Source organism: Mesoplodon bidens (assembly GCF_964165515.1).
Source record: "Mesoplodon bidens genome assembly, chromosome: 3".
NCBI classification, from domain to species: Eukaryota; Metazoa; Chordata; class Mammalia; order Artiodactyla; family Ziphiidae; genus Mesoplodon; species Mesoplodon bidens.
The window spans coordinates 151,244,231-152,397,663 of record NC_138178.1 but is presented as its reverse complement, the minus strand read 5'-3'; the positions used below and the strand labels follow the sequence as shown (position 1 = coordinate 152,397,663).

The 1,153,433-nt window shown below is 44.9% G+C and overlaps 11 protein-coding genes and 2 pseudogenes across 27 annotated transcripts; 6 read left to right on the top strand and 7 right to left on the bottom strand.

Annotated features, from left to right (window-relative positions):
• Positions 1–8,010: 8,010 nt before the first annotated feature.
• ESRRB (estrogen related receptor beta) lies at positions 8,011–115,419 on the bottom strand (the record flags this gene model as incomplete). 3 transcript variants are annotated; one of them, XM_081227169.1, is made up of 7 exons in its annotated part: positions 115,337–115,419; positions 59,758–60,167; positions 41,491–41,607; positions 23,873–23,983; positions 22,901–23,062; positions 14,466–14,735; positions 8,011–8,255 (listed from the first exon to the last, which is right to left on the bottom strand). In XM_081227169.1, the coding sequence occupies exons 1-7, from the start codon at positions 115,384–115,386 to the stop codon at positions 8,011–8,013; spliced, it is 1,365 nt and encodes a 454-aa protein (XP_081083295.1). In that variant the 5' UTR covers positions 115,387–115,419. The 3 variants fall into 3 exon arrangements, with proteins under 3 accessions (XP_081083295.1, XP_081083293.1, XP_081083294.1); XM_081227167.1 differs by lacking the exon at positions 115,337–115,419 and having other exon boundaries at positions 22,901–23,092; positions 59,758–60,412; XM_081227168.1 differs by lacking the exons at positions 41,491–41,607; positions 115,337–115,419 and having other exon boundaries at positions 59,758–60,412.
• A 94,505-nt stretch (positions 115,420–209,924) lies between these two features.
• Positions 209,925–210,352, top strand: LOC308614634 (small ribosomal subunit protein uS10-like; the record flags this gene model as incomplete). Its single annotated transcript, XM_081229159.1, has 1 exon — positions 209,925–210,352. The coding sequence occupies exon 1, from the start codon at positions 209,993–209,995 to the stop codon at positions 210,350–210,352; it is 360 nt and encodes a 119-aa protein (XP_081085285.1). The 5' UTR covers positions 209,925–209,992.
• A 75,717-nt stretch (positions 210,353–286,069) lies between these two features.
• On the bottom strand, positions 286,070–348,787 carry GPATCH2L (G-patch domain containing 2 like). Of its 3 annotated transcripts, none has more exons than XM_081229993.1 (10): positions 348,720–348,787; positions 345,669–346,340; positions 332,616–332,680; positions 328,020–328,196; positions 326,372–326,451; positions 323,303–323,370; positions 322,372–322,411; positions 320,251–320,336; positions 303,177–303,271; positions 286,070–290,898 (listed from the first exon to the last, which is right to left on the bottom strand). In XM_081229993.1, exons 2-10 carry the CDS (start codon positions 346,328–346,330, stop codon positions 290,738–290,740), a joined length of 1,434 nt encoding a protein of 477 aa, XP_081086119.1. In that variant the 5' UTR covers positions 346,331–346,340; positions 348,720–348,787; the 3' UTR covers positions 286,070–290,737. The 3 variants fall into 3 exon arrangements, with proteins under 3 accessions (XP_081086119.1, XP_081086117.1, XP_081086118.1); XM_081229991.1 differs by lacking the exon at positions 322,372–322,411 and adding an exon at positions 322,261–322,315 and having other exon boundaries at positions 303,165–303,271; XM_081229992.1 differs by lacking the exon at positions 322,372–322,411 and adding an exon at positions 322,261–322,315.
• A 70,389-nt stretch (positions 348,788–419,176) lies between these two features.
• IFT43 (intraflagellar transport 43) lies at positions 419,177–506,653 on the bottom strand. Its single transcript, XM_081228877.1, has 9 exons — positions 506,584–506,653; positions 503,780–503,872; positions 473,082–473,146; positions 441,452–441,484; positions 440,756–440,802; positions 420,865–420,937; positions 420,539–420,614; positions 419,597–419,659; positions 419,177–419,465 (listed from the first exon to the last, which is right to left on the bottom strand). Exons 1-9 carry the CDS (start codon positions 506,635–506,637, stop codon positions 419,343–419,345), a joined length of 627 nt encoding a protein of 208 aa, XP_081085003.1. The 5' UTR covers positions 506,638–506,653; the 3' UTR covers positions 419,177–419,342.
• TGFB3 (transforming growth factor beta 3) lies at positions 503,858–531,974 on the top strand. Of its 2 annotated transcripts, none has more exons than XM_081228875.1 (8): positions 503,858–503,945; positions 510,997–512,224; positions 519,649–519,812; positions 520,104–520,233; positions 525,463–525,570; positions 527,326–527,494; positions 529,675–529,828; positions 530,767–531,974. In XM_081228875.1, exons 2-8 carry the CDS (start codon positions 511,738–511,740, stop codon positions 530,923–530,925), a joined length of 1,371 nt encoding a protein of 456 aa, XP_081085001.1. In that variant the 5' UTR covers positions 503,858–503,945; positions 510,997–511,737; the 3' UTR covers positions 530,926–531,974. The 2 variants fall into 2 exon arrangements, with proteins under 2 accessions (XP_081085001.1, XP_081085002.1); XM_081228876.1 differs by having other exon boundaries at positions 503,870–503,945; positions 511,002–512,224.
• A 3,305-nt stretch (positions 531,975–535,279) lies between these two features.
• Positions 535,280–846,154, bottom strand: TTLL5 (tubulin tyrosine ligase like 5). Of its 10 annotated transcripts, none has more exons than XM_081229115.1 (34): positions 846,024–846,154; positions 844,555–844,723; positions 838,527–838,633; positions 826,939–827,021; positions 825,116–825,222; positions 813,292–813,422; positions 805,864–805,946; positions 799,251–799,320; positions 798,706–798,790; positions 789,117–789,218; positions 787,213–787,304; positions 786,335–786,442; positions 774,671–774,752; positions 772,164–772,225; positions 770,684–770,778; positions 767,662–767,703; positions 759,917–760,030; positions 759,550–759,641; positions 747,339–747,401; positions 742,263–742,301; positions 734,839–734,996; positions 733,597–733,903; positions 729,045–729,165; positions 725,986–726,132; positions 724,776–724,879; positions 723,121–723,248; positions 720,530–720,613; positions 719,558–719,959; positions 712,726–712,913; positions 685,817–685,971; positions 636,124–636,319; positions 617,845–618,062; positions 590,425–590,507; positions 535,280–535,415 (listed from the first exon to the last, which is right to left on the bottom strand). In XM_081229115.1, the coding sequence occupies exons 2-34, from the start codon at positions 844,626–844,628 to the stop codon at positions 535,393–535,395; spliced, it is 3,945 nt and encodes a 1,314-aa protein (XP_081085241.1). In that variant the 5' UTR covers positions 844,629–844,723; positions 846,024–846,154; the 3' UTR covers positions 535,280–535,392. The 10 variants fall into 10 exon arrangements, with proteins under 10 accessions (XP_081085241.1, XP_081085239.1, XP_081085242.1 ...); XM_081229113.1 differs by having other exon boundaries at positions 845,989–846,153; XM_081229116.1 differs by having other exon boundaries at positions 712,726–712,910; positions 845,989–846,153.
• A 237-nt stretch (positions 846,155–846,391) lies between these two features.
• ERG28 (ergosterol biosynthesis 28 homolog) lies at positions 846,392–855,284 on the top strand. Its single transcript, XM_081229124.1, has 5 exons — positions 846,392–846,637; positions 848,995–849,158; positions 851,690–851,780; positions 854,310–854,428; positions 854,552–855,284. The coding sequence occupies exons 1-5, from the start codon at positions 846,498–846,500 to the stop codon at positions 854,629–854,631; spliced, it is 594 nt and encodes a 197-aa protein (XP_081085250.1). The 5' UTR covers positions 846,392–846,497; the 3' UTR covers positions 854,632–855,284.
• A 1,904-nt stretch (positions 855,285–857,188) lies between these two features.
• Positions 857,189–922,480, bottom strand: FLVCR2 (FLVCR choline and putative heme transporter 2). The gene is made up of 10 exons (XM_081229123.1): positions 921,490–922,480; positions 891,480–891,621; positions 888,619–888,759; positions 877,161–877,228; positions 875,853–875,956; positions 865,233–865,343; positions 864,317–864,422; positions 864,055–864,166; positions 863,414–863,469; positions 857,189–858,930 (listed from the first exon to the last, which is right to left on the bottom strand). Exons 1-10 carry the CDS (start codon positions 922,156–922,158, stop codon positions 858,862–858,864), a joined length of 1,578 nt encoding a protein of 525 aa, XP_081085249.1. The 5' UTR covers positions 922,159–922,480; the 3' UTR covers positions 857,189–858,861.
• Positions 866,867–867,520, top strand: LOC308614606 (ras-related protein Rab-15-like; annotated as a pseudogene). The gene has a single exon. The product of its transcript is annotated as a ras-related protein Rab-15-like (transcript).
• Positions 922,481–948,958: 26,478 nt separating the features above from the next.
• Positions 948,959–970,799, bottom strand: BATF (basic leucine zipper ATF-like transcription factor). The gene is made up of 3 exons (XM_081228423.1): positions 970,363–970,799; positions 967,972–968,076; positions 948,959–949,475 (listed from the first exon to the last, which is right to left on the bottom strand). The coding sequence occupies exons 1-3, from the start codon at positions 970,423–970,425 to the stop codon at positions 949,266–949,268; spliced, it is 378 nt and encodes a 125-aa protein (XP_081084549.1). The 5' UTR covers positions 970,426–970,799; the 3' UTR covers positions 948,959–949,265.
• Positions 970,800–1,020,327: 49,528 nt separating this feature from the next.
• JDP2 (Jun dimerization protein 2) lies at positions 1,020,328–1,061,902 on the bottom strand. The gene is made up of 4 exons (XM_081226904.1): positions 1,061,677–1,061,902; positions 1,052,100–1,052,323; positions 1,030,362–1,030,466; positions 1,020,328–1,021,442 (listed from the first exon to the last, which is right to left on the bottom strand). The coding sequence occupies exons 2-4, from the start codon at positions 1,052,298–1,052,300 to the stop codon at positions 1,021,257–1,021,259; spliced, it is 492 nt and encodes a 163-aa protein (XP_081083030.1). The 5' UTR covers positions 1,052,301–1,052,323; positions 1,061,677–1,061,902; the 3' UTR covers positions 1,020,328–1,021,256.
• A 57,655-nt stretch (positions 1,061,903–1,119,557) lies between these two features.
• Positions 1,119,558–1,120,881, top strand: LOC308614349 (glutamine synthetase-like; annotated as a pseudogene). The gene has a single exon. The product of its transcript is annotated as a glutamine synthetase-like (transcript).
• A 13,652-nt stretch (positions 1,120,882–1,134,533) lies between these two features.
• On the top strand, positions 1,134,534–1,136,019 carry LOC308613587 (large ribosomal subunit protein mL37-like). The gene has a single exon (XM_081227280.1). The coding sequence runs from the start codon at positions 1,134,579–1,134,581 to the stop codon at positions 1,135,848–1,135,850; it is 1,272 nt and encodes a 423-aa protein (XP_081083406.1). The 5' UTR covers positions 1,134,534–1,134,578; the 3' UTR covers positions 1,135,851–1,136,019.
• The last annotated feature ends 17,414 nt before the right edge of the window (positions 1,136,020–1,153,433 follow it).

Below are 1,153,433 nucleotides of genomic sequence, written 5' to 3'. Positions count from 1 at the left end.
CTGTTCCTTTGGGGGCGAAGTGAATTTGCATCAGAGGCAAAATAAAATATATGAGGTGGTGAGGTTTTCAGTCTTCTTCCACTGCCCCCACCCCACACCCTCTGCTCAAGAAGAGATTTTGCTTCCTGGATCAGCTTCTAACTCCTCTTTAGCTTGTGCAGAAAAGTGGAAAGAAGCTGGAGAGGCTGAGCTGATCTAGGTAGCCAAGAGCTGAATCAGGGATGGGACAGCTGAGAAGGGGCGCCCAGAAGACTGAGTTAGGGGGAGCTGGGACAGTATGGAGATGCACAAGAGAGATTTCCAGGAGCAGGCGCTGCCTGGGAGAGAGAGAGATGAAAAAAGAGGTTCCTGATGAAGCTTTGCTGTACATTGATCATTTAACATCCCACTGGTGGTGTTAAGGGTACGCTAAGGGTAAGACTACAGTCACTTTTAGTTATTTTGTGGTTGCTGGACTGTTGTTTCTTTGGAAGGGACCAGCTGGGCATTGAATGTGGTATTGGGGCTTTACCTGGAACATGTATTTAATGAGGGGCCTTGAGAATGGGGTCTAGTGCAGTCCGTGTGGCCCATGGGTTGCTCCGGAGTCTTCTCTCCTTTATGCCAGCCCCCGTCCCAGCCTTGCTCCAAGCTTGACTGTAGGGCTTGTCATGTGCGTGTGTGGGAGGAAGTGACGGGAGGCTCTGGTGGTCCTTCTTCTCTGCAGGGGAGGTGGGGAGACTCTTCAGTACCCAACTGAGAGCCACAGTGCCCTCGCTTTGACTTGAAACAGCTGCCAGTGGGATCTTTGCACAGATGGGCTGGGCCTTTGGTCTGAGAACGGGGGGATGACTGCAGAAGTGAGACCAACCTCCTGGGAAAAGTAACTTGGAAATAAAGGTCTCCTGTAGAGAAGAAGCCTTAGCATCTGACCATCAGACACGGGATTTTGAGAGGCTAAGTTTAAGCCCCAGGTTCCCTGCCCATCCCAGGCCAGCGAGGGAAATGATCAGAAAAAACTCACAGATGGAGCTGAACATGTAGGGACAGTCATGGGAGGGCCACTTGAGGCCAAGAGGAGGAGGAGGAGGAGGTGGAGGCACCTTCATTCTCAGCACCTTAAACAGGGAGCACAGGGTTTGCCAGCAAGACTCTCCACTTTTTCCAGACAGGAAGCCACAGGTGCGATCTTGCTTCCCCAAACCAAAAGTTTACATGTAAAAGGAAACCAGATCGGCCTGACTGCAGAGACTGCAGGACCAGACCCCTCTCTCCTCGCACCGCTAGGTTGAGTCTAAGTAGGAATCGTTCACGTAGAGCGTGGGACGTCTGCCCCCGACAGATGTGTCGGGGTCAGAGCAAGACCAGGTGAGGCAGAGGTGGCATCTAGTGGTGGGAGGAGCTTGGTAAGGTGAGTTGACACCCCCAAATTCTCTTCCCTGGAACCCAGCGTGGGGGGTTTCCTTGATAATGCCCTAATGTGTGTAAATCAGGGTTTTTCAACCTCAGCGCTGTTGACATTTGAGGTCAGATTATCCTTTGTTGCGGGGCCTGGCCTCCACCCACTAGATGCCAGTAGCGCCCCCGATGGGACAGCCAAAGATGTCTCCAGAAGTTGCCAGTGTACCCCTGGGGACAAAGTCGTCCCCATTTGAGAACTTCTGGTCAAATCAAGTCAAGCAGCTGTTCATGCCTCAGTCCAGTACCCCGCACTGTTTTTGAGAATCAAGGGTGAGGTTAGAGTTTAGGCTAATTTCTCACAGCTGTCAAATAGGGATATAAAACGGTAGTTGCTAAGCCCCTTCTGTTCCCAAAATCTGTGTTTCTAAGATGAATTCTACTTTACTGCCTTAGAGAGCAATGGCTGCTGTTGGCTGGATGTGAGAAGGAATTCACAGCCGCTGAAGATGGTCAGTGCTAACATCCGCTCTCTAGGGATGCTCTCTCATTCCCTGTTCCCCAGTTAGCAGGCCCCACACCTGCTGTCTTCTTGGTGTCTCTTCTGGACTTTCAATAGCTTCTCAAACGTAACACAGTTGATTCCCCACCTCTGGCTCCCAGAGCTGCCTTCTCTGAGTCTTCCCACCTCAGTGGATGACAACCCTAGACTAGTTGTTGGGGCCAAAATCTTTGAAATCCCATATGTCTCCTTTTCCCCCTCACATTCCACATCCAATCTATCAGCAGATCCTGGCGGTTTCGAAACTGATCCAGGACTCAAGCACTTCTTAACCCCTGCTCTTTCCTGACCCCGGTCTAACCCACTGTCACCTTACCTGTGGTCTCCTAATTGGTCTTCCTGCTTCCATCCTTGTCCTTCAATGGCCTGTTATTATTAACACATCAGCCAAAGGCTCCCATTGAGACATGAGATCATAGGACTCCTTTATTCAAAATCTTCCACTTAAAGTGAAAGCCACACTTACTGTGGCCTCAAGCCCCCTTGTGATTTGCCCACTCCCTCTGGCGGTACCAATTCCACTTCAGCCATACTTGTTCCCTGGATGGTCACTGAACGCACCAGGCATACTCCTACCTCAGGGACTTTGTATGGGCTGATCCCTCTACTTGGAGAATTTTTTCTCCAGACACTCACACGACCCTGACTTTTTCAACTGGCTGTTCAATGAAACATTCTCATTGAGGCTGCTCTGACCACTCCTTTAAAAAATTGTTTTTTTAATTAATTAATTTATTTGGCTGCGCCGGGTCTTAGCTGTGGCATGTGGAATCTTTAGTTGCAGCATGCTGGATCTAGTTCCCTGACCAGGGATTGAACCCGGGCCCCCGGCATTGGGAGCATGGAGTCTTAACCACTAGACCACCAGGGAAGTCCCTCCTTTTAAAATTATATCCCAACCCCCCATTCTTGATTCCCCGTATCCTGCTTTTTTCCCCTCATGGAACTTATCACATAGTAACAAACTATATAATCTGGTTATTTATTGTGTTGTCTCTTTCTCCCACTAGACTGTGTGCTCCATGAAGATAGAGACTGTGCCTGTTCTCTTTACTGATATAGTCTCTCTGCCCAACAGTGCCTGGCACAGGGCAGACCCTCAGTAAATATTTGTTGAATGAATGCATGACCCTCAGTTGTGTTTTTTCCCCTTTCTTTGAAGCTTCAATTCTTTTGCTAACATGAAGGGGGGAATATTTGGAGAATGAATGAAGAGAGATAAAGAAATGGATGAGGGTTAAGTCTTTGAAAAAATGAGCTATTAGCTAGTCTGATCACAATTATCTAGACAAATCGAAGACGTAGTACAGAAAATCCTAAAACAGATAGTCCAATAAAATTTTCTATTTTGATTGCATTATGTGATGCTCTGGTTGACTCTTTCCTGATTATTTTTTCTTAAGGTAGTAGCATGAATACCAGCTGTGTGTTTGTGTACACACATGTACACATGCACCAGATGTAGGTGAATTGGGAATTTACCTAAAATAATCCACAGACCATGTACCTTCATTCCCACAGTTTATGTATTAAATGCACAAGACTTGCTAGGCATTGAGTTCAAAGACTGCCATGTGGATCTTCTCTTCCAAGAGCTTCAGTAAACTTACAAAGAGCCCACTGAAAGTTGACCAGACCTTGAGTTGTCTAGGTGTGTGAGTTCTGTGGGCATCATGATTGGTTGGTCACCTCCTAGACTTTCAACCTAACCCTTTTTGTGTAGCAGCTAGACTGATGTGTGGGACTGGTCCCACCCCCAGGTGGTCACAGTGGTCCATTAAGGGATAGGCACAAAAGCCATTGGGATTTAGAATGAAGCTCTCAGATATTTTCCATGGTTGTAGGAAGAGATTTTTTTCTGTCTCCCCATGATGCTAAATAAAAATCTGGCAGCCTTCTTGCTACTATGAAAGAGGCTAGTTTGAGGACAAAGCATACAGACAGAAGAGGGCAGAACTGAGAGAATCACAAATGTAGAGCCAGAGCCCTACTGATTTTGTGAACCTCCGGATCAAACCCTGCCTGAAGTCTGATCCACTTTTAGACTTCACATATGTCCAAGGCAATAAGCCCAGTAAGCCTTATAAGCTGTGGTGTCTTTAACTTGCAACAAAAAAGATCCTGATATAGTCCTCTCGATTTCTTTCAGGCCCTCCCTTCTGCCTCTCACAGGTCCTTAGTGTGTCCTGGTACGACACGTGGGCTTTCTGCACTGCCTGCGTCATGTGCATGCATACACAGATGCATTTCAAAATCCTAAGGCAATGAAATGTTTTTGGTTCACATATACCTGATACTCCATTTCTCTGACATTAATGAAAATAATAAAGGGCCTCACCATTAATACTAAAAGTCTGAAAAGAAGTAGAAGTGGTTCTCAGACCTGTATCACACTGCTCAAGTTACGTTCCTGAGTTTTGCTGCTGAATACACATTTTAATGCTCACTTGAATCCCCAGAGGACTCTGAGGCTGAGCTGGTTCTCCTGACGGTCTCTTCTAGCATCAGCCTGAGACCTGAGGGCAGTGCTGTCCAGGGGACAGCCAGCCAGCAAAGATAATGTGTGAAGAAACTCTCCGATAGGCCGTTCCTTATTTATTAGATTCCAGATACATGGGACCCGGATGGAAGCATCCTAGGGTGTTTGGGAGAACACATACAGAGGTGGAAGTACGTACAGGTGGGTGATGCAATGAGGGACCGCCATTTTAAAAAATATATACATCTTAAGAAGCCATTCCAGCCATATTATCATTATTAGAAAATAAAACAATCTCCACATAGTGCTTTTCTTTGGTGCTCTTCCGTGGGCATGGGCCCCTCTGTCTTCTGGTCACAAGTTTGTCACTACCTCCCCTCGCCACAACCCCCCTCCACCTTCACCAACTGCGCAGGCGGAGGGGAGAGTCTGGAGGGAAGGGAGGCCCCTGACACAGGGGTGGGTGCAGATTCTGGCTCCTCTAAGGCCCTGCCATGGCCTCCCACCCAACATCCTACTCTGGTCTTCTTACTCAGTTCTTAAATTGTGCCCTGGGAAATCACTGAAGTTTCCTCTATGCCCAAACTGGGAGCCACTGTCAAGGTTCACATGAGACAAAACCAGTCTAGAATCTTTAGAAAGGGTGGGGACATGGGGACCAAACAAAACCCAGCCAATACCACCTTCTCCATGGTTGGATTTTTTTCATTTTATTTCTTGGTTCATTTCAATGACCTGTATCATGAGAGTACAACTGAGAAGGGCTATTTCCTCTTTACAGGTTTTCCAGGAACAGCGGATTTGCAGGTAAACTTCAGTTTTGCTCTGTTTGGGGGGATGGGGTGTCCTAAACTCTCCTTGCTCCACTGTCTTCCACTAAGTCAGGGCCCCCCCTCTTCCCAGGGAGGTCCCAAAGCTGGCTAGACTTCCAACTAAGAAGTTGGCTCCTAAACTTTTTCTCTGAATGCCAATGGATCCATCAAGTACACACCAGGGCCTTTCCCATTGGACAGAATTCTCATCATTACTGATACATTTCCTGTTGCCATTGACGTTTTTTAAGTGTAAAAGCAGCAGCAGCAGCAGGATCCATCTCATTAGCACCAAGCCATCAGGACCACTGCCTCCTCTTTGCTTTAAAGGGGCTCTGATGCCGGGACACTTGCAGATGTATGTGATCCGGCGAGGCAAAGCTGCCCTGTGTACAGAACACCCACCCACCGCAAACCAGTTGTTGCACTGTTAGCCAGAGATGCTTTTTCTAGAAAAGATGGACTGCAAAGGCCAGTTGTACACAAGTCCCTGCCGCAGCTCACAGCTTGGGTCCTCATGCTTGAGCAGTGACGCTACAGAGAACGGGGTGATGAGGTGCGACTCCTGCCCCACCTCCTCGAGCACGCAGAACAGTGAGGGGGCTATGGGAGGCTCCCGCAGAGCAGACCCCAAGTTCTCGCACCGTGCCATCTCCCTAGTCCAGACTTCATGGCATGGCCCCCAGTGGCTAAGTTAGGCCTGGGTTTTACCCCTGGTCCCTTAGAGGCACCTGTGCATCTGTCCGCCCAGATTGGTGATTGCACAGAGAGCTAGGGCTGAAGCATCCCGGATCATTCCAATGCTCACTGACAAGTGACTGTGGCCATCCCCACAGGCAAAAGGGAGGGGGGGCACACTTTGCTGGTCTGTGAAGTCTCTTGGAACCCCTGACATTTTCTATGTGAAGGTATCTGAGAGCAGCTGCTAGGATTTAGCCAACCCTCCTGCCTGGGGTGACCTCAGCACGGCCCAGCAAAGGCTCAGAAGGAGCGGTGTCTGGGGATGGAGAGGTGGAGCCAGCAGTAGCTGCTTCCCTTGGAAAGCTGAGAGGCTGTGGAGGAGGGTGCCTGGCCTCCTGGTCCTAGCGACAGGTGGATGGCATCTGCCTGCCTCTCCAAGTGACGAGAGGTCGGGTTAGAATGTGTGTGGATTCCCCAGGGATGTGCCCCAGTGGGGATGCTCTTATGCCTGCTTTAGAAGGCAGCTGATTGGAAGAAGCTTCTCCATAATGCTCAAATCCCTTCATCCTCGGGAGATCCTCTGAGCGGCCCTCAGCCAACCCCGTGAGCACCGGATGGCATGTTCAAGGCTGACCCCGACCTACCACAAGTGGGTGAGAACAAACTTTCATAGCCACTCGCAGAAATGGGTGACCAACTGTCCCCATTTGGGCAGGACTGAGGGGTTTCCTGGGAAATGGACTTTCAGTGCCAGAACCGGTCCTGGGCGAACTGGGGTGGTTGTCACCTTACACGGCAGCCTGGAGGACTGATGGGAGGCCGGAGTGGTTGTCCTGCCAGAAAGCTGGTCTTCTAAGTGCACCCAGGGAGCTACGCTACACCTCCTTAGGCCAAGGATGGCAGGAGCAGCCCCTCTTGTGGCGCTGATTCACCCAGCCCTTGGAATGCAGGCGAGGGGGCTTCGGTATCCACTGCCCCTGGATACCAGGAAAGATCAGGCAGGCTGGTGACCTCCACCGAGCCTCTGTCTTCAGGGTTCCCCCGCCTGCTCATCTCTGCTTCTGGGCCTTTCTGTGCTCGGCAAAGATTGGTTTGGGCCTCTCCCTATCCTGACCCGGTCCTCCCAGGGCTGCCAGGATCAAGTGCCCAGGGTGCCCTCAGACGGGGTCAGGCCCCTGCATCTCCCTCACTTCCCAAGGCCTACCTGCTCTGGACCTGCCCCCGGGGAGTGGGAGAAGCCAGAAGAAGGGGGAGCGCTAGGGAGTGTTGCCTGGACCCTGCTCTTCTCTGAGTCAGCACCATTCCCACCTACGGGCCCTGAAGTCTTGGCTGGCTGAACCCACTGTGGGAGTGAGCTCTGAGGTAGGGCAGGAAGTAGCAGCAGGACTCCTGGGGGAGAGAGGGGGAGGACAGGCCCTGGGGCTGCGGTGACAGGCAGGCGGTGGGGTGCACCGAGCGGTGGGGTCACCAGGGAAACGCATGAGTTCTGGCGGCTACTCTCCTGATGGTGAGCCAGGCCTGGGAGCTTAGAGGAAGGATGGAGGGAGGGAGCCGTCTGGACTATGGAAGGCGTAGGGCCTCTTGAGGGGCCCCACAGAACCCCAGAGTAGGCAGCACTGCTGCAAGAAAGTAACTGCCCTCTGGGAGAGGGAAACCTCCAGAAGGTACCCCACTTGAGTATGCCAGAGTCCTGGGCGCTAAGCACTGCCCACCCAGGCCATGGACAGAGGACGGGGGGTCGGGCATGGGGTTAGGAAATGTATTATGTTAGTGATTTGGCAGGGAGAGGGGGCACTTCCTCGGTGGTCTCCAGCCTCAGGGGAGTCAGCTCTGGCCCAGGCCTCAGCGTTGCCCGTGGCGGAGGAAAAACATACCAAAGAAAAAGCCAGTTACAGATGAGCCCCGCGCCCTGCCCTCCCATCCCCGTTCCCTACCCCACAGCACCCAGGGCTCTGCACACAGCCAGGAGGCCAGGAGCCCCTTCCTCTGGGACTGCTCACGGCCATGATACAGGACTTGAATGTTGAGGCTGGTGGCTGTGGAGGTCTCCCCGTCGGTTTGTTTGTCCTTGGGTGGGAGTCGGTCCTTGTGCCAGGCCATCAGACCTTGGCCTCCAGCATCTCCAGGAAGAGTTTGTGCATGGGCACCTTGCCTTGCAGTTTGATGCTGTAGAAGTGCTGCACGGCCTTGGCAGCTGTCTGCCGAAGCAGGGGCAGCGTCAGCAGCAACTTGCCCGTCCTCCGTGGCTCCTCGTGGCGCTGGCTCAGCTCGTAGTCCTGCAGCGCCTCATGCAGCAGGTCCTGCAGCTTCTGGACCGCCTCCAGATCCTCGATGTACATGGAATCTGTGGACACAAGGCAGAGCATCAGCGGGCGTGGCCAGAGAGCACTGCCCTGGGCGTGGGGGCCATGCCGGGGTCCTTGATCTCTGCTTTGGAGCCTTCCAAATCCTCGCTTTACAGAGAGAGAAAAACCCAGGCTCAGAGAGGTTAAGTTGCCAGTCTGAAGTCACAGAGGCCAATGACAGAGCTGTGGTTCACAGCCAAGGAGAGATCTGGATCCATGGAGGACCCACCAAGAGGTGGCAGTGGAGACCCTGAAGGGCTGAAACACGAGCAGACCTGTCATCGTCCTGGAGGTGCCAGGTGGACTCTGGACCCAAACTGGTGGAATTGTAATCTTGCGTCCCTCACCTGCTAGCTCTGTGACTTTAGGCAAGTTATTTAATTTCTCTGTGCCTCATTGTCCTAATTTTTGAAAAGAGATAATAGCCATACCTACACCTCAAGAGGTTAAGTGAGTTAATATAGATCAAGGGCTTAAAACAGTACTTGTCACAAAATAAGTGCCCAGCTAGTGGTATCATCATCACCATCACCACCACCACCACCAGCATCATCATCATTAACACCATCACCATCATCTTATCACCACCATCATCACCTTCATCATCATTGCCATCGCCACCATCATAACCGTCATGACCGTGAGGATCATCATCATGATTTTTTTTTTTTTTTTTTTTTTTTTGTGGTACACAGGCCTCTCACTGTTGTGGCCTCTCCCATTGCGGAGCACAGGTTCTGGACGCGCAGGCTCAGCGGCCATGGCTCACGGGCCTAGCCGCTCCGCAGCATGTGGGATCTTCCCGGACCGGGGCACGAACCCGTGTCCCCTGCATTGGCAGGCGGACTCTCAGCCACTGCGCCACCAGGGAAGCCCCATCATCATGATTATTATTGTTACTGCTTCCACTAGGCACCAGCTCAAGTCTTCAGTGCATTCACTAACCTTACAAAATAGCTGTCACAGTATACATACACAGATAAAGGGGCTGAGCTCTGTGTCTGGGTGCCCTGTGGTGGGGGATATGGGGGGACTAAGATAGCATGGCTGGACACATGGAGCACAGTGATGGAAGATGCTCTTGGGAGTTCTGGGGAGGGCTTTGGACTCAGGCCATGAACTTCAAATGAAATTTACCTAAATCCCAGAGGGGCAGGGAGGTGCCTGCTGACAGCTGGGTCTGAGCAGAAGCAAAGTAGAACCGACTTCATGGCCTTCGGGAAAATAACCAGCCCTCTTCTGAGGTGCCTTAAAGATATCGAGCCACCACCCTGAACTGCAGCCCCCAGGGCCTGCCAAAGGTGGGAGGGTAAGGGCGCATGTGAATCAAGGGAACTTGAAGCTCTGGGTGGGTTGTCAAGGTGGGTGGGTTGTCAAGGAAGACTGGGCAAATTTCCTGAAGTCTTCAAAAAGAGCAGGGCAGGGCTTCCCTGGTGGCGCAGTGGTTGGGAGTCCACCTGCCGATGCAGGGGACACGGGTTCGTGCCCCGGTCCTGGAGGATCCCATCTGCCGTGGAGTGGCTGGGCCCGTGAGCCATGGCCGCTGGGCCTGCGCGTCCAGAGCCTGTGCTCCGCGGCAGAAGAGGCCACAACAGTGAGAGGCCCGCATACTGCAAAAAAAAAAAAAAAAAAAGCAGGGCATGCTGGGTTGGTTTAGATACCAGACTGCCAAGGACAGTTGTACCAACTGGCTAACCCCAGTAATTCCCTCTGACATTTTGGATCCATACTCAGCCCATGCCTCCAAGTGTCCTGTCTCTTTTTCTTAGGAGAATAGCAATAGAATGAGGTGGATAAGACTCTGGAGTCTCAGATGCTGTGTGACTTTGGCCAAGTTACTTAGGCTCTCTGAGATTGTTTCCTGTCTGTGAAATGGAGCAAATGAGATTGCCTACCTCACAGGGTAGTGGTGAGGGGTAAATGAACCAGCACGTCGTCAGGCACTAATAAATGTTGTTATTATCATTACTGTGAAAACTCAGACTGCGGGAGAGCGCTCTTGCAGGGAGGGCCCCATACCTAAGACTCCTCCACATTTTTCTGCTCCTTGTTACCAAGGCGGTGAGGACTCTTCCTTTGCCAGCTGGGGATGAAGCGTGGCTCCATTCCTACACTCTTGGCTGATTCCAGAGCGTGCAGCCAAGATGCACTAGTCCCTGTAAGGCTGGGACCTGGCCATCCAGATTCCTTGCCTCCTGCCGGTTTCCTCTCCCCACCACCCCACGCTCCCCAAGGAGGCCAAAATTGGCAGCTGCCTTCGACCAAAAATGAAATAAAATAACATTGGAAGATTAATTCCTTTGCAATCTATCAGCGAGTCTGTATCGATGGCATTGATAAACTGTTAATTACAAAATCAATGGCTATGAATTTTTTCTGCTGTCAGGGAGCCTTGGAGAGGCCGGGAGGTGGGGTGAAAGACAGCCAGCAGGCTCCGAGGGGGCGTGGTTTGGGGCCAAAGCCTCTGACCTGCTATCGCCCACTCAGCCTCCGCAGTGGCACCCGTGGTGGCCCTCGGGGCTGCCACCAGCACCACTCCAGTGATCTCCTAGCCCATGTCTCTCCTCCTGCTAACACACTGTCTGCCTGGGTGACTGTCCTACCTCGCTGCTGGGGACAGGTCGCTCCTCCACAACCCTTCATGGCTCCCTATACTGACCCTATTCCACCCCACTCCCTTCAGAGTCCTGGAGCCTCTGCTCTGACACCAACAGCTCTTCTAGCCTAACCTCCAAACAAACAGTCCTGTTCTTTCTCTGTTTCCTGCCTGCATCTGATCGCTCCATGACGCAGCTACGGCCTGAGGCATCACAAACTCCTCTTTTTCCACTTGGAGCTCTTGAATCTGCACAGAGCTGCAGGATGGCCTGGTAAATGCCCCTGGGGCAAGAAGTCCAGGTTCCCGGCACTTTGTCTCTCATGGCAAAGCACCTATTCAGGCAAAGCTTGACGCTAGCGGCAGCTCCTGCCGGGCTCCGTGGGTCCTCAGGTGTTTTGTATTTGTAGGTGTGTATGTCTGTGTGCGCATGTGCATGCGTGCATGTCTGTATGTATTGAGATCTAAGGCAGAGCTAAAGAGTCCTCTGAAAGCTTGGCGTTGAGGAGTGGGTGGAGGCGACAGCTGAGTGGCCTCCTACCTCCTCACGTTCCTCTCCTGGCCCGGGCAAGCATGAGCTCCGGGTCTCGTGAGAAGTGGTCAGGAGAGTCCAACATCCAGGAGGTGCCCTCCAGGGTCTGGGCAGCCTTGCTGCATCTCGCTGTGCTTGCCCTGTGTCCTCTGATTTCACTGGTCCCCTCTCCTCCTTGGCCCACCCAAACCCCCAGCCCCTCTACAACCGCTGATGACAATGCTTCCCTTGGAATAGGAGAGCGCAGGGAACTGTGACGGTGTGAAACTATCCTGCATGATATGTGATGATGGAGATTTGTCGTTGTGCATTTGTCAAAACTGATAGAACCAGACAACACAAAGAGTAAGCTCTGAAGGCAACTGTGCACTTTTGTTAATAATAATGTATCAGGATTGGCTCATTGGGCTTCCCTGATGGCACAGTGGTTAAGAATCCACCTGACAACGCAGGGGACATGGGTTCGAGCCTTGGTCTGGGAAGATCGCACATGCCACGGAGCAACTAAGCCCGTGCGCCACAACTACTGAAGCCTACGTGCCTAGAGCCCATGCTCCGCAACAAGAGAAGCCACTGCAGTGAGAAGCCCGCGTGCCACAACAAAGAGTAGCCTCTGCTCGCTGCAACTAGAGAAAACCAGTGCACAGCAATGAAGACCCAAAGCAGCCAAAAATAAATAAATAAATAAATAAATAAACAAAACTAAACAAAAAAAGCCGTCAGATTAAAAAAACAAATTGGCTCATTAATTGCAACAAATTACCACATTAACACAAGATGTTAATAATAGGGGGAATTGTGTACAGGGGCTGGGTAATGAATGTGGGATGGTGTATGGAACTCTATATACTATCTGCTCAGTTATTCTGTCAATCTGAAACTGTACCAAAAAGAAACCCATAGCATTAGCATTCTCTAACAGACTGCATTACAATTTTGGAATCGAGGTGTGTGTAAATGGTCTCTACAGAAGTATGTAAAATATTTTTAACTCTTATTTTGCATTAGTTTTTTAATAAAAGGGATTTGAACTAAAGAAAAAAAAGCTTCCTTCTGTCTATTAGGTCACATTCCCTGGAAGCAGAGCCTGAGATGGGGGTTCGGGTGCATGGGATTTGTGGCGAGCGTGCTTTCAGGAGAAAGGAAGGTGAGGAGGCGGGATAGGGCGAGGGCGGGGCAAGCACGTAAGGATGCATGCAGCCTGGCTTGCGCCTGATCCCACTCCAGGAGTCCAGCCTTTGGTTCCCCTGTGTGGGTCCGCTTTTGGCTGAAGGTGCGAAGGGGGTGGGGGGGTTGGATACGTTACCCTCCAAGCAAGGCAGGTGAGGGTAGGTCTCTGGCGAAGGGGGCAGTTGTGTGCTATCAGCAGCAAACTTCAGCAGCTGGGGCACGGATGCACTAACCCAGTAAAGGGGGTCTGAGTGGGGCAGTGACAGCAACCCCTGTATTCTCTGTGAAGCCATTTGTTAGGGGACCAACTGTCCCAGTTTTACAGGGACTGAGGTTTCCCAGGACATGGAACTTCCAGTGAAGGTGTGACGGCATTAAGCAAACTGGCTGGTTCCCCTATTTGTACTGTCTCCGCCTGGAGCCAGCTCTCTCTCTTCCATACACTGATAACACTTGTTTTCTCTAATATTAATAATAATGATAATAATTAATATTGATTGAACATTTCCTCTAGGCCAGGCACTGGGCTCAGCGCATTATCTTCAGTCAATCATTTAAAAAAGTGCTTGGTGGGCTTCCCTGGTGGCACAGTGGTTGAGAGTCTGCCTGCCGATGCAGGGGACACGGGTTCGTGCCCCGGTCCGGGAAGATCCCACATGCCGTGGAGCGGCTGGGCCCGTGAGCCATGGCCGCTGAGCCTGCGCGTCCGGAGCCTGTGCTCCGCAACGGGAGAGGCCACAACAGTGAGAGGCCCGCGTACCGCAAAAAAAAAAAAAAAAAAAGTGCTTGGAGGAGGGATGAGGGCATCCCCACTTTACACACAGGACCGAGCTACGGAAGGTTGCCAACTTGCCCAAGGTCACACTGCTACTAAGTATCAGAGCTAGAATTTGAACTTGGGTCCACTTTGAACTTGACTGAGATCTGAGCAATTGACTACTGCATGCGCCCAGCAGCAGAATTACGTGTCTGCGCGCCTGACACTCTCTCTTTAGGACAGGGACCCTGCCTTTCTCCTTCTTCTGCAATCCCCACCACAACCCCTGCACCTGGCCTGGTACCTGCAGAGTATGGACACAGGTTACATTCAAGCTCACTCACCTGCGTTACCAATGCCCAGCCCCTCTCCCCAGATAGTCTAGCTAGAAGTTGGTGGGCGCTAAAAGAAATGGAGTGAAGCCTCCTTTTTAATGCCAGGAAAGTTTTCTCTCTTGGGCCTGAGCAATTTGAGTGGGAGATTCCTTTGGAATCAGAGGACCTTGGTTTGGGTCCTAGCTCTGTCTGACACTCTTTAACTGTGTGACCCTGGGCAATTTGCTTCACCTTTCCAAGCCCCTGTTTCCCCATTTGTAAAATGGGGTTAAAATAATAACTTTGCTCGTAGGCTTGATTGTAAGATGAAATCAGTTCATGGCTAATTGATTTAACAGACTGAGTACTTATTATATGCCAGGCATATTGTAAGCATAATTATATATAAATAAATCCCTTCCATAGTCTTCTGGGCTGGAGTCTTCTGGACTGTTTGTTGTTCCCATTTTACTGATGGAGAAACTGAGGCACAGAGTGAGGTGTGGCACAGACTTGCCCAAGTGGCAGGAACGGCATTTGACTCTTAGCAACCTGCCTCTATAATCTCTGCCCTTAACCCTGTGCTGATCTTCATGGCAAGGGCCCAGCAGAATGCCCTGTAAATCAAGGCCTTAGGAAATACTCAACCAATGCCAGCCTTCATCACCATCTCTTCAACTCCAGGCCACCCCTTGCACAATCTTTGGTGACAAGAAGCTCTGGCGTCTTCACACCATTCCTGCCCCTTACAGAGGTCCTGCTCGCAGGCCCCAGAGCTGTGCTCCCCAGGCCCGGAAGACCTCTTGGAGCTCCCCCTGAATGCCCCACACCCGCCCGTACCTGAGTTGGCCAGGGCCAGGGCCTTGAGCGTCACAAACTCCTCCTTCTCCACCTTGAGCTTCTTGTACCTGCGCACCAGCTGTAGGATGGCCCGGTAGAGCTCCAGCAGTCCCGCGAGGCGGGAGTTCTCCTCGTCCATGATGTAATCCTCAGCGTACACCAGCTTGTCATCGTAGGGCAGCGAGCGGTACACGATGCCCAGGATGAGGATCTCCATCCAGGCACTCTGCAGCAGACTCATCTGGTCCCCCAGAGAGAGGTTGGAGAAGCCTGCAGGAAGAGGGGGCAAGCAGGGCAGCAGAGGTCAGGTGGGCAGGCCAGGGGCCTCCCTGGGGCTGGTGGGGAACCTCTGGATCCTGCCCCTCCCTTTTATCTGCTGGTCTCATTGTCCTTCCCTTGGTGAATGAGTCAGACATGGAATTCATGGAGAAGACTTGACAAAACAAGAGCTGCGTCAATATTGACAGTTGTTATTATCATTATTATTGTTAGTTCTATGGTATTTTTCGAATGTGCAGAGAGGCTTTTTGATCAATTAAATGCATTTGTAATTTAAGGAGTTATTGAATTCATAGTAGAATCAGGAGGTGGCAGTATAGGGGTGCCCTCCACTCAGAGGAGTTTCCATATCCCCCTCTCTGCTCAGTGCAGAGGAGGCTTTAGTGCTTTAGAGCGACGCCTGACCTCAGTGCAGAGTCTCAGCTGTGCCCAGACCCAGGGGCCCAACCAGGAACGAGGAGGAATCAGCTGTTCCCGGCCAGTGGCCACAACCTGGGGCTGCTAAGAGCTCAAGAGCGCCCAGGGTCAGGGGGCACTTTCTCACAGGCAGCCTGTCCTCCCAGAGGTCAGACCCCCACTGGCCTAGCCATCACTCTCCACCTAACAATGACCCAAGCAGTCCTGTATTCTGTGAGCTTGGATCATGGGTGTTTCCCCCTCCCTACTACCAAGGAGGCTGAGTTCAGAGTGAAAGAAGGATGGGGGCGGGGCGGCTCCAGAATTACGACACTGTCCTGTTCAGTGTGCTCTGGAGATTGCCTGGGCTTGAATCCCGATCTGCGTTTACGACCTGTAGGCTGACCTTGTAAGAGCTGTGCTACTTCCCCAAACCTCAGCTTCCTCATCTATGAAATGGGTATAACAGTAGTGCCTGCTTCAGAGAGTCACTGTGAGGTCTAAATGAGACCATGATTACAAAACATACATTTACTGAGCTCTTATGAGAATGACACACTGGAACTGTATTATACATGCACTTAACTTAGGTAAAGTCAATGAACATCTTGATTTAAGAGAAAGAAAAAAAAAAAGGATGGAAGGAAGGTAGGGAGCAGTGAGGGAAGCAGGGAGGGAGGAGAGTTGATTTTTAAATATCTTGGTCACTAAACACAAGGCAGTAACTTCAACCAGAAACTCAGTGATGGGTTCCAAGACTGACCACACCAGATGTACCAAAAAGGAAAGGTATCCACAAAGCCATTGCACTATGAACCCGTCACGGACAACTGAAATTAAGGGAGCTCCACGGGTAATTTTGCTTATGTAGGACTCTTTACTTGCTGACCTAGAACCTAACCCCACTTAGATGCGGTGTTCTGACTTGGGGTGCGGTGAGGATGAACAGAGATGGCCGTGGGAAGCACCTGACACCTCCCCCTGCACACAGCTGGTGCTCAGTACACGTGAACGAGGAAGGTAGTGATGGCTGTAGCTGTTACTATTACTGTTGTTGTTGTTGTTGTTAGCATGCTATTGACATGATTCTTCTCCCCTGCCCCTAGACTGGAGGCCGGGGGCGGTCCCGAGCCTCCGGATTGGCCCATCCCTCTGGGTTTCCTTGGAGTCTATTCCACCCTCATCTGCTGTCCTCTGTCTCTAAAAGCCACTGTCCCTCCCTGTTTTCCAACCAGCGCAACAACCAGTGTCCAACTGTAAGGGGCACCCAGGGGAGGAAGCCCCGCTTCGCTCAGCAGGTACCCCTTTCCCAGGAAACACCCTTTTTAGTCTGACTATCACAGTTCGCAGGCCGATCTGTACAACCCGGACCTGGGATCACCACCCGGCTGCTGGCATCCCCGGGTGATCGCCCACAGAGCTGGAGCGATTATACTGCCGACACGGGGTGAGCGTGGATTGATGCGCCTTCTCGGGGGAGAGGCTGTGGCACAGAGGGGTCAGGTGCTCATGTGTTGTCATCCAGATCCCAGAGTGGGAGCGGGTGTGGGCTGCCCGTGGTGGCGGGGAGAGCCGGGTGGTAATGAAAGATAGATAGAAATGGACATCCAATTTCCCTTATCGGGCCTCTGAGCAGGAGAGGCCTGGGGCGACATTAATTAACAGATACCAATCAGCCAGCATGGGGGGTGTGTGTACGTAGGGACGTGTGGGACTGCACTGGGGGTGCGGGTCTGAAGGCAGACAGGCTGGGAGGGAAGATGTAGGAGGTGGACGGGGCAAAATTAATAGACAATTGAATTGGAAGGTGGCAGAGAGGGAGGGTGAGGTAGGAGCTAGGCTTCTGGAAATGAAAGACAAAAGATTCACGAGAGGCTCACGGCTAGAAGGACATGAGCAACACGCTCTGCCCCCTTGTTCACGCCCCACATACTTTCTGAGCACCTACTAAGTGCCAGGCCCTGTGCTAGGCACCAGGGACAGAATGGCCAGCTGGAACCAGAGCCGATCCCTGCCTTCAAGAGCTCAGTCAAGAGGGAAAGCCACACCCCAAGTTACGGCGTGTCCCCATGAGGTTACAGCTGTAAGAAGAGCTCCAGTGAGATGAAGGGCTGAGAACATGCAACGGGGGAATTTGGCCCAAATGAGAGAGTCCGGGGGACTCTGCAGAAGAGGAGACTTTGGGGCTGAGCTCTGAAGGGCGAGGTGGAGCCCTGAAGGGGTGTGTCTGCACGGACCGCTGTCACTCCTGTGTCCCGGGCTCCCGGGAGCATGGGCACCAAGCCGCTCACCTTCCGAGCCCCACTGCCAAGCGCCCAGCCTGGTGCAAAGGGGCCCCACAAACATTCCTGGCACAGAGGCGAGAACGGACAGATGCCACCGGGCCTCGACTCCTGGGTGACGAGAAGATGGGCCAGAAGAACATAGTTGGACCCTCTTAGTCCTCTAGACATGAGTCTGGATTTAGCTGCCTTTGTTTATCATGCCTGAGTCAGAGGCAGGCCTACAGGGCAGGTCAGTGGCAGAGGGTGCGGTGGAGGGGGGGGATGGAGCACCTTGGGGATGTGGGACCACCACCTGAGGGTGTCCTGAGGCCTGTGTGCACACCCCTCGCTAGGCTGGTTTGAGAAGTGACTCAGCCCCTGATTCTTCTCTTCTTCCTTGAGCTTCTTCAGAAGGATCTAGAAATAGCTCTGAAAATCCAGGTGCACACCCCAAAGTGCTGCACAGCGGACAGAGGCTGCTTGGTTTTGTGCAAGGTCAGGGGGGAAATATTGGATATTTTCTAATATTTGAAATAGCTCAAATATTTTCTAATGTTTGACAAAAGAAACACAAGAAGGAAAAATGAGAAATAAAAATTACCTCTAGGAGAACGGAGTGGGAGGGGATGGGGATGGAGGTGAGAGTTCTGCCTACGCGTTTTTTTTTGTCTAGTTTTGGCTTTTGAACCTGTCTGTGTTGAAGAAGTGACATTAAATCAAGCATAACATAAAAGGCATTCTCCCTTCAACCTAGCAATCTCACTGCTAAGAATTTCTCCTAGAAAGAAAAGTATGCATAAACATACAAAGATAAATGTGAAAAGGCTGTTTGTTAGATCTGTTTGTAACGACCCAAAGCAGGCGACAACCTAAATGTAACCAATGTACTATACGTACTTATTATATAAATGTAATAAAATGTAATTATTAGCTAGGTGAATGGAACAGTAGAAGCCACTAGAGAGGATAAGGAAGAACCATGAATGTGGATGTAGAAAGATACTCACAGCCCAAGAAAGATGTTAACTGTTAAGGGCACAGATGCCAGAGCCAGCCTGTCTGTTGGAATCTTAGCTCTGCTGACCACTGGCTGTGACCCTGGGCACATTTTCTGTGCCCCAGTTTCCTCATCTGTAAAATGGGAATAATAATAGTACTTACCTCATTGGGTTGTTTGGATTAAACGAGCTAACGTGTGGACCGCTTAGAACACGGCTTAGCATATAGTAAATGCTACTATTTCATATAACTAAATGCAAAAAGCAGAGTGTAAAGCAGTGTTATAGTATGAACGATCGCAGGGAGGGGACACACACACAGTGGCTACACACATACACAGATTCCCAGAGTGAGGCTTAAGAAAGATGGGTATTTGGAACCCATCACTCCCACCCCTCTGCCACATCTTTACTGGAAGCACATATTCTTTCTTTTATTAAACCCAAACAAAGGAGCTGAAGCACTCCTCCCTGCCCTTCAGCAATGCACCCTTCACTTCTGCGTTCCTGGGCTGGGCTGGGTCTCCTCCGTCAGCTGATCAGCAATTCTGGGGCAGAGGGGCTGCTGGGAGAGGTTATGTGTGGCCCGTGCCCCTGGGGCTCTCCCAGCTGGCTGCCTACTCCCACCTCTCCCACCTTGAGCTCTGCTGCCCCCGGAAAGTTGCTTTATCTGCACCAACTGATCTAATAACATTCAGGCTCTTCCCAAGCCCCCATCCCCCAGTGATTTGACTGCATGAGCTTCTAGAATTTAAAAAAAAAAAAAAGAAAGAGCACATAATTTGTGGCAAGTGGAGTTCATAATCTGTTAATTTATTATCGTTGCTGTCGACCTGGAGGGCCATTAGCAGAGGTAATAAAGGGAGATGTAATTATAGGATCGGAGGCCACTCCAGACACAGCTGCTCTCACTCGGCAGCCCGTATTTCATCGGCCGCTGGTGTTCTTCTCTCCCCAGTGTGAGCCAGACGGTGGCTTCCTGGTAGCAGGGTCTCTGAGGGACCCTCCGCTAGGAGGCCTCTGGTGGGGGGTTCCCCTGGAGAGGCCGTGCACATGTCAGCCTGGGCTGGGCAGGGCCAGCTGGAGGAGGCTGTCCTGGCTGGGGCACGCTCGGGGCTGCCTGGGCTGGGAGGATAACACCTAATAACATCTGCAGGCTGCAATTCATCAAGTGCTACCCACTGCCTGTGAATGTTTGTTGCCTCTTGTTCTAATCTCTCGCTCATGGGCAATAAGAGGTGGACGCTCTAAAGACTTGGGCTTGTTCTCTGGGCAGCCCAATACTTGGAAAATTCAACTCAAGGGAAAAGCCTATGTTGGGGTGGGCAACTTCAGACTGACTCAAACAAAAGAGTGGCTGCTGTTCTAGGGGAATCACAAGCAGCCCCAGCTTTCCCACGGAACTCACCCTTGCAAAAGTATCCTGTGTGTTCAGTAATACGGGGAAAAGGGAGGGGAGTGCTGGGAATGAGTTCATGCTCAAATGAGCCTTCCTTCCGGCTAAGCTGGCCACTCAGTGCCCGCATGAATATGTCCGCTTCTGTGCACAGCACTTAATGTCCTTCTGGACTTTTCCTCCATGGCCACTTGCCCATCAATCCTGAAGGCTAACTCCTGTTCTACTCTCTCCCCCGAAGCCTGTGGCATCCCTCCTGCCTCTGCTCTCCATCTTGTGGTTCTTCCTGCTGCATTCTAACTAAGCATCTGCCTTCTCACGTGTGAGATACAGGAGGTGGGAAATGGGTGGGTAGAGAGGAAACAAGATTGGCCGTGGGGGGATAACTGTTGAAGCAGGGTAATGGGGAGGTTCATCATACTCTTTGGTCTACCTTTGTTTGAAATTTTCCATGAAAAAAGTTTTGTTTTGTTTTGTTTTTTAATTATCTAACCTATTCCCAAATGAGACCCTTAGGGCAGCAATTAATCTAATTCTTTAGATGGGCCACAACTCCTAGCAAGAGAGTTTACATACAGTTATTGCTCAATAAATGCATGCAAAAGCAAGTAAGAAGCACCCTCTGTGTGCCAGGCTCTGGATTAGACGATACTGAGGCATGAAATGTGGTATCCTGTGCTTAATTTAGGGCAGCGGCTTGGGCTCCTCTCCAGAGCTCTAACCTGAGCCGTCTAAAGAAGCCAAGCCAGTCCTTCTGTCTGTCCAGGGACCAAGATGGACAGTTGCCGACAGAAGCCCCAGGGTGGGGCCCTAGCTTGTATCCTCCCCACTCAACCTGCCCTCTTTCTCATGCTCTCTCTCATTCTCTGACCAGGTCTTCAGATAAGTTTTCCATCTAATCTGAGATGGGATTAAGTCAATTAGTTTAACTATATCAGGCACTTGATTATGTCATCACCCTTAATATGAGGTTTACATGCAGTAGCAGGAGACCCTATTAATTAATTTTACCTTAAACTCTAGAAGGTCAGGCCCAAATAATTCAGCATGCAAATGTATGCAAAATAGGCAAATTAGCATTTGAGACAGACAAATGAGCCCCTATGTTTATTTTATTTTTTAAGCAAAAAGAATTCAGCTTTGGACAAGGAGAAATGATGATGTGAAAGGAGGCTTTTAATACCATTAGCAATGACAACGACCACGGTCACAGTCTCCGCCATTTATCAGGTGCCCACTCTGTGCGGGGCCTGGGCTAAGCGAGCCAGGTCCTCCCAGCAACCCAGTGAGGGAGGCTCTACTACTCACAGGTGGGGACCCTGACGCACAGAAAAATGAAGCATCTCGCACAGAGCCAGTAAGGACAGAGCTGGGATGAGAGGCCAGGTCTGCCTGAATCCAAAGTCTGTGCCCTCAGCAACCATTCTGCTCTGCCCACTGCCCTCTTGGTTGGGCACAGACGGGAGGTGGGGCTGGGAGATGAGAAGGAAAATGGGTGCAAGGGAGGCACTGCCTTCTGGTTCTACTCTATCCCCTGGGGGTTACTGTGGGCACGAGGTGGTAGAAGAAGCAGGCAGTGACCCACGGGCCCGCCAGGAGCCACTCCTGAGCCGTGGCTGCGATGCAGCCTGGAAGAGGAGTGTGTGATGGGAAGGGGGTGTGTGCAGGGGGAGCTGTGCCTAACTTGGCCCTGGGTTAGTGGAGCAATCCAGGCTGAGGTGTCTTAAGCAGTGGCCTGACCCCACAATGGTGCTGAATCAGCGCAGGGCAGATTCAAAAACTACTGAGTGTGTAATCCCAAGAGGCTGAGCTCCTTAGTAAGGGCGCTCCAGCCCAGATCCCCAGGGAGCCCACCCGTGAGTCAGGGAGTCCCTGTGGAAGGAATTCTAGGCTTCCTGCCAGCTAAGTGACACCAGCACCCCCTCTGAGCCGTTGTCCGCAGGAAGGCTCCTTCCTGTAAGCTGTGCCCATAACATCTTACATAAGGACTTTCTGACTTGCCCCAGTCAACTGTGGGCCTTGGCATCTAAAGTTTCAGACACCTTTGCTACATAACCATGCATGCTGTATTCATCTTTCAGAGCCGGTGGCAAACACAAAAAGGATCGAGAGACAGGAAGATAAACTGTCCCACATTACAAAGCTAGGAAGAATCTGAGTCCATGGTAGGTCACTGCCAGAGAAGAACAGGATGTCTCCCCGACACTATAAGCCAAGCTGTTAGAACCGCAAAGGAATAAACTGCACAGACTTTAGAAAGCCCCCTAAGAAGGGTGTAATGCAGAACATGTGGGTATCGGAGTCTACATAATCAGCTCCCTCCCTTTATCCAGAATGAAAAAGACTGAAAGAGGGGTTTGGGGTCACATGCATGAAGAGAAGTCCGGATCACCCAAAACACATTCGTAACATGTACTTTTCAGGCCAGAAATGATCTTAAAATCATAGAATCCAAACTAAGAGACGGGCCTCCCTTAAGATCAGGCAAATGGCAAGGGTGAGCATGCAGCTGACGTCAGGATGTGCCAGAGCATCATACACACGCTCGCATTTCATCCCCACAGCAAAGCCCATGAAGGAGGTACTGCTGGTATTTCCTGTTTGCAGAGAGGTCAGGTGACCTGCCTTGGGTTACACAGCTAGCAAATTGCAGACCCAGAACCTGAATTCCAGTCTGATTCCAAAGTGCATGCTCTTAACCACTCCACTTCACCTGCCTCTACTAGGAAACAAGAGAGTCAATCCCTCTTCTGTGTTGCTTTCTAGTATATTTCCAAGAAGATTTAGGATAAAACCCTGTTCTTTGGCCTTCAAGGATTCAAAGAACCTGCTCTGATTATTACCTATTGTAGAAGCAATCATACCCCTGCTAGAATGATAATCCATTCTGAAGAGCCCCCAGCAGTTCAGGAACATCACTGGGCCTTCCAAACAACGGCTCACCTCCAATCCCACAAAGAGAGAAAGGAGGCCAGAGAAAAATAGTCTTGTCAAGATTCCACAGGGCTCCTGGGTCACAGGCTCCCATACATCAGAACCAGAGCCACGGGGGAGCGGCTGTGAGCCTCTGACTACATTCTCCCCCAGTCCTATGGGACTCACCTGGGATGTGCTTGGCCCAGCCAATAATGACCACAAGCTCCCTGTCTGCCAGATCACAGAGCGTGGTCAGAGCCTTGATGTCGCCCTCTGGCATGCCAGGGGGTGGCATGGCGTAGAGTTTGTCCGGCTCAGCCACCAGCAGGTAGGAGACGATTTTAGTCACTGCAACAACAAAAGGGAGAATGTAAATGCCTGGGAAAAGAGGAAAGGGGCCAAGGTGGAACCTGAGATGGCTCAGGAAGAAAAGTTGGGTTCTGAGGAGCCCCAGAAGCTCAAACATGGCTAAAAACCCCCCTCCATTCCTCCCTCCCTCCCTCACTTCCTTCCTTTCCTCGCTCCCTCCCTCTTTCTCTTTCTTTCTTTCTTTCTATTCTATTGGTGATAGTTGATTTACGATGTGTTAATTTCTGCTATACAGCAAAGTGACTCAGTTATACATATATACATTCTTTTTCATATTCTTTTCCATTATGGTTTATCCCAGAACATTGACTATAGCTCCCTGTGCTATACAGTAGGACCTTGGTGTCCATCCATTCTATATGTAATAGTTTGCATCTCCTAACTCCAAACTCCCAGTCCATCCCTTCCCTACCACCCCCCTCCCTTTCTGACTCCACAGAGTTGCTGGCAGTGATGATTTGGGCTCTTGGGAAATATCCCAACAAGGGAAGTTGCCTGGTGAATTCTCTTATGGTGAACGTGATTCAAGTGGGAGGTGAGGGGACATGTTCTGGATGCTGGGCCCGTGCCTTCTTAGGATCATGCTGCATTTGGAGCTACATTCTGTAAATGTCACAGGAAAGGTCTTCTGAATGAAGCCTGAAGTACCAATGCCAGACACTGATGCCCCTCCCCGTGACCCTCGGTGCCCCATAACCCAGCAGTGTGAAGATGGCATTTCCCCAGAGGGATGCCAGATGTTCCAGGAACAGATGCTGGCAAGAGGGGCAGGGACTGCCCTGCACTCACATGGCTTTTTAGCAGGAGGAGAAATCTGTAAGCTCAGGTACGGGCTGCTCTCTGAGTCCAGCCGTCGCTTGTATTTCTGGCGGCCTCCACGCACTCGGTCAAGGCGCACACCTTTTGGGGAGGAAAGGGAGAAAGTCTCAGGGTTGTTCAACATCACCAGGGGTGTTAGCGCTGACTTTGGAATTTCAGCAATGGCTAAATCTTCAGGGCTACTTCCCGACGGCTTTTTTTTTACAGCTGCCACATGGCCAGCCTCAGGCCAGGTGACTGAACAATCCTAAGATAATTGTCTTCCCAGTAATGGCCCATCCGGGTTGCCCTAGGCCTGGTCCTGCCTCTCTGGAGTCAACATCCTCCTGAAATCCATCCCAAGCAACCTTCAGCTCTTGAGTCTTTCTGTCTCCAAAAGACAAAGCACAAAAAACACACTCCTCCGATGGTTGGGGAAAGAAGACACACCATTTTAGATCTGCTGTGAATCCAGGCAGGACTGAGTTAGCTTACCAAGAGAGGAAAGGCCGCCACAGGTGGCCCCTCCAAAGAGCTATAACAAAGATTTGCAAACTTCTCCATAAAAAGCATCTAAGGGCTTCCCTGGTGGCGCAGTGGTTGAGAGTCCGCCTGCCGATGCAGGGGACGCGGGTTTGTGCCCCAGTCTGGGAAGATCCCACATGCCGCGGAGCGGCTAGGCCCGTGAGCCATGGCCGCTGAGCCTGAGCGTCCGGAGCCTGTGCTCCGCAACGGGAGAGGCCACAACAGTGAGAGGCCCGCGTATCGCAAAAAAAAAAAAAAAGAAAAAAAAAAAAAAAGCATCTGGATGGGCACTCATTACAAATGTCAATTTCTGGATCCCTCCCTCAGAGATTCTAGGATTCAGTTCTGTCTGTCTATACAAATGCCCCACGGGATGAGGATGCTGTTTGTCCTGGCCACACCAGGAACACCAGTGCCCGGAAGGCTCTCAATAGCAGGTACAAAAGCAGCTGTGGCCATTCCACCCTGACATCCATTTCCAGGAGTGAGGCCCTATCCTAGGGAGACAGACCCCTTATTTTCACTGGGTCCATACCACCTTCAAGAGTCCTGCCCACCCACAGCTCCTGCTGTCTGGACAGAGCTGTTGGTACCATTTGACAACCCCACCAGCAGGCAGGGCGGACAGGACCTCCAGGGGGTTCCTCAGCCAAGGCTACACAAGCCTGTGTGTGGCCACCAACCTATGTGACCTGACATGAAACGATGGATGCGACCCATCGACTGAGCTCCAAGTGAGAACTAACATAGAAAGCAGAGCGGCTCTCCTTTCCTTACCATGAAATGGACCTTGACTAAAACACATAAGAAGTCGAAGTCAGAGACAGAGACAGAGTCCCCAGAGGGAGCAAGCTCGGTGGCTTCAACTCCTCCTCCTTTCCCCAAAGGTCAACAGCATGATGGGCTCAGAGCCCCAGTCAGTTGATCTTTGGGGCCCTGTCTTTCCCCGGCACTTCCTCCTGCCGGTCCTACCTTCTTCCATCTTCCTAGCCCACGGTGGGTGCTCAGAGGGCCAGGAGGATGCGGTAAGCACACCCAGCCAGGATGCCTGAGGGGACTGTCTTTTGGGGGCCAATCAATGCTCGGCCTTTCATCAGCAGCATCCTTTTTACCCCACAACCTGGCACTTTTTTATTTGATGCTGAACATGGCTGTAGTGAACTTTTTTCCCAACAAAGGGTCTACCCAGCATCCCACCCCTGCTTCCTATTTCAAAGCAATTCCCCTGTTGTGAGTCATCTTACTGGGGAGGGTAGCAGTAGTGCTCTTAGCCGCAGGGGTGTGGGCAGCCCTGGTCCAGACTCTCCTGATTACTGCATCTCCCGTGCCTGGGCTCTCGGGGGCTTCCCTTGGTCCTTGTCTGGCTAAGTGTGGTCCTTGAGCCTCCTGACGGGCTTGCAATGAACTCTCCGTCTGCTTCGAGAGTCAGAATGGGTTGCAACTGACCACCTCTATAGTGGGTTCTCTGGGACAAGACACTGAGATAAGGACATGAATGTAGGCAAGTTTATTTTGGAGGCGTTCTCAGGAAGAAAGTCAATAATGACCACAGCTTCCCAGCGGATGTGGCTGTATAATCCACATCCATCAGCACCTCGGACCTTGAAGGGGCAGCCGAATCCCGTCCAGCACAAGACCAAACTCACGTGCTGATGGGACTCTGGCTCACCCCTCCCGGCCCCTTCTGTGAGGGTAGAAGGAGCAGGCACATAAGGGCAGGAAGGAGGACAGTTCCTCCCTTTGCGGAAAAGGTTTTTGGGGAGAAGTTCCCTGTTTGGAAGAGTTTTCTTGACCCCATCCAGTGACACAGCCACAAAGCAGCTCAGCCCTGCCTACTACACCCGAGGCGAGTCAAACCCTCCACCAAGCTTCTCCCCCTGGAAAGCTGGCAAGACCAAGAGTGAAAATGCCAAGCGTCAGGCATAAAGGACCGTGAGGACCCCAGTTTCCTGAGCACCTACTATGTGCCAGGGTCTGACTTGGAGTCCAAGATGAGCCCCTTCCCCGCTTCACTGACTTTGTCTGCTAGATGCCAGTCTCATGAGCTTTCCCTTCCCACCCAGGCTGCCTGATCCCAGACAGATGTCAGCAGGAGAGTGAACTGCTCCACAAAAGTAAAAAGAGGCGCCCATCCCTCAGCAAGGCGAGAAGATGGGCAGATGCCACCTCTGTCACAGCATCCATGTGAAATACTCTCTGTCCTGATACAGGGCCTGGCTCTTGGTGGGTGTTCAAGAAAGTCTTGACACATACAGGAATGGATATGCCTCCACCCAGGCTGGGTGCTTCTTCCTGGGCTCCAATAACACACCGGGCTTCCCCTAACAACTAGGCGCCCCTTACAGCCACAGGCTGCTCACCATGTTACTCCAGGGACTGTCGTGGCACCCAATGTGCCATGTGTATGCTTAGAAAATGTGAGCTGTTACTATGATCATTGCTGTCATCATTATTATTACTCTTCCCCTGCGCTGCGTACAGCCCTCTGGTAAGTCACGTTGATAATGAAATAATGAGAACAGCCTAACTGATGGAGGACTTTCTGTATGTGTTGCCCTATTTAAGCCACAGCATATAAAGCAGGTGCAGGCTTCCCTGGTGGCGCAGTGGTTGGGAGTCAGTCTGCTGATGCAGGGGACGCAGGTTCGTGCCCCAGTCTGGGAAGATCCCATATGCCGCGAAGCGGCTGGGCCCGTGAGCCATGGCCACTGAGCCTGCATGTCCGGAGCCTGTGCTCCACAACGGGAGAGGCCACAACAGTGAGAGGCCCGTGTACCGCAAAAAAGAAAAAAAAAAAAAAAAAAAGCAGGTGCTATTATCCCCATTTTACAAACAAGAAAAACTGAGACTCACAGAGATTTAGCAATTTGCCCAATAAATGAGCCAATATCCAACCTCTTTGCCATTTCAGGGTATGACTTCCCAGGGCACAGCAGGTATAAACTCTCTAAATTTTCTCCACCAGATCTTTATAGCACAATGGTCAATAGCTCCAATCCATAAGTGTATCAATTAACAGGTTATTCTGTTTAAAAAAAAAAGTAGCCTGCTGCGTTTGATTATGCACAAATTGATAACCGATATGAGGTGTGTTTGTTCTCCTTGCCTCCTGTCTGCTTTCCAAGTCCTACTCTGAACACAAACCCCAGTCACTCAAGCCCACGGGATCCAGTGATCAAGGTCCCTTGAGTTGTGTGTGGCCTTAGCCAAGCTGGCGCTCGTGGCCTTGGTCTAGGATACAGGGGAGGAGGCAATGGTAGTAACAACTCTGCTCACCGCATGTGGCTTTTGTGACAAATGACATCATAGTGGAAAAATTATTGGTAAATTGGGAAGTGGTTTCAGTAGCCGGGTGAGGCCATCACTCCCATGGCTCTGTGCTCTGACACCCACCTGGCACTTCACATGCCACCTCCAATTCAGTGGGCTCTTGGAGGGCAGGGCCGAGGTCTGCCCCATTTTCTGAGTTCTCCCTTCCCCCCTACACTGCCCCACAGTCAGGGTTTATCAAAGACCATTTAGGGTAGAGGGGTCCTGGGGCATAGACCCAGGCTGGGGTTGGGCAGACGGGCCCCCACCTAAGCTGCCCATACCATCAAAGGTACCCTTGAAGGCCCCGTTCAACTATTATCTCTACTGGGAAACCTTTCCAGACTCCCCTGGCTGAGCTGGCCACGCCATTCTTGGGCTCCCTTTGTTCTTCCTCTTTACATCAACCAAGGTCAAAACAACTCTTTACCATCATACACTATGTGCCCATCTCCCTGGTGGACTGTGGGCAACTTCTGAACAAGGACTTTCATTTATCTTGCGGCCCAAGCTCAGCACACAGCCTGCGGGCAGTAATCAAATGTCTGAGTAAAATGACGTGTCCAGTTAAAATGAAGCTCTTCAGAGTTAAGGAACAAAAGAATCTCAGGGTCTGATCCTTGCTCCAGCTTCCATTTGTCTCTCCAGCCTCCAGAAATTCACTCTCTCAAGGCAGCCCATTCCTCATGAAACTTTCTCCTTGTATCGAGCTGAATTCTTTCTCCAGATCACTCCTTACCCTGCATCCCATCCAACAAGACCACCTCCCTTCCATAAGACAACCCTTTATGGACTTGAACATCCTTGGGCATCCACCTTCTATGCTCAAGTACCCTTTATGTTCTACATTTGTACAGTGTTTTAGGCCAGCCACCTCCTCTCCTTCCACACATTTGTTTGTACTGATGCGACCTGATGCGAGAAATGTCAGCCCCTCAAGGGCAGAGACAGTGGACAGAGGTCTGAATTCCTTTGCACTCTGCCTAAACAGACATTGGTCTATGTTTATACTTATTATCTGCCAATGTGTGTTTTTCTGGGGACTTCCCTGGTGGCACAGTGGTTAAGAATCCGCCTGCCAATGCAGGGGACACGGGTTTGAGCCCTGGTCCGGGAAGATCCCACATGCCACGGAACAACCAAACTCGTGCGCTACAACTACTGAGCCTCTGCTCTAGAGCCCACGAGCCACAACTACTGAAGCCCGAGTGCCTAGAGCCCGTGCTCCACAACAAGAGAAGCCACCGCAATGAGAAGCGGGCATACCGCAGCAAAGAGTAGCCCCCACTTGTTGCAACTAGAGAAAGCCCGTGTGCAGCAACGAAGACCTAAAGCAGCCAAAAATAAATAAATAAAATAAATAAATTTGTCAAAAAAAAAAAAGAAGAAGCCCCTCCCCAAGAGGTAATACAGCAAGATGTTGTATCATGAATCCTTTAGAAGTGGATCACCAAATACTAACAGTTGGATCTGGCAGACATTATTAGTTTCCTACCCAATTTCATTCCATTCCCCCTCTTCCATGCTAACAGAGACTGGATTTTCTTCATAGGCACATAGGGCTTTCTTCATAGAGAGCCGTAGCCAGTCCCAGCATTCCTGTTCCCCACTTTCCCAGTTTCCCTGGTAACCAAGGCTGGTCATATGACCTGGTTCTGGCCAATGGGATGTAAGGTGAAGTCCATGGTGGGGGCTTCTGGGAATGGTTTTGCTTTTCTGATAAAAGAGACAGACATAGTTGGTGCAGCTCTTTTTGCCCTTCTTCTGCCCTGACCTGGAAGATGAAGCCTAGAGCTGTGGCAACCACCTTGTAACAATGAGGCAGCCATGTGAGGACACCAAAGAACACCAAAGAAGAAAGGCAGAGCCTGAGCCCTTGATGCTGTGGCTGAGAAGCCTGTGCAATTGGCCATTTCTAGTCTTCTTCTTAGGTGGGGCAATCAATCTCATTTATCGATGCTTAAGCCACTAGCAGTCAAGTTCTCTGTAACTTGCAGCAGAAAGCAATTTTCGTTGATAAAATGGGCAATTACTTTTTAAATTAGGATGCTTAAGTCTTACAAACAGCAAATGGAAAAAAATAAAGGCGGGGACTTGAACCTGAAATAAGAGGTGCCTTATTGTTTGTGTTCTTATATTAGTGAAATATCTAAAAAAGTAGGCTCAGGGAGCATATTAAAATACTAATTAACTTAAAATTGCTGTCCAGGATTATTAGATTATATCATCTTATTGATATTTTCTGAATTTAAAAAAGCATCAATAATATTCTCATGTAAAGTATACCAGAGCTCCAAATACTATAATAAATACTTATCCTTTGTTTTAACTACAGTTCAACACTGTTTCATCTTTTAACATGTGCAGGCCAAAATCTAAGTATTCATAAGTGTGTCATGAATACATAGTGAGTGCTCAATAAATGTTAGCCAATATAATTATGATTAAAAATATCAATACTTCACCCTTGAAACTGTTCCGTATCTTGACTGTATCAAAGCAAATATTCTGGCTGTGATGTTGTACTATAGTTTGGCAAGATGTTACCATTGGGAGTAACTGGGTAAAGGGTACATGAGATCTCTCTGTATTGTTTCTTACAACTGCATATGAATCTATAATTATATCAAAATTTAAAAGGTTAATGAAAAATTTGTTTAACTACTTGTGGAAATGTAACCCAGTGATTCCACTCCTAGGTCTATACTCAAAAGAATTGAAATCAGGACCTCGAACAGATACTCATCTGCAAATGTTCATGGCAGTATTATTCACAATAGCCAAAAGGTAGAAGCAACCCAAGTATCCTTTCTTTTATTTTCAAAGGTCCTTTTTAAATTAAAAAAAACCTTTTTTTTAATTTTAAGGTTTTTTTTGGCTGAGCTGTGTGGCTTCTGGGATCTTAGTTCCCCGACCAAAGATCGAACCCAGGCCCTGGCAGTGAAAAGTGCTGAGTCCTAACCACTGGACTGCCAGGGAATTCCCCAACCTAAGTATCCATCAACACACAATGTGGAATTATATGTACAATGGAATATTATTCAGTCACGAAAACAAGAATGAAGTTCTGATACATGCTATGGCATGGAAGAACCTTGAAAACATTATGCTAAGTGAAATAAGCCAGACACAAAAGGAGAGATGTTGTAGGATTTCATTTATAAGAAATAACTCGAATAGACAGAAAGTAGGTTGGAGGATCCCAGGGGCTGGGGGTAGGGGAGAAAGGGGAGTTATAGTATAGTTTCTATTTGGGATGATGAAGAAGTGTTGGAAACAGGTAGTGGTGATGGTTGCAAAACACTGAACGTGCTTAATGCCACTGAATTTTATGTACACTTAAAAATGATTTTTAGGGAATTCCCTGGCGGCCCAGTGATTAGGACTCAGCACTTTCACTGCCGTGGCCCAGGTTCAATCCCTGGTTGCAGAACTAGGACCCCACAGTCACACAGCTCGGCCAGGAAAAAAAAAAAAGTTTTTAAAAGGTGAATTTTGTTGAATATGTTTTGCCACAATTAAAAAACAAGGTAATATACCTAAAACCACTGAATTGTACAGTTTAAATGGGTGAATTATATCTCAATAAAGCTATTAAAAGATTTTTTTAAATACTTCACTTTTCTCTGATTAGTGGAATTAAATAACACAAAATGTATGAAACATAGTAATGTGCTCAGTACACAGTAGGCCCTCAATAGTAGTCTCTTTCCTTTCATCTGCCTATGAAAGTGGTAGTGTCTGCCTTGAACTGCTAGCTTTCTTCATGGGAAGAGAGAGAAACACACCCCCTTAGTTACAACTACCGTAGGTCAGATGTGTTAAACAAAACTCTCAAGAAACTAAGGTTCAGAGAGGTTGAATATTATGCCCAGGGGCACACAGCGCCAACACAGGTACTCTCTTGAATATGCTCGGCTGCAGCCATATAGTCCCCAACCCCCAGCAGTCTCATCACTAGGCTGGTGCCCCTGTATCTGCAGTGTCCAATCCCACTTCCCAGCTCAGGGCACAGGAAAGAGCACAGAAGCTGCTGGGCTGCTCTGGGGAAGAAACTGCCTGCGGGGAGGGGAGTGGGGCTCCCCCAAGCCCCTGCCCCATCTACTGACCTATCCACACCGCAGGCACGTCAGAGCAGCCAGAGCCTGCGGCTGCCGCGTCCTGGATCAGATGTCCACTTGCTGACTTGATAAGATCAGACTTCTGACTTTTTTCTTAATGGAAGTAAAATAATTCCTGCTTCCCTCCAACTCCCCCCCCCCTTTCTCCTCGGTCGCCCTCCTTAAGCTGGATGAGATCCCAGCCTTTCGGAAGTAAAAATAGCAGAGTGTGCAGGGGTGGCAGCGGGGGGGGGGGGCAGTTTTAAGTTTCTTTCTTTTATCCCAGGCACTAAAAATAACCAGTTAAAGCTCAGAAAAGTGTGGCCCTGCACCTGGCCCCCAGCCTGTCCCAGGTGCTGCCCCGTCACATTTCTCCTTCCACAGGAAAGGCTCAGACAAGGCAGAGAGGGAGAGGTTCTGAGCCTGTGTCCTTCTCCTGCCTCCTCTGCAGAGCTGCTGTCCTAGACACTGCAAAGCTGTCATGGTCAAGACTCTTCTCTTCCTCTTACCTAGGAACCCGTCCCCCCCAAACACACACTCAATTTAATGTCCTTGGTTTATTAAGGATGTGTGCAATGCTTTACAGTTTACAAAGCTATTTCCATGTGTCATTTGATCTGTGTAACAAAATTGAGGGAGGGAGAACACATGATGATTATTATTATTCCCATGTGAAAACTGAGGCTCAGAAAGGTCGGGTGACTTTCTCAGGGCCACACAGCCAGGAAAGGTCTGAGGGAGGATCTGAACCTTAATCTCTAAGTCCTATCTCCTTAGCCCTGAACTTGAGACCACCTACCCTGTATGATTGTCAGAATGCCCTGAAAGCCTTTGAACTACACAGACCTTAAGGACTTACCCACTTAAGTCAATAGGGGAGATGTACAGGAATGGATAATTTTGCAATGCTCCTCTAATGATTCTGACCACCTACCAGGTCTGGGGAGCATGCACTAAACCTATTTTATGCAGTACTTTTGTCTAACCAGTGTTCCCCACAGGAGCCTTAGGTGTTGACTCTCTACCTATAAGTTCTACCAAACTATAGCTACCAAACTATAGTTCCATCTCCAGAAAGAGGAACAAACCACACAAAAGGTGATAGGAGTACTCTGGGCTCCTGAGGGCTCAGGGGCTGTGGGTCACGTGGACACGCTGATGGACACCCCAGCCCAGCAGAATGCCCTGCCTAAACACTCATCTACACCCCACACACGATCTGAGCTCCCTTCAGCCACCTGTCTGGCAGGAGGTCCTGGGTGACAGGTGAGCTCACTTTGCTGCCTCCGAGAGGACAGGTATCTCGGACTGCCACTTACCCTGGTGCCATATCATAATGGTGAAGAGTGCCTCATTCCCAACTCACCATAAGCCGAGAGAGCCTTGTGGGTGGATAAACACACATGCCACCTAATATACCAGGGCTTGTGCCAGCTGCTCTAGGATGGGTTAAGATGGTACTGGGTGATGAGACCCTGGCCTTCTGTTTATTAAGGAAGTGTCTGCTCTCCTGCTGCTCTCTCCTCTGGACCCTTCTCACCCAGGGCACCGTGTCCCCAAGGACATTTCAGTAGGGCTGTGCTATCCTTGCATTCCTAGCTGCCAAAAAGTCTCTAAAACTGAACACCTAACCAGGAAAGACTATTTCAGCTCAGCCTCCCTTTCCATTCCCTTCCTCTTTTTCCCACTTTGAGGAAGGGCTATAGGCTTTGCTACTGGCCAAGGCATCTCAATGAGTTGGATTGGACTTCTTAGAAGGAATTCTTGTATAACCAAGGAGACTAGATTCCACCCAGCTCTGTTATTTACTAGCTGCATGGCCTTGGGCAAATCACTTAAACTCAGTTGCACTAGATCAGTCATGGCAAAAAGCTGTCAGCTGCGCCACCATCCTCCATTTCCTAGTCTGTGGCAGACATTGCTAATCAGTCACAGCACTCTTGCCTACTGATCCCAGGCACTGCCTAAGAAGCCTTTCAATCATGCATTCTAGGCAGCTGCTCCCCACCCTACAGTTGACAGTCCAGCTAAAAGCAATTTGCCATCCTGGAGCCAGCTCATTGTACTCAGAAGTCAAGTCCAGCAAGATCCAAGACCAACATGGGTAAGGCAGATTAGGAAAGCATCTTTACAGTAGTAGGTTAAGTAAGTAAGTAAATAAATAAATTAAAAAAAGGTATTTTAATGACACAGAAGTGCAAACCATAAAGGAAAAGACTGATACATTCAATTTATTAAAATTACTAACTTCTGTTCATCAAAGGATGCCATAAAGAGAAGAAAGCTACAAATGAGATCTTTACACCACCAGCTACTGAAAAAATGACTCATAAAAATGACCAGAATATATAAAGATTTCTAAATAAAGTAGAAAATTTGGGAAAAGGCTCAGACAAGTACCTCACAGAATACAACTCTGTTTACTCCTTTACATACTGTCTGTTGTCTGTGGCCACTTTCACATTACAACAGCAGATTTAAACAGTTAAGACAGAGACCTTTTGGCCCACAAAGCCTAAAATATGTATCCGGCTGACTCCTGTAATACAGAAATGAAAATAGATGAATTATAGCACCATGCAACAAGATGCATTCATCTCAGAAATACTGATTAAAATAATTAAGATGCAGAAGAATACGTATAGCATACTTTCATTTAAAACTGAAAAACATGATATGATTTGAGATACAAATATATGATAAAACCATAAAGAAAGGCAAGAAAAAATAATGTGAAATCAGGATAATAGTTGCCCCTGAAAGTAATGAATGCGGGCTCAGGTACAGAGGGACTCTCAAAAGTAAGGGTAAAATTTCTTTTTCTTAAACTGGGTGGAAGGTATCAATATTCTTCCTACTTCACATATCTTTTTGGCAAATGACAATGCCTGTCCTTTAAAATATGTTATTCTTTTCCCATCCCAACATAGTTTTAGCTGGACACATGGCATCCCAGCTAAAGACTACAATTCCCAGACATCCTTGCAAAGATGTGTGGCCGAGTGACTAGATTCCACCAATGGGCTGTGAATGGAAGGAACTTGTACCACTCTGGGTCCTGTCCTTTGAGGGATTGGATATAGGCTTTTCTTCCTTTTGGCTGCCTTGGAGATGGGTCCACAAGTGGAAACCACTTGCTAAGGATGGCAAAGCCATCAACCAGTCCTGGATCACCTTAGACATATTGGACTGCTACATGAGAGATGAGAGAGAATTAAAGTTCTATCTTGCTTAGGTTTGAGTTTTTTGCTTTGAGGGAGGAAGGGAGTCTCTCTGTACAGAAGTTTAGCCTTACCTTAACTAATATAACATACTATAAATATTTTTCTGGATCTACTTGATGCTTACTTTAAAAATATATATTTATTTATTTATTTATTTATTTTGGCTGCGCTGGGTCTTTGTTGTGGCACGCATGTGGGATCTAGTTCTCTGACCAGGGATTGAACCTGGGCCCCCTGCGTTGGTAGCACGGAGTCCCACCAACTGGACCACCAGGGAAGTCCCTTGATGCTTACTTTTAAAGGAAGTGTTTTGTTTGTTTTCATTTTTATTTTTAAAGTGGATAGATATATAGTAAGTGCTGCCAACCCTTCAGGAAAGTTTTGTTGAGAAAGGGAGAAGGGTAAGGTAGCAGCAGCTGAACAGAGATAAAGTTTGGATCAAAATACATTTGTGGGTTTTTAAAATTAAATTCTGTTTGGGTGCAGATGAAAATGATCCAGCAGTGAGGAAGGGTTTGATGGGGTTGGAAGCAGACATGATACTATAGGAGTGAAGTCCCTAATAAAGAACGAGGAAGGCGATTCAGTGCAGAGATGGGGAGACCGGCTTTTTTTTTTTTTTTTTTTTTTTTTTTGCTGTACGCGGGCCTCTCACTGTTGTGGCCTCTCCCCAGACTGGCTTTTGATAGGAACAGAAATACCTCTAAGAAGAGTGAAGACAGAAAACAAGTAGGTAGGTTTGTGGATTCAACAGCAGGAGGTTTAGAAATTCCCCACTTGGGCTTCCCTGGTGGCGCAGTGGTTGAGAGTCCGCCTGCCGATGCAGGGGACACGGGTTCGTGCCCCGGTCCGGGAAGATCCCACATGCCGCAGAGCAGCTGGGCCCGTGAGCCATGGCCGCTGAGCCTGTGCGTCCGGAGCCTGTGCTCCGCAACGGGAGAGGCCACAACAGTGAGAGGCCCGCGTACCGCAAAAAAAAAAAGAAATTCCCCACTTGACTGCTTCTATTTTCTCAAGCAAATATGAAGCAAGGTCATCAGCCAAGGAGCAGGGAAAGAGGCTACAGGAGATTCAAAACTGCCTTCTGAAACACAGACGAAACCAGTGATGTAACATGATGCAGAGTATCTTAAATCAGTGACTAACATTTTACTCTGTGGGACAACTCTAGCGGTTTTCCCTGGTGAATCAGGAGCAAGATGAAACAGCAACTAAATACTATCATTCCTATTTTACAGAGGAGGAAAGGGATGCTTAAAGAAGTTAGTAAATCACCCAAGGAGCTGATAAATGGTGCCGCTGGGGTTTTACAGGGTCTGTATGACCACTGAACCTGTTATCCAATGTCTGACGAGCCAGAGCCCTGAATGAACAGTAATAAGGGCTCAGCACAGACAAGACCATCTCCTGTGACTTCATTCAATTAACACTTCCCCAACCAGAGGTCATCAAGTCATCGTGCCTGAGTGGCCCAAGGCGTGAGGCCATACGGGAAGATCTTGTGAGGTGTCCGATGTGTGTGTGTGTGTAAGGTGGAAGGTGGTTCAGGGGATACAAACAGCCATCAGAGTTCTTGGGCTCTAGTTCAAAACTATTCTTTGAAGTGCTCAAGAGTTGTTTTGTTTCAGAACACTAATGTATTTTGGAAAAGAAAAAGAATTTTTCAAGGCAAGTCATCTCTCATCCTCTTTCCTCATTCACAGGGCCAGAAAAGTGGTATTTCTGGCATGGGCTAGAGGCGGGATACTCTATAAATACAAAGCCATTAAATCCCATGCAGCGGGAACCTGATCAGGGCCTCCTTTTAATTTCCTGACATGAGCTGGCCACTAACCCAATTACCCAGAATCCCCGGAGGAGCCGTCCGCCTTCCCAACAAGCACAAAGAGATTGAGAGCGTATTGCATGGATGTCAGCCCAGCTTTCTCTGAAATCAAATATCTTTTAGAAAACACTTGGGGAAAGGCAGACCAGGGGCTATGGGGAGGAGGAAATGAAGCGGGCCCGGGAGGCTGGTGGCCTGAGGGAGGTAAAGTGAGGTGAGCAGAAGAAGTTTGCAGGGACAGTCTGTGCGGGAAGATGTGCAGAATTCCCGGATGGATGGGTGCCCCCTGTGACATGCAGCAAATGGTTCTCCAGGTTCTCCTGGCTTAGAGGCTGTCGGGCCACACCCTCACCTATCTGGGGAGAGCTTCTCCATGGTCCTCCCAAGGGACTTTTCTCATCCTCCTTTTAGACCCCAGACGGGGTCAGCCTAAGGCAATGCCACCTCTAAGACTCCCACCAGCCAATCCAGGAGGAAAATCAAGGCAGCTGGACACTAGTATGCCCCACCTAACACAATGGGAGCAAACGAGAGTATCTTTTTTTTTTTTTTTTTTGCGGTACGCGGGCCTCTCACGGTTGTGGCCTCTCCTGTTGTGGAGAACAGGCTCAGTGGCCATGGCTCACGGGCCCAGCAGCTCCGCGGCATGTGGGATCTTCCCAGACCAGGGCACGAACCCGTGTCCCCTGCATCGGCAGGCGGACTCTCAACCACTGCACCACCAGGGAAGCCCACAAGAGTATCTTTGAATCCAATACTACTTTAACACGCCTAGGAAGCTGACATTTTAAAGTGGTCCCACAGCAGATCTTACCAAAGAGTTGTCCCATCTGGTCCTCACCTTGACCTAGTGATAAGAGAGCAGGTTTCAACACCCCTGCTCCACAGGTGAAGAAATGGAGGCCCAGGCTCGTAAGTGAGAAATAATAGGCACAGCAAGGATACCTAAGAGCCAGGAGGGGACACAGGCACTGACTCCCAGCCCAGAGCAGATTTCGTATTCAGTTTCTTATAAAGAGAATCATCACTCTCTTCTCTGAAAATACAGAGTTTCATACACGGGATTTGCTTGAAGCAAGACAGACCCTTGGACATCTCCTGTGTTCCACAGCCGATAAAAGCCCCACTTCTGACCTTTTCCCTGGCAGTTGCTGGGCGCCCCCAAATCACGTGGCACTCTCTCAGGCTATTTTACTTAAGAGAGGAAAGACCAAATAAGGCATCCAGCGCTGCCGGACAGAAGAGGGAAACGGCGTTCTGATGTGTAGGTGAGATGGGGAGGGGGGGGAGGCTGGCCTTCCATTCTCCCCTTCTCTGTCCCCCTCCCCCAGAAGACCCAGGACCCCAGCCCCTGGCTCCCGGATGTCGAGGAGCCTTGAAGATGGGCGGGGGGGCACCTGGGGAAGGCTGGGGTCTGCATTTCAGAGTCGGGTCAGAGTCTGAGGGAGACAGAGGGAGGCTGGGCGCCTGCACATGATGGGGGGTGGGGGGGGGAACAGGCACCTAAACAAAAGCAGGAGCCAGAGCAGCTGCCTGGCAGGGACACAGGCTTCTCAAGGAGCCACGCTCCTCTTAAGGGGCCGGTCCCCGTGGAGCTTCAGATCCCAGGATCTTGCCAAGGCTCTGTACTGCGGGGAAGGGCTAAACGAAGGCGCTTGGAGCCTTTGTGTCATCTTCCCCCCGTCGGCAGCGGGGGCAGGGCAGAGCCAGGGAGGGGAGCGTTCTGGTGACCACCCTTATCCTGGGGCAGAGATCCTGAGGGACCTCGGGCTGAGCCCCCGGGGTAGTTCACCTCAGCACACCTGCCCGGCTCCCGCCAACAGCCTCAGATGCCCACCATGCGTGTGCTCCCCACCTGAGGCTCTCGTTCCCCCAGCAGCCCACACCCGTCATCCTGGGACACACAGCATCCATCTCACTCCTTTTAAGTAGCCGGCGGGGTGCCTGGCCTGCTGTTGCCAATGGATTGCGCCCCTGGCCACCTGCTTCCCTGCCTCTGTGGATCCCCTCATCATTCTGCCTTTCTGGGGTGCCACTGGGAAGTACCCCTGCTCTCTTCCCAGCACTGGGTAGCCCCTCAAGAGACTCTGCTCAAAGGTTGCAAGGTGGTCCAGGGATTTCAAGTGGTGGTCCCCACTTTTTCCTTATCTCTCCCTCCCTGTTCATAATCCTGGGGGGAGGGCGAGGTGGCCTGGGATTGGAAGCCTCCCCACCCCTGACCTGGGCCATGGGGAGTAGACACAGCAGAGCAGGGCTCCAGGCTCCAGGCTCTGGGACCAGCTCCCCTCAAACCAGCGTGAGTCCCTGCAGGACTCAATTTTGTCTCCCTTCAAATTCAGGAGTATATTGATAGCAATCAGCTTTTTCTGTTCCAAGCTCCTCAGATGCTGTGAAGTAAGCCAAGAAAGGCTACACGCTCCAACCAGGAAAGGCTGTTGGACAGCTGGCCCCTGCCTGAGTGAGGGCCCTCACACCTGGCTTCCCAGAACATCCTTACAAACTTAAGAGCAGAGTCTCTCCAAGGCTGACAAAGCCTTCGGTTGCTTCTCAGCAGCATGCAGAGGGGGAAGTCAGGAGACCAGCGCTGAGGCACGCTTCTGAGGGCCTCTGTCCCTCAGTTTCCTCATCCGTGAACCCCAGGATGCTCTGGAGGAGCAGAAAGAACCTGGTACGGAAGACAGAGGACCTGCTTCAGCCACTAGCTGGGGTCACACCCTGCACAGAGGTAGACCAAAACTGGGGAGAATCAAAATGAACAGACACAGTCTTTCAGCAGGTCCAGCGCAGCCTGTTTCTAATCTAAGAAAGAGAGCTGTTTCTTCAGTTGGTCCCCCGGTGGAGCAGCTGGCATGTGAATAAGAGCTGAGGGGCCTCCTCCACCTCAAAAGGGTTGCATGAAACAACTAGTAAGAAATGCAGTTTAGGGGCTTCCCTGGTGGCGCAGTGGTTGAGAGTCCGCCTGCCGATGCAGGGGACACGGGTTCGTGCCCCGGTCTGGGAAGATCCCACATGCCGCTGAGCGGCTGGGCCCGTGAGCCATAGCCACCGAGCCTGCGCGTCCGGAGCCTGTGCTCTGCAACGGGAGAGGCCACAACCGTGAGAGGCTCGCGTACCGCAAAAAAAAAAAAAAAAAAAAAAAAAACTGAAAAAAAAGAAACGCAGATGTGCCATGTTGACAAAGGGGTGGTGGAGGAACCGGGCTCAGCTGAGGTGAAGGGGGCGCCCGGAATGGAAAACGGAGGGAGTCCCCGATTTCCACATTACAACAACGTCCAAGTCGTCCTACTAACAAAGCACCTTAGATTCCGGCCCTGTTCCCAGAGGGCGCCTGGAAGCCAGGATGGGAGGAGGGCCTCAGGCTCTTCAAGGCTGGGCTGGGCTCCAGAAGCCCCTCCCAGTGAGGGCCTGCATTCCAGTCCTGCCCCTTCCTCTTCTCTCCCAGCCCCTCTGGATCTGATAATCTGACATCAGCACACACCTCTTTTCCTGACTCCTCTCATTTCTGGAAGGATCCCAGGGCCCAGAATCATAAAAGCTCATCTGTAGAAATTGCCACTGGCTCCCCTTGAAAGCAGGGGAAGGGGAGAAACACACACACACACACACACACACACACACACACACTACCCATCTCCAAAAATGGCACTAAACGAGATTCATCAGCCTGAGCAGATCAACAGGGAAGGTGGTGCAGGAGACCAGAGCCGTGCTGTCCTAATAATGAGAGCCACAGGTCACTTACAATTCTCTAGTAGCCACACTAAAGAAGGTAAAAAGAAGCTGTGATATCAATGTCATAATATGTTTTGTTTAATCCAATATGTCCAGAATATCATCATCTCAACATGTAATCATTGAAAAAATTATTACCACGATATTTTACGCTCCTTTTTATCATCCTAGTAAGTCTTCAAAATCTGGTGTGTATTTTACCCTTAGAAGACGTGGCTCACGCTGCCGTGTTGGATGGCAGGGCTCTAGAGGAGAAAGAGAGGCAAAAGGCAGAGAAAGGAAAGGGAAGAGAGAGGATGGGGCTGGGGGCAGGGGACAGGAGGAGGAAAACACTGGCCAGGTGACAGCCATGTCCTGTGCACCTGCTGGAAAACAGAGGTTGACCTTGGCAGGTGAAGGGTACGTGACGTGTCATTCTGGGCCTCAGTGTCTCTGCTCTCTGCATGCTCACACTCCATGGGCCACCGAGAGGTAATAAAGCATCTCAAGCCTTCCTTCCCAGGGTGGAAAGGGTTCTTGGCCCCGACGAGGGCCTTCCCCAGAGCGCCAAGCCAGCTTTTCTAAGGCCCAAGTGGGGTCATGATTCCCCAAAGGATCTTTAATGGAGAACTTCCACCTTCTGTTCCCCAGCAGCCTCCCGAGAGCGCGGAGAGCTTTAGCTGCACACGAGGACTGGAGGCTGCACACCTGCCTGCAGGGTGTGTGAGACAGGCAGCCTGGGGGGCAGGGCCTTCACCCGGGCTACAGGGAGAGACCTGTTCTCGTGTGCCACTCAGGGAGAAGGTCCTGAGCTTGCTGGCATTTCCCGGGGGTCTGAGACTTCCCGTGGGGAGAAGAGCTTGCCCAGGACCCAGGCTTCGGTTCCGCCTTGCATGGCCAAGCGGGGCCTCTTACCTTCCTTCAGCATCCCCACTTTGAGGCATTTCATGAAGCGACAGGCCTGGCAGGACTTGCGCCTCCGTTTCGTGATCTCACACTCGTTGGTGGCCGGGCAGCTGTACTCAATGTTCCCTGTAAGCAGACACAGAAGGGTTGCCAGGTACTGCCCCCATCTGCCAGCCACAGGCTGGATGGGGATCCACCGACCAAATCACTACTCTCCAGCCCCGAGGTTCCCACAGGGCAGTGGTTCTCAAAGTAGGAGGTGCTCCGAGACACGTGTCAGGGTGTTTCCTACTCTCTTAAATACAGAGACCCCAGTGCCAGAGGTCGGCCAGGCAGCCACAGCTTTGAAGAATGGTCACCCACAGTTTTGAAGCCACCACTGAACTGGGACATCAAAACTCACTGAGCTGACATTTTATCCCAAGCAGAGAAATTTTATCCCACTGCTGACCAAAACATCAGTGTGGCCCACCGGCCCTATGCCCTCCAGCCTGGGCCCCAACTCATGGGAAAAACCTCTTGGCAGCTCTGAGCCCGCAGGGACCAGGGCCTGCATCCCACATCCAACGGCAGAGGCCCAGGCCACCCAGCTTGGCTGACCTTGAGAAAATCACTTTCCTCTCACTGAGTTGCAGTTTCCTCATCTGCAAAATAGTGTGATATCTGCTAAATGAAGGATTGAGCAAGATCAGGTATATAAGATTGCTTTAAAAATTGTAAAGCACAGGGGCTTCCCTGGTGGTGCAGTGGTTGAGAGTCTGCCTGCTGATGCAGGGGACACGGGTTCGTGCCCCGGTCCGGGAAGATCCCACGTGCCGCGGAGAGGCTGGGCCCGTGAGCCATGGCCGCTGAGCCTGCGCATCCGGAGCCTGTGCTCCGCAACGGGAGAGGCCACAACAGTGAGAGGCCCGCGTACCGCAAAAAAAAAAAAAAAAAAAAAAAAAAATTGTAAAGCACGATTTGACGTGAGCTGGTGATTTTTATAAGCACAGTTCATTGCTGCAGAGGGAAACTGTGATTAATTTTCCATGTCACCCCTTAACTGGGTGATAATAATGGCTTCCATGAACCTGACCCCATGCTCCTAGTAGGCTGTGAGCACCACGAAGGCAAAGGGTGTGCTGTTCATCACGTCATCTCTATTGCACTGAGATCAACCCCTGCTGCACAGACGGCATGCAAGACGAGCCTTCTGAATAAAAAATCTACCGAATCCTCCTAGCAATTCCATGAAGTAGGTACTGATACCATCCCCATTTTACAGATGAGAAACCTGAGGTTTACAGAGTGGTTCTGTGCAATGTAACTATATGAGTCTTCTTCAGGATGAGCTGATCTTCGAATGCTCTGGGGAGGCCATTGTCCCTTTTCAGCGCCTCTTCCTGAGAGGGCTGACAGCATGGTCGGGAGAGGCTGCAGCTGCCTTTCTAACGTAGGGGCGCAGCATCTGTCCTGAGTGCTCTTACGTGTCTGCACTCATGTCACCAATGTGCACTGTGCAGCTATAACAAGCCTGGAGGCCAAAGGAAAGGCAATGGGAGGGGGAAAGGGACTGGAATTGTTGGGGGTGGGCAGAGAGACAGGCAAGAGAAAGATACAAGTGCAGGACAGCGGACCACTGTGCTGTTTTGGATTTTATCATGTCTCCTCGGCCCCTGTCCCAGTCAGTGCAGTCTGCTTGAGTCTGTGGTTTTCAGAGAACAGACTCTGAACTAGTGCAAACCTTTCATCCCAACACCCATCCAGCTGCCACCTTCTCAGGGAGCAGGGACAAGTGATGCCCAGCAAGCTGCTTGCCCAGATTCCCCTCCCAGGCCCAGCTCACCCAACAAGGACACTGCCTGGCACAGAGCAGGCTCCAAAAGGCCACTCTCAGCCCTGCACCGTGCTAGAAAGGACAGCTCCAGGCCTGCCTGTGCCCAGAACCGCCCCCCCAACACACACACATAACCCATCCACTTTAGCAGCAATAACAGCCACCTTCATTGTGCACCTGCTATGAGCGTGACCTGCCTCAGCTCCCTCCATCCTCACGACAACCCTCTGGGACCCACCAGTGCCCCATTTTACAGACCAAGAAACTGAGAGTCAGGGAGCTGAAGTGAGTTACCCAAGGCCACACAGAGCCCCTGTGCCACCCCTGCACCCCACAAGAAGCTTGGGGACTTCAGACAGGCCCCTATACTAACCCAGCTACTGAGGTGGTCTAGAGGAAGGGGAGAGGGGCTGTCCTCAGGTGTCCCTGTGGCTCAGCCTCCCCAGGGAGCATTTGGATTTTCTGAGAACAAGCATGAACCAGGTTCCACCACTGACAAAAGTGTTTTGAGGTACTGAAATTATTGAGCTCCAATTACAAGATGCCTAATGACACTGAGTACTCACAATGTCCCAGTGAGGATTCCGATCCTCAGTTTGTACAGGTGAGAAAACTGAGGCTCACAGAGGGCAATCTGGCTGGAGCACCTCACAGATTTCTCTCTCTCTCTCAAGTCCAGTTGGCACCACCTTTCTGTGCGGAGGGGGGCCAGAAGTCATCCTCCGTGCTGGAGGATGGGAGGTAAGAGGAAAGGGGAGGAATAAAGATTCCGTGTGCCCCTCCCTTCTATTACCTGACCCTAACCGTTTCTTAGGTCACTCTCTTTGTGACCTCTTGGGAAATAATTTCAATATTCACATAAGCATGGTAAAATTAAAAAGAGAAACAGGGGAGGGATAAATGAGGAGCATGGGATGTACAAATAAATACTATTATATATAAAATAGATAAACAACGAAGTAGGTACTGATACCATCCCCATTTTACAGACGAGAAGAAACCTGAGGTTTGCACAGGTTTAGCACAGGGAACTATATTCAATACACTGTAATAACCTATTACAGAAAAGAATCTGAAAAAGAATAGATATATATGTATAACTGAATCACTTTGCTGTACACCAGAAACTAACACAACATTGTAAAGAAGAGAGAGAGAGAGAGAAAGAAACAGAAAGGAGGAAATCCCATACGTAAGCTAGCTCATCCAGGTCTATCCTGGCTTAGAAGGTTCTGTAGAATTTGGCCCCGCCTCCACCCCACTCCCCTCCTCTCTCTCCAGCCTCACCTTCCCCATTTGCTCTGCATAACTATCAGTTCCTGGAACTCAGTGACCTCCTAGGCTCCCAGGCCTTTGCTGCTTAGGACAAGGCCACTCTGCTCCCTCCGCCTCCTCGCCTGGCCTGCCCACACCTCCTGGTCCCCCTTGGGAAGGTGCTCCTTCTCTCCATCACCCGGTCGCCACCGTGTGTCTCCTCCTCCCAGACCAGCTTTTCTCCGTAGTCCCAGTGCCTGGCACACAGCAGGTGCTCAACACACACAGAGCTAACACTGACGAGAGCTGGTGATGAAGCAGCTGCGGTTCTACTTTTCCTACGTTGAATCTTTAATTTTCCCAACAACACTGGAGGCAAGCATCTTCCTCTCCATCTCACAGACGAGAAAGGTGAGCAGAGCCCAGGACAAGGCAGAGCCAGGACTGGAGACCAGGGGTTCCGGCTCTCCTCCGCTCCCCTGGGCGGCAAGCTTACAGGGCCTGGGGCCTGGGGACCGGGCCGCCTTGGGAGGCCACTTGCAGGCGGCTAACTCTTCACGTTCACTGGTCTCAGCCCCCCAGCCAGCCTGTCAATCCCTTGAAGGACAGATCTTAGGTGGTCACTCCAGCAAGGGGTCCACAAGTATCTGTTGATTTGGCACTGCTGCTCCCCCAGAACAAGAGACTGAGCATTAACAAGAACCTAGGGATGTTTTTGACTCTGTGGGTGTGGCTGTGTGTGTGTGTGTGTGTGAGAGGGGGAGAGATCTAAGTTTATTTATTTATTTTTGTTCCTTTCAATTTGTTTTATGGCCCCAGCGGCTGGCTGCCAGCAAAGCCAGGCTGGTGGCCTTGCCTTGTAATTTCTGTAAGTGCCTCCTTGATAAAGTGATGAGATTAATTCATCAGAATTCCTGTGGTCTCTGGAGGGCAGTCTAGGGGAGCACAGGAGCAGGGAGGGGCATGTACACGTACACACACACACACACACACACACACACACACACACTCACTCACCAGGGGCTGAGGGGTGGCAGGGTTGGGGATGGGCTCTCACAGGACAAGGACACAGCCAACATCTAGCATAAATTCAGAGTTCTAACCTGGGAGTGTGCCCAGTATAGACATATGCAGACTCTACCTCAGGCAAATCACCCAACTGCTCTGGGCCCCAGCTTCCTCATCTGTTAAGATGGGCACAACATGTTCCCAACTACACAGTCCTGCGGATTCAGCACATAAAGGGCTTAGAGAAGTGCATGCACTGGGTGGCAAGCAATCAAAGTGAACATGCTTATTTTTACATCCATTAGGGCTGCCAGGGTACATAGAGCCAGAAGACCCCAGGGTGAGTCCTTTCCAGGTGTCAGACCTGAGGCCAGCCACCCCTTCTGCCATTTAAGAACATTAGGACCAGGCTTCCCATAGATAGGCCTCAGAGCTGATGCTGCCTGTGGGAGGGAGGGAGTCAGGAATGATCTGGATTTCAGTGTGACCTCAAGGCACAGGGGAAGTCCCCACCATCAACTCTCTTCAGTCCTGTGCCCCAGGAGAAGGAAAGCCCAGGGGCATCCCCATCAGCTGTCCTGAAACAGCTGCAGGAAAGTGGGCAGTCCCCTCCCTGGGGCTCAGGGATGGGGGCTGCAGAGCTTAGATAAACAGCTCTTGAGGAATTTATGGGCTCAGAGGCTGCTGGCTAACATCAGAGCCTGGATGGCCACCATTTTTAGCTCTGGAGTGACAGGGCTGGGCTGGGAGTCACTTGGTTCCACTCCCTTATTTATCTCACTCTTGGAGGACAGAGACTCTCCCTTTCATCTCTGCACGGTCCACTGTCCTCAGCTCTCCACCCTTCCCTCCTCCTTACCGTCCAGCCGATGATCTCATTCATGCCACGGGCTTCAGTTTATGTAATTGGCAAGGACAGGCGGCAAGAGGCACTGTCTGTGCTTCAAACCCTTATATCCATCTGCCTACTGGATACTTCCACCTGGAATTCCCTTGGGCTCTTCATACTTCCTCCACTTGAACCCATCCTCACCCAGACTTTCTCTTACTGTGTTCCTTGTCTCAGCAAAGCCATCACTAAGCCACCTGCCACCTGGGTCAGAAACTGAGGTGGCATCCTAGACTCATCCCTCTCCTTTACTTCTAAGGTCCTTCTCATCCCACTTGCCTGATATTTCCCGCCTCCTTCCCCTCCTGTCACAGCTAGTTCCCACGCCCGTCATCTCTTGCCTCTCCTCTAATGCACTTGCTTCCTCTTGTCACCATTGCCTTTCCAATCAGTCTACCCTCCACACCGCCCCTGGAGAGACATTAATAACTCCTGTGCAAAATGCCTTGATGGATCACCCACATATGTCTGCATGGCTTCCCAGGAGCCCACTAAAGGGCAGTAAGGGAGTGAGAACATTCACAGAAGAATGAAGGAAGTCAAAACCAAAGTAACCAGAGGGGATTCCAGATAAGAAATAAGCCCTTGTACCGCAGAACCTCAAAAAACCTCAGGCGTTGAAGACACAGTAGAAGATGGAGTGAGGTATGGGAGTAAAAATGGGAATTTGCTGGAAGTCTGTATTTAAGGAGTACTTAGCTGCCACTACAGGTGGCCACCAAGGATCTCCCCACAGCCTGCACGAGAGAAGCCAACTTAATCTCTGGAGAGTATAAGCAAGTGAATCCGGACTCAGGGACCCCAGGCAGAAGGGAAGCTGAACTTTCCAAATACTGCATACCAAAGAGTGAGACCGCCCAGCCCCACTCCCCAAGCCCACTCCCAAAATTCTAGCAGGCAGACATCTACTCCACACCCTCACTCCCACCCTCCACTCCCCACTCTCCTAGCCTGAAGATGGGAATTTATAGCAATCTTCTCTGGAAAAACAAATGCCATCAGAGAAAAGACCAGCAGGTATAGGGGCAGGACAGGAATAAAGACACAGACAGAGAGAATGGACTTGAGGACACGGGGGAGGGGGAAGGGTAAGCTGGGACGAAGTGAGAGAGTGGCATAGACATATATACACTACAAAACGTAAAATAGACAGCTCGTGGGAAGCAGCCACATAGCACAGGGAGATCAGCTATGTGCTTTGTGACCACCCAGAGGGGTGGGATAGGGAGGATGGGAGGGAGGGAGATGCAAGAGGGAAGAGGTATGGGGATGTATGTACATGTATAGCTGATTCACTTTGTTATAAAGCAGAAACTAACACACCATTGTGAAGCAATTATACTCCAATAAAGATGTTAAAAAAAAAAGACCAGCAGATAAAAAATAAGCCAAAGGAAAGCTTCTTCTACGCTTTTTATCCCTGTTTGCATTTAAGACAGCCAAGGATTATCACTACATCTATGAAAAGCTTCAATATAAAAACTAACCAAAATAAACAGGGGGAAAATTATGTGGGAAGAAACCAGGACAAAGCAAGAAGGAGAAATAAACCTCCACAAGCAATACTCAGTATACTGTTGACTTGAGAAGATAAAAATACTGCATTCATGAAACAAGAACAGCATGCAATAAAGTATAAAATGGAGTTCACAGAAATTAAAAATACAAAAAAATTCCAAAGAATCACCTAAGCAGCCACTCTAAAATAGAACAAAAAATCAAAGAGATGGACAATAAGCCAGAAAAGAGGTAAGAATTAGAAGATTGGTCCTGGAAACTCAATATCCAACCCTTAGGAGTTTTTGAAACAGAAAACAGTGGAGAGGAAGTTATCACCAAGGGAGAAAGGGAAGGCGAGAAGAGGGGAGGGACGAAAATGTCTAAGACCAGAAGAATATGAGTTTCCAGATCAAAAGGCCTGCTGAGAGTCCAGAAGAATGAATGAAAAAAGACCTGGACAGTATTATAGAGGTGGAGAACAAATCAGTGGCTGCCAGGGTCAGGGAGGGAAGAGAGAGGGAGGTGGTGTGGCTGTAAAAGGGTAGCACCAGGAATCCTGTGTAATGGAACTGTTCTGTATCTTGACTGTGGTGGTGCTCACAGGAATTTGCAGTGATAAAACTGCATAGAACACACACACACACACACACACACACAGATGAGAGTGTACAACTAGTAAAATCTGAGTCAGGCTGATGGATATCAATGCCATTTCCTGGTTGTGGTATCTTGCTATATACAGTTATGTTATATAGCCCATATGTGTTATGTCATATAGCTACATATAGTTATATATGCTACATTGTTATGTAAGATGTTACCACTGAAGGAAGCTGGGTGAAATGTATGGGATCTATGTACATGGAATCTCTGTAATATTAATCTCTGTAATATAACTGCATGGGAATCTACAATTACCCAAAACAAAAATATAATAATAATAATAATAATAATAATATTAATATAGGACCTTCCCTGGTGGCGCAGTGGTTAAGAATCTGCCTGCCAATGCAGGGGACACAGTTCAAGCCCTGGTCCAGGAAGATCCCACATGCCGCGGTGCAACTAAGCCCGTGCACCACAACTACTGAAGCCTGCGCGCTCTAGGGCCTGTGCTCTGCAACAAGAGAAGCCACTACAATGAGAAGCCCGCACACTGCAATAAAGAGTAGCCCCAGCTCACCGCAACTAGAGAAAGCTCATGCGCAGCAACGAAGACCCAATGCAGCCAAAAATAAATAAAATAAATAAATTTTAAAAGAAGTATCTGAAGGTACTAAAAAAATAATAATAATATAAAGACCTATACACACAACATAGATTTTTTATCATGGAAGACAAAAAAAAGATCCTAAAAACTTTCAGCAAGAGTGTTAAAAACAAGTCAAATACAAAGGATCAAGAATAAGATTGGCCACCATATCTCAAACCATAAGGGAAAAAGCCCTCTCTGTACACACACAAATACACAAAACTAGTGCACATACTCACCACTCTTTTTTTCTTCTAAGCACTCATCACCTGACTTTTGTTTATTTAGCTTGTTTATTACCTGCTTTGTTCATTGCTGTTTTCCAACACCTAGAACCATGTCTGGGAAAGAGTGAGGCCTCAATATACATTTTCTAAGTGCATGAATCAAACTTCTTGACAGCAGCACTAGAAGCTAGAAGACGAAGCAACAATGGTGTCCAAATTCTGGGGAGAAATTATTTTCAACTAGCATCTAATGTATGGGTTGAAGGGTTGAGTAAAGACATTTCCACACATCCAAGATGTCAACAATTTTACCTCTCCTGTGCCTTTCTAGCATGAGCTTCTCCCCCACGCCCCACCCCAAAAGGGAAGGACCAAAAAGAGGAAGAGGATCCTACCAGTAGAAAAGTCAAGGGGACATCCAGGAGGAATTGGCAACAGACAAAGAGATTTAACCAAAAATTGTGATATAACCATATTCAGACAATGGGAAGATGGGAAATGTATGTGTGTTGGGGTGGTTTGTATAATGGGAACTAACTCTTCATCTTCCATAACAGGAAGTCAAGAAATAATGTAAAATTGCTGTCAGTAAGTATAGCTGTAAAATCATAGTAGTAATTAAGAGGACAAAGGGCTAGAAGAAAGATTTTTTTAAATGGCTAACTAGATCATGGAGGGAAAGGGAGAGAATGGATAGGGTCAGGGACTCTTATTTTTCATTATAAGAGTTATACTTTGGGTCTTTTTAAACTATGTGCATACATTATTTTGGTAAAAGTGAAAAATTAATTTAAAATTAATTTGCTCATTGTGTAAAGATGAAATCTAACCTCCAGGGAAAAGCACATCGGGCCCTTTATGATCTGGCCACCTCTGACCAGTCCACTGTAATCTCCCTCCACCTAGGCCCCCAGTTTGTAGGCTCCAGAAAACCACATGGAGCCTCTGGGCCCTCTCATACCTCCCTCTAGCTGAAACCCCTCCTGGCAAACTCTTCCACACCCTTGGAGCCTCAGCGCGCATGTGGCCTTTTCAGTGCCACCCTCTTCCCTTCTGTCCCAGGTAGGCTTACACGCCCCTTCCTGTTTGCCCCCATAGGCCTCATCCATCACCCCGCCTGCCACACACACACACACACTGAAAGCAACGAGCTTAATGTTTCATAATCAGGATTTTGCATGCTGTCCTCCCTTCTGAACTGCGCGCTTAGTGGGGATAGAGATCGTTAGGTCTTTCATTTCTGTATCTCAAGTACAGTGTCTGCCCCTTGAAGCACCCGTTGATCAAGGCAAATAAATTGAAAGCAAGAGTGCCCACCCAGAGAAACCTAGAATTCAACAATGACCTTCCAGTTGTCAAATGCAATCCCCTCCCTTGGGCCTTCCCCATCCGGGTCCTTCCTGAAGCAGCAGACACCCATCACACCTCTTAAAACCCACTCTGTTAGATTTCATCTCCCTTCTCTCCAGGGACTCTTGTAACGTCTCTGATCGCTTCTATATTTATTGCATAGAATCTAAGATGCTTTTGATGGTAAGATTGCACCATTATTTTATATCCCACCAAGAAAGAGAGGAAAAACATCTGCCAATCAAAGTATGGCTGTGCTTCCTTGCCACTAGCATTTTCTTTTTTTTTTTCTTATTAAAAGAGCTCTTTGAGACTTATTGATAGATACAGATTTGATCATACAGCATTCTTGTGCACACATGAAAGGGAAAACATAAGAAAAATAAATTGAAGATATTGCTAAAACTTCTCAGAGTGTGACTCTTCTGAATCCTTTTTGATCAAAGTCATTGTTTTCGTGTTTTTCCACAGAATGGTCCTCTTTGCTAACAAAGGAGCTGAGGACGCTGTGCTTCTTGAGTGTCCCTTGTTCTCGCAGGGGTTTCCTTCCAGGTCACTGGCCCCTTTCTGCAGGTTTTAATGTGCTTGTGAGGGCAGTGACAACCACATACATCTGTCACCTAGCAGACAGTAATCGGCCCAATTCAGAGATGTTACATGGGGGAAATGTGCATCTTAGAACTGATAAAATATGGTATTTCTCAGTCTCCTTTCAAGGCTCTGACCCCTTCCTTTCACCAGGGTCCCTCTTCCTGGCGCCTTATCCCTTTACCCCCTCCTTCAGAGCAGCTTTCCCTAGAACAAGCTCTCCCAGAGGGCCTGTTAAATCAGAGCCTCAGATGCTGCAGGCCTGGAATCTGCATTTCTAACCAGCCCCCTAGTGAAGCCTGTGCTGAGGTCTGGGGACCATACTTTGAGAACCCCGGCCCTAGAGGATCTCATTAGACCCAAAACCCCACTTGGATTTTACTCTTGGGGTCTAGCCCTGCATTTCCAACTGCCCAGGTTGAGGCCTGTGAAATGATCAAACTCAACATGCCTCAGACTTCATCCATTATCCCAACCTCTCCTCCCTGCCCACCCCCCTTCCACCAGCAAAATTATTCTTTCTAGGTTTCTCTACCGCCAATGGCCTGACCATCCTCTAGTAGCCTAAATTAGAAATCTAAGAGCCAGTCTCACAATCCAGTCACTATTTTTTTATACTGAAATCACTCAAAATCCTAACCTCTCCTTTTAACCCTTCTGCCACTGTTAGGGTTTGGATGCTTCTAAGTGGACTGTTAACTAGATCTCTGAACTGGACTGCTAAAATTGCCGCCTAGTCTGCCGGCCCTTAGACTCTCCAATTTCCAGCCCATCTTCCCTATCATTGCCAGAATTATCTTGCTAAAAGGAGATGTGATTAATTCCCTGCTCAAAAACCTTCAATGGCTTCTCATTGCCAAGTATAAATAACAAATAACAAATCCTATTTATCGAACGGTTATCATATGCCAGGCACTAAGCTAAACACTCTACATTCATGTCTCATTTAATTTCTGCAAGAATATCCTAGGAGCAGGAACTATTTATTAGCCCCATTAGTCCCCTTTTATTGACAAGGAAATTAAGGACCAGGGAAACGAAGTAACTTGCCCAACTTGACACAACTACGAAATTGTAAAGTTGGGATTCTAAGCCAGGTGAAGCAGCTCAAGCAGAAATACTACTCTATACTTTTCCTTAACAGGGCCTGTGAAAACCTTTGACATCCGGTCCCAGCTTCTGTTCCAGCCCCTCACCTACCACTGGTCCCCTCTTCCTGAGCAGAGCACACTCAACTCCTGTGGGCCTCTTCCTGCTGTTCTTTCTACCAAGAATGTTCCCTTTCCACTCCAGCTTAAATGTCCCTTCCTCTGGGAAGCCCTCCCTGCTCTGTCTGGCTGTGTCTCACCTGACTTTCACCCTGGCTGTGCCTCTTGAAAAGAGGAACTGTGATTTGTTCTTCCTCTCATTGCCTCAGTGCCCGGCAGGCGGCAATGTTTTGTGGGTTTCATTGACTCTTTTTATGCTTTTGTACAGATGAGGAAACTGAGGCCAGAGGATCCTAGGCCCTGCTCAAGGTCAGCTGGCTGGCGAGTGGCAGGGCTGGGACAGCACTCCACTCCGGGCTCCCACTTACTCCTGGCTTGTCTCTGCATCGCTGTCATAGTCTCTGTCCCCTGGGATCCCAGGCCTCATTCACCAGGACAAAAGGCCTGGAGGTGGTCCAAGGCAGGATAACCCATCAATCATCCCCCCGCCCCTCTCCTTGGGGAGTTTCCTTCCAAGCCTGCATCGGGGCCCCATGTGAACAGAGGAAGCTCGGTGCCAGGGCCTCTTTCTTGCTTGTTCCTCCTCATCTTAAGGAGCTACTCAAGGGGCCTCCCGGTGACCTGCAAAGTTGGCCACTTGCCCTGGGAACACAGGGAAGGGGACAGGGCGGTTTTACCCTCTGCACAGCCCCTCATGGCCACGCAGCATGTGTTGTCATCCCACCTAGAAGAAAATCCAAGTGCTGCACTCACCACGGCCTGAGTATTGTCAGCCTCTCAGCCCCGTCTCCTTCCACTTGGCCTTTACTGACTCATAACAGCCACAATGGCCCTGCTTCTAGTCCTGAAACAGATCCGCTGTTTCCCCTGCCTGGAACGCCTGAGCTTCCCCTTACCTTGAAAGTCGCCTTCTTAGCACGGCCTTACCTAATCCTCAGACTAAATTAGACCCCCTCTCTCAGCCACCTTTGCTCTCATCACTGGTTTTTCTCTTTCACAGCACTCACCTGGGTCTGTCATTAGGCCTCTTTATTTATTATCGTATATACTGTCTGCCTTACCCCCGAGAATACAAGGCCACAGAGTAGGGCCCATTGTTCTGTCTTCAGCTCCCAGCACAATGGTTGGGACTCAGTAAAGTATCACCAAAGAACTGAACAAGTGCTTCGTAAGCTCAGATGTAAGGCAGGAGTTTTCCCCCAACACTGTCCTTTAGAAAAGAGGAAGTGGGTTTCCCTGGTGGCGCAGTTAAGAATCTGCCTGCCAATGCAGGGGACACAGGTTTGAGCCCTGGTCTGGGAAGATCTCACATGCTGCGGAGCAACTAAACCTGTGAGCCACAACTACTGAGCCTGCGCTCTAGAGCCCGTGAGCCACAACTACTGAGCCCATGTGCCACAACTACTGAAGCCTGTGCATCTAGAGCCCATGCTCCGCAACAAGAGAAGCCACCGCAATGAGGAGCCCACACACCGCAACGAAGAGTAGCCCCGCTCACCACAGCTAGAGAAAGCCTGCATGCAGCAACGAAGACCCAACGCAGCCAAAAATGAATTTATGAATTAATTAATTTAAAAAAAAAGAAAGAAGAGGAAGTTGCTTAATATCTGCGTCTTTGTGAAGTCTCTTATCAGAGGTACTGTGTCACAGTCACTTCATATTGAACAACTGCCTTTTGGGGAGACTCAGTGCCCTGAGAAGACCCCAATCAAGGCTCGTCACCAGACTGAATCAGTAACAAAGGCAGAAAGAAATTTAACACAAATTTAGTTATTGCTGGGAATACGAACCATAATTAACAAACACTGAGAGTCAAAAGCATTATGGTACCTGATATGTTGTGGAAACCATGACTATAAATTGACCCAACTATATAAAATAGGTAAACAACAAAGATCTACTGTGTAGCACAGGGAACTATACTCAATATCTTGCAATAAACTATAAAGAAAAAGAATCTGAAAAAGAATACACACACACACACACACACACACACATATATATATGTATAACTGAATCACTTTGCTGTACACTTGAAACTAACACAACACTGTAAATTAATCATACTTCACTTAAAAAATACTGACACAACTAAAAAAGAACTATCCTAATGGTCTAGGAAATGTACTTAGGGCTCAAAATAAAAATCCGAGGGACAGCAGCACATACATGCTCATAAAATCTCCCATAACCAAGAGGGAAGTGAAGGTGGTGTGCTCTGAAGCGCTGCACCAAATGACGCGGAAAGTGGCCCTAGAGAAGGCAAAGACACTTTCGTCAAAGAGTCATGTGAAACATTTGATAGACCTTGCCTTCCAAAATGTAAGAAAAAGTTTTTCAAAAAATAATACATGGTCTTACATAATATGACTGAAAATATGCAAGTTTAACAAAAGGGCATATTGTTGTGTTTTTTGTTTCGTTGTTGGCCACGCAGCTTGCAGCATCTTAGTTCCCCAAACAGGGATCAAACCTATGCCCCCTGCAGTGGAAGCACAGAGTCTTAACAACTGGACCTCCAGGGAAGTCCCAGAAGGGACTTTCTTTTAAGACTGGAGATACTAACAGTATTTAAATGCTGATGAAAGAAGTCCATAGGGAGTGAGACAATGAAAGAGAGGAGATAATGGGTAGGAAGGTCTCTGGGAAGTGGTGAGGAGATGGATTCCAAGCCTGAGAAAAGCTGAGCCTGGGGTGGGAGCCACCTCTCCCCCGCACGAGTGGGTAGCAATGAAGATCTGCGCCATCAGTGAATGAGAGATGCTGCCGAGAGTGGGTAGGTCTGGTGGCAACAAGCTGAGGGAGTTCCCATCTGAGGGCCTCCACTTTCTCCATGAAACAGGAGGCAGGGTGGTTGCTGAGAGAGGGTCAGAGTTTGGGGGTATAGCTTAGCAAAGATCCCCCAGGTGGCCCCCCGAAAGGCCCCCTCATCACTGCGGTACTCATGACAAAGGTTTTCATTACTGTGGGTCAGCGTCACAGTCCAGAAGCTGGCACTTAGCCCTATGATCCAGAAGCCTGACTGTGCCAGCCACAGAAAAGGGCTCCATCTCTCAGGGGCTGACTCACATTGCCCAAATTCAGGGACCAGATGTATAAGCCCAGGATGCCTGCACACTCAAGTACGATAAGAAATTGATCTACCCAGCCAGCATTCTGCCTAACCAGCAAGTTGGCTCCAAGCAGAAGACCAACAGGGTACCCAGATTATAATCAGAAAGATGTTAATCAAATCCATTGAATGTTTAATCACAATAGGCTGTCCCAGGCTGACTCCCTTTACCTAGGGCCGGGCCTTTGCCAAAGTCAGCTTTCTTTTTCTGTGCCTCCAGGGCTGATCCATCCTCTTTTTTTTTTCTAGATATGCTAGTAAATTCAATCAGGTTGAGGGTTAGTTCCTTTGCCATGGAGCCTTTCTGTCCCTTCAGGACTGTGCCTTTTTGTCTATCTCCGAGCTCATCTGCCCTGGGTGAGGGTCATAAGCCCCAGCACTGACAGTATAGAATTGGGCAAAGTGTAATGAACACTTAACATGCATTACTAGGCATTGAGGGCTGGTGGGCTGCATCTACCTTGTTCAATGCTGAAGTGCAGGGCGGGGAGCGGGGGGGGGGTACAAGTTTTTACTGTAAAAAGCCAGAAAAGTGTAAATGCTTTCTGCGTAGTGGCCAGAAGGTCTCTGACAACTACTCCACCAAAGCAACGAAACAGACAATATGTAAACAAATAGGTGTGGCCCTGTTCTAATACAACTTGATTTACAAAAGCAGGAAGCCTGCCGGCAAACTGTACTTTGCCCACCACTCCCATCCCCTGCCCCCCATCCACACAGCACTAGCCCCCGGCACAGACAAGCACACAGTGAGTGCTCAATAAATATTTGTAGGCAAGGAATGGCGGTCTGAGGGCTTTCTCCTTAAGTCTATCATGACTTCTTTGTTTCCATAAGTTTCTTCCCATGTTGACATAACCACCGAATTGGGCAGATGGAAGGGATCTAAGGAGGGAAGGGGGGGTCGTGAGCTAGCATGATTTTCAGAGCTGTCCAGGCGTTTACTTTGCGAATGGATCATTCTGTGACTAAAGGCCTTTTTAAAAATGGCCTAAATATCCTCCTTAATTGGGGAGGTGCTTAGGAGACTGCCCTGGCTGGGCTAAGGCTATGCCTGCAGGCTCGTGTGCTCTAAGCCTTAGATTCCAGCTTCTTGAGGGCAGGTACCCTGTCTCTTTCTCTCCCTGAAGCACCTTACTCAGGGCAGGGACTAAATTAATGCTCTCTTGGTTCTAAGCTGACTCTGGGGTTGTCCAATTGTAGGTCATTTGTTTCCTCTTTATATTTTCCCCATTTTTCCAAATTTCCTACAACTATTATGCTCCGAAACAACAAAATCAAAATCTTTGTTAGAACAAAACCAAAGAATTGATCAAATAACCAGAGCAATCCGTCAGCCTTAGAGTTCACTTGTCCCTGTTTCAGATAGAAACCTTTCTGGCTGGAAATGAGTAACTCTTCTTGTGACAAAGGAAAGAGACAGAGTAGCTCAGTTCTGATCGCAGTAAAGGCTGCTGCTTGTCTTTGGGCTTCTAGGAAGAGATCTTTATCCTTTACGTGGCAGCAAATATCTAAGACTACAAATCCTTCCTCTGGGCTCTTTATTTATTAAAAAAAATTTTTTTTGGCTGTGTTGGATCTTTGTTGCTATGCACGGGCTTTCTCTAGCTGTGGCAAGCGGGGGCTACTCTTGGTTGCGGTGCACGGGGGTCTCATTGCGGTGGCTTCTCTTGTTGCGGAGCACGGGCTCTAGGCACGGGGGCTTCAGTAGTTGTGGCTCGTGGGCTCCAGAGTGCAGGCTCAGTAGCTGTGGCGCACGGGCTTACTTGCTCCACGGCATGTGGGATCTTCCCAGACCAGGGCTTGAACCCGTGTCCCCTGCATTGGCAGGAGGATTCTTAACCACTGCGCCACCAGGGAAGTCCCTTCCTGTGGGCTCTTGACTTGCAGAGGATGTTGTCAGCACCCAGGCCGCTGTTGAGGGTGTAGTAAGGTTCCTGAGTCTACACCAGCCTCTGCTTTCAGAAAATTTAATCCAGAACTCTCCAGCACATTTAAGAATATGGACAGAAGAAAATGTAACTGTCTCTTAAAAAGCAATTTTTCAAAAACCGCCCTCCAAGAGTCTAAAATAGTGGCAATCTTACCAAGATTACTTCCCAATGTGGAAAGAAAAACACTGTTATTTCAGTAGCTTAAATTGGTTTAAGCATCTCATGTTTATTTGTCAATTATCCAATGATACTGATTGGATATTGGACTGGAGGTTTTCCACCCTGGTTGAGGCAGGATACTGAGAATTAATGCAGTGCTTTTGACATCTAGAGATTCCAGGGCCTCCTCCCAGACTGGGGAATGTGAAGCTGGCAGGGACCAGGATGCATCCATTCACTGTGCTGAAGGCTAGCACTGGTGCCCGATACAAAAGTGCTCAATCAATATTTGCTGAGAGGAGTTGGTATCATGACTCCTTCGGGGAAAGGTATAGGGAACTGGGGCCTAGGGTTTTAGGAAAACTTACTCTTTACTGTCTTATTCCTTTGTACTGTTTGAATTTTTACCATGTTTATATTTTTTTAAAGGGTTCACTTAATGAATAAATTTATCTATACCTAAAACAGCTAAAATAGTTTAAATCCTGTTAAGTCAAAATAGTGATTGTACTGTTTCATTTAAATGTATGTTAATTACAAAGGCCTGCTCTGGGAGATAAAACAAATTTTGTCTGTTGTCTTAATAATATGTCCTAAGTGATATTGTGAAAGTGAAAATAAGAATTGCAAACATTTATTTAGCGCTTACTAAGTGCCAGGCAATAGTATGAGTGCTTTATAGCTATTAATGCACTTAAGCCTGTCGGCTTAAGCATGACATCATCGCACCTTACCCAAGAGCAAACTGAAGCAGAGAGAGAAACTGAGGCAGAGAAACCTTATAGCATTGAGCTATAAGGTAAGGGATGGAGCTGTGTGACCCGGGAGCCCGCCTGGCAGTTGGCCAGGACACCACACCATCTCAACTAATACAGAGAACTGGAAACATAGCCAATCCTAGTGCCCACAATTAGTTTAATAAATAACTCGTCACAAGACATTTAAATAAATATTCGTTGAATGAACAGGCCAAGAATCATCCCAGGGAAGCTCAGCCTGCCTCTTCCAAAAGTGAAATAGGGGAGTGGCAGAAGGGAGGGCACCCTCGGACCGCCAGGCAGGACAGGGACAGGATTGGCACCCCTGGGTTTTCTCCAGTCTGGTTTGTAGTTTCTGTCCCCAGGGGTCGGCATCTGCTCATCTCAGGGACCTCCACAAGCAGGGCTTTTGGTCTATCCTAGCGTCAGGCTGGCACTTAGTAGGAGCTCACAGGTACTCGACAGAACGGACGGAACACATGAAGCAAGTGCTCCACCCATGACCTACTGTAGAAAGAATCTTGGCTAGCATGCCCAGCCATTCCTCTGTGCTGGGCCCTGCGCCATGACCTTCATAACAGCCCTGTGAGGGTGGACCCATTGTTATCCCCAATTTGGGCAGGGCTGACTTCATCAGAGTGAGTACCCACTGAGAGAGACAGCCACCTCATGGCCATTGGAACATGACTCAGCTGATATGCACATGCCCTCAAAGAGCGGCCCCACGGGGATGGGACAGGATGAGTAGTGAGGGGGAGATTTCCCTTGCTCTGTGGCCCTGACTGTTTCACGATGAAGAAAATAGTCACATTCCACTTGTGCAATTAAAAAAGATAAAACCAAAAGGAGAGACCCATTACAATTCAAGAGGTCTGGGGTTGCAGGGCAAATAGGGCTTTTTCTCCAAAAAATTAGCTTTTTAGGGACACTCATTTGACAGCGTTCCCCATCCTAGCGAGACAGACACCTGTGCTAAGTCATTTGTGTGGATTTTCTTTGGGTCTTCTGGGGCGCCCTATGGGGGTGCATGCCATTTCAACAAAAGCCTGGGACTTGGAACCCTCGTCCAGAATCCCAAAATGAGAAAACCTGGGAGACAGAGAAGGGAGCCTCTAGAACTTGGGCTCCAGTGGCTCCCAGACCCAAGCTGGCAGCTCGTGAGAATCACCCGGTTCCCTGCCGGGCCCGCACCCCGCCTGGGCCCACCCTGCTGCCACGCACCTTGGATGGTCCTCTTGAAGAAAGCCTTGCAGGCCTCGCAGGAGGCCACGCCGTAGTGGTAGCCGGAGGCGATGTCCCCGCACACGAGGCACAGGCGCTTGGGGATGGCGTTGAGCATGTACTCGCACTTGATGGCCGAGTCCTCCATGATGCCGCCGGCACAGTCCTCGTAGCCCTTGCGGCAGGGGGTGCCTCCCAGCCCGGCGCCCGCGAACATGGGCGGCGAGTCCAGACCGTTGGCGTGGGCGCCCAGGGCCAGGCCGAAGCCGCCGCTGGCGTCGGACGAGCCGCTGGGGCTGTGGTGGCTGAGGGCATCGATGCCCGAGGACGGGCTGGATGGCTCGGTCTTGATGAAGGAGCCGCAGCTGGAGACGAGGTGCCGGTCGTCTGCGGACATTCTGTTCAGCAGCCTGGGGACACAGAGCGCAGGAGTCAGCTCGGAGAGGGTGCGGTGGGTGTGACGCTGTCCCCAGGAATTAGCTTTGGGCTCCGGGCACCGGGTGGGCGGGGTGGCTGGGAGGGGCCCTACGTTAAGGCATTGGTGAGATAAAATGATGGCCGAGAAGGTCAATTGGGCTGAAAAACGGCACAGCCCAGAGCAAGTTTCTGGCATTACCCACCAGAACCTTCTGAGTCCTCAAAACAAAAACTACGTTTTGATTGATCAATAAACTTCAGATGAGGCCCCCCAGTCCTTTGCAAATTGCTGGTCTGAGGGTGACAAAAGTGGTAATAATTCAGGCAAAAAATTTGGCCAAACTTCCGGCACAACAATAATACATTTGAAAGTCCAGGGGTGCCAGCTTCTGGACCAGACACCCTCAGTACAATGACCTGATGACCCACTTCACCTGAGCCCCCGGGGGGCAGCATGTAAGCCCAAGCTTGGAGCTTCCCCCAGATGCCACCATCGCTGAGATTGGGACCAGAGGTGCCAAGTCACCTGGCCAGGGCAAGAGGCAGGGCTTGTGGCCAAGGCATCCGCCAAATTGGCTGCCCTCTGGGTTTTGCCTCTGGCCCAAGGCACATCTGGTGGGTGGCTCCCAGGGCCCCTCTTTCATTCCTCTTCATAGCCCCGATCAGGCTGGCCTCCCCCTCAAGAGACTGTGCCTCAATCATGCAGCATGAGGAGGCCTTCCAACCCCAACTCCGCGCATCCCCCAGCTGTTTCTTAACCTTAAACGTCAACCTCTAAGGCCCCTGCCTCACTGTAGAGTCAAGGGAGCATTAACAGGGAGGCAGGATCACGAGGAAGGGTCATAAGACATTTCCCAGAACGAAAACCCCTCCTCCCAGAACCATGCTGAGAGGATAAGAAGGCAGGCAAAGTGCGACCCTCACACATCCCAACTCCCAGGATGAGGGGCGGGGCTTCTCTCCCGCAGGAGCAAGAAGAGTGAAGGGCCGGGAAATGCATTCAGGAAAGCCCAGCTGCAGTCCATACTCAAGAGCTCTGGGCCAGCCAGGCCCTGGAGTCGGGAGGCTGGGTCAGGGTTCATCTGTCCATGTCCTGGCCTGGCTGGGTAGAGGTAAAGAGGAGGCCAAGGCGGATGCGTAAGGAGCAGGTGAAAGTTAAGAGGGAAGGGTCCTGCACAGGTTCGATCCCTGGTCCGGGAAGATCCCACATGCCGCGGAGCAACTAAGCCTGTGCGCCACAACTACTGAGCCTGTGTGCCACAAGTACTGAAGCCCACGCGGCTAGAGCCCGTGCTCCTCAACAAGAGAAGCCACCGCAATGAGAAGCCCGCACACCGCAACGAAGAGTAGCCCCCGCTCGCCACAACTAGAGAAAGCCCGCATGCAGCAGCGAAGACCCAACACAACCAAAAATAAATAAATAAATAAATAAAATGGATTCTTTAAAAAAAAAAAAAGAGAGAGGGAAGTGTCCTGGAGAACGAGAAGGGCTGGAGAGGGTGGCAGTACAGCCCCTATTCGTCAAAAGACGGCCCCAGTGGGGAGGGAGGGAGTGTCCCAGTGCTGGAGGGCCCACTGGGGAAGCAGCCACAGTCCAACGATGCTCAGAGGTAGCCCCTGTTTTCTGAGCAGATCACTGGGGAAAGGATTATTCACCATGTGGGGAAAGGCCTGTCTTATCACACCCACAAAGCCCACCCTCCCAACAAAACCTTGGCCACACACTTGCACCACCAAAAGCAATCTTATGATGGGGAGGGGCCTCCACTGTCCCTGGTCCCACCAGTGATTTCATAGTCAATACCCCTCCCAGGGCACTGTCCCATCCATCTACACTTGAACATGTCCGGAGGCAGGGAACACATTGCCCCGCAGACAGTTCTAATCAGAAGCTGGGAGCTGCTTCTGATAAAAAGATAAAAGATACCTACAAGGATCCTACTGTCAAGAAGTTTATTATCTACTGGAATGTAGTGTTTGAAGATAGAGGCTCCCAGTTCTGTTCTGTTCCAAACTGAATATTCCTGAGTCTTCTGAGACACCTCTCCTACTAGCCCCAAGTGTCCCTTACGTTGGCAGAGGGTACCACACTGAAAGTCTCCTCTGGTGTTTTTTTTTGTTCTGTTTTTTTACACCTCTGGCTGGTGCCATCATGTCCCCAGCCTCCAGGAGGCTACCTGCCACCCCTCCATCCACCAGAGGTTCCCTGGTGTGTTCTCAGGAAATGCCATTGGCCTGAGAAACACAAATGCACCTGTGGGTTAACTCCCCATGGTGCCTTGTGCTGGGTCTGCAGGGGGGGCGGACCAGGTGCTCTTATATTTGTAATCCTCTCCTACTGCTGCTTTAGGCTCTGCAGTGCCCAGGAACATCCCAGGCCCACCGTGACAAACACTGCAGGGCAAGGCAGCTCCCAGACCCAAGCCCCCCATCCCACTCCTCTCCCAGGCTTGTGAGCACCCCAGAGATTTCAGGAGATACACTTGATATAAGCAGTAATTATAGCAACTGCTATTTAGTGAGCATGTGTTATATGCCACCTGCTTCAGATCTGTCCCTTGGACGTATGAGAAGCTTGTGCCCTGAGAGACGCAGCTGGGGAGCCCTACAGCCATGCCTGGTGGACAGCAGGCCACAGTTTCCCCAGCTGTATTCCCCAGACTCACGGCTCAGCCAGCCCTGAAGGACACTCAGGGCAGGCAGTGGTTTCATACCCTAAGCCACAGGTCTCCCCTCCTGCCTCTCTCCTTATTGGTTCACAGCCTTCTTTAGTGGACTGGGCGGCCAAGACGCACCCTGTCCAGGCCGCTGCCCCCAGGCCCTGGTCAGAGACTCTAGGACTGAGAAGGAAGCAAACTTGACCCTGGCCTCAGCGTTGGCACAGAAATCCAGCTACTGGTTTAGTGCCTGAGCCCCGGCTGAGGAGGGTCTGATGATTCATCCCTGCAGGCGTCTCACTTCTGTGACCATTATATTGGCCCCTAGAATGTCTTTTCCAGGGTGAGTCAACAGGTACTTCGGGCACCTACCATATGCTAAGTGCTAGCCAGACAGCAGGACGTGACCAGCGCAGCCCATGATGTCAAGAAGCTCATCCTCTCACCGGAAGGACAGACACGAAAGAAACACACGTGTGCAGAGCGCCAGCAAGGCAGGGGCTGGGGTTGCGGAACATGACACGGACAGGGCTCCCTCCGCCCCCCCGCCATGCCCCTTTGGTCTGGCTTCATTCATTCACTCATTCATTCATATTTGCCTTCATTTTCCCTCCAGGAAACCTGCCCCCTCCCTCCACCCATCCTTGACCTCCTGGACATTGTTCCTTTATTCAAAAGCAAAATTTAAAGGAAGGACGGAGGGAAAGAAGTCCAAGAAGAGGGCAGAGAAGAAGTGGCCAGAGGGGCTGGAGGAGAAGAGAGAGAGTCGTGGACATGCAGTGAGGAGAGCCATCGAGAGGGAGGTGGCGGCACATCACGTGCAGCCACAAAGTCAGAGGAAGTCAGGAGTGCAATGTCCCCTGCAGTGAACAGTCAGGATGTGGCTGGTCAGAGCAGTATCACGCATGGGGGGATGGGAGCCTCAGGGCCAGGTCTGCAGGAGGCACTGAACAGCAGACAATCCTTTCAGGGAGTTTGGCCATGTCTGGCCGAGCCCTGGGCAGAGGAGGGAGTAGGGGTGGCGGCCTCCTTGCTCACCTGTAGGCAGCACCATCCACTTGAACTTAGGGGCGGTGGTGGCAGAGAAGGAATGTTTTTGTTGTTATTGTCCATAATTTATCAGCTTCTTTGATGAGGAGGGGGTGTGTCAAGAATGTAAGGAATTTAAGAAATTTAAAAATTACTTTCCAGTTTGCCCTGGGCAATCGTGACCCCACCTACTGACCCCGTATAATTACCCACCGCTCCCCATTGCTCCCCAGAGGAGGCAATGAATTCTATGGTGACTCCATGTTACATGCTAATGGTAAAGAGCAAATCAAGATGCAAAGATTGCAATTACAAAAGATTTTTCTCAAATTCCAGTCCAATCTTCATCAGTGTCAGCCAACGTGCTGGTTGAACAGGTAGCTTCCTGGACCCAACCTCACCCAAGTCATATTTTGGACATTCAGCCCTGCAGGAGGGGCCCAGAAATCTGCATTAAAAATTTTTTTTTTATTTTTAATTTATTTATTTTAGGCTGTGTTAGGTCTTCGTTGCTGTGCGCGGGCTTCTCATTGCGGTGGCTTCTCTTGTTGAGGAGCACGGGCTCTAGGCACGTGGGCTTCAGTAGTTGTGACTCACGGGCTCTAGAGCGCAGGCTCAGTAGATGTGGCGCATGGGCTTAGTTGCTCCGAGGCATGTGGGATCTTCCCGGACTAGGGCTTGAACCTGTGTCCCCTGCATTGGCAGGTGAATTCTTAACCACTGCGCCACCAGGGAAGGCCCTGCATTTTTGGTTTTGCTTATTGCTTTGCTTTCAGCACCCCAGCTGTGAATCTTAGGGGAGTCAAGTTTGAATCCTACGGGAATAACACATGCAGTCAGGGGACCTGGTGGGAGTTTGCAAGGTATCTGGATGCCCTGGAAGAGAAGAGAAACGAGCCAAAGCAGTAAGAGTGGGAGGGAGGGGTGGCTGTGCAGAGGGGAAGTTTGGAGGTGGCCTCCCTCACCCCCACGCGGCCTCTCCTCACTCTGTGAAATGGGAGGTGAGGTCAGGAGATCTAGCAAAAGGAAGAAAGTTTGCAACAGCAACCGTGGGAGGAGGAGAGAACACAAATCAGGGGCATAAAGCTTTACCAGGCCCCTTAACTCACTCTGCAGGGGCAGCAACACAGGGGAGCTTTGATCTGCGTTTCTCAACCCGGGCACTACTGACATTTGGGGCCAGTACTTCTTCACTGTGGGCCATCCTGTGCGCTGCGGGATGTTTAGCAGCATCCCTGCCCTTTACCCACTAGAAGCCAGTAGCAGCCCAGCCCCAGATATGACAACCCAAACCTTCTCCAGACACTGCCTGATGCTCCCCGGGGGGCAAAATCACCACCAGTTGAGAACCACTGACTTGGACGTTGGCGGGAAAGGGGTGGGCACACGGCCCGGGAGCTGAAGCGTGGGCACACGGTGTAGTTTGGGGCTAGAGTGATGTCACAAGGAGAGGAATTGGGAGAAAACGGAGCGCCCAAGAGCATGGGGGTTTCCAGGTGGGGGAGGCTAAGGTACGGCAGGAGAAAGGAGCAGGACAGCTGGAAGGATGGGAGATTGGGTCAGGGAAGATCTCGGAGGTGGAGCCTGGATGCCAAGGCCCAGGAGGATGTGGCCACGGGGTAGGTGGCTAGGATGGACAGCAGGGAGAGCACAGCCTAAGGCTGAAGGGGAGGTGGCTAACACTTGCACTCTGGGGAGGAGAGGGTCATGTCGAGTCCATCATCTGTGGTTGGCTGGGTCCCAGTTCCCAACTGGTCGATGACTATTGACTTTACGGGAGGGGACCGCTGCCCCATGTGAGCCGCCTTTGAAAGAGCAGTAGTCAGTGGTCGAAGCCCCTCGAGGCATCGTTTTCCCTCTGATCCATCTCGTCACAGGAGCACAGCCAGAGCTGCCCTGGCCTCAATGTCACCACCATCTGATTAATGTGGGACCCCTCCCCCACCTAGGCCTGCCCCTCTTAGCATCTAGTGTGGGACCCTTACCCCAGAGAGGCCTGACCTCCAGGGACGCCTGAGCTTACTGGGGACTCTCTGCCTCTGCTGGACATCACCTTGCTGGACAGTGAAGTGGGTTGAAGGTTTTCTGAATATAATAGAATCTTGGAAGTTCTGAAAGAAACCCAAACTCTTCAGCTATTTAGCCACGGACCTCTAGAGGAAGACAAACTCCAGGATATCAGCAAGAGACAGTCATAAATCTTTAGGTTGGAACAACTATACTGCAATAAAAAATTTTTTTAAATAGAAAGAAATAAAAATAACAATTTTTTAAAATAAAATAAAATAAAAATATGAGCTGGAATCCCAGGGATCTACCCCCCTCAAGGCTACCTACTGGTGGGCAGGCAGCAGAAGAGAAGCTTCTGGAGGAACAGAGGCTCCTGGAGGGAAGAGGGATGTGATGGCCTGATTAGCCTAGGGCCTGGCTTTTTGTCGTCTACTGAGTAGAGTCCACCCTACCACATGCCAGAAGCTGGATCGCATGCAGAGGGGCTGCCCTCACAGCCGCCTTTTGGCTCTGTGCTGGGGTTGCCCCTGTAACAGCAGAAACAAGCCACTGAGTCACTTAACGGTTAAGAGCCATCACTCTGACGTCAGATGAGCACTGCAGTTCACAGTAGCTGCTGACTTTGCATTAAACAGGTCACCCTCTCTGGGCCTCAGGGTTCTCATCTGTAAAATGGGCTCCACCACAGCACCTCCTTCCGAGGGTTGCTCTGGGCGAGCAGGGGCTAATGCAGGCAAAACGTTTAGAACGTGCTAGCGCCCAGCAAGCTCTCAGGGGACAGTGGCTGCTGTTGTGATTCTCCCAGGAAGCCCCTTCCAGAAAATCCAGCAGCTGGAGGCGGCCTGTGGTTAAACCCAGCAAAGCTCTTCCCTCAGCCAAGTATAATAATTCCACAAGGAACTTGCCATTTACCAGGAAAGAAAGTAGCAGTTTAGGTGAATGAAGAGGATAACTAAGCCTGAAATGGGAATCGACTCTACAGAAGAAAAATGGTTTCTGTACACTTGAGAAACTCTTATGTATATTTCCATGATTAATTCGCTAACCAGGGGCCACTGAGCTATTCATTAAAGCAGACCCTGAGACCCTCCAGCAAGGCTTTATTTGTTATCAATCAGCCCCTCAGGCACCTGAAAGTAACACAGCTAAACTTCCTTTAAAAATATCATTAGATAATGCACAATGGGTCTTTAATGGAGGTATAGGATGGGGAGGACCATGTGGCTAAATTGACAAGGTCCCAGTATTCCTGTTGGGACATGGATCCATGGGTACTTATAACACAGGAGGGAGGGAAGAGAGGAGGGAAGGGAGGGGGAAGGAAGGAGTGGGAATGGGAAGCCAGTGATGAAAAATATTATGAACCAAGGATTATGATTAATCCAATTCCATGCATCTGAGTCTATTCGTTATATATTTTTTCCTTAAACTCAGATACTTCTTTAATTCAATTTGACCTTCCCTCGGAGTGGTCTGAATCACCTGTTTTAATAAACAGTGTTTTTATCACTCCTTGTGAAATCCTGCAATGAGTATCTTTCATCAGTGGATCTATTTTTCTGGACAGACAGAGCACAGAGGGAGTCAGTGAATCATAAGTGCTCAGAGATTCTCCTGCCTGGCCTGGAGACTTTCAGATGAGGAGCTGAAGGCCCTAGAAGTCGTGACTCACTCAGAGACACTAGCTAGAGAGCCAGGCTGGCTGGAGGCTGGCGGCGGGCTGGCTGGGGGCTGGCTGGGGGTGTAGAGACACGGTGGGTAGGTGACCTGCGCAGGGGAGCGGGCTGACTCAGCCCACCTGCTACCCTCCATCACCACGTCACTACCGCAGCACCGGTCCTGTGCTGGTTCGATTTTGTCTGGTCTCCTCAGGAATACTTTCCTCATATTTTCTTTCTGTCTCTCCCCTCAGGGGACCCTCTGGGACTTAAGACTACAAAATAACCTGATAGCAAACTGGCTTCAGTGAGAGCTGCCTCCCCCTGTACGCCAGAACTCAGGCAAAAACCTGTAATTAAGCATCTTGTCGTTAGAAAGATTAGTCAAAACCAGGTTGATCCCAGACAACTGATTGAAATCTCTTTCCATACAAATTACGGCATGGAAAATAATGATGGGTAATTAGCGCCTTTCAATCGGGGCTTTTTATCCATGACGTCCCAGGCTGCATCCATCATCATGAGAAGTGAGAGGCTCGCCAAAGCAGGAGGGGACCACTGGAAGCGAAGTGGCTGCCACTGGACAGCTGGGAGGGCCCAGTCCCCCGGCAAAGCTCAGGCCCACAATGGGCAGCCTCTGCTGGCTCATTCTGTGGCTGTGTGTGGATTAGAAAGAGGGGCCCCCTCTGGGGAGACCAATTCGAAATTTCAGCCCTCACCTCGGTCCTCTCAAGGGAGTGTCCTCATGCAGGAGCCAAAGGTACTTGACAGCTCTTACTTTAGCCCATATGGCCAACTCTAGCCTCTGACACCACAAAGGGGTGTGTCTGGAGGAAGGACAGCTCACAACTTCAGAAGATGCCCCCAAACTCACCTCTAGTGATCTTCCTTTCAATAGCTCTTGGAGATCTGACATCTGTGCGTTTATCTTAACTTGACTTGAATCTGTTTTTGTTTTTGTTTTTTATTATCTATTTATTTATTTATTTTATTTATTTTTAGCTGCATCGGGTCTTCCCTGTGGTACACAGGTTTCTCTCTAGTTGTGGCATGCGGGTTTTCTCTTCTCTAGTGGAGGCGCACGGGCTCAGTAGTTGTGGTGTGTGGGCCCAGGTGCCCTGGGGCATGTGGGATCTTAGCTCCCTGACCAGGGATTGAACCCGCATCCCCTGCACTGTAAGGTGGATTCTCCACCACTGGACCACCAGGGAAGTCCCTTGAATCTGTTTTATTTTTACCCCATATCAAGCAGTGATACAGCATAAACATCCCACCTACTGTCACTGAACAAATTCGGCAGTTTCCAGATGGCATCTAGTCTTGGAGGAGCTGAGATGCTGGGCCGTAGAGCTGAGTGGTTGGAGCTGGACTGCCTGAGTCCGAATTCCAGTTCTGTCTCTTACAAGTTATTTAACCTTTCTGAGCCTCAGTTTCCTCATCTGTACAATAGGGATGATAATTATTGTATTCATCTTATAGGGTGGTCTTGAGGGTTAGCAAGTTAATACAGAAGAGAGCTTAGAACTGTGCCTGGCAAAAGTGCTCAATAAATACATGTTAGCAGTTGTTACTAGCACCCTTTTTGGTAATGAGGAGATGGCTTCCATTCAGTCTCTAAAAAGTTCATTCCCACAGCGAGCAAGACTGTCTTGCTCCCTCTCTCCTTCCCATCATTCATCCATCCGTGCATCCGTCCATCCACCATTTAATCATGCATTTGTGTGCCTCTCTGCATGCTGGAACTTCCACTGAGGAAGTCCCTTTTCAGACAAAGGGGTTCCTTATTCAGGCACTACTAGAACCAACTACTAGAACTAACTAGCCTCTCTTCTAGGAGCTGACAACCGACTCCAGCCTCCTTTCTCTCTTATTCCTGTGTGCATGCCAAGCTCCCACAGGAATCGCCACATTCGCATGCATCTCCACCTGCTACCCAGCAGAGTCACCCAGGGCTGTGCAACTGACCCAGGCTGGGCAGTGAGTCTCTCCCGTGAGACCTTGGTGTCACGGCTGCCTCTCCAGGGACAGAGGCAGTAAGACGGACAGCTCAAGTGTGAGCGAGGTCATACTTCACACCAACGTGCAGCGAGAAAGAAGAATACGGAAGCTGGCAGCAGAGAAGGGTGCCAGCCAGGGGCAGGGGCCCGGGAGCCTTAGTTGGCAGCTGCTCGGCAGCATGGCAGCACCTCTGCTCAGGTGAGCGACGAGGCCTGACTCCCCGGTGTGGCAGCTCACACCAGGGGGTTCTGACAGCTAACCAACTGACACGCCGTCTCATTCGTTCATCCACTCGCGCCTTCCCTCCCTCATTCATCCCATTACTATTCCTTGAGTACCCACGGTGTGCCAGATACCGTTCTTGCCCTGGGGATGGTTGGTGCCCAAGGTGGACATGCTCCTGTCCTCAAGGAGTGACAACACCATATTTCATTGACTCTAAACTACATCCTTTTTTTCACTTTTTAACATCTTGGCAATCAGAATGCATCTTGAGTGGATGGCTTGCCATAGTTTAATTTAATCAGTGGTTCCAAAAATAATGGTGTCTATGATGTCATAGATTCAATGAAATATGATAAAAGTAGAGCTGAGACTGCCACGAGGTCATCAAAAGCAGTTTCATGTTCTTTCTAGACCCAGGAAGACCACATTTCCCAGTCTCCCTTGCAGTTAGCTGTGCGCAGCAACTGGGTCCTGACCAATGGAATGTGGACAAAAGGATGTAAGGCCCTCGTCCCTCTGGCCCATAAGGATCTCCCATGGCACTCCCCGCCCCCAATTCCTGCCTCTCTCTGTCCTCCCCCATCTGCCGGCCACACAAGATCCATGCAGAGGCTCCAGAAAGGGCCTCCAAGGCCCTGGGGGATGGCAGAGCCACAAGTTGGAAGGAGCCTGGGCCCATGAAAAACCTCATGAAAGGTGATCTGCCAAGTACCTTCACCAAAATGTTATGTGAGCAAGATGTAACCTGTCATGCTAAGCCACTGAAAAACTGAGGTTGTATGCAACAATAGCTAGTGTGACCCACCCTAACTCATACAATAAGTAAACAACCAAATAGTATAAATTCAGTTAGTGATGAGCGCTATGCAGAATGAGCAGGGCCGGGGACAGATGGCAGAGTGGAGGAGTGTCCAGACACAGTGGCCAGAGAAGGCTTCTCTGAAGGGATGACATTTAAGCAGAAGCCCGAGGAAAAACAGATAAGGAGGCGTGCAGGGAGAGCTCCGGGTTGAAGGAATAGCAGAGAGACAGGGAGAGGTAGGCGGGCAGGGCCCTCTCCCAGCCAGGGGCACTCGGACCAGGCCAGGACCTCAAAGGGCTCCTGGTCTGTCCCATAGGCTGCCTGCCTTTGCTAAAGACCCCAGTGATAAGGAGATCACTAGTTCAGGCAGCAGCTGTTTCCATCTTTGGACAACTTAGATTTTTTTTTTTTTTTAAGTTCTTTGTCAGGAGCCAAAATATTTCTTCTTTCTGGAGCTTTCAGTTATAGTTTATACAGCTCTCTCCCTCAGGACCTACAGAACAAGTCTAACCCCCTACTTCCATCTGACAGCCCTCTAGATTGCTGAAGGCAGCTTCCTGCTCCCTGCTGAGCCCCGTCCTCACCAGGAGCACATCTCTTGGACCTAGAATCACTCCTCCACACATTTTGCCCTCCTCTGAGAATAGTCCATCTGCTCTGTTCACTCCTCACAGAAAGGAGCATCAGAATACAGCACAGCCTTCCAGGTGAGTTCTGACCAGTGCAGAGCAGTTCTGACACCTCTCTCGTCCTAGATACTATACTTCCGTTTTTTTTTTTTTCCTCTAAAGCTAGGTTTGTTTTAAAAAAAAATTTTTTTTTTGATACTATACTTGTGTTGATGCAACCCTAGATGGAATTAGCGTTTAAGGCCCTTGGCTCACACAGCTGACTTCCCCTCTGTTCCTTATGCGATCACACACCTGAGTCTCTTGCATGTGTGCTGTTCCTGGGTGTCGCCGCCCCCTTCTTATGTGCGTTCCCGCAGGGCAGTGTGCAGACCCAGTGAGAGGGACCACACTTCTATATGTCACCTGGTCACAGCAGTGGCCCTTTCCATGTGGCCTTATGCACAGCAGGGATGACACAGGAAGCTTGGGGCTCCCAGAATCCCTTTCTCTTCCTGACCCTGTTTTTCAGTCTTTGTGCCAATGGGCAGCCTGGGCAGATGACAAAGATACATCTTAACTCGGGTGAACAGGTGGGGACCTGACACTGCAGCCAACTGGGAACCTGCTTCTGAGCTCCATAATGGTGACGACAGAGGGCTCACTCTGCGCTGGGCACGGAACTATACGCACGAGGTCAGCGATTCCTTTCAACAACCTGTCGTCATTTTGCAGATGAAGAAACAGGCCAGAGGGGCTAAATATCTTGGCAGGGGTCTCACTGCCCGAAAGTGCTGGAGTGAATTACAAAGCAAAGGGGAGTAAGTCACAACACTCCTTTGCTCCAAACAGCCAGGGACTTCCCATCACACCCCCAGGAAAGCAGGAGTCCTTTCCACAGCTGCCCACTCCCCCACGGGGTCACTCCGGGCCGGCCACACCGGCCTCCTGGCTGTTTCTGGACTAGACCGCATGCTTCCACCTCGGGGCCTCTGCTTTCTTCTCTGTTACTCTCCACTGTCTAGGACGCTACCGGACACAACAGATGCTCAGAAAATATTTGTTGAGTGAACAAATGAAGCAGGAGGTCTGAGATTTGGGTAGGATACGAGTCCCCAAGGCCTGCCCCCCTCAGGCTGTGACAGTCACAGTACTGAGCCACAAGATAGGGCCAGAGTCAAGGCAAGGGAGTCAGCCAGCACCTCAAGAGCAGAGGCCCAGCCAGCAGTCCCACTGAAACTTGCCCCCAGTTCCCATCAAATTCCACTAATCCTGGTGGAAAAGGCTTTGCTTATGATGTATGGATTTTTCTTACTTTTATTTATTTCTTTCTTTAAGCACCCAAATGCCTGTAATGTGTTTGGAAGTAACTTAGAGAAGCTAGCGTCTCAGACCCACTTATCAAGAGATCTAGTTTTGAAATGTTAAAGAAGATATTTTAACGCAAAGGGCAATGTACCTAATGAAAACCTGTGGGAAGTGAGGCTGGAAAAAGCTTGCCTTGACTTCGGAGCCAGGACCCCGACTCTGTATAAGTGAAAAAAAGCCACTGCCTCTCCCTGCCCTCTAGAGGGGACAGAACCAGGCCCAGGCACAAGGGTTCTGGGCCCAGATCACCTGGGTTCGAAGCCTGGCTTTGTCACCTACAGGCTGTACCACCAGTTGCTTTACCTCTCCATGCCTCAGTTCCTTCATCTGCAAAATGGGTAATATAAAGATACCTACCTCAAGAGAAGTGTTCTGAGGATTAAATGACAAATAAATGGGAAGCACTGACACCAGCACCTGCACATAGTAAGTGCTCAATAAACTTGAGCTGTTACTATGATTCCTCAGGTCTCTGGGATGCAGGTCCTTCCAGCCATGGCAGGTATGGTCTGACAATTTGGCACTCAGTCGTCTCCTCTATAAACTGGATATAAGAAGAAAATGAGGAAAGGGGGAAGCAGTGGTGGGTCACTCCCAGGCTCCTTGGCTCTCCTTAATCTAGACCTTTGGGAGTGAGGGGCTGGATTCACCAGGCTTGCCCTTGGAAATGCTGTCTGTCACTTATCACGCGGACTTCTCCAGATGGGGCATTTTGACTATTGATCTGATAAATAAACAGCCTGCTGGCTCGATCAAAATGTTATTTTGCATTCCAATTACTGCTCACTAATGCAACCTTCATCCCGCCAAGATGCTGCTGGCAATGACACCAGTCCTGCCACTGGCTTGAGAGGTGGAGCCACCCCCTGCCAGTACTAAGCAAGGATTAGGGCCCTTCTCCCTGGGAAGTCAAAGCCTGGGTGGGGGAGACAGCTGCTCCAGGAAGGGGAGACAGGAGGATGACAGGAAATTGTCCTTTTCCTTCAGGAGGGGAGCACTGGAGGGGCAGGGGCTGCTGTCATTCCGGCCAGGAAAGGCCCTTGGGGCTGCAGGTATGCCAGACTGGGCTACCCCTGGGGACCTCAGGGTCAGGGCTCAGTGCCTCCACCGCATTGTTGAGAGGCCTTGGACAAGTCACTATACTCCCTGCATCTCAGGTACTGCACTGGTAAACTGGATCCAAGAAAAACCACCCTACTTTCCTGGGTGGTTGTAAAGACTCAGTAAGAAAATCGACCTGGAAGCCCTTTAAAGGAAAAAAAAAAAATTAATGCTGCTGTATTATTTAACGCAGTAATTATACTAAATTTCCTATCTCGTTTAGCAGGCATTTACTATGTGTGAAGTGTTTTGCACATACAAGCTTATTTAATCCTCCCAATAATTCTGGATTTTTAGTCCTGTGTTATGGATGGGAAAATCTGTGGGGGCACCGATGGTGAGCCTCATGGGCCACACAGCTTCTATGGTTCATTGAAGGTTGAATGTTCATCCAACCTGACACCCACGGTGAGGGCTTCAGCCACTCTGCCCAACCTGCCCCCTTCCAAAGATCAAGGACTGTCTCTGGAGAAGTGTGATGACTCCAAACAGTTACTTTTTCCCTTTCTGGGCCTGTCTGGTCTTTAAAGGTGGCAGAAGAGAAATCCTTTCCTCCTCCTAGTGGGTCTGGCTGGGAAGAGGGGCAGAGGCTACTGACAGCCAGAAAGAAGACAGCAGGTGTCACAGACCCAATGTGTATGTCCTCAGCCCAACATTCATATGTGGAAAACTAACCTCCATTGTGATGGTATTAGGGGGGCCTGTGGGAGGTGACTGGGTTATAAGGGAGGAGCCCTCATAAGTGGGATCAGTGCCCCTATAAGAGAGACCACAAGGGCTTCCCTGCTGGCGCAGTGGTTGAGAGTCCGCCTGCCGATGCAGGAGACACGGGTTCGTGCCCCGGTCCGGGAAGATCCCACATGCCGCGGAGTGGCTGGGCCCGTGAGCCATGGCCACTGAGCCTGCGCGTCCGGAGCCTGTGCTCCACAACGGGAGAGGCCACAGCAGTGAGAGGCCAGCGTACCGCAAAAAAAAAAAAAGAGAGCGCGAGACCACAGAGAGCTCCCTCCCCTCCCCCTGCACCACGTGAGGACAGAGGGAAAAGACAGCTCTCTATGAACCAGGAAGTGGCCCCTCACCAGACACCGAATCTGCCAGCACCTTGATCTTGGACTTGCCAGCCTCCAGAGCTGTAAGACATAAATTTCTGTTGTTCATAAGCCACCCAGTCTACGGTATTTTGTTATTGAATCACAAACGGACTAAGACAGCAGGTCTGAGCAGAAACTCTTCTCTGATCACCCAGGTATGGTGACCCATGTCCCACGGCCAACCACCAGGGCCAAGAGGAGGAGGGAGCGGGCGAACACTCAGCCCGCTCTGTGAGACACTAAGCTTTGCAGAGATCTGAAAACCTGGGCAACACCTTGGTGACGGGGGACACGCAGAGGAGATATCACTTAGAACCAGAAGAATTGCCAGGGCCACGAGAACCAGAAGAATTGCCAGGGCCACGTCATCCTTGTGCAGAGCTGTGCCCGTAAGCCCCGAATGTAGAAAGTTCAAAGACGATGGAATGGGAACCTCAAATATCAAGGGAATAGCAGCCACAGGCCCCAGAGGTCCTTTTAGAAAGGACTGCCCACCCCTCCACCCTCTGTGTGCCTTGGTGGAAAAGAGGGTAAATTTTGGCTGTCAGGCTTAAATGCCAAAATTGCTTTGTTCTTTGTCCTCATAGTGTGTGTGTACACACACACACACACACACACACACACACACATATACCCTCCAGCTCCCTTTTCAAGGGTGGAATTGCCATTTTGTAGTTTACATTTCAGGTTTTTAAAGAAATAATCAACAGCACAAGGGTCTTTTATTATGCCAGGTAGAAAGAGCCCAGTGACTAATAAGGCTTCTGCCCCAGCTCCAAGGCTGTGTGTTCTTGAGACAGCCACTTGCCCTGTCTGATCTCAGTCACTCCATTTCCCTTTCTGCAAAATGGAGACAGCCTAGCCATCTGCAGGAGAGGCCTGAAGACACATGACACAGGAGGTAGCACAGTGGGCCCTCTGGGGGGAAGCTGGAGCCACTGGCCCCAAGATTTCCCTGGGAAGCAGGCCCCAGTCACAAGCTTTTGGCTCATCCCAGTTTCACAGGTAATTCAAGGGTTAAAAATGAAATCACTTAAAGAAAAAAAAAAAAAAAACCCACATTACAAAATGAAAACACTCCCTGTACTACAAGGCCTGGGATCAATATGACATGTATAGACTGGGAATCCACAGCTCTCCAGTCTCTTGCCCTGATGTGTCCAACTAGCCAAATGCCAGTCCACCTGCCCCATAGGACAGGACCCCTCCTCTAGCCCCCGATCAGCAGACCAGGGCTTCTGCACCGACATCCACCCCAGAGCTGCCTGCCCCACCCACAGGCCAGCTCAGGCCAGGCTAACACTGGGAGGAGCGCCAAATGTGGGCTCTCCCAGTCCAAGTACAAGTCTCAGCTCTGCCCCCTCCTTCCTCCATGACCTTCGGCCGTTTCTTAACGGTCTTGAGCCTCAGTTTCTTCACCTTTAAAACAGGGCTAGGGGGCTTCCCTGGTGGCGCAGTGGTTGAGAGTCCGCCTGCCGATGCAGGGGACACGGGTTCGTGCCCCGGTCCGGGAAGATCCCACATGCTGTGGAGCGGCTGGGCCCATGAGCCATGGCCGCGGAGCCTGTGCGTCTGGAGCCTGTGCTCCGCAACGGGAGAGGCCACAACAGTGAGAGGCCCTCGTACCGCAAAAAAAAAAAAAAAAAAAAAAAAAACAGGGCTAGGGACTTCCCTGGTGGCGCACTCGTTGAGAGTCCTCCTGCCGATGCAGGGGACACGGGTTCGTGCCCCCGTCCAGGAAGATCCCACATGCCACGGAGTGGCTGGGCCCGTGAGCCATGGCCGCTGAGCCTGCGCGTCCGGAGCCTGTGCTCCGCAACGGGAGAGGCCACAAACGTGAGAGGCCCGTGTACCGCGGAAAAAAAAAAAAAAAAAAAAACAGGGCTAGGGGCTTCCCTGGTGGCGCAGTGGTTAAGAATCCGCCTGCTAATGCAGGGGAATGGGTTCGAGCCCTGGTCTGGGAAGATCCCACATGCCGCGGAGCAACTAAGCCTGTGCGCCACAACTACTGAGCCTGTGCTCTAGAGCCTGCATGCCACAACTACTGAAGCCTGCGTGCCTAGAGCCCGTGCTCTGCAACAAGAGAAGCCACCGCAACGAGAAGCCTGCGCACCGCAACGAAGACCCAACACAGACAAATAAATAAATAAATAATTTAAAAATAAATAAATAAAATAAAACAGGGTTAAACCCATCTTGCTACCTCATGGAGTTACTGTGGGAATCAAGTCAGGATCTTATTTTCAAAAGCTTTGCAAAGTGTCAGCTTCCTACGAAGTTGTCACACCTTCCCCGCAAGCCTCTTCGCTCTGGCATTTCACAACCCTGGCTCCTGGAGAGGAAGTGAACAAGGTCTTCAGGGCAATCAGTCCCAGCAGGTGTCCATCGAAATGAAAAGGAAAATGAAACCTGAATTTCTGAGCACTTAAGCAACGATCCAGTGAACCCTCACCAGGTCCCAGCGGGAGGCAACTCACGCCCACTGTAAGGGGGGAGGAACGGAGGATAGAAGGGTTCCTCAGTCAATGTCGCCTCGTGGGTCGGGGGCACAGCCAGGATTTGAACCCAGGCCCTTCCAACTCCTGCATTCCGAGCTTGACCTCAGCATTTCACAGCCTCTCAACAACACGATTTCAGATAGAAATCGAAAGTTTAAAAATGCAAAAGCAAAATACCTAGCCAGCAAGCTTCAAAGCTGTCAAGGTCATGAAAACGAAGAAAAGTCAGAGAAGCTGTCACAGACCAGAGGATATTAAGGAGACATGACAGTTGGATGCAGGGTGGGGTGGTGAGCTGGGTCCTGGAAGAGAAAAGGGGGAAATGAGTGAAATCTGAACAAAGTTCACTGTTGAGTTCATAGTAGTGTCCCCATGTCATTTTCATCATTGTGACAAATGTACCATGATAACGTTGTAAGAAGTTAGTGACAGGGAAAGCTGGACAGGGGTATTCAGGAACTGGCTACACTATCTTTGCAATTGTTCTGCAAAAGCAAAACTATTCTAATAAAAAGTTTTTTAAAAAACTGGAAAAAAAATGGGGACTTCCCTGGTGGCGCAGTGGTTAAGAATCCGCCTGCCAATGCAGGGGACACGTGTTCGAGCCCTGGTCCGGGAAGATCCCACATGCTACGGAGCAACTAAGCCCGTGTGCTACAGCTACTGAGCTGGCACTCTAGAACCCGCGAGGCACAACTACTGAAGCTTGCACACCTGGAGCCTGTGCTCCGCAACAAGAGATGCCACTGTAATGAGAAGCCTGCGCACCGCCACGAAGAGTAGCCCCCGCTCGCCGCAGCTAGAGAAAGCCTGTGTGCAGCAACCAAGACCCAACACAGCCAAAAATAAATAAATAAATAAATAAATATTTTTAAAAACTGGAAAAAATGTAAAAGCTCCAACTTTGCCTCTTGAAGAGGTGAAGAGCCACGCGTGCTGACTGTCCTTAGGTGGCATCTACCTCCCCATCGTCCACTGCTCCTTCAGGGCCAGAGGCCTCCGGACAAGCCTTACTCTTCCTTCGTTCTGCTCCTTTGCACTCACATACCCGCTGGCTGCAGTGCCTTCCCCTCTCTCCACCACAAGTCACAGCCTGGCCGTACTGGTCTAGTCACACAAATGATCAAACACCAAACCATTCACCTCAATGCCTACTGCTTTAGACTAAGAAAGTTCACCAGAAGCCAAAGGCCATATGCTTGAAATGCAACCTGTAGTGTCCACTTCAAACACACACGCGTGCACACACACACACAATGCACACACACTGCCCCACTGGAAACCACCTCAGTGTTGGTAAATAATGTCACATCCACTGGGTTGACTTTTGCAACAACAGGAATTGGAAGACAATGGCAAAACCTGTTGGGAATAAAACCCAGCCCCTACCAAGGTCTACAAAGCCCTGCATGCCTTAGCCCTGGCTGCCTTTCCAACTTCACCTTCCACCCTTCTCCCCATGTTGCAGCCATCCTGGCCTACTTTCTCGTCCCCAAACACGCCAAGGGCATCACCACCTCAGGGCCTTTGCACTGGAGAGATGTATATATTCACAACATAAAAAGGGTATGCGTGGAAGATAATGTACAAAACATGAGAAGAGAAGTGATATTTGGGGAAATTCGCTGGACATTTTTAAACCCTTTCTCAAACTACTGGACACTGTACACGGTAGAAAACTATATAAAGAGGACATGCTTTCATATTGTTCGCACCTCGTTTACTTGCTGTGGGGCTTTAGGCAAGCCATTTAGCCCCGCCAAGCTTCAAGTGTCCCGTCTGTAAAACTGCTATTGCATTCCCCTAGTCACAGGTTTGCTGTGAGGATTACAGAGGAAATGAGAAGAAAGGGCTTAAGCACAGTACTTGGCACAGAGGGGTGACCTCCATAAAGGTCACTGCCCCCCATCACAGTCTGTTTTGTTTTGCTTTGCACCGAGGTCACCCCCTCTACCGCTTTCCAGAGTTAGGGACTCCCCTCAAAACCCTGTTGAACTTAGAACACAGGTAAGTAATAAATGCTGGAATCTGCTGCTTGTCAGGCTATCCCCACCCCAGCTCCTGGAAGGCAGGGCCCTGGTCTCACTCACATCTGGATCCCACAACACCTGGCTGAGTGCTGGGCACAGGGTCTCAGTGATGCTGAATGAATGAATGATTCACAGACCAAGGCGGGAGCGGGGGGCAGGGGCGGGGGACGGTGGTACTTAGATGTAGAGTTTTTATAGAATTTTTGGGCAGGAAGGGATCAGAAGGCTCACTGAGTTCAATCCCCTTTTTACAGAGGAAGAAACTCAGGCTCAGAGAGGGTAAGGAACTCACCGCAGGTCACTCAGCCAGGTAGGGTCAGGTGCCTGGCTCCCAGCCCACCAAGCCATGCTACTGCGTCCCTAGGGCAGGAGCCCTGGACCCCAACAATCAGCCCAGGTCCTCTCTGGGCAAAGGTACAGGCTGGGGGAGGAGAGGGTTACAGAGTATCTCCTTCCAATCAGTGATTGTGCTAATCAATCAACTCAATTAAATCTCGAAGGCTTTAAAAAAGTAATAAACAAAAACAGCAGCAGAAAGTAATGACTAATAATCAAGTAAAATTGGATTACTTCCGTGCTGACTGGTTGTGGTGGGGAGGGAAGTGAGAAAGTTCACGGGAGCGAGGGGAGAGAGAGAAACGGCAAGCTCAGCAACTTGGGGGCGTGGGAGGGGGTGAGGGTGGGCTGGGAGGATCCGCAGGGGCAGGATTCCAGAGCCCTCCAGAATGAAACCCACCACCCACCACAGAACAGCGTCCAGGCCCTGTTCTAAGGGCCGCACTTACTTCATCTTAGCAGCAACCCTAAGAGGTCAGAACTATTACAATCCCATATGAAGGGTGGGGAACCTGAGAGGCAAAGTAATTTGGTCACAGAGCTGGTGTAGAGCCAGGATTAATTTCGACTCCCATGGTCTAACACCAGGGTTTGGTTCTTAAGGACATGCTCCATGCTTCCTGGGGGATGTGGTGCCTGGGGATGAAGCACATTTACCTCACATTAAAAAAATTTCATTTACTACAAGTTTACTGGGTCAAACACAAGGACCCTGCCCCTCATCTCAGCAGCTACAAACAAGTGAACCCTGACAGTAAAGTGTCCAGTAGTGTTCTGATAGAGTCACACATGCCTATGCACGGGGACTCCTGAAGCAGAGAGGAAGGGTGTCTAACCTTCCTCAGGGGAAAGGGGTCAGGGAAGCCTTCCTGGAGGCGGTGTCCTCTAGGCTGTCTTGAAGGACAAGTAAGGTGTTCGCCAGGCCAATAAGGAAAGTGGGTGTGGAATGGCCTCTAGGCGACGGGACCACCACGTGCAAGTCACAGATGGGAAACAGCAACATACATCGAGGAATCGGAATCTGGAAAGTCTAGGACAGGGGCAAATGAGTGCACGACAGGAGATCTGGATGGAGAGGTGGGCAGGGGCTCGTTCCAGAAAATCCCTGGGGGCTACATTAGGGCGTTTGGACCTCTGAGCTTTTGCGGGGCGGCTGCGGGGCTCTGGAGCATCTGCTGGACTTGTGCATCACACCCACAGCGTGCGAGGCGGGTCTGTCCCCCCTGCTGCAGTTCGAGCTGGGCGCCGTAGCTGTGCAGCACAGCGCAGCCTTGACACAGCGGTTTGCGGTCCTCCTGCCGGCACCTCAGGGCAGACGCTTCTCACTTCCGTCAAGGAAACTGAGGCTCCACGAGGTAAAATGACCGTCAGGCATCAGGCGTAGAACGAAGACCTTCTGCCTCACAGTCCTGTCCCCTTTTTTCTCCCACCCCCTTTCTTTGCAGTACAAATGCATTAGCAAAGCCAGCTATTTAAAGGAACCCCGCAGCTAATCCTTGTGTAAGCAGAAAATCTTTAAGCAAAGCTAATAATCGCCCCGTAATCCAGCTGTTACATAATTCTGGGTTTTACACTTCAGCATCAGGGCTGAGGTCTTCTGGTCCCTACAAAATCTTGCATGTGGGGAGAGGGAGCCTAGCCCTTTACCCCACACACTCCCCAGTCCCCCCAAACAGCTTGGACTGCGATGGACTCCCCTGTTCTCATTCTCCCCTAGAGAAATTAGATTCAGAATGGAGATAAAAGAGAACCAAGATCTTGATTTAAAGCTGGTAAACGGAAGGGAAAAAAAATGCAAAATCACATTTATTGAGCGTTTCTTGTATGCCTATCATTACACTAATTCTGCTTTTTAAAAGCTCTATCATGTAAACAGAATTATAATTTAAATAATATTAGCTATTAAGTAATAGTAAATAACAGTATAATAATATAAGAACAGTACTATTCTTATATTTTGGTTGGGGTAACTTGTACAGAGTAGATAAGTAATATATGAAAGGTTACCTAGCTAGTGTTACTAATAATTGCTAATATGTATTGAGACATTACCATGGGGCAGGTGCCATGCCGTCATACCATTCAGACCTCCCAAGAACCTTATGAGGTTGGCACCATTACCATCTGTAATAAGCTGGGCGCTGACCCTAGGTTCTGAAGCCACACTTATTTTACAGCACACACTGCCACTTGCACACATTTCTTCCCTCCTCCACACACACACAAGTGCCTGGTAGGGAAGGGGATAGAAGAAGGCCACCCACAATATCCTGATAAAACAGACACGGATTCACTCAAGGCCCTCTCATGAGGGCTGTGAATTGAAGGAGTCTCCCACCAAGATGCCCTTGCAAGTTTCCATCCTGTTTTGAAGATTCTTGAGTAAAAGTGGACAAAATGACAGCACATGAGTGGACTCAAGAAAAGAGTTGGAGAAGTAAAAATCCAAGGGTTTAGCTTTAAGCAGTCCCCTCTCTTTTCAGGACTGGCACATGATTCCATGAAGAGACTCCAGGATTTAAAGCCAGACCATTGACAATTTGGATCCTGGCCCTGCCACTCACCAACTGGCATTTTACCAATCTGAGCCTCAATTTCTCCATCTGTGAAATGAGACACCCAGGTTCCCTTGCAGGTTTGTTGGAGGCATTAAGAAAGCTCTGTATGCCCATGGAAAATCTGAGAAAACATAAAAGATTCATAGAAAACTTGGTAACAGTGGTTACTTTGGGAAGGCTGTCTGTGGAACCAAGGATTATGGGAGAAAGAATAACTTACCAGTCATTGCCTATACTCTCAAAAACTCTTTGACTTTTTTGGTTATACATGTGAATATTACTTTAAAAAAATTTTGTAAAATGAAAAAAGATACATATAGGGGCTTAATAAATTGGCAAGCAATGCAAGTCCCTTTAAAAGTTTGCTTCATTCTCCTGGATTGGCTAAAACCATCAAAAATGCACACCCTTGGCAATCTTGGGTACAGCTACACGCAGGACCTGCACAGAAAGCACCTCTTTCATTTCCTCAGCCTTCCCACCATCTCCCTGCCTCATACCCCCCCAAACCCTCTCCCCAAAGGAGCCCCCTCAGCTTGTTTGGCTAATGTATTCGCAAACCAAATTAGGGGCCCTGGCTCCCAGGGAGGTCCCCAAGCCAGTTGCTAGATGCAGGGAATTAGATACCATCTAGTGCTCAAATCCGATTAGGTCCCCCCGACTCCCACACCACATGCAAAAGCCCACTTTCTAATCAATTTTACAAAGGGCCCTCTGCAGATATACACTAATGGTATTGAGCTGAGATCTTTAAACCAAGCCTGCAAGAAGTCTGCAGAGATAAAATGCAGGAGGAGGCCTGTCGCCACAGTGTCCTGCCCCTCAAAGAGAGGGGCAGGGGTGCAGGGGGACTGTCCACTGCAGACAAATGCCATCCCTGCTCTAGGGATACCAGCCTCAACTCTCTTTCTCCTCCCAGACTGAACCTTCCCCTTAAGGTTCCTTTTCACTTAACCTTTACACACTAGAGGTCCAACAAGTGATCCAGAGACTGGTATGTTATTCCCCCTCTCCTAATTCTTGGTCCCCTAACAGCCTCCCCACAGTAACCCCTGCTACCAAGTTGTTTTGTGAATCTTGTATCTTTTCACAGATTTTCCATGTGCATTCATGCGTAGCTCTCTTAATCCCTCCAGGAAACCTGCAAGAGAAACCTGGGTATCCCATTTTACAGATGGAGAAATCGAGGCTCAGATTGATTAAGTACCAAGTGGTGAGTGGTTTAACACCTGGCTCTACCACTTACTACCTGCATGGCCTGGAGCATTAACTTAACCTCTCTGGGCCTCGGGCTATGCAGTTGTATAATGGGAGTGATAGCAATCTCCAAGGGTTAAAGAGATTGCTATCACTCCCATTATACAGTGGCATCGCCTGAGGGTTAAGAGCATGTGTAAGAACATTGCCTAGTTGGGACTCAGTGTTTAATAAAAGTTAGCTCTTACTTCTCTCCTCTACACTGCCACTCACACCAAATTTCTTGGCACTCCCCAAATATTTTATGACTCTCACACCTTTGTCTGGAATGTCTTTTCCCTTTTCCTTAGTGAAGAAGCCTTCCCTTGCGCCATTCTCACTCCCTCCTCAACGTTCCCCTGCACCTCTCTCTTCAACAGAGATCTCCCTCCTCAACGTTCCCCTGCACCTCTCTCTTCAGCAGAGATTTACTGGGTGTCTGCTGCGTGTGGCACTGCGCATTCAATGGCTGCTTGCTGCTCTGTACTCGCTTGTGCCTTGGGGCATCATTTATTGGTTAAGTTCCTTGAGAACAGGGACTGTCTTATTCATCTTGGTGCCCTCATAGAAGGTGCCTCATACATTTTTGTGGAATGAACAAAAGAATGAGTCAGTGGGGCTTCCTTGGTGGCGCAGTGGTTAAGAATCCGCCTGCCAATGCAGGGGACACGGGTTCGAGCCCTGGTCTGGGAAGATGCCACATGTCGCAGAGCAACTAAGCCCGTGCGCCACAACTACTGAGCCTGCACTCTAGAGCCCGCGTGCCACAACTACTGAGCCCACGTGCCTAGAGCCCGTGCTCCACAACAAGAGAAGCCACCACAATGAGAAGCCCGTGCACCGCAACCAAGAGTAGCCCCCGCTCTCCGCAACTAGAGAAAGCCCATGCACAGTAACAAAGACACAATTCAGCCAAAGATAAAAAATAAATAAAATAAATAAATGTATATAAAAAAAAGAATGAATCAATGAGTGAGGCCAGAGTTCTGGCAACTGCCACCTGCACTCTTTTTGGGCCAAGTCCTGATGGCCCCTCAAACCGGCCTCATGACTCAGGGGTCCCAAGTCTGCTCTGCAGATGTGAGTAACTATGGCCAGATACCCTGTCCTCGAAGATTACTGGTCCATTTGTGACCTGCACACCATGTGCTGCCTGGTGTCTGTCAGAGGGCTGGGTAGCCAGGACCCACAGTCCAGTGGCAATAGTCACCCAGCCATGGGCTGCACCAGAGGAATTCACGGGCCCTTTGCACAAGCAGATCAGGCTGGGAGGATCTGTCGTACTTCAGAGAAGCAGCCAGTCAGCTGCCTCCATCCACACTGGGCTCATTAGCTTTGGGCTGTTCAGCTTCCAATGCCAGCACTTCTGTGCCCCGTGCCAAGGTCATCAGACAGTAACTGGTTACCTCTGACCTCCCGCGGGCGCCCAGACCTGCTCCTCCAAGACAGGTCAGCCCCTATCAATGTTCAGGCTGAGTGTGAATCAGGCCCAGTGGCCCGGCTGGCCCCGCAGGACCTGGTGTGCGCCTTGAGCTGCCTGTGTGGTTGACAGCTCCCAAATCCTCTGGTCTAAAAAGAAGAAATAGGAAAGCTAGAACTGCAGCACCCAGGGGTACCAAGCCAGAGTCACAGTTCTCAGTGCAGGCTCCTGGGACCTTTAGAGGGGCAGCCCCATTCCTGCCTGCCACCAACTTTGGAACCATGGGCTCTGGGGTCACACTGCATTCCAGCTTGAGACAGCCCAGGGGCTCTGGGTTCTTGTCTTGATCTGCAAAATGAAGCGAAAGTTACAACTAGTGCTCGGTGAGGGCTTCTCTCAGTGTGGTCCGGTGGCCAGCAGCATCAGTATCACCCAGAAAGTTTGTTCAATTCAGATGCCAGGGCTCTGCCCCAGACCCATGGAATCAGAATCTCTGGGTGTGAGGCTTCAACCTGCACTTTAACACGTTCTCCAAGTGACTGTTACCAAGATGCAAGTTTGAGAACTGCTGTCCTGTGAGCCACGTAGTGAACACCTGGAAAGCCCTCTGCAAACAGAAAATGTGCTCTGACTCCTGGGGCCCCTGGCACATTAGTTTATCATTTGAGAGTGCATCTCTTCTCACCTGATTCTCCTAACAGCCACTGGAGGCAGGCGGACAAAGATCATTCACTCACTCATTTATGAAGCCAACAAGTATTTACCATGTGGAGTTACTAGGTGCCGGACACTGCCCAAGGAGCTGGAGATGCCACCATGAACAAAAACACAGCCCCACTCAGGAAAAGGGTCCAGACAGACCACACACAAGTAAATAAACTGATGCACGACAGTGGACACTCCCTACTCCCTTGTCCTGATTTATTTGTCTTCATAGTATTAATGGCTTCTTAACACTGCATCATATATTGGAGAAGGATGAGGTACCATTTTAACTAAGATGACATTTGAGTAGGGTCTTGACTGAAGAGAGGGAGGGAGTTAAATGGCTGTCTGGAAGGTTGGAGGAGAAGCACCCCAGGCAACAGAACAAGGCTTCAATGCCTTTTTACAGATGAGATCAACTAACAATCAGAGAAGACTCCAGAACACAGCCCTGACTCTTAGCCCTAGCTCCACCCCAGTTGGCTCTCAGAGACCCTGGGCTTCTCCAGCCATCACCTTCCCCTTCCCCACCTCCCTCTCCTGCCCCTTCCCTACCCTGTAACTCCCAAGGGTGGAACAGGGTCGGTTTGTCCACTCAGCTCTATATACACAGAGCCTCTGGCCTGTGAATTTTTTCAAAGACCTTCACATGTTTGAGATATGCAAAATATTATTAACCCCCAAATATGAAAAGGAAAAAAATGCAAAATCAAAAAAAATTTTAATGTTTAATTAAATGTCCACAAAGCATAACATGATGTCAACTTGCCTCGTTAATGATTTATTCATAAACATTCCATCACATCTGAAGATAATAGGTAGGTTAGATTTTTTTTTTTTAGTAAGAATATCTGAGTTGGCTTAATGATTTCCAAGAAATCAGAGCCTATTGTAAATTCAATGAGTTATCTGCATCCCTGAAATTCCAAATGTTTTTCAACCTTTCCAAGTAATTTTTACAATAAAAATTATATGAATGAGGCATTTAATATGGATGCTTTGATATGGATTTGTGAAGATCTGAAACAGCCTTGGCTGGGAGCGTGCAAGGCTCTGTGCTAAGCTGTGAGAGCAGCAGCAGGGGCAATGGCTCCAAACCAGGCTGAGGGCCCAGTGCCCCAGGATCAGGGCTCCCGGAGCTTGGGCAGAAAGGGGCCATGCAGCCCAAGGGCCAGCGCTGTAGACAGAATGAAGGGCCTGCCCAGCAAGAGGTAGTCTGTGAGGCAAGGCACAGCCATTCTGTCCCACTCTAACTAGCCCAGGCGTAGCAGGGCCAACCTCTGCCTCTGCAGGGGTCCATCCATCACAGGAGAAGGGCCTGGCTTCCTGGGTAGCTGCTCTCCCAGGCAGGTAGTGAGCACAGGGTGGAATAAGATGCAAGCCCAGGAGAGAGGAAATCAGAGTGGGAGGAGTCGCTGCCGAGGTCCCACAGTGACACGTCAAAGGCGGGGGGAAGGCTTGGCAGAGAAGAAAAGCTAAATTAACCTTGGTTGACCAACCTGACCAAAGCAGGCCCTTGGAGATTCTGGGCTTTGTCCACTTCCCTCTCCCCTCTGGGATCTGTTTGCTGAAGTTCACAGAGCCTCACCCCCAGGTTCACTAGGAAAAACTGCCGGGAAGACTCTACCCTCTTCCGATCATGCCCATAAACTCAGCATCCAAGCTCCCAAACCACCTGAAAAGGAAATTTAGAAGGCAGTTCATCCCACCCTCTGGGCCCTTCAAAAAGGTATTAATATTCAAAAAAATATTAGTCTGATTACTACTACACTCATTTATCATCTGTGGGTTAGTGACCAACTTGGCCAACAGACCAGCTCATATGCTCGGTTCCAAATGACTTTTGTCTCTTAGAAAAAAAGGTAAAAATCGTCATTGAGGATAGTCAAGAGGCTGGGCTGAAGCCAGAGATGACTCTGAGCACCAGGGACCTGGAGGGGAAACTGAGCAAGAGGGAGGGGGAAGAGGAGATGAGGGAGGGGGAGGAGGAGTAGGGGAAGGGAAGGGGAGATGAGGGGGAGGGGAGGGGGAAAAGGAGGGGGAAGGGAGGGAAGGAGGGGGAGGGAGGGGGAAAAGGAGGGGGAAGGGAGGGAGGGGACAGAGAAAGGAGGGGGAGTGGGGGGGAGGAGAGGAGAGGAGGAGGTGGGGGAGAGGAGGAGGGAGAGGGAGGGGGAACAGAAGAGAGGAGAAGGGGAGGGTGAGAGGGAAGGGTAGAGGGAGGGGAAGAAGGGAGAACTGGAGGGGAAGGAGGAAGGGGAGGGAGAAGGAGGGGAAGGGGAGGAGGAGGAAGGGAGGGAGAGGGTGGGGGAGAGAGAGAGGGGAAGAAGGGAGGATAGGAGAGGGGAGGGGAAGAAGGCTGAAAGAGCTAACTGCAGTTTCCTGAAGGGCTCTGCTGAAGGGGTGCAGTTCACAGGAAGGTGTAAATTTCAGGACAGTTTACTAAACCGATTACACCTAGTGGTCTTTCCATTCATCCATTCATTCATTCATAATATTTATTGGGTACTTCAGTGTTCTGGACACTCTCTGGCAGTGAAAATAAGGTCTGTGACCTCAGGAAGCTTTTATTCTCTTGGGAGGGACAGGTGATTAACAAGGATATAATACAATATAATACATAATTATAATATAATTGGAATAATTTAAAAGTACTGTGTGGTGCAGGAACACATTTATGTGGTGTGTACACACGTATGCGGACACACTCCTGTGGGCACCTCTGTGGCAGAAGCCAGCCCCTCCCTGATGGGCACCGACTGCTGAAGACAGACACGGTCACACACGCATGCACACACACCGCTCCTCCTCTGTGGAATACCCTGGTGCAAAACAGGATGCAGCTGCCTTGCTTGTCCAAGCCAGGCCTATGATTGGACCAGAAGTCCTGCTCCCAATCAGCAGGACTTTGCTGCCTGTTACTACCTCAGCCCACTGGCGCTCTCAGGGATCATCTCCAAGGGCACCAGGCCATTCCTGCACCAAGTGAAACACACAGCTGAGCAGGGTCTGTCTGTCACCAGCAAGGGGGACCGTGGGCCAGGACATTCTAAGCTGATGCTCTTCTGCCTTTCCCTCTGGAACATGAGCACATTTTACAAACACAGTCTCTCTTCCCTAACTGGCATTATCTTTCTCCCCTTCCCTAATCTCTCCAATCTTCTCTTTTGCCGTCAATGGACCGATTTCAAACTACATGCCTGTGAGAACTTTGCTTCCTTTGTTCCTAAAGGTTTCCCAGTCACACACTGCAAATCAGGGTAGCATGGTGGTAAAGGGCATGGTTCTGGAGCACATGGGCTCCAGAACCCATGTTCAAATACTGACTTCCCATTTGCTAGAAAGTCGTGGAAACTCTGTGCCTATTTCTCTCTTTTTTTTTGTCTGCACCACGTGGCGTACGGGATCTTAGTTCTCCAACCAGGGATTGAACCCGTGCCCCCTGCAGTGGAAGCGCAGAGCCCTAACCACTGGACTGCCAGGGAATTTCCACCGTGCCTATTTCTTTATCTGTAAAATGAGACACCAGTCCCTAACTCAAAGGGTGGTTGGAACAATTAAATGAGATCATGCATATAAATAAGGCACTTAGCACCAAGCCAGCACTGAGTAAGTACCTAAGAAAAGCCACCTAATTAAGAACTCTCAGAAAGTTCTCTCCTAAATCCTTTTACTTTTGGATGCAGTTTGACCATGATAGTGCATGAAATCTTCTACATGCACAATAGCCCCAATCATGGACAGGCCACCTTTGTGCCAGCACAGCATGGGGGAGAGCAGGGAAGAGAAGCCTAAGAAGCCAAAATCAAATATTTGCAGGGATGCAGTTATGGCAGAGGAAGTTCTGAGGACCAGTGATGTCTCAACTAATGTCTCCAGGGCAGTGTTTCCCACTGCCTGGTCCATAGAATCTAGTTACATGAGATTTTAACAGGTATCTTGTCTGTTCCCCACACCACCTCCACAAAAAAAAAAAAAAGAAAGAAAGAAAAAAATCATTGTCAAATAAATAAGCAAAACACTTGGGCAAACAAGTCAAATAGATTTTTTTTTACTGCAGAACTTCTCAGAACCTTTAATATACTAACACACACTGGAAGGTGTAAAACACAACTATAGTATACAGAGTATCCCAAATTCATCTGGCCACGTGATGGTTAATTTCATGTGTCAACTTGACTGGACAACAAGGTGCTCAGATATTTGGTCAAACATTTTTCTGGCTGTTTCTGTGAGGGTGTTTCTGGATGAGATTAAGATTTAAATCAGTAGACTGAGTAAAGCAGATTGTCCTCCCTTATGTGGGTGGGCCTCGCCCAATCAGTTGAAGGTCTGCATAGACCAAAAAGGCCCTCTCCCAAGTACGACAGAACTCTTCCTGCCTGACTGCTTTCAAACTGGGACATCAGCTTTTGCCTGCCTTTAAACTCAAACTGAAACAGCAGCTCTTCCTGGGTGTCCAGTCTGTCAGCATTTGGACTGGAACTACACCATCAGCTCTCCTGATTCTCAGGCCTTTGGGCTAGCTGACTGACCCGCAGATCCTGGGATTTGTCAGCATCTGTAATTGCATGAGCCAATTCCTTAAAATCTCTCTATATACATATATATGTATATATATGTGTGTGTATGTGTATCTATATATGTGATACACACACACACACCCTCCCTATTTATTCTGATTCTCTGGAGAACCCTAATACAGCCACAGAAACCTTTTTTTCCCAAGAGCATCTTGCAGTCCCTAAGTTCCACGAATGCTTCAGGGAGTGCTGTAGCTGAGGGTCAGAATCGAAGAGGGCTGTAGGATCTGCTCCCACCCACTGCCCAGAAAGTGGAGCCACCCCCAACCTAAATCCTGGGGTGCTCTCTGAAGTAATGTGTCACTGTGGTCACTATTCATCATGGCCCTTTAATCTGAAGTCTTCCAGGCTGGGAAGGCTGGAGTGGGGATTAAGAAGACATGCTCTTTCATGGATGACAATTCCCAGTCTGTTTCAGATTTTCCTTTATTGTTCCCTTCTCCTTTGACACAAGGAGTTGCTTGCTTTTCTCCTCTCGATCCTCCCACGTGAATATCTGGGGCTATGCTGGCCTCAACAGTGGCCTGGCCCTGAACTGCCATGACCACAAAGGGTAACAGGAGCCTTTCTTCTCAGACACGCAGCTGCTGACGCCTCGCAGGAGGCCAGACCTTCGGGCGGAATCCAGGGAGGGTGAAGACAGCGTTCTCAGAAGCACTTGGCCAAAGCCGAGAAGAAATCTCCTCTCTCTGTGACTTCTAGTCAACTGTCCTTTGAACAGCACAAAGAGCAGAGCTCCAAGGGGGAAGAAGATTCCTGGGTGGACAGAGCCCCATCTCGCAGGAGCCTCCCCTTGAAAAACATCAGGTGGGAGCGCTTGTTTCCCGTGTCTGCACTTGCTGCCCCAGGTTCCCTGCAGAGCCTGTGGTCCAACTTGAGGACAGCTGGTGCCTGGGTTCTGTGTTCTAGGCCAGTGGCTCCCCATCTTTCAGTCTCACAGAATGAACCTCACTCTACGCCACTACCACCAAATTTGGGGATCAATATAAGGTTGACTATTTTGTCCAGTAAGAATGTTAATGAAAAAAAAAGAACCTAGTATGACCATCATTTCATAAAAGAAGAGCCATTTAAAAATAAAAAAGAAAAAAAGAAAAGCCATTTTAGCACCCCAAATGAGGAAAGCAATAATCTCACAATAAAGGACAATTTTGCCCTTGAAGTGAATGCTTTTGGAAGGTTCGTGGTATTGCTCTTACTTTCCCATTTTGTTCTGTTCTCTAACGGTCTTCAGACCAGCATGTGAGGTCCACCTGCCACTATTCAGGGTTCTCTGCCCCCATACTCTGCCTTTCTCCCCAAGTTATGTTCTTGGCTTGCCATTTTCTTATTCAAAACTTCTGAATTTCTACGTTTCCCAGAACGGTTTCTCTGGAAGTTTTCCCAGAAGCAAAATGCCAGGGGATGGCAGTACAAGAAAAGGGGAATGAAGTGCCCACTTTTAGGGCTCCCACTGCCAGGCTAATTCTCAAGAGCAAATGATGTACTGGGGGTCGGGAGGGGCTGAGTGTCCTTTTTCCCTTTTGCCTCCCGCTAGACTCTCCAAAGCTCCGGCTCATTTGGCCTTCCTGGCCGAAGCAGCATGGGTTCTGCTGGGTAATTTGCAGGTTTGGCTGGTAAAACGAGAAAGTTATAGGCATCTTGCTGGGTCGTTACTTATTCTGCATGGAGCAGGGACTGAGACTGACCCGTGGCTGCCACAATTACCCAAGTTCCCCTGGATGCCTGCATGAGCCCCCCGTCCCCCGTGCCCCCCAAGTCTGCTCGGCCAACGGGGGCAGCTCGTCAGGAGCAACGGAGTGTGACTGTGAAGTCAGGAGACCAGTTGTGACCAACTGATATTTATACACCTGGAGAGTACTGTCCCCTTCCACGTGGTCACCTTGGGCATCCCTTCCCCGTTCCCAGCGATGCTGTCTTTGGTCAAAGCCTTTTTAAAACTCCTCTTGGGAACTGCCTTGAGAGCTAGATTACCTGAGAGAGAGTCACATCCTCACTTTTCCTTGTAATCAAGAATCGCTTTGTCACCCAGCTAATTCCCTACACTTGCCTCCATATGACCTTGGCTACATCACCCCCGTAGGAAGAAGACTCGCCACCAGCGGGCAGATTCAGAGAAGATGATGCAGACTGTGAGGGCCCACCAAGGAGGAGTGAGGGATGGAGGCACTGCTAGGCTGTGTCTCCCAGGGAGTCGAATCTCACCGTTGTTGGAGGCTTGATTTCACTTAACCCTCACATGTACCCAGTGAGCTGGGGTGCTATTATCCTCATTATACAGATGAGAAAATGGAGGCTCAGGGGCTGACTAGTTAAGATGACAGATCTACCAAAGGGGCTAAGCTAGGGCCTCAGACTCCACCACAGGGAACTTCCTGTTGGACTGGCCAAAGCATTCCACCTGTTTACATCAGGATGTGAGTACTGATTTAAAAACAAGCAAAAAACAACCAGCCAGCCAACATATCATCCAGTCTCCTCCCCTTGCACACAGCCATGTGACCATTTCCTTCCAAATGATCAGCATCTACTGTTTGGACCCCTCTGCAAAGTTAACAGACTGGAGACAGGGGACAAGGAGGGGCCTGGTGGTAACTTTGGTCCCCAACTTCTGACTTCAACAAGACACTCTGGGGCCTCAGGGTCTTGATCTGGAAAAGGAGGATTAGAATAATCCCTCACTCACCTATGGAACTGCATCTCTTCTGTTTCCCCATATATCCCCTCAACAAGAGAACAGAGACCGATCTCTATGATATGCAGGGTGGCGGTGGAGAGACTGAGTTAGGAATCAGGTAGATCCTGATGTGATCTGAATCTGACTCCACTGTCCACCAGCTGATCAACCACGCAGCCAACCTGGGCAGCAGTCTCAGTGTTTGTGCAGCAAGGCACAGGAGAGCCTCTGCTCCACGGGGTTGTTGCAACGATTGGATGAGCATGTGTATCTGGGGCCTGGGAAGGCTGACCCTGAATGAGATGCCCGACGCTAAGCACCCCCTACCCCAGGTGAATGTGCTCATGTGCCAAGAGTGTTGCTCAGAGAGTCCTCTTCTCGGACCCCCTCCCCTGTAGCCCTGCCCTCCTCCCAGCCGTTAGGCCTGCCAAGGCAGTAAGCAGCAAAGCAGAGACCACCCAGTTGCTTGACTGCCTTTAAACTCTGATAGTGTAAACAGTGACAAAAAGGAGAACCAAACAATTTCCAAAAGGGAGCAAAGAATACAGGGGGAGCCATTTGTCATCCACAAGTGTGTCGAGCAGAGTGGACTCGGAGGTGGATCTGGGTTCAAATCCTGGCTTTGCCTTTTATTAGGTCTGTGACTTTGGGGATGCTACTCAACCTCTCTGAGCCCCGGCCTTCTCATCTGTCAAATGAGAAAAATATATGTGCCTACCTTGCAGTACTGTTGAGATTCAAAGATGAAAAGTAGGTAAAAGCATGCAGTGCTGTGCCTGGCACATAGTTAAACACATAGATATGTGTTAGCTATTAGGGCTATTGAACCAACTTTCCAATAAGTGCAAGGTAGCTCAGGAGGCGCTGCCCCATGCTGGAAAGATCAGAAGTAAAAAAGTGAGATGCTGTCCAATGTGGCCCCGTGCAGGTCCACCGTCTGCTCCCCACCGATATGAAACGAAGGGTTTTTTTCTAAAGAGCAAAGTGTACAAGAGCAAGCTCAATCCAAACAGGTCCCCTTTCCACTTACATGCCCCTAGTGATGGAGAACTCACTGCTCAGAAGATAGTCCAACTTTGAGTACCAAACATCCAGGTTAACCAAAAATCCTCTCCTTTGGGACTTCCCTGGTGGTGCAGTGGTTAAGAGTCTGCCTGCCAATGCAGGGGACACGATTTTGATCCCTGGTCTGGGAAGATCCCACATGCCGTGGAGCAACTAAGCCTGTGCGCCCCAACTACTGAGCCTGCGCTCTAGAGCCCGCAGGCCCTACAGCCCGAGTGTGGCAACTACTGAGCCTACGTGATGCAACTTCTGAAGCCCGCGCGCCTGGAGCCGGTGCTCCTCAACAAGAGAAGCCACCGCAATGAGAAGCCCGCGCACCGCAATGAAGAGTAGCCCCCGCTCGCCTCAACTAGAGAAAGCCCTCGCACAGCAACGAAGATCCAACACAGCCAAAAATAAAAAGACCCTCTCCTTTGCACAAAATTACTTTACCCCAAATCACTCTATTTTGGAATTACTCTAAAGCCAGCAACCTCTGCCTTCCTAACGCAAATACGGATCTGAGACTAAAGCCGATATTCCCAGGGCCAAGGTCAAACTCTACACATTTGCTGACACCCCAGATTGGGTACCTGGCACTTCGGCTATTTTGTGTGGGAAGAGTCAGACTGCAGGGAAGGAAGCCCAGAGCTGGTACCACCAGGAAGTTCTGGTGCCTGGCCTGGCCCCGTGGGACTGGCCTGCCTGGGGTGGTGAGTAGGGTCTTGCCCTCTCTGCGGCCCTGGGCCTCCCTGTGCAAGCCCCCTCCTGAGGCATCCACAGGACGGGAGGCCCCCGGCCCCGCAGGCAGCCTCTGGAGGCTGCACCTACCTGTGACCTTGAATCAGAAGGCCCCGCCAAAGGAATAACAATGAGAAATGTCACCAGACACAGCTCTATTTGATGTGTCCCGACCTGGGGAATTCGTGTCAGAAGACACACAGAAAAGCCAGATGGTATGTTCCAGGGTCACGGTCCACCACAGAGAGAAGCCCAGGGCCCCTTTCATGTCCTTTCCCGAGTCCGTCTGTGCCAGGGCGGCGGGGGTGGGAGGCTGAGGAGACACAAGATTAATGGCTTCCGAGGCCGGGGGGGTGGGGGGAGCCGCCCACTCATCCAGCCAAGATCCTCCAGCGACTCCCCCGGCCTGGCTCTGCGAGGCGTGAAGCGGAGAAAGGCTGTGGTGAGGAGGCCAACCCTTGCTAACCCGGGAGCGCCCGGCTGCCTCATCCCCTGTCAGCACCACGCCTGCGAGCCCAGCCTGCGGGCGGACCTGCACCCAGGTTCGTCTCTGCGGCTGCTGCGGGCAGAGGTACCCACCCCTGCGTGGTGAGCCGTGCACTGCAGGGGCCAAGGGGGAGCAGGGGGGCAAGGAGCCGGCAAGGACAGACCCCGTTTCTGGAAGTCTGTCTGTCCAGAGTACTGGCTTCCAAGCTTGTAGAGGACCCTTTTTTATTTCGATGTTTTTCTTGGGAGCATTTGCCAATGTGCTTGCTTAAGTCGGTTTCCTTAACTTTTAAATTACAATTGTTTTCATATAGAACCCATACTCACATATGACCAAAAGGGTAAGGTCAAAAGAAAAATCTTTCCCAAGTCCAGGATTCCCAAGCAGACTCCCCAGAGGTAACTCAAATGACAGCTTTTTGTGTCTCCTTCCAAAAATTCCCAAAGCATATGCCCAGCATTTGGAACTTAAAAAGCCATAAATGTAATTTTACTATATATTCTGCTCAGCCATCTGCTTTTTCACTTAACTCAATGCTGTCTATATTTCTGCATCAGTTCATATGGACCTAGGAGGGCTTTTTAATACCAAAACATTTCCTGATTCCCCTGTATCATAATCTTGGTACCTTTATTCTTCATTAGTTGGAAAAATACATAATAAATTCACAATTCAGTCATACTTCAAAATGAATTTGCATGTTTCCTTTCAATGACCACAGAATGTTTACAGAGAATGCTTGGGGCATAATGGACTTTGTGAGGTCCTGTGTGAACATTTTACAAGCATTATTGTATTAAAGCTTCTCACAACCCTTAAGGGAAGGCTTATTATTTCTTTTTTTTTTTTTAGCCGCACCGCATGGCATATGGGATCTTAGTTCCCCGACCAGGGATCGAACCCGTGCCCCCTGCAGTGGAAGTGCAGAGTCTTAGCCACTAGACTGCCAGGGAAGTCCCAGGAAGGGTTATTATTTCTATTTTTCAGATGAGGCCAGCGTGGCACAGGGAGGTTAGGTGACTCTCTCAAGGCTGCACAGCAAGGGGAGCCAGAATTACCCAGTGAATTCAGACCAGTCTGACATCAAAGTTTCCGCCCTCTCCAGCACATCACACAGGGGTGGTCTATTCCTGCATGTCCGCTAGTGTGAGTCAGGAGTCAGGAAAGGGTACCCTCTCCTTCCTCCAAGGGGCCCTCCTCTAGCCTCACCAGCCCAGCCGGATGCATTTATGTACACGGGAGTATTACAGACCCTGACGCTGACCTCGGATCAGGGATGGCCAGTTAGGTGCTGACCTTGGACATGGGCTGCAGCAACTTGGATGCTGCCTGAAAGTGCCCACAGGGTTGGCAGCAGGGTAATGTGTTCTTTTTTGGTGCCAGCCATGGGGTGAGGCACCAGGAAGGCCAACGTGAGCCAGACAGAGCACGTGGGCATTACTGCCACGTGGCTCAAATCTCCCACCTTCTCCTCCACATGGGCAGATCCTTGCTGTCTCCACCTTGGTCACCGAGAGCAGAGCCCAGTCTAAGAGATGCCCTGGGAGGGAAACGTGAAGGAGCCCACAGGTGTGCATCGGGGACGGATGGCAGGGGAACCACGAGGGCGGGGTGGGGGGGCTCCTTGCCCAGGACCACCAGCTCATCTCTCTTCCTGCCAGTTTCCAACTATTGAAACTCTCTCAATTCTTCGATGTTTTAAAATGATTGGAATTGTTCACGTCAGTCTGTCCAGCACCCCTATGATTCTCTGTCTGGCTCCTGCCGGCTCCTGCTGTTGCCTGACCCAGCCCGGCTCGGGTGGGCACACAGGGTAACAGTGGAAGAGAGAGATGGTGACGAGCGCTGCTCGGCCCTAAGGCTCACAGTTCAGGTCCTGGAGGCCCTCCCTGAAGCTGAGGGCAAAGAGGATTTACATCCAGAAAGATAGGCAGTGCACGACCGGGCGCTGGGTGGGGCCTGGGCTGGATTCTGCACATGAGCTGCAGGACTGTAGACAAGACCCTCATCCGCTCAGGGCCCCAGTTTCCCATCTGTCAAATGAGGGCTGAGGCGCCCATGAGCCTCCTGGGTCTTCCCCAGCCCCCAGGTTCTGCCTTCCCCCTCTTGGAAGTAGGTAGTCCCACACACCACCCATGTATGGTGCTCAGGGGCTCCCAGGGCTGCGCCTTTAGAACAGAAGGTCCGGAAAGAGAGGACGGAAAAGATGCGAGTGTCCACAGGAAGCGCTTTGCACGGTGCCTCACTCCTAGTAGGCATTCAGCAGATGTTAGTGATGATGACTGTGGCCGTGAGCAGCAAAAAGAGAAAAATACAGTGAAACAAGCCTAGGATGACAGAGGCAGGACTACAGGGCTGGGAGACAAGTATGATGGAGAAACAGAAAAGAGCTGCAGACGCAGAGAGAACGTGGTGTAGCCTGGAGTGGCTGGGTCTCCCAGCCATGGGCACCATCTCTGGCCTCACCTGCGTGGCCAGGAGTTGTGATTACTGAATAAACCAGAATCCAGTGACCCCTACAAGAAGACTGTGGCTATGGCGTCCCTTGCCCGAGTGCCCACCTCTACACCCCTCGGTCCTCCTGCGCGCCCATGGAGAGGCCTCTGATTCAGATCCTGCAGGCATCTGCTGCACATGGCCACTGGCTGCTGGCTGGGCCCCTGCTCGGCAACACTGTAGACTGACCGACCCGTGAGCAGCGGCCCACACCGGCCACACCCACGATGACGACCTGGCACTGCCAGGACACCTGCCTCCCGTCCTGACCTCTGCACTCCCTGTGGGCCTGGCTTGGCTGCCAGGGGTCCCTATTTTCTGGGACTGCTCTGATCTCCGGTTACTTAAACCTCTGCCATAAAGGTATTTCATGCAATACCTAGATGTCACAACATGTAACATTTTTTAGATAAATATATTTACAGACCAAAAAAAAAAAAAAAGATCCATTGCGGACCACTGTAACTATATTTTTTACTATTACCGCAGGAAAGTACCTGGCAGAGTAAAGACTTAGGAGGTTGCAGGGGTGGAGGAGGGGTGAGCAAGGCTGACAGCCATGAGCACACGTGCGGGTGTCTAGTTGGGCCAAGCTGGGGCCCTTCCCAAGGCGATGAGAGCCTTTTTGCGGAGGGGTGCCTGTCCCCAGGGAGGGCAGGGTGGGTCCCCTACTGTTGCCCCAACTCAATCCTGGGATTGCTCTGCTTGTCGGGTGAAGCTGCGGCGACGGGGAGGTTGGATATACAGGAGAAAGAAAGCCTCAAACCCAAACCCAGGCCTGCTAAACACTGGCCACAGCACAGACAATCCAAAGCAGGCTCCCTCTCCACTGTGCCCTGAAGGCTACACGCAGGACCCTGGCCTCTGGCCCATCCCCTCCCCCACAGACCTGCATGGAGGCCCTTGGAGGCACCAGCCACAGGCCTGAGTTCCAACTGCAGCAGGCTGACTGCTCTCAGTAGCTCCAAGGCCGCTGACCTGGAAGCAGCGAGGGGGTGGCACTTCATTCCTCCTCTTCCCTTTTTGGCGAGAAGAGGCACTTCCCTCAGCCCAGCACAGACACCCACAGGCACCAACATGCACACTTCCGATGCCCTGACCCTCTCTCTGCTCAGGTGCCCCGGGCAGCTCAAGAGCCACATGCCCTTCTCAGGGGCTCGGCTCCCCCTTCCTGAGCCCAGGGGCAGCTCGGGACCACGTTATCGTGACAGGGGAAATGTCAGGAGGGCTGGTCTGGAGCGCTGCGCTATTTCAGGCAGGCTTGGATTTGCAGCCTGGATCTTTAAAGTGGACCCACGTGTCACCTTGGGCAAGTCACTCAATTCCTCTGGACCTCCAGTTCCTCTTCCCATAAAGCGGGATAGGACCGCCTACTTTACTGAGGTGTTACTGTAAATTTAAAGAGATCATGCCTGCGAGCACCCGATCAAACGCTAACACAGCAGTTCCCTTCCCTTTCAAGTTACTAAGCTCCAGCGTTCCCCAAAATCTACTCACCAAGGCCCTTGGAGCCCAGGGACCATGTGACACTCTCTCTCCAACATGCCCTGCCAGCCAGGGCCCCCACCTGCCCACACCCACACACCACCCCACCCCTTGAGTCTGGGAACACAGGGGCCCAATGTGCTGGGCAGCAACAGAACAGGGCCTGGGTGACCCTCCCTGGTCCTGCCTATGGAGAGCTCTGGGGACCCACTAAGAACTGCAGTTAAACAAAACAGAAAGCTTTCTGAAGACCTTACCAGGCGCTAAATTCAGGCTGCAAGGATGGTGCTGAGCAGACAGAAACACAGCGGCCTTTAGAGAACCACGGCATATGTTAGTTAGGGGGTTTGTTCCCAGTGTGTGTCAGAGCCTGAGACTCCTCAGCCCCTCTAGGCCCTGAACTTGAATACTCACTGCCTCTCCTCCCTGCCATGTGTATCTTGGGGTTAATTAGAACAACTAGGTTCAGACCTCACCCACCCCCTCAACCAGGAACTCTTGGTCAGTGAACAACCTGTACATGTGTACAGGTGGCCCATCAGCAGCTCAACTCAGTGCACAAATTTTCTCAAAATGTATCCAAGCTTTCACCTCATATTTACTGAAGGCTCCTCCATGCCTGGCCCTGTGCTGCAGATTCACAAATAAATTGGACCCAGGCCTTTAAGGGGCTCAGGGTGATGGGGAAACACTCATGGAGATGTGGGAAAGAGGGTTTGATTCTCAAGGCTGCCTCTTCCTTGACAAAGCCACTTCTAAGGGCATTTCTCTACAGAACAGGGAGTCAGAGAACGAAGTGAGCCCCCAGTGATGAGATGCACCCCTGGCCTGGAAAGCTGTGCAGATCTAGCTGTTACCCATGTCTGCAGGCTTGCAGGCCTCTCAACACTGAAAGCGGGCGGGGCTGGCTTGGGGGCTGTGTGTGACTGAGTCAGTGAGCTGGACTTCCTGGTGCCAATGGTCTGAGCCAGAAGCAATTTCCAGGGAACTGCCAGTGCAGAGACCTCCTCTGGGGCCAGAGTTGACTGGGGCCCGAGAAACCAGCCTAGGAAGAGTCCAGGAGAGTCTAGCGCACTCTGGCCTCTCCTGGGCCTCTGCTGTGCTGCGAGCTGTGGATTTTCCTGCGGCTTCCCCAGCAACTGCAGCACGGCCCACGCAACCCCAGCTCAAGCTGATTACAGCATGTGTGCTAACCTGGGGATGGTCTGGAATATTCCTTCAACTCCCAAACCAGAGAAGCCCTCGCCTCCGCAGGCATGGCTGCACTGCCCAGCATTTCCTGGGAGAGTATCTGCCCCCTCATGTGATCTAAGGGACCCATTGCAGCCACTGCACAGCCTCCCTTCACCCTGGCACTTGGCTATTCTTTGCATCTGCTCTGTTTCTCTCCTGACTTCACCTGTGCCCACCTCACCTGCTCAGCCACATTGGTGGCTGCTCTGGTCCCAGTTCCTCTCTTGGCCCGGAGGCTTGAGTGTGCCTCTCCACAGGGGCCTTTCCCCCTGGAAGATTAGTGCTTTCTGCTTCCTGCTTTTGGCTACCACAGTTAAACCCCATGGGCAAGGGTCCAGCAGGGAAAAACAATAACCTTACACTCTAAGGATAAAACTCACACTCTGCTATCTGGGAAGGTCATCAGTTTTGACAGAATTTCAATAGGGACATGCTTGGAACCGTGAGGAAGAAACACTAAAAAGAGCCAAAATTTCTTGAGCACTTATTGTGTACCAGTCTCTGCTTTAAGTACCTTATATTGATCAATTTTTAATCTTTACAGAAATGAAGGTCGTCACTGATATAATGAGGAATCTGAGGCACAGAGAGATTAAGTAACTTATCCGGGGTCACAGAGCTGGGATGTCACACAGCCAGGCAGTGGTGTGACGGTAAATGTTTAAGAACGGGATGGAAGAAGGGGACTGATTTGCCTGCTTCCATGGTGTAAATACCATCGTGGCCAGCTTCAAGCTACCAATGTGACATCACTGATGCCGTGTTACTGTGAAGAGATGGGCAGTAATAATCCGTCATATAGTATTCCTACCATGCAGACATACTAGATGCAAATTTAGTTCAAGAACATAGAGGTAATAAAATATTAAAGTAGTGAGTTTTGGGCTTCCCTGGTGGTGCAGTGCTTGAGAGTCCGCCTGCCGATGCAGGGGACACGGGTTTGTGCCCTGGTCCGGGAAGATCCCAAGTGCCGCGGAGCGGCTGGGCCCGTGAGCCATGGCCACTGGGCCCGCACGTCCGGAGCCTGTGCACCGCAACGGGAGAGGCCGCGGCGGTGAGAGGCCCGCGTACCGCAAAAATAAATAAATTTTAAAAATAAATAAATAAAGTAGTGAGTTTTGAGTATTTATTACCTTTGTTTTTTTTTGTTTTGTTTTTGTAAAAACAATTATTTTCTACTTAGCTTTTTTAAAAATTTTATTTATTTTATTTATTTTTATTTTTGGCTGTGTTGGGTCTTTGCTGCTGCATGAGGGCTTTTCTCTAGTTGCGGCGAGCAGGGGCCACTCTCCGTCACGGTGCGTGGGCTTCTCACTGCGGTGGCCTCTCTCATTTTGGCTCACGGGTTCTAGGGTGCGCGGGGTTCAGCAGCTGCAGCACGCGGTCTCAGCAGTTGTGGCGCAAGGGCTTAGTCGCTCTGCGTCATGTGGGATCCTCCCAGACCAGGGCCCAAACCCGTGTCCCCTGAACTGGCAGGTGAATTCTCAACCACTGCACCACAAGGGAAGCCCTACCTTTGTTTTGTTTTTTTTTTTGCGGTACGCGGGCCTCTCACTGTTGTGGCTTCTCCCGTTGAGGAGCACAGCCTCCGGACGCGCAGGCTCAGCGGCCATGGTTCACGGGCCCAGCCGCTCCACAGCATGTGGGATCTTCCCAGACCAGGGCACGAACCCGTGTCCCCTGCATCGGCAGGCGGACTCTCAACCACTGCGCCACCAGGGAAGCCCCCCTACCTTTGTTTTTAAGACAACGTATTTACTAGTAAGTTTATATAATTTCATTTTTAATGATGATTGTGTTTAACAATCAGCTACAAAATTCCTGAAAATGTAATGATTGGTTCTCTCAAGCCAGTCTGAGCTGGTTCCAGCACACCACTGGGGCCAGGATTTAGACTCAGTCATTCTGGAGCCAGCACTTTCCCTCCTAACCATTACATTATACTGCCCCCAAGAAGGGCATGGAGGCCCTCTAGCCAGACAGATCTGCCCTCATCAATCAACAGGGCAATAGATGCTGCAGAGCCAGGTCCCTCCTGGGCACTGTTTCCATGGCCTTCTACCTCCCTCTTATGCCTCCAGAATTCCCCTTTACCCATATCTGATCTCCCTAGGTTAGCCCCACCAACATGCATTAAGCACCTACTCCATACCAGGTGCTGTTCTAGGCGGTGGGGACAGAGATGAGCTTGTACTCTAGGAGCTCATGAAGTAGTGGGAAAAGAAAAGCATATATTCAAATCCAACAGGTTACAACCCAGTCAGGGGTGTGGGCCAGACTGTAGCTGCAAAAGGAGAGAGATTACTTCCCCCTGGGAGGCGTCAGGGATGGCTTCACTCAGAGGGGGATACATGAGCATGGTTTTAAAGGATAAATAGAGGGGACTTCCCTGGTGGTCCAGTGGTTATGATTCTGCACTTCCACTGCAGGGGGCTCGGGTTCGATCCCTGGTCAGGGAACTAAGATCCTGCATGCTGCGCAGTGTGGCCAAAAAAATAAATAAATAAAAATTTCAAAAAGTTGAATAAAACTTACAAAATTAAAGTTAAAAAAATAAATAAAGGATAAATAGAAGTTTGCCAGGCAGACTGGGCGTTGCGGGTATATAATAGCATGAATAGGAAAGAATAGATCTGAGGTGTATATTTAGATAGACGCTCCATATCCTAGCTGGGGGTCCCTGCATCAAGGGAGAGCGAGACAAGGGAGACATGGGGAGAAGCAGTTTGGAGGGCGATGCTGCAATTCTCTTTTGCACGTGCTGGCGTGAGGTCCAGCCAGGAGCCCAAGCTGCACACCAGAGTCCAACCCTGAGATTCAGACTTAGGAGTTGTTGGGGAGCGGGTGATGAGAAGACAAGGGGAGGGCATGAGATGGGAGAAAACTACAGCTTCAACATACGTTGATGACAGACTCAGAGGGAGGCACGAAGCGGGTGCCCCTGAAGGTTGGCCATGGGCTCTTGAAGGATGAGGTCAGGAAGACTAAAAGTTCCTTTCTCCAGCCTTCCCCTCTGCCCATGACACAGGCTAAGCGGGGAACAGGGCCCAACCCGCTGTGGCCATTCTTCCCTCTGCTTTTTTAGGAACAAGACATGAGGCCCAATTTTCCCCTTCCACCTCCACCCCAAACTTTACCTATGTGTTTGACCCACACAGCTAAGAAAGGGTGGTGTAAAAGCTGGAGTTGGAAAGCTAGAATTCTAGACTCAGTGAGTGACATACAACACATACAGCACTGGCTGGAGTGCAGGCACACAGCCAGATTGCTCCTGAGCAACTCCCAGCTTTGTCAGCTGTGTGACCTTGGGCAAGTGACCTAGCATCTCTGTGCCTTAGTTTCCTTACCTGTGAAATGGGGATAGTAATTGGACCTAGTTCCTATTTTCTTATTAACCCCAATAGGGTTCTTGTGAGAAAGCAGTGAGTTAATACATGAAATGTTCTTAGGACAAAGCCCGGCACCCAGTAAGTGCTCGATAAATGTTAACGACTGTTATTATTCTTAGTATTACAATTGTCCACCTCTGACCCTGCAGTTTATTTTCAGCTCTCTTGTCTTCCCCCAAATTTTTCCTCCAGCAAACCCTAAAATGATCCCCAGGGCGTTAGGCGTCTTGGAGAAGACAGTCTGGACACAAGTGTCAATTGGGCTCTGAAAATAGCACTGGCTGTGGTGCTTTGCACGCCTGGAGGGCATTCCTCAAGCTGAGTGAGGCCTGAGCACTGCTCAGCCTGTCGGGAGGTCAGGGCAAGCCGCAGAGGCAGAGAGTCCTGCGTGTGTATGTGTGCGTGGGGGGAGGGCATTGGCATACCACACTAGGAGGCAACTGCAGTGCTAAAAAGCATGGAGCATGGCTCCGAAAGGCGATTCCAAAACCAGAGCTACTTTCTGAAGCCGGGATCCTAACCCTAACCCACTCCTCCAGGATCCTGTGTTGCTGCAGGTGAGCCTGCTGGGATCCTCCACATTCCATCCCACCCTCAGAAGGCTCTGTTAAGTGGGAGTCGCCCACGAGGTGCAGTGCCACTGATGGCCTGCAGGGGGCTCTAGAGCTCTTCCATTTCCCATATTCTGGGCTGCGAGGGTACCACGCTTAAAACAATGGGTTGTGTTTACCGGGCTGAGCAACTATGCTGCTCTGGGAGGTGAGTGAAGAGAAGCTGGGATTTGCTGGTCCTTCGTGTGCCCCAGTTCATCCATGCCCCCAACTGACTGTATCAGGTTCAGCCCCTTGTCCTTCCTATACTCCACCACCTAACACTGATTTGGGCCGTTTCCCTCACAGCCCCCTAGGGGATGCCTCCAAAAGGTCAGCTTCTTGTCCTTGTGTGGGAAGGCAGGGAGAGGCCGCTGCTTTGGCCTCCAAGGTGCAGCAAGGGTAGCTTCCAACTGCTGGGGTGCCAGGTTCTAACAATCCAGCCCCTCAACCTGCTTGTCAGGGAAACATCACGCAGAGGCAGGTTCCCGAAAAGACTCTGCTTACCCTGTTTCTCCCTAAGGCAAAATTCAGTAGCTCTGGGTGCTACGCTAGGAGACCTCATTCATTCGGCAGATCTGTTTACCTGACTGCAGCTCTATCAGTATACCTGGATGACAGAAATCACTTGTACGCACTAACTTCTAAGGACATGGCCAACCTAACAAGTTAATATTGGCAAAAAGTTAAAGACAGTCATTTAAAAAACACTTTGAAAAAACTACACATAATTGTTCTTTGGGGCTTTGTCAAAAATAGAAAAGATAAGGGAAATGTGTTTTTTAATCAGACCAATTTAAGAAAAACACCCATGGTAGGGTTGCCAGATTTAGCAAATATCACATGGGACACACTTATACTAAAAAATTATTTGTTGCTTATCTAAAATTCAAATGTAACTGAGTGTCCTGTATTTTACTGGGCAACTCTACCCATGGTCCAAGGATATAGGGATTCATTCAGAGGAAATTTCCTATTCATCACCTCGGCCCCAAATCGTAATTCCCTCTGTAATCCCCTTGTGTTACATATGGAAACCCAAGCCACATTGATCGTATTAAACAAAGTAATCAGTTCAAGCACCCCAATCTCACTGCTGAGTCGGAAGGACTTTCATTGTGAGGTTATATCAAAGGAATGAAAAGTAACTTCCAATAAGATATCAAAAAATTAACAAGAACATCAAACATTTAATGTACACCCACTATGTGCCTGCCACTTGTGAATTACCTCTGTTTAATCTTCACAATAACCCTGGGAGGAAGATAGTATTCTGGAAACTAAAAAGAGTATCTACAAGTCTAATTTCTCTACTTCTTGCAAAGGTATGTAAATTTGTAGTCAATTACTTCACAGGGAAAGAAAGGGGAGGGAAATCAAGAGACTCCATTCCATCAACAAACTGGCTTATTCATAATGCAATGCCGGGTCTGTTGCTCTTTGGTTATGTGCCACTTACACAGGAAACTGTCTTAATTTCAATGAATGATCACTGACTTGCAGTATGGGATCGTGGGAGAGAACTGGGTGGGAAACCCGTAACAATCTTCAGTAAGTTGGCCTTACAACTGAGGAAGACGTGTTACACTTCGGGATAATAAACAGCTCATTTGCTGTGAATAAAGGCACGCTCAAGCCACCCCGAACACTCGGTGACAATGACACGCAGATTCCAAATGTTCTCTGTAAGAAAAAACACCCTTTCTCCTAATCCTTCTTAACTCAACAAGACTGATTGGTTTTTATTATTCATGAATTAATTTTTTACTCAGGGTCCAGCAAGGGAATTGAAGCTATAACGTTTCTCACCGACTGAGGGGGAAAAAAGCAGATCTCAGCCTCAGCAACACAGCCAGATCCTTGCTGGGAGTCCTGGTGGGGTAGGATATTTTGTTTGTTAAATCAGATAATAATCAATTAATAGCCCCAAAATTTAGGTTGTTGGGTATTTTGGGGGGGAAATTGAGTAAGAACATGAGTAAGAATATTGAAGTAGAAAAAAAATACAGTCATGGGACCTTGGTATATTAGGTGTCTCCTGTTATGTTAGGCTGGTATATTAGGCTGTCTCCTATTTCCAAGTCGCACATACAAAAAAAGGGGGTGGTGGTGAGAGAGGAAATAACAAAGGCAGCACCAATTTCAAAAGTAATGCACAGATGAGCAGTTTGCAGGTGAGCAGGTCCAGGCCTGGGTATCGGCATGAAAAGTCACAAGAGGGGTCTCAGGGATCCAGAGGGGGCGGCTCCCTGGTGCCCTCCTTCTAATTTCTGCCTCCAGAGAACAGGTTGAGGTACCCGGGAACAGGGACAGCGGCCCTGGGAGACGCTGAATGGCCAAGAAGGTGATCAAGGGTGGTGAGGTGACTTTGCCTCTCTCTGCACCCAGTTCTTTTCCCAGCTATTCACATGTGCCAAGTCATAACCCCTCTTGCCCTCTGTGTGCCTTTGGTTTTCAAACTTCTCCTGAGATTGCAGCCAGAGGAACCAAGGAACGTTGGGGGCATGGAGAGGCAGAGCCTGGCATGGACCTCAGATGCTTGTGACAGGAGGGTCAGACCCGACCCAGTGTCCTTTACAAGAAACATTTCTCCCTTCCCAGTTCAAAGGCAACACACCTAGCATTTCTGAGGGGGACCGTGTGGCTGACACCATATTCTCCTTCACCAGTCTGTCCAAATTTCAGACACCAGGCATTTTTTGCTCTTGGATGAATTTAGATACGCAAACCTGAAGCCTGTGCAAGTTATGTTTGCAGAAAAACATTTATGTTCAGAGGCAAGACACAGCAACCCTCATCCAGTTACTACGAGGCAACTGGTTATGAGAATTGCTTTGCGCTTTTGGGGAAGAAAAAGCTGCAAGCTGTTATTACTGTTATAATTATTACAATCATCACATTCTTGCTATTATTTCTGTGAAAGCGGCGTTCTTTCTGCCAAAGCTTGTTAGCCTGACTGCTTAGGTAGACAATGTCAACACACCCAAGGGACAAATGACAAAGAGTGAGGCTAAAAGGAAAAGGATAAATACTGCACTCTGCATGCGTGCTGAAGAGATGTCTCACCATCAAAAGGGAATGTTTTCTGCCGATCGATTAGGAAGGCAAAAACAAAAGCATACACTAGCTCATTCACTCAGCAACACCAGGATCCCAAACTAGAGCTCAAAGTGCTAGGAAGTGAGATAAGAGAGCAGAGAAATGGAAAAATAGGCTTCGAATAAAGTTTGGTGCGTCCTGACACCCTCTCACCTGTACCTCCTCAGGTAACAGAAAACCAACCTGGAACGTGAGGTTTTTACCCTCTTTGGTGTCCCCACCAAATGTGAGCAGGCCATTGACAGTGGGTCAAGGCCTTGATGGCTGAATCGGAACAGGGTGGCCCACAGTAGCCATTCTGCTTTGGGACTTCTCTCGGCTAATCACGCTCAGCAGCTCGAAATGGCTCCAACACACCCGCACACTCGGACACACACACATGCACACACGCTCAGGTAGACACACACACAGACGCACACACCCTACACTCCTTCCTCCAAAACATATAAAACCAAAGAGGGATGAAAGGACAAAGGCAAACTAGAGCAAGTTGGGATGAAAATAGAGGGAAAAAAATAAGTGAAGACAAAGGAAAATGTTAAATTGTAAGACATGAGAGAATTTCATCGGAAGCATCACCCTTTGCATCCTCCACCCTCCCCTAGAGCATTTTCTTACGACTGTATTTCCTTGTTCTTTGCCCTTCGGAAACCAAGAACACAAGAAAAGACCAGTGATGCTCAAAAACCTTTGGCCGGGTATCTTTTTAAACATACAAGCCAGGTGAAAATACCGAAAGCATAAATCTAAGTAAATATAATACTTTAAGAATTTTATAACAATAAGAAGAAAAAAACCCACATTTATGAATTCAAGTTAATTCAAGCAATTAAAAAAAATAAAGAGTCAAGTTAAAATAACACTTAACATTTGGGGTTTTGAAACTCATGGCTTCCTAGATAGAAAAGCTTGACTCTAATTGGGCACTTCACATCTGTGCAATTTTAATGTAGTGTTTCAGTAAACACCGATGAGGTGTGAGGCTGACTGCTGCTGTAATTGGCAGGAGAGGATTCTGATACAGTTTTAAATGAAAATTGATCACATTTGAAACAAGAAGATAAAAACAAAACCTTGTTGGAGTTTGTTTAACTGCCTTTTGACCTCTGGATGAAATGACATGGAGAAACAAAATAACATTATCCAGAAAACCATTCCCAGAAAAGGCTCAATCCCGGGGACACCAAATGACAATATTGAATAGAATATTTTAAAGTCCTAAGCAACAGAGGACAGAAATTTAAAGAGAGAGAGAGGGGGGGGGGAAGGGAGAGAGAGAGGAAAACAAGGGGAAAAAACTTCTTTGGGACTACAACGTGTATAGGTTAAAAAGCATGGCAAAATGAAGATGAAAAAAATTATGTCTGTAACCCCCAGGAAAACTTCTGCTTGGGGTTTATTTTAACCCAAGCACACACAACTCTGAATTTAAGACATTTTGCCAATAGATTTTCCCCCCATCTTGTCCAATTCCATACTGAATGTCCCATGGGCATATTAAAACCAGTCTGATTTTCCTTGACTTAAGAACACATTTGACCTTTTTAGCGATAGACTGTCAATGGACCTATCCAGGGAGAGAAGAGTTAGTCGGGGACCTGGGGCAGAACTCCCAATGCTCCTTTGAACGTGGCCATCTGTTCTGCTAGAGGAGGGCAGTACGGCCTGCTCACCCTCTCTGGGGTCTGCCAGCCTTACCCAGGCCCAGAAAACTCAAGAGAGCCTCTAAAGAAAGACTGAACTCCTCTGGCAGCAGGGACAGCCAGCCCCTGGGTCTCTCTGCGCTCCCTCTCACACCACGGAAAAACCCCAAGGCTCAGCAGCCCCTCACGGAAATGTGGCCACAGCCTGACCTCAGTCTAGGCAAGGGGTAAAAGGCAGGGTGGCCGGGGCTGTGTTTAAATAGCAGAGCCCGTCGATCCCGCGACGCCCATCTGAAAGGGGAGCCCCACCATAGCATGCTCTCACACCCGTACACACACAGACATTCTCCTAGGAACAGATGCGGCTCTTGATGCTTCGGGGTTCAGAGATATCCTCTATATCAAGGGTGTTGACGGCAACAAGAAAGGGCTTGACACTCCCTTAAGCCAATGCTTACAACTAAAGGTGCTATTAAAAATCCTTTCTGTTCTAATCCTGATCGGTACAGAAAGGCCCTCTAGGTGGGCAGAGACCAGTCCACTCACAGGAGGGGCTGGGGCTGGGGACCAGGCGGCTCCAAGTTTCCCACTCGTCTGCTTTGTCAGTGTCTTTTTTTTTTTTTTTTTTTGCGGCACGCGGGCCCCTCACTGTTGTGGCCTCTCCCGCTGCGGAGCACAGGCTCCGGGCGCACAGGCTCAGCGGCCATGGCTCACGGGCCCAGCCGCTCCGCGGCATGTGGGATCTTCCCGGACCGGGGCACGAACCCGTGTTCCCTGCATCGGCAGGCGGGCTCTCAACCACTGCGCCACCAGGGAAGCCCTGTCAGTGTCTTTTGTTGGATGGTTGCTTGGGGGTCTCTGCTCCCAGGGACAAATTGAGCCCACGCTGTCCTATGGCGTGCCTCCCCCTGCCACATCCGGAGTGGGGGCAGCCCCACAGAACCTGGGAGCCAGCAGGCATTCACTCCCCTCTGCCCGCTGAGCCCCAGGAGCACTCCTCCGAAGTCACAGGACGCCCCCTCCAGAGCCCTGCTTTCCCCAACAAGGCGCCCAGAGCCACAGACCAGCACGCACCCAAAGTCTTCCGGTGACCTCCTTCCAGCTGGCCCAGGAAGTGCACGAGGAAATGCCCCAGGGCAGCCTGCCACGCGGGGTCACACTGTCACTAGTGGTAAGGGTCACATGCCCAGTGGCCTAGGGAAAAACTACACCCTCAGCGACTGACCTCTCCCAGGCATTGCCCTGACAACCTCTCCGAGGAAGGGGTCTGGCCCTGCCATCCCTCCCCCGGGACAGCCCTGCCATTATCAGTGAAAGGTCAGCGGCCTCACCAGAGGGAGGGGGGGCAGGCTGGCCCGGGGAGGGTTAATCTGCCGGCCAGCCAGCACAGGGGTCACTGTGATGTGCAGAGAAGTTGAGCAGCCCAGTCCCCCCAGAGCTGGTCTGCTAATTACATTTGCAATTATAAACACCGCAACCTCCCTGCGCAGGGACCTGGCCATACCAGCCGATGGGACAACCGGGATGTGATCCTGCCGCAGGCCACCCCAGCCACGCGGGACACCGGGGCCAGCAGAAGCCTATGGGCCCCTCCTCCGAGGAATGACCATGCATGTGACCCTTCCCCGGAGGTCTGAGGCTGATGGGACTGAGAAAGGGGATGCTCACCAGAGATGAAACCCAGTCAGGGGTCACCAGCACTTAACAGTGCTAAAAAGACCTTTGATTTATCCCTAGAAATCAGCAAATGGCCTCAAGGGCAGGAGGTGGGCTCAGATTTGTCTGGTTCCAGCATCCCCAAGTTGAGCCCTTCCAGGATTCCTGGCATGGTCTGTGGACCCTCTACTAGCAGCCCCCTCCTGGGCCCACGCACCCTCTGGGAACCACGGCCACTGCGGAGGACATCAGAGGCTCTGCCCTCAAGCCATGCTGGGGTCCCCCATGGGATCATTCAGCCAAAAGCCACCCAATCCCAAGACAGAAGCTCCCAGCAGAGCTGTGAGGAGTCCTGACTAATTCTGGGCAGACCTCCTGATCAAGCTGGAAGAGACGGGAAGGGCCTTGCTTGCAGAGAGGAAAGGGACAGAGGGAGATGATGGCTGGTAGGTGTGGAAAGGCACCAGCCTGGGGGGTTCAGGGTGCGGGCTGGACTTCACTTTGAAGGAGTGGATTACGGTCTAGGTATCTGCTATTCCTTCCCCTTAAATGAGAACCACGAATAACCTTAATCATATTGAGGAAACCACTTAAAGCATCTGCGAAGACAAGTTCTAGGGAACAGCACTGCAGAACCGTGTCAAAAGCATCCTGCCTCTTATCTAACTGTTCGGCTGTCTTCCGAACTGAACTTGATCTCCTTTTGAATCCCGCTCTCTCGCACAGCCAGCTCCATCGCCCACCCGCCAGGCAAACACACGCGCAATGTCCCTCTCACAACCCACCCCTCTTTTTTGGGGGCTGCCAGACTTGTACAGAGCTTCCCAGTTCCAACTGCTCAAAAGAAACTAGGCATTTTGCAGAGCACCGAGGAAGGTGACAAACTTTCAATGAGTATAGATTATCTTAAATCAAAACCATTTGGCAAATGTCCCATTATCAGGAATACGGATCAAGCACACAGGACAAAGTCAGGAAGGCCTCCTGGGCTAGGGCCGGGGGCGGGGGGGAGGGGCACCTTGAGAAGGCAGGGTTGTGACATGAAATCTCTATCACAGCCACTTCCCTCACAGAGCTTTCCCCGAAAGTCCCCTCTGTCCCTCCTCTCTTAGACTAAATGGAATAGGTATTGATTACTCCAAATCAATAGAATGAAAATGTTCTTGTTTGGTGGGTCAGTTTGTTTCTTCATATATATATATTTTAAGAAACGTATTTTTATATGTCCCAATTATTGGTAAAATCGAGGACTGTTTGTAAAATGGAGTTGGGGAAATAAGCTCCGAGAGGAAATTTCCAGTTGATGTCAAGACCTCACTGAGCTGGAAAGGGCCTTACCAGGGACTAGGGCCCTCTGCGTTGACCCACTGTTTCCTCCTAGTTTATCACCCTCAGGCCTGAATGAGCCCACCCTCTTCCATGGCAGCCCACACCTCCAGAAGTGTGGCAGGCACATAAAAGTTTATTTCCTAGAGCCCCTCCCTCAGAAAACCAAGACTAATGTCCTCACTCTGATTTATTTTTACATGTACCATTAAAAATTAATTTCCCCCTTTGTTTTTCTCTGGGTCACTGATTCTGAATTACCATGTGGCATTTTTCCTACGTGTGAACCCACATATTTTACCTTCAGGACAGTTTGTTCTCTGTTTCTTTAACATCAGCAAAGTGGTCATCAGATGCTGGGTGATGCAGCGCCCCCTGCTCCCTGGATTTTTTGCTGAGGGTCTCCATCAGGTCCGTCCCCAACGCATTTGTACACAAGCCCACACAGGCCAGCACACTCACTCCCACTCTGGCTGATTATATATGTACATAAAATATTGATTAGAACTGGTAATGGAGTCACCTACAGGATTGGCTACAGGAAAATGATAATGAAGGAGAGAAAGGTATGAAGGTCCTGGTATATCTGTGTGTGTGTGTGTGTGTGTGTGTGTGTGTGTGTGAATTTCTCACCTGGAAAGTGAAAATAACACTAAAGCATTAAAAAAATGCTCTCTGTATATCAGCAGGTGAGAAGGAAGTATGGGGAGTTCTTTCTCACTGGACTCTGGTCCCTGCACCCTTGGGTTTTTTCCAGTCCAGGGATATCAACTAAGCCAAATAGGTAGAAACTGTGTGTACAAAGCACTCGAACCCACTCTTGTATATGTTCCCCAAGAAACATCGGCACCGTAATGGATGGATTCATTCTATGGTCCTTCCAACGGACCAAAGAATGCAGACCTCCGTCTTGTTACTTTGCTACCAGTGGCTCTAAAGCTGCTTGTGAAGCACAGGGGCTGAGGTCAGAAAGATGCCTCCCCCAAAACCAGCCTCTGACCTCCACAAGCTCGTCCTTGGAAATTTTGGACCCCTGTAACTACAGCAGAGGTAAACCCTCGCCAGGAGGCACACACCTGTATGTGGGGCCAGCTCACTAATGCTTCGGCGGTTGCCCAGCAGGTCCTGGGCTCTGAGAAACAGCATCTCACAGGGATGCTTAGCTCCTCCGCAGAAAAAGCAGGCATGTTTCTGGCTTTTCCTCTGCCCCATGGAGTGAGAAGCTAATTCCTTGCAAAGAAATCAAGAAGGGTAGGGAGTCCAAACCACTCTCAGGCTTACTTTATAACTGATTTCCACTTCAAACCCTTCCCAGGCACCCAGAACCTCAGCTCCCTCTCTCCCCTTTGCCGCTTCCCCGACATTCCTTCTTTGCCCGTATTTCTCCTCAAACTCAAGCCAGGGTTGCCGTCAACTCGATGAATTACCCAGCTGCTAAATCCCCCATCTCTCCTTGCTTTCTTGGTCAACATAATCAAAAGATGTACTTCTCCATAGGAAATTTCATATTTATCGACTGTGACTTGAGCCAGGGACAAATACATAGATATTTCAAGCTCAACTAAAGAAGGCACCTCTGGAGAGAGTGACCTAAATAATTTAAATAGCCAATATTTGTCGTACTTGGTAGTTTTACGTGAGGAAATGCCCCACAAACATCCTACATTGTTCACAGCTTCGCCCACGCCGGAGGTTCCTTTGGGGGCTCCCACCCCCTTACGGAAGGAGCACTACCGTGTGAAACTAACCCCCACTCCACCCCCACCAGCCACGCAAGCTGGGATCAGTGTAACCTTTAAAGAGAATGAAAAGACACTTTTCAAACTGATGGAAACCTGAATCCATTATAATTAAAGATTTCCCTCATCTCCCAACGCAATCGCCTTCTTCTGACACTCTGTCTAAATTCTGGCGGCACCTAAAAGACCCTCTGCCGAGGGAAACCCCAAAACTACAAGCAAAAAGGTCAGCGTGGAGGCTGGACAGTCCGGTCACCCCCAGGAGATGCTGCTGTGAAGTTGCCTCCTCTCTCACGCCTGGTCCACCTGGGGTGGAGGTATTCTGTGCAGCGAGGGGGGTGTAATCACACTTCCTGGGACCCCACGTTATCCAGAGTATTGTTGTAGGAATGTCGCGGTTCTTGGGAGGAAGGGGTGGTACAAAAATGAAAGGATGGCGGAACGAGAACTGACTTTGGTAGTTCTGTTTGCTTCAGAAAAAAAAGAGGAGGAAGAAGAGGAAGAAGTTAAACGGTTCCGCGAGAACCTAGAGTTGTCATTGTATTATTGTTTGAAGCCTTCCGAGGGACCACTCTGCACGCGCCCACACCCCGACGCCGGGACACCAGCCCGGAGCGCGGCGGCACGCGTAGCGCCCGCGGGGTGACCAGGGCAGGTACCCGGGCAGGTGGGACGACAACCGCGGAGGGCCCTGGGAGGGAAACCGCGGGTTGCCGGCGCAGGACCCCGGAGAGCCCAGGCTGGCCGCGCGGGGCAGCCTCCCACCGTTCAGGGAATCAGTTCTCCGCTTCCTCACTCTGCGCGCTCGGCACGCTGCCCAAGCTCGGGGACCCGCGGTTACTGCGAGTCGCTTCCTGCAGCCCCCGCCGTCACCCATGCGCACGTCGCTCAGACAAGCCCGGGTTCCAGGGAGGCGAGCGCTAAGCCGCCCCGGGGCACGGAAATCGCGCCAGTCTGTTTCGCAGGGCGCAGCCTCTCCTAAAGCCGCGAACCAACTTTGCCTCCGCCGCTGCGCCGAGCCGACTGTCCCCACTCCCAGCGGGATGCGGGCTCCCCTCGCAGGGCGTGCGGGGCGCAGTCTGCCCGGGCCGCGCCACCCGCACCCCTGGGGTGGCTTGAGTCCACCGCGCCGCGTGCGCGCCCTCGGGGCGCGCCCCACTGGGACTGCGGGGCGAGACGGCGCTGGCCGCCCACAGTTTCCAAACCTGCGCGGCACGTTCGATTTCGTCCCCTTGCCGGGATCGTTTTTGGTCCCCAGTATGGAAATAAACATTAAAGTCAAAGGGCTCGCAAGGAGGCTTTCCCGGATGGGACCCGGCATCCTTGCGACACTCCCGCACCTGTTCTAGGCTTGCTCCTCCCCAACCCACAGAAACGCAAAGATTTTCTCCCCGCGGGGAAGGTCTGAGAGAAAGAGTGAATGAGAAAGCTCCGCTCTCACCTAAAAGTGAGGGTTTGTAAAAGGGGGTGAGGGAAAAGTTAGCGTCGGGTTTATCCCCAGAAGGAAACCCACGAAGTGGGTGGTTTTCCCTTTCCAACCTCCCCCCTAAGTGCCCCCGGGGTCCCTGCCACTTCAAGAATGCCTAGAAGAAGAATTGCGACACCCAGACGGAAGGACAGACACAGACGGAGAAGCAGAGGACCTACTGGTTGTGGTAGCCGAGGGGGTCCGGGATGCAGAGTTCTGACACGTCCATCAGTCCCCTTTTAGCATTCCCAGTTGGTAGAGGAAGGCGGCGGGGAAATCACGCGGAAGAGCGAGTGAAGGGCACCGGCGAGGTGCGAGTCCGGGCAGGGGCACGGTGAGCGGGAGAAGGCAGAGGGGGAGGAAGCACCGTGGTGGGGCGAGAGGGAGGCAGAGAGCCTTGCGCGCCCAGCCCAGCACTCCCACTGATGCACACACTCCGAGCGGGCAGAGGGGATGGGAAGCCGTGGAGGAGGCTCGGGCACCAGAGACTTGGAGCCCACTAACCCTACTGTAGCTTTAAGGCTGGGAGACTGATGTATGGTTTGGCTCCTATTGGCTATCTCTCAGGGGCTGGACTTAAAGTGACAGAATCGAGCTGGGGTGGGGGGAGGGGGTGAGCCAGAGAGACTTCAATGGAATCAGACGCTCGCGCGAGGTCCCCACCTCCTGAGGAGTAGGAGGATTGTGCTGTAGAGCCGCAAGGCCTGTCCTCTCGCCATTAAAGAAAAAAAAAATTGCCCAACTGGCTGGTGGGTTTGGGGGGTTGAAAGATATGCCCCTTGTATATCTTCTCACCCCCCATCCTATCTTTTAACTGGCAGGTTTAGCAAACTCACCTCTCAGCCTTTTGGAAGGGGTCTGTTTTACAAATTAAAAATGAGTCACATTTCTCCTCCCTCATATCAAGGAGAAGAGGCCAGCGCCTTAGAAATTCATAGCCTCAAACCTGGTGTTTGGTGCACAGAAGTGCAAAGGGTCAGGCCAGCAGGTGAGGCCCAGCAAGAGAGAACAGGATAGAAACTGATTCCCTTCCCAGCTCTCATCACCTGGGCCAGTGAGTTCTGAAAGGCTCTCATATGGCGAGACGCAGGGCACGCTTCTATAAGACGCTCTCTAGATGGATAAAATGATGCTCACTGGCCACTCTCAGAAACGTACCCAGGACACAGACACGAGAAAATAAATTCCTGTCTGCTTAGAAAAACACAGTTGTGGTTAAAACAAACAACTTACCTGCCACATCCACTTTGAGGCACAAGTAGACCCTTCAACATACACACCTGAATCCCCAGCTACAAACACACCTGCAATCCCTGTCTGCTGCTCCCTCCATGAACCTGAATGTTATGGGCTGCCACTGTACCAAAACCAGCTTTAAGTCGAGCCCCACTCCTTCTTCTGGGGCTTGTCATCTTTTGAGATGTGTCAGCCCCAGGGATAATCAATTTGATGATTCAAATGAGTGTGGGGAGAGGATAGGTATAGAATTATTTAAAGAGAGGGAAAAGCCCTCAGGAGAGACCACCACCTTATTCTCCTATATTCTACAAAAGACAATGAGCACTAGGGGGAAAAATTTCATTTTATCACCAAAATAATGTCTAAACGGAGTGTAACTGCAGGCAGTGTCCAAGCACTTCAGGAATAAAAGCAGGAGGGTTGTGAGCAACCCCAGGAGGGGCTGGCCACTCAGGAGGGGCTGGGGAATGGGCAGCAAGACAGCAGATGATACTTGACTTGGATAAATGGAAGCTTGTGCAGGCTGGGAAACAAAGCTGAGGTTTTTCCTATATGCTGAAGTGGAGGAACGCATGGGATTCTCCAGGCTCGGGGCGCTGGCAGCTATCTCACAGAGAGATGGATGAAGATGTCGACTCTGTCAGCAGAACCCCTGGCAGCCCGGATTGTTTTAATCACATAGGTACTTGGTTACACTGGAGACGGAAAGAGAGGTGCAGAGACACAACCACCATCTCTTGCCCAGACCTCAGTGACTGGTTTCTCTGCATCCTTTCTGGCCCCTGGAAATCCACTCTCCAAGCCACAGCAGCTAGGGAGTGCATTGTAAAATGCACACCCAAAGTCTCCTTTGCAATTTGTTGCAATCAGGAAAAAGGCCCCAGTCCTTCCCTGTGGTCTACAAGGCAAGCCCCAGATGACAGGCTCCTGTGTGTCTCCCCACCTCACCTCAGCCCACGCCGTGTCCCCCTCAGGCTCTGCCCCTGCCACCTAGAACGCCCCACCTTCCAGATCACGCCAGAACCTTCTGCTATTTGCCTTGCTTCGGGTAATTTATTAGTTTGCAATTATACGTGTATTGGTGTGAATAATACCCCCTACCCCGACACACACACACTAGATTCTAAGCTCCATAAGGGCAGGGACCTTGTCTGTTTTTGCTCACTGGAGAATCCCCAGTGCTTACCGGTGCCTAGCACACAGCAGTTGCTTGATAAAGACTTTGTTGAATGAAATGTTAGACCACAGCAGTTTGGGGGGTGGGAGTGGGCAAAGCCTGCTGAGGGGACAGGCTGGCTACCCTGGAGGGGCTTAGTCCCTGACAGGTTGTATGAGATCTGTTGGCGCCTTGCTTTGGGTGGGTGCACCTTTTTTTTAAACTGGAGATAGAGCACAGTCGATGGAGCATGAAAAGAAAGACAACTTCACAGCCCGGAGCAGTGGGTGCAAAGCCACTGGGGGCGAATGAGGGAAAACAGGCTCAAAACACACACACACTACTATATATTATATAAAGTAGATAATAAATAAGAATACATACAGCACAGGCGACTCTACTCAGTAATGACCTATACGGGAATAGAATCTAAAAAAGAGTGGATATATGTATACGTATAACGGATTCACTTTGCTGCACAGCGGAAACTAGCACAACACTGTAACTCAGCTATACTCTAATAAAAATTAATTTTTTAAAAAAAGCTAGGCTAATGCCCACACAACTACTGTCTGCATCCAAGGCACAGGGATGCAGGAACTGAGGGCCTCACCCCTGGGCACAAGCTGATTGTCCTCCAGGGCAAGAATGAGGTCCCTAAGATCCGGTCCTCTTCTGACCGTCTTCCTCCGCGGTGCCTGCCCAGTCCCCTTGCACATGGCCCTGGGGCAGAGTTCTTCCTCCTTTCCCTCCCTGGCAAGTGTGAGCCTGTGGACTCCACTGCAGGGGAGAAGAGGACCCACCAGCGGAGACACCCTGGGGACGTGATTCAGCCTGGCAGACCCAGGCTCCTCCTGTGGTTTTTCCAGGCAAACATGGCCAGGACACACACTATTCGTGGTACCAGCTTTTCTCCCTCTCTGTCCTCAGCCAGCTCACGGGGGGATGGATTTCCTTCCCAGAGCTAGAGTGGGTTCCACGCCTGTAGCTGGAGAAGCGGTAGTGTGGGAGCGTGCGGAGGACTCCGGGATCTGGTCCTGACCACTCCGCGTGGCCTTGCTGATGTCATCTCTTCTCCAGAAAACAAAGGTGGTGCTGGGGGTAGATTGGGGTGGGCAAGGCTCTTGTGCTCCCTCAAGCTTGAAATTCATTCAGCCAATCATCATCTCAATCTTCCACTGTTCCCCTGGAGCAGGTGCTATTTGTAATCCACCCCCGCAAAAAGCTCTAAGCCACCCCTTCACTCTCCCGTGTCCCAGTACTGGCACGCCTAGGTGGGCAAGTCAGCCCAAAGGGAATGGAACAAAATGTATTAGACACAGTAATTGTGGAGGGTAGAAGGGGACAGCAGCTGACTTTCTCTTGTGACAAATTCCTTTAAATAGGTATTTATTACATTCACAGGACCTTACGGCTGGGGAGTGGGGGTGGGGAGGGTTCAGGGAATCATTTAGAACCATCAGCAGACTTTATAAATACGGAAATGCGTAAATGGCCCTGTGTGGTGAAGGGACCACCCCAAGGTCACACGGCGAACAACTGGCAAAGCATGGATTTCTACTTATTCAACTCGTAACTCTCTGTATACAAGTCTCTTCACTTTCCCTCCTCCCTCCTTGCCCAAGTTCAAGCTCTTTCCTAAGGAATATGAAGCCAAACCAGAACCATGCCCTTGGCAACGACACTCCACACACACATCACCTGGGAGGTGGTGGGGACCCAGGCTTCTGTGTCCATACCCTTCCCCAAGTGGTCTCCTTGGGGTGGGGTCCGGGAGGCAGATAAGTAGGAAAACGTACCCAGACGCAGCTCAGAGTGTGCTGTCCCCCAAATCTATGTTCCTCTGGGTACAAAAAGCACCAAGTATCTCACGCATAGCCGAACCCAGGTCCACACTAGCCACCCACTATTTCCCGTGCCAGCCTGGCTAAGTCCTTAGAATGGGCTGTCTGAATGCCTGCACCTGGATCTCGAGGGCCACTTGAGGTGTCTTGCCATGATCTATGCGGCTGACCCCAGCGCAGCACCCCTTGCCACAAGTGTGGTGAAGATCGCCACCTTGCACTGGTCTTGGTGTGTATGTCCCTGTCTTGAGGCGCCCCCCACCCTGCCCCTGACACTGCTCATTTCTGCACAAGCAAGGCAGCAGCAAGCAGTGTCTCTCGGGTTCTTGAATCCCATCCCTGAACGGGCTACTTCCAGCTCAACAATGGGGAGGCTTTTCTCATCTTTCAAGCCAGGCAACCTAGCAGGAGGACCTAAAAGACAAGAGCAACGAGAATTTCTGGCAATTCCACCACGTGCTCCCTAAGCATGGTGAATGCGGGACACTAATTGTTTGGTTACAGCGTCCCTGTCCCTCAACCTTATCCATGTTCCCCAAACCAAGTTTCCAGGTGAGAATGATGCCTTGAGAAACACAAGGTGTGTAGTTAATTCTTACCACCAGCCCAGGAAGGAGAGGATGGCTCCGTGAAACTGTCTGAATCACAATCCAAGCCTGTTTCTGTTCCACCCCAGGGTAAGCGCTGGGGGAGGTGAGTCGGGGAAGCACAACCATTGACGGTCCATGAGGACTAAGGTGGGCCCAGCCTGGACAGTGAGCCTAACCTGGACATCTCTGGATACCGTGCTGATCAGGCCAGGGCTCCATGGACTCCTGGCCAGAGACAATGTCCCAACCACACACCTCTGTGGGCCCACTCTCTTCTCAGTGCTTGAATTTGGGGTGTGGAGTTATATCCCAGAGTGCTGGTCAGCAGACTGGCAGCCCACTGGCTGGCACGCGTCCCAAGAATCATAATGAACTGATAACGCTAATACAATGCGAGTTTGTGCTCCCATAATAGTCTCCTGCTGACAGATAAATGCTGCGGAAACATGATGGCTTTTCCTGAAGCTGTAATGGGCCATTATTGGGGCAAGAAGGCTCGTGTCCTATTAGTACTGCCGCCATGACACCAAAGATAAAATGTGAAGGGGATGACGTCTTGAGTGGATAAATATGCTTGGGTTCCCTCCCACCACCACTATCAGCCGTTTCATTATCTGAAATCCTTACCAGGGGTCTTGGAATAACTTCCAGATATTTCAAAGCTCCATTTTTTTTTCCTGAGCCTCAAGATCCCATTCTCACCAACACAGCTGAATGGCATATTGAAGTTCTCTGCTGGCCAAAAAGATTCCTTGCCCTGTGCAAGATGGGGACTGCAGTGAGCGGGCCAGTTGTGGGGTCAGGAGGGTGAGACATGTCTCTGCATAGGAACAAAGATCTTTTTCCTTCCTCGTCACCAGGAGAATGAGAACACATCATGACTCTAAGAGCTTTGTCACGTGCCAATTTGGGGGAAAGAAAGATGAGCCAGAGGAGGAGTACAAAGAGAGGAAGAGAGGCAGAGAAGAAGGAGGAGGATGTGGGGAGGGGGAGGGGGGAGGAGAATATGCCTTGCTAGTACTTGCTACCTAGGAGGCATTAAACAACTAGCTATTGACTGAATGAATGATCTGTCTAATGAAATATTTTCCATTACAGTGGATTGTGGGTTGTTTTTTGTTTTGTTTTGTTTTGTTTTGCGGTACGCGGGCCTCTCACTGTTGTGGCCTCTCCCGTTGCGGAGCACAGGCTCCGGACAGCGGCCACGGCTCTCAGGCCCAGCCACTCCACGGCATGTGGGATCTTCCTGGACCGGGGCACGAACCCGTGTCCCCTGCATCAGCAGGCGGACTCTCAACCACTGCGCCACCAGGGAAGCCCTGGACTGTGGTTTTTTTCGTAACTAATGACAAAGAGATTTGACCTTCTTTTCATCGGTCACATATTAATTTATCATCTAATTTCTTGTGACTTTTGCATCAATTTAAGCATAAAACATAGTTGATTTCAAATACCAAGCAGGCAATTTGTTTCTAGGGCCTCATCATTGGTAGAAGGCAAACTTTTTCTTTGATGATAGTTTTAACTGCCAAAATCTCACGGTCAACACTAGCCACAGAAAGAGTGAAGAATTTGCTTTGCAAGCTCACAGATTATGCCTCCTAGTTCATTTCTCTTCTCAGGGATAATTATCTTAAAGAAATCATGAAATACATGAAACTTTGGGCAAATTGATTCTGAACTACCACACACATGTAAAGTGTTGTTATTTACTGGGAACAAAGAAACATGTTGGCTGAGCCTGTGTCCCTAGCATTAAAGACATAAACGTCAACCTTGGGGACATTGAACTGTGTTTTCATTTCCTAATGGCTCAGTTAAGGTAAAACTTCTTACTTCATTATTTTTCAGAATAAAATGCATTTTATTTTTGTACTAGTAAAATGTTTTATGGAGAGGGAAAAATAGCAAATGGTTTTAGGTTTTAGGAAAAATCAAACATAAGTGTTTTATAAACTGTCAAGTGCTCTAGCTATGTATAACATGATTAAGATGATAGCTTTCGGCTGTGTTTTTACTTGAGAAAAGTGCTGGCCAACTGTTAGCTTCCCAAATGTGTATTGTAATGAAACCAGTTCCATCGGTGAAGTCTCCACTGCTCTGAATGAGGTAATTATGAATGGGTCAGTACCAGTTCCAGATGAAGTCTCCAGCCTTGTAGCAGGGCCACCTCTAACAGCTTTATTCTTCATAAACAATTAGGAACAAGCTTCACTAGAACTCCTGACTTAGAAGAGTTTGCCTTTCCAAGAAGGACAAGGTAAGGCAGGAAGGGAAACTGCAGGAGGACCAAAGAGAGTTTACAGAAATGGGTAAAGGGCAGTCAACGATACAAGATTTAATATGGATAAACATGGGTAATACACTTGTCAGCAATGACCCTAGAATGAGCCAGACTGTAGGAGAGCGGGTGGAAGAGCAGCGATGCAGAGAGACATCTGGGGTCAGGACAGATAGCACATTAAGCATGGGCCTCCAGCTCAATGGCATGATAAACACTGCTTTGGGGTAATTCTACAAAACCCAGCCGAGCAAAGAACAGCCATAATTCCTCTTTACTCTCCCTTACTAAAGGCACTCATGGAATTTTATGCTCAGCCCTGAGGGACTTGCTTCGAAAGCAGACTGGAAGGGTGATGAGGAAAGGACTGGAAGAGTGGTGGAGAATGTGTCAAGGCCTCCTGAAGGGTGTCTGAGCCCCACAAGGAGAGGGACAAATGTGGGACAAGGTGGGATGGGTTGCCCTGCACACTGAAGGACATTACCTGGGTCCAGAGCCCAAGCCACACGTGCACACTGTAGGTGTCATTGCAGGTTCCCTCGACTGTCTCCATTTTTCTCTCTCTTGCTCAGCACCCACTCAGGCTGAGTCTCACCTCCACGTCCGGTGCATGAGGTTTGGTTTACTGAGGGGCCAGACGATGCACCCCAGAAGTTCAGGAGGGTTGCTCCCTGAATTCTTCCCTTTTTTTCTGCCCTCTGAGCACTGTTTCATGGTGTGATTTCTCTTTATAAACCTTCCAGAAGAGACATGCACCCCAAGCAACCTGCTAGGTCTCTTTGAGGCCAGATGAGACGTGGTGGCCAGCACAGTACACATCATGTCATATTGCTTGGCATCTGTCCTCCCCCCCCACCTCCCCTTTTCATCACCCTCCATTCCCTGGCCTTGTACCTCTCCAGTGAAGTATCAGCATTTCAAAGCTGGCCTCAGGCTCTGTTTTCTAGGAGACCAAGGCTAGGATAAAGACTGAATCAGCAAATGGCTCAGGGCCACTGACTTTCTCTCAGTTCACACTATTTTATTTTTTTTAATTTTTATTTATTTATTTTTTGCTGTATGCGGGCCTCTCACTGTTGTGGCCTCTCCCGTTGCGGAGCACAGGCTCCGGACGCGCAGGCTCAGCGGCCATGGCTCACGGGCCCAGCCGGTCCGCGGCACGTGGGATCTTCTCGGACTGGGGCACGAACCCGCATCCCCTGCATCGACAGGCGGACTCTCAACCACTGCGCCACCAGGGAAGCCCCACACTATTTTATTGTTTACTATGCCTTCCTTGTTTGGGGAGGAGGAGCATAATGAGTGCAATGATTGATGGATTACGATGGGTGGTCGCTGCACTAGTAACAGCCTCCCTGGCTCACAAACGCCCATGTGGACCCTGCCCCATCCATCCCCCGACTCATCCACTCAGACACCCTGGTTCTGGTTCAGTTGCCAAGACGTTCAGGTCAGTGGTATCATCCGAAGCCAAGCATCAGAACCCCTGGCCCCATGTCTCTTCTCCACTCCCCTCTTTTCCTTCTCCCCCATACCACGGGAGGCCCAGTACACACTGTGCTCTCCCTTCTCCCTGGTTTTCTCCATACTGAGCTGTGCCACTTCCTTAGGTGACCGTCTTTCCCCACTTGCACACCCACTCAACGATAGCTCTATGCTGGTTTTGGCTTCAAGCACCAGGAGAGTCCAGTGGCTTCAGGGATAGGAGTCTATGATCTCACACGGCAAATACTCCAGGGGCAGGTGGTTTCATCTATTTGGTGGGCCGTCCTTAGCATACTGGCTGTCGCCTTCGCCTTGTTCCCCCAGGGATGAAGCCTGCGTCTTGTGGCCTAAGCACCACTTCCTCACACAGTGTGTCCAAAGCCAGGTAGGGGATGTATGCATATGTGTGTTTATGTTGGGAGAAATGTCACCCCTTATGTCTCTAGTTTGTTTTTCAGTGTTTGTTTGTTTTGATTTGATTTGATTCCGGGGGACAATCTTTCCCAGGACTTCCCCATTCCCACTCCAGCAGACTTATCCTCACATTTTCTTGGCCAGAATCCAGAAACATACTGACCCCAAACCAATCACTGTCAGAGGAGAAATGGATTGCCATGATTGGTTTAAAATATGTTTACTCCCTGAAGCTGGGGGAGAGGCTCACTTTTCCTGAGGACATTAACGTTCAGTGACAAACAAGATGGACTTCTGTTAGAGGAGGAAGTAGGAATGGCTGTTGGGTGAGCACTAAACAGTGCCTGCCACACCTGGGCCTTACCATCGGCAGGGCCGTGGCGATAGGTCACCAACGGGATGTGAGCAAGAAGAGGTTCATCGTCTGTAGGGATGTAAAAACAATAATAAAACTGACTCTAGGGCTTCCCTGGTGGTGCAGTGGTTGAGAGTCTGTCTGCCGATGCAGGGGACACGGGTTCGTGCCCCGGTGCGGGAAGATCCCACGTGCCACGGAGCGGCTGGGCCCGTGAGCCATGGCCGCTGAGCCTGTGCGTCCGGAGCCTGTGCTCCGCAGCGGGAGAGGCCACAACAGTGAGGGGCCCGCGTGCCGCAAAAAACACACACACACACACACAAACTGACTCTAAGTCAGGCTACTTTTTTTCTCGTCTTGCTCTAGAAAGTCGAAACAATGTCAGTGATAAAATACCCCTCCCCAAGAAAACATCTTGCTCGTCTAAGTTCTAAACAACTGCTGCAGTTGCTATTGAGTTTTAATAACAGACATAAGCTTCAAAGTAGCATGTTCTTAGTACCTGTTCTTTAATAAAAATCACATTCCACCTGGAGGTTATGAAGTCAGCCAAACACACACAAACAGCTCCCCTTAGCTCCCTGGGTGTTTTCAAGAGTCCATACTTTACCTGCCATCTAGCAGCCATCAGGCTGCAGCCACTCCCTAGGGGGAGCCCCGAGGAAACTCAGGGCTGAAAAGAATACCTGCCATCTAGCAGCCATCAGACTGCAGCCACTCCCTGCAAAGAGCCCTGAGGAAACTCAGGATGTGAAAATACAGGGTACTGGCCCCAGACAGCTGAGGTGCAGATCAAAGGAATGATTTCAGTCGCCCAGACTCCTGCATCTTCCCATGCATAGAAAAGCGCTAAATTCCTCAACTTGAGATATCTGGTTTTCTTTAATTAACAATAAACTTTTGAAGGTCAGACTACCTGCCCTTTTGTTGCAAAACTTCTATATAACCTGACGGCCCCCCCTGGCCTCCTCGGAGCAGTTCTCTCAGCGATACTTGAGATGTTGCCTCCCAGGCTTGAAGTCCTAAAAATTCCTGCTGAATAAAACATAACTCTCTCTCTCAAAAAAAAGTCCATTCTTAAAATGCCGAATTGTTCAAGCTCACTTATGGCCCGTTTGTGCCTTGGTCACTGTGGTACTTACTAAACATATACCTGTGTTCAAACGGTAGGTTCAGAGTAAACAATGATAGCACGGTGTCCTCGAGACAGAGAAAGAATTCAGCTTACTTCAATCTTGTTATTCTATGCGAAATTTTTATTTGCATTTAAAATTTAAAACAGTGAAAGAGCAGAACTGTGAGATGGGATATTTGTAAGCTCAAATATTAGTTCCTACATGACAAATCCTACTGAATTTGAATAATATCTTTAACAATGAAATTTGTTCATGGTTTCAAAGTGTTTATTTTTAAATTAGTCCACAATCAGGAAAATAATGATTACTATTCATCACTACATGAGTATTACTCAGTATAAATTCGTGGTAGCGGAGGGTGGATCCAGGCATCAAATATTCAGGGTCTGTCCACCATCCCTCCTCTTGCCCAGCTGTTCTGTCTCTTCCTACCCCCAGCTGGACTGCCAGCCCTGAGAAACAGAGAAAGACAACTGACCACATTTCCCTAGGATATTGTTAAGGGAATTCATCTCTAAACAGGTCAGCAGTAACCATTCCTGAGCCCAGAAACTGTCCACACAGCCCCTCAGCGTCTTCATCTTGTCTCCATCTACTCCATCTTCCTCCAGTTGAATAATTCTGCCTGTTATCTAATACCAGCAATAGAGACAGAAACTCTATTTCTTATTCATGATATGATCGATTCCCTGTTTTGGTGCATCACTAATATTGTAGCATTTTCATTTTCTCCTCTTTTTTCATTGTTCATTGAAGAATGCCAATTCTAGTACGACTCTTCAGACTCAACGATGGGGGTGGAGAGGGGAGATAGGGAAGTACCATTTACTGAGCACCCACTCTGTGCTGGGCACTCAGCACTGTTCTGCCAGTTAGCCCTAACTCAAGGTAATCAAGCCTACTTTACATCTGAGGTGGGTGTCAGCACTCTCATTTTATCTACTGAGGAGGAAATTGTAGCTCTAAGGGTACGTGGCTCAAAGCCAGAAGATAATCTGAGATTTGAACCCAATTCTAGCTCATCCCCAAACCTGTGTTCTCTGTCCATTCCACCATGTCACCTTGAGAGAGTCCACACCAGCTCTCCCTCCCATGGCTAAAGAAGAGGCTTCTGTGGGCAGGCCTGGGAACCCAGGGCCAATGGCTGGATGGGAAAATGTGTGCTTAGGTCCAGTCAACCAATTTATAAAAGTACTTTAGGGACATAGCCCCTGGGAAGTCAATAGGGGTCAGACCTACTTCCACTGTACATGTATTTAGCAAGACATGTTCATCCATAATAGAGAAGGTCTTCCAAATCAGAAGGAGGTGTGTGCTCAGCGCTGAAGGGAGAAAATGAGAGAAAGAATATAACACTGGGGAAGAAACCAACTGACTTTATGGAAGGACGCCAAAGGGTGAATTTTAACTTTCCGTGACTTGGAAAAGATGAGGGGCAGCCGGAAGAAGACAGAGGGGGTGGTGAAAAGGAAGACGATCTACTGCCAAGGAAAATTTCCCCATTAGGGCCAATTTGCTTGGTTGGAGCAGGTTCAAAGGCGCAGCAATTCTGAAACAACCTGGATGCACGCGAATGGTTTCTGCAAACACCCGAGAAATTAGGAGGCCCCCTCTGGAGGTAGAATAAATTCCCTAATAAAACAAGGAGGGCTCCTTACCCCATATTCCTTCCCCTTCCAGTCTGAAAGGCCACCATGAGACCGAATAGGTGGTTTTATTTTCCTGTTTCTTCCAACATCCACCAATGCACATTTCCTTTTGTTCCTTGCATCCTAGCTAGCCCAGCCACTCCACAAGGGACACTCACTTCTTGCCCCATTATCAAAGGATAGGCCAGAGGATGGGTCTTTACATAGATTTAGTGCCTGAGCAACTCTTCCCTGCCAACCGGTAAGTGGGTTCACAGGAGAGGGACTCGCCCATAAGCAGGAATGATATTGCCTATGGGATTGCAAAAGCATCATTTTAAAGCAGTGGTTTTCAAACTTTTAAAAAGACCCCCCCAAAAGTCTTTCTTCAGATGGAACTGTACGTAGAACTCTGTTATGTAAAGCAGCAAAAAAGTAGCTGTTCTGTTTGGTAAGTCGTTCCCAGTCTAGGTCCTTCACCAGCACCTCCAAGAAGTCCATGAACCATATCTATGGAACCTCTAAGCCCCACTGGAGCATGCTTTGAAAATCAAAACAGTATATCTAAAATCAGTGTTCTCTAAACAGCATCGAATCAGTCAATCAACCAGTAAATAAATAAATAAAATAAGAAGCGTCACTACTACAAATCAGACCCATGCCTAGAACAGCAGCCCCTTTGGAGATCCCGGGGCCATGTTAGAGGAGGACTTTGTTGAAAGGTAGCAACCTGCCTAAACACCCTTGCTTTTTGCATCGATGTCCTTTTCCACTCAGGATGAGACCAGCCCCATTTAGGTGGCTGGCCTTGCAGCATATGTGAGCCAGGACCAAACTCATCATCATGGATAGTATAGCTGGATGATTCTCAAACAGTGTCATGATGTACAGGAGGATTTCAAATCGGGTATGGTATGAAGTCAGTTACTAGGAATGTTAATATTGGTAAAGTACCCAAATTTGCAAGCACAATATTCTTTCTCGTTTAGTACTTAGTACTATTAAATGGTATTTAATAATATCACTTTCATTCACTTGCATGGGATGTGCTTTTTTTGAGTGGGAGCAAAAGGGGTGAATCAAGATACAGCTAATGTCTTGTGAATTACAAGGAACACTCTGATGCTGCTGGGAGACAGTCTCAGGTAAAAGTCTCCTGCCGTCTGTGTCTGGGGGAAGCAGTTAAGAGGTACAGTAAAGGGTCTATCTTTGGAGTCTGGCAGACCTGAGCTCAAACCCTCACTTTGCCCTTCATTAGCTCCATGATCCTGGGACAGCATGTAACCTCCTTGTCCGTGTTTCCTCAGTCTTTAAACTGGTTTGTTGCATGGTAGTGTGGGCAGAGCTCTTTGCACAGTAGCTGGCACAGAATCTGTGTTCAACAGACCCTGGCTCTACCCTCACAGTGATCTTCTTCTGCATGACACATCCACTGTCCACATTACATTCAGCCCTCCAGAGAAGAGGACCGCTGAAGCTAAGGTTAGCCAGTGGCTAAACTTATTTGCTGAGATAGCCCATACGAGTCCAGTTGACAGCTTCCCTCTCTGCTCTATTGCTGCTCCAGATCCCCCAGGGTCTGAAGATGGGAGGATCTGGAGTAGCATCTTCCCAGCTGTGATGGGAGCGTAGCTCTTCCTAGCCTGGCCACCCTCTGCCCACCTCACCGTGAGCTTCCCAACCATGTAACCCAAGTGTTGAATGCCTGGACCATCATGGTAAGCTGCAGGCTCTCATGCAATATCAGGGTCAAGGCCACACAGTTAGGACTACCCATTAGAGATGCCCTTGGGTCTGCTTTGAGTCTTTGTTGTGATTCAAACATGGAATTGCATGCTGACCTAACATTCCACTGGGATCTGAGTCTTTCAACAAGGGTAAAAGGAACTGCCATTCCTGTAGCCTCTGAGGCTTACTCCATTCTTGGAAATCCTCCCACACACCTGTTGATAGCATCGGGTGTTGCCCAGGCAACCCTCAGAAATGTATATATTACTCCCATCTCTTAATCTTGGAGGAAGAGTCATCAATATGTAAAAATCCAAATACTGGCCATTTCTTCTCTAAAGGACCTTTTGGAGGTAATGAAGAGACCAGGATTATTTAGTCTCCCATGGCTGGACTCACTTCACCTCACTGTGTGGCAGAGAAGAAGCTGACTACTTTGAGGTCCCCCTCACACCCCAGCCTCCCATCTCAAGGGAACTCTCAATGCAGCCACCTTGAATGGCCTCAGATAGCAGCCTAGGCAGAGACGTGTGTGAGACCCTGATCCTACCTGTCTGGTCCTGGGTAGCCAAGTCATCTGGGATATGTTGGGACCATCTCCAATGAAGGATGGTCTCAGTGTAATGAAAACATTGGAATAGCTTCTCAAATGTGTCCTTTCATGACACCATGACCAATAATGTGAGAGAGACTGCAGGAGGGCCAGGTAGCAGCCCCTCCAAGTAGGGTGGAAGCTGTGTGTGTGTGTGTGTGCGTGTGCATGTGAGATAGAGAGAGAGAGAGAGAGAGAGAGAGAGAGATGCCTTGCCATCTCAAAGCCCCTCCTGGACACTGTCTCGTGGCTCTTGTTAGCTCATGATCAGAGGCAGAACAGTACCTTCCATCTGGTGAGGGGGAAATAAATAAAATCAATCCACCCTCTGGGTGACACTCCTGTGTCCCTTCCCGGTATGGGGGTGGGTGGACTGTGGAATGAACAGATATTAAAGATGAATAGCAAGTACCACAACTACTGAAGCCCGCGCACCTAGAGCCCGTGCTCTGCAACAAGAGAAGCCACCGCAATGAGAAGCCCGCGCGCCACAACCCAGAGTAGCCCCTGCTCGCCGCAACTAGAGAAAGCCCGCCCGCAGCGACGAAGACCCAACGCAGGCAAAAATAAATAAATAAATAAATGTATTTTTTAAAAAAGGAGAGAGAGAGAAAGGGAGACCTTCAGCCCCCCTCCGCATGCCTGCAAGTGAGAAGGCCAGGGTCTGCTGCAGAGACCCAGGTGTCTTGGGTCCATGGGGAGGCAGCAGGGAGCAGGGGTGAAGAACAAGCACCTGCGGGGGGAAATCTGGGTCCCAACAAGAGCCCTACAGAGTCACGCAAGCATCGGGAGTGGCTGCACAGGGCGGGCTCGCCCCCCTCACACACTAGCTTGCGTCCAGAGCAGAGCAACATGACACTGCGACAGGGGTGCCAGCAGGGCACTCTCAGCCGGCCACGCTCACCCAGAGGAGGGGGGAAAGAGCAGCTTCTGGAAGGGCTCCCCACCAGGAGGCCTCAAAGCACTTCAGCAGCACCTTCAGGCCACTAAAACTAGACCCCCGGCCACCTGACCTTAGCCACTCCTTTTTTCTTTTTCTATTATGTCCCTTGTAGAAAAGTCAGAAAACAAGGAGAGGTGGAGTCCTGGTAGCCCTGGTGGATCCAGCCACCCCTGAGGGCAGGATCTGCAGATAAGTGAGCCTTTGGGGCTTCTGCATCTCTGAGTTGCATTTCTTTCATCCCAAATCCCAGCAAATCCAGCCCATGGTGCCTTGCTTCCTGGATCTTTCCCTGCACAATGTATCCTCTTCCTCCCGCCTTCTCAGGCCAGCTTTCCCCAGAGCCCACCTCTTCCACCACCCCTTCCTACGAAACCCATCCTTTCCCTGATCTGCCCGTGCGGGCCACCTGGCATCCCTCCTCCTTGGCCACCGCTGCAGGTGGTTCCAAGGGGGAGTGACTGAGTGCCCACTGGCTCTCCCCGTGCATGGCCACACGCTCTGCACCTGGGCTTCCATCCACACATCTATGTATACACCACAGTTTTGGGCTGCCCATGGGGACAATGATTGTGCTGACCTCGGAGGGTGGTTCTGAGGATGCACTGAGACAAAGAACATAAAGCTCTCGGCATAGTGCCTGGCCTAGTGTAATTGCTCAGTAAAAAATGTAACAGTAAAAATAACAGTAAAAAAAACAGTAAAAATAGCAGTAAACAATGTTTACTGTTTTTTCACCCCCTAAAAAGGCACTCATTTGACTTTAAAGATACAATGCCAGGCGTTCTAATTTGTAGGTTCCCCATTCTTGAATGACTTTGACTCTGTGTCCCTTTCACACCAATACCAGCGTTGGCTAGAATTTTCGGAAGGCATCTGTAAGGCCCATCAGCATCAATTCCTTCTGCACAGAGCAGAGTACCAGATGACCAGAGGCACTGACATCGTTTGGGTGGTAGAGTCATGATCATCAAGACCGAACACTAGCTTTGGTTTTGCAGAAGGAAGACTATGTCTTGACATTCAAGCCTATGTCTTACAACCCTCAGAATGGGAGAAAATATTTGCAATTGAATCAATGGACAAAGGATTCATCTCCAAAATATATAAACAGCTCATGCAGCTCAGTACTAAAAAAAACAAACAACCTAATCAAAAAATGGGCAGAAGACCTAAGTAGACATTTCTCCAAAGAAGACATACAGATGGCCAAGAGGCACAGGAAAAGGTGCTCAACATCACTAATTAGTAGCGAAATGCAAATCAAAACTACAATGAGGTATCACCTCACACCAGTTAGAATGGGCATCATCAGAAAATCTACAAACAACAATTGCTGGAGAGGGTGTGGAGAAAAGGGAACCCTCTTGCACTGTTGGTGGGAATGTAAATTGATACAGCCACTATGGAGAACCGTATGGAGATCCCTTAAAAAACTAAAAATAGAATTACCAGATGACCCAGCAATCTCACTACTGGGCATATACCCAGAGAAAACCATAATTCAAAAAGACACAGGCACCCCAATGTTCACTACAGCACTATTTACGATAGCCAGGTCATGGAAGCAACCTAAATGCCCATCCACAGATGAAAGGATAAAGAAGATGTGGAACATATATACGATGGAATATTATTCAGCCATGAAAAGGAATGAAGTAGGGTCATTTGTAGAGATGTGGATGGAGGAAGAGACTGTCATGCAGAGTGAAGTAAGTCAGAAAGAGAAAAATATCGTGTATTAATGCATATATGTGGAACCTAGAAAAATGGTATAGATGAACCGGTTTGCAAGACAGAAATAGAGACACAGATGTAGAGAACAAACGTACAGACACCAAGGGGGAAAGTGGAGGCGGTGGTGGTGGTGGGATGAATTGGGAGATTGGGATTGACATGTATACACTGATATGTATAAAATAGATAACTAATAAGAACCTGCTGTATAAAAAAAATAAAATTAAATAAAAAATTTTAAAAAAGACTATGTCTTAGCCCTCCCCTACCACTAAGCTTGGGATTCCAGATGGTTATTTTAGGGCAGTGATTCTCAAAGTGTGTTCCACAAACCAGCAGCATAACCTGGGAACTTGTTAGAAATGCAAATTCTCAGACCCCACCCCAGACCTAGGTGGACCTAACAATCTATGTTTTAACAAGCAGTCAAGCCATCCAGAAGGTTCAGATGCATGCTCTGGTTTGGAAACCACAAAACTGAGGTTTCACAGAGATTAGGCATTATAAGTTCTTAAGCCTATCTTCTTCTTTTTTTTTTAATTAAATTTTATTTTTTTTATACATAGGTTCTTATTAGTCATCAATTTTAAACACATCAGTGTATACATGTCAATCCCAATCACCCAGTTCATCACACCATCACCCCCGCCCCCCGCAGCTTTCCCCCCTTGGTGTCCATATGTTTGTTCTCTACATCTGTGTCTCAACTTCTGCCCTGCAAACCCGTTCATCTGTACCATTTTTCTAGTTTCCACATACATGCGTTAATATACGATATTTGTTTTTCTCTCTCTGACTTACTTCACTCTGTATGACAGTCTCTAGATCCATCCACATCTCAACAAATGACCCAATTTTGTTCCTTTTTATGGCTGAGTAATATTCTATTGTATATATGTACCACATCTTCTTTATCCATTCGTTTGTCGATGGGCATGTAGATTGTTAAGCCTATCTTCTTGCTGCCCAGCTTCAAACAATCCCAGAGAAAAGGACTTTTAAAAACAGTCATTCCTTAAGAAACTAAAAATAGTGCTACCACATGATCTGGCAATCCCACTCCTGGGCATATATCTAGGGGAAAACATGGTTCAAAGGTTCAAAAGGATACATGCACCCCAATGTTCATTGCAGTGCTGTTTACAATAGCCAAGACATGGAAGCAACCTAAATGTCAATCAACAGATGAATGGATAAAGAAGATGTGATATATATATATATGTGTATATATATATATACATATATATACACACACACACACACACACACACACACACATATATATATATATATAAAATGGAATATTCTTCAACCATTAAAAAGAATGAAATAATGCCATTTGCAGCAACATGGATGGAATGGACCTGGAGATTATCATACTAAGTGAAGTAAGTCAGACAGAGAAAGACAAATATCATATGATATCACTTATATGCAGAATCTAAAACAAATGATACAAAGGAGCTTATTTACAAAACAGAAAGACTCACAGACTTACAGAACAAATTTATGGTTACCGGGGGCTGGGGGGAAGTATGGGGGAGAGGGCAAGACTGGGAGTTTGGGATTGACATGTACACACTGCTATATTTAAAATAGGTAGCCAGCAAAGACCTACTGTGTATAGTACAGGGAACTCTGCTCAGTACTCTGTGATAACCTAAATAGGAAAAGAATTTGAAAAAGAATAGATATATGTATATGTGTACATGAATCACTTTGCTGTACACAAGAAACTAACACACACTGTTAATCAGCTATACTCCAAAATAAAAAAAAATTTTTTTTAAACAGTCATTACTAATTTTTAATAAGAGGGCCTTTTAGGGAAAAGAGAAAACCCTTGCTAACTGTGTAGGCTACAGTTCAGAGTGTATCCAATAAAACATGAGGTAGTCACCATTTCTGTTGTTAACATCTCATTTTTTTCTTTTATTTTTCAACTTTTCATTGAAGTATCATACATACAGAAATGTTCACATATCCCAAGTGTACAGTTCACGGAATGTTCATAAACTGAACACGTCTATGTACCCAGCACCTAGATCGAGACATTGAACGCTGCTGGTACCCCAGATGTCCCCCTTCCAATCACTACCCCTGCGTGGTTCATTTCCTTCTTTTCCTTTTTAATTGTAGGAGTATTTCAAGCAAGGAAACTTATTTTAAAGGAAGTTACCGCCCTAATCACTTCACGTACACCGAAATTATTACAGTTCTGCTCATTCCCTTCTGCACATACATTTTATGTACTTTTGTATTTTATGTAGTTACAGTGTATGGTACACATGTTCCCAGTTGTTACACATTCTTCATGAGCATCATTTAAAAGGATCTCACATGATACCATCACGTCGAAGTCTCTGTTTATTTCACCAGTCTCCCATATTCAGGTTGTTTCTGATTTTTCACTTTTGTAAGGAACCCCTTTAGGCCTCATGTTTCCTTCTTCTTCTCTGAATGATTTCCTTAGAATCAGCTCTCAGAAGTGAAATTACTGAGTCAAAGGCCCTGAATGTTTTACTAGGGCTCTTTATTATTTGTACTGTTTTCTAAATACAAACTCCATTTCATTTTGGGTAATACTTTTGCACATTTCTGAGCTCCTCTCAGCATCTTACATTTCTGGATAGAGATGCTTCTCTCCCATCCTCCTGTGAACTCACAAAAAATACTTTTGGTAACCTTGGAGAGGAGTGGTGAGTGCTAGTAAATTACCGTCCGCCGTGCCCCCCGCCCCATTAGAGGCTCTGCAGCTGGGCAGGGACACCAGGCAGGAGCCTGGACAACCCTCCCCCGGGGTGCATGTAGGGAGGAGGAGGGTTTCAAGGATAGCGGAAGCCTTCCCTGGGGATCCCCACAGGAAGCTTTTAGTGGCCATCAGAGGTCCAAAAAAAGCCCTTTCCTCTCCTCAGGAGAGACAGAAATCATGGTGGAGGCGGTACAGTGAGGCAGCATAAAGTTGGACAAAAGAATAAGGCCAGGGCTTCCCTGGTGGCGCAGTGGTTGAGAGTCCGCCTGCTGATGCAGGAGACACGGGTTCGTGCCCCGGTCTGGGAGGATCCCACATGCCGCGGAGCGGCTGGGCCCGTGAGCCATGGCCGCTGAGCCTGCGCATCCGGAGCCTGTGCTCCACAACGGGAGAGGCCACGACAGTGAGAGGCCCACGTACCGCAAAACAACAACAAAAAAAGAATAAGGCCAAGTTAAACCCACAGAGAGTGTCCAGCCATCCAGAGCGATCGCAGGGCTGTTCGGGGGATGGGGCGGGACAGGAGTGTTACTTATTCATGAGCGGCTTATTCTCATCCCCTGGGGACTCTCCTCTTCCCCTTGAGAGCTGGGCAGCGCCAGGAGGGTAGGATGAGTCTCAAGGGAGCCTAGAGCTGGGAGGTCTGAGCAGAGAGCACTCACCTGGGGCCATGAGACACTGGCAGGCCCTGGTACCAGGCCATGAGCCAAAAAGGTGGGCTGGCACTAGAAGAAATCAGGCTGTGGGGTTTATTTATTTATTTATTTATTTTTGCGGTACGTGGGCCTCTCACTGTTGTGGCCTCTCCCATTGCGGAGCACAGGCTCCGGACACGCAGGCCCAGCGGCCATGGCTCACGGGCCCTGCCGCTCCGCGGCATGTGGGATCTTCCCAGACCGGGGCACGAACCTGCATCCCCTGCATCGGCAGGCGGACTCTCAACCACTGCGCCACCAGGGAAGCCCAGGCTGTGGGGTTTAAATTAAAAATGTTCATTCTGTCATCCCGGAGACAGTACAACAGTGGTAGAGAGCACAGTTTCCAGAGGTAGATTCTCTTAGTTTCCTTATCTGTAACATGTGAGAAATATAGTACCCAGCTCACAGGGTTATGGTGAGGATGAAATGAGTTAACATGAGGAAACACTCAGACACATCCAATAAACCTACCCTGTCCACACCATGGGAGCCTATGCTTTGGCTTAAAGACACAGCCGGTGGAGAAGGGTAAGACGTGTCTGCCGTGCCCTTCGCACCATCACTCATGAGCCCAGTGAGAAATCCAAGTCCCATCCCCATCTCCCCCCACCCATTCATTCGTTAGGCCATTTCTGGTGGAGGTGGGATGGGGCTCTGGAGCAGGTCAACTCAATGACAGTCACACTGGCAACTTCCACCTTGAGCTCCGCAGTGCTCCAGCTGGATGCTGGGGCGACAGCCGAGACCCAACCTCCACTTTGCTGGGGCCAGGGAGTCCCCAGCCCTTCCCTTCTAGTCCCCAAAGTTGCAAAGAAGACTACAAAGGAGAAGGCATCTGAACCTCTGAACACCAGTCACCAGGGCCCAAGGTGGAAGGTGCTATTCACCCCCAGTCAGAGCAGGAAGCCGGGGGCTGATCCAGCCTGATTTGACAGGGAAGATGGGAAACTGACATTGAATGTTTGCCTCCTGTGTGCTGGGCCCTGTGCTAGGTACGCTGACGTACTCAGTCTCACACATATGGATATATTATCCCCATTTTACAGAGGAGGAAACTGAGGCTCAGATAAGTTAAGCAACTTGCCTTCTCTTAAGCATCTACTAGTGCTCAGCATTGTGCTGGCCACTGAAGGGAGGCAGACAGGACAGAAGACCTGATTCTTCTCTTTAAGAAGCATCCACTAGCACAGGAGAAAAAAGACTAGCCCAGAAATCCCTGACATGATCCACACGGACACAAACTCAGTGCTCAGTGACATGGCTCAGTGGAGTGCGATGGGGGTGGAGCAGAGGAAACAAACAATAATGTGGCCAAGAGAGACATGGTGAGGCTTGGACTTGAGGAAAGGGGAGGGAGGCAAGCACTGCAGTCATTAAACAGGGAGTGAGTGAGTGAGACATGCCAGGGCCCAGCAGGCAAACACCCAGCATCCCAGCCCCCAGCAACCCTGGGTTCTCAACTCCTCCAGCCCCTACTTGGGTTCCCACTGCCTTGGTCCCATGGTCCCTGCTTCAGCCTGCACAGAAGTCTACATGGAAAGGAGACATGCCAGGGAGGAGGATGGACCCAAAGGATGAAATCTTTCAAGGGGAGACCCTGGAGAATAAGACAAGTGCTAATTTTAAATTCTCTCCTCCCTGGCCTAGGCAGATAAAGCCCGGGACCTCTCCACACGAACAACTCCACTCTCCATCAGGCCCTTACCTTTTCCTTGTCTCTCACTCATCTCTGGCCTGAGAAGCTGAGCACAGAACAAGGGACTATGTAAGAACATCTCCTATTTGGTTCACTCTGTGCAGTTGGCTGAATCCCTTACCCTCTCAGCATTTCCATCTCTGAAATGGGACTAATGTACGTTTCCTCCCCACTTCAGAGGCAATGGTGAGATGTGTCCCTGGGAGAAGGCAGCTGCTATTTGAGCCTCGCTTCATCTAATGAGCACCTGCTGTGTGCCTGGAGCTGACAGAGCAAAGACAAACAGCAAATAGTCCCAGCTGTCAGCAACTCCAGAGCCCAGTAGCAGAGGCAAACAAGTAACACAGGTGACAGGCATATGGAGAGATGAGGCTGAGAGTGGGGGTCCAGGGGATCCACAGAGAGGCAGGGAAGAACTCACAGGAGAGTTTGCCAAGTGGGCATCCTGGAGATGAGGAGGGGAATTCTAGATTGAGAGGTCGGGGCATACATATACAAGGGTAGGGGTGCAGCACCACAACACAGAATTCATCAGGGGGTCAGTAGGACCGGTTGGTGGTGACATCAGCTTGGAGCCAGACTGCCAGGATCCAAATCCTTGTTCTGTTTGATCTTCCACAAATCATTAACCTCTCTGAGCCTCAGTTTCCTCCTAGGTGCTACTGTCCCTCTAGGTCCGACTCTTTTCAGGATAAAAGGAGTTATGCACATAAAGCACTTAGAACCCCGCCTGACACAGGCTTAGTGCCAAATAACGTTAGAGATGATGACAATGAAATCCTGAGGCTGGAATGCCAAAATAGGTCCACATAACAGACAGGGCAGGAACTCTAATACCCTAGTCTTAGGGGCTGGAGATGGCTAGGTATTCCAAGATATATGGGGTGAACCCCCAAAGGGGCAGATTTATAGATATCAGGCCCTTTTAGCTGTCCAGTGAGTTTCAACATCATACTAAGGAAAAAAGTAGTGGGATGGGGGAGTGTAAAAAAGCCCCTCAGCTCTGCTCTCTGGATGAGGAGGGTGCCGTCTGTCCGCCCCCTCCGCGCTCTCCAGGCCTGTTCGGCTCCTGGACTCTCCAGAACAGCTGCAAGCGCGCGAAAGAGGCCGCAGAGAGACATAGCTTTTCCTACAGACCCCCCGCAGGGACGAAAGCCATGGTCAAGGGCATCTCAGAACAGGAAGCGTCAGAGCCGTGAACGTGCCCACAGATGACTCTCAGCGTGGCCGCCGAGCGCCACCAGAGGGCGCACTGGATCTCACAGTGCGCGGAGCTGCCAGGCGCGAGTGGGCGCTGGCGCGGGTGGGCAGGTGCATGCCGTGCGCGCGCTGGGGGCGAGGGAAAGCAGAAAGACAGCCCGTGTCCCCAGAAGTCAGCCCGGAACTCGAGGGTCAGGTTTTCCAAGGATCTAGCCGCGAGCAATCAGGGCAGAGGACTTAGAAAAGTGATACTAATAATACTAACTGTACATACTTCTCACTGTGTGCCACACTCTGCAATTCAATCCTCACTAGAACCCCAGGAGATAGATGCTATTACCTCCCCACTTTAGAGTTGGAGAGACTGAGTCTCAGCACAGCTGGCAAAGGCCAAAGCTGGGATTTGAACCTCCAGGGGCAGCCACAGACAGAGCCTGTGCCCTAATGGGTCACTCTATCATATTATCTCCCTAGCAATCCATTCTCCTCCTTCCACCTGAGGGTTAATCACTTTCTCACTAGCAGGTCACTGGTTAAAGCAGCTCAGCCCTTCCCTGCGGAAAAGAAGTGTGTAGCTACATTTCCACTCAGCAGGTTGGCATCACTCCAGCTGTAAAACTCAAAGACCACACCATGGCCTCCAACAGATTCTGATTTAATTAGCATTTATTGAACACTTACTATGTGCCAGGAACCAAATTAATGCCTTTACATCGGTTCCATACAATACTCCCAATAATGTGTGAATTGTGTGTCCTCATGCTTATTTCCATTGTACATGTGAGTCAGGGAGGTAAGTGACTTTCGTGGGGTCACACAGTTAAAACCTGACAGCCTCTGGAGCTCCCACCACCATATTCATTCATTCATTCAGAAAACATTTATTGAGCACCTACTTTGTGCCAGGTACTGTGTAAGTGCTGGGGACTCAGTAGTCAACAGGATAGATGAAGACTCTTTCTTTCTTGGAGCTGACATGCCTCATCAGCTATAGGAGTCCCCAGTGACATTAACTTAGTTCTTGTTTCTAGATGCCGTATGAGAAGAGGCCATGTGGACCGAACGGAAAGGAAATCAAGCTTTTTGCATAGGGTGTCGTAGATGAGATAATATTCCTGACCTTCACCGGGAAGGAAGGGCATGGATGGTTATTATGGGTAGAATGGTGTCCCCCAAAAATGATATATGAAAGTCTAATCCCCAGTATTGTCAATGTGACCTCATCTGGAAATATGGCCTTTGCAGATGTAATCAACTTAAGATGAGGTCATAGTGGAGTAGGATGGGCCCTCATCCAATATGACTCGTGTCCCTATAATGAGAGAAGAGACAGTCAGACACACACATTCACACACATGAGGGGGCAACGCCATGGGACGGGGGGGCACAGGCTGAAGCGCTACAGCTATAAACCAGGGAACTCCAAGGATTGCAGGCCATCGCCAGAAGCTAGGAAGAGGCAAGGAAGATTCTCCCCTCTAGGTTTCAGAGAGAGCATGGCCCTGTGAGACCTTGATTTCAGACTTCTAGCTTCCAGAACTATGAGACAATAAACTTCTGCTGTTTTTTTGTTTTTTTTTTTGTTTTGTTTTGTTTTTTTTGCGGTAGGCGGGCCTCTCACTGTTGTGGCCTCTCCCGTTGCGGAGCACAGGCTCCGGATGCTCAGGCTCAGAGGCCATGGTTCACGAGCCCAGCTGCTCTGCCGCATGTGAGATCCTCCTGGACCGGGGCATGAACCCGTGTCCCCTGCATCGGCAGGCGGACTCTCAACCACTGCGCCACCAGGGAAGCCCACTTCTGCTGTTTTAAGCCACCCAGTGTGTGGTACGTTGTTACTGCCCTAGGAAACTACTATAATGGTATTAACTTTTTTTTTCCCATTAATGGGGATAAACCTGGCTTATCCACTCACTGTTTGCCCCACTCCACCCTCACAACTATCAGGGTCAGGGTATTCCTGGTATAGACCTCACTGGCCGCGATGGCATCAATCCCAAGCCTGTGGTCTCAGCATTGCTGTCCTCTACCTGTCTGAACTAGCCCATGGCTCCCACCAGGATGGCAGAGGTGCTTCCAGTTGGCAGATAGCAGGGCAGATAGCAGGCAGGTGTGCCTGGGAGCCTGCAGCTCATCTGCCAGCCTCACTCAGCATCGCCAAAGCCCCGCGTTGCTGCTGTACTGCTCGTTGATTCCTGGAGAGCGGAGGGGCAGAGGGAGAGGCGGCGTCATGCCAGTCCACCCAGCTGTGTCCAGGTGGCCCACGACAGTGGCAGACAGAGGGCACGAGCCTCATGGGGAGTCACACATGGCCCAGACCCTCTCACTCAGCAGCCGTCCTACAAAGTGCCTTCAGACAGCCGTCATTGTGCCTGGTTCACCTGAGAGCTCCAGGTTTGGGGAGGCAGCTTATTGACTCTCTTGGCTTAGAATATTCTGGTTTGGAAATGCACAAAGTGCCAGATCTGAAAACTACAAGGGACCCAGTCCCTCACTGTGAAGTTGCTGATACATATGGACCTAGCGGTTTCTGCTATCCTGGGAGGCTGGGGCCCCGGCAGCACTCGCTCTGAATCTCCCTACAGCCCTGCAGCTCAGCGAAACCCTTCTGGGCAGACAGGTTTTCAGATGCAGCTCCAGGAGACAGCTAACTTCGCAGGGCAGGCCTGGTCTAGCACGGTGCCTTCCTCAGTCAACGGAAGCTGGGCACGTGGCCCGCCCTGCCCACAGCCCCAGCTGGCTTGAGGGAGGACGAGTAGAGGGTCCTTCCGAATTGTCCCACCCAGCTTACGCGGGAAGGAAAGGAGCAGAGATTCCAGTTACGTGTCCCGCCTGGGACTGGGGACAGCTCTTGGCTGGAACCTCCCCTGGGGTGGATATTTCAGAAATCAGAGCAGGTTGGTGGGTGGCAGCAAGGGTTAGGAGGCAGATAAGAAACTTCCACGTCATTTGCTAAGAGAACACTTGTCTTCCCCATGAACAGGTGCCCGAGGAATGGGGTGAGGATGGAAGGATGGTATAGAGGAAGAATGGTACTGCTCTCACCAAGCTTGCCACTTCTCATTAGGCCTGCCCTGTTGCACGGATTTCCCCCTCTCTCCCTCCCTCCCTCCCTCCCTCTCTCCCTCCCTCCCTCCTTCCCTTCTTTCCTCCCTCTCTCCCTCCTTCCCTTCTTTCCTCCCTCTCTCCCTCCTTCCTTCTCTGTTCACTCATCACTTAACAAACCTTTAATGAGTTCTACTCTGAACCAGGTATTGTTCTAGGTGCTAAGGGACCCAGCGGTGAGAAAACAGAGAAAACATCCTGCCTTTGTGGAATTTACATTCTAGAGGATGCATCTCTCTCTTTGTCTCTTAACAACTCATTTCTTTCATTCCTCTCTTACAACCTACCCAGCTATTGGCAGCCAAGATAAACCCCAATTGGAGAGCCTAAACCTCATTCATTCATTCAAAGCTGTCAATTAAGTGTCTACAATGTGCGGGTACCATTCTAGGCCCTGGACATCTTGGGCATCTGTCAGGAGGCCACACCTCCGTGGGTGAATAGCAGTCGAAGAGAATCACCCCTCCCCGCCAGACCAGTCCATCTCTCTGGGCACAGAGAACGTACAGGGAATTCTTGATTATTTTTGAATACTGTGTACAGAATCCAAAGGACAGTGGAAACAGCCAATATTAAGCCAAACTGTTGAGCTAGTTTGGAGAGCCAAGGAGGCCTCCATCGCCCCCTGGATTCATCTCCCCGCCTAGACTTGGATCACCCTCATTGTGACCATGGCCCCCTTGCACCCTTTGGAGCCCAGCAGACCACAGCTGAAAGCCCGGCCGCACTGGGCCCCATGCCTGCTGGGCATCATCTCCTGCCGCAGCAGACCCCTCTGGCGGCCCCTGCCAGCCCTCCCTGCTTTAATTAACTCCGCCCGGATGCGCTGACTCACTCGTGGGCTCTGTGACCCGCCTGGTCGCGGAGGACACCTCCTCAGACACAATTACATTTGAGGATGAAGCGTTTCCTCTGGGCACAGAACAAGCTTTTGCGGGGGAGCGGGGAGGGGGCCTGTTTGGAGATGACTCACCAAACAGGCCTTGAGGTGAGGGTGCATCTCACTCAGATATTACCTGCCAGGCCGACCTTATTACTCCATGGAAGTTTCTCTTCTCGGGGGACGGAAGGAATGTGTCTATCTTCCCAGACAAAGGGGGCCTAATACACACATTGACAGGGTCACATCCAGGCCCCAGCCAAAGCACCTATGATTAGAATTCCCAAAGCTCCAGGTGGCAACTAACAGCTCTGTAATCAATCACCCGTATTTATTTAATACACTCTATGTGCCTGGGAAGACACAAAAGACATGGAATATGATCCTTTATCCTAGACTTGGGGGAAGCATCAAGGACTCCAAGTTCCGTAACATCCCCGTGAGACAGATATTTTTAGTCCCATTTTATGGATCAGGAAATCAAGGCTCAGAGAGACCAAGTGACCTGCTTTCTCAGGAACCGCACTGCCTTTAAAAATGAAGTTAGCTAAAAATTATTCTGGGGTCTAGCACAGGTGACTGGGGACCAGCCCAGAAATAATGGAAGCCTTAGTCCCCTTTCCCGACTTGTGTTTTGAAGACACGGGGAGAGAAAAGTGAGAAATCAGCCTGTGGGGATGTGATGGAACAGTGTTCTGCTGGGAGAACTCCTGTTGTCTTCCAAGTCCAGCCCCTTGCAAATCTCTGGGGGCCAGCAAGCCAGACCCTACCCGGAGGCCAGTCCAGCCCTGCACTCGGGCCAGGGAGGAGGGGTCGGAGAAGGTCATTGATGTTTTCTTTGCTAGGAGCCAGCATCTCTGTTTAAATTGAAGCAGAGGGCACTTCCCTGGTGGCACAGTGGTTAAGAATCCACCTGCCAGTGCAGGGGACACAGGTTCGAGCCCTGGTCCGGGAAGATTCCACATGCCACAGAGCAACTAAGTCCGTGTGCCACAACTACTGAGCCTGCACTCTACAGCCCGTGCTCTGCAACAAGAGAAGCCGCGGCAATGAGAAGCCCGCACACTGCAACAAAGAGTGGCCCCTGCTCGCCACAACTAGAGAAAACTCCCACGCACAGCAACCAAGACCAAATGCAGCCAGAAAGAAAGAAAGAAAAATTGAAGCGGAGAAATTTGCATTTTAATGATGATTTTTCCAGGTATGTGCCACCTTGAAGTGGCTGTTATTAAGGATATCGGACAAGAAAGATCCAGTGGGAAATGTGGCACATATTTAGTTTAAAAAGTACCCAGACGCTTTTCTTATGAAGCTGGTAGGGACATATCCATCCATCCATCCAACCACCCAGGTACTTCATGCTGAGTTTTCAGGTGTAGGGAGATCAGTGAACTAGACACACACAGTGCATAATCTCCGAAGCTCACAGTCTGATGCACATGCTATAAGTCGCATAGACACTCTGTACAAAAAAAGCAAAAATCTAATAAGCTCCACCCCTGACCCCCCACTAGCCTTGAGCAGCAAGATCAGAGTTTAAGCTCCACAGGAGGAGAAACGTCCATCGGAACAGCCCCTGCATGGGCAGGAGAGGAGAAGGAAGGAGCCGCTGCTTTGGCAACTGAGTGGGTGGTGACTCAGTGGGGCAAAGAGGCTCCTTCTGAACTGTTTGCGTGGAGTCCTTGACTTCAAAGTGGGCCTAACGGAGATACCCTGGCACTTAGGGCCAGACGGAGCTGGCTTTGAGTCCAGGCTCCATCATTTAATAGCTATGCAACTTTGGACAAATTACTTAGCCCCTCTGAGGCTTGAGTTCTTTATATGCAAAATGGAGCCATACCCACCTAGAAGAGCTGCTGGGCAGATTAGTGAGCTAGCTCAGTACCTATGATACGCATGCAGTAGCATTAAGCATCCATAATGAGAGCTAATAGCATCTATCCTGCTACTGTGCTAAGTGCTTCACATGAATTCTTATTTGGTCCTCCCTCTCCCTACCCCACCCCACTCTCCTCTCTTTCTTCCTCTCTCTCTCTCTCTCTCTCTCTCACACACACACACACACAGACACACACAGACACACACACATTCATGAATGAGTGCTATTATTACTTCATTTTACAGATGAGGAAACTAGGACTCAGGGAACATGTAACCAGGGCAGGGTTGCATAGGTGGTGAGGGACCTCACTGAGATTGAAGCCCCATCTCTCTGACCCCAGGGCCCAGGCACAATATTAATCTTTTCTCACTGCCTGCATGCACAGGCATAGACTGACTGCAGGCTAGTCTAGAGGCTGGACCCCTCCCTAAGTCCACAGAGAATAAGCCCAAGTTGGATGAGAAAAAATAAAGTCTGAACGAAACCATCTCCTTCCAGAGCAAGGCTGATGCCCAGGCGACCAGGCCTCTAGCTTGTTCCAGAGGGAACGGGGCAGGGGCGGGGAGGCAGAAGGGGAAAGGCTCCCCCCTGCTACCTGCCCAGTCGAGGTGGCTGGAGACCCAGCACGGGCCGGCTCTGTGGGCAGTGGTGCACTAGCACGGGCCTGTGAGCGAGTGTTGAGGGCGATGATATTCATAGCCGCTGGCCAGTGGTAAATAAGACAGTGGGGCCTGATTCATGAGGTCTGACAGGAAATCTATAGCGTGTGGTGTCTGTAATCCGCATGCTACGACGTGGCAAAATGAAAGAACAACGGTCCAATTACGGAATCCCTGTTGATCCCGGACACATTCCTCAGACCGTGCAGGGCCTGGCTCAGCCTGGTCGGGGACAGCTTGTAGGAGCAGCCGGGAAGATGCCCCCAGGGCCTGGCCATGTGGACCCCAGGCCCCAGAGGCAGCCGAGCCGGCTGCTGGGACGTGGGAAGGGCTGGCCTGGTGGCCGGCTTTCCCCGCCAGCTCACCGAGCACCTAGCGCCCTGGCCTCTTGAGGCCTGGCCCCAGAGGAGTCCCTCTGGCAGACAAAAAGCTCCTATCCTCCCCGCCTCCTGGTTTAGAACCCAGGAGACCCAGTGTTTTCTCCTGGCTGGTAGAGTCATTTCAGGGTCTGGCCTTTGAGGTACTGAGAAAGGCCGGGTTCTAGGGTCTTAGCGGAGCTATTAACTTCCCCCTTAGGCCATATAGCAGTTCCCTACCAGGTGTGACAGTTATCCATGTAGCGGGTTTCCTTCATCTTTCGGGCAGGATCTGCAGCTATTCCATCATTTTAGCCCCCAAAACAGCCCTGACAGTGTACTGACTGCTGTACCACAAAATGCATGTCCACCTGTGAATGTGACCTTATTTAGAAACAGGGTCCCTGCAGATGTCATCAGCTTAAGGGGAGGTCGTGCTGGATTAAGGTGGGCCCTAATGTCCTCATAAGAAGAGGGAAGTTTGGACACGGGAACACAGACACACAGAGAAGACCATGTCGGACAGAGGCAGAGATGGGAGCAACGCATCTAGAAGCCAAGAACTGCAAGGATTCTGGCAACCACCAGAAGCTAGGAGAGAGACATGGAACAGATCCTTCCTTAGAGCCTGTGGAGGGGCATGGCCCTGCCAGACACCTCGATTTTGGACCTCCAGCCTCCAGAATTGTGAGAGAATAAATGTCTGCTGCTTTAAGTCACCCAGTTTGTGGTACTGTGTTACAGCAGCCCTAGGAAACAAACACAGGCAGTATCCTGCACACAGTAAATACCTAGGGAGACGCATGTGTGCAGAGTACCTGAAAGGTCTAAATTCAAGTCTTGGCTCCACCACTTAACTGAGCCTCCCTGATCCTACTCAAGTCACACTGCAAGGCCTTCTCTACATGGCAGCCGGAGCACGTGTTTAAAAGCATAGCTCTAATGGTAACAGAGCAGGTTTTGAGCACATCATATGTGCCACGCACCGTTCTAGTCCTTTACAAGCAAGAGTTACATTGACTTCATCCTCACAACAACCCTCTGAGGTAGGTACCCTTACTAATCCCATTTTATAGGTGAGGAAACTGAGCCCAGAGAAGTTATGAAACATATCCAAAGTAACACAGCTAATTAGTACAGGCATTGAAATCCAGGCAGCCTAAGTCCAGGAATGTATGCTATCACCGACCACATTTGCTGTCACCCCACTTAAAACCACCCAATGACTTCACATCCCACCTAGAATAAGATAAAAACTCCTTACCATGACTGACAAGGTTTTGCCTGATCTATCTCTGACCTAACCTACCTCTCCAAACTCCCTGGTACATGGTTAAATTCTTTACTATTCCTCCTATTATGAAATGGAGTCTGATTGCTGTCCCCTTGAGTTTGGGCTGGCCCCAGTGGCTAGCTTAGTCAGTAAAATGAGGCAAAAGTGATGACACATGATTTCTAAAGCCAGATTAGAGCAGCCAGTCAGCTTGGAATATTTGTTCTTGGAACCCAAGCACCATGCTGTGAGGGAGCCCAAGCAGCAGAGGCTCACGTGGGGAGGGCTTGAGGCCCCCAGCTGACAGTCTAGCCAGTAGCCAGCACCACTTGCTAGATACGTGGGTGAGCCATCCACTCTAGCTCCAGCCCAGTTTGATGTACACAGGTCAGCCACAAACCATTCTCCCCACGCCTTGCCCACGTTTCAGCTCTATGAGAAAAATTAATGATTTTTATTGATTTAACACACTAAGTTTGGGGAGGGGTTGGTTACACAGGACTCGGATCCAGATAGACTGGCTTCAGATTCCATGCTCTCAAGCACTACATCACACCATCTCTGCCATCCTTAAAATCACTCCAGGAGTTCATACTGTGCTTAGAATAAACCACCAACTCCTAACCATGACCTACGAGGCCCTGTGGGTCCATCTGTCCAACGTCTTCTTGGACCACCCTCTGCCTCACTGTGCTCCACACATTTCTGTTCTCAGGACCCCAGGCTTTTGCACGTGCTGTTCCCTCTACCTGGGCTGCTCTTGGCATGACTGGGTCATTCTCACACTTCCCGCTAATGTCAAGAAGTCCTGAGCTGCCTTCTTTGCATACCCTGGGATCTAGACGATCTCTCCGTCTCTCCAGCCACCATCTCCCCACCACCCTGTTTAATTGCTTTCTCACTGATTATTCCACTTCGCAGGGATGTCACTCTATGTTTACTTGGTCACTTCCCACCTCCTCACTAGAACACAAGTCCCTCAAGAGTAGAAATTTGGGGGACTTCCCCGGTGGCACAGTGGTTAAGAATCTGCCTGCCAATGCAGGAGACACGGGTTCAAGCCCTGGTCCGGGAATATCCCACATGTCACGGAGCAGCTAAGCCCACGTGCCACAACTACTGAAGCCGATGCATCTAGAGTCCGTGCACCGCAACAAAGAGTAGCCCCTGCTCACCACGCTAGAGAAAGCCCGCGTGCAGCAACGAAGACCCAACACAGCCAAAAATTAAAATAATAATAAATAAATAAATTTATAAAAGAAAAAAAAAGAGTAGAAACTTGGCTGTCAAGTTTGCTGCTGTGATCCCAGGACCTGGCACCATGCCTGGCATGGAGTAGGTGCTTGACAAGTATTTTCTTGATGGATGAATGAATGAATGAATGAATGAAGAATCCAGGCAGTTACTATTTATAGAGTTCTTACTCTGAGCCAGAAAATATGCTAAGTAACAGCTGTCTAACAACTCTGTGGCATGAATGTTACTCTTCCCATTTTACAGATGAGAAAATCAAAGCTCAGGTGGACCGAATTCAAACCAGAACTCTTTGGTCCCATAGACCATGCTCCTAAGCACCTGTTACCTCATTTGGATTAATGGGGATGATCCTATCACCTACCTCTCAGGGTAGCCAGTGACTGGGGAAGAATGCGGGTGGAGGTACGTGTAACGTGTTATGTGTCGGGTGAAGGGATGCCTCTTCTGTGATCGGCAGTGTTTTCCTGGTCTTGGAGAGGCCTGGAGCTTGGTGGGCTTTGCTTGCAGGTCTGCTTAGGGCTCTTGCCAAGTTTTCCCCGACACCCCACCTTTGCTCACCATGTTCCTTCTTCCCTGCTAGGATGCCACCTCTTCTGAAAGATGTGTGATCTGCAGAGGCAGAGGGGCCCGCTCCTTCCCGTGAATGCCCATTCTGCCGTCCAGTGAGCCCTCTGCTGTTCCCTGGTGGGTCCGTGTGTTAGCTCCTTCCCCACACATACGTCCTGATGTCTCTAAGGTGAGGCTGAGCCTTGCCCTTCTGTTCACCCTCATGGCCGCCTCCACCACCTGTCCTCTCATGTCCCAACCAGCCTGGCATTCTGGAATTCCACCCTGGGGTCCCCATCAGCCCATGCCCATTGTCAACAAGGCCCATGGCCTCACGGGGCTCTCTCAGGGGCCATGAACTCTGTCTCTGAGAGCACCACCTTCTTCGCCATTCTCCAACAGACCTGGGGCTGTCAGTTTAGGGAAAGGTGAGTCTTGGTTTGTTAAAAGCATTTCACAAGAATTATCACCTAGGGACATTCTCAGATTATCCCCGAGCCAGTGGTGCCCGGTCTCATTCAGTTTTGAATGTTCTCACTTGCCTGTCTGAGTAGTTTAAAGAAGATCAACTTGACCACCAGAACTAGGTTCAAATTCTGGCTCTGAGAGACAGTGGGTGAGTTTATTCCCCTCTCTGAGCAGGGATTAAGATCTCGGTCTAGAAAGGCTGTTTTGATCAATTAAATGCTTCGTAAAGAGCTAACGTTGAGCCTCTGTTCCCCACTCTACCCTGAGAACCCCGGGGCCTGTACCTTCCTGGGACTTGGCCTGAGACCCCAGAGGCCGGAAGCATGTGAAAGCTTTAAAGCCAAGTCTCTTAAGAGAGAAGTGCTGGCCGCTGGGGTCTGGGAACAAGGTTCCAGTGGTGTCAGGAGAGCTGGGAGGCCTTGTGGGACAGGAGGCCACAGGGAGTGACCACAGGAACTGGTTCCTGGAGGCCTGGCCAAAGGGGTGTGAATTCGAGGTATCTGTGAAAGAGGTCTGAATGTGGTATGAGGGTAGGGGCCATCCGGACAGGAGGCCCCCAGCCTGAGAACCAGTGAACGAAAAGCTGGGATGATGTCTGGACAAGTGAGCACCATGCAGCCCTCTCTTCTGAGAAATGGCAGGTCTCAGAAGGCACCGGGCATGTGTGGATTAGAGCGGGGTCAGGCAACCTCAATCTCAATTAACCCACCAAGGAGCTACCTGGGTGCAGGGCTGGGCCGAGTCTGGGTACTTCATGTGCCAACCTCCCAGCCCTGGAGGAAGGGGTGATTACACCATTCTCACGAGGAAACTGAGGCTTGGAAATAATAAACAATTAAATACACTCATAAGAGTGCAAGCATTCCGATTCAGGTCCCCGACCCTACGTGTGTTCCTCCCGTCATCTCTGAGGCAGCGGACCTCACCCAAGGCAGAGTTCGCCAGCCTGCTGCTCTGTACCTCATTTTCCACCCCCAGCTCCGCCATCCCTGATGATTTTCAACACTGCTGAGCAACAGACTCACCTCGGAATGGCGGGAGGCTTTGTCTTTAGCCTTTGACGATGTCAGCTGTCCCCACTCCCTAAATAAATCTGCTCACCAGATGGATGGGAAGGACGGAAAGGCAGGCAAGGAGGGAAACACATACATACCTGGACACATTTCAGTTCACGGCCACAGCCATCCCACGAGCGGTGGGACTATCCCCAGTTCGCAGTGACGGCAACTGAGCCCAGAGAGGATAAGCTACTTGTCTGAGGTGACAGAAACAGATGGACGTGGAGCCAAGTAGCCAAGCCATAGGATTCAAACTTAGAACTTCCTTGCTCTTTCTACTACGTCTTTAAAAACACGGAGCAAAAGTGAAATTCAGAGCTATAGAAAAGAAAGAAGCCAGTATCAGGAGTCCAGGGGTTGGAGATGGGGATCCTTACATCTGTCCATCTCGTGGCCTGGCCATTCCCCGTGCCCCATCCCTGCAATCACTCTGAGGGCTGTTATCTGAGGCCACATCCCCTGCCCCTGGGTATCAGGGCCAGAGCGATTCCCTCCAGGTTGCTTGGAAAGGACGCTCTCCTTGGGTGAACGGCTGCTCACCAGGCCCTGCTGTCCTTTCCCTGCCTCCTGGGCTCCCCACCCTACCCCCGACTTGTTATCTGTCAGTACACGGTAATTAGAGATGTGGCATGCTTGATAAAGATTGCCGCCTGCCCCAAGATGGAACTGCCCTCTCGGACGTGTCTAATTAAAGTCCTGATTGATAAGATGAAGAAATCCCACCCGGATGGATGTGTGCCGGCCTCTCCCCTCCTCTGTGCGCTCAGCCTCTTCATTATGGTGGCGAGGGAGAGAGATATAAAGGACCCCAGGAAATGCTCCTACAAACCAATCAATATGTCCTTTTGTGCGACGTGATGGGGCATGCGGCATGGCCTTTTGAACCGTTCCTGGGGTCGTGGAGACAGCTGTGCAGCTGGAAGAGCCCGCGTTGCCTCGGGCTGGCCAGGCCAGGGGGCCGTTCCTCCGCTCCAGCCTGGGTCTGCTCAGGGGATGCTGGGCCAAGGCGCCAGCCAGCCTGGCCCAGTTCTCCCACCCAGCCCGCCTTCTCCATACAGCAAACCATAGAATTCCTTATAAAGAGCACACACACACGTCCACACAGCTGGACGCCACACATCCTGAAGCAGCCTCAAGCTGGGTGGGCATGAACACGTACACTTGAGGTGGAGCCCAGAAACCACATGGGCCCCCCCATGAGGTGCAAGTGGAAGGGGGAGAGAGGATGTTAATGATGATGTCCTTCATCTGCGAGCACTCACCACCTGCCGGGCACGTTGCCCGGCGCGTTATCTCACTTCATCCTCACAACAAACCCCGTCAGGCGGGTGCTGTTATTATTCCCAATTTAGAGGTAGGGAAACTGAGGCATAGGGAAGTTAGGTTACTTGCCCAGGGTCACAGAGCTGCAAGCTGCAACTTGATGCCACAGTTCATGCTGGCTGACACCCATGATGCTACAGAGTGGAAATGAGCAACAATTCCCAATAGATTGTACCATCCTTGGACACACATATGTTATTTTAAATAATTTTTAAGAGCCTAGAAATATACATAATAAATTCATGATACTTGTCACTGGGGAGGAAGTGTGGGGAATAAGGGAACCGGAGGATGGGCACAAAGGAGTCTCTAACTTACCCGAAATGTCAATTCTGTTGTTATATATGTTTCCTGTTTTAACAACATATTATCAATCGTCGATTTGGGGTGGTAGATACATACTGTTTTCTGTACTGTTTTCTTAAAAACACTATTTTCTTTCTTTCTTTCTATTCTTTTTTTTTTTAACCCTATTCCCCAAAGGAAAACAAAATAGTCTATACTCTTCTCTCCCAAAGTAGGGGAGAATACATGTGTTCTTATAAATACACTGCAGTTTCCTTCCCAGCTCTGGCAAGGACAGGCAGTGTGGGGCTGAGATGCGCCCTCTTGTCTATGAGAATACGCAGGTACCCGCAAGGGGCCATCACGCTTGAGTAATAGGTGACTGCGGGTAGGTGTGCCAATAGCTCAGCCCGGCTCTCCTGTGAGGCAGGGCTGGTGCCAAGGTGCCAGGGGGGCAGAGGGGCTGAGCCGCAGGCCGGGCATCCGGCAGTGCCCTCTTCCAGTAGCCAGGTTGCTCTGTTCCTGCCCACCCTAGGCTGGAGCTTCATGGGATGACACAGTGCTGTACCAGCTAATAAATAGAAGTAATTTGATTAGCTTTCTCTCACTGGTGATAAGATCCTGACAAACCCTTTTTAATGCGTTTCTGGAGCAGGATGAAATTGTTTCATTCGGAGAGTAGGGCCCCCGGGAGTCGCCCTGAAGCTCCTTTAGTGAGAGGTAAAAATATGCCAATCATTAATGAGGGGAGAATTACGGAGCCTTTAATACAATCAGAAAGAGGAGCCCTCAGGCAGCTCGGGAATAAAACCTGCCCTTAAATCTGAGAGAGGCGGCTGGAGGCGGGAAGAAGGAGGGGCAACGTAAGCACAGGAAGCAGAAGCCTCAGGCTCCACTGGGCAAAATAGCCTTAGCCCTGTGGCTCGCTCCCCACAGGGGACATGTCACATCAGGGCAAGCAGGAGACACAGGACGGGGTGGTAAATAATGAGGCTGTGTGCATTGAGTGTCCCCTGGGTACAGTCTCCTCAAAACAGCGACCAGGAGCTCATAAGTTCTTAGCAAAGTCACTGACTGACTGAGGTCTCCTTCCTAGCACAGCTGTGGGAACAGGAGCTTGGAAGAGTCCTTTCCCGGAGTGAAGAGAAAGATCATTTCCATCGTAAAGAATTCCAGGTGATGGGGCTTCGGCCAGACAAAAAGTCAAGCACCTGCCCCCACCTCAACACACTCCCCATCACCCATTCCCTAGAAAGTTCTATGGATTCCGCCCTCAGTGCCATGGAAGGTGAGAGGAGGACAAGGGGTGAAAGCGGACCAGTCTTTTTCTAGAACTCCCTTGGTCAAGAAGCAGGGGTTGGGGGCCTCCCTGGTGGCGCAGTGGTTGAGAGTCCGCCTGGCGATGCAGGGGATACGGGTTCGTGCCCCGGTCCGGGAGGATCCCATATGCCGCGGAGTGGCTGGGCCCGTGAGCCATGGCCGCTGAGCCTGCGCATCCGGAGCCTGTGCTCCGCAACGGGAGAGGCCACAACAGTGAGAGGCCCGCGTACCGCAAAAAAAAAAAAAAAAAAAAGAAGCAGGGGTTGGAAGGACAGGAACACCTACCACTGTGTACTTTTCCTACCTGCCCTTGGTTTTCGCAGACCCTCTCGTATGTCTTGAGCCAATCACTAATGGGCGGCTCAGGGAGCCTGACTCCATGGTGAAAGTCCTCTACACCCACCCACTGGACAGGCAGCCTCAAGGCCACTGCAAGTGATTTCTGTCTCTCACTGACACCTTCAGTCAGTGGCATCAGAGGGTGTCCATTCATCCTCTGAGGTTCACTCTCTCACGGCATCTCTTTCCACGCTTCTCACTTGCTCCACACCAGCTACCAGCCTCCTTGCTGTGCCTTGAACACACTGGGCACGTTTCGACCTCAGGACCTTTGCACTTGCTGCGTGTTCCCTATTCCTGACATGCTCTTCTCTGGACTTTTGCAGGGCACCCTCCCTCACCTCCTTCAGGTCTCTACTCAACTGTAGTAAGGGCTCTCTGGCTCCCTTGTTTTCCTATTTCTCCATATACTTACCTATTTAATATACTAACTGCATTTTTAATCTTAGGTTTGGTTCTGTTTTGTTTTTATCTGCTTCCTCCCACCCCCTGACACACATGAATGTAAGATCCACGAGGGCAAGGACTTCCGTCTGTCTTGTTCACTACTGTATCCCCACACCCAGGACAGGCTAGCACATGTGTTGGGATGCATGAAGAGTGAGGAGGGTCCTTGGGGCAGACTCCCTACTCCCACTCCTGCCCTGGGCCACATGGGGAGAAGCATGGGCTGCTGCTGACTGGCACCCCAGGGGGAAGACAACGGAAAGGAGGGAGGAGGTGCCGGCTATGAAGTGGAGGCATAGGGTGAGGAGGGCAGAGAGCAGTGGGCCCAAGAGCCCAGGGATAAGGGTCAATGGAGTTCAAAGATTACTGAGAGGCAGGTACAGACTCAAGGGGTCAGGGGCTGCTCATAGGCCTTTCTGCCCCCTCCACCTGAGACCAGCTGTCCGCCCCCCAGTCTACTAACCCCTGTAAAACAATGCTCAGGAAATCAGCCCAGGGTTGAGGCTAGCCTGGGCCGGGAGGCCCATTCAGTCAAGACTTGGTCTTAAGCCCTTGGACCAGTCCCTTCCCGTCCCTGGTCCTTGGTTCCTTTGGCTGAAACATGAGAGAGGTGCAGAAGAGGACTTCTGAGGCCTCCCAGCAAGGCCTTCTGTGATTCCTGGAGGGTGTGGAGCACAGCCTAGAAGTAGCTAGCAATGGCTGTCAACTAAAAGGCAGCAAGTTTCTGCAAATGGGGTGAAAAGGTGTTTCTGACCTATTTTATATATGATAGTAGGCAGCTGTAGGGTGACCCAGTACGGTTTAGAGCACAGCCTCGGGTCAGGCTGCCTGGGTTTCTTTCCCAGCTCTGCCCTTTACTTGCTGTGCAACCTCAGACAAGTGACTTAACCTCTCTGTGCCTGATGGTCCTCTTTGGTAAAATGGGTTGAATAATAGTACCCATTCCATGGAGTCATTGTAAAGATTAAATAGGATGGTATTACCTGTATTGGCAAAGTGGTTAGCACCTGACACATAACAAGCACCTAATAAACGTTGGTGGTTGCTATTATTAATTTATCACCCCTGAGATCAGAGTTAGCTGAATCAGGACAGGGGCTTCCTGGAAGGAAGTAGGTAAAGGCCCAACTTGGGAACCAGCCTCATAACTATAAAGCAAGGGGGAAGAAAGTGACACAATCTGAGAATTAGGCAACTTAGAACCATCCAGCCAGCAAGCATTTACTGAGCACCTGCTGTGTACAAGACACAAGGGCAGATACCAAAAGAAGCATGGGACATCTGTTGGTTTGTTTAATCTTCTCCACCAAACTGTAAACTCTGTGAAGGTGGAGAAATGGCTGTTTTCTCCTCCACTGTAGCTGCAGCACCCAGCACAGTGCCTGGCACAGATAGGTCCTTCATAAATGCTGGTGGAATAAATAGCATGTACACATTAAAGCATCCTGGCCCCTGGTTCCTACAGCTTCTTTTATGCCTCCCACGGCAGCACTTCCCTTACAGTGAAAAGGTTTAGGGGCTGACCATTTGCCTTCCCCACTAGACAGAGCGAGCAGGCACAGCGCCTGGTGCATACTGGGTGCTTGGAGATTGGGAGGACGGCCAGAGGGACAGTCAGAGGGCAGCAAAAGTGCCAAGGGGATGGTGCAGACTTGGGTAATGTGATTGGAAAGGAGACCAGGAGCTGGTTGATGGTGACTGTCATTGTGGCCCGGCAGCCAGGGAAGGCTCATGGAGGAGATGGGATGCAAGCGGGACTCTCAAGAATACCAAGAAGAATGAGGGAGAGCATTCCAGACTGACTCAGTGCAAAGCTAGTCACCAAACAGGATGGGCCAGGACCCAGCAGACGGCAGAAGGTGATCCAACAGGGAACTAAGGTGCAGCTTCCTTCAGAGAAGGGCCAGCCAATCCCCAGGTATCACCACGGTGAGGTCAGCCCAGAAGGCCCACTCCGTGTAACCAACCCCAAGCGTGACAGAGGCTCAGAGACAGAAGAACGACTCCAGGTCTTGGAGGACGGGCAGGTCAAATTCTCTGCAACCTCCATACCTACATGGCCCCTCACCACCCCCATGGTTCCTTGTCCCTGCTATGGACCAGCCAGAACCCTTAGGGAGACGGTCAAGTCTCTGCTACCCCCAGCTTCTACCAGCCCTAGCCGATGCGCACCCAGTGTTTCTGGTCCTCCTAACCCAGTAGCCCCCTTTTGGAAGAAAGTCATAGCCCAGAGAGAATGGCTTGCAGTGCACGGCACAGCCAGAGACTGGCGCCACAGCTAGACCCTCTAAGAAGTCGGGGAACAGTTCTGGCACCAGAATGGGGAATGTCTTGTGGGCTGGGAAGCCAGCTCCCCACAACCCCCTAAGCAGACCCTTCAGGGGGGCCAGCCAGCAGGGACTGCCTTGCTGCAAATGACTCCCTTTGTCATTCTGTTTTGTTATGATTAAAAATGCATGTCGCAGGCGAGGCCCTGGAGTGGAACCCAGTTGAAAATTGAATCATTAATATTCCCCCTCCAGCTGACGCCCCGGTGCTTCCCAGACGGCTGTAAGTGGGAAGCGTGCAACAGTTTCAGAGTCAGAGCAAGACGGGGAAGACTGAGGGAGACACCAGGCCTCCCACCCAGGGCTCCCACCCCAGCTCTTGAGACAGGAACAGGTGTCAGGCAAAGTCTCAGCCCCTAGGATTTTCTCTCCGGTTTCTCAGGCTCTGCTCACGGAGCTGTAAAGGCAACCAGGCTCTTCATGGTGTCTTGATGGTGTCCACCCTGCTGGCCTCCTCTGCTGCCCCTCACCACCCCGCCCGGCCACCAGCCCTTCCACTCTTCCTTCTGCTCTTTGTTTTCTGCCTTGAGTGAGTTCTCTTCCTTCAGAGATTTATTATTCTCAGTTTTCTAATTCTTCTCATTAATAGCTAACATCTAATAGCACTTTCTACCGGCCAGGCACTATTTTAGGTCTTTATGTTTATGAGCTTAATTCTCGTAACAACTACAAGGGATAGGGTCTATTACTACCCCATTTTGCAGGTAAAGAAACCAAAGCACAGAGGGGTTTAGCAACTTGCCCAAGGTCACACAGCTAGCAAGCGGCTCCAGACTTTGTACTCTTAACCTCTGGACTTGTGCTGTCAAATACAGCAGCCACTAGCCACATGTGGCTATTGAGCACTTGAAATGCAGTTGTTAGTCTGAATTGAAAAGTGCTGTGAGTGTAAAATAGACACAAGAGTTTGAAGATTTAGTACAAGAAAATGAATGTAAAATATCTCAGTAATAATTTTTTACATTGATTACATGTTGAAATGATATTTTGATATATTGAGTTAAATAAAATATATAATTAATTTTACTTGTCTATTTTGACTTTTTAAAAATGTGGCTACTAGAAAAATTTGAATTACCCAGATGGCTTCCATTTGTGGTTTGCATTATATTTCCACTGGATAGCACTGCTCTAGCCCACACAGATCCTAATTTAGCTCTCTCCCAGTTACTCAGGCTGAAGCTGAAATGTCACCTCCTCAGAGAAGCTGTCTCCATCCTCCGAGAGAGGCTGCCCCAACCATCCTCTTATTTACTTGTGTAACACTGGATTCTCCCACTATGCACAAAATAGATGCTTCATGAATATTTGTTGAAAGAATGATCTGTAAATTGGTGGGGGCAGGGGGTATAGGCAAGACTGGCTTTTTGATTTTTCTGACACTTAAGCTAGTTTGAGAGGCAGGGACCAAAGCCACAGTGCCCCAAGGCAATGGCCATTGAGGGACTTCCTGTGCTCCCAATGCAAGGGGCCTGGGTTCAATCCCTGGTCGGGGAACTAGATCCCGCATGCATGCCATAACTAAGAAGTCTGCACACCACAACTAAAGATCCCGCATGCTGCAACGAAGATCCCACATGCCGCAACTAAGACTTGGCACAGCCATAAATAAATAAATATTAAAAAAAAAACAGGCAATGACCATTATTGAGTGGTCTGGGGGCTGGACACCAGGCCTCCTAAACTCTGTTCCATGGGCCAGACCAAGTCCAGGACCAGGGAGACTCGCAGTCAGCACAGCCAGGGAGGCATCCCTCACGCCCTGCCCCCCAGGGTCTAGGAACCACCGCAGCTCCCCCCCATCAGAAGCACAGAGACAGGGGCAGGGCTGAGAGGGAATAAGGCTGGGCCTCCGTCTCCAGGTCAAGGTGGAGATCTCCCAGTTAGCCCCTGGACAAGAGGACAGGGTGCTGCCCAGCACAACAGCGCCCCCTCCACCCCCATCCCACCTCTCACCCCCTCCCATCATCCTTCAACCTGAGACCTTGGAGGGTCCCAGTACAGCCTCGCCTGTCCCGCTTCACAAGCAAGGAAAAAAACTGGGTGAAAGCAGGGGCTCCCTGAAGCTCCCTCCCCAGCCCCTCACATGTCCCCCTCTCCACCCCTATGTCTTTTTGTTTTTCATTGAACTATAGTTGATTTACAATATTAAATAAGTTTCAGGTGTACAACATAGTGATTCACAATTTTTAAAGATGATACTCCACTTATAGTTATTATGAAATATCGGCTATCTTCCCTGTGCTGTAATATATATCCTTGTGGCTTATTTATTTTATACTTAGTAGTTTGTACCTCTTCCTCCCACCCCTATGTCTTTAAGGGCAGGCGCTTAGATGGCTGGAGTCCTCACCAACAGCCAGCTCTGTGCTATGAACCTCACAGGTATTAACTCACATGAGATAGGGACTCTTTCATCCCAAGTTTACGGATGAGGAAACTGAGGCACACAAAGGTGAATAGCGGATGGAGCCAGGATGTGACCTCAGGCCTTCTGATTCCAGAGCCCACGATCCTAGCCACCGGGTGGCCACCATAGGGCACTAAAGCCAGGGGAAACGTTCAGCTCAGAGGCAGGCCAGTGAGTAGGCAGGCAAGGGCTGGTCCATTTCTAATGTCCCCTGACAAGTTCCACCTGGCGGATTTGAGATGGCAGCTGCAGGGGAGAGGGAGGAGTCTGGGAAAGCCTATCCCTCTCCCTTTGGCCCCCTGGAGGTCCCTGTTCCAGTCCAGGCCATTTCCCTTGAGTTCCAAGCTGAGGGTTGACCCTAACACCTCTCCTCCAGGGTAGGACAAGGCCATCCACAGGCTTTCTAGCAGGGCTGCTGTGCTGTTGGTTTGGGGGCACAAGAGATGAAGACTGAGTCCTCGGCTGCCAGTCAGGCCCTCCATGGGCCGGCCTCCCCCTCCATTCCCAGAATTTCCCGGGAGTCCTCAGCACGCCCCCCTCACCCATGCCCCCTCCCACAAGACCTGACGCCTTTCACCCCCAGTCCCAGGATTCCCCCTGTGCCTTTGCCCATGCTGTTTCCCCCACTGGACTCACCCTCCCTTCCTGCCTCTCTACCTGTATTTGGTTTCAGATGGAAGCTCAGCTGGAATTCTGGATCCCTTACAAAGCCACCTGACTACCCAGCCCCCGGCTGCCTGCCGGGGAGGGGCTTTCCAAACTTTTATTCCCAGGCCCTGCTTGCTGTGGGAGAAATGGGTCAGGGAGAGTGCACCAGACAGAGCAAGGGGGCAACCCGACCTGGGGTCACCCTCATTTTAGGGATGCACTCAGCCACCTCTGTGGCCCCTGCAGACTTGGAAGGGTCTTTGAGTTGTCATCCATACCGTTCTGCCAACAAAAGTATAAGGCAGCTCTTTGGGGCATTCTAACTGGCGACCCTCTGCCACTGTGTCCAGGCTGGATAACAGTCAAGGTCCAAGAGTTCAGCCCTTGGGAAGACAGAGGCCTGGCTCCAGGGACCCCACCCCCCAGCCTCAGCCCCTCAGGCCCCAGAGGGTAATGGAGCGTGATCTTCCCTGAGCCCAGAGCTTCTTCAGAATCCAGGGCCCCTCCCTGCGCCGTGGAAAGTCTGGATGCCTTGCCACCTGGTGGCTGCTGCCCTGCCGGGGGCTGACAAACCGTGTCACTCAGCCGCCGTGGGAAGCGGGTGCCCAGCCAGTCGGGGAGGCCGGGGCGAGCAGGTGCGTCGTTCATTCGCTCCTCTGTTCCCCACCCCTTTGCCCCAGACCCTCACCCCGCCCCACCTTCAGCCACACTCAGTCCCCTCCCCGCTTACCCTTCCTCCCTCCCCCACCCCACCTCCCCAAGGACAAGCAAAGTTATTACAATAATGAATTAGCCAACCGCTTACTGCCGCCACTGGCGAAGACAATTATCCCCCTGCACATCCCTAGCCGCTGCTGGCTCCCTCGTAAAGACAGGCTTTTGGGGCCGCTTTGTGCTTTGATTGGAAATGAAGAGATTGCTAATTAGGGAACACCTGCTGGGACCCGGGCTGGCTGGAACAACGGCAGGACCAGGGCGGACGCAGCGGCCATTTAAGGCAGGGCTGTGTCCGCGTGCCCAAGGGGTGGGGGGAGGCAAGAGGAAGCGGGAGGGCCAGCACCGCATGCGCACCCCAGTGATTTAATCCGACTCCCCGTCACTCCCACCTCGAAGCCGTAAACAAAACCCAGACATCTTATGGAGCTTTTCACCTTTTAAAGGATGCTAATTTGTTTATGAGTGGCTGTAGTTCCGCCTGCGTTTGCACAGGTCAGCGCCTGGCTTGGGCTGAGCAGTGACTGTGATGCGCACAGCTGTTTCCAGCTGCGCCAGCTAGTGTGGAGGGGCACACAGCCTCCAGCTCCCTGCAGAGGGACAGGGATGGGGAACTGGCACACAGGGGTGACCTGCTGGCACCGGCACTGCCTGGCGGCAGTGACAGTCAGGGACATGAGGTCAAAGGGAAATTAAACCTGAAATTGACTTGATTATTTATTCTTCAGCTGGGAACTGCCTCCTTCTCCTCACTCTTTCCTGGGCCCTGGGAAAACAAGCTTATCGGTGGCCCCTTTCCCAGAATGAAAATTCAATTTTACACTGGAGTTAGTGGGGCATGGTGGCCAAACAAATACGCAATTGCTTTTGCCTGAGTACTGTAAAACCCTGGCGACCAGCCCCCGACTCACTCTCCCAGCCGTGGCCCACGCTGAGCCGGCAGCTCCCTTCACAACGGGACCTTTCGCTCATCGCTCCCTCTCTGAACTGGATTCACGAAAGTGTTTTGAGCAGCTATTGTGTGCACTGAGGATTACACACACACACACACACACACACACACACACACACATCTCTTTAGGACAGTCTTTTGAACATTTGCAACACAGTTTCAAGAGATCTCAGCTCTGGCAGGAAGACACGTCACTCTAATTCCAGGGAGAGTATAGAAGGGGGCCCAGGGTCCGTGGTGCACCAGGGCCAGAGAGGTGACTTCTACCAGAGGGGGTGTGAGGGAAGGCGTCTCTGAGAAGGGGATAAACAGTCGTAAGTGTGTCTGTGTGAGCTGGGACACAGGAGTGCAACTCAGCCTGGCCTGTGTTCAGGAAAATAGAGTGTTTGAACAGAGCTAGCGACTGGGACTCAAGGGCAGTGAAGGGCAGGAGGGAGGTGGAGGTGAGGGCGGAGCCTAGGAGGTGTGCTGGGGGCTAAGTGGGGCCTGGGCCACGGAGAAACATAGGATTTGTACACACCCAGGGTATTTAGGCTGCCTGCTGCTCCTGTGCCTGGACCGGGGGTACCATCCAGAGTCATCCAGAAGAGGGTGGTCCTGGACTCTGACTCGGGGGGTTTCAGTGGCCTTCCATCCAGCACACCTCACTGCTGGGCCAGCTCTTGATGCTTCCTCACTCGCCTCCACATTCTACGATTTTGGTTTCTAAAACACATGAGTGCATTTGCCCACAGAATGGAGCATTTGCTAAAATGCATGAAAAGTCTCTCAGCAACCCTGCAGTTCACTCTAGGAGGTGAGGACCCTCACAGAGTCCTGTATTGGCCTGAGCACTAGACTGGGAGTGCTCTGACCACTGGCCTCAGTTTTTCCACCTACAGAATGCAGAAGTGTTCATTACTTGTTTGGGGTCTCCTACAGCTTTGATATTCCATAATTCCACTAAGCATTGCACAGTGTTGAAATGCAGTGCAGGAATGACTGTTAAAAGTATAACTGTTACCAGAAATAAATCCTTGCAAATATGGTCAAATGACTTTCTATGAGGTTGTCAACACCATGCAATAGGGAAACAGTCTTTTCAACAAATGGTGCTGAGAAAACTGGATATCCACATGCAAAAGAATGAAGGTGGGCCCTTACCTGACACCACACACAAAAATTCACTCAAAGACCTAAATGTAAGACCTAAAACTCTAAAACTCTTAGAAGAAAACATAGGGCAAACTAGATATGGCAATGATTTCTTGAATATGACACCAAAGGCACAGGCAGCAAGAGAAAAAAAGAGACAAATTGGAATTTATAAAAATTTAAAACTTCCATACATCAAAGGACACCATCAACAGAGTGAAAAGGCAACCTACAGAATGGGAGAAAACGTCTGCAAATCATATATCTGATAAGGGATTAATATCCAGAATATATACAGAACTCCTAAAGCTCAGCAACAAAAAGCCCCAAACAACCCAACTAAAAAATGGGCAAAGGACTTGAATAGATAGTTCTCCACAGAAGAGATACAAACGGCCAATAAGCATGTGAAAAGATGCTCAACATCACGAATCATTAGGGAAATGCAAATCAAAACCACAATGAGGGGCTTCCCTGGTGGCGCAGTGGTTGAGAGTCCGCCTGCCGATGCAGGGGACACGGGTTCGTGGCCCGGTCCGGGAGGATCCCACGTGCCGCGGAGCGGCTGGGCCCGTGAGCCATGGCCGCTGAGCCTGTGCATCTGGAGCCTGTGCTCCGCAGCGGGAGAGGCCACAACAGTGAGAGGCCCACATACCACAAAAAAAAAAAAAAAAAAACCACAATGAGATACCACCTCACATCTATTAGGATGGCTACTGTCCAAAAAAAAAAGTCAAGTGTTGATGAGGATGTAGAGAAATGAGACCCCTGTGGACTGTTGGTGGGAATGTAATATAATTCAGCCACTGTGGAAAACAGTATGGCAGTTCCTCAAAGCATTAATAATAGAATTACCATACGACCCAGCAATTCAATTTCTGAAAAACTGAAAGCAGTCTCAAAGAGTTATTTGTACATCCTTGTCCATAGCAGCATTATTTACAATAGCTAAGACGTAGAAGCACTCTAAGCATCCATTGGCAGATGAATAGATAATCAAATAGTGGTATGTACGTACAATGGAATACAATTCAGCCTTAAAAAAGAAGGAAATTCTAATGCATCCTACAACATGGATGAACCTGGAGAACCTTATACTATGTGAAATAAGCCAGTCACAAAAAGACAAATACTGTATGATTACACTTATATGAGGTAATTGAAGCCATCGAACTCATGGAGACAGAAAGTAGAACTATGATTGCCAGGGGTTGGGGGAAAGTGGGGATAGGAATTTATTGTTTAATGGCTACAGAGTTTCAGTTTTACAAGATGAGAAGAGACCTGGAGATGGATGGTGGTGATAGTTGCCCAAAAATATGAATGAACTTATCACTTAAAAATGGTAAAGATGGTAAGTTTTATGTTATGTGTATTTTACAATTTAAAAAAAACTGGCAAACAAAGTAAGAAAACTGCAACACAACTATCAACCGCTTCATTTAAAAAATTTTTTAAGTTTTTGAATATATAATATATACTTGTGGTTCTAATATTAAAATGTATATAAAAGTATGTGGGGAAAATAAAAAAGAAAGCACACGTTAGAGAGAGGCCAGCCTCAAATCCCTGTGCTGCCATTCAGCAGCCGTGTGGCCTAGGACAAATGGTTTAACTCCTCTGGACCTCATCTTTCTCATCTGTACAATGGGGGAAATTATAGCACCTACTTCCTAGGGCTGCTGTGTATGAGAAGGAACAACAGGACTAGAGCACCAAGCATGGTGTGTGCTTGCTCCCTCCCCCTCCCCCTCCCTTTCCTCCTTCTCCTTCTCCTCCCCTCCCTCCATCATCATCACAAGCTGTATATTTTCCATGGAGTCAGGTTAGAAAAAAACCCATCCCTAGATTAGTGTCAATATCCCTTCAGTACAATTTATCAGGTATCTCTGCTTTCAGAGCCATCTGCACAATTTTCCCCTTTGACTCATGTGAGAATGGATATTTTTTAAGGAGTTTCCAGACCTGTCAGAGAGAAATGGAAAAGCTGGTAAAGACCCACACTGATTTGGGGTCTATGCCCCTGGTGGGACCGGCAGCCACGGAGGTGAGAGGGCCTCTTGGTTGAGGATCCTTTGCCAACTGCTGGCACAGGCCGGGCAATGCGAGCCTCTGGTATTGAAGGACAGTGGGCCCTCTGCCTGGCAGCCAGGATGGGCCCCAGAGAGACACAGAAACACAAGCCCCCTATGGGCTGAAGTCACAGCTGCGAGGTCACCCAGCCCGGGCTCCCCCAGCCCAGGCAACTGCCAAAAGCTGGGACTGGGGTCCCGGAGACCAGGCTGGTGCTGGGCTCAGGCACGGTGGCTCCAGCAGATGGTGGCCCGTGCACCCCAGAGTCCTCCCTCCACCCAGGGAAGCAAACGTGCCAGGTGCTCGGAAAAGCTGCTGGCAGGAAGGTGCTTTCTTTCCCCACTCTGTGCATGGCACAGCCAGGGACGAAAGCTGTGTGGCCTTTTAAATGTGTCATGGGGTCCTGAAGGTCGAGGAGGAGTGAGGAATGGTGTGGAAACGTCTTGCAAAGCAAACCTCATTCCTACCCTCTTCCCACGTCTGTGATCAAATTCTTGAGTCAGCAGAATTTCAGATTAGACTAATATTGTTACCAGCAGACCTGCCCCTACCCTGGGGGCTTTGTGTCCATGAAAACACTATGGTACTCATTGTCCGTGAACTTTAGTCACTGAGCCGTGAGGAGGGCAGAGCCCAGCCGAGAGCCCGTGCTTCCTCCTGCCTCACCTCACTTAACCCTCACGCCAACCCCATGAGACTGGGTTGGATCACCCCCTTTGCACATGTGAGAAAACTGAGTGCAAAGAGCCACATTAACTTGCCTGAGACCATGAACTGAAGACACGGCAGAGCCAGACTTGGAACCCAGATTTGCCCTAAGTCCAATGCTGGCATCGGCCCACCAGGTTGGCTCCTTCAGCACGGGCACATCATTGTGTCTTGAAGTTCTCTTTTCGTTTAGGTAATGCAGAGCACAGGGCGGTGTTGGGGACAGACTTGTGGGCGGCATTCTGAGTGGGTACGTAGGAAGGGCGGAGCAGGGAATTCCCTGGAGGTCCAATGGTTAGGACTTGGCACTTTCACTGCCAAGGGCCCAGGTTCAATCTCTGGTCGGGGAACTAAGATCCCGCAAGCTGTGTGGCCAAAAGGGCTGAGCAGCTGGCACACAGAATGAGCGCCTGTATCCATGAGCGTGGCTGTGAACATCTGTGGGCTCTGGGTGCGCGGACACCTTGTGGGAATCAGTGATGGGTGCTGGACATGTGGAATGGGGGTACTTTACTGGGCTTTATATCGCTAGGGCGGCTCCAGGGAGGAGACATCTTAAAATATCACAGAGAAGATGTGGTTTGGTATAGGGCTCGCTCGGGGGCAGGGTGCACAATGGGTGTGCATGACGGCAGGTGGATGAGAGGAGGGGATTGAGGAGGGCAGAGGAGCTCAAGAGGGAGAAGCATCAAGCCCTTGGGGACTAGGATGAACTGGGCAACCTGGAGTCGCTTGGCCGGCATACCTTCAGGGGCCTGACCACAGTGTTCCCAGAATCGGGTACCCAAGCCCTCCTGGTTTAGGGATGGGGTAACACGGACTAGAGAGGGAACCAGGCTTGATTTGAAACTCATCTTTACCATTCATAGGTCTGCAGTGCTCTCAGGTAGGCTGATGTGAGAGCCTCTCTTCCTTCGGCTGTAAATCGGAGATAACAAGTCCTTCAGGGTTTGCTGTGGCCATCAGATGCCATAACACACAAAGACCCTGGCTACGTACTCTATGGTCCTTCATGGTCCATATGGTCAAGCATGGTCCTTCAGCACTCGTGGTTTCCTCCCGCAGCTCCTTGCTTTTCTTACACACATCCCTTGGCCTTTCCCCTGAGGCAGCTAGATGAGTTACAACCAAGTACAAGTATGCATGTGATCCCTCCCTCCTCGCAACTCCGCCCCCCACTCCCAACTAATTTCAAACTCAAAAAATAAAAATAAAAAAAATCCAAGAACTGATCTTTCAGTATTTTCTCCACACAGAGCCAGGCACGTGGCCATTTATAATACAGTTAAGTCTCCTACATACAAACCTCCAAGTTTCGAACTTTCAAAGATGCGAACGTGCGTTCGCATGTCCAATCACATAAGTTAGTTCACGTGTCTGGCGTATATTGTCATGTGTGTGCATCCTCTAAAAGTGGTTGTGCTTTTGTGTACTGTACAGTACTGTATAGAGTACAGTAGTACAGTGTCTTTATTTGAAGCCCAGGATGTCCAGAAGCAAGAGTAAAAGCAGCGGTGATGTAGCTGGTACTACTGTACTTTTCAAGGTACTATACTGTAAGATTAAAAATGTTTTCTTTATTTTCTGTGTGTGTTTGTTTTTATGTATTATTTGTGTGAAAAGTATTAGAAACCTATTATAGTACAGTACTATATAGCCGATTGTGTTAGTTGGGTACCTAGGCTAACTTTGTTGGACTTATGAACAAATTGGACTTATGAACACGCTTTCGGACCAGAACCTGTTCGTACGTAAGGGACTTACCGTAAAGTGCTGCTTGGTAACAGGTAATGCCTACATACCCCATCCTTTCCTTTGGCTCAAGGCAAATCAAAGGCCAAAAGTTTCTCCTGTAGGGAGGCTCTTAATTCCACCGAAGGGACCTAGAGGGAAGCCATCCTCTGTGGAAGAGGAAGAGGCTATTTCTTACTCTGTTTCCGGCTCCCACAGAGTGAAAGCATGAGGTGGTGAGTGATTCTCTCTTCCTCTGCCTTTGGTGAGCACAACCAGTGGAGAGAGAGGTGGAACGCAGCTCCGGGCATTGGCATCTTCAGAGTCCTTGTCTTTGTACCCTGCCATCTTCAACACCCAGGTGCTTTATAATGGCTCCTCCCTGGGCTCATGTTGGAGAGTGATGGAAGCCCACCGTCAAATTCCACGTGGAGGGGGAGAGACAGAGGCCCACACTCAGACAGTCTGTCTGTAGCAGATGCTGTTGTGGCTCTGCTCAGATCCCTTTGCCCCCCACGCCCCCGGTACAGCCGTCTCCAGATGCTAAGGGCTGCAGCCTTCTCCTGAGACTCGCCCTTGACCACTGGAGCCCCCTTGGTCCAGAAGGGTCTGGGAGGTTACTGCCTCGCCTCAGGGCACTTCCCAACCACTGCCTGATTGACATGGAGGTGCACCTGGCTAGTATGCTTGCCTCAAGGTGGGACAAGTCTGTGGTATAATTCATGCTCCAGAGCACCCCGTGGGATCAGGCTGAAGCTAGGCCTCAGCTGAATCCACGCACTTACTCAGCTCCCTCCCCTCCCCTCTCTCTCTTTCCCCACTCCCCTACAGGTGTCTCCAGACAGCACTCCCTCAATACATCTCTCGCCCAGAATTTCCATTTCAGGCTCTGCTTCTAGGGACACTGACCAAAGACACTCTCCTCCCCATCTCTCAGGAGTCTTCCCCAAACTGCCAAGGTGATGGTGGAACCCCAAGGAAGTCAAATGCCAAAACGGCGAAGCAGAGACCCTTGCACACCCATCGGATGAAGAAGCAACAACTAAGCAGCAGACTCACCCAACCTGGGGAAAATGCTGGCCTTGGATCTGCAAAGGCCCCAGAAGTAGGAGAGAATACTATTGGTCTCCTCTGGGTCACTGTTACCTGGGGAAGCAGAGCCTGGGTTAAGGCTACGACTCAGGAAACCAACAGGTCCTGCAGTTCACACTAATAACCTGTCCCACGCAGCTGAGGACCCAGTGGGCTCCACCAAGAGCAATGACAGTCACATCAAACAAGCTGCCGCCACCCCCACCCACCGAACACACACAGAAGAACTTTCATATTCTCCCTACAAAAAGAGAGATGGAGGATTAGAGACCCTAAGAACCTCAGACAAGGCAGGAAACAAAGTCTCCAAGGCAAGTGAGTAGTTCAGAGACAGAAAAGTTCTCCGCTGACTGTCTAAGCAACTTCAATGATCTCACATAGGTTCTCAATGTGACACCGTGGCTTGGGGAGAAGGGGGAAACACGAAACGTTGGAAATCGTAGCGGTGACTATCAAACATCCATTTGCATTTCATTGCAAAGGCCAGACAAGTGAGCACCATCGCCCCCTACCCACTGTATTCAGGAGGCAGATTGTAGGCTGTGAGGGCCCCTTAAGAGAAAGGGAAGCCAGAGGAAAGGCGGAAACCTGATGGACCTGTACCCACCCACGGAAGGTCAAGGACAGGGAGATGATAAACTCTTTGTCCCAAACAGTGAGCGCATGCTGGACTCCATCTAAGGTGGGGAGATATTATAACTCTGCTCTGGAATGTGATTAGCATCCCAAGAGCCAAGGTGGGCAGATGAAGAGGAGCTAAAGATCACAGGAGACTAGGCAGGAAGTCCAGCCATCCAAGGCTGTGGCATTGGCATTGGCGAGAGACCCCTCCTCCCTCACCTCACTCCCTCAAAAAAAAAAAAAAAAAAAGTGTGGTGGATTATGGTTGGTGTAGCTCACACAAGAGGGAAGGACACACAACATCCTACAGGAAGTCAGGATGATACTGATGGCGGGAGAGGGGTGCAGCACCAGCGTCAGGTTTACAAAGTAGATGCAGCTCTCAGAAGACAAAGTCAAGACAGATGACGTGTGGTTAGAGGAAGCTGGGGGAAAAGACAAAACAGGAAACGTAAAGGGAATGAAAACACTGTCTATGGGCTAATTGGAGGCAGGATATAAAGGCAGAAGTGGGACAGGTGATGGGGGAGCAGGCAGGGAACAGTCAGAATAAAGCAGGAGGAAGAGGAACATGCTTTTTAAAAGAGGAACCCCACATGATAGGAGCTTTTAAAGTCTACCCATTTTAGCCACAGGTTAGGTCCACATATTACCAATAGGGTTCCCAGTTCCTTTGGAGAGGTTAAAAAAATTGTTGTAGGGGAAAGACTGTTAGTAGCGGCAAAGGAGAGCTAAGGGTGATTAACAGAGGACTCCCTTGATGGAAGCATCTGTGTTGTACTATTTCCAAGGACGCAGGGACTTGGGGAAGAAAAGCTAGAATTGTAGGATCTCTTGACAAGTCCGTTAAGGGGCACATCTGATACTCTTCAAGAAAATAAATAAAAACACGAAAACTTTGCAAATGTTGGAACAAGTTCAATGTTGATGTAAATGATACCAAAGGGTACTGGTGTGGTTTTCATTGGTTGCCTGCTTGCACTTAGCCCTGCAGTATACTGTGGAGGGTGATGTCAGACCATAGAGCTTACTACCTGGGTGACCTTAAGCAAGGTCCTCAGTGCCTCTGACTCCTCTTTATAAGTTGGACCCTTGATCTCAGTCCTTATAATAATACTTATATCTTTCGGTCGTTACAGGGGCCAAGTAATATAAACTATGTAAAGTTTCCAGCATATAATGGGCCCTTGATAAATGCCTCTTGTCTTCTCCCATACTCTGAAGAGTAGTTGCAGAGGTGGGACACATGAAAAAGCCAAGAAACAAAGCAAGCAGTAAGCAACAATGTAAGGAAACTGTAAAGAAATGTCTCAAGGAAATGTCATGCTTAGGTACCAGGTAATGGTATTGTTGACATGCGGTGAGAAGGAAAAAAAAAGTGGAATCCTTCACAATATGGCGCAGAAGAGTGATGCTGAAGATTTTTTTTAAGGCTTTAAATTCATAATGTGGTTCTTCTGCAATGGGAAAGCTGCTGGTTAAAGAAAATATGAGTTTTAGGGAATAGACAACAAAGCGTGTCCCCAGGCTCAGTATGGAAATGACAGCGACCCAAGACCACCTGAACTGTGAAAGTCCAATTATCAGAACCGTCCTCCTGGGATATCTTGGTGGAGGACTCGGAAAGGACTGAGATCAAGGGTCCAACTTATAAAGGAATCACTTTATAAGTTTTATGAAACAGCAAAGACAGAAGTGAAAGGGGCACAAGGGATCAATAAGAGTAGAGCTGGGGACTCTTGTGAGAGAATATTTTAGAAATAAGTTAGACAGTAAAAGAATTGTCACACAGAGATTAGTGATAAAATTAAGGCCATTTAGTAAAAAAATAAGAAAAAAATCTTTATAAGGAAGCACATAGGGACCCAGAAAATGGATAAGGGATATTTTGTGCTCTGAGGTCTCTTTATTTAGTAAGTCTCCAAATGTAATATTTTTAAATTAATAGAGTATGATGGAGAGAGGGAAAAAAGAACAGAAACAGACAGCAGAATGGTCATACAAAGAAGTAGGTATGGCAGTTGGGAAATCATGTCATTCCTAAAAGCTGTTTTCAGCGGGTTGGTTTTAGGCAGCTCAATTTACATGTTGCTAAAAGATTTTCCAGTTCACACCATGGAGGCACAAACCACCACCCCTGGCCAATGAGGGAGGACACAGAGGGTAGAAATTCAAGCCATTAAGAACCATCAGCCAGGCCTGTGGCATTTCTGGAAACAGCCAAGTTGATACTGGGTTAGGGAGTTGGCATTTACTTATATCAGTTCTTTCATTAGTACCTTCAAGGCAAGTTGGGTGCCTGTCATGTCCAGGCACTGTGCTGGGTGATGGGACCACCAGTCCCTGCCCTTGGAGCTTTAATTCTGGAGGGGAAACCGCCACACAAACAGCTGTGGTTCAAGATGATCACTGTTTAGGTGGGGCACTGGGGAGGCTCAGAGCTGCACCCAGAGGAGCACTTGGAAGTTATCTACTCTACCAATTCCTCTTACACATAAAGAAACAGAGGCAGAGAGAAATCAAGTCGCTTGTACAAAGTCATCAGACAGTGGCAGAGCTAGGAGCAGTATGGGCACCTGGAAATGAATCTAAAGCCTCACTCAGTATACTGCCACACAAACCAGCTTTATTTCCGTAAGCAGTTTGGTGGCCTCCACAACAGTGTCCAACTGCATCCATAGAGTGTCATATTTTGAAGTAATATATCAGATTTTTTAGCAAATAAATTCTACAGGTTTCATTATAATTCATCCACCTGCCTTCCCTCCGCCCCGTTCCCCACCTTCAATGATCAGGCAAATTCATCCCCCTCCCCCAAAATGGTGATGCACAGCACCTTTGCATGTTTTAAAACTTTAAATAAATGCTACAATCCTATCTCTAGAATTTTTCCAAATGCCTTTCCTTTATCAGTGCTGCTGACTCTTCAAATCCACCAAGACTGCTCATTCGATTAATGGTTGGTTCTGCTTCGAAGCTTCTATCCCTAAGGACAGAGATCTGCATGAAGATTCTGCATGAGAAAGATGCCACCACACTACTTCTGTTGCCCAAGAGTAAACCTTGACCTTGCAGGACTAATATCCGTCTCATGACCTTTTTTCCATGTGGTGCTTGGTTCCCACTGACTTCCAAAGGAGCAGCAGCAGATGGGCATCTGAAGGCAGAATTAACTCGAGTCATTACATGAGGGTGTTCTCAATTGAGTGCCCTAGAGTAAACAGTAATTACATGTTCCTTCAAGATTACTCTCAGCCTGAGTTGGGGAAAGAAGAGAGTCCAGGGTGACTGACCACGATACCCTTAACGTGAACACGTGTGCACAAACACACAGGCTGGTCCCAAAGCTGAATCTGGAATTTTCCCCTAAGAACGTGATGTTGGTTCTACAGGTCCCTTGAAATATACAAATCGGGCCCCCTTGGAGACATCAGAAGTTGCTCTTACCTATTCCCGTTTTTCTTTCCTTGCTAAGCACTCCCTAAATATGCACCATCAAATATATGGAAAATAAGCAATCCCCACTCAGTTACGTTGTACAGGAGGAGGAATTGGTCCTGCGCAGAAAACTCACTCTAGTGACTTCACTGCACTTATGGACACACAAGACAACCCATCTAAACCATTTCCGACCTCACACCTGGACTTCAGCAGCCATGTATGCTAGGCCATGGAGAACAAATTTCCATGACAGATGACAGGCTTGGACAGATCACCCCGGGCAGGCACTGGGAGAATGCTCACTTGGTTATTGGATATGGAAGTGCAGGGAATTGCAGAGGACCCGGTATGTCTTTAAATCACCTCTAGAGTGGCACCTTCTGCTGCATTTGTAAGTTACTCAGAGGGGCTTTGGGAGGAATGTAGGGAAACTTTGAACGTTTCCTGCCTCTTGGACTTTTTGGCATGGGACCCTAGAAAATGATGACAACAGCCAAGATGTCATCATCTTCAACAATGGCTTTCCGAATTTGTTATCTAGCAGGTACTGTTCAAGGGCCTTTACGTGGGTCTCCTTTAATCTTCACAACAACTCCACGAGGGAGATGCTCTTACCATGCCCATTATACAGACGAGGAAACCGAGCGTGGAGTGGACAGGGTGGGAAACCTGTCCAAGGTCACAGCTAGTACAAGAGGACATGGGTCTGGCAGCGTGGTTCTAATGCTCGTTTTGTCACCACCCAACCACTGCACGGAGTCACCGTGCAGGAGAATAAGTAGTCTAAAATAGGTAAGCACTTCCCTTTCTCAAGGAACGTTTGCCCTCTGATTCTTATTTTAGCTTCACGCCAATCTCATGAGTCACTCCGAGCAGGTTTCAGCCCCTTTTGCTGGTGAAGAAATGAACGTAGGGCAAGGTTAAGGCCTTGCTGAGGTCACCCTGCTTGGTAACTCTCTTCCCGAATCCCAACTGTGCTCCCACCTAAGGGTTTGAGCAAACCCCGAGGAGCAGCATGTGCCCTGTCGCTGGGGCTTCTCCAGACACCTAGAGGCCCGGATGCAAACCAACTGAAAACAAAATTAAAAATGCAGAGTTTATACAATATTCGTTTTTGAAAAAGAAGGCCTGACCAGTTTTCCACTCATTGCCCAGGTGTACTTACAGACAGAGGGAGGTGAGGATAGAGACCAGGCTGAAGAAGATGATAGGTAATAGGGACTGACTGAGTTGGTAAAGGCACAGAGTCCCCCAAAGCCAAGTCTGGGCCCAAGGTTTTGCATTAAAGGGACACAGGCGGGGGCTTCCCTGGTGGCACAGTGGTTAAGAATCTGCCTGTCAATTCAGGGGACATGACTTCAAGCCCTGATCCAGGAAGATACCACATGCCGTGGAGCAACTAAGACCGTGTGCCACAACTACTGAGCCTGCGCTCTAGAGCCCACGAGCCACAACTACTGAGCCCATGTGCCACAACTACTGAAGCCCGTGCGCCTAGAGCCCGTGCTCCGCAACAAGAGAAGCCCCCACTCGCCGCAACTAGAGAAAGCCCACACACAGCAACAAAAACCCAATGCAGCCAAAAATAAAGAAATAAAATAAATAATTAAAAAAATAATAAAAACGAAGGGACACAGGTGATCTGAGCTGCAGTTATTTGTTATGTCAGGAGTACCATGAACCAGGTCCACCACGACCAGTTCTAAAATGTAAACTTTTAGAGCTGGAGGGCCTAAGAGATCTCGTCCAATCCCTCATGTTATGATGCAGGGAACTGAGGCCCTGAGAGCCTGTGCACCTCAATTATCACTGATCTGGGAGTGAACTGGACTGAACCCGCCTGGCACCTGCTTCTGCCCGGGATACCCGGCTGGCCCTCTATCCACAGATAGAAACAGCCCTCAACAGTGGGCTTCCCTCCAGTTGACTTCGGTCTTTAATTTTTTTTTTTTTTTTTTTGGCCGCACCTCGCGGTTTGTAGGATCTTAGTTGCCCAACCAAGGATCGAACCTGGGTGCCTGGCAGTGGAAGCGTGGAGTCCTAACCACTGGACCGCCAGGGAATTCCCCGTTTTTAACTTTTTATTTCAGAATAATTCTAACGTCACAGGGAGTCGAAAAGAAAATGGCCAGGGAGATTCTGTGCACAATACATCCTGCCCCTCCAGCTGACTCGTACCCACACAGAGTTCTAATATAACAGCAGATACACGTGGGGTGATAGGTCTCTTCCTAAGACTGATTTAGGAGCAAACAATCCATAACATTGCTTTCTCAGATCTTATCCTACCCTCCTCACTGCTGTGAGCCCTAACACACACACGCACACACACACACACACACACAGTCTAATCAGCAATAATTTCACTCCTGAATATTGCTAGAAAGATCACTAAGCCAAGCTAATCAATTGTCTCAGCCAGCGACCAGTCCCCAAGAGATGCCTAGATTTTTCTCTGCTCTCATTTAACCCTCTGCAGCCTGAGCTTTTCTCCCCTGACTTCCCAAAGAGCAGAAATGCTGTTCTGCGAAGAATCCAGTGCCTAAGATGATGTTCCCAAGTTGCCACCTTTCAAAAGCCTTGTCTGTGCTAATGGCAGCAGACACTCTGGAGCACTTCAGAAGGAGGGTGTCCCTCTCATGTGCACCAACTGGGACCAGCGTGATTAAAGCAAAGGAGGAGGATGCAGACCCCAGAGTGAGAACAGCCAGAGGAAGCAGGTACAGCCCGGAAAGGGGAGAGGGGAGGGCGAGACAGATGAGGGAAAGCATCACAGGAGAGGTACCAGTTTAGCAATTAAATTTGACATCAACTTAGACAAAGCTTCCTTACTGAACAGCATAAAATTCCAGGGAAGGTTTGACCACATGTGCATAAAAGACACACCTCATTCTTTTTTTTTTTTTTTTTTCCTGGATGGAGGAGTGTGAAGACAGGAGGGACAGAGAAGGGTAGGGGCAAAGACCATGGTCAACGGGTCACGAGCTGATGTAGTTAAGGCAGCTGGACATTCATAACTTCCAAGCACTGCCCCCTCCCTACAATTCACAGGATGGGAGTGCCCCCTTGAGAGGAGAGGCTCCATGCAATTCACTTCGCGTGCAGTTATTGAACACATACTGTATGCCAGGCATTGCGCTTGGCACTGGGGCATCCAAAGCTGAATAGCAAGGAGGCAAAAGGGAGACTGTGACAGTTCAAGTGTTTAGTAGTGTCATCTCCAGCTCTAGGAGGGAGAGCAGAGAGGAGGCGGGGAGAGGAACATGGGGCATTTTGTAAGTTTGGGTGGCGCTGCATACATACTCCGATCCCCTGATCAGTGGGGGAAGAAAAGGAGGAGGGTTCACTGCCTTGCTGCCTAGAGTCTCTACAAAGACACACAGGGAGGGTCAAGGACATCGGCACTGCGGGCAGCCCAGGGGAGCACGCCTCTGGCAGGAACTCTGATGACACCCACGTGGCTCTTGGATTCATTGGTCAAGTGACCCTGTTGAGAGAGAGGACTAGCAGGCACCTGCTGCCTTGAAAACACAGCCCAGTGGGCCTGACAGCCAGGACTGGCCTGGCCTACTGTGAGGGTAGAGCCTGAACTGCCATCTGAGAATGTAGGGCAGAGAGGGGTGCAGGATGACTCAGAGACCCAAGAACAAAGCTGTTCATTGGAATGTGAGCGAGGCCAAGAGAGTTCACCAAACTCTGTTTCTGCAGAGCAGAAAAGAGTCAAGCCTTCTTCCCCTGACTTAGGATTGCTGCCTGAAGCCCAGCTCACATCCTCTGCTCTCCCAGAGTGGTTTAAAGCCCCAAGTTCCTTTTAGGTTGCGGGGAGGATGTTCCCAATATGCCTTGAACTCTGATTTCCATTTGGAATCGCCAGTTGGAGGATGAAGCTGGAAGTCTTGCTGACACAGGACTCTGCTCACCAAAATTCAGGGAAAATAGCCTGCTATGTACTGAATATTTGTGTCCCCACCCAAATTCGTGTGTTGCAGCCCTAATCCCCCATGTGATGGTATTTGGAGGTGGGGTCTCTGGGAGGTAATTAGGTTTAGATGAGGTCATGAGGGTGGAGCCCCCATGAGGGGATTAATGTCCTTTTAAGAAGAGGAAGAAACCAGAGCTCTCACTCTCTCCTCCATGTGAGGACACAATGAGAAGATGGCCTACAAAGAGGAGGTTCCTCACTGGAACCCAACCACGCTGGTACCCTGATCTTGGACCAGCCTCCAGAACTGTGAGAAAATTAATTTCTTTTGCTTAAGCCACCAGTCTGTGGGATTTTGTCATGGCAGTCCAAGCTGACTAGGATATAGCCCCTTAGTGGGAGGCATAGGGACCTGTTTTTAGTGGTGTGACATGATGTGTGCAGAAGTGACTGCTCTGTGCTGAGCAAATAAAAGGGCTAAGACTTATTAATAGGGCAAAGGGCTAACACTTCACATGCATTTCATCTCCCTGACAACCCTATGAGGTAGGTTCTATATAGCCCCATTTAACAGATGAGAAAATCGAGACCTTAAGAGATTAAGAGCTCAAGTCTCACAGCTGAGAAAAGGTGATGCTGGAACTTGAACTCTGGCTGTCTGACTCAGAGTGTACGCTCTTAACCACAGCTCCGTGCCATGCGCAAGAGGCACTTGTCAGGGCAGGAGGACAGGAATGAGCAACGATGAGCTAGGCTTACAAAGGGGAATGTCACGTAGCCCCTGCAGTTGGGGGTTCCTGGTACAGTGAGGGAGACCCATGGGGGCAATCGCCCCATAGGGGTGAATGAGATGATGGAGGGACATCAGCTGGGGCCCCAAGAAGAGGAAGATGCCAACCAGGTAAGGAAGGCAGAAGAGCTAGTGTAGACAAGTTACAAACGCCACCCTGACTCGAGAAAGGGCAAATGCAAGAGGCCTCATGGCCACTGAGCATGAAGCACTAAGAGAAAGAACAGTGCCCAGGTTGGAGGGGAACAAAAGGCCAGAGGACCCTGTGGACAGAAAGGTGGCTTCCAGAGCCTCTGCTGACTGACCTTATGGAGCAGGAGAAAAGACCCAGGTGAAAGGACTAGAAACTGCTCACTTGGCTGGTGGAGAAAAAAGGCCAAGTGTCCACAGAGCAGTCAGAATCCTCCTGTATAAGGGATTCCTGCCCTTTTTCCCGAAGCTGGGGAAGGAAACTGCACTCTGGGGGAGCCAGGGCACGTTTTGGCAGCCTTATGGCTCTGACTTTCCCCTCTCCTCTATCGTACGCTTGTGCAGAACTTAGGACTCTTGACCTCAGTTTGGCCTTGACTTTGCTTGACCTTGGTCAAGTTGCTCATGCCTTCTCTGGCTGGAGATGGGCGTTCTCCACCTGCTTTCTCCTAGGCACAGCCATCCAGATGGGCTTTGAGGTCCTGGTGTGCAGAGAGCGAAGCCAAGGGGCCAAGGGACCCAGACCGATGACATAGAAAAGGGGGAGCTTGTGGGGATGTGAATTTGCTCTGGAAGGGGAAGCCAGCCCTCAGCATTTCAGAGGCAAGACGGAAGTGGGGGAGACTCCTGCCCGCCAGCTTCACCAGGCAGCTGGGGGAACTCTCCCGCTGCTGGTAAATTGAGCCATTCTCCTGTCTCCACGAGCTCACCTCCGGACTGGAGGAGAATTGATGGGGGGAGTTGAAGGCACACAGGCCCTCCAGGCCCTTGGTGAACCCAGGATCCGTGTCTGTTACGGGGGACTTTTTTCGGCGCTTCTGTCACAGTTTCCATCTTCAATTGTAAAATGATTCCCCTCTCTCCCCTCCGCCTTCCACTTTGCCCAAGTTGTACAGCAGCCTGAAAGTGCTGATGGCTTAACCGGTTTAATTTTTTCCCCCAGCAGCCCTGAGGGGCTTTAACTCTTTCCTCCTGCAGAAACCCTGCTTTTGGAGTTGAATGTTTAAACTCTCACTGGGAGACTCATAAATATTCGGAGTCACTCTCTCCCTCTCTGTTTGATTAGGAAATGAGCCTTTAACTCAATGTAATCCCCAAGCCATTAACAAAAAAGCCCTCAACAGCTCCACTATTAGAAATTCACTCTTAACCCGCTGAGGATTGAATTAGATTAACATAACTACCCACAATCTGAGTTTATTTTCTGTGCCAGATAGAAATGTGTTTTTCAGGGAAGGCGAGAAGGGGGAGGAAAAGAAGGAGGGAGGGAGAGAGAGCGACAGCGCGCAGGAAGATAATGAAATGTAAAAGTAGAGATAAGGAAAAGATGGACAGATACACTGTAGAGGTGAAGTGATGGGGAGAAAGAGTTGTACATGGCCTGTGGTTGAAAAATCCTGCCAGCTGCCATTTTTTTATTTGTGGGATATTTGGAGGGACCTCAGCTCTGGAAAATGGTTTGAATGAGGGGAGCGCTTTCCAGGTATTTGCGATTCCTTCTTCCTCGAGATTGATGGTCCTGTACCTGAGCCTGCTGCGTCCAAAGCACCTGCTCATTGGCCCCACTGTCCCCAGTTTGGGAGGAGGTCAGGGCTGGGTTTCCACAAGCTTAAGGGAGGAGGGGGAACACATAAAACGACAGCATGTACACAGGCAACTGCAACTTTACATCAAAGAAATAAACAAAGATGAGGGTGTGGGATGGGTGAGATTTTACAGACTTGAAGTCACAGACAGCCCTGTGACCAATTGCATGTAAGCAATCAGTTTGGGGGAAAAATGAGATTGATGACAGCTTGGTCCACAGAAAATGAATCGTTATTGAAGCAGAAACTAAGTAATCAGAGGCTGCCTTATGCAAATACATTGAAGTTTCCCCAACTGCATCGCTATACATAAGCCCAAAGGGGAAAAGCCACATCCTGAACTTGAGGATGAAAGCCAGGCTTTCCATCACACTGCCAAACAAGCCCCCATCCCACCTAAAAGCAGCCACAGGTGGCCAAAGGAAGAAGCAGTTCTTGTCTAAATGCGCCAACAAATATTCTTCCCTCTCAACTGTTAACGCTAATGAGAACATAGGACTTGCTCAGAAATTCGGGACTCTCTCCCAGTGCATTTAATCACCGGCCAGCAGGCTCCAGGGTGCATGTTGAGAAGGGCAGGGAACAGTTTGCTCTTGTATGAAAAGGTTTTAAAAATGTCACACTTTTCCTAAAAAAGCCATTGAGATCAGAAAGTCCTAACAGTGCAATTTTGCCAACAGCTGACTGCTGAGATTTCTGAGTGCAAGGTCTCAATCGTTTGATTCACTTGAGCTTTAATTAATGATCACCCACCAAATCCCACTTCAGTATTATGGTGGGAAACCTTTGCAGGATATGTTTATTAAATCAGAGTCCTTGGAATAGAGGAAATAATAATGCTATGTATATAATATGCTCAATTCCTGGGTTTTTTTTCCTCTCAATTTCTAGGACTTTACTTTCCCTACTAGGTTTGAAATAGTGACATTTCCCCCGATTTTACACCAAACTCCTTATTCTAATTTCTCTACCAACGACTATAGTGAACCTGTGAAGTATATTTTCTAATCTCTTATTCCTTCCTGATCCCCATTCTGTCCTCCAAAATAATGAATGAATGGATTAAAGGCATTAATAACCTTAAACAAATACTGGTAAAAATAACCAAGAGAAGGAAAGTGAAAGTTTCATAAAAGTCAAAATAAAAATGAGACCAAATTGCCTCTCTAAATATATGTGTGTGTCCATATTATTTAACTTTCATCGTTAGATTTGTGGCTAAAACAATTCTGTTTTTAATCAAAAGCAAGCCAGACATATCTGTTTTGTTTAATGCTTTTAAATTGTTGGGAAGATTGATTTGTTAGGATACTGTTTTCCCAAACAAGTCAAGAAGCAGTGCTTAGCAATATAGTATATGGTAAGCATTGTTTTAGTAAATAGAAGCTCAGGGATTATTCGACTCATAAAAAGAGATGTATTTTAAAAGTTGTATATCATATACCTTAAGCATCATCACATTCTTTTTCAAAAGTTAGTAAATTAAATTTTACTAAATTTATTATTTACTAAATAGTACTACTATTTCTTCGTAAATAATATATAGCAAATCTCCCCAAGTGTAGCATTTTTAGTTAACACTGTACATTTTCCAGAAACTAAAGTCCCAAATGTTCCACAGGAAGCTGGTGGCATGTTCGCTGTGGGGACCAGTGGACAATGCCTGGGGACTGCCATCTCTAGGGGCCACCAGTGTGCTCACAGAGCCTGTGCTCTGAGTGTCTGAAACAAGCATGGCTTTGACAAGGCTCGTGCTATTAAGTTTCTTCCTTCGGGAAGGATGCGGAGCAAGGGCTCCATGGCACTCCACCCCTGGTTTCTGTCCTTTCAGAGGTTCTTCCTCCCCACCCGCCCTCCGCCCAAGTTCCCCTTTCAGGATGAAGAAAACACACCAAATCAGTGAGCCAACGAAAGCCCGGAAGGCCAGACAAATTGTCAGCTCTCATCCCTACTTCTCAAAGCAAACTCGCCCTGTGCAGCAAAAAAAAAAAAGTCATTTTCCTTTAAGGCGCTATAGAAAAGCTGGCCATTGGGACTGTCAAGACTCCCCCTGAACCTGGAACCTCTCAGGCTCAGCCCAAACCTGCCGGCAGCTCTCCATCATCACCTGTCCTGTGTGAAATGGGTCTTCCCTCTGGAACCTTCCCAGCTCACCCAGTGCCCGAGCTGCCAGCAAATAAAAGTTTTTACGCTGGGAGACAACCACCCGCTAAGTCGCATGTAAACTTTCCCTTGCCCTTTTGATTTACTAACTTTTTCTCAGTGAAAACAAATAAAAATAAAAGAGAACGTACTGATTCTCAATGAGTTTGTATAACTGTCCCACCCAGCCATTCCTGGTCCCTCTGACCTTCCCAGGACAGTTTGTGAGAGGCAACATTTTCCTCTGGGCCACCCAGAGATGCTCAATGGTGCCGAAACCCAGGATGAAAGAGCAGGCATGCGGAGATATTTTTATCCATTAAAAAGAGAGAGGGAGAGAGAAAGAGAGAAGGGGGGGTGTGTGGGAAAAAGGACAGGACGGTCCAGGGCAGAGTCTGGGGCAGAGGGGAGGGAGAAGTCTGTTACTTACATGCTTGGGGCTGGGGAGGGGACAGGGCTGGCAGGGAAGGGTCTCCCCTTCAGCTGTTTCCAGTTGCTGATGGCTTGTCGCTCAGCTCCTCCGGCACCAGCTGACAGTCCCCTGTCTGTGTCTCTTTGTGACTAAGGACACAGTACTCCCAACCTATAAATAGATCCCGACTCCGTGATTGATATAACAGGCAGCTGACAAAAAAAAAAAAAATCCCACAACCATAACCAGGTCTTAAACAAAACAGCAAAAGGCTCTAGACTTTCAACTCCGCAGAGCTCCATGCAGACTACACAGATGGACACTGGAAAGGGGCGGGGGGAGAAAAATATACAATAAAGGGCAGGAGGAGACGGTGGGGCCGGGAGGACAAAAAAAGAGAAAGTGTGGAAGACAGTTACTTCTCTGGTGGTGGAGCAGTCACTTGGTGTCACCGGAGAGCCAAGGAGTGATGGTCGGCGGCAGAGACAGCAAGGGGGGCAACAGGCAGGAGGTCCTGACCCCGTGAAGGAGAGGCCCCGCCCCACATCCCTGAGCCCCTGGCCCGGTCAGGGCTGGAGTCAAAGTCCTGACTTGGGAGCATTCGTCAGCACAAGTGCTTTCCACGAAAGTTTCCATGCCTCCTGCCAGATCAGGAGGAAGGGAGGGAGTAGACAGAGCTCTCCTAGCCCAGAGGCCAGGCAGGCTTCTTGGGGGACACGCAGGAGGCTCCTGGAGCCGGGAAGGGTGGGGGGAGGATTTGCAGGTGAGGGGTTGGGACAGCGTCACCTGTGCCTGGTGAGGCAGGGCCCAGTGGGCCCACTCGCAGCACATAATGGGTTTTTAGAAGGACAGGGGGTGACATTCCAGACAGAAGAATTGCCCAAGATTGAAAGGCCATGGGGGCATTGCTGACTCTGCTCTTCTAGAAGGATTTCCTAGGAGGCTGAATTGTCTGAAAAAGTTTCTTCTTGGGGAAATGAGCCCCAGTCTTTGGGATACTGAGGGGTCTCTAAGAAACACTGGTTGCCCCAGTTTCTGCAAAGGTGGGGCAGCCTCCCCAGGGCGGTCCAGCCCATCTCTGAAAGCTGAGCCACGGGGCAAAGTTTCCAGAAAGCAGGAGAGTTGTGGAGAAACGACAGAAGTGTGAACTGTCCAACAAGTAACCAGGTGAGCTCTTGATCACCCCGGGGCCTCCCATCCTGCCATCTGGAGGCCACGTGCTTTGATCACACAAGGGTCCTCTACCTTTGATGATCCGGTTACCTGTACGCACTGATTTAGGTGGAATTTCAGGTGAGGCTCCCCCCTTCAAGAAGAGTGATGCATAGGCCCAGCCCCTTGCTGGTGGTAAGGGACAGGCACTTTATCATCCTTAGAACTTCCCCATCTCCAGCTTTAAAAAAAAAATGAAGTGGAGTTTCCTCTTCACGTTAGATCTAATTCTTTACTCTCCAGGTTAACAGAAACTCTGAGGCTAAGGGTACCCAGGCTGTTGAAGTCAAAGCCCGTTTAATGTGCAGGACCTCAAACATTTCCATGAATAACCTGCCTTTGGAATATAAGCTCTCAGAGGGGAAAGACATGTGTTCGTCTTATTCACCATTGCATCTCCAGTGCTACCATGATACCTGACACATAGGAAGACTTTCCTGGGTGTGGGTTGACTGACTAACTGAATGAATGAATGAATGAATGAGTGATGCCTAAGATACCCACCATTTGAGTTACGCATTTAGACCAAGACATTCTCTCTAGAAGAATATCTGTATTCTGAGAGTGCCCCTAGGAAGGGAGAGAGTTAGGAGTAGGACTTCAGGCAGGTATTGTCTGACTGACACACCATTTATCCATAGTTTCATCTGAGAACTTCTGTGCTCTGGGTTCCTGCCCAGTGTGGCCACCAAGCACTTCCCTCTAATCAGGCCTGAGCACTCACAGGCTTCTCCGGTGAGTGTAGTTGCTAGGAAGTCCAATAACCCTGCTGAGAGGCAGGGTTGTAGACCAATTCCCATGCTGATGACTGGGGCTATGGCCACTTGGACCCGCATTCACTGCCAGGCTCCTTCTCAGGGGATAACCTTTGTCTTCCGATGCAGACGGAAGACTTATCTGTTTTCTATTCAAATTTTTCAGCTGCGCCCATGCAGACTCTTGCTGACCCTTCCCTGACTTCTGGCAGAAATCATGCATGAGTCTTTCTCTGTGGCTGCAGCCTCTCCCAGAGCCTCCCCGGCCTCCAGCACCATGCCTTGTCTGTAGTAGGTGCTCAGTGAATGCACTGAACCAAGCCACGCCTCCTAAAAGGCATCCTCCTTAGAAAGCTCCTGTGGGACTTCGGTTTTGACTTTTTACCTCCGGGCTGATCTCTGAATTATTCCCAGTGATTCAGCTCTCCCAGCTGAATGAACAAAGCCTTGGTGTCTGCTCCGCTAAGCGACCCTGGGCGGGGTTGGGGGTGGGGCATCTGATAACCATCAGGCATCCCTCTGATCACACAGGACTCCCTTGAAATGCTGGTCATCGTCATGGGAGACCATAGGCCTTTGCTTTCAGGAGGCTCTTAATAGCCCCATTTTCTCATCTAAAGCTTCTCTAGCTTCGTGAGCCAAGCGCCCTGGCAGATGCACACGCAGACACACCCCCAGCAGTTAAAACACAGACTCTGGATCGGGGCTCCCAGGGTTGGAATCTTGCCTCTTCCTCTTAGTATTGGGAAACTGGTGAAATCCCATAACTTCTCTGTGCTTCAGTTTCCCATCTGTAATGTGGAAATTCTAAGGGTCTACTTCTTCAGATTGTCACCTGGACAAAATGACTCAATGCAAGGAGATGCTTAGAACAGTGACTGCCACATGAGAATCCTCCACAAATGTTTCAGGGAGCATTACCAGCCCCCATGCACACCTCTGCCTACCTTTGCCACATTACTCAGCGCGCTCTGGCTCTTCTCCCACAGCTAGAGGCGGTAGCACTGGCAGGGCAAGCACCTGACCACAAGAAGGGCTCTGCCTGCAGAGCCTGGCCAGAGGTCAGAGGTCAGGAAGAGAAAACTGTGTGGGGACTTGGGGGCTTTAGTGTGTGAGCTTAGGGGCGGGTGAGGCGAAGAATAGGAGCGCCCAGAGGACCCTGACCCCCTTACCACCCAAAGGGCCAGGTTCATAACCTGCTCGCCCCTCTGTCCACCACCCCCTCCCTTTTCCCAAGAGATTCTCTGCCCACCTGGAGTATTCTGAGCGTTCTGGTACCTCAGGATCCCGGAAGACTTGAGGATCCCACCTCCAGCTACTATCCAGCAGCTGACCAGAACACGGCTTTGAAAAAAGTGACCCAAAGTATCACTGAAACCCCAATTACTGAAGCTATTATTCCCTGAGCTCTCCTTCCTCCTTCAAAGGTGACTTCAACTCTGGGACTTCTTGAGTTTTCTGGACTAACTTTCTTTTTTCAGCATGCAATATATACTTTTTCTTAATATTTAAAATTCACACGACACAAAATTCACTGTTTTACCCATTTTACAGTGCACAGTTCAGTGGCATTTAATATATTCACAGTGTTGTGCAGCCTTCCCCACTCTCTGGATCCAGAACATTTTCATCCCCCCCAAAGGAGACACTGGACCCTTTTGTAGCAGCCACTTCCTGTTTCTCCCTCCCCCCCACCCCCTGGCAACCACGAATCTGCTTTCTGTCTGAATGGATTTGCCTACTGTGGACAAATCCTGTAAATGAACTCATGTAATGTGTGGTCTCCTCCTAACCTCTTGCGCCCACATGTCTGTCTTATAGAAACAGGAGCCTGACCCTTTTGCAGCACCTCTTGTTTCATGTGGTCCACCAGCCTCCACCTGTGGGCCTCCACCCGTGGGCCTCCACCCGTGGGCCTCCACCCTAGTCTTGGCCCCTGTGTCTTAGGGTGAGCTTCCTGGCCTGAAGGTTTGACAGTTCTCTGTGAGTACCCACGATGTGCCAGCTCCCTCACATGGGTTCCCCAGTGACATCCTCACACAAACCTAAGGGGAGAATTATTATTTCCCTGTGTTCGTTTGCTAGGGCTGCCATGACAAAGTACCCCAAACCAGTTTGTTTACAACAAGAGAAACTGATTGTCCCACATTCTTAGAAGCTAGAAGTCCAAGATCAAGATGTTGGCAGGATTGGTTCCTTCTGAGAGAATGCAGGAGAATCTGGCCCAGGCCTCTCTCCTAGTTTTTGGTGATTTGCTAGGAAACTTTGGCACCCCCTTGACTTATAGAAGCATCACCCCAACCTCTGCTTTCTTGTTCATACGGCGTTCACCCTGTGCATGTGTCTGTTTTGGGGTCCAAATTTCCCTTTTCATAAGGACACAGTCATATTGGCTTAGGGCCCACCCTAATGATCTCACCTGAGCTTGATCATCTGCAAAGACCCGATTTCCAAATGAGGTCATGTTCACAGGTTTTTTTGTTTTGTTTTTTGAGGTACGCGGGCCTCTCACTGTTGTGGCCTCTCCCGTTGCGGAGCACAGGCTCCGGACGCGCAGGCTCAGCGGCCATGGCTCACGGGCCCAGCTGCTCCACGGCATGTGGGATCCTCCCGGACCGGGGCACGAACCCGTGTCCCCTGCATCGGCAGGTGGACTCTCAACCACTGCGCCACCAGGGAAGCTCATGTTCACAGATTTTGAGGGCTAGGACTTGAACATCATTTGGGGGAAGACAATTCAACCCATACATCGCCTTTTACAGAGGAAGCAGCTGAAAGTTCAGGAGGGCTTGCATTCAGTATGAGACACAGCTGAGTGGGTGTCACCACGGGAAAGACACCCACTCAGAGGGAGGTGAAGCCTTGACAGCCCGTCTTCATGCCGTAGGCATGCAGGCTCCTGCCCTGGCTTGGTGCCACTGGACTCCGTATGACTTGCCCCAACGTCATTAGTCCTGGCACATCAAGGTGACTTTATGCTGTTTACAAGGGCCACTGAAGGTACAGTCATCCCTGCTCTCACCGGCTTATCAACTCATTTACCTTTCAGAGTTCCCTCACAGACTGCCATGGGGAGGGGTGGGCAGGGACCCGCCGCAGCCCAGGGAAGGGCCTGCCTTCATTTGATCTGGAAAGAAAAATCTATCTTCTCAGGAATAGACCTAAATACAACACATCGGTGCAGCTGGGTCATTAATCATCTCCCGCTGGGACACAGGAGACCAGGGAGCAGCCATCGTGGGCACTGGCGTTCCACACAAGGGCCAGGCGGAGCTGGGACACTGCTGGCTTTTCCCTCTGGGGGCCATTCCACAGGGATGTGGGCTGGGGATGTCTTGCATGGGAGGAGGAGGTGTGAGGGGCAGTTGATCCCCTCCTAGACGGTCAGCCATGAAAGGAGGTGCCCCCACTGAGGCAAATAACCCCCCCCTCAGTGGACGCAGAACCTCTTGACCAGGAGCCCCATTTGCCTGGGAACTGCCATGCCCAGCCTTTTGATGCAGACCTGCAACCCTCTTGGGGGGTCCTACACTCTTAGAGGAAGGGGAGGTACCAGAACAGGGATGGGGGAATAACAGGAGACCTAACAAGGGGCCAAGTCAACAAATCAAAAACCCCGGGCCCAGCCCCCTCTCCCAATTTCTCCCATTCCTTTACCCCAAGTGACCCTGCCCTGCTGCTCACCCAGGCTACACGGTGTCCCATCAATAAGCTCTCCCTGCGGGGTGCATTCCTAGCTCTACTGCCTTCCCTCTCTCTCTCCCCTAATTTGTATTCATTCTTCATGAGTGTGACGTCCTGCCTGTCCACTCCCTGCCCACTGGAGTCTGACCTGCTGGTCTCCCCACCGCCAACAGTACATCTCCTTCCAGCCACCCACCGCATGCCACTTTGCCCTGAGTCGTGTACTGTCTTCTCTTGTGTACTTGCCTCGTGCTACAGCAAAGCGGTGATAATGGAAATAAGACACCATGCCCTGAGCACCTGCTGTGTGCCAGGGTCTGTGTAAAGCTCTACGTTGCCTTATATAATCCTTACGACTACCCTATCGGGCAGGGATACTTTTCCCCATTCATCATCCAGGAAAGTGGCAGTCAGAGAATGAAGTGGTATCACCCAGTGGGAGTCAGGATTTGAACCCACGTCTGCCTAACTGGAAAGGCTGTGCTCCTAGCCACTGTTGAACCATCTCTGCCATGGATTCCCGCTTGCATGGCTCTCTACATTCCATGGGATAAAATCCAAGTCCTTTGTCTGGCTCTAATCTATAGTGAATAATTCTGCCCTGTGTATTATATTCCTGGTTACATCTCTCACTGTATCCTGCCACGTGGAGCTTTTTCCTCTACAACATTGCATTCTCTTTCATACCTCTGCCCGGAACATAGCATGCAACCTTCAAAACCCAGCTCCAATGTTACCTCCTCTGGAAGCCCTTCCCAACTTCAGCCACTCCTTCCTCTGTACTCCTACAGGATTGTGTGGCGCACACAGCTACAGCACTTATCACCTGGTACCGTAAATATTTGCTCACATATTGGTCTCCATTCCTGGGATGCGGCTGCTGGAGGATGAGGACTTGTTTTTTGTACGTTTATTTCATCCTCTGTCCTACTACCAACCAATGCCTATCACCGGTCCTGGCATTTACTAGGTAACCCTTAAAGGTTTATTGACTGACTGAATGAAAACTGATGAATTACGAAATATAGAGTAAGAAGGTGAAGGGTGAGGTCAGAGATCGATGTAGGATGAGTGAGAAATGGCCCACAGGGCTGCTGGTGGAGTAGGTGGTGCACTGAACAATTCCAAGAGGCACCATTCATGTGAGGGTCCACACGAACTTCCTAGGATCATGAAGGATCACTACCTTTGCAGCTATACGCAGCAGCCCCAGAAAAACAACAGACTTAGGAAGGCATAGACCCTTTTCCAGGGAAAAAATAACCAGCCAGTTAATGTGAGTTGGGAGGGGTTTTGGGAAAAGGGAACATAGATGAGAATTCTAGAAGAGGAGCTTGAGCGAGCTTGGCAGACATGATTGGTTGGCTACCCTACAGTCTTCTCCCACTGTGTTTCCTGGCTGGCTGGACCCGTCACACACTGCAGAGGCTGAAAATGCCACTGGTTTTCCCAGCCTTCCTTACAGCTAGAGGCTGCCTTATGTCCCAGTTAGACAGTAAGACTTAAGGAAGAGTCTGTTTGGGGAGAAGGAACATTTGCAAGAGAGAGAGAGAGAGAGAGAGAGAGAGATGGGAAATGTTGCAGAGGCCACCTTGCCACCATGAAGAAAGAAGCTTGAAGGAGAAAAGCCCAATATGCAGAGAATGGCAGAGCACAGGAGGGGAAAAGGCATGGGTCCTTGAGGGCATCCGTGACCTGCTGAACCAAAATTGACCCTGGAATCATGTACTTCTTGTTATAGGAGATAATGCGTGTTTTAATCACTTAAATCCCTATTCGTTTTTTTTTCCATTACTTACATCCCCAAGCGCTCTAAGTGATGTATTGGTGTGTGTGTGGGGTGGGGCGAGTTCATGCTAAATATGGCAATGGAAGTTGGGAGCCAGTTAATTAATGTAAACTGGATGTAAATGAGCAGAAAAATCCTGAGACTTCATAAATTAAGAATCCCTAAACACAAACATCAGTCAGTATCAACAGTGTGAATTTGATTTTTACTTTTGGTTATTCCATTTGTCTCTGATTTGGGTATGATAAGTTGGTACGGTCTCCCCTTAGCTATAATCCAAGCCCCAACCTTCACCTTCCCCCAAATGGTTAGTCTTTGGGCCAGAAAAAAAAAAAAACCCTGCATACTTTTTGTTGCAATTTACAAAATGCTATTCATTTAGTTAGGCCACAGTAACCCCCAGGTAGACGGGACAGTGGGTGAGGAAACAGCCAAGGGACAAGAGGTAGCAAGGAAGATCACCCTCTTTCTCTATATCAGTTGAGCCTTGTGAATGAGTCTCTTAAAGAACTCCTTTTGCACCTGAGCACTTATTATGTGCCCTGTTCTGAGTACTTTACATATGTTAGCTTATCTGATCCTCACAGCAACCCTATGAAGTGGAGATACCATTCTCATCCCCATTTTACAGATGAGGAAACTGAGGCAGAGGGAGGCCCTATAACATTCCCACCTTGAAAGAAGCAGGGCTGGGACATGAACCAAGTTAGTCCCACTCCAGACTACCTACACTTCCCCCACAACCTGCTCAATGATGGGGTCAACTCCTTCCTGGAAAGAAAAGAAAACCATTCTATGTTTATGAATCTGTATCCCTCCAGGAAGAACCTAGAGTTTGGGGAGGAGCTAAGCATCCCTCTGTTTTGGCTGGTCTTTATATAAGCGTCCTGCCATCCTCCTGCTGGCTCACTCCAAGATCTAGGGAAACTTGGGTTTCCCTCCCAGCACTTGACACCCAAGGGGTAGGTATGAGGGGTGGGGTTACCACTGCCACCACAAGGACTACCAAGTCTTACTTAATAAATAACCTGGAACTCCATAATCTTTCCCAGTAGATTGCTTGGTATTTGCCTACAGTAGACTCAGAAGTAATTAAATTACCATGCCACAAGCCTAAAGTCTCAGGAAAAAACCTGAGCTAAAGTAAAGCTTTACTAATTCAGACAAATGGAAGGAGGGAGGGGGGGAAAACTAGAAGGAACCGTGGCTTTCCTTTTAAAAGAAACACATTTTTTACATTTCTAGTACTTATAGTAAATCACACTAAACATTAACAGCAGCCAAATGGGGTTCTTGCTGAGTTTGCATGAATGAATAAATAAAACTAACTTTAATTAGCATATTCCTTATATGCAAATATCTTCTATTAATACTCTTTTGAGAGCTTGTTGCTTGAAGGTTAAACATTCATTCATTCATCCAACAGGCATCATGGAGAAACATTACTGAGAATCTACAATGTGCTACTATGTACTCTGTGCTAGAAGCCAAGGATAAAGAGTTGAATGAGATTCAGACAATGCCTTGGAAGATTCTATATATGCAAACAAATAAACTATGATACAGTATGCTAAGATTATTAGAAATACATAAGCAATGTACTGAGCAACCACAATCCAAAGAACATCTGACTCTCCTTAAGAGGAGGTAAAAGAAGTCTTCCCTGGGAAGGTGGTATTTGAGCTGGGTTTTGAAGCATGAATAAGAGTCTGCCAGGAAGAGAAAAGGAAAAAGCCTTGGGTGGCCACACGACAAGGGTCAGAGGATCATTCAGGGACCCAGAGATGATGCTTCAAGGTGGTTACTTGTCATTCATATGAGCTACCACTCACGTGTCACAAATTGTGAACTGTTGGAGTAGAATTTTTCAATTAGATGATTTAATGCAGAAAGCTTCTGTAATACAGAAAAGTGCAAAAGGTAATACATACCTATGTACTCACCACCAAAGGAAGAAATGTTAACCTTATGTCATTAGCTGCAGAATTTTTTTTTTTAAGGAAACATAACTTTATATCATTAAGACATTGACACTTCTCATCAGGTGTTCCGTTACCTCTTCCAATGGCCCCTTCCCTGACTGCCCTCTACAGAGCAGACCCCTCTCCTCTCCTCTCTGTCTGGGGCCTCTGCTTATTTCCTTTAGAGCATCTCCCAAAGTTAGAGGTCACCTTGTTGATTTGTTGACTCGCCTCTCCCCCACCCCACTGTGAGGTCATCACTGTAAAAGAGATGCCTGGAATGGCTTACTTACCATGGGCCCCTCTGTGCCTGACATATATTAGGTGCTCAATTAATATTTGTAGAAGAAAGGAAGGAAAGGAGGAAGGAAAGGTGGGCAAGCTTCTAGGTTAGTGTGAACTCTTCTAGGAGACAGGCCATCTTCACATGAAGGAAACTTAGCAGAAGGACAGCAATTTGGTTTAATTCCGCAGATACTCTTTCAGTACCTCCAATGTACAAGGCACAGGACAGGCCGTGCCCCCTAGGCTCTTACTCTGAAAGAACACCCAGGGCTCCTAGGAGCTGGACTCTGGTCATGGACGGTTTGGGGGCACGTCTGGGAGACTTGGGAAGTCTAGCCCTGGGCCCCTGGCACTGGAGACAAGGTGTCAAAGCCTCTGTCAATCAACATGGCGTGGAGGTGGGCAGGCTTGTGGAGTGACTGCAGTGGGACTGGAGCTGCGCATTGTAACCAAGGAGACTGAGCAAGGTGAACATGTTACAGGCAAATAAAAGAAACTGACATTCAGGAAAGGTGACCAGTTACACATTAAACCGTGGAGGGCCAAACCTCCCCCACAGCATATACCTAAAGACCTGCCTTTGTGCTCAGCATGCAGAAGACAGTTTCTCCCTTTCAGACGTTCTTACCATTTCCCTTCCTGGTACTATGGGAGATGAGGCGTTGGGATGGGGGTGTAAGGACTTGGTAGCAGTGACTTAGGAAGAGGAGTCAACCCTGGCTAATTATCCTGACTACCTGCCCAGCCTGCTGATACCATTCGTGGAGCAAATGTTTATTGAGCACCTACTAGGAGCCAGGCATAGGGCTGAGGACTAGAGATCTGAAGATGAGCAAGGCTTCTTAAGAAGGCAAACATACAAAAGCAAAATATAACACAACATAATAAATACTAAGGCAGAGGTAGGATCAAGTGCCTTGGATGCTCAGAGGACCCCAGTGAAGTTGTCAAAAGAGAGTTTATGAGGAAGTAGGATATCTGAGCAGGGCTTTGAAGCCTGAAGAGGAGATTGTAGGCATATAGGCAGATGAGCATTGTTTTCCAGGTCCAGACAAGCAAAAAGCAAAAAAAAACCTCTGGCATGCCCAGGAAGGAGTGGGGAGGGGAGGGAGTGGCAAGAGCTGGTCCCTGTGCCTAAAATGTCCAACATTGCCTGGCAGGCTCCTTCTTGTCATTCAGACCTCAGCTTTGTGGTCACCTCTCCGAGACACCTCCCTGGCTACCCATCTGCCAGAATGTCTGTAACTTACCTTAAAAGACCCCAGCATGTAAGTGTGGTATTATATGTGTGAGACCTAGGTTAAGCTATAACCTAGGGACCTCTAGCATTTCAATCAAGAATGCACAGTGTGGGCTTCCCTGGTGGCGCAGTGGTTGAGAGTCTGCCTGCTGATGCAGGGGACGCGGGTTTGTGCCCTGGTCCGGGAAGATCCCACATGCTGCGGAGCGGCTAGGCCCATGAGCCATGGCTGCTGAGCCTGTGCGTCCGGAGCCTGTGCTCCGCAACGGGAGAGGCCACAACAGTGAGAGGCCCGCATACCACAACAACAACAACAAAAAGAATGCACAGTGCAGGGTGAGGGTTGCCCATTAGCTGGGAGGCCCATGGTCAGAGCATCTGGTATTTTTGTCTAGATCAACCAGCAACACTTGGCTAAGTAGCACAGTGAATGTCAGAAATGGAATTTATTGGTAAATTAGAAATGAGTTCTGTTGTGAAATTTTCAACAACCGTATGAGAGGGTGCCCCACCCCATAACCCCTCTGCTCATCTGGGTTCACCTGCCTCTGAGGTTGACAGTGTCTGACAGCTTGGCCACTTCCCACCTCAAGTGCCTGTGTCCTTTCTCTTTTCTGCTTGATTCTTTCCTCTGTCGCCACTGGAGCTTGCTCTGCTAAAAGCAGGTCCAGCCAGGAGAGTTAACGCCCCCAGGGGCAAACTTCAACTGATAGGAGATGGGAGTCTCCCAGTCCTTTGGTGGAAAGATTTTTGAGGTTTGCTCCACATGGTGTCCCAGAGGGTCCCTGATAGGTTGAGGTCCAACCACTCACAGCAATAACTCTCTCCTTGGTAAAACCTTTGCTGTCTTTCCTCTCTTCCCTGTTCTACTTCCCTTATTCCCTCACTTGTGTTTCCTGAAATCATCTCTGAAATAACATAGCTGTACCCAGGGTTTTGTCTCAGGGGTCTGCTTCTGGGAGGACCCAAAGTAAGACAGCAACTGGCCTAGGTAAAATGTGTGGAAACATTCTCCCTCCCTTGTATGTACAGAGTATACGAATCCAGTGGAGTCTGTAGGTTTTACCCATCGGGGAGATACTCTAAGTCAAATCCCAAGTTATTCTATCATCAGCCAGCTGTGAATTATGGAAAATTTTGGTTGCTGTTGGGCTTTCAGGGTAGTAAGAATCCTGCCTCTGGAATCTTGGTAATTTTTGGAGCACCTAAAAGGACAGAGAGCTGGGGTTTCTTTGAGCCTACAGAATAGGTGTATGAACTGTTTTTGTGCTTGACTCCTGGTAGAAGTTTAGTTCATGAAGGTCTCTATGAGGGTGTAGTTCGGTCTGCAGTAGCTTCTCTTATAACATGGTTGTGAAATTGTGGAGGAGAGCTAACACTTATCCTCTTCAAACTTCTTTAGCCACTCCCATTACCAACCAAAAATAACCTAAGGGTTATCATTGACCAAATGGCCTAGTTCAGTTTTTAACACCACCTAAAGTAGCCTCTCACTAGCATTCATATAATCTTACTTCAATTTCCCAAGTGGCACTTATTAGTTTTTTAAAAATATGTTATTCTGTTTATTTATTTGTTGTTTTCTATCTCTATACCCTCTCCAATCCCAGCCCTTAATGAAAGGTAAGCTCCATATGTTATCTCCATTTTCTCTGGCACTCACAACAATGCCCAACACTTAGTAGTACAAAAATGTCTGGCTCAACAAATGTTCTGTTAAGTACTGAGGAGTGACAACAGGTACAACTGAAGTCAAATAACAGGGGACCTTGTATTTTAAGAAGGGAGATTGCCTGCTACCCTTCAAGCCTATGATTCTTAGCCTGTGGAGGTCATGGACACCTCCGAGAATCTGAACAAAGCTATGAGCCGCTGCCTTCCCCAGAAAAAAAAAAAAGCACACATAGTGACACACATTCAATTGTACTTGAGATTTCAGGGAGTGTATACGCCCCAGGTTCAAAATTCCTCCCTCTAGCCATGTGCAAGCCAAAAAAGGCTTTTAAGCAGATTTGTGACAAATCCAGCTTTGTTTTTTAAGAGGATAACTCTAGGGGTCCTATAATGATGGAGGAACAGAGAGTAGGAGGCAGGGAGACCCATAGGAGGCCTTGAGATAGACCAAGAGGAAGAAGACATGGGTGTAGATTTAGGCGATGCTGAGGGAATGGAGAGGCATGGGGATCTGCAGTAAACATCTCTGAAATAGAATTTACAAGATCTGATCATTGACCAGTTGGTGGAAGTGATAGAGGGAGAAGAAGCAAGGTAGCTGTGAGAGTTCCGGCCTGGGACCCTGGTGGATGATAACAACCAGAACCAAGGCAGAGATGGGTGCGTTCCTCCCTCTGCCGTGGCGGAGAAGTGATAGCCTGACCTTCAGGGCTGAGATATAACTGCAGACTTTGGTCTCCCCTCAGGCTGCCCTGCAGTTCCTGGAAAATAGCCTGAACCAAAGGGCATGGGCAGGAGAGAAGGAATCTACTTCTTCTGTTTCTGAAGGTGCCGCTTTCCCTTGGCACAAGCTTTTCCCCCTTTTGTCGAATCTTTGTTGGAGGAGGCAACTATTTAGTATGAAAATACAAGTGAGGGACTTCCCTGGTGGTCCAGTGGTTAAGACTCCATGCTTTCAATGCAGGAGGCGTGAGTTCGATCCCTGTTAGGGGAACTAAGATCCCACATGCTGCATGGTGTGGCCAAAAAATAAAAATAAAAATATTAAATAAAATACAAGTGAAATATAGCAGTCATAGGATGAACAGGTCAGAAACCTTATTCTTCTTGGATATCTGGGGCCTAAAGCAGCCTTTGGCTCACGTCACGTGACTATTGTTGAACTGTCTGTGCTTCTTGCTGAGACAACCCCCATGCATGTACGTTGCACAGTCTCTGGCACCTATTGAAAGACATTGCTCCTATAATTCTCCCCTCTTTCTCCTGTCATCAATTTCCCCTTCCACTAGACCATTCCAGCCATAAGGGCAAACATGCCATTTTTTCTCCAGTTTTAAAAGACGCTCTCTGACCTCTCTTCCCAGTGCAACTTCTGCCCATCTTCTTTGTCCTGCTTTATTGCAGAGTTCCCGAAAGGAGTTGCCCATACTTACTGTCTACAATTTCTCTTCTTCTGAGCTCTCTTGAACCTATATATAAGAGCCTTTCCTTCCTACCGTGATGCCAGAAGGCCCTTATCAGAATCACCAAATGCCTCCGTGCCACTGGATCCAGTGGTCAGTTACCCATCATTATCAAATTGGGCCTCAGTGACATAGGTGGTCACTCCCTCCTGGACATCATTCTCCTAATATGTCTTCATTTTCCTAATATGTCTCTGGATGTTCCTTCCTAGTCTCCTTTGCCAGTTCCTCATCTCCTGGACCTCTAACTGTTGGAGGAGGCTGGGGATCAGTCCTGGTCTTTATCTCTTTTCTACCTACATCTCTCTTGGAGACATCCTTAGGTCTCATAGCTTTAAATACTAGCTATATGCCAATGCCTCCTAAATTTACATTTCCAGCCAAGCCCTCTCCCTTGAATTCCATATTTTTATATTCAGCCATCTGATTCCACTTGAATATCTAATAGACATTTTCAGTCATCATTCAAAGTTGAGCTTTAGCAATCTCCCTTCCGACCTCTACAAACCTGCTCTTCTCATCTTAGTAAATGGTTTTTCCATCTTCCAATTGCTCAGATCAAAAATCTTGGATATCCTTCATCCTCCTCTTTCTCACACCATATCTGATCCTGTGGGCTTCATCTTTGCCTTTCTTGTTTACATCCTGATCCACGACCTTTGCTACCTAGATTATTGCCTTCCAACAAGTCTCCTTGCTTCCTCTGTTCAATTGAACCTGTTCAATCATAAGTCAGTCACGTCACACTTATGCTTAAAACTCTCTTATGGCTTCCCAGCTTATTCAGAGTAAAAGCTAAGGGCCTTACAAGGACCTCCAAGGTCCTTTTCTTCTCTGACTTCACCTTCTACTACTCTCTCATCACTCATTTTTCCAGCCACACTGGCCTCCTTGCACATCTTTAAACATACTGGGTGCCCCTGCCTCATGGCTTTGTACTTCCTGTTCCATCTGCCTGGAAGGCTCTTCCACCAGGTATCTGCATGACCTGCTCTCACACCTCTTGCAGGTCTTCATGTATGTGTTACCTTCCCAGTAAGACTTTAGCTGGTCATCCTGTGTTAAATTACAACTCACTCACCTAAACATTTTCTATTCCTCTTTCTTCACGTATTTCCCCTAACACTTGTCATTATTTCATACACTATATATTTTATTTTTTTTTAATTTTTTTTAAAAAAACATCTTTATTGGAGTATAATTGCTTTACAATGGTGTGTTAGTTTCTGCCGTATAACAAACTGAATCAGCTATACATATACATTTATCCCCATTTCTCCTCCCTCTTGCGTCTCCCTCCCTCCCACCCTCCCTATCCCACCCCTGTAGGTGGACACAAAGCACAGAGCTGATCTCCCTGTGCCATGAGGCTGCTTCCCACTAGCTATCTGTTTTCCATTTGGTCGTGTATATATGTCCATGCCACTCTCTCAGTTCGTCCCAGCTTCCCCTTCCCCTTCCCTGTGTCCTCAAGTCCATTCTCTACATCGGCGTCTTTATTCCTGTCCTGCCCCTAGGTTCTTCAGAACCTTTTTTTTTTTTTTTTTTTTAGATTCCATATATATGTGTTAACATACGGTATTTGTTTTTCTCTTTCTTTTTTTTTTTTTGCATTTTAGAAAGAATGTTGCTCTGTTCATCTTTTTTTTTTTCTCTTTCTGACTTACTTCACTCTGTATGACAGTTTCTAGGTCCATCCACCTCTCTGCAAATAGCTTAATTTCATTTTTTATGGCTGAGTAATATTCCATTGTATATATGTGCCACATCTTCTTTATCCATTCATCTGTTGATGGACACTTAGGTTGCTTCCATGTCCTGGCTATTGTAAATAGTGCTGCAATGAACATTGTGGTACATGGCTCTTTTTGAATTATGGTTTTCTCAGGGTATATGCCCAGTATTTCATACACTATATATTTTACATCATCATTTAGCTAATTTTCTATCTTTCCCACTAAAATACAAGCACCACATGTACAGGTATACCTCATTTTATTGCGCTTCACTTTCCCACACTTAGCAAATATTTCACTTTTTACAAACTAGGGGTTTGTAGCAACCCTGCATTGAGCAAGTCTATCGACGCCATTTGTCCAACAGCATTTGGTCACTTTGTGTCTCTGTGTCACATTTTGGTAATTCTTACAATATTGTAAGCTTTTTCATTATCATTATATTTGTCATGGTGATCTGCATTCTTTAATGTTGCTGTTGTAATTGTTTTGGACCATCAGGAGCCTCACCAATATAAGACAGTGAACTTATTTGATAAATGTTGTGTGTGTTCTGACTGCACCACAGCCTGGCCATTCCCCATCTCTCCCCCTCTGCTCAGGCCTCCCTCTTCACTGAGACACAACAATATTGAAATTAGGCCAATTAATAACCCTGCAATGGCCTCTAAGTTTTCAAGCAAAAGGAAGAGTCAATTTATTTACTTCAAATCGAAAGTTAGAAATGATTAAGCTTAGCGAGGAAGGTGTATCAAAAGCCAAGATAGGCCAAAAACTAGGCCTCTTGCCCCAAACAGTTAGACAAGTTGTGAATGCAAAGGAAAAGTTCTTAAAGGAAATTAAAAGTGCTACTCCAGTGAACACACAAATGATAAGAAAGAGAAACAGATTTATTGCTGATTTGGATAAAGTTTTAGTGGTCTGGGTAGCAGATCAAACCATCCACAACATTCCCTTAAGCCAAAGCCTAATCCAGAGCAAGGCCCTGACTCTCTTCAGTTCTTTGAAGGCTGAGAGAGGTGAGGAAGCTGCAGAAGAAAAAAGTTCGAAGCTAGAGGAGGTTGGCTCATGAAGTTTAAGGAAAGAAGCCATCTTTATAACATAAAGGTGCAAGGTGAAGCAGCAAGTGCTGATGTAGAAGCTGCAGCAAGTTATCCAGATCTAGCTAAGATAATGAGTGAAGGTGGGGACACTAAACAACAGATTTTCAATGTAGACAAAACAGCCTCATAGTGGAAGAAGATGCCATCTAGGGATTTCATAGCTAGAGAGAAGTCAATGCCTGCCTTCACAGCTTCAAATAGGCTAATTCTCTCATTAGGAGCTAATGCAGCTGGTGACTTTCAGTTGAAGCCAATGCTCATTTGCTATTTCAAAAATCCTAGGGCTCTTAAGAATTATGCTAAATCTACTCTGCCTGTGCTCTATAAATGGAACAACAAAGCCTGGATGACAGCACATCTGTTGACAGCATGTTTTATTGAATATTTTAAGCCCACTGCTGAGACTTATTGCTCAGAAAAAAAGGTTCCTTTCAAAATATTACTGCTCATTGACAATGCACCTGGTCACCCAAGAGCTCTGATGGATGTACAACTAGATTAATGTTTTCATGCCTGTTAATGCAACATCCATTCTGCAACCATGGATCAAGTGGTAATTTTGATTTTCAAGTCTCATTATTTAAGAATACATTTAGTGGGACTTCCCTGGTGGTGCAGTGGTTAAGAATCCGCCTGCCAATGCAGGGAACATGGGTTTGATCCTCGGTGCGGGAAGATCCCATATGCCGTGGAGCAACTAAGCCCATGCGCCACAACTACTGAGACTGTGCCCTAGAGCCCGTGAGTCACAAGTACTGAGCCCGCGTGGCACAACTACTGAAGCCCACGTGCCTAGAGCCCGTGCTCCACAACAAGAGAAGCCACTCCAGTGAGAAGCCTGTGCACCACAACGAAGAGTAGCCCCCCCTCACCGCAACTAGAGAAAGCTCGTGCCCAGCCGCAAAGACCCAACGCAGCCAAAAATAAATAAATTAATTTTTTTAAAAAAGAATACATTTAGTAAGGCCATAGATGCCATAGATTGTGATTCCTCTGATGGATCTGGATAAATTAAGTTGAAAATCTTCTGGAAAACACTCACCATTCTAGATGCTAATAAGACCATTTGTGATTCATGGGAAGAGGTCCAAATATCAACATTAACAGGAGTTTGGAAGAAGTTGATTCCAACCCTCATGGATGGCTTTGAGGGGTTCAAGTCTTCAGTGGAGAAAGTAACTGCAAATGTGGTAGAAAGAGCAAGAGAACTAGAATTAGAAGTGAAGCCTGAAGATGTGACTGAATTGTCTCAATCTCATGATAAAATTTTGACAGATGAGGAGTTGCTTTTTATGGATAAGCAGAGAACATGGTTTCTTGAGACGGAATCTACTCCTGGTGAAGATGCTATGAAGATTGTTGAAATGACAACAAAAGATTTGGAATATGACATAAACTTAGTTGACAAAGCAGTGGCAGGGTTTGAGAAAATTGATTCCAATTTTGAAGGAAGTTCTACTGTGGGTAAAATGTTACCAAACAGCATTGCATGCTACAGAGAAATCGTTCATGAAAGGAAGAATCCATCAATGCAGCAAACTTCACTGTTGTCTTATTTTAAGAAATGGCTACAGCCACCCAACCTTCAGCAACCACCGCCCTGATCACTCAGCAGCCATCAGCATCAAAGCAAGAACTTCCACAAGCAAAGGTGGCTCAGATGATGACTGGCATTTTTTTTAGCAATGAAGTATTTTTAAATTAAGGTACGTACATTGGTTTTTTAGACATAATGCTATTGCACACTTAATAGACAACAGTATAGTGTAAACATGACTTTTACATGCACTGGGAAACCAAAAAGTTTGTGTGACTCGTTTTATTGTGATATTAGCTTTATTGTGGTGGTCTGGAACTGAATCTACCGTATCTCCAAGGTACGCTTGTACAGTGATTTTTGCTCTTTATTTACTGCTGTATCTCCAGCACCAAAACAGTGCCTAAAATTATAAGTAGAAACTCAATAAATATTGTTCAGAAAATGTATGAATTCTAGTCCTGTATCAGAGCCTAAATGACAGTTCTAGAGATTATAAAAAGAATATTTGTTATATTCTGCTTCTCACTAGGATGCAGTGGCTTATATTAGACCAATGTTCCCACCAAGAACAAATAGAAAAGCTGGATAAAATACAAAATTCTATCTGAGGTCAGTGCAGTGTCTCCAAAACAGCTGGACAATGGGGACGGGCCTTGAAAACATCCTGAACTCCCAGTTAGAACTTTTGGAGGGCTACACCCTAAGAGTAAGAAGCTTCAGAGGTAGAACAAAACTTTAAAAGTCTAAGTCCAGCTTTGCATTATTTCAGTCTCTAATTGGATTGAGGTAATCTGCCTGCCCTAGCTGCCCAAAATCCAATACCTGCCCAAAATCCTGCTCAAATCCAATACCACAAATCTGGTATTGGATAAAATTTCCTGGCACAGAAAAGAAAAGGACAAAGCAATAGAAACAGATCCACAGATGACCCAGATATTAACATTATTAGACATAGATTTTAAAATAAATGTGATGAAAGTGTTCAGGAAAATAACTGACAAAACATTGGAGTCTCTATCACTGAAAAATATAATGTCAAATTAAGAAGTCAATACATGGATATAACAGCATAATGGACAAAGATGAAGAGATGATTGCTTTGCTAGAAAATAGGTCAGTAGAAAAAAAGTCAGACTGAAGAACAAGGAGAAAATGTGAAAAAAAAAAAAAGCGGACAGGCATGAGATAGGGTAAGAGTTCTAAAATATGTGGATTTGTAGTCCCAGAATTTGAGAAGAGAGAATTAGTGGAAGCAATATCTGAAGGCCTAATAAAGGCCTAGAATTTCAAAATTGATGAATGATATCAAACCAAAGAAGCAGTACAAACCCCAAGGAGGATATATACAAAGGAAATCACACCCAAGCACATCCTAGTCAAATTTCTGAAAACTGAAAACAAAGAGAAAATCTTACAAGCTGCCATAGTGAAGATACATCACATTCAAAGGAGCAACAATAAGTCTGACAGATAACTTCTTAATATAAATGATGGAAGCCAGAAGACAAGGAATGGCATCTTTAAAGTGCTTAAAGTTTTCGGAGTACGGGTCTTTTGTCTCCTAGGTAGGTTAATTCCTAGGTATTTTATTCTTTTTGATGCGATGTAAATGGGATTGTTTCTTGAATTTTTCTTTCTGATCTTTTGTTGTTAGTGTGTAGAAATGCAACAGATTTCTGAGTGTTAATTTTGTAACCTGCAACTTTACCAAATTCATTGATGAGCTCTAGTAGTTTTCTGATAGCATCTTTAGGATTTTCTATGTATAGTATCATTTCATCTGCAAACAGTGACAGTTTTACTTCTTCTTTTCCAATTTGGATTCATTTTATTTCTTTTTTTTTCTCTGATTGTCGTGGCTAGGACTTCCAAAACTACGTTGAATAAAAGTGGCAAGAGTGGACATCCTTGTCTTGTTCCTGATCTTAGAGGAAATGCTTTCAGCTTTTCACCATTGACTATGATGTTAGCTGTAGGTTTGTCGTATATGGCCTTTATTATGTTGAGGTATGTTCCTTCTATGCCATTCTAGAGAGTTTTTATCATAAATGGATGCTTAATTTTGTCAAAAGCTTTTCTGCATCTATTGAGATGATCATAAGGTTTTTATTCTTCAGTTTGTTGATGTAGTGTATCACACTGATTTGCAAATATTGAAAAATCCTTACATCCCTGGGATAAATCCCACTTGATCATGGTATATGATCATTTTAATGTGCTGTTGGATTCGGATTGCTAGTATTTTGTTGAGGATTTTTTTTTTTTTTTTTTTTTGCGGTACGCGGGCCTCTCACTGTTGTGGCCTCTCCTGTTGTGGAGCACAGGCTCCAGACGCGCAGGCTCAGTGGCCATGGCTCACGGGCCCAGCCGCTCTGCGGCATGTGGGATCTTCCCGGACTGGGGCACGAACCCATGTCCCCTGCATCGGCAGGCGCACTCTCAACCACTGCACCACCAGGGAAGCCCTTTGTTGAGGATTTTTGCATCTATGTTCATCAGTGATATTGGCCTGTAATTTTCTTTTTTTGTGGTATCTTTGTCTGGTTTTGGTATCAGGTTGATGGTGGCCTCATAGAATGAGTTTTGGAGTTTTCCTTCCTCTGCAATTTTTTGGAACAGTTTCAGAAGATAGGTGTTAGCTCTTCTCTAAATGTTTGATAGAATTCACTTGTGAAGCCATCAGGTCCTGGACTTTTGTTTGTTGGGAGTTTTTAAATCACAGTTTCAATTTCAGTGCTTGAGGTTGGTCTGTTCATATTTTCTATTGCTTCCTGGTTCAGTCTTAGGAGACTGTACCTTTCTAAGAATTCATCCATTTCTTCCAGGCTGACCATTTTATTGGCATACAGCTGCTTGTAGTAGTCTCTTATGATCCTTTGGATTTCTGTGGTGTCAGTTGTAACTTCTTTTTCATTTCTAATTTTATTGATATGAGTCCTCTCCCTTTTTTTCTTGATGAGTCTGGCTAAAGGTTTATCAGTTTTGTTTATCTTTTCGAAGAACCAGCTTTTAGTTTCATTGATCTTTGCTATTGTTTTCTTTGTCTGTATTTCATTTTTTTCTGCTCTGATCTTTATGATTTCTTTCTCTCTACTAACTTTAGGTTTTGTTTGTTCTTCTTTCTCTAGTTGCTTTAGGTGTAAGGTTAGGTTGCTTATTTGAGACTTTTCTTGTTTCCTGAGGTAAGATTATATTGCTGTAAACTTCCGTCTTAGAACAGCTTTTGCTGCATCCTGTAAGTTTTGGATCATTGTGCTTTCATTTTCATTTGTCTCTGGGTATTTTTTGATCTCCTCTTTGATTTCTTCAGGAATCCATTGGTTGTTTAGTAGCATATTGTTTAGCTTCCAAGTGTTTCTGTTTTTTATAGTTTTTTTCTTGTAGTTTATTTCTAATTAGAGCAGAAATTATTAGATAGAAAATAAAGGTATGTAAGATAAAATCAACAAAGCCAAAAATTGGTTCTCAGAAAAGACTAGTAGACTGAAAAACCCTTAACAAGAATCACACAAAAAAATTAATAATAAGAAGAAGAAGGGGAACACAATTACAGATTCTACAGACTTTTAAAAGATTAGAGAATAACAACTTTGTGTTGATATAGTTGAAAATTTAAATGAAAAGGACAAATGCCTTTAAAAATAAAACTTAAAACTGACACAAGAAAAAAATAGAAAATCTGAATAGTTCTCTTTATATATTAAAGAATTTAAATTTGTAATTTCTAGGCCTAGATGGCTTCATTTGTAAATGCTTCTGAAGATTTAAGGAAGAAATAAAATACCGGTTCTACCCAGTCTCTTCCAGAGAATAGAAAAAGAGGGAACACTTCCCAAAGCTTGTTATTTGTTTGAGCATAATCTGACCAGCATAATCAGACACAAAATATGATAAAGAAAATTACAAGAAAGAAAAGTACAGTCCAGTATCCTTCATAAATATTGATGCAAGAAATCTTAAATGAAATACTAGCTAATCAAACCCAGAGTTATATAAAAAGGAAAACTAAGGTTTAGGGTTTATAGAAAAGCAAGGTTATTTTAACATTCACAAATCAACGTAATTCACTATTATCGCAGAATAAAAAGAGAAAACATATGGTCATTTTAAGATGCCTCAATTTTTTTTTCATAAAATATATTCCATAATTAAAAAAATAAAAGCCTCTTAACAAACTAAGAATAAATGAGAGCTTCCTTACCATAAAAATGTGTATCTATGTAAATTTTACCAAAAAATCTTATACTTAAATCATAAATTATTAAAAGCCTTCCTTCCTCTATGAAATTGAGAATGAGATAGGATTCCACTAAAATGACTTCTGTTTAATATTGTACTGGGATACTAGTCAGAGTAGTAAGGCAAGAAAAAGAAATATGAGGTGTAAGAACTGGAAATGAGGAAATAAATTTGTCACTATTTGCAGGTAACATGATTGTCTATGTAGAAAATACAAAAATGATACAGATAAACTATTAGAATAAGTGAATTTAGCAAGGTCTCTGGATACATGACCAATAGCCAAAAGTCAATTTTATCTTTATATACTAGAAGCAAACAATTAGAAAATGTACTTTAAAAAGATGTCATTTAAAATAGCATTTAAAAAAATCACATACCTTAAATATAACGAAAGATGTGCAAAATTTTTTTACATAGAAAATTACAAAGTTATTGAGAGAAAGTGAAATCCAAATAAATGGAGGGATATGCAATATTCATGAATTGTAAAAAGGGTAACTGTTCATTAATTGATGTATATATTCTGTATAATGCCAACTAGATCCCAAGCAGTTTTCTAAGAAATTGCTAAGCTGATTCTAAAATTTATATGAAAATGCAAAGTAAAAAAACAAAACAAACAGTCAAACAAAAAACTCAATATTGAAGTAGGAAAACAAAATTTGAGGAAGTATAAGAAGATACCAAGAATTTTTACAAAGTTCCACTAATTAAGATAGTATGCACACTTCTAAATAACACATGGGTCAAAGAAGAAATCTCAAGAGAAATTTTAAAATATTTTGAATGAAATGAAAATAAATACACAATTTATCAAAATTTGTGGGATGCAGTGAAAGCAGTGCTTAGGAAACTTATAGCAGTGGGGAAATTTATCTAAGCTTCCAACTTAGGAAACTAGAAAAGAATAAGAAATTAAGTCCAAGGAAGCAGAAGGAAAGAAACAATAAAAGTTTGGGCAGAAATCAATGAAATTGAAAACAGAAAATTGATAGAGAAAATCAATGAAACCAAAAACTGGTTCTTCGAAAAGATCAGTAAAATCAATAAGCCTCTAACAGCTAACTAAGAAAAAAAGAAAGAGGTCACAAATTACTAATATCAGAAATGAAAAAGAATACATCGCTACAGATCCAATGGACGTTAAAAGGTTAATTACGGAATACTATAAACAACTCTATACTCACAAATTTGATAACCTAGATGAAATGGACCAATTCTTTGAGAGACACAATCTGCTAAAACTCAAACAAGAAGAAATAGACAATCTGAATAGGCCTATACTACTAAAGAAAATTAATCAATAATTAATAACTTTCTAAAACATAAAGTACCAGGTCCAGGTAAATTACAGTGAATTCTACCTAACATTTATGGAAAAAATTATACCAATTCTCTACAATCTCTTTCAGAAGATAGAAGAAAAGGGAATATATCCTAACTCATTCTATGAGGCCAGCATTACCCTAATATCAAAACAAAATAACGACCTTATAAGAAAAGACAGTACGGTATTGGTACAAAGACAGAAAACTAGACCAATGGAACAGAATAGAGAAACAGACTCACATAAGGGTTACTTGATTTATGACAATGATGTAACTGCAATGAAGTAGGAAACGGTTGCCTTTTCAATATATGGAACTGGGTCACTTGGATATCCATTCACAGAAGCCATTTCCAGATTGAATAACTAAATGTGAAAGGTAAAATAATAAAGCTCTTTCAAGAAAACAGGGGAATATCTTTATAACCTTGGAATAGGTAAAGATGTCTTAAACAGGTCGTAGAAATCACTAACCATAAAGGAAAATATTGATAAGTTGGATTGTATTATAATTAAGAGCTCTGTTCAAGAAAAGACACCATTAAGAGAGCATAAAGTGTCACACTGGTCAGAATGGCCATCATCAAATAGTCTACAAATAATAAATGCTGGAAAAGGTGTGGAGAAAAGGGAAGCCTCCTACACTGTTGGTGTAGGGAATGTAAATTGGTGCAGCCACTGTGGAAAACAGTACAGAGGGTTCTTAAAAAACTAAAGATGGAGTTACCATATGATCCATCCTGGGCATGTATCTGGAAAAGACAAAAACTCTAATTTGAAAAGATACATGCAGGGGCTTCCCTGGTGGCGCAGTGGTTGAGAGTCCGCCTGCAGATGCAGGGGACATGGGTTCGTGCCCCGGTCCAGGAGGATCCCGCGTGCCGCGGAGCGGCTGGGCCCGTGAGCCATGGCCGCTGGGCCTGTGCGTCCGGAGCCTGCGCTCCGCAAGGGGAGAGGCCACAACAGTGAGAGGCCCGCATAACACACACACACAAAAAAAAGATACATGCACCCCAATATTTATAGCAGCACTATTTATAATAATCAAGACATGGAAGCAACCTAAATGTTTATCAACAGATGAATGGATAAAGAAGATGTGCTACATATATATACCATGGAATATTATTCAGTCATAAGAAGAATGAAATAATACCATTTGTAGCAGCATGGGTGGATTAAGAGATTATCATACAAAGTAAAGTAAGTCAAACAGAGAAAGACAAATATCACATGATATCACTTATATGTGGAATCTAAAAAAGTGATACAAATGAACTTATTTACAAAACAGAAATAGACTCACAGACATAGAAAACAAAATTATGGTTACCAAAGGGGAAACAAGGGTGGGCGTGGGGGGAGGGATAAATTAGGAGCTTGGGATTAACAGATACACACTAGCATATATAAAATATATAAACAGAAAGGATTTACTCTATAGCACAGGGCACTATATTCAATATCTTGTAATAACCTATAATGGAAAATAATCTGAAAAAGAATATATATGTGTATATATATGTATGTACAACTGAATCAGTTTGCTGTACACCTGAAACTAATACATTATAAAACAACTATACTTCAATAAAAAGAGCATAAAGTCAACTGTAGATTAGAAAAATATATTTTCAATACCCATATCTAACAAAGAGACCTGTATCCAGACTATACAAATTCATACAAATCAGTAAAAGGTAAACAACTTTATTTTATAATTTTATTTATTTTCGGCTGCGTTGGGTCTTCGTTGTGGCGTGCGGGCTTCTCATTGTGGTGGCTTCTCTTGTTGCAGAGCACAGGCTCTAGGCACGTAAGCTTCAGTAGATGCAGCATGTGGGTTCAGTAGTTGTGGCTCGTGGGCCCTAGAGTGCGGGCTCAGTAGTTGTGGCACACGGGCTTAGTTGCTCCGTGGCAGAATCTTCATGGACCAGGCATCAAACCCGTGTCCCCTGCATTGGCAGGCAGATTCTTTTTTTTTTTTTTTTTGCTGTACGCGGGCCTCTCACTGTTGTGGCCTCTCCCGTTGTGGAGCACAGGCTCGGGATGCGCAGGCTTAGCGGCCATGGCTCACGGGCCCAGCTGCTCCGTGGCATGTGGGATCCTCCCGGATCGGGGCACGAACCTGCGTCCCCTACATCAGCAGGCGGACTCTCAACCACTGCGCCACCAGGGAAGCCTGGCAGGCAGATTCTTAACCACTGTGCCACCAGGGAAGTCCCAACAACTGAACTTTAAAATGACTTAAACAGGCACTTCACACACACAAAAATACCCAAATGGCCAATAAGCGTTATCAAAGGTGCTCAGTATCAGTTGTGACCAGGAAATATAAATTAATTGCAATGAGATACTACTCCACACCTGCTAGAATGGCTAAAATTAAAATTCATCAAGCTGTACACATGATTTGTACATTTTCTGTATGTAGCTTTCCAAAACATTAACTTCAAAAATAGCTACATAATATTTTCGATTTGTGTTATTTTTATCTATGTTATTGAGGCATATAATAAAATGTACCTATTTAAAGAATATAGTTTGAAGAGTCTAGACCAGGGGTCAGCAAACTATGGCCCTTGAGCCAAATCCAGCCACATTCATTTGTTTACATATTATTTATGTCTGCTCTCATGCTACAGTGATAAAATTGAGTAGTTTTAACAGGCACCGTATGGTCCTCAAAGCTTAAAATATTTATTATCTGACCCTTGTAGATAGAAGAAAGTTTGCTGACCTCTAACCACCATCACAATCAAGACATAGAATATTTCCATCATCCCCCCAAAGCTCTTTCCTGCCTCTTTGCCTGCCCCACCCCTGGTCCCAGACAACCACTGATCTGCTTTCTGATACTCTAGATTCATTTTGCCTTTCCTAGAATTTCATGTAAATGGAATCACAGCGTACTTTTCTGTGTCTGACTAAATTTATTTCTCATAATGTTTCTAAGATGCATCCATGTTGTTGAATGTGTCTGTAGTTTCGTCCTTTCTATTGCAAGTTAGTATTCCTTTATTGATATACCATAATTTATCTATTCACTGGTTGATGGACATTTGGGGTTGTTTCTAATTTTTAACTTTTACAAATTAAAGCTGCTATGAGCATTCACGTTCAAGTCTTTGCTTGGACATATGTTTTCATTTATCTTGGGTAAATAACTAAAAGTTGAATTCTCAGTTATGTAGTAAATCTATGTTTAACTTTATAAGAAACCAGCAAACAATTTTCCAAAGTGGTTGAACATTTTGCATTCCCACCAGAAAAGTATGCAAGTTCCAGCTGGTCCTCCTTCTCATTAGCACTTGGCATTGGCAGTCTTTTCAATTTTAGCCATTGTAATGATCATGAGATAGTATTTTGTGGTTTTAATTTGTATTTTCCTGGTAATTGGTGATATTATGCATCTTTTTGTATGCTTATTGGCCATTTATATGTCTTCTTTTGTCTGTTTGAATCTTTTGCCGATTTTTAAACTGGGTTGTCTTATTATTGCACTATAAGACTTTATGTATTCTTGGTATGAGTCCTATGTCTGTGTGCATGTGTGTTTTCTCAGTGGTGTCTGTATTAGTTTCCTATTGATGCTGTAACTAGTTATCACAAACTTAGTGGCTAAAAAGCACACAGATTTATTGTTTTCTAGTTCTGGAGGTCAATTTCACCTCCTTTGATGGCTAAAATCAAGGTGTTGGCAGGGCAGTATTCTTCTTGGAGTTTCGAGAGGAGAATTGATTTACTTGTCTTTTCTAGTTTCTAGAGGCTGCATACACTATTTGGCTGGTGGCCCTGCATCATTGCAACCTCTGCTTTCATCATCACATCTCCTCTCTGTCTCTGACCCTCCTGCCTCCCTCTTAAAAGAGTCTTTGTGATTATATTAGGCCCACTGGATAGCCCAGGAACATATCCTTATCTTAAGATTCGTAATTTAATCACGTCTGTAAAGTCTCTATTACCATGTAAGGTAACATATTCACAGGTTCTAAGATTAGGACATGGACATTTTGGGGAGGCCAATATTCAGTCTACCACTGTGTCTTTCAATGAACAAAAGTTTTTGTCTGGGGCCTCCCTGGTGGCGCAGTGGTTGAGAGTCCGCCTGCCGATGCAGGGGATACGGGTTCGTGCCCCGGTCTGGGAGGATCCCATATGCCGCGGAGCGGCTGGGCCCGTGAGCCATGGCCGCTGGGCCTGCGCATCCGGAGCCTGTGCTCCGCAACGGGAGAGGCCACAAGAGTGAGAGGCCCGCATACCGCAAAAAGAAAAAAAAAAAAAAAAAGTTTTTGTCTGTATTAGGGTTCTCCAGAGAAACTGAACCTGTAGGATATATATCTATATATTTATGGAAAGAGATTTATTACAAGGAATTGGCTCATGGGATTATGGAAGCTGACAAGTCCTAAGATCTGCAGAGTTGGCAAGCTAGAGACCCAGGAAGAGCTGATGTTTCATTTCAAGCCCGAAGGCAGGAAAAAGTCATTGTCCCAGCTCAAAGGCAGGAAAGCAGGAGGAATCCTTTCTTACGCAAGACAGAGTCAGCTTTTTTGTTCTATTCAGGCCTTCAACTGATTGGATGAGGCCCACCAACATTAGGGAGGGTAATCTACTTCACTCAATCTGTTGATTTAAATGTTAATCACATCCAAAAACATCCTCATAGAAACATGCAGAATACTGCTTGACCAAATATCTGGGCATCCCATGGCTCAGCCAAGTTGACACGTAAAATTAGCCATCACAAATCTATAGTCCATTTTGAATAAATTTCTGTATGTGGTGTGAGGTAAGAAGAATTGAGGTTTTTGTTTTGTTTTGTTTTTTCCAAATGGATATCCAGCCATTCCAGCACCATCTGTTGAAAATACTTTCCTTTCCACATTGAAAACGTTGGCACCTATGTAGAAAAGCAACTAAAAATATCTGTGGGTCTACATTTGGACTCTCCATTCTGCTTCATTCATCAATACGCCTATCCTTATGCCAATATTTACTGCTGTAGCTTTTAAGTCTTAAAATCTGGTAGTATAGCTCTTCCAACGTTTTTCTTTTAAAAAATGTTTTGGTTTATTATGAGGCCTTTGCATTTCCATATAAATTTTAGAATATGTGTGTCAATTTCTATTTTTAAAAAGCCTCCTGGCTCTTGGAGGAAGACGCGGTCCCTGCAGCGGAGCCTCGGGCCACCCGCTCCTGCTCGTGACTCACCGCTGTTCGCTCTGGCTCAGGAACAAGTCGGTCAGGAAGCCGCGCCACAGCCATGGCTTTTAAAGATACCGGAAAGACTCCCGTGGAGCCCAAGGTGGCGATTCACAGCATTAGAATCACCCTCACCAGCCGCAGCATGCAGTCTTTGGAGAAGGTATGTGCTGACCTGATCAGAAGTGCGAAGGAAAAGAATCTCAAAATGAAGGGACCGGTTCCGAGGCCTACCAAGACTCTGAGAATAACTACAAGGAAAGCTCCTTGTGGTGAAGGTTCTAAGACTTGGGATCGTTTCCAGATGAAGGTCCACAAGCGACTCATTGACCTGCACTGTCCTTCTGAGATTGTCAAGCACTTCACTTCCATCAGTACTGAGCCAGGAGTTGAGGTTGAAGTCACCACTGCAGAGGCTTAAATCAATGTTTTTAATAAATTGATAATCAGTTGTTTAAAAAAAAAGCCTACTGGTATTTTGATTGGGATTTCATCGATTTGGGGAATATTGGCATCTTTAATTGGAGTTCTTTTTCTTTCTTTTTTTTTTTTTTGCGGTACGCGGGCCTCTCACTGTTGTGGCCTCTCCCGTTGCGGAGCACAGGCTCCGGACGCGCAGGCTCAGTGGCCATGGCTCACGGGCCCAGCAGCTCCGCGGCATGTGGGATCTTCCCGGACTGGGGCACGAACCCGTGTCCCCTTCATCGGCAGGCAGACTCCCAACCACTGCGCCACCAGGGAAGCCCTGAGTTCTTTTTTAAAGTAATATTCTAACTGTTACTAATCTGAGGGTCCTCATTGTTGATGCTATTCATAACAAATGATAATAAAAAGAAAAATAGCTCTGATTTACTGAACTCAGCCTTGTCCAGGTACTCTCTCTCTATAATTTCACTTAATAATCCCAACAATCTTATGAGATAGGTATTATTATCCCCATTTAAAAAAATTTATAGATGAGGACTGTGATTCTGAGAGGTGAAGTAACTTGCCTGAGGTTACAGTGTTAGCAAACAGCAGAGTTAGGATCTGAGCCTATGGCTTCCTGACTCCAAAAATCCATCCCTTGTCTTCAAAAACACTATGGCTATTTTATATTATATCTCTCGCTTCCTGCCACCTCCTGTCCTGATTTCACTCCCACCTAATTGACTCCTTAGTTAACATTTATTAAGCACCTACTATGGGTGCCTGGTGCTGGGCTAGGTGATTTATGCACAGTAGCTCATTAACTCCCTCAGAGAGATACACATTCGTACAGATCTATGGGCACTTGTGTGTATAAACATGTCTCTTCCACAGAAGTCTCCCGTGGCTGGAGTGAGGTTCTGCCCACCATCAACTGTGCCATAAAGGCAGGAAGCAGCTGAAGGGGGGCTCCTAGGCCTGGCTGCCTCCCCCCAACAAACCCCAGGCCTCTGGGTTTCAGGAGCCTCTTGCGTAGCTAGCTGCCCTGTCTAGTCGCTCATTGCAGAAGGGCTTGCAGATTTCCATCTGCAGGTGAATGATTTGGTCCTTTTCTCTAACTCTCAATAAATAAGCAAACTTGCACAAACCAGCCAAGACGAATCACAGAGGGCCCATCTCTAAGCATGGGAAACCAGCGCTGCTATTTTTAGGTAACCCACTTGCTCTGCTCTCTCACCCCTCTGTGGATAGATTCCTTCTGCTCGCACAGGGCTCGCTCCGAGGAAGCAGGTTTCCTGGACACTATTTCATTCCCGGCCACTCTGATGTATCTCCCTACCCCATCCGTCAGCCTCCCCATGCCCAGGCCCTCAGGTCTGGATCTGCCTTTCAAAGGCCTAAGAGGGAGAACAGCAGTACCTGAACTCCAGTCACCGTCCATAGCAGTAGCAACTCCTCTGTACAAAGTCCCCACTCTTTCAATGTTAAGAGGGAACTTGCATGCACACAGGGTAAAATGGCATCTTGGGGGCACTGTCATCTTTGTGCCATACTTAGTTAGCAGAGAATACTTAGACACCCCAGTACTGGTGTCTGGTGCAATAGTGAAAATTAGGGAAACATTTAGAGGCAGGCCAGACGTGAGCCAAACAGCGTCCTTCAGGCATTTACTCCCTCATTCAGCAAACATTCATGGAACACTCATCACAAGGTCCCTGGTACAATATTAAGTTCAGGGAACCCAAAGGTGAATGTGACATAATCTTTGGCCTCAAGCAACTTGCTCTCTAGTGCACAGGCTACAAAGAGCTACTTTAATAGCAGGAGGAGCTTCCAGGAAATAAAGAAAGAAACAACAGGGCAGAACAGGACTCACCAGGCAGGAGGTTCACCCAGAGAGCAGAGGGATATCCTGTGGTCCAACTCTGCTCACAAAGAAAGGGTGGAGGGTGGAGGATGGACCGGCCCAGGAGAGGGCATGGCCATGAGCTACTTCGCACCACAGCTGATTCACTCACTGCCCCATCTTCAGTGAGAGATTGTAAGCAAATAGGCAAACTCCACACGTGCACAACGTAGATGACATGATGGTGCTGCCAGTGCAATGGGCTGGCCAACCTCTCTGTTTGGTTCTCTAACATCGGGAACTAAATGATGGCCTCAGACCTTGGGAAATATGGTGGTGCGCCTCCTGCAGGATATTTAAAGTTCCTGCATGTGACATACTGATGAATATGCCTTGAGAACTTTAGGGTAGAATTGGGGAACTCAGGCAGACAAAAGAAGACAATATATTTGTTGACTGTGCATTATCCACTGAGCAGTGATTAAGGGTAGGCAGGGCTGGAATCAGGACCACCTTGGGTGCAAAATTCAGTTTCACTACTTCTTACTTGCTGTGTGACTATGGGCAAGTTATTTAACCTCTCTGAGCCCCAATTTCCTTATGTATAAAAAGGGGCTAAAATACCTTCTCCCTAGTTATGAGAAACAATGAGGCAAATGAATGTTAATCTCCCATTCTCTGTGCACACCCCACACCCCTATCTCATACTTGTTGAATAAATGAACGAATGAAGTGCTACCGATACTTCAAAAAGCACCCCTTGTCATTATTATCATCATTCAAATTCCCACCCAGGGCTTCCCTACTGTGCATGTTTTCAGAGCTTTTGTAGAAAGCCAGGCAATACAAGCACAAGGGTAGCTCTCCGCCAAGGGCTGTCCGCTAATCAGAACATGGCTGTCTTCTGTCATCTCCCCTTTGGGATTTGGACCCAGGTCTCCTTCCTAATTCCAGCCAACAGTTTTGCACAATGAGCAGAGAGGATCCTGGCCCGCACCTCTCTGTCTCTGTTCCTATACCCTCCTCCCCTCTCCTTTATTTTGGCCCAGGAACATGTCAACAGCAGTGGGAAGTAACCTAATTAGTAGTTAGTTGATAGACTGCCCACCCTCATGTCCCACTGGCAATCCAGCAGCCTGTTTCTGCAGACAGGAAAATATTTCCTTGCTAATTAATCTGAGCACAGGGATTTGAGTTTGGACCAGGGCAGGGAAATCCATCTCCACGAGTCTTGTTCAATTGCATCTGTTTCTCCAGCAACCATTTCCTTCCCTCCAACTCCCCCTGCTCCAGCCAGCCCTCTCCCATTTCATCTTCTACCTTTATTAAGGCTGGTTACCCTGATGACTCTCCCGCCTGCCCCCCATGGCCCCTCTCATGAAGAGGCTGCTTGCTCTCTGAGGACTTGCTTTGGGTTGATTTTCCTCCAGCACCGGCTGCTGCCCAAGGACAGGAGGGATCACGCCCCTCAGCTTGGGGTGGCTGAGACTCCAATGGCCCCGTCTGTTCTGCTCCCAGGCCCCACCAGAATAGCACGCACCTCACTGCAGTGCCCCCTGCCCCCGCAATCCACACTGCCAAACAAATACAGACATCTACTGTCATTTTTAAATAAGGCTCAGCTTCTGTCTCTGGGCCCTGCCCTGGTCCTCTGCAGAATCGTCTATTTGCATCCGAAGTGGTTCCTAAGAAAGGGTAACCGTACACATCATTTCACATATGTTTCCTCCCTGGTCTCTTCTGCTCAGTCCTGTTATGTCTCTAGGACACACGCTGGACACAGGCAGTGGAAGGGGGACTTGGGTGTGGATGGGAGTCCATGAAGGGAAGACACGGTGGTGATGAGCTCATTTCTGTCGAATGAGCTTGGGCTCCAATGCGAGTGAGGTAAAAGCCGGATTGTTTTCCTGTTGAAGACAAGTCCTGCCAGCCTTTGAACTCTTGTTATTTACCACAGGAGGCCTCCTTGGCTTGGAAGCATTCTTGAGGACCCTATCAGAGATTCTTCTCACCTGTCCAGGGCCCCCTGACACCCCCCCTTTTTTCTTTTTACAAAGGCCACAGCTCTTTCCTCTCCTACCAGCCACCTAAAGAATAAAGCTCCTCTAGACCTAAAGGATATGTATTTCTCCTCTTTCCCTTGACAGGGCTAAATTAGTCCTAAGGAAGAAGAAACATTGTTCAGGTGGTGTCTGCGAGTCACTTCCGACCAGGACATTATTTTAAGCTCAGTATGAATCTGTGACAACATGAGAAGCCATCTGAGCTCGCTTGCCCGTCTCAGACAGGACTGAAGAACTGAGTGGCTCAGCCCTAAAGTGCTCCTCAGGTGCCAGGGAGTGAAGTGGTCAAGAGCACAGGCTCTAGAGTCCAGCAGCCTAGGTCCGAATCCTGGCTTGTCTATTACAAGTTGTATGGGTTATCTACTGCTGTGTAACAAATTCTCCTCAGACTCAGTAGCTGATTGGTTTTGTGAGTCAGGGTCTAGGTCCTCTGACTCAGCGTCTCCCACAAGGCACAATCAAGATGTGTCCAACCAGGTGCTGCAGTCACCTTAAAGTCCCACTGGAGAATGATTCACCTTCACACTCACTCCCAGCGTTGTTGGCAGGTTTTGGTTCCTCATGGGCTGTTTATGAGAGGCCGCCCTCAGCTCCCTGAAGCTTCTCCATACAGGAGCTCACCACCCGGCAGCTTGCTTCTCCAGAGCAAGTGACCTGAGAAATGCTAGGAAGAGAGAGACTGGGCAAGACAGTTGTCCCCTGGAACCTAATCTCTAAAGTGTCATCCCATCACTTTTGTCATACTCTGTTCACTAGAAGCAAAAGCCACTAGGTCCAGCCTGCCCCAAGGGCAGAGGATGACACATGGGTGTGAATGCCAGAGGTAGAGACCAGTGAGGGCATCTTAGAGGCTGCCCACCACATTAGCCATGTGACTTTGGCAACTTATCTAACCTCCCAGGTCCTCAGTTTCCTTATCTGTAAAATGAGAATGTTACTAATTAATAGCACATCGTTTATGGTGCTATTCTATTGATTAAATGCAGGTAAAGTACTTAGAATATGCTAATATGTGTCCAATACACATTAGCAGTTACAAGCATTAGAGGACAGGAGAAATACCAGAAAGTGGTTCTGAAATCCTAGCATGCACCCGTCAAACCAAGCACCTGCCTGCTTTCTGCAGCTGCAGGTGCCAGTCCAGTACTACGGGGGGGAGGGGAGGAGAAGGCTGCAGGTCAACGTGTTAGCAGGATGAGGATGCCAAGGGAGGGGAACGGAACTTGGCAAACAGGGCCAATCCCGGAGCCCAGGTCTTTGTCTCCTAAAGGGAGACAAAGGTTTATCTCCTCTGTGGCACCTGCATTTATTGGGCCTTTCCTACATACAAGGAACTGTGCAAAGCACCCTGCATGCATTATCTCATTTAATCTTCATAACACCCCTGTGAAGTAGGTACTGTTACTACCCTCAATGTACAGATTGTGTACACTCCTACAGGGAGGATTGTAAATTGGGGATTTAGAGATTGAAAATGGAAGCTCAGAGAGGTTAAGAAACTTGCCTGGGGTCACACAGCTCCAAAGTGGCAGAGTGAGGAGTCAGAATCAAGGTCTGTCTGATTCAGTATCCACTGGGCTAGCAGACAGGGACCAGGCAGAGAACAAAGAACATACTCATAGCATTACCATTCTTTCATACTTTTTTTTTTTTTTTTTTTTTTTGCGGTACACGGGCCTCTCACTGTTGTGGCCTCTCCCATTGCGGAGCACAGGCTCCGGACGCGCAGGCCCAGCGGCCATGGTTCATGGGCCCAGCTGCTCCGTGGCATGTGGGATCTTCCCGGACCGGGGCATGAACCCACGTCCCCTGCATCGGCAGGCGGACTCTCAACCACTGCGCCACCAGGGAAGCCCCATTCTTTCATACTTTGAATCCCACTCCATGGCCTCCCCAGATCTGCACAAGCTGTTATGCAGCCTCCCCTCTCCAACCCCTGCAACCCAAATGTGGCTCTTAATAGGGTCCTGCTCCAGACCACCTGACTCAGCCTCCTTGGCCGTGCACACCACCAATCTCAGCATCATTCTTAGATCCTATCCTGCTCCTTTAGATTTCTCAGCTGGTCCAACCTGATTCCACGTGCTTCCCAAAGTCACCTTTCTTCTCCACTCTCATATTAGCCTCTTTCTTCAGATTGTGTTCATCTATCTTGAGCTCACAAGCCACCCTTGCTGACCCCTGATTCTTCCAACATCACTTGGACGTTCTCTCCCACCACCCACTACATCCAGACTCCTCATCACACAGTCACCGTGCCAGGCCAGAGAGATGCCCACTGCCCTGACAAGCGGCCCTCCTGGAAGAGAGGAGAGTTTCCCCTGCTCATCAGCAAGACGGAAGAGAAGGCCAAAGCCCCAGAGGAAGGACAAGAGAATGATGAAGCCCGAGGTGTTGATTCGAGGGGAGAGAGTGTGCTCCAGGGGGGCTATAAATTCCCTTCTAATTCCAAATAATTCCGATTACATGGATGAGTAGTTTTCAATCAGGAAGATAATCTCAGAGATAGATGGCAGGATAATTGTTCGTAGCGCCGACGTAAATATTGTGTCGTTTCTATTAATCTCCGCGAATCGGCTGTCAGAGGTGTCACTCATTCATCACGACAAATTAAAAATAAAATTTTAAGAGAGAAAATCATGCCTGGGGATGGGGTGGAAGAGGCTGGGGTTACAGTGGGAACTGGGAATAAGCGGGGGAGGTGTAGCCAGCAAGCTGTTGCCAGAAATAAATTTGGCTTACCTATTTAATATATTTATTTATGAAAGCAAATGGTAACGAGGGCTGTAGATCCCTATTAACCTCCCTGTAGGGTGTGCACACATGTGAGCCTGTGCGTGGTGTGTATATGCATGGGGGGCCGCCCTGCTAACATTGCCTGGAGGTGAGCCAGATCCTCAGACCCACCTGGACGGAGCACGTACATCCCAGAGGCAGGTCACCTGTGTTCCGCACACCCCAGCCTCACTCAGCCAACAAGGGGTGGTGGGGCAGGGGGTGGATCTGGGCAGTGAGACCCCCATTCATAGCAATAATCAGCCTTTGAGAGAAGCAGTCATCAGACCCAAGCGGGCGTTCCCGAAACTGGCTGGCGATTTTCCGTAACGCTGTTGTCTTGCAGGGTTACTCAGGCACCTGGGAGCATGAATTCAGAGTAAAGACTCTTTAGAGAGATACCTGAGAGGTAAGAATACAAGCTCATTCCTTTGTCTCTCTCCTAGTTAAATTCCTCAAGGTATATGGGGTTCCTCCAGGAGAAGTTACACATCTCCCAGAACCCTCACCCCTACACCATGCCTAACCATCCATAGTGGCGGATGTACTGAGACATCACTGGAATTTAGCCCCTGCAATGAAGCAAATTCTCCAGCATCACAGTGGGATAATCAGCTCTATTCTTGGCATATGTATCTGTTTATATCAATCGTACACTTGTATATACTTCCAGAATAAATTTGAGAATACCTACCAAAATGCACACGATGCCAGCGTGTAAAGTCCAGGGGAGCAAGTCCGTGGGCCCCAACACTGAGCCTACTGTCTGGCACACAAAGTGCATTCAGTCCACTTATGTTTGTTGAACGAGTGAGTGACTGGATCAATGGATGGAAATCAGACTGAAATTAAAATAAGGTGGCATCATAAAGTCAGGTATAAATTTAGTGCCCAGACATATATACCAGGACATTCCACACAACTTCTTGAGCTGGACAGAAGATGTGGAGTTGAGTTTCCTAGAGGCAAAGCAAAGGAGGAAGTTTCCTTCATTAGAACATTCACAGTGTTCCTAAGGTGGTGTTCCTGGGCTGTTCGACAAAAGCACAACTAAGGTCTGGGGGAGGGCACCTTGCCATAAAGAAATAGCAAGCTCCTGTAGCTCTTTTCTCTTGGTTTCATGGGTTTCCTCAGAGAGGACTCTGCCACTCTCCAGTCGGGTTATATCATAAATCTGACTGCTTGAGTTCTGGGAGCCGGATGGGGAAGGGCTATAGGGGGTTAACCCTCAGTGTGCAGACTTACACTTAAAGCTCCTGTTGTCTACAGGGGATCCCTGTCCTCAGGGGTGTCCATAAGCGCAAGTCCAGGGTCTTTCTGGCTCAGTTTCTCTAGAAAATAAACCTCTCTTCTTTTGCTGGAGTGGGATAGAAATATCAGTTGTCCACGTGTGGAGGAGGGTAGGGGGTGGTCTAAAGGCTCCTTTTACAAATTTAAACCAGTCCCTCTGTTTTTGGTACTATCTATCCCCTCACTTTCCAAAAACTATCTGGCACCTCTGACACCTAAGCCTTTCTGGGATTGGGCTTAGCCTGCCTCCGGGCTCCTCTCTCACCTCACCCTACCTCCACCCCGTCCTGACTTAGGCTTCAGCTTTCCCGGAAGTGGCCGGTACCCACTTGTTGATTCGTTTTCCGACTTCCAAAATTTAATTGCTGTCATCTGCTTCTCGTTCTCTTTATCCTCATGGGTTCATGCCTTTCGAAAATCCATTTACTATACTTTTAGCTGGGTTTGGGGAAGGAATGGTAATAAATGCATGTGTTTCCATCCACTGTACTTAATCTCAACAGCCTTCTTATAACAAATAAGCTTGTGTTTTTCCTACAACCAGTGTGGCAGAGACAAGGCCGTGGGTTCACCAGCCTGTTTTCTCTTCAGGGGCACTCAGGGAGATGACATTTTCCAGAACCCCTTTTAGTTTGGGATCATGTAGCTGAATTTTCAGGGAAGAGAATGTAAGTATCAATGAATTCTGCTCACTGGTTCCCTTCCGTTCAGCTGCTTCATCCTCAAGAATGAGAGAAAAGAAATCAGAGACAGCTGAGGAGTCAGGTGGAAGCAGCTTAGATTCCTGAGTCTCTTTGGGAGAGGACCACCTGACCCACATCAGACTGCAAGGTGAACAAAAAGTCAACCTTTGTTGCGTTAAACCCCTGAGGATTCAGGGTTTATTTGTTGTTACATCACGGCCTGGAATATCCTGACTAATACAGTGGCTTTTTATAGCACACTTCAGTAAAAACCAGTGGCGTACTCCCAAGAGGTGGTTGTACAGGGGAGCCAAAGCCATGCAGTTGAAGTAGCCATACGGTTCTTGGGTAGCTCTGGCTCGACCCAGGGTTGCAGTCTGGAGTATCTGGAGAAACGATTACACTGTAAGTGCTCTTAACAGTCTCCATGTGAATTACACTTTGAAATCAAAAATATTTTTAATTAATTTATTTTATTTTTGGCTGTGTTGGGTCTTTGTTGCTGCACATGGTCTTTTCTCTAGTTGCGGCGAGCGGGGGCTACTCTTTGTTGCTGTGTGCAGGCTTCTCATTGCGATGGCTTCTCTTGTTGCGGAGCACGGGCCCTAGTTGCGCGGGCTTCAGTAGTTGCAACATGCTGGCTCAGTAGTGTGGCTTGCGGCTCTAGAGCGCAGGCTCAGTAGTTGTGGCGCACAGGCTTAGTTGCTCTGCGGCATGTGGGATCTTCCCAGACCAGGGCTCGAACCCGTGTCCCCTGCATTGGCAGGCAGATTCTTAAACACTGCGCCACCAGGGAAGCCCCTGAAATCAAATTTTTTATAAGAGTTAAATCTTTAAAGTTATATTCCTTATCAAGAATTTATAATGCAGATATTGTGTTTCCAGGGAAATGCTGAAACATATGCTTTGAAAATGAGCCAGGTGGGAGGTGGGTTTAACATTCTCTTATGAAAATGAAGTTGCTAACCAGTACTCAGGCCTGAAGAGGAGGACAGCTTTGGAGCCTCTGAAAAATAGCAGACTAAGGGGATCCATCAAACAGGGCCAAAGAGTTCCCCAAATAACGGTTCTAAAAGTACTCCAAGGGACTTCTAGTAAGGTTACAAAGCTGTGCAACCCTCACTACTTAGTTTTAGAACATTTCCACCTCCTTAAAAAGATCACCTTTGTCCCCATTTGCAGTTACTCCCTGTTCACACCCCACCCCCCTGTCTCCAGCCCCAGGCAACCACTCATCTTCTTTCTGTATCCAGATATTTGCCTTTTCTGGACTTTTGTTATAAATGAAATCATACAACTTAGGAGCTTTTGCATCTGGCTTCTTTCGTGTAGCTAAAGCTTTCAGGTTCATCCATGTTGTAGTATGTGTCAACACTCTACTCCTGTGTATCGCTGAATTGTAGTCCACTGTATAGATACGTCAGATTCTATTTATCCATTCTTCAGTTGATGGACATTTGGATTGTTTCCACTTTTTGGCTATTACGAAGAATGCTGCTATGGACATTTGCATACATGTCTTTGTGTGGACAGGTGTTTTCATTTCTCTTGGGTAGACACCTAGGAATGGAATTGCTGGATCATATTTGGGATTTGAGTTCCAAGTGCGTCTGACCCCAAAGCTTTAACTCACTACCCTATACTCACTCTGTTTCTCTTCCCTTGAAATCAATCTCTGGCAGCCCACACCACCCTTAACCAGGACATTCCCTTCCTCTCATCACCCAGACCCTACAGCCGGAGCAATTCTTTCCACTGGGTGAGACACTGAGAAGGCATACTCTGATGGTGGGTCCTCGGAAGAAAACAGCCCTCTTCAAAGGCATAGGCAGAGAGAAGTGTTGCAGCTGAGGGACCCGTGACCCCCACTCCCTTCATCCTCGAGGGCAGGGGCTGCATCACACTCGTGGGGTGTTTCAGCACAGCTCCATGTGTCCTCTGGCCACACCTGCCCCCCATCGCTGGTCAACAGGCCGCATGACACCTGGATCTTCTCTCCACCTTGCTCCTTCCATGCTTTCCAAACTGAAGTGACACTTGGAGGCTGTGTGTGTATGTGTTGGGGGTGGGATGGGGGAGGGAGGAATGGAGGGCTGACAGACACCTGCTGTCAAGGGCTGTCAAAACAACGCTGACAATAGGCAGTGCTCCCCGGGTCAGGTTCAGGACTAACACTGCTGCTTTCTGCACACGGTGACCAGCTCTCAGTGGAGTCTTTAATGAGCAGCCCAGCATTTGTCATCGTGTTGTCTGGCTGCGGGGAGGACCCAGGGACTGTAGGCCCTGGGGTGGGAGGTGGGTGAGAGAAAATAGCAGGGATGCTTTGGGGGTGGGGGAGCTATGGAAGAGAATGGTTTGTCTTCCCCACTATACTGTAAGACTCCTGAGGGCAGGGACTCCTTGCCAAACCCATGGGGACCACATGGTACCTGGCACATAGCAGGTGCTTCGTAAATATTTGTGGGATGAGGAATGGGTGAGGTGTTTGGATACCTTCAGTGAGGCAGGCTTGAGGAAGTTCAGTAGAGGAGGTGGTTACTAGCCAAATAATCACGGTCGTGCTCTGGTTATTTGGGGGTGTCCTAGCCTTGGGATAGGGTGGCTCTTCAGAACACACAAAACATGGGAAGTAGGGGTGAAGGGATCAGCCCCTTCTGCTCACAGACCCACTCCAAGGTGACAGGAGTTCAGCCTGGGCCACCAACGAACCCCGGCCTCTCTGTGGCTCTGCCGGGGCTGTTTGCATAGAGAAAGGGGCCTCGTGGCTTGAGGACCTAGCAGCGCTCACCTGTCCTCCCTCCTCCCTCTTCTCCTTTCCTTGACAAGCAGCAGCTGGACCCTCTACATAGGAGCATCCACACTGTGGCAGGAGGAGGCTCCGTGCCCTCTCGTGCCATCAGGAAAGATCTGCCTTGAGAACCTGAGAGCTGAGGGCAGCTAGGACATTTAAAGACCATGAAGAGTCATCAAAACGCAGAGGTGACAAGGGCCTCTTATCGTTTGGCTAATGTGGCAGTTTTGAATATCCTTCCCTCCCGCTGATTCCAGATCTAAAATGTGTGACAGTGTTCTAGGACTTCCTTTAAAACTTCTAGCCAGGGCTTCCCTGGTGGCGCAGGGGTTGAGAGTCCGCCTGCTGATGCAGGGGACGCGGGTTCGTGCCCCGGTGCGGGAAGATCCCACATGCCGCGGAGCGGCTGGGCCCTTGAGCCATGGCCTCTGGGCCTGCGTGTCCGGAGCCTGTGTCCCGCAACGGGAGAGGCCACAACAGTGAGAGGCCTGCGTACAGCAAACAAACAAAACAAAAACCAAAAAGACTTCTAGCCATACATGAGTCCATCTGAATAACACCATACTGCAGTTTAGATGGCCCCTCTGAGCCTCCGTTTCTTCATATGTAAATGGGAATAATAATACCTACCACACGCAGTTGTGGTGAGGGTTAAACGAGTTGACAGAGGTCAAGTGCCAGGAATGATGCCCAACTAATATTAGCATCTTCCTTCTCCTGCCCTACAAGGCTGACATTCTTTCTTTAGGAACTGAGAACCCACTGTTCACCCTACACTTATCCCCAACCCTACCAGATCGTCACCCCACCATAGAATGTATAATGCATTCTTCTTGGCGTCTGTATCCCTCCAAAAACTTAGTCTTGAGTCCTTCTGGAATCTACCCCCATGGTTAGTGTCAGGTGACAATGTGGCTTGCAACGGCAGTGTTTGTGACTCCTTGACACTAAAGCTAAACCAAATCAAAAGGTTTTGATGTGGTTTATATCAAAGGTTTTGATATAAATCAAAACCTCAACTCTCCCCAAGAGCATCCTCCCATCAGCCTTGATCACCACCATGTTTGTTACCTTTTTCACAGTTTCTCAGGCACGTCTCACTCTGCTATGCTAACAGTCATTAATGTGAGGAATAAATCCTCTGGAAGTTGGCAGGCAGCTCTGCCAGAACTAAAATCGTATCTCTTCAGGTGATTCTGCATTTTTAAAACAACAATGAATAAGTGTTTCTCCAAATACCAAAGTGGAAAAGACTGAGGCATTGTGCCCTGTTCTGTCTGAGGGTCTTTGTCCCTCCATTAATTTAAGAGAAGATGTGGCTTAACAGGCTCCTGCATTTTTAAGGCTTGGTTTACCAAGTGATGAGGACTCCTGGCAATAAATGTGAACATCTTCCATTCCTCAGAACTGACCTAAATATGGGATTCATCATTTCGTTGGCTGTCCAGCATAGAATCCCCCTTCCTGTTACCACCCCAATATGGGAAATCCCCACTAGATGCCTTCTTGGGAAAGAGGCATCATCATAATGGGGAATTGTCCATGTGGTGACATCTTGGGGGTAGGGAGGGCCTGCCTATCATTAAGGAAGCTCAATCCTGACTCTTTTGGCCCATCCCCAAAGGTGGGCAAGAACATGCGTTCAAATGGACCAATTGGACACTCTCTCCCTGGAGTGATTCAAGGATGTGGGACAGTTGGAGGCCATATTTATCTCAGCAGTTACTGCAGGGCACGGACCAGCCAGGAACAACAGCCAAGGCCACCTGAGCAGGAACTGGCTGCACAGTCCTTAAAAACAGTCCCCTGCCCTTGGTTCCTGACATTCCCAAGCCTGGCTCTCCTGTCTCCTAACAAGTTTGTGAGCCCCTGATATCCCTTTAGAAAATTTCCTTTTACCCATAAGAGAGCCAGAGCCAATTGTGTTGCTTGCAACCAAGAATCCTGCCTGACACAGCTTGCATTATAATAGCTACCATTTATTTAGCACCTTCTGAATGTGGAATATTGTTCACCGTGTGGTTTGACTACAGCCGTCAATGTATGAATTACAAGACACCACCTCTGGGCAGGAAAACTTGAAAAGTTTCTCCCTCTGTCAGACAAATTACCAAAGATGCCCCTTCCTCCATGGTGACACGGAGACACAGGGCTCGGCCGCAGAGCATGCACTGGTCCCTTTGGGCTTGAGCAACCTGCATGGTCATACTTGGCAGCCTTGATGTAATTCCTATAACTACTCCTCAAGATAGTTGTTTTCAACAGTTTCTAGGAAACCAAGGCTCAGAGACATCAGGTAATTGCTCTTTTCACTCAACTAATAAGCGGCAGAGCCAGGAGACAGACCAAATCTGCCTGACTCCAAAGCTTGCCAATTATACAACATCCCCTGCCTGCAGCAAGAGAAGTGGACACGTGGAGACGGACCTAAACATTGGAGTTAGAGAACTAAGAATGGACAGGAAATGAAGCCAAGGAAGGACGATTTTAGGGTGAGAACCAGCCCTTCTACTCCGCAGCAACCAGCTGAGCAATGTCCACCAGCATTTGTTTAGGGCTGTCTGGTCAGCATCACCGAGTGGGGACGGGACAGAAATACGCTGCAGGCACTGAAGTTTATCAGAAAAGACAACAAAGCCATGAGTGGGTGAGATTCCATCTCCCCACTGCTTCTCTTTCCACTAGAAGCCAGAGTAAAGGTACATAAAGTACAACTTCCCTCTGACCCAGCACTTCCGCACCTAGATATTTTCCCCAAAGAAGTGAAAACACATATCTCTAAAAAGATTTTGACACAGATATGCATAGCACTTTGGTCATAAACACCCCAAACCAAAAACAACCCAAATGTTCGCCAACTAAAACTGGATAAACAAATTATGGTATACCCGTACAGTGGAATTCTGTTCAGCAATAAAAAGGCAGAAACTGCTGATACATGCAACAAATTGAGGGAATCGCATAAGTGTTAGGTGAGTGATAGCGGTCAGACATGAAAGATTCCACAGTGTGTGATTCCATGTAACTGAAATCCAAGACCAGACAAAACTAACCAATGGTGATAGAAGTCAGAACATCAGTTTTCTATGGTGGGGTGGGGGCAGGGGCATAAGAGAACTTTCTGGAATGGCGGAAATGTTCTATATCATATCAGTTTCCTCGGTGTACACATTGTCATAATCCGTGGAGCTGAGCTTGCGATCTGCTCATTTGATCATATGTAAATTATACTTGAATTGTCTTTTCAAATGTCAGTTACAAAGAAAAAAAGAATAGAGGTCAGAAGCTGTTCTCTGGGGCTTAGAGTGCCATGTATCTCCCCTCCCCTACAGGTGACACCTGGCAGGCACCCCACCCCCACCTGCTCTCCACCCCCGGGCGGGTCCACTTATCCTCAGCCTCCAGCCTTATCACTCCTTCCCCCAGCTGGTGATGGAATTATCTCCACAGGCTTCTAGCTGGGAAGAAAGGCACTAAAGAAACCTCTCAACATCCGAAGGAACTCCTCGGCTTTGGTTACAACTGTCCTGTTCAAGCCACCCATCCGTCTGAGCCACCGCGCGACAGACACAGCCTCAGAGGGGGACATGATAGCTCAGGTCTTCTGGTCCAGGGAGCTCCTCTGGGAAAGAGAAAGACCCCTTGTCTCAGCCCAAACTGAAGAAGAAAGATGAAATTCCAACCGCCTGCCGAGATGCCCTTGATGACGTGCTGGGAATTGAAGTGGAGGAGAAAGCTCCTCTTTTCTGAGAGTCTTTGTAGTGCGAGAGAAAGAGCATGTGCTCTGAGTCAGAGATGTGGGTTCAAATCCCAGCTGTGCCACTTACCAAGAGTGTGACTGGAGCAGGAGACAGCCTTTCTGAACTGGGAATGATGCACACTTAGAATCCTCCCTATAAAACCCCTACCCCTCCTCACCCTGAGCTAAGCACATGGTATGTGAGGATCCTTCCAACCTTCCAGCTGTGTGTCCACAGGCACATAATAACATACGTGTGCAGGGGTGACCTGTGTGCGCATGAACAGGCAAAAGTCCTCACCTTTCTTTGCAGCTCAGGCTAAATGTCAGTTCCTCAGTGAGGCCTTCTCAGACCTCTTGAAAACCAAATTAAACACCCTTTCTAAATTCTCTCTCAAGCACTTATCCCAAATTATTATTATACAGTTATTTGGGTTCACTTCTCTCATGTCTCCCTTGCCCCCAGGCTACTATTTTCATGAAGGCAGAGACTACATCTGCTCTCTTTACCCACTACTTTCCGTAAACACACAACAGAGTGCAGGGCACATAGTGAGTGTTCAGTACATCTTGTGAATGAACAAATTCAGATCCACAGTAAAGATGGTTTGAAATTTATTCTCCCCAGAATGTGGAATGTGACAAAGTCTGGCATGTAGCTACATACTGCAAAAGATATGAGATGTTTCTGCACAAAGACATGTGTTCATAGAGGTTATCATTAAAGTGAAACCCACAAAATTTTATTCCTGGGTTGGGATCCAGCCATAAACTAGCATCTGGCAAAAGCATAATTTTTCATTCTAACAACCTGCATCTGTAAGTGGCATGTGCCCATAACAGAGCATACGCCTTTTCACTTTTAAAAGCTCAGTAAATCACTTGTGATATCTTTAATGGAGATAAAATTAAATTAAAACTATCAGCTTTGGGCCTCCCTGGTGGCGCAGTGGTTGAGAGTCCGCCTGCCGATGCAGGGGATACGGGTTCGTGCCCCGGTCTGGGAGGATCCCATATGCCGCGGAGCGGCTGGGCCCGTGAGCCATGGCCGCTGGGCCTGCGCATCCGGAGCCTGTGCTCCGCAACGGGAGAGGCCACAACAGTGAGAGGCCCGCATACCGCAAAAAAAAAAAAAAAAAAAAAAAAAAAAAAAAAAACTATCAGCTTTTATTTTTTATGCAGTTCACATTTTCAGCATTTATTTTAGGGTAGTTCAAGATCTGTAAAATGCAGTGCTTTGAAATGGTCTGGGGTTAATTTCAGGGTTAACTTCCATATTAATTTAAACTACAAACGTGATTAAGAAGTAAATCTATTGCCAAAATAATACATATATATATATGTATATATATATATATATATATATGCACTCTGAAATCACAGGTGCATTTGGGATTATCAGTGGGTATAGATTTCCAAGGCAAAGGAGCCCTCAGTTAATATGAGGGGATAAAAATTGCTCCACTAGTTAAATTTTTATGGAGGTCAGCTTTTGAAGTTTCATGTCACCCTATTAATCAACAACTTCCCTTTCTTAAATTTGTTCCCTATGACTCACTTCTTCTGAGAAGCCTGTTCTAAGCCCTCTTCAAGGGAAGCAAACTTAGATGTAACGCTGCCTGCCTGCCCGTGAGCTCTCCCCTAAAGGAGACAAAACTGTAAGTCTGAGTTGAGTTTACAGGAATATTCTGAACAAGTAGCCAGCTCACCTTTGCTCATCAGGGTCTTTGCTCTGGGCTGGGCACCCCCTGTCCAGCCCAGCTTCTCAGGAACACCTGACATTTTTATTTCTGAGCATATACAGTGAGTGGGACACTGAGCTGAGAAATTTTGATAGATCATCTCAACTCTATAAGGTCAACCTCTTTCTCTCCCCATCTTACACATAAAGAAATTGAAGCCCAGAGAAGTTAAATAACTTGCCCAAGGTCACACAGCAACTAAGTGGCAGAGCCAGGCAGACCCCCTCTGTACTGCTCTCTGAATCTCTCCACTCTATTGCAGTGAGCCAAGCAATCTCTAATTCAATGTTCTAGTGTTTGAAAGTCTGCAAAGCCATCTACAAAGAAGAAGAACAAAGGGGAAGATCTGAAGGATACTGATAGACCCACCCTCACTCAAAGAGCAAAGCTCAAGCCTTGGAGGGGAGAAATGGGAGACAACAGGCGGGTGTCCCGCATGCCTGGCAAAGCCATGAGAAATGAGCTGTACCAGTCCCACCCGCCGACCTGCTCCTGTGTGTACCTCCAAGTTCTCTCCTCCCCTCCCCCCTCACCGTCTCACCCAGAATTCCTTGCTCACACACCCTCTGTTCCCAGCCTGGAGCCGTACCTGCCCCCACCCCAGGCCTGAGGCTGAACGCACTTTGCAGCACGTCCAATGTGCAACCGATGACCATCACCCTCTGGCCTCTATCATCTCTTGAGCGCCTTTGATTTCTTACAGCTGGGTCAGTTGTGGAGGAAGCTGGAAGCTAAGTCCCTGCCCAGAAAAAGTTGAGAGAGATGGCATAGTAGAGCAGTTTGGAGTCAGAGAGATTGGTACTTAAATCTAGCTCTCAACGTACCAGCCACTTGACTTGGCTTACCCTCCCTGAGCATCCATTTCTCTGTTATGAACATGAGAATGAACAAAACCTACGTCTTGGGGTTAATGTGTGGATCAAAATAAGATGACTAGTAAAGCCGTGGGGATGGACATTTCTTGTTTTCTTACTCTGCACCCTGTTGCCCTTCTTCTATAACGAAGTCTTGGCTTTTCTAGAGGGAACCCCTGTCCCCCTCAGTCTATGTGGTTTCATCAGGCTGACTCCACCTTTTGTGTGTGTGTGAGTGGGGGTGAGGGGATGCCAAGGTCCGTCGAATTAGAATCTCAGGGATTGGTGAAGAGATGGGCACATGACTAGGCAGTGTCAATGAGAACTGGCCCCAGGACTTTTCCTGGTACCACTGGGTTAGAAGCTTTCTTTTCCCTAGAGTTGCTGAGTTGGCAGAAGACAAGCTGAGAGCTGTGACAGCCATCTTGCCACAGTGGAAAGGAAGCTTTTTGAGAATGATTTCAAGCCAGAAAACATGGAGATGAGGGAGGGAGGGAGGGCACAATGTTCCAAACAACGTGGGGTAGCTGGATCCAGCTCTAACAATTTGATCAACCACAGCTTTTCAGATATCGGAGGTGATAAATTCTCTCTTTCACTTTATCCACCATGAGTTGGCTACAGTTACGGGCTGAAATGTGTCCCTCCCAAATTCATATGTTGAAGCCCTAACCCCCAGTACCTCAGACTGTGGCTGGATTTGGAGATAGGGCTTTTAAAGAGGTGATTAAGTTAAAATGGGACTTGGAGTGAAACTTATCCAATCTGACTGGTGTCCTTATAAGAAGAGGAAATTGGACATACAGAGAGACACCACAGTCATGTGCAAACAAAGGAAAGGCCATGTGAGGACACAGCATGTAGGTGGCCATCTGCAAGCCAAGGAGAGAGGTCTCAGAAGAAACCAAACCTGCTGACACCTCAATCTTAGACTTATAGCCTCCAGAACTGTGAGGAATAAATGTCTGTTGTTTTAATCATCAGTCTGTGGTATTTTGTTATTGCAGCTGTGATGGTTAATTTTATGTGGCAATTTGACTGTCATAAGGGATGTCCAGCTAACTGGTAAGGCATAATGTCTGGGTGTGTCTGGGAGGGTGCTTCTGGAGGAGATTAACATTCAATTCAGTAAACAGAGTAAAGAGATCCACCCTCTCCAGTGTGGGTGGCCTCATCCAATCTGTTGGGGGCCTGCCTGGAACACAAAAGTAAAGGAAAGTGAATTCTCTCTCTTCTTGAAAGAAGAATGTCCATCATTTTCTGGCCTTAGACAATCATAGTTCCTAGTTCTCAGACCTTTGGACTCCAGGACTTTGACCTAGGACTGGGAGTTATACCCCCAGTTTTCCTGGTTCTCCAGCTTGCAGATGGCAGACTGTGGGACTTCTCAACTCCATAACAGCCTGAGCCAGTTCTTATAATAAATATCCTCTTATCTACCTATCTATCTATCCATCCATTCTATTGGTTTTGTTTCCCTGGAGAACCCTAATACAGTAGCCATAGCAAACTAATGCAGCCACCAAGAGAATCTTGACTAATAGGGCTTTCCTTTTGTGCAATCTATGGGGAGAACCATAAGTAGCAACTTTTCAATACTGGATAAAGATACACAAAGAGTTTCAGAGATGAGAGAGCACAGGGTGTTGAAATAGTCAGAAAGGGCTTGAGTTGAGGGAAAAAATGAAACTGGGATTGGGCTTTAAAGAATTCATAGACTAGGATAGAGGAGAAGATAAAGACATTTGTGTAAAAGGAACAGCTCGGCTAGGAATGAGCATTTTCTGTGTAGGAGATAAGATAATTAAGTAAACCAGAGAATAATTGGGAGAGAAGAGGAAGATTGGGTACTTAGGGGTTAGACTATGGAGGGTTTTAAGGTCCAATCTGAGGAGTTTGGAATGTATGTTGTAAATGACAAGAGTCTTCTGTTGGTCTTGAGGTAGAGGGGTGACAGTTTGAAGGTGGTATTTGAGGAAGCTTAGCTGCCCACAGGGACAGGGAGAGACCAGAGTCCGGGAAGCCATCTCTGGAATATGGACCTCTTCCACCATCACACTGGGAGATGGAGAGAGAAGGAGGCAACCCAGCAGTTTGCTTAACAAGGCCCAGTTCCAGGCAAAGGAGTCTCTGTGGGTGGCAAGGAAAGCTTTGGGTTTAGATTTGATGAAAGCTTCCGTCTGCAAATGCTCTCCACAGTTCCCACATATAAGCCTCTGCCTCTCTCCAGGGGCACAGCTGGATGACATTGTCACTGCCAAGGGCACCCAGCTAACTCACCCTGCCATTTCTGCCCCACCCCTGATGCCGGTCACTGTCAGAGCTTCCCAGCTCCACTAACCCCCATGGCCTTTGTGAATATGCCTAATGTAGACAATGAGGTCTTGCTACCCTGACAAAACACCCATGGGTCCAAAGTACCCTCCAGATCCAGCCTCCATCCTGGAAGAGGAGTGAAACCATCCTCTTCCCACAGCCTTCCACAGTGGCAGCTCTGCAGAAACCATCACCAGAGGCCCTTTCACTAAACAAATATTTCTTGAGTATCTATAATGTGCCAAGCACTGGGATAGGCACCAGGGATAGAAATATAGAATTCAGGTAAGATATAGGTGGGAGTTCATCCACTGAGTATAAGACTTATTATAAAGCCACAGTAATTAAGATTGTATACAATTGGCTCAAGGATAGGCAAATGGACCAATGGAACCAAATAGAGTCCAGAAATAGACCCATACTTACCGGGTCACTTGATTTACAACAAAAGTGACGCTGCAGAGCAGTGGGGAAAGGAAGGTCTTTTGAATAAATGGTACTGGGTCAATTCAACATCGATAAGGAAAATAAAAAGAAAGAAAGTCAACCCCTACCTCGTATCATACACAAAAATCAACTCCAAGTAGACTACAGCTCTATAACGAAAACAGAACAGTAAAGCCTCGTTATACAGCTCTACAATGAAAACAGAACAGTAAACAGGATAGTACGTAAGAAAAAAACATAACGTGAAAAGAAAGATTGATATATTTAGCATCATTAAAATTAAGAATGTCAGTCCATCAAGACAGTGAAAAGCAAGCAACAGGGTGAGAGAAGATTATTTGCCAAACATATAACCAGTATAGCACTTATATTTAAATATATAACTCTTTTTTATGGCAAACACAAAAAAAGAAAAACAGGCAAGAGGCTTGAACAGCCAATTCAAAAAGAGGATTCCAAAGAACCAGTAAACACGAAAATGTTGACCTCATTATGAATCAGGGAGATGCAAATTAAGGCCAGAATGAGTTACCACCATCTATTTAAAAAACCTGACATCCCTGTGCTAGTGAGGCATGAAACAACAGGAGGAGGGAAACTTGTAAAAACAAAGTGAACACTTTGACCCAGAAAGTCCACTCTTAGATCTACATCCAAGGATAATGCATGCAGAGGAACACCAAAAGACGTGGACACAAATGTTTATAGTTTACAGCAAGACTTTTCATAATACTCAAAAGCTAGAAACTGCCCAAATGTCCATCAACAATAGTCTAGATAAATAAACTATGGCAAGTTCCTACAATGGAGTACTATACCAAAATGAAAATAAACGAATTACAGTGATGCATAACAACACCAAGCTGGGCAAAAGAGGCCAAACATGAAAGAGAATTTACATTATGCTCCCATGTAGCTCTAGTTCAGACATAGACAAAAATAACCGTGGTGCTACAGGTCAAGGGAATTGTTACTTGTGGAGGAGAGGAGGTGTAAGGATTGAGAGGGGGATGGGGGGAATTTTCTGGGGTGCTGGCAATGTCTGGGCAATGAATAAACAGAAGTTTGTTTTACAATAATTTATTGAACTTTACCCTTTATGTTTTGTGCAATTTTCTATATATGTGCTATATCATACAATATAAATTGTTTTTTAAGTGAATGTTTATACCACCAACAAATTCACTGTCAAGCTGGGAAAGCCGAAATGTAAACAGACACTTATAACACAGTGAGGTGAATGTGAAGACCTGGCCTCCCCTCCCAGCTCTGCCGCAGCCTAGTCATGTGATGACAAGTGAATTCGACTCTGTTGGACTTTTCCTTTTGTTTAAATGGGAATGATAATCACCCCCGCCTCATGGGGTTGTTGTAAAAATTAGATGAGTAAATATAGGTAATACGGCTAGAATACACCTTATGTATAATAATTGATCGATATTTATTTTTATACATTTATTTATTTATTTTTGGCTGCGTTGGGTCTTTGTTGCTGTGCACGAGCTTTCTCTAGTTGCGGCGAGCGCGGGGCTACTCTTCGTTGCGGTGCGTGGGCTTCTCATTGTGGTGGCTTTTCTTGTTGCGGAGCATGGGCTTGGTGGCTCCGCCGCATGTGGGATCTTCCCAGCCCAGGGCTCGAACCCATGTCTCCTGCATTGGCAGGCAAATTCTTAACCACTGTACCACCAGGGAAGTCCTTGATTGATACCTTTTTTTTCTGTGGTATGCGGGCCTCTCACTGTTGTGGCCTCTCCCGTTGCGGCGCACAGGCTCCGGACACGCAGGCTCAGCGGCCATGGCTCATGGGCCCAGCTGCTCCGCCGCATGTGGGATCTTCCCGGACCGGGGCACGGACCCGTGTCCCCTGCATCGGCAGGCGGACTCTCAACCACTGCGCCACCAGGGAAGCCCTTGATCGATATTTTTGTTAGCTAGTATTATCATCACTACTAGTTCCACGGGAGCTCAAAGAGGGGCACATAACCCATACAAGAGGCAGTAGAGTTTCTTCCATCTCTTCTGTCTGCTCTTGATCACTCTCCAGCCAGCTATGGTACCCAGGAAGGCAGAAGAGGAAGGCACTGCGTTACATTCCCCTCCCCTCCCCGCCCCCCAGGGTCCTGGAATCAGCCACAGCAATCAATTCTCAACCTCATTTTGCTCAGAATCAGGCAAGGGGCCACCAGAGCCACTACTAATGCCTGAGACACCATGCCGGTGCTCTGTACACAGCAGGTGCTCAAGAAATGTTTATTGAATGTCTGTAAAATAAGGGAATGAGAATAAATGAGAAAGTGGGTGAGTGAGTGAGTGAGCAGGGCAAACTGAAACGCAGGCAGGAAACCCACGTGCCCCGACAACTGTGACTACAAACGGAGGGGAGGTACCAGTTGTCCTCTGGCCACCTCCTTTTCCCTCCTTGCGGCCAGAACCTTTCTTCTCCCCTGCTCCTCATACTGCTCAGATCTGCTGCTCACCCAGACTAGAGGTCACATCGTGATCTGCTGAGACATCTCCTACTCAGACGGCCATGTGAGGGGGTCACTATTTATCTTTGTTACTGCTGCAAGTTTCCGAGAAAACACAGCTTCAAAGATCACGTCTGTTGGGATAACCTATTGATTTGTGTCACATTTCTCCCAATCCCCATTTTATTGTTGTTCAAGACGGGGTCAGGGTAGGTCAAAAATAACTCCTTCCAATGGAGGCAACAGACTGGGGAATTCTAGCAGGAATTCTAAATTCTCTAACAGGCGTGGGCTCCGGAAGTAATGGAAGACCGAGGTAGCCCAGGGCCAAATTGGAGACTGTGGCAAAGGGAGAGTCAGAATGAGGTCTCTGACATTCGAGCTTAGGGAGAAAAGAAAACATTAACTAGGAAGATAGAATAGATTACAATTTAGGATTGATACCCAGTCCAAGCTTTTAGAAGAGTTTTTCATACTGGCCAAACCAGTTTGCTGAATATAGTCTAAGTATTAGCCAACGATTCTGTGATCAATGAAAGGGAAGGCATTTCATATTTATGAATACCAGGCCATCTGCCAAATACTTCATCTATAGCAGCAGTCAGGTGCTATATGACCAAATCCAAGCACTGGCTGTTGTTGTAAATAAAGTATTATTGGATCACTGTCACATTCATTCATTTATATATCGTCTATGGCTGTTTTGCTGCAATAGTGGAGTAGAGACCATATGGCCTGCAAAGCCTTAAATATTTACCATCTAGCCTGTTGCAGAAAGGTCTATAGGGTCTTCGTTAATTGCCACATCTCCATTTTACATGAGAAAACTTTAGCTCATAAGGGTTGAATAACTTGTTCAATATCATAGTTAAGGATAGTACTGGGGTTCGAATACAAGTCTGCTTGATGTAAAAAATTTCCCTTAGATGCGTGCTACTTTCCAAAGGAGAGGGTATTATGTTCACTCTTAACAACGCTATCTATGTGTCAGATATCTATACAAATCGTACCTATACAAGTCAAACTTGGCCCAAGGACCCCTCAAACCCCACTGGTTCACTAACATGTCATTCAGTTGAGTGGTTTTTGAGGTTAAGGAAGATATCATCGTAGGTTTAGAAATCTTTTGATTACGCTGAGATTTCAGTGTAATGGCATTTGTCATTGAGTTAACTTATGGCCCATTTCATCTTAATAGCTCCAACTTCCTCCTTAGTCTTGACCAATACTGACCAGTTGGATGGGGGAACAAATATGACCCCCCTCTTACAGGGAGGCTACGTAGAGGCATGAAAAGGCAGTAGTAATTTAGGGATAACTCAAGTTTTCTATGCGTTTGTCTTTCATCTTCACTCCTTTCCCTGGGAGTAGAATCATTCCCTCAGACACTGGGCACAGCTGTCATGATACTCAGGATGGTGGAGGTAGAAAATTGCAGATTTTCTTTCTACAATGCTTTCCAAAGAATCTCTGATTCTCTCAGATAACTAATAGGAACAGATAGGATAACTGATAGGAATAGATAACTGATAACTCAGAGGAAAAAATAAAACTCATTGTGGTCAGAATGGAATGAGGAAATATGCTACTGTTTGAAAAAAAATAATTACTAAGTGAGGGGGAAAAGGCAAATACAGAGGGATTCACAGAGGACATGACATTACATCAGCATCTTGAGAGAGATTGTTTAGGGATAACTAAGAAGAAATAACTCATAGAATGCTTTCTTTTTTTGCGGTACGTGGGCCTCTCACTGTTGTGGCCTCTCCCGTTGTGGAGCACAGGCTCCAGACGCACAGGCTCAGCGGCCATGGCTCACGGGCCCAGCCGCTCCGTGGCATGTGGGATCTTCCCGGACTGGGGCACGAACCCGTGTCCCCTGCATCGGCAGGTGGACTCTCAACCACTGCGCCACTAGGGAAGCCCCATAGAATGCTATTTTGGAATAGTTCCAAAGGACTCCAATGTAAACCCCTGGTCCCGTGTGCTCTGTAGCTCTGTTATTTTGGAGCCATTTGTCCAATGCTGTGAGTAGCATGGTCATGGAGCTTGCAAAAAATGATGCCTGATACTTGCAGAAGGATCTCAAAGGTAAGGAAAGAATAACCATGGGGGTATTTCATTGGATGACATGGAATAAAACCCATCAATGCAACTGATGGCAATTCCCCATCACTGCCAACCCTAATTCTGAAGCAAAATACCTTCAAGAATATGACTCTACTCGAAGTCAACCTGGGAACTCCCAAGAGACGCTAACCTTATCCATTTTGGAGAAGGGATACTCTAGGTTAAGCCTGCCCTTTTTCAGCTGTCCCAACATCCTGACTCTCATCCCACAATTTGATTCCTCCCTTGCATTATCCTGAACCAGGCTTCTCTTCCCGCCTCCTCGCTAGCTTGAGGACATGGACCATATGACCGTGTGCACACTCTGCTCTTGCCATACAGCTGCCCCACACAGGATTGCTTGCCAGAGAACAGCCTTGGCATTGCTGCCCTGTTGAGACTCTGGAGAAAGTTTAGATATAGTGACGGGAAAACCAGGAAGGCCCCGGCAAGGGCAAAGCCCATGAAACTGACAAACACACAAGGAAAGACACAGGGATGGGACAGTGAAAACACCGCTGAAAAATCTCAACTTATTTTGTTTCTTCAAACTTCCCACCTAAATACTAAAAGGGAAATGAGAAAAAACAAACCAAATACGCACGAAAGATGGAAAATGGTATACGCCCTTAATAGCAAATCTAACCCTGTTTTCCCTCCCCCTCTAGACCACCTTTTCCAAGGGGAGAACTTAAACCCCACTGTGGTCTTTGAATGCTGCTGGGGGTGTGCAACTTCAGGTCCAAAGCAGCTCTGGTCCCAGGCAGAGGCACCTCAGGAGTTAACCAGGGGTATTTATTTACAGGTTAAAGAGGCCAGCTCCAGAGTGAGCGCTGTGCTGAGGAGACAGCGAGCAGGAGCTAACAAGACGCTCTCTCTAGCGGCATTCTGGGCGATTACTCCTGAGCACCCAGCCATACCAAAATCAATAAACAATTTCAGCGCAGCCCAGGGAACTTTGCCACACTTAATAAAAGTCTCCAGCTGCAGTTATGGCTTCATTTCACCCTAACGTCTTCTTTAACTGTCCCTTCTTTTCAAGATCAATTAGAGGTACATGCAAAGAGAATAAAGAATTCTGCACGTGCAGGCACCCGCACGCTAACACAGACACCACAAGCAAACAAGGTCAAAACTAGTTATGTGTGCAGGTGGGCTCTTCCCTCCCTGCTCGTAATTTCCACTTTAGGGTGACCAGCAGTGGATACATCTAGGGATGGGGCTGGGGGAGTGGAATTGGGTTTGGTGGGGGGAAGGAGTGGGAGGGAGTGGGGGGATTGGCCCCATATTTCCTAAGTACATATAACTAATGTAGATACGCAAAGCACTCCTACTCTGTTTATAGGTGTCCAAGGAGCTCTTCTTTTCTGAAAACAGCCCATGATATTTTGCTTTTGGCTGTTTCCTGACTCCCCAGAATGTCAACTTGAGAATAAACAGAAAAAGGGAGAGAGGAAGTGAGACCAAAATGTGTTGATGTTATTGTTAGTGCCTTGAATTAGAGTTAAGAGACATTGCCTGGGGTAGGGAGGCTGGAGGGAGAAGAAAAGCTTCAATCTGTTGGGTTGTTTGTGTGTTTGTCTCTTACATATTAGAAGCCCACCATCACACTGGCTCTGGAACTGGGACTAGTGCTTGCTTGACTGACCTGTCTCATTGGTCATTTTCCAGGCTAACTTGGATATGGGATGAAACTCAATGAGAATCTGTTTAATTTTTTAAGAATGGTCCCAGTGAGTGTTACATTCTATACATTTGAAAGTTCATTACATATGCACATCTCTATGTGCACAAACCCTTTCCTCTCGCTTTAGAAAATTACTGGACTCTGTGAGATGAACTGCTCACCCCTTTAGGAAGTCAATAACACTAATTAATTCATCATCTTTCTTGGATTCTTTGCCACTAAAGTGTGGGTAGAAACAAGTAGAAAGCTCCAACTGCAAGAAGCAAGAAGATAAAGATCTTCCGTGAAACACACTTTACAAAAACAAAAGGAGTCACTCAGATGATGGGAATAGAGATAGTATTAGGACTTTCGGAGTGAATATAGAAATGGTGACACTCTCCCTTCTTACGTCCCTTTCTCCAACTATAACTAACTCTGAGCGGTGAGCTCCAAGAAAACATAAAGCCAGCTATCTTCCTTCAGGTAGAGAAGTCCTTTTAGAGGAGGAGACAGTGACGCTAATTGCTTAATTGATGCTCTATCTTTTCCCTAGACTGCAAAGGCACCCTTGCCATTGAGTATGTGAAAAGTGGACATGCACAGTTAAGGTGAAGGCTTTTACCAAGGGTTCTTAGTCCCAGCACCCTCTCTGCCTCAAGGTGTGTCAGTCCATCGGTGCTGGTTCTCTGAGCTATAGGCTTTCTCCACTTCTCTGAGGACTTGACTCTATCATCAAGACAGCTGCAACCTCTACTCAATTCTCTGCCTTCTTGCTCCAACTCCAAACGTTCTCATTCCCCATAGACTCTCACACCTCACCAGGTATCTTCCAATCAAGCTTTGGGAGACCTCAAGCTCTTGGGAGCGTAACATCAGAGTAGCAATTATAGCAAAGTTCACATTTCCCCCTGCCAGTATAAGAAGTGGTTCTGTGTAAAAGTTCCATTTCTAGGGGAAGAAAGAATAACAGTGAGGTATTTGACAACTTCTAATGTTGTCATAACAGGTTGGGATGCTAAAATTTGCAGTTTGATAGAATATTCTTTAGCATTTCAGAGCAAAGAATAAAGACATACCAACCACAGAAATAAAGCGGACTTTCTAAATTTGTCTATTTTTGTTGTAAGGCCAAACTAGGTATGTCGACAAGTCAGTCACAGATCTGTCCACGCACTAAGCGCTTCCTCAGGTCCCGGGGCCTTCCATTGCTTACTAGCGTGACACGTTCCTGACACCTAGTTAACACATTAGGCAGGAAATTCTAAGCCTACTGGTAGCTAACATAGGACAACCACAGGTACACCTACCTTTCTAAAACTCAGTCAATAAACACATTTGTAAAAAATATTCCACAAAATGTAGACTGATCTGCAGGTTCCAGTGGAAAAACCCAACTACAAAGGTGTGTGCTCTTGTGCCTTCCTCATGCTTCTAGCCTATTTAATATTTTCATGGTGAGCACAGAGGGGGAGACTCATGTCTAATTCTGTCTTTTGATGTCCTGCAGGAGCTCAGGATGTGCAACAATCTTTCTAAGCCACCTTTACAAGCACACTCGTTTAAAAAAATAATCAACTGGGAATCTGGTTAGAGTAACGCTTAGCAGTTGAAGACTGAGAAAGGCAAAGTGGAGATTAATACAAAATATATTAGGTAGCTAAAAAGGAGAGCAGTTGGACACCTGGGTATCTGAAGACCTCCTTTATTTTGAGAAATACATAAGACTTGTAGGATAACACACTTTCAAGTGGTGATTCAAATGGTATAATTCACCAAATTCACAAATGACAAGATCTGATCTTTGTATGTTTTCTGATCTCTCTATGGTTCTGTATATCATACAGAGCTTTGAAATATATATATTTGGAACTAAACAACATAGAAACTGACTTCAGCTATAAATCAATTCCTGGCTTTCTGATTGCTTTTTAAGGAAATTATTTGACGATTAAGTGTATATATGAGCTATGAGAGGTGATTGAAAATCACCTAGAGAAGATGAGAAATAATCAGACAACGTGCTGACCTGGCCTCTTCCAACCTAGGCTACCTCCATCATCCCCGCTCAACTCACCGTAACATGCGTGATAATTGATCACCTCATATCCAAGTCTCAACCAAACTCACTCGGCTGCTGATACTGGGGTCTGCGTAGCCATAGCTAGCACTGCACTCTGTGCTCCTTTAGGGCGTGCTTCTTAACTCATCCCATATCACCCAAGTCCTGCAGGAAGATCTAAACATCTGCACGAAGAGAACTGGGGCCTCCATTCCTATTTGCCGTATTAGTATAGGACTCTGGTTCTCAGAAGGTCTACGTCCCACTGTTGGGTTTTGTGGGGTCCCCTGTTGGGCTAAGAACTAGCATGAGTTCTTTCTTGGTTCTTTTCAGGGCAAATGATGAACAATTACAAAGACTTTTCTTTTTCATATGACTAAGGGGTTCTTACTAGTAACCTCTTAAGGAGGTTATTAAGGATTACTGAAATTTCACATTCATAAGCTTACATTAGCACATTCCCTGGGTTCACCAGGGACTTGCAGTCCTGGGTCTGCTATGCCATCTGGCATCTACGCAGTCCTGGGCCACACGGAGCAACTCCTGAACATGCACGCATAGACTCAAGGTTCCCATAGCTTTTGAAAAAGACAAATTATTATCAGTGTACTGTCAATCATCAGTGTTATCCTAAGTTGGTCAGGGTTTTTTTGTTTTTTCTTCCGTACCATGCGGGATCTTAGTTCCCCGACCAGGGATTGAACCCGTGCCCCCTGCATTGGGAGTGTGGAATCTTAACCACTGCACCATCAGGGAAGTCCCAAGTCAGGGTTTTTAATAGTCATCATTCTTTCCTTTAAATTATTAATGACTGTTCGTTTCGCTTCAACTTTATGAATTCTGTAGTATTTTCTGATACATATGTGCAGATCTACTTGGAATCTGTAGTTTACTTGACTTCAGTTACTTGACTTAAAGACCTGTAATTTTGCCATTCAATGTGAATCACCCATACTACTTATGATAAAAGATAGATTGATAAATCCCCACCACACACACAATTTCATTGTAAGGGATCCTGGATTGCAATCACTGACTTTTTTTTTACATTAGAAACTGAGAACAGGTAGGTGGTTAGCCAAAGTCACAGACTCTGGCCCTTTTCATGAGCACACAGGGTTCCTGGATACTAATAGCTTAATAAAGAAATTTAACATCTGTGGGAAATTATGTTTCTTAGTGACATTAAATTTGCACATGAGATCAATCAATATTGAAGCAAATCACAGTACACATTTTAGAGCTTTCCCGTGATTAAAAAAAAAAATCACCCAACACCATAATGTTTCCATTTATAGAAATTCTGAAAGTTGTTCCCAGTTTTGGGAGACAGTTCACAGAAGAGCCATACTAATATCACTATACAAACCAAGTCTTTTCTAAAGGTTGAATCAGAAAAAACATTCAGGAAAAGGTAATTTGTTGAAACGAAAATGATTCTAAGAAAGTCAATAAGACCTCTAAGAGTCTTGGCCTGGCAACTTTTACTGGACTGTTCCCACACCAAAGATCTCATTCCTCTTCTCCAAGTATCCTAACATGGCCCATTCTTCCCCATTCCAGCACTGTGGAAGAAAGATAAACTTTTTCTTCATTAATTCCCCTTCCTTACAAAGGCTTGATTCCATTTTGTCAACTACCACAAGAAAGAAGTTGTACCAACTTCTAGAATTCAGGCAAAGGGCACCTGCAATATACTGATGGATGAATCCTTTGTTGACCTAAATTTCAAATGGGAATGGGTGCTCCCCAGCTACCCCCAGCTGACCTCACACCCTTTGTGATCCCAGCATAGCATAGTATGTATGACTGTTGGCTTACTAGGGTTATTATTACATTTAACTCTGTTATATACAGCATGGAGAGATGTAGATATAGATATAGATATACACATATATGTAATATATAATATTAATATTATACAATGATTCTTTGTTAAGTATCCATTATGTGTAAAGTAGGTTCTTTGAAGGTGGAAAGACAAGAGGGTGAGGAATGTGAGTAGATGACTAAGAAGACAACATCTGAAAAACCATTTGGCATCATATATATATCAAAACTGAACACACACCTACTCTATGACCCATCAATTCAGCCCCTAGGTATGTGTACATACATTCACCCAAAGAATGTAGAAAAATATTCATAGCAACCCTATTTGTAACAGCTCCAAACTGGAAACAACCTAGATATCCATCAACAATAGAGTGAATGCATAAATTGTGGTATATTTACACAATGGAATACTATCACAATGAGAATGAACAAGACTACTGATAGATATTACAACAAATCGAATGAATCTCACAGACGTAATAATAAGCAAAAGAAGCCAGACCAAAACAGTAGCACTGTATGCTTCCATTTGCATGAAATTTAAAAACAGGCAAAACTGATCCATGTCATGAGAAGTAAGGATAGTGGTTACCCTTGAGAGGGGCTGATTATTAAAAGTGGGTAGGGAAAAGAATGAGAAGCGGAAAGAGACAAGTAAAAATGTTACTTTTATTTACTTTTTAAAAATAAAATTGGATATATTTAAGATGTACAACATGATGTTTTGATATGCATGTACATAGTGAAATTATTACTATAGTCAAGCTAATTAACATATTCATCTCTTCACAAAGTTACCATGTTTTTGGTACTGTATATGGCAAAAGCACCTGAAATCTACTCTCTTAGCAAATTTCTAGTATACAGTACAGTATTATTAACTGTAGTCATCATGTTGTACATTAAATCTCTAGACTTATTCATCTTACATAACTGCAACTTCATACACTTTAACCAACATCTCCCCTATTTCCCCTACCTTCCCACCCCTGGTAACCATGGTTCTACCCTCTGCTTCTACATATTCAACTTTTTAAGATTCCATATATGTGAGATCATGCAGTATTTTTCTTTCTGTTTCTGGCTTACTTAAATTAGCATAATGTCCTTCAGTTTCACCCATGATGTAGCAAATGGATATATATACATTTCTTTATCCACTCATCTGTTGATAGACACTAAGTTGTTTCCATGTCTTGGCTACTATGAATAATGCTGCAATGAACATGGGAGTGCATATATCTCTTTAAGGTACTGATTTCATTTCCTTTTGGTATATACTCAGAAGAGGGATTGCTGGATCATCTGGTAGTTCTATTTTTAATTTTTTTGAGGAACCTCCATACTGTTTGCCATAATGACTGTACCAATTTATATTCCTATCAACAGTGTACAAGGACTCCATTTTCTTCACATCCTCACCAACACTTATCTTTTGTCTTTTTTTTTTTTACATCTTTATTGGAGTATAATTGCTTAACAATGGTGTGTTAGTTTCTGCTTTATAACAAAATGAATCAGTTATACGTATACATATGTTCCCATATCCCCTCCCTCTTGCGTCTCCCTCCCACCCTCCCTATCCCACCCCTCCAGGCGGTCACAAAGCACCAAGCTGATCTCCCTGTGCTATGCGGCTGCTTCCCACTAGCTATCTACCTTACGTTTGGTAGTGTATATATGTCCATGCCTCTCTTTCGCTTTGTCACAGCTTACCCTTCCCCCTCCCCATATGCTCAAGTCCATTCTCTAGTAGGTCTCTGTCTTCATTTCTGTCTTACCCCTAGGTTCTTCATGACATTTTTTTTTCTTCTTAAATTCCATATATATGTGCTAGCATACAGTATTTGTCTTTCTCTTTCTGACTTACTTCACTCTGTATGACAGATTCTAGGTCTATCCACCTCACTACAAATAGCTCAGTTTCGTTTCTTTTTATGGCTGAGTAATATTCCATTGTATATATGTGCCACATCTTCTTTATCCATTCGTCCGATGATAGACACTTAGGTTGTTTCCATCTCAGGGCTATTGTAAATAGGGCTGCTATGAACATTTTGGTACATGACTCTTTTTGAATTATGGTTTTCTCAGGGTGTATGCCAAGTAGTGGGATTGCTGGGTCATATGGTAGTTCTATTTGTAGTTTTTTAAGGAACCTTCATACTGTTCTCCATAGTGGCTGTACCAATTCACATTCCCACCAGCAGTGCAAGAGTGTTCCCTTTTTTCCACACCGTCTCCAGCATTTATTGTTTCTAGATTTTTTGATGATGGCCATTTTGACTGGTGTGAGATGATATCTCATTGTAGTTTTGATTTGCATTTCTCTAATGATTAAAGATGTTGAGCATTCTTTCATGTGTTTGTTGGCAGTCTGTATATCTTCTTTGGAGAAATGTCTATTTAGGTCTTCTGCCCATTTTTGGATTGGGTTGTTTGTTTTTTTGTTATTGAGCTGCATGAGCTGCTTATAAATTTTGGAGATTAATCTTTTGTCAGTTGCTTCATTTGCAAATATTTTCTCCCATTCTGAGGGTTGTCTTTTGGTCTTGTTTATGGTTTCCTTTGCTGTGCAAAAGCTTTGAAGTTTCATTAGGTCCCATGTGTTTATTTTTGTCTTTATTTCCATTTCTCTAGGAGGTGGGTCAAAAAGGATCTTGCTGTGATTTATGTCATAGAGTGTTCTGCCTATGTTTTCCTCTAAGAGTTTGATAGTGTCTGGCCTTACATTTAGGTCTTTAATCCATTTTGAGCTTATTTTTGTGTATGGTGTTAGGGAGTGATCTAATCTCATACTTTTACATGTCCCTGTCCAGTTTTCCCAGCACCACTTATTGAAGAGACTGTCCTTTCTCCACTGTACATTCCTGCCTCCTTTATCAAAGATAAGGTGACCATATGTGCATGGGTTTATCTCTGGGTTTTCTATCCTGTTCCATTGATCTATCTTTCTGTTTTTGTGCCAGTACCATACTGTCTTGATTACTGTAGCTTTGTAGTATAGTCTGAAGTCAGAGAGCCTGATTCCTCCAGCTCCATTTTTCGTTCTCAAGATTGCTTTGGCTATTCGGGGTCTTTTGTGTTTCCATACAAATTGTGAAATTTTTTGTTCTAGTTCTGTGAAAAATGCCGGTGGTAGTTTGATAGGGATTGCATTGAATCTGTCGATTGCTTTGGGTAGTAGAGTCATTTTCACAATGTTGATTCTTCCAATCCAAGAACATGGTTTATCTCTCCATCTATTTGTATCATCTTTCATTTCTTTCATCAGTGTCTTATAATTTTCTGCATACAGGTCTCCTTAGGTAGGTTTATTCCTAGATATTGTATTCTTTTTGTTGCAATGGTAAATGGGAGTGTTTTCTTGATTTCACTTTCAGATTTTTCATCATTAGTATATAGGAATGCCAGAGATTTCTGTGCATTAATTTTGTATCCTGCTACTTTACCAAATTCATTGACTAGCTCTAGTATTTTTCTGGTAGCATCTTTAGGATTCTCTATGTAGGGTATCCTGTCATCTGCAAACAGTGACAGCTTTACTTCTTCTTTTCCAATTTGGATTCCTTTTATTTCCTTTTCTTCTCTGATTGCTGTGGCTAAAACTTCCAAAACTATGTTGAATGAGAGTGGTGACAGTGGGCAACCTTGTCTTGTTCCTGATCTTAGTGGAAATGGTTTCAGTTTTTCACCATTGAGGACAATGTTGGCTGTGGGTTTGTCATATATGGCCTTTATTAGGCCCTCTATACCTACTTTCTGCAGGGTTTTTATCATAAATGGGTGTTGAATTTTGTCGAAAGCTTTCTCTGCATCTATTGAGAAGATCATATGCTTTTTCTCCTTCAATTTGTTAATATGGTGTATCACGTTGATTGATTTGCATATATTGAAGAATCCTTGCATTCCTGGAATAAACCCCACTTGATCATGGTGTATGATCCTTTTAATGTGCTGTTGGATTCTGTTTGCTAGTATTTTGTTGAGGATTTTTGCATCTATGTTCATCAGTGATATTGGCCTGTAGTTTTCTTTCTTTGTGACATCCTTGCCTGGTTTTGGTATCAAGGTGGTGGTGGCCTCGTAGAATGAGTTTGGGAGTGTTCCTCCCTCTGCTATATTTTGGAAGAGTTTGAGAAGGATAGGTGTTAGCTCTTCTCTAAATGTTTGATAGAATTCACCTGTGAAGCCATCTGGTCCTGGGCTTTTGTTTGTTGAAAGGTTTTTTATCACAGTTTCAATTTCAGTGCTTGTGATTGGTCTGTTCATATTTTCTATTTCTTCCTGATTCAGTCTTGGCAGGTTGTGCATTTCTAAGAATTTGTCCATTTCTTCCAGGTTGTCCATTTTATGGGCATAGAGTTGCTTGTAGTAATCTCTCATGATCTTTTGTATTTCTGCAGTGTCAGCTGTCACTTCTCCTTTTTCATTTCTAATTGTTGATTTGACTCTTTTCCCTTTTTTTCTTGATGAATCTGGCTAATGGTTTATCAATTTTATCTTCTCAAAGAACCAGTTTTTAGTTTTATTGATCTTTGCTATCGTTTCCTTCATTTCTTTTTCATTTATTTCTGATCTGATTTTTATGATTTCTTTCCTTCTGCTAACTTTGGGGTGTTTTTGTTCTTTCTCTAATTGCTTTAGGTGCAAGGTTAGGTTGTTTATTTGAGATGTTTCTTGAGGTAGGATTGTATTGCTATAAACTTCCCTCTTAGAACTGCTTTTGCTACATCCCATAGGTTTTGGGTTGTCGTGTTTCCATTGTCATTTGTTTCTAGGTATTTTTTTATTTCCTCTTTGATTTCTTCAGTAATCACTTCGTTATTAAGTAGTGTATTGTTTAGCCTCCATGTGTTTGTATTTTTTACAGATCTTTTCCTGTAATTGATATCTAGTCTCATAGCATTGTGGTCGGAAAAGATACCTGATACAATTTCAATTTTCTTAAATTTACCAAGGCTTGATTTGTGACCCAAGATATGATCTATCCTGGAGAATGTTCCATGAGCACTTGAGAAAAATGTGTATTCTGTTGTTTTTGGATGGAATGTCCTATAAATATCAATTAAGTCCATCTTGTTTAATGTATCATTTAAACCTTGTGTTTCCTTATTTTATTTTCATTTTGGATGATCTGTCCATTGGTGAAAGTGGGGTGTTAAAGTCCCCTACTATGACTGTGTTACTGTTGATTTCCCCTTTTATGGCTGTTACTATTTGCCTTATGTATTGAGGTGCTCCTATGTTGGGTGCATAAATATTTACAATTGTTGTATCTTCTTCTTGGATCGATCCCTTGATCATTAGGTAGTGTCCTTCTTTGTCTCTTCTAGTAGTCTTTATTTTAAAGTCTATTGTGTCTGATATGAGAATTGCTACTCCAGCTTTCTTTTGGTTTCCATTTGCATGGAATATTTTTCCATCCCCTTACTTTCAGTCTGTATGTGTCTCTAGGTCTGAAGTGGGTCTCTTGTAGACAGCATATATATGGGTCTTGTTTTTGTATCCATTCAGCTAATCTGTATCTTTTGGTGGGAGCATTTAGTCCATTTACATTTAAGGTAATTATCGATATGTATATTCCTATTCCCATTTTATTAATTGTTTTGGGTTCGTTAATGAAGGTATTTTCCTTCTGTTGTGTTTCTTGCCTAGAGAAGTTCCTTTATCATTTGTTGTAAAGCTAGTTTGGTGGTGCTGAACTCTCTCAGCTTTTGCTTGTCTGTAAAGGTTTTAATTTCTCCATCAAATCTGAATGAGATCCTTTCTGGGTAGAGTAATCTTGGTTGCAGGTTTTTCTCCTTCATCACTTTAAATATGTCCTGCCAGTCCCTTCTGGCTTGCAGAGTTTCTGCTGAAAGATCAGCTGTTAACCTTATGGGGATTCACTTGTGTGTTATTTGTTGTTTTTCCCTTGCTGCTTTTAATATGTTTTCTTTGTATTTATTTTTTGACAGTTTGATTAATATGTGTCTTGGCGTGTTTCTCCTTGGATTTATCCTGTATGGGACTCTCTGTGCCTCCTGGACTTGATTAACTATTTCCTTTCCCATATTAGGGAAGTGTTCAACTATAATCTCTTCAAATATTTTCTCAGTCCCTTTCTTTTTCTCTTCTTCTTCTGGAACCCCTATAATTTGAATGTTGGTGCGTTTAATGTTGTCTCAGAGGTCTCTGAGACTGTCCTCAGTTCTTTTCATTCTTTTTTCTTTCTTCTGCTCTGCAGTAGTTATTTCCACTATTTTATCTTTCATGTCACTTATCCGTTCTTCTGCCTCAGTTATTCTGCTATTGATACCATCTAGAGTATTTTTAATCTCATTTATTGTGTTTCTAATCGTTGCTTGATTCATCTTTAGTTCTTCTAGGTCCTTGTTAACTGTTTCTTGCATTTTGTCTATTCTATCTCCAAGATTTTGGATCATCTTTACTATCATTTTTCTGAATTCTTTTTCAGGTAGACTGCCTATTTCCTCTTCATTTGTTAGGTCTGGTGGGTTTTTATCCTGCTCCTTCTCCTGCTGTGTGTTTTTCTGTCTTCTCATTTTGCTTATCTTACTATGTTTGGGGTTTCCCTTTTGCAGGCTGCAGGTTCGTAGTTCCCGTTGTTTTTGGTGTCTGTCCCCAGTGGCTAAGGTTGTTTCAGTGGGTTGTGTAGGCTTCCTGGTGGAGGGGACTAGTGTCTGTGTTCTGGTAGCTGAGGCTGGATCTTGTCTTTCTGGTGGGCAGGTCACGTCTAGTGGTGTGTTTTGGGGTGTCTGTGGACTTTTTATGATTTTAGGCAGCCTCTCTGCTAATGGGTGGAGTTCTGTTCCTGTCTTGCTAGTTGTTTGGCATAGGGTGTCTAGCACTGTAGCTTGTTAGTCATTGAGTGAAGCTGGGTGCTGGTGTTGAGATGGAGATCTCTGGAAGATTTTCGCCATTTGATATTATGTGGAGCTGGGAGGTCTCTTGTGGACCAGTGTCCTGAAGTTGGCTCTCCCACCTCAGAGGCACAGCACCGACCCCTGGCTCCTCAATTTGGGATGATTCGTTGTCTATTCATGTATTCCACAGATGCAGGGTACATCAAGTTGATTGTGGAGCTTTAACCCGCTGCTTCTGAGGCTGCTGGGAGAGATTTCCCTTTCTCTTCTTTGTTCTCACAGCTCCCGGGTGTCAGCTTTGGATTTGGCCCCGCCTCTGCGTGTAGGTCGCCGGAGGGCGTCTGTTCTTTGCTCAGACAGGACAGGGTTAAAGGAGCTGCCGCTTCGGGGACTCTGGCTCACTCAGGCCGGGGGTGGGGGGAGGGAGGGGCACGGAGGCGGGGCTAGCCTGCAGCGGCAGATGCCGGCGTGACGTTGCACCAGCCCCGGAAAGGAGGCGTGGACAGTGACCTGCGCTTGCCCACAGGCCTCTTGGCAGTGGCAGCAGCATCCCCAGCGTCCCACGCCCGTCTCTGGGGTGCGGCTCGCGCCCGTCTCTGGAGCTCCTTTAAGCGGCGCTCTTAATCCCCTCTCCTCGCGCACCAGGAAACAAAGAGGGAAGAAAAAGTCTCTTGCTTCTTCGGCAGGTCCAGAGTTTTCCCGGACTCCCTGCCGGCTAGCTGTGGCTCATTAGCCCCCTTCAGGCTGAGTTCTCGCCGCCAGCCCCAGTCCTCTCCCTGAGCTCCCACCGAAGCCCGAGCCTCAGCTCCCAGCCCCGCCCGCCCTGGCGGGCGAGCAGACAAGCCTCTCGGACTGGTGAGTGCCGCTCGGCACCGATCCTCTGTGCGGGAATCTCTCCGCTTTGCCCTACCCAGGTACGTGGGGGAGTTTCTTGCCTTTTGGGAGGTCTGAGGTCTTCTGCCAGCGTTCAGTAGGTGTTCTGTAGGAGTTGTTCCACGTGTAGCTGTATTTCTGGTGTATCTGTGGGGAGGCAGGTGATCTCCGCGTCTTACTCTTCCGCCATCTTCCCCGGAAGTCTCTCTTTGGTCTTTTTGATAATAACCATCCTTACAGGTGTGAGGTGATAGTTCATTTGGTTTTGATTTGCATTTCCCTGATGAGTAGTGATGTTGAGCATTTTTCATATACCTGTTGGCCATTTGTAAGTCTTCTTCGGAAAAATGTCTATTAAGATCCTGTATGGTCAGGCCACTCAAGATGGCTGTTCTCTTGCGCTTTGTACATCCCCTGCTGGACCAGTCCTTGTTTCACCTATACCCTACCTACATAAACGCGCTTGCCCCCTGCCCCAGCTAGTGATAGTTCTAATCCTTAGGCCAGAACGGCTCCACCTGCTAGTTTACTAAAGGGAAACATCTGACCTCGTGATGGTCGTTAACCTGAGGGGCTGTGAGGGATGGACCGCAGCTGCTGGTTTCCCGGGTAACTGATGAGCCAACCTGATGCCAATTCCCCCTATAAATGGTAGCCTCTTTCCCCACCAAGTAGCAAAGATGGCTGCCATGGTCTGCTTGTCAGCTGCCGTTCACAGTGGGGTGTCACCCCAGGACCTTTTGCTGTGGACCAGTAAGATCCCCTGTCCAATAAACCATTAATGTCTCTGTTATTGTCTCTGGGCTCTTTCTTCAGTCTCCAGACTGGGCAATTACAAGGCTTGCAGGCCCTCAGGTGCAGCCCAACAGTTGAAGAGCCAACCAGGAGGCTGAGAAAACTCCTGTGAGCACCAAGATGTCAGGAAGTAAGGATGGGGAATGGAAAATTGCAGCGGTGATCCTGAGGTGGCCGTCCACTAGCCTGTGGGGCCCCGTGGCAGCCGACTGCCATGGGAGATGTCTTTCTCTTCCATTAGATTGATGATATCCTGTTAACCTCGGAACCTCTTACCAGTTTTAAAGTAACAGCCCCGTGCTTGTGGTTCCTCTGACCACACGGGGATCCCTGGTGAATACAGAAAGAAACGCAAGGACCTGGATTATCTATCAGATACTTAGGTGTTGTCTGACCCTCCACCCCTAAACAGTTACAGACACAGGCTTTAGGGATATTAACTCAGGGACGGACTTGTGACTTGGACGTGGCCAGTTTCCCGGAAGCGTTTGCTTGGGGCCCCGGGCAATGGCAAACTAATAAGAGTGTCCTTGGGCTCCTGATCCCAGCTACGGAAGTGGGCAGAGCAACCATATAGTGTGATGGAACAGCAGCCATATGCATCTACACAGCATTACAACAGGTGGGAGACCTTACAAAAGGCCTACCCGAGACCTCGAGCAACGCCAAAAATCACTATTTGGGGTCTAGAACAGCTGTGAGTGATGTACAGGACCCCCGTGGACATTGGATAGTGACCCGGGGATCCACTTTACCGGCCATGAAGTTCAGGAGTGGGCCGATAAAAATGACATACGCTGGCATTTCCACCTGCCCTACAACCCCACTGCTGCCCGGCTAACTGGAAGGATGAACAGGCTACTTAAACAACAGCTGAGATGGGAAACCGCTCTCTCAACACGAGGACCAGGAGGCTAACTCGAGCCCTACGAACTATAACTGAATATCCCAAGAGTGATGGTCCCAGTGCCTAGGCCGTGTTAACCCGTTGGGGTGGGGTGTCACTCCAGGACCTTTTGCCTCAGACGTGTAAGGTTCCCTGTCTAATAAATCGTTGATGCCTCTGTCGCTGTCTCTGGGTTCTTTCTTCCGTCTCAAGGCTGGGCAACTACAAGGCTTGCAGGCCCATGGGTGCAGCCCAACAGGTCCTTTGACAGTTTTTTAAATTGGGTTGTTTAGGTTTTTTTTGCTATGTTGTATGAGTTCCTTGTATTTTTTTGTATATTAACTCCTTATTAGATACATGGTTTGCAAATATTTTCTCCCAGTACGTAGGTTGCTTTTTCATTGTGTTGATTGTTTGCTGTGCAGATGCTTTTTAGTTTGATGCGGTCTCACTTGTTTATATTTGCTTTTGTTGCCTGAGCTTTTGATGTCATATTCAACAAATCATCACCAAGGCAATGTCAAGAAGCTTTTCCCCTATGTTTTCTTCTAGGAGTTTTATGGTTTCAGGTCTTTAATCCATTTTAAGTTGATCTGTTTATGATGTAAGATGAGTCTGATTTCATTCTCTTGCATGTGAATATCCAGTTTTCCCAGTACCATTTATTGAAGACATTATCCTTTCACCATTGTGTATTCTTGGTGCCCTTGTCAAAAATCCTTTGACTGTGTATGCTTGGGTTTATTTCTGGACTCTCAACTCTGTTCCATTGATCTATGTATCTGATTTTATGCAGTCCCATAGTGTGTTTTGGTTTTGGTACAGTGGTGGGTATGCATTTATTTAGAAATCAGTACCTTTCATCAATGCATATGAGGCTATGTAGAAAGATATAAAGAGGGGGAAATATCAACAGAAATGATAAAATACTTAGGAATAAGATTACAAAAGTTGTGTATGATCCTATAAAAGATGTAAAACACTAGAAAGACACAGTGACTTGAACTGGAATGACTTACCATTGTTGGGGAGGAAGATATTTTCCTCTACCCTTCTAAGTTCTTCTGGTTGGTCTAAGAATTGACATGAGACAGATTAACAGGAGAAAACCAAATTTTTGCTAACATGTATACATGGGAGAAACCCAGAAAAACTGAGTAACTCACCAAAATGGCCTAAACCCTCACCTTTTAAATATCCTCTTCAGCTAAAGACGAAAGAGGATGTTGCGGGTAGAGATCTGGGACTTCAAAGTGGAGGAAGGCAATTCACCTGGAGATGGAAAAGCAAGTGTTTGGTAAACATTTGCTGGGCCATGCCGAAACAATAGGACAGAGTGGACCCTTAGCTATGAGTTTCCCCACCACACCTAGCCCATATTTATTGCAGATATCTCTGGTGATAGAGGCTCTATTACAGGAATAGAGCTATCTAAATTCTTTAGGCACTTACAGGGAAGGTCAAAGTTTCTGAGTCTTTTGGCGGCTTGATTATTTTTTGTTTAAGCTCAAAATAATCCACATGTCAAAGATATTTTGGGGTGGCAAACTTTGTTCCCCTACAGTCCCATCTTTGAAACCTCTTTAAGTTTCACTGTCCAGAAGATGAAATTGTTAGACTGTTCCATCTCATCAAATGGTCTGAATGCTGATAATAGGTCAGTACTGTTAAATTCATTTCAAGAGGCAGTACCATATTGTTTTGATTACTATACCTTTGTAATATAATTTGAAATCAGGAAGTATGATGCTAATCTAACTTTCTCAAGATTGCTTTTGGCTATTTGGGGTCTTTGTGGTTCCATACAAATTTTAGAATGTTTTTTCCTACTTCTTTGACAAATGCTATTGGAATTTTGATAGGGATTGCATTGAATGTGTATGGACATGGGTAGTATGGACATTTTAACAATATTCTTCCAATCCTTAAACCTGGGATATATTTTCACTTATTTGTATCTTCGATTTCTTTCAATGTTTTCTAATTTTCAGTGTACAGATTATTCCCCTCAGTTAAATTTATTCCTAAGTATTCTTTTTGATGCAATTGTAAATGGGATTTTTTTTCCCCTTCTGGGATAGATCATTATTGGTGTAAAGAAACACGACTGATTTCTGTACTTTTTTATATCCTGTAATTTTCATGAATTCATTTATCCTAACAGTTTAATGGGATCCTTAGGGTTTTCTATATAAAGGATCATGTCATCTGTGGACAGGTAATTTTACTTCCTGATTTAGATGCACTTTATTTTTCTAGTCTGATTCCTCTTGCTAGTACTTCCAGTCTGATGTTGCATAGAAGTGGCAAGAGTGGGCATCCTTGCTTTATACTGGACCTTAGAGGAAAAGCTTTCAGTTTTCCCCATTGATTATGCAGTTAGCTGTTCATAAATGGCCTTTTTCTGTGTTGAGGAAATTTCCTTCTGTATCTATTTTGTTGACAGTTTTTATCATGAACTTTGTTAAATGTTTCTTAATCTATTGAGATGACCATGTGGTTTTTCTTTCAGTCTGTTTATATAGTGTATCATATTGTTTAATTTGCATACATTAAACCAAACTTACATCCCAGGGATAAATCCCACTTTGTCATGGTGTATAATCTTTTTGATGTGGTGTTGAATTTAGTTTGCTAGTATTTTACTGAGGCTTTTTGCATCTATGTTCATCAGATATTGGTCCGTAGTTCCTGTGTTGTCTGTCTGGCTTTGGTATCAGAGTGACGTTTGCCTCATAAAATGAGTTTGGAAGTATTCCCTCTACTATCCCTTGGAAGAGTTTAAGAGGGATTGGTATTAATTCTTTGAATGTTTGGTAGAATTCAGCCATGAAGCTATCTGGTCCTGGGTTTTTTGAGAGTTTTTTGATTTCTACAATCTCCTTCTTTGTTGGTGTGTTCAGGCTTTCTATTTCTTCTTGATCCAGTCTTGGTCATGTTTCTAGGAATTTATCCATTTCTTCTAAGTTAGCCAATTTGTTAGCATATAATTGTTCATAATAGTCCCTTGTACTCTTTATTTCTGAGGCATCCATTGTAATGTCTCCTCTTTCATTATGGATTGAGTCTTCTTTTTTTCTTAGTTAGCTTAAAGGTTTTTCAATTTTGTTTTCAAAACACCGACTTAGTTTTGTTTTATTACATTCTCTATTTGAGGATGCAAGGATATTTTAAAGATGGAAGTGAGATCTAGGGAATATTTTCAGGCTGGTGGGCAAAGGCGTGAAAGTGTGAAGAGTGTTCAGAGCAAAGCAAATAGTCCAATTGAGACTGTTTAGGGAAGTTATGGGAGATGACGTAGGAGGGTCTTGGTCACCTAACTGAAGAGTGAGCACCTAATCTGAGGTAATGAAGAGTCACTGAAAGTGTCTCAGAAGGAACGTGACAGGATCAGAGTCTCTGCAGCAGTGGTGTAAATGTTTGTCTTGTTGTATATTCTCTATTACTATGTAACAAATTATGCCCAAACTTGGTGCCTCAAAACAACAAACTTTTCTTTTAATTGAAGTATATTTGATTTACAACATTGTATTAGTTTCGGGTATACAGCAAAGAGATTCAGTTATATATTCTTTTTCACATTTGTCATGATGGTTTATTGCAGGATATTGAATATAGTTCACTGTGCTATACAGTAGAACCCTGTTATTTTATATACAGCAGTTTGTATCTGCTAATCCCAGACTCCTAATTTATCCCTCCCACCCCCTTTCCCCTTTGGTAACCATAAGTTTGTTTTCTATGTCTGTGAGTCTGTTTTCTGTTTCATAAATAAGTTTATTTGTGTCATATTTTAGATTCCATATATAAGTGATATATGGTATTTATCTTTCTCTTTTTGACTTACTTCACTTAGTATGATAAACTCTAGTTGCATCCATGTTGCTGCAAATGGCATTATTTCATTCTTTTTTATGGCTGAGTAGTATTCCATTGTATATATACCACATCTTTATCCATTCATCTGTCGATGGACATTTAGGTTGCTTCCATGTCTTGGCTATTGTAAATAGTGCTGCAGTGAACATTGGGGTGCATGTATCTTTTCGAATTATGGTTTTCTCCAGATATATGCCTGGGAGTGGGATTGCTGGATCATATGGTAGCTCTATTTTTAGTTTTTTAAGGGACCTCCATGGTGATTTACACAGAGGCTGCATCAATTCCCACCAACAGTGTAGGAGGGTTCCCTTTTCTCCACACCTTCTCCAACATTTATTATTTGTAGACTTTTTAATGATGGCCATTCTGACCAGTAGAAGGTGGTGCCTCATTGCAGTTTTGATTTGCATTTCTCTAGTAATTAGCCATGTTGGGTATCTTCTCATGTGCCTATTGGCCAACTGTATGGCTTCTTTGAAGAAATGTCTATTTAAGTCTTCTGCCCATTTTTTGATTGGGTTGTGTTTTTTTTATTGAGTTGTATAAGCTTTCTGTGTATTTTTGAAATTAAGCCCTTGTCAGTAACAGCATTTGCAATATTTTCTCCCGGTCCATAGGTCGTCTTTTTGTTTATGGCTTCCTTTGTTGTGCAAAAGCTTATAAGTTTGATTAGGTTTCATTTGTTTATTTTTGCTTTTGTTTCTATTGCCTTGGGTGACGGACCTAAGAAAACATTGGTATGATTTATATCAGAATGTTTTGCCTATGTTCTCTTCCAGGAGTAAAACAACAAACTTATCTCAGTTTCTGTGGGTCAAGAATTTGGGGGCAGCTTACCTGGGCAGTAGTATCTTGGTGTTTCATGAGGTTGCTGTCAAAATGTTTTCCGGGGTTGCAGTCATTTGAAGGTCTGACACAACTGGAGGGTCCACTTCTGAAGGGGCTCACTCACAGGCTGTTGGTACCTCCTTGACACATGGGCCTCTCCACAGGGCTGCCTGAGGGTCCTCACAGCATGGCAGCTGGCTTCCTCAGACTGAGTGATTCCAGAAAGTGGGGAAGGTGGAAAGAAGCTGCAATGGCTTTTATAACCTACCTTCAGAAGTTATCAAGTTTCAGGTAGAATATGACTTCTGCCATATTCTATTCATTATAAGAGTCACTAAGTAGAGCCTACCTTCAAGGGATGGAAAGTTAAGCTCCACCCACTGAAGGGAGGAGTAACAAAGAATTTGTGGACATATTTAAACCACCACGGGGGGTACTGATTCCCTGATCTCGATTTAACTGGCACTAGTAGCAGAGCCACGAAACATATACCAGCAAAAGTGACCAACTGGCCCTACGAATGCACGGTGTTAGGTGGCTAAGAAATCTTGTCCCCACTTGCTCTTTGTTCTCCCTAAACCCTCTTCGGTTGGTGAAAGTGGCCCGACTCTGACCCAAATGAATGCCTTCTAGCAAGTGCTTTTAGTTTCAGATGACAGTATTGGGAAAAGAGCCTGGATCTTAACTCAGCAAGTTAAATCTTTTAGCCTGCCACCTGTATTGACATATTTTCCACACATGTGGATAATGTTTATCTCATTTTCAGAACATTCTCAGGATCTGAGCAGCACCACACGGTGTTTTGCCCAAATGAGAACTGTGGAAAGGCCCAGTACTAGTCTGTAGAGAGCATGCATGCGCATGAAGTCTAAATTTGCTTCTCTGTGACTTCAGCGGGAGCTACTCTAAACCTTGCCCAGCCAAGGTCCTAGTTTGGGTCAAGAACAAAGCCAAAAGACAGAGGCTATTTTTGGCTAGTTTTCACTTTTTCATTTTGAAGGTGAAAAAATGAGATGGGAACTCCCAGATGTACATGAACTGACTGTCCAACCTAGGATGGTTTAGGGGAAAGGAAGTTTTTCTACAATCGTGGTTCTCAAAGCATGATCCCTAGACAAACAGCAACAGCACCACCTGTTAGAAACCTGGTAGAAATGCAAATTCTCAGACCCACCCAGACCTCCTGAGTCAAACTCTGGAGATGGGGCCCAGCAATCTGTGATCTAACAAGCCTTTTAGGAGATTGTGATACATGCTCAAACTCTGGAAAAATTCTACCCCCGGGCTTCCATCGTGGCGCAGTGGTTGAGAGTTCTCCTGCCGATGCAGGGGACACGGGTTCGTGCCCCGGTTTGGGAAGATCCCACACGCTGCAGAGCGGCTGGGCCCATGAGCCATGGCTGCTGAGCCTGCGCGTCCGGAGTCTGTGCTCTGCAACGGGAGAGGCCACAACGGTGAGAGGCCCGCGTACCGCAAAAGAAAAAGAAAAAAAAAAATTCTACCCCCAACTCACCGCATGCAATTTAACAATAACTTGGTAGAGAAGCTGGACTAGACACTTGCATTCACTCTTGTGCACGAGCACACAATGGCAGAAACACACCAGATCATGACACACGGCACAGTGATACAGATAACCACTTAGAGTCAGCATCAGAGCCCAGGTTCCTTGATTCCAGGAAGTAGGAAATGTCTAGTCTTTCAAGAAGAATAAAGAGGTGTGGGGGAGGAAGAGAAAGAAGAAATGGAGAGAGAGGAGGAAAGAAAAATCATTATTTTAAACTTGATTCCATAAGACATCAATTCTTAAGACAGTCGCAGAATTCAAACACCAGTGATCTTCAGACAGCCTTAGAGTTAAACATTTTCAATAACTCTATGCTCCGTGAAACTCAGCATTATTGAGGGCATTGTTCACCTCTTTGAAAGAACAAACATCCCGCCAGAGATGTGTCTGGTACTTCAGAACTTTCTCCCAAACAACTGGTTTGCTTTTATCTCCTAGACACTGAGGAGGGAATCGTTGATTATGTTTCCTTCTTCCAGAAAACCCAGAATCAAATTAGCAAGTGCACATCAATCAGCCTCTGGTATAAGAGACTTGCGTGGCTATTTTATTTTTCCTGCCTTTATTTCTCCCACCTGATGCTCCTCCCTTACCTTCTACTTTGCTGTACTATTTGTATTTTTGTCAGACATCTCAAATCCTTTTAGGAACAAGACTGGCGATAAGAATTCAAAAGGCAGAGGGAGTCTTTTCCGAAGCAAACTGAAAACCTAGGAGGAGTGGCTGGGTGGCAGCCATCCGCACAACAGGACCTTCCCTGATCCCTTCTGGCAGCGGTGGCCGCAGGCACTGCATTCGGGGTCAGCCTTTGAAAAAGCAGGAGTGAACGGAGGGAAGAACAGCTGTTAGCGGCAGAAAAGCTCTGTGCAAGTTGTTTTCTAGGGTTAAGAAAGGGGGAGCTAAGTCAGCATCCCCACAAGACTGGCATACCTGATGCTGGCCCCCCAGATCACAAGCATTTCTCCCTTTGGGTATAAGGAACCAGCTACAGATACAGACCACCTGATTCCACTCTGCTCAGAATTCCCAGGGAGACAGGCTGGTTTCAGGATAGGAAAGCAGAGACAATTAAGGGGATCTGGTTCAGGCTTATTGCAAAACTGAAAGAATCTTGTTTTGATTTCCTATCTAGTTTGGAACAGGTCAAGGGTATTTTCCCTGGGTAGCTACCTTGGAGGGACTTATTTTAGCTTCAAGGCAGGCTGACAGGAAAGGACTCAGGAGACAGCCCCAGAACAGGGCAGTGGGGGCCGTCTGGAGCTGCCCACTCCACCAGCCAGCAGCGGCCCCCAGGAAAATTTCCATCAACCGCTCCGTCAGAACTGCAGCGTCAACCTTGACCAGTCCCTTCTGAGCCCAGTTACATCCATAATGACACCTCTCCACCTTCCCCTTCCCCCAGGAGCGTGACAGATGAGAGGCTTCATGGAACAAGTCCCTGAGCTGTGATGGGAATCCGTCTCGCTCCACTGCAGGAAAAATATATATCCCTGAACAGCTGGGAGGGATTCTTTCATTATTCATCTGCAGTCTTACTGCTACTCCTCACTTCCTCATTTTACAGGAAAAAATGAAACCAGATTGAATGGCATATTCTGACAACGCTTGTTCTTAAACACCAGGCTGAATGGAATCTGGGAGGTGGCAGAGAGAGCGCTAAGAACAGAGGGTTTGTGAAGCCCTGGGCTGGGCCGTGGAGACAAAGAGGAGAGCTGCCCCTGCAGGTGGAAGGCGAGGAAGCTTCCCAGGGTGGCCTGTGTGCACCGTGAGCACGCAGGGTCAGCTCAGTCCTGCATGTTTATGTCCCAGTCAAAAGCTTTTTGTTGGGAGCAATTCACAGTCATCCAGAAACCAGACTGAGGAAGCTGTGTAGAGAGGAGAAGGTGAATTATACCAAAGGCAGAGATATTCACAGGGTGAAGAAAGTGCAGAGCAGACACCCAAAGCCCATATGCTCAGCGCCGTCCACATTAGCAGAAAGCACCAGGCACACTGAGAAGGTATAAACCCTTGGAGAGCTCTCATGAGGGTGCTTAGCCTCCAGAAGCTCATCCTAAGGTCATTGTAAGCAGGCTGAGAAGAGATCACGGGGGAAGGATGGAGGTGGTGGGGTAGGGCGGGGAGGCAAAGCTGTTGGAGTATAGTGCAGTCGGCCTGGCTAGAAGGAGGACCTGGCCAACTCAGTCAGTGCCAATTTGGGTCACGAACCACCTCAAAGGCAATGGCAGTGGTGGTGATGTTCAACCACCTGGTCAATGGCTGGAAGACTCATTCAGCTAAAAGCAGAGTGTCTGACCAGTTCTTAACTAGCCTTCTGTATTATGCATAGGCTTAGCAAACATCCTTTGTATTCATTTTGTATGCCACTTAACTACCACAAAGTTAGCATCTTTAAAGACACATTTACGATCTATAGCTTCTATAGGTCAGAAGTCTGCACACAGCTTAGCTGAGTTTCCTGCTGAAGGGTCTCACGAAGCTGCAATCCAGGTGCCAGCTGTGGCTGTGCTCTCATCCGAGGCTCAACTAAGAGACCTGCTTCCAAGCTCCTTCAGATGGTTAGCAGATTTCATTTCCTTGTAGTTGCCAGAGTGAGGGTTTTAGTTTCTTGCTGGAATCTACCCTCAGCTCCTACAGACTGCCCACAGTCCCTTGCCGCCTGAGCTGCTTGCTGCATGCAGCTGCTTCTCCAAAGGCAGCAACAGGGAAGGAGTGGGAGGGGCAGAGGGAGACGGAGGGAGAGAGAAAGGAGTCTTACATAACATAGTCATGGGTGGGACATCCCACTGCCTTTGCCATATTCTCATTGTTAGAAGGAAGTCAGTCAAGAGGAGGGGGTTACCCAAAGGTGCAGACACCAGGAATACAGCCGTGAACAAGTCATGTCTTAGAGGGAGGCGGTGAAGGAGAGGAGGAAGAACAAAGTCATCTCTACTGGGGAGGCAGAGAGGGAGGAGGGTAAGAGAGAGGATTCATAAATTAAAGAACATATGTTAGATTAAAAATATATATCTACAGGGCTTCCCTGGTGGCGCGGTGGTTGAGAGTCTGCCTGCCGATGCAGGGAACGTGGGTTTGTGTCCCGGTCTGGGAAGATCCCACATGCCGTGCAGCGGCTGGGCCCGTGAGCCATGGCCGCTGAGCCTGCGCATCCGGAGCCTGTGCTCCACAACGGGAGAGGCCACAACAGTGAGAGGCCCGCGTACTGCAAAAAAAGAAAAAAAAAATGTATCTACAAATCTCAGTATCTGGACCTCATTTGGATCCTGGTGTTTCTAATGTTTAAAAAAAAAAAAAACCCTGATAATTATGAAACAATTGGAAATTTGAATATCAACTGGATATTTGAAGACATTAAGAATTTATTAATTTTTGAAGTATAGTAATAGTATTTGTGGACTTTTAGTCGAGTCCTAGAAATTCATACTGAAATATAAAAGATAAAATGATACGTCTAAGTGGTTTTCTTTAAAAAACGATGGGAGTGAGAGAAGGTAGAGCTCTGAAGGAGGTAGAAGCCCCAGAGGTTGATGGTTGTTCTGGGATGATGGGCGCATGGGAATTCATTAAGCTATTCTGCCAACATTTGTGTGTGCTCAAAATCCTGTATAATAAAAGCTTTAAAAATGAACGTGAGTATATACCCTTACTAGTAACCACAGACAAGCAAAAACCACGTGATACCACTTTGTGTCTATCCGATTGCCAGAAATATTTTTAAGTGACGATACCCACTGCAAGTGAGGGTGTGATAAAACAGATACTCTGGTGTGTTCCTGGGTGGGGATGGAGAGGAATGGAGTATAAATTGGTTCACTCTTTGGGAATCATTTTGATAATATGTATCAAGTCTGGGCTTCCCTGGTGGCGCAGTGGTTGAGAGTCTGCCTGCCGATGCAGGGGACACGGGTTCATGCCCCGGTCCGGGAGGATCCCACATGCTGCGGAGCGGCTGGCCCGTGAGCCATGGCCGCTGAGCCTGCGCGTCTGGAGCCTGTGCTCCGCAACAGGAGAGGCCACAACAGTGAGAGGCCCGCGTACCGCAAAAAAAAAAAAAAAAAAAAAAAAGTATCAAGTCTTATCCTTTGATCCAATAATTCCATTTCCAGGAATCTACCCTAAAGAAATAGCCCTCAAAATGGACAAAACTTATGCACAAAGATAGTCATTACAAGATGTATACCAAAGAGCAGTCCAGCCTCGGCCCTCAGCTATTGGGAGCGATCTATAGGCCCTTAGAACGTCCTGCTTGATAAGAGTCTTTGTTTACCTGTGGGCCTTGGCCACTGAACAGAGTCTAACACTGTGATTTATGATGGGGGCTTTGGGCCAAGTGGTATCCACTCTGTGTCTGGATGGACTGGAGACTAAAGGGGCAGTCACCCAGGGAGCCCTTGGATATGGATATCTGTAATCTCTAGACATCAAGGCTCATGTGAGCTTCCCTGGTTGGCAGTGCTGGTTTCTGTTGTCACACATTGTTGCCAGAAAAGTAACACTGTCTGTGACTCCATGGGAAGAGGACTGCTGGAAGCTCTTCCCTTGGCTGATTTTCATCTGTATTCTTGAGCTGTAATAAACCATGACCACGAGTATAATAGCTCCCAGTGAGTTCTGTGAGTCCTTCTAGTGAATTACAGAAACTCAAGGTGGTCTTGGGAACCCCTAAACTTACAATGGTGTCACAAGTGAGGGTGGTCATGTAAACTGTTCCCTAACTTTGCAGTTGGTGTCAGAAATTAGGATAGTCTTGTGGATCGTGCCCCTCCTCCAATCTCACATGGGGTTATTTATAAAAGAAAAATTTCTGGGAATGACTTCAGTGTTCAATAATAGAAGACCTATGTTTCATGTATGCAATATTATGCAGGCATTAAATATAGCACTTGGGCTTCCCTGGTGGCGCAGTGGTTGAGAATCCGCCTGCCGATGCAGGGGACACGGGTTCGTGCCCCGGTCCGGGAAGATCCCACACGCCGTGGAGCGGCTGGGCCCGTGAGCCATGGCCGCTGAGCCTGCGTGTCCGGAGCCTGTGCTCCGCAACGGGAGAGGCCACAACAATGAGAAGCCCGCGTACCGCAAAAAAAATAAAATAAAATAAACAAACAAACAAATAAATAAATATAGCACTTATCAAGAACTCATATTGATAAGGGGAGGCGAATGTAACATGTCCAAAACTTTTGATGTATAATATTTTTACTATACACATGTAGATTTTGAAATACAGGTAGAATAATATGTACATGAATTATACCAAAATGCCAATGGGTAGCTGTTCTGGGCTGGTAAGATTGTGATTTTTTTTCTACTTCTCTAAACTTTTCAAATGGTCCACAGTATGCCCATAAGTATAACTTACTTTGATAATTAGAAATGTGTGTGTGTGTTTAGTCTCTAAATTTTAGCCATGTTAGCAATGATCCCATAGCATGAGAAAGGTAGTTCATGACTGGGAAACTCTCAAAAGCTCAAACCTGAATATGTAACTAAAAATGTCACCAAAAGGAAAGAAAGGGAAATGGACTGTAAGAAAATCTAAGTAGCTGCAGGAGGAGCTCTGACAAGCTCAAATATAAACGGTAGAAAGAAGAAACATGAAACCAGGGACCTACATAACTCTGAGAACAGTGACGGGCAGCGCTATAGAAGAGATGTTCATGATGACAGGGTGATGTGCGTCTGTAATGGGGGCTGTGGCCTGGTGAACCCTTAGGATCACTTCCAGTTTAACACCAACAGCAGAGGCTTCAGTCCTTGAGTGGGGCAACAGGATCTTGAATTGACACAGTGCTCAAAACACTTTCCCCAATAACGCTTCCATCTTCATGCGCTTCTGTTCTTCATAATCTTGGCAGAGCAGAATGTGAAAAAAAGTCAATAAACAAGACGGCTTTTGGCTAAAGAGTCAGAAGGCTGAAGCCAGCAATGAGTGGAGACTTGTGAAACGAGTCAAGGGCATCAAAAATGGCTTCTGCTTTTTAAAGTTAAGTTTAGGGCAAGTCAAAGAAAAAGATGTCATGGGCGCTGTTTAGGAATGGTAGTGATTTTTATCAGAAAAAAGGCAGAACTTCTACACCCCCTAATTTGCTTCCATCTTTTCTGTCAAATAAAATCTTTTACCATGAAATGGGTAACAAAAATGTTTGATAAGAAAGAATTAAAGCCCTGAGTGAAGAGATTCACCTGTTTTCTAGCTACTCTAATGAATTAAAGTCGCTTACTTTGATGAATTACTCTCCTGGATGCTGATAACTCTTGCAAATGGGATTGCTAAATTATTGTCAAGGATCTTGGAAGCAACCGGGAGAATAGAAGATTCTAGAAGATGAAGTTTGGAGCTTTTATAACAACCTGCTGCCTAGATATAATGCATTACATTTCACTGAGTATTTTCACACAAATTATTGTTTGTTCTTTGTAACAAACAAGTATAGTTGGATCAAATGAGAGAATAAATGCTAAATGATAAAGCCACATACAGAAGCTTGGAATCATAAGTGGGATGGCATCCATCTTACAGATGAGGATGCTGAGGTTCAAACAGATCTGCCAAAGGTCCCACTGCTAGTTTATTTTGCAAATAAAGGGGATTATTACTGACACCCAAACAAGAGCATCAAATTCTGAATAAACTCCAAGCACTTAAAATACAAAATGGTGAACTGAGGGATGCTGTGTGGCTTCGTGTATAAATGCACATGCATAACATCAGATTGACATCATTTCTATCTTTGCCATGATTATTAGGCTCTTGGATATGGTATATCTGTAATTCAACGAAAGATTTCCTGATCCCCTCCCTTCAGGCACAAGGCTGGGCTGTCCCTTAATGGATGTGGACGCATGTCAGAGGCGTCGCCCAGGAAACCTGGAAAGTTGTGTTAATGGGGCCAGAAGCTGAATCAGGGAAAGCTGCGTCAGACCCTGGTAACAATCAAAACCTGCACTTTATTTTTCTTAGTTACATTGCTATAAGCAATAGACTCCCTCATACATTTAAGGGGAACAGTGGGCTTCCCCGGGAAAGTAGTGGAGAACTCACAGAATTGGTAGGAAGGTGGAGAGGCAGGGCAGGGATGCACAGGACTCAGCTGGTTAGAACTGTCTTGTCAGGGCACTCCCACTGGCACGCATGGATCCGGTGTTGTCTCTGGGGGATGGGAGGCTGTCCTTGTTTCACTCACTTAAGATGGTTAGCAGTGGGACTCACTGTACCAAACTTCTATTTAGTGGTATGCCCATCCCTTGAGCTTAGGGAAGGGAAGGAGAGATTTCATCTAAACTTCATGAAGTGAGAGGAGGACAGATCCCCCTACGGAGACCAGAGCTGTTGCTGGAAATACGGTGAATGAACTCTGTTTGGACCCATGGAGTAGTCTGTTTCCAGGGTCTATGTTAACATGTGGAAGTACTTCAGTGAGGGAAGTATAAAAGAGTTATATTTTATACCTCCACCTATAAAAGAGTTGAGGTAGGACTGAGTGAGAGAATACATGGCAAAGTGATTCATAAATGGAAAGGCACCACAAAAGGCTTAATATTATTAACAGGACGGGAGGAGCAAAAACTCCTCTGGTGCATTTTGAGAAGGAACAGAGCTTGTCCACCAGCCCCTTCTGGGCTCTCTGGAAGCCTGCCTGCCCACTGGGAGTCACCGCCCTGTTATGTAGTAATTTGGTGGGATGGGCTCCGTCCCTGCACTCCATTCTGTTAGAGAGTTGACATCTTGATCTCCATCTCTCTGACAACTGGGTCTATCTCTCAGTTGGTTCCCAACTTGGGAAGGCAAATGGATCTTATCTCTACACTTCCAACCCCATCAAACCCAATCTCAGTGAAATCAGAGGAGCCAGTGAGCAAGAAATATTGAAGGGGGCTGGTGGAAGGCAAGCTGGAACAGGTCCCCAGGGTGGGACACTCTTGCTCATGGTGGCTTTATCCAGCTCTCACACTGGCTTGCATGAGCGTGCAGCTGCTGAATGTTCCAGAATATACAGACACATGACAAGGAATTTCACAGTGCAGTGGATGAGATATCAGTATAAAAGTGGGTAACAGGGACTTCCCTGGTGGCACAGTGGTAAAGAATCTGGCTGCCAATGCACGGGACACGGGTTCGAGCACTGATCTGGGAAGATCCCACATGCCGCGGAGCAACTAAGCCTGTGCACCACAACTACTGAGCCTGTGCTCTAGAGCCCGCAAGCCACAACTACTGAGCCCACATGCCTAGAGCTCGTGCTCCACAACAAGAAAAGCCACCACAATGAGAAGCCCGCACACCACAACGAAGAGTAGCCCCCACTCACTGCAGCTAAAGAAAGCCTGTGCACAGCAACGAAGACCCAACGCAGCCTAAATAAATAAATAAATAAATAAATTAATTAATTAAAAGAAAAAAAGGAGTGGTTAACAGTATGGACTCAGAACACTTGGGTTCAAATCTTGGCTCTGCTCTGTGGTCTCAGGCAAGTTAACTAACCTCTTTGTGCCTCATCTGTTTAATGGGAATAATGACAGTACCAACCTCACTAGGCTATTATGCAGAGTAAATGAGACAAGTCTGGCACATAGTAAGGCTCAATGAGTAATCATCATCATTAAGAATATAGCATATGCAACTAAGATTATCATACTAAGTGAAGTAAGTCAGTAAGAGGAAGACAAATACCATATGATGTCACTTATGTGTGGAATCTAAAGTATGACACAAATGAAACAAACAGAATAACAGACGTAGAGAACAGACTGGTGGTTGCCAAGGGGGAGGGGGTTGGGGGAAGGAAGGGTTCCAATGTCCTACTGTAGAGCACAGAGAACTATATTCAATATCCTATGATAAACCATAATGGAAAAGAATATTTTTTAAAAGAATATATATATATATGTGTGTGTGTATAACTGAGTCACTTTGCTGTACAGCAGTAATTACCACAACATTGTGAATCAACTATACTTCAATTAAAAAATTAAATTTAAAAATACAGCATAGGTGCTAGTTTAATTAGCAGGATTAGCAACTACCACACCCAATGAGATTGCCTCAGAGATACTAATTAAAGAGAGGTTTTTAAAGGTTATTCAAGGACCCTGTCCTGGACCCCATCCTCTCATTTTTGCCAGTGTTGTAGACCAAGACAGAAAAGGTATGCTTATCATATTTCAGATTAACCAAAGCTGCGAATGAAGGTGCATGCTTGCAATGGCAGAATCTGATTCTGATTTTAAAGATCTTAAAAAGGTGGAGCAACAGACCAATCTAACAAGATAAAATGTAATAGTAATAGTGGTATTGTTCTTCATGTAGGTCCAAGTAAAATCAAGTCATACAGGTATAAGATAGAAAAATGGCTTTGTAGCATGCATTAAAAATGCAAAGAGGGCTTCCCTGGTGGCCCAGTGGTTGAGAGTCTGCCTGCCGATGCAGGAGACATGGGTTCGTGCCCCGGTCCGGGAAGATCCCGCATGCTGCGGAGTGGCTGGGCCCGTGAGCCATGGCCGCTGAGCCTGCGCGTCCGGAGCCTGTGCTCCGCAGCGGGAGGGGCCACAACGGTGAGAGGCCCACGTACCGCAAAAAAAAAAAAAGAGAAAAAATGCAAAGAGATTTTAGTTTAGAGCTATCTTAACACAAGTCCAAAGGATGTCTTCCAAAGCCAGCTAAGTGACCACAAGTACAGAAAATGGAAGGGGATGCTTCCCACTTACCTCTGGGCTGATGGTGGGGGATTAGGTGGGAGCAGGAAGGCTACCCAAGGAGTCTGAAAGGAGGAGGACTACTGGCATGCTTCCAAGCCAGAGTCTTTGATGAATAACCAGATATAAGGGTTAGATCTAAAGGAACTTAACAGGATTATTGGTGGGAAAGAATCAGAAGAGGTTGGGAACCAAGTGGGAACTGGATCCAAGTGAAAGCGGAGGGGCCTCTGGAGAGGAAACTATGAGTGCTGTCCACAAGCACCATAAAACAGATTTTGGTTAGTGTGAGAAAATACTTTCCAAGAACTGAGCTTTCTGACAATGGATGGGCAACGCTGGGAGGCGGTAGTGTTCAACCATTGGGTTTATCAGGAAATTTATAGCAAATTCATACATCAGATGGGGAATAGGGCTGGAACGTAGATTTAAGTCCCTGTCAGTTCTGAATTTCTGTGATTCTATCATGAAACAGTGAATACACAGCCTTGTTTTGACTGCAAGCACAACATCTATCATATTAGGGAACATCAATCCATTATGTAACCCAGAAATTAAAGTTCAGTAAAGTCACTCCTTAGCTGCCATGTTTGATAGTTAGCCAAGCTCCTGACACAAGAGTTCAAAGAAATGGAAGTCATGTTTTTTCTTGATGCCCACAGAGAGTTTGCAATCACCTGGCTGCGAGCTGCAGCCCTCTGGATGGAAAACATGTCTGAGTCAGTGCCTGTGTCAGGAGACAGATGGGAGCTGGCCACATTACCCGTGGTCCCACATCCATTCCACCAAATGGAGAGACATGACAAGCCTTTTATTTTCAGGACAGAGCGCCATTGATTATTCCCTGTTAATGCTTCCCTGTCGATGGCGGGCAGGGACTAGAGGGAAATGGAAGGATGTGATATCCGGGCCCCCCAAAGGGAAAATCAATGTGATATGGTTTGTATTTCATCCTAGGATAACCTCTTTCTCTGAGTCCCAAGCCACAGGCCACTGTTTCTCTCCACCAACTCCTCCAGACACTGTCATGTCCTTTCACACTCACCAAAGGACAGGGAGGCGGGGGAGAGGAGATAAGGAACGGGCACCAGGAATCATTAAACTCTGCTTTCACTTTCTTTTAGGAATTTACAGTCACTAAACAGGCTACAGGATACACGGAAACTTCCTCAGCAGGTTCAGATCAGAGGGGAAGAGCCAACTAAGTCAGCCGAAGAAACCCTTGTCTGACTTGTTACAGATGCATACAGATGCATCCAGCAGTCAGCTAATCTCAAAGGATGACCTTGGAAAACTGACAACCTAGAAACTGCGTGCCCCCTGGCACAATGCTGAAACTTACAAATTCAGAGAAAGAGGCAGAGACTTGTAATGTGGGGAGGTGAGAGGGAAGAAGCAACCTTTCTTTGTGTACACACACACACACACACACACACACAAATCAAACACCAGAAGTGTTTATGTTCCTCCCTCCCCAAAAGGAACTCAACATTTGAAACAGAATGCTTGAGAATCTTGGATCTAACAGAGGGGAATTTTTGTTCCTGTGGGGTCCAGGGGGAAGAGAAAGCAATACTACTTTATTATCTTTTTAAGTGGGAACGCAAACCAGTAATATCCTGATACCTAGCACTTGTACTCACCTTCTGGTTCCAGACAGGGCTTTTTGTTAGCATTTAACCTCCTCAGTGTTGCAGCCACATAGACCTATAAGGCAGTGTTGCTTCTGGAAAGCTCCAGGAGTATCTACTGCTATTTTTCCCTTTCATGTAGGAATTGCCGCAGGAGATGTGAATAGACATTTTTACTCCACTTACTTTATTTCCCAGGGCCAGGAATCTTGGACCAAGCCCTCTGGCTGTGGGAGGCTGGACCAGGTGACCTCCAATGAGCTTTCCAACTCTCAGACTCTGTGTAGGGTCCCTGCGGTGATGACCAGAGTGGCCAGGACTAGGAGGCTGTTTTCTGCTTGTAGGTAGAATTGAGGAACTCATGTTTTACATACCTACACAATGTGGATACCAATTCCACTAGTTATAAGCAGTACTTTTCCCAATGAATTTCTACATGTAGAGGATTATATCTGTGTTGCAAAGATGAGCTACTTTTAAGTCTCTTAGAATAAAAGCATGTGTCCTAGCAGGAACATGATTCATTTTATGTTACTCAATTCACAAATGACTTGCAAGCAATCCACACCAGAGAGAGGCTGTGGATCATGAACACCCTAGAATGGTCTTGAGGCAGTGTCTCCTCACATCCCTGGATTCAACTCCCCACAGGGGTTCAACTTCATGCCTTGGGTTCTACCCCCATTGGCTGGTCACCATCACTTCTGCCTGAGTCCTTCTCCCCTGGGCTCTGGGGCTCCATCAGTCTCACTTCCCTGTTGCCTGGGCTCTTTCCTCTACTCCACACTGACTAGGTAGGTACTCAGGCCCTTTGAAGCTGGAGGGGGACGGTGCTAAAGACATCTGTGGGCAGCTGCTTAGTCCCACACCAGGGATATCCTACAGGGACAGCGACTATCCTAATCAGAAGAGATGCTGGCCAGAAGACTGGGGACTGAGTCTCAGCATGGCCTTCGCTGTGGAAGATCTTTTTAAAACAACATGGAGAATTATATATGGCCCCATGACCTATTCTGAAGGGAAATGCCAGGGTCTCTCAAGAATCCCCAAATGGCAGGGTAGGAGGACCCCTCAAGGCAGTCTAGGAGGGAGGGCCTCTGGGTAGTACTTCCTGCCCAGGTCCTGAGCTTCAAGGGAAAGTGGGGTCTACACATGCTCTGCCCTGGCTCTCAGACATGACCCTACACGCAAAAACACCCTTGCTCACAAACATTTTTTTTGTTTTATTTTTGTGTTGTTTTTATTGACTACAGCATACTTCCATAAAAATGCACAATTGTAAATGTACGGCTCAGTGAATCTTCACAAAGAGATCACACCCTCTAAACAAAGGCAAGAACATTGCTGAAACTTCCAGAGGCCTCTGTCTCCTTCAGTTATACTCACACCTACAGGAAAGATTTCTAACAGCAAAGTTCAGTTTTGCTTGTTCTTAACCTTATGTAAATGGAATCGTACAATATGTTCTCATGTACCTGGCTGCTTTGTTCAACATTATGTTTTCGAGCTTCATTCATGTTGCTGCACGTATTTTGTTAATCCTTGTTTCTATGTAGTATTCCACCGTATGACTATATCACAATATATGAATTCATTCTGTTGATGGACTTTTGTGTCATTTTCAGTTTTGGCTACGCTGTATAGGGCTGCTATGTGCATGTGTTTTGGTGCACATATGTACACATTTCTATTTTGTATATACCTAAGAATGGTACTTCCGGGTGGCCAGGTTTGCATATGTTTAGCTTTAGTGGATACTGTCAAATAACTATCCAAGGCGGCTGTATATACACCCTTACCAGCAGTTTAGGGGAGTGTCTGTTGCTCCACATCCGTACCAGTACTCAGTGTTGTCAGTCTCTTTAACTTTAGCCATTCTGTTGCGTGTGTATGGCTTTGTGGTTTTAATTTACATTTCATGAATGACTAATGATGTTTAACCCTCTGTCATACACTTATTGGCCATTTGGATATCTTCTTTTGTGATGTTTTGTACGAGTCATTTGCCTGGTATTGGATTATCTGTTTTAATTGATTTGTAGCAATTTCTAAAATAGTTTCTGGATGCAAGTCTTGTCACATATTTGTATTGCAAGTATAATCTCCTACACTGTGGCTGACTTTTTTACTCTTAATGAGGTCTTTTGAATAGAAAATTTTAATATAAACTAATGCAGCAGTCTTTATTTTTCTGGGTAGTACTTTTTATTTTGCGTAAGAAATATTTACCTACTTCAAGGTAATGAAGGTGTTTTCCTGTTTGTTTGTTGTTTCTGGAAGCTTTATTATTTTACCCTTTCACCTTTATAATGCAATCTTTATGGAATTGGTTTTGTTTAAGTGGTTAAGATAGGGGTCAAGATTTATATCACAAGTGAATATCCAACTGAGTGAGCACCTCTTATGAAAAGTTCATCCATTCCTCACTGCACTACATAGTCACCTTTGTCCTTAGCAAGTGATGTATGTGTGTCGGTTGCTTCTGGTCTCTATTCTATGCCATTGGTCTACTTGTCTGTATGTACACCAATACCACATAGCACTATAGCCTTATAAGGAGTCTTGATACATGGCAGCATAAGTCTTCCAGCTTTGTTCCTTCAAGATTCTCTATTCTTGGTCATTAACATTTTCATATAAATATTATAATTAGCTTGTTAATTTCTCCCCCCAGCCAAAATGCTGTGATTTTGACTGGATTACATTCTTTCTATAGACTAATTTGGAAAGAATTGATATTTGAGCCTTTAATTCATGAACACAGCAACTCTCTCCATAAGGTCTTCTTAATTTTCTCTCAGTGTTTCTCTGTAAAGGTCTTGCATATCTTTCATTAGATATATTCCCAGGTATTTTATATCTTTGATGCTATTGTAAATAGTATTTTAAATTTTCATTTTCTGTTTTTTGCAGTTATGTAGAAATACATATTTCTTGAATCCAGAGACCTTGCTATATTTATTTTTAACAATTCTAACTATAGATTCTTTAGAATTTTCTACATAAACAATAATTTTATCTGTGAATAAGGACAGTTTTATTTCTTCCTTTTCAGTCTTTATAACTTTTTTTTCTTGTTGCAATGGTTAGGATCGCTAGTACAATATTGAATAGAAGTAGTATTAGGAGGTATTCCTAATCTCAGGGGGAAAGCTTTCAATATTTCACTATTAACTGTGATACTTTCTGTAAGATTTTTTATAGATGATCTTTACCAGCTTAAGGAAGTTTCCTTCTATTCTTAGTGTGTTAAGAGTATTTATTATGAAAAGTATTTGATTTTATTAAATGCTTTTTCTACATCATTCTATTGAGATGATCTTATCCTTTTTCTACATTTTTATGCCAATTTGGTTAAATACACTAATTTTTAAAGTGAGATAAAATTCATATACCATAATATTCATCCTTTTAAAGTGTACGATTCAGTGGTTTTTAGGATATTTATAAAGCTGTGCAAGCGTCACTAGTATCTAATTCCAGAACATTTTAATCACCCCCAGAAAGAAACTCCCTACCCATTAGCAGTCACTCCTCATTACCTTCTCCCCCAGACTATGTATTAGTGTAGCCACTAATCTACTTTCTGTTTCTATAGATTTGTCTTTTCTGGACATTTCATGTAAATGGAATCATAATATGTGGCCTTTTGTGTCTGACTTCATTCAATTAGCATAATGTTCTCAAGGTTCATCCATGTTGCAGCATGAATCACTATTTCATTCCTTTTCATGGCTGAATAATATTCCATTGTACGGACAGACCACATTTTTGTTTATCCATTCATTAGTCAATGGACATCTGGGTTATTTCCACTTTTTGGCTATTATGAATAATGCTGCTATGAACATAGGGACATAGGTTTCCAATTGTTGGGTATACACCTAGGAGTAAAATTCCTGGGTCACATGGTAACCTGTGATTAACTTTTTGAGGAACCGTCAAACTCTTTTCCAAAGTGGCTACACCATTTTGTATTTGCAACAGCAATTTATGAGAGCTCCAATTTCTCCAGGTCCTTGTCAACACTTGTTATTGTCTGTATTTTTTTTTTATTACTGTCTTCTTCATGCGTGTGAAGTAGTATTGAGACTGAGCAGGGTTCTTGGCCTTCCCCAATCAATAGAAATTGATTCGAGGCCAGACAAGGAATTCAGGCAAGGCTTTACTGCGGCCCCTGCGCCAGCTGCAGGAGGGAGCGAGAACAAGTAACAGGTTCCCTCACTCACTCCTTGTGGGGGGAGCAGGGGGAGCTCATTCCATATACGGGGTGAAGGTAGGGGTGTGTCCAGGGGTCAGGCCAGAGGGGTGGCTTAGGTGATTTGCCCACCCCTTTGTGCTGTTGAGTGCAGGGGGAGCATGGGCAGTACCCTGCTTTTGCCCCTCATACCCGGTTTTTGCTCGCAGCTCTTCAGAAACGGCAGTTGGGTTTTTTGTCTTTTTGTATCTTTTGGGTCCTGAATTTGCCCCAATTGCACAGGCACACAGTTATTTTTAGTCCCATACAGTTTCTCTGTATTTTGTTGCTTGAAGAGAGGTGTGTCCAGGTGCAAGCCCTGCAGCACTGCAGCGAAGTGTCCAAGTCCCAGTCTGTCTCAGTATATCATTGTGGTTTTGATTTACATTTCCCTAATAACTAATGATATTGAGCATTTTTTCATGTGCTTATTGGCCATTTGTATATCTTCCTTAGAGAAACGTTTATTCAAGTCCTTGCCCATATTTTTTTTTTTAGTTGGGTTGTATGTCTTTTTGTTTAATTGTAACAATGATTTAAATATTCTGAATTCTAGACCCTTATCAGATATATGAGTTGCAAATATTTTCTCCTACTCTGTGGGTTATCTCTTCATTTACTTGATAGTGTCTTTTGGAGCATAAAAGTTTAAACTTGTGGTCCAATTTATCTATTTTTCCTTTGGTTGCTTGCACTTTTGGTGTCATATCTATGGAACCATTGCCTAATCAACATCATGAAGATTTACACTTGTAGTTTCTTCTAAGAGTTTTATATTTTAGCTCTTACTTTTAGATTTTTGATCCATTTTAAGTTAATTTTTGCACATGGTGTATGAAGAGATCCAACTTTTTTTTACATGTGGATATCCAGTTGTCCCAGCACCATCTGTTGAACACACTCTTTGATTTTGTAATGTTAAGCCAAACTTGTATTCCTAAAATAAATCACATAATATTTTGTTTAGTATATTTGTAAATATATTCATGAGAAATATTGGTCTATAATTTTCCTTCTTGTAGCATACTAGTCAGCCTTTGGTATTAAAATTATGGTGGCCTCAAAATGAGTTGGAAATTGTCTCTTCTTCTTCTATATTGGAACTTTGTGTAAGATTAATGTCATTTCTTTAAACGTTTAGAAGAAATTGCTAGTGAAGTAATCTGGACCTGGAAATTTCTTTGTGCAAAGGTTTTAGTTACAGATTCAGTTTCTTAAACAGACACAAAATATTTAGATTTTCTTTTTCCTCTTCAGTTGGTAATTGTTTTCCTAGAAATTTAATTTCATGTGGATTTTCAGATTTATTGGCATAAAGTTCTTTGTAGTATCTAGCTACTTATGACATTGATAATTTGTATCTTCTTTTTTCAAAGAAAATTATTTTATTTATTTAGAGCTGCGTTGGGTCTTCGTTGCTATGCGCGGGTTTCCTCTAGTTGCAGCGAGTGGAGGGCTACTCTTCATTGCAGTGCACCGGCTTCTCATTGCAGTGGCTTCTCTTGTTGCAGAGCATGGGCTGTAGGCGTGTGGGCTCAGTAGTTGTGGTACGCAGGCTCTAAAGCTCAGGCTCAGTAGTTGTGGCTCAAGGGCTTAATTGCTCCACGGCATGTGGGATCTTCCTGGACCAGGACTCGAACTCACGTCCCCTGCATTGGCCACTGCGCCACCAGGGAAGTCCCTTTTTTCTACTTTATTTTCTTGATCTAGCAGTTTTTTCCTTGCTAGCAGTTTATTCATTGTATTGGTCTTCTGAAAGAACCTACCTCTAGATTTGCTGATTTTCTTTTATCCATTTTTCTATTTCATTAATTTCTGCTATTACCTTCATTATTTTGTCCACTCTTCTATCTCTGGATTTAATTTACTATTCTTTTTCTACTTTTTGGGATGAACACTTGGATCAATTTTTAGCCGTTATTATCTTTTATTATATGAAGATTTAAAGAAATAAATTTCCCTTGAAGTACAGCTTTAGCTTTGTTCTTCAAGTTTCGATATGCCATATTTTTATTGTCATTTAGTTCAAAATATAGTCTAATGTCCATTGTAATTTCTTTCTTTCTTTTTTTTTTTTTAAACAAAGCTCCGTAACTTTGAGGAGCTTTTTTTTTTTTTTTTTTTTTTTTGCAGTACGCGGGCCTCTCACCGCCGTGGCCTCTCCCGTTGCGGAGCACAGGCTCCGGACGCGCAGGCTCAGCGGCCATGGCCCACGGGCCCAGCCGCTCTGTGGCACGTGGGATCCTCCCAGACTGGGGCGTGAACCCACGTCCCCTGCATTGGCAGGCGGACTCTCAACCACTGCGCCACCAGGGAAGCCCTGTAATTTCTTTTGAATTATTATTTAAAAGTATATTGCTTGATTTCCAAATATTTGAGGGTTTTCTAGTTATCTTTTTGTTATTGATTACTACCTTAATCCCACTTTGGTCAAAGAACATGTTTTGGATGGTTTTACCTCTTGGAACTTGTTGGGACTTACCAGCATATGGTAAATTTTGGTAAATGTTTTATGAATACTTAGAAAGAATACATATTCTGACAAGGTTGATTGTAGTGTGGTATGTATGTCAATTAGATGAAATTTATTACTCACATTGTTGCAATCTCCCATATTCTTTTTTCACTCTTTGTACCATCAGTTCCTTATAGTTCTGTGACTGTGCTTTTAAAACTGAATTAAGTGCATCAAAATACAAAATTATTATATCTTCCTGATAGATTTGTCCTTTTATTTATTTATTTATTTATTTATTTTTTTGTGGTATGCAGGCCTCTCATTGTTGTGGCCTCTCCCGTTGTGGAGCACAGGCTCCGGACGCGCAGGCTCAGCGGCCATGGCTCACGGGCCCAGCCGCTCCGCGGCATGTGGGATCCTCCCTGACCGGGGCACGAACCCGTGTCCCCTGCATTGGCAGGCGGACTCGCAACCACTGCGCCACCAGGGAAGCCCCGTCCTTTTATTTTTATGAACTGACCCTCTATCTTCAGTAATACTTCTTCTTTTTTTTTTTTTTTTTAGTAATACTTCTTGACTTACATTTACCTTGACTGTCACTTTTTTTTTTTTTTTTTGTCCGCATTGGGTCTTCATTACTTCGCGTGGGCTTTCTCTAGTTGTGGCGAGCAGGGGCTACTCTTCATGGCGGCGCACAGACTTCTCATTGCGGTGGCTTCTCGTTGCAGGGCATGGGCTCTAGGTGCGCAGGTTTCAGTAGTTGTGGCACGTGGGCTCAGTAGTTATGGCTTGTGGGCTCTAGAGCGCAGGCTCAGTAGTTATGGCACATGGGCTTAGTTGCTCCGCAGCATGTGGGATCTTCCCGGACCAGGGATCAAACCCATGTCCCCTGCATTGGCAGGCAGGTTCTTAACCACTGTGCCACTAGGGAAGTCCTCTTTCCTATTACATATAGAGTTTCATTTTTTTATGTTTATATCTTTGAATTGTCTGCAATTTGCCCTGATATAAGGAGTGAAGTATGGCTTCAGGGTTTTTTTTTCCAGAACACTATTCAGTGGTCCCCACTTCCTGAATCTTTTCCCTACTGATTGAAAAGCCACCTTTTTCATGTACTCCATTCCCATATGTATTTAGGTCTATTTCTGAACCGTTTTGTTATGCTGATCTGTCTGACTATTCACAAATTATACCACACTGTTTTAATTGCTGTAAATTTACAAATTTTAAAATATCTGTAGAGTTAATCTCCCTCTATCACCATCCCTTTCTTTCCTGGATACTCTTGCTTATTTATTTTTCCATATGAACTTCAGAATCAGCTTGTGTAAATCTTTTTTTTTTTTTAATCCTGTTGGTATTGTTACTGGATATCACATTAAATTTATAGATTAAGGAGAGGTGACATCTTTATGATACTGAGTGTTCCTACAGAAGAACATAATATGTCTTTCCATTTGTTCAGGTCTTGCTTTATGTCCCTCATTAGCATTTTAAAGTTTTCTACAAATAATGTTTCTTAAGTTTATTCCTAAGTATTTTATATCTTATATTTTCTGCTATTATAAAGTGGCCTTTTCTTTCCTTAGAGCATGTAATTGGACACTGCATACAAAGGTTATTTCCTAAAAATTAATTTTGTACAAATTTAATTTATTAAATTCTTACATTGTTTATAAGTTTTTGGTTAGTCCTCCTTAGTTTCTAAGTAAACAATCCAGTCATATCATCTACAAATTATAAGTCTAACCTCTCTTCCTTTCTAATTTCTTTAATTTCTTTCTCTTGTCTAATTGTTTTGTCCAAGTCCTACAGAACAATTTTAAATGATGGTGATGATTAGTGGACATCTTTGTCTTGTTTCTGACTTTAAGGAAATTGCTTCTCTAATTCTCAGTTAAGCATGATGCTGGCTTTGGACTGAGATAAACATATTTTATCACATTAAGGAAACACACAGTTAGTCTTAATATTAAATGATCCTGTGTTCCTGAAATAAGCATCACTTAGTCATGGTGAACTACTTTTAGCCAGAGCCCGCCTGACTGGGTTCAAACCCTAGCACCATTACTTATTAGTTGAGCTCAGGCAGGACACTTTATCTCTTTTTGACTCAGTTTTCTTGTCTGTAAAATAGGGATGATAAGAATATCCACCTCACTAGGTTGTTGTAAAAATCAAACAACTGTGGAAAGTTGAGCATCTTTTCATATGTTTAAGGGGCATTTGCATTTTCTTCTGTGAACTGTTCCTACCATTCCTCTATTTTTCTATAAAACTGACTCTATTTTTAGAAGCTCTTTATAAACTAGAGATATTAGCCCTTAATCTGTGATATAAATTGAAAATGTTTTCCTAGGTATCACTTGTATTTTACTTTACTTTGGAATGTTTGAGATGCAAAAGGAATGTTTTTTGTTTTTTTAGCCAAATATATCTCTGCTGTATCTGGATTTTTAAGTCATACTTAGTCTGGAGGATTACATTATTGGCCCCAATTCTTCACCCTTCTCTGTATCCCCATGCTTTACCATGTGAATTACAATCCCTTCCACCAAATGGGTGGAGAATATTTTCCTACTGATCCAAGGAGACTGAAAGACATGTGGCATTATTATGCAATAATTAAATAATACTGTTAGGAAAGTTTCCTCACTCCCATGTTACACAGCAGGGGTTGACAACCTTTAAAAAACTATTTAAAATATTTTAGGGTTTATAACCAGACATGATCATGTCTTTTTCCTCCTTCTCCTTGTTTATTAAACCCTTCAAAATTGAAAAAAAACATTCTTACTTAGCTCTCAGTAGCCCAAAAATAGACTCACAGATTTAGACCAGCCAGTCTACTGAGGAATTCATCTTATTTTTTCTAGTAGTTGTATGGTTTAATATTGTACAATTAAATCTCTGATCAATTTGAAAATTATCCTGGCACATAATGTGAGGAACAGATCAATTTTCATTTTCCATATGGCTATCCAGTTATCCCAATACCATTCACTTTTATAGTCCATCTTTTCCCCCCACTGACTTAAGGCACCACCTTTTATTTTTTTATTGAAGTATAGTTAATTTAAAATATTATATTTCAGGTGTACAGCACAGTGATTCAATATTTTTATAGATTATATTCCATTTAAAGTTATTACAAAATAAGGGCTATACTTCCCTGTGCTGTACAATATATCCTTGTTGCTTATCTATTTTATACATAGTAATTTGTATCTCTTAATCCCCTACCCCTATTGTGCCCCTTCCCACTTCCCTCTCCCCACTGGTATCCACTAGTTTGTTTTCTATATCTGTGAGTCTGTTTATTTTGTTATATACATTCATTAATTTTTTTCAGATGCCACGTCTAAGTGATAACATACAGTATTTGTCTCTAACTTATTTCACTAAGCATAATACTCTCTAGGTCCACATTTTTGCAAATGGCAGAATTTCATTCCTTTTCATGGCTGAGTAACACTCCATTGTGTATATATATAGAGCTATAGATATAGATTTATGCTACATTTTCTTTATCCATTCATCTGTTGATGGATACTTGTGTTGCTTCCACATCTTGTCTATTGTAAATAATGCTGCTATGAACTTTGGGGTGCATGTATCTTTTCGAATTAGTGTTTTTCAGTTTTTTTGGATATATACCTAAAGTGGAATTGCTGTGTCATATGCTAGTTCTATTTTTAGTTTTTTGAGAAACCTCCATACTGTTTTCCACAGTGGCTGCACCAATTTACATTCCCACCAACAGTGTACGAGAGTTCCCTTTTCTGCACATCCTCACCAACATTTGTTGTTATTTTTGATGATAGCCATTCTGACAGGTGTGTGGTGATATCTCACTGTGATTTTAATTTGCATTTCTCTGATGATGAACGATGTTGAGCATCTTTTCATGTTGGTCAGCTATATGTCTTCTTTGGAAAATGTCTTTGGCCCTTCTTTTTTTTTAGTTGCAGTATGGGGGATCTTTTTTTTTTTTTTTTTGGTTGCGACATGTGGGGTCTTTAGTTGCAGCATGTGAACTCTTAGTTGCGGCATGTGGGATCTAGTTCCCTGACCAGGGATCGAACTCTGCATTGGGAGTGTGGAGTCGTAGGAACTGGACCACCAGGGAAGTCCCCAGCCCATTTTTTAAATTGGGTTGTGTGTTTTTTTGTTGTTGTTTTTGCGGTACGCGGGCCTCTCACTGCTGTGGCATCTCCCGTTGCAGAGCACAGGCTCCGGACGCGCAGGCTCAGCGGCCATGGCTCACAGGCCCAGCCACTCCACGGCATGCGGGATCCTCCCGGACCGGGGCACGAACCTGTGTCCCTTGCATCGGCAGGCGGACTCTCAACCACTGCGCCACCAGGGAAGCCCTGGCTTGTGTGTTTTCTGATGGTGAGTTGTATGAGCTGTTTTACATATTTTGGATATTAACTCTTTATCGGTCATCTCATTTGCAAATATTTTCTCCCACTCAGTAGGTTGTCTTTTCATTTTGCTGATGAGTTTCCTTTGCTGTGCAAAAGCTTCTAAATTTAATTATGTCCCGCTTGTTTATTTTTGCTTTTATTTATTTTGCCTTAGGGGACACATCCAAAAAATATTGGTACGATTTATGTCAGAGTGTTCTGATCATTTTCTCTTCTAGGAGTTTTATGGCTTCAGGTCTTACATTTCAGTCTTTAATCTACCTTGAGTGTATTTTTGTATGGTGTGAGGAAATGTTCTAATCTTATTGTTTTACATGTAGCTGTCTATAGTTTTCCCAGCGCCACTTATTGAAGAGACTGTCTTTTCTCCATTGTATATCCCTGCCTCCTTTGTGGTAGATTAAACGACCTTAGGTATGTGGGTTTATTTTTAGGTTGTCTATTCTGTTCCACTCATTTATGGATCTGTTTTTGAACTCACCACCTTTATCGTACCTTGAATTTTCATATGCAATTGGGTCTATTTCTGAATTTTCTATTGTGTTCCACTGGTCTATTCATGTGCCTATACCTCATTTTCAGTTTCTGAGACTTTATGTTTTAATACCCTCCCTTCCCAAGTGCTCTTTTTTAAGGGTTTTCTTGGGTTAGTCTTGCATACTTGTTCTTCCAAATGAACTTTATAATTAACATACCTAGCTCCAGAAAGAGCTAGACATTTCCAGCATCTTCAGTGGATCACACACAGTCTTTCTACAAAGAACATACAGTCTCAGCTTTTAAACTATTGACTAGATTTGTCTAATGTTACAGGACTAACCAAGCTTTCTATTTCTCCCAACTGAGTTTTGGTAAATCATATCTTTCTAAATATCTGTCCATTTTGTCTAAGCTTTCAAATTTATTGGCTAAAGTTGTTCATAGCACTACCTTATTAACTTTTAAATCTCTATAATTATATACCCCTTTGATTCCTAATATTTTTGTGCCTTCCCTTTCTTAATTAATGATGTTAGAGCTTTGCCTATATTATTTGTCTTAATTTCTGGCTTTGTTGATCTCTTAATTACATGTTCATTTTCTATAGCATTAAGTTCTTATCTCACTTTTATTACTTTTGCCTTCTCTATTATTCTTTCCTAGAAGAATAATGTTCTTTTAGTAAGTGTAAATGTAGAATGCTTACCCCATAAATTTTCAGTCCTCTCTTCTCTAACTCAAAACATTTCAGACCATAAATTTTCCTCTAACTATCCCTTTAGCCGTATCCGAAGAGTGTAAATGCATAGGATTTTTATATAATTAGTTATAAGTATTTTCTAATACCCGTTAGGATTTTTTCATTGATTCATTGGTTTAGATATGTTATTAAATTTCTAAATGCATTAGAAAATCACACCTCCCCCCTTTTGGCTATTGTCTTTCAAATTTACTTTCATTGTGATTAGAGTGTGATCTATGTGACTCTAATCTTTGGAATTTACTAAGGTTTGCTTTATGGCCTAAGAGTCAATTTTTATAAATGTTCAATCTGTGCTTGAAAATAATGTGTAATTCTTCATATTCTTGGGCGTGATTCCACTCATGTCCATTACACTAAGCGTATTTGTTATTTAAATATGCTATATTCATAACCATTTCTGTCCACCTGTTACATCAATTACTGAAAGAGTATATTTTAAACTTAGTTCTGCTTATGTATATTGAGGCTATATTATTAAGATTAGTTGAGAATTAGTATATCCCCCTGACAAATTGAACCATTTATCAGTAAATTGAACCAATGTTTATTATTTTGTAGAGATTATCCTTACTTTCTCTGATATCTGGTTCGTATATTTTTTCCATCCTTTTCCTTTTCAATCTTTCTTTAAAGTTTTAGATATGTCTCTTATAAAGAGCATATAGCTGGATTTTAAAAATCCAGTATTATAGGTTTTATCTTTCAACTGGAGTAATTAATTTACACTTTACTACTATATTTGAATCCTTTTACCATCTTATTGGATACTTTTTTCTTAACTTTCTGATTTATTTTCTTATCATTCCTTTTATCCATTATTAGTTTAAATGCTATATTCTTTACATTTATTCTTTTAAAAGTTACTCCAAATATTTTAACAGATCTACTTACCTAAAGTCCCTAACTAATAAGACTCTTTACTCTCCTCTTGAAAAATTAAAGGGCGGTAGGACATGTTCACTCTCATCAACCCCTTTCAAAAGTATATGTTTTTGTTGCCTGGTGTTCTGAAGCCTCTCTTTGACTTCTTGAAATATATTTAAAACATGTGTAACATGTTTATATTCTGTGCTAATAAGTACAATATCTAAGTTGTTTGTGAGTCTGATTCTCCTGTATGTTGTTTCTGATGACTTGCACTCGTGGTGCTTATTTCCTTCTTTGGTTTGTGGTTTTTAACTGTGAGCTGCCCATATTCTTTGTAACTTTATCTGTGGGAATTCTTTGATACCTAGATTGAAGTTTCATTCCTCCAGAGAGAATGTGTTTGCTTCTGCCAGTCATCTGGGGTTACCACCTACCTGGGTCCATTGTAAATTAAATTCCCACTTGCAGTATTTTGGACCACACGAGTCGTATGAATTTGGGCCATAAACCTCTATAAGGGGCAACTTGTTAAAAATTTTTAGGTTAAAATAAAAGCTTTTCCTCCATCCAGGGCCAAGGTCAAGAAAGGCATGTTCCCTTGCTGTTATTTCTGCTTGGAGGGTTTATTTAGTATCTACCCTGACACTGTTAAGTGTAGCACTTTGAGGGTCCTCGCTCTGTGGGAGACCTCAGATCTCCCTGCCTCGAGCAGACCCTGCTTTACCTCCTACACACATGACAGTCATCATGACAGAGACTCAAGGAGACCAGCTCTCAGCAGATACCTTCAGGGTGAAAGCTGGCTTTCATCTTACTTGCCTCCCAAGCTTCGAGCTTTTACATCCCTTTTTGACCTCTACAGATTCTTTCATTTCTTGCCACTGCTTTGTGCATCTAGAAAGATGTTTTTTGACCCTCAATGATCAATGATAAAACTAAACCCAAAAGTTAAAAGTATTCAGTAAGTTAGCAGGATAAAAAATTAGCATATAAAAATCAACAGCCTTCACATATAAGAACACTAACCAAGTAGAAGACATAATGGCAGAGAAAACCCCCTTTACTAGCAACAAAGATTAAATATTTAGGGATAAACTTAACAAGAAACACAAACCTATACAAGGAAAATTTTAAAAGTCTTTAAAAGGCACAGAAATAAACTTGAACAGTAGAAATACATCCCCTGTTCTTGGGTAGGATGACTCAACATTGTAAAGATGTCGTTTTTCTCTAAGTTAGTTAATAAATGTAATACCATCTCAATAAAAATATCAGCACACTTTTTAAAAATGGAGTTACGCCGGCTGACACTAAAGTTTATATATAAAAAAAAACATGTAAGAATAGCCAGGAAAACACTGAAGAAGTATGAGGGGACTAGCTCTCCCAGACATTAAAACATACTGTGTTGGGCTTCCCTGGTGGCGCAGTGGTTGAGAGTCTGCCTGCCGGTGCAGGGGACATGGGTTCGTGCCCCGGTCCGGGAGGCTCCCACATGCCGCGGAGCGGCTGGACCTGTGAGCCATGGCCGCCGGGCCTGCGCGTACGGAGCCTGTGCTCCGCAACGGGAGAGGCCACAACAGTGAGAGGCCCGCATACCGCAAACAAAGACAAAAACAAAAACATACTGTGTTTAAGGAATTCATCTCTCCCCAGTAGAAGCTAAACATTCCAGATAACCTCATTCTCACTTCCTGCAGTTAGGACATAGGCACCTGACAATCAGATCCACCTATCCCAGACTTTAAATCAGAAACTAGTGATGTAAAGAAGCCAGAAACACACAGTCCCTTCTGGTGAGGGTGGAACCCCTACCTAGAGTTCCAAAGGCAGCATGCAGTGATGTGGAAAATCAAGCTCCGCTTTATTATTAGTGGGGCAAATGCCTGAGACTCCAGCAAAGTTTTCTGATAAAGTAAAAGCTCCAACATGGCTCCCAAGGTCAAAGAGAGGTGAGGAAATGGGTCTGTCTCTCCCCTAAACTCAAACTAAAATCTTACCAACAGCAGCAAGTAAAAACACTGAGGCAAGTACTAGATGGCGGGTAGCCTTCTTATATGTAGAAGTGGGCCCAGGCCTCCTTACCAGCCCAAGACCCTGGAAAGGAAAAAAGGGACCACAGTTCAGCCTGACTTCACGAAGAACTACTCCACGCACTAGTAAATAGGGGCTATCCATCAGAGAAACTGACTAGTGTAGTCAGCAATTCTTCCTACTTCAGTGGGCTTGAAGGAGGAGCAAAGGGAAGTGAGGAAAGGAGCAGACACCTTGAGTTGGCTTTCCTAGTTTACGATAATTGTCAATGAATGGAAGTGCTTCACTCCAATCTGTGGTTTAAGCCAGCACATGAAGGCGGCATGGCAAAGGAACTCCCTAGCACATGGGTATTAATGAAGTAATGGAGGGGAGGGCAGAGGCAGACATTCTGTCTGCATGGGACTGACCTACTGACCACTCTGCCTGAGAGGCTGAGAAAGCAGGAGAAAGATCAGGAGAGCAGGGTCAGAAGAGTCAGAATTCCAGAAAGGAAGCAGTGATATGGTATCAAGACATAAAAATCAACCTAAGGACTAAATTTTGGCAACCAGAGGTCACTGGTGAGCCGAGCAAGAACAATCTTAATGGCGGCGAGGGTAGCGGCCAGGTTTTAGCGTGTCGGCTCTCAGCCTCGGCTGCACGTTGGCTGCACGTCTTTGCTTTAAAAAGACTGTCCCACTACCCCATTCTCGTGTAATTGGCTTGTGGTTCAGTCAAGGAAATTAGGGTTTTTAAAAATCTCCCCAGATGATCCTAGTGTGCAGCCAGGGTTAAAAACTACTGCTTCAGTGAACTGAGAATTAATAGACAAAGTACAGGAAAGAGCAGTATTTAGTGCTAGTCAAGGGGTTCAAAGGGTTGAGGAAAGGCATTTTTGTTTGAAGAGGGAGTCTTTGAATGTGTTTAAATGCAAAGCCATATGTGTCAGGAGTGAGAAGCTGTATTGAGCAAGGCATCTGATCAAGGGAGAGGACCTTGAGTGTAAGAGAAAGGATTTGTTAGGGGGAGGACAGGAATTTCCAAGACAAAAAGGTAAGGGTGTATGTGAAGGTGTGTAAGCGGAGTTTCCCCATTTAATGCTCTATTATCTGTTAGGGGAGAGGTGAGATTAGCTGCTGGGGTTGAGAGAAGGTGGGAATGAAAGGGTTTAAAATGGCCAGTTTGCAATAGCTGCCGACAACAGGTGGGAGGTTGAGTGAGATAAATATTTAGAGCAATTCAAATTGTCACCATGATTTTGGGGTAGCAGATTTTCATGGAGAAATACATGGCCCACTAGAGCAAGGTGTAGAATCTATATGTAGTGAAACGGGTTGATTTAAGTCAGTCACCAAGGCTACTTACAAGTTCTCTGATATTTTCTTTCCTTTTTCAGTTAAACGTTTGAATGAGGGATCTGCAAGGGTCAGAACTCACTTCCAGTGAAAGAAAACATTATTTTCATAATTTACATCTTAAAATTTTTTATATTCCCACACCTTGATAATATCTAGTAACACTAACATTTTTGGCCAGAGGAACTTTTAAATGGTTTTCAAGACGGAAAGGAAAAATTATGTGGTGCTTTAAAAGACTACAAAAATTGAAAGGAGAGCTAAACAGTCTGTACATGTGTATTAATCATGTTTTATATTTCCAATATATTACGATGTTTTGACATCTTAAAAAAACTTTCTGGATGGGGAAAGATGACCCCTCTCAGGGCTGGCCAGTTCTTAGAGACTGCAAAGGACTCAGCCTGCAGCATGCTTTTGATGTGCAAACTAACCACGTCTGATGGAGCCAAACCTCCTCCATCTGGCCTGCACACCCCAGGACACAATCATCCCAGGGCCAGGCACCAGGCAACTGGAGCCCACACTGTAGCCCTAAGGCCCTGGAATTATTCACTAGCCATGCCTAAACTGTTCTCCCTGCCCTGCTTTGCCTTTCCCAAGAAAATCCTGATCATGGCTCTGGCCTAAACCTATCACTTGTTCCCGTCTTCTGCCTCCTGACCCAAACTTGGTGTTTGTCCTGTGGCCCTGCATGGCAAACTGTGCCTCTTGTTTCTAGGGGAACTGTAACATTAGACTTTTCTTTCAATGGCACTGACCTTTCCACGTCATCAGTCACCTTTATAAGTAAAAATCCAGGCACAAAACATGAGCATCTGAGGAAATGATACTAGAGAACTCGTCCGTAGCCACACATATTCCCAGAAAGAGAAATTTGGTTCATAGGCTTTTGTAATAAAGTAGGCCCTAGGCCAATACACACAAATAAAATCTAAAGAAAAAATGACCATACCACCACTTCAAAGCTTTAAGATTAGAGTACTGTCTTCTGAAACACTGAATCGTAAGTCAGACGATGAAAAAATATAACATGTTGTTACTACTGGTTCCCAACCCCTGCGGAATCACTAGCTGAAAATGTAAAACAAAGACAGTAAGGTGTGATTAAGTGGGATCACTGGAAATTGATTTTAACATGCTCTGAAGTACTGAGATTAATTCCCAGCAAAAGATTACCAATAATTCAACAGGTATTTATTACACAATAGCTATGTACTCAGGGTGTTTTCTTCCAATTATTTTTTTCATTTTTGTGAGCCATACTTTAAAGACTTCATCATTATGAAAGTATATGACATTTTCCCATGAAACTAAGATGTAATGAATAGGTATCGTAAAATCATGGGTGGCAGTATCTTACACAAATGTTTTACTGTCGGTTGTGAAAATCAATGATCACTCACAGACTAAAAATCCATTGTTATATTTTAATCCACTTTTAAAAGGATGTTTCTATCCATCTAAAAATGGCCTCAATGGCATTTTTCTCCACATCGTCCTTTCTCAGTATTTCCAGGAGATCTTTCAGGAACTTGAGGGAAAAAGTATGGGAAATCAAGACATTTAACAGTTTCTGCAAAGAACCATACACAAAACATCTCCATACTTATGGAGGAAAGTATAAGAGCACCTCAGAGCTTGGGGCGGGGGGACACCAGTATATTAAAACACTTCTTTTTAACTGTGGCAAAGCCTGCAGTTCTTAAACATCAAGTCCCCTGGAGCGCTGGTAAAAGACTGCTGGGCCTCACCCTCAGAGTTTCTGATTCAGCAGATCTGAAGCGGGGGAAGAATGTATGGATGCTGTTGATCTCGGGGCCCTAGCAGCCCTGCTCTAAGCATCTCCTTCTCTTCCCCTTGCCTTCCCAGTCTGAACCTTGCCAAGATTCCTTTCCTTGGTGAACATCTTCAGGATCTGCCCCATTCTTCAATACTGTGCTTGGAAATTTTTTTTTCCCCCACATTTGACAATTTTACCAAGTGCAGTGCAGGGCAGTGGCAGAAAAATTTCTTCTTTTGGCCATAAGTTTGTTTTGCTGGGCTTGTTAAAAACCTTCTAATCCACACTCTTCGGCAAGATCACTCAATTTCCTTTGTTTCTTTTCCACGTTGCTATTTCCAGGCATTTGATGTTCATCTGTTTCGTGATCTTAATGAAAGCATGTCTGGGCCACTTGCGTTTAGTGCTAATAGCAGAACCCACCAATTTCCTCACCTTTTTTCCTCTGTGCCAGTTTTCTCATGGGGTAGGAACCCAACCTGATTGCTGTCACGATCAGTAACTACACTAACTGTCACACCTGGAGAGGGAGGTAAGGAAATACTGACAAGTAAAATGGGCAGCTGAAACATGAGCAAAGGAAGCAGCTGACAGCAGGAGCAAACCGCTTCTGCCACCCCTCCCACCATCCCATGAACCATGATACAGCCTATAAGCTATGCCCCCAACTAGACTGTATCCACTGCTGCTAGAGAAAGCCACTGTGTTCTCATCCCAGCTCAGGTAAGGTTCACCAAATATACAGAATGCTGAATACGGCTAATGCTGTATTTTTACACAGCCTAATCCCCAGGAAATAAAAAAGCTTGTGGCTCAGAATCATGGTAGTGAAGCCAAAATAAAGCAAAGGCTTGAAATGAATCAGGCATCACCAGGAGCCTTTTCCTGGAGCCGAAGTGGAGAACCCATCACACCAGCAATGACAGTGCCACCTAGCTCCTTCCTCACGTGACACTCTGAGACTCGTTCACCTCTAAATGACTTACTGCTATGATAACTTTGCTCCTGTACTTTTAGCATCAGAACTTGCTATGCTGTGATCTAGACTGAATTTCTGGTTCCAAAGTACAGAGATATGTCAGATTCACCTATTAGGGATTCTGAAGTAGTTTAAATTACCTCTCCTAGGTATTGAGCTTTACTTATTAGCAAAGGATGCCATAAGCATCACAGATTAAGAAGCTTTATTTCAGCTTTTGGTCATTTTGTTGCCAAAATGGCCTTATTTGCAGCCTGTTTCTATAGCCCAGCAAAACTTTGTCATCTGAACTTTCCAATTGCATTTGATTTCTAAAGAATTCAAGGCTAAATGAGGCCTGTTTATCGAGAACACACCACTCAATAAAGATCATACTCTGCCCCTCCAAACTTGGCACCATGTAAACAGCTACTAATTTCCTCTTCTGAACAGTTCTTACCAAAAAGCAACACAAGTTTTGATGCAAATGAAGTTATTCCCTTTAAAATACTGCACCTGAAAAATAATCTCAAATTCCCTTAAACCCGTAAGCAAAACTATCCTTTATGAATGATGCTCATGCAAGTACATAATGTTTTCGCCCACTGTGAAAAATACCCAAGATTAGGGTTTAGACAGGCAGACTGGACAGCAAGCTGGGATAAATCAGAATTCTGAAATTAGGAAGAACTGTGGAGCTCTGCTTCGGTTATTACTTTTGAGCAGATCAAACACAAGTGAGCTCAATGATTATCCTCAAAAGAAGTCAAGCTACAATTTTTTTTCAACAGATTTCAAAACCCGATTTTGAAATTATACCTTTTGTTGAAAGGTAACAGATTTTTCTTAATTTATGACATTATACACTTTGCCATATAAAAAGGAAATTTAAAATTTAAGATTCAAAATACACTTGATTCTAAGAGTATTCCTCTGGAATGGACTCATAAAAAACAAGCAGAATAAGTCGGTGAATAATTCTGTAAGCATGCTCGTGCAGCAGCTTAAAATAAGGAGCACAATTTACAACCCTGTATTGGAAAAATATTTGTGTGCTTAATGGCTATTCTCTTAGACAATGAATTTTCTCTCCTACTTATTACAGATATGGCATTTTGGGTTGCTCCCCGTTGAAAGTATTCAAAATATGTAGGAAAGCTTGATCAAGAAAGATGATAAACATTCTGTTTATCTGGCATACTGTTTCAAAAATACGAGTCTCAGAGTGACTCAGGTCTATCAATGACAATCAAAAGATTATAACCCAGGGCCAAGAAAGTCTGTAAGTCTGGGACTTTAAGTCTGGGATTTTAGTCTTGACTTGATTATGAGATTTGGGGCAAGTCACTAAGACTGTTCTTGGCTCTATAAAATGGTAGTAATCACCTACCTTTACATCATAGATGTTTAAAAGGTAAATAAAGTTGTACATACAAGTGATTTTTAATCACAGGTAGAAAGGAGAATTATTAGGCTACATGTCATGAAGAAAAAGATGCTACCCGAACTACAGAGGTCTTAACAGGCCATGATCACAGGACTGATCTCTGAATGAGCCATGGAGCTTAGTGCAAAGAAAATAAAATTATTATGTTCATGAATTTCTCCCTTAAATCCAACAAATTATGTTAGAAATGTGTGCCTCGGGACACTATTGGGACTAAGTAAGAATGCACATATTACAACAAAGAGATACCTTCATCACTACAACAACTGAGTATAACCACTTTATATTCAACAGACATCATGTTTTCTATTCTGCTATGGGTGCAGCCTTAGGAAGGGAAGTACACTTGCTACTGCACAAGAATCTGGGCGGCTCCCAGGGATGCTGGGCTGGCTTTAGCACTACTCCTCATGCCGTAATCTCCACCCGCCCCTCCCTCCACCATATTCCTTGTTGTGGACAACTGCCATGTTCTCAGTCTTACATGAAGTACTATTTAAACTTAGCTTCCAGTCCCCCTTTCCCAGCAGATTCACACCCACACCACTGACAAGGACATTCTGGAGCTACCACTGATAAGGACAACAATTTTTAAAGGAATACGACAGAGCGGCCCACCATTAAATTCTGTGTGAGAAAGAAGGACAACTGCGCTTCAGGGAAAGACAGGAGGCTCTGTCCTACCAGGTGCAGGGGTGGGAGTTCCTCCAGAATGTCACGAGACCAGCGGACACTTGAGAATGGCTTCTGTGTATCTCAAAGTAAAAGCATTCAATTTGTACAAAAAAGGGCCCTTCTGCCAACCAGGTCCCTCAACGACAGACAATCTTGATAATACTTTTTTAGAAAGGGTGGCTCTTCTTCAGAAGCTCTAGGCAGTCACTTATTCCTCATTTTGACAAAGGAGCATCCAACTTGAAGCATGGCTGTATATATAACTCTTCATGCAGCTGAGCCGTCATAAACATACCAAGTATAAAGGCATGTCAAAAAGACATTCTTCCTCCCCAAAGTATGGCCTCAAAAAGCCATTATTATAATAGAGTATGAATTTCTGCTACAGGTTACTGACCTATAATACTAACAATAAAAGTCTTGTTTAGTACATAAAGGCTTACACCGCAACATGAAGTATTAAGACACAATCCACTGTTTTAAATTTGCTGTACACCTAAAGCACCTTCTTCATGACACCAATCTGTATGTGTATATATATATAGGTCCTCTTTCAGTAGAACACAGGCTGTGGAGATGAGGCAAAGTACAGTGCAGCTGCTGGCAATTCCAACAGGACATCTAGAAAAATGGAGTAAGTTTCCAAGGCCCATGCTGCTGGTAGTCTCTTCTGAGGCTCCAAATTGAGTACCTGGTGGATTTATCTTATTGGCACTCTGCTTGAATCAAGACCAGGCCCAAAGGCAAGCCTTATCTCCTGCAAACAATTCCACACACAGATCTTAAATCTGTGTTTAACTTTGTCTGGAACTGGCTGCAAATTTGGAACTTCCTCAAATGGTATTAAAAGCTCTACACAAAAAATATGCAAAAGCAGTTACTAGTTCTTCAAGAAAAAAGACATACCTGCAAAACAGCAACAGCTCTGTAAACAGAGCTGTAGGTAACTGTTGGGACAGCAATAGCAATGTAACAAATATAGCATAGGATGACCTTTTTTAAAAAAATTGCTGTCCTAATATTTTACAATTAAAAAAAAAAAGATTTTCACAATATGATTTTCTAAGAGAAAGAGTCCACTTCTTCGAAGAGGAGTCAGTCCTGGTGGCGAAAGGACTGGGAATGTCAATTAATATATGCAAGACAATGTAATACGAAGTCTAATATTTGTTTCAACAATATCTAGTCAGCTCTTGGTGGGTGAAATTCTGCTGTCTAGCTGTATCCAGGGCTCTTTTCTTGTGGCATTTTAAAAAATGTAGCTGCAGTTGAGTCAGTGTTTTTCTCTACAGCAGAGGTCTTGACCAACCACTCAGAGTTCGGAGATTTGGGGGCCTGTGATGCTGGTATGGTTGGCTCCACTGCATCCATGTGAACTGGTAAGGGTGTTCCAATAAAAGTAAGGAGGAAAAAAGTCAAAAGGAGACAAATTAGAATGAGAGAGATGTCAACACAAAACTTTCTTAATCCTTATACTTTATGTCCTATTAAACCAAGTGGCCACATAAAGTTTCTTTTTTTTTTAAACCAAAAAATAAAGGCAAGATTTAAGTAAGATAAGTACTGTATTTCTCCACCTCAGAAAATGGGTTTAACTGAACAAATGAATAAATTCAGTAGTACAAATTCATAATGTAGTAATAATCACTTATTAAGCCAGGCACTGTACTGTGTAAACAATGTATACTTATAATCTTATTTCTTAATGCAAACTCTTACAAGTAGGTATCGTCATCTCCATTTCCTGGATCAGAAAACTGAGGCATAGAGAAAGCGGATAATTTGTTCAGGGACACAACCGGGCTGGTTAAGTAGCAAGACTCAGACTCATATACTGGACTCCAAGCCCTCTGCTCTTTCTATAACATACTATGCCTCCAATATGACGGTGTCACCAATAAATACTGAATAATAAGGCAAATGGTAGAAAAACCACACAACCAAGCCCATGGTTTTTCAACAAGCACATTAAGACATTCTGGACAGGATAATCATTGCTTGTGCAGGGCTGTCCTATTTTTTTAGGACACTTACCATTCTGGACCCTGTCCCTTGAATGCCAAAAGCATTCTCCATCCATTGTGACAACCAAACACTGTCCTCACATTTCCAAATGCCCCCTGAGCAGAGCAGTACAAACCACCATCATACCCCCTCTGTTGAAAACAAATATAGACACTAAAATAGAGCAAAATCTTAAAAAGTTTCACTTTTATCCTGTCACAATAATTCCATTCCCAGGAATATAAGCTAGAAAAGTAATTTTCAAATTATGTGTCACAAAATCAATGTAGTGGGTCATGACCAATACTTTTTTTTCCTTCATGAAAAAGATTAGATTATATCAGAGTGCACCCAAGGGTTTATTTCAGATTTACAGGTATACCCAACATTCAAACATAAATTTCAGAAAGAAAAAAAAAAAAACCTTGAAAGCTATTAACTCCATGGCACATATACAAGAGTTTTTAGAGGGTAGTGGCTTTCAAACATTTTGGAACCTCAACCATAGCAGCAAGAAATACATCTGACATCACCACCCAAATCTCTCTCTCTCTCTCTATTTCTCTCACACACATGCTCATTCACTCCTATTTAAGTGAAAATAATACCATAAAACTATACCTACCATTACTAGATGGTCATCAACCATGGTGAAAAACTATCCTAGATTCTTGGCCTGTTACCTTTTTGAGGAGTCCTATCCAAAGAAGAGGAATTACACTGTGGAAATTGTGCCATCTGCTTCTCTGGATACATTTCCTTCAGAAAATGAGAACTTTCTATGTGATCTCATGGACACAGCAGTTACAAAGAAACCTTGCTCCTTAGAAATTGCAAGGGCCCCTTCTCCAAGAACTGGGTCTTGGTGCTCCAGCCGGGTGTCAGGCCTGAGCCTCTGAGGTGGGAGAGCTGAGTTCAGGACATTGGTTCACCAGAGACCTCCCGGCCCCTTGTAATATCAATCGGCGAGAGTTCTCCCAGAGATGTCCATCTCAACTCTAAGACTCAGCTCCACTCAACGACCAGCAAGCTGCAGTGCTGGATACCCCATGCCAAACAACGAGCAAGACGGGAACACAACCCTACCCATTAGCAGAGAGGCTGCCTAAAATCATAATAAGGTCACAAACACCCCAAAACACACCACCGGACACAGTCCTGCCCACCAGAAAGACAAGATCCAGCCTCATCCGTCAGAACACAGGTACCAGTCCCCTCCAACAGGAAGCCTACACATTCCACGGAACCAACGTTACCCACTGGGGGCAGACACCAAAAACAATGGGAAATACGAACCTGCAGCCTGTGAAGAGGAGACCCCAAACACAGTAAGTTAAGCAAAATGAGAAGACAGAGGGCTTCCCTGGTGGCGCAGTGGTTGAGAGTCTGCCTGCCAATGCAGGGGACACGGGTTCGTGCCCCGGTCTGGGAGGATCCCACATGCCGCGGAGCGGCTGGGCCCGTGAGCCATGGCCGCTGAGCCTGCGCGTCTGGAGCCTGTGCTCTGCAACGGGAGAGGCCACAGCGGTGGGAGGCCCGCGTACCGCAAAAAAAAAAAAAAAGGGAAGACAGAGAAATACACAGCAGATGAAGGAGCAAGGTAAAAACCCACCAGACCAAACAAATGAAGAGGAAATAGGCAGTCTACCTCAAAAAGAATTCAGAGTAATGACAGTAAAGATGATTGAAAATCTTGTAAATAGAATGGAGAAAAGAAATGTTTAACAAGGACCTAGAAGAACTAAAGAGCAAACAAACAATGATGAACAACACAATAAATGAAATTAAAAGTTCTCTAGAAGGAATCAATAGCAGAATAACTGAGGCCAAAGAACGGATAAGTGACCTGGAAGATAAAATAGTGGAAATAACTACCGCAGAAGAGAATAAAGAAAAAAAAGAATGAAAATAATTGAGGACTGTCTCAGAGACCTCTGGGACAACATTAAATGCACCAACATTTGAATTATAGGGGGTCCCAGAAGAAGAGAAAAAGAAAGGGACTGAGAAAATACTTGAAAAGATTATAGTTGAAAACTTCCCTAATATGGGAAAGGAAATAGTCAATCAAGTCCAGGAAGTGCAGAGAGTCCCATAAAGGATAAATCCAAGGAGAAACATGCCAAGACACATATAAATCAAACTATGAAAAATTAAATACAAAGGAAAAATATTAAAAGCAGCAAGGGAAAAGCAACAAATAACATATAAGGGAATCCCCATAAGGTTAACAGCTGATCGTTCAGCAGAAACTGGGTGAGGCAGAAGGGTGTGGCAGGACATATTTAGAGGATGAAAGGGAAAAACCTACAACCAAGATTACTCTACCCAGAAAGGATCTCATTCAGATTCGATGGAGAAATTAAAACCTTTACAGACACACAAAAGCTAAGAGAATTCAGCACCACCAAACCAGCTTTACAACAAATGCTAAAGGAACTTCTCTAGGCAGGAAACACAAGAGAATGGAAAGACCTACAATAACGAACACAAAACAATTCAGAAAATGGTAACAGGAACATACATATCGATAATTACCTTAAATGTAAATGGATTAAATGTTCCAACTAAAAGACAAAAACTTGCTGAATGGACACAAAAACAAGACCCATATACGCTGTCTAAAAGAAACCCACTTCAGACCTAGGCACACATACAGACTGAAAATGAGAGGATGGAAAAAGATATTCCATGCAAATGGAAATCAAAAGAAAGCTGGAGTAGCAATTCTCATATCAGACAAAATAGAGTTTAAAATAAAGACTATTACAAGAGACAAAGAAGAACAGTACATAATGATCAAGGAATCAATCCAAGAAGAAGATATAACAATTGTAAATATTTATGCACCCAACATAGGAGCACCTCAATACATAAGGCAAATGCTAACAGCCATAAAAGGGGAAAGCAACAGTAACACAATCACAGTAGGGGACTTTTAACACTCCACTTTCACCAATGGGCAGATCATCCAAAATGAAAATAAATAATTAAACACAAGCTTTAAATGACACATTAAACAAGATGGACTTAATTGATAATTATAGGACATTCCATCCAAAAACAGAATACACTTTCTTCTCAAGTGCTTATGGAACATTCTCCAGGATAGATCATATCTTGGGTCACAAATCAAGCCTTGGTAAATTTAAGAAAATTGAAATCATATCAAGTATCTTTTCTGACCACGATGCTATGAGACTAGATATCAATTACAGGAAAAAAAAACTGTAAAAAATGCAAACACAAGGAGGCTAAACAATACGCTACTAAATAACCAAGAGATCACTGAAGAAATCAAAGAGGAAATCAAAAAACTTAGAAACAAATGACAATGAAAACACGACAACCCAAAACCTATGGGATGCAGCAAAAGCAGTTCTAAGAGGGAAGTTTATAGCAATACAACCCTACCTCAAGAAACATCTCAAATAAACAACCTAACCTTACACCTAAAGCAATTAGAGAAAGAAGAACAAAAAAATCCCAAAGTTAGCAGAAGGAAAGAAATCATAAAAATCAGATCAGAAATAAATGAAAAAGAAATGAAGGAAACAATAGCAAAGATCAATAAAACTAAAAGCTGGTTCTTTGAGAAGATAAAATTGATAAACCATTAGCCAGATTCATCAAGAAAAAAAGGGAAAAGAGTCAAATCAACAGAATTAGAAATGAAAAAGGATAAGTGACAGCTGACACTGCAGAAATACAAAAGATCATGAGAGATTACTACAAGCAACTCTATGCCAACAAAATGGACAACCTGGAAGAAATGGACAAACTCTTAGAAATGCACAACCTGCCAAGACTGAACCAGGAATAGAAAATATAAACAGACCAATCACAAGCACTGAAATTGAAACCGTGATTAAAAATCTTCCAACAAAAAAAATCCCAGGACCAGATGGCTTCACAGACGAATTCTATCAAACATTTAGAGAAAAGCTAACACCTATCCTTCACAAACTCTCCCAAAATATAGCAGAGGGAGGAACACTCCCAAACTCATTCTACGAGGCCACCATCACCATGATACCAAAACCAGACAAAGATGTCACAAAAAAAGAAAACTACAGGCTGCTAACACTGATGAACATAGATGTAAAAATCCTCAACAAAATACTAGCAAACAGAATCCAACAACACATTAAAAGGATCATACACCATGCTCAAGTGGGGTTTATCCCAGGAATGCAAGGATTCTTCAATATACGCAAATCAATCAATGTGATAAACCATATTAACAAACTGAAGGATAAAAACTATATGATTGGGGCTTCCCTGGTGGCGCAGTGGTTGAGAGTCCGCCTGCTGATACAGGGGGCACGGGTTCGTGCCCCGGTCCGGGAAGACCCCACATGCCGCGGAGCGGCTAGGCCCGTGAGCCATGGCCACTGAGCCTGCACGTCCAGTGCCTGTGCTCTGCAACGGGAGAGGCCACAACAATGAGAGGCCTGCATACCGCAAAAAACAAAACAAAACAAAACTATATGATCATCTCAATAGATGCAGAAAAAGCTTTTGACAAAATTCAACACCGATTTATGATAAAAACCCTCCAGAAAGTAGGCATAGAGGGAACTTACCTCAACATAACAAAGGGCATATATGACAAACCCACAGCCAACATCGTTTTCAATGATGAAAGACTGAAACCATTTCCACTAAGATCAGGAACTAGACAAGGTTGCCCACTCTCACCACTATTATTCAACATAGTTTTGGAAGTTTTAGCCATAGCAATCAGAGAAGAAAAAGAAATAAAAGGAATCCAAATCAGAAAAGAAAAAGTAAAACTGTCACTGTTTGCAGATGACATGATACTATATACATAGAGAATCCTAAAGATGCTACCAGAAAACTACTAGAGCTAATCAATGAATTTGGTAAAGTAGCAGGATACAAAATTAATGCACAGAAATCTCTTGCATTCCTATACACTAATTATGAAAAATCTGAAAAACAACTTAAGGAAACACTCCCATTTACCACTGCAACAAAAGAATAAAATACCTAGGAATAAACCTACCTAAGGAGGCAAAAGACCTGTATGCAGAAAACTGTAAGACACTGATGAAAGAAATTAAAGATGATACAAACAGAGGGTGAGATATACTGTGTTCTTGGATTGGAAGAATCAACATTATGAAAATGACTACACTACCCAAAGCAATCTACAGATTCAATGCAATCCCTATCAAATTACCAATGGCATTTTTCACAGAACTAGAACAAGACATTTTACAGTTTGTATGGAAACACAAAAGACACCTAAGAGCCAAAACAATCTTGAGCAAGAAAAATGGAGCTGGAGGAATCAGGCTCCCTGACTTGAGACTATATTACAAAGCGACAGTAATCAAGACAGTATGGTACTGGCACAAAAACAGAAATACATATCAATGGGACAGGATAGAAAGCCCAGAGATAAACCCACACACATAGGGTAACCTTATCTTTGACAAAGGAGGCAAGAATATACAATGGAGAAAATACAGCCTCTTCAATAAGTGGTGTTGGGAAAACTGGACGGCTACATGTAAATGAATGAAATTAGAACACTTCCTAACACGATACACAAAAGTGAACTGAAAATGGATTAAAGACCTAAATGTAAGGCCAGACACTATAAAACTCTTAGAGGAAAACATAGGCAGAACACTATGACATAAATCACAGCAAGATCCTTCTTGACCCACCTCCTAGAGTAATGGAAATAAAAATAAACAAATGGGACCTAATGAAACTTAAAAGCCTTTGCACAGCAAAGGAAACCATAAACAAGACAAAAAGACAACCCTCAGAATGGGAGAAGGTATTTGCAAATGAAACAACAGACAAAGGATTAATCTCCTAAATATACAAGCAGCTCATGCAGCTCAATATCAAAAAAACAGCCAATCCAAAAATGGGCAGAAGACCTAAATAGACATTTCTCCAGAGAAGATATACAGATTGCCAACAAACACATGAAAGGATGCTCAACATCACTAATCATTAGAGAAATGTAAATCAAAACTACAATGAGGTATCACCTCACACCAGTCAGAATGGCCATCATCAAAAAGTCTACAAATAATAAATGTTGGAGAGGGTATCAAGAAAAGGGAACCCTCTTTCACTGTTGGTGGGAATGTAAACTGACACAGCCACTACGGAGAACAGTATGGAGGTTCCTTAAAAAACTAAAAATAGAACTACCATACGACACAGCAATCCCACTACTGGGCATATACCTGGAGAAAACCATAATTCAAAAAGAGTCATGGGGCTTCCCTGGTGGCGCAGTGGTTGAGAGTCTGCCTGCCGATGCAGGGGACACGGGTTTGTGCCCCAGTCTGGGAAGATCCCACGTGCCGCGGAGCGGCTGGGCCCACGAGCCACGGTCGCTGAGCCTGCGCATCTGGAGCCTGTGCTCCGTAACGGGAGAGGCCACAACAGTGAGAGGCCCGCGTACCACAGAAAAAAAAAAAAAGAAGTCATGTACCACAATGTTCATTGCAGCACTATTTACAATAGCCAGGACATGGAAGCAACCTAAGTGTCCATCGACAGATGAATGGATAAAGAAGATGTGGCACATATATACAATGGAATATTACTCAGCCATAAAAAGAAACGAAATTGAGTTATTTGTAGTGAGGTGGATGGACCTAGAGTCTGCAGACTCTAAGTCAGAAAGAGAAAAACAAATACAGTATGCTAACACATATATATGGAATCTAAAAAAAAAAAGGTTCTGAAGAACCTAGGGGCAGGACAGGAATAAAGATGCAGATGTAGAGAATGGACTTGAAGACATGGGGAGGGGGAAGGGGAAGCTGGGACGAAGTGAGAGAGTGGCATGGACCCATATACACCACCAAAAGTAAAATATATAGCTAGTGGGAAGCAGCTGCATAGCACAGGGAGATCAGCTCGGTGCTTTGTGAGCACGTAGAGGGGTGGGATAGGGAGGGTGGGAAGGAGATGCAAGAGGGAGGGGATATGTGGATATATGTATAAGTATAGCTGATTCACTTTGTGATACAGCAGAAACTAACACACCATTGGAAAGCAATTATACTCCAATAAAGATGTTAAAAAAACCAAACCAAAACAAAAAAACTGTTAGAAAAACTGTTTTGCTACATATTTTTTATGACGGTAAAATATATATATGAAATGTACCATTCTAATAATTTCTAAGCATACTGTTCAGTAGCATTTAGTATATTCACACTGTTGCACAACCATTACCACGATCCATGTCCAGAACTTTTTCATCATCCCAAATGGAAACTGTCTACCCATTAAACAATAACTCCACATTCTCTTCCTCCCGCAGCCCCTGGCAACCACCATTCTACTTTCTGTTTCTATAAATTGGATTGTTTTAGGTACCTCTTATAAGTGGAATCATACAGTATTCATCCTTTTTGTGTTTGGCTTATTTCACTTAACATGTTGTCTTCATCCATGTTGTAACATTCATAATTTCATTCTTATAATGAAGGCTTTCAGACTGAATAATAACCTATTGAATGTATATACCACATTTTATTTATCCATTCATCCAGTGATGAACATTTGGGTTGTTTCTACTTTTTGGCTACTGTCAATAATGCTGCTATGAACATGGGTGTACAAATATCTATTTGAATCTTTGCTTTCAATTCTTTTGGGTATATATCCAGAAGAACTACCACGGATCACATGGTAGTTTTATGTTTAAATTTTTGAGGAACTACCATATCTTTTTCCACAGTGGCTGCACTATTTTACATTCCCACCAGCAATGCACAAGGTTTTCAATTTCTCCACATCCTTCAAACAACAACTTTTTTTTTTTTGATATAGCTATCTTAAGAGCTGTGAAATGGCCAAGAGAAACTTTTGCATATGTTCTCCTGAAGAATGGTGCAGTACTTTCACAATAGCGTAAAACAGCATAAGAATATGATTGAAATGTTCATCAAGAAGAGTTAATTGTATTATATCTGTCAACTGACAAAATGGAATACCATACATATGGAAGTAAGAAAATGAATAGACTCTGGTAGGATAAGAAAGACCTGAATGAATCTCAAGAACATAAATGGGTGAAACTTGTAACTTATAAAATACAACATTCCATTTACACAAGGTTCAAAAACATGCAAAACTAGACAATATACTGCTTAGAGATACATATGTCTGTCAAAACTAGTTGAAAAAAACAAAGAATGACAAATGATTAACCAAAAATATATATCAGGATAATGGTTACCTCTGAGGAGAGTGGGAAGAAAAATTTAAAGGTGATGTTCCTTTTCTTAAAGTGGATGGTGGGTATATGGATAGTTGCTGTATTGGTTTTCTTTATATCTTATACATTTTCTATAAATGTTCTTTTGTGGCCATTCAATATTTATTCAAAAAACATTTTTAACTTTAGAAAACATTTAAACTTAATTAAAAGGCACAGCAGGCAATAAGAATCTGCCCTATGACTCCTGAGACAAGGGCCAACCTGAAATGGAACTACTACTGAATCCAATCACAGGATTAGAATAATATTGAGAATCACTCTGTTTCATCTTTAAGATTCTATTCATTTATTCATACAACAAATATCTAGAGACTGTTCTATGTGTGGAGCATTATTTTTTAGATGCTGTGGGGTACAGCAGTGAGCAAGACAGGTAAAAATTCCTGCCCTTGTGAATGCATCGCTAGCATTGCTGGCCTGGTATTTGAAATCTTACGTAACTAATTAACAGGTTAACTCTTGGGTACCCTTCTAAGGACACATATCCTATCCCAGGGTGAAGAAGGTCAGAAATGGCTCTTGCGATGGCCAAAACAGTCAGGGCTCGTGGGAATTCCCTGCCGGTCCAGTGGTTAGGACTCCGTGCCTCCACTGCAAAGGGCACGGATTCAATCCCTGGTCAGGGAAGTAAGATCCCACCAAAAAAAAAAAAAGTCAGGGCTCTTAACAGAATATCTTATTATCCCAATTCTCCTTCACCTACAGCCATGTGTCTACTTTCTGAAGGAATGGGATTTGCACACCCAAAGCTCTGATTTGCCATTCTAATGAAGAAAATCATCTCAAGGAAAAGAAGTCTTGTTTTCATCTGAGTTCCTTATGCTTCTTATAACTACTTAAGCCTCTCAAATTTTAGAGAAAATAACCCTTTCTTCTCTTCCAGTTACAATCTTTCAGAACATATATGACAGCTGGTTCACTTCGGCATGAGGGGGACATTGCTGGGCATTCCCTGTTCTGGTGTATCGACCGGGAAAGCAGGTTAACACAGCTACTCACTAGGATCCAGGGGTGGCTCTGTACACCAGGCACCTGCATGTTATAAAGCCGTAGAGGGAAGGGGAGTGGAGGTAAAATGAAGAAAATGGAGGTGCTACACTTTCAAGATGGATCTACCTAATGACCCTATGTAAAGGTCCTATTTCCTGGCCTTTGTTAATATTAGTACAAAAGACAGGAAGGCATGTTATTCCCTTTTGCTCTTCACCTTTCTAGCCTTATTATTATCTTTAAATGCAGTCAATTTCAACTTAAAACTTTCCACAAGTGGGGGAGGGGAAAAGGGAAAAGATTTGTGGCTGCATGTTTAAGAAAGAAGCTGAATTCATCACAGTGACAGGAGAGAGTGTTGGCAGAGATCTGGGCTATTTATTCTTTTAGGAAAATCCTATAAAGAATGACACAAGGAAGCCTCTATCTGCAGTCTTGTTCATCACACTGGTGAAGAGTCCGATAACAGATGTATGCGGGAGCATGATTTAATGGCAGGAGCTGGCCCCTGATGTGTATTAATACAGCGGCAAAGCGGAACGCACCTCTCTTCATCACTCATTTCTATAAAAGAGGTGGAATCCGAGATGGCCCGACGTTAGGCAGAGCAAGCCCATTTGTTCTACTGACTGATGGCGCGGGCTCGGGCTGTGTCCTTCACCTCCATGGGGCACTCAGGTTGCGGATAGAAAACAAAAAAAATGTTCAGTGAAGCAGGCCTGAGTCAACAAGTGAGAGGAGCTGGGCTCAGTAGGGGAAATGCTGAACACTCAAGTCTTGTTTAATACCTCCCGGTACATTTCCTGATTTGAATATGGAATAAGGATTATGAACTTCTCAACAGCTCTTCTCTTATAAACAACTAAAAGCTAAAAATAGAGCTAGATATTAAGGGGGAAAAAAAGAACAAAAGGATAAAGAGGGGCGACTGTGTTTTATTGCTTCCAATTCCATAGACTGGATGAGGATCTGGGTTTTGACATGGAGTCATGGTTTGGAACCAATTCTGTTGTATACAAGACCAAACACCTGCAGTGTTTAAGAGGGCAGCTCAAGAGTCATAGGGAAATTGGTCTGATCTTGGCTCTACAATTTACCAACCATATAACCTCAGTGAGTGATTTAACCTCTCTTAAGCCTTAATTTTCCCATGTGTAAACTGGGAATAAAAACAGCATCTGCCTTATAAAGTTGTTGCAAAGGTTAAGTGAAATAATTCATGTAAAATGTTCAGCTCAGAGCATGGCCATGTGAAAATCACTAAGAAAAACTTACTACAATCATCAGACCCATGATTAAGAATGTTCAGTACGAACCACTGTCAAGCAACCATTCCAAACAGAAGCTCAAACAGGTCAATTTCAGAGTATGCTGAAACTTACTAAGTAAAGTTAGAGAAATAAGAGTTCCTATCTGTCTGAGGTCTACTCTTTACTCAGGTATCAATTACTCTGATCTATATAATATATAGTATTTTCTGAAGAAAATAAAATAATTTATGATATGCTCAATTCCCTCAGAGTGAATTCACCATCATCAAGAAAATAACCATAGGTATTTCTGATAGGTCCTACAAGCAGATACGCCCTTTTTAACCAGAGCAATTCACCCCAAAATGTATTGAAATACACAAAGTATTATTTCCTATGATTAATAATTACATTTAATTATCTTCTCTTAACTTCAAAGAAAAATACCTATAGACATCCAGTATTCTTGCTGATATAAATACATAATTATCCCCCCTTTTTCATTTAAGGATAACATACCTGTATGTATGTAAATGTGCAGCTCAGTGAATCTTTACATGTGTATACACTCATGTAATCCCCACCAAGTTCTTGATATAAAGCATTTCCAGCATCCCAGAAGACTTCCCCCCCCCGCCCAGAAGACTTTTTTATGTCCTCCTCTGGTCACTACCTCCCACTGAAGATAACCATTATTTTGGTTTCTATGAACCAGTTTTGCCTAGAAAACCTTAAGTTTTAACTTGAAAACTTAATTAGAAATTTCTTGAATGGTAAAATATTAGCACTCTACAAGACATTAAAACAGTGATAATGTATTGTGCTGTATACCAAACATGAAAGTAAATAAATCCATATGGCTCCTTCGCTATTGACTAAACTGCCACCCTACCAGGATTTTCATTACCACACACCTAATTTCCTGTCTGTGTTAGAGCAAAAGTACAGATGACTAAAGACTGTTGATAGTGGAATATAGGGATTCAAACTCAAGAAAGCTGTAAGACACAGTGAAAAAGCACAGACTTCAGGGTCAGAGATGAAAAGGTATATAAAACATATAATTTAGTGCCTGACACACAGTAGGTGGTCAATAAAGGATAACTACATATATAATTACTGGCACTTGGGCTGGACAGAGATGCTGTAGCCACAGGTTTCCGTTTCCTCTTGATGTCACGTGAACACGGTGGTCCCAGGTGTATGTTTGCCTGTCTGCATATATGAGAAAGAAAAAATATTGTTTTAACTTTGTAATTCTTATTGTAAGAGAATATGTTCAGCCCAGATGAAACCCCTGACCCATTATAGACATACACTAACAAAATGGGCACCATCCTTTGCCATCAAGTGTCAGTACAAGATTATTCAGAATTAATCATAACTTATTCTTTATATACTATATATACCCACTGTAAACTTCTTATCTGAATTCAGAACAGCAGACATTCATGATTAATTTCAATAAATATGTTTCATTACATGCTCTTTTTTGTACAATTATTTTTCATAAAAACTATAACCGAGGGGCCTCCCTGGTGGCGCAGTAGTTGAGAGTCCGCCTGCCGATGCAGGGGATACGGGTTCGTGCCCCGGTCCGGGAGGATCCCATATGCCGCGGAGCGGCTGGGCCCGTGAGCCATGGCCGCTGAGCCTGCGCATCCGGAGCCTGTGCTCCGCAACGGGAGAGGCCACAACAGTGAGAGGCCCGCGTACCGCAAAAAAATAAATAAATAAATAAATAAAACTATAACCGAAATTGTTCTAAACTCACTAATGAAATACCTATTCCCAACTGGTAATATATTGAAAAGCTTAACGCTACATGAACACAGATATTTGCATAGAATTTTAATAGGAAGTTTAACCCTTCTATCACTATAAATCTGGATTTTTAATAGTGTCTATGTCACAAAATAAGTAAGTTTAGTTTCTGTGATTTTTTTTATTATTTTTTTTTTTTTTATTTTTTTGCGGTACGTGGGCCTCTCACCGCTGTGGCCTCTCCCGCTGCGGAGCACAGGCTCCGGACGCGCAGGCTCAGCGGCCATGGCTCACGGGCCCAGCCGCTCCGCGGCATGTGGGATCCTCCCGGACCGGGGCACGAACCCGCGTCCCCTGCATCGGCAGGTGGACTCTCAACCACTGCGCCACCAGGGAAGCCCCAGTTTCTGTGATTTTTAAAAACATTATGTGGGGCTTCCCTGGTGGCACAGTGGTTGAGAGCCCGCCTGCTGATGCAGGGAACACGGGTTCGTGCTCCGGTCCAGGAAGATCCCACATGCCGCGGAGCGGCTGGGCCCGTGAGCCATGGCCGCTGAGCCTACGCGTCCGGAGCCTGTGCTCTGCAGCGGGAGAGGCCACAACGGTGAGAGGCCCGCGTACCAGAAAAAACAAAACAAAACAAAACAAAACATTATGTGGCAAAAATATGTTCCCTCGAATATTCAGCTTATTTAAAAAAAAAAAAAAAAGGGACTTCCCTGGCGGTCCAGTGGTTAAGACTCTGCTTCCACTGCAGGGGGTGTGCGTTTGATCCCTGGTCAGGGAACTAAGATCTCACATGCCACGCGTCGCGGCCAGAAAAAAAAAAAAGAGCGAGAGCTTCAAAGCTAGAAAAGCAAAAGATTCTCTGAAAGGCAATGGATTTAGCAATGAAATAGCTGGTAAGCTATTTTTTTTTAATTTTAATTTTTATATTGGAGTATAGTTGATTTACAATACTGTGTTAGTTTCAGGTGTACAGCAAAGTGATTCAGTTAAACACATACATATATCCATTCTTTTTCAGATTCTTTTCCTATACAGGTTATTACAGAATACTGAGTAGAGTTCCCTGTGCTATACAGTAGGTCCCTGTTGATTATCTATTTTATATATAATAGTGTATATATGTTAATCCCAAACTCCTAATTTATCCCTCCCACAACCTTTCCCATTTGGTAACAATAAATTTGCTTTCTACATGTTTCTGTTTTGTAAATAAGTTCATTTGTATAGCTTTTTAGCTTCCACATAAAAGTGATATCATATGGTATTTGTCTTTGTCTGACTTACTTCACTTAGTATGATAATCTCTAGGTCCATCCATGTTGCTGTAAATGGCATTATTTCATTCCTTTTTATGGCTGAGTAATATTCCACTGTATATACGTACCCCATCTTCTTTATCCATTCTTCTGTCAATGGACATTTAGGTTGCTTCTATGTCTTGGCTATTGTCAATAGTGCTGCAATGAATATTGGGGTGCATGTATCTTTTTTTTTAACATCTTTATTGGAGTATAATTGCTCCACAATGGTGTGTTAGTTTCTGCTTTATAACGAAGTGAATCAGCTATACATATACATACATCCTCATATCTCCTCCCTCTTGAGTCTCCCTCCTACCCTCCCTATCCCACCCTCTAGGTGGTCACAAAGCACCGAGCTGATCTCCCTGTGCTATGTGGATGCTTCCCACCAGCTATCCACTCTACAGTTGGTAATGTATGTATGTCCATGCCACCTCTCACTTTATCCCAGCTTACCCTTCCCCCTCGCCATGTCCTCAAGTCCATTCTCTATGTCTGCGTCTTTATTCCTGTCCTGCCCCTAGGTTCTTCAGAACTTTTTTTTTTTTTTAGATTCCATATATATGTGTTAGCATATGGTATTTGTTTTTCTCTTTCTGACTTACTTTACTCTGTATGACAGACTCATTTTCTCTGGATATATGCCCAGGAGTGGACTGCTGGATCGTATGGTAATTCTATTTTTAGTTTTCTGAGGAACCTCCACACTGTTTTCTACAGTGGATGCACTACCTTACATTCCCACCAACAATGCAGGAGGGTTCCCTTTTCTCCACACCCTCTCCAGCATTTCTTATTTGCAGACTTTTTAATAATGGCCATTCTGATTGGTGTGAGGTGGTACCTCATTGTAGTTTTGATTTGCATTTCTCTAATGATTAGTGATGTTGAGCATCTTTTCATGTGCTTTGTGGCCATCTGTATGTCTTCTTTGGAGAAATGTCTTTTTAGATCTTCTGCCCACTTTTTGACTGGGTTGTTTATTTTTTTTGACATTGAGCTGCATGAGCTGTTTGTATATTTTGGAGATTGATCCCTTGTCAGTCGATCCGTTTGCAAATATTTTCTCCCATTCTATGGGTTGTCTTTTTGTTTTGTTTTTGGTTTCCTTTGTTGTGCAAAAGCTTTTAAGTTTAATCAGGTCCCATTTGTTTATTTTTGTTTTTATTTTCATTACTCTAGGAGGTGGATCCAAAAAGATATTGCTGCGATTTATGTCAAAGAGTTTTCTACCTATGTTTTCCTCTAAGAATTTTATAGTATCTGGTCTTACATTTAGATCTTTAATCCACTTTGAGTTTATTTTTGTGTATGGTGTTAGAGAATGTTCTAATTTCATTCTTTTACAAGTAGCTGTCCAGTGTTCCCAGCACCACTTATGGAAGAGACTGTCTTTTCTCCATTGTATATTCTTGCCTCCTTTTGTCATAGATTAATTGACAACAGACGCATGGATTTATCCCTGGAGTTTCTATCCTGTTCCATTGATCTGTATTTCTGTTTTTGTGCCAGTACCAATACTGTTTTGATGACTGTAGCTTTGTAGCACAGTCTAAAGTCAGGGAGCCTGATTCCTCCAGCTCTGTTTTTCTTTCTCAAGATTGCTTTGGCTATTCGGGGTCTTTTGTGTCTCCATACAAATTTTAAGATTTTTTTGTTCTAGTTCTGTGAAAAATGCCATTGGTAATTTGATGCGGATTGTACTGAATCTGCAGATTGCCCTGGGTAGTACAGTCATTTTGACAATATTGATTCTTCCAATCCAAGAATATATTTTTCCATCTGTTTGTCTCATCTTCGATTTCTTTCATCAGAGTCTTATAGTTTTTGGAGTACTGGTCTTCTGCCTCCTTAGGTAGGTTTACTCCTGGTATTTTATTCTTTTTGATGCAATGGTAAAAGGGATTGTTTACTTAATTTCTCTTTCTGATCTTTTGTTGTTAGTGTACAGAAATGAAAGAGATTTCTGTGTATTAATTTTGTATCTGCAACTTTACAGAATTCACTGATGAGCTCTAGTAGTTTTCTGGTAGCATCTTTAGAATTTTCTATGTATAGTATCATGTCATCTGCAAACAGTGATGGTTTTACTTCTTCTTTTCCAATTTGGATTTCTTTCATTTCTTTTTCTTCTCTGATTGCCATAGCTAGGACGCTGCTTTGCTATTTTAGTTCGCTACTTTCTCCTTCCTCTCAACCTAGATAGATCCTACCCCTGACTAAGGACCAAGCTGAGCCTCACATTTATACAAAGCTTTCCTTGAACATCTTAGGCCTTATCTACCATGAATCATTATTTAACCGGTGTATACATATCTTTTTTCCCTAATGAGGCTAATCTCCTTGAGAACAGGGACCATATTTACATTTCTTTCATAATTTTCCAGTGATCTACCAACTTCTGCACAAGGCATACAGCTGATCCCCACTAAATATCTGTTGAATAAAACTGATACGATACGAATGACTAAAAGTTCTAAAAACAAAATACTCAACTGTACACTTATAGGTGGTTAAAATGGTAAAAAAAAAATTTTTTTTTGGCCATGTCGCACAGCTTACAGGATCTTAGTTGCCCACCAGGATTGAACCCGGGCCCACAGCAGTGAAAGTGCCTAACCACTGGACTGCCAGGGAACTCCCTAAAATGGTAAATTATATGTTATGATATTTTACCACAATTTTTAAAACATAGCCAGAGTACAAAACATATAAAAAGGACTCTAATAAAATTATATCAGATGAACTCCTAATTCGTAGTCCTACTTGGGGAATCAAGTCTCATGGCTTAATAGTCTTAAAACTGAAACCTCAGTCAAATCTAAGAGAACCTAGTTAGCAAGGCAAAATGGGCAAATTTTCCTATTCAGAGGTCCCCAATCTGGCAACTTCCACAGTTTAAAAGCATATGGAGGGCTTCCCTGGTGGTGCAGTGGTTAGGAATCTGCCTGCCAATGCAGGGGACACGGCTTCGAGCCCTGGTCCGGGAAGATCCCACATGCCGCGGAGCAACTAAGCTCATGTGCCCCACAGCTACTGAAGCCTGCGCGCCTAGAGCCCATGCTCCACAACAAGACAGGCCACCACCGATGAGAAGCCCATGCACCACAACGAAGAGTAGCCCCCACTCGCCGCAACCAGACAAAAGCCTGAGCACAGCAACGAAGACCCAACGCAGCCAAAAATAAATAAATAAATAAATAAATTTTTTAAAAGCATACGGGCCTGTGCACGCACGTGGGTTCTCTCTCTCTCTCTCTCTCTCACACACACACACACACACACTCTCTCTCTCTTTAAAGAGCAAAAGCTTAGAAGTCAATTCAATTTATAAATAGGAAAATATAAGGATTTGACTGAAATCATAAGAAAACTTTTAGAATGTAAAGAACACTACAACAGGCAGATATTTACAATATAAAGCCTGTGGTTTGGAAAATTCCATCAAATCACCTTCTATTGATCATTTACATCTACACGGCAAAAGAGTTAACTATAAGTTAGGTACTCCATGAATAGTTAATTCTGAAACCCCAAAGTGAAATGTAAGTATAAACATGTAAAACAGGGAAACGATCCATTTTTCATATCTTACAGAGTCCTGGGAATAAGTCTAAATCAGCATGCTGATTTAATAATTAGAAACATGGAGGACAGAAGGTCAAAGGTGGACAGGTCTAAATGCAGAGGTGATAATTCCCTTTGAAGCCAAAGACACAGGCAGAAAAGAAAGTGACACTACAAATTTTGTTTCTCCTCAAAACAGAAAAATGTACAGAATAGAACTTCCATCTTTGCCACAAACAAGGTACTTGAGTATAAACTATCCAAGCTCTTTGCTCTAATTCAATCACGCTTCTCCTAAAGACCTTCAGAAAGAGAAACAAGTCAAACAAAGGGTAACAGTTTACAGCCATGCTCTTCTTTACCTTAAGCTCACTAAAGGACTCTCCAAAACTTTTCAGATTAAATGTTAACACCATTTCTTCAAACTAAACTGTTATTAGACAAGACAGTGGTTACCCTTGAGCTGTGGGTAGTGGGGGAAGAGGGACAGTGACTAGAAAAGGCACAGGGAACTTTTGGGATTCTTTCTGCTAATGTTCTGTTTCTGGATCTAGATGCTGGGTTACTTGGATATGGCTTCATGAAAATTCATCAGGTGTATATTTCTTTGTACACTTCTCTGTATGTGTATTATCCTTCAATAAAAAGTTTAATTAAAAAATATTGCTCTTTGGTCTTCCCTGGTGGTGCAGTGGTTAAGAATCTGCCTGCCAATGCAGGGGACACGGGTTTGAGCCCTGGTCTGGGAAGATCCCACATGCTGCGGAGCAGCTAAGCCTGTGCGCCACAACTACTGAGCCTGTGTTCTAGAGCCTGCGAGCCACAACTACTGAGCCCGCATGCCACAACTACTGAAGCCCACGTGCTAGAGCCTGTGCTCCACAACAAGAGAAGCCACCGCAATGAGAAGCCCACACACGGCAACGAAGAGGAGCCCCGGCTCGCCACAACCAGAGAAAAGCCCGTGCAGCAACAAAGACCTAAAGCAGCCAAAAATAAATAAATAAAATAAAATAAATAAATTTATATATAAAAAAATATTGCTCTTCAAGGTCAATCAATGTTTATAAAATGCTAAGTTTTGACAGATGCAAAATAAGCATAAGAAAAGCACTCAAAAGGGTTTTAAGATAGTAATTCTCAAAGTATCAACTTGAGCTAAATGAAATAAATACTGCCTTTTATTTACACACCATCCATCATTTCACAGCTCTGCATGTTTGATGTATGTCAGTAAGATGGTTGAAGGCACATATTATCACTCCTTTATGGACCTAGTAAGTAATATTTATCTCACATTTTCCAGGAATGACACATTTTGGAGTAAAAAGATGAAGCCATTTATGCACCAGAATGTTTACATTTTTAACCGCTTTAAATGGAAATAGTTTTTTTAATGCTTATCTATTTTAGTAAAATGAAAATAAGTATTACTTACCTACTATTCTGCACATAGTTATTCACTGCACTATATTCTGCAATGTCCTTAGAAGGCTGCTGTGGACTCAAAGGCTTAGGTGGCCCTTGCACTACCAGACCCTCTAGGCCTTGCTTCTTGGATCCCCACTCGTCCCAGCTCGGTGATGTTAAGGGCTTCAGGGTTAATTGTCCCTACATTAAACGACCCCCCACCCCGACTGCTAAGCCTTCAGCCTGTAACTTCTCTGCAGTAAATGATCTACTTCTACCACCCCATTCCCACTCCTAATTGTTACACCTTCAAATTTTGTAAATTCCTCTGGTTATAACTTACGAAAGAACTGAAGGCTTTCCAAAACCAGGTAACACAGTTTATTAAGTCAATAACCTTATTTTGTTGTAAAAGTGTATATTTCTGTGTGGACTATTGCCTTTCTACTCAGGAGGTGTTTTTTTTTTTTTTTTGCTTCTTTCATCGTTCACTGAGTTTTTACTGAGCACTGGGTAGGGTACGGTGGTGAACAAAACAAGACAGTCTCTTCCCTAATGGGCTTGTAGCCTAGTCCCATTTCCAGCTGCACAGTTTTCCTAGTTACAGAATCTGCATAAGAGAGAAACTGAGGCAGAGATAAAGAGAAGTCATGCTCATTCCTAAAATTCAGCTTAGTGCTCCTTCCCTCTTAAAACATTTCTCTTAGGATCATTTCCAGGTTGGAGAGCTATTTCAAAAGAAGTAAAATAACTTCACAACTTAGGGCTGAGTACAGAAGGGATATCTTTTCTCTGTGTCCCTTCCTAGTAAAGATATGGGGAGGGAGGATGAGACACAGCCAAACTGTTACAGTAGGACAGGTCCAAGTGAACCCTAGTAATGGTAGAGTTTACAGCTTGGGGAAATCTAATTTTCCCTACTTGGGAAAAACCTTACAGCAGGGGTCCCCAACCCCTGGGCCTCGGACAGCTACCAGTCCTAGGCCTGTTAGGAACTGGGCCGCACAGCAGGAGGTGAGTGCCAGGCAAGCGAGTGAAGCTTCATCTGCCGCTCCCCATCGCTCACATTACTGCCTGAACCATCCCCCATCCCCCCACCCCCGTCCGTGGAAACACTGTCTTCCATGAAATCGGTGCCAAAAAGGTTGGGGACCGCTGCCTTAGAGGACAAAGAAGGACGAGAACTCAGAGCGAGCCAGGGGAAAGCCAAGAGGAAGCTGGGTGCTCGGAGCAGGAGGGTTAAAGGAGACAGGAGATGAACCTGCCGTGCTGTGCAGCACATTCAGAACGTTAGGAGAGGCCTGCACAGGAGTGGAGAACACTCTGTGTGGGCTGGAAGGGCCCCTTGTGTTCTTTGGGGACCTGTGCGTGGCGGCAGGCAACTGCTGCAGCTCAGCTTCCTGTGCAAGAGGCAGTTCCAATTTTCTGTTTATCCCCCAAAATTCCATATCTATAAATTGTAGACATAAAGCATTAAGGAAGGGAAGGAAAAATAGATTGAACTATCCCCACCCCCATTTTCACTTAGAAGTATTTAACCACTTGGCTCCCTTTCTGTTTAATGTGTTATTTCTTTAATTCGTGTTGTTTTACTTTTGTATCATGTTACTTTTTTGTAGACCTTTTATATTTTGGTTATTATAAACTACTACATTATTTTCGTTATTAAACTACTTTTTTGTATTCTGAAGAACAAAAAGAAAATTGTGTTCTTTTACTCTGTGTCACTGTCTCACAAGACAGAAACTGAAAAGGGACAACACACAGGCGAGGCATCACAAAGGACAGGAGAAGAGGGTGAGCTTCCCCTTCTCACCAACATACAAACCCCCATCCATATAGGTTGAATGGCAGAAGATTTAACTAGATTTTTAAAAGCTCTTTTTAAGAGCAGTACACAGTTGCTTTTGTGTTGAACCATGTACTGTGTGAGGAGGGACAGGACCTTTCAATTATGCAGGGGCAAAAAAGGCTAAGTATTAGTTAAGCTAAAATCCCTACCAAGTTAAAAATTCCTTCTCAATTGAAGTGGCATATGGTTATCAGAATCATGTAAGGAACTTTCACAAAATACACATCTCCCACCATGCTGGGATGGGAGAAGAATCTGTAATGTTTATTTTGAAATTCTTCCTCAGGTAATTCTCATAAGCTTCTACCTACTGTGAAAATTACTGAGCTAAAAAAAATAGACCAAATTCCCAAAGCCAAGCTAGTCCATAAAACAAATCTAAATATTTAACTTAAAGAATAACAGAATGACTAAATGAATATAAATGTAGATAAAAGTATTGTTCCCCAGTATGCAAGCAATGAACCCAGAGAAAAGACAGACAGTGAAGCTCACTCTTTTTCTGTTTCATCTGATCTGGGCCTCAGTATTCTTTGGGCACTACTTCTTTCACAGCATGAATGCCGGGTCAGTACTTCCCCTAAAAGCATCACATTCAGCAGCATTTCCCGAAAAGAACTCAGGGAGGTGGAGGTGGAATGAACATTAAAAATAATAAATACACTCTTTAAAAATTCTTACTTCAGGAAAAATCACTAAATTCACTTCATAAATGTGAAGGTGAAATGCTGAAGATTAACAATTAATTGAAAGAGTATTCCGTATATCCACACATAAACAAATCTATTTCATTTTTTACTGCAGGTAACTGAAAAGATCAGGTGAGTTGTTAAAACTGCAGTGTTACTTAGGAAACTAGGCAGATCACTATGTCCCTGGGGCAGGAATGTACTTTTAGGGAAAAACAAAAACAAAAACAAAAAACCTTCCTTTGAGAAATACATGCATGTTTAATAGAACCAACGTTGGCAAAAAAAATAACTGAAGTGACTGCTTTAGATTTAGAACAAAGATGTTTAGAGTCACTCCTAAGGAAAGAAAACAATCTTTATCTGCCCATGGCAAGCTAATTTAAGGAATGGTTCACCTTCAAAAATCACTCATTTTAAAAATTCATTGAAAAGTTCAGTTTTTGGTATGAAAAAAAATAAAATTTATTGGGAAACGGTATTTATTTGCTGTACTTTTCCTTAAGCACACACAAATAAGTAACATCAGGAAAAAATTATTGATATTTCTAAGGACCACAGGTCATATACATCATATATTCCAATTATTCTCCTTAGTGAATACTAATCTATTCACCTCAATTATTTTTAACAAAAATGTACAGAGCCCTACACTATGCTGGATGTGGAGAGGTTATATACAAGATGACTGAGCCAAGGGCCCGTCCACCAGGAGCTCACAACATAGTGAGGGAGGCCGATGCATAAAGAAGTAACAGATACAAGACACTGAGCTGTAATCAAGGAACAAGGAAAGTGTGAGGGTAAATTGTGGAAAAAGAGGATTAAATCTAAGGATGTAGAAACCCCTTCCTCACATGTGATTTTTACCTTCAGGGTTAACTGACATTTATTAAACACCCAGTAGGGGAAATGTATTTTCACAGACTTGCACGTATGAGAGGATCCAGGCCTTCTGACACTAGAAGCAGCCAGAGAGAGAAAACGACCTCACAATTAGAGGACACAAAGGAGCTTTATCTAATAGGAAGAGATCCTAGCAATCCCACTAGTGTTTTCACTCAAACCTAACTAACCCTCAGCAGTCTATGACAAACTGCTCACTAGCACATGAAAATTCTCCATAATCTACTTCCCTTGGCTGGGCCAAGGTTAGCATATCATGAAGCTGTTTCATGTCACCCACAGGAGCAGAACAGTTTCACATCAGTTGGAAGGATGGGTATATTACAACAGCAAAACAGAGAGAGAGAAAATGCTTTCATCATTCCACTCTGGCAGTAAGATGCCAGCTGGCTGAGAGCTGCTATAAACAAGACTGTCCAACAGAGGACAAAAGATTCCAGAACTGTGTACTATATAATGGGAATTCCAGTAGGATTGGGCAGCCTTATGGACAGCATTAGAGCAGAAATATTTCCTAACACATGACCAAAACCAAGGCACGACAGAGGTGAGCAAGAGCTGCTGTGCATCACAGCATCCCAACAGAGAGAGGACTAATAAAAGGTTCTTTCCCTCAAGCCCTGAGGTAAAACCTGAGGCTGTTTACTATGGCTCCAAAGGTCAAAATAAACAGTATGAATTGAGTCTTCTTTTTGCTCTTTGAAACTCCTCGTCAAGTGGCACAGCCAGCTGGGCACACAACTCTGATATGCAGATCATAACGTTTGTGAACAGATAAAATGAATTACAATGAGTGCAGCCTATCACATTTCAACTCTCTAACGGGCAGGAAGGGTCTCTCTCTTTTTCACCCAAGCACTGTCCAAATGCCTCCTCTTACAGTCCACTTGAGGTCATTTTAAGCACCTCAGGAAGCTGTACTAATTAGCAAACGACTCTGGAAGCCAACTCAAGGTTTGTAAAACTGCAATTATCCTAAGAACAGGGTAGGGTGGTAACTATATAACAAAAATAATAATTTTAGCTACCAGTATGCTAAATTTTCAAATATATTATTTCATTTTGAGCCCCACTAGCCCCCCAAATATTGATATTTTCATTTTCATTTTCAAGGTGAGGAAATTGAGGTATGGGGAGGTTAAGTCTTTCACCCAGGTAAAGCCAAGATTCTTACCTGAGTCTGCCTCACACTAATATGAGATTAAGAAGGAATAAATGGAAATGGTGATACATTACCAAGTCACCACCCAAAATAGAGGAAAGGTCAGGAAAGTTGGAGAAAACTCAAAACTGCCACAAGATACTCAAAAACTACAACTGGTGACTTGTGCATCACACAGAGATGTAGCAATTGATAAGTTCCAGTTATGGTTTTCTAAGACAATAATGGTTTAAAAAAAAAAACCAGCTATCCTTCACAATCAATAAATCTCTCATTTTGGGAAAAGCTGCCTACAGCACTAGTTCCTTATTACCATTCCATGACTGTGTCCTTGACAGCAATACCACCGCCTCTACCAGAACACCAATCACACCATCTGCTGTTGGAGCAGCAGCAATCTTTAATACCGGAACCAAGTCTTACTACTTTAATAGCAACAGCCCAATACCAGCAACCAAAACAACCAAGCCTAAACAGCTGGTTTACGAATTTCATCTAGGTACCCTGCACACTATCCACACACCCACCCACCAACTCTGCCCATTTGTTAATCACTATGTGCTGGGCACTGTGCTAGACCCTAGCACTCTCTTCCTCACCTGCAGCAGTTCTCCAAAGCTAAGTGAAGCCCAGGGTTCTACCTCCCATATAGAACTGTGCTCAGAACAGCAAAGCACAGAGCTCATACCAATTATGAAATGGGATTTCCTGCTAAGCAAATTACAAAGCACCAGTCATAAAACCATATGCATTTAGGGCGATAGTTCCCAACCCTGGCTGCATGTTAGAGATACCTGGGAGCTTCAAAATACTGCTAATGCCTGGGCCTCATCCCAGGCCGATTAAATCAGCATCTTGGGACCTGGTGGCCCAGCATGGATATATTTTTTAAAGCTTCTCAGGTGATTCAAAAGTACAGCCAGGGATGAAAACCACCAAACTTACTTATTTCTGGAGTGGCACTTCTGAAAACCTCTTAGCCCACAAATCGATTAGGTGGTACAAAGACCACAAAGACTCGCTCTCATTGCACTTGCCATGTGGGCTGTATTAAAATGACACATCAATCAAACCTTCTCTTAAAATCACGGTCCTGTTATTTCTTTGTTTATAGCAATGAAATTCTAAACAAGAGAGTACCTTGAGGTCACTCATCGCCCCCCAGCGGTCCCCAGGCCTCACTCAGAGAACCAGAGCTGTGTGTTAAGGCTCCAGCAGTGAGGAAGGAGGTTGCTGAGGAGCACTCCCTCTCATGCAGCTCAGGGTCTGGGGGAGTGGAACTGGCCATGTCCAGGCAGGAAGCAGCCTCAGCTCAGTAACCCAAAAGGAGGAAATCTTCACAGTTCAGGCATGATTATCAAACTCTTTGTGCTTTTACAGGAGAGTAATTATAGGCATGTGAAAAAAGGGAAGCACTCCCCAAGGACCTCTTCCTCACATGCTCCCCAAGAGGCGGTAGAGCCATTACAAATTCCATGATGAAGAGGAAAAACAGCCTGGGAACAGCCAGGAGGCAATACAGCAAATTAATACACCGGCCCTCCTCGGGGAAGGCTGTGATGAAACAGGAAACACTTCTCTCTTCGCAAAATAAAATTATACCACTAATGATAACAGAGTCACCACACACACACACACACACATCGTTCTAATAATGGGTATGAAATTCCCAATGCTGCCCAGATGCTTTGAAAGAAATCTTTTCCTACTACAAATAAAATGGAACGAGAAAAAGATAAAATTTCCATTCGAAACAGTTTTTCAGACGGTCATTCACCTGCCTCTTCCCTACCACCAGCACTCTTTAACATTCCTTCCTAGGTGCCAGGCTTTGTTCAACGGTCCACTCTTTACAAAGCCCACCATCCACTTGTGAATCCCATCTCATCAGTCAGCCACACGGGAGCTAGACGGCTCCTTCTCTACTGACTACTCAGCGGGCAGGGACCCTGCTATTAAGGAAAACAGGGAGCCCCGAGGGCTAAGTGAGACCATCATCCACATTTCCTAAAACCTGCATAGGTCACTTGTGCTGACCATTTCCCACAGATCAGGGGCTGCCAAACTATTGATTGTGCACCCTCACCAGGAAAAAATCTGAACAAACCCTCCTTATATATGTAATACACACACATAAAACAAAAACATGTGCTGCCAGACTAATATATGTACAACTTAAAGCAAAAAAAAAATTTTAAGGATAAGATAATAAGTAACTGTATTTATTTAAAACATATTTAAAAATTTAAAAAAATTTTTCCCTCTACCCCAAAGAACCTTCATGTTTGCAACCTACTTTGTATCCACTGGCCCAGGAATGATGTCAGGCAGGACATCATATGAGCTATAATTGCCCACATTCTCTCATCATGCTTTCAGCAATGGTCTGAAGCAATAAGCAATATTTCCCTAGAGCTGAGTGCACCAGAAACACGGCCTAGGCTTCCTTATGTTTCCAAGTCCAGCCACCAGCACTGCTGGTAAAAGAACGAAGATAATGATGTGGATAATGAGATACACAAAGAAACAAGAAGCTCACACCCACTCCAACCAGGATAAGGCCTTAAAGGTAACAGGAAACCTGATAGAAGCATGGATACCAATCTCAGCACAGCACAGTTCTAGGCAGCAAAGGTAAAGGGAGAAGGGCAAATAATACACTTTCAGCATATGACATGACACAGTGTTACTTATACAGTCCTTCCAAAGAGCACACACAGCCATGATTTTATTTGGTATTAAGATAAACAGCTGTGTTGGTGGGAATGTAAACTGATACAGCCACGATGGAGAACAGTATGGAGGTTCCTTAAAAAACTAAAAACAGGGCTTCCCTGGTGGCACAGTGGTTGAGAGTCCGCCTGCCGATGCAGGGGACGCGGGTTCGTGCCCCGGTCCGGGAAGATCCCATATGCCGCGGAGCGGGTGGGCCCGTGAGCCATGGCCGCTGAGCCTGCGCGTCCGGAGCCTGTGCTCCGTGGCAGGAGAGGCCACAACAGTGAGAGGCCCGCATACCGCAAAAAAAAAAAAAAAAAAAAAAAAAACTAAAAACAGAACTACCGTATGACCCAGCAATCCCACTACTGGGCATATACCCTGAGAAAACCGTAATTCAAAAAGATGGGGCTTCCCTGGTGGCACAGTGGTTAAAAATCCACCTGCCAATGCAGAGGACACAGGTTTGAGCCTTGGTCCCAGAAGATCCCACGTGCCGTGGAGCAACTAAGCCTGCAAGCCACAGCTACTGAGCCCAACTAGAGAAAGCCTGCGTGCAGCAATGAAGACCCAACACAGCCAAAAATAAAAATAAATAAATTTTAAAAATTTATAAAACAAACAAACAAAACAAACACAAAAAGAGGCTTGAAACACAATGTTCACTGCAGCACTATTTACAATAGCCAGGACATGGAAGCAACCTAAGTGTCCATCGACAGATGAATGGATAAAGAACATGTGGCACATATATACAATGGAATATTACTCAGCCATAAAAAGAAATGAAATTGAGTGATTTGTAGTGAGGTGGATGGACCTAGAGTCTGTCATATAGAATGAAGTAAGTCAGAAAGAGAAAAACAAATACCATATGCTAACACATATATGGAATCCAAAAAAAAAAAAATGGTTCTGATGAACCTAGGGGCAGGACAGGAATAAAGATGCAGATGTAGAGAATGGACTTGAGGACACAGGGAGGGGGAACGGTAAGCTGGGATGAAGTGAGAGAGTGGCATGGACATATATACACTACCAAATGGAAAATAGATAGCTAGTGGGAAGCAGTCGCAGAGCACAGGGAGATCAGCTCGGTGCTTTGTGTCCACCTAGAGGGGTGGGAGGGAGACGCAGAGGGAGGAGACATGGGGATATATGTATACGTATAGCTGCTTCACTGTGTTATACAGCAGAAACTAACACAACACTGTAAAGCAATTATACTCCAATAAAGATGTTAAAAAAAGACAAACAGCCGGAGGACTGCTTTCGTATGGACTGAAATCTCGTCTTCCAAGACAGCCAGAGCACCACCACCTCTAAGAAAAGCTCCCTGAGCCTGAGTGAGGAGCCACTCCTCTGTGCTATCACTCTGGTGCACACCTTTAGGCACTTGTCACTACAAATTGTAGTTCTCCATTTCCACACCTGACCTTCCCATGAGGATACAAGCTCCTTAGGGACAGTACCTAAACAAAGTGCCTGGCACACAGTAGGGAGTCAGCAGATGATGAATGAATGATGACTAAACAGCATGCAACTAAAGAAAAGGCCTTACAGTAATTTATTAATATCCCCATATCTTCCAAGTTCTTAGTTAACACCATGTGTGATAGTCTCTCTTTTCAAATGACTTTCCCTATAGAAATACTACTTTTCCAGTAGAAGGCCAGGCAGTAGGTTATAGTGCAGAGTTTATTATTACAGCCCACAGCAAAAGTTCTAACTGTATCCATGAAAGAATAATCTCTTTGGGCAGCCTGCACCCCAAATCTACGAACATATCCACTTAAGAATGTGTAAGGAAGAAAAACAGAAAAAAAAAATCATCAGAACCTTGGAAAAAAATTGTTTGTGCTGCTAGAGGTAATACAAGTTCTATGGTTCAGCCTATTAGTTGCTCCTTGTGCACAAAAACCTGCTAGGGCATGCCATCACTGAAACCATATTTACTTTGCATGTCACCCAACTTAAGAGAATGTATTTAGAGGCACTGGTTTCATTCTGCTATGCAGGTGCAGGATTCTTTCTGACAAATATATACTGAATGCCCAGTAAGTGCCAGACACTGTGTTAGGTACTGGGGACATATCAGGGAACAAGACAAGGTCCCAGGACCTAGAAGCTTATATTCTAATGAGAAACCAGGGGGAAAGTAGGAAGAAAAAAAAAAAACAACAAGCAAAGTCATTTCAGACTGTGACTAAAGCTCTAAAGGAAAGAGATAATGAATGGCGAGTGGCACAGGTGGCCCCTCTAGACAGGGCGGTCTGAGAGGTCCTCCCTGAGGAGGTGGCCTGAGCTGAGATGAGGAGGAGCCAATCATGGGAAGAGCTCTAAGATGGCAGTCCAGGCAAAGGGAACACGTGTGAAGGTTCAGCGGCAGGAAAGGGTTGCAATTTTTGAAGAACAAAATGGAGCTCCCTGGCACAGCTGGATCTCTTCCCCATGAGGAGGACAAAGTCTATGAAAGGAGGCTGGACATGAAGGCAGGAGTCAGATCATGCAGGGTTTTGCAGGTCATGGCAAGGACCAGTAATAATGTTCTTTGAGGATGGGGCTTCTAGCAGAAGAAATACGGAATAGGAGCCAGAACTTAGGTCAAAGTTGAGATTTAAATCACATCCTAGCCATGTGACCAAAGGAAAGAACTTCAACACTCTGCCTCAGTTTCTGCACCTATAAAACAACTAGTGACCTCAAAAGGTTGTTGAAAAGATCAAATTGAATAGTATACACTAACATACTTTAGTTTGCAAAGTGTTATAAAAAGGAAATATTATCATCGAGAAAAGAAGTCACTCGAAGACAATTACCTGGCAGAGCAGTGTGCTGGTGAGCATCTTCGGTGAGAAGCATCAGCAAGAACATCCAGGGAGTAAAGGGGAGAAAGAGGATTAAACTGCAGGAATAAATGAGATTATTTCAGTATGGCTTATATGAAACAGACCTGATCCTAAAGGGCTACCTGCTACTTGCTTACTTTTGCCTTTTGACTGTTCAACTCTCTTGCCATAACACAGACACCAGTCAATAAAGTTGTGCATATTCAACAGTGTACCCACGAATGTAGCATAACTGATCTAGCACACCTCAAAAAACAGACTATTCCTTGGTAAGCAATAATTTTTCAAAAACTTCTGATACACAGTAATTACTTAAATGGCAAAAGATAGTACTTTCTAACTGACATAAAGGGAACTTATGCCTACTGATCATCAGCCCTTGTTCCCAAGAATACTAGCATGAAATTACCTTTTCATTTACTTATCCTGGCAGATGTTTCCAGTGAATAACTGGTTAGCACATACCAGCAGCAGTGTAGTGGAAACAGAACTGGATTAAGAATTAAAATACCCAACGTTTAGTTCCAGCCTACAACTGAGTTGCCATGTATTAAAAACCACAAAATCTCTTTGACCTTTACTCTCCTCATCTGTAAAATAGATGTATCACTATCTGTCTTACCTATTTTACGGGATTATTGTGAGGGCTACATAAAATATTACTTGCGGTTTAACAAGTAATTTCAGTTTCTCATCTGTAAAACACCTATTCACCTCAAAAGGGGGCTGTAAGGGTCAACTAGGACACTATAATAAAAGTACCTCACTTTATGTCGGCTACCTTTCTTTGGATTTTTTCCACAGTAAGTACTCCTTCCCCAAAATTTGAGAAGTAAATATATATCAATACTAGAAGAACACTGAATGGTAATTTCAAAAGGACTTAAAAAGTATACAAACTAAGCAACTGTTCTGTCATAGAGGTTCCAGTCCCAATGTTGTATGACTTTGGGCAAATAGCTTAAACCTCATTTGTAAATAACACATCTCATTTGTAAATAACAGATCTGGACTAGGTGATCATCACAGGTCTCTTTGCCTTTAGATCCTCTGACGCAAACACAATTAATACCCTAGCTTAGTGCTCCTCAAACTGCAATCTCTCACATCCCACCTTAATGACTTTCTCTTTATCTGCCCACCACCTGCTCTACTACTTATTTAATATTTTCCTTCATATCAATTATTTTTACTCACCCTTGTCCTTACTATGTTTCTATGAAATAAAAAGTTTGATACAATGATCACATGTTTCTAAAGTAAATTATTGGAACTTAAAGTAAAAATTCTGTATCCACAAGCCATCTAAAGTCATATAAATACACACCAGTTAGGTGTACCACTGTTCTAGTTCATTTTGAAACAGTAACTTCAAGATGAAAGTTCCAAGTCTAAAATGTTTATCAACTTAACAAGCTAATAAGCAGTCAAACAAAACAAAACAAAACAAAAAAACGATGGAGCGATAGAAAGCCTGACAATTTTTACCTATCAGTCTTCATCTATTTTACAACTAATCATCAAGGTGAAGCAACCGCTCTCCCAGCAAAACTCAAAAGCCTCAAACGTTAAAGGAACATATTGAGCGTCACTGTCAGTAATTTTAAAGTTATGACCCCTACAGAGGATTAGACATGCCAAGGGCCCCCTCAGGGGTAGCTAGGGTAAAAGAGTAAGAGGCTCTAGGCCTCGACCACACTTTACCCAAAGTAGCTCTACCTTCCTCTGCTTCATATGTTTAGGATTCAACATTGTACTTCTCAGCACAGGATGCTGATGCATTCTGATTTCTTACTGCAAAGTTCAAAACCAGAATGACAACTGCATTCCTATGAAATATGTGTTATAAGTAATAAACTGAAGGTCACAAGTTGAAACTAAAAAGGGGAATTAGCTACAGTTCTTATCAGTGAATACTAGATATTCTTGGAAAACAGTCCTCCAAGAAAATCAGAATAACATAAGGCACAAGAACCTTACCTCATGTGCACAAGCAGAAATGTGAGGAAAATCAGAAGCCAACGCTTTATTCTTTCTAAAGAAAAGGAAATCAAATGATAAAATAAAGATGACAAAGAAAAGCAATCTCACCTGATTTCGTTCTCTTTTCCCAGCTGATGGTAACCAGAAACTAAAGAGAGGGAGGGAATAAGAGGAAAGAAAACAATAAAAGAAGTGGTAGGAACATTATTAGAAGATAAAAAGATGTTGGGTTAATGAAGACAAAGAAATGAGAAAAAATGGAGTTGGAGAAAAGGAGAGAGATGTTAAATGTGTATGAACTTTTTTGCAGAAAATAACTCTTCAAAGTAAAAAGCCTTTTAATGGAATGCAGAAGACTAGACACTCTTAAAAAAACTCAAGGTGGTGGTGTGACACCCACGCACTCTCAGCTGTGCAATGAGAACAGGATCCCCAATTAAACAAGGGCATAAACCACATCTTGCCTATTTTATAGATTAAAACTTCAACCAGGCTGGATGGGTATAGGAGTATAACTACTGGATACTGACCATGACATGTAGTGGAGACACCAAAGAGCCAACCATGTTAGGGGACAAGGCTGTCACAAGAAAGGGTGGAATGATTTTCCTGTAGCTACACATAGGCTTTCCAGTGGCACTTATCACAGTAGTTAGAACAAAAAGATATCTCTCTGTCTAGAGGTCTAAAAATGGGAAGACCATATAGGAGAATACAGAGGCAATCACCCATTTTGAACAAAAAAATTTTTAAGAGACAGAAAAATGAATTTAAAATATAATATCCTTATTGGAGGCTACTTTTATAATGCAGCACCTATAGACATAAATAGCAAAGAAATAAAAACTAGTCTAGAAAGGAAAAAAAAACCCTCTCGTGAGTTTAGGGTGTTAGCCATTTTAACTGTTATAAAGTACCCATCTTTAAAACCTTCTTTTTCAGCTCTACAATCGAATTTTTAGGTTCTTTCATAAAACGTTCCCCTGCTGCCTCCTTCAAGGAAAAGGCTAAGACAGCCAGTGAATACATACGGACTTACTCTTTCTGCCGAGGGTCACTAATGAGGTGGCCTATCCTCTCAGTCCCCAAATTACTCATGCTGGACTCCTGAAAAGGCCAAGAGGATAACAGCGTCATCTAACCACAGAAACAAATATGTAAGTATGATCTGTCATCAAGCTCATGCTTTCCCATAATTATACCAGCAACCCCAAAGCACAAGTCAGATGTTAATCTTAAAATCCAATAGCATCTTTTTGTGGGATTCTACTGTTAAAGTATTGCATGTTATTCTAAACTTATTTTTCTCTAGTGATCAAAAAAAAGTCATTATAAGCATTTCTTTTTACTATATACAGTATTTTAATATAGTAATACCTCCTAGAGTTATTAAAGTGTATCAAAATAGAAACACTTTAAAAAATCCAACAGCAGCCAATTTTTAACAGGCCAGCACACCAATATCCCTAGAGTCATATGATTTTAGCCTCAAGAGCCTTCATAATGGGATATTTACCGAGTCCTCAATGGTAACACCTAAGTATCTACTAACTAAATGTATACATGTCAAAGGACTTTTGTAACTTACAAAAATCGTCACCCTGTATTTTGCCTGTTAAACATGTCCTAAAGTAAAAATAGAAGTCTGTATAAATTGCTTCTTAAATGTCCGGTTCTCAAGATTGTAATATGAAATCATATCCATAACACCACAAGCAATTCAGAAACTAATCATATCCAAAAAACTGGAAAATGGCAGAAGACACTCACCCTTCATTTAACGTGAGTACACTTACAGTGAACATCTATCACAGAACCTTGGGATGCGCACCAACAGTACAGGAGCAAGAGTTACGCGCATATGAGGAAGTGTTAAGATGAGAGAGCGTAAGTCATAGACATGAATGTCAAAAATGTCAAGCCTGGTACTCAAACGTATGTGTTTCTGAGCAAACATCATTATCTGCATTCGTCTATGTGTGTGGATTAGCCTAAATATTTAGGGTACACATTTTAGCAGAACTGGCTATAGAAAAATTAATTTGAGGTCAGATTTCAGGTGGGATTGGAGCTAAATGAAAAGGCTTCACATACTGTATTCTTCATATTCTTCACGCCTTACACCTATGCCTCCTGGCCACAGACAAAGCCATGGTAATGGGGCCAAGGGAAAAGATGGGTGAAAAATGAGCTATTTGTTACAGCAGAAAAATTATTAACTTAAAGTGCCATAATGTTTAAATTTACAGTTTATTACTGTGTAAATTACAAGCAGTACTTTGCGTAATTAGCAGCTCGCTGGCAGGGAGCTGTGAATGAAACTCATTATTTATGATTACAATTTAGAAAAAGAGAAGAGAGCTGGGGGAGGGAGAAGAAGGGGGGCAGAACAGTGACCTCTGGTAGAAATGACAAATATCCCTTTAAGGTGATGAAGATGAATTAAACAAGTAAATATTATCCTATTCATTTGAAATCATTAAAGACACATCCAATAGACCCTACTTTCCTTCCATGCAAGCTAAAGGGAGCCTCCAGGATGAAATGATTTACCTCCACGGAAGTGGAAGGCTCTTATTTTATAGGAGCTGAAACAAAGTAAGGTAGGTGGTAGGGAGAACATCATCTGTCAAGCCTAACTAGTAAAGAGAAAAAGTCAAACCAGCGCTCTGCACCCCACTCCCAATCTCCTGCCTCCCTCATGTACTCCTACCCTGCTAGCTGTCCTGATAAGAATAAGCTCTCAGAATAGCAAATGCAGCATTTTATCGCCTATAAAATGAGTAATCCAAAAGAAGAGGTATCATTCTTCCAATAAGGAAATGTCTTTCTAATTAGAGAGTTGAAGTTGAATTTAAAGATAAAAAGAATATGGGGCTTCCCTGGTGGCGCAGTGGTTGAGAGTCCACCTGCCGATGCAGGGGACACGGGTTCATGCCCCGGTCCGGGAAGATCCCACATGCCACGGAGCGGCTGGGCCCGTGGGCCATGGCCGCTGAGCCTGCGCGTCCAGAGCCTGTGCTCCGCAACGGGAGAGGCCACAACAGTGAGAGGCCCGCGTACCGCAAAAAAAAAAAAAAAAAAGATAAAAAGAATATGAATTCATCTGAAAATAAACAGCCTCATTTCTTCTGCAGAAAACAGTTCCCTGATTAATCTATGAAACAGTAGCTCCCTGAGGGCAGGCAGACTGTGGCGCTGACCACTACATACCTGGCTGGGCATAGAGCCTGACACACATAGGCACTCTAGATGCTTACTGAGTGAACAAACACATTAATGCTCTAAAATGCCTCTCCTGTCCTTATTCTTTGTCCACCACAATCCTCTGTGACTGGGTAGGAACCCCAGCCTTAACCTATTTTCAATCTCAAAGCCAGAGTAAAAAAATAAATTAAATAATTCATTAAATTGAAATTGAAAAAGATAAAAAAGAAGTAGACCTGGGTTCAATTTTCTATATTTTGCCACTTCTATCTGGGTAACATCAGACATTCCTTAACATCTTTGAACCCATTTTCCTCATCCTCTAAAGAGAATATCACCTTTTTTACAAGATTTTTGGGAGGATTAAGTGAACTGAGTGCCTAGCACAGTCCCTGGCAAAGGCAGAACTGAGTAAATGGTAGATATCCCTCCCTCATGGCCAAGGAGGGGCTTCTGAAATTTGATAACAGGTTTTTTTCCGCAGTTATTTTCTTTTTTAATGAAGTCTAGAATAAAAGACCAAAGTTAGAACAAAAGAAGCATTCATGAATTCAAGAGGAGTCATAAAGAAGCCAAAAGTATTTCAACTTATATAATAATAATATAAGATTAATCAAAAGAGTAGAAGAGACAGAGATCAGGCCTGTAGATTTACAGACAGCAGACACTGTCATGACAGTGTTCGCTTTGTCAGAACTTCTGTATGAATCAAGCTTCACCTTTTATGTGTGCATCCATTCACGCCCTAGATAATGTTCACTCTTGTGAACTTGCAAAATACACCTGGTCTAATTAACCCCAGGGAGTTCTCAGGCAGCACCTTTGACTATCAACAGTGTGCGCAAATCTTAGAGTGAATATTATCTTCCCAGTGAGCCTAGGAAACAATGACAGCTATCACCTTCCCAACAAGCCTTCTTCGCCCCTTTCTGAGGCATCGAGCTGCAGCTCCAGGCAGACGATTAAAGCGAGCATGGTACCCTAAATAAAAAATAAGAAAGACCTCAGTAACTGAATGCAGAAGATCCATTAGCAATGATACGCTTCTAGTACACCAAAAGCCTTCCTCCCCAAGATCTTACTAAAATGACCCTTAAACTAATATCGCTAGGCTATTTGCCAATGATTTACTATTCCCATGTCTTTGTCACCAGTAGTATGATCTTAGGCATGTCATTTACCTCTGACCTAGGCATCCTCATCTATAAAAAAAGAATGATCACTGGCTCAGTCCTCTTTTACAGGACTGTTTCGAAGGCTCAATGAAACAGCACATGGAAGGTACTTTATAAACTGAAAACACTACACAAATATAAGGTATTATCAACAATTTCTAATTGCAAATTAAATGTTAGCTATTATCTTAAAAATTCTAATTCATGAAATAGGTAAAAATAGCATGTATAGTATAATCCTATTTTTCTAATTGCTGTATATGTTCTACACATAGAAGACACAACTGGAAGAATCCACACCAAAATGTTATCAGTGACTCCGGGTGTGGGATTATAGGCCATTTAAAGTTTCTTCTTCCTATTCTTGCTTATTTGTATATACTTTAAGTGGTCCATAAAGAACTTTTAGAAATGGTCACTGAAATGTTTATGAAAGTTTTAAGGTAGCAAACAACGTGCCTCAGCCAAGCATCATTACCAAGAACCAAGTGGTTTGAGAAGGACTTTCAATCACCCAAATTTATCACAACGGAATGCTACAGAATCGGAATTTACAGGTCTATTGTAATTCTGATCACCAATAGATGCTCAACATATACTTGGTAACTGACTAACTGGTTGATTATTGATTACTGGGAATCCTCACATCATAAATTTATAGAGCTAAAGGAAACCTCTGAAACAGTTTTGTTCAATGTCACAATATCCTAAGTGATGACCCTGATGTCCCTAGGAAATGCAGTGACTCTGCCACAGTCACAGAGCTAGAGAGGCAGTACCAGACAGTATTACCACAGAGTATCACCACATTTCCTTCCCCATCCTAGGCTCTTTCCATTTCACTTTGCTACATCATAACTGATGGAAAGCAAAGGGAAAGGATACGTATTTGTGTTACAGTCCACAATAATAGAATTATTAAAATAAAATATTTTTAAAAATATTTTTAAATCATCCATTTTTAAAATGTCATTATACCTTGTACGTGAGTGTTGTTACTGAAATCTGTTCTCTTCCAAGATCCACTACTTCAGGCTTCCACCGAGCACTCAGTAGCCCATCAGTTTCACAGCAGAATAAGCAGCAGTGACACGCTGCTAGGCTTCTTAAATCTGGCCAAATGGCAACAGCCAGCTGAAGGAACGCCCTGCTAATATATATTCCAAGAGTCTCCATGGATTGATTTAGGTAAAAATGGAGAGAACCTCAAGCTTTGAGACTCACCCTTGAATCTTCTAGAAAAATCCCTGGACTAGTTCTAAAATTCAGATAGGTAATGCATGCTTACCGGCATGAGTATGCTTGCCATGGGAAGACTCTCCCCAGAAAGAATCATATAAGTGTGAAGTATATTCTGGTCTCCTCAGAACTCACCTCTTTGAGCTGGCCGAGAAGGTAAAAGGAACGTGGAATCTGAAAGTTTATCCAGTCCAGAATCCATTCTCTCTACTTCAGAGCAATGGTCAGGAGCCCACTTGGGCAGAAGATTAGGGACAGTGAATCCTGGGACACATTCTCCTTCATAGAACCAATCACTCTGCTCGTCGTCCCCTAAAGTAAAGAGATCCTATCATAAGCTGGAATTTTAACATGCTCTATGAAAAACCAAATAGGAAGATGACTTCTCAGTGCTATAGGTTTGATAATACTTTTTAAATAAAGCCAAAATACAAAAAAATTGTTTTGATACTTCTTCTTGATCCATATTTTGATGAAAACTGGGACATCAAACTAGTTCCACATAAATGTCACACTGTGGTACACTGGACTGCTTTTGATAGTAAAAACTAATAAAGCTACCATTTACTAAGCCCTTACCACCTACCAGAATCTATGCTAAAAATCTGTAAATTTGTTATCTCTTCCAAACCTTACACTAACTCCAACTTATCAATTAGGCAACTAAAGCCCAGAGAAGTCAAGGTCAAGTTAGTAAATGATGAAGCCATGGCTTCAACCCAAAGCCTGAATAACTCCAAAGCCTTTAACACAAAAATAAACTGCCTCCCATGTACCATTTTAAGTGGTAAAAATGAACTTCGAGGTTCAAAGCCCGCAAACATTTCTCAATTCAAAACTAGCTATTCCTGAAGAATTTCTTGCTATATTTGTATTTCTCATAATAGGTGAATAAAGAATGTATATCCATACCTTGTTTCTTCCTTAATGCCTCATTAATGGGACACAAAATCATCTTGACAGTAGCAATCCAAGCTACCAGGAAAAAACTAACCACAAAGAGAATATAAGCCCCCAAGGCTTGTCAAGAAGTTATACTATTTGCCCAAGGCCATACTTTTGATTATTGACAAAGTCAAGACTAGACCCATATAGCCCAGACTCTTGGTTCAAACTTCTTTCTACTGGCTACAATGATAGCATCTCAATTTCCCAAAGAGCTTATTCCTGCCCACAAAAGGTAAGATGGGTAACTTTATGTCTGCTACCCCACACTCCTTTCAAAACAGCAAGGATGAAGGAAAGTATTACTAGAACATCTAAAGAGTTCATATTGCATTCATTTTCTAATGGGTACTGGATCTCAAGGAAGCTGCTCAGGCCATGCTAATCTCATGAAGTATCAGTTTCATGGACCACTAACACCCAGGAGAATGGTAAGTCTTAAATCACTGCAGAGATCTCTAACAGGGGAAAGAAGCCACTAAAGAAGTTGCTCCAAGTGTTCCCTCATAAAAACACATCATCAACAGGCTGTTTTTCTAAAACAGTGGTTCTCAACCTTTAGTGTGCATCAGAAGTACTGGGAAGGGTTGCTGGAACACAGACTGTTGGGCCCTACCCCCAAAGTTTCCAATTCTGGCCTACACAGGACCAAAAATGTTCATTTCTAATAAGTTCCCTAGTGATGCTAAACTGGTCTGGAGACCATACTTTGAGAACCACTACTCTAAAAGATCTCACCAAACCAGGTACAAGGATGAATTAAAGATAGACATCAGAATTAACCATGATTAGTTTCACTGCAAGTCAATATATTAATTCCTTCCTATTCATAAGCATTCCTCAGGCCATTTATTAAAATAGTATTATTTAGCTAGATCGTATTTTCTGATGACAAATGTCAGACTATACGGGAATTTTCTTTTTTTTGGTTCTCAGGCATTCACTCAAGATTTTTGATAATACAGAAAGGGACTCACTGAACTGGAAGGAACCTTGTGAGATCTCATCTAGACCAGTAGTCTTCAACCTGGGTTCACTAGGATGCCTGATGCAGGAGCTCCTCAAAAGAGTGCTGCCAGAGAATAAGGAAGAGGCTGAGTGGATCAGGCTCCAGACCTCCTGCTCCTCTAGGATCTTGCTTTAACCAAAATAAGTTTAGTTGTTTTATAATTTGAGGTTCTATGTACACTTCTGTTTGAGGGAGAAAAAGGAGAATTTTCCCCTTATCTGGGTTCCCCAATAATTATTTATTAAGAGCTTACTATATGCCAGGCAATGTGTTACTTATTGTGGTAGCAAGTAAAAAAAAACTCCTGTCTTTGAAAAGCTTCAATGGAAAAGACATGCATCTATAAACAACAGTGTAATAATGGTAAGTGATAAGAAAGCAGTAAGTACAGGGAAAGAAGAGTTGAGGGTTCTAGGAGATGACGCCTACAGTAAGTGTATCAGTCAGAATCCCTTTAGGAAACATGTACATTTGAATGGGGTATTTGAGACTTTAGTGAAGTGATTATTTACAAAGGTATAGACAGTACTAAGAGAAGCCAAAGGGATGTTGAAGCATTCGGAGCCAGCAGAGCAGGGAGTCTTTACCATTCCTAGATCTGAAGAAGGGGAAAGAATGGTTACCAGAGCACAGAGAGAGAACTGTGGTTATAGGAGAAGGGCCCAAAGAGGAGAGGGAGCCTTCAGCAGGAGAACACAACCCCTACCAACCAGCAGTCCAACGGAAAGGGAGTCAGGGACGGCTCTAATCCAACACTGCACTACTGTTTCCAACTCTTCATTACCTCACTATAATAGAATGATACACCCACACCCTTTTCCTTTGCCCTGGGATTCCACAGAGCCTTCCCCTCGAGGCAGAGCACACTTCCTCATTCCACGGACACAGACATGGGGCTTAGTCATCTGATTTGCTTTAGGTAGTAAAACACCAGCAGATGTGATTCAAGCAAAAGCTTTAAATATTCATGCATGGTCTGGTTTGGTCACTTGGCATTTATGTCCTCTGCCATAAGAAGTCCATGCCACACAGAGCCATTGCTCCTTTAGCCTAGGTCCCAGAATAAGAAAACAATGAGTAGATACAAACCTAACTTGAAGCCTGGAGCCAGGCTGAGCCCAGGCAAGATCAGCTGACCCACAGCCAACCCCCAGCCCCATAGCAAGAAATAAATGTAGTCAACCACTGAAATCTGGGGGCTGTTAAGCAGTATTAGCATAATCAAAACTTGACTAATACACCCAATCTCTTTCACCTCCCTCCCTCCATACTTCTGCTGTTGCCTCCTATTGGCCAAACCCAACAAGAAATTGAGAGTAAGAAAACTCACAGATGTAGTCCATAGATATGCCCCAGAGGAGCAAAATGAGAACTGTCTTGGAGGATGACCAGCCATTCAAGGAAAGGTGAAGATGAGATTTCAGGCAGAGAGACCAACATAAACAAAGACATAGAAGCAGAAAGTAACATAGCTTTGTGCTGAGAACTCTAAGTATCTAAATATCACCAAAATGTGTGAAGTTGAGGCAGAAACAAAGGGAAAGCTGGGGCTATAAAACATTCTACAACCTTCCATAATATACCAAGGATTCCTTATCAGTGGAAGGCTTTCCAAAGGCCCAAAACTTAATTGGTTGTAATAGGTCCACACTTTCTTACACCTCTGTATACACATCATAACCTTTAAGAGATGCATTAGGATACTGTAGTAAAAGCAAAGAAAAAGTAATTCTGAAAGTATGCTCCAGTTCATTCATGGAAAGACAACCAGACTTTCCTGGTATGAGATAAGAGAATCAAGACCCTAGCTAGAGCCCACCGGGGAGTATATACACACAGCTTCTAATGACACCTAGCTCCCTCAGAATCAGAAAGGAACAGAAATGTACTCCCAACAGCCTCCATTATAGAAGGAAGCTCAAGAGCTCCATCTATGCCCACAACTTTGAGGCATGGGTGAGACACCTCCCCACCGTCTCTCTCCAAAATTAGGACTTGGAACCTAAGTCTCACTGTCCCGGGATCCCTTCAGTTACTAAGGAGCCTATCTGGACCGACCTAGACATGTAGCCGTGTCTCTGTCCTTCAATCACTTAACCCTTGGAGACAAATCACTGGATTTCAGAAGATCTACAAACCCCTTATTTAGATTAAGAAAACTACAGTCCAAAGGAGCTATAAGAAATTCTTATTAGTACACACTTACTGTGGCACTAAGCAAGTGTACAGGACAGGATCAAATTACTGTTTAAATAGTAAAAATAAAAAACTGATAATTAACATACACCAGCCTTATTCACAGTGCTCTCTACTAAACTTCAGAAAGAATTTCTATAATATATTCACCGAGAACACTATGGCCGCTTATAAATAAGGTTAAAAAAATAAATCCTCCATATGTGAAAATAAGAATGTCTTAACATCCAGTAAAACATCATGTTATTTTTTGGTTTTAATAAAAAGCAACTTCCCAAAGTTCCATCTTTGACACTATAACCCCCCTGGATCAATGATTCTCAAAGTCTGAACTACCTGCACAAAAATCACCACAGGTGCTTGTGGAAAATGCAGATTCCAAGGGCCAACTCTAGACCAATTTGATTTCCAGGAGCTCAGGAACTTGCAGTTTTAACAGTTCCCCCACGTGGCTTTTATGCCCTAAAGTTTGAAAAACACTTTCATAGACAACCATCATATTCTCTGTGAGGCACTTCTAGAACCACTAGAATCTTCCCAGAAACACTGAACCAATGTCCCAAAGCTGGAATCAAGATTACCTTGCCGTCCTTCATCGTTGGTAAAGAGCCCTGTGTCACTGCTGCTACACACACTGCTGGTTTCACTGAAAAAAGAGTAAAACACAAGAGAATACATCAGCTCCAGTCAAAAACAAAGCAGTGTCCATTATGTCTTCTGGTTTTCAAATCGAAAGATTCCAAGTTTCCCTAATTTCACTCTAGCTCATTAGCCAATCAGAAATGTAAATTTCATAGTTAAGTCACAGGAGTAAGTTTATTTTCCCCGAAAACAAAAGAAATGTAAAAAGAGGAGAACTGTAAAACTTTAACTTATATTTTAAAGTATTTTTTTTTTTTTGAGGTACACGGGCCTCTCACTGCTGTGGCCTCTCCCATTGCGGAGCACAGGCTCCGGACGCGCAGGCTCAGCGGCCATGGCTCATGGGCCCAGCCGCTCCGCAGCATGTGGGATCTTCCGGGACCAGGGCACGAACCCGGGTCCCCTGCATCGGCAGGCGGACTCTCAACCACTGCGCCACCAGGGAAGCCCCTAAAGTACCTTTAAAAGATCTCAAGTCACTTTGTTAGTTTAGCATTAGAAAGTTATTTATTAAGGCTCACAGAAGTAATTCTCAACCTGCTTTGGTATATCAAACAACACAAATTTACCAACCAATTTTATTTTAAAATACTGTTTACTATCTGTTTCATATGAAGCCATGCAACTTTAAGAAATCCAGCATCTTTCAAGTTTTCCCATTTATAAAGCAGCAAACAAAAATCCATGAACAGAAAAAAAAAGAAAATCAGTATGACAAAAGTTGTATTTTCTAAAATTAATGTCTCTCTTGATAGCAAATGGATACAGCAAAATTCATTTTCAAAAAAGGAGGTTAAAAATAAAAAAACAAACTCCATTTGAACTCATTGAAATAAAACTTTTAGGGACTTCCCTGGTGGTCCAGTAGTTAAGACTCTGCGCTCCCAATGCAGGGGGCCCGGGTTCGATCCCTGGTCAGGGAACTAGATCCCACATGCCGCAACTAAAGATCGCATACTCGGCAACGAAGATCCCACGTGCCACAACTAAAATGCAGCACAGCCAAATAAATAAATAAATATTTAAAAAAAAATTGTAGAGTAAACCATCATATACCCCCCACGTAAATTCCACAATTAGCATAGTGCTCTATTTCCTTTATCACACGTCTCTCCATCTATCCATCCATCAACCCATCTTGTTTATATGCATGAAAAAAAAATAAACGGAAATAAAACTTTTGCCCCATAGAATTCTGTCCAAGGCAGCTTCATTTTGAGCTACTTCCAACAATTGATTCTGCCTCTTCTGATGCTGCATTTCTCCCACCTAATCATCAAATTTGACTTATCTGGTTCAAGAAAAATTTCTCTATTCTTTACAATATTAGCGATTTCCTTGATTGGGATGTTTCCTTCTAAGCTAGTCAATTTTGTTCACGTGCTCTAGAAGACAGAAGAAGCATTCTCACCATGCTGCATAAAGAATAGGCTTGGCAAAATCCCAGTCTACATTTCTGGATCAAATATCTGAAAATATTTTGTATTTTGCAACATTTCCAAATATCTTGCCAATACTAAATCCTAAAAATGCCGGTTAAATTAAGTAGCAATGTTTCCTCACTTAAGCTTGTCTCTGGGTAACAGATCCAAGAAATTTGTCTCAGCAAGAGCCAACAAAACATACCTGATTTCTTTAAAGGTTCTTTCATTTTATTTTCCTCTATACTTATAAGTGGGAACATTCTCAGATGTCATTATAAGAAATGTCTCACAAAACTATACCGCTGGATTCTGATGGATTTAGAATCTTCAAAGAGCTCTGCAGTTAAATCTGGAAGACATCCTCACTGGGTACTGTATTCTTCCTACTTCTGAGTCCAAGGAACTGTGCCTGCTGAACTTTATGGTGGTGTTTTTATGTTTTTAGCAAATTCCTAGGAATATTAGTGGTCTAACTCTAACTCCATTGAGTCTTAATACACATTCTCTCATATCAACTACTTTATTTCTCTCATCTTGCCTCAAAGGTAAAGCATATTTTATATTTTTTAGTTCCTCTTGATATTAAGGAGGGCTTAAAAAGCACATCAGGCCATAAGACAGACATTCTACTCCACCACTGTGTTACATGCTTTCTTGGTTAACATATCAGTAACTGAGATGTAGGGATCAGCAAACAGCCGCCTGTCAACCATTTTTGTATAGCCTGTGAGCTAAGAATAGCTTTTATAGTTTTAAATCATGGGGGGCGGTGATCAAAAGAGGAATACTTTGTGACATATGGATATGCACGAAATTCAAATTTCAGTGACCATAAGTAAAGATTTACTCGAACACAGCCAGGCTCATTCATTGACCTATCCTGGCTTCTTTCACACTACAACTGCAGAGTTGAGGAGTTGCAACAGAGAACGAATCACCCACAAAGCCCCAAAATATTTACTATCTGGCTTTTTACAGAGGAAATTTGCTGATCTCTGCTGTAAGTGTATTACAAGGTCTACTCTGCAATGTCTATTGAATTATTTATTTGAATATTTCCTCTATTTGAATATTTCCAAGCAAGAAATTAGAACCATTGCTTTATTACGAAGTCTATGGATTCTTCTCCTCATTCATTTCCAGCCACCTGTAAGCACTACAAGATACACTGCTCCTCTGATCCTTTTTTGCATGGATTCCATTCTCTCCTCATATTCTAAATAAAGTAAACGCAAAGAAACCTGCTGGATCAAGAAAGGTATTGGTAACCTAAAACCTTCCTGTCCCTGTACATTTTCTATTTCTGTCAACAGTATTTAAAGAGACTCACTGTTCTTTAAAGAGATTGGACTAAACTTGTTAAGTTTTCTATAAACAGTTAATTAGAGTAATGGCAATGATGTCACAGAAATATCACCAGGATTTTAAGACTGTGTTCAAGGGAGATACGTATTTTCTTCCCTGAGAAAATAATTTATGCCTTAAAGAACACTTATTACATAAAAGTATCATCATTCCATCAATATCTGGAAATGACTATTTCATCTGATAGCATCTTATTCCCTCAGAAGAATTTGCACTGTGGAAATCTAATTATATGTAAGAAACTGTTAGCATAATTTTCTGAGGAAAAAAATGGGAACTTCAAGGCATATTTGCACGTAAACACCATGATACAGCATGCAAATATGTAGTGCTAGCTATGAAGTAGAAGTAAATATTTCCCCTTACAATTTACAGGCCAAAGCTGTCCAGTCCTGTGGCTTTCATTCACTTCTGACTCAGAGATTATGGTTTTTTAAAACAAAATTCATAGGATTTTAATAGTGATTTAGTCAACTATAAAATGTTAATATAGCTAATTAAACATAATGTTTAATATTCTGGTAAAGATAAGCTCCTATCTTTCAATAAAAACAATTTTCTTTCAGTACTCTTGTAGATCACAAGGTCAAAAAGTTAGATGTCAGGCTACTGCACATTTTTCCTATGCCCAAACCGTCAAATTTGTTTATAACTTTTTTGCTATGAGCATTTTTATTAGGCAAGGAAAAAAGCTCTGTTCCTCATTTTTATAAGGAAAAAGAAATGTGATCCTATCCTTAGCGTCCATTCCACTATGGTCCTCTGAAACTTAGTCAGGAAGACAGAAACTCAGCCTTTATTAATCTTCAGAAAAAGTAACAAGACAAAGCCCAGAAAGATAGTAGGTAATGAAATCCTGTCTTTTCCTAAAATGACAGCAACTCCTAGAGGCATCAATGCCTCCTGTCTTTGCCTTGGGAGCTGTTCTATACTCCCTGTTCTCACATGATTCTAATGTATAACAGTTTGCATATAAAAGTCTTCATAGAATATTTCTAAAATATTTTTGAGTAGAAATGTATTAACCCTACAAATAATTTATATGTCATTCAAAAATATTCAATTCTAAATTGGGGCAATAAAAAGTCTCTAACAGGAGAAGGAGGAGGAAGGATTTTCCCCACTATTTCCCCTATATTTTCACTCATTCACTTAGTAAGCATTTATTAAGTTTGACTATATTCCAGACCCTGCTATAACCAGCACTAAAACTAACAAAGAAGCATGTCAACCACAATTTAAATGGATGCATTTTATAAAAAACTTAGACTATGGGAGAAGAGTGTGAAAACATAGAAAGAAGAATGCTTTCCAATGAAGAAAATTCTCCAAATAAGGGGTGGGGCAAGCCTAGAATTTAACCTTATAATACTGAGAAAGTCACTCCATTTTAGAAGCCAGAAAACGTCTCAAAAATATTCACATGTGAGTAAAAATAGTAATAACACATCGTACTTCTCTATATGGTTTTCACTAAAAAAATGTTTCCACAATTCAGCAGCATAGCCACCATTTAAAATAAGACAAATAAAATTAAAGCCTAGATTTTGGACTACCAATTAATTGTAGTATCTAATTATTATAATATTGTTAGAAGCAACTGAACCACATCCAACTGAAGTAACGTAAACGTAAAGAAAGTCAACCTAACCAGCAGTTCCAGCGGCTTTCCTCTCCCAACATTTTTTTTTTTTTTTTTTTTTTTTTGAGGTACGCGGGCCTCTCACTGTTGCGGCCTCTCCCATTGCGGAGCACAGGCTCTGGACGCGCAGGCTCAGCGGCCATGGCCCACGGGCCCAGCCACTCCGCAGCATGTGGGATCCTCCCGGACTAGGGCACGAACCCCTGTCCCCTGCATCGGCAGGTGGACTCTCAACCACTGCGCCACCAGGGAAGCCCCTCCCAACATTTTATTATGAAGACTTTCAAGCATACAAAAAAGTTGAAAGTTACCACTCACACTCCATCACCTAGATATTGCAATTAACATTTTGCTTTTGTTTTGTTTTGTCACACATGCATCCATCTAACCTCACCTGAGCATCTTTGTAATTCAGGGCACTCTGGGCAGACCAGATGACTGGGTATCGCATTCATTTTCGGAGGGGTAGATTATCTTAGGAATCAAGCCTAATAAAACACTATTGATACCTCCTGTCCATTTAAGTAATTAATTCCAGGGCAAAGAGTTAGCTAAACATTGTAAACTTTGATATAAATTTTTAAATGCTTTCATTTGAACTGCTCTTCTTGACAAGTTCTGAAAACGAATTGCCTGCCCTTTTCAGAGCAATTAAAGGGTATTGTTTTCAAATTAGCAAAAACTCTTTTTTTTTTTTTTTTTGCGGTACACGGGCCTCTCACTGTTGTGGCCTCTCCCGTTGCGGAGCACAGGCTCCGGACGCACAGGCTCAGCGGCCATGGCTCACGGGCCCAGCCGCTCCGCAGCATGTGGGATCTTCCCAGACTGGGGCACGAACCTGTGTCCCCTGCATCGGCAGGCTGACTCTCAACCACTGCGCCACCAGGGAAGCCCAAAAACTCTCCATTTTTAAATCACAGTATTTTTATTCTATAGAAGAGATCAATGTTTTGGTCTTACTGAGTTCTCTCATTTGAAACTCATGCTTTTTGGTAAAAGCAGAGTCAACGAGGTAAAAACCCAATCTCAATACCAGAAACATCTAGAGCAGTGGTTCTCAACTGGAGGCAATTTTGTCCCCCTTCTCCTGCCTTCCTGCCCCACCCCAGCCCTCGGGGTCATTTGGCAATATCTGGAAAAATGTTTGTTTGTCAGGACTTGGAGTGGGGAAGAGGAAACTGGTATTCTATTGGCATCTTGCGAGTCGAGGACAGGGTTGCTGCTAAACATCTTACAATGCGCAGGATAGCCCTCACAACAGAGAATATCTGGCCCAAAAGGTGAGAACCCTCATGTAGAGTGATGAACAAAGTGGAGGGATGAAGGGGGTGGGACATCATGGTTAAGGGAAACCAGTTCAGAGGAAGAGAGGAGCCTGTGTACTTCTGCTGGATAGGGCCAGCCTTCCAGAGCTCATCAGCTAAAAATGCATCCTATGTGCTGAACACCAAGAAAACGGATTACAAACTCACTTCAGAAAGAAGCTCTCTCCCTTAATGCCATATGTTAAATTTAAAAAATAAACATTCAAAAAAAAAAACAAAACAAGGAAAAAAAAAAAAACAAGAAAAAAATAAATAAATAAACATTCATCTTCGGTATACTTACTTAACATACAACAAAATACATTCTCAGGGATCTATACCTTGCTTGCCTTTATAGTTCCTGAATGCCCTTCCTTTGAAATCACAGTAAAAACACTCTCTCAGTATGTTCTGAGGAAATAATTAGTTTGAGAATACTATTTCTGAATTTAGCTCCACACTGTTAGGAAAAATCTTCAGAAGGCCAGTGGCCACCTGTGGTCACCAGACTCCCAGATGACTCCCAGTGATCCCAGCCTCCTGGTATTTCACACCCTGGTTGGGCTGTGTAACCAGTAGCACAGGCAGATGTAACTAACGGTATGTCACTTCTGAGACTAGGTTATAAAACACTAGGGTTCCATCTTGGGTACTTGAGTGAGGGCTCGCTCTCTCCCTCTCTCCCTCAGACAATTTGCTCTAGGGGAAGCTAACGACCATATCTTAAGAATGCTAACAGCCCTGTAGAGGGGCCCACGTGGAAAGGAACTGAGACTCTCTCGATCCTGCAGCCAATAAGAAAATGAGATCTGCCAACAGCCCTGTGAGTGAGCTTGGAAGTGGCCTCCTCAGCCCCACCCAAGACTTGAGACAACTGCAGCCCAGACCGACAGTTTGATTGCAAAAGTATGAGAGACTGAAGCAGAATCACATAGCTAAACCGTTGCCAGATTCCTGACTTCAGGAACTGTAAGGCTATAAATGTTTTATAAAGCTACTAAGTTTTAGGGCAACTTTTTCTGCAGCAACAGATAATATAGCATCTTTATGAGTTCTTTTTTGAAAGGAAGTCCCTCCTGTCTAGCTCTAACAAGAAGTTTCTAACTTCTATAAGTTAAATCTCTGAATTCCCACAGCTGAGAGGGGGAAAACACAGCTTGTCCTCTGACCCGAGAGCTTGCTAATTCTTTCATATTCCTAAACACAGAAAAACTGTAAACTTAGAACTGAATCAAAGTAGTTTATACTTGTCACAATCACAGTACAGAGGTACAGAGTTAGTTTATCATCTATATTCAAAAGTTGGTATCAGTAACTTTTACCACCTGGGTTTCTCACCCAGTTAAGATTATTAAATAAGAGGTGTCTTTTACATCTAATTTTAAAAGAAACAAGCAGGATAGAGTTAATGTCTTACTTTATCATGCTAAAAACTAAGGGGTTTTCATTTTAATTTTTTTATTAAATAATAATACACTTAAAAAAACTTTTAATTGTCTTAGAATTTACAAAAAACGGAAAGGTCACTCCTAGACCTATCACCCAAAACATTTCTACTCAATTCTTTTTCCTTCTTTTTTCTGGATTGAGGTGGTACACTTGTAACTATATGTAATCAGACTTCTGATTCTGAAAGCAAAAAGGACTAGGGACAGGTTTTTCAGAGAAATATCTCACACCAACTGCAAAATTACTCTCACAGTAAGTTATGAGAATGTGTAACGAAGGAGTTTGTTTTTCAGTTTCATTCAGATGGCACCACAAAAGAAGGCAGCAACCTCTCTAGTTTCACAGGTTCATTAGCGTGGCCACTGCCATCAGGTATACTTTGCAGAGATAATGATTTTTGTCAGGACTCTGCTACTGAGCCGTGGGCTGTGCCTTAGAGAAGTCCACCCATCCTTTTAAGACTTACCTTTTCTTAGAACTAACAGTTTCATCCTCAGTTAGATGAAATATCTTTTCAGAGTAAATTTTTAAAGAGCACATATTTTGAGACTTGATATCTGAAAATGTCTTTCTAGTGCCCTTCCATATGAAATCTATCTTAGCTATATATAAAATTCACGGTGCGAAGGTGGGAGACTTTTGCCATCAAAATTCTATAGGCAAGTCGATAGCCCCTCACATTTAGTACTGCAGGGATCAACATCAACCTTATTTTCATCCCTTTAAAGATTTTTCTTTATAACTGCTCCCCTCCCACCACCAATGCAGAATGCAAAAATATTGCCAGGATATGTCTAGGTAGAGGTCTCTTTTCATTAGTTTTCCCTTTTAATCTGTATACTTAATTTTTTCAACACAGGAACATGTTTTCCCTTCAGTTATATTTTCAAAATCCCTCTTCTATCCCTATGCTTTGGTTTCTTCCTTGGGAGTATTTACATACTTGCAGACTGGGCCTCTATCCCTGTCCTCCAGATCTATCACCTTCTCTCTCATTTTTATCTCCTCTCTGTGCATTTTGGGAGGGCTTCCAAAGTTTCCCACATCATCAACTCAATTTTCTGCAGAAAGAATTGTCCTTCATTTTAACACTATAATTACATTTCAAATTTCCCTACACTTTTTCCTCCCATACTACTGGGCTTTCAAATAGCTATCTTTCTGTCCTTATGACTTACTGCTCCTGTTTCAAAGTGATTCTATCTCCTTGCATCCTAATGAAGATTTTCTAAAATGTTCTTCTGGTTTCCACTGGCAGTCATTTTCAAAGATGTGTTCTTCCACTGAACATTCAGGATGATGTTCCCCTTCCCTTATTCTGCATAACTTGTCCAAAAGCCTCTTGTTGAGAACCGGTTTACCTAGAATTTGGTATTTGCCAACAGAAAGGGTATGAAAATTACCCCTGGTTCCATCCTCTACTTCCTTGGATACAGGTAACATGCTCTTGTCACATCTACAACTGGCCAAGAGGATGTGCAGAGCCCCTAGCCTAATCCCCAGTGTCACTGGTAGGCTTTTATCTCATGTAGCTACGTGGGACTGAGACAAGATCTTCTTCTGACCCTTACTGCCTGATTCTGGGCCCATTCCAGGAGTCTACAATAAATGAAGTTACATAAAACACTCCAGTTTCCAGAATGCACTACTACTAAGAGTGTTTTTTCCTTCTCTGTCCATGCCAACAGTAAACTACTCTTGGAGACTGTATTTCCCAGAACTCAATATGCGATGACTGCCTCCTATCCCTCAGAATAAATACACACACAGAGAACACTACGATTCCCTATCCAAGTATATAAGGGAGTTACAGCCTCCAAAGAGAAACGGAAAGATACTGATTGCAAGTAAAGGGTGGAACAACACTCTGGCTCAAACTGTAGCTGCCCAATTTTCTAACTGAACCGGATCCTGCCTTTCTGAACCAAGGGCAGACTACAGACAAAGAATGCAGGGCCTCACTACTGACTTTCAGGGCAGGTTCAGCACTGCTGTGGGCTTCCAACTGCACTCTCCAGCGCAGCTCTACCAGCCCCGGACTTTGAGAAAATCTTGGCAGTAAGCCAGCTGTAAGTCCTGATCTCTGGTGATGTGAGTTTGCAATGTTTTATGTCTTCATAAATATTTTAGGGGCAGTTGAGGCTGCTTATCAGATGCTTTTTAAAATATGAAATTACGGTGATGGGAAGGAGGTTGTGACTGAAAAGAATTACATAATCTCAGTGTTGCAAGGGACCTTAGAGGTCATTCAGTTCAACCTCTCCAACTCTACAACAACGCAGTAAGTGGTCACCAAGCCCAGGCTTGAATCCCTCCAGTGACCCAGAACTCATCACCTGGTAAAACAACCCACTTCATTTTTATAGAGTCCTAATTTTTAGAATGTTGTATTTTATACTGAGGCAACACTTCACGCTGTACTTTTTACCTATGAGTCCTAGTTCCTTCCTCTGGAGTCAAAGAATAATCCTAACATTTCTTTCAAGAGACAGGTCTTCAAATACGATAGTATCAAATCTACCTCCCAAGTTGCTGTGTTTTTTTCCAGTTGTTCCTAAGGATAGAGTAGCAGAGCTTTGAATAAATCTACAGAAGCTCTGCTAGCTACTCAGTGCCCGCAAATGCCAACGGTACAGTCTTCAACAATGGTAAATATCCTCTTGGTCAGCACCCCTATTTACAGAATAGAAAACAGAACATCCTCAACCTACCACACAGAGTCTTTTCCACAGCTCCAGTAACCCCTGATTAATGACCTCCACTTGCAAAGGAGGCTACTTACCTTAACCATGAAATAATGAATGCTATTGATCCAACAAGCTACTGCTATAAAGTGTTATTGATCACCCAATCTTTGGTTAAAATGGTCCTCATTTAGCAATTTTACTGTCGCAAACACCTGGAGCAAAGCACCCTCATAATTAAAGAGTTTGGGGAAGTTAAAGTGAAAGGTGATGGACAGAGATCTCAGCTTTCTACCATTTATTCTTGCTTCTGAGCTATTGTTTGTGTCAGAAAGGATATTGATTTTCTATAAAAATAAGAAAACAAGAGGCACCAAGGGGCGCAGAAGGTCCGCTTGGGCTAGAGAAGGAGGGGGAAGGTTTAGCACTCTATCTCTGTCACTTGGCTTCCAACAGAAGGAAATATTTTCTTTCCTGTGAGATCGGCTTCTAATACATCACCTTAGGAAGGCTCCTGACTTCAGGCCATCACCAAACCAATTCACTTATGAAAGAAAAGAAGCTCAATTATATTCAAGGGGAACAAATGAATGATGTATTAGTGAAGAATAAAGCAAAATTAGGCTATAACTCACCTAATTAATAGCTGCTATATAGACAATTTGAATAAAGATCAGTAGAAAGTAATCTTACAAAAGAGTTGATCCATTTTAGAATGGAACCCACATGCAAAGAAAAATATTAAAATAATAACTGAGCTTTCTGAAGGCTTTAAAAAACTATTACATCATAAACCACTTTCAGTTCCTCGGAATGCCTGAGGGATTGACTGGTATAGAATGGAAGGAAGAACAGAAACAGAAAAGCGAAAAGAATTATCGGTTAAGCTTAAAATTACTCTATGTTTAGTTAGCAGAATAAATTTAAGGAAAGTAGAAATAAAGCTCTCTGATTGAGACACAGATTTTCAAACCTAAAACACCTAACATATGCTTTTTAAAAGAACTCTATCTATTGACTAGGCTAAGTAAAGCTTAATGATCAACTTCATCTTAATAATTTCACAAGTTGGATCATATACTCTGACAACCCTCAATACCTCTGATATAAAGTTCTACACTCTGATCTGTAAGCAAACAAACTGGCACATCCAAGCAGATTTTTGAAAGGGTAAACTGCTGCCTACCTCAATTTATCCAAGCTCTAGGTGTATATTATCACAACCTGACTATAATGTGCAACAGATATATCTGGGGTAAGAAGGACCTAGAAAGACTGAAGTGCCTCACTGCAAGGTTACAGGCTCTGCATTTGGAACCACACTTGGGCTGTGATCTTAGAGAAGACAGAGTTAACAGTCACTCACACACACAATTAAGTCATAGTTTAGCAAGAAATTCTGGGGAAGAAATACATACATCCAAAAATATCATCCCAAAACATTCAACAGTACGATGATTACTATTTGGTATGTAAGCTTGACATTGAAACAAACTTGAACACCTCAACTGAGGGTTTCAACAGTGTGAAGGATACAAGTTAACTAGGCATTTCTTGTTTGATTAAAAATAGCATGATAAGGAAAAAAGCTTTATAATCCAAAATTATACATATAAATTGGGTAAATAGGCCTTAGACTATACATTAGAGGAAAATCAGGAAAGCCAAATTATAAGCCTACCTAGTTGCACAGCCTGGCAAATATAAAATAAAGTTAGTTAAGAAAAATTTTAAAAACTGGATTAAAACCACCCATGAAAGGTACAGGCATACAGACCTGAACAGCTTTTCCTGTTACTGACAAAACCTCACCTCCAAGTTCGTAAGATTTATGCCTTTGTTTTTCAGACAAACGTCAGAAGAAGCCAAGTCCTAAGAAAGGTCATCTGTTCTACAGTTGTAAAAGTTCAGATGAGACAGAAGACGTGCCATGGCAAAGGCCAGCTCAAAGCACAGCAAAACATGGTGGTTAACTATGAGCTTTGGAATCAGGTTTGATTCCCAGTTTTGCTACTAGGTGACCTTGGGCAAATTATCTCCACACTCATAACCTCTATTTCCTCTTCCATAAAATACAAATAGTGGTACCTACCAGACAGGGGAGTTATGAACATTAAAGAAGAAATATGTTCTGCACAATAGTACAGTGTCTGGCACACAGTTAGTGCTTAATAAATGCTAACTAATATTAACAATAATAGAATACACTGGTTCTCAATTGGGACTACTCAACCCACTTAGGGAGCACCCATGGAGGCATTTGTTTTGATACTGTGAAGGGTGATGGGAACAACATAGGGATGGCAACTATCCTACAAGGCATGGGACATCCCACACCACAAAGAACTGCCCCATCCAAAACACCAACAGCATCCACACTGAGAAACAGATATCGCACATTAATATTAATAATATTAAAGTATCAAGCTGGGAAGTATCCGTGTCCCTAGGACTATCTATTTGAGATGTAAAAAATTAAAAGTCACCAAAAACTATACTGACGTTTTAAACATGCACCCATTAGAGACAGATTTTTCTGGCTCTAGGACATTTGGTGTAAGACTGATGGGATTTAGCCCTGTTATTTTCAAAGCCTACCATGTGTTCAGACAACTTGAATGTTAAACTCAATACAGTCAAACTGTAAGTAGCAGAGAATAGAATTACAGTCCAGAAATATTTAAAGCCATGATTCTTAATGGGTAAAGGCAGCTTACCAAGAACATTTACAAACTCCATATGCCTGGCACCCGTGTTTTCTCTCTCTCACACATACATATACACACCAGCCTCTACTGAGGCCCTGTTTCTAAAGAACAGTATCTGTGTATGAACTACGGGGCACAAAGAGCAGCAAAATGTTTTTTTTAAAATAAGAGGTACACGTTTTAAACGATTTTTAGAAACAAATGTGTTTCTATAAAATATAGCCTTCTTGATGTAGGGAAACAGGATCATGAGTGTACTTTAAGGAGCTAAACACAACCTGACTGGTCAAAGCAGAGCTACAAAGTCAGTATTACAGAGGCTGATTGGAAAGAAAGTTGAACTCATCAAGACTGTGGTTTTGTGCTTTAGGTAAAGTTAACCAGGAAAACCTATGACTTAGTAAGGGAGATCTCACCATTCTGACATATTCTCGTCAGAGCCCTGTTTTTGTTCGTCTGCTTCACACTCCATCCTTTCTTTCCTTCCCGTTTTGCTTAGGAAAGTCCTGTTTTCTGCTGCTTCGCACAACCCGTGACCTGATGAGGTCCAGGGAGTATTCTCCTTCCAGCGGGACAGACGCTGCTTCTTAGCAGACTTGAACCTGCAGCCTCTCTCATAGCTCCAATCTGACACCTTGAGCTTCTGCTGAAGGCTGGCAGCGACCTCTGATGTTACGCGCTTCACCTTCCGCCGGCGCCTCAGCGGTCGACAAGGCGCATTTTCAGTAAAAGAGTCAGATTCATGCCAAGAATGTTGCTTACTCTTAACAATGGCGTTAAGAGCTGGGTGCCGTTTGGCTACCATAGTGTCATCAGAGTCACTAAAATTGGTGACTGGGGCCATTTCTCGACAGTCCTTGATGGCCTCATCCAGACTTGACTCAGAGGCCTCACTGTAGCAGCAGGTATGTTCTGCCAGGTGAGTGAAGTCTGAACGGCGCTTCCGGCCTCTCCGTTTGCGAAGCTGCCGCCTCTGCTGCCGAGGGCTCAGCGCCATCTCCTCCCACAGCTCACCAAGCTTATTCTGCTCAGATGTCTGCTCCAAGGCTGAGGCTAAGTCATGTACCAGCTCATCCATGAGGCCACATCTGCCAAAAGGAGGTTCAAAAAAGAGAAAAAAGAAGAAGAAAGACTGAATAGGATCTGTTGTTTTCGAATAATTTTTCAAACAGATCATGGCACTGCAGAGTCCACCCTATCTACAGAAAATAAAGTCACCTTTCACCTGGCTAACCTTAGACTCTATTCCTACCATCCATACTCCCTTAAGCCTTTAAAAATAGGTATCTGGCCCTTGTTAAATGCCTGAAGTCAGCACGTTCTCAAAATACTCACCAGATGACAACTGGGTTATTAGTAAAAACAAGCAAACTCAGGGGAATAAATCAGTCATTCCCCTTTTCCCCCAATTAAACTTGCTAAACTAAATTACCTGATGATCAGATCTAAAAAGATTAGAGAATGTCTCATCTGTCCAAACAGGAGCAGAAAAACACTCAACTTCAAAACCATGGATGAAAAGACCATTCTATGGTCTGGGGTCACTAATAAGAATGTTTGTGGCAGGAAGAGAAAGACAACTTAGTGACACACTTTACGGAAAGGCTGCTTGCAGTTTTAGTGTTCCAAGAATCTGTAGTGACCCAGGTTTCTACTCTGCATGGAAAAAAAAGACCAAGTTTGCACCCATTCTGGTCCCAACTACCACCCAGAAGCTACCAGGTAAAGAGCCTTAAAGAGTATGTCATATATTTGTGAATAATTAGCAACTTTTAAGTCTTCTTGCCATCCTTCAGAAAATAAATTGATTATCCAAGTTTTGTGCTTTAGTGCCAGACAGTCACACAAAAACACGTTATAACTGAGGTTGAAATGACAAGGATAAGAAGAGTCTCTAAGATTTCTAGCTAACAGCTTTCCAAAGTTTCCTGTTTTTCAACTCATTCTTGTCAAACCATCATACTTCAGGGATCACTTCATAGGCAAGCCTTCCAGAGGCTGAGCGCAGGAGGAGCGATTTTCAAAATGCCTTTTTAAAGGGAAACGTTTAATATACTTCGTACAACATCTAATTAAATACATTTTAGGGCTTCCCTGGTGGCGCAGTGGTTGAGAGTCCGCCTGACGATGCAGGGGACACGGGTTCGTGCCCCGGTCCGGGAGGATCTCACATGCCGCGGAGCGGCTGGGCCCGTGAGCCATGGCCGCTGTGCCTGCGCGTCCGGAGCCTGTGCTCCAGAGGCCACAACAGTGAGAGGCCTGCGTACCGCAAAAAAAAAAAAAAAAAAAAAAAAAACATTTTAAATTAGCACCTTTTCCCTAGCCCTTGTTAAGTCCAACGTACTTCAAGACCATAATTAGAGCTTAAAACTCTGTGGAGCCACTCTCAGACCATATAGTTCCCTTCACACAGTTTACATTTTGCAAAGGACTTTCTAAAATCTATTTTCATGCTATCCTTATGCCAAGCAATTTAAAGGCAGGAGGAGCAACGGGGACACCTAGTCCCAAACCACCAACCAAACAAAACTCAAAGTGTCAAAAGCCACACTCATTTAAGCAATAAGTAGTTTAAAACACCATGGCTGGGGTTTGGGAGACAGCTGTCTCTAAAACCAAAATAGATAAGTGGGGACGCACTTATCTAAATCTATTTCCCTAATAAAGAACTACTGCTTTAAAAACTCAAGCAGAACTGTACAAACTTTAACGTGAAACGAAGTTACCAAACAACTTGCAGTTGGCTGTGCAGTCGAATGCCAAGCTCAAAGGCTGCAATTCGAACAGAAGGTGACAGAAGAACCCTGGAACTCCCACCCTCCCTGAATGCACAGTCCGAGAGGGTCCCGGGGCCAGGCAAGCACTCGGGGAGACAAAGGCTGTCCGAGTCACACATCGGAAGGAACGAGAAACTAGCAGAAGTAAAAAGAGAGGCGGGCAGGCGCACAGTCGGGGGGGTGGGGGTGGGGACCGGGGGGGGAGGGGCTGGGGGAGGCAGGAGGCAACTTCTCAATTTGGGTGACCAGGGGCAGGGGGTCAGCCCTTCCAGGGCAGAAACTGCCAAAATTCAAGTCCTGGCGACTAAACTCCCTCCGTGCTCAAGGGTCGCAACACGGCCACATCCGTGAGAAAAAGCGTGTTTCGAAGGACTCCCCCACGCCCGGGCCCGCCCCCGAGGACTAGGGCGACCACTGCTCGGGACACCAAGCCCTCATGCTGTCGCCAGCTCAAAAGAGCCAGACACTAGAGAAGAGAGAAGGTGACTGTTGCCCGGGAAATGGCCCGACCCTCATCCCCCGGATCGGGGAGATGGGCCCTGAAAAACAAGGCCCCGCCACCCTCTCCCCTCCCGCCAGCCTCCGGGGCCCCATGGCGCCCGTGGCCGCTCCGCCGCGGCCCGGAGCGCCGATCCCCGCTGGCGCGGGCCCCCTAGGCCCCGACCCCCCCTCACTCCCCGTCCCCCTCACCCGCTGCCGCAGTCACCTCCGACGGCCGCGGCTTTTGGGGCCGAGTCTCCCCGCCGGGGCTTCCCTCTCTGACCTCATTTCCGCTCTGAGCCAGTGGGGGTGGGGCGGTGGTGAAATGGGAGGGACAGGCTGCGCGAGACGGCCCGCCCCGGCCCAGCGCTTCTTGCCCGCGGCCGCGCCCACTTCCGCCCCTGGGGGCGGGGCCGCGAGAACCCGGAAGAAAAGCAAGGGGGCGAGGAGGGGCGGTGTTTAGGGGCTGACTGGAGCGGGGGTTCCCGTGGGGCTGAGGTGCCCATCTTAGTGAAGGGCCTACCCATGCAAGCCTCGTCTGCCTTGGAGGCGTCAGGAAATTGGGCGCTAGGGAGGGGCGTCGGCCTTGCCCTTGATCGCTGACCTACTTTTTACGGGGTGTGTGAAGTTAGGGAAATGGGTCCTCATTCTTAACCATGCGAGTTGTACAACCTTTGGGGGGGTAGCACGAGTGAGTTGCTCAGACTATTAAAGATACACATGCTTGAGTAACAAAACAAAGTAGTATTGCATTATAACTTGAAGTGTAAAAGTAATATCCTAGTCAAACTGGTATAAATCAATTACTGATACAAATAGATTTATAAATGGGAAAGAAGAGCTAAGTCCCTGGTGCAGAATTCCAAACAATTTTTATAGATACTCCACCGTGAGGCATAACTCCTGATTCTAAATGTGGACTGTGCAGTGACTTCCTTCCAAAGAGTACAATATGGAAAGTGGGGGGAAGTGAGTAACTTTTAGAGTGGAGAAACAACTACAGTGGAGTAACCTTTCCAGTGGAGAAACTAGCACTACCTCAGCCGGGTGATCAAGGTTAATTTAACATCAACAGTGATAAATCATGTTGGTAGTATGCGGACTAGATATGATACGATGAGAATGGCATTTTATCTCTATGGTACTTTCCTTCTAAAACTAATAACCCCAGTCTAATCAAAAGGAAAAAAGTGGAAACCCCCAAGTGAGGAGCGTTCTACAAAATGTCTGACCAGTATTCCTCAAAATTGTCAAGATTTTCAAAGACAAGGAAAGTCTGAGAAACTGGCACAGCCAAGAGGAGCCTATGCGAGACATGACAACTAAATGTAATATGGTATCCTGATGAGATACTGGAATAGAGAAAGGACATTAGGTAAAAACTAAAGAAATCTGGATAAATTATGTACTTCAGTTAATGTTGATAATAATGTCTGTACACTGGTTCATTAATTGTGACAAATGTGCTCTACTAATGTGAGATGTTAATAACGGAAGAAACTGAATATGGGGTATGTGGGGACTATCTGTAGTACCTTTGGATTTTTCTAGAAACCTAAAACTATTCTGAAATAAAAAGTTTATTTTTAAATATGCACATACCTTTGACCCAGAAATTCTGCCTCTACAAATTTTATCTAAAGAAAAAATTGGAAATGGGCACAGAAATGTTAAATACAGGTAAATTCATCTTTGTAGCATTGTGGAGGAAGGAGTGAGAAGACTAGAAAAATGCCAGACATCCTACAACAGGGGTTAGTTATCTAAATTACGTCTATGGGATGGACTACCTTGCAGCCTTTTGAAATTGACTGTGGAAGAATATTTAATGCCATGAAAAGTCATCAATTTCTTGTGTACATTTCTGTATGATGGTTGTACCTTAATAAAAAGGTTACTCTAAAAATGTAGCTTATGACTCTATTCATACATAAAGGAAACTAAATCTATACTTGCGCAGGAATATGACCCGAATGATACACTACCTATCATCCAAAATAGTTCCATTATAAGTGACTGTCTCTACTACCTGTTGCTTTTGTGGATTTTCAGAATTTTCTGTAGGTGAAACATTGTGTAAAGAATTAAGGGAGGGGCTTCCCTGGTGGCGCAGTGGTTGAGAGTCCGCCTGCCGATGCAGGGGACGTGGGTTCGTGCCCCGGTCCGGGAAGATCCCACATGCCGCGGAGCAGCTGGGCCCGTGAGCCATGGCCGCTGAGCCTGCGCGTCCGGAGCCTGTGCTCCGCAACGGGAGAGGCCACAACAGTGAGAGGCCCGCGTACCGCAAAAAAAAAAAAAAAAAAAAAAAAAAAAGAATTAAGGGAGGAGGCAAAGAAGACTGAGGTTTTGAGCCAGAGTGACTAACAGAGTGGTTGGTGCCATTTGCACAGCGAGAGAAGACAAGGAGAGAAAAAGGTTCACTTTGGACATGCTGAGTTTGTGATTCCCACAGGACAAAAAGATGGAAATGTTCAAGAGGTGTCCACAGCCATCAGCCCTCTTTTCTGCTTAAGTGAAGTCCTCTCCCACAAATCATATCCACTCCTATGGTGTCAGTTGCCTCCATCAGCACTGAAAGCTCCCAAATTTCTTGAAATCCAGCTTTTGTTTTCAGATTTATGCTATATATTTCCACTTATTTTCTCAACCAGCATCTCTTAATTTAAGATGTCAAAAGAAATCTTAGTTTCTTCCATAGTCTCTATCATATTTGCCCCTCCTCCACTATTCCCAGTTTGGGAAATGTCAGCACCATCATGCAGTTACCCGGGTGAATTAGCCATTAGTCCCTGCTTTTTCCTTCATACCTCTTCATCTAATTAAATGCCAAGCTTTGAGGATTCTATTTCGATAGTATTCTTGCATCCACCCTCCCTCCTTTGCTTTCTGTCTGCCACTGGCCACATCTGGGTAGGCAACCACTCTTCTGGATGGTACAGCAGCCTCCTTACTGGTCTTGCCACTTCCAGTCTCTCCCCCAAAAGTCATTCTCTACACTGGCACCAGAGTGAGATTCCTGAAACACCATTTCACTTCATCCATCTTCCACTACTTCCTATATCATGCTTGGCACACCAGACCACTTGCTCTTTCTTGAACACCCCTGGGACTTGAAGGGATTTAAAGGCTCAATGCCGTGAGGAGATATGGGGATATATGTATATGTATAGCTGATTCACTGGGTTATACAGCAGAAACTAACACACCATTGTAAAGCAATTATACTCCAATAAAGATGTTAAAAAAATAAATTAATTTAAAAAATAAAGGCTCAATGCCAATGTCACCTCCACGAAGACTTCCCCTTGCTTGTCCACTCTGTTGGGCTCTCTCAGCACTTGCTGGTATCTTTATTACATCATCTTCTTCATTCAACCTTGAATCTGAGCCATTTATGTGCAAGTTTGCCTCCCCAGCTAAACTACTCATATAACAAATATTTACTGACTACCTACAACATGCGTGGCCCTACACTAACTAAGCTCTGGAGACATAGCTATGTGAACAAAAATGAAGCCTACACTCCATTGCCCCAGAGACCCCGTCCTAGCCATTGTATTCTCACCAATTCCTAGCACAGTGCTTTGCATGTGCTAGGTGCTCAGAAACTATTGTCAGCTGAAAAAACAAATATTTGTTTACTATGCTGGAACAGGAAATTAGAAGTGCTTGTCTCAACCTTAAGAGAAAATGTAAATGAAAGCTAGTGATGGTGGGATCTGTGGGCAGGGCCATTCGAGGAAAAAGGGTGCAAGAGAAGAAGCCTGTGGAGAACAAGGTGGCCAGCTCAAAGGACAGAGAGCATTGGAAGAGAACCAGTGTACAGAAGCCAGAGAAGGGTGACATTTAAGAAAAAGAGGACCAAAAGGAAAATTGGGGAGGAATAGTTCTCAGGAAAGGCCATCACACTTGCTGATTGAAGCAGGCACTGATGACAGTGGATGATAGGAGTTGTGAGCAGACTTGGAGCAGGTAAAATGGAGGCGGGAGAGAAGCCAAGGGTGAAGCTCCATATGTGCCTAGCTGTGTCCAGCGCTGATGGCTTAACTTCCTCATCTGTAAAATGAGACAATAACAGAGCGTACTCATCTCCTGGGTGGAGGTTAACTGAAATAATGAATGCAAAGCATTTCATATAGAGCCCGACACAAATTAAGCACTCCAAAAGTATTAATAATTACCAAGAAGAGGAAGACAGTCTAGTCAACAAGGTTCCCTCAATTGACCATCAGGGTGGAATTGTAAGTTGAATGAGCAAATCACCAGCTGGAAAGGATCTGCACACAGTAAGCTTCTCCCTCCTTTGTCCTTCCCACCAAAAAAAAAAGTACCTCTGCTGATTCATTAGATTCCCTGCGGTTATAATAACCTGAAAGTCCTCATCATGGACTGCACAGCCTGGGATCTGGTCCGTGCCCCATGCTCCTAGTACGAACCCACTAAGCTGTCCCTCCCTGCCTCCCCACTCTCACCCCAGGGCCTTGGCATATGCTGTCCTGCAACCAAGAATACCTGTCTATAGGGCTTTGCAGGTGAGGGTCAAGGAATCTCCTCATCTTTGAAGTCTTGGCTAAAATGTCATTTCCATAAAGAGGGCTTTTCTAATACCATCTGAAGAAATCCTACTCCCCTAGCCATTTTCTACCTTATCATCTTCTTTATTTCCCTTATGGCCTATATCATAATCCAACATTACCTTGTTTATTTGGTGTGTATTTATTTATATTGTCACCTCCCACTAGAATATAAGTATCATAAGAACAGGGACGTTGTCTTTCTTTTTGCCTTCGTGTCCCTCCACAATTCTTTTCCTTGCTCAGAGCTTCTCTTTAAACTGATCCAAGACATTCTGGAATCTTTCCAGAAATTTTTCCAATAGCCACTGAAGAGATGTTTCTAATAGAAGCACTGTCCACCAAGGAGGGCAGGAAGAGTCTGCATTTACCTGAAAAAATGAGTGACTCCCCGAAACTTGCCCTCCTCCCTGGCCCCAGACACCTGATGCCTTTTCTCTTGCAGGTGGCAGATGGCAGAAGTTTGCCAAACTCCACCTCTGCCACAGCTCTCATACTCTCTCACGTACCCTCCTCAACTCTATAGAATTTGGGGGGCTCGTTGAGGTAACATTTACTGAAGGCTTACTATGGGCCAGGCATCATGCTAAAGACTTTAAATTCATTGTTTCATCTCATCTTCTCCGGAACCTTTCTGACATTGGTGTACATATTAGTTTCCTGTTGCTTTGATACCAAATTATCACATATTTAGCGACTTAAAACAACACAAATTTATTATCTTACAGCTCTGTAGGTCAGATGTTCCACATGGATCTCACTAGGCTAAAATCAAGGTGCCAGTATGGCTTGTTCCTTTCTGAAGCCCCTAGGGGAGAGTCCATTTCTTTGCTTTTTCTAGCTTCGAGAGGCCCCCCACATTCCTCAGCTCGTGGCCCCTTCCTCCGTCTTCAAAGCCAGCAATGGCGAATCTCTCTTACCCTCCTTCTGCCATCGCATCACTCTCTGACCACAGCTGGGAAAGGTTCTCTGTTTTTAGGAACCCGTGTGCACCCACATGGATAATCCAGGATAATCATCCCATCTCAAGGTCCTTAGCTTTTTTTGTTTTTTTTTTTTTTTTTCGCGGTACGCGGGCCTCTCACTGCTGTGGCCACTCCCCTTGCGGAGCGCAGGCTCCGGACGCACAGGCTCAGCGGCCATGGCTCACGGGCCCAGCCGCTCCGCGGCATGTGGGATCCTCCCGGACCGGGGCACGAACCTGCGTCCCCTGCATCGGCAGGCGGACTCTCAACCACTGCGCCACCAGGGAAGCCCGGTCCTTAGCTTTAATCATAGCTGCAGAGTCCCTTTTGCTATGTACGGTAACATAGTCACAGATTTCAGGGGGCCATTATTCTGCCTACCACAGTGTGATATGATCCTCATTTTATAGGTGACAAAACTGAAGCTTTGAGAGGCTAATAAGCTTGCCTAAATTCACACAACCAGTAAAGGATAGAGTCAGGCCCCAAATCCAGCTCTGCCTGACTCCCAAGCTTGTACACACTATCTCTAAGCTGTGCTCACCTATTCCTACCCCTTCCTTTCCTCTCACTACTACTGCAGTGAATGCTACTGGCTGCCGACCAGACAACCCCCTTCCTTTTTTTAATGGAGCCTTCCCCCTTATATTAGTCTACTAGGGCTGCCATAATAGAGTACCACAGACTGAGTGGCTGAAACAACAGACATTTATTTTCTCACAGTTCTGGAGGCTGGAAGTCCAAGATCAAGGTGCCAGCAGTATTGGTTTCTTCTGAGGCTTCTCTCCTTGGCTTGCAGGTGGCAACCCTCTTGCTGCTTCTTCATACCCCTAGTGGCTCTCTGCATGTCCCAATTTCCTCTTCTTATAAGGACACCAGTCAGATTGGCTTAGGACCCTACGCTAACAGCCTTATTTTAACTTAATCGCTTCTAAAGGCCCTACCTCCAAATACAGTCACATTCTGAGGTCCTGGGCTTAGGGCTTCAACTTATGAACTTGCGTGGAGACATAATTTAGCCCACAGCTCCCCAGTAATCCATGTGCTTGGAAAATGCTGGCCACACCCCCATCTCAAGGGTTGTTGAATCCCATTCCCTGTGCAGATGGTTTCAGGAGTGGGCGCATCACCCAACTATGAGCAAGGAGACATGCAGGGAGAATTGTTGGGGATGCCTTCTGAGACAAGTTTTTACTCTAGAGAGAATTGTAGGAAGACATCATGTCTCTTCCTTTTCTGGAAATTATTATGTCTAGATATGACATCTAGAATTGTTACAACCTTCTTGCTAACATCCCAAGGATGAAGCCAAAACTGAGGATAAAAGGGCAGAGAGAGGAAAAGAACCTGGACCTCAGGTAACAACCAACCCTGAAGGACCTATTCCAGAACTTACGTGTTCTGTTATGTGACATACCAAATGTCCATGTTTTTTTTTTTTTTCTTCTTCTTCTTTTTTTTTTTTTTGCGGTACGCGGGCCTCTCACTGCTGTGGCCTCTCCCGTTGCGGAGCGCAGGCTCCGGACGCGCAGGCCCAGCGGCCATGGCTCACGGGCCCAGCCGCTCCGCGGCATGTGGGATCCTCCCGGACCGGGGCACGAACCCGTGTCCCCTGCATCGGCAGGCGGACTCTCAACCACTGCGCCACCAGGGAAGCCCAAATGTCCATGTTTTTAAAGCAACTTTGGGTTGCTTGCAGCCAAGAGCATCCTAGCTTTTTACGTGCCCACCGTTCAGGCCACGCTCTGTATCCACTACCATCTTGTTGCCCGTCATTAGGACCAAAAGCTGCTGTACCGCTCAAGGCTGGCAAAAGCTGCAGCTCCTCTACTCATGTCCCTCTTGCATTCCCTTCACAGAATTGACAGTGCAATGTGCACCCAATCTTCTGCCCTGGCGTGCGCCAAAGTTGTTTCGCCACTGAGAGCTTAGACAATGCAAATCTTTGGAGTTCTGTGTGAAAGAGGCCCTACACGAGATGCAGGGCCTGTCTGGACAGGTAAGGAGGGGCTGAAGTAACCAAGCATAGGTGAGCTTACTTTGACATGGAAGGCACTGGAAGTAACAATAAGCAAGAAACCGGAGTGTTCAGAGGGCTGGGCCAAGACTGTTTAAGCTGCAGCTCGTTGGAGAGCATGTGGGGAAATGTGCTGTAAAGGCAGCTCGAACTGAATTATGAAGGGGCCAGAAAGGGAAATTAGTGTTTATGGGGCACCAATGTGCCAGAAACTGCCTCAGAAATGCATAGAAGGTCAAGTTAGATGATAATATAATAGTAGTTAATATATATTGAGTCCTCAGTAGGTGCCAGACACCATTCTAAATATTGACATGGATAAAACTAATAATCCTTACAGGACTATTCTTATTTCCATTTTACAGATGAGAAAACTAAGTCACAGAGAGGTTAAGTAGCTTGCCCAGGGCCACACACTGGTAAGCATGTAACCAGGCAGAGCCATGTCCTTAACCACTGAATTATATGCCCCTGAAATGAATAGCAGTGGGCTTCCCTGGTGGCGCAGTGGTTGAGAGTCCGCCTGCCGATGCAGGGGACACGGGTTCGTGCCCCGGTCCGGGAAGATCCCACATGCCGCGGAGCGGCTGGGCCCGTGAGCCATGGCCGCTGAGCCTGCGCATCCGGAGCCTGTGCTCCGCAACGGGAGAGGCCACAACAGTGAGAGGCCCGCGTATCGCCAAAAAAAAAAAAAAAAAAAAATGAATAGCAGTGCTTAGCACACTGCATGACACATAGCAATATGTACACATATACATGATATACATTAACTGTTAAACATATGTTGATTATACAGAGATTTGTACCTCTATTATATATTAATAAAATCACTCAGTTAATCCTCATAATAACCGTTTAATGAAAGTGCTTTGTCCTAACTTATACAGAAGAGGAAACTGAACTTTAGAGAAGTTAACTGGAATCACACAGCTGTTGTGTGAAATAATTGTGATCAGAACCAGGCATCTGATTTCAAAGGGTACTCTTTTCATTATACTCTCTCCTCCCCTTTTGGGAGGCATTTGGCAGGTATTGCCTGCACTGACATTCATTCAGCCAGTCAGGATATATTTAGTGAGTGCATACCAAATCCTAGATACTGAAGATACATCTGTGAACAAAATAGACAAAAGTCCCTGGCTTCAGTATTCTTCCCTTCTCGGGGGAGGAAGACAAACAATAAACAGATCCATATATGAACTGTCAGGTGGTGGAAGTGTTATGAAGAATAACAAAACAGGATAAGGGGAAAGGGATTGCTGGACTTGGGGGCTTGCTGCTATTTGTGATAGGTCCCTCTGACAAGGGCTCATCTGTGCAGATACCTCAAAGAAAGCAGGGAGTATGCCATCCAACCATCTCAGGGATGAACATTCCAGGCAGAGGGAACAGTTAGGGCAGGGGTCATGAGGTGGTATGTTAGTTTCCTAGTGCTACTATAACAAAGTACCCAAAACTGGGTGGCTTGAAACAGAAATTTATTCTCTTACAGTTCTGAAGGCTAAACGTCCAAAATCAAAGTGTTAGTAGGGTCCCTCCAAAAGACTCTAGGGAAGTATCCTTGCTTGTCTCCTACCTTCTTGTGTGGTTCTTGGCATTCCTTGGCTTGTAGATGCATCACTCCAATCTCATCCTCACAAGGCAGTCTTCCCTCAGTGTGTGGCTGTCACTATGTCTCTTCTCTTCTTGTGAGGACACTAGCTATTGGACTAGGGCCCACCCAAATCCAGTATGGCTTCATCTTAACTTGATTCCATCTGCAAAGATTCTATTTTTAAATAAGTTAGCTGGAGGTTAGGACTTGAACATATCTTTTTGGAGGACACATGAAAAATTGGAGTCCTTAATGGCATCATCTTATCACAGTCCTCCTGAGGGTCACAATTATTCATGTCCCTCCCACATGCAAAATATTCACACCCCATCCCAGGACACCCAAAAGTCTCATCCAACCATGGCACTGGGCTAGGAGTCTAAGATGTTGTGATCTACATTAGGACCAAATGCAGCTCCTTAAATGTGGCTCCTCTTGATCCAGAGATTTACTGATGAAAAGGACAATTTGGTCTGGCTGCGCTGGGGTGGTATGGTGGAGACAAGGGTTATTTAGAATATTTATATTTAATATGATTATTGATATGGTTAGTGTTTTAGTTTGCCAGGGCTGTCATAACAGACTGGGTGGCTTAAACAACAGAAATGTATTTTCTCACAATTCTGGAGACTTGAAGTCTAAGATCAAGGTGTCAGCAGGTTTGGTTTCTTCTGCGCCCTCTCTCCTTGGCTTGTAGTTGGCTGTCTTCCCTCTGTATCTTCACATTATCTTCCCTATGTGTGTGTCTGTGTCCCAAATTCCACTTCTTATAAGGACACCAGTTATATTGGATTAGGGCTCACACTAACAATCTCATTTTAACTTAATCACTTCTTTAAAGATCCTATTACCAAATATGGTCACATTCTGAGGTACTGGGAGTTAATACATCAACATATGAATCTGGGGGGATATAATCAGCCCATAACAGTTAGGTTTAAATCTATCATCAGCCCATAACAGTTAGGTTTAAATCTATCATCATGCTATATATTTTCTATTTGTCCCATCTATTCTTTGTTCTTTTTCCCACTTTTTCTTCCTTCTTTTGATTGAGTATTTTTTATTTCATTTTATGTCCTTAGTTAGCTTATTAGTTACACTTCTGTTTTATATTTTTAGTGTTTGCTTTAGAGTTTATAGTATACATCTTTAACTTATCTTAGTCTGACTTCAAGTAATAGTGTAACACTTATACCTAGTATAAAAAGCTTACAACAGTATCCCTTCATTTCCTCTCTCCTAGCCTTTGTGCTATTGTTGTCCCACATTGTACTACTAAACATGGCAGAAATCCCACAATACATTCTTATTTGTTTGCCTTAAGCAGACAATTATCATTTAAAGAGATTTATTTTTAATCAGAAAAAAAAATTATGATTTCACAAATACCACTTTCGGTGCTTTTCATTCCTTTGTGTAGATCCAGATTTTCATGTGGTATAATTTTGCTTCTGCCTAAATTATTTTCTTTAACATTTCTTGTAGTTCTGGTATGCTGTTGATGATTCCTTCAGGTTTGTCTGAAAAAAAATCTTTATATTATCTTAATTTTTGAAAGATATTTTGCTGGGTATAGAATCTTAGGTTGACGGTGCATTTCTTTTAGTACTTTTTAAAGATTTTGCTCCATTGTCTTCTGGCTCACATTATTTCTGAGATAAAGTCTCCTGTCACTCTTATCTTTTTATTTTTTCTTTATACAGGCCATGCCTTTATACTGTTGTTGCTGTTAAGACTTTCTCTTTATCACTAGTTTTAAGCAATTTGCCTATGATGTGTCCTAGTGTCATTTTTATCATGTTTCTTGTCCTTGGGATTCATTGAGCTTTTTGGTTCTGTGGGTTTATAATTTTCATTCAATTTGGAAAGGTTTTGGCTATTATTTTTTCAAATATTATTTTTCTCCTCTCACTTCCTCTCTACTTCTGGGACTCCAATTACACATATTTTAGATTGCCTTAAGTTGTTCTTTTGTTCTTTCTTTTTTTGTTGTTGCTGTCTTCTGGTTTTTTTTTTTTTTTCTGTTTTATCTTGGATAGTTTATATTACTGTGTCTTAAGAGTCATAATCTTTTCTTCTGTATTGTCTAATCTATTGTGAATCCCACGCAATATATTTTTTATCTCAGACATTGTATATTTATAGAAGTTACATTGGGGGCTTTAAAAAATTTCCATGACTTTCTTTAATATGCTCATGTTTTTCTCTACCTTGTTGAACATGAAATGTAGTTGTAAAAGCTGTTTAATATACTCATCTAATAGTTCTGTCATCTGTGTAATTCTGAGTCTGTTTCTACTAATTGGTTTTTCTTTACATTATGGTTGCTTCTTTGTGCCTGGTAAATTTTTTTATTGTTTTCCAGACATTTCTAATTTTACCTTGTTGGATACTGGAAAATTTTGTATTCCTTTAATTATTTAAGGTGGGAGAGTAAATACAGTCCCTATTACTCCATTAATGCCAGAAACAGAAGTCCCAGGCCCTGTATTACATTGAGAATATTTTACTGGCTTGGGAGACTAGAGATTATTTTTCAGTCCAGGAAGTTCTGGCCCCTTTATATCCCCTCTAAATTCTGTTGACAAACTAGTTGTTTCCTTTTTCAGTCCACCTTTTTCTCATAGTACCGTATAGTATTCAGCTAGTAAGAGCCAGCTGATCCTTTCAGGACTCTACCTGAAAATTACTCAAATCTATAAGTTGATTAAGTACTTTTTCTACTGTCCAGATTACCTCAGACAGCAGTTTTACTGATTGTTTAAGCATACATAATATGGGCTACCTTTTTGCCAACCTGCTATAGCAGTATCTTTATCATCTTTTCCAGCCTCTACTTCCTACTTGCTTTCCAATCCCAAAGCCAATGTTTGTATCTTAGGCTTGGGTTTTGATCGATTTTTTGTTTTTGGCAGCATCAAACTTCTAAGCACCAATCTGTGTATCAGTTATCTACTTCAGAATAATGCTGCATAACAAGCCACCCCAACACTGAGTTGTTAAAACAACATCCACTTGTTTATTTCTCACAGGTCCATAGGCTGACTGGAGAGCATTGCCCATCTGGGCTAGGACTGGCAGATCTCTGGGCTCGCTCACGTACCTGCAGTCAGCAAGGAGCTAGCTGCTCTAGTATATCTTTTTCTGGGACAAGTTGGCTATCTTCCACATGCCTCCAGCAGGCTGGCACAGTCATGTTATCATGACCAGAGTCCAGCCCTGGTATAGTCTCATGACTGTGGTAGTGTTCTGACAGGTACACACAGAAGTACACATTCTAAGATGGAAAAATGCAGCGATGACTCTGCTCGAATCAAGCTTGTAATTAACTGAGCCACTGGCTAAAGCTAGCAATGTGGCGAAGCCCAGAGTCAGCATGAAAAGGCACTAACAAAGCGTATACGTACAGGGAGGCATGAAAAACCAGGACAGTAATGCGATCAGTCTATCCTACCCTATGAAGTAGATATTAGTATTATTATCATTGTCCTCATTTAACAGATAGCAAATAGGTACAGAGAAGTTAAATAATTTGCCCAAGGTCTCAGCTCATGTGTGGTGGAATTTGTGTTTCTACCCAGGTAATTTGGCTGTGGAGTCCCTGTGCACAATGTTGTACTGCCCTCTGGGAACAAGCCCAGGGCATTATGAGAGCCTCTACCTCTCTCCCCATTTGGATAATGGGTCATCCAGCCTCCTCTTGGGGCCTTCCAGGGACAGATGGCACGCTCATCCCTCCCTAGCTCAGCCACTGGCCCCTGAGATCGGCCAGAAGCCACGGCTCTCCAAGGTCTGGCTACCAGCGGTCAATAGGGTTTGGACCCTACCGGTCCCTGTTTCCTGGCCTCCAGTGCCTATGGCCACACAGTGAAGTCTTTCAGGCATTAAAGGCAAGGAAGAGAGAAACAAAAGAAGGAATAAAGTCAAGAAATGTGCCATGAAGCTTCTTGCAGCGCAAAGCAGAGAAAGTCATTTCCAACTTCTTTCATCTCCTAGATGAAGCCACTAAATAAAAGGGCAGAGCGGCGAACACAAGGGCTTTTAATCTGTCTCATCTCCTTCATAATAACTGCAAATTTTCCCTGGGCCCCTGGGAGTGAGCCTCTTCCCTCCGCTCGGCCTTATCTCCCCCTCCACATTTCGCTGGCGCCCCGCCGCTCCCCGCGCGCGCTGCCCGGGCCATCCCGGCGAGGCCTGGGGGAGCCGCTGCTCCCCGCCTCATTGTTCAGGCGGCCCGGGGCTCGGAGGAGGGATGAAGGCCAGTCAAAGGGAAGCGGGCTCGCCGTGGCTTCATTAACGGCGGCCTTTCAGCGGCGCACATATCGGAGCGAGGCCTTTTCAGAGGCGCTAATTAGCAATTTGGATCCTTCCCCCCTCTGGAGAGGCGCCTTCAATCTAACAAGTGGGAACAGCGCTGCGCTCCCTTTTTTTCTTGCACTTGGTATTTATTGTTTTCCATTTCTCCCTCTCCTTCTCTTCCCCTCCCCACCCGCCGCATTGTCCTGCTCACCGCCACCAGATAAGGGCTGTGGGGTGGGGGGAGGGGTGTATGATTAATCACTCTTTTAATTCTCTGCTAATGATAACTTTCTCGCACTGAGAGAAGTTAATCTTTCTTGGATGTTGAGAGAAGCGGGAGAGTTGGGACAGGTGGGGCTGGGGTGAGTGAACACGGAAGGGCGGAGATGACAGAAGGGACTACTCTGCTCTAATCCCCTCTCCCTGACCCAAGGTCCCAACTTTCCGGCCTGACCAGTTAGTTGGCCGTACAACTTGATACTCTCATTCTTCTGGCCCCATCTGCCCAGCAGCAACCTTTCCCAACCTATAGAAAATTCAACTTTTACTCTTCAAAGGTCAGCTCGGATGCCACCTCCTCTGTGAAGCCAACCCTGATTGCCCTGTCCTGCCTGAATTTCCCTCCCTTCTCCTTCTGAAATCCCATAGCAGTCTGCACAACACCTTTATGTGCTGAATTCTGCCCATGCTGTTATGGTTGTTCACAACTAGAGTATAGAAACCACCAGTCTTTAAAATGTCTATATCCTCCATAGGATCAGTATGCAGTAAATGTTTGTTGAATGAATAGATCAACAAATTCCTGACTGCCACTAGAATGTAGGTTTGTTTTTGTTTTTGTGTGTTTTTTTTACTTCTTTCCCAAACATATAAATAGCACCTGCTACCTCCCAGGTACTATTCTAAGTAAATTACATTAAATTAAAATGTTATTAAATGACATTCAGTCATTTAATCCCTATACAACCCTATGAGGTAGATGTGATCCACATTTTACAGATGAGGAAACCAAGGCACAGAGAGGTTAAGTAACTTGTCTATGATCACAGAGCTGTTAAGCAGCAGAGCTGGGATTCAAACCTAGGCTGTCTGGCTCCAGAGTCCGTGTTCTTAAAACCACCTTGCTAGGATATGATCTTGGCTTCCATGGAGGCCCCTGCCTCTCTGCCTGTGCAGAAGGGATGGTAAAAGTGGCAAATGAGCAAGGCCTTCACCTGGAAAGCCCACACAACAGCCAGATTTAACACCTGGTGTTTGGCGTTTGGCCACTAAGTCAGCACTATCGGTAATGGCCTAAGCCCTGGGCCCCTGGACCATGACCATGCCCCCAGCTAACCTGATCTCCCTTCTCACCCCAGGCCCACTCCACTCACAGAGGCAACAGGAGCAAAATTCCCAACAAACTCTGGGTTCTGCTATTCTGAAGTGCGTGGAGTGGAGTGCCCCAGAGAGGGAGGGAGGGCAGGAGAGCCCCTGAAAATCCCCTCCGAATTATAAACATATCCTCTTTAAGTACATTTCTAAGGATAACATTTGTATTACTCTGTCCTGTGCCTGCAGATAGGGCCGTGCATATCTCCTCCATCTCCCCTCCTTTCTCTCCACTCTGCTGGGAGCGGTCCCTATCTGAAGCGACGCTGGCAATCCGCTTCCCAGCAATTGTTTCAATCGAGGGGAAAAATTAATTTCTGCCTATCGTTAATTGAGAGAATTGTGTGGAGGGCGAGGGAAGGGGAGGGGGGAGGAGAGGAAGGAAGAAGGTGGAGGGGAGCAATCGTGTTATTAACCGTGTCTCTTTCATAAGCAAATATTCTGATTGCCATCAGTGAGATGAGAGGCTCATTAATGCAGGAAGCAGAGAGGTGATTAGAGAACTTTCAAGAGCTATTGAGCGAAGTGTGAGGGAGGGTTGCAGCGCTCTGGAGGCCGAGGGAATTTGGGAAGGACTGGGCTGGGGGGAAAAGCCACTGGCCTTTAGATGGGCCTTCCTGCTCTTCTGCCCCGACTACTCACTTCCAAACAGTTCCCAAAGCCATCAGCTAGAGTTGGGGAAACTGCTAAACAGTGAGTGAAAACTTTGCAAAAGTCATACCTTCTCCAAAGACTTCATCCATCCTGATGCTAAACTGATAGTCTACAGGTGAGATTTTCTAGCCCCCTTACAAGTTTGTCTAATAGCACAAACTTAGGCCATTTTTAAATTATGTTATTGTCTTTACAAGATTGTCTCTACTCTCTGATTTGTCAGTCCCCACCAGTTCCTGTTTACTGGCCCCCTCCTGCCTCACTTGTTTGCACCCCTGCCTGGCCTGTGATAGCATTTGTGTACTACTGGAGGTTCTGGGGGTTGGGGATTGAGCGGGAGGGGCTGTTGAGAGGAGGTGGGCATGTGGGATGCTGGCAGGAGTAGATGCTATTCATGCCACCTCACTCCTCCTGGCCCATCTCTGATTTCAGCGATAGCTGTGCTGGTCAGGGCCCTGTGAACCCATCCCAACCAAACCCATCTCAAGAAGAAGCCTCACATTTCTCTCCAGTTTTCTGCCCTAGGGACTTCTCCAAGCAGAAGGTGCTCAGCAGTACCTATCACCCACGCACAAGCATGGTGGAGAAGTATGGGAGAGTTTAAATGTATATATGTGTATAACTGAGTCACTTTGCTGTACAGCAGAAATTAGCACAATATTGTAAATCAACTTCAAAAAATTAAAAAAAAAAAGAAGTACAGGAGAGTTTATACCCTTGGGGGCAACCCTTAGCCAATGGGGCACAGGGCCCTGTGAACAAATACCCCAGGCTTTCCAGAAGCACAATTCTGGAAGGCATTGTGTACCTGGCTCAGAGGGCCTGGTGGAGTCAAGCCCCACTGCCAGCCAAACAGCTCCCTCGTTAACTCGTGCTTTTATTGTCTTTTCCTCTTTATCACCCTCACTTTCTCCACCCCTCACTCCTGCTTCCTGATGTCATCTCTCAAACTATCTATGCCCAAGTCTGTTCAAGCTCTGCTTTCAGGGGAACACAAATGAAGACAGTGGCCAGGTGTGTCCCCAATACACAGGGCAGGAGATGGTCACCAGGGAGAAGTGGCAAGCACCACCAACAGCAATGGCTCCATGTGGCTCCGGGCAGCAGTGGTGTTAAAGACAAGGGCATGTGTGAGGCTAGAAGAGCCAAGACCAGGAGCCAGGGAAGACATGGAAGCTGTACGTTGTGCTCAGGTACTGAGACAAAGCCACATGGAGAGCCAGAGATGAGAACACCCAGAAACTGACACACTGTCTGCCTTGGTCAGGGAGAGCTTTGTATGCAGCCCTGTTGCAGCACAGCCCAATGGCCAGCTTCCCAGGTGGTGGCCAGCCACTGCACTGGGGCTCAGCGTGCTTCAGACACTGAATGGCCATCTCTAGGTGCTTCCAAACCCCTCCCAACCATCTCTTCCAAATGTGGACATGATAAAGTCCCCATGACAAATAGGAACCCTGCCCAGTCCATCATCACACTCAGGTCCTTTACCTCCCAGAATCAATCCCAATGCCTGGTTTCAAAGTAAGATGCTCCTGGGGCTTCCCTGGTAGCGCAGTGGTTGAGAGTCCGCCTGCCGATGCAGGGGACACGGGTTCATGTCCCGGCCCGGGAAGATCCCACATGCCGCGGAGCGGCTAGGCCCGTCAGCCATGGCCGCTGAGCCTGCGCGTCCAGAGCCTGTGCTCCGCAACAGGAGAGGCCACAACAGTGAGAAGCCCGCGTACCGCAAAAAAAAAAAAAAAAAAAAGTAAGATGCTCCCAGCCGAAGCACAAAGAGAGGCAGAGGCTGCCTCTGGCAAAGGAATCCCAGGGAGAGAAAGCCGATGCGGGCTCAAGGGATCCCAGGGAGAGAAAGCCGATGCGGGCTCAAGGGATAAGCAGCTGTGGTGGTTCTGTCCCCAACCCCACACATCCAAAGGACATTTGGATTCTCTTCCAGGAACCAAATGCTCCCTTCCATCAGATCCCGACCAAAAGTAGGAGAGCCACCAGCAAAGAGCCCAAGACCAAAAAGAGGCCAAAGAAAGAACTGGAAAGAAGAAAATAAAAGGGTGAAAAGGGAGAATAGGGAGAGGGAGAGGCACTTGGAGATTTTCAGAACAATCTCCATTCTCTACGGTGCTTTCTGTTTAAAAAAAAAAATGAAAAAGGAATGATGGAGAAGGGGAGAGAGTCAGACAAGTTTAATGATGTGTGTTCAAAGCTCAGATTGGAAAAATGACAGAGAAAAGCAGCCTGTTTCGGCACTAATAAATTGTTCTCTGCCGTAAGAGGCGCCTGTCGCAGCATTAATACAGGCCCCTAATACACGGGTCAGGGTTAAGTAATTCTCTCCGGCAACTTAAGCGAATAATGAAGCTGGCAGCGGCTGGTGGTGCGGTGGGAGAGATGGTCTATGCCGCCAGCACTTTGTCTTCATTTATTATACCAGCGGCGGCACGGACGGGAAGCCTCCGCAGAGGAGATATCGCTTCATTTCGGCAAGGTAATGAAAGCTGGGTTGGGGGGAGGATAAACCAATTTGCCGGCTGACACTGGAAGGAGTGATTTGCGGACTCAAGAAGGGGAGAGGAGGGCCCCTGCACAAGGAGCCACAAGGCTAAACCAAAGAGGGCCAAGGCCCTTCCAGCTGCGCAGGGACTGGGTAGAGGCACTGAGTGGGGAAAGTGTGCCGGGCTGGGGGAAGGTGGGGATAAAGTCCGGGGACCCAGGCCGGTGGGAACGTGGCTGGAAGGATCCACTAGGAGTGAGGGGAAGGAACAGAGAACAAGCTAAGGAAAAGAAAGGTCACAGACATAGTGGGCTGAGGCTTGGGGATGAGGCCTTGTAGGAAGAAAACAGACAGAAGCTGGAGGACAAGTAAAGGTCAAGGTCATCTGGCAGAAAAGCCGGATGGGGATTGCAGGGGGAAAGTATACGTTGGCTGATAACAAACTTGAACTATCTGGAGCTAAACTGTCTTTGAATGGAGAGTCTGAAGCTTCCCCAGAACACCCTGATGTTTGGTGATTGCTTCCTCTCTGGGCAGCACGGGCCAGTTTGGCCACATCAGAATCACCTCTGGCAGCTTGTCCTCAGTGATAGCCTCAGGCGGCAATCTGAATCTGGGGACAGAGGGTCTGAGGTTGTTGCTGAGGGAGATAAGTTGGGGGTGTGATCTAAAGCCTGGAGTATCTCTTCAGTCTGCTTGGGTCCAAGTCACAGCAGGACCCTCCTTCCCCCCTAGTTCTGTCTTAAAAGTGGGGGGAAACCCTCCCTTGGGTCAGGTGTTCAGGTGAATCTCCCTTGCAGTTGAGTACCTCCCTGTAGCAGTCTGGCCCAATTACAAGTTGCCATTCTTCTCTGCCACAGGGGAAGTAGGCAAGCAAGCAGGGCAGAACTGGTAAAGGGACCCAGTCCTGCCAGTCCTCACAGAATGTTGGTAACTGCATCTTGCATGTGCTTCAAGGTCACATCTGAGCCAGAAAAAACACCTATAGGAGCAGGCATAACCCCAGGGATCTAGAAAGGGTTATGTAACATTACCCTGTTATCTTCCCAGACACTATCAACTTTCCCTCTTCTTTTCAGCACCAAGACCTTTGGACAGCTCCAGCCAGAGGTTCGACTTACTTAAACAGGCTTTCTGCATTTTCAAGTTACCTAAGATCTATTCCTCCTCCCTCGCCCCAAGATTAAGGTGAGCAGATCTTCAGCAGTCAATAAATGGAGAAGAGTCTCAACTTCCCCATCCTCCCCTTGCCAACATGCACGCCTCTCCCTCTTGCCCTACACCCAATCCTCCCACTCACACACTCCCAAGTAATGCTGCCACTTTTCTCCCCCTGATGTGGGTTAAGGATTTCCAATAAGGACCAAGTATTTGAAGCTTAACACTGCAGTCTCTGGAGGAGCCAGGCCAATTTCACACTAATCTAACCCATGAAGGGAGAGAGCAGCGGAAGCAAAAATTACATCAAAGAGAAGTTAATGCTGAGAAGCAGGAGACATAAAAAGGAGCTGCTTTCAGTTTCAAATGACTACACCAATCTGGATTAAGAGATCAGCCTGCCAAATGCCTGTATCACCATTTCTGTGCCCGGGCACCAGGCAGAACGAAGCCTTGTCCTCAGGCACCTCTCTGAATGGGAGTCAGGGGAGAAAATAAAGCTTCCAACCTAACTCCACATTCAGTGACATAGGACATGCCCTGCACTAGGTGCTTTTGAGACAAAAAAAAGTTAAAGAGATACAAGAAAAAAGACTAGAAGGAAGCACACACTACGATATATAAAATAGATCATCAACAAGGACCTATTGTAGAGCACAAGGAACTCTACGCAATACTCCGTAATAATCTTTAGTGGAAAAGAACCTGAAAAAGAACAGATACATGTATATATACAATTGAATCGCTTTGCTGTACACCTGAAACTAACACAACATTGTAGATCAACTATACTCCGATATAAAATAAAATTTTTTAAAAAGACTAGAAGGAAGCATATCAAAATGCTAGCTTTGTCTTTAGGTGATATTTTTCCCCTCTCTATTGCTCCACATGCTCTGTAATGAAGTTATATTATTTTCATAGTGACAGAAATAAAATAGATGTTTAAACAGCAGTGGAGACCCAGTGTTCTTCTCTCCATCTGGAATTTATATCTCCAGGCATTCTCCTTGGTACAGCACTTGGCATAGTTATGTTTATATGTGAAAAGCACTTTATAAGTGACTGTGCTGAGGATTATGACGGTGCGGTCAGTGATGGAGGAGGACTATAGGTTCATTCACTAAGACAGAAATGGCAACCCGAGAAGTCCTTAGCAGTTTAATTTTCCCCTTTCTCTCAGGATGGGGGGGCTCTGTGTTGTTGAATTCCCAGCACTTCACACAGAGCCTGACTGAATACCATTTATTACATGAGTAAAGGAATGAGTGAAAGGAGAAATAAAGATCTTTTCCATTTCGTTGGACGATAATAGAATTGTCCCAAAGTAGGCCGCTTAAATCTACCCTTCATCCCCCACAAGGCCCCATGGCTCCCTCCCAAACACACAGCCTGGTGCCCAGGACAGAATTCTTTTTGCCCTCACGTGCTCCCAGCAGGACAGAGTCGCTTGGGCAGCAATACACCTGGCTCTGAGATGGCCCATCTGCCCATATCTTCCCACTGTTGGGCTTCTTCCCACTCCTTTAGCCTGAAGTCCACTGACCCCCGGGAATGACCCACAGGATGAAGTGGGGGGGCAGCAAGTGGACCCAGCCTGCAGGGCACCACCCACCGCCTTCTCTTCGGGGGAGAAGCCGCCAAAGTCGCCAGTCGTCCCGTTTTAAGTAAGTGGAGCTGAAGTGAGCCCAGCCTGCTGCCCACCCCTCCTCCTGCCCACCCCCAGGCGGCAGCCTGACAAGTGTAAATCCCAGAATGAATGAAGGCGCCCGGCCTCGAGGAGCCGGTGTCTCCCCGCGCATCTCCGCGCTGATTGACTTGTCGCCTCCGTGAGGCTGACTCTATCAGCTCCTCGGCGCCTCCAATTCCAGGTGTGATTTAGTTTGGAGATGAGAGGTGACAGTTAACATTGGTACTCGTCACTGTAGATCAGACGCAGTCATGCCGTCTTCCCCCTCCCCTCCTCCCCGGCCCGCCCGGCCCTCCTCCGGGAGACGCGGGGGTCGGCACACGGGCTCCTGCCGCGCCCCCGCATCTCCCCGCGGGCTGGCGCGGTCCGCGGCTCCCGCCCGACCCCTTTCCGCCCTCCGCCTTCCCAAGGGTTTCCTCCAAGCCCAACGCCTTCCCCAGGCCTGACCGCGAACAGCCCAAGTGCCCTTGTCTCCCCTGGGAAGCTTGAGAGGCTCTGCCACCTCCTCGTCTTCTCTCTTTCCTGGCTACGCCAGCCTCTGGGTGTCCTCAGTCCCTGCTGGCACCTGACTCAGGGTCCCCTGCAGGGACGGAAGGGTACTCTCTGGGCTAGTGACTTCCTCAACAGGGGGAGGGTTTTGGTTGTGTTTCTTTTACTTTTCTTTGAGGCATAACACACACAAAATGCACAATTCTTAGGTGTAGGGCACAGTGACTTACATATATATAAAACCAGCCCGGGCTTCCCTGGTGGCGCAGTGGTTGAGAGTCTGCCTGCCGATGCAGGGGACACGGGTTCGTGCCCCGGTCTGGGAGGATCCCACATGCCGCGGAGCAACTGGGCCCGTGAGCCATGGCCACTGAGCCTGCGCGTCTGGAGCCTGTGCTCCGCAACGGGAGAGGCCGCGACAGTGAGAGGTCCGCGCAGCGCGATGAAGAGTGGCCCCCACTCGCCACAACTAGAGAAAGCCCTCGCACAGAAACGAAGACCCACCACAGCCAAAAATAAATAAATAAAGCAAACTGTCAACAAGTAAAAATAAAACACTATAAAAAAATAATAAAAGTATAAAAAAAAAAAAAAACAAAAAGCCAGCCCTGTGGCCATCGGCCAGACCAGGCTATAGAACATTGCCAGCACCTGAGCCCCCTCCCTCATATGTCCTGCTGCCCCCTGCCCACCCTCTACACCCCACCCCCACCCCCAGTTAGGGAGAGGTTTGAATGTGTAAACTCTTGCTGAAAAGATTAGATGTGAGTGAAATTCCTCAGGTCTGGAGGACCCAGAGGGGTCTAGAAGGTTTTTGTGGGGAGGGAGGGGAGTGTCTCTGCCTCAGGTTGCAGGAAGCACACAGCCCAGGGCAGCCAGCAGGGCGGAGGACTTCTGACCTCCTGCCCATGCTCACAGCCATCTCCTCTGCCTTGAAGAGTGGGAGCTCCAAGACTGGAAAAGATCTCAAAAGGCTACTTGGTCAGCCCCCCACCACTGAGCAGGGTCACGTCCCAAACCACTCTGGCCCTTCCAGTTTCTGAAGGGTCACCGCTGTTTCAGCAATGTGTGACTTTTGTCAGTGGAGCAGTTTATTCTTCCTCCAAACCTTCTCTCTCTTCTTCTCTTGAAGCCCATTTCACACATTCAACAGGCCCCTGTTAAGGCCTGGTGGTTGTAAACCCCACCGTCTTATCCATGTGGAGATGAGGGAGACATGGTCTTTATTCACCTCTAATCTTGCAGGGGAAACAGGCATGACCCCCAATCTCTGTATAACAGGGCTAAGTTAAGTCCTCTGTAGAGAGACAGGCAAAGAGCCAGAGAGGAAACAGCAGTTAATTCTATCTACAGGATGTAGGAGAGGACTGAAAAAGGCAAATATTCCAATAAGGCAGAGCAGTGGGGATAAGCAGTTATGCCAACCTTGCAGTTCTAGGCTGCTGAGGCACCAGTGGTGGGCACTCCCAGGGGTGCCTCAGCACTCAGCAGTATCAGCCAAGGCAGGTCGTGGATAGGGACACCCTTGGAAGAGCTCAACCTGCATTAGCATCCTAGAAATTCCTCATGGAACTTAGTGGTAGAAGACAATCAATAAGATCATTTTAGGTTGCAACTATGGAACTAGGAGTCTGGAGACCCCAGATATTTTTTTGAGGTATAATACACATGCAGTGAAGTGCACAAATTTTGGTGTACATCTCCTTGTATATTTATATATGTATACATCCAGCGTTGTGCTAGCAAACATTTGACTGCCTCTTCAAGGGAGAAAAAACCCTGACTGTAACTTTGCCCATCACTGTAGTGTAAATACTCAGACCATGGCCAATTTCAAGTCACTAACATGACATCACTGAATGCAAGGTTGGGAAGAGATGCTGTGTGAGCCAGTTTGAGGTGGATCCAGCACCACTCTGTATATTGTACAATATACTCATGTACTCAGATGAAGATATAGAACAGTTCCAGCACCCCAGAAGTGTCCATCATGTCCCCTCACCATCAAGGGGTAATATATAAGTTTAAAATTTACAAATTTAAAAATAAAAATTGCATATATTTAAGGTGTACAACATGATTTTATACACACACACACACATATAAATGATTACTACAGTCAAGCTAATTGATGAGTGCGCCTGAAATCTATCCTTTTACCATATTTCCAGTTTTCAACACAGTATTATTAAGCATAGTTACCATGCCTATACCTTAGATCTCTAGACTGAATAAACCTACATAACTGTAACTTTTTACCCTTTGACCAATATCCCCCAAAGGGAAAGTCTGGACAGTAAAAATCTTGTTGGAAGAAGAGCTGGATGAAATTTGAGCAAAGTCCCTCAGGCCATGAAGGACCCAGAAGCATCAAGACTGTTGATAAGAGAGGGCATCCCTTGGATGAGTCACTGTCCCGTTCTAGGCTTCTAGAAAGTGGAATGTTGAGTGAGATGAGGGTTTTTAACCCTGCAATCCTCAGAGTTCTGAGGGATCCCCAGAGATGCTTTAGGGACACTGATAAAGGGGCTCCAGGAACAGGAGTGGGTGGGCCTCCAGACCCCAACTCCTCTGATTCAACTTCAGTCTTATCTGTGTAATATGCTGGGTTTCTGTGTAGGATTTCATTTGAAGAAAAACTTCTGAAGCTACAAATAGCCTGTGCTTTCCTTTTGGCTCCAGTCTCTGGAGCACTAGCATGCATTGATTCCCTGACCACTGTCTGTCCCCACAGAACTTTCTTCATTCTCTCCCACCTTCACTGAGCGCCACACTGGGCTGGGAGAAGGGGTCCCACCTTCTCAACAGAGACTGTTCCTTACCTCCCCACCACCCTCCACTCCCATTCTAACTTCAGGCCTATTTGCCTTGGCAGCTGCTGAGAGTACAAATTCCTGATCTCTGGGTATCACCCTGGGGACTGCCTGGGGGTGGGGTGGGCGGTACTTCAGAGTTCTCCTGGGCGAAGGTGGAGGAACAAGAAAGAGAGGGAAGCTTGGCTATGTTATCCTCTTCCTCCAACCCAAGCCAGAATTAAAAGAAAGTTCCTTTCTTTTCATTGATCCAGGACCCTAGAAATACTTTGATTGACCGCAAAGTTGTTCACATAGGAAAGGAGAAAAGCAGCTTCTGAGATCAAAGACTTGGCCTGGCACTCACAGCTAGACTGGGGTGCTTTCCCGGTGATTGTAAACAATTTCACAGAACCCCAACATCAGACAAAGCCACTCCATGACCATAATGAATCAGGGTGAAAACAAGACCACTTCAAGATCACGTCTGAACACAGACAAAAGCAAGAACATTATCCAAAGCACCAAACGACCAACCACCCCTGTAAGCTGGCCAATAGGATGACTGCTGCTTCTTAATCAATTACAGCTTTAGCCTACATCTAGTCTTGTCTTCTTCTAGATAAGATCATGAAGATACCCAATCATAGAATTAGCCCAACTTCCTGTCAGCATCCAACCCAGAGCAAAGCCCCACTTCCTTGAACACTCCCTCATACCACTTACCATGAGTCCCAATCCTATAATAATTCATTTCTAACACCCCCTTATCCAGACAGCCCATGGTGCCCCACGGTGTGCATTCGGCCTCGTTGCAGCAAGTCAGTGATCCAACTTTGCTCAACTACAGGTACATTCCTGATGGCTTTGGCTTGGGGATGTTGGCACACGCACTGTGTTTTCCCCCATTCACAAACCTTCCCCCATTCACAAACCTTGATGCAGAGGCTCAACGGCAGGAAGTGGTGTGCATAAGCGAGGGAAGCTGTCAGGAGTATGTGTGTGCTGGGTCCAGAAGGGAAGCAGGGAACAGGGTTCAAGTCACGAGGAAAATGGGATTCACGTGTATAGGTCTTACATTTCTCATATGGGTGTTTCAAAGGTCACCACACTCCAGTGAAGTGAAGGGTGTGAGCCCCATTTTTACAGCTGAGTAGACAGAGTTTGAGAGAATAATAATTTGCCAAAGCCACACAGTAAATGACTGGGATTCTAACTCAGGTGTTATAGAATGAATGTTTGTGTCCTTCCAAAATTCATATGTTGAAGTTGTAACCCCCCATGTATTTGGAGGTGGGGCCCTTGGGGGAGAATTAGTTTAGATGAGGTCATGAACGTGGGACCCCCCTGATGGGATTAGTGTCCTTATAAGAAGAGGAAGATAAAACAGAGCTCTCTCCCTCTCTCTGCCTTGTGAGGACACAGCAAGAAGGTAGCTCTGTACAAGCCAGGAATCGGGTCCTCATCAGGAACTGAATTAGTTGGCACCTTGATCTTGAACTTCCCAGCTTCCAGAACAATGAGTAATAAATGTCTGTTGTTTAAGCCACCCAGTCTATGGTATTTTGTTATTGCAGCCTGAACAAACTAAGATATCAGGTGTGTCTAATTTTGAGGTCTACACTATAGAAAGCCACACTCCTTGATAGATTTTTTCCCACTTCCATATTAAAATTTAATTATACCAGTAATACAAAAATAATCATTCTAAAAAAATATATTATTGATAATATTTGACCAAACTTAAGTCTTGGTCTCTTCTTGATCTTCCAGAGGTCATTGCCATTAGCAATTTGGTATGTAAACTTTCAGTACTTTTTTTTATGTACTTACATACATATATGAATACCCATGGAAAAGATGTATCATGGTTCTGTGGTGTGGCTTTATTTTTACAGAAGTAGCTTTCTATGTGTTGTTCTACAACTTGCTTTAAAAAAATTTTTTTAAACATCTTTATTGGAGTATAATTGCTTTACAATGGTGTGTTAGTTTCTGCTTTATGACAAAGTGAATCAGCTATACATATACATATATCCCCATATCTCCTCCCTCTTGCATCTCCCTCCCACCGTCCCTATCCCACCCCTGTAGGTGGTCACAGAGCACCGAGCTGATCTCCCTGTGCTATGCAGCTGCTTCCCACTAGCTATCTATTTTACATTTGGTAGTGTATATATGCCTATGCCACTCTCTCACTTCGTCCCAGCTTACCCTTCCCCCTCCCCGTGTCCTCATGTCCATTCTCTACATCTGCGTTTTTATTCCTGTCCTGCCCCTAGGTTCTTCAGAACCATTTTTTTTTTTTTAGATTCCATATACATGTGTTCGCATACGGTATTTGTTTTTCTCTTTCTGACTTACTTCACTCTGTATGACAGACTCTAGGTCCATCCACCTCACTACAAATAGCTCAGTTTCATTTCTTTCTATGGCTGAAGCTCAGGGATTTCTGTCTGTCTTGTTCACAGCTGTGCCTCCAGGACCTAGAAGAGTGCCTGGCACATAGTAGGTGCTCAGTAAATGTTTGTTAGTTGGATGAATGAGTGAACAAACATGAAATATTAGAAAGCCTTTCATGTGAGGGCCTACAGAACTACCACAGTATTTTCACCACCTCCTGGTGCTCCATAGTGGGCAGGGCAGGATGTGGTTCTGTTCTTTGCGTAGAGATCCCCTGTTGATGGACACTTATGTTGTTCCTCATTTGTCACTACCATAGTGCAGCACTGGACATCATGCCCATGTCACCTTGTGCACATGTGCACATGTTTCTCTAAAATAGACACCAGGAACGTAAGGAATGCATGGTTTTAATTGTCTCTTCCAAACAATCCTTGCAAAGAGGCTTTACAATTTACCCTCCCACCCATTTCCCCACATTCTTGATACTACTTGATATTACTACACTTTTAAATATTTACCTATTTGAAGGGTGGGAAATGGTATCTGCTTTAATCTTTTTCTTTCTCTCTTCATGTGATTACTTATACCAAAGGGGTCCCTAGTATAATATCTGTGGAAGAAAAGTAGAGACAGAGATAGAGAAACCCCCAGAGTATATTCAGGGAAACTGAGTTAAAATTATAATAGCTGACATTTACTAAGCACACCCCTATGTAGATGTTAAATTCATATCTGGGAGGCAGACATACCTGGGTTTGAATCCTGGCCCTGCCACATGCTAGCTGTGTGATCCTGAGTGAGTCACTTAGCCTTTCTGGGTCTTGGGTCTCCCATCTGTTAAATGGGAAAAATAATGGTACCCACCTTACAAGGCTGTAGGAAGAATTAAATTAGTTAATATTTATCAAGTTCTTAATGTGCCTGCCCATAATACTCTATTAGAGTCCATTAGATAATTAAAAATACATTCCGGAGTCTACGTTCTTTATATATTGACTCATTTGGGTCTCGCATCAGTTTTAATGAGGCAACGCGATTGTTAATCCTGTTTAAAGGGCAAAGAGAGGTTGAGAAATTTGTCCAAGGTCACATAGTTCTGCTATTACAGGCAGAGCTAGGATCTGAGCCCAGGTTTCCAGCACCACTTAACCACTGTGCTATATGTCAATGTTGCAAAAGGAAAAGAGGCAGATTCCACTTCTTGGAGTAGCTGTGAAAAGTGGAGGAAAACCCCCAGAGGCATTGAGGAAGAGGCCACCACGTCAGAGAACACCCCAGCCTTGCCCAGGGCATCCCAGCCTGGGCTTGGTCCGTGGCTGCAATTTGGGCTGAAACGTACAAAATGGCCTCCCTCTCATGCCTGGCCCCTCAGCGAGTATGGCTGGAACACTGCAACTTCTCTTTCCTCCTGGCCTTTCATCCTCTAGGCCTTTCCCTGCACGTGATTTTTCTAACAGGATGACCCAGACTATTTTACACTGTGGCTCAGAACTCCAACAGATGAAAGTGGAAGCCATAAGGCCTCTTCGGTCCTGGGCCTAGAACTTGCACAACCTCCTTTTGGCCACAAGTCATAGGCTGGCTCTGGTTCAGTGGGAGAGGGAAGCACACCAGGGTGTGAATCAGAGAGGCACAGCACCCCACCCAGCAAGGCACCATCTGGAAGCTGTGACTGTCCTGCATTTAGGGAGTGGCCGAGCCTGGGTGACACCGCTGTGCAGCCGAGGGTTCTCTCTGAAACCTTCCACAGCCTCCGCCCAGTACCCAGTCTCTGGGTAAGGCCTGGTCTCCCCAGGACCCTCCCAAACCCACCCTTCAGAATAACCCTTTCCAACTCCCATTAAAACTCACCATCAGGACTGACTGGCCCTACTGACGACCTGTGCTCACCCCGCAGGCAGCGTGTGAATAAGCCCCGGCCAGTCCTGGGCCTGGCGCTCCCACCTCCCAGGCGGCAGTGGTCTTCCGGAGCAGCTTCCAGACACTGCAGCAAGGGGGTCAGGGAGAGGTTCCTGAGCAGGTAGGGGCTTGACATCTCCTGGTCACCCATGTTCCTTTGTGCCCCTGACTGACTATATGCCAGGGGGAACTGCCAAGCTGTCCAGAAAATTAGAGACCCCTCAGTCCAGGGCCATCTGGGGGAGTTTTCTTTTCAGTTACCTTCTTCGCTTGCTCTGTGGGTGCCTTTCCTTAATCATGTCCTTCAGAGCTAACAGCAGTCACAATCACAATGGCAAGTACTGCTTCTTCTGCCCCAGGCTTTGCGCTGCGGACTTGGGGAACTACCTCACTGCAGGGAGGGGGCTGCTGTCTGGGGGACACACTGATGCTCCTCCATCCCCAGTGCTCTAAGCGCACCTGTGAGGCCTGCTACACACGGCCCCTTCCAGCAGGCCCTCCCGGCATCTCTCAGCATCACACCCTCTCCCCCTCCGAGCTGCACCCAAGTGTGTGTGTCTATTACAAGAAGGGGGAGAACAACCCAGCAGTATGTCACGGGAGTGATAATTACATCCCCAACTCCCATGATGCCGTCTGCTGCCGACCCTTCACCCTTCCTCTCTTTTAATCACCCCCCAGCATCACTCACTCTGACAGAGCAGCAGCACAGACCCTGTGACCTGTCAGCCCGGGGACATGACTTATAGGGCCTCGCAGGTGGACAAAGGGAAGGGAGATAGGCCACATAAATCTTCCGGGTGAATAAAAGAGAGTAATGGAGTGCACTAGCAGATTCCCGTGGTCTTGTTATTCGGCACAGAGTTACGGTGATGAGGACGTGGCCCAGGCTGACATGTGGGTCCCCGTCAACCTTGCCAAAGCCAGCAGCCTCTACACGAGCCCCAGTGTCACGTCTACCCCGAAGTCCCCAGAGAAGGCAGGACGGGCAAGGGCAGCTGGCTCCTAGGCTGGTTTATTGCATCCCCGAGCAGAGGGGAGGAAGGAGAACCAGCCTCAAGCCGAGCAACCCCTGGCCCAGCCCCTCCTTGGGTGGGCCTCCCTGAGCAACTTGGTCAGGAGCTTCTTCCAGGCAGGGGAGAGGGCGGGAGCATCACTAGGCCTAGAGCTCCCCCCAGTTTCTAGAGAGAGCCTGGAGTGGCGCCCCCTACCTGGTGAGAAGTCCCCTGGGCAGAGAACATTGAGGGGATGACTCAATATTGAGTTGGGTTGTATATTGGACATATTGGGTTGTATGCAGGAATCATCAGGGCCTTTCTAAGCTTCACTAATGAGCATGAGGGGATCTGTCCCCACTAAAGCATCTGAGAAGGAATGGGCATCTGATGGCCTGGAACCCTGAGCTGGGCAGGAATGCCCCCCTTCCATGGGTGGACCCTGGAGTGCAGATGAGTTGATCATTCTGAAACACGCTCATTCATAAGACACTAGCTGCCTCACAAGTCCTTCTTTACCTGTTCATTGAGCTGCAGGGCTGCAAACTGGGGCCCATAAGCCAAACACGGCCCACGGATGTCTTTTATTTGGTCTGTAGTTATTTTATCAAATTAGAATTTGCAACTCTTCAGACAGGGTAGGCTCACTCCGGTCCACGCTCCACAGGCACCTACCATCTCACTCCATCCCAGTTCTGGTCATTTATGTCACCTGCCTCTTCCCCATAGGGAGCATGACTCCAAGGAAGCTCCTGAAGCCCAGGCCTGGATCCAGGTGGTCCCACTCAGACCCTCCATCCTGCCTGTGGCCCCTTTCCATCTCACCTCCCACATCTATCCGGACAGTGCATTAACTTCCTCAAAGCCTTTATAGCTTTTACTTCATCTGAGCCTCAGACAGCAGATAGCACCACACCCATTTGGACAGATAGAGAACATGAGTAAGAGGGGTAACTGGCTTGCTTTGGGCCACTCAACTGATCAGTGAAAGAGAGAGGAGGACCCAGCGTCCTCCTCTGGGAGGAGGGAGGACCCATCTGACTGCAGATGTCTCTTTCCACCAGACCATAATTCTACTGAATTGTTGCCTCCACCACACCCAACCGTATACATTTATAGTTGAATCATCATATCTCAGAGTTCAAGAGTTATTTGGTCCAATTCTCTGCCGTGCGCAAAAAGAGCCTTCGTGATAACCCCAACATAGATGGTCCCCTGCTGGCACCTTCTGGGGCCAAGGAACTCACCACCTCAGAGGGATGGTTTATTCCATCCTCAGGTAGCACGTGCCCTTAGAAAATTCTTTCTCATCTTCCTGGAGCCCAAATCTGTGAGGTCTTCTTACCACCACTATTGGCTCTTCCGCTCCTGTCAGGATCCACGCAGAAGAAGCTCGTCCACTTGAAGAATGTGGAGACCTCTGTCAGGCTCAACAGGCTCAGTTGCTGTGTCAGTCAGAATGACAAGGGACAAAATCTGACCCCGAAGGGAATTTGTTGACATGTGAAACTGGCAAGATCCAGGGTTAGGCACCATGGGACCCAAGGGTTCAAACACTGTTTTAAGGACCATGTCCCCATTTCTGGGCTCTGCCTTCCTCTGCACTGACATCGTTCTCAGGCAGGAGCTCCCAATGCAGTAGCCCTTGACAGACTCAGCCTAAATCCCACCAGCTCATCAAATGCAACAGAATAAGACTTCCTCTTTCCCAATCATTCCAGAAAATGTCATGGGTAGGACTGTCTTTGGCTGAGCTTGGGTCACATGTCCACCCCTGAACCAGTCTCTGTGTCCAGAAAGATGCACATCTCTGAATGGTTAAGCCTGGGTCATAAACCCACCTCCAGGGGTTGGCCTCACCTATATGGCATGGCCAGTGAGGTGGGGTGAGTCCCCTAGGGAAAATCATGGAGCACTTTCCAGAACAGGCAGGATGGAGATTGGGCCACACCACCTCTGCTTAACTGTAGTAGTCATGGTTTCAAGGTCTATCCCATCCTGGTCACTCTCTCCGTCTGTGCATTGTGTGTGTTTCTTTTCTTTGAAGGGTATAGTTCAGAGAGTAGAACCTAATCTCCCATATGTGGTGTCAACTGTGAAAAGTAGGTCCCAGGTCCACCCCACCCAACTCCTGGACACCCTACTTTCATCACACACGAAGTGTCCCATTTGCTATTATGTGACCACACTGAAGTTCCAGTTCCCTGAGCCTGCAGGCAACTAACATGCCCCAGTCTTCTGTCGCATGTACTGCCACTTAGCCACCAATATCCACCTCTGTGTTAGTACAATGGGGTTTTTTTTTTTTTAATACAAAGGTGTAGTCCTATTCAACCAAGCTTAATAATTTCAGTCCCATCATTGCAGCCCACTGGAATCATCTAACATACGTTAGCTCTGGCAGTCCTAAACTGTGTCCATGTGTTTTCTATCCAAGTCCTTGATTTCAAAAAAGACTTAACAGGACAGGATTGAGAAGAGCCCTGTGGCCTGCCACTAGAGACTCCATCCAGTCTGACATCAATTCAATGATCAGATCTCTTTAGTGAGAATAATAATAGCACCAATCTCATGAGATTGTCATGATGATTAAATGAGCTAATATTTGTAAAGCTCTTAGAACAGGGCCTAGCACATGGTAAGTAATACGAAAGTGTCCGCTAAACAGACAGCTGGGACTTTATTAATCAAGAGAGATGAACTAGAACTGTGATATCATTCAACCCCCATTTTCTGTACCAGGCCCAAGTCTCTTGTGATAGGTTTTATCAAATGCCTTGACATACAAGAATGGATATCTCTGGCTGTCCCCTCATCAATATTATAAAACACAGAAAGTGAGGTTTGGCTGGTGTCAACAATGCTGGTCCCTTGTGATCCACATTCCTTTCAATGAGCTCCAAATCCATCTACTTGATAAGCACCCTCTTCTAAAACTGGGGACTATCAATCTTTCTGATCAAGAATATGTGGTACCACCTATTGGAAATTTGGGACCACATGGTATTAGTGTCTCTGTTCCTGGAGTCAAAGTTATACTCAATGAAAAAGAGTAAATTCAGTTTCCTTGAGGCCCAAAACAACAGTCCCCAAAGTCAGGACCCTTCTCTTGATCACTCTCTGAACCAAGCTAAGCAATAAAGAAGGCACTTGTATCCGTTAAAAATGCTATGACCTGCAAGTAACAGAACTCACAGTCACCATGGCTTAACCATAAGGATTGGTATAGCCTGCATACCAAGAAGTCCGGAGGTGGCAGGTCTTAGCATTGGTTTAGCAGCTTAACCATGTATTAAGAACCCAGCTTTTTGTTTCTGTTCTGCCATCCTTAGCTGTTGGTTTGTGCCTCATAGTTACAAGATTGCTGCTGTAGCTCTAGACATCATGGCCTTCTAAGAGGCACAAAGAAAGTGGAAAGATCAGCACCAGTGAATTCTCTTCCTTTTCCTATGGGGTAACAAAATATATTTTCTAGAAGTCCCCAGTGCACTTCTCCCTTGTACATCATTAGTCACATGGCTACCCCTAGCTACAAGTGAGGCTAGGAACAAGAGTATCTATATTGTACAGTGAGTGGTGGCAAGGGATAAGTGGGTTAGGAATGGCTGCTGGGTAGCCAACAAACAAGGTCTACCATGACATCCTTGGCAAGATGGTAGTCCTATTTATCCACTCACGCCCCCAGCCCAGAGGTTAGCACTAGAAGTAACCTTCAATTCATCTTGTCCAACTCCCTCACTTGCCTATGATAAAACAGAGGCCCAAAGAGAAAAAGATTTGCCCAAGGCCACATTGCCAGTTAGTAACTAGTTAGTAGCTGAACAGTGTCTATCCATACATGAGGATAATGATATGTTTTAGTGAAGGCTAGGTTCTCTCTCAGAGAGAGAGATTTTAAGGGTCATGTAATTGTGACAGCTGGCAAGTCTGAAATCTATAGGGCAGGCCAGCAGCCTAGAAATTCAGGTAAGAGTTGATATTGCAGTCTTGAATTCCAGCTCTTAAGGGCAGCAGGCTGGAGACTCAGGAAGGATTTCTACGTTGCAGTCCTGAAAACGTCTTCTTCAAGAACCCTCAGTCTTAAGGCCTTCCACTGATTAGATGGGGGCCCACCCACATCACAGAGGGTAATCTGCTTTACTCAAGGCCTCCTGATTTAAATGTTGATCGTATCTAAAAAAATACCTTCACAGCAACATCTACACTGGTGCCTAACCAAACAACTGGGCACTACAGCCTCACCAAGCTGACACATAAAATGAACCATCACACAATAGTATCTATCCCATAAGGTTGTTAGGATGATTAAATGACTTAATACTTACAAAGTTCTTAGAACAGGGCCTGGTACAGAGTCAGTACTATGAAACTGTTTGCTAAATAAATAGATATGTAAACAAGCAAACAAACAAATTGGGACTTGAACCCAGGTCTTCTACCACCCTGGTTTCCAAACTGTGGACCAAGGTGCTCCTGGGCACTGAAGCACATGCACAGGGGCACAGTAGGATGTTTTAAACTTTCCAAACACACACTCAACATCTGCCAGCGTTGAGGAAATGCTTGACATCTGTCAGACACCGTGTGAATTACCAGGTGGAAGTGGTTCACAGTTTCAACATTGGACCACTCTACATTCTTTGCCACGGTAGCATATATTTGAGAAGCTGGATTTTCAGTGGTTGCTGGGATAAAAATCAAAGCAGAAACGAATGCGGGTGGTGGTGGTGGTCCATCTTATTACAAAGTCTGAGAAGACGTGCAGTGTCCAAGAGGCACACACGTCCCATTAGACGTAATTGCAGTTAACAATGAAATAAAACCTTTTAAATTTAAATTTACATGTACTGTTTTTCTTTTCTAAATGGCTAATCAGTTGTGAAAACACTAATACTTAAGAAACAGAAGTTTTAGGTATTTCCTTTGACCAAGGGGTATTGTGAAAAAATGCTGAGACACTGAGAGTGCCACGAACCGAGAAAGTTTAGGAACCTCTGTTCCTTCTAGTTCATCACACTACTCATAATTGTGCTCGACACTTGTCCACATCCACACATCCTGAAAGATGACAGGAAGGGTAAGGGGGTTGGCGAGGCTTCCTTTACTCAATGACTGAAAAAAGCTCTGGGTGGGGCGTTCCCGGCGAAGCCAGGAGTCTGGCAGGTGGGCCAACGGGTCGCCCTGCCTAGCCCTAGAGAGAAACCCAAACCCAGGGCCCCCTTTCCTCTCTAGGGCAGCACGTGGAGTGAGCAGCATTCCCTCCGTCCTGCCTCTGCCAGCCCCGACCCACACCCCAAGCAGGGTCAGACTCAGCTGAATGGCTTCATTCTTTCCAGAAAAGGGGCTGCCATGCTGTCCTGGGCCAAGTGAGGAGAGAGAGAGATCCTCCCTCCCTAGCCTCACCAGCTGGGCCAGTGCCTCGGAAGAGCTGCAGTGCACAACCCCCCTACCCTCCCCCCATCTGCTCTTTAACGATGATGGAAGCTGCTGTCAGTGCATGGCGACAGTAATAAACACTCTTCTTAATAACACAGGGTGTACCTCTTATTAAAATGAATGGACTCCCACAGCGCAGCCTGGGGCCGCACGGCTGGCAGCTAGCCGGGGACAGCAGCCCTCAACTGGAGCAGTTTATCTGCTGTAATTACTGGCAGGACGGCACAGTGGGGGCTTCTGGGGGCAGGCTGGGAATGGGTCCGGGCCAGGCCCAGCTCAGAGTTACACTCACACACTCAGAGATATGCCACACAGAAGGAGCTCAGTCTCCCCCAGACCTCACGCCCAAGAGTACCCCTTCCCACATCCAAGGGGGTATGCACACCAATCCAGGGTCACATGCGTACAGCTGGACTTGAAACGGGAACCCTCTGATGGGATCCATGTACCTAATGTAGCAAGAAAGCAGCAAGAGGAACTGCCGTGCTCTCAGGGATGGCCCCAAACCACAGGTATAGGGGAGAAATAGGGTTCTACACATAAATAAAGCTCAGAGAGAACCCACAGAGCTGCAAGGGGTGCCAGGAACCAGGTGGTAACCTACTTGGCAGTGTTTGAGATCAGAGAGATCTGTAGAGACCTCAGGGCCTATGGCAGCACAAAATCATGGGCATATGCTCCCTCGGCACCATGGTATTTAACAGAATTATAATTCACCATTTTAAGATTCGTTCCTTAGTTTGTTACAGGAATGTATGACTGGATGAGTGAGTGAATTAGTGAAGTAATCAGAAGTTCTCCAGGGGAACATGATGAGCATGAGGACCTGTCTGAGAATTCATGCACACATGCACAGACACACATGTGAACACACACTCAGGCATGGATATATACACATATGCACACACAGACACACAAACATGTAGACGGACACACATACACGGGCACACACAGTCACGCATGCATACACATGCACAGACACAGACACATAAACATGTGGATGGACGTACACGGGCACACACAGTCATGCACGCACGCACACGCGCACGCACACACACTCACTGCTCACAGCTGACACACCCCCTTCTCTGGCTCAGCCAGCATTAGGGACATTCACACTGTCAGCTCATGCGGATGAGACCTACTATCAGAGACCTTTTGCTCTTTAAGCTAAATTTCCTCTTGAGAAGTGAGGGAAAGGTGTTTTGTGAGGACCCAAAAGAAGGTGAGACAAAGGGACCCAGGGACCCACAGCATTGCTTCCTTGTGGCCCCAGTTGAGCCCGTGGCAGCCCAGCCTGCCCATGACTAGGTTGAGGTCCCATCAGGCAGAGGCCCTGTCCTGCCCCCCACTGAGCCCAGTATTTCCTTGTTCACAGGGACCTAGAGACCCCTCCAGGACTCTCCACAAGGAGGGGCCTTCCCACAAAGTAGTGATTTCCAGCTCCATCCCTCCCAGGGCTTTACAGGAGTTCCATTGGAGGAGGCAGTGGGGAAGCTGAGAGAGAAAGAGAGGCAGAGAGACAGACAGAGAGAGAGAGAGAGTGTGTGTGTGTGTGTGTGTGTGTATGCACATGTGTGTAGGTGGCTGTGCCTGTGCCGGCAGCACAGGGAGGGCCAGAATTTCTACTCCCCAGTTGGAGCAACCCTCCTTTTCCATCCTAGTATTGGGGCTACACAAAAGGATTTGCCCAAAGTGTTCTATTCTTTACAAATACACAAAAATTGAAAATCGCGAAACTAGCCTGGGATCAACTACATTTTCCTTATCTCAGTCCAAGCTGGACAATATCAGAAGCCATGGAGTAAGGTTTTAACCCATGGACTGCGGATCAAATCAGTCACTTCAAGCTTCCGCCAAGCCTTTCCTCTGTGCCAGGCCTGGCTATGCACTTTAGAGAGGCCATCTCATCGAATCCCCACATCAACCCTGTCATCATCTCCCCTTTATAAACGAACAAGTAGATAGTAAGTAACAGTACCAGGATTCACACCCAGGTTGCCTGACCCCAGAACTCATGTTCCCCATCAGTGTACAACACTGTCCTTGGAGATAGCAAATGCATGAACTTGACCTCATGAGCCCATACTGCAACCATCTAAGTTCACCGGCCCGGTGTTCTTGGAGCTACTCCTCACAAATGAGGTAGTGAGTGGGAGGGAGTCTCTCACACTAGCCTCCTACAGGTGATGGTGACTGCAGTGGGGGAGCTGGCCCCATGCCTCACGGCCATGGGGCTGCACTGCTTCTAGCTTTGGACAACTAACTTGTATCTGGCCAACACAACTTCCGAGAACAACTAGTAAAGCTGGACTTAAAAACACAAAATATACAACATGGATGAACCTTGGGAACATTAGGCTAAGTGAAATAAACCAGTCACAAAAAGACAAATGCTGCATGATTTTACTCATACGATGTACCTAGAGTAGTCCGATTTTCAGAGTTTCAGTTCAGGGAGATAAAAAGGGCTCTGGAGATTGGATGTAGAACAATGTGAATGTACTTAACACTACTAAATCATACACTTAAAATGGTTATATATTTTTATATTATGTTTATATATTTATATTTAGGAGTACCTAAATATATAAAGCAAATATTAGCAGACCTAAAGGGAGAAATAGACAGCAATACAATAATAGTAGGGGACTTTAATACCCACTTACATCAGTGGATAGATTATCCAGATGGAAAATCAATAAGGAAGCATCGGCCCCAATGACATTAAATCAGATGGACTTAATAGATATATACAGAATATTCTACCCAAAAGCAACAGAATACCTATTCTTCTCAAGTATACCTGCAACATTCTCCAGGATAGTTCATATTAGGCCACCAAAAAGTCTTAACAAATTTAAGAAGATTGACATCACATCAAGCATCTTTTCTGACCACAATGTTATGAAACTAGAAATCAATTACAAGAAGAAAACTAGAAAATTCACCAATATGTGGAGACTAAACATGTTTTGAACATCTAATGGGTCAATGAAGAAATCAAAAAAGAAATTAAAAAATACGTTTTGAGGCAAATGAAAACAATGGGAATACAACATACCAAAACTTATGGGATGCAGCAAAAGCAGTTCTAAGAGGGGAGGTCCATAGACATGAATGCTTACCTCAAGAAACAAGAAAAATCTCAAATAAACAACCTAACTTTATACCTCAAGAAACTAGCAAAAGAAGAACAAATGAAGTCCAAAGTTAGTAGAGGGAAGGAAATAACAAAGATCAGAGCAGAAATAAATAAAGACTAAAGAGACAAAATAAAAGATCAATGAAACCAAGAGCTGTTTCTTTGAAAAGTTAAATAAAATTGACAAACCCTTAGCTAGACTTATCCAGAAACAAAGAGAGAGGACACAAGTAAATAAAATCAGAAATGAAAAAGGAGACATTACAACTGCCACCGCAGAAATATATCATAAGAGACTACTACAAACAATTATATGCCAAAAAATTGGACAACCTAGAAGAAATGGATAAATTCTTAGAAACATAAAACCTTCCAAGACTGAATCAAGAAATAGGAAATCTGAATAAACCAACTACTAGTAAGGAGATTGACTCAGTAATCAAAATCCTCCCAACAAACAAATTTCAGGGCCAGGCAGCTTCATGGTGAATTCCATAAAACATTCAGAGAAGAACTAATACCAATCCTTGTCAAACTCTTCCAAAAGACAGAACAGGAGGGGATACTTCCCAACTCATTTTATGAGGCCAGAATTACCCTGACACTGAAACCAGAAAAGGACACCACAAGAAAAGAAAATTACAGGCCAATATCCCTGATGAATAAAGATGGAAAAATTCTCAATAAAATATTAGCAAACCAAATTCAACAATATAGTAAAAGGATCATATAACATGACCAAATGGGATTTATTCCAGGAATACAAGGATGGTCCAGCATCCTCAAATCAGTTGATGTTATATAGCACATTAACAAAATCATATGATTATCTCAATAGATACAGCAAATCATTTGACAATATTCAACATCAAATTGTGATAAAAACTCTCAACAAAGTGGGTACAGAGGGAACATACCTCATCATTAAAAATGACAAGCCCACAGCTAACAGCATACTCAATGGTGAAAAGCTGAAAGCTTTTCCTCTAAGATCAGGAACAAGACAAGGATGCCCACTCTTGCCACTTTTACTCAACATAGTATTGGAATTCCTAGCCAGAGCAATTAGGCAAGAAAAATAAATAAAAAGCATCCAAATTGGAAAGGAAGAAGTAAAACCATCAATATTTGCAGATGACATGATGTTATATGTAGAAAACCCTCCAAAAAACTATCAGAGCTAAAAAAATGAATTCAGAAAAGTTGCAGGACAGAAAATTAATATAAAGAAATCTGTTGTGTTTGTATACATTAATAATGAACTATCAGAAAAATAGATTAAGAAACCACCACATTTACTATTGCATCAAAAAGAACAAAATACCTAGGAGTAAATATAACCTAGGAAGTGAAAGACCTGTACACTGAAAACTATAAGACACTGATGAAAGAAATTGAAGAAGACACAAATAAATGGAAAAATATTTTTGTGCTCATGGATTAAAATAATTAATACTGTTAAAATGCCTATGCTACCTAAAGCAATCTACAGATTCAATGCAATCCCTATAAAAATTCCAATGGCATTTTCACATAAATAGAACAAATAATCTTAAAATTTGTATGGAATCACTAAAGATCCTGAATAGCCAAAGCTATCTTGAGAAAGCTGGAGGCATCAGGCTGTCTGATTTGAAACTATATTACAAAGCTTTAGTAATCAAAACAGTATGGTATTGGCATAAAAACAGACATATAGATCAATGGAACAGATAGAGATCCCAGAAATAAACCCAGACATATATTTCAATTAAGTTATGACAAAGGAGTCAAGAATATACAATGGGGAAAGAACAAGCTATTCAATAAATGGTGCTGAGAAAATTGGACAGCCACATGCAAAAGAATGAAAGTGACCACTATCTTACACCATACACAAAAATTAGCTCAAAATAGATTAAAAACTTGAATGAAAGTATAGAGACCATAAAACTCCTAAAAGAAAAAATAGGCAGTAATCTCCTTGTCATTTGTCTTGGCAATGATTTTTTTGGATTTGACACCAAGAGCAAAGAAAACAAAAGCAAAAATAAACAAACGGGACTACATCAAACTAAAAAGCTTCTGCACAGCAAAGGAAACCATCAACAAAACGAAAAGGCAACCTACTGAATTAGAGAAAATATTTGCAAATCATATATCTGATAAGGGATTCATATCCAAATATATAAACAACTTAAACAACAGGGCAACCCCCCCAAAAAAAACAAACAAAAAAGAAATCTGATTTAAAAAATGGGCAGAGGGCTTCTCTGGTGGCTCAGTGGTTGAGAGTCCGCCTGCTGATGCAGGGGACACGGGTTCGTGCCCCGTTCTGGGAAGATCCCACACGCCACGGAGTGGCTGGGCCCGTGAGCCATGGCCGCTGAGCCTGCGCGTCCGGAGCCTGTGCTCCGCAACCGGAGAGGCCACAACAGTGAGAGGCCCATGTACCGCAAAAAAAAAAAAAAAAAAAAAAAATGCGCAGAGCAACTACATAGACATTTTTCCAAAGAAGACATACTGATGGCCAACATGTACATGGAAGAATGTTCAACATCGCTAATCATCAAGGAAAAAAATCATTATTTACAATATCCAAGATATGAAAACAACCTAAGCGTCCATCAACAGATGAATGGATAAAGAAAATGTGAGATAGATAGATATATACACACACACATACATACACACACAGTGGAATATTATTCAGCCATAAAAAGAATGAAATCTTAATATCTGCAACAACAAGGATGGACCTTGAGGATGTTATGCTAAGTAAAATAAGTCAAACAGAGAAAGACCATATACTCTCACTTATATGTGGAATCTAAAAGAAAAAAAAAAACTCATAGATACAGAGAACAGATGGATGGTTGTCAGAGGTGAGGGAAGCACGAAATGGGTGAAGGGAGTCAAAATGCACAAACTTCCAGTTATACAATAAATAAGTCATGGGGATGTAATGTACAGCATAGTGACTATAGTTAATAATACTGTATTACATATTTGCAAGTTGCAAAGAGAGTAAATCTTAAAAGTCCTCACCACAAGAAAAAAATTCTGATGCTATGTATAGTATGGATGTTAACTAGACTTGATCGGTGGTGATCATTTCACAATACATACATACAAATATTAAATCATTATGTTGTACACCTTAAACTAATATAATGTATGTCAATTATACCTCAGGAAAGAAAATGGTTAAAATAGTTAAGATGTGTATTTTCCTACAAGTATCGATACAAATGGAATGAAGGATTTGGAACAGTTAGGCCTGCAGTGAGTGTCTCCAGAGAGGGTTGTAGTGTATCTGGGTGTCAAGCCTTCAGCCTCTGTCTCAGGCCCTCCTGCCACCAACACACACCCTGCAGCTGCATCCACCACACATCCTGAGCCTCCCCAGACTCCCCCAGATGATGAACAGATCAGCCTTCAGCTGAGGGTGGCCCTGCATGTGCCTCTTCCCCCTTCTCTTCCCCTTTTCTCTCTTCCTCCCTCCTCTGTCCATGGCTTGCCCTCCTCACCTGAGTCACAGCTATAAGCTGGTGTCCTCCTCTGGTTCCTCTGGTTTCATGTTTCCACTGGTTTCATGTTTCCACTGCATGTAACTTGGCTCCAAAGCATGGGAACCCCCAATTTAGAGAGAGCCAGTTCAAAACCGCAGTTCCTGTCACAGCTCGGGTGGATCCAGGGCCAGCTTTTGGTGGTAGGTGATGAGGAGGCAGGGTCCAGAATTATGGAGACACGAATGATCATAAAATGACATGCCTTTGGTGCACACCACGTGAAAAGGGTTTTACATCCATTGTTTCATTTCATGCTCACAGCAAAGCTATGGTGGTAGTGTGAGCCCATTTTACAGGTGATGAAACTGAGGCTCTGAGTAATTACACAAGTTGCCCAAGGTCCCCAGCTTTTAACCACTGAGTCATGCTGCTTCTACTACTCCTAGAGGAACCCAGAAGCCCTAGGTTTCCCTTCCATGACGAAAGAGGAGAGCAAGTGTCTTCTTTTGGGATGCAGGATAGGGATGCTAGTGACTTCTGTCCTACCTTCAGGCAGCTCTGATGGCTGCAGTGAGGAAGGCTGGGCAATTTCCACTGCTGTCCCAGCTTGCATAGTTGAGGGCGCCAATGACTAGGCTCATCAAACTCTGGGTGACGGGGCAGTGGCTGCCTCTAAAGATGCCTAACAGACAGGCTGGCCACTGGGCCACCCATGGTTGGCCCTGGAGGTGAAGCTTGCAATAAACCCCACTTTGGATGCCTCCAAAAGTTGTGTCCGAGCTTCCCTGGTGGCGCAGTGGTTGAGAGTCCGCCTGCCGATGCAGGGGACGCGGGTTTATGCCGCGGAGCGGCCGCTGAGCCTGCGCGTCCGGAGCCTGTGCTCCGCAACAGGAGAGGCCACAACAGTGAGAGGTCCACGTACCGCAGAAAAAAATAAATAAATAAAAAGTTGTGTCCAGGTGTCCTCAAGGGAAACCTTAAATGGAACAGGAAGTTGTGAAGGAGGATGAGGGCTGCGGCAGGGAAAGGGAGTCTCAACTGTTTTGCTTTGGCAGTGATGACAATAATAACCAAAGTTACCACTGTTGGAGTGCTCACTATGAACCAGGCACCTGCCCTGATCATCTACATCCTTGTGAGTAAAATTGCGATCCATCGGCATCACCTGGGAGCTTATTGCAAATGAAGGCTCTCAGGCCCCATCCTAGCCTTGCTGAGTCAGAATCTACATTTTAATAAGATCCCCGGGTGATTCACAGCCACTACTTTACACCTTGTTGTATTCAGTCCTTAGTACAACATTCCCACAAAGTGGTTTTTGTTTTCTCCCCCGTTCAGATTTTACAGATGAGGAAACTGAGGCCCAGGGAGGTGAATTTCGTTGTTCAGGGTCACGGGTAGAAAATGGTTGGAATTTGAGCCTAGGGCAATGTGGCTTTAAACCCAAGAAGAAGTGCTGGGAGGTTTATGAGCTGATTCTGATTCTGAGCTTTTGACTCTTACTTTTTTTTTTTTGCGGTACGCGGGCCTCTCACTGTTGTGGCCTCTCCCGTTGTGGAGCACAGGCTCCGGACGCGCAGGCTCAGCGGCCATGGCTCATGGGCCCAGCCACTCCGCTGCATGTGGGATCTTCCCAGATCGGGGCACGAACCCGTGTCCCCTGCATCAGCAGGCGGACTCTCAACCACTGCGCCACCAGGGAAGCCCTGACTCTCACTGTTTAACCAGGCTGCCCGCCCAGAAGGACACCTGACGCTCCCTCGGGGCTGGGGGAGTTACTGGAGGGCTGCTCTGGCCTCCGCCTTGGCCCCCTCCTCCCTCAGCCCCTTGTGGGAGGCGCTGGCGGGGGCACTGCTCAGGGTGCAACAAGGAAGCCCTCTTACCTGCCCCTCCTGCAGCTCCAGCTTGGCCCTCCTGACTCCCACAGGCAGCCAAAGGGGCAGCCTAGGACATGCCGGGTTAGCCCAGCTCCCAGCGAGCTAGAACCGTTCTCCCACCTGCCCAGGGGCTGGGGCAGGAATGTGGCCCCCACTCCCTCCTCAGGAAGCCACGAAGACATGCTACCTCGCCAAGAAGCACCTTGGCCTATGGGGCTGTGTCCCATGACGCGTCTCATTCCAAACTCCTCAATCTCTCCCATTAGCTGAGATTGCAGGTTCAGAGCACAAACATTGCCGCCTGTCACTGCCTCCTCACGTCAGCCATCAGCCGGCAATGGTCTCGTCTCCTTCAATCCATCACGAAGGCTTGCTACCGCTCTCACTCTGCGGCAACTCTGTGAGCCCTTCCCCCAGCGCCTGGCCCAGGGGACTTGCTGCATTGCCACGTGGGAGGAGAGAGGAGGCAGGAAGCTGAGGGCAGGGAGCCCTCAGGCACCCACCAGGGAGCAGGCCTGCTTCAGATCCAGAGGAAGCAGGTGAGCGGTGGAGGGAACAGAGGCCTCCTCTACCGCTCCCAAGGCCCGGGATATACACTTGCTGCCTCTGAAGGTGAAGTCACTGTGGTTAGAACTGCAGATCCTGGGGCCTCACCCCCTGGGCATTCTGACTCAGTGTGTCTAAGGTGGAGCCCGAGAATCTGCATTTTTAACAGAGCTGTTCCATGTGATTCTGAGGCAGTAGGTACCTGAACCCCAAAGCTGAGAAACTTTGCTGATGGAGCCTCGTATCAGTTAGGTTAGGCTGCACTGCACTGTCATAACAAACAACCCCCATAATCCTCACAACAATCATTCACTTCTTGCATCTACATGCCCCAAGCGGATTGGCCGGAGGCTCTGTTCATTGAGGTTACTCAGAGACCCAGCTGACAGGACTCCATCTAGACCAGATTTCTATGATTGCCATGCCAGGGACGAGAAGAGCTGGAGGGTCTCACATTAGCAGACAAATGCTCCAGTCTCAAAGCAACACGTAGCACTTGTGCCCACAACCCATTGGCCAGAACTAATCATAGGACCCTGCCCACGGGGGTGGAGAAAGAGAATCGTCCCATGTGCCAGGAGAGAGAGAGGAGTGGGATACGGGTGAACAGCTGGAATGCCTGGAAAGCACTAAGGCCAAAAGCCGAGCCCCTGCCTGGTGACACCTGACCCTCTGGCTGCAGTAGGCACAGCGGAAGACGGATAATGCGAGGTGAAGGTCTGGGCCCACCATCCATTTCCACAGCACTTTATCATCTCCTGAGCCTAATCACATGCGTTACTGCATTAATGATTCTTGCTGCAGCAGAATTATTTATAAATGTATATCATTTGTTATGTTATGTTTTATTATATTATTTTGCTTAGCTTTCAGGGCAGCTAAGTGCACAGCCGAAGGCTACAGTTAGTTAAAGGGAAGGACTGAAGTTAGTGCCCTGGTGTTTGGGCTCCTAGTCCAGGGCCCTTCCAATCAGGCTCAGGCCAAGGCAGAGCCAGGACAGGTTGGTTCCATGAACTTCGTGTTTATTGGTTTGGGTTGGGCCTCCCCCCAATGGGCTGGGTCCTGTGCCCTTGGAAGTCTCACGTTAGGTCTGCATGGGTCCAAATCCGCCCTCCCACCCCTACGATGCTACTGGCAACCCCAGAGCTAACCAACTTTCTCTCTCTTCCATCTACCAGGAAAAGGGAGATTCCATCAGCCCCCAACCTCCAGCAGCACCCCCATTAGCATTTCGGCCCACTTCTCCAAGCCTGGCAGGCAGAACACGTGCCAGGATTCAATTTCAAGAGTAGTGGGGAACACAGGTGAAGCAAATGAGTGGTGAACCTGATGAGACTAAGTAGGGTTGCGGTGGGATGTTAGGGCAGGAGGCTGGGGGTGGGGAAGACATGTCCAATCTTTGGGAAATTAAGGAGATGAAAACATTAGTCTAAGTTGCACTTTTACTTTTACTGCCTAGCTGTGAAACCTTGGCTAGAAGGGGACAGTGAAAACAGGACAATGTGCTTACACAATTGCAGGGGCCCTCAAAGGCCCTGAGGCTCATCCTCAGGCTGGGCTGAGCTGGACAGCTGCTCCAGGTGTGGGGCGAGTGGGGCTGCTTTAGGATGAGCTAGCTGGGGCGCTTTACCACAGCCAGTGCAGCGAAGCAACTCACGTAAACACAAGCACTGAAATGTGGTCACTTCTGCACCTTTCATCTTAAAAGCGGTTTGTGCCCCTCGTACATGTTTTTTCTTCTCCTGAAAAAAAAAAATACAACATGGGGACTCAGGGGTCCCCAGATCTCCTGAGAGAGGCGTGTGCTGTCACTGAGCCACACCATGCCCTTCAACCCAAGGCCTCATTTTCCCTTTTCTGTCTCTACTTTTCACCCCACTCCTAGCCCAGATAGTCAAGGATGGGGTGGAGAGGCGTGAGCTTGGGCCTGCTGACCCTCCACCAGGGTACACTCATGAGGCGTCTGGCCTCAGGTCTTGAAACTTCAGAGGCTGATGGGGGTTGGGAGTGGGGAGAGAGAGTTTTCAAGTTCAAAGACCCTGGATGGAGTTCCTGGCTCAATGATTTCCGATCTATGTGGTCGTGATAAATCTCTTATTCTCACTAACTTCCTTATCTATAAAATAGGACAATAATAACAATCTGCTTTCTAAGACTTTTCAGTTCATTCCTCCGACAAATATTTATGGATCAAGTGCAATGGTTGGGGGTACGTGGGGGAGATAGACAATAACCAGCTCACTAAGGAAGTAATTACAGTTGTAGTAAGTGCCATGGAGCAGGTAATCAGGACGGTGAGATAAAGAGTAACCGGGTGAAGCTGGGAGGCGGCTTATTTAGACTAGGAGGTCAGAGAATCTCTCTCTGAGGAGGTGGCATTTGATCTCAGACTAAAGTGCATATGAAGATCTGGGGCAGTGCATTCAGAATGAGGGAAGTGCAAAGGCCCTGTGGCAGGAAAGGGCTTAGCAGGCACAGGGGCGGCCAGTGTTTCTGGAGAAGAGAAAGTGCTCAGCGAGGCCACCACCCCTGGGAGAAAAGTGAGCTCTAATACAGGTCACAATGAGTAAGGCTTAGGGACTAGTAGGTGGAAATCCAGGTTTCTTGCTGTGTGATTTCTCCACTCAGACTCGTTCCCCGCATGCAGCTGCCACAGGGGGAACCAGAAGCGGTTGGCAGAACCTCAGGCCGGCTAGGCTGCCCTGGGATCACACAGGCCCTACCAGCGCACCTAAGCTCAGGCACTTGGCTGGCTTGGCTCGCAGGAGGGGAACAGCTCACGCCCTCTCAGGCCCAGATGTTGGGAAGGGCTGGTGCTCTCACTCCTGGCCAGGTAGGCCTGGATGAACCCTCCCAGGAGATGCCTGGGGTCCTAGCACTCACTCAGCAGCCTCATTTCTGCCCTCCAGTCTATACACACAGATGAAGAGTGACCTCTAGTGATGGATGCCTGGAAGAGAGCTCGGCTGCCCAGCTGGCTGCCATCAGGCCCTGCTTCAGAGCCCCAAGTGGGCAAAGGTGGGGCAAGGCCACGTGGGAACCGAGGAGCCACACGGCAACTTGTGGACCCGGAGCATGGGCTGTTCTCTGAGGGGTGGGAAACAGCCTGGTGCTCTGGCCGGGGTGCTCGGCTGGGTTCAGGAGCCCTGAGCAGAGTCCAGGGCTGGGTGACCTGGAGGGCTGAAAGTCCCCCAGCCTCAGTTTCCCGTTCTAGGCTTCCCGAGATCTCCATGAGTCTCACATCAAGACTCTAAGGTAGGTATTTGTCTCTCCATTTTAGAAATGAAGACAGGGAGGCACATACGGGGCTAGAAAGTGTGCCTCATGCTTCCTCTGCCTGGACCTCACCAGGGCACCCACACTTCTCAGGAAACTGGTGAGCTCTGGGGCATGATTGGGTTGGCCCTCGGGGGACCCATTTGGAGCTGCATGTTATGGGGAGGAGGGTCAGCTCAGCACGCATGTGCAGGGCCCACGTATGTGCAGGGTCCATACGTGTGTAGGGTCTATGTGTGTGCAGGCTCCACGCGTGTGCAGGAGTTGGCTTGTCCAGCACAAGCCATGGGCCTTCCGAGGCCCACCAAGCCTCCTCCTTTTATTCTTACACAGGAACTTGCAGAAATCCTCACCTCAGGATTGGGGGAGTGGTGTGGGATGGGCTTTGATGCTCCCCTCTGTTGGGGCCTCATGTTCATTTCCATCTGCTCAACTTAAGAACTTTAAAGATAGACCCTCAAATGTCCTGATGTCTGAGTCTTCTCTACAACATCCAGCTTCAGGAGGGATGACTCCAGTGGTGGGGACTCGATGCCTCCATCACCATATCCCATGCCAATTTGGAGTATCCATCCATGAGTCACAGAAAGTTCCTCTTTATGCTAAGCCGTCATCTGCCTCCACTGAACTTTGAACTATCAAGTCTGGCTTTCTTCCTAAAGTCCGTGGAGCATTATTATGATACCTTTGAAAACACCTATTAAAAGGTCTTCTGCAGGGAAGACCTAAATAGACATTTCTTCAAAGAAGACGTACAGATGGCCAACAGACACATGAAAAGATGCTCCACATTGTTAATTATTAGAGAAATGCAAATCAAAACTATAAAGAGGTATCACCTCACACCGGTCAGAATGGCCATCATCAAAAAGTCTACAAATAACAAATGCTGGAGAGGGTGTGGAGAAAAGGGAACCCTCCTACACTCTTGGTGGGAATGTAAATTGGTGCAGCCACTATGGAGAACAGTATGGAGGTTCCTTAAAAAAACTAAAAATAGAATTACCATACGACCCAGCAATCCCACTACTGGGCATATGCCCTGAGAAAACCATAATTCAAAAAGATACATGTACCACAATGTTCACTGCAGCTCTATTTACAATAGCCAGGACATGGAAGCAACCTAAATGTCCACTGACAGATGAACAGATAAAGAAGATGTGGTACATATATACAGTGGAATACTCAGCCATAAAAAAGAATGAAATAATGCTATATACAGCAACATGGATGCAACTAGAGATTATTATACTAAGTAAGTCAGAAAGAGAAGGACAAATACCATACGAATCACTTATATGTGGAATCTAAAATATGGCACAAATGAACTTATCTATAAAACAGAAACAGACTCACAGACATAGAGACCATACCTGTGATTGCCAAGGAGGAGCGGGGGAGAGAGAAGGATGGACTGGGAGTCTGGAGTTAGTAGATGCAAACTATTACTAGAGAATGGATAAACAACAAGGTCCTACTGTATAGCACAAAGAACAATATTCACTTTCCTGGGATAAACCATAATGGAAAAGAATATAAGAAAAGAATGTATATATGTGTATAACTGAGTCACTTTGCTGTACAGCAGAAATTAGCACAACGTTGTAAATCAACTATACTTCAATTTTAAAAATGCAGAATAAAAAAGTCTACAAATAATAAATACTGGAGAGGGTGTGGAGAAAAGGAAACCCTCCTACACTCTTGGTGGGAATGTAAATTGGTGCAGCCACCGTGGAGAACAGTATGGAGGTTCCTTAAAAAACTAAAAATAGAGATACCATATGATCCAGCAATCCCACTCTTGAGTATATATCCAGAAAAGACTTGAATCCCAATTTGAAAAGATACATGGACCCCAATGTTCATAGCAGCAGTATTTACAATAGCCAAGACATGGAGACAAACTAAATGCCCACTAAGAGATGAATGGATAAAGAAGATGTGATGTGTGTATATATATATTATATATATAAAATGAAATATTACTCAGCCAGAAAAGGAAAGAAATAATACCATTTGCAGCAACATGGATGGACATAGAGATCATCATACTAAGTGAAGTAAGACAAAGAAAGACAAATATCACATGACATCACTTATATGTAGAATCTAAAAAAAAAATGATACAAATGAACTTATTTACAAAACAGAAATAGACTCATAGACATAGAAGACAAACTAATGGTTACCAAAGGGGAAAGAGGGGAGATAAATTAGGAGTTTGGGATTAACAGATACACACTACTATATATAAAATAGATAAACAAGGACCTACTGTATAGCACAGGGAACTATATTAAATATCTTATAATAACCTATAATGGAAAAGAATCTGAAGCTATACACCTGAAACTAACACATACAAAAAATTTTGTATAACACATACAAAAAACTTAAATGGTTTAGGTGACAGTCACTGACTAGGGGACTACTTCAGCCTGGATGGTTGGGGAATCTGAATTAAAAGGAGGCAGCCGGGCTTCCCTGGTGTTGCAGTGGTTGAGAGTCCGCCTGCCGATGCAGGGGACACGGGTTCGTGCCCCAGTCTGGGAAGATCCCACATGCCGCGGAGCGGCTGGTCCCGTGAGCCATGGCCTCTGAGCCTGCGCGTCCAGAGTCTGTGCTCCGCAACAGGAGAGGCCACAGCAGTGAGAGGCCTGCGAACCGCACCCCCCCCAAAAAAAAGACGACCTTCTCCAAGACATGTTATATTAAAACTGTCAAAGTCACAATTTAGGGGACTTGGGGACTTCCCTGGTGGTGAAGTGGTTAAGAATCTGCCTGCCAATGCAGGGGACAAGAGAAGCCACTTGTGCTCCGTGACAAGAGAAGCCACCGCAATGAGAAGCCCGCACACTGCAACAAAGAGTAGCCCCCGCTCACCGCAACTGGAGAAAGTCCACACACAGCAACAAAGACCCAACGCAGCCATAAATAAATTAATTAATTAAAAAAAAAAAGGAGGCAGCCTTAGGAAAATCAAGGGAAGGACATCCTGATAGAGGGATGGGCTAGTGTAAAGGCCCTGGGGTAGGAAGATGATTGGCATATTGGAGGAACGGATGTCAAGTAACAATATCTTGCCTTTACTGAGCACTTACTACATGCCAGGCAATGTTCTAAGCCATTTACGTTTCATTTCTTTCTCACAACTGCCCTATGGGGTAAGGGCTTTATCATTCCCCTTTCACAGATGGCAAGACTGAGACATAGAAAGGTTGCCCAAGGTCTCATAGCTAATAAGTGGCAAAGTTGAGATCCAAATCCAGGTGGTCTGACTTCAGAGTCTGTGCTCTTGACCACCATGTAAGGCAGCCTGAGGCAAGGGCAATGCTGCAGAAATAGATGTGAGAATCTTAAACACAGATGATATATGAAGTACCAGGGCTGGACTAGGTGTCTCAGGTTCATGCATAGAGAGAGAAAAGAAAGAGAAGAGGGCCGAGGTCCGAGCTAGGAGCACGCCAACATTTGAAGGTGGAACAGAGCTTGCAAAAGAACAGAGAAAGAGCAGCCAAGGAAGTGGGAGGGAAATGGGAGCTTGTACTGTCATGGCAACCAAGGAGGAGGCTGTCCCAGAAAGAAGGATGAAGTCAGTGGTACCTCTGTCGAGTGCTGCAGGAAGGTCAAGTGAGCTGAACACAGAGAAGTGACCATGATTTGACATCAAGAGGGGTCAATGTCAACCTAGAGAAGAACAGTCTTAATGGAGTGGAGGGGTCAGAAACCCCTCTGGAGAGGGTTGAGAGAAGAATGTAAGGTGAGCAAGTGGAGATGGCAAATTCAGTTAGCTCTGAGACGTAGTGAAAAGAGCACTATACCAGGAGTCCAGAGACTCCCCCACGCACTAGCCCTGTGATCTTGAATCAGGGGTCTAATTTTTCTGAGCCTCAGTTTCCTCATCTGTAAAATGGGGATGATATTAGTACCTACTTTGCAGGACTGCAATGAGGAATCAAAAGAAAGAGATGAAAATGCTTCAAAACCCACAAAGCCCTGTGAAGATATAAGATATTTCAGGGCTCTCGAATGCCTTTCTTCATGTATGAGTTGGGATTTGCTCCCTCCCTCTTTTTCTACTTTAACCATCTGTCTCTCCGATCCAAAATCTGTTCCGCCTGACCCCTAGCTGACCAGAGCCTTCCCTCTCCCTCTGTCCTGCCATAGCCTCCTTCTCACAATGCTGGCTTGGCTCTGGGGGGCTCAGTTGAATATGCAAATGTCTCCCCAGCCAGCTGGTGTCTGCCGCCCCGAAACACATGTTCCAAAGCCCCTCTGCCTCAGTGGGGAGGGGGCCAGAGCCTCTGCCGGCTCCCCAGCCCAGAGAGGACACATGGCTGGGCAAGGAACGACACAGCCAGCAGATGGGGAAGGGCTGCTAGGCACAGGCGAAGAGGCTGGGAGAGGGACCAGCGATGCGTGTGGGCGAGGGGACTGGTGGGCATGGACGAGGGGAACAGAGTGTCAGGGGCATGCCCGCACACCAAGAGGGCACACTGTCCACCCGATGCGTTCGTCCCTACTGACCCAATCATGGGGCTTCTTGGCAAATTTTATGGCCTCCAAAATTCTACTGGGTTTTGCAAAATTAGCCTTGCCTACATTAAAAATATATGTATCAGGGGCTTCCCTGGTGGTGCTGTGGTTGCGAGTCCACCTGCTGATGCAGGGGACACGGGTTCGTGCCCTGGTCTGGGAGGATCCCACATGCCGCGGAGTGGCTGGGCCCGTGAGCCATGGCCGCTGGGCCTGTGTGTCTGGAGCCTGTGCTCCGCAACGGGAGAGGCCACAACAGTGAGAGGCCCGCGTACTGCAAAAAAAAAAAAAAAAAAAAAAAAAAGTATATATATATATATATATATATATATATATATAATAAAATACTTAAGACCTACCAAAATGTATCAAGAATAATATGAGGGACTCTCATACACTCACCCTCCAGCTTAAAATATCACTTTTTTTTTTCAAATTTAAGTGAAGGCCCTCGGGCACCACTCTCCACGTGCCCTCTCCTCCCCGCAGGGGAACCGCTATCCTGAATGCAGCGTTTATCATCCCTGTACCTTTCCTTAGACTTGTATCATATATGAATGTATCCCTAACCAAAAATGCACACTTGTTTTGCATGTTTTAAATCTCTATATAAATGGCCACCGCATGGTTCATCTTCTTTTGCAACTTGCTCTTTGGGCTCCATGTTATATTTATGGGGTTCAAGCATGTTGACAATTCACTCGCCTTCCCTGTCATCTTGCCCACATGTTTCATAGCACCTCAGTCCCCAAACAGAGAGCAGTCAGTGTATGGCCTTGAGCCTCTGGGTTCCCCAACTCCCTAAGCCCAGACACAGACTCCATGGGAAATTCGGCAGAGAATCTCAAGCTAAGACCTGTGGCCTGTTTCTCTTTGCAGCTGATGGTCTTGTGAAGGCCATGGGGAAGGAGGTCCCTGTAGGAGGAGACCCAGTAAAAATCTCTGCTTAAACCTAGTAGGGCTGGAATAATGAGCTGGCTAGAACAGGGCTGACGATCACCACCATCACCATCACTCAACACAACACACACCACGTGCCAGGCACCATTCCAAGCACTTTATATGCACTGACTCAGTTAATCCTCACACAGCCCCATGGGGTAAATGCTATTATTTCCCCCATTTTCCAAGCGAGGAGACTGAGGCACAGAATGTTGAAGTAATTCGCCCAAGGTCACAGTTATAGAGCCAGGACTTGAACCTGCATGAACCACAGCATTACTGCCCCCAAGTGTACCCCAAGTTTCACCACGTGTGCCCCTCCCTGTTGGCCAGGTGATGGTCACCTCTGGGCCCTGAAGTTGTTGCCTCCCCCAGGCTGCAAGCTCCCGAGCCTGGGGATGCAGCTAACCTGGTGCCAAAAGAGCCCCACGAAAGCATCAGGCACAACCACGGAGCAAAGAGTCCTACTTTCCAGCCCCAGTGTAGACAGCCGTGAGCCCAGCTTCCTGAGAGCAGGGGGACCTGGACCCGAGGGCAGCCTTGCAAAGCAGCTGTTCAGATGAGATGGGCGTCATGCTGCTTATTTGGAAAATGGGTGAATAGAGTAAGAGAGAGGCAAGGTTTTGTTTACTATAGTTTCTAAAACCTCTTCCAGCTCCCAAGTTATATGACTCTAAAGCAGAAGTTGGCAAGCATTTCTGTAAGGGCCCAGAAAGTAAATATTTGAGGCTTTGAAGACCATACAGTCTGTGTCACAACCAACAAACCTTGCCAGTGCAGCGTGAAAGCAGCGGATGGTATGTACATGGATGGGTGTGGCTGTCTTCCAATAAAACTATAAATATGAGAATATTTATAGATATCTGTGAATATTAGATACTGAAAGTTGAATTTCATATCATTTTCACTTGTCATTAAGTATTGTTTTTTCTTTTCATTTTTTTCCCCAACCATTTAAAAATGTAAAAACCTTTCTTAACTCACAGGCCACGTGAAAATGGGTGGCAGGTGGCAGTTTGCCAGCTCCTGCCCTAGAAGGAAAAGCCTGGATAGGGAGACCAGAAGTCCTGGATTTGAATTACAGGTCTGCCATTTTTAGCTGCGCAATCACGAGCAAGTCCCTAACCTCTCTGAACCTGTTATCTCCCAGGTGCAATGGAGATACCACCATCTACCCACCAACCCCACCAGCATAGACTAAAATGGGAAGATTTAGGAGCACATAATCAGGTCTTGGCAGCAGGCGAAGTCCTCCGGAATGTCAGCAGGGCCATGATTTTTCCCCACAAAGCCCTTCCAAGCTGAAAAGTCCTGGACACTGTTTGTCCCTTTCCAGCCTTTGCTGCCACCTCTCCTCCATCTCCCAGCCCCGGGTCACCTCTGCTCCCCAGCGCCTGCTCGTCTGAAGGTCCAAGCCATGCACCGTGGAGAGCCCAGGATCAGAGTGTGCTCCTCCGGCCACCCTGGGCCCCTGGGGCCACAGGCCTTCCCTGAGAGGGGTGTGTCCAGCGTGTCAGAGCCCTTGGGAGGAATTCACCACTGCTCACACTAGACATTCAGACCTTGGAAAGCTCTTCATTTATGCCTCCTCTTTTACAGCTCTTTGTTCAGGAATCTTACTGTCTGGGTAGTTCCAGATGTACAAGGACTCTGGCTTCTGCAAAGGCCCTTGTGTCACCAACATGGGATACTTTTTGTGGCCAATGGCAAAAAGGGAAGAGGCTTAAGAGCAGAAGGAAGGCATGGAAGTTGGGCCTCACAGAGCTATGAGCATCCCATCCCCAGGGCCTGGTGGTGGGCAGCACTGAGTCTTGGAGGAAGAACCCTGGGCAAAGGCTGCCATGCACATTCTCTTCCCTGAGCCATGTGTCATCTAGATTCTGGCCCCATCGGGAAAGGGAAGCAGCTAGAGTTCCTGTCTTTGGTACTTTCAAGCACACATTATGCATGTCTGGGCCAGGGAGGGAGGGGACCCAGGGCAAGGAGCATCACAGGCAAGGTCCCCCTGCTACTCACCATCTGTGTTAGTTTGCTAGGGCTGCCATACCAAAGTACCACTGACTGGCTGGCTTAAGTAACAGAAATTTACTTTCTTACAGTTTTGGAGGCTGCAAGGCCAAGATCAAGGTGTGGGCAGGGTTGGTTTCTCCTAAGGCCTCCCTCCCTGGCTTGTAGATGGCTACTCTCGTGTCCTCACGTGGCCTTTCCTCTGTGTGCAAGCATCCCTGGTGTCTCTCCCATTTCTTATAAGGACACCAGTCCTACTGGATTAGGGTCCACCCATATGACCTCCCTTTTACCTTAACACGTCTTCAAAGGCCCTATCTCCAGTGACAGTCACAGTCTGAGGTACTGGGGGTTAGGACTCCAACACGTGAATTTTCGGTGGACACAGTTCAGCTCATAGCACCGTCTCTCCACCTCCAAGCCTGAGCTCCTCATAGCCTCCCCTACCCCATGACGATGTGGGCACTGGGGGAGCCCTTGAGATCCTGAGCCCACAGGTTCTTGCAGACGGGAAAGGGCAGCCTCCCAGGGAAGGGGGGACATGTTTTTGGAGGTGGGGGGGGTGACTCTATGTACAGAGAGCACATGAGGTTGGTAGGAGAGGGGGGGTTGTTTCAGTGTAACAGCGGCACATTCCTTGAGGACCAAACATGACTGTCTGTGAGTTTAGGGAATAATGGGTTGGAGGGCTCCCGGAGGACACTCTCGACTGCCCAGACCCACAGCCTGGAGGCTGCATCTGCCCTCCGGTGGGCAGCGCCTTCTGCCCCAGCTCCACGTGTGGCTAGAAAAACTGAGTAGTGGCAGAGACCCGCCGCAGCCTGTTCAAAATCACTCCAGCAGTCTCCTGGGCCCCGGTGACCTCACTGATAGTCAGCCGCCCCTCAAAGGGGGATGGGGGGGTGAGTGGAGGGCGTGCAGGAGGTGAGGGCACCCAGCATGTTGACTCGGCCTTCATCTCAGCCTCTCAGGCCCGCCCCAAGCCGTGCCCTCTCTCCTGCCACCGCCGCACAGAGAGAACTTTCTCCAACTTGTGTGCTTCCTTCCCGAGCTCTCCCTTCCCTGCCCGCCCCTCCCCCCGAGCAGGGCCAGGGAGAGGGAGGGTGGCTGGTGGGCTGGGAGCTGTCTCACGTGCCGCCTCTCCTCCCTGAGCAGCTCCTGGTACAATTATTAAACGCAAATTACAAAAGATGTGACCCAAACGATCTTTATTTCTTCTTTCAACAAGTGCTGCCTGCAGGGCCCTGATTCCAAATTCCGTTTCAATTATCTCAGCCATTTTAGACACAAAGCGCCGGTGTTTGTGATCGCCAGCAAGGAAGGATGCAGAGAGGAAGGCCCAGCGGCTCCAACTCGGGATGCCTGCCTCTCCTGTCCGAACTTGCAATTGCAGCGATTAAAGGCACCCAAAGCAAAAGACAAGACCGGCTGCAACACGTCGCATCACCGCAGTACCTTATGCCCAGGGGACGAGGTTAGAGATCCACAAGTACCAGAGGCTCCCCTGGCAGCAGATTGTGCTAGAGCAGCCCTCCTCAGCTTCCCCCAGTGCTAAGGCCCCTTCCGCTTCTCCATGCCGGCAGCACCCTCACTGCTCCAGGATGGACAAGAGCAGGAGCACGGGCTTCCCCACCTCTGATCACTCGTTCTGGGGAGAAGCAGCAACACACCTCCCCCCTGTCCACAGGCTGTGGAGCCGGCAGGAGGATCCTCACGAAGCAGAGAAGGAAACCCGTTGTGAATCCAGGACCCCCAGTCCCCTCAGCACGAAACCATAAAGTCCCTGGAGGATGGAGATTACATCTTGCTCCCCAACGTGCCCAGCCCGATGCCATGCACATGGGATGGACGTGGTAGTGAAAAGCCCTGATTCTAGAGTCCGGGAAGTCTGCCCTCGTCCTGGCTTGCCATTTACTAGCCAGGTGACCTTGGGCAAGTTCTGTGACTTTGCTAGGCCTCCATCAGGGTTTTCATCTGTGAAACAGGGACGGTCATGGTAACTACACCTTGTAGGGTTTTTGTGACAATTTGATGGTAAGCCTTAGCATGGTGCCTGGCACATGTATGCGTGCAGCAAGTGCCAGCTGCTGGAGTTCTGGCTCAGTACAGGCGGAAGTCCAAGCTGCTCCAGCCAAAGCCACAGGTGTAAACATTTCAGGGGTCCCTTCCCTCCCACCTGCCACCCCTGCTCCTGGACGCCCACGATCCCAGGAAGGCCTGGGGGTGCTGGCCAAATGCTGGTCCCCTGGCTGCCCCACCCCTACTGACGGGCTGCCGGGACCAGGCCCGCCCGGCCACGGGAGGGGCGATTTACGGCTGCGCTTAGAGGGCTGGCGAGCCATTTGTCACAGGGCCCCGGGCACCTTGTTCCACCTGTGTTGAGTGTGTTTTATTGGCGTTGAGCAGAGTGAGGCCAGAGTTGAGTCGGGGATAGGAAACCCACTCAAGTGAAAAATGAGGAAAGCCAAATGGGACTGAGAGAGCGATAGGGGGAGAGGCGGCGGGAAGGAGGTGAAGGGGTGGATTGTAAAACACAAGACAAATGTGTGCCGCGGCCCTGGGGTTACTGGAGAGGGGCTGGGGCCTTCTGTACCTCCCCCGCTGTCTCGGGACCCCACCAGGACCCCAGGAGGCGCCAGCAGCTGCAGCGGCAGGCAGGTCAAAACCATCAAGAGACAGAGACACAGAGACAGGAGTAGGGGCTGCAGGCTCTGGACCAGAGGCTCCTCTGAGCCTGCGGGCCAGGGGACCAAAAGAAAAAGGGTTTTAAGAAGAAAAGCAAACCCATCCCAGCCTGGGCTTCTGCTCCGAAGTCCTCTCCCTGCAGCATCCCTCTCCCCAGCCTACTCTGGGGAAAGGAGGCGGGCTGATCTGCTTAGAAGTTCATCCCCTTCCCTCAGTGTCCCTCAGCGCAGAAGTTTCAAGTCCAGACTCATGAAACGAGGCTGTGGCAAGGCAGAGTTAGAGATCTCCCTGTCAGGACCAAGAAAGGAAAGAGAGACGGAGAGAGAGGCAGAGGAAGAGAGAGAGAGGGGCGAGGGGAGAGAGAGGGAGATGGAGAGATAGACTCTCGGCTTTGTGCCTGCAACAAGCCACTAAAGGTGCATTTTTAATTAAATTTATACAAAATGTGTCAGTTTTATCTCTAGGTTTCAAACCTGACTCCTTCCTATCAAAGAGCAGTATTGATCTCCATTGCCCTGGAGCTACCTGACTGAATTAAATAGAATAAATAGAAGGAGGAGGACTGAAAGGGCTCAGAAACAACTGCAGACAGGCAAAAATCTAATGGCTCCACAGTCATTTTCTGCAATTAAAAAACAAAACCATTTAGAGAGCCTGTTAACACCTTGAAGTCAGAAAACTCTCGCTTCAAAAAAAAAAAAAAAAAAAGCCTCCAAACAGCTCCCAGGCAAAACATTTTAATTGCTCTAAATTCTTCCATCTTTGGCGGGCACTTGGGTGTCTATGCGTTTCCCTGTGACACCCAGGCACGTGCAAGGCTCTGTCCCCTAGCGCCCCGCCCCCCGCCACATCAGTCCCCCAGTTCTCTGGTTGTTTGCACTGTGACTCCCAGCCCCAGACGCACACTCAGCCTTCAGGAGCTGGCTCCCTCCCTCACTAGCAAGTGACTGTGCCTCTCTCCACCAGTTTCCTCATCTGTAAAAGAGGGACAATAATACACATTTTATGGGGTAGTTGCAAGGATAGTAAAGTAATACATTAAAGGACTTTGCGCAATGCCTGGAAAGGGTAGATGCACCATCAGTGGTGCCTTAAAAAACTAAAGGTCCATCCGCAGACATTGTCGGGTTGTCCTGAATGTGGTGACTTCGTATAAATACTGGCCATGGTACCCTTCCCTGTGTCTTACGGGCAACTTCTCTGAGGTATTAACCCATTGTGTTTTCCTAGTTGGGCCTTTTCCCTCATAAGACTCTAATTGTGACTCAGGCCCTATGACCTCTCATTTAGTCTCAGTGGCGTCAGAAGTGGACGTTCCAGTCACCCAAGAGACCTGCAGAGTGACTGGCAGGCCGCCAAGGTGATGGTCGTTCTGTCTGGCTATGAAGCTACTATGGGAATCTGGCCAGGGCCGGCTTTGTGGCATGTGGTCGTGTAGTTGCACAGAGCCCTGCACTTTAGAAAGGCCCCACGCTTGGGCTAATGCGCGGTTCTCCCCATCTTGAGATTCTTAATCATTTTTGAACAGTGGGCCTTGCACTTTCATTTTTCTCTACGCCCTGCAAGCTCGGTAGCTTGTCTTGACCTCAGCATATCCCTACTCCGCCCCCATGTGTTTCCTTTGTACTTATTTCTGTCAAGCACCACTGTGCTGCCCGTTACTCAAAACCACAGAGGTGTCTTCACTTTCTCTCCTTCACTGCTCCTACTGTCACTGAGACCCGCTTGCCTCTCTAGAGCAGGCACTGAATCCATATCCATCCCTTCCCTTTCAGTCTGAGCTTCCCTTGGCTCAGGCCCTCACCAACAGCGGGGAATTGAAGTAATTTCCCCCTGCTCAAGTCTCTTCCTCTTCAATCCATTCCCATCAAGGCACACTTGGGCCTGGCCAGTGTCCGTCCCTAAGCTGAGGTCAGCCTGCTGATGTGGGGCTACTCCAGGTGTGGTCCTCACACCAGCAGCATCAGCACCATCTGGGAGCTTATTAGGATTTCACATTCATGGCTGCCCACCAAATCAGAATCCCTGAGGGGGCCCAGGGGTCTGCGTTTCAACAGGCCCTCCCCGTGATTGTGAGGCTAAGGTTTGAGAAGCACTGCTTTTCGATGGGGACTGGTCATCAACCAGCCCTGCCTCCCCAGCCCTCCAGACCCGATGTGGCCCTGCCTGGGACTCATGTCCCTGCCCTCAGGCCCCTCTGGGGAGGTGGAATGTCCAGGCCACAGAGCCCATCACTCCTCTGCCTATCAGGAGAACCGCTCGCGCCCGTCTCCACGTGGGCAGTAGTGGGCTGACCAATGTGGCTTAATTAAATGGGGGAAAAGATCAGGTTAATGCCAGATAAGCAGGCAGGATTAAAACAGACAGAAAGAATGGACAAGGGGGTAGCTGTCAGCACCCCGGCCTGTCTAGAATGATTATTAATAATGATAAGCTGGAGAACGAGAATAATAAAGGAATAATGAACTGGTTCTGAAAGTGACAGGAGATGGAATCTGATAGAGGGCCGAGCCCTGGGGGCCTGCTGCCCTGGGGGGTGGGGAGCAGGCTTTGTTTGTGGTGGAGGCTCAGGGCTGGGGAAAGGACTGTCTTCCTTCAAGGAGGCCAAAGACCCAAGAGGCCGATCTGACCCAGGGCCCAGTTAAACCTACAATCACTCTCCTCCCTCTAGATGACTACAGGTCTTAAAGCCTTAAGGTGCACCAAAATCACCTGGGGCACCACATTTAAAATGCAGATTCTCAGGTCCCACCCCAGAGATTCTGATTCCCCAGGTCTAGGGTGGTGGCCAGGCCTCTGCATTTTGTAAGCCTTCCCTGGAGGGTCCACACAGGTGGTCTGTGAACTATGCTTTTAGAAACACTGATTTCTACACCAGGTACAGTACTCAACCTGGAGCAGGGGGCACGTTGCATGTTTGGATCATTTCCGAAAACACATCTGGCAGCAGCTGCCAAAGGACAGAGAGCAGAGGGGTGAGGAGGGGTGAACCGACGCCTTCCACATAAGCTCTGCAAAGCAGGGCGAAGGTGGGCCTACATACAGGGAGGAAGCTGCACCAGAATTGGCCTTGCTTGTTAAGCCCAGGTACCTGGTGTTGGCACTGACAGACACAAGTATTGCCATCTCCTTTGCCCAGGGGTCACAAACTCAAAATGTCCATGGAAGCCAGAGGAAAGAAGCAGGGCCTGGGGGCGCTGGGGGCCCCAAGCCCTGTCCTGTCCCCTCCAGGTAGTGCGGTGAGGGGAAGAGGGCTTGGCACTGCCGCATCTTTCCAAGAAGCAGAGGTCTGTTCATTTTTCCGGTGATACTCCTGATTTTTAAATATTGACCGCTAATGTAAAAATGTCAAGAAAACTGTTTTAGCCAGTATACCGTGAGTGCAGACTTCAGCCTGTGAGCCGGCAGTTTGCAAGGTTCTCGAATAGGGTTGGGGGTTTGGGAAGGTGCTTGTTTAAAATGCATATTCTCAGGTGTCTCCTGCCCGGACTCTAATCCAGCGGGTCCGGGCAGGGCAGGGTAATAAGGGATATTCACTACATTTAGATATATAGTTTTTAGTTTAGTGATTATGTAGATATGTATATGCATCATTTGGTGAATATGTTAGTAAAGATCATATTTTTTAAATGGGATTTGTAAGCTTTTAAAGAGAGAAACTTTTTTTTTTAAGATCTGGCATCAGATGTTCCTAAGTCTCTGCTCATCCCCCAGGTCAAAAGATTTCTTGCGGGCTTCCCTGGTGGCGCAGTGGTTGAGAGTCCGCCTGCTGATGCAGGGGACACGGGTTCATGCCCCAGTCTGGGAAGATCCCACATGCCGCGGAGCGGCTGGGCCCGTGAGCCATGGCCGCCGATCCTGCGTGTCCGGAGCCTGTGCTCCGCAATGGGGGAGGCCACAACAGTGAGAGGCCCGCATACCGCAAAAAAAAAAAAAAAAAACAAACAAAAGATTTCTTGCAATGCAAAAAATGGCACAGCCTGCTCTCTCTAGGGTCACATCTATTTCAAAAGGTCTTGGGTCTTCAAGGTTCCTTGTGTCCTTCCTTGCTCTGTGTTCAACGGGCCTGCGTTCCCATTAGAAAGTCAAAAATGATTCCCAAATGCCTGTATTTTACTTCAAATTGGACTACAAATTGACTACCTAGTCAAACTTGCTGTATTTCCCTTTCATAGAAAATCATGAAAAATTAAACTGCAGATAAAATTTTAAAGCTAGCTCCGGAGTCTGAGCAGACCCCTAGTCTGAGGGGCAGGGGCGGAGGTGGCACTGCAGGGCCTCTCTGCTTCCCGACCCAGTTCTCAGGGACGGCCAAGCTGGCGGGCACCATGGCACGGGGGATGTTGCAAAAATTGGTACGATGCTGTGGGACAAACAGAAACTCGGCCAGCTCGGCTACCTGAGGTGATGAGGGAGTGACGGGGAGACTCTTTTTAAAGTCATGCTTATCGAGGTACAATTTGCATACAATAAAAACACACCCATTTTTAAGTGGATAGTTTGATGAGTTTTATAAACAGACATGTAACCATCTCCACAATCAAATGATGGAACATTTCCATCACCCTAAAGAGTTCCCTCCTGCCCCTATGTATATCCCCGCCCCGCTCTGCCCTGCCCTGCCTTACCCAGGTTTTGGTTTTATTATTGTTTTTTCTGTTCTCTAGTTAAAGAGCTAAACTGACTTCTTCTCTTTGCTTAGCTTCCCCTACCAAGTGCTTTCTCCTCCAGCTACACCCTGGGAGGTGGCTTCCTTGTTCAGTCTTGGTTGCATTGTCTTTGTCCTTAAAACTGCACGAGCACCGTGGAGGGTGTTGTGCCTTAGGTACAGGGTAGTGCTGCCCACTGGGCTTCAGTCAGAACGAGCCTGGCCCTTCACAAAGCCCGAGGCAGCCTCCCCTCTGCCAGCGGACAGCATGCTGCCCCGACCGCTGTGTGGCATGGGGGGCTCGGCTACCAGGTCCCTGCCCCTGGAGAGATCTCGGCAGTCGCCTAAACACCATCTCTTCTCCCACCTTCAGCAGTGACGCCCCCAGACCATGATGGGTAACATGTGGCCCTCTGGAGGGCACACCCTGTCTCCTGGTAGGCCTGGTAACCGTGACACCCCCTGTTCTCTGCCCATAAAGCCACCAACAGAGGCTCTTCGTGCCCGACCCCAGCAAAGAAAGGGAGCTATCTTCTCCTGCTGAGAGGACACCAGATTCTTTTGCCAAATGTCCACTGTGGGATTTCAGTTCCTCCTTCTCAGGCCTCCTCAGCTGGACTGGGTTCTAAGTCGGCACTTCCATGAGTGAGAGAGGGATCGAGCTCTGGTCAACCCCCGTCTATCCCTCTCCAAACCCAGCCCACACCCCAGCCATGCCACTGGGGTTTGGGAGGCATATGGATTTGGGGGAGAAGCCGCTACCCACACCCCTAACCAGCTGTCTCCTCTCAGCCCTGCCTGGGAGTCTTTCCTCACCAAGTCTAGCTGGACCACCCCAGGCCCACTGTTTGGGTCCTGTGAGAAGCAGACACCAGGACAGAAAGATAAAGGGGAGAGGAAGCAGGAGGTAACAGGGAAAGGCTTCAGGTGGTGATGAAGGTCTGACAGCTGTGAAGAGAGAGGGGAGGAAGGAGGATTGGATAGCAAGGGTCTCAGACCACTGTGCAGCTCTGAGAAAGCCCTGGCCAGACCCAGGGGAGCTCTGGGGCAAAGACTGTCCCAGAGGAATCCTGTGCTGGCCAGGATCGGTGAGCCCTGCACCGCCGCCACGTTCAGCAACTGGCTGGCTGCTGCCTGGGAAGCTCATGGCCTCGGCCTGCAGGCTGATCCTGAAGGCACATCACTCCTTGTGCAAGTTCTCCTGAAGGGCGAGCTGAGTGGCGCAGCCAGGGCTGTCCCTCCTCCTGAGCTCGGCATGGGGACCCTGCTGGCCGGCGGATGGGGTGTGCTCTCCTGTCCCTGAAGCCTGAAAGCCAGACACATTCTCTGCAGCCTCAGCTGCTCCCTTCTCCATCACACCTCAGTAGCATGACTGACGCACTGGTGGCAGCCACAGAAAGAAGGCAAACCTGCTAACTTTGACTGCTGAGCTGGACCCTCATCCTGAGCAAATGCCGTCAGCTCCAGGGCAGAGTTTAAACAATTCAGCGGAGGGCAAATGGCTGAGGGTCCAGTTATTGGCCCTGGAGATATCCCAGGACTCTGCTCAAACTCTTGTCAGACCATGATGGAAACAGGGTTAAGCTTCCTGATCAGAGGGGGATGACTCCAGGGTAGGGAAACTAGGTCTTCTCCAGAGCTCGTGTGGTTTTAGCTTATCCATCAGGCAGAGGGTCCTGATTACTGACAAAGGACACTGGCCAGCCTGCAATTCAGGACTCGAGTTCCAGTACCCATGACCTTGGGTGAGTGCCCCTGGGGAACAGGACCCTTACAGGCAAAATGAGGAGGGCGGGCAGGGGTCTCAAAGTCAGTGCCTGCAGTGTCCAGGCAGAAATGTAAGTGAGGGTGAGAGTGGGGTGGGGCGTGCTGACCTGCCCTTACCCAGGGGAGCTCTGGCCTCTCCGCTCACGTCAGTCACTGCCCTAGTGACTGTGGCCCCAGTGTGGACAGATCCCCCAATTTCCTAAGAGAGGCTGGAAATCTGGGTTTAATGTGAAACTTTTCCATTTTAAATGTTGGTAAGTAACCAAACAATTAAAAAGTCGTGTGTTGGGATGCAACTAGAGATTATCATACTAAGTGAAGTAAGTCAGAAAGAGAAAAGACAAATACCATATGATGTCACTTATATGTGGAATCTCAACTATGGCACAAATGAACGTATCTACAAAATAGAAGCAGACTCATAGATACAGAACAGACTTGTGGTTGCCAAGGATGGGGAGGGGGGCGGGAAGGAGAGGGATGGACTGGGACTTTGGGGTTGGTAACATGTAGACTATTACATTTAGAATGGATCAACAGCAAGGTCCTACTTTATTGCACAGGGAACTATATTCAATACCCCGTGATAAACCATAATGGAAAAGAATATAAACAAAGAATGTATATATGTATAAAACTGAGTCACTTTGCTGTACAGCAGAGACTGGCACAACACTGTAAATCAACTATACTTCAGTTAAAAAAACCAAACTTATGTGTTGGCCAAATCAATCATGTCCTGTGGGTCGAAGTCGGTCCGTGGACCTCCAGCTCACGACCTTGGGTTAGATGCCCACATAGGTGCTGTCAGTGCCTAATGCCCATGACTTGCCATCAGGGGGAATGTTGCCTGTCCACCCAGTGTGATCAGAACTAATCACCATCGAGTGCTTGCTTCGTGCCGGACACTTGACGTATAGTACGTGGTTTAATCATCATAACGCTACAACAAAGACAGGAATTGTTTTCTACCTCGCTCTATAGATAAGAAAACGGACGCACAAGGAGGTATGCAGCTGTGACCTGGAAGCACAGGGACTTGAACTTGGCATCGTCTGCATTCTTAGCCTCCGTGCCCTCTTACCTTGCCCCCTCCGGGTTGACCTCTGATTCCTGAGGGAATAGCACCAAGCAGCCCAAATAGTATCCGGGGGGTTTCTGAGATTGGTACTTAGAAGGGCGTCCCAACCCTGTGCGTCCTTTCCATCCAGGGCCGTGGCTCCCCTGCCCCTCTCAGTGCCGTCCTGTGCGTCACCTCCAGTCTGCTGGCAGGACGCGTGGCTGGCGGGTCGAAGCCACTGCAGCCCGAGATCTGGAAGAGACAGCCTTTTGCAGGACTCTTTCTGGTCTTCGTCCAGCCCCTTCACAGCAGGTGTTCTCTCGTGGGGGGCACCCCCTCCCCCCCCACAGCACTGTTTGCTGCAGCTGTGGCAGATGCTGCTAGGAGAGCTGGACAGCCGTCATTCTGTGGGAGCCAAAAGCCTCTGTGGCCCGGGAATTCTGGGCTAATGCTCGGCGCTGGCATGGTCCCCTCTCTCGCTGAACCCTCCGGTCCAGGTCACCATGACAGATGCTGGGAACATATGCCGGGAATTAATTCACTCCGCCTTGGCCACAAGAGGGGCAGCCTCTTTCTCTGGCTGCTCCCAAGACCCTTACTTTCTGATTTCTACTTCACCAACGGAAAAATCAGGCTTTTCTCCCTCCCTTGCTCCTAACCCCCTTCCACTGGGCTTTCTCCTCATTATTCTCAGCCTGTCGCCAAAGGTATTTGATTCCTAGAGACTCCCCTCACCCCACATCTCAAACAGGATCAAAGGCCAAGGAACCCAGTCACTCTTTCCAGCTTTTTGTCTCCAGATAGATTCTGTCCCAACTTTGCTGCAACTGATAAGTGGTTTTTGTTTGTTTTTTCCTTTTCTTAAGGGAAATTTGTGTCTCTCTTTTAGGAGCCAGAATCTTCCCACCCTTCCAGTTTTTCCTTACATCTAACTCACATCACTCCTACTGCGATTGCATTTCTGAATAGCAACAAGCATCTGAACTTTGGGAGTCTGCGGCTGTTGTTATTTGTCACCTTCATTCTTTCGTCTAAGGAGGAATTGGCAAACTTTTTCTGTAAAGGGCCAGAGAGTAAATAATTCAGGCTTTGCAGGCCACATGGTCTCTGTCACAACTCAGTTCTGCTACTGCAGCCCCAAAGCAGCCATAGACAGTATGTAAATTAAGGAGCATGGCCGTGTTCCAGTAAAAGTGAACAAGAACAGGTGGCAGGCTGGATTTGGTCCACAGGCTGCAGTACGCTGACCCCTGCTTTAAGCAAACCAACCCACCTCTGTATTTCTTAGTGGACAAACCGAGCTCCCTTTCTCTCTCTTCACCTGCACTTTGCAGTGGATCATTTGGGTTCCTCCACTCATCTGGAAAGCCTCTGTTTTTCAAAACCAATGCTTTGAGAACACAGAGGAATCTTGTCTATTTCTCTACTAGCTTGTAAGCTCCTTGGGGTCAGGACCACGTCTTATTTGACTTTGAACGCCTGGACTATGCAAAGGCCTTGACAGAAACCCAAAGAACACCTGGTCTTACCCTGAAGAAGCTTACAGGCTGGTGGGGAGAGCAGACAGATGAGCTCTGTGTTCTCAACAGAGATAAGCTCAATGACAGAAAGAAGTCAGGGAGGGAGGAATCAGGAGATTGTGCCTCCTATAAACTTAGCAGTGACCTTTGAAACACGTAGGGAAAGGAGACAAGAAAAAAAATCTTCATTTTTACTGAATTAATCCTGATACTCTAAAGCACTGAAAAACAAACAAATAAACAAACAAATAAAACCAACGCCCTGGAAAACAGTTTTGGCAGTTTCTTCAAAGTTAAACATAAATACACCATCTGACCCAGCAATTTCACTCTTAGGAATCTACCTTAGAGAAATGAAAACATCTGTCCACACAAAGACATGGCCATGAATGTCCACAGGGGCTTTATTCTTAAGCCCAAACTAGAAACAACTCAAAAGTCCATCAACCGAGGAATAAACAAAATGTGGTACGTGTCCATACAACAGAGTAACATTCAGCATTCCAAAGGATGAACCACTGGCACATGCTACGACATGGATGGACCTTGAAAATACACTAAGTGCAAGCAGCCAGACTCAAAAGACCACATTATATGAGTCCATTTATATGAAATTTCCAGAAACAACCAATCAAGAGTCAGCAAGCAGATCAGTGGTTGCCTGGAGCTGGGAGTGGGAGTGGGGATTAACTGTAAACAGACACAAGGGAGCCTTATAGGATGATGAAAATGTTCCGGAAACAGAATTATGGTTATGGTTGCATAACTCCATAAATTTACTAAAATCACTGCATTGTATACTTTCAGGGGGTAAATTTTAAGGCATGCAAATTAAACCCCAATAAAGTTGTTATAAAAACAAAACAAAAAACCCTGGTACCAAACCATTCTCTATCCATGGCTGAAAGATGATGCAGGAGGGGAAACGGAGGTGGGAGCCCCTTGAGAGATGCAGATGTTTGTTGTTGCAATAAAATATCCAATGTGACTTCCCCTAGGTTCACTTTTCCACCCCATCAGTTCCAAAATCGAATAGCAGTCAGATTTTACCAGGCATTACAATCCTAAGATTATCCCCATTTTACAGATGAGAAAAAACAGGATCAGAAAGGGAAAGCAGGGGCTTCCCTGGTGGCGCAGTGGTTAAGAATCCGCCTGCCAAGGCAGGGGACACGGGTTCGAGCCCTGGTCTGGGAGGATCCCACATGCCGCGGAGCAACTAAGCCCGTGTGCCACAACTACTGAGCCTGCGCTCTAGAGCCCGCGCACCTAGAGCCCGTGCTCCACAACAGGAGAAGCCACCGCAATGAGAAGCCTGCGCACCGCATTGAAGAGTAGCCCCCACTCACCACAACTAGAGAAAGCCCCTGCGCAGCAACAAAGACCCAATTCAGCCATAAATAAATAAATCAATCTATATATTAAAAAAAAAAAGAAAAGAAGGGGAAAGCAGCTTGCTCAAGGACCCACAGCGACTAAGTGAAGAGATGCGACTGGACCCCAGGCCCGCCTGATTCCAGAATCTGTGTTCTTTGACACTGCTCCTTACCCCCTCCACTCACGCACTTCCCCACTGACTCTTTGGCCTCTGGGAGAAAAGCATAGCACTGCTTGGGCAAGCAGAGCAAGGATGCTAAGCTTCCTTATCATGCTGTGGCAAATCCTACCTTTCATTCCAGCACCAACGCTCCTAGGAGCCGCCCTCACCAGTAAGCAAGAAAGGCCTTGATCTCTGTGAGCAGCACTCTGGTCCAGCAACACTGGCCAGCACTGGAGTCCATTTCCGTCTGGAGCATGTAGCTCCAGAAGCCTGTCTGGGGGTGTTCTGGGGTTTAGCAAAGACGAGGCAACCATCAGGGGTGGAGATGGCCTCAGGTTCAGCCACAGGCCGGCCTGCCCACATGAATTTCTTGCTTGAGCTTCTCATCAGAACTACAGGTTCCCGGGGAGCGAGGCACTCAGGGGCCTCACGGTACTGCCACCTGCCCCGCACACGGCACGCCCCTGCCTGGGGGAGCTGGCAGCAGCCGCCTGGCCTCAGTTCTGTGGCAGAAGAGCCCACGGTTCCCGTCTCCCTCGATGAGGCATCAACCCTTCTTCCCAGGCCGAGGCATGGAGGGGCCCTGCAGGCCTCTCAGGAAAGTTTTCCAAAGGCGGCCTGACGGGCCCACGGAGCCTGACGGTGCGCATGTCACTGGGGAGAGCGGACCCTACATGCACAGAGGTCTCTTCTGTGGTGGGCCCAGGGCTGGGCCCAGCAAGACACAGCGTCTCCTCTCCCCTGGTCCCCTCCCGCCAGTCAACCGCCTCCTGCCGCTACTCAAAGCAGCCGGGCCTAGGCCCCCCTCTTGGCTTTTGCAAACACTCTCCTCCCTCCTTGGAATGCTCTTCCCAAGGGACCAGTCCCGCTCCTTCCTTCACCTTCTTCAGGTCTTTGCTCAAATGTCACCTTCTCAGTGAGACCTCCCCTAACCGCCCCATCTAACACTGCACCCCGAGCCCAGCACTCCCTTCCCCGTGCTGCTGGATTTTTCTCCATAGCACCGATTACCATCGGATGCCCTCTCTATCTTACGTATTGGTCCATCTCCCCCACCAGAACGGAAGCGCTTTGAGAGAAGGGAGTTTTGCTTGGAGTGTCTGGAACAGCGCCTGGCGCGTCCTACGTGGTAATCAGAATCTCGTGAAGGAACCGACTTTCCCACCAGGGCTCGGCCTACGAACAGCAGCTCTGCAGCCACCACCCCATGCCAGAGACACCACGGTAGATTTTGCCAGAGACCAGCTGGGGCTTCTCGGACATGAGCCAGTCTGGGAGAAACTGGTAAGGACCCAGTCAATCCGCCACACGCAGGAGGCCCGCTCCACGCCTCCTCCCCGCCGCCCCCCGCCGGTGTCTGTAGAAAACCACACTGAGGTACCTGTCGAAGCTTGTCCATTCTATCATCCCTCTTGGGCCATCTTCCTGGGAGGCCCTCTGAAGTCTTGGGTGGGCGACAACGCTGGTTGGAACATAAAGGTGTCTGAGAAGTAAAGGGAGGAAGGAAGTCAACCCCCAGGCCCTGCTCGAGCTGGCTGAAGACCCTCAAGGTTATCAGCGTCCTGAGGCAGTTGAACTTGCCAGCGATTAAGGTACTCGAAATACAGCAATTCCTCCTTTGGGTTTCAGAGTCTTGCAGGCTCAAGGAAAACCAGCCTGGATGGAAACTTCTCAGTGACCATGGGAATTACTCCAAAGAGGGGCTGTCTGGGCTAAAAGTGTGACTCTGGAAAAGGAAGAAACGAGCCCCCAAAGCCACTAAATCCCTGAGTTTATCATTAACAGAGAAGTATTCTCTTTGCCTGCTCCAGAGCCGGTGGCTCACCAGGGAAGGGTACTGTAGTCAGACAAAAAATAACCCCCAGTGTGTTTTTGAAGTGTTGAGCCTCTTTGTTTTTCTGAATTTTAATGAAGGGCTTTCCAGGCTGGGTGAGAGCAGCACTCAGCACTCAGCACTCCCCACGGCCAGGAGTGGGGCTTGGTTAGCTGCCGCCAGACTGCGCGGGCCCGATCCAGAGTGGCATCTAGGAGAGGCGGGCGGGGAGGCGTCCTGTCCTCAGATGAGATGTCTTGGGGAGTTAAGAGAAAAACAAAAACAAAAGATGTTTCTGTTTAGAAAAAGGACTGGGCTCTGCTCCAGATCTTGGCACATTTTGGAAACAGGCAGTGATGATGCTTGGGGGAAGCAACGGAGACAAACAGCTACACCTCTGAAAGGTCAGCAGAGGCCCGGGCTCCCTGAGAGAGTGTTTCTGTGGACGTCTCAGGGCTGCTGAGCTGGCCCCTGCTAATGAGAACCAGAAACAAGGCCCTGGGAACCTGTGGCAGAAAGGAAACATGTGCTTTGGAAGCCCCAGGCATGGGTTGCAGGAAGAGGGGGGAAAGGGGCGTGCTGTTAGAAGAGCCACCAAACCCTGACGTGGGCAATGGGTCATACGATCACGCCCGCTGAAAGCTCGAAGGAGACAGTGCAACTTCACCGACATAACTGACCGTCCAAAGTGAGAAAGGCACGTGGCCAGGCCCTCCCCAGGACCCCAGCAGGCAGCCGCATGCCACCTCCCGTATCCCTGCGTCCAGGTGCTCACAGGTAGATGCTCCGGGGAGCTGCTGTGGCCTCTGTGAACTGAACGGCTTCCAGGAGCACCACCACTTCTCCCCCTGAATCTAGCTTTCCCTCCCAAGCTTCAGCGATGGGGAGAGATGCCCTCCTTCACTCTTGACGAATCTTTCCAAGGGAGTGCTGGAAAGAAACGGAAGAGAGGGCTACAGAAAAAAGCAGTTTCTTACAGTCGAACGATCCAATGCGGTCTACTGAAAATAGATATTTTTATTACAAAATAGTCCACATAAAAATTCTGAGCTGCTTGCAAGCTTCTTTAGTTTTAGGTTTATGGCCTCTGTCTCGAGTCCAAAGCAGAGGTGACCGCATGCAGGGAGAGCGACCCCCGGGCTCAGGTGTGTGAGGGCTGCTGTCCCACGGGGTCCTCCTTGTCCGCCTGCAGCACGTCCCACTCGCTGAGGAGCTCTGAGGACACCTCAGTGTACAGACGGTCCCAGTCCCAGCTGACGTCGTCCTGCCGAGACAGGCATCGCGGGGTGAGCTGGGGGAGGCCGTCCCCTCGGTCATAGCCGGCCTCCCGCCGAGGGCAGCCTCGGAGCCAGCTGTTCCCGGGAATGAGGGTCAGGCACTGCCACCGCTACGTACCTCTCGAATCTCATGCTCCGGAGCCAGGACTTTGGTGAGGAGCTTCAGGTCGATCTCTCCATCCTGTGAATGTGCAGGGGAAAAAAAAGAAAAAAAAAAAGAAAAAAAAGGCTTCCCTGGTGGCGCAGTGGTTGAGAATCTGCCTGCCAATGCAGGGGACACGGGTTCGAGCCCTGGTCTGGGAAGATCCTACATGCCGCGGAGCAACTAGGCCCGTGAGCCACAACTACTGAGCCTGCGCGTCTGGAGCCTGGGCTCCGCAACAAGAGAGGCCGCGATAGTGAGAGGCCCGCGCACCGCGATAAAGAGTGGCCCCCACTTGCTGCAACTAGAGAAAGCCCTCGCACAGAAACGAAGACCCAACAACGCCAAAAAAATAATAAAATAAATAATTAATTAAGACCACATATAAATAAATAAATAAATAAATAAAATCTTTAAAAAAAAAGAAAAAAAAGGCGGGCTGTGCACCTCGGAGGCCTTCAGACAATGACCTCTGGCAAAGAGAGGGGGACCAGGCTGAGTGTGGTAGAACTTCCCAAATCCAGACCTGCAGGAATGCCTTGTGAAAGAGCAAAACTGTGGGTGGACCCCATGGCCACTGAGAACTGAGGGAACACCATGACGTCCTACAGGTTGGGCACTCCTTGGGGGAAGGTCAATACCAGGAGGGCAGGCATGACAGCGGCATATCTACTGATGCCACGGGGGCAGCCAGGGAAGCAGGAAGGAGACTGGCCCTGGGAACACTGGAATATGTTGGGTATGTGTGGGTCCAGGGATGCTGTAATACCCAAGGATGATGTCTCTGGCAAAGGGACTGTTGGCCGGCAGCCTCAGAGACCCACCGAGGAGCGGCTGTAAGGCTTTGGAGAAACTGAGAACTCCCTGTGGATGCTGCCTGGAGAGGCTGCTCCTCTACACAGAAGCTGCCTCACTCACCAAGGTCTGAAAGGCTGCGTACTTCATGAGGTCATTGTCCAGGTCGCGGTAGGTCATCACCCGGTTGACCTGGATGCTGCAGGAAAGACGGAATGTGAGGAGGAGCCACAGGCAGAACCAGTGCCAGGAGTGCTGCTGGGCCACCCACCCAGAGCCTCGTAGGCAGCTGGGAAGGACCAAAATGGGGAGAAAACGTCTAATAAAATAGGAACCCTGGGATGGAGCCCATCCAGACACATCTGGATCTCCCCTGGGGGGCAGCACCACTGGAGATGGCGTGTGGCATGGTCCCTGCCTCCTGCCAACTTCATATTAATTTAACATACCTGGGAGGGGCCGCCATCTGCAAAACAAAGTCTTCCTCCTGTACTTCTTCCAGGTCCGGAATAACAGGAATATCTGCAATGAGAGGAGAAGCCAAAAACGTCAGCAGCACGAATGGGGGATCTTGCCTGCTTCTCCACTGGCTACTTATCACCTTCAACATGCCGGCCACAGTTAGGGCTACAGGCTTTAGGTAGAATGGACACAGTGGTCTCCGGCCTCTAGGACCCCAGTCTAGGGCTGTGGAGCTGAAGTAGAGGTGTGCATGGGAATCAAAGGTAGAACTTCAACAATTCCCGAATCTCAGGCTTTACCCCAGAACCCGTTGCACTAGAATCTCCTAGTGGGGTGGGGCTCAGGCGCCTGTATTTTTCCCTAAGATTTCTTGGGTGATGCTGACATTTGCTCCAGGTTAGAAGCCACTGGCGTAGCTCTCTAAGGAGAAATGTAAAGAAATGAGAAGAAAGTCCCAGACAGCACTTGGGGAAGTGTTTTTATTAGAGGAGAGAAAAGAAAAGAGAAGCTGAATGAACCTGGCGTGGTCAGAGACAGAGGAAGTGGGAAAGCATAGTGTCACGAGGTGGATGTCGCCATGAGTGCACCTCCTTATGACCAAGGTTCACACCTGCATCAGCTCATCCTAGTCTTTGCAATTGTCACAGCCCTGAGCCTGTATCTGAAGGTCACTTTACGCCTAATGATGTGACCTGGCTTCCCAGCAGTGTGGCCAGGATCAGAGTCTCCATTTACCGGGTCTAATATACTAAACAACACTAACTCTAAAGATGACACTTCCCTTGCTGTCTCTTGGAGATTCTCCTCTGAACTCTCCACGAGACAGACATACAAACATAGGAAGAGACATGAGGCCATTCCCTTTGTCAATCTAACAAAGTCATGCAAGTGGAGAAACAGAGAGACAGCACATCACTTAATCGTGGAAACTTGCTTATTATAGCAGAAAAATCGTCCATCTTCTCCTGGGGACAACCTAACACCTTAAAGAAGTACTGCCTTCTCTCAGTGAGTATCACTGACTGGTAGAGGGGCTTTCTTTGTTTTAACCAGTCTGCACAGAGAAAAAAAGAGATGGGGCAGAAAAAAAGGCCAAGCAGGGAGAGACAGTCCTGGAATTCCCAAACCAACTGCAAATATTAAAAGGAGGAAAAATTCCAGAGAGGAGAGAGCAGTGAAGACACCCTTAGTTTTTGCTTCCATGGACTAAATTTAAAAAATTTTTTTTTTTTTTAAGAGACGCAGAATCATTCCAAGAACAGCTGGGAAGACCCCTGCCACTTTCAGGCTATTCATTATTTAGACTTTGCGATGGTTCCCGTCAAGCTAAGCCCGAGTATATAAATGTCAGTTCCCAGCCTGGCATCTTTATTATTGCTTCCAATGGAGGGGTTACACATGCCGCACCTGGAAAGAGAGACAGAAAGCATGCAAGGGAGAGACAGAGACAGAGAAAGTAAGACAGAGAGAAAGAGACAGGCAGAGAAAGAGAGCGATTAAAGGGATGAAAATAAAAAGAAAATGCTGATAGGGAAATAAAGAAGACACATACACCAGCCCCGAAATAATGAATCACATTCAGCAAGTCCTCTATCTAGAAAGACGCTGTTCAGAGCTTAGATTATATCTCTCTACCCTGCTAGAGAATTAGAGATGGAATTCTCTAATTTTCTATTTCTTATGCTAACAGAAATTCAGCTTCCTCGTCCCTGTTCACTCCGAGTGAAGCATACAGTCCATGTGAGGGCTGCTGATGGCACCGTCCCTGAGTCCAGGGCGAGAGGGCTCCTAGGCTGGCAGGACTGCACGGGCCCTGCAGTGGGGCAGGGCGGAAGCTGGCCGTGCCATGCGCCATCAGCAGTGTGACAGGTCCGGCGTGAGGCAGTTAGTTGCTCCTGGCTCTCCTCCGTGTGAGGCCCAGCCTGAGATGAATATTCAGAAGTTGGTAAGAAAATGCTCCCTGCTGTGCTTAGGGCTCAGGACGGGGTCTTCCCCAAGTCCCCTCTTGCTCTGCAATGTCAGCATTTGGGTCCTGTCAACTCTGCCCAGCTTCTCCCAGCTCTGAGGAGCTGCACTCCTGCTCACTGTCCACTCTGAGTCCCCGTGGGCTTCCCTGTTTGTCCCCGCCCCCCTCCTCCAAATGCGCACGAAGGAGCGTGGGGCTGGCCCATCTGTGACAGAGCAGAGGTCAGCTCGGGCCTTGGCAAAGGGGCCGCTCAGAGCGGCATTGGCGGGGCTGGCCACACAGTGGGACTTCTCTCTAATTGGAAGCCTGGTGTCCAACAGAAACCGGTGAACTGCCTGAGCGGGACCAAGCCAGCGATGACAGCCAGGCCAAGGCAGGCTGGAGCGATGCGGTGCAGTGACAGCTTGAGCCATCGTCGCAGAGCCTGGCCATCCAACTGCCGGCCCCAGTGGAACAGGTGGCCGTGGAGCAGGTTTTGGGCAAACTTCAAAGAACTTCCTAATTTTACAGTTTCTGATTTACAGTCACAGACAAGTGCTTGCTTATGGGTATATAACATGTTCCCGGGAGTTTCTGTCCCCTTTCTCTCTTCCCTTCCCCCCACCCCTCTCTCTCATACACACACACATAGGATGACCCAACCTAGAAAAAGAAAACGGGCTTGAGAAATCAATCCGCTTCTTCACAAAATTACCTGCATGGAATGATCCGGCCCTGCCTGCAATCAGTGACGGCTACTTGACCTGCAAGCCTGAACCAGTGACCTGGTGTCTGATTCAGGGTGTCAAGCTTGACATTCAAAAGCACACAATTTTTTAAAAATTATTATTATTATTATTTTTTTTTGCGGTACGCGGGCCTCTCACTGTTGTGGCCTCTCCCGTTGTGGAGCACAGGCTCCGGACGCACGGGCTCAGCAGCCATGGCTCATGGGCCCAGCCGCTCCGCGGCATGTGGGATCTTCCTGGACCGAGGCACGAACCCGTGTCCCCTGCATCGGCAGGCGGACTCTCAACCACTGTGCCACCAGGGAAGCCCCAACTTTTCTTTTTTTTTACATTATTTTTTGGCTGTGCCATGCGGCATGCGGGATTTTAGTTCCCCGACCAGGGATTGAACCCATGCCCCCTGCAGTGGAAGCATGGAGTCTTAACCACTGGACCTCCAGGGAAGTCCTGCGACTTACTTTTATCTGTCCTTTTCAATGTACACGTGCATCTTATTCTTTTAAATGACCATCTAGTTTTCTATTGAATGGATGCTGCATAATGCCCTTAATTCAGTCCAGAGAAGATCTAGTTCAGGATTTTGGGGGAGTGGAGTGTCGAGTTAGGGAAGGTCTCTGAACTGGGACAGGGCCGCTGAAGGATAAACAGGACTAAGCCAGGCAGGGGACAACGTGCACAAAGGCGCTAGGAGGTGAGGAGGAACTCACTAGAAGGATGGCGTGGCTGGAGTGCAGGGCCCAGGAGAGCAGCTCGGGGTGGAGCAGGAGAGAGGGCGTCAGGTGCCAGGTGAGGAAGGACCTGCATCAACCGGCCAGGTGACGCCTGCGTGCCTGCTATAGGCAAGGCCTCTTTGGAGGCATATTAGGGGCAAACCAAGATGGCCTCAGCATGGAAAAGTTGCAAAGGGAGGGTCTATACATTTAAAAAATGATGATAAATGAGCAGAATAAGGAAAATGCACATCCCTTCCTTTGTGAATCATCTTGGAACCCAACAGGCAGAATTCAGAGCTTCCTACTCTACCTTTCCACAATGCTTTATATTCAAGGACACAGGATGGACCTGATTACTTTGCTGTAGGTAGAGCAAGTGAAATTTGCCCTCGGCCTGCCTCCTAGATGCTGAACTAGTGGAGGGTGAAGACCACATCCCAGTCACTTCTGCATTCCCAAAGATGGGCAAACTAAAGGACAACTGAACAGAACTGGATCAATAAATGCCCCTCAAATCTGCAAGTCACACACATGGACGGGCCATGTCTATCTTCTCTATATCATTCTAGTTATAGTATAAGTGTTACTGAGTCCCAAAGTTGCCTAGGCAGGATTCATTTCACAAGAACAACCAAGAGCAATCCTTAGATACATCCTGGATTTGATGACATCACAGCAAAGGCTTTGCCTCACTTGAGAGCTGCAAGGCCTCCTGGGAAGGGCCTGTGCATATACAAGAAACAATGGAGGACTGGGGACAAAGTTACAGAGGAAGAGTCATCCAAATTGGGTCCATATGGACTGCTGGGCTTCCATCCTGAGGCTGGGTCACACTGCTCTTCACCCTGGGCTTCCTCTTGATCTCTAGCGTGCCCCACTCCGTCATGCCACCTTCTGGGAGCCCCCAGTAAAGGCTTGTTAATGAACAGCAACAGCAGTAAGAGCCAATTCCAAAGAGAGAGGTTGCCAAATGGAAAACTCATCAAGATACCAGCATACTAGCCTGCCAACAGATCTACCAACAAACCAACTACCAGATGAAACCACAGACATAAATGAGGGGTGCTTAAATAAGTAATAGAAATAAATAACAGAAACGTGGGAACACCAGTAGGATCAATTACAACTGGTTTCAAAGATGCGAGAAACTGCCACTTGCCCTGAAATACACACATTGCAGGTAATACCATCACACCCGCACACTAAAATGCTAAGTACCCAGGGAAGTCCCAGAGGGATCTTTTTCTGCCCCTATGGCTTGACAGCAAGAAGCCTGCCTGCCTCCTGCAAAGACCCTGGCCCCAGATCTCTGCAACGTATCTTATGATAGCCTGCCTTCACATCTAGCTGTTGTTGGCTTGTTTTGGTACAAGAACAGAAAGTGATTTCTTAGATCAGGCTCCGCTTGCAATGAGTACACCCTGAGCATTACTCAGGCTCTTTCCCTGGCGCATAAATCTTCCTGCAGAGGAAGGAGAGAATGAAGGAGGCACCCTGATCCGGCCCTCGGTCCCATCCAGGCAAAGATGGCTCAGGCAGGGAAGCCCTCCTCTCTGTGTCCGTTTAGGTTCTACTCTTTGCTGATTTTCTTGGTTGGGGATCTCTGAATGGAATTTTCTGGTCGTGGCCAGAAGGGTTTCTAGAGAGCTACATAAAGTCTCTTCTAACTCCAGCACTTTCTGGCCTTGACGCCTTAGTAAATGATACCAGGGGCTGGCCCACCTTGTCAGGTTCCTCCGGGTGATGAATGATGACATCTGCCCCTCTCGCTTCACCCACTAACTGTGCCGCCCACGGCAGAGGCCCCATGCGGTCCCACACCACCTCTTCCCAGAGCTGCTCCCCCGCCCAGTGCCCTGGCCACAACAGAGTGCTCGTGGGCTGCTGAGGGTTCACGTCCACCCTGCATAATTCACAGCCACATTCAATAACCCATCTGAAAGGGGCCTGGACACGCCGTGGAGGGACGCTCCAAGAAGAGCAGTCCAGACAACCCCCAATGTTGCGCTCAAAGTCAACAGACTCTCAGCAGAGCTCGTGAGCGAAAGGAAAGAACGCCCACATTTCCAGGAGATGGCAACTTTACACCCGAGATCATTATAATTTTTCTCTGCAGCTGCAAAACTTTGTTTTACTGAATGCTGTTACCTTCTGCATCACGTATGGGGAATTTTAAACAGGCAAATGGAAGAAGGTCTGATTGAAGATGAAGTTAAATGAAAGAAATTGGTCTCATTTAGCACATGACAGGATTCATCTGTGTTCCCAAGTCCACTGAGGTGGCATCATGGGCGTTTCATATTCATGAGCTGCTGCGACACTGTGTCCCCTCATTTACAAAGAGCCGCGTTCAGCAAATTCTGTCCCTGTGGACACTCCATGCATTTCATGGTCTTGTCAGAGAGACATCAAACACTCCAGTAACCAAATACCAGAAAATGGCTTTAATTAGTGGATCTCAATCGTATAAATAATTTTTTTTTCTAAGTGAAAAAATGGAGAATTTTTTTAAAGGGCGAAGAAAAGGGGAAAGGGGTAGGCAACAGGCTTCCAACACCCGAAGGAACAAGGGAAAGGGACAGTCTCAGAGGAGCTCCTGGGCCCCTGCACTCCCCGGACGGACTGGGTTTCTGGGGCAAAAATGCGTCTGCAGGTCCCTGGCGGGTCTGCTTTATGAGGACCGATCCCCGGTGATTTCACCTGATCCGGCCGGGTCACTGGGAGGGGAGGAGAGAGGCAGCCATGGGAGAAGAGTCTGAAAACTGTGATGCTGCTGGCCAGAAGGTCCACTGCAGGGACTGAGAAAACAGGACTGATCACGAGCAAAAGGTGCCCAAGCAGGTCCCTGAGGAAGTGAATGACAGGGGCAGGAAGATGTCCGTCCTGAGGCGCTGGCTTGGGTGGGGGGCGGTTTATCTATGTCCCGTACGTTGAGATGTCTCCATGCTCCTGCCAAACCCACCCCCTCCTCCTGCTGCTGGGGGAAGAGATCCCCGACCTCAGGAAGAACATCGAAAGAGCCGGTTGCTCCTCCCAGCCGCCCACGCCGTGGCCACTCTCCTGGCTGACAACGGGCTGGACGGGAGGGCTTGGACTGAGTCCATTTCTGAGACAAGCCGGGTCTCAGGGGGTGTGGTGCTGGCTGGGTGGTGGGCAGACAGGAGGCTGTGCTGAGTGGTGACTCAGCTCGCGGTCTACTGTGGGTGTGCAGGCCCAGCCTCAGCATATTACCCACAGAGGGGTGGTGGCACCCTCCGGAAGGAGCACGAATGCAATACCCTAGAATGCGATTTGCCCCATCACCTCACGCAGTCCACCAGGGTCTGTGGAAGAGTCAGTATTGACCGTGCAAAGGGTCGTCAGCCAGGACTGACCCTTCGGAGCAATTCAAAGGCAGTGCTCATGGGAGACAAGCACAGCCCAACAAGGGTTCTCCATAGGGAAGGACCCTGTTCAGCCCAGGAGCCTGACACTGGGAGGACCCTGGTGTCACGCACTGGAGTGGCCTCTAGGGAACATCGCACAGTGGCTACCAACAGTTGAAGGAAACGAAGAACAATGAAGAGGGACGCTCTCTGGGAGCTTCGTGGCAGCTCCAGCTTTGATCCGTAGAGATGTGTTAAGGACGAGGTGGGGTGAGCGACTTCAAAGGTGACGAGGAATGAAGTGGCTGGAAGGAATGGAAAGTGAGGAACTCTCCACTCTCTTCAATAAGGCCCAAGATCAGTGATATGGTATTAATGTGACAGAGAGCACCTTCTCAGAGCCGCCAGATATGCCCGGTTTCTGTGTTAGAAACCGGGCATATCTGATTCTATTTCATCCTCTCCGTGTTACGCTGAAAAAAACAAGACAAACTACCCTGCTTTTATTCTAAATCCTTAGGTTTTGTATTTTTTCCTTATATATATTTATTACAAAAATGCTCCTTTGATCAGTGCTAGCCGTGACTCCGCCACACACAGAATGCTTCTGAGCGGTTCCCTCCTCGCAAGGCCACTGCCGGTGACAGCCAGCTGGTTTTGATCACAGCCATTCCCAATCGGATTTTCATAAGATAGATGAGGAGTCTTACTGCTGCTCTCTCTCTTATCAGATGAGAAACAGAGGGGGAGGGGGGGATGGGTCCTGAGGGAACAGCGCAACAATCAAGGGCTGCTGGGTTCTTTCTCTGTCCCTCCGCTGCTGCAATTTTCAAAGGCATTTGCCTCGGGCACTTTTAAATGATGGTGTCTCAATTCTGTAATCATCTTTCAAGAGCTTCCTCTTAAAGGGTCTTTTAGGTAAACCCAGTCCGTCAACCACACTTATGCACTCAGGAATCACATTCCCAGTATGTGTCCCCCCTGCATGTGTGTATATATATAGGCGAGTACACACATGCACACACCAAACATCTGGGCATTTTTAGAAAGCTGGGAGGACCTGAAGCTGGAAAGGAAGACCTACCAGTTGGCCATATCAAGTTCGTCTCTCGCTAGGGTAAGAGGGTCCCCTATCACCGCTCCCCTGGATTTCTGCTATACCTAGGCTTTGTTATCTCGGGTTCTTCTTTAGAAACGAATCCCCATGTGTTGGAAGGAAAGACTTCAACTGAGGTCTAAGTGATGCACTGAGTCCAACCTCAGATGAACAATCACGCCTGTCCCTTCCTGTCTCACCTAAGCACTATCTGACCGTCAGACTTCAAGATGAGTGCGGCATCACGGCCATTTGCTTGGAGAGCACAGTCCCCAGGCCACAACTTGCTGTGGTTTGGGTTACAAAGACTATTTGGAGCAACTCTACAAATCCACCTGTCTTTTTTTTTTTTTGTGGCAGGGAACGCTATGCCTCTTCTCTATACAGCCCCCATCACTTGAAACAGATATCCTAAAGCACTGAGCCTCTCTTTCTAGTCACATAAAAATCTGAGTCTAAGATGTCCCTGGGTAATGGTTCTCATCAATATGGCCTCATCTCCTCTCTGCCCTCATCCACCACTCCTTTCACAGCTGTGCGGAGAAGTACCCATGCCTCTCCCCAGAGCGGACCACGGCTCACCGTCTCATCTAGGACCAACTGATGAAACTAAACAGGATTAGCTTTGTCCTATCCTGATCCTGTCTTCCATATTAAACAGGGACAGAATCCAAGGAGTTACAGAATAAATACACAGATCTCTATAACTATTTCAGGGAGATTTAACTCTTTTACTTTTGTCAGTGCTTAATGTTGGATGATTTATTATTAATCACATTCCTCCAAACAGAATAAATACCCGATCTCTATAACTATTTCAGGGAGATTTAACTCTCTTTTACTTTTGTCAGTGCTTAACGTTGCATGATTTATTATTAATCACATTCCTCCAAACCGACTACAGCACGATGGAATGCTGACAGAGCTTTCTCTGTGTTCCTGGAGGAAGGTTAATACAACCTGCTTCCTTTACGACACGCGTGCATGCGTGGTGCAGGATGTCTGTGTCATGCTCCCCACTCTTCCTCTTCAGACGGGGACATCCCAGTAAGCTGCTCACGTGAACAAAGAAAATGGAGTCCCAGAGAGGTCGCTGTCAACCACATTTCGGGCAGAGATGTTTGCGATGGAAAGCTTGGAAGGCTGGTGTGACCCAGAGATTGTAGGGGCCCACTAGGGGCCTACAGCACTCTGTTCCAGCTCTGCCAGCAGAGCAGGAGGTCTGGTCAACGCTCTGGGCTGTGCTTTGCAGCTGGACCAGGGCAAGGTACGGAACAACTGAGGTGACAAAGCGGAACCACCAAAATGTGCTCCAAGCTTAACTCCATTTTCAGAAGCTCCCCTGACACTCTGCCTCTTCAAGAGGCAAGAAGAGCACAGCCAGACCAGTCTCTACTATGTTTGCTGAGCTAAGTCATTCCATCCCACCAGCTCTTAGATACCTACTCCATGATGGTGTATGCTTGTCCCACGGTAGGGGCATGGGACCCTGAATTATCTCCTGCAAAAAACAAAAGCAAGTCAAAACAACTTTTCTTGCTTCATTAAAGAAACTTCTGGCAAGTCCCCTGTAACTCCTCTGGCATCTCACTCACTCTGGGGCCAAACCCACACTGGGGAGTAAAGAAGTTGCCCTTGGGGCCCCAAGAGTCTACATCTACTAGAGTTCATTTTTCTTTTGCTGCCAGGAATGTGGCCTTAACTGTCTATCAAGGAAGAACTGAACCCAGATTCCTGGTTCACAGAGCTGTACCAGAGGGTGTACCTGATGAGGAGTAGGAAACCTGGGTCCCAGATCTGCCCCTTATTTGCTGACCATGTGCAGTTACTTGTCAACTCTTGTCCCAAGTTTCCTCGTCACCAAAATGAGGTGCCTTCTATCTATCTCTATGACATCCTTATTTCTAGGCTGTCCATTCCCATATACCTAGTGATAAAAAAACCCCCAAAACACCTGACTGTCATATTTGCCTATGGAAGTCTTTCCAAATGTCCCAGCCACAGACATGGCCTACAGGTAAAGCGCACCAAGTCTTTTGTTTAGAGAATCACTGTACAGAAAGTTCATCTTCTATACTAAAATGAACCTGCACAGAGTCCATCTGTGGCCCATGATGGCCTCAGCTCAGTATTGGCACCATGATCCAACACCCCTGGCTGGGGCTCTTTGACGTTCCATACAGTCTTTTGAGTGTCCCAAGTCTCTGCGATGTCAGTTTGTTCCCTCAGCTGTGTCTCAAAGCATTGCGCTGGTGGGAGAGTTCCAGCCATAGCCCGCCACGGCCCAGGGAGTGCCCTGTGGGGTCTCTGTTCTTCCAAACTTCCCATACTCCCCGCTACTCACCCTGCCACCTGCACAAGCCCAGTGACACTCCATCCTCTCCCCCTAAAATAGGCTCTCCTCTCCAGAGGACCCAGCAGAGAATTCATTATCTAAAAGCAATCCCAATGGGTTTGATAGAAAAGAAAGTATAACATGAAGTAGAGGAGTGGTCCAACCTGAAGATTCTGCATCGTGTCACAGAGCCCTAAAGACCTGGTCTCTCTGGCTTTTCTCTGCTCAGCCTGGATGTTGCTGCCAAGACTTCACGGGGAGAGGATCAATGGAGCTGAGGACAGGGGCCAGTGGGTTCATCTGAGAATCAGGAAAGGATAACAAATCTGCAACAGGGCAGTGGGAATACGAATGGAGGCAAGCTTCCTGGATAAGCAGGCTTGAGAAACGAACCTAACACTTTGAGAGCAAAGAGGAAGGTGGTGAGAACAGGTGATCAGGAGTCACAAAGGCCATGTCCCAACTCCAGCTCCATCACTTACTAGCAGTGATGTCCTGGAACAGCTCATGCTGGTTAAAATCTTTAGGAATTTCGCATGCAGGTTGTTAAACATAAACATTATTAAAGATTAAATTATACATCCTTAGGGCTTCCCTGGTGGCGCAGTGGTTGAGAGTCCGCCTGCCGATGCAGGGGACACGGGTTCGTGCCCCGGTCCGGGAAGATCCCACATGCCGCGGAGAGGCTGGGCCCGTGAGCCATGGCCGCTGAGCCTGCGCGTCCGGAGCCTGTGCTCCGCAACGGGAGAGACCACAACAGTGAGAGGCCCGTGTACCGCAAAAAAAAAAAAAAAAAAAGAAGGACTTCTTTTTCAAATTTCATACCCAGTATCCTATAAGCAAAATGAAGCTTAACAAGGCACAGAGAGGGAGGCAAAGGAACTAGGTTTGGGTACTACCTAATAAGTCCGATGTGCTGCAGTAAGCTTAAGGAAGGGAATGCCAACATAACAGGACATTCATGCTAAGCAAGAGAAAAGAATTGAGGTATCAGGGTTCCAATTTATCTGCACTTAAAGAATTCTTTCCACTTTCTCTTTCTCCACATTAAAACTGCTTGGGCCAATAGTGACTGCTGCTTGCAGGAGAACGGATGAAGGATAGGGTGGAAGGATTAAGCAGGCAATGAAAAAGAGCCCAAAAGAGAGTTAGAAAGCCTGGAGACAGAGATGAACGGGGAGAGGGGTGACAGAGCGATATTCCACTCCATATAGCATTTTTCTAATTCCACTGACAGTCTAGCATCTCACATCTCATCCAGCCTCATTGCTTGGCTGTGTTCAGCCACTTTTACCTATTTTCCCTGTTGACATGGATAGAAAATTGAGCAATTACCCTTAAATTTGGACCTCTCAGATCATCCAGATTGCTACACTTGCAGAATTAAGTCCCCAATTGCCCCTGGCTAGAAGTGGCTCAACTCAGCCTGTCCTTTAGGAATTTCACACTTTTGGGTTGGCCATAGGATTTATCACTCCTAAGGTTTTAAGGTATTCGATTCTGTCACACCTGGACCCCAGGATGCAAAGAGCACAGACCTCTCCAGTGGGGAGGCGGCATGCCCCAGAGGCACTGGGAGATGCCAGGAAGAGGGAGTTATAATTCCACCCACAGCCCTGGGTTACACCAAGATGCGATGGTTATAGGCAAGAAAGAGCTTATCCTTTTTTTTAAGCTCCTGTTTTCAGGGACTTTCCACTTTTTTAAAGCCATTATCTGGGGGCTCACAAGTTTTCTTAACTTGACTTTACCTCAGAGATAAACTTTTTGAAAGTTGAGTCCACATCTAATTGTGTTTTTAGAGATGATCTCAATCTGAATACTGTTTACCTTTTTTAAAGACAAAGAATTTCTTTTCTCCCATTTTTGTGCCTCTCCGTGCTCCTTCTGAAGTTTCACTTTCCATCCAGAGTTCACTTTCTGAGAGCTGGATTTTAGAGCCAGAAGAGACCAAACAGGCCTGGAAACACTTCTGGCGTCAGAGAGGTGACAGGACTTTGGGCCTCCTGTCTCCTCTACCAGGGTCCTCCCAACCCCCAGCTTCCACACTCCTTTTGCTGGCAAGCAATTATTTATTTATTTTTGGCCACGCTGCGTGGCATGTGGGATCTCAGTTCCCCGACCAGGGATCAAACCTGCTGCCCCCTGCCTTGGGAGCACGGAGTCTTAACCACTGGACCGCCAGGGAAGTCCCTGCTGGCAACTTCTACTCTTCCTTCAAGTCGAAGTTTGAAAGTCACTTCTTCAGCGTGGCCCTCCCTCAGTCCCCAACCCCAAACAGGTCTCCACGTTATTCTCCCTCGTGGCACTCCAGACTCTTCCCTCAGTGGACTCAATTGCAATTTGTTCTTACTTCTTTAGTGTGTGACTATTTGATTAGTCCCCATATGCCTGACTGGACTGTAAGCTGTATGAGGGCAAGGACTAAGAATGGTTTGTACACCATCATGTCCCCAGTGCCCAGCTCCAAGCATCACACATAGCAGGTATTCAACAAATGGTGGTTAAAGGAATGAGTGAATGAATGACTTGCCCAATGTCGCTTGTAGAGACTGGGTTCACTCCTATTCCAGATCCAACGTTCTTTCTCTAACATACAACCTTCCATGACAGAAGTCTAAAGGCCTAGGGCAAACCAGAAACTTGATTCCAAGAATAGGAATGGATAATTAAGCCACTAAAGGTAAGATACGTTTTGCCATCCTACAATTTTGGGACCCTGAGGTCATTCGGGGGCTCTGGCTGTCCATTATTCTTAGCTATTCTCCAGAACCACGAATCCCAACTTCCCCGAAGCATGGTGTCAGCTCTAGCTGTGAGTGAGTCTACCTAGAATCAGCAAATTAGATGACTGGCAATCTTCAAACTTCATGAAAGGCAGTTTATGTGGGGATGCTGACTATCTGTAGTTGAGAATGGACCCGAATCAGGGCTTAGCTCTGCAGAAGCAGCTTCCCTCCTGGTTATGGTGAATGAACCCCTATTCATCCTCAACGTGGAGTCGCTCCTCATGCCAGGCGACTTATCTTGGAAGGCTGTGCACGTGTTTCTCTGCCTAACCTAATCCTATCCAGCCTTCAGGACCCAGGCAAGTTCTTCCTTCTTCCTGAAGGGCCCTCAGCCTACAGGGACTGCTTCCTCTTTCGACCTCACAGCCCTGAATAACATAAATCACCAATACAGCAACAACTACTTGCTACCTTTGTCACTCAGTACACTGCTGTCTAAGCTATTTAACCCTTGTAACACTTTCCATCTTTCATGTTTTGTCTCCCCAACAAAGTCCTGTGTTCCTCTAGAGGAGAGCCCTCCAAGGTCTTAGGAAGGATTTGCAAATCCCTTCCCAAAGGCCTAATCCGACTTGCAGATGCATCTTGTTCTGTTCATAAAGTGATATTTTAAGATTCTGTCATGTTTTGAAATCTGAATTTGAAAACTTTCAGGTCATGCCATCTCCCCTCCAAGCTCACCCCAGGCCCCACCATTCTTTATAGTTGAACACTTCTGCTGTTTCAAGTATTTATATTACCTGCCTGGCCCCTAAAAACATTTGAGCTCAGCCTGCCTTGGTCTTGCAAACAGTCCCGCTGCCAATACATTCTGGTTAACCAACAGATCCCCAAACCACCCCTACACGGCACTTACTCTTCGCTTCTCATTCAAAAAAACACACCCAATCTCAACAGCTCCTTCCTTCTTCTGTTCTTCTGTTCTCTTCCCTCGGAAGCCTGAGGGGTCAATGGATGGGAGGAAGTGCTTCTCTTCTCTCCCTCGGCTTCCTCCCCAGGGAAGAAGGAGCACCATGTATCAAGAGTGATCCAGGGAGGCTGAATGCTGAGAAATATATCTCGAGAGACATGGCTTCTCAAAGTCTTCTATAAAAGAAGAGGAGAAAAGATGGGCTTCCCTGGTGGCGCAGTGGTTGAGGGTCTGCCTGCCGATGCAGGGGACACGGGTTCGTGTCCTGGTCCCGGAAGATCCCACATGCCGCGGGGCGGCTGGGCCCGTGAGCCATGGACGCTGAGCCTGCACGTCCGGAGCCTGTGCTCCGCAACGGGAGAGGCCACAACAGTGAGAGGCCCATGTACCGCAAAAAAAAAAAAAAAAAAAAAAAAAGGAGGAAAGAAGAGCGGGCATTTCTCACTAGGTCAGAGAATCCTGGAGGGCAGGGGCTGTCTCACTCATCACCATCGGCATGGGAGCAGCACTAGCCACAGGAGGCGCTGCATGAAGACCCCCTGGCTCTCCTCAGTGGAAGCTCACCTCCAAGGCGCTGGGAGGAGGCCGTGGACCATGGCTCCTCATCTCTGTTCCTGGAGATTCACCTTCTCCTCTGAGATGACTCGTCAGTCGCCCACCCCCACCACCAGAAGATGAGCAGTCCCTCCCCAGATGAGAATACTCCTCACTGCTGACCTCAAGGGACCTGGATATGATTTTATTAAGGGAACCAGTAGGTTCCCTCACAGGTGCCCAGAGATCTGTTTAATGTCATTGCTGAATGAGCATCCATGGATGGTTCAGGGCAATCATTTCGTGGAGTCTCGACACCCACTGGTTATTCTAAGTTCAAAGGAGCAGCTTTAACTAGCCAACCAAGTCATTCCCTGAGCAAAGGTAATTCTAGAAACTAGTTATATGTAACATATGATTCCTATTGCATAATGGATTCTAAACATTCACATACAGTGAAATGGACTAAGTCGAGTGTGAAGTGGAACATATGAACTGATTTTCCACTACAGGACTCAGGCATAACTGCATGGAAAACAGATTTATGCCAGGGAAGAGGCATACTTCCTAGAAGGTAACATCAAGTGCGCTCTGACAAGAAAGGGTTTTATGTGTCAAACCTCTGGAGCCAAAATAAAGGCCAATTCACAAATTTCACATTCCAAGTTTGTGAAGGGGAAAAGAATAGTAGGGGTATTCTCTGAAAACAGTATCTTTCTTCTCCCCTTCCTTAAGGAAATTGTATTAAGCATCCCGTCAGTAATGCCAGCACTCTATCTTACACACCTGGGAACTGACACTGACACAACCAACCTGTGCAAGGAGATGCCATCACAGCGGAGGGTCGTAGCATTTGTTGCAGCTCAGAGGCCAAGAGCAAGGACTCTGGAGCCAAGACATGCATTCAAGGCCTGGTGCTGAGCTATGCTGCGTTAGTAATATAGTGGTGAGCACAGCTGACTTTCAAATCCTGATGTTGCCATTTACTAGCTGTGTGACTTTTGGCAAGGTTACCTTTCTTTGCCTTAGTCTGCTCATCTTTAAAATGGGGATAATGAACAACTGAAATGTCCTTTAGCAGGTGACTAGATAACCAAAATGTGCTATGTCCATATATTATCAATAAAAATGAACAGGGTAATGATACATGCAACCAGCTGGATGCATCTCAAAATCATTCCAGTGAGTGGAAAAAGCCAAACACAGAAGCATACATACATATGACTCAATGTATATAAAATTCTAGAAACTACACACCACTCTATCTTGACCAAAAAAACAGATCATAGTTGCCTGGAGACAGGGGCAGAGGAAGGGTGGACTGGAAAGTGGCATGAGAAACGTCTGGGGGTGATGGAAATGTTTTGTATATTGATGGTGGTGGAGATTTAACTGGGTATATACATGTATAAAAATTCACACTGTGTACGTTGAATGGATGCAGCCTACTGTATGCAAATTAGAACTCAATAAAACTGCTTTAAAGGAACTTTCCCATAGATTTGTTTTGTGAATTAAATGAGAAAAGAAAAGTACTACACAACGTGGTAAATGTTTAGTAATACTGGTGATGGCAGTGATGCTGGTGGACACCACGGTATGAGAGCAGAGTGTTTATTCCCTTGAGAGTCAGAAGATCAGAGCTTCCCTTTGAGTCCTGAGATTCTGTATAATAATCTGTAAACCTCAATCTCTTAACACGTCAAATGGCAGGTTTGGACAAGGTGGCCTACAGAGTTGCTTAAAACTGCAACAATTTGGGACTTCCCTGGTGGCGCAGTGGTTAAGAATCCTCCTGCCAATGCAAGGGACACGGGTTTGATCCCTGGTCTGGGAAGATCCCACATGCTGCAGAGCAACTAAGCCCGTGCGCCACAACTACGGAGCCTGTGCTCTAGAGCCTGCAAGCCACAACTACTGAGCACACGTGCTGCAACAACTGAAGCCCGCACACCTAAAGCCCGTGCCCCACAACAAGAGAAGCCACTGCAATGAGAAGCCGGCGCACCGCAACGAAGAGCAGCCGCTGCTCGCCACAACTAGAGAAAGCCCGTGCGTAGCAATGAAGACCCAACACAGCCAAAAACAAACAAATAAATAAATAAATTTACAAAAAAAACCCTGCAACAATTTGATTCTAACATGATGATGTCACAATGGCAGCCAGCGCAACCTTCTAATAATGCAACTGTGATGTGTGAAAACTGCAGTATTCAGAGGGTTTTGCTGTAATATTTAACAGGTACTCCTTGAAATGGAGCATGTTCACACATTGAAAAAAAATGGAGAAGGTGGGATTTCAGAAGTCCTTTGAGGGGAGCTGGAAAGAGGTCCAAGGTGGGGTGGGGAGAGGTGTGGAGAAGGGTCCCATTTGAATAAACTTTCTGTAGACCATGAATTGAATGAGCACCTCAGATTCATCAGCATCACAATTTCCAAGCACACTGCGCCTTAACCACCAAACAGCTCTGTTCATGTCTGGCAGGGACCTGCCTCCTTGAGTCCAGGGAACATCCTCCTGGCCCTGCTGCCCTAAGCAACCAGTGGCTGAAGCAACAGAGCGTTTGTGAGGACAGGCCAACCCAAAGGGTGGCAGTAGCCACCAATCACTGAGCATCACAGCTGCCAGTGCAGCACTGGCAGAGGACATCCTAGGAACACGTCTGGGAAAGCAGACTCTGGGAAAGGAAGTGCAGGATACCTTGTTGAACAGGGCCACTGGGAATTATTAGTGGGTGGAGAAGTTTGGCAGCTGAGAGGAATTTAGTGAGCAGAGCTAAGGAGGAATATCTGGCAAAAAGAAATGAACTTGTCAATAAGAGACAATGGAAAAGCGAAGTGCTGAAGAATGAGGGGAGCAGCGGGCCCAGGAGCTCTTACTAACTCCTGGAGTGCAGGCTGAATTCCTGACCGCCAGAGACTCCCTTTCTACCTTCAAACCCCTTTGGAAGGAGGTGAGGCGGAAGTACTCTTGCACACAACTCCCCCTCGTCTTCAATCCTGGCTTTGGAGGCACTACAGCAGGGTTGTCAAATTTCAATGTGCGAAATATTTATCCAGGGAGCTTACTTAAATTAATGCAGATCCCTGGGCCCCAACTCCAGCTTCTGTTTTGTGGGTGGCCTGGGAATCTGTATTTTAACCACCATCCCAGAATATTTCACGATTGTCCTATATGACCCTTGCCCTAATCCTGTGAGGTAGCTAAGACACAGAGAATCATCCACATTCTACAGATTTAATTCTCTCCTCCACTTTGTAGTTGCAAGCAAAAGTTATTTAATAGACAGCTTTGGGACTCCACTTCTAGTCATGAGAGAATAACTGTTACCGGACTTGCCTTCCTGCTATAAACAATTAGAAAACTGGAAAAAATACAAGATACAACTGTTTTCACACAGTGGACAAGAGGTAGCACAGAACTGTGATCCCCAAGGGAAGGGAAACAAATGAAGTGGGCCCTGCAGTCACCCTGGCTTCTGCCCAGAGATGCCTCCTGGACACTGGCACAGGGGTGGGGAACCCCAGGTGGAGCATGGGGAAGGAGGTCTGGCTGAGCTGAGGAGACAGAGGTCAAAGTTTAGGGGGCTAAGGCGGCTGGAATTTGAGAAGCCACCTAAGTGTCCATCAGTAGATGAATGGATAAGAAAGATACGGTATATATATACAGTGGAATATTACTCAGCCATTAAAAAAGGAAATCTTGCCATCTGCAAAAACATGGATGGACCCAGAGGGTATTATGCTAAGTGAAATAAGTCAGACAGAGGAAGACAAATACCGTATGATCTCACTTATGTGCGGAATCTAAACACCAAAACAAACACAAAACAAAAACTGACTCACAGGTACAGAGAATAAACAGGTGGTTGCCAGAGCAGGGGTGGGTGAGGTGAAATAGGGGAAGAGGATTAAGAGGTACAAACTTCCAGTTATAAAATAAATAAGCCACAGGGAAGTAATATACAGACAGCATAAGGAATATGGTCAATAAAACTGTAATAACTTGTATGCGGACAGATAGATTTATCATGAAGATCATTTCAGTAATGTATGCAAATGTCAAATCAGTACATAGTACACCTGATCCAGCATAATATTGAACATCAACTATATTTCAATTTAAAAAAAAGAAAAGAAGCAATGACTACAATTATCTGTATCTGATGAAAACCATAAATGCACAAACTCAAGAAGTTCAAGTAGGATAAACACAAAGTAAACCACAACAAGGCACATCATAACCAAATTGCTGAAAATAACAAATAAGGGGAAATAAGTCTTAAAAGCAGGAGAAAAAGACATACTGCATACAGGGGAACAAACATAGGGAGGACCACTGACCTCTCGTCAGACACAATGCAAGCTAGAGGACAATGAACTAAGTATCTAAAATGCTAAAAGGAAAAACAGAGTTGCCAGCCCAGACTTTTATATCTGGTGAAAAGTAAAGACATTTTCAGACAAACAAGGCTGAGACAATTTGTTACCAGAGGACCTGCTCTACAAAAAAAGATGTTAAATGAAGCGTTTCAGGCACAAGGAAAATGATACAAGATGGAAACTGAATTCTGCACAAAGGAATAGTGTGGAAATGGTAAATATGTGGGTTAAAAAAGAGGCTTTGATCATTTAGGTCTTAAAGATAACCTCCACTCTAGTAGATTTCTTGTAAAAAGTACACACAAACTTTACCTTTTCTCTTGAGCTCTGAACACAGGTTTCGGCTGTGACATGGCTGCTGGACATGTAAGTGCTGTTTCTCCCTCATTTACAATGTCAGCCTTTAACTGGCTACTGTGTGTCGTGTATGAGAGATGCAAAGATAAATAAGACATGGTGCCCACTATCAAGGAGCTTAGAGCCTGGTTGGAAGAACAATCAAGCCAATAAAGAATTAAAGTGTGATAGTCACTTAGCTCTGTGACCATGGGCAACTTAACCTCTCTGTACTTTAGTTTCCTCAACTATAAAATGGGGATAATAATAGTACTGCCTCATAGGGTTCTTGTGAAATGAAACGCTTTAACATCTATAAAGTGGTGGGACAGTGCCTGAGATATAATAAACACCTGGTAAGTATTAGCTATTATTGCCGTGGTGGTGTGTTACAACGGAAGTTTGCCCAGGAGGTTGCCGGCGCAGAGAAAGAACATCAGACTCAGAGAAAGGGTGGGATGGAAGGGAAGGCATTTCAGAGCAGGTGATGCTTCCAGCTGAGTTCTGAAGGACAAAGAGGATTAGTGGATAAAGAAGAAGGTGGGGTATTCTAGGCAGGGACAGTAGCACTTAGCAAGGCACAGAGATGCAAAACAAAAGGCTAGGATGAGGCCACAGGGGATGTTTCCAGTAAGCCTGCAGCAAATGGCGCCTTAACTGTAGCTCATGAAATGCTCTGGGATGTGTCTGGAAGCCCTTCTGACTTCCCCAAGGACATCTTACCTCCTCCATCATCTGATCCATCCAGGCTCTGCTGTCTGAGGCGGTGACTGCCCCCAAAAAGAAGGAAAGGAAAGCAGAAAGTGAAAACGCTATATTGTTATTGTTTCCATTCTTTCTCCTAGATGAAAATGCTTCTGGACCCACTCCTCTCCACCAACTTGGTCAGACTTGATTTGGCAGCTGGTCTGCCATGTATGGCCACACAGGCCATGTGGTGCTCCATCCCACAGGCAGCATCACACCGACCGTGATAGGATGCTCCACCCACCCCGCAGGTATGAGACCCATGGCCCTACCTTCACATTCCATCTTTACCTAGAAACCTTCCTTCTTTCTTTTTGATTTAAGTCTTAGGAGAAGGCTAGGTTTAGAAGGCTGGAGTTGCTTCTGCCCATCTGCATCAATAAAGCAGAACCCATGGGTCAGTACTCTTGATACCTGAACATATACTTCTAAAAACCACGCAGTGGGAGATATGACATGGGCATCAGTGCCAGAGTCCAGCCCTTCAGCTGAGGAAGCAGCATTAACCGAACCCTTGACTAGTGTTCCTAACTCCAGCCCCAGCCCATGGCCAGCTTCCTGCTGTCTGTCTTTGAATGCTGTGTTTAATAAAGGCTGAACAGATGAGGACCACCCAGACTGCACTGTTGACTATGGTCACCACAGGATGTTGAAAGAATACTGGAAACATACTCTTCTATTTCTTCAGAAGCCCTCCTTCCTGACCTGAAAAAAAGAGAGACAAGGTTTATGAGAACACTGTAGTCTCCTGCACTGACATGGCATGCTGGAGGGGGGTTTCAAAAGTGGGAGCAAATTAGCATAACCCAAGTGCTGGATTCCTCTTTATAGACCAAGGCCCACAACCAATGTAAGAAAATTACAGTAATGCCTTCCTATGGCCTTATTTCAGCACGACTCCAAATTAAATTGTTGAGCTTAAGTGCAAGTTGAGTGAGAAGCTCAAAACTACAAAGGGTATAGATGACATGGTGCCTTCCTTTCAACAGTTAACTGACCAATTTACAGAGTACTTTCTTAGGACTGAGGCCTTGGGTCTTATTTGAAGCTGCTGTGCTAACATGTGTACCTTCCCGTGAGCAAAAGGGGACGAACTAGCCGCTCAGTTCAGGCCTGACTTTCTGTCTCCTCCACGTGAAGGACTGGAAGGCCCTGTGAGTGATGGTGGGGCAAGTAAGACATTCCACGAGCAGGAGGTCTGTCTGCACACAGACGCTATGTGAGGCCCTGGTTCCCCAACCTGAACGTGTGTAAGAACCACCTGGGAAGCTTGTCAGACGTGGAGATTGCTGCACCCAGCAACGAGAGATTTCTGGATCAGCTGGTCTTGGGGGGGAGCCCAGGAATATGCATCTTAAACAAATTCCCAGTAATTCTAATCCAAGAGGGCCACTACCGATACTCTGAGAAACACTGATCTTAAGTCTTCTAAATGAGATCGGCTAAACGCTGAAGATTTTTAAAGTTGGGTGTGGGTTACACGGAGATAACTTTCCCGTATGTGTGAAAATTTCTATGATAACGGAGTATTTGTTTTCTATGAATTCTTTTAAGTCAGAAATCAATCACCGTGATGATCGAGGGCAAAGGGTGGTGGCAGCGTCATGATGGCTGGCAGGAGGCCGAGAAGGCCTCCCAGTAAGAGCTGCATGGGGGCCAACCAGCACTTTCCGCAAAAGGCAAATAATCTCCAAAGAGTAGAATCATAAACCTAAGTCTAAATAGACTACTTCCCATGAAAGTTAGACTATAACTGTGCTGTTAAGAAAGAGAGAGACAGAGTAAAAGAAGGGAAGGAGGGAGGGAGGGAAGGAAGGAAGGAGGGAAGGAAGGAGGGAGGGAAGGAAGGAGGGAAGGAGGGAGGGAAAGAGGGAAGGAGGGAGGGAAGGTGGGAAGGAGGGAAGGAGGGAGGGAAGGAGGGAGGGAAGGAAGGAGGGAAGGAAGGAGGGAAGGAGGGAGGGAAGGAGGGAAGGAAGGTGGGAAGGTGGGAAGGAGGGAAGGAGGGAAGGAGGGAAGGAGGGAGGGAAGGAAGGAGGGAAGGAAGGAGGGAAGGAAGGTGGGAAGGAGGGAAGGAGGGAGGGAAGGAGGGAGGGAAGGAAGGAGGGAAGGAAGGTGGGAAGGTGGGAAGGAGGGAAGGAGGGAAGGAGGGAAGGAGGGAGGGAAGGAGGGAGGGAAGGAAGGAGGGAAGGAGGGAGGGAAGGAGGGAGGGAAGGTGGGAAGGTGGGAAGGAGGGAAGGAGGGAAGGAGGGAGGGAAGGAAGGAGGGAAGGAAGGTGGGAAGGTGGGAAGGAGGGAAGGAGGGAAGGAGGGAGGGAAGGAGGGAGGAAAGGAAGGAGGGAAGGTGGGAAGGAGGGAAGGAGGGAAGGAGGGAAGGAGGGAGGGAAGGAGGGAAGGAAGGTGGGAAGGAGGGAAGGAGGGAAGGACGGAAGGAGGGAAGGAGGGAGGGAAGGAGGGAGGGAAGGAAGGAGGGAAGGAAGGTGGGAAGGTGGGAAGGAGGGAAGGAGGGAAGGAAGGAGGGAAGGAGGGAGGGAAGGAGGGAGGGAAGGAAGGAGGGAAGGAGGGAGGGAAGGAAGGAGGGAAGGAGGGAGGGAAGGAGGGAAGGTGGGAAGGAGGGAAGGAGGGAAGGAGGGAGGGAAGGAGGGAGGGAAGGAAGGAGGGAAGGAGGGAGGGAAGGAGGGAAGGAAGGTGGGAAGGTGGGAAGGAGGGAAGGAGGGAAGGAGGGAGGGAAGGAGGGAGGGAAGGAAGGAGGGAAGGAGGGAGAGAAGGAGGGAAGGAGGGAGGGGGAAGGAAGGGAGGGAGGAGGGAAGGAAGGAAGGAAGGCGGGAAGGAGGGAGGGAAGGAGGGAAGAAAGGATTAATTTTGGCTGAAGTCAGGGAGGGGGAAGTGAATAGGTAGGTAAAGTTGGAAGAACAGCATGGAACAACTCTGAGGGGACCTCCTAGGCTGCAGCTTTCGACTCTTAAAGGGCCAACTGAAGAGACGGAGCAACTAGGGGTAGGGGGGCGAGTGGGACTTCAGGGCAGCAGGTGGGGCACAAAGGTAAACTGCGTCGGGTACCCAGGGCATCCCCACGGTGATGATGGCAGATGACCCAGGTTTATGACCTGTTCTAAGTCAAAGTCAAAGGAATCCTGAACGCAGCACCCGCCCCGGCCCCCGCCGCCAGCACGGCTGCCTTCTGTCTGTGTGGAGGGGAGGTTCTGCTCCCGGCTTGAGTTCCCAGGGACCACTGCCTCCAACTGTCCTGGTGAGGCTGAACTCCGGACCCACTGTCCGAATGAGCCAGTCCTATGTCACTAGCGGCAGAAGAGCTTGGATGGAAACGGGGGTCACAGAAGAATAACGGGATTCAAGAGGCTGGGCAGCCTAGGCCGGCGCCTTCCTGTTGTACAGAAGGGGCAGCTCCCTCTCTGACCACCCTCCAGAGTTAGGACAGAATCTCTCCTTCCTAAGCCACGTGCCGGGGCAAAAGGAGCGGTGATTCTGTCTGAAGGAAACCATCATGACAACACGACTCTACCGGGGGAAGGCTGATTAATTGCCATTTATCCACTCGTCATCCGAACAGGGGCTGAGGTCCATCTTCAGCATAATTGCCGCTGAGCCCACAGCCTGCTTCCTGTCACCCCAGGGGGGCCCAGGATCCTCCCGTAGCAGGGAAGGAGCAAGAACAAGAGACAGCCCTCAAGGATGGACGGCACGGATGCCCCACGGGACGTTCTGTCTGTCTGTCTGTCCGTCTGTCTCTCAATCTCTCTGCTAGAAAGAGCAGGTTCTGGGAGAGCCTTCTGCTTGGGAGATGGAAAGCCTAGTGGGAACTTGAGCGGGGCCCTGGAGAAACATCAGGAAACACTGCCTTTGAAACAGTTGGCCACTTCTGGGCTGTCCCTAGCTTGCAGATAAGTTTGGGCTGCACCACACCGCTGCTTATTTTGGTTTGGTTTAATTTTTTTCTGTTTTATCATTAATTTGTTGTCCAGGTTGGGAGATTTTGTACAAAAAAAGTCCGGATTTCTGAATTCTTCAAATACAAACCCTGGCCACACTGGGTCTGCATTCCCACAAGGAAAAACTCAGGGAAGCTGGGCTGTGCCCCACCCCCTCCAAGCCTGAGCTCCCACCCTCCCTGGCACCTGGGGGTCCCTACTAGCTCTTTACCGCTGAACCTGCACTGCTGCTTTTCTTACAGAAGTTAAGAGGATAGTGAAGTATTTCCTGTATCTCTGCCACTACCAAAAGTGAGAAAGCAAAAGGAAGTGGGAAGCATGCTGTAGGAGAACAGGCAGAGAGTACATTTCTTTATAGAACTGTGAACATGCAAATAACTTGTCTATGTATCTCAGTGATATAATTTAACGTGCTATTTTGAAGTAACCCCCCACTCCACAGATTTACTTTACCTGCCTAGTCCCCAAACGCACCTCAGGCCATGCAGTGACATGGAACCTAGCATAAGGATTTTCAAACCACAGGTCATGAACAATTAGTGAGCCATGAAATCAATTTAGAGGATCACCACCAGCCTTTCTTTTTTTTTTTTTTTTCTGCGGTACGCGGGCCTCTCACTGTTGTGGCCTCTCCCGTTGCGGAGCACAGGCTCCGGACGCGCAGGCCCAGCGGCCATGGCTCACGGGCCCAGCCGCTCCGCGGCACGTGGGATCTTCCCGGACCGGGGCACGAACCCGTGTCCCCTGCATCGGCAGGCGGACTCTCAACCACTGCGCCACCAGGGAAGCCCTAGCCTTTCTTTTTTGTCTTTTTTTTTTTTTTTTCCCAATAGCAAAGAACAGTGAAGAGAGTGTACTGCAAATAGTAAGAATAAATATTACATAAAATGTTTTTCAGTTTTATATACAGACATACCCAGTCACGATGCAGAGCGCATTTTTAAATTGCTGGTGACAGGTTAAAAAAGAATGAAAACCTGGTGGTCTATCATTGCCCAGCAGGGTAGGTAACCCAAGAAGGATGTGGGCTAAAGCCCCGCCTCCCACAGACTGCGAAGGTGGATGGAGGCTGAGGGGGAGGACTGCAGGTTCTGGGTCATCACTCACTTCCGGGGAAACGATGTGAGCTGGCCCAGCCCTGTGGCAGGAGGACTGCAGAGCTGCGGCCAGCTCCACCCTGGGTTTCTGGTCTCTTACCGCCCCCCGTGGCCCACGTGCCTCTTTCCCTAGAAGTGGCCGTTAGAGGGTTTGGGAACCTGACAATTATAATACTGGCGAGACCACTGTACAGAGATAGAGCACTTTTGGGGAGCCTGCAGACACTTTCATGTCTGTCAACCTTAGCTCTGGAAAAGAGGCAAAGCGGGCTTCAGGAGCACCATTTTACATATACCGATAGATTGGGACAGTGGGCACCAATCCACCAAAGCTCTGTGTGCTTTGTCCACATCACAGAGCTGCTTAGTGACGATGCTGAAACGAGACTCCTTATCTCCCAAACCCACCGCCCCAGGTCCTTTCAAAAGCAGATACCCGCTGATTTTTAGATGTCCCCTGGGCACCCCGACATCCGGTTGGATTTACTGTGCTCACAGGTTTTCCATACTTACAGGAGGCAACAGATAGCCAATTGAAAGCTGGAGAGAATCCTTTACACCAGGAGTTCTTAACCAGTGGTGCACAAGAGAATCACACCTGGGAAGCTTCTGCAGCACCCGTGTGCTAGGCTTCACCACAGGCCCCCTGAGGTAGTAATTTCTAGAAATGAAGCCCAGTCACGTATGTGAGAACCACTGCCCGAAACCTCATCTCAGAGAGTAGACTGAACTCTCTGTCGCTAAGCAGCAGAATGTAAGCCTTGCTGCCTTGTCCTTCCGAGTTGCCTGCTTTCTTCTTACAGAAGCGTTCATGAACTCTGACTTGACCTACGGGCTGAGGGGAGGAAGGAAATGGCCTCACAGACTGAAGGCTCCATTCCCGAGTGACTCTGAGTTGGCCCTCCTGAAACTCAGGATTCTGTGTTGTTCGTAAAAGCTCAGCAGGTGCTCTCCACTGGGGGAGGCCCAGAAGCAATTCAGATCTGATTAGAGATGCTTGTTCAATATTCAAAATGTAAAACATAGAGGTTGCTGAACCAGCACTTTGAAAAGTTAATTAAATGCCAGGTTTCTTTTCAAGAGCTACTCCATCACTTGCTGATTGCTTTGGCCATTTTGAAGAACAAAGCTTTAACTCCGGACACTGAGAGTAAGTGTCCTCCCTCACCTCCCACCTTGTGGACACGGGGTGTTAGGAGTAAGGGCACCCTGGCCTCCTGCTTTGCAGCAAGGGATGCGCCGGACCTGGTCAGTGACTTGGCAAGAGGGGAGCCACGGCCCTCTCTGTGTGGTGCTTTCCAAGTCGCTAAGATCGCTCAGCCTCACGTGAAGCCGTCTGTTCTTTAAACAGGTGGAGACTTCAAGGGTAAGGGCGTTGTCTCATTATCCTCACCTTCCTTTAAAGCCCAGTCCTTCAGTTCCGCACTCAACCAGTCCCCTCCTGGTGTTCGCCCCGCTTCTCTACAATCCACACTAGGTGACTCGGCCTGGGCTCCACACATCCACCCTCGATTCTCAGGGAAGAGTCCATTCCCAGGCCGCTGCCCCCATGGCTTGTCACAGGAAGACTGATGACTGGTGGTAACAGTTAACACTTACTGAGTTTGTTGGGTGCCAAGCATTGTTATTATATTATCTTATTTATATGTTACTATTATATAACACTACTATATATAGTATTATACGTTACCTTATTTAATTATCACATTATCTTATTTAAACGTGCTCCCTTTTACGGATGAGGTGACTGGGGCTCACAGAAGTAAAGTAACTTGCCCAAGGTCACCCACCTAGAAACGGGTTGGGCCAGTATACAAGGCCCAGTTCTTAAACCCTACATGATACAGGCACGCAGGCAGCTCTACACTGGGGGAAAGGCTCATTCTACAGATTCTGCTTCAAATTCAATTAACATTTTCCATGATGAGATGACATACTTTCAACTTACAGCAGCACTGTAGCTTTGTCAGCCTGACCATGTGGCAGTTAATGTTGGTTAATTTACAACACGACAGCTCGCGTCATGGGAGAAAGGAGACCCCATCTAGCCAGGTCACCCTTTCCTCCAGGCACTCGCTTTTTCTAACTTCTTTTGCTCAGATGCACGTCCTTTCCTTTGACATTCAGAGACCACACTGACGTGCACTGCGCATGAGTTGGTCGGTGGAGGACAGGCTTGACGGCGCTGGAACATCCGCGCCTGCGGCCACGCAGAACCACTGCCCAATCCCGGATCCTCGGTTTTACTCTGGGGCTCAGTGGCAGAGAAGGACCGTAATGTAAAGACCCTCCCCGCCTGCAGAGCCAGTCTCCTCTGCCTGCCCTGCTGCATCAGACAGAAGGCCTCAGCTGCTGCCTACACGGGTCACGTGCTGAAGGGTGAAAGGCGGCCCTAATGTAGACATCATCTCAGTTAAAATGTTGCTCTCGAGTTTAATGGAATACTGCAGAGATCTAAATGGAGATAAAGTACCATGGCTCAAAGAACAGCCAGGATGCTATCTTTATGCAGCATGACAATGTTCAGTGGTTAATTAGACACCGTTAACCTATTTGAGCAGGGGACATAACTGGGATAAATGGGGGGAAGTGTCCTTGAAGTCTCTTAATATCCACAGCACATATTGGGCCCTAGACTCACCTCCCTGCTGCAAGACAGCACAGGCTTAAAATAGGGCAAAGTGCCGGGCATCCAGAGCCCTGATGTCCTAGTGGAAGGCCCCCTGCTGGACCATCCTGCCTGGGCCACGGCCTCTAACCAGAGAGTGATGTGAAGGGTTTGGACACAGGGTTACTAGTGCAACTTGTTGCCCATGAGGGAAGAGCTAAAGCCACAGTAAGGAGCTTACAGGGCTCCCATGACAGAAAGAAGAAACTCTGCAGCCAGGGGCCAAATTCATAAACACTTAGCAAGGGGAAGTGCAGAAATGAGAGACCAGCTAAAGTGAAGCCAAAGCTACCTTATATTTTCAAAACATATCACTCCTCTGGAAGAAAAGCAGTCAAAATACCATTTTCTTGAGACGTTGTCTACCCTCATAATTCTTAAATGTCCAATAAAAAATCTCACAAGTGCATCCAAACCTCATTGAGGTCAGTTTTACAAAGGCCTGGGAGAGGGGAGGTCATTTGTCCTAGATCATATAACACATCACTAGTACATCTAACACCAAGGCTCTACTTTATAAATTGTGTGACCCACCAAATGAGCCTTCACAGTAGAAACCCAGATCTGAGCAGAGGAGAAATCTGCCATTGTAATCATGGCTACAAGGTTCATTCAGCATCAGGCAGCGGACTGCTTAACTGGGGACCCCCTGCTCTAAGATGTTCCCCTGCTCTAAGATGTTCCCCACCTATAATACTGATTAAAAACCAGATATTTTTCATGAACTGACGTTTTCTTTGGCCGATAGATTTCTCCTCATTGAAATCTCTGCTGAGAGCTGAAGTCCCCACTCTTTTCCCCCTCAGTTCCTAATTCTTGCCATTCATGTTTAGTGTCCAGATGTATTTGCAGGTATTGTACCTTCTCCCTTTTTTTAAAGACAAACAAGAACTCCCCAGCACCCCAATTTTGGCACTTTGGGGTTTTAGGTCATATTAGAGCACATTTAGCTCCTGCTGGCATTATCAACAAACAAGGTGTCTAGTAGAAAGATGAAAACCAACTTCCAAATCCTATCTGTAGACTCCCAAGCCCTATATCAAATTGAAGCGATAGTGATTTACATGGCAATTCCTGGGTGAAGTTTGCCCCCTGCTGGTCAGATTCAAAATAACATCTCCGTTCCAATTCAAACTCTAAAGAAGCATTTATCAGGAGGAAAAAGGGTCGAAATGTATAGAAACAGTTTTAGTAGCTAAAAATAATTATGGGAACATATAATAATGTATGTATATTTCTGCTATGAATAAACTAAAAAGTGGAAAAGTTTAGATCTCCAGATCTTAGGTATCTCAAATGAACATTATTTTCTTCAGAAACCTTATTGGGTAACTAATCATCTATTAGGCACAAACGGGAGGTGTTGGGATTTGGGACCTTTTGCTCAGGATTTTACAATCTGGCTGGACAAAGGAACACTACAGAGATAACAGTAATGCCTCCAGAAGACTCACATACCGCAGTGACTGAAAGACTACCGCCACCATCCCCCCTGTGCATCTTCCAGGTGAGGAAACAGAGACGAAGAGGTGCTGAAGCGACCTCACTACAGCCCCAAAGCTAGTTGGACACAGAGCAGGAACTAGAAACCAACAATCCCTCATCTATTGCTGGTTCTATTATGCCCTACTCTTAACAAGAGAAGAGAGGTTATAGCAAAATATCACGGTAGCACTAAAGAGAGAACTGACCCGGGCTTCCCTGGTGGCGCAGTGGTTGAGGATCTGCGGATCTGCCTGGCAATGCAGGGGACACGGGTTCGAGCCCTGGTCTGGGAAGATCCCACATGCCGCGGAGCAACTAGGCCCATGAGCCACAACTACTGAGCCTGCGCGTCTGGAGCCTGGGCTCCGCAACAGGAGAGGCCGCGACAGTGAGAGGCCCGCGCACCGCGACGAAGAGTGGCCCCCGCTCGCCACAACTAGAGAAAGCCCTCGCAAGAAATGAAGACCCAACACGGCCAAAAATAAATAAATCAATAAATTAATTAATTAAAAAATAAAACAGAGAGAACTGACCCTTCCGGTTGGGGGAATCTGGGGAGACTTCCTAGAAGACGTGCCAACTGAAAGATTGAGCAGACTTGCGACTGGCAGAAAAGCTGCAGGAAGGATGCCCAACTGGAGAAAACAACCTGAATAAAGTCGGGAGGCAAGAAAGGGCCAGGTGTGCTCAGAAAACAGCAGGGGAGCTGGTGTGGCTGAAACACAGATGAGGTGGTGGCTGAAAATGAGAAGGGAATCGGAGCTGGCTGGGTGCGCAGCCAGACTGGAACAAGATGCTCTTACATGTTGGTATCAACTCCAAAAACACAGACGCTGACATTGGTCAGGGACCAGGAGGGAACTATGGGGCTAGAAATTTTCACTGGGTTCCTATTTTTCCCTTCAAGTTAGTAAGACAACTTAGAGAGGACGCAATAAACAATAGGCAACTCACCACATATCCTGTGATATAAAAGCCAGCACGGAGGGTTAAGTGGAAGAAGTTCTGTTATCCCTCCTGCTGAGGAAGGATGGGGAGGAAAAGCCTCTGGGAAGAAGTGCTATCAGGCAGTGTTTCCCAAACGTCTGCCATTTTCAAATTCTACCTTCACGAATTTTGCTGTAGCTGTGTACTTTCTGCATCTACTTTATATTTTCTTTAAGTTGATTATATATATTTCTTTAAGTTGGTTCCTTACTTTTACTGTAATAAATTTATTTAAAAGAAAACCTTATATTCTCAGTGGAAATTTAGCATCACCAGCCATATAGAAGGTAATTATCAAAAACAATAGAATTTAAATAAAACACAAAATTTATTTTATTATAGCCACATACTGCTATTTGCCAGAAGACTGAGCATATTCTCTCTTTGTTAAAAAGGTAGATTAGCAAGGTTACAAAGGTGTTAAGGAAAGACTAGGTGCAAACTGAGACTTTCCCATTGACATGATCCGAGGGGCTGAAAGCTGATGGGAGAGACAGTAACTTTGTGACTCACGGCCGGTCTCTGGGAAATGTGGCCATAAGGATGGCGAGTGAAATGACATAGGATGTGGTGACCAAAACAAGCGAAATCATGGCTCCACAAGTCAGGGGGCAAATTTTTATCAGCGTTTCTGAAAACCTTTATTTCAGTCCATTTTAAAAAGCTGAAGTATAGTGGATTTACACTGAATGGGTTGGGTCTTTTACTTCTCCTGGAGAGAATTTTCTTCACTGTAATAAAGGAACCCGTAAAGATTTCTCTCCAGTCACTAACCCATTGTTTTCTCTGCCCTTCTTTTACATCCTGTGGTCCCCCAAAAGCCCACGATTACACTGAGACTGACCCAAGTAATAAGCTGCTCAAAGGGAAGGTGGTGCCTGCCGTTAGAGGGGCCCCCCTCCAGCTGCCGGAGAGCAAGGCCCCCAGGGCCGGGCAGGGCATCATGTGGGGCAGCCTCCTGCGGACTCCCCGGTATGGATGAACCAAGGACACCCTGGCACTGCTAAACATGGCCTCTTGTGCAATGACCACTGTGAAACCAGGAGAAACCTGCACAGCCCCCCCGTAACCAGCCGTGGGGACGGTAGATGGGACAAAAAGTAAAATCACCGGCAGCCCCACGAGACCAGAAAAAACCTAGATTTTATGAGTGGGGCTCTATCTCCTGTGCATATTTATATCTATGTCCGCCCGGGCTGCGGCCTCTACAATTAAAACTGCTTTCAGTTACTTCTCAGCAAAGGGCTAAAAAGAAAAGGGAAGAGGCAGGTATGATGTTCACAGATGCATTTTATTTTTGAGAGACTGAATCCATCAAAGGAAGAACAAGGAGATGGTTTATGTCGGGAGAATTTTCACCAGTGGCTGGCGTCCCTAGTCACTCCCTGCTGGCTTTTAGCCGCTCACTCTGCGAAGCCGTGTGTCCCCCTCAGCAGACTGGCTGGCTCAGGGGACACAACTTTCCCTGAAAGTTTTTTTGTTCACTGAGATTGCTTCATATGAGTCCCGGAGGATTGCAGCAAAGAGAGTTTTATTCTCACAGACTCGCTGTTGCACAAATAGTGCAGTGCATGGCCTTTTCATGAACTTCAGATAAATGCGTGCAGCTCTCAAGGTTTCAGGATGGCATGGCTGCAGAACGAGAGGCACATTCTATTACACTAATTAGCTGTATGACCTTGGGCGGGGGGGGGCAAGGTGACATTTGAGGGCTTTTCTGACTCTTACGATTCTATACCTGAGCCACTCAACGGCCCACCCCTCATCTTCTCCACCTCTAAACTGAAGGGGCCACGCTCCATGACCTCTCAGGTCCCTCCCCGGCTCTGGGCATGACACTGACCCTGCCTCTCCCGATCCTGGCCCCCATCCCCATCTGTTTCCATTAATACCGTTTCCTATTCTGATACTTCCCAAGCCACCTCTTTTCCCACAGCTGGTGTATCCAGCCCTAACATTTCAATCCCTGTAATGTGCTGGTTTGGAGATCCCAACGTCAGCCTGGCGGGGGAGACACACCAAAGAGGAAAGGGGAGGAAGGAAGGAGGAGGGAAAGGAAGGGGGCAAAACCCCTTTTCCCTATTCAGTCATTTGTAGAGACAACAAAGTGAACGCAAACTCTCTTCCTACTAAAGACTTTAAGACATTTTCCTCCTTGGTCCTCCCTGCTCTTTTCTTAGGTGCTGTCAAAACGGGCCACCACTCCCCCAGCTTCATGGAGAACCTCTACCTCGCCTTCACTCTCCTCTCCTAGACAGTTCACCCACTCATAACCTCCCCAGGTGCTTCCTTTCTCCTTACTAGGGCTCCTTTCTACTTCCTTTCCCTCTAAGCAGTTGCAAAGAGGGTATCTGTTCAGAACTGCTAAGCCTGCAAACCTCCCAAGAGGGCACCTGAGAACTCAGCCCTCTCTTCTCCAGGTCTGGCAGGACTTAAGGCCCAGGCTCAGCTGGCTCTGACTACGGGCTCTGGAGTCAGAGGGTTCAGATCAGAGGGTCACCGTTCACTGGCTCTGTGCTCTGGGGCAAGTCACTTAAACTCCGCAAAACTGGCGATGATACCACATTTGGCTTCACAGGGTTGTTGTTAGAATCAAATAAGTTATTTCACACAAAGCATTTACAGGCACAGCGCTTGGCACACAGGACGTGACAGTGAACAGTCACGGCTGCTGCCATCGTTATTCTTCTTCTCACTCCAGCCTCTACTCCCTGTGCCTCATCCTTGCTCAAGATGTTGTCTTTCTCCTCCTCAGTCCTGTAACTGAACCCCTGCCCAGAGGTGGGTGCTGGCCAGGTGTGCCCAGCCAGTGCTTCCTACTTTTTGCCTCTAGACCCCTCGTTCCCCTGCTTCACACATTCTTGCTGCCTCTGGCTGAACCTGCCTGGACCCCTCAGCCAACAGGCCCGGCAGCCTACCCTGGAGACGTACCCTCCCCGCCTGGCCGCCCATCTACACACCCCTGTCCCCAAACAAGAACTATCTGGGCCGGCTCACAGACCCTCTGCGGCCGCTGCCCACAGCCTTCCACGACAACATTAACTTAGCCTCCAGGCTTATACCCCCCAGCTCTCTCACTGTGCACCCCTCTTGTGCTATCCATCTCCTGCTTTTCCTTTTTCTGCCTCCTGGTTCCCTTCCTTCACTTCAGCCACTTTTGTTTATCCCTGTCTAAAAAGCAACTCTTTCTGGCTTTCAAGTCCTTTCCAAAGGATTCCTCACATCTGAGAAGCTTCCAGAATTAGGTGAGACTGTTTCTTACGTTCCTTAGTACACCTGACCCTCTACATCACACGACGGTCTCAGCAGGACAGTCTCGTCCAGTGATTTCTGTAGCTCAGCCTGATGGGGTCGACCACAGAAAAAGCAACGTGGTACCTACCCAGAAGTCATGTCCCCTTCCTCTCGATTCAAGCCCTGATTTTGCTTGGGACGGCAATGAGCCCAGCTAAAAATATTCCATTCCCTAGCCTCTTTCGCACTGAGGGGTGAGCAAACACCGTATTTCTGATCAGTGAGAAAGATGCAGCAGTCCCTGGAAAGCATATCCTGGCCCCTCACCTCCAAAAGACAAATTCTTGCTAAGAAAGAGCCCTTCAACTTCACCTTCACCTCCATGTCATCCTCCATTCTTCCTGCCTGGAAAACAGAAGTGAGGCCTGGAGGTACAGCAGCCATCATACAACCACGAGACATGAGCATCATGACAAAGGCCCACATGCTAAGGATGGTGGGCAGGAAGATGGAAAGAGCTCTGTCCCTGCTGTCAGGATGGAGCTGCCACACCCGCCCCGGACCACAGAGCGCTGGACCTTCTATCTTCTGAGACAACCCTCTTTCCGTTTAGGTCTGTTAATGGGGTTCTCTGCTGCTTGCAGATGAATACTACACCTCACTAATACAGCACAACTAGTGGCAAATGAGAAGTCATTCTAGTCAAGAAGGAACACATATCCTATGGAAAAACCAACCTCATGTAATCATAATTAGGTAACCTTAATATACGGTCTCATAAGAGAAAGCAATGATTTGAAATGGATACAGGAGGTGAACAATTCCCAGGCAACAGCGGATGAGTGACATCACCAAAATCTGCCAGGAGAAAAGGTGTCAAACTCAGGGGAAAAGCTGAGCAGGCCCCTCTACAACTCCGTCCAGCCTAGAAAGACAAGAGCTCACTCACTATACAGAGTGGAGCTGAGACAACACTTAAGAGGAGGGCTCTACACTGAGAGAAACGGATGCCGTTTTGTATCTGCAAATACCCCAAGATCGTGCCATATCAAAAAGGCGTGCAGAAGAGGTGTGATCACGTGTCCCTTGCACCACTGGTCACACACCTGTCAACATGTCAGTGTGTCCTCGTTCCCAACACTGTAAAGCACACGCTTGGAATTCAAGGCCCTGCATGCGGGCCCTTCTCTACCTTGTCCATCTACTTCCTTTACTTCTCCAGGCGAACCCCGGGATTCAGTCCCCCGCTCTGTGCGCTCCAGACACACCAGGGCACATCCATGCCTCCTCCACTGGCCCCTGTGCCTGGGAGGTCTGCCCCGCCTCAGGGTTTGTCAACTGTTTCATTTCAAGGCCATGATTCATGGACCAAAATGAATAATTTCAAGCGGCCACGTAGAAAGCCCAGTTCAGAAGGGCAAACACTCTTTGTGAGTTGTGTGGGGCCTTTGAGACCCCTCAGTTCTAACGCTGACGAGACAGAGGCCGAGGCTGCTGAGCTGGCGGCCCCAGGTGACACCGGACCTCCCCTCCTCTCTCTCCCAGTCAGCGCTCAGTGGAAAGAAATCCTGGGTACACAGGGCTTGAACATCTGGGATTTCCCAGAATCGTGATATCCTACGGCTGAAAGGGGAATTTTGAGATCATCTAGTTCAAACCCCTCGGGAACCTCAACCCAAAGAGTTCACATGACCTGTGCCAAGGTCACAGGGCGGGTGGGTGGCAGGGGGACTAGCACACAGGCAGATATTCCGACTCCTAACACGTGCGTGGGGAAGGGGGGGCCCCTAAAGAAGGAGGGTGAGTGGAGACGGGCTTGGGAACGGCCTCCAGGGCAGACGCCCGCCCGCATTTCATGTGCACTTGGAGCTCCTGGCTCTGGGCTGAGAGCCTCCCGGACAACTCTGCCCTCGGCCTTGGAAGGAATCATGGCCTAAACCCGTAACGAGAACTGGCCCCCGAGCTGGCTGCCTGGGAATGGGTCCAGTTCTTGGAGGGCACGGCAGGCTTAGAAGCAACAGTCATTTCCAATGCCTAATTGAACTTAATGATGAGCCTAATTAGGCCTTTTAACGGCGGGACCGGCAAGGCTTTGGCTCGTGTCCCGACAGGCAGGCTGCGTCCTTTACTCTCACCTTCCCCTCTGGTCAGGAGGCCGGCTGCCCGGAGCCAGCTCTGCAGGCAGCTGGCTGGGGAGGCTGAGAGGCCGAGGTCAGGCACTCACCCCCTGCTGCGCTGCCCACAAGGGAACAAGACGGCCCTGGGGAACACCCGCCGAGGCTCCACCCGGTGCAAAGGCACTCTGCCAGGTGTCCAGGGCACAAAACAGAAGGTGGCGAGGCACAAAGAACAGGAACGTGGCCCCGCAGTCAGACTCACCTGGGTTCAAATCCTGCTGCCTACTTACTCGCTGTGTGAGCATGAGCAGGTGAGTGAGCCTTTCTGACTTGCTTCCTCATCTGCTAGTGGGAATAATACCACCACCTACCTCATGGGGGTGTTCTGAGGATAAAGTAAGACAACTGTGCTTAGCACAGCACCCAGCACAAAAGCCACATTAAATGGTGTGGGGTGTGTGTGTGTGTGTGTGTGTGTGTGTGTGTATGTTTTCCCATCCATACAACAAGAGGGCTGGGCAAGACATGTGGGATGTCCATACGTGGTTCTGCAGTGTGGCCCCAGAAGATGGAATCTGGATCAGAGGATGGAGCTGCAAATTTCCTAAAGATGAACTGTTTAAGAAACATCGCGGAGAGGGGAGGTTGTGTGTATGTATATATGTATATATGTGTACACACACATATAATCCTCCCTCCATATCCATGGGTTCTGAGTGGATTCAACCAACCACGGATTGAAAAAAAAATCTCAAAAAGCTAACCTTTAATTTGCCACACTCCGGCAACTCTTTACATAGCATTTACAATGTATTTACAACTATTCACATAGCATTTAAGTTGTATTAAGTATCATAAGTAATCCAGAGATGATTTAAAGTAGACGGGAGGATGTGTGTAGGTTATATGCAAATACCACACCATTTTGAGCATTGACGATTTTTGTATCCAGGGGTGTCCTGGAACCAATCCCCCTTGGATACTGAGGGACAACTACATATATATATTTCTGTAAGTATATCTATTGTGTAAAAATATGTAATATATCTACTGTTGGTAAAAGATACCAATGAGGGACTTCCCTGGTGGTGCAGTGGTTAAGAATCCGCCCGTCAATGCAGGGGACACGGGTTCGAGCCCTGGTCCGGGAAGATCCCACATGCCGTGGAGCAACTAAGTCCCTGCGCCACAACTACTGAGCCTGCACTCTACAGCCAGCGAGCCACAACTACTGAGCCCACGTGCCACAACCACTGAAGCCTGTGCACCTAGAGCCCATGCTCCGCAACAAGAGAAGGCACCACAATGAGAAGCCTGTGCACCACAACAAAGAGTAGCCCCCGCTCACTGCAACTAGAGAAAGCCCACATGCAGCAACAAAGACCCAAAGCAGCCAAAAATAATAAGTAAATAAATTTACAAAAATAATACTAATGAACTGTTATGAGTAGTTACTTCTAGAGAGATGACTAGGATTGGAGGAGATGGTAGTTTCAGACAAATCTAGCCTCATATCTTCTTTGAATTTTTATACCATTAAAGTGTCTTTGGTTTGCTTGTACAACTAAAACAGACTTTATAAAAAATATGTTTCCATTGAATTCCCCAGCAGTAGAGGGGGTTCAGGCAGACCCCAGATCAGCACTTGTAGAGACACCAGAATTTGACAGGAGATTAGACAGAACCTTCCAGTTTCAAGACCTCTGCACTAAGTGATAATCCAGAGAGACAACGGAATATTCCATAGGATGCTGTGCTTTTTGGCTGGTGACATTTAAAGGATACTTCTGTGGGCCTGTCAGTTCCTTCCTGACCCTCCTCCTTTACAATCCTACCCGTGGTTCCCAGAAAGAACCAGCTCCAGTCACAGGAAAATTTGCACCTCTGCAAAACTAGAAACTGTAAAGGGCTAAAAGTCAAAGCCTTCACAGGACACACTAAGAACCCATTCTAGAACCACTCCTGGTTTTCAATCACAAAAATAAAACTCAAGCTAGTCAAGAAAAGCTGAAGGCCTGCAGGAAAGCTGGGAGCAGGCTCTGGATGAGGTGGGGATCGGAGCCCGTACTTTGCAGTCTTTGGCAGCCCTTGTGACAGGTCTCCCCTCAGGCAACTTGGGAGCAGTACTGCTGACTTCGGTCCTAGAAACACAGCTCCTGTGTGCTGTGTAGCCTTGGGCCTCAGCTGTCCTCTCCCTGGTGCACAAGCATAGGCAACAAGTTCATCTCAAGTCACTGCATGTGCCCCTCCCCATCTCCCTGGGCATCTGGTGCTCACCTCTGCTCCAGGGAGGGACTGACCAGGGCCACTTGTCAGGAAGACTGCTCCACTTTTCAGAGTGGGAAGGGAAGTATCCAAATGCTACGCCACATGGGGCTTACAGGAAAAGACTGCTTCAACTGGGAGGCACTTGACAGAATTGCAAGATTCCAATTATTTCATATTTAGTCATTTGCATAAGTAAATTGGTTCTGTGACACTAGACAAGCCATCCAGGGCCCTAAACTACAATGAATATAATGTAGAACATCACTTTTATCAATCCAAATGTAAATGCATGAAAATGCCCCTTCCCCAATCCTCAGTGGAAAAAAGGCTGATGCATGCTTCCTACCTCTTCCCTAGCCTATGGAATCCATATGTACCATATCTGAAGCCTTTATGATACTTTCCAAAGAGTCATGTTATGGCTATTACATGAATAAATACTGTAAGTCTCCTTTTACAGCCTGGGAAAATATCAATATCATACCTTTCGTCTGCTCATAATTACTTTCATTGAGATAGGAAATTCTGGAGTACTATGCAGCCCGTAAAAATGAGGCAGTTCTTACCATATGATCCAGCAATCCCACTACTGGGCATATACCCAGAGAGGACCATAATTCAAAAAGACACACGCACCCCACTGTTCACTGCAGCACTATTTACAATAGCCAGGTCATGGAAGCAACCTCAATGCCCAATGACAGACGAATGGGTAAAGAAGATGTGGTACATATATACAATGGAATATTACTCAGCCATAAAAAGGAACGAAATTGGGTCATTTGTAAAGACGTGGATGGACCTAGAGACTGTCATACAGAGTGAAGTAAGTCAGAAAGAGAAAAACAAATATCATATATTAACGCATATATGTGGAACCTAGAAAAATGGTACAGATGAACCAGTTTGCAGGGTAGAAACAGAGACACAGATGTAGAGAACAAACGTATGGACACCAAGGGGGGAAAGCGGTGGTGGTGGGATGAATTGGGAGATTAGGATTGACATATATACATTAATATGTATAAAATAGATAACTAATAAGAACCTGCTGTATAAAAAATAAATAAAATAAAATTCAAAAATAAATAAATAAATAATGAGGCAGTTCTACTCTGTATTGAGATTCTGAAAGATCACCAAGAAATACTGTAATATGATAAAAGAAAAATGCAGAATAGATATGCTACCATTTATGCTGGGAGCGGGGAGTAAAAGAATACATTAACTTATATTTTTTGTAAAGGCATAGAGTATCTTTGGGAGGAACTCAGAAACACTGGTGAACAGTGGCTGCCTCCAAGAAGGGAATCTGGGTGCCTGGGGGGAACAAGAAAGGGAGAGAGAAACTTCCATTTTATATCCCAGCCTTTTTTGTGTTTTGAATTCTATACTATGATTTTTAAAAATTTGTTTAAAATAAATAAAAGTAAAAATTCACTAAGAGTTTTAATGTCAAAAGATGACATGAAGTCATACAATGTCTAAAATGTAAGGATTTGTATTGTCTCCGCATCCTACTCTTTCTCTCTCACAATCCTCTTCAGGAATGGTTCACCTTTCTCAACTTAGTTACGTCTGAGCTTTAAGGTCAAATAGACCTTACTCCGTAAAAAGGCAGAATACCGTCATTCCAAAAAGGGGTTCTGTCTGCTAAAGACAGACCTGGGGGCACGTGCTAGTCAAGGGGCAGTGCTCTGTCCACATGTCTGCAGAAGCAACAAATGCTCACCTTCACCTCTGCCCGTGCAGGGTGACTGGCAGTAAATACCTTACGGCTGAGGACACTGCGGGGCTGAGCAGGAAAGGACAGCTCAGCTGAATCCTGCCATCATCTGACCCTTATTCTCATTCCTCCCTACCTAATAGCTAACAACGCAAGTGTCTGAAGACAGGAAGAATGTAAGGATCGAATGAGCTCGACAAATCACATGCTTTCCCTGTTCCATGGGGTCAATTATTTTTCACTAGTTATTTCAATTGTACACAGTTTTGATATTATTTATTTTGTCCTCAGATCCAACTGAATGTAAATGATTTACAGTGATAAATAACACAATTAAATTCCAATTTTCTAAAAAAAAAAAAAAAAAAAAACCCATACAAACAAACCAAAAACAACCCTGTGAATTCTCTAAGTTCACTAAAGTAAAAACTTCTCTAGCTCTTCCTCTACCATCTTTCCATCCAGGCTCTGAACATAACTTGAGAGCAAAGCAAGAGATTCCTCTCTGGGGAGCCCACACAGAACAAAGAAATGTAAGATGTACATTAAAAAGATATGTTGTTAGATGACATGATACTATACATAGAAAATCCTAAAGATGCCACCAGAAAACTACTAGAGCTAATCAATGAATATGGTAAAGTAGCAGGATACAAAATTAATGCACAGAAATCTCTTGATTCCTATACACTAACAGTGAAAAATCAGAAAGAGAAATTAAGGAAACATTCCCATTTACCACTGCAACAAAAAGAATAAAATGCCTAGGAATAAACCCACCTAAGGAGACAAAAGACCTGTATGCAGAAAACTATAAGACACTGATGAAAGAAATTAAAGATGATACAAACAGATGGAGAGATATACCATGTTATTGAATTGGAAGAATCAACACTGTGAAAATGACTATACTACCCAAAGCAATCTACAGATTCAATGCAATCCCTATCAAATTACCAATGGCATTTTTCACAGAATTAGAACAAGAAATTTTACAATTTGTATGGAAACACAAAAGACCCCAAATAGCCAAAGCAATCTTGAGAAAGAAAAACGGAGCTGGAGGAATCAGGCTTCCTGACTTCAGACTATACTACAAAGCTAGAGTAATCAAGACAGTATGGTACTGGCACAAAAACAGAAGTACAGATCAATGGGACAGGATAGAAAGCCCAGAGATAAACCCACACACATATGGCCACCTTATCTGTGACAGAGGAGGCAAGACTATACAGTGGAGAAAAGACAGCCTCTTCAATAAGTGGTGCTGGGAAAACTGGACAGCTACATTTAAAGAATGAAATAAGAACACTTCCTAACACCATACACAAAAGTAAACTCAAAATGGATTAAAGACCTAAATGTAGGGCCAGACACTATAAAACTTTTGGAGGAAAACATAGGCAGAACACTATGACATAAATCACAGCAAGACCCTTCTTGACCCACCTCCTAGAGTAATGGAAATAAAAACAAAAATAAATAAATGGGACCTAATGAAACTTAAAAGCCTTTGCACAGCAAAGGAAACCATAAACAAGACAAAAAGACAACCCTCAGAATGGGAGAAGATATTTGCAAATGAAGCAACTGACAAAGGATTAATCTCCAAAATATACAAGCAGCTCATGCAGTTCAATATCAAAAAAGAAACCCCAAAATGGGCAGAAGACCTAAATAGATATTTCTCCAAAGAAGACATACAGATTGCCAACAAACACATGAAAAGATGCTCAACGTCGCTAATCATTAGAGAAATGCAAATCAAAACTACAATGAGGTATCACCTCACAATGGTCAGAATGGCCATCATCAAAAAATCTAGAAATAATAAATGCTGGAGAGGGTGTGGAGAAAAGGGAACCCTCCTGCACTGTTGGTGGGAATGTAAATTGATACAACCACTATGGAGAAAAGTATGGAGGTTCCCTAAAAAACTAAAAATAGAACTACCATATGACCCAGCAATCCCACTACTGGGCATATACCCTGAAAAAACCATAATTCAAAAAGATATTCATGTACCACAATGTTCATTGAAGCACTATTTACAATAGCCAGGACATGGAAGCAACCTAAATGTCCATCGACAGGGCTTCCCTGGTGGCGCAGTGGTTGGGAGTCCGCCTGCCGCTGCAGGGGACACGGGTTCGTGCCCTGGTCCGGGAAGATCCCACATGCCGCGGAGCGGCTAGGCCCGTGAGCCATGGCCGCTGAGCCTGTGCGTCCGGAGCCTGTGCTCCGCAACGGGAGAGGCCACAACAGTGAGAGGCCCGCGTACCGCGAAAAAAAAAAAAAAAAAAAAAGTCCATCGACAGATGAGTGGATAGAGATGTGGCACATATATATACAATAGCATATTACTCAGCCATAAAAAGAAACAAAATTGAGTTATTTGTAGTGAGGTGGATGGACCTAGAGTCTGTTATACAGAGTAAAGTCAGTCAGAAAGAGAAAAACAAATACCGCATGTTGATGCACATATATAGAATCTAAAAAAAATGATACTGATGAACCTAGTGGCAGGGCAAGAATAAAGACGCAGACGTAGAGAACAGACTTGAGGACACGGGCAGGGGAAGGGGAAGCTGGGACGAAGTGAGAGAGTGGCATGGACATATATACACTGCCAAACGTAAAACAGATAGCCAGTGGCAAGCTGCCGCATAGCACAGGGAGATCAGCTCGGTCCTTTGTGACCACCTAGAGGGGTGTGATAGGGAGGGTGGGAGGGAGGCTCAAGAGGGAGGGGATATGGGGATATATGTATACATATAGCTGTTTCACTTTGTTGTACAGCAGAGACTAACACAACATTGTAAGCAATTATACTCCAATAAAGATAAAAAAAAAAGATATGTTGTTGCTTGGCCCTGAAGCCACCTTTTCTGAATCTGTTTTGTCTTGGAAGCCACGTGGAGGAAAAGCACATATGCAGGTGGGAGCAATGATGATAAAGTTGAGACAGAGATTCAAGCAGGGGGCTCTCATGGGCATCTCCAAAAGCCACAGAAACAGGGACATGGTGCCCAAGCCCTGGGCACATTTGTTGGAAATGGATGCACAATAAACTACCTAAGACCTTCCCTTCTCAACCATCTCACATGCAGCCGCCTCATCTGATTTCATCCAATACTGGACACTCATCTCTGATGCCTGACCAACCTCGCTGAGAACTAAATAACTGCTCACCCATGATGCCCAGGACCCCTGCCATGTCATACCAATTCTGGGATCTTTGTGGCTCAGGGCAGCATGTGGAAAATAAATTCTCAATACTTCAACAAAATCATACATACTGATGAAAATCTGAAGGTCAAGGACTCAGGGACACCTGGTCCCTTTTTAATTACTGGGGCTCTGTAAGAAATGTCCAAAAGTCACTCAGTCATTAAATATGTACTGAACACCTATATGTGTCAAGTACTACAGACCGAGAAGCAAACAGTGTAGACAAAAATCTCTTGCAAAGTAACTATTTACTGTTAAGTAATGGAAATGCAAAGGTAGCTACAACTCTTAAACAGTTCAGTAAAAAATAAAAACAAAAAAATAGAGAATGAGCCACATGCAGTGAAACATTGTCAGAAGGATGTTTTGTTGTATTATTCTCAAAATTTTCCACAGGTTTGAAACTTTTCAAAATAAAAAGACTGGAGCGGGCAAAAGGCAGGATTATAGGTATAATAAGTTGTATTTCAGGCAACCAAATAGTTGATGGGAGAAAGTTCCTTATGAAAGAATTTCTGTTAATAAGTGAGAATTAGAAAATCACCACTTGGGCTTCCCTGGTGGCGCAGTGATTGAGAATCCGCCTGCGGATGCAGGGGACACGGGTTTGAGCCCTGGTATGGGAAGATCCCACATGCCACAGAGCAACTAAGCCCATGCGCCACAACTACTAAGCCTCTGCTCTAGAGCCCACGAGCCACAACTACTGAGCCCACGAAGCACAACTACTGAAGCCAGCACGCCGAGAGCCCCTGCTCCACACCAAGAGAATCCATCGCAATGAGAAGCACGCTCACCGCAACGAAGAGTAGCCCCCGCTTGCGGCAACTAGAGAAAGCCCGCGGGCAGCAACGAAAACCCTGCACAGCCCAAAATAAATAAATTAAATAAATTAGTTTTTAAAAAATCTTAAAAAAAAAAAAAGAAAATCACCACTTGACACCCTTTAATGAAATCATGGCTCTAGGCAACAATCACCAATGGATGCTTCAACCAGCAGGCAGGAGTCTGGTGGGGAACTAACATGGAGGCCACACCCCTGACCCTAAGGATCAATCACAGCCTCACTTAAAGTGGAACCCCGGACACCTGTGCCTATGGATGCGCTGCAGTGGGATGTACACAGCACCGCCTCCAAAGTACTCCTGCCAAGACTGCGAGCCTGCGTCTAACCCCCAGCTGATCTAGATCTAACCCCCAGCTTCACAGGGAACATGAGCGCCAAAGGAACAAGTTAGAAACCTTAACTAGGAAGCAATAGGTCAAATCCAGAATGTGGGACACTCTACAGGACAAGTTTCTCAAAAAAACCCACAAAAAACCAATGACATGGGAGAAAAAAGAGGTGGGTGTGGGGTAGGGAAGGCTGCAGAATGAAAGAGACTAAAGATGACTAAATACAGGTGCAGACCTTGATTTGCTCTTTTTATAATCAACTATGAAAAGACATCTTTGAGACAATGGAAGTACTTGAATATGATCTGGCTATCAGATGACATTAAGGAATCATTATTAATTTTGATAGGCATGATAATGGAATGATGGTTAATAAACACAAACAGTCCCTATCAGTTAACAGAAATTATCTTCAGCAGGAAAGGAAGGAGGGAGGAGGGCAACGACATTTTAACATGTTGTCAAGCTCCTTTACTCATCCTTGGCCTCATAAAGGATACAGGATTTTTCACACCCATAGGCACACCTTCTTAAGATGAAATAACTATATACCCTTATATATATCTAACCCAGCACTTCCCCATCTTTTTCAAGACTTGGGGCACTTAAAAATAACAGCTGTATGGAAAACTGGGGTGCACGGATAAGACTGCTGGTGGCTACTGGTGACAGCCTGGAGGCCTTGGCAGCTCTAAGCCTGGCCCAAAAGGTCCAAGAACACAGCACCCACATCTTGGTACACCTGCACTCACAGTGCAGCACACAGCATATCAGTGGGAAAGCTCTGGTTAACCTACCCTCTGTGACATCTTTCTAAGAAACTGACTTCTAAGGAGACGGACAGCCTATAACAGAGCTGCTTTAAAGAGCACAAAACATGTGTCTGCAACTGTGCTTACAGATCTAGGAGCCTGGCAGCTATGGATTTTTGCCTTTTACACTTTTGTAGCCAGTAAGAATGAACTACTCGTGGCTAACAAGAAGGTAAAGAGACTCTGGTATGACAGTGACACAGAGGGAGAGGGCAGAAGCCCTTTAGTATTCTTGGAACATCTATGCCATTAAAAAAAAAAAAAAAAAAAAAAGCAAGAGGGAAAGAGAGGAGGAGGAGGGAAGGGGGCAACCTCAGGACCAGCACACGGCTGTTCTACCGCCATCTTGATGTCCTTGACACGTGCAGATGGTGTGGAAGTGGCTGGCACCAGAGCAGCCCATGAGAAGGAATGAGCGGCCTATGGAGATTTATGTGAGGAGAGTGAGATGGACAAGGTAAAATTGTCAGGAGGAGTTGTTAGAAAGTAAAATATATTGTGACAATTCCACTCCTGCCGTTCATCAATAAACTGACAGATCATTTAGTGTCAATTAGGAGTGATAGATGGACAAGTCCCCATGATCCTGGGCCAAAATTAATGGCTGGGAGGGAGAGGGTGATTGAAAATGACGGCTGACATTGAGAGCAAAGTCCTGAAAGTCCCCGAGGGGCCATTACTTGCCTCATTCCCTTGCAGATCAATGCAGGGACAAACCCCAAAACAGACACTTTGAGACAAAACTTAATCAGACTACCTTTCCTTCCTCCCTTTCCCAAGTCTGGTTGACTCTCGTTCAGCTCTATTCCCCACCGACTACAAGTGCCCCACCTCAGACAACTTTGGAGCCAAGGCCAGCCTGGCTCCAAGATGGAATCTTTGGCATAGCTATGACTGTGGTGCCAAGAGAGGGGACAGGATCCCAGGTCCCAGGCCATTCCTGAATACAGCCCTTTCCCGTGGCTCAGGGTGAGTATTTGGGTTCCGGCAGCCAACAGCTCTAGCCAGTGAGGTGGGTGACACATGCCCTGCTCTCTATCTTGGGCAGTGTTATGCAAACAAAACAAAGGCATCCCAGAAACTCACATCCCTGGTTGAGGGCTCCTCAGGCAGATCTGTAAACAGCCCGCCTACCTCCCACTGGCGACAGTGCAGACCTCTGTGAGCCTCACTTTCCTCCTCCCTCCCTTGTAGAGGGGTACCTTACCTTAGAAACTAAAACCTACCCAGTAGGGTTGGTGTATTGCACATATAAGGTGCAGCTATGGACTGAATGAGTGTGGCTCCCCGAATTCATATGCTGAAACCCTAAACTCCAATGTGACGGTGTTTGAAGGTGGGGACTTTGGGAACAAATTATGATTAGATGAGGTCATGTGGGTGGAACCCCCATGATGAGATTAGTGCCCTCATAAAATGAGGAAGAGACAGAAGATCTCTGTGTGTGTGCACACACCAAGGAAGGCCACGTGAACCCAGCCTCTAGATTTCTAGCCTCCAGAACTGCGAGAAATAAATGCTTGTTGTTTAAACCATCCTTTCTATGATATTGTTACAGCAGCCTGAACTGGCTGAGACAGATATCTAGTACAGTATCACTATTATCATCCCAAAAGAATTTAATGTGAATATTTTTAGTGTGAATTCTCTGCTCTAACCAGACTGACAGTGCAGTTATTGCTCCCCACCCCCCAACACTTATGCCTACACCAATCCCTGAACCAAAATGCTCTCCTCACAGTGCTCTTTGCCCATCAGAATTCCTCCAGCTTGACCCCCATCTCCTCTGCAAGGGGCTCCCTGACCACTGTGATTACTCTCCTCTGACGTCACAATACCAGGGTTGGCCACTCCATTAGTTTCTCACTTATGATGTGCTCCTTCTGCCTGACTTTTGTGAATGAAAATGCCTCATCTCCCTAATTGGAATCAAAGCTCTTGCAGGGCAGGAAGCACATAGCTTCCCTGGGGCACCTGCAAATAGCAGGAGCTCACGTTTTCCAGCCTTCACGGGGCAGACCCTCAATCCAGCCCAACAATCGCCTCTCTTACCGCTAGTTGGCCCCCTTTCCTCTTTGTTTCAAATCTGTTCTACTTGCCTCCAGATGCCAGCTCTCCTTTGCTCCAATAAGCTCAACACTGTTTGCCTTCCCACTTTGAAAAAAGAAGAAGAAGAAAAAAAACGCAGGCCAATTCAAAATGGCCTCTTACCCCAATTCCCTACTCCCCTCAGCCTTTTTTGATAACTTACCAGCCTTTCCAAGCTCCCTCCTGTCCTGGAGGAAAAATGTCCCTGCCTCTTCCCGTCCAAGGTTAATTAGTCTCCCTCGGAAGGTCTTATCCTATGTCTCCAGGATCCTACTCCTTCACACCACCCTGTTTCATCTGTAATCACTCTTTCCCCAGGTATCACACCCACGAGTCTCAACACAGACTCCCCCTTCCAAATACTGCCCCACCTCTTTCCTTTCCCTCTCAGAGTAGGAGCCTGTACCACTGTCCCCATTTCCTCACTTCCACCTTCCTCTTCAACCCACTGTAATCGGCTTTTGTCCCAACACAAATCACTCTTCGGAGACCTGCACCTCCCCAAGATTAGGGGACGGGGTGGAAGGGGTGGAAATGAAGAGGACCAATTTGGACGTGTTAGGATTGAGTTGCACATTCAGGTGGAAAGGTCATGTGGACAGCTAGATGCTCAGGGGAAGGACTGGGCTGGAGATACAAACTCTGGGGTTATCAGTATACAGGTGATAGGAAAACGCCCGAGAAGGGATGGAGAGCATGCCAAGAGTGAGCGTCAACAGAGGAGAGGCGGCTGGAGGATGAGCCCTGGGCATGCCGACAGACACTGAGGGGTCAGGACCAGGCGGCAGACCGAGGAGCCAAGCAAGGGGATCCCTTGAAAAGTAACACCAGAAATGGAAGAGCACTTCCCCCCCAGGGAAAATGGATCTGATCTGGAAAAATCTTTAATGTATTTGTCGAGGAATTAACACTTGAGATTCTCTGTTTTTTTCTCTAAGAAGCAGATATAGGATTTGACTCATTTCCATATTTCAAAATAAATTCCAGACAATACAAACACTAGAATCCCCTAATAACTTAGAAAAATGGGGCTCCTCAATTAGCCTCTCACTAGCATATTTCAAAGTCACCTTCTTCTTCTTAGTTAACATGAAAAAGCAGTGTTATGTTCACCAAAGGAACAGTGTGGCACTTAAATAGCATATGGCATATATGGCATATAAATAGACAGAACGACCACCAGAACAGAATAACGAGTCCAAAAGGAGACTCGAGTACATACAAAGATATAGACTATGGCAAAGGTGGCTTCTAAATTCACTGGAGAAAGATGGATTTTCAAATAAATGGTGCTGGGACAACAGTCATTTAGAAAAAAGATAAAACTAGATCTGCACCTCATACCGTACACTGGAATTAATTCCACATGGATCAGAGATCTAAATTTTAAAATGTACATTTATGTACCAATGTTTCCTTAGGTCTGTCTCCCAAGGCAATAGAAATAAAAATGAAAATAAACAAATGGGACCTAATCAAACTTACAAGCTTTTGCACAGCAGAGGAAACCATAAAAAAAGGAAAAGACAACCTACAGAATGGGAGAAAATATTTGCAAACGATGCAACCAACAGGGCTTAATTTCCAAAATATACAAACAGCTCATACAACTTGACAACAAAAAAAACAAACAACCCAATTGAAAAATGGGCAGAAGACCTAAAGAGACATTTCTCCAAAGAAGAAATACAGATGGCCAATAGGTACATGAAAAGATGCTCAACATCACTAATTATTAGAGAAATGCAAATCAGAACTACCATGAGGTATCACCTCACACTGGTCAGAATGGCCATCATTAAAAAGTCTACAAATCACAAATGCTGGAGAGGGTGTGGAGAACAGGGAACCCTCCTACACTGCTGGTGGGAATGTAAGTTGGTGCAGCCACTGTGGAAAACAGTGTGGAGGTTCCTCAGAAAACTAAAAATAGAACTACCATATGATCCAGCAATCCCACTCCTGGGTATATATCCAGACAAAACTCTAATTCAAAAAGATACAGGCACCCCTATGCTCCTAGCAGCACTATGCACAATAGCCATGACATGGAAACAACCTGAATGTCCATCAACAGATGAATGGATAAAGAAGATGTGGCACATATACACAATGGAATACTACTCAGCCATAAGAAAAGAATGAAACGATGCCATTTGCAGCAACATGGATGTAACTAGAGATTATCATACTAAGCAAAGCCAGAAAGAGAAAGACAAGTACCATATGATATCACTTATATGTGGAAGCTAAAATACGACACAAATGAAGCTATCTAGGAAACAGAAACAGAATCAGGGCCATAGAGAACAGACTGGTGGTTGCCAACGGGGAGGGGGTGGGGGAGGGGAGGACTGGGAGTGTGGGATTAGCAGATGCCAGCTGGTATATACAGGATGGATAAACAACAAGGTCCTACTGCATAGCACAGGGAACTATATTCAATATCCTGTGATAAAACCATAATGGAAAAGAATTTGAAAAAGAATGCATGTATGTATAACTGAGTCACTCTGCTGTACAGAAGTAATTAACACAACATTGTAAATCAACTCTACTTCAACAACAACAAAAATAAATAAATAAAATGTAGACTTAGCATGTGGTCGTGTTCCAATAAAACATGATATATAAAAACAGGTGGCTGTGCACTTACAGTCACCTGATCTATGACAAAGGAGGCAAGAGTATACAATGGAGAAAAGACAATCTCTTCAACAAGTGGTGCTGGGAGAGCTGGACAGCTACATGTCAAAGAATGAAATTACAACTTTCTCTAATACCACACACAAAAATAACCTCAAAATGGATTAAAGACCTAAATGTGAGACCAGATACTATAAAACAACTTGAGGAAAACATAGAACACTCTTTGACATAAATTGCAGCAATATTTTTTTTGGATCCTCTCCTAAAGTAAAGGAAATAAAAGCAAAAATAAACAAATGGGACCTAATTAAACTTAAAAGCTTTTTCACAGCAAAGGAAACCATCGACAAAATGAAAAGACAACCTTCTGAATGGGAGAAAATATTTGCAAATGATATGACCAATAAGGGGTTAATATCCAACATATATAAACAGCTCGCACAATTCAACATCAAAAAAAACCGAACAACTTGATTAAAAAATGGGCAGAAGAACTGAATAGACATTTTTCCAAAGAGGAAATGCAGATAGCCACCAGGAACATGAAAAGATGCTCAGCATCCCTAACCATCAGGGAAATGCAAATCAAAACCACAAGGAGATATCACCTTACACCTGTCAGAATGGCTATCATCAAAAAGAATACAAATAACAAATGTTAGCAAGGATGTGGAGAAAGGGACCCCTTATACACTGTTGGTGGGAATATAAATTGATGCAGCCACTGTGGAAAACAGTATGGAGGTTTCTTAAAAAACTAAAAATAGAACTACCATATGACCCAGCAATGACACTCCTGGGTATATATCCAAAACAAACAAAACAAAACAAAAAAACAAAAACACTAATTTGAAAAGATACAAGTACCCCAATTCTTTTAGCAGCATTATTTACAATTGCTAAGATATGGAAGTAACCTAAATGTCCATCAACAGGTGAATGGATTAAGAAGTGGTGTATAGAGATACAAGGGAATAGTACTCAGCCATTAAAAAAAAGAACAGAATTTTGCCATTTGTAGCAACATAGATAGACTTGGAGGGCATTATGCTAAGTGAAATAAGTCAGACAGAGAAAGACAAATACTGTATGATATCACTTCTATGTGGAATCTAAAAAATACAAGAAACTAGTGAATATAACAAAAAAGAAGCAGACTCACAGAGAACAAACTAGTGGTTACCAGTGGGGAATGAGGGTGGGGAGGGGCAATATAGGGTGGGGGAGTGCGAGGTAAAACTGCTGGGTGTAAGACAGGCTCAAGGACGTAAGACAGGCTCAACAAGAAGGGGAATATAGCCAATATTCTGTAATAACTATAAATGGAAAGTAACCTTTAAAAATTGAATAAAAGCAGGTGGCTGGCCTGTGGGCCACAGTTCGCCGAATCTTAACATATAGAAACAAATACGGATACATTTTACATTTATATATACATGCTTATTTTTTGCAAAAAGAAGTACAGGAAGGATAAAACAGAAACTAAGAAAGAAGTTACCCATGGGAGACGGATGGGAATGAGGTAGAAAGAATAAGGATGGGAGTGAGATATCTCTGAGTATACCTTTCTATACCATTCTGATACAATAAAAAGTACACAATATCACCTGTTCTTGCCAAAAACATTTAACTTGAATCTAATCATGAGGAATCAATCAGAGAAATCTAGAATGTGAGACGCTCTACGAGACAACTGACCTGGATTCCTCAAAAAAGTCAATGTACTGGGTGGTGGTGTAGTAGGGCAAAGGGGAACTGGAATTATTTTAGAGACTAAAAGAGCCTAAAAAGAGACAGAACTACCAACACAATGTGTGAACTCTGATTGGATCCTGGAACTACAGAAGAGATTTGGGGGACAACTGGGGAAATTTAAATATAGACTATATTTTAAATATTATTAAATCTTTATGAAATTTCTTAGATGTGATCATTATACGTGAGTATTTAGAGAATGTCCTTAATCTTCAGAGATGCATGTTGGAGTATTAAGAGGTGAAATATCATGATGACTGCAGCTTATTTTCAGATGATTCTGGGGAGAAAAAAAAGTGTGTGTGCACGCGTGTGTGTGTGTGTATGTGTGTGTTTAGAGGTGGGGAGTGGAAGGGGGGAAAACTGGAAAAAATATTTTTGATAGTGCTGTTTTGAAGGTAACAACTGCTGAAGGAAATTCTGAACAAAAGTAATGTCTCTTCTTTGAGAAAAAGAAATTCCTTTCCTGAGTTTATCGTTGGCCATCCCACTGGTGTAGTAAACATATATACATACATACATGTATATTGGTTTACCTTTCGTCTGAGACTTACTACAAGGGATTAAAGACCAAAATGATTTCTAATCCAGCAGTAACTAACAGGCAAGTCCATTCTGTTTAGAAAGTAACTTTAAGAAAAACACAGAATGTTAGAATATGGAGGAACTTTGAAACCATTATGCCAAGTGAAAGAAGCCAGTCATAAAGGACCACGTAACATATGATTCCATTTACATGAAATGTCCAGAATAGGCAAATCAGAGAGACAGAAAACAGGCTGGTGGTTGCCTAGGGCTGGGGAGGTTGCAGAGGGACACAGGCAGTGACTACTAATGGGTATGGCGTTTCTTTAGGGGGTAATAAAAATGTTCTAAAAATGATTGTGGTGATGACACTACAACTCTGAAAATATACTAAGAACAGCTGAATTGTAGGTTTCAAAGGGGTAAATTGTCAGGTATATGAATTACATCTCAGTAAAGAGGTTATAAAAAATAAAAGAACAACACAGGAACACAGTGTCCCCTGCCCGCCCTCCCCCTGTAACCTGCCAACACTCACTTGGAAGCCTTCGTGGAGTCACCCGCCCAGCCTCCTTGACGGCGCGGTGGCTTGGGAGGGGGAGCCTGCAAGGGAAGAGAAGTCAACAAAACGGTCACTCAAGACCAGCGTTCAAGCAAACGGGCGCCGAGGTTTAAGGTAACCTAAACTAACCTTCTGAAACCTTCGAATGCAAATACAGTACTATGAAACCTGGGTGCTTTCGTACCCTTCTGGAGGACAATCTGGCAACATCTACTGAAAGCCTTAGAAATGCTCACACTTTTTGAGCCAGTAATTCTAACCCCAGGAACTTATCCCAAGGAAATAATCAGAGAGAAACATAATGTCATTTTTGAATATAATGAATAACTGGATGTCAATAAGGAATTTAAGTAAATCACAGAATACACATGTGAAAATACTATGCAATAATAAAAAACGGTATTAAAAAGGAATTAATGATATGAGAAAGTTCAATGTGTGTTAACTTTTTAAAACATGTTCAAAATAGTAGGTATATGCTTCTAATTTTGTGAAAAGATCACTAATACAGAACATCTAGTGTTAATTAGCTATCAGTACATGAATGAGAGGGGATCCAGTGAAAGAATTATGGCAATTTCTTTATGCTGTTGTGCATTTTCCAATTCTTTTTTACCATCAATTTATATCACTTTTATAAAAAGAAAAGTAATAAAATAAAAATATAAGAGAGAGGCTTGCTTCAAAGACACAAAGTTAAGTGGTGGGTTAAAAAGCTACTCAAGTTATTTGGGCAGGAAGCATTCACCTGCAATAGATACATCCACAAACCCAAGTGCAGGAATTCTTGTAACTATTTTTGATTTTGTGGGCCACACAGTCTCTGTTGCAGCTACTCAATTCTGAAGCTGCAGGGCAATCAAACCACAGACAAGAAGTAAACACCTGGGTGTAATGTGTTCCAATAAAACTTTACAGAAACAAGCAGTGGGCCAAATTTGGTGGGAAGTATTCTGCAGACTCCTGGGCTAAAATCACTGTAATGTCCTTTCAATCTGTTGCTTAAAACCTAGCTTGCAGCTTTTTAAGAAAACATTCCTTCAATATGGCGAAATACCTTTTAACTTCTGATATTTTTATTTTACACCAAGATGTGTTTCCTTTCCTGCTTCTCTGGTAGCACCCCAGCCTGCCAAGGACATGTTCCATCTAGAGACGGAGCCTTTCTGTGGGATGAGGCAGAACCTGTTGGAAAGGCCTGATGGAGGAGAAGGCAAGTCCTGGAAAGCCTGCATCCAACTTAGCCCCTGGGAAACCTAAGTAGTACTTTAGAGAAAACAAACCTGAGTAATGAGGCTCTGTACTCTCAGAAAAAACAACAATGTAGAAGTAGAAGACGCACTATTGCTTGTCTCTCTCAGCGGGGAACCCAAAGAAGATGAACGAAGAGAGACCCAGTTAATTAATTTCCCAGTCCACGCATTCTTTTTTGGTATCCCTGCCACACACAATCACCGGTCCCCAGGCTGGATGGAGAAGCCTTCCATCCCAGGACCCCTCTTCCCTTAGACACAGGTAACTGAACCAGGGCTGCACCAGTCAGAGCCAGTCAGAACCAATCAAATTCTCTGTCCCAGGAATCTGGAACTGGAGCTCAGAGGTTAGGCTGCTCAGACAGCACAGAGTGTTGGAACTGTAAGGACCAGCTGGAATCAGAATAAGCCCAAACTACCACAAGCCAAAGTTGTGTATAAGCAGAGACCAAGACCGCTGTCTTGTTCAGCTCTTACCATGTGGAAGGCATTGCAAATGTTAAAGAGATTGGAACTGAACCATATCGGGCCCCTCCAGGAGGTTTTAAACCAATCTGGCCCACAGCTTTCTTCCCTATGCTTTTGCAGATAACATCCCACTTTCCTTTACCCAAGGGCAGGACCATCTTGTGACAATGTGCATTCCTGAATTTGGAGGTCACAAACTAGGAACTGTATATTTGGTTTGGCTATCCAGTGGTCTGTTTTTAAATTTAAACTACCGTTTTAAAAATTGTAAGATTTCCACACAAAACAGGACTCTCTGGCTTCTCTCGGCAAACTGGAAACTCTAGCAATGCTGGGGCTGAGGAGCAGCCGCCCTCTGGTGACTGGACACGTGCATTCTAGCTGGCCACGGTCCCCACTCGCTCTGTCTGTCTCCTTCCTCCTGAAGTCAAGTGCCAGTTGACATCTATTACGATGGCGGTTGTGCTGTTGTTTTTCTTCTAGTACAGAATTCTCTCTCGGTTCCTAGGCCTACTGGAAGTGGGAAAATGAAAGCTATGTCAGGTGTTTTGACAAAAATGGGAACAAGCATATTTCTTGGGTGGAAGTGGGATCTTTTCTTACCACGTCAGTGTGCACACTGCAGGTATGCCTGCGTCTAACCCCTAGCCCCACTTCACTCACCCAGGTGCCCTGCCTAGCCCCTGTGGCATCTGAGTGTGTGGCCCTGGAACTAGCTCCTCAGAGCTGGGATCCCCTGCTGTCTTCTCTTTGCTCTGGTGTTGGACAGAATAAACCCACGTGCAATCCGTGGTGCCATGGTGTCAGGAGGCCCAGGCCTATTTGGCACTTTTCCACTGATAGTCCACAAGAAGAAGGGAAGGGGTCTGGTGGCCTTGGCAAGGTTCCTCAACCTGTGTGTCCTGACCCCACCTCTGCTTTCTGCCATGGGGTGTAGGTGACAAGGGGGACAGGAGGGGACTTCCCTGGTGGCACGGTGGTTAAGAATCCGCCTGTCAATGCAGGGGACATGGGTTCAATCCTTGGTCCAGGAAGATCCCACATGCTGCAGAGCAACTAAGCCCGTGCACCACAACTACTGAGCCTGCACTCTAGAGTCCGCGAGCCACAACTACTGAGCCCGCATGCCACAACTACTGAAGCCCGTGCGCCTAGAGCCCGTGTTCCGCAACAAGAGAAGCCACTGCAATGAGAAGCCCGCGAACCACATAGAAGAGTAGCTTCCCGCTCACCGCGACTAGAGAAAGCCTGCGCACAGCAACAAAGACCCAACACAGCCAAAAAAAAAAAAAAAAAAAAAGGGTGGTGGGGGACAAGAGGAGCAGGGACTGAACTGGGGAGGGATTATGAAAGATTAGGCATCATGGAAAAGGAGCATAAGTGACATAGATTTAGGTCAAAACGCACTCCTTTCAGTAACCACTGAGCTGTTGAGGGATTAAATTAGTGACTATACGGTAAATGCTTAGAGCAGTGCCTGGCACATAATAAGTACTACATCTTTACTGTTAGCAGCAGCAGCAGCACCACTAATGTCAATATTTGAAAGGTTAGGCCACGTGTAATAACATATAATGTACCATTTGGAAAAGAGGGGGAATAAAAAGACTCCTCTGAGCCTGGCCTGAGCTGTCATTTTGACTACTGATGCATCATACGGTTAATAAAGTTCCCTAAGATTCCAAACCCCCAAATGATCTGCTTTCTCTTCTTTAACCACAAACCCCAGAAAGTCACAGCTATTGGAAGGATGAGTGAGAATCCTTTCTGCCTAGACGTAACACAAAGACACTTCTTTTCTCACCTTCTTTCCACTCCGAAACAGTGCCAGCTGCTAAATTAGGACAGCAGCTTCAAAACAGAAAGACCACCACACGAGAGTCCCTCCTCCGCAGCCAGAAGAATTTAACAACTAGTCCCCAAATCAAAGGGGCTTTTGCACTAATAACTGAAGACTTCAGGAGTTGACATAATGTTGTAAAAACCGTACAGGCTGCTTTTCCTTGAGATCATCTGGGAGAGGAAGAGTTACAAAGTACTTCTCTGCACCAAATGGGGCAGGGTTACAGTGGCCTTCCCTGCTCCCCACTGGGAGTCCTGGCCAGCCTCAGAGAGAGCACTGAGGTGGCAGGGAGATGCGGGGCGGGCAGAACTCGGCTCTCTGCAAGGTAGGGCTTGGGTGTTTAGCGGGAGATGTCTCTCCTGATGGGGAATCCTTATGGTCATGATGTAGTGCTCTGAGTCCTAGGATAAGAAATTCTTTTTTTTTTTTAATAAATACTTCCTACTGTGAGTCTTGTTACGGCCACACACAAATACCCTGTCTCCGTGAGACAGGCGTAATTAACCCCTATTACCAAGTGACAAAGGCTTCACCCCAGAATTCAACTTTGTTCCTATCTGGGGAGCTGAGAACACTGTCCTATACGCATCAGGCGAGTTAGAGAAGCAGAAGACGTCATCCCTGTCCTCAAATGATACCCCGGGTCCAAGGAGCCTGGAAAGAGGCAGAATTCAGGGTGTATCAGGTCTGTATGAAATCTATGTGATGGACATTGGGCTTAATGTGAAACTGCCAAGGCCACACTGGAGCGGGGAGGTAGGTATCAGGGATGGAGGAACTGAGAGTCCTTCCAGCAAGAGGCTGCATCAGGGTCCGAAGGTGAAGCTGAGGGGGAACCCCTCAGCCCTGGGGCAGTTCCACTAAATTCTGCAGTTTTCTCGTCACCTTTGGTGGTTTTTTATTGGGCCACGCTCTCCTGGGGCATCATTCAGACAGCGCTCTGACAAGCGTGCATACATTTGCAAGGCCTGACTGAAGGCTACACAGAATCGTACCAGCGTGGGAAGTGCTGAGGACAGGGAGGCTGACGGAAGCTTTATGGAATAAGTGGGGCTTGCCCTGGATTGGAAAGATAAGCAGAAATGTAAAGGAAAAGCATTCCAGAAGCAAGCAGATACGAGGTGCAGTGACACCAGGATAGCACATAACACTCAGGCTGTAGCAAATGCTGTTCACCGATCACTGTATTGGTCAGGGTCCGAGGTCCTCAGCACCTATCACTGTACAACGCAGGCTGGAAGCGAAAGCTGATGCAACCTGATCACAATGGAGTAGTTTAAAATTAGGTGCGGGTGATCTCTTTGAAATGTAAGCGGGTGACTGGTTTTTCACAATACAATTTAAAAGGTCTGGTGGGCTCTTTTGCATGGACAGTCCAGCCCCTGAATGTCTGGCTGCTCTCCCTACGAGCTATGGCGACGTCATCGAGACACCTGTTAGCACAGTTTCAGAAAGAGCCCCGCGGCCCTCTCCCCACGACGACGTGAAACACGGGACACACTCTAGACCAAGACCCTGCTGTTGCTCCTTTTAGAATCAGCTACCAGAACTGCTGTGTTCTCCCTGCCTGTGGTGACAGATCAGATGCTGGGTGGCCCTGGGAGCCTGAATGCCCTCCCCAGCTCACTGTCAGAGCCCAGTCCTCACACAAAGTGCTGAGAAGTGGTCACCCTTCATTACGGACCCCACCATTTGGGCCAGGGGTCCTTCCCTCTCCTGCCCACCAGGTCTGGGTAGGACAAGAGGAGACATGAATGTGTGATTTATTATTTCTCAAATCTTGTGTGTCTGGGTCCTCTGTGTAACGGCCTGGGCATTTAAAGAAAAAGGAATTTATTCTTGCTCCATCCTTGAAACTAGAAACTTAGTCTAAGACAGCTGTGGCTTTTTTTTTCACCGAGCCCACCAACTCCGCAATCCTCCTTGACCAAGCACTTGCGAAGACGTTACCCATCTGTATGAGGTATGACTCTGGAAGAAATCTGTTTCCTATCCCTGTGTTAGGAAGGAGGGAAAAACAAACAAACAAACAAAACCCGGATGGGTGAGAGAGAGTAGAGCTCAAATGATCTTAAAAGCCAGAAAGAAGAGAGGACCTAGACCTAGAATTCCAAAGTCCTGGTTTATCCTTTAAATAAGGCATGGCCCCAAGACATCTGCTGGGAAAACGATTTCCAATTTTGGCAGATTTACCACCAGGTAACATTACCCAAACTTGTTTTTAAAAAAGAAAGAGTCTTAAAATGTGCAACCCCAGGAGGGACAGAAATAGGAGCGGGTGACGGTAGCCCCTAAGCAGTGCATCCCTCGTGTTCTCTCTTAAAAGCTGGAGTCACGTCTCCGAGTGTGGGAAAGCAGCACTGCCTGCCGGGGCTGCCGCCTGATGGACGGAGGGGGCAGGACCCCGCATAGCTCCTGGAGAGAAGCAAAAATGTGCTCTCTCCAAAAATAAACAGGGGCAGAAATGACTGCGAGTAAAGGGGTGGAAGCACGTGACTGGTGGTTGCGGTCCTGAAATACCAGCTTTCTACAAAAAGGAGCCGATGAGAGGCAGAGAGCAGGAAATTCAGGAAACGGCCACTTTATATGGTCTCATCCGAATGGGCCAGGATTCAACTAACTGGAATTACCAAGTCACAGGGAGCCTTTAGGGCTAGACTTGTTTCTGATCTTTATATGGTTCCCCCAGATTCTTAAGATGCCGAAATAGAAAAGATACTGCAGTGCCAAAAAAGGAGCCTTTCGAGTTTAGAAACTTCTCACACACTCTCAGAAGTCCTGGAGAAACCCCACAATGTGAATCAGTCCAAAATCCAAACGGCAGCCTGTTTCAAAAAGCCAGTCCAAACACACGCATGAATTCCCAAAAGAAAAGGCATTCAGTTAAGCAAGATCCACTCACTGCACACCTCCCACCTCCCACCTCCCATGTCCAACCCTTGATTTCTGGCTAAGAACAAACTTCCTTTCCTTTCTCCGGCAACCTGACGGAAGACCCAGGAAAGCTGCTCTTATGTGCTTGAGGAGAGAGAAGACTAACACTTATTAATATGTGCGCACACTGCAGGGGCTGTATTTATTCTTCGAACCTGTCCACCAGGCACAGTTCCATCTCTGCCAATTTCTTGCTCCAGCCTCAAGCTGGGTCTGACAACGAATTCGTCACAGACCTGAGTTCCCCCCTCACGGGTTTAAGGTCATGGCAGGTAATGGACCATCCAAGCTTATAACTGAACCCTTCCGAGTAAATGTAGCTCTTTCAAGCTGAAATGGACATAGCAAAATGCAAACTCTGTTTTAAGTATAAGACAGAAACCTGATCATCAATAGATGCTAAAGCCATTAGGTGAAAGACTGATTGACAGGGAACTGGACATTCTCTTGATGCCAGAGAATCGCCCCACACATTACGTACCAGGTGGGAGGGAGAAAATGTTCCTTGACAACAGAGATATCTGTCAGCACCCTAACTCAGTGATCACACTTAGCACGTGAACAATGGGGACGTGATGTGCTACCACCTGAGGCATACAGCACCACCCAGGAAAAGCTACTGCCCCAAGCATTCAGCTGGAATGTAAGCAAGCCTTCCAATCTGACTTCCGGCTTACTGCAGATCAGGTGAAAGAGGAGGAAGTTCAGTGACACTAGGAAGAAAGAATGAGAAAAAGCCAGCATGAGGGAAACTGACAATAACTGGCCCAAACTCTTCAAAAAGTTAATGCCATTAAAAAGGGGGCTGGGGTGGAGACTATTCCAAAATTTTTAAAAGAGACTTAAGAGAGAGAAACTTAGTAGAGTGGTTCTTGATTGGATCCTGGTTTGAAGACAGTTAGCCATAAAAGATATTCTGGAGACAACTGGGGGAAATGAATATGGCCTGGGTAATAGATGGTATTAGGGAATTGCTAATACTGTTAGGTGTGGAGCTGTGGATTTCTAGGAAAATGCCCCTATTTCTCAGAGATATATGCTGAAGAATTTAAGTGACATTTCATGATGTTTGCTTTGAAATAACTCAGCAAAAAGTTATATATAAAACATGTAAATACATATTTTAAAATATTTTAAAAATTATCATTCAAGCAAATACAGCAAAATGTGGAAAACAGTTGAACCTAGGTGGTGGGTGCATGTTGTTCATTGTACTATTGTTTCTACTTTTCGGGATGTTTCAAATTTTAATGAAAAGCTAAAGCTAAAAAAGAAAAACTAGATGCATGAAGTTTAGATTAACAAAAGAGAAAAAAGACAGGGGTGGGGACGAGGAGAGCACCAGTACGAGGGTTGTTCGTAGGTGTATCTGCTCAATGAAAACCTGTGCTGAACAGGAACAGAAAGACCTTCTCCACTCTGTGGCTGGGAACTCCGAACACCAGTACCCTGAGGGCCAGAAAACAACTCTACACCCAAAACGTCAGGTCAGATCCCTGCCAGGACTAGACATGATGGGAGAATGAGTTTCTAAATAAAAGTTCCTCCCCACGCCTCTCACCCCACCTCCAATTTGCTGTGGACTGTATTTTAATTGTGTATATGTGCATATGTGAAATTTGGGTAAGGAAAAAAATGTGGTAGAAAGAACACTAGACCAGACTGCTTCTAGTCTGGGCTCTAGTCCTGACTCTGCCACTAACTAGTTTCATGATCCTGGATTTTAACTCATAGTAGAAGTGATTCCTCCCAATTCTACAATTCTGTGATTCTTTGAGTCTATGAATTGTATTTTTCAATTCAGGGAGAGGCTATCTAGGCAAAAAGATGTAAACGATGACATGAAATGTTTACATTCAATCTGAACTTGTATGAAGCGGGTGGGGACAAAAAACAGAGAAGAAAAAGTTACAGAGAGAAACGAGAATATGTAAGCACACAGATTTGATCAGTGGTGAATAAGCCAGCCTAGCCAATGAGAAAGAACACATTAACCAGTTGATAGCTCATAATTATAATAACAGCCAACATCTACTGAGGGTTTACTCTATGCCAAAGCTTTAGAAGGATTACTTTACAGAATCCATGAGACCCTGTGAACTGTCCACTACTGTGCAACAAGTTTACCCACAAGGAAACTGAAGCGGAGAGATTAATTTAAAATCATCCTAGCAGTAAGAAATGAAGCAAGGATTCAAATCCAATTTGGTTTCTGACACCAAAGCTTGGCATTGAACCAGATGATACATGATTTCCCAGACGCTAGGTTCATGCCAGCTAGAACAGGCTTAAAAGGACACAGCGGCTACAGAAAATAATCTGTCTGGACTGGAACAAAGTGCCCAAGAACAAGAGAGACTAGATCAATGACAAGGTCAAGACCTGGGAAGACCAAACCAAAAGGACCACCTCCTTCATGTATCTTCTGGGCACAAAGTACAGTTGACTCTTGAACTACACAGGTTTGAACTATGCGGGTCCACTGACATGCAGATTTTTTTCAGTAAATACAGTACAACACGATCCATGGTTGGTGGAATCCATGAGGAACCATGGATATGGTGAGTGGACTATGGCACTTGACATCCACAGATTTTTTTTTTTTTTTTTTTTTTTTTGCGATACGCGGGCCTCTCACTGTTGTGGCCTCTCACTGTTGTGGCCTCTCCCGTTGCGGAGTACAGGCTCCGGACACTCAGGCTCAGCGGTCATGGCTCATGGGTCCAGCCGCTCCGTGGCATGTGGGATCTTCCCGGACCGGGGCACGAACCCGTGTCCCTTGCATTGGCAAGCGGACTCTCAACCACTGCGCCACCATGGAAGCCCCGACATCCACAGATTTTGATATCCACGGTGGGGTGTCAGAGGAGGTGCCCTGGAACCAAATCTGTATGTACTGATAATATAAATATGTTCAGTAAGACAGGAGGAACAGCAAGAGGCTTGGTCTAACCCTTACCTCTTTTTTTTTTTTACCGGTACACAGGCCTCTCACTGTTGTGGCCTCTCCCGTTGCGGAGCACAGGCTCCGGACGCGCAGGCTCAGCGGCCATGGCTCAGGGGCCCAGCCGCTCCGCGGCATGTGGGATCTTCCCGGACCGGGGCACGAACCCGTGTCCCCTGCATCGGCAGGCGGACTCTCAGCCACTGCGCCACCAGGGAAGCCCCTAACCCTTAGCTCTTTAGTGAGGCAAGATGAGGGAAGGGTTAAGGGTAAAGTCAGGATTAAAAAGTGGTGCCAAAAATAAACCTTAACAGCTTGAGCACTATGCCAAACTGTGTTAGGCTGAATTTAATATAAATCTCTGTACTTAGAAAGTAGCTGTCTCTTTACTGCATGTCACAGATACTCTCCACATACCAACAGCGCAGTAGCTTTGAAGAATGAGTGACTGGGGGGCAGGGGGGAGGGAGTTTGCCAGAAAGAAGTAAAGAGGGAAAGCTATAGTTTTCAAGTTATAGTTTAAAGGGGAGGGGAGGGAGGAGAGGGACAGGAGGGAAAGGAGGGATGGTCCTGGGCTCAGATTCTAGAATCCTCACTTTCTAAGCTGGGTAGCCTTGGGCTAGTCACACCTTCGCTAAGCCTCTTTTCCTCGTGCACAAAATGAGAGTGGTCAGGAGTCTCCTACAGACCCACTGTAAACACAGGAGACAATCTTGGGCACAGAGTAGACACTTAGTAAGCGCTGGTGACAGTGGCTACTATATTATTTATAAGAAATGATAAAAGTAATGAAATGCAGCCTTTGGAGGAAAAAATTCCTTAATGCCCAGGACTGAGACAACGGGAAGATTGGGGGAGGTAAACAAAGCAGGGCCTTTTATTTGGGACTGCCTTGCACAAGTTTCATTCCAGGGGTCCAGCTCTTACCTAGTCCAGCTTCCCTGAACAGAGAGAAATCCTTTAAAGTGGCCTGAACCAAGAGGAGGAAGTCACAGTTCCTCTGCTCACTGAGAAATAAATGTGACGTTCAGGCAACCACAGTATCTGGCGATTACTCTCGTGGTGTCACACTTCCCCCAATATTCCCACATACCCTATCATAAAAAGACCCAAATCCCGTATCTCAATACAGTCATCAAACTGCCCACTTCAAATGACTCATGGGACAGGGCTGCCAACCATTTGTTAAAGAGGCTGATCCAAAGAGAACAGATTTCAGCCCCCAAAATCATCCTTAAAATTCATCCTGGATGTTCTTACCTTGGGTGGCATCCTCTTAATCTCAATTACATCCCTTTGGGTCATCCGAAATCAGGTTTCTCAGGTCTATACCTTCCATACACTTATAAAGAAATACCCTGTTCCCCCAGACTTTCTTCGGTTCAGCCAAAATAAACATTCCTTTCAACTTTCATCATAAATCAAAACCTATAGTTTCTGTCATTCTCGTAACTCCTTTCAGTTTGTTAAAACCCACGGGCGTGTGTGTAAGCGGAAGGACGCACAGCGTGGAAGGTGTGAGTTCCCAGCACTCCAGGAAGCGAGCCCTCCCGGCACCTGTGACTTCGGATAAGCAGAGCCTAGACTTGCTACCTCAACCAAATCCAGACTGGGATAACCTGGAACAAACGGACAGCAGAGCAGCAAGCTGTAACCTCGCTGCTTTAGGAAACCTGATCTCTCACAACCCCTCAAGGGCACTGATGGAAAAGAAGTGGAGGGAGGTGGAAGCATATTAACCCGTGTGTCATTTGAAGTGGGCAGTCTGAGGACTGTGTATTGAAATATGGGACTTGGGTCTCTTTATGATAGGGTACGTGGGAACATTTGGGAACATTCCCCATCCTGTGAGATACAGAGAGGAATGCCCGTCCAAATCCCTACTCCGTTCACCGCTGTGAGACCACGGACAACACAGGCCTCGCACTGCAGTTCTTTACCCTGCGGTGACCCTGGAGGCCAGGGAAGGTGCTCTGGGCGACACCAAGTCATGGCTGGCAAATTAGCACACACCTCACTACCTCCCCTCACAAGATTTCAAGGGAGCCCAGCAACCCTAAAAAATTGTTTTAACCTTCTAGAACTGTGTTTCCTAGACTTCTAGATTTCATGGACAGCCAATATTTCAAAAAACAAACTTTGTTTGTAAGGGGTGGGGATGGGATGTGGTTGGCAGTACTGAATTCACAGCTTTTAATTTTGTTAAGAATCTTTAAAAAAAAAAAACCACTATTTCCTCTCACCACTATTTCACTAAAGAAGGGATCTGTTCAAGCTCCCCAAATTAGGAAGGACACAAACCAGAATAAAGAATGGTCCTTGACGGTGAATAAATTTGGTTTATGAAAAACGTGCTACATTGTTCTTGGTCCTCTCATTTTGGAAAAAAAAACATCCCCCTAGACCAGTGTTAAGACGTGCTATGGTCTCTCTCTTCTTCAGCTTTTCAGTCCAAGCCCAAGGTTGATTTCTCAGGCTCTCTTCCCACCCTTTCTCAAACAAGAAAGGCGTAAGGCCATCCGCTCGACTGCTCCCAGGTGACAATGGCCTGGTGCAAAGGCACGGCCTGGGTACACGTAACCCGTAAACCTTCCTACTCAGCTCGAGGCTGTATAGGAAGACCTCCTGCCCTTGACATAGCAACCTGCCAACCTCTCCAAATCTACAGGCCTTCTTTTTATTTTCTTCCAGTTTTACTGAGATCTAATTGACGTGCAGCACTGTCTAAGTTGAAGGGGTACAGCATAATGATCTGATGTACACACATCATGAAGTTATTATTACAATAAGTTTAATGAATATCTATCATCTCATGTAGATGCAGAATTAAAGAGTTAGAAAAAAGTTTTTTCTTGTGATGAGACCTCTTAGGATTTACTTTCTTAACAACTTTCATATATATCATACAGCAGGGTTCATTGTATTTATCATGTTGTACATTAAACCCCTAGAACTTATTTATCCTATAACTGGAAGTTTATATCTTCTGACTGCCTTTGTCCAACTCCCCCTCCCCCCCCTCCCACGTCCACTTCTACCTCTGAATCACAAACCGCATCCCTTTTTCCATGAATCTGCTTGTTTTTGAAGTATAATTGAACTATGTTAGCTCCTGTTACACAACACAGTGATTCGATATTTCTATACTTTTCCAAATGATCACCACGATGAGTCTTGTCACCATACAAAGATATTACACAGTTACTGACTATATCCCCCCACACTGTACATTTCATCCCTGTGACTCATTTATTTTGCAGCTGGAAGTTGGTACCTTTTAATCTCCCTCACCTATTTATTTCCTCCCCCGCCCCCTCCCCTCAGGCAAACACCTGTTTGTTCTCTGTATCTATAACTTCAGAGTCCTTTCTCGACTACCTTTACAGAGTGCTCAGCACAGCACCTGCATGGATAAGCTCTTACATCATGGGGACTGAATCCCAGGTCTCTGGGTCTCTTTCATACCCATGTTTCTGATCATTACTCCCAAATCACCAGGGATGTTAGAACACTTCCTGTCTCAATAGCTAAGGCACCTGAATGCCCGTCAGTTATTCCAAGAGAAAGTGTTTGTTGTTTCTGCACCAACCACTCTCATTCGTTTCTTGCCAACAGTACCACTTGAAAAAGAAACCACAGTGTAGTCTGAAACAATCCAAAAGCAACTGACAGCTTCTGGATCCAGTAATGGGGGAGCAGTTTGTATTCAACTCACCTTCACACAGATACCAAGTATAAACTCTGGAGAAAATATAGAAAACAACTATCTGAAGGCACTAGTGAGCAAACAAAAGCAGTAGGGGAAACTGGAGGGGATCTGACCCTTGAAAGACAAGAACTGCACTGGGTAAAAATCCATGTTTAAATGGATTTTCCCTTTGAGTGCACTCTCCAGTCTGGGCAGCAACTGAGCAGCTAGAATTCAAGCAGGAAGCTGCAGTTTTATTGGTTTGAGGACAAATTTGGGGCTGCCAGAGTCACTAAAGATAGACAGGGAGAAATCCTGGGAAGGAGGGAGCCCCAAATCCGCATATAAACTCCCCTAAAATCCTTTGGTCAAAACCTGAACTACACATCCATGGAGGAGACTCCAAGAAACTCAGTGAAAAGCAATTGCTGAAGGGCTAAAAATAAAAAAGAGTGGAGGTAAAATTTCAGCTGCTGCCCACTGCAGGCAAGACGCAGATTGGAATAAGAGTTCCAAGTTAAAGGTACTTGGTACACACCTTGGGTTTTCCACTGAAATCCCAGAAAAACCACACCTTAGGAGTAAAGACCATGTCCTGGGTCTATGGGATTTGCTCCGGGACTAAAGGCAAAACCAAAATAGACCTGACCTAGCAAAGCCTAAAACCAAGTCTTCACAAATTCAAGGTGATCTGAAAATAATTCAACTGCCTGCTAAAACAAAAATCAACACTTTTCAAAGAAAGGTAACATAATCCAGAGTTTCTACAATCTATTATCCAAAATGTCTGGCATACCAACAAAAATTACTAGACATGTGAAGAAACATGAAAACATGACCTATAGTCAAAAGTAAAAACAATAAAAACTGACCCCAACATGACCCAGATATTGGAATTAACAGACAAGGGTTTTAAAGCAGCTATTATAAATATATGTTCAAGGATTTCAAAGATGGTCATAATGAATGAACAAATGGGGAATCTAATAGAGAAATAGAAGCTATGTAAAAAAAAAAAAAATGGAACTTTAGCATTGAAATGTTCAGTATCTGAAATGAAAAGTTCAGTTTGAAGACAGCAGAAGAAATAACCAGTGAACTTGAAGACAGATCAACAGAAAATATCCAATTTGAAGTACAAAAAGATAAAGGAAAGGGGAAAATTAACAATGCTTCAGGGACAAAAAACACAGGACAAACCGATGGGACAATATCAAGCAGTTTAACATAGAGGCAATTGTAGTCCCAGGAACAAGGAGAGACAAAATGGAGCAGAAAAGATATTAGAAGTCATAAGGGCCTAAAATTTTCCCATTTGATGAGATGTACTGACTTACTGACCTAAGAACCTCAGCAAATCCCAAGCAGAACAAATACAAAGCAAATCACCTAGGCACATCACAGTCAAACTGCTGAAATCCAAAGATAAAAAGGAAGTCTTTAAAGCAAGCAGAGGAAGGAGAAAAGACTTACATAACGGAGAACAATCATCAGAAACAATGAAGGCCAGAAGACAAAGGAATGACAATCTTTAAAGTGCTGAAAGAAAAAAATTTTCAATTCAGAATTCTATATAGACAGAAAAGATCCTTCAAAAATGAGGGTGAGATAAAAATATTTTTAGATAGAGCAAATAGAGAAGTTGTTCTTGGCAAATCTGTACTCTGTTCACCGCTGTGAGACCACGGACAACACAGGCCTCGCACTGCAGTTCTTTACCCCGCGGTGACCCTGGAGGCCAGGGAAGGTGCTCTGGGCGACACCAAGTCATGGCTGGCAAATTAGCAGACACCTCACTACCTCCCCTCACAAGATTTCAAGGGAGCCCAGCAACCCTAAAAAATTGTTTTAACCTTCTAGAACTGTGTTTCCTAGACTTCTAGATTTCATGGACAGCCAATATTTCGAAAAACAAACTTTGAAATGCTAAGGGAAGTTCTTCAGGATAAGGAGAAATGACACTAGATGGAAATTTGGATCTACAGGAGGAGATGAAGAACAATTATAATGGTAAGCCTACGAGTGATAAAAGACTATCTTTGCCAAAGCAATCGTGAGGGAAAAAAACGGAGCTGGAGGAATCAGACTCCCTGACTTCAGACTCTACTACAAAGCTATAGTAATCGAGACGATATGCTACTGGCACAAAAACAGAAACATAGATCAATGGAACAGGATAGAAAGCCCAGAGATAAACCCACACATCTATGGTCAACTAATCTATGACAAAGGAGGCAACAATATACAATGGAGAAAAGACAGTCTCTTCAATAAGTGGTGCTGGGAAAACTGGACAGCTACACGTAGAAGAATGAAATTAGAACATTCCCTAACACCATACACAAAAGTAAACTCAAAATGGATTAAAGACCTAAATGTAAGACAGGACACTATAAAACTCTTAGAGGAAAACATAGGAAGAACACTCTGACATAAATCACCGCAAGATCTTTTTGGACCCACCTCCTAGAGAAATGAAAATAAAAACAAAAATAAACAAATAGGACCTCATGAAACTTAAAAGCTTTTGCTCAGCAACGGAAACTATAAACAAGACAAAAAGACAACCCTCAGAATGGGAGAAAATATTTGCAAACGAGTCAACGGACAAAGGATTAATCTCCAAAATATATAAACAGCTGATGCAGCTCAATATTAAAAAAACAAACAACCCAATTAAAAAAGGGGTGGAAGACTTAAACAGACATCTCTCCAAAGAAGACACAGAGATGGCCAAGAGGCACATGAAAAGCTACTCAACATCACTAATTATCAGAGAAATGCAAATCAAAACTACAATGAGGTATCAGCTCACACTGGTTAGAATGGGCATCATCAGAAAATCTACAAACAGCAAATGCTGGAGAGGGTGTGAAGAAAAGGAAACCCTCTTGCACTGTGGGTGGGAATGTAAACTGATACAGCCACTATGGAGAACAGTATGGAGGTTCCTTAAAATCTAAAAATAGAATTACCATATGACCCAGCAATCCCACTACTGGGCACACACCCAGAGAAAACCATAATTCAAAAAGACACATGCACCCCAATGTTCACTGAAGCACTATTTACAATAGCCAGGTCATGGAAGCAACCTAAATGCCCAATGACAGACGAATGGATAAAGAAGATGTGGTACATATATACAATGGAATATTACTCAGCCATAAAAAGGAACGAAACTCGGTCATTTGTAGAGACATGGATGGACCTAAAGTCTGTCATACAGAGTGAAGTAAGTCAGAAAGAGAAAGGCAAATATCGTATATTAACGCATATATGTGGATGAAATCTAGAAAAATGGTACAGATGAACTGGTCTGCAAGGCAGAAATAGAGACACAGATGTAGAGAACAAATGTATGGACACCAAGGGGGGAAAGCGGTGGTGGTGGGATGAATTGGGAGACTGGGGTTGACATATATACACTAATATGTATAAAATAGATAACAATAAGAACCTTCTGTATAAAAAATAAATAAATAACATTCAAAAAAAAAAAAAGGCTATCTTTTTTCTTAATTTCTCCAAGTGACAACTGTTTAAAGTGAAATGACAATTGTATTGTGGGTTTTATAAAGAATATAGTTTTAAAGTACATGACATTACTAGCACAAACGATAAAAGGGGACAAATGGATTTATACTGTCACAAGGGTCTCACATTTTATGTGAAGTGGTATAATACTAACACTAGCTAGCCAGTGATAAGTTAAGGATGCATATTCTAATCCCTAGAGCAACCACTAAAAAAATAGTATAAAAAGCTATACCTAAAAAGCCAACGGAGGGATTAAAATGGAATATAAAAGCAATCGGCCAAACACAGTGACATAATTCTCTATCATGCTGGGTAAAGGCATGTGACCAGAAATGTTTCAGTCTATCACCAATCACATTCAACATTAGTCAGAACCCTTTTCCTGTAAAGTATCATTATTAAGAGAATATTTTACTATCATTCTGCTCCTTCTCAGTAATTACTGACATGCCACATAATGAGAAGAAATCTAGCCTAGCTAATGATGTAAATGAGGCTTTCTGCCCACAATCCTATGGTTCCCAAGCAGATTAGACATTCTCTAGTCACGGCCCACTCTCTCCATCTCCTTGCCTCTCTTAAATCCTGGCTTTCCCCCATGGACTTCATTTCTCCTGCAGCTCTTTCAAGTAGAGTCTGCGCATTCTTTAAAACTCCACGAACAAGGGTCCCAAGGTAACCCTCCTGTCTCGCTCCCCAAAGTTCCTCTAGACCATTATTCTTTCAAATTATTACGGAACATTTTTTTGAAACTCATATTGTTCAGCTACATCACATCTCTTACCTTCTTCATCCCTGTCACAAATAATTGCCTGAGCACACATTGAGCAAAAATGTGGGCATTCCTGCTCCAACACTAGTCCCATCGTTCTAAGTCAGGTCAACGTTCACATGAACAGTTCATCTAATGCTTAGCCTCATAGTTCCCTGATCCTTTAAATGCCAATGACCTTGCTACTTTTTCAAACTCATACGCTGGAGCTGCTCCAATCTGAAATACCTAGTCCCTTCCTCCCCTCCTGATCTAAGAACTTCCTTCTTGGTTTCTCTTCCTTCCCTCTCAACCCAGCTCACTTCCATGGTCCTGATGGTATTCATGTCCTACATTTCCCCTAGAGCTCCCCCGAACCTGGATCAAGCCAATCCTATGCCTTCACTGTGTCAATACCTAGCCTGCTGAGGGGTGTTGGAGAAAACTGCACAACCATGCAAATTAAGGCTTCACAAGCTCATGTTTTGTCTTCTCTCAGCTGGGTCCTACCTGGGCTCCCTGCTTCCAGTCTCACCTTCCTCCAGTCTATACTCCACCCCTGCCTGCACGGGCCCTTAGGAGTTACAGAGAGTTCTAGACAGGAGTTACAGAGTTCTAGATAGGGAGGAGAAGCTAGCTCTCAATCAGGAGGCATGTCTATGCAAGCATTTCTGGTACACTGCCTAACAAGAACTCCAAGAAAGAAACCTGAATGTCCAAGGCCTAGTAACTTGGCTGTGATTTCTTTTCTCATTACAACTATTTACTTTCATATCCTTTTGAATTCATAATTTTGAATTTTTTTTCTTAAAGAAGGTCTCTAAATTGTATAAGTTTCAGGACCCACGAAACCTGGATCCATCCCTGACCAATTACTGCCAACGTGCTCTTTCTAAAATGCAAATCTCTGCAAATCTCTTCTCTGCTTAAAGTCCTCACACATTTGCACCTGGAAATAATGAGGGGTCTAAGTGCCACACAAAGGAATCAGATGTTCTTCCTCTATGTTCCTCTTAGAGACCCCAGATTATATGATATATGCTGGTAACTCCCACATCTGTTAACACTCATTTCCAACTTTCTCTCTTAAGCTGCAGACCAAATTTTCAACTGTTTACTCAACAGATCTCTTTGAAAATCCTGAAGGCAACTCACATTCAACATGCCCAAAACTGAAACAATCATCTCTTCTTGGTCCCCGCACTGCTGAGACTCTTTAAATTTTCAGTCTCAGAAATATCATTATCCATTCAGCCTTTTCGGCTACAAATGGAGTCAACTCCAGACATTCCTTCCCTCCTACCTCCAACAGTCAATCTGTTACCACCTCTTACCATCTACCCTGAAAAATGTCTCTGGGCACTGCCCTCTCCTCTTCACCTCTCCGTCAGGCTTTAATTTATCGTTTCCCAAAGTAAGGTACGCACGCCACTGGTGTAAGCAAGGTGACTGGAGGTGGTACATGGATGTGCCTCTTAAAAATACCCATATGTGTATTTTAATGTGTATTGGGAAAAACATAACTATCAAAAACTGTAGTTTCTTTTCAAAAATAAATGCACTTAAGTATAAAAAGGGAGCTGATTTAAAGAAAATTGTTAACACTAATGCGAGTGGTATGTGGATACCCGAAACTGTAAAAACGGTCTGGGAATGCCTGAAGTTTGGGAACACTGCCTGGTTCATGGCTCATCATCTCAGGAGGAGATGCTCCAACCACCTCCCACTGGTCTCCCTGCCAACAAGCTCTCCCCCTCTAGACTATCCTCCACATAGCTGCCAGATTCACTTTCCTAGAAAACAAAGTCAATAACATTTTCCCTGCTTTAAAAACTTTGTGGAATCCCTACAACATATAAAATAAATCCAAACTCCTCCACTTGGAATGCAAGGCCTTCATTCCTAAGACACTAAGCTGTTCACTGTGCCCTGGAAACGCCAGGCCCCTTAAGGACGCATGCCTTAGAACAGGCTTTTCCCGTTGCCCTTCCCTCTTATTGGCAAATCTCTCCTCGTTCACTGCAACCCACCTCAAGGGTCACCTGCTTTGGGATGCCGTCCCTAAGTCCCAGGCAGGGTTCGGTGCTCCTTCTGAGCTCCCACTCTCTGATGCCACTTAAATATTATAATGTTTTGGTCTAAGTGTGTGGGTCGATAGAACTAGAATACGAAGTTATCTTATTCATTTTTGCATTGCAAAGTGTATATTATATCAAATGTAGGATAAATAAGTGAATAAATAAATGAAGGAATAAAATTCTACTTTTAAATACATCCATAAAAATATATAGGAAGGGATGGGCAAAAAGGAGTATGGGGGATGGAGTCCTCTGTTATCGCTGGTGAAGAATAAAAAACAGGAAGAGATACGGGAAAAAGAGAAAGAGGAGGGAAAAAAGGAGAAACAGAGGAAGGCTCAATAACAGAGGAAAAGGAAGAAAGAGATCTGGGAAGGAGACAGGGAGGCCCTTTACGTTTGGTGGTGAGTACACGAGCATCGTAACCTATCCATTGAATTCTTTCAGCAAATATTTACTGACAGCCTGCCTGCTGTGTGGTCCTGTGCCAGGTGCACATGGCCCCTTCTCTGACTGCTCCCCTGTGAGTACAAGGACCCCTAGTTGCTCAATCAGACAGACCCTGCTCCAGAGGGAAGGTCTCACCTTCCTGGACCCTCCTGACCCCTGAGTCCCTGACACTGTCTCTTACCTGCGCTCTGGACAGCACAGGGGCCTGGTGATGTCCTCTCCCCTCTGGCCACTCCTCCTCCGTCTCCTCCTCCTCCTTCCTTGGCTGTGTGTCCCTTAAACATGGGGGTTCCTCGGATTCTGGCTGAGAGCCTCTCCTCTTCTCTCTCTACAAACTCTCCCTTCCAGAGCTGGGCTCTCATTTACCACCTCGATACGAATGGCTCCCTAACCCTTAGCTCCAGCTCAGAGCCCAGTCCAAAGCATGAGTCCCACACATCAAAGCCTCCCGGACATCTCCAGATGGTGGTCCCACAGGCCCCTCAAGCTAATCTGCCCCTGAACTGAACACAGCATGTTCCATGCCTGCTTCTCATTCACTGAGGACCTACAAAGTGCCAGGCTCAGGGGAGCGAACAGGAGCTTCTGGAGTGTGTAATTAGTGAGGGAGATGGACCCAAATAATTACACAGACATACAGTTACAAACCGCGGTTGGGGTGACGGAAAAAAAGTAAAAAAGAAAAGGAAAACACCACCACCAACAAAAAAACGCTACCAGAGTACAATACGGGGAGCTAAGTTAAATGAGAAGGTAATATTCTCATTTAAATAGAAGAAGGGATATTCAAGCTGAACCCAAAGAAGAAGTTGGAGTCAGCCCAGCAAAGAGCATGGGTAAGTATTCCAGGGAATATTCTATTCTGTTCTATTCTATTCTATTCTGTGGAATTACAGTACTCTAGGGAACTAGAATAGGGAACTGTACAAGCAAAGTAACGACTACCTGTGACTGCCACAAGGTAGCCGGTGTGAATGAGGCTGGAGACATAGGAAGGCCCAAATCACAAAGGGGCAAAGTAAGGATTTGGGATTTTTTGTTTTAAGGGCAACAGGTATCCTTTAAAGGGTTTTGAGTGTGAAATGAATGATGTGTATTTTATAAGACCACTAGAGCTGACCTGCAGGAGGGCAATAATACAAAAGGAGAGACCAGTTATGAGGCAACTGACTCAGTCCAGGAGAGTTTATAGTGGCTTAGACCATTTCTCTAATTCTCAATCTATTTTTTCCTAACGGAATACTATTTACAGCCAAAGATTCTGAGAAGTCTTTGCTCTGGGAACCTTGCCTGAATATAAGTCAATTTTCATTGCAACAAAAGTATCATTACCATGAAAATTTTCACATACCAAAAAAAAAAAATTTCTAAATATAAGCCAGTAGTCTACTTACTCCAAAAAGAAGTCAAACCAAATTCCAATACCACGATTCCATATCTGACCCATACCAAATGGGTCAGGTATGACCTATGGCTGTTAATCATGTATATGCAAATTAGGAACGCTGAGAAGACTATAACAGGTATTCTCATCTTTCTGGAGGCAACGCAGTAGTAATAGATCACAGGCACTAACTGGGCTTGTATCATTGATCCATTTACACATACTTATATTAAGCATCTAGCACACACTTGTAATTACTAGAATCTGGGTGACAATCTCTTATTTTGTGAAATCAGAAGACATTTTCTAAATCCTATCAGATCATGAGTAATTCAAAATTACTTCCATGATTTCTTTCCTAGAGTTACCAGGATCCAATACACACACACACACACACACACACACACACACACACACACACAAAATCTATACTTAGAGGAACCTAGGAATTTTTAGGACATAAATTAAGTGTGAACACTGCAAACTACTGATCTACTAAGCCCCTCCTTAAAAAGGATGAGCCAGAAGAGTTCCAAGCCATCAATACTATACTCAAGCACTTCTCAGAGGCTTCCTGACCAGAAAACATAAACGCATAGAGAGAAGTGTAATGGTTGCATTGAAGACGCATCAATGAAAGACAAGGCTAGAAAAATATTGAAAGGTCACAGTCTAAACTTCATAATATTACCAATTATTTCAGTGTCACATAAGAAATGTTGGTCTCACAAGGTTCATTTGTCAAAAAAAGGCAAGGGGGCTGGTTTTTGAATATTTGAAAAACATCACACTGCTTGCAAAAGTCACTGAGGACCACTATTCCATCGCCTGTATGGTCAACTGCTCCACTAACAAATCCCACGTGCCATGCTCTCTCCTTGGCCTCCAAAACTTGGTACATGCTCATCCCTCTACTTGGAATATTCTCCCCTCCTTGGCCCATCCTGGCCCCTTCCCTTGGCTAACTTCTAGTCATCCTTCAAGTCTCAACTCAAACATGACTTTTTCCTAGAAAACCTTTCCAGATTTCCCCAAAAGTAAAAGGGCTCGATGAAGGCATTCCCATATCCTTCTGTGTTCACCCCCACCTGGCACTTAATTCTCTGCAGCCCCCAGATGAAGGTACAGAGAGGACAGGGAGCAGGTCTGGTCTGTCACTGCACTGCCCGCTTCAAGCACAGTGCCTGGCACACAGAAAGCTCTCAATCAAGATTCATAAGCGAATGAATGAAGAAATGAATGGATGTTACCTTCTACTCCAAGGTCACTGAGGTCACCAAGGTCACTCCCGCCCTCCTCATTTTTCTACCCATGTGCCCCAGAACAACAAAATGATGTTAGGTCAGCAATTAAGGATCACTCTTTGGAAAGACTGCCAATCTCCAGACAGAGGGTTAGGTTTTGAAAAGAAGACGAAAAGGTATTAGCAAACAACTGGTCAAGGGACTTCCCTGGTGGCGCAGTGGCTGGGAATCCGCCTGCCAGTGCAGGGGACACGGGTTCGAGCCCTGGTCTGGGAGGATCCCACATGCCGCGGAGCAACTAAGCCCGTGTGCCACAACTGCTGAGCCTGCGCTCTGGAGCCCGCGTGCCACAACTACTGAGCCCGCACGCCTAAAGCCTGTGCTCCGCAACAGGAGAGGCCACCGCAATGAGAGGCCCGCGCACCGCAACGAAGAGTAGCCCCCGCTCGCTGCAAACAGAGAAAGCCCGCGTGCAGCAATGAAGACCCAACTCAGCCAAAAATAAATTAAAATAAATAAGTAAATTTATAAAAACAAACAAACAAACAAAAAACCCAACTGGTCAAGAAGACATACAAAACGGGTCTTAAGCGGCACAAAGTATTCTCACTAAAAGGATTTCTCATCCAAATGTTTCTTTGCTCTAAGAGCCAGTTAGTTCGATGAAATAAGAACATCTCTGTATCTTGAACAGAACTGCAATTGAAGATAAACTGAAAATACCTTCTAATTCTCATGTGACACAGATGATAACAATAATAGTTAGCATGCAGTGGGCACTGTCCTAAGAGCTTTGTACATTCTCTTATTTAATCCTCCAGCACCGCTAGGAGATAGCTACTACTATTATTCCATTCAGCAGATGAGGAACAGGCTCAGAGTGGTTAAGTAACTTGCCTAGAGTATACACCGAGGAACTGGCAGAGTTGGGATTAAAGACAAAATGATCATCGCTTCTACTTCTTAGGTTGTGTAGATAATAACAGTGGCTAACTTAAGGGAGCATTGAGTTAAATAAACTCTTACATGTAGTTCTGACTTAACCCTCCCCACAGGTGAGGGAGAGAATTTTAAGTGATCTTCAAGCACCACATTTCTGGTAGGAAGCCAGCTTTACACGTAATACATAGTAGAAGGAGGCATGAGGCATTGTACCGGAGTGCTGAAAGAGACCGCGTAAGCGCTGGAGGAGAATCTTGAGATGCTATTTCCAATCGCGTGATCTACCCCGGGGATGACGTTCCCGCCCACATAGTGGCCAGCCCCAGGGATGGGTCGGGAATGCACATCTGCCCACCCCGAGGGACAGTTCAAACGTGAGGCATACGGAGCGTGACCTAAAGATGAAGTGTGGAAAACACATTCCTCGTCAACGGGTTCCACGTCGGATTCCCCGCATCCCTCTCCTACGACGTTATCAGAAGCATCATTCAATCAGCCCATTGGAGAGGGACTACGAAAAAGGCTGAAAAATGTGACTAATCTAGGAAAGTTATTTTTGTGAGAAAGAAGAAAAATGTCACCAAAAAGGGTCAGCAGATAACCCTAGCTGGGCTGAAAATAACTGCCCGCTGGCAGACCAGTCAGGAACAGGCGGAGGGCAAGAGACGTAATGCAACGTGCCAGGGAAGCTCCAGCTGAGTAGAGCTGCTGGGGGATGAGGAAACTGGCCTAATTTGGGAACATGAGCCCAGCAGCATTTCTCAGATTCCTGCAAGAGAATCTGGCTGAGTGTCAGTTCTGCGTCCTAGGAGGAGCACCAAAGGGATGGGGGGCGGAGGAGGAAGAGAAAGAGAACAGCTGTGTCTCAAACACTTTTCCAGACAAGTGGACGAATAAGGATAATCAAGTGAGAACTTACTCCCTCACCAAAAGGATTCCAAGAGGAAAACCCAAAAGACTCTCAGCTCCCGCCAAAAGCCTTTCTCTCCTGGAAGGTCTGTGCATCTAACTATCCAGCAGGTGGGAGAAGTTAGGTGGTGTGTAAGAGTCTGTCTGGAGTCTGAGAGTACAGCCAGACGTTAGCTGAATGACTGTGGACAAGTCACTCGACTCCCTGAAGTCTCAGTGTCGTCATAGCTAAAATGAGACAATAAGTACAGTAACTACTTTAAGAGTTACCACGGGGCTTAAATAGGATAGTGTGTGTAATTGACAGAGAGGCAGGAACTGTTCCAGTGTCAGTTATAATTATTATTATTACAAGGACAATCTGCAAAATGGAAGTTAAGCTACAAACTGCTTTAGACCCAAGTGAGAAATGCTCATCCAAAAGACAGGCCAGGGAATTCCCTGGTGGTCCAGTGGTTAGGACTCTGCTCTCTCACTGCCGAGGGCCTGGGTTCAATCCCTGGTCGGGGAACTAAAATCCCACAAGCCACGTGGGGCAGCCCCCAAAAAGAAAAACAAAAAACAGGCCAGTCCTGAGAGGTTTTGCCCTGAGATTCCTTTTTCCCAACTTCAGCGTATGGTAGTGTAACTTAATGGTAGAAAGCGTCCAGGTCTTTTCTTGAGGTTGTGTAGGAGAAGCATCATTTGAATGACAGAAGGTGAAAGCTCAGGCATAGAAATCCAGTTTAATTCTCAGAGCTGCTCTGCCCAGAAAAAGTTATTCACTGCAGATGTGAAGACGCTCATCATGGCACCAGTTAAAGTCTCCGTAACTGTAATGCCAACCTGAACTGCTAACTGAACTGTGCATCTAGGGATCCAAGCCTGATTTGTAACAGGTGGTAAAAAAAAAAAAAAAAAAAAAAAAAAAACCCACAAAAAAGCAGAGGGATGCAGTCATAAACTTTCTTAGTAGCTATCATTTCTTGAGAGGTGCCTGTGTGCTGGCAACTTTATGTGCATTACCTAATTTGACCTTCACAACAACCTGAAAGAAGCAGGCCTGATGCTAATCAACTCTGAGCTAGTGAAACTACAGGAAGAGTCCATCTTTCTGGTTAATCAGTATGATTAGGCAGGTAAATTCTTTGAAATTCTTTGAAAATTTACAGATTGACCAAGCAATAAAGAGACCTTTCCTCTTCTTTCAGAGAGGGAGGAAGAGTCTAATTACCTGGGCTGAGCCACAGGTATCCTACAGGCAGAAAGCCCCGAGGGGTTACAGAGAAATCAGGAAGAAGGAAAAGATCGAGGCAAGATTTGACACAGGCAACTGCATCAGATGTCTTGGAACTTGAGGGCATACAAATTTTCACTGAACTCTACACAACCCCAAATTAGAAAACGGGAGAGGAATGTGGATTTTTTATTTTTATTTTTTTTGCTACTAAAAATAATTCTTTCCTTTTATACCCAAGCCTACAAGAAAAAAAAAAGCCAAAAAACAAACTCTGTATAAATTCTATTTTTTAAAAATTGATATGTCAGTCGCAAACTGCCTACTCAACAGTCATTCCTCTTCTCCTTAACCCCAAAACCCCAATGTGATGGGTGTGGCAACGTGCCCAGCTGAGAACGCCCTTGAAATTTAAGGTGGTTTTAAGACCCAGTTCTGACCGATGACATGTAACTAGAAGTCTACTTGGTGAGGTCTCTGGCTATCATTTTCCTGATAAGAAGGGACATACTTCGTTGACATGAACCCTGAACTCTTCCACTCTTCCCCCTCTCCTCACCTAAAATACAGATTGGATCCCTGGGGAACAACCAGCCATCATGTCAGCAACCATGAGAACAAGTTACAAGTTCCAGATGGCAGAGCAGGTGTCTAGACAGGGTGAGGGTAATGCAGGACCTTCTCCAGTGACCGCACCAGCCCTGCCCTCCACTGGACTTCTTGCTGTGAGAAAAATCACTCCTGCCTGCTCCAAGCCCTGGGGCTGAGTTTCTGATGCATACAGCCAAATTCAATACTGATAAGGATACCTGAAAAATCAATCCATCCTAAGAGCAGGAGTTTTAACTTGAATGCAAACAGGAGCCAGGTAGATCAGATGTGAGTAAATCTGACCAGGTGTATTCAAGTAAGAAATGGTGAGCTGGACAGGGCAGGCGGTGAGCTGGACAGGGCAGGCCAAGCGTACACAAGCACCATTCTCAGCTGCAGCCAACTGCTGCCATGTGGGGATGCCAGCCCAGCATTCCCGCTGTGCCAGAACTTCTGGTTTCAAAGAGGAGCCCCAAATCTGGATTTTCGCGTAAATTTTCCTAATTTAGAAATGATAACAACCAAGTTTTAAAAAATGTTTAATTTTGTACAGATCAAAGAAGACATGGTTGTAGGCGAAATTCAGTCTGAAGGCCACCAGTTTTTAACCGTAGAGAGGGTTAAGGCACAATAACGGAACACCCGAGCTCTGGAGAGACAATAATGGTTAGCAATTATATACTGAGCACTTATGGGTCAGACTGGGTTAAGGGCTTTCTTTATACCTGTTAGCCTGTTTTTTCTTTCTGGCCACCCTATCAAGTATGTAATACTAACCCTGTTTTATCAGTGAGGAAACTGAGGCTTGAAGAGGTTAAGTAACTTGCTGAGCCATAGAGCTAACATGTGGCAGGGCCAGGATTTCAGCCCAGGGCTGTCTAACCGCAAGGCCTGTGCTCTTACCCACCCTTCAGGAGGAATGCCCGCTGCATCTGGAAGCACAAAACCTGCTTCAGATCACTACTAGTCAGCCTGTGGAGAAATGAGCAGCAACCCTTGGAGAGACTTCCAAATCGCTTCTAAAAGAGACCCAGGCTCACATCCTCCCTCTGTGCGGCCCTTTAATAACAAGAGCAAAGCTCCATTCAAATATTCTCTTGTTCACTGCTTACTGAATGAATGAACATTTGTACAGTGCCTTTCAGTTTACTAAAGTGCTTTTAAACATGTATCTCACTTAATCCTCACATCAACTTGGTAGTACTGTCACCACTGTTTGACAGATAATGAAATGGAGGATTAGAGAGATTAGTGGAGTTGTTCAAGATCCAGGCAATTAGCAGAGCCCACGCTCAAGCCCTGGTTTTCAGATGCCAAGCCCGCGTTCCCTCTATTCCAGCACACCTGGAAGCTGCTCTGTCTGCTTCCTCCACGGGGCTCCCCATCCCGCCAGCTCGCTTTAAAATCATCATTTGCTTGAACTAATTCCTATATAACTCTAAAGTAACTCCAGTATGTCTGACAGCCCCCAGGTACCATATTTACGTTTTCATGAATCACTTCATCCTAGAATATAGTCAGTGAAAGGACAAAAATAAATATATCAAGTAATACATTCAGAACTGGAATGTAAATGGGCACACACACATAAGTCTTAGAATCTAATCTTAGAAAGAAACAGCCAAAAAGGCCCACACAGCACAGTGTGCATCTGGCCCCAGGGGAGGCTGCCCACGCTGCTTTAAACCTCAATTCAGGGAGAGAAGGAATCCTGGAATTCTGACTGGCATTTTGCTGTCAGAGGCACCAGCTGGGTGAAGGACAGAATGACTTTTCTTTTTTCTTTCTTCTCTTTTTTAAATAAATTTATTTATTTTTGGCTGCATTGGGTCTTCGCTGCTGCACGCGGGCTTTCTCTAGTTGCGAGAGCGGGGGCTACTCTTCGCTACGGTGCGTGGGCTTCTTATTGCGGTGGCTTCTCTTGTTGCGGAGCATGGGCTCTAGGCTCGCGGGCTCAGTAGTTGTGGCATGTGGGCTCAGTAGTTGTGGCATGAGGGCTCTAGAGTGCAGGCTCAGTAGTTGTGGCGCACGGGCTTAGTTGCTCCGCGGCACGTGGGATCTTCCCAGAGGGCTCGAACCTGTGTCCCCTGCATTGGCAGGTGGATTCTTAACCACTGTGCCACCAGGGAAGTCCCCAGAATGACTTTTCGTCATCTCCCAGAAAAAAATACTAAGGCCCAGATGGGGCCAAAAAAGGTACATGCCTCTGCAGAAGTAAGTAGGTATTCTAGAAAGGCTGAAACCCTGACAGGTGCATCACCGTCTGCGACTCTGGAGTTAGGTGCTCACAGTACTGCCTCTCCCCTGAGCCGAGGGGAAGGGGACGGGTAGGTGAACCATGGCTACTGACCCCAGCTTGGTAGCTGATTTGGTGTGGGCGCCACAGAGGCTTCAAGGCCATCAGGACATCCCGGCCCATCTCAGACTCACTCACCTCGCCACTAAGGTGGCTATAACCTCCTTCACAACTGGGTAGTCTTGTAACTAGCCTTTGTGACTGCCAGTGATCACACAAATATAAGTTCCATTAAGGCAGGGGATTTGGCTCTTGTTCACTGAAATATGCCAACCCCCTAAAATGGTGCCTGACACACAGTAAGCTTCAATAAATACTTGTTAAATAAATGAATTAATGATCTGGTGTTGGGACGGATCCTCCAAAGGCCAAGAGTATACTTCCACTGATCCAGTCATTGGCTTGCCAATCCATTGCAGTTCAAGCTCCTTGAGATCCAGGGTTGGGTCTAGTATATCTTCTTTCACTATCTCCCTCCATTATACCCCCTTAACTGTGTCTCCAGTGTGCCACAGTCTGCCACCCCTGACCCTGTAACCCTCTCATTCAGCTTCTAAGAGCCCCTCATCACACACTATGTACTTCACCCCCTCACCCTCTGCAGTGTCAATGGCATGCCTGCTCTGTGCCAGGCACTGTGATAAACAAAGGGGGACAAAGGTGAAACACAACTGTTGCCTTCCCAAAGCTCACATCTTCTGAGGGAGCCAGGCACATAAATAATTAGAAAACAATGTAATAAGCTCTATAATGGAGGTGCAATGGTCCAAGTCACAGACTGACAACCCTCAGGCCTAATCTAGCCCATATGGTGATTTAAGTTTTACAATCAGTCGCTAACTTCTAAAAACGTGTTGCTTTCACATAAAATTTTAGACTGCCATCTCTTGGAAAATCAGAAGAGCTGGCAGTACTGGACCTATATTCCCCACAGCATCAGCTGGCTGTGGCTAGATAGTGGTTACCCTTTGGAGGGTACATGTGGCCTCTGGTTTTCCCACAATCGCCCCACAGTCTCTCCCTACCGTCTTCAGGCAATGAGGCCAAGCTTCAGTCGCCAGCTTTTCTGTGTTGGCATGGCTGTTACCTGAGAGGAGGAATGCGTCTCTGTACCCATATTTCTACAATCAGTGAGAAAATGAAAGATAACCTGAAAGGTCCATGTGGAACACTTAAAGACATGGTGGGTATCTTATTTCTGATGAAAGTGAAGGATATTCCTACCTATGTGATATGTAAGTCAAGTGTGTCCGTATCTTGTCCCCAGCATGCTGTACTCAGGCACCTGCCTGGCCCATAAGGCCTCCCAGCAGAGATGCCCTCATCTGTTATAAACCTACCGTAGGCCAATGAGCTGGGCAACTGAGAAGCCAGGTTGCCTGTTGCCCAGAAACTCACTGTCTAGTGGGCCAGGCACATAAAAAGAAAATTAGTGCATAATGTGAGCTGTTCTATAACAGGTACTATGAGAACTGGGAAGTAGCAGCCCTAAGTCGGCCTGGAGAAGTTAGGAAGAGCTGACAGCGAGGATTACCCTGAAGCCAGCTCTTGAGAAGGGCAGAGGAGGAGGGTGAGAAGAAGTTCTGAGTAAACTGCTGAAAATAGTGCCCTGGCATTAAAGGCAATGCTCCTCAAGATGACCCCCGCTCTGCAAAGAGGCTGGATAAATTCCCACGATTCCAGGCCACTTGGAAAAGTCTCCAGGAAAGTAAGGCCAGTACGGATCCCCTTCCTGCCTGAAAACTGTAGAAAGCGCAGGTCACCACCAAGAGCAAATGTCCAGTTGTGTAATCCAACTTTACGTCACCAGCATGCCTCCCTGACGTTTATCTGGCAGGAATAAAAACCTGGATTTTGGCTGGATTTTGAAACCTCCCGGTCCCTTGCTTCAGTTAACGTACAAAACTTCTTCACTGGGAATATAAAGCAATGACAGAAACGACTCTGGCATCAGAAGAAAAAAGTTCCTCTTTCACTTCTTGCGAATAGGACAAATGCCGAGGAAGGGAATTCCCAAATCAAGATAGGAGGAAGGCTGACATTAAAGAGAAGAAGGAGAAAAAAATATGAAATACCAAATCCTTGCTCACTGAGTAATCGCTAACTCTTAGAGTGCATTTCTTCAGAATTTTTTAACACTCACCTCTGCAGGCAGAGTCGAAGAGGAATTCTTGCCAGTGAGATGATTCCCGGCTTGAGCTGACTCCTGTTGAGCTCGGCGCCCCATCTTGGCTCCCTGTAAGGAGAGATGAGGGGCATTGCTGACCCAAACGTCTTTGAGCCACTATGAGGAAGACAATCCTGCCAAGGTAAGCAAGGACTGGATTTATGATGACATGGTGGAGGATGGGATTTGAGCAACTTGAGTATATACTTAGAAAAGGCTCCAAACCCTTAAAACAAAGTGCCCATGGTCAGCTCTATACAGTAGAGCAGGAAATTCATGTACTGATCACAGTGTTTTCTTTTAATGGCCATAGACCTTTTCTACCCAAAGAAATACAGCCAGAAATTCCTCTAGATGGGGCAGGGACCTCACGCCATAGCCCAGGAAGAGTGTGGTCGAGGCTTCCTTGTTCCTATGCGGGATTTTATGAAGGCCTAATTTCAAAGCTGCAGCTTCGCATGAAAATAGTTATCCAAAAGGCATTTGGGGGGGAAAGGAATTCCACGGTAACTGAAACCAGAGAAATACAGATAGCATTTGCTTTGACGTGTACACTACTTGGATTTGCGCTTACAGTCATTAAAGGAAAGATCTTACAAGAATCTTGAGACATTAGCTTTGGACATCAGACCACTTCAAATTCTGAGTCATCAAATGAACCATCTGCACGCGTTTCCCAAAGCCCTGCTGGGGTGGAGGCTCTGTGTCTCAAATGCCTCCCAGCACGTACACAAAACATTCTTTAGGCAGACTAGTGGGTGGTGAAATGTTTATATTTTTCTTTAAAAAAAAAATAACAGCATTAATGTAAGCACTTTTAGATCTCATTTGATGTAGCTTCATTTGATTTCACAGTAACAGTGACTGGGATTCAGGCCATTTTACAAATGAGGAAACTGAGACCCAGGAAAGCAATTAAGTGGCAGATAAATCTAAGAGCTAAATCTTCTTCTGCCTTCAAATCCTGAGTTCCTTCCACTATGCCCTGCTGGAATTTCTTTAAGATGTTCTAAGACCTGACTGCCCCAATAAACTGAGAGCGGTTACATGAGACCTGCATAAAAACCCTTATGTAGGATTTACATGTCAAATTCTAATCAATCATTTAGGTTTCAGGGATGACAGAAACAATCTTTCTGACAATAAGCAGCTCGTTTTCTTCCCAAGACAGACAACTGCACTCCTTCACCTATGGCTGCCCTTTTCCATTTATCATAACATTGGGTTTCTGAATAAGGCATACTACATGCAGTGATTGTGCTCAAGCAAAAAATTCAAGGATCTTGTCTTTAAATGCTGTTTGTAGACGGTTTCTCTAATAATTGTCAAGTATTTTAAGGTTTTAAACTTTTTGAAGACCCTGTATAAATCCACAGGAATGACTGGCAGAAAACCTACCTTACTACCTGGTTTTATATGTTTTAAATCTATAGTCTGTTTATTGTTCATCTTCTGCCACTGAAATGTAAGCCCCATGAGGGCAGGCACTTCGTTTTTTTCACTGGTATATCCCGAGCACCTAGGACAATCAATGCCTGACACACAGAAGGGGCTCAATAAATATTTGCTGAAAGAATGAATGAATAACTACATTCACATCCCCCCGTACTAAAAAAGTTCGTATGTCAGAAAGGCTTGGTGACATAATATTCTCCTTGGTCAGTCAAGCAACCTGCTTCTTCCTAGAACAATTTGCTCCCAATCCTCATATCTCCTCTCTAATTACTTAGAGGATCTCCGATGTTACTAGGGCACTTCAAAACATGTAGAGATTCCACAGCAGAAACTAAAGACCTGCCCTGTGGGTCAATCTTTTAGTGACTGTCATCTTCGATCATTTTAAAGGTAAAAAGGCTTGATGAGGCTGTGTTGGAGTTAAAACACACACACACACACACACATACACACTGAACTTGGGTCTTGAATCTAGCTCAGCTTATTTATATATAAGCTTGGGTAAATCACTGCCTCAGAAGCAACAGTCGCTAACCTCTTCTAATAACTTAGCACATGCCAGCCACCGTGTTAAATGCTCTCCACGCATGTCTCATTTCATCTTCACTGCAACTCCTTGAAGTAGACATTAACATCTCCATTCTAGACATAAGGAAATCGAGGTTCCTGGAGGTTGACTTTTTTTTTAACTCATGCAACAGCTTTATATGCCCTCTGACCTCTGGGTCCCCCGAGCACCTAGCCACTCCCTTGCGTTATAAATCTTTATTTCCTTCACGATAAACCTGAGGTAACGCCCACCTCCCCATGGGGATTAGTGACAAGAAAGGACCTCCCTGTCTTAACGCCTTCCTTCCTTCCATGCATAAAACAGTACGGTTTTTACATCAACTTCTGCCATGAGATGTCCCAAGGGAAAAGCACTAGCATGAGTGCAGGCGTCACTCTGGCCAGGGCCCCTCCAGTCACCCTCAGATCTGTCCATTCTAGGGGAGTTGACACTTGGAGCTCCAGAAAGCGGAGAAAAGCTGGGAAATTTCCCACCGGTCCCAGAGGCCGGCGGCGGTAGGATCTATTTTCCACTCTTTTGAGGATTTTGAAGAAAGCAAACCATAGGCCAGCAGCGGAGGAGCTCACCGCTGCCTCAGGGGCGGGGCGAGGGAGGCCGCCTCCTCCCCGGCCTCACCCCCGCAAGGCTCAGAGCCGGCCCGCTCCGGCCACCAGGGACAGGACGGGCCGAGGGGGCTCAGGGAAGCCGGGGCCGGCGGGGTCACTCCTCCCCACCCGCTAATTCCTGGCCCCAAGCCCCCCGAGTCGGTCCTCACGGAGATGGCCGAGCCACGACGCCGCTCCTCGCCTAGGTCCAGCACGTCCTCCATCGCCGCGGCCGCCTGACGTCACTTCCTGGAAACCCAGCGGCCCAGTCGCGTCCCTGACGACGGCTCCGCCCTTCCATCCCAATACTTAAAGGGTCCGCCGCATAGTTCCTGGAGTCTATGTGCCAACCTCCAATTTAAACCAAACCTATCCTAAACCTGCCTTTTTTGACTTCTGGAAAAAAATCTCCAGATATTAAATCATGAGAAGGGTGCTCCTGTGGGACAGTGAAAAATTTTAGCCTTTAGAAACTGCCTACATCTGTAGCTCTGTTCAAATACATAAGTTGTCAAGTGCAAAGCACTACTAGTAACAGTAGTAATTTTTCTGATGCCTTCCATTTGTAAAGCTCTTTGCAATGTACAGAGGACCTTCACAGTTATTAGCTCATGGGAAGGGCATAACAACCTTGTGTGGGAAGCAAGATAAGTTGTATTGTCTCCAATGGACAGAGGAAAAAACAGGCACACAAGGGGTCATGTGCCAATAAATGGTTTATAATGAAAAGTGCAATATACATAATCTCTGCCTTCAAGAATACAGAGCCGCTGAAGCAACACATCAATAACCTGTGTATTAATAACTTTCAAAAGTACAAATAATCCCTTCAAGACCCCATGAAGTGAGCAGGAGCAGTACCTCTATTCAACAATTGAAGACACTCAGGTGCAGAGCAATGCCTTGAGGAAAATCACCTGAGTGTTATGCAGCAGAGCCAGGTGCCTTTCTAACACCAGATCTTACTGAAGAATTTTTCTCTGGCTCATGTTATTGGGTGCCAGCCAGTCTCCTGGGCCAGCAGAGGAAGACGGCCCCCAAATTCCCAGTCTAATGGGACAAGCGAGTTGAGTCTTCATTGACTCTCCATGTAAGATCCCCACGTCGATGCCACTGACCAGTCCCTAGTGCTGAGGATCCCCAGCCGGGACCCCAGAAGATGGGCTCATGACCCTGAAAGTGAACAATGTCCCCAACACCATGCCTGGGGTAAGGCTTAGATGGCTACCTCTTAAAAGCGAAGACTTGGAAGTGGGATTAATGACTCTAAAACAGGAATGCAGGATTTCTTAAATGCCTTGTAAATTATTCAGTTCAACCATTTATCCATACATGTTTACTGGGTAGGGCTATGTGTTAGCATGCCTGTGACAACAACAGTACTGCCTGGATGTCAGAAGAGTTGAAGCCTCATCCTAGCTCTGCTGCTAACTACCTGTGTAGCCAGGCAGAGCCCTCTCTGGACCTCAGCTTCCTCCCTTCTAGTGGCTCTTAGAGATTACCCCTAAAATCTTTCACTCACAAACTCTGATTCTCAGTGAGAATAATACCCTGTTAGATTTTAACCTGAAGAAACATTCACTGTCAAAAACCCAAGATGGATGAAATATAGGCTCCAGTGAAGCCCTTGTTCCCTTCATCCTTGGCACCAGATGAGGAGGAAGGGATTAATCTTTGGATTATTCCATTTCTTGTGATCTCTTTTGAACAATAATCAATATCGAGGCTGCAAAGAATAAAGAGCTTTATTGGGGGGGGGGGTGTCTTAAGAATTGCAATTCAGGAGACACAGATTCTGGTAAAGTCAAAAGAGTGTTCCAGGGAAGAGAAAGGGTCAGGGGCTTACAAAGGCAAAAGCCACAAGGCTGTACTCTGACACGAGAAAGGAAATATTTGTCATTAAGGAATCACGAGTTATTTTAGAGTAAGGGTCTGATCAGTAGATAGGCTGTCACGAGTTATTATAAGGTAGGGGTCTGATAAGTATCTTGAGTTTCTGGCAGATCTTCTGAATGCCTTCATTAGGACAATAAGTGGTCAAAAGATCAGATTTTATCCAGGCTGAGACTCACATAATTCACACTTCCTCAATGGCCTCTGGTTCCATTTTAGAGAGCTCTTAGCAATACCGACTCCATTTCTATTTTCCTTCCGCTGCTCATAGCCACACCACCACTATTTTAGAGCTAATTTCCAAGTCTCCACTCCCACTTCTTCCCCAAATTCCTGAAAGCAAAGGGTGCACATTCTGGGCAGAAAGAAGCCCTGGAGTAGGGCTTTCCAAACCTTGCTGGGCACCTGAATCGCCAGATCTTACTGAAGTATTTTTCTCTGGTGCATGTTACTGGCACCCAGTAACATGAAGTTTGTTAAAAATACATGTGTCCGTACCCCGTCCCTGTAGACTCTGATTTGGTACAGGTGGGGTCCAGAAGGACATCACTTTAATAATTTTCCCTCCCATTTTACAAGTATTTACTTAAAGGTCTCAGTAGGGCCTTCTCTGATTTTAAATTGCAACGTCCCCCCAGCCTAGGCACTCTGTCTCCTCTTTCCCTGCTTTATCTTCCACCATGGCACTTACCTTTTATCATACTACATTATTTACATATTTAGTTCATTTATTGCATTTCCCACGGCCCTACCTCCACTTCTAGATGTAAAGTCCGTAAGAGAATGGTTTTGTTTGCTTTGTTCACTGTTGCATCTACAGAGCCTAGAACAGTGCCTGGCATATAGTAGCCGTCAAAAATATTTCTCAAATGATAGCTGAATTCCAGAGGCAGTAGAGCACAGTAGTTAAATGCATAGACTCTGGCAATAGATTGCCTGGGTCCAAGTCTCAGTGTTGACACCCACTGACTCTATGGCCTAAAAGTAATTCAAAAGCAAGTTACCTTAAGCTTTCTACACCTAGGATTCCTCATGTTTTATGCAAATAAAAATAATGTCTTCCAAACCAGAGAGCCCTTGTTAAACATCACCTCCACCACTCACAAGCAGTGTAGCCTCTTAAATGGGTCTATGCCTCACTGTCCTCAGCTTAAACTGATCAACCAGGGCCCTGGGGATGCAGAGAATCTCCCTTCAGTTAGCGGCCTACGAGCCAGGGGCAGGAACCAGACCTCGCAGGAAGGGTCAGGAAGGCTAGGGCGAGGTGGGATGGGGTGGCAGGGAGCGGCGCTGAGTCCCAGGAAAGTGATCAACTCAGAGACAATCCTGGGGACGGGCTCGGGCATGGTGGCTTGCCCTCCCTAAGCTTTTGATGGGAAAAGACCTAGAAGCTTAGGCTGAGACAAGGAACGAAAGCGGAGAGAAAACCTCCCCTCACCCATCTGGGAAATGGGCTCGGGCCAACTGCTGACTCTGCGCTGGCTGGCGCAGCTCCCCGCGGAACCCTCGGCGGGGAGGAAGGCCGCGAACATCTGGAGGACATTTCTGCGAGAGGGGCTGCAGAGCGGGACTCCGGGAAGGGAGACGTGCACTTGTACGCACGTCGGGCCGAGAGGGAGGCTGTTCCCCAGGGCACTCGGTCTTGTTTTCCTCGCCCTCTTTCGCGGCCCCTTCTCCCCAGGCCCCCAGCCTCATCCCCCCACCCCCACCCCTCCCCGGCCCTCCCGGCCTTCCCGGCTCCGACCCGCGGAGCCTCCTTCACTGGCGGCCTCGCCTCGCCAGAGGGCACCCTCGATCTGCCGGAAAACGCCACCATTTTTCAATGCCCCTGGAGCATCTCCAAGCTTCCGCGAGCCACCCGACTCCAATCTTGTCAATGAAGAATCGGGGCCAGGATCGCCGCGGGGCCGAACCCAGTTCCAACCCCGCTCCCAGGCCGGGCGTCAGCCCCACCGAGGGTGGGCACGGCCGCCCCTGCCCAGGCCCCGCGCGCTCGTCGGCCCCTGCCCAGTGTCCCGCCAGGCCCGGGGGGCGGCCTGGACGGGGGGCCTGGGAGGGAGCAGAGACGCGCCGAGGAGAGGACGGACTGACAGCTGGCGAGAGGGCGAAGGAGTTGGGGTAGAAGGAGGGAGGGGATTCATCGGAGTAACTTTCCAGAAAAACAGTCAACGTGTAGCAGGAGTGACTCCAAAAGGGTAAAAAAAGTTCAGTTACCACGTCGATCGAGAGGACTCGCGAAGTATTTTTCAAATGGGCTCGGCTTTTCCTGTGCCTGTTTAAAACATTAAAATCGTGCCGCAAAAGAGGCTGCGTGCGCTGGTCCCTCCCCCACCCCTCCCCCCACCTCCCCCCCACCTCCCCTCGCCCCCCTCCCCCCCCCCCCGCCCCGGGCCAGAAACGTCATGGGAGGGAGGTATAAAATTTCAGCGGAGAGAAATAGAGAAAGCAGTGTGTGTGCATGTGAGTGTGTGAGAGAGAGGGAGAGGAGCTTGAGGGAGAGGGAGAGGGAGAGAGAGGGAAGCTGGAGGGAGAGAAAGGGAGGGAACCAGAAAGCCAAGTCCAAGGGAATGAGCAAGAGAGGCGAGAGATAGGGGAAGCAGCATGAGAAAGAAGGAATAACAGCTCTCCGGAGGAGGCATGCAGTGAACTGGCTTCTATTTTCTTTTTCTTTTCTTTTGTATCTTTTAAAGAGAAGCAGGGAACAGAAGCAATGGCCGAGGCAGAAGACAAGCCGAGGTGCTGGTGACCTGGGCGACCAAGTGGATTATTGGGGCTGCTCTCCAGGGGCTGTCCCCCCTGCCTTCCAATTGCACATAAGCCCACATCCCAGCCAATGAAGATGAGAGGCAGCGTGAACAGAGTCATTTAGAAAGCCCCCGGGGAAGTGTAAACAAAAGAGAAAGCATGAATGGTGTGCCCGAGAGACAAGTGTGTCCTGTGCTGCCCCCATCTTTAGCTGGGCCAGCAGCGGCCTAGCCCTGCCTCTCCCCACCTACTCACTGGTGATCTTTTTTTTTTTTTTTTTTTAGATTTTTTTTTTTTTCTTTTCTTTTCCATCCTCTTTTCTTATTCTCCTTCAGGGCAAGGCAAGGATTTTGATTTGGGGACCCAGCCATGGTCTTTCTGCTCCTTCTTTAAAATACCCACTTTCTCCCCATCGCCAAGCGGCCGTTTGGCAATATCAGATATCTGCTCTATTTATTTTTACCTAAGGAAAAACTCCAGCTCCCTTCCCACTCCCAGCTGCCTTGCCACCCCTCCCAGCCCTCTGCTTGCCCTCCACCTGGCCTGCTGGGAGTCAGAGCCCAGCAGAACCTGTTTAGACACATGGAGAAGAAACCCAGAGCTTCAAGGCACACAGTCGGCTTCTTCGTGCTCAGGGTTGCCAGCGCTTCCTGGAAGTCCTGAAGCTCTTGCAGTGCAGTGAGTTCATGCACCTTCTTGCCAAGCCTCAGTCTTCGGGATCTAGGGAGGCCGCCTGGTTTTCCTCCCTCCTTCTGCACGTCTGCTGGGGTCTCCTCCTCACCAGGCCTCGCAGCCCCCGGGCCTCTCTCCCCTGCTCACGCATGAAGATGCACTTGCAAAGGGCTCTGGTGGTCCTGGCCCTGCTGAACTTTGCCACGGTCAGTCTCTCCATGTCCACTTGCACCACCTTGGACTTCGACCACATCAAGAGGAAGCGGGTGGAAGCCATTAGGGGACAGATCTTGAGCAAACTCAGGCTCACCAGTCCCCCCGATCCATCGGTGTTGGCCAACATCCCCACCCAGGTCCTGGACCTTTACAACAGCACCCGAGAGCTGCTGGAAGAGGTGCACGGGGAGAGGGGAGACGACTGCACTCAGGAAAACACCGAGTCGGAGTACTATGCCAAAGAAATCTATAAATTCGACATGATCCACGGGCTGGAGGAGCACAGTAAGTCCAAATTCCCGCCGGGGTGTCTGCTCTGGAGGGTCTGAACTGGAGTGGGGAGCTCCAGAGGGGGGCCTAGCGGTAGCCACACAGCAGGGTGCCCCGGGTTCACCCGCACCCAGCTGGGGAGGTGCGATGTGCAGCTGGGGCTGGATAGGTGGGTGGGGAGGGAGACAGAGGCATTCTGGTAAGAGTCGAGTGCTGCTGGGAGGCCGGGAGCCCTGGAGTTGAGCAGCCTGCTGAACTCACATCACATCGTTGACTGACTTGAATTTGGAGTGACATTGCGCTGTCCCGTTAGCACGCGTGCTGTGGCACGTGTGGTCAGATAGGTGCATGTGGGTGCCACGAAGGGGCAGGGCTGGCTCTCTCATTAGAGAGGCCGTGCGGTTCCACGGGCTGGAGACCTCGGTCTTCTCCCTGCTTTTCACACCTCATTGTGACACATCTCACGTTCTGTGTTTCCAGTTCTGGGGAAGAAGAGTATACCTGCCCCAAATTATTGTCTGTCCAGCTTTTTGAGGCCCAGGCAAGGGACAGCTTCTCGCTGTCTAGGCCCTTCAGTCCACACCATGCCTGTGACCCATGTGAGCTGTGTGCGTGAGGGAAGGGGATGCGCCTCTGTTCACGTGGCTGTGTGCTTTAAAGCGATGTGTAGTCTGGTTTCGTACGGTACACAGATTCATGGGTGCAAAATGGGCGTCTTCCGGGCCCGTGGACACGGGGAAAGCAGGGATGTGGCTCTGGATGTGTAGATGACGGCTGGCAGCCCTTTTGTGTCTGCGTGTCAGGGGAAGAGTGGGTGGGAGGTGTGGCTGTGGATACAGAGGGGACGTGTGTCTGGGAGTGTGTCTTCCCAGGAAGCTCCTGTCTGTGCCGAGAAGCTGGGAGGCTTCTGGGTGAGACGTCTGTGTGTGTTTGTACACGTGTGGAAGTCATGTGTGTTTACTGAACGGGGATTTAAAAAACCTCAATACAACAGAGAGAGATTTGGCAGATGCTGAGAAACTGACAGCCCAGGAAGGAGGAATGTGAGCCACTCACAGGCCAGGGACTCTGGGAATAGCTCTGTTTGCTTTTCCTACCAGCAGGTGTCCTCGACGCCCAGGCTACCTCAGCCTTGGCTCACCTGAGAGGTGGGCAGTGCCCAGAGTGGGGGGTGGGAGAATGGGATGGAACAGGCAAGGTGAGGGTGGTCAGCGGGGGTACCGCAGGGGCTGAAAGGAAGCTGGCTAGAGAGAAGGAGGAGTGGGCAGCCGATGGATGGACCAGCTCTGGCAGAAGGGGCCAGAGGCCTCACCGGGAGCTGGCCCATGCCAGGCCCAGGAGCCTGTGGTTGCTGGTGAGGGGGTCCCACTCCGGCTTCCTGTGGCTGCCTTAGGAGGTGGCTCCCGTGTGGGGTGGTGGCCGGAGAGTTGAAGCACAGCTAGTGCTCCCTGCCCAGGGTTCTCTAGGTGAGGCTGACTCAGGGTCCTCAGGGGCCTATGGTTCCCAGAGGCACCAGCAGCTGAATGGCTGAACCCCCAACCCCCTGGGCACCCACAAAAGCAGGACATAGTGGCCAAACATCGGAGAAGGGTGGGAAGCTGACACCTGCGGGAGAGGTGTGAGGAGAGTCCAGGGCAAGAGGAACAGACTCGGGTCTTAAGGATCCGGGCCAGGAGGAGGAGTCCCGGGGAGAGGGATCTATGTCACCGGGGCCCGCCCCGCCTGGAATCCCAAGCTGAGAACAAATGAGCCAGAGAGATGCAAGGGCACCCAGGTGCCAGTGGACATGTGTGCAGAGACTCAGAGTACAATTAGTGGACAGCCCTGGGGACACCCAGGACAGGGCTGCACAGATGCTGGGCAGCTCCGGGCTGCAGCACCAGGACCTTCCTTGAAACTGCAGTAGGTGAGGGTGGCCCTGGAGCCACAGAGCCATGATCAGGCAGGAAGAAACCTGGCACAGTGGGCAGGATGCGACTTGAGATATCATGAAGGGTCCGGGGCCCCGTGGGACACGGGTGATGCCAGTGAGCCTCGCAGGTGCAAACAGGAAGCAGGCCCAGACTCTGCAGCTGTTGGAGGTGACACAGAGGCTGAGCAGACGCAGGCCTGGCCTGCCCTCCGGCTGGTCAGGTGTTGAGCCAGCCCCAGAGGGACAGACGCACAAGGCACACTAATTATAAAGAGGCAGTGGGCAGATGCCAACGTTTAACAGATGCTGAGAGGGAGCAGAGAGCCACCCTCCAAGGTTGGGGCGAGGGAAGCCTAGTGTCTAGAACTCCTGAGGGTGGGCCGGGGTCTGTGGGTGGGGCACTGGTAGGACCTGAGTGCCAGAGCTCCTGCTGCCGAGGTGATGAGATCACATTCCCTTCCACATTTCATCACTCCCAGCCCCTTCCGGTACCCAGTGGACAGGCTCTCAGAGGGAAATGACAGCAGGAGCTGGGGCAAGGAGACAAGGGTGCCCGGGGTGCAGAGTGCAAGAAGGACTAGCTTCCAGTGGCGTAGGAGAAAGGGCATCAAGGTGAGAGCAAAGAGGATGAGACCCGTTCTCTGGCTCTGCCCTGTCAGATGGGTACCCTGATTTCCCTACTTTCCAGATAAGGAGACTGCAACATGCATCAATTAAGTGATTTGCCCCAAAAGAACCAGGGCCGTAACCTAGACACCCTCCCTACAGAATGCATGCTGGTAAACAATAATGCAAAGCATAAAATACGCATTGTAAGTCCCACCTTTAACCTTTGGGCTCCAGGAGAACTTTGGTTTATGATATGAATGAATCACATGTTGGACCAAGCAGGTGGGCATAGGAGCTATTATTGTATGTTAGTAACCCTGGTGGCAGATTGCTTAGGGATCACTGGGTGTGCTCTTTCTTAGCTCTGCCTATTTTTACGGCCTGGAGATTCATACTGCTACATTCTCCCAAATTCAACAAAAGCGTTTTCATTATCTGCTTAAGAATCTCAAGGAGGTTAAGCAACTACACCATGTGGAACTGAGCTAGTCACATCTCTGACCCTCAGTTTCCTCATCTGTAAAGTTAGAGATAATCTCTAAGCTCCCTTCCAGCTGGAACAATTCTATGTATACATCTGGGATGATTCAACAGGTCTCTGCTGGGGAGTGAAGGCAAGACTCATATATATCTTATTCCTGTATGATTCTCCAGGATTTTGCTGTGGGAAGTGGGTAGAGGCTTTCTCTGACCCACGTGGTGGGGAAGCACACAGCTTTTTCAGTTCTTTTGTCATCCTTGTTATCAAGATATTACCAGTGTAGGTGCTGTTTTAACTTCTGGCTTGTAATTATCTGTGTCTGGCCGGAGACTCTTGTTTTCATCCGAGGTCCGACGCTAAGACAACCAGAGAACCCAGAGTTCACGAGCAAAGAGAAAACGATACTTTAGCGTTTCTTTTCTGGATGCTACTTTTAGATCTTGTTCATTCTGAAAATTAAAAGATGTTTCTTATTGAAAGAATTTATTTGATCTAAGTGCCAGTACTCTCTGCACGCTAGGTCAGTGTTTCTCCAAGTGTGGACTAGAGGCTAGGTCAATGTGAAAAATGTGCATTCCCGGGTCCTAGCCTACCCTTAACAGAATCAGAATCTCTGGGGGTGTCGTCATGAAGTGTCTGTATTTTTAACAAGCTCCGTATTGATTTTTAAGTTCACTGGCGCTTAAGACTCAGTGAACAAGGGCAAAACCTTTCCTTAGAAGGCCTGCAAACACAAGAGCCCACAGAGCCCAGGCCGCTGATGCAAATGATCTAGAGGAAAGGCTGCAGCACAGGGACCATGACAAACTGCACAGGACACTTGGCTTCAGAGTCATGGAGAGAATAGGGTGTATGGGGAGACTGGTGGCAGGGGGACTTGGAACTGCCCATGTCCCATTAAAAGAGGGCACCCACCGCTCAGCTCCTGCCAATTTTTGCATTGGGGAATATGGGTCCAGCATGACTAGATCTTAACTGCCTCCCAGAAGAGCAGAAAATCTTTCTGTGAAATTTCCCAACTTTTAACCTGGGCTTAAAATGTTTATGGACTTCTAATTCAAAATTTTACAAAACAATGCATTGGCCAGACAGTATTTTAACGGGTTAACATTTAAAGGTTAACCTATTTAAAGGCTGAATCCTTAAAGCTGTGGTTTATCAGAACATCTGGATGCCATGGTACCCTTTGCAGAACACTATAAACTGTGGTTCTCAATCCTGGCTACATATTAGAATCATCTGGAGATCTTAAAAAAAAAAAAAAAAAAAAAAAAAAGCTCTGGACCCACCCATACGCCAGTGAGGTAGTCAGAATCTCTGGGGAGTAGGTCCAGGCATCATCTGTTTTTAAAGCTCTCCAGGTGATTCTAAGGAACAGCTAGGGTAGAGCAGCACTGCCACACTGATATATGTAGTGCCATCATTGGAACCAGAAGTAATTTTACTAGCAGAAATGATGAACACAAGCAGAAGTACATCTAGGAGCCCAGGTGTCTGAAAGCATTAAAAAATGCCCGGTCTAAACATGGTCAGCTGTTTCCAGATTTTTCCATGAATATCCTGAATATCCATGAATATTCTTTGCTTATTTTTCTCTCCCTATAGTAAAAAGGAGAAAATGGCACCCATTAATATATATACTTTGTGTGCAATAGAAAAAGTTGGTCATAATTTAATTTGTAAAGGTGGACCTCCTAGGCCAGCTCTCAATAACACTAGTGTTCTGCGAAGCATGGCTTAATCACAAAACTGGGAAGGGGTTTTTGACTGAAGCATAAGTTGGCACTCTAGCCCCATTTCATGGAATCCTGCTACAGTTTGTTGGTGAAATCATCCCTCCACTAAATGAACTCTGAGGTCTCCTCCAACTTCCAGAGTCTTTGCTTCAGTAAATGAGGTCAGAAGACCTGGGTTCAAATCCCACCTCTGCCACCTGCTATGTGAGTGATCTCGGAAGAGTGATTTAACTTTCCTGATACTTACTCTTCTCATTTGTAAAATGATAGATTTTACTTATTCTCATTCTCCTCAAGGATTGTTAGAGGGTCAGATGAGTTAATAGAAGTTCTATGAAATGTAAGATAGTGTTATTACATTTTGTTTATTTATTTATACTCTGGCTCATTCCACAAATTATTTAAAGTGTCGTTAGTATTCAGTGGATTTAATTGTCAAGAAGATTATGTTTACATTTTATTTTCTCTCCTATACAGTTCTTTTAAAATCACTAATGATTGTGTCTGAGCTTTGCTTGCTAGTGTCAGTTTGCTTGTGTCAACTAATTCATGTGTGACCCTGGCCAAGACCCCTATGGGCATGAATTTGTCTGAAGTGGGTTGCATTAGATGACCCCTAATGTCCCTTCTGAGTCTGTTAGAAATCTGTAGATCCCAGGGATAAAATATGACCTTTCCCATCCCCTTGAAATCTCCTTGAAATTCCCACCAAGAGGAGTCTAGCTTGGGGAACAGATATCTGATTGATGGGCTGGAAGAAACAGGAGGAAGGGTGACGAGGGTGTCCTGAAGACCCTCTTGCCTCATCACCTCCCGTCCCCTGGCTCCCCACTGTCTTGCCCCCGGTCTGACTCTCCTCGCTGGCATGGGCCATTTTCTGCTCCCCTTTTCCTTTTTATAGCAACACACACACTGCACTGACATATCTTTTATTCCCTCTTTCAACAGTTACTGGAGGTACTAGTCTAACTGAAGCCATATTGATGACAGCTCCTCTGAGACCCAAGTATGTCCGTACTTGAGAAGGTTTCCCTTCCAAAGAGCTTACCCATGTCCAGAGGGTTACAGACTTGCAAACTCAAAAATTAAACTGCCATCATGATCCCTCTTTCTGGTTTTATCCGAAATGGTTTAGGGAATAGTTGGCAGTATTCGTTCTTTCGAAGCCAGTTATTAATCAGGGCTTCATTAGCTAGCGTTCACACATTTGTTTTCCCAACATCTGTTCCATTAATTTTCTAATAACCAGTGTCAGACCCACCAGATGGCAATTTCCAGAAACACTCACTCATCCTTTCCTACAGCTCAGTAGCGCATGTGCTTGTGTCCAGGCCTCTGATCCTCCCGCCCTGTCCACGACTTCCTAAACCACCCCTGGGGTGATTATGGGCTTGTTCCAGCCATGTTCATTATGTGTGGAATCTGGGTCTCTGGGCTTGAATTTCAAGTTCTGGCTATTGTTACCATTTGTGTAGAAAGTTTTTCTCTGGGTGTTAATGCTGCTCAGACCTTGAGGTTGTAAAGAAATGACAGGATCTTCCTGTCTCCTTTATCTGGCCGAGGGGGTGGGAAAGAGCATGTGCGGCCTTCTGTCTTGTGGATGGAGGTTCAGAGGCCAGCAGGGTGACAGAGGCTGGCATAGCGTGTGCTGTCAGGGAAGGTAACCCTTAGAGAGACAGGAGCCAATGGTGATAGACCGGCTCAGTCTGAAGAAACATCTGGGGGGTCTGCCAGGCTCCAGATGTGGGCTCCTTGTCACACCGGTGCTGTCTCATTAGATCCAGAGTGTCACTTTCTATGACCCCCTACTGTTAATGGTATAAAATCCAACCCCTCGGTCTGACGTTTCAGCCTCCCCGCAGGTGGACCCCAGTCTACAGTCTTGACCTTGTCTCACGGGCTCCAGCCTGGCTGCTTCAGGTCCCTCTTACTCACGTGCGTTTGCTCTCCTCCCTGCCTGTGCCTCCAGCAGTGCTTTCATGTAAAATTCTTTCCTCTGCATCCTTAGACCCTTTCCTCCTGCAGGACCCAGATCAAATAATCACCCAGATTAAATAATCACCACTTCCACGAAGTGCTCTCAACCCTCTCCCCCCTCTGACCTGTTTGCAGCAACTCCTAGGCTTCTCCAAAGGCCCTCAGCACTTTCCCTCTGGTCCTGTTGTCTGGTCCATGTACTAACAGCCTCCCCTGGATATTAATCTCCTTGAAGGCAGGGGCCCTGTCTCTTCCTTTTTGCTGCCCAGTGTTAGCCTGTGCTTGGCACATAGTATTTGTTCAATGCATGTCTGATGAATGAATGAATGCCTGAATGAACAAACGCATGAATGAATCAACTAGCTAACAATGATCAAACTGCTAGAGGAAACTGCTGATATCACTGGAGAATCTGTATTTTCTAAAAGAGTAGGAAAGCAGGTTGGAGAGCCTGCCAGAGTGGGGATGGCGAGGTGAGGGGTTGGAGGGGCCAGTTGTTAGTGCCACCGTCCTGGGGCTCCATGTCCTGCTTCTCCATCAGGCCTGTGTGTGATTCCAGGGCCACCCCGGATCTTCCTTGGGTTTCCACCTTTAGGGCTGAGGCCTCAAGCTTCTAGAGAGGTCACAGGTGGAACCCTGGCCCCTTGGTGAGGGTCCGCTGGCAGCACACTGTCCCCGTGGGTCTCGCTCATGCTGTGCCTCCCCCCACTGCCCTGCCTCCTAGATGACCTGGCCGTCTGTCCCAAAGGGATCACCTCCAAGATTTTCCGCTTCAACGTGTCCTCAGTGGAGAAAAATGAAACCAACCTGTTCCGAGCGGAATTCCGGGTCTTGCGGATGCCCAACCCCAGCTCCAAGCGCAGCGAGCAGAGGATTGAGCTCTTCCAGGTGAGCCCCCTCCCAGGACAGACAGCACTCAGGCGGGAAAGCTGGTTCCTTGGCCAGATCGGGCCTCCACGCTGCTCAGAGTTCAGCAGACCTGGGTGTGAATCCTACCTTCTCTGAGCCTTAGTTTCTGTATCTGTGTCTGTCGTTAAGAGGATTAAGACTTAACCGAGGAACTCAAAGGAACATTTAAGAAGCTTAGTTTGCTCTTGCAGCCCCTCTCCGTCCTCCTGCCTCATGACACGCGGGTGCCCCGTCCTGGCCTCGGGACTTACTCCTTCCTCTGTCCTGTAGATCCTCCAGCCGGATGAGCACATAGCCAAGCAGCGCTATCTCGATGGCAAGAATCTGCCCACGCGGGGCGCTGCGGAGTGGCTGTCTTTCGACGTCACAGACACTGTGCGTGAATGGCTCTTACGAAGAGGTAGGTGGACGCAGGATGAGCACTTTGGAAGGAACCTCAGGTCTCTTGGTCCTTCATGACACAGAGGGAAGAGGACAGAACTGGGGGAGACACAGATCTGGGTTCAAAGCCTAGCTTGGCCATTGCCTGGTTGTGTGTCCTTTATTCGTTCGCTCAACTGATAGTGACTAAGTGCTCACTCTGAGCCAGGCCCCGGGGATCCAGCAGTGAACCAGACAGGTGAGGTCCCAGATCTCATAGGGCTTTTGGCGGGAGAGACACATAGTAAACAAATAAACATATTGATGAATAAGACTTTTATATATACTATAGTGATAAGTACCAGGAAAAACAGAAAGAGGGCAAAGCGAGAATGACTGGGTGGGGTCCAACATCAGATGCTCAGGGAGTCTCTGTGAAGAAGGAATTTGTGCACTGAGATCTGAGGGACAAGAAAGAGGCAGTCTGTGAAGGTCAGGATAAAGGACGTGCTAAGCAAAACCAGTGAGAAGCAGCAGGAGCAAAACCAGGTGTGGCTGCAGCAGAGTGAGCTGGGGGGGTCAGAGAGGAGAGCTGGAGCCATACGATGTAGGACCTATAAGGCCACGGTCAGGTGTCAGGACTTACTCCAAGTGTGATGAGACGTCCTGGGCGGGTTACAGCAGGGCTGGGGAAGTGGGGGTGAGGCGATCTGGTTTGCATCTTTCAAAGACTCTCTGGTTGTCATGAGGTCAAGGCAAGAAGTTAGGGGCCGTTGCAGCAGCTCATGTGAGAGCAACGTGGGCTTCGTCCAGGGCGGTAGCCGTGTGTATGGAGATGATACCGATTTGTTCTGTATTTTGGAGGTAGAGCCAATAGGACTGACTGGTGATTAGATATGGGGTGAGAGGACACCAGAGGAGTCTAGATGACTGAAGATTTTGGGCTGAACACCCACGTGGTAACACTTATTGAAGTAGGGAGGCTGGGAGAAGAGCAGGTTTGGGGGCAGGTTCCATTTTGGCCGATTAAGTTTGAAAGGCCTGGCAGTCATCCAAGTAGAGATGTCCAATAGGCGTATCAAACTCCACGTGTCCCGAATCTCTCACCCACTCGCTCTGCTTCCTCACCTGGAAGATAGGTAATGGTGTCTTCCCTTCATGCCTCACAGAGCTATTTTAAGGATCCATTGTAGTTAAGAGAACTCCCAAGGTTTCGGCCCCTTATGGGAGAGTAAGCTTTTATTAGGTCAGATGAGAAGATGGAGGCCCAGAGAAGTTAAGTGGCTGGACCAGGGTCCTCCAGCCTGGATTAGAACTTGAGTCTCCTGATGGACAGTGATGGTGCCTCATGGCATCACGCTCTGCTAGTTCTTCCCTTCTCTGCTTGGTGGTACTGCCTGGTCCGGTGCTCAGTGGACCTCAGGGTATCTAAGGTGGTCCTGTCTGTTCCTTGTATCCCTCTTGTGAAGAATTTTCTATTCTCATCAGCTGCTGGGGAGCCACAGTCCATCCATCCACGTACTGATACCCAGAGTCCCTTGGGCAGGTGGGCCCTTCCTTGTCCTCAGTGTTTTAGGAAATTAGGGGTTGAAGCTCTAAGGCAGAGATCACAAACTGGTTGGCCTACCAATATATATATTTTTTACAACTTTATTGGAGTATAATTGCTTCACAATGGTGTATTAGTTTCTGCTTTATAACAAAGTGAATCAGTTATACATAGACATCTGTTCCCATATCCCTTCCCTCTTGCGTCTCCCACCAATATTGTTTTAATTTAACTAGTGGTCAACAGTTTTTGTTTTAAAGTCAGGAGATTTCACATAAAACCTAGACTTCTGGCTTTTCTTGACAAAGGGGAAGATTTCCTGGTGACAATCCGTCAGAGATGAGTAGGGCCACCTCTTGAGGCAGGGCGTGCATTCTTCACGTCACCACAGGCCCCGCCATTCCCCAGGGTTCCCCAGGAGTGCGGCTGGCAGCCCCCATTCAACGTGATACACTGGCTCGCTTTGCTCACTTACATAACCTGCTGGGCTCTGTAGGCATCCGAGGGTGCAGGTCCCCACCTGAGGGGCACAACCTGGTGGCTGAGTTGGCAGATAGGGGGCTGGAGGTCCTGCCTCAGCTCCAAGGGCACTGGCATTTCCCTCCTATCTCCCTGACTGAGCACGAAGGCAAAAACCTGGGAGAACCCATGTGCACCAGCTGACGGCAGCACTGTGGGAATTCTGACTCAACTCCGCCTAGAGCCCGACATGGCTACAGAGAGGAGAGGCTGGGGAAATGAATCTCTCAGCTTCCCTGTCTGATTTTGATCAGCGCCACCTGGATTTCTCTGAAGCCCTGGGCGCTTGAAGGAGTTCTTATTTTCACAGCTGCAGAACTCAATGAGAAGTTTGCACTGAGAATGATTTCCATCCTCCTTGAGACAGCAAAAAGATAATTTCGTAATAAAACCTATGGGTTCCCCACCCACCGTCCCCACCGCTGCCAATTCTGAGGTTAGTTCTTCTCTGGAACCTTCAGTTCCCGCTCTGGCAGATGCTGCCCACCCCTCGCACAGGGGAGTCATACACAGACCTTTACTTCTGCACAGATCCTGAGTCTCTTGAGGGTTCTTGGCCCCAAACAAGGCAGTAAATGGACTCCAAATGGAGCAGTTGGCGGTGTGGACTGTGAGGAAACTGAGTCCCATATACAGTCTTGTATTAGTTCAGCAAACATCTAAGAGCCTACTGTGCACCGGCTCTCAGGCTGCCTTCTGGGCCCAGAGCCGGCTGGAGCCCTCTCCAGGGGTGTGGGCCCAGGTCTTCACACCCCTGTGCTATTGTTCCACACAGTCTGTGGCTCCCCTGTGTGCAGAGCCTGGCCTCCCCAAGCAGGCCAGGCAGGGAACGCGCCCAGCACCATGGCTCAGGACAGGGGGCACGCTGGGAATACACAGCCGTTTTGTATCTCAGTGACTGTGTGGGCAACCACCTTGATGGGCCCGACTGGTCCCTCTTTGGTCCCTCTTTGTCTCTAACAATTAGGGGTGTGGCTCTGATATCAGGCTGCCTGTGTTTGAATCTTGGTTCTACCACTTACTGGTTGGATACCTCGGTCAAGATATTTAATTTCCCTAAGCCTCAGTGTCCTCATCTGTATAATGCGGGGAGGGGGTAATAATAGCTCCTGCTTTGTAGGATTAGTATGGAGATTACATACATGAGTTAATGCACACATAGTCTTAGAGCCGTGCGTGACATGTAGCAACACTCAACAAATGTGGGTGATTATCGTCATCATTCTCTGAGCCCTCTACCTAGACAGTGCCTGTTAGCCAAGCCAGGCACCATCACACACTCACTACCTGCACCCTAACCCTAACTCTCCCCAGCACATCTGTCTGTGTCTTGACTTTCTAACTCACAGACTCATAGGACTTGTCCACTCTAGGTCTCTCCCGGACTACTTAAACCCTTCTGGGTAATAGGAAGTGTACTATGTTTTATGTAGCCTGTTTCAGCTACTCTAGCTCCTTCTTTCAGCCGCCTTAAACCAGAAAGAGGACACTCCATATACATCCCTCTCTATTCACTTCTTGTTCTCCAGCTGGGGCTCAGCTTCCTTGTTGTATTGGCCCCTCCCCAGCCCACCAAAGCTAACCTGGGACAGAAATCTTCAAGCTCAGCAGGTGTCAGTGTGTCCCACAGGCTGCCCTGATTGGGGTGGAGCAAACGAAGCTGGGATCTAGAGTTTATGGAAGAAGGGATTGGGCTGGTTTTTAACCAGTAGAACTGGGACATCCAGGTCTGCCTAATGCTGACTGGAATCTCTGGGCTTGGGCCATTCTGCGCGTGAGAAGGATGCTGAGGCAGCCTGGACTCTGGGGTTTTCCCTGCTGACATCAGATTTCTGGAAGACCCCAGGTTGGCCCCAAGGCTGGATGCTCACACAGAACTAGGGTGACCTCTGAGAGCAGGGCATCAATCAGATCCCTGAGGTGCTGACCCTGACTTCAGAGGTCATGCCCCTACGACCTCTCCCATACCTGACCATAGCTGGCTGCTGCCCCGGATCAAGAGAGCTTCCCCGATTGAGTCTTATCCACCAGGACTGACATGGTATCAGACTACCTGGTTTCCCTGCACACAACGACTGGGTTCAAATTTTTCATTCCTTATTCTTCCTTTTTTCCCTTCCACTTAATGCAACCCCTTTTACTAGTTTCCTTGCTTTCCCAATTGTAGTTACCAAAATACCCGATCCCACCGCCAATAGGAGAAAGGGCCAGAGCTGGCCTTTTTGCCCCACAACATCAGCCACCAAACCCTGGTGCCTCCAGGTTTCCTCACACTTGTTTTCTCCGAGCTCATGCCATCTGGACCCTCGGCCATGGCCCTCTGCCTTCTCTTCCGGCCTGTTCTCTAATTTCACAACCGTCTTCCTGGCTGTCCCTCAGTGAGCCATCCACAGCCCCGCTGGATACATTTACAACTCCCCGTTAAGCTGAACAAGGATTGCCAAAGAAGAAACCCTTGACCTCATCATGTCCTTGTTCCTTCAGGAAAATATAGCCAAGCGTAACTGAGATTTGCATCTTATCTCCTCTGGAATCTACCTCTCTCTCTCTGTCTACAGTTGTGGCCCTGGTAGAAATGGTGGCCTCTTCCACGTTGACTGATTCTGCTGCTTGCTTGCCGGAGACCTTGCTCTAGCCTTGCTCTCCGAATTTTAATCCTAGAGCTCAGCCTGTGCCCCTTCCTCCCATCTTGTGGCCTTTTGAATCACAGCCTCTCTACCCCACAGTTCTTCAGTTTTCCCCTTTCCCTGGTCTCTTCCAGGCACTCTGCCTCTCTCCTCCGTCCTTTCACAGCTAGAATATCTCCTCTCTCAACCGACGTGTAGGGGGTGTGACTGGTTTTCTCCTTCTTTCCTGTACCCTCATCCTTTTGCCCCCTAGTGGGCTGGTGACATTTTTTTTTTTCCTAAACCATTCTTTGAAAACAGATGACTATTAAAATTTTCCTTCCTGGTGCCCACTAGTTTATGCCTCTACTTGGTTGTTTGTAGCACAACAGAAATATGTGGAATGTGGCAGCATGAGCGTGAAGGTCTGCTATAGCCTTGACAGCACTTTCTGTCACCTGTGAGCCTCAGTCTAACTCAGTTCCTATGGCTGCCTGTGGCGGCAGAGGCCCTGGCTCTTCTGTGTGTGACTGGTGGGTACCCTTCTTCATCACACAAACTGCTTTTCTCACCACTGCTGTGTCTTATTTTGCAGAATCCAACTTAGGTCTGGAAATCAGCATTCACTGTCCATGTCACACCTTTCAGCCCAATGGGGATATCCTGGAAAACATTCAAGAGGTGATGGAAATCAAATTCAAAGGTAACAAAATGGATGTGTATGGTAGAATGGGTCAGGGAGTTAATGAAGCAAGACGTAACAGGAAACCCCTACCAGACCCCAAGGAAAGGAACCAAATGAGCTCCCTCACGGAGATGGCCAACTGCTTTGTACTTGAGGGATTCTGCTTTGTCCCCAAAGCCAGAACTCTCTATTCTATAGAGAGTACATTAGCATCTGGAAGACAGTGTTATGCTAGTAAGAGCCGTGAAATCATGTAGGCAAACTGGTCCACTTCTGTGAGCTCAGGCAGCAAACTGGGGACGACAGTACCTCTTTCACCAGGTTGTCATGAAATCAAATGAGATAACGAATGTAAAATAGAGTGCATGGATGCTCAGCAAATAATAGTTGTCTTTGCTTTCCCTAAAAGAAATAAACCTTGGTGGCTGTGAATATGAGCACTCCGACTATTGGGCTTTCCAGATGTTGCAGAGCCCACCCGATTCGACATCCGGGTTTGAAGGACTGCTTTGGGCCTCAGGGTATTTGCACTGAGGGCAATAGTTGAGAGTCATTTCTGGTTTTCCAGTATGTTTCCAAGGCACTCAGCCTAGACAATCTCTGGATTCCAGGAAGTACTATTTTCCTTTCTAAGCTCTGTTGTGGGTGACTGAGGCACACCTGAGGCCAGGAGGTTTGTCAAGATCAAACCAACCAATTCAAAGCCTGAGGTCAGAGGCGTGTCTGGAAAAAGGTACAGGCCTCTCTTGACTCCCAGCCCTGGGCAGTCCTTTGACCCTTCATGGGCCTTATTTCGGAGCCTTATTTTTTTAAAAGCACATCATTTGACATCCTAATCTGGGAAACTCAGAGCTCAAAAGACCCTGGAGTCCCTATCTACAGCCCGGGTTGGGTTGAAATCCTCCCACTTCACTAATCGTTATCTTGTTCCTAAAGATTTTCAGAAAAAGAAGTTTGAGGTCCAGCTTCCCATTTACCTTCCAGTCCCAGTGCCCCTGCATGAGGTCCAGGTCCCTCCTGTGCCCATGCAAATTCATCTCCTCACGTTCCTGTCCCTGGTGGAGATGGCCAACAGCCAGCAGCTGGCCGTCACAAAATAGATCTTCTTTGACTTGAGACTCTTTCTAATTCAGTTTTCAGTCTTTGCAGATGAAATGGCAGGTTTCCTTTCCAGTTTGTCTGCGAAGCTGTTTACCATACACTTCCTGATCTTATCTGAGTTTTATAGAGAAGACACTTTTGAAACTATAAGTGCCATGCGAATGTTAACAATTATTCATTCTTGTTCTTCTGGCTCCCATTCAAACTGTCTTAAATTGTGACACCTGAAGTCATAGGTAAGACTTCTGTGCCATTTTTGACCAATTCAGATTATAAGAGGAAACTCATGTCCCAAAGCTCTAAGTCTCAGAATCTAAACTGTCAGCTCCAGAAAATGTGTTAGAGCCGCCCAGTGACGATGATGCTTCATGAGTCCCTGTGGATTCCCTAGAGGAAGCATCTCGGGAAGGGCTCTCTGCCCTCTGAAGGATGTATGCACAGGAGTCACGAGGGGGTCTGACCAGGGGCCTCTTGCGCGTCCCTAGATACCGGTTCCTCCACCCAGTCTTCCCCTTCCTGCAGCTGGATGTCAGCATGAAGCTGCATCTCACCCACCCCTTCCTTGTAGACCCCACTGTCCCTCCTCCTGAACGGTGGGGGGATGAGATGAGAAAGCAGCAGCCACCCTGCCTTCCCTAGACAGGGGACCATCATCTTCCTCCCCTTCCACAGGTGTGGACAGTGAGGATGATCCAGGCAGAGGAGATCTGGGGCGACTGAAGAAGAAAAAGGAACACAGCCCTCATTTAATCCTCATGATGATCCCCCCAGACCGGCTGGACAACCCAGGCCAGGGAGGTCAGAGGAAGAAGCGGGCCCTGGACACCAATTACTGCTTCCGGTAAGCCTGGGCTCATGCAGGACCCACAGACTCCTGAGACATGCCTTCTGTGTGTCAGGCCCCAGGCCTAAGCCACCCCCAACTGACGGTCCCTGATGCTCTTCACAAACATCTCCCAGGAATGGAGATTTAGAACCTCTTACAAATCTTTTGCTGGGAGCCCCACTGTTTTCCCACAGCCCAGCCCTGTAAGGGCCTGGACAAAGTAGAGGAGGAGGAGAGAATTGCTAAAACGGTTTGGATTAGAGGCTTGGCCTCTCCATGGTTTTCATGCTTTAAAATACTTGTAGGGTATGTTTGTGTGGCAGGGAGATTAATGCAGAGGTTTCCATTAAAGAAGGGCTCAGTTCCCTATGAAGGGTCCAAGGATGCTACTGGATGAGGTAAAACAGGACAGTCTCCATTTGCAGTGGGGAATGTGAGCTAGGGACATTATGAACTAATTTGGAAATAGTTGGGTAGCCACTGTAAAGAGATTAAAAAATAGCATCTTATTTAGGAATACTTTAGTTTCTCATTTATAAGGGAGGGGGATTAAAAAAGCACACATAGCAATTACTGAAAGGTAGAAAATGACCACATCCATGAGAAGGTCTGAAAGATAAAGTGCTTTAAGGAATCTGGAACAAGGAGCTCATCTATGGATGCAGGAAAGGTTTCTGAAGGGTGTGGAATTTGAGCTGAGTCTTCAAGGCTGAGTGAGGCTTGAGTATGTAGGGATATGGGAGGAGGAAGCACTTTGGGTAGAGGAAGGCGCACGAATGGGTCAGTTTGGCTGGAGAGGAGGATGCCCGAATGGAGCTGGGGAGGATGAACTGGGAAATCTTTAGATCTAAAGCCATGTCTTCTGAGGAACAATGGAATGGACCAGGGATGTTGAGCTTGAGGAACAGAAGGTATAGGAAAGGCAGTGTGGTTGCCTCCAACTGAAGGCTGGCATGTAGGTTTGTTCTGTGTGGCTCTCAATCGGTTAGGAATGGATGTTCTTGGCTGCAAGTGACAGTGGCTTAAACCACAGGGGATTTCCTGTTCATAAGAAGCATGTAGCAGCAGGCCCAAGGTTGGTCTGGCTGCTTACTTATGCCATTGAGGACACTCTCCAGTCTGCCATGCTCAGTATGTTGGCTTTTCATCCCCTTGCTTATGGTCACATAGCAAGACTGCTAGAGCTCCAGGTATCCTGTCCATGCTCAAGACAAGAGGAGGGAAGGAGGTAACCAGCAGCCTTCCTCTTCCATCTGTGACTTATAAAGAATCAAATACCTTTGCCAGAATTTGCCCTCGCCCACTGCATACTTCTGCTTATGTCTGATTGGTCACTGCTGGGTTACATGACAATCCCTACCTGCAAGGGGGGCCAGGAAAACAAGTATCTGGTGTTCCAGACTGTAATGGGTGGTGGCAAGAGAGAAGGCAGGGTAAGAATGGCTCTTGAGTAGAAAAATGAGTAGAAAAATGAGAATGTCTGCCACGGTTTACCCTCGGAACCCACAAGAAGCCAGCTTTTGGCCAATAGTTGCCTTTGGAAGTAGCAAGTTCTAGGTCTCAGCAGGTACTGAAGTACAGGCCAGATGCCCACTTGGCAAGGGGTATTGCCAAATGGATTTCTGCAGGCAACGGAATTGAAGTGGCCTGATAATCACATTTCGGGTAATCTAGGAATCATGAATCTAATAGAAGGATATGTCTCCTTTTGATTCAATAGCCTCTAGACTTAGACTAAGCAGTTGTTTACTATAGTACATAAGTGCATAAGCTTAGCGTTTATTTCTGGTTGGGTGCACATTAGGCAGGTAACCATAAAACCAACCTCAACAAAGTTGAGTTTGCTAGTAACATTCAGTGCTTGGTTTTATGTGGAACACTTCAAGTCTTTGTTTTGATTCATGCTGTAAAAGGGGCATGGCCACTTTTGCCTTTTCTCTTCTTCATACATTATCTATGTATGTATATATCTACGCCTACTATGTCCTTGGGACTCTGGTCTTCAACAGAGGAAAATGCCTTTATAGTTAGTACAGCTCAATGCACTTGAACCTGGGATTCCACTGATTAGAGCCACCTCTTATGATGACCAGGAAGGACTCCAATGCAAATATGAGGGCTATTTGTGAAGTTTTTTATGTTGGTGATTTCCTTTTAGGTTGATTTTTAAATAATTTTCATTGTCGTTGTTGTAGCAATCTGGAGGAGAACTGCTGTGTGCGCCCTCTCTACATTGACTTCCGACAGGATCTGGGCTGGAAATGGGTCCATGAACCTAAGGGCTACTACGCCAACTTCTGCTCAGGCCCGTGCCCATACCTCCGCAGCGCAGACACTACCCACAGCTCAGTATGGAACAGGGTCATGCCGCGTGGGGGGGTGGGGCTAAGCCAAGTAGGCCACTTGTTAAAAAGGATGCATGAAGGGCTGCATGTTGAACGAGTGGATGATGATCTGGGGTGTAAAATCCCTTTGGTGACGGTTCCGATCTTGGCACCCTGGCCCAACTCTAGGGGGCCACATTCTACCCTTTAAAATTCCTTCCCTAGTTTCACCCAGACTTTTAAGTTGCTTTGTCTATTTGCTTTTGTACTATGGAAATTAATTACTGTCACATGCCACCCCCTATGTCAGAGATGCACACGGCTGGCAAGGAATATTGGGGCCGAAAGGCCTCTACCGTTGGATAAAGAACTCTAATAATTCTGGCCTCTTGAACGTAGAAAAGTTATTTTAAAAGACAATGTAAAGCACACAGAAGAAGACTATACGAAACAAAGGGAAAGAGAGGGAAGTCCAGCACCGAACCTAGCTTGTCTTTCCCTCAAGAGGAAGGCAAGACAGGGCAGTAACTTGTGAAGCGTATTTCCTCAGAGCTCCTTGTTTCTGCATCCTGTCTGGGGCCCTATACTCTGGCACTGAGTAAATGGCTCAAGGCAATGTTTAGTGAGAATGGTTCTCACCGAAGTGACCAGTTACGGCTAGGAGGAACCAATACAGGGGTGTTTCTTCACAGCCAAGAGAATTTCATGATCAATTCCAAGTCCCCCAGTTATGGGGGTTATGCTTAAACCGGTAACGCTCAAACGCCATGTGCTGCATCCCGCGTGGATGAACAGTAACCCGCCACTCACCCGAACTGGGTTCCGCCAGTTCCTCTGAAGTAGCACCAGTGGCCCATTTACCACGTGCTCAGTCTCTGGAGCAGCCCCTAGACCTTGTAGAGTCCCTGGGCCCCTGGCCTGAGGTTCGGCTTTCCAACCTCTCAATGATGCCTCCCTCCCCAGGTGCTGGGACTGTACAACACCCTGAACCCTGAAGCCTCGGCCTCCCCTTGCTGCGTACCCCAGGACTTGGAGCCCCTGACCATCCTGTACTATGTCGGGAGGACCGCCAAGGTGGAGCAGCTCTCGAACATGGTGGTGAAGTCCTGCAAGTGCAGCTGAGGCCCGCCTGCTACAGAGAGAGAGGAGGGATTGCCACTGCCTGCCTGCCTGCTCCTTGGGAAACACAAAAGCGATGGACCTCACCTTGAGGCCTGGCCACAACCTTCAGCTCCAGGCAGATGGCTGAGACGGGGGTTCCCTTTTGGAACATTTCTCTTTCTTGCTGGTTCTGAGAATCACTGTAGTAAAGAAAGTGTGGGTTTGATTAGGGGAAGGTTGAACTCTTCAGAACACAGATTTTCTGTGTCACAGACAGAGGTGGTGGGGACAGAGGAAGAGGGATGGCAAGTCGACACGTCGCAGGGCCAAGGGATTTGGGATACCCTAGGGAGGAGGAAGGGCAGAGAATGGCCGGGGGGCCAGACTGGAAGACACTTGGAGCTGAGGTCAGATTGCTCATCCATCGCTGCCCCACGTCTGCTCGAGGGGACCTGGATTACGTCATACAAGGCAAGTGTTTGTCTTCAGGCAGGTTCCCAAGACAAAGTCCCAGAATTGTATCCCATACTTACCTGGGATTATGGACAAATCTGTTAGTTTTGCAAATTGTCCCCTGGACGTCAATCAGCATCAAGGGTCATTACGGGGTTGGGGTGGGGGGGCGGACTCCAGGTAATGCAGTTCCTGGGCCCTATGGACATGCTGAACTCAGAAGCAGAGGGTGGGAATTAACCCTCTCTGGTCTGCCCCCTGGGTTCCTCCTCTCGCCTTCTTCCTAGATCGTATTTCTCCTTGGACATTTGGCTAGACACCTTCCAGGTCAGGGCGCACATATCTGGATTTTGGGTCTCTGCAGCCTTTGGGCATTATGGGTTTCCCCTCCTGACCCCCCGAGACCTTGTGCTCATCTGGTGTTCCTGGAAGCAGGTGCTACAACGTGTGAGGCGTGCGGGGAAGTTGCACAAGTGCCACACAGTGACTTGGCCCCAGACGCATAGACTGAGGTATAAAGACAAATACAAATATTACTCTCAAAATCTTTGTATAAATAAATATTTTTGGGGAATCTTGGATCATTTCATTTTCTGGAAGATTGTTTCTAAACAATAAAAGCCTTATTCTAAGGTGTAAGTCTGACTCAATAAGTGTCCTTAATTACCCTCTTCTTAATTCCATGTTCACATCTAATGATCAGAGGTAACTGGAATCGGGGGCTGAAAATCTCAAACATCGAAACATTGCTGACCGTGAATTCCCCTGACAGTGACACACTGCACTGCCTTCTGCCATCTGAGAGGGCTGCACCTACTGTTTGTGTTCCCTTCCGTCTTGGATACATTATCCTCAGACACACCGAGGCAGTGGCTCAGATGTGCAGAAAGCATATGAATTTGACCTCCACTGAGTTGTGGGCAAAGTCACTTGGGGTGATTTCACATATGGAAATGTGTTGGTTTGTACATTCACTATAAATTCAGTTGAGAATTAGAGAAACTGTCTGTGGCAAATGGCCTGAGAACATGAGGCTAATTCTGTTACCAGGTTGAGCCTAGAAGAGCTCACCAGGGACTCCTTTTCAGAGGATGGGCCTCTTGTCAGGGATTTGGGAATGGGAGAGGGCAAGAAAAGCGCAATCCCATAGTTCTCTCATGAGGTCATGGATGCCAGAGCAATGCAGGATTCCATTGTGGTTTCATGTCCACCTGAAGCAACCATCTGCAATAAGTGAGGAACCATCTAGCAGCTCCTGAAAAACATGTTCCTCTATAGAAATTACTTTACCACTGGTAAAAAAGAAGTCTATCTGAAGCTAAAATTTTGAAGGTGGAAGGATGTGTACAATATGTTCGTGTCTGGAGTTGTCCCAAATTAAACTCCTGAATTTGGTCACTGAGACTCTTTTCCTGCTTCACCTATGCTCAGGCAATTCTAAGGGCTCCTCTCTCAGACTTCATCCTATGTGGCACCCTTTTACTTCCACTCTATTTCAGGAACTATGTCCCTGCTGTAAAATCATATCTGGTGGCATTGTGCTCTATCTTACCCAAGGGAGCCAGTGGGTCTGAAGAGGGGATGCAGCATGCCTAGCTCTTCAGCCATGGCCATAGCCAGCCCAAATTTCAGTCTATTCATTGATGGCAGTCCTTCTCAAATTTCAATGGGCATAAGAATCACCCAGGTGCTTATTTAAAATGTACAATTTCAGGCTGAAGCTTTAGAGATGTCTTTAGGACTGGGGTAGGTCCAGCCTACCTAAAAACTGTATTTTGAGAAGCAGTGCCTTATACCTGACATCGTTGGTCCTTGAGGCTTAAATGAGGAAGAGGGAAATAATCTTACAGGGCCTAGAATAAACTTTTTTTTTTCTTTTTGGCCGCACTGCGGCATGTGGGATCTTAGTTCCCCGACCAAGGATCAAACCCGAGCCCCCCGCAGTGGAAGTGCAGAGTCTGAACCACTGCACTGCCAGGTAAGTCCCAAACCCTCCTTTTTATCCAACCTCATCAGACATCATTAGAATGTTGGCCTGAGGGTTCATCCTAATGAATCAAGGCAATGAGCAGTGTTTCCTGAAGTATCCCAAAGGAAAGAGACCCACTGTGATCCCAAATCTTCTTTTTATGTTAGAGCTCTATTCTTATCTTAGCTGATACAAATATGGGCAGGGGTCTGAAGCCCAGCCTCCCCATTCGACATGTCACTTATAGGCACTATAGAAACTTAAACCATTTGTCTGTCCATCTGTAAAAATACGTGCCTGTTTTGGGGAAGGGTAAGGGGGGACACTACTGTTGGAGGGAGGATCATATGATTTGCTTGGCTTGTTACCAAGAGAAGTCCAGTACCAATAATAATGACACTAAAGTACTTGGGTAAATGAAGGAAGAGATCTGGAGTCTGGTCTTACACCTGATCAGCACATGGTGAATGCAGTAAGAAATTTAGCCTGAGGATTCAATTCTGATGGTTACCTAGGGCAATTCCAAACACTCTAGTTGGTCTAAAAGTTCTTTTACTGGGCTCATACCCTCTTATGCTTTTTTACAAGAACCATATGGTGAGTCTCCCCAAATACCTTATTTCCCAATTCTACACATCAGCAGGGGACTATGAAGGAATTCTAATTTGTCTACTAACCAATCCATAACCAAATTAGCAAAACAGTTAAGATGGTCCTCAGACTACTAACCAGAAGTCACAGGAACACCTGGAATGCTCTCTTTTCTCCTGCAACTGACAGACTTCATCCCTCACAAGCAAACAATGCTTCAATGGGCTCAAACCTGTTTTCATTCACCAGGAAGGCAATAGAGCCCTCTTCTCTCTGCCTTTTTGGGGGTCCTTTTTCTTTTAGGATTTCAATGCTGAATCTATAGGACTTCGTTGTGGAAACCCCAGATGCTGGATTCTCCCCCAATAACTCCCTGTGGCAGCTAAGTCAACCTTCAGTGGGCTCTGCAGTCACCTTTCAACCTTTTCTCCAGTGGAGGCCAGAGAGAGGACCTAGGACGGATGAGGAAGCAAGAAAGCAGAGGTAAAGCAGAAAGCAACCAGGGGGCTGAGCTGCATCGTTCTGATGAACTGTTTAGGTAAACACTGTGCAACTGGATACAGATTCACGTGCCACTGGAGGACCCATCTGCTGTGGTCTGATAATGGAGACATTTGCATGCCCCAGCCTCCCAGGTGCTGGAGCTGACCCTGGGGAAGAGCCTGGACCCGCCATCTGTTGAAACCAAATATAAGAATAAAACATCTCTTTATAGCTCACATTTCTTACCTGAAGTTTAAAAAATTGTGCAGCAATGAAATAAAATGAGAAGTTGGGCCTATTTCAGTCTCATTTGTGAATACTGATTGTTTGGAAATTAGTTAATGGAAAAAAAAGAAAAGAAAAATAGACTTACTTTATTAATTTTAGAAATCAGTAATTCCAAAGGGTGCCTTTACCATGGCTCATGTGGTCAGCAGCACACGGACTGTTTTTCACTCTCCGGGAAACTTGCGATATAAACTCCCCCTTTTCCCCAAACCCTCTTGCAAGGGAAGAACAACTTTGGTACATAATGTTGTTGGGATTTTAGTCTTTTAGGAGGTAAAGCTTAATACTGCAATCTGGAAAAGAGGAGGAAGCAAAATGCAAATAGCCAAAGAGCCTCTTTTATATCATCTCTGTGTGGTAGCAGGAGAGGGACAGAGAAGACCTAAGCAGGTGGGAGAGAGGGTGAAAGGGGTAAAAGATACACGTGTGCTCTGATGGGGTATATATCGCTTCCACTGAACGTCCCCACTGCCAAGTTCCACTGAAACCGAGCTGACATGTTTTCCTGTCGTCTCAGGAAAAGTCTGGATTGGCTGATAGGCAACAATCTACTGCCACTTCTGCTGGTAGGCACTGGGGACTGAAACAGCAAAAAAACCCCAAAATACTCTGGACCCCTTGCAGCACTGGTGGATGCTTCACTGGAGTCACGCACCCAGGAGTAGTGGAGCAGTGAATAGGTTCCTCCTCCGCGTGTCTGTGCTTCATCTTTTAGTGTGAGTGGGATCTGAAAAAGAAGAAGTCAACCAACCACTGAGTATATGAAATGAGCACGTGCGGTTTTACTAATTTACAGGAATGTTTGGATTAGTTAGCATTACTGAAGAATAAAGTAGCTGTGGCCCAAATAAATGAAGATCACTTTGAAGTAAAAAACTATTAATTTTAACTACTTTTGTTGGAAACGGTTCTAAAACACTCCCATTCTGCTGCTGCTTCTTTTTCTTAGTTTTAGTTTTAGTGTCGTTTTCTTAGTTTCTCCCGGCCCCCCATAAGAACATTTTATCCCTTCTGCTTCTTAAATAAAAGATGCTAAATATATTAGCCTTTTCTAGAAACTCAGAGTCAGCATTATTAGCATTCAATATTGAACCACATGGAAAAATTGCTCTATGTACGCTCTAGAGTTTGTCTAAATCTTCCCTCCGTGCTGGGTTATCAGATAACACTCTGCCTTGTACTCCCTGCCTCCACCCCCAAAATACACATCTACATTTCTCCATCCAGTTTAAGAAAAGGAACATTACTATTACCCTAAATCCCCTGTGAGACCCTCCCAATTCTTTCTCATTTCCACTATCTTGAATTTTGGGTTTATCTTCCCCTTGTTTGCTTTAAAAAAACAGGTCTATTTACTACATATACTTATATTCCTACACATTTTATTTTAGTTTTATGTGGTTTTGAATTTTAGAGTGCTATTTTATTATGTGACTATTCTTATATGTGATCTCAGTACACAACTGGAAGAATTTCTTTAGATAGATACTTAGGAGTGGAACTGTTGGGTCATAAATACTTGCATCTTCAACCCTCTAAAAATAATGCCAGCTTATTTTCCAAAGCAGTTGTACCAATTCATACCCCCTCTGCCAGTGGATGAGCTTCCCCGCCAACCTCAACCTCCTCTACATGTGGAGAAGCGGTATTGCCTGAATTTAAAATTTTTGCGAATCAAGTGAGGATATGATGGTATCCTACTGTGGTTTTAATTAGCATCTGACTGATTAGGAATGAGGTTGAGCATCTCCTCAAGTATCTAGTATTACACACACATGTTTTGTCTTCTGCAAAATGCCTGGATATGCCTTTTGCTTATTTTCTTATTGAGTTGTTGCTTCTTGATGTTTTTAAACAGCTCGGTTGAGATATAATTCCATACCATCCAATTTACCCATTCAATGTGTAAAATTCAGTGACTTTTAGTATATTAAGAGTGCATCCATCACCACTATCAAGTCTAGAACATATTCATCGAAAGGAAATGAAAACCCACATCTCAGCCATCACCCCCATACATCTCATACCCCCAGACCTAGGCAACCATTAATCTACTTTCTGTCTCTATAGATTTGCCTATTCTGGACATTGCATATTAAGTGGAATCATATAATATGTGGTCCTTTGTGTCTGGCTTCTTTCACTTACCATAATGTTTTCAAGGGTCATCCACATTGTAGCATGCGTCAGTACACTATTCCTTTTAATGGCTGAATAATACTCTATTGTGTATATATACTATATTTATTTATTCACTCATCAGTTGATGGGTATTTGGGCTGTTTCTACCTCTTGGATATTATTAATAATGCTGCTAAAAACATTCAAGTGCAAGTTTTTGTTTGGACATATGTCTTCATTTCTGTTGGGTTATATACATATTGCTGGGTTATAATGGTAACTCTATGTTTAATGGTTTGGGGACCTGCCAAACTGTTTCCCAAAGCAGTTGCACCATTTTGCATTTCCACAAGCAGAGTATGAAGCTTCCCATTTCTCCACATCCTCAACACTTGTTATTGTCTTTTTTTGAATACTGCCATCCTGGTGGGTATGAAGTGGTATTCTGCTATGATTTTGATTTGCATTTCCCTAGTAGCTAATGCTGTTGAGAATGTTTTCATATGCTAATTGGCACTGTATATCTTCTGTGCAGAAATGCCTTGTTCAGATCCATTGCCCATTTAAAAAATTGAGTTGTCTTTTTAATCATTGAGTTTTAAGACTTCTCTACATATTCTAGATACAAGTCCCTTATTACATACATAATGCATGCAAATATTTTCCCATTCTGTGGGTTGTCATTTCAACGGTGTCCTCTGAAGCACAAAATTTAAAAATTTTGATGATGTCCAGTTTGTCTATTTTTTCTTTTGTTGCTTATGCTTTTGATGTCATATCTAAGAAACCATTTATTGATTTTTAAAGTTCTTTGCTTAATACCTGGATACTAATTTTTTGAGGGTGTGTGGCAAACACCCTCACCAAGTTTGTGACTTGTTTCTTCAATCTCTTTAGGGTATCTTTTTTTTTTTAAAGAGGTTGTTTCATGATTTATTAATTTATAAGGAAAGTCCTATTCAGAGATGAAAATTAGATTGCATTTAGATATACACTTAACAAATGACCTTTTCAGAAAATGGTTTTGTTTTAAATGTTAAAACTTCCAGAAAATCCAGGGCAGTCACCATAAAAATGGATGGTTTCTTTAAAAAACTTTTTAAAATAAAAAATTTCAAACATACACACAAACTAGAATAGTATGACACCTTCCTGTTCTCATTCTCTAGCTTCGATAATTATCAACGTCCTACCATTCTTGTTTCATCTCTCTCCCCGTGTTTTTTTTTTTTTGCCGTACGCGGGCCTCTCACTGTTGTGGCCTCTCCCGCCACGGAGCACAGGCTCCGGACGCGCAGGCCCAGCGGCCATGGCTCACGGGCCCAGCCGCTCCGTGGCACGTGGGATCCTCCCGGACCGGGGCTGGAACCCGTGTCCCCTGCATCGGCAGGCGCACTCCCAACCACTGCGCCACCAGGGAAGCCCTCCCCATGTTTTTTCTCCTGGAATACTTCAAAGAAAACCCAAGATAATGCATCATTTCACTCATAAATACTTTAGCATGTATTTCTAATAGAGAAGAACTTAAGGATAAAAGGAAAACAAAACAAAAACCTCACAACATCTTTATGGTGTCTTAGAACAGAAGTTCCTAATTTGAACAAAGTCAAACTGATCAGTTTTCACCTTTCTAGTCTGCACTTCCTGGGTCTAATTTAAGAAATCTTTCCCTTACATTATGGTCATAATGTATTGTCCTATAACGTCTTACAAAAATACTGACACTTTTGCCTTTTGTATTTAAGTTTTTAATTCAAACTAAAATTGTGTAGGGTATGAAGAACAGATCTACCTTCATTTTTTCCCCACAAAATAACTAATTTTCCTAGCATTATTTATTGAAAAAGCCACCCTTTCCTCCTTTAACTGCAATACCTCTCTGCCATAAACTGTTTCCATCTAGAAGACCAGTCTTCTGTGCCAACAACACACTCTCTTAATTACTTTACCTTGATAATAATCTTTTTAAAAAAAATAAATTAATTTTATTTATTTTTGGCTGCGTTGGGTCTTCGTTGCTGCTCATGGTTTCTCTCTAGTTGCAGGGAGCGGGGGCTACTCTTCGCTGTGGTGCACAGGCTTCTCATTGCGGTGGCTTCTCTTGTTGCGAAGCACGGGCTCTAGGTGCACGCGTTTCAGTAGTTGTGGCTCACGGTCTTCAGTAGTTGCAGCGTGCAGGCTCAGTAGTTGTGGCACACGGGCTTAGTTGCTCTGCAGCATGTGGGATCTTTCCGGACCAGGGCTCAAACCCATGTCCCCTGCATCGGCAGGCAGATTCTTAACCGCTGCGCCACCAGGGAAGTCTCCCTTGATAATAATCTTGATAATAATTTTTGGTATCTAGTAAGACAAGTCACACATGGCTCCTTATCTCCCATTCCCATTATTTAAGAGTATAAGGGTTAGGCTTGACCCTTTTCTCTTTCATGTAAATTTCAGAATCAACTTAAGTTAAAAAAAAATGAACAACTAATATCCTCTCCAATCTATAGATAAATTTTGGGGTGAAATGACATCTTACCAAACTGACTTTTAATCTATGAACATGTTTCTCTCTCCATTATTTTTTTAAGTGACTCTCCATAGGGTTTTATAATTTTTTAAAATTGGAATATAATTGCTTTACAATGTTGTGTTAGTTTCTGCTGTACAATGAAGTGAATCAGCTATATGTATACATGTATCCCCTCCCTCTTAGACCTCCCTCCCACCTCCACCCCCGCATCCCACCCATCTAGGTCGTCACAGAGCACCAAGCTGAGCTTCCTGTGCTTTATAGCATGTTCCCACTAGCTATTTTACGCATGGTAGTGTATATATGTCAATCTTAATCTCCCAATTCGTCCCACCCTTCCTGTCCCCCCCATGTCCACATGTCTGTTCTCTATATCTACGTCTCTATTCCTGCCCTGCAAATAGATTTATCTGTACCATTTTTTCTAGATTCCACATGTATGTGTTAATATACGATATTTGTTTTCCTCTTTCTGGCTTACTTCACTCTGTATGACAGACTTTAGGTCCATCCACGTCTCTACAAATGACCCAATTTCGTTCCTTTTTATGGCTAATATTCCATTTTATATATGTACCACATCTTCCTTAGCCATTCATCTGTCGTTGGACATTTAGGTTGTTTCCATGTCCTGGCTATTGTAAACAGTGCTGCAATGAACACTGGGGTCCATGCATCCTTTTGAATTATGGTTTTCTCAGGGTATATCCTCAGTAGTGGGATTGCTGGGTCCATAGTGGCTGTATCAATTTACATTCCCAGCAACAGTGCAAGAGGGTTCCCTTTTCTCCACACCCTCTCCAGCATTTACTGTTTGTAGATTTTTTGATGACTACCATTCTGACTGGTGTGAGGTGATAACCTCATTGTAGTTTTGATTTGCATTTCTCTAATAATTAGTCATGTTGAGCATCTTTTCATGTGCCTCTTGGCCATCTGTATGTCTTCTTTGGTGAAATGTCTATTTAGGTCTTCTGCCCATTTTTTAATCGGGTTGTTTGTTTTTCTGATATTGAGCTGCATGAGCTGTTTATACTTTTTGGAGATTACTCCTTTGTCAGTTGCTTCATTTGCAAATATTTTCTCCCATTCTGAGGGCTGTCTTGTTTATGGTTTCCTTTGCTGTGCAAAAGCTTTTAAGTTTCATTAGGTCACATTTGTTTATTTTTGTTTTTATTTTCACTACTCTAGGAGGTGGGTCAAGAAAGATCTTGCTGTGGTTTACGTCAGAGTGTTTTTCCTATGTTTTCCTTTAAGAGTTTTATACTGTCTGGTCTTACATTTAGGTCTTTAATCCATTTTGAGTTTATGTTTGTGTATGGTGTTAGGGAGTGTTCTAATTTCATTCTTTTACACGTAGCTACCCAGTTTTCCCAGCAGCACTTATTGAAGAGGCTGTCTTTTCTCCATTGTATATTCTTGCCTCATTTGTCATAAATTAGGTGACCATAGGTACGTGGGTTTATCTCTGGGCTTTCTATCCTGTTCCGTTGATCTATATTTCTGTTTTTGTGCCAGTACCATACTGTCTTGATTACTGTACCTTTGTAGTATAGTTTGAAGTTGGGGAGCCTGATTCCTCCAGCTCTGTTTTTCTTTCTGGAGATTGCTTCGGCTATTCAGGGTCTTTTGTGTTTCCACACAAATTGTAAAATTTTTTGTTCTAATTCTGTGAAGAATGCCATTGGTAGTTTGATAGGGATTGCACTGAATCTGTAGATTGCTTTGGGTAGTATAGTCATTTTCACAATATTGATTCTTCCAATCTAAGAACATGGTATATTTCTCCATCTGTTTATGTCATCTTTGATTTCTTTCATCAGTGTTTTATAGTTTTCTGAGTACCGGTCTTTTGCCTCCTTAGAAAGGTTTATTCCTAGGTATTTTATTCTTTTTGTTGTGATGGTAAGCAGGGTTGTTTCCTTAATTTCTCTTTCTGACATTTTGTTGTTAGTGTATAGGAATGCAAAAGATTTCTGTGCGTCAATTTTTTTTTTTTTTTTTTCTTTTTGCGGTATGCGGGCCTCTCACTCTTGTGGCCTCTCCCGTTGCGGAGCACAGGCTCCGGATGCGCAGGCCCAGCGGCCATGGCTCACGGGCCCAGCCGCTCCGCGGCATATGGGATCCTCCCAGACCGGGGCACGAACCCGTATCCCCTGCATCGGCAGGCGGACTCTCAACCACTGCGCCACCAGGGAGGCCCCTGTGCGTCAATTTTTTAAAAATTTATTTATTTTATTTTTGGTTGTGTTGGGTCTTTGTTGTTGCATGCAGGCTTTCTCTAGTTGTAGCAAGTGGGGGCTACTCTTCATTGTGGTGCATGGGCTTCTCATTGTGGTGGCTTCTCCTGTTGTGGAGCATGGGCTCTAGGAGCATGGGCTTCAGTAGTTGTGGCACATGGGCTCAGTAGTTGTGGCTCATGGGCTCTAGAGCGCAGGCTTAGTAGTTGTGGCACGTGGGCTTAGTTGCTCTGCAGCATGTGGGATCTTCCAGACCAGGGTTCGAACCCGTGTCCCCTGCATTGGCAGGTGGATTCTTAACCACTGTGCCACCAAGGAATCCCTGTGCATCAATTTTGTATCCTGCAACCTTACCAAATTCATTGATTAGTTCTAGTAGTTTTCTGGTGGCATCTTTAGGATTTTCTATGTATAGTATCATGCCATCTGCAAACAGTGACAGTTTGACTTCTTCTTTTCCAATTTTTATTCCTTTTATTTCTTTTTCTTCTCTGACTGCCATGGCTAGGGCTTCCAAAACTATGTTGAAGAAGAGTGGTGGGAGTGGACATCCTTGTCCTTTTCCTGATTTTAGTGTAAATGCTTTCAGTTTCTCACCAATGAGAATGATATTTGCTGTGGTTTTGTCATATATGGCCTTTATTATGCTGAGGTATGTTCCCTCTATGCCCATTTTCTGGAGAGTTTTTATCATAAATGGGTGTTGAATTTTGTCAAAAGCTTTTTCTGCACCTATTGAGATGATCATATGGTTTTATTCCTTAATTTGTTAATATCGTGTATCACATTGACTGATTTGCATATACTGAACGGACATCTTACTAAACTGACTTTTAATCTATGTACATGTTTCTCTCTCCATTAATTTGTTGTTGTTGTTGTTTTTTAAGTGACTCTCCATAGCGTTTTGTAATTTTTTAAATACTAGGTCTTACATATCTTTTGTTAGATTTTTCCCTAGGTACATTATATGTTTTGATGATTGTAACTTTGATACAAAGGGTATCTTTTGTATAATCACATGCTCTACCTGTTTGTTGCTGATGTACAGAAATGTAATTGATTTTGGAAAACTCCTATAGAGCTAATAATTTTTTTAAAACATGTTTATTGGAGTATAATTGCTTTACAGTGGTGTGTACATTTAGTCCACTCATATTTTTGTAATTACTAATATTTTTATTTATTTCTACAATCTTAAGTGTGCTTTCTATTTGTTCTACCTTTTCTGTGTTTTCTTTTCATCCTTATGGATTTATTATTTTTCTCATTTCATTTCCTCTTGACTATTTTGGAAGTTTCACATTTCTAATCTTTTAGTAGTTACTCTATTCATTTTTGCATTTGTATAAACTATGTAAAGCTGAAGTTAGTCAATATCTTCACCTTTTTATTGTACAATGTCAGGTTAGACTACTTTAACTCTGATCATACCCTCTTTCTTGATTTGTATATTGATGTTGGATATTTTCATTCCCTCTCTCTTTTAACCACACAAGAACATAATTATCACTTCACTGGTTATTATGTTTACATTTGCCCATATTTTTACATGTTCTTTGCTCATAATTCCTCCTTGCATCTCAGACCTTCTTCTGGTATCATCTTTCTCTATTTGAAATACATTCTTTAGATTCTTTCCTTTTGTGGAGGTTTCTAGGGACAAATTCTTTGGGGCTTTATGCGTTGAAAAGTGTCTTTATTTCATCTTTATCCTTGAAAGATATTTTTGCTTTAAGTACATTTCTGGTTTGGTAATTGTTTCTTCTCATCAATGGCAAGATTAAACTGTGTTTTGGGTTCCACTCTTGCTGTTGAGCAGTATGCTGTCAACCAAACTGGCATTCCTTTGGTAAGGCCTCTTTTCTCTCTAGCTGCTTTTAACATCTTTTCTTTGTCTTTGGTATTCTAAAGTTTTAGTATGGTGTGTCTAGGTGTGGATTTCTTGTGATTCACTGTAATTTGTGTATCTTTCATTAGCTTTGGAAAATTTCTAGCTATGAGCTCTTCAAATATTGTCCCTGCTCCATTTTTCTTCCAGAACTCCAGTTAGATGTCTATTAGGGCTTCTCACTTGGGTTTTCCACCACTTTTTCTTTCTGTGCTACATTCCAGATAATTTCTTTAAATACGTCTTCAGCTCATTAAATCTCTCATCAGCCGGATCTAATCTGCAGTTAAGCCCATTCGTTGAATTTTAAACTTTAACTACTATATTTTTTCAATTCCGAAAGTGCTACTTAGCTCTTTTTCAAATCTGCTTGGTCATAATTTTAACCTCTTGGTTTTACTCATACTTTTATTCCCTCCTTTAATTTCTCTAAACACATGAGAATTTTTTTAAAAAATTGTATGTCTGGTAATTTCAATATCTTAGTCTTTGCAGGTTTGATATTGTTATCTGTTATTTTTGCTGACTTTTCCTTATGGTGCTGTGTTTCCTTTTTTGTTTTGTAATTTTAAACTGTGATGCCACAGTTCTCAGAATGTTACCTGTGGGAATTATTTGAGACTTGAGTTGAAGGAGGATTTCTCCAGAAAAAATAGGTATTTAATGCTACTGGATGCCTGGGGCCACCACTAGCTTAGGACCACCTTAAACAAAATTCTCCGTCTGAAGTTTTTTGGAGCACCTAGGGAATATGATTCATGCCCAAGTTTACATGAGAGCCCGTGTGTGGTTATAAATGATCAGGGGAGAGTCCTCTCCTCCATCTCACTCACCACCAAGGTTCAAGACAGGCAATTTCTTTCAGTGCCTAAGCGGGTGGAGCACAGGTGGGAGGGGAGGTTTATTTCTGGTTAACCTTCACATGGAGAATACAGCCCTTTGGGGTCCCATCTTTATGTGAAAGGTCTCCAGTTAGACTCTCACCTTGAGATTTGCCAGTTGTCCCTTACATCTGCCATAATTCTAGTCTAGAGCTGCTTTAATCCCTGCGCCTGCCTGGTGAGCCAGTGCTGGGGTAATTAGGGCAGGAAGGATATACAGAATAATAATGTTATTGCATTTCCCCCCTCACTGACTCTGTGGCCATGATCAGAAGCCAGCTCTTTTTTGTAGGACTTTAAAAAAACAGCCATTGAAGTTATCTTCTTTTTTGCTTTGATGCTCTAGTGTGTAACTTCTTTCTTATTTTTTTGTCAAATGTCTATAGATCATACTGCCTATTTACACACTCACTTGGGATTTATCAAATAAACAGTTACATCCTATTAGTTTAGTTCTAAAGTCAATAAGCAACATAAACATAAAATCAGAATTACTTTTGACAATCTTAAAGCACCTGTAAAATACATTATACTGGTTTGGCAACTATCAGAGTCCAACAAACCCAATTTTTCTCCCAGCCTAAGCACCAGACTAAAGTAACTGCCTTGTGTTACACAGTGAATAAAAATACTTTTAAGCACGGATTGACATTCTGCCAAGGTAAAATACACCATGAGAGGCACTTAGGAGTGGAGAAGGCAAAGCAGATTCACATTCCATGCTCACTTGAAGGTATACGTTCCCCGAGCAGAATGGTGGACAGACTTTCCTAAATTACCTAAAACATTGTTTCTTAAACTTTTGGGGGTGGGGTGGAGTGGGGTGGGGGGAGGGGACTTTGTCTTGCACGTGTCCCTCATTTCCCCTGCTACCCTCTTTTCAGGGCAGAGACCATGTCTTACAAATCTTTACATGGCCCAAGCTCATAGCATTTTGCCATGTAAATATTTACAGGGGGACTGCTTGGTAAATATTCCATTGACTGCTGTGGAAATGAGCAGAAGCACAGCAGGGTTCCTGATGGGAAGTAAAAGACTTCCAACTAACAATACAAACTATGCTTCTGCAAATAGCAAAAGGCCCTGTGTGATAAGCAGCAATGCACACTCCAGACCAATGCTCTACCATCCATCAGCTGTCTGAAGGAAAGGGATGCAAATTTCCAATGAGATCATCTGATCATGGCTTTTCTAGTTTAGAAAAGACAGAAATTCATCATGACTTCCATTCTAATAAAGAACGCCCAGACCTCAAACAACATGAACATAAAACTGGAGTTATTTATCTCCTTCCAAGGTCTGAAATGATTAAGAGAAATAAAATTAAATTCATTTTTTAAATTACCTAAATGCAAAGACTTTTTAAATTGTGACTTAGATTTATTTGTCCCTAAGGCCTTTCCAATGGATCTGAGTGGCTCTGGTAGTACACTCTGGCAGCATTCTGGTTTGGTAAGAAAGAGAGTGAATGAATCACTTTATTTATATCCTGAGTGACATTAGGAGAAAGGGACAGCTGGGGAGTGAGGGCCAACCTGCTGGCCCTTCACCTTCCTGGGCACAGCTCTAGTATGCAGGAATGAACAACACAGGCACAAGAGCATCAGATCCATTTCATGAAACCCTGCCTGGGTGACACAAAGGCACTGGGCACAGCTGCAAGGGGTTTGTGTAGAGCAAAGGCAGCCCCTGAGTGATGCTGAAATGCAGTCATGTGGGAGAGGGAGCTGCTGACCACAGCAGCACTGTCAAGCGCTCATGCCCTCCCAGAAATGCTTCTGAATTCTCATGACAAATACAAGCACCTGGTGTAACTCTTTGATGCCAAAACCAACATGGGCTCAAGTGTCCATCCATGGGGGAGATTTACTTCCTACTTGCAAATGAGTATTGAATAGTTTTAATAAAATGCCATTTTAAGGAAGTCTACTATAAAGAACTAAAGTCATGTAGACAATAATCCTAATTCTTCTAAGAAAATTATACGCAACTGATTTCTGAAAGTATATTTAATTCTTACAAACCTGTAAAAACCATATTACCCTTATTCTGGTTCACTTTCTTATTACAGCAAACCCTAAGATGAGCATGATAAAGTTACAGCATGGAATAGAAAGATATACATCTATTTGGATGACTTTCAGACATCACTCAGTGAAAAGTGTTTCTTTTTTTTAACTACGTTCAGATAATGAGTATCTTAAGGGCAGACCATTTAACACATTTACATAGAGCTTTTTTTGGCATAAGAGTATTTAATAACTTCCTTTTTTTGAAAATTTAAAAACTGCAAGGCTGATCTAAATCAAAGTCCTTGGGATCTAATTCTATGATCTATCTACATCTATTTAGTTATGAAGCATAATCCACTTAAGCATATCTGAGATATATATTTATATATATGTCTACATATTTTTATATGTTTATATATAATGTCTATGTATAAAATGTTTATATGTAATATGCCTGTAAATAAATCTGGATTTATAAATCACTAAATCATTAAAAGGGAAATGATGTGTTTCACCAAAAGTTTCTTTACTTTCTTAAAAAGAATTAATTTCTTATGCAAATCAAAACTACAATGAGGTACCACCTAACGTTGCTCAGAATGTCCATCATTTTAAAAACCTACAAATAATAAATGCTGGAGAGGGTACGGAGAAAAGGGAACTCTCTTGCACTGTTGGCAGGAATGTAAATTGGTGCAGCCACTATGGAGAACAGTATGGAGGTTCCTCAAAAAACTGAAAACAGAATTGCCATATGATCCAGCAATCCCACTCTTGGGTATATACCCAGACAAAACTATAATTCAAAAAGATACATGCACCCTTATGTTCATAGCAGCACTATTTATAAAGAAGATGTGAGATATATATATATAATGGAATACTACTCAGCCATAAAAAAGAATGAAATAATGCCATCTGCAACAACATGGATGGACCTAGAGATTATCACACGAAGTGAAGTAAATCAGAAAGAGAAAGACAAATATCATATGATATCACTTATATGTGGAATCTAAAATATGACACAAATGAACACATCTACGAAATAGCAATAGACTTGCAGACATAAGAGAACAGGCTTGTGGTTGCCAAGGGGGAGGTGGGAGTTGTGGGGGAAAGGATTGGGATTTTGGGATTAGTAGATGCCAACTAGTATATATAGGATGGATAAACAACAAGGTTCTACTGTAGAGCACAGGGAACTATATTCAATATCCTGTGATAAACCATAATGGAAAAGAATATGAAAAGGAATATATATAACTGAATCACTTTGTTGTATAGCATAAATTAACAGAACATTATACATCACTATACTTCAATAAAATTCATAAAAAATACAGTAACAATAAAAAATTTAAAAAAGATTTAATTTCTTTATAGAGGGTTCTAGAAATGAAGAGGGATAGAGTCACACAATACTATGGACTTTAACCTGATTTCTTCTATTCACCAGCCTTCTAATCTTTGGAATTTAATAATGATTACTGTTTTCTGACTATAGGATAAATTCATGCCCACTGTAGAAAATCTTTGGTGAGATTTAAGAATAAATTTTTATATAGCTTTGAGTTCAAAAGAACTGATGTACAGAGGGATCTTTCCTATTCTAGAACAATTATTTTTAGCCTGATAAAAATTCAGTCTCATTCCTTCCACAGTAGATGCATCATTAATTCAAAAAGGGCGCTGGATACCAGTTCTTTGCCTAAGGATCAGGAGAACAGCAGACGTTCAACTACCTGAGGAAAGTAAATGAAGGGACCCTAAACCGGTGACTTTCAAACTTTCTTTTTTTTTTTTTTTTTTTACCGCAATGCATAGATGTAAAAAATACATCTCATATGAACACTCAAATAAATAGCTTTATGACTTAAAGTCTCACAGAACAATTCTTACTCTTATTATAGATGGACCCTGGTATTTTCCTTTCTGTTCCATTCTGTTCCATTGTGGGGGGAGGGAGGAAGAATTGACGGTTATGACCAGTGGTATGCTAGTAATTGTTTAACAACTGGCTCTCTGTGGTAAAATAAGCAAACAAAAGCCCTGACTTTGTCTTGTTGGCTGATTTCCACTACAGCCGAGTTCAAGTAAGCAATGTGAAGTTATTGAAGGCAGGGTTGAGAAGAGGCATGCACCATGGTCTCTCGTGAGCCTGGTTTTGACCCACTAAATTGATTTGATGACCCACTTGTAGGTCATGACCCACAGTTTAAAAACCACTGCTCTAGAGTCTAGACAATCAAATTCCTTAGCAGTTCACAGGAAGCTGAGAGAGACCAGTAGATACTGTTCCCAGGAGGCACTGAATGAGAGCACATGTGCTGGGATGACAAGCTGCCTGGGCACCAGAGGGGAACAACCAGCCCCTCGCGCCTCCTCAGACTCAGGCATCTCTGAACTAGTGCCTTCAGCTTCCCAAAGACTGATCATCTGGGGAAAATGAGAGAAGCCAGCAGAAACCTTAGGAAAATCACAGTCTCTCTGAGCTTCCTTTTCTTTCTCGTATAGGAATAATAACTTGCGTACTCCACTGGATTGTTGGAAGATAATTCACATGAAAACGTTCTGAAAATTGTAAAGGAATCTACAGGGCAGTATTCGTATGAAAATGACTAAATTTAACAAAATCTTACTCACAGGCAACTAAATATCATCTATCTTAGCATCTGAGTTCATCAACCATTCCCAGCCTCTTGATCTCTCCTATGTGGTCCTCTGAGATTCTGAAATACCCAGGTGTCTCCTCTCAAGGCTGGTTCCTTGGACTCGTCCACCGCCTCCTTTTCTCTTTTGCACGTTGTTGCTCTTTCTTACATCCTTTCCTTCAGAGAATTTATCCACTGACAGTTTTAACAGGTAGCTATACAAGGACGATTGCTAAACTCTACATCCAGCTCTGACTTCTCCCTGGCTTTTGAGAAGACTTTTCTGAATTTAATGTTCAGCCATCATGTCAAATTTGACTTCTAAAATACTATCCAGGAAGCACAGAGACTCCCAAACAGGATCAACCCAAAGGAGATCACACCAAGACACACTGTAATTAAAATGGCAAAAATTAAAGATAGAGAATGTTAAAAGCCGCAAGGAAAAAGCAACAAGTTACATACAAAGGAACTCCCATAACACTATCAGCTGACTTTTCAGCAGAAACTTTGCAGGCCAGAAGGGAGTGGCATGATATACCTACAACCAAGAATACTCTACCTGGCAAGGCTTTCGTTTAGATATGATAGAGGGATCAAAAGTTTTACAAGCAAGCACCACCAAAGAGTTCAGCACCACCAAGCCAGCTTTATAAGAAATGTTAAAGGGACTTCTCTAAGGGAAAAAGAAAAGACCACTAATAGAAACATGAAAATTATGAAAGGAAAAATCTCATTGGTAAAGACAAATATACAGTAAAGGTAGTAAATCAGCCATGTATAAAGCTAGTAGGAAGGATAAAAGACAAATGTATATAGTAAAATCATCTATAGCCACAATAAGTTGTTAAGGGATACACAAAACAAAAAGATGTATGACATGATGTAAAAAACAGTAAATGTGAGGGGAGGGGCAGTAAAAATGCAGAGTTGTTAAAATGTGTTTGAACTTAAGAGACCAGCAAATTAATCATTCATATATATATATATGGCTATGTACAGTGTGGGGAATAAAGTAAATAACCATGTAATACCTTTGTATGGTGACATAACTAGACTTATCATGGTGGTCATTTTGAAATGTAAAGAAATACCAAATCACTATTTTGTGTAACAGGAACAAACAAACTCATAGAAAAAGAGATCAGATTTGTTGTTACCAGAGGCAGGGAGGGGGAATTAGATGAAGGTGGTCAAAAGGTACACACTTCCAGTTACAAGATACATAAGTACTAGGGATGTAATGTACAACTTGATAATACAATGAACACTGCTGTGTGTTACGTATGAAAGATGTTAGGAGAGTAAATCCTAAGAGTTCTCATCACAAAGAATTTTTAAAAAATATTTCTTTAATTTTGTATCTATATGAGATGATAAATATTCCCTAAACATATTATGATAATCATTTCCTGATGTAAGTAATTCAGCAATTCTACATCTTGGTATTTACCCAAAAGAACTGAAAGCAGGGTCTTGAGCAGATATTTGTACATCCATGTTCACAGCAGCATTATTCACATAGCCAAAAGGTGAAAGCAACCCTAGTATCCATCGATGGATGACTAGATAAACAAAATGTGGTATACACATACAATGGAATATTATTCAGTCTTTAAAAAGGAAGGAATTCTGACACATGCTACAACACAAAAGATCCTTGAGGACATTATGCTGAGTTAAACAAGCCAGTCACAAAATGACAAACACTGTATGATTCCACTTACGTGCAGTCTCTAGAGTAGACAAATTCATAGACACAGAAAGCAGAATGGTGGTTGCCAGGGAGTGGGGGAGGGGAAACAGGGAGTTAGCGTTCAATGGGTACAGAGTTTCAATTGTGCAAGTTAAAAAAAGTTCTAAAGATGGATGGTGGTGATGGTTGTACAATGATGTGAATGTCCTTAATCCACTGTACACTTAAACATGGTTAAAATGGTAAATTTTGTGTTATGTGTATTTTGTCACAATTAAAAAGGAGATATTGAATAATAATACATATTGATCTATCTCTTATTCTGCTTCAGGCACTATATGAAGTATTGATATTTACTGCATACATTGTCTTATGTAACCCTGTATCTGTATAGATGCTAGGAAGGGTGGAAAGCAGGGGGAAATCTATTGTTTTTGTCTGCCTAGCGTCCCTTCCCATCTGCTTATGGTTTTAGCTCCTTTCACTTCCTCTGGGAAAACTATAACCCTACCTCCTCTATTCCAATCAGGTGATTACGGCCAGACTACAGATGTTCCTCCTATACCCTTTCCATCACAAAAGCTGGCAGATGACCCAGAACTGGCCGAAGTCCCATCCCCTTACCCGCAGCAATTGCCTTAAGAGGTGGTCATGTCATCCAAGCCAAGCCAATCACAGCCCTTCCTTAGGATGTATATATACTAACATAGAAGAGTCCTCTTTACCCTGTGGTCATTAAACTGCAAAGAATAAGGTTGGAGCTGCTGCTCAAATTACCCTCCATCTCACCTTGCTACATGGAAGAAACCATGTAAAGAAGAAAGAGGGAGGTTAATGAAGCTGTGAAGAGAAATGAAGAGAGATGAAAAAAGTTGGAGAGAAAGAAGAGGCAGAGAGGGACGGAGAGAAAGAAAGACCTGACCACCTTAAAAAACTGTTCCTATTTGTATTTTTAAAAAGTAATCTGGGGGACTTCCCTGGTGGCACAGTGGTTAAGACTCTAGGCTCCCAATGCAGTGGGCCCGGGTTCCATCCCTGGCCAGGGAACTAGATCCCACATGCATGCCACAACTAAGGGTTCGCATGCCACAACTAAGGAGCCGGCAAGCTGCAACTAAGGAGCCCACCTGCCGCAACTAAGACCTGGCACAACCAAAAAAAAAAAGTAATCTCTGCACAAATTTAAAAAAAAAGAAAATCAAACAATACAGACAGGTGTAAAGTTAAAAATGTCTCTTCTACCCTAGACTCTTTGCTATGTTACTGCTGTGTGTATCTGTATCCGTCTCAGAATAGTCTTTGCACATACAAGCAAACATACGCTAAACATACATTCCTTCTCCCCTTTTTACACAGATGGGAGTATAATCTACAGTGGAATTAAAAAAAAATCTTTCACTTGACAATATATTTCAAAAATTGTTCCATACCAACATAAACATTTACTTCAGGAGAACTCTTCAGGTAATCCATAAAAATATTATTCAAATTCCAAGACACCTTTTTAGCGTGGGTCATCTTGTGAGATCCTCCCATGTCTCACCCTCTAATTCCACACCTTTTTGTAAGGAAAACTGAAATGGACCCTAGAACCTGTCTGTCATCTTGTTATCGTGCAACCAGGAGATAACAGGAAACAGCTTCTTCCTCTCTTAAAACAAAGGGCCACCCAAGGGGGAGTTCCAGCAAAGCAGGAGCCAAATTATTGGAGCTTAATATTTGGAGATGTTATTACAAGTGATAGCTCTTAGAGTGCTCTGAAAGGTAAAGGGAGAGTTTAACCTCACGTTAGCATCATTTTAGAGACCAAAAAGAGGGCTGTAGGTGAAAAGAAGTTTGACCTCAGGTGGGAATAATGACAGCTTTGCCACATAGACTCTGATGGTTAGACAAACATGAGACAATCAAGCTGACAATGCTACTAAATTTAGAGGTTAAAGCTATTGGAAACTCAGTGTACTTTCTGAGGAATCAGATGTCAACTCACTATCACCACAAAGCAGATGTCCTCTGGATCCTTTGAACTAAAGCTTGAGTTTAACTATCATCTATCCTTCTCTTGTAAAGATCTTCCTATTAGTTCTCGAAAGGCTCCTGAATATGTCTGTTACTTTACATTTATCTTCTAAACTAATCCATACGGCCCACTAATCATTTTTATTACTTTTCACTGGGTTTTCTAAAGTGTATCATCTCTCTGGGTATTATGGTTCATTGCATGCCCATTTCTAAGCTACTGTCTTGTATCCCTCTTTTTGTCTATTAACAATAAAAGAATGATGAGAGTAGTTTCTCGACCTTTTATGACTTATGCTCCATCAGCCAGATGGAGATTTTGTTCCATTTTACTTTCTGTAGTTTGTTTTATGAAGGCTGTAAATTTCTTATCACTCTCTCTATACATAATTATATTACAGTTTGACTATGCTTTTTTTAAACTTATGGTAACTCTCCTCCTCTTTTCCCTCTTGGTATGCACCGCTGGTTGAGAATCACTGTATTAGACATAGACTTAAGGATCCATTGTACCATTTCTCTTCAATCTAGTCCATAAAATGCCATTTTTCACTCCCAGAAAAACTTGTCCTAAATGTCAAAAATTTCTATCTGCCAGATGAGAACAACCTTAGCTTCACAGAATAGTAGTATGGCCTACAGATTATATCAGTCAGAGTGCTCATGTATTTGATGAAGTTGAATCTACTTTACCATGTAAAAACTGCCAATTTGTCCATCTCTTAATTTTTTATTTTTACTTTATTAAAAAAAAAACTAGGGTGGTAGGCAGCCTTTAAGATGGTCTGTGATTCCTGCCTCCTGATACTCATGCCCTTATGTAATCTCCACACCCCGAGTATAGACCAGACTTACTGACTCTCTTCTTACAAAGAGAATACAGCAAAAGTTATGGGATGTCACTTCCAAGGTTAAATTGTACAAAGACTGTGGCTTCTGCCTTGGGTGCTCTCTCGTTCTCTCATGTATTGTTTGTTCAGGGGAGGCCAGCTGCCATGTTGTGAGTCAGCTGTATTAGTTTGCCCAGGCTGCATAATACCACGGAATGGTTGGCTTAAACAACAGAAATTTATTTTCTCACAGTTCAGGAGGCTGGAAGTCCAAGATCAAAGTGTAGGCAGGTTTGGTTTCTTCTGAGGCCCCTCTCCTTGGCTTGCAGATGCCCATCTTCTTCTTGTGTCCTCACAGTGTCTTTCCTCTGAGTGAGTGCCTGACACCTCTCTGCATGTCCAAATTTCCTCTTCTTCTAAGGACACCAGTCAGACTGGATTAGGGCTCACCCTAACAGCCTCCTTTTAACTTAATCACCCCTTTAAAGGTCCTATCTCCAAATACAGTCACATTCTGAAGTACTGGGGGGTTAAAATTTCACATATGAACCGGTGGTAGGGGGCATATCTCAGTTCATACAGAGGCCCTTTGGAGAGGACTGAGTGGAAAGAGGCCTGCCAATAACCATGTGAGTGAGCTTGGAAGCAGATCCCCCAGTTGGGCCTTCAGATGAGATCACAGCTCCCAGCTGACAGCCTGATACAACCTCATGAGAGACCTTAAGCCAGAGGTCCTCAGCTAAGCTAGAATGCCTGACTCATAGAAATCGTGAGATAATAAATGTTTGTTGTTTGAAGCCATAATTTTGGGGTAAAATTTGTTATGCAGCAATAGATAACGAATATAACCAATAACTTCATGTATCAACAAAGAAAAACCTGTCTTAGCTGGAATGCTTGGGCAAAGAATATTGAGGCTACTTGAACTTCTTTGTTAATTGGGGTTAAGGCCCAATTTTTCTTTGCTTCATACCTTGCTGCAAATGAATCAGAGTACTTTTCTGCCCCAAATTATGTCTTTGATGACTGAAGATTGAAACTGTTCTAGGTGTTGCTTGATAGAAACAAACAAACAAACAACAACAACAACAACAACATTTTCACATGCAGTATCTCATCTAGTTTTCACAGCAACTCCATGAAGAAGACATAGCAGTTACAGTATTTTAATTCAGGTGCCAAGCAAAGCACCTGACACATGGTAGGCATTAAAAAAATACTTCTATATGAATGTGTTTTCATTTTACAGATGACTATACTGAGCCTGCAGAAGTTAACTAACTTGTTCAAGATTGCACAGTTCCTAAGTGGCAAGCATGGTAATAGAACCCAAGTCCAGGATTTTTTCCTATTGTACCATGTCACCTGATATGTTTTCTATTTGCATCTTTCTTCCTTGAAGTTATGGGTAAAAACATTTTAAAAAATATAATAAAAGTTACAGTTAACTGATACTTTATTTTACATTTTTCCCCCTTTAGGGGCTGTGATAGATGAATGAAAAGCACTTATAAGCAAATAGCTACATTCTGAAAATGATCAATTCATAAGGTATGGGCACATACACCCTAGTAGTTTGTTACTGAGTCAATTCTGGAAGATTTGTATTTACATCTCCTTATCTTTTTAAAGTCAACAAGTAGTGGATTTAACATCTTAAGCTTATTAAAGATAGGTACTCTATTATATGCCCCTTCTTTTCCCCACACGGGTTTCTGGGTGAATCAAAGAACACAGCCCTTGAACAACAGGAGAAAGCTGATTACAAAAATGGCATGAAGTTTCATGAAGTTTCTTCTCTTCCTCTCAGAAGTCCAAGGAACAGAAAGAAGCATAGACACAGTTATTAAAATACCCAAAAGTTACAGGATGTGAACACTGCACAGTTAATCTAATATTGTCCAGAGACTTATTTAGTGAATGTTAAATCTTATAACAGCAATAGAAACTGATCTTTTATCCCACATTCACTTACTGAATACTTATTAAATGCCCACCACTATGAAAAGCACTGGTGATATAGAGGTGAATGACATAATTCCTAATCCTTCTGGGAGTTTATAACCCGGTGGTAGAGGTCAATAAGTGAAATATAATAATATATTTTAGAAAATTCTGTTACAGAGGAAGGCAAAGGGTATTACAGGAGTTGATGGTAAGAGGGGGAAGTGGGTACTGTGGTCGGTGAAGGACTTTGGAAGAGACGGCAAGATCTGGAAGTGGAAGCACGGCCGGAGTTAGCCAAGGGGAGGTGGGACTTCTACAAAGAGGAAACATCTTGTGCAACGGCACGGAAGTGTGAGGTAGTGTAGCACGTAGTTTAGAATGACTGGAATTTAAAGGTACATGTTGGGGGAGTAGTGGAAAATGTGGGTAGAGAAGGGAGTAGACCATGAAGGGCTCTGGTTACCCACTGAAGAATTTGCACTTTAAGGATAGCTTTTGAAAACTTTTTAGTGGGGAAGTATCATAATTATAACTGTTTCTAAAAGACCACTACTAGCAGTGTGGAGGAAAAATCAGAATGAGGCTGAGGGCAGAAAGATCTGTATGGAAAACACTATAGTAATTCAAACAAAAAGTGGTATGTGTCTGAATTAAGTCAGAGGAAATGAATGAGATTAGACATAAGATCTGAGAAGTGTTTAAAGGGAAAAATATAATAACTGATAACCAAGGGGATATGTGGGGTGAGGGGAGTAGCTAGAATGATTCTTAGGTTTCTGGCTTTACTTTATTGAAGGTGAACAGGGAGGGACCATAAGGGGAGTGTGTCTGAGAGGATGATGAGCACAGTTTTGGACGTGTTGGGTTTGACATGACTGTGAGAGATTCAGGAGAGATGTCTAGAGGTGGTTCCAGGGAGAAGTTTGGGCAGAGAAGGGCTGCTACGTACCTGTTTTATGTATATGTTATTTCCAGAATTGTGCAGTGCACAACCAATCTGTGAAGTCATACATGACAGCCCTGGCTGGAGGTACAGGTTTGGAACTGTCAAATATGGAGGTCAGTTGAAACTACTGGAAAGAATTAGGGCCCCCACCCAGGTGGGGGATGGTAACTTCAGGCTGAGCACAAGATTCCTGGAGCACCGCCCTCTTATCTCACTACCAACCAATCTGAAGAAAGTCACACACCCTGCAGTTCTCACCCCAAATTTTGCCTGTAAAAACTTTTCCCAAAAAACTGTTAGCGGTTTTGAGCATGAGCCACCCATTCTCCTTGCTTGGTCCTGCAATAAACCTTTCTCAAAGGCAGGATTCTAGAGAATGAAAATTCACAAGTAAGCAAAGGATGAAGAGCTTTAAAAAAGTGACTAAGAAGGATTTTTCAGAGAGGTGAGAAAGAGGAAAGCTAACCTTACCAAAAACTCAATATTATTAAAGGTTAACACTTTAAAGATGTGGATTTTTCTCTAAACTGAGTGATTAAGTAAACCATCCTTATTCATTCCTTACAAGGTTTATTATTAGCCATACTTTTTAATGATGTTGGTATTGTCCAGCTATGGTTGATCTTAGTCAGAACTTAATTTTAGCCTCAGGTGAATAATTCTATACCAGGTGAAGTCACTACTTTTTCATGTTACTAAAAGTACTGCCTGTGCTGGATCCTATTTTCTCATTTTTTCCGTCCATATATCTCCCATTTGACCCTTGATCCAGTTGTTCCTTGAATTGTGTGTTTTACTTACATTGCTGCCTTAATACACCTAATCTATCAAACATCATAGCTTAGCCCAGCCTACCTTAAACGTGCTCAGAACACTTACACTAGCCTGCAGTTGGGCAAAATCAATGAATACAAAGCCTGTTTTATAATAAAGTGTTGAATATCTCATGTAATTTGTTGACTACTGTACTGACAGTGAAAAACAGACTGGTTGTCTGGGTATAGAATGGTTGGAAGTGTATTGCTTGTTGACCCCCATGATCACGTGGCTGACTGGGGGCTGTGTTCTCTGCCCAGCATCATGAGAGAGGATTGTAACACAAATCACTAGGCCAGGAAAGGAGCACAATTCAAAATTCAGAGTATGGTTTCTACTGAATGCATATTGCTTTCACACCATCATAAAGGTAAAAAACTATAAGCTGAACCATCGTAAGCTGGGGACCATCTGCATATACTAACATTTGTCAAAATATGAATTTGTCTTTTGCTTCACTCTGAAATCTGAAATTCTGTTTTTCCTTGTATATATGTTTATTCTCTGAATTAAGGTTGGGGATCTTGTGTTTCACTTAGCTTGTTATTCCTTATGTGCACCTAATAGTGTGTGGAACATAATTATTCATAGAAAATTCCTACCATACACTCAAAGGCCACATGAGAATGCTAAACATCTCAAAGATGGAAACAGAAAACAGAAGTTCCAGAAAACTTTTTAAAAACTCTAGTTACAAGCCTGTGTTTGTTTGAATAATTGCTTTGGTTGGCCCTAGTTTTTAAAACTAGAAGTCACCTTGCCACATATGAAATTATTTTTCATTTTCCCATGAATAAGATTTGAAAGTTGAAAAGTTACTTTAAACTGAGGTTGATAAACATAACATGTAACAGATTACAGATTTGTAGCATTTTCGAGTTGAACTTCATTTCTCAAAGTGCCAAGATGTAAATTTCACAGATGAGGGCTTTGAGCCTGAAGAGGTTTGGTGACTTGCCCGAGATCACACAAATAGTAGCCAAGGGGAGATGAGAGCCAGTTCCTTTGATTTTTAAATTGGGTCCTCTTTCCATTTTACCACACTGCTGGGTTTAGGTTTTACCCTAAACCCTTCATGGACAGCAGAGCACAAAATTGATATCACTGACCCACAGAAATTCTGACTTCCAAGACTCCTCCTATAGCAATGACAGGATGATTTCTCGGGGAGTCTGTCAGCTGCTCTGTGGCCATGAAATAAACTGTGGGGGCAGGGAGCATGCCCCGGGAGAAGGAGCTCCCTGGGATGCTTCAGGATGCTTGAAAGAAAAGTGGATTTATGCCGAGGATAATTCCTGGAACAGATGTGAAACCAAATACTTCATATCACAATCCTGCCCCCACCCTTTCTGAAAGGGAAATGAAATAGCAGGATTAACCTGCTCTTCATCAGATCATGCTTTGTTTCTTTCAAAAAAATCCCATGACCAGGGCAGATTCCATTTCCTGCTACTCCCCTCCTATAGCAATGAGGGGAGAGTCCAGTAGGGGAGAAGAAGCTTTTCTTATGCTCTGCAGGCACCAGGAGCATGAGGGTGGTGGTTAGAGAGGCAGGCAGGACAGTTATGGCAAGCTAAGGGCCAACATGAGCTTTTACCCCCCAAACCAGGCTGGATTTCTCCATCCACATGCCACCAGGAAGCATTCTTTTGTAAATGTAATGAGCATCTTAGGATACTGAATAAATTCATCAATTTGGGGGGAGAGAGAAATTAGAATTAGTTTAAGTCTAGGGCTCCGTGAAAACAGTACACATAGACTGAAAAGCGGCTCACTTTTTTTTTTTTTTCCTTTTGGCCATAAAACTCAAGGTTTGTGAAAGAGATAGACAAATTTTTAAATAAACTATAATGCCTTGACCAGGGAATGACACAGCAAAGCAGAAATACAGCGTATAACACACACACACACACACACACACACACACACATATGTATAAAATCATCACAAAGCCAGTTGTCCCATGTTTTAAAGCGATTTGATAACTCAAGTGCCAGAGCATAAACTCTTCTGTAAGAACCAAAAGAGACTGGCGGCTTCTCACTGTTTGCCCTTAGCACTGAAACGCTGCTCCCTCTAATGACCCTGGCAGCAAGGCCGGGATCTCAGGGGAGTCAGCAGCAGCTACCTTGAAAGTGTTATTAGCCCACAGAAGATCTCTGGTGCCCCACGGTTATCAGCATCAAGAGCATCCCCACAAGCCAGGGACTGGGTCACTTGAGGTGTCTCTAAGAATCACCTTTCAAAGCCAAAACCACTTGTTCAGTCATATCACAAGTGGGCAACAGGACAGTGTGAAGGGAGGGGTGCCTGCGGACGGCAGAATTAAAGGGATTAACAATGGGGGAGAAGCAATTGGTGGCACAGCTAGCTCCATTCTCAGCTGCTCTGTCTTGGATTTGGAGCATGAGGTGAAGCTTAAGGCTCTGAAACTATAGTCAAGGTCCTCCTTGCTCTGTGCTGACTAAGGCATCAGAAATACCCGACACCTTTCCAAACAGGGGAAAATGCAAGTGAGGCCAGGCACAGAGACAGCTGCTGTCCCCCAGGCGTACCACCTTACTTGGAAGCCTAAAGAAGTAGAGGCAAAGCTGAGGCGAGGCATCTTTCTACCTAGCACCTGACAGCACACCTAGCACCAAAAAGGCAGTCAATTATTTGTTGAATTAATGAATAGGAATAACTATTTACTGTATTTATAAGTATTTATTAAAGAATTTGGCTGCTTACACACTGAAGACTTTTTGTTCTTTTTTTTTTTTTTTTTTTTACTTTTCAGATATCAACTGTTAACTTTTTAAGGTTTGAGACATATTTCATACACTAATAAAATTCACCCATTTAAAGTGTATATGTCAGTGGTCTTTAGTGTAACCATCAACACAACCTACTTCTAGAACATTTTCTTTACTCCAAAAAGAAACTTTATGACTACTGGCAGTCACTCCTCCTTCCTCCTCCCCCCAGCTCTAGTCCGGGGGACCCACTGATCTCCTTCCTGTCTCTATGGACCTGTCTATTCTGGACATTGCACATAAACAGAATCTACAATATATAGTCCTTTACTCACTTAGCATGACATTTTCAAGGTTCATCCATGTTGTAAGCATGTACCAGTACTTCCTTCTTTTTTATGGCTAAATAATATTCTATTGTATGTACACATCACATTCTGCTTATCCATTCTTTTTTTTTAAAAATATATTTATGTATTTATTTTTGGCTGTGTTGGGTCTTCGTTGCTGTGTGCTGGCTTTCTCTAGTTGCGGTGAGCAGGGGCTACTCTTCGTTGAGGTGTGCGGGCTTCTCACTGCGGTGGCTTCTCTTGTTGAGGAGCACAAGCACTAGGCACGAGAGCTTCAATAGTTGTGGCTCACGGGCTCTAGAGCGCAGGCTCAGTAGTTGTGGCACACGGGCTTAGCTGCTCTGCGGCAGGTGGGATCTTCCCAGACCAGGGCTCGAACCCGTGTCCCTGCATTGGCAGGCAGATTCTTAACCACTGTGCCACCAGGGAAGCCCCTGCTTATCCATTCGTGATCTGATAGACATTTAGGTTGTTGCTACATTTTGGCTACTGAGTAATGCTGCTATGAACATTCACGTACAGCTTTTCTACAGACGTGTTCTTGTTTCTCCTGGATTTATTCTTAGGAGAACTGCTGGGTCATTTGGTAACTCTACGTTTTCCTGTTTGAGAAATTGCCAAAGTTCTTAAAATTCTCTGCATCCTCACCAACACTTGTTATTACCTGTCTTTTGATTGGGTGTGAAGTGGTATCTTATTGCGGTTTTGATTTGCATTTCTCTAATGACTAATGATGCATCTTTTCATGCGCTTATTGGCCATTTGTAAGTCTTCTTTGGAGAAATATCTATTCAACTTCATTGTTCATTTTAAAAACTGGGTTATCTATCTTTTTATTGTTGAGCTGTAAGAGATCCATACATATTCTGAATATAGGTCCCCTGCCAGATACATGATTTGCAAATATTTTCTGCCATTCTGTGGGCTCTTTTCACTGTCTTGATGGTGACTTTTGAAGCACATAATTTTTTTTCAATTTGTATAGGCCTTCATTCAATTCCTTTTTTTAAAATTGAAGTATAGTTGATTTATAATATTATATTCGTTTCAGGTGTATAGCACAGTGATTCAGTATTTTTATATATTATACTCTATTAAAAGTTATTACAAAATAATGGCTATAATTCCCTGTGCTGAACAATATATATATTGAAATATATATATTTATAAATAAATAAATATATATACAAATATATTTTTATATGTAAATAAATACACACACCACACATCTTTATCCTTTCATCTGTTGATGAAACCTTTGGTTGTTTCCATATCTTGGCTATTGTAAATAGTGCTGCTATGAACGCTGGGCTGCCTGTATCTTTTCACATTAGTGTTTTTGTCATTTATGGATATATACCCAGGAATGAAATTGCTGGATCATATAGTATTTCTATTTTTAGATTTTTGAGGAGCCACCATACTGTTTTCCACAGTGGGTGCACCAATTTACATTCCCAAGAACAGTATATGAGGGTTCCCTTTTCTCCACATCCTTGCCAACATTCGTTACTTTTTGATGATAGCCATTTTGACAGGTGTGAGGTGATATCTCTTTGTTATTTTGATTTGTATTTCTCTAATAATTAGCGATGTTTAGCATCTTTTCATGTGCCTGTTGACCATCTATATGTCTTCCTTGGAAAAATGTCTATTCAGGTCTTCTGCCCATTTTTCCATTGGGTTTTTTTTTTTTCATGTTGAGTTGTATGAACTGATTATATATTTTGGATATTAACCCCTTGTTGGTCATAAGATTTGCAAATATTTTCTCCTATTCAGTAGGTTGTCTTTCTGTTTGGTCAATGATTTCTTTGGCTGTGCAAAAAGTTTTTAAGTTTAATTAGGCCCCACTTGTTTATTTCTGCATTGATTTCTTTAACCTTAGGGACAGATCCAAAAAATATTACTATGATTTACGTCAAAGAGTACTCTGCCTGTGTTCTCTTCTAGGAGTTTATGGTTTCTAGTCTTAACATTTAGGTCTTTAATTTTGAGTTTATTTTTGTATATGGTGTGAGGAAATGTTGTAATCTCATTTTTTTACATGTAGCTGTCCAGTTTTCCCAGCACCACTTATTGAACAGACTGTGTTTTCTCCACTGTATATTCTTGCCTCCATTGTTGTAGATTAATTGACCATGGTGTGTGGGTTTATTTCTGGGCTCTCTATTCTGTTCCATCGATCTGTGTGTCTGTTTTTCTGCCAGTACCATGTTGTTTTGATTATTGTAGCTTTATAGTATAGTCTGAAGTCTGGGAGTGTGAAACCTCCAACTTTGTTCTTTTTTCTCAAGATTGCTTCAGCAATTCAAGGTCTTTTATGGTTCGATATAAATTTTAGGATTATTTAATTCATTAGTTCTGTGAAAAATGTGATGGGTATTTTGATAGTGATTGCATTAAATCTGTAGATTGCTTTGGGTAGTATGGCCATTTTAACAATATTAATTCTTCCAATCCAAGAGCACTGGATATCTTTCCGTCTCTTTGTATCATATTCAATTTCCTTCAACAATGTTTTATAGTGTTCAGAGTATAGGTCTTTCACATCCTTGGTTAAGTTTATTCTGATTCCTTTTGATGCAATTTTATGTTATTGTATTTATTTATAGTTTTAAATTGCTCTGAACACGAACAGTTTCCTCATTTACTTATTTATTTATTTATTTAATTTATTTATGGCTACATTGGGTCTTCGTTGCTGCACGTGGGCTTTCTCTAGTTGTGGTGAGCGGGGGCTACTCTTCGTTGTGGTGTGCGGGCTTCTCATCGTGGTGGTTTCTCTTGTTGCAGAGCATGGGCTCTAGGCGTGTGGGCTTCAGTAGTTGTGGCATGTGTGCTCAGTAGTTGTGGCTCACGGGTTCTAGAGCACAGGCTCACTAGTTGTGGTGCATGGGCTTAGTTGCTCTGTGGCATGTGGGATCTTCCCAGACCAGGGATTGAACCCATGTCCCCTGCAATGGCAGGAGGATTCTTAACCACTGTGCCACCAGGGAAGGCCCATTCCCTTCTAAATTTGGATGCCTTTTAATTATTTTTCTTGTCTGACTGCTGTGGCCAGGGCTTTTTTTTTCCCTATTAGTCATCCATTTTATACACATCAGTGTATACATGTCAATCGCAATCGCCCGATTCATCACACCACCACCCCAACCCCCCACTGCTTTCCCCGCTTGGTGTCCAAATGTTTGTGCTCTACATCTGTGTCTCTATTTCTGCTCTGCAAACTGGTTCACCTGTACCATTTTCTAGGTTCCACATATATGTGTTAATATACGACATTTGTTTTTCTCTTTCCGACTTACCTCACTCTGTATGATAGTCTCTAGATGCATCCACGTCTCTACAAATGACCAAATTATGTTCTTTTTATGGCTGAGTAATATTCCATTGTATATATGTACCACACCTTCTTTATCCATTCGTCTGTCGATGGGCATTTAGGTTGCTTCCATGACCTGGCTATTGTAAATAGTGCTGCAATGAACATTGGGGTGCAAGTGTCTTTCTGAATTATGGTTTCCTCTGGGTATATGCCCAGTAGTGGGATTGCTGGGTCATATGGTAATTCTATTTTTAGTTTTTTAAGGAACCTCCATACCGTTCTCCATAGTGGCTGTATCAATTTACATTCCCACCACCAGTGCAAGAGGGTTCCCTTTCCTCCACACCCTCTCCAGCATTTATTGTTTGTAGACTTTCTGATGATGCCCATTCTAACTGGTGTGAGGTGAAAGCTCATTGTAGTTTTGATTTGCATTTCTCTAATAATTAGTGATGTTGAGCAGCTTCTCATCTGCCCCTTGGCCATCTGTATGTCTTCTTTGGTGAAATGTCTATTTAGGTCTTCTGCCCATTTTTGGATTGGGTTTTTTTTTTTTTTTTAACATTGAGCTGCATGATCTATTTATATATTTTGAAGATTAATCCTTTGTCCGATGATTCATTTTCAAACATTTACTCCCATTCTGAGGGTTGTCTTTTCATCTTGCTTATGGTTTCCTTTGCTGTGCAAAAGCTTTTAAGTTTCATTAAGTCCCATTGGTTTATTTTTGTTTTTATTTCCATTACTCTAGGAGGTGGATCAAAAAAGATCTTGCTGTGATTTATGTCAAAGAGTGTTCTTCCTATGTTTTCCTCTAAGAATTGTATAGTGCCCGGTCTTACATTTAGGTCTCTAATCCATTTTGAGTTTATTTTTGTGTATGGTGTTAGGGAGTGTTCTAATTTCATTCTTTTACATGTAGCTGTCCAGTTTTCCCAGCACCACTTATTGACGAGACTGTCTTTTCTCCATTGTATATCCTTGCCTCCTTTGTCATAACTTAGTTGACCATAGGTGCGTGGGTTTATCTCTGGGCTTTCTATCTTGTTCCATTGATCTATATTTCTGTTTTTGTGCCAGTAGCATATTGTCTTGATTACTGTAGCTCTGTCGTATAGTCTGAAGTCAGGGAGTCTGATTCCCCCAGCTCCGTTTTTTCCCTCAAGACTGCTTTGGCTATTCGGGGTCTTTTGTGTCTCCATACCAATTTTAAGATTTTTTGTTCTAGTTCTGTAAAAAATGCCATTGGTAATTTGAAAGGGATTGCATTGAATCTGTAGATTGCTTTGGGTAGTAGAGTCATTTTCACAATATTAATTCTTCCAATCCAAGAACATGGTATATCTTGGCATCTGTTGGTATCATCTTTAATTTCTTTCACCAGTGTCTTATAGTTTTCTGTATACAGGTCTTTTGTCTCCCTAGGTAGATTTATTCCTAGGTATTTTATTCTTTTTGTTGCAATGGTAAATGCAAGTGTTTCCTTAACTCCTCTTTCAGTGTGTATAAGAATGCAAGAGATTTCTGTGCATTAATTTTGTATCATGTAACTTTACCAAATTCATTGGTTAGCTCTAGTAGTTTTCTGGTGGCATCTTTAGGATTCTCTATGTATCGTATCATGTCATCTGCAAATAGTGACAGTTTTACTTCTTTACCAATGTGTATTCCTTTTATTTCCTTTTCTTCCCTGATTGCTGTGGCTAGGACTTCCAAATCTATGTTGAATAATAGTGGTGAGAATGGACATTCTTGTCTTGTTCCTGATCATACAGGAAATGCTTTCAGTTTTTCACCGTTGAGAATGATGTTTGCTGTGGGTTTGTCATATATGGCCTTTATTATGTTGAAGTAGGTTCCCTCTATGCCCACTTTCTGGATTGTTTTCATCATAAATGGGTGTTGAATTTTGTCAAAAGCTTTTCTGCATCTACTGAGATGATCATATGGTTTTTATTCTTCAATTTGTTAATATGGTGTATCACATTGATCGATTTGCGTATATTGAAGAATCCTTGCATCCCTGGGATAAATCCCTCTTGATCATGGTGTATGAGCCTTTTAATGTGTTGTTGGATTCTGTTTGCTAGTATTTTGTCGAGGATTTTTGCATCTATATTCATCAGTGATATTGGTCTGCAATTTTCTTTTTTTGTAGTATCTCTGTCTGGTTTTGGTATCAGGGTGACAGTGGCCTCATAGAATGAGTTTGGGAGTTTTCCTTCCTCTGCAATTTTTTGGAAGAGTTTGAGAAGTATGGGTGTTAGCTCTTCTCTAAATGTTTGATAGAATTCACCTGTGAAGCCATCTGGTCCTGGACTTATGTTTGTTGCAAGATTTTTAATCACAGTTTCAATTTCATTAATTGTGATTAGTCTGTTCATATTTTCTATTTCTTCCTGGTTCAGTCTTGGAAGGTTATACCTTTCTAAGAATTTGTCCATTTTTTCCAGGTTGTCCATTTTATTGGCACAGAGTTGCTTGCAGTAGCCTCTTAGAATGCTTTGTATTTCTGCAGTGTCTTTTGTAACTTCTCCTTTTTCATTTGTAATTTTATTGATTTGAGTCCTCTCCCTGTTTTTCTTGATGAGTCTGGCTAATGGTTTATCAGTTTTGCTCATTTTCTCAAAGAACCAGCTTTTACTTTTATTGATCTTTGCTATTGTTTCTATTTCATTTATTTCTGCTCTGATCTTTATGATTTCTTTCCTTCTGCTAACTTTGGGTTTTGTTTGTTCTTCTTTCTCTGGTTCCTTTAGGTGTGACGTTAGATTGTTTATTTGAGATTTTTCTTGTTTCTTGAGGTAGGCTTGTATAGCTATAAACGTCCCTCTTAGAACTGCTTTTGCTGCATCCCATAGGTTTTGGATCATCGTGTTTCACTGTCATTTGTCTCTAGGTATTTTTTGATTTCCTCTTTGATTTCTTCAGTGATCTCTTGGTTATTTAGTAACGTACTGGTTAGCCTCCATGTGTTTTACGTTTTTCTCCCTGTAATTGATTTCTAATCTCACAGCGTTGTGGTCAGAAAAGATGCTTGATATGATTTCAATTTTCTTTAATTTACTAAGGCTTGATTTGTGACCCAAGATGTGATCTATCCTGGAGAATGTTCCGTGTGCACTTGAGAAGAAAGTGTAATCTGCTGTTTTTGGATGGAGTGTTGTATAAATATCAATTAAATCTATCTGGTCTATTGTGTCATTTAAAGCTTGTGTTTCCTTATTAATTTTCTGTTTGGATGATCTGTCCATTGGTGTCCGTGAGGTGTTAAAGTCCCCAACTATTACTGTGTTACTGTCGATTTCCTCTTTTAGAGCTGTTAGCAGTTGCCTTATGTATTGAGGTGCTCCTATGTTGGGTGCATATATATTTATAATTGTTATATCTTCTTCTTGGATTGATCCCTTGATCATTATGTAGTGTCCTTGTCTCTTGTAACATTCTTTATTTTAAAGTCTATTTTATCTGATACGAGTATTGCTACTCCAGCTTTCTTTTGATTTCTATTTGCATGGAATAACTTTTTCCATCCCCTCACTTTCAGTCTATATGTGTCCCTCGGTCTGAAGTGGGTCTCTTGTGGACAGCATATATATGGGTCTTGTTTTTGTATCCATTCAGCGAGCCTGTGTCTTTGGTTGGAGCATTTAATCCATTCATGTTTAAGGTAATTATTGATATGTATGTTCTTATTACCATTTTCTTAACTTGTTTTGGGTTTGTTTTTGTAGGTCCTTTTCTTCTCTTGTGTTTCCCACTTAGAGAGGTTCCTTTAGCATTTGCTGTAGAGCTGGTTTGGTGGTGGTGAATTCTCTTAGGTTTTGCTTGTCTGTAAAGCTTTTGATTCCTCTGTCGAATCTGAATGAGATCCTTGCTGGGTAGAGTAATCTTGGTTGTTGGTTGTGAAAGGTTCCTCCCTTTCATCACTTTAAGTATATCATGCCACTCCCTTCTGGTTTGTAGAGTTTCTGCTGAGAAATCAGCTGTTAACCTGATGGGAGTTCCCTTGTATGTTATTTGTCATTTTTCCCTTGCTGCTTTCAATAATTTTTCTGTGTCTTTAATTTTTACCAGTTTGATTACTATGTGTCTCGGTGTGTTTCTCCTTGGGTTTATCCTGTATGGGACTCTCTGCGCTTCCTGGACTTGGGTGGCTATTTCCTTTCCCATGTTAGGGAAGCTTTCGACTATAATCTCTTTAAATGTTTTCTCAGGTCCTTTCTCTCTCTCTTCTACTTCTGGGACCCCTATAATGCGAATGTTGTTGTGTTTAATGTTGTCCCAGAGGTCTCTTAGGCTGTCTTCATTTCTTTTCATTCTTGTTTCTTTATTCTGTTCCGCAGCAGTGAATTCTACCACTCTGTCTTCTCGGTCACTTATCCGTTCTTCTGCCTCAGTTATTCTGCTATTGATTCCTTCTAGTGTAGTTTTCATTTCAGTTATTGTATTGTTCATCTCTGTTTGTTTGTTCTTTAATTCTTCTAGATCTTTGTTAAACGTTTCTTGCATCTTCTCCATCTTTGCCTCCATTCTTTTTCCGAGGTCCTGGATCATCTTCACTATCATTATTCTGAATTCTTTTTCTGGAAGATTGCCTATCTCCATTCCATTTAGTTGTTTTTCTGGGGTTTTATCTTGTTCCTTCATCTGGTACATAGCCCTCTGCCTTTTCACCTTGTCTATCTTTCTGTGAATGTGGTTTTTGTACCACAGACTGCAGAATTGTAGTTCTTTTGCTTCTGCTCTCTGCCCTCTCACCAGGACTTCCGATACCATGTTGAACAAGAGTGGAAAGAGTTGTATCACACTGACTGATTTGCAAATGTTGAACCATCCTTATGTCCCTGAAACAAACCAACTTGATCATGTTGTATGATCATTTTTATATATTGTTGGATTTGATTTGTTAATATTTTGCTGAGGATTTTTCCATCTATATTCATCAAAGATATTGACCTATAATTTTCTTTTTTTGATAATGTCTTTGCCTAGTTTTGGTATCAAGGTAATGGTGGCCTAGTAGGATGAATCTAGGAGTGTTCCATCCTTTTCAATTTTTTGGAATAGTTTGAGAAGAATGGGTATTAGCTCTTTATGTGTTCTGTAGAATTCTCCTGCGAAGCTAGCTGTCCAGTTCTGGACTTTTGTTTGCTGCAAGTTTTTTTTAAAATTACAAACTCAGTATCAGTACTAGTAACTGGTCTGTTGAAATTGTCTATTTCTTCTTGATTCAGTCTTGACAGGTTCTTTTTTTCTAGAAACTTGTCCATTTCTTCTAGGTTGTCCAAATTGTTGGCATATAACTGTTCACAGAATTATCTCATGATTTTCTGTATCTCTGTGGTATCAGTTATTTCTCCTCTTTCATTTCTTAATTTGTTTATTTGGATCCTCTTTTCTTCTTTGTGAGCCTGGATAAAAGTTTATCAATTTTGTTTATCTTTTTTTTTTTTTTTTTTTGCAGTACGCAGGCCTCTCACTGTTGTGGCCTCTCCCGTTGTGGAGCACAGGCTCTGGACGCGCAGTGTCAGTGGCCATGGCTCACAGGCGTAGCTGCTCCGTGGCATGTGGGATCTTCCTGGACTGGGGCATGAACCCATGTCCCCTGCATCGGCAGGCGGACTCTCAACCACTGCGCCACCAGGGAAGCCCAATTTTGTTTATCTTTAAGAAAAAAAACAGTACTTGGTTTCACTGATCTTTTCTTTTTTTTTTTTTTTTTGGTCTCTATTTTACTTATTTCCTCTCTGATCTTTATTATTTCCTTCCTTCTGCTGACTTTGGGCCTTGTTTGTTCTTCTTTTGCTAATTCCTTTAGGTGGTAGGTTAGGTTGTTTACTTGAGATTTTTCTTGTTTCTTCAGGAAGGCCTGTATCACTATAAACATCCTCTTAGAACTGCTTTTGCTGCATCCATAGATTCTGGGGTGTAGTGTTTCCATTTTCATTTGTCTTGAGGTATTTTCTGATTTCCTCTTTGATTTCTTCATTGACCCATTGGTTTTTTAGTAGCATGTTGTTTAGTCTCTACATGTTTGTTCTTTTCCCTATTTTTTTCTGCAACTGATTTCTTTTTTTTTTCCCTGCGGTATGCAGGCCTCTCACTGTTTTGGCCTCTCCCTTTGTGGAGCACAGGCTCTGGACGTTTAGGCTCAGCGGCCACGGCTCACGGGCCCAACCACTCCGTGGCATGTGGGATCTTCCCGGATCAGGGCACGAACCCGTGTACCCCTGCATCGGCAGGCGGACTCTCAACCACTGCACCACCAGGGAAGCCCTGCAACTGATTTCTTGTTTCATACCACTGTGGTCAGAAAAAATGCTTGAGATAATTTCTATCCTCTTAAATTTGTTGAGACATGCTTTGTGGCCTAGCATGTGACCTATCCTGGAGCATGTTCCATGTGCACTTGAAAAGAATGTGTATTCTGCTGTTTTTGATATAATGTCCAATAGATATTTATTAAGTTCAACTGGTCTGTTGTGTCATTTAAGACCACCATTGCCTTACGGATTTTCTGTCTGGATGATCTGTCCATTGATAAGTGGGGTGATTAAAGTCCCCTAATACTGTACTTTTGTCAATTTCTCCCTTTATGTCTGTTAGTATTTGCTTTACATATTTAGGTGCTCCAGTACTGGGTGCATATATGATAATGAGTGTAATATCCTCTTGAAGCACATAAGCTTTTCTTTAAATGAAACAGGGGCCATTAACAACCTCTCTCAGTTTATAAAGCAGCTATACTGTGAGCAAAATCTTAGGACGACAACATACATGAATAGAATTTAGTATTGTAATAAAATTAAACTTATAGCAACTTAATATGCATAATTTGAGTATACACAGTCATTCTTTTGCAGAATAACCAGGAGCAAATAGTAAATGATTCATGTAAACGGTGTGGTATATCATAAATTTATATTACACTTACAGGAAATTTATCATTTTAATAAACATATTTATAGAATTCTTTTTTTTTTCTCTATGCCTCATTTCTTCCATCTTCCATGAAGATGGGGACTCTTATGTGTTCCTGAAACCTTCAGGTACAGTCACCCCTTCCAACTCCATGGGGCAAGAGCTAGGTCTGGGGCAACTAGGGTCAAGTAATGGCATTTCTATTTGCAGCAGTCAAGAAGCTGGTGGAGAGGGGCTGTAGAAAGATGATGATTTCTATCCAGTAGAGGAGGAGACTCTGGAAAGAAAACGTGTTATGACAGAAACTGGTAGATGTTTCTCAACACCATTCTTCCTTCTTCAATAAGGGAACCTCAATTGCTTGGGGAGGCCATGTGTCCAGTTAAGAGACTACCTCTCCAGACTCCTTTGTTGCTAGGGAGAAACAAGCATGGGATCCAGAGCTGGTCAATGACATATTAGTTGGAACTGCTAGGTTTCCAAGAAAGCCATTTTTTTTCAAGTGGACAGATTTAATAGGCATCTGTCTTTTGCCCACTTCCCACCCTTTTCTTCCCTGGAACATGGAAACAATGCCAGTAGGAATAGGAATCACCTTATGACAAAAAAAAAAAAAAAAAGAGAAAAAGAAAAAGCCAATGCTTTAGAGTTAGTCAAGCCAAAGACAGGAGTCTGGTTCCTCCATTATGTCTCTGAGGAGCTGCAGTACCCCTGGATTTCCTGTCTCTGAACTTCTTGACATGTAAGAAAGCCACTTATGTAAGCCACTGATTTTCTGAGTTTCTGTTACCTGCAGGAAATGCTCTCCTAACTAATCCAGGGGTGATTCCGAAGCAACCCCTCCTTCCTCCCCAACCCTTCCACCTCCCACCTTCAGCTCCACCCTCTGCTGTGGAGGTCCCAGGCTCCTTGCCAATCAGTAATGCTGCCCCTTCAGAGGCATTGCTGGAGGCGTGGGAAAGATTACCGCCACCCCTTGCTCCCTCTACCCCATCCTTGGGAGTGGAGGCAGAAGGTCCACGTTGATCCTTATCCTCCCCCTTCACAGGTCTGGCTCCATCCAAATGAGGGAAATTTAAATGGCTGGATTAAAGGCAAGCCAGCCTCACCCACAGATGTCCCCACACTGCCAGGAATCCCCTGCTGAGCAACTGGAGATAACCACCAGGCACTTCAGGGAGGTCCAGGCTACAGGGCCTGGTCACCAGCCACTTAGCTGCATTAGGAAAGGAAGTTGGGAAAATGAAATCACCTAGAGGGGCCTAGAGTTTTGATATGATGAGGCAGTTCAGCAGGCTCTAGAATAAAGCTGCCTCGGTTTGAATTTCAGCTCCACTGCTGACTGTGTAACTTGGACACATTACTTTTCTCAGCCTTAGTCTCCTCATATGCAGAACAGAGATAGCAAAGCCACATACTTTTATAGGGCTGAAGAAGATACAATGTGATAAACGCACAATGCTTAGCATAGTCCCTGGCATATAACAAGTGCACAATAAAATGATGACTGTTTTTTTAACTGCTGTTGTGATTACCGTGGTGAAGAGCAAGGGCTTGGAAGTCAAATCTAGGTTTAAAACCCAGCTTCACCAACTGTCAGTCATGTGAACTGGGCTGTTTCCTAGTCTCTACACCGTAATTTTCTCTGTTAAGTGAGGACAAAATTGCTACCTCACTCAGTCATAAACACCCATGGCAGGCCTGCGCTACAGGTTCTCTGCTCAACCCTGGGCATGTGAAGGTGAATAACACAAACAGTCTCTGTCCCCATGGAACTCAGAGTCCAGTGAGAGAGACAGACACTAACGGAAAATCACAAGGAACTGTAACAAACGCTACCAAGGAGAGGTACACGGGTCTCTGTAAAAGGGGGACATGTCCTAATCAGAGAGGCCAGAGAAAGGAAATGCACTTGAGAGTAGGGGAACAACATTCCAGGTAGAGCAGCCATCTGCAAAGGCTCTGTGGACTGAGGAACTGTAGGGAGTTCAGAGAAGGCCAGGATGGTTAGTGTGGAGAAAGCATGGAGGAAGGGTGGTGTGGGGTAAGAATGGAAGGTAGGCAGGCCATGTAAGACCTTTTATCTAGTTTTATCTTGATCCTAAAAACAATGGTAAGCTTTTCTGAAGGGCTTCAGGTGGTGTGTGTATGTATTTGTCAGAAACAGTTTGCATTTTGAAATGCTCATTCCACAGTGATGTGAGAATGGAACAGAGGTAGAAGAGAGATGGTAAGGGTTGATGCATTAAGAAACCAGTACAGTAGATCCAAGTGCGAGTGTTTGGTAACTTGAGCTTGAATCCTTGCAAGTAGGGAAATATAACCCACGTTTCAAACTAGGAAGGTAAGTCAATGATTATGAGTTTTGGGGTCACTCTGAGAATCCTCTCCAAAAAGACACAGACGCAGCACACATGATGTTCTGTATACAATTTCAGGGGATTCATAGATCAACGAAGCTACCACCATGGGCCACAGCTCTTAGGTCATACTCCCCAAATTAGATAAGAAAGCTTTATGAACTCTTTGAATGTATCATGACCCCTTTGTTTTACCCGTACTTCTTTACTGAAGGATATACTCTGTCAGCTCTCCTTTCCCTGTTCTCTTATCTCCCTACCTGTACATCATATGTCCCAAGAGCATTACAAGAGATGAGTCACTTTTCCTAGTCCTGGGAATAGGCCTGATGACTCTTATTTTGTCAAACAAGAAAATGGTCTTTGTTCCTTTCATCCATTAGATTTTTTTTTTATTAGTTTCTGCTTTATAACAAAGTGAGTCAGTCATACATATACATCTGTTCCCACATCCCTTCCCTCATGCATCTCCCTCCCTCCCACCCTCCCCCTCCCACCCCTCCAGGCGATCACAAAGCACCGAGCTGATCTCGCTGTGCTCTGCGGCTGCTTCCCACTATCTATCTACCTTACGTTTGGTAGTGTATATATGTCCATGCCTCTCTTTCGCTTTGTCACAGCTTACCCTTCCCCCTCCCCATATCATCCATTAGATCTTTGAGGAAGTAATGGCCTTAGGACTACTTATACGTGGAAGCTGTGATGCTGATGGTATAAGTAGTCCTAGATTCAGGCCAGGCTTTAAGAGAACTATGGATTGCCCAAGAACAGCAAAGATCAGATGTCTAGATTGAAGAATAACATTCATTTAATCCAATATATCGCCAATGTCAATTTAGAACACCAAGAATGTTTTATAAGAATCCTGTAACTCAGGATTATTTAGAGTGGAGTCCCAGATTGGTACCAGTTTTGAGAACTCTTTGTTATTAGACTACATGAGACAAGTTTAGAGACTGAAAGTAGGCAGTTAAAACCTTTATAGCAAATTGTCACAGCAATTTTATGTCTGTTGAATCTAATAATAATAAATTTGAGCTTGTCTGTGAGATGTCTTCTTATTTAATTGATCCAGTAACGTATTTTTTGTGTATTTTATAAAAGTATCAGTCCATGAAGGACTGGAAAGGAAAATAACTAGTTCTTAACCACCAATAGTTTGAAAAGCATTGCTGTAGCCAGTTGAAAGTTCCCTAATTATTTCTTTAATGATGTGAATGATAACATGGAAATTTTACTCATGAATACAGAGGACTGGAAATGAGCCTGAATGGACTAGGAGGCACTGAAACCTGAGTTTTAGTTCTAAATTTTTGTTGTAGTAATGCACATTCCCTTCTCTCCTCCCTTCAGGAATGAAAGACATTCCCCACCTCCACTGTTGCCCTCAGCCTCTCTGGAAACTGCCCCATTACCCAAGGTCATGTCCTTCTTCCCAGGCAGTCCATATCCAAGGACAGATCAACACAGAGTAAGTATAAAAGCTGTATCCCAGCCCCCTCACCACAACTCACAAACCTGAGAGGCCATTTCAGTTTTATCGTGTCCTGTGGGGCCAACTTCGGTGTTCTTTGTCACTGCATCACAGGGCAACTTCTCCCATTGTTCAATCCCATTTCCTTCCATTCCCTTTCCTTCTAAAGGTGCTGATCCCAAGAGGACTCCTTAATAAACTTCCTGCATGCTAATCTACATCTTAGAGTTTGCTTTCTAGGGCATCTAACTTTTAAAATAATATTTAACAACAATATGACCTCAAGGATCATAATGGGAACTAATGAAGCCATGTGCATTAAATGGTGACACCACAGTAGAACTACCATTTATTGAGTACCTATCATGTGCCAAACACTGTACTAGATGCATTACATACAGAATCTATAGTTTTTTAGTGTGTGGTAAAATACACGTAACATAAAATGAGATTGAATCAATAATCAAAAACCTCTCGACAAACAAAAGTCCAGGACCAGGTGGCTACACTGGTGAATTCTACCGAACACTTAAAGAAGAATTAATACCAATCCTTCTCAAACTCTTCCAAAAAATAGAAGAAGAAGGAACACTTCCAAACTCATTTTATGAGGCCAACATTACCCTGATATCAAAACCAGACAAGGATGCCACAGAAAACAAAAATTACAGGCCCGATGAACAGAGATGCAAAAATCCTCCTCAACAAAATATTAGCAAACTGAATCCAACAATATATAAAAAGGATCATACACCATGATCAAGTGGAATTTACTGCAGGATTGCAAGGATGGTTTCACATCCACAAATCAACATGATACACCACATTAAAAAATGAAGGATAAAAATTATATGATCATTACAATTGGTGCAGAAAAAGCATTTGGCAAAACTAGCATTCATTTATGATAAAAACTCTCAACAAAGTGGGTATAGAGGGAACATACCTCAACATAATAAAGGCTATCTATGACAAGCCCACAGTTAACATCATGCTCAACAGTGAAAAGTTGATAGCTTTTCCTCTAAGATCAGGAACAAGACAAGGATGCCCACTTTTATTTGACATAGTACTGGCCTAGCCAGAGCAGTTAGACAAGAAAAATAAACAAAAGACATCCAAATCAAAAAGCAAGAATAAAACCATCACAATTTGCAGATGGCATATTGTATACAGAGAACCCTAAAGACTCCACCAAAAACTACTAGAACTAATAAATGAATCCAGTAAAGTTTAAGGATACAAAATCAACATACAAAAATCAGTTGAATTTCTATACCCTAACAATGAACTATCAGAAAGAGAAGTTAAGAAAACAATCCCATTTACAACTGCATCAAAAAGAATGAAATACCTAGGAATAAGTTTAACCAAAAAGGTGAAAGACCTGTACACTGAAAACTATAACATGTTGATGAAAGAAATTGAAGAAGACATAAATAAATGGAGAGATATTCTGTGCTCAGAGTATCTGATTAGAAGAATTCTGGATTAGAAGAATTAATATTGTTAAAATGTCCATACTACCCAAAGCAATCTACAGATTCAATGCAATCCCTATCACAATTCCAATGGCATTTTTCACAGAAATAGAACAAACAATCCTAAAATTTGTATGGAGCTGCAGAAGACCCTGAAGAGCCAGAGCAATCCTAAGAAAGAACTAAGCTGGAGGCATCATGCCATCTGATTTGAAACTATACTACACAGCTACAGTAATCAAAACAGTATGGTTCTGGCATAAAAACAGACACAAAGATCAATGGAACAGAACAGAAAGCCCAGAAATGAACCTATGCATATATGACCAATTAATTTAGGACAAAGGAGCCAAGAATATACAATGGGGAAAGGATAATCTCTTCAAATAAATGGTGTTAAGAAAACTGGACAGCCACATGCAAAAGAATGATGCTGGACCAACTATCTTATACTATCTTTTGAATTAATTCAAAATGGACTACAGACTTGAACATTAGACTTGAAACTGTAAAACTCCTAGAAGAAAACATAGGAAGTAAGCTCCTTGACATCAGTCTTGGTGATGATTTTTTGGATTAGACACCAAAAGCAAAGGCAACAAAAGGAAAAATAAACAAGACTACATCAAACTAAAAAGCTTCTGCACAGCAAAGGAAACTATCAACAAAATGAAGGCAACCTATGAAGTGGGAGAAAATATTTACAAATCATATATCTGATAAGGGATTAATATCCAAAACATAAAAAAACTCATACTACTCAATAACAATAAAACCAAACAATCCTATTTAAAAACGGGCAGAGACTCTGAATAGACACTTTTCCAAAGGAGACATACAACAGGTATGTGAAAAGGTGCTCAACATCACTAATCACCTGGAAAATGAAAATCAAAACCACAATGAGATATCACCTCATACCTGTGAGAATGGCTAATAGCAAAATGACAAGAATAACAAGTGTTGGTGAGGATGTGGAGAAAAGGGAACTCTTGTACACTGCTGATGGGAATGTAAATTGGCACAGCTACTGTGGAAAACAGTATGGAGGTTCCTCAAAAAAATAAAAAATAGAACTACCATATAATCCAGCAATTCCACTTCTGGGTATTTATCTGAAGAAAATGAAAACAGTAACTGGACAAGATATATTCAATCCATGTTCACTGCAACATTATTTACAATAGCTAAGATATGAAAACAACCAAAATGTCTATTGGTGGATGAATGGATAAAGAAAATGTGGTAGATATACACAACAAAATATTACTCAGCCATAAAAAAGAATGAAATCTTGCCATTTGTGACAACATGGATGGACCTTGAAGGCATTAAGCTAAGTGAAATAAATCAGACAGAGAAAAACAAATACTTGTATGATCTCACTTATACATGAAATCTGAAAAAAAAAACCACAACAAAAACAAAAAACCAAGTTCACAGATACAGAGATCAGATCGGTGGTTGTCAGAGGTGAGGGGAGGGGGAAATTTTATCATCTTAAACATTTTTAAGGGAACAGTTTGGTGGCATTAAGTACAGTCATATGTTTGTGCAATCATCACCACCATCTACCTCCAGAACTCTTTTCATCTTAAAAAACTGAAACTCTGGACTTCCCTGGTGGCACAGTGGTTAAGAATCTGCCTGCCAATGCAGGGGACATGGGTTCGAGCCCTGGTCTGGGAAGATCCCACATGTCACGGAGCAACTAAGCCCGTGTGCCACAACTACTGAGCCTGCGCTCTAGAGCTCGTGCACCACAACTACTGAAGCCTGCGTGCCTAAAGCCCGTGCTCTGCAACAAGAGAAGCCACCACAATGAGAAGCATGCACACCGCAACGAAGAGCAGCCCCCACTCACTGCAACTAGAGAAAGCCTGCGCACAGCAATGAAGACCCAGCACAGCCTAAATAAATAAATAAATAAATAATATTTTTAAAAACTGAAACTCGGTACCCATTAAAAAATAACTTCCATTCTATCCTCCCTCCAGCTGCTGGCAACCGTCATTCTACTTTCTGTCTCTATGTATTTGACTACTCTAGGTCCCACACATAAGTGGAAATGATACAGTATTTGTCATTTTGCGACTGGCTTATTTAACTCAGCATAATGTCCTCAAGGTTCACCCATGTTGCAGCATGTGTTAGAAATTCTTTCTTTCTTAAGGTTGAATAACATTCCATTGTATGTGTATAACCACATTTTGTTTATCCATTCAACTATTGATGGATACTTGGGTTGTTTCTACCTTTCAGCTATTGTGAATGCTGCTGCTATGAGTATGGGAGTACAAATATCTGTTCAAGACCTTGCTTTCAGTTCTTTTGAGTACATACACAGAAGTAAAATTGCTGAATTGCATGGTAATTCTGTTTAAAATTTTTTTTAGGAACCACCATAAGAGGCTGTACCATTTTACCCTCTCACCAGTGGTACACATAAGAGTTCCATTTCTCCATATCCTTGCCAAAACTAGTTATTTTCTGCTTTTTTTAAAATAGTAGCCACCCTAATTAGTATAAGGTGTTATCTCATTATGATTTTGATTTGTATTTCTTTTATGATTAGTGATGTTGAGCATCTTTCCATGTGCTTATTGGCCATTTGTATATCTTTGGAGAAATGTCTATTCCAGTCCTTTGCCCATTTTTAAATCAGGTTGATTGGTTTTTGTTGTTGAGGCAATCTATAATCTTTACATCAGTCCTGCAGGATTGACGTTTTTATGCTTATTGTACAGATGAGAAAACTGACACTCAAAGAGGTTATGTGATTAGCCCATGGTTGACAGCTGGGAAGTGGTGGAGCCCAGACAGGTCACTCTAACTTCAGAGCTATGCTCTTTCTAGTTTACACTGGAATTCTTACAAAAGTTAGGTATTGTTACTGATGATGACAGTGATACTACCATATGGCACTGAACTTGAAGGAAGGAAGGTGAAAGGTAATAAGGGCTGAGAGGACTTTAGTTTTGTTTTCGAGAACATAGTACAAACAAATAAAAAGTGTAACATATGACTCCAGAACCATAATGATAGATTTTAAACTATAATCAACACTAGGCAGAGCTCTAATATTAGGGTACAGTGTCCAGTTTCAGGTACTGTACAATTTAAGAGGAGCCTGAAGAATTCATGGAGAGTTCGGGAGAGAATAAAAAAGACAGTTCAGTTTTGAAAAGCAAAACCTAATCTGTGTGATAAAGTTAAAGTGCCCCAGTTAATTGGTATAGAGGGAAAAAAAGCTGAAGGATAATGTTTTCCAAAAACTAAACCTCATTTTAACTTTGTTCCCTTATAATGAGATCCTTGGATGTGGTCTAAAATAGAACATCTTTATCTTGAATTCTTCACTGTAACAGAATATATCAAGGTTATGAATGTGTATGAGGTTGTTATCTGAAGGGTAATGACCAGTCATTCTTTATTTTATAGGAAGTAGTTTTAAAATGTTGCCAGAAATAGGTTAGAAATACTAGGTAATTTATAAGGTAGGTAATTCTAATTTTGAAGATTATTTAATAATAACATGCATTATTTGTGAAATTTTCATTGAAAGATTTCATCTTCTGAGGTTAAGCATTTTACTTGAAGCCAGAAGAATAGAGGGAATAAACTATTTTCCAGAAAAATTTTATGTGTGTCATGTATTTTTTTCTTAAGGGCGGGTATTACAAAGTAATGAGGTATTTTAGATGTTGCTAGGCATTTAAGAAATTTACAGAACGTAATCCTGCCTTCAAGGAGTTTCTGGTCACACTGAAGAGACAGTTCACCCTAGAAGTAAGTAGTGATAAAAGATGACAAAATACAGCGAAGTGCTGACCGTTGTGATATAAAATGTAAGTGCTCTAGGGATTTAAAAAATGGCAAGATACATGGAATTATGTGAGTAAGGATTACTGGAGGGGACAAAACTTAACTGGATCCTTAAAGGATAAGAAGCATTTGAATATGTGGATAGGTATTCCAGATATGGCCAAAGAATACACAAAGACAGAAATATGAAAATCCACTCATACATCTATTCGATCTGAATTTCTTAAGTCCCTACTATGGGCTGGGCACTATGCTAAGCCTTGGGGTTTCAGAGTCAAATCACAGCTGACCCTTGCCTTCCAGGGAATTACAGTCTAATGGGGGAAACAGTCAAGTAATCCCTAAGGATACTAGAGTGTTTTAAGTGTCACAGTAGAGGTAATCAGAATTTCATTGGAGCACAGTCAGAAAGTGTCTCTATCAGACTAGGCATGCGAATGGGCGAGAGGAGGCAGTGGTGTGCAGGCACAGGAAACTCTACATACAAATAAAGGCACAGAGAAGAAATATGCCGTACGATGGGGTGAGAATATCGCTTAGCTTAGACAGTTTTCACAAGATGTTACCTGTGTCACCTGCTTCCCAAAGCATACAGATGCATCTTCAACCAGTAAAGTAGAAGACTAGGTGTCCGGGCTTTTGCCTAAGAGCACGAGCTCTTACTAAGCAATCAATTGAGAGAAGTTGTATTTTCGGGTTGTCTAAGGCACATGCAATCCATCCAGTCCTCTAAATAACCAATTATCTTACCCTTGGATTATGCTGGACCACAAAGAAAGTAAGGTTATGTTAGTTTTGTCCTTCACAAAACCGTCTTCATTGATTTGCACTGAAATATTTTGCCTTCATGTTGGTCATGCCAAGAAAGACGACCTACTTCTGTTATGTTAGGTCGCTGAGGACACTATTACTTCATTCAGTGTCCTCTACCTAAAGTGTGAAAATACTTCTTTTGGAGTAAGAGCTAGGAAAAAGCTTAATTTCCCCCCAGAGTATTTCTTCCTTCTTTATAATGAGAACTATATACTTTTATTTATCACACTTCCCTTTTTGTCCTGGTTGTTAGGAGATTCAGAACCAAATTTAACCTCAATTATAGTAATTTTCTTTGGTCTTATATTTGAAAATTTTGAAATATCTTTTTTCGGCCTTGATTTCCCTTTATATTTTATTATTTTATTGCACATGGTTTTATATTTTAAGACTCTGCTAGAGATGAAAAGTCTATACTGTACCTGCCTAGCTACAGTCTCACCTGAAGAAAACTGCCAGAAATGCATACGTTGGCAGCTTTTCATCACATAATCGTGCTAACGGTAGAAGCAGCCTGGCATCTGGAAGGCAGCAGCCGCCTACCTTTTGTTCTGCACACCAGTGACACTTTGCTGGATGAATGAATGGCAAATATTTTGATTCTGTCTTTTAAAGCTGAATGCGGAAAGTGGGGAGAGAAAGAATCTCACAGAGAGAGGTCGAGCCATGAGTATGGCAGAGCTGTTAACCTGGGAACAATGGAAGCCAGTTGCCGAGGAACTGGTCATAGGATGGACTAACAGACTCACTGTTTAGCCACTATAGCTGCTAACTGTCCCAGGTAATGTTGCAGGTTTTCATGAGGTCTGGTTCTTCCCTGTGCTTATGTAACTTTCGGTAACAGAGGTAAACTGAGGGTATCTCTCGTCTCAACAATCAAAAGGCTATTGTAAACAACCCAAATCCTCTGCATAAAAAGAGGAGGGTAAGAACATGTACCATGCATGATGGTGACTTACACTGGAGAACAGTAGAAGGGAGGAGTAAATATAAAATAGAAGGCCTGAGAGAAGTCACATTTCACAAAATTGCACATTACAGTGGCTGATGAGTAACTATAAACAAATCATTATCTAATAAAATTTGCAGCTCAGCCATGAAGAAACTAAAAAATAGCTTGTCAAATTCCAAAATATCTTCATTTTGGACTTGTCACATGTCTTAATTTCCCTGGGAAGCAAATTAGAAGTGAATGGCAGGGGGGAAAAACCTCAAAGTCACGTTTCAGTCCAGCTGATATAAAAAGAAGAGTGATTCGTCTACCCAATAACAAAAACCAACCAACAAACAAGTAACACTAAAACAGCACCTTCTAACCAGCTGACTTTTCTCTTCACACCCTCTTACAACCAGGTTGGCTTTCCCAGGTATATCCCCATTTTATACTGGGGATACGTGCTATGTTTTATTGATGTAGCTAAAGGGACATTCCACACATTCAAGCTGCTCCTTTCTGGTATCACATAACTAGTTATCCTGGGTTTAGGTTTCAAGAGAAGAGGGTTCCTTGATACTTACAGAAGCCCTAAATGGACATACTTGCATATCCAAAAGGCAAGAACAAAGAACTATAGGAGACTGTTGTTTTACTAGTGATGCTCTTCATTCTGGGGACTTAAGAGAATCTGAGTCTTTTGCCTTATAATCATAACTTGAAAGAATACAGAATAAATACCAATGCCAATCATGCTGACAGGGCAATATACTGCAAGTCACCTTTCTCCACGCCCTGCATTACCTACCTACACTCTGCGACCCAGTTCAAATTCTACAGATCAGGCAAGCAGAGCTGTAAATATTTCCATGGGCAAAACTTGCTTTTTCCAAAGACAGGCATGGCTTAGCATGCTGTTTTCTTTCTTTAGAACTTTTAGGGGCAATTATGTCCTACGGATAAAAGGATGGTAAAGCAAAGGTATGTCTCTATAACAAGCATCTCATTGAAGCTAGAAGCACGATGTGTGGGTTCATGGGATGAATAACCACAGAGTATAGATTGATAACTTGTAGTGATAAGTATAAAGACTCCCAGAGTAAGCCAACGTTATACTGGTTACTTGCCCAATTCAGGACTACAAGAATAAACAGGATCTTTTTCCACTCAAAGTGAATGGATATTACACAGGACAGCACAAATCTGCTACAAGATGCAGTGGTAGGTAAGACTCTAACAATGCATGGTGCCAGGCATTTTTTCCAGGAGGCATGTGTGCTTCTGTAACGTAAACGTAAGTTGAGAAAGGAGCCAATGCACTTCCCTTGTCTCTTTGTAACAAAGTAGTAATTGTTAACAATTGAAGAATCATCACTCCTCTCTTGGGGCTTTGCCAGCTCAGCAAGAGACAATATCAATTTTCAGATGTTATCTCAGTAGTCCATTTCTTAATCTGTTTCAGAAATAGAGTTCCCTGGTTTTCTTTAAGGCAAATGAACTCCCTTTGGGTGGGTTCTTAGAAGTACCCACCTTTCCCCCCCCCCCCCAAACTGAAATCCAGGCTGTTTCCTCCCCCATTTCCAACCAGGTTGTTCAGCTATGTTTGAGTTTTGTTGCTGAATGCAGAAAGAGTTACTAAATGAAATGAAAGAGGCCTCAGGACAGGAAGGCATGAAATTTCAGTGGCTGGCAGCCAGGCGATCTTGCCATGTAGAGGGATCCACATCCTTCTTGTGTGGCTGCAGCCAGACTGAGACTAGCAAAACACATACTGTTAAAACATCACTTGTGCAATACAGCCTATAATGAAGTAAGTACTGTGACCAGTTGCTTAGAACTGGGTGATACAAACCTAATTGATTCAGATTTTTTCCTGGTTCCTTGTACTACAAATCAAAGTTATTCTTCCTGCTGATGTCTGTTCTAAGAACGTACATGTCGGGTAGGGTGTGCTAAGGTCCGCACGGCCAAGGAGGATGTAAGAACGAGGCCTGGCAGGAAGAAGTTGATTTTACTTGCAGGTCCCAGAGAGGGGGTCACTGCACGCCACGCAGGGTCACAGGGGCAAACACCAGCGTGCTCAGGAGACAGAAGACAGGAGTGAGGGGAAAGTCTAGGCCAGAGCCTTATTTAGGGTTTCCTTGGGAAAGGCTAGGCAGGGCAGGGTAAACAGCTTAAGACTGGCTAGTTGAAGTAATTCTGGCGGGCTTTGGGCTATAGGGGCGGTCTCTAGTTGCCTGGCTCCTGGCCCTGGAGTGATTTAGGGCAAGGGAAATTTTGACTTGCCATGTGAGAGTTAGATAAGGAGGTGGTCGGGGATATAAATGCGGGATTGGCTGGTTTGTGTGTGAAAGGCATGCTTGTGGGCAAGTTGTCATTATCTTTAGGAATTAGCTCGCCTGGCAGGGGCAGGCTGTAAGGTCCCCAAATGCCAAGGCATCAAGAATACAGAAAATATAGTTAATATAATTGACTCTGGGATGAATGGATGTCAAATTGACAATAAAGAATCCAAGAAGACACAGAATAATGCATATATTTAAACATGACACTTGCCTGGGGCAGCAGAGTGGGGGTCTTAAATAGCCTTGAGTCCCCAGTATCCTTCAGCACCTCTCTCTCTTTCTTTGATAAGAACAACTGATGCGGGCTTCCCTGGTGGCGCAGTGGTTGAGAGTCCGCCTGCCGATGCAGGGGACACGGGTTCGTGCCCCTATCCCGGAAGATCCCACATGCCGCGGAGCGGCTGGGCCCGCGAGCCATGGCCGCGGAGCCTGTGTGTCCGGAGCCTGTGCTCCGCAACGGGAGAGGCCACAGCAGTGAGAGGCCCGCGTACCGCAAAAAAAAAAAAAAAAAAAAAGAACAACTGATGCTTTGTCAGTCTTATATATAACATGCTAGGCAAACACATGTCAAATCCTTGAATTTAACCCGGCTGCCTCTCTAAACCCGCATATGAAGAGGTTCTAGGACGGTCACAGCTGGTGATGACATTCATTCATGACTGTGGAGGGGATGAAGGGATCTCTGCCCAAGCAGTGATTCTGTCTACACTGCATTTAAACAAAAATAAAGCATGCAGCTGGGTGATGGGCTGTGGACTCTGGGGTTTGGCCTCTTCACTTTGTAAACTACCTAACTCCCCTGATCAAGGAGAGGCAGCCCACTGCCATCTGCCATCTGCCAGGCCTGCCCCTGGAGTCTCCCAGCAGTATGCTGCACCCACTGTCTCTGGGTTCACACACATTTGGCATGTGGTCTCACCAACCTCAGTACAGCATCCCCCATCTTAATGTACAGCTCAGGCTCAGTGGGGCTGTGTTTGCAACACAGATTTAAGTGTTGAGAGATGGGCTCTTTCCCAAGGCTTTTTTGCTGATGATCCTATTTTGCCATGTAATGTTCTGGGTGGATTGTAAGGGATACTAGTGAAATAGGTTCAAGGAAAGTGATATTACAACTGAGGCAAGTCCAAGTCTCACAGTCCTGGAAACCGATGGACATTAGTACTTCTTGGCAGGCTGCTGGTTTGGTTTGGAGCTTGATGTCATATTCATTCTTCTGGCTGCCAGTCTCCTGAAGGAAATATTGACCTTCTTGCTTTAGCTTTCTATAATATATGTTATTAGTGATGAACACATCACTGGATAGGCTGCTTAGTATCAGGATTAAAGGACCACTGGTTAAGTATTACCAATGGAACTCTGGTTGTTTTCAGTTTCTCTGGTACATTTTGGTAGGTAGATGACCAAGCCATGGATTTGGTGTTCCCTTCTCTCTTCTCATTCCTTTTTGGAAAGAGTTTAGATGGGCTGGGGAAAGATATTTGAAGCTTTCTGATCCAATGTAAATGAATCCTGTGGTGGGTAAATAATTTTCCTCCCTCCTTTGCTCTCCTGGGGTAGTTTGATGAATAATGCTTCTCAAATAAGTTTATAAATATTCCCCTAGAGGTAAGAAGAGTATTAAGCTCATAGCAGGTGTGCCATTAATGCTTTAGTGTGTAGGGTAGAGCAAAGAGGAAAGAAATCATCAAAACTTTGCAGTTTCATTGAATTTTCTGGAAAGTTTTGAAGGCGATAGCTGGGAACAAAATACTGGGGGTAGCACTGATGAAGTGTGGGTACAGCCTCACATGATCAAGTCAGGCCATTTCTTTAATGTAGGAGCTTTTTTTTGGATGAGTGGTAGGATGGGGTTTATAGTTCGTTTTGCTGCCAATTATAGTATATGCTTATATTGAGTAACTCAGAAAGAAGCTTAATCAATCTCACAAAAAAAGTTTAAAAAATGTGTTCCCTGCCTGTCTCCCATTAGCTGAAAGTCCAGTTCACAAACTATCCAACGGTAGTCTAAAAAGCCTTCTTTAATAATAAATACCTTTAATAAAAAATATTCATTCTCTTTAGATGCTATTGTAATTTGATCTTCAAATGTCATGCTTTTCAGTATAGTCTGTTACATTTTACCTGTGAATAACCCAATTTTGGCTTTAGTTTCTTTCTCTGATTGGCCTGAATGTCCCCATACTTTTCATCAAGTGCCTCCATAATAGTAAGGAAATTTCTTACTGCCACAGTGCCACCTACTGGTAGGTCAACATAGAAGCAAGCTAGCAGTAGTTGGACCCACAGATTTGGCGAGTCCTTCTGAGCTTTGGTTTTATAAAATGCCAATTTCCTTGTCATTTTGAGAAAATATCACTTCTCTTGACAGCTATTAAGTCTCTTGCTGTGGCGTAAAGTCAGCAAGTTATAATTTAAAAAATGCTCTTATTTCTTACTGTTACCTTAAATTGGCCCTGACTTCACCGACTTAGATTTTCTCTGTCCTATAACTGTAGCAAGGGCTCCAGATTGTGTGGGCACGGGTTTGGATCTGGCGAAAATAACTTGGGGAGCATCCAAAGATCCTGAAAAATGTAAAAAAAATCCCCACTTAACACTTTATTTAATCTTGGCTGAAAGGACAAGAGGTCAAATCTAAAATTAGACTTTAGGGGATCATCATTCTCCCCGATGCTGGCGCGCCATTTCCTGCCAAACATCAAATCCATCCTCTCTCTCTTGCTTTCTAACAGCATTAAAAGTGGGTAGTAGACCCAAATTCTTGTCCCTTTGACTCTGGGGAGAGAAGAACGTTCTGGGAGCAATAAAGGGTATAAGACACTAGGGCAAGCATCTCAAGAGTTTATTTTTATTATTAATTTATTATACTCCAAATCCACCCGGGATCTCCAACAACTATACAATGCATGTGAAAAGAACAAGAATCTGATAGTGAAAATAGGTCACTCTGCTGAGAGCTGCCAGGCAAATAATTTCATCTGAAAGTCAAAGTGATTTCTAGATCCTTAGGGTTTGGGCTCCACTGGGTTTACTTTATATTAAAATAAGCTCCTTCCTCTTGCTGTCTCACTTAGAGACAACGAAGTGGGCAGGCAGAGGCAGACTGATGTGCTGCTGCCTTGTCCCCATGCAAAGAGCATAAAGCTGCCCTGAATTTTACCAGGGGTCCGAAATGATAAATGCTTAACGGGGGACACTGCTTCTCACTCCTTGTAAGTGAAATCCAGCATTGCTGTTCAAAAGGTGGTATGGTCCCTTCCTCCAACTATAGATCTACAAGAGCTTAAAAAAAAAAAAAAAAAAAAAAAAAAGTTGGGCGGAGTCCATATAGAGGCTGGGCTCCAGGACAGGAAAAGCTTAGGCGTAAGCTAAGCGGTTGGGATGAGGGCAGCTGGTATGGCTTCAGGCCCTACAACAATGGTAGTTTACACCATCAAATCAGCATGAGAGAAATGCCAGTTATCTAATCTGTTGCTCTCTGCTATTTTAGTTCACCATCACCACTTCAGACCTCAAGAAGAACACCATGGTTATAAAGAAGGCAGGCCGATGGCTTTGGCTTTGGGCCAAAGGCCCTCACCCCAGCTTCCTTCTCAAATTTCCAAATTTGCTGAGGCTACACCTTCCCCTTCTATAGCAAACACAGAATATATAGCCTGAGGTAGGGAAGTCAAGGAAAGTTAACACTCATGGAGCATTCCAGGCACTCTGCTAAGAGCTTTCACATTCACTACCTCATTTAATGATCATAGTAACAAGAATGCCATTAGGCCACCATCAGCGGGAAAGGACTGACCTGCTTTTCAACAGCGCCCTGGGATGAACCACTATCTCATTCAGGCTACCTGACCAACAAGGTCGCACAGCTTGAAGGCCTGGTTGGGCTAGACTTAAGGAAGGGTCAAGGGGTCATGAAGCAGACTTTTGCTATATTCACGGACTCAATAACTGAGTTAACCAGACCAGACAGGGGCTAAATACCATTCATTGTCAGTTTAGTGATTCCTATGCACGCAAAACTTCCCAGCTCTCAGAGAGATGTGTAAACGTTTTGACTTATTATAGGGGTTGTTCTTCCTTCTTGTGGGTTTAAAGAAAAATGTTTTTAATAGCAACCTAACCTTCTCCCTGTTAAAGGACATGCTTCTAAACCCCTAGAATAACACCTTTAAATCTACGTGTAATAAAGAAAAACAGATAATTTGAGGGTAAAACACTGAAGTGCTAGTTATTTACTAGCTCTATAAATAACTCTAACAGGGTTAGTTATTATTATGTTGCTAAGGTAAAACATTTATTGGGAAGTATGGAAAATGCCTGAACCTTGCTTGCTACATCATGTTCATCAGCATTTCTTTAAGGATCAGGAACACCAGGAAAGTCACAGAAGAGGAACAAATTCAAAGGACTTTAGAGGCCCAGAGTCATTTGGAGACAACAGCAGTAAACAGCAGGCTACCTAAACAAGATGAGAAGAATAATGCACTTACCTTAAGGTAGAAGCAGGGAGAAAAGATAGATAGTAGAAGCCAGGGAGACGTCCAACTTCTCCTTGCTCTGTGGTTTTATACTGATGCCAAATTCAGTACAACTGTTACAAAAACTTCTAAGTACCGTCAACAGTCGGTAAACACTAATTCATGATCAAGATGCTGAAAGTATGACCCAGCTGTCCCTCGAATTTCCAACTTCCCCACCCAGAGTGCATGCAAAGACTTCAATTCCATACTTAATGTATCAATTAGACACACAAATGAAAAACGCAGGTTTCCTGGATCTCCTAAGCTTTGTAAGCCCCTCCAGCCTCAGCAAATTTGAAGAGCTACAGAGGCTCTAAAAGCTGTCTCTCATGGAAACCCTTCCAACTAGTCCATGGTTCTCTTAGCCACTCACTTCTCAGGCCATAATAGTTCCAAGGTGGAAATTTAACTTCCTTAAAAATAACTACTATCTTCTAGTAATTCTTTTTTTGGGGAAAGGGGGGTTTATATACCCATCAGATATTTCTTGAATTCAGGTTCGAAGAGTTTAAGTGGAAAACAAAATCTTTATACTCTTTTCATATTATTACCTGACTTGGGTGCAGTTATAGAGCCTTTCTCTGTCTACTGCTTCCTTGAAACCTCACAGTAAGCCTATGAGGTACATGAAATTATCCCCATAATACAGTCAAACTAAGCAGGCTCCTTAGCGATCTTGTAATCATTTTAAGGTGTATTACGTCTCACACACACACACACACACACACTCACACACACACACACACACCCTTGCACCTGCCCTTAAGCTCCTCGAAGGCTCCCTACTGCTCTCAAGAACAAGTTCCCTCCCCGGCTCACAGCCTGGCCTTGCTACCTCTGCAGCCTATTCTCTTGCCACTCCCGGCTCAGGCTCCAGTCCTCAGCACGAGGGCTCCCTGAACACAGCACCTTTTCACCACCCGCCCCCTTCCCTCAACTGGCCTTTGCCCACATTGTTCCCTCTTCCTGGAACTCCTTCCACCCCACACTTTCTCCCAGCTGACCTGTCTACAGTCAAACCCCAGCTTAGATGCTTCTTCCTCTAGGAAGTCCTCTCCAATCCCTAAAGAGCCGGGGCCAGGTTGGCCCTTGGGTTCAAATACTGCTCCACCATTCACTAGCTGTGAGAGTTGAGATAACGTTTCATAATCTGTCTGTGTCTTTATTTCTTCAGCCGTAAAACAAGGACTACAGCTCCTATGTTATATGCATGTTTTGTGAACAAATGTAAAGCATTCAGAAGTGTGCCTGACACACAGCGATAATCAGCCAAGGCTGTCTATTGTTATTCTCTGCATCCCCAGCGCCAGATATCCGTCCCCACCCCACACAGCAGGCTCCCGCTGACCTCCCTCTCTCCGAGACTCTAGGTTCCCTGACAGCAGGGACTGTCTAGTTCACCCTTTACGCACCCCAGTGCCCAGGATGTTACTTTCTCCAAGGAGGTGCTCAAAAATAAACACTTGTTGAGTTGAATCCAAGTGGATTTGCTTTCAATCTTCTGATTACCTATTAGTGTATTTTTATGAATTATTACTCACAGAAAACTATCCCTGGACCAATGCTGCCTGACTTCTATGTTGAGAGGCTTGAGGTCCTCAGCAACTACCTGGCAACAGACTATGACATTAGCATGACAGGATGCAGATTAGACCACAGCTCCAGCTCTGCAAGCATGGATCGTCTCCCATAGGCCCCTTGACTTTCTGAGCTTCTGCTTCCGCACGTGGAGGTGACAAAGTTATACCTCAAGGGGTTGTGGTGAGGATTTAGTGTGAGATACTACATGTGGAAATACCACAGAAACAGTAAAACACCCATCAAATACAGGCTTTTTACTAAATGTTGCAAATCTGATAACATTCTACCAGACGGGGAAATTTCGCCTACCCCACACTAGTTCTGGAAAACCATTTCATCCTAAAATGTCGTTGTCATTTGGAAGAAGACAGTAACCAAATGCCCACTTGCCAGTGCTCCAGAGGCCCGGATGCCTCGTTCTCTGAGCTGGAGCTCTCTTCAGAGGCAGGAGAGAACTTGCTGGCCCAGACCCTGCCCGCTGTCCCACCCGGAACTGACCTGTGGAGCTGGTGACGGGCACAAAGGCTGCAGAGTTAAGGCTGCTCTGGAGTCCGTCCAGCTGCCCTTCTGTGGAGGACGCTCTGAAACACAAGCAGCTTGGTTAGACCTGCAGACAGAAAGGTGAGGTCAACTGCAGCCCTGCAGTGGCTCTGCCTCTTGCTTTTGGTGTTGCCACTCATCCCCTTTCTTCTTTCAAGTAAATGTCGTCTTATCAGAAAGAACTTCTACGACCAACCTATCCCCTACTTCTGAAATGTTACATATTTTAAGATGTATTGTCCATCTCTCCCCACTGGAACACAGCTTCAAGAAAGCACGGGCTTTGATCACTACTGTGTCCCCAGTGCCTAAGCATTCAACAAATACTTACTGAATGAATACATTAAGTTCCTGGTATTGACTTGGATAAATCATAAGTAAAGACATTAAAAAAAAAGTTTCATGTAGAGCAGTGATTCTCAACTGGGGGAGGGAGGGGGGCAGATTTTGCTCCCTCCCCCCACCCTCCCACAGGGGACACTTGGTGATGTTGAGATATCTGTGGTTGCCACAACTGCGGGGCCTATGGCATCCAGTGGGTAGAGGCCAGGAATGGTGCTAAGCCTTCCCTACGGGGCGCTAGAAAGTGCCCCAAAACAAAGAATATTCTGGTCCAAGGTGTCAACTGTGCTGAGGTTGAGAAGCCATATACAGAGGCACCTCCCCTTGTGCTACCTTTGACAAGAGATAGGACAGAGTATATTAGATTCTTCGGGCACAGGTTCCCCAGCCACTTGCCTTAGAAGTTCTATGACTGGCCTGATGCCCTACAGACCATGCCAGGTCTCCCTGTTATAGGCTCTTACAGCTTTGTCATTCTTTCATCGGATTTACAAAATTTATAGAACCGTGTAACTGGTTGCTTAATAGCAGTCATCCTTGCTAGAATGTGCGCTCCATGAAGACAGAGACTGCTTCAGTCTCATTCACTGTTGTATCCATAGCTCCTAATATTGCATTTTGCACATACTAGGTACTTAATAAATATTTTTTGAAGTAATCTCACCCACTGCCCCATTAATACACTTATTTGTTGGGCCCATCTACCTTGACTTTAGCTGACATGTAACAATTTTACCTGGGAGATTCAAGTTCTCATACTCAGTTCTTTATTTGTTGAGCAGCATCCAACCCAACCTTTAGTACCTTCGCCCAACACTATTTTTCCATTTACTCACTCAAGCAAAAAATACTTATTAAGCATTCCTGTGCTTGGTGCTAGTGAGGAGGTAGGCATTTGGCAAATCCATAAGAAACAAACCGTGTGATAAATGCTATGGAGAAAAAGCACAAGGTGTTATGAGAGAATGAAACAGGGAACCTGATTTAGATGGTGAGGAGAAAGGGAGTTCCCTGGTGGCCTAGTGGTTAGGATTCAGGCTTTTACCGCCGTGGCCCAGGATCAATCCCTCCTGGGTCGGGGAACAGAGATCCCCCAAGTCACGCTGCACGGCCAAAAGAAAAAACCTCTTCAAAAAATAAATAAATAGGGCTTCCCTGGTGGCGCAGTGCCTAAGAATCCATCTGCCAACGCAAGGGCAGGTTCGAGCCCTGGTCCAGGAAGATCCCACATGCCGCAGAGCAACTAAGCCTGTGCGTCACAACTACTGAGCCTGCACTCTAGAGCTCCCATGCCACAACTACTGAGCCCGCATGCCACAACTACTGAAGCCCGCGTGTCTAGAGCCCGTGCTCCGCAACAAGAGAAGCCACCACAATGAGAAGCCCACACACCGCAATGAAGAGTAGCCCTCGCTCGCCACAACTAGAGAAAGCCCGCACGCAGCCAAAAATAAATAAATAAAAATTTTTAAATAAATAAATAAATGAAATTTTAACTAACTAAATAAAAACCATTAGTTGTGTACATGGTGAGGAGAGTGGTCAAGAATGGCCTTTCTGAGGAAATCGTGCTTCAGGCATGTCATGAAGTCTGGAGAAGCAGGCATTAGCCAAGAGCTGGGAACAGGAAAGAGCCTTTCACGGAGAAGAAATGTCCATATAATGATTCTGAGGCAGAAAGGGGCTTAGAATGTCGTAGGAGCCTTTAAAGACCAGTAAAGTGTGCGCGTGTGTGGTGGTTAATCAGGCAGTGTTTGCCAAAGATCCCTGACGGGAATCACCTGGGCTCGCTTTTCAATCACACAGTTTTCCAGGCCCTTCACTTGGAGATTCTGATTCAGTGGTCTGGGATAGGCCTTGAGAACTCAGGCTTTTTTTAGCTCCCCAGGTGCCCAGGTGATTCATATCACCAGAGAAGTCAGGGAAACACTGACTGGTGAGTAGAGGAAGGTGGGGTGGGAAGTGCTAGGAGAGGCTTAGGTGCCGAGGTGGTCCCTACACCCCTGATGGAGATGTGCCACTTGAGAACACACCCCAGCAGCGATGCAAGGATCACACTGTCTTACAGCCCTTCCCCTCTAGCGAGCCTCGATCTGGGCACTGCCCACTCCTTTCCACTTTTGCTTTGAGGACAGGGGAACCACAGAGGCAAAAAGGAGAGAAAGGAGAAGAGGGCTTCTTCCCTTTTCCCAAGCCTCAGCCTTGGAGAGCTACATCTGGAACGCTTATGCAATTTATTTAAGCCCCTTATGGACCCCAAAAAACCATCCAAAGCATCTGTAGGCCGATACTTGCGCTTCCAGGTCCAAGTGAAAAAGGAAAAGTTCTGGAGGGCCTAGGATGGGCTCTTTCCTTTATAAAAGTTAAAAAACCCAAAGGCCCATTCACTTGTGTTAGGAGCAGCTAAGGCAAGAAAACTTACGGGGCTGATCTCAGTGTCCTGGAGGAAGCCCTAGCGTTAGCAGTAAAAAGGGAAGCAGGCAGGTGAAATTTTGGAGGCAGTAGAATATGGGCAGGGAACAGAAAGCTTCCGGAGGCATGAGAAGAGTCCCTGGGGGTTTTTAGAGCTAGTGACTTCTTTCTCCTCCCCTCTCTGGAATTCCTCTCCCACCCTTCACCTTTTTAGGCTTCCTCCTGTTCCTCACCCAAGATCTCCTGCCCCTGTGTCCCCTCTGTACCCAGTTCTACTCACTCTTCCATCCTCCTCCCTCCAGCAACTCCCACCACAGGCCTCAGGAGCCATTGCTGATTCCAACTTTGAACATTTCGAACGGTCCTACTGTTTCTCGCACGAGGTCCCCTTCTCCCCAGTGGAGGAGAAATGTGTCCACAGACATCCAAGTGGAAACTCAGAGTAAATTTTTCCATAGAGACACTGGTACACAAAATGGTTTGGGTTTATGTTATTACAACTTTAGGCACGTCATGGGTAAATATGCTTTTGCTGTGATAACATCATTTCCTTGGGAAAATATGTTCCAACTTCTGGACAAACCACTCCGAAATGAGAACTTTTAAAACATCGCTTGTCTAGAGCCTGTATGTTAATTTGCACTTGGTGATCTGCTTCTGCAATGATTCTTTGCTGCTTTCCTGAAAGTACTTGTGTTTTAGGAAGTATTTACATAGAAAGGTATGTATATGTCCCCTTGGTTGTTTCTTTCTTTCTTTTTTAAACAATATTTATTTATTTATTTATTTATTTATTTATTTATTTTTTTGCTGTGTTGGGTCTGTTGCTATGTGCTGGCTTTCTCTAGTTGTGGTGAGCGGGGGCCACTCTTCCTTGTGGTGTGTGGGCTTCTCATTGTGGTGGCTTCTCTTGTTGCGGAGTACGGGCTCTAGGCACGTGGGCTTCAGTAGTTGTGGCTCATGAGCTCTAGAGCGCAGGCTCAGTAGTTGCGGTGCACGGCCTTAGTTGCTCCGCTGCATGTGGGATCTTCCAGGACCAGGGATTGATCCCGTGTCCCCTGCATTGGCAGGCGGATTCTTAACCACTGCACCACCAGGGAAGTCCCCCCCCCTTGGTTGTTTCTAAGTCTGTTACTGGGCTTTAACGTTAAGGTAACAGGACCTACGTCAGAGGGTTGTTGAGGATTAAATAAGATGGTGGATGTAAAGCACATCCTAGTACAGTGTTGGGTTTTACATTAAGGGTGAAATAAACATTAACTATTACTAGTATTGTTATTTTTACTTAGGAATATTGACAACCTTTGCATTCACTATAAGCCTATCTACATTAAAAATATTAAGTTGCGTGACTCATTGATTCTAATTCAGTATGGATTATTGGTGCTAAACTGTAGAAGAATGACCACAGATATTCAGAACTTACAACTTAACAGTGATTTGCTACTGAAGTCAAAGGTAATTATTGGCAACCTACCAGTCAGAAATCAAAATCAGTCAGAATTACTCTTAAACTCCCTTTGGAAGACAGATCTCATTTGAGATTGACAAGCTGTCTCTTAATAAAGCTAATACACATCTTTTTCCCCTGTCAGCATCAGAATTAATCACTGTTTCTTCAACCGTGCACTAAATGAAGTAGCTGTCTTGTCATATAGAATATGCGTCTTTAAGCATGAGAATTACACATAGTACAGTGGGATGCTCTTCCTATAAGAGAAGAATGCATCTCCCATCTTGTCCTGAGGGCAATATCAAGTAGAATCAGCCACTATCGAAATTGTACTTTCTCTTTCTCTCTGAATAGCTGAATGTGCAAAGTTAAATGTGTGTTGGATGCAGCTACATTACCTGTGGTGTTCTAGTCACAGTACAAATGGAATACAAAGAGGTGGTTAAAGATGAATTCAGAAAAATGAGTTTAAAAGTATACAGGGACTTCCCTGGTGATCCAGTGGGTAAGACTCCCCGCTCCCAATGCAGTGGGCCTGGGTTCGATCCCTGGTCGGGGAACTAGGTCCCACGTGCATGCCACAACTAAGAGTCCACATGCCACAACTAAGAGCCTGCAAGCCACAACTAGGACCTGGAGCAGCCAAAATAAATTAAAAAAAAAAAAAGTTCAAGAGTTTTGTGGTGAGAAATACTGAAAAGATGGGACGAGAAAGGTGCCGTTAACTTTATATCACACAAAAGTTAGAGTTCAAACCAAGAAGAGTGCTAGGTATGACTATCTGATCCTGTAGTTTTCCTTAATTGTTATTCTCGAAAATGGTGCAAGTTCTAGGAGACGGAAAAGAGATGTAGTCAAAGGTTGAGTGTTAGAGGCTTACTACAATCTCAGCTGTGGTAAAGGGCTTAGTTCAGACCCTTCTCTGCAGGTGAACTGTCTCTAATTATCAAAAGCTGCTGAAGGTCAGGATTCCTGATTGACGGAGCCACTTAAAAACTGAAATAAGATATGTGGCCATATATGGCGGCAATGAAGAATTAGAAGAACTCCATTAACAGTGACATCTCCATGAAGGCAGGAACTCTCCTTGGGACATGTTCATAGCTAGTACCTAAAGAGTTTCCTTAAAAATTAAATATATACTTCCTAACCCAGAATTCAATTCACTTGCTCCATTTCTCTCTACTCCTCTTGCCTCTTCCATTTTCCTGCAGCCCAAGAAAGATCCTGATATGGGCATTGAGGGGAAACAGCTCTTCTGGGCCTTTCTAAGAAGTTGTTCAATAATACGTTACAAACAAATCCTATCTCTGTAAGTGGAAATATTGTCTTTAATAAATATTGCATTTATTATTTTGAAAGACTTCTTGTAGTGCAAGTCTCTACTTAGGGAATACAAGCTGATCAAATGGCTGGCTAGCAGCTCCACTGGCATCAAGACCACACCATGCAGCAGGCCTATATAACATGCCATCACCAAGGAGGGTTATAGTGAGTAAAACCCCCATTATCCATTTTGCTGGTAAGGGTGATGTGTCTTTTCATGGGTCTGTATTTCCTTTATTTGTGGTTTCCTCCCCACACCCCACCCCAGGCCATTATTTTAATCAGGGGAAGCTTTCCTGAAAGTGATATTCTTTCTTTAAGATCTGTTTTGTTCATTACTTCACAAGGTTGACTGTGGTCTGGTGCTATATTTCAAGGCTTTCCACATCTCTAACACAGAGGTACTAGTTTTCTATTTCACTGGTTTAGTGAAAGTCTATCTTGGATTCATGTCACCACATCAGGGATGACCATTCTGTAGAAGGAAGGACCCACAAAAGGAAAATGCTCAAGACTCTACAGAAAGAGTAGAACGAGAAATGCTGATCTTGTCAGGGTGTGGCAAGTGGCCACGGTGGCATCTGTGAAGGTCTTGAAAAGAAAAACCCTCAAACTTGATCATTTTTATAAAATACCGGTGACAATCAACCACTTTTCAATTCTCAAAGGACAGAGGAAATCCTAAGATGCAAGTTAGGTTAAAGAACTGAATTCCAAAAAAAAGACTTTGACTTTTCTTAGCGAACATTTACTCGCAGATTAAATATCTTATAATTTTCCTTACAACATATCTACGTGCACACAAGTGTTTGTGTAATGCTGTCCAGGGAGTACATATGCATTTCACAAACAGAAGCTAACATGCTACTCCTTAGCAAATAACAATTAGAACATTGTTAATGTGGGTCTGGTTCCAAAACCAACTTAAGAAACACTTAGTGAAGTCAACTTGTGTGCAGTAGTGGTGCACAGGGCTCATTTTATAAACATACTACACATTATCTAATCCATCATATTTCCTGTTACATTCCTTTTTATCCCTAATATTATTTATGTGGGACTTTCTCTTTTTCTTATTTATTAGTCATTGCAGAGGTAAGCCTCGCTATTGTCTGCTGTCAATTTCATTCATTCCTGCACCAAGTGTTTAATGAACACCTAACATGTGCCAGACACTGACTGAGGCACTGTTCTCTCATGTTCTCCCAGGTGCCAGGCTGTTCTAAGTGATTTCTATATTTTTATTATTTTATTTTTATTAATTTACTCTGTTGTTTCTTTTATAGCATTTCAAGTTAAATGATTAACTCACTGATTTTCAATCCTTCCTGACTTTGTAATACATGTATCTAAGATTACAAGTTTACTTTCGAGTACAGTTTTGGCTATCCCACAAATTTGATATGTCACACTTTCATAGCCATTCAGTTCTAAATGTTTTATGATTTTCATTGTGACTACCTCTTTAACAACTGAGTATTATATACTCTATTTAAAAAAATTTCAAACACATAGGCCTTAAAAAAAAGATCTTATTATTTCTAAATTAAGTATATTTATTATAGTTATAGAGTGTGATATTGATGTTTTGAAACGGGTGGAGCCTTCATTTGTGACACAGTATGTGCTGCAGTTTTATAAATATTCCACGTATACTTTAAAAGCATGTATATTATCCCTTTTGGGCCCAGGAGTCTGTGCATGGCTATTAATGTTTTCCTGTGAGTTGTGACTCATAAGGGGGTTGTAAAATCAATTTAGGGGACACAATCAGCATTTTAAACAGGATAGGAGCCCGCATCCGTACCCCTCCCTCCCCCTGGCCTGAGTGAGCCAGAGTCCCCTAATCAGCTGCTCCTTTAACCCCGTCCTGTCTGAGTGAAGAACAGATGCCCTCAGGCGACTTACACGCAGAGGTGGGGCCAAATCCAAAGCTGAACCCGGGAGCTGTGAGAACAAAGGACAGAAAGGGAAATCTCTCCCAGCAGCCTCAGGAGCAGCGGATTAAAGCTCCACAATCAACTTGATGTACCCTGCATCTGTGGAATACCTGAATAGACAACGAATCATCCCAAATTGAGGAGGTGGACTTTGGGAGCAAGATATATTATTTTTTCCCCTTTTGCTCTTTTTGTGAGTGTGTATGTGTATGCTTCTGTGTGAGATTTTGTCTGTATAGCTTTGCTTTCACCATTTGTCCTAGGGTTCTGTCTGTCCGTTTTTTTTTTTTTAACTTAAAAAATTTTTTTTCTTAAAAATTATTTTTTATTTTAATAACTTTATTTTACTTTACTTTATTTTATTTTATCCTCTTTCTTTCTTTATTTCTATTTTTTCTCCCTTTTATTCTGAGCCGTGTGGATGAAAGGCTCTTGGTGCTCCAGCCAGGAGTCAGTGCTGTGCCTCTGAGGTGGGAGAGCCAACTTCAGGACACTGGTCCACAAGAGACCTCTCAGCTCCACGTAGTATCAAACGGCGAAAATCTCCCAGAGATCTCCATCTCAACACCAACACCCAGCTTCACTCAACGACAAGCAAGCTACAGTGCTGGACACCCTATGCCAAACAACGAGCAAGACAGGAACACAGCCCCATCCATTACCAGAGAGGCTGCCTAAAATCATAAGGCCACAAACACCCCAAAACACACCACCAGACGAGGACCTGCCCAACAGAAAGACAAGATCCAGCCTCATCCACCAGAACACAGGCACTAGTCCCCTCCACCAGGAAGCCTACACAACCCACTGAACCAACCTTAGCCACTGGGGACAGACACCAAAAACAACGGGAACTACAAACCTGCAGCCTGCGAAAAGGAGACCCCAAACACAGTAAGTTAAGCAAAATGAGAAGACAGAAAAACACACAGCAGATGAAGGAGCAAGGTAAAAACCCACCAGACCTAATAAATGAAGACGAAATAGGCAGTCTACCTGAAAAAGAATTCAGAATAATGATAGTAAAGATGATCCAAAATCTTGGAAATAGAATGGACAAAATACAAGAAACGTTTAACAAGGACCTAGAAGAAGTAAAGAGCAAACAATGATGAACACCACAATAAATGAAATTAAAAATTCTCTAGAAGGGATCAATAGCAGAATAACTGAGGCAAAAGAACGGATAAGTGACCTGGAAGATAAAATAGTGGAAATAACTACTGCAGACCAGAATAAAGAAAAAAGAATGAAAAGAACGGAGGACAGTCTCAGAGACCTCTGGGACAACATTAAATGCACCAACATTCAAATTATAGGGGTCCCAGAAGAAGAAGAGAAAAAGAAAGGGACTGAGAAAATATCTGGAGAGATTATAGTTGAAAACTTCCCTAATATGGGAAAGGAAATAGTTAATCAAGTCCAGGAAGCACAGAGAGTCCCATACAGGATAAATCCAAGGAGAAACATGCCAAGACACATATTAATCAAACTATCAAAAATTAAATACAAAGAAAACATATTAAAAGCAGCAAGGGAAAAACAACAAATAACACACAAGGGAATCCCCATAAGGTTAACAGCTGATCTTTCAGCAGAAACTCTGCAAGCCAGAAGGGAGTGGCAGGACATATTTAAAGTGATGAAGCAGAAAAACCTACAACCAAGATTACTCTACCCAGCAAGGATCTCATTCAGATTTGATGGAGAAATTAAAAACTTTACAAACAAGCAAAAGCTAAGAGAATTCAGCACCAGCAAACCAGCTTTACAACAAATGCTAAAGGAACTTCTCTAGGCAGAAAACACAAAAGAAGGAAAAGACCTACAGTAACAAACCCAAAACAATTAATAAAATGGGAATAGGAACATACATATTGATAATTACCTTAAATGTAAATGGATTAAATGCTCCCACCAAAAGACACAGAATGGCTGAATGGATACAAAAACAAGACCCGTATACATGCTGTCTACAAGAGACCCACTTCAGACCTAGGGACACATACAGACGGAAAGTGAGGGGATGGAAAAAGATACTCCATGCAAATGGAAATCAAAAGAAAGCTGGAGTAGCAATTCTCATATCAGACAAAATAGACTTTAAAATAAAGACTACTAGAAGAGACAAAGAAGGACACTACATAATGACCAAGGGATCGATCTAAGAAGAGGATATAACAATTGTAAATATCTATGCACCCAACACAGGAGCACCTCAATACATAAGGCAAATACTAACAGCCATAAAAGGGGAAATCGACAGAAACACAATCATAGTAGGGGACTTTAACACCCCACTTTCACCAATGGACAGTTCATCCAAAATGAAAATAAATAAGGAAACACAAGCTTTAAATGATACATTAAACAAGATGCACTTAATTGATATTTATAGGACATTCCATCCAAAAACAACAGAATACACATTTTTCTCAAGTGCTCATGGAACATTCTCCAGGATAGATCATATCTTGGGTCACAAATCAAGCCTTGGTAAACTTAAGAAAATTAAAATCGTACCAAGTATCTTTTCCGACCACCATGCTACGAGACGAGATATCAATTACAGGAAAAGATCTGTAAAAAATACAAACACATGGAGGCTAAACAATACACTACTTAATAACAAAGTGACCACTGAAGAAATAAAAAAATACCTAGAAACAAATGACAATGGAGACACGACGACCCAAAACCTATGGGATGCAGCAAAAGCTGTTCTAAGAGGGAAGTTTATAGCAGTACAACCCTACCTTAAGAAACATGAAACATCCCCAAAACAACCTAACCTTGCACCTAAAGCAATTAGAGAAAGAAGAACAAAAAAACCCCCCCCAAAGTTAGCAGAAGGAAAGAAATCATAAAGATCAGATCAGAAATAAATGAAAAAGAAACGAAGGAAACGATAGCAAACATCAATAATACTAAAAGCTGGTTCTTTGAGAAGACAGACAAAATTGATAAACCGTTAGCCAGACTCAACAAGAAAAAAAGGGAGAAGACTCAAATCAATAGAATTAGAAATGAAAAAGGAGAGGTAACAACTGACACTGCAGAAATACAAAGGATCATGAGAAATTACTACAAGCTATGCCAATAAAATGGACAACCTGGAAGAAATGGACAAATTCTTAGAAATGCACAACCTGCCGAGACTGAACCAGGAAGAAATAGAAAATATGAACAGACCAATCACAAGCACTGAAATTGAAACTGTGATTAAATTTCTTCCAACAAACAAAAGCCCAGGACCAGATGGCTTCACAGGCGAATTCTATCAAACATGTAGAGAAGAGCTAACACCTATCCTTCTCAAACTCTTCCAAAATATAGCAGAGGGAGGAACACTCCCAAACTCATTCTACGAGGCCACCATCACCCTGATACCAAAACCAGACAAAGATGTCACAAAGAAAGAACAGTACAGGCCAACATCACTGATGAACATAGATGCAAAAATCCTCAACAAAATACTAGCAAACAGAATCCAACAGCACATTAAAAGGATCATACACCATGATCAAGTGGGGTTTATTCCAGGAATGCAAGGATTCCTCAATATACGCAAATCAATCAATGTGATATACCATATTAACAAATTGAAGGAGAAAAACCATATGATCATCTCATTAGATGCAGAGAAAGCTTTCTACAAAATTCAACACCCATTTATGATAAAAACCCTGCAGAAAGTAGGCATAGAGGGAACTTTCCTCAACATAATAAAGGCCATATATGACAAACCCACAGCCAACATTGTCCTCAGTGGTGAAAAACTGAAACCATTTCCACTAAGATCAGGAACAAGACAAGGTTGCCCACTCTCACCAGTATTATTCAACATAGTTTTGGAAGTTTTAGCCACAGCAATCAGAGAAGAAAAAGAAATAAAAGGAATCCAAATTGGAAAAGAAGAAGTAAAGCTGTCACTGTTTGCAGATGACAGGATACTATACATAGAGAATCCTAAAGATGCTACCAGAAAACTACTAGAGCTAATCAATGAATTTAGTAAAGTAGAAGGATACAAAATTAATGCACAGAAATCTCTGGCATTCCTATATACTAATGATGAAAAATCTGAAAGTGAAATTAAGAAAATGCTCCCATTTACCATTGCAACAAAAAGAATAAAATATCTAGGAATAAACCTATGTAAGGAGACAAAAGACCTGTATGCAGAAAATTATAAGACACTGATGAAAGGAATTAAAGATGATACAAATAGATGGAGAGATATACCATGTTCTTGGATTGGAAGAATCAACATTGTGAAAATGACTCTACTACCCAAAGCAATCTACAGATTCAGTGCAATCCTTATCAAACTACCACTGGCATTTTTCACAGAACTAGAGCAAAAAATTTCACAATTTGTATGGAAACACAAAAGACCCCGAATAGCCAAAGCAATCTTGAGAACAAAAAATGGAGCTGGAGGAATCAGGCTCCCTGACTTCATACTATACGACAAAGCTAGAGTAATCAAGACAGTATGGTACTGGCACAAAAACAGAAATACAGATCAATGGAACAGGATAGAAAGCCCAGAGATAAACCCATGCACATATGGTCACCTTATCTTTGATAAAGGAGGCAAGAATATACAGTGGAGAAAAGACAGCCTCTTCAATAAGTGGTGCTGGGAAAACTGGACATGTACATGTAAAAAGTATGCAATTGGAACACTCCCTAACACCATACACAAAAATAACTCAAAATGGATTAAAGACCTAAATGTAAGGCCAGACACTATAAAATTCTTGTAGGAAAACATAGGCAGAACACTCTATGACATAAATCACAGCAAGATCCTTTTTGACCCACCTCCTAGAGAAATGGAAATAAAAACAAAGATAAACAAATGGGACCTAATGAAACTTCAAAGCTTTTGCACAGCAAAGGAAACCATAAACAAGACCAAAAGACAACCCTCAGAATGGGAGAAAATATTTGCTACTGAAGCAACTGACAAAGGATTAATCTCCAAAATATACAAGCAGCTCATGCAGCTCAATAACAAAAAAACAACCCAATCCAAAAGTGGGCAGAAGACCTAAATAGACGTTTCTCCAAAGAAGATATACAGATTGCCAACAAACACATGAAAGAATGCTCAACATCATTAATCATTAGAGAAATGCAAATCAAAACTACAACGAGATATCATCTCACTCCGGTCAGAATGGCCATCATCAAAAAATCTAGAAACAATAATGCTGGAGAGGGTGTGGAGAAAAGGGAACACTCTTGCACTGTTGGTGGGAATGTAAATTGATACAGCCACTATGGAGAACAGTATGGAGGTTCCTCAAAAAACTACCGGTAGAACTACCATACGACCCAGCAATCCCACTACTGTGCATATACCCTGAGAAAACCATAATTCAAAAAGAGTCATGTACCAAAATGTTCATTGCAGCACTATTTACAATAGCCAGGACATGGAGCAACCTAAGTGTCCATCATCGGATGAATGGATAAAGAAGATGTGGCACATATATACAATGGAATATTACTCGGCCATAAAAAGAAATGAAACTGAGTTATTTGTAGTGAGGTGGATGGACCTAGAGTCTGTCATACAGAGTGAAGTAGGTCAGAAAGAGAAAAACAAATACCGTATGCTAACACATATATATGGAATCTAAGAAAAAAAAAAGGTCATGAAGAACCTAGGGGTAAGATGGGAATAAAGACACAGACCTACTAGAGAATGGACTTGAGGGTATGGGGAGGGGGAAGGGTAAGCTGTGACAAAGTGAGAGAGTGGCATGGACATATATACACTACCAAACGTAAAACAGATAGCTAGTGGGAAGCAGCCGCATAGCACAGGGCGATCAACTCGGTGGTTTGTGACCACCTAGAGGGGTGGGATAAGGAGGGTGGGAGGGAGGGAGACGCAAGAGGGAAGAGATATGGGAACATATGTAAATGTATAATTGATTCACTTCGTTATAAAGCAGAAACTAACACACCATTGTAAAGCAATTATACTCCAATAAAGATGTTAAAAAAATAAAAGTCATTTCTAAAACACAAGTCTTTAGATTATAGCACACATCACAGTCTTTCTTTAAACCCAGTACCGTTTCTTTCGTGAGGCTGTTCGCAAGAACTAGCTTCTCAAGTCTCAGAAATAACATCTTGAGACTGAAATATCAAACTCTTCAATAAAGAAGGAGCCAGCACTTTATACTATCTCACTTGAGATCCAGTCAGGAAGACTTGGGTAAGCCTGAATGAACATGAACAACTACTACGGCTCTTCTCTCTTGGGTGTTATGACCATGGGTCAGTTGGTGTGAACTGTTCTGGCCTCCATGGCTTCACCTTTTCTATGAAATTTATAGTTCCAAAGTGTCATATCCTAGTGAGAGTTTAAAATCCCAGTGAGAGAAATAGGATCATCACCAACTTTACGGACTAGGTACACTCTCTCAAGCGTTTTCATGTGTAATTATGCTTCAGTGCATAATGTCTGTGAAAAATAAATAAATAAATAAATAAAAAGGATAGGAAGTAGTATTTCGTGAAACTTTTATTTCATATACATACATAGAGATATTTTTACTGGGTTGCATATAAAATGTATTTTTAAATTATGAGTGGTGGTCAAAAAAGATCAAAAGCCACTTACTAAAGCAAACTGTTAATTCTCCATTTCAAATATTCAAAATCTTCAGAAATTTTTGTTTGAGTTAAATATCAGTTACTGATAGAAGTATATTTAAATAAATCACTCACCATGATAATTTGTGAATTTCTCTTAATTTTGTTAGCTTTTGATTTATATATTTTGAAGTTAAGTGCATACAAGTGCTTTTCTTTATCCCTGTCAATGATTTTTGCTTAATTTCATTTTATCTATGGCTATACTCGTTTTCCTTCTAATTAGAATTGCATGGTTTACCTTTTTTCCAATCTTTGACCTTTCTGCAAGATTTTACTTTAGGTATGTTTTTTTTTGTTTTGTTTTTGTGGTACGCGGGCCTCTCACTGTTGTGGCCTCTCCTGTTGCGGAGCACAGGCTCTGGACGCGCAGGCTCAGCGGCCATGGCTCATGGGCCTATCCGCTCCGTGGCATGTGGGATTTTCCTGGACTGGGGCATGAACCCGTATCCCCTGCATCAGCAGGCGGACTCTCAACCACTGAGCCACCTGGGAAGCCCTCAAATTATTATTTTTTGGCCTTCTTTCTTGAATGACAATTTAGCTATATATAAAATTATAGACTGAAAGTTACTTTACCTTAACACTGTAAAGCTATCAGCTCTTGTCTTCTGCCACTTATTACTTCTGAAGAGAAGAATGCTGGTATTCTGTTTTCCTTTGTAGTTAAAGTGAGTTTTCTTTCAGATAATACGTGAGACTCCCCATTTACGCTTGATGGTCTGCACTGTCACTATGATGTGTCTGGAGGTGCATTTATTTTGGTACAAGAAATGATTTTTTTTTTTTAGCTGAGGACTCATATCTTTCTCCCATTCCAGAAAATTCTCAGTTATTATTTTTTAAAGTATTGCTTGTTCATCTATCCTTCAGCTCTCTCTTCTGATATTCCTATCAGAGTCACATGTCATGCTCCACAAGATACTGCTAGATACATGATCTAATATGTCTGACCATTCAAAAATATTAATTTCATCTGCAAGGAATTCATGGTCCAGTTGCTGATTCTGCTGGCAATCCTTGTTAATATTAGATTTATTCATGCGTTTTAGAATTTTGTTTTGCAGGCTCATTTTGAACAGAAATCATTTCCCCCCTTTGTCTCCCTACTTGCTCACCCCTCCCTGTCTGAAGACTTTATAGTTGCCTCTACCCAGTCCCCCTGACCCCAGTCCAGAACCAGACTTTACAGTGGTATTCTGGTGCCCCTGCCTCAGAGATAAATAGAAATCCAGGTGGGTTCTGAGACATAAACAGTTGTAAGGGTATTTCATTATCTTTCTAACTCTGTAGGCCCATAGCCTTACATAAAGATGGAGCCTCAGCCAGGGGGTCCATGTCAGCTTTGTCAGTCTCCCTGTAGAAGAGCCCAGTGCATTCTTTAGCTCAGGATTTTTCAAGCTTGGTACTACTGACATTTTGGACTGGATAATTCTTCACTGTGGGGAACTGTCCTGTGCTTTGCAGGATGTTTAGTAGCATCCCTAGACTCTACTCATTAGATGCCAGTAGCAACACCCCTCCCCCGCTGCTCAATTATGACAACCAATGACTCCAGACATGGTCAAATGTCCTCTGGGGGGCAACATCATCTCCAGTTGAAAAAAAATCACTGTTTTATTTTCTACTAATGAGCCTCTCCTCTTGGGTAGGGTACTCTCAGGCCCCAGTGTGCCACAAGAGCTGAGCTCCAGGCTGCCACTGCCTGCTTCCACAGCAGGGCTCAGAAAACTTGTTGCTTCAGCCTCATTCACTGATTGCTATTCATTTCTGTACACTTTGGGGCCAAGGAGATGCTTTCCTTGTTTCTTTTTTCTTCTTTAAGCTTTTTATCTATCACTGCTATTTGAAGCAGAGGTGGAATACTAAGTGAGAACTTACAGAGCCAACTTGACTGGAAGTCAGTAAGTCCAAATCTAATCTTTTGTTTTGTTTGAAACTAAGCCTTTGCCTTCAGTAGTCATTAGAGTTATTAGTGTTCAGGAAATCAGAATGTGTGTGAATTTCCATAGCCTTGCTAGCTAGAGCCAAATCATACTTATGAATATCAGTTTACTAACAACAAAAGTGAGATTTCTTTTAACAGGGAACAATAACGGCAGCAGGAATTATAAACTACACCAACCAGCATGCAATGGACACTTAATATATGTCAGGGAAATACATGATCTCCTCTAATCCTAAGAACAGCTCCACGACATAGGTTATATTTTGCAGATAACAAAACAGAAGCTTAGAGGTATCCCTAAATAACAGTCAATTAAGTAAAGAAGCCAGGATTCAAGTCTAATTTGAAATCTTGGGATATTAGCAGTTATACTCTACTGCCTCCCATACACTACTCTGACGAAGAGATAACGGTTATTTAGTGATCCTTGATGCATTCACCTTGATGCAAAATGCTATGTTGCCACCATCTCTATCTTCACCACCACCTCCTTCACTACCATTTCCTGAGAACTTATCATGAATATAAGCTATATCAGGGGCTGAACTTCTCTCTTGTCTCTCAAAAACAACCTTCATGAAAAGAGGGATCATGTCTGTCTCATCCACTGGTGTCATCACCAATATTTAGAGCAATGCACAGCAGTGCACATTCAATATATATATGATAAAAGGATGAAGACAAGATATCTGTCCCTAATAGACTTAACGAAAAGCAGAACACATATGAAAAAGAAAAATAAGACAAGGAGGCAGATGGAAGAGTCAGCTGAGGAGTTGAGAATGGGGCATCTGGTCAAGCTACGTCAAGATGATAAATTAGAACCTGATGTTGAATAAAAGGCAGGACTTAGATTCAAGATAGTTAAGGGCATTCTGTGCAGGGGGCATGACATGAGCAGGTAGGAACGATGAATGGAGCCACGTGTGAAGCAGACTGGAAACAGGACAGAGGACATACAGCAGAGGGCTTCAATGTCCAGAGTAAGGACTCTCAACTTTACCTTGCAGGCAGCTGGAAGCCTCCAAATATTTCAGGAAAAAGGTTCAAAGAACTACTTTAGAGACGATATTTTAAAATTGCTTCCTAGGCCTATGTGTGTACCCTATTTCTTTAAGAACCCATTTGGATAGTTGGAAAGCTTCTACCTTGTTCTACTTGGGTTTCCTTTTATTCAAGAACCAATTTTGATAGTTCATATTTTTCAAAATATTATCTTTCATCTAGTTTAAAAAATTTAGTAGCATACGATTGTGTGCAGTGTCCTCATAATTTTTCAATCTCCCCTATAATTACTTTTAAAAACTTCTATTTTTAATTCTCTTATTTTTCTGGCAGAACTGTGTTTATTTTCTCCTTCCCTGTCCCCCTACCCCGAACTAAACAAGGTTTTGGATTTAACTAATTTTTCTGCTTGCTTTTCAGTTTATATTGCTTTCTTCTTGATTTCCTTTGATCTGTTTTTCTTAGCTTTGTTTTATTGACCCTTTTCTAACTTCTAGAGATGGAAGCTTAGTTCAGGTATGACAAATATGTGGCGTGCATATTCACTACGCTCAACATCAGACATTACTAATCTATCACAGCACTCTGTCTTGTTGAGCTCACAAAGTCCTCATAATTCCTTTTAACGTGACACTCTGCTGTAATCAGCTGAAACCACTATATTGGTTGAAGCTAATTTGCCATTTGTATCTTGGTTAATTTCTCTACAATCTTTGCATATTTAACACTGAAAATAATTATGAATTTACCTTTGAGTGTATCTTTGCCTAAATTTCAAGTATAAGTTTTGATACATATAATTCTTTTTTTCATTTTAAAAAATTATTTCAGCTTTATTGACTTGACATAAAATTACAAGATATTCAAAGTACATCGTGGTGATTTGACATACATATGAATTGTGGAAGGATTCCCCTATCTAGTTATTTACCTCACATCTATTACCTCACATACTTACCTTTTTCTTTCTTCTTCTCCTTCTCCTTCTCCTTGGTGAGAACATCTAAGTTCTACTCTCTTAGCAAATTTTTTTTTCTTTTTTTTTTTTTTTGCGGTACGTGGGTCCCTCGCTGTTGTGGCCTCTCCCGTTGCGGAGCACAGGCTCTGGACGCGCAGGCTCAGTGGCCATGGCTCACGGGCCCAGCCGCTCCACAGCATGTGGGATCTTCCCAGACTGGGGCACGAACCTGTGTCCCCTGCATCGGCAGGCAGACTCTCAACCATTGCGCCACCAAGGAAGCCCAGCAAATTTCAATTATACAATACAGTGTTATCAACTATAGTCACCATATTTTACATTAGATCCTCAGACTTTATTTTTATTCACTTATAGCTGGAAGTTTGTACCCTTTTACCAACCTCTCCCTATTTCTCCCTACCCCAGCCCCTGGCAACAACTTTTCTGTTTCTATGAGTTTGACTTTTTTTTTTTTATTCCACACATAAAAGATACCATGCAGTATTTGCCTTTCTCTGTCCAGCTTCACTTAGCATAATGCCCTCAAGATCCACCTATGTTGTTACAAATGGCAGGATTTACTTCTTTCTCATGGCTGAATAATATTCCACTATATATATATATATATATATATATGTATATATATATATATATATATATATATATACATATATATATATATATATATATATGACACATCTTCTTTATCTATTCATCCACTGATGGACACTTTGGTTGTTCCCATATCTTAGCTATTGTGAATAATGCTGCAATGAACACGGGAAGTGCAGATATCTTTTCAACATCCGGTTTTCATTTCCTTTGGCTATATACCCAGGAGCGGGGTTGCTGGATCATGTGGTAGTTCTATTTTTAATTTTTTGAGGAACCTCCATACTGTTTCCCATAGTGGCTGTACCAACTTACATTCCCACCAACAGTGCAGAAGGGTTCCTTTTCTTCACATTCTTGCCGACACTTGCTATCTCTTATCTTTTTGATGACAATCATTCTAACAGGTATGAGGTAGTATCTCCCGTGGTTTTGATTTGCCTTTCCCTGATGATTAGTGATGTTGAACACCTTTTCCTGTGCCTGTTGGCCATCTGTATGTCTTCTTTGGAAAAATGTCTATTCAGTTCCTCTGCCCATTTTTTAATTGGATTGTTTTTGCTATTGAGTTTATGAGTTCTTTATATAACTGGATATTAACCCCTTATCAGATGCATGATTTACAAATATTTTCTCCCATTCAGTAGGTTGCCTTTTCATTTTGTTGATTTCCTTTGCTGTGTAGGAACTTTTAGATTTGATGTAGTTCCACTTATTTATTTTTGCTTTTGTTGTCAAATCCAAAAACTCATCGCCAAGACCAAGTCAAGGAGATTACTGCCTATGTTTTCTTTTAGGAGTTTTATGGTTTCCATTCTTACATTCAAGTCTTTAATTCATTTTGAGTTAATTTTTGTGTATATTTTAAGATAGTAGTCCAGTTTCATTCTTTTGCATGTGGCTATTCAATTTTTCCAACACCATTTATCGAAGAGACTGTCCTTTCCCCCTTGTGTATTCTTGGCTCCTTTGTCGTAAATTAATTGACCATACATGTCTGGATTTATTTCTGGGATCTCTATTCTGTTCCATTGATCTATGTGTCTGTTTTTATGCCAATACTGTTTTGATCACTGTAGCTTTGTAATATCATTTCAAATCAGGGAGCATGATGCCTCCAGCTTTGTTTTCCTTTCTCAAGATTGCTTGGGCTATTTGGGTCTTCTGTGGTTCCATAAAAATTTTAGGATTTTGGTTCTATTTCTGCGAAAAATGCCATTGGAATTGTGATAGGGATTACACTGAATCTGTAGATTGCTTTGGGAAGTCTGGACATTTTAACAATATTAATTCTTCCAATCCATAAGCATGGAATATCTTTCCATTTATTTTTGTCTTCAATTTCTTTAATCAGTGCCTTATAGCGTTCAGTGAACAGATCTTCTCACCTCCTTGGTTATATTTATTCCTAGGTATTTTATTCTTTCTGATGTAATTGTAAAAGGCACTCTTTTCTTAATTTCTCTTTCTTATAGTTTATTGTTAGTGTAGAGAAATTCAACTGATTTCTGTATCTTAATTTTTTTTGTTTTTAAGAAGATGTTGGGGGTAGGAGTTTATTAATTAATTAATTTATTTTGCTGTGTTGGGTCTTCGTTTCTGTGCGAGGGATCTCTCTAGTTGTGGCAAGCGGGGGCCACTCTTCATCACGGTGCGTGGGCCTCTCACTATCGTGGCCTCTCCCGTTGCGAAGCACAGGCTCCAGACACGCAGGCTCAGTAGTTGTGGCTCACGGGCCCAGCCGCTCCACGGCATGCGGGATCTTCCCAGACCAGGGCTCAAACCCGTGTCCCCGGCATTAGCAGGCAGACTCTCAACCACTGCACCACCAGGGAAGCCCTGTGTATTAATTTTGTATCCTGAAATTTTACTGAATTCATGTATGAGTTCTAACAGTCTTTTGGTGGGGTCTTTAGGGTTGTATGCAACCTGTATGCAATATCATGTCATCTACAAATAGTGGCATTCTGCAAATAGACAGTTTTACTTCTTACTTTCCACACTGATGCCTTTTATTTCTTTTTCTTGCCTAACTGCTGAATAAAAGTGGCTAGAGTGGGCTTTCTTGTCTTGTTCTGATATGTACAGTTTTTATTTTCAAGGTAGTTTCCAAAATAATTTTGATCCAAGTTACTGAAAAGAATGTTTTAACATTCTAAAATTATTTGGACATTTGTCTAGATTTTTAATATCTCATTTTATTGTAAAGTGGTCAGAGAATGAAGACTGTATAATTTCCATTTTTTTAGGATTTACACTGAAATACTTTCGTTTTGAAAAATACTCCCTGGGAGCTCTGCAGGGCATAAAACTGCATGTCTGTTAATTTACTCTCATTAATTATATTGTTCAAAACCTTTTATGTCCTTATGTTAGGTCTGTTTTGCCTCTAATAATGACTATTCTATTCTCATTCTGGAATTCACTATTTTAGGTTGAAACTGTCTTTTCTCTCATCATTTTTACCTTTGTATACTTTTTCCTCAGATTTTTAAAAAATCTGTCTTGAATTTCATTAATTCAACTTTCTGTAGGGCCCAATCTTGATTCACTGTGTTCAACCCAATTTTTCACTCAGGTGTTCTCATTTCCATTTAATCGTTCCTGACCCCAGACTGCTTGCTCTCTCTTAGATAGATTTTTCTAGCTCTACACGCCAATGCACATCAGGGATTTTCTAAAATGTTGCTTTCTTTCTTGATTAAACTTATTTTGGAGGTTGGCAGCTCCTCTGAATCTTCTCCACGGAGCTTTCTTTTAAGCTATACTATCTACTCCCAGTCCCCAAGATTTTAAAATATTTGCTCATCCTCGGAGAAGAAAGTCTAAGTTTGCTAATAAGGACACAGGATTACAGAGAAACTGATAGGAATTCTATCAAAGGCTATTTTAAGTTTCTGTCCAAACCTTTAAAAAAGGGATTTTCATAATCAGATAAGAAAGAAGGGAAGTGAGAAATGGGAAATGCCCAACATTTATATTACCATTTTAACATCCCAGCAAGCAGGAATGAGAAGGAATCACCAAAGGAAGATCCATCATTCTATGACTCTCACGTATTTCTCTCCCCACCAGACCATACATATCCCAATGACAACTTTTGGTTAGAAGTGATTACTAGTACCTAGTTCTCTGACTGATGTCATCGTCGTCATGCCCAAACCAATTCCTAAGATCTCCTAATGCCACCACTGAGGTCCAAACGCTGAGGGCTGGTAGAGGAAAGGGAGGCTAAGTGGTGACTCCTCAACTGGCCCTTAGCTCTTTCTAGCCCCAGGCCTACCCCTTAGAGTGAGAGGGCATTGTCTGGTGTATTCCAGGGCTCCCACTATTTTCCTACACTGCACTCCCATAGACAGGTAGTATATAAAGCCCTCGATGTTGTTGTTCCATTCAATCCTTCTTGTGCTACATCTAACAGACATTTCCCCAACACCGCAGTATGAGGGTGACACTAATTCTTCCTCCTCTTGAGTATTTCATTGGCCACTTAAGTGGTAAAACTGGCGTGGAAAGGAAGGGAAGTGAGTTCCTAAGTGCTGACACTGCAATGTCCCAAAGGCAGTATTTTAGGATGATTAATCTGCCACTTGCTATATAGAATGGATGTGAATGGACTGGTGGGGGGTGGGGGAGGGGTCTGAAATCAGTGGTCTACTGAGAAGAGTATGGGCTTAGCACAGTGGGGGATTTGAATTCTGGCTTTGGTTCTGCCACTGACCATCTGTATACCTTGCTACACCCAAAGCCCGACATTGTGCCTTCATCCAGGCCTTTATCTTACAGCACTGAAAGTCTATGATTATATATTTGGGAAATGCACAATTTAGAAATCTTATATTTAAGGATGGATATGCTACAGATTCAATTATATTTCTTGAAACTACATATAATAAAGGGCTGAAAGGCTGAGAGAAGATAGTTAACCTATAATATGACATCTTCAGTGCTCACATCAAGACCCTACTTTTGGACCATTGTAACTCCTGATCACTTTGCCTCCTGTTAATGACTCATATGTTAAAAAGATATAGCATATTTTTTTTCCTGATCCTTATTATTATTTTTTTTGTTGTTCTTGTTGCTGTACGCGGGCCTCTCACTGCTGTGGCCTCTCCCGTTGCGGAGCACAGGCTCCGGACACACAGGCTCCGCGGCCATGGCTCGCGGGCCCAGCCGCTGCGCGGCATGTGGGATCTTCCGGGATAGGGGCACGAACCCGTGTCCCCTGCATCGGCAGGCGGACTCTCAACCACTGCGCCACCAGGGAAGCCCGTGATCCTTATTTTTATATTTTTCTGACATTAACCTCTGAGCACCTCCATCATATTGCTGACATCACCAAATGTTCCAGTCACATTAATTGGTATTTGGTTTAACATGCTCCCGGGCTCTCGATTGCTTTCCTCCTTCCTACTCCCTAGCAGCCTTTAGCAAACACCACTGTCCTGGGTGCTGACACAGAACGGCAGTTGACTTCAATTTCTACTGAGGTCACCCTGAGGCAGGATATCCTAAAACCTGGCAAGGAAAGGTAACCCTAGCTATTTAAAGAAAAGTCCTTTAGTTAATACATGATTGACTGGGGGATTTTTGCAGAAACTAATGCCTGTGGCCATAATATGTCTCCGGTCAAAAATGTGTTAAGTCTGGTGTTTCTCATACAGTTTTCTTTCTTCAGAGAAGTCCCAAGGTAAACAGCTTTGACCCTGTCCTTCCACATTCATCTCGAGTCTATGAGTTTTGCCCACCTCCCTGGCAAACTTTAATCATCTCAGGTTTCTTTCTCCATATTTCCTGGAGAGTGTGATGCTGGCTCTGAAAAAAACAAAGGTCTTTTACAAGGAAGGAACAGCTCATATGCATGCAGTTGTTCACAGGCTGTCATCCTTCCTAGTTCAGCTGACTGCTTGGAAGAAATACCACAAATAGTTTTGAAAGGAGGATCTGAAGTTGGTACTAAATTATGAAGTGTTACAAACATTAAAGAGGAAAATCAAAAAAGGGTATTGGCACCATGGAAAAGGTAAAAAAAATTTCTAAATCACTCTCTTCACAGAATTGACAAGTGAGATTTAGCTAAAGGAAATATAAATATATGAATTTGAGAACTATAACAAAGAACTGTTGGGCCAAGAAAGGATGAGGAAAATGGCTGTAAAACATCAAAATTAAAAAACAAACGTGTTCATAAAAAAGCTTTCAACAGAACAGACTGAAAACAGGTTATTTTGGTTAATTATTCAGTGGGGACAGTGGGTTTTGTTTTACAGATGGGAAGCTGAAACCTTTAGAGGAAAAGTGACTTGACTACTATCATAAAGAAACAGGACCCCATTGTTCTGATTCTCAATTCCCTTTGCACCAAAATCCAAACGACATTCCATCTTTTATGTTCCATTGTTCTCTAGATTCAACCCTCTAGGATGTGGAAACTTTGATGCTCTTGGAAATTGTTTCTATATTTGTCCAGTGCCAACTGCTGTGCTAGGAGAAGCCTGAAGTTCAACCCAAAAACACAGGGCTTGGCACGGTCAAAAGCTCATTACAACTTCTCATTAGCTGTGTCTCTTGGGACAACTATGGCATTCCTGAGTGTGACTCTGTATCTCCCTCCAGTCATAACTGAGGGTTCCTGATTAATCTGAACTGAGCCTGAATAAAGGCCGCAATAAGCTCCAAGCAAATGAAGCAACACATCTTGTAGGAAGAAAGTAAAAAATTACGTGAAAATTTCTTGACGTGCCAACTTAGTATTAACCATAATACCTAACACTTATTTAGCATTTATTATGTACCAGGCACTGTATTTGTGCTTGACATTCATTAATTCATTTATTTCTCTTAAAGACCCCATGAGGCAGGTACTATTATTATCCCTATTTTAAATAGGAAACTGAGTCACACAGATGTTAAGTAACTTACTATGCTTGCTACTAGGAACAAGAATTACTTCAGAACAATAAGAATAGTGTGTCGACTGATACTCAAGATCCTGATTTCGGGAGCCATGAAAGGTTTCTCTAGATTAAAAATAACTTCATCAGAAATCCAAATAAAGTATGGAGTTTAGTTCATAGTAATGTAGCGATGACAGTTTCTTAGTACGGCACAGTCTTCAAAGGTACCATGGCAGTATAGGATGTTAACCGTGGGGAAAACTCGGTTTATTTATCTTTTTGTGTACTATCTTGACAGCTTTTCTGTAAATCTAAAATAATTCTTCAATAAAAAGATTATTTTAAAAAACTTTATCTGGATACTTCCTAGGGGGAACTTTTCATGGAGTCAGTTCAGAGAAGAACAATGCTATTCTTTTTCCTAAGAGTCGGAAGCATATTGGAAACAGCAGGGGCCTCACGGCACTACAGTTTACATATAAGGGAAAGGATGTTCAGGTCTCCATTAGTGCTAACTTATTTAGCTTCAGAGGCTTGTGCTAGAGTTTTAAAGGCAAATTGGAAACTATTTCCTGGAACAACGCCTCATAGCATGCCTTTTGATACTTGGATTATATTTCTTAAATTCTGAAGAAATCTTGCTTTCCCCCCCTCTTTTGTGCTTTTTTGGTGCTGAGCTGCTTCCGGTTTTCCCACACTCCTGCCCGTCAGAGAGAAGAAACCACAAAAATGCAGCAAAGCAAAGTTTGTCCATAGAGCTGCAATTCCATCTCAGAAGCCTGAAGTGCTCTTCTGCCAGCAGTGAGTTCAGGGCAGTGAGTGGGGTCCTCGGATGTCCAGCCCTGCTGCCTGCTGACGGAGCCCCCCTCTCCACCAGCAGACTAGCCACAGGGGCACCACGGGCCGTCTCAGCAATAACTGGAAAAGCCACAAACGAGGAGCACACTGGCAAATTCAACATTCCTATCCAACTCACTGATATTCCCACCTAACTGTGGGCTTCTCAAACCTGGGAATGAAAGTGTGGTTTTGGAATGCTTATAATGGTTACTAAGGCTTACTGAGTTCTTAAGTGTGCTAGGTCTTGTGCTATGTACTTTACAGATATTAAGTCTGCTAATATTGATCAACTGTCCTATGAAGCAAATACACTTTGTTATCCCCACTTCACAAATAAGGAAACTGAAGTCAAGAGTTTAAGTAATTTGTAACTTGTCGAAGATCTCACGTTAATAAAGTGTGTGTGTGTGTCTGTGTGTGTGTGTGTGTGTAGGGGGTGGGTGGGTGGGATGGGACACAGGCAGGCTGGCTCCAGAGGCTGCACCCTTAAGGATTCAAGGCTATTCTTCCTAGGGTGAGGGACCATACATCCTTCTGATCGTGCTATTGGCTCTCAACCACGAACTGCAGCCTTCCCACCGCCCTCTCCTACTGCTCCAGATAGTTCTATAAAGTCATTACGATGCCTGTTATTCTTAGAACGGTGCTTGGCACTTGGTAGGCACTGAATAAACGTTTGTTGGATAAATGAATAATGGCAGCAATACAATTAAAACAACCACGAGGGATTGTTTTCAATCCAAATCCAGAATTTGATTCATTATCCAAGGGGGGAAAAACACTAACTGCTTTTTCTATGCCCTAGGATTCCTTCTTACAACTAAAATTGATTCTGTGAAAGACAAATGAATGGGGAGCCTCAATGAGAACAAGAGAAATACACAAACCTCCTCTAGGCATTTATCCATCAGGGAATGCCTGCCTCTTCCAGACATCTTTGATAAGTTCTCCAATTTTAAATGGAGAGGGGCTGTTAGAACCAACACTCCTTTTACCAGTCCATTTCTGGTTTACTAGGGAAGATGGCTGGAGGTACAGTGAAGGATGTGACCTAAAAAACGTGATTCAGGGGCTTCCCTGGTGGCACAGTGGTTGAGAGTCCGCCTGCCGATGCGGGGAACACGGGTTTGTGCCCCGGTCCGGGAGGATCCCACATGCCGCGGAGCGGCTGGGCCCGTGAGCCATGGCCGCTGGGCCTGCACGTCCGGAGCCTGTGCTCAACAACAGGAGAGGCCACAACAGTGAGAGACCCGCACACCGCAAAATAAAAAACCAAAAAACCAAAAAAAAACAAACAAAAAAAACCGTGATTCAGGTACGGAAATGTCTTTTTTGAGGTAAAATAGGTAGATGACAAAGGTATTAGAAACATTGTTGCTACACAGAGCCTGATGACTAATGTCAATGAAGTTAATCCCTCTAATGAAATCCCAATCCTACGTCTTCCCTTTCAAATGCCTAAAAATGAACAAACAAGGGTGGGGGTGAGGGAAGAGTATTGCATTTTATCTGAAATATATATGAAAAGATCTAACTGTGTAGAATGACCAAACGAAGAACACATCCGGGAGGAAGTTTTCATTTCCTCCCTCCAAGCCCACAGCTCAGCACTGTTACCCAGTGCACTGTCTGACTGAGGCTCCTGCTAGAGGCCAGAAGAGTTAGTTAGCAATGACCCTGAACCCTGCCAGTGGCAGCACTCATCACAACCACTGGGGAACATAAAAGAGCAGTGTCTGCCCCTCCCACAGTGTACAGCCTTGACATTGGCCATGTTGCAATAGCTCCCCAGGTGATTCTAATTTGTAGCCAGGGCTGAGAACCAGTTAGTCTTTATTCCCCATCAGGTGTTCTTTTCAACATTTCAGCACAAACTGTCTTGAGCCTCCAGAAACAGAGAGTACCATTAACATAGAATTGATACAACTCAGAAGAAACTGAACAGAAGATTACTGAAAACTTACTTGGAAGCCCTCTGGGATGCTGCGTTTCTGAGGACTTGTTTGTGATTGGATGGGGGTTTGGGGACCAGGGAGGAGGAAGCACTTGGAGCTGGCACCACTTTTTGTGGCAGAGTGGTTGGCTTCTGGCCACTAGCTGTGGCGCTTGAAATTCTGCAAGCTGCACCGTTATTTATTGTCCATAAATTGGAGTTAGGTAGTGTCTGGCTGCCAAAGATCACCTACGAGAAAAAGAAAAAAATGAAAGATGGAGATGCCCTTCACAAATTAGTTTGCTGTAAGTCAGTAACTGGTTTGCAGTCCTGAGGTGGGACAAAAGGAAATGGGAAACCATTAAAATTAAGTAATTTTTAAGGAAAAACTTCTCCTCCAATAAAGCCAATGCAGGTTTAGGTTCAGGGAAGGAAAATCTCTTTTAGCAGAGAGTTGAGATTATCTTGCTGAAAGTACACTGGAGTAGGACTCAGGGCGGCTGGGTACTATGTATTGTCCGTATGCGTGAATTAGAGAAGCATTTGGTCTCTCTCAGTCTTAGTATCCCTTCATTGTTAAAGTCAACAAGTATTTAATGAATGCCTCTTGCTGGGTATCGAGTACTAGAAATACAGCACAGAACAAAAGTGACTTGAAGCCTGACTCCATTCCAACCCACTCACGGAACTCTGAACTCCTCTAGAAGGTTCGCACCTTGGAGGAAAGGGAAGGAGCCAGTGTGGCGTAGTAACACCTTGATGACCTGAAGATTAACATAAAACTACACTTGAAAACACTTTCAAAGTAAAATTACTACATGAATAGTAGTTACTATATACAAATACAAGAGCAAAACAAGGGTATTTTCCCTCAGAGGGTAAGCCTACAGCTATTAAATGATGACCTAAAAACCATCTAGATGTCACAAACACCAACATGTACCTGCAGTACGGATGTATTTAATTGTACACTTCCTCAGGGAGAGGCTTAAAAAAACTCTTACAACTTATTCACCCCATTAGAAATAGTTTTTTTGTGTCCCAAATTTTGTTACTGATTCTTCAATTGTGTTAACACTGCTTTCAATATGCATGCTTCATAAAAGCTTTAAATGTAAAATAATATTAGGAGGAAAATAATATAATTGACAAAATACATAGGACTTTTTATTAAAAGGATTTCTGGCAATTGATATCTATTTGTAGGCACGATATTTTAAGAGGCATGGGAGAAATGTCATTTCCTCATGGCAAGGCCTAAAGGAATAAGTTCAGATGCTCTTACATTCACCTTTTAGGTAAACTTCACCAGGTAAACTTATTTTTTAAGATATAAAAGATGGGGCTTCCCTGGTGGTGCAGTGGTTGGGAGTCCGCCTGCCGATGCATGGGACACGGGTTCGTGCCCCGGTCCGGGAGGATCCCACATGCCGCGGAGCGGCTGGGCCCGTGAGCCATGGCCGCTGAGATTGCGCGTCCATAGCCTGTGCTCCGCAACGGGAGAGGCCACAACAGTGAGAGGCCCGTGTACCGAAAAAAAAAAAATAATAAATAAATAAATAAAAGATGAACTGGGTAGCTTTAGTAAATAAATGTTAACCAACCCTTCTATACTCATGCCTTGGAATGTCCCATTTCAGGAAAATGTGTCCAAGGGTTCCGGGCTGGGAAGATATGAGGTGGGGATCAGGGGGTCTTGTGTGGAGGGAATGTGTTTGGCTGAGAGGCTTGACAAAGAGCAAAGTGATTTCAGAGGTGGAGGATCAGGGCTTTTTCACACAGACCAACTGGACTGAGATGTTCCCCGTCTCTGGAAACCACCCGAGAGGGAACTGAAGAGCTGTTCGCTTGCCTCTATCTCTGACCACAGAAGGGGAGCTGAGGAAGACCTGAGCCCAGGGGCAAAGCCAGGAGCCCGGGGCTGCAGAGTGTGTACACGGGGGTGTACATGGGAGTGGGGGAGGCAAGGGGTTGGGCGATCTGCAGAAACCAAGGGGTGCAGCAGAGGCCAGCTTGTGGGGACTGGCTCAAAAACAAACCCACTCCTTTCAAGCACTGTTTCCATATCTGAGGGCCTCAAAATCTGTGGGAGAAATTCAACTGGGAAGAAGGAGGGAGGCAGGAGAGGGCTAAACTAGGCTTCTATTTTCACCACTGCCTCCCAATAAGTGAGCTTAGACTGAAGAGTGCTTGAAAGATGCCTCATTCAGGGTGGGGAGGAGACCAGAACTCAGAATGGGGGCTGAAGAGTCCTATGTCGACCATCCATAAACACGTTCACTGGATGAGTAGTAGAGGAGGAAAACCACTGTTAGTGAAATGCTCTTGGAAATAAAAACATTCTTTATTGAGTTAGATTTTTCACGCTATGACAGAACTGCCATCAGTAAGAACATGTATTCAATACATGTTGCCCTGGTGACAACTTAACCATATTTCAAATTCATTGAGTTTTTCTTTTGTTAAAAAATCTTCCTGGGACATCTAAATACAAATAAAAAGATGAATAAAAAGAGCAAGATCAGAACAGTGAGTATAGTAAGCTTCTACTTGAGTAAAAAAGAAAAAAGGATACATACAAACATACATTTATATACCAATACACACACACAAACATATATACAATGTTGGTATCTGCACAGAACAATTTTGAAAGGCTCTTAAAAAAAACTGGCATCCTCCATGGAAAAGAACTGTTAGCTAGGGGTCAGGGGGAGAGGGAAACTAATTTTTTACTATATATCATTTGTACCTTTTTGAATTTTGTACCATCTATATGTAGTTATTTATTACAAAAATAAATTATTGAAAAGTCAAAAGGAAGTCAAGTTCTAATAAGATTTGAGCAGGTAACAGATTAACTTTCTGAGTACAAATCAAAGTATCCAAATGAAGCCCAAGTTTCAAGCAGCTGGTTCTAGGACTTGCCATTAGACTGGGTTGAAGAAGGAAGTGACTGTTCAACACTTACTATGGCTACAAAACCAGATTAGGTCATCAGCGAAAAGTAGACACTCAGGTAAGTGGAAAGGAGCATGACTCTGCAATCAAATGTGCTTGGGCTCAAATGTAGGCTCTGTCACTTATAAACTGGGTGACCTTTTCAAGTTACTTAACCTCTCTGAGCTTTAGCTTCCTCATAAAACAATTATAATCACTTGGCTGGATTGTTGGGGATTAAATGAAGATCACATAAGTAAATGTAGCCCAGGCACTCAGTAAAGGTTTCTTGAAATAAATCAAAGTGCCAGGCACACAGTAGAAACTGAAATGCTCCCTTCCTTCCCAAACTACTGCCTTTACTGAGGAATCAAAGGACAGGCTGATATGTAAGTCTGCTTATCTGTAATGACTTGTGAATGGTAGTTGGTTCTACATTTTTCAGCATAGTTTTCTAGTCTTATAATGATGCTCACTAGCTGCAAAAACAAACTCTTAAAATGAAAACATATGTGTAGGTTCCCCAGATCATATTTACTCAATTCTCTTTGGCAGAAATGATCTTTCCCTCTTCTAAATGCTTATAAAAATGTATTTGTATGTGTCTCATCACATTTAGCACATTCTACCTTGTATCACAGGCACTTATATATGTACTTTTTTCTGCTTCTGGACAATTCATACTGGAAATGCCTGGATTTATATCTGATTAATTTTTGTTTCACTAACAGTGCCTAGTAGATGCCTTGTGCATAAAAGGTGCTTAATAAGCATTTACAACATGAATGGAAAAAAAACCCCTCACATTATACAAACTATTGATTTTTTTTAAGTAACAGTTAAATTCCTATACAAGAAAATAGGCAAGTTTGTGTTTACATAGAGATGTAATCTTGTAATAGGACCATTCTCTGGAGTTTGAATAGTGCCTAGTGTGGTATGTGTTTCAACTTACACTCAGCCACAAAATGTAAGTAAACCCTTCTATAGATCCCAAACAAAAATAAATTCACCTTCCTAGATGCAAATTTTGTGGCAGGACCTTAGACACCAATGTTCCATAAGTAATAAGATCAGTCTTTATCTCAAAACACAAAATAAAATAAATTAGAAGAATTTATTGCTTAGGAGACTCACTTGCTTGGGTACTAATAATTCTTCCTTTCTTCCCAATAAAACTGCCCTGATTTTGTTTGGATAATAATGTGTGCCCAACTAAAAAATTACATTTCCCGATCTCTCCTGCACCTTGAGATAACCATGTGACCTAGTTCTGAGTTGTAAACAGACGTTTCCGGGTACAGGTTCTGGGAAAGCTCTTTAAAGGGGGCAGACTGGGTTGGCTGGTGCACAACTTTTGCCCTTAACTGCTCTTCTTCTCCCCACCCAGAACATGGATATCTACCTGGATATCTACCTAGAGGTGGACAGGCATAGGGTGGAAGTTACTTGTCATGGACCGCAGAGGAGAAAGACAGGAGGAACACGGGTTCCTGATAGCACCACGGACTTTAGGAGCACCTAGCTCTAGATTTCTGATTATACTGGGGAAAGAAAATAAACCTCTAACTTGTTTAAGCCATGGGTGTGGGGGGTGCCCTATTACATGCAGCCAAGTGGAACCCTAACTGAGCTGAGATCTAATTCTCAATCTACAAAACAGTCAAGCTTGTTTCAGCCTCAATGTAACATGTGCTGCATCTCAAAAAAGCAGATACTTTTTCCAAATACAGTAAAAAGCTTCCAGGTTCTCATTTGTTGTTTGGTGATCATATGCTCATATACTGAATGGGTAATGAAATTATTACAATTCTATGCCATCCAAAATTCCCAAAAGTCAGTAATGTAGACAAGTCCCCAGGTGTTTCACCAAAGCCAAGACTAAGTGGAATGAGATTAAAGTAATCAAATCTGATTAAGAAGCAAACCAGGAAAGTACTCAGGTTAATGTTAAAGGCAGACATATAAATAGATGTTTTTAGACTACTGGCAGAAATCAGCCTCCCCAGGTACACCCCGTAGCCTGTATTGGCCCTAATCCTACAACTCTACCAATGACAGACTGTATGAACTGTTTTGTCCTGATATTTATTCAAAAATAAGCAGAAGAATTATGTAAAGTTCTCTCCATATAATTTCTAAAAAAGGTGAGGTTTGGACATACAGTGTTAGCACGCTGCACTTGTGGGTTAACCCAGGGATGGGGGCTGCACCGACATCAGTCAATGTCCTGGGAATGTGAGAGCTGTATAAGCACCAGCTGTATAAGACCTGGTCGACAAATACAAGCCCTTTGCTTCTTTATTGGGTGTGGGAAACAGCAATGCTTCAGCAAGGAGACTCAGAGAAAACCACAGTTTGAGCGTTGGCTTGGCCACAGACAAAAGACTGGAAAGGCCCTCCCTCTCCCACAACAGAAGGGTACTCGTGGGTGGGAAGGAGGAATTTCTGATAGGCAGAACACAGACTGAAACTTGGAAGGTCACAGGAAGCAAGATCTGAGCTCTCTTACTAGAAAGATAACACTGTTCAGAGATTAAATTCTGGGTGTGTGGTGTGTGTGTGTGTGTGTGTGTGTGTGTGTGTGTGTGTGTTTTAATTCCTTCCAGAGAAACACCCCTTTTAGCCTTTACTCAGGCTTCTTGGTGATGGTGTAGAGCTGGATGCCTCCCTGCAGTGAAATATCAATAACTCTCTAATTCATTGTTTTGAAAATTAAGGGGGATGAAGCAGGTAAATGTTAATCTCTCTTTGAGCGGGGCTAATGTCTCTTTGTACCCCTTTTACTCTGATATCAGAAGAGCACACATTTGGGGCATTATTCTCCCCATATGAGATTTTTATTGTAACTTGGATAAAGTTCCCATCACATAGCATACAAAGCCACTTCTAGTTCCGGCAGCTCAAGTTCTGGGATGGTATATCTTCCTGAGCAGGTAAGATGCTAAGCACTCATCCTACTACCACCAGGCCGAGAGCTGTTCAATGCAAAGAACACGTTTCATCTTTTGTGCAACCATACGATGCTGTAAAAAACTCGGGGCCAGGGTGAGGGTGAGGGTAGCTGTTTCTATTTTGGCAAAAGCAAGCTTCCAAAAGGCCTTTGTCCTACCCTGCATGCAGTTCTTGGCTGTCTTCCATTTACAATGTTTGTCAGCTGGAATGAGATTGAAAGCCGAGCAAGAGAAAGAATACAACTTCCGGTACTGCAACAAGGCCCTGGGCAATGCGAGGACCTCGACAGGGATGGGACAGAAACCCTGAAGATGCTCCCGTTGATACAGAGAGAGACTGATGACACAAGCACCTGAGACAGGACTTTGAGATGCCAAAGAGATTGGAAGTCCTCTGGCATTCCCTTCCACTTCTAAAACAAATTAAGAAGCTACTTCTCCTATAGCAACTAGGAAAGAAGGCTCTTACTAGTGCAAATCACCTATTCTAAAGGATGTGAACACAGGTGTGTACCTGGACAGAACAATTTAGAAGAAACTATTATTCACCAACCAACTGAAAACACCGTGCTTCAGGCAGCCCCTAAATCAACTGTACCTTCTAACATCTGAGAAACAATGCAGGCCATTAAAAACAGATATTCAAATATACTTACATGCCTCAGACTCCTGCATGTACGCAAACCAAAGATACCAGCAGTGTCTCTGAGTTGGGTTTTCAATAGCATTGAGGCACTTGAACAGATCTTGGGCCAGGTGTGTGTTACAACCAAAGAAGTCCAACTACGAGGCAGCTGGCTAAGGCCAGGGCTGCAGCCCATGATCAGAAAACCCAGTGAAACTAGCCCTAAGACATCACATGGATGACATTCCCTCACTACAGGCCCACCCCCCATTCTAACAACAGAACCGATTAATAGTCATACATTGGTAGAGGCTCATAGTCTGATGGCAAATTTAGACTCCTATGACTGTAGACTCTGCTTTGCTTTCTATTTCTTTTTCCCACAATGCCCAGCAATATTTGGCAGACCAAGGGTTTTTTTTTTGTTTTTTTGAAACACGTTCATTAGAAAAAGGAAAACAGTTTTAGAAGTCATTTTAGGGCTTCCCTAGTGGCGCAGTGGTTGAGAGTCCGCCTGCCGATGCAGGGGACATGGGTTCGCGCCCCAGTCCAGGAAGATCCCGCATGCTGCGGAGCAGCTGGGCCCGTGAGCCATGGCTGCTGAGCCTGCGCGTCCGGAGCCTGTGTTTCGCAATGGGAGAGGCCACAACAGTGAGAGGCCCGCGTACCGCAAAAAAAAAAAAAAGTCATTTCGAATTCTACTCTCAGAGATAACCTCTGGTAACATTTAGACTTTTTTTCTGTGTATAGTCACTTATTTTCTTTGTATATACCTGCATTTCCATGGACTTAAAAAAATGGTATATGATATCTGATGTTTTGGAGACTTTTTTTTAATTCAAATATCTATCTTGAGCATTTTTTCATATATATAAGGGTAGATCTAGATGATTGTTTTTAATGGCTGTGTATTTTCTATCATGGTTTATCATAATTTACTTAACCAATCACCAATAGTAGAATACTATAAACTGACACAGTAGATCTATATTTGCAGTTAAGGAAATAAGTTCCTAAAACATTTTTAAGTGGGAAAAAGTAGGCCCCCTAAAATCTTATACTTCCATTTTGAAACCACACACACACTAAGGCTGTCACCAGTTTACTTTGCTATTTAAGAATACTGTTGTGATAAACATCATGTTATTTTTTATATCTTTTGACATATGCCAGATCATTTCCTTAAAATAATTTCCTTGAAGTAGAAGGGCTAGATCAGGAGGCTGCTTCTTCTTTGTCTTTTTTATACATATTCTCAAATTGCCCTCTGTAAAGGCTGTACCAAATACATTTCTGTCAGTATGTTTGGGAGAATAATTCCCTTACCTTTCCTTGATTATTATAAGGAAATACTACATGTCCCATGAAAAGCTGGCTCATAATTTGATGCTAATGCTGTTTCTCTTTTTTTTAATGTTTATAAGACATTTATGCCTTTGGACAAACATATTCTTTTAATCGTTTTACCATGGTACTATTAATCATTCTTTCTCCTCACATCTCTCTCTAGCAATTGTGAAATTAATTTGCTATAATTTTCAGCTGTCCAAACAAGTAAATATTAGTTTAAAAAGTGTAGCTAATTAATATTTTATGAGCCTTGAACTTCTCCTAAACCACTTTCTTGAATATCATGTAAACCAATTTCTGCTTCTGGCACAGGGGGTTTAACTAAAACCCCAAGTTGAAATTATAATGTTATGTATATTTAAGGTTAAAATTAATACATAACAGAAGAGATGTCTGCATACTCATGTTCACTGAAGCATTATGTGCAATAGCTAAGATTGGAAGCAATCTAAATGCCCATCAACTGATGAATGGATAAAGAAAATGTATATACATGTGATAGAACATCATTCAGCCTTAAAAAAGAAAGAAATCCTGCCATAACTTACAATGGATGAAACTTCAGGATACTATGCTAAGTGAAATAAACCAGTCACTAAAAAACAAATACAACATGATTCCACTGATATGAGGTATCTAAAGCAATCAAACTCATAGAAACACAAAGTAGAGTGGTGGATACCAGGGGCTGAGGGGAGGGGGAAACGGAGCTGTTCAACGCATACAGAGACTCAGTCATGCAAGATGTAAAAGTTTTAGTAATCTGTTGTACAACAATGTGCATATAGTTAACTATACTGTACAATTCACAAAAATTGTTAAGAGGGTAAATTTATGTTATGTGTTTTTTACCACAATGGAAAAAAAGTAATACATAATAATAAGAGAAATGAATTTTTATTGAGCTTTTATCATGGTTAGCATTGCTCTAAGTGCTTTACATGTTATAGCATGTTCCCAATCATTTGAGGTGGGTCCCATCATCACCTCCATACACAGAAGAAGCAACCAGAGCACAAAAAGGTTCCGTAATTTGTCCACGATGGCAAAGCTACCAAGTAGGAAGTGAGATCCAAGTCGTCGGAGGAGTCTGATTTCACAGCCCTACTGTACTACACTGCCTTCCTCATTTATGCTATGCTGACTCCCTTTTTAAAGCAAATCCACTGAAATCAAATCCCCCTTCCAAAGCAAATCTAAAGCAAACTTAGCAATGTGTCCAATTTTCACCAGACGCATTTAAAAGACAGAGGTTTCACTCACTTTACTCCAGGAAGAAAAGGTTGAAAAAAATTTGTGTGTAAGCAAATCTTTGTTACTTATTTTGAAAGTTAAAATGTGTAAGTGTATGCATGTGTGAGTCTGTGCGTGTATAATATATAAATAAAGTAACTTCAAAAGATCAGCAATGACCCCAGATTGAGAGTTCAACTGGTTAAAAAAAAAAACAACTCATAGCCTCATTTTCAATTGTCTCTTTTATCTTTTACTTACTAGTAGTTTTAGTAAGGCCCTTGTTCTCCTAATAATGTTTGTGTCTTACATTGTCTGATGAGTAAATGAAATAATTAGAAAAGCCAATCTCTGAGTTCTTTACAACTTTAAATTCAGAGTTTATAAATACCTAACTTGTCTTTGTCTTCAAATGTTTAGTTTGTTTTATTTGGCTCAGAATATCACATATTGACCTACTGTTCATCTTACACAGACTTTGCTGTCATATATACCTGTTAAGTTTTTTCCTGTGGCTGCATCCATTGCAGATGGGTGGGGTTCTTTACATTTAAAGATGAGGTCTTTCATCATCTCACGCGAAGTTACTGCTGTGAGTCCCTCATATGCCCACAGACAAACAGGAAAAAGCCACAGGTCACAGAGTGAGGGGAGGGAATGAAACTGGCCACCAGGCAGCTGTAGCAAAACCACATTTTAAGGATATACAACAAACAAGGTCGATCCCAAGCAGCTGGTAGGTGAAGAGTTGCCTCTTAACAAACCTACAAGTGGAGTTCTGAATTTTGATTCATTGTGTTCACCTTTTCTTTTATATTTGTATGTATGGGTGTATAGCATCAGCAACAATAAAATTGGAATGTCTTATCTGACTGATGATAAATGTATAAAACAAGAAGAAAATGAAGAGTCACTTACTCAAGGGGGAGGGAGGTAGAGTGGAATAGGGCTTTGGAAGCCTCTGACCTGGCTTAGCTATTACAACTGCAATGAGCCAGCTGGGCAACCTTGTGTAAGTCACTTAAACTTTCTGAGCATCAGTTGCCTCATCAGTGGAATGGATATAATATTATATCTAGCATACAAGAGGCACTCACTGTACACCCATTTCACTGCCTTCACCTTCCTTCCTCCAAGATTCCAGAGAGACACTACTCTAGCAATAGCTTAGAAAACACCCTGGTGGTAACCAGGGGACTTCTGTTACTAGTAGTAAGGAATCAGCATAATGAACTGATGTCTATATTGAAATAATGCATTAAGAATCAGATTTCTGGGCTTCCCTGGTGGTGCAGTGGTTGAGAGTCCGCCTGCCGATGCAGGGGACACGGGTTCGTGCCCCGGTCTGGGAAGATCCCACATGCCGCAGAGCGGTTGGGCCCATGAACCATGGCCGCTGAGCCTGCGCGTCCGGAGCCTGTGCTCCGCAACGGGAGAGGCCACAACAGTGAGAGGCCCGCGTACCGCAAAAAAAAAAAAAAAAAAAAAAAAAAGAATCAGATTTCTGGGGACTTCCCTGGTGGTCCAGTGGTTAAGAATCTGCCTTCCGATGCAGGCTTTGATCCCTGGTTGGGGAACTAAGATCCCACATGCCACGGTGCAACTAGGCCCGCGTGTCGCAACTACTGAGACCACGTGCTCTAGGGCCTGTGCGCCACGACTACAGAGAAGCCCGCACTCAGCAACTAAGACCCAATGCAGCCAAAAGTAAATTAAAAAAAAAAAAAATCAGATCTCTATGGTATTGAAAAAGCAAGCATAATACTAATCATGCAAAAGTGTCAATCTGTCGTATTCACATTGGTAGACACCTGTTGCGTTTCCTGACAGTATTCTCAAAAACACCATCATAGAAACAAAATTAAAACAGTATGACCAATGACAACAACGGGGTTGAAAGGATGAAGTGATTATTGAAGAGATAATTCCTATGTTATCAATAACAACCCACACACATGCTCTGAATCTCCAAACTTCTAGAATATATTTCAGGATTCTGCAAGACTCGGTAGTCCCTGACACTGCTCCTAAATAATAAAAGCACAAGGGAGTGCAGAGTATGGGCATTTCTAAGAGTTTTAAGCCCTGGAAGACCTTATTAAGACATCTCTTTAAGAATTTGAGGTAACTGGGATAAAGGTTTAGTAAACCTTTTCTTTTGCAACAGTGTATCTGTCTAGTAGGAGACCAGTTAAGATACCTGAGATTAACTTTTCAAATACAGTTTTATAGGTGTCAATATGTACTTGTTGATGTACTTGTCCAATGCATGAATTGCAATTTAAAATGTATGTAGGGCTTCCCTGGTGGCGCAGTGGTTAAGAATCCGCCTGCCAATGCAGGGGACAAGGGTTCAAGCCCTGGTCCGGGAAGTTCCCACGTGCTGAGGAGCAACAAAGCCCGTGCACCACAATTACTGAGCCTGTGCTCTAGAGCCTGCAAGCCACAGCTACTGAAGCCCGCGTGCCTAGAGCCCATGCTCTGCAACAAGAAAAGCCACTGCAATGAGAAGCCCGCACACCGCAATGAAGAGTAGCCCCTGCTCACCGCAACTAGAGAAAGCACGCATGCAGCAAGGAAGACCCAATGCAGCCAAAACGAAATAAATAAAATAAATACATAAATTAAAAAATAATAATAATAAAACATAAAAATAAAATGTATGTAATAATACATATAACTATTAGTAATTGAATGCCTGAATATTGTCAGAGAGGTAGTATAGAGCATGATAGCCAAGAACTAGAATGCTGGAGCCTGACACCCCTGGATTCAAAAACACCAGCTCTTCCATTTATTACTTTTGTGAGCCTGGGAAAGTCACATAAGTGATGCTCTGTTTTTATATCTGGAAAATGGGGCTAATAAGAGGGCAGCTGTGAAGATTCACTGTGATAACACAAATACCACTCCAGGTTCAGTGCTTGGCACATGGTAACACCCTGAGGAATATAATCCTCATGAAAACCCACAGATATACATTATCATCACCATATTAGAGATAAAGAAACCGAGGTTCAAGGAAGTTCAGATAACCTGCCGCAGGTTATGGGCTCAGGTTTAAACAGGATTATCTGACTGCAAAGCCTGTCCACAGTGCCTATTTCTGAACAGCTGAATGTAGTTTTACGTGTATTATTTCACGTATTTTCAATGTCTTTTCATTAGGTAAGAAGAAAAGAGTTTGGCTTGGCAAAATCTGCTAAATCAAATGGTTCTAAGAAAATCATAAACAAGCTATAAACTAAGTGTTATATGAATTTCTGATACAGGTCAGAAGGAAATACAAAAATGAACAAAAGACCCCAAAACCAAATGAAAACAAAAAAACAGAGCAGCAGTACAAGTCACCCTGCTCCAGGAGCTACGCCTGAGGTCGTGCCCACCCCCACCCCCACCCCCCACCCCAGCCAACCTTCTTCCCAGGTACTCTCGTTGGAAAGACGTAAAAAGACTCCCCCTGCAGAGCCAGTCTGCTTGCCTGCTCTCCCTGTGCCGCACTGAGGGGCTAGCATGTTATTGCTGGCTGCCTGGAAAAGCCCAGCGCCTGCTGAATTTCTCTTTCTTTCCCCTCCCCTACAACACAAACACACAGCAGCTGAAGGCCTGGAGAAACAGTATTCACTGCTGCAGGTGGGGCAGAATTTTTCTAGACACATGCAATGAACTTTTAGGAGCAGAATAACAAGACTTGGCTGGGTTTATACGGGAATCCTTTCCACACCTGTGAGACTACGCTGACACACACACACACACACACACACACACAGGCCGTTAGCAAAAAGCTCATTACACTTGGCCCTCAAGATGTTGCTGTTGTACTGAAAGGCCCCTTCAGGTGGACACTGAGGTGCCCCCCTGCCCTGCTTGTCTGGGGACATTAGTCTCTGTTGCCCCTCACCGAATCTAGGTTAGTCTGGTGAAATTGGCCATGTTGGGATGGGGGAAGTAAAGCACAGACAGAGTGGAAGGATTAGAGAAACTGAGGATGCACGGTTCTTTCCTACCTTGAGTTACCTTACGATGTTGAAAATTAAGTCTACTAAAAATGGAAGGGCTTTGGAAACCAGTGAAAAATTAAGATGTACTTATCCCCTCTCTCCCACTCTGTTGTTAAAAAAATTTTTCAGCAGTTCTTCCTTGGCCATCAAAATATCCTTAATTTTTCTGCTTTTGGGGCTTTTTTCAGTCTGGAGTAGGTAGAGAAGAGAGTGGGAGGGCAGGAGATGGGGGTTGAGAGCAGAGGTTTAACAAAGGATCACTTTAACAGAAACTACTGAGTAATCGCTCTGCCCTGGGCCAAGAATAACATCAGCTCAGTGTTGGCAATTAGAATCAGGTCAGTCGGGCCTCAGAGCCGGTGTAGCCCTCCTCACAGACCCCAGCAGGGAGAGCTACTCATGCTGATGTCACCAGCAGTCACTGCTGCCCAAGAAAGTCCCCCCACTCAGCTGACAGAAAACGTTTTTATCCTTCTCCTTCAGGGGCAGGAAGCCAGTCTGAGAAGGAAGTGGGAAGCAATGAGGGAAACCGGAGAGAAGACACACTCAGATGTATCAACACACACAGTCACTGTACCATCCCTAGAATACCAGGATCCTGCAATTTCCTCAACTATCCTGGAACTCATTTTAAATGAATTGATATATGTAAGGCACCTGGAATAGTGCTTGGACCACAGTAAGTGCTTATTAAGAGTTGGCTATTCTTACTAAAACAAAGAGGGAGGAATCTGTCCCATTACTTATCTCTCATCCATCATAAAACTTGAATCCTGGGAGCAGTGGCTGCTGAGCAGAATGTACCCCGATAAGAAGAATGAACAGGAAGTTTTCAAGTTTGGAAAACTTATTTATAAGGAAACTGTAGTAGATGAAGTGAAAAAGATGGAAACAAAGTTCCTATAAAAAAAAAAGATTGCCTGAAATTTTATAAGGGCAACACTAAATTTTAACAAATCCAGCCTCCCTTTCAAAAGACAGAAGACAAATAAAAAGGAGACATTTCTAATCACTTTCTCTCTAGCTTAATGGTTCTCCAAGTGTGGGCCCCAGAAGGAAAGGCTTAGCATCATCTGGGAACTTGGAAATAATTGAGGCCTATCCTAAACCTACTGAATCAGAAGTGGGGTCAGGGAAGCAACCGGTGTTTTAAGAGACCCTCCAAGGGGTTCTGTTGCTCAAAGCCAAGGATCTGCAAACTTCGGCTTGCAGGCCAAATCCAGCCTGCCATCTTTTTTGTAAATAAGGTTTTACTGGACAACAGCCACACTCATTCATTTACATATTGTCTATGGTTGTTTTCATTCTACCATGGTAAAACTGAGTAGTTACCACAGACCCTACGTACAGCCTGCAAGGCCTAAAATATTTACTATACGGCCATTTACAGAAAAACCTTGCTGACCCTTGCTCTGATTTAAAATGATTTTTTTAATTGCTAGTTTTACCCATCAGTGTGTAAAAGCTCATAGTTTCAATTTTGTCTTATTTTATTTATCATGCTCTCTATCAAATGGACTGGATCACACCTATTTCCTTGTACCTCTGGCCCTGGAAGCCTCCACCAATGGCTCCAGGTGACTTTCCTCTCCCAGGTCCATGCTATAGGACCAGTCTTTTGTAGGGATGATTCGGTACATGAAAATTCCTAGATTTATGAGTGAAATGCTAGACAGAAATGAGGATCAAAGCTTACACTGCATGAATGGTTAGAGATGCCCATTTCCAAACTCATATCCTGAATCAGAGTTTTCCTCCTTGAAATTAATACTTTCAAAAAGCTATCTAAAAAACAAATTAATTAATTAATTTAAAAAAAAGCTGGCTATCTAAGTGCAGAAAGGATGGAGAACTTCTCTGCATGTAATGCAAGAAAGGCTGCATGATTATTTTTCCAACAATATTTTTAGGAGATCACTATGAAAGGCACTGCCTGTCCATGTATGATATGATATGATATGATATGATATAATATAATATAATATAATACAATACAATACAAGGCCCCTTTTAATGTCCTGGTTCATAAACATATCTCTCTTGTGAATGGATACTAGGTAAATCAGATTTCAATTCTACTCACTGCTCTCAAACAGGCAATTAACCAAATTGTTAGTTATATCAATGGCTACCTACACTTTAGAAAATTGAATCCAAAGCATAAGAAGTTCATCAGAGAAACCATCTCTATCTAAAGGGGTTAACCCCAGGACAGACATATAGGACATCCTAAGGAGGCAAACCATGTTTCAAGCAATCACTTGGTTGTAATTATAAGGGTCAGGTCTAGCACAGTCACAAGGTGAGCTAAAAACACAGGCTTAAAAATCTAATAGGGCTTTGCTCCTCCTGTGGAGTGTTTCTTAATGTCCTCTGAAATAAAGCGCTCTAAGGTACTATTCTTCATGTTAGAACACTTACTATCTTATTTGCTATTTTATTAGTTATAAACTCTTCAAGCTAATAGAATTTAGTTTCTTTCACTCTCCCCCACAGTCCCAAACTTCACGCTTACTCATTTTGACCTAAATCAACTGTGGATTAGAAGAATGGGGGAAAAAATAAAATGATGTTATAAACATATATAAAATTATGATAAAAGATTTTCTGTTCCCTCTCCAGAAGACACGAGATAACTCCCTTCTTGGGAGTGCTGACTCCTCCCTAAAACAGGCATTCTGACAGATTCTAAAAAACATATTTTCCATATACTTCATAGTTCAGTGAAACTCAATCAGTATAATCCTCAGTAAAAAAAAAATCCACACAAGAATAGCAGTACTCTGAATTTTCAAAGGAATGTGACTTGTTGGAAGCTAATCAAAAGAATGAGAAGGACTTATAAATGAAGCAGTTTCTAAAAGTGAAAATCAGCAAAACTGTCTCTCTTTCCTCAAAACCTCAGTGCTCTGTAAATCACCTCCTTTTTAATTTTTTTCTTTAATCATCCACCATTTCAAGGTATGGAAGCATTAAAAGGGACCAACTGTCTAGATGCATTAGAGCCACAGATTATACTCAAACAAGGGAAATAAGGCTATATATATTTCCACTATCCAGCATCTGATTAAGTTGGCATTCTTAAGTAATCTGAATGGCAGGGGGTTCAGAAGTTTAAAAAGTTTTAAGAAATTTACACAGATTGAAAAAAAAACTAAGATATACTGTGGAAGAAAAATTAAAATGGAGTTGTTATTGCTAAGAGGGCTCTCTAAAATGGAGCCAGGAAGCCATTGAGGAAGTGTGAATTTTGCACGTCTCAGCAGGGATGGAATTTGAAAGTCGACCACTTCTTGTCTTAACATAGGAATCCAGAACATCTACCCAATGTTCCAGAAACTCAAGATACTTAGTGGACCCTTACACTCTAAAATAACTTGTGATAGCCTATTTATTTATTGGACCCTTACCCTAAAATAACTCATAACTGCCTATCCTTTAAGGATAAATATTTCCCTTCGTGCATCAGGATCAATCATAATTCTTGAACAACCTTGCGGCTTTTGCCTTTGTAAGCCCCTGACTTTTTTCTCTTCCTTGGAATAATCTTTTGGTATTACCCAAATCTGTCTCCTGAATTGGAATCCTTAAGACCCCAAATAAAGCTCTTGGGAATTCCCTGGCGGTCCAGTGGTTGAGACTCCATGCTTTCACTGCCGATCCCTGGTCAGGGAACTAAGATCCCCACAAGCCGTGCAGCATGGCCAAAAAAAAAAAAATTTTTTTTTTTTTTTTTTGCAAACTGGCCTAAATGCCTCCGCTATCCCAAAGACTATTTAAATAAGGAAATTTCTACATGGCAGAGGGCAGTGTGATGATGCTATATTCCATGCTTTACAGATAAGAAGTCTGGATTTTTCTCCAGTAAAAATGACCTAAAAAGCTACTTCACAAATGCCTGGGGACTTCTGTGGTGGTGCAGTGATTAAGACTCCGTGCTCCCAATACAGGGGGCCCGGATTCAATCCCTGGAACAAGATCCCATATGCTGCAGCAAAGATCCAGCATGCCACAACTAAGACCTGGCGCAGCCAAACAAACAAACAAACAAACAAATAAATAAAAAACCCTTAAACAAATGCCTGCACTTATGATTTCTCAATTCCAATGAATTAATATAATATACAGATTATACTATCACAGATAAGATGATCAAGTGATGAATGACACTGAAAAAAATAAAAAGAGAAAGCATAATGATAACTTTTATTTAGAAGAAAAAAAAAACTTGGGAACATTACCTCTTAGCCTTTGAGTGAATATTAATTTTGCACACACTAATGCACACTACATTTTTATAAGAGCAAATGACAAGAGATCAAGCTGATATAAGCTATTTCTTCACACAACCAAATATCAGGAATCAGTATGGATTTAGCCCAGCAGAACATGTAGAACATGGTAATCATGTAGAACATGATTCTAATGATAATCCTGAGTCATCAGGAAAAATTTAAGTCTTCACAGCCTGACCTTTTTGTGAAGTCATACTTTCTCTGTAATTGGGGCCATACTGATTCGCTAGTGTAATATACTTATATAATTCCCTTACACATAGACTCAGGAGTTTGTCATTTTATAGACAGTGAGTAGGGAATTAATATTTCACTAGAGTGTAAGTTCCACTACAACAAGAATTTTTGTGTCTATTGTTACATTCTTGTATACATTGTTCTATGTACAAACTGTTAAACCAGAAGACCAACGACCTAGATTAAGACCATTTCCTATAAGAACTTGAAAATTATTTATTCCTTGAAAATCTTCAGAGGCCATAAAGGATTAATGTGTGCTTAAATAGACCAAGTCAATGAAGGCAAGGAAGTAGTACATTTAGAAAAAAATCTTTAAAATGCTAGCTTTTAGGTATCTGGGAATTAGACCCTTTGGGAAATTACTGAACTAAGATCAGGCAACAGAAAGGGTAAATACTACAAAAGAGATTTTTGTGGAGGAACATTCATTCAAATGAAAGAAAGAATGTCAAAATTGGTTCGAGATCACTTTCCCACAAAGCCAATGTATGGATTCAGAACATTTCTTCCCCATGGGTAGATTCCCCATGAACCATTCAAGCCATGGTGGCATTGGTAAACTTTTGAGAAACTATCCCCACATTTCTCATGAAGAAAAAAAAGAAAAAAAAATTTTTTTTAAGCCAACAGAAGGAAGATATTAGCACATGGAAAAGCCTTATCTTGAATTACCTGGTGCCGGGCTCGACTCTGGTCCAGAAGCTGCCGGGACTGAAGTTTTTGGTGTTCAAGTTGTTGCAGGGCAAAATGGAGTTGGTAGCTGCCTGCTGTGGGGTGGCACCTGTGCTGCGGGACCACCCCTGTAGCCTTGCTATACGCGTTGTTCTTTACCTCTCCCTCCCAGGCAAAGCCACCTGTTTGGAGGCTCCTGAAGAGAAAAGAAAGCAGATTTCTTAGAATGGTTGTGTGAACAATGAAGGTAAGGAGAGACATAGTTCAGTTATTTTTCCTTTATAGAACTGAAAGCGGTTTGGAGTTACAACTCTGTTTGTGGGATAAGTTATCTGCCTCGCCGACTAAATCGCAGCTCCATGAAGACATAGGCGGGCTGCTCTGCTCTCCATTCTAGTCACTCCCAGCGCTTGCCGTAAGGCTTGGCACGTGCTCAGCGCACAAAAATATCTGTTGAATGTTAAATAATTAAAATAGCAATTTCACTCCCCTGTGATTGCCCAAAGGACTTCCAAGAGGAGCCCAGAGAGCTTCAAATGAAGGATCGTAGGTTATTTTAAGGTAAGAACAGAGGAACAATCATCTTATCTAAACATCAACTTCAAAATTATAGGGGTGAATTGTGCAAGAGTCTTGGTTTTTCTTAGCCACCCATTAGTGAAGTACCTGAATTTTTAAAATAAGTGTTTATATTTGAGCTTATGTCCCCATATAACATAACTGGTGTGAGAAGATACATTTTTCCTTATTCTGAATTCATCTCATCAAGGTCCCCAGCCAGGTTGACATTTAGCCTACACACATTGAAGACATTATGCTAAGTGAAATAAGTCAGCCAGACAAGGGCAAATATTGTATGATTTGTCCTAGAATAGTCAAATTCATGGAGACAGAAAGTAGAATGGTGGCTGTCCGGGGCTGGGGAGACAGGGGAATGGGGAGTTATTGTTTAATGGGTATTGAGTTTTACCTTGGGATGATGACAGAAGTTTTGGAGACAGATGGCGGTGACGGTTGTACAACACTGTAAACGTACGAAATGCCACTGAACTGTACACTTAAAAATGGTAAATTTTGTATTATGTATTATTTTACCACTGTTTTTTGAAAAGGTCCCCATTTATTTTTAGAACAGTCTTATTTGGAAATCCTTCCATCTCCTTAACATTTTGGCTATTCACCTCTGAACCTTCTTTAACTACCTAGTATTTTTGGTCTTTTCCTTTTAGAGTTACAGCGACCAGAAAATTGTACATAGAAGAAACACAAAGAGTGTCATAGTGAACAACCTTATCCCAAAACCTTGGTGAATGGTGCTTAGAGAAATAAAACAGTGCCTAATTCAAGAGACATATTCATAGTGATTTAAATCATTGTGTTATTCTTCCCTTTGTAAATATCCTTTGGTGTTAATGGTCATTTCGGTGGCTGAGATGCAACAACACTGGGGTGAGTTTACACAGAACCTTCCTGAGTCCTGACCTACAGCTGCCTGGTTACTAACAGCCTGGGTCCTTGTGACCTCAACAGAGCCCTGTGGGATGTCTTCTGAGGCCAGAAGCCCACGCTCCTCTCTTGCCTGGGGGGACCTCTCTCTCATAGCTTGGTCATTTTGGGTCTCTGCTTTGGTTTCTCTACCTCTCCCAAAGAGATTTCCAGACACAGAGTTAAGGGAAAGTCTGTGTAATATATTCTGAAGTCCATGGATGAAAGGTTTTCTACTCACATAGTCTCACCTCTGATATGTCACATCCCTTGCTTACCTCCTCCCACAGTTTGGCTCCCACAGTTCAGTTGCACAATTACACACATTCAGCTAATCTTCCTGGAGAACAGTACTAAAAAGCTCAGAGCTTGCTTATTTTTTTTTAGTATGACAGTTGATCTTCCATGATCCCTCTTGAATTGTCTCAGTGTGCGTGTTGTTAGACATGATTTTTCCCAAGGGGCTTATAGAGATGTGAGGAAATGTGGAGACCAAGAATCACATGTAAATAAATACCCGACTATGTGAATAAAATGCTAATATTATTCACAAAGTGAAGTGTTGAGTGGGAGTCAAATAGGACTTCTGGGGTTAAGAAGGGAAGGGCCAGAGGAAACCATGATCTCTGTTCTCATTAGTGAGGAAGATACAGCAAATAGCAAAGGGAACTGAGTGAGCTCTGAGTGGAAGGCAAGGCAACGGAGCAAGGTATTCAGGTGTAAATGAAAAGCAGGCTCAAGGCAGGAGTGAGCTGATCCAATGAACACATGAACACAGGGAAGAGACAGATAATACAGCAGGAACTGCCTGGATGAATAACCTTGAGATTTCCATACCAATTAAGGCAGGAATTTGAATCTAGAATGAAACTATTATTTATGATAACCGGGCCCAAGGTTAGAAAATTCATCAATTGTGATTCTGCTTCCATTCCTGGCTTGCTGGTCACAGAAGTTTGTAGCCACAAGAAGCAATCCAGACTTAGGGATTTGATATTTAAGGATTTATATAACTATGTAGCTTATATCAGAATTCACCTCACGGGCTAGCTAGGTTGGTTTTATTTTCTAAAAACTGCTTTAATAACAAATATTCCTAGCAGGAATTTACTTTAATGCCTTCTTGCTGTAATTAGAAATCAGAGTCTGTAACTAGGCCCCCTTATTGGGAGGTGACCAGGGACAGAGTCTCAGCAGGGGTCTGTGGACGTGTAAAGGGCAGGACAGTGGGCAAGAGAAGATCAAACGAGGGACTTTGGATAGAGGAGGTTTATTCATCCAACTGCACACACACTGAACAGACTGCAACAACATAAGCTTTTGTAGTGAAAGCTGTTTTTAATCTCATCAGTAACATAAGTGCAGTCTCCAAGTCACAAAAAGAAGTTGCTTAAGCAAGTGGAGGCTATTAGCAAAGAGGAAGGAATTTTTACAGTGCAACACAGGATGGGTGCAGGAGTGCTCAGCTGTCTAAGGCAATGTGGTCAGTGCCATGAGAAACTTGCTTGCTTTGAATTCCAGTGGGTGTTACTCAGGCCATGGTATCTCAGAGTTAAAGAACAAGCCTTTGGGGTTTGCAATATGCAAGTGTTGTAATGACTGACACGGAGGACACCAGGTGCGCTGTTACTTGGGTTTTGCCTGAGATTATATATCGACATAGTCCTTTCTATGGCAGCTATGAGTTTCCATTTCCATCCAAAATTCCATTCCATTTTCTTGAACCTCAGTTCATTCTAGTTTACTAGTAATACATTTTCTACTCCCACCAAACTTTTGAGATTCAAGTATTCTCTATAAAATTTAGTTTTTATGTTATTCTTTGCTCAACACTAACATATAATATTGTATACATTCCCTATAAATAACTTCTTACACTTCTTTATTATTTCTAGAGTAGGACAGACAGACTCAAAAGAGTTAGCTGTGGGAATGCTCTGGATGTTTAACAACTGATTCAAATTCAAAGATTCAAAGTGCACTATGCGGTGTCTTGTCCTGACTACATATGCAGCTAATTGCCAACAATACGGCAAAGTTTTCTAAACACGCATCCTCTTATTAGAACGTTGTCTTACTTTCTGTATTACACCGTGGCACTGCAGGGCTAAATGTTTCTCACCATCACTGCCCTTCCTGCAGCATGCCCTACCCCTCCAACTTCTAGCCAAAACACACTAAAGGGCTGTATCTTTCTCTCTGGTTTAATATCTGTTCCATCAAACGGATGTTGGTTGTAAGGAACTTGAAGGAAATTTGTAAAATGCACGGGTCTTTAGCAAAGCAAAACCTCCTGAGCAGGCTGTTGCCCTCTTCATAAAGATATGCTTCCAGTGTCAAGATTTCCCAAAATGGGGAATTCCCTGGTGGTCCAGTGGTTAGGACTCCATGCTTCCACTGCAGGGGGCACGGGTTTGATCTCTGGTGGGGGAGCTAAGATTCTGAAAGCTGCATGGCACAGCCAAAAAAAAAAAGATTTCCCAAGAATGATGTGATGTCTCAAGATGGTACGGTAGGGATGAGACGGAGGAATGTGACAGCTGTACAAAGAGTATGATTCCGCAGTCCATTTCCCCAGCTTCCTCCACCCAATCTGAGCAAAACCTGAGCGACCACGTACGAGGACGTCTTTGCCCTCTTCAGGGGGTTGGCAGGTGTGTGGGTGTGCTTTCAGTTGTCCTAATAATGGGGGTGGGGGATTACTGACATTTAATAGGTAGAGGTCAAGCATGCCAAATGTCAAAAAATATAAGGAAAAGCCAGCCCTGTGCTAGGAAAATATGTGCTTCTCAAAATGCCAATGGTGCTTCTAATGAGAAACACTGTAAGGCCATGAAGGAGGTGCTTTCTGGGGACAATCTTACTATTTCTTGGTAAGAAAGAATATCTACCCACTTCCATGGCACTTATTCCACTACACTTTATGGAATGTATAGATATTCAAGGATGGAAGAGGTTACATTTTCTTTGCCTATAAATTTTCAATCTCAAACAAAGTAGTTGGGACACACAGTAAGTGCTGGAAAGGTGCTGTAAATGCCCAAAATCCTACAAATGAGAGGAGAGCTCCCACGAGCTGTACAAAGTAGTGCTGGTCAGAATAAGGAAGCTATGTGATCAGAGAGTCATTATAAAATGTGGTGGGGAACCCCCTTAGCTTTGGGGGGTATTTCCAAGGACAAAATCAGAGTGATTCTTCATGGAGTGTTGTGTGTCCCATTCCTAATCCTTCCCAGGGCAGCTGGGGTTGAATCATATCTACAAAGACCAAATGGATGAGGAGAGACTAGACAGACGCTACTGCAGCCTTTATTACATCCAACTTCTCTATATTTACCATTCTTAAACTTTCTTCTTCTGTAAAATTGGGATATGGTAATAGTACCTATTTCATAGGGTTATTGTGGGGATTAAAGAGCTAACACAAGTGAAAGTACAGGCACATAGGAAGGGCTCCAAAACTATACTACCACCACGACCATTACTACGATTATTACTATTCATTCCCCTCCCAAACAATTCCATTTCACTGCTGCCCTACAGTTCTGAGTTAGTATATAGAAAACATAAATTTGGCCATTTTCCACCAGAGGATTCTGTGTTGCAAAGTTAACACAATCTAGTCATGAGTACAGTATTTGTTGTGAGGTCAAAAGTGCTCCAAGTTACTAAAAAGAAAAGCCCCGATGTATAGTGTATCCAAATGGTTATTACAGTTGTATTGCAATGCTCTATGCTGAGGACTAAAACAGGTTATCTGGAAAGGGATGGATTTGCCTCCTCTTCAGTCCACCAGTGAAGGGGGCGCCTATATAATCTACCCTTTTAAGCAGTCAGTTTTCTGCTTGATCCTCCTTCCTGATCCTCCATTAGAGCCGATCATCTCAGAGGCTGAAGGTGTGATCTACAAGCAGCCATCAGTCTACCTTCTTCTACTCTTCACTGGCCATCTCAGAGAAAGGACTTTCTCTTTACACTGCCTGTTTCTGTACTAACATTCTCCCCAGTCTTTCAGCATGGTTTCCATCCATATAAATATAGTAGCTTCCTTTTTTTGTTCTAGATGGTGCTCAAGGGAGAGTGAGAGTGAACTGGACAGGCCTCTGGAACTCCTAAAACTCATGATCCCGAAGGGGAGTCCTACCCTCCACTTTCAGAAATAAGGAAATAGAACCCTCTCTATTTTACTATAGCTCCAGCATTCACCATCTTGTAGTTAAATCAAAGGCAAAAAACAGATAGAAAACATTCAAAAGTTTCTGTTGGACTTCTGCTTCTGAGCAAGTAGAAAGTTTCAGGAGACCGTCACTTTTACCTTAAAAAAATAATAAGCTGAATAAGCTGCTAAATCATACTTATTTCAAACCTAACAAAATGCCGAGGACATACAGTAAACCTAAATGAATATAATCCCAGGAAGTGACAAGCTCTTCACTTTTAGCCAGGATGGCCCCTGGGAGGAGGAGGAACGTGTCATAGACGGGGGTTAAGGCACTACCAGCTAAACTTCTGACAAGCTTTTAACACCTGCATGTGGGCTGGTATGATATTTTAGAAGCCCCAGCACAGAACGAATCTGTAGCCACCCATCAACTCTTTCATCAATTGCATGGGGACACTGAAGGCTGGGAGATGGGGAGGGACTGATTAAAGTCCGTTTCAGAGAAACTGTGGATATTATTCTTTGACCGTCACCAAAACTCAACATGTAGTATAGTCTAAAAGTTAGTATTGTAGAATCTGAAACCAAATCAATGAGCTTTTCATACTCTGTTGGTCTATCTTGCATTTTGAATGGATCTTGTATCCATACAAGATTTTTGTAACATCAAGTATTAGTCTTTAGGAATACTGGTTCACTGAGAGACGCAGACCTTCTAAATGTTGACATATTTCATTATACAATATTAAAAAACCATATTTGTTAGTATCACTCCAATCTCACCAGAAGGAAGGTGTCAAATTCATAGTGGTGAATATAAGTTTTTCAAAATTCTTTGCACAAAAGGGTCTTTAGAATCTTACTGGTGGTCCCATCCTGGCCCCAAAACATTTGCAGCCAGAGGTGAATTTAATCTAATTAAAGCTACAACAAAGTCCAGACCCAGCTTAATTACCAGACTGGCTCAACCCCTTCTCCCTTTGTCCCTTTCCCACACATTAGCAGCCTGAGAAAAGGATGAGCATGTCTTTTTTTGGGGGGTGGGGGGGTGAGGGTGTGTGTGTAAACATTATTTACTTAAGTCTGTGGTTTTACCTAAAATGTCCAGCATACGATTAATAATTATAAAAGACATGCAGAAGCAAGAAAATATGACCCATGTAAGAAAATGGTCAATAGAAGGACACTGAGAGGTGTTACAGATGTTGGACTTAGCAGACATGAACTTCAAAATAACAATGATAAATATGTAAAAGAGTCTAATGTAAAAGGTGGGCAACACATATAAACAGATGGAGGATTTCAAGAGAGAGATGAAATCTTTCAAAAAACAACCAAACAAGGATCCTAGAAATGAAAAAATATAAAATCAGAAATGAGGTGTGCATTCAAAATGATTAACAGCAGACTGGACACAGTAGAGGAGAGTATCTAACAGGTATAAAATTGGAATCCCAGCAGTTAAGAAGAGAGAATGGGGCAGAAGAAATATTTAAAGAGATTAGGGCTGGGAATTTCCAAAGTTGATGGTAGACATTAACCTAAAGACCTGAGCAGCTCTGCAAATCCCAAGCAGAATACGTACAAAGAAATCCACATGCAGGCAGATCACAGTCAAACTGCTGAAACTAAAAATAAAGAAAAAAAATTTTTAAAGCAGCCAGGGTGGCGGGGTGCTTGGTGGTAGTGGTAATATTACATACAAAGGAACAACAATGCAAATGATTAGCTGACTTATTAAAAAATGATGGCCAGAAAACACTGGTGAGCTATCTTTAAAGTGCTGAAAGGAAAACAAAAAGAACTGCCAACCTAGACTTAAACATTTATACGATACTGTCAACCAACTCAATCTACTTGATAATTATGGAAAACTATACCCAACAGCTTCAGAATACGTATTCTTTTCAAGTGCATGTGGAACACACACCAAGACAGTCTAAATGCTGGGTCATAAAACCAATCTCGATAAAAATCGAAAGATCAAAATCACACAGAATACACTCTAACCAGAATGGTATTAAATTAAAAATCAATTAATTTTATATCATTAAAACAATAAGATATCTAGAGAATTCCCAAATATTTGGAAATTAAATAACACACTTTAAATAACCTATGGATCAAAGAAGAAATCACAAGAGAAATTAGAAAATGTATCGAACTGAATGGTAATGAAATCACAACCAAACAAAATTTGAGATGCAGTGAAAACAGCCCTTAGAAATGTATAGTATTAAATGTCTATATTAGAAAAGAAAAAATATGTAAAATCAATGTTCTAAGCTTCCACTTTAAGAAACTAGAAAAATAAAAGCAAGTTAAACAAAGTAGAAGAATAAAAAATAAAATAATAAGAGCAGAAACCAATAAAGTAATTAAACAAGGAAGCCATCAGACTGAGGTTGCTCTAATGCCTTGGCAGTCTGTGTAAGCAAACCAAAACCCACGCCGGAGTCACTGCACTTACATCTGAAAAGTGAAATTTAAGAACAACCAATTACAAACAGCCAACTAGGCTTTCCCAAGTAAGGCAACCACTTACGCTATAGCCAAATAATTTGCTTACTTTGCTTAAGAGTCTGCTCTATTAAAAAAAAAAAAGCCTTTCCCTTAGTCTCTGCCAGTGGAGTGCTCTTACCCATTTTCAATTTGGCACTGCCCAATTAAAATCAATGTGTGCTCAAATGAACTCTTTGAAAATTTAATGTACTTCAGTTTACATTTTAACACAATGAAATAGAAACTGGGCAAATAGGAAATATTAACAAAATCAAAAGTTGGCTATAAGAAAATAATTTAAAAGTTGATAAATTCCAAGCAAGCTGATCACAAGGAAAAAAATACATGAATTATTAATATCAGGAATGAAGAAGGGGGAACATCATACAGAGAATATAGATATTAAAAGTATAAGGAGATATCATGAACAACTCTATGTCAAATATTTAACAACTTAGATGAATTGAAAAAATCCTTGGAAATACAACTTTTTGAAAATAACATGATGAGAGAAAATCTAAATATTGTAATCAAAAACCTTCTTAACAAAGAAAACTTTAAGCCCAGATGGTTTCAATGAACTCTATCAAACATTTAAAGAAGAAATAATTTCAATCTTTCACAAAATCTTTCAGAGAAGAGAAGGGAAAACTTCCCAACTCATTTTATGATGTTAACACATCTGATATAAAAAAACTTGACAAAAACATTACAAGAAAATTACAGACCAATACGCCTAGTAAACATACACACAAAAAGTTTTAATAAAATATTAGCAAATATAATAAATCTATCTGTCTCATGTATGGGATATATATCATGACCAAGTGTATTTATGGTGATTTAAGGTTAAAAAAAATCAATCATGTAATTCACCACTTGAAGAGAATAAAGAAGAAAAATCATATGAGAATATTATTAGATATCAAAATGCACTGGACAAAATTTATTCATCTCCATTCATGACAGAAACTCTCAGTAAACTAGGAACAGAAAGAAAGTTACTGAACCTAATAAAGGATATCTATAAAAAATCTATAGCTAACATGATACTTATTGGTGAAACACTGAACTCTTTTCCTCTAAGATCAGGAATAAAGGACAGATGTATGCTCTCACCACTTCTATACAAAATTAGTAGTATAAGACCTAGCCAGTGTCATAAGAAAAAAAAAATGCTGTTATTCACAGACATGATTGCTTACATAGAAAACCCTGTGAATTTTATAAAAACATTGCTAGAACTAATAAATGGGGCAAAGTTGCAGGAATCAAAGTCCATAAATAGAATAAAATCATATTTTTTTTTTTTTTTTTTTTTTGCAGTACGCGGGCCTCTCACTGTTGTGGCCCCTCCCGCCGCGGAGCACAGGCTCCGGACGCACAGGCCCAGCGGCCATGGCTCACGGGGCCAGCCGCTCCGCGGCACGTGGGATCCTCCCAGACCGGGGCACGAACCCGCGTCCCCTGCAGGCGGACTCTCAACCACTGCGCCACCAGGGAAGCCCTAAAATCATATTTTTATATGCCAGTAATACACAATTGAAATTTAAATGTAATTAATTAATTGAAAGTGAAATTTATAAAGCAATACAATTTACAATATCATAAAAATACACCAAATATCTAAGAATATATATATTGGAAAATGTGTAAGGTCTCTACATTGAATTTATAGAACATTAATGATAAATATTAAACAAAACCTAAATAAGTACAGAGGTATACCATATCTTTACTGATTGGAAGATTCAATATTGTTAATATGTTTATTCTGGATTACAGATATTGGTTTCCTCAGTTCCACAATTTCCATCTGGAAATTTGTCTTGAAATTTCCTATCTTTTATTCATTAAAGCCTATTTCCCTTTACACACTTGTTCATAGTTATAATGGCCACTTTAAAATCCTTGTCTGTTAATTCTATCATCTGAGCCTCCTTCGGATTGGTCTCCACTGATTATCTTTTATTCTAAAAATGGGTCGTATTTTCCCATCTTTTTCATATGTTGAATAATTTCATATCGTATCCTGGATATTGTGAAATGTTGTAGATACTGGACTGTATTATGTTGCTCCAAAGAGTGAGTATGTATGTGTGTGTGTATAGGCAGTTAACCTGGCTGAACTCAAACTGCAGTTCTTTCTTCCCCTCGGTGGGCTGTGGCTCAGATCTATGTTCAGTTCTTCTAGCTTCAGCTGTAGAGTTTGGAGTATAACTTGCATATACATTGTCCAGAGGTCAGCCCAAGATTTGGGTGAAATTTATACATAGAAGTTAGGTTCCCCTTTTCTGGTTGCCTCATTTCCAGGGTTGTCCTCTTACTCTCTAGCAGGTATGCTTGTCCTGAACTCCATCCTCCAGGTTGTCAAGACAGACTTCGGATTTTTATGTAAGTTCTAACTGCTCAATGTGGTGCGAACTACGGGGATCGATGATGGTGATGCCTGCACGACTATGAATGTATTTAATACCACTGAACTGTATACTTAAAAAATAATTAAGATGGTAAATTTCATATTGTGTGTATTTTACCACAATAAAACAAAAAGAATAAGGAAAATTAATCTATCATGAGAGAAGTCAAAAGAATGGTTATAGGGGGAAGAGGTAGAATTGACTGGGAAGACACACAAGGGAATTTTGGAGTGTAATGGGAATGTTCTATATCATATGTTGAGTGGTGGTAATGTGGATATAGAAACCTGTCAGAACATCAATTTGAACATTTAAGGTATGTGCATTTTATCTTACGTAAATTTTACCTCAATATAAAAAGATCATTTCACAATATATACAATTATTGAATCTTTATGTTGTACACCTGAAACTAATGTTATATGTCAATTACACTTCATGAAAAAATTAATGTGGAAGGTAAGCTTCATATAATTTTTTTAGTATATATTAACTATATAATCATGGGATCATAAATTTGGGTGGTGGTGGGGGGGAGACCTGAAGGATAAGAGAGAGCGGTGAGTTCACGAACCTCAGTTCTCTATTTCTTATAAGATAAGCATATAAAGAGAGAGTGTGCTTAGAGTTTGCACTTATGAGTACTGAATTGGAAGTCTACATTTTTAAAGTGACAATAAACATTAGAGAGGGCCTCCCTGGTGGCGCAGTGGTTGAGAGTCCGCCTGCCGGTGCAGGGGATACGGGTTCGTGCCCCGGTCTGGGAGGATCCCATATGCCGCGGAGCGGCTGGGCCCGTGAGCCATGGCCGCTGGGCCTGCGCATCCGGAGCCTGTGCTCCGCAACGGGAGAGGCCACAACGGTGAGAGGCCCGCATACCGCAAAAAGAAAAAAAAAAAAAAAAAAAAAAAAAACATTAGAGAAACTACAGACAGTCCTGGGGTTCAAGAAATGTAGGTAGTATTTTTTTTAAAAAGACAAACATGCAAAAAAAAAGTTATGCATTTTCCCTTATCTTTCATTAAAAATCTAATTATCAGTATTTCCTGTTCGTGTATATGTTATATCTCTTTTCTCAACTTACTTGATTTTAGTTATAAAATTATTTGTTCTCTTCATGAATTTAGCAATACTGGAATCGTATGTAAAAATACATGCTTATGTAGTTATTTCATTTCAGTGAAATTCAACCCGCATTTATTGGACACTGTTCCTAGATACGCAGGGACTACTAAGAAGAAAAACACAAGCTCCTGCTCTCAAATTGCTCATAATCTGGAGGAAGTGTACTCAGTTAGGTGAATCCCCAGGGAAGATTAGGAGGTGGAGGAAAGTCAGGAATGGCAGGACTCTGGAATAGGTGACACTCCCAGAGAGATTCAAAGCCTCGGAGGAACAGCATTGGACAGAGACTCAAGGGGAGCTAGCAGACATGATACTAACAGTGAGGAAAAGTACATTAGCCCCTGAAGGATCAAATAAGCTGGCCAGAAGGTCTGAAGAAGTGAGAGATATGTAAGCAGAGTGACAGTAATGATGTTAAATGAGCACTCTGGTTGAAAGGCAGAAAGAATTGTTGGCTCTGGGAACCTGAGCCTGAAGATTTATTATGAAATTAAAAGTTATATGTAGTTATGGGTTTCCCTGGTGGCACAGTGGTTAAGAATCCACCTGCCAATGCAGGGGACACGGGTTCAATCCCTGGTCCAGGAAGATCCCACATGCTGCAGAGCAACTAAGCCCATGCGCCACAACCACTGAGCCTGCACTCTAGAGTCCGCAAGCCACAATTACTGAGCCCGCGTGCCATAATTACTGAAGCCTGCGTGCCTACAGCTCGTGCTCCGCAACAAGAGAGGCCACTGCAGTGAGAATCCCACGTACCACAACAAAGTGAAGTCCCCACTCACCGCAACGAGAGAAAGCCTGCACGCAGCAACAAAGACCCAACACAGCAAAAAATAAATGAAATGAATTTATTTTAAAAATAAATAAATAAAAGTTATATGTAGTTAGAAGAGAGTCAAAAGGTCAGTGATAATTAAGGTTAGCATTAAAATTGCATACTGTAGTCTCCAAGAAAAAAAAAGTATGCTTATGAAAGGCTTCCATTGAATGAGAACTACTTTCATTAGTTAAAGAATAGAAGTCAAATTGCATGTGCCAATAGATATCAATTTAATAAATTTAATAAATAATACTGAAAATGTCTACTAGTAAGTCTTAAGGCTTGCTGTTAGTAACTGCTGACTGGGAACAGTGATAGCTGGCCAAATGAAATGTGTGCCTAAAATTATTTAAGTGGAATGAATTAGACAGACCAAGAGGTTTTATGCTCATGGTGACAGGTGCCTTGCTTAGAGAATTTTTGTGCTGGAAAATTATTTTAAAACAATCTCTAAAAATGCAAGTGCTGCAAAAAAAAATTGCAAGTGTTAAAGGCAAAAATTTATTTTTTTTACCTTTGAGTTTGTTCTTTGAGATAAGACTATACTTTTATCTTTTCTATTTTGAATCTATGGAGTTATACTGAGGTGTTCCTTTGCAGGAAGAGTTGAAGTACAATAGTGGTAGTATCAGAGGTACAGAAAAGTCCAGAAATTATCTGGAAAAACTATGTGAACTTTTGACAACCTGTATGCTAGGTCAAAAGCACAGAACTATATGAAATTATAAATGCGGTCTGATCTTCCTGCTTGAGAACAGGATGAAAAGCTTAAAAACCTTTAAATATTTTGTTTATTTGAGCAGATGACAGGCTCTTGGGAAAGGATTAAAGAAATAATCCAAGAAAGAAGGCAAGAAGAAATAAAAGGTTTTAGATGCTGGAAAGGAATCAAAACCAGTGCAAGAGCTGGGTAAGTGAGAGAATTCTGGAGGGAGAGCAGAGACCCTGTGCCCCTGGATCTGCACTGCAGGTTCTGAACTGGACAACTCTCAGAACAGGAGCAGCACAGCTTAATGATGAAGAGCTGGGCTCTTGAACAAGATTTCTAGGTTCAAATCCTGACTCTACCACTTAAAGCAACATACTTAACCTTTCTGTGCCTTGGTTTCCTCAGCTGTGAAATGGGAATAAAACCAATCCCACCTCTCATAGGACTGGTTCAAGAATTAAATGTAATAATCTATCTAAAGCATAGCACAATGTCTGGTGCACATAATAAATGCTCAATAAATGTGAGCTGCTATTATTCACATTGTTCCTGTGGCAAGTGAATCCAAACCTTTGTGAAAACAAACAATAAGGATGCTAAGGAACAGATGTGAGCAACTCTATTACTTCTCAGAAAGAAGAGAAGCAAAGAGGTATTTATAATCCCCTTACCAAGTACTGTGTCCACGTGGGGTAAACTGGGTGATAAACGGGGGAGCCAATCTAGTGGATCTGAAAAAAGGACTCAGGAGTCACTCAGTGTGTGTGAGCCAGGGAGCCAGGTCTCCCCAGCTAGAGACAGCCGCTGCATGGCAGTCCTCACCTGAGGTCGCGTCCTCACGATGGAGACCTGCTGCTCCAAACCAAGCCAGCCGGAGAATGCGCTAACCATAGGCAGGGTGCTGCCCCTGTGGGGAAGTGGGTGTTTACTAATAATGCTGATTACCAGGGAGGGGCAGCTGTTCAGGCACTGATGAATGATGGAGATTATCACCATCCTTCTTCCCCACCCCCACTCCTGCTAGTAAAAGCCTAAATTATCAGCACTGGCTACACTGCCTTTCGCCTCTTCAAAATGAAACAAAAGCAATTTTTTTTTTTAGGAGCAAAATGTCATAACCTGAAAAACACAAAAAGATAGAGAGGTAAAAAACAGAAGTCATCTATCTGCACTCCAACAACCAAAGGTGGCTACTATGAACATTTTGTCAACATTCTGAGGTACATACTTCCTCTGTATTTCTCTCACACAGAGTGATTCTGCACTATCTGCTTTATAATCTGCTTTTTCAATCTGGCAATATGTTGTAAAAAATTTCCCACATGATAGTACTGGTTTTGACAGTCTTATTCAACTGTTAACTTCTATTACGCTTAAAGTCAATTTAAACCCTTAAGCCTTCTTCACTTGAATTTCTGAAACCATGTGAAGAGCTTTTATATTTTTTTCTTATTAAATTCCATGAATTAGACTCGTCATTCTACCCTGTTCAAATAATTGTGAATTCTGATTTTCATCCAAGGTATTCAGTATCCCACCCTACTTCATGTCATCTGAAAATAGGTTTAGTATGCCTTCTAGATGTAGTAGGCACCTAAATAAATATGAATGGATAAATTAATTCATTGATTAAAAAATGGTGACCTAGTGAGCAAATCACAGAGCCTCAATGACTTAATTCTCAAACTTACACTGATTCGTTGTTTGGGTACAGTTGTCTAGTTACCAAAGATTCTTTTTTTTTGCGGAACGCGGGTCTCTCACCATTGTGGCCTCGCCCATTGCGGAGCACAGGCTCCGGACGCGCAGGCTCAGCGGCCATGGCTCACGGGCCCAGCTGCTCTGCGGCATGTGGGATCTTCCCAGACCGGGGCACGAACCCGCGTCCCCTGCATCGGCAGGAGGACTCTCAACCACTGCGCCACCAGGGAAGCCCCTACCAAAGATTCTTAATGACAGTGTTATCTTGTTCACATTTCTCTTTCGTGCTCACAAGATATCATGATGACTTGTCGAAACGCAGTTATGGTAATTCTTTTTTTGTCCCCCTGATCTTCTCTTACTAAGGTGATTCCACCATGAAGGGAAATGAGGTTAGTCTAGCATGACTTATTTTTTTCGTGAATCAATGCTGGGCTTAAGTAATTCCCTTTTCCTTCTCTAAGGGCTGCCAAACCATTGGTTTGCTAATCTGTTAGATTTTGGCTTGAAATTGACATCTCAGTTTATATATTCAGCATCTAATTTATCTCTATCTCTTCTTTTCTGTTCCCAGTGTATGAGCTCCTTTGTTGCACATGAAATCATACACTGAATCACAATCACAGGACTAGAACCGTAAATCATGAATTAGTAATCATAAGAACTGCTTCTCTTTGGACACAGTAATTCAATTATTAAGTAGAGAAAATAAGATTGATTCAATAGCCTGACCCTTGTGAGCTTCATTTTCCTTGAGGAATAAAGGGAGGGTTTGGATAGGACAAAGGTGTGCCCTGAAAACTAAGAACCTAGATAAGGGTTCTTAGTATCAGTATAATATCAATTGGCACCCCAAAAATAAATCTATCCCCTATGTTTACTACACATGCCGAAAGTGGAAGCAGGATAATACATTAAAATAAGGTGGCTCAAAATCAGAAGAAAAGAAGAAAAAAACAAGCAAGACTCAAAAGAGACTAAGAACATGAGCAGGGTCCAAGTAAGATACATACTTTGAAATACAGAATTATAAGCAATTGAGAGGGGAGGTTTCTGATCATTCATTCAATAAGCAGATATATAGAAAAGGAAAAGGAAGCAGTAGTGATGACTGAAAAATGTCTAGGGGGGTTATTTTGCCTAACTTTAACTTTGGTTTTATTAATACTGTGTGACCAGGACATACATTTGGAAAGAACACACTGAAGTATCCAGTCAAAAAGCTAAGAGCTGATATGCCTGCCCTTTAAAAGTACAGTGAGATCCCAGCCAGCTGGACTTGAGAATGGATTCAGAATGTGAACCAGACTTCTGCTGTCTCCATACTCGTACCACTCCATGATTGATGGAATGATCCCCAGGAGGAGGAAATTAGGACAAAGTTGGATTTCTCAGTACATCTGGCAGAGAATCTGGGGGCAAGCTTTACGGAACACAAGGCTGGATATAAAACCAAACCTTTCAAAAGGTTAAGTTCACAGCACTGTTCTAGAAGACAACTTAGGATTCTGGGAGTCAGCCAGTTTTGTAGATGGAGGCTCCTTGGTCCTGTATCTATTAACAGTCTGGATCTGCAAAGACAGATGGATCCTTAGCCTTATTAACAAGAAATGTCTTTGATCCAGCTCTTTACTTTGGCATAACCAGCATACCACATGAAGCCTGAAAAATGGAGCTGTGAACTTAAAAAGAAGTGAGCAAAGGGTGACCTTTAAGAAAGCCAAAAGAGAACTCCCTGACACCAGTTCATTCAACAGTGAAGGCTAAATCCAGCTCAGCAGGATTTTTGTAAAATAAAGGGAAAAGTCTGATGCCTTTGTGACAACAACACAGGTACACACAAGCACAGCTGGGCCTTGTGAAACTGGACCACCATCACCTAGCTTTCACAGCCTGCAGAGACAAGCCAGGAAAAGTTTTCCAAGTGAAAGTTAATGTGCAGATTGTCTAGGGCAGCTGACGTGCCAGTTTCCAAGAATTTCTACAGTGAATTGTAGCTGGGTTCAAACCTAGTACACACAAACAGCTTGCAAAGTGTCACAAATTTAGAATTCCTGCCTCATCACATCAGTTAGGCTCCTTTCGTTTCTCCTATTTTCCCCGGGAAGCAAAACAGCTGGCGACATGGAACAGTTAAGTCTATAGCTTTTCTTGTTTCAGTAACCTGCCTCTGCCCCCATTCTCAATTGGCCAAGGGAAATGGGAGGCAATGCCAGATTTCCACCTTTCTTCCTTTCTTCTTCTTCTTTTTTTTTTTGTAACCTTCTCTACCTGTCCTTTTTCTTTTCTTTATAATTAATGATGTTTTTATAAAATAGAGAAAATACTGGGGAAATCACAAGAAAGGAGATTTTTTTTTTTTAAGCTATAGGGCTAAAGAGGGGAAAATAAAATGTGTATAATAGCCACGGCTTTTTCTTACCACTCCGTGTGTGTGTGTGTGTGTGTGTGTGTGTGTGTGTGTGCGTGCACTGCATCTAAGAGCCCATTCTCAAGCTACCTTCAACTACAGTCTATGGAAACAACCCTTCATTGTACTAGGAACTGGTCTCTTATTCATCAAGTCCACAACAAGGCTACATTGGCACCTGCTCCTGTTGTGTCAAGACCAGTCTACTGAAATTTGTTGTCCTCAAGATTTACGAGAGGGTGCTCTTTGGTGGGGTTAATGGCGGACTCCGGGAGGGCTCACGCCAAGGAGTACTTCCCAGAACTTCTGCTGTCAGTGTCCTTGTCCCTGTGGTGAGCCACAGCCACCTCCTGCCTCTGCAGGAGACCCTCCAACACTAGAAGGGTACTCCATGTTTCACTGGCTTGGGAAAACTTTCTCACTTCATGAATAGAACAGAAGCCTCATAAAAATCTTTCAAAGTTCTTCTGGCCGGCATGACACAGCCCATCACAAAGAGTTTCTCATAGAACTTCCATCCTAATTAAAGGGCCATCAGAATAATCTTTTGGAGAGGGCAGAGAGTAGAAGCAAGAAGAACTACAATTCTGCAGCCTGTGGAACGAAAACCACATTCACAGATAGATAAACAAAATGCAAAGGCAGAGGACTATGTACCAGATGAAGGAAGAAGATAAAACCCCAGAAAAACAACTACATGAAGGGGAGATAGGCAACGTTCCAGAAAAAGAATTCAGAATAATGATAGTGAAGATGATCCAGGACCTCGGAAAAAGAATGGAGGCAAAAATCGAGAAGATGCAAGAAATGTTTAACAAAGACCTAGAAGAATTAAAGAACAAACAAACAGAGATGAACAATACAATAACTGAAATGAAAAATACATTAGAGGGAATCAATAGCAGAATAACTGAGGCAGAGGAATGGATAAGTGACCTGGAAGACAGAATGGTGGAATTCACTGCTGTGGAACAGACTAAAGAAAAAAGAATGAAAAGAAATGAAGACAGCCTAAGAGACCTCTGGGACAACATTAAACGCAACAACATTAGCATTATAGGGGTCCCAGAAGGAGAAGAGAGAGAGAAAGGACCCGAGAAAATATTTAAAGAGATTATAGTCGAAAGCTTCCCTAACATGGGAAAGGAAATAGCCACCCAAGTCCAGGAAGCGCAGAGAGTCCCATGAAGGATAAACCCAAGGAGAAACACGCAGGACACACAGTAAGCAAATTGTTTTCTCAAAGACACAGAAAAATTATTAAAAGCAACAAGGGAAAAACAACAAATAACATATAAGGGAACTCCCATCAGGTTAACAGCTGATTTCTCAGCAGAAACTCTACAAGCCAGAAGGGAGTGGCATGATACACTGAAAGTGATGAAAGGGAAGAACCTACAACCAAGATTACTCTACCTGGCAAGGATCTCATTCAGATTCAATGGAGAAATCAAAAGCTTTACAGACAAGCAAAAGCTAAGAGAATGCAGCACCACCAAACCACCTCTACAACAAGTGCTAAAGGAACTTCTCTAAGTGGGAAACACAAGGGAAGAAAAGCATCTACAAAAACAAACCAAAAACAATTAAGAAAAAGGTAACAGGAACAAACATATCGATAATTACCTTAAATGTGAATGGATTAAATGCTCCAACCAAAAGACACAGATTCACTCAATGGATACAAAACAAGACCCATATACACGCTATCTACAAGAGACTCACTTCAGACCTAGGGACACATACAGAGTGAAAGTGAGGGGATGGAAAAAGATATTCCATGCAAATGGAAATCAAAAGAAAGTTGGAATAGCAATACTAGTATCAGATAAAATAGACTTTAAAATAAAGAATGTTACAAGAGACAAGGAAGGACACTACATAATGATCAAGGGATCAATCCAAGAAGAAGATATAACAATTTTAAATATAAATGCACCCAACACAGGAGGACCTCAACACATAAGGCAAATGCTAACAGCTATAAAAGAGGAAATCAACAGTAACACAATAACACTGGGGGACTTTTAACACCTCACTGACACCAATGGGCAGAGTCATCCAGACAGAAAATTAATAAGGAAACACAAGCTTTTTTTTTTTTTTCCTCGGTACGCGGGACTCTCACTGTTGTGGCCTCTTGCGTTGCAAAGCACAGGCTCCGGACATGCAGGCTCAGCGGCCATGGCTCATGAGCCCAGCCGCTCCGTGGCATCTGGGATCTTCCCGGACCAGGGCACGAACCTGCGTCCCCTGCATCGGCAGGCGGACTCTAAACCACTGTGCCACCAGGGAAGCTTGGAAACACAAGCTTTAAATGACACCATAGACCAGATAGATTTAATTGATATTTATAGGACATTCCATCCAAAAACAGCAGATTACACTTTCTTCTCCAGTGCACATGAACATTCTCCAGGAGAGATCACATCTTGGGTCACAAATCAAGCCTTGGTAAATTTAAGAAAACTGAAATCATATCAAGCAACTTTTCAGACCACAATGCTACGAGATTAGAAATCAATTACAGGGATAAACATGTAAAAAACACAAACACAGGGAGGCTAAACAATACGTTACTAAATAACCAAGAGATCACTGAAGAAATCAAAGAGGAAATCAAAAAACACCTAGAGACAAATGACAACGAAAACATGACCATCCAAAGCCTATGGGATGCAGCAAAAGCAGTTCTAAGAGGGAATTTTATAGCAATACAATTCTACCTCAGGAAACAAGAAAAATATCAAATAAACAATCTAACTTTACACTTAAAGGAACTAGAGAAAGAAGAACAAACAAAACCCAAAGGCAATAAAAGGAAATAAATCATAAAGGTCAGAGCAGAAATAAATGAAAGAGAAACAAAGAAAACAACAGCAAAGACCAATAAAACTAAAAGCTGGTTCTTTGAGATGATAAACAAGATGGATAAACCTTTAGCTAGACTCATCAAGAAAAACAGGGAAATTATACTCCAATAAAGATGTTAAAAAAAAAAGGAAAAAAGGGAGAGGACTAAAATCAATAAAATTAGAAACAAAAAGGAGAAGTTACAACGGACACTGCAGAAATACAAAGCATCCTAAGAGACTATTACAAGCAACTCTATGCCAATAAAATGGACAACCTGGAAGAAATGGACAAATTCTTAGAAAGGTATAACCTTCCAAGACTGAACCAGGAAGAAATAAAAAATATGAACAGACCAATCACAAGTAATGAAATTGAAACTGTTATTAAAAATCTTCCAACAAACAAAAAGTCCAGGACCAGATGGCTTCACATGTGAATTCTATCAAACATTTAGAGAAGAGCTAACACGGATCTTTCTCAAACTCTTCCAAAAAATTGCAGAGGAAGGAACATTCCCAAACTCATTCTACGAGGCCACCATCACCCTGATACCAAAACCAGACAAAGATGCTACAAAAAAAGAAAACTGCAGACCAATATCACTGATGAATATAATGCAAAAATCCTCAACAAAATACCAGCAAACAGAATCCAACAACACATTAAAAGGATCATACACCATGATCGAGAGGGATTTATCCCAAGGATGCAAGGATTCTTCAATATATGCAAATCAATCACTGGGATACACCATGTTAACAAATTGAAGAATAAAAACCTTATGATCACCTCAATAGATGCAGAAAAAGCTTTTGACAAAATTCAACACCCATTTATGATCAAAACTCTGCAGAAAGTGGGCACAGAGGGAACCTACGTCAACATAATAAAGGCCATATACAACAAACCCACAGCAAACATCATTTTCAATGGTGAAAAACTGAAAGCATTTCCTCTAAGGTCAGGAAGAAGACAAGGATGGCCACTCTTGCCACTCTTATTCGACATAGTTTTGGAAATCCTAGTCACGGCAATCAGAGAAGAAAAAGAAATAAAAGGAACACAGATTGGAAAAGAAGAAGTAAAAGTGTCTGTCACTGTTTGTAGATGACATGATACTATACATAGAGAATCCTAAAGATGCAACCAGAAAACTACTACAGCTAATCAATGAATTTGGTAAAGTTGCACGATACAAAATTAATGCATAGAAATCTCTTGCATTCCTATACACAAACAACAAAAAGATCAGAAGGAGAAATTATGGAAATGATCCCATTCACCATTGCAACAAAAAGAATAAAATACCTAGGAATAAACCTACCTAAGGAGGTAAAAGATCTGTACTCAGAAAACTATAAGACACTGATGAAAGAAATCAAAGATGACACAAACAGATGGAGAGATCTACCATGCTGTTGGATTGAAAGAAGCAATATTGTAAAAATGACTATACTACCCTAAGCAATCTACAGATTCAGTGCAATCCCTATCAAATTACCAATGGCACTTTTTACAGAACTAGAACAAAAAAATCTACAATTTTGTACAGAGAGACACAAAAGACCCCAAATAGCCAAAGCAATCTTGAGGGAAAAAAACGGAGATGGAGGAATCAGACTCCCTGACTTCAGACTATATGACAAAGCTACAGTAATCAAGACAATATGCTACTGGCACAAAAAAACAAATATAGATCAGTGGAACAGGATAGAAAACCCAGATATAAACCCACACATCTATGGTCAACTAATCTATGACAAAGGAGGCAAGGATATACAATGGAGTAAAGACAGTCTCTTCAATAAGTGGTGCTGGGAAAACTGGACAGCTACATGTAAAAGAATGAAATTAGAACACTCCCTAACACCAAACACAAAAATAAACTCAAAATGGATTAAAGACCTAAATGTAAGACTGGACACTATGGAACTCTTAGAGGAAAACATAGGAAGAACACTCTTTGACATAAATCACAGCAAGATCCTGTTGACCCACCTCCTAGAGTAATGGAAATAAAAACAAATATACACAAATGGGACCTAATGAAACTTAAAAGCTTTTGCACAGCAAAGGAAACCATAAATAAGAAGAAACGACAACCCTCAGAATGGGAGAAAATATTTGCAAGTGGACCAATGGACAAAGGATTAATCTCCAATAAGTATAAACAGCTCATGCAGCTCAATATTTAAAAAAATAAACAACCCAGTCAAAAAATAGGCAGAAGACCTTAATAGACATTTCTCCAAAGAAGACATACAAATGGTCATGAGGCACATGAAAAGCTGCTCAACATCACTAATTATTAGACAAATGGAAATCAAAACTACAATGAGGTATCACCTCACACTGGTTAGAATGGGCATCATCAGAAAATCTACAGACGAGAAATGCTGGAGAGGGTGTGGAGAAAAGGGAACCCTCCTGCACTGTTAGTGGGAATGTAAACTGATACAACCACTATGGAGAACAGTATGGAGGTTCCTTAAAAAACTAAAAATAGAACTACCATATGACCCAGCAATCCTACTACTGGGCATATACCCAGAGAAAACCATAATTCAAAAAGACACATGCACCCCAATGTTCATTGCAGCACTATTTACAACAGCCAGGTCACGGAAGCAACCTAACTGCCCATCGACGGACGAATGGATAAAGAAGATGTGGTACATATATACAATGGAATATTACTCAGCCATAAAAAGGAACGAAATTGGGTCCTTTGTAGAGATGTGGATGGATCTAGAGACTATCACACAGAGTGAAGTAAGTCAGAGAGAGAAAAACAAATATCGTATATTAACGCATATATGTGGAATCTAGAAAAATGGTACAGATGAACCGGTTTGCAGGGCAGAAAGCGAGACACAGATGTAGAGAACAAACGTATGGACACCAAGGGGCAAAAGCGGCGGGGTGGTGGTGGTGGTGGTATGATGAATTGGGCGATTGGGATTCACATGTATACACTGATGTGTACAAAAGTGATGACTAATAAGGACCTGCTGTATAAAAAAATAAATAAAATTAAATGAAAAAAAAAACAAAAAAACGTATGGACACCAAGGGGGGAGAGCGGGGTGTGTGTGCAGCAGGTGATGGCAAAAAAAAATCTTTTGAAGTCTTATAATTTCCATTTTGGATTTCACCCATTTCATTAAAAGTTATCTGCTTTACCTGTAAAAAAAAAAGAAAAAAAGATTTACTAGAGGGGTTCAGTTCTAGGTCACAGCTGTCACCAAATACAGGCACCCACCTCTGATAAGATCAGACCATTGAAACTCATTATCCTGGTCCTCAGCTGCTTGCACTGAATACTAATTCCTTTCCAGCCCCAGCAGAGGCAGCATAGCATAGGACTGTGATTCTCAAAGTGTGGTACCTGGACCAACAGCACAGCATCACCTGGGAACTTGTTAAAAGTGAAAATAACTGAACCTCACCCCAGACCTACTGAAATCAGAAGCTCTGAGGTTGGGCCCAGCAATCTTTATTTTAACAAGCCATTCAAGGGATTCTGATGCATCTCACTGAATCACCGGCAGAGTGGTTAAGAGCATGGATTCTGCTACCACTTGTTTGAGTTTGAATCCTGACTGCCATTCACCAATGCGTCATTTTGGGAAAGTCACTTCATTGCTCTGTGCTTAGTCTCTTCATCTGTAAAATGGGGATGATAACAGTACTTATCTCACAGAGGAGCTGGGAGCACTAAATCAGTTAATACACGTGAAGCTGTGAGAACAGTTGCTGGCACAAGGTAAAAGTTAGCTATTAAATGAGTTAAGGTACATAAAGCATTTAGGGCCTGGCATATCATAGGCACTGAATGTTACTATTAGCATGTTACTATTCTTTCTCTCTCTTTTTTTTTAAGCATTTTTAAAAGATTTTATTTATTTAATTAATTTATTTTTGGCTGTGTTGGGTCTCCGTTGCTGTGTGCGGGCTTTCTCTAGTTGAGGCGAGCGGGGGCTACTCTTCGTTGTGGTGCGCAGGCTTCTCACTGCAGTGGCTTCTCTTGTTGTGGAGCACAGGCTCTAGGCGCACGGGCTTCAGCAGTTGCGGCACACGGGCTTAGCTGCTCCGCAGCATGTGGGAACTTCCCGGACTGGGGTTCGAACCCGTGTCCCCTGCATTGGCAGGTGGATTCTTAACCACTGCACCACCAGGGAAGCCCACTATTGTTTCTTATATATCATCTTATTTTTGAGATTCAGTGGGATGTAACCTGGATTTCTCACAAATCAGCAGGCAGGCCATATTCCTACATGGTAAACTGTGTTCTCTTGGTATGGAGAAGCTAATCACTTGTGGTATGAATATAATAAAAATAGGAATACAGAATTTGTATTTTAGGGATGAATCAAACAAAACTCTTTACCTCTAGAGCTCAAATTCCAGACATTACACTTGCTGATGAAGTGTAATATATGATTACACCGATGAAGAAATGTATGATTCATTTCTGTGTCTGTCTATGGCCAGATTCCCCACGCTGAGTCCATAAATAGCCTGGAGGCTAAAAGGGACATCTTTCATTATTACTTCTTCTTCTTTACATCCTTTTCATGATACTCTGGTTCCTTCCCTTGTACATTTGATCATAGCCAAAAGTCCAAGAAGCAATGGTTCTCTTCTAAAATACCAAAGCTGTTGAACATATGTTAAACCACAGCTAAAATGACAAATCACATTTATAAGACGTGTGGACCAGCACCTGTATGATCAGGCCATTGTAAGAAACCAAGAGGACCAAAAAAATCTACAACTTCTATCCCCTAGAGTCACGATATTTCCCTTGTATGGAATTACCCACCTTCAAAACAGCCATCCTAATCCGCCTGACCTGCTGGTTCTAATCTGTGACAGACATTAAGTTATATCCAGAAGAGGCAGCGTACCAAGCAAGAAGAAATTGAATCCGAATTGTAAATGTAAGACATATATTTAGAGTTAGCTGCTTCAGTCTTATTGATGTTTTCTGCCCACACACAAAGCACGACATTAGTGTCTCATCAAAGGAAAAAAACGTACATGTTCATAGATGATGGGACATTTTTCTTCACTTTTGTTCACAGAAATACTGGTTCTTACATTCCCACAGTGAGAGTTTATTTTCAGAAATATTTCCACCTCTCCTTTGCACGTTATCATCACTAATAAATGGGTCTAGACTAGCCTGGGATGCCACTGTGAAAAGACTGGTACTGATTTTCCTCTTCCCACAAGTAGGGACGTTCAAGCCGTGAAAAGAGCATGAACTTTCACATCAAAAAAGCTGAACTCGGGGGGCTTCCCTGGTGGCGCAGTGGTTGAGAGTCCGCCTGCCGATGCAGGGGACACGGGTTCGTGCCCCTATCCCGGAAGATCCCACATGCCGCGGAGCGGCTGGGCCCGCGAGCCATGGCCGCGGAGCCTGTGTGTCCGGAGCCTGTGCTCCGCAACGGGAGAGGCCACAACAGTGAGAGGCCCACATACCGCAAAAAAAAAAAAAAAAAAAAAAAAAAAAAGCTGAACTCGGGCTTCCCTGGTGGCGCAGTGGTTGAGAGTCCGCCTGCCGATGCAGGGGACACGGGTTCGTGCCCCGGTGCGGGAAGATCCCACATGCCGCGGAGCGGCTGGGCCCGCGAGCCATGGCCGCGGAGCCTGTGTGTCCGGAGCCTGTGCTCCGCAACGGGAGAGGCCACAGCAGTGAGAGGCCCGCGTATCGCCAAAAAAAAAAAAAAAGCTGAACTCAAATGTTAACATTTCTAAGGCTATTTCATTATCTGAACTTGAGGGTAACAATACCCATGTTACAGCCATGTTTTCAGGAGTAAACAGGGTAAATCGTACAAAGCACAGGATCTGGCATGAGCTGGGCACTCAGTGAATGGTAGTCCCTTTCTCCTTCCCTTCCTTTTGTTCCTCTCTTTAACAAATGGCAGAATAGAATCGTATCATTTCAAAATAAGGGAGAAATATTTCTGAATGAATAGCAAATTGTAGGGCACTTTAAGCAATATAAAAATCAATTTAAAAATTAATACATGCTGACTATGAAAATATATAGTAAATTGTGATTATACTATCCTGCTTTTATCATTTAATGTTCATGTCAACATATTTGGATATAATTTATTTATGCACTTTTAAAACGTGTATTTTTTTTTAATGAAGAAAAGAACTCCTGCCTCTCCCCATACTCTGTATGCCACTGTGCTGGGACCAGGACACTGGCTTTAGAAGACAAGAGAGGGGAGCAACTTCCCATGGGGGAAATCAAGGAAGACGTCAAAGTAGAAATGGTCACAAAAGATGACCAGCACTTTGACAACTGGAAGGACACTGCAGGTAGAAGGAAGAGCATATGACAGAGCAGGAAGCAACAGGAAACCCAATGGGGGTGGTCTGCAATTACAGCTGTAAGACAGATCTCTCGTATATTCAGAAACACCAATGTTACGGATCAAAACCGCCATCTAAGTAAGGTCCAGCACAGCAGCTTTAACTGGAATCACTCATGTGCTCATGATGAACTATAATGAAAAGGGTAAATTTAAGGTTTGGGGAAGGCAAGGGGCATGAGTGAGTGTGGCTTAGGATGGCCAAGCACAGAGATAGCTAAGTCTCACTACCGTCACCAACATTAGCTTGAGGGCTTTCCAAATGCCTAATTTCAAGCTAAACCCTTTATATGCCCTACCTTGGTTAGTCCTCAGAGAAACCCATTGAGAAAGGTATTATTACCATTCCATTTTAGAGATGAGAAAACTGAGGCTTAGGTTAAATGACTTAGGTTTAACTTCACTTACAGTAAGTAAAAGAGCCACTTTTGAACCTAAATCTGTACGATTCCAAAGGTACAAGGAAGAAAACTAGAACCTAAAACACTCCTCGCTAAAGAGTCTCTAACAAATTATTATTCTATAGACCTTTGTTTTAGGAATACCAAAATCATCCAAGACCCACACTAAAATGCTCAACTGACTTGACAAAGCTGGAAAAGTCAATACAATGGAGGAAGGATAACCGGTTTAAAGCCATGTGTTTGTTAACAAATGGTGCTGGAGCAATTGTATATCCACAGGCAAAAAAAATGAACCTCAACCTAAGCCTCAGACTTCATATAAAAATTAATTCAAAATGGATCATTCAAAACGTTTACTTAAATGTAAAACGTAAAACTATAAAATCGTCCCAAGGATGATTCTGGAAAACATTTGAAAAAAAGATGTTTCAGTTTTAGCTGTAGGTAATATGAGGGTACCAACGGACAGAGAAGAGAAGAGTAGGTGGCAGGTGGGGTGCTAAGTATTCTCCGTGCCTTAACTCCCTGAAACCTTTAACATGCCAAGGAGGCAGAGACTAACAGTTGTCTCGTGTTACAGCTGAGACAACTGCTGCTGCAGAGGTCCGGAGCCGCCCAGCTACCTGCAGAGCCAAGCACCTGTCTGCCCCACGGTGCCGCCCGCCCTACTGCTACCACTGCCTCACCTCTGAAATGGTGAATATTTGACCTAAAAAATAAGGTTCATTTCTCAGGCACAGTGGACTTTTAAAGGCACCTGAACAAAATTTGAATCCAGATGGCAGTAAAAGCCAGCTGGAGCAAGAACTGCATTCATTCCTTCACCCCTTTTTATTCACCCTCCATAGAGAAATGGCTAGGCCAAGGGGCAAGTGCCTGTCCTTGACCACCTGGCGGTCATATGGTCAGGGAGTGCCCTTTGCCTGCAAACAGTCTTTACATCTCAATTCCACAGCGGCAGGCGTGGACTTCCAAGAAAATAAAGGCTGGGGCCTCCACAGGAGCGCCTGTACTTGCACACGGGCACCCAGGGCGGGGGGACTTCGGTCTCCATGGAGGCCTTTTCATGTTGTGGGATCATTACTGATGGAGGGAGACTGCCTGCCTATCCCATGGGGGTTTTCTCATCAGCTCTGGGCAGCAAGGGGAGAAGATATCGTCATCCAAACCTGGCAAGCTACTGTCAAGCAGGCCGCTGCTCGTCCAGTAGAAAAGCCTAACACACAGAAAGAGAAATGTAGCATACTGTGAGGAGTTCCAGCAAGCGAGTTCTCCCTTACTGTTCTACTACTTGCTTCCACCTTCCTTCTTGTTGCCCTGATGGCAAGCGGGACACAGACATCGTCCATGTGCCAGGACTTCAAAGCGGACACCACCTCGGAAAAGCTGAGTTGGGGCTATTCAGGTATGGAAGGGTTAAGGCGTGTCCTGTACTGTTGGTGCTCCATTATTATCACTTTGAAAAGCCATGGCATTACAGGAAGAGTGTGAGAATGCTGCAGCTTTCCCGGCCAACATTTGGTTCCCATTACCGTGAATAATCTCTCTCCGCCTTCTTTCCCCAACCCCCGCTCTTCTTCTACTTTTTCCACATTTTATATTAAAAGTACATCAAACACTTTTCTTCCTTTTTAATATTTTCCTTAAGCTTCCTTCACTCAATGTGCCGGGTTCTGTGACTTTTCTGGTTATTCATTACTGAGGGAGGGGAAAGGGTAAGCCTCTTGGATGAAATCAATCAAAAACAAAAGCAGGAGAGAAAAGCACTTCAGCAGTTCAGTGTAGGGGAAAGAAGCTAACACGTAGAGATTCTTCCTGGTCTTAATTGATAGTAAGAAAAGAAAGAGGCCACTGAGAATACTTTTACCTTCCTGCTTCTTGGCCCCATCTCAGTTATATTCTTGCCTGAAAACAAAGCATCTCTAAACTAATATATCTGAAGATAGGTCTATGCCTAATTTCATCATCAGTAAAAAAACAGGAGAGAATCTGCAGGAAAGGAATAAGTGATAGTCTAGTACAATAGATGCTGGCAAGTGTGTGAAGAAAGAGCACGCTCCAGATTGGAGGGGGTAGTGGTACAGCCCTTTTACAGCCCTGTTGAGGCCAATTTGACAGTATCTATACAAATTCAAAGTGTATATATCATTTGATCCAACGAATTCCACTTCTTGGAATGTATCCCATAGAAATACTTGCACATGTGTACAAAGATATATGTACAAGGCATTCACTGCAGATGCCTAAACTGGATACAACTTAGTGCTCTTTAATAGGAGAATGGCAAAATAAATTATGGTACATTCATCCTTTGGAAAACTACATAGTGGTTAAGAATATTCAGATAAGCTTACATAGGGACTTCCCTGGCAGTCCAGTGGTTAAGACGCTGTGCTTCCACTGCAGGGGGCATAGGTTTGATCCCTGGACAGGGAACTAAGATCCCGCTACATGGCCCGGCCAAAGAAAAAAAGATAAGCTTATATAAACAAACCAGAGAAACATGGCGACATTAGGGAGGAAAAAGAGTCACAGAAAAATATACAGATCAACCTTTTAACTGTGGCTACCTCTGAGGAGGGGACTTAATCTCCTCATAATCTGTATATGTTTCTGTTAGATTATTATTATTATTATTTTCTTTTTTTTTGCGGTACGCGGGCCTCTCACTGTTGTGGCCTCTCCCGTTGCGGAGCACAGGCTCCGGACGCGCAGGCTCAGCGGCCATGGCTCATGGGCCCAGCCACTCCGCGGCATGTGGGATCCTCCCAAACCGGGGCACGAACCCGTGTCCCCTGCATCGGCAGGTGGACTCTTAACCACTGCGCCACCAGGGAAGTCCCTGGTAGATTATTTTATGACGTGGCTACATGTGTGTATTACTTGTACACTTAGTTTTTATAAAGTATGAACATAAATATTTCAGTCAATAGAAAATAGGAACATACATAATATACACATGTATGTGTGTATATATATATTAATATATATACATATACATATCCTCCCCTCCCATATAGCCCTGTGTAAACTGTCTTAACCTGCAAGAAATTTGAAACTTGGAAAATTTCTTCACTTCGCAACATGTACCAAGTCAGACAAAATGACAGAGAAGTGGATCAATAGGAAAGAAGAAATGATGACTCTGAGAGGCCCCAAAGTTTCCAAGGGCCCAGTCATGATAATGAAAACAGTAAACACTGATCAAATTGTACTATGTGTTCACTGCTGGGATGGGAGGAAGGGGAGAGTGTGTGTGTGTGCGTGTGTGTGTGTGTGTGTGTGGTTGGGGGTGGGGGCAGGAGGAGGCAGCACAAGAATGCTCAACTTCCACCTTCTGATAGGAATTTAATAAATAAATAATATATAAAATTAAAAGCCCCCAAATGGCAGATAAACATATGATTTAGAAATATGAAGGCAAGTAACAGAAGAAACAGCTGAAAAAAAAAGTTGAAAGCAGTTATCTCTGGAGTGTGGAAATTAAGGTTGGGTAGCAGTGGGAGAAGAAGGGGCAGGGGATTCCCATTTTCATTATAAACTTTATAGAATTACTTAACTTTTAAAACTATATACCTGAATGATTATAGGAACCAGCTTCCAAGATGGCCCCCAATGATCCCCACATCCTGGGTAATCCCCTCCCACACTGAATGGAGCTGGCCTGTGTAAACAATAGGATATTGCAAAAATGATAGCGTATTTGAAAGACCTAAACCTAGGAGCTAAAACTATAAAACTCTTCAATGAAAACAAATGGCAAAAAAGCTTCACAACATTGGATTTGGCAATGATTTCTTGGATATATGCCAAAGCCACAGGCAACAAAAGAAAAAATTAAAAAATTGTCCTTCATCGAAACTAAAAACTTTTGTGCATCCAAGGATACTATCAACAGAGTAAAAATGCAACCTACAGAATGGGAGAAGATATTTTCAAATCATGCATCTGATAATCCAAATATATTCAAAATACATACAGAACTCCTAAAACTCCACAACAAAAAGCCAAACTCGATTTAAAAATGGGCAAAGGACCTGAATAGGCATTTTTCTAAAAAAGATACACAAACGGCCAAGAAGCATATGCAAAGATGCTCAACGTCACTAATCATGAGAGAAACACAAATGAAAATCCACAATGAGATACCACCTCACACCCATCAGGATGGCTACTATAAAAAAAAAAGTGTCGGCGAAGATGTGGAGAAACTGAAACCCTTGTGCACTGCTGGCGGAAATGTTAAATGGTACAGCTACTCTGGAAAACAGTGTGGAGATTCCTCAAAAAATTAAAAATAGAATTGCCTTTCTGCTCCAAGAAGACACCAAATGGTGGATGATGCTGGTGTTCCAGGAGACCAGAAGGTGGCCGCAGCAGCTCCACAGAGGGATGGGGGGCAGCTTCCGGTGCCAGCGCTGCAGCTACGCTCAGGCTGGAGCCAAGGCCACAGAGCTCGTTGAGGGGAGGCTGAGGACAAGAAGTGGCTCCCTGTCCCCGAGCCAGGCTGCTTGGTCATGGACATGGAGACCAAGTCCCTGGAGGAAATACATCTCTTCTCTCCTCGTCCATCACGTAGTCTGAAATCACAGACGTTTTCCTGAGGCTGACCCTAAAGGGAGAGCTTGAAGAGTACACCTGTGCAAAAGCAGACCCACACTGGCCAGCAGACCAGGTTCAAGGCATCTGTTGCCACTAGGGACTACAAGGGCCATGTCAATTTGGGTAAGCGATCCAAGGAGGCAGCCACGGCCGTCCACGGGGCCATTACCCTGGCCAAACTCTCCCCTGTTGCCAGGCAGTGAAGCTACTGAGGAAGCAAGATCAGCAAGCCCCACATGGTCCTTTGCAAGGTGACCAGCCACTGTGGCTCTGTGCCGGTGTTTCTCATCCCCACCCCAAAGGCTCTGGCATTCTCTGGGCTCTTGTGCTCAAGAAGCTGGTGGCCAGTATCAAGCACTAGTACACCTTGTCTGCAGGCTGCACTGCCAGCCTGTGCAACTTTACCATTGCCACCTTTGATGCCATCTCCAAGACTTACAGCTACTCACCTTGACCTCTAGAAAGAGACCATGTTCACCAAGTCTCCCCATCAGGAATTCACTGACCATTTAGTAAAGAGCCATACCAGAGTCTCTGCAAAGAAGACCCAAGCTCCAGCTATGGTCACCACGTAGAGTATTTATACAAGAAAGATAAAGTGAATTAATTAAGCTTTGGAAAAACCAGAATTATCATATGATTCAGCAATTCCACTCTGGGTATATATCCAGAAGAACTGAAAGTAGGGCCATGAACAACTATTTGTACACTCGTTAACAGCAGCATTACTCACAACAGCCAAAAGGCAGAAGCCAGCCAAGTGTCCATCGACAAATGAGTGGATAAACAAAATGTGGTATAGACATACAATGGAACATTATTCAGCCTTAAAAGAAAGGAAATTCTGACACATGTTACAACATGGATGAACCTTGAGGACATTGTGCTAAACGAAATAAGCCAGGCAGAAAAGGACACACATTGTATAATTCCACTCATAGGAGGTACCGAGACCGGTCAAATTTATAGAGGCAGGAAGTGGAAGGATGGTTGCCAGGGGCTGACAGAGAGAGAATGGGGAGCTATTTTTTAATTGGTACAGAGTTTCGGTTTTGCAAGATGAAAAGAGTTTTGAAGTGGATAGTGGTGATGCACAGTAATGTAATGCACTTAATGCTACTGAATTGTACACTTAAAATGGTAAGCTGTATGTTATGTATACTTTTTCACAATTAAAAAATTTTAAAAAAATGACTGTGTATGACTTCTGAGCTAGGTCATAAAAGACACGTGGCTTCTGTCTTTCTCTTAAGTCACTCATTCTGGGGGAAGCCAGCTGCCATGTCATGAGGACACACAGGCAGCCCTAAGGAGAAGTCCATCTGTTGAAGAACTGAGGCCTCCTGCCAATAGCCAGCATGAACTCATCATCCACGTGAGGGTGAGCACCATGGAAGTGGATCCTTTGGCCTCAGGCAAGCCTTCAGATGACTACAGCCCTTCTGGCTGACATTTTAACCGTCACCTCATGAAAGAGCCTGAGGCAGAACCACACAGTTAAGCTGCTCCTCGATTCCTGGCCCACAGAAACTGAGATAATAAATGTTTATTGTTTGCGAAAGTTTGAGATAATTTATTAGGCAGCAATAGATCACTTACGCAACTATTTAGATAAATTTGAAGAGGAAAAGAGAAATTAGCTTTAACGCATTATCCTATCAGAGTGGCCTGCTATTCTACCAAAGCATGCGTCAGGGTACGTTATTATGATGGCGTGCTGCTAGATTACAATGCATCTCTTCATTAAAGTCTTAAGAGAGAGACTCTCAACTATTCTGTACTGAGAAAACTTCACAAGAATGTAAAGTGTGATGAGTAGTATATAAAGTATATTTAACTACGTATTTTAATACAGTGTTCCGGCTCTGTTTGGCAGATGGACGCTGAGCTGGCAGCGTGGTGTACAGCACAGTATACCTGCAATATGTCAGAGGAGAAACGTAACCTCGAGCTGGTGCCAAGTACAGATACTGTGTGTTTGTTAGATTACAGAGGAACTTTTCCTCGTGAGTATATTAGAGTCCAATCAGGGCAGTAAATAAATAATACCACTCACACAGCCACACAGCCCTGAAGGATGACCAGGTGAGAAGTAAAATTGCAGCAGCTTAATGGACACTGTGAGACGTTACTCTACTTTAAAACTGATTCCACCGCGTGGAATTCACCTGGTTGAGTACTGTTTTGAGCCTTTTAACTCCTTAAAGTGTGTTGAGGAAAATCCTAGTAGGTGGAAGTGTGTTGCAAGTGTAAAACAGGTGACAACTGCTCCCACAGCAGGTTTTTAACCAGCTCAGTGTTAGGGTTCTTGTCTAGAGGCAGCCAAAGCTCAAATCCTAAAGACGGCAAGCACGCTGAGTTGTGGCTGGTTAAAGAAGCAAGTCTTAACCTAATCCACCAAAACTTTTGTGGTACCCAAGACAGGTATTAGTAAAAGAGCTGCCTAGGTGGAAGTCTGCTCTGTGATTATGAACCTAGATATTTAAATTCACTTGGCATACATTAAATTAGTGGATACTATGTGTCAGATGCCACATTAAGAGATAGGAATATAAAGATGTATAAGTTCGGACTTCTAAGGAGGTCCTTAGAAGGAAAATCTGTAATGAAAATCTGTAATACAATGGAAATGACAGAGCTACAGGCAAGTAGGCAGCCTCCATGTGGGATGGCAGTAGAAGGTGCACAGAGTAAGGGTCGGAATTGGGCTTGATCCAGAAGGACACAAAGAATTTGCCAGATATGAACGGGGGAGGGAAAGACAATGGAAGTAGTATATATGAAAACCCAGAAACGTTAAAAAAAAAAACCCCAAAACTCAAAAAACTCTGCTGAATTCTTTGGTTGACATTAATTAAAAGGGCAGATAAAATCCCCTTAACATGGCATATCAGGCACTTGAACTTTTCCATCTCATCCTCAACCCTCCCCTACGTGCACGCCATGCTCCCACAATGGTGCACTCAGGCATGCTCTTCCATACCTCCCTGCCTTCACACAAGGCTCTGCGATGCTCACTTAGTTAAAAAACAATAATCCATCCTCTGCAAAGTCTACTCTGGTCTTCCTCTGATAGAGCTTATTCCTCGAAGTCCCAAGATGCCTTTCACTGGCATTCTTCACAGCGACTATTTCTTACTCACTGGACCAACCATTTAAGGCTGGTCATCATTCTGGTCTTTGTCCACGCAAAGCCTGGCAATGTCACAGTCATGCAGTGTTTGCTGAATGAACAAATGCATGAAGAAATGAACACTCCCCTCTCTGGAGTAGTCCTATGTTCCACCTGAAGAAGAGAAGCTAGAACAAATAACCCTTTGAGAAGTTAGAGGAATCAAATGGAAAATTCATCAGGCTGAGAATTAGAAGTAGGTTCTCATCCTTGCTTTACCACCAGGTAGGCATGAGAATTTGCACAATCCACTTAACTTCTCTAGGTCTCAATTTTTCATACCTATAAAACAGGGTATGGATAGATGGTGTGGACAGGTTTACAGTAATTCTCATTTACAGAGGCAGGCCCTGTAAAAATGCTTTCCTATGTCATTTAACTTTCATTTGCTCCTTAGGACATCCCTAGGAATTAGGCATTTTATCCTCACTCAGGCATAAGTACAGTAGGTTCAAAGAACTTGCCCTAAGCAACATAGCTAGTAAGTGGCTGAAAAGGGGAGGGATCCCAATTGGTGCCTCTATAGAATACCTGCTCTCAAACACTAGGTCACAACATTTAAATGTGAGAGCGTGGATATTTTAAAGTAAAAGAATTTGGACCTCCTGAAGCCATGATAGAACAAAAAAAAATGGCAGTGTTTTTTTAATCTACTTTCCTCTGAGAAGGAGATGCCTTAAGGTGATAGGGACAGGGTGAGAGGTACATGCAAATGCACCAAACAGAGTCTTAAAAGGGGGAACATCCTTTCTGGATGAAAGGTCTGAGCCTAGAGAAAGAAAGAAAATGCAGGATGAGATAAATGGAAAGGAAGGATTAAAAGGATATAGCCTGGCAGAAAAGCAAGGGAAGGGAGAGGAAAACAGGAAGGGGTGCTGAGCCAAGCTGAGGATGAAGATGGGGGGCTGGACAGGGGGAGGAGGATGACGGGGCCCAGTGCTGTTGATGGGCAGAGCGATGGGAAGCGGATGGCCACACCGAGGAGAGAAGGATCCATCAGCAAGGCAATTCCAGCCAAAACTGGGAAATGGGATGGGATGACTTTGCTTCCTTAAGAACTGAGGGGGTTAAAAGAGAGAGCTCAGCCTGAGCCTGAGGAGAAAAAGGGGGAGACTAGTAAGAAAAACAATGACCCCACAGGTCTGAAAGGAAGAACCTGCAGACTGAAAGAGAGGTGATGACAGAGAGTGCCTGGAATGGACCATTTAATGCTTTAAACCTGTGCCAAGCTGAGTAATGTGGGATTGAGCTTGTGATTTACCTCAACTCTGGGAGGGATTAGTCTCTGTATCATCAGCAGCGTAAACAAACATTACTATTTTATAGTGATAATAAGTATTATTAATACTGAAAAGACCTAGTCGTGTCTACAAACCTAGTAGTTTACAAAGCATGTTCATGTAGATGATCTCACTGAACTCCCATGACAATCCGAGCACCCTGGCTTCCCAACTGGCAAAATTAGGCTTAAGTTCAGTCAAATGATTTACCTCCAGTCAGGAAGTTCCAGGTGGACCTGGGATTGGCACCTAGGTCTTCCTGTTCCCGGTCCAGGGTTCTTTGGGTAGGAATAAAACATAGCCTGTGCCTTTAACAGACTTACAGTTCAGGAGCTCAAGAACAAGGGCAGAGAAGATGATTACTCAGGGGAGTATATACTATACTCAAAAAAGAGTGGAGTTCTGAGGAAGGAGCAAATTTGGGGGCAGCTGGAAAAGGTCTGAGCTAACTGTAGACTGGATGGGAGAAAGGGACTATTTAAGCAGAGAAGCAAGGAAGCAGAGAAAGCTCGGAGTGTGGGCTTTAGAGGGGTGCTTTACCTACCCAGTCCTTCCCCCCACTAGCTTAGCAGCTGCAAGTGCAATCATTTAACAAATATTTATGGTTGACACTGCCCTAAATGCGGAGGATCCAGTGGTGCACAAGATCTACATTCAAGAAATTTACTCCAAGTCTGAAAGTATCAGGGTTGCTTGTTGGGGGGTATCAACTGTTCTTTTGGAAAAGGGTGATGTTCTATTCTCAGGATGATGCTCTAATTCATCAGAGAAATGCAGGAGCTCCAGTTTTTCAAAACTTACTATTTTCCCAAATAGAAGAGGACTCTGTTTGCCTCTCCTTTGGCAGGTGATCAGAAAAGATCAGAGCTGAGAAGGGAAAAGGGAGCATTAAAAGTGGCTATTTCACATCAGAGTCACAGAAAAAGAGGGTTGTGTTTAGCACCTTACTCCACGATTTTATATTTACCCTCCCAACAACCAAGCTCCATTGTGTATACTATGCACATATAGTAAAGAAAAAATGTGATATGGGAACACAGTGAGAGAGTCTGTGAAGTGCTGAAACAGCATACCTGGCAGCTGCTAAAACAAAACTTCAAAGATTTGGCTTCTTTGAAAAGCCATCAGGCAGGACCCCACCCACTCCCCCTGCTAGCCCACAGCTTCCCTGGGAGCTGGTACATGTAACCACTTCCGCATGTTTGGCTCTGTTCCCCAGGGCTATAGCAGCTCTATAAGCCAAGTCAGAACTGCCAGCCAAGCAGGTGGGGGGCTGGCGGCTAGGTAAGTGTAGGGAAGCAAGACCTCTCCCCAGTATCTAGTCATGAGCATATCTCAGAAAATAAAATGATAACGCTAGGATCTGCTTTAAAAGTGTCTTCCTCTCAGCCAGTCCAGCTCCGATTGGTTAGACACTAGTAATTCAGAAGTTCTGAGCTTTTGAGATTCCCAAGGCATTAAAATATGCCCCTCCCAGTACCACAAATTAGTTTAAGAACAGCATCTGTGGTAAATCTCTAGCTCTAAACAAGAGGCTTGACAGCTACAAAAGAGCCTAAGAGGATAATCAAGAATATGCCTTTCTTTGTACTTCTTTTTTTTTTTTTTCCACTGACCAAGTTTGGGTCTCTATCAAATCTTTGAATCTTCTGAGACAACCATTTTGCCCTGTACTGTCCAATATGGGAGGCACGAGCCACATGTGGCTTTTGAGTATTTGAAATGTGGCTAGTATGACTGAGGAACTGAATTTTTCATTTTATTTAATTTTAATTAATTTAAAAATTTAAAATCCACACGTGGCTTGTGGCTACCATGTTGGACAGCACTGATCTAGCCACTTATTCACCAAACATTTACTGAGCACTTTGTACAAGAAAGCGTAAGGATATAAAGATGTGTAAGACTCAGTCTCTGACCCTCAAAAGCTTACAATCTAATACAGGAGGTAAGACAAGTATACAAACAACCATAATATAAAGAGCAGTGGTATGTGTCATAGCAGAGGTAAACAGATATTAGAACTTGGAGCAGGGAGATGGTGGCCTGACATTATGCATTCCCCATACTAGCCACCCAGGTAGGGGATGCCAATACAGTCATCCCTTGGTATGTGCAAGGGATTGGTTCCAGGACCCCCATGGATACCAAAATCCAAGGATGCTCAAGTCCCTTATATAAAATGGCACAGTATCTGCATATAACCTACACACATCCTCCCATATACTTTAAATCATCTCTAGATTACTTCTAATACCTAATATAATGTAAATGCTATGTAAACAGTTGCTGGACTATAGCAAATTCAAGTTTTGCTTTTTGGAACTTTCTGAATTTTTTTTTCTAAATATTTTGATCCGTGGATGCAGACCTGTGGGTACTGAGGGCCGACTATAAGTCTATCAAATAAAGGACAGTGAGGAGAGAGGAACTACTGTAGAGAACACCAAAAATCTGAAACATCACACATATTCAGTAAACACCATGACTTATTGGTCAACCAATGTTAAAAGGCTGGAGTGAAGAGATAGCCAGCCTATACTGGGCTGCTTAAGTACCTTTTAGGAGTGGCTCTCAAGACTCCTGCAGGTTAGGTGGGGTGGGGAGAAGGAGGGTAAAAAGAAGGGTCTCTGCCTTTTCCTCTTCTTCCACACCCTGCCTCTTCCAACAGCGCTCCCACTGCCCCCCAAAATGCAAAGGGTCTTTTGCTTGTAGGGCACTTTCCATCTTGGATAACTAGGACGAACTGAATACGGTTCAAAGGAGAAGCAGTAAGGACCTGACGACTTGGGAAGGCGGCTGTGTGAGCTCCACCCAGAGTGGTGGGATAGAGAGGGTGGGAGGGAGATGCAAGAGGGAGGAGATATGGGGATATATGTATAGGTATAGCTGATTCACTTTGTTATAAAGCAGAAACTAACACACCATTGTAAAGCAATTATACTCCAATAAAGATGTTAAAAATTAAAAAAATAAAAATAAAAAAGGGGAAAAAAAAAACCTCGGTAGAGAAGAAACGAGGCTTTTTTCTCTAGCATTCAGATCACTAGGATAGGAAGAGCCACAAAAATTCATTCTCTAGGAATTAAAACTGTGCATCTAGCCAGAGCTTCCTCTGAATTACATCTTTTAGGAACATGAGTCCAGGGGATGAAGAATAGAAGGAAGAGAAAGCCTAATGACATCTGCTTGGGATGTCATCAGGGAAGGTTGCAGAAAGGCTGAGTTGAGCTGAGCCCTGTAGGAGAAAAGGGTTTGAACATGTAAACATACAGGTGAGGAGTAGGGGGTCTGTTCATTCTTTCATTCTTTTACTTAATATTTGTTCTTTATGTTTAAGTGTCTACTGTTTACCAAGGCACTGGGATACAATAGTGAATAAGACAACTTACACTTTCGTGAAGTAATGTTAGTAAACTAATAGCATAAGTGCTACAGAATGGTATAAGGACGTAGTGATGGAAAAATGTACTATTTTTCATCCATAGAGTTTGGCTGGAACTAAATGTGTGAAGAATAAAACTGGAAAGGTAGATTGGGGACATATACAGGTATTCACCTTGAAAATCAGGCCAAGTTATTTTTTGTTTTGGTTTTTGTGGTACATTAGAAGGTCTTTTTATTTCTTCCTTAAAAATTTTGTTTTAATTATCAAAATTAACAAAATATCAACAATGAAAATCTTTAGAATAAATAAGACAAACGAGAAAGACTTAGCCATGAAAGGTAGAATTGTACCATATTCCCAAGATGTATTCTCCAATTTATCTTTATCAGCAATAAAGTCGGTATTTTGCTATCTTTGATTTTTTTCTATAATTTCTCATTTAGTTGTGGAGGCAAGACCTGGAGACACGTAGAAAGTATGATTAATGATGCTTCATAAGCCCCCAACATCAATTTCTAGACCTTTTAGTTGTATGAACTGAAAAATCGCCTTTACAGTTAGGATCCAGCATGATTTCAGCTTCTATCACTTAAAACTCAAAAGTGTTTTGGGACTTTTCTGGTGGCACAGTGGTTAAGAATCTGCCTGCCAATGCAGGGGACATGGGTTCAAGCCCTGGTGCGGGAAGATCCCACATGCCGTGGAGCAACTAAGCCCATTTGCCACAACTACTGAAGCCCGCGCGCCTAGAGCCCGTGCTCTGCAACAAGAGAAGCCACTGCAACGAGAAGCCTGCGCACCACAACGAAGAGCAGCCCCCCGCTCGCCACAGCTAGAGAAAAGCCCGCACACAGCAATGAAGACCCAATGCAGCCAAAAATAAAATATAAATAAATAAATAAATTTACAAAAAAAAAAAAAAACAACCTCAAAGTGTTTTGACTAATACATTTTATCAGTTGGACTGGTTCCCATTCACTCTCCCTTGAAAATGCCTTAAACACCTTGTACATTATCTCTCTTTTTCTTCCTCTCCTTTTCTGCAGGAGTCTGCAGCCTATATACAATCTAGGACTGTATTTAAACCCTACCTTAAACCCTTCCTCTGCAAAGCCTTAGATTTCCACCCTCCTTTAGTACCTTTTCCGAATTGCGAGCTCCGCTGAGTCCATATGCCCCCCTTTAATCACTCGCTCTATATTTCACATGCCAAAAATAAGCAAACTTCCAGGGCAGTATTCTCTAGACCGCCCTGCTGAGTGTCAGCTCTAACTTACAGGAGTGTGGAGCACATTTCTTGATCCTCTCATAGATCCTCGCATAGCACGGAGCACAAAGTAAATGTGCAGTTACCTCTTGATTGATTAATTTTAGCCTCTCTGCCTACCCAAGCCCCAGCTGCCCTTCCAGAGTCAGCTGACACACCTTTCTTTTCTGTGAAGTTTTTGCCACTTTCTCTCGTCAGAGTGATCAATTTCTCCTCTGAACTTGTACCACTTAACAGCATAATCCTCTTCGTCAACAATTAAGTACATATTGCCTTACAATACTTGCATTAGTAACTTAAATGACTATCAACTTTCCTCCAGACAGAGAGACCCTGTCTATTACCTCCTCCAGAGTGAGCCCCATGCCTTGCATTTAGGAGATATTCAGTAACATGCTAACTTTTTTAGGATAACATTGTTTTAACAACTACCAGATGAAGCCATTTTCCAGCTGGAACATTACTTATTACCAGTTTCACCTTTCTTCTTTTTCAAGTATTTCAATATACTAAATATTTGGTGAAGAAGGTAAAAAAACTCTTCTCTTAGGGTCTTGTATTTCAAATGTCAGTGTTGGGTTCAAGCAGCTAGCAAGATATTTGAGAACACAAATAATATAGGCAGATTTTTTCATCTGCTCAGTTCTGCTTGGTGCAACTCAGTTTCACAAGAACATAATTTGATTTCCTGTAGCCTTTAGGTACAACCTATTTATTATCCCCCCTTATGGTTTCCTTACCTGTGGTGCCAGAGAGCCTAATTTTCTCATCTAAAGCCTTCTAGATTATAGTCACATTACTGAGATGCACCCATATTTCATCTTCGTTACAGAAAGATAGTAAAACCTCTTTTAAAAAAACCCGGCAAAACATGGCATTGATTATTGACTTTGAAGCCAAATTAATACAAGTCTTAGCCTGATAATTCATGAAAGCCAGTAAACACCCCTTTATTGCCTCTGAAGCATAAGCATGGTCCAATTAGGACAGGAGTTCTACTGTTACTTGTTACGAACACGTGGGCCTGCCACATGATGTGACATTTTGAATTCCTAAGCTCTCATATATTGCCTCTCTCACTCTAGCCCTACTCGCATTTCCCAAAGAACACTTGGCTCCATATTAAAATGTTACCTTTTAAGTTTAGTTTCTCTTATTTTTCCTTAGGAGCATTTTAATAGTTTATAATCAAAATTTTTTGCAGATCCTTACTTCACTATAAAAACAAATAGTGTAAACCTGAGCACTGTGATCAGGTCTAAGTGCTTTCATCACTGTGATACGATAGGACAGTGCACGTGCGTGACGGCCGGTTGTATCTGAACTCAGTGGTGTAGCAATACCGTATCCTAAGCAAGTCTAATGTTTTATGTTTTTCTCTTTTCTGAAAAGGGAACTAAGAGTTATCAGGAAACTACACCAAAACCAGAACTTACACCAAAATTTTGCTCCTCAGAAGGGCTGCAGGGACGAGAGAACCTGTACTCCTTTTCAGACAGTATGAGTCGATTGTTTTCTTTTACTAAAATATAGATACAGGAAGATGTTTTTCCTTTTAGCCTCTTAAATCCTAGGGCTTAAAAAAAAAAAAAAGCATTGATATTTTAGCTGTACTCGGTCAGTAGTATGCTGAGAGTCTTTCAGCAGAAAGATGGGCATGAGGGTGGGATGAGGTCTTTAGCTAAAGGTTCAGTGAAGCCACCTGGTCGTCCTAAATTTGTTGAGTCAACATTAAGTAAGCTTTAAAAATGGATCATCAGTGTTTCTCTACAAGAGTCAGAAAGAAAGATATAGTGCTTCTTCACCACTGTGGTTCTTTCCAAACTCTTTTAGGGCTGGTAAACAGCTATGTTGGAAAGATAGAAGATGACAGAAAAACCATGTGAGAATTAAACTGAAATATGAATTAAGTAACTCTGATAAAATTTCCTAATTCTAGAAAAGGAGTCTCACTCAGCTTGTACATGGATTTTTGTCATTCAGTCCTCTTAAAACCAAAATAATAATCAATTGTGGACGGATATCAAATTACAAAGTGAACAGCTAAATAAGACAGGGTCTTGCCTCTAACAGTGACTCTGTGTGTATGTGTCTGAGTGTGCATGTGTGTGTGTTAATCCTGAGGAAATGTATATAAGGTAGTTTATCTTTAATGCTTTGAGAGGGAGGGGAGAAGGCAAACGAAACTGGAAAAATGCTACACTGGCAAACCACAAAGCAAGCTGCATTTTATTCTGGCTTGCAGATAAGAAAAGATCCCCATCTTCCACTCCTGATACTAGGCCCAAACATTCCCTAACTTACTTTGCCTAGGCCTTGGTATGATGTCCAGCCAGCGATCTCTGACACATTTCCAAAGTTTACCAACATTCCTTCAATAGGCAGAAGTCCAGTGATTCTGGCCTTGGTACAAACACCTACAGCACTCAGCTCTCTTGGTGAAGGAGGAACTGTAGAATCTGTCACAGAGCTTGAACTGACACAGAGCATAACCCTTGAGAGGTTATGTGTCTGGCTGAGTGAGAAAAGAAGCAGAGGAATTTCAGATAGAAGTTCAGGCCTTTATCACTCATGTGCCAGAGAAGCGTTTTTCTCAAGGGGAAGGAGTGGTTAAGAGCTAAGACTCAGGAGGAAGAAGGTCAGGTAAACTTTGTTTTATGGGAAGGAAGGAGGATAAGGAGGGAAACAGCACTTCTGCAGAACTCTGAACAAGAAAGAGTTTCTTTTTGTTTTTAGGCCCCCCAAAAGTGGTTTCTTTTTGTGATTGTGCTCTTTGGCTAGAGAGTGTTGTTTATATAACAGGATAAAGTACAAAATTATAAGCTCCAAACTCCTCCAGAGGAAAGCTCTCCCAAAGCTCGACCCCCAGGATGGATGGAAAATATGAGTGTTTACTGGCTGGAACATTGAGCCGCAATGGAAATTTCAACATTCAGAAGAAGATAGCAGAGAGGAAGGGCCTGTTGAGTAGAAAGAAGTCACCCTTCAACAAAGGGGTCAAAGAAAAGGAAGAGTCTCCTGTGGGCCCCACTCTGATGGCCCTTCCTCAGCTGGAAAGGCTACATCTCTGCGATCCAGCTCCAGGAGTGCACTGCATATGGCTGATGGCCAGTTTCCTCTAAACCAGATTCTAAAACACGGAGTGTAGCAATCCCACATCCCAAGCAAGTCCAATTTTAAGTTTCTCCTTTTTTTTTTTTTTTTTCCTGGAAAGGGAACTAAGTGGTATCAAGAACCTACACCAAAACCAGGCACTATACTGGCTACTTTCACATGCACAACTCAACTAAATCTTATAACAACTTAATGAGGTAGGTATTATTATCTGCACTTTTAAGCAGATGGGGAAATTGTGGCTCAGAGAAGCTAGGTAACTTGCACAAGGTCATACACTCAGTAAGGCAAACCCTAAAGTCCCTTCTCTTTTCACTATACCCTGCCATCTTCCTAACAGGGGTTTATGGCCTCCTTTCCTATAAAGTAAACATACTGGGCTTGCCTGGTGGCGCAGTGGTTGAGAGTCCGCCTGCCGATGCAGGGGACACGGGTTTGTGCCCCGGTCCGGGAAGATCCCACATGCCGCGGAGCAGCTGGGCCCGTGAGCCATGGCCGCTGAGCCTGCACGTCCGGAGCCTGTGCTCCGCAGTGGGAGAGGCCACAACAGTGAGAGGCCCGCGTACCGCAAAAAATAAAAATAAATAAATAAATAAAGTAAACATACTTTTAAAGAAATAGAAGCATTTAAAGGACTAGTTTCAGAATAATTCCCCTAAACAGAGGAAGAAAATGGAAACAAAGCCTTAGCATTTTGGTCACTGAATAATTTTTGCAGAACTATGGAGCCCTCTTTTAAAACCTCACACACTCCTCCTCCTATTCTCTTTTTATTGTGGTTTAAAAAAAAAGTATAACTTTAAATTTACCATCTTAACCATTTTTATGACTACAGTTCGTAGTGTTAAGTACAGTCACACTGTTGTGCAACAGATCTCTAGAACTTTTTCATCTTGCAAACTTGAAACTCTATAGCCGTTAAACACTAATTCCCCCTCCTCTATTCCCCCAGCTCTTGGCAACCAACCACCTTTCTGCTTTCTGTTTCTACGATTTAGACGACTTTAGATACTTCATAGGAGTGGAATCATACAGTATTGGTCCTTTTGTGACTGGCTCATTTCACTTAGCAATATGTCCTCAGGGTTCAGCCATGTTGTAGCTGGTGACAGGGTTAAATCCTTACACCCTCTTCTTGATTCTCTTTCTTCTAATTGCCTGGGTCACACAATTTAAATCTTTTTGTTATATGCTGCCCAGCACTGCTTCCTAACTGTTCCATGTGTACGTGGCTCCTTCTCGCTGCTAGACAGTAACCTCTTAGTGATCCAACACCAGGTCTTCAAAGTCTTTTAGACCCTACCCAGTGCTCAGCACTACGCCGAGAGCATAGAAGATACATCCTGGACAGTAAACTCTGGGAGACTGGGCACGATTCTGTCTTATTTGTTGCTACTCCCAGCAGCTAACACAATGCCTGACACATAGAAAATAAACAGAACATGTTTTATTAAAGAAAATAAACTCAATATTTCTGAGAACTGAAAATGAAAAGATAGGAAGTCAGAGTCCTGAATCTCCAGCAACATTCATGAGAAATAATCTAGGACATCCCCGGTGGCGCAGTAGTTAAGAATCCGCCTGCCAATGCAGGGGACACAGGTTCGAGCCCTAGTCCAGGAAGATCCCACATGCCGTGGAGCGACTAAGCCCGTGCGTCACAACTACTGAGCCTGCGCTCTAGAGCCCGCGAGCCACAACTACTGAAGCCCACGCGCCTAGAGCCCGTGCTCCGCAACAAGAGAAGCCACTGCAATGAGAAGCCCGTGCACTGCAATGAAGAGTAGCCCCCGCTTGCCGCAACTAGAGAAAGCCTGCACTCAGCAACGAAGACCCAATGCAGCCAAAAATAAACAAATAAAAAAATAAGTATTTTTTTTAAAAAAGAAATAATCTAAAACAAGGGAGAAAAGTATTAGTTAAACTGGTATCAGAATCTCTGAAAATCTGTTTCAAAAAATTATGTAAAGAAAGGTACCAGACTATAATTTATTACTAAAGAGTAAGAGGGCAGAGGAACAAGGTGACATGAAATATCACCCAAATTTCCAAGATTTGGGGCTTCATTGTACCCCATTCCCCAGTACAGAATTTAAAATTCTGACATACAGCTGTTTTCCAGAGTAGAGGCTACCAGGCCACACAGTCTAGGCCCACGATGTCTTGCCCTGTCACAAAAAGAAGGAACAAACTCATGACTGCCTTCAACCTCCCTCACCTTTAACATCGAGGAACAGATAAATCCCCAGGTTGCATGTGTGAAAAAACCAGAGATGGATAAAAATAATTCAATGACAAATGCTGGAAAAACATACAAAGGGGCAGAAGCCAGACATTCGTGGGATTCCCTGACAGCTCGATCCACGAGGAAGGGCTGGACTGGAAAAAAACAGAGCCTCAGGTTCCTGCCAAGCCGTCTGAGGCCCTGTCCTTCCCAAATCATTCCAAGCAGCAGCCAGAACTTTACAGTAACCCTTCCAGGTCTCCCAAAGAAAGATGCACTCCTCACCTAGAAAATGCTCCTCCCTGACATGGTCCAGTTCCGTGCAAGGCTGGCGGTAATGAGGAGATGCCTCTGCACATCAATCTCAGAGCCTAACAATTCCCCGGGTACCCAGAAAAATAGATAATTAAAAGGCAGCTTGAAAAACCCAACCCATTTCATTGGCTAAAGAAAAGCTTAGTACCCAGGTATTGGCATCTAGAAATCAAATACAATCCCTTTAAGAAAAAAGAGGTCGCGGACATTCGGTACCTGCATCCTGGAGGCCAGATTGTATAATTCTCAACTGGCCTTGCTCGGAGGCACACCTCAGGCTTCTAAACATGTGACTGTATTTGGCCCTGACTACATTCTCTTCTGGAGAATGGCCTGCAATTAATCTCACTTATTACCTCTGAAAAGTAACAACAGAGGAATGGCTGGCCAAGTCCAACTCCGAGTGTCTAGGGAACTGCAAGCTCCACGGCCAGGCCTCAGACTGTCTGGGCAAGGCGTGGGCTCTCTGCCTTCCTCTCCCACAACAAAGCTCCAAAAGGGACTCCAGACAGACCAAAGGAACCGAGGGATTTGAGGAGCTGGGCTGAGCTCACACTGACCCAATGGGAGACGACAGCCCTGGGCTACATTTGGGGTGGTTTCAAAACAGCGGGGGAAGAACAAGGTTGTCTGGTGAAAACTTGTGTGATCCATAAAGTTGAGAACAATAGCAATGCCACAGGGAAATGAAAAAGAACACTATTTGCTGAGTTCTTGTGAGTCACCAGTTTTCATTCCTGTGGCTACCAAGTCACTGAATCCTCCAAGATGCACATGAAAAGTACAGCCAGCATTGGATTCTCTTTACATCTTTTTATGTTTACAGGGCAGCCCCTGGTTGAGTGAATTATGAGAGTTTATCAGCACTGGAATCCACTGATGCTTTTGTAGATGTACAAGTAAGAGGACATTTTATTTACTTAGCACCCACTTCCAGGGAGATCAAAGTGCTTTAAGAACAACCTAAAAGCTCCCAAAACAGGCCAGTTTATACATAAGTATGCTTATCCAATAAAAAGATTAAATAAATAGTTCAGGGTCACTTAGTGTAAAAATCAGTAATAAAACTCACATCTCTAAGCTACTAATCCCTTATTCATTAAACTTAGTCACCCTTACTACAAAGGAAGGAACAACAAGAGACTAAATAAACATCCACAAACAGTGACTTACCAGGTAAATAAAGAAACTGGGGCATGGGACAGAGTGAATGCCTGAGGGAGGTCTGGCTGGGGCCCATGTCATGGCCAGTTCTGAAAGGACCTCTGAGAATTCATTTAAGGCTCTTTAGGGTGGGTATCTCTGGGAATTCCACATGGAACTGGAACTCCCAAGCTGAGCTTGCAGGCTGTCATGGCGACCAGAGGTCGCCATGAGGGGTGTGTGTGGGGGGGAAGGGCAGAGGAAGATTTTCCAGGGCTACCCTGGACTAGAATGGGGCCTGAGAACTGACCCTCGAGCTTGAAGAGTAGGTGAAGAGACGGCTGTTATGGGTACAACTAACCCCCAAAGGGAAAGACCAGGGGGCTTTGCAGGGGCTACTTCCTGGTGCCAGTGGTTCTGAAGTCGATTGCATCATGTGCCATTCTACCACAGCCCATGAGCACAGTCTGGCTAGGAGAAGGTCACTCACAGCACTGCACCCTAGGTCCTGCCTCTGACCTTGATGGATCCCTTCATCTTTCTGTGTCTCGGCATTAACAGGTGTCACCAAGAGAAGGCTCAAAACCCAGCCATAACTTTTATTCCAAACACAAGTATGTAAAATGCTAAAACTCAGGACTTCCCTGGCAGTCCAGTGGTTAAGAATCTGAGCTTCCACTGCAGGGGGCACGGGTTTGATCCCTGGTTGGGGATCTCATCCTGCATGCCCTGTGGTGCAGCCAAAAAAAAAAAAAAAAAGCTAAAACTATTTTTCCAAAATGTATAGTCTTGACATTTTGCTTACCGTATGGAAAACGGTTGCAGCCTTGTCATATAGACAATATATCCAAGATTGCAGAGCAAGTGTTTTCCATAGAAACAAGGCTCTGATTGTAAAATGAAAATGGAATATTTGGAAATATTTTATATGGAAAATAAAGCTCTGTGGTATAAACAGAATTTCTTTTTTACGACTTATGTTTTAGGAATGCGGTTACTCTGGAATCGTAAATCACCAAAGGACAGACTTCTCCTATGAAGAGAATAGTGTGGGAGGATGTCCCGTCTTCAAAAGTCCTGCCTCTTGGTCTTCAACTCTTCATAATTCTGAATTGAGATGATTCTTTTCACCCTTGACCACAATGATCACTGGTATGAAAGACACCGTACCAGAGCATGATGTAATGCACTTATGTTTATCTTGCTTCCTGGGCAGAGTCTCTGCTTCCCAAATTAGTTCCTTAAGTAATCATTCTAACACCAACAGATACTTGAACAACAATTAGGTATTTCCTCCATGCCCAAGCCTTCGGTTGCCCCTCCAACCTCAGGGCAGGGCAGCATCCAAAGAGGTGGCTGGTTGGCAGAGGCTGATGTGCTGGCCTGGGGTAGGGAGTTGGTGGGACACCTGTGGCAGAGTGTCTTTATTTGGAGGGAACAATATCTCAGCTGGTTGGAATACTTCATTGTAACAGTCACATTCCATTCTAGCTCATCTGACTCAGGGACAGATGCAATTAAACCCATATTTAATAGTCACTAAAGCAAGATGTACTGGGAATCTGTTTCTTCTTACGTTTTTTAAACAGGGGAACTTGAAATACAGATCGAGACTAGAATTCAATACAGTAGTTTCTTTTTTAAATCAGAAGTTGCTGACTTTATGGCCAGAATCTATTTGGATCTATCCTCTGCCACTTTGCTCAACTACATAAAGGGAATTTCCTTCCCACTTTCCAAATGAACATTGTCCAGGGAGGCTGTTTGAGTTTAATTAGATAACCTACATAAAAAATATAAAATATGTGCTTCAAAAGAAAAGAGTCCAAAGTTACTGAAACACAATGTAATACAAGGTATAAAAAAGGAATTAGGAGACAAGGAGAAAATGTCAAAAGTCAATACACAAAAATGTTGACTGTGAGCAAGGATTAAGCATAGTATAAATTCTTGCTCTTTCACCCGGAAGTGAACTTGCTGAACTGTATCAGAAATTTCCTTTTCGTTTGATTTGCCCACAGGCTGTCTTACAAGTGAAATGAGGCCCTATATTCAAGCACCAGAGGATTAGGACACGTGGGGAAAGGCACCTGTCTTGCTGGTGCCTGTGCAGGGAACTCAAAGTGCGAATGACTTGCTTAGGATCCAGGCTGCCCCTGTGTGACCCAAATGCCGCCTCCATGGCCCTTTACATACCTGCTTCCAGGAGGGGCGGAGTGGCTCTCAGGAGCTTGGGGGTCTGACTGTATTGACCATGTTGGGCCACTAGGACTGATGACAGGCCGAAGTGTGTGGGGAGTTGAAGCACTGCTTCTGTTTATGACGCCACTTGCCAAATTCAGGTTTGTTACCTAGAAATGAAGTGAGAGAAATAACCTGATTTTACAGAGTTTTAGAAAAGTATCATTAAAATCATTATGGGGAAAATCATGTAGAGTCCAGGAGATGCTGACCCACCTGAGCTTAAACAGTGGTTGCCACAAAGGCACTCATTAAAGGCTGGCTTCTGTACACATCCAAGAGCACAGGTGAGGGTGGCTAGTGTCAATATAAATTAACGAGTATTTATTCTGCCCCTACTATGTGCAAAGCACCATACTATGCGAGGTGCTATGAAATACAAAGATTAATGACAAAAACAGCAAGTACTTACTGAGTATTTACTCTGTGTCACACAAGGTTCTAAGAATTAGGCAAACTACTTAGCCTTTCTGACCCTTGTGTCATATGAAAGTTCTAAATGCTCGATAAATTTTAGTTTAAATAATAATTATTATTAATAATAATTTATAATACTTAATGATAATATTTATTATTTATTTATTAATAATAAATAATAATAATTACTATATAAAGAACTCACTGATATAGAAAAAAGATGCACAGGCAATAGAAAAATGGGCACTGACTTTAATAAACAATTTACAAAAATGGAATATAATTAGCCAATTAAACAATTAAAACTAGTCATTTCCACTGTCAATCAAAGAAATGTAAATTACAAGATAACACTTTCGTGTGTTACACTGACATAAATAATATCCAAAAATATAGTACCTAACCATGGCAAGGGTGATATTAGATATGTACTTATACTATTTATGAGACTATTAATTGGTACAATCTTTCTACAAATAAATTTGGCAATATATTATTAGAAGTATCAAAATATTTGTACACTTTGATGCTATACTCTAACTCATAGGAACTACGCTAAAAAAACAACTGCAGATCATTAATGAGGTGAGTATTATAATAGCAGTTACTATCCAGCAGCACTTACAATGTGCCAAGCTCTGTATAAATGAGTATATTACATGCATCTCATTCAAACTGTCATAATGCTATTGGCAAGTACTATTATAATCCCCACTTTACAAAGAAAGAAACTGAGGCCTAGGAATAAATGGCAGAACCAGGGTCTGAACCATAGTCTTTGAAACTCCAAATCGCATGTTCTTACTCACTACACTATGCTGTGAACAGAAACTGAAAACAAGCATTGATTTTAATACTGAAAAAGGAAAGATCTAAATGGCTGAGAGTATTTAAATAAATTATGTTAAATAAATATGTTAAATAAATTTTGCTCTAAACATATAAGGGAATATTATGTATCCATTAGAATTTTTTTGGAGAATACTTAGCAATATAGTAACATGCTGATATCTCAAGTTAAAAAACAAAATCACAATATGAAACTGTACAGAGAGCAGAAGCAATTTCCTTAAATGAACACATACACGGACACACACTCTAAAGAGCATGTATTACTTTTATAATCCAAAAGAAAAAAATGTAAGTTATTATAAAAAATACAGGTGCGAGGTGATAACCTTAAAACCTGGCTGGAAAGAGTGGAATCAGAAGAGAAAGGATGGTTCAAGAAGCATTTCAAATGAGATGTACAGGGAATGCTGAAAAGAGGGGGTGTACTCAAAGCTGCATGCAGGGTGCTGAGTAGGAGACACTAAGGAATAGTGAAGTGAGGAGATATGAATTCCAAGAAAAGTGTCCTCCTATGAAATGTCCCAGGAAGATAACAATTTTGACATTTACAAATAGAAGAATTCTGGATTTTTAAAAAATCTGGTAATTCTGAAAGAAAATAAGTCATTTTTAGTAACAGTATAGTGCTTCATTCCTAGTTACAGAATTCAGTGACAACAGCCCAGGACTGTGTCTTCACACCAAAGGACCCAAATATTTTTCTTGTGATGAAAGCCACTTTGTCTAAGTCGGGAGTGATCTCTGGTGTCTGTGGAGGCTGGGGGCCAGAACACTCAGACTGCACCCTCCAGTGTGGCCCCAGATTCAGAGTAAGCCTCAGGAGCCAACCCTGGCTTGTCAATTCTGACCCCCTTCTGCCACTACCGGGGAGGAGAAAGACCACGCTGATGAAAGTGTGGGGAAGACAGTGTGGCAGATTAGGGCAGTGTTCTCTGGCCCCCAGGGCCTCTGAAAAGCCTTGTCCTTCTTCCTGCACCCTACCTAGTGGCAACAAAGGCCAGGTTCTCGGACGATCAAACAGATTCCCTGTAGGACTGAACTCACCCCCGTCCCATACTGAACGCTTCTCCTTCCTGCCCTGATCCCTGGCACTAAATATTAGGCTTTTCAAATTAGACATGAGCTTGGAGCTTATAAAGATACTACAAAGTGGAAAGGTCTTTATGATAACTAACAGATTCTCCAATTACTGCCTCAGTCAGTTGCGACAAAAACCTCATAAAAGAGGCTTATTAATAATTTATAGTGGAACAGCAGTAAAATAAACAAAAGATACATACTTTACCATGTTTAGTGTAAACAGTATAGCTGGAGATTAGTGAATGGGAAGGAGAAGAGATATCAGATTTGGTACATCTTCTCTCTTTTGTCCAGGCTGCACTTAACTGAAACATCATCATTTTCATCATAATCATGAACACTTACTGAATGCTCACCATGTGCCATGGGCTTAGATGTCTTTGCATTATCTTGACGTGTATTATCTCACTTAACCCTGAGCAAGCCTTTGAAGGAGGTTCTATTGTTACCCCATTTAACAGAAGAGGCAACTAAAGTCTAGAGAGGGTAAACAATTAGACAAAAGTAACACACCTAGTAGGTGGCAGGGCCAAGATTAGAACAGAGAATGTTCTCCTCCAAATGCATGTGGAATACTTTTTCCAAATAATATGGCTTAACATCTGAGTCCTTACAGTGGAAGTGTCAGGCACTTATAAGTGAGGTTTTACCAATATATCTCCCTCCTTATTCATTACTCATGGAGGTAGATACTGTGATACTCCCTTGTGGGATTATAGATCCCCAACCAGGGATCAACCCTGGGCCGTCAGCAGTGAGAGGATGGAGTCCTAACCACTGGACTGCCAGGGAATTCCCCCAGTACTCCCTTTCCAGATATGGAGAAACAAAGGGTCAGAGAAGTTACGGTAAGTAATTTATTCACGGTCACATAACAGTTGCAGAACTGGTACTCTTGTCTTAAAATCCATTTTCTAGTTTTGAAACTAGTAGGGAAACTGTCCTAGTTACCCTTGATTATTAGAGATTTTTGAAAATATAATCAGATACAGACCTCAAATTTGGAAAACAGTGATTATACAGGGATTGATTATACCTAACTATTCCAGCATTTTCTACTTTTCCTTAAATTTTATTTCCCACTTGTTACCCTTCACCAGAGGATATTAAAAAAGTAGAGCAACAAAAAAAACAAAACAAAACCATCCTTAGGGGCTGCCCTGGTGGCGCAGTGGTTAAGAATCCATCTGCCAATGCAGGGGACACGGGTTCGAGCCCTGGTCTGGGAAGATACCACATGCCGCGGAGCAACTAAGCCCGTGTGCCACAACTACTGAGCCTACGCTCTAGAGACCATGAGCCACAACTACTAAGCCTGCACGCCACAACTACTGAAGCCTGTGTGCCTAGAGCCTGTGCTCCGCAAAAAGAGAAGCCACCACAATGAGAAGAGCGCACACTGCAGCAAAGAGTAGCCCCCGCTCGCCGCAACTAGAGAAAGCCCGCACACAGCAACGAAGACTCAACACAGCCAAATATAAATAAATAAAATAAATAAATGTATTAAAAAAACAACATCCTCAATCAGTTTTGTTTCTTAGCAGATATAGTAAAAGATGGCATGAACATAAAACAAATTTTGGACTCTTGGTGGATTTTGTTTTTTCATGTAACATCCATTATGCATTTCAAGGATAAACCAAAAATTGGTAGTCATTATGATTTCCTTCTACACAAAAGCAAAGCATCCTTAATTTATTTTGAGAAAAATAGCAAAAATGACCACTGCTTAAATATGAGACTATGTAAGGAATAAGAAAACTTTTAAAGCTTTTCATCTTTCCTTCCAAACGATTCCTGCCTTAAAAAAAAAAAAAAAAGTAACTGGTAGATAGCCTTATCCACCAGAGGGCAGACAACAGAAGCAAGAAGAACTACAATCCTGCAGCCTGTGGAATGAAAACCACATTCATAGAAAGATAGACAAAATGCAAAAGCAGAGGACTATGTACCAGATGAAGGAACAAGATAAAACCTCAGCAAAACAACTAAATGAAGTGGAGATAGGCAACCTTCCAGAAAAAGAATTTAGAATAATGATAGTGAAGATGATCCAGGAGCTTGGAAAAAGAATGGAGGCAAAGATCGAGAAGCTTCAAGAAGTGTTTCACAAAGACCTAGAAGAATTAAAGAACAAACAAACAGAGATGAACAATACAATAACTGAAATGAAAAATACACAAGAAGAAATCAATAGCAGAATAACTGAGGCAGAGGAATGGATAAGTGACCTGGAAGACAGAAAGGTGGAATTCACGGCCATGGAACAGAATTAAAAAAGAAAGAGTGAAAAGAGATGAAGATAGCCTAAGGACCTCTGGGACAACATTAAACGCACCAACATTCGCATTATAGGGGTCCCAGAAGGAGAAGAGAGAAAGGACCTGTGAAAAGATTTGAGAAGATTACAGTCGAAAACTTCCCTAAGGCTTCCCTGGTGGCGCAGTGGTTAAGAATCCACCTGCCAATGAAGAGGACTCGGGTTCGGCCCTGGTCCAGGAAGATCCCACATGCTACGGAGCAACTAAGCCCATGCAAATCAACTAATGAGCCTGCGCTCTAGAGCCCACGAGCCACAACTACTGAGCCCAAGTGCCAAAACTACCGAAACCCACGTGCCTAGAGCCCATACTCCGCAACAAGAGAAGCCCTGCAATAAGAAGCCCGCGCACCACAATGAAGAGTAGCCCCCATTTGCCACAACTAGAGACAGCCTGCACTCAGCAGTGAAGACCCAAAGCAGCCCAAAAATAAATAAGTAAATAAAAAATTAAAAAAAAAAGAAAACTCCCATAACATGGGAAAGGAAATAGCCACCCAAGTCGAGGAAGCAAGCACAGAGAGTCCCAGGCAGGATAAACCCAAGGAGAAATACGGGAGACACACAGTAATCAAACTGACAAGAGTTAAACACACCGAAAAATTATTAAAAGCAACAAGGGAAAAATGACAAATAACATACAAGGGAACTCCCATCAGGTTAACAGCTGACTTCTCAGCAGAAACTCTACAAGCCAGAAGCAAGTAGTATGATATGTTTAAAGTGATGAAAGAGAAGAACCTACAACCAAGATTACTCTACCCAGCAAGGATCTCGTTCAGATTCGATGGAGAAATCAAAAGCTTTACAGACAAGCAAAAGCTAAGAGAATTCAGCACCACCATACCAGCGCTACAACAAATGCTAAAGGAACTTCTCTAAAGTGGGAAACAAAAGAGAAGAAAAGGACCTACAGAAACAAACCCAAAACAATTAAGAAAATGGTAATAGGAGCACACATATTGATAATTACCTTAAATGTGAATGGATTAAATGCTCCAGCCAAAAGACACAGGCTCATTGAATGGATACAAAAACAAGACCAATATATATGCTGTGTACAAGAGACCCATTTCAGACCTAGGGACACATACAGACTGCAAATGAGGGGATGGAAAAAGATATTCCATGCAAATGGAAATCAAAAGAAAGGTGGAGAAGCAATACTCATATCAGATAAAATAGACTTGAAAATAAAGAATGTTACAAGAGACAAGGACAGACTCTACGTAATGATCAAGGGATCAATCCAAGAAGAGGTAAAAATTATAAATATGTATGCACCCAACGTAGGAGCACCTCAATACATAAGGTAACAGCTATAAAAGAGGAAATCAACAGTAACACAATAATAGTGGGGGACTTTAACACCTCACTTACACCAATGGACACATCATCCAGACAGAAAATTAATAAGGAAACACAAGCTTTAAATGACACAATAGACCAGATAGATTTAACTGATATTTACGGGACATTCCATCCAAAAACAGCAGATTATACTTTCTCCTCAAGTGCACACGAACATTCTCCAAGAGAGATCACATCTTGGGTCACAAATCAAGCCTCAGTAAATTCAAGAAAATTGAAATCATATCAAGCATCTTGTCCAACCACAACACTATGAGATTAGAATTAAATTACAGGGAAAAAAACGTAAAAAACACAAAAAAAGGGAGGCTAAACAATACATTGCTAAATAACCAAGAGATCATTGAAGAAATCAAAGAGGAAATCAAAAAATACCTAGAGACAAATGACAATGAAAACACGACCATCCAAAACTTATGGGATGCAGCAAAAGCAGTTCTAAGAGGGAAGTTTATAGCAATACAATTCTACCTTAAGGAACAAGAAAAATCTCAAATAAACAATCTAAATTTACACCTAAAGGAACTAAAAAAAGAAGAACAAACAAAACCCAAAGGTAGTAGAAGGAAAGAAATCATAAAGATCAGAGGAGAAATAAATGAAATAGAAACAAAGAAAACAATAGCAAAGACCAATAAAACTAAAAGCTGGTTCTTTGAGATGATAAACAAGATGGATAAACCTTTAGCCAGACTCAGCAAGGAAAAGAGGGAAATTATACTCCAATAAAGACGTTAAAAAAAAAAAAAGGAAAAAAGAAAAAGAGGGTGAGGACACAAATCAATAAAATTAGAAATGAAAAAGGAGAAGTTACAACAGACACCGCATAAATACAAAGCATCATAAAAGACTACTACAAGCAACTCTGTGCTAATAAAATGGACAACCTGGAAGAAATGGACAAATTCTTAGAAAGGTATAACCTTCTAAGACTGAACCAGGAAGAAACAGAAAATATGAACAGACCAATCACAAGTAATGAAATTGAAACTCTGATTAAAAATCTTCCAACAAACAGAAGTCCAGAACCAGATGGCTTCACAGGTGAATTCAATCAAACATTTATTTATTTATTTATTTATTTATTTATTTTTTGCGGTTCGCGGGCCTCTCACTGTTGTGGCCTCTCCCCTTGCGGAGCACAGGCTCCGGACGCGCAGGCTCAGCGGCCATGGCTCACGGGCCTAGCCGCTCCGCGGGATGTGGGATCTTCCCAGACCGGGGCACGAACCCGCGTCCTCTGCATCGGCAGGCGGACTCTCAACCACTGCGCCACCAGGGAAGCCCTCAATCAAACATTTAGAGAAGAGATAACACCCATCCTTCTCAAACTCTTCCAAAGAATTGCAGAGGAAGGAACACTCCCAAACTCATTCTACGAGGCTACCATCACCCTGATACCAACACCAGACAAAGACACCACAAAAAAAGAAAACTGCAGACCAATATCACTGATGAATATAGATGCAAAAATCCTCAACAAAATACAGGCAAACAGAATGCAACAGCACATTAAAAGGATCATACACCATGATCATTTGGGATTTATCCCAGGGATGCAAGGATTCTTCAATATACACAAATCAATCACTGGGATACACCATATTAACAAATTGAAAAATAAAAACCATATGATCATCTCAATAGATGCAGAAAAAGCTTTTGACAAAATTCAACACCTATTTATGATCAAAACTCTCCAGAAAGTGGGCAAAGAGGGAACCTACCTCAACATAATAAAGGCCATATACGACAAACCCACAGCAAACATCGTTCTCAATGGCGAAAAACTGAAAGCATTTCCTCTAAGATCAGCAACAAGACAAGAATGGCCACTCTCGCCACTCTGATTTGACATAGTTTTGGAAGTCCTAGCCACGGCAATCAGAGAAGAAAAAGAAATAAAAGGAATACAAATTGGAAAAGAAGAAGTAAAACTGTCACTGTTTGCAGATGACATGATACTATACATAGAGAATCCTAAGATGCCACCAGAAAACTACTAGAGCTAATCAATGAATTTGGTAAAGTTGTACGATACAAAATTAATGCACAGAAATCTCTTGCATTCCTATATACTAACAACAAAAAATCAGAAAGAGAAATTATGGAAACAATCCCATTCACCATTGCAGCAAAAAGAATAAAATACCTAGGAATAAACCTACCTAAGAAAGTAAAAGACCTGTACTCAGAAAACTATAAGACACTGATGAAAGAAATTAAAGATGACACAAACAGATGGAGAGATCTACCATGTTCTTGCATTGGAAGAAGCAATATTGTGAAAATGACTATACTACCCAAAGCAATCTACAGATTCAGTGCAATCCCTATCAAATTACCAATGGCATTTATTTTTTACAGAACTAGAACAAAAAATCTTAAATTTTGTACAGAGACACAAAAGACCCTGAATAGCCAAAGCAATCTTGAGGGAAAAAAACAGAGATGGAGGAATCAGACTCCCTGACTTCAGACTATATGACAAAGCTACAGTAATCAAGACAATATGGTACTGGCACAAAAACAGGAATATAGATCAATGGAACAAGATAGAAAGCCCAGAGATAAACCCACGCACCTATGGTCAACTAAGTTATGACAAAGGAGGCAAGGATATACAATGGAGAAAAGATAGTCTCTTCAATAAGTGGTGCTGGGAAAACTGGACAGCTACATGTAAAAGAATGAAATTAGGACACTCCCTAACACCAAACACAAAAATAAACTCAAAATGGATTAAAGATCTAAATGTAAGACTGGACACTATGGAACTCTTAGGGGAAAACACAGGAAGAACACTCTGACATAAATCACAGCAAGATCTTTTTTAATCCACCTCCTAGAGTAATGAAAATAAAGACAAAAATAAAGAAATGGGACCTAATGAAACTTAAAAGCTTTTGCACAGCAAAGGAAACTATAAACAACATGAAAAGACAACCCTCAGAATGGGAGAAAATATTTGCAAATGAATCAATGGACAAAGGGTTAATCTCCAAAAAGTATAAACAGCTCATGCAGCTCAATATTAAAAAAACAAACACCACAATCAAAAATGGGCAGAAGACCTTCATAGACATTTCGCCAAGGAAGACATACAGATGGCCAAGAAGCACATGAAAAGCTGCTCAATGTCACTAATTATTAGAGAAATGCAAATCAAAACTACAATGAGGTATCACCTCACACCAGTTAGAATGGGCATCACCAGAAAATCTACAAACAAGAAATGCTGGAGAGGGTGTGGAGAAAAGGGAACCCTCCTGCACTGTTGGTGGGAATGTAAATTGATACAGCCTCTATGGAGAACAGTATGGAGGTTCCTTAAAAAACTAAAAATAGAATTACTGTATGACTCAGCAACCCCACTACTGGGCATATACCCAGAGAAAACCATACTTCAGAAAGACACATGTATCCCAATGTTCATTGCAGCACTATTTACAAAAGCCAGGTCATGGAAGCAACCTAAATGTCCATCAACAGACGAGTGGATAAAGAAGATGTGGTACATATATACAATGGAATATTACTCAGCCATAAAAAGGAGCGAAATTGGGTCATTTGTAGATGTGTGGATGGACCTAGAGACTGTCATACAGAGTGAAGTAAGTCAGAAAGAGAAAAACAAATATCGAATATTAACGCAGATATGTGGAATCTAGAAAAATGGTACAGATGAACCGGTTTGCAAGGCAGAAATAGAGACACAGATGTAGAGAAGAAACGTATGGACACGAAGGGGGAAAGCGGGTGTGGGGGTGTGGGGGGATAAATTAAGTCTCTCTAGAAATACAGGGATCATATGTATTATTGGCCACAGCACTAAGTGCTCCTCACATGACATATGCCTGGGAAATGGCAGCTTACTATCACCTTTATCATCCTCTTAGATAATGCATCTCAGGGGATTAGGAAAAGTAGTTCTTTTAAGTAATACATTACACATTTGAATAATAAAGTTTTGCTAGACTTTATGTTACCAAGTTCAGCTGCCAGATGCCAGGCATGTTTACACAGATCTTCTACCTTTCATAGTGCACTTTTTGAGCAGCAGATAACTAACCCAGAGATTCACATATGCACTCACTTGCTGAAATCAACAGTACTCTTATGTACAAAATTTTCTAACTGGGATGCCACAATAGGAACATTTATTATATAAAAACCATATTGTCTCCCATAGAGTAGGAGCAAAATAAAATGTTTTACCTTAAAAAAAAAAAAAAAAAGAGTAACCGGGACTTCCCTGGTGGCACAGTGGTTAAGAATTCGCTTGCCAATGCAGGGGACGTGGGTTCTATCCCTGGTCCAGGAAACTCCCACACGCTGTGAAGCAACTAAACCTGTGAACCACAACTACTGAGCCTGCCCTCTAGGGCCCACGTGCCGCAACTACTTAAGCCAGTGCACCTAGAGCCCGTGCCTTGCAACGAGAGAAAAGCTCGAACGCAGCAACAAAGACCCAGTGCGGCCAAAAATAAAAATTAAATTAAAAAGAAAAGTAACCTATCTCTATTAAAAATAACAACCAGACCCTCTAAAATATTCTACTCTTACTTTTGTGGTTTTGTCTAGAAGACACTCAGTGCCTAGCCCAGAACTACCTCCATTCCACCCAGCTCTGTCTTCCTAGGATATACATTGCTAGTGAATAATCAAACAATTTGGGGCTCACTTAGATATGGCCTCAGAGTCTTCTTTACACAGTCCTCCAGGCAGCTGTCACTAAACAATCAGAACTGACAGGGGAGACAAGTACTTTCAATCCTTGTTCTAGAGCAGCACTACCCAACAGAAATGGATGGAATCCATCACCCATTAACAATTGCGATGGAAATGTTCTGTAATCTGCACTGTCCAATACAGTAGCTACTAGCCACAGGTGACTGTTATGTACTTGCAGTGTGACTATGACTGAGGAACTGGGTTTTAGACTTTATTGAACTTAAATTTTAAAAGCCACATGAAGGTAGTGGCCACCTTAAAGGACAGCACAGCTCTGGAGCCTCAGCCAGATCTGGTTGAATCTTATGGGTACAGATTTATGCCTGGCTAAAGTTCAGTCTACGCAAATCATCTCTAGATTAAATGAATTAAGAATGCCTCTGGGGGCTTCCCTGGTGGCTCAGTGGTTGAGAGTCTACCTGCCGATGCAGGGGACACGGGTTCGTGCCCTGGTCCGGGAGGATCCCGCATGCCACGGAGCGGCTGGGCCCGTGAGCCATGGCCGCTGAGCCTGCGCGTCTGGAGCCTGTGCTCCGCAACGGGAGAGGCCACAACAGTGAGAGGCCGCGTATTGCAAAAAAAAAAAAAAAAAAAAAAAGAATGCCTCTGGTCCTTCCTTTCAGCTTCTCAGTTTTTTCTAGAATAGACAGAAGAAGTCACCGAACTAAAATGGACCGGAGCATCAATTCTGGCCCTAGCAGCACCTTGTCTTTACTAGGTAAGACCAAAGGGTAGGGCTAATCTCCCAGCATTGGACCGATCTTAAGACACTCTACAAGCCAGTTAGAGTTCACACCTGGAGGTTTCTTCCTTAACAGGACAGAAGGATGATGACTACTCCTGTCACCAGGCTGCCTCTGCTTCTCTGTCCACCTACATTTCTCCAGATAACATAATAAAACCAGCTTTGAACAGATGAAGAGAAAATGGAAAATGGCATTTATTTATACCTGATTTGCAACAATGGTTAACAGTTCACCGCTGAAGAATTTTTTTTAAAAAGACAGGCTCACAACACATAAAGACACCACAGCGCCAGTCCCAAAACAGAGGCTCATTGTTTTAGTTAGGAGTATTAGGCTATTAAGGTACAGGGTGTAGCCAGTGGGCCAGTTGGCTTCTCTGGGCTAATAATCAGAGACTATGCTACTAAATCTAGGCTGGGCAACTCATGAATTTATGCCATTGGTCACAAAGGGGTCTGGAAGATAGGATACTTAACTAAAACTCATTTTAATTATTGAGTTGAAGAACATGCCTTACTGATAATGGGTATCAACATCTTTATGTTGCCTATAAGAATTTTATGTCTATGTTTGGACCTCTAAAATGTTCTGCCATAATTAATTTTTTTAGCAAACATGAAATCTTTCAGGTTCCACTACAATAACAGTAATAATAACAACAAAGTCATATTAGCACTAATGATGGCTAAATTTAATGAACACTTTGTTTTTGCCAGGCATTGTTCTAAGCAACTAACTCAGTCTTCAAGACAGATCTGTTAGGTACAATTACTGCCCTCATTTATAGATGGGGAAACTGAGTTTAAGAGGTAAAAACCTTGCTCAAGAACAAATAATTGTGTCGGTCCCTAGTTTCAATTCCTGTCCTGCCTGATACAATACCTCCCAATCGTGTAGTTTTAACCACTGTGTTACTCTCACGGCCTCATACCTTTGAATCTGAACTTACTATTCTGTCTGTGGACCAGCAGCATCTGCACTTACCTGGGAGCTTGTTAAAAATGCAGACTCAATCCAGCCTCAGCCCCAGTGAACAGAAATCTGCATTTGACAAGAGCCACAGGTAATTCATATGCATCTTAAAGTATGAGAAGCACTTGCTACAGGAGATGGTAGGAAAGGAAAGGAAAGAACAGGAAAGAAAAACCGTTCAAAGCTTCTCCTCTATAAAGCTCAGGGGATCTTCCAAAAACCAGCAGAAATGCTCGAACAGAGTGAGGAACAAGATATTAAAACAACCAACGGGAAGGAGTAGAGATAATAATTCTATCAAGAACTTTGAGGTTTTACTATTTCTCATTGCTATTTGGATGTTCAAACATTAATATGAATAATTGTTAAATATGCCAAGGATGCAAAAGTGGATAAAACAGTTTAGAACAAGCTTCTAAAATTTCAAGTCTACTCATGCTGCCATGAGAAATAGTGGTCATTAAAAATAAACCAAGACATTCTCTTTCTGACTTACTTCACTCTCTGTATGACAGACTCTAGGTCCATCCACCTCACTACAAATAACTCAATTTCGTTTCCTTTTATGGCTGAGTAATATTCCACTGTATATATGTGCCACATCTTTATCCATTCATTTGTCAGTGGGCATTTAGGTTGCTTCCATGTCCTGGCTACTGTAAATAGTGCTGCAATGAACATTGTGGTACACGTCTCTTTTTGAATTATGGTTTTCTCAGGGTATGTGCCCAGTAGTGGAATTCCTGGGTCATATGGTAGTTCTATTTTTAGTTTTTTAAGGAACCTCCATACTGTTTTCCATAGTGGTCGTATCAATTTACATTCCCACCAACAGTGCAGGAGGGTTCCCTTTTCACCACACCCTTTCCAGCATTTACTGTTTCTAGATTTTTTAATAATGGCCATTGCTAACACGTATATATGGAATCTAAAAAAAAAAAATGGTACTGATGAACCTAGTTGCAAAGCAGGAATAAAGAGACAGACATAAAAAATGGACTCGAGGACACGGGGTGGGAGGGCGAAGCTGGGGCGAAGGGAGAGTAGCATCGACGTACATACACGACGGAATGTAAAATAGGTGGCTGGTGGGGAGCAGCAGCACAGCACAGGGAGATCGGCTCGGTGCTTTGCGATGACCTAGAGGGGTGGGATAGGGAGGGTGGGAGGGAGACCCAAGAGGGAGGGGATATGGGGACATGTGTATGCATATGGGTGATTCGCTTTGTTGTGCAACAGAAACTAACAGCATTGTGAAGTATAGTCCAATAAAGATCTATTAAAAAAATAATAAACCAAGACATTTAAGCCTCATAACAACCAGCTTGTTAAATATTCTTCCACCCCTGCCTTTCTCTAGTTGGTTAGCTAAATGAATGAGCGTCTGTGGGAAAATCTAGTCACCGGCTTGTATCACGGCCTAAGCCTTAGGGCCTGCTGGGAGATGTTTCACCTCTTGCTCTCCTCCTCCTCCTCTTTCTCTTCTGCTCCCACTCTCCTGGAGCGGCTTCTCCAGAGGTGCCACTCCCATTCCCTTCCTCATGTCCACTGCCACGGTGACCTCAGTGCATTTTTTTCTTTTAGTACCAAAACTCTGTTTATTTTAGAGCCAACCTTCCGAATAAGGCAGGTGAGCAAATATCTGAATGCGTGGGGTAGGGACACATTGCACGCATTCCATCTAGACAGGTGTTTAAATTACAGCGGGAATAAATACAGGTGATGGATTGAAAGAGCGGGTAGAAGACACACAGAGGGGGAGGCCAATGTCCGGTGGCTGGCCCGCCCAAGTGTTACCGCTTGTTACTGCTGTTTGCTGAAAGTAGCGCTGCTGCCAGTGCTATCATTAAAATATGATACTATTGCCCTGATGGCTTCCCAGAATATACCCACCGCCCACCCAGATACACAGCCTTTTGGTACCCAAAGAGGATCCAGGGCCAGGCCTAACTAAATCACTATTGCTCTACTGGCGCACGCTCTAGAAATGCTACAGTCCTGAATGCTCGCATGAAGTCCAGAACTCAAAGACAATTCAATAAATATTTACTGGATCGCTGATCATGGGCAAAGCCTTGGGTAAAGTCCTAAGAGAATGGGTTCTAAAATGCGGCCTTTGCCCCTAAGCCGTGAAGGAATTGGTAACCTAGTGAGACAGACACCTAGACAAATAGCAATATTAAAGGCCTCCAGAATATGATAATTGCCATAATAAAAGTGTTAAGGAAATTCAAAGAAGGCAATTGAACCGGGCCTAAAAGGATAGGTAGTAGGACCGGTATGGGGCTGGTGGAATGGTAGTGGCTCCTAGGGGAAAAGAAAAGGCGGAGTAAAAATGCAGAGCCAGATAAGCAGGAAGAATGTCCGAGAAACAGAAAGCACTCTAATTTGGCTAACATTCAGAGTAATGGAAGACAGGAAGAGACCTTGCCACTCACTCTGCTCTCCATCTAGTGGACGGCAGTAAGCTATGTAGTGCTCTGTCAGCACTGTGGTGGAAGCAGAGGCGTCTAGTTGAGAGTCACCACAGTCAGGTGAGACATAATGAGGCTGGGACGCAGGACACACTCTTGATGGTCTCTCCTCATTTCCCCCGAGGCTGAAGAAGAGTGCTGGGTCTTCGAACTGGAGAACTGCGTTTGTAGTATGATGATAAAAGCTCTCAAGTTCATGTGTTCATTCTTCATGTTTTCTTTTTGGATCAGCCCTCTTTTGTATTACATCTTCCCAAGCGGCTGGCAAGGCAAGATGGCACTGCCTGCCATTTAAGAACGGAAGGCCAAAGAGTGGGCATCTGAGGACAGCTTTATTCTAGGGCCTCACGGGAAAATGCACCTTTCCTTAGATTTATCTTTCCATGCCTCTCTTCAACAGTAAAACGGTTTGAGGATCAAGACTGGTGGGTGGGCCTGGCGGGGGGAAGTGCCCAGGAGGCTGACTTGATGGCTTCAGTCTAGGCTTGAGGCCTGGCAGCAAAAGAAGACATTGGATCATCTAGCCCATGTCATCAAAGCTAGGAATTCCACTCAGGAGTTTGGGGCCAAAAATCTTATAGTAATTAAGAGAAGCTGTGTCCCGGAGGATCCTCTTTGGGCATCTTCTCCTGACCCTCAAGTTAGTGGCTATAGAATCTGCATTCCGGCCACCGTTCTCTCTCAATCAGTGTTTAACGACCATATGTGCAGTAACTTCTAGATCCACCATGGAACAACAAAACCAAACAAACTGACATTTAAGGATGGTGAGGTTTTAGTAGATATCTGAAAAGACAACACGGGTTAATGAAAAAAATAAGATGCCAGTATCCACTGTGATACCGAGTCCTCCGCCAGAGCAACATTAACCAGCATCTACCTCTGTGTATGCGTGTGCTATCAGGCCCTCAAGGACAAGATACTCTCCACTCACAGCAGAACCCAGGATTCTGCATTTCTACAGATACGGTATGTCTACAAATGTAGTGGCAAAAACCCTTCTCTGACCGGGGCTTATGGATTTTCACATGACTTTTACCTTTCTTAACACAGTACCAAGGTGTATCATTGCTGCTTGGGAAAACACAAGCAGCAAATATAGTTACAGCTATGCCAGGAGGGGCAGGAATTATTCCCAACCTGGAAATTGAAAAATCAGGGGCTTAACTGGTGTTTCATCATTAGCCCTAGGAATGTCTTTCACACCACTTCAGCACAGCGGTATCCTGAAATCTTGTTGCTACCACCTTGTGCTTTACTTCCCAATGTTAGATTTATTTTTCACAAAAGAGCTCCCTCAGCTGTAAAGGATCCTTGCCATTACACTGCTTCAAGAACATAATGGTAGAGTTGAAAAGCTTCATGCCATGTTTTGCACTGTATTATAATTACAGGTTTATTCGCCTACCTTGCCCCACAAATTACATGCTCCTTTAGGATAGGGGCTGTATCTTATTCCATTGTACCCCTAGAGTTTACCCAGTAGGCACAGAAGCATTTATATAAATGAAGTGGGTCTCATCTAGTCCCAAAGACACACACACACACACACACACACACACACACACACACCCCACACCCCTCAATCTCCAGCTAGTAGCTAGTTTCACCAGTGAGTAGAGAAGTGATTTATGTCACTGGAAGGTTAGCAAGGAAATTAAAGGCTCCAAATTACCTCTTTTTACAAATACCACAAGGGAAGGACTGCTTTGGAATAAGGGGAAATGAAATAATCAGTGACTAGACTGAGTGATAAGTGTTGTTCTTGCTATATCGTCCTGCATAATTTTAGAGATGATTTCTGCCTGGTCTTGAAGTTTGGGGCAAAGTTCTCAAATGAGTGAAATAATAGCTTAGATGTACAGATTTTTTTCCTTGTCTATACAATGAATATACTGTATCTGTTTCTTCTTGGCATTGAAACTGCAAAGGGCTAACACCCTTTTTGAGATTCGCTTAGGGAACCTCAGGTTCACTAAGGCAGTTTGCAAATTTCATGTATCTTATTTATCAAAATGGAGATGGAAATTCAATATTAAAGACTTGGTAACCGCTTAACACGTGAGCAAATCAGTGGCATAGCATTCCCAGTGCAGCTAACAATCTTGGCATAGATTGCATTATAGCATGGCCCATAAAATCTTAAATAAATCTTGTCTGATGAAGTCTAGAGATGGGGTTTCACAAGATTACTTCATTAATCCAACAAATACTTATCAGACACTCTGTGGCATTCTTTTGAGAACTGAGAACAATTTTTTTAAATTACAAAAATCCTTGCCTTCATGGAGATTATGGCCTAGAAGGGGGTATCACTGAAATATACAAAGAAGGTGTTAAGCAAAGATAATCACAAATTTGGAGCGATGATTTTTGGCGAAATTACTGATATTAACGACCATATGCTACCTAAAAGTTTTCAGAAGTTCTTAACTTGGAGACCATGGGCCCATAGGGCATCAAGAGGGAGTCAAGTTGGAGGGGGAGGTAGTGTCTATGAACCCTCTGAAATTAATGCACACCTCTAAGTGTGGGTGCATATTTTTTTCAGGAGAAAAATTATAGCCTTCATTCAATTCTCAAAGGGATCTCTGACTCCAAAAAAGGTTAAAAATAACTTCATATCACTGATGTGAAGATAAATTTTTCTAAATCTGTATTCATACTGTACTCAGAACTACACCAATATCATCTTGAGAACAGCGTTCTCTGTGTCATTCATATATGAAGGCTCATCAGAATATGATGGGATCAACTGAGCCTGTCGTGGAACTTTCATTCCCCTGACCATGGGGCCCTGAATGATTTGGAATAGGGAAGTGCAGTGGCTAGTCCTGCCTGACTTGTTTTTACCATGTGTTGCTGGAACAAAAGACAATCCTTGAATAAAAAACACCAGTGGGGCCTCCCTGGTGGCGCAGTGGTTGAGAGTCCGCCTGCCGATGCAGGGGATACGGGTTCGTGCCCCGGTCTGGGAGGATCCCACATGCCGCGGAGCGGCTGGGCCCGTGAGCCATGGCCGCTGGGCCTGCGCGTCCGGAGCCTGTGCTCCGCAACGGGAGAGGCCACAGCAGTGAGAGGCCCACATACCGCAAAAAGAAAAAAAAAAAAAAAAAAAAAAAAAAAAAAACACCAGTGGACCAAGACCTGTTTCACTCAAGAAAAAAGAAAACGAAAACCCAAAGTGCCAGATCTGTACTTATTACACGATTTTCATCACTGGATAAATATTAGAGAATATATTCAATCAAGAACATGAAAAGAATCATCCTTAAACAGCTACTTTTTAACCATGCTTCCAAGGGCACTTCCTGAGCAGATATTAAATCAACAGTCCCAACAACCAACATGTTTTAAAGCAGCTTCAACTCCTTTATAAATTCTTGGATACTGATAAAATGAACCTCAAGAAATTTACACTCCAGTCACCGGGAGATAAGAGCTATAACGTTAATCACGTTATTAAAGGGGTCAGGAAAAGCAAGGAATGTCTGTAGTTCTGCTACATTAGCAGTAAGTTCTCTCGTCGTACCTTCCCGCTCTCTTGAACGTTGTCATTTACATAATATACATACACATATAGGCACTTCGTGTTCCAAAATCTACAAAGAGTGCCAGATCAAGAATTGCCAAAGATATTCTTGGAAAACCTTACAAGATGGCCACAGCCTTTTCGAGCGCTTCCAATTTATACATTGTTTCTGAGTCGATAGGGGCTGCCACCACCACGATAAATAGATCCATTCCCACTGCAACCCTGGGGATTAAGAAGGCTGCACAGTGTTGAAGTTGACTTCACTACAAAATAATCTGCTGGCTTGGCTACGACTCTACAGCAGTGTTAAGCTCCATCACTGTAGTCTGATGAGAGGTGAGAGTCCTGTTTCAAACAGGAAGAGACAGAAAAACACTGATGGAAAGAATGTGAAGTCAAAGAGACTTGGGTTTGAGTCCTGGTGCGGTTACTTGCCATTTATGTGACCTTAGCAGAGTCACTTATCCTTTCAGCTATTTTCTTCACCTGTAAAAAAATTAAGTATCTACTTCATAAGGTTAAAGAGATAATGCATATAAAAGTATTTAGCACAGCGCCCAGTACAAAGCAGACATTCAACTAATGTCAGCTGCTTTATTATGAAGGGCAGGTGCAGTATTGTCAGCAAAAAAAATGGAAGAGGAATCGTTTTTAAAAAGAATATAAAAACCAACATAACACAGAAGAGAAATTCTTTTCAATTCAGCAAGCATGTGATAAGTGCCTATCAAGTGCAAGGCTGTTGTGCTGGGTGATGGGTTAGAAAGAACAGCCGTCACATAGTTTATAACTCAACAGGAAAGAAGAGACATAAAATAACAATAACAGATTTATTATAGAGAGTGACTAATGAAGGGCCAAAGGGACATAGACAATGGAAAGATGACTTCTGGCTAGGGCGGCAGGGGGTTCTTCTTTCACTTATTTATTTTAAAAAATGTGTGTTGAATACACACTATATACCATGCTGGAAAAAATCAGGGAAAAAATGGACATGGTCACCTCCCCATCTTTAATCAAGTACCTTACAGTCCCGTAGAATCAGCACATTTACTGAGTACTACCCGTGAGTCAGGTTCTGAGGCAGCAAAGGACACTGCCTCCAAAGAGCTCACCGTCCATTAAAGGAAACAGCTATCTGGACAGACACAGACAACTGTATGGCGGGTAAAATGGCACGTGTTCAAGTGAAGTGGCACCTTTGTTGAGCCTGGACAAATGCAAACAGTTAGATATGGTGACTGGGGAACATTTCCCATGAGAAGATAGCTCAAACTAAGCATGGAGACTAAGAGAGATTCTGGGTGAGCTGCACAAAAACGTATGTGATGGGAAGGAGAGAGGCTGGGGAAATAGCCTGGAGCCAGATTCCACACAAAGGCTTTGAATAATATTCAATAGCTGGGGCTTCACCTTGAAGATAACAGGAAGCCCCTTCGAGATTCCTGAGCAGAGGAGTATCATTATCAGACTTGTGATTTAGAAAGATTCCTTTAGAGCAAAGACTAGGGTGAACAGAGGAGAGTGGCCAGGAGACCACTTAGGAGGTAACTGTAGCTGTCAAGAGATAGTTAAGTCCGTAAGCAGGACAGTAGATGTGAAAGTGAAACAGAGAAGATATATATCAGAGACATTATAGAGTCAGAATCAATAAGAACTGGCAACTGCCTGGACGTAGAGAGAATGAGGAAGCAAAGAGAGATGATGAGAAATCAAAGGCTCCATACCTAACTGCCTAGGAGAACTGCAGTGTCACTAATATAGAGGGGAAAAGGGAAGAAGAACAAATAGGTTTTAGATATGTTGAATATTTTTTGAATATTTTCAAAGCATGTTTAAAATATGTTGAATATTTTTTTTTTTTTTTTTTTTTTCTTTTTGCGGTATGCGGGCCTCTCACTGTTGTGGCCTCTCCCGTTGCGGAGCACAGGCTCCGGATGCGCAGGCCCAGCGGCCATGGCTCACGGGCCCAGCCGCTCCGCGGCATATGGGATCCTCCCAGACCGGGGCACGAACCCGTATCCCCTGCATCGGCAGGCGGACTCTCAACCACTGCGCCACCAAGGAGGCCCCTATGTTGAATATTTTGGATCCTTGTAATACAGTCAGATGGAAATGTCTAGCAGGCAGTTGGAAATTTGGACATGACACTCAGCAAACAGGTTCAAACTCAAGATGCATATTTGGGAGAAATCTGCAGAACAGCACTAGATGAAGCTATGGGAAGAGAAAATTTACCCAAGGGGAGACTACAGAGAGGAAAGAAGTTCGGTTGAGCTCTGGAATTCAGAGGCATGTTGGAAGATACCTATGAAGAGCAGTGAGAAGCAGATGCCCAGGCATCAACCCCCTTCTTTAATCAGAGAGACTCTGCTGTTGTCAGTTTCTACATTTCAGGTCTTTATACCAGTGGCTTTTTAAAAATGTTGAAACTGGTATCTAGTTTTTCAGGGGGAAAGTAGAGGATGAGCTCTCAGAGGACTTACTGAAGGCTGGAGAAGCTAAGGGAAGTTTTCAGGTAGGAGGCAGTCAATAATAGTGTCATGTGCTAAAAGAGAGAGTAAGGATTAAAAACAGGTGACTGAAGTTGGCAATTCCAAGGTCATCAGTGACTTTGAGAGAGAGTTGGTCGATACAGTAAGAGAAAAGAAAGGTTATTTTAGAATAAGAGACCATCAGTAGGCCAAGGACCTAAGGAAAACTGGGGGTTTAAAGCCTCAAAAGACATAGAGGAGCTAGGGAATTAGATAGGATCGACTGGAGCTAGAACCCAGAGCAGGGAGGCACAGAGATGCAGGAGAATTCATCTTGATGCTAAAGTTACCCCACTTGACAGAGAAGAAAATCAAGGCACAGAGAAGTTAAATAACTTGTCCAAGGTCTCGATGACTCAAGAGCTTCTGCTTTTTCTATTTACCTTTTTCTGTTTCTAGACATGGGAAAAGTAATGTATATAATACAAAGAAGTACAATTTTTCTACCCAGAAAAATACAGAACCAAAGAAGCTAGACTTGGGGAAAAAACTACAAAATCAGAACACAAATGTACAGTAGTTCAAATGTGTCCAGATACACTGAGGAGGCAGGAAGAGAGTTTCCAGTGCCAAATGCCCAAGCTTGTGATAAACTGGGGGCCATTGGCTCCAATCCTAGAGAACTGTAACCATTTCAAAAAATTTAGCTTCCTCTCTGTCAGTTTCAACTTCAAATGGATATTTCTGAAACTGAGATTGACTCAGGTCCACTGTGGACCCTGACGGAATGAGCATGATCACAATGGTAACCCCTGAAGCAGAAGAAATGATACAAGAATTCCTTTGTATAGGAATGAGTGAGAGTGAATGAGTAAGCAGTGTAAGCAAACATTCTCTACCTCAACATATGCCCTCCTCTAGGACTAGGCAGAAAAGTATCAGAGTAAGGAGCAAAAGTGGAAAGAAATTGAACGGTTTTCTTTCCTACTCGCCCTCTAAATGAAAAATGTGAGAAGCAAAAAGCATCTCCTCCCTCCTATGTATCTGTCAGCACATTTCCAGGAGGCCTGGCCACATCCCGGGCACCGGCTGGCCGGGGAACAGAGCCTGACACAGCACATGCGCAAGCATCGGAGCCCTCGCCTGGGTGGTCTGCTGTTATTCCTTTGATTAAACTCCCAGGCTGGAAGAGCTGGCGCTGCTCCTAATGATAGCTGGGTCCTGCAATCTCACACTGGCCCGCACAGACAGGCCAGCGCTCCCTCTCCTCACCGCAGAGCTGGGTTACTTCGCCACATTCTCCTGTTCGCTGACAGCAGTGACCACAAAGGGCTACTTCTGTGCGTGCAGAGGGCTACAGTTGTAAAGCACACCTCTCCCGGCACTGGATGAGGCAGAGATAGTGAAACCTCACACTCAAGCTCTACGCCAGCCCACCTCAGCTACCATAGCACTCTCCCCCACAAGAGAAAGACGCTTCTAGAAAACCCTGCTTTCAGGGATGTATGATTTCCAAAGGATTCCAGTCCCCAGAGATAACCAGCTTCTCACGTGCCAAGGGAAAGAACTAAATTTGACCTGCTCTCTGCTCAGATTTGTTAGGTATTTGTTGAATAATCATATGTTAAGAACATGTGTCTCTGTATTTCCAGCATATGCAAACACTTCCAAAGTGGCCACGGTGGCCACTTCGTGTGGCAGGGAGATTTCAATATTCTCATATGTTCTAGTCTATAAATAAAGTTAAATCATAGCAGAAAGGGTAAAAGTAATTGCAAGATAAATGAGGTTCTGTTTTTAGCCACACAAATTCATAAGAATCTAGCCTCTAATGGAAATTCAGGGTAACTCAAGCTTTATTATCAAATTTTGGGGTTGTCAGAGTACTTTGCTTCTTTTCTTTTGGCTAATTCACTGTTCCTCAGCATCTTCAACAGTGAGCAGGGAGGAAAGGGGATGGCATTGCTTCATCCTGCAACCCATCCTCCTCCCAGCTACCTAAGTGATGCAGCTAAAAGGCAAGGCCCATTTGTCTCTGTGGCTCCTGGTCATCTATGAGATAAAGAGCGAGTTCCTTCACAGGGCATTCAGAGCTCTCCTTGAATCAGCCCTTGTCTCCTCCTCCAGCTTCCACCCCAGCTGCTCCCTATCCTCCAACACCACTAACCACCAGCTTTCTGTTTCCCCACATACACACATGCTAGCTTATTTTGGAGCCTGCCCTGCCCTTCTTCTGCCGCCCACCAGCCTCCCCTTAAGATTCAGTGTAGGTGTAATCTCTTTCAGGAAAGCTGCTTTGGCCTTTCCACTCCCACCCACAGGCTGGGTTAGATACCCTTTGGTGGTTTTGCTATTCCCTAGAAACATCTCTGCAGATGCCATGCTAGTACTGTCATGTGTTTATGTGGCTGTCACCCTTACCAGATTGTTAGTTATTTCATGCTGAGGTCTATGTCCTTTTTTAAAAAAATTTATTTATTTATTTATTTATTTATGGCCGTGTTGGGTCTTTGCTTCTGTGCGAGGGCTTTCTCTAGTTGTGGCAAGGGGGGCCACTCTTCATCGCGGTGCGCGGGCCTCTCACTGTCATGGCCTCTCTGGTTGCAGAGCACAGGCTTCAGACGTGCAGGCTCAGAAATTGTGGCTCACGGGCCCAGTTGCTCCGCGGCATGTGGGATCTTCCCAGACCAGGGCTCGAACCCGTGTCCCCTGCATTGGCAGGCAGTCTCAACCACTGCGCCACCAGTGAAGCCCCAGAGGTCTATGTCTTATATCATCCCTGTGGCTTAGTACCAAGGCCTGGAACACTCTCAAGAGTGTAATAAAATGTTTTTGAATGAGCGAATTAAAAGAATACATTTGAATAAAAAGTTCTACAGAGAATGCCACTAAAAGCTTTCATGAGCAAGTAGTTGAAATCATAGACAAAATAAAGTGATTTTTCAGAAATTCCCTCAAATTTCATTTTTTTTGGCCATGCTGTGCGGCATGCAGGATCTTAGTTCCCCGCGACCAGGGATCAAACCCACGCCTCCTGTGGTGGAAATGCAGAGTCCTAACTGCTGGATCACCAGGGAAGTCCCAAATTTCAGGTTTTTTACACTCATCTTCCAAAATAGCACAAATAATTTAAAATCAGCATACCTTATTTAGTGGAAGGTCTCTTAACACCTTGCCCAGAAAAGCAATGTAAAGATATATCAGGGTTTATGGCATATAATGAAAGCAATACTCAGAGGAAAATCCATAGCTTTAAGTATAATAAAAAACAAGACATGAGTGAAAATAAATGAAGTCCCCAACTCAAGAAATTGGGAGGAAGTAACAAAATAAAGCTAGGGAAAACAGAAGGAAGGAAGTTAGCAAAGATAAAACAAGAAGATAACCAATTAACAAACAATAAAACAACAGAATGAATAAATATATCCTATCAAAAAAAGGGAAGGGGGAAAGAAAATCTTCATTAACCCTATTGGATATATGAAAAAAAAGAAAACGCAAAATAGGAATTGAAAATAAGGAAATAATCACAGGTAAGAGGAAATAAAAAACATTTCAAGTGACTACTGGACACAGAGTTATTTCTGGTGGAGCTGAGTTGAAGGTTTCACACTCCCAAGTCCAGAGGGGAGAGCAGAGCCTTCAGCACGTTCTGTCTGGATGCCTGCCTCTCATCAGGACTACAGACACCTTATCACTTGCCTCAGTGAGTAAGGAACCAAGGCACTTTCTTTCAAACACAGCTAGGAGTAAAAGGAAATGGCCAGTAAACAGATGTCCCAGGGCCCTTATCAAGCCATTATAACATGTTATTATTCACCAGAAAAAGAACAATAGAAGAATTTCCCAAATTCCAAATTCAGGAACTACTTTCTCCAAGGGGAAATAACACAAATAACACATACTTGAGTTTTTCAATAACAACATTCATTTTGGTAACACAATATTTTATCCAAAAACTGATTTCAAATCAAATTAGAAACCATTTATTATTAAAGGCCTTTTACGGTTGAAATAGTAATCTTTTCCAAGTATCAATATATGGCATTCAGACTTTACAGAAAGGTTTTTGCATACTATCCTCATGACCCTGTTATATTTTCCTCATCAAGAAATAGACTCTGAGGTTAACGGAAGCTGAGTGAATTGCCCAAGATCACACAGCTAGTAAGTGGTAGAAGAAAGGAGGTCTTTACATGGCTAATCCAGCCCTTTTCCCACTACTGCACCCCGCTTATTACATACTACAGTCCCTCCCTCAGTATTGAACCAAGGATTAACCACCCTATTTATTACCAAGGCTCTAAAAGTTAAGACTGACATCTAATGGTGAGTTCAGATCCCTATGAAGAGAAGCCTGATGGAATTTTAATTCACTGGCACTGAAATTCTTCTTAGATGAGATAGACTGAAGGGGAATGACTTTCCAATAAGGATACAATCACCTTGGATTCCCAAAGGATCAGGATCCTTTCATTTTGGCAAGCTTTGCTGTCTACCAAATGATAGGAGGTGAAAATACATAAACACTAACATTGGCTATGTTTTTTACTATAATTGCAAAGAAAATTTCTTAATGTCTTGGTGCTTCTAGCTGCTTGTTAAAAATTGGAACACATACTCTAGTCAGTGACCCACTGAAAAAAGTGTAGCAGATTACTGGTCCTCTCCCTTCCTCATAGCCACTTCACATTTCACAATTCCTTCCCGTTCTACCATGGTCATGATATTCCATTTCCTTTTCCCATCATTCTGTCACTAAAATCTAACTGTTAACTCCCTTCAAGTCTCAACACTGCCGTATAAGATTCTTCACTTCCTAATTCACATTAGGCTTCCTTATCTACTCCTTTCAAACTATCAGGGATTTGAAAAAGAAAATTAATTATAACCTCACACTCTGGGATGAGGCTGAAGCGAAGCTAAGGCTTACTTTGAATTGTGGTCCAGAATTTTACACAGAAAAGTAGGGCACCACCAGGGAGCAGTATGTTGCCTACTTTTAACACGCACTTGAAGTAATCTACAGCTTCACTTTTTCCTAGACTCGATTATCACTAGAGAGTTGCCACCAGTTAAGGGACATGACACCACGAAGATATAGCAAAATATAACTGTGGAGTTAAATCAGAATAATTCCTTTGGAGGACTTTGATGTCGTTTGCATTAAGGAAAGGGAAAAAAACATGGCTTCTACTTCCAGTTAAATACCATGGGGATAATCATCAAGAAGGGCAAAAAGAATCCCAAAGTTCTTTAAAGTTTCATCTAACTTCACTGTGTTGTAAGCTTGTCAGTAATATATACAACAAAGTCAAAATCCTGGTATCCATCAAGCTTGCCGGATGACCTTGACTACATCATTCATTTCAGCCCCAGTTTCCCCCATCTGTAATAAAATGGTGAGAATGATATGTGTTGGATGAGGGTGTATTGAAATAATTCATTAATCAGTGCCCAGAAAAGATCCTGACATCATGAGATGAAAGGCAGTAAAGTTAAAAAAAAAAAAAAAAAAGTAAAAGGTAATGTTATGGCATTCTGGTAAAAAGATTTATAAGACTAGAACTCACTGGAAAATTTTACCAGAGAAATAAGTTATTTTTAAAGATCCTTTAAAAGTGCATTTACAGCTGAACATTCAAGTCTATTTATCCATGAAGTAAGTACATCATAGCTAGCAGCACACTTAAGTTTGCAATACCTGTGACAGAAACCCTTTCTTTAAAGCTGAAGGAATGCTTTTATTCTTTAGCTTGAAACCAACTAATATTCATTCAACAAGCATCAGCATATGGGCATTAGTAAAGACAGGGAAGGACAGAGTACCCTGTAGTTAACCCAATCCACTGATCCAAAGAACTCTTTGACACCCCAAACTATCCATACCTGCTGGGTGAGGAGACTGACGTGAGTGGATGAAGAATACTGCCTTGCTGCCGGCTTCTCAGCTAGCTGCTGAAGTTCAGCCGTAACCGTACTTGGGTTGTACCGTCTGCTGTATGAGGAACCATCTTCTCCCTCCTTCTGTGTTTTGGCTACTCCTGAATGCTGCCTGTTTGGATGGCATGAACCTGCTAAAAAAGAAAAGTTTTCATCCACTTAGGAAAAAAGCCCTGAAAAACTTAGGATGATGACAGCAGAATCTCAGCCAACAGATACTTTACTGACTCCTAGGGATCTCTGACAACATAAGGAGCAGTAAACTATCCTCAGATGCTCACAAAAGTAAAAATAAACCCTTACTATACTCTAGAAACTCTTCCTACCACCAAATTGTTACATGCATTTGTTACTGTGTTTTTGCATACTATGAATCCTTCCCAAAAAAAGAATTTTCATCATATGTAGTGGGGAATAATTGATCCTAGAATTAATGAATAAAAAATGTGTAGCCTTGAAACTCATTATAGTTCTTGTTTTCCTTGTTATGTGACTGTACTTGTCAGTAGTTTACGGCACACACTGTCAAATCATCCACAATCCTTCTTACAGAGCTCAAAAAGGAAAGAAGGACAACAGGAAAACTGAGTATACTTGGAAAAACAGCAATAATCCTATATTATAAAATTTCAATTCATTTTCCTTTCAGATTTCAATTTTCTTCTTTCAACTATATCATAGAATTCTATTATTTCCGAGCACTGAAATTCTGGCACAATGAAATTACTTAATATAAAATCAAGGTTAATATTTTTTCTATGATAAAAGTCACACAACCCATTGAAAAAGTATTAAAAACCCAGAAAAGTGGCAACACTTTAATGTGTTTCCTTTCTGTCTTATTAATGCTTATATAACCATGATCATTCTGTATATACAATTTGGTGACACTACTTTTAAAAAAATCTATATTTTTTAATGTTTATTATGTTATTTGACAGATACCAAATACTATTTACAATTGATGTAGAAGTTATAAAACATATGATAATGAACTGACTACCCAATTCAAGAGTCACATTACCAACCCATGTGTTCCTCCTCATCCTTAATCTTCCCTTATCATTCACCCCCTTCTTTTTTTTTAAATATAGTTTTATTCTTTGTTTCTGTGTGTGTTTGTGTATGCATACTTAAACAAAATACAGTTAATTTTGTTTGTTTTTGAGCTCTATAAAAATGGTATCTATTGTAGTAATTTCCTGGGACTTGCTTTTGTTACTCAATACCATACTTCCGAGACTTATCCTTTCTAAGTATAGCTGAAATTGATTAACTTTATCTGTTGCTTGGTATTCCATTTTGGAAATACATTACAACTTATTTTTCTATTCCTCATTAATGGCTATTTTGGCTATTTCAAGCTTATCGCTATTATAAACAGTGCAGTTGTGAACACTCTTGCATACATGTCCTGGTGCACATGTGGAAGAACTTCTCTTGTGTATACGGCTAGGAGCTGAGTCACAGAGTATATGAATTTTCAAATTTATGTGATAAAAACAATTTTCAAATTTATGTGAATTTTCAAATTTATGTGATAAAAACAATTTTCAAATGTATGTGAATTTTCAAATGTATGTGAATTTTCAAATGTATGTGATAACAACAATTTTCAAATTTATGTGAATTTTCACATTTATGTGAATTTTCAAATGTATGTGATAACAACAATTTTCAAATGTATGTGAATTTTCAAATTTATGTGAATTTTCAAATGTATGTGATAACAATAATTTTCAAATTTATGTGAATTTTCAAATGTATGTGATACATTACCATAAAATATAAGCGCTCCTGCTGACCCACATCCCCTCCAACACTTAGTACTGTCAAGTATCTTAATTCTTCCCTCTTTTAAGAGGGTGTAAAATCTCACTGCATTCTTCATTTATATTCATCTGATTAATAATCATGTTGAGCACATGTTACCTCTTTTCTGATACCACTATTGGGTTGTCTTTTTCTTACTGAAGGAACCTTGCTTATGTTTTTACTTTTGTTTCCTACAATAAGGTGTTAAAGATGGTCTCCCTTATTCTATTCTAGAAGTTTAAAGTTTTGCACCTGAAAGTGATTATATGGATAGTATGAGGCAGAGATCTAATTTCACTTTCCTTCTTGGATGGATAACCAATTATCCCAGCACCATTTATTGAGAAATGCAGCCTTTTCCACTATCTGCAAAGCCATCTGTCATATATCAAACTTTCATCTATCTGTATGATTGCTTCCAACTTTCTGTTCTGCTCCACTGGTCACTTTGTACCTTTTCAGATACTATATTTTCTAATGATCATATCTTTATATTCTTAATAAGATACTCCTCCACCCTTTTTTCTTCTTCAGTGAGTTCTCACTATCCTTGGTCTTTTGCCTATCCATTATCATTTTAGAATTGGCTTGTCAAGTACAACAACAAAACTTGAGATTTTGGTTGGAACCTGTATTGAATCCAGAGAGAGATCAATTTGATGAGAACTGAAACATTTATGATATTAAGTCCTCCTATCCATGCACATTCTATTTATTCATTTATTTAGGTTTTCTCTGTCTCTAAACAAAGTCTTATAAAATTTCCTTATAAAAGTCTTTCCTAAATTTATCCCTAGATAGCTTATCATTTTTATGCATGTTGTTCTCTTGGTGATGTGGTTGTACAGCAATGTGAATGCACTTAATGCCACAAGTGTATCTGTAGCTTATTTTCAGTTTTCTATGTAGATAATGTATTATCTGCAAATAAATAAATTTTATTTCCTCCCTTTTGATCCTGACGCTTTTAATTTCTTTTTCTTGTTTTATTATACTGGCTCTTGACCTCCAGTAAAACACTGAATAGAAGAAATGTCAGTGGGCATCCTCTTCTTGCTCTTAACCTTAGAAGGAATGCTTTTGACATTTCCCCATTTAGACTGATATCTCTTGTGAGATTTTGGCAGACACCCATTTTCAATAAAGAGGGTTTCCTTCTCTTCCTAGTATGCTGAGAGTTATCATGAACGAGTACAGAATTTTACCAAATTCTTTTTCTGCATCTACTAAGAGGATAAATACAGTTTTTCTCCTTTAATCTGCTGATGTGACAAACGACATTTATAGATTTTCTACTGTTAAACCCCTTCTGTATTCCTTGGATAAACTTGTTCATGGGATCTAATCTCTCTCATATGTTGCTAGATGTGGCTGGCTCATATTTTGATTAGAATTTTTGCATTGGTGTTCATAAATGAAGCTGATCTATAATTTCCCTCTCTAATACTGTCCTTAATTGGTTTTGTTATCAAGATTAAACTAGCCACACAGAGTTATTACTGTTGTCTCTTTTTCCATGCTCTAGAGGAGTTTAAGATTGGAATTATCTTTCCCTTGAAAGATTGTCAAAACTCATCTATAAAACCATCTGGGCCTCAAGTTTTCTTTGTGAGATTTTTAAACTACTGTATAACTTATTTTAATAGTTACAGGACCATTCAGGATTTCTTCATCTTCTTTTTTTTTTAATAAATTTTTTTCTTTTCTTAAAAAAAAAAATATTTATTTATTTATTTATTTGGCTGAGCCAGGTCTTAGTTGGGGCACGCGGGATCTTCATTGCCATGTGCGGGATCTTTTTAGTTGCGGCATGCGGGATCTTAGTTGTGGCATGCATGCGGGATCTAGTTCCCTGACCAGGGATCGAACCCAGACCCCCTGCATTGGGAATGCAGAGTCTTAATCACTGGACCACCAGGGAAGTCCCTCTTCATCTTTTTGAACCAATTTTACTTACTTTGCATAGGTTTTCAATTTTATTGGAATAAAGTGGTTAACAGTATTCTAATATTTTTGTCACCTATGCTACATTTGTGTTTTCTGTCTGCTTTTCATTCCTTATATTATTTATCCATATCTTCTCTCTTTTCCTGATCGGTCTCACCAGAGGTTTGTCCACCTTCTTAGGCTTTTCAAAGAACATTTTGGCTCTGATATTTTCTCTACTGTACTTTATTTTTGAATTCTGTAATTTTTACTCTTGTCTTTGATTTTTATCTTTACTCTTATCTCTCTTTCTCCTTTATTTAGATTTATAATATTGCTGCTTTTATAACATCTGAAATCAGATATTTAGCACATTAATTTTTAGCCTTTCTTCTTTTCAAATATAAGTATTTAAGGCAGTAAATTTCCCTCCAAATACTGTTTTTCATTGCTCTCCACACATCTGAACATGAAGTTTTTTCACTGTCTTTCAATTCTAATAGTTTTACATTTATTTCCATTATGATCTCTTCTCTGAACGCTTTAAAATTTTGAAATACATAAGGATTTGTTATGTATCGTTGCTGTCGACATTCAATTTAATTGCAGTGTGGACAGAGAATGTTGCTGTATGATACCAACTCTTTGAAATCTGTTGTCTTATGATGTAGGACATGACTGTTTATTATAAATGTATCATGTGTGCATGAGAAGGTGTTTTCTCTAATTATTGGGTACAGAGTATTATGAATGAGCAATAGATAAAGTTATCATCTTGTTCAAATTCTCTTTATCTTTGCTGATTTACAAAATCTGTGTATCTACTAGTATTGGACAGAAATATGTGGAAATCTCCCACTAAGACAGTGGATTTGTAGATTCCTCGTTAGTTATATCAATTTTTGTTTTATTTATTTGGAGGTTATTTTGTTAGCTGCACTTAGAACTGTTTTATCTTTCTGCTGAACTAAACTTTCTGTTTTATGTAATTACTCTCTGTATCTGTTAAGAAAATTTTCTCTCTTAAAGCCTAATATAAGCTAATATATACTAAATTAAGTTAGCATATATTAGCACCACCTTTACTCTGGTTGGTATTTACATGGTATTTCTTTCTTCATCCTTTTACTTTCAACCATCCTACGTCCTTATCTTTACATGTGTCTTTCGTTGGTAAACAACATACAGTTAGATTTTTTAAAAATTCAATCTGACACTCTTCTAACAAGTTCAGCCCATTTATATTTATTTGATTCTTGATATATTAGGACTTGGTTTACCATCTTTTAAGTTTCCATTTCTTGCATTTTCTAAGCTTTGTGTGCTTCTATGTTTGTGGGTGTTTCCCCCGAGCCAATCCATTTTTCTTCTTCCCACATGTTTAAATTTCCATATTTTAATTTTTTCAGTGGTGACCTTTGAAACTTGATACTGTATATTTATCTTGAAAAAGTCTAAATTCAAAATAACATCTTAACCTCATCCCCAAACTATTCAAACACCACAGAAAAATTTGACTCCAATCACTTATAGGATATTATTGTTGTCAAGTATATTGTTGTCAACTATATGTTGTTATCTATATATTGTTGTCTACTACTGTTTAAGCCATTCAGAATATGTTCTTTGACAACAGTGGAAATAAGCTAAAAAGCAATCACAAAAAAATAGAGAATGCCAACTATGTGAAGATTAAACAATATACTTATAAACAATCCATGGGTCAAGAAAGAAATCACAACGGAAATTAGGAAATATTTTTGAATTGACTAGCTTCTCCCGTTCCTTATCCTCCTCTGCGAGAGGTATGAAAAAAAGGAAGGTTTAAAAAAAGAAGTTTTGATGACAACAACAAGGTACAGGAGACACTGACCTTACTGAATTTCTCTCAAAAATTTAAACCAGAACATAATTATTATTGATTTTAGAAGATTAAATCATAAGAATAATCACTCAGAATTAGCACTAATACACATATACGTACATATTCATATGATGACTTATTAAAGTAGACCCTTTCATATCTCTGATTCAAGCTCCATATTACAATATCCATTTCATTTGAAATCAGACAATGATTAAGACATATAGATTGGCTGTTTATAAAACATAGCTTAACTGTAACTCACCTTAACATGGATATTACTCAGGTGTTTAAAAATCTGACCAATGTTAAGATACTCGCTAATCTACAAATTCAACACAATCCCTATCAAAATCCCATCTGCCTATTTTTGCAAAAATTGACAAGCTGATCCTAAAGTTCATACAAAAATGCAAGGATCCAGAATAGCCTAAACAATATGAAAAAGAAGAACAAAGATGGAAGAATCACCCTTGGTGATTTCAAAACTTACTACAATGCTATAGTAATGAAGACAATGTGGTACTCGCATAAGGGCAGATATACAGATCAGTGGAATAGAATTGAGACTCCAGAAGTAAACCCTTACATTTAAGATTAAATGATTTTTGACAAGAGTGCCAAGACAATTCAACAGGAAAATAACAGTTTTTCAACAAAAGGTGCTGGGACAACTGAATAACTACATGCAAAAAAAGAGATGTTAAGACCTTTATGCCACACCATATACAAAAATTATATCAAAATGGATAAAAGACCTAAACTATAAAATTCTTAGAAAAAACATACTCAACAGAATGAGAGAAAATACTTCTAAATCATGTATCTGGCAAGGGACTTGTACCCAGAATATATAAAGAACACTTACAACTCAACAGTAAAAAGACAAATATCACAATTATCTCTTGACTACCCTGTAAGCTCCCAGTAAACAGAAGCCTTGCCTTACTCATTTCTTTATCCCCAGCACCCAAAAGAAGTTGTTTCATTTTCTTGTCAGTGAATGAGTGCCAGTGGACCAAATGCAAGACTCTTCCTTAGTCACATCAGAACTATGCACCCTGTGTCCCTTTACCTTTCAAAAGAAAAGGCAAAGGGAAGAGATGGCATTCTTTTTTAACTGGGGCTGGGGAAAAGCTGACATTGTGGAGTGCCTTTCATTCTCTCACTCACCTGCCTTTGCTGAAGAGGGACGAGACAGTTTCTGGCTATAGATGTGCGCAGCACTTTGGAAAGAGGAAAAGGGGCCAATGGTGTAACTGCCTGATCGACAGCGCGGCAGACCAGCGGGGCTCAGTATGTTCTGTGTCCCAGGATGGATGGAGGGAGAAGCACTGTCAGGGACCGTGCTCAGTAAAATTGCTGGCTGGTGAGCCATGCTGGAGATAGCTGGAGGAATCTGAGATAAAGAAGAACGGTGGCCTGGCCCTGGTGAGAGGTCAGAGGTGGTAATAACAGATGACAAATGGGTATTGGGAATTTTCTGCAGAAGAGTAGCAGCAGGACCAGAGAAAGAAGTAGAGGAAGGACTGGTATAGGCCAATTCAGCCTCTTTTTCTGCTGAAGTGGTAAATCCTATTAAAACAAAAACAAACAAACAAAAACAGATCATTTTAGGAAAAATTAATGTAAATTCTGTATGTAACATGAAGCAAACATTTTTAAACATCAAAATAATCTTAGCATGAAACAGACATAATGAAAAATACAAACTTTAATGAGATTCATCATGAACTTAATGAATACTGCCCACTGAGACACTGTGGCAATGGAAACAGTTTATTTTTAGTCCCTTCTGAAAGCTGGTGCTGGGACTACCTCCATCAACCAGAGCAGGTGCTTTACAAACGTTAGGGCATCAGGACAAAGTTTCTGGTAATGACAGCTAACTCCTCTCCCTCTGATTTTCACCCTTCTAGAAAAAAAGTGCTCAGAATTTTAAACATTAAGAAAGTGAGAAATTCCTTGGAAGGATAATAGGCTATCAGTAGACAAAAGGAAATTCTAAGGGAAAAGGAAAAACAAAGAAAAGGAGCTTTTTGGAGTAATGTCACACGCCCGAAAATCATTTAATATCTGATGACTTTTTTTCATTTAGAGATTTATCAGAGAGCAGCAAATCTATGTAGGTTTGAAGTCACTCACGAGATAATTTATCAGAGTGAATTTCTGTTGCTTGTTGCTTCTTGGGGTGCTTTATTTTCACTTCTTCCATCGTTTCAGGGTGATCTGAAATAAGAAATAAATACTGAGCTTAGGCTCTGTTACTAATCAAATGCTAGAGCATTGCTCTACACATAATTTGGTTTCCAAAATATAACACAACTAGTAATAAATGCTAGGAACCATTGCATTTCTCACCACACTTTTCCAAGGATGGCCACGCCCACAGCCCTGTTGAGTGGGACACCAACCAAATGATTCCCAACTAGCCCCAACCCCAGCTCCAGCTGACTGAATCAGGAAAAGATACCAAAACCCAGGGCAGCCATCCATGGACTGCCAACAAGCTACGACATGCCTGGGAAAGAAAATGAGTAAGGGCAGTAAGATGCCTCTGTCAAGAATTCAGACTTGGGGAGCTAAGAGACCAAACTGGTCGGTGGTACACAGTGGAGCGAAGAAGTCATAATATATCTGGACCAGGCAACTGCCAAGAGATAGAAAGAACAGCCCCAATATCTGTTGGCATGATACCTGGATACTGCAACAGCTCTGTATCTTAATCTCCTCAGCTTTACTTGAATAAGCTGAATGAGTTTGCTTATTAGATAGATTGATCAGTATATTCAATAACAGAATCACTCTAATAAAATAAATTTCCACCGTAATAAATTAGTTTTTTTTTCTACTGCAGAATTTTGAGACAGAACAGCCAGAACTAATCATATATTTAGAGAAATATTCCAAAAATCTTTCTCAAGGGCCAGGTTCATACAGAAACTTAAGACTGGCCATTTTACAGATCATCTTTCAGAATGAAAGAGTAAAGACATATGAATTCTCTTCCGTCCATCACCACCAGCACTGGTAATACTGTCACACATTTGTTTGCTCATGTTTGTAACGAGTCCAGATACTATCAAATGTCATACTGTTGTTCCCTTGATTGAGGCCTTCCTACTGCCCCTGTAGTTATTCTTGATTGGTATTGCTAGGTATAGACATTATTATGTAAAGGTAGTCCTTAACACATGAACCCCAGAATTTCCGAGGACGCATCTGTACAAACAGGTGCTGCTAGTACATGCTGTTAGGGCTTCTCCATTACTACCAGGGGAGAAGTTACTACCTGAATGCCAAGCTAGGACTTCACCTGCCTAGCCCACTTTTCCCTACCCCAACCTCATTACAAAAACTCCTCAGCCTCCCTTTCCCAACACTGTTAGAGGGTCTTTTCAGAGATCCTACCAGCCTTCTTCCTGTATTTACTCACCCAACTTCATCCAGCAGACAATAAATATTATAAAGTCAAGAACTGTGACAGTCCTGGTCCCTGTATCTCTAGCAACTATCACAATGTCTGGCACATGATAGGTGTTCATTAAAAATATGTAGAAGGAATGAATGAATGGATAAACTAGCTTTAGAACTCAGATAAGTTAGGAAAGCTCAAAGAAGAGGGCTGGACTCAGAAGTATTTCTACTAATACAATACTCTAAGTATACAGTGAGCTAAATAGGCTTTTGTAGACTAACCTCTGAAGCTAATCAGTTATTAAAACAGTAACACCATTTCCTTGGGAAAACTCACTCTACATTTTAAATGATCAGTTTCCCCAGCTCTTTCCACATTAGACTATGATAGCCTTAAGAGGAGCAAAGAAATCTACATCTTTGAATCTAGAGGTTAGCATACTACAAAATTAGTATATTGATTACCTATGTCTTATGCTTCCATCTAGATTTTAAGTGAATCTTACACTTGAAGCGCAAGCTTTGTTTATAACTGAGTATTGCTGCTATTTTTTGATCATATGACATGAACTAGATAGTTTGGTCCACATCAGTTCCAAAGTCCCAATCGTGGAGTTCCCCAGCAGTGAGAAAGTTTTGAAATGTGTGGGAACATTGGGTTATCACAATGACTGAAGGAAGATGGTGGCATTTAGGGCTTGGGACTATGGATATTAGACATCCCACCAGGTATGGAATATTTCCCACATAACAAAGAATTCTCCCACCCCAAATGCAAATGGTGATGAGCTGGAGGAACCAAAAAATTTAACAGGAGTGAGAAATAATCATTAGGAGAGGCAGAAGAACAGAGACTAAGAGCACAAGCTTTGAGTCAGGTAGACTAAAGTTCAGATTCCTGTTCCACTGTCTGGTGCAGGGCACCCTTGGGCAAGTTACTCTGTCTCTTTCAGCTCTGTTCCCTCATCTGTAGAGAAGTTTTATAATAGCACCTACTCCATATGGTTTTTGGAAGTAAAAAAATAAGATCACGTCCAGTAGACAGTAATATGAGCGCTCACTAAATGTTAGGTATTATTAGCTTGTCTTGAAAACAGCTCTCTGATGTTAACTATCATGAAAAAAAAATTAGACCATGTCCCTCTTGCCCTTTTAGGACAAAAATATAAGGCCTCCTCATCCCCTACCCACACACTGCAAAATTTTACCACCTTGGAGTCTATTAGTGCTTAGGCAACATATTATTTTTGGTTCCCCTTTGCACATCTCATTTTTTCACTTGTTCTTCTTATTTTTCATTAATTAACCAATATACTTACCAGCCTTTGCCCTGCTATCAGAAAAACTGTTGCTGTTTTTAGAACTTTTTGAGTGAGTCCCCAGGAAGACACTTGCAGACTTGTTTTTTTGGGTATAAAAAGTCAACACCTCCTCCAGTTCAGCCTCACTGAAATGGGGAGAGAAAGTATGGTCAGAACAGGAAGGTGTTCTGGAAAATCTTTCTACCAGATTTTATTATGAAAATGGAGTAAGCTGAAGAAGGGGACAATGAAAAGCACAAGCTGGAAACTCCCTATTAATAGATGGTAAAAAAAGAAATATAAATGAAGCAGTCTGAAAAATTTAAAGCATGACAAGGTTTTATTCATTCCACAGTGAATATTCTAGATCTGCACTGTCCAATATAGTAGCCACTAGTCATATGTGACTATTTAGATTTAAATGAATTAAAATTAAAGATTCATTTCCTTGATTACACTAGCCACACTTCAAGTACTCAGTAGCTACAACACAGAAAGTTCTATTGGACAGCCATGTTCTAAATCAGGGGTCAACCAACTACGGAGAGTGGGCCAACCCTGACCAGCAGGCTGTTTTTGTATGGCTCCCAGCTAAGAACGGTTTTCATATTTTTAAAGAAGAGTATGCTAGAAAGACCACATGTAGCTCACAAAGTCTGAAACATTTATTATCTGGTTCTTGGCAGTTTGTCCACCCCACTTCTAGATAATTGGAGTATATTCACTAAAGAAGCCACTTTGTCATAAATACGGAAACTCACCAGCGTAACCAAGGAAGATTTCCCTAACCATCTATACAGTGGAAACTGAACGAGATGGTCTCTAGGTCACTTCAAATATTGAAATTATATGCACGTTTTACGAACATCCACAAAATGGAAAGTGTAAGGAAACAGATGAGGGCCCATAGAATTCTTCCAGTAAACATATTATGCATGGATTTTATAAAATCTGTAGCAGCTCCTCACTGGCCTTTTGCATTTTTTTCCTGGAGCCTGGCTATGTTCCAGATAAGTGGCCTTCAAATAAGCAAAATATTCCTGCAATATTACAAAGAACCTATAACCTATCTTCAGAATACACTGTAATGACAAACTTGGAAACTGCTCCTATGAATCTCAGAGTAAACCCCAAGGTCTCCAAAGTAGCAAAGAATGGCCTGGCTAATTTGTATCAAGATAGAGAGCTGAATGCTGAGATTTTTTCAACCCCTAAAAGCTAACCTTAAGCATGAAGGACTTGTTTTATTTTATATACATTAGGCGTAACCCTTACAGGGCTGAGAAACTGCCAATTCCTCAGCCCACTCAACGTAGGCAAAATGTGGTCATCTCTACTGCATCAATAGGTCAGGGATAAATTCAGATCCAGTAAACACTAGAAACCTCTAACTTCAGCTTTCCGAAGTGCTCCCTCAGCCTTTAGAGTGGTGTGTACTTTGAAGCTGTCTAGAAATACATCCCAGATGCCCAGCAGCAGTGTTTTGATAACTAAAACCATGACAACAGCCAATAATTGGCTGAGATATGGAGAGATCAAGCCTATGAAACCCTTCTTCTCCTTCTAAGAGTGATTTTACTCACATCCATATGTTAGAAACAAGGGGCTACTGGGAATCAATGGGGCAGTGTGGAAGACAGAATAAGATACTTTTTCTTAAGAATGTCTTCTACCTTGCTTGTCTGATGAACTTCCGAAAGTTTTCTGTATTCACCCCATCTTCCTCTTCTTCCTCAAGTTTCTTCTTCGATTTCTTTCCAGCCATTTGTTCTGTTTCCTGTCCAGTCCCCAACCCCACAGAAAAACAAGATAAAACTGACTCCTGATAAATGCATACTTCATCGTCTGGTTTCATTACCCTTGGGTTAATTTGTCTTTACAGTAAAGACATTTAATTCCTCCATGTACTTTTGCCACCTATAAATCTGATATATTATTTTCTGTCATTATTTCATGAAACATTTTAGAGTTTCCAAGTAAGAGTTGCATAATAAATATAAATTTTGATCATGTTTTTACTTTTTACTCAGGTAGCCCAGTGAAAAAAGAGCTTGGTAATGTCTGTGGTCACACTTGAAGCTTTAATAGAATGACAACAGAGACACTGTATTTTGTTACAGTTAGGGAGAGGAAAGATAGGTCTTGGGAGACACCCCTATAGCAGCAACCAAACTGAGTAAATTCTTCACTTATGTAAGTTGTCCCAAAATTCTCAACAGAGCTGGAGTAGCTATGTAGCTATGGATTTGGTGTGTTGATACTGTACTGACCATTCCACACATTTCACAAAAGCTATTTAAATTTCCAGGCTTCAGCTTTCCTTTCTGAAAAATGACCATGCTCCCCGCTCCCTCCACCCCAAAATGACATTTCTAAAGCATTCTAAGACCCTTGGATAAAAGATGCTTTGCAGACTATTCTCACTAAATAGTCTATTTTCTGGGCTTGGTTGTAAAATGAAGTCACTATGTAAAATGTTCTAGAGAACAAAGTGTAACTCTCTCAGGAAGGAAGACTGTGTCACTGTATTAAATCCACAGTTCAAATTTGCTCTCAAATAGTCAACTCACCACTGTCTCCAGGCACAATAATGACAATGCAAATTCACATAGCCCAGGATTCATCTCAGGTGCAACAGCACTCAACAGGGATGTGCCTTTGGATGAGAGTGAACAACAGCCCCTGGGCCTTCACAGGTAATAAGTAGCTTTTCAGACCAGCTGGGTTAGGGAGTGACGTCCTGCTCCCCATAATGTCCCACACAGCATGTGATAATGCCAAAAGGGAAGAAGAACCTCTCCGCCCAGCTGGACAGAGGCTTCTAGCCTGCTTCGGACAGTGCGTGGCAATCCAAAGCACAAGACTAACGGATGAACCACCTACCTTGTTGTACACAATGATAAAGTCACCCAGTTGGTGGGCCAGGATTCTTCTGCGCTCCAGAAGTGCCAGTCTCCGACTGGGTAACACCATCCTCAGTGAGTGCTGGAGGTTACTTGATGCTCGCTTGAGGAAACGAACCACAAGCTCCTATAAATTAAAGAGTCATTGGGGGAAGAAAAGAAGGGATTGTGCTTAAGCAACAGAAGACAAGCCATAAGGGGATTACACAATAGAGAGATAAGAAGAGGTATACTACACACTTCAACAAATAAGACCCAGAGCAAACATACTAGGTATAACAAGGATACAGTAAGACAAGAACAAAACGAAACAAACATATCCTCTTCCTTTAACCAGCTGGCAGTGGGAAAATCAAAATCAAGTATGTGTGCAAATAAGTATGTAATAAAGTAGTAGCTGTAACAGTACAATTCATATATACATAGTGTACTATAATAGTGCAAGGTACGGCTATCACTTCCTATAGGGTGGTCAGAGAACGATACTTAGGGAAAGTAACAGGTAGAGGAAACGAAAACCGTGGATCAAGTCATCCAAGGTGAGAAGGGGGGGAAAGAACACAGAAATACTGACACTCAGAGATCAGAAAGAGGAGGAAGAATCAGAAACAAACAAACAACAACAACAACAAACCATGACAGAAACATCAGAAATGTAGAAAGAAACACGGGAGAAAACAGTGTCATGCAAGCCAAGGGAGGAAGGCTCCCATGTCACAGCTTCCAAGAGGCTGGAGCAGGAAAGGACCACAACCACTTTCAGCAGAGTAAAGCGGACAGAAAGTAGAGGTTAAGAAACGAATGGAGGGCTTCCCTGGTGGCGCAGTGGTTGAGAGTCCGCCTGCCGATGCAGGGGACACGGGTTCGTGCCCTGGTCTGGGAAGATCCCAATTGCCGCAGAGCGGCTGGGCCCGTGAGCCACGGCGCTGAGCCTGCGTGTCCGGAGCCTGTGCTCCGCAACGCGAGAGGCCACAACAGTGAGAGGCCCGTGTACCGTTAAAAAAAATAAATAAATAAAAAAGCAGATTAAAGAAACGAATGGATACTGAAGAATACAGGTGAAGAGCAGAAACTACTGATTTAAAAAGTTTAGTGACTAATGGAAAGAAAGAACTGTTACCAGGCTTGCAAGGCGATAGCTTTGTATTTGTTTTTTCTTCCCCAAGAATAAGTGTGCTTTTAGAGTTGGGGGTTAGCAAGGAGGGCATAGTGAAAGGTCATTAAGGGGTAGAAGGGATACATCTCGCTTGAGACGGGGCAAAGGATTTTGAAATCTGAACAGATACCAATCAGATCATTCATAACATCACAAATGCTTCAGAGAGAGATTTTGCAAGGCCAAGGGCCTTAGAGATAATAGTTCCCTGCACCCAACCCCCAAACACAGTAAAATTGCCTGAAGATGATGGATCTGGGGAACTTCTGTCGATGTGCCTTCTGTGAATTACATGATAAAGGAGCTCTAAACCTAACTTGGATCAGAGAAGGCAATTCTACACTTACCTTCCTCATAAACAAGACCACTGCCACCATCATCAGGTAATGCCTTAGGGTTTGTTGTTTAGACAGATTTTCAAATAGGAATGCACACAACTGACACTAAGTTCTGCAGTGATGATCCTATATATTCTTATAAAAAGCTCCATAGAAATCCTGTGTGAATTCCAAGTCAGCAGTTGCAATAGTTATTCTCTTCTGAGCTATTTTTTTCTTCTTGAATTTGATTTTGGTTCACTGTCCTTTGGTGACAGTTTACTCCAACATAAAGAAACAGTCTCATAACCAGAGTGTTGCATTTCATAGGTCTACTCTGCTGTCTTTACTATAGGCTGGTTTAAGCTGTTATATTAAAACATTATTTTTTCACAGTGGAGCAGACAAACTGACTCTCAAAAAGGCAGTTTCAATTTTCCACTTGGAAAGAGCAGAGCTAACATTTTCCATTGATGGTTGAAAAATTACTCACAACACACAAGGTTTTATCTCTGGGTTGTACTGGCTACTTTAAATTCACAAGTTGTTTTCTGGGATATCCATCATGCTTTCATAATAAGCCCAGCATACTGTACACCTCTGATATGTGGAGAACTGAAAATTACAGTAGGATCACCACTGAGCTGGAAAGGATGCAGCTTTCTCAGACTTAATGGTCCTTCTCTTTTCAGTGACAGATCCCTGTGGTTAAAAAGCCGAAGGAAGGGCTGTGGTTTCTTCTATATGCATTGACCTTACCAAAGACCTTGAAGCTCCCTGTCATTCTGATCCAAAAAGAAAAACATTGCTGGTATATTAAATTTTAGGCAGGTTCGAATGACCAATATACAGTAAAAATTATTACACAAGTTTGTTTCCAGTAATCTAAGAATTTTATAAAGTGACAACTAGTAAAGAAAAAATGGAGGATGGTACATTCTCAGAGGGCGCATGATAAAGTGTTGATTTTCAAAGAGCTAACTTGACCCCCCGGGACAGAAAACAAATGCTTTATGACCCATGGAAATAGTGCAAGAGCAAATAATGTACAATTGCAACATCTGAGTTTAAGTTCCAGCTTCAGCACATATGAGCTACAGGACAACAGGCAAGTTACCCCCTTCCTCTAGGTCTTTGTTTCCTCATCTGCAAATGGAGATGACAGTGCCTGTATCAAAGAATTAATAAAATGTGAAGCTGCTTGAGACAGGACTCTGCAAATTGTTATTCCTTTCTAGGGCTTTGCACGGGCCTGACATCCAATGAGCAATCAATTTCCATTTTCAGAATGAAGTAAATTAATGCCCTCAACACATACTGTGAGGAACATGGCTCCAGATCCAAGATTCACCTCACAGAAAATAAGAGAAATCTGCAAGCTATACTGTGGAATAATTCTTTCACCACAAGTATACTGTTCTTTATCTTAGTATAGGAAAGAAAAGAAAAGAAGGAAGGAAGGAAGGAGGGAAGGAAGGAAGGAAGGGAGGGAGGGAGGGAGGGAGGGAGGGAGGGAGGGAGGGAGAGTAAGGGAAAGTAAAAAAGTTCCAACAAGAAGAGCCTCACCATCTGTTCATCCTCTTTGGCAGCCCAACTGGCACTGAACGTTTGACCTCCGGTGTCTTTCATCAGTCGGATTTGAACATGCTGGAGATAGGCAGAGAATGCTATTCGGGCCTGCACTTTGCTACAGAAATCCAAAACAACATACCGTTATGAGACGGAATGGTGCACCTAGCAAACGTGTGTTTGCCTCTCTCAAAGTGGCCTTTGAGGATCCTTCTATTAGGATGGCTAAGAAAAATGAAGCCCATCATACAGTCACTGAGTAAAGATTCCTTCTACCCGGTACATGAGATTTCTTTTTTTCCTATTTAAAGAATCAGAGATGGAGAATCCTACTTATTTTCTCATTATTACCATGGCGTGGGGGGCGGGGGGGAAATCAAGCAAGAATAGAGAATCATGTTTCCTACTCTTATACCTTAACTTTTGGAACCTTTACACAACTTTCTTGGGGAAATGGACAGAAAAAGTACTGAGTTTTCACAAGAACCTCTGTATTGATACAGAAAGGTTTTTCTGCCTTGGAGGCCCTTAAAAACATACTTATCAGTTAGTACAAAAGTATGGCTTTTGCTATAGCAACTAATTTCTGGTGTGCAAAAGCCTCCAAGGCAGGAAACAGATAAATCCTACAAAGGAACTTTGAGACCAAATTGAAGGTCAGGCTTTTCTCAACTACAAGACAGGAGTGGCTGGAGCCCAGAACAAATGAGTGAGGTCCAACAGAGTTTGGCATAGATGCACTGACCGGCTAGGATGAGCCCAGATGTTCAGGGGGAAACAGAACTCCACACATATAGTAAAAAGCACCTCAGCAACATCACTGATGAAGCCAGCTGATTTCTCCTTGGTGGTCTAGGTTGGAAACAAGGAAATCTGATCAAGCTATCATTTAGAAGACAGAAGTACCAGAGAAACACTGATGACTTTCACTTCAGCTGCTAACTGCAGCAGATCTGTTTCCTTTCAGGAGAGACTGTAGTTACTTCAGCTGCTTGGCCTTCTGACATGCTAGCCAAAATTACCTCAGCGAAGATTAGGGCCCAACACAAACTTTGTTTACAATCCTCACACATGCAATCACTGAATGCTTTCTACTCACTGTTCCCCCAAGGTTAGGACGAAGGACTTGTCCAGAGCAAACTGGAAATCCTAGGAAGGTCTACATCTAGCTTCTATGTGTGTGCTGGAAGGGAGAGGAGTCAGGTTGGGGAGTAGATTTGCTTTTCAAGCTCTTCAGAGTATGAAATATGAGGCTACATCTTTGTTATTAAGAGGAATAGTTTATGGGAGCACAATACGATTTTGAAATTTATATCTTCAAATGTTTTTCATCATGAAGAACACTTAAAATCCTTGTTCTGGAGACCATATACACTTTCCTCTCAACCATTCCGATAAGCTAATTATTTTCAAGTCAAAATAAATGAAAAAAGACTCTCCATTTTGGTCAACAAATTCACTTGCAATAAAGTGAGCTAAAAATGGCATGTGTCAGACACCTCCAAATGTAGTAAAATACTCAATTTTATTGACTATTTCCCTAGTATTAAAATATGAAGGTCTTCTGGATAAGGGAATTACTGCTTGGAAGTTGAGATTTCAATCAACCTTTTGTTGTAAATCAAACGAACAAGAACTGAGTTTTCCATCTCTAAAAACCTTACTAAAGAGATCTGTGGGAGGTTAATCCTGAGGTTGTCCCTAAGGTATTGGACACATTGGTCAGCTAGTAATCTGTAACTGACAAACCAAAATAATAGAATAATTTACACCAAAGAAATCTGTTTTTAAAAAAATAAAAGCCTATGGAGATCCTCAGCATACAAAAACATACAACTTAGTGGGCTGGGGCCTGGAGTCTTGAATCCTTGCCATGGACCACCCCCAGATCCCTCAGTAGCCACTGAGATGCCCCACAGAATTATGGGCAGCTCCAGGGAACACAGTTTGAAAACCACTGATTTATTACATTAACACACCCTGCAATTACAAGAGTTTACTCTTTAAAAGTAAGATCCGTAAGATTTATGAATAACTAATTTATTTCTACAACATCTAAGTAGAATGTTATTGCTGGAAAGGACATTAGAATATAGTCCAGTGGTTTTCAAATGTTCTATTTCAATTCAGTGGACTCCTCCTTCCTCTCTAGAGAGCACAGTTTGAAAAACCTGTCTATGTCTAACCCCATACCCTGGCCTAACAGAAAAGAAAACTGAGGCCTAGAGAAGCTCTCTGACTTGCCTGTGGTCACACCGCCAGTTGGCAAGCACTGAAAAGCCAGAGCCAAGTCTTCTGACAGAGCCCTCTCTGCTCTCCACTGACGCAACTACTCTCATTCTCCACGCACCGTTCCAAACCTTAACTCTACCCTCCAACCCCCTAAACGCCAATATCACCCTCCATCCTTGCGGTATAAGAACTGACCTCTAGCTTAGAAACTAAAGGCCGTCACGCTTATATAACTACACTTCCTGCCTCTTTAACCTCTAACGACTGCATTCATTACCGGAAGAGACACCCCTCCACTGGCCTCTTCCTACCTTCCTTTAGGACAACATATCCATTTCTGTATCTCTAATTCTTTTACCACCAAAGCCTTCCCCTAATCTCTAAATAAGCTCCAGAATCCCTGTCTTAAGAAATCATTTTTCTCTTAGCTTGCTCCCTCTCTGTGATGAGTTCTCACCTGTCTTTCATTCATTGTCAAACTCTCTGAAAAAGTTAGTTCACACTTGCTTTCCTAGTTGCTCAACTCACAATTTCTCTTCTACCCACTAAGTCCACCCCCAGGTCATAAAAGCAGGAGACTCTTTTCAGGCCTCATCCTAACTTGGGCCTCGGGAGGCACTCTATAGCTTGAAACTCTCATCTTGTAGCTTTTCAATACTGTCTCCTCCCAGTTTTATAGCTCCCTCTCTAACTGCTACTTCTTGGTCTCGTTACTATTGAACGCTGGTTTTCCCCGGGGCCTCAGTTCTCTTCCTTTTCTCCTGTCTATGTTTGCTGAACTAAACTGAAATGGACAAGCTCACCTACTCTAAAGTTGTACAGTCCTGTTCAACTCTGACTTTCAAGGCTGTATTTTCACCTATCTACTGATCATCCTCATCCCAGAGCACTTCCACCTCCCCGTGTCCCAAATAGAACACATTATTTCTATCATGAAACCAACTCCTGTGCTCCTTATATTGACTGATGGCAGCACCAAGTTACCAAACTTGGAAAATTCAGTCTCTGTGGAATTCTTACATCTACAGGGACCAAGCCCTACCAATTTGAACTTGCAAATTTCATTAACTCCATCCCATTCTCTTCATTCCTATAGCCATTGCTCTGATCAGGACCTTCATCTTCCTGGCTCTGGACTACTTGAACAGCCCCTAACTCAGCTCTCTACCCTTAGTTCTCCTCTTATCAATCACTATCCCACAATGCAACCAGAAATTTACTTTCTAAATCAAGATCTGACCATATCACACATCTGCTTAAAAATTATCCATCTAGGAAATAAAGTCCAGGCTCCTCTATGGCACTTTATGATCAAATGACATCCAATCTTTTAGTCTCACTTCTTATTGCACCCTTTTCTCCATGTAACGTCACACCACTCATCTGTATTTCTCAAACTTGCCAAGCTCATTCCAGTTTCAGGTTCTTTATACTTGCTGTTCTGCCTGGAATATTCTGCTCCCTGATATTCACATGACTTACTCCTTGGCATCATTTGGGACTCACCTTAAAGCTTACCTCTCCATGCCCAAAGCACCAGAAGCTACAGAAACTTTCTGTCCAATTACACTCTAATACTACACCCTATTTTATTGCCTACACAGCACTCCTTACTGCCTGAAATTACCCTGTTTCTTTGTTTACTGTCAGTCTTCCCCACTAGGCTGGGGGCTCCACGACTGTTTTGCTCTCCACCGTAACACTATAGAGCCCAGCAGAATTCCTGGTAGAGATCAAGTGCTCAATAAATAGTTGTCGAGGAACTGAACGAATGACTGCACTATCACCCCCCTGTGCCTGTGTTCCCTCTACTAGCACTCCTATACTTAGCTGTCACCTCCCAAATCCGGAAAGCCTACCTATCGGGGAAGGCCCGGTTCAAATACTGCCTCCTCCCTAATGTCTCTCTAGCCCTCCCAAGCAAGACCAATCACTCCTTTTCCTGTGTCCTAAGAGCCCTTTGTCCACACTGCGGTCATAGCCCCCGCTCTTTAAGTGTCCCCACTCTAAGCCATGAACTGCTTGAGCTCCCTGTCTCGGTCACCTTGTGCTCGTAAGTCACTAATGCTGAAACCCGACAAATATTTGTTGAGCCAGGGAGACCTGCGTTTGTATCACAGTTCTAGACCTTGGACAAGCAACTTCTCTAAGGCTCAGTTCCCTTGATAGTAATAATATCAAATCACAGTCATTAATTCACAGGATTCCTGTGCATAAGAAATGAAAAATGGCTATAAAGCCACAAGCACAATACCCTGGTACACGGTACAAATTAGCTGTTTTCCGTTTTGCTATTATAATTAGGAAAGGTACATACCTAAGATTGCCATTATCTTGCAGAATCTGCATCAGGTTAAATTTAGGCTCTGGTTCCTGAGTCTCAGTTTTGCAGCACTGTTCACCTTTGTCATTCCATTCAGGAACTTTCATGGCATTTTCTTTGGGTGAATTTTCTACCATAACGGTCAGTGAGGGTGTGTGTTTGGCTTGATTTTCTCCGAGGGACCCTGCAGACTCCTCCTGGGAAGCTTCCTGTTCTTCATCTTCACTGTCTAAGGCAACTTCTTCCTCCTCTTTGTTCTCTGTCTCAGTTTTAACATTCATTTCAGCTGGTGGGGTAATCACTAAATGCGAAGAATCACTAATGTTGCTGAAAAAAGGATTAAATTTTCCTCTCTCCCAATACCTTCCTTTTATCTTTCCAGTAAAAACCCATTTCTAAATCAGACCACAAATAATGCACAAAATTAACAACATACGCACATCCCTCTTATACATTCTAAAAACCTATTAATGATCTTCATTAGAGTTGCTGTTTCTCATCGTAATACCAAAGGTTCTCTCACAACTTAAGGCAAAAACCCTTTTAGTAGAGTAATCTCTACAGCGTGTTAGAGGTTTTCAGAAGGGCATCTTTCACGGGGGTACAATAAGCAGGGGAATATCTTTCTATCATATGTTTATCCATTATCCTTCTCCTTCACTGCCTTGGAAGGTCTATGAGGACAAGGACCATAGCTTTTTTATTCACCAATGAAACCCCAGTGACTAATGTGCTTGATACAGGCAGTCAACAAACGAGAAAAGGAGGGAGAAAAAGGAAGTCAATTCATCAGTGACAAACAGATCTGTAACAAGGGAGATTCTAGGAGAGAAAGAAATTCCCCTTTTTCTGTTCATGTTTAAAATACTTACACAATTCAGCAATGTCAAAGGACGAACTGGATTTCATACCTAATCATGAAAAACCCAAACAATGACGCTCAGGGTTCCATTAAACTTAAGCTAAGTATCAGGTAGTTAAATGATGCTGTAAGAGTAAGAGCAAAGGCCAAAATGTGTGCACGTCGGATATTCTTCAATACACATATCATAGAATGGAAGGTTTAAAAACTTATTATTCTTTTGAAACAAGTTTCTGAGGAAAAAGACTGTATCAAAAAAAGTAAGCATATGTGATCAGAAAGTTCTGATTCATTAAGTGTTAATTAAGAAGCTGATTAAATCGGTCTGACAGGACACAGATCATAGAGCTTGGTGAAAGCTCACCAGCTGGTACCTGGGTATTTTGGTCGCATTGCCCTCAATCTGCCACTCCGTCGTCGACGTTTTCGCACCTCCAGAGACAGGAGCTTCCTCTCATAAAGAGCAGCGTGCAGCTTGGCCCTTGAGTTCATATTCTCTACCTTCAATTCCGGTGCTCCATCAACCACAATTCTATGGGAAAAAACATGGTAGCTAGAGCCTTCAGAAAGTTCTCTCCTTTATTCCAAGGCTAAGTTTGACAGAACTCTGTAATGATGTCAGGCCAGGCATGGTTCCTCTAGTGAATTCTAAAATGTTTGACAGATAAATGGGAGTACTGGAATCTACATTAGACTTTCACTAATGGGCTATCTGAATTTGTTAAATGTTCTGAACAAAAATATATCTGAAGACAATGTTTAAGTATTTTTAAGTATTCAGTACTACTGGCTGACTATTCAGTACAGAGATCATAAAGTGCTACCCAACTATGCCTTAAGAATGACTAGAGATACTGGTAACACTTTAATTCTTAAGCTGGTGATGGCTAGAGGTGTACTTATTATTTTATTTATTCATTATAACGTACTCAGAATTACACAAATATTCCTTTGACATATATGATATTTAATAAATACAGATTTAGCACAGGTTGAGACGAGGAGAGGAATGGCTGATAATCTATGAATACGGCAGCACAGAGCTGAATGAGACTCACAGGGAAAGCATCTTCGTGAAAAGTCACCAAGACCTTGGGACGCACCAAGTCTCAAGCGCTCCAACAGGAGGAGCTTCTCTCTTAGAGTGTACTTAGTCATAGGAGGAGCTGGGGAGAGGTGGCAGGGACTCTCCAGGTATTGAGTACAGGTCAGGAGTTAGGGTCAGAGGCACAGACAAGGGAAGGCAGCAGATGCAGGACAACACCAAATTCAATCAGATCATGGATGGGAAATGGGATGAGGAGAGGGAATGGCTACAGGTACATTAGGCATTAGATAAAATAAATCATAAATTAGGTTAAGTGACAGGAATCAGACCCAATCCACACAAGGACCGGGCAAAGTACAGCACAGGCAGAGACAACCAGGTCAGAAAAGAGAGACAGGGTTCTTGGTCACTAAGTCAGAAAAGCCGTATCCATGTTAGTGTCGGAAAGCAGGCAGCCAACTCTGTATACCCAGAACTCAAGATCTAACTGGTTGGCTCTGAACTCTCTCTCTTGCGAACTCTTCACAACTCAAAGCATATTCCCTTTGAGGTGGAAGTTCATCCTCATTCCTCTGGAAGTTTTCAGTCCCTACGTATGATGGAAAGGCTGTGTCTTTTGTCTATTTAGGACTTTTAGAGATTTCTGGGTGGATGAATTGGATAGTAAGTATTTTGAAGTCCTCCCCTCTAAAGTGGGAAACTGAACCAAGGACTGGGAGGATCCTGATACGGGGTGCAGAAAAGGGAAGCAAATTAATAAACTTTACAAATAGTTCAACCCCAGTTTATCATAGTCTCAGCAACTGAACATTACCCCCTCACACACACACACACACAGTTATGAAAATAGATTTTTGGCCAATTAAATAATAAAGAAAATAAAACAAATCTGATATTTTAAAATAACAACTATAAGCTTCTAAGAAACCCTGAACAGACATATAAATCACAACTATTACAAGGAATGGAGGTAGGGAATGCTGGGGAAAGAAACAGAATTATAGTTCTATAAAGGCAAGGCCCACGCTTGTCTTGTTTCTCACTGGATGAGTGACGCCTATGAGACTGACTGCTCAGCACACACCTGACATACCATAAATACTTCTGAATTAATAAACAACTGAATTCCCCATAAGTTGTAATACCTTTTATCTATACCTACTTTATTTCATTTTTCTACACTTTTACTATGAAATATTTAAACAAATAGAAAGGTTTAAAGAATTATACAGTGAACATCCATATACCCACTGACCAGTTTCTACAATGAATATCTTACTATATTTGTTTCATCACATATATATCCAATCTTCTCTCCTTCTATCCATCAATCAATCCACCTAATTTTTAAAGCATTTCAAAGTTGCACAAAGACATCAGTGCTCTTCACTCCTAAACACTTTAACACTCAAATCATTATGATCTAGAGTTCAGTATTTTATAGGGCTTTGAAAGTTTTTTCTTTTCTTTTTTTTGGGGGGGCGGGGGGAGCTAAAAATGACACATAGTGAAACATCCAAATATTAAATGTCCATATGTCCATTTGATGAGACCTAGAGCTATATAACCCAAACTCTAACATTACTAGCCCCTCAGAAAGTTCTCATGCCCCTTCCCAGTAAATCCCTCCCTCATACTCCCAAAGGAAACCGTTCTGAATTTTTGCATCACATGTTAGGTTTGCCTGTCCTAGAACTTCATAAAGATGGAATAGGATAGTATGAACTCTTTTGTGTTAAGTCTCCTTTCATTCAGCATGTTTTTGAGACTGATCCATGTTGTGAGTATCAGTATGGATCCTTTTTTTTGCTGAGGATTAGTCCAGTGTATGAATAATCCACAGTTCCCTATTCCCCTACTGTTGGACACTGAAGTTGCTTCCAGTTTTGGAATATTATGAATGAAGCTCCTATGAACATTTTTGTACAAGTCATTTTGTGGTTATGCTTTTCATTTCTTCTGAGTAAAGATCTCAGAGTGGAATTTTCTAGGCTAACAAACTGCCAGACTCTTTCTAAAGTGCCTGTACCAGTTTATGCTGCCAGTGACAATTTATCAGAGTTCCATGAGCTCCACATCCTCACTACTGGATGTTGTCAGCCATTTTTTCCAGTTTTATTGAGGTATAATTGACAAATAAAATTATAAGATATTTAAAGTGTACAATGTAATGATTTGATACAATTTTAGGCATTCTGCTGGATGTTTAGTGGTATCTCATGATTTTAATTTGCAATATTCTTATAACAAAGGCTGTAAAGCACATTTTCATTAGTATATTGGTTATTCATATATCTTCCTTCTAAAATGTCAAAGCATTTACATCAAAGCATTACATATTTGTAACTGGGTTGATTGTCTTATAATTATTTAGTTGTAGGAGTTGGTTATATTTTCTATATACAAGTCCTTTGACAGATATGTTTGATGAATATCTTCAGTCTATCGCTTGTCTAGTAATTTTCTTAATAGTGTATTTATTACAAAAATATTTAATTTTGAGGAAATCTAACTTATCATTTTTTCATTTTTGCTGATTACTTACTGTGTCATGTCTAAAGACTTTTGCCAAGCCCAAAGTCACAAAGATATTTTCCTTACAAAGTTTTAGAGTAATAGCTTTTAAGTTTATGTCTATGAATCACCTCTAACTTTTGTGGGAGACAGAGGTTGAAGTTCACTTTTTTTTTTTTTGCGGTACATGGGCCTCTCACTGTTGTGGCCTCTCCCGTTGTGGAGCACAGGCTCTGGACATGCAGGCTCAGCGGCCGTGGCTCACGGGCCCAGCTGCTCTGCGGCATGTGGGATCTTCCCGGACCGGGGCATGAACCCGCGTCCCCTGCATCGGCAGGTGGACTCTCAACCACTGCGCCACCAGGGAAGCCCTGAAGTTCACTTTTTAAAATACAATATTCAGTTCCAGCCCCATTTATTAAAAAGTTTCCTTTCCTCATTGGATTACTTGAGGCCTTTTGTTTAAAGTCATGCAGGCCTATTTCTGGGCTCTTTATTCTGTTCCATTGATCAATTTGCAACAGTTTTGATTACTATAGCATTATAATATTTCTTTAAGTCTGGTACTCTAGGTCTTTTTCAAGATTACTTTGGATATTCTAAGCTCTTTACATTTTCATATATATTGAAAAAAACGGTCAATTTCTACAAAAAAAAATCTACTAGAATATTCTTTAGATCAATTTGGGGAGAATGAATACTTACAATATTAAGTCTTCTAATCCATGAACATGACCTATCTCTGCACTTATTTAGATCTTCTTTAATCTCTTAATTTATTTATTTACTTTTGGCTGCGTTGGGTCTTCACTGCTGTGTGCAGGCTTCCTCTAGTTGCAGCGAGCGGGGGCCACTCTTTGTTGCGGTGCACAGGCCTCTCATTGCGGTGGCTTCTCTTGTTGCAGAGCACGGGCTCTAGGTGCACGGGCTTCAGTAGTTGTGCATGCGGGCTACAGAGTGTGGGCTCAGTAGCTGTGGCGCACGGGCTTAGTTGCTCCACGGCATGTGGGATCTTCCCGGACCAGGGCTTGAACCTGCGTCCCCTGCACTGGCAGGTGGATTCTTAATCGCTATGCCACCAGGGAAGCCCTCTTTAATCTCTTTAATATTTAGGAGCTTTTAATATATAGGTACTGAGCATATTTTGTTAAATTTACCCCTAAGAATTTCATACTTTCAAAAGCTATTATAAATGGAATTTTAAATTTCATTTTCCATTTACTGCTAGTATACTAAAAAAAAACAGATTTTAGTATATTGACCTTGTATCCCAAGACCTTGCTAAGTGCACTTGAATGTTCTTGTAGTTATTCTGTGTATGCCTTATAACTTTCTACTAACCTGATCATGTCATCTAAGAGTAAAGATATTTAACCTCTTCCTTTCTAATCTGTATGCCTTTTATATCTTTTTCTTCCCCTTGCTTTTTTTTTTTTTTTGCGGTACGCGGGCCTCTCACTGTTGTGGCCTCTCTCGTTGCGGAGCACAGGCTCCGGAGGCGCAGGCCCAGCGGCCATGGCTCACGGGCCCAGCCGCTCCGCGGCACGTGGGATCCTCCCGGACCTGGGCCTGAACCCGCGTCCCCTGCATTGGCAGGCGGACTCTCAACTGCTGCGCCACCAGGGAAGCCCTCTTCCCCTTGCTTTATTGTACTGCTTTGGAGGTCTAGTATAAAGGGAACACAAGTGGTGAAAGCAGACATCTTGCCTTATTACTAATCATAGGGTAATCTCCATTATGTCAGTATGACATTAGAAGTAGGTTTTTCATAGAAGGCCTTTATCAGACTGAAGAATTTCTCTTCTATGCCTGATGTGTAAGAGTTTTTCTCATAAACATGTGGTGAGTTTCATCAATCTAACACACATGGGTTTTTCTTTTTTTTTTTCAGCAATAAAATGATGATCTGGTGTTTTCCCCTTTATTTAATATGGTGAATTATACTGACTAATTTTCAAATGTTAAATCAACCTTGCATTACGGGGGAAAATCTCACTTTAGTCATCGGTATTATCCTTTTCATATACTGATGGATTCTATTTGCTAATATTCTTTTAAGAAATTCTGTACCTATGTTCATGTAGATATTAGCCCGTAATTTTTTAAAATGTCTTTGTCAGGTTTTCATGTCATACTTTTCTGGCATCATAAAATGAATTGGGAAGTATCCTTGCCTATATTTTTGAAAGAGTCTGTGGAAGATTGGTGTATATTCTTCCTCAAATGTTGATACAATTCACCAGTGAAACTACCTGGAGTTTGCTTTGTAGGAAAGTTTTTGATTACAAATTCAATATTCTGATTAAGTATTGCAGCTCTATTTACAATAGCCAGGACACAGAAGCAACCTAAGTGTCCATCATCGGATGAATGGATAAAGAAGATGTGGCACATATATTCAATGGAATATTACTCAGCCATAAAAAGAAACGAAATTGAGATATTTGTAGTGAGGTGGATGGACCTACAGTCTGTCATACAGAGTGAAGTAAGTCAGAAAGAGAAAAACAAATACCATATGCTAACACATATATATGGAATCTAAAAGAAAAAAAAAAAAGGTCATGAAGAACCTAGGGGTAAGACGGTAATAAAGACACAGACATACTAGAGAATGGACTTGAGGATATGGGGAGGGGGAAGGGTAAGCTGTGACAAAGTGAGAGAGTGGCATGGACGTATATACACTACCAAACGTAAAATACATAGCTAGTGGGAAGCAGCCGCATAGCACAGGGAGATCAGCTAGGTGGTTTGTGACCACCTAGAGGGATGAGATAGGGAGGGTGGGAGGGAGGGAGACGCAAGAGAGAAGAGATATGGGAACATATGCATATGTATAACTGATTCACTTTGTTAAAAAGCAGAAACCAACACACCACTGTAAAGCAATTATACTCCAATAAAGATGTTAAAAAAAATAAAAAGCTATAAGTCACACCTGTCACACACACCACCAAACAGTACTTTAGCTGCATCCCACACATTTTAATGTTATATTTTTATTACTGTTCAGTTCAAAATGTTTTGAATTTTCCTTATGATTTCTTCCTTGACCCATGTATTATTTAGAAACGTGTTGTTTAATTCCCAAATATTTGTTATTGATTTCTAATATCACTGTAGTCAAAGAACACACTCTGTATGATTTTAATCCTTTCAAATGTATTAAGACTTCTTTCATGCTTCAGCATAAAGTTTGTTACATGCCACCTTTTATTTGCTTATACCTTTCTACCACCAGAAAACCTGTACGGATGGCAATAAAAATTGTCCTAAAGAAAGGACAAAACCCACTGATCTTTAAATATTCTGGTTGTTTAACTAGTTTTTTCTAATTTACAAATTGATAGTAGTATACTCTAGGAAGTATATTCCTTTTTTTTTTTTTTTTTTTTTTGCGGTATGCGGGCCTCTCACTGTTGTGGCCCCTCCCGTTGCGGAGCACAGGCTCCAGATGCGCAGGCTCGGCGGCCATGGCTCACGGGCCCAGCCGCTCCGCGGCATGTGGGATCTTCCTGGACTGGGGCACGGACTCGCGTCCCCTGCCTCAGCAGGTGGACTCTCAACCACTGCGCCACCAGGGAAGCCCCCCTTATCTTAATTTTTAAATATAAAACAAAAAGCTAGCTATAGGAGGTTTCTTTCTTATTGTCATTTTGCTTTGTAAAGAGAAGTAGCACAAAGGGGATGTACATAATCTCTCAAACCAGAAGATGTGTAATTAGGGTTAAGAGTTTTTGTTCTGCTTGCAGTCTTCGGTTGGGCAAGGCCATCCCAGCGGTTCTTCTAAGACCTTTCTCTCCTCTGCCAAAATTAAGAGCCACAGGTATTTTGCACACTTTTAGTTCCAAGGCAAACTGGAAGCAACTCTGCTCAGTCCCATAAGGTGCAAAGCTGTATGCCCCAGCTATGTCAAGGCCAAAACATAACCTTTTCTTTGAAGTTAGCATGAGACAGGTCTTGAAATCTCATTAATACTTTGGGCTCTCTCATATAGCCAAACAAGAATACTATTATTATCACTGAAATGACATATTGTAGTTATAAAATTATAAATCCCAAACTTAGTTTGTAAAAAGTTGCCACGGAATAGTGCTTCAATAGAAAACATTTTTATGTTACTATTTAAGCTGAGTCAAACTAAAATGGTTATATAAAGTATCATGCTTCGCCTGTGCATGGTCACATATTATGCACATGGAAAGAACTTCTCAACTTTCAAAAATCAGTTACCGTGTTCTTCCTGTCAATAAGCTTCTTCTTGGGTTTCCCCTACAGAATTAGAAAGGACAAGTGGGTTAGAGCACTACATAGATATATTTTTTACATACACACTCCTGAGATTTGTACTACAGAAATTCAACATAGAATTATGCCAGGGAAGGCATCTTGGGGTAGAAGCAGACATATGAACTGAGAACGTGCTCAGAAAAGAACAGGGTACCATAACCTTTAGGGATGATCAATAAAAAACAAAAGGAAGAGGACAAATGAATTCTAGAGGAAAATTCTAACAATTACTTGCATTTGTGTATCTCGCCACAAATCTAATCACACTTATTCTTCACAACAACAGTTGAGCCCCGTTTATAAAAAGGAGCAGGATAAGACCATTTTGTGACATGCCCAATGTCAGAGCTTTAAAGGGTGTAACGTTGAACCTATAACTTTGCTCTCAGACTCCAGTGTTCTTTCTACTTGCAATGAACTGTATTAGGGAAAGAAGCCGATCTCAATTCTCACGGGGTTCAAAAAAGATGCTCATGAGAAATAGATTTTCCATAATTAAAAAAATCTCTTTAAAAATGAGATGTTCTTCATTGTCTCTAAACTAGAGTTGGGGTCTAACCACAGGAAGTACCATTCAGGTTTAAACTGGCTTTTGTTTTTCATTCAACTTCCTTTCACTTGACCCTCTCTTTTTTAAAAAAAATTTCCCCAGTTTTACTTGTACTCATTTGTGAGTGTGTATATTTAGTTCTGTACAATTTTATCACTGTGTACGTTCATGTATCCACAGACAAGATGCTGAAAAATCCTATCACCATAAGGACCCCCTATGTTGCCCGTTTATAACCTAACCTCTGGTTTCCTTTAATCTGTTCTCCATTCTAAAGACCAAGATCTTCTATCTATAGAAAAACCAAGTGAAAAATTTGTCTCCACCGTAACGTTTTATCTTTTCCTTCCCATGTCTTCTACCTGTGCCAGCGTCCTAATACTGTCAACTTATTATCAGAAATTATTTTAACTTTTATTATTTTAACTTTTTAATCAGATAATGGTTTGCACCAGTAATTCGCAATCGTGGCTTCACATTACAATCACCTGAGCAGCTTTTAGTAAGTGCAAGACTTCAGTCTGGGAAGGGCTAGGGCACAAATACGGTGTTACTAACATGCAGCCAGGGTTACAATTACTGTCATGCTGTGAGACAGTAGGTATGACACTGTTTGCCAGGGCAGGGTGGGTTAAGTGGGGGGTGAGTCGGGGAGGGCAAGGAAGGCAGACAAAATGAACCAATTATGAAATGAAATGATCAGAGAATTAGCTTGAAAGTAGTTCTGACAGTAACGCAACAGGATTTGCAAGAGAGAACACATCCATTCAGGTTGAAGAGAATAGATTTAATGGAAGATGTTAGGGCTTGCAACAAACAAAATTTCATTTTTTTAAGGCATGTTTTTGTGTGTGTGCCTACCACATGGTAGGTTCTTGATACTGACAAAGATGAACATAACAAAGTACCTACTCTTAAAAGCCAACTTGAAAGTAGACAGAGTAGTTAGTAAACAGACAATTATAATACAATACGTGCAATACGGGAATCTAAATCAGATGGAGGGATAAGAAGGGCGGGGAGAACTTCCTTCTAGTCTAGGTAAGAAGATGAAGGACACAGCTAGAATAAGAATTCAGGATAAACTGAAGGCCACTCCAAGGGAATGTGTGGGAATTCCAAGGGAATGTGAGGATAAAGAGGCATGAAATAGCAGTAGATATGGTCTGATTGGCCATGGGTTGGTATTGAAAAGTGGAGATTAGGCTAAAAAGATAGGCAAGAGTAAATCAGGAGGGCCTTTCTTTGCTAAACAGGGAAATTCATGTTTTTTGAATCAAAGTTTTTAGAATGCGTTATAAGCATTTTTATAAGCAGGAGTTGTTACTGCAGCCTTAAGAGAGAAGTCAGGGAGGGCACCAATTTGGATGGGAAAAAAAATTAATCCTCTATCTGAAATTTACCATCATTTACCTGTAGGGGACCATCCACAGTAGTATAAGTGTGATTTTTTTTAACATCTTTATTGGAGTATAATTGCTTTAGAATGGTGTGTTAGTTTCTGCTTTATAACAAAGTGAATCAGCTATACATATGCATATATCCCCACATCTCCACCCTCTTGCGTCTCCCTCCCTCCCACCCCTCTAGGTGGTCACAAAGCACTGATCTGATCTCCCTGTGCTATTCAGCTGCTTCCTACTAGCTATCTATTTTACATTTGGTAGTGTATATATGTCCATGCCACTCTCTCAATTTGTCCCAGCTTACCCTTCCCCCTCCCCAGGTCCTCAAGTCCATTCTCTACGTCTGCGTCTTTATATAAGTGGGGTTTTGCTACCAAAAGAAATAACACGTTTTTTCATATTACTTTAGAGTTGTTCCAGGGTCACAAAATATTGCCAACACTTATCACACTTTTTAAATTATGGTGGTTATTAGACCCACTGCTATTAACACATCATTGAATGTGTTAATAAAGAAGCATATATGTCATTACATCTCAAATTTTTTAATTGCTATGCTCCGCCCTAAAAGAATGCTTCCTAATTTTGGTGGTGGTTCCCAGATTGCCTGTTCCACCTTTTACCTTTTACCTCATGGGAAGCTCAACTGTGGAAAGATCTAGCCTCAAGCATAGAGTCCATGTCAGTTCAGAAACAGACTGACACAACACAACCTTTGAGGAAACTCATGCAAACTACCAATCCTAAGCAAACAGTCCATTACTTATAAATATGACTGGACAATCAAAAATCACCAGATATTTCAGGAAATATAACAGCATAAACTAGAAAGAATGAGATGAACAAATAGAAGTAATCCAGAGAATTAAACATAGTGCAAAAAATAGAAAGGAACTTTAAATAAAGTAATTATGATAGAGAGATGTAAAAAGATATTTTTAACACTGTAATTTATAGTGAGAAACATATATTTGGTCTTCATCCCTGTTTCTGGCACAGAGCTCCTAAAACCCTTGAAATGTTTAAGTGATGAGTGGTAGAGGAGTCTTTTGTCATGCTAATGAGGTGACTTTTAGAAAGCCCTTGGATCAGCTAAGGATGTGGGCTGGTCACCAGAGGAACCAACCCTGTGATGAGAGGGATGAAACTTTCAGTCCCATCCCCCTGAGCTCCTGGGAGGGGAGAGGGGCTGGAGATAGAGTTTAATTACCAGTGGTTGATGATTTAATCAATTGTGCTTATGTAAGGGGGCCTTCATAAAAACCCAGGAGTATGGGGTTCAGAGAGCTTCCGGGTTGGTGATGTGGGGAGAATGGTGTACCTGGAGAGGGCATGAAGCTCCATACCCTTTCCCCATACCTTGCCCTGTGTGTCTTTTCCATCCAGTCGTTCATGAGTTATATCCTTTTATAATAAACCGGTGATATAATGAGTTAAATGTTTTTCTGGGTTCTGTGAGCCGCTCTAGCAAATTAATAGCACCCAAGGAAGGCGTCGTGGGAAGCTCTGATAGAGAGCCAGTAGGTAGAAGTAAAGGTAACAACCTGGGCCTGTGACGAGCATCTGAAGTTATGGGGGTGGAATCTTGTAGGACTGAACCCTTAAACTGTGGAATCTGATGCTAATCTCCAGGTAGACAGTATCAGAATTGAACTGAATTCTCATACAACAGAAGGGTGCAACTGCTTGGTGCTGTAGGGGAAACACCCTACCTCCTCCACATTGGAATTGGTACCAGAACAAATTTAATATTATATCCACAAACTATGAAAACTAGTCAGAAAGCAAAAATAGTTCTTGGATGTTAAAATCATACTCGCCAAAATAAAAAACGTAGATCAAACAACCCTCTTCTATGCTGGTACTGAGTAACAAAATAGGTAAGGCTGAAGATCAATTTAGAATTTTAGCAGACAGAGTTCAAGAAATCTCCAAGAATTTAAAGCTAAGAGACAATGAGATCAAAAGTATGAGAAAAAAGTAAAGAAATACAGAGGATAGAGCAAAAGATCCAAATTTCATCTAACAGAAGTTCCACAAGGAGAGGAAAGACAGGATAAGGGGAATATTTCCCACAGTTAATAGACTTAAATCTTCAGACTGAAAGGATTCATCCACCGCAAAAGCAAAATAATGAAAAGTAACACGCCAGAACACACCTCAGTATAATGTCTGAAAAGTAAAGATAAGGAAGCCTTGTAAAATCTTCCAGGGAGGAGGTAGGGGGTGGGGCACTGGGACCAAGTTATATATAAAGAATTGAGCTTCTTTGTCCTCCAAGTAAGTCTCAAGATCTCTTTCGTTAGAAGCTGCACAGTGTAATTACTCAATGGTAATAACCACAGATTTACAGAAAGAAACTGAAAATCCCATATAGTTCCTGATAGTGGATAATGAAATTACAAGAAATGGCTGGAATCTGGGTATCCATTTTTAAGAATCCCACAAAAAAAGCACACATACCTTGAAAATAATGCAGATTTCTTTAAATAACTAAGTTTCCGTGTTAGTCAATTACTGAACTGTACTGTAATGCAGTTATGTCTCAGGGGCCACAAAAGTATGTGGGACTTAAGCAGCTGTGCTAGTTGAATTCCCATGTCTGCTTTCCATCACTTCTCCCCTATTGTCCCTTGTATTGAGGTTATCAGTTGTCATTTCCCACAACTCTCACTGTATTTATTTTGTGAACTACCACCCCTCCACCTTTTCTAATCTGATCCTTCTAATCTCGTCTAGTCTAGAAAAACAGATAATCATGTCTGTTAAAATTGTGTCTGAAAGTAAAAAGGCACTGAGTAAAGTCCTTCCTTTAAGATGGGCAAGTTTTAGGGTATGTATTAAGACTGCTTAAAGATCTTAACGGTTTAATTTTGTAGCATCTGGAAATATTACACAGTGCTGAGAGTTAACGAATTCTGAAAAAAGGAGGTTTTATATTGTGTTTTCTGTAAGGCTCTTTCTATCACTGAAGACTTTTATAAGGCCTTCTTCTTTTGCAGGCACTTTCTCTTAATTTTGTGACCTAGTCCTACTAAATTTATAAGATTAGCAAATCTCCACCTGTCCTGGAAGAGATGTGTTGCCAGCATATAGTTCATGGAGGTCTTGTGTTCAAGGTAGGACCTGGAAGACAGAGAGGAACTGGTTATTTCTTCAAGCTTAGTTGAAGGGGAAAATACAGAAATAAAAACATGAATCAAGCACAAAAGTGACAGGTTATTTATATGCTGTTTCTAAAAATATATAGTCTCTAAAGTGACAAAGGAGGAGATAGTTGCTCAAATAATATTATAAAATACTAGAATAGCAGAAAATACAATAAAATGAAAAGAATAAAGAGGACTTAAATTAGAAAATAAAAAGAAAGAAAAGTCAGGAATTCTTGGACTAATAAAAGCTGATATACTAAATTCAGAAAATAAAACTGAAAGACAAAAATAAAACCACCACCAAAAATCACTTATAGCTAGAAAAGAGGTCAAATGAAGCTGGGAATGGGAGATGCATAAAGGGCATGAAAATGTTGACAGATTGTTTCAATCATCTTATTTCTCAAAAGCTTTCACTGGCTCCTTGATGCCAACTGCAGGAGGCATATACTTTCTCTTACAAGATTTCAAAAGTTGGGTCATCTATACCATCAATTCATTCACCCTTCCTCCACACAGAGACCAAACATGGGTCCTAAAGTACAGTCAGACAAGTCTCCTTATAACCCTCTCATACCACACCTCCCTCTGGTCCTTTTGCCTCTGTCTGGACACCTTCTCCTCACACCCTCTCTACTTATCCATAATCCACCCTTCAAGAAGCAGCTCAAGTCCACTGTGCTGCATGAAGCCTTCCCTGATATGACTGCTCCAAGTCTACAGAGGTGCCCTTGTCCTGGCCTTCTACGTCCGCCTTCACCGTATGCGTAAGGGACTTGTCAAACGCTGTCTCATAGAGTAAAATTTCTCTTCTCGGAAAGCAGCATGATGCAGCAGGGAAAAGCAGGATCTGGAGTTAAAATACCTGAACCAAGTCCCACTGTGTGATCATGGATAAGTCACATTACTTTACTGAGCCTTATTTTCCTTATCATTAAAATGGGAATAACAATGATGTGTATAAAGTACATCATAATTACAAAGAGCTATACAAATATGAGCTATTTTTATTACATGTATAAGTAATTTCTCCATAATCAATACTGTTAACTCTCAAAGGACCGGGATCCCATCTAATATTTGTTACTCCAAAGCACCAAGCATAGTGCTAGTTACTTGTTGATATTCAATAAATATATATTAATTAAAAAGGCATATTTGTTAGCAGATAAATACATCTTTCCCACACTACATGAAAATAACTCAACTAGTTTAAAAGTCTTGGTGTTCTCTTCCACTTTTCTCAAAGGTCCCAGGAGAGGTGGAGTGATTTACCAGGTTGGTAATTTAGGAAAAATTCAACAAGCTTCTCCCTTCTTTCTCTAGGGAGATAATCTCTCCTTAGGAAGCACATATCCTCTGGTGCTCCTACAGGGTCAGGTGTTCCTGATGCACATCTCAGTCTAACCTTGCCTAAAAATGGGTATGTAAATCTGTCCAATTCTGAGGGTCAACAGAAAGTGCATTAACTTGCAGATAGATAGAGTCAAGTCTCCCAACCTAGACTTTATCAATGTGGAGTATGGAAAGTGATATTTTGGCCTGCATCTATCTTAAGTCTTTGTCTTCTCAGCTGGTTCAAAACCAAACCAGTAAAGGAAGGTATCATTACTGGACTCCCTAAGAGACCCGAACATTATCTGTGATTGGTTCCTTAGAAAAAGGTACTCAAATTAGGGTCCTGCCTCTTGAAAACTTAAGAATAGAGGATTCCACTTTCATTAATTAAAAGATACGTTGTCTAGTAACTGCAAATATTCAACCTCTTCAAAAACGTTTCAAAAGATAAAAGTCTAATTTTGAAAAGCCAAGCAATATCTTTTTGTTGAATTCCTAGGTCTTTATAAGGTATAACTAAACTACATGGATAGAATGTTTTGCAAGATAAAAAGATTTCTCTATGAACAGCTGGGTTTTCAAAACAAAACAGACAAGAACTAGTTCTTTCTTTTATTCCTCTAAGTTTTGGCTCTACTTAGAACCACTAATGTCCCAACCAGAAGCCGGTCACCAGAGGAAGAAAAATGTGTTCCCCATAATGAAGTACAATCTTACTAGTAATCAGAGAAATGCAAATCAAGACCAAAATAAGATATCATTTTACACTCAGTATTTTGACAAAAATTAAGAAGTTGACAGTACCACATGTTAGAGAAGATATTGATCAATGGGATCTCCTAGGCACTGCTAACAGGAGCATAAATTTATATAGTCACTTTGGAAAACAATTTAGCATTACCTTTTTTTTTTTAGCATTATCTTTTAAAGTTGAACATTCACATATCTTATGGCCCTAGATATATTCCATCCCTAGATATATACCTAGGAGACACATATAAGCATATTTAGAGCACAGCAGTCTTTAATAGCAGAAGACCAGAAAGAAGTCGAATACCATCAACAAGAGAATGGGAAATTTAACAGCAGTATAAACACATAGAAGAATAAAATAAACTGAAAAAGAATGAATCCTAGCTACACGTAAAAAAATGAACCTTAATAATATAATATTGAATGAAAAAGGAAGAATACATAGAGCGTGCATTGTTTTTTAGAAAAAGTTCAAAAGCAATACAAACTTATCAACAATTCTGTTTCTACATATGAGATGATAACTGCTATAGGACCTGCCCTTTCACCATAAACAGCTAGAAAAGTGCACAAAATATATGAAACAACTGTTTCCAGACATGAAACAACTGGCAGTGCAGGACTGTGATAACTAAAAGGGGAAATAAATAAAAGGAGGCTTCTGATTGCTCCACCTTCCCACCTAGACGCAATTCCAGACAGTGCAGAAAGAGAAGGAATTCAAGTAGAACCAAGAGTCTCTGTGTTGAGAAGACACAGATCAAAGTTCTAGGAAGCGCTAAAATTTTCAAAGCTATGTCCTGGAGAGGAAGAAGCTACGCATAAGAAGAAATCAAAAAAGTCATCACAAGGGACCCTTTGAGTTTTTGGGTGAATACAGATCTACTCAGGCATAGGGTGAAAGTCCACAAGGCTGTGCAAGGAGCAACTGTCAGGATAAAGAACATTAAGGAGAAAGTGTAAGCTGAATACTTTACAGAGTTCACACAGGGCTGCCAATTGATTGAGTTCCCACCAGCCAGAATGGAGAGATCTCATTGGGGTGTCATTTAAGAGACACCCCAAAAGAGTCTTCAGTAGTGGAACTATCCTACACCTAAACAAAAAGCTATTCTAAACAAACCATAAAAATGCTTTTAAATGAGGCTGAAAAAGATTAAGCTGATCTACAAGTAACTTAAGTGTATGGCCACAAAAAAAACTTTCAACGGGCTTTAAAGAAGCAATAAAATCCAAACACAACAATACAACATTTACAATATCCAATTAAAACATCTAATTTTAAAAAATCACTGTACATGTGAAGAAACAGGAAAAATATAACTCATTAACAAGAGGCAAATCAGTCAATAGAAACACTTAGAAACGATAAAGATAATAGAACAAGATTTTAAAACAGCTACTATAAACATAATATATGCACAAGAATCTAAAGGAAATCATGAAAATAATCGTAAAAAAGAGAAAAAGAGGATATAAAGAGAAATAGATGGGAGTTGTAAAGATGAAAAGTAAAATATCTGAAATGAACATTTAATTGGATAGAATTAATAGAAGATTTAACACTGCAGACAAAAAGATGACTAAACTGACAAACACAGAGAAACAGAAAACCATCCAAAACGAAGAAAGAAAGAGTATAAAAAAATGAACAGAGCCAGACGTATAGTACATCAACCAATTTAACATGTAACCAGAGTACCAAAAGGAGAGGAGGGAAATGGAAAAAAACATTTGAAGAAATAATGGCCAAAAGTTTTCCAAATTTGATGAAAACTATAAGCCCACAGACCAAGAAGCTCAACAAATCCCAAGTAGAAGAAACAAGAAGAAAGTGATACCAAGGCATACATCATAATCACACTATTGAAAATCAGTCATAAAGAAATAATCTTAAAAGCAGGCTGATACATAAAAAGAAACAAAATTGAGTTATTTGTAGTGAGGTGGATGGACCTAGAGTCTGTCATACAGAGTGAAGTAAGTCAGAAAGAAAAACAAATACTGTATATTAACACATATATATGGAATCTAAAAAAAAAAAAAAGTGGTTCTGAAGAACCTAGGGGGCAGGACAGGAATAAAGACGCAGATGTAGAGAATGGACTTGAGGACACGGGGAGGGGGAAGGGTAAGCTGGGACTAAGTGAGAGAGTGGCGTGGACATATATACACTACCAAATGTAAAATAGCTAGCTAGTGGGAAGCAGCTGCAGAGCACAGGGAGATCAGCTCGGTGCTTTGTGACCACCTAGAGGGGTGGGATAGTGAGGGTGGGAGGGAGGTGCAAAAGGGAGGGGATATGGGGATATATGTATAGCTGATTCACTTTGTTATACAGCAGAAACTAACACAACAATGTAAAGCAACTGTACTCCAATAAAGATGTTAAAAAAAAAAAAGCAGGCAGAGAAAAAGAGACACATTATGCACAGAAGAACAAAGGTAAGAATTACTGCACACTTCTCATCAGAAAAATGCAAGTCAAAAGATAACAAAACACTTTTAAAGTGTCGGGAGAAAAGTGCCAACCCAGAACTCTACAACCACTGAAAAAAATCTTTCAAAAATTGAAAGTATCAATATAAGAAAGACTTTTTCAGACAAGCAACAGGTGAGAATTGATTGTACTACAATAAATCCTAAAAGAAGTTTTCCAGATGGAAGAAAATGATGCCAGATAAAAAACTGATCAACACAAAAGAAGGAAGAGCAGAGAAAATAGTAGTAAATGTGTAATTATGAGACTTTTCCTCATATTTAAATTTCCTTAAGCTGTTCAATGCAAAAATAACCAAGGTACTACAGGATTTATAACTTATATAGAAATAAAATGTAGGACAATAATAGCCCAAAGGACAGGAAGGGGAAATCGAATTATACTGGTTGTAAAATTTCTAAATTATACCTGAAATTGTATAACATTATTTTAAGGTGCACTGTGGTAAGTAAAAGATGCATATTGTCACCCTAGAGCAACCACACTTTAAAAAAGGCAAACCAAAGAGGCAAGAGAAATGAGTTAATCCAAAAACGGCAGGGGAAAATAAAAAGGGAACAAAGGACACATTAGACAAATGGAAAACAAATAGTAATCTGGCATATCTAAACTCAACCATATCACCATGCTGTACATTAAATCCCCATAATTTATTCATCTTAAAACTGAAAGTTTGTACCCTGTGACCCATAGCTCCCATTTCCCCTGCCCCAGCCCATGGCAACCACCATTCTACTCTTTGTTTCTATGAGTTCTACTTTCTTTTTAAAAAAAAACATTCGATTCCACATGTGAGTGAAATCATACAATATTTGTTTTTCTCTGTCTGGTTTATTGCACTTAGCATTATCCCTGCAGGTTCATCCATGTTGCCACAGATGGCAGGACCTCCTTCTTTGACAGAAATCTACTTTAACTATAAAGACACAAGACAGATTAAAAGTAAAACAATGAGGGCTTCCCTGGTGGTGCAGTGGTTGAGAGTCCACCTGCCAATGCAGGGGACACGGGTTCGTGCCCCGGTCCGGGAAGATCCCACATGCCATGGAACAGCTGGGCCCATGAGTCATGGCTGCTGAGCCTGCACATCCGGAGCCTGTGCTCCGCAATGGGAGAGGCCACAACAGTGAGAGGCCCACGTACCGCAAAAAAAAAAAAAAAAAAAAGTAAAACAATGAAAAAAGATACAGCACGCAAACACTAGCCATAAGAAAGCTGGAGTGGATAGGGGTGAGGGGAGAAGGAACTGGATGAAGGCAGTCAAAAGGTACAAGCGGGCTTCCCTGGTGGCGCAGTGGTTGAGAGTCTGCCTGCCGATGCAGCGGACACGGGTTCGTGCCCCGCTCCGGGAAGATCCCACATGCCGCGGAGCGGCTGGGCCTGTGAGCCATGGCTGCTGGGCCTATGCGTCCAGGGCCTGTGCTCTGCAACGGGAGAGGCCACAACAGTGAGAGGCCTGCGTACCGCAAAAAAAAAAAAGTACAAGCTTCCAGTTATAAATAGGTACCAGGGATGTAATGTACATACAACATGATAAACAGAAGTAATATTTCTATATGTTATATATGAAAGTTAAGAGTTCTTTAGTTCTTCTTTTAGTTTTTTTCTATTTATTTAACTTTGTATCTCTGTGAGCTGATGGATGTTCACTAAACTTATTGTGATAATCATTTCATGATGTAAGTCAAATCATTATACTATACACCTTAAACTTAACAAAAAAAACAAAGGAAGCTAGAGTGGGTATATTATAGCAGATAAATAGACTTCTGGACAAAGAACATTATCCAGGATAAACAGGGATATTTCATAGCAATAAAGAAGTCAATTTATGAAGAAGACATAACAAATCTAATGCAGATGTACCTAATAACAGAGTTCCAAAATCCATAAAAAGCAAAACTGACAGAACCAAAAGGAGAAACTGAAAAGGTCACAACTACAATGGGAGATTTCAACACCAGACTCTTGATAATTATAAAATTACTAAAAATAGAGAATATCTGAACAAAACTGTCGAATCCCTTGACCTAATGGACATTTATAGAACACACCAGCCAACAATAGCAGAATACATATATTTCAATGTACATGTTACATTGTACCAGGATAAATCAAATTCTGAACCACAAAACAAGTCTCAGTAAATTTTAAAATATTCAACTTACACAAAGTATGTTCTCAGTACAACAGAAGTAAATTGGAAATCACTGAAAGAAAAACCTCTAGAAAAACTCCCAAATATTTGAAAACTAAATAACACACTTATAAATAACCCACAGGCCAAAGACAGAATAAAAACAAAAAGACAACAATCAAAACGTATGGGAAGCTGCAAAAACAGTACTTAGTAGGAAATTTATAGCTCTTACAACACATATAGAAAAGAAGAAAGGTCTCAAATCAATGACATCAGCTTCTACCTAAAGAAACTAGGGGAAAAATATAGAGCAAATGAAGCCCATAGTAAGTTAAAAAAAAGGAAATAATAAATATTAGAGGGGAAGTCAATGTACAAGAAATAGAAAAAAAAAACAATGAAACTAAAAACTGGGTGTCTTAGAAGGTCAATAAAATTGATAAACCTCTAGCCAGACTGAATAGGATAAAAAGAGAGAAGAATCAAATTACCAATATCAGAAATGAGAAAAGTAACATCACTGCAGATTCTATAGATATTAAAGGGTAAGTGAATATTATGAACAATTTTATGCTTATAAATACAACATATACGAAATGGACAGATGCCTTAAAAGACACCAACTACCAAAGCTCATTCAAGTAGAAATAGATAACCTGAATAGTCCTATATCTGTTAAAGAAATTGAAACTGAACTCCTGGTCCAGATGGCTCTACTAGCGAATTTTACCAAACACTCAAGAAATAAATAATACCAATTCTCCATAAATGCTTCCAGAAAATTGAAGATGTGAGAACACTTTCCAACTCATTCTATGAGGCCAGAAACCAAAGACTGAAATATCTTATATATCGTATCCTCATACTAAAACCAAAGATGTTATAGGAAAACTACAGATCAGTATCTCTTATGAACATACATGTAAAAATCCAAATATAATTTCAGCAAATCAAACTCAACAATATATAAAAAAGATACTGTACCATGACCAAGTAGAGTTTATTTCAGGAATGAAATGTTGGGTTTAACGTTCAAAAATCAATGTAGGGGCTTCCCTGGTGGCGCAGTGGTTGAGAGTCCGCCTGCCGAGGCAGGGGACACGGGTTCGTGCCCCGGTCCGGGAAGATCCCACATGCCGCAGAGCGGCTGGGCCCGTGAGCCATGGCTGCTGAGCCTGCGCGTCCAGAGCCCGTGCTCCGCAACGGGAGAGGCCACAACAGGGAGAGAGGCCCGTGTACCGCAAAAAATAAATAAATAAATAAATAAAGTAAAAAACTCTTAGCAAAAGAGAAATAAAAGGGAACTCCCTCAATCTGATAAAGGGCATCTGTGAAAAGCCTAAAACTAACATCATACTTAATGACAAAAGACTAATTGCTTACCCTAGACAGGAGCCAGACTGGGATGTCTGCTCTCACTGGTCCTATTCAACACTGTGCTGGAGGTTCTTGCCAGTGTAATCACGCAAGAGTAAAGAAATAAAACACATCCAGATTGGAAACAAAGAAGGAAAACTGTCTTTATTCACAGACAACATTTTCAACTAGGTAGAAGATCCAATGGAATCTCCAAAAACTTTCAATAACTGATAAGTGAGTTTAGCAAGATTATCAGAACATGATCAATATGGAAAAATCATTTGTACTTCTATGTACTAGCAACAAACAATCAGAAACCGAAATTAACAAAACAAAATCATTTACAATAGCATCAAAACATATTAAATACTTAGGAAGAAATCTGACAAAAAAATGTAAAAGACCTGTACATTGAATACTACAAAACACTGCTGAGAGAAATTAAAGATGACCTGAATAAATGGACAGATATACCTTGTTCATGAGTTGGAAGACTCAATAGTGTTAAGCTGTCAATTTTCTTCAAACTGATCTAGAGAGTCAATACAATCCCAATGAAAATCCCAAGCAGGCTTTTTTGTAGAAACTGACAAACTAATTCTAAAATCCAAATGGAAAGGCAAATGACCTAGAATAGCCAAAACAACCTGGAAAAAGAACAAAGTTAGAACAAGATCTTTTATAAAGCTACAGTAATCAAGACAGTGTGGCACTGTATTGGCACAAAAACAAAAAGATCAATGGGAAAGAATAAAAAATAAAGAAATAGACGCACACAGTTTTCCACAAAAGTGAAAGACAACTCAATGGAGAGAGGGTAGTCTTTTCAAAAAATGATGCTAAAACTACTGGATATCCATCTGGAAAAAAAAAGAACTGTGATCCATATCTTATACCATATACAAAAATTAATTCAAAATGGATCAGACTTAAATGTAAAACTTAAAACTACAACATTTCTATTTAAAAAATAGAAGAAAACTTGGGATAGGCAAAGATTTCTTAGATACTAAAGCACAGTAATTAAAAGAAAAAAAGGACAAATTGGACTTAATCAAAATTAAAAATTTCTCCTCTTCAAAAGACACTGTTTAAAGGATGAAAAGACAAGTAACATACTGGGGGACAAAATCTTTGCAAAGCCCACATCTGATAAAAGAATTATATCCAGAAAATATAAAGAACTCTCACAACCTAATTATAAGAAAACAACCTCATTTTAAAAATGGGCAAAATATTTGATCACTGAACAGCAAACAAGCACATGAAGACATGCTCAACATCATTAATCATTAGGAAAATGCAAATTAAACCATAATGAGGTATCACTACACATCTCCTAGAGGAGCTAAAATTAAACTGACCATACCAACTGTTCGTGAGGATGTGGAGGAACTGGAACTCTCATACATTTATGATAGGAATGTAAAATGGTAAACCATATGGCAGTTTCTTAAAAAGTTACACATATACAATGATATGATCCAGTCATTCCACAAGTAAGTATTTTCCCAAGAGAAATGAAAGCACATGTTCCATACAAAAATTTCTATATAGATGTTCATAGAGTCTTTCTTTACAATAACAAAAAACTGGAAACAACGTAAATATTAATCGACAGATGAAAGGATAGACAAATTCTGATATATGCCTATAACAGAATACTACTTGACAATAAAAAGAAATTAAACCATTGATACATACTGTAACAGGTATGAATCAAAAAATAATCTTGCCAGGTAAAAAAGAAAAGCAAATAAGAGAACAACCAATAGAATTCTATTTATGAAATTCTAGGAAATGCAAATTCCTCTTTATTGACAGAAAGCAGATCAGTAGCTGCCTGGGGACAGGAATAGGCAGGGAAGGGAAAAGGAGGGACAGGAGAGAGGAATTACAGAGGGGAACAAAGAAACTTTCGGTAGTGATGCATATGTTCATTGTGTTGATTGTGGTGGTAGTTTCATGGATATATACATATGTGAAAATTTATCAAATTGTACACTTTGAATACATGCAACTTATTGTATGTCAATTATCACTCAATAAAGCTGTTAAAAATAACATTTACAATATCATCCAAAAGCATGAAATACTAAGTGATAAGTTTAACGTGTTCAAGATCTTTACACTGGAAACTACTATAAAACATTGCTAAGAGAAATCAAAGAAGACCTAAATAAATGGAGAGATATATCATGCTCATGGATTGGAAAATTCAACATTACTGAAATATGCACTCACCCAAAATTAATCTATATGTTCAATGCAATGCCCATCAAAAGTCAGCAGACTTTTGTGTAGAAATTGATGAAGAAATTTTAAAATTTATTTGGAAATACAAAGGACACAAAATAGTCAAAATACTTCTGAAAAAGAACAAAGTTGGAAGACTTACAACACTACCTAATTTCAAGACTTGGTATAAAGCTATAGATATTAAGACAAACATGTAGATCAGTGAAACTGAATAAAGTCTAGAAATATACATACATATATATTCCAGTTAACTTTCAACAAAGATGCCAAGTTAAATTCAATAACGTAATTTCAAAAAGTGGTGCTGGAGCAAATGGACATCCATATGGAAGGAAATGGACGTCAACCCTTACCTCACACCACACATAAAAATTAAATCAATACATATCATAGACCTAAATATAAAAGCCAAAATTACAAAACTTCTAGAAGAAAACAAAAGAGAAAAAGCTTTGTGAAGTTGGCATTGGTAAAGATTTCTTAGAAAACACAAAATGCATAAACCTTAAAAAAAAAATTGGTCACCTGGACTTCACTGAAATTTAAAACTTCTGTTCTTTGAAAGCCACTGTTATAAAAAAGAAAAAGCTAGCCACAGACTTTGAGAAAATATTTATAATGTAAATATCTGGGAAAGGACTTGTATCAAGAGTCTTTTATAACACAATAATAAAAAGATAAAAATCTTAAAATTTAAAATGGAAAAAAGAAGATACACAAATGGCCCACAGAACATGAATGCTCAATATCATTATTAATCAGAGAACAGTAAATTAAAACTACAGAGAAACACTACACACACACACTAGAATGCCTAAAATTAAAAAGCCTGACAATACCAAGTGTTGGCAAGGATGGGAAGCAAATGGAACTCTTATTCATCATTGGCAAAATGTAAAATGGTTCTATCTCTTATCCCTTTTCATACGACCCACCTATTCCACCCCTAGGTATTTATCCAAGAAAAATAAAATCATATATCCACACAGAGACTTGTACATAAATGTTCATAATAGCAGCTTTCTTCAGAACAGCCCAAAACTAGACACAATCCAAATATGCCACACAGGTGAACGGATAAACAAATTGCGCTATACTCATACGATGAAATAGTACATAACAATAGTCAGGAATGAACTACTACTGTTTCACACAACAACACGGATAATTCTCAAAAACATTATGCCAAACAAAAGAGTCCAGACATCAAAAAATATGTAATGTATGATTCTATTTATATAAAATTCTAGAAAAACTATAGTGATATAAAGCAAGTCAGTAGATGTTTGAGGCTCACGGTAATGGGGGGACTCACAGTGAAGGGGCATGAGAGGACATCCGGAGGTAATGGAATGTTCTATATCTTAATTGTGGTGATTAAATTGATGTCTGTATTTGTCAAAATTCATCGTCAAACTTAAAATGGATGCTGCTGCATGTAAACTTGATCTCAAAGATGATTAAAAATAAGCAATTTATAGTTTAAGCACACATATAGATGATAAACCAATTTTTTTTTCAAATCAAGGTAATGATAACCACAAAATTTAGGACAGTGTCTAAGCCTGGGTTAGGGGGCAGTTAGGAAGGAGGAAGGGAACTAGAAAAAAGGGAGGAATAATGCAGGGTTGGGTAATATTCATACTGTCATAAATAAATAAACAAAAAAATGTAAGAAAGGCACCATGTGGAGAGCAGTGATGATACTGTGTCACAATTAATCCAATTTTCTTGACCTGAAGTACAGGTTTAAAAGAAAGGTAGTCACCTCACCCATATATTTCCCATGTCTCTGATGTAGGGAATATGCGAATAAATCCACCTCTCCGATCATTCTCTTCCTTCACCCTCCGTAAAACTTTGATCTACGTGGAGGAAGAGAAAATAAAATAAAATGAGTACCTATTTTAAAAACTGTAATCCATGTGGTAATAGGACAGAGGAAGAGAGTTATGAACCGAGAATACAAAAGAAGCATGAAGGAAGAAATTAATTCCATTTAAGATGCTATTTTTTTGAGAAGCTATTTCTCCCATGTTCAGTATAAGATATGAGTTGGTCATGAATATTACAAATCACTCACTAATTTTCACTGAAGCCTATGTTAACCCATAAAGGCCTGAAATGGAGTTATCTTTACCTCCTCCATTGACAGACCAAGCACAGAACCACCTAACTTCCCCGGCACCTTCTCCCGTGCTGAGCCCACAAGGTTTTTCATTTCCGCATCACTGGCAGAGAGTGGACGGCAACGCTAAGGAGAAGAAAAAAGAAAAACAAAAATATCTTTTCATCACCTTTCTTCATTTCCAAGTCCCTCAACACCATTATGTTTCATAATATGTATAAGCTCAAATCCAAAGCCCATTTTCTGTAATTGATCTCTTAGCCTGAAACCCTGGGAAATAGATGAAAGCCAGTAAGCTCAAAGAAAAGAGGAGAAAATAGAATAGTAGGAAAACACTATGGGTTGAGAGAGATACAAATAAAAAAAAGAAAGAAAGATGTCCACATGGCTTTGTAAGCTAGTACTTATTCCTAATCTTGGTTTTACAGTACATTTAATAGTTTGAAAGATATGGGAAAAAAATCTGAAAATAACCTCAACATAAGATTAAATATGTATTTATTTCAGTAAGTAACTATATTCTTTTCAGCACTGGGGAAGTAAAGTTAGGAAAAGTAAGACATAAGACAGAAAAACACACAATGAAGACCCGACGCAGCCAAAAAATAAAAATAAATAAATAAATAAAATTAAAAAAAAAAAAAAAGACCAAGAAACAGGAGCGATCTATTATGTCACAGATGAAGAAGTTGGACAGTGGGATGTTTTAGAACTTGAGGGGGTAAATACTGAGATGAAAGTTATCGGTGACACAGAAGAGAACTGTGAGCAAAAGGCTACAACTTGAGAAACACTGTAGTTGCTAGAGTAAAAGAGACTGGATCTAGGATGACTGCCTTGGGTACTCCAAGGAGGCAGCCAAGTGGGTCATGTTCCTTATGGATGCCCAAAGATGATCTGGCTACTTCAGCTTCTGAATGATGATCAGGAAGGCTGTTGGAGAACAAAAGTTTTAAGAGATTTTGATGTTATGAGAGCAGAGAAATACAAAGGTAACAAAGGAAATCAGATAGTATGAAGCATGAAAACACACTATTATTGAAAAAGATGACTGATAAAATAAGACAAATAAATCTGCCAAGTACAAAGAATAAGGAATAATCTAAGAAATGGGGGGTATAATTTGTCTCTCTAGAGTCCTGGAAGTAACTCTGACCAGACAGAAGAAGTCCTGCTGTCAGGAACCATTGTTTATTTTTCTTTTTGTATACACAGTCTATGGAAAGGCTTTTTGACAACTAACTTTTGACATTTTCAGCAGTACTCATTGTTATGGACTAAATGTTTGTGTTGCCCCAAAATTCCTGCGTTGAAGCCCTAACCCCCACAATGTGACAGTATGTGGAGATGGGGCTTTTGGGAAGTAATTAGGGTCAGATGAGGACATGAGGGTGAGGCCCTGGTCTGATGGGATTAATAGCCTTTAAAGAAGAGCCACCAGGCTTCCCTGGTGGCGCAGTGGTTAAGAATCCACCTGCCAAGGCAGGGGACGCAGGTTCGAGCCCTGGTCTGGGAAGATCCCACATGCTGCAGAGCAACTAAGCCCATGCGCCACAATTACTGAGCCTGTGCCCTAGAACCCGCGAGCCACAACTACTGAGCCCACATGCTGCAACTACTGAAGCCCACTGGCCTAGAGCCCGTGCTCCACAACAAGAGAAGCCACCGCACTGAGAAGCCCGCGCACTGCAACAGAGTAGCCCCTGCTCGCCACAACTAGAGAAAGCCTGCGTGCAGCAACGAAGACCAAACGCAGCCAAAAATAAATAAATTAATTAATTAAAAAAAAAAAAAAGAAGAGCCACCAGAGAGCTTGTTCTCTCTTTCTCTCTCTGCCTGAGCAAGCACAAGGAGGTCATGTGAGCACACAGCAAGATGGTGACCATCTACAAGCCAAAAGAAGAGGCCTCAGAACAAAACCTACCTTGCCAGCACCTTGATCTTGGATTTCCCAGCCTCCAGAACTGTGAGAAATAAGTTTCTGTGGTTTAAGCCACCCAGTCTATGGTATTTTGTTATGGCTGCCCACGCAGACTAATGCACACCTGTACATAAACAACCATGAATGGCTTTACCTTTGGACACAAGGGAGACCAATATGTACTAATCTTCAAAGCTAGCATGGAGTTATAAAGCACAGATTTTCTGATAGGCAACTCCATGGAAGAAAACCCACAAAATGAGCAGATACAAGCACCAAGTGAAGGTAGGAACTTTTATCTCTTTAGCTTTTCCTGTGGTATCTTCAGCATCTAGAACAGTACTTGGGATGGAGTAGGAGATCAATAAATGTTTTTTGAACAAATAAGTAAATGAATAATGTGCTGACACATAGATCAACCATGGTTAGAATTAAACTTTGCAGAGGATTTTGGGAAAAATTTTAACTCCCTTCTGATCTCTGGAAATACATGATACAGCACATGTTGGAAATCAAGAAGAATGTTTAAAGATTTAAGAAGGGAATCAATATAAGTAATAGAATCATTAAAAAAATTTTTTTAAGTGTGACTTCTTATTTAGCATATAACTTGGAAAAGCCAAAATATTAAGTGGATGTTTTGAGGACTTCTATCATCTTCACACACTACTTATTGTTTGCTAAAAAGACTTATCTACCTCACATGTGACAGCATGGCTTTGATCAGAAAGCCACTGGCAGTAAATCCTCCAAAGTCAAGCTGCCTTATCACTTCTCACTATTTAAGAATATCTTGAAGTCCTCTGAAACTGTGAAAGAAGACAATATGAAGTAAGCATTCATTTTAATGATGTAATAAAAATAAAGATTAAGCATCTTAGAATAGAAAGAATGTTATTTTAAAATGCTGATAAACTAACTGTATTACCAGGTTAATACGAAAAAATATTTTAAGAAACAGTCATTACCTATCAGAATAGTTTTAAGGAATGGTCCTATTTATAAGAACATGGATCAAGTCACTACTGAATAACATCTAATGAGCACATCCAACTTTTTAAAAATTATTTTCCTTTGTTTTTGTCCTTTTGTTTTGTTTTTGTTGGTTCAGTCTCTTATGTTTTTTCATCGTTAGGGGGTTTTTCTGTTTGCTTATTTATTGTTTACTTTTCTTTCTTATCTTTTTAACTTTTTTTTTGCTTTTCTGGGACCTAATTTTCATCTTTGTGGAACTGCTTCACGATGGAATGATATTCCTGGCTTCCAGAGATTGAGACTATTATAATGATGTTGCAATCCTCCTCTATTCATCTAAACCTGCTCCCCCAAACAATGAATTAGCACTCCAAAACTCTCCCAGTCATTTTTAAAGAGTTGTCTCCTACATACATTCACAACCACTCTTTTGTTACTCACAGTCCACAGTCCTAACTCTAGCCACTGTGTGCCTACATGAGGGCTATTTGGGTGGGGTGTGTAGGAGTTCAAGCAGGTGCTCTTGGCTGGGGCATTTGGGAGGTTAGAAAAAGGAGGGGTAATGGTGCTTGTTGGATGAATGCTCCAGCTGTTAACTCGCATAAACCGACCGTTTTATTCTTTTATTGCCACAAATACCACCAGAGCGCAAAGAAAAGGTCAATGCTACTCCAAAAGAGAAAAAAAAAATGTGGCTAGAAACCCCTTTAATCTCTTCACCTATTTACTTCAATGTCAACTATTAAGAAGACTGAGAGGGAGAAAAATAGGAAAAGTTGCAGCTCTCGAAGTCTAGGTATCTCAAATGCCTCTCTAAAATCCACCCAGGTTTCCTGTGTCTTTGGGGAAGCCAGTGGAAAATAATCAGACTAGAAAGTCAAAAATATTTTGCCAATCTCGGCTTTTCAATAAATTTGAGACGAGAGAATTTTTTTAATCTACATAATATCTGCTGTACTGGTTTATACAGGAATGTATTTATACAGGAACAACAAAGCATTACTATCCTAGACCACTGGTTGAATCCTACCAATATTTATTAATGAAATGAGCTCTTAACAAATGAATTATAGACACAGGTGAGAGAAAAAGCAGAGGGAAAAGGGGAGAAGAAAGGATAATAGTGAAAAAAAAAGAAAAAAAACAGAAATGCTTATGAGTGCCAAGGAGATACTTGGAAATTAAAAGCAAAGCAAAAGAAAAAAAGGAATCAGAATGATTTGAAAGGCCATCAGGACTGTCAAAAACAAGAGCAAAGCAGTTCAAATACAAGCCATTCTGTGGTTTTGACTTTGGGCACATCAGCTCAGCTGTGTTCTCTGGGTAGTAGATAGAATAAATCCACATATTCCAGTGGATTGACTAAATACACTAAGGAAATAAAGCTCCTCTAAACTTAAAGGGAACCATTGCCCCAGGCTAGATGACATAAGATTTAAACTACTGGGTTCTCAGATAGACTTTAAACTGTCTCAGTAAGAATTCTACCATGCAACATGCATCAAAGTTGTTAAATTATAATTAGTACAACGTAGGACTCAGAAATAAACCCAGAGAAGAAACCAATACGCATCTAATCTTCATTGTTAGGGAAGAACTGGCTGAGAGTGTGAAATTATTGAGACAGGGAATCACCTGCCCCCACTCACAGCAGTAAGAAACAGGTGTTGAATCAGAAAAATGGTTCTCATCCTAAAGAAAGCTGGCAAGTACCAGTAAGGAGAACTGGACAAAAGGTAGAATATGAAGAAAAAAAGTGAGGTATCCTCAAAGATATCAAAACTGAGGGGCAAAAAAAAAATCTGCTTGACAGAGAACCCATACAAAGAATAAAAAGCCTCCCAATTCAACTTTACAAAGTTTAGAATTCTGTGTTAAAAATATATGGACTAGAAATAGCTCAATTTATATGTGATGCATCATGCCACTCAGAAAATAAAACGTCAAGTTTAAAAAGCAAAATGAATCAGTGCTATCAAACAAAAGAAAATGAACAAAAAAACCCACATATGAATAAATCTGGGTGCAAACAGACCAAAATGGCTAATAGAGAAGGCTTACATATAATGATAACCGGAAGTATACTACTTTGAAATTAGGGGGAAAAAAAAAAAGCAAGTAAGTAGGTTTGTGTTACAGTAAAAAAAGATATGCAGCATCTGAAAATCTGTAATAAATGTAAGTCATCAGGTCTGAGAGACATGCATCTTGCTATTAACAGAACTGGCTTTAAAAACAAAAAAACTTACCAAAACCGCTTACAGTTATGTTTGAAAAATCATGAAGAACTGAGGAGGTACCAGAGGATTAGAAAAAAAAAGAAATGAGGCACCAATCTTCAAAAATTTAAGAAGTATGCTCCTGGCGATTACCGCCTGGTGAGTCTAACTTGAATCCCTAGTAAAATAATGGAAAAAATATTAAAAGAAAAAAAATCCATAAACATTTAGCGTTTAATGGGCTCATAAAGAATAGTAGTACAAAGACTGCTTATTTATTTTAAAACGTGCTTTATAATTTTGATATTTAGGACAAAACAAAAAGGGGGAATAGAGCAAATATATTTAATGTCTTTGGATTTTAGAGAAGCATTTGTGAAAACTTCATATAGTTTTTATTTTAAATTATATTTCCAATCAGGACTTAGCATCATGATATAATAAATAAAATATACCAACAAAAGCTGAACACAGTTAAAAGATGCAACTGTAGGATAAGATAAGAAGCAGTGAATCAAGTTAGGAAGTGATCGGGTACTGAGTAAGCATTATTTAGAATCTGTATTGATGTCTGGGAGGATGAATAATTAATTAATTGATTATTTAATTGGGTTGATTTGCATTTGTTGATGACAGTAAATGTGAAAAGACATGACTATAGATAAATGAATATCAAAATAACACCAGATACTGACAATGCAAAAAGGGAAATCAAAACAGTACTCAAAAGTATGAAGGAGACTAAATCTTCTGAGGGTAAACTATGTGTCCAAAAGTATCCCAAATATTTTACCTACGTTTGATCATTCCTTTCTCAGCATAACTCCATGTACGTATTACTATCCTCATTTGACAGATGTGGCAAGTGAGCCTGAGACGTAAGGGAAGACGCCCGAGGTCTAACAGTTACTGGCAGAGTTCAAATTTGAACCCAGGTCTACCTGACTTCAACGTCCTCATTCTTTCCACAAAACCGTATCACCTGCTTGAACACTGAAATGTAATTTCTGGTGTGTGAAAAATGTTGAACCATAGGTATTCAAGGGAAGGGAGAAATGTAGAAAGAGATAATGGATTAAAAAGGAATCATCAGAAAACAAGCAAAAAACTGTGACTTCACAATCTGACACCACCAGAAAAAGAAAAGTTTACACAGTCTAAATGGCCAGAGCAGAAAGTTTCTTCTCTTTTCTCACTTAGCTCTGATGAAACTACTGTGGATTTGAGAGTGCTTCATTAACAGAAAGACAGGGACAAGGTAGAACATTGCAAAGGACAGTAAGAGTCAAAGAATTTAACACGTTTAAGGTTGGCTGAATAAAGCCAGAAAACCTTTGTGTCACATGAGCAGTGTTGAAATAAATAACCACTAAAGAGAGGCCTTGCTCGTCCACAGGTTATTTGCAACTTATGGCAATTCAAGCAATGGAGCTAGGTGGAATAGAATTAAAATGAGTAATGGGACATTAAGATTAGATTTCCGTGTCAAAGACACTTCTTTGGAGTCAAATTCAGAAGGCTATGAAACAGTACTTTAATGTTCTCCTTAAATAGGTTAGGTCAAGAGATTAAATTTAGAGTGTAAGCTCTTTGAAGTCAACAGCCTTGGTTTTTGTTGGCCACGGAGAGCAGCTTGCACACTTAAGGTACCTGCTAAACACAAAACACTATTACAGATTTTTGAATTCTACCAACTAAACAACAAAACTTGTGTTACAAAACCACACTAATCAGTTACCAAATACTAGACAACACAGCCAGCGAGTCTTTTTTTCATTTCTTTGATTCATATAAACCATGTAAATCACTTTATCAAAAACAGTAGCTAAGAAAGTTATAATTCAAGCTTCCAAGCTTACCAGAAACTGTATCTACAAATGCCAAAATAAATATATTGGAGCTTTTTACTAAAGAACTAATAATTGCAAGTGACACACTTATAAATGAGAACATCTACGTCACTCGTATCAAAGCATCAAATCCTATCACTTCAAAAGCTGTCAAAAAAATCTGCATAGAAGAAAGCGACAGTTTATCTCACATACTGCTAACAAGAACAGAAAGAGGACAAATGCTGATCATTAAGAGACTGAGATAACATATTTTGTTTTTATTTTAAACGTAGCATCTGAGACACCAAATATGGCAGAGTTTCTAAGATTCATAAAACTGCAAATCACTACATATAAGAAAAGTCATCTGTTAAAAAACTTAAATACAGCCCAATACGCAATGTGAAAACATTTCCAATATTAAGCTACTGACAAGGGTATGTTTCATAAGATGTCTGAACAAATGAAAGGTTACTTGTGCACTATGATATTTCTTTTCTGGAATATTTTGGTCAGAACAATAGATATGCCTCTAAACTCTGTTCATCATTTAAATTCAACTGCCTCTATCACAGCATAATTACCATCAGAAAAAGAGGATTCGTAAATGCCTGCAACCTCTACACTTATATACTACATCCAAAAAGATCTCTGTGCATTCACTTTCACTTATTCTATTTTACATTATTAAACTGTTCAAAAAAGCAGGTGCATGAAGTATGTACTGTGAAACAGTGAAACTAAATGGCTTTTCATTTGGGGAATGGAGATAAAACTTTGAATGAAATCTCCAAACAATCCAGAACTTACCTGTTTGGTGCTTGATGACTGGAACTGTGCAGATACTGGACGCTATAAAAGACAGAAAAATGGAATAAAGCCTTATCTTTTCCTAACATGCCTGTATTTTCCAACTCCTACATCTATGGTGACAAAAATAATTTTCAAGCAGACAGCAAAAGCCAAAGCCCTATATTTTGCTCTCAAAAGATTAGAGCATTTATTATTGTTCACACTGCATTCTCCTGTGGTATAACCAGTCCAGTTTCACCTTCTCACCACTGAGAACTCAATCCTACTGTCACGTACTGAAGATCCTGAAGTTAACTATTCTACCTGATAAAATGGTCTCACACAGCACATGTAATCTATAGCTTCTTTAGCCTTTAAGTAAGTGTCCTGTGGACTGCTCATGGATGTGCCATTACCTACCAGTAAGCAGAACAAACAGTGAATAGAGTCTCCACTACGTGCAAAGTGTCATCAGTAAAAGCTGACAGGCAAGCTAAGAAAAGGGATCAATTCATCCAAGATTGCCATACATCTACTCCTCGAGTGGGACTTGCAGAAACTGTTAAAGATGCACAGCAACATTTGTAATCCTTTATACACAGTCCTGTGGCTCTTGCCATAGATACTGCAGAAAACAATTTGCAAAGGAACGCGATTGCCTAAATTCAGTTTTCCTAGTACGCCTAGGTTAACCCTCTACCAGCTTGGTGCTTTGTGACCACTTAGAGGGGTGGGATAGGGAGGGTGGGAGAGAGACGCAAGAGGGAGGAGATATGGGGCTACATGTATATGTATAGCTGATTCACTGTTATAAAGCAGAAACTAACACACCATTGTAAAGCAATTTTAAAAAAATTAAAGAAAACCCTTTGATCTGTGATGTACTGATCAAGTACAACCCTGTTGCCTGGTTTCACTTCTAATCTAAGATAATATCCCTTAAAATATAGTTCACCCTGTTCCACACCACAGCACTAATGCTAATAGGGAATAATTCTAAGGCAAGAGGTCACAGGCAACCAATAAACTGAATCCAGCTCAAGGACATGCTATGTTTCACCTGCAAAGTATTATTATTATTATTTTTTTTTTTTCTTTTTGCGGTATGCGGGCCTCTCACTGTTGTGGCCTCTCCCGTTGCGGAGCACAGGCTCCGGATGCGCAGGCTCAGCGGCCATGGCTCACGGGCCCAGCCGCTCCGCGGCATATGGGATCCTCCCAGACCGGGGCACGAACCCGTATCCCCTGCATCGGCAGGCGGACTCTCAACCACTGCGCCACCAGGGAGGCCCAAAGTATTATTTTTTAAACTGAACTCGTTGCCAGTATTTTAAAATAAGATTTCTGATTTCTCTTGACAGTAGGAAGATCTAACAACACTTGGCCCACACTCACGCATGGCAACGATCAGCCAGAGCACTTAAGTAAAAGAGCTGCCCTTCTGATAGGAAGCATGCACTGCCCAGTTTACTGCAGTCACAGCAGTCTTAGCTGTATCATACCAGACCCTAGTTACCCTTTTACATTGTCTCTCTGAAGCCCCTAGAGGCATTTGAGTTTGCAAACCCTGTTCTAATGAAAACTTATGTGAATAAATAATGGTACGTAAGCTTAGCAAACAGAAGTAGCAGTAATCTACATGAGACCAGCAAGCAAAAGGAAGAGAATTGGGAGGAAAAAAGGGAGAGGCAGAGGGCTAAAGTGGAGGTAGGGGGAACATAGGAGGGGTGAAGTAAGGGAAAGGGGAGGGACAGGGAGAAGCAGCAGCTGTTTCTGCCCTCAAAGAGCTTACAATCTAGCAGAGGAGTACTGGACAATTTAAAGGCAACAGGTCAATGAATGCAAAACAATGCAATAAAGAACCAGTAAATAATGCTGCAATGAAAAGAAAAGGTCATGACAGAGTGGAATGGATTTAATAAGAAACGACCTCCAAACTTCTGAGCAGGTGAGGTAATCAATCCAGATGGGAAGACAGGAGGAAAGTGGACCTTTTGGATAAGAAGAAACGTCAGAGGCAAAGAAACACAAGTGGAAACTAGTCAGGTCTAGATGGGCGGAGACTGATCAGATGATGGAATAGGTAGGCAGAATGATGAGCTGATTGGTTTAACTGGGACAAAAATGCAGAGTACACAGACTGGAGCCACACTGGGTCAGATGATGTTTCAGACACACATGCACAGCTTTCTGCAGGCATTCATCTCATTTAACTTCAATCAACACCTCATGATCATTGAGGGTCCCTGTGAAGAGACTCACATGTAGAGAAGATATTATTTCAATTGATCATCTTCTCTGCGAAGCTAGTCTGAAGATCAAAAAGAATACAGCAGGGCTTCCCTGGTGGCGCAGTGGTTAAGAATCCACCTGCCAAGGCAGGGGACACGGGTTTGAGCCCTGGTCCGGGAAGATCCCACATGCCGCAGAGCAACTAAGCCCGTGAGCCACAGCTACTGAGCCTGCACTCTAGAGCCCACGAGCCATAACTACTGAAGCCCGCGAGCCACAACTACTGAAGCCTACGTGCCTAGAGCCCGTACTATGCAACAAGAGAAGTCACCACAATGAGAAGCCTGCACACCACCACGAAGAGTAGCCCCCACTCACTGCAACTAGAGAAAGCCCGCACGCAGCAACAAAGACCCAAGCAGCGAAAAATAAATAAATTAATAAAAAAAATACAGCAGAGTAATGATGAGGAATTTGTAGATTCCCTCTCTGTGCCTCGTTTATGAGCATATTAATTTGAGAAAACAGAAAGTGATTTTTAAAAAGAGAGAAAAAGAAAAAAGGAAAAGACAATGAAAAAAGAAGCCAAAAGAAAAGAAAGAAAAAAGCAGAGAGTAAGTTGGTTTGAAAGCATTAAAAGCATAAGCTATTAGCTGTGGCTGAATATAACTGCCTCCTGTCTAGAATGGTCCCCCAATTCTCCGGCTCTAAGTGACCTTATAATCATAGCGCTTCTGCTCACTCATTGACAACAGCTGCCACTTTGCAATAAGCTTCCTTGGGGCTTCCTGTTGCTGAATTTGCTTACCTGAGGTTTCTGGAAAGGGTTTCGCCTGGAAGACTCAAAGGTGGGATAAATTGGCCGGGTTGATGCCCGCTGGGCAGGATCTTGACATACAAACCCTGAATGGGGAATGGGAAATATTAAAACCTGCCATTTTCTAAGAAATTAGCAGATTTACCTGCACCTTTCCTTTAGATGGACAAACTCAGTTTCACTGTCATAAATATTACAGAGATCCATGCTCAGGAGGTTTAGGCAGGACTCTCCCATACACATACTCCACTTAAACTTCGAACCACCACAACTGGAGCAAAGAAGTAAGATATGCTTGCCTTCCTTGGAGAGCTGGGGAGCTGAAATGTGATACTGATGGAAAAAGAGATGTAGACTTTTTTTTTTTTTTTTTTTTTTTGCGGTACGCGGGCCTCTCACTGCTGTGGCCTCTCCCGTTGCGGAGCACAGGCTCCGGACGTGCAGGCTCAGCGGCCATGGCTCACGGGCCCAGCCGCTCCGCGGCATGTGGGATCTTCCCAGACTGGGACACAAACCCATGTCCCCTGCATTGGCAGGCGGACTCTCAACCACTGCGCCACCAGGGAAGCCCAAGATGTAGACTTTTGACGAACTTCAGAGTGAAAGCGCAAACCACCATTTAAAAACACAGAGCTGTTAATAAAGACAAGTTATTTCAAAGTGGCTTCCTGGATGGTGACTGGAAAATAATGTTGTTTTTACCAGGAGAATCCAGAAGCAAGTGAGGGGTCTTGACCTGTTATAGGATCCACTTCTGGAACTGCTAAAGGTGGTCTATTGGCAACTTCCAAAATGGGCTTTGTAGATTACCCATTGCTTAAGAAATTAGGCTTCAGCCCATTTCACTTATTTCCTAAAAGGAAGCAAATTCTCATCTAAGGAGAACACGGTAGCAAAGTTTTACAGCATTTGCTGGTACACCAAGTGTTAGTTCATTTCAAGTGTATTTTATCATGTCTTTTTAGAGTACTTAAAACAACAACAACCCCAAACCCAAAACATACCCACCTAGCTGCCCATCTCCATCTCAAATTTTTGGCTTATCTACTCAGAAAGGGATTTCTTCCTTGGCTGCTTCAGTTATAACCACTACAGAAGAGTGCTGACACTAGTAGAGACTGCCTAGCAGAAACACAGCCAGTCTCCTTCGTAACAAAGCCTCTTCAGTGGGTTTCACTATCTCAGCTCAGAGAAAAATATATTATCTCCAGATCTTTGCTTAATTCTCCTCCTCAGCTCCTAATTCCTGTGCCCCAGGAATTAGGTCTCAGCCCTAGTTGTGGTTCAGCCTCAGGGCAGGATGGAGCCAGGGGGAATAGAAACACATAAACACTTCCCTGAAAATATAATTTTTTAGTACAAAACATTTAGCATGGCTGAGAAACTGCCAGTTGGCAACACCTACAGAACCTGACAAAATGGATGCACTGCTTAAGTTTTATATGAGTTTTCAGAAAACACTACTACTCACCTACAACAGTGAACATATCTGAAATCATACTGGCTTTAATCTTTAGGTCCAGAGGTGCATCACTAACAGAACAAAGAAAGAAAAGAGCAATCAATAATTTTATAGGTTAACAGAATAGCTGCCCCTAACAGGCCTTAATACAGCAAAGCTACCAAATGTCAATGAGGAGATACACATAAAGCACATCAAATCCATGGGGGAAAAAAAAACATCTGGGCAAAAATTCTAGAAATAAAAGCCTGGCATCAAACTCATCCTCTGCAAGGCAGGCCCAGCTCTAAGGCGCTTATCCCCTGACATGCAATCTTTTTATTCCAGAAGGTATTGTGCAATTCAAACTTTGCACAGGTCATAACACTGCTTCACTATCACTGTGGATTTGAGAGGTTCAGATTTTTTTTTTTTTTTTAAGTTTATTTATTAATTTTTTTAATTAGTTTCTGCTTTATAACAAAGTGAATCAGTCATACATATACATCTGTTCCCACATCCCTTCCCTCATGCATCTCCCTCCCTCCCACCCTCCCCATCCCACCCCTCCAGGCGGTCACAAAGCACCGAGCTGATCTCCCTGTGCTCTGCGGCTGCTTCCCACTAGCTATCTACCTTACGTTTGGTAGTGTATATATGTCCATGCCGCTCTTTCACTTTGTCACAGCTTACCCTTCCCCCTCCCCATATCCTCAAGTCCATTCTCTAGTAGGTCTGTGTCTTTATTCCTGTCTTACCCCTATGTTCTTCATGACATTTTTTTTTTTTAATTCCGTATATATGTGTTAGCATACGGTATTTGTCTTTCTCTTTCTGACTAACTTCACTCTGTATGACAGACTCTAGGTCCATCCACCTCACTACAAATAACTCAGTTTTGTTCCTTTTTATGGCTGAGTAATATTCCATTGTATATATGTGCCACATCTTCTTTATCCATTCATCTGTTGATGGACACTTCAGTTGCTTCCATGTCCTGGCTGTTGTAAATAGAGCTGCAATGAACATTTTGGTACGTGGCTCTTTTTGAATTATGGTTTTCTCAGGGTATATGCCTAGTAGTGGGATTGCTGGGTCATATGGTAGTTCTATTTGTAGTTTTTGAAGGAACCTCCATACTGTTCTCCATAGTGGCTGTACCAATTCACATTCCCACCAGCAGTGCAAGAGTGTTCCCTTTTCTCCACACCCTCTCCAGCATTTATTGTTTCTAGATTTCTTGATGATGGCCATTCTGACTGGTGTGAGATGATCAGATTTTTAATATGCTCTTTTATGAGTGTGCCCATCATTCAATTTTTTTTTTTTTACTGCTATGATAGTCAAATCACATTCACATGCAAGGGAAGAAACTTGGGCTATCTCTGTACTTTTTTTAAGGCTTCATTTTCCATTCTAAATCGATCTTCTTAAGCTTGCAGGCTTACAAATGAAGGCAAAAAACAAGTTATACCAAAATATCACCAGATGATACAGCAGGAACCCACATGGAAACAGAAACAACATGGTCCGAAAGCGGGGGGCATCCCTATGGCAGTGATGCCATGCTGGCTTTGGAGTTGAGGTGTTCCTCCAGAAACCAGATTCCTCTGGCTGCTGGACCCAATGCCTTATCCTGGGGCTCTCTAACATTGTATAATGTACATTGCCGGGAAATCTGCAAAACGTTGACTTAACCCAAGTGTAGCACAACATCTGAAGCATCTGTATTATCCATCTCTACACCTTACTACTGGGGGTAAGCCAAACTCCCACCCTACAAAGTAGTCAGTCTGTCTTTATTTGATTACTTGGCATTTTCCCAAAATTTCTCATTGTTAAAAATGCAGCAGCTGGGTGGTCTCTGTCATAAATCTCTTGGGTTTTCTAGCTGTTTAGAGAAGCATAAAGCTAACAGAAACTCTGGCTGTAGCCACAGGTAGAAGCAGAATCTTCTCTGGTATTGAAAAATAAGTTTCTCTCCTTCTTCTAAACAACAGATAGGTTAAAATAATTTTTTTTAAAGATTGTTTGAAGTCTTTAGGCTTTAACCTTGGATGGATAACACCAGGACGTGGACAGGATAAAAGGACCAGATATTATCTACACTACCCTAGGCCCAGCTCTATAACTTTATGGTATATGTGGATTAGAGTATGTATAAACTTTTGGTGGCGAAGGAAATGCAATATCTCATGTATTTCTTTACCCTTAGCAGAACACCTACAAAGCTTAAAAAAAGAGAGTGCGAGAGGGAGCACACTGGGGATAAAAATGAAAGACACATCCCTTAGAAGCCCAATAAGACAGTAAACAGAGACTGCAAATTGACTAGTAAGATAGGGGTCCATGGTTGCAATATGGACTCTGACAATATACCACAAATCCCCCAAATTCAGAAATTCTAGTCATCTCAATCTAATAACCATGGGGAAAAAAATCTAGCGCCAAGAGAAATGACCAAAAAAAAAAAAAAGTGTTTTAGAGCTGCTTATTGAAGGTTTGTCTTTTTCTAGTTAATGGAATAGACTACTTACCAGGCCAAAGAGGGAGAGAGATTCACTTCCAACAACCATGGCTTCAGAGTAGAATCTATGAGCACGTCAAAGCCATAGAGTTCTAGAAGTACAACATAACACAATACACAAGGTCATTTTCCATGTCACAACCAAACAAAGATCTGGAAGGTTCAATCCAATCAACTCCCATCAAGCCCTAGAGATTTGCTAAGTATCAAGAGGCAATAGAAGCAGAGAACTTTCAAGTCCAAGAGAAATCAAGTTCTAGAGATAATAAGAAAATAATGCTATAAAACTCCAGTTTCTATCATCCATTCTATTGACATTCCTGAGCTCTACACAGAAAGTGACCTGACTCTAGAAGTTAACCAGCATGATTCTGCTGCTGCCTAGAAGGGTAAAAAAAAAAAATTGTTAGGAAAAGGAATGCAACAAGTGCATCCAATATCAATGCTGCTTTGGGCTTGTTCTAGATTGTTCTCCCCCACTACTTCCCCCACCACACTCTGAAAACAGGAACATCTACAGAAGGCACCTCTCTAGGATCTTCCCATTACACTTTCTTAAACCAAGACCTTACTTTTGCAACCTAGGTCAAGAAGACATCCAAGCATAAAACATATTTATTCTTTCCCCTCTGTGGTTTCAATTCCTCTTTGAAGATAGAAAATAAAATACACTGGCCCAACACAGAAAGACAGAAGAGAAAGGAGGGAGCCAGTGGCAGCCAAGCAAGACTGTGACGAGCCATAATGGAGGAAGCCAGAGATCAAATTTCCATGGCTTCTGGATTCTTTACTGATTCTTGTCCCCTAAGTCCCCAAATGTTACAAAGACCAAAGCCAGAACCATTAGCAGGCTCTTCTCCCAGAATGCAGGGATGAGAGGCTAACTTTGGAACCTCAGCTGGCAAACTTTACTCTCATTATTATTATTATTATTATATATTTTTTGGCTGCATTGGGTCTTCGTTGCTGCATGCGGGCTTTCTCTAGTTGCAGTGAGCAGCGTCTACTCTTCCTTGAGGTGCATGGGCTTCTCACTGCGGTGGCTTCTCTTGTTGTGCAGCACGGGCTCTAGGCACGTGGGCTTCAGTAATTGCAGTAGGTGGGCTCTGTAGTTGCAGTACGTGGGCCCTAGAGCACGTGGGCTTCAGTAGGTGCAGCACATGGGCTCATTAGCTGCAGCGTGTGGGCTCTAGAGAGTGTGGGCTTCAGTAGTTGTGGCACACGGGCTCAGCAGTTGTAGCTAGCAGGCTCTAAAGAGCAGGCTCGGAAGTTGTGGCACACAGGCTTAGGTGCTCCATGGCATGTGGGATTTTCCCGGACCAGGGATCAAACCCGTGTCCCCTGCATTGGCAGGCGGATTCTTAACCACTGAGCCACTAGTGAAGTCCCTCACTGTTATTATTAATGAGGCCCTCTTGGGGACTTCCCTGACGGTCCAGTGGTTAAGAATCCGCCTTCCAAAGCAGAGGACACAGGTTTGATCCCTGGCTGGGGAACTAAGATCCCACAGGCTGCAGGGCAACTAAGCCCGCGTGTTGCAACTGCTGAGCCTGCGTGCTCTGGAGCCCGCGTGCAACAACTACAGAGAAGCCCACGTACTGCAGCGAAAGATCCTGCAGGCTGCAACAAAGATCCCGAAACAGCCAAATAAATAAATATTAAAGAAGAAGAAAAAAAATGAGGCCCTCTCCACAGCCCTCCTTAGTATACATACATCAAAGACATCAGACTTTCAGAAGCCCCACTTGTTCCCAAACATCCCACTCTGTGTCCCTCAGATAAACTGTTTGCACACACCTTCTTCCCAAGAGAAAAGACTAGCTTCCTTATAGTTCGACCAGAGGTCACAAGCCACACAGCTCACAGCCATGGAACACAACCAGGTATTTTCCAGAAATTCACTTTGAAACACATTTCTTTACTTCAAGAAGGATTTTCCCATTTCTCAATCCTCTCAAAAACATAGAACAAATGTAGGCTTCTAAAAAGATGGTGCCAAAGATTCTCTTCTAGAACATGAAGTCTGGTGTAATGGGAATCTAGAGACCTGGATCCTCCTCACCACACCACCTTTTATTCACTGTGGAGCATGGGGGAATCATCTCTCTCTCTGATACTTTATTAGCTCCCTCTGGCTTCCCCTATTCTCTTTATTAATCACCATTTGTCAATCTCCAGATGCTCAGCTAACCCATATCCAGAATTCCTATTTAGGCAATATAGATTCAGGTAGACATTCATATTCAAATTCTCTCTCAGGTAAAGTCTGCATGAAGGAGTTGGTTTCCATAGTGCTTATTTAGGATTCCATTTAATTTGCAAAAATAATCACAAACTATAAGAGAGTCTGAGATAGGATTCACCTTCATGTAACCACACAAAAATCATATACTATCTATACTTTAAAGGTGTAAAGAAAAGAAAGCTCCTTTACCTATCTTATTTTTGGTAGCACATTCATAGCCTTTATAGCTGGTACATTCTCTTTACCTGATCTTCAGTCATCCCATGGTATACTCCCCCCTTTCTATGATACAGCACTAGTAAACGCATTTAAAAGGAAAAACCTAATTACAAAAACTACAAATCCATGTTAAAATTACACAAGCAGAGAAAGTATAATGGGTCTGATTCAAGAAAAATAACATTCTCTTCAGTTTTTAAAAGCTGAAGCACAGAATTCAATTATTTCATAAAGTGGTAATATTAATAATAATAATAATAGCATAAGGAATGGGGTGAGAATAATGACTGGTGCACATATTGATCAGATTTACAGAATCAGCCACAAATGAACACAAATTGAAATCAGAAAAACAATCAGTAAGACCCATTATTTAAACACCTCACAATAAGCAACCGACACATTTACTTTACTGTCTCCCCAGTTAAGAGGCAGATTCCAAGAATCTAAGCTGAAAGGCTGAGAACCTATAATGTGGAAAGTAAGGGGAAAGGAAAAAACAAAAACAAAAAAACAACCCAAAGAGAGAAAACACCCTTTACGGTGCAACTTAATTTTCACTCAGGTGAATAAATCCCACCAGGGCTAAACGATCTCAAAATCAGCTTTAAATCTAACTAACGTCTGTACATGCACCAGGCTTGGATCGACCATCACTTGAGGGTGGGGTATACTGCAACACAGCGCAAAGCCCAGCTCACCTGAGAGGCAGGAACTGGGGGAGAGGATTGGGGTGAAAAAGAGAGCATTTGTATCAGGTTTATCTCTTACAGCAATCAACTCAGCTTAATCAAAAGCATTTGGGTCCTTGGCAGGCTACTACAGTCCTTGTAATGGCCCTTTTAACTTATGATTGGTCTTTTCTGAGGACATTAAAGATTTTAAACGGTAAAAAGGATCAATAGATTGTACTGAGAATCTTAAATTTCCTCACCTTTTAACGTTGTGTGTTTTAGCAGCAGTGTCTACAATTTCAAAAATTCAGTATCCAGGATGAGATACACCAGGGTTCCTGTCATTAAAAGGTGTAGGCAAGCTAGGCTTTTCCAGTTCTGAGAGCTACTTTCTTTGTTCCTCTGCATTGTCTTCATCGTGACAGAAAAGCAAGTATTTTTAAAGGACTGTTGCTACCACCTTATTCAACAATGTTTCCTCAAGAAAATTTTCCTTGGTGAGGTATATTTCCTTCAGCCCCCAGCCAAATCAAAACAAGCTTGAAAATGTGACTAGTGAATGGTAAGAAGCCTGACTCCACCTCGTATTTTACATTAGCACCCTTACCCCCCTATTTCTTTCAAGCAGCGTCTTTTTTTTTTTTAATTTATTTTATTTTTGGCTGCGTTGGGTCTTCGTCGCTGCACTGCGGGCTTTCTCTAGTTGCGTTGAGCAGGGGCTACTCTTCGCTGTGGTGTGCGCGGGCTTCTCATTGTGGTGGCCTCTCCCGTTGTGGAGCATGGGCTCTAGGTGCACAGACTTCAGTAGCTGTGGCTCGCGGGTTTTAGAGAGCAGGCTCAGTTGCTGTGGCGCACGGACTTAGTTGCTCCGCGGCATGTGGGATCCTCCTGGACCAGGGCTCGAACCTATGTCCCCTGCACTGGTAGGCGGATTCTTAACCACTGCACCACCAGGGAAGCCCTCAAGCAGCATCTTGAAAAAGCAATCTAACTTTCTTAACGCCTACTGACTCCCTGGCCCATAAAAAGTTGCTTCTGCTGCCACTCTTTAATAATTGACTATTCTCCCTGTGATCCCCAAAGACCACCTTGCTGCTTTAAGCCCAAGTATCTGAAACCGTAGACAACCCTTACTTATTGGAACTTTCCTCTCCCTTGGTTCCAGGACACTGCTCTCTTCTGATTGTCCTCCTCCTTTCTCTCCTTCTTTCATTCCTTCTCTTCTGCCCAGCTAGTCACTGGTAGGCTTGCTCAGGGTAGCATCCTCAGGTCTCTTTCCTTCTCAGTGTTACTTCTCTTCTCGGGTGATCTCATGTATGCTCATGGCTGCAATTAACATTATGATGATGACATTCAAATCTGTATCTTTAGTCAAGTGTCTCCTGGACACCAAATCCATAATCCCAAATGCCTTGCAGACATCTTCACTAGGATATCCCACAGGTACTTAACACTCAACAAAACACAGCTCGTTATCTTCTCCCAAAACCTGTTTGGCTTCCCATTATTCTTCATCTTCGAAAACCCCAAGCGCTAGTCTCCAAAGCTAGAAACACTCTTTTTACCATCTCCCAAATCCATCACGTTACCAGATCTCTTTCTCTCTTTGTTTCTCTTTAATCCAGCCCTTCTTCTATATTCCCTTTTGAGGTAAAATTTATATATTTAATGAAATGGACAGACCTTAAGTGTACTATTTGATAAGTCTTGATACATCCATGTAACCCACACTCATATCAACACACACAGAACATTTCCATCACCCCAGGAAGATCCCTCGTGCCCCTTCCTGGCCAATACCCTGCTCCCTGTCGCCACACCCCCAGACAACTATTATTCTTATTTCTTATCCCATAGATCATTTTTGCCTATTCTAGAGTTTCATATAAATGGAAGCATACACTCTTTTGAGTCTGGCTTCTCTCATTTAGCATGTTTTTTAGGTTCATCCATCTATCATTATCTTTTGTTTTAAGATAGTTTTACTGAGGTATAATTTACATAAAGTTTACCCTTCTAAATTATAAAGTTTGATGAGTTTTGACAAATGTATAGTTATTTAACTGCCATCACAGTCAATATGCAGAACAATTCTATCACAAATATTCCCTTTGTCACTCTGCAGTCAATCCTCACTCCCCATCCACAGCAATCACTGATCTGATTTTTGCCCTTTCCAGAAAGTCAAATCAATGGAATCACACGGTATGTAGCCTTCGGAGAGTGGCTTCTTTCACTTAGCATTGTGCGTTTGAGATTTATCTATGTCGTCACACATATCAGTAGTGTAATTCATTCCTTTTACTGCTCAGTAGTATTCCATTTTATGGACCACAATTTGCTTATCTGTTCAACAGCTGATAGACATTTGGGCTGCTTCCAATGTTAGGCGATTATGAATAAAACTGCTATGAACATTCGTGTAAAGGTGTTTGTGTGAACGTATGGTTTCATTTTTCTTGGGTAAATACCTATGAGTGGGAGCGCTGGGTCACATGACTAAGTGTATATTATCACTGGGTACCTCCTGCCACCAAATCATTTCCCTAGCACTAGTCTCTCCCCACTGTAGTCCATTCTCCACGTGGCCATAAGAATTACCTTTCTAAGACACACACCTAACAGTCAGATAGAGAGACAGGCAGTGAATTGGCCCAGCAACAGATGCTGATGTCAGGTTGGTTCCTGGAGGATTTTAAATTAGTCACTTCTAATAACGTTGTACAGTATTCCCTGTGTTATAATTCTGTCACACCAAGCTTTGGGTCAAGTCATGATAAAAGTTAAAGGAAAAATAATAATCCTGTTGTTCTACTGCTCAAACAACTCTGGTGGCTGTCTATTGTCTGCAGGATAAATTTAAACGTGCCAGTCCTTTACAATCGGTCCCCAAACTACTTCCATAACCTTATCACTCATCACTTCATCCAACTCAGGCTACATCTAGTCACGCTGAACTTTCCATTTCAGAACATGCCACATCCTGTCATGACACTGTAGTTTGCATGTCATATTCCCTCTGCTAGGAATGGCCTTCCCTGGCTCCTCTAGGCATAGCTGGTAACTCCTGGTGTATTCCAAGAGTACCTGAGTCACTCTGCTACTTGTACTGTCCTGTGTCATTTCATGTCTGGTTCTTCCCACTACCTGAGGGCAGGGGCCATGTCTCATGCACTGCTCTATAGCAAACAGTCTGCATTATACGAAGCACATAGGAAGCAATCAAGAAAATACTGATAGAAAAAAAAAAAAGAGAAGAAGAAAATAAATTTTTTAATTAAAAAAATTTTTTAATGTAAAACACTACAATTTTTGAGAAAGACAAAATAATTTGCAGCTACTTCCCCAAAATGACCCTAACTGCAAGACTTAATACTCATAATAAAGCCACCAATCATAAAGAAAATAAGAGAAATTCTCATTACGATTTTTACATATTAAGACATATTAAGGAAAAACTTAATAAAAGATGCTCTAGAAAGGGAGGAAAAAAAGATTTGATAGGGAAATAACAATGCATCCAAGTCCTAAGAGACTACTAAACATGTCACACCACTAGTTTTGGAATCAACCCACTAACCCTCCCCAGAAATAAAGTCCCAGCTGAAGCTGTAATCCCTGAAATTGGAAAGAGCTGACATTAGCCAGTTCTTGCTGTCAGTCAAATGCTATTGTATAAAGGAAATTCTTTTCACCTTGGCTGTGGATTGGAGTTGAAAACCTAAGGAGGAAGTCTTTATCTGGGGTTCAGAAGGAAAATTTGGAAAAAAAACAGATCAAAATCCCACAGGAAAATGAACTAAATAAAAGAAAAAGCCCAGAGCCAATTTGTTAACTAGTCCAATAAATCAGTATGGTATCTGGCGACCATATGCAAAGGTAGATTTGAGAGGAATATCTAGAACTAGGTACTGCTGATTAGAGCAGAAAGAATACCCTTTTTTAGGCCTGATTTGCTAAAAAGGATGACATCATTTTTCCTGAGATCTAGTTACAGGAGAGCAGAAGGAGAATCCAGGATACGGAGTGCGCCAAAAATGGCTGGACACATCAGAACTTGTCTTCATGTGGGTGGAAAATGAGCCAGAGAGACCTGGCTCTCACACTTGGCTTTGCCATTTATTAACAGCATGACCTGGGACAAATGATTTAACCTCTCTGAATCTTTTTTCCTTGTCTATAAAACATGAGTAATAAACACCAACAAAACTCTTAAGAGGACTAAAGGAAATAACCAATGAAGTGTGCCTGACAAACAGTAGGTACTTTCTTCTAAGTCCCTTCTACAGTAAACTTCCCATCTAAACAGGAGCGTGAGATAAGCCAGAAAACGGTATTTTCAAAAAGTGAACTTGGGCTTTCCTGGTGGCGCAGTGGTTGAGAGTCCACCTGCTGATGCAGGGGACACGGGTTCGTGCCCCGGTCCGGGAAGATCCCACATGCCGCGGAGTGGCTGGGCCCGTGAGCCATGGCCGCTGAGCCTGCATGTCCGGGGCCTGTGCTCTGCAACGGGAGAGACCACAACAGTGAGAGGCCCACGTACCGCAAAAAAAAAAAAAAAAAAAAAAAAAGAAGTGAACTGTTTGATGACTTTCATTATTTTTCTTGTTGGTCAAGTGGTTTCCATTATAAAATGTATGCTGCCTACTTCCAGTCCTCCAACAAATATTTACAGACACCCCCACTTTAAGGATGTCAGCTTACCCTGTGAAATGGTCTTAAACAATACCAATAAAAGGCCAAACCAGCATCCATCCAACATAACACGATATACTGAGCACGGTTAGTCCTGAACAAAGATGTCACTGGTGTTACCTAAACAAGGCCAGTCTGATCAAGTCTACAAGTGGCAGGACAGCTGGCTCATATGCTCTCAGGCTAGAGAAGACCATGGTCATAGCCTGTCATTTCAGCCATCCTCACACACAGAGATGAAACCACTGTCAGCAGCAGCATCTTTAAAGGATAGCTAACATCCTGTTTTTGGCTGGCTGTTTTTCTCCAACTGTTCAAAAAAAAAAAGCTGCTCTCATAGCCAGCAATCTCACAGCGCCAATTTCCTAAGCAACCCTATTTATAGGGTTGCTGTTTAAGCATATATTTCACACGGTACCACATTTTCAGAATTCTGAAGGCAGTAAAAATTAGACTGTCAAAAGTCTGTTTTATTGGGAGAGGCATCAAAAATTCTACTGATCAAGAGTCTTATGACCAAGATGACTTGATTGCCAAAACCCATCTTCTGACCCCCTTTCTCCAAGCCGCGTCTCTTTCATCTGAGTTCTCCCACTCACTAGCTCTAGAACCTGAGGCAAGGGTCTAAATTTCTCAGGGCCTCAATTTCTTTATATGGATTAATTATTCTCTGAGGTCCTTTCCGGATGTACAAATCTATTAAAAAGCATCAAATGGCTAAGTTTCTGGTAGTTTGTGAGGCTCCTAAGCCTACATTTAAATGCTATTAATACAATGCAGGTATTTGTATATATCATCCCATGTAAAATTTGGTTTGAGAGGAACAAACTCATAATCTACACCTTGAACACAGCAGGAACTGAGAAAAGTTAACTACATAAATAAACAAAGGAATGGGAATATTGACCCTACCTGGAAACATAGCTGGACACTACAGGTGGGAGGGTGGGAAAGAAATCATAGGCCAGAAACACTTAGATACTAATGGAATGCTTCTGGCAAAGATCCATATAATGTGGAAAGGCAGAAACAACAACCAAAAGAATATAGTGAACCCCATCACCAGACTATTAGCTTCCTCTCAAACACCAATGCTCTGTTCAAGCCAAATTCTTCTGGGAAGCTCTCAATTCCTGTTTACTCTAAAACAAATGAAAAACAAAAGAAAAAACCCAGATTATTCCTTGTAACTTAAACCCCAGGGGAGGGTGGGAACCAGTGGGTGGCAAAGAGATTCACACAAATAGACACACGTATACAAAATCATTTCTGATGGGGGGAAGTTAATGAAGCACACAAAATCCCAGGGCTGACAGGAAGTGGAATTAGAACCACAAAAGCCAAGAAGATAGTCAACAGTTTAAAAAACTCCAGATGCACTGTTTATTAAAACTGAACACAAGCAGGGAGGGGGCTGGAGACCCATGGCTGATGAAACAGTCATAGGGGGCATTTCACTGAGTCAGAGAAAGTCACTGCTTCTCTCACATCAGAACTTCTAATGCCATTAAGGTCAAGAAATTCTTAAGCTTCCAAAAGGCAATCTGGTAATGAAATAAAATAGAAAAGGAAACATTCAGAAGAGCTTGTGATGATTTCCAGAACAGAGATTTTTACATTAAGAGCTACTAGAAATTTACTCTCACAGAAGAGCCAAGTAGATGTAGAAAAGAAATGTTTAATTTTATTTTTAATCTAATAAGGTTTTTGCAGTTGGAGTCATATTTCCCACACCCCCTCCTCAAAAAGTCTGCAATAATTCTAAGAGCCCCCGGCCCTTACCACACCAGATCCATTGGGAAGCCTACCGTCAGGCCACCAAAAGGCAATTAAAGCAAGACCAATCATTCATTCAACAAACATTTCCCAGACATCCTCCAATAGCAGAAAATGCTGCTATGCACAGAAGGTGCAAAAACAAGGGAGACGCTGTTGCTGTCTTCAAGGAGCCTCCAGTCCAGCGGGGGAGACAGACACGTAAACAGGAACTAAAATACATGCAGGGGTCGCTGGAGACTGAACAGAGTGCTGGGGTCGAGGTGCCTAACTCTGATGGGAAGACTTAGGGAAAACGTCACCGAAGAAGTGATACTTGACTTTATCCTGAAAAGATGTCAGTTATCTTTTAGGTAAAGTAACATGAGAAAGATATTTCAGGCACGGGATAAAGCAGGTGCAAAGGCAAAGGGTTAGGAAAAGAGCTGGGAGGTCCACGGAGATGATAAAAGGTTTGGTTCGGCAGAAACAGGGTGAGAGTGGAAGGGGAGACACAGCGACTACTAAGAATTCAAGACAATAAGCTCAGTGACTACCGGTAGGAAGAGAACATAATGGAACAAGTACGGAACAGCAGGAGACAGGAGACGCAACAGGGCACTTTGTTAGGCAAGCGTTCCTGGAGGAGACGTCAAGCTGAGTCTCAGAACATAAACAGGAGTGTGTAGGGCAGACAGGGGCAGAGTCTAGCTGGACTGCAGGACCTACAGAGAGGCACAAAGGCATGGAGTCCTCAGTGGCACCACTGGATTCTAAGGTGTAGGAGGGGAAATGGAATTCTAGAAAAGTCAGCTGGGGTCAGATCCTTAGAAGCTCCGAAGTCCTATCAAGGTTCTATTTACAAGTTAAGCCTAGGGAGCCATTTAAGGGTTTTAGAAGACATGAACATATTTGCATTTTAAGAAGATATACACATATCATAACCTCTTTTTTGCCTGTATAATTTTAGGTCCTGGTTCATCTACCATCTTCTATTCAGAGTCTCAACACTTCCCTTTGTTTAGTGCCCCTCAAGTACAGGCTGTTATGATAATCTATTAAAGAGATCAAGAAATATAATGTCTAATTATAAAAATAATTAAAAAAATTTTTTTTATGGAGTACAAATAGTGCTTTGCGTACGTCATCTCATTTGCCCTTCAAGGTACTCTTAGAAGGTAGGTACCATCATTACTGCCATTTTATTGTTGAGGAAACAGGATTAGAGTAACTTGCTGAAAATCAGAAAACTAATAAGGGGTACAAATGGGTCTCAAACTAAGTCTGTCAGGCTCTACAGCCCATGTTCTTTACTTCTCTGTTACGCTGTCTCCTACTGTATTCCTTTAATTATCCCCCCATCAATGACCCTACCGTGTTTTACTAACACAGCCTGCCACCTGCTGAAAGCCTGTGTGACTGCACAGACATGCATACCAACAATCACTAAGGACTCACATCCACACAGAGAGCAAACGGGGGCAGGCACCCTCGGTGCTACAGTCACAACTAGCGGGTCAGTGAGCAACAGGCTTCCTGGTGCAGTAGTTGTGATCTGCTTCTTACTCTTTCTCTGTGCAAATAGGGAATTAGGGGTGGGAGAGAAGAGAAGGGGAGGAGGAAGAGGAAGGGAAGAAAGAAGGGGTGGGGGTGGGGAACCCACCAGAAAGAAGACTAAAACAAAAAGGAGGAGCCATTGGAAAATGGGAGAAAGCACATACTGGTACCAGCCAGAGCTTCTTGGAACAGTTCCCAGTCTGGCTGCCAAAGAGCTCTGGAATATATTTGTTAGAGCTGGATTCCTGTACAGTCCGTTGCAGACTTTTTCTGATCGCGCTCTGACAAAGAGACCCACACTTTAGTTACAATGCCTGCTTCCCACACCGAAAGCTAGTTAGTCCTCAGAGGACCTCCAACTAAGTTCACCACCGGCCTCTTCATACGCTACGTGAGTTTAGAAAGAAAGAAAAGTCCACCACATACTTTTTACCCTTGTAGAATCACTAAGCCTCTCTACCCCAGTATCCCATCCCAACTTCCCAAGCCCCTTTTCACAAAATACGTTAAGCTTCTTGAGTCTCCTTACCAAAACAACTGCTGCGATGAGGAACAAAAGTTTTACAGGCTGTGGCAATAGCTAGTTCAGCAGAGATTACAGTCTTAATGATCAGGTCTTCTACATGGGCCATCAACGCTACAGAAGAAAAAAAAACACTATAATGCATGAATTAGGACTGGATTCCAGAACACAATATAATTTGTAACAGCACATGTGCTCATTCAAAGAAGTCTCCGTGTGGCAGTCTTGCAAATGGGTGCTCCAGGAGAAGGCATGTCTGTGAACAGAGGGACATAGGCAAGAATGGAGGTGCTGGGAGATGTACTCAAGTGGTCTCCTATGACAAGAGACAGACACAGACTGGAAAAGGAGCCTTCCCCGCTTCTCACTCTCCTCCTCTCACCCTTCCCTTTGTGGACTGAGATAGGCCTTTTGGCACACTGCTTCCCATTCTGCTCAAGGCTCAGCGACAGTGTCCATTTTGATTCCAAGCCTGTGTACTCAAACTTGACACTGTCCATTCTCCAATTCATCAACAGGAATGAAAGAGATTGCCTTAGGAAAATGTGAACTCAGGGCCAATATGGAGATAGACAATTTGTTATGTAAAAAGCTGACCGTATTTTAGTGAGCAGTTCAACATTCAAGAAGGATAAATTCCCTAAAAACTAAAGGAAAAAGTTGTCTTCCAAACTAGAAACAAGAGAAGGGATTTGGGGAGCCATGGTAAGTAAGCTTGTTGTTCTCCATCTTGTAAAGGGCAGGAAAAATTAACACCAAGAACAATGATCCCATCAGACATCTCAGCAACACTATTAGAATTCGAGAGAATGACTCCTGGTTAGAGATAATAGTACAGTTATACGAAGAAGAGAAGTCAAAAAGGAAAAAGCCCTGGTACTCACCAGTTGTATCTCTGCCTTCTTGTTTCAGATACCTAAGCATAGCACTCATGCTCCATTTGTTCCCATAATCCTCCACTTCCGGATCATCACAACTAAAACAAATTCATGGATCAATGTCACGTATGCAACTAGGCCTGGCTCTAGAAACAAGATTTTTTACAAAGAGCCTTCTTTCCTTATCGGTCTTTAGAAAAATATTCCCTTTGCTGACTTCCACTCACCCACTTTTTCTTGGTCCTTTTTGTCATATACGCCTTTGTACCAGTTTCTTCCATTGAAATGAAAATGCATATAACTTGCCTTAATGAGGGGGGTAGGGGAAAGGAAGGCAAATTCCTCCTTAACCAAACAATTATGCATCATGAACCAGTAGAAGACATTTGTGAAAGAATGTAAACAAATTTAAGAATGGTTACAAAATATTAACAGATTGAAATGCTTGGGGATACTAACCTTGCCTTTGAGGTAAATGTCACACGAGCCCACAAACCGGCCTCTAATGCCATTTTCAGACCAGAACTGAGTCTAGGTGGGCTAGTAAGCTAATCTAGCGCAGCATTTTAATGAGTTAACCCTGGACAGAACCGTGCTGGTATCTGAAGCAAGCTCCCTTCTGTCTAGTGATAGACACGGCTTTTTTGGATACCTTTTGAGGTATCACCCAAGGGAGAATGCACTAGAGCAACAATAGAAGTAATGAAGTACACCACCGCTACAGCAACAAAGCGGCAAATAGGGCACATTCCCAGATTGTTGGAAGGGTCTTGCAATCCGAAACCTGCATTTTACAGCTGCCCCCTTATTCCCTATCACCACCCCACAACCCACCAGTTGCATCTTTGCTCATCTTCCGAAGTGCAGGATATTGCATCTTCAACCAATTCCTAACACCGGTCACAGGACACTCAATGAAATCTATACAGCTTCGGCAACTATGCCATCACTTCCAGATTCCTTTCTTTTTTTCCTTGGACCTCCTAGGCACCTATTTTTAGTCTGAGTAGAAAGTAACTGTTTGGGTTTCTTTTTTATTTTTCCAGTTTCTGGCAAAATTATCAGGATGAAAGAAAACACAGCAGAAAGAATATTTCCACACAGCTGGGCTGGTACTCCGTTCCACTGAATCTTTTTCTGAGATGGCCTCATTTCTTCTTTATTTAATTTATTCCTAACGATTTTTCCCCCGATCATAGAAGTGTTTCTTTTAGAAAAACTTAGGAAATAACATAAAAGTACAGAGAAGAAGACAGACATCCCCCACCCAAAATCCCATCCATTATAGTTAAGGACTGTTAACATTTTAAAGATATATCCTTCTAGCTTTCTTCTCTCTCCCACAGCCCCTCGGGGGGGAAAAACAGCTTTAGTTACCTCACGTATTCAAAAAAGAAACTAAATTGCATGTACTGTGTGGTAACTTGCTTTTTCCACCTGACAATGTACAGTGATGAACATTCTTGTTTCTAATCTTGTGTATAAATCCTTTATTTCTTAAGGTTAAGCTCCTAGAAATAGAATTGCTGGGTCAAAGAGCACAACCATTTCTGAAGCTTTTGATACATTTTGCCAAGTGCTGAAATGACCTAATTTCTTGACTTCGAAAAAGTTCCATATGCCTATAAAATTCCTACCTCTAAGTCAAGTGAGGGAACTTGACAATGAGGCAGACGAAACTTGGGAAGGAAGGCATATTTTGGTGGAGAAAGGGGACATTGTAGGTGGGCAAGCAATAGAGAAGCCGTAGCAGGTAAGCCTCAAAACTACATGAAATGACTCCAATAGCTCTAAGTTACATGGATATGAGCATAAAGTTTTCCTCCAGTGCAACAAGTTAACTCTGCACTTCTCCAACGCCTGCCTCGGAGACCAACTTCCCTGGCTCCTGGCTCAGGCACAGCCAGTACCTGACATAGTCTCCACTCTTCTTATTCACACTGTAATTGGTCAGGTGCATGAACTGGTTCCGAATATTCTTGGCTCCTTGGTCATATCGTACGGTGGCAAACCTGATAGAAAAGACACAGGTTAAGTAAGTGTCAGGAACAGGGCTTCGATAAAATACAGGATCAATGAGATATTAATACAGGGAGGTGGCATCCTCCTCAAATACTGAGTGCTTCTTAAGTGCCAACCCCCACGCTAAGTGTTTCATGTACAATATCACATTTAATTCAATCACTAAAGCAATTTTCTGAAGGAGGTACCATTATGTCTAATTTGTAAAACAGATATGAACATTAAAATATGATCTGGGGGCTTCCCTGGTGGCGCAGTGGTTGAGAGTCCACCTGCCGATGCAGGGGACATGGGTTCGTGCCCCGGTCAGGGAAGATCCCACCTGCCGCGGAGCGGCTGGGCCTGTGAGCCATGGCCGCTGAGCCTGCACTTCTGGAGCATGTGCTCCGCAACGGGAGAGGCCACAACAGTGAGAGGCCTGCGTACTACAAAAAAAAAAAAAAAAAAACACGATCTGGAAGATTAAGTAACTTGCCCCAGATCACACTGACTCCAAAACCCATGTTCTTAACCACGAGATGCTGCTTTTTTGATACAGAACCTTAGACGGATAGGAAAGATGAAAAATGAAAACAAAGTTATTCACAGTCAAGGAAACTGTGTATAGGATGCTGTGGATGATGGGACATTAGCCTGTCAAGAAACACCTGAGTGCCTACACAGTGCCTGGTACTAAAGCATTCTATGGAAAATATGCAAAAAGAAAAAAAAGGACAGCATAATAATATAGAGACTTAGAACTCACATCCATAGGAAAAAACAGAACTGATCTATAAAATTAAGAAAACAATAATGGCAGCATTAACAGCATACAAAGCCTAAGTCTGCAGAACAGCATCAATATGAGCCTAGAGTGGATTAATTCCTGAATTTGGAATGGCGGCAAAAAGAGGGATTAAACATGGAGCCCACTGAAAACAGAGCAGCAATTTGATATCCTGGACTGTTGTCAAAAGAAGACCAAAGTATAAAATATATGTGCCTCTGAAGGAAGTAGCCAAGGAAAGAGAAAACCTTCCAGCGATGCTCAGCATCAACAAAAGTACACTCGCCTCGAACGGTTATGGTAAATATCACCCCCTGTTTACATACCACTCTAACCGTATCACCCTTCACTAAAGTGGTTTTCCCCAGAGGCACAACCAAGTGTGTGAAAAAAAATCCTGGAAGGCCACAGGTTTATGTTCACATGATTTACAAATGATTTACATGTGCTTACTCAGACTATGAAGTCAACGTGAATCTTTACCACACTGAAGGGCAGCATTTAATATTTTTCTTCTCCTCTGTTTCTTCTCACTCACCCACCATCTCTGCTCCCTAAGTCCCTGTACTAGAAATCTACAAGAGCCAAAGGAAGAAGAGTGGAAAAAGAAAAAATAGAAAAACCAAAAAAACCCCCGCAAAACTAAAATAAACAAACATGAGGCCAGGAAGAAGGATGTGGACAGAGAGAAAATGTTGACCAGGCATGTACGGCTAAGGGGCAAGAGTCTGAGGAGCATTACGTCTATGCATGAGAAGGACCTCAGGTTTTCCAGAAACTTCCAGCAGTTATCACTTAACTTCACCCATGTCACTCCGTGGTGAGTAAACCTTACCTATACATCCCAGTCTTCCTTCGTCAGAGATCCTCCAATCAAGCGGGAAACAGTCATTCTCTGAATTCTTGTGAAATGCGAAGGGGGCCCATGCAGGCCTCAGAGGCTGCCTGCCTCAACCAGACATTACCTCACAGTGACATACCACCTGCCATCTCTCCCCCAAAATAATGATTTAGAGGGAGGGAAAAGGTTCTGCTTCAGAGAAAGAGGTTTTTCTCCTCTTCTAAATACAAGTACCTGATCTAATTTGGTCAACATGAAAAGACTGGCAAAGGCCTGGCAGTTAACTGTAAACTGGTACCCAACACATCTGTCATTCCTATCCTCCTTTTTTCAATAGGACTGCATCTCTAAAAAAATAAGTTTTCTTCTTCCTAGTCTTCCTTTTAGCTGGGACATTTATATTCTGAAACTCAGGAAGGACAAGATCATTAATGTTACAGTTCTTCTAAGTATAAGAAGAAGTAAGAATTAGAGAAAACAGAAACAAAAAACTAAGCTCAGTGGAAAAGTTACCCAAAAGGGCAAAAGTGTTACACGCTTTATTTCAGTCGGCTGAACAAGGAATGTAGAAGACCACGTAGAGGAAAGGCAGGTGTATATGCTCATCTTTCCTCCCAACCCAGGAGGAGTTTATGGTTCTCACTAAAATCTGGATTAAACAAACCACATTCATCTCTGACCACCATTTTCCAACATTTTCATCTTGTTTTCTACATCAGAGGTCCCATCAGTCTTAGATCTGGCCTACTAATCAAGTTCTGATTAACCTACAAAGGTTGTTTTTTATTTTTAAACTTGAATAACTTGGCCAGCATTTAAAATGCAGACCTTCCTTCCCGAAGCCCAGTGGCAGCCAGGGTCCATGTGAGGAAAATGGTGGACAGGACGGGAAGGCAGCCCAGAGGCAGCACAAGGAGGTTATCTACACAGGGTGGTGCCCCACAAGGGTCAAAGTCCACACAAGGAGGACATCTGAATGGGGTAGTGACAGGGAGGTTGGGAGACTAGCTACACACGAGGGAACTGAGTAAATAAATATGTTGAAGATAATAGAAGTCAGATTTCTCACCGTTGGAAAAAAGATAAAAAATATGGAAAGGGAAAAAGCTAGAATGAATGCTGTAGTTTTGAGCTAGAATTGGAGGTACTTGTATGAACTCCTGATTTTCCATATAGAGATACAGAAATAAATATAAATGTAAATGTGTATGTATGTGTACATGTACGTGTATCTATACACATATTTCCTAGGTACGTCCACTGCAAGGACCTGATAGCAGGGACACCCCAGAACAATGAGCATATCTAGCACCTGGATCTGTATGTCTAAATACTATCCTCCATTAAAAGCAACCACTGCTCCTTGGAGAAAACAGTCGATTCCAGGCTGGGACAGAGAAAGAGGATGAGCCTGAAATACCTTGCGCTCAAAGAATGAAGGGACATGTCAGAAGGACACAGAAGTCAGCTTAAACGGGCTCCCATTGGCCAAATCTGGGACAATTTGAGCATCAAAATAAATCATAATAGTAAAGGATTACAACCCATTGAATGACACAGGAATCCTTAAGTCCACATTGGTATATATAAGCAAATGAATAAATGAACAGGATGGAGAGAAAACTCTTCTTGGGAGTAAAATGCCAAATAATAAAAGTAAAAGGAATGATGGGATTAGAAAATCATTATTCCACAACCATCATAGTAATAATTCATTCAGGCAAGAAACATCAATGAATATTAAAATTGTTGGGTGAAAATGAGATGAAGAATGAGATTTTACATGGTCTCAAAGTATCTCTTCATAAGATATTTATTAATTACAGAGGGGAAAACAAAGTAAATTTACAGTGGAGAAACCTGTCAGACATTGTCTTCAGTGCTCAAACACCACTAAATAGTTATCATGTACCACTGGATTTAATGCAATAAGAACATTCTGTGACATTCTGGCCAAAAGTACGTAACCTCAGTCTAATTATGAAAAAATATCAGACAAACGCAAATTGAGGGCCATTCTACAAAATGACCAGCCTAAATCTTAAAAAATGCTGAAGTCATGAAAGTCAAGAAAAGACAGAGTAAATGTTCCAGATCAAAGGAGACTAAAGAGACGTGACAACTAAATACAACATGTGATCCTGGATTTGGAGCTTTCTGTTATAAAGGACATTATCAGGACAGTTGGCCAAATTTGACTGTGGGTCTCTAGAGGAAAGTTAAAAGGCAGTTCTTCATACTATTTTTACAGCTTTCCCATAACTTTGAAATGGTTTCAAAATTAAAAGTCTAAAAACAAAAGTTTCTCAATAAAAATCTAGATTTTTCAGCCTCCCTTAAAAAACCAGAAGATCTGGCAATACCACCTGTCTTGGTCCATTCAGGCTGCCATAACAAAATACTATAAACTGCATAAACTGCGTAGCTTACAAATAATAGAAATTTATTTCTGTTGGCTGGAAGTCCAAGGTCAAGATGCAGGCAGACAGACAGCACCTTCCTGCTGTGTCCTCACAGGGTGGAAGGGGTGAAGAATCCTTCCAGGGCCTCTTATATTAAAGGGCACTCATCATATTCATGAGGGCTCCACTCTCATGACCTAATCACCTCCCAAAGTCCCCATCTCCTAATACCATCACCTTGGGGGTTAGGAGTTCCACATATGAACTTGGGAGGTAGCATTCAGACCACAGTACTACCACATATCAACGACTTGCTGCCAATGAAGAGTAAATACGCTTTAGGTGGGACATGTGATCTCTGGTTCTCCAGTCTCCACTGGGCCAACCTTCTCAGGGAATGTCCTTGTAAGCATTTAAGTTTATGACTTGTAATTTAGATCTTCACATATCAAATTTCACCCTATCTAGGTCTGAAAGCTTCAACACAATTTCTTTATTAGAAACACCTGTAAAAGAGGTAATTCTCTACTACGTAGCCCACAACCAAGTTTGTAAACACTGCTCCTAACACATACTGAAATTTACATGATGAATTAAGTCTTGAACCTCCCTCTTAATGAAATCAAGATTTAGGAAAAGCTCTCATGACAGAATTTCATAGCTTTGACCTTTAAGCAAAACAAAAAAAAAAAAAGAAAAAGAAAAAAGGAATGGGGGGGGTTCCTACTTTCTTTGTACATCTGAAACCCTGAGCTCTATTTCACCACCTATGATGAACAGAGAACTATATGCCCTTTTCTCTTTTTGCCACATTAAAATATATATATAGATTACCTTTATTCTGACAAATTCTTAAATCAAAAACTACATTTCCTGGGCTTCCCTGGTGGCGCAGTGGTTGAGAGTCCGCCTGCCGATGCAGGGGACACGGGTTCGTGCCCCGGTCTGGGAAGATCCCACATGCCGCGGAGTGGCTAGGCCCATAAGCCATGGCTGCTGAGCCTGCACGTCCAGAGCAATTGCTCCGCAATGGGAGAGGCCACAACAATGAGAGGCCCGCGTACCGCAAAAAAAAAAAAAAAAAAAAAAAAAAAAAAAAAAAAAAAACTACATTTCCTTTTTGCTTTCTGATGTTTCCCGGTGAGAATCCATACAATGATAATAATTTGTCTCAAACTCTTGAGTGTGTATGTGAAGAAAGGGTTTCAATGTTAGACATATAGTAGGTACCTGATAAGCACCAACCGAAAACTACAGCGGAGTTGCTTGTTCAGGAACTTTACCAACACGGAACTCAAACAAGAAGGAACGCACAGAGTTAGTGGGGTCTTTGGAACTCTCTTCCCCCGTTCAAAAGCTACTTTGTTCTTCTATGCATACGACACCATAGTCAGAGTTATAGAGAGTCTAGGTGTAGGACAGTTAAACCGAACCCCCCAACCCCACTTTGATAGCTACATGTTCTAACAAACATTTACTACAAATGTACAAAGTAAGGGGAGGCCAACTCTCAAGAGACCCTGGCTGTGGCCCATGTGCTGTCTTTCAGCAGGTGTAACCATTCAGTGCCAGAAAGGCCTGGAGGACAAAGAGACAGCACCTCAGGCAGCCTTGCCAGGAGCCACTGGGTTTCATCCTGGCCTGACCCAGAAAAATCTTATGGAAGAGAACAAGAGGCCCAAGAGCTCTCTGATCTGCTGTCAACCAGCTGCGGCCCGGGAGACTGCCAAAGTGCTGCAGTGACTAGGCAGCGCCCTGCGGAGCCGTCTGGGAGGGGATTACCAGCCTGATCCCCTGGTCTTCAGAGCCAGAAATGACTCAAACTTCACCAACAGCAAGGGCCTGCCAGGGAGGGTGGCAATGAGCACTGGAGAGGGTTTTCTTCCCCTTGTTGGTGTCTCTTCCCCCTCTTGCTGCTATGGCAGGTTCTGGACAGTGTGCAGCCTGTGAGGTAATCTGAATTCCTTGGCAACCGGCAAGTACCTGAATTCTTTCAAAACCACAGGAATCCAGCAGAGAAAAGGTAAATATCCCTGCGGAGCCAGTGTTAATTAGCAAGGGAGGCTACTGAAGAAGTAACTGGGGGTGGGGAGGAAGGCAGAGGCATTACAAATGCTTTGGGATCTTTTCTGAATTTCCACTGAATAATATGGCTGAGTAGAAGAGAGGCAGTCCCTGACCCGGGCCTTCTCAGTGTCCCATCTTCCCAGTGCCCTGGAGGGGCACTTTCATTTCCCCGCAGCTGACAGTGCTACATCTTTGGGTCTCTGGTATGAGAGCACATTTGGTTTTCAATTCAATTTTGTTTTAATTTTTTTCAACTTTTTATTTTTCCTGTTTCAGTGAAAATTTGGCTATTAGCTTTGTCTCAAAAAGGGCCTCGTCAAATCATTTAGACCACATACTGGATCCACCTAAAACTGTAAAAACCAGAACAAAGTCTTTTTGGATGCCACCTCGGTCAGGAAAAAAACCCCTACACCATTTTGGTAGAGAAAAGCACCCCTCTCTGGAAACTTGAGTGCCCCCTGCTGGTGTAAAACAGTAACATACACGTGAAACTCAAAAAGTAGGAAGGGGCAAAATACTGCACTCAAACACCACTGAGACAATTTTTTAAAACGCCTCAATATTGTGCCCACGTATAAGAAAATAATGAGAGTCTTTCTGCTTCCTATGTTAATAAAGCAAGGACAGCTGAAATGATTAATCTAGAAAGAAACTATTTAGGGTCTTTTTCTTTAGTAAATTTAAGAAGGTAAAGAATTTACACAAAATTCTTACTTCACAGAACCGTCTTATGAAATGAACTTAATCTTTCTGTCATTAAACATGAATTTTGAGGCCCCAAACAGAAGTGATATGGGATAAGACCCTTCTTTTCTGAAGAAGGAAACCAATTACACTGCCACCAGTTCTGTCTCTTTAGGAAAGATTATGGTTTTCCTTTGTGAGCCTCAAAGTAAAATGGTCTAGTGATCTCATCCCAAACTGATTCTCTTCAGTAATGTCTATTTAAAACAAACGTGACCCAAGATTACTAGAGGCTGCAGATCTGGAGATGCTGTAGACTATTGTTGAAAGTAATGACACAGTCGAATGGCTTCTGAGGATTAAAAAGCAGGAGATGAGTGCCAGGATACACAGTGGTTAAGACACAGGGACTTAGGCACATGGAAGTTATTGTGCAGAGCAATGCACCCTTGCAGGACTGGCTAATAGCCTGTCCTAATGTACTACTGTAAAGCTTTTATATTCGCCTACACTTTTAGGTAAAATAGCCAAAACCCTGAAAATTCTTTTTCTTTTGGCTCAGTTGAATCCAAATTTTTACAAATTTGTTTTCCAACTTATTCTAAGAAAGAGCATCCATTTTTAAAATATAGAAATAAATATACTCAGTTCCTGCTGGAGGCAAGAGAAGAGTTACTCAGTTCAGTGGGTTCTGGCTTCCAACACACACCCAATAGCCAAAGCACTAGCATATCTGTAGGGAGTTCTATAACAAATCTTAGTATTGTTCCCATTTTGCATCTGAGCCACTGAGGCTTTAAAGCAATGCCGAATTTTACCAATAGCAAGGGCTATTAATACTGTGGGTGAAATACCTTTGGAATAATTTGCAAAACATATTGCTATGATATCCTTGAGACACAGTAAGCACAAACTTGAGGTCTTCTCCCTAGTCAAGAAGTCCAGTTCATGGCAGGACATAACCGGTTCCCGAGAAGGTACAGGAGACAAGCTGGGTGAGGATGAGTGGAGGGAGAAGGGTGAAGAAGCTCATGATACTCAGGAGGGAAAGCTCAGACATCTCGTATTACAAAATGGAAAATCCTCAGCATCTTATACACCTGAGCAGAAGTAAGAGGCCTTATTTCACCTTCTTTTTGTTCTAGATAATACGGAGACTGAGTTTTTATCCCTCTACTTCAAAATATGAGAGCGCATGTGTCTAAACACACTACAGAACACTTCTTTCCGATGAAAATCTGATTAGATTAGTAGTTTGTGCCCAGATACCTGGTTCAGCCCTCTACCTAAAAACTGAGAAATATTTTAGTTTTCTCCTTCCTCAATTTTCAAGGAACCAGAGGCCAGAACTAGGGAGCTTCCGTGGCCTTCAGTGTTCCCAGGGTTCAAACTCAAATCTTACTTAAGAATGTGACCACGCTTATAGATGCTGTCACTGCCATCTAGAGGTGAAGGGAAGACATAGCTCAACCAGGTAGAATTTGGTTAACTGTTCTCACCCTCTGACTCTAGGCACACGATGCATCAAAAAATGTTAGTCTAAAAAATAATTAAAATAATTGAAATCCGATTCTAAAAGAACAGTTGTCAGAGTACAATGATATGTCTCAAAGCACCTACACCTAAATATGTTGGCTTCTTTTATCCACGGTATTTCCCATCTTTGATGTACATTTCCTAAAATACAGAAACATACATAGGCCATGCTTTTTACAGATGCAAACCACCTCCTAAACTTCTATGTTCTATAAGAAAACTATGCATAAAAAGAACTTCAGAGTTCTTTGGTAAAATATATAAGTAAAAAATATATATAAATTTTGTGGGGGAAATACATACACATATATATATATATATATATATTAGCTTTGTGAGAGAAAAGAACACAAGCACACCAAAGTTATATACTTATTTTAAACAATTTAAAGGATCTAAAAAAAACACTGTCACCTGAAAAATCCTACGGATATGGGAAATGAAACTTCAAGTTATTATAAGTTGAACTTTATTTTGTAAGTCACACTACCTTAAAACTTAAGAAGTACCTCAAGAAAAACAGAAATATATATATTATATATATATATATATATATATATATAAAATATATATATAAAATCACTGTAAAATATATTACAGACTTGTAGGTGGAAAAAAAAAGAAAGCAGCTAATGCCCACCCTAAATACAAGAGGGCATGAAACAGCTCAAGCCTTCAGCTCTGGAGTCAGATCCAGGGGTTCAAATTCCCACTCCACCATCCACCTGCTGGAGACCTCAGGGGAGTGACTTCAAGTTCCCTTACACAAAGCCTCAGTTTCCGCAACTGCAAAAATGCATCGACTTTAAGGTTGTTGTGAGCATTAAAATAAATGCTTGGCATATAACAGGTATACACATGTGAGATTTCTTTTTCCTTTTTAGACCATTTGTGAACAACAGTGGCCATAGGATCTTCATACCAATTACCATTGCATGAAAATACAATGTGATCCTGGATCCCTGCTGGGAAAGGTGCGTGTTTACATACAAATGCTTGTTCATATGTGTGGATATGCAAGAGAGACTGTGAAGTGATAAGACTGATTTCTGTAATCTGAAGCCCATCTGGGGACACTCTTATTTTCCTGAGTTGAATACAACAGAAAAACAACCTGATCTTAATACACTCTTTAATGGGTCAACTCGAATAAACACCCTCCGCTCAAGGTCTCTTACCTAGCCAGTCCTTCTTCATAGAGATAGATGACAAGAGGATCATAGGAAGTCACAAGCACATAGAGGCGCACATCAAACTTGAAGTCTGGAAAAAAATTGGGGTACACAGGAAAAGCGAAGCTCATTTGTCTTCTGTTACAGAATGAATAGTACAAAGTAACAAAGAAATATGAAAGACAGTCCTCCTCTCGCCATGAAACATACACTGCCCACACACCTTCCCTTTTGAGGATAAATAATAATTATACCATACATTGTAAATATATATATATATATATATATATATATATATATATGCATTGTACAGTTTTCATATATATTTGTTTCTGTTATAACATATAAAGCACTTTCTTTTTTATTATCTCAAAGTCAACTTCAAAATAATACCGTGAGGTAGGTAAGGAACCAGCTTCATCTCTGGAGCCACAGTTGCCAAGAATTTCACACTAGTTTAATAAAGACTTACTAGAGAAGACTATAAAAATGTTAAAAAAAAATTTAGTACTATCTAGCCCAATCCAGTCAAAGACCTAATCACAACTCACCATCTATGAGCAGGGGGTTGTTAATGTAACGGGAGACCAAGGTGTTCTCTTCCAGGGAAATCTGGTTTGGCTATTGAGTAAAGAGAAAAATGCAAGGTAGAAATGCAAAGGAATCCTGACTTACAATAAAGAAGCAAAGTTCTTAACCATTTAGAAAGGATAATATGGAAAACTAAAACTCTAAGAAAAGGTTTCCTCTAAGCTACCCGTATATTAATTGGCCATATAACACACCACTTCCATAAACACTGTGAGAATCCAATTATAATGGGGGAAAACAAAATTTACACAGCACCTCTCATAATGGAGCCTAAACAGCTTTAAAGATTTATATACATGATATTAAATATTTACATGCCAAGAAAATAAAAGCTACTTAAAAATAAATTAAAACTTGCTTTCTCCCAAATGTAAAGCATGTTGGATATTTTAAAATACTACCATTATTCTTACAGGAAGGCTTTCATCAAGTTGCTCAGAGAACTTACAGATCTTTCTACAATGGATCCTGGCATTTTCCCTGTGAAATGGGATGGATATTTCACTGATTCACTCAACAGTGCTTGCTATACCACTGTAGGTAAAGAATGAACTAGATCTTTTAAATACTTTTTTCAATGAAGGAGAGCTGTCTATATAATAAATAATGATGAGTATGATGGGTACTGTATAAGGCACTGGAGATACAGTGATGAATAAAACAAATGCAATCCCTGCCCTCACAGAGCCCAATCCCTACTCCCAAAGAGTTTGATGTTTGAGTAGAGGGACAGCAAATATATAGAATTTAAAAGAACACAAAGCAGCACACCTACAAGTGCAAGATGTGAGGCTGCAGAGTGGAAAGAGATCTGGAAGAACAATTCCAAGTGAGACTAAAACAGAAAAATCAGTTGTCAGTCACCACAATCCACACAGGACAAAAGAACTCCAAAAGGGAAGTGGCTGTAATGACAATTGTGATGATAATAGCTATAGTAGCAACAACAGAAACACTATTAACATCTGCAGGAAAAAAAATTTAATAAATGTACTGAAGATTTGCTATGTGCCAACACTGTTCTAATCCTTCACAAGTATTATTTCATTTAATCTTCATCCAACCCATGGTAGGTATAACACCATCCAAATATTACAGATGAGGGAAGAGTCAGAGAGGGTTAGGAACCTGCTCAAAGTCACACAGCTAATAAGTGATAGAGCACCATTTGAACCCAGGAAGTCTGCCTCAGAAGCTTAATTCTTAAGCACTATTTGCACCTTTTCTCACAAGTTCTGACCTAAAATAACTGTCCAAATTTAAAAGTTTGCCTTTATAATAATGCATTTGCTATCCCAAGTACTACAGTTATAAAATAAGGATAATTGTGTGACCCATAACATCATACACAACGACAAGAAGCAACTCCGGGGTCAAGATAATGAGATTCCTCTCTCATTTCCCACTGCTGCCATCTCAAACTCAGAACACAACTTCACAAGCCATCTCTATGCATCATACGGACACTACAACATCCCTACTGATTCATACTCTGGACTTGGTGACCCACACCATTTCCTGATCAGTTTCTCACACATACTATCTCTATTTTGAGTCAGCTTAGTATGTGAGGACTGATGCAATCACAGTACAAAGAAGCAAGCTGCAGGCTGTGTTCCAAACCTAAAATTAAACAATTGCAGCTCTTTTTCTACTAAGTAACGCCTACTACAGGCTACAACAGATATGTAACCACCCAACTCTACTTGGAACCAGAGACTACAATGGTAATGGTCTTCACCCTATGACACATCTAACATCCATGCCCATCTCCTCTCTTCTCTTCCTCCTCATATACATTTGTCCTTTGAATTATGCAGAACATAATCTCTTACATTATTTCGGTAACTTTAGTATTTGTTCAATGGTCTATACCTCTCATTTCTATCTGCACTAGTAATTAAATTGTAAGCTCACGGAAGAAAGGAATTGTTTGAGTACAGTTTTTTTGTATAGTGTAATATACTGATAAGCAACTAACGAAATTTTTGACATCTTCAAGCCTGTCTCCTTTTCATCCATCCCCAATTAGCTCATTTTAAATGATGTCAATTCTAAGCTCAAATTGCCCTCCCAAGTATGCTAAAGCAAGAATCTGAATTGTTGGGAAAGTTGGAAACCCATCCATTTATCTAATTCAACTTTAAGATTAAAGCTCATGGTATCTGTTAAGTTATTGTAAGGTAGACTGGTACAATGGTTAAGAGGGAATCAGCAAGATGAGTTAAAATCTTCACTTACTATGGAAGGAATAGTAACTACCTCTTAGGGTTCTCATAAAGTCTAAGTGAGATTATATTTGGAAGGCACAGTGGTAGGCACATAGTAGATGCTCAAGAAATATCAGTTAGTATTATTATTGCAAACTCAATAGTATCTATGTGGTTCCATTTACTGAGTTCCACAACTCAACAGCATTCCTCATGATGTGCCACACACCATTCTGCTCAGAGCAGTGCACTGAATTATAATGAAGACACATAAGAGTTAGGAGATGATCCCTATTCCTGAAAAGCCTTTACGGAGTGGCAGCACCTGGCACACAACAGGGACTCCCTAACTATTTGTTGAACAATGAGAAAAAATGGAGAGCACCTAAGAAAACATAAACAAATAGAAACAAGAGAGCTGTACGGAACTAGATTCACAAATATAGGAGTGAACAGAGTGACCAAAATACTCTCCTGATACTTCAAAATCTCAGAGAAAACACTAGTATTTTATTTACCATGAATAATGTGTGAGACAAGGATGACTAAATTTGACTTCCATAAATCAAATTCATACCTTAATCAGAAAACACCAGATCTTTTCCCTCCTCGATTTGAATATACTAAATTGGGAAAATATGGCATTTAGTCACGGTTACTGCAGGAGCTGGAGCAAACACCACTCTGTTCCTTTATGCTGTATTTTTAAAAGCACATCATTAAGAGACCACGTTCGCCAATCAGCCAAGATGCTTCCATCTGTAGGAGCTCACACTCCTCTCTCTTCAGTATTACATAAAAGTAATGCTTCTTCTATCCTTTATCCTATTCTCATAATGGTACAAGTTGCTCTTTGCAGATATTTTCCAAAAGGTTATGACTATTAGGGGGAATTTTTAATAAGAGGCCCTCTCATTCCTCACGCCAGTGGGAAGACAGGGAAAGATGTTTTTATTTGGCCCTCACACCTAACTCTGCCCTCCCTCCCCCATCCCTCACCCACTCACACTAGCTCTGCTCGCAGACCCTCCACTGGAGCACTCCCTCTCCCTCCCCCTTGAATCTAAAAGGAAAGCAGGCAGCAGCCTTGGAAAGAGTTACTTCATCCAGTTGGCTAATGGGTCACATATTCCATGGGAAAGGATCCAGGTATGGAAAAGAGGAGATGGTTAGGCCTTGTGTGCAAGGAGGGAGAGAAGAGTATTAACTGCATGGTTTGTAGGTCTGGGTAAAAGGTGATAAAATTCCAGATTTGGAGAAAAATGGGAATATTTTGCCATTATGTCCACATGTTGCCAGCTCCCCTGGTGCTTGCTGGCATCTTCCCAGGCTTCTGTCTGGCACTTCCACCAAAGACCTCAAAGAATCAGACTCATTCCAAAGCTTCACTGAGCGGGAGGTGGCAGGCAAAGGGTCCTGCCAAGTACTTTGATCTCTGCAGGGGGTCTCTAGGGAGTCAGCCCAGGGAGATGTGGGAGGGAGAAGGAGAGCCTGCCAAATGCATTCTCTAAAGACTTGTCACCCCCTTTATGAGACGCGCGTGGTATCCAGGGAAGAGTCAGGGCATGGGGTTCTCAGCCCCACCAAAGAAAGTTTAACTTTTCTATTCTTTATGATGTTGGTTTTAAAATAACAAATCACCAGGGCAAAAGAGCATTCCAAGAGAAAAAAGTCCCAGATGAGCTGGGAATAGATCCTATTCTTTTTGACTCATGTCTAAGAAAATAAAAAGCAAACTTGTACCACAGTTGACTTTCAATAGCAATTCCATTTGGCAGCTAAAACCCAAACCCAAACTAGTGCCGTCTATGAGATTCAAACAACACTGGAGCTCCTGGCACAAAGCTGAAGGAAAAGCTGTTGGACAGGAGCCTTCACACCAAGGTCAGAACAGAGACAAGAAAAGAGAGATCCAAGGCTTATGAGCAGTGCCTTCTGTCACAAGAGACCCAGGGCAAAAGGCCTCCAGAGTGACCCAGGGTCAGGCAGCAGAACTTGTAGCCTGCCTGGGCTTGGGGCTGTATAGCTACTGCTTCAGAACCAGAACCTATATTTCTTCAGCATAAAAGGTCTGGCCATCAGTGTTTACTGTACAGTTTTTAGTCCAGACTGAATTTAAGGATTTTCCCATATGAAAGACCCCTTAGAAAGTTAGTTTCTGCACATATAGGAAATAGCTCAGACCATGTGAAAAGAAAGAGAACTGGGGAATTTGGGATGGTGTACCGACCACACACATGACATATCCGTCTCCCCCTCTTCCCTTCCAGGGTCCCACTGTAAGGACAGAGTAGACATTTTTAAACGTCTGAAATGATAACGAGGCTAGAAAACAGTTAAAGGAGCCAACAAAAGACCAAAGGTTTAAGGAAATCCTGAAAGACAGAAAGAAGATGGGAACAGGTTGAGGAAACAGAGCAGAAGAAGCCCCAGCCCCAAATATCAGAGGTGAGAGTGATCTTCCCAAGGAGACTTCTGAGAAGTTCCAAGCTGGCAGTGAACTAACAGGAAGAGCAAGAGTGAGCCAACGGACAAGAATCAGATAATTAATTAACAAACAGCATTTAAAACAGTGCGGCCAATAGGGCTTCTCCAACAACCAAAGCTTTGCCTTTGCCCTCAGGATGAAACCTAACAACTGTCTCGGGAGGACACCTTCTGCGGGTGGGCACAGGGATCCCACAGAGGAGTGGAACTTGAGGCCACTGCATCCCTACAGCAGACACAAAGGTGAAGAGAGAGGAGAGGTAGCACCACCCCACAAGGAAATCACCAAACTCTTCCGTTATATCCACAATCAGGCAGGCCCTGTTTTGGCAAGGGGGAAGGAAGAAACATGCTTCCTCACCCACATGCACCTAAGGTGCGGCCTGACATTCAACATACTTTGCCCTCACACAAAGCACAGTCAGCCTCCTGGCCAGAGAGATGTTATTAGGGAATCAGTACTACACAACAGTAGGGGAAACCCAGGCCAGCTGTCAAAATTTCAATCAGTCTAGTCTTGTTCAACAGTGTGACTCAACATCTAAGGTCACTGAAATTGAGAAAACCCAACAGCAGGAAAAAAAACATGATCCCATGAAAATTCGTGAAACAAAAGAGAACTTTAAAAAACTTTCAATTCGTATCCTCAGAAAGACCCGCCAGCAAACTGCATCTATTAAGCAACAACAGGCTGTTACCACACACACACACACAAAAAGGCAAATCAGAAAATAAGAGTTTTTGTACCTTATGAAAGCCAATATAGAAATACAGTAGATGGAATGAATGATAAAATGGATAGAGCTCAAACTGGTGATCCAGAAGATAAAGATGGGAAAAGACAGAGAATTTAAAATGAGAGAAAAGTTGACATGAAGAAAACACCCAGAATGCCTTAAAAAGGAGTTCCAGAAGCAGAAGCATAGACGAAAAATGAATGATTTTTCCTGAACTAAAGAAAAACACTAGTTTCCAGATTGAAAGGCCTGACCGAATGTCCAGGAGGAAAAATGAACAAAGACCCAGACTAAAATATTGGTTAAATTTCAGAATTCCCATCTGTAAAGTTTCTATTGAGTTTAAATTTTTTACGCAACTTACAGATAAAGCAGAGAAACTGAATCATAGTTACTGAAGAGAATGTAAATATCATAAACCTTTAAAATATAAAAATAATAAAAAGTAATCAAAGCTAGAGACGTAATGTGGAAGGAAGTGATATGAGTGCAGTGAATATCAAACTGAGGATTAGAAACAAAATGTAAAGTTGAGAGAAGAAGAAACATAAATCAACTGTGTTAGGTTACTACTGTTGTTAGTCTAGCCAGTGAGACTGGGGTTGGGATTTTATTTCATTTACTCCGTATATGTATTCAACTGAAAAACAACTTTTAATGAGGATTTTGCAAAGAATCAAGATACTAATGACTTTTGAAAAAAGAAGAGGATGAGGAGGAAGAAGAGGAGGGGGGACGGAGGGGGACAGGAGCAGCAAGGATGCCATGACAAATTAAGGTTAATTTGCTTGATGACCTTGAGGGCAGGAACCCACAGTCCTCCTCACAATAGGAACTAAATGTATGTGCTACCAATTAATGCTTAGTGCCAAGGAATCAGCAAGGCAGAATGCTGAAAGCAGAAAAAGTACCTCTTTTCTGCTGACACCAAAGGCTGCCCTCCCCCCAAATTCAATCAAGTGACTTATTAGCCATAGAGTAACTGTTGGCATGGGAGGAGGTTACTGCCAGTAAGGTGAACAGTAGACTCAGACCCATCCTCAAATCACACTTCTGAATGCAGACTTAGTAGCTAAGACAAAGGGTGAAGCAGGGAAGAACAAACACGGAGCGAAGTATGCCACCCGCTGCATACTTACATTGTTGATCAGGTAGACACCCCGTCCCCTGGAAGAGGCCACTGGTTTTACTATCCAAGGTCCCCGGTCCTTTGAATATGAATCTGCTCAAAATATTGGGAGACAAAATAGGGGAGAAAGAAACCAAAGAGGAAGAAGGGACATGAGTTTATTATCTTAAATTTTAACACTAGTTATCTACTCAGGTACCCAAAGAATTTTCCAAATTTCTAAGTGGAGGACAGCAACTAAAATAACCTGTATTTTTGGATTAGCCTTAAAAATGAAAACAGAGAAAGAGAAAGAAAGGAAAGAGAGGAAGAGATGGCAATATTACATAATACATTTCTTCCACCATTTCCCCTCTTGAATGAGAGGATGAAGACAAAATAAGGCAAATATCTGGATGTTAGTCTATTACTGTCACAAACAACCTTCACGGATCTTTGATATCCTCGCCTCCTTTAACTAAAGGACCTCCAGAGGCTCACATTGCAGACGGTGACAATGTGAGTCAAAGGCCAGATCCCCTAATATGGTTACTTTCCTCAAGCAGTTTCTCTGAGCTTATAAGAAAAAATCGCCTTAAATAAAACAATGTGAGTGGAAAGGTAGGACAATAATTGACAAGTGGTTAAAAGGTGCCCTTTACTTTTGTTCCTTTCCCAGGTTCAGGTTTACGCTTTAAATACCTTTGGATCATAGGAAAAGAAAACACACAACCAATATGAGGAGTCCCAGAGGCCTGCAGTTGGCCCCGGCCTCCACTTAGGGAAGGTCAGTGGACACGAGAGAGAAGCAGAGACAAAGAACTCTCCCTCTGATAGGAGCCAAATTGTCTTTTCAAGGCCTCCCAACAGGAACTTGACTTTGTCGGTGCCACAAACAATTTCACCAGGAGAGAAAGAAGACCTCCTTGTCTTCTCTCCGCCACCCTCCCCTGCTTTTTCCCTTGATGTGACCTCACAGAATTGGATAAAATGTCGTGTGCCACACAGAATGTAAAACTCCGTGAGCAATTCTACTTCTGGGAATGTATTCTCTAGTCCTGCTCACACATATTGGAACATTCTTTGTACAAAATTATTCAGTGCTGCATTTTAATAGCAAAAGACGTCCATCAACTAATTAAATACACTATATTGCATCTATATGAGGGGCCAGCAAACTATTTTTGGTAAAAATCCAGATAATAAATAGCTTAGGCTTTGCAGGCCATGCAACTATTCAACTCTGTCACTGTAGCTCAAAAGCCACCATAAACAATACGTAAACAAAGGAGCATGGCTGGGCCCCAAAAAAACTTTATTTATGGACACTGAATTTCCTATGATTTCCACATGCCACAAAATTTTATTCTTCTTTTGATTTTTTTCAAGCATCTAAAAATGTAAAAATCATTTTTAGCTCATGGGATACATATAAAAAGGCACAGGACCAGATTTGACACAAGGGCTGTAGTTTACAGACACCTGCCCTACATAATGAAATATTAAGCAGACAAACAAAATGAGAATGTTATTAAGGAACAGAGAGGAAATGAGCTCCAAGAGGCTGCTGAGTGTTAAGAAGTAAAGTGCAGGGCACTGGGTATTGTATGCTCCCATCTGTTCACATACACACTCAAGCCATGTGCCAGTAAGTGCAGAGAATACCTCTAGAAGGTTATGTAAAAATACTAATAACATTGATCACCTCTGGGGAGAACTGGATGACTGAGGAAAAGAGGAGAAAAAAGGCTTTTCACTGATTATTGTTTTGTTTTTTTGGGGGGTACCGTGACTATATTACCTACATAATTTACATAATTTTAAATTCCTGCCATAGATGGCATATTTATATAAGACAAATTAAATCTCTATAAACTGAAGTCACTGAATAGATGTATATATATACACTTTATATATTTTTTCCATTTTGCCATTTTCCCCAAATTCTGAGGATACAATAGTTTGAGAACAAAAGGAACAATTAATAGTAAAATAAAACAAAAAAATTACAAAAATTTTTAAACTTCATTCATTCATTCATTCATTCAGTACTTCTAAGTACCCAACCCGTGTTAGGCAGTTTGCTAGCATGGGGCATGCAGAAGTGAAAAGACAGCAGAAAAAGGCAGGCCCTAGGCAAGTAATTAGACACACTGAGCTCACGAAGAGGAAGTGAGGGAGCTACATAGAGCAATGCCAAAGAAAATGACCAGACCTGTCTGAAGACAGTACCCACTGTGGTGACAAGCGGACGCAGAAAATGCTCGTTTTCAGAACAGGGAAAATCTAGCTAAATGCAACTTCTGCCATCTAACGCGTTTAATAAATCTTACTTTGTGGACTAGGCTTATCAGAAGTTTCTGCTGCTTCTGGTGCTTCACTTTTATCACGTTCTTGAAATTCTAAATATCAAAAAAAGTGTCTTCATGCTAGGCCTTTCTCCTTGATTTGTTGTATTTCAGAACAAGGATTGATTTCTTTCACAGGTTCCAAATATGTGGGTCAGAAGCAAAGGAAAGCAAAGAACTTGGCAGCCTGTCAGGATGAAGATATACTAGACAGGGCCTGCAACTCTTCCTGGTGCCTTCCAGGTCCTATGGTGGCAGCATGCTCAATCTAATGGAAGGAGCACTGAACCAGGAGTAGGAAGATCTGAGTTCTAATTCTGACTCTTCTAATTCTGGGCAATTTGCTTAAATTATCCAGTCTCATCTTTAAAATGAGAGGTTTAGTCATTTGAATTATGAGATCTCTCATAATCCTACTATGATGATTCTACAAATTTACTGATTACTTTGAAATCCAGTCATCTGAAGTTAACTGGCGGACATTAAAGTCTTGCTCATTCCTTAGAATTATTTCTGTCTCTCTTGCAACTAAAGATGACCAGAGGATGCAATTCTGGGCAGTGAGAAGTAAACAGAAATCTGCCAGGGCGTGGGGGGAAAGTTCTGCTTTTCCGAGATTGGCGCCACCCTGCCTTCCTTGTTGTTTCCTTCTCCTGCTTAGAAAGCTGTCCACGGCTGGGGAGTGGCTGCAGTTGGCAAGATTCTTAGTTAGGTTCTTCGGGGTCACAGACCTCCGACTGTACTATATACTGTTACACTAGCAACAGTGGCACCAGGAATCTAGCAAGATCTGGCCTGTATATTCCAAGCCCCCCATTCTAATTACTGGGAACAGTTTGGCAGTATCCAGGCTTTCACATCTCTTGAGGCAGAGTTTGGTCTCTGGGCTAGGTCTCTACAGAGATGGATTTCAGGTTTTCTCTTATTAGAACAAAAAGCTACAAATTCATGAGATCCGCCTTGGCTGGTCTCTCTAGCGTCTTCAAGCAATCCTCATGTCTGTTCCTTATCAGTTCCCTTTCAAAGGCTCTTTCGCAGGCTAGTCACATGCCTTTCTGCTCCTCTCAAACACCCAAACCCATCCCTAGGCCCCTCATTCCTGCTATGTGCCCTCATCACCCTCTCACCAAGAAGGCTGGGAATCTGTAACATAAACCCACTCACCTGCTTTCCTCTCCATCTAAAATGTTACCTGGATGACCACTTAGCCTTCTTCTTTCTCTCCTTTTAGGGGAGAGACACGCCCTCCTTCCTGAAGCTCACCCTTCTACTTGGGCTCTTGACTGAACCCTCTCCTGCCTCCTCTGGGACCTCATTCCCTTGCTCATATCTTCAAGGTCTCTCTCCCCTCTGACTTCTCTGTAGTTCTTCTTCTCTTTCTTTTTCCCTTCCTTGGTAGCAACATCCACCTCCATATCTGCAACTTCCAGAGCCTATAACTCTGGCCAGAACTCAAAACTGCCGTTACAACTGCCTGCAAAACATCACCACATGGAGGCCTGTAGGCACCTCAAATCCACACCAGGTCCAAAATGTGACGCTCCTCTTGCCCTTCAACACTTTTCCTCTACGTCAGCGGTCCCCAACCTTTTTGGCACCAGGGACTGGTTTCGTGGTTCCACGGCCGAGGGGTTGGGGAGTGGGGGGCGGGGGTGGTGGTTCAGGCAGTAATGCGATCGGTGGGGACGATGGGGAGCGGCAGGTAAAGCTTCACTTGCTCGCCCGCCGCTCACCTCCTGCTGTGCGGCCCGGTTCCTAACAGGAACCCCGGGAGGGTTAGGGACGCCTGCTCTATATTCCTTGTTACACTCCCTGGTTAAAGACTTAATGCTCCTCCCAGCTTCTCAGACTCACACCTTTGACCTCTGCCTCACTACTCACAGCCACTTAGTAAACTGTGTTTATTCTACCATTCTTCCCACTGCCTCCGTTCCGTTCCAGCTACCTAGCTCAGTCTATCTACCCTTCTTACCGGGATTATGACTTCCAAAGCGACCACTGTGTTGCTTCCCCCTGCTCCCTCCAATTCATTTCATGCAGTTATTTTCCTAAAGGCCAACCTGTTCATGTCACTTGCCTTCTCAAAAATGTCCTACTGCCGGCACTCAAGCAAGCACTGGAAGGTCAGGAACACAAGTGTCATGGAGAAAAGGGAATTTCTGAGTTATAATACGCTAGGTGGACAGCAGAGGAAACGAAGAGAATTTAAAACAGACTTTATGAGGAAGACCAATGTCTCTTTGAAAGAGGAAGTGGTAGGAAGAGGCAAGTTTCTCCCCTAATATGTAAACTTAGCAACACAACTGACCTACTAAAGCTGGATTTCTCCCCAGTGAATTTGAGTGTAGAGGTCACGGACTCTGGACTACTGGCAAAGAATGACTGGCATCCTGGCAGGACTGAAACCAATAAGCTTCCTCTTTACCATCACATCTTCCCTGGTCCCTCTTCTACCGCACAATAAGTCCCCGCTGTGGTCTTTGGGAGGCAACAGCAATGAAGGATTTGTTTTGAGATTGAAGAACATCATTTGCCTGTAATAACTGCCCTGGGGCTCAATGTGGTGGCTTTGTGTTGCAGCTATATTCATTCTACGTGTGCTACTGACCCTTTGAATTCATTTTTGTTAGAATGTAGAACCTGTAAGAGTTTGAATAATATGTTGAAGAAATGGGGCTTCCCTGGTGATGCAGCTGTTAAGAATCCACCTGCCAATGCAGGGGACAGGGGTTCGATCCCTGGTCTGGGAAGATCCCACATGCTGCGGAGCAACTAAGCCCATGTGCCACAACTACTGAGCCAGTGTGCCCAGAGCCCCTGCTCCGCAACAAGAGAAGCCCACGCACCGCAATGAAGAGTAGCCCCCGCTTGCTGCAACTAGAGAAAGACTGCACGCAGCAACAAAGACCCAAAGCAGCCAAAAATAAATAAAATAAAATAAATAAATTTATTTTTTTAAAAATATGCTGAAGAAACAATTCTACAGGTCAGGCTTGAACGCATGGAGGAACTCTAACTCTATCCAATCTTCTGAATGAGCATCCAGCCCTCAAACTGCCTCCAAAGGGTGGGGAAGAACCACAGAATAGAGATAGCAGAGAGGAAAAAGGGAATTTTCAACTTAGTATCCCTTTAGTGTTTACTAGGAAATTATTCTGGACTCTGATTTCTCAATAGGAATTCAACAGCAGGGAGTTCATATCAGGAATGCTTTTATGTTGCTAACATGTTAGTTGAAGCATTTCTATGCTATCCTGTTGGCTTATTACACATTTTTATTATATAACAATACATCTCTACATAACTTGAAATAGGAAATATTATTGCACATTTATTTTTATTATATAACCATACATCTCTACATAACTTGAAATAGGAAATATTATTGCCCATTTATTAAGTACCCATCAGGCACCATTCCAAGTGCTTTCCATGTTAACCTATTTAAACATCCCAACAACACTATAATGTCAGTACTAGTAACAGTCCCATTTTACAGAGGAGGAAGCTAAGGCACAGGAGGTTTCAATAACATGGCTAAAAATCCCATAACAAAAATTCCTAACTATAAATGTTCAGCTTTGAGTGCACTGTAGCTTTGAAGTTAACTTAATTCATCTAGTGAATACTCTACGCTGACCCATTTCAGAGCCTTCTGTGGGCAAACACTGAACTGCCAACCACTGATCCCAGCAGGGTAAACAAGTGCTCTCAGAAGAATGGCCTCCCCAAGGTGGGAGCGAGAGACCCTGTGACCATTCCTGATGCAAGTCCCAGAGGATGAACACCGCACTGCGTGACCAGACCAGACCACTAGGTCCAACAGGTTAAAAGAATCAAAAGTCAGGAAGTCTAGAGAAAAAATTCTCTTCCTCTCTCCATGCTTCCTCTACCTATAAGACAGGAAAAGTCTTTTTCTTGGACTTATTGAGAAGGAAACTGTCTTGCCGTCCTCGCTGTGTGTCATAACTGATCCTCCTCACAGAAGTGACTTCTCTCATGGGTGGTACTGGGAAATGGTCGTTGTGTGCATACGCCCACTGTCTTTGGCCACAAAGCACAGTGGTGAGAGGAGCCTGGCTTCTGAAGCCAAACTGCAGGGTCTGGATCCTAATCCCACCACTTGCAGCTGCATAACTTACAGAAAGTTACTTAACCTCTCTGTACCTTAGTCTCCTCACCTGTAAAACCGGGAACAATGACAGTACCTACCTCAGAATAGAGGCACCACTTAGAAGAGGGCCTAACAGAAGTGTTAGAATTGAGTGTTAGAACTGAGTTAGAAATGAGGGCCTCATTAAATGTTAGCTATTATTATTTTTCCTATTTAGACTCTCACAAAAGACCTGCCTCACACCTTCTCTGTATTCGTGCTTCTTCTGTGCTCTAAGCCTACTGAGGCAGGCATTGCCTATCATGGGGGGAGAGTCCAAAATAGCCTATCTCCTCTGCTTGGACCTGGGAGGTAAGTTCACTTCAAGACAAAAGAAGCAATGAGACTTGGATGCAGGCCACGCATTCCCAGCTAGCTTTACCACCAATACAGCAGACGCTCACGTGCCTGTTTCGCTCCCATGACTATTTTTCAATTAGTCTGTACTCCAAGGAGAGAGAGTGTGACTAACTGGTACCTCTAAACCCTAACACCAAAAGATGCATGATACGTGTACCCCAAAGAACATAAGTCACACATGTCCAAAAATCGAGGGGATAGGGATATTCCTTCAATGACAAGAGGAAGAGAAATACCAAAAAGGATGCATATGTAGTTCATATGCAGAAGTATATCCATCCTTACATAGGCACTAACTCTTGTCAATGAAAAAGAGACTTTTTGTAATAAACAGGAGCACATTTCTACAATACCAATGTGTCCTTACGTAGATGTCCTTACTAAGAATAAACACACACATACATGCTCAGAATAAAACAGTTTTAAAGTTATCTCTGCAATTGTTTTACTAAAGAAACAATTTTTTAAGGATCTGAAAAGCCCTGATTGGTTCCTGACTTGAGGCAGCCCTTGGAGTAAATCTGGCCCAAGTTCAGCTGCTGGGGATGGGGGATAGGGGATGGGGGTGAGAATGGAGCATCAGGAATCAAGCACTTACTACAGAATTCCGCATACTCAGCTGGCAGCAGGAAGGTCTGAGGGAGGATGTGAAAAGCCTTGAATCCGTGCGTATGCTGCATTCGAATGATGTTTTTGTACAGTCGGTCCTTCCGGGTTAGTTCATACGACCTAAATTTCATAAAAGCATTTCCATTTCAGTATGCTATGACTCAGAGGTTATCCTGTGTCATCACATACTAAAGAGTTCACAGTTCATGAGCAGTTACTGAGGATAGTATTATATCCCAAATCTATCACTTTGTCAAGGAAATGATCACCTTAAAACTAGGGCAATAAATGCTACCTATCAGGGAGTGTAATCTGGCAAACTACAAAAAGGCACTTCAGTTGGCCTCGACTGGATTCATGAGTCTATGGTTTGTTGCACTATTTAAAAACCATCTAAGAATCTTTGCTGTAACCATTAAAAATGTATTCTAGCTGTTCCTCAGTTCAAAATTTTCACTTTGATTTCTTAAAATCAAAGGTTGCTTTGCCAAATCTAGGTATCACCAATACTTCCTTCTTACCCACTGTCCTCTTCAGATCTAGAGCAGAGGTCCTCAAATTTTAGTGTACATTAAGAATCACCTATAGAGTTTCTTTAAAAAAGAATGTTCCAGGGTCACATCCCTCAAAATTCTGGGATGAAGTCTAGGGTTCTGCATTTTAAACACAGACCCCAAGTGATTTTGGTACAGATGGTCCGGAGACCACAATGTAACAGTGATTTAGTCTAGATCAGTAATATCCAAACTTGACTGAGATACAGATCACCTCATTGCTTTTAAAATATATAACTTTCTAGGTATATATTTACCTAGAAAGATTAAGCACCTAGAAGGTGCTTTTTAAATATACACCTTCCCTGGAGATGGTGATTCCTTGAATCTGCAGTAAGACCTATGAAAGTAAAGTAACCCTAGTGACGTTTATCATTAAGGAATTAGAAACAATGAACCAGGCTGAGGGGACCTTCAAGATGGTGGAGGAGTAAGACGTGGAGATCACCTTCCCCCCCACAAATACATCAAAAATACATCTACTTGTGGAACAACTCCTACAGAACACCTACTGAACACTGGCAGAAGACCTCAGACTTCCCGAAAGCCACGTGGCTGACAGCGCCTTGGTGCTCCAGCCGGGTGTCAGGCCTGAGCCTCTGAGGTGGGAGAGCCGAGTTCAGGACACTGGACCACCAGAGACCTTCTGGCCCCACATAATATCAATCGGCAAGAGCTCTCCCAGAGACCTCCATCTCAATGCTAAGACCCAGCTCCACTCAATGACCAGCAAGCTACAGTGCTGGACACCCCATGCCAAACAACAAGCAAGACAGGAACACAACCCCACCCATTAGCAGAGAGGCTGCCTAAAATCATAGTAAGTTCGCAGACACCCCAAAACACATCACCGGACGCAGTCCTGCCCACCAGAAAGACAAGATCCAGCCTCATCCACCAGAACACAGGCAGCAGTCCCCTCCACCAGGAGGCCTACACGACCCACTGAACCAACGTTACCCACTGGGAGCAGACACCAAAAACAATGGGAACTACAAACCTGCAGCCTGTGCAAAGGAGACCCCAAACACAGTAAGTTAAGCAAAATGAGAAGACAGAGAAATATGCAGCAGATGAAGGAGCAAGGTAAAAACCCACCAGACCAAACAAATAAACAGGAAATAGGCAGTCTACCTGAAAAAGAATTCAGAGTAATGATAGTAAAGATGATCCAAAATCTTGGAAACAGAATGGAGAAAAAACAAGAAACATTTAACAAGGACCTAGAAGAACTAAAGAGCAAACAAACAGTGATGAACAACACAATAAATGAAATTAAAAATTCTCTAGAAGGGGCTTCCCTGGTGGCGCACTGGTTAAGAATCCGCCTGCCAATGCAGGGGACACAGGTTTGAGCCCTGGTCCAGGAAGATCCCACATGCCGTGGAGCAACTAAGCCCATGCACCACAACTACTGAGCTAGCACTCTAGAGCCTCGGAGCCACAACTACTGAGCCTGTGTGCCACAACTACTGAAGCCTGCGCAACTAGAGCCTGTGCTCCACAACAAGAGAAGCCACCGCAATGAGAAGCCCACACACTGCAATGAAGAGGAGCCCCTGCTCACCACAGCTAGAGAAAGCCCACATGCAGCAACAAAGACCCAACGTAGCCAAAAAAAAAAAAAAAAAAATGCTCTGGAAGGAAGCAATAGCAGAATAACTGAGGCAGAAGAATGAATAAGTGACCTGGAAGATAAAATAGTGGAAATAACTACCGCAGAGCAGAAAAAAGAAAAAAGAATGAAAAGAACAGAGGACAGTCTCATAGACCTCTGGGACAACATTAAATGCACCAACATTCGAGTTATAGGGGTCCCAGAAGAAGAAGAGAAAAAGGGACTGAGAAAATATTTGAAGAGATTATAGTTGAAAACTTCCCCAATATGGGAAAGGAAATAGTCAACCAAGTCCAGGAAGTGCAGAGAGTCCCATATAGGATAAATCCAAGGAGAAACACACAAAGACACATATTAATCAAACTATCAAAAATCAAACAGAAAAGAAATAATATTAAAAGCAGCAAGGGAAAAGCAACAAATAACATACAAGGGAATCTCCATAATGTTAACAGCTGATCTTTCAGCAGAAGCTCTGCAAGCCAGAAAGGTGTGGCAGGACATATATAAAGTGATGAAAGGGAAAAACCTACAACCAAGATTATTCTACCCTGCAAGGATCTCATTCAGATTCTATGGAGAAATTAAAACCTTTACAGACAAGCAAAAGCTAAGAAAATTCGGCACCACCAAACCAGCTTTACAACAAATGCTGAAGGAACTTCTCTAGGCAGGAAACACAAGAGAAGGAAAACACCTAAAAAAACAAACCCAAAACAATTAAGAAAATGGTAATAGGAACATACATACTGACAATTTCCTTAAATGTAAGTGGATTAAATGCTCCAATCAAAAGAAACAGGCTCGCTGAACGGATACAAAAACATGACCTGTATATATGCTGTTTACAAGAGACACACTTCACACCTAGGGACACATACAGACTGAAAGTGAGGGGATGGAAAAAGATATTCCACGCAAATGGAAATCAAAAGAAAGCTGGAGTAGAAATTCTCATATCAGACAAAATAGACTTTAAAATAAAGACTATTACAAGAGACAAAGGACACTACATAATGATCAAGGAATCAATCCAAGAAGAAGATATAACAATTGTAAATATTTATGCACCCAACATACCTCAATACATAAGGTAAATGCTAACAGCCATAAAAGGGGAAATAGACACTCACACAATAATAGTAGTGCACTTAAACACCCCACTTTCACCAATGGACAGATCATCCAAAATGAAAAAAAATAAGGAAACACAGCTTTAAATGATACATTAAACAAGATGGACTTAATTGATATTTATAGGACATTCCATCCCAAAACAACGGAATACACTACCTTCTCAGGTGCTCATGGAACATTCTCCAGGATAGATCATATCTTGGGTAACAAATCAAGCCTTGGTAAATTTAAGAAAATTGAAATCGTATCAAGTAACTTTCCCAACCACAATGCTATGAGACTAGATATCAATTACAGGAAAAAATCTGTAAAAAATACAAACACAGGCTTCCCTTGTGGCACAGTGGTTGAGAGTCTGCCTGCCAATGCAGGGGACACGGGTTCGTGCCCTGGTCCAGGAAGATCCCACATGCTGCAGAGTGGCTGGGCCCGTGAGCCATGGCTGCTGAGCCTGCGTGTCTGGAGCCTGTGCTCCGCAACGGGAGAGGCCACGGCAGTTAGAGGCCCGCATACCGCAAAAAAAAAACCCAAAAAACAACAAAAAAACCAAACACATGGAGGCTAAACAATACCTACTAAACAACCAAGAGATCACTGAACAAATCAAAGAGGAAATCAAAAAATACCTAGAAACAAATGACAATGAAAACATGACAACCCAAAACCTATGGGATGCAGCAAAAGCAGTTCTAAGAGGGAAGTTTATAGCAATACAATCCTACCTCAAGAACCACGAAAAATTTCAAATAAACAACTAACCTTACACCTAAAGCAATTAGAGAAAGAAGAACAAAAAAAAACCCCAAAGTTAGCAGAAGGAAAGAAATCATAAAGATCAGGTCAGAAATAAATGAAAAAGAGATGAAGGAAACAATAGCAAAGATCAATAAAACTAAAAGCTGGTTCTTTGAGATGATAAACAAAATTGATAAACCATTACCCAGACTCATCAAGAAAAAAAGGGAGAAGACTCAGATCAATAGAATTAGCAATGAAAAAGAAGTAACAACTGACACTGTAGAAATACAAAGGATCATGAGAGATTACTACCAGCAACTCTATGCCAATAAAATGAACAACCTGGAAGAAATGGACAAATTCTTAGAAAAGCACAACCTTCTGAGACTGAACCAGGAAGAAATAGAAAGTATAAACAGATCAATCACAAGCGCTGAAATTGAAACTGTGATTAAAAATCTTCCAACAAACAAAAGCTCAGGACCAGATGGCTTCAAAGGCAAATTCTATCAAACATTTAGAGAAGAGCTAACACCTATCCTTCTCAAACTCTTCAAAAATAGAGCAGAGGGAGGAACACTCCCAAACTCATTCTACAAAGCCACCATCACTCTGATACTAAAACCAGACAAAGATGTCACAAAAAAAGAAAACTACAGGCCAATATCACTGATGAACATCGATGCAAAACTCCTCAACAAAATACTAGCAAACAGAATCCAACAGCACACTAAAAGGATTATGCACCACGATCAAGTGGGGTTTATCCCAGGAATGCAAGGATTCTTCAATATAAGCAAATCAGTCAATGTGATAAACCATATTAACAAATTGAAGGAGAAAAACTATATGATCATCCCAACAGATGCAGAAAAAGCTTTCGACAAAATTCAACACCCATTTCTGATAAAAACCCTCCAGAAAGTAGGCATAGAGGGAACTTACGTCAACATAATAAAGGCCATATATGACAAACCTACAGCCAACACTGTTATCAATGGTGAAAAACTGAAACCATTTCCACTAAGATCAGGAACAAGACAAGGCTGCCCACTCTCACCACTATTAATCAACATAGTTTATGAAGTTTTAGCCACAGCAATCAGAGAGGAAAAAGAAATAAAAGGAATCCAAATCGGAAAAGAGGAAGTAAAACTTTCACTGTTTGCAGATGACATGATGCTATACATAGAGAATCCTAAAGATGCTACCAGAAAACTACTAGAGCTAATCAATGAATTTGGTAAAGTAGCAGGATACAAAATTAATGCACAGATATCTCTTGCATTCCTATACACTAATGATGAAAAATCTGAAAGAGAAATTAAGGAAACACTCCCATTTACCAATGCAACAAGAAGAATAAAACACCTAGGAATAAACCTAGTAAGGAGACAAAAGACCTGTATGCAAAAAACTATAAGACAGGGCTTCCCTGGTGGCGCGGCGTGGCAGTGGTTGAAAGTCCGCCTGCCGATTCAGGGGACACGGGTTCGTGCCCCGGTCCGGGAAGATCCCACATGCCGCGAAGCGGCTGGGCCCGTGAGCCATGGCCGCTGAGCCTGCGCGTTCGGAGCCTGTGCTCCACAACGGGAGAGGCCACAACAGTGAGAGGCCCGCGTACCGCAAAAAAAAAAAAAAAAAAAACAACTATAAGACACTGATGAAAGAAATTAAAGATGATACAAGCAGATGGAGAGATATACTATGTTCTTGGATTGGAAGAATCAATATTGTGAAAATGACTATACTACCCAAAGCAATCTACAGATTCAATGCAATCCCTATCAAATTACCAATGGCATTTTTTTACAGAACTAGAACAAAAAGTTTTTAAATTTGTCTGGAGACACAAAAGACCCCGAATAGTCAAAGCACTCTTGAGGGAAAAAAGTGGAGCTGGAGGAATCAGACTCCCTGACTTCAGACTATATGACAGAGCTACAGTAATCAAGACAATATGCTACTGGCACAAAAACAGAAATATAGATCAATGGAACAAGATAGAAAGCCCAAAAATAAACCCATGCACCTACGGTCAACTAATCTATGACAAAGGAGGAAAGAATATACAATGGAGAAAAGACAGTCTCTTCAATAAGTGTTGCTGGGAAAACTGGACAGCTACATGTAAAACAATGAAATTAGAACACACCCTAACACCATACACAAAAATAAGCTAAAAATGGCTTAGACGTAAATGTAATACCAGACACTATGAAACTCTTAGAGGAAAACATAGGCAGAACACTCTATGACATAAATCACAGCAAGATCCTTTTTGACCCACCTCTTAGAGCAATGGAAATAAAGACAAAAATAAATAAATGGGACCTAATGAAACTTAAAAGCTTTTGCACAGCAAAGAAAACCATAAACAAGACCAAAAGACAACCCTCAGAATGGGAGAAAATATTTGCAAATGAAGCAACTGACAAAGGATTAATCTCCAAAATTCACAAGCAGCTCATGCAGCTCAATATCAAAAAAACAAACAACGCAATCCAAAAATGGGCCTAAATAGACATTTCTCCAAAGAAAATATACAGATTGCCAACAAACACATGAAAGAATGCTCAACATCATTAACCATTAGAGAAATTCAAATCAAAACTACAATGAGATATCATCTCACACCAGTCAGAATGGCCATTATCAAAAAATCTAGAAACAATAAATGCTGGATGGAAAGGGTGTGGAGAAAAGGGAACTCTCTTGCACTGTTGGTGGGAATGTAAATTGATACAGCCACTATGGAGAAGAGTATGGAGGTTCCTTAAAAAACTAAAAATAGAACTACCGGGCTTCCCTGGTGGCGCAGTAGTTGAGAGTCTGCCTGCCAATGCAGGGGACACGGGTTCGTGCCCTGGTCCGGGAAGATCCCACATGCCGCAGAGTGGCTAGGCGCATGAGCCATGGCTGCTGAGCCTGCGCGTCCGGAGCCTGTGCTCCGCAACGGGAGAGGCTACAACAGTGAGAGGCCCACGTACCGCCAAAAAAAAAAAAAAAAAAAAATAGAACTACCATACGACCCAGCAATCCCACTACTGGGCATATACCCTGAGAAAACCGTAATTCAAAAAGAGTCATGTACCAAAATGTTCATTGCAGCTCTATTTACAATAGCCAGGAAATGGAAGCAACCTAAGTGTCCATTGACAGACGAATGGATAAAGAAGATGTGGCACATATATACAATGGAATATTACTCAGCCATAAAAAGAAACTATACTGAGTTATTTGTAGTGAGGTGGGTGGACCTACAGTCTGTCATACAGAGTGAAGTAAGTCAGAAAGAGAAAAACAAATACCATGTGCTAACACATATATATGGAATCTAAGAAGAAAAAAAAAAGAAAAGGTCATGAAGAACCTAGGGGCAAGAGGGGAATAAAGACACAGACCTACTAGAGAATGGACTTGAGGATATGGGGAGGGGAAAGGGTGAGTTGTGACAAAGTGAGAGAGTGGCATGGACATATATACACTACCAAATGTAAAACAGCTAGCTAGTGGGAAGCAGCCACATAGCACACGGAGATCAGTTCGGTGCTTTCTGACCACCTAGAGGGGTGGGATAGGGAGGGTAGAAGAGAGGGAGATGCAAGAGGGAAGAGATATGGGAACATATGTATATATATGTATATATAACTGATTCACTTTGTTATAAAGCAGAAACTAACACACCATTGTAAAGCAATTATACTCCAATAAAGATGTTAAAAAAAAAAGATATCTAAAAGAAAAAAAAACTCTTAGAGGAAAACATAGGAAGAACACTCTTTGACATAAATCACAGCAAGTTATTTTTTTGATCCACCTCCTAGAATAATGGAAATAAAAACAAAAATAACAAATGGGACCTAATGAAACTTAAAAGCTTTTGCACAGCAAAGGAAACCATAAATAAGATGAAAGGACAACCCTCAGAATGGGAGAAAATATTTGCAAACGAATCAACAGACAAAGGATTAATCTCCAAAATATATAAACAGCTCATGCAGCTCAATATTAAAAAAACAAACAACCCAATCAAAAAATGGGCAGAAGACCTAAATAGACATTTCTCCAAAGAAGAAATACAGATGGCCAAGAGGCACGTGAAAAGCTGCTCAACATCACTAATTATTAGAGAAATGCAAATCAAAATTACAATGAGGTATCACCTCACACCAGTTAGAATGGGCATCATCAGAAAATCTACAAACAACAAATGCTGGAGAGGGTGTGGAGAAAAGGGAACCCTCTTGCACTGTTAGTGGGAATGTAAATTGATACAGCCACTATGGAGAACAGTATGGAGGTGCCTTAAAAAACTAAAAATAGAATTACCATATGACCCAGCAATCCCACTACTGGGCATACACCCAGAGAAAACTATAATTCAAAAGGACACATGCACCCCAATGTTCACTGCAGCACTATTTACAATAGCCAGGTCATGGAAGCAACCTAAATGCCCATCGACAGACGAATGGATAAAGAAGATGTGGTACATATATACAATGGAATATTACTCAGCCATAAAAAGGAACGAAATAGGGTCATTTGTAGAGACGTGGATGGATCTAATGAGACTGTCATACAGAGTGAAGTAAGTCAGAAAGAGAAAAACAAATATCATATATTAAGGCATACATGTGGAACCTAGAAAAATGGTACAGATGAACTGTTTGCAGGACAGAAACACAGTGTAGAGAACACAGTGTAGAGAACAAACGTACGGACACCAAGGGGGGAAAGCGGCGGGGGCGGGGGTGGTGGTGTGATGAACTGGGCGATTGGTATTGACATGTATACACTGATGTGTATAAAATGGATGACTAATAAGAACCTGCTGTATAAAAAGATAAATAAAATAAAATTCAAAATTTAAAAATAAAAAAGAAAAAAAGATTTAAAAAATTTTTTTTAATAAATAAATAAAATAAACTCTTGAATGCAACGGTATGTCAAAATAAAAAAAAAATTTTAAAAAAAGGAAACACTGAACCAGAGGATAAGAAAAACAACAAATTCTTCTACAGTTACCCAATATTAGTGGTCTCCAAACAGTTTTGCTTGGTACTCCCGATACAAATTTTGGGAAACTATGTATCCTTTTAGTTGGTGGCATCTAAGATTTTTCATCATAAATTTAAAATGTTCCCAAGGATCCAATGAATGGCAAATATAATTTTAAAATAAAACTATAACAGTATCCTTTTAAGTATATTCAAGGGAACCTAAATAACATCAGGATTCACTAGCCACTGTACATTTTAAAAGTACTATAAAAGAAAAGGCTCTTTTTGTCGGTAAATTTTTCACTTTTTACAATACTATACTTTTTACTGAAAGTAACGTATAAACAGGAAAGTACACAAATCATAACTGCAGAGCATGATGAATTTTGGTCACCTGTGTGAACACCACTGAGCACAGAACATTCCCAGCACCCCAGAAGCCTACCCTACTCCCAGCCAGACATCCCCCAATTCACTTTTGTTTTTACTTCTTCCATTCCATTTTCCCCAAAGAACAGCTTAGCCTATCAGAACATATTTAATGCTTGTAAGTCGTTTACATTATATTATACCTTCTCTACAATGAAAATATGTATACAAATTACATTTAATATTTTTTAATTTCCTGTGATCATAAGGCTGTACTTGTTATACATATATTGACCTATCATTGTAAGAACATAGTACACAATTCATCAAAACACCGTAAATATTATAAATTTTTATTAAAATGTACATTATACTAACATCAATTTCTCCGTTTTGATAACTATACTATGGTTATAACTGATTTAACGTTAGGAAAACTGGGTAAAGGGCACATAGGAACTCTATATTATTTTTGCAACTTTTCTAAAAGTCTAAAATTATTTTTTAAACATTACATAAAAAGAGTACACAATAATATTGGAAACATTTCAAGTGTTTGCATTCCTCTTGCAGGTGAGTTAGAAGTCTCTGGATTGAAACAGACTTCTAACTTCTGGTGCTCTGTGTTTTCTTAGAAAATACGGAGCACCAGCAGCCACAAAGTATACTGCATTGAGGTAATGGATTATTAATATTCCCAAACAGACATGTACAACACATTCAAAGAGAAGTGAAGAAAATATAGGTTAGAATGTAGTAATACTGACTGAGTCCAAGTTGAGGTGGAATTCCTATGCACCTACAGGAATAGCTCAAAAACTATTGAAATAAATAATATACTACTAACAGGAATTAGGAATGCAGTCTCTACTGTGAGCTATTTTAAGACTGTTTAAATACCTATTTAAAATAGTTGCATCTGATTCACTTCAAGGACCCAGTCACACATTTAGAAAACCAAATCCACATCTTCCAGGCAGTAAGGAAGAAAATAAAGTTTAAATTGTTTTCTGCCCATGAAGCTCAGACATAAAATAAAACTGGAACTTGTTATAAAGATTCAAAATATACATTTATCTAAGATTATGAAGAAACTATTTGACATTAGAGACAGCATAGGCTGGGTATTTATACACATTGACTGAGTATAAGACAGTAGAATTGAATAATCAAGAAAGAGCCTTCGTTTCTAAAAAATGAGGAGACAAGTATATGAAGTGACCGAAAACAAAACTTGTTAGCATGAATGAGTATCTGGGGCATAAGTCCTGGAAATAAAATATAACTCAACCACTGAGCAAATAACAAAATTCCTATTAGATTTGCATCTCTTCGTTAGACAGATGAGATTAGCTGCCCTCTTCTCCAATAGGTCATGTATCTCTCCATAGTTGAAAATTACTCATCGCTAGAATAAGGCAGGGTTTCAGCATCAATTCTATTCCTATTTTCTCTTTCATAGATGTAAACACTGAGAAACCTTGTTCACAAATATAATAGCTAACACTTATATAGTGTTTACTATGTGGCAGGCATGTGATGTTCTAAGCACTTATTAAATCCTCACGATAGTCCTACAAAGTGTGTGTCATTAGTACCTTCTTTTTACCAATGAGGAAACTGACGCTCAGAAAGCTCACTTGCCCAAGATCAGTCAGCAGAACTGCAATCTGAGCCCAGGTTAGCTGGCTGCAGAGCCCATGCAGAATTCTAGCCACGAGGCAATATTGCCTCTCTAGGCTGATGTTAACCAATGAGACTGGCTGAAGTTTAATACAGCAATATCATTCAATTCTTTGAACTCTTTTCTAATTATATGTCAAAAGTCACAAGATGACCTATCTTTAAATTTTATATTTAATGATCTATCAGCTGACAACTTGATTATGTCCTTCTTCAATTCTGTTAAAAGCAAAGAAATGGAAATCATTATCATGCAAAAAGATTTGTTATGCGATTACCTGAATTAAACACCAATATTTTTGCTCCTTTCTTTGGAACCCTTGAAATTTTTACACCCCAGGACAATGCACCATATTAAGATTCTAGGTGGGCCGTTCTTTTATAGAGGGAAAAAACAGTAACTATGAAAAAGAAGGTGAGAAGGGAGAACCTATCCACATGAGGGGCTCACAAGCAGCTCAATTTTAGGGAAGAGAATCTATGGGATTTGCAATCCAGAAGTAGTGTATTTTAAAACCATCCATCCTACAGAGTCCTTGCAAAGTCTTCAGGTATGTCCAGGGATGTGAACACCTCAGTTTGATTTGCAGACTGCTGCCCTATATCACAGACTTCTTTTGTTTTTAAAGGATGTTAATTATCTCTGCTGGCTACATGCCTCAATGTCAGGTACCTTTAAATGGAGCAAAGTAGCTATGAGAGCATTACCTGGGAAAGTGATTAACCTTTTGTGCTTCAGAGAGGGTGCGAAGTAAAAAGGGCTTCAGGTGGGATCCTGTCCACATTAGGTTATAGTCAGTGCTGCTTGGGTGAACCTAAGGGCAGATAAAAAGACAAGATAAGAAACACCAGAGGGACTTCCCTGGTGACGCAGTGGTTAAGAATCTGCCTGCCAATGCAGGGGACACGGGTTCGAGCCCTGGTCCGGGAAGATCCCACATGCCGCGGTGCAACTAAGTCCGTGCGCCACAACTACTGAGCCTGCGCTCTAGAGCTCATGAGCCCCAACTACTGAGCCCGTGTGCCACAACTACTGAAGCCCGTGCACCTAGAGCCCGTGCTCCACAACTAGAGAAGCCACCGCAATGAGAAGACCGTGCACCGCAACGGAGAGTAGCCACCACTCGCCGCAACTAGACAAAGCCCGCGCGCAGCAACGAAGACCCAATGCAGCCAAAAATAAAGAAATAAATGTATTTTAAAAAAAAGAAAGAAAGAAACACCAGAGACAGCCCCTGGAAGAAGGATGGAAGTAAAAAGTCATAGAGATTTTTCATCCACAGAGCACTCATAGGGGCGGGCCAGTTAGGATGTGAGCTTAGTAGGACAAAAGCTGAGTGTACAGAACAGAGGGATAAGCAAGTTTAAAGAACGAGAGAGTTGGACAAGTCTCACATGCAAAAAGTAGAATTTATCCTTTTACAGAAGTCCATGATATCTCTAAATATTCTTGCATATCAAAGTGAGAGATGAGGACCCAACCCCAACACTCCCTTCTCAGACTGTCCTTATATCCTTGCAGATGCTGGGTACAAAGTGATGGTCAGATCTAAAACCTTATCGTAGCAAACCAACTTAGAATTCATTTATTCATTCATTAGAATTCATTTGTCCATTCATTCAACAATTATGTACTCTCTGCCTCTGACGTGACAGGTACCATGTTAAGCCCTGGAAATAAAACAGCAACAAAGACAGTATATAAACTGGTATCAGAACTTCCTCAAAATGTCTACTTCATACCTCAACCTAGGATAAGAAGCGAGCAACCACACTTTTATCAACTGTCTCAAAATATCCACAGTGGAAGTCCATCCATCATTTTTGCCTTTGCCTTTTGATGTCAAATCCCCATTTTCCCAATTTTCTTTGGGAATAACATACTCCTTGGTTTTAAAGGACCTGGCAATCACCTGCCCCTCCCTTCCCCCAAGGAGTGGACCCTTGACCCAAGCCAGGCCAATCATTCTATCTCCAGAATCTGCTTCTTGAGCAGAGAAAGGCACAAGGACAATGAATGCAGTTGATTCATTCCACAGCAGTAAAGGTGGTCTTGAAGACTTCTGTTGCCAGATCCCTGGAGCTGTTGCATTCTCTCTTCTTCCAAAGGTCTGCGTTTTCAGCTTTTCCTCTGGTTCTGCTAGCCGTTCTATGTACATCTTTACTATAAATCCCTTTTGGTTTATGTTGGGCAGAGTCTGTTTCTGTTGCTTGCAATCAAAGAGGTTTAATTGGGTATTAGACAATTCCTTATGGGAAACTCTGCCTCTAGCCCATGCCTAAAAACACAGCAAGGAAAAAAAATTTTTTTTCCCTAAAAAAACCCCCCACAAAATCTTGTGGAAATGTTTTCCATGTATTTCAAGGAAAAACTGATAAAGTGACTCAGAAAGTCAATGCAAGTTCTTCATCATCACTAAGGAGTGGTCCCGTGTACTTTCTAGAGCTGGCACTGTTAGCTGACAGTCAGTTAGGTGGCTAGGATTTTCAGCTTTTGAGCAGATACGGTAAGGTAGTAAAAATGAGCTTACTTCATGAAATCCATGGGCTGTCAGGATGCTGCGAACCAGGCGACTGTCTGTTCGTACAATCTTGTAAGACAAGTGATAACGTTCTAAAGAAAACATAGAATCAAGTTCAGTAACCAGAAAGTTAACTATAGAGAAAGAAATAAACTGTAAGACGGTGGCTGGATTAATTACACTCAATAACACTATACTGCTATCCTTAGGCTATTATAAGTAGGTTGAGGATTATCTTGGACCAAGAGTCCTAAACCTGAGATTCATTGACTGTCACTAAACATGGATGGGGGGGGGGAATGACATCCTTGTTTTCACCAAATTCTAGTTCCAATTTAACATTACCTTCAATTAGGAATGTAGGCAACAAAGGAGAATAGTATTAGCAATGCCTGTGACCCTGCCACCAACAGATATCAGGTATTCTAACATTCTTTTACAGTTGTTACAGTTATCTCAAAACATCACTTATTCTCAGGAGTTCTCTGGTGGCCTAGTGGTTAGGACTCCGGGCTTTCACTGCCGTGGCGCAGGTTCAATTCTTGGTCGGGAACTGAGATAATGAAAGCCGTGCAGCGCAGCCAAAAAAAATCACTTACTCCCACAGTATTTAAAAATTATGGCAGTGAACAGACCGACCACTAGATCATGTTATTTAATGCACTAATAAAAGGCATACATATCACAAATTTGGTTTTTAAAAATATTTTGAGAACTATACTTTAATACAATTTATTTTCTTTGTAGTCTTACGTATTTTTAAAATACACTTAAAAAACATTATTCTGAGAAGAGACCCATAAGCTTCCCCATACTGCCAACGCCGCCCACTGCACCAAAAAGGCTAAGAACGCCGTTCTAAATAGCCCTCATGTGCAACAATGTTGGTTACCAGCCTATCTTAGACCAGAGGTTATAAACTGCTGACACGAGGGCCAAAACCAATCTGCAGACATGGTTTGTTCATTCCTCTTTGTGCTTTAAAAATAAAATTGAATTAATTGCTAACCTTTTGAAATTGGAGGAATTAATATAAAAATCTAGATTTCTGGACTTCTCTTGAAAACCCTGACAACCCTGGGCTCTCTCTCTGGCAAGGCAAGAGTCAACCAGAGAAGTGCAAGTGCTCCCTGCAGGACAGGCCTGCGCTGTCCAGTTCAGCACCGTCCCCACCTGACCTGCTTCACTCATTCTTATCTCCTGCCAGGCCCGTGAGAGCATTCTATGCTTGTGACCCCTGTCTAAGAGGAATGTCTGTAATCATGTGAGGTTTCTATATATCCCCAAAGACTAAAGTTTTCTCTGGCACATTACATTCAATCTCTTTCTATGCATCACTATAAACTGTTAGCTAAGAATTCTACAGAACGATTTTTCTAAAAGGACTGCATACTGAACCATTTCTGAGTGAGTATAATACAGAAACTTATGGACAGGCTCTGGCACATAATTCAGCCTCTACAGTCAAAGATAAGCCTTTCTTTGTATAACTTTATGTGAAAATATTCATAAATCCCTGCTGCTACTTGCCCAGCCCTGGCAGGAACACCATGCCAAGCAGACACAGGAGGATTGGAATGATAAGGGCACTCCATACTTCTCATTCTTGCGGCAAACTTTAAAGCCCAGTTACAAGGTTTTCCCAATGGTCAATCACTATTATGTTGTCTTTGCAATATTTTTATAAGAAAAACAGTGCAGAGTTTAATGTAAGAAGCAGCACAGTGCACTGCTCAAGAGTTTGTGTTCTAAGGTTTCCTAAAGCTTACCTCTATGAAAACAATCAATAGAAAGAGAAATTAGCTGAACTCTGTTTCAGTCTAGCAATAAGCAATATTCAACCACGGATAAATGAACCAATGAATTTTGTAAACGCTCAATTCATATTATGAAGAAATGGATTATTTTTTACTTTTACGTTTATTATTTATAAAAATTGTAATTTATTCTTATTCTTTTGCTCAACTGTATATTCATTAAGATTGTAAGATAGCTCAATCCAGGACACATTCAATCTTTGCAGATATATGAATATAATAAATCTAGTAAGATATAAAAAAAGGAGTTTGTGTTCTGATTCCAAGTTGGGGAAGGAGAGTACAAGATAGGTGTGGAATATCTTGCTATGCCAAAAAAGAGGACAGTCACAAGGATTGAGAACATGTCACAAGGATCTTGAAGGGGATCCCCAAGGCCAAACTTGAGGCAATCTGAATATAAAAATGAATACTGACAGAAGAAGATTTTTAACTCACTTATGAGAAAGAAAACAACCCATGAATCCACACTGATAAGAAAGTGAGAAGGTATACTACGGGTTTTCTAGGTCAGAAGTCGGATACAAGTGTTATCAAGGCATTGGCAGCACTGCGTTCCTTTCTATAGGCTCTGGGTAGGGTCCACTTCCTCTCCTTTTCCAGCTTCTAGAGGCTGCCCCTATTTTTCTTCTGTCTTCAAAGCCAGCAATGACAGGTCTAGTCCTTCTCACACTGCATCAGTCTGACTCTTCTTCTGTCTCCTTCTATTTTAAAGGACTCCTGTAATTACATTGGGCCCGCTTGAAGAATCTCCTTATCTTAAGGGTTAGCTGATTAGCAACCTTAATTCCATCTATGACCTCAATTCCGCTTTGCTAAGTCAGGTAACATTTTCACTGGTTCTGGGGATTAGGAGGTAGACATCTTTGGGAGACTATTACTTTCACATAGAAGGGAAAGCTCTTCCTTACAGAAAAGCCAGCTAATAAATGTAGAAGGAAAAACTGAAATAGAAAATCACCATTTTACAAAAACTGCAATAGTAAGTGATTCGGACAAGAATCAGTGAATACCAACAGTGAGAGACTACTGGAGAACAGGATATTCATACATCTCAAAATATCACCCCAGAGAATGCTTTTAACAAAGGAGAAGGGTACCTTTACAATGAAGCAATCTGGTAAACACTATCTTAACCAAATGATCAAACCTGTCATCACCAGTAATGCAATATAATGACATCATATGCTTTCTAATGTGATACACTGAGGACATGACTTCATTAAATGATATTCCTACAAATGTTTTTCAACTTTTTTATTCTTTTTAATCTTTTTCAACCTTTTTTAACCTTTTTAATCTAAACATGTGGAATCAATCTGACAAGCCCAAACTTAAGGACATCTGCAAAGCAACTAGTCTGGAATCTTTAAAAATGCCAATGTTATGAAAAGACCAAAAAATAAAATTAAAAAATCCAGTAAATGGTTCTAGATATAAAGGAGACTAAAGAAATATGACAACTAAATGCAATCTCTGATTGGATCCTGGATTTGAAAGAAAAAAAAAAGATAAAGGACAAAATTGGAACAATTGAGGAAATCTGGGCAGGGATTGTATAATAGATAAGAGTGTTTTAGCAATGACAGATTTCCTGAGTGTCATCAGTGTACTGTGGTTATAGAGAGGATGCCCTTGTTCTTAGGATAAACATGTTGAATAAGGTATTTAGGTCTGAAGTATGTGAACTAATTTTCCAATGGTTCAGAGAGAGAAAGAAGGGTGAAGCAAACATGGCAAAACGTTAATAACTGGTGAAAGCGAGGAAATAGTATACATGAATTCATTGTACTATACTTATAACTTGCCAGATGGTTTTTTTATTTCTTTAAATAAAATGTTCAGAAAACTAAAAGAAAACCAGGTCTTTTTCATTATGATAACTGATCACTGACAGCTCCATTTTTGCACATAAAAAGCCAAAGCCTCATCAACTGCTGGGGACCAGGACTGCGCCCAATTCTCTGACTGTTCTGCAGTGCTTGCCCCAGGCCACGGAGAAGATGATCGGTCAGGTGTGTGGAAAAATAGAGAATGATTACGTGGGGACTGGGGGAGAAGGGGAATAATAAAAGAGAGAGTATGTGTCTGGAGTCAAACTGCCAGGGTTCAAATCCTGGCTCTACTACTTCCTGCCTGCTGTCTTAAATAAGTTATTTAATTTCACTATGCTCAATTTCCTCACCTATAAAATGGGGTTGATAACAAAGGTACTTATCTCACAGGGTAGTTAAAAGCACTAAATCAGGTAATATATGTAGAGCTTTTAGAATAGGAAAGCTTGCTGATATGGGAATTCCCTGGCTGTCCGGTGGTTAGGATTCGGCGCTTCCACTGCTGTGGCCTGTGTTCAATCCCTGGTTGGGAAACTAAGATCCCGCAAACTGCACGGTGCAGACTCCCGAAAAAAGCAAGCTTGCTGATACATAGAAAAAAAATTTCATACAGTAAAAAAGTAAACGCATAGTAAAATAGCTACTAATACATATATAAATACATAGTATAATACACAGTAAATTATACATTTTATATAGCAAGTTAAAAAATAAAAATGCTATTAATACTCTTTCTCCTACTTCTCCTAATATAGAAGTAAAATGCAGTCATCACTGTGCTCAGTGGCAGACCTGATTCTCATGCTATGTAAGCAGTGACCACCTACTTATTTTTTTAAATAAATTTACTGATTTATTTATTTTTGGCTGTGATGGGTCTTCCTTGCTGCGCACAGGCTTTCTCTAGTTGAGGCAAGCAGGGGCTACTCTTCATTGCGGTGCGCGGGCTTCTCATTGCGGTGGCTTCTCTTGAGGAGCACGGGCTCTAGGCGTGCGAGCTTCGGTAGCTGTGGCATGCAGGCTCAGGAGCTGTGGCTCACGGGCTCAGTAATTGTAGGTTGGGGGCTCTAGAGTGCAGGCTCAGTAGCTGTGGTGCACGGGCTTAGTTGCTCCACGGCACGTGGGATCTTCCGGGACCAGGGCTCGAACCCACGTCCCCTGCATTGGCAGCAGATTCTTAACCACTGTGCCACCAGGGAAGTCCCTGGCCACTTACTTCTAATCCAAACCAACTAACTATAACCCAACTCAGATACACTGAACATGTTCTAAAAGGGGAGTGCAAGAGAGGCAGGGTGGAATGATGGAAAGCAACTGTAACTGCTTTAGGGATTTTAACCCGCATTCATGCTCTGTGTCCAATGGCCCTACAACCAATAATGCTGATTACCAGCACATATTAGACCAGAGATTATAAAATGGTAACCCAGGAGCCAAATCCAGCCTATAGACACAGTTTGTCCATCCCTTGTGGTGTTTTCAGTATAAAGTTGAATTATTTGCTAACCTTTTAAAACTGGAAGAAGTCACATAAAAATCTAGATTTCTAGGCGTCACCTGAAATAGCTGGTAAGCCTGGGCTCCCTCTCCCTAGCGAGAGTCAAATGGAGAACGGCAACTACAAACTGAACCTGTTCAACTGTTCATGACAGAACCACCTTTGCCATGTTTTCTTCCATAAAAAAACAAGAGGCAGGGCACGGTCCTGCTAGCAAACTGCAAAACACCCAACATCTAAGCCTCTGAACACACACGCATCTCACCAATTCCACTATGAGACTGTAGAATTTCCTCTTCAACAACTCACATGCATCGCAGGGGACAAACTGAAGAACTAGGACCCCTGGCAAGTTCCAGGACTGGCTGTAGCAGAATAAAGACAATCAAGGAACCAATAATCTAACTGTCAGCACAGAAGCACCTAGGAAGTGGTGAAGTGCCCTAAGGGGTTTGGTCCAAACTAGCATGGGAAACTAGAATGAAGATAAAACTAACATTCTTTTGACTTTAGCATACAAGAATAACCCCTTCGATGGCAACACAGTGTATCTTTGCCTTACTGTCAGAAAACTGGGTCCTTAACGTGCACAGTTGAATACGGTTGTCACTAGCCACATGTAACTTGAGCATGTGAAATGTGACTAGTGTGACAAAGGAATAGAATTTTTCATTTTATTTAACTTTAATAAATTCTAATTTCAATTTTAAAACTGATACTCAATTCAGTTATTGGAAAACTTGTTTGGAACAACTTGAACATAGGAATTGACTACAATTTCAACTATAACGTTTATGAAATCTAAATACAGACCAAATGCTTCCAATGAAAATTTTGCACCATATGGAGATGTACTAAAAGTGTACAATACACACTGGATGTAAAATATCTTCACGATTTTTTTATACTGAGTAAAAGTGGAAATGATAATTTGGATTAAATAAAATATATTTTAAAAATTAATTTCACCTATTTCTGCTTTTTTTGATAAGGCTACTGAAAAATTACATATACAGCTTACATCATATTTCTGTTGGACAGTGCTAGTCTATACAAATCCAAATTTATGAAACTGACACATTCAGAGGCAAAATACAAAATACTTCAGTCTAGGAAAAGATTAAATTGAAAATATCTGTTGCCCCTAAAATGCAATCCCAGGACTTCCCTGGTGGCGCACTGGTTAAGACTCTGTGCTCCCAATGCAGGGGGCCCGGGTTCAATCCCTGGTCAGGAAACCAGATCCCACATGCTGCAACTAAGAGTTCGCATGCCACAACTAAGGAGCCCATGTGCCACAACTAAGGAGCTGGCAAACTGCAACTATGGAGCCTGCCTGCTGCAACTAAGACCCAGCACAACCAAATAAATAAAAACTTTAAAATAAATAAATAAAATAAAATAAAACGCAATCCCATTTATATGTTCAAAGTATACACAATTTTGAAAAAAACATGGATATGGTGAGAAAAAAACATACTCCTGGAATATTTCAAAAATAAAGCATATGAAATCTTATTGTATCTAAAATATTAACAATGAATTCAATGAAATATTTAATAGATAACAGAAAAAACAAGGTTGGAATCTAACACTCTAAGATCAACAGAAGATAACTAATGCCCCAGATACACTTCTCAAGGGGATTTAACTCAGTATTATGATCTGAGCAGATCTATGTCAGCTATTTAAGAGAGAGAGAGAAAAAAAAATAGACCAAGAGTGTTTAACAATTCAGAAATCTGAGGTAGCAACTAACAAAACTCATTCAAATTGTTCTTTTCATAAAGGAAGGTGAAGAAAATTATTAAACCTCAAGGAATTGGGAATATACAGAAAATTTAAAAAAACAGAGTTTGAGAAAAAAGTTTAGTGGCTTCTTCCTTAAACACAGGAAGATGTACAGGAAAATAATCCAAAGACTTATAGGTTCTAGAAAATAGTGACTGCTTGAATAATGGCTTGATTACATTGATGGATGCTAATTTCCAATAAATGTTAGGTATTCTAAAAAGGAAGGGTCTATTGCCACAGAATACATGGATTCATTTACGTGACAAACAAACCAAAAGAAGTATGCTGGGGGGGAGGATTATTTACTTCTGTTGTTTTTATGCACCTTTGATGTTTTGACTCTAATCATATTTAGTGGGAGATTCTCAGCAAATGTTAGTAAATCTTCAGAGACTCCAGCTTCAGAGAACATGAATGAACCATGTCCCTTTAAGTGGTAACCTAGCAACTTGCTGAGGGGATTAGAACACCAAGACCCTTGGGGAGGGAGGAGAATTCAAATCCCAGAAGCAGGTGCTCACTGTCCTTTGAACTCTGGCTTATGATGGGGCAAGGACAGACCTTAAAGTCATCTCAAGGTAGAGCAGATCCTGTTCAACAAATAGAGTAAGCAGCACAAGTTTTGAATGCCTACTGTGTGCTGAACATTAGTGATCTCATTCTTACAATGCCTGCAAGGTAGCTATTATCTCCATTTTACAAATAATGAAATAGATTAAGAGAGTTTAATTGACTGCACAAGACTCACAGCTAGTAAATGCCAAAGATGGGATCTGAAATATTGACTGAGAACCCATGTATAGACTCTTTCCACCATATCGCACAAAAGTTTGGATCCACAGTATGTAACCTTTGAAGACAGCTACAGGCTAACACCAGGATTCAGAGTACTGCTTAAAGTCAAAGAGGAGTGGACATAAATGAAATTAAGAATAGAAAAACAATAGAGAAAGTAAGCAAAATAAAAAGTTTGTTCTTTAAAATGATTGTCAAAATTGACAAACTTTTAGTTAGACTAACTAAAAACAAAGAGAAAAGATTCAAATTACTAAAATCAGAAATGAAGGTGGGGACATTACTACTGTATTACAGAAATAAAAAGGATTATAAAAGAATATTATGAACAACTGTATACCAACAAAATTAGATAAACTAAATAAAATGGAAAAAAACCTAGAGAAACACACAAACTACCAAAACAGACTCAATAAGAGATAGAAAATAGAATAGATAAGTAGAGGTTGAACCAGTAATCAAAAACCTTCCAACAAAGAAAAGCTAAGGACTAGATGCTTCACTGGTGAATTCTATCAAACATTTAAAGAATTAACACCAATCCTTCTCAAGCTCTTCCAAAGAGGAGGAAGGAACTCATTCTATGAGGGCAGCATTACCCTAATACCAAAGCCAGACAAAGACATCAAAAGAAAAGAAAATTACAGAACGATATCCCTTATGAATATAGATGCAAACATCCTAAACAAAATACTAGCAAACCAAATCCAGCAGCATATTAAAAGGACTATATACCATGCTCAAGTGAGATTTATCTCAGGAATGCAAGGGTGGTTCAATATACAAAAGTCAATCAATGTAATACACCACATTAATAAAATGAAGGAAAAAAACCATAGAATCATCTCGATTGATGTAGAAAAAGCATCTGACAAAATGCAACACCGCTGTATGATAAAAACACTCAACAAAGGAATAGAAGAGAACCTCCTCAACATGATAAAGGGCATTTATGAAAACCCATAGCTAACATCATACCAAATGGTGAAAGACAGAAAGCTTTCCCCCAAAGATCAGGAAGAAGACAAAGATGCCCATTTTCACTTCTATTCAACACTGTACTGGAAGTTCTAGCCAGAGCAATTAGGAAAAAGAAGAAGAAAAAGAAAGAGAGGGAGGTAGGGAGGTATTCAGGGTAGAGAGGAAGAAGTAAAATCTCTATTTACTGATGACATGATCTTGTATAGAGATAATCCTAAAGAACACACACTCACTATCAGAGCTAATAAATGAGTTCAGCAAGGTTTCAGGATACAGGATCAGTATACAAAAAATCAATAGTAAGGCTTCCCTGGTGGTGCAGTGGTTGAGCATCTGCCTGTCAGTGCAGGGGACACGGGTTTGAGCCCTGGTCCGGGACGATCCTGCATTCCACAGAGCAGCTAAGCCCGTGAGCCACAACTACTGATCCTGCGTTCTAGAGCCCACGAGCCACAACTACTGAGCCCACGTGCCACAACTACTGAAGCCCGTGCGCCTAGAGCCCGTGCTCCACAACAAGAGAAGTCACCACAATGAGAAGCCTGCGAACCACAACGAAGAGTAGCCCCCACTCGCCACAACCAGAGAAAAGCCCTCGCGGAGCAACGAAGACCCAACGCAGCCAGAAACAATAAATAAAATAAAATAATAAAATAAATTTATTTTAAAAAATCAATAGTATTTCTATACACTGACAATGAACAATCCAAAAATGAAATTGAGAAAGCAATTCCATTTATAACAGTATCAAAAAGAATAAAATATTGAAGAATAAAGTTAACCAAGGAGCTACAAGACTTGCACACAGCAAACTATAAAACATTGCTACAGAAACTAAAGAAGACCTAAATAAATGGAAAGACATCCCATGTTCACGAACTGGAAGACTTAACACTAAGATGGCAATACTTCCAAAAGCAATCTACAGATTCAATGTACTCCCTACCAAAATCTCAACAGCCATTTTTGCAGAAATGAAAAAGCTGATCCCAAAATTCATATGGAATTGCAAAGGACCCTGAATAGCAAAAAAAATTTGAAAATGAAGAACAAAGTTAGAGGACTCACACTTCCCAATTTCAAAACTTAGTACAAAGATACAGTAATAAAAATAATATGGCACTGGTATAAGGATAAACAAACAGACAGAATATTAAGAGTCCAGAAATAAACCCATACATCTAATGGTCTACTGATTTTCAACAATAGTGCCAAGATTATTCAGTAAGGAAAGAACAGTCTCTTCTAATCTTCTAATCATGCTGGGGCAACTGAATATCCACATGTAAAAGAATGAAGGTGGACCCTTATCTCACACTATATAAAAAAATTAACTCAAAATGGAACAAAGACCATTTAGCTCTAAATTTAAGAGCTTAAACTATAAAACTCTTAGAAGAAAGCATAGGGATCATGACTTTGGGTTAGGCAATGGTTTCTTAGATATGACACCAAAAGCATAAGCAATAAGAGAAAAAGTAGATAAATGGAACATCATCAAAATGAAAAACTTTTCCCCATGAAAGAACACTATCAAGAGAATGAAAAGACAAACCATAGAGGAAAAAATATTTGGAAATCATTTTTCTGATAAGGGTCTAGTATCCAGAATGTATAAAGAACCCTTACAACTCAACAACAAAAAGATAAGCAACCCGATTAAAAAATAGGCAAAAACCTTGACAGACATTTAATTCTCCAAAGGAGACAATATAAATGGTCAAAAGGAACATGAAAAGCTGCTCAATGTCATTAATCATTAGGGAAATGCAAATCATAACCACAATAAGATACCACTTCACACCCATTAGTATAGCTATATTCTAAAAAACAGAAAACAACAAATGTTACTGAGGATATGGAGAAATTGCAACTCTCATATATTGTTGGCGGGAACATAAAATTGTGCAGTCACTGTGGAAAATCCTTTGGCAGCTCCTTAATAAGTTAAACATAGAAGTACCATACAACTTAGCAATTCCATTCCTAGGTATATACCCAAAAGAACGAAAAACAGGTGTTCAAACAAAAACTTGTGCATGAATGTTCATAGCAGCACTATTTACAAGAGACAAAAGCTGGAAACACTTATCCATCAATTGATGAATGGATAAACAAAATGTGGTATATCCATACAATGGGATGTTATTCAGCCGCAAAAAGGAATGAAGTATTGACATATGCTAAAACATGGATGAACCTTGAAAACATTATGCTAAGTGTAAGAAGCCAGACACAAAAGGCTATGTATTGTATGAGTCCATTTATATGAAATATCCAGATTAGGTAGAGCCATAGAGACAGAAAGATTAGTGGTTGCCAGGAGCTGGGATAAGGGGGTTGGGGAGTGACTGCTTAATGGGTACAGGGTTTACTTTTAGATGAAAATGTTCTGGAACTAGATAGTGGTGATGGTTGCACAATACTGTGAATGTACTAAATGCCACTGAGTTGTATACTTTAAAATGGTAAAAACAGTAAATTGTGTTATGTGTATTTTACCATAATTATAAAAAACAGTATCATTAAACTTATTGTGATAATCATTTCATGATGTATGTAAGTTAAATCACTATGCTATACACCTTAAACTTGTACAGTGGTGTATGTCAATGATCTCTCTATAAAACTGGAAGAAAAAAACAAAAAAATAAACACATGTACATGTAATTCTAAAACAAAAAAAAGAGGAAAAATAATTTAACATGCAGGAAACAATTTAAGAAATCACAAATAATCCTTTCAAGTATAAAAAAATCAACAGGATATCCTCATGACCAAGGTCCTTTCCCTAACTAAATATGGTTATCACTTTCTGTAAGATGAGTTATCAGGGCCATGCCCAGCCCTGCCCTCAGTGGGGAAGGTCATACCTACCTCCAATTACTCGAATATTGTTGTCCTTTGTCAGAATAGCCTCAGCATGGAATACCAAAACTGGAATTCTCCTGCAGCCTCCAGTCCACATGATACATGGATGATCTCTACAACCGTAATAAAAGGCTTTATTAATTTACAGCTCAAAATCTGAATTAACAACTGAAGCAGATCACTGTGGTTTGCTGCTTAGCAACTTTCCCCTTCTTCTGGAACAAGCATCCCAAATGTCCTATGGGAAACCAGTCATCTCTCATTCTTAGTCAGATGGTCTGTTTAAGATTAACTCCGTTCCTGCTGTAGGGATGGGTCTTGACTGGCTTCAGCCAATCAGAGTTTTCCATTCCCCAGTTACAGTTACTGGTTCAGGGATGAGGACATAAACCAGCTGGAGCCAGTGTGTCAGGAGATATGTCGTGTGACCCTCTAAGAAAGCGATGCTTTCTCTTCTGTAGCAGCTGCAGGAGAGATGGCCTCCTCCCCTTGATGGTGTAAGAGAATGAGGTCTGGAAGTGCAAGTGTCATTTTGTGACCTTGGAAGGAGAGCCTGGAGCTGTTGGTAAAGGAGAAAGTCTGAGGGAGCCTGACTGAAAGAACAAGAGAAATGAGATCCTGAGTGGCAAACGTGCAGTTGCAGAATCAAGTCTTTCCTAAATATGCGTTCATAAATTCCCTTTATTATTTAGGACAATTTATGTCTTAGTCCCTGGCACAAATAAGAATCCTAACTAAAATAGTCACAATAATTGACAGACCACTTTTACACCCTATAGTCCCTTTTTAAGCCAATTTGATGATCCATCCTAAGATTCTGAGCTAGGAACGCTAAATTAATACAAGTACCCCAATTAAAACCACATATTTTAAAGGAAGCCTATACCAAACAGAACAATGTTTTCCTCCAGAAAAGGACCTCTGACTTTATTCCCTTCCTATCTTCCAGAAATCTCTGTTTAATCAATCTCAGACAGATGTGTATTTATTCACAGATTAGAAAAATCTCCAACTGCCTTAGTGCATGAAGGTAGGAAAGAAATGACCTGAGTCCCTACTATGTGTCAGGAATTACACTAAGAGCTTTCACATGTTATCTCACTTAAGCCTCTTGCCTGCACTATGAACTGAAGAAAAAGTGTCCAGAGAGGTTGAGCAGTTTGCTTAAGGTCATACAGCTGGTTAAGTAAGGGAACAGGTATTAGAACCCAAGTGTCTGTGCTCTTTCCACCCTTCCATCTCCCTAATCACACATTTCAGTGATTTGTTGTATAAACACCTTAAACTCAACCCTTTGGGGACTGAAATTAATCAATTCCTTATATGGAATAAGATCCATTTAGCCAAGATTCAGGCTGCTCTCAAAAACTCACATGACCACACCCCTTAACAAAGGCCATACCACAAACCTCAGGGCCAAGTTAGACCCTCCCGATACAGGTTTAAACAGATCCATGCTTTCAATGCACAGGCTGCCAGGCTACCAATCTTAGAGGTGAGGCAGCCTTTAGACTTGGGATGAGCTGCCAAGAGCTTTATTGAGGAAAGCAGAGAACACCATACCTAGTTCATTTCCTGGTTTCTAGAAATGGAATGTGGATGCTCATTTTTCTTGTGATTTGACTTGGGTGACAGTGCCCATTTGTGAGAAATTGGTGTTTATATGGTGCAAGAAGGATTTTTTGTGTGTGGTTTGCTTGCTTTTTAATCTTAAACACCTGTAAAATGTGGGTATAGGGCCAGATGATTCCTATGCTCTCTTCCAACTTTAATTTTTTCCACTATATTTCTAAGTCAGAGGACAGAGGAAAAATTAGGCAGCCTAAACTATCAAGTCTTAGACAGAAACTCTGGAAACTATCGAAAGTTCCTTGTCAATCCATCTCTAGCTGCAAACTGGCACCACTGTGCCTTAGCACTTAAAAACAATGGATTACGGATAAAAGGTAAAAATGCCTGACAAGAGTCAGGAACACAATAAACATACACAGCTGAGAAGAGCCAAGGCCTTAACCGTACTATCTATAGAAAGTCAAATCCCTGACACAGAATCTTTTCACTTACAACCTCTGAAAAGAGAAAAGAGGTAGTAGACGAATCATTAGTTCAGTAAGGTCGACCCAAACACACTTAAGGCAGACGTTGCATTGTCATTAAAAGCATGCTCCCACCAGGTGGTGCTAAAGGAAAAAGATTCAAAATGATTAGGAAGCTGAAAATTGGGACTTTAAATTTTCATTTACACCAGAAACTGGTACATATTAAGAAATTATGCTTTTACAGACATAAAAGAACAAAAAACTTGGATGACTAATAACCAAAGTAGACCAGTTTTATGGTTTACTTTACTGAAAGCCTAAGAACGTTTTGGTTTTTAAGAAGCAATTTCACGTGGAATAGATATCATTCACTCCTGGGATCCAGCCTACATAGCTCAAAGCCTCGGTGCCTCATTCATACCAATGTCCCTGCTGGAAATGCCTTCCCCACTTCTCTCTGTTCATTTAATCCCACTCTCTAAAGCCCAGCTCACCTCACCACCTCCTTGGAGCCTTCCTTAGCTCCTCCAGCCCACAGTGATGTATTCTTTCTCTGAACTGTAGCACTCACTACATAATCATTTGTTGATGATCTTTGTAACTGATCTAAAGCCAGCTTTTACAATCAGAATTAAATATTTTTTTTAGTGACTAAAGAAACCTTACATCAAATTAACGTTTCCACATCTCTATATAAATTTATATTTGGGAACCCCAAACAAAATACAGAAAAAGAGCCCCTTTACATCTACTATTTGAAATAATGCCATGCAAAACAAGGATGCCTGGACAGTTTCTAGCTCTAATGTCCAGGACTGCAAGCCATCAATACTTTAATACAGCCTAGGGTTCTGAGCAGATCTAGCAGATATCCATGGATATATATCTTTGGATCAAGTCAACATCCTTAGATGATTTAAGACCTTGTAACTTCCAAAACTTTAAAAATGTAAGCATGTTGTTCCAGGTGTGAACAAGACTGACTTAAGATTCCTAATGTATAAAACAGGTATCTGATAGACATGAGCTGATGGAACATTAACAATCAAAACTCAACAGTAGGAGTTTAAAAGGAAGAGGAGCATAATGTCCGTGAATCTGGATGGGGAGGGCGGGGGGAAGGTGGAATGACACCTGTATTTTCACTAACTTCTACTAGAAATTGAATGTTTCTCAATTACGAATACAGGCACCAAACACAGTAATAATAGTATTACCTGTGTTTTTGACTCTGTCTGAAATTACAGATTTTTTTATACCAAATTACAGTTGTTGCAGACATCTCAAAATATCACTGACATTTATCACTGCTTATAAGTTATGGTAGTTATTAAAATTGCCACTAGATCACCTGTGATTACAGTCTTCTCATCTGGTGTGATTTGGATGGACAGCAATTTGGCAACTCTCCACTCTCAAGCAATCATTCAGCTACCAAATGGTGACATTTCACAGTGGTGATCCAGTCATCTATGATGCTTCTTGGTATTCCCCATTTTTAAGTGTTAATCAAAGACCACCCAAGTATGATGGTCTTATGCAAACTAAGCAAAAACAGTCTTCATGTTGCTGTCTTTAGAAAATAAAATCTAACTTTCTCATGTTTTAAATGAATGATCTTGTTATTTAATGTATTAATAAAAACGTACATTTTACTATACCACAAGTTTGGTTTTTTAAAAAATCCTGATAACTGCACTTCAATGCAATTGGTATTCTTTGTAATGAAATGTATTTTAAGCACTTCAAAGACCTAAGGTGATCTAAAGCATGAAGCCTCCATTTATTTACTCATTAAGTTAGTCACTCAGTCAGCAAGCATTTATTGAGTGCTTACTAAAATATTAGGTTGAACCACCTAAAATTTCTCAATATTTGACTGTTTTTGACCTACCAAAATAGCAATTTCATACAGTTCAACCTAATACTTGTTGGGCCCAACCTATAAGCCCACTAATAAAAGAGACAGTCATGAAGTAAAAGATCTTGAATCAGAAAGACTGATGCTTGAAGCAGAAGTTAAAATTTTTGTGAAGTGGGTAAGAGGCAGCACACAGAAAACAAAAAGTCACAAGAAGGCAAAGTGACCAGAGAGAATTATCCATTTAATTATCCTGAATGAGAATGACCCAAATATAATACCAAATCTCTATTATTTTCTATGACCTAATAGTGATGAGAAGCCTTTCCCCAAAACTTTACTAATGCTTCAATAATTTTTTTCAAATTACATTAAATAATGTAATCTTCTACTTTATAATAAGAAATACACTTTAAATTCAATAAAAAATCCAATAAAAATAAAGCCTTAACATTTGTATGGCACTTTATCATTTAAAAGTAATTTCATACACATTATTCTATTTGATCCTAACTATACCCCAAAAAACAGCCTGGGAGGGGCTTTCCTGGTGGCGCAGTGGTTAAGAATCCGCCTGCCAATGTGGGGGACATGGGCTCGATCCCTGGTCCAGGAAGATCCCACATGTCGCGGAGCAACTAAGCCGGTGCACCACAACTACTGAGGTTGTGCTCTAGAGCCCGCAAGCCACAACTACTGAGCCTGTGTGCTGCAAATACTGAAGCCTGTGCGCCTAGAGCCCATGCTCCACAACAAGAGAAGCCACTGCAGTAAGAAGCCACGCATTGCAACGAAGGGTAACCCCCAGCTCGCGGCAATAGAGAAAGCCCACGTGCAACAATGAAGACCCAACACAGTCAAAAATAAATAAATTAAATAAATAAATTTTTTAAAAAAAGAAAGAACAAAAACAGCCTGGGAGATATCATCCCCACTATTCAGGTTACATAGCACATGAATCCTAGTGGACTTACAGAGAATCTTAAAAACTAATGTTACCTTTAAGCCAGATTCTCTCTTTATTCTCTGTGTCAAGTAGTAATTAATGTTAAAGGAGGCAAAACATCTAAGTGCTTCAAAATCCAGGAAAGCTAGGTCTGAATCTCAATTTATCACTCTCTATGCATCCCTGAGGAAGTTCTTGTTATTTGTGGGGCTGGACTTAATAAAGTGGGAATAACATCTTTAGATTAAATGAGATACAGCAGTTAAAGCTCTTACCATCACCTATAGCAGCTACACTTATCACTATCATTCATTTATATTATTATGAGAATCCAGCAATGAAGAAACTTGACTCTTATCTAAAAGAACTCAGGAAAGCCATGTGTCTCAATAGACTCAGCACAGGCTATAGAATTCTAATGTCCTGCTCCACACTTACTCAAATAACTTCTTCTTTTTTTTTTAATTAATTAATTAATTTATTTTTGCCTGTGTTGGGTGTTCGTTGCTGCGTGCAGGCTTTCGCGGCGAGCGGGGGCTACTCTTTGTTGCAGTGCATGGGCTTCTTAAGCAGTGGCTTCTCTTGTGGAGCACGGGCTCTAGGCGCGTGGGCTTCAGTAGTTGCAGCACGTGGGCTCAGTAGTTGTGGCTCGCGGGCTCTAGAGCGCAGGCTCAATAGTTGTGGTGCATGGGCTTAGCCACTCCACAGCATGTGGGATCTTCCCGGACCTGGGCTCGAACCCATGTCCCCTGCCTTGGCAGGTGGATTCTTAACCACTACACCACCAGGAAGCCCTCAAATAACTTCTTATTATCATCATTCTATCATCCTTTAAAGGCTTTTGAGAAAATACCCAGTGTCACAGAATTGAGAGACCTACTTTTCTTCAATATCTAAAAATTTCAAAATCTCCTATGTTAGGAGCTCTGATCAAGAGCTGCCTAAGAGCTACTACCTGCAACGTCTAGAGCCGATGTTCACTCATGAACCCAGAAACAGAGCCTTATCTCATTTCAGACAGCTGATGGTCACCCAGTAATAAGATCTGGAATTAGACCATGTATGAAAACTAAAACCAGAGTCAGACAACACCAAAGGAAGGATACTGGGTAAAAGAGGATTTGAGTAAAAGAGAACTATTTTCCATCCTGAACGCAAAGGGTCAAAAGCAGGCTTGCTATTACTTACTCTTGGCTTACCGCCTCCTCATCCTCTGAGGATGATGCTGTTTCCTCCAGGTCCCGGGCCATCACGACTGGCATTTCCTTTAGAGTTTGTCATGCAGTCAGCAGATGGGGGCCTCAGAGACCTTTCCTTGCAGATTCACTGGATCAAACAATTTGGGTGGCACAGATTCCTGCAAGAAAGCCAAATGACCTGAAACACAATGCAGTTGTCTTTTTGTTCATTACTGCTGATGACCTTCCAAGTAATGAAAATGAATATTTACCTAAATAGTGTCAAACCTCTAGAGGCTTACCTTCTTTCACAGTGCCTCACATATGCCACAAAAATCAAGATTTTTTTTCAAACATACTGTCTGTCCTCTGTATTTGAAGAGCTGCTGTGAAGTTTCAGTTTCTCACTTTTCTTTTACATACTAAATCTAACGTGCAACAAAAGGATACACTTACTTAAGAAAGTCTGAGGTAGGTGGCTGATTGCCTAAAACATAGATTCCTTGCTAGAAAATCCTGACGTGAGTTAAAAATGAAAACGCAAGTATTAAGATCCTTGCAAACATTTCTTTAGATTCTATGCCAAGCACAGGTAAAATACTCTCATGTTTCCGCTAAAACAAATTCAACCACTAAACAAAAAATGAATATATGCTGCTGAATCAAGGTCATAAATAGCTGGGAAAAAAAAAAACTGTCCTTCCACACTCTCAAAAATTATTCGCCCTTACTAAAAATCACAAACTATGATTCAAATATCAGACATTAAAATTAGCATATTTCTAACTTAAAATATTTTTAGTAGAGAAAAGGTACATGTTCATTACGTGTCTTTTTGGATGGAATAGAAATTACAGGTAAAGAAAATGAAAATGTTTTAATGACCATAATCCCATTACTCAAAGATAACCATTTAATGTCAATCTTTCCAAACCTCATTTTTCAATGCATTAATATATGTGATAAAAACGTAAATAGGGCAAAAAATGCCAATTCCGATAACGATCCTTACACATATTCAGCGAAATGGGCAATATCTAACCATCTCAAAGGCGTTCTTCCGAGTATGCCCAACGGGACCTCTCAGTATTTCCCAAAACGTTGGGAAGTCCCTTAAATTAATACAAAACAAACAAAACCTCCAAGCGAGGAAGGGATGCCAACCCGTCCTAGGCTGCCAGCAGAGCAGGGAGAGACAGGGCGATCGGAAGAAGATTAAGGGAACTCGCCCAAGGAGCGTCCTCGCCCTAAAGGGATCGGGCCCTCAGTCCCACCCGCGGCTCACTCCAATCCAGGTAGCTCCTCAGATGCTCCCTACAGTAAGGACGCGGGAGACTCCGCCGCAGAGATTCAGCCCAGCGCGCCCGGAAGCCAGCAGCTGCTCCCGGACTCTGAGAGGGAAGTGCAGCGGACGGCGCCCGCCCAGACTTGGGAGCGCACCTACCTCCGGTAGAGGAGTGCGGCGGCGCAGGCGTTTACCTGTTTCATCTGCCCATGGCTCGAGGCGGGCAGGCGGGGACAGCGCTCTGCGCCTACCACCCTCCTCCTTCCCCAGCCGGGCTCAAGACGGCCGCCGACCGCTGCTTCCCCCGTTACTACAACAACCAACAAGCAACTGCCCGCTCGGAGCCACTGCGCAGGCGCCCGCCACCCGGCGCGAACAACGCTCGGCTTCGGGCGCGGACAATTGTCGTCACCGCCGCGCAGCGCAGGCGCAGGGCCCTGCTTTCCGCAGAAGTCTTGACTTCTTTTTTCCGCTCTTTTTACCTCCTCCGCAAAAAGATTGGCTCCGAACCTGGAGTTCTTCCGCCACGCTCAACACGAAGGGTCACTGCAAGAGCGGCGTACCGGGGGTGTGGCTTGGGCAGCGGCAACCGCTGATTGGCAGTGAAGGGGTTCACGCCCCATCTCCTGCTCGAGCAGAACCAGAACAGCCAATCAGAGCGAGGGCTGATGGAAACGACCCAATCCTGGAGACGGGCTGAGAGTGGGGGCGGGGCAAGTGGTTCAGGTGGATTCAGGACTGGAGCTGTGCTGGGGAAGCTTCTTGCTCTTGCTGCTGCTGCTGCTGTTCTTGGGAGTCCAATCGCTAGGTAAGGTGAATGGAGGGGAGAAGAGGTAGGTGTCTGTGTGGCATCTGATTGAGAGGATCCGGACAGTCTGGAAAAATGGATGTGGGGTAGAAGGAAGATACCAGGGAGGCCGCCTTGTGGGGGAAAAGAGGTTCCTGAGACCAAGAGAAGAGGGAGCTGGGAAGATGAAGGCGGCTTGATAGGTTCGGAACTAGTGAATGGATGAACGAATGAGCGGCCACTCTGAGCCTAGCACGGTGCGAGGAACCTTTACTTTCTCATGTAATTCTTATAATAACCCTTGAGATAGGTATTTTTAATCTCCATTTTGCAGGTAAGGAAACCTAGGCTGTAAAGTGTAAATTACTTGCCCACGGTCACACAGCTGCTAAATGGTAGGGCCATTTAGAAAGGAACCTCTCACTCCCAACTCTACTAAACACCACAGCTTTGCTGGCCTGGGCCAGGGCAAAATTTGAGAATGGGTGTTGGATGCTCTAGGGGGCCCTCCAAAGCTGTAGGGAAATTGTGCTGAGGGATTGGCAGAGCAGTTCGGAAGAGTGCTCAGGCTCTGCCTTCATCAGCTATCTGCTGGGGTTTCTGAGAGCTTCTGTGAAACGGGCATAAGTTCTGTCAAAGAGGGAGGCCATCCATGCGGCTTTTCTGACCCTGAGAGAGCCTGAGTCTCCTGCTGAAGGAGGGTGAGAAAACAAGGAGGATGGCAGGGGAGGGGAGTGTGCACATCTTGGCCCATACTGTAACTGCTTGTGATTCCAGTAGAACCCCATTCTCTCTGCACTTGGACAGAGTCCACTTTTGTGACCCATTTTCACTGAGCGATTCACCCATTGACCCTTCCTCCTCTAGGACTCCTTGTTTTTTGGTGCTTCACACTGTCTTGAGCCATTGCTGACTTTAATATCTGTTTCAGCTGGGTAGTGTAGGGACATAACGAAACATCTACTGCCGAAGTGACAAAGGAAGCCTGATAATTTATCGCCACTTAAGGCCCAAGAAATTAACCTGACAACAGAAAAACCGTGGGCCAAGAAAACATAACAAAGATGGCAAGAAGCAATTCCATGATAAGATTTTTTTTAATCTACATGGTTTTTACTTAAACCAAGCTGAGTGCTCAGCAAGGGTTGATTTAAGGTTTTGTTTTTTAAACAAAAAGTACGTGACCTTATGGTATTTTCTATACAAGTTGAAGACAGAAGTGGCTGTGGTATGCTTGTCTTCCTCAAAAATGGAAACTTCATCAAAATATTCTCAAACAGTGAGACAGTCTTGCAACATATAGACCAACAGAGCATGCTTCGTATCTCAGCTCTGCCATCTATTAGCTGTGTAACATCAAGCAAGTCACTTAACCTCTCTGTGCCAACCCTCATCTGTAAAATGGAAATATTAAGTGTCTACCCACCTTAAGGATTAAATGAGATAATATATGATAGGTTCTTGGCACAGTGCATGGCATATACAGGTGCTCAATAACTGTTAGCTATTGTAATAGCTAACCCAACACTAACATAGCTGTTTCCTTCTCCATATAATTTTCTTACTAGTTCTCAAGTCACCACAATTTATTTTTAACTTTTAGATTGTTCTCCTAGTTCATGGAGGATGGTGTACCTGAGAACCAGAGTAGAGAAAACTTAAGGATGTAAATATTGCCCTCACACCAAAGATTCCACTCAAATGTACAAGGCTTTTCTGTGCTTGGAAGGATCTGTCACCAGTAGCCAGGCAGGTATCTGTTAGTAGATTTATAATCACCTTTGAGCCACTTGCATTACAAAGGAATGACATGAAACGCCAGGCTAGAAGTAAAGATCCCAGGGGACTGATTCCAGCCAAGAGAAGAGAGTTCTGATTTAGGCTAATATTTTTGGAGAAATTCCTTAGACAAAAATAAGCACTGTGCTACTTATTGCAACGTATACTGTTGACTCACCACTATTACTATGACTAAATATTGAGATCAATTTCTGTAAGTCTTACACCGAAGTCCATTTTATTTCTTTATAGTGATATTTGTACACCTCCCTTTCTCCTGTTCCCTTTCTTCTCTCCGTTTTTTCCACTGGTTTTGTCATTTTCACCCACTGCATTATTTAGCCTTTTTCACTCTGGGTAAAAGGGTCAGCACACTTTGATTTAAGGTAGATATTCAAAGGCAGTGTGCCAACCCTGTGAAGGGTAACTGGGAGTGGATGAGCCTCAGGTGCTTGGAGAGGAGTTTATGAAATGATTGATCAAGTAAGCTTAGTACAGCCCTCATGGGTGGGACACAGGTTAACTACAGAGGAGAGTGAGCTTATGGTTGAAGTACACTAACCATCTGTTGTCTCGTGCCCTTTGCCTTTGTTTCCAAGGCAAAAAGCCCTCTCCGATTTGAGGGGAGCCATGAGCCGGTTCCTGAATGTGTTACGAAGCTGGCTGGTTATGGTGTCCATCATCGCCATGGGGAACACGCTACAGAGCTTCCGAGACCACACCTTTCTCTATGAAAAGCTCTACACTGGCAAGCCAGACCTCGGTAAGAAAGCAAAGACCTGCATCCTTTGTGGGAGTGGCCTAAATTGTGGTTCCCACATCTGGCTATACATTAGAATAACCTAGAAAAACTAAAATCAAACAAAGCACAGGTGGCCATTTTCCTCTCCAGACCTACTTACTGAGCCTTTCACCTGCTGGGTGGGGCCCAGGAGTCTTTTTTAAAAACTTCCCAGGTGAATCTGATGCTGCCTAATCTAGCCTTAGGCAGCCACTAGAGTAAGAGACGTGGTAGATAGCACTTGGTCCTTTTCTCCCCCAAGCTTCTCTGAAGACCTTTTCACTCATTTTACACTGCCGTAGGCAGCTAGTCTGTACAAAAAGCATTACAAGGGCAAGTGAGGAAACAGTTCCTTGGTGACTCTATGGTGCCCGACCAGAAAACCATAAAGAAGCTTTTCACGTTAGCTCAGCCCCCTTTCAGAAATCAGATCGTGGCACACATGGTTTATACCCTGCGTTGCAGATGGAGAATTACTAATCCAAGTTCTTTTCAAACTGTAACATAGACCTGAGAAGATATCCCAGATCCCTCTAAGTTGGTCTCCCAAATTGAACTTCCGTGGGCGCATGGCAGCCTCTCCCAGTGTCCTGAGCCTCTCTGCTGAGAGTGTCTGCACATTTCAGCTTGCGCTTTGTTGCGCTGATGTGTGGGGAGGCTTGAGCTGCAGCACCATTTCATAGTAGCTGACAATTCTGTGTCACATTTATAGCTAACCCAGATTCAGGCTCTGACCTAACTCATTTTTCTGTAACATCTGAGTATCAAATGAAACTAAGTAGGCTAAGGCTCACTTTGAACAAAGCTCAAATACAATGGGTGTAAAGAACCTGGAAAAGTGGGCAGGACAGTTCCACTTTTCACCCTCCAGTGCAGTCCTCAGATGGTCCAGGAACCCTGTATAGATTCACAGGGTTTAAAGGTTGTCTGGTCTAGCCCTTTGAATTTAAAGTTGACACAGAGAAGCCCAGGGGTAGAAAATGCCTCCTCCCTCATGACCTGGGGGTTGTCCTGGTACTTTTCTGATCATAGCAGGACCCCGGCGCATCCCGTAGAATTTCACCTGATGCCTAATTTAGTTCGGGTCGGTGAGATATTCCACTTTTATATCTCACTCACTAGAGAAATTTCCTGCGTTTTCATCAGAAAAGCTATCAAAATGCTTTATAAAGAATGTTGCCCTCCAGGGCTAACCGTTAGATATTTGTTTGGTATATGGAATTTTTTCTCACCTTACTACCATCTATAGGTCTTCAAGGTTGTGAATTTGGTATTGCCGTCTGGTTTTCCAAAGGCTGAAAAATCCTTAAAGCAAAATCCTGAAAGACCTTTCAATTGTCAGTGTTGTCTCTTAAAATTTCTCTTGCTCAGTAGACCAGAAAAGAAAGTATCTTTGCTTTCACCGTTTTGGTATTCCCCCTCCCCACTACTGGATGCCTTAGATCAATGCCGGTACATTAATATCACCAAGGCCAGGGAGGTTTTAGAAAATACCAGGTGGGCCCTGGGCCCCCCTCCAGAGTGTATGATTTAACTGTGCTGGTACCCAGGTCTTCGTAGTTTTATAAAATTTCTTCAGTTGATTCTAATAAATGTCCAGGGTCAAGAAGCACTGTTATGATGGACTGTGATCCATACTCAGGACAAGATATTTAATACAGCAGTGCCAGAATGGAGCTAGCAAAAGCAGAGTGGCCCCAGCAAACGCCAAAGAAACAGTGCTTTGTTGCCTTCCCACATGAACAGGAAACCAGCCTGGTTAGGGCTTCGTTCACATAAGATTCAGAAGACCCAGGGACTTGGGTCTTTCAAAGACCAAGTGTGGGGCTTCCCTCGTGGCGCAGTGGTTGAGGGTCCGCCTGCCGATGCAGGGGACGCGGGTTCGTGCCCCGGTCCGGGAGGATCCTGCATGCCGCGGAGCGGCTGGGCCTGTGGGCCGTGGCCGCTGGGCCTGCGCATCTGGAGCCTGTGCTCCGCAGCGGGAGAGGCCCCAACAGTGAGAGGCCCGCCTACCGCAAAAAAAAAAAAAAAAAAAAAAAAAGACCAAGTGTGGGCATCTAGATGGAGCCCAGTATTTCTGAGTTATCTCCTGTATCAGCCTTGAAAGTCTGCTGACCTCCTAGGCATCTTGTATTGACAGAACCACTCTCACCACGTTCCCCCAAACCTGTCCGGATCCAGACTCACCGGGCTTCGCCAACACCAGAGCGGTTTCCAGGGCAGAGCCGTAAACTACTGCAACCAGGAGTTGCTGCCTAAGTGGGCTGTCTGTTGGGCTCCTACTCTTGGAACTCGCCCACCCAGCTGTAGGCATTTGAAGAGGAGCTGAGCCACTTCTCATTCTGGAATTCTTTCCATTCCTTCTAGTTCCCATGTGCAGCACCAGAGCCTCCTCTGTGCCCAGCCAAGGGGAGTTCAGGCCTAGCTCCCTGCCCCCTTCAGTGAAGTAGGAAGAGTTTGGAGGGAACCCGGACCCTCCCTTCTCAACACTCTTGCTTTTTTCTGCTGCACAGTGAATGGCCTCCAAGCTCGGACCTTTGGAATCTGGACGCTACTCTCATCAGTGATTCGCTGCCTCTGCGCCATCGACATTCACAACAAGATGTACGTAAGGAAGGGAAGAGCGTTAGCTGCCTTCTGTTGGAAATCAGGTGCTAAGCATATACATTGTGGTCCTCTCTTGGATACCCGTTAATTTTGATACATTAGCCTGGGATGTGGATAATAAAAGGTTAATAGGTTCCATTCCTCCCAGGCCTAAAAAACATAATAGGCCTAAAGGTCTTTAAAGTTTGAACATTCTTTGAAACTCACATAGCAAAGTGGTTATGTTATGATCCAGTAGCCTGCATCATACCCCTCTACTTTACTAAAGAGTCAGCCTTTCTTCTACTAAAGAGGTAGTGTGCTCTTTTCAGAGAGGCCATGACATACCTTATTCTTACATTCCTCCTTGAGAAGCAGGAATGAACAGAAATCACGATCCATGCAAAAATGAGCCCACAAGTTAAATGGTTGTATGCTTATGCAGAGTCAGGAGGTGAGGGTGACAGAGAACCCAGGACTCCTCTGTATTCTGCCTCTTCAGGGGACTCACATGGACTAATGTGGAACAGTTGCAAGCAATCACAGCCTCTGGTCTAGATAATGTTGTAACCCGTGCCGGCCACTGGAGGGGGCTCGAGCTTTCTTCCCAACAGCAGTCATCACCCCAGTCAAGGAAAGTTTGCTCGGGTCCCCAGGTGAGGCCACCAAAACACCAGCTTCATACTAAAATATTTTTGTCTTACCGAGACTCTCAGCATCTGGGCAAGAGAGGAGATAATGATATTAATTGAGCCCCTCTTATTATGCCAGATGCTTCCATCCACATGGCCTTGATTAAGTCTCCTCTTAGTAGCCCTGGGAAGCAGTGATTTTCATTGCTGATTCTGTAGATCTACGTATAAGAGACCCAACTAATTTAAATTGAGGAAGACTGACTCAAGTGGGATTTGAAGCAGGGCTATTAGCACTGCGATCTCTCCAGCTTTATTTTTTCATATTTTTGAACCTGAAACTGGTTTACTTGTTCTAGATTGACACGTATTTTTGGAAGCAGTGCAGTTTAGTGGAAACAGCCTGGGGCCCGAGAATGAAAACAAGAAAATAGGCTCTAGTTTCAGTTCTATTGGTAACTAGCTTTGTAGCAGCAAGTTCATTATAGACCTTCTCTGCATCTCGGTCCCTTCATGTATGAAATGAAACTGGTATATCTGTTCTGCCTCTCTGGGTGACTGGGGGGAAGTAAGGGCTGAATAATCATTTTAAAGACCTTTACCATGATGAAGAATTGCTGTCAAGTATAAGGGGTATGCCTTTTGCTCGCTGTGCTTTGGGGATGAGCAGAGACAGCTGAGACTTACCTTTACCTCTTTACCCTTTCATTTCCCCTTCACTCAACACAGGACAGCTGCAAATGCTGACTTCTGTTTCCAACGTTTTTTGAACGCCTGGGACTTTGGTCCAGGGCCTTCTGATATGCACTCTGATTCTATTCCCTCCCTAACTGGAAACTCAAAATCAACTCCCAGCTGTTCTCACCTTCTGAGACAGTCTGTTCTCAGAAATTCTGCCTATTTAATGTGTATATCTCTAAATAAACCTGCTTTCACTTAAAAAAAAAGACAACTCCCATACATACATATTTACTTACTAAGTGTATAAAAACATGCACAGGAATGATAAACATCAAACTTAAGATATTCCTTCTGGGGAAAAGGAGGCAGAAGAATGGTTTCAGGGTGGGAAAAGGATACACAGGAGGCTTTAACGGAAATCCGAATATTTTATTTCTTAGAAAAAAAGTATCTGAAGCAAAAATGTCAAAATATTCAGATTTGATGGAGCAGGGTATTCGTTGCATGGGGGTAAATTCTATTATGTGTATTTTTTGTATATTTGAAGTATTTCATAATTTTTAAAATTTCATAGTTAAAAAAAACGGTACGAGCAATCTAAGTGGTCAGTCATCCTATAACCTCTCTCTTCTCCACCTCCTTATCAAAGTTGAGGAGCAAGTTCTCTTCCCATGAGGTTGTCACTGTGTCCTCCATCTGACCATCTTGCTAGGTTAAGATGCAAAATACCCACCCCGTGTTGCAAGAGCATCTAAAGGCCCCAGAAAGGTCCTTGCTACCCTTTTCCCCATACGTGCCCTTCATTCTATGGCATCCATCCCCTGGCCCTGGCCAAACATCTGCCAGGTGGGCTTGGACTAGAGTCAAGCCAATTTGAGTAAGTAGAATACAGAAGCATGATTGATCCAAAATTGTCTACACTACCTGGGATTGCCATACTCCAGACTCTGCTTTGCTATCGCTGGCTTCACCACCTTGCTAAGACTTGCAAAGGCCCTCTGGTTGCCTGGACCATTCCCCTCTCAGTTTAGCAGTTGAAATCTTCAATTTTGCCCTAGATGTGAATAAATTGATGTGATCAAGCAGCCAGGTCTTTCCCAGGACCAAGTCTCCTTTTTCTTTAGCCATAGTCATTTCATGGGTTTTGACTTGTGTGTTTCAAGTCTGATCACTGCTTTTCCTCTGCACTGAACAAGCTGTACCTTCAGTCCCATTTCTGTCTGCTCCCCTGTAGGCTCTACCACATCACGCTCTGGACCTTCCTCCTCGCCCTGGGGCACTTTCTCTCCGAATTGTTTGTATATGGGACCGCAGCTCCCACCATTGGCGTCCTGGCACCCCTCATGGTGGCAAGTAAGCATCCAATGACCCTAGAACTCCTGCAGGAGCCGTCCCAGCCCTAGGGACGAGCCTCATACAAGCAGTATAAGAAAATGCCATGCTTATGTCAGCCACTAATCTTGTCTCTGTATTAAGGTTTCTCAATCCTGGGAATGCTAGTGGGGCTCCGGTACCTAGAAGCAGAACCAGGATCCAGACAGAAGAAGAGGAACTGAGGCCAACATCACCACGTCCGAGACTTCATCCTCCACCTTTGCTAGCCTCTTCCTTCACCCTCTTTGCTCTTAAATTTCTTTTCTGCTCCATCTTCCACTTCTAGTCCCTTCCTTTTTTTTCCTTTAATTTAAAAATTTTTAAGATATTTAAATATGCCTACGGCAAGTCGGTGCCATTTAAATGTATGTACCATTTAAAGAATCATTTTAAAATGAATACTCTGTACCTCCATCCAAATCAAGAAATCGCCAGCACATCCGAAGCCCACTGTGTGCCCTTCCCCCACCCACAGCCTCTTCCGGGACCCCTTTTCCAGCCTTCTGCTTTTTCCCTTTTATCTTCACCCGACGATTTGACTTGTATGGTGGGAACACGTGAACTGTGAAACTTAAAGCTGCTGCCGCACCCACAGCAGCTGCCACCAAGGGCTGCTTCGAGGGGGTGTCAACCCAAGTTGGGCTCCTCTCTGCTGCTGGACCCAGGACTCTGAACCATCCAGGGGACAGGCAGCTCTTCTAAGAAGAAGGGCTCCCCTGCAAGTGAGCATGGCTCCTTACCCTTGTGCCTACAGGTGGATCAGGGTTGGAAGAGTCTGGGCTGTTTTTAGACCTTCCGGTCAGCTGTATTTGTGTAATGAGATTTGTAATAAATAGAAAAACCTTCTGCTCTGATCAGTCCTCGTACTTTGGCCTCCCCTAAGCCCAGAGCACTCCTGCCCCTCGTCTGAGGCCTAGCAGAGGAGAATCACAGCTTTCTGCTGATCAAATATACCATGAGTAGGACAACTCAAGACTCAGGCAAACCTGGCTGCCTTTTGTCTCTTGCTCATTTCTTGTGAAGTCAAATCTTCCTCCTCTCCATCCCCACCTTAAAGATTCTGAGTTCACAGCTGAACAGCCAGGACCCTCTCTTGTTTTCTTCCCAAGGAAGAAACAGATTCTTGAGAAAGCAGAACCAGGCAGCATAGAAGAAACAGCTGTATGACCATGAAAAGAAGAACACTGGGGCCCAAGAACAAGGCACTGGAGCAGACTGCTGCCATCCAAACACAATCAAGGGTTTATTGAACACTTACTGCATGCCGGACACTTGGGAAAGACAGATGAACGACCCAGGCAATGTCCCTGTAGTCAAGGAGACAGACTGTCAACAAGCCCATACCTGAAAGAACAACTCCAGACAGTGATACGAACTCTAGAAAACAAGGTACTGTGATCAGGAAGGGCAGGGAGGTGCACAACTTAGACCATCGGGAAAAGCCTCCCTGAGGAGTTGGGATAGGAGTTGAGACTTGAATCGCAGGGATCATATGTCTTAAGATGTGAGGCGGGCATTTAGCGCAGAGGGAGCAGCATCTAGTCTTGTTGAAGGACTACGATCACTGTAACTACAGAATGGTGAGGTTAGGGAGTGGAAGATAGCAGATGGAAGGGAGGCAGGGGGCTTGTGAGGGCCTGACAGGAAGCTTGAAGTTGATACTTTAGTTGGGAATTCTCAGTCAGTTAAGGCTCTTTAGGTGAAAATCTTCCCTAACCTAGCTGAACTAATAAAGATAACACTGGCTCACAAAACTGAAAGGAGGATTATCGGCTTCAGGAATGGCTTGATCAGGACTGAGCTCTATTTCTCTGGGATTCTTTTGGCTCTGCCCTCCTACATTGGCTTCATCCACAGGCTGGCTTCCTTTATGATGATCATGGTGCCAAAAGTGGTTGGTACAATTCCAGGCCTCACGTCCTCACCTGGAAAAATAGCTCAGAGGTACGAACCACCTTTCCCTTACCAGCTATTGTAGGAGGCGGTAAGAAAAGGAATGGTCTTACAGAGAGTTAACATTTGAGTGGAGGTCCACAGGGACCCCACCTAAGAAAGGAGTGAATGAAAGCATCAGATGATGTGGATCCTCTAGGCATGCACCACAGAAACATGATTCCAGATAAATAAAGACAAGATCGGGAAGGATCTAAAGAAATGATACAGAGTATTGGCAGACACTATGAGTATAAGATTTCTCTAACAGCCCAGGCTTGGCTCCCTTCCCGGGTGGTTTAAAGTGGAATCACAGTGTTGTCTCTCCACCTAAGAATTGCTAACAGATACGGAGCCAGAATGCCACAGACACAGTGCAACTCTCTCAAGAAGAAATGTCCAGGAAACCGATCGTTGCAGCCCACTCACTACCACACATAAGGTAAACGCAATCGCAAAGGGAAGAGGGGCAGGAAGGGGGATGATTCAGAAGAACTGCAAATGACAAAAGTGGATTCCGGCCAGCATGACCTGGTGAGTGACTGCTCTGATTATAGAACAAACATTCCGGCCACCCTCTGGGGCAGAGCCAGGAACGGCAGTGCGCGCTCTGGGCAGCAGGCACACTCGGGTGAACTGTCTTCGTCTGGATGCTGTAGGGAAAGCAGTCCCAGTCACATGTCAGACGTTGCGTTGCAGTCCCCCACAAAGGCCAGCTGTCACCTCGGCAGCCTCATCTTTTAAAAATCACCCACTAGGATGGCAGTCTCTGTGTCAGCAGAAGACCACCTTCCAGGGTACGGAGGCCCTCTACCCCGAGCCCCCACCCCTCCAGACCGCTCCCGCCACCAAAGCCATCTCTGCCCCAGTAAATGACAAGGCGGACCACATGGAGAATCTTTTATTGCCTTAAAACATCGGACATGAACAAGCAGAAGATACTAATTATGTTTTTTAAATAAATCAATGCTTTCAGTAAACATTTTGTTGATACATTTTAAGGGACTGAAGAGTAAACACCCTCCTTATCAAAAAGTAAGGCGCCCTCACTCTCCACCTCTCCTCCACCCTTACCTCAGCCCTCCCACCAGAAGTGTGAACTTCTTTTATTATGTACAGAATATCTGTACACACACACACACAGACACACACACAGACACACACACACACACACCTGGCTCCCCTCGGGCAGTGGCTCAAGCAGCCCAGCACCGCTGCCACACAGGCTGCTCCAATATGCTGAGGCCGGGGCAGCATAGGGGGCATGATCACGGAACTCAACGCACAGGAGAAATGACCAAAACGTCTTATTTTTGGAAATACTACCCAAGCCCATGAGTAGAGCCAGACAGCAGGCAAAGCAGGAGAGGTCAGCTAGGGCTGGTTGAAGGGGAATCTTTAAATTCAGAACATCTGAGAAAAAATCATTGCTATTAAAGAAGGGGGTGAGGGGAGAGGTGGGGATGCCAGTACTGTCCCCATCAGCGATGGAATGAATGCACTTATCTAACCCAGCAGACCTGAGTCCCGTTCCGTGGCCACCGTCTGCCCCTTTCATCTCAGAGGCGTTTTGGAGGTTGCGGGGGGAAGGTATCCAGGTTGGTTTTCACTAAAAGGTACAGGCAGTTAGTTGGCTGGGCTTGCCCTCCCTCTGGAGAACACGTGGGCAGCGTCCAGATGACAGGAGCGGAGGTGACAGTGACACACACACAAGGCCCTAGGCCAGGACATCTTTTGTAGAAAAGAACCTTTCCATTCCCAAATCGTTCAGGGTCCCCAAGTTCGTAAGCACCCTCACCTCCTGAGAAGGTCGACTCTCTGAAATCGGCTTCTCCTTCACAGCCACAGCAAAGTTTTTGTCAAGTTTACTGATGTTTGGTTTGATCAGCTCTTGGGAAAGAGGGTTTGGAGACAGACGCCAACATGAGCCGGGAGAACCTGGTCCCAGAGTCCTGAGGGGTTTGTCCTGATAGTGTTTTCTCTCCCACAGAATGTTAGCGGTCAGTCTGGTGGCCCAAGAATGACTCTCGTCCAGAGCAGCTGCTGCTCCTTAGAATTGGGCTCCTAAGGGTCTGAAGGAACAGTTAACTTCCGGAATAAGCTTTCTTTCCTTGATAATTTGCAGGCTCTCTCCCGAGGTGGGGTGGAGGGAAGGCAGGCAGCCGGCCAGAACTGACTCCAGGATTCCCTCTGCCCCCGCCCACCAGCTCCCAGACCTACGTGGGGGAGGGGTGGGGGAGGGTGGGGGAGGGGCGGGGAGCCGATCGGCACGTGGTGAAAAGTGCAGTCTCCCCCAGGCAGATGACACCAGCTCTGCGGTGGGTTCCAGGCGGAGGCACTGCTGTCCAAGCCACAGCTATGCCCCTCCTGGTTCCCTCCAAAAGCTGCTCTGGTGAAGCCCGCAGTGCTGGCAGGGAGAGCTGTGCTGGCTGAAGAGGTGGGCGTGGTCCGTGTTCCCTGAGTCCCACCACCTTTCTCTCTCAGAGGCGCACCTCCAATACACTGGTGGGGGCTTTGCTGGTTTTGCTCTCCTCCTTCTCCGGGGGTTTCTACAAGGCAAACAAGTGGGCAGCCCTTGGGGTGAAGAGGCAGGGACTCCATCCCGACCGGAGCATCTGCCTGCCAGTGAGTCTGTAATCCGCGGGAAAAACCAGAGTCCCAGGCACTCAGCACCCCTGACAGCGAATAAAGAGAACAGGAACAGAAGCTCCGGCCTGGCCACAAGTGTGCTCCCCAGACACACACACCATCGCGACAGGATCAAAGGAAACACAAAAAGGCAGCTTTCTGTGACACTGCAGCCACCACGGGCCACCTCACTGCGAGTGCCACTGAGGTCTGCTCACCCTCCTCCCCCTTCTGACAGCCTCAGCCCACCTGACGGGCCCCCAGGCGGCTGTGCAAAGGGCCAGGTCTGCACCTCCCTCAGGACTGCTGACCACCCCCGGTCGGGGGCAGCCCCGGGATGAGGAATACTGTTACCATGTGCGTGGAACAGCTGCAGCAGAGAACTGTTATAAAGGCAGGATGCTTAATGGCATGTGTCAGCTGAAAATAATGTATATATAATTTCCGCATAGAAAAAGAGACTGGGTCAGTTTGTCTTCAGTTTTCTTGGGGGCGGATGGCACAGGATTAGAAGACCTTCTGGGTCACACTTGTTAGCTGGGTGGGATTTATATATGGAGATTATTCTGTGAGGCCCCTAGGTGCCAGCGGCCAACTTGGGCATTTGTCTGCCATTTTAGGAACACTGCTTCTTCCATCAGGGGCTCATCCAGTTCCCAACAAGGCCTCGTGCACAGGCCCCGCCCCACACAGCCCCCACCATCGAGGCTGGAGGAGCACGTCCAGGACACGTCAGCTGGACAAATGGCGCTCCCTCTCCAAGGACACTCTCAGGGCAGCCTGTGGCAGAGATAACAGCGGTAGATCCAGCTTCCTGTTCTCCATCTTGCTAACGTTTTGGCACCAGCTCGGCCTCAGCCCTGAGAAGCCCTCACTCAGGCAGCCAGCAGCCGACTTCAGCCACTCAGGCTGTCTCCTCTCTCTGACACACTCATGCACACACTCCCGCCTCTTCCAGAGCCATCACCTTGAAATCACAATCAAACAGGGCTTAGTGCCCCTGTGGCCAAGAACTACTAACTGGAAGAAGAATGGAAACCCAAATGCAGACTGTTGCCATGAAGGTCAGTCATGACCCCCCAGCCAGAAGTTCTGGCTCTTTCTACCAAAATGACACACTTCACCGATTAGAAAGAGCAGCTCTGAAAGAGAAAAACAAATACCATATGCTAACACATATATGTGGAACCTAAAAAAAACAAAAACTTAGGGGCAGGACAGGAATAAAGACACAGACGTAGAGAATGGACTTGAGAACACGGGGAGGGGAAGGGTAAGCTGGGACAAAGTAAGAGAGTGGCATGGACATATATACACCACCAAATGTAAAACCGATAGCTAGTGGGAAGCAGCCGCATAGCACAGGGAGATCAGCTCAGTGCTTTGTGACCACCTGGAGGGGTGGGATAGGGAGGGTGGGAGGGAGACACAAGAGGGAGGAGATATGGGGATGTATGTATTTGTATAGCTGATTCACTTTGTTATAAAGCAGAAACTAGCACACCATTGTAAAGCAATTATACTCCAATAAAGATGTTAAAACAAAAGAAAGAAAGAGCGGCTCTGGCCAGATGCGCTGCCTGCCCTGCGTTCACCTGGAGCTGAGAGTGAATCCCTGTGACAGTTCGCAGGTCCCACTTACACCCACCACCTCGGGGTGTCAAATGACAGCCGTTGCAGGGATGCCCTCTGATAGCCCTGGCTTCCCTGGGCATTAGCCCAGCATGACTCTGACCCCCTATCCCACCAGGCTCCCCCAGATGCAAGGGAGATGCGGAGACACACAGTGAGTATCCAGGACACTGAAAGCTGAGCACCAGCACTGGACTGGCCTCCTGGTCCTACTCGGTGCTATTTCCCACAGTCCATTCGGACGAGCCAACACCTCCATCCTGGATTAACAAACCTGGTCCTAGTGGACAAGGATCTGGCTGCAAAATAGTGAAATATGGGAACAACCTAAATAGCAAACAAGAGGAAATGGAAATGTGTATACGTAGATGTGGGGTTTTGGGGGTGCAATTGTGCAGAAAGGTTGCCAAGCTCTAGTAAGGAAACAATCAGGGTAGAAAACCCAATGTGCACAAGCATATTCATAGAAAATACACTGGGAAATGACGAAATGTTACTAGGGTATCTCTGGGCGCTAGGACTATAGGTGACCTTTACGTTCTTCTGTTTGCCTTTATCTGCCCAGGGAAATACAGATTATAAAGTAAACATGGCAAAATCACATATCACTTGACACAAGGCGTCACATTCCAAACTGAAACCTTTTCACGAGAAACCTATCCTGTTATCACGGGCACCTCTTCCCAGGCTCAGGATATATTCGCCAAAGTGTCCCGAATCCCATGTTTCCTCATCCATGGCACAGGGGCAAACCCATCTCCACGGTGGTGATGCCACGGTTCTCACAGGCTCCTGAGAATAACACTCCTGTCTCAGGCTTTCCCTCTGTCCCCACTGAATGTCCAGTCCCAGCCGCCTCCCTCCACCTGCTCCCTGCTGCTACCTGACAACCCCAGAGTGTGAGATCAGAGGACAAACAGTAAGGAACTAAAGGTTAGCATCCATCTGCCAACACGTATTCTTAAAGCGCTAAATGTACCTCTTTCAGATAATATTTTTGCCTTAGAAAATTGGCAAAGATTTTAAAAAATGATAAATACTGGGCTTCCCTGGTGGCGCAGTGGTTGAGAGTCCGCCTGCCGATGCAGGGGACACGGGTTCGTGCCCCGGTCCGGGAAGATCCCACATGCCGTGGAGCGGCTGGGCCCGTGAGCCATGGCCACTGAGCCTGTGCGTCCGGAGCCTGTGCTCCACAACGGGAGAGGCCACAACAGTGAGAGGCCCGCGTACCGCAAAAAAAAAAAAAAAAAAAAAAAAAAAAAGATAAATACTCAGTGTTGGCCTCATACACTGCGAGAGGAGTGAGCACTGGTAGCACTGACAGTACCTTTCTAGAGGACAGTCTGGCAATACACATCAAAGCTTAAAAATGGGCACGACCACTGATCCATTTCTCAGGGAAATGCTGTGCTTAAGAACGTGTCCAAAGATTCAGCTCCAGGACATTAATCACAGTATCATTTATAACAACAATCAGAAACAACCTTAATGTTCCCAAACAGGAAAACTGTTAAACAAATCATGTTTATCCATGTGCGGTCATTAGAACACTGTGCAGTCATTAAAAGTATGTTGTAAGAGACTAATGACCTGATAAAGCACTCGCAACAAGTAAAAAGGCACATAGAATAAGATTCCACTTTTGTTTAAAAAATACATACAGGGGCTTCCCTGGTGGCGCAGTGGTTGAGAGTCCGCCTGCCGATGCCGGGGACACGGGTTCGTGCCCCGGTCCGGGAAGATCCCACATGCCGCGGAGCGGCTGGGCCCGTGAGCCATGGCCGCTGAGCCTGCGCGTCTGGAGCCTGTGCTCCACACGGGAGAGGCCACAACGGTGAGAGGCCCGCGTACCGCAAAAAAAAAAAAAAAAAAAAAAAAAAAAAAAGCAAAAAAAACCCATACATATATCTATATGTATATGTCATATGTGGACACAGACATGCATAAGAAAATGTAAAAAAACAGCATCTCATCTCTAGCTGATGCTATTACAAGATGACTTTAAAATTTTGTACACCTTTCTGTATTTTTTTTTACAGAATATGTATTACCTCTGTAATGAGTTTTGGGTGTTCTGTTCTGTTTTTGAAGAAAACCCTACTACGCTCTTAGAGCTGAAATTCCTTTCATCCTGGCTCAGATTTGACACTTAACACTTTGGTTAAAATACTCCCCAGCCAATTAGAGCTATGGGAAAAACTTTTCTGTTCTAGATCAAACTCCTGGTCCTCTCCCCTTCCATGACCATCAACTCCTGCTTCCTGATTTGTCCTTTTAGAGCCCTGATGGCAACCCATTGGCCCCGGCCCCTCTATCCCCATGGCGCTGCCTGGGGGGCTGTCACATGCCAAGAGGGCCACTGTCTCGAGGCCACCACCACCATGTCAGAATGGGGGGCCCCAGGTGGCTACCTTTCCTCTTCAGTCACCAACCCCAGGCTGAAAGGAGAGGACCCAGGGCCTGAGGACATGTCTCAGGATCCGGGTGGGCGGGGTGGGGGGGGTGCTGCTCATCAGACTGTGACACAGTGAGGAGCTCCGGGGACCAGAGCAGGGAGGCCAGGAGAAGGGAAGGAAGCAGGAGAAGAGCCCAGACAGGGCAGCAGAAAAGCAGGGCTGAGGCAGCTCCCAAGGAAACTCTTTGTCTCCACGTGCGTGACGCCGAGTTGCTCTCACAGCCACCCGTCACTCTGGGAGCACCCCCACCCCTGCTGCTGCAGCCTCAGCAAAGCCGGGACCCGGATCTCAGCCCAGCAGCTCCCCACATACTCACATTCTGAGTAGTTTCTTTGTTTGCTTTCTGCCTCCGGAGATCTGCCCGAATGAATGCTGAGGTCCAGGATTGCAGAAGGAAGGGCAAAAGAGGCAGTTATCAAGCAGAGCAATGGTCACGTTCATCCACGAGAGGGAGCCCTCACTCTCCTAAGGGCCACAGGTATCCCACCTCCTTCAGATATTCCAGGGATCTGGAGGTTCAGTCAGCCTTGATAAGCCTGGGGACCACTGCTGTCCCTGACAGGCAGAAGCCAGTGATGACACTGCCCTTCATTTATAGATCCCTCATATTAGCAGGGAGTTTGCACACATGGCTCCAATCCTCACAACAATCCCCATTCTACAGATTAGGAAAGTGGGGCTCCCAGAAGTGGGTCCACTTGCCCAAGGTCAAACAGCTATGGAGGTCGGTGTCACAGTCTAGGATTCAAACAAGGGTCTTTTGGGGCCAAAACCCAAGCTCATTCCAACAAAATATGCTAATGCCTCCCCCAAAGACTTCCTAACAAGCCCTCTCGTCTGCCCCACTGCACATGAACGCCCAACTGTATGATCAATCAAGGCACTGGGTGCCAAACTGCCAACAGCCTAAACCCATGAGCAGTCAGAGCATCATGTTGTCCTGAGGCCCTGACTCACCAGTGAGGACTGCTCCAAGGGTGAGGAACACACACAGGAAGATGTTCCCAGGCATGGTTCCATAGTTGTCGATAATCTTGCCCTGGGAGATGGTGAAGATGATCCCGAATACCTGCAAAGGCACAGAGATGCCTGGAAACAAGCAGCCAGCCAACCAGCCCACGGGGGAGCTGAGCTGCCATAATGTAGTGTCTGCACCGGACAAGCCCAGCAGGGAACAAAGAGCCATGGCTCTGGGGCCACCACGAAATGAGAGGCCTACCTGGGCAGACACGTTGAGGAGGCCAGACGACATGCCTTCTGATTCTGGGTATGTCAGCTCCACAGCAAACTCAAATCCCAGCGGGAGGAAGCCAGTCATAAAGAAGCTGAAGCCCAGATCACAGAAACAAGGTGATGGAGAACTTGCGGAACAAGGAGGAAAGGGAGCCTACCTCCTCCTACCCTACAACTCCTTTTCCTAGTCTCTTTCTTCCCATCAAGACATGCCAGGCCCTTGAAAATCAGGCCATCCCCTACGCAGCCATTACACACACACACACACACACAAACACACACACACACACACTGCCCACAGGAAAATAAGTGGGAGGTGAAGCTGAGTAGAGACCCCTGTGGAAGAGGTACCCTTTCCTACACTTTCTCATGCATCAAGTCTAGAAAATTCCAGCTCTGATCTCTTACACCTGCTCCACACTTCCTGCTGCTTTCACACCCACTACCTCTCTCATTCTTTCCAACAACTCCACAAGGCAGGCCACTCATCTTAAATTACAGATGAAGAAACTGAGTCTCAGAGTGATTAAGGGAGGTGCCTGTGGTCTAATAGATAGTCAACAGCAAAACTGAGATCAGGACCCACTCCTTCTGATTCCCAGCCCTGTGTGCTTTCTCTGAGCCCCTGTTGTCCCAGGCAGAGCTAATAAAGAGTCCATATATTTCCTAGCCTCCCAGAGATCTGTGAAGGACACAGTCCATCCCAACAGCACGGATGCGACTGGAAGTCCCAGGTGGGCTTTCAAAGTGTTACAAGTGAACATGACCTCGGGCCACCATTTCCACATTTCAGGAGGTCAGTGAGAAGGCACCAGAGGGATACCTATTGCTTCCCAGGATGTTGGCAGCTCAGGAACCATGGGTGGAGCTTTCCAGTTAAGCAGGTTAGAGGTGAAACTTACCCCATTACACCAGCCGTGATGAACACTATCCACAGGTGTCCCAGGTTCAAGGTCAATGTGTAAACCACCATGCCCACCACAGTCATGATATAGACCACCAAAGTTGTCTGCCTACAAGCAGAGGCAACGAAGCTGAGTCATATACTGCGGACTTTAACAGGATCTTTCCCTCCCTCTCTCCCTCCCTTCCTTCCATTCCTTCCTTCCTTCCCTCCCTCCTTCCTTCCTCTCTCTCTCCCTCCATCCCACCTTCTATCTATTGGGCACGTACTGCGTGCCAAGCCCACTTCTGTGAGCTATTTGCTCTCATAGAATTTTCTGTCCATGAGGTTGTTGGACATCGGACCAATGATCACACTGTGGTCAGAGCTACAAAGGGTAAGACCAGGACAGTATGACGTCATCTTGAGGCACATGTGTTCTCCTGCAAAACCCTCTCAACAAGATCGCGCTGAACCTGGACTTGTCACGTCCTACCCACAAGCAAGAAGGCATAACCCTTGCCTCTCCTCCTCCCGCACTGAAAAAACAAATGGGACACACAACAGCTGTGGTCAGGCGGCAGGGGCATGCAGACGACCCCAGAAGCCCGTTCTGCTTGTCTGCTTTGCCCTCAGACCCCAGGACAATGCTGGGCAGAGCCCTGGCTGTGAGAGTCTCTGTCATCCTTGAATTCTTCCTGTTGCCACCAGCACACGTCCAGCACCGTTTTTCCTGCTGAATCTGAACTACTCTGCTCCTGACCGTGGCAACTAAGAGAGAACCTTCTCCAGCCCTGAACTAAGTCCTTGACTCCAAAGCTGAGGTGAGAAAGCCGCCCACGCCCAGTTGCATTTCCCCTTGTTGGTCCCTCAGAAGGACCCTCAGCAACGTGCTGGTTTCTGTTTCTGGCTCACCCTGCTTGTGCCCCTCCCCACACCTCTCCCCCCATGTTGCCCACTCAGGACTCTGCTGTGGCCCTGACTCCTGCACTGGGACCTGCATCCCTCTCTGTCCTACTGACTGAGGGCAGGGACTCTGCACATCCTTCTGCGCTCTGGCCACGAACGTGGGAACTCAGACTGTGAAAGCTCAAAGCCTTCACTCATCTCTGCTGAAGCCAGAAACACAGAGGGGTTGCCAGCAGGTGTGTACTGTGGTTATGTGAAACTAACACTGCATTTACTGGATGCCAGGGATTCTGCTAAGTGCTTTACGTGCATTTATTATTTCATTCAACCCTTATAAAAGCCACGCAAGAAAAGTATGACTAATTTAAGAAAACTGCAATCATATCAAGGATCTTTTCTAATCACAAAACTATGAGATCAGAAATCAGCTACAAGAACTGCCAAAAACACAAACACGCGGAGGCTAAACAGTTACCTACTAAACAACCATCAGGTCACCGAAGGAATCAAAGAAGAAATTTAAAAAACACCTGGAGACAAATTAACAAAAAGCACAACAATATAAAATATATGGGACACGCTTCCTGGCACCGAGCGAGCGGCGGCGAGGCAGCGTGAGCCGGCCCCGCTTCCTTCTCGCCGCTGGCGCCGTTCTCGGGCGGGCGCTCGCCGCGATGGCCCCGGCCGAGCAGGGATGAGCCCGCCGCCCGCCGGCCCACAGCCCCCAGCCCCTCCGGCCCGGCCATGGCGAAGCAGTACGATGTGCTGTTCCGGCTGCTGCTGTTCAGGGGCTCTGGCGTAGGCAAGACCTGCCTGCTGCGCGGCTTCACCGACAAAGAGTTCCACTCCTCGCACCTCTCCACCATCGGTGTCGACTTTAAGATGAAGACCATAGAGGTAGATGGCATCAAAGTGCGGATACAGATTTGTGACACAGCAGGGCAGGAGAGATAGCAGACCATCACAAAGCAGTACTATCGACGGGCCCAGGGAATATGTTTAGTCTGCGACATTAGCAGTGAGCGCTCTTAGCAGCACATCACAAAGGGGGTCAGTGATGTGGATGAGAATGCACCAGAAGGTGTCCAGAAGACCCTTACAGGGAATAAGGCTGATGAAGAGCAGAAACGGCAGGTGGGAAGAGAGCAAGGGCAGCAGCTGGCTCAAGAGTATGGCATGGACTTCTATGAAGCAAGGGCCTGCACCAGCCTCAACGTTAAGGAGTCCTTCATGCGCCTGACCGAGCTGGTGCTGCAGGCCCACAGGAAGGAGCTGGAAGGTCTGCGGACACCCGCCAATGATGAGTTGGCCTTGGCGGAGCTGGAGGAGGATGAGGGCAAACCCGAGGGCCCGGAGAACTCTTCGAAAACCTGCTGGTGCTGAGCATCTTGCGTGGAGCGCCCCCGCCCCGCACAGTCCCCTCTCCCCGCAGGAGGGCTGCGGGCACACAGGGAGCCTGGGCTTTGCCCTGCTTCTCTTCGCCTTCGGGTGACCCTGTGGAATCTCGGCTGGGCTCCTCCCCCTGCCTGGCTCAGGGGAGTAGCTCCTCTGTCCTGTCCGAGCGGCCTCGCCCCCCTCCCCCCACCTTCCCCCCGGGACGGCCCCCTCCAGCCTGTTTCCCCAGCCACAGGCCTGCCTCGAGCCCCTGATGTACTACGAGCACCGCCTCACTACCCCGAGGTCCCAGGCGATGGTCCAGTCCGGAGTCAAGGCCACTGGAGGTTCCTTCTCTCTCAGTGCATCTGGTCTCCTCTCCGCTTCTCCTCGCTTCTTCCCACCTCTCTTTCTGTCCCTTCCCCTCAGCTGTGCTCCTATCAAAGCCCTCCCCCCGCCCCCCACGTGTCCCGTGTGGCTGCTGGTACAGCACCTTTCGATTCCTCCCTCTTTGCCGGGCCGAGGGAATGGACTCAGGCTCAGGGGCACGCCCCCTGCTCCGCTCCGGGAGAAGCCCCACCCCAATTTGTGGGAAATTCTTCCCGTCCTCTCCTCCCCACCGCCCCTTCTTGTGCCATGGGCCTGCCTCCCCGGTGACCAGGGAAAGAGGAGAGGAAGGAAAGCCCAAACTGGTGGTCCCCATGCCTGGGGCTGTCCTACCCCCCGTCCCCAGCTTCCACTGCACTTGGCTGCCTGCCCTCCTGCCTCTTGGGGGAACTGAGCTTCAGAGAAGAAAAAAAATGATGAGGGGTGGCAGGGATAAGAAGTAACCTCCATTCTCTACCTGCCCTGCAGCGTGTACACTATTTCTCCCTGCCCCCGGGTTCCTGAATTTAAAGATGTGGACCAAGGCCTGAGGGTACTGCAGGGGCAAGGAGAGCCCTGGGGCCAACCACACACTGCAGGAAGGGGAGTGTTTGGAAATGAAGGGCCAGCTCCTATATATCAGGTTAAGAGCCGGGACAGCAGTTTGCAAACCAGAGGGGAATTCAGCAGCAGCAGGGATTCCTGGGCCTCATCTTCCATTTCTTTTTCTTTTTCTTTTTTTTTTTTAACATCTTTATTGGAGTATAATTGCTTTACAATGGTGTGTTAGTTTCTGCTTTATAACAAAGTAAATCAGCTATACATATACATATATCCCCATATCTCTTCCCTCTTGCGTCTCCCTCCCTCCCACCCCTCTAGGTTGTCACAAAGCACTGAGCTTATCTCCCTGTGCTATGCGGCTGCTTCCCACTAGCTATCGGTTTTACATTTGGTAGTGTATATATGTCCATGCCACTCTCTCACTTTGTCACAGCTTACCCTTCCCCTTCCCTGTGTCCTCAAGTCCATTCTCTAGTAGGTCTGCATCTTTATTCCCATCCAATCCTGTCCCTAGGTTCTTCATGGCCATCTTTTTTTTTTTTTTTTTAGATTCCGTATATATGTGTTAGCATACAGTATTTGTTTTTTTCTTTCTGACTTACTTCACTCTGTATGACAGACTCTAGGTCCATCCACCTCACTACAAACAACTCAATTTCATTTCTTTTTATGGGTGAGTAATATTCCATTGTATATATGTGCCACATCTTCTTTATTCATCTGTCAATGGACACTTAGGTTGCTTCCATGTCCTGGCTATTGTAAATAGAGCTGCAATGAACATAGGGTACATGACTCTTTTTGAATTATGGTTTTCTCAGGCTATATGCCCAGTAGTGGGATTGCTGGGTCTGATGGTAGTTTACTACAGCTAATCAATGAATTTGGTAAAGTAGCAGGATACAAAATTAATGCACATAAGTCTCTTGCATTCCTATACACTAATGATGAAGAATCTGAAAGAGAAATTAAGGAAACACTCCCACTTACCATTGCACCAAAAAGAATAAAATACCTAGGAATAAACCTACCTAAGGAGACAAAAGACCTGTATGCAGAAAACTATAAGACACTGATGAAAGAAATTAAAGATGTTACAGACAGAAAGATATACCATGTTCTTGGATTGGAAGAATCCACATTGTGAAAATGACTATACTACCCAAAGCAATCTACAGATTCAACACAATCCCTACCAAACTACCACTGGTATTTTTCACAGAACTAGAACAAAAAATTTCACAATTTGTATGGAAACACAAAAGACCCCGAATAGCCAAAGCAACCTTCCATTTCTTATGTAAGATGGGCATCTCCCCACCACCCCGGCAGGTGAGAGCTGACAGAACCATGCTGGTGGTCTTTCACTGAGCCCAGCCTTCAGCTCTCAAGGCTTTCCCAAGACCCAAAGTTTGTGGGAGAAGGGCAGGGAGCTCATGGGCAGAAAGCAGGTAAGCCCTGGGTAGGAATGCTTGGTGCTGTTCCTTTCAGCTTTCAAGACCAAGTGCTCATCTTGTTCCTCTAGCTCCTGACTCAGAGGCTTGAGGGTTTGCCAACTGCACTGTGGCTACAGGTGGAGGGAAGTGGACTCCCTCCTCCAGGGCCCTTTGTTTCAGGAAGAAGTTTCTTTAACCCCATATGGTCCAAGAATAGTTTGCAGGAGACCCTTTAAGGAAGGAACAAGTCAGTTACCAGCCCTAGTAGGGTTCCTCCCCACCTTCCCAAGATGGGAGAAGCCTAGGGAGGAGGATCACTCTTAAGCTGCGTTGCATGGCTGGCAATGGAGTGAAAACAAAACTGGGCATCGAACATTCACTAATTAAAAACTAAAATCCAGGACACACATATGTGAAGAATTAAGAGCCCCACTTCCTTACTCCTCTGAAAAAAAGGGTGGGGGATGAAATCACCAAACCTTTTCTTCTGACTCGTATCAAATCAGGAGAGAGCAGGAGAGGGTAGCTCAGGATGAAGGAATGGGGGATGAGTTATCATAGTGGAAGGAAAAGGAAGGCAGGAATAGTTATAAATCGTCGGCTAATGAGAAATGTAAAGAGCTGACTCTTTAGGACGAAGTCATGACCACAGCTGAGGATGTTTCCTTGAGGACTAACTCCTCAGGTGTTAAAATATGAAGCATCACTCTGGGGTGGGGAGGTCAGCAGTGCCAACCCTCAGTGTGCCCTCAGCCAGGGACTCGAGGGAGGGGAAGTTATACTGGCCATTGGCTCCAACCTGTGGTCAGTGTCGCTGCTTTCCCTGAAGATCTGGCCGAGCACCATTGCCTTTCTCTCCTAGCCCCCTCAGGGAAGAGGGACTATATTTTTACTGCACCCTAGGGGTTCTGGAAGGGAAAACTTGGGGTTAGGATTCTATGGCCTGAGAAGCCCCATCCATAAGGGCCACAGCTGGGGAGAAGTATGGGGCAGGAGAGGGGTTGGGATTTTAGGGTGCAGCTATGCTCATGAGGTACCAGAGTCAGCCTCTCACCCCTAAACTTCTCCAGTCCCAGAGGTAGCCTGGGACCTGGCCTTAGACTGTTGAACACGTGAGACTGCCTGTTGACTCCTCACCACCTTTGCACCTGTTGTCTTGAGACTCAGCACAGCCCCAGGCACCCCACCTGCTCCTGAGCCCCACCATCTCCCTGTGAACTTTGTGTGCTGTGTCTTGGGTCCAGGATATGAATTGTGAGCAGGGTTCATCTATTTTAAACACAGATGTTTACAAAATAAAGAATATTTCAAGTCAAAAAAATAAGTTAATTAATTAAATAAATAATAAAATATATGGGACACAGGAAAAGCAGTTCTAAGAAGCAAGTTTATAGTGACAGAAGCCTGTCTCAGGAAACAAACAAACAACAATCTCAAATAAACAACCTAATCCAAGGCAATCAGCAGATTCAATGCAATTCTTATCAAAACACTAATGAAATTTTTCACAGAATTAGAACAAATAATTCTAAAATTTGTATGGAAATACAGAAGACCCCAAATAGCCAAAACAATCTTGAGGAAGTAGAACAAAACTAGAGGTATCAGTTTGCCCAGAGATTTCAAACTATACTACAAAGCTATAGTAATCAAAACAGTATGGTACTGGCACAAAACAGACACACAGATCAATGGAACTGAATAGCAATTCAAAAATGAACCCACATTTATGTGAGCAATTAACCTATGATAAAGGAGGCAAGAACATACAATGGGGAAAAGACAGACTCTTCAATAAATAGTGTTGGGAAAACTGGACGACTATGAATCAAAACTCAACTACTCTCTCACACCATGCAGAAAAATAAAGTCAAAATGGATTAGACTTAAATTTAATATAAGACCTGAAACCACAAAAATTCTAGAAGAAAATATAGGCAGTATACTGTTTGACATCAGTCTTAGTAATTTTTCTTGATATATCTACTCAGGCAAGGGAAACAGGAGCAAAAAACAAACAAATGGGACTACATCAAACTAAAAAGCTTTTGCACAGCAAAGGAAACTATCAACAAAATTAAAAGGCCAGCTATTGAATGGGAGAAGACATATCTGATAAGGGGTTAATATCCAAGATATAAAAGGACCTAATACAACTCAACATCAAAAAACAAACAACCCAATTAAAAAGGGGGCAGAGGATCTGAATAGACAGTTTCCCAAAGAAGACATACAGATGGCCAACAAGTACATGAAAAAGGGAACCCTCGTGAACTGCTGGTGGGAATATAAATTGGTGCAGCCACTATGGAAAACAGTACGGCGATTCCTCAGAAAAATTTTAAAATAGAACACCCAGATGATCCAGCAATTTCACTCCTGAGCATTTATCCCAAGAAAATGAAAACACGAATTCAAAAAGATATATGTACTACCCCTATATTCACTGCAGCATTATGTACAATAGCCAAGATATGGAAGCAACCTAAGTGCCCATCAACAGACAAATGGATATAGAAGATGTGGTACATATACATATATTTCAGCCATAAAAAAGAATGAAATCTCGCCATTTGCAACGACATGTATGGACCTAGATGATATTATGCTAAGTGAAATAATTTAGACAGAGAAAGACAAATATTATATAATATCATTCATATGTGGAATCTAAAAAGCAAAACAAATGAACAAACAAAACAGAAACAGAGTCACAGATACAGAGAACAAACACATGGTTGCCAGAGGGGAGGGAAAGGGGGAGAGGAAAGAAACAAGTGAGAGAGATTAAGAGGTACAAACTTTCAGTTAGAAAATAAATGAGTCAAAGGAATGAAATGTATGGTGTGGGGAATACAGTCAATAACTATGTAATCTCTTTGTATGGTGACAGATCCAAATTAGATTTATCTTGGGGATCATTCTGAAATGTATAGAAACATCAAATCACTATGTTGTGTACAGGAACTAACATAGTGTAGTAGGTCAATAATACTTGAAACACAAACAAGCATGCAAACTCATAGAAAAAGAGACCAGATTTGTGGTTACCAGAGATGGGGATGGGATAGGCGGATGGAGAATTGGACGAAAGCAGTCAAAATATACAAACTTCCAGTTATAAGACAAGTAAGTACTAGGGATGTAAGGTACAATATGATAAATATAATGAACACTGCTGTATGTTATACACACAGGTTGTTGAGATTAAATCCTAAGGGTCCTCAGCATGAAATTTTTTTCTATTTCTTTTATTTTGTATCTATATATGATGATGGATGTTCACTAAACTTATCACGACAATCATTTCATGATGTATGTAAATCAAATCATTATGCTGTATACCTCAAACTTATACAATGCTGTATGTCAATTATGTCTCAACAAAACTGGTAGGAAAAAAAGAGATGTATGACTCTCCCTAATATGACAAATGAGGAAACTGAGCTCAAACCAGTCAAGTTACTTGTCCAAAGTCACCTGCCCAGGAAGTGCACAGCTAAGATTCGAACCCAGAGGTGGGATTTGAAACCTGTGCTCCCTCTACTCCCACACACAGGAACACTAACACAGGATGGGGCTGCATCTTTGGAAAAGACCAACAGCCTCTGAAGGACGCCCTTCCCGCCTGGGTCCTCAAAGCAGCTGCTGAGGGCAGAGGAGCTTCATCCCTCCTCCCCCTGCTCCCCACATCCAGTCCCTCCCCCTCTGCAGAACCCAACTCCATGGACACCCATCTCCCTCACTGACCCCACAAGCTCATCTTTCCCATATTTGTTTACATATAGCTTCTTCTTAAACCACTAGACTGTCTACAAAACTGTAGTCGCAGCCAGAGATAAAGGGACCTGACCATCCAATTTCCAGCCTCCAAACCAAACAGGACAAATCTGGGAGGCTCAGGGAAAAGGGAACTGGTACCAAAATGACCAGATGATGGAGCTCTCTCACCCTTTCTCTGCCTAAGTAGTAGAGCAGGGAGAAGACTGTCCCATGCTGACTGCAGGATGCAGACATCAAGTGACACTAGGAACTGGTGGCAGCATTCTGCAGTGTCCTCCCCAGCCCTTTTACTGTATTTTCACCATATTTTCTAGTTCACCAGAATCATCTGGCTGCCCACATCCCCACCCAGGCAACATTCCAATCTGTCCCTTCTCCTGCCACACAGCAAGCCCAGAAAAGGGGCCGCTGCTGTGCCCTGGTTCAGGAGTGGCCAGTCCTCACTACCCAAAGCAAATAACTGACATATGGCAAAGACGAGGCGGCAGCCCAGCTCCACCAGCAGTACTTAAGCCCAGCTGGGCTCCTCGTCGTGTCCAGCCAGGCAGCCACATCCCCAGGGTTAGCCTTTGACAAAGGCAGACAGAGAGAGCCCTGGTCTGACCAGAGCCTCACAGAAGCGGATCTGTGTGACAGAGAACAGGTCTGCACTGTCTGTTGCCTCCAGACACTGGGAACTTTGGAGGCTTTGACAAAGCAGCCCAGAATGTTGATCTGCCCCAGAGCAGGACAACCCTGGCCTGGCAGCTGCCCTACTGGCCAGCATTAACTGAGTGCCCAGTGCATGCAGAGCACAGGAAAGACACAAGTTGGGCCTCTGTTTCCAGAGCATTTTCCTCAAGGCTGGCTACTGAATTGAGGCATCCAGGTTGATTTATTTTTTTAACATTGTTATTGGAGTATAATTGCTTTACAATGGTGTGTTAGTTTCTGCTTTATAACAAAGTGAATCAGTTATACATATGTTCCCATATCTCTTCCCTCTTGCATCTCCCTCCCTCCCACCCTCCCTATCCCACCCCTCTAGGTGGTCACAAACACCTAGCTGATCTCCCTGTGCTATGCGGCTGCTTCCCACTATCTATCTACCTTACGTTTGGTAGTGTATATGTGTCCATGCCACTCTCTCACTTTGTCACAGCTTACCCTTCCCCCTCCCCATATCCTCAAGTCCATTCTCTAGTACGTCTGTGTCTTTATTACCGTCTTACCCCTAGGTTCTTCATGACCTTTTTTTTTCCCTTAGATTCCATTTATATGTGTTAGCATACGGTATTTGTTTTTCTCTTTCTGACTTACTTCACTCTGTATGACAGACTCTAGGTCCATCCACCTCACTACAAATATCTCAATTTCATTTCTTTTTATGGCTGAGTAATATTCCATTGTATATATGTGCCGCATCTTCTTTATCCATTCATCTGATGATGGACACTTAGGTTACTTCCATGTCCTGGCTATTGTAAATAGAGCTGCAATGAACATAGTGGTACATGACTCTTTTTGAATTATGGTTTTCCCAGGGTATATGCCCAGTAGTGGGATTGCTGGGTCGTATGGTAGTTCTATTTTTAGTTTTTTTTTTATAAACGCAGATTCCCCTACTGAATTGGCATCCATGAGGGTGGGGCCCAGGAATCTGTATTTTTAGTAAGCGTCTGGATTAGCCTGACATCCACTAAAATCTTCGTGGCTCTTAGAAATGCACTGGGCAATCAGGACTAAAGCATGTCATAATACTTACCAATGAAGTGGAAGCAATTGCAAGATAACACACTGTAAATTGTTGGAAGAACAGAGCACCTTGGTTAACCCCATGGGGTCCACGAGGGAGCTATGGCAACAGGGCAGGGGAACCACCTCCTTATCCCCACTCTGTGGAGTTTCCACAAACTGTCCAACTGTTGATGCTTTTCCACATTTATTTTCTCCTTCCTCTGCTCCTTCCACAAGCTACTTGGGGGATGGAACTCTGACAGGCCTCATGTCTCCTATCTCTAATCTTCCTATGATCCCCACAGGGCAGGCATTGCTTCCCTCATTTTATAAATGGGGAAACTGAGGCTCAGAGAAGATACATTTGAACTCCCCGCTTGACCACTCAGACCCCCAGCTGCCACAGTCACATCTTTGGAGCCGTGTTGCTAATGAATATGTCATTTCGAGACAGGGGTTCCCGATTCAGTCCAAGAGGAAGAGTCACTTACTTGTAGGTTTTGGTCCTATCCAGCCAGATGCCTGAGATCATAGCCCCAAGCATTCCTGCAACCACGATGGTCAGGCCGATTCTTCCAGCGTTCAATTCTTCACCCTGGGGAAACCACAGCCCCAGTGATTGCTCAGTGATGGGACAAGATATCTGACAGGGCGCAGTCAGCAGAAGGCAAAGGGGCAAAGGCAAGTAACTCCGGCTTCATTAGAGCCAATTCTCAGAAAGTATCAGGACAAGATGGCCTGTAAGAAGCTGACAGTGGAGAGAGAATCCTAGAATAATTGCTCCTCCCAACATAATATAACCCTGGATGTGTGTGAATGATACTGGATGCTAGGGTGAACCAAATTCTGTCCTTAGAAACCACTTTTAGATGGATTTTTTAAAATGTAATCCTTATAGCAAACCTTTACCATTATTCCCATTTCACAGATGGAAAAACTGAATTATGTATATCCAAACATTCCATACTTAGGTATTTTCAGTTATCACTGTTGAAGAGATAGGAAGATAATAATTATACATTTTTGAGCATTTATTCAAAGCCAGATACCATGCTGATGATTTTATATCATCATCTCATTTAATTCTCCTAATTCCCCACCAGAAGCTTAATCAATATTCTCCATTTTACAGATGAAGACACTGAGGCACAGTGAAATTAACCTACTAGCGCAAGGTCATGAGGCCTTTATTAAGAGCAGAGGCAGGATTTGAACTCAGACCTGTCAACCTCCAACACTGGAACGCTCAGCCACAGTGGCTCACCCCTCCCACAAGCGTGAGACCCTCAACCCTTCAAAAGAGGGCTGGACCCGGGATCCCGACTCCAGGATACTCAGTGTCCCACTCCCAGTATCCAGCCCTCGCTGGCTCTGAAAACATTTAAAACATGCTTTCTGCTGAGTAAATAAGACTTTAAAATTAAACCTTGCCCACATTTCACAACTTAATTTATTTCCTATGTGATTCTATTGTATATATGTTTACCTACTGTGTTGCCAGGCACCATGCTATGCGCTTTACATATATAAACCTTATTATTTACTTTCTAATCCTAAAATCAATCTTTCAGTAAGTAATTAGACTTCCTTTACAGAAAAGAGAATGAGAGCTCAAAGACACTAACCAGCTTATTACACAGCTGGTTGTGAGGACCCCCGGAGCTGGAGCTGAGACCCAGGGCTGCCTCCTTCCAAATCTCAGGAGCCCACAGCATACCACGCTGCCACCCCAGCTCCTGCCCAAACAGACTAGAAACCTCCTTCTCTCAGGGCCCAGCAAGCTTAGGGAACACCCTTACCGGGTAATGCAAGAGCACCATGCGATTCAGCAGAGTGGACAAGGAATAAAAAGCACCAGCATTCAGACCTGAAGGAGGGAGGGAGAAACACAGCATTAGGGTCATTCTCCTGTTGGGGCCATTGCTGGCTTCTCCCCACAGTGGTGAGGGAGGTCAGAAATCCTCAGCCTTGTTGCCACTGGAGGTAGTGTTTCAAAGAAGAAATATTCCAAACAACCGAAACTAACCATTTGAACCTCTTCTTAGCCACACACCAATGCCCTCTCATCCCTTTATCCCTGTCCTGGAAACACAGGCTCCAGGAAGTATTACTCCCAGGTCAGAGCCATCTACATTCCTCTTAAGCACTGGCCTGACCTAAGGGGCCAGCAGAAGTACTGGACCCCTTCCACCTCCTCCTGATGACCTGTCCCCCCTCACCAGAATGCTCCAGACCTCTGACCCCTGACAACACTCCCTCTGCAGGTAGATTCTCACCTCTTTCCACATCCCTCCAACTTTTTTCTCAGATTCAACATCACACAAAATCTTATATTCAAAACCATAAAGGACCCTAAAGAGCATTTAGTTGACTCTCCTAATTTATCGATTCATCCAAGAAATAAATGGAGCACCTAGCATATACTGTAAGAATCTGTGTCCTTAGAAGATGAGGTTATTTGTCAAAAGCCATACAGTGACTTAGTGACTAAGATGAGACTGAAACTGATCCAGAGGAGAAGGGCTTTCTGCTCTCCCTTCATAATGATGGTGATGATGATGGTGGTGACGATGGTGATGATGGTGCTGGTGGTAATTGTGCTGGTGGTGATGATGGTGATGATGGTGCTGGTGGTAGTGGTGCTGGTGGTGATGATGGTAGTGATGGTGGTAGTGGTGCTGGTGGTGATGATGGTAGTGATGGTGGTAGTGGTGATGGTGGTGGTGATGGTAGTGATGGTGGTAGTGGTGATGGTGGTGGTGATGGTAGTGATGGTGGTAGTGGTGATGGTGGTGGTGATGGTAGTGCTGGTGGTGGTGGTGATGGTAGTGATGGTGGTAGTGGTGATGGTGGTGGTGATGGTAGTGCTGGTGGTAGTGGTGATGGTGGTGGTGATGGTAGTGATGGTGGTAGTGGTGATGGTGGTGGTGATGGTAGTGCTGGTGGTAGTGGTGATGGTGGTGGTGATGGTAGTGCTGGTGGTAGTGGTGATGGTGGTGGTGATGGTAGTGATGGTGGTAGTGGTGATGGTGGTGGTGATGGTAATGATGGTGGTAGTGGTGATGGTGATGATGGTAGTGATGGTGGTAGTGGTGATGGTGGTGGTGATGGTAGTGCTGGTAGTAGTGGTGATGGTGGTGGTGATGGTAGTGATGGTGGTAGTGGTGATGGTGATGATGGTAGTGCTGGTGGTGGTGGTGATGGTGGTGGTGATGGTAGTGATGGTGGTGGTGGTGATGGTAGTGATGGTGGTAGTGGTGATGGTGGTGGTGATGGTAGTGCTGGTGGTAGTGGTGATGGTGGTGGTGATGGTGGTGCTGGTGGTAGTGGTGATGGTGGTGGTGATGGTAGTGATGGTGGTAGTGGTGATGGTGGTGGTGATGGTAGTGCTGGTGGTAGTGGTGATGGTGGTGGTGATGGTAGTGCTGGTGGTAGTGGTGATGGTGGTGGTGATGGTAGTGATGGTGGTAGTGGTGATGGTGGTGGTGGTGGTGGTGGTGATGGTAGTGATGGTGGTAGTGGTGATGGTGGTGGTGATGGTAGTGCTGGTGGTGGTGGTGATGGTGATGGTAGTGCTGGTGGTAGTGGTGATGGTGGTGGTGATGGTAGTGATGGTGGTAGTGGTGATGGTGGTGGTGATGGTAGTGCTGGTGGTAGTGGTGATGGTGGTGGTGATGGTAGTGCTGGTGGTAGTGGTGATGGTGGTGGTGATGGTAGTGATGGTGGTAGTGGTGATGGTGGTGGTGGTGGTGGTGGTGATGGTAGTGATGGTGGTAGTGGTGATGGTGGTGGTGATGGTAGTGCTGGTGGTGGTGGTGATGGTAGTGATGGTGGTAGTGGTGATGGTGGTGGTGATGGTAGTGATGGTGGTAGTGGTGATGGTGATGATGGTAGTGCTGGTGGTAGTGGTGATGGTGGTGGTGATGGTAGTGCTGGTGGTAGTGGTGATGGTGGTGGTGATGGTAGTGCTGGTGGTAGTGGTGATGGTGGTGGTGATGGTAGTGCTGGTGGTAGTGGTGATGGTGGTGGTGATGGTAGTGCTGGTGGTAGTGGTGATGGTGGTGGTGATGGTAGTGATGGTGGTAGTGGTGATGGTGGTGGTGATGCTAGTGATGGTGGTAGTGGTGATGGTGGTGATGATGGTAGTGATGGTGGTGGTGATGGTAGTGCTGGTGGTAGTGGTGATGGTGGTGGTGATGGTAGTGATGGTGGTAGTGGTGATGGTGGTGGTGATGGTAGTGATGGTGGTAGTGGTGATGATGGTGGTGATGGTGGTAGTGGTGATGGTGGTGGTGGTGGTAGTGATGGTGGTAGTGGTGATGGTGGTGGTGATGGTAGTGGTGATGGTGGTGGTGATGGTAGTGATGGTGGTAGTGGTGATGATGGTGGTGATGGTGGTAGTGGTGATGGTGGTGGTGGTGATGATGGTAGTGATGGTGGTAGTGGTGATGGTGGTGGTGATGGTAGTAGCATACACTTATGTACTAGGCACCTTACAATCTAAACACCTTGCAATCCTCATAACAATCCTAGAAAGTAGCTAATATTCTCCTTCCCATTTTGTAGGTAAGAAAAATGCACACAGATTTTAAAAAGAAATACAGAGGTCACTCTGGAAGGCCCACCAGGAGTCTTTTTAATTTTAACTAGTTTTGAGGCTCACACAACTACCACTGGCACACCTGGCATTAGGTCCACTTAGCAGCATGTAAGAGAGGACACAGCTCATAGACAGGGCGGCCGCAGGAGCTCCTCTCCACTGGAGCCAGTCCACAGAACCCCAGTCCATAGAGCCATTCAGAAGCTATTCTCTTTTGCCCCCGAGTTGGCAGCTCAGTGCAGAGAAAGGTGAGTAAGGCACCCACCCTGGCTCAACCCCTCCCAGGAGCCACTATTGCTTGTGACTCATCCACAGGCATAGCTACCAGGATCTCCATAAAGGACAGGCCAGTGGAAAGAGTCACTGTGCTCAGAGAAGCACAAAGAATGGCTTCCCAACAGGGGTAAGAAGTCCACTTGCAGTCATTTATATCACAATAGGTCATTCTTATCAGAAGCAATGTTGCCTAAATGCAGTTGACTTACTCCCTTTGTCAGGTTCCCAGAGGAATGAGATACAAAGTTAAGTGAAGGTCAAATTCTCCTGCAAAATGGGGACGGGAGATTGGTTTGCCCTTCCCACCATCACACGGGTAGTAAGAGGCAGGGTTCGATTCAAACCCAGACTATGGACTCTAGGTCCTCCATCTTAAACCGCTGATTTCATATCCTTACAGATCTGATCCTCAGTGATTTCCCCAGCTCAGGTTACTGGCAATTTCGTGCCCCAGCCTCTCCCAGCAGGTCACCTCAGGGATGCAACAAGGTTGAGCTCAATGCCACCTGCTGAGGGGCACAGGGCCAACAGTCAGTCGGCAAACCCAGAAGTGTCACCAAATGTGACTGCAACGGCCACACTCATGGTCAGGAGGACTCTGAGACTCTCGGCAACTTCTCACCCAACAAGCATACCGGCCGCACCTTCATACCACACACCCAGCCACTAGAAATTCCATTCCTGGGTCAAGACAGCCCACAAGGAGACACATTCCTGAAATGGGGGCGGGTGTGGGGAAGAAGCAGTGCAGGGAGGAGGATGAACTCAGCCCCCTTCCTGCCCCTCAGCCTAACGGGGCCAGGCGCCAGGGCGTACACGAGGTCAAGCTCAGCTTGTGCCCACCTGGAATGAACAAGGGGGCAGAATCCTCAGGAAACTGCGAAATTATCCAGGAGGACTGTGCGAAAAAAACCCCACTTCAAACACCAGCACTTTCCTGACCCTGAAAAACGTGGAGAGAAACAGTCCTGATCAGGCTAACCCAGGCTATTGAGGCTGAGCAGCTTTGTGAGGCTTAAAGGTTTAGAGAAATCACTTCCAGATCAGCATCGCTGGCAGCCTGTGAGAAATGCAAATCCTGACCCCACGCAGACCTCCTGCTGTAGACACTGGGAGTGGGGTTCCTCAGGCAATCTGTGTTTGAACAAGCCCTCCAGGTAATTCTGATAAGCCTCAAAGTTTGAGACCTACTGGCTCTGCTAGACTAGTTTGGTTTACCAATAACCATCCCCTGCTCCCAGCCAGACAGGAATCAGGGCTAAGGTAGGGAGGATGTGGAGGGGGCAGGGGTTCGCCCTGGAAGGCTACCATTCTTTCCAATTCTTTCTACAGGCCAACCTTAAAGGAATTAGAAATTCTGACTCTCTCTTGAAGCTAGATGTCCCTCCCATATTGCCAAAGGTTGCCAGACACAGTTAAACGGCACAAGTCCACTCCACTGCCCAAACCAAAGGGTCCGGTGTCCACACTGAAGGGCAGGAATGAAATGTGTGCCCTGCCCTGTGCATAAGTACCTCTTACAGGAAGGCAGTGACTGTGTTATATTCGGGTATGATTATCCCCAGCAAGGTAAGCCTGCCAGGTGAGGAAATGTGATGGCCCCTGAAAGGCCTGGTCACCCCTGGTATCAGCCACCTGGGAGGAGTGCAGGTCACTGAGGGGGTGAGCTTTAGGAAGGCAGAAGGGACTGACTTGTCATCACTCTGAGTTTCTCTCCTGTGTCAAGACTAATTTTTTTCAAAGGGTGGTGGCATTTAGAAACCACTGGCATTAGTAAGCCTCAGAGTCTAAAAACGCAGATTCCTGGGCTGCACCCTGGACCAACTAAATCTGATTCCCCTGGATTGGGGCTAGGAATCCGCATTTTAACAACAACACAACAAAAACCCTTGGCATTTCTTAAACTTGGGGATAAATGGCCTTGGGCATAGGAAGATCACAGACCAGGCCCAGGCCCTCAGAGGCTGGGGTTAACATGGAGGCAGCTGGGATGGGAAGGGGCTTCAAGAGAATCACCCATAGCACACCTACTTTAGAGGTTCTCAACCCTGCTGCAAACCAGAATCTCCAGGAATGCTTGTGAAAAGCAGATTCCCAGGCCCGGACCAGACTATCTGAATTTGACTTTCCAGAAGAGAGGTAGGAATTGAGGCACACACCACCCAGCACCCCAGGGGACTCTATCATCAGGCCAGCGTGGGAAACACTGATCCCAGATCCCATCTCTGGGTTCTGGTTACTCTGTGTTCATTTCCCTTTTGTCCTTCCTGAACTTGTAGGAAACCCTCTTTTTAAAGGGCCAGCCTGACCTCGGCAAAGCTCCAGGGAATCCCGGAAGGACCTTATACCCACCCTGAAGCCAGCATCTTGAAGGGGCACAAAGCCCCTGCCGAGGCCCAGGTCGGGCGGTGTAAAGCCCTTGAGAGCCCCAAGGAAAGGTGTCCTCAGGACACATGCTGAGGCTCTGAATTCAGATGCCCAACACTGCACAGATTCTTCAGAAGCATAGCTGGAGGCAAGGCTGGGGGATGACAGGGAAGAGCAATCCCTTGGAGGACACTTCTCCAGCAGAGGAGCCTTTCACCAGTCTGTTTACCAGGGCAGTCGTTAGCCATCAATGCAAAGACGTTAGGGAAGCCATGTGAAAGCAAGGCCTGGAGATCCGAGGGGGTGCCAAAGAAAGGTTCTTACTTCACCCCACCCCACACCCACGGCTGACGCTCACCACAAGACCTGCCCAGCCCCAGGCTCTGGTGGAGCCACGGAGAATCTGCTTCCAGCCCTGTGTCTTCCTGCAGTGCCATGTTAGAATAAGGAGGGTATTTTGTTAGAGGAGGTGGTAGTTTCTCATTCCTGTGATACTTCAGCAACATCAAGCACAAACCCAGCTTCTGCACCTCCTCCCCTCTAAATTGGGCTGCTAGATTTAGGAAAAAACAAACAGCACACCCAATTAAATTTGAATTTCAGCATAAGAATGCTTCAAATAGTTGTGGGACATGTTTATACTAAAAAAGAATTTGTTGTGGATCTGAAATTCCAACTTAGCCGGAAGGCCCTTAATTTATGTCTGAAACCTACCTCTAAGAGTGTGGCCAGAAGCCCGTGGGGAAAAGGCAGTGGCACTGGAATTCCTCCAAAGCCTTCACTATATCACCGCACCTTAGCTCGGGGCAGCTGACTCAGCAGCTTGGAGAAGCACTTGGAAAGTCACTACCAGTACAATACTGGACATCCCGCCAGCTGCACGAGAGCTACTCCCTACGTGTCGAAATCTAGTTCATTCAAAAAACAAAAAGACTGTAGGAAATGGGCAAGTTTCCCAACGCAACAGCATTGTGGCTGCACGCAGTGTTTTGATTCACAATTACTTTAAAAGCTTTCATTTCCATCCAGGGAACTCCAGTGGGAAGCAAATGTTCTTACTCTTTTCTGAGGGGTGGTTCTTAGAGAGACACACGATGAGCACAGGATGGGTGAAGGTGGTACACTCAGTAATTAGCAGAGCTGACACTAAAACTTAGACCTTATATTCCTTACGTACCAACTCTGAACTCACTGGTCCCCCAGTCAAGGCTCTTACTCCAAAACATGTCCACCCAAATCCAGCAAATACATCCATGAAACACTATCAACTGCTTGATTCCCAACTACATGCTCTTAAGTGTTTATAATTCAGAGGAAAATAGGAACATCATATGTACTATATAATGTACATATGCACTATATGGTTATATGTGTGTACATATAAACTGTGAACCATTTCCCTCTTCAAAACTCAACCTGAAACTGCATGGAAGGTGGGAGGCATTCTGGGAGGTCTCAAAGAATTTAGTTGAATTTATAGAGGGTTTTTTTGGTTGTGTGTGCATTTTTAATCTGGAGCAAAGATAGTGGGAGAAGAAAGCAGGGATTCTCAGGTGGACTGAGTGCCTTTACATGACCTGTAACCCTTAGAGAGACGCACTACGGATGAAACCTCACCATCCCCAAGTCCCAAAGATGGCCGGTCAGTGGAGGTAGGTCCTGCTTCTAAACCCCAGAACTCCAGACCCTCATCTCAGAAGAAAGGCCATTGGTCTGAGGACTGAATCTGAGGAAGGACATACACCACTACCACCCCTGCTAGATAGACCCAGAGGCTATTCCGTTGAGTGAGGTTGAAAACAGACCCCTGGCTCTGTCTCCAAGAGGCTCCTTTCTGCACGGGAAGGCAAAATGGTGCGGTGGTTAGGAAGATAGGCTTTGATCTCAGACAGACAGAAGTTTATGTCTAAGCTCTATTGCTTGCTAGCTGTCTAATTACGGACAAGGAGCTCAATCAGAGCCTCAGTTTTTTTAGGTATAAAATGAAGCAGTTGAACACCTAGTTCATGGGTTCCTTTTGAAGATTAAATGAGATAATGCATATAAAGCACTTCACATGGTGCCTGACACACAGTAAAGGCTCAATAACATGTTTTCCCAAATCTGTGATCCAGCCTAAGAATCATTTCCTTGTTGGCAAAGATCCCTGTCACCAAGTCCAACTCTCTACCACAAAAATAAGGCTTGTGGTTCTCTGACTATAATGAAATGTGTACAAACAACCAGATTAGTTTAACTCCTCACTGGGATCACCTCAGGCCTTTGAGAAAAATGTTAATAAATTCTATCTATACACAACATAGTCAAATGCTTCCAGAGGCACAGAAGTGAACTGTTTTTCTAGTTTAGCACCGTCTCAATTTAATGGCAATTTACTTCCACCCTGTTTCTCTCTCCTCTTCTTCTGGGACTCCTGTTAGGCATGTGTTGGTATGCTTGATGGTTTCCCACAGGTCTCTGAGGATCTGCTCATTTTTCTTCTTTCTTTTTTCTTTCTGTTCCCCAGACAGGATAATTGCATTTGACCTATCTTCAAGTTAACTGATTCTTTTTTCTGCCAGCTCAAATCTAGTGTTGAGCCTTCTAGTGAGTTTTTCATTTCAGTTATTGTATTTTCAACTCCAGAATTTATATTTGGTTCTTTTTGATTTGTCTTTCTTGATATTCTCTATTTGGTGAGACATCATTCTCTACTTTTCTTTCATTCTTTACACATTGGTTTCCTTTAGTTCTTGAATATATTTATAATAGCTGAGCTACTATCTTTTTCTGTTACATCCAACCTCTGGGCTTCCTCAGGAACAGCTTTCTAACTGTGTATGGGCCCTGCTTTCCTGTTTCTTTGCATGTCTCATATTTTTTGTTGAAACTGGGCATTTTAAATATAATGTCAACTCTAGAAATGAGATTCTCCTCCTTCCCCAGGATTTGTTACTGTTGCTGCTGTTTGTTCACTGACTTTCCTGGACTCATTTTGTAAAGTCTGTGTTCTTTGTCATGTGCAGCCACTGAGGTTTCTGTTCCACTAGCTTAGTTTTGAGCTAAGGATTAGACAGAGATTTCCTTAAATACTTTAAGCCCACAAGTCTCCCACCTTTGCTGAGGACCTCTATGTGTGCGCTGGGACTTGTCTGTGATGCTCCAGCAGGGTGATGACAACTCTGCCTTAGCCTTCACTTTCTGCTTACACAGAGCCTCAAGTTCAGCCAGAGGTGAGACTTTAGGGCTTTCTCAGGTCTTTCCTGGCCACGTGCACAACTCTGCATGTGCATGTGGATTTCTAGATTCCTAAGAATATGTCAGAGCTTTCCAAAGCCCCCTGGACATCTCATTCTCCAGATTTTCCTTTCAAGGTCTTTGGTCAGCCTCTTGATTACCCCAACCAGTATTGCTACCTCAGGCAGCTGTGATGTTAAGCAGTGATCGCTTTCAACAAATGCCCTGGAAATAGCGCTTTCCCACTGAGAAAGCTCTGAGTCAGGTCAAATATGGGCAAATCCTCTGAATGGGGCCTTTGCAGGGAACTGCCATAGAAGTCAAATAGTGACCTAGGGATGGGACTTCTGGGGGGAGCTCCAAAATTGTTTGGCCCCCTCCAGTGGCTGTGAGGCTGCTAGTTTTCACAGCTACCATGTCTGGGAGGCTGCTGCATGTCTCTCAAGGTTACCACAAGAGCCTGGAAGAGGGGATCGGAATAGGACAAGTTAAAACACAAAGCTTGCTACTTTACTGTTATTTAGATATTTGTCTTGAATAGATGCTCACTGGATTGTTTCAAGCCTTTGGTTAAGAACCCTGAAACAACTGATTTTGATAATGTCTGCCAGTATTGTTCTTGTTTTCATGGAGGAACAGATGATGCAAGGTCCTCACTCCACCATTCCAGAAGTGCTAACCCATTTATTCCCTGTGTTATCACTTAACCAAATAGATTAAGGAAGAGTGTCCAGAACCACAGGATGAACACCACTCTGCCAGATTGAATACCGTATAAGCAACCAGCCATACAAGATGGAAGGAAAAGGAGTTGCTTTGCCCCTAAAGCATGGCCCAGAGCTGAGCCACAGCGACCAGGAGCAGCACTGCTCCTGGTACATTTTGTTCTTATTTCTTGCTATCATGGGTCAGTGACCTGACCCTGCCATAAACAGCATCCAGAACTGAAGACCACAGCCTCTGGAATAAGGCCATTGACTGGTTATTGCTACCATCGCCACTCTCGTTCACAAAAGATATTTATTGAGCACTTATCTGCCCTAGAATTCCAAGGTAAGCCTCAAATGCCCTGTTGTCAGATGCCATAAGGTTAATGGTGGTCAAAGGTTGATGCACTCAAGATGTTTAACTCTAGAGAAAAGTGAAAGTTCTTAGAGGCATGGAATCCTGAGTCTGGAAGGGAACTCAAAGATCATCAGGTTTCACTATCCATCTATAGCCTGATATTCCCCACAATATCCCCACTAAGTGGTTGGTTCCACCTACACTTGAATACCTCTCAGTGATGGGCAACTCATAATATCTTTAGCTGGCCATCCTAAGTATTGGAAACTTTCTCTTTGTTTTGTGAATGAATGCAGAGACATACTCAGGACTGAGAAGTTGGAGAGAGGGAGGAATGGAGACCAGAGGCCTTGGAGACTAATGTGGGTACCTGGGGCTATTCCAGATAAGAGGTCACCTAATCTGTGCATATGCCTGAAAACCAGGTGTGCCTCTCTACTGTGGATGATACCGCCTCTTATCTAATGCCTCAGCTAATGAACACTTTAATTAAGTGAAGGACATTGATAAGCCTAAAGTGAAGCCCTGGTACAATTCAAGGAAGGAGCATAGGCAATCAAGGATCAGGAGTATAGACTCTGGAGTCTGACAAATCTGTACTTGAATCCTGGCTCTGCCCTTTGAAAACTGTGTGCTCTTGAGCTTTTACCTCATCTCTCTGAGTTTGTTTCCTCATCTGTTAAATGGGGAAAATTATACTATTTACCTCTCACTGGTGTGGTGAGAGTTAAATAAAATAATATATAAGAAGTCTTGGCACGTAGTAAATGCTAGCATTGTTGTAAGATACAGTTTGCGAGCCTAGAGAAAACCTGAGGTTATAGCCAACTGGGGTTTCACTAAGAATAAGTCACGTCAACCCATCTCATTTCTTTTCTTCTTCTGGTTACTGAGCATGATATACACTCTTGATTTTAATCAAACAAACTGGAGGGTTAAATGGTCGAGGGTAAGCTGGAGAGCAGCAGAGCTGGGTGGATCTGTAAAGACGCCTTTAATAGAGTGCCCTGGGGTTCTGTCCTTGCTCCTGGCTAGAACAACGTTCTCATTAAACGTTAGGCTGAAGATGCAGCAAACGCCTTGCTGGAAAGGCAAGCCAATACACCAGCATAAATATTGACATTTATCTTACCAAAGCCAAGAAAATGAAACGAAAGAGGGATGTTGTCTTGCATTCAGGTAAAAAAGGAGCCATGTTCCAAGATGAAGGATTGGCTGGAGAGTGATTCATGTCACAAGACTCATATAAATATCCATCCACTCGTTCATTCAATCACTCATTTAATAACTGTTGGAGTATCTACTCCAGGTTGGCCACTGCTGAGGCATTATGAAGTAAAAAGACATAAATGCCTACTCTCAGGGAGTTCCCAGTTGAGTGGGAAAACAGATCTGGAAATGATCTTTTTTTTTTTTTAATGATAAGTGTTAAGATGTACCAGGAACAGCAAAATAAAAGAGGAAAGGTCGCCTAATACTGCTTTTTACAGCAGTCATACTGAGATGCAGAGGATCAGCAGGCATTTTGCCAGACAACTTGATAAGGGAAGGAATGGTTGTCTAGGTAACCCAACATCGAAGGCCCTGAGACAGAGTTGTCTCTTCTGGTTGACCCTAAACGACGACTTTACAAATACATTTGGGATTTGGAAACACTATGATGCACAGACACATCAGGCCTCTTGTCTCACACTCCCAGTTCCATTACACTCCTGGACACATCTGTATCTTACCATAGGTGATGACGAGCAGCACAAAGTTGAGGTTTTTGAAGAGTCGGACGATGGAACTTAAGTATGAAGCATCAGGGGACGTCAAGGTATAGCTTAGGGATTGGGCCCTGCTGGGGGGATGTTTAGGCTTCTCCTTGAATACTGAAAGGAAAGAAACAGAGAGATCACTGCAAATCCCTATGGTCCCACCCTGCAGAGCTGATACATGGACGAGAGCTGACTCCCTCATCTGAGAAGGAACTAAGACTCCAAAAGGAAATATTAATTCTTCAATTAAATCCTTTATAGTCTCCTCTCTTGAAGCTGCATCTCACTGTCTGTGGCTCCGTGACTGTGCCTTGGATTCTTTTCTTCTTTTCTTTTTTTTTTTTTTTTTTCTGCGGTACAGGGGCCTCTCACTGTTGTGGCCCCTTCCGCTGCGGAGCACAGGCTCCAGACGCGCAGGCTCAGCGGCCATGGCTCACGGGCCCAGCCACTCCACGGCACGTGGGATCCTCCCGGACCGGGGCACGAACCCGTGTCCCCTGCATCAGCAGGCGGACTCTCAACCACTGCGCCACCAGGGAAGCCCGGATTATTTTTTCTTAATGGCCTTTGGACGGCTGCAATCGCTGGGCAGTATTCAAGGATCAAGGAGCCGAGTAACAACCGGGGAATAACATACGGCAGAGCACTGAAGAAATTCAGTAGTAACACGGAGATAGGAAGGAAGTGAGAGCTGAGGCTCTGGGATTAGTGAGCCCAGTTAAGGACTCAGCACCAGAGCTCCCCCCAGGGGGGAAGGAACTGTGCTGCCCATGCTGAGCACAGAGCCTGGCACATGCTGCCAATAAACATTCCCTGAAAAAGGGAAAGGATCTTCTATTGGAAAGACCCAGTCCCTGGGTCTAGGGATAGGAAAGTCCATCCCTAGTTTCTCAAAGTCTGAATCAGACATGTGCCCCATGAGAAACCAGAGGATTAACACATGCTCCTGTAGGTGTGACCACTCTGATAGGAAGGACTGGGGAGGGGCAGTGGGAAAACCATTTGCTTTATGTTCTATTTTCAGTACAACTGGTACAATCCATTTGACTGCATTGATTGCGGTTCAGTTCTCTGGGGGCCAAATCAGTTTAACCAGCTGTTTGGCTAGATCGGTCCCCCAATTGGGTCCAAGTAAATAAGCACCTTGTTGTGTCCCCAGCCCCCATGAGAACACCTCTGAAAGGTCAGGAAACTGCCTCCAGCTAGAGGAAGCTCTGGAAATGAGGTTTAGTCTCTTGAAGATCAAAGGTCTCCCCCCTCCATCCAGATAACCCTCCAGCCCTGACTTCAGAGCCCTGCTTCTTCCTTCTCCGGAAACAGTCCTGGGTAACTTCCCACCACTGGGTACTTCTCAACCATTGTCTTGCCTGTTCACCTCCCCTTCTATCAGGGGAAAGAAATCAAGGCAAGAGTTTTTTTTTTAATCTCGGCAACAGCAGCTGTTTGCTCAAGGATCTGGCAACCACAAACCACAGTTTGGATAAGATTTTTCAGTTCTTTATTCAATGAGCAACCGTCTGTCCTTACTAGTAAAATGCAAAGTGTAGAAATGGCCTACCTCCAGGATCTCCGCAAAGAACCAGGCCCTCATCTGCTACAAACACAAGAGTTTGGAGCTGAGCACATTACAATTTGAAACTTAAAGTCTGGCCGAGATGGTTCTTTCCTGTTCTCAACCACAGCTTCAAGGCTTCTCACCTTTCCAGGAACACCAAGTTCTCCGTCCAAGAGATCCTGTGAGCTTTGAAAAGCCATCGGGCAGCCCTTCCTCAGCTTGGACCCCGGGGAGGGAATGACACAGTGAGAATAGCTGGATGAGATACATGATTATAAAACTGTTTGACTCTGGAGTTGAGGCCAGCAGGAAGGAGTGAAACCTTTAATGTGTGAGGTGGAACTTTCAGATATTAGGAAGACAGCTGGTTAACTTTTAAAGACAAATGACTCACTGAAAATGAAAACCCTACTATGCTCTTTCTGAATTTATCACAGCCCATGTGATATCACTCAGAAGAGAAAAAAAGGATATAAATGAACCAAATACCTCAATGATTAAATATACATACATAGAATATTAATAATAATTCTCTGGGGCTGGTGGTTGGGATTAACAGGTACAAGGCTAAGTTAATGGTCATTCTTTTCTTTATGCTTTTTTGTATTTTCTAGATTTTTTCCATAATGAGCGTATCTTATATACATCTTAAAAAAGCATTTTAAAATGTGGGCCCCGGGCATTCCCAGGTGAATGTATGAGAGTATTAGTGTTTGTGGGTCAGTCCTATTTTGTTTTCTTGTGTTCCAGAAATTTAGGGTATGGAGTTAGATAAGCTTAGGCTGGAATCCAGCCTCTGCCACTTACTGTCTAACCTTGAACAATTCCCTTATCTCCCTGTAAGTCACTGTTTCCTCTTGGTTAAGTGGGACTGATGCTGGTACCTCCCCTACAGGGCCATTGAGGAGTCAGTGAGATCAGGCACACTCAGCACAGGACCTGTGACATCATAAGCGCTCACCAGGGCTTCATCCAGGGGATCAGCAGGCTGCCCATTCATTCTAATGAGGTCACACTGGGGAACTGGTTAATTACAACTAACCTTTACTGAACAGCTAACAAAGTACACAGGACCAGCTATAGCACTGAATCGGCAGCAACTACTCAGGCTAAAACGTTTGAAGACCATTGGCAGCCTGGCTTCCAGTTTCTATAGGTATATTTTATAGATTACGTGGGACCTAGAATGCTGCTCTAGGGCCATATTCACAAGGTCCTCACCCACGTCAGCAGGATCCCCCTGCCTCCCCAACCCCCATGAGCCTATTAATGACCTTACCGATGATGACAAGGATGAAGAGCAGAGTGGCCACACCTGCTATTATGTAGAACATGATGCTGATGTGGTAGGCAAGCTTGTCCTGGTCTTTGATGTTGGGTATCAAGACAGGAGGGACCAAGAACCCAATGGCAACTCCAAGCTATAGAAGACAGAGACAATCAATGGTCGTATCAATGGCCCAGAGGTGACAGTACACATTTAAGAGCCTCCTAATGAGAAACATAATCCCCAACTTCCAGTCCTCCCTAAACCTCAAACAGGGATTGTCTCCCCCCTCAGGACATCAGAGAGATCTTTCTTTTGATGGACAGCTCAACGCACACACCCTTGACCACCCTCACTATCACAGATAGTGAAAACCATTGTAGTTGGGGTTCTCAATGCTGACTGGCTTTTCTCTAGCTACAGACTAATGAAGAAGGGTTCCTATGCTCCCATCTCTATGGTGGAGTAAAACAATGCTGGTTTTGCTTTTTGTGCCATTTAAATTCTTGATTTCACTGTATCTGTTAACCCGCAGCTGAGAGACCAGCTGAGGGAAAAATTCTACACCCTACAACCCCAAGAACTTGCATTCAGGGAGAGATAGAAGCCTAGCGTCGTTACCACATTTACAATCACAGAAGCTTAAGTTCCCTGTGTAAGTTAACTTTGTAATTTATAAAGCATCTGGGGTGTGAAGTCACACAACTGCATAAATTTATACACACAGGACATGGGCACATGCAAAGTGGCTATAAATACACATACAAACACAACCCAACAAACTGAAACATCTTATATCTGCATTGCAGTTCCAACTCCAGTGACCTGACAGATAACATGCCTTGGGTGTTTCTGAGGACAGAAATGCCTTGATTCAGGAGGGACTAGCTGTGATAAAACTCCCCAAACCCTTCTGCCACACGAAATACCAAGGTGGAAATATGAAAATAGTGTGAGAACACACAAAATAACCAGGTCCAAATTGTAAGAGTGAGAGAAGTTGAGTAAGTCTTTTGTGTTAAGGTCCCACTTTTCCTTCATTGAACTTGAAAATAACTGCAGGTAGAGAAGCAATTTGCTTTCAGGCCAACACCATTCATCAGCTGCCCATGTGCTGATCATCCGTATTGGTTTTCCAGCCTGTCAATTACAGCCACTCAGGGTGGTCACTAGTGATTCTCAGCTCTGAAATATTCTCAAAAGTCATCATCAATAGGCTCAGTGCAGGGTTGTTCCAATGTACACTGTATACAATCAACAAATCAAACAGATCTTTAAAGCATCTACTATTTGAGGAGATTGGTTCAAGATGGCCGAGTAGAAGGACGTGTGCTCCTTCCCTCTTGCGACAGCACAGGAATCACAATTAACTGCTGAACAATCATCAACAGGAAGACAATGGAACTCATGAAAAAAGATACCCCACATCCAAAGACAAAGGAGAAGTTACAGTGAGACGGTAGGAGGGGCACAATCACAATAAAATTAAATCCCATAACCGCTGGGTGGGTGACTCAAAAACTGGAGAACAATTATACCACAGAAGTCCACCCACTGGAGTGAAGGTTCTGAGCCCCAGGTCAGGCTTCCCAACATGGTGGTCCAGCAACGGGAGGAGGATTTCCGGAATCAGACTTTAAAGGCTAGCGGGATTTGATTGCAGGACTTCGACAGGACTGGCGGAAACAGAGACTCCACTCTTGGAGGGTACACACTAAGTCGTGTGCGCATAAGGACCCAGGGGAAAGGAGCAGTGACCCCATAGGAGACTGAACCAGACCTATCTGCTAGTGTTGGAGACTCTCCTGCAGAGGCGGGGGGCAGCTGTGGCTCACCACAGGGACAAGGACACTGGCAACAGACGTTCTGGGAAGTACCTCTTGGCATGAGCCATCCTGGGGTCCCTCATTCACCCCACCAAAAAGCCTGGAGGCTCCAGTGCTGGGTCATCTCAGGCAAAACAACCAACAGGGAGGGAACTCAGCCCCACTCATCAGCAGACAAGTGGATTAAACTATTACTGAGCCCTGCCCACCAGAGCAACACCCAGCTCTAAGCACCACCAGTCCCTCCCATCAGGAAGCATGCACAAGCCTCTTACACAGCCTCATCCACCAGAGGGCAGACAGCAGAAGCAAGAAAAACTACAATCCTGCAGCCTGTAGAATAAAACCCACATTCACAGAAAGATACACAAAATAAAAAGGCAGAGGACTATGTACCAGATGAAGGAACAAGATAAAGCCCCAGAAAAACAACGAAATGAAGTGGAGATAGGCAACCTTCCAGAAAAAAGAATTCAAAATAATGATAGTGAAGATGATCCAGGACCTCGGAAAAAGAATGGAGGCAAAGATCAAGAAGATGCAAGAAATGTTTCACAAACACCTAGAGGAATTAAAGAACAAACACCTAGAAGAATTAAAGAACAAACAAACAGAGATGATAATACTATAACTGAAATGAAAAATACACTAGAAGGAATCCATAGCAGAATAATTAAGGCAGAAGAACAGATAAGTGACCTGGAAGACAGAATGGTGGAATTCAATACCACAGACCAGAATTTTTAAAAAAGAGTGAAAAGAAATGAAGACAGCCTAAGAGACCTCTGGGACAACATTAAACACACTAACATTCGCATTAGAGAGGTACCAGAAGGAGAAGTGAGAGAGAAAGGAACTGAGAAAATATGTGAAGAGATTATAGTAGAAAACTTCCCTAACGTGGGAAAGGAAATAGTCACCCAAGTCCAGGAAGCGCAGAGAGTCCCAGGCCAGATAAACTTGAGAAACACGCTGAAACACATAGTAATCAAACTGACAAAAATTAAAGACAAAGAAAAATTATTAAAAGCAACAAGGGAAAAATGACAAATAATATACAAGGGAACTCCCATAAGGTTAACAGCGGATTTCTCAGCAGAAACTCTACAACCCAGAAGGGAGTGGCACCGTATATTTAAAGCAATGAAACGGAAGACCTACAAACAAGAATACTCTACCTGGCAAGGATCTCATTCAGATTTGATGGAGAAATCAAAAGCTTTATGGACAAGCAAAAGCTAAGAGAATTCAGCACCACCAAACCAGCTCTACAACAAATGCTAAAGGAACTTCTCTAACTGGGGAACACAAGAGAAGAAAGGGACCTACAAAAACAAACCCAAAACAATTAAGAAAAACGTAACAGGAAAAAACATATCGATAATTACCTTAAATGTGAATGGATTAAATGCTCCAACCAAAAGATACAGATTCACTGAATGGATACAAAAACAAGACCCATATATATGCTGTCTACAAGAGACACACTTCCAACCTAGAGACACATACAGAGAAAGTGAGGGGATGGAAAAAGATATTCCATGAAAATGAAAATCAAAAGAAAGCTGGAGTAGCAATACTCAAATCAGATAAAATAGACTTTAAGTTAAAGAATGTTACAAGAGACAAGGAAGGACACTACACAGGATCAATCCAAGAAGAAGATATAACAATTATAAATATATATGCACCCAGCATAGGAGCACCTCAATACATAAGACAAATGCTAACAGCTATAAAAGAGGAAATCGACAGTAACACAATAATAGTGGGGGACTTTAACACCTCACTTACACCAATGGACAGAGAATCCAGACAGAAAATTAATAAGGAAACACAAGCTTTAAATGACACAATAAACCAGATAGATTTAATTGATATTTATAGAGCATTCCATCCGAAAACAGCAGATTACACTTTCTTCTCAAGTGCACATGGAACATTCTCCAGGATAGATCACATCTTGGGTCACAAATCAAGCCTTGGTAAATTTAAGAAAATTGAAATCATATCAAGCATCTTTTCTGAACAAAACGCTATGAGATTAGAAAACAATTGCAGGGAAAAAAGCATAAAAAACACAAACACATGGAGGCTAAATAATATGTTACTAAATAACCAAGAGATCACTGAAGAAATCAAAGAGGAAATCAAAACTACCTAGAGACAAATTACAATGAAAACACAATGATTCAAAACCTATGGGATACAGCAAAACCAGTTCTAAGAGGGAGGTTTATAACAATACAAGGCTACCTCAAGAAATAAGAAAAATCTCAAATAAACAATCTAACCTTACAATTAAAGGAACTAGAGAAAGAAGAACAAACAAAACCCAAAGTTAGTAGAAGGAAAGAAATCATGAAGATCAGAGCAGAAATAAATGGAATAGAGAAAAAGAAAACAATAGCAAAGATCAATAAAACTAAAAGCTGGTTCTTTGAGAAGATAAACAAAATTCATAAACCTTTAGCCAGACTCATCAACAAAATGAGGGAGAGGATTCAAATCAATAAAATTAGAAATGAAAAAGGAGAAGTTACAACAGACACCACAGAAATACAAAGCATCCTAAGAAACTAGTATAAGCAACTCTATGGCAATAAAATGGACAACCTGGAAGAAATGGACAAATTCTTAGAAAAGCACAACCTTCTGAGACTGAACCAGGAATAGAAAATATGAACAGACCAATCACAAGCACTGAAATTGAAACTGTGATTAAAAATCTTCCAACAAACAAAAGCCCAGGACCAGATGGCTTCACAGGCGCATTCTATCAAACATTTAGAGAAGAGCTAACACCTATCCTTCTCAAACTTTTCCAAAATATAGTAGAGGGAGGAACACTCCCAAACTCATTCTATGAGGCCACCATCACCCTGACACCAAAACCAGACAAAGATGTCACAAAGAAAGAAAACTACAGGCCAATATCACTAATGAACATAGATGCAAAAATCCTCAACAAAATACTAGCAACAGAATCCAACAGCACATTAAAAGGATCATTCACCAAGATCAACTGGGGTTTATCCCAGGAATGCAAGGATTCTTCAATATATGCAAATCAATCAATGTGATAAACCATATTAACAAATGGAAGGAGAAAAACCATATAATCATCTCAATAGATGTAAGAAAGCTTTTGACAAAATTCAACACCCATTTATGATAAAAACCCTCCAGAAAGCAGGCATAGCGGGAACTTACCTCAACATAATAAAGGCCATATATGACAAACCCATGGCCAACATCGCTCTCAATGGTGAAAAACTGATACCATTTCCTCTAAGATCAGGAACAAGACAAGGTTGTCCACTCTCATCACTATTATTCAACATAGTTTTGGAAGTTTTAGCCACAGCAATCAGAGAAGAAAAAGAAATTAAAGGAATCCAAGCCGGAAAAGAAGTAAAGGGGTCACTGTTTGTAGATGACATGATACTATACATAGAGAATCATAAAGATGCCACCAGAAAATTACTAGAGCTAATTAATGAATTTGGTAAAGTAGCAGGATACAAAATTAATGCACAGAAATCTCTTGTATTCCTATACACTAATGATGAAAAATCTGGAAGGGAAATTAAGGAAACACTCCCATTCACCACTGCAACAAAAAGAATAAAATACTTAGGATTAAACCTTCCTAAGGAGACAAAAGACCTGTATGCAGAAAACTATAAGACACGAAATTAAATATGATACAAACAGATGGAGAAATATACCATGTTGTTAGATTGGAAGAATCAATATTGTGAAAATGACTATACTACTCAAAGCAATCTACAGATTCAGTGCAATCCCTATCAAACTACCAATGGCATTTTTCACCCAACTGGAACAAAATATTTCACAATTTGTATGGAAATACAAAGGACCCCAAATAGCCAAAGCAATCCTAAGAAAGAAAAACGGAGCTGGAGGAATCAGGCTCCTGGACTTCAGACTATACTACAAAGCTACAGTAATCAAGACAGTATGGTACTGGCACAAAAACAGAAATATAGATCAATGGAACAGGATAGAAAGCCCAGAGATAAACCCACACACATATGGTCACCTTATTTTTGATAAAGGAGGCAAGAATATACAATGGAGAAAAGACAGCCTCTTCAGTAAGTGGTGCTGGGAAAACTGGACAGCTACATGTAAAAGAATGAAATTAGAACACTCCCTCACACCATACACAAAAATAAACTCAAAATGGATTAGAGACCTAATCAAAACTACAATGAGATATCATCTCACACCAGTCAGAATGGCCATTATCAAAAAATCTAGAAACAATAAATGCTGGATGGAAAGGGTGTGGATAAAAGGGAACTCTCTTGCACTGTTGGTGGGAATGTAAATTGATACAGCCACTATGGAGAAGAGCATGGAGGTTCCTTAAAAAACTAAAAATAGGGGCTTCCCTGGTGGTGCAGTGGTTGAGAGTCCGCCTGCCGATGCAGGGGCCATGGGTTCATGCCCCGGTCCAGGAAGATCCCACATGCCGCGGAACGGCTGGGCCCGTGAGCCGTGGCCGCTGAGCCTGCGTGTCTGGAGCCTGTGCTCCGCAACGGGAGAGGCCACGGCAGTGAGAGGCACGCATACCGCAAAAAAAAAAAAAAAAAAAAAAAAAAAACTAAAAATAGAACTACCGGGCTTCCCTGGTGGCGCAGTAGTTGAGAGTCCGCCTGCCAATGCAGGGGACACGGGCTCGTGCCCTGGTCTGGGAAGATCCCACATGCCGCGGAGCAGCTAGGCCTGTGAGCCATGGTCGCTGAGCCTGCACGTCCAGAGCCTGTGATCCACAACAGGAGAGGCCACAACAGTGAGAGGCCAACGTACCACCAAAAACTTAGGGGAAAACACAGGAAGAACACTCTTTGACATGAATCAACAGCAAGATCTTTTTTTTGTTTTTAATTGTTTTCCTTGTTTCTATTTCATTTATTTCTGCTCTGATCTTTATGATTTCTTTCCTTCTACTAACTTTGGGTTTTGTTTTTCTCCTTTCTCTAGTTCCTTTAGATGTAAGGTTAGATTGTTTGAGATTTTTCTTTTTTTTTTAAAATTATTTACTTTTGGTTGCATTGGGTCTGCTGCTGTGCACAGGCTCTATCTAGTTGCAGCGAGCGAGGGCTACTCTTCGTTGCAGTGCACGGGCTTCTCATTGCGGTGGCTTCTCTTGTTGTGGAGCACGGGCTCTAGGTGAGCAGGCTTCAGTAGCTGTGGCGCACAAGCTCAGTAGTTGTGGCTTGCAGACTCTAGAGCACAAGCTCAGTAGTTTTGGCGCATGGGCTTAGTTGCTCCACGGCACGTGGGATCTTCCTGGACCAGGGCTTCAACCTGTGTCCCCTGCATTGGCAGGCAGGTCCTTAACCACTGCGCAACCAGGGAAGATTTTTCTTGTTTCTTGAGGTAGGCTTGTGTTGCTATAAACTTCCCTCTTAGAACTGCTTTTGCTGCATCCCATAGGTTTTAAATCATCGTGTTTTCATTGTAATTTGTCTCTAGGTATTTTTTTTTTTTTTTTTTTTTTGCAGTATGCGGGCCTCTCACTGTTGTGGCCTCTCCCGTTGCAGAGCACAGGCTCCGGATGCGCAGGCTCGGCGGCCATGGCTCACGGGCCCAGCCGCTCTGCGGCATATGGGATCCTCCCGGACCGGGGCACGAACCCGTATCCCCTGCATCAGCAGGCGGACTCTCAACCACTGCGCCACCAGGGAGGCCCCTGTCTCTAGGTATTTTTGATTTCCTCTTTGATTTCTTCAGTGATCTCTTGGTTATTTAGTAACATATTATTTAGCCTCCATGTGTTTGTGTTTTTTATGCTTTTTTCCCTGCAATTGTTTTCTAATCTCATAGCGTTTTGTTCAGAGAAGATGCTTGATATGATTTCAATTTTCTTAAATTTACCGAGGCTTGATTTGTGACCCAAGATGTGATCTATCCTGGAGAATGTTCCATGTGCACTTGAGAAGAAAGTGTAATCTGCTGTTTTGGAATGGAATGCTCTATAAATATCAATTAAATCTATCTGGTTTATTGTGTCATTTAAAGCTTGTGTTTCCTTATTAATTTTCTGTCTGGATTCTCTGTCCATTGGTGTAAGTGAGGTGTTAAAGTCCCCCACTATTATTGTGTTACTGTCGATTTCCTCTTTTATAGCTGTTAGCATTTGTCTTATGTATTGAGGTGCTCCTATGCTGGGTGCATATATATTTATAATTGTTATATCTTCTTCTTGGATTGATCCTGTGTAGTGTCCTTCCTTGTCTCTTGTAACATTCTTTAACTTAAAGTCTATTTTATCTGATTTGAGTATTGCTACTCCAGCTTTCTTTTGATTTCCATTTTCATGGAATATCTTTTTCCATCCCCTCACTTTCTCTGTATGTGTCCCTAGGTTGGAAGTGTGTCTCTTGTAGACAGCATATATATGGGTCTTGTTTTTGTATCCATTCAGTGAGCCTGTGTCTTTTGGTTGGAGCATTTAATCCATTCACATTTAAGGTAATTATCGATATGTTTGTTCCTGTTACGTTTTTCTTAATTGTTTTGGGTTTGTTTTTGTAGGTCCCTTTCTTCTCTTGTGTTCCCCAGTTAGAGAAGTTCCTTTAGCATTTGTTGTAGAGCTGGTTTGGTGGTGCTGAATTCTCTTAGCTTTTGCTTGTCTATAAAGCTTTTGATTTCTCCATCAAATCTGAATGAGATCCTTGACAGGTAGAGTACTCTTGGTTGTAGGTTCTTCCCTCTCATTACTTCAAATATACCGACGCCATCCCACAGTGACTTTTCTCCAGGAGGAAATTGGCTTTGGCAGTACTTTCATGCCCAGTGTGGAAACCAAAACATAGCGATTGGACTATAAGCTGCTACCGCTTCTGTTTTTTTCAGGGCATATTTTTTCCTACTTATTGAGAGCTGTGTTCAGTGATCGTGCACAGCTCTATACCCAGCTCCTAGTTCCTGAGTCTGTCCCTTAGCAGGAACTCAGTCATGTTGGCTGGCTGGACAGACGGACAGATGGACGTTGGTGGAAGGTTTTGTCTACACAAAGCTGGCAGAAACACACAGGTCTGCCCACTAGGGACCACATTCTTTCTACAAACCACATTGTACTCTCAGTGGTAAGGGCAGAAAATGGGTACACGGGGGACTGGGAAGAGGGCAGAATGGTCGACTAGTTTTTGAGCATCTACTAGGCACTGGGTATCTAATAGAGTTTATCTTTTTCATTCAGCCCATGAACTTTTGCAACAAAGACAAAAATGAGAAAAACTGGGGGTGGGCACCCAGCCAGCCTAGGGGCACACAGGCAGGTAGCAGAAGAGCTGGGCTCCTAAACCAGTTCTGTCTGACTCCAGGCCCCAGCTCACCTCCTGCCTACCAGGAAATGTTGCTGGTGTGACACTAGTCAACACAGAAGCCTGTATTTTCACTCCTTTGAGTTCTGTCTCGCATTTGATAGAACACCACCAGGGTAAAACCCAGAGACCCGCAGCCCAAGTCAGGACAAGAATAATTTAAAGAGTTGACGGAATGCTGCTCCCAAGGGTGGGATCCGTACCTTTCCCACACTCACAAAAAACCAAAGACCCAGACTGTGAATGTAAAGGATTAAAAATCACCGCTAACTGGTTTTGACTTACTTTATGCCCCAGCATTGGTTCTGTAGTTTTATACTACTCAACAAAATACAGTCAGGGGCAAAATACACAATACACAGACAGTCTCCGCTCTTCAGAGCCTATGAGCCTATGAGCCTAATCACAGTGGTTCACTTCACCCCAAAAGAAGATGTTTTACCAAAATGGGGTGAATAAAGGATGGAGAGGCAGACTGGGATACTCAATTTTTGTTTTCGATTTGATTTTTGCCCTTTCTGCAAACTCAAGGGTGATATCTAAACACTGTTGCAATAGCAGTGGTCACGAGCACTTCCAGAGCAAATATCACAGTTAAAAACATGCCTGTGCAGCCTGAGGGCTTCGGGTGACAGGAAGAAGCCATACTCTGTGTCATGCATCACTTGTCATTCCAGCTCATGCACTTGGCAGAGCCAAAATAAACCCAGAAACCACTAGGCTGCATCTGGGGTAAGATGCCCACACTTGACCCACAACACAACACAACACGTGTTATGTTGGCTCTGAGATCCACAGAACTACTGTCCCCATCACCATCCATGTGGGGCACCCCTGCAAAGCCCCAGGTCACAACTGAACCCAGGCACAATCAGAATCCAGGCACAAAGCTGCCCTCCCAGTGCTGCCTGGTCATGAACATGCCCAGACCATCAAAGGAAGACCCTGGGGCTTTCACAAAAGGCAGGGAGCTCTGTGTCAACACCATGGTGAGGGCTTAGTCCACTGGAACGAGGACAGACCACTGGTCCCCATCTGAACCCTCTTCCAGGGTCCCAGGCACCTCATCCTCCAGACCCAGGTATTGGCCAGGAGGATCCTGCTCCTCTTGGTAGGAGGCAACCACATCAGCAAGCAGGTTCTCACCCGCCCAACCTCATTCCTCCTCGGTCCATTCCTGCCCCAGGCATACCTGCTGATCAGAGAAAGACAGGCCCACTCTCAGCCCCATGGCTGGGTCCCCATTGCCTCATTCCTTCCCCCTGGGCACAGTCACCCGATCAGGGTGGCATGTCTCTTGGATTTCAGGGCTCCCAACAGCTGGCTTTCTGGCGTCAAGGGTCAAAAATGTCCCCTTACTGGGTCAGCAGCTTTCCCTGCAGCAAAGCTCCTGGGCTTGAAGGCTTGCTTCAAACTTGGTCTCCTTATGACCTAATCGGAGGGTCACCATGCTCAAGGAGCTCACACCCATGTGGTTCATTTTAACAGCGAACATTGTTCATTTTGAAGTGAACCCCTCCCCCTTCCTCCTTTCCACCCCAACATCCCTCAGACACGTCATCACTCTACACAGTGGTTAAGGCCTAGGGCTCCAAGTTCAGAAAGGTGAGTGTTCACATACCAGCTCCGCCAGTTAGGAGATGTCTGGCATTGGCAAGTTAATTCCCCTCTCTGTGCCTACTTCCTAGTCACAAAGGAAGGTACTGCCTAGTTCACACCCTCTAGCTCAGGGGGTTGCTCTGACGCCTAGGGAGCCCATTGGAACGGACTACTCTGCAGAATGCTTTACACCAGGAGGGCTCACTCCTCTTCTGCAAGCCTGGCCCTCCCACCCCGCACACTCTCCCCAAGCAATGGCGACAGGCAGGGGAGGAGAGGCCACTGGGACAAACGAGACGTGCTTGGTTGACCGATGGCAGCCCCACAGACAGCTCCCCTGGCTCTCCTCCTCATCCTTCTCTGCTCCTTCTCTCTGCCCTTTCTCACCTCTCAGCCCCCTGGCCTCTGCCCTCTCACATCCACGCTGTCCCGACCCTCCCCCGCCGGCCTTGGACGTCCACATTGCATCGGCTCCCCGCCCCCTTTCAGATGATGTGACCTCTCCCCCACCAGCCTGCACAGCGTGTTCAGGGGCACCTTCCTCGGCGCTGCTCTGACCACGCGGTTCTGCTCAAGGACCCTCAAGGAGCCAGCCCTCTCCCAGGGAGGACCACAACCACACCTCTCAGACTGCTGTTCTTAGCTTTCTTCACATCCCGTCCCACCTCCATCTGCTTCCCTGGATGTCCCCAGACTGGATGATTCACAAGTCCAACCTTTCATCGACTGGTCTCAACCTTTATCCCAGCAGATTCATTGCTTGCAAAGGTCTCCCTCCTTGAGTCTTTTAGAGCCCATCTCACCCTCAGTTCCTTCACTGAGTTTTCCTTGGTCATGCTAGTGAGGCTTGATCTCCTTGCCCTAACTCCTCTAATCCTTTGGTTTTCAATCTTATTTGTGACACTAGTCTGGTGCCTGGTAAACACAACAGGAGTTTACTCGATAGATGGGTACCGAATGAATGGGCTGCAGTTAACTGGCATGTCAGGAAAACATCACTTCCCTTCCATATTAGCCATGAGCCCAGACCTGGGGAAAGATGTGGTTGGAAATTTAAATCTAGACAAGACTCTCAGAGAAAGTATGCTATTTAAAAAAACATCATTGGTGGGCTTCCCTGGTGGCGCAGTGGTTGAGAGTCCGCCTGCCGATGCAGGGCACACGGGTTCGTGCCCCGGTCCGGGAAGATCCCACACACCGTGGAGCGACTGGGCCCGTGAGCCATGGCCGCTGAGCCTGCACGTCCGGAGCCTGTGCTCTGCAACGGGAGAGGCCACAACAGTGAGAGGTCCGCGTACCAGGAAAAAAAAAAAAAAAATCATTGAGGGTTGTTTTAAAATCAGCACCACATGAAAGCTAAATTTGGGTTCAATCTAGATTTCCACACACCAGGTTTGCTCAAAGCTGATCAACCCCTATGAGCAACATTAAGCACACAGCAGGATGCCACCCTCACGAGGGTGTTTTTACGAGATGGGTGACCACATACAGGTGTGTACCTATACATGTCTATATACACTAGCAAGGATCTTAATGATCTAAAGATTAATCAGATGCTAAGTGTCACAGAGTACAACAGTTGAGGAAAACTTAGCTACATAGACAAATGTATGAAAATGTTACTACATAAAGGGTCATTTAAGTCCATGCAGAATTTATGGGCACTAAAATGTGCTACAATTATAGTATGTCTAATTTCCATCCCATACAAAACGCACCCACCCTCTCCTGGGGCTGTGTGTCTGGACACTGGTATCTCAGGCATGGCCACTGGGGCCACCTGCAGGAAGGCCACCACTACAACCTGTCTCCCAGGACCACGTCCACGTGGGAATTATACACAGTGCTCGGAAGTGACTTCAACACTCACGGCCCATCCCTACACCCTGCTGTGCACATTTAAACACCACAAAGTGGTGCTGCTAGGCAAGTCTGCACACTCACTACATAGTTCTGCTTCTTATTAATACCTCTCTCTCCTCTTGGCCAGTGCCAAGTAAACTTAGACGTGTGTTTACACCTCAGTGAAAACACTACACCTCAGTGATTGAAGAATAACTAACTTGGGTAAAATGATGCACAAACCAAGGTTCCAGGATCCCCAGCGTGGGTCTCCGTTAGAGTGAAGGCACATGGCAGGCAAGCCAACTTTGGATGTGGAGGAGGCTCAGAGGGCGGTCCTGGGACTGAGTCTTGGATGCCCCAGAAAGAAGCAAGGAGAGCGAGGTGGCTGCTGGGCACTGAGACACTGAACTTGAACAACAGTTTAATCATGAGGACAAGCTCCCAGCCACCCAGGACCACCAGGCAGCATCTAGGAACACACCACAGTCAGCAATCACGTGCACGTAAAGCCTGCTCACATGACTGTATTTTTGAAATTCCCAAACCCAACCCCTTGGCTTCCTCTAAAAAGGCCAACTGAGGATTAAGGAGGCAGCAGACCTTCAGGAACAAAAACAATCCCACTGACTTGGGGGCGAATCGCCCATGAAAGAGGTTTATGGGTTTAAAAGGCTATAGGCTTAGGTCCCTAAGAACTTGGGAAGCAGGGTCACAGCTGGTTGACTCTAGACTTTCTTAGAGTCCCTCCCCAATCACAGAGTTTGTCTTCAAATCTGTGATTGTGCTGGTGGCTTACATAACCTCAGCACTCTTGGATTTCCTCAGTCCTTTGGGGAAAAGAGGTTAGGGAAAGGCAAGAAGAGCACTAGTGAAATCAGGACAGCCTGTAATCACTGCTTCCCAGGGAAGGTAAGAAGAGTGAACATGGCTGATCCACTGTGCTCGCTACGCCACAGTTACTGGCCTAGGCTCTATTAAGCGCTATACATATACACACACTCTTTTAATCCCTATTTTTAAATGGAGAAAACTAGCCTTTAAGTAGCTTGCCCAGGGTCATAGAATGGCAAGTGTTCTATGCTGGGCTTCAAGTTCAGGCCATGGGTACTACAGTTTGGACCATTAACCATTTGGCTGAATGCTCAGGTCTTGGCTGTTATTCAAACTACAAGGAAGGAAACTAATACATAATGAGCACCTACTGTGTGCTAGGCAGTTGTTAAATGATTTTTCACGTTATTTCATTTCATCCCTTCCAACAACTCCCTGAAGTTGTCAGGATTATCTCTGGTTTGGTTTTTACAGATAAGAAAACTGTAACTTGCCCAAGTTCACCCAGCTTCTAATGGCAGAACTGAGATCCAAGCCCATGGCAATCTGACTCCAAACCCCTTGAAGAAACAGGTGAATTTCACGGAAGTAAATGCCTCAGAGACCTGACAATATCTCCAATCTTACACACTCGATTCTATCATTCAAGTGTCCCCCGTTTGTCTAGCTATTGGAGGAAGTGACCATGAGAGGTGTCTCCGGCTACAGTCTGTTTTGTTGACCACTTAGTTACACCCTATGGGGTTTCTTGTTCTTATGCAATGCTGACTTCTGGTTGTTTTCCATGTAGGGTGTTTGTTGTCTCCCCAGCTAGATTTTAGCACCATGAGGACAGGGACATTGACTAACATTTCCTTGTGTGACCCCCTCCCCCCACGCCCAGTACAATGCTAAGAACAGAGACGGGGATCAGGAAATATCTTCTGAATAAAGAGAAGCCTTTTAGAAGTGTGCAGCTCAAAAGTAACTCAAGTGTTTCCAGTTTCTTCCACAGCAAAGAAGTTGGGCACAGTAGCAATTTGCTGCTTTCAGTCATCAACTCAAGAGGCTCCTGGTGCACACATGCCTCCTTTTAAGGGTAGGTGCTCCTCCTGGACTTGTCCTTGTGACAACATCTGCAAAGGCTCAGTCCTGGTCTAGGTGAGACCATATGCCAAGGCTCCTCCGCTCCCCTTTCCCCGAGCGCCCACCTCACTGCCGGCTTCTCCACCCAAAGGTCCCTCTCACTACAGAGCTGACCGTCAATGACCATCCTAGAACTTCCCCAGTGACTCAGCCAGGGAAGAGGAGAGATGAGGGGCATCTTTCCAATCACCAGGCCAGCAAAGAGGCAGATGCAGACCACACTTTCTCCAACTTTTGGAGAAAGTGAAACGCTCCAGGCAGATGCTTTGGCACTTCCACCAACTCCCAACCAGATGCCAGCTCGCAGCAGCCAAGAGATGAACCCAAATATCTTGTGTGGCGTCGCTGCGCTCAACCTTACCACTCCCTGCCTGGTGACAGATGGTGAAATAGCCCAAACCAGAAGAACTGTTTCCTTTGTCTGATATGTCACGAGCTGTCATTCCTATAAGTAATTCATGTGACAAAACATGTTTCTAATCCTCCCAAGTTTTCTTCTGAGTCTGGTTGGGCTTTCTTGGTGACAGCAATCTCCTTCCAACTTTCAGAGGAGAAACTGGGACCAGGAGCTTTACTCATAGGCAGGCCCTGGAAGAGGGATTTCTCAAAGGGCTGCCACAAGCCAGATCCCCTTCAGGGTGCACATCCAGAAACAGGCTGGGCTCTAAGTAGATTTTTCCAAAGAGCCAACTTCATAAGGCAACTACCCCTGCCTCATCATCCCAGAGAGATCTGCAAAGAAAAAGAAATCTAAACCTTGCACGAGGAAAACTATTCACCACCCATACCTACCACCACCCCAAGAAAGCAATGCCATCAGCTCCCGCCCTGGGATTTAGGGAGTTAATCAGGACCTACATACATGAGGTCATCTCCCCTCCTACTTGGCCTGACATTTCCGCCACTAGTCACTCCATAAGTAATGCTTTACAGTCTAATCCCTCTTCTCAAGTGTGAACTCAGGAACTTTTCTATTCACTACTATATCCTCAGAGCTCAGAACGCGGGTTGGCACAGAGTAGATATTCAATAAATATTTGTTCAAACAATAAATAAAGGCTGTGGTGCCCTGTCTCAAAGAAACCATAGCTCCCAAGAACTGACATAAAGGTCAGAGTGCTTGGCCCTATAAATGGAGAGTATAGCCCTTAATCTGAGGTTGTACCTCATGAGATAGACAGCCAAGGGGATGAGAGCCTTCATTCACTGACTCTCATTTGTCACATTACCTGCTGTCAACTGGGGAGACACCTGGAGGCTGGCCAGAGTGGATGCAATCCAGGACAAGCAGAATTCAAAGAGAAACAAAGACTGGAGGGCCAGGGGCCTGTGTGGTTTACTCGCAAGCGACAGAGATCTGGCCCACAGTGGGGGCACCCTCGTAAAGGACTTGGATTTTTGTGGAGTAGCATGAGAATACAGGGCCAGCATTCTTGGGCAAATAATGGGATCCCCTCTTCCCTAAGGAGAGATAGAAGAATTCCAGAGAGAGAAAAGTCAATTATCACAGTCACAAGGACTGTCTGAGCCTCACCAGTCCCCCCTTGTTACCATGGGTCAGCGCCACTTGCTAAATGTAAGGGGCCTGGGAGAAAATGTGGTAACATCAGGACACCAGGCCCTTAGGAGAAGACTTCTTACTCCCGGGACCCATCTCCTGACGGTGGGGACTAAGTCAGTTCTGTGCTCTGCTACCACTGCCGTTTCCTACACTGAAGAAAGGAGCCATCCAAGGCACACAGAGATTAAAAAGCTGCTTTGTGCCTATTTCTGGCAAAAGGCCCTTCTTGGCATCAAAAGGAATTAGAATGGTCCACAGGATCTTAGGAGCTGTATCATGGCTGAAGTCAAAAGGACCAACTCAGCAGGGATGCTCCAGAAACCACGAGCTCTGGGAGAGGTTCCTACAGCCAGAATGACCAGAACTTTTTCTGAAATGAAGAGCTGACTCTAAAGCCAAGAATGGTGAGCACTGTAAACCGAGGGTATGGTCCCCTAATCCAAGGTGGCACTTTACCAGATGGACAGGACATGATTTATGTACAGGAAGCCCTTTTACTCTCTGAGTGTCATGAGGCAAGTCCAGAGTCCTTTTTTCTTTTTTTTGAAGGGCACGTAAAAGCCCACATTTGCACAAAATTTCAGTTTTCAAGGCACCTGCACATCCAGCATATAAACTGAGCCTCAAAACCATCCAGTGAGGTGAAGAGCCAGATGCCCACAGCACAGGAGAGGCACAGAGCCTGGGAGGGGACCGTCCTTTTCTCCATTTTTTAACTGAGCTGGCTCAACTTGCTGAAGTCACAGAGTAGATCAGCAGTGAGGTAACATCGGGACTTCTGATGGTCCCATTCGCAGCCCTGCTCTCTTCCCACAGAGCTTTGCTGAGCCACGACAAGGCACCAAGCAGCCACGTAGCCCAAGAAGACGTGGTCTGAGACCCAAGATGAACCAGGGTCTGATGGGGTCCTTTGCAATGGGGTTTGTTATGTAACTGAGAAATGCATCTGGGTCATCATAAAATGGCTAACAGTTACTCTATACCTCTTACCAGAGGTCTTTCTGGACAGTGAGTCAGAGGCAGTGCAATGAGTGGAGAGAACATCAATGTCTCTGGGAGTCTCTCAACAAACTTACACTGGTGATCTGGGCCCTGCAGACACAACTTCCTACCCCCCACAGTAGCCTTGAGAGAACCAAACATTCCCAAGGAGGACTCTCCTTGCTCCACAAATAAAGCAAACCATTGTCAAGATGCCTGTCCCAAGGCCAGAGGCCGAGAATGACTCTTGGTGGCCCGGTCTTCCCAGGGCTCACCCCCTCAAGTCAGCCAGCCCCAAAGAGGGAGGAGCTCTACCACCTGCAGCTCTTCCTGAGGACCTGCTTCCAAGGCCGTAGAGTTGCAGAAGCAGGTGGAGGGGATTTTCTCAGGAGGCCCACTTACACATAAAAGGTGAAAAAGATTAGTAAGAGGGTTGGGTCAAGCTGCACTCTTCCCCCACCCACCACCCCCATCCTCCCGAGGCCACAGTTGACATGATATTCGATGGCAATCACAGAACATGCTCTGGAATCTTCCCTCAGCAATGAGAAGACCATTCCCCAAAGCGTAAAACCAGAACACCAGTCGTCCATCTTTCCATTCACATGTTCTCAGTCCCCACCACGTGCCAGGCATGTGGCCTCTTCCGGCCTGTGTTCTATGAGCAAGGTCTTTAGGGGAGTGACCTATTTCTAGAAGGGTGGTGATGTCAGCCCCAACCTAACTCATCAGCAGAGACTGGACAGGCAAGTCTGCTTAAGTTCCTGACCTATGGTGTCAGGGAGGAGGATGTGTCAGCAAATATTCCCGGGACAGCAGCTGGGATGAAAGAAAGGCCCAGAATCCAGAGATTCTGGAGTCTGGCGGGGAGGGAGAAGACGGATGTGCATTCAGGGAATGTCTGCAGGGACTCATCTGGTTCAGGAACTTTCACAACCCCTTTGACTTGAGTGGCCACCCTGTGAGGCTGGCTTCCTTATTACAGATAGGTAAGCTGATGCCGAAAGAGAGCAGGTGTCTAGCCAGAGGCCCCAAATACAGGGGTCAGCAGAGCCGGGTCAGGGTCCCATGGCTCCCACACCAGGAGTTCTCCAACTTCAGGGCACATCACAATCCCTGGCAGATAATCAAAACCACAGATTCCCGAGCTCCACCCTAGAGAGGCTAACTCCTTGGATCTGCCCCAGTGCCCAGGAATCTGCATTTCTAACAAACAGCCCAGGTGGTGCTGGTGGTTCATGGAGCACACTTAGAAACAATTGACCTCCCCTGCCCCAAGGACAGAAGTGAAGAGCTAATTCTTAGCTGCTGGCTTCCCTCGGCATCCCAGGCAGGGACAGATGGTGGGACCTGTGTGTGCTCCTGCATAGCTCCTCGGTAGAGAAGCAACCGGCCTCTGAGTTCATCGAGTGGCTCCACAAACATGTCCAGCCCCAAACAGGAAGCCCAGGACAAAGGTCTGAGGAGGCGAGGATTGCTCAAAGGGCAGCCACCACCCCAAACAAACAGCCCATTGCCGACGGACCCTGCTTTAATGCCATGACTCATGGAGGCTCACTTCCTATATTTCTGAGTTGATGGGCACAGCAAATGGCCCTGAACGCAGACAGCTGCTTCCAGAGCCAGCATGGGAGAACCAGCCATGCCAACACCACAACATGGAGCAGAAATCAGGAACTTCCAGGGGAGAGGAAAAGGAAAAGAAAACAAAAAATAAGAAAAATAACCTCCAACCTTGCTCCAGCTTCCGTGCCCCCTCCCTTCTGGAGCCAGCAGGGTTGTCTAGTCAAAAGGGATCTCCTGGAACTGAAAAGGGCTTGTGTTCACCTCCTCTCTAGAGAAAGAATCGGATGGGAGCCAAAGCAAACACCACTCCACTCGTGGTTGCAAGGCACACTGTCTAATCCCGAGAACTTGGTAAGCAAGTGAAAGCCAGCCCTACCTCCCATCCCCCTCCTGCAAACACACATGGTGCTGGTGCTCTCTGCCCTTACACTGGGGCAAGACCTCATCTTGAACTGTGTGGGGCTCAGAGGCCAAGCTACAGTTTTTGCAAAGCCTAAAAAAGGAGAGATGCCTGGAATAAGGTGGGGAGGCAGAAGAGCCAGGATGGGCTGCCAGAACCTGCAGGATACCTCCGACCTCTGAATGACTCAGCAAAGACAAAGGCCTCCGTCCTGAAGAACAGAGAGAAAGGAGATGCTCCCTTGGGTTGTTTGGGATGGTGCTAGATAGAAGTCAGGAGACAGAGAAGAAAGAAGAGGAAACACCCGCTTTCACCTTAGCCCTATCTTCTTCGTCTTCCCTGATGGGGATCTAACCAATTCGCATGGGGCTGTTTGATGTTGGGGGTTGGGGGAGGTGAAGGCAAGGGAAGGACATCCTGTTAACAGCATTGTTGGATAAAGATCAAGAATCAGGCAGTGGAAAACAGCTGTGTCCACCTGATAAGCCTGGGCACCTCACTTCCTTCAGTAGAGTCTTAGGTTTGTAAGACTAAGGTCTGATGTGCGGGGATGGGAACTGGCCCAGTACCTATGTCATCCCTAAGACCCCACAATCTTCACCACAGACAACCGGTCTCATCAACCACATACTGGGAAGATAACACCATCTCTTGGCACCAGCACAGCTTTTAGTTTGAGTAGCTCTCAAGAGGAACAAGTCCCCATCAAGACACTGCCTGGAAACTTCCAGAAAGGCCCACCTTCCCCTATTCACCCAACTCCTGGTCACTTCGCTTGTTGAGAACCGGCTCATAACCATCACCTCCTCAGGGAAGCGGTCCCGCTGGCTCCCTGCTACACTCACTCTGGGGTGTGTCCTCCCTCCCACACGCTGTGACCCCTGAATGTCCTGTGCACATGTACCCTTAAGCCTGCCACACGGTGGTACTGGGAGCATTTAAGTGTTGGCCTCTCCTTCTAGATCAGTGGCCAGTTACCTCTATTGATGATATAGTAGTGACAGCATCTGTTCTTCGTTTAGCAGACAAACTCTGCTGGCTAAGTGCCCTCCACTTACCGCCTCATTTACTCCTCACCTCCACTATTGCAGGAGCCAAGAGTATCTCCATCTTACAAAACAAGAAGCCAAAAGTTAGAAAAGTTAAGGGTCTTGTCCAAGGGTACACAGCAGAGCTAAAGATGTGTTCTCAACCACCCTGGGTCCAGCAGAGTTCAACGCACCCCGTAAGGACTGAATAGCTTTTTCCACTGAAGGAGTAAGATTGAGCCACGTCAGGAAGAAAATCCAGGCATGAGAGTCCCTTCCTGCAACCACCTGAGCTCTCAGCTAGCTGAGTGGTCACCTCAATTCCTTTCAGGAAAGGAATACCTGTTTATTAATTTGTCCATCCATTTTTAAGCGCCTGTTATGCCCAGAGCCTTGACATATGGGAGAGATGTATTAGTCAAGGTTCCAGTCCTTTGACAAGTTTCCCATTTAGTAGGAAGAGGAGGTGGAGGAAGAGGGGAAGAGGACAGGAGAAAAGTTGCGGAAGAGGGGAAAACACAAACCCTAGAAAACAAAAGGCCAGGATCCACAGAAACTCAGCAAGCACACAGAAGGGCAAGGACCGCTTTCCTCCAGCACAGAGACTGAGGAGATGACGGCAGGGGTGAGCAGTTACCCCGCTACCCAGCCAGAGGGAACACCTCCCAAGCAGTGTATCTTTTTGTTTTGGGTGCCAGTGGTAAAATATACATACAGCATAACATTTACTATTTTAATCATTTTTAGCTGTACACTTCAGTGGCATTAAGAACATTCACATCATCGTGCAACCACCACCTCCATCCATCTCCAGAACTTTTCTCATCTTCCCAAACTGAAACTCTGTACCCCTTAAACACTAACTCCTCATTCCCTCCTCCCCCAGCCCCCCAACCACCATTATACATTTTGTCTCTATGAATTTGATTACTCGAGATTATCTGTGGTATAATAAAAATATATTTGGTCTTCATTTCTGGTTCCTGGCACAGAGCTCTAAACCCTGGGCATTCATTTCCTGAGTGACAGGACTGTCCTTTGTTATACATAAGGATCCTGTTTCCGTCACACCTGAGTTTAGGCTATGAGGTGACATAGAGTGGGACCCCTCTAGAGCCTCAGGATGGGGGTGGTTTCCAGAAGACCAAGTGATTAAAGTTTGGGAACTTTCAGCCCCACCCTCTGCCCACCGCTGAGAAGCAAAAGGGAACTGGAAATTGAGCTCTGGAAAAACTCTTGAACAAGGAAATTCGGTGAGCTTACAGGCTGGTGAACCCATCACACCAAAGTGCTGGGAGGGTGGCCCACAGAGGCTCTGGCATCTCCTCCATTTGGCTGTTCCTGACTTGTAGACTTTAAAATAAACCAGGAAAAACAGTGCTTACCTGAGTTCCCTGAGCCATTCTAGCAAATTACAGAACCTGAGTAGGGCTCGTGGGAAGCCCCAACTTACAGCTAGTCAGTCAGAAGTCTGGGTGGCCCCCAGGACTTGCAAATGGAGACAGTCTTACGGGACTGAGCTCTTAACTTGTGGGGTCTGCACTAACTCATTAGTGTCAGAGTTGAACTGAATTGAACTGTAGGACAGCCAGTTGGTGTTAGAGAATTGAAGAATTGATTGGTGTCAGAAAAAAAGACAGCTCAATACCTCACATAGGTAGAATCACAGAGTATCTGTTTTTTGTGACTACCTTATGTCACTCAGCATAACGTCTTCAAGGTTCAGCCATGTGTAGCACGTGTCAGAATTTCAAGAATGAATAATATTCTATCATATGTATATTTCATATTTTAATAATCATCCATAGATGGTTGGGATCCTTCCACCTTTCAGCTATTGTGAAGAATGATGCTATAAACATGGGTGTACAAATAGCTGTTCAAGTTCCTGCTCTCAATTCTCTTGGGTAACTACCCAGAAGTAGAAATGCTAACTCATATAGTAATTCTATTTTTAATTTTTTGAGGAAATGCCATACTGTCTTCCACGTGACTGCACCATTTTACGTTCCCATCGGCAATGCACCAGGGTTCCAATTTCTCCACATTCTTGCCGACATTTCTTACTTTTTTCTTTTTCTTTTTTTCTTATTGATAACTGTCTTAAGAGGTATGAAGTGGTACCTCATTGTAGTTTTGATTTGCATTTCCCTAATGTTGAGCTTCTTTTCATGTGCCTATTGACCGTCTATGTATCTTTTTGGGGGGAGAAATGTCTATTCAAGTCCTTGGCTCATGTTTCAATTGGGTTGTGTTTTTGTTGTTGTTCAGCTGCAGGAATTCTTTATATAGTCTGGCTATTAACCCCATATCAGATATATGATTTGCAAATATTTTCTCCCATTCCGTGGACGGCCTTTTCACTCTATTGATAGTGTCCTCTGATGCACAAAAGCTTTTAATTTAGATGTAGTCCAATTATTTGCTGTTGTTGTTGCTGACGCTTTTAGTATCACATCCAAGAAATCACTGCCATCACTGCCAAATCCATTATCATGAAGCTTTTTCCTTATGTTTTCTTCCAAGAGTTTTGTAGGTTTTCCCAATACCATCTGTTGAAGAGACTGGTGATAATTATGTGTCCATGTAAGTTCATCAATTGTAACCAACGCACCACTCTGGTGGGGGTGTTGAAAATGGGGGAGACTACACCAGGAGGGGGTGTAGGGAGTATGTAAGAAATCTCTTTACCTTCCTCTTAATTTTGCTGTGAACCTAAAACTGCTCTAAAAAATAAAGTGTATTTTTTTTTTAAAAAGGCTGTCCTTTTCCTCTTGAATGGTCTGACACCCTCGTTAAAAACCATTTGACCATATATATGTGAGGGTTTATTTCTGGACTCTCTATTCCTTTGGTCTCTCTGTTTGTCTTTATGCTGATACCACACTATCATGATTACTGTAGCTTTGTTATTAGTTCTGATATCAAGAAGTGTCAGACCTCCAACTTTGTGATTCTTTTCCAAAATTGTTTTGGCTATTCAGCATCCCTTAAACTTCCACATGAATTTTAGGATGCATTTTTCTTCATCTGTGAAAAACATCATCAGGATTTTGATAGTGATTGCACTGAATTTATAGACTGCTTTGTGTAGTATTGACATCTTAGCAATATTAGATCTTCCAATCCGAACACACATGTTTTACCATTTATTTGTGACTTCTTTAATTTCTTTCACTAACATTTTATAGTTTTCAGCATACAAGTCTTTCACCTCCTTGGTTAAACTGATTCCCAAGTATTTTTTTGGATGCTACGGTAAATGGAATTGTTTCCTTAATTTCCTTTGTGGATTTTTCGTTGTTAGTGTATAAAAACACAGTTGGTTTAAAACGTTGCAAATTTGGTCTGCTTTGCATCCTCAGGCTTGCAGAAAGGAACTGGGTAGTGGGAGGCACGGCAGTTGGGTGGGGTCAGGGCAAGGGTGAGCAAAATGGCCATGAAACTTTCTACCATTCTGAACGTGGTTTTTTCTTGGTTGGGCGCTTACTTGGTTGCTGTAGATCTTTGACTGATTTCCAAAACTCCCATAGGGAAGATATTTTAGCCAGTTTCTAGATTATTTAATGTTTCTGTGGGGGAACAAGGCTCTGGAGCTTCCTGGTCCACCATCTGCTGATGTCACTCTCCGAGGCTTTAGGCTTAACCTCCAAGCAGTGTATCTTCAAGGAGAGAATCAAGAAGCCAGATTGGTCAGAGCAGAGACAAGGCTGGGAGGGAACAAGAGACAGGCTGGATGGGAAGGACGAGGGAGGAGGGGTCCTGGATGCTAAACTGAACACTCAGACTCGATTCCATGGAATTGTCAGGCCCTGAAGAATGCCTGCCGAGGCAACACGGCCAAGACAGAAGTCAGGCCAGGCCAGCCAGAGCCTCTTCTCATGTAGTGCACTGAGTTGAAGGTCAAAGAAACAGAAGGATTAGGAGCTTCTGCTGTGGTTCCACCTCACAGGCCTTCAGGGCTGCCCTTACCCAGACCCCCAGGGCCCTGAGTCTATTTTCAGAACCTTAAGTGAATCAGAATTATGAGCCCCGCCCCAAGCCCATCCTCTCCTCTCAGTCTGGAGAGTGAGTGGCTGAGCTCCCAGCTGCATCTACCTGGGAACTGGACCCCATCACACAGCAGCACAAAACGCACCAGCCCTGACAAGAACCTGGCTCCAAGCAGGAGGGCGCCTTCCCATAGCACACCGCTCCTCTCTCCTAGAGATTGCAAGTCTGATCATGAGCCTCACCTGGGAAGCCAGGTAAAAACACAGGAGCCTGGGCCCCTCCCATGGAGACGCTGATTAGGAAGTCGAGGTGAAGGCCCAGCCATCTGTATTTGGTCCTGGCCCCCGAGGTGAGGCAAATGGTCACCATCTGGGGGAGCACTGGTCTCGCTTCCTTCCCGGAGTCGCCAGACTCTGAGCTCATCCACCTGCCGGCATCTTTGGTGAGGGCTTTGCGATGAAGGAGAAACCAGAACTGGAATTCGATTCCACTTTACCTTCCCCAGAAGTTTCAAACTAGAAGTTTTATCTGACCCACAATTTTAAAACATGGAAAATAATAAGAATAAAATTAAAATTTGAGTTTTATCAGCATTTTAAAAAACAGATTTCATAAGCCAGTCACGAAGACAAATATTGCATGATTTTGGTTATGTGCGGTACCTAGAATATGCAAATTAATAGAGAGAGAAAGTAGAACAGAGGTTACAGAGGAGGAGTTACTGTTTAATGGGCACAGAGTTGTTGGGGGTGATAAAAGTATTTGGGGTAAAGATACTGGTAATTCTTCCACAACACTGTGAAACTATTTAATGCCATTGAATTGTACACTTATGAATGGTTAACATTATAAATATGGTTATTTTACCACAGTTAAAAAAAACAGATCTCACATAAAAATCTGGATTTCTGGTTTCTCTTTAAAGAAAAACAAAATGAGACCATCTGACAACACTGGCCGTGCTGTGTATGGGAACAGCTGGCCGAGGCTCAAGCAGCTGCCACCTTTAGCTGGGACACGTGCTCTTACGATGCTGTGACCCCTCCACACTCCAGGGTCACTTTTCCTTTGTCACGCTGTCTACGACCTGGCTGCCCCTGTGAGCGTTTGAGGGTTGGTCCTGGCTCCACCCCTCCTCATTTCCGTCTCCACTAGCCTCGCTCTGCTCTCCCAGCCCCTGCCTGGTCCTCTCTTCCAGTCAGAAGGGGAGGCCAGCAAGTGGTCAGCCCCATGGGCAGGTGCTTCATGTGCCTTGACAATGACAACAAATGAAAGCACAGAAGAGCTTGCCTTCACTTCCCCAGATGTCACTCAGAGCTTGAAAGTTTCTCTGACATTGCAACAGCCAGAGTGGTAAGCCTGGACTTTAACACACCTAAGTGCCCAGGAGTCTGGAACAAGATGAGGCTGACCATTCACCTCATGACCTGGACTCTTGAGTCAGCCTCTGGACCACCCAGCCTCGCTGGCTGACAGATGATCGGCCAGTCCAGCAAACACAACCTCCTCAAGACTGGACTCACTTTCCTAGAGTCCATCTTTGTCTGCTAGAACCTGATTTCCAAATGCTTGAAATATGACGGGGTTCAGGACACAATACCCCCAAATTTGGTACCTTGGCATAGTGACTATTTTAAGCTGAAGCAACTTGAGAGAATTGAAAAGCAGGAAGGTCACTCTGACCTCCTCCCCCCGAAACAAGCCTTAAAACCCTCCTGTGGGAGGTGCCCTCCTGGTTACAGAGGAAGGGAGCATCCTTGTCTCTCAAGACCCTTGTCTCTGAAGATAAAGGGGCACTTCCTCCAAGAATCCTGACAAACAGGCCTTGCTCAGTGGCCCCCCGGTTCTACAGACCTCAGACTCCTTAACCTATCACATTTCTCCACCACTGTCTGCTCTCCAGCAAATCTGGCATAGAAGTGCACAGGTCTAACTCTTCCTTCATTTCCTTACAAAGACTCCCGTGTCACCTAATACTTATATGAAATAATTATGGATGATTTTCTCTTATTAATCTGACTTCATCAATTTAATTTTTAGCTGGGGACTCTAAGACAGTCAAGGAAAACCTCTTCCTCCCCTACAATTAGCATCATTGTTCCAGACATGGTGGGAAATGTTGCTAGTCTGTAAGCGTAAAATACATGCCAACTTCCAAAGACTCGCCGTAGGAAAAGAATGTGAACCAGCTTGTTAGTAATTTTATTATATTGATTACCTGTTGAAATACTATTCTGGATATATTGAGTTAAACCGAATATAGTCCTAAAACTAATTTCACTTGTTCTTTTTACTTTGGTAAAAAATTTACATTTTACCTGTTTTTCATGCGGCTACTAGAAAATTTAGTCATATATGTGGTTTGCATTTGTGGCTTTCATTATATTTCTATCGGACAGATAGACCGTGGCTGCTGCAGAACTGATTCTGTAAGGTTACCGTATTTTTTTTTTTCTTTTTTTTGGCCATGCTGTGCAGCTTGCGGGATCTTAGTTCCCCAGCCAGGGACTGAACCCAGGCCACGGCAGTGAAAGCTCAGAGTCCTAACCACTGGACCACCAGGGAATTCCCAGGTGACTGTATTTTCTTTTCCTCGAAAAGTAAACTGATTCTCTCTAGACTTTTTCTGGGTGGCACTGTGTTATGACCTGCCCAAGGGTCCCGGAGGAACTCCCTTCTGGTGGCAGGGCTGGAGGCTCTTCATTGGGGCTGGGGCTGCCTTGAAGATCTCTTCCCACTCCCACATCTCCCTCTCCCTGTGCCACCAAGCCATCCTCAGACTCTCACACGAGGCTCTCTTCCCAGCCTTGCTCAATAACCATTTGTCCACATCACTCAAAACCCCAGATTGGGGGCTGGGGGGGGAGAGGAAGGCGGGAGAAAGAAAAAAAAGAAAGAAAAACCCAGATGGTTTTCCCTGGAAACAATGGAACCAGTGTTGTTAACACTGCCGGGCAGCCACCACCTGTGTGATGGTCACAGGGAAGTGCCCCAGCGGCAGTCCAAGACTCCCTACCCTCCCTCACGCCAGCTCAGGATCCACTGGTTTCTTCTCCCCAGAGCCTGGAGCCCCACCTTCCTCAGGCTGAGAGAGGTAGAACCAGCCCCTCAGCGACCAGCACGTGGGGAGGCACTGTTAACGCCTGGAACTTCAAAACAGAAGGCGGTGCTATAGCTCTCCAATTCTAGAGGAACTGCTGGACACTTTATCACCACCGACAACCCACAACCCTAGAGACACAGGGCCAAAACTTTGCAACTCAGAATCCTGCTTTTTTTTGTTGTTGTTGAATATATGCTTTGTCCACCTGAAGATTCAATAACGGCCCACTGGCAGGGGCTCTGGGGGTGGAACTAGCTTCAAACCTCCTTTCTACCACTCAGCACCGGTAGGACCCTGGATAAGGTTGTTCAGTTTATCTGGGTCTCAAGTTCGTCGCCTAGAACAACAGGGACAACCCCACCCACCTCAAAGGTTAAAAAAATTAAATAATGCATGAAGAAGTGCCTTGCACATAATAGGTGCTTGATAGATATTAGCTTCCTTCCCCTTCAATCTTCCCATAGCAATGCCGCGGAGAAGATACTTAAAAACCTCGCGGAGAACTGAAAACAAATCCTCTATACTCTCATCTGGTTGCTTCTTGCGCGTGTGCTTTTTTAAAGCTGAATGTTGGTGCCTGATACAATTTAAGAGGGTGGTAGGAGAACTGTGGGAAGCGGGGATTCTCTTTGCAGCCTCAGCACAGCGTCTGGCAAGGCAGGTGCTTGTTGAGTGAAGGAATGAGTGTTGGATTTAGGCCAGCAGGGACCGGTGCCTCGTGGAGCCTATCAGCGAAGCGCTAGAAGAGAGGGGTCAGAACGACCATGAAACAGGGGTTTGGCTCATCAGTGTGAAGTCTGCGGCCACAAAGAGTTATTCTCTGGAAAGATGCTTCCAATCTGTTTAGATGGCTTTGTGGAGCCTTTTTTTTTTTTTTTTTAAACTGCAAAGCTCAAGGTGTTCTGTTAATATTTCTCCTCCATTCGGCCATGCTTTCCTCAGAGAGAAAGGTTAAAACATATGCCAAGAACCAAACACAGTCACCTCTGTGTGAGGAAGCATAAACAATTCAGCTTTTTTCTTTTTTTTTTAACTTAGCACAGTGGGTTAAGCCTGAAAGAACACACTAAATTGATGGCTCTGTGATACAAATATATGCTGTCAGGGTGTTTTTAAATGTAAAATTCTTAGCATTTTCTGACCTTGGTGGGGAGTAGGCATGGGCAATGAGTAACTATTCTTACTAAATTTTAAAGATATATTTTAAGTTTTAAGTTCCTTTACAGCTGTGTGCAGAGGGGTCTGAAAACCAATTCGTCTTTGCTCCATGGTGAACAAAAAAGTGTTGGGTTCTCTGACCTCACCAGGCCACCTGAGGGCCCGGTTAGCTCTTCTGCCCTCCCCAAACAATGGGTTTGGGATTGCAGTGACCCTGTCTGAATCCCGTTGGGGCTGCGAATCGGGAGATTTAACCCTCTGGAAGCTTGAAAAGTCCTGCGCATCGCTCCCCAGCTTTACCCTCCTATAAAGAAAACATCCAATGATGGCAAACCTGCCAGCAAAGCTGCAATGGAGATGTTCAAATTCACAGTCACATCACCTTCGAGAAGAGGGGGTTGGTAAATGTCACCCTTAATACCTATTTTTTAATTGCCTTGAACAAAAAGATCCAACCTGTTTCATCCCCAGACTTCAAATCCATTCAATCTTCTGAACATTCAAACCCACAGGTTAAAGAAAACTGGGTAAAGGATTTTATGTTGCTTGTTTGTGCTGAAGAAGCCCTGTCTGTTGCTTTCATTGATTGCTTACACTATTACCCAAGTGGCAGGCCTTACTGGCCTGAAAAAATTTAGCTCAAGTTACCTCTTTGGTGGTAAAGATGAACAGAATGGAAATTTACCTTTAGGGAAGTTTGGAAATTTCTGACCCAAATAAGAACTTCCTAAATGAAAGCTTAAATATTCTAAATGTAATGAACAGGTAAGAGAATACAAGAACTAAGGGTTACTGGTCATTTGTTAAATGCATAGCCACAAATGCGTGTGCTTGGGAAAAAGTGAGACGCCAGGCAGTGGTCCAGATAAAGAAGGGCCCCGTAAACAGTTGCTTCAACCTTTCAGAGACAGCAATCAGACTCACGACATGCCCACCTTTCTGGGTCATATCCACACTGAGATGCAAAGAATTTGAGATTCTCCTTCCCAAAAGAAGGAAAGACAAAGGAGTAAGATATGAGCTTTCCAGGTCTTTCCAAGGTTTCTAGGCCTTGAAAATTCAGAGCAAGAATTTGACTCCATCCTGCTGCCCTTGGCTCTAAACCCCAGGGAAGGAGGTTGGCACAAAGCATTGTTCCCACTGTCCTGGCTTCAGCTGTGTATAAAGAAGGTGAGAGCAGCGCCAACGCCACCAGGGCCCCGCTCTGCCTTTCCATGTGGTGCAGGAGATACTGTGCTCTAGGAAAAGCTGGTTGGACAGGAAAAAAGCACCTGCCAACTTCTGATGACACAGAATAGTCTGATGCCCAGGAGCTGCTCCCCAGGAAAGAACAGCTTTCCTGTCCAAGCTGGTGAAGTAAGTTCAGGAATGAGATCATTAAAACAGCATGCGTTCCAGAAGCACCCTTTCTGCTGGTGGAGGAGAAACTGTGAGTGACAGCAAAGGTCCCTCCTTTTGTTGCCCCACTTCTCTTACACAGTCACCCAGTCACAATCCCTCACTCACACTACCAGTCACACCCAGCCACAGTCACCCAGAGTCACAAACACGCTGAAGTCAGAAAACTACAGTCTCCACACAGGGAGGCATGCGGTACCATCAACACACTCAGTCCCACAGGGAACACCACCCACTCTCTACCCACCTGATTGCCAAAGACAGCTACGGAGCAGGCTGTTGACACCTCATTAGCCCCGAACCAGACAGAAGCAATGCGGGAGGGCATGCCCAGGATGAAGACCTGGGCCACGGAGCAGATGACCTGGCCCAGCATGGTGACTGGGAAGAGATGTGGCTTCAGGCTGCCCAGCTTCACCCAGGCCCCCAGGCAGTTGAGAGCGGAGCCGGTGAGGGCGATGGTGCGCAGGCCGAACTTCTCCAGGAGCCAGGCCACCGGCAGGAGCAGAGGAATGTAGGTCAGCATGTAGCACATGGACAGCCAGTCGATGGCAAAGCCACTGACCCCGTAGAAGTTCATGAAGATGTTATTGATGGAGCCGTACTGGATCCACTGGAAGGCGTTGCACATGGAGTAGCAGCTAAACACCAGGACCACAGCCCATCGGCGCTTGCTCAACTTGATCACGCTAAGGTCCTCAGGGCCGGAGCTACTGGGGTGGGCCAAGCCACTGGGTTGAGTCAAGGTACTGGGGTGGGCCGAACTACTGGGGTGCGCAGAGACACTGGGGTGGATGGAGACGCTTGGATGGGCTGAGATGCTGGGATGGACGGAGAGGCTGGGGCTCTCCCCGAGGACGTAAGTCTGCGAAGGGGTGTCATCGCGCTCTTGCTGGTTAGGCTCTTCATTCACCATGACCACAGCCTCTCCTGGAGCCCTAGACAGGTGCTGAGGACTATAGTCGACTTACGGGGCAGTGGGGTCGTCTGGTCACCTAAAGCTGACGTAGCACTTACCCGGCCCGCCCGGAAGGAATAAATGGAGTCCCCAGCCTGCGTAAAAGCTGCGAGTGGGGCTCTTTTGCTCACCCCCAAGCTTCTGCTCTCACTTTTCCTTGGCGTCCTCTGTCCCTGACTGCTGTCCCCCAGCTGCAGGCGCCTCAGCCTGGTCCTGGCCCCCGGTGCCTTGAGTCCTCCCGAAGCGCCTGTCGACGTTCACCCCTCCGTCCTGGAAACAGTTCTCTCCTGTCGCAGCCACTCCGCGGGACTCCGGTCGCTCCCGGGCGGCCTGGCGGCCTCGCCCCCTCCGGCGCACGTGACCGCCCCGCCCCCGCCCCGCGCGGCTTCCCCACCCACGACCCACCCGCCCGCCCCCGCCCCCTGCCCCTCCCGCCTTCGCCAGCCGCTGGCCCGGCAATACAGTGGTTTCGCCACCGCCTGAGGGTGCATTCCTCCCCCACGCCCCGGGCACCATGGAAACCGCCGGGTTAACCCGCACCCGGGCACTGCCCCTCAAATTCATTTGTCCCCTCCCGGGGGACTCCGCAAGAAAAGACCCTCTGTCCTTCCGAGGTGATCCTCTAAATAGTCTCCTCCGTGCCGGTCCGCATGCCCTGAGCGCCCACACGGATGCCAGGCGCCCCCAAACTGCTCTGTGGTATCCAAGAGGGATTCCCGACTTTTTGCACTTGGCTGGGCTCCCCAACCCTTGCTGGACTTTCGGTATAAAAAGACACTTGTAGATTTCCCGGGCTGGCTGGGGCCGGGAGTAAAGGCGAGCTGCGGAAAACTCGCTTCGCTCCTTGCTTTCCCTGCGAACCTGGTCTTATATTATTGGGGAACTCAGATCTGAACCTGTTAGTTAGGACTCTTCTTTCCTGATGGATCCCCGGGTGACCTCCAGGCGAGGAACTGAGGGTGGAGGGAAGAGGCGAGTTCGGAGTCGCTGAAGACCCTGTGACGGTTTTGTGGTGAAATGCCCAGCACAGCGCTGGCTCTGGGCTTAGGCTGTAAATGGTCTCCGCACCCACGTAGCCCTAGGCTGCCACCTGCTGGTCCACAGCCCATTCCATCCAGAAGGTAAGCCCTCAAGTCAGGGCCTCCAGAAGGTCAGGCCTGCACTGATTGATCAGCCCTGGGGAGGGATAAGATCCCATATCTTCCCTGGGTTCAAACACTGGCGAAGCTGCTCTTGGTGTGTTATGTAAATTAAGATACACCACCTGTCTGTGCCTCAGTTTCTTGGAAAATCTGATGATGAAATAATAGTACACACCTCACAATGTTGTTTTGAGGCTTGAATGAGCTAAGACTTGAAAGCACTTGGAAAATTCCTGGCAGATAGTAAGCATTTCAGGGGTGTCAGATATCCTAACAATTAAAAATGGAACATTTATATTGTGTTTACTTTACTACCTCATTTAAGCATCACAAGAATTCTGTGGGGCTTCCCTGGTGGCGCAGTGGTTGAGAGTCCGCCTGCCGATGCAGGGGACACGGGTTCGTGCGCCTGCCCGGGAAGATCCCACATGCCGCGGAGCGGCTGGTCCCGTGAGCCGTGGCCGCTGGGCCTGCGCGTCCGGAGCCTGTGCTCCGCAACGCGAGAGGCCACAGCAGTGAGAGGCCCGCGTACCGCAAAAAAAAAAAAAAAAAAAAAAAAAAATTCTGTGGTGTAAGAGTTACTGTTGTCTGCATTTTATAGATCAGAAAACGGACCCTCATAGAAGTGCAGTTACTTCTTAAAGCCTCCGCTGACCTGAAGAGCCATAATTCTCACTCTCATAATCATTCAAGCTACAGCCCAGCTACCCAGGCATCGTCTGGGGACAGCAGTGTGGGCATCCCCTGGGAGCTTGTTACAAAGGCAGAAGCCCAGGCTCACCCTGGACCTACTGAATTAGATGCTGCATTTTAAAAGACCTCTAGGTGATTTGTTTGAACATCAAAGAGCCACTGGGTGCCTGTGCTTTCTTGTTTTCTTTTTAAATCTTCACACCAAAAATGAAGAATTTAAAGCTCTGGGGCTGTGATTCTCAACTTGGGTTGCACATTAAAATCACATGGGGATCTCTTCACATTCCCAATGCCTCTGCCACATGCCAGATCAGGATATCTGAGGGTGGACCCCAGCATCTGCATGTTTAAAGCTGCCCAGGTGATCTTAATTTGCAGCCAAGATTGAGCCCCCCTGGGGTGTTAGAATCACTGGTTCCCAGGAGAGGGAACATTGCTTGGCGGCACCCATTTTTTGGTAGAAATTATGGGGCCTTGGATTATGATGAAATGTTTGAAGAGGGAACTCATACGCATTTAAAAATTTCTACATTAATTTCACATCTCCTATTCTCTAATTCCAACAGTGTTTCCCTCTTTCTCCAGGGAACATAGAGCCTCCATTCTCTTGGAAAGCCTTCTGAGACCTCTCACTGTTTCTTCCCCTCAGTTATCATGGTCCTAAAACTCTGCACATACATTCTTAACTTCATTTTACAGATCTGGAAACTGAGGTCCAGAGTCAGAGTGCGTTATCAGAGTCCCACAGCTAATTAGCATCAGAACAAGCAACAGTGAGACAGGTTTCCTGTGTTCCCTTCCACACATCTCTCCCATGTGCTCCTCGGGGGCAATGCTTCAGTTTGGTGACAATTCCCAAGGGGTCTAACCTGAGATTCAAGTGATATTTGGGGTTGCCTCTGGTGTGGAGCGAGTTTGATCTGTTGTGAGCTCTGGATTCAGTCTACTCAGGATTTGAAGCTCTGTTCTGCCATTAGGAGCTTTGGGATCTTGGACAAGTTACTTTAGCTCTCTGGCCTTCAGTTTCTGACTCTGTAAATTGAGGATAAAAACTACTAGCCTCATACGGTTGTTGTGAGAATTAATTAATATAATGTGTGCCAATTGTTTCGGTAATGATATTCTGGCAGCCACCTACCCAGGTGGTGCTGTCTCTTGGCTGATTCCCACCAGGGGGAGGACAGGTATACAAATGTCAGGTGGATTTTACATTGAGAGAAATATTCTGTATTCATCCATTGAAGAAACATTTATTGAGCAGCTTACTATATGTTACATCTATTTTTCAGTATGTCTATCTATCGGTATTGATAGGCGCACCTGCAGGGAGAAGGAGAAGCACGTTTTAGGGATTGCTTCCTAAAAAGAGGCCCTCATTCCTGGTTCTGTTTCAACTGACTCCCCAGGGAGCTGGTGGTACCCACTGGCCTTGAACTCAAGCATTCCTGGCTCTCTACAGAAAGGTAGCAAAGTCTGCTCCCTAGAGGCCAACTACTCCTGGATTGAAGTCAAACTGTGGCACCGTTTTTGACAGCTTACCAGCACCTCCACAGGAGCTGTGGATGTGGGAACATGGAGCATTGGGGAGGGCATGGCAAGGCTAAATGGCTAATGAATCAGGTTGAGACCCTGGATGAGGCCCCGTTAAAAAATACTGACACTTGGAATTTGTAAAAATGTTGCCCTTACACACCTTGTATGTGTAATTTACATGTGTACTACTGCACACTCACCCACACCCTGTCTGCCTCACCTCCCGCACTTCCCCGTATATTCCAGCTCTAAGCTCTTGTGCACGTCTCTGTACAGCCTGGAACCCTGAGTGAGGGAAGCTCCACAACACATGCCTGTCTCAATACCTGTCCACAGAGTTGAGCTGAATTCCACATCACCATGGAATTTCAGAAAACTGGGGCAAAGAAGAGATCCAATGAGTTTTCAGAGATATAAGAACAGGTTTCATAAAATATTTTCAAGAAAACAGGTACAGAATGTCATCATCAAGCCAGGAACCTGGAGATCAGTCGAACAATGCCTTCTGAGGGAGAATCATTTCCTGCCTAGAATCCTACACCCAAACTACCAAAAAAAATTATTGGAAAAAAATCAAACATTTTCACACATGAATAGTTTTTTTTAAAGGTAGCGGTGGACTTCCCTGGTGGTGCAGTAGTTAAGAATCCGCCTGCCAATGCAGGGGACACGGGTTCGATCCCTGATCCAGGAAGATCCCACATGCCGTGGAGCAACCAAGCCCATGCTCCACGACTACTGAGCCTGCGTTCTAGAGCCTATGAGCCACAACTACTGAGCCTGTGTGCCACAACTACTGAAGCCCATGCGCCTAGAGCCCGTGCTCCGCAAGAAGAGAAGCCACTGCAATGAGAAGCCCACGTGCAGCAACGAAGACCCAATGCAGCCAAGAATAAATAAATTTATTAAAAAAATTTTTTTTAAAAGGTAGTGGCATATCCTCTCTCTCAGGAAGCTGCTAAAGGATGTACTCTACCAAAACTAAGGGAGGAAACCTAGAGAGAGTAAGATGTAAGATCCAGGAAACTGGGACATGAGGGCAGGTGATGGGAATCACCAAGATCGCGGTAAAGGAACATCCCAGGTGGACAGCTATGAGCCAGGCACAGACGCAGCCTGTTCAGATTGAAGCTGATCAAAGACTACGGGAAAGATTTACCAAAAAGATGACACTGAGTGGATTGTGTTTGAAAATATTGAGAGGGGTTTACAGAGTTGGGAGACAATTAGGGTTGGACTAGTGATAAGTACCACAAATATAACTACATAAATAGGGAGGGGGAGGCAGTTTTAAACTCTAGTGAAATATAAAAAGCTATGGAGGACAGGGGAACAAAGTCATGGTTACCTTAAGTGACTCAGTTGTGAACAGCATGAACACAACCATAATAATGTAAAGACTGAAAATTGATATAATCAAATATGACATAACTATATTGGGAGGATGGGGGAATGGGAAGTGGGCATATGTATGTGGTGGAGATGAGGGTGGGGTGAGCAGAGCTAATCCTCATCTGCCATACTGGAAAGTCAATGGATAATGCCTAACATGGACAAAATCGGACAGCATCAATATACCCATGTTACTCAGAGCTATGGAGGTAAATACCAAAACATCATCTACTAATGGCTGAAAGTAGTTGCCTCAGAGAACCAGGAAAGCAGGGTAAGCAATGATCTTTTTGTGACATGACTATTTGATTTTTTTAAACTATATATAACTTTCATTAAAAAAAAAAACTCTAAAATTTAAAGATGGAATCAAACTGAATGGAGATTGAGCTGCTTCCCTGAGGCCCACAGGTGATGTCCAGGGGTGAGGTCAATTCCATCCTGGACTCTATAATGTTGGGGCTGAAATGAATACCCAAGACTCCAACCCTGGAGCCTCAGGGATGCCTTTTCAGTCGAGCTGTGTCCTCCAAGGTTGTGCTGGGGTGCCACCTTAGAAAAGTGGGTGTGTGGTCAGAGGCCCTGTTACCCACACCCAAGTCTTGACCCTTCTCTGACCTTCTGTCTGCTTCTAGTGACTTTCAGCCTTGCAAACTCTGGGGGGGTCTAATTCCTTCTATTTATGACTCAACTTCTGCCCCAGCACCCGAAGGCCATGCCCGGGTCTGCTTCTCCCCTGGAATCCTTTGTGTCAATGAATAGCTCTGCCAGCTCCCAGTCAAGCCAAACCCAAACCTTGAGAACGACCCATCACTCTGTCCACTGGGTGCTGACCTCCTCACCATTTTAGTTCAGATCCTCATGGCATCTCACCTTGATTCTGTGACGCCCTCCTCACTGTTCTTTTTTTTTTTTCTTTTTTGCGGTACGCGGGCCTCTCACTGTTGTGGCCTCTCCCGTTGCGGGGCACAGGCTCCGGACGCGCAGGCTCAGCGGCCATGGCTCACGGGCCCAGCCGCTCCGCGGCATGTGGGATCCTCCCGGACTGGGGCACGAACCCGTGTCCCCTGCATCGGCAGGCGGACTCTCAACCACTGCGCCACCACGGAAGCTCCCTCCTCATTGTTCTTACTCCTCCTGTTCCCCATCACGCAGCTCCACAGGGCTCACCACTTCTCTCTGGGCCTCTCCCCTGCCTTGTGTCCTCCCGGGGCCGCCCCTAGCTTGCAGAAGGTTCTCACTCCTCGACTTAGCACACAGGTCTTTGTGATGTGGCTCTGGCCACCTCTCCCACCACCACGCACTCCCACCTTCCTCTCCAGGAGGGTGGACCCACCTGCAGCTCCCTGCCAGCGTTATGAACATATCAGATCTAGCATGTGCCATGCTTCACTTCAGGACAAGCATCGCCTCCTCCAGGAAGCCTTCCCCAGTGTCCTAAGTGTGACTCAGAGGCTTCCCTCACACCCTGCCTGTCCACCTTTATGGTACCCTCTGTCTTCAGTGTAGCATGAATGTTTATTTTCTTTAATAAGTCATCCATTTACTGTGAGTCCCTCGAGATTATGAATCATTTCCATTCATATTCAATCCCCAACCTCTAGTTGGCTGTCTGGCCCCCAGAGGGGACATGAAAACGTGATTGAAATGACTTTTTTTTTTTTTTTTTTGCAGTATGCGGGCCTTTCACTGTTGTGGCCTCTCCCGTTGCGGAGCACAGGCTCACAAGCACGTGGCTCATGAGCCTAGCCGCTCCGCGGCATGTGGGATCTTCCCAGACCGGGGCACGAACCCGTGTCCCCCGCATCAGCAGGCGGACTCTCAACCACTGCGCCACCAGGGAAGCCCTGAAGGGACTTTTGAGACGCAATTCCTGATGAGTCCCCTCTCCAGAGGCCTCAGCGTGAATGAAAGCAGGTCCAGCCGTCCTGAATGCTCACGTCTCCTCTGTTTATTTTTTTTGCCCTTTTCTTTCCTGAGGCGCCTCCCCCATGGGAGTTGCCCCCCCGCCCCATCTCATGGAGCCCGTGGTCAGGACGATTGGGGGCACTCATGTGCCGAGGGGGATTCTGGATTTCTCCCTCTCTAGGGTCCTCTCAGTTCAGAGAGTCTCCATCTTGGAGGGGATGTAGGGCAGGGCCTGCTGAGGCCTAAGGCAGGAGGGAGACCCCTTCTCCTTAGAAGAGAGGACAGGATGAGAGTCTCCTGCCGGGACGTGGAGATGCCAGGCTCTGCCCTGGGAGCACGGTTTGAGTTCCTTGGAAATACATGGCTGCATCTAAAGAGGCCGCAAATGGTATCAGCCCTAAAGGCCATGTACCTGGGTCCCATTTTATTTCCTTGTGTATGTTCTTGAGTGTCCACTAAGTTGTTCTTCATACCTTTTTATATGTTTTGAGTACTTCTTAATAATTAGAAAACCAAAAAAGTTGCTCACAAACATGAGAAAGCCCTAACTAAAAAACATGAGTCAAAGAAGAAGGAAATACTAAAATGACTTTTTTTTGCATAATCTATAGAAAGCCCAGAGGTGCGAAGCTTTCTTTGCATAATGATATAGAGGATCTGCGTTGGCAGCGAGATTTGATTGCCTGGGCAACAGTTAGAAGCACACAGGGTGACAAAGCAGAGGGGTGCTGACCAGGCAGGGTTGTGTGGTGTTGGAACCGCAGTGTATAGAAGAGACAGAATCATCTGGTCCGGCCCCTCGCTGTATAGTGACATTCTCAGGCTTGGAGAGCTGTCTTCACAATCATTCCTTCATTCTCACAGTCATCTCCCACACGCCCAGTGCAGTGCTGGGTGTCAGGGAAACCAACACAACAAAGACCAGGGTTCTTGCACTCAGGAAACCCGCAGATTAGAGGTGAGACAGATATGTGAGCACATCATTGCAGGTCGGTGCCGTGAACACATGGTAGAGAGATCCATGCTGGTTCACGGTTGACAAAGCAGGGAGCCAGAGGGGGCTCCTCAGAGAGATGTTCCAACAGAATCTTGAGGGGCAGGCAAGACTCGGCCAGGGCCTGTGGCAGAGTTAGGGTCCAGTGGTGAGCAAAACAGATATGTTCCCTCCCTCCCCGCACAGAACTTGCAGTCTAGTTGGGAGGACAGCCATCAATCAAACAGTCACGCCTATAAGTAAAATTGGGATAAGTGCCACGAGGGTTATTGGTAAGAATTTATAAAGAACAGATGAGCTAGATCTTAAAGCAGATCTTAAGAAAGAGTGAGAACTAAGTAAGTGAAAGACAGGGGAAAGGCATTCCAGACAGAGGGAACAGTACATGCAAAGGCCCTGAGGCAGGAGGGAGCACAGCCCTTCAAGGAGTTAAACAATGTTCACATGTGTGGAGCAGAGTGAGGGTGAGGACAAGGTTGGAGAGAGAGGCAGCAGCTAGTCGGGCAGGAACCATCAAGGGCTTTTCACTTTATCCTGAGAGCAAAGGGGAGCCACTGAGAGGTTTCGAGCAGATGAGGGACATCGTCAGACTGGGAGAGGTTGCTCTGGCGACTTCCTGGAGAACCCGGTTGGGGTGGGGGTGGGGGGGTGAGTGAAGGGACAGAGAGGCCTCTCAGGAGGCTGCTGTGGTCACCCAGGTGAGAATGGAGTTTGTGAACTGAACATGGGTAATAACGGGAGGATGGGGAGCAGTGGGCACTGAAAGTGAGGGCTGGACGGGATTGGATGGGGAAGGAGAGGCAGAGGGAGGGCTCAGGATGATGCCCTTGGAGGGAGAGGAACAGCCTCCTCCTGGAAATCTTGCAGAGAGACAAGTTGTAAAGGAAATGTGCCCTGTATTATCACCCCCCCACCCCCCGCCCCCTTGCCCTGAATTGTTTCTCTCTCCTGCTTCCCTATTGTGCCTTCCAGCCCTTCCTGCAGCTGCTGCAGCCACTGCAAGGTCCAGAGGCCACAGAAGCTGCTCTAAATTCAGAGTGTGATTCCCATGAAAATCCAACAATCAAATCGTATGGAAAATAAATCCTTTCATCTTTCACTCTTTGGCTTCACACCCCCTCGAGACTTCAGGGCGGGACACTTGGCTCAGGTTCACCTTAATTCTGTGAATAAATAGATTAATTAGAGAGAAACAAGCAAGTCCAAAATGAAACCCAAGAATTTATGGATTCCCTTAAGTTTTCCCAAGTCAATAGCTGGGTGAGGTCCCTGCGGTTGATGCCGTCAGCTGCCCTGAGCTCTGAGCAGCCTTGAAAGTGCTTCCTGGTGTCTCAAATGGGGAGACCAAGAATGCTGACTGCACCCTACTTTTTTCAATCACCGTTTCCTTTTATTGTTGCATTGACTGCAAAGGACAGATGCCCAACCTGAACCAGCTTAGGTGCAAAGAGAACGTGTTTCGAGGGCGCTGGGGGGGCTCACAGACTTCAAGGAGGAGGTGAGCAGTCAAGTGGCAGACGTGGTAGAGCACGGCTGACGCTCTGGAAACGCCCCAACCAAGGGCTGGACGGCGCTCAGGGCTCTTTCCTTCTCTGAGTCTCCCTGTGTCTCAGCCCCCCTGAGCTGCTGTAAGCAAAATACCTTCTACATGACAGAAATTTATTTCTCACAGTTCTACAGACTGGGACGTCCCAGGTTCTAGGTGCCGGCAGATTCCACGTCTGGTGAGGCCCCCTTCCTTTTTCTAGGAGGCTTCTCTTACCATGTCCCTGCCTGGAGAAGGGGTGAGGGAGCTCTCCGGGGACTTTTTTTTATAAGGGCACTGATCCCATTCGTGGGGGCACAACCCTCATGATCCAGTCACCTCGGAAGGCCACACCACCTAACACCATCACATTTGGGGGTTTAGGCTTCAGTATATAAATTTTGGGGACACAAACAGTTCATAGCATCCTGCATGTCAGCTTTCTTTGTCTCTCTTCCTGAAGACTAGTTTTCTCCAGCTGGAGTTTCACCTCTTGACATCTTCAGCTGCCTGAGAAAGGCTGTCCTGATTTTCTGTCCTAAACACAAACTCCCAGATGCCCATTCCAAGACCCATCAACCATGACCATGGGGGCGAGGGAGCCAGCTCCACGGGGGGCCACAATGGAGTCGAGGAGGACAGTTCCCATAAAGAGAGGGGATAAAACCAGGAGATAAAACCAGCAGTGCCTTCCATGACCGTTAACTCATATGACTTGAGAATCAGGGGCCTTTAGAAGTGAGGTACCTAGTTCCCCTCTGCTTGGTGCTTGGAAGCATCTTCTAATAAACACCATCACACTCTCCAGAGTAACGACTCAGGATCACAACCACATCTGAGGCTGCCTGTGTCCATTTCTCATGCACAATAAGTTGTGGATGCTGCAGATGACTCTAGAATCCAAACACAGCTTCGTGTCTTTGCTGTTGGAATTTCACGATGTTACAGATTTCCCTGTGACAACGTTATCTTTCTGGTCCTACCCCTCCCCCCCCCCCCGCTACTTCTTTCTCATTCCTTAACATGCTTTAGTCCCCGGTGCTCCCAAGACCTCCTTTATCTGCCCAGCAGGAGAGCACAAATGGGTTTCTGGCCCATAAACTCCCTGATGGACCTCCTTTAGAGTAGGGGTCCCCATACCAGGGGTTTGTGAGCCCATTTCAGACGTGAGCAACACAAGGGCTGCAGCCCAGCCGAGGCCAACACACTCACTGTCTAGTCCCAGGAGGACAGCCAGGCCCACCCGGGAAGGGGGACACCCAGCGCCGTCTCTCCCCATCACTGCCCTTCCTCCATGCCCGTTTCTGGCTCACCCCAGTGTGATCCCTCAAGCTCCCCTTTCTCCTCCGCGTCCCCCAGCCTTCCTCCCTTAACTCTTCAGGGCCACCTTCGTTGTGCCCCACTCCCAGCAGCCCCTTCCTCAGCCTGTTTTTGTCTCATCCCATCCCCTGCCAGCTCCCCCTGCAGCCCCCTCCTCTCCTCCACACCGTCCTCAGGCCCCCCGTGGCCTCCGCCCTGTCTCACCCCCAGCGCAGCTCCCCGATCCCCCACAACAGCACCCCAAAATCCGTCCCCACCTCAGCGTCCCTCAGCTTCCCCTCCACAGCCTCCCAAGCCCAGCTCTCAGTCCCAGGCTGCACCCTCCTCCTGCCCCTCCTCCCAGGGTCCTGTGGCCTCTCCCCTGCCCCTTCCTCCTCCCCTCTGCTCAGCCCCTGGGACCTGCCTCCCCCTCCCAGCCCCTCCCCGCCTGCACCGCAGGCAGCTCCTCCTTTGTCAGGCTGTTGTCACCTTTCTTATTGTTCTCCCTTATCTGCTAGCTCCCTTTTCAAATCCATGTATTCAAGTAATGAAAGTAAGGTGATTTAAGAAATGAAGTCACACAGTCTCTTCAGGAAGTGGTATTGGGAACACTGGACAGCCACATGTAAATCAGTGAAAGTAGAACACACCCTCTCACCATACACAAACTCAAAATGGCTTAAAGACTTAAACATAAGACACGACACCGTAAAACTCCTAAAAGAGATCATAGGCAAAACATTCTGACATACATCGTACCAATGTTTTCTTAGGTCAGTCTCCCAATAAAAACAAAAATAAACAAATGGGATCTAATTAAACTTACAAGCTTTTGCACAGTAAAGGAAACCATAAACAAAACGAAAAGACAACCTACAGAATGGGAGAAAATATTTGCCAACGATCCGACCAGCAAGAGCTTAATTTCCCAAACATACCAACAGCTCATACAACTCAACAACAAAAAAACAAACAACCCAATCAAAAAATGGGCAGAAGACCTAAATAGACATTTCTCCAAAGAAGAAATACAAATGGCCAATAGGCACATGAAAAGATGCTCAACATCACTAATTATTAGAGAAATGCAAGTCAAAACTATGATGAGGTACCACTTCACACCAGAATGGCCATCGTTAAAAAGTCTGCAAATAACAAATGCTGGAGAGGATGTGCAGAAGAGGGAACCCTCTTACACTGTTGGTGGGAATGTAGATTGGTGCAGCCACTGTGGAAAACAGTGTGGAGGTTCCTCAGAAAACTAAAAATAGAGTTACTGTATGATCCTGCAATCCCATCCTGGGCATATATCCAGACAAAACTCTAATTCAAAAAGATACATGCACCCCTATGTTCATAGCAGCACTATTCACAATAGCCAAGACATGGAAGCAACAGATGAATGGATAAAGAAGACATGGTACACATATATTATGTAATGGAATACTACTCAGCCACAACAAAGAAAGAAATAATGCCAGTTGCAGCAACATGGATGCAACTAGATATTATCATACTAAGTGAAGTAAGTCAGAAAGAGAAAGACAAATACTATATGATATCACTTATATGTGTAATCTAAAATATGATACAAATGAACCAATCTACAAAACAGAAAGAGACTCAGGGACATAGAACAGACTTGTGGTTGCCAAGGGGGAGGGGGTTGGGGGAGGGATGGAGTGGGAGGTTGGGGTCAGCAGATGTAAGCTATTATATATAGAATGGATAAACAACAAGGTCCTACCGTTTAGCACAGAGAACTGTATTTAATATCCTATGATAAACCATAATGGAAAAGAATATTAAAAAAAAGAACATATAACTGAATCACTTTGCTGTACAGCAGAAATTAACACAACATGGTAAATCAACTATACTTCAATTTAAAAAAAAATGAAGTCACAGTGAAGAGAGTTCATGGATGCTGCAGAAATGGTGGTGCTGGTATGTGGGTGACTACAGTGTGGGAAATACCGAGTTAGAGGAATGGGTATAAACTCAGATGGAAAACAGCCACCAGACTCATACAGTGACAACACTTGTGTCATGTCATTTCACTGTTGGCACAGCCCCTCTTTCTGTGAATCAGGTAACCATAGCATGAAACCACTCACAAACCCTGTTTCCATCCCCTGCAGCCTCCCTGGCACAGGAGCCTGGACTCAGTCTCCCCTTAGGTGTGGCTGGAGCAGAGAGACTGAAAGGGAGAGTGGAGGACAGATGGTCAGTTAGGTAAGTGGGGGCCACGTTGCTTGGGGTTTTGTGGGCTCTGGGGAGGACTTGGGCTTTGGCTGAGGTAAGAAGCTAGGAGAGGGCTTTAAGTAGACAACTAAGGTGGTCAACTTGCACTGGAAAAGGATCACTCTGGCTGCCATATGGGGAGTAGACAGGGGAGCAAAGGTAGAAGCAAAGGAGCAGCTGGGGGACACTGGCAAGGGAGGAAGGAGGGGGCAGAAGTGTCTGCTCTGGGGTAAGAGGCATCGACAGGTGGGCTGGGTGGGTCATGCCACCGACTGTCAAAAATGGGGGGTCACTCTGTGGAAGTGTAACTCAGAACCGAAGAGATTGAGCCATGTCTCCAGTTATTTGGGTGTCTCAAGCTGCATGCGCGCGCGCGCGCGCGCGCGCGTGCACACACACACACACACACACACACAGAGCAGTAACAGCAGTGTCTCTCGCTGTGAAGCATAAAGATATGTTGAAAACATAAAATCTCGACTCAGGACACTTACTGAAGTTGGAGCAAGAACTGGGACTAATATTTAGATGGCCAGATTTTGTCCTTGAGGCAAGCGATTCAATCAACTCAATCAAATGAGTCTCAATTGAAATCAGGATCAATCCTGATAGAAATCATGACATGTTCAATTTGGTTTCAATGCCTTTAGCGCCCTCTTATACCACTGCCTCCAATCTCTAGCATTCTCATGCCCTCTTTAACCTCCTGTAATTAAAAAAAGAAAAGACCTTCAGTGAAGGAAGAGGCAAAAATCCTGTCTACAGTGTAATGGCTGATAAGACAAAGTATTACCCTTTTTTTTTAGAAGATGTTGGGGGGTAGGAGTTTATTTATTTATTTATTTTTGCCGTGTTGGGTCTTTGTTTCTGTGCGAGGGCTTTCTCCAGTTGTGGCAAGCGGGGGCCACTGTTCATCGCGGTGCGTGGGCCTCTCACTATCGTGGCCTCTCCTGTTGCGGAGCACAGGCTCCAGACGCACAGGCTCAGCAGTTGTGGCTCATGGGCTCACCCGCTCCGTGGCATGTGGGATCCTCCCAGACCAGGGCTCGAACCCGTGTCCCCTGCATTAGCAGGCAGACTCTCAACCCTGAGCCACCAGGGAAGCCCCAAAATATTACTCTTATCGGGAGCATTTGTACTTTGGATGTAATAAATACCTTAAGCCACAGGAGCAAAGTCTGGGGTTCTCCTGCCCTTGTAATTAGATTCTATCAACAGCCACCTGTCTCACAAAGGTTGTCCTAATCTTTCATTCACTGAACTTGGAAGGCACTTGACATGGCTGTTTTAGCACAAGAGCATTGTGTCAAAGGGACATTTTTATATACTATTTTATTTTTATTTTTATTTTTTTAATAAGATGTTGGGGGTAGGAGTTTATTAATTAATTTATTTATTTTTGCTGCGTTGGGTCTTCGTTTCTGTGCGAGGGCTTTCTCTAGTTGTGGCAAGCGGGGGCCACTCTTCATCGCGGTGCACGGGCCTCTCACTATCGCGACCTCTCTTGTTGCGGAGCACAGGCTCCAGACGCGCAGGCTCAGTAGTTGTGGCTCACGGGCCTAGTTGTTCCGCGGCATGTGGGATCTTCCCAGACCAGGGCTCGAACCCATGTCCCCTGCATTAGCAGGCAGATTCTCAACCACTGTGCCACCAGGGAAGCCCTATACTATTTTAAAAACCATTAAGCTTCCAACCATTATAAAATTATCGAGTAAAATACTTAACATACATCTTCCTTCCATCCCTGAACCTCATTCCATCCTCACCCTGACTCCTTCCTTCTCACCATTTATGACACATTGTATTAGAGTTGCCAGATCAAAATGGCCCTTGAGTCAAACATTCTGCTTCACGTCAAGTAAGTTTACTTCTCGCAAGTATGAGGCTGTCCTGGCTCACTAAATAGTGACAACAGATGAGAACCTTTGATTGCCAGTTGAACACTCCCTGCCCTGGACCACACTGTCTACCAGCAGCTGAGCTTCTTGAATCTTAGGTGCTTGCTATGTCAACGGATGAATTGTTTTTACCTTGGCGGGTGGGTCTACAAATAGATTGCAAGAGTCTATCAACCCCTGAAATCGTATAATCCAGATTTGGTGAGTACCTATATATTTGGTAAAGAGAAGGGGGAATCCCTAGTTTTCATCAGCTCTTCAAAGCAGTCCGATGGCCCCCAAATGTAAGAAATTGAGGCAGGAGATAGATGGGCCCCTGGGCTGGACAGCTGGTGTTTGTCAAGTGGAGTAAAACTGAAGCTCTGTTCTCCCCCAGACACTCCAAGGACAAAGCTAGTGGCAGAAGCTGAGCTCTGTTGGAGTAAAGAGATAAGATGACCACACCTGAAGTCAAGGAAAACGTCCCTGTCTGCACAGGCACAGGAAGGCTCCTTGGGGGTCAAAAAGGGAGGGGCGCCACCCCATAGTAAGTGTGGACATGCCCCCACAGGCCTCTGCGGTGGGATCCATCTTAACAAAAAGTTGCACATGCACGTTGGGGAGGGTCCTAGGGCAGGTCAGGTGTGAAAAAAGCAGCAAGATGATTTGCCAAAGGTAAACAAAGACCCGGAAGAACTGTCCTATGTAAGTGATTTAAATCACCTCTTTACTGGGCTCCTCCTCATTAGAGAGGACGCCCATACCCTTTCTCTCCAGGTGTGTATTTCTGCTTTGCTTCTGTCTTAAATAAACTGCTTCTCTGTGTGCTCTCCCACATGTTATGCTGTGTCTCTAATAATAAACTTTGTACCTGTTTGTAGAGTTTTTGCTTCCTTGAAACATTCTTGCTTTCAGTGGGGGTAAGAGCCAGGGGAATTTTGCTTCTAGCCTCTAGTGCCTGGTGGTCTAGTGGCTAGGATTCCTGATTTTCATCCAGGCTACCCACGTTCAATTCCTGGGCAGGGAACTGAGATCTCTCTTCAGGACCGCTCACTGCTGTCTCTCTGAGATCAAAATCACTGGTTTCGATGGGTAATCAGATATTTCAGGTAAAAAAAAAAAAGTCTACTTTGGAGTATTCCACCCAATATCTGCCCTCACTAGATACACAGCATTAGGGGCTGACTCTTCTGTTACATTTATTTCATCACTACAGGCCACCAGTTTTTATAGCCCAAATGTTAAGTGGATTTCCTGACACAGAGGATGTACTTTGGAGGCAACCTTTGAGGATTAAACAGAGAAGTGACTGGATTAATTTTGGGCAGAGTGAAGCACATTTTGTGAAACCATTCCTGCCTTCTAGAAGCTGACCCTTTATTCTCTCTCCATTTCCAACAAGATTCCAAGAACCGGGTCTCAAAGGAAAATTTAGCTTCTGGCTTTCATGTTTCAGGTGACTTTGGGTTTGAGTGAAACCCAGAAAGAGCCGTGGGAAGCGCAGGGAGTGGGAATTGCTTCTGCTTATCTGCCCAGCTATGATGTCCTATTATGGTTGACACCAAAATCGCTCGTCAGCCACACGTTTCAGATTGGGGTAACTCTCTGCTACCTTAAAGGTCAGGAAAGCCGCTGTGCTGACACAGGCCTCCTCCCCCTGGCAGTCTGCCCCACGACTCTTGAGTCATCATGTCTGGATGACTAGGCTGACAAAAACAAGGTTTCGGGGGGGTGAGTCGAATTGGTGGGGAGCTGGGTGGCAGGGCAGAGTGATGGAGCAGGAAAAACACTGCACTTGGAGTCCAAGGATCTGGGTTCCAGTCCCTGACCTGTGAACTTGGGCCTGCCACGTTGATCTCTTTGAGTGTCGGATGAAATTAGATAACACAAAACATGCTGCATGGACATGGTCCCAAGGAGTAGAAGGTGCTCAATGAGATGGATCGTGCAGGACTCACACTGAGGCAGAAGTCTTGCCCCTAGACCAGGATGTGATCAACCCGGATCTTCACAGTAAAGTGTCTTCAGATGTTGTCTATGGAGACCAGGTTGATCCCCAGACCTGTAGAGATTTGCATCCCTGGCCACTCACTTATTCAACAGATGTTTCTACAGCGCTATGCTGAAGCCTGATGAGGCACCAGCTTGCATCTAGAGGTCAGTTCTCTGTATCCCAGAAACACAGAAATGGCTGGCTGCCAGAGGTAGAATGCAAACTCTCCGGGTCTCTCTCAAGCTGGAAAGTGAGGATGGATCCAGGAAAGAGAAGGAAGGAGGGGGTTTGTCTCCACAGTTCTCTGCCTTTTCACTAGGTGGCAGCACCAGCTCAAGGCTGCTGTCCCCGTAGTCCTGCCTGTAACCTGGGACTTGAGAAATTCCCTCACGTGCGCTCAAGCTTGGTATATAGCTCCAGCTTTGGAGGCAACAAGGGCAAGTTTGAGTCCCATATCTGCACTTAGTTGTGTAACCTTGGGCAAACCACTTAACCTCTTTTGAGTCTGTTTCTTTATCTGTAAAATGGGGCTAATAATAGTTCCTAAAATAATAGTGAACAGACAATAAGGTAAATGTTTGATAAGTGGCAGCCACTATCATCCCTGCCCCCAGTAAGAAGATTAAACAGTATAGTCCCCTTACTCTTTTATCACTCTTATTTTGTGCCTTTTTTCCTCTTTCAAGAGCACCCCTGATGCTTATTTCAAATAAGCACATAGATAAACATTTTGGGTTGGGGGAGTGGGAAGGCAGGGGGAAGGTCCAGTGTGATCTTCCCAGAACAGACTCAGCTTTTCCCCTTCCTTCCCTCCTTCCACCCCTTTTCTTTCTCGTCATTTTCTTTCTTCTACCCTGGAATTTTTATTTTTTATTTACAAATGTATGTTAACCACCTGCTCTGGCAAATGCAAAGCCCTGGGCTAGGTAGGGACAGGTCAGGGGTGCGGTGTGCAAACGGAGTGAAGAGCAGAATTTTTTCTTTTTTTCTGGCCCTGACACGGGGCTGGTGGGATCTTAGTTCTCTGACCAGGGATCGAACCCAGGTTCCCTGCAGTGGAAGCACCCGGTCCTAACCATTGGACCACCAGGGAACTCCCAGAGGAGAGCAGAATTATACACACTGGAGAGAGTCCTCCCTCAGAGGTGTTCCCGGTCCTGTAGGCGCTGAGCTGATACCCAGGTGGTGTGCGCCCAGTGCAGCTGAACCAGTTGTTAAAGCACTAACATATTTACATTCTCGCTGGTCAATAACCCCTGCCCTCCTGCTGCTCCCCGCTGCAGTGCAGAGCACACGCCACTCTGCTCTAGCATCAACGTCCAATCTGACTGGCCAGTGCCTGGTCTGAATTTTGAATATTGCCCCTGAGCAGGTTGGCTGGACTCCACACAGAATCAACTAAGGGGGATGGAGAGTGCAGCCTGGAGGCTGAGTTGCAAAGTCCATCTCAGGGATTGTTTTCAAATTAGAGCCTTTGGTTCTTGCCATCAGCATTGATGGGTCTTATTCAGGTCAGGCACTCCAGAGGCTGGTGCAGGGATGGCTGAACACCCACGTCTCTTGGAGCACAGGGCATCCCAGAACCCTCTCAGAATACAGTCTACTCCTGTTGGCCCCTGAGAATTAGGATCCAGTGCCCCCTGCCTTCCTGGGAAACCCAGGTATGAGTCATCATTCCTGAGTTTGGGGTTTCTTAATAGAAGGTGACTCTGGCTGATTTAAGGAGGAAGTGAATTTGTTGGAAGGAGATGGTGTGGCTCACAGAATCCAAAGGAATGCTGAAGAAAAGGCTCAAAATAAGGCAGGACTCAGGATAGCTCTCTACCATAGAATTCTCTAGTCAGGGTTCACAGTGGGAGTGGAAGTCTCCCTCTCTCTTTCGGGTCTTGCCTTTGCTCTGCTCAAGAGTCATTCCAAAGACAGAGTCTGATTGGACCGGCCTGGGTCACATGATTGCATCTTGGACAGATGAGGCAAGGCACCTCACTGACAGCTCTACACATGGGAAAGAGGCAATTCTTGAAAAGGAAATTAGGGTGCTTTCCCAAAAGAAGGAGGCATGGATTCTGGGTGGTGAAAAATGACCCTTCTAAGCACCTGCATCTCAGTTCTAGGTCACAGTTCAAATGACACCCTGTCTTCAGCCCCCAGGTGTTAGACCCAGACAGAACTAGATCCCCATCCTAATAAACTTCCTGGAGGCCACCGGGTCAACCCAGTCAGGCTGGCCCCTCAGGATTTCAGGTTCCTACAGCTTTGTTCTTCCTACCCCTGGGGATAAACAATGGGACAGGATCTGAGGGGGCCATACGTAACTTTAACCTGAAGTAGACAAGCCTTAAGACTATAAGAGGTGGACTTCCCTGGTGGCGCAGTGGTTAAGAATCCTCCTGCCAATGCAGGGGACATGAGTTCAAGCCCTGGTCCGGGAAGATCCCACATGCTGAGGAGCAACTAATCCCATACACCACAACTACTGAGCCTGCGCTCTAGAGCCTGCGAGCCACAACTACTGAGCCCATGCGCCTAGAGCCCATGCTCTGCAAGAAGAGAAGCCACCACAGTGAGAAACCCATGCATCACAACGAAGAGTAGCCCTCGCTAACCGCAACTAGAGAAAGCCCGTGCACAGCAAAGAAGACCCAAAGCAGCCATAAACAAACAAACAAATAAATAAATAAATTTATTTAAAAAAAATAAAGACTATAAGAAGTCCTTCCTTCTTCCCTTCCTTCATTTATCGAACAAACAAATATTGTGTCTCCTTTGCTGGGCACTAGGGATATAGAAGTAACCAAGACAGAGACAGTCTCTGCCTTTGCTCATGGGTTATGAATGGCCTATTTAGACAGCCATTTGTCCACCATTAGTCACCACTGGTGGCTTTGTCCATGATATGGGTGGATGTCTTGTCTTTATTATTATCTCTCAGGAGAAACCAATGTATTTGCAGTCATATTTGAGGCTCCAATTGAAGAGGTTGCTTAAGAATGTGTCTTCTTTCTTTCTGGGTCAGAGGACTGGTTTATAGAGAGGGAGTGTGTGTGTGTGTGTGTGTATGTGTGTGCACGTGCACACACGCGTGTATGGGGGTGAGGGCATGGAGAGCCAGCTGGGCAGGGAGGCAGGCAGACTTCCATTGTACATTATCATGGAAACAGGACTTTGAGAAATAGAACAGACACTGATGAGGGTAGACAGACACAAATGTCCTTTTAGAGTTCTGTTTAGGACTCCAACTTGCTTTTACTTTGATCTTGATCCCTGCCTCTGATTGGTGACATCTAGAAACAAGACTAAAAGCTAGACGACAGTGTGACTCAAGAGACAAAGCTCACGTATGTCTCCTGTGGCCCCATCTAGGACTCCTGTCCCCAATTTCTACCATCTCTGCAGGAATGAGTCCCTTCCCTTGATTCCTGCTCTTAAAAGATCTGATTGATGCTTACTCTCCATATGTTGGTCGAATGGTCATTTTTTTGCTTGTATTCCACTGTCAGAATAAGAATTGTCTTGGATTATACATTCCTAAAAGGCAGGCACTATGCTTCATCCATCCACCCATCCATCCATCCATCCATCCATCCATCCATCCATTCTCTCACTCATTAAGTCAACAAATATTTATTGAGTTGCTATTGTGTGGCAGGCTCTTTGCTACTGTGCATGGGGCTGAGAATACAAAGGTGAGCAAAACTTTTGAAAGGTTCTGCCCTCATAGAACCTCATGGTCTAGGAATGGAGACAAATGTTAGCCAAATAACCACACAGATATATGTGAAATTTCAGTCTGTTAATGGCTATGAAGGAAGTGTGTGTGGTGCTATGAAACCATGTGATAGTTGGAATCTGATCTAGCTGAGGAATCAGGCAAAACTTCCCTAAACCAATATTTGAAGAAAAGGTAGGAGATAACTAGATGAAGGGGGAGTACAGGATGAAGAGCGGTCAGTTGACACTGAACAGCATGAGTAAGACTCCGAAGTTGGAGGGAGGACAGAGAACTGGGGAAAGGGACAGAGGCCAGTACAGAGGGGATGAGGGTGGTGTGAGATGAGCTGGAGGGTAGAGGATGTAAGGCGTCCAGGGTCCCATCAAGGATTTGGGTCTTCACCTTAATAGTCACCTGGAGTAACTATTACACCCCAAACACGCCCTGTGCCAGTGGGCAGTTGATAAGCATTTGATATGAATAATGCTGACTTCACTCAGAGAAGATACACTAATAGGGATGGGGCGGGACCTGATACTGATGAGACTCCTAACCTAATTTCACTGCTCCAATGCACAGCTATGAAGAGCTAATCTCCACAGCTGATCTATGACTGCACTTAGCAAGATGGTCTGGAAATGCCTCCAGATGGGGAAATGAGATATGTTGCTTTTCACTTTTCAGACTTGTATGTTTCTCTAGAGAAAACAGAAAGGGGAAATTTCAGAGGTGCTGCTGGGCTTCCAAACTTTAGTATTTATACCTTATATTTGCCGGCTTTAAAAATCTAAATCTATCTATCTAATCTATATATATCCATATATAGATATGGATATCTAGAGAGAGAGAGACAGAGAGTCGGTTTTGGCCAACATGGAAGTTTTATTCATCTCTCTTTTACCCCTTTCGTCCTTGTCTTCAATGCACATTAAAAAGCAACAACATAGAAAACAGAGCAAATATTTACATACTGTGTACATTAACAAGTGATGTTTCCTAATTGACTGTAGTTTTTAGCATGTTTCTTTAAATCATTTCACTTTTTTATGAAAGTAACTTTATTTGTAAAGGAAGATGTATATCATTATAAGAAATGGAAAACCTGTAACCTTATTGGAAAAAACTATATACTGACTAAAATAAGTAAGTTTTATCCGAGTATCATCTAAAATCATCTTGCATTCCCGGCAGGCCCTGTGGTGATCGAGTTGAACTTTGAAAAACGGGTAGAATTTCAAAAAACTAAGGTGGCATAGAAAAGTCATGCATCTCATGCCATTTAGATCAGATTCACCTCATGCTACTTATATGGGAAACAACAGGGAATCTTATTAAAAATGAAGACTCACTTAAAGACTCACTGAAGAGATGATAGAGGGATTCTAGGCAAAGGAAACAGCACATGAGCAAAGGCTTAGCAAGAGGAAAGTGCAAGATGTGGTCAAGGACATGAATTTTTCAGCCTGGCCAGTATACAGGGTTTGCTTCCAAGAGAAGAGGGATGGACAAGGGTGCCAGGGCAGGTTAGTAGGCTAAGGTCTAGTGCTCTGGAAGCACAGTGCTAGCTGCAGGGTTTCTCTTTTTTTTTTTTTCGGCCACACTGCGAGGCTTGCGGGATCTTAGTTCCCTGACCAGGGATTGAACCCGTGCTCTTGGCAGTGAAAGTGCTGAATCCAAACCACTGGACTGCCAGGGAATTCCCTAGTTGCAGGGTTTCTCAACCTTGGCTTTACTGACACTTGGGGCTGGATAAGTCTTTGTCGTGGCGTCTATCCTGTGCATTGTAGAATGTTTAGCAGTATCCCTGTCCTCTACCCACTAGATGCCAGTAACACTTGTCTCCTAAGTTGTAACAACCAAAAATGTCTCCAGACATTGTCCAGTATCCCTCGAGGGACAAAATCACCCTGAGTTGAGCACCACTGACTTGGGGTAATGGTTTAAATTCCTTGTTTGGTTGTTTGCTTCTCTTGGCTCCTGCATTAGACAGACTAAGGTAAGCGGCATTTAATACTGCTATGCATAGTGGCTTAACCAAATAAACTCTTATCCACTTTCAATTAAAAGAAACCCAGAGACAGGCCTTCCAGAGTTTGTATCATCACATTTCTTCAGTATTACCAGGGATCTGGAATTTCTTTTCCTCCTTTGTATACCTGTTTGTCTCATGGTCCTAAAATGGTTGCTCCACCTCCTACATTGCACCTGCCTTCCAGAAAGGAGAAAGGCATGTGCCAATTGAGATGGCCCCACCTTTTTTTTTCCTTAATATTTATTTATTTATTTAGGCTGTGCTAGGTCTTGGTTGCGACATGCAGGATCTTTGTTGCAGCTTGGGAGCTCTTAGTTGCAGCATGCATATTGGATCTAGTTCCCTGATCAGAGATCGAACCTGGGCCCCCTGCATTGGGAGCATGGAGTCTTAGCCACTGGACCACCAGGGAAGTCCCGAGATGGCCCCACCTTTTAAAGAGCTTTCCCATAAGCCCTACCCAACAATTTCTGCTTATATCTCATTGGCCTGCATCACATGGCCATCCCTAGTTGCAAGCGAGTCTGGGAAATGTAATCTGGTTAGCTGGGCACACTGCCTTCCTAGACAAAATGAGGGTTCTGCAGTAAGGGAAAAGGGGAGAATGGCCTTGAGAGGTCAACTGTCAGTCTCTGCCACTGCTCCTAACCTTGCCCTCTCACCAGGAATCTTCCAGAAGGAGGCAGACAAACTTCCTAAGCAGCAATGAAATTTGCCTCTGTAAATTTCTCCTCTAAGAGGGGGCTCTTTATCTCTGCCTGCTGGTAGATTGTTTAAACCAGGATCAAGTTTTTATTCCATCTTCCTGGAAGTAGATTAACTCAAATCACACATCAAGCAGTTGAGAAACAAGATTTTCAGGAGGGATATGTCTATATTCCTTTCCAGCCCCCAGCCCCCAGTCGCCTGGTACCCACACAAGGCCAGTGCAGTAGCCTGTCATCCACATGGCAAGAATTCCATTACATACACACTGGCTGCCAAGACTAAAATGCACCATTAGGCATTGTTCCTTTGGGCCAGGCATTACTCTCCTTAGGTACGTCTTAAAATGCCAATCCCCTCTGACAGAGATAAAGATGATTCAATCTTTCTCACCTTAGTGTCGGTCTTAGTTCACCTGACTATCCTTTTCCCCCTTGGAATTCCTGAGCAGCTTGGGGGCACTGAATCCTGTGAGGGAGAAGGAGGCCAGGGCAGCACACTGAGCCGGCCTGTCTGTCCTGAAGAGAAGTGGGGTCCCCAGCTGGTTCTGTTCCTTCACTGTGAAGCCGCAGCCGCAGCTGGGACATTGGCTGGCGGTATGAATAAACACTGCTGGGAAGTCTGGGTCCAGCAGATGGCAACCCCATGACCTCTGAGTTGAATTGGCCTCCCTTTCTCTCCCCACCCATACTTCTCAACCTGAAGACGAAAATTCTGGCTTCCCTGTCATTTGTTTTGACACTAACTCAGGGAAGAACACTGCGAGTAGGAGATAAACTCTGAGATGGCAGGTGGGGAAACAAACATTCCCCAGGAACCCTCACGTCAAACTGCTAGATAGCGATGTGCCCATTTCTTGCTGCACGGAGCCTTCCCCTCACCTGGGCTTTCCACAGAGACATTGTTAACCTAGATCAGAGTGACAAACTGGCAGACCTCTGCAGGGCCACCCTCAGACCTGAGCAAAAGAGGCCCCTGCTCTGGACTCCCCACATTACAGGGACTCCCCTCCCCCTGCTATACCCTTCTCATGGGGCCAGGAGTCCTGAGGACCAAGGGGACATGCCTACCCAGAGCCCTCTGTTCTCTTTAGACCAAGCTCCATATACCCAGCAGATCAGGATCCCCTGTCCGTGCCCCTGAGCTGGCTTCCAGCAGCTGTAGTCCTCTTCCCTGGATAACTCTTTGCCAGAGTAGATCAGACACTGGTAGGTGCACCCCTGGACCTGACGGGGTGGCCCAGGGATGGCTGCTGTTGGGGAGGAGTGTGGATGGACCAGTTTTGTAGGCTGGTATGTCCACCAACATGCACGTGAGGCCACTGAGGAGGAGCCGGGGGAGAGATGAGAAGAGAACAGGCTGCAGTCTGGGGGCTGTTTCTCCCTGTGCTTCCTGTGCTGCCCATGGCAGCAGGGGATAGAACCGAGGGGCGGCTGTCTGCTTTAGGCAGGTAAGCACTCACTCCTCAGTTTGCCACACTCCCTGCCACTCCCAACTGTCCTGCTCCCGGTGAGTTTCATGTATTTATAGTCCCTGCCTGGGTCCTGGAGGCATTTGTGTGTCACTGGTCCACCAGCCTGAGGGAACTATCCCTGTCATGGGTAGGAGGCTGGGACAGAACCTGGATGGTGGGACATCCGTGGTCAAGGCTGTGGAAGTTCAGACCTACCTGCAGCTGCCCCTCCAATTTGCCTGTGTGGCAACGAAGTCAGCTTTGGCACCCACCCTAGACTTCTGCAGCCTCCGTCAGACTGATCAGAAAGGAGAAGTGGAACTGCCCCAGGTCATTAGAAAGTAGAGAATGAAAGGGGAAGAGAAGTCCTTCCGAGAGATGGGAGCAGCACATGTGAGCTCTGCATTTCTGGTTCTGGCTCTGAATGTCATCTGAAGATGCTCAGCACTGGTCATGTGCCTTCTGTGGGGGTTTCTGGGGGGAAATCACAGCACTAGAGCAGGCTAGGGGGGAGAAACATCTCTAATTGGAAGGAGGCCCATGAGAGGCCTGGTACAGGTAGAGCTAGCTGGAAAGTTCTACTTCCTAAGACTAAGAAAGAAAAATGAATTCTATTCAACGCAGGCCACATCTGAAGTGACCATAGGCTTCTTTGCTTTGCCTGTCACAACAGGGGTGGGAAGGAGCTACCCAGAGCATCAGCTACCAGGAACCAAGCCCTAAGGAAACTGATGAGAGAGAACCTCCTTGCTATAGCCCCTCATCACACACCCCAGTCTACACCGAGTCCGTGCACTGGAAGGGAAGCCTCATTTACCAAGTTTTGTTGGGTGACGAAAGGTTAAAATGCAGGATTCTGCACTGGAAGCAATGCTGATCCCTGGGGAAGGTCTTCTGGCCTGTCTCCAACAGGCTCTGAGCCCACTTCCCGTACTCTGGGCATCCACAGGCGCTGGCTTCAGGGGTGGGCGGCCCAACGGTGGCAATGTGCCTTCAGAGGCTCTTGGGCTGGACTCCTCCCATAGTTAGGCTGCAAGGAAGTCAGATGCCCACGTGCTAGGACACAGCTTTTCCAGGCCTCTGCAGAGTTTAGTAATCACACTAGCACAACATTGGCATAATCCCAGGGGTTAGGAGAAACTTGGGCAGGGGAGGTCTAGAGCTGAAACCTTGCCTCAAGCCAACCAGAGCTGTTGGTGGGCAGGCTGAGGAGGTGCCGGCACAGCGGAGCTGGCCTGTTCCTCCCTTTCTCCTGTGCTCACGAAGACGGCCACCAGCAGGGGGGCCGCAGGCAGTGGCAGTCCCACTGAAGGACCAAGGGGTGAGATGGGGAGGCTGCTGGAGGGGCTGCATCTGACACCTTCCATGGCGATCCCTGTCGCTTTGGGCCCCAGCTGGCTCGGCAGGGGCCATGTATGTGGGAAGGCCCTGCCATGGCTCTTGGGAAGCGGTGTGGGTAAGGCCAGCGGGCACTTAGCCTGGGGATTTCTGAGGAGCAGGTGGACATCAGAGCAGGGGAAGCAGAGCGCACTGGTTTCAGCTCTGCCAGAACTTGTGGATTTGAAGCCCTGAAGATAGCCCTGTGTTATCTGAGCCACTGCTGCCCTCAGACTGTGCTCAGAATGGCAGCCTGTGGAGACGGCAAAGTTGCATGTGCTTTATCACAGCTTCCCAGGGGAGGTGGAGTCCTCAGCAGGACACGTAGTGCCTGTGTCTCTGAACCACATGTTGCCCCACGAGAGCATGAGGAAAGCCTCACCTTCATGTGAGGTGCTCCTTGTGTTACTGGAGTTCCGTGCATGGGGACTGGCACGCAGCATCCTCCAGCGCTGGCCGTCTGGACGGGGCTGAGCCGGTGTGGTCGTGGGAGACGAGAGTACCAACTCGAATGACCATCCCCCTCCACAGCATCTGGCGCTGGTCCTTCTCTTGTCTAGAGAATGACCCTAGAAACGTCTAGACAATCTAGAAAGCATGATGCAATGAGGAATGGAAAGTGAGAGGTCACAGTGAGGTGATTTGGGGAGGAAAATCAAGAAGACGCCTAGAAGGTGAATTGAAGCTGGTTTGAGAAAACCCAGCTTCCCAAGTAGATTAACAAGCCATGGGAAAGAAGCAATATTAGCAGAGTCTCCGGAGCTTTAAGGGCTCCTGAGGCCAAGAACCAAAAACGACCCCAACCCCACAGAACTTAAGGTTTCAAGCCCTGGCCAGCCTGGTTTCTTTTAAGACATTTATTTAGAAAAATAACCCTTCCCTACCCCTCCTCCCTCTGTGCCACGGGACTTGGGCGTTATGCTTGACGTAGCTCTGGATCTGGCCTCCCACCCACGTGAAGGTCCAGCCCACGCTGCCGGGCGGTTGGCCACGCTTCGGGAGGCCGTACACACGTCCAGCAGCTGCGTCCTGTGCTCCATCCCGGTCCAGGCCTCCGCCTCCGGGTCTCCGGGTGGAGAGAGGGCGCTGAGGGACGAGGGCCGCTGGCCACAGTCTGCGCGTGCCCCTCCCGAGGCCTGGGAGCAGCTGGGGCTGGGGGCTCCGCTCTCTCCCACCCTCGGGGAGCTCAGGGCTGGAAGCGCGGGGAGCTGACGTGAGGCTGGTGGAAGGCGTGGGCGCTGTACACCACCTCGGGGGGCGAGGGCGTGCCGGGGGCCAGCACTGAGCACAGGGGCTCGTGGCTGCTCAGCACCGACGTGAAGTACTTCACCTCCTCCGTGAGCTGTTTGATCTCCTTCCGCAGCGCTGCGTTCTGTTTCTCCAGGTCTTCACTCTCCTGCGAGCGGAAAGGATGGACGTTGCAGATTAATGTCAGCGCTCTGCAAGATTGCGGGGGCGGGGCGGGGGGGCGTTGTGAAGCGGGGGTCTGCGTTAGATTTTCACTAGCACAGCCATGGAGAAGGGCATCGGTGACTTTTTCTGCACATGCGAGTGTGCACGTGTGCATATATATTTGTATGTGTCCTCTGTGTGTGGATGGGTGCATCTATAGCACACGTATATGCATAGCTTTTAGCTTGAACCATATGAAATTGCTGCTCTTTGTCTGTTTTGACCTATAAGAATGGCAGTTTCATATGGTCCCAACTAAGATGTGTGTGTGAAGGCATGAGTGAATTTGCATGTGTGCTCCTTTGTGTGCAGATGTACATGCATAGATCTCTGTGAGTGTGTACGAGGGTTGAGAACCGCAAGTATATGTCAAGGGAAACCGGCTGGGAGGCCAGAGCCCAGCAAAATGGAAAAGAGTTTGTGAGACCGTCTTAAACTAATTTCACTCTTTTCTTCTCTATGTTATACGGTGTCTTCTCCTAACATTACCAGCGTTTGCATTTAGTCTTACAAATGGAGTCCATGGTTAATTGTCTACTTCACCCAGTTTCTAGAATGTTTAGGGTCTTTCTAAATAGTAAAGGGTCAAACTCCAACACAGTGTTCGATTCCACGCCATTCTGCTCTTCCAGCAGCTTGTTCTGTAGTACTCTGGGTGTGTCCCAAGCACCTGTGCTTCCTTTTTTCCAGAAACACCTTTCCCCTGTTGCTTAGGGGAACCATCAGATGCACACTAATCAGAAAAACTCAGGGTAAAGAGCGCTGATTACTGATCACATCATTAATTAATCAACAATGACACCCTGGTAATTAGCATTTACTGGAAAACGATCCCACCTTCAGAAAACCCAGGGGAATTGCATTTCCAATGTGATTTTAAGGTTCACATTCCTTGACTCAAATAGACCTTCTGGGCTAATCATTGGTACCCACAGAGGAAGGAAAAATGGCACTGGAGATGCAAATAAATTACATTTCAGTTCAAAAAGCGACCTAATATTTGGAATCCAGGTCTTATTTTTCTAGTTCTGTTTCACTTAGGTTAGTATTTTCCAAACTTGCTGTATCATTAGAATTAATCTGAGGGCCTGATAAAAATATAGTTCCAGGGCCTCCCTGGTGGCGCAGTGGTTGAGAGTCCGCCTGCCGATGCAGGGGATACGGGTTCGTGTCCCGGTCCGGGAGGATCCCATATGCCGCGGAGCGGCTGGGCCCGTGAGCCATGGCCGCTGAGCCTGCGCATCCGGAGCCTGTGCTCTGCAACGGGAGAGGCCACAACAGTGAGAGGCCTGCATACCGCAAAAAAAAAAAAAAAAAAAAAAATATATATATAGTTCCAGGCCCTTCCTCAAATCTAGAGATTTGAACTCAGTGGGTTTGGGATTTTCTGTGAATTCTGGGAATCTGAAGTTTTAACAAGTGCCCCAGATTATTCTGATGATCAGCCAAGTTTGAAAACAATAGGTATTAATGTTAAATATGGTAATAAATTTATTTTGATTATTCAAGCACTTATTAAGTGCCTGGCCTAGAGTATGAACTCAAGTGTTTGTTGATTGGCTGCCTGATGACATCAACGGCTGGACCAGAAGTTGACTCAGAATTACAGTGGGCAGTGAGCAGATGTGAGATAACTTGACATTTAAAATTTGCCTTAGGTAATCCATCAGGAGCATGAGCTACAGGTTAATGAGAGCTAGTTACACTGCCAGTTGCCCTAACCCATGCACCTGGGGGTTCTTTTTAAGTGGTAGAGGAGAATGTGGCCTTATCCATCAAGCCAGATTCCATCCGTTTGTACAGAACAAGTGTGAGCGTGCTCAGCCTCAGCCTGGCATTTCCTGTATGTGGCACTGAGCTAGAAAACGTGCCTAGGTCGGTACAGAGAAAACCCCCATCTCTAAAATGGGGTGGGGGAGTTGGGATACCAACAGCCATGATGGTAGGGTCAGGGGCACGGGCTACCGCTTCTGCGGGGTGTGACCGGCTCATTCATCTTACCATTTGGTCGTTTCCGGGCACATCCCCGAGAGAGGGCATCCCCTCTTTACCAAAAGGTAAGATAAAGCAACACATGAGACTGGGGGGTGTTGGTAAGACGGGAACTGGGGGCCGGGAGTCCTGGCCCCTTCCTCTAGCCCTTTTCCTCACCCCCTCGGAGAGTTTCCACTGGTGACAACATTTACTGTAAGTTCTGTGCTCCAAAGAGCCTGGGCAAACCCCGAGGCAGAAGGGAGGGGTGGGGTAGGCGGGCCGCAGGGACCAATCGCTCTGACCTTCTCTCCGCCTCGAGGCCGGCCCAGCTTGCCGGAAGCGACAGTAAGCTCTCCCTCCCTCAGCGAGCCCTGCTGAATTCTGGCTTTTTCTCCTCCCCCGCCCCCCTGGGAGATCCCAGAGCTCTAGGAGAGCGTTCATAACCACCGCCACCGCCTCTAAGTAGAAAACAACCAACTGTGACAAGAAACTTGTCTTTACCTTGGAAAGCAAGACTGCTTCCCGCCAGGGCCCCAGAGAAAGCAGTACTGCCAGCCCAGGGGACCTGCCGCCAGCCAGACACTTAGCAGAGGACGAGTTTGACTTCGCTTGCAGAAGGAAGTGGCTGATCTGGGGTTTTCATCCCTCCACATCCCCACCTGCCACTGCTGGGTCCACTCTGACCCTCCCTGGGGCCGTCATGCTGTGGAAGGCGCTCTCACACAGGGACAGATGGCAAAGGTGGCCATGGGAGCAGCTCTTGACCCAGAGGTACCATGATCACACCCCTCTAATTTCCCCTTAAATTCCCAGTGGGGGCTGGAAACCAAGAACTCAAGGGGAAAAGGAAAGGAATGTTTAGAAAGTAAATTTTGGCTTCTAACATGCATGGCTTCTCCTATGATGGGGGAGGGGTGAGCCTGCCCTTGGGCTTCCAAGTGACCTGCTTTTTGCTTTTCGGAATTCATTTAGGCACTTCAGGCTCCTCACAGTAACCCTCTGAGGTGGCTATGCAAGGCCAGCTGCTATTATCCCTACTTTACAGATGAGGCCAACTGAGACCCTGGGACAAACCTATTGCACATACCCCCCAAAATTATTACAGGCTGGTGGCGGCGGCTGCTAGGACAAAGGGCTATAGATTCACCTCAAGACACTTATTTTCTCAGAGGGCCAGAAACTTTGAGTGATTGATCCAAAGCCCCATAACCATGTAGGTGCAGAGCAGGGCTGGGCTCAGGGCTTCCCCATCCTCAGCCCTGTGCTCCTTTTAGCACACCCATGGCTTCTCCTGAGAGACTTCATGACTCAGGGTCTCTGGAGGTCACTGAGATCAGCAGCCTTCCAAGAGAAAACGGGGTCTTGCTTTGGGTGATCCTTAAACACAGTACAAGAATCCTGAGTCGGTTACACTCTTCCAATCACAGAGCTGATCATCGCCTCCTGACCTGAGTTGGGAGGGAATCTCCTGTCCAGCTACTCTGTGAGAGGGTTGACTCGGGGCCAGACCTTCCCCAGATGCACAGTGAGGTCCGAAATACATGACAATGGTGGGCTCCATCAGTTAACTGTGGACAGGGGTCCTGGTCCTGGTCCTGGCTGGGTGACCCTCGGTGACTCCCTTTCCCACTCTGAGCCCCAGTTGCCTCACTTTAAAACAGGAAGACTGGACCCACACAGTGATTCTCAGCCTTGGTCACACGCTGGGATCAGTGGGATCCCTGGAAAGTTTTAACAATATTGATGCCTGATTCTGATTTAATCTGTCTGGGTTCACCTGGGCATTGGGTTGTTAAGGCCTCCCCAGGGGATTCTAATGTGCAGTGAATGTTGAAAACCACAGGATTAGAAGATCTCCAAGCCCTCTGCAACTCAAATATTTCAGATTTTAAATTGACTACCTGTGTATATTAGCCAACCGGAGCCTCTAACAGTTGGGAAGGGGTAGGTGTGTTGGGAGCAGAGGCACATAGACTCAATTTATATGAGAAAGATTAGTAGAAACCAAAATTTTAAAAGAATAATCCAGTTTGATTTAATAATAACTAACATTTATTGGGTGCTACCATGTGCCCAATTACATAATTACAATTATCATTTTATTTAATCTTTGCAACAATCCTATGTGGTAGATAATATTATTAGCCACATTTTACAGAAGAGGAAAACCTAAGGTACAGAGAAGTTAAGTAACTTGTTCAAGGTCACACAGCTTGTCAGTTGCAGCACCAGTGCTTGAACTGAGACAGTCTGGCTTCAGGGTCTGTGCCTACCATCCTCTCTTGCCTTTGAAGTCTGTTTAAATCTTATGATATCTGGTAATTACCTCCTGTGAGGCCTCAGCCTGGTTGACTTTCCAATTTCATCTTCCCTCTTTTCCCGCCTCGCGCAAATTGAGTTGCTAATGTTCACAACTCACACTCACCTGTGAGGTTACTTGATGCCACCCCTACCAGGAACCACAAGCAGCTTGGGGGTGGCTAAGGAGGAGGCTTCTGGGGGTGTGGGAACATTCTGGGAAATTCCCTAGTGGAGGGGCCAAGTAGCAGGTCACTGCAGAGTGCTTGAATGATGGGGAATCCCCAGGTGGGTTCCTTACCCACAGGGAAGCCAGTTGGGACCAAGGCTGAGGACAGGCTCTGACCCAAGGCTCTGGCAGGGACTCTCCAGGCCTTCTGAGCAGGGCTTGGTCCTCCTTCCTGCCAGTTCTGGTTTGTGCCTCGACCTTCTCCTTGAATTTTCTAATCACACTTTCCAGAAGGGTGAAAATAGTCCCTGTGTGTTTCCTCCTCAACAGAACACGCAGTAATTTATTGGTAAGGTGACCTTTTAGCTCCCACCCACACTTCAATGTGAGAGTAGTGTGTCAAGCTCATGTCCCTCACACCCAGTTATTTGTTCAGTCTCCAGCAGTTTCCAACCCCTGTCCCCCATGCAGACATAGGGTGGAGCCCAGCTTTCCTGGAGGAGTCTGTGAACTGAGAGGTAGGGCACATCACAAGCCATAGTGGGATCTATGCCTACCTTTCCCCTGAATCCTGGGGAAATTAACTCCAACTCCTGTTCCTCACCGGATGAGAAGAGAAGAGGAAGCACTAAACCACAGGTCTTTGCACTGAATAATTCTGGAGAAATCTTCACTTTCATACCTTAAAGCTGAAGCTCCAGGGCCGTCAGCACCTCATCATCCACTGATGTTTAGCCACATCAGCCATGCCCCTCAGGCCCCTGCCTGGGTTCCTGTCTCCTGTTCTTTGGCTTTCAGCACTATGATTTCATTGACCTCGTGTGTGAGAAACACTATAGGTTGGCTCACTCAATATCTGTTCCAAACTCCTTCCCCCTGCTTTCCTCTAGAGTGGCTGGGAAAAGAATTCCTCAATTACCCAGCTTCCCCTGCAGGTAGGTATGACCGTGTGACAGAGTCTGACCAATAAGACATAAGCAGAAATGGGGGGGATAGGGGGTAGGAAGGGAGGGGACAGGCTTCACTCCTCAGGGAAAAAGGCAGAGCTTCACCAGACAAAGGCTACCCTCCCTGGACACGGATTGATGCCTGGAGCTTCAGCAGCCATTTTGCAGCCTTGAGGATGCACATACTGAGGATGTACACATCTCTGCACATCCACATGCTGAGGATGGCTGTGCAGAGAGAAAGAAGGAGCTTGGTTCTTTGACGACATCCTTGCACCATCCCTGGACTGTCTACTTCTGAACTTCTTAGTATATGAGAAAAATATAAAATACAAATAGTGACTTGTTGATGCCTCTGTTTGATAGTTTTTCTATAACTCATAGCAGAATGCAATCCTGACTGATACCTCAAGTTAGAAAGGTTATCACTAGCAAGTCCAATTTTGAAAAACAAACAACTAATAATTGCCATCAACATCAAGGTTTGAATTGTTTGTTCTGTTTTAAGCTGCCGGGCCTCTGAGACAGAGTGTCTGGGTATATACCCACAAAATTGCCCCAAATTCACTCCACACATTCTACCACATGCACCTGACAGGCTTCAAATGTCACTGCTCCCTGATTCTCAACCCTGGCTGCACACTGCAGTTGCCTGAAGAGCTTTAAAAAATCTTAATTCCTGGGGCTTCCCTGGTGGCACAGTGGTTGAGAGTCCGTCTGCCGATGCAGGGGACATGGGTTCATGCCCCGGTCCGGGAAGATCCTGCATGCCGCCGAGCGGCTAGGCCCGTGAGCCATGGCCGCTGAGCCTGCACGTCCGGAGCCTGTGTTCCGCAACAGGAGAGGCCACAACAGTGAGAGGCCCGCGTACCGCAAAAAAAAAAAAAAAAAAAAACCTTAATTCCTGGATTTCACCCCTGACAGGTTCCAATTTAATTGTTCCAGACTGGGTCTCAGGCATCAAGATTAAAAAATACTTCCCAGATGAGCTTAATGAGCAACTAGCTTGAGAATTATGTTCATAGTGGATTCCTCTTTAAAATAATATAACAATATAAATATATACAATGTTTGATTTTGTTAAATTTATTATATGTTATATATTTATATATTTTTTATTTTATTAAATAATTTTATTGTATAAGATAGTATGAATAATAAAAGTATAATATAAAGAACTTTAAAGAAGGAGGAGGACATTTCTAAGTCAAAAATTTTTTCTAAAAGTGAATGGGGGCTTCCCTGGTGGTGCAGTGGTTGAGAGTCCGCCTGCCGATGCAGGGGACACGGGTTCGTGCCCTGGTCCGGGAAGATCCCACATGCCGTGGAGCAGCTGGGCCCGTGAGCCATGGCCGCTGGGCCTGGGCGTCCGGAGCCTGTGCTCTGCAACGGGAGAGGCCACAACAGTGGGAGGCCCACGTACCACAAAAATAAATAAAATAAATAAAAGTAAATGACTGTTCAAGGCAAAGAATCATATTTGGTGAAAATTTCAAGTAGTAAATGACTGTTCAAGGCAAAGAATCATATTTGGTGAAAATTTCAAGTAGCCCAGGATAGTTCATTCTTATGGAAAGGTGAGAGGTAGGGCACTTATTGGAATCTCATTAATGATAACTTTATCAAGTTAGTTGTCCTTTAGATTGTTGAGCTCCATGAGGACGGGAGCTATCCTTGTCTTCACTGTTTTGTCCTCAGTGAATGGGACTGTGCCTGGCACATAGTAGGTGTTCAGTAAAATCATGTTGCTTGACTGCCAACTTGGAGTCTATAATAATTTACCAAAATATGAGACCTGCATTTGAAGGGTCTGCTGTTTGTGATGTCCATGAAATTTCCCAGGGAGTGCTTAACCAAGCGTTTAAGTACTTTTATAGCTCCTACTTTTGACTCTAGGATAGTTACAAGTGAGTGCAAGATATTCATTTTCTTAAAAAAGGCCCAGTCAAACCCCTGCTTTCGTTCCCCAAACTGAAGCTATGGAGTGGGGACAGCAGAATCACACCACTGTGAGAACCCTGCATACAGTTTCCCTGGCTTGAACTTGACCTGTCCGAACCATATCAAGCAAAGGAGACTTGACCAGCGGTGGTGAAAAGCCCAGCCAGTGAAACAGTTAGTGTTCTTTTTTTTTTTTTTGGCATGTGGGGTCTTAGTTCCCCGACCGGGGATCGAACCTGTGTGCCCCCTGCAGTGGAAGCACAGAGCGTTAACCACTGGAGAGCCAGGGAAGTCCTTTTGTGTTCTTAAAGTTCATATAAACAACTGGAAAGTAGGGCATATGTTTTCATATATGATAATACATCTGATATCTTCACCTGATTGATTTATAGGAAAATGCCAGCCTCTCTGCATTAAGCAAACAAATAAAGTCTTCTCTCCAATGCAAAACAGACAAAAAATGCACTATTGCTTTGTTTTTACATTTGCTCTCTCATTAACTCTCAAACAGCCCAGTGAGGTGTAATTGCTTCCCATTTTGTAGATCAGAATTTAGCTTCAGATATATCTGCCCCCACTCTGTCCCCACTGAATTTGAATTCATTCTGTTGACCCTCCCCCCACCCCCCACCCCCAGTCTGGTTCCTGCTCCCTGCAGCACAGTGGCCTTTGTTCCTGAGTTCCTCCTCACGCTCTCACAGTCCCAGGCCCCACAAGGCATCTTTCTGACCCTGACAGGCCCCTCACAGTTTGGCCTGAAGTCTCTGCAAGAGAACATCCTTTCCCCAGATCTTCCCAGGCTCCTTCTCTTGACTCGTATTTGATCTCAAATGTCAGGGCCTCAGAAAGACCTTCCTTGATCACTGTCCCCATCCCTGTCTCTAAGTCACTGTCAATATCGCACTATTTGGTTTTCTTCAAAGCCCTCTTCCCTTTGTGTGATTAGTGAAATAATAAATAATGATTGGTCAGTCGATTTTTCCAGTCTGACTTCTGGTTGAACGTAAGGTCCCTGAAATCAGGGACTTAGTCTGTCTTGTCCCAGCTGAATTCTCAGCGCCCAGAAAAAATGCCCGTAGGAGGCATTTCACATATACTTGTACAGCAGAATGAATCATTTCTGCTGACGTGAGCTCTAATACTAGGAATATGGCCTTTGCTTTTGTTATTTTCTGGACCTCCCCAAACTCTTAGCAATAAGGCATAGTCTGGTGCCAGCTGAGTACCTGGAAAATATGTTAGTTACAGGGTTATCTAGTGCAGGAAGTTGCATTTTGGTACCAGGAACCTAGCCCCCTCTGCTTGGCTCTGAAATTTATTACTACTCTTGAATTTTCCTAAGAGCTTTAGGTCACCCTCCTTGGTTCCCCTAAATCTAGCGTGACCAGATGTTTACTGGGACAGTCCCAGGTCATGGCTATCGTCCTAGTGTAATTTTTACTAGTGCCTCTTTTCACTCAAAAGTGTTCCTATTTGGATGATAAATTATAAGATCTCCTACCAAAGCCTGCCCCCCAAATTCTAACTCAATGATACCCTCTCTATTCTCATCCTCGATTTCTACCAGAATTCACTCAGCGCTCTATTTGATCTTTTTTAATGTTTTTAAATAAAAAATATACAGTATAACTAAAGATATTTTTTAAAAAGTATACCCAACCATGATCCCAGTCCTCTAAACGTGACTCTTTTCATTTGTATATGTTGCTATGTTGTCCTTTTTAACGAACATGGATACTTATTTTTATAAAATCTCAGAGTACATATACAATTTGTATTTTCCTTTTTGTCATAATTTTGTCATACTTAAAAAATCACCATAATTATTCTTTTAATGGTGACATCAACAAATAGATGATCCACAATTTACTTAACATGGCTTTCTAACGCTGGACATTTTGGTTGCTATTATAAATAATGCTGCAGTGAACATCTTCCAGTTCATGTAAGTATTGCTGTAAAAGGGTTATGTAATATATACAATGTCATCGGCAGTTAATGTATATATTAATTTTACTACAACTTCGCTGGGATTTAGGTGTTGTAATTTTAAATAATTTATTTTGCCAACTAACTTTTTGAAGGTTTCTTAATTTCATTTTAATGTTACAAGTTATCAATTACCAAGAAGTAAGATTTCTGCATGTCTATTCCCTACTACAGCATTCTCAACCAAGGACAATTTTGCCCTCCAAGGGAACATTTGGGAAGATTTAGAAATATTTTTGATTTTCACAACTAGAGGAGTGAGGTCGTGCTACTGGCATCTAGTGGGTAGATTTTACATTTTACAGTGTAGGGGGCCAACCCCCTCCCACACACACAACAAAGAGTTGTCCAACTCAGAGTGTCAATATTGCTGAGGTTGAGAACTCCATAGTGTATATTGTTTGCACAATTGGAATAGAAAATTGGGTTATTTTCATTTTGGTAGGAAAAAATGTTACGTAAGCTTTCTGTTCATAGCCTTTGCCCACTTATCTATTGGAGTCTTGATGTTTTTCTTAAAAAGAATGTTCTTTCTATAGTACAAATATTAAATCAAGGGGACTTCCCTGGCAGTCCAGTGGTTAAGACTTTGACTTCCAGTGAGAGGGGGAGCAGGTTCAATCCCTGGTCGGGGAGCTAAGATCCCACATGCCTCACGGCCAAAAAGCCAAAACATAAACAGAAGCAATACTGTAACAAATTCAATAAAGACTTTAAAAATGGTCCACATCAAAAAAAAATCTTTAAAAAAGAAAATATTAAACCTGAATTTATTTAATTTGACACAAATATTTCCCCCAATATGTCATTGTCCTTTTGATTTTGGATTACAACTTTAAGACTTTTTTAAAATAAAGGAACATTTAAACTTAGTCCCTCTCAGCCTGGGACTCTCTGCCTTTTTCGTCTCTTGCTGTGTGCTTGGGTTTTGTTGCTGAAGAGTGCCTAGGCCGTTTACATGTCCTAGTTAATGGCCTACTTCTTGGCTCATCTTTTGCAAAAGGACATTTGAGGGCAACACCATCTGCCGAGCAAAGTCCCGTTCAGCAAAGTGGCACAAAAACAAAAGCAAGAGGTGGGAAGGCAAGAGGTTTGGGTTCTTGGGTGTCCTTAAGGAAGACATCAGTGTCCTCACTGGTAACACAGCAGGGTGACCTAGAGTATCTCTGAGTTTCCTTTTAATTCTGTGATTCCATCAAGAATGGGGTATGACTATAGTTTTCTTTATTCCCTCCACAAGCTACCATGTGGACCCATGGCAGGATCCTCTACAGATACCCCACAATCTGAAGGGGACTTTGTCCTGTGGAATCAATATATGGAACCTCTTAGGACTCAGAGGGCCAGACCTAGTCCTACAGAGGAGACTAAGGAAAACCCCAGAGCAGCTTGGGGTTTAGAGAGACTCCCTCATCCTTTCCAAGAGAAAGTAGTCTGGTAGCTGCTGAGAACAGCTTCATGAAGACTTCAGCTGAATGGGTGCCATCAATTTCTGACCTGGGACATGTAATCCCATTTAGACAGAAATTCCTTATAATGCCAAGACTGGTGAGAAGCTGGCCTCCTTTCAAACATGCCTCCCGACCATAACCAAATGGACCCATTGTCAGTAGGACAAGCAGTTAGGGCTGGTGAATTCCTTAGTGTGTTTTTCCTTCCCAAATGAGAATAGTCTAATTTTTTATTCTGATTTTTAAAATGGTATACATTCATCATAATAAAAAGAATTACAGAAAAGTACCAGGAGTAAGGTAAGCTATTCAAAATTCAACCACTCAGAAATAACCATTATTATCATTTTGGAGAATATTCTTCCAGACATCTCTTTATGCATGCAAACATGCCCCCCAAACCACAAATTTTACATCAATGGGATTATACTCTGCATACTCTTTGTCACTTGCTTTTTCTCTCAGTGCTATGTAATTGACATATTTCTGTGTTGATAAATACAGATCCACTTAGTCATTTTTATTGCCAGCATAAAATTCTAGTATATGAATGTGTCGTAATATACTTAATCTCCAGTAGTTGGGTATATGTCCAGTTTTATAGTATTGATAAAGTGTTTACTGTTCACAAATAATGATGAATTGAGCATCTTTGTGCATCATTGTTTCTTCAAATTCCTGTAAGTGGAATTGCTGCACCAAAGAGCAAGATGTTAATAGTTATTGTTACACAGCTTTATTTAAAAATGGTCTCAATGGCTATATCAATCTATTGCTTAGAGACATCATTAATTTCTCGACTAGGCCTAATGATGGAGGAGGAAAAGTGTCAACTTTGGAGGATGTTGCTTAAAGAACAAGAGAAAAAAATTCAGGAAGAGATTCAAGGAGGATCAGTTAGGGAAGATGAATACATCTTCATGCGAGTCCAAAGGAAGAGGCTGTGTTGCCTAGTGGTTAGGAAGATGGGCTCTTCAGTAGACAGACCTGGTTACAAGATGTATGGCCTCAGACAAGTTACTTAACCTAATACGATTAATATGTTGTTGGGTTTTTGTTTGTGGTACGCAGGCCTCTCACTGCTGTGGCCTCTCCCGTTGTGGAGCACAGGCTCCAGACGTGCAGGCTCAGCAGCCATGGCTCATGGGCCCAGCCGCTCCACGGCATGTGGGATCTTCCTGGACCGGGGCACGAACCCGTGTCCCCTGCATCGGTAGGCAGACTCTCAGCCACTGCGCCACAGGGAAGCCCCAATTAATATGTTTTTAATAAAAAGAAGTTCATAGCAATAGAGGCCCAAGAGCAATGGCTCTTTTCCACAGAAAGTTCACTGACTTTACACTGAACTTGTTTAGGGTGGAACTAGCTAAAACATACTTTCTAGCTTTTTGTTTTGTTTTATCTTATTTTATTTTACCTGTGATTTCTCTATGCCAATAAATCTTATGGCATGGTCTCCCAGAGAGAGAAAAAAAACTGATGTAATGAAAAAGGACCATGAACAGGCTTCTCTCCCAGGCCTTCCCAGAAAACCAAGAACAACAGTGTCTCCTTCTAAGGAGGCCCAGGAAGTTAACATCTTTGCTGAACTTCGTTTCCTCCATTACTCAGCTTTCCTCCAATTGTAAATACCTTATTTCTCACAGCATCAGCTTAATTTCAGGCATAATTTACACTCATGATGTTTGTTATATATGGCATTAAAGATCTACCCTGGAACCTGTAAATCTTTTTCTTTTTTTAAACTAATGTGAGACTCCTTCAGGAGCCAGCCCCAGGCAAGCGCCTGTCCTACCCCCATCTAAGTACCTGAAGTTCCAGCTCCAGATCTGGCCCTGTTACTGTATTTTTCTTCCAGTTCCATCCTCAAGGCCAGATCTGACTTGTCAACATCACAGCTCTGGGCTAATATTACTGTCTGCCCCCCACCCCCTCTACTTTTAGCCTTTTCATGAACAAAGCTTCTCAACTGATCTCAACTCTCTTTCCCGCTAACCTGGGACACAGACTCAAAATCCTTCCTGCTCCAAGGCACCAGAGATATCTTACAATTACCAGAATAACCACACAAATGAAACTGATCTGTCATCTCTTACTAGAGCTGGAGACCTTAGGATTACTCATTACAAATCCCAGCTGACGGTTGTCCCAAAGGACTGAGATATTTATGTAGGATGTTCAAGGGATAAAATGTCACAATGGAAGACTATTCAATGTTTGAAATCAAATTAGAAAAGAAATCATCCTAATGCATATGTAATAATGATCGATACTGGGAATTTAAATATCTACATTATAAAAATAAAAGCACATAATAAAAACATCCAAGCTATATAAAAAGGTAAAAAAAAATGCAAAGTATCTCTCTCCTGCTTTAGACCTTTTGTCCTACTTTTCAGAAATACATATTGTTAGCAATTTGGGGGGGAAACCTATTTGAAATTTTTAAAGTTTATACACATAGGCACATATCTTTTTCTTTTTATTAAAAATATGCATGGGAGAAAACTATATACCATACTCATACTTTTTCACTTAAGAGTATAGATAATCTTTTCAGATTATCACATCTGGATATAACTCGTTATTTTAATACCTTTGTGGTATCCACTGAATGAACAAACGATAGATTATTTGAGTCCCTTACTGATGAATATTTAGCTTGTTTCCAGTCTTTGCTATGACAAACAATGCAGCAATGATTATCTTTACACGTACATAATTGTGCAATCTGTGGGTATGTTTCTAAACAGACACCTGGGTATAAAATTGCCAAGTTACAGTGTACGTGCACTTGTAATTTGGATGGACATGGTCAAATTGCCCTCTAATGGAACTGTATCCACTTAGACTTCTAGTAGTGTGTGGTGGTACCTGCTTATCCATCACCTTGGCAACATGGTGTATTAGCAACATTTTTTGTCTTTGCCAGTCTGGCAGGGGATCTGACTGTTGCTTTGTCATTTCCCTAACTAAGTAAGGTCTAGCACATTTTCCATATTTACTTGCCATTTATTTCTCTCTTTCTGTAAATTGCCCATTCCTAATTATCACTCATTTTTTCTTTTGGGTTGTTGATTGCTTTCATATTCATAAGAGCTCTCATATATTAAGCAAATATGCCCTTTTTTGGTCATTTGTGTTGCAGGTATTTTTCCCAGTCTTCACTTGTCTTTGATTTTGCATATTAGGTACTTTGAGCTGTATAGACACTTTCACTTTTTATGTATAAAGGTAATGTATATCAATCTTTCCCTTTATGGCTTCAGGGTTTTGCATTTTATCCAGAAAAGACTTCATTCCAAGATAAATATTTTTAATGCTAATTTTTTCAAATTTCTTTAATCTTTTCCCACATTTAATCTATGTGTGTGTTGTATAAGAAATGAAGACTCTACCTTTGTTTTTTTTTTTTTTCAAATGACTAGCCAGTTGTCCCTATTTATTTAGTCCCTACACTATTTATTGAATAATTCATCTTTCTCTCTCTGGTTTGAAATGCCATCCTAGACATTTTGCATCTGTACTTGTGTCTTAGGAACTGACATATGTATTGGGGTCTTAAATTTGAGCTTGCTTGGGGGTCTATTTCTGTGTTCTATTCTGTCCAATGTTTTGTCTTTTCCACACTGCTTTGAAATCTATATTTGTAATTCACTTTAATATCTTATTCAGCTAATCATCTCTAATTACACTCCTTCTTTAGAATTTTCCTGGAAACTTTCATATGGTTATTTTTCTCCAGGTACTTAGAATAGCTAATTTCGTTTTCCTCCAATACCCAGAAAATCCTAGTTTATTAAGATCATATTAAATTATTTCAATTTCTAAATTAACTTAAGGAAAATTGCTATCTTTACATAAGGTATATCTTTCCATTTATTTGAGTGTTTTTTTAATCACTTAGAATAATTTTGAAGTTTAAAAAATTAAACTCTACATATTTTTTGTTAAATTTACTCCTTCCTTCCATTTGCTGTTCTTGGTTATAAACAGAATCTTTCTTCCTATTAAATTTTCTAATCTAATTTGCCTAGGAAAAGTTATTACTTTTTGTGTTAACTTTGAAAGCTGACTGGATTCCTATTATTTTTCTTAGTTTTTCAGCTGATTATCTTGGATACACTTATTAGCTACTAATATCTTTTGAAAGTGAACAGGTCAAGATATGACCTTCTCCTTTTAATCAATGCCTTTACTATGCCTAATGGACTCTATAGTTGACTGCGGGAGAAAAGGAACTGAGTGTGATGAGTGCTGTTTGAGACACCAACCAAAAGAGAATTAAAACAGAATGTGGGAGAATTCCTGGTGGTCCAGTGGTTAGGACTCCTCACTTCCACTACAGGGGTCATGGGTTCGATCCCTGGTCCAGGAACTAAGATCCTGCACGCCACGAGGTGCGGACAAAAAAGACAAAAACAAAGCAAAAAACCCCCACGGAATGTGGACTTTGTTGATAATTACAAATATGAAAAGAAGCACCTGATTCGGTTTATGTGCGGGATAGTCAAGGCCAGAGATGTTACAACATTGGCATGAGGTTAAACACATTGCTGAAAGCAGCAACTTCCCTACTCTGCTATTTCAAAAGCAATCAATATACAGTGTTTTGGTGTAAACCACTTATAGGATAGATACTGAAAATGTTAAATAATAGGTATCCCACACTCTCACTAGAGAAACAGAATAATTCTTTTGGTATTTTAAGAGAGATAACAGTGACAAAGTTGAAACCAAGAAATCAATGTTTACCCCAGCATCTATGAGGCAAGCACACTAATACAAACTTGGTACTGTACGCTCAGTAATTTCTAAACCCTGGTCTTTAACGTCTTATAGATGAGTCCTATGGCTATGTCTGAGGGCCAGAGAATGGTTCCAGAGCCTCAGCACGTGGAGATAAGCACAGAAAGGAGTGAAGGGCAAACCAAGCACCCAACCTTAAGAATGCTGGTGGTAAAGTAGAAGGTTTTCTACCTGAATCACAAACATAATTAAGAGGATAATGGATGCAGAAGATGGGTGATTATTGTCTGAGAGGAAATGAACATTTCAGATCACAGCCAAACCCTCTGTTTGATGGTGGCATATTTACCTGTTGCTGCCAAAAGCTTCTACCCAAAGTCAAGAAACGTAAGTCGCATTGGTTGCAACCCTCAGGCTTGCTGTGTAAACTCTGAGGTGTCCTACTCACTGGGCAAAAAGTGAAGATGAGTGCCGGGGTGCTCAAAAGAAAGGAGTGGGGAGGAGTTTGTGTCCAGGTGTGGGAAAGATGCGAACATTCTAGAGACTGAGGCTGGGGGTTTGAGTGTGGACGCGGTGACTACGTGACTGGGGGCTCCAGGGACCCCCAACCCCCCAGAGATTATCCCAATAGAGCCATGACTAGTATAATCAGATGGGCTAAATCTTCTGGTTCTAACTCTTGTCTTGCAAAGAGAGACAGATTAGTTAGTGTTGAAAACCTTGCCACGGCAAAGAAACATACATGTCACCCTCACTGATACGTCCCCAAGAGGTTGAAGGAAGACCAGGGGGTTGAATTTCCGGGGAGACAGTGGCGCAGCTCGAGATAAGGAAGACTCTTCTGCTCCTGTTAGGAGGCAGGGGGTTCTCTATTACTAGAAGTGACCAATACACTGGAGACCATTTCCGGAGGGTGTTGTAGAGACTCTCAAGCATCAAACGTGTGTCTGAACTTTCCAGCCTTTAAGAAATCTTTCAGCCCTGAGATCCTGTGATTTATATATAAGTATAAATTCATATACATAAAATCTTAGTTGTGATTATCTTGTTTCTTCTAATAATAACTATTATTAATATTACTCTTATGATCCTCAAAATTTTTGAATATTTATGATATGTCAGTGACTGACGCTTGACCTCTTTATATGCACTATCTCTATGAGGTAGGTAGTTACTGTCCCATTTTCCTAATAAGAAAACTGAGTCTAAGGGAGGTTAAGAACATCTCTAAGGTCTAAGGTGGGTCGTACGGATAACAAATGGCAGAGCTGGGATTCAAACCATGTCCTTATGACTGCGGCACTGCTGAGCTATACTTAGTTTCCAGGGTTTTTTTTTTTAACATTACAAACTTATAAAGCTTATAGCATATTTCCAGTCTTGGGACATTGTCTACTTCTACGAAAAGGTAGGTTTCATCCTTACTAATTTCTATTTATTTGTTCATTTGCTTGCTCCAAAGAATATTGAATTAGAATCAGACTGTGATGCAGACAAGTGAGTGATCATAGATTTTCAAGCTCAAAATAGTAAACTGGAGTGTTGTGAGCCCCTAAGCCATAATGAAATCATGGAGAACATATAAGAAGCAGGGCCACCACCAACTTAACATTTAGACTACTGATCACAGTTATCAAAGAGAAGAACAGACTTGGTGTTCATTCATTCTTTCTTTCAGTTCAACAAATATTCATGAACATAAAACTACATTAGTATGCAATAGAAGACATGTTGAATACATTTCAAATGAAACACGAGCATCCAATCAGGGATCTTGGTGCAGCCTGCTCTCTGCTTCCTTACAAAGCTAAAAGCAGCATCTTTTTACCTAAAACTACATCTTACTTTTTCTTGATAGGAATAAAACAACTATTCTTTAACTGGCCAATTACCAGGCTAATCTTTCAAATAACCATAAGCATACTCATTTTTGGTGTCAATTGCCCTTTTTACCATTGGAATGAATTACTGAGATGCCAGAAGTTTGGGAATGGCTCAGGACGAGGGATGAGAAGGCAGACTTGTCAGAGGAAGGGCTGAAGGGACTGAAGAGGAAGGAGCCAGTGAAATAAGAGCTGGTCGAACAGGGAGCAAATTGAGGGGCAGAGGGAAGAGAGAAGAGGTGGTAAGGTGTGGGAGATGAGGAGGGAGCTCTGCTTTATGAAGCACACAGCCAGAATTTAGAAGCACTCACCAGGACCTTGGACTGCTGGGAGAAATGCAGTTCAGATCACCCAAGGCCCCTGCTCAAGCCAGGGATCAGGGCTTCCCTAGAAAGTGTGAGACTGGAGGCAACTCACCCAGGATGGTGACCATCCCAGATACGTGCACATGAAACTGTATCTTTCGCAGACCCCTTGGGATATCATCAAAATAGAAATTTCGAAATCAAACCTTAATAATGTTCATAAAAGAGGTATGGGGTCCGCCCTGTGGACCTCCTTGTCCCAAATGCAGACCTCAGGGTGGCTGCCCAACTGGCCTCACGGGGGATGGGACTATATGTGTTCCTAGCACTGTGGGGCAATGGGCTCCTGTACACCTTCTACATTCCTCCCAAAGGCAGTCCTGCCTTCTGCTCTCTGGGTTCATGAGGGATGGAGCTGTCTCAGGCTACCCCATCTCTGAGCAGGTAGATCTGCCTTCCACCAGCCTCTGGGCTGCCCACACTCAGCTCCTTTACTCCTCGTGCCCTCTTGGCGCTCATTTCTCCTTCAGCCTCCTGGCCGATCCCCTGTTATGGAATCTTCTCAATGCATTCACAGGGGAGCCTCCCCTCCCCACCTCACCTGCATCCCTCCACCAACTCCCCCACATACACATCCCCACGCAGGCAGACTCAAAGCTATGGTCCAGGAGTCCACAGGCGGTGGGGAGCAACACCTATGGCTCAAGAGGGTGAAGAAAGCTCTGAACACTCACCAGATGGAGGGTGTCAGCTTTCTGTGTCTGCCTCTGCCGGCTCTTCTGGGCAGCAATGCGATTTTTCTCCCTTCTCTGAACTTTTCTCACATCATCAGATGAGTCCTGGGAAGCAGAGATGATGAGAATGAAGGGAGTCTAACCTCTCTTCTGAGTGGAGGCAGGCTCTCATGGTGTTTGATATCCGGCTATCCACCCTTCCATTTCTTCACCTTTACTTGCCCGTCCACCCCCCTGTTCACCAAAAGGCTGAAACCCAAAGGGAACTTTTCTCCACACTCTGTTACACTCTCTTAGGTCTCTATAACTTTGGCCAAAAGATACAGGAAGAGGGCAAAAGAGCTTGAGAACTCAATAGGGCTGTATTTGGAAGAAGATGGTTAAGGCGATGAAGTGTATTTTATCACCTCTCCTCTTCAGGTCTGCTCCACCCTCACCCTCTCACTTTTGGCCTAGAACCTTCTTGCTATTTTTTTTCCCCAAAACTCTGTTAAGTACCTACTATGTGCTAGCTTCTGTGCAAGTGCTTTTTCTCAGAGGTGCTCTTGTTGAATTCCCCAATTCTGTGAAGTTGATACGATTATTTCCATCTCATATGTGGGGGAAACTGAGGCTCAAAGAGCTTGCCCAAGAGCTCACAGTAATCTGAGAGTTACCTCTTCCAATGCTAAGTCTGATGCCTTTCCAAGCCACCCCCACCCCTGCCACCACTACCTTCCTGGTTTGTACCCCTTGTGTCTTCTGCTGTCCCCTAGGCTGAGGTCCCCATCCCAGATCTGCCTCTTCTTTCTCTTCATTCCCTTCATGATGCTCAGTGACCTTGATATCCCCCATGGCCCTGAGCACAATGCCTAGTACAAACTGGAGACCAAGAACTGTTTTAATGGTGGAGATTTCCTGGCCGTGGCAGATAGTGGGTGGGTGCTTAGGAGGACACAGGGAACTCTGGGTGTTCTCTAAGTGCGCCCCACAGATGGGCATGTGCTCTACTTGGGCAGAGAGGTTAGCTCCGGCTTTCCCCCAGATGCTGCAGGGTAGGTGGAGGAGTCTGAGTGAAACCCTTCTGTACCTTCTGCCCTGTCCCCTCGCACGTCCCCACAGGCTAGAGGGACACAGTTCCTCGGGCAAGACTCTGCCCACCAATGTGCCCAATACTTCCAGGCCATTGCAGTCAGAGGGCATTTGGTTAGATAGGAAGGAAGTGCTCTTTCTCTAAGGGGGATGGGAAACGCGGTTACCATGAAAGCCATGAGTAATTTCCTTCCTAAGAAGAGTACAAACTTCCAGGCAGTCTGAACCCCTCTGATACCATCTTGAGCAGAGGACTGGATTGTGTGTCCTCTAGAGGTCTCCACTAGGACTCCTTCCTACATGCTGCTCCCCTGTTAGATATTGATGACAGAAGCTGTAGTATATGTTTACATACTGTTATTTGGGCTGCAGCATTTTGAAAGCCCTCTTGGATATCCATGTTAACGAAAGAATGCAGTTTTTAAACCACAAAGTTGGACAAGGAATTGTCCTCCACCGATGTATTAGATGAGAAGGAAGAGGGCTTCCTATCGAGAGGGCTGTCGAGGGATGTGGTGAGGAGAAAGCCCCAGGAGCTGCAAGGCAGCCAGGGTGCCCCCGTTTTTGTTTTCTTGTTTTGGGCAACCCTCAAGCTGAAAACTTTTGAGGTGGAAGTCACCATCTAGACTCCCAGTGCTCCCAGAATCTCCACCTTCATCTCTCTGGTTTCCCCAGAGCTGAGCTGAGCTACTAAGGAATGTCTCCAGGTCCCCAGAACCATCTCCTGATTCATTTCCTTCCTCCCCCAGCCCTCTCTCCGCCACCGGTGCTAGCAACAGTAGCCATGCCCAGGAGGTGTGATAGATCCTCTGAGCTGGCACGGGGTCCTGCTCCTTCCAACTTGCTCTTCCGCCCCCTTTTACTTTACCCCCATCCCTTTCCTCTCCTGTCCTGTGGGCTGTCTCCTGGGCAACCATCTAGCATTCAGGGTGTGCGTGCCCGTAGCCCGCGTTAAGACTCCTCCTCTCATTTTGCTGCTTTGGAGAGAGGTGGACTCTTTCCTCTAAGAGACCAGAGGTCTTTGGTGCTCACCCTCCTCTTGGCTTCCTCGAAAGCTTCATGGGGTGGGACCCCAGGTGAGGTGGAGGCGATGCGCACCACCGGGGGATGAGGAGGGCATAATTTGGCAGGATGGGTGGAAGGATGAGGGTCTCCGCCAAGATGCACAGCTTCCCTGCAGATCCTGTGTCTTTAGTCTAACTCCTGCCACCAGCCATCTCCTGGCCTCTCAGCTCCCGGGGCAGGCCCAGGCAGCCCGGCCCTCTCCCCGCCCTTCCCCGGAGAATCAGAAGGCAGGAGGAGGGGAAGGCAGGACCCTACCTGTTTGCTGGGGGGCGGAGAGCGGCTGAAGCTGGAGTCGCTGCTGTCGGAGCTGTGAGGCATGGCTGCAGTCTTCCGGGCTCTCCACGCAGCCCCTCGCGCCTCTGGGTTCTCCTGGCCCCAGCCGGCCTCCCTGCCTGACTGCTCCCGGGCCACCAGCCCACCCCCCCTCCGCAGGGCCCTCCTCTGCCCGCCTTGCAGCCACCTCTGACCCCGGCGTCCTCCTCACTCTGGGGTGCAGAGGTTCTGCTCCCCGCAGGGACATGTCGCTTGCTTTGGGGCTTGCGCCCTCTCTCTCTCTCTTGTGGTTTCTGGTAACTCGCGCTGGAAGTCACATGGGCGGAAATTTAAACAAGTTAGAAGTTAACTTGAGAGAAAATACATATCTGGGAAAAGACCCACAGAATTATGTGAAAGAAAGAAAAAAAAATACACAAAACCCCAGATACCTTTTGACAGTTTGAAAGACAGAACAGCTCTCTTCAATTGATGAAGATAAAAGAGAAAAACAGCCCAGGGAGGGAAAAACCCCAGCCAGAATTAGCAGGTCTGTCTTCTGTCAACATGGGCAGAAAGGAGAGGACAGCAAGGAAAGAGTTTCCATTGTCACCCGACTTGATTTTTAAACCAAAATAAAGCAGCGGGGCTGGGATTTCTTTCTGGTTTTCACCTGAAAGCAGCTGCCGGTCCTGTCTTTCGGGAGGCCTTCCCCTTTCCCCTTGTAGCCCGGCCTGCCTTGGGGTGGGCTAGGGGCGAAGGGGCCCAAGGGCACGGTCCTTTCCTGACTATCAGACAGAAGAGACTGTGGTAGGTCTGAAAGCCACAGGGGCCGGTCTGGAATTGATGCTCTAAACGTTTACTCATCACCTGTGCCTGTTGGCAGGTGCTGTCTTTAGAGAAAAGATGCCTCCTCTATTGAAGGTCTTTCAGGGGGTCAGGATTGACCTGGAATCTTAATGATTCAAGAAGGTCACAAGATCAGATCCCAGAATGGAGAAACAGTTACACACACACACACACACACACACACACAGTGAAATGAGCACTGTACTTGGAGTCAAAACAACCAGGAATTCTGCCTCTACCACTTAGTTTGTCTGTGGCCTTGGGTAGCTCACTTGAACTCTATACCCCTCATTATCTTCATCTGTAAATGGAGAATGATAGAACCTGCCCTGCCTACCCCTCAGGGCTGTTTCAAGAAGCAAATAAGAGTGTGGATTAGAAGGCTCCCAGCAGACTATAAAATATGCCATGAAGTCAGCTGTTACTTGTAGTGTTACTTGTCTTGCCATGAGCACGTTGTAATAGGTCTCAGTAAGCAATCCCACACACACCTGGGCATTCTGGCTTTTAAAAACTGTCTTGCCTTATTCCCAGCATGGCTCAAAGCTAAATACTTGCCTTGCTTAGTCCTAATTGGCAGGAAGTCTGGCCCCTGAAGGATGTTGTGTCCACTGGCTGAATTTCTGCCCTAAGACAATACTGTCCTAGAGGTAAGTTGAGCAAAGCAAAATTCCTTACCCCGCGGAAATTATATCTGAGTGGCGGAAGCAGACCGTAAACAAAGAAGTTAATATCTAATACAGCAGATGGTGACAAGTGCTATGGAGGAAAATAAAGCAGGTGAGGGGTAGGGAATTCTGTGGGTCAGTGGGTTGCTACTTCTACAGGGTGGTTAGGAAGGTCTTCCTGAAAGGGGGATATATGAGCAGAGCCCTGAAGGAAAGGAGGGAGTCAATGGTATGGGTATATAGGGGAAGGACATTCCAGCAAAGACCTGAGGTGGGAGTGTGTTTGGTTGTTAGAAGAACAGCAGGGAGGCCAGCGTAGCTGGAGTGAGAAGCAGTTCATGGCGGGAGATGAAGTCAGAGAGGTACCAGGAGTTTACTTCGGGTCTTGGAGGCCACTGTAAGGAGTTTGGCTTTTGTTCTCAAAGAAGTGGGGAGCTACCTAGAGGACCTGCCCCCCCATTTCCACGCTGTGATTCTCTACCTCAGCCACTGTCTGTTCCCTTCGCGGCACTTACAAAACTTGGTAACTACTTACTTTGTTTCCCCTGGCTTCCCTCATTAGAATGTTAGCTCCATTTGTGAATTTCACTCAACAAATGTTTATTGAGCACCTACCTTGTGGGAGGTTCTAACTACGGAGGATACAGTTAGTATTTTGACTGTTTCTCTGAATGAGATGATGATGAATCAGTTAGTTTTGCTGCCTGACAAACCACAAAAAAAAGAAAAAAAAAATCTCAGTGGCTTAAAACAACAGCCATTTAGTTAGCTTGAGTTGGCGGGTCATCTGGAAGATTCCTCTGGTAGCAACTGTGCTAGGCCGATCTCCAGCAGGGCTGCATCATGTGTCCTCAGAGAGCTGGTAAATTGGCTGATCATTGGCTGGTCTAGGATGGCCTTCCCGAGGAGAGTTCTGTTCCATGTGGTTTCTCCTCCCCCAACATGCTTACCCGGGCTCATTAACATAGCCCTTCAGGATTCCAAGAGAAATAGTGGAAGCATTTAAAGCCTCCTGAGGCTCAGATTTCCCACCACGGTCCTTCTGCCACGTTCTACTGGACAAAGACAGTCACAAGGCCAGCCCAGGCACCCTGGGTTGAGAAAGAGACTTAACCTCTTGATGGGAGGAATTTAAAGAATTGTGGCCGTGTCTGTGGTCTCCCACAGGAGAGAAGCCATTGGAGGTTTTAGAGCAGAGTGATGAGCTCTAACTCAGGTTTTAACAGGATCTCTCTGGACACAGTTGAGATTTACTGTAGAGGAGCAAATGGAAGTAGGGAGACCAGTTAGGATTACAACATTGGATTATCTTAAGAATCCAAGTTAAAAATATTGGTGGCAGTGACCATTGAGGTGATGATGAAGGTGGTGAGAAGTGGGCCATATAATAACTGATGACCGTGACTCTCTTGTTTACAGTTATATACCCAGTGCCTGGTAGATACCTAATAAATAGTTGTTAATGGAATCAATATCTGAATGAATTCCCAGAGAACTTTGCTCATAACTTATGGCTCTTATCTACCTTGTCCTATAACTTTTCTCACCCTTAGTGTACTGAAAGTTCTGTAAAGATAAAAACCTTCATGTTTGTGTTTCATTCGATTTAATTTAACATTTATTAATCCCTATTATGTAGCAGAAATTGTAAGTCTGATAAGACAAAGACTCTGCCCTCATGGAAAGAAGTCAAATAACCAAAAAGGCTATCAGAAGTGTTATATAATGTTCAGGTGAAGGTCTTAACTCTGAACTTTCTACCATTCAACAGTAAATACTTGTTGAATGAATAATTGCTTGATTCAGTGGTTCCAAATCAACACACTGCTTTAATATTTAACGGAGACTAATGAGAAGAGAAATGAAAGATTAGCTCTTATGTAGAAAGATGGTCTCTTCAATAGTACTGATTATAAATTATTTTTAAATATTTAAGATTAAAGAATAATAAACTCTTGCATATCCACCATTAAGCTTAATAAATAAATTATGAATAGAACTGAAGGCCCCTGTATATCCTTCCTTAATCCCATTCCCTCTCCACCAAGGTAACCGTTAATCAGAATGTCATTTTTTTTTTTTTTTTTTTTCTTTTTGTGGTATGCGGGCCTCTCACTGTTGTGGCCTCTCCCGTTGCGGAGCACAGGCTCCGGACGCGCAGGCCCAGCGGCCACGGCTCACAGGCCCAGCCGCTCCGCGGCATATGGGATCCTCCCAGACCGGGGCACGAACCCGTATCCCCTGCATCGGCAGGCGGACTCTCAACCACTGCGCCACCAGGGAGGCCCAGAATGTCATTTTTATCATTCTTATGCATTTCTCTATACTTGAACCATAACTGTATGTATACCTAAGCAATACATAGTGCTGTTGTGCATGATTTTTAACTTTTTACATTGTCAATATTTTTACATTTAATTTCTATTTTTTATTACACAGTATCTGAATGGTCACAGCAAGGCTTGGAATACAGGCATTCTCACTGAGGTTATTCTGGAGAACACCACAAAGCCTCCAAGTAACTGTTGTAAAACAACCAGCATCAGCTCAGTTAGCAGAGCCTAAGGATAATGCTAAGGCAGCATTTGCTAGACACTTAAATCCCTTATGCTAACAACTAACACCTATCACGACAATTGTTGGCTCATGCATGGCCCTGGTACAAATTAGAAAACAGTGCCACCTCTTGGTAGGCAATCGCAGGCCAAAGGGCATGGACTGGTGAGCCCCTATTTGACTTCTAAGGTCAGGGCTCTTGAACAGTGAACAATTTGTACAACTGTACCCAGCACCCTTGCTGTGTATCACTTACTATGTGTCAGGCACATAAAATGACTCATTTAATTCTCACAACCGTCACAGGAGGTAAGTACAGTTGACCTTTGAACAACTCAGGGGTTAGGGGTGCTGACCACCCCCATTGTCAAAAATCCACATATAACTTTTGACTCCTCCAAACCTTTAACTACTAATAGCTTACTGTTGACTGGAAACCTTACCAATAACATAAACGGTCGATTAACGCCTATTTTGTATGTAATATGTATTGTATACTGTATTCTTAAAGTAAGCTAGAAGAAAGAAGATGTTATTAAGAAAATCAAAAGGAAGAGAAAATATGTTTATAGTACTATATTTCATTTATCGATACTGTAAGTTTACATCATCTGTTTATAAGATGAATTGTCTGTCAATACCTACATCAATATTGTCTTATATGATACAAAAGACTGTAGATGTTATACATATTACTAACACTAGACATCAAAAATGAAAAGACAATGTGAGGGGACTTCCCTGGTGGTTCAGTGGTTAAGAATCCTCCTTCTGGACTTCCCTTCCCTGGTGGCGCAGTGGTTAAGAATCTGCCTGCCAATGCAGGGGACACAGCTTGAGCCCTGGTCCAGGAAGATCCCACATGCCGTGGAGCAGCTAAGCCCGTGCGCCACAACTACTGAGCCTGCGCTCTAGAGCCCACGAGCCACAACTACTGAGCCCACGTGCCACAACTACGGAAGCCTGCACGCCTAGAGCCCGTGCTCTGCCACAAGAGAAGCCACCGCAGTGAGACGCCCGCACACCGCAACGAAGAGGAGCCCCTGCTCGCCGCCTGCGCGCAGCAACAAAGACCCCCAAAGCAGCCAAAAATAAAAATAAATAAATTAATTAATTTTAAAAAATCCTCCTTCCAATGCAGGGGATGCGGGTTCGATCCCTGGTCGGGGAACTAAGATCCCATGTGCCATGGGGCAGCTAAGCCCATGTGCCACAACTACTGAGCCCGCACGCTCTGGATCCCACGTGCCACAACTAGAGAGAAGCCCACAAGCCACAATGAAGAGCCCGCTCACCACAACAAAAGATCCTGCATGCCACAACTAACACCGATGCAGCCAAATAAATAAATAAAAATATTTTTTTAAAAGACAATGTGAAAAAGAAGAAATTCATATTTATTTACAGGTATAATTATTCATGCATGGGTAACAAAGAAGCAGCAGTATGATTGCTTTATGGTAGCCTAGCCTATATGCTAATGAATGAATTGGTAGAAAATTTTTAAGGCATACAGTATTACAGTCATATTTATAATACAGTTTGGGAAACATTCTTACATTTTTTTACCTGTGATAGGCTGACAGGCAGTTTCTCCAATTACATGAGAGAGAGGCACACTGTAAGGCAGTGTAATTCTTTGAAAGCAAATAACTTTTGAGTGGTGGGATCACAGAGGTGGGAGAGGGGGTGGTCCTGAGGGAGGGGAGGGGATAAGTGGGGGGAAGGGAACTCTGGGAATTTAGGGCAGCAGCCATTTGCCAGTATGTATTTCAGTGTCTAAATAACTAGTATCATAATGCAAGTGCCTATTAGATCAGCCTTGTTTAAAATTAGCAGGATACATTGTAGGCAAATGGGCTTCTTAAGGTAATTGAAAATAGATTTTTTTTAAGTGCCACAAACTTGCTATGTTCACACCAGTCTAGTTCTCCTGGTCCTTTGCTCTCCCCAGTGGCAGCACAAATATAGACTTCAGTCCAACCCCTACTGAATCAGCTCATTTCCAAGACCCGGGTTTTACGAAAGCAGAGATGCTCTGACCAAACTGTTAAGAAAATGGGTTGAAACTGAGAAACCTAGCAAAGGAGAAACTTCCTGAGTGTCTGTGGCATGTCCCCTGGCGTGGGGGGTTGGGGGGGCTGACTACAGAACTAGGTACTTTTCCTTTAGGACAGTGATTTCAGGAGTCAGGCTTCCCTCCCTGGAAGGAGGTGGGAAATCTCCCAATGTCAAAAAGAAGGAAGGAAATACTTGCTTGGGACACCCCTCAGATACTTTGATTTCATTGGTCTGAGCTCAGGTATTTTTTAAAAGCTCCCCTGATGGTTCTAACATGAAGCCATTGGATGGAGGGGAAATCGTGGAGCACATTTCTCCAGGAGGGGGCACTTTGTGGCCTCAGAGTCCAGTTAAGCTTCCAGGCCCAGCTCTTTTCATCTCTGTTCATTCTCTCTCACCTGCCCTGGGACACACAGACCCTCACACCCTGGGGTTAACAGGCTCCAAATCTACTTTCCTCACCTGCTTTGAGCTGATACAGGACCTGGGTACGTGAACCCTAGGGTTCAGTCCACCGAAGCAAGCCAGGAAAGTGGGGCTGGCCGCGGAGGGGGATGAGGCTCAGGAAGGGTTAGGGGTGCTCCCCTCCCCTTGAAGATGCTCAGGTGCCCTCAGCGGGCGCCTGGCGCCACTGGCTGCATTTTCAGGCCCCTGTGCCTTTTCCTCTGAGAGGCAGTTTCACATTCCTAGAGCATTTTGCCTCACATTCCCTGATAGCTCACTGTCTAGTTAGTAAAGATGAAACGCAGGAAGAGGAAAGAAGAGTCTCCTGAGAGTGCAGGCAAATGTCCCCGGGGTCCCCAAGGGCCCCTCACTGGTGGCTGGAGGCTGGGGGGAGGTGGGAGGCCTTCCCATCAGCGGCTGCTCATCCTTCCAGGCTGCCCCCGCCCAGGTCAGAATTTCTAGGTTATCACCCCTCCCATCTAGACCATTAATGCATTGACACCAAACCCACTCTTTTTTCTGGGCTCTATCTGAGCACCTTGCTGGATGTGCCACCTTTGAAATCTTAAGAGCTGACTGCAACTCTTTAGTTATTTGAGCAAAAATAATAAAAATCCCCTAGCTGCCTTATTAAAAAAAATTTTTTTTTTTGGTGGTAAAGCACAAAGCACAATATGGTACATCTTCAATACAAGATGGCGAAAGGGGATTTTTCTCAAAGTTTCCCAAACAAGTAGGGAAAATATTTACCTGAGGGCAGAGCCCTCCAGCAAAGGGGCCAGAGTGGGTGGCCAGGTGATGATAGGGAAATTCCCCCCCACCGAGGGCATGGGCAGGGCCTGTAGTCCAACCCTTTAATCTGGGCTTTAAACCCAGATAAAGCTTCGTAGGAAGCTTCTTAGGAGGCAGTGGCCGCCATGAATGTGCTGGTCCCAAAGGGTTAAATAGGGTTTCTCAACTTCAGCATTTTGACATTTGGAGTGGATAAATCTTTGTTGTGGGGGGCTATGCTGTGCATTGTAGGCTGTTTATCGGCATCTCTGGTCTCTACCCACTAGATGCCAGTAAAACTCCCCAGTTATGAAAATCGAAAATATTTCCAGACCTTGATTAGCAGATGCAAACTATTATATATAGAATGGATAAGCAACAAGATCCTACTGTACAGCACAGGGAACTATATTCAATATCCTGTGATAAACCGTAATGAAAAAAATATGAAAAGGAATATATATACGTATATATGTATAACTGAATCACTTAGCTGTACAGCAGAAATTAACAAAACATCATAAATTGTAAATCAACTATACTTCAATAAAATAAATTTTTTTTTGTTTTTTTTTTGTTTTGTTTGTTTGTTTTTTGCGGTACGCGGGCCTCTCACTGTTGTGGCCTCTCCTGTTGCGGAGCACAGGCTCCGGACGCGCAGGCTCAGCGGCCATGGCTCACGGGCCTAGCCGCTCCGTGGCATGTGGGATCCTCCCGGACTGGGGCACGAACCCGTGTCCACTGCATCAGCAGGCGGACTCTCAACCACTGCGCCACCAGGGAAGCCCCAATAAAATAAATTTTTAAAAAAGTTTCCAGACCTTGTTAGATGTCCTTTTGGTGGGGGGAGGGGGGGATCAAAATTGCCAGGTGAGAACCAATGGATTAAAGACCATGCACCCCAAAGCAGTGATGCCCCCTATCAACCTGGACCTGGTAAACTCCTCACAAACCCCCTCAAAGCTCAGGAAACCTCTGGACAGATATGTTTTGTTCCATGCAGCTTCTGAGTCCCCAGGTTTTGGACCTACTTCAGCCTGTGGGTGTAGCCATGCTGACCACGGAGCCATGGGCAGCTCCTAGTGTGAGCATCAGAGCTGTTTCTGGTAGGCTCCCCTCTTACCTGCCCCTTGCAAACCAGAGGGAAGGGAACAGGGGCTCTCAAAGGATGAGAGAGGCCATTCCATTTTTTAGTTGCCAACTGGATTAAAAAATGAAGATATATCAAGATAAGGTAACAAAAATTATGGTGTTTTGGTTTTTTTTTTCACGGTATGCGGGCCTCTCACTGTTGTGCCCTCTCCCGTTGCGGAGCACGGGCTCCGGACGCGCAGACTCAGCGGCCATGGCTCACAGGCCCAGCCGCTCCGCGGCATGTGGCACCCTCCCGGACCGGGGCTCGAACCCATGTCCCCTGCATCGGCAGGCGGACTCCCAACCACTGCGCCACCAGGGAAGCCCTATGGTGTATTTTTAAAGCAACATATTTGCACTAGAACCAGATAATTATGGTATTTATACAATTATTAGTTCATGGCTCGCTGGAGGTGGTACTGACTGGCAGTGGGAAGTAGCTTCAATGCCGGATGGATCCCTGGATGTTCTCTCAGGCCTGGCTGAGTCTTTCTGGCTGGATATATGACCTCATTTGGACATAAGGTGCTTTGGGAATGTGAGGTCTACCAAATCACTTTTCAGCACCCCTCCCTCACCCACCCAACCCTGAAAGGGTGTGGAGAAAGCTCTATGGAAGAAGGTGAGAAAAGGGAAACAGCTTCTTAGCTTTGGGTTTGAATATGCAATCAAATGTTCTGTCTCTGCCACTTAGTAACCATGTGATCTCGGGCAGAGCACATAAAACTCTGTGCCTCAGTTTCCTCATCTATGTAATGGGAATTACAGTACCCACCTCATAACATTGAACGTATTTAAATTGCTTAGCACAGTGATTGGTGCCTAGTAAGCATTTGGTGCCTATAGCTATTACTGCTGTTGTATTTATTTTATATAGCCCAAATAGATCTGGGCTTATCCCAGTACAGTGTCTCATCCAAAAGAAGCATTAAGAAGAGGGAATCACGTCACATACCAACTTTCTGAGGTCCTCTTTACACAGTTTCTCCCCAGAGTCACCCTCCTCAAAGCTATTGTACTGGGCTATCCTTTCTGTTCTGAAATCTTTGTTACTACTTCCCAAATCTCACAGTCCTGTCTGAGATCTTCACTCCTCACTTGCTAAGCAACCCTCCTCTCTACCTCCCAACCAAGTGTTCTTTGTTCCTAGGCTGGCCAGGCCAGATTAGTATCACTTACCTTACTGTCCCATTGTCTTCCTCTCCACCCTCTCCTGGCTCCACAGGGCAAAGGTTCAGTAGCAACTGGCCCCTGAACAAAGATGTCTCCTCCAAGGGCAGTTTGTTATTTATTTGCCTGTTGTTGGACATTTGAGTTGTCTTCAAGTTTTGACTATTATGAGTAAAGTGGCTACGCATATTAAATGTAAAAGTCTTTTGGGGGATATATGCTTTCATTTTTCTTGGGCGACTACCTAGATAGGAATACCTGCAACCTTGCTATAGTCATTTATTAGTTCTAGTATCTTTTATGTAGATTCCTTAGGATTTTCTTAGATGATTATGTTTTCTGTGAATAAAGACCATTTTACTTTTTCCTTTCCAACCCATTTGCCTTTTTTTCTTGCTTTGTTGTATAGGCTTTGTGTATAGTTCAGTGTTGAATATAAGTATTGAGAGTTGACATCCTTTTCTTATTTCTAATCTGAAGAGATAAGCATTCAGTCTTTACCATTAAGTAGAATGTAACCTATACAGTTTTATACTTTATAGATTTTCCTTCATCGGGTTGAGGAAATTCCCTTCTATTTCTAGTCTGTTGAGAGCCTTCATTTGAATGTATGTTTGTTGAATTTTGTCAAATGCTTTTTCTTAATCTATTGATATAATTCCATGATCTCTCCCCTTTATTCCATTTTATGATAATTACATTGATTAATTTTTGAATGTTAAACCAACCTTGCATTCCTGGGATTACTTTATTTGCTCATACTTCTTAGCGGATTTAAAAACTGAGATATAATTCACACACCATGAAATTTCCCCTTTTAAAGTAAAAAATTCAGTGTATTCATAGAGTTGTGCAACTGTCGCCACTATCTAATTTCAGAACATTTTCATCACCTCAGAGAGAAATTCTGTACCTGTTAGCAGTCACTCTCCATTCCCTCCTCCCCTCCCTTTCTGGCAATCACTAACATACTTTCTATCTTTGTGGGTTTGCCTATTTTGGACATTTCATGTAAATAGAGTCACACAGGCTTTGTGACTGGTTTCTTTCATTTAGCATAATCTTTTCATGGTTTATCCATGTTGTAGCATGTATCAGTATTTCATTCTTTTCTATGACCTAATAATATCCCATTGTGTAGATAAGCTACATTTTGTTTGTCCATTCATCATCTGATGGACATGTGGGTTGTTTCTACATTTGGCTTTTATAAATAATGCAGCTAGAAACATCTGTGTACAGGTTTTGTGTGGAGATATATTTTCAAGTCGCTTAGAATGGGATTGCTGAAATTAAAGCTGACCTGGATTGATGACTTACTTTTTCTATTGAAATAATGTCTTTTACTTTCTTGATAGGGCCCTTTTAAGCAGAAAAGTTTTAATTTTAATGAAGTGCAAATTACGTAATTTTTTTTCTTTTGGTTGCTGTGTTTTTGGTGTCATATCTAAGAAACTATTGCCTAACCAAGGTCACAAAGAATTACACCTACATTTTCTTCTAAGAGTTTTAATAGTTGTAGATCTTACATTTAAGTCTTTGATCCATTCTGAGTTAATTTTTGTAGGGTGTGAAGTATGGGTTCAGATAAATGTTTCTGCATATAGATATCCAATTGTCCCAGCACTATTTGTTGAAAAGACCATTCTTTCCCCATTGAATGGTCTTGGAAACTTTATCAGAAATCAATTATCTATAAAGGTATGGGTCTATTGCTAGACTCTAAAATCTCCTTCATTGATTTATATGTCTATCCTTATGCCAGTAGTACCCTGTTTGTAGTATGTTTTGTTTTGTTTTCTTGTAGTAATTTCAAAATTGGGAAATGTGAGTCCAACTTTATTCTTTTTAAGATTGTTTAAGCTATTCTGAAACCCTTCTAATACCACATGAATTTTAGGATCAGCTTATCAATTTTTGCAAAAAAATGTAGTTGGAAAATTATGTGGATTGCATCAAATCTGTAGGAACAATTTAGGAAGTATTGCCCTCTTAACAACATTAAGTCTTCCAACCCATAAACATGGGATGTCTTCGCATTTATCCAGGTCTTCTTTAATTTCTTTCAGTGATGTTTTGTAGTTTTGGTGTGTAAAGTTTGCGGGGCTTTTTTGGTTAAATTTAGTCCTTTTTGATGCTAATATAAATAGAATTGTTTTCTTAATTTCACTTTTGGATCATTCATTGCTGGTGTATAGCAATATAATTGATTTTTGTAAATTGATTTTGTATCCTGCAACCTTGCTGAACTTGTTTATCAGCTCTAACAAATTTGCATCTGTGTGTGAATTCCTTAGGATTTTCTATATACAAGATCATGTCATCTGTAGATATAGTTTTACTTTTTTTCTTTCCAATATGTATGTCTTTTATTTCTTTTTCTAGCCTAATTTCACTGCTAGAAATTCCAGTATAATGTCGAATAGTATGGTTAGAGTTGATATCCTTTTCAGTCTTTCGCTATTGAGCATAATGTTAGTTATGGGCTTTTCATAGATGTCCTTTATCATGTTGGGAAAGTTCTCTTCTACTTCTAGTTTGTTGAGTTTATCATGAAAAGCTGTTGGATTTTGTCAAATGCTTTTTCTGCATCTATTGAGATGATCATGTGGGTTTTGTTCTTCATTCTAATAATATGATTATATTGAATAATTTTTGTATGTTGCACCAATCTTGCATTCTTGGACTAAATTCCACTTGGTTGTGGTACATAATCCTTTTTATATGTTGTTCTAATTTTTGGAAGATTTTGAGAAGGATTGATGTTAATTCTTTTTAAATATTTGGTAGTATAGTATTCACCAGTGAAACCTAGGTCCTAGACTTTTCTTGGTGGCAAGTTCTTGACTACTAATTCAGTCTCTTTATTTGTTTTCATTCTATTCAAATTTTAAAATTTCTTCTTGATTAAGTTGCAGTAGTTTTTATCTTTCTAGGAACTTTACATTTTATCTAGGTTATCCAATTTGTTTGCATAAAATTGTTTTATTATTCTCTTATAATCATTTTTATTTCTGTAAGATCAATAGTAATGCCCCCTTTCATTTCTGATTTTATTAATTTGAGTCTTTTCTCTATTTCTTTTTTCTTGGTGAGACTAGTTAAAGGTTTTTCATCTATGTTGATCTTTTCAAAGGACCAACTTCTGGCTTTCTTGAATTTTTCTACTGTTTTTCTATTCTCTATATAATTTACTTCTGCTCTATTTTTTATTATTTCCTTCCTCCTGCTTCCTTCCGGTTAGTTTCTCCTTCTTTTTCTAGTTTCCTAAGGTAGAGGTTTAGGTTATTTATTTGAGATCTCTCTTCTATTCTGATATAGACATATACAGCTAGAAAATTCCCTCTAAGTAATGATTTAGCTGCATCCCATAAGTTTTGGTGTGTTACGTATTTGTTTTCATTCATCTCAAATTATCTTTTCATTTTCCTTGTGATTTCTCTTTTGATCCATTGGTTATTTAGGAGTGTGTTATTTAGTATCAACATGTATGTGAATTTCCCATTACTTTTTTCCTGTTACTTATTTCTAATTTCATTCCATTGCAGTTGGAAAATATACTTTGTATGATTTCAATCCTTATAACTTTATTGAGACTTGTTTTATGGACTAATAAATGGCCTATTCTGGAGAACGTTCCATGGTGCAATTGAGAGAACATGTGTCTGCTTTTTTTTTTTTTTTTTTTTTGCTGTATGCGGGCCTCTCACTGTTGTGGCCTCTCCCGTTGCGGAGCACAGGCTCCGGACGCGCAGGCCCAAAGGCCATGGCTCACGGGCCCAACCGCTCCGCGGCATGTGGGATCCTCCCAGACCGGGGCACGAACCCGTGTCCCCTGCATCGGCAGGCGGACTCTCAACCACTGCGCCACCAGGGAAGCCCCATGTGTCTGCTTTTGAATGGAATTTTCGATCAATGTCTGGTTTAGTTGGTTTAGAATGTTGTTCAAGTTTTCTATTTCCTTGCTAATCTTATGTCCAGTTGTTCTATCTATTAATGAAAGTGGGGTGTTAGAATTTTCAACTATTATTGTTGAATTGTCTATTTCTCCCTTCAATTCTGTCAGTTTTTGCTTCATGTATTTTAAGGAGTATGTTGTTACATGCATCTATGTTTATAATCGGTATGTCTTCTTGAGGGATTGATCCTTTTATTATTGTAAAATATCCTTCTTTGCCACCCTGTTAATATTTTTCTTAAGGTCTATTTTTTTTCTGATATTAGCATAACTACTCCAGCTTTCTTCTGACTATTGTTTACATGGCATATGTTTGCCCATCCTTTTACATTCAATCTATTTATGTCTTTGAATCTAAAGTGCATTTCTTCACAGACATAGAGGACAAATGTATGGACACCAAGGGGGGAAAGTGGGGGTGGGGGGGTGGGATGATCTGGGAGATTGGGATTGACATATATACACTAATATGTATAAAATAGATAACGAATAAGAACCTGCTATATAGCACAGGGAACTCCACTTCGCTGTACAGTAGAAACTAACACAACATTGTAAAACAACTATACCCCAAATAAAAAAAAAAAGAAAAAAATATATTGTGGCAAATAGCAAGAAAAAAAATAAAGTGCACTTCTTAGAGACTGCACGTGGTTGGATCACATTTTTTAAGATCCATTCTGCCAATTGCTGCCTTTTGATTGGAGTGTTTAATCCATTTGCATTTAATGTAATTGCCAATAAAGTAGAGTTTATGTCTGCCATTTTGCTACTTGTTTTCTACATGTCTTATGTTCTTATGTTTTTTTTGTGCCTCTATTACATCCTGCTTTGGGGTTAAATAGATATTTTCTAATGTACCATTTTTTGTTGTTGTTGTTTGGTTTTTGGTTTTTTTTAAGTCTTTATTGAATTTGTTAAAATTTTTTAAAATTTTATTTATTTATTTATTTTTATCTTTGGCTGCTTTGGGTCTTTTTTTGTTGTGCACGGGCTTTCTTTAGTTGTGGTGAGTGGGGGCTACTCTTCATTGCAGTGCATGGGTTTCTCATTGCGGTGGCTTCTCTTGTTGTGGAGCATGGGCTCTAGGCACACGGGCTTCAGTAGTTGTGGCATGGGGGCTCAGTAGTTGTGGCTCACGGGCTCTAGAGCACAGGCTCAATAGTTGTGGCACACGGGTTTAGTTACTCCGTGGTGTCTCAGTAGTTGTGGTGCACAGACTTAGTTGCTTCCGCAGCATGTGGGATCTTCCTGGACCAGGGCTCGAACCTGTGTCCCTTGCATTTGCAGGCGGATTCTTTTTTTTTAAGATGTTGGGGGTAGGAGTTTATTAATTAATTAATTAATTTTTGCTGTGTTGGGTCTTCGTTTCTGTGTAAGGGCTTTCTCTAATTGTGGCAAGCGGGGGCCACTCTTCACCGCAGTGCGTGGGCCTCTCACTATCGCGGCCTCTCTTGTTGCGGAGCACAGGCTTCAGACGCGCAGGCTCAGCAGTTGTGGCTCATGGGCCTAGTTGCTCCGTGGCATGTGGGATCCTCCCACACCAGGGCTCGAACCCGTGTCCCCTGCATTAGCAGGCAGATTCTCAACCACTGAGCCACCAGGGAAGCCCTGGCAGGCGGATTCTTAACCACAGCACCACCAGGGAAGTCCTTAATTTCCTTTTAATTTAATTTTTTTCAAGATTTTTTTGATGTGGACCATTTTTTTTAAGTCTTTATTGAATTTGTTACAATATTGCTTCTGTTTTATGTTTTGGATTTTTGGCTGTGAGGCATGTGGGATCTTATCTCCCCAACCAGGGAGCGAACCCATACCCCCTGCACTGAAAGGTGAAGTCTTAGCCACTAGACCGCCAAGGAAGTCCCCCATTTTAATTTTAATTTTCTTTTTCTTTTAACCTATGTAGTTACCATTACCAGTGCTCTTTATTTTCATCATGTGGATTCAAGGCACTGTCTTGCATCCTTTCATTTCAGCCTAAAGGTCTCCCTTTAGTATTTCTTGTAGGATAGGTCTACCAGTGATAAATTCTGTCAGCTTTTGTTTATCTGTGAATATCTTAATTTTGTCATTATATTTTAACAGCTTTATTGAGATGTAATTTACATACTATACAATCCACCCATTTAAAGTGTACAATAAATTGCGTTTACCATACTCAGAGAGTTGTGCATCCATTGCCATAATAAATTTTAGAATATTTTCATTACTCCAAAATAGAAACCCTTACCCCTTAGCCATCACTTCCCAAATCTCTCATCTGTCTCTATCACCTCAAGCCCTAGGCAACCACTAATCTACTTTCTCTATAGGTTTCCCTATTTGTTGGTTTAATCGATCTTTTAAAAGAATAAACTCTTAACTTTATTGATTTTCTCTTTTCTTTGTACATTTTCTCTGTTTATTTGTCTATTGTGTGTAGTTGTAGTTTGTTCCTTCTAACTGATGTTGATATTCCAATTAATGAATATAATTAATTTATTTATCCATTTGATTGTTGATGGAATTTTGGATTGTTAGGCACATCTTTGATGTTATATTTCTAGCATTTCAACCCTATTCTTTAATTATTTATATTACCCCCTTTATAACTGAATATCCATTGGACTGATTGATATCAACTGGGTAAAGTTTTGCTGCTCTCAACATTCTCAGTGATTTCCACTTTTTATCTCAATTGCTATAAAGTTAGAAGATTTACATTTCTTGTGATTAGTACAACACTTTCACTTTTCCAGTCTTTTTTTTTTAAGGAAAGAGACAATGTTTTAGTTAAAGAAACAGAACAGAACCTATACACACACACACACACACACACACATATATATGAAAGAGAGAGAATTATTATAAGAAACCGACTCACAATTATAGAGAGCAAATTCTAAAATCTACAGTTGGCAAGCTGGAGACCCAGGAGAGCCAATGGTGTGTTTCCAGTCCAAAGGCCAGCAGGCTCTAGACCCAGGAAAAACTGATATTTCAGTTTGAGTCTGAAGGCAGAAAAAAAAAAGACTTAGCTTGAAAGCAGTCAAGCAGGAGAAACGCCTCATACCCATGTGTGGATGAACCTTTTTGTTCTGTTCAGGATTTCAGCTGATCTGGTGAGGCCCCCCAGATTAGGGAGGTGTTACGACTTTCTTAAATTAACATTTGTTAAATGATGCACTGGGTACAGGATGGTGAGCCCTGGTTCCACAAAAGACCACAAGAGAAATCGAAATGGAGAAGTTTATTACTCACAGGTCCTGGAGGAACCCCAGGGCACACCTGGAGGGGAGGTCAAGGCAGAGTGAGAACAGGAAGAGTGGCAGGACCTGGGGCACATGCTTATATTAGTGCTTTGGTGTCCCCAGGCTAAAGCTGGGTTGGTCAATTTAAAGCAAAAAGAGCAGGGTTTTGGGAAGCTCCATGGGGGTCTTATCTAAGGTGGAACACAAGGGGAAGGTGCTGGACGGGCAGGGCAGTGGAGTGGGGTGGGCTGTTAATCACAGGGCTGCTGAGTCATATCAGGAACTCACATTTACTTGTGACCTGGTGGGCTGTTATCTAGGGTGTGCCTTTCCATGCAGGGCTAGCGTTAGTTCAAGGTCCTCACAGGCCACTTGGCCAAAAATGGATGTTGAGGCAACAATGCTATGGAGAAACTTTGCTAAACTCTCAGCTGAGGGCAATCTGCTTTATTCAGCCTATCGGTTTAAATGTTAAACCCATGTAAATACACTCTCACATAAACAGCCAGAATAATGTTTGACCAAATATCAGACTCTCCCACCCCACACACAGAATTAACCATCACAGGCAACATGCAATAAAGTATTAAAGAAGTGCACAAAAAGACTAATCAAAGAGGCAAGGGTGCTCAGACTGAACTGTGGGATGAACTGTATGTGTATAATTGGGAGACTCTACACCAGAATGGTAATAACTATTTTCTCTAGTAAACATGTACACTGTAATAATAATAAGAATGAATTTAAACTATTACATACATACAAGAGACTGGTATTTTAGAATATCTCCATACATTTCTCTTTTTTTTAATAAAAAAAGCAAAGGACATGAGCCCTCTTTTTTTTTTTATATTTATTTATTTATTTATTTGGTTGCACTGGGTCTTAAGTGGCAGCATGAAAACTCTTAGTTGTGGCATGCATGTGGGATCTAGTTCCCTGACCAGAGATCGAACCCGGGCCCCCTGCATTGGGAGCATGGAGTCCTATCCACTGCGCCATCAGGGAAGTCCCAGGGTATCTCCATACATTTCTAAGACTGTGGCAGTTTGAGGGAGATGGTGGCATGGATGGATTGGTGGTTTGTATAGCTCAACAAAACCGATGAAGTCATGCAAGACTGGCCACCCTCCTGTCCATCAGCCTCAGGTGTCCCTCTGTCAAGTTTCCCAATTCATGTCCCTAGGAACTCTTTCATCACTCTGGTGTTTCAGCAAACAGAATGTCTCTGTGTTTGGACATACATACATACATGTCCCCATACTCCCTGTGTTCCCTGTGCAATTCCTGAATCTTATCTGCCCCCATGGTGGAGGTAATCATCCTGTCCTCGGGAATCTAGATGACCAGACTCGTGGCCGGGCCCATGTAGCCTCACTAAATGCTACACAGGAGTGGAAGGACTATTTTTCCTTGTGAGTTATTCTTTGTAATACAGAAGCATTCACGTAAATGAGAAATCTCTCATGAATGTATTTGTAAATAGAATCCTGTGGTACTGAATTAGCTGTGGAATTCATTTAGGTAGCATTTTATCTGTATTACCACCCTGGACATAGATGGGATAGAGTATATAACAGTCCCTCTGTGCTCACTATCACCCTCAAGGATATATCTAAAAGGATACAAAAGTACTATTTCTCTCTCATTCTACTGGTCAATGTAGCTTCCTTGGATTCATGTAGTCATGTGGTAGGATTAGGTTTAGAGGCTGAGAAAATAGATGTAGCAGTGGACTTTCCGAGTCTGTTATTATCTAAAGATTACTTTCAAAATGCCCTTATACCTTTGGTCTGAGATGGACTGAACCCAGGTGCTTGACAGGAAAATCCCATTGAAATGACTTACAAGTGACTTACGTAATGTGAGCGGGAGATACTGTAAAAAGGACACTGTAAAAGGTGACGGACTGAGGAATACAGATTTAAGCAAATTGTTTCAAGTGATAAAGTTTACCAATAGACTAAAAACAAAAATATAAGTAAAAATTGGGAGGGGAAAAATGAGGTGACATATAATGGAATTAAATTCCTCAATATTCAATGGCCACATTATTTAAAGTGAGGGGGTCTTTAAATAATGTTTAAAGTGGATAAGCTGAGAAACAGAAGTATAAACATATTTTTGAATTCTGAATGTAACCACTAGAAGCACAAAACCCAGATGTGATTTCAAATGTTTGCCTGTGGAGAGTGGGCCTAGGGGTAGGCCTGGAGATGTGGAGAACTTTCACATTTTCTTTACCCTTTTTGTAATTGTTTGCAATGTTATGACCCCGTATATAAGCCATTTTTATGGTAGTTAAAAACAGTAGCGACAATGCAAATACTCCACCTTAGGAACCTCAAACTCTACCTCAGGAACCGCAAGGAAAAATTTTTTCCTTTTACCTCCTTCCAACAGGTGAACTGATCCTATGGCCTCTCCCACCTCATTCCTGCCAGGGAAGCATACAATGACCAGGCTTTACAAGATGCCCTAGAGTTTAAAATTTTTTTCTTAATTTTATTTTTAACTTTGTGTTTATGTCCTTAAGCTGAAAATAGAATGTTGGTGGTTGCCAGGGGCAGGGTGGTGGTGGGATGGGGAATGGTTGTTCAATGGATATAAAGTTGCAGTTAGATGAGATGAGTAAGTCCTAGAGACCTGCTATACCACCCAGAACCTATAGTGAAAAATAACTGGGTCCTGGGCACTTTAAAGCTTGTTAAGAGGGCATCTCATGTTAATTGTTCTTAACATGCTCACAGAGACACAAAGCCGAGGGACACAAGGAGTCTTTTGAAGGTGATGGGTATGTTTATTACCTTGATTGTGGTGATGGTATTACGGGTATTTGCATATATCCAAAGTCATCCAAATGTTTACATTAAATATGTGAGTTTTTTTGTGTGTATCAGTTATACTACAATAAAGTTATTCATTAAAAAATTTTTTTTACCTTTTTATTTGCTGGGTTTTTTACTTAACTATTCTTTGCCCTACAGTTCTGAGAAAATATCATCAGCCCATCCTTTTATGAGTTCTCTTTTCGTCTGACCTGGTTTAGTCCCAGCTTGATTAGCAGAACCTCAAACGATAGCAACTTGCAAAGGCATGAGGACAGAAGATGAGGTTCCAAAGCCCAGCCCTCCTACTGTGGGAAGGAGCCTGGGAGTCGGGAATCCTGACTATCCCAGGTCCCCATGGACGGGGACTCAAGGAATCAACCTCTCCCAGGCCCATTTCCTTGTGTGTAGAGTGGGGCTTGTCAGCGTAGCCACTCACGGGTTTGTTGAGAGAGTTAGACTAGATGATAACTATAAAAAGAAGCATTAGTATGGTGCATGTGGTCACCACGCTCAGTGTCGGTGGTGTTGCTGTCATTGTGCTATTGTTTAATTGTCGCAGCTGTTCCTGAAGTCCTCAGAAAGAGCTCAGGGAGATGCCATTCTGCAAGCCCTCATTAGGCATCTCATCCGGAGTAGCTCAGCCCCTAGGACAAGATGAGGCCCCAGTGCCTCAAAAGTCTTTACTCTCAGAGACAAAGAAAGTGAATGGTAGACAGGAAGACAGCAGTCCAGGTGAGCTCTGCACTTTTCTGCTGTCAGCCTTCAAGCCACAAAGTCCAGCTTTCAGTTAACTTTAAAAAAAGAAAAAGAAAAAAGGGCTGTCACGGTGATATGCACATCCAGAAATTCAGACTGGGAAAACCAGGTACAAGGATTTCTGGAAGTCTAGGCTGAGGCAACCCACCGCCCGGACCTAGTACTGAGGTTTCCTGATCTGAATCACCCAGCACAGAGGCTGTCAGCTGCGGCTGGGACAGCTCAAGCTGCAGTTACACATCTGGCTGGTGTACAGCCAGAGGAGGAGGGAGATGGTGCCCCACATTCTGCAGGGGCTCCTGATCACATCTGCAGAGCAATCCTCCATATGCGTTACCAGGTGTGGAGAATAGTTTAGAATTTCTATGTGTATTTATTTTTAACCCCCCAAAAAAGGTCAGAAGGAAATTAAGCTACAATCTTCAGCATATTAGTACAAGAGCAAGTATCTATTTTGTAGATAAATATACAGTGTTGCTTTGCAAACCATTAAACATGCTAATTAAAATTTTTTGCACGCTCAAAAAAATTTAATAGATGAAGCACACAGTTGAAAAGGTTCAGAGATCAGGGCTCTGCAGAACGAAGCCCCAGCTCCCTTGAAAAGTCACACCCTCCAGCTGTGATTTAGCCACTTGTACTTCTCGGCAGCCACCATTGTCCTTCTCAACTCTGCTCTTCTATTTTTGCTGTTTCCTCTGGGTTGTCCCTTACCCCGCTGGCCTGGCCAACTCCTACACACCCCTAGGCTCCTGCTTGGTTGTCATCCCTGCCAGGAAACCCTCTTTGACCCCCCACGTTGGATGTTCTTAGCGGACCATCCGTGCCTGTGCATTTCTTTATCATGACATTTACAGCTCATCTCATTGCCGTGAAATTCTAACCACATATCTGCCTCACTCACTAACCACGAGGCAGGAAGGTCCTATCTTGTCTCTGGTCGCCAGTACCTAGCACAATGGTTGAAGTGACCACTGGGGTCTTTTTTCTCCCATTCACACCACTGACTAAAAAACTTTGCAAAAAAGAAAAAAAAAAAAAAAAAGAACATCTTTTCCAGAGTCCCATTCCTTCTGGAGCTTGGGTCAACTTGAGACCACCAGGCCAAGGGTCTCCTTTTGAGAAAGAGAAGAGAGTTCCCCTTCACCCACACTGCCCCCTTCCAGAGTGTGGTTCCTCTAGCACAAAGCACAGCCAAGGACTTCCCCTGTCAGACACTGGCTGAGTGAGTCCCTTCTGCAGAAACTTGATAACATCAGAGTACGGTGAGGGTTCCAGGCAACAGACTGTCCTTCTCGTGTGACTGGAGGAGGGCGTTCAAAAAGAGGTGAAGCCCTCCTCTGGGCAGGGGCCTCCCCCGGCACGGGGCGGTTGGGTCTTGGGGTTTCTTGGCACCGCTGACCCTCAGCATCTGCTTCATCTCCCGCCTTCCTGCACGGGACTTCTCCACGTCTGAAGATGGCTGTCTCCCGGTGCCCAAGTTACCATCACCTCAGTGCAAACCATTAGAGAAGCCTGAGGAGCCCCTCAAAGTTGCAATTCCAAATTGGGATAGAGGGCCTCATGGGTGCCGTTTGAGTCAGGGGTCCACCCCTGTGTCACTCAGCCACTCACAACTCACAGGGTCAGGGATTGGTCTTACAGACATGGCTGCCGGGGCCCATTCCTAAGGGGGCCAGGGGGCTGGATGGCTCTCAGAGGCTGTAAGTAGGCACACACTCTCAGAAGTGTCATCTGTAAGAAGGAAAGAAGGAAGCAGAAGGAACTATATAAGCTGAGATTCTATTCAGTGCCAAGTGCTTTAGCAATTCTCTTAAAACGTGGAGTCAGATCTTGAGTGGATATGGAGAAGTTGGCCTCATTCATCTCCCCAACAGTCCCTTTGTGCCAGCCCCACACCAGGAGCTCAGAAATGGGGAGAAAGTGGAGGAGACAAAAGCCTACCTTCTGGGAGCTAACGGTTCAGTTAGCAAAGCCACAGAGGAGCCTAAACTGGCATTAGGAAGCCTGGCCCCTCTTCCAAGCCCACCCATGCCCCATGCACCCTTCAGAGCCCACGTCACGTTCCTCCTTCTCTGTGAAGCCTTCCCTCACCCCACCTACTTTGGTGTAGAGAGGGATGTAGTGTGGTGGCACAGAGAGAACCAAGAACTGAGTATCAGTCACCAGGGACCGGGTCCTGCCTCTGCCACCAACTAGCTGTATAACCTTGAGGGCATCGTTGGTCCAGCATCAGTTGCCTCATCCATGGGCTGAGGACGCTGATCTACCGAGGGGAAGCCTTCAAGGAGCCTCAAAACTTTTAGAGTCTATGAAATTTTTCATCTTCAACTCCTTGGAATTTCTTTAGAATGTGAAGTGTATGTGACACAATTCCTTTTCCTTTTTCTTTTTTTTTTTGATTTTTAAAATATCTTTATTGGATTATAATCACTTTACAATGTTGTGTTAGTTTCTGCTGTACAACAAAGTGAATCAGCTATATGTATACACATATCCCCATATCCCCTCCCTCTTGAGCCTCCCTCCCACCCTCTAGGTGGTCACAAAGCTCTGAGCTGATCTCCCTGTGCTATGCAGCAGCTTCCCACTAGCTATCTATTTTACATTTGGTAGTGTATATATGTCAATGCTACTCTCTCACTTCGACCCAGCTTCCCCTTCCCCCATTGTGTTCTCAAGTCCATTCTCTACACCAGCATCTTTATTCCTGCCCTGTCACTAGGTTCATCAGTACCGTTTACAATTCCTTTTCTAATTGTTGTATTGTGAACTGTTTCAAGGTGAAAAAAATGCGTGGGTCATGAGGATGAGACTTGTCCGTGCTCTCTGGTCTCTTCTTATTGTAGAATGATCGAGAATGGACTATCTGGCTGCTTCCTGAGGGGTCACTGGCTTTGTCCCACTTCCAGGGATTTCACACACCTGGGAGCATATCATCTCTGAATGATCCAAGTAACATCTGTGTTTCCTCAGCTACGACTGTGATCTTGACTGGCATTATGGCACAAGGCTCTACAACTCTGGAAAACTGAAGCCTGCAGCCTCTAATGCTGGACCAGGATGGTTGCCAAACTTGGAATTATAATGTTAAAGAAATCCCATTCAATGAGATCATGTGAATGTTTGGGCGGTCGTGGGACTGGAAATCTGCCAACTTCCATTACTTTAATGCATTAAGAGAAATGAGAACAGAAGTCCTAAGTATTTTCAAATATCTTGATACTTTATAGAAGAAGAGGAGGAGGAGGAAGAGGCAGGAGAAGAAGGAGGAGGAAAGGAAGAGGGGAGGAGGTATAGAAGAAGAAAATGGGGGCTTCCCTGGTGGTGCAGTGGTTGAGAGTCCGCCTGCCGATTCAGGGGACACGGGTTCGTGCCCTGGTCCGGGAAGATCCCACATGCCGTGGAGCAGCTGGGCCCGTGAGCCATGGCCGCTGAGCCTGCGCGTCCAGAGCCTGTGCTCCGCAATGGGAGAGGCCACAACAGTGAGAGGACCGCGTACCGTTAAAAAAAAAAAAAAGAAAAGAAAAAAAAAAGAAAATGGCACTGAAATCTGAGACAAAGTAATAAAGCAGTAATTAAGTCCTCAGCACTGGGCAGTGACTACTGCAACCTCATGCAGTTGGGTCTTTTTTCTTTCTTTTTCTTTTTTTTTTGGCCACGCTCTGCGGCTCGTGGGATCCTAGTTCCCCAACCGGGGATCGAACCCAGACCACGGCAGTGAGAGTGCAGAGTCCTAACCACTGGACGGCCAGGGAATTCCCCAGCTGGGTCTTTATATACTGATGATGTTGCTACTTTCTGTGCCTGTAGATAAAATCTCAAGGTGTCAAATGTCAAATGTCAGCAAAATGGAAGGGCCTTGAAACTCTACTGAGAGAAATAATATGAAAGGAAACCCTTTTACATTGAGATTTGAGCTATCTCTTATGTCCATCTATGCACACGCTTAATGTGAAATTATGTCAAAAGAAATTGCATATTCCCACACATAGAAAAGCTCTAAAATCATTAGCTAGAGATGTCTGTTCTTTGTGATTAGCAGTAATCTTTTGATGTTTGACGACATGTTTTTTCCAGCAAAAAATTCATATATATCCTGGCTCCTCCCTTACCTCTTCAGAGCTGGTCCTCAGAGCTATCTGAGAGGCTGTCTCCTGAGCTTTAGTCCTCAGAAAGTCCTCGAATAAAACTTAACCCGCAACTTTTACAGTGTGCGTTTTTATTTCAGTTAACAGCTATAACCGGGAGGTGGGGTGGTGATCTAGAGTCAGACAGACTGAATTGAATCACGGCTCCACCACTAGCTAGCCATGTGACTTCCGGCAAATTATTTCATAGTTCAGCACCTTAGTTTCCTCACCAGAAAAATAAGGATGTTACCAGTATATACATCATGGAGCTTTTTGGAGGATTCCATGAGATTTTTTACATTTGGTACCCTAGGTGAATGGCAGCCGCTGCCATTGCTGATACAGCCATAGGCAATATCCTGTTTCTTCTCCCAAACTGACTGTGTGCCCACTAAACAGCCGGGCCGATCACGGTTGTCCCTGGTATTCACAGCAGTGTCCGGCGTGGTCTAGGCACACAGCATTCATTCAACGAATTGACTTGATGAAGCCCTGGACAAAACTGCCCTGGCCCCTCTGAAGTCCCCCAACTTAAAGAGTTTGAAGAGGTGTTGCATCATGTGACAGGTCTTGAGAGCCAATGTCCAGTGACTTCCCAGTTCCCTCCCAGAGCTAAGAATAATTTAACTCCACGGCTGGTCATTTTTGCAGATTGAATTTCACTAATGAAAGAACTGAGTCCCCAAAAGGAGAGGGACTTTGTCTGGGTTGACTATCTTGAGTCTTAAATTCCATATCTATCTATCTATCTATCTATCTATCTATCATCTATCTATCTATCATCTATCTATTTATCTATATCAATTTTTTCCCATTATCCTCCCAGATATCCCTGTAATCCAATTCACCCTTAGGTGGGCTGGAAATAGCAGCACAAACACCTGCAATAGACATCGATCCTGGGAGCCTTGGGCTCACCAAAGCCACGCTTAAAATCAAAGTGCCCCCAGCAGCCCACGTCCCAGCTCAGGCTCTCATCTATGCAGAGATGCACCAATGAACAATTTCCCAACACCACCCCTTCCCTGCAGCTTGATAGAGAAAGAGGCCAGAACTCTGAGTTCCCTGCACCAAGGACTAAAGGTCACTTCTCCAGGAACACATAGTGAGTGGACACGTGAGTGGAGATTCCCAGGGGCCCTGTGCTTTTTATTGCCAGATCATCACAGGAATGGAGAGAGCGGGTGGTGGAATCTGTATTTGTAAAAAGAGCTTCATCAGCGTGGCCTGCTACCATCCACTCAGGCCAGAAAACACCTCAGAGGTACCGGAAAAGGCACCTACTGATGCGAATCTTTAAAGACTAATTATAATACATTTCACTGTGACCAGACTTCTTTTAAAATAAGTAGGTAGTTCCAATTTCTTTTATCACATTAATACATATAAAGAGTTCAGAATTTCTAGCAGTACAGAAGAACTTATCATGAAAACCAGAGAGATGCTTCCAGAAATAATCATTGTGACTACCATTTACTGAGCAACTACTATGTGCCTGCACTTTACAGCCATGATCTCATTCAAGGCTCACACCACTCTGTGAGGTGGGTGCTGAGAGGATCACATTTTGCAGATGAAGAAACTGAAACTTGCCCAGTATCACACAATGTTAAGAAAGAAAGAAAGAAAAAAGCTAATATCATAAGTGCAGTAGATCTATGATTAAACTATGAAGATTGGGATGGAAGGAAGCCCCAAAAATGAAAACAGTTGATATGGTGGGGTGATAAGATTATGGGGCCTTTTTTCTCCTTGGTAAATATTTCTGTTGTTTTCATGCAGCGGTGCACTATACTACAGGATTGATAAATTGATTTCAAACGCCCCAGGGGTGATGGAGCCAGGAAGCCTATGGGGGAAGGGTCATGGGCTGTCAGCCTGGTGATAAGTGCCCCCCATTCCAGCTGCCCCTCCCCTTCCCCACCTTCCCTCCGGGCCCACTTCCCAGCACTTTCTCAACATCTTTGTCTATTGCTGCGTGTGTGGAGGGAGAGTTTGGGGGAAACCCCTTCTCCAGCTCAGATGGGCTTTGGTTCTTTTTAAAACCGACTGGAAATTTGCTCCTTTGGAACCTAGGGTTTTTTTCTCTTTCCCTTTTATGAATCAACACAGAACTGGCCTATGTGGGCCAGAGAAGGTTCTGGAATACAAATCTTGCTGAGGTCTTAGTGCTCCTCAGCCTACAGACTCTCTCAGATTCACCGGTCCAGGCTTGCTTCAGGCTGCCTCCTGCCCTCCCTGTGCCCAGGAGGCTGGGCTCAGAGACAAAGCTCAGTCCCCAAATCCCAGAGGCGACCTAGAGGGTCTCTGTAATCTACACGCCTTAATGAAGGGAGAAGTCAGCTGGGAACTGTGGTCTTCCTCCCCATAACTCAACTTCCCCCGGGGTGTCATGAGACTACCCTGGACTCCTCCCCAGGAAGAGCCCAGAGCTAAGTGACCCCACGATCCCATCTCCCCCCGCTTTGCCCCCATCCCATAGCTGGTACTGAAAGCAGTAGCCTGATACATTTGCCCTTGTTAAGGAGTTCCTTGCAAAGTGTGTTGCCCCTCGGAGGCCATTTTGGTTAGCCCAACTCTCATACCGACCCAGGGTATCCGGGTTCAGTTGTCCCATTTCATAGATGAGATGATGGAAGCTCAGAAGCACGAAGTGACTTGCCAGCAGGCTCCAGGCTGGGATTCTTGCCCATCCCCCTGCCGACCATCCCCTTCTGTCTTGTTAAATTGGGTTTTTCATCTCATCTGAGGATAGCTGACAGCATAGCAGGACTGTCTTTTTGCTCATTGCTACTACCTTCATCTTAGCGCCAGTCTGTGGAAGGGGGTTTGTAGCAAGGGAAGAGGAGTGGGGATGAGCTCAAGGGGTTGGAGCTGAAGAGCGGCTTGGAATCCTGAAAAGAGAGGCTATGAGCTGTTCACAGTCCCCGCCCCAGTCCCAGCCTCAGCTACAGACCAAGGCTTATCATTAGCAGACACCCAGGGACAGTGAGGCGGAGAGGAGAACAAAAAGAGCCCAAGAGTAAAAAATTCTAAATATTGTCCCGAAATAGAGATTTGGATTGTAAGGAAAAACACTTATCTTGTTATGTCTGGAGCTACCAGATTTTCAATGATCTAATATCACCAGGACAGGACTGGTTTTTCCCTGCTATTCAAGTTGCTTTCTCTTATCGTGCTCATTTTATAATCTACTGCAAAGTTTTTTGGGAAGTGGAGAGTCTATAAATCGTCAACACATAGATAAATGTGCTGCATCGTTTTACCTTTGTGGCAGTGGTTTGTTTCCTAAACTCGAAGCCAGGCCCTGTTGGGTACATGTGCAGGAGGAGATGTCTGCATGGGGTCCTCCTTGAGGGCAGGTGCAGAGGCACAGACAACGTGCAACCACACTTGGTGTCTCAGTTCCACTCTTAAAGCACAGACGCACTGACCTCAACCTCAGAGGGCTTTCCAGCCCTGTTCCCGGATGAGCCGTCCATGATTCTGAAACTCAGTGCCTCCAGGGGAGGAGGGGAGCCCAAGAGACCACTCCCAACCACTTCTTCTGCCCCTGCAACCATTTGCAGCAGACGTCATCCATTCAGCAATTATTGAGCACCTACTATGTGCCAGCTCTGTGTAAGAGCTGGGAATTCAGCAGTGATGGAAATCAGCATAGCCCCTGCTCGAATGCAGCCCACAGAATAATGGGGAGACAGATGATTAAAGAATTACAATCACATGCACCGAATGACACAAGAAAGGCAGTACACAGGAGAGACACCCAATCCAGACTCGAGGGGCCAGACTTTTTTACTGGAGGAATTGAAATTTAAACCGAGACCTCAAGGCTATTTAAGACATAAGCCAGGGGGAATTCCCTGGTGGTGCTTTCACTGCCGGGAACTGGGTTCAATCCCTGGTCAGGGCACGAAGATCCTGCAAGCTGTGTGGTGTGGCCAAAAAAAAAAGAATTAAACAAAAGACATAAGCCAGATATGGCAGAGACTGGCTGGCACGTTGTGTTTCCTCTGCCTCCTGACACAGAGCTAGACTACATTTCCCAGCTTCCCTTGCAGTTAAGTGTGACCATGTGACTGAGCTTTAAGTTATGGAATATGGACAGAGGTCCATGTTCTTTGCTCACTCACCCGTTAAATGCAGAGGACTCCAAAGCCCTTGGGGAGAGCAGAACCACGAGATGGAAAGGAGCCAGGGTCCCTGAATCACCATGTGGAAGGCCTGCCACCAAATGGAACTGCTCTCATGAGTTATTGCATTCATGAGAAACACAGTTCTATTACGCAAACCACAGAGAGTTGGGCTTTATCTGTTACAGCAACTGGCATCACCTTAACTTATAAGCAAGTATTTCAGAAAAATATATTAGTAAAAACAAGCTACCTTAGGAAGCAGCAGTCAATCAGACAGACAGGAAAGAACAGAGGCTCCAGAGCCAAACTAATGAAATTAAACTCTGGCTCCGCATTTCCTAGCTGTGTAATACTGGGTGAATTACTTAACCTCTCTGAATCTTAGTTTCCTCATTTGTAAAATGAAGATAACACCTTCCTTGAAGGTTTCAGTGAGTATTAAATAAACAGTACTTAGAATGGTTTCTAAGACATAAAAGACTTATCAAATAATAAATCCCTTACTACTAACTATCTGCATTCTTAGAATGACATTTAACTAGTACTATGCTTTGGTAACTGGTAACTGTAACAATAATAATAAAAATTTATTGAGAACTAATTATGTTCCAAGCATTGATCTAATCATTCACACGTATTAATTAATTCCATCCTCCCAGCCCTGTGAATTAGGCACTGTTTTCCCCCAGTTTTACAGATAAGGCATCAGAGGCACATTGATGTTAAGTAAGAAGTTCAAGTGATAAGTGGTAGAGCAGGGGTTTAAATCCAGGCAGGCGTGGTCACAATTCCCTTGTTACAGATGAAGGAACAGAGAAGTGACACAATTTGCTTAAAGCCACACAATCTCAACGAGTCTCAGGTCGGGGCCCTGGAACCAGCCATTACTTATTGTGATTCCGTGGGAGGACAGGGCATTCTCGGACCGTGAGAAGCACCATCCTTTTGCGTTTCAGCAGGTGTGCCGGTGGCTTTACAGTAATGATACTGACCAAAACCAAATACTGCTTTGATCGACTGTTAGAAAGCAGCAGGTGAGTGCGCACCAGGGCCCGTCAAATGAAGTAACTCAAGCCCTCTGGCTGTGCAATCAAGGCTGAGGGGCTTTGATTTTGACAAGAATGACATTTTCACAAGAGCTTTAAAGAAGCTTACACTGGAGCAAATCTCATTCAGTTTAATAAGGATGCTCAACCTCAGGGGGTAAAAAACAATTATAAGAAATGGGACTTGGGCTTCCCTGATGGCACAGTGGTTAAGAATCCGCCTGCCAACGCAGGGGATACGGGTTCAAGCCCTGGCCCGGGGGGATCCCACATGCCGCGGAGCACCTAAGCCCATGCACCACAACTACTGAGCCTGCGCTCTAGAGCCCGCGAGCCACAGCTACTGAGCCTGTGTGCCACAGCTACTGAAGCCTGCGCACCTAGAGCCTGTGCTCCATAACAAGAGAAGCCACCGCAATGAGAAGCCTGCGCATCGCAACGAAAAGTAGCCCCCGCTCGCCGCAAACAGAGAAGAGCCTGCGCGCAGCAACGAAAACCCAACGCAGCCAAAAATAAAAAGAAATTAAAAAAAAAAGAAATGGGACTTAGGAAGGCAAACTTGGTTATTGGACTTGCTGAGGTCTCAAATGACCACCAGAGGGCAGCAAAGACATTGGTCAGAGGCAGGGAACTTCTGTTTGAGGTTCTGTCTAGAACCGTCCTCAAAGGATGGGAGGTGGACAAGAAGAGAAAAGGCTTCTTCTTTCACCCAGAAAGCATCCCCTAGACTTGGAATCCCAGCCTTTTGAAAGAGAATGGGCTTTGAACTTGTTCTTCAGATCACGTAACTAATGCATGATAATAGCAGAAAAATTTGAAAATACAGAGACATGTCAATCAAACCATTATAATCCCACCATCTGGAGAAAACTGCCATCAGTTAGTATTTTAATGAATATCCTTCTGATTAGATGTAGAGTTACATATATATACATATAAAGGTATACATTTACACATATTTTGGCTTGATGAAACTATCAGTCAGAATACTGGCACACCTTGGAGATATTGCGGGTTCAGTTCCAGACCACAGCAATAAAGTGAATACTATACATACTTTGGTGACTGACTTTTAAACTCAAGGAGAAAAAAAAAAGTGTGTATATATATGTATATATGTGTCGTTCTTTTGTCCAAGTGTCTCTCATTTGCTCACCTGTGAGCTCCTTGAAACCCAGTCCCCACTGCACCCAGCACAGGGGTGAGAGATGGCTGGAACAGGAGCCGTGTCATCTGAGCTTCACTGGTCACTCTGCTTTGTCTCTTCACAGTCTGGGTCTAAGCTTCCTGAATCTTGGGGGAGGGGCATCGTGGAGATTTCTAGCTAAAAAAGACTCCACTCGGTAAGCAGGTGCTCAGAGTTCGCTGAATTTCATCAGAATGAGTCACACTGAAGATGCGAAGGAGTGACAAGGTTTAAGGAGTTACCACTTCCTGGATCCACACCAGCACATCATCCTTTTACCCCCGACACAGGCACCATGATGGTGGGAATCCAGGCAGCAGCCACAGGCATGCCTGTTCTCTCTAAGTGCAGAGCCTCCACACCATTTCTTTGTCTTTGGGTATGACCATCTCTTCCTAGAGAAATGCATCAGCATCCTTACTCTGCGACCCCCTTGATCACTATGAGGTGAACATCAAATCTAAAAAAACCCACTGAAAGTACAGCGGTGTTTGAATTGAGTCTTAAATGAGACACAAGTGTTCACCAGGTGAAGGGAGGAAGAATCACACCGCCTGGATTTCTAACACTTGCTTCATTCACAGGAATAGATGGTACACCACTGAGCCCCCAAGAGAATTCTCTCTGGCAAGTGCTTTGGAGTGAGACCAATCTGGTTTTGAATCAACTCCATCACTTCCTGATTGTGTGTTCTTGGGCATGTCATCATATAACCCTGGGCATTCTAGCGAAGGACCAAGGTAAGAATGTCGGAATAGTTTTGGGGGAAGCATCTGCTCTTCAGTCTGGCTGGAGTCCAGGATGAGAGGAGCCAGAGCAGGAGGGAGCCAAGAGGATGGCCTTGAGTGCCACACCTGGCAAGACCACCGGGAGCTATGGCCGGATTTTAAGTAAAGGCTAAATCATGCAATAATATATATATTACCAATTGTAAAGCAGTGGAGAATTTAAAGACTCTTTCATTCCATTTAAAATATATATATTTAGGGAATTCCCTGACGGCCTAGTGGTTAGAACTCCATGCTTCCACTGCAGAGGGCCGGGGTTCAATCCCTGGTTGGGGAACTGAGATCCCACAAGCCACACAGCATGGCCAAAAAATAAAAATAAAAATAAGAAAATATATTTTTATATATTTAATAAATCAATATTTATTTATTTATATATATATATAAATATACCTTTAATATTACCTGTTTTACCAATCTCACAAGGGTCTTGGTAAAAACCAACAAAATGCATTGGAGGAAGAGCTTTGTAAACTAGAAATATACTTGTCACTGGCATTGCTCTCTTCTATTTGAGTGACCATTATTGGCTCCCAGGTGCAGCCTGGAGGGTCCCCACCCTGACTCTCCATCCTAGTCACGCCCATGAAACACTTCCAGTGTCTGTGTTTCCTGCCCTCTCAGATCCACTGCGGTCACGGTTCACAGCTCAGAGGGTGTTTTAACCTTTTTCAGTCCTGCTTAAGCCTAGTCAAGTTGGTGTGGCAGAGCGGAGAGGTAAGCCAGAGGGAGGAAAGGAAAGAGGCTTCCTGCCTGGCAGTTGGGGATATCTGGGCACTGAACAGAGAGATGATGGTCAGAGGCAGTTTCCCCCAGATCTAAGTGCACCCAGGCCCTTCCCCATGCTCTGTCAGCACCCATCATTAACTTGCAGCATTACGCTGGTGCCTCTACTGCAGCAGGTCCTTCATCCTGCCTTCCCTGCTGTAGATGGGTAGCGGGGCTCCAGACAGGGAAGTATCCAGGCATGTGGTCGCAGACCTGGGTCTGAATCCTGCCCCTGTCCCTGATGAGTTCATCACTGTGGGCAAGTGATGGCAACTCTCTGGGCCTCCATTTCCTTGCCTGCCAAGGGAAAAATAATATTATTTACTAATATTATATTATTTGCTAATTCTTAGGTTATTGGGAGACTTAGATAAGCAAGCACTCAATACATCTGAGCTAGAATTATTGTTAATATTAGTCATTTTGTTCTTATAGCTTCCATTGAACTGGAAGCTCCTTGGCGGTCCAGAATCATATCGTATCATACTCAGCTTGTGTGATAAGCTGCGTGGACAGGGCCTGTGGCCCACAATACTTTTAGGAGCCCCTGAAAATGTTTTAATTTCTTTTACAATCAGAAGGAAAAAAATGAATATAACCCAATCTGGGTTATATTTGTTTTTATATCAATGAGGTTGTAAACATATGATTTTTAATATATTTTTTAAAGGAGGAAGGGGCCCACAGAGGCAAAGTACATTCCACTCAGGAATGTCACAATGTGGTCCTGAATGCAAGGGCTTGGAGTGAGACTGATCAGGTTTGAACCCCAGCTCCACCACATAGCTAAGAGATCTAGAGAAAGGTATTTAATTTTCCTGAGCCCCAGTTTCTTCATCTGAAGAAAGGCTCATCTGATAAATCCAACCTCCTAGGTCACTGAATTCTACCTCCCCTACTTTTCTGTCATGTCACGTTTCTAATTATGTATTCCATGTCTGTCTTTCCCCACTAAGCTGTAAACTCCCCAGAGGCGGGAATCCCGTCTAATTTCATGATTCCTACCCACAACCTTTACAGTGCTCTATGTGCTGTGCACTGTTCTGAAGGTTTTAAATGTGTGACATCAGTTATGAAGGGTTTTAGCTCCGTTTTACAGGTGAAGAAACTAAATGGTTAAGTGACTTGTTCAAAATCACACAGTAGGAAGTGGCAGGGTGTGTGTGTGTGTTTGAACCCCAGAACCTGTGCTCTTAACCACGGCCTCTAGCTGTGATATGGAGCTCAGAGCCTGACAGATAAGACAGGGGAAGAAGCAGGTACCTGAGGATGCACAGTGCAGAGGAAACCACCCCTCAATGCGATTCTGATAAACTGAAATGAAGATTTGTTCATTTTAGCGAGTAGGTGGTTGTGAAATCGAGGAGACAGGAAATCACTAGGGAGAAGTCTTCCTCATAGACAAATGCTTTCCATTCATGAAGGGGGGAAAGTTTAGGTAGAGAGAATAATCTGACCACATCAAGCATGATAGTGATTGTCCCCGCAGTGAATCAAAGGTTCAGTCACACTGCGAAGCCGGTCAGCTCAGGTCTCCCCAAGTTAGGGGAACTGACAAGCTGACACAGGGCTCCCCAGAGTTCAAGTGTGGTCCAGGCTCAACCTGAACAGAATAGGTGCTTCTCAGCTGGAACCCCACCACTGCCTGCTCACTTTGTGCAGCTCTCACACACAGGAATTGGCTTTTTGTTTTTTATAATCATTATTTATATTGTTCTTATTTTATCATCTTTATTTTTATAATTTTCTTTGTTTTTATAATTATCTTTTCTGATTATAAAATAACACACATATCTTCATCTTAGAAAAATTGGAAAATACAAATACACATGCACACAAAATAAGTGAAAGTCAGTGATCATCTCACCACATAGGAATAACATTGTTTAATATATATATATTTTTTTTGCAATACGCAGGCCTCTCACTGTTGTGGCCTCTCCCGTTGCGGAGCACAGGCTCCGGATGCGCAGGCTCAGCGGCCATGGCTCACGGGCCCAGCCACTCCGCGGCATGCAGGATCTTCCCGGACCGGGGCACGAATCCGTGTCCCCTGCATCGGCAGGCGGACTTTCAACCACTGCACCACCAGGGAAGCCCTGTTTAATATTTTGTATATTCCTTTCCAATCCCTTTTCATGGCATATGAATACATATTTATTCTTGCAACATTGAGATCATAAATAATACAATTGTTTTTGTAAACAAGTTTGCAGAAGCTTTAAGAAAAACAATCAATAATACAATTAGAATTATTGGTCTAAAATTTAAATATATAAAATAAAATGTAAATTTGGGTTTAGCATTCCTTACTTCCTTCTAGATATCCAAGGATGTTGTAATGCACCTAAAACAAGCAACGAGTAGTCAAAAGTGAGATCTTTGGCTCTTATCATCACCCAGGAGTTGATGGACTTGACTTTTTTCTTCTGCCAAGTGGAAGAGGAATCCCAGAAGTTCCATGAAGTAATAGACACAAGTTAGCTGTTCAACACATCTATTTCCCTTTCTTCCTGGGGACACACCTAGACTGTATTTCCCAGACTCTCTTGCACTTATGTGACCATGTGACTGAGTTCTAGCCAATGAAATGCAGGTGGATATGTGTATTAGTTATCTATTGCTGTGCAACAAAGTATCCCCAAACTTAGCAATCTAAAGCAAGTTATTTATTTGCTCTATAAAAAATTATCCCCAAAGTTAACAGTTTAAAACAACAAATAATTACTACCTCACACAGTTTCTGAGAGGCAGGAACCCAGGTGTGGCTTACCTGGATGGTTCTGGCTGAAGGTCTCTCATCAATCTATTGGCTGGGGCTGCAGCCTCTGAAGATTTGATTGAGACTGGGGGTTCTTCCATTCCTCGCTGCAAGGGCTCCCACAGAACTGCTCAAGACGGGGCTTCCTCCAGGGTGAGTGATGGTAGAGAAAGAGTGACAGCACCTGGGATGGAAGCTGCAGTCTCTTTATAACCTAATCTTGAAATTGACCTTCACTTCTGAACTCTACTTGTTAGAAGTAGGTCACTCACTAAGTCCAGCCTGCGCTTAAGGGGAAGAGAATTAAACTCCTCCTCTTGAAGGAAGGTATATCAAAGAATTTGTGGATTTTTTTTTGGCCACGCCCTGCGCCATGTGGGATGTTAGTTCTCCAGCCAGGGATTGAACCTGTGCCCTCTGTATTGGGAGTTCAGAGTCTTAACCACTGGTCCACCAGGGAAGTCCCTGTGGATACATTTTTAAACCACCACAATCTGCTGCACATTCAGGCTTGTGTGGCCCTCCTCTCTCTTTCTCCATCTGCTGGCTGAGTGGAGAGGACTCTAAAGTTCTAGAGGAGGAGAAGGGCACAAAATGGAAGGAACTTGGGTCCCTGAGCAGGGTGTAAAGAGCTCCCCACTCTGCAGCCATGTGGGCTTAGAAGAGGGGAATTGAACTCTCCTGATGTTAAGCCATTGAGATTTGGAGTTTCTCTGTTACAGCAGCTAATTAACACATAAAGTAGATGTGTTTTGCTTTGTTTTCCTTAGGCTCATGCTTGTGGGTGTAGGTTCTATCAGGAAAAGTCTACTTTCAAAATAATAGAAGTGCCTTAGAGAACGGATCCCTTTTACTGTGCAGAGAGATTGAGAGCCCTGACCTAGGAGAGAAGTAATCAGATTCCTTGGAGGAAAAGTGTAGGAGAATTGAGAGGCAGAAAGCCAGAGGACAGTGGGGTCCCAGTGCAGGTGCAGAGAGCTGAAGTTGAAGCTGGCACTTCAGGGGATCTGTAGTGAGCACAGCAAAACCGTCACAGGATTGTGAGCATCTGAGCACAGCAGTGCCACACTGTGAGTCCCCGTCCTCCTAAAACACAGGGAAAGAAGACAGGAAAGACAGATCAAGAAGGGCAAAGGAAAGTGACTCATTTGAGAGCTGTATGCTACAGAAATGAACACATGATACGTGTAGGCATATATGTATGAGGATGCTCACTGTGGCGAGGTTTATGATAGCAGCTGGGGTGGGACATAGAATGGGGGAGAGGAATAGCCTAAATACTCCTCAACATGGGAATGGTTGAATAGAGTCTGTTCATACATACCATGGTGTATTGTGATGGTTAATTCAAGCAGGACTGGAATTAGCGCAAGCTGATTTACTGAAGTAAGAGACGTTCGTGCATAGCACAGACCCCTGGTCAAGTCATTAAATGTACCGATTAATAGTGTTGCTTTGTAACCACGGGTCTGAGGAATTTGTACCAGCTGGTCAACAGGGTTTATTTTTTATTTTTACTTTTACTTTGTTCATCATTGTTTGTTGACAATAGTGAAATTGATGATTTGTACCTGGTTTTCGCAAGACCCCTGAAGGTCTCTGCTGCTGGGGATGGTAAACCAGCAAGAAATATGCCTATATGACCAGCAGGGTGTAAGAAGCCCTGGTGGAAACTCCATCTGGGGCTTTCTAGGTCTGAGGTGTTTTGTGGCACACCTGTGACCCCGAAGAGTAAGTGTCTGGTATGGCTCTTACAGAGGGAGGACAGTAGGAGTTTATACCTGGCCTCTCTGGATCCCTTGCTGTCTTACTTCAATGTTTTTTAATACTTTTCCTGCAATAAACTGTAGATTTGCAAGCATTGTCAGTTGGATTCTGTGAACCTTCTTTAACAGTCAAACTTGCCTAATGACCACGGTGAGTGTCCATGAGATGGTAACAGCCGTGGTTGCCAAGAAGGAGGCAGATCTACATGCACCTCCCTGAAAGAGGTCCTTAATGTAAGTGCAATAAGCAAGCTGCAGACTAATATGTAAAACATGATTTCATCTTTTTTTTTTTGATGTGTGATGCTAGATAGATAGGTATAAATATCAATATATTTGTAGAAACTTAGGGAAAGAATCAGGAAGCATGCACATCGAGTTATAAACAATGGTTACCCTATTGGGAATGTGTAGAGTGGGGAATGAAATAGGCTGGAATATCAACTTCTAACTTTATGTGATTAAAAAAATGGAATTATAGATCTTTTTTTAAATGAATAGACTATTTTTTAGAACAGTTTTACGTTTATAGAAAAATTGAGCAGAGAGTATAGAGAGATCCATATATTCCCTTTCCTTTCCCCCAGAGTCCCTTCCAGTCAGTTTCCTCCATTATTAATATCTTGTATTGGTGTGGTATATTTATTATAATTGATGAACCAATACTGATATATTATTAGTAGCTAAAGCCCTTAGTTTCACATTAGGGTTCACTCTTTGTGTTGTACGGTACTTAGACTTTTGGGGGTCTTTCTGCTTTTTTATTCTTTGTTCGTCTTTTGGCCTCACGGTGCGGCATTCGGGATCTTTGCTCCCCAGCCAGGGATCGAACCTGTGCCCTCTGTATTGGGAACACAGAGTCTTAACCACTGGACCGCCAGGGAAGTGCCAGTGCTTTGAGTTTTGACAAATGTATAATGTCATGTGTACACCATTACAATATCATACAGAATAATTTTACCACCCTCATCATACCCTGGGCTCACCTATTCATCTCTCCCCACCTCCCCACTGAACCCCTGGCAACCACTGATCTTTTTACTGTCTCTTTTGCCTTTTTCAGAATGCCCTATAGCTGAAACTATATATATGTAGCCTTTTCACACTGGCTTCTTTCAGTTAGTAATACGCCCCTCAGGCTCCTCAATGTCTTTTCATGGATTGAGAGCTCATTTCTTTTTATTGCTAAATAATATTCCACTGTCAGGCTGTACTGCAGTTTGTTTATCCACTCGCCCACTGAAGGACTTCTGGATTGCTGTCAGTTTTTGGCAATGGTGAATAAAGCTGCTATAAACTTTTGGGTGGACATATGTTTTCGACTCATTTGGGTAAATACCAAGGAGGGTAATTGCTGGATTGTACGGTGAGAGTATGTTTAGCTTTGTAAGGATCCACCAAACTGTCTTCCGAGAAGCTATACAATTTTGCATTCCCCTCAGCGCTAAATGAGAGTTCCTGTTGCTCCACATCTTCACCAGGATTTGGTGTGGCCATTGTTTTGGATTTTGGCCATTCTAATAGGTGTGTAGTTATATCTCATTGTCCTAATTTGTGATTCTCTAATAACATGTGACGGGGAGCATCTTTTCATGTGCTTATTTGCCATCTGTATACCTTCTTTGATGAGGTGCCAGTTCAGATCTTTTGCTCATTTTTAATTGTTTGTTTACTTATTGTTGAGTTTTAAGAATTCTTTGTATATTTTGGATACACGTCCTTTCTCAGATACGTGTCTTGCAAATATTTTCTCCCAGTCTGTGGCTTGTCTTTTCATTCTCTTAATGATAAGCCATTTTTCACTTTTGTATTTTTCAAGTAAATGTTTCAGTAAAGAAGATGACGGTGAGCAGAAATGACTTAGTTTAGCCTCGCTTGCCTGGTTACATGACTAGAACTAATTCCTAGTGAGGAGGAATCCACGCCGATGTGTTATACTTTTAAACAGTTTTCGTATTTCTATAACTAATTTACTAAATCCCATTCATTGTTTATCTATAGTTTATGATGAAAGAAGCCTCCCCCCACATTTTTTAGCAAGGCCTAATTAAAGAACTGTTGTCCAGTATGGGGGAGGGGTAGAAATTGTGGACGCCAGGTCACCTTTGTGGGTCAACTGCTCCTTGGTGGGGAGCCCAGTCAGGGATGGAGGGTGAGTGAGGGGCTACCTGTCCCTCCACCTACTTGATGTGGAGTGTGTGGGGGGGTACCTGACCAGGCCCCCCAAATCAGTTCCCTAAGAAGCTGAATGTTTCACTTGAGCTTATTTCATGAGACCCACAGTGGTGACCTTGGACTCCCCCTCTCCTGAGGGAAGGGACTCTGTAGAGATCGGGCTGGAAGCTGCTTAGAAATGCAAAGGTTCAGCTACTTGAAGGGAAAGCATTTGAGGGAAGTCTCTCCTGACTCCCCCTGTGCCTTCAAAGAGGAACAGAGCTTTTTCAGAAGCCCTGTATAAAGACGGAGAGTTCAGAGGCTCTGGGCCCTGGGCCCTGAGGATGTTTCTTCTCAGGCAGTGTTATGCAAATCTGGCTTAATAGAAGGGTGGACTGATTCTTATTTTAAGCAAGGAAAGGAAGGGAAGGAGAATTAATACCCTTCACATTTGGACTATAAATACCACAGTAAATAGGGCTGAAAGGGAAGGATTGGGGGCCTTTGGGGAGCTTGAATCAGCTGTGAGGCCTACAGCTGGTGTGTCAGCAGTACTTCTCACAGGAAGGACAGGAGAAGCTGGGATTGAGTGACTGGAATGGGAACCAATTAGAACATCCTCCCTGAGGACATGGCCACCACTACCAGGCATCCCCTTGGTCACCTAAGAGAGTTAACTAGGAGATTGCTGAGAAGAAAGGGTTCCTGCCCTGTTGGCTGACCATCAGGGATCAGAGGGGCCAGGACTGCTGTCAAAGATTAAAACACTGACATGAAAACTACATTTGGGGGAGCAAAATGATAAGATGGGCCCACACCAAGGTGTATGCTCAGACAAAATGGGGTATTATTTTCCCTCAGAAGGAAAGAGCACAGGCCCGAGGGTCACCTGACCCAAGGTAGAATCTCCCTACCTGTTGCCCTAAACCTGCCCCTGCCACCTTCCCAAAGGACTGTGACCTCCTTAAAGGCAGGGATTCTGTCAGGTCCCTATTTGTCTTCCAACCTGGTTCAATAAAATGTTCTTGGACTGAATCTGGTAGTACTACCTGCCTCAGTTTCCTCATCATTAAAATGGGACATAGAATTATAAGAACTTAGCACATGGTAGATACTCAATAAAAATTAGTATCTGTCCTTTAGTTCATTGTGAAGTCATACCATCTGCTGCAGTTGTGCAGTAATTTCTTTTTTACAGCTATGTAATCATGAGTCTGTGAAACTTTATAATCAATATCTACCCTTTAACTCAGAAAACAATGTATCAAGACATTAAAATTAAAGTTTTGACTGAGACACCAAAGCACAACATATGTGAGGTCACATCACCAAGTGCAGACTTCACACACAAAAATTTTTTTTAATAAATTTATTTTATTTATTTATTTTTGGCTGCATTGGGTCTTCATTGCTGCGCGTGAGCTTTCTCTAGTTGCGGCAAGCAGGGGATACTCTTCGTTGCAGTGCGCAGGCTTCTCATTCCAGTGGCTTCTCTTGTTGCAGAGCACAGGCTCTAGGCGTGCAGGCTTCAGTAGTTGTGGCTTGCGGGCTCTAGAGCACAGGCTCAGTAGTTGTGGCGCACGGGCTTGGCTGCTCCGCGGCTTGTGGGATCTTCCCGGACCAGGGCTCGAACCCGTGTCCCCGGCATTGGCAGGCAGATTCTTAACCAGTACGCCACCAGGGAAGTCGTAGAGTGGACCTTCTAATGAACAGGTTGAGACTTAGAATGGCACAGGACTGTCTCTCACCTGAGAGTCAGCAGAAAATTTCCGGACCTGCTGGAATTTTCACCTGGGGCAAGGAAAGATGATCCTCATTGGATACATTTCAAGGAGACCGTGGGAGATAACATATTACGTTGTATTCTAATTTAGCTTGAGTTGTGCATTCAAAACAGCCAGCACCTTATGGTCCATGGTACCTCTTAGCCTCACTGGGTCTGCCAGGTGATATGGTGGCAGCGTATATGGTGATACGGTACCAGCGGCAGAGCAGTCGGTGCTGCAGCCTGGCCCTGATGCGCAGCCTTTCTTGCTCTAGGTCCCACTCAAAACTAGCAGCTTTCTAAGCCACTGAGAAGTGGGTCAGAGCAGTGTTCCTAAGTGAGGTATATATGCTGCCTCCAAAATTCCAAAGCGGCCCACTAGGCCCTGTGCCTCTTTCTCAGTAGCGGAGTGCCAGGTGCAATTACTTATCCTTTATCTTGAAAGGGATGCTTCCAAATGCCCTAGACTGCAGGACCACTAAAAATACCATCCACGCAGCAGGCCCCTGAATCCTCATGGGGTTTCTTTCCAATCCTCTCTCATGCTCATGTGCCTTCCTGGGGTATTAGCCACTTCTGCTCCGCAGGTCCTATCAGCACCGTGTTATCAGTATAATGGGAGCAGTTGGATTCCTTGGAATGTCAAGGGGATCAAAGCTCCTATGGATTATATTCTGATGAGGGGTAAGAGAGTTAATATAGCCCTTGGGCTAGACAGTAAATGGGCACTTCTGCCTTTCCCATGTAAAAGTGAGCTGGTTTTGATTTTCTTTATTGATGGGAATTGAGTAGAATGCATTTATCAATTAATAGCTGCTTACCAAAGGCCAGGTACCGTATAACCTGTTCTAATCATAATAACACCCCAAGCATGGCAGGAGTGAGAGGGAACCACTTGGTTACGTTTACAGTAGTCCACTGTCTCTCACCACTATCCATCTGATTTCACAGAGATCAAATGAGTGAATTCTATGGGGAGATGATATGGACAGCCACCACCCTCTTGCATCCTTTAAGTCTTTGCTGGTGGTGCTGTTCTCTGCAGTTGCACCTAGGATGTAGAGTCAGTTCTGATTTGCCATCTTGGCTGGGGATGGTATAGTTTCAAGCACGTCCATTCAGCTTTTCCTACCAAAACCCTCTTATCAGTAGGAGCTGGGGAAAGAGCCACAGGGAGGGTCTGTGGGCCCATTAAACCCACTAGAGGCAGACTTGGGCCAGAACATCTTTTATCTCCTGGCCTCCACAGACCCATCTCCAGCTACTCCAGAAGAGCATAATAGCAGGTGCCCTGGTTATCAGTGTCATCTCATACCCTTAATTTTAATGGCGATGTTGGGATTCAATGCTCCTCAAAAGATGTGAGAATTCCCTTCCCCACTACATATAGTTATCCTTTAGGGAAGGATCAGGGAAATGTTTACTGAATAAATGTATTGTTTATTAAATAATGTATTGAATACATGTGATGGTAACAGAGGGGGTTTCCTCAAGGGGAGCCAGCCTATCCTTCAATCAGTGGGCTCTGGGTCTGTGAACTGACTTAGATCTAGAAAGTACATGAGGCCCTGTTGTCCATGATACCAGCTAATTGCCTTCACCTGGCCTCTACTATTCTGGAATTCCATAATCCCCATTGACACTAGGGAGCCCCAGCTCTACGGCAGCAGCTCCTGCTGTCCAGCCTGGCCTGCAGAGGTGACCGGTTCAGGGCCTCTCCAAGGATCTAGTGGCCCCGCTCTAGTACCTCATCACTGCCTTAGTGACACTCTGGTTCTCCTGAGGCGCGTGGTCAGGTGATGGGGCCCCAGTCTCACATAACAAATCCATCTAACTGTGGCCTCCTCCCCGGACCATCTGACTCTTCCTTAATTCTCAGCCAAGGCAGTGCAACATCTCCACCTCACTTACTGTATAAGTTCATATCATGGGTAAGGCTCAAGGAGCAATACTGGCCGTGTACTAAGATACATTCCAGGTGTCAATGCCGTGGCATTGAACCTTGAGTCACAAGTGAGTTTTTCCATGTAAAAAAATTATCCCCTTCCCAGTTGTATTCTGGGCCCCCCAAGACCCAGTCATTCTTATATGTCTTCTGCTGGTGCTTGCTAAGATGGATCGGCCACATCCTGTAGTTCCTTCAACAGATAAGTGATTTCCCTCTGGAGCAGGGACTGTATTTCCCCTACTTGGGCTGAACAGAGATGTGACCCTATTTATCTGCCTGGCAATAATGAGTGTGGTAGCAGTGGATCTTGAGGGTAAACATCATGCTGCAGGGTACCTGCTTCGAATGCCATCTTTCCACGGTCTCCGAGCAAGGGAAGGCTGCTTTTAAGGGGCAGGGGGCCACTTTTGCCAGTCCAAAGGGCTCAAGGGATTCTAGAGGTTCAAGTCTCATTTACACAGATGCCCCATTTCAGGTCTCAAGGTCCTACATTTTTCCCTTTTAGCATCCTGACTTTGATATTGAAAATTTGTCAAGGATGGACATTGGTTCTCCTTAATGGGTCTGCCACCCTTACAATTAGATTCTGGGCCTGATTCTCAGCACAGTGTGCTCTGGGACTGGGAGAGACAAGTGTCTCCTTAAATACTGCCAGAGATGCAGTCTGGTTTTCACAGCACATCTTGAGATTATAATTGTCTGAACAGTTTCGCATTTTCTTTTTCCGAGGCTTCCAAAATGGTTAACAAAAGGCAACCAACTCAAGCTTTATAACTTATTCCCGTACCATTCAGATGCCACAGCAATCACTTCCCTTTCTACCTGTATCACATCTCAATCCACACAGGAGAGTCTGAGTAAATACAGTAGGTCAGGGATTCTCCCCACCCCACTCAATATCACTGCCACCCAACTGGCAAATAGACTCAGCTCTAAATATCCCATCCTAAATATCCCTGAGGGTCTGATTTCTAGGGTTACTTCTGATACCTCCTCTTTTCACTTGGGTGCCCCCCACCCCGAAGCAGAACCTGAGACAAATGCTTGTGCTCAGGTAGTTTATGTGGGAGTGAGAGGAGTGAAACAGAGAAAGAGAGGAAACCAATACAAGGTGTGTTATTGAATTGGGTACCTCTATCGGTCACTTCTGCAGGTCTTGCTTAATCCTGCAAGACCTTTTGAGGAACGTAGGAAACGTGCCTCAGAACTCTCCACCTGGAGGATGAAAGGGGAAAGCATCTATCCGTTGATTCCTCCCCCCAATTAGTCAAAGGGGACCCTATGGGCATTGAGTCCCCCGAATTTCCAAGTTGCGTATGTGTAAGTGCCAAGGGGGTAGTCATGGATGTCCCCGGGACAGAGGTGGGAGGCACAATCTGTGTGCAATCTGCACACAGATTGCACCTGTGTGAAGTTGCTCACACCTGCTCAGAACTGGTCACGTGATAGAGCTGGGGTCAGAGGACTTAACATGGGGCACAACGGGTGCCCGGTACAGTCCACCCAGGTGAGTACTGTCCTTCCCAACAGCAGAAGCTGATGCTTAAGTATAACTTCACTGAAGTTGGTCCAAAGCACTGGGAGTCGTTTCTTTAGGAATAACCCAGAGCCAGTTTAGGACCTAAATGAGAAACTCAGTCTCTTACTGTATTTAGTTTTTAAGCCAAAACAGTATGCCTGGATTAATTAATCGGATCATTAAGCATAATTTAGCTCTTACCAAAGAAAGACAATTTGCCAGTATGGAGAACAAGCTCATTTCAAAGTTACAGAAAAGTAATATAAAGGAATAAGACTGGCATCAATCTCATTGCTTTATACTTAGTCACACCTTATATGAATGTGTGTCTATATATCTGTGTGTTGTGTATGTAACTGTGTTTGCCTCTGCCTATATTGTGTCACATATCTGAGTAGATCTGTGGATTTGTGTGTGGCGTCTGTGTTCATTGTGTGTTGTGCGTGTTGACCATCCACTAAGTGCCAAGCACTGGGCATGACTGTAGAGAGACTCCATCCTTATGGCACTTACTCGGAAAACAGTCTATCTTGCCAGGGAGTGAGGAGGGCTGCCGTTAAGAATCTCCAACTCTTGGGACTTCCCTGGTGGTCCAATAGGTAAGACTCCATGCTCCTAAAGCAGAGGGCCCGGGTTTAATCCCTGGTTGGGGAACTAGATCCCACATGCATGCCACAACTGGGAGTCTGCACGCCGCAACTAAAAAGATCCCGCAGGCTTCCCTGGTGGCGCAGTGGTTGCGAGTCCGCCTGCCCATGCAGGGGACACGGGTTTGTGCCCCGGTCCAGGCAGATCCCACGTGCCGCGGGGCGGCTGGGCCCGTGGGCCGTGGCTGCTGGGCCTGCGCGTCGGGAGCCTGTGCTCTGCAATGGGAGAGGCCACAACAGTGAGAGGCCCGCGTACCGCAAAAAAGAAAAAAAATAAAAGATCCCGCATGCCGCAACGAGGATCCCACATGTCGCGACTAAGACCTGGCGCAGCCTAAATAAATTAAAAAAAAAAAAAAAAAAAGATTCTCCAACTCGTAAATTCCTATTGTGGTAGGCAGAATAATGGCCTTCCAAAGATGGAAACTGACTATGTTATGTCACGTGGCAAGGGGGAATTAAGGTTGCAGGTAGAATTAAAGTTGCTAATCAGTTGACCTTAAAATAAGATTATCCGGCATTATTCAGGTGGGCCAATATAATCACAAGGGTCCTTAAAGGATGTAAGGCAGAAGAGTCAGTGTCAGAGTGATCGACAGGAGAAAGACACAACCAGCCAGTGCTGGCTTTGAAGTTGGAAGGGGCCATGAGCCCAAGGAATGTGGGTAGCCTCCATAAACTGGAAAAGGCCAGAAAACAGATTCTCCCCCGGAGCCTGCAAAAAGGAACGCAACCTGCTGGCACCTTGATTTTAACCCAGTGAGACCCATTTTGGACTTCTGACCTCTAGAACGCTAAGATATTAAAATTTGTGTTGTTTTAAGCCATTAAATCTGTGGTACTTTGTTATAGTGGCAACAGGAATCCGATACACCTGTGACACCTGGGTCTTTAAAAGGTTCCCCCTTTGCTTTAAAGCTGCACTTAAAGGTGTGGTGGAGTTGCATTTTACACAGGGATTGGGTTGAATATCCAGAATGTAACAAGAGAAGATAGAATCGGAATTAACCTTGAACATACCTTGCGTGGCTCATTATGTAGAGGGTAGGGACCAGGACCCACTGAAGTGGTACAGATAAACACTCCCCAAGTGCCCTCACCCCGGGGTACCCTCACCACCAGGCGCTCGGCTTATTAACTGGAAGGGCCAGCTAAACAAACCACATGCTTTGAATCATCTTTCTCTCCCTCAAGGCATGCAATTAAATTTGCATAAATTCAAAGAGTGTATGCTGCAAGTCTATTGTAATTTCAGATTTTGTTTTATTTCCTGAGTTTGCCGAGGAAAGAATGGAAAAACAAAACCTTCTATTTGTGTTGTCTGTGGCTTGTTCTTTTTATTAGGAAATATACCAAGCATACAGAGGAGCATGAAGAAGGTAACCTGCGTCTGTGTGCATATCCCTCACCTCTGACAAGTTCCATTATTCTACATTTGATTCAGATTTTTAAAAATAAATGAAATGTTACACATACAGTTGAAACCCAGTGTCCTCTTTAGCCTTGCAGATACCATCCCCAAACCCCTTCCTCCCCACCCCCCAGGAGCAATTCCCTATTACTTCTTTTTTCTTTTGCGGTATGCGGGCCTCTCACTGTTGTGGCCTCTCCCGTTGCAGAGCACAGGCTCCGGACGCGCAGGCTCAGCGGCCATGGCTCACGGGCCCAGCCGCTCCGCGGCATGTGGGATCTTCCCGGACCGGGGCACGAACCCGTGTCCCCCGCATTGGCAGGCGGACTCTCAACCACTGCGCCACCAGGGAAGCCCCCCTATTACTTATTTTGATGTTGACAGCATTCCTGTGCATGCTTTTGTACCTCTATTACCCAGTTCTGTGTGTACCCATAAACAATAAAGTATCAATTTCCATGTTTGGAAACACTGTATAAATGGTATAGCGCATACATGCTTCTGCAACTTGCTCCCCATCCTCCAGTTCCACAGTGTGTTTCTGAGGTTTACCCACATTGATACCTGTAGCTCTGATTCATTCTTTATAACTGCTGAGTAATACTCGATTTTATGAAAACACAATTTGTTTACCTGCTCTTCTGTTCATAGGTATTTAGGCTGTTTGCAACTTATCTTTATTAGAGACGAAGATTCAGTAAACGTGCTTGTACTTTTCCTTGTGCCCCTATGCCAGGGTTCCTCCAAGGTGTATCCTTAGGAGGGAAATTGCTAGGTCAAAGATGTGTGTAGCTTTAGTGTCACCCATTATTGCCAAACTGCTTTACACAGGAGTCACACCAATTTCCCACCGGCAGTGTAGGTAAGTTCCCTTTAACCTGAATCCTGACCAATACCTACTAGTTGCTGCCTCTCTGATTGCTAATGGGTCTTGTCCTTCTCAGGTTGCCCAGCTGATTCTCACAGCAACCCTGGGCAGATGTGGCACAAGTCTCATATATGACCACCTGGCAGGAGGGCACAAGGAAGCCCAGGGAGAGGATGATGAGCCCAACACAGCTGGCTGTGGCCGTTCAGGACCCGAAAGAACCCAGGAGTCTTGGATCCCAGGCATCCATTGCCACAGGAACCAGATACATGGCCAGAACACTAACTCTGCAGCCACTTTTAGAGAATAAAAGATATTCAAGTAATTAGTACTACGTGGTAAATAACAACCATCCACGCTAACAGAGGACAAGATAATTACCATTTTGTGGAGCTTTGTATTTCACCAAACACTTCTACATGCATTCCATATTTGACCTTGACAATAACCCCATTAGGGGGTTGTTGGATTACTGTTCCTACTGTACAGATAAGGGGTTGGATTACTGTTCCTACTGTACAGATAAGAAAAGTGAGGCTCATGGTTGGTCAGTAGACGATTGGATCTTGAACCTACTTGCCTTTAAAGTTATGTCTTCTGTATGTACACTTGGAGATGGGTGTCTGAGAGTTGGGAATTCTCAACCTGTGCCATCTCTCCTGGCCCTCTGCAGACAAGTTCTCCCAGTAACTGAGGTCACACCACAAACACAGAGCATTTCCCCCAGGGTGAGGCCCAGGTCAGCTTTTTACACCTGGAGTCAGACTGTAAGAACATCCTGACTCTGTCACTCAAAGGACTGTGATTTTGGGCAAGTTACTTCTTCTCTGTGCCTCGGTTTTCTCATCTGTAACATGGGAACGATGGCACCTACCTCCCAGCAAGGTCGTCGTATGGACTGGCTGCAGTAGCACATCTAACCTGTCAGGCACACAGAAAACATGTGAACATTAGCTCTTATGAGGTAGACTGTGACTGTGGCTTCTGGCTTCCCACAGCAGGGAGCGGTGGTCCTGATGAGGAAAGGTGGGCCGCAGCATAGCACATGTCACTGATTCTGGGAGACAGCCCGTCCTCGGAGGCGAAGGAGGGCTCTGTCCTGGAGGTACAGGCTCACGGCACCCAGCACAGGACCAGAGGAACCACAGCCAAGGGCAGGCAGTGGCCCTGCAGGAACGTCCACCAGGTCACATGAGGGGCCTGTAAAGTCCACATCTTCACTTTTCTCAAGGCTTGGTAAATGTCAAAGGATTACAGCCTGAGGGTTTGCTGTGTGCCACTACAGCTGCCAGTGAGCTGACCAGGCACTGCTTCCAAGGCAGGGCTCGGAGGGTGAGGGCTGGGCGTGGCGCACCAAGCGTGTTGGGTAGAGGGGACCTGAGATAAGGAAGTAAGGAAGCAAAGGTGTATTAATGACCTATTCTTGGTTCCTGTCCATCCCAGAAGGACTTGTTCAAGATCTGAGAAGCAACCCAAGCTCACTGCTGTCCTTGACATGAAGCCTCACCATCAGCAACTAGTTATCTAGCCCCAGTAATGGAGGAAAGAGAACACACAAGTATAAGGTAGGACAGTAGGGTTCAGCTCCTGAGTCTGCCTGTTTACAGCTGGGTGAACGTTAATCTTCGTAAGCCTCAGTTTCCACAACAGTACAATGGGACTAAAACACCTATCCCACCTGCCTCATAGAGCTGGAACATCAGATGAGTAACTTGCATGAAAGTGCCCTGTGAACCATCACATGCCATGTAAATGGCAGCTCTTGCCTATGGCACTGAGCTGTTCTTGCTCTGGTTGGGGTGGTGGGGAGGTAGTATTCATTCACACCATATGCTCACATCACTGGTTCACTCCATGACCATGGCACAGCCTGGAACTCTATCCAGCCCTCCCAGAAACTAGATCTGTAACCATGGCCTCATAGGCCTCCTGTCCTAATCAGGTGAAACATTCCACCATGGGGACAATCACACAGTCAGCTGGCCACAGGTGGAGAGAGTCACGGGCCTTTGGAAGCAGAGTTCAGGCATCAGCTCTGCTTCTCACTAGCTGGGTGATCTTGGATGAACCACTTACCCTCTCTGAGCCTCAGTTATTTTTAAAATGGGGGTAATGATGCCTCTTTTGTGCTGTTGAGAGAAGTGAATCAGACTATGTATGCTGGTCACCCAGTAAGTCCTCAACAAGGCAAGTTTAAACTCCCTGGGCCTAGAATTCCTCATCTACAAATGGGGACAATGGCTGCTCCTTGATAAGGCTGTTCTGAAGATGAACAGAGACAGTGTATGGAGCACACACAGGACTTAGCTCGTGACTGTCAGGTCCATAAGCGCAGGGCCTAGGTTTGTTTTATTCCCCAGGGACTACTCAGCCCCTTGTAGCGTACCTGGCACACACCCAGCTGGCACTCAGGAAACATTTGTTGAGTGAATGAGCAAAGTAAGTACTGCAGATTTAACTTCTCTGAGCCTCGACTTCCTCATCTATAAAATGGGCATGTAAATACTTACCTGGGAGGGCTGTTGTGAAAACCAAGGGCCCACGGCAGATGCTCCAAACATCTCCGACACTGCACACTGGGAGGTCACCAAGTGTGCCTTGCACCCCATTCCCTAGGCAGACACCACAAGAGGCGGCTGGGTAAGTAAGAGTAACGTTTACTGAGCGATACAGGACTGAGTACTATGAAGGGTTTACCAGGATGGAAACGCACCCCACCCCCTCCCCGGACACCCCGCAACACCCAGAGACTACAGTACTTAGGAGTTACACACAACGGCCATAACTGCTGGATATCTGTTCGTAACAGACAAACCATAACATATTTATACTGTATCACATCGAGTGATTATAGAAATCCATATATATATTGCTTGTATAAAATCTTTTTTTTTGTAAAAAATATTAAAAAAAAAAAAAAAGAAAGATAAAAAACATGTGCAGTTGAAAGCCCTGCCAGGACAGCCAGTCTGTAAACATTCAGTGAGTATGTGCTTTGGAAGGGCGCCCGCGCCTCGTGCCCACAGCAAACTCCAGCAGGGCCAGCAAGGGTGCACCCGGCTGCTACTCCCCAGCAAGGCCGCACTGGGCCCCGCATCACGGCCCTCTCCGGCCTCGCATCAGGGTCAGGGGTCAGGGCTGGGGCAGGCAGATGGCAGTGTTACTCAGCTCCATCCTCAGCCGTGTTTGGTTGTAACTCATGGCTTTTCCTGGCTGCTCGGAGGTCCCTGGGGTAGGTGGCCTGGCGGAGAGGCCGGAGAAGTGCCCAAGGCTGCCTGGCTGGGCGTCTCTCCGGCCTGGGTGCCTCTGTCCTGCCTCATCTGAGCTGGGCCCCAGCAGGACAGCCCCACCCTCAAGTCTACTTTGGTCTCAGCGCTGGGTCCTTCTGGGTTTCGTCAGCCTGCTCTTCCCCTTACGTGGCCGATCTGAGTTTCACAAAAAAGCCCCACTAATTACTGGCTGTGCTGAGCCTTGTTGTAAAGTTTTTCATGCACTAAGGAAGGGCCCTCTGGTGCCCTCCTCCTCCTCCTCCTCCTATTCCTCCTCTTCCTCCTCCTCCCAAGCCCACGGTCACTTCTTCTCTAGCTGCTCAAGCAGCGGGTTGCCTTCCGACTCGGGCGTCTTGACGCTGTCCGTCCGAACAATACAGGTGGGGCGATGCCGGTTCAGCATCAGGATGAGCTGCTGTCGCTCCTGCTTTAGCTCCTCAATCTGGGTCTTTAGCTCTGCGTTCATGAGTTCCAGCCGCTCGGATTCCTGCGTGCAAAATAGACACGTGGCTTTAGGCTCTCACTGGGAACCAGCTCCAGGCAGAGACTCTCCCTCTGGGTAGGCACAGGGCACAGCAGGCTGGCGTTTGCCTGTTTTCTGTCTGCCAGTTTCCCACTAGAGGAAGCACAGAATCTGCTATTGAGTCCCCCGGGGTGACTGACTTTCTTTAGGCCATGCCCGTCACACCTGTGACACTGGCCTGTGTTGCTAGTGGGATGAACCCAGGTTATATCCTGGGGCCAGCCTGGTTCATGTCCCACCTCTCTCCCCCACTCAATCCACTCCAGCCACAGTGGCTTCCTTGCTGTTGCTCAAATATGCCAAATACTCTCCTGCCTCAGGGCCTTTGCACAAGAAACAAAGGGTGGGACAAGAATGGAGGCCAAGTGGATCAGAACAGATGCATGGAGGGTCCACGGAGGGGTTAAAGGTGGCCTGCGGTGGCAGTGCAATGGCAAGGTGCTTTATGTATGATAAATGTATGTTGGGGATATACTGGCCTGTAGGATCCACAAGCCCAGTGTGGTCACGTAATTCCTCCTAAAACATGTGCTTCCTGGTTATTAGTCTATAATTATTTAAACAGCCTCTTCCTTATCCCCTGATATCTAGAATCTCTGCCCACTGGGAGGCAATCAATCCAGAAGTCATCCTTCTGGATCCAAACTGTGGCTTTAAATGGACCTCAGGTGAGATTTCCAGAGAACTTCCAGCTCAGCTGGAGGGGCTGCAGGGCGAGGAAGCAGCGTTGATTTGATTTGGGGGGTTCACCTGTTCATGATGACAGGTGACGGGCGCACCGATTCAAGGCTCTGGGGGTCAGCACAGGAAAATACAGAGGCACCGGAATGATATTTCTTGGACTCTGTCTCAAAACTTATAACCAGTTTGGAGGTTGGAATTTACTCAAGGGCCAGCAAAGGTTGACCAGTGATTCTCAACCAGAAGCAATTTTTGCCTCCCAGGAGACATTTGACAATATCTGGAGACATTTTTGTGTGTCACAGCTGGGGAGGGTGGGTGGTCTTGGAATCCAGTGGGTAGGGATCAGGGATGATCCCAGATATCCTTCAATGCACAGGACCCCACAACAAGAACTATCAATCCAAAATGTCCACAGTGCCAAGGCCGGGCCACCTGCATCAGACCGAGTGTGGGCTGTGGTTGCAATGGGCTGAGCGGCCCCGCCTGGGGGCCCAGCCGGACAGCCTCCCTCGGGGCTCTCCAGGGCCCCAGGGCTGCTGTCTTCCCCACACCAGCCAGGCTGACCGAGTTGTTCCTTTTGCTCATCTCTGCGGAGGCAGCCCAGGGCTGGGGACTCAGAACTGCTGAGATGTACAGTCCTCATGACCAGACGCTGAGGGAGAACAGCCTCAAAGAAGGAAAAAGTGCTCAGGGGGAAAATACTAAAAGCCAGCTAGGGTGGTTTTGGATTCAGCTGGATAAAGTGCGACAGGGAGGCTGGCCTGGTCCATGGTTCTCCAAATTCCGAGAGAAGAGCATTGCTGAGGGCCAGGAGAGACCCCACGTGAAACCATGAGTCTGGGGCAGGTGGGTGCCCATCTTAGCTGCCTGCTCACTGGGTCTACAACCTGGTGACCTTGGGAATGTCTCTGACCATGTGGTTCCCCCCAGTCAAGGTTTTAGCTCCAACTTCAAAGCCTCTGAGCCTCTTGCCTCCAGGAGTTTCGGTTCAATCCACCCACCCACCAGCGTGTGCTGAGAACCTGCTGTGTACAGTGAATGCTCTAGGGGGTCCAGAGGCCCATGAGCCCCTAACACAGATCTTGTGCAGCTTCCACTCTAAGGGGAAGAAGGATTTATAGAGCAGGGAAGAGCTTATCATGTGTCCATCAGCCATCCAGGGTCTAGAAGACCAGGAGAGAGTGGGCTAAATGGCCGGATCTGACATTGGGTTTGAAAAATGGGTTGACTCTCGTTGAGCAGAGAAAGTCGGTAGGAGTGGGGGGCATTTCAAGAAGCAAGCCCTGAGTGCACAAGGACGCAGACATGGGAAAGCTTAAGATGTGTTTAGGAGATAAAAATCCTCCATTGTGACCATAGGTCACTTTAGGATATAGTAGGGTACAAAGCTGGGAAGGTGGATTTATAGCCAGAAGCAGAAAAGCTGGTGGGGTTTGGAATCAGAGTCAAGAGTAAGTTTCCTAACTTCCCTGAGCCTCAGTTATCTCATCTGTAAAAAGATGATGATCCTGGGGATTAAATGACTGCACATGGGAAAAGCATTTTGCAAACTGAAGGGTTAGGGAGGCTTACGGAATTTTTACTTTAAGCCATGAGCAAGGGAATATGAAGACAAGAAGGAGGAGAAGCAGAGGAGGAGGCCATTTCCAAGAAAACTTGGCAGGTCTTGGAGACTGCCTGCATTTGCAGAATGGGCAGATGGGAGGAGCGCTGCCCTTGAGCCTGGGGTGGGGGGTATCCAAGGAAGCGGGGAGGAGGGAGTTGCTCTGGAGAGCAGTGGGGAGGGCAAGGAACGAGTTGGGTTGTACAGTGAATGGAAGTTACAATGGACATGCAAGGGGCAGGGTCCAGCAGCGCTGCACACACATCCTTGTCCTTGAAAAGACTGCATGTCAAACCCACCTTACCCGTGAACACCTGTACCGCACAAAAAGACCAAGTGTGTATGTGGCAACTTGCTTCCCTGTGCATGTATCATAGGAATGGCATGATATTTTGCTGGTTTGAAAATGTATGGGTACCTCATGGACTATCCTGACCTCTGACAGTCTGGCTATCAGACTGTAACTAACTGCTTTTTCATTTTATTTTCTTCTGTTTTATTCGTTGGTGCTATGTATTTATTTAATGTGTAAGTATAAGTTGAGCTCAGAGGAATTTTTTTTTTTTTAACCATGATTGCAGAAGTGGTTTGTGGTTTTAGAACAGCAATTACCTGATCTGTTTTCCTAATAAATTCAGGAACGTGGTGCTAGGATCTTCACACCTTAAGTATGAAATGAATAACTCTTCTTGCATTTTTGTTTATCGTTTTTTTTTTGTTTTTTTTTGCGGTACGCGGGCCTGTCACTGCTGTGGCCTCTCCCGTTGTGGAGCACAGGCTCCGGATGCGCAGGCTCAGCGGCCATGGCTCACGGGCCCAGCCGCTCCGCGGCATGTGGGATCTTCCCGGACCGGGGCACGAACCTGTGTCCCCCGCATCAGCAGGCGGTCTCTCAACCACTGCGCCACCAGGGAAGCACTGTTTATCGTTTTGCCCCTGGTAGATATTTACTGCCCTAGAGAAAATGAAACCATTTGTTGTTTCAGAATGGAATTAATGCAAGTGAAGGAGGTTCTGTCTCCTCCACGGTGGTCAGTGAAAGGAGCAGAAAAAACACAGGTTGACGGGGCTTCCCTGGTGGCGCAGTGGTTAAGAATCCACCTGCTGGGCTTCCCTGGTGGCACAGTGGTTGAGAATCTGCCTGCTAATGCAGGGGACACGGGTTCGAGTCCTGGTCTGGGAAGATCCCACATGCTGCAGAGCAACTAGGCCCGTGAGCCACAACTACTGAGCCTGCGCGTCTGGAGCCTGTGCTCCGCAACAAGAGAGGCCACGATAGGGAGAGGCCTGCGCACCGCGATAAAGAGTGGCCCCCGCTTGCCGCAACTAGAGAAAGCCCTCTCACAGAAACGAAGACCCAACACAGCCAAAAATAAATAACTTAATTAAAAAAAAAATAATAAAGAATCCACCTGCCAATGCAGGGGACACGGGTTTGATCCCTGGTCTGGGAAGATCCCACATGCCACGGAGCAGCTAAGCCCGTGCGCCACGTGCGCCACAACTGCTGAGTCTGCGCTCTAGAGCCTGTGAGCCACAGCTACTGAGCTCACGTGCCACAACTACTGAAGCCCGCTCGCCTAGAGCCCGTGCTCCACAACAAGAGAAGCCACCGCAATGAGAAGCCCGTGCACAGCAACGAAGAGTAGCCGCCACTCGCCGCAACTAGAGAAAGCCTGCGTGCAGCAACAAGGACCCAAAGCAGCCAAAAATAAAAATTAATTAATTAATAAAAAAAAAAAAACCCACAGGGTGAGGGGCTGGGCATCCTTCTGTGTGCCCTTGGACTAGTCACTTCCCTTCTCCGGACCTCATTTTCCCCCTTAAAATATAACGATTGGCCCAGGGGACTTTAAGCATTAAGATTCTCTGACTCTATTATTTTTAAAAGTTACCCTAATGAACTTAAAATAGGGCTCTACTTCCCAACTCTTCCTGTTAAAAAAAAAAAAAAAAAAGCCTGGTACAGACTTCTGAGCCCAAAAGCCCTGTCTGAGTTAACATTTTGACGCTGCCACTGGCCAACTACACTGCTGTGAACAGGATTCCCAAGTCCCTGAGCCTGGGCACCTGAACAGAGTGCTGGGCCACAGAGGAAGCTCTGGGCTCCGGTCCTGACTCGGCCACCATGTGACGCTGAGCAACTTTCATCCCTCTGAACCTCAGATGCCAGTCAGTGGAATGGGGCTGCCTTGCCTCCTCCTGAGTCACTGTGACCATCAGGGAGAGAGTGGCTCTGAAGAGCAAGGAACGCTGTGAGGGTGTGAGACTGTGTCACTGATGCCACACCCAGGGAGCTATGTCAGGCACAGCGGGGTTACAGAGGCCGGCTGTATAGCCGTGGGGAGCCAAGGGGCTGCCGCTCCCGAATGCAGGCAGCGGAAGTGGCCTGGGGCCTGCAGGGCGTGGATCTGACCCCCACAAAGGTCTGCCTCCTTCAGGGCTGTGGCTGGTCCTGGCAGGTGAACTCTGAGAGGCTACAGGAATCTCCCAGGGTGGCTCTGAGTGTCCAGGGGTCAAGAATGGGAGGGTAACTTTTTACATTATATGTATATGTGTGTATGCGTATGTATATATATATATGCGTGTGTGTGTGTGTGTGCACATACACATACATATACCTTTGTACCTCCGAGCCTTGTAAATATTTGACGTGTTAAAAATAAATTACAGAAATACACATCAAAACTACAGTGAGGTATCACCTCACACCAGTCAGAACGGCCATCATCAAAAAAGCTGCAAACAGGGCTTCCCTGGTGGCGCAGTGGTTGAGAGTCCGCCTGCCGATGCAGGGGACACGGGTTCGTGCCCCGGTCCGGGAAGATCCCACATGCCGCGGAGCAGCTGGGCCCGTGAGCCATGGCCGCTGAGCCTGCGCGTCCGGAGCCTGTGCTCCGCAACGGGAGAGGCCACAACAGTGAGAGGCCCGCGTACCTCAAAGGAAAAAAAAAAACAAAACTACAAACAATAAATGCTGGAGAGGGTGTGGAGAAAAGGGAACACTCTTGCACTGTTGGTGAGAATGTAAATTGATGCAGCCACTATGGAGAACAGTATGGAGGTTCCTTAAAAAACTACAAATAGAACTACCGTACGACCCAGCAATCCACTACTGGGCATATACCCTGAGCAAACCATAATTCAAAAAGAGTCATGTACCAATACGTTCACTGCAGCTCTATTTACAATAGCCAAGACATGGAAGCAACCTAAGTGTCCATCAACAGACGAATGGATAAAGAAGCTGAGGCACATATATACAATGGAATATTACTCAGCCATAAAAAGAAACGAAATTGAGTGATTTGTAGTGAGGTGGATGGACCTAGAGTCTGTCATACAGAGTGAAGTAAGTCAGAGAAAAACAAATACCGTATGCTAATACATATATATGGAATCTAAAACCAAAAATGGTTCTGAAGAACCTAGGGGCAGGACAGGAATAAAGACGCAGACATAGAGAATGGACTTGAGGACACAGGGAGGGGGAAAGGGAAGCTGGGACGAAGTGAGAGAGTGGCATGGACACATACGCACTACCAAATGTAAAATAGATAGCTAGTGGGAAGCAGCCGCATGGCACAGGGAGATCAGCTCGGTGCTTTGTGACCACCTAGAGGGGTGGGATAGGGAGGGTGAGAGGGAGATGCAAGAGGGAGGGGATATGGGGATATATGTATACATACAGCTGATTCACTTTGTTGTACAGCAGAAACTAATACAACACTGGAAAGCAGTTATACTCCAATAAAGATGTTATAAATAAATAAATAAATAAATAAACAAACAAACTAATTAATTAATTACAAGAGAATCCCCCATGTCTTCAGGTACTGACTGTGCACACAGCCTTCTGACTTCACGCCCTAAACCTCACACCCGGCCTCTGCTTCCAAGGCCAGAGGGGAGGAGGCGGGCGTGGGGATGAGGGGGGCTGGACCTGAGCCCCGACAGACTTCCCGGAAACCTCCCTCCTCGAGGCCTGCACTTCTCTTGGTCCACAGCTGCCTGCTCCTCTCACCAGGATATAGCACCACCGCCACACAACCGGTCTTCCCACTCTACTCTCGGCTCCCCATTCCGTGCCCCACGCTGCAGCCACAGCGACAGGGTGTATCTCTCTCCTCCCGAAACCCTCCCATGGCTCTCCATGACCAACACACTTCATCATCCTAACAGGGACACGTGAGAGAGTGAAAGAATGTGCCATCAATAACCAGGCCAGGCCAACAGGCACAAACCGGGACTGCCCCAGACAACCCAGAACAGGGAGTACCTGACAGGTGAAGGCTCTGGGGCCCTATTCTCTCCATGGACTGTACACTCCAGCTACACTGGTATTTTTTTCACTCCCTTCACCACGTCCTTAAACAACGCCTCTTGCCTCTGGCCTTTGCTTTGGCTTTCCTGGTGACTGGCCCCTCCAGCCCTGTCCTTCCACGCGTTGGCTCCCGCTCCTGTCTTATGTCTCAATCAGCGGTCTTTCCGCAGCCTAGACTCAGACAGGGCCCCTCCGTCTGTGCTCACAGCCCGCCGCGCTTGCCCAACCTAACGCTCAGCACATATCCCATCCCTGTTTCCTGCCTGCCACCCCACTGCAGCCATGGCCTGCAGGCCCACTGTGTGGCGGCCACTCACTCAGCACTAAGGATGGACGGATGGGTCAGCGAACGGCTGGGTGAGTCCCGGCTCCACCGCACACTAGCAGTGTGACCTCAGGCAAGTAACCTGACTCTCTGCGCTACGGGTCCGTGTCTAAAATGGGGATCATGCATGTCTAGCTCAGTGGAATGTTATAAGATTAAACGAGATACGGGAAATGCCTGGCACACAGTAGGTGCTCAGCCGGTGTTACTGGGGTGTGCGGAGCAGCGAGCCCCGCTCACTCGGCGCTGACCATTCGCTGTACTCGTGTGTTACTGGTGTGCGTTCACGTGGGCCTTCTTGCCTGCTGGCTGGCTGACAGGCCCTTGAAGGCGGGGATGGGATGTGAGACGTCTCTGTTCCCTGCTATGCCTCGCCCAACTCCACAGGCACTCAGGGCTGGAAATGAGGGGTGTGACACTCCATCTATCTTAAAGGCCTATGTGAGACCCATGTCTTAGAAATTTCTTGAAAACGTCCCACCTGGTGTTGGTCCACCATCTCTTCCAAGGGGCTCCCAGCTCTAGGAGTCTAACTCCGCCTCCACTGACCTTCCCCCTGCCCTAGAGGCTCACAGCCGGAGGTGTACACACAGCCCCACGGTGTTGACACACCCAGGATCTCAGATTTGCTCTCTGCTTGTTGCAAGCATGAGAAGAGACCCACAGATCCCCAGCATCAGAGGAAACTCAGTCCAGCCCGGCCTTGTCTCTCCAGCTCCCACAGGACGGACCACAACTGGTCCTTCCTGTGTGTCCCCAGCGCACCTAGCACAGGGCTGGGCGCTCAGTACATGCTTAAGACTACTTGTCCACAAATCAATCAACGAGCAAAAGAATGAATGAACAAAGGAATGAACAAACCCATGAATGAATGAATGAGAGCCAGCAGGGCAGAGTGCTGAGGATGGATGCTGTGAAGTTAGCCTCAGGCCGAATCTCAGCTCTACCGCTTAGCTGCTGAGGGACCTGGGCAAGTTACTTAACTCCCCGTGCCTTCCTTAGGGTCCCCATGTGCAGACAGAGAATAACGCAGGCCCCTACCTCATACAGTTATTATGCCGATAAAATGAGCTAATATGCACACTGCGCTTTGCACAGGGCCCCACTTCACACGTTAGCAACTAGTGTTAACGGTTGCGCTCTGTAGAAGGGAGCCTGACCTGTGATGTTATTATTCTATGATGTTACTATCGTTATTTAGAAATCAACAAGGGATTGGGGGTGGGGAGGCTGGAGACCACCGGCTTGGACTAATTAGCTTTCTGGTCATGTCCCTTCACAGCCATCTACCGTTTTTGAGGAGCAGGGAAGGCCTATTTGGCACATTCCAAATGAAAGGGCAGGGATGTGCTCCGAGGGCCACGGGGCAAGGCGGCCCTCCACTGGCCTTGGCACGCAGAGCTGACCTCTGGTCCCAGAGGCAACAGCCAAGAGCTCGGGGGTCAGCTTCGGTGGGGCTGAGGCCAAGCGGACGGGAGGCAGAGCCAGAAGAGCCTCCCGCACGCGAGGGAGGAACTTTTCTCTGCCCCATCGCTACGTCCACTGCCCACGTGCAGGGAGCTCTCACTGACGTCATCTGCACCCACGCCAGACAACTCCGGTAGCTCTCAGAGCACCGGCATGGGTAGTGCCAGTCCTGGGCCCTCTGGGCCCATCAGCACCGCGGGTCTGACCTCAGTTAGAGGGGGGGATCTTGGCTCCTCCCACCTTCTCTGGTGGTCCAGGGAGCTGGGTGGGCGGAACGGCTTCTGGCTGCCCCTGGGCGTCTTGGCTCAGGGAGGGGGCATCGGAGAGAAGGCAGGGAAGGCAGAGGGGTCGAGGCCGGTTGGGCAGATGCCAGCGAGTACACATTGATTCTGCAGGCATTTGATGGCGTCTCCCGGTCCATAAGCACACTAGCCACTGAAGGACAAGGCCGGGGTCCCCCCTGGCCACTGCCCTGCTCACCCGCTGCAGAAATTCCGTCCGTTCCTTCTTCTTGTTCCGGCATCGGGCGGCCGCGACTTTGTTCTTCTCCCGACGCCTTTTCCTTCGCTCTTCTTCCTCGTCTAGCTGTGAGGGCAAAGAGCCATGGATGAGACATTGAGGCAAGCCTGGCGTACAGCTTCCCTCCTTACGCTCGGACCAGCAGATGGACAACTTAACCCACATCTCGCCGTGAGTGAGCCGCGCTGCCAGCCCGCTGGCCTCTTGGCGGGTGGGATGGCAGCGTTTCCCAGCCGGCCCGAGGATGCTCTCGGAGTGGGTGGGCGTCCCTGGGAGAAGTCAGTGCCCCAGGAGGGCAGGGCCACCTGGGTTCTGCCAGAGTTCAGGAGGCCCAGAGCCTGGTGCTCTCCTCACACAGCTGACACCCCATGGGCGGTGGCAGTCTGTTCTCTTGCCTGGTCCAAGCCCTCTGGGCACTGTGTTCCAGGCCAGCGGCTCCCTGGCACTCCCTTTCAGAACACCTCGGGCACGAGTGTTGAGTTCACCCTCTGCCCCACTGTCACCTCCCTGAGGTATCGTCCTCCCTCTCGGTCCTTCCAAACCCTCAGATCTATCCCCTGGTGATGGAAAAATCTCCGCAGCCCCCTCACCTGGGTCCATCCTTCTCTCTGCCTCTGCATGGCAGAGGACACCCACTTGCATCCCAGGATCCCATGGGCTCCTTAAAGTGCCCTGCTTGGGACACAGGCAGAGGGGCCTTTGGAGTCTCCAGGCTTGCTTCTCCCCGAGACACACGAGGAAGTTTACCCTGCATGAAACAGGGCCCGTAGAATGGGACGGAGAAGGCTCACTGCCCACCAACACGGACTTCCAAAGCTGCAGTTATTGTTGTTTCATTAATGATAATTAACAAGAGCTGCCATTTGTTGCCTACTTTGCTAAATGCTTTAAACACAGGTCATGTAATCCTTACAGAGTCTGATGAGGAAGGTACTATGACTGTCCCATCTCACAGATGGTGAGACTGAGGCTCAACAGCTGAGTTTGCCCAAGGCCCTACAGCAAGGAAACAGTAGAGTCAGGCTTCCAACTCAAGATTTCTCTGACTTCAACCTTCCTGCTCTTGACCACAGCCCCAGCCCATTAGGATCACTTTGACGTGATGCCTCTCACTGTCCATTACCCACCAGGAGAATCTGGAGGATACACAGGACCAGCTGGTCTGGGAACGGCCTAGAGTCCGAGGCCACTGGAGAAGTGTAGGGTTGCCAACTCTCTCACTTCTGAAGCCAGTTGCGGGTGCTTCTGGCAGCCTGAGGCCTGGAACAAGGTCTCAGCCGAAAGGGCTTCAGGCCAGGAAAATAAACAGCCTCTCTGCCTGCACTCCCAGCATGCTCTAGGAGCTCAAGACCGAGGGCCTGGGCTGGAGACCAGCACCCACGGCCCTCAGCACAGGCCCTGGCAGGGCACTTCTCCACTTCTCCTTCTCCACCACCTTGGAGCTTCTCCCTGACCCACTCCCACCCTGCCTGGGAGGCTGGCTGGAGAGGCGCCTTGTCAACACGGCCGCACCCAAGCACCTCCCAGCCCCTTGGCCTCCTTTGAAACAGAACCAGAAGTGACAGGTCCTCTGGCTGACCCGCATCTGGGGAAATAGAAACCCGGACAAAGTTGATTCCACCCAACCTCTACCTCACCCCCAACAAGGCCAAGGTAACCGTGACGACAGGCAGAGGGAAGGAACTGGAGGAAGTGGCTGGCAGTGCAATCTCCCCTCGGCCGAGAGGGTTTGCCCACAAACTGCCAAGGTGATGTGTGCAACCTGGGCCCTGCCAGGCTCACAGGGTTCTGGGGTTCTGGCAGAGCCGCCGTCTCCTAGGAGACACAACCTCTGTCCTCCAGGACCCACCTCCCTACCCCACCCCTGCGTGGGGCCTCATCCTACATAAAGCTGGAAGCCAACGGAAGCTGCGCTAGCAGCAGATGCAAAGAGGCTCAATGCTGGAAGTTTAAGAGATCAACTGGGCCAGGATGACACCCGAATGGGGGGCTGCTCCACCCTGCCTCTGCAGCCACATCAATTCCCTCCTGCCATTGCTCTCGACTCCAAACGTCTCACCCTTCTCCAAGCCAGCCAGGCCCTCCCGAGATGACCTTCCTTTCCTATTTGTAAACCCTTACAACCCTCAAGAGCAATTGCCGCCTCCTCCAGGAAGGCTCCTTGGACTCCCCAGATAGAATTAACTGCTTTTTCTATGCTGCTACAGCACTTTGAGTTCCCCGCTGTAAGAGTCTCTATCACACCCCACGGTAATTCTCTGCTTATGTAGTAGCTGCCTTCCCTGCTAATCTGGAGAATGGGGGACCTGGGTATCCCCAGCACCTGGCATAGAACATGGCACTGAGTAGGGGCACAGCAAATGTTAGTCAGATGAATGAATGGAATAAAAAATTCAAGAGAAACACGCCACAGGCTTGGATTCTATAATTATAAAAGTGATGGACTGCCTACATTTGCATCTGCATAACCTTTTCTTCAGTGCTTATAAGGAACTGTCTCTGCCAGGGATGGCCTCTTCTCTCTGTCTGCAGGAGGCCAGCAAACCTTGGGGATTGGGTGCTGCCATCCCCAGAAACACATTGACCAAAGATGGAGTCAAGATTCAGGGTGCAGGGACTTCCCTGGTGGCACAGTGCTTAAGAACCCACCTACCAATGCAGGGGACACAGGTTTGAGCCCTGGTCCGGGAAGATCCCACATGCCACGGAGCAACTAAGCCCGTGCGCCACAACTACTGAGCCTGCGCTCTAGAGCCCACGAGCCACAACTACTGAGCCCGTGTGCCACAACTACTGAAGCCTGCATACCTAGAGCCTGTGCTCCGCAACAAAGAGAAGCCACTGCGATGAGCAGCCCACGCACCGCAATGAAGAGTAGCCCCTGCTCGCCGCAACTAGAGAAAGCCTGAGCGCAGCGAAGAAGACCCAACGCAGCCAAATTAAAAAAAAAAAAAAAAATTCAGGGTTCAGGCCACCGATGGTTGTGGTGGGTGCACAAATCCCAAGCAGGCCCTGGAAGGATCCAGGCTTTGCACTCAAGCCTAAAGCCCCCAGCACCACAGCACCTCCGGCTTCCAAGTCCATCCCCATGCCTTGGCTAGTATCTCCCAATAAAGCAAGAAATGGCCCCAAAGCCCCATCGTCACACTTTCCCCTTTGAAACTGTGCTGCCTCTCCCCCAAATCCTCCTGCTGCTGCTTAAGAGCCTCCCACAGGGCACATAGAAAACGGATGCTGAGGTCCTGCTGGAAATAAGACAGAGGTTGGGCAGTGCCCTTGGCCTTCTCCATCCCCACGGGCTCACTCTGGCCCCTCTCGCAGGGCCTGCATGGTCTGCGTCTCTGATTGGAGCCGTCTGGACTGGCGCAGCCCTCCCCCAGGCCTTTGTTCATCCCCAGAGTTGAGGCTGCTGCCTTCTCCTGGACGCTCCCCGGATTCTCTGAAGCATTTGGCCCCGCGTGGGTGAGAGCCAGCAGAGTGTTTTCACCCCCCACAGCTCAGACATCGAAAACGGGGACCCCAAGTGGGAGGTATGACTTTTTCTGCAGATACAGCGGGGAGATCCAGCATGTTGGAGGAAGAGGCAGCTTGAGGCTCAAGACATTTAAAAACCATGAGATGGGGGCAGGGGTGGAGTAAGCATAGCATTCCCTCTTCCCAAACTGGATCCTGGCTCTGTTTACCCCCAATTCCCAGGAAGGCCCAAGGACAAAGCTGTCTGTGTTCTGGCAGTCGGGGGGGCCCTGCACCACCCTTCACATTGGAGGGACAGACCTGGGGATCCACGGCCAAGGGTGCCCTCCTGCTGAGCAGTCCCTCCTCAGAGAGCCTGTCCCAAGCCCCTGCTGAGGGCCAGGGCGACCCCAGCCCCTGGCCCAGCTGACTGGACGAGGTGTGAGCGGCTGACCCAAGCTGGGTTGTATTCACCAACTAGAAATTTGAAACAGAACTGCTGGACTGGGAGGCATACAGGCTAGACAACCAATTTCAACCCAGAGAAGCAGAAAGATCAGGCTGCTGATGTGTGGAGGTGAGCAGAGACCACACGGCAAGAGAGAAACAAACGCTCAGCTATAGGAGGGAGTCGGACAAAGAGAGGGAACGGGTGACAGAGAGAGAAGCAGGGCCTGGATAGGGTGTGGTGAGCGAGGTGCCCAGGGCACACATTTCAGGAGGTGCTCACTCTGGGGCTTGTGCCAGGGCAGGGTCAGCACCTGAGGGTGGGTGCCTCCTTAAATGCCGTGCCCTGGGCATCTGGCTTGCCTCACCCTGTCTAGACCCCGAGAGATGGAGGGAGCTCCAGAGAGAGAAAGGTAAAGAGAGAGACAGAGAGGAGAGACAGAGGAACACAGAGAGACAAAGGTGGGTGGAGAGAGACAGAGGGAACGAGGCAGAGACACAGAGAGAGAAACACAGGGATATGGCCACAGGCCGATGGTACAGACAGACAGAGGGACAGACAGGAACTCTCTTGGTCCTTCTGATTCCACCCCTGGAGAGGCCTGACTATGCTTTGTCTCCGTGGGGTCCATGATGGGTACACCTGAATCTACCCTGGAAATTCCTCCTTTGGCCTGAAGGGAGCTGGAGAAGGTTTCTGCCTCTTGCCACTGAAAGATGCCTGGGACACCAGGGTCCCACCCTTGTGAAGTCAGGTGATGCAGAAGGTGGTCCCCAGTAATCCAGGGGAGAAGGCCTACCCAGGAGCAACGCTTCTAGAGCAGCTGGGAAAGTGGCAGAGCCTGGATGCAGAAGAGCCCTTGAACAAACAGAGGTGGGTCACCTCAGCAGGTAGAAAGTCCCGGGTATCAGGGGTCCCAGGGGGTTAAATGGTCTCAGTAAACCAGTCAGGACAGGCCTATTATCTTCCTCACTTTCACAGATGAGGAAACTAAAGATATCAAGGCTGTCCAGAAGGTCAGTGACAGCTTTGAATCCAGGCCTTTTGGCCCCAGGGCCTGAGCGTCTTCTGCTCTTGGAAGGGCAGGCCTAGGTAATAAGCCCCCCACCCTTTCAGCTCCACCCTGATGATGGGACCGTAAAGCAGCAGCAGAAGCATCTGACTCTGAGCACGATGACCGTTTTGTTTTTTCCTACCTGGGTTTTTTTTTTTGTTTTTTGTTTTTGTTTTTTTTGTGGCACGCGGGCCTCTCTCTGTTGTGGCCTCTCCCGTTGCAGAGCACAGGCTCCGGACGCGCAGGCCCAGCGGCCACGGCCCACGGGCCCAGCCGCTCCGCGGCATGTGGGATCCTCCCGGACCGGGGCACGAACCCGTGTCCCCTGCCTCGGCAGGCAGACTCTCAACCACTGCGCCACCAGGGAAGCCCTACCTGGGTATTTTTAAATAAAAAATATGTTTTGCGCAGTTAACATTAAACGTGTAGCGCTGAAAGCAGGAGGGGGGCCTCTCCTCACCCTGGTCATGTTTCTCAGGCCCCGTCTGCCAGCCACGTGGCTCTCACACGGTGGCAACAGTCACCCAGATGTGATTTTGAATTCTGACATTTCATAAGCGTTTCCAAATAGGTATCTTGCGAGACCCACAAAAAGACAGGATGAGAAAGAGCAATGACACTTTTTAACCCCAGGCACTGCAAACACAGAAACTCTCACATGGACAAAGCAATAGAGAAAAGAGCAATAAAGCAGGTGACAAGCAGAAATAGAGAGGGGGAAAAACCAAATCAAACCCCCAGCACTAAGCAGAGCAGTGAAGGTGTGAGAGGCTTATTCAGACTAAGAACTGTCTCACGGGCAGAGAGAAGCAGGCTTATCTGAGACTCAGGGCATCAGGGTCATCAGCATGAACTTTGGGGTCTAAGAGGCCTGGGTCGCCCTCAGCAGCTCTGCTGTGTGCTCCTGGGCAGGTCACTCAGCCTCTCTGAGCCTCCGTCCCTCACTTGTACAAGGAAGGCACTGAGCCCTGCTGCACAGGGTCATCATGGGGACTAAGTCCCAGCCCAGAGCCGGGGACCCAGGAAGGGCTCTGAAAATGCCAGCTTCCCTGCCTGTCTTCCCAGGTGAGGCCAGTGCTGCCCGGGGCCCACCCAGCCTCCCCCACAGGCAGAATCTGGCATAAAAGGAGACCTGGGGGGGCGGGTGCAGAGTGGAGGTGCTTCAGGGCACGTGAGCTGTCAATGGGCAGGCCTGGAGTGACTGCCTTGCTGCCTCCAAATCTAGCCCTGGCCACGCCCACTGGGGGCCCTCCCCCCTGCATGGAGGAGCCACATTTCAACACCAGGGACCCAGGAGCACCCTGGGAAGTAAACACCCAGATACCAAACATACCAGACATTCTCCCACATAAGCAGGCTGCTCGGAGCCAGGGGCTGCAGAACCTCCCCACCCCCTGCCTCCACCACCCTACCCTTCAGACATCAACAAAGCGGGCCAGTCCAGGGACAAGACTTCGGCCAGCCCGGCCAGGCTGGGCCCACAGTCCCCTCTGCCTCCTGCCACCCCTGCAGGGAGGAATGAGGAAACGCCAGGGGCCCTTGTCCAGCACCCTTGCTGACCCCCTGCAGCCCGCAGGGCACAGGCCCTCCCCCGGGGTATCTCTCCTGGGGCTGAGCCGTCGGAGACTCCACCCTCCTCTCTGTCCCATCTTCTCCAGCCAGGCCCTCTCACTCCGAACGGCCAAGGTATGGACCTCAGCTGAAATGAAATACCGGACAGTTTTAGTGAACAGTTGGCCAGGCTGTAAGAAAATTCAGGACAAATGGTCAGTCAAAGGGCTGGCGTTGCAAACTCAAGCCACCCCCAGGAGCCAAGCAAGTCAAGGTTGGTGAGGGAGGATGGCTGGATGAGGGTCTCTGGCCCCCAGAGGGGACCCCACCCCCCACTCGCCCCAGGGCAGAGAGGGCTCAGTGTGGCCAGATCTTCCAAGTTTTCAAGTCTAGCTGAAAATGTGAGCTTGTGGGTAAAATCTCCCCATTTTTAACGTTGGCAATGAATTCCATTTTGAAAAGAACACTGCAGGAGCCAAACAAAACACAACTGTGGGCTGCCCCGGCCGTGGGCTACTAATTTATGATCCCTGGCAAGAGACAGACCCCCGCGGGGTTGGTCACCAGACAGCCGGTTCCAGTCACGGCGCTGCCCCTTTTCTCTGACCTTGGGCCAATCAGCCCACCTCCCGTCCCGTGGCTCATCTTTAATAAACACAATGGCCCCCACTTCCCCTAACCTTCAAACATTTCTAGAGGGTGGGAGCTAGGGGCCTCATTTTACAGGTGAGGAAGCAAGGCAAAGTGTCTGCCCAAGGCCACCAAGCTGGGGAAAAACAGGGATTCAGGTCCCAAACATCACACTGCCTTCCAACACTGGGCCGGACCAAGAGCTCCCCAAACCCCAGCCAGCTCTGACTCCCTGGGGTTTCACTTGTGTGACCCTCAGGGGTCACGAGTGCAGCGTTGGCTTTACTGAGGGGAGAGGGAGGGCCGTGTGGGAAGGGGACTCTTGGCAACACCGAGGCCAAGATGAGGAAACCAAGGCCCAGGGGAGGGAGAGCTTGCCCCAAGGCTCATGCTGGAGGGCAGGGCCTGGGTCCTCACAGACAAGCCCAAGGGACACTGAGGGTCAGTCCCTGGGCCTCCTGGCTCCACCGACTGTGCATCACACCCTCTTTCTGGAATTCTCTCCGCCCTGGATGCTCAACACTGACCTTGTGTGGTCTCCTACTTCTCTGACTCTCCTTTCCTGTCTCTTGCCCGGGACCCTCTATACATACTGCCTCCGGATCACCGTTTCCATCTACTCGTGTGGTTTCAGCCACCACCTCTTCTCAAATGCCAAACAAATCTTTATTTTCAGACCAAAAGCTCCACTGCCAGCTGGACATTCAATCCAGATGTCCCTCAGCCCCTCAAAGTCTTTATCCTCAACTGGTGGCTTCACCTCTATTCTCCACCCCACCTGGCACCACTGCTGAGTCATTCAAGGAGGTAGGAACTCAGGCCTCGCCCCTCACCTGTCCCTCTCCTTATCTCCAGTTTTGACCAGACAGGCCATCCCATTCTACATCCTAGATCTTCCTCAGATTTGCTCCCCACTCTCCATCTCCCCTGCCACTTTCCAGGCTCTCTCTCTTCTCGCTGTCTCTGTTTCTCTCTGTCTCTCCACCTCTGTCTCTCTCTCCTGCATCACCTCCGAGGAGGCCTCCTGACCCTTCACAACCATCCTCCATCCCAGCCATTGGAGGGAACTTCCTAAAATGCAAATCTGATCCAGTTGTTGGCCTTCAGGGGGCTCCTCAATACCCTCAGGATAAAGCCCAAGCTCCTAATGTCCCCAGCAAGGCTCCCCGTGACTGGGCCCCACCTGGCGTGGTCTCACCTCCTATCTATCCCTACCCTACACGCCATGTTCCTGCAACCTGGAGCCTCTATTATACCTCACACTTCCCTGGCCTCATGCCTTTGCCTCTGCTGTCCCCTTGGCTTACTCTCACGCTGTACCTTCAGCTCAAGCATCACCTCCTACAGGAAGTCCTCCCTGATTCTCATCGCCTCCAAGTTGGGGAGGTGTCCCTCTGCTCTGGGCTCTCATGGAAACTTGAGTTTATCCTGGCCTCTACTGTGCTATATACTAGCCTCAGTTTCTGCCCCCACTGAACTGGGAGTTCCATGAGGGCAAAGTCCATGTCTTGTTGACTTTCTGTGTGCCCAGCATCTTGTAGAGTTTATGGCCATCAGTAGCACTCAATAAATGTTTGCTCAAGGGAGGCCTGATCCACAGAGCTGGTGACCTGGACAAGAAGCCAGGACTCCTGACTCCCAGTCCAGTGCCCTTTTCAACTGCTCCCAATGCCAGGCTGTAATCCAACAGTTTCACCTATGAACAAACCCACACATCTGGACGCCGTGTCCACTCAAAGCTCCAGCCCAGCCAACCACCAGTTGAAGGCTCTGAACAAGAGCTGGCAGAGGCAGTGGCTCCACCTGCCAAGACGATGCACTCGGCTCTCCCGGCTGGGGGCACGCACAGGTGGAGAAGCAATGGCTCAGTGCGCTGGGTCTCTGCAGGAAAGCGTGGGGAGCAGCAGGGCTGGAAACTAAGCTCCATCCTGAGGTTCTGGAACTAAGAAGACCTAGAGATCCTTGATTCCTGCTGCATCCGCAGGCCTGGGAACTCTAGTTCAGGGACGTAGAGTGAGTCTGCCCAGGTCTCTGGGTCAGACAGCAGTGAGACCAACCAGAACACCACTGCTTTCTGGAAAGAAGCAGGGAATACCTCCTTTACAAACTGAAAGCCTGCCCCCACTCTTGTTGCATTAGATCCATGGGGGATCCATCCAAACTGACCTGAGTGCTCACGTCTCAGCAAGAGGAAGCAACTCTGGACCTCGGCCCTCCCAACCCCCGCCCTCACGCCCGTGGTCCTCAGAAAATCCTTCTCCTGGATTAAGAGAACCCATAAAACAATAGGCTGCCCAAGGCTTGGGCCTGGTTTATATGCACAGAGTGGGAAAGGGCCATTCTCTCAGAAAGCAGTGGAGAACAGCCCATTTCCACTGCTAAGAAAAGGCAGCATTGTGTTTGGAACAAAGCCTGAAAAAGCCAGCTGGGCAGGGTGGCAGCCATCTGTGGACCGCCCTGTTAAGCGAAGAGCAAACACTGTTACTGCAAAAGTGAGGGGGAGGCCAGGAGACAGGAAAAATCACCTTGGCTCCGGCAGAAACGTAACATGGAAGAGAAGAGGGACAATGGTTGCCAGGATATCCTTCTGTGGACAAGAGCTCTTTGAAGAATGATGGCTCTTTTTTGTTGAAATATGTCTATTACAGGCCCGTTTCATATTTATGGTTTAGGGAGGTTTGGCTTCCCACTAGTCAATCGATCAATTTTCTTGCCCAATTGACATTCACTTCAAAAAGATGAGAAAAGGAGAGAAATCGTGGCCCCCACAAGATTCTCCCCACCCCCAAAAGACTGGTAAGAAGCAGAATATATCTGGCAGGGAAAAATCCATTTCCTTCTCAGAAAGAGTTAACCATACAGTTGAAACTGGGTCTTTAACAACAGCACCAACAAGCAGCAGTGTAGCATGCCTTGATTACACCAGGGCAAAAACAAAAAAAAACCCAAAAAACCAATAACAACAACAAAAAAACAGAGACAAGAGCTCCTGCAAAATGACTGTCTACAATTAAATGAAAATGCAGTTGTTGCAAAGAATATTTATGAACAGGGCTGTTCTGAAAGTCCCGAGCTGGCCAAAGTAGAAGAACATTTCAAGTGCCATCACCCTATTAAAGCCTTGGAAGTCATTTGTCTTTCATCATGAAGGTGAAAAACAAGGTCCTTGGCTCAATTCTTCTCCACCAACGCGGTTCTGTTGAATCTGTACGCAGGGGGGGCAGCTGAAATACAGATTTCGGCCAATTTCTTTCAGGCACAAGGCACAGACAACAAATCGCTAAGCAGAAGGGCGACCTCTACTTCAAGGGAACAGAACGCCAGCTAATAAGAATCCCACACAGATGACAAGGGTCAAAGGAACTCACGACCAGAGATGCCTGGCCTGGAGGATGGAAGGGTGATTTTCACCATGCGTGACTTATGCAATGAAACGGATGCAGCTAAAGTTCATGGGGTGGGGGGGAAGGAGGGGTTTCACAGCACCCAGACAGATGAGGGGGGGGAGGGCAGAGAGCAACCCCCTGCCCCAGTTTTCAGACCAGAGCTGCTGAGACTCCGGGCCAGATTCAGCAAATGAAGGCTCCTTTGGCATCAGGACAGTTTATCTGATTCTCCCTTCTAAAACGATAAAGGAGCTGGCCTATTGACAAGCTCGGCTGCTTAATTAATTGGAAAGTCCTTTCGGGTGTGCATGCTGGCAGCAGGGGCATCTCAAGACCTGGAAATAACTGGTTTGGAAACGCTAAGGTGTTTGCAGACTCAGAGAACAACCCTGCCTAACACAGATTCAGGTACCACATCATGGCATGCGGGTTGCTCCAGGAAGCCTGAGATAGGTTTGGAGAAAAATGTGGCTTTAGACCCTAGTAGCCATTCTCAGAGAGAATCATTGCCAGTCAGAGCTGGAAGGGACGTTCAGTTCTGAGAGCATCAGAACCCGCTGGAGGGCTTATTACATCTCAGATTTGGGGGGCTCTGCCCTCTAGAGAGTCTGCTTTAGTAGGTTTAGGGTGAGACTCAAGAGTCTGTGCTCCTCACATGTTCCCAGATGCCAGCTGGTCTGTGCACCCGACTTTGAATAGTGCTGATGTAAACCAGTGGACTTCAGATGGGTTTCAGCAGAAGTCTCTTCTTCAAAGGATACTGCAATATACTAAATAGATAAAGGTGGTATTTTATTAAGAGGCTCAAATTGTATCATATACTTATTATAGTCATTCAGTGAGAACATTAAGATGTGGTTGATGCCAAATCTTTAACTCAGAGGTTATGAGGGACATTTGCAGGTTTCTGACAGCTTCAAGATCCAGATTATTCCTGTCTTATGTTTTCCCTGCACACACAGGTCAGTAGTTACAAACGGTGTTTATGTGTATGTATGTGTATACATATATACACATACACACACATATGTAAATAATGTTTTTTTCAGTTTGCCTTGCACTTTCAGGATGCTCATCAGTAAAGAGAAGTAGCAGAAAGAGCTCTGTTCTGAAATCTATGCAAAATAGATTAACCTGGCACCAGACGCCACCTTGGCAGCGCTCTCCAAAGTGTTAGATTTGATAACTAATAGGTATGAGCATGGGTGTGGCTCTTGCTTTTTCTAAAAAACAGATTAGATAAAATTATGCCTTAAAAATGAGACCCTGGGGGCTTCCCTGGTGGTGCAGTGGTTAAGAATCCGCCTGCCAGTGCAGGGGACATGGGTTTGAGCCCTAGTCCGGGAAGGATCCCACATGCCGCAGAACAACTAAGCCCATGCGTCACAACTACTGAGCCTGCGCTATAGAGCCCGTGAGCCACAACTACTGAGCCCATGTGCCACAACTACTGAAAGCCCACGTGCCTAGAGCCCGTGCTCCGCAACAAGAGACGCCACCACAATGAGAAGTCCGTGCACCGCAACGAAGAGTAGCCACCACTCGCCGCAACTAGAGAAAGCCCGCACGCAGCAACGAAGACCAAACGCAGCCAAAGATAAAATAAATAAAATAAAATTAAATTAAATTAAAAAATGAGACCCTGGCAAGTTACTTAATCTCTCTGAGCCCTGGTTCCCTAACAACTAATGGTACTAAAAGCACCTACCTCACAAGGTTTTTGAACAGATCAAAGGAGATAATCTCTACAAAAGCAGTTGTCAAACCCTAAAGTGCACTGCTCACATGATCCTTCTGTCCTGAAGGCAAACGTCCTCACTCCTTCAAAGACCTGGGCTGGCTTATAAGGTACCACGGGTTTCAACCAATGGCTACAGATTAGAACCACCAGCCCGCCCCACCCAGACCAACTGAACCAGAATCTCTGGGCTGAATGTCAGTATTTTTAAACACTCTCCAGGGGATGCTAATGATAACCAAGATTATTCCATATTTCCTCCCGAGTTCCACACAAAACCCTGCCAGGCTGCTCCCATTGCTTCTGGATGGCCAATAGCAACAAAAGAGAAAGAGAGAAAAAATATCCCTAACCAGACCCTGACTTTTTCACTGCTGTTGGCCTAAAAGGGGGGTTTTAATCACCATAGCTACTAATTCTGGAGCACCGATACATGCTGGGTGATTTACATACATTATCACTTTTAATCCTCCCTGTACCTGGGTGAGGTAGATATTATTCTTGCCCATTTTTACAATAGCTTTATTGAGATAAAATTCACACATACTGTACAATTCACCCACTAAAAGTATACAAATTCAACAGCTTTAAGTATATTCACAAAGTTGTGCAACCATCACCACAATCAATTCTAGAGCATTTTCATCACCCCCCCAAAGAAACTCCATACCCTTTAGCCATCACCCGTGACTTCTCCCATCTCCCCCCCCCCACCCCCCAGGCACCAGGAAACTGGTTCTCCTTCTTGTCTCTATAGATTTGCCTATTCTGGACATTTCATATCAATGGAATCATACAATATGTGGTCTTTTGTGACTGGCTTCTTTCTTTTTTTTGGCTGCGTTGGGTCTTCGTTGCTGCGCGCGGGCTTTCTCTAGTTACGGCGAGCAGGGGCTACTCTTCGTTGCGGTGCGCAAGCTTCTCATTGCGGTGGCTTCTCTTGTTGCAGAGCATGGGCTCTAGGCGTGCGGGCTTCAGTAGTTGTGGTGTGTGGGCTCAGTAGTTGTGGGTCATGGGCTCTAGAGCACAGGCTCAGCAGTTGTGGCGCACGGGCTTAGCTGCTCCATGGCATGTGGGATCTTCCCAGACCAGGGCTTGAACCCGTGTCCCCTGCATTGGCAGGTGGATTCTTAACCACTGCGCCACCAGGGAAGTCCCATGACTGGCTTCTTTCACTTAATGTTTTCAAGGTTCACCATGTTGTAGCATGTACTTTATTCCCTTTTATGGCCAAATGATATTCCATTGTATGGATCTAGCACGTTTTATTTATCCATTCATCAACTGAGGGACATTTGGGTTGTTTCCACTTTTGAGATATTATGAACAGTCCTGTAGAACTTTCTGTGTGGACATATGTTTTAATTTCTCTTGGTCATATATACCTAGGAGTGGAATTGCTGGGTCATATGGTAACGCTATGTTTAGCCTTTTGAGGAACTGCCAGATTGTTTTCCAAAGTGTCTGCACCGTTTTACATTCCCAACAGCAGTCTATGAGGATTACAACTTCTCTACATCCTTACTAATACATATTATTATCTGTCCTTTTTATTATAGTTATCTAGTGGATGTGAAGTGGTATCTCATCGTGGTTGTGATTTGCATTTCTTTGATAGCTAATGACGTTGAGCATCTTTTTATGTGCTTATACTTCTTTGGAGAAACGTGCATTGAGATACTTTGCCCATTTTTTAATTGGGCTCTGTCTTTTTATTAGAGTTGTAATAGTTCTTTATATATTCTAGATACAAGTCCTTTATCAGATCTATAATTTGAGAAAATTCTCATCCTGTGGATTGTCTTTTCACTTTTTGTCCTTTGAAGCACAACAGTTTTTAATTTTGACGATGTCCAATTTATTTTTTGTTGCTTGTGCTTTTGGTGTCATATCTGATCCAAGGTCACAAATATTTGTGGCTTTTTCTTCCAAGAGTTTTGTGGCTTTAGCTCTTACAGTAGGTCTTTGATCCAACTTGAGCTAATTTTTGTATATGTTTGGAGTTAGGGAGGAAGCTGAAGCTCAAATGTCTAGTAACCTCTCCAGAGCCAGACTGTTCCAATCAGCAGTCCTGCCTGGCTACATGGCTTCCAAAGAGCCAAGGTTCTGTACTGGTGGTGGTTTGTGGTAGAGGCAGGGAGAAGGGCCACGGAAGCAAGCCGAGGAGGAGCTTGTCACCCAAGACAGGCACAGGCACTGTACTCAGTAAAGGGGGACCCTGCAGCCAAAAAGCAGAGCACAGTCAATGAGCCCCACAGAGGGCAGGACATGCGCAGGCTCACGGGGTCGCTAAACCCAGAGGTGGCCCATTGACCTCACTCCAGTTATCTCTGCAGCCTACCCGAATCTGCCCCAGTGTCCTTCTAGGTCTCAAGTGAGGTCCAAGCTCAAGTGAAGTTGTCTTATGTCTTTTGGGCGCAGTTGAAGGGAAAGAGATTTGACTGGCTCCAGAGTTGTTCAGCCAGAGAAGGACCCGTGAGGGGACTCAGTTTCCCAACTCTGAGTCCATATTACCAGTGGGTCTGGGGACACCAGTGTAAGATGACCAGCATTGACAGAAGAGGCCACTTCATAGGGCTGCTAAAAAAACTGAGGATCCATGAGAATCCAGCAACGCCCGTAACACCACAGGAAACAAGATAAGGGGTCACACAGGGCAGCTTAGTGGAAATCAGAGGGTTGAAGGGCCTTTTCATTCACAGTTTGTGATGGTAACTAAAACTGTGGCTGCATCTAAACTATCAATCCATAAACAGTGAGAAACAGGAAGGTCTGCTTGCTTCCCTGAAACCCAGGTCACGGGTACAAGACATTGGAAAGACAAGTGCTGTCAGAATTTGTAGTGTGATTCACTGCAAGTGGACTCAGTCCCTAGTAAAGGTGATTTACAGGTGTCATGCACTGTAGTCAAGGTTATCTTTACACACAGTAAACTTCTTCACAATGAAATTCCATGAGCATCAGTTTCCCCCTTTTGCAAATGAGGAAACTGCGCTCAAAAAAGACCAGCTGACTTGTCCAAGGCCATACAGAGAGTGGGAGATGGAGATGGATTTTGAACCCGGAAGCTTGAATCCGAGCCTAGATAGAGCTCTTCCCAGGCCCAAGAAGCAGCCCATCTGGTTAGAAAGCCAGGATGTGGTGCCCCACTCCCACGACACCTGGACACCTCCAAACACTCAGGCCACCCACCACATCCAAGGGCAAAATACCTCAAGCAAATGAAAGCCCGAGGAACAGTTTTTGAATCAATTATAAAAACTAATTTGCCTGATCCACACATATGAAAAGTAATCGCAATCATGTCTTACATTTGTTGTGTATCTTATTAAGTGCCAGGCATATGTGAAGTCCTTCTTTACCTGCATTAGTTCACTTAATTATCACAGCAGCACTAGCAGGTAGGTGCTATCATTATCCCCATCTTAAAACAGAGATCTAAGAAGGCAGCATGGGACTCCTTGAACTTTTCGAAGTGTCTGATTTCTGCTAACTACATACAGATCCAGCCATGTCCCTACCAACACCTCTCCAAGGGATCCAGTGCTAGGACAACAGTGGGTGTGACCAACCTATGAGGGTAAATAAGAGATTTGGAACCCTCGTGAATGCTCAGGGTATGGTATCAAATAAGACTCAATACCACAGGGACCAAAGTTAAACACACGCATGGTTGCCTTTAGCTATCGCTCGTTTGCCCTCAAATTACATGATTAAAGAAAAAAAAAAAAAGCTAACAGCTTTGGAAAATGTGCTAACAAAGTGAAGGAACTAAAGTGGAAATTTAGGATTTCAAAGATGAGTTGGGAGACTCTATTCCAAGAAGGGACAGATTGGATCTCTCTGCCAAGCAAGAATGAGACAGAAAAAGCGTCTGAGTCAGAGGGAAGAAGGCCAATGCTATTCCGAAGAGCCACAAATTAAAAACCAATTATGCAAGGCTTGCTAAAAAAATGTCAGTGGGCTGCCTTTATGTTTTAAATCACTAAAAACATAAGCATGCTTAGGCCAACATTTACCCAGCACATCAGCTGGTTTGGGGAAACTTTTTATGCTCAGGCTAAACATGGATGAACATTTTGGTCTTTTTGGTGAGCAAACTCCTAGGGTGAGCACACCTTCCAAGACCACACTGTAGCTCATGGATTCAAAGTCCCACTTCTTCCAAAGGTGAAAGCCTTCTAAATGTTCTCTAGGGCCCCTGGAGAAGTTGGGAGATGACCAATGTGAAATCCACAAACAGCTAAGTCTCCTCTCCTGTTCTCAAGAGGATGAGGACAAGGATCTAGTCGCCACATGCAGGATGTGCTGGAGAGACAGTCCACGATGGAATGCACACACTGATTCCTCAAGGGGACACCCTCAGAAGGCTCCCTGATAGGGGTCAGAAGAGCACAAGAAGTACAAACAGATAAAGTCAGGTTCCCAAATGTAGCCAAGTACGCTCCGGGCCTACTAAAAACACAGATTGCCTGGACTCTGCCCTCAGAGATTCTGAGTCCATGGGCCCAAGGTTGGGACTGGAAATCTGGATTCATCAGAAGTTTTCCAAGTGGTTTTGATGATCAACCAAGTTTGGGAATGGTTGGTTTGATTTTCATTGTGTCCTCTTGTCTTTGGCCTGAAGTCGCTTATGTTCAGAAATAGAAAAAGAAATGGACAAATGCTTGGAGGTGAGAATTGGGAGATAGGGAAACCAAGGGATGGAAAGTTTAAGTGACTTGCCAAGTTGACACAACTAATTAATGTTCAAACCCACAGGCATGTGTTAAACAGTCTACAGGCCAGGCACTGTCCACCGACTGGGGGAAGTAAAAAAGAATGGAAGATGTAGTCCCCATCCTTGGGACCTAAACACAGGACACAAACTCAAAAGCCGGCTGGTGACATAGGCATTGTGAAGCGGGCTGGGAAAGGCAACAGGAGGCAGTGGGGACTGCAGAGAAATGAGGACCACATGCCAATACAACGAGCTTAGCTCCAGCTTCTCATTGCATGTAAGGGTGTGGGTCTAGAGTGCCCAGATACTCTGGGTTTTTTAAAGAAGCCAAAAAGTCCACATTTCCTGGCTTTTAAATATAGCAACTCATTCAATAAAAAAAAAAAAAAAGAAGAAGAAAGAAAAAAAAAAACCACCCCCCACTGTGAGGGCCAAACAAGATTCATCTGTAGGCTGACTCCTGCCCATGGAATGACAGTTTGCAATCTGTGTCTTACAAGGTCATCCAGACTAACGTCCCTTGAACTTGAGTCCCCTCTAGAGAACTGCAGAGTGACACAGAGGGTGAGGGGTCCCATCCAGCAGGTTGTTAAGTCATTGCTTGCTCTGTGTGTGTGTGTATGTGTGCTTGCGCGCGCACGTGCACACACACAAGGGCGGGGCTTCTGGTCTCCCTCCGCCACTACTGGAAATGCATTCCAGGCCCAGAGGCAGGGCATGGCCACTGCAGCCCACTCGGAGATGACCCACCCAGGAAGGGCCGAGATCTCCAGGACAACAGAGAGTGCTTGGTGGAGGACTCCAGCGTAAGGGGCTGCAGAACAAAAAGTGGAGGAAGGAAGGAAAGCTCTGGAGAAAGCCAGAGAGCAAAGCTGTCTTGAAAAGGAGTATTGAAAAGAAAAGAAGAACAAAGAGAAAGAGAGAAACATCGGCTCTAAAAATCCCATCAGCCACAATATAACATGCCCAGATTCCCTAGCCAACCCTCACAACGAGCAGTCTGGCCACTTCCCATCCACCTGGTTTTCTTAGCTTTTCTTCACGATACTGACCACTACCTGGCCTTTTGTATTGTATATGAATTTGCTTATGTTTGGATATCCCCACTCCAATACATAGCCCAAGAGAAGGTGGACTTTGTCTACTTTGCTTATGGTTCAGCTCCCAGTGTCTGGCCCGGTGCTTGGCACATGGTAGGTGCTTAGCATGTATCTGTCGGACAAATGGACTGCAGGGAAGCACTTGGCACGAAAATAGGTTAACGTTATGTGACAACCCCATCATATCGGGTTGGCCCAAAAGTTCGTTCAGGTTTTGCGTAACAGCCTACAGGAAAAGCCCGAACGAACTTTTGGGCCCACCCAATAAAACCATCAGCCCAAAGCATTTTATTATTTACAAAACCCGTCCTTTAACTTAATCCCTCTGATTTGCTTTCACCCAACTGCTTCATGTCTTTGGACATGGCCCGAGAGGCTGCTGGCCTCTATAAGGCGGACAGCCCGAGAGCCAGCTGGGACAGAGCTACCTGCACAGCGGCTCGGCCCGTCCTCTCTCCAGGGGCCTGGGAGATGATACGGCCGGCAGAACTGCCGGGCTCAGCGTTAATCTGGGCGTGTCATCAAAATGACGGCGGATTCTGGGGCCGGGTTCATCCCGCTTCCCCAGCCCAATAGAGCACTGATTAGAGGCCTGGAGGTCTGGCAGAGAGCACAGGAGGCAGCATGGCCTAAGGTTAAAGCTTTGGCTGAAAAGTCAGACTGCCTGGCCTCATTTTGCAGCTGCGTGACCTTGGATGTCCCCCAGACCTGTTGACTGCATCCACAATGTGGGCATAACAATAACAACAGCAATTATCATGACCTCAAGAGGGTTTTCAGGCGAGGTCAACAAGGCGCTTCACAGACAGCACCCAGCACGGTGCCTGGTGCACACCACTGTCATAGCAGCAGCGTCTCGACCATGCAGGGCCCAGCTCTGCCACCTTCCAGCCGTGCGACCCTGAGTGACTTGACCTCCTCCTCCCTGGACCTCAAATTCCTCTTCTTTAGTTTTTTATTTATTTTTCCATTTTTAAATTTTATTATTATTTTGTTTGGCCGTGCCGCGCGGCTTGCGGGATCTCAGTTCCCTGACCAGGGATTGAACCCGGGCCACAGCAGTGAAAGCGCTGAGTCTTAACCACTGGACCGCCAGGGAATTCCCAAATTCCTCTTCCTTAAAATGGGGAGAACCAGATCACCAGGATCAGGTAAGGAATAAACAAGACTCTACATGTTGAGCCCTTAGCACAGGGCCTGCTACGTATTAAACGTTTAATAAATGTGAGCTCCTATCTTATGATTATTCAAGCAAGTTGTACTAGTCCAAAATGCCAGTGTGAAAATCCACCAAAGGCAGTGTGCCACATGCAAATAAATCTTCGGGACATAAGGTTCTCCAGCTGCAAGTTTCTCTCCCAACCCCCTTTACCTTTCAGTTGCTCTCAGAAGGAACCCCCACCCAGCTTGGGTCTGACCTAGAACATCGGAGGTGGGTTCCCAGTGCAGGGCCGACCTTACTCCACGCCAGCACCCACTACGCTGCAGTCTGACAGCGAGGGAGGGGACATGCAAATATGCCCTAAAAATGGCTCGTTATTTTCACAGCCTGGATGGTGTGTGTTTGTGGGTGCCTGGGAGGACGGCATGTCACTGTCAGGTACAGGGCATATGTCACCAATTTGGCGGAGGCTGTGAAATGTAAAAATACCCAATCCAAATAAAGGCCTTTTCAAAAAAAGAAAGAAAGAAAGAAGGAAAGAAAGCTCCTCCGGCGCCTTTTGCGGAGGGGAGAGGTGGTAACTCAGCCCCTGCTTCCAGGCAGATATCAGAGACCAAAGCACCGGCTCCTCATCAACCCCACAGCCTCAGTGCCCCTGCTCAGCTACTGGTTTTAAATACTATGGAATGACCCAGAAATGAATGCTTTCAAGTTCTGGGCCTGGGAAGGCAAAATAGCACAAGACCAAAGATAAGGGCTCTCCACAAAGAACACAGAGCACTAACTAAGCCAGGAAGTGCTATCCACAGCACGCTCGTGGACAAAATCAATTCAGAAGAATATAATTACCATCAACTCTCATCTTGTAATCAACTGTCTTTAGTGGGCATCTACAGGGCACCTAATCCAGGTGTCTCCAGCACAAATGTCCACAGTAGGGGCCATGCGGTCCAAGATAAATGAAGGCAGCTGGTGGCAACAAAAGCAAAACTGACAGCGTAAGCAAAATCGAGAGTAACAGGGAGGCGCCGGCCCGTGGGAGATTGGAGAGAGCCAAGAAGTGAAGCGGGTCCCCCGCTCCTGGCGGTGCCAGAACAGGGCACGGTGTGGCCAGATCTTCCCACTTTGTAATCAGAGATTAAAATCCAAATTTTCAAGTGAAATGTTGGTTCCAGCTTCTTTTAAAACACTGCGTAGGCCAAACAAAACACACCTGAGAGCCACATCCGGCCCGCCAACAGCCAGTGTGCCACCCCCCGCCGAGCTCCCCAGCAGCCCCTTCTGTGCAATTTTTATGGTACTTATGGGGAGAGGGAGGGCAGAGCAGGAATGGCATTAAAATACCCAACTCCCCCCTGCCGGTACCCAGACACCTTTCTCCACTAAGAGTCCCCCTTTCTGGGACGTCCAGCCCTGTGAGCTCCATCCTACAGGATGAGCCCCCATCCGGGCGCACCTCTGTCTGTGAATGCTCCCTCCCTGCAGGGCAGCCCAGCACCTGACGCTCAGCTGCCTGCCCCCAGGCCTCTGGCCCAGCCGCCTCTCCAGCTCCCACCACTGGCTCCTTCTCCCTTCCAGGCGGGCAGCTACTCTGTCCGGCCTCTGAAGAAATGGCCCTGCTGGGGACCTCACTGGGGCAGGCCTCTGGACAAATCGCCAGCCCTGGGGAAGTGACCGGGGGAGTGCCCAGCACTGATGCTCACCCACGCTGAGGACGTCTGCTTCTCCCCGGTCCCCAGGGAAAAGCTACTCTTCTACAAGTAAGGCTCATGAGCACTGCAGCTCCAAGGGACCCGAGGAGGGCGTGCTCCGCGTGTGGGTCCTCTGCAAACATCAGCTAAGGCAGATGATGCCGGGCAACTGAGGCCAAGTCCAGCTCTGGCAGCAGCTTGGGAAGGGAGCCCACACCCCCACCCCCTCCAAGTTCCTGCTTTCAGCTCCAGCCTGGGGCCAAGAGCAATAGAGACAATGATGTGACTAATGATATTAATTTTTAAAGCTAACCCAATATTGGCAATGCCTTATATACTTTTCAAAGCATGTGCACATTCCCATTATCTCCCCTGACCCCACCCCCAGCACCCCAGAGAGATGGCCAAATGTTATTATTTAATACTTTTATTATTAATCACTCTCCTCTTGCCCCTCAAAGAACCAGAGACAGGTTCGGCATCCTGCCCTAGCCCAGTGCTTCTCAAACGCTAACATGGCCGTGAATTCCCCAGGGGAGCTTGTTAAAATGCAGATTCGGATTCAGACAGTCTGGGGTGGGACCTGAGATTCTGCACTTCTAACAACCTCAGGATGTTACTGACATGGATGCTACTGGTCCTCAGACCCCATGTTAAACAGCAAGGCTTAGGTCACACGTTGAGTTTAGGGCTAGACCTAGGACACTAATCCAGGCGTCCTACCCTCCCCCCAGGATCCTGCCCTGGGGGAACAAGGCTCGCTCACCTCACTCTTCACGGGTTGGGGCCTCTTGCCCAGTTTCACCTCCAGGAAGTGCAAAGGGGCAATCATGGCCCCAATGTTGCGGATGTCGGCGTATTTCAGCTCCTCTGCAGTCAGAGCCGAGCTGGGGAGTCCGGTCAGGGGGCCGAGCCCTGGCAGAGAGCCCGCAGTCATGGAAGGGTCTGGGATCTGCCCAGGCATCATAGCAGGAGGAGCGGCAGTCCAGCCTGGAGTGGACAGAAGAGCAGGACAGGCACTGTCAGCCGGGTGAGAGGTTCCATGAGGGGTTTACGTCCCTGTGTCTTACCAGGACCCCACCCTTTCTTTCACCAATGTCCCCCTAAACCCCTTCCCCACCTAAAGTTGCTCTTCCTGCCCTTAAGTCCAATCTGTTATTGAGGGAAACCTGATCAGTTAATTCACACCAAGGTTATTGTTGGCACTTAGGCAATGCTTAACCCAATCATAGGCCACATTGATTCAGCATTTGCTATGGGCTGGGCACTGCTGTAATCCTTCCATCAGTCCCATAAGACTGGGTCAGAGGCCATGACAGGGAGGAAGAAGCCAAGGCTTACAAAGAGAACTCGCTCCAGACTGTACACAGTTAAAACTGGAAGAGCTGGATTTAGACGGCAACACGCTGCCTCCGAAGAGAATGGATCAGGATGGAGGCATCTCAAGCACCTTTGCACCTGTTTAAGAGGGAGCTATTTTGGGGGCTGTCATGGTGCTTCCCCTCAAATCACACATCCCATTCTGCATACTTGTTAAGACGCCCTGAATACGAGATGAAGCAGATCTAAGTTAACAGTGAATGTGTGTGTGAGTGTGTGCATCTGGCATCTATGAGGAAGAGACTGAGGCACAGGAGATGGAATTAATTAGCATGTGCTTCCCCAGTGGAGCCCAGTACGAGAAAAGTCCTCCACGGGCTCTTCACTTTCAAAGCAAACACATATTCTAGCTCCACCAGACCCAGAAGGTTTGCAAAGGAAGACAGATTCAGGCATGAAAGAAAGACATAAAGTAGACAGGTCAACACTAAGGGAATTCTTTTTCCTTCTTTTCACTGGGGGAAGTTCATGGGTAAGAAACTATCCCTTCAAGGCACAGATGGCAGGGAAGAAAGCTTGTCTGCTAATAAAGCCAGACTTTCTGGCCACTTACAGGGCTCCTACCTATCCATCCATCCATCCGTCCGTCCATCCAATTGTCAACCACCTACTATGAGTCAAGCAGCGCTGAGAACGCTAGAGGTCAGTTGCACACAGTCTTGGCTTCTAAACAGCCTTGTAAGTAGCATTTCAGTACAAAACTGCCTCTGGATTCTAGCCCTAAGAAAAAAAATCATTTCTCGGGCTTCCCTGGTGGCGCAGTGGTTAAGAATCTGCCTGCCAATGCAGGAGACATGAGTTCGAGCCCTGGTCCAGGAAGATCCCACATGCCGCGGAGCAGCTAAGCCCGTGCGCCACAGCTACTGAGCCCGTGTGTCACAACTATTGAGTTCATGTGCTGCAACAACTGAAGCCCGTGAGCCTAGAGCCTGTGCTCCACAACAAGAGAAGCCACCACAGTGAGAAGCACACGCACCACAATGAAAAGTAGCCCCCGCTCGCCGCAACTAGAGAAAGCCCGCGTGCGGCAACAAAGACCCAACACAGCCAAAAATTTTTTAAAAAGTCATGTCTCCCCCTTCCCGCCTCTCTGCACAGGGCTATAAAATTAAAACTTCATCTGTCTTGGAAATCCTGGGGGAGAAGCTTTGACCTATCTTTCTATCTTCACTCTCTCTTCCCATAGAGAGGGGTGTATTTGGCAAGACAGGGAAGATGTGATGTCTGTCAGACCACTTTCAGTGAGAAAGTCACTCCCTCCACCCTCTGGAGCCAGGCCTGCAATGCAGAGAGGGCTGCAGGCTGCCACGCCCGGAGGCTGCTCTGGGGCATGGTGGATGAGCTACATGTCTCCCCAGAACTCCTCCAGGGAGAATAAGAAAGGGGCCAGTGTAAGGACTCACTCCTCTGTGGCAAAATGATGCCTGGACCCAGCCATGTGGATATTTGACAGGCGGGTGGCGGCGGTGGGGGGGGGTGCGGGAGGAGGAGTGGGCGGAGGGGGGTGATTTCAGGCTACCTGAGCCAAAGTGACAAAAGAAACTCATAACTCTTCCCCAGAAGAGGGAATAAAAACCTACACAACTCCCCCTTTTAGACCTGAACTGATGCTACAAGGAGTCAGCAACCCCAGGAAGGATGTTTAACTGAGCTAGTCAAGATGGACAGGAGAGGGGCTTCCCTGGTGTCGCAGTGGTTGAGAGTCTGCCTGCCGATGCAGGGGACACGGGTTCGTGCCCCGGTCTGGGAAGATCCCACATGCCGCGGAGTGGCTGGGCCCGTGAGCCATGGCCGCTGAGCCTGCGCGTCCAGAGCCTGTGCTCCGCGACGAGAGAGGCCACAACGGTGAGAGGCCCGCGTACCGCAAAAAAAAAAAAAAAATGGACAGGAGATGGGAAGCTTGAAAATGTCCTATGCCTGGTGTTTCAGCTGGGCACAAACCCCTACCAGGGGAGAGAGGCACCACACCTCAGGTATGGAGAAAAGCAAAAATATAGTGCAAAACCCCCTCTTTGGTCAGAAGCCCCAGAACCTCCCAATACTGTAAGGACCCGTTCATGTGTGGCAAAATGTGCCATGTGGCCACTGAGCGAGTGGAGGGGTGATTTCAAGGGGTGAGTAATGCAACATTTCTGGCGCAGAAAGGATAATCAACAAATACTTGTCAAATGAATGAATGAAGAAACGAATGATAAATTCATGGCAGAACAAAATTCAGTGAGTAGGGTAAGGATCTGTCTCTGGAAGTTTATATGCTCGTTATCCACCTCCAGATTAGTCATTCCCACGGTAGACCCGAAGAAAAATCCTCCAGAGGCTTCTGTATGTTCCCCCGCCAGAGCCATCTCAGGAGATGGAAGCCAGACCCCACTCTGTTCCGGGAATGACAGGCTTGGCTTGCAGCTTCTGTTTATTTTCATACAGAAGGTATAAATGAGATACTAACAAATGATCCCAAAATATAACAAATTCTCTGCTACTGTGAGAAACCCCTGCCAGATGGAGCACCCACTGGGAGCTGCAGCCCCATGAATTCTTACCATTCCTGCTCCCCTGTGAACCTGCCCCACTGACAAGCCTCACCCAGGGAATTAGGCACCAGGTTTTCCTTTGCAGAAGCAAAAAATCCCCCTCTCCTGCCTTTCCTCTCAAGGGTGCCCCTAACTGCTCAGATACAAACCACAAAGTCCTTAACACATGCCATTCCTAGGAGACAACCACAACAGCTGACATTCACCAGCGAGAAGTCATCCTAAAGGGCTCCGGGGGTGGGGGGCAGAAGATGGAGGCGCTAGAGCAGCTGCCTTTCATAACTGGATCCCCATTAACTGGAAGGAGCTGACTGATGAGCCAAGGCTGAAAGGCAACGTGGGTGATTTGAAAAATAAAACAATTTGATGTGATTTAGGGATCTATACGGGGTGGGGCGGGGGCGGGTGGCAGGGAACCAATAATAGCCAGGAGGAATTTACCCACTTCAAGGAAGACAGAGGAAAGATGACAAGAGGTGAAATCATCTCCCAAACTGGTTGTTCCATACAGAAACAATTTAGTGGGAGAAGGAGAAGTACACACTAAAAGTTTTAAGGGAAGAACCCAGAGTTTCTTCCCTCTGGGGCCCAGAAGTCCATAAGGAAGATAAACACCCTCCATGTCTCCATTAGTAACTGGGATGCATAAATAAAGAGCAAACGCTATACACTGGCAGAAGACCCATATTGGCAAATAGTGCCTGTGCTTCAAAAGACAGGCCTAGAATCCAAAAAGACTTTGGCGCCCCAGTGTTCACTGCAGCACTATTTACCATAGCCAGGTCATGGAAGCAACCTAAATGCCCACAACAGATGAATGGATAAAGAAGATGTGGTACATATATACAATGGAATATTACTCAGCCATAAAAAGGAATGAAACTGGATCATTGGTAGAGATGTGGATGGACCTAGAGACTGTCATACAGAGTGAAGGAAGTCAGAAAGAGAAAAACAAATATCGAATATTAACGCATATATGTGGAATCTAGAAAAATGGTACAGATGAACCGGTTTGCGAGGCAGAAATAGAGACACAGATGTAGAGAACAAACGAATGGACACCAAGGGGGGAAAGCGGGGAGCGGGGTGGTGGTGGGATGATTTGGGAGATTGGGATTGACATATATACACTAACATGTATAAAATAGATAACTAATAAGAACCTGCTGTATAAAAATAAATGTAGGGCTTCCCTGGTGGCGCAGTGGTTGAGAGTCTGCCTGCCGATGAAGGGGACATGGGTTCGTGCCCCGGTCTGGGAGGATCCCACATGCCGCGGAGCAGCTGGGCCCGTGAGCCATGGCCGCTGAGCCTGCATGTCCGGAGCCTGTGCTCCGCAATGGGAGAGGCCACAACAGTGAGAGGCCTGCGTACCGCAAAAAAAAATTAAATTAAAATAAATAAATAAATATAAATAATAAGTTCAAAAAAAGACTGGCAAGTCAGGACACTGACCAGGAACAACTTGGAAAATAGCCAATGAAGAAAAACTGGGTAATGCACAGATCAAAGATGAGACTGACAAGCAAGGCTGAATAAGACAGAAAGCATTCTGGAGGTCACAAGTGGACCCTAAGCTGCTGTTGAGACTAAGATTCGGGGTGGTTTGATGCAGCTTCCTGAGAGGCAGCTTGAAAGAAACAGGTACCAGGTGGATCCAAGGGAAAAGAACCTAAAGAAAAAATCTGATATCTGTATCTCTCTATCCTGACTTCCTCAGGGACTTGCAGGCACACGATTTGGAATGCTGCCTTGTACAAGTAGAAAAAAAGTCACAAAACACTTCAAGTCCAGAAAATAGGCCCTATTGGGAGATATTAAGATGAAGTCATTTCAGCCAAAAGAATGAAGAGATAACTTAAAAACGTAAGTTTTTCCCTCTTATTTTCTTCTCTTGTTTACTGTATGTAAATCTGTAAGATATTATCATATTCTTTAATGGGAGTATCTATAAATAAACAATAGTCTTGCTTTGATGTGTCAAAATTGTAAAAGGTTACTCGTATTAGAAAGTGTCCAGTAATTGGCATCTTCATCTAGAATGGCAAAGGTAGATTTTTTTTTTTAAAAAGACAGATCAAGAGAAAGTTAGGATCTGCATCATGAACTTTCTGTCCATTGGAAAAAAAGTTTAAGGAAGGCTCTAAAATCCCTGGGTCTCTTAGAGAAGGTTTGCTCCCCTCCAGGCAAGGTGAGTGAGGGCAGGTCAAGGAGCAAGGGAGTTCATAGAGTCAGGCCCCAGAAGCACTAGCGGGGTTGGAAGTCAAGAGCAAGTAACTGGCAACTGAAATCAATGGGTGGGAGGTCTTGGGAGCTGGAGCCTGGGAAGATTCCCAGGAGGAAGATGTGGAGGGCAGAAGTCCATGGCAGGGGCTGGGGGGCAGAGAGGGCAGAAAGGTGCCAGACCAGTCATCACAGAGCATAGTACTAACTATCATGAATCTTGGAGAATTAAACACCAAATCTGTTCTTGGAGCTAAGGAATCACCTGGGATGACCTCTCTCCTGGAATCTGAAATGATGCAGGTCAACCAGCTTCCAAAACAAGGAGATCCAGGAGGCAGGGAGCAAAAGGATGGTGAAAGCTCCAAGATGGAGAAAAGGGCAAGCAGCAAAAGACCATCTCCGATGGCTGGCTCAGCTCTGCAGGCAGGAGAGTGAGGCAGGTTAAAGTGGAAACTCCAGAGCCAGATCATCTGAGTGTGAATCCTAGCTCTGTCCCTACTAGCTGTGTGACCTTGGGCAAGTTCCCGAGACTCTCTGTGCCTCGCTTTCCTCAGCTGCAAAATGGGACTAATAACATTATTTGCCCTGTAAGGCTAAAAAGAAGATTAAATTCATTAATACTTGGAAAGCACCTGGAACAGCACCTGCACTTGGTGAGTGTGAAGTCAGTGTAGCTTCAAGGGCCTTCCTTCCTGGAGCAACACTAGTGCTTGATGACCCCTCAAGGTCCCTTCTGCACAGTTCCCAGTTCCCATCTAACACCGATCTCCCGTTCCTATGGCCACGAGGAGGATCCCCGGAGGATTCTCTGGGGATCCAGCCCAGAGAATTCTCTGCTCTCCCACTGTCCAACTCTAAATCTCAAGGAGGCAGGACCATCCTGCATCCAGGCAGTTATTGCAGAATAGAAACAACAGGTGGCAGATCAGGGCTGGGTACAAAGGTGCAGAAATGAGACCCAGCACCTGCCCTCTGCCTCAGTTTCTCCTAAGTGCTCCTCCATCTCACAGGCCAGAACACAACTGCATAGATCACTGGCAACAGGGCACTCCCAGCTGGCTGGGTTTCCATGCCTGCCTCCAGAAGCAGAGCGCCAGCATCTCCTGTGTCCTTCAATCCACTGTAACCCTGCACTGCTTAGAAGGAGTCACTCCTCAGATCTTCATAAGAGAATGTGATGTGGTGGGTGTCAGGAGAAGCCACCGACACAGCCTGATCCCTGCATAGCCATCCCAGCCATAGAAGAAACTGGAACCTCTCCCCAAGAAAGGTTCTTCCCTGGAGACCAGGGAAATGCTTTTGACAAGCCCTGCCTGTAAACACAGCTTTCTCCCCTGCCTAATGTAGGTGCTCAATAAAAACACAGCAAGTCATTTCTGCCAGGATACTTATCCTGAGCAGCGAGAATAAGCTGGGCAAGAACTGCCAGCAGGCCAGACTTCTAGACTCTCTTCCCACCTCACCCCAACTCTGCTCCTTGGTGCCAGGAGTTCATAGCATCATACATAATACAGACACACACACAGAATGTGACCGATCCTTTGGCCCTTTTTAAAAAATATGCCATTGGCCAGTTAAAGCTTTGGAAATGGAGCTCCACAAATGGAATCCCAAGGGCTGCAGCAAGAAAACAGACTGAAAAAAACCCAGAATGGTGGGCTCTGGCCGGGCCTCCCGCAGCGATTAGTGTAAAGAAACACAGGCTGAAAATTCCAACCGGGGGTCGCTCGCTAACGCGTTTGTCTCCGCTGAGCTTTGGGAGGCCAAACCATACACACACGCGCAAGAGCAAGCGTGCGCACACACGTATGTGCACGCACACACAGGCACACGGAGCTTGGCAGCCTGTAAGTTCCAGAGCTGGTAACACAAGCCACAGAACCGACTGCCAAGACAAGCAACAGAATGAGCCAGCCCCAGTTTCATTGGCCACCATACACTGCATATGGCCCAGGACGCAGCCAAAACAGTGTTCTCACCCTCTTCAAAGGCATAGGAGACCCTCTGTTTTCAAACACACCTCCACAGAGCCTTAATTAAAGGAAAATGGAAAAGTAATGTGCCCGCTGCTCTCCCCCTGCCTATATAGGGTATGCACACACACATACCCATATACACTCCCTCTATTTTTCTCTTCCTCCCATTTCGGTTTCCAACATAATTCATTCACATGGAAAAAAAGCAAACTGCATCCTGCAGCAGAAAAGCAGAAAAGAATGTAGCTTGCCCTCAGCCCTGGCTCTGATCGCTCAAGTTGAGCTGGGGCTGAATGAATACAGAGCAGGCCAACCTAGAGTCTGCATTGGCCCCTTTCTTCCAGAACAGAGCTGGAAACAGAGACACTTGTGTGAGGGGCAGTCGCAACACCAGCAGCCCCATGACGAACAAGGCCTGGAGAGCCTAGCCCTTCTCAGCCTTCTGCCGAGTTTTCTGCAGGTTGGAAAAGATGCCCACACATCCTGCAAACAGGTGGTAGCTGCAAAAGCCAGGTGGCGAGTGAGTGGAGAGATCCTTGTCCAGATTCTTCCTTAGGGGACACTGTTACCAGTTATCAACACATCTCCTTGGAGGTGGCTGCAGCCCACCCAGGAGAAACGTCAGAAGCCTCCACATCCATGCCTTCCAGCTGCCCTTCAGATCTCACAGCGCCCAGCTCTTCAGGAAAATTCTGGAGCTGCCTGCAACTCTGAACCGAAGCCAAAGTAGAAGGGGAACAGAAGAGTCTTTGAGAAATCCGTCCTCCCTGTTTTAAACAAGGCAAAACCTTAACCAGCCGGAGGCACGAGAATAGATCTTGCTTCTCTTCCCTGGTCGTCAGGTTTATATAAAATCAGAGCCATGCTCACACCTGATACCTAGTTAAACTCTCCCCTAGAAACCTGCAACAGAAGATAAGGCGTCCATCCAAACTGCAGCCAGATTGGCTGGAAAGATGAAAACAGTGGGAGGTGTTTTAAAAAACCCTCAGGGAAGGGAGGTTGGGGGGGAAGGGAGATAACATGTGAACGCAGTTCACTGCAAGGCCTTAAAGGACAAGCAGGCACCCAAGCATGGTTCAAAGCTTCAGTTTCTCACAGTTCCTCAAACTAAGACCCTGAGGAGTCCACGAAGATTTGAACCTGGGAACACACACCCACACAGTCTGCAAGCCCTTTTTAGAGAGGCAGACCTGAGCCCAGCTGCCCTGAGCACATGTGGTCAGGCCACAGCCCAGTGCCCTGGATGTGGGGGGAGGTTGGGAGGAGAGGCCCAGTGCAAGGGTCAGGCAATTTTGCTACGGGAGCTGACCAGAGGGGTCAGTTGTGCTCCTCTTTTACCAGCCTCTCCACCTCCAGACGCAGGGATGGCCCATCCATCCCTGCAGAGGTGCGGAGGCCTCCCTGTCCCCCTACCCCACCACTGACTCAGGCAAAACCTGGGTCTGCAACCGCAGGGTCAGGGGTCCACAGCCGCTCAGGCTCCTTTTGGGGGGTGGGGGGCAGAAGACAGCCGTCTGGGCTCGTTACCTAGAGGAGCCGGCTGGCCTCCTTATGTAACCTGGCTTGGGAGCTGGGGGAGACCAAAGGGGACCCGGCCACCCTGAGACCCCCTCCCAGAGGTGGAATTCCGGAGCAATGGCCCTGAGAGAAGCCCTCTTCATTGCATGGAGAGCCCCAGCCCTTCTCAGTGCCTTCCTCCAGGTCCTCAGGGGGCCGTGCTTCCTCCCTGCGACGGGGTTGGGGCGGGCACGACTTGCCAGCAGGTCCCTGTCATCCCTCCACCACCAGCACCCTGCACTTCCCTGGCCTTTCGCCCTCCATCTCCACCCCGCGGCTCATCTCCCCGGGCAGTTTTCTCCCCCACTCACCCGCCTTCCCCGCCGCGCAAGGAGAGCACCTCCCTGCAAACGGACGGGGGAGGAGAGCACGGGAGGGAGACGGAGAGAGCGCCTCGGCTGCCCCGGGAGCGGACGGAGCCTCCCGTCCCAGGGTGGGAACCAAAGGGAAGCCACCGGCTCGCGGGCCCTTGGCGGGAGGGGCCCGGACTGCAGCGTCCCCCTCCGGGGCAGCGCGGGGTCCCGGGGCTGCGGGAGCCTCCCCGCGGGGCTCGGGTTTCGGGGCCCGGCGCTCTCCGCCCGCGCGGGGGCGGCAGTCCCAGGTGCCCGCGGCCAGCGCGCCCCACCCAGCCCGGCCCGGCGCCCCCAGCGCGCGCCCTCGCACCCACCGAGCAGAAGCCGCGGGCGGAGGCGGCGCCCCCGGGACCGGGACCCGGCTGCAGGCGCCGTGCCCGCTCAGCGCCGCTGCCGCCCGGCCGCGGAGCTCCGCCCGGTGCCCAGGCCCGTCCCGGCCCGGGAGCCGCCGCGGCGCCAGCCCCGCCGCCGCTGCAGCGTCCGCCGCCGCCAGCGCCCCCCCGTCGCGGCCGCCGAGCGTCCCTCCCGCAGGCTGTGGCGGGCGGCGGGACGGGTTGCATCAGCCCCGGCTATATAGCGTCCCCTGGGCGGCGGGGAGGGGTCGGGAATGCGGAACCGGCCGAGCTGCCAGCTCCAGACGTCAGAGGGGGACGGAGAGGAAGGGAAGGAGGGGACAGGGGAGGAGGGGGGGTGTGGATCCGGCGCTTCACACCCACTGACCTTCACCTCCCCCGCCGCATTTCGCGCCCTCCTCCCGCGGCTCCTCGCGGTCCGCTCCCCGCGGGGGCGGCCCCGGCCCCGCAGCAGCGGCCCTGACTCCATCGCGGCCCCCGGCTCTCCTAGCCGGCGGTGCAGGAGCGCGCGAGGAAGCAGGACGCGGCGGGCGGTTATGTAAGAGCATCCCCAGCGCACAGCCGCCCGGCTTCCACCCCGAGACACAGCTCGGGCCGAGAGCAATGAGAAGGTGGCGGCCGGACAAGTCAAAAGGCCCTGGAAGCAGACGTAGCCTGTGTTGAACCATCTTCCTCAGTCCTTAGCTCTTTTTTCCCAAACAGAGAGGGGGGTGGGGTGGGATTTCAACACATTTTCATCCTTGGACACTTCAGCACTGAGTGAGGAAATGATCTCGCAAGGCTGTTTCGTTTTTCTGGGCAGAAGGATGGGCAGAGGATCAAGGCGTTTGGGTGCCTCTAACCCACCCCCCCCCACTAGCCCACCTGGCCACCACAGCCGCCCTTCAGCCCTGGGGTGGTTCACTGCAAGAGACCTGCCCTCCTTGGACTGCAGCCTGAGCCCCCCACCCCTTTCCCTTTCCCCGTGGCTTGCACGGTTTGACCCCTGGGCTTTTTATCACACTCCAGCAGGCTTCTCCTTTCCGCTCACGGACGCGCGGGCGGACACCCGTGTGAGCAGCCGCCGCCCTCAGCCCACCCCGAATGGCCTTCTTTCCCTTTACAACTTCCATTGCCAACTGAACTCCTACCTTTCATCCTCCTCAGAGTGGCAGATGGTTAAGGGTGACTCCAGAGGAAATGCGTCCTCCACGGTGCCCTCAGTACGTAAAGGCACAGAGACACCGAGCCCTCAAGCACACATGTGGCACCTGAGACCTTGGCATTCTGGTTTGCATCTCCTTCCTCCAGACCCCCTGGGTGCTCAGCCAACCCCCTGCCTTTCTGCCTCAGCCAGGGAGGAGTGACAGTGTTTATATTCAGTGACCTTCAGCCTCCTTCTCAGAGTGATGTCAGATCATCACCCGTAGAAGAAAGGAAGTGAAAGAAAAAGTTCATGCCTTCTTGGAGTGCAGATGCTCAGAGAGAAAGAAACAACCAGCCTTGAGACCGATGGAAGCAAGTGAGCAGAGCCCGGTGAGCAGGCCTCTTCAATCTGAGGACAGTGAGCTCCTATGCTTATTGCCCCAGTGCAGGGAGATCTTTCTGGATCAGAGGACTGGTCTCATGGAGGGAAAGACGGAGCAGGTCCCAATGACATCGACTGACCATTTTCACCTTCACTGTCAGCTCTCTCCCGTGAAGCAATGAAGTTAGCAAGTAAAAAGAAAGTAACTTCTTGAAAGAAGGTACAGTGGAAAATGAGTAGTAATTTGACAGTCTTGTGGAAGAACATGACTCTCAGCCCCAGAAAGGCCAACTACACCTTTACTACAGCAGAAACATCAAACCTGGGTACTATGAAACCGCCTTACAATGTTTCCCCCATGAGCCTGAGGTTTGGACGTTTATATCGAAGAAAACACTCAATGGGGGCAATGTTACTTTACGCGTCTTTGTCTGGGACTTTGGAAAAACTACACTGCTCTATGTGTAGGGACCAATAATTAGTGTGCGTGGTTAGAGCAATCCTTTCCAGGGCTGCCTTTGGACATGGCTGGGCCACCGGCAGGCTGACTGGGCCTTTGCTTCACTCACAAATTAAATATGCTACAGGGGGTGCACCGAGGGGTAACCTGGAGGTCTTTAGCCCCTTCAATCTCCCTATAATATCCATTAGGTCTCCTCCATTATTTGATATGGATGCTTTTTAATTTTATATAAAATGCTATGTGAGCACAGCTTCAAGACCTACAGCCACATTGCCCCTTACTAGGCCCTCTACGTAGTTATTGCCCCTGGAAGTGGCTGGAGGGAGACACCATAAATTGACCCATTTATGTTGACATTGGTCTGCTTCTCCCTGCCTTGCTGGTTGGAGCTGATCTACCACTGGCTCTTAGGGATGGACGAGTGACCCAGCCTAAGGCAGTTTAAATTTAGGTTTCCTATTGCTTGCAACTAAAAAAGTCCCAATTAATACATCCAGCCCTGGCCAATGGGCTGCCTCAGAGATTGCCATATGTCCAAGTGAGTCTGATGACACTAGGAATTTTGTGGATCTGCTAGGAAGAGAAGCAGACAGAAGCTGGATCTGAAAATGCCCGAAGCTATCACGTGGAGAGGGTCTACTGAGAGTGAAGCTAATGCAAAGAAGAGTAGAGAAGAGTACAGCCAAGCAACAGAGGGGAAGACAGATCAAGTTCAGATGTCGTTGTCTGCGTTCCTGAATCCAGACATGCCTGACATCATCCCTACCTCTGGAGTTTTTAGTTACAGGAAACTATATTATACTTTATATAATATAATATAATTTCTATATTACAGAAATTATATCTTACCTAAGGCAGTTTGAATTTAGGTTTCCTATTACTTGCAACTAGAAAAGTCCTGATTAATACACTGGGTTTTGTGTCTCTGACTTATTTAGATATTGCCTTTTAAAGCTTAATGGACACTGATGAATCCCAACCTCTTTGCAAACAGGAAAAAGTGAACCAGCAAGGTAAAATAATTAATTCCCCATACCTGTTTCTCCAGTATCAATGGAGGAAGTGGTAGTTCTGAGTAAACAACCAATTGACTAGTCTTTATGCTAGGATTTATGGAAACTATATTTTGTGCCTGTGAGATACACAAACTTTAAGACATGACTCCTCACCTGTCCCCATTTCCCATCTCGTTAGGAAGAATAACCTGAACACTAATAAACAGCTAGACCTAAAAGCTACTAAGTGACACCAACTATAAGCACTGTAGGAGTTCAGACAGGATTGTTGCACAATAGAAAAAGCATTTGTTAATTGTTCCATTCTCTACTCAAACTGTAGACCAAAAATTGCAAACTAGCAGCTGCCAGGCTGAACTTGGCTTTGATGGCCAAATTCTTTTTTTTTTTTTAACTTGGAGATTACACACAAAAATCTAGATTTCTATTCTCTTGAAAAAAATCAGTCAGGTAACATATAATAGTCAGTTTAAGAAACAGACTCACAGACATACAGAATGACTTTATGGCTACGGATGTGGGGGGAAGGGACAGTTCGGGAGTTTGGGATTGACATGTACACACTGCTATATTTAAAATGGATAACCAACAAGGGCCTACTGTATAGCACAGGGAACTCTGCTCAATATTATATAACAACCGAAATGGGAAAAGAATTTGAAAAAGAATAGATACATGGGGGCTTCTCTGGTGGCGCAGTGGCTGAGAGTCCGCCTGCCGATGCAGGAGACACGGGTTCGTGCCCCAGTCCGGGAAGATCCCACATGCCGCGGAGCGGCTGGGCCCGTGAGCCATGGCCGCTGAGCCTGTGCGTCCAGAGCCTGTGCTCCACAACGGGAGAGGCCACAACAGTGAGAGGCCCGCGTACCACAAAAAAAAAAAAAAAGAAAGAAAGAAAAGGTTGCCCTGGGGACTTCCCTGGAGGTTCCAGTGTTTAAGATTCTGCACTTCCACTGCCAAGGGCACGGGTTCGATCCCTAGTCAGGGAGCTAAGATCCTGCATGCCGCACAGCACGGCCAAAAAAAAAGAAAAAAAAATTAAAAAAAAAAGAATAGATACATGTATATGTATAACTGAATCACTTTGCTGTACACCTGAAATGAACACAACATTGTTAATCAACTATACTCCAATATAAAATAAAAAGTTATTTCCTGAAAAAAAAAATTGAAAGGACTAGATTCTTCCTCGAGGAAAAAAAAAAAGTCAGTTTAGGACAGGTTATGCTGCAGTAGCAGACATCCTCCAAAACTCAGTGGCTTAACACAATAAGGGTTTGTTTCTCACCCTCACAAGACAACTGTGGATTGAGGTTACTGTTCAAGGCAGCTGTCCTGCAGGTGGTGGCTCAGTATGGCACCTCCATAGCAGCAAGTGTATCCCTGGTCAGGATGGCATGGAAAGAGAGAGAGGTAGAGAGAGCCAGGCACCAGCAGTTAAATATTTCCTCCTGGAGTAACATTTAACACTTTAGCTTACATCTCATTGGCCAAAACAAGTCACATGGCCATTTCCCTTAATTTCAAAGAGACAGGGAAGTTCAGGCCTCCTATGTACCAGAAGGAGAAGGGAAGTACATATTAGTGAACAGTTAACATTTGCCACACCATGCACTCCCTAATGGCAACAATGGGCCGTAGCCCACTTGAAGCTGCCCCTTGCATGGGACTTAAACACCCCAGTCTGACACCGTTTCCACCCAGCCTGCCAGGGCATTTACATGGCCTGCCTATTTGATTTTGCAGCTTCTGGTATAAACAAAGCCAATCTCAATATCAGTCTGTCAGTGTCCCTGGTGATCCATGGGGTTATCACAAATTTTTCAAAAACAGGGTTTTTAAAATTTGCTAATTAAAAAAAAATGCCACAGAGAATTCTTAGGTGAAGGGCAGGATGGTACCACAAAATCAAACAAGGAGTTGAGACTGGCTGTTATATAGTCTGCAAATTATGGAGACCTGTGTATGATAGTTTCTTCCTCCTCCTCTTCCCTCACTCAATCAAATATCTACCAGGAGAGACCAGGAGAAATGAGGCTTGCACTCTCTCCCTTAGGGTAGGAGGAGAAGATACATGGTAGTAATTTTGTGGGGAGGTCTGTTTTAAAGTTTTTAAAATTTCCCATATATATGTATGTATATATATTCATGACTGAAGTATTTGAGAAGAAAATTTGAGTTGGGAACAGAACTGCTTCTCTTCCAATAACCACCAATGAGACTTTTATAAAACAACAGGCAACATGTCTAAAGGTTTAATAATAAATCAGCACCCATGGAAATACAGCCATCTCTGGGGAAAGCCCAGCATCTTCTCTTTAATCTCCTAACACAATTCGCTAGTTAAAATGCTGGGCCATGGGCTTCCCTGGTGGCGCAGTGGTTGAGAGTCTGCCTGCCGATGCAGGGGACACGGGTTCGTGCCCCGGTCCGGGAAGATCCCACATGCCGCGGAGCGGCTGGGCCCGTGAGCCATGGCCGCTGAGCCTGCGCGTCCGGAGCCAGAAAAAAAAAAAAATTGCTGGGGCAGGTGGGGTTAGGAGAGGAGGGGTGTAGTGGAGGTATGTTGTCCTCCTCAGCATTCCTTTCTTTGGAAAACCACTACTCTCCCTCTCCCTCCCTGAGGCCCTGGAAGATGTCAATCCTGGCACCTCATCATCCCCACCCAAGTGTGGGTGTGTGGCCTCAGCTGGCCAATTAAAACAGACCAGTTCCAAAGCTACAGTGATTGGTTCAAGGATGGGCACATGACCCAAACAGAGCCAATCATAGTCTTCCCTGAGATTTGATATGTGAATGTTAAGGAAGAGGGGAGCTTCTTTCCTTTAAACATCAGTGTAAGGATGTAGTTTGTGGCCAGTGGTGGCCATTTTTCTTATCATGTGACAAGAGCCTGACTGAGAATGGGATCAACACACAGAGGAAAAGAGAGCCAAGACACGTAAAGACAGAAAAACCATGAGATCTTCATTTGAGTTCCTGAACCTAACATGCCATGAGAACATGCTGAATTGGTCTTTGAACTTCAGGGTGATGGAGTCAATACATCCGCTTTCTCTTTCTTACTAAAGTAGTTTGAGGGTTTTCTGCCTCTTAACCACCAAAGAAGGCTGAAAAAATCATGAATAAAATGGCTCAGGGCTTCCCTGGTGGCGCAGTGGTTGAGAGTCCGCCTGCCGATGCAGGGGACGCGGGTTCGTGCCCTGGTCCGGGAAGATCCCACATGCCGCGGAGCGGCTGGGCCCGTGAGCCATGGCCGCTGAGCCTGCGCGTCCGGAGCCTGTGCTCCGCAACGGGAGAGGCCACAACAGGGAGAGGCCTGCGTATCGCAAAAAAAAATAAAAATAAAAAATAAGGCCCAGAGTCAAGCTTATAAAAGGTTGCTGAAATGACACTGTAGAATTTTATCTGCTTACTATTCTTACCCCATCCATCAAATGCCACTCAACTATCCGAGACTGAATACAGAACTACACTGAGCTGCTTTCTTACAGTTCAGGGTTTTGTTAGTCATTTAAATAATTTAGTCAGACAACCTTGTTTGAATGTTTGCTATATGCCACCTTATTTGAGGGGGCAAAGCAAAAAGAAGATATCATCCGTGCCCATAAGGATGACAGAGTAGAGGGCCAGGAAGATGGATGATATCCATTAACATGGGGAAATGAGGACTTGAGTGACCTAGGGAGATGCTGATTCATTCTGCTCCCAGAATATTATGTTTCAAAACATGTCTTGAAAACACCTGGGAGAAGATGAAAGGTCCATGTGGGGATGTCATTGTGTAAGTCATCCATATACATACATGCTCCCTGAAGTTGACACCAGGATTGTAGGTAGAATCACCAAACTCTTTTAGATTAAAGATGATCTTTAGATATATTAAATTTCAAATAATAGGTGATCAACAAATTTTGAGTTAATGAATGAGTAAACAGAAGCTGGCCTAGGACTCAGTCTTAGGAGATGCTGATAATTAACAAACTGGGGATATAAGAGGAGGCAAAGAATTTAGCAGACAAAGAGTACCCCAGAAGATAGCAGAAAGGAAGGCACAGACAGAAGCAGCACAGAACCTCAGCGTCCCTCAGATCCCCTCTCCCTTAACACAGGAGTGGGCTTCCCCACTGCCATGGAAGCCAAAATGGGTTGTCGTATGGTCAAATGTAACACAGAGAAAATCTGAGATGAGTCCACTGTATTTGTTCAGATCTAGAAAGTACATTATAAACATAGGGATATATATTCGAGAGGTCTCAAGTCATTCTTAAAAGAGGGAGTTTACTCTGAAAATGTAGACATTATGCTATGAAGATGTTTCCACTTAGCACCCACAGAATGCTGCTTCTAGAGGGATTGAGGACCCTTCTTCACTCTTTCCTTTCTTCTTAATCCCGGTCCCCCCAAACCTAGAGGTGTTACTATGGTATTGGTTGGATTCCCAGATAAAATATTTGGACCTCGGTTTCCCCAACTGCTAAATGGGGACAATAATGGTGCCTACATTAGAGTGTTGATATGAGGATTAAATGTGATACTTATAAAGCACCCTATCAATACCTGCCACATGCTAAGAGTTCAATAAATTTGGCTGGATTCATCATCATCATCATCACCACAATCATCACCATCAACATTACGTTTTAGCCAACCCAAGCTCTACTGTTAGGTAGCCTTCTTAGATCTGTCAAACCCAGAGTGATTTCTCCCTCTTCCAACCTTAAGTAGCACATCCCTGGCCATCTAACAGCAATCATATGTTATTTTAAAATGTTCTCTTTATTTCATACATGTAGTGTCATTCCAATGTGCTTGAGTTTACCTTAGATATAGAGACAACATCTTACATTTTTAAAACTCCTATAGCACCTACCGTATACTGACTTTATAGTTGGCATTTAATGGACACTTAAATAAGTGATGGGCAGGGGCCAGAAAATCATTTCTTTTGTATCCCCAATAATGTCAAAAGCAGTCTGCGCTCCTGACACTTAAAGAATATTCATCAAACAGATGCTGAGCAGAATGCAATGATCAGTCACTCCTTGTACAGCACACACTTGCAGAATATTGAAGTGAGGAAGGGGCGCCATATTTTATAGATGAGGAAATTGAGGCCCACATTGATGACACAGATCTAGCTGAACAAAAGTTATGATGGGAATAATTCTCAGGACTCTTTTTATGCTCTGTGTTTTAAAACAACCACCAATAAAAAGTTATTTCAGCAAATGTTTATTGAAGGGAAAAAAAAGTCCCCTAGGTTTCCTGCGGGAGGTGGCATTTCCTCTTACACTCAACAATTTTGGTGGTGTGGTAGAGAGAGGTGTGGGAAGGAGCCAAGGGGGCCCTATGACTGGGCTGTTGTGTGAGCCCCAGTGTTGGGGGCAGGGGTGGTATTTTCACTTCTAGGAAAGCTCTTCCAGCTCCAGGCAATCCAGGCCAGGTTTTGACACCTGCTTTCCTAAGCACACCGCCCTAAGTTGGCCCAAGGGTGCCTTCCAAAGAGCTCCCAGCTTTGTACCTGTCCCCAGGCCAGGCTAACAGAAGCTCATCCCAAGAAGCATAAAAGCTCCCCACACTTGGAACCTGGGGGGATCTGCTGTCCTTGGGCAATGAAGATAAAACATTTACAATTAGAACTCACTGCTGTTACAGGGAGACATCTGGAGGCTGGCCTCAGGACGAGGCTCTGAGGGAGGCTGCGCGTCCTGCAGAGGGAGGCCTCTGGACAAGGCCAGGCTCACAGGCTCCCTTTCAGGTTTTATGCCCACATATTTCTACCCTTGCCTCCTGCCAGTGTTTCTCTATCTCTTAAATACACCTCCCTAATCCTCTCCTTCCTCCCTTTTAAAGCCTGCCTTTCCTTTCAAATACCTCCTCAAATGCCAGCTTGTTATTTTTGTGCCCTCCCCTTCAAGAACCTTCCCAAGAGCTCTGACTGAAAGTATACTTTAGATCACAGGGCCGGATTTTCATTCATTTCTTCATTCATTCATTCACTCAACAAATATTTGATTATATGTGCAGGGCTGTGGCAACACAATCTTGAAGGAGGCTGGCCCAATTCTTTGGTGAGAGAATAATTAGCTAATTAACTAAATAATTACAACTGTGCAAAGGAGAATTAGGGAGTGTTACGAGAAAAACCATCAGAATCAACTTTCTCTACTTGTCAGGGACTCTTATCCAAATCAGCTTGGTGCCCCAGGCCTGTTCCTCTCAAGCACAGGAGGAGGTGTCATATAAAAACTTGTTCCCTCCTCCCATACATCAAAGTTTCAGTGCTCCAGGGGGTCTCCTGAGACTCCATTGCCTAGCCCTAACTCTCCCAGACTTCTTCATTATCTTGGGGTCTCAGGTTTTCATCCATGTCCATCCACATACAAGGTTTTCATCTAGTTACCTGGTCTGAGGTTAATGCATCATGCAGGGCAGTAGACCATAGTGGCAAAGAGCATGGACTCTGGAACCAGACTGTCCCCATCTCTGATACATACTAACTGTGTGGCCTTGGGCAAGTTAATTAACGGATCTGTGCTCAATTTCATCATCATTAAAATGGGGTGTGAGTGTGTGTGGGGGTGTGTGTAATACCCAACCCATAGGGGTATTATAAAGATTTAAATATATAAATATACAAAGAGGTATTGCCTATAAAGCACTTGGAACAGTGCTTAGCACAAGTAAGGGTTCAGCAAGGGAGCTCTTGGATGCTATAGTTTGAATCTTCCCCGACAAAGGTGTCCAGCCTTGGTCTGAACCCAGCCCAGGTCAGAGGCTCAGGCCGCTGCTTGCCTGGGAGGAGAGGCTGGACCTTTTTTAAAGAGATGAGATACTTACAGCAATGAAGACTGCCTGGAAGCTAGACAGACAAGGGCAGTGAAGCCAGATGGATGTGGGGCATGTTGATCTCAACTCCCTAAGACCGGGAACCACTCCCACTGTCTGTCCCTCGAGCAATGAGAAGGGAGCCCAGAGACCTTGTTTTGAGTGGGCTCACCTACATCCAGCTTCTTATGTGGCCCCGAACAAAGATAATTTCTATGCTTTGTTTCCGTTTTTCAAAGGCAGAGGATAATATTCATAGAATCATAGAGTTTGAACTAAACTTGACCTTAAAGAGTCCATATTACAACACTTTTATCTTCTATCGAAGGAAATGGACACCCAGAAATATCATGTGACATAGGTGGCAGGGGCTAGGTTCAAATCCCAGCCCCAGGATTTATGCTCTTCTCTGAGGTTCATTATACTCTGAGGTAAAGTGAAGGTAGGACTTCCTGCTGAATAGGGTCACCATGAGAACTAAGCAAGACCACATATGATGCACCTAACCCAGAGCCTGGGTATAGTTGGGTAGGTACACATAAAGGTATTTCCCAGTGTCATGTGACTGGTTGGTAATCCCTTCCTTACCTTGTCCACTGGGTTGACAGAAGAATAAAGGAAGCAACAGAAGACTCACTCTGAAAATAGAAATGCCATGTACTCATTCTGTGCTGTTAATGTTACCCATCTAATTAAGATTTACTAAACCCATTCGGGAAGCTGGCAAAGGTACTAGAAACTAAGGAGTTAATGTCCATGTGTAAAAACTTCGTTTCTGGTTCTTGGTTTCTCACTTGGGACTTGGTCTCTCAAAGAAGAAAGGGCTTTTCCAAGCCACAGTGCTTAGTAATCACGGTCTCACAGAGAAAACTCGCTTGAGGAGTCATCATTGCCCGTCACCCCTCCCCCGCACTGTTCCTGAAGCATTGGAGTAAAGCGCATGTGTGGTCGGGGGCTTGGCTGCCAGCCTCCTCTGAGAGCAACTGGGGGGCCTGAGTCCACAAATGCTCCCACTGGGCCAGCCACTCAGGCTCATCCGACAGGGGACAGCTGCACCCGCTCCCTGGGGTAGGCTCCCTGCCTTGGGCCAGCGCGGAACTGCAGCCAAGCGCCATCAAACCGCAGACCCAGTCTCGGTGTCATCAGAAATGAGCCAAGGCCCACAGGCCAAGTCAAAGGAAGTTAGCCAGGTGCTCTTTAAAAGAGATCATGATCAGTAAAATAGGAATCACAATAAAACCGTGGAAAGACAGAGCTCTGCCCATTAGCGGAAGAAGATAGTTTCTTCCGCACTCAATTTTTAAGGTCAGAAAAACCCCTTCCTTAGACATCCCCTCGCAACTCATTGGCCAGATTTAGTCACATGCTCAACACTAGACCAATCCCTGGCCAGGGTGCTGGGTTGATGGTGACTGGCCTCATCACTTGGAGGCGGTGTGGATAACGGAACTAAATAAGCTGAAGCTTTGCCAGCCGGGAAGGCAGAGGTGGGCTGTTAGATGCGCAAGTCCAGCCACCAGTTATAGCCAGCGAAGGGAGGAAGTGTTAAAACTTAAGGGGTCGAGCGTGGCTTTGAAGACAAAGAGCTGGGTCCAAATTGCGCCTCGTACCAACTGAAAAACCTTGGGTTCCCACCTTGGTCTCTGAGAGCCTCAGATTCCTCTACCAAGACTGTTGTGAGGGTTAAACTAGGTAATTTAACGTTCATGCAAGCCCTTGGCAGACTTTAACATCCCCTGAGATACGGTGTCCTCCATCGCAGTTATCAGTATCAATGAAATGGTGACGCAAACGTATCTTCTGTGGAAGGGAAAGTGTCTGGAGTTGCCTGTTAGGGGCACTCACTTCTTGGTCTCTACAGGCGGTGGCCAAGTGACCCTTTTTGGCCAAGGTCAACTATAGTCCCTGTTCTTAAGTACATTAATACCTGGCTTATTCTTTATCTGAAAGCAATATATATCATTTAAAGTTCTTAGGCCCTTTAAAAAAAAAAATCCTGGGCTTCCCTGGTGGCGCAGTGGTTAAGAATCTGCCTGCCAATGCAGGGGACACGGGTTCGTGCCCCGGTCCGGGAAGATCCCACATACCACGGAGCGGCTGGGCCCGTGAGCCATGGCTGCTGAGCCTGCGCGTCCGGAGCCTGTGCTCCGCAACGGTAGAGGCCACAGCAGTGAGAGGCCCATGTACTGCAAGAAAAAAAAAAAATCCTAAATTGCAATGCAAACTAATTGTGTTGAAATGCATATGTGTAAATTCCAAATACAATTATGCCATTAGAACTATTGGGGAGAATGTCCAATAAACATTAAGTGCATTATAAGTATGCGACAAAATGTCCAAGTTTGTCAGTGGTTCTCAACTAATCTCTCAAATGTCATGGTGCTCAAGGGTGTTTGCTGTGGTCAAAGATAAGATCACCTCAAACTTGAGCAGGAATCTTTGTTAATCGTTGAGGTTTCTTCCCCAGAGTGACATCAGAAACAGAAGAGTGTTTGGTTGGTGAAGGAAAGAATGGGGATGGGGGGAATCTGCCAGGTCACTCAGGCAAATGAAATGTAGGTATATTGCTTTTTCCCTGCCTGATCCATTGGCATGGTCCCATTAAGAGGCATCTTCTCTGGGCCTCAGAGCATGCGTGGGCTTGAAAGCTCTAGCTCTGTAAAAGATCTTCTACCCCAACGTACAGTGGAGAGAAGTTCCATTCTGCCAGGCATTTGATTGTGTCTCCTGAGTGCAAGGGATTGCTATGGCCGAATGGTAGCAACAGCTGATCGAATAGAATCAGCTGTTAAAGAGGTTCACATTTTTAATAGTAGCTAGTACTGATTGAGTACTTACTATATGCCAACCACTGTGCTAAATGCTTTAGATTTATTAATTCCTTTAATCCTCACAGAAGACCATGAAGCAGGCATATTATTATACCCATGTTACAGATGAGGAAATGAAGGCAGAGAATGTTTAGCTCATTTGCTGTAGATCACAGCTAGTTAGGGGGCAGAGCTAGGACTCACACGCAGACAGTCTGGCTCAAAAAGTACATGCTCTTGGGGTTCCCTGGTGGCGCAGTGGTTGAGAATCTGCCTGCCAATGCAGGGGACACGGGTTCGAGCCCTGGTCTGGGAGGATCCCACATGCCGCGGAGCAACTAAGCCCGTGAGCCACAACTACTGAGCCTGCGCGTCTGGAGCCTGTGCTCCGCGACAAGAGAGGCCACGATAGTGAGAGGCCCGCGCACTGCGGTGAAGAGTGGCCCCCGCTTGCCACAACTAGAGAAAGCCCTCGCACAGAAATGAAGACCCAACACAGCCCCAAATAAATAAATTTAAAAAAAAAAAGTACATGCTCTTAACCATATACAATATGGTGTTTCATTCGTTTTTGTTTTTTAATAGACTTTATTTTCTAGAGCATCTTTAGCTTCACAGCAAAACTGAGCAGAAGATATAGAGATTTCCCATATACTTCCTGTCCCCCACACAAGCACAACCTCCTCTGCTATCAACATCCCCACCAGAGTGGTACATTACAATTGATGAACCCTCACTGACACATGACTACTACCCAAAGTCCATCATTTACACTAGGGTTCACTCTTTTTTTTTTTTTTTTTTTTGCGGTACGCGGGCCTCTCACTGTTGTGGCCTCTTCCGTTGCGGAGCACAGGCTCCGGACGCGCAGGCTCAACGGCCATGGCTCACGGGCCCAGCCGCTCCATGGCATGTGGGATCCTCCCCGACTGGGGCACGAACCCGTGTCCCCTGCATCGGCAGGCAGACTCTCAACCACTGCACCACCAGGGAAGCCCAGGGTTCACTCTTAATGTTGTACATTCTATGGATCTGGACAAATGTATAAAGGCATATATCCATTACTATGGTACCGTACAGAGTAGTTTTGCTGCCCTAAAAAGTCTCTATTCATTCCTGCCTCCCCACTAAACATCAGAAACCACTGATCTATTTACTGCATCCATAATTTTGCCTTTTGTAGAATGTCATATAGTTGGAATTACACTGTATGTAGCCTTTTCAGACTGCCTTCTTTCGCTTAGTAATATGCATTTAAAGTTTCTTTATGTCATCTCATGGCTTGATAGCTCATTTCTTTTGAATGCTGAATAATATTCCGCTGTCTGGATATACCACAGTTTATCCACTTACCTACTGAAGGACTCTTGGTTGCTTCCTAATTTGGGCAATTATGAATAAAGCTGCTATAAACACTCCCTTGCAGGCTTTTATGCAGACATGTTTTCAACTTATTTGGGTAAATACCAAGGAGCACAATTGCTGGATCATATGGTAAAAGTATGTTTACCTTTGTAAGAAATCGCCAAAGTTTCTTCCAAAGGAACCGTACCATTTTGATTCCCACCAGCAATGAATGAGCATTTCTGTTGCTCTACAACCTCACCAGCATTTGGTGTTGTCAGTGTTTTGGATTTTGCCCATTCTAAGAGGTGTGTAGTGGTATCTCGTTATTTTAATTGTTGTATATCTTCTTTGGTGAAGTGTCCAGAGCTTTTGCCTATTTTTTAACTAGGTTGTTTGTTTTCTTATTGTTGAGTTTTACAGTACAGCATTTTTAAGGATAAAATTATGGATTCATAGAATGTCAGGGATGGAAAGACCTTAGCAATCTCCCTGTCCATCCCCCTCACTTTACAGATGTGAAAAATAAGGCTCAGAGACACTTGGATGGGGCAAAGCTGGAACCAGAGCCCAAGAGTTCAGTGCCTCTTCATCACAGTGCGTGTCATCAGGCAATTTCCTCTGTGAGCAGGTAGCTCCCTAAGGACAGGAATCACACCTGGCCATCTGTCTGTCTTTCCCTCACACCTCAGCTGGCACACATTCAGTGACTGTCTGTGGGAGAGAGGAAGAAATGACTTTCCTCTGGCGTCTATGCAGCCTTTCCAGAGGTCAGGCCCCTCTGCCCTCTGCTCTAATCTGTGAAACAGGGAGCGAAGAGAATTAACATTTTAGATATTCCATGGTGCAGCAGGGTGGGGGCAGAAGCCAGGTCAGAGTATAATTCTTAACCTTGGCTGTGCATCAGCATCACCTACAGGGCGTGTTAAAAACTGGATGCCTGAGCCTCATCCCCAGACATTCCATACATGGTTGTAGTGTTTACTGTATACCAGGTCCTGGGCTAAGCCCTTCACATGCAGCATCCTATTTAATCCTTCCTTATGCAATCTTAGGATGTGAGCAGTATTATCCTCTTCCATCTGCAACTGAAGAAACTATGGTTCAGAAAGGTTAGGAAACTCACCCACGGTCACACAGCCGCCATGCAAATAAAAAACCACCTAACTGCTGTCAGAGCTGTTGGCCAACCTGTGTCCTGCACGTGTGGGTGCATGCACACAGGCACTGGGGTCTTTATAGTCGACCCTGTGCAAACCCTATGTTTTGAACCCCTGGAAGCTGAAAGGCAGGGACACGGGATCTCCAGAAGGCTGCTCAGAGAAAGCTGTTCACAGGGTGTGACGATGAGGCAGCCCATGTAGAGGCCCTGAGAGCTATATGCGAGGCCCCAAATCAGAGCCCGTCATCTCCACCAAAAACCAGAGATCACAGACGCCCACACACTTGTTCTCATTTGCACACCATTCAGACAGAGCCCTCACTCTTTTATTTTTCTGATACTTAAGGGAATTTTTTAATTGAACTATAGCATACAAACAAAAAAGCACACAGATCTCAAGTGTACAGCTCAACGAATGTTCACGAAGTGGACACGTCGGGTAACCTGCTCCACTTACATTAGGTAACATCTTTAGGCATCTCCAGTTGTCTTAAGGGGGTTCAATGAAGACTTCAAAGCAAACATTTTAAAGTGGAATCTCATATCACAGATAAATGCCCTTTTACATAAGGGATATTTACAATAATAAAACGGGTGGCAGCAGTGGCTGTGGGGACAGTGGCGCCGTCCTGGGGCTCTGGTGGGGGGCGGGGACGGGGGGCGCCGGCCTCACTCTGGGGCAGGCACTCTGCAGCGAGGCAGTGGATGTAACCCCCGGTAAGGTGCAAGGCTCATTTGGGTTTTCCTCTTCCTCTAGCTGCATGCACGTTGCATGACCTTCTCATGTCTTTTCCCTTCCCTCTACCAGAAGGAAAATGTGGGGAGTTTTTCCCTTCCTTTTGTATCTTGTGAGTGATGCCAATGAAGAAAAAACCCGCAGAGCTCCCAGATTTGATATTCTAGGAGGGCTTTTTGCAGGAAGATAAAAATAAAAATTTTAAAATTTTAAAATAATAGGGTTTCCCTGGTGGCGCAGTGGTTGAGAGTCCGCCTGCCGATGCAGGGGACACGGGTTCGTGCCCCGGTCCGGGAGGATCCCCCATGCCGCGGAGCGGCTAGTCCCGTGAGCCATGGCCGCTGAGCCTGCGCGTCCGGAGCCTGTGCTCCGCAACGGGAAAGGCCACGGTGGTGGGAGGCCCGTGTACCACAAAAAAAAAAAAATAAATAAATAAATAATAAAACAAACAACCAAAAGCAACAGAGCGCTGCAAGTGTAAAAAGCTCGGAAATCACTGTGTTGCTATTTTAAACAAAATGCGAACTTTTTATTTAGGAGGCAGGTTGATCCTTCTTCCAGATCGTTAAATCCTGGGAGGGGTCCTTTTACACTTAAGACATGTTGGTTTCCAGTGGCAGTGACAGGGAGAAACCTCTATCCTGGGCCGCATTTATATTCCTTGCAGCTAGATTTATGCAAGTCACCATAGACAGTGCTCTCAGGACTGAGACTGAAACTAGCACCGGCTTCACAGTCAGACCAACTGGGCTCCCATCCAGGCTCTATCACAGCCTGGCTCCATGACCCCAGGCAAGCCGCTGTAACTCTCCTCGAACGTCAGTGCCTTCACGTGTAAACTGAGTCCTCGTCCGCACCTTCTGTGACCGTAGTGAGGGTAAATGAGGCGTGTCAGGTACGACCACCATGCCCGGCATGTTGATGAACTCTTCCTCAGTCCTTACTAGGATAACCTGCCTCTTATTTTCTGAAAATATGCAGGAAAAGAAAGCAGTGGATCCAATACCAAAGCAGCGAGGGGAGGGAGACAGTGAAGGGGAGTCCAGGGGATGTTCTGGGTTCAGGGGACATTTGTCATCTGCCTTCAGGCCCTGACACAGAATGCCGAGGGGTAGGTTTATTCCTGTAGGTCAGCAAAGAGACTTTCCGCGCTGAGCCAGAAATAAAAATATTGATTCTCGAGGTTCAGTCCTGGAAGCCTGAGGTGTCAAAGCAGAAATGCAATGGTCCCTTCATCTGGAGGGGCGCTCAGCCCAGCCTGAATCAGCACTGTCAGCCAGGAAGGCTTGCCTTCAGAAACACCCAGACCAACATGAGATTGGTTCAAGGAAAGGTTGCCACGACAACCCAGGGGCCAGGGGTCTAGTAGCATTTGAAGCCCTCCCCACATGCATGTGCACACACCACATGCTCATACCCACCTTGCAGGGACCCCGGCTCTCTGAGCCACAGACGTTGGGTCCCGTAGTTAGGAGACAGTGTGTGGCCCTTCAGCTCTACCTCTCAACGCAGCACTCCGAGCTCAGGGCTTCTGGAAGCAGAGTAGAATATGAGAAGGAGGTGAAGGTACTCAACATAATTGGCCTCCCTAAGTGGCTTCACTGGAAATGATCAGCCTTGGGGCCCCTGGGACTCAGGTAGGAAGCTAACCCTAGGCTCATCAAGGCCCCAGGGGAAAGACACATTCATTCTCCTTCCCATCCCCAGGCCGTCCCTTCGTTGTCCCTCCACAGGACCTGTGCGTGAAACTCTCCCTACTCCAGTGCTGTAAAGTAAAGGTTTAGGGGACTTTACTTCCCAGGGACTTGTGCATTTTCATGGAGACTCGTGAAAATCAAAATGCTTTCAGCTTCAAGGAATAAATCTCTTAATGAGGAATCTTCAGGCTCCCTGGGAATGGTGGTGGGGAGTAGGAAGCAGGAAGGAGATGGCTGAGGGACCCCGTGAGAAACACCCTTACCAAGAACACTACAGTCAGTTGTTTTTTGTTTTTGTTTTAATTCATTTATTTATTTTTGGCTGTGTTGGGTCTTTGTTGCTGTGCGCGGGCTTTCTCTAGTTGCGGCGAACGGGGGCTACTCTTCGTTGCGGTGCGCAGGCTTCTCATTGCGGTGGTTTCTCTTGTTGCGGAGCACGGGCTCTAGGTGCCCGAGCTTCAGTAGTTATCTCACCGCGGGCTCAGTAGTTGTGGCTTGCGGGCTCCAGCGCGCTGGCTCAGTAGCTGTGGTGCACTGGCTTAGTTGCTATGTGGCATATGGGATCTTCCCAGACCAGGGCTCAAACCTGTGTCCCCTGCGTTGGCAGGTGGATTCTTAACCACTGTGCCACCAGAGAAGTCTTACAGTTAGGTTTTATTGTCCAACAGGTTTGGATTTGAGTCCTCCCTGTATGACCTTGGGTAGGAGCCTCAGTTCCCATGTCTGTAAAGTGGGGTCATAATGCTTAAGTCATATGGCTGTTAGCACAGAGCCTGGCACAATGTCTCAAGTCCCGAAGTAGGACCAGAAAAGGAGACTGTTGTGCAGCCCAGCCAAAGACCAGGATGTGTTCTGACAGTGTGGGCCTGGGCTGGGGTGTTTATTAGTAGCACTATGTCCAGCTACCGGGGCTAGACAATGGGGGAGGAAGAGGGGCCTGAAAGAAGGAGCAAGTTAAATAGCCAACACTTCGACGCAATTATGTTTGTAAGTTTGTTTGTTTTTCTCAGGAGTAGAGACTGACGAAGCATGAAATTACGAGGTCCTTAGAGTAGGGAAGAGAGAGAGGAGGTGCTTCGGGGGACAGAGAAAGGGAAGCAGCGAGGACCACCTGCCCAGGCACTGGGGACCTCTAAGACACAAGCCCTGCTGAGTAAAATGCTTGAGCTGAAGTCAAAGGACTTGTTTCTCTGCAGGAAGTTTCTAGCAGTGGCAGGGGCCGTTTTAAAATTAGTGACGTATGACCATCTCTATGATAAATGGATTGGCATTTATAAAGCTAGTGTAGCTACTAGACACAAAGGATGTTGAGCTAGAAGAATCCTAGTCGACTGGGGGGAGGTCTGGACTTGAGACGAGCCCCCGGGTGCTCCCACTCCCATAACACTTGGCTGACTTTGCTAAGGCTACCACTCTTCCCTTCAGGGCAGCGGTGGGATGGAGCAGAGAGACCCTGGCCCTACCCCAGCTCTACCACTGCCAACCGAGGCGATTCATGTAGGTCTTGGGCCTTTGTTGCCTCATCTGTGTAATGACAGGATACTTCTACTTGGATGAACTGTGAGGTTAACTGTCATATATATGAAGCAACTAGTGGAATAACCAGGGACAGATTGGCACTCAACAAATGTTAACTTCCTTCTTCTTTTTTTTTTTTTTTTTGCGGTACGCAGGCCTCTCACTGTTGTGGCCTCTCCCGTTGCGGAGCACAGGTTCCAGACGTGCAGGCTCAGTGGCCATGGCTCACAGGCCCAGCTGCTCCACGGCATGTGGGATCTTCCCGGACCAGGGCACGAACCTGTGTCCCCTGTGTCGGCAGGCGGACTCTCAACCACTGCGCCACCAGGGAAGCCCTAACTTCCTTCTTTGACAAGCTAAAGAGTACACTCTCCCTACTGTTTTCTCCTTCTCCCTACATCCCTGGTGGCAGCCATCAAGATACATTTTATCAGGCATGCTATCAGCTTCAAATAACAGAAAATCCATCTAACAATGGGCTGAATAGGCATGCATTTTCCTCAAATAAGGAGAAATCTAGAGACAAGTAGCCACTGTTCTGGTTCTGTGGCTCAGCAACTTCCAGACTATCGTCTCTTTGATTCTATTGGCCTTTCCTTCATGGTTAAAACATGGCTACTGCAGCTCCAAGCATCACAGCTCAGTTCCAGGCAGGAAGGAGACAGCACCAGCTGTGAGTTCCTTTTATAAACAAGGAAAAAATTTCCCAGAAATCCCCAGCAGATAGCTTACTGGCATGACTGTGTCCCAGAGTCACTTCTGTGTACTAGGGAGGCTGGGAAAGCAAACCAGCCTCTATAGAGAGTAGAGGCAGGCAAGGAAGAAAGAAAGAAATGAAGAAATGGCAGTTGAGGAAGCCAGCCCACAATGTGGGCCACAGCTGTACATCAGGTTAAATACAGTGTTTCCATTTATTCATTCAACAAGTGAATACTGAGCACCTACTATGCCCTGAGCTGGGTGCTGGAGAGCACTGGTGAGTCATATCAGACTTAGTGCTGTGAGCCATGAGCCCTTGACACGTCTATGTGCAGGGGGTTGTGGGAGCAGCATCAGGTTTGTGGGGGGAGGGGGTAAAGAAGACTTCCGGGATGGGTGCTGACAATCAGTGGGAGTGAAGCCGGTATTTGGAGGGGAGGGAGGCAGGCCAGCTGCCCATGCAGCGTTCCAGGCAGAGGGAACAGCATGTGCAAAGTCCTAGCAGCAAGACAGATCATCGCTGGCATTCAGGGAACTGAAAGAAGTTCCCCGAGGCCACCAAAGTTTATTCAAACAAGAAGGATCAAAAGCAGGCCACACAAATGTGAGTGAGTAAATTTGACTAGCAAGACCATTAAAGCGTGGTCTGCCAGTCCCTTCCCCCCCGGGGGGGAGAGAAAGCACTGGCAGCTTCTTTAAACACAGAGGCTGCAGGAGAAGCAGAAAGCCTGGGGAGCTGCTGTGGACAAATGTGGCCACCTTGCTGGCGAGATGATGTACTTATAGAGACCCCAGACCTGGCCGGCTGGGTCCTGCCATCAGGGTGGGCTCTCTACCTTCCACTGAATCGTTTCCAGAAGGCCTTCGCACCTGCTGTGACTTCTGCCTGGAATTCTCTGCCCTGAGTCTGCGCGCTGCTCACTCACGCCCTTCAGATTTCTCTTCTGACCACATTTCCTCAGGGAGGCCTCTTCTGACAGACCCCCTCCCTGAAATACATCAACTCATGACAGTGCATGTGCGAGGGGCCTCCACCAGTGTAACTATTACAAGGTGATTGTGATTTTACATCTATTCGTGTGGATTTTTTTTTTTAATTAAAGACCACCTCTCCCAGTGGACTGTAAACTCTGTGAGGGCAGTGACCAAAGCTAGTTTTGCCAGAAGCTATTTCCCCAATACCTAGCATTGTGACTGGCACATAATAGGAGCTCAGTAAATATTAAGAGCTAGACCATATCAAACTGACAATATTCAACCATTTTTGAATGACAATTTCATACAGTTCATCCTAATATTAATGGAATGAATGAATGAATTTGAATTTTTCTGAACACTATTTACTGCAGCATGGAATTCAGTACAAGGAGTGTCCATATTGGGACCGTCCAAAGAGCAGTTTTTCCTAAAATTATAAAGAGCTGAGTATCTGGTCCCTGGTCATGGTCTTGACCTGAGCAGTGCTTCTCATACTTTAGTGTGCATTTGGAGCCCCTGAGGATCTTGTTTACATGCAGATTCTGATTCTGTAGGTCTGGGGTGGGGCCTGAGATTCTGCATTTTTAACAGGCTCCCAGGTGATGCCATGGGGAAGCAGCCAGAGGGAAGGAGGCCAAAATGCAACCTTAGAGCAGGTTGGTGAAGGGCTTCTGTGCCACTAAAGAGCTCCCACTAAGGCTGCCCTCTCTTTTCTTTCTCAGCCAATACGAAATCAGAAAGTCATTTGAAAAGAGATGGGACTCCAGGTCATTACTGAAGTATCTCATTGTATGGAAAAGAAGCTGATGAGCTGTCACGCATAAATGAACTTTCCAGATCACTGAAACGTAGCCTTCCAAGGGCCCCAAACTGTTTTTCTTTTAATAGTTCTTGGTGGAAATGTTTCTAATGTTATTAAATGCTATCTTGCCTTCTTCAACAGAGTAAATCGGACAGAACCTGACTCTTGGGGTTTTTTTTACTTCTTTCTTTAAAAAGTTGGTGAAATATATCACATATGTATAAAGCACACATGTACAGTTTAAAGAATATAAATCAAGTGAATACCGATAGACCCACCACGATAAGAAAAAGAATACAGTAAGTCCCCTACATGCGAAACGCTGACTTTAAAAAATGTACAACATGCGAGTTGGGAGTTAAGTTTTATTTGGGGCAAAATGAGGACTGCAGCCTGGGAGACAGCGTTTCAGATAACTCTGAGAAACTGCTCCAAGGAGGGGAGGCGGGGGTGGGGGTGGGGGTGGGGGGGATATGGAGGGGGTGGAAGAGTCAGGATATATAAGAGTTTTGCAACCAAGGGAAGGTAGTCGGGAAGTCAAAAGATTATTGTTAATTAAAGAAAACCAGATATCCCAAGTTGAGGAATTTAGCGCTTTTCTATGCATGGGAAGATGCAGGAGTCTGGGCGACTGAAGTCATTCCTTTGATCTGCACCTCAGCTGTCTGGGGCCAGGACCCTGTATTTTCACATCCTGAGTTTCCTCAGGGCTCTTTGCAGGGAGTGGCTGCAGTCTGATGGCTGCTAGATGGCAGGTATTCTTTTCAGCCCTGAGTTTCCTCGGGGCTCACCGGCTCACGTTGGAGGGTTGCAATCATGGACGACTTTGTTTATTGATATGGCAGGAAATATTGCATTTATAAATATTCCGTTTATCAGAATCTTCAAGTTGCGAACTTTCAAAGATGCCAACGTGGAGCTTACTAATGAAGACCTGTTGGAATTGGAGGCCCAGGGAAAGGATGAAGAGGAACAAGAGGAAGAAGAAGTAACTGAAGAACCGAAGAGATTCACAACACAGGAAATGGCAAGGGGATTTTCTTTATTTGAGGAGGCAGATAGTTTTTGAGGCACAGGGCCCAAACTTAGAATGGTACACGAAGGTTGCAGCAGCCGTTCAGAATGCAATCCAGTTCTACCAAGTCATCTATGATGAGAAAAAAAGGGCTACTACCCAGGCATCACTGGGTCATTTTTTCAAGAGGGTAGATAGAATTGAATCTAGCAAGGAACCAGAACCTGTACCATCAGTGTCAGGCCTGAGTGAAACTGCAGCTTGCCCTCTGTCTCCTGTTGCTGATGATCCTTCAGCTCTACCATCTCCCACCTCCTCTCCCTCCTCCAGTCAGTAACATTTTTTGCCTGTTGACTCGATGCCAGCCCCCTGTATACCAGCCGTTGTACTGTACTACTGTACTTTTCAAGGTACTGTACTGTAAGATTAAAAATGTTTTCTTTATTTTTTGAGTTTGTTTTTTATATATTATCTGTGTGAAAAGTATTATAAAAAGTATTATGGTGCTTCCCTGTTGGCGCAATGGTTGAGAGTCCGCCTGCTGATGCAGGGGACGCGGGTTCGTGCCCCGGTCCGGGAAGATCCCACATGCCGCGGAGCGGCTGGGCCCATGAGCCATGGCCGCTGAGCCTGCGCATCCAGAGCCTGTGCTCCGCAACGGGAGAGACCACAACAGTGAGAGGCCCATGTACCGCAAAAAAAAAAAAAAAAAAAAAAAAAAGTATTATAAACCTATTATAGTACAGTACTATATAGCAGATTGTGTTAGTTGGGTACCTAGGCTAATGTTATTGGACTTATGAACAAACCGGACTTACGAACATGCTCTCGGAACGGAACTCGTTTGTATGTAGGGGACTTAATGTACACTACAGTACCTTAGGAGCTCCCTCTTTCCCCATCACAGGTAACCACTACACCAAGGTATGTGTTAATCATGTCCTTGCTTTTCTTTATTGTTTTACCACATATGGATGTAACCCCAAACAATATAATTAGTTCTGTCTGTTCTTGAACTTCATATTAATTGAATCCTACTTATGTATTATGTTGTGACTAGTTCTCTTGTTGAACACTGTGGGCTTTAGATTCGTCCATATTGCCATCTGCAGTCTGTTCATTTTCTCTGCTGTATAAGATTTCATCTCAGATGATGTCACGATGACTTTACTCACTCGACTGTTTGATGGGCATCTGAGGTATTTTGAATACTATTGACAAACAGTGCTGCCATGAATTTTCTGACATGAGTCTGCCACGACCATGTGCCAGGGTTCTCTCTATACCTACTCAGGAGGGGAACTGCTGAGTCAAGGATTCTGCATGTGCTTGGCTTTGCAAGGTGTTGCCAAACCAGTTTCCTAAGCGGTCAATCTCTGACCAGCTGTGGGGGAATCCCCGTTTGTTCCACCTGTTCCCCAAAACTGGATACTGGCCCACTTTGTAATTTTCCCTGACTCTCCATGAGGCCCAGAGTTTTCATGGATTGCGCTGTGTTCGTCCATTCAGGCTGCCGTAACGAAATGCCACAGACTGAATGGTTTATAAACAACAGAAAGTTACTTCTCAGTTCTGGAGGCCGGAAGTCTAAGATCAGGGTACCAACGTGGTCAGGTGAGGGGCCTCTTCCGGGTTGCAGACTCCTCATCATAGCCTCACATGGTGAAAGGGTCAGGGATCTCTCTGGAGCCTCTGTCGTAAGCGTATTAATCTCATTTTTTTTTTTTTTTTGCGGTATGCGGGCCTCTCACTGTTGTGGCCTCTCCCGTTGTGGAGCACAGACTCCGGACGTGCAGGCTCAGCAGCCATGGCTCACGGGCCCAGCCGCTCCGCGGCATGTGGGATCTTCCCGGACCGGGGCACGAACCCACACCCCCTACATAGGCAGGTGGACTCTCAACCACTGCGCCACCAGGGAAGCCATAATCTCATTCTTGAGGGCTCTGCTCTCATGACCTAATCACCTCCCAAAGCCCCCGCCTCCTAATGCCATCACCTTGGGGGTTAATATTTAGCATATGAATTTTGAGTGGACACCAACATTCAGACCATAGCACCCACTATGCTCCCACACTCCATTTCTTGGGCTGGACTGTAACATGGTGCTGTTCCTATTACTCTCAATGGGCTCAGAGGCCATACTGTGCTCTCCTGTCTGCTTTTGATTTTAGGTTTGTCTCTGCCTTTAACACATACTAACAACCATCTTCTCATTCCTATCAGAGTGTCAAGTCTCTGCTAGCCTTCACCCCTCCATTTTTAAGGTGATTTTTCAAATCTGCTGTGGAATGGGAAATTCTTTACCCAAAATTTCCCTTGAATTGTGTCTGCACAAAGAGTAAATGGACCCTGGAGGAGGGTCTGAATGCCTTGCCTATGAGCAAATACATAAACTGCAGAGCATGAATCCTATGACATTCATTTTGGCTGTGAATGGTCTTTTTTGTTTTGTTTTATTTTGAGGGTGGTTGGTTGTTTCCTTACCTAGTTTGGGGTTTTGTTTAGTTTTGCTTCTTCTCTGGTTTCTGACAGTGTTCCAAACAACTGAGGTTGCTTTGTAAGTCACCTCTGAATAAGTGAAGTGCTGCTGCTCTTTGAGTATAATTTAATTTTGTACTAAATGTAATTAAATTCCTATTTAATTTTGGTTGCTGGTATCCTCCCAAAATACCATAGCTTCGACTAGCAGATGGCATGTGTCCCTGTAACAAGAGACACCAAATATTCCAAAGAGCCTAATTCAACCCGCCCCCCCAGAAGCATCTTTAGAAACAAGGGTATTGGAAAATTCTGACTTTTATTAGATGGGATTCGTGCCTCATATTGAGTCTGAGTTAAACTCATTTGATGGCAAAAACCAACCATCTTGGCGAACTCTTATTGTTAAAAAGTATTTTTACTGTGGGTTATTGACCAACTCTGGCAGATGTGAGCAGAGAGGGGATTTATTGACAGGCTATTGAATAACTTACAGAATCGTCAGATGGGCTGGCAGACTAGGTTTGAGACCATGCAGCCAAAAATTGTACCCAAAATCATGAGACAAAACTGGCCTAGTGAGGTGAGGATCTGCTGCCACCACCAAGCACTGGGCATTTCATCCTGCTTTGCCCCCACCCCCAACACTGTACACTAGGTGCAACCACTACTGCACGAATTCAAGCTCCCTGCTGAGGCTGCCTTGACCAAAGAGCCTGCCGTGGTAGAGTCTGGGCACGTGCTGCAGCCTAGCTGCAAGAGAGGTTGGGAAGACAAATGAATTATTCAGGCTTGGGTTCCACACCACATAATAGAAAACTCAAAATACTTGTAGTTTTACATAAACCACAAACAAAATAGAAACTTATTTCTCCCTGTGTAAAAAAAGTTTAAGGCAAAGAGTGCATGCAAGGTGCTCTGAAGCTCCTTCAACTCTGCCTTTGTGTGCTGCCTTATGGACCAATATGGCTGCCTGAGCGGCTGCCATCAAGTCCACATCCCAGCCATCAGGAAAGCAAAAGGGGCAAAAAAGGATGACCTCTTCCTTTACTACCACTTCCTGAAACTCATAAACATTACTCATAGCTCAATAGTTGAAACTTGATCATTTGGCCAAATCAGACAAAAAAGGGTCTAGGAAATGTAGTCTTTGATGCAGGTAGCCATGTGCCCAGCTAAAAATCAGGGGTTCTCTTACTAAAGATGGAGAGAATAGATATTAGGAGAGATGACTGGTGTGTCTGCCATAGCAAGTTCCTAGGATTTTTGTCTTCCATACAGGAATGTGAGCTCTCTTCCCTACCAAGGCTCATAAAAGTGTGTGTGTGCAGGATGGGATATTTCCCAAATTCAGAAAGGGGGTTCTGAATCGAGATAACCAAAAAGGAAAAACATAGAGGGCTTCCCTGGTGGTGCAGTGGTTGAGAATCCACCTGCCAATGCGGGGGACACGGGTTCGATCCCTGGTCTGGGAAGATCCCACATGCCAAGGAGCAACTAAGCCCATGCACCACAACTACTGAGCCTGTGCCCTACAGCCCGCTAGCCACAACTACTGAGCTTGCGTGCCACAACTACTGAAGCCCGTGCACCTAGAGCCTGTGCTCCACAAGAAGAGAAGCCACCGCAATGAGAAGCTCGCGCACCGCAATGAACAGTAGCCCCCGCTCGCCGCAACTAGAGAAAGCCCAGCAATGAAGACCCGACACAGGCAAAAATTTTTTAAAAAATTTTAATTAAAAAAAAAAGAGTACATTATGTTTTAAAAAAAAGAATAAACAAAAAAGAATAAACAGAGAAAACAAAATAGCCACTATTCCATTACCGCTGCCCTCACTATAACTAAGGCAAGCTTTATAACTGATCCGCGTAGTGTGGAGCCTTTGAACGAAGGCATTTACCAGAGGAGACCCAGGACATGGGGAAGAAGAGATTCAGAGGCACAGCTGAAAACAGAGGCATCCATGACAGGCAAATCTTTGTTGTTTTACAGGTTTGGGGAACCAGGGCAAAATTCTAATAAAGACCCACATACCCTGTTTCTAAATATTTACAAGCTGTTAATGAAGCTAACAACTTGTTAAATGAAATATGTCTTCTCCTCCTACCTTCACAAACATACCTTCCTAACATTCTTGGAAGGCCAAGCTTGAATTTAGGATTCTCAGGCTCCTCAGACCACAGTGTGGCAGCACAGGGACAGGCAGTCCCAGATCAGGGCCGGCCCCCCTTTTGTCCTGACCCTGAGCGGGGGATCTTGCCCACCCGCATGTCCCTAATGCCAGCACGTACCTCCGCATTCTGTCCACTGCCTGTGTTGCAAGCATCTCCCCTTTGGCCGCTGGCTGCACTGGGCGCCCTGGGCCAGGAAAACAGGCCTTCATGGGCCCTGGAAGCAGGCTTGGACGATTTGGGCAGAGAATCTGGGGTCCTGGATACTAGGCACAAGATCTAGACAAGGGTAAGCGTGGGCATGGGGATAGGCTCTGATTGGGCTTCTCCCTTGGTCCTGAGGACTTCTCACCCCAGGGATGCAGGGAGGCCGGGGCAGGGATCTCCAAAGGTCAGGGCCTGTTTACCTATGTCTCGGGGTGGCACTCGGTCACCTTGTCACACTGACCCAGGAGGCCTGTCTCAGCGCATTGAGAATAACTGGAAGCTCTTTTGAGAGTTTTTCCTACTAGATCTGGGGTCTGGAAATTGCCTCTGGATTACTGACTACGGAAGAGGATGTCTTTTGCTGTGACTGTATTGGGGGCAGGATTCAGCAGTAAATATATGTCTCCTCACCTCCAGAAACAAACCCAAACTAAAAAACCAAAACCAAAATAGAACAAAACAAAACTGGAATCCCTTTTCCGTCCTTGATGCACTCAGCCTATTTCTCTGTTTCCTCCTCAGACACCCTCCCATCCGGCTCTCTCCCATCGTCGTTGTCCTGCTTTTCCGTGCTCACTTTCTTCCCTCCTCCCACCTTCCCTGGCATGTCTTCATCCCTGCCATCGTGACAGGGAAAACAACATAACACTGGGGCAGATGAGAGCTGAATTTCAGAGCCCTTGAGAAGCACAGGCTAGCAGGGGGCCGGGAATTTCCATGGCGAAACAGACCGGGGGGAAAACTTGAAATCTTGGAGAGGTGGTGAGGAAAACTTTGGGGTTGGAAGAACGAAGGGTGTCTCAAAAACCCATCGGAGGTTGACATAAAAGGAATAAGGGGGCTTCCCTAGTGGCGCAGTGGTTAAGAGTCCGCCTGCCGATGCAGGGGACACGGGTTCGTGCCCCGGTCCGGGAAGATCCCACATGCCGCAGAGCGGCTGGGCCCGTGAGCCATGGCCGCTGAGCCTGCGCGTCCGGAGCCTGTGCTCCGCAACGGGAGAGGCCACAACAGTGAGAGGCCCGCGTACAGCCAAAGAAAAAAAAAAAAAAGGAATAAGGAAGGGTGCCTTGCAAAATTGGCAAAAGGTTCATGTAATTCTCCTCAATGCCCCACAGCCTGTGACTGTCCCAAAATATGTCCATGTCCTATGGGATGAACTATTAGCAGAGGGGGAAATAGTGGGGAGCAGACACTCAGGAAAACCAAGATCCCTCTTCTGAAAGGAGCTAAAGGGTTAATATTTTTGTGAGGTGGAACCCCAGCATATTATGCTTGGAGGGATGGGAAGGTTAACTCAGAGAGCAAACCTGGGGTAGCTTGGAAGGGTGTGGTTCTGAAACTGATTTATTTTAGAAGCATGGAAAGCCAATGAATGTATTTCTGGCCACAGGACATGACAGGTGAGAAAAAAGAAAGGAAGGAAGGCTGGTTTCTACTTCCTGGAGAGGAGGTGTTGTTACAGATCTCCTGGGGAGCACACGCGCCTGGCATGAATGTGTGTAAGTCCTGATTATTCTCTCCCTCTCACCACCCTAGCTCTTCCCAGTGGCTGGCTTCCCAGCGTTCTGGCACTCAGGCTGCGGACACCCGCCAACAGCAAGGAAGCTGGGTATCGTGGCTGCAGCTTTTGGAGGCTACTTACGAAAGAGGTGACTAAGCCCTGGGGGCGGGAGGAGGGTGCAGCTAACGCCCAGCACAGCAAGAACCGTCCGCTATCAACTCAGTCCAATTCAGGGTTGATCAAGTGCCAACCATGTGTCAGGCTGGTTCCTGGGGAGGTGAAGATGAGGAGGCATGGTCCCTGCTCTAGAGGACCAGGCATGCCCATGAGGAACTGTAATCAGATGGATGACTACACAAAAAAGGAGAATAAAGAGTCTGGCAGTGGAAATGATTTCATGGGGGTACAGTGATGGAGGTAGAAGGAGGAAGAAAGAGAGCTTCTCCATTCGTGTATTCAGGCTAAGAGTTTTAGAATCTTCCCCAAACACGCCCTTGTCCTCACACCCTCTTATCCAGTCGGTCTGCTTCGGACACCTGAGTGACCCTCACACTGTCCCCTTCTCCTGTCTTGGCTCAGGTTCTCGTTGCACTCAGCTCCCTGAGGCAGCTTCCTACAGCTCAGGTCCAATCAGCTCACTCCCCTGCTTCAAAACCTTCCACTGTTTCCCTCTGCCCCCAGAATAAAGGCTAAACACCAAGGTGCCTCACACTCTGGCCCAAACCTGCCTAAGACCTAAGGGTAGAGTGGGCTTCAGGGTAGGTTTGACTTAACATCTCAATATGTCGTCAACACCCCTGCTTCTTTCTGGATGTCCTCCCTGCCATCCATGGTGTTGTATTTAACCTCAGACAGGCTTCTCTCATGGTGACAAAATGGCTGCAGTATTTCCTGGCCTCACACCCACACTCCATGCCATGTAGAAAGAGAAAGACAGAGAGTGTCTTTTCCTGAAGCGGCCAGCAAAGTCTTCTCCAATCTTTTTGGCCAGAACTGGGTCACCTGTTCATTCTCAGGCAAGAAGGGATTTTGCTGATGAGTCTATATTGGGGCTATTTGCCCCCACCCCTAGGGCTGGGGTGGAGTCAACTTCCTCCAGAGTACATGGGAAGTGGAGGGAGGGTGGATACCCAAAGGCAAATGGGGTAGTTACCAAAAGGGAATGGATGTTAAGGAGGCCACCACAGTGTCCACTGCAGCACCCTGCCAGCACCTCCTCCCCCCAAGCCCCACCCAGCTACTTCCTATTCCCAAACCTGTCATGTGCTTTGATGTCTCTAAACCTTTGCACCTGCTGTCCCTTCCACCCGGGATGCTGCATTTTCTGCAACCAATTCCAGTGTGTGTGTCTGGGAGGTGGGCATGCTGGAGCAGGGGTGGGCTCCCACACAAACAATAACCAGCTGGGTGTCCTACAATTCAGCTCAATTCTGACACTATCTACCCGGAGATAGCATGAGATTCCACAGGCTAAGAACTCAATCCCACGACTGCCCTCTGCTTCAGAGGCCAATCCCAAGACCAGATAGTTACATGTGCTTTGGATTGACTGGCTATAGATGGGAGGTTCCCATGACCTGCTCCTCAGGTTCCATTAATTTGCTAGAGTGGCTCACAGAACTCAGGAAACCACTTACTCGCTAGATTACTGATTTTTTTATAAAAGGATGTAACAGCCAGATGGTAGAAATGCATAGGGCAAGGTATGTGGGAAGGAGCACAGAACTTCCAGGCCCTCCCCAGGGGCATCATTCTCCACATATCTCTATGTGTTCACCCACCTGGAAGCTCTCCAAACCCCGACCTTTTGGATGTTTACGGAAGCTGCATTTTATAGGCATAGTTGATTAAATCATTGACCATTGGTGATTGATTCAACCTCTAGCCCCTCTCCTTTCCCTGGAGCTCAGGGAGTGGGATGGAAAGTTCTAACCCTCCAGTCACAAGGTTGATTCTCCTGGCAACCAGCCCCCATCCTGAGGTTTGTCCAAAAGTCACCTCATTAACATAACAAAAACACCTTTGTCGTTCTCATCACCTAGGAAATTACAAGCGTTTTAGGAGCTCTGTGCCAGAAATGGACAAAGATCAAATATAGATTTCGCATTATAAATCGCAGTATCACAGATGCCTTTTCATTCCTGGTACTCAGTGTACACCTATTCATTTTTAAAGCCCTTGCCCGACATCACCTTCCCTATTCTTTAGATATTGTGATCGCCACAAGGACAGAAAGTAGGTTCTTACTCACTCTCAGCATAAAGCAATACCTGGCACACAGTAAGTGCTCAATAAATGCTTGTCCAGTGAATGAATGTTGCTGATGAGACAACAGTATTTCCAAAGCCTATAGCAAGGAGCCAGTGTCTCTTCAAAATCTCCTCCCAAAGTCTAAAATGTAACTAATGTAAGCAGAGTTGTAATGTGCAAAACTAGGATGAGGGAAGGATGGAGCCCCCAGGAAGTTCAGATAAAAGAACAGTGAAGGACAGGAGTTTGTCCAAGTGTCTCTAGCATCATCCCAGAGAGGGAGCTTCCTCACAGGTTGGCAGGAATGATTTAGTTCACTTGGCAGGTCAGTATACCCTTAAATGGAAAGGGGTCTATCAGGTCATCATAGCCTGATCCATTAATCTTCCAACCATTTAGATTATCCTACTGGGAAGAGACTGCAACAGCAGACCCATGCACACCCACTCTGTTGGCAATTACAATCTCATAATATCCTCATAAACTGGCTTTCTGGTTTATCATTCTGATCTACATTGCTTTAGTGTGGATCGGTCTGAGACCAACACTACCAGTTGATTCCTGATATCTCTTCTCTTTTTCTTCCTTAGTCACAGAACTCCCCAAATTTTAGATAGTCACATGGTCACCTAAAACATAGACTACATTTCTCAGCTTCCCTTGCAGCTAGGTAGGGTCATGTGACTAAATTCTGGACAATGGCATGTAAGTCAAAGTAATGTGTAACTTCTTGGAGGTACCAGTATAAGAGGGTAGTGTTTCCTTCTCCTTCCTTTTCCCCTTTCTGCTGGCTGGAATGTGGATGCACTGGCTGGAGCTGAAGCAGTCATATTGGACTGTTGAGGAATTTGGAGAGGAAGTCAATGCAGGTGGAGCAACAATGTAGAGGATAGAAGCAACAAGATAGAAGGAGCCTGGGTTGAATATTACCACAGTGCCATCTAAGATAGCCCTCAATGCCTACCTGAACATTTATATAAGAGAAAATGTACTTCTTTCTTGTTTAAGCCACTTTTGACACTAGCAGCCAAACCTAATTCTAGCCTAACAACTGTACTGTTCCATACATGTGACTACTGGGCACTTGAAATGTGACTGGTACAAACTGAGAAATCCATACCGAATTTTGATTTAGTACTCCGAAAGATGAATGTAAAGTATCTCATGAATAATTTTTATATTGAGTACATATTGAAATGATAACATTTTAGATATATTGGGTTAACCTATTATTCTTTTTGCTTTTTAAAATATTACCACTAGAGGTTGCCAAGGGGTGGTGGGATGGGGGAGGGAAGGATTGGGAGTTTGGGATTAGCAGATGCAAACTATTATACATAGGATAGATAAACAATAAGGTCCTACTGTATAGCACAGGGAACTATATTCAATATCCTGTGATAAATCATAATGGAAAAGAATATGAAAAAGAACATATATATATATATATGTATAACTGAATCACTTTGCTGTACAGCAGAAATTAACACAACATTGTAAATCAACTATACTACAATAAAATTTAAATAAATAAAAGATTACCACTAGAAATTTTTAATTACATTATGGCTCATACCATATTTCTACTGGACAGTGCTTCACCGGGCCTTGTCATCTTTGTTGGAACTGATAATATCAAACTACTGAACCATGTAAAGCTGAGAGATGATCAGAAGGTGGGCCCAGGCTTACTCACCAAGGCCCAAACTCTAACTTTGCCTCTGGCTCTTTCTGTCTGTCTATCTTTTGCTCACTGAAACCCCTCACCCTATTTACTAAACTACCTTATCTGTAGCAAGAATAGCTGCAAAGCTTGGCACAGAGCAGAGCTAAACTTAGAAGAAATGAGAAGAGAAAACGGGAGGTGATCAGGAAGGTTAAAAGGTACAACTCTGGAATCCAGGCTGTGGTACCAGGCCAGTCACACATATATGGACCACTTTTATCAGCGGCAGAGAACGAAATTTCAACCATGCTAAGCCTTCTTGGAAAGCTTCAGAAAGGGATTTTGTATTTGGACCTGAGGGAAATACAATGTATATAGCTAAATGCCTATTGATCCGACAGAGACAGAGGAGGTTGAGGTACAAGTCTACATGAAGATTTTCATGTAGGGCCCTATTACCCTATTAACAGGACTCTTAGTCAGTAGAAAACACCTTGAACTTGCATAGGTGATAAGAATAAATCTTCCTAGAAGAATCCTGGAGTATCCATGGAAGCCATAGGAAGTCTTCTCAGGGGATAGAAACCAAAGGACTAGAAAGTCACCAGGAACCACAGGCAGCGTCTCTCCTTGCATGTTTCACCTGCACTTCTCTCTGAGATTTTGTTTCATCTCCTCTCTCTGCAAACCGACCTACTTTGTTTCTCTGCCCTCCCAGCCCCAACAGACAGAAAGACACACACACACACACATGCACACACACACACACAAACACACACACACACACACAGCCCTTCCTATCTTCTCCATTCAAGGGACCAAGTCAAACCAATTGGCCGTCTCTCTGTCTCCAAAATCCTGAGAATCTGGTTGTTGGTTGTTTTCTTATCATCAAGTTCAATGTCACCTAGATTTTCTCCTGTTTCCTTCTAGAAGTTTTATGGTTTTACATTTCGTATTTATATCTATGATCCATTTTGAACTAATTTTTGTGAAAGGTGTACAGTCTGTGTCTAGATTCTTTTCTTGCATGTAGACATCCAATTGTTCCAGCACCATCTGTTGAAAGACTACCTTTTCTCCACTGAACTGCCTTTGCTCCTTTGCCAAAGATAATGTGACTATATTTATCTGATTCTATTTCTGGGATCTCTATTTTGTTCCATTGAGCTATGTGTCTATTCTTTGACCAATATGACACAGTCTTGATTACTGTAGCTTTATAGGAAGTCTTGAAATCAGGCAGTGTGAGCCCTCCAATTTTGTTCATCTTCAGTTTTGTGTTGACCATTCTAGGTCTTTTGTCTTTACACATAAACTTTAGAACTTATTGATATCTACAAAATGATTCTGGGATTTTGATTGGGATTATATCAAATCTATAGATCAAGTTAGGAATAATTGACATCTTAACAATACTGAGTCTTCCAATTCATGAACATAGAATATTTCTCCATTTATTTAGATCTTTGATTTCTTTCATCAAAGTTTTGTAGTTTCCACATAGAGATCCTGAACATATTTTGTTAGATTTATACCTAAGTATTTCATTTTTTCCATGCTATTGTAAATGATACATTTTTTAAATTTCCACTGTTCTTTGCTGGTATGTAAGAAAACAATTGACTTTTGTATATCAACCTTGTAGCCCACAATCTTGCAGTACTTGTTAAGTAGTTCCAGGAGTTCTTGTGGGATTTTTTGTCAATTTTTTGAGTTTTTCTACATAGGCAATCTTGTCATCTGTGAATAAACTTTTATTTTTTCCTTCCTAGTCTGTATAAATTTTCTTTTCTTTTCTTATTTTATTGTGCTAGCTAGGACTCCCAGTACAATGTTAATAAGAGTGGTGATAGGGGGTATCCTTGCTTTGTTCCTGCTTTTAAGAGAAAAGCATCCAATTTCTCACCATTAAGTATGTTAGTTGTAGGCTTTTTGTAGATGTTCTTTATTAAGTTGAGGAAGTTTCCCTCTATTCCTAGTTTGCTGAGAGTTTTTATCATGTATGGATGTTGGATTTTGTCAACTGCTTTTTCTGTATCAGTAGATATAATGGTATAATTTTTCTTCTTTAGCCTATTGATGTGATGGATTAAATGGATTGATTTTAGAATGTTGAATCAGCCTTACAAACCTGGAATAAGTCCTACTTGCTCCTGCTATATAATTCTTTTTATACATTGTTGGATTTGATTTACTAATATTTTGTTGAGTATTTTTATTTTTACATTTATGTACATGAAAGATAATAGTCTTGCATTGTCCTTTCTTGTAATGTCTTTTCTCGTTTTGGCATTAGGGTAATGCTGGCCTCATAGAATGAGTTAGGAAATGTTCTCTCTGCCTGCATTTTCTGGAAGAGGTTGTAGAGAGCAGTATCATTTCTTCCTTGAATGTTTGGTAGAGTTCACCAGTGAAATCATCTGAACCTAGTGCTTCCTTCTTTAATAGATATACCTATTCAAACTATTTTTCCTTGTGTGGGTTTTGATAGTTTGTGTCTTTCAAGGAGTTGACCCATTTTATCAAAGTTATCAGATTTGTGAGCATAGAGTTGTTCACAGTGTTCATTATCATCCCTTTAATGTCCATGGGATCAGTAGAGATGACACTTCTTTCGTTTCTAAATCATTTGTGTTTTCTCTATTTTTCTTCTTGTTTAACCTGGCTAGAGTTTTATCAACTTTATGATCTCAAGGAACTAGTTTTTGGTTTCATTGATTTTTCTCTATTGTTTTCCTGTTTTTCAATTTCCTTGATTTCTTCTATTATTTTTATTATTTTTTCTGCTACTTGCTTTATGCTTAATTTGCTCTTCTTACTCTAGTTTCCTAAAATGAAAACTTAGATCAATGATTTTAGATATTTCTTCTTGTCTAATATATGCATTTATGCTATAAATTTCCCTCTAAGCACTACTTTCACTGACCACACACATTTTAATAAGTAGTATTTCCATTTTCAAATATTTTCGAGTTTCTCTTGAGACTTCTTTGGCCTATGTGCTATTTAGAAGTGTGTTGTGTAATCTCCAAATGTGGATTTTCCAGCTATCATTCTGTTGATTTCTACTTTAATTCCACTGTGATCTGAGAGCATATTTTGTATGATTTTTATTCTGTTAAATGTATTAGGTGTGTTTTATAGGTCAGAATGTGGTCTGTCTTGGTGAATGTTCCATGTCATCTTGAGAAGAACGTGTATTCTGTTGTTGTGGATTGAGTATTTCATAAATGTTGACTAAATCAAGTTGGTTGGTAGTGCTATTCAGGTAAGCTATATCCTTACTGGTATTCTCTCTGCTTGATCTATCAGTTACTGAAAGAAAAGTGCTAAAGTCTCCAACTGTAATAGTGGATTCATCTGTTTCTCCTTGAAGGTCTACCAGTTTTGCAATATGTATTTTGATGCTCTGTTTTTAGGTGCACACAAAGGATTGTTATGTCTTCTCAGACAATTGACTTCTTAATCAGTTCATCTCTTTATTCCTGATATTTTTTTTTGTTCTGATCAGCTTTGCCTGAAATTAATGTAGCTATACCAGCTTTCTTTGATTCATGTTAACATGGTATATCTTTCTCCATCCCTTTACTTTCTTTTTTTAAATTTTATTTATTTATTTATTTTTATTTATGGCTGCGTTGAGTCTTCGTTTCTGCGCAAGAGCTTTCTCTAGTTGCGGCAAGCGGGGGCCACTCTTCATCACGGTGTACGGGCCTCTCACTATCGAGGCCTCTCATGTCGCGGAGCACAGGCTCCAGACGCGCAGGCTCAGTAATTTTGGCTCACGGACCTAGCTGCTCCACGGCATGCGGGATCGTCCCAGACCAGGGCTCGAACCCGTGTCCCCTGCATTGGCAGGCAGACTCTCAACCACTGTGCCACCAGGGAAGCCCCATCCCTTTACTTTTAACTTATCTGAGTCATGATACTTAAGATCAGTTGTTTATAAACAACAGATAGTGGCTCTTGTTTTATTTTTGTGTTTTTTTATCCACTCTGACAACCTCTATCTTTTAATTTATATATTTATAGCATTTACATTTAAAGTGATTATTGATATAGTTGGATTAAATCTACCATGCTTGCAACTGTTTTCTACTTGTTACACTTGATCTTTCTTTTTCTTTCCCCTTTTTTTCTGCCTTCACTGAATGTTTAGCTGAACATTTTATATGATTCCATTTTATCTCTTCTCTTAGTATATCAATCACACTTCTTTTAAAATTTTTTAGTGGTTGCCCTAGAATTTACAATATACAATTACAACTAATTTAACTCCACCTTTAAATAACACTATAGTACTTCACATATAGTACAGGATCCTTACAACAGAATATTTCCAATATCTCCTCCCATCCCTTATAACATTGTTGTAATTCATTTCACTTATCCATGTGCCAGAGCCATCCAGTTATATTTTATATCAATGAATAATAAGAAAAATAAAATTTTATTTTACATCCATTGATTCCTTCTCTGGTGCTCTTCCTTTCTTTATGTACATCTGATCATACATCATTTCCCTTCTCCCCTGAAAAACTTTTAAGATTTCTTGCAGGATTGATCTGCTGGAAGTTTTTTCCCTTTTTGTTTGTCAAAAAAAAAGTCTTTCTTTTTCACTTCTGAAGGATAATTTCACTGGATATAGAATTCTAAATTGGTGGTGGGGGGGTGATTTCTGATACTCCAAATATTTCATTCCACTCTCTTCTTGCTTGCATTGTTTCTTTTTTTTTTTTTTTAAATTAATTATTTATTTATTTATTTATTCATGGCTGTGTTGGCTCTTCATTTCTGTGTGAGGGCTTCCTCTAGCTGCGGCAAGTGGGGGCCACTCCTCATCGCGGTGCGCAGGCCTGTCACTATCGCGGCCTCTCGCTGCGGAGCACAGGCTCCAGACGCGCAGGCTCAGCACCTGTGGCTCACGGGGCTAGCTGCTCCGCGGCATGCGGGATCCTCCCAGACCAGGGCTCAAACCCACGTCCCCTGCATTGGCAGGCAGACTCTCAACCACTGCGCCACCAGGGAAGCCCGCTTGCATTGTTTCTGACAAGAAATACTCTATAATTATTATCCTTGTTCCTCTGTAGGTAAAGTGTGTATCTCTTCCAGCTTCTTTCAAGATTTTCTCTGTGTCTTTGGTTTTCCCCAGTTTGAATACCGATTTGCCTAAGTGTAGATATGTTTAGTGTTTATCCTGCTTGGTGTTCTCTGAGCTCCCTTGATCTGCTGTTTGCGGACTGTCATTAATTTTGGAAAAGTCTTGGCCACTATTACTTAAAATATTTCTTCTGCCCTGTTCTCTCTTTCTTTTCCTTCTGGCATGCCAGTTATATGTATGTTATACCTTTTGAAATTGTTCCACGAATTCTTGGATGTTCTGTTTGTTTTTTTCCTTTTTTTTTTTCTCTCTCTTTGCATTTCAGTTTGGGAAATTTCTTTTTTTCTTTTTCTTTTTTTTTTTTTTTTTTTTTTTTGCGTTACGCGGGCCTCTCACTGTTGTGGCCACTCCCCTTGCGGAGCGCAGGCTCCGGACGCACAGGCTCAGCGGCCATGGCTCACGGGCCCAGCTGCTCCGCGGCATGTGGGATCCTCCCGGACCGGGGCACGAACCCGTGTCCCCTGCATCGGCAGGCGGACTCTCAACCACTGCGCCACCAGGGAAGCCCAGGAAATTTCTTTATTTTGTTTTGTTTTAAGTGTACAAAATATTATTGTTGACTAAAAGTACAATGTTGTGCAACAGATCTCCAGAGCTAGTTCATCTTGCTTGACTGAAACTTTTTGCTCTCTGATCAGTAACTCCTCATTTCTCCCTCCTTCCAGGCAGTAGCAACCACCATTCTATTCTTGACTCTAAGTATTTGACTATTTCAGTCTGGGAAATTTCTATTGACATATCTTCAAGCTCACTGATTATTTCCTCAATCAGTCATCATCAGTCTGCTGACAGTCCATTAGAAGCATTCTTCATTCTGTTGCAATGTTGTTGTTTTTTTTTAATTTCTAGAATTTCCTTTTGATTCTTTCTAAGAGTTTCCAAATTTCTGCTTATATTATCCACCAGTTATTGCATGTTGTCTAATTTTTCCATTAGAGCCCCTAACATGTTAGTTATCTTAAATTCCCTGTCTGATAATTTCAGAATCTGTGTCATATCTAAGTCTAGCTCTGGTGCTTTCTTTGGTTTTTTGTTTTTTGTTTTTTGGGTTTTTTTGCAGTACGTGGGCCTCTCACTGCTGTGGCCTCTCCCACTGTGGAAAACAGGCTCTGGATGCACAGGCTCAGCGGTCATGGCTCATGGGCCCAGCTGCTCCGCGGCATGTGGGATCCTCCCAGACCGGGGCATGAACCCGTGTCCCCTGCATCGGCAGGCAGACTCTCAACCACTGCGCCACCAGGGAAGCCCTCTTTGTTTTTTAAGTCTGTTTTTTACCATCTTTTAGCATGCCTTGTAATTTTTTGTTGAAAGCTACACATGATATACACAGTAATAGGAACTGAGTGAAAAATCTTTATGTTAATCTAGCTAAGAGTTGGGCTGTGTTTAATGTTGGGCTGTAACTGTAGGTGCCAGAGGCTTCAGATTTCTCTAGTGTCCTTGTTTTTGTCTCTTCCATTGTCTTTGGGCTTCCCTAAGAACTCCTCCTTAAATGGAGTCTTCGCCTTACAGTTCTTTCAGCTGTAATTCATTGTCATCACACAGGAGGATGTGTTGATGTGTTGGCAAAGTGTGAGGAGAAGAAGTGTTATATAATCCTATGATTTAAATTCAGTCTTTTAGTGGATCTGTGTCTCTGGGCTGTGACCTTCACAAGTGTTTCTTAGCTTTCTCCTTCCCTTTAGGTGAGACAGGAAGGCTAAAGGGGGCTGGAGCTGGGTAAACACACTTCCTCCAGGTAGGCTAAGGCTCTGGCAAAGTATTTTCCACAGGAGAGTAGTCCTTTGTTATGGAGAATGCTCTGAATGATTACTTTTCCCCTCTCCCTGTCAGAGCCACAAGGGGCTCTTTCTTGGCTCTTCACTGTGAGAATCTGGCAGTTCCTGGAGGTAAAACCCACAAGAGTGTGCTGGTTCCTAAGTCTGTGGCCCCCAAGAATTTCTCACTCTCATGATAGTCCACATTCAATCTCTAGCAATTTGTCAAATTATCACTTAAGGGTTCCCACCAGTTTATGGCTCTAGCAACATCTGCTCCAGGTAAGCTGATCACAGCTGTGTTCCTCTGTATTCACATGTCTCTACAGATTTCAGGGTGATGATTTGCCCTGCAACCCTAATTCTGTGAAGAATTCAAGAAAAGTCATTGATTTTCAATTTAAATCACTTTTTCTTGCTGTAAAGACAGGTATGACAACTTCTAAGCTTTTTACATGCTAATTCCAGAAGTCTATTGGAGCTTTTTTTTCAATAAAATTATATAAAGTTCAAAATACATAGTAATCTGGGCCTACTTAGTGTGGGTCGAGTTATCCCATACACAAGATCATAAGGGTGACAGAGTACTCTGGTAGAAAAGGCTAAATCATGTTCCAAATACTTTACTAAACAAAGCAAAGAAGCATGCATACATTTTTAAAGCCCATCAAAATGACTTAAGTTTGGGCACCCAAGTTTTAACCCTTTAGAACAACTTATCCCTCTGGGGTTCCAAATAGCTGAGGTTACAAAGGCTTAAAATTAACTGAATAAAGAGATTCTAAATCAGGTTGAAGTCCTCCCTTCCTCTCCCTAGTTATTACTTAAGAAAACAACCATAGTATAGAAATCTATACATAAATCAGGCTCCATGTGAATGGCCCCTGGACCGTATTCCTTCTGGTATCAGGAGGTTGGGTGCCCGGTCCACTACCTTAGGGATAGGTGTCCAAATCTGCTCTGACCTGGAAGTCTCTGCTTGGTTCCTTCTCTCTCTGAGAGGCAAAGCTAGCCTCTCAGAATTCCCACAGGTATCCTGGGAGCTGGGGTAGCTGAAACAAAAGTGCCGTAGCCAATGTGCTAATGAATTCTTGAAGCAGCCTAGTAGAATGAGGTTACAGGGAGGTGTTGGAAATGTTCCTTTCTCTCTTTTCTTTAAAAAAAAAAAGGCTTTCTTTTTGTAAGTGGGTGTATACACACACACACACCCCAGGCCTCTAACTGGAAAAAACTTTCACTTTCCAACCGTCCCCAATTACTCAAGGTAATTTTCCCATCTCTGAGATCTCAGAATGTTCAGGTTCTGGCCTGATTTCTGTTCTTCCCCTTCTGAAATCCAATCCCCTTTCTCAAAAATCAGTTGTTACTATTGGTCTCACTTGCATGGCATTCCTTCTGTTTGACATGTTAGTATCTTCTTTTTCTTGTTGACTGAAAGTACCTCAAGAGCTGGGCCCACCTCTTATACTTCTTATTAACCCTCCTATCTCCCAAAGCTCCTGACATCCACAATACCTCACCCAAACACTCAACAAATGTTTATTATTTTCACTCACTCCTCCAATAATAATAACAGCTAACACATATTGAGCACTTACTATGTAACAGACACTGTTCTAAGTACTTCACATGGATGAATTCACATAATCCTTCTAAACAACCCTAATATTATCCCCATTTGACATATCGGGAAACTGGTGCAAAAGTTGGTTAAGTAACTGTCCACAAGTCAGTAAATCATGGCAGAGCTGAGATTTGAACCCAGGTCTATATCTGGCTCCACAGACTATCTTCTAAATGACTTGACTATATTGCCTCCCCCAATGTGCATAAGTCCCTGAAATTATTTATCAATTTAGCCCCCCTTTGCTGTCATAGTAACAGAACAACTAGCTGGGGTTTAACTTTCTAGTGGGTAATTGTCTGTGATTGCATCATAAATGAGCTCCACTGTTTTGCTCCCACCCAAGTAGTCTTTGCATCACTGGGAAGCCCTAGGTATGTATGGAAGGCACAAAGGAAATAAGGAGCTGTAGTTGACTCCTTTTCAAATTTGAGAGCCAGGTTTTATAAACAAAAAACAAAGGCAAACTTATGACACTGGTGAAAAGCAAGAACATTGTGATAGTTGATTTTATGTGTCAACTTGACTAGCCAGAGAGCTGGTTAACCATTATTTCTGGGTGTGTCTGTGAAGGCATTTCCACATGAGATTAGCATTTGAATCAGTGAACTCCCTAAAGTAGATTGCTGTCCCTGGTGTGGGTAGACCTCACCCAATCCACTGAAGGCTTGCATAGAACAGAAGGTGGAAGAAAGATGAATTTGCCCCTTTCCCTTCCCACCTGCCTGTTTGAGCTGGTACACACCTCTTGATGTGGTCTCCTCCTGCCCTTGGACTGGGATTTACAACATTGGTTGCCCTGGTTCTCAGGCCTTTGGACTCCTACTGGAATTACAGCTCCCTTGGGTCTTACAGCAGATTGTGGTCTACAGTGTGATGTAGGGGAGAACCAGGACAGCCCTGGCCTATAGGCCAATCACTTTGCTTTAACCCCGACCATCATCAGTTGGTTCTATAGACCTCATTGGCCTGTTCCCTTTGTCTTTTTGTTGAATCATACACATTTCCAGAAGAAAAGTCATGTATGGTGTACGCAAAAGGATCTCTTGATGTGGAGTAGGGAGACCCACAGTCTTGCCCCAGCCTAGTTACTGTCTCTGTAGATAACAGAGATCCAATATACACACACCCCATTCCCTGTGAAAAAGAAACAGGGTTAGACTTGCTATCTCTGAGCACCCTTCCAGCAACAAGAAACTGTATTCTTTGACTCAGGTGTGGGTGGCCTCCCTGGACAGCCTTCCTCCTGGATAGGGCACATAGCACAAAAACCTAATTAGATGCCTGGGATCCCAAGACTCTGTTGCCTGAGCCCTAGATTGCCACAGAGCTGGATCTGGCCAAGGGCAAGGAGAACTGGGTCTGTGGACACTGCCAAGCCTCAGCCAGTTCCCGCAGCCCCACAGCTCCATATTAGCAAGGCTTTGTACTGGAAAGGTCTAAGGAGAAATTTGTTGGTATAAGCTGGAAGTTGGTTGGCCACATTAAGAACTCAGCTTCCCCCTTCCCTTGGTCCCTCTGGTACAAAAGGAGCTTTGTCTGCCATGGGGCAGCCAGTCCAGGATGTGACCACCAGACGGAATTCAAAACTTAATAGGCTGCAAAGTCCGCTCAGAAACACAAAACTCCAAGCTTCTGCACCTCCAGTGCTGGATGCCCTCTACATTGATCCAGGTCATAGGGAGTGGGTCGGGCCTGGCTCTGAAGAGAAGGGCCTGGGATGAGCACCAGCTTGGACCACGCTTCTTTTCCCATGTCTATCCTGAAAATGAACAAAAATTGCTGGGGATTGCACCCAGAAGAAATGGCTGGGTGAGTTAAGGGATTTCCCTTTCTCTGTGGTTCCCTCAAAGGTAATATTACAAGGAGCTGTCCAGGGTCTCACCTAGGTCAGGAGAGAGTATGGCGCATGAATGAGATGGGGAAAACCCTATATTCATAGGCTGCATCACCTTCCCTTCTACCCTCTCCCCAACCTCCTGCCTCACCTGGTGACCAGTTGGGCTCCATCATACCTAAGACCTAAACTGTGAAATCGAGAAAAGTCCGTCTCCGGTACCCCACTACTCTGTGGATCCTCTTTCACCCAAGCCCTTTACTTTTAGGGAAATCACCTATTTGGTGGAGTTAAATCCCAATGGAAGAGATATTTGGTGGCAGAGTACTTTCCCAGGGGCCATAAGACCTCACCAAATAGGTGGTTTCCCAAAGATAAAGTTGGCCTTTCCATGGGGTATAGGTGGAGAAGGGCTGTTTATGGGGGAGGGAAGCTGCACTGGCAGGAGAGAGGAAGGAAGCAGCAGTTTTTTGGTTCTCTGAAAATGTTGCCTAAGGCATCCTGGATCCTGCCCAGCCTGCAAAAAGAGGGTCATTCACTGCTGTGGTTGCCCCAGCTGCGTAGAAGTATTAAAAGGGTTTGGTCTGTCCACAGGCAGCCAGCCAAGTGTGTGGCCAAAACAACTCTAATATCCAGTAGAAAGGGATAAAAGCCAGAGAGTTCTGGATTGCTTATAGCTGGAGATCAGGGGAGGATGTATGGTGGAGAGGGCACTTGAGAAGGGAAATGGGTTTGGACAAGCAGACATTATAGGAAAGGCTTTTCAGGCAGAGGGAACACAGAGGGTCAAGGTTCGATGGCTGGAAGACACAGGTGCTGGGAGAAGAGGTCGGCAGGGCACAAGGTACATGAAGGGAGTAATAAGAAATAAGTTTGAAAAGGTCAATTAGGATCCAATTATGGAAGGAGGGCCTTGGGCCATGCTAAAATATTTGGACTGTATTCCATAGGCAGTGGGGGCATTTTAAGATCTTAGCCAACAAGTGGCTTAATTAAGGAAATAAACCAAAAGTTGCTCAGCACCAAGGATCAGGCACTCTACAAATGTTATCATATATAATCCCACAGTGATCCCATGAGGTACGTGACATAATCCTCATGTTGTAGTTGAGGAAATTGAAGTACAAAGAGGTTAGAAACTTGTCCAAGTCACACAGCTAAATCCTCACATAGGTACAGTTGACGCTTGAGCAACACAGATTCTAACTGTGCAGGTCCACTTAAATGCAGATTTCTTTCACTGAATACGTACTACAGTACTACACAATTGTTGGTTGAATCTGGATGCGGGGGGCTGGCTATAAAGTTAGATTTATAACCACAGGGAAAGTTGGCGCCCCTATTCCCCATGTTGTTCAAGGGTCAACTATACTTGATATTTCCTTCTTGTACATGCTTTATGAATAAACTAAATGAGAATGTACTCCAAGAAAAGTGGAGTGAACATCAAGGCAATAAAAGGATAATGTGAGAATACAAGAAATGGTGGAATTAACCCAGAAGTCAGCTGTTTAGCAAGCCTCAAAAGAAAATGGTGTCCAGTAAAACGTCAGTGAGGCCCAAGGAGAAAGACTTCTAGAAGAATATAATGGATCCAAGACACACATAAAATAAGTAAAAATCTAGATGATAAAATTGGGACATGATGGCAAAGACCTAGCTTTCTTTGCCCAAAGAGAAAAAAGGAAGCAATCAAAAACTCAGGGAAAAACAAACCACTGAACAAGAAAGTTATGGTCCAAAAATGAGATAACATAAGAGGTAAGATGCATTTGAGCAAATGGTGGCACATAAAATAAGAAAATCTATTGGATCTTGGGGCTAAGAATATTGTCCTTGGAGTGGCACTGGTGTCTGCCTTTGGATATGCAGGAAAAGAAATGTGATCATTGACCGTCACCAGGCCCTGCGCCCATTTACCCACACAAAATACACTATTCCAGTTGCTGTTTATTGGTCTTCCACTTTTAGAACAGACCGTGAACAAAAAAGGGAAAGGGTCACTATGATTTTAGGACAGGATATAATGTTGCCACACTTAACAATGTAGAAATTTTAAAATAGCTGATAGAAGAGGTGAGAGGGGAAGACTAGGATGGTGATGCTAATATCCTACCTTACAGGGTAAGGTGTCAAATACAATTGAGAGCTAATGAAACAAAGTTACCAATAGAGGAACTAGAAATAGTGACTGTATCAGTTAGAATTCAAGAAAAAAGGAACTGTTATGGGGAGTACACAGTCATGGGACCTGATTAAATAGTCTATGTATGCCTATTGCCTCTGTGTCTGGTGTCGGACCTGTGGTCAGCGGGACCAGCAGTGGAGAAGAAAAGATGCGAGCAAGGAAGAGGAAGGACAACCTGGAACCCACAAGGAAAACCTGAAATCTGTATCTGTCTCCATCTCCAGTCGTCATGATGTGAATGACTTTCATCATGGAGCTGCACATGTGTCCAGCCCAGGACACAGAAGAGCTGAAGGAAAGCTGGAAGGAGTGGAGGAGCCTCGGCCAGCAGGCCAACAAGGTGAGCCACTTGTCAGGGACAGATGTGAGCTGCAATGGCACCTGGCCCTGTGCCAACCTTTAGAGAGTAAAAACGGCTGTTGCCTCACTTCCACCTTCCAAATTTTGCACAAACATCCTTCATGACTAACCCTAACTTGGAACCATGATGGGGAGGGAATTTTGGGAAATATAGTTCCTGCTAAGTTGACAATGTATATACAAATTGATATACTCTGAAAAACTGGGAGAGGGACAAGGACAATTTTTACAGGATTGGGTCCCTGAAAGCAGACATTGAGCTAGTTAGGGACACATGATGTTTATTAGGATTGGCACCTGTGAAGAGTGGGACCTTGCAGGACTTTGGTCTTCTCCAAAACGTCCATTGGATATTTGGTCCACAGACATTTGGTCCATGACAAAAGGTCCTTGAAATTTGGTCCTAGCCAAAATAATCCATGAACATATTTGGTCCATGTCACAGGGCTTTTGACAGGACCAAATTTCAAGGACTTTTTGGCATAGACCAAATGTCTCCGTGGATGTTTTAGACAGGGTCAAATATAAAGGACATTTTGGTGTGGACCGAATGTCTGCTAACCAAATGGGAAGAAAGCAGGTTGGACAGAGGGACAAGTCAAACTACGATGCAGGCTCTACAAAGCTTCCTCCCACCAGCCAGGAACCCTGAAGTGAGCATTCACCATTTGAGTCCTGCATTGAGTGGGAATGGCCTGACTTTATTCCCTCATGTGATGCACCAGATGCAGGCTGCCCCAGCAAGGGCATGGCCTGGACGAGGGCGCTGTGTACCTCTGAGGCTGACCCTAAAGGAGCTGGCAGCTGGTGGCTGTCTGCTAACAACTATTCACACGGCTGGTCCGCACGTTGGTTTTTTTTTTTTTTTTTTTTTTTTTTAAGAAGATGTTGGGGGTAGGAGTTTATTAATTAATTTATTTATTTTTGCTGTGTTGGGTCTTTGTTTCTGTGCGAGGGCTATCTCTAGCTGTGGCAAGCGGGGGCCACTCTTCATCGCAGTGCGCGGGCCTCTCACTATCGTGGCCTCTCTTGTTGCGGAGCACAGGCTCCAGACACGCAGGCTCAGTAGTTGTGGCTCATGGGCCTAGTTGCTCCACGGCATGTGGGATCCTCCCAGACCAGGGCTCGAACCCGTGTCCCCTGCACTGGCAGGTAGATTCTCAACCACTGCGCCACCAGGGAAGCCCACGCACGTTGGTTTTTGAAGGGAGCACCTGGATGGCTTTTTTCCGCATCTACCCAAGCGTATACAGATGAACTAAATCCTGCTTTATTCAAGCAGGGAGACAATAGATGAAGTTCCCTAAGGAACCACCAGCACACAGCAGGATTCGTATATTATATTACTTAGAAAGAAACTGGCAGAACCAAGAACGGCAACAGTTAGAAGCTGTTGCCTCTGGGAGACAAGACTGAATTCAAGGAGCAGTGCAACGGAGGTCTGCTTTAAATATAAGCCTTCTGTACTATTTTATTTTCCTAACCATGTGCATGTAGTTCTTCGATTAAATATTTGCAAATTAAAAAAAAAATTTTGGGTTGTCTGATTCCACACTACATCCCAGAGTCATGCCCCAGGCAGGCCTATCTGGAGTGAGCACACAGAACCTTCGATTTCTCCGGGGGCACAGGCACAGCTGTGAGTGTCTGGGTGTGGCTTGGCAGGCGGTACCTGACCCATCCATTCCCAAGGTGGGAAGGTGGCCAAGTCCTTCATCTCATGCCCTAAGTGGACAGGTGCCCGGGCCCTGAGAGTGGGCGAAATACCAGCCTCCGCATTGTGCTGGATTGGGGCCCTCTCCATTTCCACTGGAGAACTGCTGAATTTGCCATCACCGAGAAGAGGGGTGCCCTTTTGCATATCCGGGCCCCTCCCCAACTTTCACATCTATGATTCAGAATCCGAGGAGCAGAACCTGACACCTGGAGAAGGTCAGCAGTCGGTTGGCACGGGAAGACCGACTGGTCCAGTGTGAAGTACTCCTTGAGGGATGGCTGGACCAGTGGTTAATGTGGGAGGATCGCTTGGTCAGATGATGTCCCTTATTTTTTAAAAAACTTTTTTTAAAATTTACTAATGGAATAAAACGACTGTACAGGAAGTTAGGAAAATAAAGGCAGGTTGGCCATAACTCCATACGCCCCCCCAACTCAGTCATTACTTCCTTGCCATATTTTCTCTCACTTCATTCTCCTCTACATCCATCTTTTTTTTTTAATCTAGTGGTCATCACACTGTGCATAAATTTGGATGCTTGTATCTCTTGCTAAATTTATATCATAAGCATTATCTATGGTGTTACCTAAGCTTCATAACTATCATCTTAAATAACTGTATAAAATGAGGCCAGGGATTTTGTCCCAGAATCTAATAACACAGGTCCCTGGTGCACAGTAGACAATTCATACATTTTTTTAATGAACAGAATGCACGATCAGGCCATAATCTGTCTTACTATTCTCTTACTGTGAGGTATTTAAGGAATTTGTTTCCAGTTTTTCAAACACATTGTCTTATTTCTCTCTCCTGGACAGCCTTCTTTTTTCAATCAATTTCCCCAACAAACCCTTACACTCTGCTCTTTGCTGGCCTCTCCCAAATCACACAGACTCTGCCCTTCATTTATCATAAGTCAACCTGGGTGTGTGGAACAAGCACCAGTACCTGGCAGTGGGTTACATGAGGAAAAGCAAATCATGTTAATGGGTAGGTTAGCAGAGTGGGGAGCCCTGGGCCCACCTGAGCTGGGGCCCTCCGTGTACTTCAGAGGCAGCGTGTTCTGTCAACACTGCTGTCGCCATCAAGTACCCTTCGTCCTGAAATAGTGGCCCAGGCCCTGCCAGTTATTTCATCTCAGTGCTTACAGTTTTCATGTGAATTTAAACATTCAAACATCATGAGCATGAAACATAAACACTCAACCCGCCATGGCATTTTAATGAGGTTCAACTGGGTTCAACACGTCCCATTACTTCCAATTGTGTAAAAGCTTTTCGCCCCAGATCACTTCCTTAGGTCTGGCCCACTATGGCCAAGACAAACTTTGTGTTTTCTGAGCACTTTAAATTTGGGGGAGAATTATTCTGGGCAGATGGGGAGCTCCCACAGGGTCCTCCTCAGCTCTGCTTAGCTAGACCAACGGTTTAACTGAGTTTCTCAAAAACTCCTTAAGAGGAAATGACTGACTGATAAACCATGATCAGAGACCATCACTCACTCACCCTGACATTGCTCCCCACGCACCCTTGCTCCTGCGGTTTTCAAATCATAGCCACATCTGCAGCTCTTAGATGCTTGCCATGGAGCAAGGAAAGAGTTCTTAATATTCCCATCTGACAGATGTGGCAACTGAGCCCTAGAAAGATAAGGTGACTTGTGTAAGACCACAAAACAAAGAACTGGTTGTCCAAGGTTCCCTCTACTAAACATATCTAGGTATAGACTAAGCTGCCATAACGAAGACACTTAAAAATACCCAGTACATAGACAGGTGGTCCAGGCCATTAGGTGACGCTGCCCTCCTCAACACACAGCTCCCATTGCTGTGTCCAAGGTGGCTTCTCCAGTTGTCCTCACCCCCTGATGTAGGAAGGGGGAAGGGCAGGGGAGTGGTCACACATTCCTTTTATTTTATTTTTTTAATTTCATTGATAAATATTTTATTATGAAAATCTAAAATGTAGCAACTTTTTAGAAATATAACAGCAATGCCATTACCACACCTAAAATTAGGTAAATAATAGCTTAATGTAGTCACTGTTCATTTTTTCTGATTGTCTCACAAAATTTTTTTCTCTTTTTTTTTCACAGTACGCAGGCTTCTCACTGTTGTGGCCTTTCCCGTTGCGGAGCATAGGCTCCGGACGCGCAGGCTCAGCAGCCATGGCTCATGGGCCCAGCCACTCCACGGCATGTGGGATCTTCCTGGACTAGGGCACGAACCCGTGTCCCCTGCATCGGCAGGTGGACTCTCAACCACTGCGCCACCAGGGAAGCCCCTCACAAAAATTTTTTAACAGTTGTTTTGTTTGAATATGAATTCAATAAAGCCTAGCATTTAGTTGATATGTTTCTTTAGTTTTTTATAATGTATAGTTTCTCTATTCTCTATTTTTCCTTGCAAATTATTTGCTGAAGAAATGTGATTTTTCAGTTATGTAACTTTTAAATAGTTATATAGATATTAATAAAGTCTTACTTTATGCATACAATCTGAAATAACTCAAATAATTTTTTAAAGGATCATGTAATTAAAGAATAATGATGTCTGATAGCCAACTTTGTTTCCAGTAACTTAATGTGGTAACCCTACTTTTTACTTTTAGTCGATGAAATGATTGTTCTTATTTTTAGAGATAAATGTTTAAAGTTTGTATTAATTAATTTATTCCTTATTTCTGATTTTTTAATATAAGGAACATGTTTTTAAATAGTGTAAGCTTGGGGCTTCCCTGGTGGCACAGTGGTTAAGAATCCGCCTGCCAATGCAGGGGACATGAGTTCGAGCCCTGGTCTGGGAAGATCCCACATGCCACGGAGCAACTAAGCCCATGCGCCACAACTACTGAGCCTGCACTCTAGAGCCCGCGAGCCACAACTACTGAGCCCACACATCACAACTACTGAAGCCTGCGTGCCTAGAGCCCGTGCTCCGCAGCAAGAGAAGCCACCGCAATGAGAAACCCGCGCACCGCAACGAAGCGTAGCCCCTGCTCGCCACAACTAGAGAAAACCCGCACACAGCAAAGAAGACCCAATGCAGCCAAAATAAATAAATAAGATAAATAAAATTTTTTTTTAATCTAAAAAAAAAAATGCATGGAAACTGGCTTTGCCCACTGGTAGCTCACATTTTAAGAGGCAACAAACATAAACAGGACATGCTGACCAGAGAACAAAGCATGAAACCAATAGATGACTGAATGGCAAAACATAGACAGATACCAGGCAAGGGTTTCCCTGCCAACGGACCAGGGCTTCTAAGGCTAAAGTGGAACTCCCTGAACCAGTCCTCACGCTTTGCCTCCTTCCCACCTTCCATTTCCCACCACCACCACCCCCTCCGCACTGAGTCTCCCCACTCTAAGCAGCTCGCCATTCCTCCTCTCAGTACACCCTGCACTTACCTTTTTCCTTTGCTAGTCTAGCTCAGAAAGCATCTCCTCAGCAAGAGTTCCTGAATCTCTCAAACAAAAATTAGTCACTTTTATCTCTATAATCCCAAAGGACTTTTTTTTTTTTTTTTTTTTTTTTTGTTTGTGGTACGCGGGCCTCTCACTGCTGTGGCCTCTCCCGTTGTGGAGCACAGGCTCCGGACGCGCAGGCTCAGGGGCCATGGCTCACGGGCCCAGCCGCTCCGCGGCATGTGGGATCTTCCCGGACCAGGGCTCAAACCCGTGTCCCCGGCAACGGCAGGCAGAGTCTCAACCACTGCGCCACCAGGGAAGCCCTCAAAGCACTTTTTTATATGCAGATCACATCACTTATCACATTGTTTGTTTTGTGATCTGTTGGGCATAAATGTGTCACTCCACCCTGTCTAGAATAAGACTTTCACCAAATCTTGTACACCCAGTGCTTAACACAGTATCTGGGAAATAATGAGGGTTAAACAAATGAGTGGCCCTTAAAATGACCCTTAAAATTGTGTCATATTTATCACCATACACCCGGTGCCCAATATATGCACCATGCCTGGCTTTAGTTGGTGCTCAGTAAATGGAGTTTGATTGACTTAACTTGAACTTAAAGAGAAGTGCAATCAGGCACAGCAAAGACAAGTCCCAGAAGACACAACTCACATGGTTGCCAACCCAGTCCAGTTGTACCAATGGGATTTTCAGAGTCTGTAGGTCCCATATGTCCAGTTTGGTCTGCCCAGCAGATGCAAGGCTTGTGGTGCATTTGGTGAAGGTTGTCTGGGGCTGGGGCCAACCATGCTGCACTTTAGGCTCCCACTAGTTTTCTTTCCCCATGCTCACTCCCCAAGGCTCAGTCCTTAGCCTGGATCTCTGGTCCCCATCCTCCATTCCCAGGGAGCCTCTGGTCATCAACAGGGCTCTACTGTTTCACTTTATATTCAGTGCCTCTTGGGTGCCAAGCACAGAGCTCGGCCCTAAGGTAGAGCAGTGAACTAGACAGATGTGATCCCTGCCCACATGGCATGTAACACCTAGCAAGGGCTCACACTAAGTAAATGACCCCAAAGTGACATGGTCAGGTGAGCCTGTCACCTTGAGAGTAGCATATGCCTTCAGGACACCAGGCACTTCACACTCAGCCTGTCTCCCCTCCTGAACTGGGATTCAGAGAACCTGAGTGAGAGTCCACCATCAGAGTTCCAGACCTGCCACCTGCCAGCCACGAGCACATCCTTTATCCGCTCCAAACCTGTCCCCTCATCTGTAAAATGAGGTCAGTAACAACACCCGTTCTGCCTTCCTTTCTGGGTTAGATGAAGACTAAATAAGGTATGTGAAAGGGCTTCGTAAGCTGGAATAAACGTTACTTATTACTGTTGCTGTAATTCGTATTATTATTCCCTAGTAACCCTTCCTCCTGATTTTTCCCTCTGATTGCCAGGGGTGCCCACATTCTCCCAGTCCCCTGGCCTAAGGTTATCTGTTGTTTCTGTCTCCCCAAACCTTTTCTCCCCTTCATCAGACACCGAAGCTCAGCTGGTTTCCCTGAGGAGCACATTCCTCCTCCATCCCCCTGGCTACAGTGATTGGCTCAGAGAATGGGCATATGACCCAAGCCAATCAGTAGGAGTCCTTCTGGGATATTCCCACCAAAGCTGTGAAAGAAATGGTCCCTTTCTGCTGAGAGGATCTGATTCTGTGGTTCCAGCAACAACTGATACCATCGTGTGGAGAAAGCTTGTCTGAAGAATAAGCCAAGCAGAGAAAGACTATCATGGATCAAGCTGTTTATAAAGCCAGATGTAATCCCTGATTTCCCAGGCACTCAAATGAAGGTAAGCTGTCTTGTATATAAGCTGATTGGGTTGGGTTTCTATCACTCAAAAATGGAAGACTCGTGGGCTTCCCTGGTGGCGCAGCGGTTGAGAGCCTGCCTGCTGATGCAGAGGACATGGGTTCGTGCCCCGGTCCGGGAAGATCCCACATGCCGCGGAGCGGTTGAGCCTGAGCGTCCGGAGCCTGTGCTCCGCAACGGGAGAAGCCACAACAGTGAGAGGCCCGCATACCGCAAAAAAAAAAAAAGGAAGACTCCTGACCAATTCAAGACTCAAAACTAAGGTGATATGCTCTATTTGTCCATTTCTTTCAACTCCAACCTTTGATCTATTGGAGCTTGGAAACAGAATCCTTTCTGCTACATAGTTCTGCCACCATCTTGGCCAGACTCTCTTTGTCTCATACCTGGAGGCTGCCTGGTGGGGAGAGCTGAGGGATTAGAGCCAGACAGACCTGGAGTGAATCTCGGCTCCATTACTTACTCATTATTCGTGTGATCTTGGGCTTCTCTGGCCCTCGGCATTTTCCTCTGTAAAGTGGGACAAATAATCCATACCATGCATGGCTGTTGTGAGTATGAAATGAAAAGATATCTATTAGGGCCTGGCGGAGGCTCAGTAAGAGGCAGCTATTATTGCCATAACAATATAGTGGCCTCCTAGCTCTGTCAGTAGGGGGAAGACAATGCATTGATCCTGTTTTCATTTGGGGGCCCTGATTATCTTTCTCTGAGCTCAGACATTAAAAAATGGCCATAGGGCTTCCCTGGTGGCGCAATGGTTGAGAGTCCGCCTGCCGATGCAGGGGACACAGGTTCGTGCCCCGGTCCAGGAGGGTCCCACGTGCCGCGGAGCGGCTGGGCCCGTGAGCCATGGCCGCTGAGCCTGTGCGTCCAGAGCCTGTGCTCCGCAACGGGAGAGGCCACAACAGTGAGAGGCCTGCGTACCGCAAAAAAAAAAAAAAAAAAGAAAGAAAGAAAAACAAAGCAGCCATAGCTCAGTCTGAGAAAGTGGGGCCCATGCAGCTTGGATGCTTGGGAGCCACTGGGGCAGAACAAGAGTTGATGGAGCTGCCGGAGGAATGGCGCTTGGGCAGGGGTAGTCTCCCAGCATCAAGGAGAGGGGCCCTGGGTAAAGAAGTCCCAGCCACCAAGCAGCCAATCAGAGGCATGTGCCTGAAGAGGCCAGGCCAGATGAGGTCAGAACTGGGATAAAGGACTGGTCCTCAGATATAAGGAGAATCCTCTCCCAGGAGACATTGAGGGTGGGGTCAGTGCTTAGGAACTTAGTACATTCATGACTTGTGATGTGTGTATAGTTTGTAGGCTCTCTGCAAAATACCAAACTTGGGGTCTACCCTTTCCTTTTATTGACCTCTGGTCTGGCTTATTGTTTGGCGTCTAGGAGTTTGGCGTCTGGGACTCCAACCTCATTTGCAGTTGATGAGCTCTGTGACCTTGGGAAAGCAGTTTCCCCTCTCTGGGCCTTGGTTCCTTCACCAGTTGAGGGAGATGGCAGATGTTCTCTAAGGTCCCTTCCAAAGCTAACAGGCCATCTCCAAGCCCTAAGGGGTTAATCAGGCTGGCCGGGCCCCACTACCTGAGACCACACCAGAGATTTTGTTTTCAAAGAATCCAAGATAGGGCAGGGGGAGGGAGCAGCCTCCTCAATTTCCGTAGCTGTTTAATCTAAGAGAAATGATGAGGTGTGCATTGAAGGTGGGTAGCCCTGGGGACATTCTCCCCACTGGACAGTGCTGCCTCTGTGACAGCTCCACATGGAGAAAGGTGAACCTCAAGCTAGAGGGTGACCGTCCCTGTTTAACAGCTTTCCATTTGTTTACCAAAAAAATATTGCTCCATCATAAAAATTCCCAAAATAGTTCCTTCCCTGGCCAGACTGACTGGCGGGCGCCCAGCTTGGGAGCCCAGCCTTGCTGGAGACACACTCTCAGCCAGGCAAAATTAGCCGGGAAAGTCGGGGGCTGCAGTTTGAAGACCACCAGCCCCACACATCCTGTGGGGTGCAGCTGGGAGGGTTAGAGCCACAGAATCGGCTCTCTGGGGGGATCTGGGCAGTGACAGGATTTTGTGAGGCTCAGCAAGTTTATTTTTAGCTAAGAAGGGCTTCCTCTACTCTAAGGGGCTTGGCGGGTGGATCTCACTGGCTGGAGGTGGAACAAATGCTTTGCTCTCTGCTGGAATTCTCTCTCCCGCACTCGTATTCTGGCAACTTCTCATCCCACAGTTCCCGACTTAAAGCAGCTCTTCAGAGAGCCTTTCTCTTAAAGCCCTCCCCTGAAACGACCCAAATGAGGGCTTCAGCAATCCAGTGTCAAAAGGTTCTTCCTTCTCCCTTTGGAGAACTTACCTCAGTTTGTACTTACAAATATGAACGTCAGTCTTCCCCACAGGCTGTAAGGCTCTTGGGCAGAGAACGTTGCTTAGTACTTATCCCCAGTACCTTGCACATAGTAGGTGCTCAGTAAGTATCTTTTCCATTTACAGAATGACTTAATAATTTGCTTGAGACTTAGAAAAGCCAAATAACTTGTCCAAGGTCATGTAGCTCACAAGTGCCAGAAGTGGGATTTGAACCCAGGCCTGCCTGATTCTAAAACCCAGGTCTTAACCCCACTGTCCTGCTCCACCGGATCCACAGGGCTGGACAAGTCACCAAATGAGAGGGCATGGAGCAGCCATAGTTGTGTCTTCTCTTTCACTTTCTTCCTGCCCCCATGGCAGGGAGAAAGGAGAGTATACAGGGTGCCCCCAAGAAGACTCAATACTTATCCCAGTGCTTCACATATAATAGGTGCTCAATAAGTAAGTGTTGGGCGAATGTTCCCTTTGCCAGAGACCCCAGACATCTCCCAGGGGCATACCAGTCTTGTGGGGACCTGTTTCTATTTGGGGATGAGAAAGCGAGGGCGAGGGACATATAAAAATGATTCTAGGGCTTCCCTGGTGGCGCAGTGGTTGAGAGTCCACCTGCCGATGCAGGAGACACGGGTTCGTGCCCCGGTCTGGGAAGATCCCACATGCTGCAGAGCGGCTGGACCCGTGAGCCATGGCCGCTGAGCCTGGGCGTCCGGAGCCTGTGCTCCGCAACGGGAGAGGCCGCAACAGTGAGAGGTCCGCGTACCGCAAAAAAAAAAAAAAAAAAAAATTCTATTCCATCCCTCCAACTGATCTCTCCTCCTGCCCACCACCCCAAACTAACCAGAGCAGGACTCCAAATAGGAAAATGACCCAGAGTTAAGAGCCACCTTTACCAACAACTTGCTGCGGCAGCTAAGAGCTTCCAGGCTGGATTGCCAAGCAAAAGTGGGCAGGCCCTTCCTGGTCTCCTCAAAGTTTCTGCTTTTATACCCAGACCTACTCCATTCCAACCACCCCATACCGTACACAAAGCTTTCTTAACTTTACGTGAAGTGGAAATAAATTCACCTTAGCATTCAATAAATTCAATTCAATTAATTAATTAATCCACCTTAGAATAAAATGCTAATTTTATTGATCTAGAATATGCAATCTAAGTGAATATAATGGCTTGCCTTGCAAACCCAGCTCTAAGACAAGACCCCTCACCACATCCTGGGAGGAGAGAGAAAGAAACAGTGAGAGAAACAGAGAGAAAGCCATCTGAAGAGTAAAGATGTTTCCTCAGGCCATTCCACTCAGTGAGTAGAGGCTCCACGGAATGAAGAGCAAGATGGCAGATATTCCCTCAGCAGCTGGTTTCAATTCCCACCAAGCTTAGCACCTTTTCAGCACCTTGCGTGGATTCTGATGTATGAAGATGTGTATCTTTTCATATATATTGGCCCCTAAATTCAAGGCAACTACTTTGTGACACACAAAGCCCCGTATATCCCATTTTAGTAGGGAAGTCGTCTTCAAAGGGTAATTTTATGGGACATGATTTTCTTCTTTACATATGACTTTAGAAGCTGACCTTCACTTAGCATCCAACAATATTGCCATTCACATTCACTGTGGGGAAATCAGACCATAGATCCAAACAAGAAGAAAACAATCCCCTGGGGCTTCCCTGGTGGCGCAGTGGTTGAGAGTCTGCCTGCCGATGCAGGGGACACAGGTTTGTGCCCCGGTCCGGGAAGATCCCACATACCGCGGAGCGGCTGGGACCGTGAGCCACGGCCGCTGAGCCTGCGCGTCCGGAGCCTGTGCTCCGCAACGGGAGACGCCACAACAGTGAGAGGCCCGCGTAGCAGAAAAAAAAAAAAAACAAAACAATCTCCTGGAATCTTACCATTCAGGATAACCGCTATGCGTTTCTGAGGCGCTTTTCTCAAGTCAAGTGTGTACAAATGTGTATTTATTATACCCATATTTTCTAAATGGAAAACTGGAAAGAAGATAGTCTTTTGAAATCTACAAGTTGTGATTTATTTTTTTCAAAGTCTTTTCTTTAAGAATACAATGGGCTTGATTCTTCCCTTTTCAAACTCCTCTTTATACTCTGGGCCAGTTTTCCACACTGTTAATATTTGTACCAGAAAGCTCCTTGGCATCCTCAATTCTAAGCAGGTGAGAGTCAGAATCACTCCCAATGGAAAAGGGGCCAAAGGAACCAGGATGAATCTTTTCCTTCTTCCCAATTTGGCCTCTGGTTAGTCCTGTAGGGAAGCAGGCCCAGGAAGACTGAGTCACATCCATAAATCATGCCTATGCTGTGTCTCCCCCTCCCCCTGACGCTGAGCCATCATCACTGTGGTACAAAGGATACCATGTACCATTGGGTCCAGATGGTACCCAATGCTTGTGCCATCTGGAAACAGGTAAGCTCATCACCATTTCCTCTTGAGACTATAGGTGACACAGGGAGAAACAGAAGGAACACTTAGACTGCGAGGGAGGTTTAGAAAATAGACACCCTCCCATTGCCCCGTTCAAATCATTTCTAGGCTCAGCTTGTTTCTTTTCCTAGATGAGAAGGAAGCGATAATTGTGGCAGAGCTGAGGATGGGAGAAGAGCAGAGCGTCTGCACAGCATCCCTGGCCTCCTCGCCTCTCCTCCTGAGCCTCATTCTCACCGCCTGCCTGCCCTGCCACCCAGGATGCCTCCTACCACGGCCACTTCAGCGAGTTCCCACTTGAAAAAAGGCATCCAGCAGGTGGGCATGTCCTCGTCTCAGGGTGAGGAAGCCCAAGCTATGTGTATCTGGACTGACGGTGTTAGATGAGTTGCCTGAGTGGCATTTTGATGGTTCCTAGTGCTTTTCAGTCTGAAGCTCCACCAGTGACAAGTATCTCATCCTTGCTGCCATGTTTCAGGACCTTTTCTGCAAGGACCCCAAGCTGGTGTTCTGTGAAGTCTTCAAATACAACCGAAAGCCCACAGAGACCAATTGAAGGCACACCTGTAAATGGATCACAGACATGGTGAGCAACCAGCACCCCCGGTTTGGAATGGAGCAGGAATATATTCTCATGCGCACAGACGAACACCCCTTTGGTTGGCCTTCCAGCCACTTCCCTGGGCCCCAAGGTCCATATGACTGTGGTGTGGGAGCAGACAAAGCCTGTGGCAGGGATATTGTGCAGGCTCACCACCAGGCCTGCTTGTACACTTGTGTCAAGATTTCAGGGACGGAATGCCGAGGTCATTCCTGCCTGGTGGGAATTCCAGATAGGACCCTGTGAAGGAATGGATATGGGACATCATTTCTGGGCGGCCCGTTTCATCTTGTGGCATGTATTTGAAGACTTTGGAATGACAGCAATCTTTGATCCTAAGCCCATTCCTGGGACCTGGAATGGTGCAGGCTGCCACACTAACTTCATCACCAAGGCCATGAGAGAGGACAATGGTCTGAAACACCTTGAGGAGGCCATTGAGACACTGAGCAAGCAGTACCTGCATCTGAGCCTATGATCCCAAGGGGGACCTGGACAATGCCCGGCACCTAACTCGACTCCACGAAACCTCCAACTTCAATGACTTTTCTGCCGGCGAGGCCAACCCTGGAGTTAGCATCCACATTCCCAGGACCGTCAGCCAGAAGAAGGGTTACTGTGAATACCATCACTCCTCTGCCAGATATGACCCCTTTTCGGTGACAGAAGCCCTCATCTGCACATGTTTTCTCAATGAAACTGGCAATGGGCCCATCCAGTACAAAAACTAAGTGAACTAGACTTGCAGCCATCAAACACCTCCTAATGCTACATCCCGCTTTTACTCTTGTCCCTCTCTCCATTGTCCTAATAGCTGTAACTCAAAGGATGGGGTATCAAGGTCTTTTTCTATTCCTAAAAAAAAAGGGAAAGAGAGAGTTTGAAGAGCAGCAGGGTTCAGTGTTTAGTGATAATTAGCAAAAAAAAAAAAAAAAAAAAGTTCAACACACTATGTATTTTGTAAGGGCCTGGTTCCATTTTGCTTTGCTTTCTTCAATATTTGGTGGTTGCAAATCTAGTCCAAGATTGGCTGTGGATTTGCAAAATCAGTGGTTTTGATTAAGTATTTGGACTTTGATCTTTGAATGGAATTAACCTTAAAAAGAAAATAGTGCTGCTTAGATGAAAGAAATTACCAGAAATCTCCCCTGGGCGGAGAGTCGAGTTACTTCTACCCCATGGCCAAGTGACTACTAAGGAATTTGATAATTACCTTTTCAGTTAGAATAGCACATATTCACTGCTCAGATTCAAGAATTTGTTTAAAAATGCAACTATAAATAGTGCAGGTACTTCCAGTTTCTAACATCAGTCTTGCAAATTTCCTGTACTTATGAATAGCCTGTTGTTCAAGCCACCCAACCACAGTCAGCAAATGGACTCGCGTGAGCTAACACCCCTTCACCACCTTTGTATTTATTTAACCAACTTGCTCTCAGAATAATTTAAGATGACTTTCTAAAATTACATGCAATATAATAAAGCAAAACAATAGATATACAAGAAAGATTTTAAAGGGGAAAACAAGAAAAAAACCAGAAGATGAACATGCTAAGGGTGAAATTCAGTTCTGCAGGTTATGAGGATCTGTACACTGGCTCAAGATTGCTTCAAATTTGAATATAAGCAGAGACTTCTCTGGTGGCACAGCGGTTAAGAATCCACCTGCCAATGCAGGGGACATGGGTTCGATCCCTGGTCCAGGAAGATCCCCCATGCCGTGGAGCAACTAAGCCCATGAGCTGCAACTACTGAGCCCACATGCTGCAACTACTGAAGCCCGCATGTTGCAACTACTGAAGCCCACATGCCCAGAGCCCCTGCTCCGCAGCAAGAGAAGCCACCGTAGTGAGAAGCCCGTGCACCGCAACGAAGAGTAGCCCCTGCTCGCCACAACAAAGAAAGCCCGTGCGCAGCAAGGATGACTCAAGGCAGCCAAAAAAAAAAAAAAAAAATTGAATATAAGCAGAAAAAGGGGGAGACATGGTCAGTTATATGATCTATAGTGTCCATAAAATAAAAGCCAGGTGTTTGGGGGAAAAACAACTATTCCTGGAATGAAGAACTAAGAGAAATTTCTTCCATGGATGGCTCCTCATAAAGAAAACATTCTTCCCAGAGATATGACAAGGAGTTCCATAAGTCCTTCTCTTACAACCTCTCAACGTAGGCTGATGACTTCTTCAGAAATCTGAGTTTGTTAAAAAGCATTTCCACTGGAGACCTAAAGCACATGGTTCAGATCCACAGCTGGTGTGATTCAAAGAGAGATTTTAAGAACTGAAAGAATACATAAACTGTATAACCTTCAGACCATCCTCATCAAATTTTATTTCTCTAAACCAAGCATTTGTAAGCATTGTATGCACGAGTTTATGGATGCTTTCGCCCTAACCAGCACTTGTGATGCTAGTTAAACATCACTCTATTTGCTTTAACTTGAGCCAAGTCAGGGGTAGGGTCAATGTCCCTGCTGGATAGTGCAGGGAAGTGACCACATCTCAACCCCACCAACCCCTTTCTCCTCTTACAGGGGAAAGTTACAATGTCACGTTCTCTCTTTTGCCCCCTTTACCATTCAAGGTCTAATTGGGCTCATCTCAGGATAGCTTTCTCATGCAGTACTGCTTTTAGACAAGTAGAGCTATGCCCCCCTCTTTTGCCCCAGACCCCATTTCTTCTCTTTGGGGTGCTCTCCAGTCCCTCTGCCCACCCTATCCTCTTCCCACTCCCCAAACATATGGGATTGACCAGATATCCTGAGGGGTTCCAGAATTCATGTCTATGGAGTTGTCCCGGGGTTCTGGTTGGGTCCAGGTTTCAGGAGGACATCAGTGAAAGCAGATAACTCCTGCTGGCTAACAAGATATTCCTTTCATGGGATTGCATGGGACTGGGCTTCTGGAATGGTGCTGACATTCTGATATGGAGTGACTCACTCACATCAGACACAGGGAGAGTACAGGGCTCTGGGCTATCAGGCATCGCCACTGACCATTAGGGTTGAGCCGTGTGGGTGGGCTGTGCATCAGTTCTCTTCTGCTCCTTCCCCTTACCCCCACGGGAAAAAAAAAATCAGTGCCAGGGGACCCACACACAGTGGGTGTTGCTGCTGATGTACACAGGCAGTTTATTTGTCCACTTTCTTCCAACTCTTACCTAGTGATCTCAGGAGGAACAATGTTTCCCCCTTCCTCTCTTCCTTCACTTTATTCCATTTGTCAACAAAAGCCCAAGCCCTAATCACATCTGATCAACTTAAACAGTGTGGCTAATAATAATGCCTTACAGAAGAAAGAGAAAGCCACAAGTGTAAAAGTCGAATTAACCATACTCAAATACCAGAGCCATCAACACACCAACCCCTTAGAATATCTAAAGGTCCCACCCACAGTTCTCACAAAGTCTTCATCTACCTGCACTTTTAATAAAACTGCTCAAGGGCTTCCCTGGTGGCACAGTGGTTGAGAGTCCACCCGCCGATGCAGGGGACACGGGTTCGTGCCCCGGTCCGGGAAGATCCCACGTGCCACAGAGCGGCTAGGCCTGTGAGCCATGGCCGCTGAGCCTGTGCGTCCAGAGCCTGTGCTCCGCAATGGGAGAGGCCACAACCGTGAGAGGCCCGCGTACTGCAAAGCAAACAAAAAAAAAAATACTGCTCACCCTTACCACCAACATTCATGATAATTAAAAATGAATTCTTATTTGGTTTTATAGTTCTTCTATTTAAGCACAGTTGGTGAAAAAGTAGTGTTTCATACTTGCACTAATTCCAAACAGGCAATATTTCAAATATATATGTAGTTAAACAAGTTTCAAGGATTAACTAAACCACATAGCCATATATGACGTAGGTTTTATGGGAAAATGTATTCCCAATTCCCATCACCACTTTATAATTGAACTTCTGGTATAGCAAGCTGGGTACTTCCTATCCAATGTCACCTACACACACGAAAAGCACAAATTAGGAACACTGACCAGCACTAGCAATGAATCATGCCTGAGTATCTAAAGAAGGACAGACTCTTCCAGAAGCGGTCACTTCTGGAAACAATGAATTCTTCCAGAAATTCATTTGAGATATCAGTGCAACAAAAACAATTACAGCAAAAATCCTTTGATAGTGTGTGCACATGTCCACACAACGTACCCATGCAGATATACACACATACCACACAAAGATTTCTGAGGTGTGAGAGTTGCATCAGGCATTAAAACACTGACAATTACCACATGTTCAGGTTTATTATATTAAGACTTGTATTTGGGAGCATAGGCTTTGCACTTTCTCTCCAAGAAAGTGATACCGACATTGGGAAGAGCTGTATTCTTTTCCTTGCTGGCTATTGAGAATATTTAAGCCTCTTACCAAAAAAATATATTGCTCATACTTTTGCTCATGAAAACATAGACATGTGTCTGTATGAAATGAAATTACTATTGATGGTTTTAGTATAAAATGGGGGTGAAAGAGCAGTGAATTAAAAGACAGGCATCCTCAATTCCAAACCAACTCTTCTACTGACTGTGTGACCCTGGGTAAGTTATCTCACGTGTCTGAATCTCGGTCTGCTATGCTGTGAAAGAACAGGGTTAGGCCAGAGTCACATCAAAGAAACCTTCCAAGCTGAATGTCCAGGACTTTTCCCTTTGACCAGCCCCAAGTCACTTCAGGCTGTCATCGTGTCCACACAGGCCCTTTGGCACCAGTGCCAAAGCTGGGAACCTCTGACCAACCTCCTTGGTAAGAACTGAATCTCGTTGTCACTTTGGCAAATGTCTGTACACTCTCGCCTCCCTCCTCTTCCTCCAGACATTTGGTGGCCTCCTGTGTACAAAAACTCACAGACCTTTGTGCTGCCGTGTATAAACAGAGCGATGTTCATACCCTGAAACCACGAGGGAACAGCTGATGGTATCGTAACAAAAGGCAGAAAACTTGGCAAGCTGGTCCAAACCACACAGCACATTCACAGCGTGCTGCTCACCCACTGTAGGAGGAGTGGGGCTGTTTCCCGAGGCTGATGATTTTCCCTTTTCTCACCTGCCAGCTCAGACCCCTGGAGGCCCAGGCAGCAAGCCTGGATCGAGGATGAGGATGGATTCTTCCTTTGGCTTCCAATCCCCTGGAGCCTCTAGTGTTGGGCGGCCCCTGAGAATGCTCACCGGCTGCAGTCTTGGCCACACAACAGTCAGAAAAAGCCCCTCCTAAGTCCTGATATTCCTAGCACAGAAATGCAACCTCCAAGACTAAAGGGGAAGAGAGGAGAGCAGGGTGAAATGCTGTGTGGCAGGGTTCCTCTGGAGGGTTGAGTTACACTTCTATAATTCTAACAAGTTATGGATGTGTTTCTGCCACACGCATCTAGAGGCTAAACCAGGGTACGCTAAGAACCCAGAACTAGGCCTGCATTGTGGGCTGAATTAATTATCCTGCCACTGGATTGGAAGGCCCAGGAAGGCCAGGCTTTTGTCTGTCTTGCCTACTGTTGTGGGCGTGGCTTGGCATCCAGGAAGTCTTCCATAAATATTTGTTGTATACTTGTCAATTAACGAAAAAGCAGGTAGCCTTTGAATGAAGTTTATTTTTTTAAAAAAATAGTGAATGGAGGGTTTGGCCAGAGAAGAGACGACTACAGTCAAAATGAAGGACGTGGAAAGGGGTCACTTTGCAGGGCAGATCAGTGTTGTAGCCTTTCCAGAACCAGAAGCATGCACCCCAGAAATTTTGTGAGCCACCCTAGGCAGCTGTTTGCCTCCCCAGCTTTTTTTTTTTTTTTTTTTTTTTTTCGGTATGCAGACCTCTCACTGCTGTGGCCTCTCCCGTTGCAGAGCACAGGCTCCGGACGCGCAGGCTCAGTGGCCATGGCTCACGGGCCCAGCCGCTCCGCGGCATGTGGGATCCTCCCAGACCGGGGCATGAACCCGTGTCCCCTGCATCAGCAGGCGGACTCTCAACCACTGCGCCACCAGGGAAGCCCCCTCCCCAGCTTTAAATACATTACATATAGGGGGAGGCTATTAGCTCTTGGGGTGTGGCATGGTGAAAGTTGCTGTTTGTCTCAAAAGGCCCAGGCTTGGAAAGGAGCCCCTGGTTAGCTGTGAGCTGTGCCCTCCGTGGGGCAACTCTGACCAGGCCAAAGCCCTCGTTCCCGCTGCTCCTGAGGTGGTGGTAGGGTAGCAGCAAGAGTGGAGGAGAGAGGAGGCCAAGAAAGCCTCTTGTGTTCCCACTCCAAGCCCGCTCCCCACCCCCATTGTCTTGAGATCTTTCCTCCCCAGGGTCAACAGGCCGCCAATCCCCCTCAGCTCTTCCACGGATAGCTCTCTCCTCTTTGGTTTGTTGCTAATTTCTGAAAAGAAGGTTCTGGGACCTGAGATTTTCCTATACCCCCAAAGACTTTCACACCAAGGGAGGTGTGAAGGTGCTGGGATCAGATGGTGCCATTAATAGCAGCCAGAGTGGAAACCCCCAGACAGCTGGCCTTATGAATTTCACAGCCTGTTATGTCTGGTTGGTCTATCCTGAGGGCTCCTGACACCAGGTCCTGGCAGAAGAATGCAGGCAGGGGCGTGGGGGGACATATCTACTTCTCTATCTGCTGAAATTGGTTCTAGAGCCCAGCGTGGGCAACTTCATAGGCTTCTGAGGATTCAGTGAGATAATGCATGGGCAGCGCTTAGCACAGTGCCAGGGAAACGGGCGTGCATTCAACAAATATTTATTAACAGTTACTCTGTGCCAAGTACTGTTCTAGGCACCAGGGAGACAACTCTGAACAAAATAAAACCCTCTTCCTCTGGAGCTTCCATTCCACTGAGGGAGGCAGACAATACTTAAACAATATATCACGTGCCATGAAAAAAATAAAGTAGGGTGAGGGGGTGGGAGGCTTCCATCCAGACTGGAGTGTCAGGTAAGGCCTCCCTGAAGGAGGCCACAGAACAAGAGCCACCAACACTCCCAGAGGTGAGCGAGCTGAGTCTAGAGTAGGACGTTCACTACGACGTGTGGCTGTGCCTTAATGCAAAGTGGGGTGCGATGGGGAGGGGAAGAGGAGGTGGGCTGTCATTATCCATCCTTCTTCCTTAAAGAGAGCTTGGTATAGTTTGAATGAACTTTCCAGAAGCCCTTCCCTCACCTGTTGCAAAGGAGCCATTGTCCGGAAGCGCTGCCTATTAAACATTGTCTCCAGCACTTCAAACCAGCATCACCGGGACTTCCCTGGTGGCTCAGTGATTAAGAATCCACCTGCCGATGCAGGGGACACGGGTTCAAGCCCTGGTCCGGGAAGATCCCACACGCCGCGGAACAACTAAGCCCCTGCATCACAACTACGGAGCCTGTGCTCCGTAGAGCCCGTGAGCCACAACTACTGAGTCCGTGCTCCTAGAGCTGGTGCTCGGCAACAAGAGAAGCCACCACAGTGAGAAGCCCACGCACTGCAACAAAGAGTAGCCCCCGCTCGCTGGAACTAGAGAAGGCCCACACCCAGCAACGAAGACCCAATGCAGCCATAAATAAATAAATTAATTAATTAAAAAAACAGCATCACCATCCCTTATGAGTTGTGGGGGAGGGGTGGCTCCTGCCCCCAACAGCCAGGGTCGCCCAGGTGCTGCTTCAGTTTCCCCAGGATGATCAGCCTTTGGAAGTCTAAAAACCAAACCATTCAGATCAAGCTCTTGATCTGGCACTTACTGCCATGTGTCCTTGTGTGGGAAAGTTACGTAACCTCTGTGAGTCTCTGTTTCCTCTTCTGCCCTGGGGAGATTAGTAATGGCACCTACCTTGGGGTGGCCATGAGGATGATAAAATGTGGTAATCCAGGAAAGCACTTAGCACAGGGCCTGGCACACATAATTGTCTCAAAAATGTTTCTCACAGACCCCAGGACTCATCCTTTATCTCACTGTGTACCAGACTCTTGATGTCTTCACCTCTCTGGCGCCAAGGTGGCTGTACCCCTACCCAAGGAGCTGAGAACCGAAGGCCACTGATAGTACGTTCTTGTACCAGAGGAACAGGAAAACATATTGGAGAACCTGACGGAGACACTCGTACTTCTGGAAGAGCACTGAGTCTCAGGAATCTACTGTTTTTGCCACCTAGCTTCTATTCGTGCTAGTTTCAGGAATGGTTCCCTGATTTCCCCTGGAGAACCTGCTCCCCCACTCTCAGTGCCAGAGCCTCAGATGGAGGCCTCTCCTGGCTCCAGAGTGGAGGATGGGATCTGGCTTCTCACCCAGTCGGCACACTCTATTCTCCGCACCACAGCAATTGGTCTAAAGACAGATGGGGCCCCATATAAACCAATGCACATCAGCCCTGGACTTGTGGGGGGTGGAGAAAGATGTGTTCTCCTGCTGAATTGGGTCTCAGAAAATGTGAATTAGAGGCCCTACAGGTTTCTTCCTCCTTAAAATTAGCATGTCTTTATTACTGTGTGAATTATTATTTTATTTTATTTACTATTTTTAAAATTATTTATTTATTTTTGGCTGCGTTGGGTCTTCATTGTTGCACGTGGGCTTTCTCTAGTCATGGCGAGCAGGGGTTACTCTTTGTTGCGGTGCGCGGGCTTCTCATTGCCATGGCTTCTTTTGTTGCGGAGCACGGGCTCTAGGCATGCAGCCTTCAGTAGTTGTAGTGCACTGGCTCAGTAGCTGTGGCTCGCGGATTGTAGAGTGCAGGCTCAGTAGTTGTGGCACATGGGCTTAGTTGTTCCGTGCCATGTGGAATCTTCCCGGACCAGGGCCCGAACCCGTGTCCCCTGCATTGGCAGGCAGATTCTTAACCACTGCACCACCAAGGAAGTCCCTGAATTATTATTTTACTATTAAATATAATTTAAACACTAATGTGGCATTTATACACCAATCCCATCAGCCATTCGTTGAGGACTGCTCCTAGGAGATGTTAATTTCCTGGCTCTCTGGCCTGTCTTGAATGTGTGCAAGTGGTCTCTGGTGGTCAGAGAATAGCTTCAGGTAAAGAGAGGCAGATGTTAACAACTGGAAATTGAGCCAGCATTCACTGAAATGGGAAAGGACCAAGGGGAAAAGGATGAGGAGCCTATAGCATCTGCTAAAGTGACCATCCCTCCATGTGGTTGGGGTGAAGGTGAACTTGCCCTCTTGGGCCATGTCCCAGATCTGGTCAGTGAGAGATCCCACCTTCCTTTGGTCAAGGTTATAGTTCTGGTAGGGATAGGGAGTGATTGTTCATGACCCAGGCTGAGCCAGTCAACAAACCTCAGACCTGAGAATTCTGAGAATTCTGTTAGAAATATTGGGCAAGAGATTTCTAAACTGAGATGATGTAAGCCTGGGGTTGCCATGGACCACCACAAGGAGAAAGCCTGCAGGAAAATGAAACCAACACAGACTAACCCAGAGCTGAGAGATACTGAGTCCTGATGAGATCATCTGAATACCTGGATCTAGCCAGGTCTCAAACTCATGCCCTTGGACTTTTTAATTAGATGGAACAATACATTCCCTTTTGTCTTAAGTTGTAACTTGAGTTGTATTTCTATCGATTAAAACTAAAATAGTTCTGACTAATACATAGGGCAATCAAGATTCTCCAAAACATGGTCCCAATTCAAGTATCTATTGTTATCTTTTACAATTCTTCTACTCATACCCTGCACTGCTTCCAGACTTGTAACTGACTGGATCTCCTTTGTATATACAAGCCCCACCCACTCCGAGCATCATTCACCTCATTCCCATCCTCCAGGACTGCCTATCTAAATCCTACTCATTGTTCAAGGAGCAGCTCCAATCCTGTCTCCTCCAAAAAGCCATACTGACCGGCCCAAACCACAGCTCTGCACCATTCACGTGATGCTTTTCATAACGTGGTTATTTCTGTACTGTTGGTGCGAGTATGTTTTCCTGGCTCCCCATCAAGACTAGAAGCCAAGTGTGTAACTGTGTCTTGCACAATGCCCATAATGAACTAGTATTGCTTATGCAAAACAACACCCAGGTTGACTCAAATCTCTTTTTGAAAGTGTCTTAAAGCTAAATAAATGGATGACAGTTTGGGTTGGTCACGTGAAGAGCTTAGAAGGCAAGCACTACTTCTCTGTTTTGCCTGAGACCAACTGAGCGGAATGCTGCTGAGGGAGACCGACCAAGGAATCCATCACTTCACCCACACAGCGGGGCACGACCTTTTCCTGAGGATCCCAGGCTGCAGCTCACAGACCCCTGGTAGCAGATATCTGCCATTCCCAACTTCTCAAGTCTTTGCGTAATCTCTCCACATTTTAAGGATATTTACGTTGAGTGTGTGTGTGTGTGTGTGTGTGTGTGTGTGTGTAGACATTTCTCACCTTCCTGGGTACAGACATGTGGCTTAGATTTTGTCACTTAGATGCACCCACAAGAGACTTTGATTTGGAAACCAGCTAAGGAAACAGGAGGGGTGTGGGCATACTTCTGGGAGGTTTCTGGGAGTGGAGGTGCAGTGGCTGTGCCCTGCCTGCAGCAGAGGCAAGCATGGGTCCATGGTTGGCAGTGGCAGCCGCTCTCTACCAACCCAATCCTGCAGGGTGGTTCCAGGAATGGTTCCTAGAGGTTCAGCTTAAATCCTGCTCCTCCAGCCCTTCTGACAATTCTACGAGCTTCCCAGTGTCCCCAAATAAACTCCTTCCTGTTTAAACCAGCTAGAGTGAACTCAGTTGTCTGCAACTGTGTGCTCTGATAAGTGCAATACTGATGTCTGTTGTGTGACCCGGTGGCTTTCCCCATATCCCAGGCAATAGTCAAAGTTATGTGACCTCTCCTGGCTGACGGCCAGCCTCAATTCTTCTAGAGATCAAAAGCTCTGGAGCTTTTGGATTTATCTACTATTTCACTCTTGGAGAGAAGAGATGGGATTTAGCAGCAAGACCAGGGGGCCCTGGAAAATCTGCTCAGATTCCTGGCATTCTGGAACTTCTTCCTGGTCTGACTGGGGATTTTCCCATTCACCCCAAAGGTGACTTTTAGTTGATTAGAAGGTTTCACTAATAAATATGAAATCACTTTGTGTCTCATAAAGATTTTTATGGCACCAGAAATTCAAGATTTAAAAAAAATAAAAGCAAAAACCCAAGTCTCTCTCCCAGCGTGAGTCTGCCTCTGACCCTACAGACCAAGTTCCTCTAGTTCAGGTTCCTCTTTTTGGCTTCTGACTCAGCTAATTTTCCCCTTTTTGGGCCGCTTGAAGACCTTTCTCAGCTCCCCCACCCCTGCTCCTGCACAGCTGCCTAAATCATATTTTCCCCTGGAGTGGCTGGTGACTTCCCAATAAAACTTGACCATGTGTCTGCGAGGTCTGGGCTCTGGAGCTGGGTTTAGGGTTGGAGGTCAACCTTCATAAATGCCTTTTCTCTTCTGCCTGATCCTGAACTCTAATGTAACCCTTTCCTCCCTCTGCTTCCCACTCTCTACTCCAGCCGGCTCCAGACTAAGCCAAGAATTCCCCAATCAGCAAGTTCGGCTTCCTGTCCAAACTTTATGGTCTCCTTGAAGGGTGCCATGGGGGACAAGGATACCAGGTAATTGGGATTTCCCAATTCTTCTAGTGCAGAAACACATGCATTCTGGTTTTATTTCCATGTGGCCACCAAAGACGCTCCACAAGAATTCTTCCCTATCACCCTTCTAGTGTTCGTTCATCAAACACTTATTCCCTAGAGAAATGCTCTGGACTGAAACCCTATAAGAGGATAGGTTCAGGATGGCTTGCCAGGGTCTGTTGCAGAGAGGCTTTTGTGGACAAGTCCTGTCCAGCAGCTTAAGGGGAAACAAGGTCCCAGGAGGCCCCCGACTGTCTGATCATGTGACCCTCTTGGCTCCGTTACAAGGACATCCTGTTCCTCTTGGAGTGATGGCTCTACTGGGGAAGTGACTGTGTCATATCTGGGACAGGAAAAAAGCTATTTCAAGTCTTGAAGTAATCACTCACTCAGTTAATGCAGCCTTTTCAGGAACTGCCCAGAAAGTAGAGGAAGACCAAACTTGAGGGAGGGTAACTAGAAGCCGCTGTTGCCACAACAAACCTGGACAACCCTGGAGGGAGAAGATAGGCAAGGGATTGCCGTGTCACTCCTCCATGTGACGCATTTTTGCACAGCCATGAAATGATGACAGGTGGAGATCAATACACATGACCCCCAAGCCAAGATGCAGAGACCTCTCCACACTTCCATGTAGTCAAGGAAGAATGGGAACAGCCTCAAGTTCACAGCATCCTTGCATTTCAAAAGCACATTGAGCAACAGAATGGTACCTGAGAGCTGTGAAGGTCCCTCCTTGGCTGGCTAGGGTCCCCCGTGTGCAACGGGAGGGTTAAGGGGCCTTATTTGTATATTTCCTTCAGGAATTCTGGGAGTTAGACTCAAAACTTATTTCCTCATCACTAGGGTAGACTGGGGGAAATAAGAGTTACATTCAGAAAACTCATGGACCCACACATAGTGACCAGTCAATGGTTGGGCCACCACTCTTAAGGAAATAAGAGAAGGGGGAAATGCCTTATTCCTGGAGAAATCATCTGTGTTTTCAGCATAATGCATTACCTGGGCCTGCCTGGCACATTGTAGGTGTTCAACACATACTTACTGGGTGAACGGGTTTATGTTTATGTGTAGAATTTTTATGTCATTCTACGTTCTCATTTTCCTTAAGAACAGAGACCATACAGCTGTCTGAGTCTCAGGGTGGTAGGGACTCTTGAGTCTGTATTTCACTTCTCAACAATGAATTAGTCAACCATGACAATTTTCTTTATTTGCCTAATAAATAAAAAGGAAAGGCAATGAAAGGCAGAAGGGTGATTTACTATAAGTCTGTAGAGCTCTGGCTTTACCTCTAGGAAACCCTGGCCTCACCCAAGTGGTCTCTCCATTATCATGCAAAATCAAAGAAAAATAACGTTTCTCCCAGAAACTCCAGGGCAGTTGTTTTGAACATCAGATTGGAGATGGCAGATATTTGACATGCTTGCTACTGCTTTATATTCTGTGCCCATGACAGACATCACTAATCAATCATTATAATGCTATATCATGGACCTTCAGAGTCTTTCTCAACATTGCATTCCAGGCAGCCACTACCAATCGAATGGGATTCACACAAGAAAAGAAATCAACTTGTCATCCTTGCTGTAGCCCATGACAGTATGTGATACTTTGGTATCCCAAAGCAATCTGGAGATCTCACAATACTCTTTATAATAACAGTGAACACAGAAATTACAGAATTACAGATCTGAAAGGGACCTTAGAGATCATCTAGTTTAATTCAAAATACAAGATGAGCCTGGAGCATCTTGTATTGCAATTGGGGACCCTGATGTCCAGAGAGGTTGAGCAACTTCCCCAAGATCAGAGTGTTAGTTAATGCCATTAACATTCCCTCACGTATGTATAGTGCTTTAGAGATAACAAGGTATTTTACCTGAAGCATTGCGTATGATCATTCTCTCATTTCATAAATATTTATTGAATTCCTACTGTGTTCCATGTACTGTGCTGGAGACTAGGAAATCAGCAGTCAGTAAAGAAAAGAAAAACGTTTGATTCCTTCCTTCCAGTTAGGTAGGGAACCTTAAAATAACTCATGACCTGGGCAGGACAGACACTACTCTCCTCAGCATTTGAGGTACTAGGCAGATGACAATTAAGAGAGGATATGACTCTAATAAAAAATGGTAGCTCTGGAATTTACAAGGTCCCTCAAATTGCCAAGTTTAGATGTAGTCACTACTCTGTGACATGTAAGGATCAAATTTCCAGACCCTCCAGTCATTTGTTAACCAATCCTCCCCCTATTTCTGGAGGCACAAGGTATGAAGGAATCTTTCTGGATCTACCTCTCTATTCAGGAAACAGTGGTGAATTCTCCCAATGCTGTTTAAACAATTTCAGAGGGCTTTTTTCTGAAGACCTCTTCTCACAGAGTGATGAGAAAAGCACAGATATGGCAATGCAGAGTCTTGGCTCCTGTTACCGCTTATGTCTCTCACCAGCAGGTTCATCTTGGACAAGTCACATCACCCCTCTAGGTCTCAGTTTCCCCATCTGTCAGGGAAGTAGTTTGAGCCATGAGATCTCTAAGCTTCCTTTCCCCTGACACCTGACAACTCTGCCTGATCAACAAAAGGACAAGTGGCTCAGCCATACTTGACCTTCTCATTTGACCAGAAATCCCATGTAACAGCTGTCTTTGCAGTCCAGGCCCATCCTGCAAACAGCAGCTCCAGGGAAAGTAGTGTGGTCCAGCATAGCCCAAAGTACCAAGTTCTAAACATGGACCCAACTGATCACGTGACCATAGGCAACCAATCCAGCCTCCACATGTCATGGTTTCGTCCTCTCTCACACAACAGTAATGATACGATCAAAGGTGAAGCCAGATGTGGAAATACTTTGAGAATATTAAGATGGGATCAAGAAGGGAAAAAAAGAACTGACCTCAGTAACTTTGGAATATGATGCTTTGACTGGAATCCACAAGGCTAAAGACAAAAAGAACTCTACAAAAACAGAGTATTCTAGTCAAAATTTTGTTTTTCATAGAGATATGGGTTAGTAATTCTGAAACTACGTGTATAATAGTGTTGAACAGAGCGCGGGAAGATGGCGGCGTCCAGGTGGAGGTCTTGAAGAGACCGGATCGGTATGGCGTTGGCGTCGAGGTCAGCAAGGCTGGCGCTTGCTCGCCCCGGGCGGCTCGGTCTTGGGAGCTGGGGGGCCCCAAGACGCGGGGCATACGAGTGGGGCGTGCGCTCCACGCGGAAGCCCGAGCCTCCTCCCCCGGACAGAGTGTACGAGATTCCTGGACTGGAGCCCATCACCTACGCGGGGAAGATGCACTTTATGCCCGGTCTGGCGCGGCCAATCTTCCCGCCCTGGGACCCTGGCTGGACGCCCTCGAAGTTCCGCCGCTATCCCCCGCTTCACGAGCACCCGCTGTACAAAGACCAGGCCTGCTACCTTTTCCACCAGCGTTGCCGCCTCCTTGAGGGTGTAAAGCAGGCTCTCTGGCTTACCAAGACCAAGTTAATAGAAGGCCTTCCTGAGAAAGTGCTTAGCCTTGCTGACGATCCAAGGAACCACATAGAGAACCAAGATGAATGTGTTCTGAATGTGATCTTTCACGCTCGTCTCTGGCACTCTACTGAAGACATCCCCAAGAGAGAGACCTACTGCCCAGTCATTGTGGACAGTCTGATACAGCTGTGTAAATCCCAGATTCTCAAGCATCCTTCTCTGGCCAGACGGATCTGTGCCCAAAACAACACGTTATCCACCACTTGGAATCGAGAGTCTACTCTTATTCAGGTCCATGGTTCCAGTGGAGCCCGACTGAATGCCAAGGACCCTCTGCCCCCCATAGCCTCCCGAGAGGAAGTAGAAGCTACTAAGAATCATGTTCTTGAGACCTTCTATCCCATATCTCCCACTTTGGGTCTTCAGGAATGCAATGTTTATGATGTGAAGGACGACACAGGATTCCGGGAGGGTTATCCTTACCCCTATCCCCATACCCTGTATTTGCTGGAATCAGCCAATTTACGACCACACCGCTTTCAACCAGATCAGCTGCGGGCCAAGATGATCCTGTTTGCCTTTGGCAATGCCCTGGCTCAGGCTCGGCTCCTCTACGGGAACGACACTAAGGTTTTGGAGCAGCCAGTAGTCGTGCAAAGTGTGGGCACTGATGGACGTGTCTTCCAGTTCCTGGTGCTACAGCTGAACACCACAGATCTGGCCTCTGATGAGGGTGTCAAGAATCTAGTCTGGGTAGACTCGGATCAGCTCCTCTATGAGCATTTTTGGTGTCTCCCGGTGGTCAGAAGGAAGACAGTTGTGGAACCTGTTGGGCCGACTGGTTTCCAGCCAGAGACATTCAGGAAGTTTTTAGCTCTGTATTTGCACGGTGCTGTGTGAGCCAAGGACCGTTCTGAGGCCTGGAGCTCCCTGTGCCCCTCTCCCCTTGAGGATCCTGGGGCCTGGGTGGTGCCTGGGGCCTGCTCGGAGCCCAGTGCTCCTTTGGCTGGTGGTCTCGCTGACAATAAAGAGCCCTTCCGGTGCAAAAAAAAAAAAAAAAAAAAAAAATAGTGTTGAACAAATAACTATATAATATACAGAAAAAGCGAGCCAGGTCTCTTACTGCCAGAGAAAGAAGTGACAGTGAAGAGAGAGGGAATGCTAGAATGAATCCTGCAACGCTGGATCAGAGTTGGAGATATCAGTATGAAGTCATTTCTATTTACATATGTATGCAGATAGACAGATACTGAAATAAATACAGATATGTGCATATACATGGGTAAGTATACATATCTATAGTTCCTAACTCTGTCCACAGAGACGGTGTAGAAGCAATGACACCCCAGTAGCAAAAAGCACACCAGGAGCTCAGAACTTGCTTTCTAAATACCATTCTCCAGTAAAGGGCTCCTCAGAGAAAGAACTGATTCTAGGGCTGGAGCAGGGAAAATACATGGTGAGCCTGGGGCATCTTATAGTACCAGAAAGTAAAGAAATGGAAAAAAATGGGGGATACATCAAAAGGACACAGGAGCTAACCTGAAAATTCCCAATGACCAAAGCTGCAACAATTTGAGAAAGTATTGGTTATAACTCAAAGAATAAAGTAAATATCCATGAGTCCATGCTGATATAAATAAATAATTGAATAACTAAGTCATGGAGAAGAGACAAATCTTCTTTATATGTGGATTCTTCCTCCTCAAAGGAGTGGAGCTTCATATCCCTCCCTTTGAAAGTGGGCTGGACATGGTGATTCACTTCCAATAAGTAGAGTCTAGAAAGGGAAAAACAGTAACTTTACAGTGGAGAAAACTGGCAAAGCCACCTTACCCATGTGATCAAGGTTAACCTCACCACTGATTAGTCATGTTGGTGTCATGTACCATCTGATATGGTGTGAAAAGCAAGGGCAGTTCACCTCTGTGGTATTTTTCCAGAAAATCCATAATCCTGGTCTAATCCTGAGAAAAACTCAGATAAATCCAAATTGAGGGAAATTCAGTGAAACACCTGAAAGTGTCAAGGTCATGAAAAATAAGGAACAACTGAGAAACTTTCACAGATCAGAAGAGACTTGACAACTACATGCAATATGGTATCCTGGAACAGAAAAAAGACATTAGTGGGAAAACTGGGGAAATCCAAAGAAAATCTGTAGTTTAGTTAATGGTATTATACTAATGTTAATTTCTTAGTAAAGTAACCCAAGGAAATGCTACCTGTAAGAAAGGATCATTACACCTGCGTTCAGAGGTAAGGCTGGAATCCTAGACCACTAACTACAGATGCCCATCACAGTGGCCAGGGACCAGATATGCCATGGTTTGAAACAAATTCTAGGAGAGGACCAGAGTTAAGGGAGAACACCTTGGGTGAGAGTTGCTAGCCATCAGGGTGGGAGGTGGAAAGCTGTATGGGGCCTTCCCAGCCCTCACTCATGTCTCAGTGACATGAACAGGCTCCCGCAGGAAATCATTTCTGTTCTACCACTTAGTGCTTTACCTCTAGGCAAAGTCACTCTGTGGAAGCTGTTTCTCTGAAAGGGGCCTGGTTTGTGATCAGAATCTATTGTCAGGGAGAAAAATTTCTTTCTCCCACACAAATGCCAGGCAGTGGATGGTGCCAAATGGTCACAGGACCCTCATTTTCTGCAACAGTGATTGCTTTGTGTAAAGGGGGCAAGATGCCAGAGCCACTGCTGGGGAAACAGCCGGCTGCATCAGAGGGCTCCGAGCTTTTGGGGAATTTCAGACTGAGATGGGTGGGAGAAAAAGAACTTCACCACGTGGTCCTGCCATCTTCCGGAAGTCCTTGTCGGGGAAATAGTAGAGACACTGTTTGTTCCTGTTACGCAGATGCAACAGCGGCACTGGTGACATCAGAGCAGAGCCCCCCCAGAGGGGACGATGTTTAAAACTAAGCATCCTCTAGAATGAGTTACCAGAGTAGCCAAGATTTTCAAAGAGCAGGGTTAATTCCTTTAAGTGTTTAACTTTGTTAAGTTGGTTTTGATGGAGACCTTTTCAGAGCTTGTTACTTGCTCCCCTACCATATTAATCAGAGCTGGAGAACATAAATTAACCTTTCTTGGGTGGTTGCAGGTCATCATGGTGAACAGCAGTTATGCCAAGTGCTTTGACACAGAGGACCATTCATTGGTTTGGGACATTTGCTGAACGGGTGGTGATCTCAGCAACGGCCCTGAAATTTGCTTTCTTGAAAGAATTCCTGACATCAGCTTGTTTTTCCTTCAGAAAAGTGCAATGCATGTTCCCACTTCTTCACAAAGGCAAGACAGAGCACTGACCCCAGAAGCTGTGTGACCTTGGCCAAGTGATGTCATCTCTTAGTGGCTCAGATTCTTTATCTGTAAAATCAGGAATAATGTTATGCAATTAGATAATGCATGTTTAAAACATGCACGAGATGCATTAGAACAATGCTTAGCAGAACAGTGCCCAGCACATAATAAGAATTCAATGTGCTAATTATTACTATTTACAGATGAAAACAAGTCCCCAGATCGGATTGATTTGGTCTACTTCCTTTTGCTATGTGTTCCCCAACATTGTTATCTGGGAAGCCACACCACTGGTGACTTCATCCGCTGGGCCTCATGTGGCCACCAGCCCATTGTGCAGTTTCTAATCAACGCGACTCACCTCCAGCCTGTAACTTGCCTAGTAAGAAAGGGCAGAGAGAGATTTCCCTGGGCCAGGCTCCTCACCGGACCGGGGCCTCTCGCAATCCATCCCAGACGTCCCGGAAGGAAGCGCTCTGCAAAAGTGCGCTCAGGGTGGCGCCAACCGGCCGACTGGCCATTAAGGAACCGCTGTCTCTGCGCTCCTGGGGGCACTTCCACCGGGTTTGGAAAATGGGCACCTGACTGAAGTGGAACTAGAAAGCTCCGGGAGGCACAGGCCCAGGACTTCATCAGGAACTGGGGGCAGTGGGGTGCTTGGAGCCCTGGGGCAGCCAGGTTACCGACTGGCACAGCCCCCATTGCCCTTTCCCCCAAAGTTCTCAAGGAGGGCACACTCTGGCCTCGAAGTTCATCTCTCTCCCGGTGGCATCACCCTCAGCGATTCCAGCTGGGAGATAGCAGACCAGACCACACCAGCCACAGCGGCAGCCGGGGCCACCCCCTGCCCCGTGCCCGCACCGCGGGTGGGCGTTGAGGGAGGAGGTCTGGAGACTCTCCCAGCGGATTTACCCAAACCCAAGACCCTCCTATTTACCCAGGTCACCCTCCCCCCACCCTGCGCTGCTTTTGCCTAGTAGGGGCACTCAAGGTCAAAACCAAGTGTGCCGCTCTCCACACTCAGCGGGGCCCAGGGGAGGGATTTCAACAGCATCCTCACGGTCCCTCTCTGATGGGAGGCTCACCCCCTTCGTTTTTGCTGCCTTCCTTCTCCCTGCTTTGGCGGATGCCATCCTGCAGACAGCACCTCCTCGACTCTGCCAAGGCCCTGATGCAGGTTGACCCGCTGGTGCTGGTGGAGCCCTTCCCCTCTTCTGCCAAAGACACAGAACCCTCTTTGCTAATAGATACGTACATACCTGCTCCAAACCTCCCACCACCGATATAGTAACTCACTAAAGAGATGAGCAAGAGACCAGGCAGGTTTGGGGGAGCCTCTCTCCTGGAAGCCAGGAGGGGGGCAGACGTAGGACCCCGACCCCTGGCATGCTGTGGGCGTTCCATCATTGTTTAGTTTTGCTCTCCCCTTCCTCTTTTTCTTTCTCTGTATCAGCCCCTCTCTCTCTTCCCACCCCCTTCTCTCTGTTTCCTGCTCCATCCCTTCTTCTCCAAATTTCTCTCCTTTGGATGGATGCCTCCTGCCTGCCAAGGCCCCTCAGTAGGGTTGAGGGGGCTCCCTGGGTGTGCTCAGAGCTTCTCCTGCCCCACAGGCTGCTGACCTCTGAACTAGCCTCCTACCCACAACCCTACCTTCCCCTAAATTCACTCCAACTCCTTCTCCCCCACACCCACCCCCAATCTGATCTTGGCTCGGCCGGTGTGACCTGGTTGAAGGAATCAGATTTATACCAACCTGAGCATCCACATTTACTCACAGTCATAGGATTTTCTGGCTTTACCAAACACCTCCCCAAAGTTTTTTAAATGCTACCTTATGAAGTAGTTTTCATTTTGTTAGGAGTGATAATGATACTGCAGTTATATTTTTAAGTCCTTATTAGAGATATATTCTTTTAAGTATTTACAGGTGAAATGACATGATGATAGGGGAGTAAATCGGATGGGGGCATGGCCTTGGGTTGATGTTTCCTGGGGTTAGGTAATGGGTACATGAGGGTTCATTATACTCTCCTCCATTAGCTTTCTTCATAGTAGAAAGCTTAAGGTAATACTCTAGTAATCAAGAGAGAGAGAAATAAGTAAATGAACAAAGACTGGCAGAATGTTAATAATTACTGAAACTGGGTGATGAATACATGTGGGTTCACTGGATTATTTTCTCTACTTTTTTATATGTTTGAAGACTTCCATGATAAAATTAAATGTTTCAAAAATTTTAAAGATGCCACCTTATCCTGGATTCTTCAATCATGTAAAACTGCTCTCCTACTTAGGGTGCGCCGCTGAGATGTTGATGGACAGGTGTTTCCTCAAGGCAGCTGCAGCCTCTCCTCTTAGATGAGCACACTGAAATGCTCCAAAACCAAGCCTTGCCTTCCCTGGGCAAGGCTGCGTTTACATCCCCATGCCTTTGCACATGCTGTTCCTTCCACAGGGATTGCCCTTCCCTGACCCACCTACCTAACTCTCACTCAGTCTTGCCCTCTGCTGTCAAGCTTTCTCTGATCCTCCAGGCTTTGTGCCATCACTAAGCTTTGTACATTCCTCAGTGTTATACCATTCACCTTGAATTCTAATATTTGTTTTCATGCCTGGCCCCCACCCCACACTAGACTTTGAGCTGCTCGAGAGCAGGGATTTTGTTTTAATTCAACTTTCCATAGTCTTGACTTCAAATCCCCTCTATACCTTCATGACTCCCCAATTAACTCCACCAGCCAGACTCTCCCTTGAGGATGCACCAACCTCTCTCATCCTCACATCTCATCCTTCCTTGTTCAAGCACCATCATCTCTCACCCGATCAACTGCAAAAACTTCTTAACCGTTCCCCAATCTTGCCCCCTCCTTCTCAGTCTCTATAAGAAAGCCTGATCTTTCTAAGATGAACTTTCTGGAATGCCAGTATTATCCTAATAAAATTCTACCATATCTCCCTAAAGTCCAAATTCCTCAACATTAAAACGGATGGTAAGGCCCTTGGTGACTGGCCTTAGCTTATCTCACTATTTACGATTTCTCTCCCCAACCCTGCCCACCAACCCCCAATACACACAAACACGATAAGCTCCAGCCACTTGGAATGACTAGCTGTTTCCCAGTGTGCGATTTACACTCTCTGTATGGCACAGACAGTGTCACTCACCAAATGTTAAATATGCTCACCTACATTTCTTATCCTGTAGCAATTAGATGGAGCCATGTGACTAGTTCTGGCCAATGGGTTGTGAGCAGAAGTCACGTGGTTACTCCCAGACTAAAGCATTGAATATCCAGCTCATCTCTCTCTCTCTCTCTCTCTCTCTCTCTCTCTCTCTCTCTCTCTCTCTCTTTCTTTTTCTCTCTCTTTCCCTCTCTCTCTTCTTCCTCAGCCATATGTTGAAATGGTGGAGTCTTGAGATGGAAGCATCCTGGATCACTGAGTCACCCCATGGAAGACAGTTGCCCCGATCTCACATCAGGCTTCTATTGAGTGAGAAAGAAACTTTCCTTGTGTTAAGCTACTTAGAGGCTGAGGCTTTTGTTTTTGTTTTTTTTAACTGCAGCATACCCTAGCCTATCTCCTCCAGTTCCTTGGCACTTGGTCTCTCCTCTGCCTGTAACAATTTTCCCTCTTGCCTCTCCACACCCACCTCCACACCTGGCTGACTCCTGTTTTCCATCAGGCTTAGCTTAGCTGTCACTTTCTCCTGAACCCCCAAGTCTAGGTCTGGGATTCTTACTGAGAACTTCCTTAGCACCCTGTGAAATCCCTCTTAGCCCTTTGCACTGTATATTATACTGGCCACTCATTTGTCTCATTCCCCACTGGGTCTGCAAAGCTAGGGCCCATGCCTGTCTCCTTCACGGCTCCATCCCCAGCACCTGAGAGAGGTCTTTTGTGCAGGGGATTTAGCAAACATTTGCCCAATGAATAATCTCTGTATTTACAGAACCTAGCCCCTAGCTCAATAAATATTTGTTAAATGAATGAACGAATGACTTTACAATCCCTAAAATCTGACAAGTTATTTGTTCTACAAAGTAGCCCAATACTCATAAACAGACTTGAATGATGAAACTACACTCACAAACAGTTTTAGATACGCAAATTAGCATACTCACCCCTCAGCTCTGCCCTGGCACCAAATGTCAACTATTTTACTTTAGTGAGTCTTTGGTCCCTCTTCTAGTGGTAAACTGTTAGAAATAATCGAGGAATTGTGAGGATGGGATGTTTCCCTCTTTAATGACTTATACTCAGTTGGGGAAACGAAATACAAATGTTGACAATCTACAGCCAGGTCCTCACTCTACCCCTCCCTCACTTTTTTCATGTTTGTTTAACTTTTCCTTCCCATTACCTGCTGGGACCACAGAAGGACCTACTCTAGTCATTAAAACAGCAGCTATGTAAATAAGGGAAGCATCTTAAGCTCTAGTGCCATTTAAGGCCACAGTTGTGCCACAGGCACTGCTGCTGAGTCAGGTGGCTGGGAGGGTCAGGGAGGGAGGCGAAGCGGCCCCTCTCCTTCGCTGTCAGATGCCTGCGGTAGCACTCAGGCCCTTCAGCTTCTCCATTTGTCATTTTCAGCAGAGCCAAGAGCTCAGGGCACTGGGGACTCTGGCAGGCTGCTGCAATTTTCCCCAAGGGTTTTAGCTCAGTCTGGGAGAAACCTTGAGAAATCAACAGGGGAAGAGCCATCAATCAGATGCAATTCAAGGCAGCAAAGATTTATTGAGCCCGCACATATGTGAGTCCCTGGAAGGAATACTAAAGAAGTCTAGGTCCCAAATGGCACCTTCAAGGGTCTGAGCCTCGTGAAAAGAGCCAGAGTTAAAGCACATGAGAAACAAACAAGAGGACAGTACAAGGCAGTGTATAATCAAGTGCTATGTTATGCAGTTCAGGCTTTACACGGATCAAAAAGGCAAAGAGTGACCAAGAGACAGCAAGGAGGACCTCATCATAGTATCTGATGTTGGATGCCTACTCCGGGTCGGGTATTACTTACATTAGAGCTCAGGCCATACAAAGCCCGTGAGGTAGGCTCAGAGAGGCAAAATAACTTGTCCAAGGTGACAGAGCTTGTGAAAGGCAGAACTAGGATTCTAACCCAGATCTAACCTCAAAGCCTGTGTTCTAGACCACCTTATATATACAGCCTCATAAAGGGTATTATTTATTAGGACAAAGACCCTGAGCTAAAACCTTCACACATATTGCTTTTTGCCCCACACTATCTTGAAGAGGAAGGTACTGACACTTGGAAAAACTGAGGCTCAGAGAAGTTAAATCGCCACAAGGAAGGAGGGAAATTGGGAGACCCTTAATTGCAATACGATTCAAATTTATTCAAATTCAGGTATCCTGTGCTTTTTCATTTTCCCCAGCCATTGACTTTTATTTAAACCACAAAAAGTTTAGAGATGCAAATGTGCTATTTTAGGAATTGGGCATATTGAGATATTACCTGTTTCTGAAAGACAAATTGATAAGTAGTCTTACTGCTGCAGCTCAGAAGTCCTTCCTAGAAGGTGAACATGGCCTCAGGGCGGGGGGCGGGGAGACACTCACCACCAGCCAAGATCATAATCCTCATCAGCCCCACACTGGCTGACATCTCCCCGAAATGTCATGGGTGAGCCTTTTAAAGCAAGCTTCATGTTATGTACCTTTGATTTCTTGATGTTTTTCCAACTGCCACCAACATTTGTCAATCATATCAAACACTCTGTTATGCCAGGCACAGTACTAACCCTTCTCCCCACACAAATCCCATTTTGTAGACCAGGAAACTGAGGGATGGGGAGGTTAAGTTACTTACTCCAGATCATACAACTAGTCAGTTGCAGAGCCAGACTTCCTGCCTCCGAGACCAGAACATGTTTTCACATCTTTCTCAGTAAAACTTCTCACCTGAGTAGGTGGTAAGGCACTGCTTAAATCATTTTTTGAAAAGCTTTAAACCAGCAAGTGTGCATTTTGTTCATACCAAAATACCAGAAGCAGTATTTGTCCATCTCATTGACTACATTTGTAGCAAGTGACGTAACCTCTCTGGGCCTCTCTGAGCCTCTCTGAGTTTCCCATCTGTAAAACATGAATAAGTTCCTGTATCATAGCATCGTTTTTAGGACTAAATGAGATAATGCATATAAAACACCTAACATCACGCCTGGCGTATTGTAAGCACTCCATAAGTGATATTTATTAGCCTTGGTGATATTTATTGCCTACTCTTTGCCAGGACGTATGCTGTGCATTATAAAATAGTATGTTAAATAAGACCCAACATGTACATGTGGAAAATACATATATGGATATACATATATATGATTGGGAGTACAAAGAACAAAATCTGGAATGACATAAACCAAAATATTAACAAGTGATTATGAGAGGTTTTAATTTCCTTCTGTGTCTTTAAATTTTTTTTTTATTATTAATTAATTAATTAATTTTTGCTGTGCTGTGTCTTCGTTTCTGTGCGAGGGCTTTCTCCAGTTGTGGCAAGCGGGGGCCACTCTTCATCACGGCGCGCGGGCCTCTCACCATGGCGGCCTCTCTTGTTGCAGAGCACAGGCTCCAGACGCGCAGGCTCAGTAGTTGTGGCTCACGGGCCTAGTTGCTCCGCGGCATGTGGGATCCTCCCAGACCAGGGCTCGAACCCGTGTCCCCTGCATTAGCAGGCAGATTCTCAACCACTGCGCCACCAGGGAAGCCCTGTGTCTTTATACATTTCCCAAAGTTTTCTGTCAATGAACATGAACGGATTACTTTTGTAATCAAAACAAAGAAAATTTGGGGAAATGCATTTGAAGCCCAATTCATTTTGGAATGGGAGGATACTTTATTTCAAGAAATAATAAAAGTTTAAAACCTTTTAAAAGGTCCACTAGCTTAATAGCGTCAGGAGGGAAGAAGTAGCTATTTCCCAGCAAAGCTGAGCAAACCCTGCTGACTTCACCTGCAGTGGCTGTCACACCTGGTTCTCGAACAAGGACCTCAGGATTATAAAGGAAAGACTTTTCAGTTGTAATCACCCATCTGGTGGTCACCTGAGGGAGGTGGTTGGCTACTTTTCAAACCTTATTTTTAGTTGTTCTGAGGCCAAGCCCAGCTAGAATCAGAGCCCTCCTCCACCCCAGTCACCCCTTCCCCGTGACATACGCGTCCTTCCTGGCTAGAGACCTCATACGGATGCAGGTACAACAGCAGCGAGTAGTTTCCTCCAGCCCTCCCTTCCTAGGAAGGCAGATCCAGCTGTCAAGCAAGGAGCCACCTGAGCCCTTTAGAGAGCAGTGAGGAGCTTCCATAGAGGGAAGCAGTTGGGTCTGGGAAGCTGAAGCCGTGGGGTCTGGGAAGCCGGGGGAAGGGGAGAGGAAGTAGATACCTGGGGGAGGGAGCGGAGTACCTTCTGCTTCCCAAGGACTTTCTCATCCAATCCTCACCCCAGACTCAGGGGAGCAATGGGGAACGCCATCTTGCAGATACAGGGGTCTCAGGGAAGTTGAGAGCTTTGCTCTTATCCCACAGCTACAGTGAGGAGGAAAAGCTACCATGTGTATGCTCTATTTCAGACGACACCAAAGCAAATATTGCAGGAGTGGTGAGGACCATGGCACATCAGAGAGCTGAGCTAACACAGGGCAGCTTCTCAGCTCGGGGACTGTGCTGTGCTGGAACACAGTCCCACTGTGGCCAGATCTGCTGAGCTGTTTTGTAAAATGTGTTAGTTTCTGAATGTTGGCTGTATTTTTTAAATAAAAGAAAGGCATCTGCAGGCCAGACAGAACGCCTGCAGGCTGAGTGTGACAGACGAAACTGTGCCCTTGGCCTTGGAGGCAGCCTGGATCAGAGCTTCCCCATTGCCACTTGCCCAGTGGTACACTTGTGTTTGTGGCCTGGCAATGGTTACGGAGTTTCCTACTCCTCTGGAGAAGAGGTGACCCTTCCCATTTGGCTGGGAAGCTAATCCCATGAGTAAGAAAATATATACATACCATATTATCCTGCCATCTCACTCCTGGGCATATATCTGGAGAAAACTCTTATTTGAAAAGATACATGCACCCCAATGTTCATAGCAGCACTATTTACAAAAGCCAAGACAGATAAATGGATAAAGAAGATGTGATATACATATATGTGATGGAATATTACTCAGCCATAAAAAGGAATGAAATCATGCCATTTGCAGCAACATGGATGGACCTAAAGATTATCATATTAAGTGAAGTAAGTCAGACAAGGACAAATATCATATGATATCACTTATATGTGGAGTCTAAAAAAAGGATACAAATGAACTTATTTACAAAACAGAAATAGATTCACAGACATAGAAAACAAACTTATGGTTATCAAGGGGGATAGCAGGGGTGGGGAATAAATTAGGTATTTGAGTTTTAAATAATTAATTAATTAATTTACTTTTTAATTAATTAATTAATTTTATTTATTTGTGTCTGCATTGGGTCTTCATTGCTGTGTGCGGGCTTTCTCTAGTTGCGGGCTTTCTCTAGTTGCAGTAAGAGGGGCTACTCTTCGTTGTGGTGCTCGGGCTTCTCATTGCCGTGGCTTCTCTTTGTTGCGGAGCATGGACTCTAGGTGCACGGGCTCAGTAGTTGTGGCTCGCTGGCTCTAGAGCCCAGGCTCAGTAGTTGTGGCGCATGGGCTTAGTTGCTCTGCGGCATGTGGGATCTTCCCAGACCAGGGCTCAAACCCGTGTCCCCTGCATTGGCAGGCGGATTCTTAACCACTGCGTCACCAGGGAAGTCCAAGGAATTTGAGATGAACATGTACACACTACTATATATAAAAACAGATAAACAACAAGGTCCTACTGTATAGCATAGGGAATCATACTCAATACCTTGTAATAACCTATAATGGCAACGAATCTTAAAAAGAATATATGTAGGGACTACCCTGGTGGGAAGGAAGGGGTGAGCTGGACACTGTGCAACGGGACACACCCTAGAAGAGTCCCCTCCCTCAAACTTCAGGGAAAGCCACACCACAAAGAGACAAAACACTTGAAGAGTTTAATTTCTTATGGAAAAAGAGGTGAAGAGGCCGAGATTTGTGTCGGGGTTAAAGCACACGTAGGCCCAGAAGTGAGAGAGCATGAGGTACTCTGAGAACTGAAAAATGGTTCATCCCCCAGAGCCCAAAGTGTGAGGTGGGAAGTGGGAGGAAAGAGGGTGTCTGAGGTCAGGATGGCAGCGATGGACCCTGCCTTGTACAGCTCAAGGCCACGTGCTTTACTCCCATGCACAGTCCCGGGCACTTTGCCTCTCTTCTGTGGTTACTCCAGGTGTGAGCGCCCGAGAGGTGACCCAGGCCTTGCAGAGTCCCGCATCAGAGTCATGTCAATGCCCCTGCTAGACGGGCCTTGATTCCTGTTCTTGAGCCCAAATAGCCTTCCCCAGGCCCCAGAGGCTGTGACGTGACAGGACTCAGGCAGCTCTCTCCGAGGAAACCACTAACACCTGGCCCTTTGCTAACAATGGCCTTTAATGGGCATCAGGGACCCCAGAGCGAGGACAGCAAGGATTTTCCCCCAGCTGCAGCATACCCTCCCCTTAGACTTGAAGTTCACCCTGTGGTGACACAGCCAGCTCCAGGCAGTGACTAACCTGGGTTTGAGACGAGTCTTTCCATGATGGGCAGTGAAGCCTTGGAAAAAGCCCACTCCCTCTGCAGGGGGTTTTCTTCCTCATCTGCAGTTGGCTCATCCTGAGGTCATCGATTTCTTGCCTTCCTCTTCCCCATTTCCTAAAGCCCCTTGAAATCCTGTTCCTGTGGGGAAAGGAGGATAGCTCCCGCAAGGCCAGAACCCAGCTCTTCATCACTCTGACCTCCTGCCTTCCAGGGGCTAGAGCGGCAAGGCCTGTCACTACTACACACCCACATCTCCCTGGAGCCCTCAGCCCGTGGGATGGGGGACAGATGAGTAACAGCTGCAAGGCAACATGACATATGCCCTAATGGGGATCAGCCCAGGGCCCTCTGAGGGCCTGGACACTGGAGCACATAAACCAGCCTGGGTAGGTTGGGAAAGGCTGCCCAGAGCTGGTGGCAGGTGAGTCTAAAATTAGATACCTGAGTCCAGTTAGGCTGGCCGACATTCAGGGCCAGGCCGGTTCAGACAGATGCAACAGCATAGACATGAGAAAGAAGGCATGTCAGGATCTGATGAGCAGGTTGGCCTGGTGAACTACACTCTTTGTTTACATTTTTACACCCTGATGAACTCAGGCGTGGCTCAGGGACTTACTTGGCCAACGAAATTTGAGTAGATGTGACACCCATGTCATTTCCAGACAGAAATGCATGGCTCAAGAGCCAGTGTCCTCTCTCCTTACCTCTGTATTAGCGGAAGCACATGTCAAGCCAGACCTTCCATCAGCCTGGATTCCTGAGTTACTGTAATGAACAGACCCCCCTGTTGGTCTGAATGGCCATGTAATGTGAGCAAGAAATGAACTTGGTGGCTCACTTGTTATTGCAGCATAACCCAGCTTGTTCCTAGCTGATACCATTGGCCTGACTATAGTGGGCTTATATTGGAGGGTGTTAGGACACAAGCCTACATATGTGTGCAGTCAGCTAGATCTATTGTTCTTTTTCTTGATCTCACATAGCAGCACAGTTCAGTGGGTCAGAATCCTAGATTTGTCATTTACTATTTGAGTCCTTGAGCAGTTTAGTGAAACCCTTTGAACCTAAGTTTATCCATCTGTAAATTGAGAATAATGAAAATAATATTACCTACTTCACAGGGCTGTTGGGTTTCCTAAGTAAATAAATGCTGGGTCTTCTTCCCTATCCCCAATTACGTTGCTTGGACCACCTGTTCCCGGTCACCAGGGTAATTATTTAATTAATTTGTTTATTTTTGCTGTGTTGGGTCTTCATTTCTGTGCGAGGGCTTTCTCTAGTTGTGGCAAGCAGGGGCCACTCTTCATCGCGGTGCGCGGGCCTCTCACTATCGCGGCCTCTCTTGTTGGGAGCACAGGCTCCAGACGCGCAGGCTCAGTAGTTGTGGCTCACGGGCCTAGTTGCTCCGTGGCATGTGGGATCCTCCCAGACAAGGGCTCGAACCCGTGTCCCCTGCATTGGCAGGCAGGTTCTCAACCACTGCGCAACCAGGGAAGCCCCAGGGTAATTATTTAAAATGCAAATCCCTCACCCCCATCCCAGACCTACAGAGTCCAAATCTCTGCAAGTGGGGCCCAGACATCTGCGCTTTTAGAAAGCACTCCAGGGAGTGTTTCTCATGCTGGAGTTTAAGAACCACTGTCCTTAAGGCTTTGATGGACAGTCAAAACCTCTGCACAGAGGAAGGATCATTTCATGGAGGGTGGCTTGGTCTCAGGCCAAGAATCTTCAGCCTGCCACTGACCAGGTGGCCACCGTGCTTCGGATAAAAGCCAAAGGCTTAACAACTCTATATTACTTAGAGATCAGGTAACCCCACTTGGAGCGAGCCGGCAACTCGCATAACAACTCCGGCCTTAGTCAGCCCTCTGCAGCCAGCCTGGACGTGCTGCTGAGTTTTTTATGAGGTGTCCTTCTCTGAGGGAGAGCCTTTAGCAATGTAGCTCTCCCCATCCTTGCCCACCCCACACCTGGCTTAGGGAGGCTTACCTCTTGGGGATTTTGTACCAATCCCTTTTCCTTCCAGACAAGGCTGATTCTTAAGAGAACAGAGACTCTGTAAGCTGGAGGCCAGGGAGATGACTACATACTAGACCCTGAGTGTATAGAGCTACCCAAAGGCCACAGAGGAGGAAGATGCTCTAAGCTACCTGTACTACTGCCCAGCCAGGCCCAGCTTCTCTCTTTGCCTAACACATGCCACGGCCATATGGCTCTTCCGAAGCTCTTCTCCAAAACACACATGTGCCCAAGAGCATACATGTGGCTCCCTGTGGCTCCCTACCTGTGGAATCAGGTCTTAACTTCTCTCTCTGGCTTCCAGACCCCACCAAGTCATACTGTACCTCGTCTTTCTAATCCCTGTTCCCACTACTTTCCCAACCTACTAAGTTCTGTCTTCTCTCCCTTGACCCTGTGACTTACCTGGGCTGATCACTTGTAGCAGATGCTGCTGGTAGCCCACCCAGACCCCCTTTTCTAAGCTGGCACATCATCGCCAAGTACAAGGTACAAAAGACTGGCCCTCTTGCCTTCAGGGAGGCCAAATCTGTGGCTCCATCTACACTCCAGAGCTCTGCATGGGACCGGGCTGAGGTTATACTTCAGCAGAACCTCATATCTGTGTGGCCTCTTCCCATCTCCTATCCTGTTTTCCTCACTTTGTCACACACTTTTTCTCTGGAGAGAACTCCCTCGAAAATCAGTCCCACAAGAATCCCTTGCTCGGGCTTGGCTTCCAGGAAGCGTCACCTAACGTTCCCCTGGCATCTGGGAAGCTACCCTGAAGCAACGGTATCATCCCACTATACCTCCAGGCAGGCTATCCCAGAGATCACAGAGCAGAAAGGCTTGCAGGCCAAATTACAATACTTGAATCCCACAATTTATTTAATCAATTTAAAACACGGTGAGAAGCAAGGACCAGGTAAACGCACTTAAGATAAGTGCAAGCAGGTAGAAGGGTCACCTACCTGAATCCTGGGTTACACGCATTCACATAGCTCATTCTCTCTCTGCCATAGCAGCCTTCCCTCCGAATGGTGCGGCAGCAAGGCTCAGAGGTGAAGCCAAGCTAAGGGGATCAGCTGGAAGGTGGCGCCTGGAGCCAAGGCACAAACTGTCCCTGTCAGGAAGATTCAAGAGCAGGTGCCCAGGTCGTACTGCAGCACCCCAGTTAATCTGCTGAGCAGTTACGGATTTCATCTATGCTTCTTGGACATAATGAGTGTCACCATTGGGCGGCCATCTTGGGAGTGACATTGCTTCCACCTGGAGAAGACATGATCCAAGCCTTGTAAATATTTGCGGTTTACTTGGTCTTTGTAGTCCCCTGTCGATAAGTTACATTCTCATTTCTTTCATCATTTTATCTATATTCAACACACATGCATTCTGTTTAATCTATCTGTGTCTAAAATAGCTGATAAGCGACTTCCTTCTGTACATAAGTTCTCTTGTTTCCTATAGTAGAGTTGAATATTCTTAAATTACACAGCAAACGCAAGACAGTTCCCTTTTCCAGAATTACTGTCTCCTATGCATTGGTCCCCATCACTCTTTGAGCCACCCCTGATATAAAACTACATTCTTCATGGGCTTCCCTGGTGGCGCAGTGGTTGAGAGTCCGCCTGCCAATGCAGGGGACACGGGTTCGTGCCCCAGTCCGGGAAGATCCCACCGGCTGGGCCCGTGAGCCATGGTCGCTGAGCCTGCGCGCCCGGAGCCTGTGCTCTGCAATGGGAGAGGCCACAACAGTGAGAGGCCCACGTACCACAAAAAAAAAAAAAAGAAAAGAAAAGAAAAAACTACATTCGTCAGTAACAGAACTAGGATTCAACTCAGGATTTGAGCACTGGTCCGTCTGGTTCTAAATTTGATGCACACACCATCGTGCTATGCAATATGTTATTTGGGAACATGGCTTATCTCCCCTGCAAATGGTAGGGAGCTTATCTTTCTTATCTCTGTATCTCACGCTTGTGCTCTCTCTCTCTCTCCCCCCACCCCCGCCCTCACATGCACACGCACAAGCACAAACACAGTGCTTGCCCGTGGCAGGCCCTCGAATGATGCTTGTGGGGTTCAACTGAATCTATTGACATTTAAAAAAGAGCACAGCCAGCCTGCTTTCCTGCATCACCATCACTTAACTTAAAAAGCCAGAGGACAGAAGCAGGCTTCCTCCTCCAGCAAAGCTCGGACAAGGATTTAGAGCTAAATCCCAGCTTTTATTTGCCAAATTCAGACTGTGAACACCAGGGTCCTGATACCTCTCCAGATTCAAGAAAACAAAATCCTGCCCCCAAGAAACTTTAAAACCGTATACGTGGCCAACCTCTCCCAGTTAGTAGGGAAACCTCTCCCCTTTGCACACTTTCTCTTATTTTCTCTCTCACCTGGGATGCTTTTGGATGATGACGATGGCAGCTAACATTTATTGAGTCATAGGCTGGGTACCAGGAAGCAGGCTCTGAGGCCAGCATGCAGGATGTGCTGTTTGGATCAACACCTGCAGAAAGGGAGGGAAAAGAAGCAGGACTGGGCAGAGAGAGAAAGAGAGCTGAGATGGAAGCCCAACAAGAGCCTCCGTCAACCCTTGAGAGCTTTAGAACTGGGGTGGCCTTTCAGAGTGGTCCTGAGAGGAGGCAGGGGGTCCAGGCCTTTATAGCTCCCCATAGATCAATCACTGGATGTAAACTGTTCTCCTAAAGAGGCCATGGCCTTGAGTAATGTGATCACCTTCAACTGCGGCAATCATTGTAAAGGCCTGGCAGCTGAGCACCCCCAGCAGCTGGAGAAATAAGTCCTCTATTCCCAAGGTGTGATCAGGGTGGCATGTCACAGCCTAGGTATTGTCCTACACCCTTTACCTTATCTCATTTAATCCTCACAACAATCTTATGAGGTAGACACTAGAATTACCTCCTTTTGCATGTGTTAACTGATGCACAGAGAGGTTAAATAACTTGCCTGATGTCACACAGCCAGGGAGTGGTGGAGCCAGGATTTAAACCCAAGCAGTCTGACTCTGATGATCATCTGCCCATCACTCCCCCCATGCTAGTAAAAGGAAAGCCAAAGAAAACTGGACGGGGATTTTTCTCAAGCATGTGGAAAAGTGTCTAGCAAATAACAAGCATATAGAATGTTTTGAATGAATGAATTGGTTCACAAAGGGAAAAATCCAATGTTAGGGATTTCAAAAGCAACTGGGAGTCTGGCACCACTTCTCTGCTCTCTGCCCTCTTCCATGTGGTGGCTTTGTCCTCAGGATGGCTTCCATCAAGGTCACAAGGTGGACCTACACCTGTATCCATGTCTACCCCAAGAGAGGAGAGAATTTCACTTCCATATGCATCAGAAGACTCAAGCATCACACTTCATACTTCCATCTGAGCCAATCACGGAGGAAAACGGATTGATATTCTCCTGATTGGCTTAAAACAGTCAGGACTCCCCCTTGACATCTCATCCAAACCCAGGAGGAGATTCTGGGTGCTGTTTGG

Bases quoted from the DNA above. Each gene is read 5' to 3' on its own strand.
- LOC308613587 (XM_081227280.1), top strand. From the start codon at position 1,134,579: ATGGCGTTGGCGTCGAGGTCAGCAAGGCTGGCGCTTGCTCGCCCCGGG.
- FLVCR2 (XM_081229123.1), bottom strand. From the start codon at position 922,158: ATGGTGAATGAAGAGCCTAACCAGCAAGAGCGCGATGACACCCCTTCG. The intron at 865,344-875,852 runs GTAAGTGACTCT...CTCTGCTTGTAG, and splicing joins GATAGGACCAAAACCTACAA to GCAGACAACTTTGGTGGTCT. The intron at 864,423-865,232 runs GTAAGTTTCACC...TCTGGGCTTCAG, and splicing joins ATCACGGCTGGTGTAATGGG to CTTCTTTATGACTGGCTTCC.
- TTLL5 (XM_081229114.1), bottom strand. From the start codon at position 844,628: ATGCCAGTCGTGATGGCCCGGGACCTGGAGGAAACAGCATCATCCTCA. The intron at 772,226-774,670 runs GTAAGTAGTCTA...TTGTTCTGTTAG, and splicing joins CTCTCTCCCTCTTTGGCCTG to TGATGCACCTCTGGACCTAA. The intron at 618,063-636,123 runs GTAATTCAAGAT...TTTTTCTCGTAG, and splicing joins AGAGTCGAGCCCGGCACCAG to GTGATCTTTGGCAGCCAGAC.
- ERG28 (XM_081229124.1), top strand. From the start codon at position 846,498: ATGGAAACGACCCAATCCTGGAGACGGGCTGAGAGTGGGGGCGGGGCA. The intron at 851,781-854,309 runs GTACGTAAGGAA...GCTCCCCTGTAG, and splicing joins ATCGACATTCACAACAAGAT to GCTCTACCACATCACGCTCT. The intron at 854,429-854,551 runs GTAAGCATCCAA...CTCTGTATTAAG, and splicing joins GGCACCCCTCATGGTGGCAA to GTTTCTCAATCCTGGGAATG.
- BATF (XM_081228423.1), bottom strand. From the start codon at position 970,425: ATGCCTCACAGCTCCGACAGCAGCGACTCCAGCTTCAGCCGCTCTCCG. The intron at 968,077-970,362 runs GTAGGGTCCTGC...TCTGCTTCCCAG, and splicing joins CTCCGCCCCCCAGCAAACAG to GACTCATCTGATGATGTGAG. The intron at 949,476-967,971 runs GTGAGTGTTCAG...TTCCGCTCGCAG, and splicing joins AAGCTGACACCCTCCATCTG to GAGAGTGAAGACCTGGAGAA.
- JDP2 (XM_081226904.1), bottom strand. From the start codon at position 1,052,300: ATGATGCCTGGGCAGATCCCAGACCCTTCCATGACTGCGGGCTCTCTG. The intron at 1,030,467-1,052,099 runs GTGAGCGAGCCT...TTGCCCTCACAG, and splicing joins CCCAACCCGTGAAGAGTGAG to CTAGACGAGGAAGAAGAGCG. The intron at 1,021,443-1,030,361 runs GTGAGCAGGGCA...TTTTGCACGCAG, and splicing joins GGACGGAATTTCTGCAGCGG to GAATCCGAGCGGCTGGAACT.
- GPATCH2L (XM_081229991.1), bottom strand. From the start codon at position 346,330: ATGGATGAGCTGGTACATGACTTAGCCTCAGCCTTGGAGCAGACATCT. The intron at 322,316-323,302 runs GTAAGTCCGTAT...CCTTTTCTTTAG, and splicing joins AGTGACCCTCGGCAGAAAGA to AAAGAATAAAGCGTTGGCTT. The intron at 320,337-322,260 runs GTAAGGTTCTTG...TTATTCCTGCAG, and splicing joins TTTCTGCTTGTGCACATGAG to TTTAATCCTCTTTCTCCCCT.
- IFT43 (XM_081228877.1), bottom strand. From the start codon at position 506,637: ATGGAGGACGTGCTGGACCTAGGCGAGGAGCGGCGTCGTGGCTCGGCC. The intron at 419,660-420,538 runs GTGAGTGAGGCA...GCACATTCACAG, and splicing joins ACGCAGCCTTTCAGACCTTG to GATGGAGAGATCGACCTGAA. The intron at 419,466-419,596 runs GTACGTAGCGGT...CTGTCTCGGCAG, and splicing joins CGGAGCATGAGATTCGAGAG to GACGACGTCAGCTGGGACTG.
- TGFB3 (XM_081228875.1), top strand. From the start codon at position 511,738: ATGCACCTTCTTGCCAAGCCTCAGTCTTCGGGATCTAGGGAGGCCGCC. The intron at 519,813-520,103 runs GTGAGCCCCCTC...TCTGTCCTGTAG, and splicing joins AGAGGATTGAGCTCTTCCAG to ATCCTCCAGCCGGATGAGCA. The intron at 520,234-525,462 runs GTAGGTGGACGC...CTTATTTTGCAG, and splicing joins TGAATGGCTCTTACGAAGAG to AATCCAACTTAGGTCTGGAA.